This window comes from Trachypithecus francoisi, unplaced genomic scaffold, assembly GCF_009764315.1.
Source record: "Trachypithecus francoisi isolate TF-2019V2 unplaced genomic scaffold, Tfra_2.0 Lachesis_group0, whole genome shotgun sequence".
NCBI lineage: Eukaryota > Metazoa > Chordata > Mammalia > Primates > Cercopithecidae > Trachypithecus > Trachypithecus francoisi.
The window spans coordinates 153,172,713-154,305,781 of record NW_022681453.1 but is presented as its reverse complement, the minus strand read 5'-3'; the positions used below and the strand labels follow the sequence as shown (position 1 = coordinate 154,305,781).

The 1,133,069-nt window shown below is 41.7% G+C and overlaps 2 protein-coding genes and 2 long non-coding RNA genes across 4 annotated transcripts; 3 read left to right on the top strand and 1 right to left on the bottom strand.

Annotated features, from left to right (window-relative positions):
* Nucleotides 1-159,053: 159,053 nt before the first annotated feature.
* CLSTN2 (calsyntenin 2) lies at nt 159,054-784,607 on the top strand. Its single transcript, XM_033212488.1, has 17 exons — nt 159,054-159,346; nt 397,304-397,426; nt 631,198-631,393; nt 632,130-632,338; nt 648,261-648,410; nt 671,288-671,473; nt 682,265-682,513; nt 689,364-689,485; nt 751,470-751,632; nt 764,903-765,069; nt 773,553-773,701; nt 775,665-775,882; nt 779,528-779,698; nt 780,198-780,343; nt 780,470-780,593; nt 781,372-781,556; nt 783,467-784,607. Exons 1-17 carry the CDS (start codon nt 159,238-159,240, stop codon nt 783,665-783,667), a joined length of 2,868 nt encoding a protein of 955 aa, XP_033068379.1. The 5' UTR covers nt 159,054-159,237; the 3' UTR covers nt 783,668-784,607.
* On the top strand, nt 182,297-238,621 carry LOC117084114. Its single transcript, XR_004437323.1, has 3 exons — nt 182,297-182,359; nt 182,541-182,779; nt 237,310-238,621. It is a non-coding gene; the product is annotated as an uncharacterized LOC117084114 (long non-coding RNA).
* Nucleotides 784,608-814,445: 29,838 nt separating the features above from the next.
* LOC117084112 lies at nt 814,446-898,906 on the bottom strand. The gene is made up of 4 exons (XR_004437322.1): nt 898,688-898,906; nt 830,776-830,937; nt 816,425-816,616; nt 814,446-814,536 (listed from the first exon to the last, which is right to left on the bottom strand). It is a non-coding gene; the product is annotated as an uncharacterized LOC117084112 (long non-coding RNA).
* Nucleotides 898,907-898,972: 66 nt separating this feature from the next.
* On the top strand, nt 898,973-921,569 carry TRIM42 (tripartite motif containing 42). Its single transcript, XM_033212487.1, has 5 exons — nt 898,973-899,519; nt 903,386-904,083; nt 908,643-909,463; nt 911,853-912,077; nt 921,307-921,569. The coding sequence occupies exons 1-5, from the start codon at nt 899,179-899,181 to the stop codon at nt 921,391-921,393; spliced, it is 2,172 nt and encodes a 723-aa protein (XP_033068378.1). The 5' UTR covers nt 898,973-899,178; the 3' UTR covers nt 921,394-921,569.
* Nucleotides 921,570-1,133,069: the final 211,500 nt, after the last annotated feature.

Here is a 1,133,069-nt window from a genome sequence, read left to right as displayed (position 1 = left end):
ACATTTTGACTATCTTGTTCACTGCCAATTTCTTCATTGCCTAGACTAGTGCCTGCCATGCAGTGGACACTCAGTATTTGTTAAACAAATGAATAGTTCTCTGAACCCCTTCATTACCAAAGCATAACTGCAGATGCTGTTTGTGCCACTTGTATGTTGTTGCTGTTGTTTTTCACTCATGACAGTCATTCTAGAGTTTGCTCCTAACTTCTTTCTCTGTGGGAGAAAATGCTACCATTTCTTGGGCATAAATATTTAATGTGACATTAGCTGCAGAAGCACATTCCTTTAGTGCATTCGAAGTCCCTCCTGTGTTTGCACAATCTGGAAGGCACTTGCTCTATGCAACAAGTATTTATGAATTTGAATCACATGGTGCAATGGCGCAGGCATCTTGCTGTGTAGCATCATGTGGGAGAGCAATTTGCAGCCAACGGACACTTGGCTTCCAGAAAAGCAGATACACACATACACATACAGCTCAGATCCTATCCTTTCAGCTAGGCCCCAGTCTAGTGGGAGACATTTCTTGCCCTGAATTGTGAGCAGTGCAAAAGATGATGCGAGCAGGAAGACAGCAGCAGAAATAATTTATTGGAGGGTGATGATGCTAAGCAACATCTCGGCTCACTTCAGCTCAACAAACTCTTTATTGAGTACATGCCATATGCCCGGTATGGGGCTGGATATCAGGAAAAAGATATGAACAAGACACAGGGAAAATAAATCGACCACAAGCCTCTCGGCAGAAGGACTATGTGTCTTTTCCCAGAGCCATGACAGGGTCTAGAGTAAAGCAGTCAGTAAATGTTGAATCAGTGTACCATTGGAAAATGAGAGCTCGGCTGTAGCTGCATTCTATGTGCTCCCCAAGGTGTTTGAGTAGAAGGAGCATCTGTTTTTAAGGGGGTGGGGATGGAGCATACCCACAGAGATTTCTACAGTACCAGGCTCTTAAAAATGACCTTGGATTACAGAGAGTCATTTTTCTGCACCAAAAATAATTGAGATAGATGACTTACCCTGATAACAGAAAATTCGAATTGAGGGCTGTATGGTAGGCAGAATGATACCCACTTCCCCCCAACCCTCCTAACAAATGTCCATGTCTCATTTCCTGGAACCTGTGAATATTTAGCTTATATCTGTAAAAGGACCATTGCAGATATGATTAAATTAAGGAATTTGATGTGAGAGATTCTCCCAGATCATCAGGTGGACCCAATATCATGACAAGCAGCCTTATAAGAGGGAGGCAGAAAGGTCAGATTCAGAAAAAGGGATGTGGTGGTGGAAGCAGAGAGAATGTGATTGAAAGATGTCATGCTGCTGGCTTAGAAGATGGAGGAAGGGGCCGTGAGCCAAGTAATGCAGGTGGACTAGAATAGCTGGAAAAAGCCAGCAAACTGATTCCCCACTAAATCCCCCAGAAAAAAAAAGCACAGCTCTGCCAACACCTTGGTTTTAGGATTTCTGACCTCCAGAACTGTAAGAGAATAAATTTTTGAAAATCTATTAATTTTTAATAATTTGTTAAAATAGTAATAGGAAGCAAACACAGATTTTCCTGGAAAACATGGGAATCACACTGATTATTTCACATGTGTGTCAAATTGTTTTACACAGGAAGGGGTCTATTTAGGAAAGGCTCCTGGAAGGATGGGGCATTTAAGCTGAGCCAGAAAGGATGGACTGGATTTCAAAGGGCAAAGACTGGAGTGAGGATGAGAGGATTTTATAATGGAATGAGAAGCAGAGAAGGAAATTTGCCAACAACTGAGAGGGAAATACACATCTTTCTCATTGAACAGATGTAGGGATCTTGCTGAGAAGTGGGGTAGAAAGGAGAGGAGGGTAAAAGATGCACCTGGAAAGATGGGTTGGGAATAATTACTGAGGTCCCTAAGTGCCAGGTCAGTTTTGCAGTTTTAATAATAAGTTCCCTAATTCTCTATGGAACTCTCCCAGTCTCTTTCTCACTATTCCACCAAACTGCTCTTACCCAGGCTACCAGTGACTTCCTGTCACCAGATGTACTGGTTAATGCTCATGTAACTTCACCTCAAGGTCTGTCAGCAGCGTTAGACACAGTGGATCACTCCTGTCTTGGAATGTTTTATGCCATTAACATCTGGGACACCACACTCTCCTAAATTTCTTCCTGCTCCCAGGCAATCCCTTTTCATTCCCCTTTGCTGGTTTCTTGTCACCCTGATAATGCCTCAGGAATCAGTTCCTGGTTCTCTCTTCTCTTCTGTCTACACTCATGGTCTGAGCGAACTCATCTAGTTTCAGAATTTGACTACATCTTGATGACTTTCAAGAATTTATTTCCAGGAAAGACTTCTACCTGAAAGTCCGGTTCATGTACTCCATTACCCACTGGGTATCTTTACTTGAATATTTAAAAGGCTTTTCAAATTTAACATGCCTCCAACCAAATTCCTTATTTCCACCCAAACATTGCTCCTCCCACATCTTTCCCATCTCAGTGACGTCCTACCCTAGTTTTCCATTGGCTCATGGCCAAAGCCCAGGAACCATTATTGGCCCCTCCCTCCCTCACACCCCACATCAATTCACCAGCACATTTTTTCAGCTCTACCTTTAAAATATAGCCAGAATTCTGTAACTTTTTGTGATCTTTGTTCCTACATTTGTCATCCAAGCCCCCATGAGTTTTTGTCTGGGCTGTTGTCATAGCCTCTTAGTTTTTCTCCTGCTTTTCTCCATGAAGCAGTCAGAGTGATTCTCCTAGAACACTTCAGTGAGTGTTATGCTCAGAGTTCTCTGATACATGTCATCCTTACTCAAATAAAACTCGAAGACCTTACATTGGCTTACAATGTCTTACGTAGATGTGCCCCTCTAATTGTCTGCTGTCATCACTTAACTCTCCACCTTGCTTAATCTGCTCCAACCACACAGTCCTGTGTGGCACACCAAGACTTCATGTTTCCTACAGAGTTCCCTCTGCCTGGAATGCTCTTCCTTCAGCCATCCACCTCACTTTCTCCTTCCTTCATTCAGACATCTTCTCATATGTCACCTTCCCTGACACCCTAAGTAAAGCAGCACTCTCTGTCAATTTTTCCTTACTGTGTGTAATTTTTTTTCATAGCACTGTTATTGCCTGATGTTTAGTTGTGATTTACTGTTTTCTCTTCCCACTGGAATGTAAACTCCCTGACAAAAAGGACTTTTGTTTATTACTTATCTCCAGGGTCTAGGTACTTAGTACTGTTAGAATGAATGAATGACTGATAATAATAAAAAGTGACCATTCGTTCACTATCTTCAGTGTGCCAGAGACAGGATTAGATGTTTTGGTGTACTTTCATTTTCTCATTTCATTCTTGTATCAAACCTGAAAAATAGGTAATAACAGTCCTATTGTGTACATAAGCATGCATTTCATTGGATATGGGAAGCCACCAAATGTTTCTGCACAAGGAAGTGATAAATTCACTTTAGGAAAAGGCAACCCAGGCTTCTGGACAGAGAGGGCAGGTCTAGAGACAAGGAACATGTGGTCACATCATCACCTTACTCTGGGAACAGAGGATGAGGTCCTAAACCAAATCATGTAAAAGGAAGAGAGAGTGGACACAGTGATATTAACAGGATATAGAAGTCCAGTGTTCAGAGACATGTTTCTATGAGGCAGGGGGTGAGGGGTAGATTGCCACAGAAACAGGAATCCCAGGGGGAGAATGAGATGGAGTTTCGCTCTTGTTGCCCAGGCTAGAGTGCAAGGGTGCGATCTCGGCTCACTGCAACTTCCACCTCCTAGGTTCAATAGATTCTCCTGCCTCAGCCTCCAGAGTAGCTGGGATTACAGGTGCCCACCAACATGCCCAGCTTTTTTTTTTTTTTTTTTGTATTTTTAGTAGAGACAGGGTTTCACTACGTTGGCCAGGCTGGTCTCGAACTCCTGACCTCAGGTGATCCACCCGCCTGGGCCTCCCAAAGTGCTGGGATTACAGGCATGAGCCACTGCGCCCGGCCCCAGGGGGAAAATTTGATTTGAATTTGGTTTGAGGTAGGTTGAGTTTGCAGGCCCAGAGGGTCATCTGGGTAAGCGTCGGCAGAAAACAAAGAAACAGGCTCTGAAGCTCAAGGAAGGATTGGAAGGTGGAGATGCAGATTTGAGGGTTATTTGGGTATTGGCCAGAGGTACCTGCTAAGGGGCGATTAGGAGTGAGGAGCAGGAGAGAAACCGTGGAGATCAGGCTAACCAGACTACACTGGTCCTGTCCTCGTGATTAGGAGTTTGGGCTTCATTGCTGGGCAACTGCAGGGTTTGAAACAACATCACTCTGGATGCTTACTGGAGGGGATGAGGGCACAGTCTAAGAGACCAACCAAGAGGTTGCTGCACAAACCCGGACTATGTGAGTGCAGAGCAGAAACCTCCTGGAGCAGCAGTAGAAGAGGTATCATTTCAGGTTCATCCCCCAGGTGGATGCTTCTCTCAAATGCCTACTTTAAATAACCTCCCTCTGAGAATTGTAATTAACACATTTTCTTAAATGAAGCTGAGCAGGCTGCCTCCATTAGCCAGGGGAGGATCAGACAACACCTGAGGCTGTCTGGGGCCTCAGGACCCAAGGAGTGGCTGATATTTGGCTCTGCTCTGTCTGGAGGTCCCTGTGGGACACTTGGGCTCCACACCTGAGGATGGCTCTGTCCTGAGCCCAGCCGTCTCATCATCTGCTTCTTTAAGCCTCAACACTGGAAGGTGAGCCAAAGGGTTGTTTTAGAGCCTAGCAGATGTGCAAGGTATGAGAGTTGCTGTGCAAATGCCCTTCTTGGCCCATCAGTGGAAGGTAAGGAAAGGAGGTGAGGACAAAAGGGAGGAAGGGAGCCAGGATGCTTCTTCAGAAAACGGCTGGGTCACCAGGTAGGGCTGTGCTTGGCAGGGCCCTCTAACTGGGTGAAGTAGAGTCTGAATGAGGGAGGTCAGATGCAATCTCTACGATTATAGGGAGAAGCACATTTTTCGAAAAGCTACTTTCTGCCTGGAAATGAGGAGTCTGCAAATCCTAGAGAGGCCATTGAGGGTACGGCAGAGAGCGCTGAGCTGGGAGTAATAGACCGTCACTCCTCCTGGCTCCTTCACTAATTGGGTTCCTCCTCCCCTTCATTCATCAGAGACAGATGAATTACTGCTGTGGGTTGGAAAATTAAGGAGGAATAAAGGCAAGGCCTGGATGCCACACTGAAGCATTCCCAAATCTAATGGTGAAGAAAGAAAATTAAAGAGAAAAACTGAACTTTGGGACATGTCATCATGTCTTTTTGCTCTGAGGACAAAGGCAGATGGTATCTGAGGATGGCCAGAAACAGCTTCCTGCAGGAGCTTCTGGCTGACCAGATTTGAAAGGATACAAATGAGTCAGATAGGGCTGGTCACGGTGGCTCACGCTGGTAAACCCAGCACTTTGGGAGGCTGAGGTGGGCAGATAATGAGGTCAGGAGATCAAGACCATCCTGCCTACCACGGTGACATCCGTCTCTACTAAAAATGCAAGAAATTAACTGGGCGTGCTGGCACATGCCTGTAGTCCCAGCTACTTGGGAGGCTGATGCAGAATTGCTTGAACCCAGGAGGCAGAGGTTGCAGTGAGCTGAGATTGGGCTACTGTACTCTAGCCTGGGTAACAGAGCAAGACTCCATCTCAAAAATAAAAATAAAATAAAATAAACAAAAAATAAAAATAAAGAGTCAGCTAAGAAGAGATAAGGAGAAAGAATGCATTCATTATCTATGACTATGCCACAGATTACTCCAAAACTCAGTGAATTAAAGCAACAGTGAACATTTATTATCTCATACAGTTTCTATGGGTCAGAAATTTGGGAGCAGCTTAGTTAGTTCTGGCTTGGATCCTCTCATGAGTTGCAGTCATGCTGTCAGCTGGGACTGTAGTCATCTGAAGTCTTGACTGGGGCTGGAGGATTTGCTTTCAAGCTGGCTCACTCACATGGCTGTTGGCAGGAGGCCTCAGTTTCTTGTGTGCATCCCCACAGGGCTGCTTGAGAATCCTCAAAATATGGTAGCTGGTTCACCTAGAGCACATGATACAAAAGAGAGCAAGGCAAAATCTGTAATGTCTTTTATGACCTACTCTCAGAAATCACATACTGTAATAGTCTATTCATTGTACGAATCAGTCCTATTCAATATGGAAAGGGACTCTACAAGGGCTTGGAGATGAGAGGTGGGAATCATGGTATAACATGGAGGGGAACCACAAGAAAAGCCATGGGGATGAGACAAACCATGGATTAGGTGAGGAGCTGGAAGTAGTTTGCTTTTGGGACAAAAGGTACAATTCAGATAAATGGAAAGACTGGTAAGGCCAGATCAGGGAAGGCATTGTGCACTCATTGAAAGAGCCTGGACTACATCTTGTGGGTGATGGGGAGGTCAACAGGGACTCATATATCAGTTGGAAAGATCATGCTAGCTGTCACATGGAGGGAGTAAAGTTTGAGACAGGAAGACCTGCAAGGAGGCTGCCACCATCATCTGGGTTAGAGCCAAAGGCATTCTCCCCTGGGGATGGGAAGGACTGAGCATGGACACATGTCATATCTAGGAAGTGACAGGCCTTGAAAGCTAAATAATTATGAGATAGGAAGAACAGGGAAAGTTGAGGGAGATTTCCTTTATTTCTAGCTGGATATCTGGGTAGATGGAAGTGCCATTAATTGAGACTGAGGTCCTAGAGAGGAGTAGGGTGGGGAAGACATGGTGAGTCTGTTTTGAATATATGTACTTTGAGGGGCTTCTAGAATATCTAAATGGATTAACCCAGCAGGCATTTTGAGGCCCAAGAGAAACTTACGAATTGAAGATAAGAACCAGCAGACTCTGGCCGAAGAATGTGTAATTCTTACTTGGGGCTTAAAGTGACCATGGCTATTAATGGTTGGGTCTTGCCTGCTTAGAGGTATATCCTGTTTTAGGGTTGATTAGAAAGTAGCGAGGGGGAGAATAACTAGCCTTTGCTGTGCACTAACTATGTGTTCAGAACTGTCCTGGCTTCTTTCACAGTTATTATTTAAAGACTTCACAACAATATTGAGGGCTTGTTATTGGTCCCACACTCTTCTAAGAATTTTGTGGGTATTAAACCATTTGATTCTCACAATGAAACTATAAAGCAGGTAGTATCATAGATAAAGAAACTGAGGCACAGGGAGATGAGGCAATCTGCCCAAGGTCTTGGAAGTGGCAAAGTTGGAAGGCACTGTTAATCTATTTACAGATAATGAGCTGTCTATGTATTGTGTCCAAAGTTACAGTGCAATAAATGATAGAGGCAGGATGTGAGCTCATTTCTTTACATCTACTTAGACAAAATAAGCTGGTTTGAGGAGGTGGCTTCCTGGGTTTTGCTCATGGATCCGAGGGAGAAAGAAGAAGGGTAAAGAAAGACCACGTAAACACAAAAATCAGATGCTTAAACAGCTTTGGGACTCGGGTCTCAGGTGAACCTTCCCAGCCTTCCTCAGAGAAACTGCCTCTGCCCTTGCAGGCAGGGCCACTGCACCTCTCCTGGGCATCATTTGTTCCCAAGTCTTTGTTTACAAGTTTTACTGCACCCAGATCAGGCTGAGGAAGTCACTCTGCATGCAGTGAGGAGCAGGAGGAGAAGAAAGGGGGAGACAGGTTCCAGAGCAGTTCCAAAAATCCAGTGATATGATATGTGTAAGCTAGCTTTTGTGTATAACAAACCACCCCCAAGCTCAGTGACTTGAGACAACAGACATTTATTCTTGCTCATGTTATTGCAGGTCAGCTGGGTGGGGGATTGGGTAATCTAGCCTAGCCTGGGCTGGGCTAGGCTTGGCCAGACTTGGCTCCAGGCTGCAGATGATCTGAATCAATGTCACTGTTTTTCATCCTCCTTGGACCAGTGGGCCAGCCAGAGTGTGTTTTCCCCATGGTGGTGGCAAAAGCACAAGGAGTCAAAACCAACCATTCATGCACGTTGCCAGCTTGTGTTTGCACTAAGTCTGCTAACATCCCATTCACCAAAGCAAGTCACACAGCCCAGCCCAGAGTCAATGGTTACGGAAGTATTGTTTGCCCAACATGAGGCCATAGTGACAATAAGAATGCATGATACCATTACAGGAAAGTGAAGAATTGGGGTGTATATATGTAGTGTGGGTAGGAGCACTTGGCAAAGGATAGGGCTCTTCTAATTAGTTACCCGGTTAACATCAGCTGGATTAACTAGCTCCTACCTGGTATTCACAAGCTGCAAATGGAGTATTACAAGGAAACACTAGAGAGCCTGCCTAGGGAGCAAAACCAGTTCTGTTCGGATGGAAAAGGCAGTCATTGCATAAGGAGGCTGAGAAGGCCATTGGCTGGAAAACAGCAATGCCACGGCTTGCCGGTCTACTATTAGTCCTTCATTCCTCTCAGAAGGTTTGGGTGACAGTAAGATGGGGACACAGATCAGGGCTTGCCAAAGCAGCATCGCAAATGGGAGGTGAGAAACAGGGAGTAGGTATGGAGTGGGGCTGGGGCTTTATTGTCTTGTGAAGGAAGCAATCCTGCTTCTTAGATGGAGAAACTCAGGCATGAATGATTAAGGAGCAGGTCCTAGGCACATCACTGCATTAAGGGCTGCAAGCCACCTAAGTTAGTGATCACCCCACCAGAATGGAATCAGGGAGTTCAGTTTTGAGAGCAGGCTTCTCCCAGGCAACTGTATCTTCACTCATCAGTGATTCCTCAGTGTTTCCAGCTGCGAGAGCCCACAGGGTGAAAACTCAGATGCCTATGGGGGCTGGGGAGGCACACGAGGAGGCGAAACACAACAGGGGCAGTGGGATCTGGAGAGCATATACCCAGCTGTGCGGTAATTGACATTTCCAGTGGGTTACTGCCACAGGGGAATGTGGCCTTGGTGTTGCTGGACCTCCCAGCTTCTTGAGACAATCTGGAAATCTGGTTATTAAAGTAAAACTTTTAAAAATGACTAACATGGCAGCCAAAACAAAACATGCCTATGGATCTAACTGGGCCTTGGGGCCACTGGTTTGTAACCTCTGCAAAGACTCCCTGGATCACATTATGTGCCAAGTAGCCCAATAATCACCTTTAAAATTAGTTTTTTTCCAAAAACCAACTCCACTCACTCAAGGGAGGTTTGGGGGATTCTTGCTTCAATGCTTGGAGCCTCAGCAGCTGCCTCTGCTTTCAGAGATCATGTTTGATTTTATTCATTCAACCAATATTTATTGAGCTGAGCTCAGCACTGGAGTTACAATGGTAAATAGGACAGATATGATCTACGCTTTTAAAAACTCAAGGTGTATTGGGAAGCATTTACAACAGACACATAATTACACTAATAAATATAAAATAACTGACACATGCCAAGAATGAAAGCAGAAGGTGTGAAGGACTGAAGTATAACAGGAGAATCAGATTCAACCTGGGAGAGTGGTCAGAGAAGGTCCAGGGATACCCAGATCAAGAGGGCAGGAGAGCCTCTGGGCCAGGGAAGCCATGTGCACAGGGCCACACAGAGCTGAGGAGTGGAGGAACTTAGCCAAGGGCAGGAAGTCTGGGAAAAAGGCAGGAGAGAGAACTACTAAACTGTGGATGAGGACTTGGTGACCACACCTTGGAGGGTGAGGGACAAACCTGATCTTATTTAAGTGTCTTAAAGTACACTCTGATACCGCATGTGGAGGACCTGTGGAGGAAACATGAATGAATGAGAAGACAGAGATAATAGCCCAGAGGATGAAGGACAGGAGGGGGCTGTGCAAAAACATAAAAGTGGTCAAAAGATCTATTTGGAGGTAGAGCCAAATGAACATATGATTACTCTATGTTACTGCTTGGGATAAGCCAAGAATTACTTGCTGCTTCTGGCAGTTCGACTGGATCTGGGCTGAGGATGATAATTTGCTCTTCATGTCTCAACCATTGTGGATCACTCATCCTTTTTGAGTTAAGCCTTCTGGCCCTGGTATGCCCACAAGCCTCATCAAATATGGCTCAGTGTCTGCAGGCTAACACTTGCCTTTCTGAATTTGGTTCTTTTAACTAAGTGGTTTCTAAGCATTTAATACCTCCTACGTTTGGTCTGAGTCCTGGGTGGGCAGAGGACACACCAGAGATTTTCCATGTATATTTTCTGAGAGAGTAATGATAGCTATTTTATTAAGTGCCTGGCACAGTTCTAAGTGTTTTGCACATAGTTAACAAATTTAATTGATTTAATTATTACTCCCATTTTGAAGATGAGAAGATTGAGTCACAGAGAGGTTAAGTAACTTGCTCTAGGTTGTACATGGAACAAATGTCAGTGCAGGGAAATAAACAGTCTATTCTAAAATCCACATACTTAAGCTCTACTCTGTGTGTGTGAACACAATAGAGGGCTCTGAGACAGAAGGGTGTCACGTATACGCTCCATTCTGCATTTCTGTGAAAGACTCATGCAGTGATTTTGCCAACATTATTTCTATCAGTCTACCCAGCAAATGCTACCAGAGGGGATTTGTCTTGAACATGTCTATCTTGGTGTCTGCATGGCCAGAAGCCTCTAGCCAGTGGTCCTCTGCCCTAACCGCTGGCTCAAAGAACCCGAGTGGCTGTTAACTGGATCAAAGATCAGCCCTTGATCCAGGAGAGATCTGTTTAAAGGGTGCCAAGAGCTCTGAGGTGGCCAGAAATTAAGGGCTACTACACAAAGAGGTGTGGTCACGAGCTAAGCCCATAGATGCTTCACTGTAGGACTTTGCCTGGAGCATACAAACACAATTGGCCCATAAAGAGCAAGAGACCAGCAGGGTAGATGAATAGAGTCTAATGAGGAGGATGGACTACATGGCAGGCAATGACAAATACAGGTATGCCATGGCCAGACTTCCACGCCTGAGTTTCCCATCTCAAACATTGCCTCTGGACCACAATGAATAATTTTAGGGATGCTTCTCAGGGTATTATACCTCAGGAGGCACTTTCCTGATGAGGAGGCTGTAGGGCAACTGGCCTTCCTGAGTAGCTGACAGAGACTGGCCAGCTGCTCTCAGTTTGCATTTCCAGGGGCACTGATGCAAGTGAAACACCAGACACATGGGCAGAAGAATCCCAGTTTTCTGATTGCAGCCTACTAGGACAGAAGGGCCTCTGTTTTGTTATTCTATCACAGTAGAGATGGTTGGGATGTATTGCCCAATTCCTCAAGGCCCCAAATGTCATCTTGCCTTGGGACAGCATATTTCTGACAATGTTTGTGCACTTTGTCATTGCTTTGCTTCCTCTTTCTGATTCTTAAATTGTAAGGTACAAACTTCTGCAAGCAAGTCTAGGACAGTGTTTTCTAAAATGTGTTATGACATTCATATTATGACATTACTGCTTTCCATTCTTTGCCTCGCCTTTTTCCCCAAAGTGTTCCACCTTTAAATAAGTTGGAGACACTTGAGATGAGTCTCTAAGAACAAGGAGCATTACACCAGACAAAGGCCTGAGGCCTCCAGGAGACATACTTGGCATGTAGTGGGTGATGAATACAAATCGTTGCAGAATAGACTGAGCCAATAGTCAATGTTGTAAACGCTTAACTATCACTTTTTAGTTAAGTGGGGAAAAGCCACGGATTTTGGTCTTCAGCAAAAGCACATTTAATGATTAAGCTATGGATATTTTTTCAGGCTCATTTCCTTTGTAATTGAGTAACCTGCAATTTGGAAGGGCCGTCGATGACCCCTACACGAAACTTACTGACCTGTTTCTGACTTCACTGGAGCATGTGGAGCTGACGTTGCCAAAGGCCAGTTTAGATGAAACCAGGCTGAGGACCTGGCACAAACATACCTGTCTACTTTTGTGGAAAGTGAGCAGATGGAGAGAGAGGCTTATGCTTTCTGGGCAGTCATTAATAAGCCACTTAGAAACCATATCAATTCACTCTGCAAAGAGTCAATTCCTTGCGAGAACACAGGACAGCACCTAATATTTATCGCTACTGACTATGCACAAGCACTGTGCTGGGTGTTTTTATACAACTTATCTCATCGAGCCCTTCAATGATTCTTTGGGGAAGGAGGATATTATCTTGACATTACTTATGAAAAAACTGCAGCTTAGAGAATTAAAGTGACTGGCCAGGGGTGTTACATTGAGAAGCGTTTGAGGGCAGATCCAAGCACCCCTCATACTATTGTACAGTGTCTCACCATGATGTGGGGAAATGAAGGTTGCCAAAGATAGTCCTCTGACCCACCCTTACTTCAAGACGGGCCAGGTGTACAGTGCCCCTGCCTCTGACCAATCATCCTGTGTCTTGGAAACCCAGGGTGAAGACCGCAGTTTTCCACTCACTCATGACTATCTCCTTATGACAATAAATCATTTATCATTTTCTATTTAGTGCAGTACTGTGGACTTTCACCTTGACCTGTGAGAACGTTCCCTCCTCCAGACTCCCCTGTTACCATCAAAAGATCAACTTCCTCAACTGCGATTTATTGAATGATTTCTTTGCATTTAGTAAAGAACATAGATTAAGACCCCTTTCTCAGCTCCCTTTCACTGATCACGTCCTGAAGGTGAGTAGTGTATCTTTATATTTAGCATGCTTAAGGCTAACTATACCTCGGAATCAAAGGAGATGGCTTAAATCAAATGAGAAATAAGTGCAGCAGAGTCTGATTTTCTAGCGATATTAGAATCAAAAGAAACCTAAGTGTAAAACCAGGATTCCTATACCTTGAGAGACGCAGGACCAGGCTTTAAGGGGGTGAAGCTGGCTGCTGCTGTCAGGGCTGAGGCTGTGAGCGCTGTCCTTGGTGCTGACGCACCTTTTCCAGAGTTATGAGTGAGGGCTGAGAAAACCATGTTATGGCTTAGCATCTTGGTTATACTGGGTGGTTATTATTTCCCTTCCAAAGCCACAGGCTCCTCCTCAGAGAAAGAAGAAGTTCAGTCAGTTTCTCCTGGTCTCATTGCATTATGCCAGCACCCATCAGCATGACCAAATGGCAGAAACAAGGAGGCCCTAGTTGAGTCTGGGGCTCTATGGGACCTCTTCCCATCAGTAAACTACCTCCATACTTCCAATATGGAGTCATAATCTATCCCTGTCTCTACTAAAAAAAATACAAAAAATTAGCCGGGCATGGTGGTGGGCACCTGTAGTCCCAGCTACTCGGGAGGCTGAGGCAGGAGAATGGAGTGAACCCGGGAGGTGGAGCTTGCAGTGAGCCGAGATCACACCACTGCACTCCAGCCTGGGCGACAGAGTGAGACTCCATCTCAAAAAATAAAAAATAAAATATAAAAATAAAAGTTAAAAGCATACTCAGGTTAGGAGACCCAACCTCTGGGAAATGGTTTACTGAATATTTTTCTGATCTGTTTTAAAATGCAGACAACTTAATTGAAAATTTTAAGTGGAGTTCCAAGATACATAGTAGATTAAAACTATCTGCTTTGGTTGAAGTATAGGAAATCTTTGAAACTCCAGCCACACACTCTCGCACCCAGGAACCCCTCAAGAGTCCATGTGAATATCCTAGGTGTCTATGGTGCAAACCTTAAAGCCACTACTTTTAGTCCAACTGTTTTCTGGCCCTTGACTCCTTGCTTGATTCCTCTTTATCATTGGAAGCCAAACTCAGGAAACCTCCTGCAGGAAGCTTTACTTGACCCCTATGCTGAGTTAGGAGCTGTGCTCCCCCTGCCCTGTACACCTTTTTGGCACTACGCTGATCACTCAGTTGGATAATTTGGTGTCTGCTTCAGTATACCCAGATAGAGGAGAAGAATCATTGGCCTGGAACATAGTAAGTACACAATGAATACCAGGAGGTTTATGTTTAATAGACACCCTTTCAGAGCAAAATAGAAACTCATCTACAGCATGTTCAACACCTCCAGGAATGAGGAACTCACTCCAAATGGAGGTGGTTCCTTCCATATTAAGGTTACTGTGATAGTAAGAGGCTTCTTCTTTATTTTGAGCCAAAATGTATCTCTACATAGATCCCACTTTTTAGGGCTATATAGAACAAGCCTTATTACTTTCTAAAATTGGACCTTCAGGTAATTGAGGAGTGATATCATATCCCTCATTCCTGAGATTAATTCTACCCATTTATTGTGTTATTTTGAGCTCTTTTTACCTGCTTGTTTATTGTTTTCTTCTGCAGGCAAAAATGTTTGCTATATTCCTGTTAAAGCCTGAGTTGGATTTTGAAGGTTGTATAAACACTTCGCATTTATTCCTCTTAGCCTGCTTAGTGATTCTTTAGTTTCATCTCATTGCTCCAACTTGGAATCTCTCTTAAGCTTTCTTGTCCATACTTTTAGGATCCTTCTCTACCCAACATTGGGGAGCTTCTAAACTCAAAGGTCAAGAGATGTCCCACAGATCTTCACCTCTTCTTTTAGCAGAGTGACTTTTGGTGTGAAGCTGATATATATATATACATATACATATATATATATATATATATATATTTTTTTTAAAGATCACTTTGGACTAGAATTAAAAAGCAGTATGCACAAGGAGGTTTGTCTGTTTTGTTAATTGCTGTATCCCCAGCACATGAAAGAGTATTTGAAATATCTTAAGTGCTTAATAAATATTCATTGAATAATTGAAACATGCTAGACTAATGCTGGCATTTCCTGGACTTGAAACAATAGAGATGATGCCAGAACCCATGTCAGAAGAAAAAACTGACTACCACTTGATGGGCCTCATACTTCAATACACAATGTAAGACTCCCTCTGCCTCCTATGTATATCTCTAGGTAAGGAGATAGCTTTAGATAAATATCCGGCAGGGTTACTTTATTTCTAGGAAGTGGTGCCTAACAACACAGGAAAGTCAAGTGGAGCCTGATGATAGTAAATAAAATCAATAGAAATGCTGATAAAAGTACCAAAAATAATTTATATTTGTTGAGGGCTCACTATGCACTCAGCACTTCACACATATTATCTCACTTGAATCTCACAATACCTCTATTATTTTAGATGATATAGTTCACAAGTTCATTGCCCATCTATGGCAAGGATCCTCTCACTGCCCACTAAACTGTAAGCTTCCTGAGGGCAGTATCTGATCCTGACATTGGCTGAGTCATTGCTGTACCTACGAACAAAGCAGAGCTTGGGAAACGTTCACCTGCCTGAGACAAAGACGACTGATGACAGCAGGGGCAGTCGTAGACAGGGGGCTCAGCTGAGAAGTTGTTCTTACTCCTGGAAGTGGGGATGATGTGGTAACACAGAAGCATGAGAAGAAAAAAATAAACATCTACACATATGTGTGTATACACACATATACATACACACTCATGTAAATATACACACGTAGACATATATTTAATAATAAGCGCAATTGTGTTCTCTTAATGCCACTTTTAAGTAAACTAAAATTTAATGCTTTGAAAACTAGGGATTCCCTTTTTAATTTTTTTTTGTGGATCTATTTCTTTATTTCTTTTTTAATTTTTTAATTTTAATTTTTATTATTTAAGTTCTAGGGTACATGTGCACAATGTGCAGGTTTGTTACATATGTATACATGTGCCATGTTGGTGTGCTGCACCCATTAACTCGTCATTTACATTAGGTATATCTCCTAATGCTATCCCTCCCCGCTCCCCGCTCTCCACAATAGGACCCGGTGTGTGATGTTCCCCTTCCTGTGTCCAAGTGATCTCATTGTTCAACTCCCCCTATGAGTGAGAACATGAGGTATTTGATTTTCTGTTCTTGCGATAGTTTGCTGAGAATGATGGTTTCTAGCTGCATCTGTGTCCCTACAAAGGACACAAACTCATCCTTTTTTATGGCTGCATAGTATTCCATGGTGTGTATGTGCCACATTTTCTTAATTCAGTCTGTCACTGATGGACATTTGGGTTGATTCCAAGTCTTTGCTATTGTGAATAGTGCCACAATAAACATACGTGTGCATGTGTCTTTATGGCAGCATGACTTCTAATCCTTTGGGTATATCCCCAGTAATGGGATGGCTGGGTCAAATGGTATTTCTAGTTCTAGATCCTTGAGGAATCGCCACACTGTTTTCCACAATGGTTGAACTAGTTTACAGTCCCACCAACAGTGTAAAAGTGTTCCTATTTCTCCACATCCTCTCCGGCACCTGTTGTTTCCTGATTTTTTAATGACTGCCATTCTAACTGGTGTGAGATGGTCCTTTTTTAATTTTTTAAGTCAGCATTACTGAGGTATAATTTAATACAGTAAAATTTGCCTTATTAAAGTATATAGCTAAATAAATTTAGACAAAGGCATACAATCATAGCCATCATTATGATCAATATATAGAACAGTTCCATCACCCAAAAAGGTCCCACATGCCCCTTTGCATCCAATCTCCTGCCCTCATCTCCAGCCTCTAGAAATGACTGATCTGATTTCTGTCTCTATAATTCTTTTTCAAAATATCATATAAATGGAATAATAGGGCATGGACCCCTTTGTTCTGACTTCTTTCACTTAGCATAATGCTTTTGAGATTATCCATGTTGTTGCAAGCAGTTTTTTCTTTTCTTAACTGCTGTCTCTTCTATTTTCTGGAACAGTTTATGTAATTGATATTATTTTTTCCTAAAGCATTTGGTAGAATTCTCCAGTGAAGCCATCTGGGCCAGAAAAGTCTATTTTACAGAATAACAATTCACTGGATATTTTGGATTCTTTGATATTGGGTGCAGGAGTCACTCCCCCTTTCTTTCCTCACCAGAGGGACTAGGGTGCCCACATATCCCTGGGGGACTCACTTGGCTGCTGCTGGGTGGGTTGTAGATCAGAGCATGCAAGGCAGGGCAGGGGAAGAGGGAAGGATCAGGATTCAGCAATGACTCTGGGAAGAAACTGGTGGGAGGAGTGAAATGTCAAAGAAATAGTATTTAGGGCTTCTAGAGCAGCGTGCAGTGAATATGAAAATAGCAGTGCCTTGATCCTCTGCCTTGATCCTCCTCACAGTCTGATTATTAAGGAGAAAATCACATCATCAAGGTTGCATTGTAGTTTGTTTGCTATTTCCATCCTCCCTAGAAAGAGAGAAAAAGCAAACTTCAGAAAGAGACTGCTTATCAGGAGATTTCCTGCCTCATGTCCAGACAAAAGTGGTTTGGACAAGCTTTGGATAAATAGCTGATTGCTTTTACAGCCTTGGTGAGACAAAACTTGCAGATACTTTGAAGCATTCCTAGTGCAACAGAAAATTCTCAGAATTTAACACCCCAGGATCTTCCCAATAGGAACAGTATCAATTTGATCATCCCCAGGCTTATGTCCACAGGAAAAATCTCCACAGCTGCTTTCAGGCAAGTGTGCTGAGATTCAGGGCCCTATAAATCCTCTCTCCAGGTAAATACCTAGAGCACATGACTTTTGAAGGGACTCCCTACTAGAGGGCTCTCACAATAATACACGTTGCTGATATGAACTAATGATAGTATGGCTATCACTGGCATTCCCATTATAATGTACTACCTCAGAAGGCTGGGACTTTTAAACACATCTGCAAAGATGATTCTAGACATAAAGAAAGGCAGACCACTAGGGAAAGTGAGGCAGAGGTGATTCCAGGTGCCAAGACCAAGTGTCCCTATAAGCTTTGCCAGGGAGCTTGGCCAGCCTTTGTCTTTATATTCATCCCTCATTTTAGTGTCCCACACCCCATCTCCCACCATAAGCCTCACACTCACTTCACCTTCTCAGCTCTTCAATTAAGTTTTTGGGTTTCTTTTTTGGGGGGTTACTCATCTTAAATAAATTGTTCACTCACGCATTCATTTGACAAACATTTGTGGAGCAACCACATTCATAGCAGCATTTTTCGTAATAGCCCCAAAGGGGAAGCAACACAACTGTTCATCAGTGGAGGAGCAAGTAAACAAGATGTGGTACACACATACACTGAAATATTATTCAGCCTTAAACAGGAAGGAAATTCTGACACTTGCCACAACGTGGATGAACCTTGAAGACATTACGCTAAGTGAAATAAGTTTGCCACAAAAGGACAAATATTGTATGATTCCACTAGTAAAATGTACTTAGAGTAACTGAATTTATAGAGACCGAAAATAGGATGGTGATGGTCAAGGACTGAGAGTGAGGAATGCGGAGTTTTATTTAATGGATACAGAGTTCAGTTAAGAAAAATGAAAATATTCTGAAGATGGCTGGTGGTGATGGTTATGCAACAATGTTAATATACTTACTGCCATTAAACTGCCCACTCAAAATGGTTAAAATGGTAAATTTCATTTTATATGTATCTCACCACAATAAAAAAAGTAATATACCTAGTCGTCATTTCCTCCTTAACACAAGATAAAATAAAGGCAGAATTGCCAAACTGCTTCTAAACTTTTGGTGGGAGAACCCATGAGATAAAATCTGCATCAGTTCTTTGACTCTAAAGCTCTATCCAAATATAAGGAAATACTATAATTTCCTGAAGAATTGGGAGTCTGTAGTAGTTAAGATTTTGGGGTTGCAATTAATGGAAAAGTGAACAAAACCTCATTCATAAAATAAAGGGAATTTCCTGGATTACATAAGTAAAAATGGTTAGTGGTAAGCGTAGTTCACCAGGGCTCTAATTCAGTATTTTTGTAATGTTTTCTCTACTCTGCCATTCGTTGAGTGTCTCAACTCTGCTAAGTTATCCATGTTTAGCAAAATGACTGATACTGCAAACCTCACATCCACACATCATGTTGTCCAAAGAGAGAGTTTCTCATCCCTAGCAACCAGAGGTTTTTCCTCAGATTTTCTTTAATTGGGCCAACTTAGGACTCAACTGATTGACTCAAGTGAGTTGGGAACTAACATGCAGAAAGTATAAGGTCAAATTCACTCTCATGTGGCTAACCTCAAGTTGAATCCATATCTGGAGGCTTAATTAGATGAACCTTTTTTTCTTTATTTAAGCCAGTGTGAATTGGGTTTTCTGTTGCTTGCAACCAAAAGATTCCTGAAAGTTCCACACCCTTCCCATGGAAGTAGAAAGGAAGGAGGGGGATGATGGATATGAATAGAGTTAAGTTTTAAGGTGAGTGGCAGAAAATGGAGGGATCGTAAACCTCTGGATTTTAGGTTGTTTGGGTAAAAGGGATTGTCAGGCCATCTGATAACAAAAGGAGATGTTGGTGGGAGACAAGGCACTGAGTTTTCGAGAGCGAAAAATTTTGAAATACATGCCATGAAAACTGATAAAGAAAGCTGTCTAGGGAAACTAGAATTTCCAGGCTATGTTAGTGTTAAGATGAAATAATTTTGTAGACCATAGATGAGAACTCTTCTAAGAAGAAATGCACATACTAGTTCCTAAATCATATTCAAATGTTGAGTGTAGAACAGAGGTGTACCAGGCATCATTCTGAGCATGGCTAAAAAAAAATCCAATGTCCTGGAAATCAACAAGTAGATGATGTAGATGCCATAGTTAACCAAGAAAGAAAAAAGCTGGATAAGAATAAAATATTTTAAAACCATATTTTCTAGTTTTCTTCCTGGAAGAGATCTAGAAACAATGACCAACCAAATAGCAGTGAGCACACCTAGAACTCAGATTGTGGTCTCCAAACATCACTTCCAACCAAAAGGAGTCAAAACTCTTTGGGGGAAATGTCTGACTCTATGTCTGGGTCAAAGAATATACCAGGTGAGCCTGAAACATCTTGATACACAAGAAATCAAGGAGTCAGCCAGGGTGATATTAAAAGGATTCAGAAGGAAATTTAAATAATCTCCCACTGGCCAAATAAGAGACAATTTGAGCATTAATAAAAGTAATAACTGCAAAGGATTAAAGCATATCAACTATATATGTAAATCTACTAGTTCACAATAGTATTAAAAATAAAAAGAAAGAATAAGACAATCCTAAATGGTAACTTTTAGAGGATGCTAGGTATAGTGACTCCAAGATGGTTGTAAACTTACCATTCCTCCAGAGAGCTAGAGTCTGTATCTCCTTTCCTTGGATCTGAGGCAGCCTGTGTACTTGTGTTCACCAATGGGATTTTGTGGAAATGCGGTGTAATTTCTGAGACTGAGACTTCTGAGAGCTGCATATTTCACAATTTGCTCTTAGAACCTAGCTGTCATGTCAAAAGCCTTAATACGTGGAGGTTACAACGCTGTGAGGAAGACTGAAATAGCCACTTGGAGAGAAAACTTCCCAGTAAGCCCCCAGCTATTCCAGCCATTCCCACTGAGGTGCTAGACAAATGGGTAAAGAAGTCATCATGGATGCTCCAGCCCCAGCAGACACAGCATGCAGTAGAAGAGCCACCCAGCTGAGCCCAGCCAGACTGCAGAATTGGGAGGACTAATAAATGCTTGTTGTTTTTAACTACTAAGTTATAGGTTGTTCATTACCTAGCAAGAGATAACTAAAGCCCTTGGGAGCTACCTCATTATTTTGCCATTATTTTGAAAGTAAGGGCCAGGCATAGTGGCTCATACCTGTAATCCCAGCACCTTGGAAGGCCAAGGGAAGAGGGTCACTTGCACCCAGGAGTTAGAGACCAGCCTGGGCAACATAGTGGGACCTCATCTCTACAAATGTTTTTTAAAACTTAGATGGGCATGGTAGTGTATGCCTGTGGTCCCATCTACTTGGGAGGGTGAGGCTGGAGAATCACTTAAGCCCAGGAGGTCAAGAATGCAGTAAGCCATGATTACATCATTGCACTCTAGCCTAGGTGACAGAGTGAAACCCCAACTCAAAAAAAAAAAAAATCGAATCTGAATCTGATTAAGCCACTTGATATAATTATTAACTTATAGGGCATAAACATAGTAGAAAAATATTTTAAACTATACCACAAAGGTAAAATGAGCAAAATCTAGACCACAGCCAACTCTATGGAAAAGTGACACAGTTTGTCTTTTTAAATGATTTCAGGAGGGAAAAATAAAAGGAGAAGGAATCTGTAGATTAAAAACGATTTTTAAGAACATATTGACCGGGCTTGGTGGCTCAGGCCTGTAACCCCAGCACTTTGGGAGGTCGAGGTGGGTGGATCATGAAGTCAGGAGATCGAGACCATCTTGGCTAACACAGTGAAGCCCTGTCTCTACTAAAAATACAAAAAAATTAGCCAGGTGTGGTGCCGGGTGCCTGAAGTCCCAGCTACTCCCGAGGCTGAGGCAGGAGAATTGCTTGAACCCGGGAGGCGGAGCTTGCAGTGAGACGAGATCGCGCCACTGTACTCTAGCCTGGGCGACAGAGTGAGAGTCTGTGTAAAAAAAAAAAAGAACAAATCCACCAATTATAATGTATGTATCCTATTTGGACCCCAATTCAAATAAATAACGTATTAAAACATTATAAAATTTATGAGATAATTGGTCTTTTAATCACAGATTATATATTTGACAATATTAAAGAATTATGGTTTTTTCAGTCATAATAATGGGTTTGTTATAAAAATATCCTAATGTTTTAGAAATTAATATGAAAGTGTATATAGATGAAGTAATATAAGGTCTAGGACTTGCTTTCCAATAAGAAGGGAGAGGAAAGTGGTTGGAGCACAGGTGGGACAGGATTGGCCTTAGGTTGATGATTGTTGGGGTTGAGTGCTAGCTGTCTGGGAGGAGGCGTTACTATTCCGTCAACTTTAGTGCATGGTTTAAATTTTCTGTAATAAAAGTTTAAAAAAGTTATATGAGTAGGCCTAATCAGCCTTCACCGTTCTTCTAAAAACCCATTGTTCTCAAACATCTCATATGCATCATGCAGTGTTAATTATTTTATATGTACATATATAACATTTTTCTGAGGTCATGCCAGCCTGAAGACAAGAATAACAATCACAAAAATGAATTTGTTTGTTCTGCTCCCACCTGCTCTGTAGGAACTTCAGTCCCTTCAGATTCCTCCCAGTTTCTTCTCTTCTGCTGTAGCTGTGTTGTCATCTCTTGTGGTTGTCCCCACTGTGCCACCTGCTAGTGTATATGCCCCTGAGATGGGAGCCTGGCTTCTGTACCCAGAAGACTTTCTCCACAGCCACAGAGGATAGTAGTGCCTTCTGCTGCTGGCAAAACTCTGTCATAACTGCATCTTTTTGATGCCTTGTGCTCATGGTGGGCTTGACAAGTTAATAAAAGTAGTTAGCAGCCTCCTCAGCTCACTACAACTATCCTAATTGCACCACACAATCTGCCCCTGATAGGTCCCTGGCCATCAGGCTGCTGCAGTGTGACCCTTCCTTTTGGCTACAGAGAGTTGGACCAAGGTAGGGCCCTTAGCTAACATGAGCCAAATGCTTCCATGAAAATGCAGGATTGAAAGAATCTGCGTAGCTAGAATTATACTCAGTATAGGCAGTCGAGTATAATGCCATAGTTAACCAAGAAAAAAAGTTGGATGAGAATAAAATATTTTAAAACCATATTTTCTAGTTTTCTTCCTGGAAAAGATCTAGAAACAATGACCAACCAAATAGTAGTGAGCACACCTAGAACTCAGATTGTGGTCTCCAAACATCACTTCCAACCAAAAGAAGTCAGAACTTTTTAGGGGAAATGTCTGACTCTATGTCTGGGTCAAAGAATACACCAGGTAAGCCTGAAACATCTTGATATACCAGAAATCAAGGAGTCGGCCAGAGTGGTGTTAAAATAATTCAGAAGGAAATTTAAATAATCTTCCACTTGCCAAATAAGAGACAATTTGAGTTCAGTTCTCTGAGAAACTGTCTCCCATGCACTGAGAGAGGCAGGGAAGAGAGATGGAGAGACAGTACTCTCATGCTCCTGATGCTTTCCATTCCTGGTTTAGACTTTTCTGGCCTCCAACTACATTCTTATCCTTGGGTACTGACAGTCAACTCACATCCTTAAAATAAATTCTCATTTGCTGTTTGATCCAGCCTCAGTTAGTGTTGGTTACTTGCAACCAAAGAGTACAGATAAACAGTGTAGAACTCCTCCATTAATTTACATCTTGCTTTGTCTGTTTGTTTGTTTTTGAAGTCTCCTTTGCCTAGGCTTCTGAATGAGTTTTCTCATTCAGAAGTTTTCTCCACTAGACTATGGAACCAGGGCTAGGCTCGGAATTACCAACCCCCTCCTCCCCAGGTACAAAACTGTCACTCTGTCCTGAAACTAAACTTAAGTGCTTTGAATTTCCCTTTTCTTTGGATGGATTGTTTCCTAGGATACTTCCTAGGCCTCTCATGTAAACATGCCCTTGTTGGGCACAGCCCAACTGCACCCATGACAAATCTGAGGGGAGGACATTTTAGGATCAAGGTGTGGGCCTTTAGGAACCATGTCTCCTAAATTCTGCAGTAAATCCAGAGAGTACACAGGCTGAGTCAGCCACCTCCTGCCCCCTCCCTGATTATTCTTTACCTAGCATGGAGTAAATGCTTAAACTGTGCTTAGAGACTGATTGATTGGTTGATGGTTGAAGAGACAGCCTCATATTTCTGATTTTTTTTTTTTTTACCTCCAAATGTCTTCCTTTACAAAACAGATACCTGGACATAGTAAGAATTTATATTAGTTTAAAGTAATTGCTTATATTGTTCAAATTGCTCTGTTTGCTTTCTTCTAAAAGTGGCTAGAATGCAATAAGGGAAGAGCTGTAAAAGCTGTCTATTCTCCAGATATATTCTCTTATCTGCAGATATGAGTGACTTCTAGTTTACAAGAAGCCTAATAATAAACTAGAACCCACATCACTGGCCAAAGGTAATAGGAAAAGGGAGGTGTCTGCTCTCAACCAGAGATAAACTTTTGGTTGCTTAGGCTCTTGTTATGAAACCAAGTGGCAGAACATGCTGAGTACCTCTCTCCCCCAGAAAAATAGAACAAAAATTCCAGAATGTAGGCAAAACTCATCTTTGTGAACGTCTCTCTCTCTCTCTCATCTCTAATGTTTAACCTACTGAAGGGAAATGAGGCATGGGGCTCTCTGGAAGGGGATACGTGTGCAAATTAGGAAAAGAATCTGATAAATTTTTGTGTGTTGAGTCCAAGAACTCTTGATCTCAAGGTGTGATGGGGAAAGATGCATGTAGGAATACATAAGGAAACAATTAATTGTCTTCCTTAAGTTGGAAGGTGAGAGCTGAGGCAGATGGAAGTCTCCACAGAAATCAGCCTTTATGGGTCTTCAATGTAGTTACTTTGGAAGAATATTAAGAGAGTAGGCAGCAGTTGTGGAAGTGATCAGGAGAGTGTCGGGGTGATGGGGAAAGTCATGTTTTAGAGAAGCATTAGGACAGAGAGGAGCAATTTGCAAGCTTTTTTGTGCAGTCTAAATAACACCTTGTGTTTTCTCTGCAAAATGATCAAAGACAAGATTCAGAATGGAAAAGGGTCAGCCTCCCTAATGTTCAGCAGAGGCTCTGGCCTGGTGATAAAAGATTCTGTGATTGTGAAATGGCTGAGGTGGCCACTCCTAGTTCTCTTCATCAAAGCCACCACACAGACATTCAATAGAGGAAGACAGATGACCATCTGCAGGTCATGATTATGCTTTCCCGCTCAAAGAAGAACCAGTCAGGGAGGTCACCAGCCAGAACCAATGTGTTCACTTCAGCTGATGGAATGGCTAGGCAGTGCCTACAACCATATATAGAGGTTCTGTTACCAGAAAGGGGCCCCAATTTAGACCCCAAGGGAGGGTTCTTGGATCTCACACAAGAAAGAATTCAGGGTGAGTCCATAAAGTGAAAGCAAGTTTATTAAGAAAGTAAAGGAATAAAAGAATGACTACTCCATAGGCAGAGCAGCCCTGAGGGCTGCTGGTTGCCCATTTTTATGGTTATTTCTTGATTATATGCTAAACAACAGGTGAGTTATTCATGCCTCCCCTTTTTAGACCATATAGGGTGACTTTCTGACGTTGCCATGGCATTTGTAAAGTGTCGTGGGGCTGGAGGGAGTGTAGCAGTGAGGATGACCAGAGGTCAGTCTTCTGTCGCCATCTTGGTTTTGGTGGGATTTGGCTGGGTTCTTTACTGCATCCTATTTTATCAGCAAGGTCTTTATGACCTGTATCTTGTGCCGACCTCTTATCTCACCCTGTGACTTAACTTAGAATGCCTAACCATCTGGCAATACAGCCCAGTAGGTCTCAGCCTTATTTTACCCAGCGCTTATTCAAGATGGAGTGGCTCTGGTTTAAACACCTTTGACAGTTCCAGTGGCGTTGTAGGTTACAGGGTTTTGAGTGTTGACTTAGTTCTCTCATCTTTCAGAATCAGCCTCCTCCCAAATAAAAAATATTTTCTGTGAAAGACAAGATTTCAACTTTGAAAGTAAGCTTCAGTTTCTGCATCTGTAATATCAGGGTAATAATACGCCTAACTCATGAGGTTGATTAGATAAATAAAATGAAAAGATCTAAAGCTCTTAGCACAATGCTTGCCACATATAGGTGCCATATGTTAGCATTAATATTAGTATAAGTATTTAATGTTTTATTCAAGAGATTCCCTATCAATCAGTGAAACAGAAGTGATTCTAGATCTTTCAAGTAGAAAAATTTAACGTAGGGCAATTGTTATACAGATAATGGAAGAGTTGAGAAGCCAAACCATGGGACAGTGAGGAATTCCAGAGATTAGCAACAACAGGAAACTGCTATCATTTTAGTGCTGGAGGAACAACAGGAGGAGAGCTCAGAGGCCAGGCCCATCAAGCTGGCTTTAGGAACATGGTAGGGCCTGTCCAATGGGAGGTGGGGCAGTAAGGAAAGGATCTGTTTCACCAGAGCTAGAATCACAGGAGAAAAGTGACCATTGCTACTATTCCCTACTGAGATACCACTGAGGTAACGCACGACAAGAAGAAATACCCTGCTTTCTTCATTCTTCCCACCCTCCAGCCTTCCACTTGTGTCTCCCACTAGTTGAGTCCACCTGGGAGCACATTGGCAAGGGAGCCGGAGAAATATGGTTTTTTACCATACAGAGTAGAGCTGCAAAGAGCAGGGAGTGGATACGAGAGCCAGCAAGCAAATGACCAGCATCCTTTACAAAGACTGAAGAGTTGACTGCTGTAATCCTTGGAAGATGGCAGCGGTGGTCTTTTGTTTTCCTAGACTTTTTGGCCTTGAGCTTGTCCTCTGATGACTATTTTATGCTCAGCTTGCTCATTCAAGCCTGTTCTCAGAGAATTTCTTCCCTCTCAGGGGTCACTGGCTGGCAATAGTTTAAAAAGCTGCCTCTCAGGGAATTTACAACATGGACTGAGACAATGAGGTTAGAAAAGATATTCTAATAGTGACATCTTAACAGTTCAGGCTTTAGACACATGAGAGGCTTTTTTCTTTCTTTCTTTTTTAAACCCCAGGGTCTTCATTTGTAGAGTCCTGGGAATTGCAGTACAAAAACTATGCTTTTTATATTCAGATTGTTTCTTCTGTCGTCACCATCTTGTGAGTAGATAAACAGGGACTGATGTTCCTCTTTTTAAACAAAAGCATAGAGTTGAAGAAACTCAATATGACAGATAAAATTGATAGAGATGGAATTCGAGTCCACTTTTCCCTGACCTAAAGCCAAGCATCTTCCCACTCTGCATTATGCCCTTCCCCAGGGAAATACAATCGGTTCAAGGACAATGTCATTTATTGAAGCAATCCATTCTTTCTCCCAGTGGAATGACTCCTTTTCACATATTAAATTCTCATACATATGGGGAGCCTGCTTCTGGAGTGTTTTATCTATTTATCCCCAATCTAATTTGTCTAGTCCTGCATAAAAATCATGCTGTCTTAAGTAGTTTGGCTTTAGAATATATTTTAATATGTGGTAAAGAATGTCCCTTCTCCCTTCTTTTTTTCCTTATCCTCACTCTTTTTCTCAACATTTTTATTGTCTCTTCTTGTATATTATCTTTTCCAGGATAAACTTGGAATTTATTCATCAAATTTTAAAAATAAATTGATTGAACTTTTGATTAGGATTATATTGAATAGCAAATTAATTTTAGGAGAATTGCCATCTTTTCAATAATGAGTCTTTCTATATAACAACATGCAGTATCATTCCATTTATTCAATTATTTTGTATGTCCTTTGGTAACATTTTATGGCCTTCTTCAAAAAAGTCTTGCATATATCTTGTTAGATGTATTCCTAGGCTTCCTATGGTTTTGGTTGCAGACACAAACAAGGTTTTCCTCGCGTGACATTTTGTAATTGGCTATTGCTGATGTAGAGAAAATCTCCTGGTTGTTGTATGCTCTTGTACCCAATCACCTTCCTAAACTCACTTTTGGTTTTTAACGGCTCTTTAGTGCATTATCCTGGGTTTCTTGGGTAGAGAGTCAGATTGTCTGTCTTTCTACCATATTTAAGTTGTTTTTTGCTTTATGTCTATTTCCCCACAAACACTCGACAATTTATCTCATTGCCATTATATTCTGTCTTGAATTGTAGGAAAGTCTATGCATTTTATTACCTTTAGTAGATTTTCTGAGGGGAAATTGTTTTATTTATATTTGTACTATCTTTTCCTATTCCTCCAAGATCCCAGCATATTACCTGGCATAAAGTATATAGTAGACATTCAATAAATGTTTCTGGAATAATTAGTCATGACTTGTAGTGTAGTGAACTATGGATATTAAATCTGGATTAGATTGTGCGGTCAAATAAAGTTTTGTTTTAACCTATGTGTCTCAACCTGACTTCTTTGTATCCTTCTTTAGATAAAAAGAAGTCAGGTTGAGACACATAGGTTAAAACAAAATGTTATTTGCCCACACCAGGCAAATAAATGGGAATCACATGGCCCTGAGGTGGGAGGGCTTCAGAGTACAATAGGGAACTAAGATGTCAAATTCCTGGCTTTGGAATTTAAAATTAGGGCCTAGACAAAAAGGCAAACTTTGTAGTCCAATGGAGTTTCATTCATTCTCCTTCCCATTTAACCCTGCACACACACACACATGCACACACACATACACACACACACACACACACCCCCTAAGAGTAGACAAAGATTCCACAATGAGGAAAGTGGAGGTACTGTGAACTGCACACAAATCATCAGGAAGAGTTTCATGCCTGGAGTTCTGTCTGAGTAGGCCCCATCAGTGACTCCATCAGTCTTTTAGTGAATGAACAGAATACATGGTCTCAGCTAAGGAAGAACATTAGTTACATTTTAAGATGCAGCCAAAGAGAATCACCCAACTGCATCAGTCAGCAGCTCAAGTTGATGTAATAGCAAGAGTGATGCCCACCTATGCTCTGAGGCCCTGCTAAGTCTCGATTCTCCCCACCCCAACACTGTGCTCTCCATGGGTCTAAGTCCCATGGAGAAATGCCTAAGTCCCCAGAGAAAAGAAAAGTCCTTGACACCTGCCTTGGTGGCAGTGGCCTAGAAAGAACAGCTGTCCTCCCATGCACTCACCCAACATTTGGCATAGGAGGCTAGAAGGAACCTGCTCCACGTTTCCCACTGGCGGAGGCAGAGGCAAGACAATCACCTGTTAGATCTTCCTCCATCCCTTTATTGTGAGCCTATGTGTGTCTCTGCATGTGAGATGGGTCTCCGGAATACAGCACACTGATGGGTCTTGACTGTTTGTTGAATTTGCCAGTCTGCATCTTTTAATTGGAGCATTTAACCCATTTACATTTAAGGTTAATATTGTTATGTATGAATTTGATCCTGTCATTATGATGTTAGCTGGTTATTTTGCTCATTAGTTGATGCAATTTCTTCCTAGCTTTGATGGTCTTTACAATTTGGCATGTTTTTGCAGTGGCGGGTACCAGTTGTTCCTTTCCACGTTTAGTGCTTCCTTCAGGAGCTCTTGTATTGCAGGCCTGGTGGTGACAAAATCTCTCAGTATTTGCTTGTCTGTAAAGGATTTTATTTCTCCTTCACTTATGAAGCTTAGTTTGGCTAGATATGAAATTCTGGGTTGAAAACTTTTTTCTTTAAGAATGTTGAATATTGGCCCCCACTCTCTTCTGGCTCATAGAGTTTCTGCCAAGAGATCTGCTGTTAGTCCAGTGGGGTTGCCTTTGTGGGTAACCTGACCTTTCTCTCTGGCTGCCCTTAACATTTTTTCCCTCATTTCAACTTTGGTGAATCTGACAATTATGTGTCTTGGAGTTGCTCTTCTCAAGGAGTATCTTTGTGGTGTTCTCTGTATTTCCTGAATTTGAATGCTGGCCTGCCTTGCTAGGTTGGGGAAGTTCTCCTGGACAATATCCTGAAGAGTGTTTTCCAACTTGGTTCCATTCTCCCTGTCACTTTCAGGTATACCAATCAGATGTAGATTTGGTCTTTTCACACAGTCTCATATTTCTTCAAGGCTTTGTTCGTTTCTTTTTACTCTTTTTTCTCTAAACTTCTCTTCTTGCTTCATTTTATTCATTTGATCTTCAATCACTGATACCCTTTCTTCCACTATATCAAATTGGCTACTGAAGCTTGTGCATGCATCATGTAGTCCTCATGTCATGTTTTTCAGCTCCATCAGGTCATTTAAGGTCTTCTCTATGCTGTTTATTCTAGTTAGCAATTCGTCTAATTTTTTTTTCAAGGTGTTTAGCTTCTTTGCAATGGGTTTGAACATCTTCCTTTGGCTTGGAGAAGTTTGTTATTACCAATCATCTGAAGCCTTCTTCTCTCAACTCATCAAAGCCATTCTCCATCCAGCTTTGTTCCATTGCTGGCGAGGAGCTGCATTCCTTTGGAGGAGAAGAGGTGCTCTGATTTTTAGAATTTTCAGCTTTTCTGCTCCGGTTTCTCCCCATCTTTGTGGTTTTATCTACCTTTGGTCTTTGATGATGGTGACATACAGATGGGGATTTGGTGTGGATGTCCTTTCTGTTTATTAGTTTTTAGTTTTCTAAAACTAAAATTCTGTTTATTAGTTTTCTTCTGTTATTTAGTTTTCTAAAACTAAAATTCTGTTTATTAGTTTTCCTTCTAACAGTCAGGACTCTCAGCTGCAGGTCTGTTGGAGTTTGCTGGAGGTCCACTCCAGACCCTGTTTGCCTGGGTATCAACAGTGGAGGCTGCATAACAACAAATATTGCAGAACAGCAAATGTTGCTGCCTGATCCTTCCTCTGGAAGCTTTGTCTTAGAGGAGCACCCAGCTCTGTGAGGTGTTAGTCAGTCCCTACTGGGAGTTGCCTCCCAGTAAGGCTACTCGGGGGTCAGGGACCAACTTGAGGAGGCAGTCTGTCCGTTTTCAGATCTCAAACTACCAAGCAAATGGAAAACAAAAAAAGCAGGGGTTGCAATCGTAGTCTCTGATAAAACAGACTTTAAACCAACAAAGATCAAAAGAGACAAAGAAGACCATTACATAATGGTAAAGGGATCAATTCAACAAGAAGAGCTAACTATCCTAAATAGATATGTAGCCAATACAGGAGCACCCAGATTCATAAAGCAAGTCCTTAGAGACCTAAAAAGAGGCTTAGACTCTCATACAATAATAATGGAAGATTTTAACATCCTACTGTCAACATTAGACAGATCAACGAGACAGAAAGTTAACAAGAATATCCAAGAATTGAATTCAGTTCTGCACCAAGCAGATATAATAGACATTTACAGAACTCTCCACCTCAAATCAAGAGAATATGCATTCTTCTGAGCACCACATTGCACTTATTCCAAATTGACCACATAGTTGGAAGTAAAGCACTCCTCAGCAAATGTAAAAGAACAGAAATTATGATAAACTGTCCCTCAGACCACAGTGCAATCAAACTAGAATTGAGGATTAAGAGACTCACTCAAAACAACTCAACTACACGGAAACTGAACAAACTGCTCCTGAATGACTACTGGGTACATAACAAAATGAAGGCAGAAATAAAAATGTTATTTGAAACCAATGATAACAAAGACACAATATACCAGAATCTTTGGGACACATTTAAAGCAGTTTGTAGAGGGAAATTTATAGCACTAAATGCCCACAAGAGAAAGCAGGAAAGATCTAAAATCGACACCCTAACATCACAATTAAAAGAACTAGAGAAGCAAGAGCAAACACATTCAAAAGCTAGCAGAAGACAAGAAATAACTAAGATCAGAGTAGAACTGAAGGAGATAGAGACAAAAAACTCTTCAAAAAATCAATCAATCCAGGATCTGACTTCTTGAAAAGATCAACAAAATTGATAGATCACTAGCAAGACTAATAAAGAAGAAAAGAGAGAAGAATCAAATAGACGCAATAAAAAATAATAAACAGGATATCACCACCGATCCCACAGAAATACAAACTACCATCAGAGAACACTATAAACACCTCTATGAAAATAAACTAGAAAATCCGGAAGAAATGGATAAATTCCTGGACACATACACCCTCCCAAGACTAAACCAGGAAGAAGTTGAATCCCTCAATAGACCAATAGCAGGCTCTGAAATTGAGGCAATAATTAATAGCCTACCAACCAGAAAAAGCCCAGGACTAGATGGATTTACAGCTGAATTCTACCAGAGGTACAAATAGGAGCTGGTACCATTCCTTCTGAAGCTATTCCAAACAATAGAAAAAGAGGGAATCCTCTCTAACTCATTTTATGAGACCAGCATCATCCTGATAGCAAAGCCTGGCAGAGACACAGCAAGAAAGGAATTTTAGATCAGTATCCCTAATGAACATCAATGCAAAAATCCTCAATAAAATACTGGCTAACCGAATCTAGCAGCACATCAAAAAGCTTATCCACCATTATCAAGTTGGCTTCATCCCTGGGATGCAAGGCTGGTTCAACATACGCAAATCAATAAATGTAATCTGTCATACAAACAGAACCAAACACAAAAACAACATGAGTATCTCAATAGATGCAGAAAAGGCCTTTGACAAAACTCTACAGCCCTTCATGCTAAAAACTCTGAATAAACTAGATATTGATGGGATGTATCTCAAAATAATAAGAGCTAGTTATGGCAAACCCACAGCCAATATCATACTGAATGGGCAAAAACTGGAAGCATTCCTTTTGAAAACTGGCACAAGACAGGGATGCCCTCTCTCACCACTCCTATTCGACATAGTGTTGGAAATTCTGGCCAGGGCAATTAGGCAAGAGAAAGAAATAAAGGGTATTCAATTAGGAAAAGAGGAAATCAAATTGTCCGTTTGCAGATGACATGATTGTCTATTTAGAAAACCCCATCATCTCAGCCCAAAATCTCCTTAAGACGATAAGCAACTTCAGCAAAGTCTCAGAATACAAAATCAATGTGCAAAAAACAACAAGAATTCCTATACACCAATAACAGACAAACAGAGAGCCAAATCATGAGTGAACTCCCATTCACAATTGCTTCAAAGAGAATAAAACACCCAGGAATCCAACTTACAAGGGATGTGAAGGACATCTTCAAGGAGAACTACAAACCACTGCTCAATGAAATAAAAGAGGACACAAACAAATGGAAGAACATTCCACGCTCATGGATAGGAAGAATCAATATCATGAAAATGGCCATACTGCCCAAGGTAATTTATAGATTCAATGCCATCCCCATCAAGCTACCAATGACTTTTTTCACAGAATTGGAAAAAACTACTTTAAAGTTCATATGGAACCCAAAAAGAGCCCGCATTGCCAAGACAATCCTAAGCAAAAAGAACAAAGCTGGAGGCATCAGGCTACCTGACTTCAAACTATACTATAAGGCTACAGTAACCACAACAACATGGTACTGGTACCAAAACAGAGATATAGAAAAATGGAACAGAACAGAACACAGCCCTCAGCAATAACACCACACATCTACAACCATCTGATCTTTGACAAACCTGACAAAAACAAGAAATTGGGAAAGGATTCCCTATTTAATAAATGGTGCTGGGAAAACTGGCTAGCCATATGTAGAAAGCTGAAACTGGATCCCTTCCTTACACCTTATAAAAAAATTAATTCAAGATGGATTAAAGACTTAAATATTAGACCTAAAACCATAAAAACCCTAGAAGAAAACCTAGGCGATACCATTCAGGACATAGGCATGGGCAAGGACTTCATAACTAAAACACCAAAAGCAATGGCAACAAAAGCCAAAACAGACAAATGGGATCTAATTAAACTAAAGAGCTTCGGCACGGCAAAAGAAACTACCATCAGAGTGAACAGGCAACCTACAGAATGGGAAAAAATTTTTGCAATCTACCCATCTGACAAAGGGCCAATATCCAGAATCTACAAAGAACTCAAACAAATTTACAAGAGAAAAACAACCCCATCAAAAAGTAGGCAAAGGATATGAACAGACCCTTCTCAAAAGAAGACATTTATGCAACCAACAGAAACATGAAAAAATTCTCATCATCACTGGTCATCAGAGAAATGCAAATCAAAACCACAATGAGATACCATCTCACACCAGTTAGAATGGCGATCATTAAAAAGTCAGGAAACAAAAGGTGCTGGAGAGGATGTGGAGAAATAGGAACACTTTTACACTGTTGGTGGGATTGTAAACTAGTTCAACCATTGTGGAAGACAGTGTGGCGATTCCTCAAGGGTCTAGAACTAGAAATACCATTTGACCCAGCAATCCCGTTACTGGGTATATACTCAAAGGAGTATAAATCATGCTGCTACAAAGACACATGCACATGTATGTTTATTGTGGCACTATTCACAATAGCAAAGACTTGGAACCAACCCAAATGTCCATCAATGATAGACTGGATTAAGAAAACGTGGCACGTATACGCCATGGAAAACTATTCAGCCATGAAAAAGGATGAGTTCATGTCCTTTGTAGGGACATGGATGAAGCTGGAAACCATTCTGAGCAAACTATTGCAAGAACAGAAAACCAAACACTGCATGTTCTCACTCATAGGTGGGAGTTGAACAATGGAAACACTTGGACACGAGGTGGGGAACGTTATACACCGTGGCCTGTTGTGGGGCGGAGGGAGGGGGAAGGGATAGCATTAGAAGGAATACCTAATGTAAATGACGAGTTAATGGGTGCAGCACACCAACATGGCACATGTATATATGTGTAACAAACCTGCACATTGTGCACATGTACCCTAGAACTTAAAGTATAATAAAAAAGAAATACAAGTACCGAAAACAAAACAAGACCCCCGGCAAAAAAAAAAAAAAAAAAAAAAAAAAAAAGACAATCACCTGTTTATGATGCATCTGTTAAAGGCAAAGTTTGGCTAAGTCAACGGTGACTCTTCCTCTGTACCTACTCAGCACCGCCATGGCTTGGCAATGGTGCTGGTACATGAAATTTGTTCACTAGATAACTGGAGGTTGCTGCTCCAAAAATGCAGATGGAGGGATTGCTTAAATCATTAGGATTAGAGGAAGTCCCTTCCCCTCCTCCTTTTCTAATCAGCCAGCTGCCTCAGCACTCCCACCTAGTAGACACCAGCCAGGGATAAGGCTATTAACTCTGCTGCAAGGGCCTTCCTGGGGAGACTGCTGCAGTGATGGTTCCAGAACCTTAATCTAGTTAGCTCTTCCCCCATGGAGGAATTAACCACAGGGAACTGCTCCTGGGTTTCCAGGCAACGGAAGTGCTTCAGATCTGGATTTTGATGGCCCTGTGAACCCCCTTCGGGTGCAGTGCCATGCTGGGATTTAGAAACAGGAAAAATATAGCACAATGTATAGAGGAGTGAATCGGGCATCATTAGGGAGTTTCAAGCTGACCCACTACCCTGAGTATTGTAACTTTAGAAAATCAGAGAATGTCTAAACCGGACGGGCTCCAGGGATGCTAAATTCAACTTGATTTTAGTAATGCTGGGTCCCCAAGAGGGGCAGAGGCAGACCTGTGGTCTCATTCCCAGTCAGTATCACCTACAGATGGCACCTCCCAGGCACTAAAGTCTTTCCCACTCCTCTGACCACAAAGCAGTTTTAATTGCCTCTCTTTTTACCCAAGCCAGTGCAGCCTTGTGTTTATACCTGCATCATTGCCTTCAGAGGGAGTGCTCATGGAAGTAGAGCTGTCTTCCTCACTTTCTTGGAACACCCATCCTGCAGGCTGGTGAACAGCAATCAGCCCACAAACATTTGTTGAGTGAATGTAGGAACTTCACCCACTCACTGTTGAGTCAAATCAGGAAGCTAGAAGATGAAACAGAACCACTCTCCCTCCTCCTCACCCCTGATCCTGACAGCTGTGTGCTCTGGAGTAAGCCAGGTAGCCTCATCTAAAAAATGGGAGGAATCATGGATGCAGCTAGAGCCCAGGAGGATCATGCAGTAAAAGTGGCCCAAGAGCTGTAAGGTCTTCACAATGTCAATGTGCTTTTCTTTTTGCAAATGTGCAATATATAATATATAATAATATATTATAATAATATACTATTATAATATATAATAATATAATAATATACTATTATAATATATAATAATATAATAATCTTATATTAGTTTCTTAGTACTGCTGTAGTAAATACCACAAACTGGGTGGCTTAAAACAACAGAAATGTATTTCCCCAAAGCTTGGGGGGACAAAAGCCTGAAATCAAGGGGTCAGCAGGGTTGGTTCCTTCTGGAGGTTGTGCAGGAGAATTCTTCCTTGCCTTTTGTAGCATTTGGTGGTTGTCAAGCGACATTCAGTGTTCCTCATTCCAGTCTCTGCCTCCAACATCACATCAGCTTTTCCCCCTTGTCTCTGCATGTACTTTTCTGTCTCTTATTAAAATAACTCCCATTGGGTTTAGTACCCACCCTAATCCTGTATGATCTTATCTCGACCCTTACCTAAATTATATCTATTTTGTTGGTTATTTTTTGTTTATTTATTTTATTTTTTGTAGATTTGGGATCTCACTATGTTGCCCAGAGGGAAAGCCCAGGCTGGTCTGGAACTACTGGTCTCAAGTGATCCTCTTATCTTGGCCTCCCAAAGCACTGGAATTATAGATGTGAGCCATTATGCTTGGGGCAAAGACTCTATTTCTAAGTAAGATCGCATTCTGAGGTTCCAGGTGGACATTAATTTTGGGGTGACACCATCCAACCCACTACAGATCTGTAATTCCATTAACCAGGTGTGGTTTCTGCTCCTGTTTACTTAGGTACACACTTTTTAGTGATAACCAGGTGTGCAAGCAACAGCCCCCAAAACCTGCAAAGGAGCAGGGAAGGGAAGAGAGGTGACTACTTTTGAGGGTCTTCATGTGCTTAGGGCCCCAGTAGGCCCTGTACAGCTCTCAATGTCTTTAATCAATCTTCCTAGCAACCCCTGTGAAATATCGCTGTCTGCAGCTTCCTAAAGGGAAAAACAGAGGCCTGGAGGCATTAAAAGACTTTTCTTAGATTTTAGAGGGTATGTTAGGGTTCAGGCCCAGGGCTGTCTGACCCAAGGCCTATTTCTTTCTATTACATCCATCATGCATGAATGAGCATTGGGCATGAGGATACATCAGTGAAAGGGGCCCCATAACATGGACCTTACGGTTTGGTCGGGGGAGACAGGAAATGAATACATAGGACCATGTTGGGAAGTGAAAAGTACTCTGATGATAACACAGCAGGGTGAAGTGACAGAGGTCTAGGGAGGGTGGTGCTCAGCAAAAACTTCTCTGGGGAGAGACACCTAAACTGAGGCTCAGATTCAAGAAGGAGCCAACTGCGTGTGGAGACCAGGCAGGAAAAACAGAAAATGCGAAGGCCCTGAGCTGAAAATGATTTTTACCAAGTTAAAAGGAAAGAAAAAAATCCAGTGGAACTATGGTGAAGTGGGGGTGAAGGATAGTCCGAGATCAGAGGTGGGTGGGCAGTGGCCAGATCCAGCATGGCCTTGTGAGTAGGAATTGATGTTAGTGGGAAGCCTTGGGAAGAACTGGATTGGGAGTGAATTGTGCTCTAATGTGGACCACCTGCGCTCCTTTGTGGTGCACTGATTGTACTAGGGCAAGGGGAAGGCAGGAGACTGGTTAGGAGACTGTCATGAGTTATCCAGTGAGAGAGGAGAGGTGCTGGGGCCTGGGCCTGGATGGAGGCCATGGAGATACAGGGCGGGTGAGGGAATTTGGGGGATAGAGCTCGATCGGGTGATCGGTTAGATAGAGGCTGTGATTTGGAGGAGTAAGCAGGAATGGTTCCTCTGTCTTGACTTGAACCATTGGGTGGAAGGAGGTTCCCCTTACCAAGAAGGAGTGTCTGGTGAAGGTGAGAGTTCCCATGTGTGGGAAGCCATTCTGCCACCTCACTTCCTTCTTCATCCTACCCTAGGTAACATTGTAAGATGTTAGCTGCCGTCCAATTCCCTGTGCACATTAGACAAACACATTACTTTCCTTTTGTCAGTTACCTGGAAGTAGAGCACTGAGGGAAACTCAAGCTGTGTTCTATGGAGGGTGAAGAGAGAGGGGGTGGATTCTGGGGCCTGGGACACCCCTGGAGGGCAGGTTGAGGAGACGGGGACATGGCTGGGGCAGCTTGAGGACAGGAGGGCTGCAGGCATGGAAGAGCAGGGCCTGGCACAGGGAAACTGAGATGGGGAGGGCAAATGTCACTGCTATGGCCTGAATGTTTGTCTCTTCCAAAACTCATCTTGAAATTTAATCCACAAAGTATCGAGAGGCGTGGCCTTTAAGAAGTGATTGAGTCATGAGGGCTGTGCCTCATGAATGGATTAATTCATTTGTGGATAATGAATTAATGGGTTATCACAGGAGTGGGACCGGTGGCTTTATAAGAAAAGAAATTGAGCTCTGAGCTAGCACACTTAGCCCCCTCACCATGTGATGCCCTGCACTGCTTTGGAACTCTGCAGAGGGTCCCCCCCACTCCCACCCAGCAAGAAGGCTCTTACCAGATGTGGCCCCTTGACCTTGGACTTATCAGCCTCTAGAACTATAAGAATAAATTATATTTCTTATAAATGACCCAATTTCAGGTACTCTGTTATAAACAACAGAAAATGAACTAAAATAATCACCAATTTGATAGTGTCAGTAATGGCAGCCTGCGGAATGGGGTCAGAAACTGGGAGGGGCAAGAGCAGGCTGCAGGTTGTGGATTGAGCAATTGGGAGGATTAGTCGGGATGCCTCAGTTAACACCCTTTGGTGTGGTGCTGGAAGATGGCAAAGTGCAGGCATGGGTCCTCAATGAACCCCTCAGGGTGGCCCTGTTCTTGTAGACCATGACCCTAAGAAAAGCAGCTAAGAGGTCCACCAAGTTGGCCATGTCTGAAATCATCTTGCATGGGATACCTCCCACATTTCCCGAGGTATTTCAAGCTTAACAGGTAAGGAAAATCTTTAGCTAGAGGATGAAACTCTGAAGGTGGCATATCAGATGTCAGCCAGAAGTAAGGAGAACATCTCATACACATCAGGCTCCTACACACCCCTCAGATCACACCATGCAAGCCGCCACCCTCCCTCTCCACTTGCAAATACAGCCTGTTTATATCTCTATCCATCAGAATATTCTATCAATCAGAGCATCTCACTCCCCAAACACACATTGTCTGTATCAGGGGCCCTTGTAGACACTAAGTTTAAATGTAAACACTTAAAAATGGTTATCCATCCTATATATATTCCATAAAGAATCTAAGGAAACTTACTCATGAATGAGGAGAATTAAGACAAAGATTTTCTAAAGGGCTTTCTGAAAGTACATAAAAGAAGGGAGGAGGAAATTATACCAGGAAATCAGTAGAGGAGGTCATGACCCTAAATTTAGCTCAAAGCTCAAGGCATCCCGAGACAATAGGAAAGTACACTTGTTTGTTTTGTCCTTCGTGCCTGAAAATGGCAAGCCGTGCATAAGTAAACATCTGGGGAAGCACTGTGCCATCTTGGAGGGAAAAAAGTGCCTTGGAGATAGACAAAGATCTGAGATTCAGGTGTGACGCTGGGAAAGACATGAATTTCTTTGAGTACATGGTGTATCTTCTGTAAAATGAAAGCAGTTATTCTAAGCAGGGTGCCTAGTATGCACTGCGCCCATTCCTGACTCATAATTCTAGAAGGAGATGTGTCATGAGGACCTTATATAAGAACCTATTGGTAACAAGACACAATGCCATCTGGTCAAATCCGCCTCCTCTCTGGCCTCATGACCAAACTGGCTCCTGGAAGGATATTCCTCCCAAAGGAAAGAAAAACACCCTTAGAGCTCTGGAAGTGGGAGCAGAGAAGCTCCCCTCTGCCTGGGACTGATGTTTCAGGCACCCAGCTGATGCTGAAGTGAAGGTAATTCTATCTGGGTCTGCAGTGTATCTTGGAACAAAAGGCTGTCAGTATTGGAAGCTGCTGAAGCCTCCTACATTCCTTAGAAAGCCCAAACACAACCACACATTTCTGAAGCTGGCCAAGCTTCAGTCTGGATCATCCCACCATGTTCTGTAAAATCCTACTTCTTCTGGCACCTCTTTTATAGGACCAGTGTCCTCATGGAACCCCTCTCCCATCCCTTGTCCTATGTCAGGCCTCCTGGGGGCAGGAAATCAGATCGCAAAATCATTCTTGCCGCTCGCTTCTTATTAAAACTGCCTCTCTCCTGCCCCCAGGAAGGCCTTGCTCTCTGCTAGGGACACTGAGAAAAGGAAGAGAAACAAACTCTTAATAAGATAACACCAATAATATTAATAATGACAGCAGTCAGCATTTACTGAATTTCATGGCATACCAAGCATATTATAAGGATTGTCTCATTTAATCCTCAGGATGACTCAACTCTATCTCTGTTTTACACAGAGGCTCAGAGAAATTCAGCAACTTGTTCAGTCACACTGCTCTTACATAATGGGAAGGGAGTAAATTCATAAGTCTGGAGTATTAGCCACTTCTCTTATCCATATCATGATTACCCTAGGTTTTTCCTAATAGGAACATTTAATCATAAAAAAGCTCTTTTATGCTATAAAGGTATGCACTAATTATAAAATTAGATATTAGTGAAAGAGATATTTTGAGTTTAGGAGAACTGTCCAAGGGCCCCTTAGATGACACCTTGGATATTTTTCTCTTTGTGCCTCAGTTTCCTCATCTATAAAACAGAGATAGTAATACATACACACTTCAGGGGTCATTGTGAGGTGTAAATGAGTTACTGTATATAAAGTGCTTAGAACAGTGCCTGGCACAGGGTAGGTGCTACATGAATGTGATTATTATCACAGTTGTTATTATCAGGGTAGTGACTTCCATCTTCAGTCACATCTCAAAATTGTCCTCCTATGAGCAAACAGGTGGGTTCTCAGGAGAAGGAGAGCAGCAGATACCACCTGTACTCCCCTGTTCTGGCTCTTCTGCCAAAGAAAAGAATAAAAAAGTCCTGGCCAAGCATAGATGAGCTGGATCTTTCTAGCTAGGGGAAAGGAGAGGAATCCCAGGCAATCTGCAGTGTTTCCCAGCATCCCAGGATACGGCCCTCCTGTGGTGCTGATGCTGGACCAGGTTGAATGCCATTATTTTCTATAGGAAAGGGAGCAGTAGGTTTTCCAGCAATCCATGTGTCTGAGGGGAAGGACTGGATCACCCACAGAACTGGACTCAGTAGACTGTCAGGTGTATCATTTGTTATGTGTCAAGCTTAAAATGTTACCTGAATTCTGTCTCCTCTCATTCTTCTATTCTTAGTTGGATTATTTGATGCCTTGTGGACAGGGTGTGTGACAAGGACACATGGGGAAAGAAAAATTTGCCCTTGGTTTAGTAGCATAAATGCACTCCTGCCTCCTAACTGCTTGGGTCCACAAGCTTTTCTGGTTATAACTTTCTATTGTCTTGGGCTGGGCTCCCACACAGATCTAACCCTTTGGGGACATTCTCTCAGTGACCCCTGAGTTCACACACATTTATAACCAGATCATCAGCTTCCACAGGGCAGCCGTTGTATGTTTGATTCCCACTCTGTGCACGGCCCTGTGTCAAACACTCAATATCGCAGGGCCACACAGGACCTCTAGGAGGTTTGGGTGACAATGACTGTCAGTGTCTTGCCTCCTTGGGAGACTTGGTCCTTCTCAAAGAATCATAACATCACAGGAAACTAAGATAACGTGAGCTCATTTGCTGAGTGCAGATTCAACACATCATGATTTTCAGATGCTGCTAATTAGCCTAAGTAGTGAGGTCAATTTGGGCCAGCCAACCACTGTGCCATCTCTTCACCCATATTGTTCAATTCATGAAATGCTTACTGGGCACCCACTCCACGCCAAGCACTGCAGCTAGGGCCGAAGACATGTAGAATTAAAGAGGCACAAACCTGACCCCAGAAGCTGACCTAAAGGAGTGACGTCTAACAGGGAAATGGCTGTGTTGCCAAATGAAGATGGAGCAGTAAAGTGCAAGAAGGTGGTGTCATGTGTAAGGCACAGCGTAGTGCTTTGTGCATGAACTTGGGGCTCATGCACAAAACATGGGGCACTGCATAAAGCTTGGGGCATTACAGAGCTAGTAATACTTCTTCTGTAGCACTTTCATGAGGATTACATGCCAACAGATATATATATAATATTATTATTTTAATATTTATATATAATATTTAGTATATAATAATTATATATATAATATATATATATAAGCTGACTTAAATATCACAACAACCTATGGCCAGGGTACTATTACACATTTTATTATACATTGTAAGTGCTTGGCAAATTTTAATTGCTGCTATTATTATTGAAGTAGCTCAGATTGAGCAAATTCTGTTGGCAGATGGGCAGGAAGATCACACAGAAGAGGTGAGGTCTTTGCAGGGTTTTGAAGGGTGAAAAGATGTTCGTCAGGCTATCAATAGGGAGAAGGACATTGCAGGTATTGAGATCAACATGCGGCAAAAGCATAGCGGTGAGACTAGCACGGTGTGTTCGACGAGCTGGGCAGCACCATTTTAGCCTGGCATAGGAAACAGAACACCTAACGGCCTGCTCCCTCAAGCATTTCCCACTTTCCCCTTAGGCTTGTAGAATGGGACTACAGAAACAGCTTCCTTTCCCCTTCCTGTAGGAGATGCCAACACCCACCCAATCCCATGGCAGCTCCAGCACAGGCAGGCTGTTGGGTCACTATGCTGGGGACCTTTCTATTCAATCCGCAGCTCCAGCTGGCCAGGCCTGGAGGCCCCACTCAGCCAGTGAGGGGAGAGCTAATTGGCAGATGCGGCATCGCAGGAGGCCTGACATCCTTGCCCCTGGCTGTGTCTGGTGCTGCAGCAGATGGCTCGCCTTCTCCGGCCCTTCAGAGACACCCCCTCGCAATCACGGCTCCACAGCTGCCATGCGCGAAGGTTAGCTTGGTGCTTCAAATGTGTGCCTGAAAGATTATGTAACTTGCTGGCAGGAGAAAGCCGCTACACTTGGCGAGTTTAGCAAGATTAAATGTGTCAACATTCGGTTTTGAATTTGAAATAATGCAAATGTCTTCTTAGTCCCATTTGAATAAAAAAGAAAAGTCAAGATTGGTCATATTCTTTCTAAAATGCTATAGATTGAAAGTGTATTTAACTCATTCGTTTATTTAACAAATGTACACTGAAGGCTTATTGTGTGCCAGACAAATGTGATACATTAGGAGTCAAACACCGCTGAAGAATCCTTCCCTCAGGGAGTTTACATTCTAGTAGGGCAGGACAGACAACAAATACCTGACACAATAGTGACATACGTTCCATGCTCTGACAGAAATTGAGAAATGTCATGGAGTAAATTTGAAAAACAAAGCAGGGAAAAGAAGATTGGGGTTCTGGGGGTGATGCTGCACATTATATAAGGCAGTCAGCCAGGCTTTCACTGGGAAAGTGGAGTTGACGTCGATTGTGTTTAGGCACGTTTTCACTCTCCTTGTTGGCAAGTGCTTGGTAGGCAGGTCAGGGTGGAGGAGCTGGAACTGCTCTGGGGAGTCTGGAGAGAAGCCTCATTTTCGTCACCTAGGGTGCCCAATTGTCCCAGTTTGTCTGGACCAAAGGGCTTCCTAGGACATGGGAGATTCAGAGCCAAAACCTAGTAAGTCCAGGAAAATGGAGACAAATGGTCACACTTATCACCACACCAGTGGTTTAGTGGACTCTTACTTTAAATCCAGTCCCAGTGAGCCATCAGCCTTGTCACACAGAGTGGACTCTGGCTGACCAAAACTTGAGCCGGGTCTTACCTGTTTTAAAATTCCTCAATGCCTAGTTAATTGTTTGTTTTCTTTAATCATTAGGGATTTCATCAAGATCAAGCAGCAGAATAACTTTTTCCTCTCCTCCTGGATTTGTAGCAAAACTTTGGGGCCCAGAAGGAAAGCAAAATGAACACCCATTTCTAATGAGCTATTGAAAGTCTCCAGAGAATTTTTGCTTAGAGACACTGTAGAAGTGTAGAACTGAAAACATTCATCTTAAATGAGGTTTGAACATTCCCCCAATGGTCTCTGTTGTTGAGGCTCCTCTGGCACCACAGACATTCAGGGGCTGATTGAATTCAGAACTCCTCCAAGGCAGGGCTTGCCTTATGCAGCTTACTGCTCCTGGCATTGAGCAGAGGACCTCGTCTCTGGTAGGACGTCACTTCACACTTTATTGGTGTTATCACATTTTTCATTTCCCAGGCATGTCAAACTCAGCTTGTGCAGAATCAAGCTCAGCAATCTCCATTTCCCTTACCCCCAAAACCTGTTCCTTCTCCCAAGCTCCAACTTCAGTGAATGGCCCCACCATTCTCTAATTACCCAAGCCAGAAGCCTAGCTGACTCCTCTCTCACTCCCACAAACTCATGAATCACTCAGCCTTACCTATGTCCTGTCTCCCAAACTTGCTCTGTTACCCTCATTACCATGGCCACTGCTCAAGTCCAGTCCCCATCATACGGCATCTAAGATGATGGGAAAATCATCTCATTCATCTTCCTATTGCCTCCCCAAATGGTTTTCAACACCAATAGAAAGAGGGATCTTTATAAACATACTCAACAGATTCCATTACTTTCTATTTTAAAAGGTCTTCAATAGTTTTGTATTATTTATTGGATAAAGTCCAAACTCTTTAGCATGGCATATTGGGTCCTCTGCAATCTTGTCCCTGCTAACCTACCTCACTTGAAACCAGCCCAATTCCCTATCACTTCATGTTCTGATTGAACTCAGTAAATTCACTTAGGAGTCTTTGTCACTGTTTTTACTCGCACACTCTTCTGGAGGGTCCTTCTTTTGAAACTTATTTCAAACTCAGCTGATGTCACCCTTCAGAATATTTTCCTGACTCTTCCCGTTAGAACTGGTGTTCTGTGTTAGCTGTTGTCTGTTGATACTCAGTGGTCCTCCTAACATTCTAAGCTTGTCCTTGTGTCACAGAGCCTGGAAGTCTGGAAAGCACGTTGCCCAGATTCCTTTGCCGGCAGAGCATGGAGTGGTAGAAAACAGGGGCTGGGCTGAGGCAAGACAGGTAAAAGTTCCAGCTTAAATTCTTCAAATGACAGACTGGCACATGAGATTTGGAAGGCAAAAGCAGATAACAAACCATTATGTCTTCCAGGAATGGCAGATAGATGCATGGAGAGATGGCAGTTTTTGATGTTTTTCTTTTTTTCCCCACTTGCTGATTTCCTGAAAGCCAGCATCAGCTTTCCATTCCCATTGCTTCCCCAGCTCTCCCACCAGTTTTATGAGCTTTGAATTTCTTGAGATAAATTCCTCCCTCTTGAAATATGTAGAGTAGTTTGTATTTCCCTAACTGATATGTGTGCTTCCTACTTTCTCAGGCATAATTAGTGTTCGTATATCCAGCGCTTCATCCAGGAGCTGGCAGTTAATAAGTATTAAATACTGTTGTTACGAAGTTAAATTGAATTGAATTATACAAAGAAATAAAAACACCATGGGTCACTTGCCCAGCAAGGCTAGCCCCTGAGGCGTGGTGTTTCACTCATTTCATTGCACCTGTTTCTTCATCCTCCTTTTCTGTATGTGTAATGTCAGATCATGTACGGAATGAAATGCAGCAAAAAGAGAAATCTTTTGAAGTATGACAGTCATGGGTTCAAATCCCACACCTGTTACTTATTATCAGTGTGATCTTGAGCAAGTTATTAACTAAGCCTCAGTTTTCTAATCCATGTAGTGAGAATTTTTATGCTTTACAGAGTAGTTATGAGGATACTCAATAAACATTAGTTCCCTATCCTTTCCAGGGTAGAAGAAGCATAGAATTTTTGAAATTTAAGTGGCCTTAGAGATTATTTGTGACCTCATCCCCTCATTTTACAGAGGAAACAGAGGCCCAGGCAGGGAAAGTGATTGGTACAAAATTACATAGTTATTAAGTGGTGAAGCCAGGACTAAGGTAAAGTCTTTTGACTCAAAGTGCAGTTCATTTTTGTATTATAGGTATAAACAATGATGCTGATGAAAATGAAAATCACTTATAATTGCAGAAGGACAGGGACCTTTCCTCAGTCGAGGTCCCAAATGAAGAAAACATAGAGCAAAGGACCATCTCTTCCCACAGATGTCCTGCGACTTAATACAGTGTGAGTGGGAAATAGGTACTTGCGTGGCTACTGGGATTTGAAGGCTTTTTGTTACTGCAACATAATGTAGCCTATCCTGATTGAAAGATGATGTGAGCTGATCGGGAATCCGTGGTGTTTGACTGATGTGGGATATAGCAACTCACTCAAACCAAAGCCTGTATGAGATGCATGGTACTCAGAATTGCCAGAAATATCCATGCTCCACATGGGAATTGAGAAAAAAGAGTATGGGAGACATAGGCTCACTTGTCTCATGTACATTTTTTTTTTTTTTTTGAAGTCTGCATCTAGGACGTAGGAAGATTCTTATGGATCAACCTGGGATCTTTGTGTCTGGTTCATGGGCTCCTTCCTTATTCTCTCAAACCAGCTTTGGATTGTTCCTTTCATATGATCTGAGCATCCGGGTATATTCAGGGTCCTAAATGTGGGGTTGTTCTCAGAGAAGTGGCAGATTTTAATCCATGAGTGGACAAACAGTTATGAGAATTCTGGCTATATAATGTAAATACCATTTTCCCAGATTGATGTGTCAAAAGTGAGATGGAATTATTATGAATCCTATGACTAAGAAGAGAATTAAAAGCTTTAGCTAGAAAGAGTTCATGATAAAAGCATTTAGGGACGCTCTCTTTGAAGACTGAGATGGCTATGCAAGGAGGTTAAAGACAGTCTGCATAGAGTTGAGAAGGGAAGATGAGAATAGCCCAAGAGAATGATTCAAGCATATGAAGGCAAAATCAAGGTGCAGCACTTATCTGAGCTGGAAAGCAGTCCTGGCACAGGTTTTGAAGAAATGTGTTAGAAAAACATGTGAAACTTGGACTCAAAAAGAAGTGGCAGAGCCAGGTAGGAAAACCATCATAACTGAGTGAAGTCCAGGTAAGATGTTGGACTGGTTTGCTGAGTATAAGCTCCAGGAAGGCAGGGACTTCGCTTTGATCACTGCTGTATGCCAGCATCCAGGGCAGTTTCTAGCCCATAGCAAGGCCTTTATAGACTGTTGGATGAATGGCTGTAGAGAAGATACCCCCTAGTGTTTTTCCTTTCTTCAGAGTGACAAAGGTAGGCAGGACGTGTTTGGAAAATGGAAACGTTTGCCTCTGACTCTGGCTTTCTCTCTTGCTGTGGGGGACCATACCTGACAAATACAGATGAAGGCTAGACACACAAACATCTGGGTCTGAAACAAACAAACTAACAAAAAAAAAAAAAAAATAGAAAAACAAAGAAAGCATCAGAATGCGGCAAAAAAATACTAGCCCAGCCCATGGGCTAGAGAAGGGAAGAGGCTGACTGAAGAGGCAGGTTATTCATTTTAAAACTGAGCCTAAAAGGAGCCAGAGAATTACTGACAGAGGGAAATGGAATGCCAGAGGCCTGTCCCACTGCCCCAGGAAAGGAGGCAGCGGGAAGAACAATTCAGAAGATGAGAAGAGGTGAGGTTTCAGAAGGGATGCCAGGGCAGAAAGAGATGGTCTTCTCTGGAAACATGAACAGCAGCTTCAGTTCCCAGTGTTCATATAGCTGAGTCAAGAAAACTAAGGAGAAGAAAAATGCCCTAATGGATAGAATTCACAAGGCCTGGACTGGAGGCAGAACAGCAGCCAACATGGCCAGACCAGGAAACACTCAAGGCTGCAGGTAACAACCTCAGAGAAGACAGTGTGAGAAGAGCCACATGTGTTTGGTTTGGGCAAATCCTGCTTGCAGGAGCAAAGGGCATGGGAGACCAAACACATGAAACAGCCCCAGGGGTGCCAGGAACATAGGTTCAGACATGAAATGGGAATTAAGAGGTTTTACAAATGTGAAGGAGATGGAACCCCAAGTAAAATCTGGAGGCTCGGCTGCACCTGGGCAAATGCCATTCTTATTGGCAACCGTAGTGAGTCTGAAATTCAGAATCTTTTCTATGTCTCACATTTGTTTTCTCCATCTCCTCTTTCCCAGATGTCACCAAGCATCTGCTACATCCCGTGGCTGGCAACAGAAACATGGCTTCTGAGAACATAATGTTGCTCAGCTAAATTTGGTAGGTTTGGGGTTGGGGCTGGGATATTCTTGTGTACCCTATTGACTTTCATATTCCTTGCAAACCAGGACATATGAGGGCCTTGGGATTGGCTAAGTCTGACCTTCCTGTTGCTTCAGGAGTCACACCCATTCTGGGTAGACACCCGGCGAGCAGCTGCTCCTAGAGGAGATACTCAGACTCCAGCAGGGAAACTCCCCTAGTTGAGATGCGGGGGGACTCCAAGCCTCAGGGAGGAAAGGCCTTTCATTTCTTTGGATTTTGATTTGCAAAAGGAAGGGAGCTCTGGTTTTGAACTTTGATTTTCCTCCTAGAATTTAATAAGGGAGAGGGCTCCAGAGGGCTGAAGTTCAGGGTATTTTTAAGTTGCTGGTATTGTGCTCATTGGGGTATTTTTATGCTGTCATGTGATGTTTGTGGCACAGCTTCCTCTACTGAGCTACACTGGACAGTGCGGCTTGAAATTTGAGATGGAAAATACAATCAGGATAAATTTTTGGCCCAGGTGCAGTGAGGACTTGGAGCGATTTTACTGAATGCCTTGTTCTGATCATTTCAGAGGCTTCTGAAGGTAACAGCTGAACTGCCGCTACCTCCAGCCCCTGGGTAGTGATGAGCGGCACGACCATATGTTGTGAGAGTAGAATGCCTCTGCTGGCCTCCATCCTTGAGAGGACAGACGTACCCTGGCTGGTCAGGCTTGGCAAGTTGACCCAATGAGATAAATAGACAAAACCTGGGTGGAAGAACCCTAATCCCACCTGATTCCTGTTTTCACAGAGAAGAAGCTTCTCTTTCTCTGCTATCTGCTAACTTAATCCTTCTAAGAGCGGTGGAGTTGCTAACATTCAGGCCAGGTGTTGACCAGGACGTGAAGTGGGATTGTTAAGAGTACACTTACACACAGCAAGCTGCACCACAAGCGCCTCAGAATGCTTGAAAATGAGGTCCCATCTGGCACAGCTGCCCAGGGGTTGGTGAGTAGATGTATTTGTGCAGGGACAATTGTGCCCCTTTTGCCTTTATAGGATGCTTGGTAAGTGAAGCTGGGCCTAGCCTCTAGTTCCTGCCTGTCTCCTCAGGGGGTGCTGTAAGCCCTGAATACTCTTTCTTGCTCTCCACTCAGCACCAGGTGAGGCCAAACTCTGCAAGGCCAAGCTCTGGACCTCTACTCTCTATTCAGCTTCTTGGGGCCTATGGTCTTCAAGTTGGGAGAGGCAAATGAAGGAAAATCTCCTCTTTAGCCCAGCTTGTTCAGTGGCTCATGTGTATTAGGAGTTACTGTGTACCCATCTGGCCCGTAAGTAAAACATCATCAGGTCCTTTCTATCTAGCATCCCTTGTGATGTCCTCTGTCTGCTGGAGTCTTAAAAGGCAGGAGGAGTAAGAGAAATACTAAATCAAACTTCACCCCGATTTCTAACAATAATGATAATTAATAATATTGATTTTTTAGATAATAACAACATGAGGTCTTGTGGTATTTAAAAACTTTTTTTTAAGGTGATTTTATATCATGGCTGAAGCTTTTACACTGTGGCTTTTGACAGAAATGAATGATGTGTAAACCCACATTTTGATGCATCAGAGGCTTCATTTTTGCCCTCCTTGAACACTATTGCCCTACCTAGGGCTTACGAAATCAATTTGTAAGAATTTAAGCCAGAATATTACTCTAATAATCAGGCCAAGCCTGCTTCATCCAGGTATTCACCTGTGACATGATCAAAAAGTGTTATTGAATTAAGTACTTTGTAAGGTGGACAAAAGAATGCATTGAACATGACTGAGCCTCGTCCACACATAGAAAGGAGAAAGAAATCCTTGTTATAGTTCTATGCATAGACTTTAAGAGATACATCGTGGGTTCTGATCACTATTTCCAAGTCTTGCACAGAACTTTGCAGAACCAGTGTAACAACCTGGCCTTGTCTTCCCTCCGCCTTACCTGTTCACATCTGTGGGGTCCCTGTGATCAAGAACTGCCTGCCCTGGGAAATCCATTTGTTTTTCCTCCACTCAGTGCCAAACGCCTTCGCCTTTGTTTCTGCAAGCCCTCAACATTCACTGTAAGTGTTGCTTGTGAGGGGGCTTTCCAGTCTTTTCTTGAGCTTTGCATAATTCTACCTGACTGCCTTTGCTTTAATTCAGGAATGACTGCTGAGGCTGCAGCTTCTGCTTTTTTCTGAACTGAGTGCCCTTGTGCTAGGGTTTGCCTGAGTCTGAGGGATTTCCTAGTACATAGACTTTCAGTGCTAAAACTGGGAACATTCCGGGCAAACCAGGATTTGTTGGTTTCTCTACCTAGTGCCCTGATTGTTCTGTCCTTCTAGTGGCTGTGTTCTCTGTAACTGATGAGAATTGCCTGCTTGCTTTAATGCCAGCCCTTTGACCTTCTGGACTTTCCACCAGCCAGCAGCATGCTGTGTAACTGAGCTTGCACAGGAATATTGGGTGTGAGTTTGAATTATAATAGATAATTAAATTGAACCTTTTCCTCTTTTGTGTATCCTGAGCCTATGGGAGAGAAAGCCTCACAGACATAGGTGTTTCCTGTTGTCTGCAGGGTACTGGCCAAAAGGCAATTCAGAAAGTGGGTCTTACTTTGGCATTGGGCGCCGTCATGCTTAGAAGTATTGTTGTGTTTCTCTGGATTAAAATAGCATCTCTACCTCTTCTACACAAAGTTGGCGTTCTCTCTTGTTTCAGATTCATTCCATGCCAAATATGCTGAGGTTGGTTTGGGAGTTGTGTCACCTTCCTCAGTTTCTCTTGTTTCCATGGTGCTGACATGGCCAACTACCAAATGCCTAGGATTTTTTTTTTTTTTAGTTTGAAAAGTCTGGTCTGTTGCCACAGCACCTACAGCCATATGGAACTTTCCAGTGGTAAGCATGTGACTCAACAAGGGAGCCAAAATGCAATTTATAAGATCTTCTGGAAATCCGTGCCTATCGGTTTGGCTACAGTGGGTAATGTGCTGATACCATCAACTCCAGGACAGAAGTAATCTGTTTGCAATTCCAAACTCATTATTTCTTTATTTGCATTCAGTATCACAAAGCCATTCATGAGAAACCCATTTTTAAAGCATCATTACTATAAAATTTGTTAAACTGAGTGTAAACATTTTATCAGCAATATGTTCTGAAGAGTCTTTTTTCTTTTTTAACCTGAAACATCATTTCACAGCTGCCTGGCTCCTAGGTTGGGTCACAAGTTAATAATGTCTCTACCTTGGAATAAAACTGGGCTGTTGCTGCCTGTCTTATAAATTAGGCCACAGTGAGATTTTCATTCCTTGTGGCTGCAGCAGTAAGCAGTGCATCATCATTATGAAGCTTTCTTTTTCACTTTATCTTGTTCTATCAAGAGTAATCAGAGGACCAGGAGAGCCTGTGTTCCTTGGAAGGAGATTTCAAGCACAAAAACATTTGGTTCATGGGCCTCAGGGGAGTCCTGGTGCTTCTCACACAAGAGAGGCAGGGATAACACAAATGTTATCCAGACATCAGAAATGCTCTGGGATAGAAAAATCTTTCAAAGGGTAGAAACAGATTCCCCTTTGGCTGCCAGCATGCTAGAGTTGAAATAGCCTTGACCCTTTACCTTTTCTGACGTTACAATATTTTAAGTTTAGGTTTACAAGTTTATGATTCAAAAGTGTGTTTGTCTCTTCCCAGGCACATTGGTTGCAAGTGGTAGAATCCCCACCAAATGAATAGGAATAACTTGTGCTCAGAACAACTAAGCAGAAAAGGGGAAAATAGAGAGGGAACAACCCATTGTCCATCAGGTTCACCTGAGTTTACGTTTTTTATTTTTTTCTTCTTCTACTTTTATTTTAGGTTCTGGGGTACATGTGCAGGTTTCTTACATGGGTAAATTGTGTGTTGTTGAGGCTTGGTGTACAAATGAGCCTGTCACTCAGGTAGTGAGCATAGGTAGCCTTCCAACCCACACTCTCCTCCCCACCTTTCCTCTCAAGCAGTCTCTGGTGTCTATTGTTCCCATCTTTATGTCCATGTGTATTCAGTGTTTAGCTCCCACTTATACATGAGAACATGTGGTATTTGGTTTTCTGTTCCTGCATTAGTTCACCTGGGATAATATCTTCTAACTACATCCATGTTGCCACAAAGGACATTATTTTGTTTTTTTTTTGTGTGTGTGTGTGGCTGCATAGTATTCCATGGTGTATACGTACTTTCTTTATCCATGTATATGTATTTTCTTTATCCAGTTCATCATCGATGGGGACTTAGGTTGACTCCATGTCTTTGCTACTGTGAATAGCACTGCTGTGAACATACAAGTACATTAGAACAAGGAAAACCAAAACCAAAATGAGATACTGCCTCATACCGGGCAGAATAGCTATTATTAAAATGTCAAAGAACAATAGATGCTGGTGAGGTTGCAGAGAAAAGGGAACATTTATACACTGTTGGTGGGAGTATAAATTAATTCAACCATTGTGGAAAGCAATGTGGAGATTTCTCAAAGAACCTAAAACAGAACTCAAATTCAACCCAGCAATCCCACTACTGGGCATATACCCAAGGGGAAATAAACCATTTCACCTGAGTTTTAGTTTTGCCTGTGTCTAGTTATGTGACCTTAGAGAAGTTATTTAGCCTCTCAGCTTCATTTTCCTTATCTCCAAAATGAAGACGATAATGCTTACCTTGGAGAGTAATTGTAAAGATTAAAAGATAAGCCATGGAAAATTTTCAGTAGTGGCTATTTGATAGTATAATTATGATTTCAACTGTTTCTAAAGCTGTAATCTCTGAGGAGACCCATCAAGTGTTTGTGCTATGCTGTGCTGTAGAGATAAGTGTGTGTTGGAGCTGTAAGTGCAGGGGTATGAAGACCATCTAAAATTCACTGTTGATGAGAGAATGAGCCCATCTATTCTTGTCTGAGCAACAACTGTAAAAGAGTACTAGTCACTTCTTACGTTCGTATAATCATTCCAACTGAAATTTATTATTATTATTATTATTATTATTCTTTAAGTTCTAGAGTACATGTGCATAACGTGCAGGTTTGTTACATATGTATACTTGTGCCATGTTGGTGTGCTGTACCTATCAACTCGTCAGCACCCATCAACTCATCATTTACATCAGGTAAAACTCAGAATGCAATCCCTCCCGCCTACCCCCTCCCCATAATAGGCCCCGGTGTGTGATGTTCCCCTTCCTGAGTCCAAGTGATCTCATTGTTCAGTTCCCACCTATGAGTGAGAACATGCGGTGTTTGGTTTTCTGTTCTTGGGATAGTTTGCCGAGAATGATGGTTTCTAGCTACATCCATGTCCCTACAAAGGACACAAACTCATCCTTTTTTATGGCTGCATGGTATTCCATGGCGTATATATGCCATATTTTCTTAATCCAGTCTGTCACTGATGGACATTTGGGTTGATTCCAAGTCTTTGCTATTGTGAATAGTGCCGCAATGAACATACATGTGCATGTATCTTTATAGCAGCATGATTTATAATCCTTTGGATATATCCCCAGTAATGGGATGGCTGGGTCATATGGTACTTCTAGTTCTAGATCCTTGAGGAATCGCCATACTGTTTTCCATAATGGTTGAACTAGTTTACAATCCCACCAACAGTGTAAAAGTGTTCCTATTTCTCCACATCCTCTCCGGCACCTGTTGTTTCCTGACTTTTTAATGATTGCCATTCTAACTGGTGTGAGATGGTATCTCATTGTGGTTTTGATTTGCATTTCTCTGATGGCCAGTGATGACGAGCATTTTTTCATGTGTCTGTTGTCTGTCTGCATATCTTATTTTGAGAAATGTCTGTTCATATCCCTTGCCCACTTTTTGATGGGGTTGTTTGTTTTTTTCTTGTAAATTTGTTTGAGTTCTTTGTAGGCACTGGATATTAGCCCTTTGTCAGATGAGTAGATTGCAAAAATTTTCTCCCATTCTGTAGGTTGCCTGTTGACTCTGATGGTAGTTTCTTTTGCTAAGCAGAAGCTCTTTAGTTTAATTAGATCCCATTTGTCAATTTTGGCTTTTGTTACCGTTGCTTTTGGTGTTTTAGACATGAAGTCCTTGCCCATGCCTATGTCCTGAATGGTATTACCTAGTTTTTCTTCTAGGGTTTTTATGGTATTAGGTCTAACATTTAAGTCTCTAATCCATCTTGAATTAATTTTCGTATAAGGAGTAAGGAAAGGATCCAGTTTCAGCTTTCTACTTATGACTAGCCAGTTTTCCCAGCACCATTTATTAAATAGGGAATCTTTTCCCCATTTCTTGTTTTTCTCAGGTTTGTCAAAGATCAGATGGCTGTAGATGTGTGGCATTATTTCTGAGGACTCTGTTCTGTTCCATTGATCTATATCTTTGTTTCGGTCCAACTGAACTTTTCTAAAACACGTGTTCCTCACTCCAGGCCTGTGGGCAGCACATAACTGTTTATCCACATCGGTATTAAGAGAAAAGCTCACTTTGGGGAAGAGTGTAGAATTTAATAGATCATTTGGAAAGCAGTTGGAGCCAGATGAAAACAGCTGGCATTAGCCTTTGCCTGCAGTTTTTAGAGGGGCCCTTGGGGAGCACATTCCTCACACTTGTGCTTTTGATGGAGTTTGCAAATAGAACGTTGGTGTTTATGCTGTTCCTAGGTTGATGTGAGGTGGTGAGGATCTCCAGAGGCTGAAGGGTTGGCTGTAGTCACTAGCCCTCTATGGAGACTGGCCTCACCTCTGGGACCATGTGGGTGGAGACAAAGAACTGGAGTCCCAGAGTCAGTACTTGGGTTCAGGATGGGGTGAATCCTTTTGTTGTTGTCGTTGTTGTTTTTTAATGCTGAGCTTCTGTTCCCAGGACCCTGATTATAATGCCATCTCCTAGGCACAAATTCTGAGATCTATATTATATTAGTTGTTCAAACTTCCAGGGGACCACAGTCTCTGCCATAAAAGATGTTATAATGGGGAGACATGTATCCCTATATAAAATTACCAAAAACATGATAAATGCTCAGATAAAGGGTGTGTTATGTTAGGAGGAAACCTAATGAGGTCCTGAGAAATTAGAGAACTTCTAGAAAGATAAGGTTCTGAAGAGTAGGTAGGAATTTGTTAAGTGAAGAGAGTGACAGTGTCATAAAAGTAAAACAGTATAACTTTCAGGAGACAGAGAAAGCACAGTGCATTTGAGAAACTGAAATTAATTTGCAATAGTTGAAGAACAAGTGTTTGCTGGAGTTTGGAGTGAAGAAATATCAAGCAAGAGTAAGATCATGCTTGACCTAGTACAGTGCAGAAAGGAGCTTGGAGTTTGTACTTAAGACAATGGGGAATCCATTGAATAATTTTATAAAGAGCAGTGACATGATCGAATTTACAATAGAGAAAGTTCATTCTGTGATGTGTGTGAAACATATAGGTGAACCATGATATTGGCTTTAATTAGAGAAGTGGTAGTAAGTAGTGGATAGTGAAGTTGAAGTGTGTTAATAGGCAGAAGAAGATAAAAGAATAAAAAGTAAGACCTAGGTTCCTAGACTAAGCTACAAAAAGGTAGGTGGTAAAGGAATCCTATTAGATTTTTTGTTACAATTCTCTGGTAAAATGCTCTTTTTATCTATTTTCTTGATCATCATAATAATACTTGTTTTAAAGTACATATCTGAAAACTCTATTTTCTGGGTCTATTTATACTGGCTCCTATTTTTTCTCTTTATTTCTTCTAAAAAAATATAAAGGGATACATGTGCATAATGTGCAGGTTTGTTACATAGGTATAAGTGTGCCATGGTGGTTGGCTGCACCTATTGACCTGTCCTCTAAGTTCCCTCTGCTAATTCCCCACCCTCAACAGGCCCTGGTGTGTGTTGTTCCCCTTTCTGTGTCCACGTGTTCTCAAAGTTCATCTCCCACTTGTGAGTGAAAACATGCTGTGTTTCATTTGCTGTTCCGGTATTAGTCTGCTGAGGATGATGGCTTCCAGCTTCATCCATGTCCCTTCAAAGGACATGATCTCTTTCCTTTTTATGGCTGCATAGTATTCCATGGTGTATGTGTACCACATTTTCTTTATCCAGTCTATCACTGATGGGCATTTGGGTTGGTTCCATGTCTTTGCTATTGTAAATAGTACTGCAATAAACACACGTGTTCACACATCTTTATAGTAGAATGATTTATATTCCTTTGGATATATACCCAGTAATGGGATTGCTGGGTCAAATGGTGTTTCTGGTTCTAGATCCTTGAGGAATCGCCGTACTGTCTTCCACAGTGGTTGAACTAATTTACATTCCCACCACAGTGTAAAAGCATTCCTATTTCTCCCCAGCCTCACCAGCATCTATTGTTTCCTCACTTTTTAATAATCGCCAGTCTGACTGGTGTGAGATGGTATCCCATTTTGCTTTTGATTTGCATTTCTCTGACGATCAGTGATGTTGAATTTTTTTTTTCATGTTTCTTGGCCACATAAATGTCTTCTTTTGAGAAGTATCTGTTCATATCCTTTGCCCACTTTTTGATGAGGTTGTTTGTTGTATGTTTAAGTTTCTTGTAAATTCTGGATATTAGATATTTGTCAGATGGGTAGACTGCAAACATTTTCTCCCATTCTATAGGTTGCCTGTTCACTCTGATTCTTTTGTGCAGAAGCTCTTTAGTTTAATTAGATCTGATCTGTCAATTTTGGCTTCTGTTGCAATTGCTTTTGATGTTTTTGTCAGGAAGTCTTTGCCCATGCCTATTTCCTGAATTGTATTGCCTATGTTTTCTTCTAGGGTTTTTATGGTTTTGGGTTTTACATTTAAATCTTTAATACATCTTGAGTTAATTTTTGTATAAGGTTTAAGGAAGGGGTCCAGTTTCAGTTTTCTGCATGTGGCTAGCCAGTTTTTCCAGCACCATTTACTGGATAGGAGATCCTTTCCTCATTGCTTGTTTTTCTCAGGTTTGTCAAAGATTAGATGGTTGTAGATGTGTGGTGTTATTTCTGAGGTCTCTGTTCTGCTTCATTCGTCTATATGTCTGCTTTAGAACCAGTACCATGCTGTCTTGGTTACTGTAGCCTTGTAGTATAGTTTGAAGTCAGGTAGCGTGATGCCTCCAGCTTTGTTCTTTTTGCTTAGGATTGTCTTGGCTATATGGGGTCTTCTTTGATTCCCCCGTCGAAATTTAAAATACTTTTTTCTAATTCTGTGAAGAATGTCAATGGTAGTGTGATGGGAATAGCATTGAATCTATAAATAACTTTGAGCAGCATGGCCATTTTCATGATATTGATTCTTCCTATCCAGGAGAATGGAATGCTTTTCTATTTGTTTATGTCCTTATTTCCTTGAGCAGTGGTTTGTAGTCCTCCTTGAAGAGGTTCTTCACATCCCTTGGTAGCTGTATTCCTAGGTATTTTATTTTCTTTGTAGTGATTGTGAATGGGAGTTCATTCATGATTTGGCTTTCTGCTTGCCTATAGTTGTTGTAAAGGAATGCTTGTGATGTTTGCACATTGATTTTGTATCCTGAGATTTTGCTGACATTGCTTATCAGTTCAAGGAGTTTTGGGGCTGAGATGATGGGGTTTTTTAAATATAAAATCATGTCATCTGCAAAGAAAGACAACTTGACTTCCTATCTTCCTATTCGAATAACCTTTCTTTCTTTCTTTTTACTGGCTCTATTTTTCTCTTGGTCTCTTTTCATGGCATGTCTGGTAATTTTTGTTTGAAATTTTTATTGAATTATGAACACTGTATTTAAACATTTTAGAAACTTTGGATGATGTGTTCTGTTGTCTTATGCCCAAGAGAAGAATAAGTCCTCTGCCTCCACCTCTATCTCCCCCTCCTCTTCTCTTTTTTTCTTTTTCTTCTTCTGGTTTTGAATCTTTAACGAGAAAAAAGTATATAATATTGATCTCAAGAACACTGTGTGTTTGGTGTGTCATTAGGTCAAGGGTTGAAGATGTACATGACAGAGACAGCAAACAAAATATACATAAAGAAAGATATATACACAATCACAGAATGAAAAATTGGTGTCTGAACTGGCCAAGTTTCAGTTTCCTCATCATTCAGCAGCATTTTGGGGGATCCTGAGGCTAAAGAAGAACAGATTCCTGCAGCACATTGTGCATCTTCCTCAGAAATTTCTCCTCATGCTCTTACCCTTGGATTGGTCTTTTAAACACCTCAACCAGAAGCAAAGTATTGGCCACCCTTAGAAGCACTGCCCACTTCATGTTGGGTACCATACATGCCACCAAGTCAGAATAACTGCTGTGGGGTTGATGTGAACCTCTGTGGCCTAGAGTCACCTGGGAAAGCCAGAGGGCCTCACCCCACACATGTGGGGAGCTCAGCAGGTTGTGGGTGAATAGCTCCATGTTGCTGTAACTCTTTCTCTAGGTCAGACCAGAAAGGGAATAAGTCTTCTTGCAAGCAGACAGGATATGGGGAAATCACTTTGATTCAGTGTAGGCTTTCTATTGATGATTTGTCCTTACCCCTAAAACAGCCCTTCTGAAGTCTCAACTGAAACTCTGGTGTTTACCAGGGTTTTACTCATGGAAGGCCCCAAACACTAACTTTTGTCTTCCTAGCACCATGAGGCTGTATAATCCTATGCTAAGATTTTTACTGTCTTGGAAGTTTTTTTCCACTTGGTTTCTCTGTCTCATCCAACATGTGGCTTGGAAATAATAAAATGTCTCAAGAAGGAATTGTATATCAGATTTATCTTTTTGTGGTTCCCTCTTCTCCAGCATTTCGGGCCTCAAGTTTTGATTTCTTTGTATCCTGAACTCTAATTTTTGTCTGTCCAGCCCAATGAGACTTCTGTAAGCTCTAGGGCACTGCGTTGCTTCTCCCCTTCACCCCATACCAGGAAATGATAAAAAAAAACTCAAATAGAAAACACGTTATTGAATACAATGCTAATCACAAAATGTTTCTGTTTTTCAGAGGCGTTTGGGCCCTCAGGTCTTAGATGCTTTGGTTATTCTCTGATGTCACCAGACAGCTATTTTGGGATTGTTATCCAGCTTTTATAGTTTTTCTTAGCCCAAGTTAGTCTGATACTATCCACTCTATTTTAATCGGAACTGTAAATCTGGTCTTAATGTATTTCTTAAATGTGCATAAACACAAAACTAGATTCAAATTCCTGTCTTTATAGGCTAATGCAAAAATATCAAAACAAATTAAGAAATTTCAACCAATTATACAAATGTGATTAATCAATTTAACCAATTTTAAAAAATTGGTTAAAAACAAAACAGTAACATTAAAGTTTTTGTAAATTTACTTTGATGAATGATGGATTAAGATTTGTGACTATCTCTCAATTTCAGATTTTTAATTGTGCTGTGTGATTATTCAATTCTCATATCTCCTTTCTCTGTTTCTGCAATGTAATAACTTAAACTACAATTCATACCATGTGCTGTGACATTATTTGGCCTTCAGTTTGCATAAGAATTTTATTTATACATAGGATTCAACTATGTTCTTTTCATTTTGGCTCTGAGCACTTAAAATAGTGTTTTTTGGCACCAACACTATGATAGAAATGAATACAAATGTAGGCACTGAAATGTCATTGCAGTCTTTGCATCTGGGTGGTCATCTTGATATTTCAGGATGTACTTATGTTAATGTTCTTAGATGATCATTAAAATGAAAACACAAATTTTAAAAATTACCCATACTGAGGCTTTAAGACTCTGTGAATATGACAGTGGACTCTAGTTATTGAAACAGCTCAGCCATGAGACCCAGCAGGGCAGGGTAGATCTGCTTGGGTCCCAACTCTCCTACTCTGTTCTTCATAACCTTTTAACACCCACATTTAACAAATGCACCAAGCCCAGAAACCCTTCCCTGAAACCTCCAGGATCCCTTGGGAGCCCTCTACACTAAGAGAAACCTTCCCCCTTCCCAGCTCTTGGCTAGCACCTGTTGCGCTCTTTCTCATTAACAAGGAGCAGGTGGCTGCTGAGGCACTGAGTTTCTCTTCTTGAGAAAACCTGAGATATAGGAAATCCCAGGGAGACAGGTACAGCTTCAGCCTCAACCTAGCATTTGCCACCTTCTTTCAAAAGGTGAGAGTGTGTGTGAGTTAGGGGCCAAATTGTGTCTGCCAAAATTTACATGTTAAAGTTCCAACCCCCAGTACTTCAGAATATCACTGTATTTGCAGATAGGGTCTTTAAAGAGATAATTAAGTTAAAATGAGGTTATTAGGGTAGGCTCTAAATCAATATTACTGGCACTATGACCTTACCAGAAGAGAAAATTTGGACACAGAGAGATAAGACCATGTGAAGACACAGGGACAAGACAGCAATCTATGATGAAAGGAGAGAGCCTCAGAAAACTGACTTTGCTTATACCTTAATCTTGGACTTCTAGCCTCCAGATCTACAAGAAAATAGATTTCTGTTGTTCAACCTACCCCATCGGTGGTACATTGTTCTGGCAGCCCTAGCAACTAAGAGAGAGGGAGGGAGAAAAAGGGGGAGTAGTGGGAGAGAGAGGATGAGAATAGGGGAGGGGTAGAGAGGAGGTGAGAAATAAAATGAAAGAGGAGAGAGACAAGCTCAAGGTTTGTCAAGCATGCAAACGTGGTCCTGGCTGCTGGTGAATGCGGGAGTCAAGGGCAAGGCTGAGGGGAATGCCATTCTGGCTGCATCCCACTCACTAAGGGTCTGTGCTTTCAGAGAAAACAAGACACTGCCTGAAGACTCAGGCTTTTATTTTGGAATATGTTATACAACAGCAGCCAAAAGCAGGGGGCATCCTTGCTTTTCCTAAGTGCATGCTCTCCTTTCTGGGCCTGGCTGACCATGGGATTGAACAGATGGGATGGTGAAGTGACCAACTCATAACCTAGAGCAGGAAGAAGCAGGGACAGATCTGGAGGCAGAAAGTAAGCAGAACTGATACATATTTAGGTGCTGTTTAAAAAATCTTAGTATCTTAAAACACACACATAGATAAAAGCCAACTTCCACAAGTTGGAATATTGGGGGAATATATTGGACTTGGAGTTAAAGAGACTCGAATGTAAATCCCCACTCCCCCACTTAGTTGTGAATAACCCTGGGTAAGACACTTGAAGTCCCTGAAACTGTTTTTGAATTCATAAAATGAAGATACTGACATCTGCGTCACCACATTATTAGAGAATTAAATGAGAAAAATGTGTGGAAAGGGAGTTTGGCTAGTGTCCGGCACACAGTAGGAGCTCAATAGATGTCACTTATCTCTTTCAAGAAGAAATAAATCCTTTCCTTCCACTACCGAAGTGTAGAGTCCTTAACATTCAACAGTCACTCTAAAGTGTAAATTTAAAATGCTTGATTATCTCTTGAGATCGGGTGTGATGGGAGTGAGCGTGTGGAATATTGGGTGAAATACCAAAAGTGAATGGAAGTAGGAGCGAGTGGGTGGGGGAAGGGGATGGACTGAAGAGGAGACACCTGGGGACACAGGGAAGGTTGACTTCATCATCGGAATAGCCCACCAAAGGGGGTGACAACCCTGTGGTTGCCACAAGGTGGGGTATCCTGCAAGTGGAGTGAGCTGAGGTGAGTCAGGTGTCTGGACCTGGGCAGCAGGAAGTGCAGCCTGGTTGAGGAACTAAGGTGGGCTTCAGGAGAAACAGTCCAGCAGTGGGGGCAGGGCTGGTCTATGCTCCTCATCAGGTTTCTGAGACCTGACTACAAACTGAAATGATAAAACAAAGGAAGCCAGAGAAGTTATATAAGAAAGACTGGGAGCAAAGAAGAGGCCAAGTTTCTCTCAGTCTTAGTTACTGTTTCTCACCAGAGAACAGCAACCATAGCAATCAACCCAAGGGAAAAACCTATGTCAGCAAACACATTCAAGGCTTGACTATCACACTAATGTTTTCAGTGCAAAGAAAATCTCAGTGCCTGTGGTATGGTAGACACTTACATGCATTCATAATCTTCTTTAGATACCTTGTTTTATGTTAGGGAGGCTGAAAAAAGATAAAGTCACCTAAACAAGGCCACAGGTTGTTGATTCGAAAGTTATGAATGTGAGACAGCTAATCATGGGAAGGATGAGGGGGTCTCCTCCAAGGGTGGGCATAAGCTCCTGGATAAAACATACATCAGTGTGCTGTTCCTGTCCTGCAGTCAGAAAAGGGAAAACCTTGTACTGTGATTAGCTGGAATTGTTTCTAATATGGGCTGTATGGGTGTGGGTGTTGGGGTGGAGAGTGGGGACCCAACAGGAAAGAAGAGATACTTCTAATTTTATTATTTGTGTCTATTCCAGTATCTAGCCTAAAGCCAGGCACTTGGTAACTGTTTGATATGTGCTTATTGAAGAATGGAAGGAGGAGAGGGAGAGCAAAAGAAGGCAAGGGGGAAAAGGAGTTATTACTAAAACAACTAACATTTACATAGTGCTTACTATGTTCTGTATGTTCCCTAAAAGTAATTTAATTCTCCCATCATCCTTATGAGGTAGATTTTTATCACCATCATCATTTTATTTATTCATTTATTAATAATTTCAACTTTCATTTTAGATTCAGGGGTTGCATGTGAAGACTCGTTACATGGGTATATTGTATGATGCTGAGCTTTGGAGTATATGATTGATCCCATCACCCAGGTAGTCAGCATAGTACCCAATAGTTTTTCAGCCTTTGCCCCACTCCCTTCCTTCCCTCTTTAGTAGTCACCAGTGACTATTGTTGCCATCTTTATGTCCATGTGCATCAACGGTTAGCTTCCACTTACAAGTGAGGACATGTGGTATTTGATTTTCTGTTCCTGTGTTAGTTCATTTAGGATAATGGCCTCCAGCTGCATCCATGTATCTGCAAAGGACATGATTTCACTGTATTTTTTATGACTGTGTAGTATTCCACGAGGTATATATACCACATTTTCCTTATCCAATCCACTGTTGATGGGCACCTAGATTGATTCCATAGCTTTGCTTTTGTGAGTAGTGCTGTGATGAACATGCAAGTTCATGTGGCTTTTTGGTAGAATGATTTATTTTCCTTTGGCTATATACCCAGTAAGGGCATTGCTGGGTCACATGGTAGGTAGTTTTGTCTTAAGTTCTTTGAGAAATACCCTAACTGCTTCCCATAGAGGATAAATTAATTTACATTCTCACCAATAGTGTATAAACATTCCCTTCTCTCTACAAGTTCGACAGTATCTCTTGTTTATTTATTTATTTTGAGATAGGGTCTCACTCTGTCACCAAGGATAGTGTGCAGTGGTGTGATAATGGCTCACTGCAGACTTGACCTCCTAGGCCCAAGTCATTCTTCTGCCTCAGTCTCCTAAATAAGCTGGGACTACAGGCATGTGCCACTATATTTTTTTGATTTTTTAAAAAATAGGGACAGGGTCTCACTATGTTGCCCAGGCTATTCTTGAACTCCTGATCTCGACTGATCCTCCCACCTCAGCCACCCAAAGTGTTGGGATTACAGGTTTGTGCCACCATGCCCAGCCTATTTTTGACTGATGTGAGATGGTATCTCATTGTGATTTTTATTTGTATTTCTCTGATGGTTAGTGATGATGAGCATTTTTCCATATGCTTGGCCACTTGCCTGTCTTCTTTTGAGAAGTGTCTGTTCACGTCTTTAGCCCACTTTTTAACAATTTTGGTTTTTTTTTCTTGCTTGTCAAATTAAGTTCTTTATAGATTTTGGATATTAGACTTTTGTCAGATGTATAGTTTATGAATATTTTCTCCCATTCTGTAGGTTGTCTGATTACTTTGTTGATAGTTTATTTTGTTGCACAGAAGCTCTTTCATTTAATTAGATCCCACTTGTCCATTTTTGTTTTGTTGCAATTGCTTTTAAACACTTAGTCATAAATTCTTTCCCAAAGCTAATGTACAGAGTGGTATTTCTTAGAATTTTTTCTAAGGATTCCTATAGTTTGAGGTCTTATATTTAAATCTTTAATATATTTTAAGTTAATTTTTGTATATGGTGAAAGGTAGGGGTCTAGTTTCATTCTTCTGCATATGGCTAGGCATTTACTCCAGCACCACTGATTGAATAGAGAGTACTTTCCCCATTACTTATTTTTATTGACTTTGTTGAAGATCAGATGGCTGTAGGTTGTGTGGCTTTCTTTCAGAGTTCTCACTTTCATTGGCCTGTGTGTCTGTTTTTGTGCTAGTGCCATGCTGTTTTAGTTACTGTAGCCTTATAGTGTAGTCTAAATTCAGGTAATGTAATGTTTTTGGCTTTGTTCTTTTTGATTCGGATTGCTTTGGCTACTTGGGTTCTTTTCTTGATTCCATATGAATTTTAGACTATTTTTTTTTCTTCTGTGAAAAATGACGGTAGTTTGATAACAATAGCATTGAATCTGTAGATTGCTTTGGGCAATATGGCTATTTTAACTATACTGATTCTTCCAACCCATGAGCATGTAATGTTTTTCCATTTGTTCATGTCATCTGTGATGTCTTTCATCAGTGTTTTGTAGTTCTCCTTGCAGAGATCTTTCTACATCATTGGCAACATGTATTCCTGGGTGGGTGGGTGCATGCATGTGTGTGTGTGTGTGTGTGTGTGTGTGTGTATCTATTATAAATGGAGTTATATTCTCAATCTGGTTTTAAGCTTGAATTTATTGATGTATATAAATGCTACTGGTTTTTGTATATTGATTTTGTATCTTGAAACTTTATTGAAGTCATTTATCAGTTCTAGGATCCTTTCGGTAGAATCTTTATGGTTTTTTAGGTACAAAATCATATCATCAGCAAAGAGAGATATTTTGACTTCTTTTTTCTATTTGGATGTCATTCATTTTTTTCTCTTGTCTAACTGCTCTGGTTAGGACTTCCAGTACTATGTTGAATAGGAGTGGTGAGAGTGGGCATTCTTGTCTTGTTCCAGTTCTTAAGAGGAATGCTTCTAGCTTTGCCTATTCGGTACGATGTTGGTTGTGGGTTTGTCATAGGTGTCTCTTATTATTTTGAGGTGTGTTCCTTTGATGCCCTGTTTGTTGAGCATTTTTATCATGAAGTGATACGGAATTTTATCCAAAGCTTTTTCCACATCTATTGAGATGGTCATATGGTTTTTGTTTTTAATTCTATTTATGTGATGAATCACATTTATTGATTTGTGTATGTTGAACCAACCTTGCTTCTCAGGAAAGAACCCTACTTGATTGTGGTGAATTAACTGTTTGATGTGCTGCTGGATTTGGTTGGCTAGTATTTTGTTGAGGATTTTTGCATCAGGGATATTGGCCTATAGTTTTCTTTTTTCACTGTGTCTTTGTCAGGTTTTGGTATGAGAGTGATGCTGGCTTTAGAGAAGAAGTTAGAGAATTCCCTCCTCCTCAATTTTTTTGAATAGTTTCAGTAGAATAGTTATGAACTCTTTGTATGTCTGGTAGAATTCAGCTGTGAATCTGTCTAGTCCAGTGCTTATTTTGGTTGGTAGGTTTTTTATTACTGATTCAATTTTGGAATTCAATATTGGTCTGCTCGAGGTTTTGATTTCTTCCTGATTCAATTTTGAGAGGTTGTGTGTTTCCAGGAATTTATCCATATCCTCTAGATTTTCTAGTTGGTGTGCATAGAGATGTTCATAATAGTCTCTGAGAATCTTTTGTATTTCTGTGGGATCAGTTGTCACCTTTGTCATTTCTGATGCTGCTTATTTGGATATTCTCTTTTTTCCTTGTTAATCTATTTACCAGTGTGTTGATCTTTCTTATCCTTTCAAAAAAACTAACTTTTGGTTTTGTTGATTATTTGAATGGATTTTTGGGTCTCAATTTTGTTTCATTCTGCTATGAATTTAGTTATTTTCCTCTGCTTGCTTTGGAGTTAGTTCGTTCACATTTTTTAGTTCCTCTAGGTGTGATGTTAGATCATTAATTTGAGGTATTTCTAACTTTTTAAAGTAGATAGTGCTATTAAATTTTCCTCTCCACACTAATTTTTCTGCATCCCAGAGATTTTGGTATGTTCTATCTCTGTTTTCATTTTTTTCAAATAATTTCTTGATTGCTCTCTGAATTTTATTGCTTACTCAAAAGTCATTTTGGAGCAAGTTGTTGAATTTCCATCTAATTGTGTGGTTTTGAGAGATCATTTTGGTATTGATTTTTGTTTTTATTCTATTTCTATTACATTGGCCTGAGAATATGATTGGTATGATTTTAATTATTTTGAATTTATTGAGACTTGTTTTATGGTCAATTATGTGGTTGATCTTGGAGTATTTTCCACATACAGATGAGAATAATATACATTCTTTGGTTGAGAGGTGGAATATTCTGTGAATTTCTATTAGGTCCAATTGGTCAAGTGTTGAATTTTACTTCAGAATTTCTTTGTTAAGTTTTCTGCTTTGATGATCTGTCTAATGCTGTCAATGGGGTGTTGAAGTCCTCTACTATTATTGTTTGGCTGTCTATATCTTTTTGTATGTCTAGAAGCAGACATGCATGAATGTGGGTGCTCCAATGTTGGGTGCATATGTATTTAGGATACTTAAGTCTTCTTCTTAAACTGAACACTTTTTTATCACATAATGTCCTTCTTGGCTCTTTTTTACTGTTGTTGATCTAGAGTCTGTTTTATCTGATAAAGGAATACTGACCTCTACCCTTTTTTGTTTTCCATTTACATGATAGATCTTTCTCCAATCCTTCACTTCAAGCCCCTGGGTGTTGTTATGTGTGAGATGGGTCTTGTTATTTTATCTGACTTGCCACTCTCTGCCTTTTAAATGCGGCATTTAAATCATTAAAGGTTAATATTGATATGAGAGGTTTTGATCCTATCATAAAATTGTTAGCTGATTGCTTTGTATTTTTTCTTGTGTGGTTGCTTTATAGGGTCTGTGAGCCATGTACTTGAGTGTGTTTTTGTGGGAGCAGGTGTTTTTCTTTAGTTTCCATGTATAGTACTTACTTAAGGGTGTCTTGTAAGGCTGATTTAGTGGCAGTAAATAACCTTAGTACTTGTTTGTCTGGAAAAGGTTTTATTTCTCCTTTACTTATGAAGCTTAGTTTGATGGGATATGAAATTCTTGGTTGGAAATATTTTCTTTACAAATGCAAAAAAAAAAAAGAAAAAAGAAAAAAAATTGTCCCCCAGTCTCTCCTGAGTTGTAAGGTTTCTGCTGAGAAGTCTGCTGTTACACTGATAGAGTTCTTTTTATATGTGATCTCTAGTTTCCTTTAAGAGTTTTTTTCTTTAGCATTGACCTTGGACAGTCTGCTGACTATATGTCTTGGTAACATTCATTATGTATAGTATCTCACAGGTGTTCTCTGGATTTCTTGTATCTGAATGTTTATATCTCTAGCAAGATTAGAGAAATTTTCTTGAATTGTTCTCTCAAATATGTTTTCCAGGTTGTTTATGTTTTCTCCTTTTATCTCAAGAATGTCAACAATTGATCATAGATGTGTTCGCTTTACATAATTCTATATTCTCAAAAATTTTGTTTATCTTTTAAATTTATTATTTTTTTAATTTTTATCTGACTGTGTTAGTTGGAAAGACTGGTATTCAAGCTCTAAAATTCTTTCTTCTGTTTGGCCTAGTCTATTGATAAAACTTTCAATTGTATTTTTAAATTCTTTAAGTGAGTTTTTAATTCCAGAAGCTCTGGTTGATTTCTTTTTAAGATGTTTATCTATTCCTTCATTTCCTGCTTTAGATGTTACTTTGTATTGATTTTTGACCTTGTCTTAGATCTCACTGTGCTTTCTTGCAATCAATGATTTGAATTCTTTACCTGTCATTTCTGAGTTTCAATTTTGGGTAGGAACCATTGCCAGAGAACTAAAGTGATCCTCTGGTGGTGTCACTACATTCAGATTTTTAAATGATACCAAAATTCTCATGCTGGTTCCTTCTTACCTGAAGATATATGTGCTTCTTATTTCTGTAATTATTTTTGTTTAGATGGTATTTCTTTCTTTCTTTTTCTATAATATTATTGTTTCTTTTCTTTCCCTTTCTCTTTCTTCCTATCCTCAAGGCATATGACTGCAGAGAATGTTGGGTAGAGCCTTTTGACTTTGCTTCTATAGCCTTATACAGTTCTTTTGGCTGGTTTACTGGGCTATTTAGTTTGACCTATAAGCCTGTAGATAGCACTTATAGGTAAGAGCCAGCTGTGGACAACATGGCTCAGTATATAACTGATCCTTTTTTTACTGGGAGAAGCGCTCTGTTGTCTTAAGCCAGGGGCTGATCCATGAAGTGTATACTGGTCTTAGCTCCCTGTTTATCCCTTTGAGGCAGGGGTGGAGAGGTAAGATGGGCAGGGCCAGACTGGTTAGGTCTGGCCAGAGATCCCCTGACAGCAGTCTCAAGCACCAGTGCCAAGGGAGAATCCAATGGGCAGCCACCAAGTACCCAGAGGAATACCTATGTGTGGATCTGGGAAACCTTGGCCCCAAGTTCTCTGAATGGGGAATGGAGTGCGCTGGGGCTAAACTTCCAATCCAGGAGCATGTACTCCAGGTGACTGGAGATCTGCCTGGGAATGAAGCATAGAAGACCCTGCTGCACCACAATCTCTGCATAGGAAGGGTGGGGAAACTCAAGCAGCTGAACCAGGCAAGCAAGTGCTCTGAATGCCTGGAGATTTTCCTGGACATGTAGCAGAGAGGGTCCCTTTTCACCAGGATTTCTGCACAGGAAGGTTGGGCCAGCTCAGCTGCTAATCCAAGCAAACAGGTACTCTGACTGCCTGGAGGTATCCCTGGGCATAGGTTAGAGAGGGCCCCACTTCAGCATGGTCTCCAAACAGGAAAGGCAGGCTGGCTCAGGCTGCTGATTAAGGCAAGTACTCAAAATGAGCAGAGATCTGCCTAGGTGTTGAGTGGAAAGGGCTCCCCTTCATCACAGTCTCTGCACAGGAAGAGTAGGGTGGCTTAGGCTGCTGGTCCTGGTGAGCTGATCATCTGAATGTCTGGAGATCTGCCTGGGCATGAAGCACAGAGGGGCCCCTGCACCTAGATCTCTGCACTGGAAGGGCAGGGTAGCTCAGGCTGCCAATCCAGGTGAGCAAGTGCTTTGAATGCCTGGAGATCTGCCTGGGTGTGGAGCAGAGAGGGCTCTACTGCACCACAATCTATGCACAGGGAGGATGGAGCAGCTTAGGGTGCTAATCCAGATGAATGGGTGCTGTGAATGCCTGGAGATCTGCTTGGGCATGAAATAAAGAGGTACTTACCTTCACCAGGATCTCTTATCACCATTTTAGAGATGAGGAAGCAGAGGCACAGGAAAATTAGGTAACTGCCTGAAGGCTAGGATTGCCAGTAAAATACAAAATGCCCGGTTAAATTTGAATTTCAGATCAACAGTGAATAAATTTTAGTATAAATATATCCTAAATATTGCATGGAAGTATTTATATTAAAAATTATTAGTTACTTATCTGAAATTCAAATTTAGCTGGGTATACTGTATCTTTATTCTCTAAATCTGGCAGCCATGTTAAAATGACAAGCACAGTAAGGATTAAAACTCAGTCTTTACTCTCAACTACTAGACTACATATTTTAAACGTGTCAAGTTTTTTTTTTTTTTTTTTTTGTGATGTCTTTGACGACTTAACGTTTTCTCTGGCTCTTGATCTGTTCAAGTTTTCCACTTCTTTTTGAATCAGTTTTGGTAGTTAATATTGTCTTAGACAACCATTTACTGCATGTAGGTTTTCAAAGTAATTGGCATAGTGCAGTGGCTTAAATTTTTACATCTTCTTAGTGTTTGTAATTTTATCTTTGTGTCATACCTGTCTTTTTGTTCATCAAAGTCATAGCCTTTCCATTGTTTTCACCTTTTTCTGAAGAACAAACTTTTCATTTTATTTATGACCACAGAGTTTTCTTTTTGTTTTCTGTTTCAGTAATTTCTGGTTTTATTTTTTTCTATTTATGTTCATTTTATTCCGTACTTTTACCTTCTTGAGTTGGATGCTTAGTTTCTTATCTAAAATCTTCCTAGTTTCCTAATATATAACATTGAGGCTACACATTTTCTACTAAATATCACTATTTCACATAGTCTTATAGTTTTTAGTATGTAATTTTCTCATTTTTTTCTAATTAAAATTCCAGTTTTGATTTATTCTTTAATCCACAGATTATTTAGAAGATACTTTATAAAATTTCTAAGTGGATTTTAAATATTTGTTTACATTTATGGACTAAGTTACTCTGGACTTTCTTCAGTTTTGTTGTATGATTTTTATCTCATTTGGCAATAACAGACATTTTCCTTGAGCCATGGTCAAAGTTACATCTAGGGTGTGTGTTGTGTGTTGTGTGTGTGTGTGTGTGTGTGTGTCCATGGTATAAACTGTAATAAATTTGCCCAATAACTATAGTTCAAACCATGTAGATGTTTATATCTTGCTTACATAGCAACATATAGTCATTCAGGGATACAGGCTGACTGTCATCTTCAACACGTGGCTTTCTTTGACAGTCTTCCTTGGAGTTGTTTCCATTTCAACCAGCTGGAGGAGAAAACAGGGAGAAGTGCATATGAGTGTTTTTTATGGGCAAAAGTGAATATCATTTCTGTTTATGCTGAACTGGCTGGATCTCTCATAGCCACACCCAACTTCCAGGAAAGCTGGGAAATGCAGTCTAGCTGTGTGTCCTAGAATAAGAGGAAGAATGTGGATTTTAGTGAGTTGATAGGGGTCTCTGCTACACTATCTCCTTTTAATGACCAGGGTGTTTGAAAAGAATGTACATTCTCAATTTTTTTAGTATAAAGTTTTACCTGTGTATGTGTATCAAGTTTGTTAAATATTATTCAAGTTATCTGCAGTCTTTACTTTATACTTATCTACTAGATTTGACTAGCAGATAATTTAAGAGAAGTCTACTAAGGTGTATTATAATTTCTTAATATGATTGTGGCATTGCCTATCTGTTGTAGCTCTAACAATTATCATTTTAAATATTTTAAAGTTATGCTATGGGTACATTAAAGCTTTTTGACTCAGAACATCTTTGTGGATTTTATCTTTTATTATTACAAAATATCTATATTGTTTTAAAATACTTTTAGCATCAAAATCTACTTACATAATATAAATATTGCCAACCCTGTTTTCTATTTGTTTGCACTTGCTGCCCTTCTTTTCAGGCTTTCTTTGTCCTTTCTAGGTATATGCATAGGGCATAAAATGGGAGTATGCTTTTTCTCAATCTTAGAATCTTTGTTGTTTTGTCTTTAAAGTAGCTTTATTAAGGTGGAATTCATGTTCAATAAACTGCAAATATTTTAAAGTGCACGATTGTACACCTATGAAAAGAATCATCATGATTGTTTTTAATGATGGTTTAATACTTTTTTATTATTATTTATAATGGAGATGTTAAATACAATTGTGATAATTAAAATGAAGGACATGTTTGGCCTTATTTTATCTTATTTTATGCTTTTTGTACTATTATGTATTATTCCTATTTTTTCCCTCACCAAGTTTTACTGTATTGAAAGAGTTTTTATTTTTAGCTACTATTTTGGCATTTGATAATCTGGAATCATTTAAATGTTTCTATTTTTTCATGAGTACATATATTTTGAAGAGTGTCTTCAAGTTTGTATTCTTATACCAAGATGGTAAACATCTTAATGTTTCAAGAGGAGACTTTTTAGTATAGTTTTTATTTAATTAAAATCAGCCATACACCCCATACTAAAATGAAGTTTCAGGACACTTTTACTTCCCTGATTTCTCTGTATCTCCCCCACTAACTCCTAGGATTTTTTGGACTCCTTTGAAATTTTGGTTCCTAGCTTTTTAAATTATATAGTAGGCCCGATCTCTTTCAATCCTGTATGTTGTAGTTGGCAATCCCTTTATAATTGTCTGTTCTGAGTTAGCCATGACTTTCAGGTCCTCCTAATTGCTGTCTGGACCCCTTAGTCCTGCCTCTCACTAGTTGTTGCCCAGCACCTCTAGCACCAGACTCACCCCTTAGCCACTCCTTTCACTGTGGGGCTTTATCACCATGTTAGTGATACAACCAACATCCTGATATCTAAGTCTCATCCTCCTTTCCTCCAGTGGAGTTTTCTCAGGCATCACCTCAGTAAACCACTTGGATGCCCATTCCCCAGACTTTGTTATCATCAATAACTGAACTCTCTCAGCCATTGTAACGCTACCCTTTTTCTCCTCCCCAACTCCCAGCTCCCTTGCTCAGCCATTCTCCAATCTGATCTCACCACTTTCATGGCCTTCTTCCCTTCCTCATCCAGCCTGGATTCCACTATCTAGCCTTATAGCTTCCTTGGCAAATTTTTTTAACTCACTTGCCTTCTGTTGTAGTGGGTTGAATAGTGGCTCCCAAAAGATAAGCTTAGGAATCTGTAAATGACCTTATTTGAAAAAAGGAATCTTTGCAGATGTAATCAAATTAAGGATCCTGAAATGTGATTATCTGGATTCAGGCAGGCTCTAACCCAATGACAAGTCCTTAGAAGAGAAGAGAGGGAGAAACAGACACAGAAACACAGCGAGGAGAAGACAATGTGAAGACAGAGGCAGAGATTGGAGTGATGCATCTACAGGCCAAGGAATGCCAAGAATTGCCAACAGCCATCAGAAGCCAGGAGATAACAGATTCTCTGAGCCTCCAGAAGCATCCAGTGCAGCTGACACCTTGATTTCAGACTTCTGGCCTCCAGAACCGTGAGAATAAATATCTAGTGTTTTAAGCTACTAATTTGTTAGCCTTAGAAAACTAACACATTGCTGCTCATGTACTTGACTGGAAAAGCCCTGAACTATTTAACCAACTGTCTCCTTATTCCTCTTTCACATGTCCTGTTTCTCCAAAGTAGTTAATCTCAATTCCAAAGCTTCAGTCCAAGCCACAATCATCTCTCTCCAAAACTGTGACAATGGCCTCTTGATTAATTAGGAGCCCTGCCCTTAGAACCTAGAGTATTAATCTGATCATGTCACTTACTTTCTGAACTCCTCTACATCACCCAACACATACAAACATATATGGTCCTTTCTGTTATACCTGGAGAGAAATTCAGACTCTGCCCTATGGTTCTGCAAGACCCTGCCAACCTGTAATGGTCAGAGAGCATTAACTGCTGTAATACATTTGCCCAGTAACTAACTATGGCTCTAATGGTGTAGATGTTTATTTCTTGCTCACATAACAACATACAGTCATTTAGGGATGTAGGCTGACTGTCATCTCCTACACAAGTCTCTTTCAAAGTCACACTTGGGGTCATTTCCATTTCTACCAGCTGGAGGAGCAAACACACAGAGAGAAGTACACATGAGTGTTTTTTATGTGCAGAAACGAGTATCACTTCTGTTCATATTGCACTGGCTAGGTCTCTCATAGCCACATCCAATTTCCAGGAAGGCTGGGAAATGCAGTCTAGCTCTATATTATAGAAAGAGAGGAAGAACCTGGATTTCAGTGTGTTGATAGTGGTATCTGCCACACTACCTCCTTGATCTTATCTTCTCCCATGTCTGCCCAAATTCCTTATGCCCAGTCATTGTGGTTTTCTTTCTGAATGAGCTGAACACACTAAGTTTATTTCCTTCTGGAGGCTCATTTCTGGTCGGAATGCTCTTCTATTAAGTGTGCAGAATTACTTCCTTCTTACATTCAATTCTCAACTTGAATGTCATCTCCAACCTTGCCAAAGCAGTCTTTCTTCTCATTATTCCATTTAGTATCCTTCACAACATTTAGTATCTGAATATACACTTTTAAATGGCAGGGGCTCTGTCTTGTTCACCACTGTATTTTAGAACAGAATAGGAAACTAATGAATATTTTTTGACCGAATCCTACTCTTGGAATAGTCTATCATATCTTCAGATTTTTGTTCTGATTTTATTTTATTTATTATAGTACTCCCTTAAGCAATTTACTTAGAAGGTGTATCTGGGTGGCACACATTATGAGTTCTCTTGTGGTGAAAAACTTTTTTCTCTTCCCACATAAACATTTTATTGAATGGTGTAAGATTCATGGATCACAAAGCTTTTCTCTAAATGCTGAGCATATTTTGTCCCATTTGAGTTTCTAGAGTTGCAGGTGAGAAATCTGTTGCTCATTTGTTTCTCTTGCCTTTGAAACTAGATTTTTCTCCTGTTTGAAAGCCTATAAGTAAATTTCCTTATTCTCAGAGTTCAGAAATTTTACAAGGTGTAATTCCTATATGACACTATAAGTACACTTTCCATTTGAAAATGTGTATCTTTTTACAACTCAGTTTTTTCTTCTTCTTTTTATATTTTTTGCTTCTCTTAAGTCTATTCATTTGTCTCCTGAAACTACTCCATTTTGCATATTACGTCTCCTGGATATATTCTCCATGTCTCTTATTCTTTTCACTTGTTTTGTTTCTTTGTATATTTTTGCTTTTGTGTAGTAAGATAATTCTCACTATACAAGAGTAAGATTACTTCTTCAGTTTTCAGTTGAATCAATTCTATGTTTTAGTTCTAAAACTAAATTTTTCAATTAAGAATTTAAAAAATTTACCTGAACTCCTATCGCATAACCTTACATATTTTCTATGGATTTTTATTTTCTTTTCCTTCTGTTTCTTTCATTAAAGCATCCTCGTTAGAAAGAGGTCTGGCTCTTTGCTTGGTCTCCCTTTATGCTACGAAGTCTCTTGACCGATAGTTATTCATTCTATGCCTATGTTGGTAGGTCTAGTTTCTTGTAGCACGTGTTCAGATCAGGCTGATGGGTCAAGCTAAGATGAATTGGAGGGCAAGAAGGAGGGAGAAATGAGACTATGATTTTCTTCAGTACTGTGAGCAGTGATTGGGTGGCAGCCACAGCTCTTATCTGTGCCCTGGGAGTTAGCAGGCCTAGCACACAGAGCTATTTATGCTGATGGGTGGTCAGATGTCCTCACTCCATGCTTTTCCAGCAAAGACACCTCCCCTCCCTTACCATGGGGTCCTAGGTTCTCTGGGTAATAGAAGCAAGTTCCACAAAACAGACATTGCCCTCTCTCCAGATCTGCCCAGTCCCCTTGGAATCTGAAACCTCAGATGTGAGTTGGCTTTCCATTAGGATTCAGCATCAGGTATACTCTCATCTTCAATGCCTTTTTTGCCTTCGTGTTGAGTTACTGCTGGAGGGAATTTGGTGATAGAGGGTATCAGAAATACAGATTCAGGCTGCCTTCTTTTCAGAATTCCTACTAGATCCTGATTTAATTTGCTTGTCCAATGTGTAACTGTGATGACTCTCCAACTGCTTTTCACCTCATCCCCACTTCCACTCCATTCCCAGGGCTGACAAGCTCAGGTCTGGGTGAAGGGCCTGATAGGAACAAGGGCCCTATGAGAACATCATACTCTCCCCCAGGGAGGTGGAGTGAGATAAAGGGATTGGGGCCAGAAATGGAAGGGGGAAAGATGGGTGACATCTCTTAGGGCACTGCGATCAGTTAGGCCTGAGGATGCCTCCTGCACAATGGGTATTATCCCAGCAGAAACAGAAGGAAATCAAGGCAGAAATAGTACAATTTGTTGAGCCTCTGGTATAGTTCTCAAACAAGAGGGATAGGAGGGGTCCTGGATGATTCCCATTCTTCAACCCATTACCCAGGCAGGACAGAAGCTTGGAAGCTGCGTTTTCTGAAGTGAATTTCTCTGGATTGGCCATTCTGCTCTTATACTTGGAGGACCTAGCAGGCACATGTGGGAAATAGATTGGCCATGGATTTTGGATAAGTCTTGGCCATCTCTCTTCTCATGAAACACAGCTAACATAGCTATTAGGTTGCTGCACAGGATTGGGAAATGTAATATGTTTGGAAAAAGGGTTAAAGTTCATCTTGGAAAGAGATTCTTCTTTAGTGTTTATATGACTTTAAGACTTAGGCAGTCTCAGAAGTTTATCAGAGAAGAGGATTAATATTTCTTTCCGAACCACACTGGTAAAAATCAAAAGCTGAGGAATCGCATTTGTCATGGAAGCTGAAGCAAACACAGACGATCTTCAAGAACTGTCCACTCAGGTCCTGCTAGTCTTCCTGTTTAAAATCAACCAACTATTTAACTGTTTGTCTCCAATGTGCCTGGATCTGCACTATGTGCTGAGGATACTGAGATGTATGACAAGATTCCTGTTCTACGGAGCCTCTCATGTTGGGAAAGGGATATGGATTGAGGAAAGGTAAGAACATACAAAGAAAATGAAATAAATGAATGATAAAGGGAAGCATGGAATACCAAAGGAGAGAAGGACACCCAACCTGCCTAGCCCAGTCTGAAGGGCAGGGGAGGTTAGGGAGCTTTCCCTACAGAGATGCTCCTAGCCAACTGGCTACACTTGGGCTGAAAGAACATGAGCTGAGTTGCTATCTGCATCTAGCCTATGATGTTATCCACAGGTCAGAACAGAGCCCTGATGAGGAGAATCTGAACCACCTCCACCACTTCTACCCTTGGCCCCTACCCAGAGGCACCAAGTGGGTCTGGTCAGTATTTGAAACCTGGACGACCCTGGCTAGGGAGAAGGACCTACATAGGTGTATAGAAGTGGAGGACTAGAGGACAAAGGATAGAGTATAAAATGCCAAATGCACTCAACAGTCTACAGGGGAAAGAAACAGGCCAGAAATGGTCAGTAGAACCAATATTTCAAGGGGTAATGTTGGAACAGAGGCCAGAGAATCTGTCATGACACTATCATGAAGCTGAGAAGCCACACGTGCCACGTGTGCAGCAAGAGGACTAGGAAAATGGCTGAGACTAGAAAAAGAGGGAGGACTGGGCTGGCTAATTGTTCCATTAAAAACTCCAAAAAATAGGGAGAGGCCAGCTCCAGGTACCAAAAACTTTTCAAGCATCAATTTTCAAAAAATTCTATACTTATAAAAACTGCCTGAATACCCTATGTATTCTTGAATTTCCAATAAGATTTTCTGAATTGGAGAAAATATTTCCATACTTCGGTACTTCTGCTAGTGTCCTGGAGTGATTGATTGGTCAATAGGAGAGAATCACTGAGCATAAGTTTTCTCCTCCTGTTCTTTCTCCTCTAATGGCTTTATTGAAGTTCTTTTGGCATACAATACACTGTACACATTTGAAGTGTAAAATCTGATGTCTTGCCACAGGTATCCACCCAGGAAATAATCATTAGAATCGACCCTGTACATTTCATCATGCTCTTTTGTAATCCCTCCCTCCTTCCTACTCATCTGCAGACAACTGTAGAGCTACTTTCTGTTACCACACATTAGTTTACATTTCCTTGAATTTTATGTAAATGGAGTCATACAATACATACTCTATTTTTGTCTGGCTTCTTTCACTCAGCATAATTATTTTGAGATTCTTTCATGTCATGTATATTGATAATTCATCTTTTTATCAGTGAGTAGTCTTATTGAGTAGTATTCCATTGTATGGATATACCATGACTTATTATCCATTCACCTATTAATGAACATTTGGGTTGTTTGTAGCTCAGGAGTATTACAAATAAAGCTATGAACGTTTAAGTATAAGTCTTTTTATATAAATGCATTCTTTCTTTTCTCTTGGGTAAATATCTAAGAGTGCAATGGCTTGATCACATGGTAAGTGTAAGTTTGAGTTTTTAAGAAACTTTGCCAAACTAGTTCAAAGCAGTTCTTCCATTTTACATTCCCACAAACAGTGTATGGGGACTCTGGCATCTCAGCAACACTTGCTATAGTGAGAATTTCTTATAATATTCATTTTAATAGGCATGTAGTGGAACTTCATTGTGTTTTTAATGTACATTTTTCTAATGACAATGGATATTGAGTTCTTTAGGTATTGTAGATATATGTTCTTTATCAGATATATGATTTGCAAGTATTTTTCTCCCAGTCTTTGGCTTGTTTTAACAATATTAGCAGAAGCTTTTAATTTTAATTAAGTCCAATATATCAGTGTTTCTCTTTTATGGACTGTATTTTTGGTGCCACATCTAAGAAATATTTGCCTAATCCAAAGCATGAATCTCATTTTAAGAAGGCTTTGGTGTTCCAGCCCTGTCCAAAAATTGGAACTCAAGTGCATTATTCAGGAAAATCCCAAGTTCTGATTTAGTCTTATTTCCTTTGAAACAACTGCATTCTCCTGACTCTGTATCAGCCTATGGAGCTGTCACCCAGAATTATTGCCTCCCAGACGGTCTGTACTATTCCAGGTTATCAAGGAAGAGTGTTCTCTTGTGAAGGCTAGAACAAAGGCCTTTATGGGCACCAGGGCTGCCTGCCCTTGCTACCTGCTCATTCCCACCCCCATGGCCCAGATCAGTAGGGAAATGTATCACATAGCAGGAGGTATGTCAAAGTCTGATGTACTGTGCCTTGGATTTTTCTGGCAAGTGCTTCCTTCAGATTCTAGAGACAGGAGGAGGCAAAATGTGCTTCCTGCAAGACTGAGGCCCCTTGCAAAATCAACTGTGTCCACAGAAAGGGAAACAGAAATCACCATTACAAGGTATCTACTTTGTGCATTAGTGAGCTCACAGAATTCTTGATATGAGCTGTGACGATAAGCATTACTGTCCTTAGTTCACAGGTAAGGACACAGGCTGAAAGATGTGACATAATCTGTCCAAGTTACACCAAAAGTCAGTGGCAGAGTTGAGACTTGAACATGTGTCACTCTAATTTCAAAGCTTCCTTCTGGTCTCATCAAGCTGTGTCTTGGGAACAGTAACCAGCTAGCAGTTGATTCATTCATACAAAGGGGTATTTATTTAAAAATCACCCTCGGGAGAAGCTGTCAGTTTCCTATGGCTATGGGTTTTGTTTCTGATTGGGATTGTAGGGACAGTGTAGAGAAGACCACTTGTGTCATCCCCCTTCAGAGCACTTGAGCACACTGGGAAGCACCTGCGTTTTGGAATCAGAGAAGTTTAAATCCTAGTCTCACAAGTTATTATAGTTGTGTGACCTCAAATAACCTTCTTAATGTTTCTGAGCCTCAGCCTTCTTGTTAGTTAGAAAAAAAATTGATATAGAAAGTTCTGCTGCTGGGGGCAATGTCGATGTAAAGCTGCCTTGTGATGGACGTAAGGTGGATAGACGCAGACACAGGAGGACCCAGGCCAACCTGCCATTGGTTACCTGATAGTTTGGAAATAGCAAAAATAACACAACTGGAGAGGAACTGTGAGTAACCAATATGAGCCCTGGATCTGTATAGAAGTTGAGTTCGGAGGCAGAGAGATTTTAAAAAATAAACCTTACTCAAGGTGATCCTGTAAATACAAATTCTAAAAACTAAGAGACAATCTAATGCTAAGAAAGATTGAAAATTGTAAGCTGAATCCACTCCAGATGACATAAAAGTAACAGATAATGTGAAAATTATGTATGTAAAGATATATTTAGGATTCTCAAAGCGATAAAGACATCCAGGAACAAAATAGAAATTTATGAAATTAAACTGGCATAATGAAACAGGACGAGTGGATATGAAAATGAATAATTTGAAATCCTAGAAATGTAAACAAAAATATTAAAATTAAAATATTAATGGGATCAACTTAACATTGGAATCTGTTGAAGAAGGAACTCATTAATTGGAGGGTAGTAGACTTGAATTCATTTGGAACACAGCACAAAAAGTTTATAATAGAAAAGGGCAATTAGACACGGAGAGACTTTGAAGTGTGTTAAATGGATTTTCAGAAAAAGAAAATAATGGAAATGGTGGCGCAATTAAGTATACATATTAAAAATAAAAGACATAGGTATAAATGTTCATGACTTTAGATTGGGCATCGTTGCTTAGAAATGGCACCAAAGGCACAAGCAACAAAACTTGATAACTTGAAAATCAATAAACTAAAAATTCATGTGTGTGTCAAAAGACACACCAAGAGAAGGGGAATATTTTTGCCAATAATGTCGAGTAAAAGACTTGTATCTAGCGAGAGTATATAAAGAAATACTATTAACTAATAAAAAGACAAATAACACAATTTAAAAATGGGCAAAGGATCTGAAAAGACATTTGTCCAAATAAGATATACAAATATCCAAAAAAAAAAAAAAGAAAAAAAAGCTCAGTGTTAGCCATCAGGGAAATGCAAATCAAAATCACAATGAGATATCAGTGCACACCCACTGGAATGGCAATAATAAAGAAGACAGGTAATTACGAATGTTGGTGAGAACGTGGAGAAATTAGAGCTCTCATTCACTGCTAGTGAAATGTAAAGTGATGCAGCCTCTTTGGAAAACAGTCCAGCAGTTCCTCAACAGATTAAAAGAAGAGCTGCCATATGATCAAGAAATTTTACTTTTAGGTATACACTTCACTCCAAGGTAAAATGGAGGCATATGTTCACACAACTATCTTGTATATGAATGTTTATAACAGCATTGCTCATAATAGCCAAAACGTGGAAGCAACCCAAATGTTTATCAACCAATAAATGAATAAATAAAATGTGGTACATCTATATGGTAGAGTATTATGTGGCAATGGAAAACAATGAAGTACTGTTATATGCTAGAGCATCAGTGAACCGTGAAAACATTATGCTAAGTGAAAGCAGCCAGTCACAAAAAAATCACATACCATATGATTCCATTTCTAAGAAGTGTCCAGAACAGGCAAATCCACAGAATGACAGAAAGTAGATATGGGTTGCTTAGGGATAGGATGGAGAAGTTGAGGAGAAATAAATAGGGGATGCTGTTTTTTGGGGGGATGACATGTTCTAAAATAAATTGGGATGATGGTTGTACCATTCCATGAATATATTGAAACTATTGAATTGTACCTTATGAATGGGTAAATTGTATATGAATTATAACTTAGTGTTTTAGGTTTTTAAACTTTTTAAAATTTAAACTTTTATTGATGGCTCAGGGGTGCACGTGCAGGTTTGTTACATGGGGAACTTGTGTGTCACAGGGATAGATCTTTGATCCTCACCCTCCTCTCACCCTCCACTGTCAAGTAGGCCTGGTATCTGTTGTTCCCTTCTTTGTGTTCACGTGTCCTCAGTGTTTAGCTTCCACTTATAACGTGAGAACATGCGCTATTTGGTTTTATGTTACCGTATGATACTGGCCTCTAGCTTCATTCTAACTGCATATTTTTTATTTTTAAAAAAGTGAACACAAATAGTGTAAACAAACAAACAAAACCTAGCCTAAATATTGCAAACCAGCTAAGGAGTAAAAGGAAAGAATAAGGAAAACTATCAATTCAACAGAAGCCAAAAAGAATCAAGAAAGGAAATTAGAAGAATCAAATAAGCAAATAAACAAAAAACTACCTGGTAATAATTAAATCTAAATACATTCACATTCATAAGGTTAAAATCATCTATCAAAATATGGCAACAACAATAATCAATATCATTGTTACAAATAGTAAAAATCAAACTTTTTGTTGTTCATTAAAAACATCCTTAATACAAAATCACAGAGAACACAGTATTTGCAAATAAAGAAACAGGCAAGCTATACCTATAAATGTAAATAAAAGGAAGTTGTGTAACATTTCCAATAGGAGAAAATTGAATTTAATTTAATAGTGTATTATTAGGAATAAAAAAGGACTCTACATATTGATTACATATTCCACCAAGAAAATATAACAATCATGAATATATAAGGCATCATATATTCAGACAATGAAATACATCACAGCAATTAAAATGAATGAGCTAGGTCTTCATAAATCTTAAAAATGCATTACTGAGTGGAAAAAACAAGATACATCTCAAAACATAAAGAACGATACTTTATGTGTACTTTTATATAAGTTCTAGAACGTAGAATAATGTAGCTCATATATGGATAACATATATTCCATAGTTTTTATAATTGTGTGACATATTTTATGCTTAAATTAATGCTTAAATTCATTTTTCTGCTCCTTTAATCTAGGAATTGCAGGGAATAAAGGAAGTATTTTACTCCTTTGAAGTATCTGAATTTATGTAGTTTTTACCAATGAAAGCTAAATCCACACTTGGGTTCAAATTCCAGAAAATATACAGGATGCCTACAATATTCCTGGTCTGTTGTTTTATATTGGGAATATGAAGATGAATGAGACACAGCCCCTGCCCCGAGGGACCTTCCAGAATCAGGGATGATAAAAGATAAACAACAATGTGATGTGACAGATGGAGGGATGAAAAAGTTCAGAGAGCGCATACCCATCTCTCTCTGTGGGCTTTCTGGAGGAGGTGCCTCCTGCAGGAGTTTGAAAGGATGGGTGTCGCTCTTCAGATGAAAGTGATAGGTGAGTCTGGCGGGAACAAAAGCATGCAGCCAGATCAGCACAGTGTGTGTGGACACCCCACATGGTTTGTGCATGAAGTTCAGGGAATGGATGGCATAGGTGGAGAGTATGCCTGGCCAGAGAGATGGGCAGGGGAAGATCATTGAGGACAATGTAGGCATGCCAAAGAACTGGAACTTGAACATAGGGGAAAACAGGAGCCATCACAGGGTTTTTTTTTTGTTGTTGTTGTTTGTTTAAGCAGGGCAGGAACATGACCAGATTTGTGTTTTAGATACTACATTCAGACAGCCAAGTAGAAGGGTCAGACTCAGAGCCAGGAAGTGACTCAGAGATGGGGAAGATCTGAGGCAGAACCTGGGGTTGGAGAAGTAGATACACCTAAAGAGATTTAGTAAGATTGGAATGAGATGGTGAGGAATTTGGAAATATAGCCAGGTTGGGGCTTGGTTGATTAGGAGGGGGTGATCTACAGGGTTTGGGGTGGATGGATGTGTGAAGACAACCATGGGTTCATTTTCTGATTCTTCACGGCCCTGAAGGCCACCAAGGAGTTCAATCAGCCCCCCATTCTCATGACTGTGGACTGTGCAATTTATCCAGGTCATTGACAAAAAGTGTGGGAAGAAATGATTCGTAAATTATTTTGGCTTGTTGCCTTTTGATATTTCCTTGTAATAATTATCTTGAATTCACATTATCTGCTTTATGACAAGGAACACTGACACAAGGATTGCACTGCAAAGTTAAGCATTGCTGAATTGTATTGAAATAAGAGGATTGCTAATGTGTATTCCTGACATTTTAGCAGTATCAAATCTGATTTCATCACATTTACAAGGTACTATGAGCTGGGACCCAGAGGCGGTGTGTTATCATCGCCTAACATAGTGTTCCTTAATTATCAGCAATCTCACACTTCCTGCATAGCAGATTGGAATTGCTAGAAATAGCACAAACTTGAAAATTAGCGTTTTTCTCTTAAATAATCAGGATGCTATATTTATAGTTTTTGTGGGATTGGTGTCTTAACGAAGGTAAACAATTTCACACTCAAAGGTGAGGTATTTTTCTCCCTTCTTTTACTGTGTCAATCCCCCATTTTCTAGAGTCTATTTTTCCAGTCTCTCAAAATTTCCATAGCATGAATAATCCTCTTCATTTCCCCCCTCCCCAAAAGGGTGTTTCTGCACTTGGCTTGCCCTTGTGATAATTCACTATGTTGGCAATGAGCCCATGAAGAAATGGAAGATTTTGCTCTTCTTTACAGTTACTCATCAGCCTGTGACATCAGCAATACTTGATCACATGAATCGCACAATTTTTAAACTTCAATATAAGTCCAAATGCCTTGTCTAGGTCACAGGGTTCTAAATCACATATATACCACTGCCCATCTACTGACAATTGAGTGGAAAAGGAAAAGAGAAGAGAGAGAAAATTAAACAAGGACTAATGAATGAGTAGAATTTTGAGTGGTCTTTGGTACAGAAGTGAAGTAGATGTATTTAATGTAATGAGATTTCCTCCACATGTAAACCATTTTTCTTCCCCTGTACCCATCTTATCCTGCAGCACAGGCACATGATTCCCTGTGGGGAGCCTCACGCAGGCCCACTTCTCCAATATGGATCCCTGCTGTAGAATCCCTCTCTTACCAGATTAAAACCGCCATCTTGCATTTAGATTGATACTGCCAATCTTAGAAAGTAAAATTTTGGAGCCAATTAACCCTCCAATATAAATGCACAGTGTTCAGCATGCTAGTGATTCTCATTATGGGAATTTCAGGAAGTGTGAAGAGGTAAAGTGTGGAATCTGAAGTCCTGGGAAAAGCAAAGTATTGAAGGTTTTGGATGCCTTTCCAGAGTTTCAGAAGCTTTTAGCTATGCTGTCTGTGCATAAGGCCAGCCTTGGAAGAATGCACAGCCGATACTGTCAGCATCACTCATGTTGCACTCTCTTGTTATACTTCTGTGGTGAGCTTTGCATTGAATGATAGGTTCTTTCTGGCAAAGACATTGTAAACTTGAGGGAAAAAGTGTAGCTAATACATCTTTGTTTTTGCAATGTTGTAGCTGTGCACAGTGCCTGACTGTTGTGGGTGTTTGGTAAATTGATTCTGATAATAGACAAGGAGAGAGAAATAGAGTGAGAGCAAGAGCGAGTCAGACAGAGAGAGAGCGAGAGAGAGAGAGAGAGAGAGAGAGAAAGAGAGAGAGAGAGAACAGAGAGACGGAATGACAGAAACAGAACAGGGATGGGAAAGATATAAGAAATGTTAAACTAGGGGCCGGGCACAGTGGCTCATGCTGTAATCTCAGCACTTTGAGAGGCCGAGGTGAGTGGATCACCTGAGGTCAGGAGTTCAAGACCAGCCTGGCCAAAAGTGGTGAAACCCCATCTCTATTAAAAATACAAAAACTACCCAGGCATGGTGGTGCGCACCTGTAATCCCAGTTACTCAGGAGGCTGAGGCAGGAGAATTGCTTCTACTTTAGAGAAGGATGTTGCAGTGAGTGGAGATTGCACCACTGAACTCCAGACTGGGTGACAAAGTGAGACTCCATCTAAAGAAAAAAAAAAGTTAAAATAATACTTCGCTGAAAAGAAGGAAGAAGAGGCTCAAAAGCACATAAAAACTAAAGTGTAAAATAAAAGAGAAATTTAGAATTCTAGGATTTTAGGCTTGGGGTCGAAAGAAATTTTAGAGGGCACTGAAGTCTGCTCCCATCTGAAGCCAGATTTCTGTGTCCTCGGATCATAGGAGGCTTTGTGTGTCTGGTATCATTAAGAAGTCAGCAAGACTGCATGGTCAGGCATGGTCTCCCTGAAGGTGATGAACAGTGTAGGTGTTGGGCACTGGCCTGTGATGTAAGGGCTCCACATAGGGAATCACAACCCTGAAGGGAGCCTGTTGTGAATTTTGACTGGTTTTACCACTGGCATCATGTCTTCTTCCAAGGAAAATGACTCCGATTTACTACTGGAAGACAACCCCTCTCAATTCTCAGGCTAGATGCTATAGGTAGTGGCAATTCCTTCTCAGACAAGGGATAGGCATGGGAATCAGGCTTGGCTGGTCATACTAATGCATTCCCCTGGCTGCTGTGAGTGGTTCAAGGATGGGCACACAACCCAATCCCAATCCAAGAGAAGAAAACACAAACCTGGCACTTTCTGGAGCTGTTAGGAAGGAAGATCACCAATTTCAAATTTTCATAAACATAAAAAATGCTGTCTAGTTTCTTCTGGCATGGTGGAGTAAAGAGACTCATGAATCCTCTGTTCAGAATACAGCTAACAAACTGAAAATCATCAAAAACAACCATTTCAGAGATCTGGAAATTGACCAGAGGCAAACAATGTATTGAGAAGTGTTTATTCATGTAAAAACCGCTGAGCTTCAGATAAGAAGGGTAGAGTATGTGGCATTCCTGCCTGGGACTACTTTATTTCTTATTTCCCTTCCCTTAAGCTTAGTATCCAAAGTGGTTCTACCAGGGTAGGGTGGGGCACGAACACCAGAAGCTTAGCCATAACTGGGAAAAAATATTTGCAAATCATGGTATGCAAAGGATTTGTATTCAAAATATATAAAGAATACTTACAACCAAATAATAAGAAAGCAAGCAACCCAATTTAAAAACAGGCAAAAATTTGAATTAGCTATTTTACCAAGGAGATATACAAATGGCTAATATGCCCATGATAAGGTGCTCAGCATCATTAGTCATTAGAGAAATGAAGTTTTAAGCCACAATAAGATATCATTACACACCTACTAGGATGGCTATAATCAAAACGGCAAAAATCAAGGCAATCCTAAGCAAAAAGAACATCCTATGACAGGCCCCAGTGTGTGATGTTCCCTGCCATGTCCAGGTGTTCTCATTGTTCGATTCTCACCTATGAGTGAGAATATGCAGTGTTGGTTTTCTGTCCTTGTGATAGTTTGCTGAGAATGATGGTTTCCAGCTTCATTCATGTCTCTGCAAAGGACATGAACTCATCCTATTTATGGATGCATAGTATTCCATGGTGTTTATGTGCCACATTTTCTTAATCCAGTCTATCGTTGACGGACATTTGGGTTGATTCCAAGTCTTTGCTATTGTGAATAGTGCTGCAATAAACATACGTTTGCATGTGTCTTTATGGTAGCATGATTTATAATCTTTTGGGTATATACTGAATAATGTGATCGCTGGGTCAAATGGTACATCTAATTCTAGATCCTTGAGGATTTGCCACACTGTCTTCCACAATGGTTAAACTAGTTTACAGTCCCATCAACAGTGTAAAAGCATTCCTATTTCTCCACATCCTTTCCAGCGTCTGTTGTTTCCTGACTTTTTTTTTTTTTTTTTTTTTGAGCAGCAGCAAGATTTATTGCAAAGAGCAAAACAACAAAGCTTCCACAGTGTGGAAGGGGGCCCCAGCAGGTTGCCCTGTTTCCTGACATTTTAATGATTGCCATTCTACCTGGTGTGAGATGGTATCTCATTGTGGTTTTGATTTGCATTTCTCTGATGACCAGTGATTATGAACGTTTTTTCATACGTCTGTTGACCGCATTAATGTCTTCTTTTGAGAAGTGTCTGTTCATATTCTTTGCCCACTTTTTGATGGGGTTGTTTTTTTCTTGTAAATTTGTTTAAGTTGTTTGTAGGTTCTAAATATTAACCCTTTGTCAGATGGGTAGATTGCAAAAATTTTCTCCCATTCTGTAGGTTGCCAGTGCACTCTGATGGCAGTTTCTTTTGCTGTGCAGAAGCTCGTTAGTATAATTAGATCCCATTTGTCGATTTTGGCTTTTGTTGCCATTGCTTTTGGTGTTTTAGTCATGAAGTCCTTGCCTGTGCTTATGTCCTGAATGGTATTGCCTATGTATTCTTCTAGGGTTTTTATGGCTTTAGGTCTAACATTTAATTCTTTAATCCATCTTGAATTAATTTGTATGCGCTGTAAAGAAGAGATCCAGTTTCATCTTTCTACATGTGGCTAGCCAGTTTTCCCAGCACCATTTATTAAATAGGGAATCCTTTCCGCATTTCTTGTTTTTGTCAGGTTTGTTAAAGATCAGATGGTTGTAGATGTGTGGTATTATTTCTGAGGGTTCTGTTCTGATCCATTGGTCTATATCTCTGTTTTGGTACCAGTACCATGCTGTTTTGGTTATGGTAGCCTTGTAGTATAGTTTGAAGTCAGGTAGCATGATGCCTCCAGTTTTGTTCTTTTTGCTTAGGATTGTCTTGGCAAGTGGGCTCTTTTTTGTTCCACATAAACTTTAAAGTAGTTTTTTCCAGTTCTGTGAAGAAAGTCATTGGTAGCTTGATGGGGATGGCATTGAATCTATAAATGCTACCTGACTTCAAACTGTACTGCAGGGCTACAGTAACTAAAACAGCATAGTACTGATACAAGAACAGACACACAGACCAATGAAACAGAATAGAGAGCTCAGAAATTAGACTGCACACCTACAACTAGCTGATATTTGACAAACCTGACAAAAACAAGCAATGGGGAAAGGATGCCCTATTCAATAAAAATGGTACTGGGATAACTGGCTAGCCATATGCAGAAAACTGAAACTGGATCCCTTCCTTACACCATATACTAAAATTAACTCAAGACAGATTAAAGATTTACATGTAAAACCCCAAACTAAAAAAACCCTGAAAGACAACCTAGGCAATGCTATTCAGGACATAGCGACAGGCAAAGATTTCATGATGAAGATGCCAAATCAATTGCAATAGAAACAAAAATTGACAAATGGGATCTAATTAAACTAAAGAGCTTCTGCACAGCAAAAGAAACTATCAACAGAGCAAATAGACAACCTACAGAATGGGAGAATATTTTTGCAAACTATTGCATCTGACAAAGGTCTGATATCCAGCATCTACAAGGAATTTAAATTGACAAGGAAAAGAACTAACAACCCCACTAAAAAGTGGGCAAAGGACATGAACAGACAAGTTTCAAAAGAAGACATACATGCAGCCAACAATCATATGAAAAAAAAAGATCAGCATCACTTATCATTAGAGAAATGCAAATCAAAACTACAATGATATACTATCTCACATTAGTCAGAATGGCTACTATTAAAAAGTCAAAAAATAACAGACCTTGGCCAGGTTGTGGAGAAAAAGGAACACTTATATACTGTTGGTGGGAGTGTAAATTAGTTCAACCATTGTGGATGACTGTGTGACGATTTCTCAAAGACCTAAAGACAGGAGTACCATTTGACCCAACAATCCCACTACTGGATGTATACCCAAAGGAATATAAATCATTCAGGCAGGGCATGGTGGCTCATGCCTGTAATCCCAGCACTTTGGGAGGCCAAGGTGGGTGGATCACTTGAGGTCAAGAGTTCAAGACCAGCCTGGCTAACATGGCAAAACCCTGTCTCTACTAAAAATACAAAAATTAGCTGGGCGTGGTGGCACACGTCTGTAATCCCAGCTACTAAGGGGGCTGAGGCAGGAGAGTCGCTTGAACATGGGAAGCAGAAGTTTCAGTGAGCCGAGATTGTGCCACTCCACTGGACTCCAGCCTGGGTGACAGAGTGACTCCATCTAAAAAAAAATGAATATAAATCATTCTATTATAAAGGCACACACATGAGCATGTTTATTGCAGCACTGTTCATGATAGCAAAGACGTGGGATCAACCTAAATGTATTCATATGCATAGTTTTCTATGGTGTATTCTTGATAGACTGGATAAAGAAAATTTGGTACATATACACCATAGAATACTATGCAGCCATAAAGAAAAGAATGAGGGCATGTACTTTGCAGAGACATGGATGGAGCTGGAGGCCATTATCCTTAGCAAACTAACACAGGAACAGAAAATCAAAAAGAGCATATTCTCATTTTTAAGTGGGAGCTAAATGATGAGAACACGTGGACACATAGAGGGGAACAACATGCACTGGGGCCTATCAGAAGGTGAAAGGTGGCAGGAGGGAGAGGACCAGGAAAAATAATGATGGATATTAGATTTTATTCCTGGGTGATGAAACAATCTATATAACAAACCTCCATAACACACATTTACCTATGTAACAAACCTGTATATTCTGCACATGTACCCCTGAACTTAAAATAAGTTTAAAACATGGCAGTCAAGTGCTGGAGAAGATGTGGAGAAACAGAAATCTTTGTACATTGCTGGTGGAAAAGTAGGCAGACTTTGGAAAACAGTTTGGCACTTAAAAAAATTAAACATGAATTTACCATATGACCCAACAATTTTATCCTTAGATATCTACCCAAGAGAAGTACAAATATATGTTCACACAAACACTTGTACACAAAATTTCATAGCAGCATTATGTGTAATAGCCCAAAGTAGAAACAATCCAAATATATATCAACTGGTGAATGAATAAATGAAATGCAGTTTATCTGTACAATGAAATATTGTTCAGCAACAAAAATGATATTCTGATACATGCTACAACATGGATGAACCTTGAAAATGTTATGCTAAATGAAAGAAGCCAGATAGAAAACACTGTGTGTTATTTATTAGGTTGTTATTTATTACTTTTATTGAATGTCAAAAACCACAATTATATTTGCAGCAACCTAATATTTCTGTTTATATAAAATGTCCTAAAAGGGAAAATTGGTAGTGACAGAAAGCAGGTCAATGCTTGTCTGGATCTGGGGATGGGAGCAGAGATTGATTACAAACAGGCACCAGGAAAGTGTTTAGATAGAGAAACAAGTTCTAAAATTAAATTATGGTAATGGTTGCATGGCTCTAAAAATTTACTAAAAATATTCAACTGTACCCTTACAATAAGTGAATTTTATGGTATTAAATTATACCTCAATAAAATTGTAAAAAAAAGGAAGAGATGCTTAGCTTCACTAGTGGTAAGAGACACACAAAGTAAAGGACCTAATAAATAACATTTGTCACCTATCAGATTGGCAAAAGCACTAAAGAGTTACATCACGTATCACTAGTAAATATGCAGGAAAAAGTGGAAGTAATAATTGTTTTAGCTTTTAAATGCAGAAACATGGAAATAACTTTTAAATTTAAAAACATCTAGCAGGGTACAGTGGCTCACACCTGTAATCCTAGCACACTGGGAGGCTGACGTAGAAGGATTGCTTGAGCTCAGCAGTTTGGGCTCCAGTGAGCTATGATTGTGCTACTGCACTCTAGCCTATGCAACAGGACGACATTTTGTCTCTTAAAACCAAAATAACCAAACAAAAAACCAAAATCAAACAACAACAACAACAAAAAACATACCTATGTTCTTTGGCTCTGGAATCCCACATCTTGAAATTTATCCCATAGGAATAAAGATAACAGCAGTAAGTATACATTTTTTTAACAGGCAAAGAAGACTTTATTCAAGACTATTTCAATAGAGTAGAGAGACAGAACTCAACTTCCCCAAAACAAAGGGCTGAAGAGCTTTTCTTTTTTTCTTTTTTTTAAGTTGTGGGATATATGTGCTGAGCCTACAGGTTTGTTACATAGGCATACATGTGCCATGGTGGTTTGCTGCACCTATCAATTCATCATTTAAATTAGGTATTTCTCTAATGCTACCCCTCCCCCAGACACCCATCCTATGACAGGCCCCAGTGTGTGATGTTCCCTGCCATGTCCAGGTGTTCTCATTGTTCGATTCTCACCTATGAGTGAGAATATGCAGTGTTTGGTTTTCTGTCCTTGTGATAGTTTGCTGAGAATGATGGTTTCCAGCTTCATTCATGTCTCTGCAAAGGACATGAACTCATCCTATTTATGGATGCATAGTATTCCATGGTGTTTATGTGCCACATTTTCTTAATCCAGTCTATCGTTGACGGACATTTGGGTTGATTCCAAGTCTTTGCTATTGTGAATAGTGCTGCAATAAACATACGTTTGCATGTGTCTTTATGGTAGCATGATTTATAATCTTTTGGGTATATACTGAATAATGTGATCGCTGGGTCAAATGGTACATCTAATTCTAGATCCTTGAGGATTTGCCACACTGTCTTCCACAATGGTTAAACTAGTTTACAGTCCCATCAACAGTGTAAAAGCATTCCTATTTCTCCACATCCTTTCCAGCGTCTGTTGTTTCCTGACTTTTTTTTTTTTTTTTTTTTTGAGCAGCAGCAAGATTTATTGCAAAGAGCAAAACAACAAGCTTCCACAGTGTGGAAGGGGGCCCCAGCAGGTTGCCCTGTTTCCTGACATTTTAATGATTGCCATTCTACCTGGTGTGAGATGGTATCTCATTGTGGTTTTGATTTGCATTTCTCTGATGACCAGTGATTATGAACGTTTTTTCATACGTCTGTTGACCGCATTAATGTCTTCTTTTGAGAAGTGTCTGTTCATATTCTTTGCCCACTTTTTGATGGGGTTGTTTTTTTCTTGTAAATTTGTTTAAGTTGTTTGTAGGTTCTAAATATTACCCTTTGTCAGATGGGTAGATTGCAAAAATTTTCTCCCATTCTGTAGGTTGCCAGTGCACTCTGATGGCAGTTTCTTTTGCTGTGCAGAAGCTCGTTAGTATAATTAGATCCCATTTGTCGATTTTGGCTTTTGTTGCCATTGCTTTTGGTGTTTTAGTCATGAAGTCCTTGCCTGTGCTTATGTCCTGAATGGTATTGCCTATGTATTCTTCTAGGGTTTTTATGGCTTTAGGTCTAACATTTAATTCTTTAATCCATCTTGAATTAATTTGTATGCGCTGTAAAGAAGAGATCCAGTTTCATCTTTCTACATGTGGCTAGCCAGTTTTCCCAGCACCATTTATTAAATAGGGAATCCTTTCCGCATTTCTTGTTTTTGTCAGGTTTGTTAAAGATCAGATGGTTGTAGATGTGTGGTATTATTTCTGAGGGTTCTGTTCTGATCCATTGGTCTATATCTCTGTTTTGGTACCAGTACCATGCTGTTTTGGTTATGGTAGCCTTGTAGTATAGTTTGAAGTCAGGTAGCATGATGCCTCCAGTTTTGTTCTTTTTGCTTAGGATTGTCTTGGCAAGTGGGCTCTTTTTTTGTTCCACATGAACTTTAAAGTAGTTTTTTCCAGTTCTGTGAAGAAAGTCATTGGTAGCTTGATGGGGATGGCATTGAATCTATAAATTACCTTGGGCAGTATGGCCATTTTCATGATATTGATTCTTCCTATCCATGAGACTGGAATGTTCTTCCATTTGTTTGTGTCCTCTTTTATTTCATTGAGCAGTGGTTTGTAGTTCTCCTTTAAGAGATTCTTCACATTCCTTGTAAGTTGGATTCTTAGGTATTTTATTCTCTTTGAAGCAATTGTGAATGGGAGTTCACTCATGATTTGACTGTTTGCCTGTTTTTGGTATATAAGAATGCTTATGATTTTTGCACATTGATTTTGTATTCTGAGACTTTGCTGAAGTTGCTTATCAGCTTAAGGAAATTTTGGGCTAAGATGATGGGGTTTTCTAAATATACAATCATGTCATCTGCAAACAGGGACAATTTGACTTCCTCTTTTCCTAATTGAATACCCTTTATTTCTTTCTCCTGCCTAATTGCTCTGGCCAGAACTTCCAACACTATGTTGAATAGGAGTGGTGAGAGAGGGCATCCCTGTCTTGTGCCAGTTTCAAAAGGAATGCTTCCAGTTTTTGCCCATTCAGTATGATATTGGCTGTGAATTTGTCGTCAATAACTCTTATTATTTTGAGATATGTTCCATCACTACCTAGTTTCTTGAGAGTTTTTAGCATGAAGGGCTATTGAATTTTGTTTTTTGAGATATCTTTTTCTGCATCTATTGAGATAATCACGTGGTTTTTGTCACTGGCTCTATTTACGTGATGGATTATGTTTATTGATTTGCATATGTTGAACCAGCCTTGCATCCCAGGGATGAAGCCGACTTGATTGTAGTGGATAAGCTTTTTGATGTGCTGTTGGATTCAGTTTGCCAGTACTTTATTGAGGATTTTCACATCAATGTTCATCAGGGATATTGATCTAAAATTCTCTTTTTTGTTGTGTCTCTGCCAGGCGTTGGTATCAGGATGATGCTGGCCTCATAAAATGAGTTAGGGAGGATTCCCTCTTTTTCTATTGATTGGAATAGTTTCAGGAGGAATGGTACCAGCTCCTCTTTGTGTCTCTTGTAGAATTTGGCTGTGAATCCGTCTGTTCCTGTACTTTTTCTGGTTGGTAGGCTACTGATTATTGCCTCAAATTCAGAGCCTGTTATTGGTCTATTCAGAGATTCCACTTCCTCCTGGTTTAGTCTTGGGAGGGTGTATGTGTCCAGGAATTTATCCATTTCTTCTAGATTTTCTAGTTTATTTGTGTAGAGGTGTTTGTGGTATTCTCTGATGGTAGTTTGTATTTCTGTGGGATCAGTGGTGATATCCCCTTTATCATTTTTCATTGTGTCTATTTGATTCTTCTCTCTTTTCGTCTTTATTAGTCTTGCTAGTGATCTATCAATTTTGTTGACCTTTTCAAAAACCAGCTCCTGGATTCATTGATTTTTTGAAGAGTTTTTTGTGTCTCCATCTCATTCAGTTCTGCTCTGATCTTAGTTATTTCTTGCCTTCTGCTAGCTTTTGAATGTGTTTGCTCTTGCTTCTCTAGTTCTTTTAATTGTGATGTTAGGGTGTCGATTTTAGATCTTTCCTGCTTTCTCTTTTGGGCATTTAGTGCTATAAATTTCCCTCTACAAACTGCTTTAAATGTGTCCCAGAGATACTGATATGTTGTGTCTTTGTTCTCATTGGTTTCAAAGAACATCATTATTTCTACCCTCATTTTGTTATTTACCCAGTAGTCATTCAGGAGCAGGTTGTTCAGTTTCCATGTAGTTGTGTGGTTTTGATTGAGTTTCTTAATCCTGAGTTCTAACTTGATTGCACTGTGGTCTGAGAGACAGTTTGTTTTGATTTCTGTTCTTTTACATTTGCTGAGGAGTGCTTTACTTCCACCTATGTGGTCAATTTTGGAATAAGTGTGATGTGGTGCTGAGAAGAATGTATATTCTGTTGATTTGCGGTGGAAAGTTCTATAAATGTCTATTAGGTCCGCTTGGTGCAGAACTGAGTTCAATTCCTGGATATCCTTATTAACCTTCTGTCTCATTGATCTGTCTCATATTGACAGTGGGGTGTTAAAGTCTCCCATTATTATTGTGTGGGAGTCTAAGTCTTTTTGTAGGTCTCTAAGGACTTGCTTTATCTGGGTGCTCCTGTATTGGGTGCATATATATTTAGGATAGTTAGCTCTTCTTGTTGAATTGATCCTTTTACCATTATGTAATGGCCTTTTTTGCCTCTTTTGATCTTTGTTGGTTTAAAGTCTGTTTTATCAGAGAGGAGGATTGCAACTTCTGTTTTTTTTTTTTTTTTTTTTTTTTTGCTTTCCATTTGCTTGGTAGATTTTCCTCTACTCCTTTATTTTGAGCCTATGTGTGTCTCTGCATGTGAGATGGTCTCCTGACTACAGCACACTGATGGGTCTTGACTCTATCCAATTTGCCAATCTGTGTCTTTTAATTAGGGCATTTAGCCTATTTACATTTAAGGTCAATTTTATGTGTGAATTTGATCCTGACATTAGGATGTTAGCTGGTTATTTTGCTCATTAGTTGATGCAGTTTCTTCCTAGCATCGATGGTCTTTATAATTTGGCATGTTTTTGCAGTGGTGGGTACTGGTTGTTCCTTTCCATGTTTAGTGCTTCCTTCAGGAGCTCTTGTAAGGCAGGCCTGGTGGTGACAAAATCTCTCAGTATTTGCTTGTCTGTAAAGGATTTTATTTCTCTTCCACTTATAAAGCTTAGTTTGGCTGGATATGAAATTCTGGGTTGAAAATTCTTTCCTTTAAGAATGTTGAATGTTGGCCCCCACTCTCTTCTGGCTTGTGGAGTTTCTGCCAAGAGATCCACTGTTAGTCTGATGGGCTTCCCTTTGTGGGTAACCCGACCTTTCTCTCTGGCTGCCCTTAACATTTTTCCCTTCATTTCAACCTTGGTGAATCTGACAATTATGTGTCTTGAGGTTGCTCTTTTCAAGGAGTATCTTTGTGGTGTTCTCTGTATTTCCTGAATTTGAATGTTGGCCTGCCTTGCTAGGTTGGGGAAGTTCTCCTGGATAATATCCTGAAGAGTGTTTTCCAACTTGGTTCCATTCTCTCTGTCACTTTCAGGTACACCAATCAGACATAGATTTGGTCTTTTCACATAGTCCCATATTTCTTGGAGGTTTTGTTCATTTCTTTTTACTCTTTTTTATCTAAACTTCTCTTCTCACTTTATTTCATTAATTTGATCTTCAATCACTGATACCCTTTCTTTCACTTGATCGAATTGGCTACTGAAGCTTGTGCATGCGTCACATAGTTCTTGTGCCATGGTTTTCAGCTCCATCAGGTCATTTAAGGTCTTCTTTACACTGTTTATTCTAGTTAGTCATTTCAAGGTTTTTAGCTTCCTTGTGATGGGTTTCAACAGCCTCCTTTAGCTCAGGGAAGTTTGTTATTACCAACTTTCTGAAGCCTACTCTGTCAACTCATCAAAATCATTCTCCGTCCAGCTTTGTTCTGTTGCTGGCGAGGAGCTGCCATCCTTTGGAGGAGAAGAGGTACTCCGGTTTTTAGAATTTTCAGCTTTTCTGTGCTGGTTTCTCCCCATCTTTGTGGTTTTATCTACCTTTGGTCTTTGATGTTGGTGACCTACAGATGGGGTTTTGGTGTGGATGTCCTTTTTGTAGATATTGATGCTATTCCTTTCTGTTTGTTAGTTTTCCTTCTAACAGTCAGGTCCCTCAGCTGCAGGTCTGTTGGAGTTTGCTGGTGGTCTACTCCAGACCCTGTTTTCCTGGGTATCACCAGTGGAGGCTGCAGAACAGTAAATATTGCAGAACAGCAAATATTGCCGAACAGTAAATATTGCTGCCTAATCCTTCCTCTGGAAGCTTTGTCCCAGAGGGGCACCCAGTTGTATGAGGTGTCAGTCAGCCCTTACTGGGAGGTGTCTCCTAGTTAGGCTACATTGGGGTCAGGGTCCCACTTGAGGAGGCAGTCTCTGTTCTCAGAGCTCAGAGTTGTGGTGGAAGAACTACTGCTCTCTTCAGAGCTGTCAGACAGGGACGTTTAAAACTGCAGAAGTTTCTGTTGCCTTTTGTTCAGCTATGCCCTGCCCCCAGAGTTGGAGTCAATAGAGGCAGCAGGCCTTGCAGAGCTGTGGGGGGCTCCACCCAGTTCGAGCTTTCCTGGCTGCTTTGTTTACCTACTCAAGCCTCAGCAATGGCGGATGCCACTCCCCCTGCCAGGCTGCTGCCTCGCAGGTCAATCTCAGACTGCTGTGCTAGCGGTGAGCAAGGTTCCGTGGGTGTGGAACCAACTGAGCCAGGTGCAGGATATAATATCCTGGTGTGCCGTTTGCTAAGACTTTTGGAAAAGCGCGGTATTTAGGTGGGAATGTTCCATTTTTCCAGGTACAGTCTGTCACGGCTTCCCTTGACTAGGAAAGGGAAATCCCCTGACCCCTTGTACTTCCCATGTGAGGCAATGCCCCACCCTGGTTCGGCTCGCCCTCCATGGGATGCACCCACTGTCCAACCACTCCCAATGAGATGAACCAGGTACTTCAGTTGGAAATGCAGAAATTATCTGTCTTCTGCATCGATCATGCTGGGAGTTGCAGACCAGAGCTGTTCCTATTTGGCCATCTTGGAATGGACCTGTAAATTGCATGTGTCTTTATAGTAGAATGATTGATAATCCTCTGGGTCTACACCCAGTAATGGGACTGCTGGTTCAAATGGCATTTCTGGTTCTAGATCCTTGAGGAATCACCACATTGCCTTCCACAATGGTTGAACTAATTCACACTCCCACCAACAGTGTAAAAGCATTCCTATTTCTCTGCATCCTCCAGCATCCATTGTTTCCAGACTTCTTAATGATTACCATTCTAACTGGTGTGAGTTGGTATCTTATTGTGGTTTTGATTTGCATTTTTTTAATGACCACTGATGATGAGCTTTTTTCATGTTTGTTGGCCACATAAATGTCTTCTTTTGATAAGTGTCTGTTTATATCCTTGGTCCACTTTTTGATGGGGTTGTTTGTTTTTTCCTTGTAAATTTGTTTAAATTCCTGTAGATTCTGGATATTAGACATTTGTCAGATGGATAGATTGAAAAACTTTTCTCCCATTCTGTAGGTTGCCTGTTCACTCTGATGATATTTTCTTTTGCTAAGCAGAAGCTCTTTAGTTTAATTAGATCCCACTTGTCAATTTTGGCTTTTGTTGCAATTGCTTTTGATGTTTCATTCATGAAGTCTTTGCCCATGCCTAAGTCCTGAATGGTATTGTCTGGGTTTTCTTCTAGGGTTTTTATAGTTTTAGGTTTTCTATTTAAGTCTTTAATCCATCTTGAGTTAATTTTTGTATAAGATGTAAGGAAGGGGTCCAATTTCTGTTTTCTGCATATGGCTAGCCAGTTTTCCCAGAACCATGTATTAAATAAGGAATTGTTTGCCCATTGATTTTTTTTTTTGTCAGGTTTGTCAAATATCAGACAGCTATAGATGTGTGATGTTATTTCTGAGGCCTCTGTTCTGTTCCATTTGTCTCTATATCTGTTTGGACACTTTGAAAACCAGCACAAGATAAGGATGCCCTCTTTCACCATTCCTATTCAGCATATTATTGGAAGTTCTGGCCAGAGTAACCAGGCAAGAGAAAGAAATAAAGCATATTCAGACAGGAAGAGAGGAAGTCAAATTATCTCTATTTGCAGACAACATGATTGTATATTTAGAAAACCCCATTGTTTCAGCCCCAAAACTCCTTAAGCTGATAAACAACTTCAGCAAAGTTTCAGGATTCAAAATCAATGTGCAAAAATCACAAGGATTCCTATACACCAATAATAGACAAGCAGAGAGCCAAATCATGAGTGAACTCCTATTTACAATCACTATAAAGATAATCAAATACCTAGGAATACAGCTAACAAGGGCAGTGAAGGACCTCTTCAAGGATAACTACAAACCACTGCTCAAGGAAATAAGAGATGACACAAACAAATGGAAGAACATTCCATGTTCATGGATAGGAAGAATCAGTATCATGAAAATGGTCATACTGCCCAAAGTAATTTATAGATTCAATGCTATTCCCATCAAGCTACCACTGACTTTCTTCACAGAACTAGAAAAAAACTACTTTAAATTTCATTTGGAGCCAAAAAAGATACTGTATAGCCAAGACAATCCTAAGCAAAAAGAACAAAACTGGAGGCATCATGCTACCTGACTTCAAACTATACAGTAAGTATACATTTTCAATAATTTTGTTGCAGCATTGTATTTAGTAGCCAAATGAAAACAACAACCTGGAAACAAAGGAATGTGTATCAACGTGGAATGAATAAATGGTGATACATCCATATTATGGCTGTAGAGTTCAATTACAGTTAAGTTGAAGAGAAAGTGAGTTAAAATGGGTGAATTGGGTAAGTACGCAATCCTTGATAGGGCTAGATTGAGGGTATAGAGTGAATTTATAGAATACCAGCAGAGAACTGGCCCACCAAGATTGCTCCTCTCTCTGGCATGATCAGATAACAATGATGGTAGATTGTTGTTGGTAGTTGATTGGTAGATAATGGTGGTATTATTGTTCTCAATTATTTGCTCCCCTTACTTGTTAGGGGATTATATTTTCCACCCCATTAACAAAAAGTGTGGCCACATGATTTGCTTTGATGCAATGTCAGTGGGAGTGATGTGTGCCAGCTTCAAATAAAAGTATTAAGTGCCTTTACATGGCTCTGCTGTCTTTTCAATCTAGTACAACTATGATATGTACTTGATATAGGCTGCTCCTTCACCCTGAATTCAAGAATAATGAAGACACAGGAGTAGAAGTAAATCAAACCCATAGCCAAGGTGTATCCTCAGAGAGAAATTACTCTTTGTCTTTAGCCAATAAGAATTTTTTTAAACAGCATGATCTAGCAAAAGCTGACTATTAAAACTAGAGATTCAGGAAGCTGCAGCCTCAATTTCTGGACCCAAGATGCACTATGGTAGTCAGGATTTAAAGCAGCAAATAAGTGCCTTGCCCATGACTCTCGGTATCCATGAAGCTAGGCACCAGTCACTGGGACTCATAGGACAGCTCCCATGTAGCAGCCTCCATGACTGCAGCTGAGATGCCAGAAACAGTCAAAGCAAAATTCCTCCACACTTTGATTTCTGAATCTCTCAGGTACTTATTTGGTAGAAACTAGGTCAAATGAGCAATCACAGGCCTGGGAGAGGCTGGAGATGTAGTCCTTAAAGACATACTCCAACAAAATGAGATGGCAGGTGAGTAAGCTCAGCTTCAATATCCGCCACTCATATCACAAGCTATCATTTAAGCATTAAAAAGAATGAGTTAACCTCCATCACTTAGGCTGTGGTCTCCAAATAGCATTTTATACTAGAAGACTGTCAAAGACTAGCAGACATGCCAAAAGAATCTAGCAGTCAATAATAGGAGTTTCTGTTGGCTAGAGTTGGGAAAACTTGAGTATTAAAATAATAATTGCAAAAAAATAAAATTTATCAAATATATGCAAATGAGTTTTAGTGATACCCAAACAATGTTTGAAAGAATGGATTTAGGCTATTTAGTCCTGGTATCATTGAGTGAAAGGCTGTGGGAAAACTATAACAGATGGATAGGTTGACAGCACCTGAACCACCAATCCGTCTTCATATTACTGAAGGTGAAACAACCTGATGCAATGCAATAGGAAGCCAAAAGAGTTTAATCAAAATATCTAAATTGGGTATTAGATATTGGGCATAGTGGCTTACACTTGTAATCCCAGCATTTTGGGAGGCCAATTTGGAAAGACTGATTGAAGCCAACAGTTTGAGACCAGCCAGAGCAAAAAAGCTAGACTCTATCTCTACAAAATAAAAATGTAAAAAAAAAAAAAAACCAAAACCAAAAAACTAGTGAAGGGGGAAGTGGTATGCAGTTGTAGTCTCAGCTACTAGAGAGCCTGAGGTGGGAAGATCACTTATGCTCAGGTGTTCAAGGCTGCAGTGAGCTATGAATGCACCACTGCAATCCAGCTTGGGTGACAGAGCAACACCCCTTCTCAAAATAAATAAATAGATGAAAGATAGATAAATGGATAGAATCAAGCCTATAACTCTAACTGCTAGTTTACAGGAAATATAGGAAATAGGTTACATGTTAATTGACACCTTAAGGGTGTGGTTGGCTTACTTCAGACTGTAGTAAATTTTATTAAGCAAATGGATAGGTCTCTTCACGTGCACACACACACACACACACACACACACAAACACACACACAGTGCCTGTTTAAAAGGGGAGAAAGGAAAATTATTGTGACTTAAGACAAATATCAGTGAAATGTAATTTGAGGTCTTTAGAACCTGATCAAACATACCAGGTATAAAAAGACACTTTTTTAGACAATAAGAAAATGTTAAACACACAATATTGCATGATATTAAGCAATTGTTCATTCTGTAAAGGATGATAGGTATTGTGATTATTTTTAAGCTCTTCATCTGTTAAAATACATAGTGAAATATTATAAAAAATATAAAATATTTATGGGTAAAATGCTATCTTGTCTGAAATTCTCTGTAAAATACTCCAGCCCCTACTAGAAAGAAGGAAGGAAGGAAGGAAGGAGGAAGGAAGGAAGGAAGGAGGAAGGAAGGAAGGGGGAAGGGAGGGAGGGAGGGAAAAAAGGAAGGAAGGAAGGAAGGAAGGAAGGAAGGAAATGAAGGTGTATTTGTTTTTCATCGTTGCTGTTGCAAATTATTACAAACTGAGAAGCCCAAAAAACACACACTTATTACCTTGCAGTTGTATGATTTAAAAGTCTGATGTTGGTCTCACTAGGCTAAAATTAAAGTATTGGTGGGACTGTGCTCTTTTCTGAGGACACAGGCGAGAATTCATGTCCTTACCTTTTCCATGGTTTCTAGAGGCTATGGTTCATGGCCCTCTTTCTCCATCTTCAAAACCTACAAGATGTTATTTCTCTAATCATTCTCCCATAGTTGCATGTTCTCTAGTTACAGTGAGAAAAGATACTCTTATTTTAAGGATTCACAAAATTAGGTTGAGCCCACATGGACAATCAAGGATAATTTCCTCATCTCAAGTTATTTAAATTTAAGCATATCTGCAAAGTCCCTTTGCTATGTAAGGTAACGTATTTGCAGAGAATTAGGATGTGGACATCTTTGAGGGGAAATATTCTGCTTACTATAGGAAGGACTAATGAAACAAAGTTAGAAAAATGTAAATATTGATAATTGTTGAAGTTGAGTGATGGATACGTGGGAGTTAATCATGTGTTTCTCATTTCTTTGGTTTATGTATGAAACTTACATAATGAAAACCCACAAAAAATCAGTTGGGTGTTTTCTTAGTCCACTTTGCATTGCTATAAAGGAATACCTGAGCCCAGATAATTTATAAAGAAAAGAGGTTTATTTTTCACAGTTCTGCAAGCTGTACAGGAAGTATGGTGCTGACATCTTCTGCTGGTAAGGCCTTAGGAAGCCTTAAATCATGGCAGGTGGCAAAGGTGGAGCAGGCATGTCACATAGCGAGAGCAGGAGCCAGAGAGAGAAAGGAGGAGGTGTTAGGCTCCTTTAAACAAACTAGCTCTCCTGTAAACTAACAGAATGAGAACTCACTCATTACTATGGGGAGGGCAACAAACCATTCATGAGGGATCCACACCCATGACCCAACACTTCCCACTAGGCTCCACCTCCAACTTTGGGGATCACATTTCAACGTAAGATTTGGAAGAGATGCACATTCAAACCTTATCAAGTGCATTGCAGCTGACAATTTACATGATGAATTATAAAGTGGGAAAAGCAAACTTAAAGAAGTACAAGTAATATAATCCCAGTTTAATAACATAAGCAATGACTTAAATTATTTATATTTGTTTGGTTTCTCCCCTTCTTTCCCCTCCCTCCCTCTCTGCTTCCTTCCTTCCTTGCTTTCCTTGCTTTCTTGTTTCTTCTCACTCTCTCTCTCTCTTCCTCCCTCCCTTCCTTCCTTTCCTTCCTTCTTCCTTTATCATTTATCTACGTATGATTAAATGAACCTGGAGAAAGGTAGGACAGAATATTTAGGTAAGCTGTTAATATATCGGCTATATAAGATGTGTCTATTGGAATAGGGGAGAGGTAAACAAAAATCCAAACAGAGTTCAATAATTACTTGATTCTAAAAGTGAGTATATAAGCCAATTTATGTAAAGTTTATGTATGAAAATCTATATTTGTGTACAATCATGCACTATATAATGACATTTCAGTCAACAATGAAGATACATATATAATGGTATTTCCATAAGATTATAATAAAACTAAAAAGTGTTTATCGCCTAGTGGAACACATTACTCACACGTTTGTGGTGATGCTGGTGTAAACAAATCTACTTTGCTGCTAGACATATAAAATTATAACATATATAATTATGAATAGTACATAGTACTTGATGGCAATAAATGACTATGTTACTGGTTTATGTACTTACTATACTGTAATTTTATTATTTTAGAGTACATTTCTTCTACATATATGCACACACACACATATAAACAGTGTGTATTTATCTATCCATCTATTGACCTTTCTAGTCTCTCTGTATATACATATTGACTGTAGAACAGCCTCAGGCAAGTTCCTCAGGGGGAATTCCAGAAGAAGGCTTTGTTATAGATGATGACAGCTTCATGTATATTATTACCCGTGAAGACCTGCTAGTGGAACAAGATGTGGAGGTGGAAGACAGCAATATGGCTAATGTGTGTGTTTGTGTCTTAGTTTTTAATAACATAGTCTAAAAAGTTAAAAAAAAATAAAAATAAAAAGTATATAAAATAAGAATATAAAACAATTTATACAGCTGTACACTGTGTTTGTCTTTTAAGCTACATGTTAATATAAAAGAGTTTAAAAGTTTATAAAGTAAACATGTTATAGTAAGCTAAGGTTAACTTATTGAAGAAAACATATTTTTATATAAATTTAGTATAGCCTAGTGTACTGTGTTTGTAAAGTGTACAGTAGTGTACAATACGAGGCCTTCACATTCACTCACCACTCACTCACTCACCCATGGCGACTTCCCATCCTGCAAGCTCCATTCATGGTATGGGCCCTATTCAGGTGTACCATTTAAAAATCTTTTACACTGTATTTTTACTGTATCTTTTCCATGTTTAGATATGTACAGATACACAAATATTTACCCTTACGTTACAATTGCCTATAAGATTCAGTACAGTAACATGCTGTACACTTTTGTAGCCTAGGAGCAATAGGCTTTACCCCATAGCTTAGGTGTGTAGTAGGTTATGCCAGATAGGGCTGTGTGAGTACACTCTATAATGTTCACACAATGACAAAATTGCCTCATGACACATTTGATAGAATGCATTCCCATCGTTAAGCAATATGTGACTATATTTGTGTCATTTACACAGAGATACATGAATGGATACATGAATGGATGAAATCACCAGAATCTAGTTATCTTGGGGTAGAAAGTATTTGGGGTGATTTTAATTTTCCCCCTTGCCATTTTCTATATTGCTGGAATTTTTTCAATAAACATATAGTCTAAAAACTCATAAAACAAGCAATAAAGTGATTTTAATTGTGGAAAATGAAACATGAATGAATATTCTGAATATTCCTTGTAGAGGAATTTCACCTCCACCCCCTGCTTCCTTCCTCTCTCACACCTCCTTCACAGAGGTAGAACTAAAATTCTACATACCATTAACATTGAAGATGATTCTGCATGGTTTAGAGGAAGAAAGGAGGGTCTAATGTCCCCAAACTTTACACGTTGTTAGAAAATATACAATAAAAATACATATTAAAAATTTTGAGAAACCATGAAAAGAACAGAAATTGTAACTATCAAACCAACAAAAGGGGGAAAATGTGTGTGTGTGTGTGTGTGTGTGTGGTGTGTGTGTGTAAAGTTAAAACCAGTGGAAAGAGGAAGTTTAGGAAAGAGAAAAAATGATAGGTAAAACATGATAAATAAAGAATTAAAAAGTATGTATTGGTAATCACATGTGTAAACATATTCAACTAACCATATTAAAGTACAGAGACTGCCATGTTGACTAAAAATCAAAATGTTTTAAAATCCATTTCTTCACTGCTTATAAGAGTCACAACTAAAATTAGTATAGAAAGGTTAAAAGTATGAGCAGGCTCTGTGGTGCAGTGGATAGCACATTGGACTTCTAGCCTAAATTGAGAAAGTAAATGATGGAAATAGCATATAAGACAAATACTAGCCATAAGAAAGTTGTTCTATGAGATAAAATAGAATTTTAGGTGAAAAACACTAAGACCTTACATAAGTGGTATAATTCATTGAGATATAATAATTGTGACTTTATGCCACTAATAACATGACCTAGAAATAGGATATAAGTTAAAGTGATAATCCCCAGTCCCAGTGGGAGGGGTTAATATAGAACTGTCAGAAACCAATGAATGAGGAAGACAAAACTTAGTCAAGGGCTCTAGGACCCATGAGTTCCATGCAAAGTGGCACAGAAACAGAGTTGGGCAGGTAGAGGAAGGAGGAGAAAGGTTTTGGGAGATGCCCATTTCCAGTCATCCTCAGGCACACATCAGTGAAGATATAAACCTCAAATTTAATCTTTGCTCTGAGCTTATTCTCTTGGGTTTCAGAAAGAATCTGTTACCTTGCAGCCTAGAGAGCTCAGCCAAGTCTTTAAGGCCAAATCAAAGCCAATTTGGACCTTGAAATACAACTCGAAAAGAATTATTTGCTACTCAGATACATTTTTTCAAGCATATGTAAGTTTTGGGCCAGGGAGAGGTGAAGGAATGTTTTATTCTGAAAATAAAGGATTGAAAAGAAACAACATTAACAGGAATGACGTTTATAGTGTGCTGTTAACAATCCTTGTGAGTGAAACTCAAATGCTAGAGTGATCACTCAGTCTGAATTTCTCGGTTTGCGAAATGGTTTGCCACAGGGAACCCTCGAGTAACGAGTTCCTTGGTGCATTCTGTTCGGGGCACATACTTGCAAGGTGCAGCTGACAGCAGTTTGCTTCTTGTAGTTAAACTCCTGCAGCTGGAAATGGAACCACTGCCTTGGTGCAGTTGTACACCAGACTGCACATTCCAGGTGACATTAGGGAGCCAGGGCCACTGGTGTTCCCAGTTCCCAGGGCCCACTCCTTAATTAAATGATGATGGGGTCATAAACCCACTGCTGGAGCATTCTTAGTAATGAAACTAGAAAAGATTATGGCTATGATACCAGCCTTGTCCAGCAGTGCCAGACCAACGGGATGGGGGTCTGAGAGGCTATTTAGAGCAGGAAAAACAAAACACTTCTGGAAAAGTTGTGAGCTCAAGAGAAAAATTCATCACAATGGGGAAAACTGCACAGCTGGACACATTTCAATAAAGTATAAATTAAGTGAATAACAACAGCTCACTGTAGAAAAATAAGAAAACATAGGCAAGCAAAAAGAAAATATCCCATTTGTCAGGTATGCCTGATGTCTGGCACTGTTTTTCTCCTGGAGGTGTTTTCCAATTTGAAATACCAAATAGAGGCTGAAAAGATAAATAGAGCTTTAATTATCTCATGAGGATGGATGTGGTAGACAAAAATATGAAGTGGAACCCAAGATCAGAGAGAGGCCTGGTAAACATCAAGGCTTTCAATTAGGACTTTTAAAAGTTTGCACCTTAGGAATACAGAAGCCTGCTTGTGAATTATCTCAAATCTGTCTGAATTTAAGCAACCTGTGCCCTTCCTAAATGCCTGATACAAGAAAATGAAATTCTTTTTGGAGAAGTATAGCATTATCCAGTACCTTAAATGATTTCTTCAGTTGTTCCATATGCAATATCTGGTACGCAACAATTGACAAGCATAGAAAAAATTAAAAATTAAATGACTCATGATCAAGATTTTTACAAATTGACAATATAAAAGGTCTGTAGGATATCCAGTTATTGGAGGCTTTAAACTATGATTTAGGTTTTAGAAAATAAAAAAGATAATTATAATTGAAAAATGAAAACTACATATAAACCATATATGAAATGCATCAAATGAAAAAATATATTGAAGTAATAACTCAATAATTGGTTTTACTGTTAGATTAGATCAGGCAAAAAGAAAAAAAAACTGGTGAGGTAGAAGTTAGGTCAGAAGAAGATAGCTAGACAGAAGCATGGAAAGACAAAAAAAAAAAAAAAAAAAAAAAACCCAGCACATACACCCATACACAGATCAGAAAGGATATACAGAACACAGTGAAAACATTTAATAGAAATGCAACTGCATTCCCAGAATGAGAAGAGACAGATGGAAGCTCAAATGACTGAGACATTCTTAAAGTGATGAAAAATACCAAGTGATAGATTCAAGAAATTCTACAAACCTTAAGCGAGATACACACAAAGAAAACCACACCTAGGCCCATTATAACAAACCGTTGGAAACCAAAGGAAAAATCCAGAAGATAATGGAGTGGCATCTTTCAGGTAATTTAAAAAACACAAATCTAGAATTCTATTCCTCTGGAAAATAGTCTTTAAAAATAAAGGTGACATGAGTGTTTCATTTTGTTTTGCTTTAGAGGCAGGGTCTCGCTATGTCACTCAGGCTGGAGTGCAGTGACACAATCACAGCTCACTGCAGCCTAGATCTCCTGGGCCCAAGCGATCCTCCCCACTCAGCCTCCAGACTAGCCTGGACTACAGGTGTGTGCCCACATCCAGGTCAGTTTTATATTTTTCTTAGAGACAGGGTTTCACCATGTTGCCTGGGCTGGTCTTGAACTCCTGGGCTCAAGTGATCCACCCAAACTTGGCCTCCCAAAATGCTGAGGTTACGAAAGTGAGCCACCATGCTCAGCCTGAAATGAGAAATTTTAAGACAAACTGCAACTAAAAAGAATAATCACTATCAGAAAGGCTATGCTCCGGGAAATTTCCAGGCAGAATAAAAATTTTCCTGGATAAAAACATGGGATAAAGAAAGAAATAAAGAGCAATGAAAACAGTAACTATGTAGGTATGGACACTAAGTTCCTGTCAGACTCAATAAACTCACAGAGACAACTGTAAACTCTGGAAAAATAACAACAAACAAACCCACATGGAGGCACTAAATAGTGAACAAAAATAGGAATAGTCTGGAGAGCGGAAACATGAAGAAAGAGGCCTGTGTGTAACTCAAAGAAGGCCATATAAAAACTAAAGAATAAATGAGATTTGAGCTACCTAAGAGAAAAAATAATTAATCTCAGGAGAAAAACAATTAATCAGCTGAGACCAGCTCTGAGATGATTTAGATGTTTGAATTAGCAGACAAGAATTTTAAAGCAACTATTAAAACCATGCACAATGAAATAAATGAAATTATGCTTTCAATAAATGAAAAGAGAAAAATCTTATCACAGAAGTAGAAAGCATAAAAAAATGGAAAATTTAGAACTAAAAAATAAAATATCTAATATTAAGAACTCATTTGATGAACTTAACAGAATGAAAATGACAGAGTAGAGTGATCTTGATATATATGAATAAAAATTATTCAATCTGAAGAGCATATATATTGGTAAGTGTAAATGAATATTGACTGTATTAAATAATACTGATGACTTGTGAATTTAAAATATATAGAATTAAAATAGACAATGATAGCACAAAAGCAGGCAAATATAAACGGAGTTAAAGTGTTCCAAATGTCCTTGTCTTAGAGTGGCAGAAGAACAAATTGATATTAGACTAACATGAGTTGGGGATGTATGTTGTAGTCTCTGAAGTAATAATAAAGAGAAGTAATTGAGCAGAAGTCCCAGATGCTACTCTCTTTTACTTAAACAATAGCTGAAACAGTAGCTGTGGCTGTTAGGAGAGGTGGGCTAAGGTCTTATTGGCTAGTCCTGAATTACAGGCACAGTTTAGGGAAGAAAGATGGTTAGTCCTTCCTGAACCCATTGGGTGGCATAACAGATTGTAAAATATGCCCACTCTAACTTTGGATTAGGTACTGTGACTTGCTTTAACCAATAAGGCAGAAGTAATGATGCGCCATTTCTGAGCCTAGGTCTCAAGAGACTTTTTGTGTTTCTGCATGATCTCTTGAACCTCTGCCATCAACATGAGAACATATCCAGGCATATGATAGACACATGAAACAGAGGCAAATTAAAACAGGCTGCCCTAGCACAGGCAAGACCCTATTAGCAAACAGCCAGGTGGCTCCCAGAAATGTCAGCAAGCTCAGATGTGATCAGTGCACAGTTGATCCTATTCATGTGAGCAATGAATGCTTGCTTCTATAAACACTAAGGTTTGGTGATTGTTATGCAGCATTATTATAACAAAGACTAATGGATATGACTGATGGTGGCTATATCAGGAAGAGTAGCAGGATGTACGCTTGGGATGGGTGTAGTTACCAGTAGAGAGACAAATGAATTCATGCAGTAAAAGCAACAAATGCCCATTTCACTGGGACATTAAGGATTTGTATCTCCCATCTTCACTGTTGACCTTTTAGATTCAGAACCTAGAATATCAATGCTTAACTCAAAGGAATGAATCCATGAGGATAGCATTTCAGGTGGTGCTCGAGGGAAAATAACTCAGTCTCATGTTACAAGACAGGATGGGTTTTGTGGCCATGTCAGAGTTCTTCCAGGACTCCTACAACCATCATTTAGTGGGAATGATAATGAATAGTAGATGTGCTTTTAGCAGAAGGGCAATAAATTGTTTGATGAAACATTTACTCTCATTCCCACCAAGAAATCTCTTCTCTTAATGGTCCTGTCAATAGTATCTTTCAGGAAAGACATACAGTAAGTGGCACTTTTATGGAAGCTGATTGCAGAGCTCAGCCCTAAGAGTTAGATTCTGAGAGCTAGCTGGGATTAACAAGAGAGGCATTATTACAATCTAGGGGAAAATCTCCTATGTGAGTTGTGTAAATGTGTTATATTTCTATAGCACTTACCTCTTATTTATTTTTCGATAATCTGGTACATTTCTTAGAGAAAATGGGATAAAATTGCAGCAAGATAAATTTATGCCTATAATAAGGTTGAATTTCTTATTGTGATGATCATTAGATTTAGGAAAGGGATTTTGAAAGTCAGTTGTGAAATCTCTGTCTCCTGAGGCCCATGAGAACAGACTCAGACACACTGGCTCATCTGGGGGTGGGGAAACTGGTCAGTTTGATTTTCATCTTTTCTGCAGCAAAAACTAAAAGGCTAGAGAGCATCAATCCTAAAATCTTAGTGCCTGCCCATTCTTCCTGCTGCTCGCAGGCCTGTTCAGCCCCATCAGGTTCTGGGATTTCCTCTCCCTGACCCACAACTGCTTTCTATTCAAGGGCTACATTTTATTTTCACTGTTGTCCCCATTTGCCCCATGCTCCCTTCCCCATTTCTGTCTGGGAGCCATGGGTGATGTCATAGGGGAGAGAAATGAGTTTGGGCTCAGACATCCAAAAACTCATCCACATACACTGAAGGAGGGTTTGCCATGGGCTGGGCATTGTGCAGAGCACACAGGTTAGACCAATATCTTGCCTTCGTTCCACTGTGAGAGACAAAAATAAACCAGCAAATAAAAATATGAATAATGTGCTGTCAGGAAGGGATAAGCGGTAGAAACAAAGCAGAGTAAGGCATTAAAAAATGGCTGGGGCAGAAGATAGTGCATTAGAGGTAAGGCGGTCAGAAAGGCCTTTCTTATGAGATAATATTGGAGCAGAGACCTGAGTGAAATAGTGCAGAAACCATGTAAAAATGGGGAGAAAGACTAGTGCCAAGGCCCTGAGACTGGAATGTTCTGAGAGTGTTTAAGAAACAGAAAGGAGGTCAATATGGCTGAGCTGAAGGAGCCAGATGGAACATGATCAGAGATGAGACTGGAAAGCTAGGCAGGGGCCAGGCCATATGGGGGCTTGTTGGACACGCAAGTATTTTGGATTTAATTCTCAGTGATGTGGGACTGAAACAGCTTTGAAGGATTTTGAGGTGGGAAGTGGCATAATCTGATTTCTATTTCTAAGGGGCTGCTCTTGTTGCTGTGTGGAATAGATTGGTGGGGCATGGTGGGAGACAGGGGCCAGGGATGAGGCTACGGCAACAGGCCAGGTGAGGGGTGATATTGGCTTGGGCCAGGGCAGCAGCAGTGAAGTCATGACTCATTTTGATACTAAGTCTGAATTCTGGCACTACCTCTTACAAACTGTGACCTTGGGCAAATTGTTTAGTTTCTCTGAACTTCAATTTCTTCTTTTTAAAAAATCGAAGATCAATATGTAATACTTTATGGCCATTTGGTGCACTGTGGGCCCTCACAGTGAGTCTTCACAGCATAACTTCTGTCTTCTAGATCATTGCCCTCCTTCTCCTGAGAAGGAGTTCCTACAACCAGTTTTTAAGCCTTGGGCGCAGAAGGTCGAGTTAGCCTCATCAGTTTGTGGCTCATAATCATCATTGGTCCATCCCTCTTTTGTTTTATTTACTTCCTTATTCTCCATTCTCTAATCTCATTTCCTTCTAGCTTCTGCCCTCAGCCAGTCATTCTAAAGTGTCTAATGTGTATCCTTCTGCAAATGACATACTGTTGTTCTGTATACTTGTATTTTAAATTTACCTAAATGATATTGTATCATATACTTCATTATTTTTCTTATTTTACTGAGCTCTGTGTTTTCCAGATCCATCCTCATTGCCATGTACATAGTTGATTGGTTACTGCTAACTGTTAACTAGTACATACATCACGGTGAGCATCAACCACAATTTAACCAGCCACTCTTACAACCTCCTGCAACCTGAAAGTTCAACATCTGCATACTCGTGCCCCTGGAACCTGGGTGAGAATTTCTTGGAGCGTATGCCCCAGGAGCAGATTAGCTGGGTCATAGGTATGTATATACCTAATTTGATTAAGTACCACCAGACTGTTTTTCAAAATGGCTGTACCACATTCACCAGCAGCACAAGACAATTTCCATGCTCCCAGATTCCCTCCAGCACTTGACACTATCCTGTTTTCCAGTTTTACCAGACTAATAAGTTCTAAGCTCTTTGTTATTTAATTAGCATTTCTCTGATTAAAAATGAGCTTGAGCATCTCTTCACATGTTTATTAGCCCTTTGAGTTTTTTTTTTTTTCCATAAATTGCTAAGTCATATCCTTTGAACATTTTATATTCAGGGTTGCTATCTATTTTCCCTTTGACTTGCAGGAGTTTCTTGTATATTATAAATAATACATTTTTGTTGACATAAAATGCCACAAATATATTCTTCCATTCTGTCATCTATTAACTCTTTCCATATATCTTACATTGAACTGAAAAATACTTAATTTTGACATGATTGAATCCACCTGTTTTCTGCTATGTGCTTTGTGTTTTTGAAATAGCTTAGGTAGTGCTTTCCTACCTCTACGTCAGTCATATTATTCTTTCTATATTTTATCCTAATCATTATAGACATTTATCTTACACATTTAGATCTTGTATCCATTTGGAATAAAAATTATATTAAGAATCATTGGATACCTAATATCAAATATTAGGATATTAGAATAAAATTATATTAGGATCTGGCTTTATTTTTCTTGTGTTCCAGTTTTGCCAGCCCTGTTATTAAACAATATTTTACTTGATTTGTAGTGTCATTTTATCCTATAAGAAGCATGATAATGGGTCTGTATTAGCTCTCTATCCTGTTCTTTTGGTTTGTATTTTGTGTGTAGACCAATATTAGACTGTTTTTATTACTGTGGCTTTATAGTATATTTTATTATCTGATAAAGCCTTCTTTATTTTTCTTTTTAAGGTTGACTTATTTAACTATACATTTTTATTCTTCCATATAAATTATTGAGGCACAACTTGCATACATCAAATGTTATATATAATTTTCAGTGGGCACAGTGGCTCATGTCTGTAATTCCAACACTTAGGAAGCTGAGGTGGGAGGATTGTCTGACCCCAAGAGTTTGAGGCCAACCTGGGCAACATAGCAAGACCCTGTCTCTGAAAAAATGGTATATATAATTTTCTTTTTTTTTTTTTTTTGAGACAGAGTCTTGCTCTTTCGCCCGGGCTGGAGTGCAGTGGTCGGATCTCAGCTCACTGCAAGCTCCGCCTCCCGGGTTTTACGCCATTCTCCTGCCTCAGCCTCCGGAGTAGCTGGGACTACAGGCGCCCGCCACCTCGCCCGGCTAGTTTTTTGTATTTTTAGTAGAGACGGGGTTTCACCGTGTTAGCCAGGATGGTCTCGATGGTATATATAATTTTCAAATTCTTAAACTGAATACTTATGATCTTTCCATGTTTGTTATGTATAAGAGTATATCTCAACTTATATGGAAGAACAAAAATTTTTACTAAATTTTAAATTTAAAATTTTTGTGGGTTCATAGTAGATGTATATATTTATGGGGTAGATGAGATATTTTGATACAGGCATATAATGTGTAGTAATCACAAGCACAGACAACCAAAGCAAAAATGGACAAATGGGATCACAACAAGTTAAAAAAGCTTTTGCATAGCAAAGGAAACAATCAATAAAAAGAATAAAAATTTTTAATTAGCTGAGACAGTCTTAGGATGTAGAATATTTTTATCACCCCAGGAAATTTCTACGTGAACTTGTCAATCCCTCCCACTAGTGTGATCATTTAGTTTACTACTACCATTGATTAGTTTTTCCTGATTTAGAACCTCATGTAGATGGAATCAGACCGCCAGTATTCTTTTAGATCTAGGTTTTTTTTTTTTTAAGTTTCACCACTGTTATTGCAAGTATTTACATTTCATTCCTTTTTAGTGCTGAGTAGATTTGTTTTTCCATTTAGCTGTTGACAGATACTTGTAACTGCTCTCAATTTTTTGATGTTATATAAATGAACATTACAAACATTATTGCTGAACTCTTTTTGCGGTCACATGTTTCATTTCTTTTTGGTAGATACTTAGGATAAATATTGCTAGGTCTTAGGGTATAGACTTACATTTAACTTTATAAAACAACGCCAAACTAATTTTCAAAATCACTGTAGGCTGGGCATGGTGGTTTACACCTGTAATCCTAGCACTTTGGGAGGCCAAGGTGGGTGGATCACCTGAGGTCGGGAGTTTGAGACAGCCTGGCCAGCATGGTGAGACCCTGTCTCTACTAAAAATACAAAAATTAGCCAGGTGTGGTGGTGGGCACCTGTAATTCCAGCTACTCAGGAGGCAGAGGCAGAAGAATCACTTAAACCAGGAGCAGAGGTTGCAGTGAGTCAAGATCATGCCATTGCACTCCAGCCTGTGCAACAGAGTGATACTCCGTCTCAAAAAACAAACAAGCAAAAAAAAAAAAAAAAAAAAAAAAAAATCACCGTAGCAGTTTATATTTTACCAGCAATGTCTGAGAGTACCAGTTGCTCCACATTCACATCAACATTTGGTATTGTCAGTCTTTTAGATAAAAGCTATTCTAGTGGGTATGAAATGTATTTCATTGTTGTTTTAATTTGCATTTCCCTGGTGACTAATGATGGTGAAAACTTTTACCTGTGCTTATTGGGTAATCTTTCATTAAGTGACTATTCAGTCTCTTCCCTATTTTTTGTTGGATACTTATCTTTTCATTATTGACTTACAGGTGTTTTCAGCACTCCCTCCTCACTTCAACTTGTTGAACATGAGTCTTTTGTCAAATAATATTTTGTGAATTTTTTTTCCAATATATTTATTGGAAATGTAACATTCTCCTATTTTCCATATTTTCCAATTTGGCTTGCCTTTTCATTTTCTTAATGGTACCATTTTATCAGCAGAAAGTTTTAATTTTGTGGGAGCTTGATTTATCACTTTTATTTTATGGTTAGTTCTTTTTGAGTTATCATTAAGAAATCTTTACCTACCCATGGTCACAAAGACATTCTTGTATATTTTATTTAAGAAGTTTATGGTTCTAATATTTAAAGTTAGGTCTATAATCCCTCTGAAATTATTATTTTTTGCATATGTTACTGAACTAGATTTTATTTTTTTTCCTCCACAGAGATATCTAGTTGTTTCAGCACATTCTGTTAAAAAGACTTCCCTTTCTTCACTGAATTACTTTGGTGCCTTGGTCAAAAATCTATATGTGTGTAGGCATACTTTTGGATTTTCTATTCTGTTTCATTGACCTACAGGTATTTGTTTTATGCTGATAACACATGGTCTTGATTACTGTAACTTTATAGTAGGTTTTGAAATCAGGTAGTATAAGTCTTCCAACTTTGTTCTTATTTTGTCAAATTGTTTTGAATATTCTAGATTCTTTACATTTCCATATGCATTTCAGAATTAGACTTACCTTTTCAATTTATTTTAAAAATACTTCTAAAATTTCATCTTGGATCATACTAAATCTTTTGGTTAATTTAGAGAAAATAGACAATTTTATCAGCTTTGAAGAGTATAACCATGAATATGACGCTATCTTTCCATTTTGTTCTTTAATTTCTCCCAGAAATATTTTATAATTTTCAGTGTAGAAGTCTTGCTTATCTTTTGTTAGATTCATCTCTGGTATGGTTTTTACTTTTAAAATTTCATTTTCTATTTATTCATACTAATATATAAATATATAATTATTTTTCAATGTTGATCTCATATCCTTTAACCTTAGTAAAGTCAATTACCAACTTTTTTATTTTTATTTTTATTTTTATTTTTTTGTTTTTTTTATTATTATACTTTAAGTTCTAAGGTACATGTGTACAATGTGCAGGTTTGTTACATATGTATACATGTGCCATGTTGGTGTGCTGAACCCATTAACTTGTCATTTACATTAGGTATATCTCCTAATGTTATCCCTCCCCCCTACCCCCTCCCCACAATAGAACCCAGTGTGTGATGATCCCCTTCCCGTGTCCAAGTGATCTCATTGTTCAATTCCCACCTATAAGTGAGAACATGCAGTATTTGGTTTTCTGTTCTTATGATAGTTTGCTGAGAATGATGGTTTCCAGCTGCATCCATGTCCCTACAAAGGACATGAACTCATCTTCTTTTATGGGTGCATAGTATTCCATGGTGTATATGTGCCACACTTTCTTAATCCAGTCTGTTACTGGTGGACATTTGGGTTGATTCCAAGTCTTTGCTATTGTGAATAGTGCCACAATAAACATACATGTGCGTGTGTTTTTATAGCAGCATGACTTCTAATCCTTTGGGTATATCCCCAGTAATGGGATGGCTGGGTCAAATGGTATTTCTAGTTCTAGATCCTTGAGGAATCGCCACACTGTTTTTCACAATGGTTGAACTAGTTTACAGTCCCACCAATAGTGTAAAAGTGTTCCTGTTTCTCCACATCCTCTCCAGCACCTGTGTTTCCTGATTTTTTTTTTTTTTTTTTTTTTTTTTTTTTTTTTTTTTTTTGAGACGGAGTCTTGCTCTGCCACCCAGGCTGGAGTGCAGTGGCCGGCTCTCAGCTCACTGCAAGCTCCGCCTCCCGGGTTCACACCATTCTCCTGTCTCAGCCTCCCGAGTAGCTGGACTACAGGCGCCCGCCTCGTCGCCCGGCTAGTTTTTTGTATTTTTTAGTAGAGACGGGGTTTCACCGTATTAGCCAGGATGGTCTCGATCTCCTGACCTCGTGATCCGCCCGTCTCGGCCTCCCAAAGTGCTGGGATTACAGGCTTGAGCCACCGCGCCCGGCCTGTTTCCTGATTTTTTAATGATTGCCATTCTAACTGGAGTGAGATGGTATCTCATTGTGGTTTTGATTTGCATTTCTCTGATGACCAATGATGATGAGCATGTTTTCATGTGTCTGTTGACTGCATAAATGTCTTCTTTTGAGAAGTGTCTGTTCATATCCTTTGCCCACTTTTTGATGGGGTTGTTTGTTTTTTCTTGTAAATTTGTTTGAGTTCTTTATAGGTTCTGGATATTAGCCCTTTGTCAGATGAGTAGATTACAAAAATTTTCTCCCATTCTGTAGGTTGCCTCTTCACTCTGATGATAGTTTCCTTTGCTGTGCAGAAGCTCTTTAGTTTAATTAGATCCCATTTGTCAATTTTGGCTTTTGTTGCCGTTGCTTTTGGTGTTTTAGACATGAAGTCTTTGCCCATGCCTATGTCCTGAATGGTATTACCTAGGTTTTCTTCTAGGGTTTTTATGGTTTTAGGTCTAACATTTAAGTCTCTAATCCATCTTGAATTAATTTTCGTATAAGGAGTAAGGAAAGGATCCAGTTTCGGCTTTCTACTTATGGCTAGCCAATTTTCCCAGCACCATTTCTTAAATAGGGAATCCTTTCCCCATTTCTTGTTTCTCTCAGGTTTGTCAAAGATCAGATAGCTGTAGATGTGTGGTATTATCTCTGTTCTGTTCCATTGGTCTATATCTCTATTTTGGTACCAGTACCATGCTGTTTTGGTTACTGTAGCCTTGTAGTATAGTTTGAAGTAAGGTAGCGTGATGCCTCCAGCTTTGTTGTTTTGGCTTAGGATTGTCTTGGCAATGCAGGGCCTTTTTTGCTTCCATATGAACTTTAAAGCAGTGTTTTCCAATTCTGTGAAGAAAATCATTGGTAACTTAATGGGGATGGCATTGAATCCATAAATTACCTTGGGCAGTATGGCCATTTTCACAATATTGATTCTTCCTATCCATGAGCATGGTATGTTCTTCCATTTGTTTGTGTCCTCTTTTATTTCCCTGAGCAGTGGCTTATAGTTCTCCTTGAAGAGGTCCTTTATATCCCTTATAAGTTGGATTCCTAGGTATTTTATTCTCTTTGAAGCTATTGTGAATGGGAGTTCATTCATGATTTGGCTCTCTGTTTATCTGTTACTGGTGTATAAGAATGCTTGTGATTTTTGCACATTGATTTTGTATCCTGAGACTTTGCTGAAGTTGTTTTCAGCTTAAGGAGATTTTGGGCTGAGACGATGGAGTTTTCTAAATATACAATCATGTCATCTGCAAACAGGGACAATTTGACTTCTTCTTTTCCTAACTGAATACTCTTTATTTCTTTCTCTTGCCTGATTGCCCTAGCCAGAACTTCCAACACTATGTTGAATGTGAGTGGTGAGAGAGGGCATCCCTGTCTTGTGCCAGTTTTCAAAGGGAATGCTTCCAGTTTTTGCCCATTCAGTATGATATTGGCTGTGGGTTTGTCATAAATAGCTCTTATTATTTTGAGATATGTTCCATCAATACCAAATTTATTGAGCGTTTTTAGCATGAAGGGCTGTTGAATTTTGTCAAAGTCCTTTTCTGCATCTATTGAGATAATCATGTGGTTTTTGTCTTTGGTTCTGTTTATATGCTGGATTACGTTTATTGATTTGTGTATGTTGAACCAGCCTCGCATCCCAGGGATGAAGCCCACCTGATCATGGTGGATAAGCTTTTTGATGTGCTGCTGGATTTGGTTTGCCAGTATTTTATTGAGGATTTTTGCATCAATGTTCATCAGGGATATTGGTCTAAAATTCTCTTTTTTTGTTGTATCTCTGTCAGGCTTTGGTATCAGGATGATGTTTGCCTCTTAAAATGAGTTAGGGAGGATTCCCTCTTTTTCTATTGATTGGAATAGTTTCAGAAGGAATGGTACCAACTCCTCCTTGTACCTCTGGTAGAATTCGGCTGTGAATCTGTCTGGTCCTGGACTTTTTTTGGTTGGTAGGCTATTAATTATTGCCTCAATTTCAGAGCCTGCTATTGGTCTATTCAGGGATTCAACTTCTTCCTGGTTTAGTCTTGGGAGAGTCTAAGTGTCCAGGAAATTATCCATTTCTTCTAGGGGTTTTCTAGTTTATTTGCGTAGAGGTGTTCATAGTATTCTCTGATGGTAGTTTGTATTTCTGTGGGGTCGGTGGTGATACCCCCTTTATCATCTTTTTTTATTGCATCTATTTGATTCTTCTCTCTTTTCTTCTTTATTAATCTTGCTAGTGATCTATCAATTTTGTTGATCTTTTCAAAAAAGCAGCTCCTGGATTTATTGATTTTTTTGGAGGGTTTTTTGTGTCTCTATCTCCTTCAGTTCTGCTCTGATCTTAGTTATTTCTTGCCTTCTGCTAGCTTTTGAATGTGTTTGCTCTTGCTTCTCTAGTTCTTTTAATTGTGATGTTAGGGTGTCGATTTTAGATCTTTCCTGCTTTCTCTTGGTGGCATTTAGTGCTATAAATTTCCCTCTACACACTACTTTAAATGTGTCCCAGTGATTCTGGTATGCTGTATCTTTGTTCTCATTTGTTTCAAAGAACATCTTTATTTCTACCTTCATTTTGTTATGTACCCAGTAGTCATTCAGGAGCAGGTTGTTCAGTTTCCATGTAGTTGAGCGGTTTTGATTGAGTTTCTTAGTCCTGAGTTCTAGTTTGATTGCACTGTGGTCTGAGAGACAGTTTGTTATAATTTCTGTTCTTTTACATTTGCTAAGGAGTGCTTTACTTCCAACTATGTGGTCAATTTTGGAATAAGTGCAATGTGGAGCTGAGAAGAATGTATATTCTGTTGATTTGGGGTGGAGAGTTCTGTAGATGTCCATTAGGTCCGCTTGGTGCAGAGTTGAGTTCAATTACTGGATATCCTTGTTAACTCTCTCTCTCGTTGATCTGTCTAATGTTGACAGTGGGGTGTTAAAGTCTCCCATTATTATTTTATGGGAGTCTATGTCTCTTTGTAAGTTTATAAGGACTTGCTTTATGAATCTGGGTGCTCCTGTATTGGGTGCATATATATTTAGGAGAGTTAGCTCTTCCTGATGAATTTATCCCTTTACCATTATGTAATGGCCTTCTTTGTCTCTTTTGATCTTTGATGGTTTAAAGTCTGTTTTATCAGAGACTAGGATTGCAAGCCCTGCTTTTTTTTGTTTTCCATTTGCTTGGTAGATCTTCCTCCATATCTTTATTTTGAGCCTATGTGTGTCTCTGCATGAGAGATGGGTCTCCTGAATACAGCAAACTGATGAGTCTTGACTCTTTATCCAATTTGCCAGTCTGTGTCTTTTAATTGGACCATTTAGTCCATTTACATTTAAGGTTAATATTGTTATGTGTGAACTTGATCCTGTCATTGTGATATTAGCTAGTTATTTTGCTCACTAGTTGATGCAGTTTCTTCCTAGCCTCGATGGTCTTTACATTTTGACATGTTTTTGCAATGGCTGGTACCTGTTGTTCTTTTCCATGTTTAGTGCCTCCTTCAGGATCTCTTGTAGGGCAGGCCTGGTGGTGGCAAAATCTCTAAGCATTTGCTTGTCTGTAAAGGATTTTATTTCTCCTTCACTTATGAAGCTTAGTTTGGCTGGATATAAAATTCTGGGTTGAAAATTCTTTTCTTTAAGAATGTTGAATATTGGCCCCCACTCTCTTCTGGCTTGGAGAGTTTCTGCCGAGAGATCTGCTGTTAGTCTGATGGGCTTCCCTTTGTGTGTAACCTGACCTTTCTGTTTGGCTGCCCTTAACATTTTTTCCTTCATTTCAACTTTGGTGAATCTGACAATTATATGTCTTGGAGTTGCTCTTCTCAAGGAGTATCTTTGTGGCGTTCTCTGTATTTCCTGAATTTGGATGTTGGCCTGCCTTACTAGGTTGGGGAAGTTCTCCTGGATGATATCCTGCAGAGTGTTTTCCAACTTGGTTCCATTTTCCCTGTCACTTTCAGGCACACCAATCAGAGGTATATTTGGTCTTTTCGCATAATCCCAAATTTCTTGGAGGCTTTGTTCATTTATTTTTACTCTTTTTTTCTCTACACTTCTCTTCTCACTTCATTTCATTCATTTGATCTTCAATCACTGATACTCTTTCTTCCAGTTGATCGAGTCAGTTACTGAAGCTTGTGCATTTGTCATGTAGTTCTCGTGTCATGGTTTTCATCTCTATCAGTTCTTTTAAGGTCTTCTCTGCCTTGATTATTCTAGTTATCCATTCATCCATTCTTTATTCAAGGTTTTTAGTTTCTTTCGCTGGTTACGTAGTTCCTCCTTTAGCTCTGAGAAGTTTGATCAGCTGAAGCCTTCTTCTCTCAACTCATCAAAGTCATTCTCCATCCAGCTTTGTTCCGTTGCTGGCGATGAGCTGCATTCCTTTGGAGGGGGAGATGCACTCTGATTTTTTGAATTTTCAGCTTTTCTGCACTGCTTTTTGCCCATCTTTGTGGTTTTATCCGCCTTTGGTCTCAATGATGGTGACGTACTGATGGGGTTTTGGTGTGGGTGTCCTTTCTGTTTGTTAGTTTTCCTTCTAACAGTCAGGACCCTAAGCTGTAGGTCTATTGGAATTTGCTTGATGTCCACTCCAGACCCTGTTTGCCTGGGCATCAGCAGTGGAGGCTGCAGAAGATAGAATACTGCTGAATAGCAAGTGTTGCTGTCTGATTCTTGTTCTGGAAGCTTCGTCTTAGGGGTGTACCCTGCCATGGAGGTGTGAGGTGTCGATCTGCACCTAGTGGGGGATGTCTCCCAGTTAGGCTACTCAGGGCTCAGGGACCTACTTGAGCAGGCAGTCTGTCTGTTCTCAGATCTCAGCCTCCATGCTGGGAGATCCACTGCTCTCTTCAAAGCTATCAGACAGCTCTCTTCAAAGCTATCAAATAGCTCTCTTCAAAGCTATTTACCTCTGCTGAGGTTTCTGCTGCTTTTTGTTTAGCTATGCCCTGTCCCCAGAGGAGGAGTCTACAGAGGCAGGCCAGCCTCCTTGAGCTGTGGTGGGCTCCACCCAATTCCAGCTTCCCGGTGGCTCTGTTTACCCACTTAAGCCTCAGCAATGGTGGGCGCCCCTCCCTCAGCCTCGCTGCTGCTTTGCAGTTAGATCTTAGACTGCTGTGCTAGCAATGAGGGAGGCTCTGTGGGCATGGGACCTTCTGGGCCAGGTGTGCCATTTGCTAAGACCCTTGGGAAAGCACAGTATTAGGGTGGGAGTTACCCGATTTTCCAGGTGTTGTGTGTCTCAGTTTCCCTTGGCTAGGAAAAGGGATTCCCTTCCCCCTTGTGCTTCCCAGGTGAGGCAATGCCTCGCCCTGCTTCAGCTCTTGCTGGTCGGGCTGCACCAGCTGACCAGCACCAACTGTCTGGCACTCCCCAGTGAGATGAACCCAGTACCTCAGTTGAAAATGCAGAAATCACCTGTCTTCTGTGTCGCTCACGCTGGGAGCTGGAGGCTGGAGCTGTTCCTATTTGGCCATCTTGGGCGCGCCCCTGTCAATTACCAAATTTAGGAGATTTGGTACATTTTATACATTTATAAATAAGTGTATAGATAAGTTTTATACATTTATAAATTATAAAAGTTTGGAATAAAGGCTATTTTTCTTCTTCCTTTTCAATTTTTGTCCATTTTTTTTTTCTCACCTTATTGCACGGAGTAAGAGTTCTCGGACAATGTTGTAGAGAAGTGGTGAGAGAAGAAATCTTTGGAAACAGTTGTTCCCAATCTTAAGGTATTCAATGTTTTACCATCAAATGTGAATTTTTTACTGCATGCTTTTCACTGTTGCCTTATATTAGATCAAGGAAGTTCCCTTCTGTGATAGGCAATATAATGGCTCCCAAAGATGTCCATGTCCTAATTTCAGAAGCCTAAAAATATGTTATGTTACTTGCCAAAGTGAATTAAGATTACTGATGGAATTAAAGTTGCTAATTGGCCTTAAAATAACAGATAATTCTAGATTACCTGGATAGGCCCAAAGTAATCATGAGGGTCCTTAAAAGTGGAAGAGGGAAGCAAAAGAAGAGAATCAGAAGGAGACAGAACTACTGGAAAAATGGTCAGAGAGATCCAGTGTTGGTGGTGTTGAAGGTGAAGAAAGAGGGCTATGAGCCAAAAATGCAGATGTCATGTAAAAACTGGAAAATGCAAGAGAGCAAATTCTCCTATTGTACCTCTGGAAAGGCACACAGCCCTGCCAATGTTTTGATTTGAGTCCAGTGAAAACTTTTTCAGATTTCAAATCCTCAAAACTGTAAGATCATAAGTTTGTGTTGTTTAAGCTGCTATATCTATGGTTGTTTGTTATAGCAGCAATAGGAAACTAATATACTTTCAAATTCTACTTTTCTTAGAGGTTGTTTTTTAAATAAATGAGTGCTTTGCTGTTTCTGCTCTTGACCATGCATCACACTGTCTTAATTGCTCCTGTGTCTCATAATTTTTAAAGTACATTACAGACATTGTGTTAAAATTGCAGTAGAGACTGAGGTAAATAATTCTGTCCTCCAGGAAAAGGCATGATTGAATCTTCTTTTCTCGGGCTGCTAGTGTAGGGGATGAGTTAATCTAAAGTCTGGTTCATCTGAAGTCTGGTTCATCTGGGCCCAGAGCTTTCTTTAACTTCTAATTGGATTCAATTAACCACTGGCTTCACATATTTTGAGGGTAGAATCAAGACTTCCCCTTCAGTAGGGTTGGGGATCCAGGGATCCAGGGCTCTGAGTATCTCTTTATGCTTTGCAGTTTAACTACCAGTTTTCTGAGCCATGTTAGCTCTTTTGCTATGAGGAGTTCACTCTGATTTCTGTTCCCACCCTGTCTTTCTACACGCCAGGAAATCTCTCTGCCTTGTTCCCCTGCTCCAGTTTCCAGAGGGCCACCTCAATGTACCTGTTGAGGTTCGTGATGTCTTTGAACTTTTCAAAAGGGTTTCAGCTCTCCAGCCTGTCCTCAACTGATGGCTGCTACTTTTTGTGAAGGCCCAGCATGCCCCAGAGGAAATCTTTTTAGTTCTTCTGTTTCATGTAAATTATAAAGTACATTTATCAAGTCCCTTTAACACTCCAACTGGAAAATTAATTGGACTTACATTGAATTTATAAACTAATTTGGGGAGAATTCACATTCTATTCTTGCAATATTAACGGGCCCATTCATTACTTTGGAATGGGTCTCTATTGATTCAGATCATCATACATACATATATATTTTTTTGTTATAACTTTAAATTGTACTCACTATAGGCATTTTTATTCTTACATATTTTATGGTTTTTGTAGCTATTGTGAATGGTATCTTTTTAGAAATTATATTTGCCAGTTATTATACTCTAGATTATTACTAAAGAAATGCCACTGAGTTTTGAAATTGCTCTTTAATCCAATAACTTCAGTAAGTTCTTGCGTTTGATTCCGCTGTTCTTTCTTGGTAGATATTTATAACATTTCCAAATACTGAGTGTTTTATTTTCCATGTGTTTTACCTCTTTTTTTTTCCACCACTGGCCTGGACCTGAGTGTTTTGTTGATCAGTGGCAGACAATCATTTTTATACCACCTGATACTTCCCGGCCCCACTTTGTGTCTTCCTGGCCACAGCTGTATTAAACTAGAAATGAGCACCTGATGTAAGCTGGGCTAATCAGATCCTCTCCCCCAGGAATTTGGGACTGGAATTCAGAGTTGGTGGTCAGCCTCTCTCCTGCAGGTGAATTGAAACGTATTGTAAATGTTGAATGGAAGCAGCCATGTTTGGTCACTTGCACACAAAAACAGAGAGACAGCGGAGGAAGCAGGGTAAAAGAAGGCAGTTTAAGAGAGTGCAGAGAGAGAGAGAGAGAACAGACAGACAAAAGGACACACAGAGACAGACACACAGATAATTATAAAGACATATGGAGAGATATACCATGAAGAGGCAAGGTCAGGGAGGCACACCCCACACATGCAGCCATACTTTTTAGAGAAAGAGATGGACACACAGAAAGAAAGGCAGACAGACATGGAGAAAAATGCAGAGATAGGCACAGAAGACAGAGAGACAGACAGGCAGACTGGAGTCCCAGACTCAGAGAAGCCATGTGAGACCATCAAAGATACAGAGGCAGAAAGGCTGCTTCCACTCCGGGGCTCTGCATGGCTTTTTGGCTGCAGCTACTTGGGAGGACTGCCTATAATTTCTGCCCACAGGTTTGGTGAGATTCCTATGACTCCTCATAACAAATCTGATTTTACGTAAGCTTGCTTGAGGGGCTTCTTTTGACATTAAATGTACAATTCAGCCCAGAGCTCTTCTTTGTACTCCAGTTTTGTATAAAACTTTACCGCAAACGTTCAAAGACATCACAAACCCAACCCTTCCAAATGAAACTCTTGTTTCCTCCCAAACAACATCACACCCCTGTCCTACATTCTCAGAAATACAGGAGCCACTTTTGATTCCTCCCTTTCCCTCAGCCCCTATAGCCAACCCATCACTTCATCTGGTTAGTTGTGTCTGTAATCAGTCCAGATTTCTCCATTTGCACATCCCTATCCTGGTCTAGCCACCATTGTCCCTCACCTGTATCACCCCAGCAGCCTCCTAATTGATCATCCTGCCTTTGCTTTTACCCACACCTATGTATTCTTCATACAGTTTCCAGAGGATTCCTCTTAAAATGTATATTGTTTCATAACATGTCCCTGCTTACTTTTAGAAAGGCTTCCTATTCCACTTTGCACAAAATGTGGCACCTACTGCAGCTTAGCAGGCCTGCAGGACCTACACCTACATCCTCCCTCAGTCATTAGGTGCCACGCCACACACCAAGCCCATATTGACCTCAGGGCAGTGGCACCTACTGGGGTCTCTGCCCTGACACTTTCTATGGTCAGCTTCTTATCAGGAAGTTCTCACTTAAGTGTCATTATACCCCATTAGATGCTGTTTAAGTTCTCTCCTTATCAATCTGTCTTTGCCAGTGGGTGTTTTGCCTTCATTTAGGAAGTCCTCTCATATGAAAGCCTAAACCCTGTGATTCTTGATGATGCAACTCAAAGTCCCTCCATGGAAGGTTCCAGGAACTCAGTTGTGAGCAATTTTATCCTCCACTGAACTCGCAGATCACTTTGTCCTCTAAGCTTCTGTGACCACATTGGCAAGGAAGATATGTTTTGGGGTGTCTGTCTACCTCATAAACATCTCCTATTTTGACAGACTGCCATCCCACAGCCACAGGAAGGATCCCAGAGCTATTTGCCTCAGATGGCCCATCTCCATATATTCCCCCACAGTTGACTGGATAAAAAAGGGCCAGGTTGGGCTAGCTGGACTCTCTGTCCTGGGATGCTGTTTTAGGTCTCAGAGGCATTGATTTCAAGCTGTGTTTTGAGGCTAGAACTAAGGCATTGTGGGGCAACCATGTGACCTGTGCAGCAGAGAGTATTGGGATGAGGCAAAAGGCAAGGTGGAGGAGCTGCTTCTAGTCTCAGTTCAGCTCCTGGGAGCCCCAGCTGTTCTTCCCTTTCCTGATGTAGTCATATGTATGTCTTTATAGTGGACACTTCCATGGCTTATGTCTGCAGTTTGTTTTAGCTAATTTGAGTACATTTCTGCTACATACAACCACAAGTCTTGACTAAATTGGATATTTATGGCAGTGTGTTATGGTTACTACATCTTTCTTCTGAGTTTTCAGCTTCTGCAGGGCAGAAATCTGATTCCACACATTTTTGTATCCTCACGGTGCCTAGTGCAGTGTGATATGAACAGTAGGGATCCAACTCCAAATTTGTCAAATAAATGAACTATTTATGCTAGAAAATATATCCAGATGACCTTATTTATATTGTCTACGAAATAGAACTAAATGCAGTAATAATGTTTTCCAAGAAACCGTGATTAATCTTAAAAATGCTCAGTATTCATACAACAGATACTTCAGAAAGTTTTCATTTTAATGCGAACTCAAGCAATCATGCCTTGTAAGTAACAACGTTTTTTGATCCTTCTCTGCTTTTGAAACTTCAGTGACTCCCAGTGCCTACTGAATTATATCCAAAGTCTTAGAGTGGGAATCCAAGATCCCCCAGAATGTGGTCCTAGGTTCTCTTCTCCATTTTATCTTCTATCTCATACTCCAGTCAAATTAGACCACTCCTGATTCTTCCTCTCAACCATTTTGCTTAGACTCCTACTATAATACTTATGATGCCCTCCTTTCATCTTTACTCTCAAAAATCTTAGCTTCTTCTTGGAGTTGGGAACTGCATTTCTTTTTACTTTATACTAATTCAACCTGTTCCTTCTTCCTACAGATATTCTCAAAGCAGCGCACAATGGGCCACGGTAGGAAGGGAAGTACATATGCAGGGGCTTGAGCTCAAAGAACCGAGGTGTAAGAAATGATTCAGATCACAAGTAAAATTAGTCCATCAATTAAATACTTTCAACAAATGCTTCCTGGGTACTTACAACATACAGGCACTGCACCAATTGTTAAGGTTTTTCTTAATTTTTCAATAGCCCCTTCTCCACAATTGTTGACATGGACAAGTGGTATTTCCTCAATCCTTTTTGAAAAGAATAGAAAACTACAGCTTTAGCTAGCCCTTACCTTCCAGCTTGAAGCCCATTAACCCATTTCTGTAGAAATATTCTTGAGCCTTCAATAAATAACAGCTTCAAGGGTTTAAGCCCTGGAGATTGTGAGAACATAAAGAAAAAGATACCTTCCCCCTTGTCTGGCTGAGCCTAGGGATGTCAAGGAGGACTTCCTGGAGGAGGTAAACTGAGTTATGTTTGAAAATTGTGGTGAATTTGTTTTCTGGCAACCCATCTGAAGCTGCCTTGTGGTCTTCCCATACCACCACTCCTCTCCTTCCAGGTCTGGAGAGGTGGCTGAAGTGTGAATGCTTCTCCCACAAACCCTTTAGATAGACCACAAATATCCCAGTGACACTTACATTCATAATTAACCCTTAAGCACTTCATTTTATGAAGAGTAGCATTGTATTCTCAGTTATTTCTGGTGCTAATTCAGACTTTAAGAATCAAGTTTGCTGAAGGTGAGGGGCCCCCAGACGCAGGGTGACAGTTGGTCAGGATCAGTACTTGCTGTTTTCTATATTCAGCATCTCAATGTGGCTGGCAAAAATCCATACTGCATGGCTCGCGCCTGCTGCACAAGTCTCTTTGGGTCATAGAAAACTCTATAATATTCATTTTTCAGAAATCGAAAGTTTCCCTTCAGGTAACACATCAAGATTTACAGCACCTTGGACAAAATTAAGCATTGGATTAGGAATTCAATGCATGACAATCTATCTTCCTTCCAGAGAGATATTGTTGTACAAATCAGAAAATCATAGCCTGGTTGTATAATCAACAACATTTCATTCCAGAAAGCATATTATAGCTGGAGTGATAAGGCCTATTGAAACCGTGGATGGCAATTCTTAAGGTTTCTGAACGGCCACACTTTCTGGAAACCATTGTGGCTTTTGCAAACGCATTTGAGCATTTGAGGATTTTCAAATCAGCTCTGTTCCTTATAACAGGAGCTGATACAGCCAAGGTCATGGGTTCATTCCAACAAGGGACAGTTTTCTTCACTTTTTACAGCTATATTTTCAATCTTTAAAGCTGTTCCAGTGAATATCTTCCATGTTAAAAAAAATCCACAAAAATAAATCTACTAATCCCACATCTCATTCTTGTTACAGTCTTATTTTTCAAATCCTTCACAGCCAAGCAACAACATTAATACATGTCATGTTTCCCCTAATTACCATTTATGGCACAACTACTATTTGTCAAACACATAATGTTTTATCTAATTTTGTTTCATCACAGCAATCCTATAAGATCAATATTAATATATCTATTTCTAGGTTAAAAAACAGAGGTTTGGAGAGGTCAAGAAAGTTGTTTGAGATGCCACAGCTGAGACATGGCACAGTGGGGATAACTTTCTGGGCCTCTTTTCACTCCCACTTGTACCCAGGGCAGCCTGGCTTTCTCCTCCATGGGGCCGCTGCAATGACTCTCATTGAGGACATCAGTGACTACTGTTAAATCCAGTGGAAAGTTTTCACTCCTTACCTTAGCTGACCTCTCTGCAGCATTTGCCATGGTCCTCTTCCCTCAGCCTGCATGATGCCATGCCTTCTGAGTCTCCTTCACCTCCACTGGATGCTCTTGCTGTCTCCTGTGTAGCTTTGCTTGTCTCTGTCATCTCTTGATGTTGGTGTTACTGGGAGTCCTGTGCACCTCACAGGGTGCCCATCCTCAGATGGTTCTCCATGGCTGCAGCAGCCATCTGTATGCTGCCAACTCCTAGGTCTGTATCTCAGCTTGGCCCTCTCTTCTCAGTCTCAGACCTGAAGGTCCCACCGCCCACTGGACCTCAATGTCCTGGATGCCCTGCAGGCACATCAAATCCACCCTGAAGGGAACATATGACAAGCAGTCCTTAGGGACAATCAGGATTGACCCCATCAGGCCTCCCACCACTGTGGATCTCTTACCTCATTCACACACTCTACACAGTCTGTGTGGCTCAAGCTTCCCACTGCCCAACCTGCTATCCACTTCTCGTGCTGTCTGGGATTTATATACCTCTTCTCTGAATGATCTTTCCACCTTCTTGCTCTCCTTGACACCTGAGTTCCCCCTAGGAATATGACTGTCTCGGCCACCTTCTCAAGTAGAGGCTGTCTTTTCCCTTTCAGAGCCTAGGCTTGAGTGAGGTGTCCTCCTTGCTCCTTATTGCCATTTCCTGGTGATCACGTCTTCCTTATTCCTAGACAGGTCTCCTTGACAGGCCTCCATGCCAGTTTGTTTGACTTGCACATCATTGGGTTATACACTAACACTGTTTGTTGCAATTATATACTCTCCTCTTAGTCAGTCTTCTTCCCGTATCAGTCATCAAGTATTTTAACACCTGGCTCACTGTATTTTTCTCCTCCACTAGCTCTGCCATCACTTTTTGTGACTTCAGCATTCCTGGAGCTGAGTCATCTAAATTCCTGACCTCTCAGTTGCTTAACTGACTCATCTCCAATAATACCTCCCTTCACTCCATTTCAGTCACCCCCTCCCAGGACCCACCAAAGACCTTGTCTTTAAAAGATCTTAACCCCAAAGTCTTAATGCTATGCATAGTAACTCTGAGCACTGCCAGCTTTCCTGCTTGTTTCCTTTAGTGCTCTCCCTCTGGCAAGTCTTTGACTCACTGGGATCTCTAACATTGAGCCTGTCACATTTGCACTACTCCACGCCATGATTTCTCTGATTTCAAAACTTCTATTCCATCACTATATTTACTTCTTGGATATACCCCTGCTTCTCTCTCTCTCTCTCTCTCTCTCTCTCTCTCTCGCTCGCTCTCTCTCTCTCTCTCTTCATTATACTTTCCTGGAAAAATCCTAATCCTGTCAGTTAAAGACAACTTTCGAACCATTCTACACTTGCATCTAGGAAGCTAACCCTGGCTGCAGAAAAATGTCAGGTCTCATGTCTTAGTTCACTTTGAACTTCTATAACAGAATGCCTGAGACTGGGCAATTTATACAGAATAAGATTTGTTTCTTCCAGTTCTGGAGGCTGGGAAGTCCAAGGGTGAAGTTCCCACATCAGATGAAGGCACTCTTGCTGCTCATCCCATGGCAGAAGGCATCAAATGCACGAGTGAGAGGGGAGAAGTGGGGACAAACTCATTTTTTTTTTTGAGACAAGATCTCAGCTCACTGCAATCTCCACCTCCCAAGTTCAAGAAACTCTCCTGCCTCAGCCTCCCAAGTAGCTGGGATTATAGGTGTGCTCCACCGTGCCCAGCTAATTTTTTTGTATTTTTTAGTAGAGACAGGGTTTCACCATGTTTGCCAGGCTGGTCTTGAACTCCTGACCTCAAGTGATTCACCCACCTCAGCCTCCCATACTGCTGGGATTACAGGTGTGAGCCACCACGTCGGGCCACAAACTCATTTTTTATCAGGTACCCACTCATGCATTAATGGCATCACTCCATTCATGATGGAAGAGCCTTTATGAGGTCTTACCTCTCAAAACTGTTGCATTAGGAACTGAGTTCCAGCACAGAAACTTTGGGGAGACACATTCAAACCATAATACCTCATTTAAAATGTATCCTCACAGATCTCAGTGGGTCTCTAGATCTAAACAACTATTTCACACTTCTTTTTTTATTTTTTAACTTCCAGCATCTTCTCACTCTCAGCTTGAATCTTGCTTCTTCTTTCACTGAGGAAAAATAAATAGGAAGAAAACTGCCTCAACCTCCCACTAGCACATCCACCAACCCGCCCTCATTTGTGTCCAAGTGCTCTGCCTTTCCCCTTATAACAATGGATTCATTGCTCCTGCTCCACTCTAAGGCCGACCATTCCACCTGTATACTGGCTTCCTCAAGCATCATTCTCCTATAGTTTTTCACTCTTTTTTTTCCTGTAACATCAGAATTCTCTTCTCTATTGGCTCATTCTTATCAGCTTACAAGCATGCTTTAACTCCCATCTTAAAGGCAGAACATTCCTTGACCCCATATTCCTCTCTACTGCCCTATTTCTTTGCTCTCCTTTCTAGCAAAATTTGTTGAAAAATTTTATAGTCACTGTCTCCACTTCCTCAACTGTTGTTTTTTGAGCCCACCAAAAAATAGCATGTGTCTTGACCACTTGGCTGATTTCATTCTTGCTCCATGTTGCCAAATAAAATAATCTATTCCCAATCTTTGTCTTAATTGTCAATCACTCTTTCTTTCTTGAAACCCTTTCTTTGCTTGACCTCTGGGATGCCTGGACTGACTTCTCTCTTGAAATATAGACTCTGGCTATCTGTCCAATTTGTATGTTTAACCAACATTTCAAACTTAACAAACTTAGTATTGTTGATTTCTACCCAAACCTATGTCTAAATCTTGGCTCAGCCACTTATTAGTTGTAAATCATTGGGAAAAATATACATATCTGTACCTTAGTATCTTATTTGTAAATTGGGTGTGATGGTATTACCTAATGTATAATATTGTAGTGAGGATTAAATGAGGTAATAACATGAAAAACACTGCTCTTAAAGCCTGGCACATAGCACGTGCACAGTAAATGATGGTTCTTCCTGTATCCCTGCACACACTGGTGTCTCCTCTTGAGTGTTCTCCACTCAGTGAATGGCATCATCCAGTCACCCAAGTCAGAGCTGATATCACCCTTAACCCCTTCCTATTACTAACATCCCACATCAGTCAATAACTAAGCACTCTCAAGTCTACCTTCCTAATATTCCTCAAGCCCCTCTGTTTTGTTCTGTTTTGTTTCTGCCCCACTCCCCTTATCCTTACTGCAGTCCATCTCTTGCCTGGCTGCAGCTTCCTGTTGGTTCTCTAGTCCTGTCTCCACCCTGTAGCCAGTGATTAAGTTAAAATCTATTATCTTCTTGGAGAATTTCCCTTCAACTTATCCTGAGTTGCAAATTCCCTCACATTTCTGTGCATTACGATTACTCAACAGGACACTTTTGAATTTGGCCTCAGTTCCTTTTCCCCTCTCACTGCTTCCCACCCCATCTCCAAAGCCATGGTACAGAATTTAGGAACCATTTGCCATTTCCAGAATTTGCCATGAGTTCTTACCTCAAGGCTTCTGTATGCATGGTTTCTTCTGTCTAGGACAGTATATTACCTACCCACCCCACCCTTTTTATCTGACTAACTCATATTAGTTAGTGTTGGTTCACATATTTCCATTTCTAAGAGGTTGGGGTAGATTCTTCCCGGCCGGGGTTAGCCACTGTCTCCTGCCAGCACTCATAGCTTCTTATACTTCCCTTATGATTGCCCTCAAATGATGTGTTTTCCCACCAGCTCTGAGATCCTGGAGGGAAGAACCTCATGCTCAAAACTCCTGGGAGAACGCAATTTTAATCCCTTGGTCTTCTTGGAATGCTGTCCAGTTTCTTGATATCTTAGATGTGCACCTAATTGAGTACAGCACACATGTGCTTATGTGTGCCTTGACATGCTTTTATTTGATAATTAAAATGAAGCTCTAGAGTTATATGGTCTCTAAGATTCTTTCTAATTCTAAAATATTAGAAGTGTCTGGTGTATTGGGCTCTATGGGGTCAGGATGCCACTCACCAGAATTGAAGAACTGAAGATACTGGAGGATTCTGAGCCCACCCTTACCCAGCCTAAAATAGCTGGACAATTACTTTTTACTTTCCTATCTAGTTGTTTAGAAACCATGTAGACACTGTCTAAAAGCAAAGTTATTAAACCATTTTATTTGGGGAATGACTTAACTGTTTTAAATTCATTTTCGACCCAAGCTTCTTAGAATAATGGAGACAACTAGATATAACAATTAAATGGTGCTACTCCCCAAAGGCCACTTGCTCCAGTTTATAATCCTGTTCCTGCCACACTATAGCAAACAATCCTTCCTATTGTGACTCCCCCTGGTGTGTTAATGAATTCATCTACTTATAAACCGGTGCTATTGCAGGCCTCGTTGACTCTGGAGGAGGCAAGCATTTGGCGGTTATCTGGCATCTAGGTGAACCTGATGAAGAGAAGCAAACTTTTTTATTTCTCTTCATAATAGATAAACTAATTTCTTTAATAGATCAATGATTGTCTATTAATAGATACACTATTAATTTCTTTAATAGATAACCTAATTTCTCCAAAAACCTAAACCCAGACCCAAGTTTTGGGTTTTTTGAAAAATTAGGTTATCCATTATGGGGTACCTATTTCATGCTGGGTCTCTGTGCTAACTAGTAGTGATGTAAAGACGAACAATACGCAGTCCCTGGCCTTAAGAATCTCAACAACTAGAGAAGGGGCAGCAAGAACCATAAAGTGTGAGATGTGATATGACAGAAGGAAGGAAGCCCAGGTGTGGGAGTGCAGAAGACAGATACCTAACCCAGATGAAGGCATTGGAGAAAGTTTCTGGAAGGTTCTGGATTTTTAAGATGAGGCCTAAGTAATAAGCAGTAATTCGTCTGGCAAAAAAAAAAAAAAATGTATAAAAGGTAAAAGGGCATAAGGAAGAAGGGAAAAACAAGAAAACGCATGTTTAAAACTCTAGGAGAATGAGAAAGAATGGCACCAGGGATTTGCAGTTCATATGCATTTCTCTAAGGAATGGCTGTAGGGTATGAGAAGGGAGCATTAGAGAGAGGGGCACCTCAGGGGCTTTTCCCATGAAGAGCCAGGCAATTGTCTGATGTCTAAGAGCCTCTGCATTTCTGAATTTGTAGGACACTTTGGTGTTTGGCAATAAATGGGGCTAAGGCATCACCAAATAGAATGGATACTGAAGAGTCATGAAGATACTTAAGATTTCTGAGACCATCTCTATCCATTTAAAAATATCCAGGTAGCTAACTGTACTTATTCCCCTTTCTGTTCAGTTGTTTGCAAAGCATGTAGACATTATAAGAGCAGAAAGTTATTAAACTGCCATATTGAAAAGATTTACCTGATTTCTGAAGGCAATAGGGAGCCATTGAAGATTCCTAAGCAAGGAAGTAACCTGATTTATGTAGTCTTCTAGAAACATCAATCTGCAGGAGCAGGAGAGAGGGAGAATGCATTTGAGGGCAGATATGAGAGGTAAGGGGACCAATAAAGAAGCTATTATGGTGCCAGTATCATCTGCAAGGACTAGAAAAGTCATTCTGCCTTCATGTCACTGCAGGCAACCATAGCTGGGACCTGTGCAGGCTGGCAGAGAGGGAGACATACTATGGAAGCCATGAGACAACCCAGAGGAATCAGCCCTTTCTGCTTGGGTCCTCTGTCTGCCCAGCTACTCCCTTTAGCCCCCATTAACAAGGTCATCTCACCCTTCTTTTTGATACCCCACCTCTGGTCCTTTTATTATTATTATTTTACTTTAAGTTCTGGGATACGTGTGCAGAACATGCAGGTTTGTTATATAGATACACATGTGCCATGGTGGTTTGCCTCACCTATCAACCTATCATCTAGGTTTCAAGCCCCACATGCATTAGGTATTTGTTGCTCTCCCTCCCCTTACTCCCCACTCCCTGACAGGCCCTGGTGTGTGATGTTCCCCTCCCTGTGTCCATGTGTTCTCATTGTTCAACTCCCACTTATGAGTGAGAACATGTGATGTTTGGTTTTCTGTTCCTGTGTTAGTTTGCTGAGAATGATGGCTTCCAGCTTCATCCATGTCCCTGCAAAGGAGATGAACTCATTCTTTTTTATGGCTGCATAGTTTTCCTTGGTGTATATGTGCCACATTTTCTTTATCCAGTCTATCATTGATGGGCATTTGGGTTGGTTCCAAGTCTTTGCTATTGTAAATAGTGCTGCAATAAACATACATGTGCATGTGTCTTTATAGTAGAATGATTTATAATTCTTTGGCTCTATACCCAGTAATGGCATTGCTGGGTCAAATGGTATTTCTAGTTCTAGATCCTGAGGAATCGCCATACAGTCTTCCACAATGGCTAAACTAATTTACCCTCCCACCAACAGTGTAAAAGCATTCCTATTTCTGCACATTCTCTCCAGCATCTGTTGTTTCCTGACTTTTTAATGATCGCCATTCTAACTGGCATGAGATGGTATCTCATTGTGGTTTTGATTTGCATTTCTCTAATGACACCACTTCTGGTCCTTTAAGCCAGTCCAACCAAACTTGTCCCAGATCCAAAGTCCTCACCCTCCCTTCCCTTCCCTAACCTGACTTCCTTCTGCTTTGTTTCAGAGACTAGCACCACTAACCACTCAGCCTCCCAAGCTAGAAGCCTGACCTAGATTTTTCCTTCCACCATCTATATCCAACCTACCTCCTAGTTCTGCCACTTTTTGCTTTTGATTATTTCTGGACTCCACTACCCTCAGTGAGCCCCAGGTACATCTGGCCTGGACTGCCACTATGGATCACTCATCTCTGCCTCCACATGTTCTCTCCCTCAGCAGGGGCTTGTCACCAATGCCAGAGTAATCCTTCTGGAATGCAGAGCCACCTCCTGACTCTCCATGACCCCTGGAGAGAGGCCAAACCATCTGGTGCTCCCTACAAAGCTCTAGCCCCTGCCCAGCTATCAGACTCAGCCTCTCTCAGGCCCTGCTCCCTAAGTAGACTCTCAGCCCCAAGCTAATCATCTTTCTTCTCCAAGCACCGTCTTGCTGCTTATCACCTTCCTACTTGTGCTCATGGTGCATCCCCTTTCTGACCTGCCCTCCTGATAGCCCATCTTCCTCTTTACCAAGATAGTTTCTATTCCCTTTTCAAGGCAGACCAGGAGTCAAGCCCTCCAGAAGCCTTGCCTGGCCCCACCTGGGCCCAGTGGCCTTCCTCCATGGTTCAGCAGCCCCTGGCTGCCTCTCCAAGCATCTTCACCCTGTGCTATAGCTGTTGTTTCTTCATTGGCCTCTTTCTCCCTGAATTATATGTTCCTACGGTACAGTGATCTATTGGGTTTATTTCTGCATGGCGTAGACAGCAAGACTTGGCCAACTTAGTAGGCACTTGATATACATTTGTTGAAAAAATGAATGAGGCCATAGGTAACATGTACTGAAGGCTTCTTTTGTGCCAGGCCCTGTGCTTACTTAACTTAAATGATCTAATTGGATCCTTACATCATCCCAACAGGAATGTATTATTAAATGGAGATTTAGAAGTACAGTCACTGTAATGTAATGGGGAGCCGAGCAAGAAGATACGAGGCAGATGAGAAGAGAGGCAGCCTTTACTGGGCTCACGGGTGAGGTTCGCTGGTCCTCTAGGAGGAGGGCCAAGGAAGTCATGCTCCGGGCAGGTATCAGGGGCCTTTTATAGGGCGAGGTAGGCGGGGTCTGTAGGTTTTGGTTTCCTGAGTTAGGTTTCGATTTCTGAGGAATGATGTGTCCAGGAGTTTGCGCAGAGCGGGGGGTTTTTGGTGGGCGCGGGCTTTTTTCCCGCACTGAAAGTCTTAGCAGGAAGTGAAGGGTGGGAAGTCCTAAAAAAGGACCTGCCATATCGGGTGATACCGCCATGCTGGGTCTAGGTTCCTGCCTAACAGTCACCCCGTGGTATCTGAGGGGCATTGGTTCCAGGACTACAACAAGGCTCAAGTTCCTGATGTAAAATAGCATAGTACTTGCACATAATCTATGTACATCCTCCCATGTACTTTAAATCATCTCTAGATTACTTATAATATCTAATATAAACATATATGTTACCATATTAGTATAGGCTTAACATAGTACTTAGTGAATTTTAAAATTTTACTTTTGGGAACTTTGGGAATTTTTTCCCAAATATTTTCCAGATGCAGTTGGTTGAATGCATGAAGGTAGGACTCGTGGATACAAAGGGTGTGTATAAGTGTTATACCTAGAATTTAATCCCATGGTCTATACTCTGGAACTTGAGCTCTTTATCACAAATGAAATTGCCCACTATGACAGTGAAGAAAGCTGGGACCCCTGGGGCCATGATGATTGTAAAGGAATTGCCCTCTGAAATGAAAGACGGATGAGTTGAAGGGTTCAGGGTCTTTCTCTACTTGGCCTTCAACAGCCAGATAGAGGCATTGCATTTTTTAATTTAAAATTTTATGGCCGGGTACGGTGGCTCAAGCCTGTAATCCCAGCACTTTGGGAGGTCGAGACGGGCGGATCACAAGGTCAGGAGATCGAGACCATCCTGGCTAACACGGTGAAACCCCGTCTCTACTAAAAATACAAAAACTAGCCGGGTGAGGTGGCGGGCACCTGTAGTCCCAGCTACTCGGGAGGCTGAGGCAGGAGAATGGCATAAACCCGGGAGGCGGAGCTTGCAGTGAGCTGAGATCCAGCCACTGCACTTCAGCCTGGGCGACACAGCAAGACTCCGTCTCAAAAAAAAAAAATTTTTATTTTTAGTTGATTTAATGATTTATGGCACAGAATGGTGACTATAATAAATAATAATGCATTGTATATTTCAAAATTGCTAAAAGAGTACATTTTAAATGTTTTCACTACCAAAAAAATGAGTGTGTGAGGCAATGAATTTGTTAACCCACTGCACTTCTAACTTCCTCATTCTTATTCCAAGGCTACAAGCCTGACTCCTATTCACATCAAATCCATCCAAGTCTCAACTTGCTGCTGCTTCTGCCTCTGGACTGGGCTTTTAAATTGCCCTCTTTTTCCATGTTCCTTATTGCCTCCCATGAAGAACTTCTGACATAACTTGCCTCAGATTCTGGGTGAATACTGGACAGTTCTTATCCTGAAGGCTGACACAGCTTGAAGCTCAACCCTGCACTGAAGGTGGGGAGCATTTGCCCAAAGCCTGGCTCATAGCTCTCTAGCTGGAGCCAGCAGTTCAGCTTGACCTAGGGTGGGGGAGATGACAGCTCTTCTCCATCTTTTATTCTGTTTATGGCTTAGCCTAGCTCAGCCTTGGGGCACAGCAAGGAGCTCGATAAATACTTGCTGAATTCAATTGAGAACCATCCTGCAACCAGGGACTTGTGATTTTGCTGCCCAGTCTGCTGGGGGATATTCTAGCCATTTCCAAAAGGGGACTTTTGTGTAAACTGTCTGCTGGCTTTGCCTCCTAGAATCCAGGTAGAATAAACGCTTCATGAGATCTAGAAGATTAACCTATGAGAAGAAATTATTCTACTTTTTTGTTCCTCCTGAAGCCATTTTCACACACAGTACTCTGTTAAGAAGCAGGATTGAGTCATTTATTTCCACATTAATGAATCAGATCTGTCTGTATAAGGCTTCTGTATCTCGAGAAAAAAAAAAGCGTGTGTGTGTGTGTGTGTCCATGCATGCGTGTATTTTCAGGCTAAAGGGATTAACTTCTCTGGGAGCTGAAAATTCTTCAAGAGTGTTGTGCATATTAGCCTAAGACTCTGCAATATCTGAAATGCGATTCTTTCTTCAATAGCTAATCAATGGTCTTCCTATTACATCCTATAGCAGACACTTGTAATTCAGTCTCCTTAATTTTAAATTTCGTTTGAAAGGTAATAGCCTTCCAATACAAGGCAATATTTCCTATGTATGCCCTCTTTAGCCTCCTTTGGAGTGACCTGCATTAGCCTTACCCTCTTTGTTTGGTAGAGAAAGAGACCAGCTGCCCACACTGCTGATTTGTGAACTTCAATTTGTTTCCAAGCTGCCAAATGGCATGGGTAGAGCACTGGACATGAGGCCAGGCCAGGGCTCCACAGTTGGGAGGGCGGAGAGTTTAGTGCTTGGCAAAGTGCTTTCTACAGAACTCAGCCAGGCTAGCAAAGCACAGAGTACTCTTCCAGGACAGGACAGGCAACACTGGGCACATGGAAGTGTCCAGTGGCCTGAAAAACACATCATAGTCTGAATACAGAAGCTCAGAGTGGATTCCAAACTGCCTACCACCAAGGGCTTGGGTAGAAATGACCAAATAAGATACTCTTTCAAGCATGGCCAACATCTGACCATTTTAATTTGGAGATCTCCGTTCAGGCCACAGGAGCACAGCTTGTCCATAATTCTCCTATTTTTTTTTTTTTTTGGTCAGAGCTACCAAATGTTTCCCTTTTCAAAAGTCCATTTTCATTTTCCTCAATGGCAGTTCAAATTTATTTTTATTAGAAGTGAAAAATTTTGTCCCTCTCTCAAGCCCATTTCTCATCCTTAGAAGCACATTTTCCTCTTTAATCTTTGGTTGAGGCTCAGATTTGGAGTTTTCTCACCAGCTAGGGCCATGTGTGCTTGTTTAGAAGTAGAGGTGATCTGGAAGCAGGGGCCATGGCATGAATTGAATGAAGTCACCTCATGATTTTTCTCAACACCTACTCTGTTCCACTTCAGTCTCATCACCTCAACACTAACAGGAGAGGCTTCCATCTTCCCTTCAGTCAGCCTGGTCTTGCCTGTGCAAATATCCCAGGTGGAAGTAAACCTAGGGTTTAATTAGAACTGCAATGACAAGATTTATGAGACCATTTCATTTCCCTAAAACCCCACTGTAGTTTCATGAGATGCATGCAAAGAGGCAGTGTTTGCAGGGATAATCTGAGACTGGAATCTTAATACCACATTGTTTATCTTGGATTGAAAACTGGCAGGACGTGATCTAGGACATGTAGATGAGAATTCACATTTACTATACCTGTGTTTCTTCTGCAATGTAGCAACACACACCCAAAGGGCATGTAACTGCTCTCCTTGGTATTTTTGAGAAGCTATGTGTTGGGCTCTAGTTAATAATTATTTCCCACAATTTAATTCAAACTGGAGGGCAAAGATAACCTCCTCCTTCACAGCTTTACTTACATGTTGCTTCTGATTCTGGGATATTAGCTCCTGGAGTCTGAAATCATGAAGTCTGGAAGCAAAGAGCTCTTTCTCTGAACCAGTTAAGGCTATCAAAGGTGAGAATCAGTTTCCCTAGCTGAGTTGGTGGTTTTTTTGTTGCCTCTCAAACCTCATTTGGAGGCTCAGCTTGCTCTGTGTTCTTCAGGAAGTCCTGTCTGGCTGGAAGTCCCTCTTCCATGAACTGGGTCACAGCAACAGAGCACATAGCTGTAAAAACATAAGGGCAAGATCTGCCAGACTTGGGAATATCTCCCTTGGAAAGTGACAAGGCAGAGACTAAATCAGGAACATGTTCACACTTGCTCCCCAAACTGAAAGCCTCAGAGAGAGGTTGGCTTTCTGAAGGTTCTCACCTTGTGTCTCCACACCTGTGTTCTGTGGATCCACACACAGTTGTCTCAAATACACTTTGCGATATATTTGGAAAAGAGATTTTTACAAGCTCCATTTGTCTTATTTTGTGATTACCCACTTTACATCTCCAACTTCCTCCTGCATCCTAGGGAAATGCAGTCTCGCAATGGGGAACGGAGTCCCTCTGCCACCCTGTGTTGGTCGCTGGTTGAGCAAAGTCAGCTGCCCAGGTGAACCAGAACCTGCGGACCCCCTTAATAAGTCAAACCCGGCCTGTCAGGTTGACAGTGGAAGGAGACGCTTGGTGCCGGGAAAGGTAGCTGGGCTTGTCTTCTTATGTTTAACATGCCCTTGAAGACTCCTGGCAAGTCACCACTCTCCTCACTACAGTGGCTTCAAGAAGTGACATTCTCCTTATAAATCCTAATGACTTGTAGCTTTTCACTTATTTCCCTATGGGCAGCTGTTGGCAACAGGTGGGAATATTTAACCGAGACTCTACGACCAGCTCCTGGATAACACTAAGGAATAAACACACAGTAACTGGCAGTTCAATCGATCTGGGACCCCTCCTTGGGGCCTCCTGGACCACCTCCATCATCAGTGGCCATTCCCACTGATCACTCTCACCAGCACACCCAAGTGCCCCAGGTCCAGGCTCTTCCCAAGATGCCAGCCCTCTTCAGTCCCAAGTCCTCCTTCCAAGGAACTATGTCTGGTCAGATGACCATCCTCTTCCATGGGTGATACCCCTCCCTCCCCTTCTCAGGATGTGTAGCCCTAACCCTCATTATCAAAATCCAGCCTCTGCTGTGTGCACTGAGTAGGGGGCTGAGAGATAGAATGAAGAGCAGGTGAAAAGGCGGGGAACATTTTGTTCCAGAAGTAGCAAGTAGTAGTAAGTAGAAGTGGTGAGATTTGGAATGTCCAGTAAATCTCTCCTCCCTTCCCTCATCATTTGCCAAACTACATCACACAAACCTTCTTCTGTAAGCATCTAGCTAGAAGATTGAAGATCTCTGTTAAAAAGCATTCGTTTTCACAACAGATATAACGTATTTAATCATTAACAATAATTCTTTAATGCCCTACACTCTTTTGTCATTGTCTCTTTTCTTGCCTGCCTCCTCTTCATGATGCAACCTTGTGGCAGAAGATCTGTGGGTCTTTTTTTCTTTTTGATGTCCATTGCCTAAAATACAGTGTGGCCTAAAAGAGCATGACAATGAATAAATCTTAGGCACTCTCAGCCAGCACTGCATGAGGGAGTCCTGACCAGCAGGGGCTATTTTATGATTGTCCTATCTGGAACCTGAAGCCTGGAATGAAAATAAATTTAAACTAGAGAGCATTCAATAATGAAACTTTAATGACTTATACAGTAGATAGCAAAACATCCAATTAAAAAATTTATGAGTGCCAACTGTGTGTCTGGCTTGTGTTAGCTGCTAAAGATAAAGATAATAAGACTTGGCCCCTGCCCTCAAGGGGCTTACACTTCAGAGGTAAATCTATCCTGATGTTTGTCATAATCATTTCTGTGTTGTGCTTTATTGTTTTACTATATATGTATGTATTCATAAGTAATACAACCTACTTCTGCCTCTGTTTGAAATCTTATATAAAAGGAATGACATCACAGATACATCCATGTTTTTAAGTGTGTAGCTGTAGTTTGTTCATTTTCATTATTTTATCGTATTCCATTGAATGACGATGTCACAATTTATTTATTTCTTCTACTGAGAATTGACATTTGGGGCATTTTCAGTTTGAAACTATTTCAAACAATGCTTCCATAAACACTCTTGCACATGTTTCCTGATCCATACCTGTAAGTTTCTCTTGGGTAAATATCTAGAAATAGTATTGTTGGGTGACTGGGTATACATCTTAAATTTTACTATGTAACAGTTTGTCAAAGAATTGTAACAATTTCCACTCCAACCAGTAAGATAAGATAACCTTCTTGCTCCAAATTCTCACCAACATTTGATACAATCAGACTTTTAATTTTGGACAATTTAGTGGTTATAATTTTTATTATTAAAGAGACTACATATATTCAGGATACTAGACATTAGTCACTTAGATGTATTACAAATACATTCTAATGTGGCTCCTGTTTTCACTGCCTTTCTGGTACTGGAAGATACTTATTTTTAATTTAATGTAATCTTTTCCTTTATGGTTAGTATTTCTTATTCATTGTTCAAAAAAGACTCCCCTATCCCAAGGTCTTGAAGTTATTCTCCTATATTATCTTCTGAAAACTTTATGGATTTGCCTTTCATGTAGGGTTTTTTTTTTTTTTTTTTTTTTTTCCTGCACATGGAGTTGGTATAGGGTAAGGATTGAATTTCATTTGTTTTTCCTTATGGATATCCAATTATCCCAGCACAATTTATTGAAAGGCATTATGTCCTCATCTGTATCCAATACCTCTTTATCCATATACGGGTACATTTCTTCTACTTCATTCTAGTCCACTGGGCTAGTTGTTAGTCTCTGAGCAAATAGCATTCTATCTCAATTACTATAGCTTTATATAAGTTTTGATATAAGGTCAAATATGGTCTCATACCTTGTTCCAAAAGATTGTAATGGTTTTTCTTGTCCTCCTATATTTATAAAATACATTTTAGACCAGTTTATAAAGCTCCACAAAACAAACTGTAAGCAATGTTTTTTGGATTCTTATTGAGATTTCATTGAATTGATATATTATTTTGGAGATAAATGACATCTTTACAATTAATAATACTTTTGATCCCATAACCTGGTATCTCTAGTCACTTTTTTAGGTCTTTTTAGTGTCTCTTGATAATGTTTCATAATAATGTGTATAAAGGCTGCTTATTCATTCCTAGTTATATCATATTTTTTGATGCTTGTAGTTTTAAACTTTGTATTTTTAATTACTTGTACCTGGTACATAGAAATGCAAATGATTTTTGCATGCTGTTTCAGTATCTGATAATCTTGCTAAGGCTCTTATTAATTCTAATGATTTATATATAGACTTTTTCTTTACTTTCTACATTCAGTCACATAACCTGAATCTGAAGAAAACAATAATTGTTTCCTTTTTTTCCCCAATCCTCAGACCTTCTTCTTTCTTTTTTTTTTCAAATCATGCTTCCTAAATCCTCCAGTGCAAAGCTGAACAAAAGTCATGAGAGCAGCATCCTTGCATAATTCCCAGTCTCAGAAGAGAAGGCTTTCAAAGTTTCACAATTAAATGTGATGTTAAATACATGACTTTTATGTATATTAATATTTAGTATACATAATATAAACTTAAATATAATACATATATACAGAGGTAGATATATTCATTTTATAAGGGTGATGAACTTTCACAGTTTTCTGAGACTTTTTAAAAAATCGTGAATATACATATAATTTTAAAAACACCTTTCTGCATCTTTTAAATTCGCATTCCATTTCTTTCTTTTTTTTTTTTTTGGATTTTTTTTAAAAATTTTTTTATTATACTTTAAGTTCTAGGGTACATGTGCATAACGTTTATATCATGTATAACTCCCCAATGCAATCCCTCCCTCCTCCCCCCTCCCCATGATAGGCCCCAGTGTGTGATGTTCCCCTTCCTGAGTCCAAGTGATCTCATTGTTCAGTTCCCACCTATGAGTGAGAACATGCGGTGTTTGGTTTTCTCTTCTTGTGATAGTTTGCTAAGAATGATGGTTTCCAGCTGCATCCATGTCCCTACAAAGGACGCAAACTCATCCTTTTTGATGGCTGCATAGTATTCCATGGTGTATATGTGCCACATTTTCTTAATCCAGTCTGTCACAGATGGACATTTGGGTTGATTCCAAGTCTTTGCTATTGTGAATAGTGCCGCAATAAACATACGTGTGCATGTGTCTTTGTAGTAGAGTAATTTATAATCCTTTGGGTATATACCCAGTAGTGGGATGGCTGGGTCATATGGTACATCTAGTTCTAGATCCTTGAGGAATCGCCATACTGTTTTCCATAATGGTTGAACTAGTTTACAATCCCACCAACAGTGTAAAAGTGTTCCTATTTCTCCACATCCTCTCCAGCATCTATTGTTTCCTGACTTCTTAATGATTGCCATTCTAACTGGTGTGAGATGGTATCTCATTGTGGTTTTGATTTGCATTTCTCTGATGGCGAGTGATGACGAGCATTTTTTCATGTGTCTGTTGGCTGTATGGATGTCTTCTTTTGAGAAATGTCTGTTCATATCCTTTGCCCACTTTTGGATGGGGTTGTTTGTTTTTTTCTTGTATATTTGTTTGAGTTCTTTGTAGATTCTGGATATTAGCCTTTGTCAGATGAGTAGGTTGCAAAAATTTTCTCCCATTCGGTAGGTTGCCTGTTCACTCTGATGGTAGTTTCTTTTGCTGTGCAAAAGCTCTTTAGTTTAATTAGATCCCATTTGTCATTTTTGCTTTTGCTGCCGTTGCTTTTGGTGTTTTAGACATGAAGTCCTTGCCCATGCCTATGTCCTGAATGGTACTACCTAGATTTTCTTCTAGGGTTTTTATGGTATTAGGTCTAACATTTAAGTCTCTAATCCATCTTGAATTAATTTTCGTATAAGGGGTAAGGAAAGGATCCAGTTTCAGCTTTCTACTTATGGCTAGCCAATTTTCCCAGCACCATTTATTAAATAGGGAATCCTTTCCCCATTTCTTGTTTCTCTCAGGTTTGTCAAAGATCAGATGGCTGTAGCTGTGTGGTATTATTTCTGAGGACTCTGTTCTGTTCCATTGGTCTATTTCTCTGTTGTGGTACCAGTACCATGCTGTTTTGGTTACTGTAGCCTTGTAGTATAGTTTGAAGTCAGGTAGCGTGACGCCTCCAGCTTTGTCCTTTTGACCTAGGATTGTCTTGGCAATGTGGGCTCTTTTTGGTTCCATATGAACTTTAAAGCCGTTTTTTCCAATTCTGTGAAGAAAGTCATTGGTAGCTTGATGGGGATGGCATTGAATCTATAAATAACCTTGGGCAGTATGGCCATTTTCACGATATTGATTCTTCCTATCCATGAGCATGGAATGTTCTTCCATTTGTTTGTGTCCTCTTTGATTTCACTGAGCAGTGGTTTGTAGTTCTCCTTGAAGAGGTCCTTTACATCCCTTGTAAGCTGGATTCCTAGGTATTTAATTCTCTTTGAAGCAATTGTGAATGGAAGTTCATTCCTGATTTGGCTCTCTGCTTGTCTGTTACTGGTGTATAAGAATGCTTGGGATTTTTGCACATTAATTTTGTATCCTGAGACTTTGCTGAAGAATATCTTAATGTGGTGAATTACATTACTCTGTTTTCTGAAATTAAATGAACGTTGTGTTTTTGCAATAAACCCTAATCTTCAATACCTTGTTAGGTCACCTTGATAATTTTTTTTTCTGGGGGAAGGAAATTCTTTTCATGTAAGTTCATTAGTGAATTTGCTTTTTAATTTCCTCTCTTTCTGTGCAGTCCTTGTCAGATTTGGCCATCATGATTTTGTCAAGTCACAAAATGAATTTGAAGCCATTCTTACTTTTTCTATCTTTAGAAAATTTTATGTGAGATTGAGACTACTGGTTTCTTGAAAGCTTAGTAAAATGTCCAGTGAAAACTGACTGAGTCTGGTGGGGTAAGATAGAAATTATTGAATCAATATATATATACACATGTTGCTTGTCAGTATGCTTGTATTTTTCCTATATTTGTGTTGTATATAATATTTATATTGTTAATTTGTATTTAAATTATTTTGAAACTTTTCAATCCTTCTGAAAGGTTTCAAGAATAGTTTAATGAGTACTCATACTCTTCAGGTAGATTCATCAATTGTTAACATTTGCCACATTTGTACTTGTCTGCTTGCTGGAATTATCTTTCTCTTTCACCTTCTCCATCTCTCTCCTCCCTGTCTTTCATACACAAACACAGACAATATCTTGACATGGATCTTTATAAAAGATTTACCTTGTTTTAAATTTGTTAGAATTTCCATACTTGAGACTTGGTGAGGCTCAACAATTCTAAAACATTCTCAGAAACTATTTTTCTATTATCTCTTCTTTTTCTTTCTTCTGGAATTGCAGTTATAGTATTCACCCTTTATCTTTTAGTTCCTTGAACTTTCTTTTATATTTTTAAACCTCTGGCCTGAATTTTAGATACTTATTTGGATCTATTTTACAATGCAAAATGTGTCTCTTTAGCTACATCAAGTTTGTTGATTATGTTACTCATTTTGGGTTTTCAGTCAAATATATTTATTGTATATTTTTTATTTCTAAAGTTGTATTTTTTTCCCAAAATCTTCTTGTTTATATATGATCCCTTCCATTCTGTTTATCTTTCTAAGCCTGTCTTTTATTTCTTTAGATATATTCAACATAATTTAGATTTTTACGTCTGTAAATTCCAATATCTGGTGGTTTTGTGTATGTTTCTGTTGTCTCCTCTTTCTGCCTGTTTGTATTCATGTAAGTGCATACAGTATTTTGTGTTACTTGTTTTATCCCACCCTTTACCTGCGGTGATTCTTTGAGGTCTAGGTAAAGTTTTATTCCTCAGTGCACACAGTTGCTTCTGCCACCTGTAGGTGCTACCACTTTGGGACCTTCATTTTCACTTTCTGCATAGTAGGGTGACTATAGTTAACATAGTTAACAACAATGTATTGCATATTTCAAAATAGGTAGAAGAGAGGATTTGAAATCTTCCCAACACAGAATTAATACATGCTCATGGTGCTGGATATCTTAATATTCTGACTTGACTACTACATGTTCTATGCATGTAACAAAATATCACATGTACCCCAGAAATATGTACAAACATTATGTGCCAATTAAAAAACCCCAAAGGTCAAAGCCAGCTTTGGTGCTCATACACTTCCCAGTGTTTCCAGTTTCACTTAATTTTAGATTTTGTGGAATCCTTATTTTTGCATCAGCTCAGCAATGTGTTTAAAACTTCTCTATATTGTCCATTATTTTAATATCCAATCTATCGCTCTGTTGAAACAGAAAATTTCCAACTTTGATTTTATGTTTGTCATTATGTATTTTGGTTTCCCCATGTGATGTGAGAATTTATATTTCATTAAATTTAATTTAGTTTTATTCTACTTGACTTAATTTAATATAATACTCCATTAAATATATATCATAATTTATAAACTTATCTTCTGTTAAAGGTTTATATTTTATAGTTTCATAATTATGAAAAATGCTGCAACAAACATTTACAGACATGTTTTCATGTGCGTGTGTGTATTTTAAATATATGTAATTAATAGTTATGGCTAGATGTTATGGGTAAAATTTTGTCCTCCAAAAACTAGTACCTCAGAATATGACCTTATTTGGAAAGACAGTTGTCACACAGGGTCCATGGGGCATTGGTTCCAGGACTCCTCATGGATGCCAGAAATCCATGGATGCTCAAGTCCCTTATATAAAATGGTATAGTGTTTGAGCCTATCCTACATATGTCCTTCCATGTATCTTAAATCATCTCTAGATTACAGTGAAAGAAAATATTATGTAGTTCATTGTTATACTATATTGTTTAGAAAATGATGACAAGGGCTGGGCGCAGTGGCTCACGCCTGTAATCCCAGCATTTTGGGAGACCGAGGTGGGCAGATCACCTGAGGTCAGGAGTTCAAGACCAGCCTGGCCAACATGGTGAAATCCCGTCTCTACTATGAATACAAACATTAGCCAGGCATGGTGGCCCGTGCCTGTAATCCCAGCTACTTGAGAGGCTGAGACAGGAGAATTGCTTGAATCCAGGAGGTGGAGGTTGCAGTGAACCGATAACGCGCCATTGCCTGCCAGCCTGGGCAAGAACGGTGAAACTCCATCTCATAGAAAAGAAAAGAAAAGAAAAGAAAAGAAAAAAAATGACAAGAAAAAACATCTGTCCATGTTTAGTACAGATTCTTTTTGTTTTTCTTTCAAATATTTTCAATTAGCTGTTCGTTGAATCCACAGATGTGGAATCCACAGCTCCCACAGCTGTCAAAGGCTGACTGCAGTCATTGCAGATGTATTTAGTTCAGTTAAGATAAGGTCACATTGAAGTAGGGTGGCTCCTACTGTCATATGACTGGTGTTTGTCTAAGAAGATGGCAGTGTAAAGACACAGAGACACAGGGAGAATGCAATGTGAAGATTGAGGTGGAGATTATGCTGCTTCCAGCCAGCAACATCCAGGGCTACCAGAAGCCAGAAAAGGCAGGGAAGGGTCCTCTTCTAGAGGCTTTGGAAGGTACCACACAACTGACACCTTGATTTTGGACATCTAGCCTCCAGAATTGTGACAGAATAAATTTCTATTGTTTAAACCAGCTCGTTTGTGGTGCTTTGTTAAGGCAGCACTAGGAAATTAATACACTAGATTGCAGAGTATCTGCATATTCAGTTTTAGTAGATTCTATCTCATGCTTTCTAAAGTGGTTGTACCAATTATATTTCCATCAGCAGTGTATAAATAGTCCCATTGCTCCTTATTCTCACAAATATATAGTATTATTAGACTTTTAAAATTTTCCTAATTTGTTAAGTGTGAAATAGTATTTTGCTGTTATTTTTAAATTTTATTTCCCCGGTGACCTATAGTATTGAACATTTTTTTCTTGTGCATTTGCCTATCAGATTTATTTTTTATGGATTGCCAGTTTATAAATTTCCCTTTTTTCTTAACTGTTTAGTTTATTGTTACTGATTTGTAGAAATTCCTCGTATATGTGAGTCCAATCCTTTACTGGCTACAAGAGTCACAGATTTCAATCTTCACCTCACAGCTTGACATTTCACTTTATTTTTGGTGTCTTTTGATAAACAAAATTTCTTAATTTTGATGTGCTGAATATATCAATACTTTTCTTCCTGATTTGTGCCTTTTGTGTTTAAGAAATTCTTTCTTACTTTTAAGTCATACAAATATTCTACTAAAATTTTTTTCTAAAATTTGTAGCTTTGTATTTTTTAGATTAAGACATTGTTCCATCTGGAATTATTTTATTACCATTGATTGAGTAGTCCATCTTTTCCTTCATTGACTTCTAAGCATACATTAAATATTTACATATATATATTTCTATTTCCAAATGATCTATTCTGTTCCATTTCTCTGTTTTTTTTCTATTGCTTTAGCAATATCACACAATCCTAAGAACTACTGTTGTTCATTTTATGACTTTTTGTCTGGGATACTCAACAGGAAAGTCCCCAGGCTTTCTTCTTTTCTTAGATAAGCATTAAAGGCTATAATTTCTAAATTCCATTCAGCTTCATTCTGTAAGTGTTGATATGTAGTATTTTCACTGTTGTTCAGTTCTAAATGTTTTCTAATTTGTATTTTTCTTTTCTCTTTTCTGTTGGCCATTTAGAAGATTTTCCCCTCAATTTCCACATACGTGCATATTAAAAATTGTTATTATATTTTAGTATAATAGTAATAAAAATGTTGTCTACATGATAGAGATTCCTTAGTATTTGTTGAGACATGCTTTATAAATAGCTATCTTGTGCCTGAAGATTAAATTGTTTCCTTTAATTGTTAATTGCTAGATTTAAATTTGTCCATTTGAGCAGAGTTGTTAATAGTGTTGTTCAAATTGTCTCTATTGTTACTAGAGTTTATTGTTTTGATCCACAAATTGCAAAATGAAGTACATTAACATCTTTTATTATGACTGTGAATTTGTGAGTCTTTTATTCTGTAAATTTTTGCTTTTCTGTATATTTTGAGATTATGTTACTAAGTGCATGGAGAATTAGAACTGTTACGTCTTTCTGACAAATTGAAAATTTTGCCTTTATAATAGTGATCCTCATTAATTTTAGAAGTTTTTGCCTTAAATTTTATTTTATGTGAAAATGAAAAGCAACACTTATGATCTATATATATGTATACACACACACACATATCTATGTGTATACACAATATAATACATATGTAAATATACATGCATACACACATATACATTGTACATTTCAACTTTTTTGTGTACTTATATTTTAGGTGTGCCAATTGCAAACATATGATAGCATTAAAATATATCTAACTTCAGAATCTCTATTATTGATACATAAGTGTAATTCTTCCCTTTTTAGTATGGTATATAGGGACTTATCATATCAATTTATTTTGGTCTAATACGTCTACTTTTCAATGCTTCATGTTTTATTCCTTTACCATCATTTATTGGATGGGTTTCCTTTCCTTCCCCTTTTCTTCTTGATGGTTTGAAAACTATTTTTTCTCTATCCAATCTTTAATTGTTCACCCTTAAAATTTTGACAAGAACACTTGCATGAGAAAAGTCTAAAAGTATTCTATATCTTTACTCTCCTTTTGAACGATATATGGAACCTGGGATATTTTAATCTTTATCTCTCTATTTTAGTTTTCATGTTACTGTTGTCTAGTATTTTGTTCCTATTTTGCTTACATCCCATTCAGATTCCTCATTATTTAACTCTTATTTTAATTTTGTTTAAATCTTGTTTAGATCAATACATTTTTGTTGTTCACAATGACTTCTTTCATCTTAAAGTTTTTTTTCATGAAGGCCTGTTGGTTTTAAGTGAGCACCGGGTATCTAAAAATGTCTGGATTTCATGTTCACTTTTGAGTAACAGCTTAACTATTTAAATAATTTATTAATTACAGACCTGTTTTAAGCACTTTGATGATATAGGCATCTAGTCAATTTCTATGAAGAGTTTAAAGGAAACTTAATCTTTGTTTGTGAAGTACAAAGTTTCATATTCATGTATATGAATTGTATTATAAAATTGTATTATATATACTCAAAAATCCTTAATCATTGTTTGTGTAGCTCCTCTTTGAAGTTTCCCCTCTCTCTCTCTCTTCCTCTTACTCTCTCTCTTACTCCTCCTAGTTAGCTGCAGCATTAAATCAATCTCTAGACCAGTTTTAAGGAAATGTATTTATAATGGATTTTAGTAGTCTGCTTTAAGAGTATTCATCCCTGAACCCTGAAGTCAAAAAATAGCTGGATATATTTTACCATAAAGTCAGCCTCTAATATTCAGTTACTAATAGACTAAAGCAGGAATGAAGCCACGCTTTGCCATTTAGGCATGGCATTGGGTTTTTAATGTCCTTCAATTCCCCCACTGGCAAATACATACCGTTTATCATGTGCCATCCACTCTACACCACTTTTTGACATTCCCAGGTGTTGTAGAACATTGTATGAAGGTGATATAATATATCCTGTCCCCTTTGGACACATGATTCACGACACATAACGATGCCAACCTGGAAAAAAATTTCTTAAATACTGAGAAATAGAAAGACATAAAACTTTAAAATTACTTAGGTGAAATGATTTCCTTGGAGCAGTCTAGCAAGTCAGCTTGTCGATCTTAGACTAGAAGGCTCTGAAGAGCAGGCATAGGCTGCTTTTTGAGTTGGGAAAGCAAATGAACATTTAACCCTTCTCTTCTCTTTCACAGGAATCTCTCCATTGGGGTGTTTGTGTGGAAAGCATTTCCTGACTCCTACATCAGTCAGCTCCAAGCATTTTAAGCACTGGTGTTTGTGCACTGTACTTACTGACTCTGACTATGTACCAAGACATGATACAGAAAAAGAGTTCTGGACCAGGACTCAAGAAAACTAGGATCTAGCCCAGGCTGTGTGAGCTTAAGCCAGTGATGTAACCTCTCTTTGCATCCATTTCCTTATGCATAAAATGAAAACAGTATCTGTACTACTCACCTTTTAAAATGTTCTCTTACTCAACACCAACCCTTACCCACAAGTATGCATTTTTCAGTATCGTGCTCAAGCTACACGAAAATATAAGTTCTAGATTTTTATAAGAAGAATATACAGTTAAGTGTTTTTTCAATAGGATGTTTATGTCAACAGTCAAAAAAGAGGGATGCAGGACAACAAGTGCTCTGTTCAGAGAAGGCAAACCATTCATTCATGCATTCATTCATTCACTCACTCAGTAAAGAAGTATCTAGCACCCATATATCAGGCACATGAGTCTCGCCTCTCCTGCAGTTTAGATTCTATTGGGAGGAGGTTGGAAATAAATGAACAAGTAAACTTGCAAGAAAATATCAGCAAGGAGTGATCACAGAGAATTAAAAAAGAAACGCTATGTAGAGTAATGGAATGACTTCCCTGGAGAAGTGACATTTAAGATGAAACCTCAATGCCATGTGATGATAAGAGAGAAGCACAATCCCAGCAAGTGATTCAAAACAAAGTCAGGAAAGAGATGGTTGTGTTCAAAGAACCAAAGGCCAGTAGACAAGGAGGGAGAGGTCAGAGAAGCAGGCAGGAATAATCAAGTTGGGCTTTGTGAGTTAAACTAAAATGGTTTAATTTCTTTTTATTTTAAGAGTGATGAGAAGCCTCTTGAAGACTTTAAGGTAAGCAAGTGCTTGGGGAGGTAGAAAAATACTTATTTTGGAGGTAAGACTGAGAGAGTTATTTGGGGAGAAAGAGGAAGAGACTGTAGGTAGGTGTATTAGTGTGGAGGGCTGCATAACAAAATACCACAGACTGGGTGGCTTAATAAATTATTTTCTGACAATTTTGAGTGGGAAGTTCAAGATCAAGGTGTTGGCAGGGTTGGTTTCTCCTGAGGCCTCTCTTCTGGGCTGGGAGATGACTGTCTTTTCTCTGTCTTCACATGGTATTTCCAAATCTCCTCCTCTTAGAAGGAAAGGCACCAGTCATATTGAATTAAGGCCCACCTTAGTGACCTCACTTTAACTTAATTACCACTTTCAAGTCCATATCTTCAAATACAATCCTATTCTGAGTCATATTCTGAGGTACTGGGGTTAGACCTTCAACACAAGATTTTTTGAGAAACACAATTCAGCCCCATTACAGTAGAGGGTCTAGTGTGAGCAGAGGTGTAGAAATAGGATTGGTGTGGTCCCTGTTGAAAAACAGTGGAGTCCCCAGACTGGTTGGAGCAGAGTTTACACAAAATGGAGTCACAGGAAGTCAGGTTATCAATGGAAGTTGAGGCCAGGCTGGTGAGGAACTTGAATTTTCGTTAAGCAGCTTCAGCCTTCTGCAATAAGTCATGATGAGTCTTGGAAAGGATCTGAGCACTATAGGAGAGCTAGGTATTGATGATCAAACCACTGGTTATGTGACAGCCTTGCAGGAGAGGATAGAGTCAGGAGACAGCCTGGGGTGTGGAGTTTGAGTCAGGCCCTTAGGGACAGAAAGGAAATAAAAGAGAAAGGAACATCTCTAGGGAAGATCTCCAGTACCAACTGAGACAGTGGGGAAACAGGATTCCAACCTGGGAAACTTCAGAGAAAACTGAAAGACAAGGACTTCTGTGTAAAACCTAGGATTACGGCCAGAATGACTCAGGGCAGTGCATTTGGTCTCTGTCCAAACCCTGCACCTACAGCTGTGGTGGAGGCTGGACACATTGTCTCACTTGGCTGGAAAAACATGGCTTCAGAGTCAGGCAGACCTCAGACAGCTCAAATTCCAGCTTCTTCATTTTTAGCAGTGCACCTTAATTTCTTGTGAGCAAGTTGCTGAATCTCTTTGAAACTTAATTTTCCTAGATGTCCACTGGAAATGATAAATCACCTTTCTAGACTTTTGGAGGGCTGAGGTAATATGTGCAGCGTGTGGCTCATAGTAGGTGCTCAATAAATGGTAGGTTCCTTCTCATCTCCCTTAGTGGAACAAAGCCCTGGAGTGACACAGAGCAGATAGATTTAGGTACTTGCGACACATCTGAATTGCTCTGGCAGGGCACGTGGGCTGGTGCTTCCTGTGGCAGGATTGGCAAAGGTGCTGGTGGGGCTGGAGCTGCTGTGGTGCCATGTGTGTCCATATCTGTCCACACTTTACCTGCATCAAAAACACCAAATACTAGATCAAGTCAGGCAAAAGGCTATCCACAACCTGTGTGACCCTGGGTGAGTGTCCATTGTAAGGCCCTATTTACTGTATCCCTACCGTCTGACATGGAAAGTATTCAGCAGTTTACAGTTCATTTAACTCTGAAAACAACCTTGCTTCATTAGTCTAAGTTTATAGATAAGGAAACTGAGGTTCAGAGTAAGTAGCTTTCTTGAGTCAGACATTGTTAGAAAACAGGAAAGCTGGGTTTGTTTGCAACTTAGGTCTGTCTGATTCTAGAAATCTTTTTCTTTCCACTAAGCTCACTTATTCCTTGCCTTGACCTCTACAAGTCTCAACATCTGAGCTACAAAATTACACATGACTTGCCTCGAAATATAATATTTATCTTTTCCCAGCCTTTGTTGTAGGTAACAAATGAAAATAAATATGTTCTATTTCCTCTAGATGTATTATAAATGACACCAAAACTTAGTGGTATAAACAACAGTTTGATTACATTCATGGATTCTATGGGTCAGGAATTTGGGCAGGGCATAGGGGGAAGAATTATTTGGAACTTTCAGAATAACCCAAATGTCGGACTCAGCTGGGGCTGTAAACTGTGCTTATATATTGCCTTTCCACATGGCCTGTGATCCTTACAACATGGCGGCCTTAGTGTAGTTAGAATTCTTACATGGAGGCTCCAGTTTCCACACGTGAGCATCCTAGCAAGCAAGGCAGATGCTGCATCACCATTATTGTCTAGTCTGGGAAGTCACATAGCATCACTGCTGCTGCAGTCTACTGATAGAAACAATGCTCAGATTCAAGGCTGCTTGGATTCAAGGAGAAGAGCTATAGATTCCTTCTCAATGGAACAAGAGCCACAGAATTTTATGGCTGCTTAAAAAAACAAACAAGCAAAACACCACAGGGTATCAAATTCCAAGGAAAGTATACGTAAGTGTACTGGAATAATGCCTTGCTATAATTAATGACACCTTTGTTTTCAGCCAGGGCACTCCACCTTGCCAAGCATAAAACACTCATGTCCAAACCATGCTGAACTGGATTTGGTTGTGAACAAGCTTTTTTTTTTTTTTAAACTTTTTCCTGAAGAGAAATGCCTAAAGTTTTTTAAAAAAGAAGCTCCTTTGGCAACAACAGCATAAAAACTTCCAAGAACAATGTTAAAAATTCTGCAAACTGTCCAGTTTTTCAAGGGTCATGAAGCCCCAGCCTTACCTGTCAAGATGGGAAAAGAGAACGACAAATGACTCTAGTTCTGTAAAGATCAGCTTTTCAGCCTTTCTTGTAAAGTTAAGTTACTTTTAGTTGAATCAAATCTGGGTCATGGAGAAAGCCTCAGTTTAATTTTCTTTTTAAAAATAAGTTTCCATAAATATATATAATTTATTTATTTTCTTCAATTACGCAGTTTAAATTATTTAGGGCCTGTGTTTTGGTGCTTAATTGGGCAAGGCATTAATGATCCTGGTGAAATGAGAGGAAATGGCTATGTTTATATGGGGCCTATGCCTGTTAGATTCTGTTTTCTGGAATAGGGGAGTTATTTATTTATGAAGAACTATTGACCCAGATAAATTACCTGAGATTCATTATTGCACTGCCAGGTGGTGCCCCAGACTTGAGGCTTAGACTGACGAAGCTTTACATTGTCCTGTTCACCAATTATTATTATTATTTTTTGAGATGGAGTCTTGCTCTGTCACCTAGGCTGGAGTGCAATGGCATGATCTCAGCTCACTGCAACCTCCGCCTCCCGGGTTCAAGTGAGTCTCCTGCCTCAGCTTACCGAGTAGCTGGGACTACAGGCGTGCACCACCACACCCGGCTAATTTTTGTATTTTTAGTAGAGACGGGTTTTCACCATGTTGGCCAGGCTGGTCTTGAACTCCTGACCTGGTGATCTGCCTGCCTCGGCCTCCCAAAGTGCTGGGATTACAGGAGTGAGCCACCACACCTGGCACTGTTCACCATTTTTTGAACAAAGTCTTTAGAGGAATATGCCACAATGATAAGTCCAGAATAAATAATGGAAATTCAGAGATTTGTGTCTCTACTTTGGTGACAATTGGCTATTTAAATGGTCCTTATTCAGAGGTGGTGATAGATAAAGGTTTTTTAAAAATCAAATCCCCAAAGCTATCTTTTCTGATTTGAAACTATTTTTTGTTGCTTACTTATCCTGCATGCCTCTCCCAAAGTCATGATGTGTGGGAGAAAGATGAAATTTGGAATTAAGCAGACATGAATTGATATTCTGCACAATTATGCGAATATGGATAAGTTGCTCAAACTTTGTGAGTCAGTAATCTGATTATGATTAAACAGTGAAAATAGCACATTGTCTTAGTCAATTTTCTGTTACTTACAACAGAATACCTGAAACTAGGTAATTTATAAAGAAAACAAATTTATTTCTTAAAATTATGGAGACCGAGAGGCCCAAGGTTGAGAGTACAAATCTGGTGAGGTACTTCTTGCTGGTGTGGATTCTGTAGAGGTGGCATAGGGCATTGCATCATGTATTAACTCAGGTCTCTCTTCTTCTTGTTATAAAACTACCAGTCCCATTCCCAAGATAACCCATTCATCTATTGACACATTAATATGTTAATCTATGTACAGATTAATCTATTCATGAGAGCAGAGCCATCATGAACCAGTCCCCCACCAAACGTCTCACCTCTCAATACTGCCATATTGAGGATTAAGCTTCAACACGAGTTTTGGAGGGGACACATATTCAAACCACAGCACACCTGTTGTTGCAAAGATTAAAGAAGGTATGGAATGTATATCCTCCACTGTAAAGCCTGGCATGGAAAGAATGAGGACTCATTAACTTTAACCCCATCTTTTGCATATGCAATGGCCCAGCAGAAGCAGACAGCACAGTAGTGCTCCATACAAATGATGTGGACTTAAAAGCTCTTGTGGTCTGAATATTTCTAAGGCTGAACTTACTTACTTTTATCTCCTCTAAGGCAGGTCAGAGCTGCCTGTTCCCCAAATGAATCAAATCAAATGTGACTGGCACATTTGTTTTCAGAGATACAGGAAGTAGGATAAGAAGAGGATATTTTTACATTTATTGAACATTGACTATGTGCACCATACTGTTTAACATATTTTTAAAATTTACTTCTTGTAATGATCTTATTAAGTAGGCATAATGCTGCTCAATCAATTGTTCCAGAACATAATGAATTAATGCAACAACCACTTACTGTATCTCATAAGTCAGCTGGATAGTTCTGATGTGAGCCAGGCTTGGCTGATCTTGGTTGAGCTTACCTGGGCTTGCTCATGTGTCTGTGGTTAGCCAGCCTATAGGTCAGTTGGTGCTAACCAGCCTAGTGTGACCTCGGCTGGCTGAAACAGCTCAGTTCTACTCCATGCAGTCTCCTACCCTTCTACAGGTTAGCATAGGCTTGTTCTCATGTCAGTAGCAGGGATTCGAGGCAGGAAGAGGCAACATGCATGCCACTGTCCCACTGACCAAAGCAAATCATATGGCCTAGCTCAGAGTTAGGGTGGGAGGGCACATCCAAAGGAAACAGATTCAGAGAGGCATGGACAAATGGCCATTAGTGCACTGGATCTACCACAATAGGCATTGTTATTACCCTCATTGGTAGAGGAGGAGATGGAGGCTAGCAATTTTGTGCCTGTTGGTCACTGGCCCACCCGCTAGTGTTTTTCTTTGCTGTGTGCTTTCCTGGAGATCTCTCCTTGGAGATGCTTTCTAATAAGCTACATTTCCCTCTCTTTCTCATTATTTGGTCTGAATTTGAAATTTCATGTAAAATTATTAGGATCAACCAAGTGATCTTAACAAAAGCCCAGAATAAGGACACCAAGGAGCAGCGCAGGTGAGTCAGGAAGATAGGTCTACTTATTAGAGAAAATGAAGGGAAGAGGGCAGATATGTGGTTGGGTGGCGCCTAAATGGAATAAAATGAGACAAATTTACATTTCTCTTCCATTTTCCAGCTTTTCCATTTTGCCTGGGTCAGCTACCACCTTTCCATGCCATCTTTTCTAGATTCTGAAACCAACATCTGAGAAAGGCAAGGTCCTGGTGTTGGCCTGGGGCATTTACTAGATTTTTGACCTTGAACAAGCAAGTTACCTAACTTCCCTGAGCCTCTATTTCATTATTTGTGAAATGAGAATAATAGCACACATGTTGATTTGTGGGCTAAAGGAGACCTGAAGGTAAAGAGCCCCACATGGGTCTGAGCCCTGTGCAGCCACCATGATTCACTGCTGTCCCCAAGCACATCCTGGTGCCTGAAATGCTGAACAGTTGGCTTTCACCACTGCAGAGGCTCTGGGTGAGCTGCCAGGGCAGCGCAGGGAGGCTTAGCTGCAGGAGTGCTGTTAATGGATTTTATGGCTTTGTTGAGTAACTCAAACTACAGTTATTAATTAGAGGATGCTGTTTAGGCACTCTTGCAATATATACATTTTGTTAATTGATTTGTATAGGCTCATAGCTAGCAACATAAAGAATGTGCAGGACCATAACACTTACAAAGGATTGTAATTGCCTTTGCTGCCCTCTCTGGCTCCCCAAGCAGGGAACATAAGCTTTGAGGATAGGACCCATTCTCTCCTCTGTCTTTGGATCTCCAACGGCTAATTCAGTGCTCAGTGTCAGGGTGATAAAGCCTGTCTAGATGCTCAGCAAAGGCCTTGAATCAATGACTAAATAAATAATGTTTGTTCCTATATTTCCATATCTACTTTATTTCCAAACTATTCCTTATAAACTCTGCATTGTGTTTGACGTTGGCATTTCATTTAGGTAAATATGGTCAAAGATTTATTCTGAGTCTTTATTTATTTATTTGTTTATGAGTACCTTTGTAATCCTTTCACGGCCTAGAGATGGTTGAAGATGCAAAGATATGCACTGGCTCCTGCACTCAGGAAACTGACAATACTACATGGCACAGATTTTACAAGGCATGACGTCAAATAGCCTGTTCTCAGAGATGTGGAGTGACAACATAAAGGTGGCAACTTCTTGCATGGCACCATACCGCAGGGAATTTTAAGTTTGCCTCCCCCACCCTCCCCGCCACTGCAGCCTCAGCAGGCCCAGTACTCCAAGTTTTCTGATCTAGCTGTTCTATCAGCTTCTAAGAGCCGCGGCTGCCCCTGCTTCTCGCAGATGACGCGGAGCCCGGCCATTGCCATCCAGGTCCAAGGCTGTCTACTCTGCCCGACAACCCCTAGCACCACTAGGCGCTGCTCTAGTGTGCGCCTGGCGCCCTCCCCAGACCAGTCGACGTAGAGCGCCCAGAGACCCAGCCAAGGGCAAGACCCTTAGCGACGCCAGCCAGTTCTCTCCGCCCAGATACCAGTTCAAAGGGCATGGCAGGACAGGGTCCCCCGCACCACCCCAGACGACCCTCAGGCCTCGGGTGACCACTTTCTGGGAGAGCCCTCCATTCCTTGCGGCAGCTTTTCGGAGAGCCGGAGTGGAGGCGCCGGGCTGGAGGGCTCCCCGCAGCCGCCCACCAGCGTCCTCTGGGGGCCCGGTCCCGACTGGGGCAGGAGGACCTGGACAGCGCCCCGGAGCGTGGAGATGGCTGAGGAAAGTTGGGGGTCGGGGCCTTGGGGCTGGGAGCGCCGAACCCGGCGCCGGTGCCCGCGTTCATGAATATGCACGAGCCACCTCCCTCCCTCCGTGACGTCACGGGCCGTCCCGGGGTGAGCGCCGGAGCCGCTCCGGGTCCGCGCCAGTGAGCGCGGCTGCTGCCGGCGAGCTAGCGGCGCGGCGGCGGGAACCGGAGGCCGAGCGCGGCGGCGGCGGCGCTAGAAGCGCACCCATCGGGCACGGCGCGGCGGCCCACGGCGCGGCAGGCACCCGGAGGCGAGAGCCGGCGCGGATAGTAGGCGGCGGCTGCAGCTCGTTGGCGGCGGCTGCGAAGATGCTGTCTGGGCGACTGTACTGGGTGCCGCTCCTGCTGGCGCTGGGCGTGGGGAGCGGCAGCGGCGGTGGCGGGGACAGCCGGCAGCGCCGCCTCCTCGCGGCTAAAGGTGGGTGCTGGGGAAGTTTGCTCTTCTCCCAGGAGGGAGGCAGGGCAGGCTTGAGGGTGAAAGCGGCAAGGACCCAGGCTCACGCTGGATTTGCCCACCCTCCCTTGCCGCAGCTTCTGTGGCCTCTGTGCGCCCTGGATCCCCGAAGTCAGGTCCATGCGCCGCGGACCAGAGAGGTCCACTCGCGGACGCCGGCCCAACCCCTGGGCGGGATCCGGGGGCCAAACAGAAGGCGAGGTCTGGGGAGTACGGACAACTTTGAGGGCTGTCTGTGCCGGGATGGGAGCGCAGTGGGTGAGTTTCGAGCTCTGGTCCAGGGACGGCTCGAGCAGGGCGCTGGCGCGCCGCGGGGATAAGCAGGTGTCTGCTCCTGCCTGGCGGAGTGGGGCGTGGGGGGGAGGGAAGGATCAGCGGCAGTGCTTTCAAGGAGGGAGCCGAGCTGTGACTTGTCTGCCAACTCCCAGCTCGGGAATGGAGTGGAAACTTGTAGGCTCCAAGGAAGGCCCCGCTGACACTCCTCAGGCTCCCCCAGGGCGGCTCGGGTTCCCCGGGGAACGCGTGCCCTCCGGGTGGGCGGCGGGGTCCGGAAGAAGCGCTGGATGTCGGGCTCCCCGCTCCCTCTCCTACTTCGCTCTGGCTCCCGAGGACCGAGGAGCCTAACCTGGCACCACTCCCCTGCCCACCCTGTTCCTTTGAAGAGCTTGACCTCCCGCCCGGAAGGAAGCCAGATCCAAGCGAACGCCTGACTCTGTCAGGCGAGCCTGGAAGCCGGCGAACCCCGGACTTCGACAGCTGCCTGGGAGCGCCGGGAGCCCTGGGATGGGGGCCGGGTCTGAAACAGGAGGTCATGTTCTTGCAGCGGGTGGGGAGGCGAGAAAAGAGCACAGCTGATGGGGAACAGTGGTGGGCTCAGGAAAGGCTGTGGCAGATCCTAGCTGGGGCTCGCAGCTTAGTGATAACTTGTTGATTCTCTGCGCTGTTCATAAGTAGGGCGTGCGTTTGGTTTGTGGGCTGTGGCCAAATCTGCCAGGTGACAATGAGGGGGTACTTGGTCCCCAAATCTTGCCTGGCAATCATCAGAGGACGGAGGGGTTTGCGCCTGTCAGAAGGTAGATTCCCTGCTAGAGACAGCCTGATTCGGACGCTGGCTTTGAACTACAGTTAACCACCAGCTTAGGGGAGGGAATGCCTATCAGGCTGCATTACTCTTGGAGGTTGGGGAGAGCTGGAGGCAGGCAGTTCGCCTTGTCTGGCCTTAGGAACTGGACCTCCAATAACTTAGGTATGATACATTTGAGAAGAACATGGGAGACTATGTTTATCGGTAATTTTTAAATCTTTTGGTGTCATCGTTTTGAAAATATTTTATAAGCAGCCATTCTATTTCTTTTCAGCATTTTTTTTTCTTGGTGTATCCTTGACAGGCAGTTTTTATTTTTAGAAATGAGAAATTTCATGAGAGAAAAACTCGTTATGAAAATATCTCAGAATGCGGTAAAGAAGTGGCTGATATGAAGGGATCAAGCTGAGAGACTGTTGTTTTGGTGAAGACAAGAATAAAAAAACAATGAACTTCCAAACATCTCCCCCTCCTTTCCCAATATAGACACTTTGTTAAACAGGCAAATTACTTTTTTGGGGGCTGGGGGGAGGAGATTTCCCATCACTTTGTAGCACAGTAACTGATATAAGCAGATGTCTGCAAACGGAAGTTTGAAGGAGGGTGAAGAGCACACAGCAAGTGCAGAACAAGGAAGAAATCATTTGGGAAGAGGATCTGGTGTGAGTAGTAATAATGTACGGCTGAGTTCGCAGGTCAGACTGGGAAACTTCATAGAGGTAAGCGAGAAAGAGAAGGAGAGAGATAAAAAAGAAAAAAAAAAATCCCCAGACTTTCAATGATTCACCTTATGTGGATAATTATGTGCATTTTAACCAACATCCGACTTAGAACATATTCATTTCTTAGTTAAAACTAGGCATTTGTCAGGTCGGGCATGGTGGCTTATGCCTGTAATCCCAGCACTTTGGGAGGTTAGGAGTTCACCTGAGGTTAGGAGTTCGAGACCAGCCTGACCAACATGGAGAAACCCCATCTCTACTAAAAGAAAAAAAAAAAAATTAGCTGGGTGTGGTGGCACACACCTGTAATCCCAGCTACTCAGGAGGCTGAGGCAGGAGAATCACTTGAACCCGGGAGGCAGAGGTTTCAGTGAGCCGAGATCGTGCCATTACACTCCAGCCTGGGCAACAAGAGTGATATTCCGTCTCAAAAACAAACAAACAAACAACTAGACGTTTGTCTTTCCAGGGTAAAACATTTATTGGCCCTGCAGATTGAGAGTTAACTGTCTGAATTCCCCTTGTTCTCGCTTCTTTCCCCTTCCAACCACTGGGGGGCTGCAAAGAGCTCTGTTTGCCGCTGCCTTTTGTTTTTTTTTTCAAGACGTGTAATATTTGATTACAATAGAGGCATTTATTATGACACTTTAGTTAGTATTTACAGGACTGACTTTCCTTATTACAATGCACTTGTATTTTATGTTTCCAAATCATATGATCTCTGAAGAATGCTTGAAATAATAAAGCTGTATGTTTCATGTACAATGCACCCTGCCTCTGACTTTGCCATTTTTAAGGTTCATACCATTGTTACTCCCATCACAAAAAAAAAAAAAAAATCAGGAAGGCATGTGAAGATTGAACAAAAAAATAGATTCTTCTTTCATACAGTTCTGTATTCATGTGTAGAAAAACATCGGGAGTCCGGAGTCAAGTTTCTCACAGAGTTGAATGCACCCTCCAAACAATTGTCTGGAAGCATGTGCTCCCAGCTTCGGGCTGGTGTAAGATGTTGTGTCTGTGGTGCACAGCTTGTTCTGCCTTTGTGCTTCTTGCTTCTTGCTTTCAGGACTCGAGCAGTTAATCCCTGACAACTACAGAATCACTGTACTTTCAGTGTAGATATATTTCCAGTTTCAGAAATCATACAGTGGCCAGGCAATTGTAACTCCTTCCCTTCACCCTTACATATTTTGGCTATTCAAAAAAGATAAATACTTCTTGGATTCCATGAAGAGACCAGATCACATGCGCATGTTCTGTGAGTAAAGCTGGTAAGGTATTGTGGACCCAAACAGTTTCTGGAGGCGGAGAAAGACATGTCTTATCCAAGGGAAAGAAGACAATGCAATCTAGACAACACCTCAATGTTTGTGCTCAATTTGGCAAAATGTCAGTGGTCCCAAGACCTCAAGGACTTGGTACACAGTCCTTTTTAAGTTCCCAACATCTAGGCATAGAGGTCATTTGGAACAATACTCAAGTATAGACCATCAATTGTAGTGCCCGTTTTGTGTGCTGAGAGCCTGACTCAGTGCTCTGGAAGTTTCTGTGCCGGTAGCAGAAGGCCACCCCCCACCCCTCCCACCCCTACCTTTCTTTGAGGAGCTTCTGTTTTAGTTGGAGAGGGAAGATTTTTATGTGAAAATTTTAAGAGAGTGGCAGCAGAGAGAATTTGTCCAAAGTATAGTACTGACTGTGATAGAGACACAGGTAAAGGAGATGGGAGTGCAGAGACAAGGTTTACAAAAACAGCATGTAGTAATAGGTAAGGAGGAGGATGGAGCAGAATAACAACAGTGTGGTGTAATTGTAGTAATTTCAGTGTATGGAGTCCCTCTTTAGTATGTAACAGGCACTGTTGCTATTCCTGTTACATGGGCAATCTCTAACTCTTAAACACAGGCAGAGCCAGTGTTAGCCCATTTCACAGATGAAGAAACAAATTCTATGACAGGGTAAATGACTTGCCAAGACCTCCAGCTAGAGGGGGTGGGACTGGGATGAGAATAAAAAGGTCACTATACCCAGTACCCCCTGTTTGTCAGACAGTCTTCCCAGTGGTTTTGAAAGCCGGTCTAGGGACCACAAGGAAGCTGAGCTGTTTGTATCTCTGAGTTACCCAGGAGCCCTTGTGGTCCCACCCACAGAAGAGCACAGTATGAGTGTCTAAGGCTGTTTAAAAGGGCATGCAGGTGAGGTGAGGGAAACAGACCTTGCTTTCACCATGGAGACCAGTGTTCTTGATTAGAGGAGTCACCTCATTCTCTCTCCCACAGATTCAAAAACCATCCTTGAATATTCCAGATTGTACACTGCATAACTTCCTGCAGGGGCAAAGGTAGTGTGGAATTTTTATGGTGGCTTGTTCTAAATCATCTTTGGGTAAGTAGCAGGTGTCTTCTAGTGGTATAACAGAGTCATTTTTCCAACTGAAGCACAAATGCCAAAAAGCCCTCAGCAATGCATCAGAAAGTGTACTCTGACCTGCTGCCATCCTGAAACGCCTGTGGTTCTTGGACCGAAATGTACCCTTTACCTCTCTTGCACTCTCTGGGCAGCAGGCTAGTAAGTCACCTTCCTCAGCCCAATTTCCACTGTTACTCAAGACATGGCCTTCCATAAGGAACCTTCCTAGGCTGGTTACTGTTGAGTGACTTGCCTTGCTTTCCTGCATGCCTGTGTTTCCTTGTCTGACTCTAGTCCTCAGGGCTCAGAGACCAGTGCTAGAGGCTCATCCTGACTCTCCTGATATCTCCAGAGCCTGGCCTCAAGACATGAGATGAGCAGTACACAGTGATTTGCTTGGTGAACACACCTGTTTGTAATCCCTAGTGCTGTCATTTCTTGACGTAGACATTTTACATGTTTTCCTCTCTCCTGTATAAAGTAAAATTTGGGCATATGGCCAGAAAAACTTGAGTTCCATACCTGGCCCTACTACTTCCTAGTTAGATGATCTTGGACAACTTGAGCCTCAGTTTCCTCACCTCTAAAATGGGGAGACAGAGATCTACCTTGTAAAATGGTTGTCAGGATAGTGCTTAGAGAACACATAGCCCAGTTTGGGGCATGTAAAAGGCATAAATATACAATGACTAATTATTGATCACTTCTTCAGTTGTTTTAGTGTCTGAGATTTGGTGAATTTTTTTTCTGATCACTTAGAAATCCAATAGCTTTGTTCATATCTTTTCTCAGCTCAAACTGTTATCTCTGTTTCTCTGTTTCTCAGTCTCTCTCTGCCTCTCTCTCCTTGTGTGGATATGCACCTGTGTGTAAATATCATATCTAAATGTAAATGCACATGCATACACACGCATTTGGCTTGACTTGTTTGTAAAAAGACATACTTTTTTTCATTCGTCTATGGATATCTTTGAAGCCAGGGCTCCATTTCATTCATCTCAAAAGCACTGGCACTTAGTGCAGGGCCAGCTCAGAGTAAAGGTCAGCAATATTTGCTATATAAGTAAATAAACAAGCATATCTCCATGTGCCAGTGCCAGAGGTGTGGGAGGTTCTGGTCTCTGGAGGGGAGCTTATGTGGTGTGATCTGTGTTGTAAGGAAAGATCCCATGCCCAGTTCATACTTTCCTCCAAGCCCTGCTACCCAAGAAAACAGAAAGGCATACTTTTTAAAGGTATTGACAAGCTTTGTGATAATACTTGTCTATATGGAATGGGGTAACTGAAGCTATGATACTCATATAACAGCTTGAAACACATTATTGTTTTATTAGTTATTATCTGACCCATCACTAATTGGACCCTGTGGAAATGGTTCCCTGGGAAAGACAGGTTTTGAGAACAGACCATGGGGAGGCCTGAACTGGGGAAGATCACTGAGCTGAAGATCTTGGCACTGTGTAGGACAGAGGATCATGCTCTGAGATTTGGGAAAGAAACAGGCAGGAGGCCAGAGGGAGTACTGGTCAGAGGAGAATGGTTAGAATGAGAGTTAGCCCTTCCAGACATGCGCTAGGTCCTGTTCTCTAGCTTTTCAGCCAATTACTATTTCTCAGCCTCCTGTTATTCTCTGTGAGGGGAACAAAAAGATAAAAGCAAGTTCCAATTATCGAAGAGTTCACACTCTGTCTAGGGCAAACATTGCACATCACACATCACACAAACTATTTGCAGAACTTGGTGACTTATGGGAAAATGGTAAATTGTGCATCACAGATGCTCAAAAGCCTTGCAGGATAGGAAGAAGTTGGCAAGAATAGAGGTCAGGAAAGATTTATGCAGAAGGTAAAAGGGATGTTGATGGATGGGTAAGGCATTGGGAAGCATATGTCAGGGGCAGGGGTTTGCACTGGGCAGGTAAATACAAGGTGGTAAGAGTGATTGGCACACAAGCACAAGTGAAGAGGGAGCTCAGCCAGGTCAAATATTATTTCTGCATACAGATTCCAGAGCTAATAAAACAGTGAATGTTTATTGAGTGCGTGCTATGTGCCAAGCACTACCTTGAAGCACTTCATATATGTCCATTGGTTTGATCCTCATACCAACCCTATGAAGGAGGTAAACCTACAATCTCACTTTTACAGAGGAGTAAACTGAGTCACTGAGAAGTGAGGTAACTTGCCCAAAGTCTCACAGTTCAGAGGTGGTGAAACTGAGGTTACAAACTCAGAATAGACTGGGTTGCATGGCTTCCCCTCTTCACACAGGCTTACCTATTCAGAACGATGTGATGTCTGCTTAAGGAGGCTCTGGGTGAGGTCAGCGAGGCTCTGCTGCCCTGGAAGGCGTTGCCTTGCTGTCCAAGAATATTTATTTGGATTTTACTTCAAAATTGCTGAAAGAGTTGGTTTCCCTGAAAACCTCACTCTCTGATTCACTTATCCAAGTGAGCAATACCTGTTTCTTCTCATTCAGACAGCTTGAAGCCTTCCTCACCTCCTGTCATGCTTGGCCTCAAGCCGCGGAGGCAGCCATCTGCACTGTATAGTCCCAGATGTGTTTGCAGGGGTCTCCTATACCAGAAAGACTATCCCAGCTGGCTGGCCTTTGTACCGACAGGTCTTCTGTTACAGTCATTCATTTGGGTTAAATATTGCCCTCTTCTGACTCCATTTTAGGCCAGGATACACACTTTTAAACATGTTAGATGGCTAGATACCAAAGTGGATAAGAAGGGGATGTTGAGAGGTGTGCATGGCAAGGGCGGGAGGAGATCATGTAGGAGTAGCAGATGTCAGACTGTTGTTCGGGCTGCCTTTTCTTCTACTGTCATGGCAGGATTTTCTATATGGCCATTGTATTGTTCTCAGATACTCCTCTTACAGATTGGTAAATATACATTGTAGGGCATATAGCAGCAGATCAGGAATCAGGACAAGGGGTCAGACTGTGCAGTTGATTGCAATCTAGCACCAGGGAGCCAATGTGGTGAGCTAGGTGACATTTTGGAACATGGCCACTTGAAGCCCATTTCTTTCACTACTGAGCAGTTTTCTAACTCTAAGGACAGGGAACTTATCTCCAATACGTTCTCAGGATCTTGCTTGTCCCCAGCTCAGGACCCTCTACTCACATCAATCCTCCCCAGAGATTGGCCAGAGATGCCCCTGATCAATACTTTTTTCCCTAGCTCACTTTGAGCCTCCTACCTCACCTAAGGCTCACTCAGTATCTATTTCCTTTAGGATGCTGCAGCCCCATATGTCCCAACCCAAGCTCTCATTTTTCTTCCAAGAATCTACTGCTTCTGCTGTGACCTCTGTTTGGGTGAAAGGTACATCATCCATACATTCAGCCAAGCCAGAGCCCCCAGAGTCCTCCAGCATGCTTGTCTCTCCACAAATATCACAACCCATCCTTCCTCATGTCCGGTTTATTCTATCATCACCATCTAGAACTTCTCCTCAATTCCCATTGCTTCTGCCTTGTTTAGCATGTTGTGCAAATGAAAGCACTAGACTCTAATTTTGACCCCCTCTCCAACTCTCCCATTACACTGCTGTCAGGGTGGCAGCATATATGCCACTCCCACCAGGCCTGCAAGAAACTCCATCTCAGTCATGAATTCTATCTTTTACCCTCCACGCTAAGGTCTGTAAGGTTTTTGAGAATAGCTTAACACTCTGGAATTGCCTCAGATTTCCCTCCCTCACAGGTTATTACTGCATGTGATGCCCCTTGTCCAAACAGCATGGTGCCTTGAGATCCTGGGGTGTCTACTTCCACAGGCACCAGACTATACCACCAGCATCTAGAATCTAATATTCATGCCACCTTCTGTAGCCACTTCCTCAGGAGTGCTACCACCATCTGGGGATGGGAGCTGTAACAGGCTACCAGTTCCCATCCCAGAGGAAATCAGCTCCTCTCAGTTTTAGGGTGGGTGCATCAAAGCCACCCACCACCAACCTCTCCCATCCCTACCATAACCTCAGTTAGGGGCTCAGGCATTCACAGAGCAAAGACCAGGACTGGAGATATCTTCAGAGAACTTCTGCCTTCACCCTTGCTACCCAAACCTCCTTCTTAGAACAGGCAACCATAATCCTTCTGACAAACCTCTCCAGGGAAGCCCCAGACCTCCCAAAATAGGTCCCAAGCTCTCCAGCCTGGCATAAAAGTCTACTGATTTTGCCCATCTGGCCTTCTCTCCTGTCAGTGAGCTTTCTAGAAATTTCCAAATAGTTAATGCTTTCAAGAACTTACTATGCACCAAGCACTATTCTGAGTACTTTATAAATATTAACTCATTCAGCCCTCCTAACCACCAAGTGAGGTGTGAACTCTTATTATCCCCATTTTACAGATGAGGAAACTGAGGCAAGGAAGGTTAAGCTACTTATCAGTTTACCCAAGTAGTAAAACAGTAGAACTGGGATTTAAATCTAGAAAGTTTAGTTTCAGAATCCCCCCTTTTATCCACCCCTGGATGCACAGTGGAGCCACTTGAGAGAGATTTAAAATAACACCAATGCCCAGAGATTTTGCTGTAGTTGCTCAGGGACAACACCTGGGAATCTATGTGAAGCTCTCCAGTATTTCTGTTGCCCAGCCAAGACTGAGAACCACTCCAGCAAACTCTACTGCCTCTGCCAACTAAGTGCTACTTCCAGGTGGGAGCTGTGCTCCTCTGTCTTTCACCCACCAGTCCTTTATTTCCCCTGTCAGGGCTCCCATTGCCACCTGTCTCCCAGGGTGCCTGTGAGCCCTTGGAGGGGGAAGTGCCCTGCTCACCTCTGTATGACTGTTGCCCAGCACTGTCCGAGACCCAGAGCGAATGCTGAGTGTTGGGGGGGTGACTGGTGCTAGGGCGCTGCTGCCCGCACTGGCTGCAAATCCTGCAGGGCTCTGTGCCCATGTACCTTCTCCCGTCAGCACTGCTTCCTTCCTTTGGTCATGGGGAGGAGCTGCCCATCAGGCCTTTCCCTTTTAGTTATTTGAGTCTCTGCCCAAATCAACTTGCAGCATTTGCTCCTCAGTGGTTTAAAATACTCGGTTCTGCACATGAGTCAGGAGAATATTCACCACCTTGAAGTGTATTCAACAGTCAGGCCGGCAGATACCAGTGGAGTTCTCACTCAGAAAGTCTGTCAGTGTTTTTCTCATTGCTTCTGAGAATGCTTAATTGGCTAACGTTTGACTTATTTCTACAGAATCACTGCATCAAATTGTCATGTGAAAATTGCCAGTTAAAAAAAAAAGATCATTTTTGTGACTTCAGCCACTTTGCATTTCTGTGATGTCTGCTGTATTATATAGTTAGGTAAAACTTTGGAGTCTCAATCAAGTCTAACTAGAAAATCACTGTGGAGTATCAAAGAAAGGTCATGGTCTCCAACTTGTGACCTAGATCCACTGATGAGCTGTGAGGTTCAGGGCAAATCACTCAGCCCCTCTGGGTCTGTGTCTTTATCACATGCAGAAAGGACGCAGTGGCACCACCTCTACCCAAGAAAGTTCTGAGTATTCAAATGGAAGTGGCTCTGGATGCCTTTTGAAAGGATAAGGTGCTTACAAAAACAAGGTGGTCACATTTAAGAAATCTTTGAGACTCAAACTCCAAAACAAAACTCTCCATCTTTCTTTCTTTATACAATCTTATTAATTTAGTTAATTATATTTTCAGGAGAAGTTTGAATTTAGTGTGAGTCTCTTCCCAGTTCTCTGATGTATAGCCTGCATGTGTCACACAACTGGTGGTCACCATGGTTACATAAAAAATGCAGTGGTTGCAGGCCCATCAATTTTCAGGAAGAACCAGTCAAAACTGTTAATATTATGTCAAGTTGATGTGTCGTTTTCCAATTTGCATGGATAGCTGCATTGCAGCAAATTAATTAAAACAGATAAATGTTAATCTAATGCATGTCTCCTTGTAATTAATGAAATATAACCATTACAGGAGTGTTTGATTTATTATTTTAATTTATAAAATGCTGAATTCTCCTATAAAGTTAGTTATAGTAATAGGAAAAGCTTACCCATATATAGCATTAAGAAAAATAATCACATTTCTATAAATTAATCACTCTCTAAAAGGATATAGTTCATTAACACTATGAACTGAAAGTGTTGGATGTAAATTAGATTAACCTTTTTAGTGACACTTCCATTTATATTGCACATTCTCTTCAAACTAAAAGCACTTTACATATATTAATTCAATTAACCCTCCCCAGACCCTTGTTAAGTAAGTACATATATCAAAGTTGGTAGGGAGGAGAAATGAAACCCTTCAAAAATACTGAAATCCTGGCCTTAGGATGTGTGATTTATGATTTCCTCTGCAGCAGTACAGTTTATCCAGATTTATATGGCTTGAGAACATGGGTACATATCCATGCTCTCTCTCTCATGCTGCCAAGAAACCCTTAGGATGTCACTTCATGCCTGAAGCTGGAGATGCTTCTGCCTGAAGCTTAGGCCAGATGCTGTAAGGAAAATTCTGTTTTATTTAATAAAATGCACCCCAGCAACTCTGGGTTTGGTGGTAGACAGGGCATGTCCAAGTGGGTATGGGTGGCTAGACCTTAGTGCCCCATTCAACAACCAGAGGGCCATCGTCCCTTGGTCTTGCTGCTACTCCACCTCTACCCTCTTTACTTGATCATCTGGAGGCTCAGGTCAGACTGCAGCTCTTGAACAAGACCTTGCGATGCTACTGGGAGGAGAAACAAGGATCTGCAGGGAGGTAGAGCTGGACATTAATCTTCCTCAGCTGGGGTCCCTCCTCAGACTTGTCTTGGTGAGGGGCAGAGGCTGCCGCTCCCTCACCTGCTGAGATGGAAGGCAAGGATCAGCCCGAAGAAGACCTCACTCTCCATTCTGCCTAAAAGCCTGTTTCTCAAGGAAAGTTTCCTGAGTGAGGATCTGAGTCTTCTGCTGTAGTGTGTCACTAGGAGTGCCCCATCTTTTATGAGGCCATGCCTCTTTGGAGCACTTACCATTATTGCTCAGGCTTCCTGGAAATAACTATGCACCTGGAGAGAGGAAAGGATGGAAGCAGTCTTGCATTATAAGAGCTAGAAGACTTAGGGGAGAGACTACAAACATTTCCTTAGTTTGATTGAATATGTGTTTGGTGACTTGAGGTTCTGAATGTTCATTTTTCCAACTCTTTCTGCTCCTTAAAGTTCTCAAATGCACAAGCACTCTTCTGGGGGCAATGTCACACTATATTCCACAAACCAGTCTTCTTTGAAATAGAGTGCATCTCAGATAACAGCCTGCCTTGTAGCTGATGGTTACAAACCTACCAAGAGCAATGGCTAACCCAAAGGAATGAATCAATGATGATAAGACATGAAATCTAGTGTAGAAGAAACATTTTAGAGTGTTTGCATTCTTCTCCCTGACTCTGCAGTTAGAAAATTTTTTACTCTGGTCCTCCCAGCCAAAATGCAAGGGCAGTTTAAGCCCACATTCTTAGAATCTCACCACATTGTACTCTGCCAGTACTTCTTGGTGCACATCTCTTTGCTGCATATTGCCCTAGCTTCTCTCCTCTAAGTACTGCCTTCCAGGGATTAATAATTGGGACTTAAAGCCAAGAACTAAAATGTTATCATTCAGGAAACTCACAAAGAAACTGGAGAGTGAGAAAAAATATTCACTTTTCAGCTCATGATATTCTAAGAGTTTCCTTTTTTCTATGATGCTTTTATTTGTGGGAGAGTGGACCATCATTTGGAGTAGGAAAGAAAGCTAAAATTACTCACAATGAGAGTAAAAGAATGTCATAGCTAAGACCCTGATTTCACCTTCCCAGATTTATTTCTGTTGTTTTTTTCTCCCAAAGGAAAACCAATTATTTTGACTTTATTGTGCTATCATCAGAAATGTCAAGATGGCTGTATCTTGCTTAATTATTAATGTTAGGATTATATTTAAAACTTTTTAGTAATTTACTGTGATTTTGATTAGAAGTCATAAATAAAGCATTTGTATCACACTTGCATTTTTTCCGTTTTTTAACAATTCCTGCCTCCTTTCCATGCCAATCTTCCAGAAATTAAATTCTAGTCTTCCTAGGGAGAAGGAACTCAAGTCAGGGACCAGCCAAGAATCTTTGCTTGAAACTGTAGCTTTTCCTTGAGTTTGCTTTTGAAATATTCCACCACTACTTTGTCCCAATGGCCCCTGCAACAGAAGAGGAGAATAGACAGAATCGTTACATTAGCCTTTAGCACTCCTCTTGTCCCTCTCTTCCCTTATCTGGCCCTCACCCTGCCAGGATCTTTCTCTTCTTGTCCTTGGTAGCATCAAGGACTGCTTTTGAAGGTGGGGTTTGGCTGCTCCCTGGGAGCCACTCCTTAAAATACTACCCATAATAGAGAGAATCATCATCATCCTAGCTTTACAATTTGTATTTTCTCAATTAGATGGAAAATGTGAGTAAAAACATCTTTAGAGAATATTGCTACATTTTAGGCATGGTGGTGGGCACCTGTAATCCCAGCTATTCAGGAGGGTGAGGCAGGAGAATCACTTGAATCTGGGAGGCAGAGGTTGCAGTGAGCCAAGATGGCACCATTGCACTCCAGCTTGGGTGACAGAGCGACTCCATCTCAAAAAAAAGAAGAAAAGAAAAGAAAAAAAAATTGCTACTTTTATTGATCAGAACCAGCCAAACTTGCTAAAGACAGAGAGCTTGCTATGAGCCACCACTTCAAAACAAGTCACCTGTTCCTATATAAGAGGCCATTTGATTGGAAGTGTGAATGTGGTTACCTGCTCTGAAGTGGTGGCTCATAGCAAGCCCTCTGTCTTTAGTAAAATGCTTTTACTCACATTTTCCACTAGCTTGTGGACTGATCTCTCTTTCGTCCAGTTCTACATAGCCCTTGGTGGATCTTCCAAATACACACACACAGTCACTCCTGCTCAAAATTCCCCATGTTTCTTCTCCACTTTCATGATACAGTCCACATTCCTTGGCTTGTTTTAAAAGGCCCTTAGTTGGTGCCTAGCTATTCCTGGGCTAGAATTGAAGCTCTGTGTAAGCACAGCCCAGCACCTAGCCCAGTGTCTGAGTGAACGAATGGGGGAACCCTCTCCGCACTTGCTGCTCTCACTTCAGCCCCGTCTGCAGGACGACCCAGTTCTCTGCTTGGAGGAGTTTTCCTGTGTTCTGTCTGCTGTGCACACTGCTCTGTCTCCTGCTGTGCTTTGTCCTGCCTGGCATCCTGGCGGGCCTCCCTCATGCTGTCAGCATTTCTGGGAATCCATCCCTGGGCATCCCCTGGGGCACTCCCTTCCCTTCATTACATGGCTCCCATATAGAACTCCACAGTGGCACTACTCGATTGCATTGTCATTGCTCACCTGTCTGCGCCTCACTAGACTGTGTTTCTTCTTCCCAGGTTCTCAGACTCGGTCTAACACTATGGATCAAGTAGGTGGATGAATGATGGATGGAGCTCCCTGGAACCCAGCTCTTTGCCTTGTGGGGAAATGTAAGGCTGGTGTGTGGGGTTTTCCTTGTCTAATCTTTCTCCTTCATTCCCTGGGATCCCCAGTGTTCATCTCCTCAGTACACACACATCAGGGCTGGCAGAGCAGGAGGATTAGGAGAGGTCAACATGCTAGGCAGGGCCCTACTGGTTATTGCTGGCATAAGCTGATACATTCAAGATGGGGAGATAGAGCCCAGCTGGGGTTAGGGGCCTGTTGGGTATAAGTTATGGCTGGGGAGTGGCAGCTAGATAGCCCAGGGTCATGAACCTCTGCGGCAATTTCCAGAGTGTGCACCTTCTTGGATAATGAATGTAAATTACCTTTGCTGTCAGTGAAGTAGCATAGACATAAGCCCCCACTTTGCTCCGTAGCATTGGATACCAAACACTATGGGAGAATATCTTCTGTCACGCACTGATGAGAATTTGGTTGTAACCATCGGCTGCTGCAGGTGGATCTGATACTTTCCCATGTCGTTCCTTTGGTTCTCCTTGCTCCCATCAGCATTCCATTAAACACTAGACTACAAGTTTTAAGTGGATAAAGCATGCTGCATTTTCCAAACAGGTCATTAAAAACAATTTGCAATTTATGATATCAGATGCATGTGTGTGTAGAGGCAAGAATGAAGTTTTTAATTGGAAAAGCTTTGTCTTCAGTTAAAGTGGGATGCTGAATGTGATGAGGCCTGTGGAGTTCTGAGCCCACTGCTAGGGAGGCAGGGCAGCAGGAAGAGGGGCCAATTTTTGGCTGTGCTGAGATTTCCAGGTTGTGTATGTAGTCCACAAAATGAACAAACAGGAGTCTCTCTGAAGTCAGAACATTTACTTTTTCCTGGGATTCCCTTATGATAATCCATAAGGATATGCTGGTTCAGTTCTGAGTGATAAAGCTTTGGCACTATACATGGGGAGATACCGTCTTCCTCAACCAAACCAAAATCCCGAGCTCTGAGGCTGGTGTTGAGAGGGTCACCTTCTGAGGCACAGTCCCCAGGAACATGGGGGAGAGCTAGTTTGCTAATAGCCCTGATTGTGCCCTTGAAATTCCCTTTCTTTCTGCCACTCCCTACATGGGTTGAGATTGAGCCGAGACAGAATAAACCTTTTTTTCTGTAACTCTGGCTCTAGTGGAAATAACATTTTCCTTTAGATATCAAACTTGAACCAAACAGAATTTTACCAAAGTTTCAGAGTGAATAATGGAAATAAATGTAAAGAATCATGAACTTTCAACCCTATCAGAACCAATGGCCCCTTTATACAACACATATTTTGTAGTGTCCCCCTTATTATTTCTAAAATGAAATTTACTGTTATGCACTTATATAATTTAACAAATCAATATAATGTCTTCATTGAATACAAAGAAAAGTTAAATAATGTATAATAAAATGATATGTATTTCAACAAATGCTTGGGCCAACCATATGAGAGGAAGTAGTGAATTAGATGCTTGTCGCCAGTTCAGCAGCAACACCATGTGAATCACTGTGAATTCAACAGCTGCAGATGCAAACAGATCTGTGTGTGTTGTTTTGGTGATTCAGATATCATGGACATATTGTGTCAACGTGACTTTTTTAAATGCTGAAAGACTTCTGGCAATATTTTGAATAAGACAAAGCATTCTTTGGCCTTAATTCATAGGATGGTTGTATTCCTGGAAAGCTCAGGGTTTATCAGAGCTACACAAAGAATATCCAGCTGACTCACTTTAATGCCACTGGTATAGGGAAGAGAACTATGGAGCTCTAGATGGTGTGCTGGGGGCCATTCAGGCAGAGAGGTGCCTGGACCACCCATCCACCACACATGCACTCATCATTTCCTGGTTCTAAGAGGTACTCAAGAAGTATCTCATATGTGCTTACAGGCTGAAATTGCCTTAAAGGGTAGACAACTTCTGGAACAGTAAATAGGTCTTTCTAAAGACCTTTTTGAGGAAAAGAGGAAAATGTCACCAGCTGGTGGGCAACTGAAAGAGGCCAGGATTTCACAAGGAGATCTTCTGGAGAATAGGGTCTCCCTGGTGGGGGATGCTGGAAGATCTATGGGGGAGCCCATAGATCATGTGCTAGAATATCATTTAGACCAAGCAAAAGGAGGATCACTACTTTGCCAATTAAGCATGGAGACGTCTCGTGGTCTTTCCCATCACCTGCTTCTCTACCTGACACAGAAGCACTGTAAGGGGGTATGAGGGGGAGACCACACTGGGCCCACAGAAAATGACCTTTGGATCAGATATAAGATTGAAGTTTAAAAGTGAACTAGACTAAGTATTCGTAAACAAAAAAGAAATGAAAAGCAATGGAATTGGGCTGGAATATCTTTAAAGCAGCTGCCACCCTTTGGGAAAGAGAAGCTTGACAAATCATGGTAGGGAACAAAAATAACATCATTTGATGTTTATAGTCCAGTGGATTAGACTCCAGCAAACTGGCTAGAGTGTTTATTAAGGTCACTACTGATATTTCAGAGATAAAATTCTATTCTCTTGGATAAAAATTATTCCTTAATGTTCTCATGGATAATTTAAAGGGGTGAGGGTTTTTATTTTGTTTTTGTTTTTATTTTAATCCCTAGGTGGCTGTTTCTTTTTCCCCCTCCTCATATAAGCATGAAGTGCTTCTAAGAGAGAGGCTGGATTGCCTAAGAGAGTTTCAGCAACTTTGAGATGAAAATGCATTTTAATATTTTGATTTAATGGGGAATGGTATAGCCCCTTAATAAGTAGTTCAGTAACATTTGGTAGTTCTGTAATATTTGACTTGGAGTTGAGTTTATAAAAATTTCAGCCCAACAGTAACTTCAGGGCACTAAGGGATGTATGTATTTCTGAAATGAGAAGACCTGGTTGACATTCTGATTCTAAAATCAACATCATCCCTTATGCGTCACCATATTTTCAATTATAATGGATGATGGGCTGTGAATTTTAAAAACAGCTTCCCTGCAAGCTCCTGCACAGACCCAGCTTGTATGCAATAAAAAGAAGAGCTTGGGAGGGAGAAGAATGTCCTTATGCCCACTCTTCTGACTTGACTTACTAAAATGCTTCCTTTTCAGAGACTGCTTTGGTTTTTTGCTCCCCACATTGGTTCCTTGGGAAATTTTTTTAGAACGTGGAGTCTTTTCTAACTTTGTGGGGAATTTGTATCCTGATTCACCGAAATGGTCGAGCTTTGGAAAGGTAAAGTCCTGTCAATAAAAGCCTGAGGTTTTATGAAATGCCTATGACAGCCAGACAAAAGTATGTCTGTCAAAAAATTGGGGGAGCAAAACAGATGCTTAGGGCACAGTGTTCTTGCATCTCTGCCATTTCAGGATAAATTCAGGCCTGTTCATTTCCCATTTCACTGTCATCTCACCTTCCAAGTAGAAAATACCCTAAATGGATTATGTTAGTTCCCAACATGCAATTCCTAGGCAGTGATTAAGGTCGGGCTTATTCTCAGGTAGTCCCAGGATGCAATAGTTTTGTGGGTACTGGGCTTATGTTTGTTTTTACCAGGAGGTTCAGAAGCGGACCTTCCTTCCCCAAGGGTGGTCACGAAATCAGGTCTGAAATGGCTCTATAATCTACCCATAGCCAGCTCGAATGAGGAAGAGACAGCCCTATCCCCCAACCCACTGTGCTGAACTGGAGGAGTAGAATGGTTATTGAGTTAGGTGGGACCTACTAATAGTGGCTTAGAATTTGGGACTTCCTCCCCAGAGGGAATGTGAGCTTTGGACTGGGCCTCATAACTGGCCTTGACACCTTCTAGGAAATGCCTTTCATCAGGCTCAGTAAGGTGCAGGTTGAATAGAGACTAGATAGTCTCTATCATATGGGCAGGGCATATCTGTTACAACCACCCCCTGTGCCCACACAGATCCTCTCCCCTAAAGGATTGAGAAACTACCGATTGGGCACTCTGTTTATTACCTGGGTGATGAAACAATCGGTACACCAAACCCCTGTGACATGCAATTTACTCACGTAACAAACCCAGCATATTCCCCCCGAACCTCTAGGGGAGAGGGTACGTGCGGACATAGAGGGTGCTTGTAGCTGTCAGTGCCGTGCCTATATTCCTTCTGCTCATGCCATTTTCATGCAGGTAGGCCTGACTTCCAGCAGCAGCGGCCCTTTGCCTGTGGTCTCTCCCTGGTCCCTAGACCCCTCCGTGCTTGCCAAGTGTGGCAGGTCAGGAGTCAGAGGGAATTAGTGCCTTCAGGATCTGTCCTTACCAATGATTGACAGGCACGGATGGAGCAGCATCCCAGCTCCCCCGTCCCTCTTTCCTCAGGTGCGAGGATGACTGAGGTATTTTAACCAGTGCCCAGGCATCTCCAAGAGGATTAAGCTCCAGTTTTACCCACACTGGTAACTTGCTTCCAGCCTTTACTAGCTTTCTTCCCTTCCTGAGTCACTTCTCCACTCACTTACTGGTATTTCCTGAGACCACCTCCTACACACCTGTGCTCAAATCCTTGCCTCAGGACCTGCTTTTGATGGAGCCCAAACTAAGAGGGAACAAACAAGAGAAGGGCTGTGTGTGTGTGTGTGTGTGTGTGTGTGTGTGTGCAGGCTTTTTTCCCCTTCTTTTATTTTGGGTTCAGGGGGAACATGTTGGGTTTGTTATATGGGTAAATTGCATGTCACAGGGGTTTGGTGTATAAATTGTTTCATCTCCCAGGTAATAAGCAGAGTACCTGATAAGTAGTTTCTTGATCCTCATCCTCCTCCAACCCTCCATCCTCCAGTAGGCACCTGTTGTTTCCTAAGAGAAAGTATTTTGTAGAGCACTTGCTGTGTCTAGTCTGCATCTACCTATACAGTCAATCTATTTCAGGATAGCAATTCTGGGATGCCTTTGGGCATCCAGTCAGACTTGCTTGCCAGCTGTGAGGTTTTGTGGGGCATTTGGAGAATACTGAATAGTCATTGAACTCTCAGTGCTTGTGTGCAGCACTTAAACTTGTCTTCACATCCATCTGGGGCTAGGAGACTTTGCTAGAATAAGCTGTGCTGTGTTCTGCATCTGGGGCAGGCACTGAGCCTGGCAGTGGTAGTGATTTCTCCTCTGGGCTCAGGACTCTGAAGGCTTCTTGAGGGCAGGGTTGCCCTAGCTCCTTTCCCAAGATCTGAGGTATAGCAGGCACCCACCCTTTGGAGGTGAAATGAGTTGAATTAAGTTGAGTGCCTGCAGCCTACATAATCTAAGTGTCTGGGGGAACATCTGGCACCCCTGATCACAGCCAGATTTCTCGAGTGTCTGTTTTCAGCGTTTTCCTAAAGCACCTATAAGTGAATTTGCAGAGCACTTACCTCTGTCTTCATCACTTCCTTTGATGGTGTGGAGCAGCTGGCAGAACTAAAAATCCTTCCCCTATATCCACTATAGCTAGCACACAGGTCTAAATTACTATGGCAATTCAGGTATTTCAGGGAAGACAATGAAAAATCTGATTGATACAAATTCTGCTTTCTCTAAGAGACTTAGTGCACCAAGCCATTGTCAGCTGAGCAGTTTGATGTGAGTTAGTCCATTAGCTTAGACACATGGCCCAGCTTAAGTGGATAGGATTTAGTATCTTTTACTTTTTTGACAGCCAAGTAACTGTATTTCAGTGAGGAGAGTGTTAGCATATATAATATATATTAAATATAAAATATATATTGCTATATATACATATATATACACATACATGTATATATGGCAATATTGTTCTATATATGGCAATATTACTATATATACATATACACACACATGTGTATATATACATATACACACACACATACACACACACACACACACACATATATGGCAATTCCAGTCACTGAAGTACAACATCTGATTTATTTGAAAAGTTCTCTTAATTCGGGGTGGCTGACCCATGTGTTGTGTATGGGTAGTCTATGAATCCTCACAATGCCACTTAGAAGCTACAGGATGTTGGATAAATTGCATAACTCCTCTGTGACTCAGATTTCTCATCTCTAAAATGGGTATATTAAACTCTAGCTCAAGAGGCTGTTGTAAAGCTGCAGTAAGCCTGAGGATATAAAAACCTGGCATACAAGAGGCTGGTGTTTTGCTTAACCATTGCTGCCTAACAAACCCCTGCACAACTTAGTGAAACAGTGACCATTTGATTATGCTCACAGGTCCTGTGGCTCAGGAATTTAGATGTGGGGTTATAGTTTATCCCTGCTCCATGATTTCTGTTGCCTTGAATAACTGGGGGTTGGGATCATCTGGAGGTTTCTTCAGGCCGGGCTCATGGGCTGCTATTGGCTACTAACAAGGTCCTGTACATGGTCTCCACATGGCATTCAGCTTCCTGACTGGATCATGGTAGGGACAAAAATAACATCATTTAATGTTTGTAGTCCAGTGGATTAGACTCCACCAAACTGACTAGAGTATTTATTATGGTCAATGCTGACGTGTGAGAGATAAAATGACATCAGGATGGTTATACTTCTTACCCAGTGGGTCAGGACTCCAGTGCACAGGGACTTCTTGTGGATTTAGCTGAGTCCCTCTCTGAAGTCATCCAGAGCTAGTCATCCATCTCATCTCAGATGTGCCTCTCACTAGCTAATGGCTTGCGTTTCTCCTGGATTCCTTTTGTTCCTGACCTTGACGTTCGCTACAGTGGTCTCTATGCTCCGAGAGAGAAAGGATGGATAGGGGACATTCATTTCCTGGGGAATCACAGCCTCTGAGGTGCGCAGCATGCATGGAGGGAGCTCTGGAGCAAAGATGGAGTCCCTGGAGAGGGTTAGACCCAAAGGCTGGAAGGATGTGCAGTGAGAGGGGGTGGTAGGACCCTGAGGATAGTTACGCGGCTTCGTCAAGTTGCACTCAGCCTGCCCTATAGCTAACCCTTAAGGAGCACTCACCGGGAGCCATCCTGTTCTGGAGATTTCTCATGCATCAGACTACCTGAGATTTCCCTTGTCATGACTCTGTGAGGTGGGTCTCCTGACTTCCCTATTTTCCAGTTATGGAAACTGAGTCTCAGAGAGCTTCGGAAAGTCCATAAGTAGTGGTATTAGGATGTGAACCCAGAGTTCAGAGCCTATGCTGGTCATGTTGCTTCGGTATTCAGCATCCCACTTGGTAACATATTCTCATATTTTGTTCTGTATTTATTGTGTGTTACTCATTTTCTCTAACTCTACTTCATACTCATTGAAGGCAAGACTGTGCCTTCTCTTATATTCTCCTCCTCTGCAGATGTGAGTACCTTAGAAGAGAAGACTGGGGCTTGACAGAGAGGCCACCATCCTTCTCAGTGGCCCAGCATGGTGACTGTCTTGTTAGTCACACCTGCTGGGCTTGGGTTGATGGAGAACAGAGAAGGCATTGTTGCTCACATCCTATTCTCCAAAGGAAATTTTGTTCTAGTTTATTGTGAAAGTATTGGTTTTGAAATTGAAACACAGAAGTCTACTAAAGGGATATTCTGTTTGGAACAGACTCTCTTTTTTTCCTGTTTTCAGGTGAAAAGCAATAACCATGAAGAAAACAGAAAGAAAACCCTCTAAAGAATAGTGTCAATGGCTCTGACAGGTTAAAGCTGTAGGATAAATGCAGAATTTACGTGACAAAAACTTTGAGTGCAACGCTGATTGTCATTCACCAGTAATAGGATTCCCTGAAAAGCAAACATATCTTAATTAAAAAAAATACATAATTTATTTTTGCTGGTATGCGTCCTTTTGCCTCACCCTCACAAACTAATTAGACTTTAATATCACTTTCCCCAAACTTAACTTTACCAAGGCTGTGTCTGTTTCATCCGTAACGTGCCCCCTTCCCCTGCTTCCTGGGCTTAGCACGCTGCTTAGAGCAGAGAAAGCTGCAATGAGTGTTGCCAATTTGAAAGACAGGTTTTTTGCCCTCAGACGATTTAAGTTTTGATGCAGAAACTAGCAAGCTGACAGATTAAAATATTAAACGATGATGCTGTACAGGAGGGCAACACAGACATTGAATGAGGCTGGAGTCAGGATTGGCAGAGGTGATGACAGCAGGTGATGCCTGCTCTGAGCAGGGGCCATTCATGCCTCTGGGGCTGCCCAGAGATATGCTGTCCAGCCTCATCTCTGCCACACCTGACACTTCAAGCTCAGGAAGAAATCAGGTTTTTCATCCCTCCAGGCAGCACCACTTACTTTCCCTGCAGGATCTGGGATGCCCTCATCTTCTCCCTACCCACAGCCTACATCCAAATCCCAACTGGTGCAGAGAGATCAAGTATCCCCTCAACACTGACCTTCTCCTTGTCTTCTTAAAATGAAACTTCATCTTTCTCCTTCTATAATTTTGCCTCAACTCTAGCCTGTATATGCCTCAAACAGAGTTTATGCAATCTTTACTTTTTTTTTCTTATCTGAGAAGTCTGATTGGTTTACTAGATAATGAGCTATGTGAAGGTGCAGAGCTGTCTTAATTCATACCTGCATCCCAGCATCTGGTAACTAATTACTGACTGGCTGAATAGACAAAGGAATGAATGAAGTGATTTAATGAGATGGCCTTGGAGCATGGGGGCTTTACAGGGTTAATGAGGGTTTGAGGTTTGAGAGGGTTTCAGAGAGGGGAAATGATGTCAGCTCATGGCCCTAAGTCAGCAGAGGACATGTGCCAGTTTGGGCACAAGCTGAGACCAGCCTGTTTACCACAAGCTGAGCTCGGAAGACCTGGGAAGAATAGGAATCACATGGTCTTGAGCTGGAGGGGCTGGGCTAGTGCAGGAAACTTTCTCAGGCACTCACAGTTTCAGAATCACTGGGTGATCCCCTGTGTCAAACTCATCAAAGACAAGCACTTGTCCTTGTGTTTCTGATTCTCTTTTCCTGCTGAGTTACTGCCTGTGTGAAAGAGCCGAGAGGCCCCCCTGTTTGATATGGATCCACACTGCAGATGAAGTCAGAGCTGAACAACACAGGGCTTATCCAGGGTGCCCGGCTGCTTGCTGTCCTTCAAAAGGAGAAACTAGGGGCCAGCTCTCACACAGGAGACCAGTCAGAGCAAATCCCTGCTCCTGCTTGACTTGTGGTCTGGATACATTGTTGCCCCTTGGCAGGGGTACAGCCACTAGAACATTTGCCCCATTGTGATGTCTTCTATGTCTCTGCAGTCATCAAACACCAAGAATATTGCTGGTCACTCTTGGGAGGGCTTATCAGCCACAAGGTGTGTGTGTCCACCACTAGCCCTTGTCCAGCAGGTGTGTGGTGAGTTATATGTGCTCATTCATTTTTAGCTTTACCTTTCTCTTGTCTCTATTTCTTCTTTCTCTGCCTCAGTGATTACTTTTCTTTTGAGGCACACCATGCATTTCTGTACAAAAGACTGAAATCCATTATAGAATGTGGTAGGACATCAAGGAATAAAATAAATTTGATTTCTTTCCAGGGTGGTATAATGAACGAGAAGATGTGGCTGGCCATGATGTACCAGGTGGGCTGGGGGAAGGGAGATCAACTGAGAACCTGCAGAGAAGCACACCTGGCAGCTCTGTGCTCCTTTTAAGTGGTCAGTGTGTGGTTCTGTAGACTTGGGATTCAATGACAGTCTCATGCAAAGAAAACCTGATATGCCTGGAACAATAGATAGGCTGTGAAGCATTTTACCATATGATCCTGTCTCCACAGGTATACCATATTTCATCAATTCTAAGATGGCTTTTGAAAAATAATAACATCTCTTACATCAGGGTGAGCCTTATAATTGATGGCATCCTAGATGTGATGAAATGTGTTAAATGATAGTGTCATTCATTTGCCTGTTTGGTGTCAGATCTATTTCTACCCTTCTGTTACTTAGCTCTATATGGTGGGAAACTACATGCTCCAGATGTCTTGCCAACTTACTTATGGTGAGCAAGGGGAGGCACTGGTGGAAGACAAGAGTGAGAGGAAGAGAGAAACCAAAGTATTTCCCCGTGTCTTTCTCTACCTTGGGCAATCTCACCGTCAGCAACCACTTCTCCTCTTCTGTAGCTCTAGCTTCTGGCACACGTCTTCTGCCTCTGCTGAGTCCCCCTTGCAGAGGATGGCTGCCAAAGTTCCAGGTCTACTGTGTGGTCCCTTCTGTGGTCCCTCCAGCCCTGGGGTGATAGTGGCTTCCTGTCTTGCCATTTGTTGCTTAGCTTCCCATTCTCCATCACTTGGGTAACTGATTCTTTGTGTTACATTTCCTTTCTCTGAGGTACCTAGTGTAGTTAGTTTCTTCTTAGTTAAATCTTGACTGTTACAATGATACATCATCACTAGATTAAACAGATATTGAGGGGGCATTACTTCTCTTTCCCACATCCGCACGTTCTGCAGAATCTATTCTAGTTAGGGTGAGCAGTGGTATCTTTGATGCCTGTCTCAGAGAATTCTTTGGAGTCTGTAGCATTTGACAGTGATGCCATCCCCATTTGTTAATTTTCCTCCTTCATTGTCTCCTGGGTGATCACTCCTTCTTTCCCTTTGCTCCTTGAATTTTCCCCACTCTCTTTGCCAGTCATCTCTTCTGCAAGTCTCTAAACTATTGGGTTCTGTAGAGTTCTAAGCTCATTCTGTGCCCTCAGTCAACCTGCCCCCTTTTTTTACTTTACCTGCTCACACCCATGGCTTTAAATACAACTTCTCTCTGTAGCACAGAACTGTTTCCCAAGCTTCAGACACAGAATGTCACTATCCGCAACCACATTCTTTGGGTTATCTTATCCCACAAACCAAAATGTCTTTGACTGAGCTGACCTTCTCCTCTCCCACCCCATACCAGCTTATTCTCCTGTGTTTTCTATCTCAATGGATGGAACTGTATCCATTGTAAAATCCAAACTAGAAATATCCTGGGGTTATCCTGGACTCTTATCTCTACTTTACCTCCCAAATCCACTTGCTTTCCAAACCCTTTATTCAGTGGTGTGTTTAAATGCTTAAACACCAGCTTTTAGGGGGAGAGAGAAGGGAAAGCCCTCTGATTTGCAGCATTTGCCAGTTTCTTTAGTGTAAATGCTCCCATCATGACTGATTTCTGGTTACCAGTGTGTTATCACTGAGCATGGATTTGGAAAGTGATGCACGATTGGTTTCTGTGAGGTGAGCCAGCTCAACATACTATGGTGCTGTATCCATCTCCTCATTCACATCTTCTCTTTCTCACCCTGTTTCAAGCCCCACCATTTCCCTTTCAGAGTTTTGAGATGTCTCTTCACTATATTCTCAGTCTTGACCTCCTTTGAGGCATCCCACACTAGATGTAAACATATCAGTCCTTAATTTAAAAAAAGCTCTAGTGGCTTCCTATTACCTAGAAGAGTATCAAAGATGGAATGTTCTTGGAATTTTTATTCTGGAGGACATGAGCCATGCTTATATCTCCTCCAAGGCCTAGTACTGAGTTTGGGCTACTAGTATCCACTTACTGTCTCTCTTGACATTTTGCTTTCCTTTCTTTCTGTGCCTTCTATCTCTTCAGCTGTTTTAAGCATTCAGTCATTTTATGAGCTTGATGCACTGCCTGCTGCACCATGGAGATAGGTTCAACCATGTTAGAATATTTGCCCAGTGGGCTATGTGATGCTGACCATGATAGAAGCCAAGGGCTGACTGCGCTTCATACCTGGGGGTTGGGAGACTCTTGAGATAAGGGGGCAGGATCTCCTCAGTGTGTCAATCATTTAGAACTGCCACAGAGACTCTCGTGAAACACATTGTTGTTTAGAGGGTTACATTTTTGAGAAATTATTAAATAGGTCTTGAAAAACTGAAGAATATCTTGGATATATGTTATATTACAGAAAATGGAGTCAATTGAATAGCCATCCCTTTGCCAGTTTGCTAACCCTTTCATCTAAAAATCACTCACAAAAATTTACCAAATACCTGCCTAGAGATACAAAGCTGAGTAGGACAGGATGGACGCTCACAGGCAAGTGAGTGACTCCAGAGCACCAGTACTTTTGTCTGTTGTTCACATAGGGAAGTCAGCAAAAGGCTTCTGAAATTAGACTCAGCCAAAGTTAGTCCTTTTGTCTCATTTTCTTCTTTATAAAAATGGGTCCAAAGTACCCTATCTCCCCGCCCCCAGGACTGTTGTTTTGTTGGAGTTTTGATTCAAAAAGGGAGGTGTTTTAAGAATGTGAAATAGCATTATTATGAATTTGTCATGATTGTGCACGTGTTTGTGTGTCCCCTTGTATCCTTAGCTTTTTCCTAGGTATTGTGGCAAGGTGGGATGGATGTGGCAGAGAAGGCATTAAGAAAAAGACCTCACCTCTGTCTTCAGGAAGCTCACACTCAAGGTGTAGATAGAAGCAGGGTTTGAAAAAAATATGCAACAAAATTAGGTGAAAACGAGTGGTGTCGATTTGCTGGTTCTCTAGGTTGTCTAAAAGTAGAAAAAGGAACATGGGTTCACATTATAGGGTGGCAGTTTGCAGAGAAGACATTTCTACATTTTCACAGTGTAAGGGTTGAAAAAAGCCTATCTGTTTTTTTATAAGGACTTGCCTTTTTAAGGGACAAGAAAAACTAGAGGAGTTCCTTAAATATTGTTTATTTATTTTATAATTAAAAATATGTTCCTTAACAAAATACTTAAAAATAGTAACAACATTTTAAAAGTTGCATTAAATGATTAAAAATGAATGATTACCCCCATTACTCAGAGATAATCCTAAAGGTATTTCAGAGATTTTTCTATGCATATTTTTACATAATTTAGTTTATACCATATTTATAATTTATATCTTAGTTTTTTTCTCTTAACACTAGCACATAAGTATTTTTCCAGGTTATTAAAAACTCCTCATAAATGTTACTTTTAATGGCTACATAATATTTCAATATGTGAGTGTACTACAATTTATTTGAGTAGAGTTTTTTTGGTCAGATATATTAGTGGTTTCCAATTTTTTCATTATAAATAATTCTGCAGTAAAAATTTTATAACTTATTTTATGTCCTTCAGCTACAGTTCTTAAGGAAATATCAAAGAATAAGAACAATTTAAGGTTTCTGATACATATCACCAAACTGCTTTTCAAGAGGGATCCATCAATTTTTATTCCTATTTATATTATTGCAAAACATCCTTTACTGTCATTTTTAACATGTTTAATTAGCATACAATAACGTGCACATATTGAAAGTGTATGATTTGATAACTTTTGATATATGTATATACCCATCAAGACATCATCACAACCAAGATAATGAACAAATCATGAACCCCCAAAATTTTCTTACTTCCTTTTGTAATCCCTCCCTGCTACTCCCTTCCAATCTCATTCTTCACCCCATAGGCAACTACTCTTCTGTTCTCCGTCACTATAGATTAGTATAAGTTTCCCAGAATTATTTAAACAGAACTACATAGGAACAAGAAAGATTAGCAGATTTCCTTAAATTTGGTTTATTTATTTTGTAATTTAAAAAGTTCTTATTGTAGAAATACTGAAAAAATAGTGACAACATTTAAAAATTTGGATTAAGAATTTTCTTCTTTTTATTTGGCTTCTTTTACTCAGTATAATCATTTTGAGATTCATCTGTTGTTGAATGTATTAATAGTTCATTCCTTTCTATTGCTGAATAGTATTCCATCATCTATATGCACCACAATTTGTTTCTCCATTCAGCTGATGGACATTTACAGCGTCTTCAGTTTTTGGTTATTCTCAATAAAACTGATATGAGCATTTGTGTACAAGTCTTTAGTGAACATATGCTTTAATTTCCCATGGGTAAATACCTAGGAATGGAATGGATGAGTTGTATGGTACCTGTATGTTTAACTAACTAGCATATTTTGTGACTGGTGATTATCTCTTAGGATAACACATTGATTTAATATTATTATTATTATTACAACACATTAAATTATTTTAATTGACTCAGTGAATATTTTTCTGGTCCCCTCATAAAAGATGAGAATGAGGAGGAGGGTGACAGAGACCCCTTTCTTGCCATACTCTTTTAGGAACTCAGCTGGGAGTAACCAAATGGGACACTCTGTGCACACAGGGACTTCAGCCTCTGCTCCCCACACAGGGTTTGGAGCCTTGCCTTTGCTCTACGTACCTCCAGACCCCTCCCTTTTTTTCTCGGAAGAGCAGTCTCAGGTGCTCTGGTGTTTGGTTTGAATGTCCTGCTTGAATTCAACTTCTCTCTCTCTCTCTTTCTCTCTTCAGTACTTTACAATGATATGATCTAGTCCTACTTTTCCAATCACATTACCTCCTTTTCCTCCTCTATGCCCAGTAGACTTCCTAATATTAAGAGTGGGAGGTGGTGGTGATATGGGCAGGAAGAATTGAAAATAGCTCACACATGATCCACCTTGGAGGGCCTGCATTTCAGCATCTCTGGGGTTATTTTAGAACTAGGAAGAGGGGCAGAGATTGGTATTGTCTCTGTACTAGTCTTTCCAAATTCTCCTCTGGGGTTTCTGCTTAGACTGTAAGCCTGAGGGTCACTCATCACAGTAATCCTAAAAACACATGTTTCTGTTATATCTGATAAGACGTTTTTGTGAGTTGTGCAGACTGTCAGTTTCATGTTTGTTTGTTTGTTTTGGAATGGCAGTTATATCCAGGAGACCTGTGGGGAGCACAATGTGCTGTAGTTTGTGCAGTTGTCAGTATAGCTTGTTAGGGAGCTCTTCCTAGGAAGAGTCTTGCACAGCAGAGCCCAGTGCTGAGCAGAGTGCTTGGCACATAGTAGGAACACAGCATATGCTGTAGCGAAACTGGTGGGCAGGCACTGTCACATCACAGGTGGGCTTCAATGCTGTTGCCAGGGCAGCTCCCTGAGCTGTGTGCCCCACTCTCTCTATTAACTTCACCTTAGGGCAGACGTTCCCCAGCTGCCTTGGCTCACACCACCGTTTGTGTCTCAGTAATTTTTTATATTTCCTCTAGGAAAAAAAAAGCCAACATTTCATTTTACTGAATAGATTGGTTCCGAAAATGTAATTAGTATTTATATTCTAACAACATAGTGCTATAGAGCACTGTACTACATTTCAGATCATGATATCAGCAGCCGTACTCTCCTCCCTCGGCTCACCCCAGGGTTTATTGGGTGCTGGCAGTGTCCTCTGTTCCATGCAGGGAGTGTCCTTGGGACCTCCTGGTCTCATGGGCTAGAGGAATGTAGGAATGATCACAATGTAATCTAATGTGGGCCATGCTGGAGGTCGGTGCAAGTGTTAGGTGTGACAGGTGAAGAGCCCATTTGTAAGTGAGTACGTGATGATATAAAGTAGGTGCAGGACATGGAGAGTCAGAGGAAGCTGCAGGGTAGAGCTGACACCCAAACTTGGTTTCAAAATGTGATCTGGAAGGTGGCAGAGGGCCTTAGTTAAGGGAGGAAACTGCCATTATGCCTTGGCAGGGGGGCCAAGGGGCCAAACTGCCCTGGAGGATCTCAGGGGAGGGCTGTGGAGCTGGACTGAAGATCTATCTACATTTCCAGGGCTGAGATGCCTTCTGGAGGGAGTGAAACGGGTACATGAACATAAGGACTGAGTCCTGTGTCTTCTCCCAGGAACCTGGATATTGTGCAACCTCAAACCATTTTTGCAATGATTTTTCCTTCTTTCTTCATTTTTATTTAAATGAGAAAGAAATGCATTTTGCTGTTTGTATGCAGTGCTATTTCCAGGAGGTTTGATTTTTACCTTCTGGCCACACATCTCTGTCCCATTACGGCTGCCTCACTTCTCTTCAATTGGGGAATGACCTGCTTTGTCCTTCAGAACAGTGAGTTGACAAATACCATCTGATGTTTCTCCCAGGCACCCCCATTCATCTTGATGGCAGGCTTCAGACAACACTGCTACGGTTGATATTTTATACTTTGGGAGTTTTCTTCAGTGATTTCATGTAATGTGCTTTTGATTTTCATGCCACCCTCTCTTGGCCCCATGAAGTTTACACAGTGTTATTTGGTGAAGAAAATGCTGTTCTGAAATTCTGTTCAAAGCTGTTTAAAAGAATCAATCAAAGGTTCTATCATTAGCTCAAGACTGGTTGTAGGCAGTCGTTCTGCAGGTGAAGGATTGGAATTGATTGATCCATTGACAAGACAGCTGAACCAACCTCCCTACCTTGGTATACCAGGCAGTCTGTCTCATAACTTTTGCAGTGTCTCAGAGGAAGCAAGGAGTAGGGGCATTTGTACTTCTGAGAAAGTCATGGTTCCTGAGCAGCTCTGGAGGCAAAAGCCAAGCTGATGTGTCTCTGATGCTTCTCCAGGGGTAATGTGGGAGTGGCATCCTCCACACCTGGGACCTGGGCTCCTGGATCATGGTCTCAGGGCCTCCCTTCTGGTGAGTACTGAGGGAAAAGGCAGAGAAGGGTAAATGGCAATGCTCTATCTAGATTCGAGACAGAGTGTCTAGCTCTGTCATATTGTATCAAAAGACCCACTTGCATTTTCTCAGAGGACAGCGGGGCAGACACAATCCTCTCTCAGGCTTCCAACCTCAAAGCTGGCTCAGCCCTTTTCAGAACCAGGTAAGGCAGGAGAGCCTAGCTTCCTCGCATTCTGGGACCTGTCCTTCCTTCTTGCGGGGGCCTGGAGCCCTCATGTAGCCTTCTCCTTTCTCTAGAAGCCTCTGGCATCCTCCTGAAGCCCCAGGATGACCCAGTGGTATTTGGAGGCATGCCGACTCAATTGTTTTCCCCAGCAGACGAATGACCTTCTCTCCCACTCCTCTCCTTCAAAATCAACTTGCCCTGTCAACCCGTTGGATGGTGGTTTGATGTTAGCCTATTGAAATAGTGATCCTCTGGTTGCCCCAGAGTGTGCTAGCATTTTGACACTAGCCAATGGAACACAGCCAGGTACTAGAAGAGCTGGGCCAGGGTCAAGAGAACAGACAAGCTAGTGGAAGAGGTGCTCTAGAGTATGACTTGCTGTGACTAAATGACAGAGAAAGACCTGGGCTCCACAGGGCCAATGTTGTCATCCAAGTAGGTCTTAGCTGTGGGTAGAGGTAGCTGCAGAAACCTCCTACCCAGTCCACAGCTCCTGCTCTCTCTCCACAATCTTCAATGTGCTCTGCAGCCAGGGACATCATCCTCAAACCCAGTTTTCACTGGACCACTGTCTCATTGTTTCCTGTCATAATTCCGGCCATATTAAGGACGTAGTTAAAACTCCATAATATGCATCTGTGGTCCTTTATGATCTAGCCCCAGCCTAACTCCTGACTCCATGGTTGTCTGTACTTCCCCTATTATGCCGGGACGGTGGTGGTGGTTCTCTCCTGCTCTTGCTGATGCTGTTCCTCTGCCTGGGGTGGTTGTTTGTTTCCTCCCTGCCTCCCACCCCATTTGCCTGACAATCCTTACTCATCTTTTCAGACTCAGCTCGGGCCTCACTCCTTTTAGAAAGTCCTCCTTGTGTGCTGCTTGTTGGGTTTGGAGCCTCGTCTCTGAGATTGGATAGCACCGTGATCTCCCCTAGAGCATGAATAATACTGCATTCTCATGACTTATTTATTTTTGTGTCTCCTTCCCTAGAGCATGAGATAGTTGAAGTAAACTGTTGCAATCCTCAGAGGCTCATAAGTGTTTGTTGATGGACTGAGTGAAGGGAAGGTGCTGAGTCAGGCCTATGGCTGTATTATTTTTTGGGTCTGTTTGTGCAAAGTAGGCAGGACCCAAGCTAGAGACTGAGGTCGTATGCTGATGACCCAAGAATGTGGCTGCAGTAACAGTATGAGTGAGGCAGGGGATCATCGCTCTATTGTGCTGCCAAGGTTCTAGGCTGTCTTCATGGGGACACTGGAGTGTAAATCAGAAGAGGAAAATGGCTAGGGCATACACATTAGGAAATGTGTTGGAGGTGGAGGAAACTTGTAACTTGTAAAGGGTATGCCTGATAAATTGCTGCCAACCCTGCCATAGGGCTTGGGCAGGGCTGGCTCCTGGGCCAGTGCTCCTAAACACCTGCCCCTGTCCATGCAGAAGTCATGGGCTGACTTGGAAGCTGAAGGGATGATGGATAAATAGGATGGATTTGGGGATCAGGAGAATAAGGACTACTTTGAAAGCAGATCTGTACATGGGTGAGACGCCTCCTGCCATTCTCTGCTTTCTTCCATGACTAGTCAAACAGCAGTCTGCAAAGTAGCCTTGTCTTCTAAAAGTTATGCCCACTAGAGTGTGATTGATTGAACTGGCTGTGCTTCTATCGTACTTCTGGGCATTGAGGTCTATAAGAAGCTGCCAACTAGTGGGCACTGTTGTCTGCCAGCTGCACCTCAATGACACCCATGCTTTTGAGAAAGGACGGCCAGAGAATGACCATGGCTGTCACCCATGTTCATCCTTTAGTAACAAGCCAAGGGAGTTTGGCATGTGGGACTCAAGGTAGCTATGTGGAAATGTTGCATACATCTCTGGAAGCCTCACTGTGTTTTGTCTGTATTATTTTGTTTCCAAGACTATGGTACCTTTCTGTTTCCCCTCCATGTTTTAGAAAGTGCTGTATTGTTATTAAAAGTGGTTGCCAATTTATTCTATTCTTGAAAATAAGAGCTCCCAGTTTCCCAGGAGTAAAATATTCCATTTGTGTGCTAGATGTTTTGAAGTCATAGCAAATAGCTATTCAAAAATGATTAAACAGTTCCATGGTTTTACACATCTACACTAATGTGTAAACATGATGTGCAGGCAGAAACTACCCATTTTTCAGGGGTCTAGTTTGCCAAGTGGTTCTGCTAGTTCTGTTGGAATGAAGGGAACTACATGTCGTGATTCACACCTCTGAGGTCTCATAGTCTCATACACACACGTGTGTGTGTGTGTGTGTATGTGTGTGTAGCAGCAAACAGTTAAATATTAGGTACAATCAAAATATCTAATAATTGGTTATTTGGTTTAGAATAGGTAAGAAGCCCAAATAAGATTCTCCTTTTGGATGGCCTCTCTACCCTCTTGAACATATAAAGTGTCCTTCTAGAATTTATTACTCATCTTAGAGGCCACAGAATAAACTGGAAGCCAGAATTAACTAGAATTCCAGAGTTCCAAGGACTTGGTCCCCTTGGAACAATGCAATACTTGTTAATAGAATTCTGGGGATAATTGAGGATTCATCTTCAAACCTGTTCTCTTCTGCAAGTCCCTCTCCTATGTCCCCAGTTTTAAGAAATATAATTGATTGAAGACCCTTGTCATAAACATGATGATCCTCATGGCTGCCATCTTCGGAGGTGAACCCCTCATGCATGCATTAATGCCACTATCAAAGGACTTATGGGAGTAGATTTACTCTCTTTTACTCTTTTGCCATGTGAGAATACAATGTTCCTCCCCATTTTGCCCTTCTACCTTTCACCATGTGAAGACAGTGAGAAGGCCCTCACCAGAAAGCAGATGTCAGCACCTTGATCTTGGACTTCCTAGTCTCCACAGATATGAGAAATAAACTATTCTTTATACATTACCAAGTTTGTGGTATTCTGTTACAGAAGCACAAATGCAATGAGGCAATGACTTTGTGGTTTGGTTAGTTTGGATTTTGAAGTATTCCAGAAACTCAATAGGTAGAATATATTGCTACATAAAATATGGAAAAAATGTAAAAAAGAAATTAAATATATTTTAAGAAACTCAGATGAAAAATTATTGACATTTTAATTCAAATTCATGTTTCTAAGTCTGTTCTCCAGCAACAGCAAAAGACATAAACTCTTTTTATTTGTTCATAACTTTAAGCTATAAAAGACATCATTATTAACACTTTTTTTCTCATATGGTAGTGCAGCCTTCAAGTTTAAAAGCTTGGGAAAGTAAAGAGAACATGCAGCATATTAATAACATTATGGAGTTGTCTAGGACTTGGTATGTATAATGCTTTTTTATTCTTCTGACTGTATCTCCAGCCTTGAGCCCAGGGCCTGGCACTGAGGAACAGTCAATAATTGATTGATGGTTCACATGCGTTATCCCATTTGAGACTCAGAGCCAGCCTGTGAGATGGATAGGAAGGGTCTTATTCCCATTCACCAGAGCTGTATACTAAGACACGGAGAGTTAAGTGACTTGCCCAAGGTCACCTAACTAGTAAATGTCAGGGCTGCTACCAAAAGTAAAGCCTCCCACGTTGCCAGTCACTGCTACGTTTTGTCCAATCTGCCATCCCAATTGCTGTTTGTCCTTTCAGTGTCACTGCCCTACCCTGGGTGGGTACTTAATTCCTGGGGAGGTTGCATCCTTTTCCTAGTTGAGCTCCAATACCAGTTCATTTGATCTCTCAATCAGTTTCTTTCTACAGTGGACTTTGAGTGCCTCCCCTGTGCCACAGTTAGGTGATTCTTCCTAGAGTTTATGCACAATCATGTCATTGCCAGTTGAGTCTTCAGGGGCTTCCTGTTACCAACTACATACATCACTATCTCCTCCCTCTGACTCTCAGGTCCTCCCATCACTGCACCCACCTGTCTTTCTAGCCCTACCTCCACATTCTCCCTGCTAGTCCTCAGAACACCAACCCAATTGCTTGAGTGTCTTCATTTAGACCCTGTCCTCTTCCCTGCCTGTTGCTTTGTGCATGTTGTATGCTCCACCTATAACACCTCCCACCACCCTCTTGGAGGAAGACCTGTACCTCCAGGCCTCTTTCAAATTAGACTCTCCAAAAGCAACCATCACCCACTGGCTCCAAATTCAGGCATCTCTCCTCTCTTAAACTCTGTAGCCCTTTGGACCCATATCATGGGATTGATTCTCCCCTGTGATCCCCTAGATTGTCCTGATTCTTCTTATTAGAGTCTGTGAGTAACTTGAAGGTAGGCACCTACAGGTAGAGTGACATAAAAGGACAGGGCACCTGCTTTGGAGTCAGAAAACTAGGCTCAATTCACCCCATTCCCCTACTTACCAGCCATGGGAACTTCAATTTGTCATTAGGCTATTTCTGGAATGACTAAGTGTGTGTGTGTGGGGGGGCGGGTAATACAAAGTAGTATCTGTGTTCCACTCCAAGAGATTTGGATGTAATTTGGGCTGGGGTGTGGCTTGGACATCAGAATTTTTTAAAGTTGCTCAGATGACTCTGATGCGGAGCGAAGTTGAAGAGCCACTTAGCTAACCTGCCTGAGTAGGCAGGTTAAAACTTACTCTGAGATCACATCCCTGCCACCCAGGGTTCCGGGCACCATGTGAGCTGGCATGTGCGGAGCCAGCTCTCCGCTCTCCATATACTGCCAATAGATGGTGGTCATTTTAGTTGATTCCATTTTGTAATCTCCCCAGTACTTGGCATCACGTCCTGGACAGAGGAGGTGCTCAAAGCCTAGTTCTAAAATACAAAACATAAGAAAGTATGTGACAGATATGTGATCTGTGTATAACCTCATGAGGGTTTGTGAGGCATGTGTGAAAGCCCTTAGTGGAAGACCATTTATTGCATGCTCCTCTGTGCCAGGCATCTGGACCATTTCGGTGATGATGTTTGTCACAAGTGACCTGTAAACAACTTTGTGTGCCTCATCCTGAACACAGCAGCAGTGGACCATAATGGGCCCTCCACCCCTGCAGATGCCTGCAGGATTTCCATCTGAGACTGCCTCCTGCCATCCCACTGAGATGGAGCTGAGCAGGTGCTGAAGTTGTTGTTTCCAAGGGTAACTGTAGCCTCCTCAAGTTGTAAGTCATGATGGGACAGTGGTCGGGGGAGGGTGCAAACTATAGAAATACCTCTTATATGTAATGATGAGATTCAGCTGAAGCTGAGGGAATGGTGACAAGATCCACTGTGCACCTGCCCTTTGCCCCATGTCAGTGCATTACAGAGTGTTACGGAGGGCTGATGGTCTTTGTAAAAACTTAGGTAGGCAACACTGCTTTTAATGGTGATTTTTTTTGCCTTGAGGAAATCAATCAAAGGGAGGATTATGGTTTAGAATTATCAAACTTTCTTCTTTGCACTCATTTGCTCTTTACAGTCTGAATAGCTAGTAGTAGTCCTTTTTGATGCCAGAGAAAAGAAATGACCACTGAAGATCTGGGGTCTTAGTGCTGTTAAATCAAATGCCTACAGAATAAATAGTACCTCTGATTATGAGGGATATTGAGGAGCTTCAGTGCTTTGCAGGGCTAGAGAGAAATGAGATGAGAGGCATCATAAAAGAGCAGTCAATTATATTAAAGATGAGTTGGCATCTTTTAATTTCTCACCAGATAATGAAATATCTATTTGAGCCTGAGGCTGTTGTTTCATTTCTGGTGTATTCAACAAAATTTATTCAACAATCATTTATTGAGTGTTCCTCAGTGCCAGGCCCTGGACTTGAGGCTGGAAATACACAGAGGAGTGGGCTACAGTTGCGTCCTTGGGAAGATCACTGTCTGCAAGGGAAAAGGTGTAGAATACGTAGCATTGCAGACTTCCTGGAGGAGGTATGGCCTGAGTCAGACCTGAAGAAAGGGGAAGGGTTCCCCAAACAGGAACAGTTGTTAAGCATGGAAGGTGTCTCTATCCAAGTGAGCCAAGGCTTATCCAGAAATGTAGCACTTCCTTCATAAGTAGGAAGGTACCTTGGATTCTGAACCCACACGTGGTTGCAAAGTACAAACCAGACCCAATTCCAGTCACAGAGAATGGGACAAGACAGATCTTCCTTAATCAGCAGGTAGGGGAGTGGAGACTGAAGGATGGGAGACATGGATTCTAGTCCAGCTGTGCCTCATGCCTGTGTATGACATCAGTCTTCCTGGTGCACTGGGCTCCAGTGTTACCATCTGCAAAATGCAGCTTCTGGTAGGCTCTGAATCTCTAACCATAGGTGTTGAGGAGGGTCAGGGGGACTGTCTGCAGAGGCTTCTTAAAAGAACAAGTTTGAGCCAAGTGCAGTGGCTCATGCCTGTAATCCCAGTACTTTGGGAGGCTGAGGTGGGTGAACCATCTGAGGTCAGGAGTTCTAGACCAGCCTTAATAACACGGTGAAACCCCACCTCTACTAAAAATACAAAAATTAGCTGGGTGTGGTGGTGCGTGCCTGTAATCCCACTATGTGGGAGGCTGAGGCAGGAGAATTGCTTGAACCTGGGAGGCAGAGGTTGCAGTGAGCCAAGATTGCACCACTGAACTCCAGCCTGGGTGACAGAGTGAGACTCTGCCTCAAAAAAAAAAAAAAAAGAAAAAAAGTTTGATAGGGCCCTGGGGGCTGTGGGTTTTACAATTTGGTGGGTCCTCATTTATTCTTTCAGGCATCCTAAAAGTATTTCAGTCCTCTGTCCTACCTCCAGACTGCAGGCAGAGGCTGAGTGAAGGAAATAATGATGTTACTGTTAGCATCTCTCTGGGGATGTGAATACTAAGCTGAGTGGAGAGGAAAGAGTAGGCCACAGAGCCAGACAATGGACTAAACACTCTGTTCCATCACTTGCTTACAACATTACCCCTATTCTCAGAGTTTTGCTCTCCTTGTCAGTAAAATGACTGCAACCCCAATTATTCAATGGCTTACAAGGATCCCATGAGATCATCCATGGAAGCCCTTAGCAGAAGGCCTAGTCTATTGCCAGCACTTCAGTAAATTGTGGTCAAGAACATGCATTAATGCCGTGACAGCTCCCACAGTGAAGGGGATTCATGATGAGGAATGCAGTGAGCAATGCTGGAGGCACCTCCTGCTGCCTCCCGCCAGGAAGGAGAGTGTGAGGACTGTAGAACCACTGTTTCCTCCTGCCTGGCCCACAGGTAGCTCTCAGTAGTAGTATTACGTGACTGGATGGATGAACAAATGAATGAATGAATAGACAGAAATGGCCCTCCAGCATTTTTTGCTCAGAATTTTGTCTGTATATGTGCCTCTATTACACATTAATTGCTCCTTTAGTCTACCTTAAAAAATTAAAAAGGATGTCTGCAGTTTCATGTATGGATGATATATTGGATAATCAGATTCTTGATCAGGCTGGTGGGAAAGGAAACTGATCCTTATTTGGTGCTCACTGTGAGCAGGGTTCTGAGGGCTTTCATGGCAGATGTCTGAGGTGAGGCCTTGAAGTCAGGGACCCTTGATCCTATAGCCCTAGGTGGGCTCTGGCAGGAGCGTGATCTGCCATGAACCATCCCCACATTTCTGTGAGGTTTCCTTCATGACTGAGAAGCCACATCTGCATGGCTGCTTTGGATTCAAGGGAAGCATAATGTGGCTGAGAAGCAAGGCAGGTGTCTCGTCTTCCCAAGCATCAAGTTCCACCCACAGGTTTGTTAGTGACTGGCTCAGGTCAGTGGCCAGAACATAGAAATGCAGCTAAAAATTGGAGGGCTCATCTCAGTAGAACTTTCATAAGTGGATTTGTCTGATCTAAAGATAAGATGTTAGGAATTTGGGGGTTGGAGGGAAGGACTTGTCCTCAAAAACAAGGGCCATCAGCTGGTCTTCAATACTGGAGACAGGGCTGAGTGTGGGGTAGAGGGAGAATAGGAACTTGGGGCTCTAACTCTGCCTGGCTGAGAGAAAATGGTACTCTTTCTTTCTCTTTGTCTCCTTCCCTCCCTTCCTTCCTTCCTTTCTTTCTTTCTTCTTTCTTTCTTTCTTTCTTTCTTTCTTTCTTTCTTTCTTTCTTTCTTTCTTTTTTAATTGAGACACGGTCTCTTTCTCTCACCCAGGCCAGAGTACAGTGGTACAATCATGGCTCACTGTAGCCTTGACTACCTGAGTTCAAGCAATCCTCCTGCCTCAGCCTCCCGAGTAGCTGCAACTACAGGCATGTGCCACCATACCCAGCTAATTTTTTACATATGTTTGTAGAGACAGGGTCTCTCTTTGTTGCATAGGCTGGTCCCAAACTCTTGGGATTTGATTCTTCCGCCTCAGCCTCCCAAAGTACTGGGATTCTCTGTGTTGCTCAGGCTGGTCCCAAACTCTTCGGATTCGATTTTCCCATTTCGACCTTCCAAAGTATTGGGATTACAGGCATGAGTCACCCCTTCTGGCCAGAAAATGGTACTTTCAAGAAGCTGACATTGCCCACCCTGGCACAGTTCTAGGGAAGGATGGGTGGGGTCTGTGGTTTTATCAGAAAGAAGAATTTAGTTTAGCATTGTCAAGTCTGGCCCTGGAACTTAGGGTAGAAACTGCTGAATTATTTAGAACAACTCACATCTTTATTGCTCTTTTTCCAAGTGGTCAGATTTGCAGTTCTACCCAAGCTCAAAGTGCTTGTAAGCCTGAGACAAAGTGATTTTGATGGTAAACGTTTGTGGGAAACTGCAATGACAGGGTGAAGACGCAGGCTTTGGGGCCTCAAGATGACACTGCTGTCCTGTGAGAACAAGCTTGGAAATTGGAGCCACAGGGCAAGGACTAAAGTCTCTGGTTTCCTGGACTCAACCAAGACATGTTCATACTTTCCTCCATAAGAATCTCTCTCTGTACTCCTGCCCACGTCTAGAAGTGGTCCGAGATATGCTGTCAGTTGTCCTGCTCCAGGAGAGTGATATACCAGGGCTAATTTGGACCACCTTTCCCTGCTCCCCCAGAGGGCATCAGAGATCTCCCCAGGGCCCAGCAAAGAGGAGATGGGGTGTCTAGAAGAAAAGCAATGTTTCCAGGGAACTGCATTGACTGAACTTACACTCTTGCTAAATGTTTTACGGCACGTGTTGCACTGAGTAAATTGAAATTGGGCAGGAAGGTTTTTAACCAATTCATCAGTCCAAGTAAATCCCCGTTAAGAGGTAGAAATGAGCTCTTATGGGAATAATAGCCATAAGAAAACAAACTACAATAATATTCTTCTTTTTCTAAATTGTATATAAAATCCATTGCTGGTTCCCTGCTAAAGAGCCTAATGCCTTGCACGGTAATTTATTCTGGGAGATCAGGCCTGAGGGATATTGGCGGACTGGCCACCCCCTGGCCATGTGCAGAGGTCTAGGATATTCATCTTAGAAAGGAGAGCAGAGGAGGAGAGTCAAGTGGGCTGGTAGTGGTGTGGCCAACATTGCAGGGCTCTAAGGGGCAGGTGGGGTGAAGGTGCTATCTCATTCTGAGTGCCTCACTCTCATGCTTTAGCTCACGTAGTCCCAGGATATCTCTCTGGAGGAGGAGCTGTGTGTGCAGGCAGGAGGCTGAGACTCTGACTGAGAAAGTGCATTCTAAAATGCCTCCTGGCTAGTTAGAGACAAAGCTAGGAGTGGTAACCTCCACCCTGGGCCTTGTATAAGAGCTGTAGCTTCCCAGAGCCCTAAGGAGGGGGAGTAGCAGGCACAGCCTCAAGAACTGGGGTGGGAGATGGGGCTGAGGAAGTCTGCCAAGATAGCACCTTGGGCAAAGTGAGGGGCACTAGGAAGAACTGAGTGAGTTCTTTAGGCCCTGGCATGGGAAGGGGAGGCTGCAGGACCTGGGCTTGTGTTCTCCTTCCAGTCAGAGGCCACACTTCTCACAGACCCACTGTCTCCCTAGTGCCTGGCATGGAGTAAGCGCTTGTTGAGTATGAATGAATGAATACCATTATGTCTGATGTTAATTGCAAATGTGACATAGGATTATGAGAAGTCATTCAACTTGATCAGGACTGAGAGACTGATGGAGGCATTACAAAATAGCATTCAGGAGCTCTTGGTTGTAAGAAAGGAGCTACGATGTCTGGCCCTTAGACACATGTGAAGATCGGAATGAAACAACTTGGGCTTCTTGAAACACAACTTCATGAAAACAGGGACTGTGTTCTGGTCATATGTATGTCCCAGCTTCCAGGCCAGGCTGACACATAGTGGGACACAGCAGGTGCTTGTCCAGTGAATGAGTGAATGGACAATTTCCCCATCACCTTTCTGCAGTGAATGCATGCTCTCTGTCATGCCACAGCCATGGCAACAGCTGCCACAACACAGGAGCTGCCACAACAACAGCCTGCATTGAGTTCTTGCAGCCTGTCAGGCAGTGTGCTGAGGGCTTTTGACACCGTACTTCACATAGTTCTCATGACAGTTATGAGGTAGGTACTAGTACAGAGAGACTGAGGTTTGTGGGTAGCATTAAGTTGACTTTTCCATGAAGTGATTTCAAATAAAAGGCTGAAAACTACAACTAATCAAGCTACCATAACCCCCATGGGCAGATGGTGGTTGTATGCAGATCATTGACATTTCAGAATCTGTCCAACACTCTGTCACCAAATGTTTCTGCAGAGAAGTCATAGCTGGCAGACTAGCCTGGAGATTATAGGAAGGGCCTGCTCTACTACCCTGAGGATTGGGAGTCTCCTCGTGTGACAGTGCCCTTATCTCCTTCGCTGATGCACCTTGATCCCTTTCTCTGGGCCCACCCAGGAATTAAAGCCCTTCCAGGATGGGCAGAGCCATCTAAATTTGCTACAAATCTGAATATGAAGAAGAGAATTACTAACATCTGCCACTTAAGGAAGCAGCATCTGTGTGCAAGGCAGTGAGCCAGGTGCTCTACATATGGGATTTCAGAGAATTCATCAAACAAAGTAGGAAGTAGGTACTGTTCTCCTCAGTGCACAGATGAGGGAAACTGAGGCTCAGCGACTTTAAACAACTTGCCCCAAGCCACTCAGCTAGTAAGTGGTAAAGCCAGGATCCAAATGGAATCTGCCTGAGGTCAAAGTCCCTCCCTTTCCCACTGTGCCCAGAGTGCCAAGTCCTGGGATGAATTCACCCAGCAGGGATGGCTGGGTCAGAGGAAAGAATAGTGCCCACTGTCCTGGCTCAGCATGCAGTTGGTACTGTGGCCTCAGAATGGTCATCTCACCTCTCCAGGCCTCCTCTCCCACACCTGTAATATGAGGGTGTGAAACACACTAAGGGGTTGAGTCCCTGGGGGTGTTTGTGCACTCCTGTGTGTGTGTGCATGCCTATGCACACATGTGTGTTGGCAAGTGAGAGGCCTACAACCGTCCCAAGCAGTTATACTTCCTAGAAGGCAAATATTCAGTTTACTCCTTTAGAGCCCTCCAATAATGAAGCACCCGCCTGCTCCATCTGCCTCCTCTTCTTGCTCCAGCCAGTTGCCACCTGGACCTGGGGCCTGGGGAGGACCAGCAGACACTCCATTTGCAAATAGGAATCAGTGGAGGAGAAAAGACAAAACCTCAAACTCTCCATCCTGCCTGCCAGTGCTAGCATTTCGTTTGCAGGTGAGAATATGAGTCAGTGTTATTCCCGCTGTTTCCTCAAGTGTTCCTGGGTCCTTAGATGATCCCTCATCCCCATCACATCTCTTCTACCAAGGAGCTGGCTGGGAAATGCTTTGGAGACACACAGGCAAGCAGGCTGCAGGTTCATACAGGGATGGAACAAGGGATAAAGGAAGAATGGACAGGAGGAGGGAAGGAGAGGCCCCAGAGAAAAGCACCTCATGGTGAGAGAACACCATGAGCAGGAACCCTCTTTGGCTGGCACCCCTGGACCCAGGCCTCCATGGCCTCCTGCGTCTCACCACACTGACCTCTGTTCTTCTCTTGTTCTTCCAGAAACCCAGATTGGTCTTGAGTAAAATGAGGGCATTAGCCATAAACAGTACCAACTAGTATACCTGTGCTCCTTTTACCCCCTTACTCACGAATCTCTCAGGAACCTGCTAGATTAAGTATTTTGGCATCAGGGGGGCTGAGTGTGTGCCAACACCGTTCCAAGTCACATGCTTTGCAACATTTCTGGGATGCTCCTTGGTTTGTACTGACTTTTTTTTTTTTTTTTAACCAAGTCTGTGTGACCTGGAGGCTGGTGGGTCTGGGTAGGGGGTGGGGGGCAGTGGGCAGTGCCCTGACCAGGCAGCCTGAGCATTGCAGAAAAGCCACTGCTTAGCATAGAACAGACCTGCAGGTGCTTCTGTATACTGGCCAGGGCAAAGGTCAAACACATTGCTTTTTATTCTTCACCTGCTGAGAAAAATATAGCTTTGGAATTGAGATTATTTTTCCATGCTCTGCTCAGAGTGTTCCTAATGCTTCCCTTGTTGGCCTGTTTCTGTGATGCACGATGACATGAGAGAGAACTGACATTTCCCACTCTGACACTGGGAGGGGCTGGCTCTGAGGAAGTCCCCCAAACAGACACATTCACATCTGGGGAATGCTGTGCCAAACACAAGCACCAGAGAAAGGGCTTGTGCAGAGTCGAGAGAGGAGCAAAAGGCGCATTTTGCCTTAATGGAGCCAGGAGCAGAAAAAAAGCAAGGGATCCTGAGCTCCTCTCTGCAATATTTCAAAAAAATCGAGTCTAACAAAACCAAGTATCTGTTATTGCCAGGCACCCTGTTAGGCCTTTCTCAACCCTGCTGGTGATAAAACGCTTTTCTCGTGGGATACCTATACAGTTGTTTTTGAACTGTTGCTCTGGGGATAATATCCTCGTCCTCATTAAAAACTCTCTGATATGTGAGAGCGTGGGGCAGAGACTGCCAGAGAGAATGAGTGTTTGAAGGATTAGGTTTTGCTTAGTTATATTATTGTTGCATGGAAAGTACCCAGAAAAGAAGAATGATAGAATCAAGATGGTTATTAAGTTTGGAAAACACAAAATCTTGTGCGAAAAAAGGAAAAGTAACTATAGCATTTCTGTGACTTAGCTGGGAAGAGCATCTACCGTCGTCATTGTATAAACACTGAATATTGAGCTCACCAAAGTACAATATAACTAACTCTACTGGGAGGATGGGGGATAGTGTATGTGTGTGTGTGTGTGGTGTGTGTGTGTGTGTGTGTGTGCGCGTGCGCGCGCGTATGTGTTGTGTGGAAGGGGGAGGGAACCAGAACTAAATCCTCATCTTCCAAAGTAGAAAGTCAATAGCTAATGCCAAGAGGTGAAAAATTAGGTAGCAATATAAGCATGTTGTTTAGTGATGTGGAGGCAAATAATGAAAGAGTCGGCTAAAATAGTTCAAAGCAGTTGCCTCAGACAAGTGGGACACGGGGCAGAGGGAAGATGCAGGGTAAATGCTGTATTTTGGCAACAAGCCCTGTAGCATGATTTGACTCTTTTAAAACTATGTGCCTGTAGAACTTTGATGAAAAGTAATTATACATTTTTTAAGTAAAATATTCAAAAATAGTTCTGTAATACCCAGGGGATCCCCTTGTACATACCCCAGAATGTGTGCCCCACTTTGGAGGTGGAAGGCCTAGAGAATTACGAGAGCTTAACCCGGGTTTCTGAGACCTACACACTGGTGCCTCTGATCTGCAATAAATGACCAGGGTTCCAGGCGTCTTGGTGACCGCAGGCCTCCATGCCTTTCCACACTGGTAACCCTGCATCTTTTGTGAGGGCTTCGTTAGCAATGACCATTGCCCCAAATAGCAGAGCCCTTAAGGTTTTTCACCTGTTCACAGAGGGAATCCAGGGTGAATGTGAGGCAGTTCTGTGGTCATTCATTATTTATATTTCCTTGCTCATGGAGCTCAAAATAACTTTGGTCCATTTCTCACCTGGCAAGTAGCTAAAGCCCAGATTCTGGGGACATGCCTGGATCTGTGGAAGTTAGGGCTGTCACATACCACACTCTGCACATCCCTGCGAGATTGCTCGCCTACCTGTCTCAGGCACAGAGGCACATTTCTAAAAAAATAATTTAAAAAATTAAGTCCAGATTCCTATAGAGAGCTGCAGAGGGGAGCTTCTTGACTGGTTCCCTGAGGAATACTATTTAATTTTTGAAAATCAAGATGAGCTCTTTACTCCGCTTTGTGCTGTATCACCATTGTTGTCATTATCATCATCATCAGTCAGTATTTATGTGCCAAAACTGAACTCTTGGCTCCTCCCTCTCAAACCCATGACCCTTCTTCCCCTTCCCCTGGTGTTCCCTATCTCACCAAATGGCATTTCCATTCGTCTGCTTGTTCAGGTCATCTTGCAGTCACCTTTGACTCTTGTCTGTTGCTCTCACTTCACAACGCATCCACTAGGAAATCCTGTGAATTCAACTTTCAAAATGCATTTATAATCTATTAACTTCTACACCTGTTAAGTGACCACACCAGAGACCTGGTTGGTCCAGGCCACCATCGTCTCTCACCTGAATGACTTCAGTAGTCTCCTGATAGTCTTCTTGTCCCCACCCTAGGTCCCTAGTCTGAAAATGCAAACCTTAAAACTCTATTGCCTTCCCAGGTATGTATGTTCTACATGAACTGGCCACCTCCCCAGCTTCATTTCCTATCATTCTGTCCCCACCTTTCTCTGCTTCATCCACGCTATTCTTCTTGTACTTTCTTCACCACTTCAAGCTTACTCCAGCCTCAGGGCCTTTGCACTTGTCGTTCCCAGATGGACTTTTACTCCAGATGTCCATATCCCTTGCTCTTTCACTTCATTTAAGTCTAGGCTGAAATGCAGGCTCATCAGAAAGTCCATGTATGACCATATTACGGAAAATGGTACCCTCTTTCTTGCTCATCACTGTCTCTTTCCTTTTCCTGCTTTACATTTCTTCATAGTACTTACCAATTCTACACTATCTTATCTGTTAGTTTATTTATCTTCTCCTCCAGACCATAATCTGTGTGAGAATATCTCACATGTTGGCCCCCTGATTTATCCACAGCCCCAGAACCGTGCCACCACAAGTAGGCACTTGGTAGATATGTGTTGAAGGTCTCAGTGAAAGGACTGTGCACCCACTGTGGGCTGAGTACTTCCAAGTACTACAGGATATAAGAGACTTCAGACCTATGCCTACACCAGGTTTGTCATATATATGGAGAGCTATGTGACCACAAAAGTGGTCCACACTGACTTCCAGCAGCCCTTGGGGAGGTCATTTACTGCGTTCTTCATTCTTTCTTGTAACTCGTGCCTAGATATCTGAAATTAATGGTGTGTGCTATGATGTGGAGAGGGGCGGAGAATTCCCTGCAGTTGGAATTTTATGTGTGGGTTTGATTGGGCAATCAAAGCTATCCTGCCTGTGGGTCATCTGCACATATTTGGGTTTTACTGTTATGTCTCAGTGGCCTCATCTCTTTTCTCTCACCTTTTTGGAAAATGTCATTCTCTCAACTGACTTTTTGAGACGATATAGCTGTGTGCTTAGGGAATAATGCAGCCCCTCACCCCTGAATTCCCCTCTTTGTGAAAATGCAGTGATATTTTAAAATGCTTTTGAGCATCTGCTTTATTCTTAGCTCTGTTCTAGGCAATAGGGACACAGGTAGAACATCAACCCTAAAGTTTAAGTTTCTTCACGGGGACAAGAATGAACCACATAAAATAGTATGAGTATTCTTGTGGTATTAATGACCTTTGAAAGCACCGGCCTCGTGTAATTTTTATCATTGCCTATTCTTCCAGATGGCTATGCCAAGTTTCCATTACTTCAACTTTCTTCTTCAACAAATGGAATGCCAGACATTAATTAAATGTCAATGACTATTCCTGCCAATTCAATTTTCTGGCTCTATCTAATTAGAATTAAATGGTGAGAGAGGTTAGGCAGACTAAATCAAAGGAACAAAAAGAGTTCAGGCATCCAAACTGTGTCCCTGCATTTGCTAAATCAATTTCAATTAGCTGCCTAAAGCTATGTGGCTGCTTTGTGAAGCAAGGTGGTTGCCTTTTTGGAGAGAATCTTTGCTCTTCCCGGTTATCCACTTTGACTTGGGGCCACCCCATGGCCCTGAGAGCCTCTGTCTCCTTTGGGCTCATGCTACAAGGTAAGCAAGTGAAAAGGTGGATTTCCATGCTGGGAATCACAGGTGGAGAAGGAAATTCTGTCTGTTTCCAAGGCTGCCCCACCCTGACCCTTCCCTCTCTTGCTGATCAATATCTGTCTTCAGTATTCCAATGCAGCTGGGTTGGAGAGTTGCCATGATTTGTATATTCCCTTCCCTCTATTGGCAGGCAAGGAAGAATAGACGTGAGACATGAGGAGCTTGCTAATTTAGCCAATAATAATTCATTTGCTACTCAGGAGAAGCCAAATTTGCTGTGGGCAGGTTTTCCTAACTGAATTAAGTGTTCATCAGCAAATTAAAATATACAACTAATTTCTTGTCTCTTTGTGTGTTTGTTTTTGGTTGAATTTTTATATTTTTAGGTACTATTATTAATATAATTTTAGGTTACAGTTGGCCAAATGAACTTACCATCTGCTCCAATTATACTTTAGAGGGGCTTTTTGGTATGAATTTTAAATCTATTTATACTTGTGAATGATAGTATATTATATTAATGTTAAAACATCTTAATTTTTTTTTAGTTACAAAATGCTCGCAGGTTTCCTAGTGGATATAATACCCTTGGTATTCAGATGCTTCTGTGGGGGCTTAATTTCTGCTGTATGAGAATTTTTTATAGCTACAAATGCTAGAAAGTTTTTAAACAATGCTCAGAGAGCCTTCTTTATGTGGCATCTACAACTTGTAAACTTTCATAGATCTGAGAAAGCCATGTATAGCAACTCTGATCCACCACTGGGTGGTAGTGTTCAGAACTGCAATCTGTTTGTGAGTAAAGGTTCGTCTGTAGTTTCACTGCATTGCTGCCAAAAATCCTCCTGTGGAGTAATGGCTAAAGTCTCAAATCAGCCTTTGTTGCAGCCTATGAAGAAGAAATGTGCATGTAACCTGAATAGAATAGAGAAAAATCATTATGGATGCAATAAAACTAGACATGACTAGATGATATTGAGATAAGTTGGAAATGTTGATAGTGGACCAGTTCTAGACATTAGTTCACACTATATATATATATATGCATATATATGTATACATATATGTGTATATATAGAGACTGTATATGTATTATAGACTACAAAGGGCATTATATAGACTGTATACATATTACATATTAACTATATTATATATACACTATATATAACATATATAATATATATTCCTATATATTATATATAGTGTATATCTAAAATATACAATATATAATCCTATATATATTATATATATAATGTATATATATAAAATCTGGTTGTGCATTAGGGTTTCATAATGATCAGTACTTCAAAGCAGTCACTGATATTTTAGGAACAAAAGCAACAAATAAAAACGTCAGAGATCAGCTTTCCTATGCAAGGTCTGCCTCTAATCTGGTATTTTTTGTCTACTGTTACTGGAAGGATTTGGGGCTAGTTTTGGCATGTTATATTCACATATTTTGATTGGTGAAATTTGATTACACATGTATTGCTCACCTGTAACAAGTAGCCACTCTTGTGGAAATCTGTTTATAGAAAGAGTGAACTGAAAGAAAAAAAGATGGGAAGGATGGTTTTCAATTGATTTAACATAATCTAACTACATTAAAATCTTAATCAGAAAAGAAGTTTGAAGCTGTGGGTCTCATCTGGAGAAATACGCCTGAAAGCACTCCTAAGAGACAAAAGAGCTTTTTCCTTAATTCACTATCATAAGGTTTACATATTAACTCCATCGCCTTGAAATCATCTTCTGTTTTAACTTTAAAGCCATGAGAATCCAAATGCTATTATGTTATGAACTTTGGAGAGAGAAGGGATTATTTCATATTAATAATACTGCTGTCTACTAGATTTCTAAAAGTGTAAAATTATATGTAAATTCCATTTTTAATTAAATATTTAAATACCATTTGATTTAAATTTCTTGGGGAATCAAAATGCCTCTTTCTTTCAATATCGTAGTTAATTAAACTATGTAATAATTTACTATGTAATGTTAACATTTAAAAAAATCAACCTCCAAATTATTTAGGAGATACTGTATATCTTATTTTGTTTTATATAAAGTGCTATACATGTTAAATGAAGCTTACCTAATCAATAGTATATTATTAACTTTGCATATTTGTAATAATATGAAATTAAAACCCAGTAGTCTAATGCTTCTGAAAATAAATATATAAAGGTATATTATTTTTTAATCATTTGTAATTTGATTCAACCTCCCCAAATGTTCTTCATTCCTTACATTTCTTTCTTTCATTCTTTGTTCTCTCTTGGAACTGAAGATAAAACTTATTGACATCAGTCCACAAATTGATCTGCCTCTTTAATCAGCTAAGCAATGGGTTATTTGAAATAATGGCATGTTCGAAAATACTCATCATGAGACTTGAGAAGGAGAGTAAGAGAGAGCTTGTGTTTGAGACAGCAGTGGAGACACCCACTGCATGGTAGCTGAGGGAATAGGTACATTCTAATTTTAGCCAAAAGCCTGGGTTGTTACTCTAGAAACTATTCTCCAGGATGATCCATAGTAATGGAGGCTGCAGGTGGTCTGTGTCCCTCATAAACAAGGAATGTTATCAAAGATGTTGCTTCAGGAGATGAAAGCACTACCAGAAATAAGTACATTTAGTCACTCTGTCTGCTCTTATTCTCCCTTCACCCTGTTCCTATTTGGTTTTGGTAGCCATGAGGCATTGACAGGGTCCTGTACTCACTACCTGCTCCAAGGGTTCTTCTTCATTCTTATATGACTGGATCTCTCAGCAGCCTTTAACATTGGTGACTACCTCTTCTCCCAAAACCACTGCCGTCTCTTAAATGCTGTGATATCAGCTGTGTTCCTCATACCTCGCACACCACTCTGTCCTGATTGCCTATCTTCTTTCCAACTCCTCTGACCCTTGTGTTGGCCTTTTCTTGGGCTATCTCCAAGGTGCTCTTCTAAGCTCTGCTTACATGACTCCATAGGTAATCCTATCCAGTGCTGTGATGAGATGTTTTAAATATCATCTATAAGATGAAAGTTATACCTCTAACTCCAGCCTTGTATCTCAAATTCCTTGCTTGATATTTCCACTTGGATCCCATTGACTATCTCAAAGGTCAAAACAGAATGCTTGTTCCCCTACTCCCCGTTGCCAATCCTCAGCAAATCTGTTCTTTTTTGTATCTATACCACAGCTGCTCCAGCCAAAAAACTTTTCTTTACCTATTACTTGCAATCCAGTAACAATGCCATCAGCTTCATCTCCAAAATGTGCTTCAGATCTGCCCAGTTCTCTCCATCTCCACTGTCACAAGCAAACGCACGCCACTGCTGCCTGTCAGGATCCCCTGTCACCTGTTATGTGGTCTCCTGCTCTGATCTCCACAATTCACTCTCCATAGGCAATTCTCCACTCAACAGATTTTTTAAGGCCAATAAGATTAGCTCACATTCCTGCTTAAAATGTTCCAATGGCTGCCCATTGTCCTCTATCTAAAATCTAAACTCAGCCATGACGTGCAAGTCTCAGAGTGGGGGTGGACCAAGTCTAGTACAAAGTAAAAAACTGGAGAGTTGGCCATTTCTGTATAAGTAAGGAAAGACAACCCAAATAAAGTGGTGTGAAATGGAATTTGGAGAGCTTTTTGTGCTTTGTTCCCTCGCAAAACCTCTTAGGTGATCCTCTCAGCTTGATATAAGTCAACTGTTTCATAAATGGTCCTTTGGGTTCTCTAGATTGTGTTTCCTAGCTAGGGGGTCTATGAGTGTGCATGTCCTGAAACTCTGACATTGTTTGCAGAATTCTCTGTGTGTATGTGTGTGTGATTGTGTGTTTATGTTCCCATGTGCATTGTTTTTCCTAAAGATAGAATCCATTGCTTTCATCAGTTCTCAAAGAGGTCTGTAGCTGTCACTAAAAATGGCTTATTTGAATACAGAGACTTAGGCACAAAGCTGGGGAAAAGAAAGCAATTGAATCTTGGTTGCTCTGCCATGCCTTTGGAGTGTGTATTCAGGGTCTGGTTGCCAGGAGGTTCAGTTTGTGTTATCCAGACTGAACTGTAGGGCTTCCTAGGATTTTGGGAATGTTCTGTATCTGTGCCATTTGATATGGTAGTTACTAGCAATATGTGCATTGGAAGTGTAGCCCGTGCGACTAAGAAACAGAAGTTTTAAACTTCATTTAATTTTGATGAATTTAAATTGAAATAGTCACACTTGGCTAGTGGCTCCCACACTCGACATAGCAGACTCAAGCCTTGTTGTCCAAGTGTATGTATAGCTGAATATCAATTATCTATTCATGATTATCTAGCATTTCAGTTCTTTACAAGCTCTTTAGCATCTCTTTCTCAAGTCATGCTAACCTTGGGAGGCAGACTGGGCATGTTTTCTTCTATGACATTATCGAGGAAACAGTCATATCTGCATGATTGGTCTGGGTTTTTGAGAGTACAACTGAATTTTTATAAAGCAAGTTTCGGAGTGTACTGGAAATTTTAAAGTAAATTATTACCTGCACGTAAAGACTTTTGCTGTGAATCATTACCATAATTATTAATAATAACAGCTACCCTTTATGCCATGGCTTCTGAGGCATGGAATAATATTAGATATTAGGCTTTAGGATTTAGCCTAATAGATATTAGGCTTTGTTTTCTCGTCAGTCTTCACCCCAGCCCTTTGAGGGAATATGGTCTCTGACCCAGGGAGGCTCAGTATCTTACCCAATGTAAGTGGCAGGGCTAGGTTCTAACATTTGGGTGTCTGTGCTCCTGCAGGGCCTGGAATATTATGGGGAGGGTGTTTGTTTAGTGCAACACTGCTGCCCTCTTCTTGTGGAGAACATTAAACTTTCTATCATGTCTAGTAGTAGGGTCTCTGGTTTCCCGTCTCCTTCTGCCCAGATTATTCAGTGCCTAGATTAAATTTCTCTGTTGCTTTTGGTGAGGTCTCCTCCAGCCGTTTATGGACTTTTCTTTGTGGAATTGCACATTCCTATATTGTTTGATCATGCTCAGCAATTCCGTTAGCTGGCAGTACAATGTACACTCTTCCCTGCCTGTAAGGACAGGGATGTCTCTCATGGACTAACTCTATGGTACCAGCACACAAAGTACAAGAGAGCTGGATTTGTCATCGCCATCCATTGTACACTTGGGGGTTGGCTATGGGCTATATTTGAAAGGTGGTGGAGATGCCTGAGAAACAGAGTTGGTATGAAGGCTGGGTTTCTATATGGAAAGATACTTTTTAATCATCCTCAGTTACTGTTCTTATGCACTCTCCTTGAGTTAAAATTATATCATACATCCTTATTATGTAGCTTGATGCTGTTAAAAAAAATTCCCCTGGGCCTATCAATCCTAAGAATACAAGTCACCCACAATGATTTAGTTCCTCTGTCTTTTGAAGAGTCAAGGTTTTTTTTGTTTGTTTGTTTGTTTCGTTTTTTGTTTTTTTTTGAGATGGAGTCTTGCTTTGTCACCCAGGCTGGAGTACAGTTGCACAATCTCAGCTTACTGCAAGCTCCGCCTCCCGGGTTCACGCCATTCTCCTGCCTGAGCTTCCTGAGTAGCTGGGACTACAGGCATCCGCCACCATGCCTGGCTAATTTTTGTATTTTTAGTAGAGATGGGGTTTCACTGTGTTAGCCAGGATGGTCTCGATCTCCTGACCTCATGATCCGCCCACCTCGTCCTCCCAAAGTGCTGTGATTACAGGTGTGAGTCACCGTGCCCGGCAGAGTCAAGTATTTTTAAAAAAATAATCCAATTAATGCAAACGAAGTATAGCTGCTTTTTCCTTTCTGCTCATATAATTTAAAAAGATAGTAAGTAATGGCCATGTCCAATGCCAGGCCCTTATAAACTTCTGGTTGTGTGGTGCTTTTGCAGTATGTGTCAAATGGTCTTAAAATGTTTATACCCCTGTATTCAGTAATTAAAGTCATAGAAATTTCCCTAAGGAAGGAATATTAGAAATGGACAAGAGCTTATGTATTTAAAAATGTTAATTGCAGCATTGTCTATGGCAGGAAAAACTAGATGGCCAACAGAGCCACTGAAAATAGACAACAAAGTAACTGGCTGAGCTCGTTAGTCCCCCATCTTTCAGCCTGACTCTCAAGTAGTCCCACCTTTCTCACTAACAGGGTCTCTTTCCAAAAACTGCCTGCCATTATGCCATCGGCTTGGAGCTTATATTGCATAGGTAAGAGACATATTAAGTAAAAAAGTAAGAGCGCTTCCTAAAAACTGTTTTTCTGCCAGTCAACAAACAGTACAGGGACATCATTGTTGTCAGTGGAATTTAATCACCTCAGGTAGTAGGAGGTTGCCAGGTCTCCTGCCTCCATTGTCCTTGATCCTCCTAGAGATCTGCTGAGGTACCAGGCACACAACAAGTCAAACTGATCAAATTGTACACCTAGAGGGGGATAGATTAGTCGCTGAACCCCTGGGGAATTCAGTCTCTGAGATACAGGAACTGGAATGATTTTAATTTTCCAGAAGACCTGTACTTCTTGTATAACAGCTCCCATAGTTATACCAAACCACAGTGACAAGAAAAGAAAAGTAAAGTGGTTCTCACAGGGAATAAGGAGAGTAAATGTGAATTCTCAGAAACAGAGAATGGGTCCGATCCTTTATTTAGTATTGGAAGACCAGCACTAGATATCTTCCAGCTTTTAGCATTGTAAAACCCACATGTTTCTAAAGGCATCTTAATGGGAATGCTGCTTTTGGGGCCTGGGGGCATTTGCTGGGTGCAGCTGGAGCTGGTGCAGCGCTTGTCCTTATAGCCTTGTGTTTCCCCTTTCAGGGAAGCTGTGACTCGGTGCTACCAGCCAGAGTTTCAAACATTTTTCTTTACTTCATTGGGCCCAATTAGACTTTCCCTTTAAATTTCATACATTAAAAACAAGAAACAAGGGGGAAAACAGGCACATTTGGCTACATTCACAAGGATAGGCAAACTTTAGCAGGTTAAAATTTTGAAGTAGAGTATTAACAGCAAAACACCAACATAATGAAGAGAACTTCCACATACAGTGACCGCTTGGTCCATATCCCATGGTGTTTGTGGAGCATCAGTCACAAAGTCAGTTTATTGAGTTGGGTTCAGTATGTATTGGCTACTCTGCTAGATAGTGACATATAAGGAGGAATAAGATGTAATCCTTGCCCCAGAAACTTTCTTGTGATGGAGAGAATAAGAAGTAAACAGACATCTGGAGAATATGGGTGCACTCAGGAGAAGCACTTGCTGTGGTCTGTGGGGTTTGGAAGGCTTTCTGGATAGGCAAGGTGGTACTGTGGTGGGGAGCAAGGGGTGGGAGGATGTCCAAGCAGAGAAAGTTGCAAGGATGCGCCGAGAGCTTGGTAGGGCTTGAGTATTGGGGAGGTAAGTATTGCCTCCATGCAAGTAAAAGTTCACTGCTGGCTGGTGGGGTCCTGCCTGGATTTAGAAATTTTTATTTGAACAATTACTATTAGGGGTTTGTGGCTTATAATGCAGATGGACTTGCATGATTACTTAGTCACTCCCAGTAAGCTCAAGGACAGAGTGTGATAGAAATGTGTCATCTCATGTGTGTAATATGAACAGGAGTTCAGCCATACTCCCTCCTCAGCAGGGGCAGGAAGAGCCCGCTAACCTGAGACAGCTCCTTTAATCTGTTTTACAATTTGGGGGAGCATTTGGACTTGTGTTATTCAGTCAGTCCTTACAGCAGTGATAGCCAGCCCAGGTCTCATGGGTAAAAAATGGTCAAGTTGGGTCCAGGATTCTGCTGGGGTTTCCCCTCTGATGTTGCAAACCCTATCAGAGCCTCCTTCTCTTCCCATTTAGCCTCAGGCCTGGTACAAAGCCTTGAGGACACTTTGCAGCCACCTAGGACTCCACCGTATTACTGCAGGGGCAGGGTACCCCTTTTCTGTAGCCATCACAGATCTATACTTCCTTTTCCACTCACCTTCCTCCAATGCTCTCCAGCTGTGGTTGTTTCCCTCCCCTGCATTTCTGAGGCCTTCCACTCCCTACTGCATGTTATTTATCTTTTCTGTTGCAGAGAGTGCTGCCCTCCCCACGGCTTGTGCCCCTTACTTCCATGTGGCCTGTTACCAAGCTCCCCCACACTCTATCCCTCTGGGTATTGAAGGGCCCTTTGCTCTGTCTGCCCTCACTCCCCCTTCCCCAAAGTAAAGGCTGCCTTCTCCTGGGCCCTGCAGAGATCAGAAAATCCTGGAACCTCCCTGTGTCTCTGAATTTCTGAGTTGTAAAGTAGGATGTAAGAATCAATTGAGATAATGTACTCAACAGTTCTGCACTGAGCCTTACTGTGTCTGTAGTGGTGTCAAATGGCAAGCACCTCTACTCCCCATCACCCTTGGCAAATTTCCCTACCTTTAAGTTCCACCAAGAGGCTTTTCCCACCACCCTGCCAGTCCGTGGTGCTTCCTAGTTCTTCCCTTCTGAAAGACTCTTCACAGCAACAATGCAATCTATGTGAAATTGAATTAGCAGATTTGAAAAGTGTAATGTGAAAGTTTTAATTGTCACTTTATGCACAAATTCGGAAACAATTTGATCCTCCCATTATTTTTTTCTTAGAAATTACAAGATTTCAAAGCCAGATGGCTGAACTATAAACTCTGCTCACCCTTGAACTGGTAAACCGAAATAGCCCATCCTTTGTCCAAATCCTGTGAATCTTTTGTTGCTTGTAGGCATTGGAAGGCTGCGAGTCATTTTGGTAATCGTTGTGCTGTTATTTTAACATTCACTGTTATTATAATTAGAGATCCTTTTTTATACCCTATAACAATGTCATCCAAGTGTTCATTAAGGAACATTGCTAGTCCTGAAAATTGTACCTGAATGTCAATAAGTTAGGTCCAGAAGGCAGAACTGCTAAAATACCATGAAGAAGGCCAGATGGCTGCCATGATATGCTAGATGGTGGTGTAGATGGGAGCACTCTGTGGAATATTAGGCCCAGTGTTGAGAAAATGAAAAGCAGCCTTAAAATCAAATATGCAAGAGTGTGTTTGCAGATTTACGTGTTTCTAGGACCCACCCCCCTTACTTCATATTTACTCTCAGGTTTTGAAATGTACTTATTTAAAATTGTCTTGACACCTTCAGAAATACATCCTTTGCTTAAAATGTAATCACCCTGCCAGATCAAAAAGGTCATTCATTATGTAAAAGATAATTTTAACTTTTTACTGACAGTCCCTAGTCTATCAAAAAATGAGTAAATGCTTAATAAAGAGAAGGCTCTCTACAGGGAGGTCCAAGGTAGAGACCTCACCTCGGGGGTGAGAGTGAACAGGTAGATGTCATGTGACACAGGTAGGCTCAGGAAGGTGCTAGACAAGATGCGCTTGGAGGTCTCACTATAATGGTTTAATTCACATGTTTCCCCCAAATGTACCATAATACCATTGTTGATATACAGAATGACTTCAGATTGGTGCAGAGATAAACCATTTTTATATTAATTATTATGTCTTCATTTTAATATTGTCTTAAAGAGTAGCTAGCATATCAAACTCATCATATAAAATTTTCTTTTAAAAATAAAATTATTTAAATGAACAAAATGAGTCTATTTAAAGAAATATTTAAAGTAAATAATAGTACAGGTGGCACATAGCTATAACAGAAGTCAGGAAAGTATCATGCAAATGATGATGGAATTATGGAAAATGTTGGTTTTATCTTATTTGGGTAAATACAGGCGCTGTGTTGATGGAATTCGTGGTGAGCACATATTGTTCTTTTGGGGCAATATATTGCATACTTGAATGCAGTGCTATTTTATATGTGGCTAATTTCAGAAGCTAAAACAACCATATCTATTAAATGCTATTTTATTTGATTAATAAAAATGCTAGATTGTTTTAGGATTGAATAAATATAAAATGCTAATTGGATATAAAATGCTTATTTATGTGATCATGGGCACTGCCATAAAACTATAAGACAGTTATTACTGTTTAATATTGCTTTAATTAGAAGTGCTCTTCCAAAAGTTAAAAGACAATAAGCTTCTCCTCATAGCAGTTCCTGAGAAACCAAAGTGATGCTGCAATGAGATCAGCAGTCAAAATAGAACAGGAAGATTTTCTTTGTCCCAAGAAGCATAGGGTGATGTTAAGTTGCACTTTTAAAGGCCGAGATTTCAATAGGCTGCTACCAAGTTGCTGAATTTAATTAAATATTTATTTAATGTGCAATATGTACCATGCTCTGTTAGATCCCTGGGGCTATGGTGACATTTATATTAGCCAAGGTTGTTTCAGATGCAAGTGATGGAAAACTTGACTCAAACTGGCTCAAACACACAAACAAAGAAAGAATTTGTAGGTTTACACAATGAAAAGTCTAGGTGTGGACTTCTGGCAGGGCTGAATCCAGGTCCTCGGGCAACATTGTTGGTATACAGCTGGTATCTCTCAGGTTTGCCTTCTTCTTTACCCTCCCATGTAGCCCCTGACAACTTGAGGTCATCCTATTGATTTGGGGTCTAATAAGGAGAGGGATTTACTCCACAGCAGCTTTGACATCAGTCTTATAATTGAGACCCATTGTCCAGGTCTGCTTGTTCTGTTACATGGGGTGGGGATGCAATCACTTGCATGGACTGAAGGTGGTTTCCAAAGAAAAATAGGGTACCTGCTACTAGATGAATGGAAATGGACAACAGGTGTTCTGTCTTCAAGGGGCTCACTAGCAACTGGGAAAAAGGTATCCCTGTACAAGACTTTTAACAAATGGATGAGTGTGGAGAGGGCAATTTATGAGGGTGTCAGAATGCACAAAGGCATGGAAGTATGAATGAGGATGGGGCATTTAGTAAATGAAAAATTGAGGATTGCTCATGCAATGACTCTTAAAGAGGGAGAAGAGTAAAATATAGTCATATCTCAATCTTCTCAGAATTGAAAGAATGCCTCCTTCTCTTTGACAACCCTCTACCCTACTCTTACCTCCTAAGACACGGTGGGAGTAGGGAGTGGTGGGCCAGGAAACATGACAGGAAGCTCAGAATCTGCCTGTGCAAAGCTCAGAAGAGGGGGCTTACCAGAGTCAAAGCTCTCCTGCAGCAGTGCCAGCCTTTAGTACTATTTTTCCTGTCGCCAAAACAGAGAGCCTCAGCCATTTGTTCAACAAATATGTACTGAGCACCTATAATGTGTCAGGCACTGTGCCAGACTCATTAATCAAATCAGAGCTTCTGTGCCCCATGTCTGCTGCAATACCATTTACAAAGTGCCTCCTGGTTACCAAGGATTCTAGGAGGATTCATGGGAGAACCAACCAAGAGCAACATAATTTTCCCTCAAGGAGAAATAGAAGAATATGAAGCCAGGAGCTCTGGAGAGGGGGCTGGAAGGTACAGAAAATTGAGGAGTAGAAGTGCTAGGGAGTTGAAGGCTGCTTTGCTCTAAACCTCCTTATCTCCTGTTGATCCTTTCCTCTCTTCCTCCACTTCCCTGGAGGAGACTGGACTACACTTAAGAGTGTACTCATGCACACTTTGAGGTCCTCTCTTCTGCATCCTATTGGGACAAACAGGAAGCTAATTTCATTTGCCCTTTTTGCAGTTCTGTCTTTCTTCTAAAGCCCATTTTCAATTCCCCTATGAGGAAAGAGGGCTGATTGGTCAATGCATGAGATCTTAATTGTGCCTCAATTTCTGTTGTGTATGTGTATGGGAGGGGGGGTCAGTCACTCTGGAATGCTGGACACAGGCCCTCTTTCTTCTCATGCTTTTATAGGGAGATCCAGCCTGGTCTTTCCTCCTTCCCTCCTATTCCAAGAGTACCTCTTGGTAGGTAATTTAGGCTAAACCCTTCTTTGGACTGATGGTCTCTCTCTTTCTCCTTCTACCTGCAGAGGTTCTAGCACTGGTTCCAAGATTTAGATTCATGTGGTTCTAGATCCATGTGGACTGTACCTCATATCCTAACTCAGCTTGTGCCATAGACCCCTGTCCTGGGGACACTGGGTGGCCCTTTGTTTCCTAATACCTACTGCTTCCTCCCTGGTGCCTGCGAGGAAGAGGAGGGGTGAACAATGGCTAGTGTCCAGCTACTCTTGAGTCTGTGGCTAAAAGATGATCAAATGGACACATCAGAACCTCACCTTGATTCCCAGTGTGCACTCTCTTGAAGGGCCTTTGGCTCAAAGAGTATATCCCACCCCCTTCACTCTATGCCCCACCCAGCCAAAAAAGAAACTCACAAACTGTGCCTGTACTTTCTGGATGTTGTTCTGATGAATTTATTAATGCTGAGGTCCCAAGCAGTGGCTTTGTGGCCAAGAATATATCAGTTTAAATCCTGACTTTGCCACAAACCACTTACATGACTTTGAGCCAGTTTGAGTCTCAGTTTCCTCATCTGACAAACGGTTATAAAAATACTGACAGATGTGATGGGACTGGGAGAACTTAAAGAAAGCATATGACAAGTGAATCACAAATGGCAGGAAACTGCACAAATGAGAGTTGTGACTGACACAATGAATCTGTGAAAGTAGGGCCAGTCCTTGAGAGCTATTTCCTGGGAGCTGCCTGGGGGTGGTTCCATGGCTTGCTGTTGCCCAGACCCCATGATGAGTGTGGTGGGATCTTCACAGAGACTCAGGGAAAGTCTCCCAGTGAAGCGCTGACTTAACCTCTCTCTCTTCCCAGGGGTGATGGTTCTTCTGCTCTTCACATGCACCTGCCACAGCAGGGGGCGCTGAGCAAATCTTATTCACAGGGGTCTTCAGGCAGACCCAGTGCTTTTCTGCTATGCCTAAATGAGTTCAGGTCTTAGGTTTGGGCACCGTATCTTCCCGCACTTTCGTTTCCAATAATTTGCAACTTGCATATACCTAGCCACATTTTTGAGTAGCACTTGTCAGTGACCTTTTCTTGTGTTTCTACAATGTTTCAAACTTTCTGTCATAATTCCGCATCCACATCCATATCACTTAATCCTTACACAACCTTGGTAGTCATCATACCCACTTAACAGATGAGGAAACTGAGAAATGATGCCCTACTTTAGACTTCTGAATTTCTGGTTTTGTGCTAACTCCACTGTCCTGGGCCACCACATATTCTGTCTTTATTATTCTTACATGGAGACAATTTTCTGTGAGGTGTTAAGCCTCCTATTACTCTGCGCTCACTGAGATCCTGGGCTGCAATCAAACCTTCCAGGATCCAAAGTTCCCTTGACAGGACTGCTCCCCTTTGTTTCTCCCTTGATACCCCTCCACTGCCAGCCTCTGATCCCGTTTAATGCTTGCATGACACATCCTTCCCCTAAATATTCCCTGTTGCTTAAATGAGCTTCATAGATTGGAGGAATTGAGTAAGAAATAGACAGCACTTATTGAGAATATAGTATGCCCCATATACTGCTAGGCAGTAAAGGCGCTGTAAAAAATTCACAGCTGTTTCCCTTGCCACTAAGGAGTTTACAGGAGAAAGATGGTCCCTTCCTTCTTATTTCTTTTCTTCCTTTCCTCTCTTAGATGTCCTTCCTAAATGACTCAAGTCTCAGGCCTAAAATACTTTGGCTTTAAACCAAAAGAAAGAACCATGCATCACGGGTGCCTCAGCCTTTATCTCTCTGACATTTGCTGGGGCACCTGTTCTGAGTTGTGGCTCTGGCTTGGAGTAGCTCAGGGGGCAATTGGAGCAAAGAGGCTGCTGATATCAGCCATGCCCGCAGGTCTTCTTTGGAATCATCTGTCTTGGCTAAGGTCCTGCTTGCTGTGAGCATCCAGGGAGGCATTGGAGGAATCACATTTCCTTCCTGAGCTCTCAATATCCAATCTTCCCTCAGGGACCCCAAATGACCCCATCACTCATGAACAGATATTTTTCTTCAGGAAATTGCTTTCTATTTCCAGCCTCCACACCTCACAGCATAGCATATTTTCCACATGTCAAGTTAAATATGCTATTGTCTATCCTGATTTTCTCTTTCTCTCTGGGACCAAGGCAGGAAGTAGCTTGAGCTCAGGACTTTGTCAAGCTGGGAATCACATGGCAGTCTCATGGACTTCTCATCCTTCTTCATTAGCAGACTTTTCTCCTCTCGCCTTGCCTTTGATCCCTTGAATTCTTCATCTCTGAATTGTCTGCAGTTCTGGACATCTTGATGTGGCTTCTGTGTACAGAACTCACCCACTGTTCCATACGCTTTGTCCCAGGTGACTATGTAGAGAGCTTTGTGGAGAAGGAATCTGAAGTCTTGGCAGGTCCATTGTTGAGGTCTGCCATGCCCATGACAAGGAAAAGTGGTTGTAGGATTAAGGGGCCACAGATCTATCTGCCATCTGTGCTCAGGGGTAAAGGGGGAGTGCAGAGCCACATGGCCACAAGTCTCTAATCTGCAACTACATGGATGGCAGACAGGTACTTTAATAGTTGAAAGTTTTGCAAATTGCCAATATTCAATTGCATCTGTATCCTAGAATTTTAAAATTTGACCTCAGGTATATTGAATTGGGTTAATCATAATTCTTTTCATTATCTACTATTATGACTGGCCCTCTTTTATTTATTAAAAAATGTAATAAACACTTGTGAACCTACAGCTCAAACTAAGCATCCCATGTTACCAATAACTTACATCTACCCATGTGTTCCTTCCACTGCCCATCTATCTTCCTCTTGTACACCACAGAGGTGATCATGTTTCTAAAGGCTGTGATGATACTATCTTGTTTATTTTTCAAAAGTTTTAATCATAGCTGATACCTTTACTCAAAATTGTTTAGTTTTACTTGTATTGAACATAATGCAAACTGTCTTACTCGGTATTGTCTTCTGGGACTTTTTGTTCATGGTACGCTTTAATATGTTACTTTGTGTATCTGTATAATATTCCAGTGTGTGAAATATCCACATTTTACTGGTTCATTCTGCTGCTGGGTCTTTGGGTAGGTGGCTGTCCACATTTACAAGATAATGCCAAATTATCTTTCAAAGCATTTATATCATTTTATACTCCTCCTGGACATGTATAAAATATCTACATTAAACCATATTCTCTTGAACACTAAGTATTGTCAGACTTCTTATTTTTCCTACTGAATGAATTCTGTTGATCTTTATTTTTCATTCTCCTGTTTGCTACCAAGGCTTAGCATATCTTCATATGTTACTAGCTGTGAGTGTTTAATTATTTGTGAGAATACCTGATTGTGACTGGGTGCGGTGGCTCATGCCTGTAATCCCAGCTCTTTGAGAAGCTGAGGTGGGCGGATCACCTGAGGTCAGGAGTTCAAGACCAGCCTGACCAACATGGAGAAACCCTGTCTCTACTAAAAATACAAAATTAGCCGGGTATGGTGGTGGGCACCTGTAATCCCAGCTACTCAGGAGGCTGAGGCAGGAGAATCGCTTGAACCCAGGAGGCAGAAGTTGCGGTCAGCCGAGATCATGTCATTGCACTCCAGCCTGGGCAAGAAGAGCGAGACTGTGTCTCAAAAAAAAAAAAAAAAGGAAATACTAGATTGTGACTGCTGCTAATTTTTCTATTGCATTGTTTGCGTTTAAAAAAATATTTTGCATAGGTGCTGTTTATAGATTCTCGATATTAATATATTAATGTTTTGTTAGTCATTTATTTCTCAGATATCTTCTCTGGGTTTTACCTTGTCCTTTTTCTTTGAGTCATCTTTTGATGAATAAAAGTTTTTAATTTTAATGAAGTCAAATGTATCAATCTTTTATTGTATTGCTATAATTTTCTATGCATTCTGTTTCATTTATCAGAAAGACACACACACACACATGCAAACACACACAGAAGGTTGATTTTGTGAAAAATATGAGATAGAGATGCAATTGCAATTCACTTTTTGCACATGGAGAACCAAATTTTGCAGCTCTATGGAGTGAATTGTCCCTCCTTTCTCTTGTGTTGTTTCTTTTATACATTCAAGTTCCATGTATATGAAGACCTCTTTCTGTGTTCTCTATTTTGGTTCATCGTTCATTTTTTTCTAGTCCTGTTAGTAATACAGAATGGCATTCTAGTTAACACCATTCTGCCTTAATCATTACACATCTGTATTTCGTCTTTGTATCTGGTAGGGCAAATTCCTCCACTTCATTCTTCTTCAGAAGTGATGTGGTCTATTTTCTTTCAAATATACATTTCAAATGTACATTTCCAAATATACATTTAGAGTCAGTTTGTTGAGTCTCTTGAAAAAACTTTTTTAAATGGAGTTTCTTCAAATTTATAGATCACTTTTAGAAAACATCAACGTTTTTCTAAGTATTAAAGTTTCCTTTCTATAAATGTGTTATGTCTCTCCATGAATGAGAGACTTGGAATTTGTAGTTTTCTTGGGATCCTGGAGTAAGAGGGCACATGTTCAGAAGCTAGTGCTGACTCCTCTCTTCTTCCCAGTCAGAGGTACATACAGCATAAGAAAAAAACCTGATGGACATTTAGTATGGTCAAAAAGTTTTCTTTTCTACTTGCAAGTGGGTTGTGAGAATTAAGGTAAAGTCATGTTTGTACAGGGTCTTCTAGTGCAGTGTGTGGTCCAGGACAATGGGTCGATAATCAGAACAGAACGTTGTGTGGAGAAACAAGCCTTCCTGAGCTCAGGAATCAGACAGACCTGACTCTACATTCTTGCACCTGCCAATAGGAGACCTGGAGCAGACACTTCACATCTCCCAACCTCAGTTTTCTTTAATTAAATTGGGATAATAGTTCCACAACATGCCACTTTTAGGAGAGTTCTGTAAAGTCTGCAGTCAGTGTTTGATGGTTGGTGCAAGCTCAATAAAGAATGGTTACCTTTCATAAATCAAGGCCAGGGCAGGACATTGAAGATCTTCCTTCTAGCTTCAGGAACTGCAGAGTCTCACCACCTGCTCTGGGCCAGAGTGGACTGAGAAGCTGACATCCTCATTTTCTCAGCAGATTTTCTGGCTTATATTCTAGTCACACACAGAGGCTACATAAGATCTAAACTTACGTTTCTGGAAACTCAAGGTTTCTGGAAACCTTGAGGCCAAATTTAAAATGAGATTACCTCTGAGGGAAGAGCAGGAGCTTCAGACTTGGTTTTCCTCTTCTGCCTGGACCTTGTGATTTTTTTTTTTCTTAATCCTTTAATGATCCCATTATGTTTGCCTGTCCCCATGACCTACACTGCCTGGGAGCAGACACATTTGCTGGTGCCAGCCCTTTGGAGAGGGGCTGCTTTCAGGCATCAGCCACTTGAGGTGGGCTGCGCTGATGGCCTCAGGGATCCTGAAATTTCCTTTCATTTTTAAAATTTCAACTTTTATTTTAGATACAGGGGGTACGTGAGCAAGTTTGTTACATGAGAATATTGTGTGATGTTGCTCCCTCCTTCCCTCCCTTTCCAGTAGTCTGCAGTGTCTGTTGTTTTCATGTTTATGTCCATATGTGCTCAGTGTTTGACTCCCACTTATAAGCAAGAACATGCACTATTTGGTTTTTAGTTTGAGTGCAAATTTGCCCAGGGTGAAGTTTTCTAATCCTGACTTCTGGAGAACCTGGGATTGGGGAACTGATCCAGCATCCCATACCTGCCTGCCTCATACCTCAGAGCTCTGCCTTTACCTGTACAGCTCTTTAAAGATAAATCTGAGTCCTGAATGGGGACCCTGTGGGTTATCTGCTTGGTCAGAGAGGGACAGCTATTCTGAGGGCCTCAGAGGGATCTCAGATTTTCCTGATAGACATGGGACCAATTAAAATAATGTTTCTGCTACATTCCAGCAAGCTCTGATATTTGAACTTACGACTGTAAACCAAATTGGAGACAGACAATTTGGTCTGACACATCTGTTATTTAACTTTCATCAAGTACATTAAAAAGTACAAGAATAAAAGTAGGTGTTCCTAGGTTTCATTCTCTGTGTGAATTATAATTAAACTAGGTGGCATGTGCCTCCAGTCCCAGCTACTCAGGAGGCTGAGGTGGGAGGATCACTTGGGCCCGGGAGTTTGAGGCTGCAGAGAGCTGTGATCGTGCCACTGCATTCTAACCTGGGCAACGGCATGAAACCTTGTCTCAAAAAAAAAAAATATATATATATATACACACACACACACACACACACACACATATACACATACACATATATATATATGTATAGAACAGTTTTAAGCTTAAGATCCTCCCTCCCTCACTCCCTCCCTCCCTTCCTTCCTTCCTTTCCATGTGATGATCACTGTGATGGGCACTTCATATAATCATCCCCTTTAAGATTTACAGTGGCACTGTGGGGCTAGCAATGGTTAACAACGTAACTACATTTGTCGATGAGGGAACTGAGTCTCGGAGGCTACAGTTTAAATTCAATCAGACAAGTATAAAAGGTTCCTAACATATAGTGGGCACTCAGCAGGTATTACCCATTCCTGGGGTAGTACTTTAGGATTGACAGAGAGCCTTCTTAGCTGGGTGGCCCTGAGGAAGATATTTAGCTAGCACTTACTAATATTTTGGAAGTTTGTTATGATAAATGAGTTATGTGAAGACCAGTGTCTGGCACATCGTTTGTGCCCATTAAAGATTAGCTACAGTTGAAATAACATGTAATAAATCATAATGTATAGAATCATAATGTATAGAATATAATTAATACAATCGTGATAATATAATGAATATTGGAATTATCAGTTAATTTTATTCATGTCTTGATCCATAAAACAGGGGTTGCCCACATGGAGACGGTTAGATGAGGACTTAACAAAGTGTCAGGACCCAGATGAGTATTACTCCTACTGTGGTCTGTAGATTGTCCCATTTCTGTGGTCGCTGTTGGATAATGGCAGTGGGAAGCATCCCTAAGAGCTGAGCTGTTTTCATGTGATCCCTGGGCGCTGCCAGGGGATGTTGCTTGCGCTGGTAGAGCTGCTAGATTTCTCACCTTGCTCTTCTCTGGCCTATATTATCTTTCCTTTCTCTAGTTTTCTATCTATGTCATCTCTACTGTTGTCCAGGAGACAGGAAAAGCCATTCCATGAGACTTCGTCCCTATACCAAAGACCTGTAAGCCTGACAGTCCAGTATTAGGGGCCTTTATTTTAGGGTTCTATGGTTGTTGGCATGTGTCTTGATTCTGAGGCTCGTAAAATGAAGGCGCTTGTTGGACTGCAAGGATGGCTGTGAAAAGCACTCAGATAATGCTTCAAAATAACTTACCTCACTTTTAAAAAGCCTACAGTGTTGACTTATTTGTTCCCGTTTTGTACATGTGGAAACTGAAGCTTGGAAGAGTTAGATCACTTACCAAGAATACTACTTACTCATCCCGTAAGTAAGGAGGCTGAAGTTCAACTCAGGTCTTTCTGAAGTCAAAACACAGTACAACTCTCATTACGTGTACGTTAGATAATTTGGCTGTTTCCCGCATAGTTCTTGTGCCCTTCTCTTCTCCCATCCTTTTTTCTCTCTCCACTTTAGCTTTGCTATCTACTAATCTCATCTTCTGCTTTGTCCAGTTTGCTATCAAATACACCTGATGCATTCTTAATGTAATACAGCACATATTTAAGTTCCAAATGCCTTTTAAAACTTTTTTTGTAAGTTACAGTTTCTGTGTCAATTCTCCATCTTTTTCTTTATCTTTTATTTTCTTCAACTTTTTTTTTATTTTAACTTTTGTGAGTACATAGTAGGTGTATGTATTATGGGGTTCATGAGATGTTTTGATACAGGCATGCAATGTGTAATAATCACATCTCATAAAGTGGGGTATCTACCCCCTCAACCATTTATCCTTTGTGTAACAAACAATCTAAAATACTTTTTTAGCTATTTTTAAATGTACAATTAAATTATTGACTGTAGTCACCCTGCTATCAAATACTAGGTCTCAGTCATGATTTCTGGAGGGTTTTTTTGTACCCATTAACCATCCATACCTCCTTCTCCACCCTCTTACTATGCATCCCAGCCTCTGGTAAACATCCTTCTACTCTCTATCTTCATGAGTTCAATTGTTTTAATTTTTAGATCCCATAAATAAGTGGGAACATGCGATGTTTGTCTTTCTGTGCCTGACTTATTTCACTTACATAATGACCTCCAGTTCCATCCATTTTGTTGCAAATGACAGGATCTCATTCTTTTTTATGGCTGAATAGTGCTCTGTTGTACATAAATACCACATTTTCTTGATCCATTTATCTGCTGATGGACGCTTAAGTTGCTTCCAAATTTTGGCTATTGCAAACAGTGCTGCAATAAACTTGGGAGTGCAGTGGGATTGCTGGATCATATGGTAGCTCTTTTAGTTTTTTGAGGAATCACCAAACTGTTCTCTGTAGTGGGATGTACTCATTTACATTCCCACCAACAGTGTACAAGTGTTTTATTTTCTCCACATCCTCACCAGCATTTGTTATTGTGTGTCTTTTGGATATAAGTTGTTTTAACCGGAGTGAGATGATATCTCATAGTTTTGATTTGCATTTCTTTGATGATCAGTGATGTTAAGCACCTTTTCATATGCCTGTTTACCATTTGTATGTCTTCTTTTGAGAAATATCTGTTCAAATCTTTTGCCCATTTTAATTGGATTATTAGACTTTTACCTATAGAGTTGTTTGAATTTCTTATATATTATGGTTATTAATCCCTTGTCAGATGAGTAATTTACAAATATTTTCTGCCATTATGTAGGTTGTCTCTTCATTTTGTTTATTGTTTCCTTTGCTGTGCAGAAGCTTTTTAATTTGATGTGATCCCATTGGTTCACTTTTGCTATGTTTGCCTGTGCTGGTGGGGTATTACTCTATAAATTTTTACTCAGACCAGTGTCCTGGAGAGTTTCCCTAACACTTTCTTGTAGTAGTTTCAATAGTTTGAGGTCATAGATTTTAAGTCTTTAATCCATTTTGATTTGATTTTTGTGTATGGCAAGAGATAGGAGTCTGGTTTCATTCTTCTGCATACGGATATCCAGTCTTCCTAGCACCATTTATTGAAGAGACTGTATTTCCCGCCGCCCCCCCCACAATGTATGTTCTTGTCACTTTTATTGCAAATGAGTTCATTGTAGGTGTGTGGATTTGTTTCTGGGTTCTCTTTTCTGTTCCATTGGTCTATGTGTTTGTTTTTATGCCAGTACCATGCTGTTTTGGTTACTACAGTTCTGTAGTATAATTTGAAGTCAAATAATGTGATTCTTCCAGTTTTATTCATTTTGCTTAGGATAGCTTTGGCTACTCTGGGTCTTGTCTTTTGTGTTCTATATTTTAGCATTTCTTTTTCTATTTCTGTGAAGAATGTCATTGGTATTTTGATAGGAATTGTATTGAATGTGTACATTGCTTTGGGTAGTACAGACATTTTAACAATATTGATTCTTCATGGAAAGTCTTTCAATTTTTTATCTTCTTCAATTTCTGTGTTTTACAGTTTTTATTATATAAATCTTTTACTTCTTAATTCCTAGGTATTTAAATTTATGTGTGGCTATTGTAAATGGGATTACTTTTTAAATTTATTTTCCAGATTGTTCACTATTGACCTATAGAAACGCTACTGATTTTTGTATGTTGATTTTGTATCCTGAAACTTTACTGAATTTGTCTATCAGTTTTAATAGCTTTTTGTGGAATCTTAAGGTTTATAATTAGCAAACAAAGATAATTTGACTTCTTCCTTTCCAATTTGAATGCTTGTTATATCTTTCTCTTTTCTGATTGCTCTAGCTAGCACTTCCAGTACTATGTTGAATAACAGTGATGAAAGTGGGTATCCTTGTTGTCATGTTCCAGATCTTAGAGGAAAGGCTTATGGTTTTTTCCCATTCAGTATGATACTAACTGTTGGTCTGTCATATATGCCTTTTATTATATTGAGGTATGTTTCCTCTATACCAGGTTTTTTGAGAATTTTTTGATGAAGGGGTGTTGAATTTTATCAAAACCTTTTTAGCATCAATTGAAATAATCATATGGTTTTTGTTATTCATTCTGTTGATGTGATGTATCACATTATTGATTTGATTCTTTAACATGTTAATGACAATTACTTTAAAGCCCTTATTTCCAACTCCAATGTATGGATTATCTATGAGTTCATTTCTATGATATTTCTTTCCTTGATTATTGACCAAATTTTCTTGCCTCTTCATATGTCTGATAATTTTTTTTGTATGCTCATCATTGCATATAAAATATTATGGAGGTGCTAATATTATTTTCCACAAGAGAGGGCTCTCCATTTCCTCTATTAGGCAGAATGAGGAAATAATTACCTCAATTTGATAAAAAATATGCACTCATGTTTTGTACATCAAGCAATGCCCACTGTCTCTTTGAAGTTTCCATAGCCAGGTAGCCTTCACTGCAATTTCTCTTATACCAATTAATTAAATAAATACCTTCATTAGTATGCAGTTCCCTTGTTTACTTATAGAATTAAAACAAAGAGAGATAGCTAATAAATTGGAAGGTGACTTTCTTATATAAACAGATGACTAATCTGACCTTGGTTTCCGTTTATGACAGGTACCATCTGGAGAGCCCTCCAGGTGAGGTGCAGGAATTGATGGGGTGAGATGTGGGAGAAGTTAGTGCAAATCCATCTCTGGACACCTGGGTCCCAACAGGGAAACCCCATATAGCAATCAGCACCAAGAGCCATTCACAGGAGCAGCAGGGAGGATGAACGTCTAAAAATATTTAGGTGGTCCTTCTTTAGAGAGCCTCTCTGATGCTGGGGCCCTCTTAGAAAGCTAGTTCCCTGCTGTTCATGGACTTTCAGTAATTTACTAACATAATGGAGATTTTCATCAGGGAGCAAAGACTTGGAAAAGATATCTGAATTGGAAAAAGACACACATTTCCAGTCAAGAAGCTTTGATTTCTAGCTCCTTTAATCAATACAAGTAAAATCCAGTGGGAGAGGCTGCTTGTGCTAATTTGATTGTTATCTTTGGCCAGTTCACAATAAAACCCACTGGATTTGTTTGTGGGGGCTCCATGGTATTTTATACCTTGTTAAGCAAGGTATAAAAATTGCAGATGAGCTTCTCTCTATCCTGTAGCTGATACTGTTGTGCTGTTCTCCACTTACTGTCCATATAATATGCCCCTTCTATTGGTCCACTGGGACCATGGTTTATGATTCATAAACAAGTGATGTTGCATTAGGTGGTCTCTGTTTCCTATGGCCATTGTGGAAGGATAGGGAAGAAAGAGTGGTGGCCTGTGGCTAGCCCTGGGTCTTATACCCACTAGAGAATGTGGAGCTGAAGCTGAGCTCCAAGAACCCAAGGGTAAAGGAGATAAGCACTGGAGACCTTGGCCCAGGAATGGAGGAAGGTCATGGCAGGGCAGCTCTGAGGAGGACAGTGTCCATGAACCCGTGGCCACTAGTGTCCTCCAACACTCTCATGTCAGGCATGGCCTCAGTCCTGAGCCACATGCGTGGATGGATTTTTGCCGCTCTCATTACTCCAGATCTTCCACGCTTGTGTTGTAATTATTGGTTCCCTTGTTCTCATTCTCTCTCCATTTGTACTTGTTTGTTGATGACCTTGGCTTTATTCCCTGCATTTGGTATTGATCCAGCCTCTTGTTAAATTTCCTTAGAGTACCCAATATAGTCCTACCAGTGTCCTAGAGCTTCGTTCACCCCCTGCCCACCAGGACTCACACACAGAGCCTCTCCTGCTTTTCTTTGTGTCTCCTTTTGGCCTCAGTAAGCCTTTTACCTGAATCTTGATATGTGCTCATCCCTAAACTGAATGCATGAGATTAAGTAAAACAAAATTCCCACCACTGAGCAGCTAGTTAGACTTGAAGAGACAGAAGTTTCTCAATTTTTAACAAGATAGGACTGTATTTTAATTAAATATAATGCTAAAAGGTGTGGTGCTAGAGAAGTCTGATGTGAGAAAAATTAATGCAGTTTGAAGTGGGAAAAGCAGCAGATCTTGACTTGGGATATGTTTTCTGGTCCACTTTTGGACTTGGGCCAATGTCATCATTAGCTGGTAAGGTATGTGGCAAACAGCAATGGCAGAAGGCGAAATGATAACAAAACTGTAGAAAGGTGCCAACCCACACATGCCAGAATGGTGCTAGCCAACACTCTCTAATGTTGGCGGCTTAGTCTGAACAATATTGTATACTTGATCTCATCTAAGAGTTAATATCTAAGTTCATTCATACTACCGCTAATATTCAGGAACCAGAGTTGATATTGATATTCAATATAACATACATATTCTTGGAAAAAGGGCTTCCAGTTTAATCCACATTCAGGTTCTGTGGTTTCTTGGTGGAGTTTCCCTGGATGCCATCGTGTTAATAAGAGTATTTATGAGCAGATGAATAAACTGACCTATGGCTTTAAATCAAATTAGACATTTTTGCATGTGCGAGATACTTTGTTTTATTCTTTCTGAAAAAGAAATTGCAAGAAAAGTACTTGTGGCCACAGATTTTATAATAATATTCCTCCCACAAATCTAAAATAATCTTATGAAAAATTCAAAACCTGGGTTCTAAAACACCTACCAGGCTTTCTTCAGGATGTGACTCCTCTAGCAGGGAAGCCTTTCCTTAGTCCATATGCAAATGTTCATGGAGGCAGTTAGTCTCTACAGCCTCCTTCAAATCCCTTGGAACTTCTCCAGGCACCTTGGAATCCATGCTTAATCTCTCTGGCTGGCTGCATAGTGCTTTATCATGCTTTCCAATGTCACTTCTCCCTAAGTAAGATCCACAGCACGTTAGTATTTCCTAGTCAGGCGTGGCTATCTTTTCTGTCTGCTGAGTTTCTGTTCCACACCTGTTACCAGCTGTGTGATATTTGCTATGCCATTTACTTTTGGTGCCTCAGTTTTCCCATTTGTCGAATTAAAACATTCCTCACTACGATTGAGAGTATTGCAAGGGTTTTATACATAAGTGTTTTTATAAGTGCGGTGTCTGGTTTATTATTGGTACTCAGTAAATAGTAGCTCTATCAATAGTGGCCTAGTGATTAGGATGAAATGAGGGAGGCACTTGGCTGCAAAATTTAAGGAGGCACCAACAGAAACCACTGTAATATCAAAATAAATATTTAATGCAATATTTTAGAAAATAAAGATTAATGCAAAAGTCCATGATAAACAAATGTCAAAATTTCAAATAAATACGAGACTAGTGTTACTGATTTTTCCTTTTGCTCAGACTCTAATAGACGGTAGCATGTCACTGAGGGTGATGAATAACTACACATTCATGCCTATTTCTGACCCACCAAGAGGTTCATTTTCCCTCTGTCACTTACTAGGGATATGAAAATGAGATGGAATGGGGTGGGAGACTGTCCATCTTGCAGAGATGGTTTCACTAAGCTGTTGGGCTTGCTGAGGAAACAGCACTCAGAAAGCCACGCATGTGTCCAGAAGCAGACAGATCTGAGTTGTGACTGAATAACTAACTGATGTGAGCCCAGGCCAAGGCCTGATTAGATGGTGTGGAAACAGGGCCTGGGGGTCAGGAGAGGCAGGTGTGCTGGCAGCTGGTGTGGTTAGCACAGGCATGAGGGGTGCCAATGGAAGCTGCTGGCCAGGGCTGCATTTCTTTCTTGTTTTTTTTTTTTTTTAAACTAAAAAATCCAGACAGTGTGAAACTGAAAGACATAGAGATCAATGAACATAACTGAAAATCTAGAAAGACATTCTTACATTTTTTTGTCAATTGATTTTCTTTTATTTATTTATTTATTTGTTTTTAAATTATACTTTATGTTCTAGGCTACATGTGCACAACGTGCAGGTTTGTTACATATGTATACATGTGCCATGTTGGTGTGCTGCATCCATTAACTCGTCATTTACATTAGGTATGTCTCCTAATGCTATCTCTCCCCTCTCCCCCTACCCCACGACAGGCCCCGGTGTGTGATGTTCCCCTTCCTGTGTCCAAGTGTTCTCATTGTTCAATTGCCACCTATGAGTGAGAACATGCAGTGTTTGTTTTTCTGTTCTTGTGATAGTTTGCTGAGAATGATGGTTTCCCACTGCATCCATGTCCCTACAAAGGATATGAACTCATCCTTTTCTGTGGCTGCATAGTATTCCATGTTGTATATGTACCAAATTTTCTTAATCCAGTCTGTCATTGATGGACATTTGGGTTGGTTCCAAGTCTTTGCTATTGTGAATAGTGCCGCAATAAACATACGTGTGCATGTGTCTTTATAGCAGCATGATTTATAATACTTTGGGTATATACCCAGTAATGAGATGGCTGGGTCAAATGGTATTTCTAGTTCTAGATCCTTGAGGAATCGCCACACTGTCTTCCACAATGGTTGAACTAGTTTACAGTCCGACCAACAGTGTAAAAGTTTTGGAAGGCTTCAGACGATCAAACTTCTCCTACTTAAAGGAGGAAATTCGAACTCATCGCAAAGAAGCTAAAAACCTTGAAAAAAGATTTGACGAATGGCTAAGTAGAATAACCAATATAGAAAAGTCCTTAAATGACCTGATGGAGCTGAAAACCATGACACGAGAACTACGTGACAGGGCTGCATTTCAATGGGGCAACCTTTCCCCTTCCCCCATCCTATCCCGTTTTTGTTTTGGGTTTATGGTAATCCAGTTACAGGAATGCATTTGAGTCCCATGAAATATGAATTTAATTCATTCATTTATCTGTGCTTCCATGTGCTTCCAGCAATTTTGAAAAGGAGAAAAGGAAGATGGTTTAAATAATGCTGGGGATTCCATCCACCATCCCACTCAGAGTGAGCATGCAAGGGAGCGGTGGGAGGCTCGGTCTGCCTTTCCTCTCAGTGGGTCTCAGTTCCCATGTAGCTACTACAGTGTGAGAACCTTGCAAAGCTGAGCGTGTGCCTGTGTTTGTTACTTGCGTGTGCATACTGAGACCGTGCATCATGTTAACTCTATGTGAGCCCTTTCCTCTGGCATTTAGCAGAGAACCACTGACCTAGTCCAGTGGTGGAGGAGAGGCGTTGGCTGATTCTCTATGTACCTTCTGGCCAATCTAAGGGATTTCCTGGAGGTAACTTGAACTATCCATGATTTTCACAGCACGTGCTGATCTAGAATTAGCCTTTAGATTTGCTGTTTTATGCATTCGTCTACTCATTTAACTGCCAACAGTTATTGAGTGAAGACTCTTAGTTCAACACTGTGCCAGCTGCGGTGATGCCAAGTCTAGTAAGATATAGCCCTAGCTGCAGGAGTTCATATTCCAGGGGGAATAATCACATGTAAATGCCTGATTTCAGAGTGAGGAGTTTTGGGAGCATGGTTCTGGGGGTGATGACATCTCTTCTTTCCTAAGTCTTTGAATTTGTCCCATGAGTGTCCCATGCTTCCTCAAGGGAATAGCTGTGAGCTGCCTGATTGCCCTAGGCCATTGCATGGCCTATGTGACCATGCTCCTGGCATCATTGCCCCTGGCCTCATTGCCTCTGACATCCTTTTCCTTTGCCCAGTATTCTAAGGCTCAGGTCACCTCTGCTCCTGTAGCCTGCATTTCTTGACTTCTTCAGTCTGCTGTGAACACCTTCCATACTGGGCTGAGTAAGGAGGCTGTAGCCTGGTAGGTGAGACAAGCCCAAGAAAGCAGGAGCCATGCTGCTTGTGCAGGGCCTGGGAGGCTACGTGGGAGATAGGCAGCTGTTCTTGCAATGTGTGGGGGTCCTCCAGGGCCCAGTTTCCACCATTTGGCCAGCTCTCCACAGCACCTGCTGTCTGCTTTATTCAACTCTGTCTGGATCAGAGCCAATGCTTTGCCTCCATCAGGGCTTCCAGAGTTTCAAAGTTAACAGAATTTTCCTAATATGAACAATCAGAGGATTACAATTTGGCTCCAGAAGGCCATCAAAGAGTCAGCTATGTTACTTGCCCAGCACATGTTTCCAGTGATGGCAATGACGGAGCTGGCTATGTTTGTGCCCAGCTACTGGTTTGATTGTTGGAAGCTGTCTTCTCTATTATGCTAAGACATCAGAGAAACATGGATGATACAATCAGTCCCCCCAGAAATTAATCCAAATAGCATTTGTTTTGCAGACTTTCTCAAATATTTAGATGTTTGGAATACAAAGACTTTTTAAATGTAATTTTTTGGTCTCATATGCACAGAAGCCTTGTTGACTTTATTTTTGCATCAATGTAAATGTTTTCCTTTACTAATATTTAACTAATGTGCAGTGTTACAGATAGCTGAATAAATAATAAACATGGAATGGACTTGTGTTGGACAAACTTTGACTGTGACATTGAAGAAAGATTTTTCTCCTTAATGTTTATAGGAGGAGTATTTCCTATCTATTGTACTTATCTAGCCATGCTATTTTCTGTTCTTTCCTGAAGTCCCATTTCCTGATTCCAAGTGTTAATCTTTAAAACTGACCTTGGTAAGTCATTGCCTGCTTTGAATAGATTTTCTTCTTTATTCCTTTTTATTGTGATAGTAATTCATGGCCATTTTACAAAAAAAATTAGATAGTTCAGATAAACAAATTCAGAAAAGAATTGAAAATCACCAATAATCCCTTCACCCATAAATAATGAATGTGAGCATTTTATTTGATGTTGATCTGTTCAGATACATTTATTTGCTATTTACTCAATAAATATTTATTGAATTCCTATTTTGTACTCAGTACATGGAATCATCCTATCCATATTCTTTGAGACCTGCTCATTTCTTCTAGATGTGTATATTTTTCCAAGTCAATAAATTTATGTTTACATTGTCTTTTAAAATGTTTTTCAGTTGTAAGTCTATATTGGCATATCTTGTTATTTTTAAGTTTCTGTTGTTGCAAATTTTTGTTGTTATAAAAATTGCTGCAACAAAAAAGTTCTTGTAAATACTTCTTTGCATGCTTATCTGATCAGTTTGGAAATATTTTCATATATATTCATTTCCAAACCACAAAAGAAGATGTAGCGTCCACTTGTATTGCTCCCACAAAAGTGCATCAGTACTCATGAGTCACTGATAATGAAAATGCTGTCTCAGCAATGGGTCTTCACCCACGCTGTTGCCCTTGTCCTGATGTTGCTTCACGAGGCTCACATTTGATTGTTCTTCAGTTTCAATTTAAATGTGACATTCTGAGAATGTCTTTCCTGACCCTCCCTCAGACTAGGTTTGTATTATTACTGTTGCCACCCACAGTCATCCATAACACCTACACTTCTGTTCTATTAAGGTCACTGAACACAAGGATCCTGTAACTCTGGCTTACTACTGTCTTTCCAGCCAATTTGCATGGTACTTGGCCCATAAATACTTGTTGAATGAATGAAAGTAACTGTTCATGGTAGGAAACTTATGCTTGTCCTTTATTTTCATTTCTATATTTTGGGAGATTTCTGTACCCTGCCATGAACTAGGAGGTGTTGGTTTTATTCTTTGTGTTGGTGCGAAGACTCTTTCTGTCATAAATAAGATCAGAAAATATTGACTCAGGAACTGAAAATTCCAGAGGTACAACTGGTTTCAGACATGGCTGGATTTGTGTGTTCCATGTTTCCATAAATTCATCTTTGCATTTCTAGAGCTGGCCTGCCTTCTCTGGCAGATGCTCCTCTCTGATCAGAGGGATGGCCCACCTGTTCCAGGTTTACATCTTGCTTTTTCCTGATAATTCCATCAAACATCCTAGGAAGGACTCTGAATGGCCTGACTAGGGTCACAGGCTCCTCCATGAACCTCCTACTGTGTCCAGGGTTATGATGTCCTCTGAACATTGCATCCCATAGGAGACCAGAAGGAAGGAGAGGAAGACTAAACTGATTACTCCCACCGTTCGCTGCACTCCCCAACTGCTGTGAGGTCTTCAGCATGCCAGATTTCCTGGAACTTTGCTTTGTTGTTGATGATGATGTTCATGTAGAAAATTTGAAAAGCAACACTGGCTTCATTGTTGTGAGGACCCAGTGGAATAATGGATATGAAACTACTTTGGCAATTATAAAACAACTTTGAACAAGAAGGTCCCTTTTATATTCTAGATCTGGTAGTCCCTTTGTCTTTGTGCCTCAGATGCACCTGAATGGCCTGCATGTTCTGGGGGTTATAGTGAGCATCAGTAGAGGGGTAGAATTTGAACTGGGACAGAGGGCAGTCCTCCCAACCACCTGCAAAGGGGCATGTCACCATGGTCAGAGAATAAACAGGTTGCTGGCCTCAGCAGGCAGGTTTCTTCCACAAGCCCTACTGGAAAGACCCAGGAACCCACCCAAGAGGGCTCTGAGCTTGAGCCATGGTGCTGTTAACCTAGAAGCCTGTTTAGGGAGCAGTGTTTTCAGGAGTCTATAATCCTTGATTGGCATTTTTTCTACATAATGACAAGTATGGTGGTATCAGAGTCAGGTCTGTCACAGCTCCTCTGCTGGACTTTTGGTGGATGTCTTGCTTTAGGAAGTGGTCTCAGGAGAGCTGAGGAGCCAGCAGCAAAGGGTAGGGGGAGATGGCTATTCTCTTCTTCCAGGAAATGAAACCTTGACCTGCAGACCACCAGCTCTTCCAACTTCATTTTTCTCTACCTCAGATGACCATCCTGCCCACTATGTGCTATGTGACTTCAGATCAGCTGCTGAATCTCTCTGAACCTCAGAATCCATTCTCTGTAAAACTATCCCAAATGTGCATTTTAAAATGAGAGAATACATAGATGCCACCTGGCCTAGTGCTTAGTAGTATATAGCATATACATAATAAGGGGGTATCTCTCCCTGGCCTCATCCTTCTCACGACTCGCCTTAGGGCTGTTTGGCTCTTGTGTCCTAACATAAGCCCAGTTCCTCCTATATGCTTTGACTGCTGGGCCCTTTTTGCTGGCTACTGAGACCTCGCATGAGAGTTTTGTTGAGTTCTGGCAGGATGGGTAAGTGTCTGGGGGGCGGGGGGTGGAATTGAATTGCTGACACCAGGGTCCCAGTGACAGGCAGTGGGCGTGGGGTGAGAGTGGGGCTGTGAGGGACAGGACCCCAGATCTGAGGTGCAGAATGGTCCTAGGCAGGAAATTGAGGCCAAGGAACCCTCTGAGAGACCTGAAGGCCATTGCAATACTTCACTGGAGAAAACCTGAGATTCTAATTGTGTTGGAGGTGTGCAGGAAACCCTGAAGAAGGCAAAGCAGACTGTGGCTGGAGGCTGACAAGGCTGGGCACTGCCTGTGTAAGGTGCACAATGAAGATGGAGTGGAGAAACCTGGTCTGGGTGCTCTCCATGGTCCAGTGCGTGGTTGGCTCCTGCTTTCTCTCTGTGAGGCGGCACAGAGCAGGTCCAGAGTGAATGCTCAAAAAGCACTTGCAAGGAGAATGGCAAGAGAAGGGAGGAAGGAAGGGAGAGGAAACAGGTGATAGCAACTGAGTAAGAAGCTGAGTGTATGAGAGAAAGGGGAGGGAGCAGGGAGAGATGAAATAAAGAATATTACTATGTGTATCAGTAAGGATGCTTTCGCTGCAAGCAACAGAAGATTCAATAAAAACATGTATTTATCTTCTAGGACAGGCTGTCCAGAGCTTGGTGGTGATGCCATCAAAGTCCCCAGCATTCTCTTCCTGCCTTGGACTCTTAGCCTGTCTATTTGCTGTGCCCCAGGGAGTCAGGACTGTTGTAACAGCTCCAGATAATACATCGATGTTGCGGAGAAGAGGGGCAAAGGGGACCCAAGGAAGAGGCATGGCCAGCAAAACTTCCCCAGACTCCCCAGTGGACTTCTCTTTCTAACTCATGGTCAGAACTGCAGCTCGTCAACTCTCCCAGCTGCAAGGAAGGAGAGTTGTTAGTTTTTGCAGCCTCCACAGTGAGGCAGGCAAATAGGAAGGGTTGGAAACGAGCAGAAGGTGAGCTAGAGCAAGTTCCATAGAACCTGTTGGGTAAGCCTGGGTGCCTGAGGCATGGAAGTTTGAATTAACACAGTGAGGAAGGTCAGAAAGCAGGAGGGACTTTAGAGGGAAACTGATGAGCCTGAAATTTCAAGGTGTATCTGAATAGAAACAACAGTGGTGCTGAAAATGCAGCCTGGAGGTATGGCTGGACATAGAGACATGGGAGTGGCTGTTACAACCATGGATGATAGCAGCTTTAGGGGGAAGAGGACTGTCTTAGCCAAGGCAGCAGGAGGGAGCCAGGGGAAGTGTCAGCATCATGGAGGCCAAGGGAGGAGGGCCTGCTCAATGGATGGATAAGCCAAGGAGCAGCCACAGGGAGAGAGCCACCTTAGGGGAGCATCATCCACCAGGAAGGATGTGATGGGGCCACAGAACCTGTAGGAAAACAGGTCTCTTCAGGCAAACAGTTATTATGTACTTTCTGTATGCCAGGAATTAAACACAGAAACATGCCAGAGAGGCTTGTTGGGAATCCATGAATCTAATTGTGAGAGAAAGCCCAGAAGGGCCTACAGCTCTGGAGCCTCGGACTGGGGGTGAAGTCTGCAGGCTGTGCTGCCCTATCCCAGCCACATGTGGTGACAGCAGAGCTTGGCATTGAGAAAGGACCTAGCTACTTGTTCCAGCTCTTTGTTTTGACTCACAAGGATCCGGAGTTTGTCGCTGGGAGTGTGGGAATAGAAAGCAGTGCGTGGCGACAGGGACACATGTGGGTGATATGGAAATAAGGCTGTTTGGGTGCCAAATATTGAAATATCTCTTTTCTGAGGCTTTTGCAATCCAAATATATAAACTGCATATATGAACACACAATGCTACACGACAGAAAATCCAATGCTTAGATCTCAAGTTTTAATTTAAGAAAATCAAATTGCAAAAAACTAAAAATAATCAGAAACATAAATAGCAAAGCAGGCCTGTCATAATCACCAAACTAAAAACCAAAACTAAAAAAAAAAAAGTAAGATGCTGTAATGTACTAGTTGAATATATAAGCTGACTCTTCCAGATGTCACCAGCCAGCGTTAGAAGTGGGGGCAGCTTCCACCTCTCGAATGCCCACATCACTGTAGTTTAAGCCTTCTTTTAACTGACTGGTCAGAACTCAGCCCTGTGTCACATTTTCCTCACCAGGGAATCTGGACATTATACCAACTATGTCAGTCATCACTTGTTCCCTTTGTTCTGGCTTCTTTCTGAACAGAAAGCTACTTCCTTCTGACTACTATTGTATTCCTTGATGCCATTTTCCAATTCCGTAGCCAAGAGGACCACAGGTCTGCTGCTGACCTATTGGTCTGCCATTGTCAGGGGTGGAACTGAGACTAGGTCAGTGTTGCCCTTTGGGGATCTCCGGGTTAGAGAAGTAATGTTGAGAGCCTGTGATGGTAGGGAGGATGCAATTTTATTTTATTGTATTTATCTATTTATTTTTCAGACAGAGCCTCGCTCTGTCACCCAGGCTGGAGTGCAGTGGTGTTATCTTGCCTCACAGCAATCTCTACCTCCCGGATTCAAGTGTGCCTCAGACCCTCCAGTAGCTGGGATTACAGGCACGTGCTACCATGCCCGGCTAATTTTTATATTTTTAGTAGAGATGGAGTTTCACTATGCTGGCCAGGCTGGTCTCAAACTCCTGGCCTCAAATAATCCACCCACCTTGGCCTCCAAAAGTGTTAAGATTACAGGCATGGGCCACTGTACCCAGCCAGAATGCACTTTTAAATAGGGGGTTCAAGCTCAGTAAGGAGGGGATGTTGAACAAAGACAGAAGAAGATGAGCGAGTGGGCCAAGTAGGTGTGAGGGAAGGAGCGTCCCACAAACAGAACAGCAAGTATAAAGGTCCACAGTAGGGCCTGTGCCCAGTGTGTCTGAGGAACCGTAGGGAGACTCATATGGCTGGAGAAGAGTGAGGAATAGGGAGAGGAGCAGGAGATGGAGTCGGAGACAGGATGTGATGGCAGAGTGTGTGGGAGGATGGCAGTGACCATTCAGGGTTTTGTGGCCATGGTGAGAACTTTGGCTTTTTCTCTGAGATGGGAGTGATTGTAGGATTTTGAGTAAAGGAGGACTTTATCTGACTTAGATATGAAATGAGATCTTTGAATCCTCTGTGTCAAGAACTGTGAAAGTTCTGCTTATAAGCTGATAGCCTGCTGCAGTTTCACAGATGCTAGCAGAGACACGGGGCTCCTGGTCAGAAACAAAGGACTTTGTTACCACAACACAGCAGACAGCATGAGCCTCTTGTTCACATCCATCCCCCTTGCTCCATGAGTCCCATAGGGGCGATTTGGAGCAGCCCGGTGGGTCTGTGTCATAGCTAAGGAACTCCGATCTTAGGAAACCCCTACTCTTATAAGGGACTACTAGCAAATCTGCCCTAACTTTGCCCTGGAGTAAGTCAATATCTTTATTATCCCGCTCAGAAAGCAATCAGCTCTCTTTCCAGGAACAGCACACAGAGTATACACCTCCCTCCCTAGGCATTTGTGTCTAAACATCCTTGACAAGACGGTCCAGGAAAAATGCCATGGAGAACTGTCCCCCAACGCTATGATGATGACACAATAGGAGAAGGAGGGAAGTAGGAGGTTGTTGCTGTCACCTGAGGGAGAGATGACAGTGCTTGGATGAGGGTCACAGCAGTAGGGGTATTGCAAAACAAAAGCCAGAATCTGGGTATACACTGGAGGCTGGTCAACAGGATTTCCTGACAGATTGGATAAGGGATGTGAGAGAAGAAAAAAACAAGAAGGACTCCAAGGTTTGGGGCCTGAGAAACGAAGAATGGGATTTCTGTCAACCTAGTTGGAGGAATGTCATAGGAGGAACAGATTTGGGTGGAAAGATCAATAGTTCTGGACATGATGAGTTTGATTTCCCTGTTTATTTGAATGACTCAGAAGCAAGACTGTGGAAGCTGGGCATAGGGTGCGATGATCAGATCTGTCTGCCTAGAGCAGTTGCTATTGTGATTATGGTAATGACTGTTCTGGTCAGGGAGGAAAGGACTCCAGGAAAAAGCAGGCTGTCAGCCTCTGCTCCAACTTTCTGGCCACTTTCCCTCCTATGCCATTGTAATTGACTTTCTCTTTAAGTTTCCGAGTTGGTACCTACTCAGCAACATTGGCCAGTATCTGCCCTGGGTTAGGCTGTTCTGGGACACAAAGCTGAGAAAGTCGTGTCACTGCCCTGAAGAGTGCAGCCTCAGCCCACAGGGGCAGCTAGATAAGCAGTCTGTAGTCACTTTATAGGGGGACTTAGACTGTTATACAGGTGCAGAAATGGACAGGCCTCCCTAGACAGGGTAGTGGCGTGTGCAGAGGCATGGCTGTGGGTGGGTAGGACCTTTTAAGAGCTCCGGGAGCTGAAGCTTACTGCAGCAAAGGAGGTTGGCAGGGAATGAGGAGGGCTGAGACTGGCTTGGAATCCCTCAGTCCGCCAGGTCAAGTAATCTGGCGAACCAGTGATTTTCAAACTGTGACTTAAGACCTATGGAGTGGTTATACATTCAATTTAATAAGATGGAACTAAAATTTTAGAAAATATCAGACATGCTAGGATAGGAATAGAATAGAATAGGGATCGACCCTTGAATAACATGGGTTTGAACTGTGAGCATCCATCCATTCATATGAATTTTTTTTCAATGAATATATTAGAAAATTTTTTGAAGATTTGTGACAATTTGAAAAAACTCACAGGCTGGGCACGGTGGCTCACACCTGTAATCCCAGCACTTTGGGAGGCCGAGGCGGGCATCCCAAAGGAGATCGAGACCATCCTGGCCAACATGGTGAAACCCCGTCTCTACTAAAAATACAAAAATTAGCCGAGTGTGGTGGCATGTGCCTGTAGCCCCAGCTACCCAAGAGGCTGAGACAGGAGAATCACTTGAACCTCGGAGGCAGAGTTTGCAGTGAGCTGAGATCATAGTACTGTACTCCAGCCTGGCAACAGAGCGAGACTCTGAAAAAAAAAGAAAAAAAAAAAAAACTCACAGGTGAACCATGTAGCATGTGATGGATGCATAAAGTGTGTATATTAATCAACTGTTTATATTATCAGTAAGCTTCCAGTCAAAGCAGGCTATTAGTAGTTAAGTTTTAGGGGAGTCAAAAGTTATACACTGATTTTTAACGGTACAGGGATGTCAGTGTCCGTAACTCTTGAGTTGTTCTAGAATCAACTGTAGGCTGGAATAGAATATCAGGGAGTACCACATGCAGTTAGAGCGTTCTTTCATGAACGCTGTCTTTCAGTTACATGCCTGTGGTGTGTCCTAGTCCCATGTAGTTGTGTGGCTCGCTGTGGATCTTGTTAAATGTCTGGAAGTCCTATTAGTGTGCTCTCAGCTGATGACATATGTGCTGGCTTGACCTCTCAGGTCTGGAGATGGCTTGAGCCTGGGCAGGTAGTCTCCAGGCACAGCCTCCTGTTTAAGCTACTGTTCCACACAGAAGTTATTGTTTTCTATGCATGCTGTGATACAGGAAGGTTGGGAAATGCCGGTCAGAGGGGTGGCCACTGTAGGGTTTTGAAAGCAAGGAGAATGGGTTGAATAGACATAGCTACAGAGAGGAAAGCCTGAAAAAGGCTGGACCTGGATATAGGGTTGCTGAGATAACACCTGCCACTGACCTTCCGTGAGCATTGAGTATGTGGTTTCAACATTGGTCCCACCAGCCCCATGCAAAGTTCCTTGGGAGCCTGAGCTGAGCCGAGTGCCCCTCCATCTCCAGGCACATGTGTAGGGCTGTGCATACAGTGGAACACAACTAGGCTCAAGGCACTGTGTGCAATTGAGGTGGGCAGTGGGGCCCATCAGCCTTTGGATCCTTGGGTTGGAGTGACTCCTTTCCAAGATGAGGGGAGGGAGATGACATTCTAGAGGCAACAAAGTGGAAGGAGACCTGGAGTATGAGTTTCTTCATTTTAGAGCCTCCTGCACAAGCAAAAGCTGGCCACAAGCCTGATGCAGGCCTTTGCTTCTACCTACAAGTGTGTAGGCCAGTGTCCTGGGGTGGGGCCATGCTGGGTCCTGGGACCGGCTTTATTGTCTCATCCTGGAGTATTTATGAGCACTCAGCCTGTGCTAGAGATTGTTTTTCCTAAATAACTCTGACAGTGGAGGAAGATATCATCTTGGTGCCTCTGCAGGCCAGACCAGTACAGTCTATTTTTGTTTCTAAGGAAGGAAGGAATAGAGGGCTTTGTTCTTTTGAGTCTGAGAAATGGAACAAAAATTATAAGGTACAACTTCAGGGCACCCCTTTTCTCCACACTTTAAAAGAAAAATATCTTTCTATCCTTACGTCTCATTGTAGTGGCTGAGCGACTGGCTGTGGTCGCTGTGTTTATGTGTCTGGAAGATGCTTTTAATGTGACATTATGCTTCTTCATATTTACCTAATCGTCAGATGGAAACACACGTGCAGTTATAATGTGATGCTTCTTTAAAGGAGTCCTCAGGCCTGAGGGGAGGCATTTTGACACATCTCCAAGAGCAGCAATATTATAGCAGGCTCTGCTGATGGAAGTCCCACTTGGGCATGGCGGTTGGCTGTCATAAGAAACTTGTGCAGAAGCTAGGAAGGCATTGGATCTGAATAAGCCCAAGGCATGCCCTCTTCTAGGACTGCAGCCTGCTGCTTAGGGCAGGGTGTATAGTCCTGTCTCCCTTGAGGGTCTCTGTGGGTAGTGGACTCATTGTGGTTTGGTGGCTCTCTGAGGAGGAACATGGGAGGAAAAGGGCGGAAGAAAGTGGGCAGTCTGTGGGTTAGCTCAGTTTCGAGGCTGAGCTCCTGCTTACTGCAGTGTGACTTCCAGTGCCTCTGGTGTTCTTCATCTACAGAGTAAGACACAGTTTGTGTGTAAACAGCTGCATTTCCAAATCAGGGAGGGATCTTAGCGGCTGGTTCCCTTCATCATCCTCATTCATCTGTCCCAGGTCACTCCAGATAAGGAGATAAGCTAAGTAGACATTAAGTACTCATTGGTAAATATTGCATTGTAGGGGATGTTCAACTTACATGTTCTCTAATGTTACTCATATTTTAAATACTTACTGACTTGATTCATAGCACATCTTGCCTTCCCAGTTAATGGATTTTTACATGTGTATGGGACCTTGACTCTGGGCCTTTCTTCTCATTGTTTCAAGAGAGGCCCTAATCAGATGATCCTGGGAGTCTCCTCAGCTCTGAAGGTCTGGCTTCCTCTGCTTCAAGTCACTCAGAGGAGTCTGCACTGGTCATGCAGGAGGAAGATAAACCCTCCTTGCTCCTCAAAGCCCCAGTCCCATTATTATAAAAAAAGATGGTGTGATGGTTAATTTTATGTGTCCTCTAAGTGGGCCGAGGTGCTCACATATTGTGTCAAACATCATTTTGGATATTTTTGTGATGTGTCTTTTAGATGTTATTAACAGTTAAATCAGTAGACTTTGAGTAAAGCAGATTACCTTTCCTAATGTGGGTGGGCCTCATCTAATCACTTGAAGGCCTGAATAGAATCAAGACTGATGTCCTCTGAGTAAGAAGGATTCCTGCCAGCCAATGGCCCATGAACTTCAACTGCAACCTGGGCTCTTCCCTGGGTCACCATAATCACAGGAGCCTATTTCCTAAAATTAAATCTCTCTCTCCCTTTCTCTCTCACTGTTTTTCTCCACACGCATTTTACTGGTTGTGTTTCTCTGGAAAACCCAGACTAATACAGATGGCATAGTTGGGTATTTTTAAGAAATGTTTGTCAGACATATTTCCAGGCAAAGCTGATTTTGGCAGGAGTCACTGAAGAGTTTAAAGCAGAGAAGGACATGATTGGGTTTGCATTTTAGAAAGGTGCTCAGAGGGTCAGACTGTGGGTAGGGAGACTGGAGTGAGGGAACCAGTGTACTTATCTGGGTGGGATGTGGCACATTTGGTGGTGGCAGTGGGCATGGAAAGGAGAGGCCAGAGTGGAGAGATACTTAGGCAGAATAACCTAAAAGGAATCAGGATCCAGTTCATGAGAGTCACAGTGGATTCACTTTCTGGCTTGGGTACCCAGGGGTTGCTGGTGCCTGAGGGTGCAGACGAAGGCAGTAGGTCAGGGAAGGTGATGAATGTTCTGTGGGGCATGTCAAATTGGGTGGAACCTCTGGGACCTTCTGCAGGAGACGCCCAGGGAGCACAGATTTAGGAGATGGGAGCAACTAGTGTGATGGTGGTGAGGGCTGGTTGAAACCCTGGGGAGTGTGTGGAGCTCATCTGTGTTTCCACAGAGCTTATCTCCGAGGGGACAGCCATCAGGAGTGCCTTGCCTGGCATGTTCCCCTGCTGAGGTCTGTTACCCAGGAGCCTGCAGACACAAAGAGCAGGCTGGTAATGCTGAGAAGCGAACATTCCGTACCTGTCACCAGAACCCACCATGGGTGTTAAACACTATCTGGTGACTCTGTGAGAAGACCCTATGCTAAAGGGATGAAATGTGTTGCTTGTGCAAGGGGGATAGAGAGAGAGGGTTTTCCATGTATGTGTGTGTGTGCATGTGTGTGTACCCAGGTGGAACCCGCCTGCATGCACACATATGCATTTATGAACACTGGAATCTCTAAACCTACCATAATGCATCTCATCTTAGCTTCCTACCTCTCTCTTTCTACCCCTGCAACAGCCATGTTATCCCCACTAACAGATGAGGAGAGTGAGGGAGGCCTGTCTGTAGACAAGCTCAGTGTGCTGCTAAGGAGGCAGGCAGCAGTTCTGTCCCCATGCCTTTCCATTGTGCCATGTCCTGGGATGGCAAATGCAAGGCCAGACAGGCTCAGGGCTCTCTGGTCTGACCACTAATAGCATCTCCTCCTCCCGCTAGGCTGACCAGCCTCCAAGGCAGTACTCTGACACCAGGGTTATAAATGCATCTGTCTGGGTGCATTATCTAAATTGTTATGTATCACCCTGGGTAATGGCAAAAGTAAAAACCGCTGTTAGCTCAGTGAATAAATCCTTGGTGCTGATCAATCATTGCACGACATAGACTCTTTTAATAGGCACAATTTACACAGAGGCTTGGCAGACTTCTTCGTCTTCTAATTGCAGATGGAAAATGGATGCCGATCTCTGCTGTGCCGTAAAAATGTAAACTATAAATGACTCAAATGCTTGTGTGCTCCCTTCTCCACCCAGCACTCATTTTAACCTCATATTTAGATAGAAATCAAAGAAAAAAACTACTCTCTTGTGAGATAATAACTTTTACGATATGGGGCTTGAAGCTCCTCCCAACTGACTCTCCAAATGCTTCCTGGAGCCATGGTTTCCCCAGGTCTCTGTCCATGGGGGAATCATCACTGCTAGCTGCATAGACCATCCCCATCCTCCTAAGTGCCGTGATGTTATTACACATTCTTAAGTACTCTGAGTTACTGCCCCTTGTGCTCATTAATGTTTCTGTGGGCTGAAGGGATGTGGAGCTTCAAGAGGGGCTTAACTCCAGCACAGAGCCCTGGGAGAAATGGATTCTAATGGCAGTTATGTGACAGTGATGGGCTGAAAGCTGAGCAGGGCTGTCAACATAGTCAACCGAATGGCGTGGTTACCGGCAGCATTGCAGTGTGCCAGGTATACGTCATCCTAAGCTTAGCTCCCAGAGACCAGCAAGCCCTGTCCTGTTAGAAACTTCCCCTGTCAGAGTTAGAACCACCGATGTGTACCTGATATTCTATGGTCTGGGTGGGTGTGTGTGTTTATGAATGTGTCTCCATATGCTGGGGTTGGTTTGTAATTTATGCTCCAGGAACACCAAGGAAGTCCATGTGACTACTCTGGGATGATGTGGGGAGCATCTGGAAGTGCTCTCTTCTCAGGTCTAGAATTTTTACTCACCCACATGCCACTGCACCTGATATTCTACCCATAAGAGATCCATTTCTTTGGGGTTTAAGGCAAAAATACCCCATTAAAACCCAGATGACAAGGTTACCCTGTAAGGTATTCTCCATCGTTAATACATTGGTTCACACAACAATGAAGCCACTGAATGTTAACAATGAGATGATGCCATCCAACCACTTACTTTAGAGGTAAGAAGGACAAAGGCCAGAGTGGGTATATGACTTGCCGAGTCAGGCGGCAGACAGAACTGGGACCTGGGCACAAGTCTTCTGACAGGAAGTCACCTGGAAAGATGCTGAAGGCCAGGCCGTTTTGATGAAAAAAACCAAAACCAAAACCAAAACCAAAACCAAAAAACAACAACGGAAGCTTATGCTAGGAACTCTGGGTCCTCCAGGGTGGAAGACTCACTGGGCAGCAGTGGGAATGGGGAGTGGCCTTGGCCGGGGGCAGCCTGGGTGCCCCAGGGGGCTCTGGAGGAGATGAGAGAAGCACAGAGGTGCTGGGGGCCTCAGCTGCTCTCTCCATGGTCCCTCCCTTTCCTGTGACTCTAGCTGGAGCCTGGCAGCTGGCTGGGATGAGGAGGGAAGAAGTACAGGCCACAGAGGGCCTGAGCCATCCCTCCGTACAGATGAGAGTCACTGAGAGAGAACACTCCTGTCATGAGGCAGGTGCTGGGACAAGTTCACATGTGATGTGCAAGTAAGGGTTTGCAGAAGAGCAATGAGCCTGGGTCTGGAGACGGAGACAAGCTGCCCAGGAGAGGGGTCCACTGAACCAAGGAATAGGGAGAGCTGCGTGTGAGAGGCCCAGACAGCACAAATGCTATGAGGCTGAACCAGGCCAGAAGACTCGGCGCTGCAGGAGGGACGGCTGCACAATGAGCCGGCAAGGGCTGTTTGGTAAGGCTCCAGCCAGCCCTGCTGGAGGCAATGGGGAGGGCCAGGCAGAAGAGCAACCTCATTTCACCCATGGTGCTGCTATGTGGAGAATGGGATGGAGGTGGGGGTGGCAGGCAAGTGTTACATAACAGTGATAGACCCCCCTGCGCAAGAAGAAAGCTGCTGGTGTGACTTGTAGAATCTTAGGTAGTTTTATCCTTAATTCCTGCTTGGTGCCATGAAAGCTAGGGCATGAGCCTCTCCAGACAGGCCCAGAATCAGATGCTCTGAACAGGATATATGGAAAGGAGCAGATCCCCTGAGTCCCTGTGTGAGCCCCTCCCAGGGGTAATGTCCTCAAGGTCCCACCACTGCATCTCTAATATAGCAAAGGTGCTGACTGGGGGAAGAAAGTGAGGCAAAATTAGGGAGAAAGGGCTTCAACATTCCTCTGCTCTTCTTTGGGAGCTGTGTGTTTTGGGAGCCCCTTACCTTCCTGGCCTCACTGGTTATCCTACCTCAGCTCCTGGACACTGCCACTCCCCCAAAACCAGTGGGTTCGTTTCACTGATCTCACCCCCAGGGGAAGGGTAACCAGGCCCAGGACAGTGAGAGGAGAGGTTGTCTTGCAGGTGGAAGTCGCCTTCAGGGCAGGAGGCCAGGTAGAGAGTGGCTGCTGCTGCATCCTGCCCTGTGACGCTGGAGGCATAGATAGGGGAGGCTGAGATGAGGAGCAAGCAAACTTCACAAAAACAGCTTAACTCCCACCACGATGCGCACCTGGAAACCTTGTGAGGCTTGTTATGTTTCTGCCTAAGTTATGGCCAAAACAGGGAGTCGGGGTGGAGTAGACAGAGGAGAACTTGCTCAACAGTTCAGAGTGTGGAGGACTGACAGGCACACACACTGAGAGCAGATGGGAACCTCCGAAACACAGGAATGCACTTTCCTTGAGTTTGGCCCTGGACTGACCCTTGTTGCTCTGAGCCTGGTTCCCCATTTGTAAAACAAGAAAGCAAACTCCACTCAATGATCCTCCAAGGGTGGAGCTGCTCTGTGTCCCCAGCACACTGGGGCACCTCTACTGCCCCAGGAGGTGCTCAAGCTGAGCACCAGCCCCCTTTGTGTTGGCTGCAGGCCCAGGGGAGCTCCGAGCAGACTCCTTGTTTACCGAGAGGCTCTCCCTAGACATCGTGCCTCACATTTTCACCTCCCCGCTCCGCTCACTCAGGCGCTGCTGCTTCTTGGCAGGAGTCTGCCTCTCAGGAAAAGTGCCCGGGCTGGAAGCACTAAGCCTGGGTGTGTCCTCCGTCTGGCACCAGGCTACAGGGCCAAACCACTGCAGGCCTCACTGCCTCCCTCTGCCCTGTCTCACATTAGCAGGGAAGGCTCTGTGGGGGGACTACAGTTGCTTCTAAGCAGTCAACAAGGAGGTTAAAGTCTCAGCCTCTGAAACCAAACTGCTTGGATTTGAACCCCGGCTCTGCTAATCGCATGACATAGTCAATCTGGGTCTCAGTTATCTCTTCTGCAAAATGGGGGTGGATAATGTTACCAACTTTATAGAATGGTGAGGACTCAATGCAAGAGTGTATGTAAAGCCCTTACCACGCTTCCTGAGGCATCTTTAGCCCTGATTAAATGCCAGCTGCTTCATGGTTATGACTAAAAAGATGTTATGAATCTGAGTATGGAGGTGGGAGTGTTCCGCAGTGTGGGTGTCCCGTGGCATGGGTGCCCACCTTCTGCCTTTTCTTGTGTCTGTTCCTCACACTTGTGGGCAGCCTGGGAAGTGTGCTGCCTTCCCCAGGGAGCCCTGGACTGAGCCACAGGCAGGACCCACGTCAGCTGCATGGCTGTTTTTTTGTTTTTGTTTTTGTTTCCCCAAAGAAGCAAGGTTTTATTTTCCCTGGAGAGCACTAAGGGTGTTAAATGGGCTTTCTGCAGCCCCCTAGGTAGTCTCGGCCTGGCCTTGGTGTCAGCTAGTCACAAGCAATATCCTGCAGCTCAGGCTGCAGACAGGAGCTGGGTACTCCTGCACCACATGCAGCTGGCTCTGACTGGCAGCTGGTTGTCAGAACAGGACTGTTAGTGTTGAGTCTCATGGTGGTTTGACTGATGGAGAACTCAGGAGAACTTAGGACTTAGGTGAAGGCCCAAATCTTGGCTTATAGCCTCGAGACAGTCAGACCTTTCCAACCTCTGTCTTGTCGTTTATAAAATGGAGTGATAATCCTTGTGTTGTAGGATTGTTTTGAGACTCAGGTTACTGCAGATAAAGTACATGGCACATATTTTATGCTCAATAAATGGTAGTTGTGGCTGCTTTTGTTAAATGAATGTGTACAATGCCAGGGATTTGACTTTTTAGTGATAAATCTTAATAGTTATGTACAAAGGTATTTGAACTGGACCAAGAATTTTGAGTTGGAAGAAACCATAGTCAACTCCTTCCGTTTTGCAGATGAGAAATTAAGCCCCATGGAGGGTTGGTAACTTGCCTAGGGTCTCCCTGGCCAGGAACCTTGCTGTTTTTCAAATCCTTTCCCTTCAGCTCCCTATTTTTTGTTTGTAAATGAGAACTTTGAAAGTGACCCCAGCTTTGTTACCCAAGCAATTTTGTTTCTGTTTACTCTCTTGGATACATTAGAAATGTGCTCAGAAAAGTTTTATTCCTGGGTGTGCTGACCCAAACTAAAGATGTGTACATGTAGTGGCAGGCCTTAAAAATACCCACAGAAATGATGGAAGTTCAGAAAACTGATTCACTTTGTTCCAGGTGCGGCTTTGCAGGAGCAGAGGTCTGGGGGCACTGGGCTCAGATCCTGACTCTGCTGCTTGTCCAGCCTTGTGACCTTTCACAAGTTGCTCATCCTGCCTGAGCCTCAGCTTTCCATCTGGAGAGAGGAAATCAAACAAAAATTAGGCCAACCATATGAGGTTTTCGTTGTTGTTATTGTGGAGGTTATTTCAAATCTCCCCCTGCCTCCCAACCAATGCTCTTGTTGATGGGGTTGACAGATGATGAGGAGGAAGTTAAAATGCTCTTCACGAGCAAAGCAGGAAGAAGAGGAGAGAGAGATGAGACAGCTGCAGCCAAAGAGTTGTCCAAAGAAGATTTAAAAGAAGATTTCAGCATGACATATGATGCAGTCCTCTCCAAAATCTTCAGTGATATCTGTCTTGCTGAGTGTACTGCTCTACTGCATGAGGTTGGATTTGCTTTATGGGATGAGGATAGACTTGAGTCCTGTTTCAAGATGAGCATGTGATAGAGACAGAAGCAGCTCACTGGGGCCATATAATGAAGTGATGTGGGCACTGGGCTGGGTGATAGTGGGAACTGAGCAAGTACCGCGTATGTGGATCAAGGGCTCTGTGGTTGCTGCTGCTGATAAGAAGGTGATCCCTTATTCCCTTCCCTCCTGACAGCCCAGTCCCTTCTAGTTCCTGGAGATGGGAGTGATGGGGAGCATTGGCAGGTCCATCTGCTCTCCAGGAACTCTCCTGGAGATTAAACTCCTAACCCCACTTTCAGCGTATTGATGAGTTCTGTTTGATGAATTCAAGCCTCTGCACTTTAGTATTCTTGACATGAGGATATATGGCTATGGAAAACATTGGAGTTGGGGACTATTAAAGTGTTTTCTGAAGTCAGGCCATGGACTGTAGATTTATAGGGAAAGATTTTGTTAGGGGGAAAGTGCCGAGAGCATAAAAGCCAACCATACCCGATATCTTTCCCAGACAGAAATGATATTTCAGTAAGTAAAATAAATAGTATATGGAAGTGCTTGCACATACATCACCAAGCCCTTTCTGTGCTGTGTGGGGTGTGTATGTGCTAAATGTGTCCCAAGGCTCAGGAAGCAGGAAAAACCTAAATGGACAAAAAAGTTTGCCTTCACATAAATGGCCATCTTTTCTCTGCTTCCTCTGTCTGTCATGAAATGCTTTGGAGTTTGAGAAACTGGATTGCTACCTGTTTCTTATTGGATTGATCACAGGGATGGGAGGAGGAGGGGCTGGAGTCTACTTTTCAGAGTTTCCCACCCCTCAGGGATCTTGGCCTCAGATGGCAAGGTAACCCTCCAGGCTGGATGGATGACTGAGTGTGATCTCTTCTCTGTCTTTTCATGGTCAGGAATGTCTTAGTCAAAGAACTGGCCCCTCATTTTACAAACAGGTTAAAGAGGCCCATAGAAGGGAGGTGAGACCCCCTACTTCCTATATCAGGGAACCCCCTTCCCATCTCAGAGGACTCCCCGGTCAGATTGACACTGCTGTTCCTGAGGTGGTCACTTTTCCTCCTGACTGGATCACAGGTCCCTGAACCAAGGTGGGAGAGTGACTGCAGAAACTCTGGCATGCAGCCTCCTGGTCATAGCCTTATCCCATGGAATGGAGCTCTGGGAATTATCGCCAATGGGAGCGTAGATTAGATTTGGGGCTGGTGGTGAGATTTCTCTTTAAGCTGTCAATTTCAATAGAACTTTGAAAGACATTTGACCATATCAGCCCTTCTTCTGAAATTGTCAGCCCAGGGCATTCATCAGAGCCAAACTGATCTGGCAGGCCAAGTGGAGGGGCAGGAGAAATGGCTTTGCTTTAGATACTGTAGTGGGTTGGATTGAGTCTTCCTCAAATGCATGTCCACCCAGAACCTCAGAATATAGCCTTGTTTGGAAAGAGAACGTTTGCAGATGCAAGTAGTTAAGATGAAGTCATACTAGATTAAGGTGCATCCAAAATTCAATAACTGGTGTTTTTATAAGAAGAGACGGCACACACAGACACAAGGGAGAGGACTGTGTGAAGGTGGAGGAAGCCCCAAACCAATGAATGCCAAGCGCTACCAGAAGCTGGAAGGGTCATTCCTTGGAACCTTCAGAGGGATCATAGCCTTGCTGACGTTTTGATTTTAGACTTTTGGCCTCCACAGCCATTGGAGAATACATTTCTGTTGTTTCAAGCCTCCCAGTTTGTGGTAATTTGTTACCGCAGCCCATGAAAACTAATATAGACTCCACGATTTTAATTCCCCATCCTCCATCAGTGTGAAGGCATCATACTGAGAACTAGAGTTCGTCTGCTGTCTGCTCATGAGTTAGCTTTGTGACCTTTTAAGCCTTCAGACCCCAGTGTCATCCACAGTAAAGGAAGCCGCCACAGCTGGTGCTTCTACTAACGAAACCCTGGGCTATAAAAATTTTGTTTCCGCAAAGATCTTTTAACCAAGAGGGGACAAAAGAGAAGGGATAGAGCAGGTAGCAGCTCACCCAGTGGTTGAGAGCAGAAGCCGTGGCATCACACCTGATTGGGAATACTGGTTTGCCACTGACTGACTTGGTAACATTGAGGCCACTTACTTGCCCTCTACAAGCTGTGGCTTCTTCGTGTGTAAAGTGAAGCAGTCCTATCACCTTCCCATCCATGCTGTGCAGAAGGTAACGATGTATTCAGGAAGCTGGGGTTGTGCTTGGGTCAGAGCAGGTCAGGGAAAGGGTAGTTGCTGTTGTTCAGGAGGACTTTCCATATCCATGGGCTCTGCTGTCAACCAGGATGATGATCTCTAGGATTTCCTGGATCCCTAGCACGTTGGGGGAATAGCAGCAACCTGGAGGGAAGTTCGTGTTTCTTAGGTAGAAGCTTGTCCTGGTCTCAAGGTTGTGCTATCCATTCCCAGCAAGCAGCAGGCATGCACAGGAGAAGAGGGGCACTCAGACACTCAGCCAGGCCCCAGAGCACTAGCTACTTCTCTTATCATTGTGCTGAATCCTTTTGCACATGAGAGAAGTTTTCTGTCCCTTTACGGATACTCCCAAACCCCAGGGCACCTCCCTTATGGTTCAGTGTGAACTCTTGACACCAGGGACTCTGGATGGAGGGTGAGGGATGCTGTGAGAGGAAAGGAAGGGCTCCCATGTTAGGATACAGATACTCACCATATTTCATCCCAAGATTATCTTACATTTCAAATACAAAGATCAGAAAAGGAATTTTGGGCAGAGAATGCATGTGACTACAAGTGTGGGTGAGAGAATTGCAAGAATGGGCTGAGTGCCAGCCACAACAAATGAATGGGCAACTGCCTATGGAGCACGAACTGTGGGGTGAGAATCCCTGACTCCAAGGCCGTAAGTGGTCCCTGAATGTCTTCTGTTAGTGTATTGTCCAGGTTCCCTTAATATAGAGCAGACAATATTGGGAGAAATAGGCAAGGATTGGTATTCTGTTAACACATAGGTCAGAAGGACAGGGCCAGGGAAAGCCAGACTGATGTGTGAACGCTTTACTTTGACTGAAAATGGACCCTCTGGTCCCACACCTCCACTGTTGGTGCCATAGTGTTGCTAAGCAGAAGACCCATTGTGTGGTAGAAAAAGGCTGGATGACACCTGCAAAGTGAATGGTGAAGGTTTCGTGTTTCATTTGGAGGCAACACTGCCTAGCGTGGAGTAGGTTATGCACAACACTGAGGCCTTCGTCTTGTCATTGCACAATGGGTTTGGTGGGAGCACTTCCACATTCATGCTAATGTGCCATCTTAAAATTGAGTCTACTTCCTTTTTTTTCTTGCCTCCTCCAAAAACTATCAAATGATCCAGAACATTCTCATTCTGAGAATCTGATACATCTAAGTTTCTCTTAGGTTGTCTGGAGTGAAAGTGTGGGTTGGCTTGAATAAATGGAGGTTTTATGAAAAGAAATGAATTCCGTTCTTTGCCAATTCTTTTCCTACATTTTTACATCTTAAGGATAGCAAAAATAATGAGTTTTGTGACTAAAAGTGTAGTATACATATGGTATGTATATGTTCTTAAATTAATTTTTAAATTTAGATCTGTAAAGGAGGCTGGGGGAAAATAGAACAGCTGATATGGATGTCTGCCCAATGCCTGCAAGACCTGGGTCCCACATGCTGATTTTTAATGTTATTGTTTGAGATTTGAAGTCATTTCTTATAAAACCATAATGTAGCCTTCAGAGCAATCTTCCCCAAACAGTTTGACTCAATGAATTAAGGACTTCACAGGGGGTGTGTGGTTGGGGAATATCTGTATATAAGAAATGCACAGAAACCAAATACATAGAGATGAGAAATGCTTATGCAGCAGGTGTCTAAAATTTTGTAAATTTTAAATTAAATTTTTCCCAATATTTTAAAGTTTGAGGTATTTTCACCTCTTGTGTTGGGAGCATTATCTTCCCCTGAGATCCCTCTAGGATTAATTATTATTTTCACTCTCCAACTGCTGATACTTCTGTATCACTTGGTTCATCAAACACTGAGATCTCCAAAGACCCAAATTGGAGGCAACCGAATTTCAAAGTTGCCAGAATGCAGAAGACGCCCCATAGAGACCCCAGAGTCTTACTTCAGAGCAGGTAAAGCTATTTTCAAGAGGTCATGGTTTCAGCTGATTCTCTTAGCATGTCATCTTGGTCCTTTGCTTTTGTTCAGTGATAAAGCACATTGCCAACTACTGCATTTGGCAGCACCAAGACTTGTCAGGAGCTGTGTGCTGGTAAGAGCAACAGACTCAGGGGACAGCAACAGGACCGCAGAGAAGAAATTACTGTTTCCTATCTGGAGGGCTTGCAATGTACCAGGTGCTGTCCTGGGGACTTCACATATTCAACGTGACAACATCCTTTGCAATCCGGTTGACAGACAAATGATATTTTTCCCCTTATGAACATGGATGTGAAAAGTTGGGTAGCTTCCCCAATGTTATACCTCTGATGTGAGGTAGAATACACTTCCCAGGATGGCTGACCTCAAAGCTCCTGCTTTTTCTTCTTTCCTGGATCCTGATTCTGATCAGCTGTGTCATTGGAAGGCTAAGAAGTAGACAGAAGGAGAGTGGGTAGGGGTGGGGGTGGTTCACTCCCGCAGCCTCCATTTCCCCTTTTTAAAAATTAGTCCAGGAGGTCTATTCTAGGCCACTCACTAGGCAGGTGGTAGACTTAGAGAACACTGGGTGGGAAGAGACTGTGGAGAATTTGACATTCCCTGCTTTTTACCACTGAGGAAATAGCATCAGGGTGGGGAGGACAGAGGGCTACTCAGGTACCCTGACTCTCAGTTCTCTTTCACACCCCTCTGTGGTCCCTTATCAAGAAAAATAGTTCCATTACTTCATCGGAGATAATTTAGCTGAAATCAAAACTCCTTCATATAGTTTTGGAATTGTTAGTTAAAAAACGCATGCCCAACACATTTTCACTAAGTACCCGAAATGGCCAATAAATTGCAGCTTCCGCCTTGACTTCCCTTCAGTGGGACGCATTATTAAAATCAGAGAAATGGTGTAATGACTCTGTGGCATAAATTAGACTGAGGGAAAGATGCACCCCAGATGAATGGGCACGTTTCCTTCCCTTTTTCTGTGTCAGCCCTTCTGTTGGGGAGGTGTGTTTACTTTGACACTGCCTCTTCTTGCTTTTATTCCTCTTGGGAAATCTTGACAAAGCCATGGCGAAAGGCTAGGATGTCCTTCTGCTAAAGACATCAACATACACTTTGAATTTTTCTTAAAGGCTTTAAATAAATCCAATTAGAAAACTGGCAGCAGTTTTCCTAGGAAGGTGGTGTAGGGTCATGCTTTGCTTCTCTTTGGTTATGTTATAAATCAAACTAGACTTCACATGCAGTATGTGGAGGGAAGACATCCTTGGACTATGGAGAGCATTGTTTGGTCATTTTTAGTTCTTTGTTAGTGACGCACAGCATGAAATTCTGAATTAGTTGGGAGAAAATAATCACTACATTCCTGGGATCATTGCGGCATTGGCTGCCTAACCCCTGGTAGCCACTTGGAAGTGTACCAGGGAGCCATCCTCCACTATCTGAAACTCTTGTCTTCCAAATTTAGGAGATTAATAGGTTTGGATAAATGTTTTGAAATAGGGCTGGTATCCTTTGCTAGCCAAATTCTCACTGCTTTGCTATCCAACTTTCAGGAACTAAATAGGTTCAGATAATTAGGTATCCTTCTGTATTTTGGATATGCATCCAAGTTCTCTCCTTTCAACTGTATTAGTTTGAATATGGAGGGATATTTGTAGTTTCCTGATTCCAGGTATTTCCTGACAACAAGGATAGTATATGTGAGTTTCAATTTGATGCAATGGAGAAGACACAGACTCAGAAGCTGTTTGTTAGAGCTGGATCCCCAGCTGCTATAAATAGATGGGGTTATGCTATCCAAAGTCTTTAAGTAATCTGTCAAAGTCATATGGTTATTAAGAGGCAAAGCTGGATTCAAAGCAGGCAGTCTGGCTCCACTGTCCTTCAGCCATTGCACAATTGATGGTGTGTTCTTGGGGAAGTCATTTGTCTTTCTGGACCTCAGGACCCTTCTGTAAAATGAAGAGGTTAGACTCCAGGGTTTCCAAACTGCTCACTAGTCCTAATACTCTGTAGCGATGGGATCACTGTTACATGTGCTCTATACCCAGAACAAGCACAAGTAGAGGTGGGAAGGACCCTTGACCTCCTTCCCCTACACACCAAAGGAAAGTGCTGCCTGTGAACTTATTGCATATACTTGTCATGAAAGTTATAACTGTGCAAAATGAACAGACTTACTGAGGAGAAAAGACTCATACATTTACTCACAATGAAAAATTAGTTAAAAATGTATTTCACATGTAGCCTTTTTTTTGCATCTGCTTAAAATGTATTCTTACTCTTCTACTTTCTCTTTGCTCCCACCGAGTCTAAGATCAAGGGCTAACAAGTACTCTTTTTTTTTTGAGACAGAGTCTCACTCTTGTTGCCCAGGCTGGAGTGCAGTGGCATGATCTTGGCTCACTGCAACCTCTGCCTTCCGGGTTCAAGTGTGATTCTCCTGCCTCAGCCTCCTGAGTAGCTGGGATTACAGGTGCCTGGCACCACGTCCGGCTAAGTTTCGTATTTTTAGTAGAGATGGGGTTTTGCCATGTTGGCCAGGCTGGTCTCGAACTCCTGACCTCAGGTGATCTGCCCACCTCGGGCTCCCAAAGTGCTCAGATTACGGGCATGTACCACCACACCCAGCCACAAGTACATTTTTCTGGGTAGTCCAAAGCTGGTACAGGGTTGCAGAGGTATGTGCATGCCTTCCTGCCATATGGGCATCAGGCGTGGGGTAGGATCTCCAGTGGCTCCCAGCGCTGCGGCCACTGTTGGTTAGCCATCTGTGTGACCTTGGGCAAATTCCTTGGTCTCATATCTCTCAAGTTCTCCAATTACAAAATGGCAATTGAGGATAACAAAATGCTGCTCTGGGTTTGTCTGTGAGAAAAGAGTTGGTCTGTAAGCCAACTGAAAAGTGCTATAGATGTGGGAGAGGCAGACTGACCCTTAGGGTAGAGCAAGGACATTAGAGTAAGACAGTACCCATTGAGTCTGACTATACTTATGGACAGCCAGAAAGCCAACATGAACCCCTTCCCCTTTCTGAGCTTACTTATTTCTGTGGTTTACTTATTTTTAAAACTGGTATAATGATACTCGCTTCATAGAGTTGTTGCAATATTTAAAAAGAAATAGGAGGACTGGCACGTAGTAGATAACACATAAAAACTATAGTGTGCTCTGAGACATCTTAAGAGAACAGTAATGCTGCACAGACTTTCTGTGTAGATGGAGGGGGACTAGTAGGATGGCAGGATCAACCTGCCTCATTAGGGATCCAGGCAGGAATTAGTAACTGTGCCCCCCAAACACAATAGCTTCACAGTGATAGTCAAATAATTTTTATTGAGTGTCTTCCTTGTGGTAGGTGCTGGCTTTGGATAAGAAAGAGCCTTCCTCTTCTGCTATACCTTGCTTTGAGTGCCAGGCTTTTTTTTTTTTTTTCATTCCAATGGTATATTTAGCCAGATGTCCCCCTGCCAGAGTCCATTAGCACATATTAAGTGTGTGTGCAAAATACCTGATAATTGAACTTAAGAGCAGAGAAATGAACACGGACACCACTATCATTCTGTACCTTCACTACTTCATTCTGCACTAATCCCATAAATGAAACAGGCAGCCATTAGCTTAGTAACCAAATTAATAGACTGAAAAAAGAAGAGAGACAGAATATTCTTCAGGGTTCCTGTCTCTCAGGGAGGATAGGAAACATCTGAAATTGTGTTTTATGTACATGCAAAATTATCTTTTTTCTGTGCAGGTAGGCATAGGTGGGTGAAATTACGCATTTTTATGGGGAGAGGGTCTATATCACCTTTCATATCCTTAAAAGGATGACGATCTAAGGATTGTAGCCCACTAATCTACTGAGTTGTTATTTCTTTTTAGACAGGAGGAGGTTGAAATAATTAGCTTTACCTTAATATGCAGGAGAGAAAATATCTCATTAGCCTTTAACAGCTTGAAAGGGTACAAACTTTCAAGACTGCACCAATGTACATTTTCAATTAATGTTGAGTAAATTTGCATTTTGTAAATGTGATCAAATGTGTATGACTCTATATTAAAAATATTTCTATGCTCTGGTGGAAAGCACAAAGCCAGTGCATGGGGTTAACACTGACAATCCTGAGTCAACTCTCTATTTGTTTTAGAGATAGCTCTGCAGTGCATAGAAATTAATAAGTAATTTTCTTGGTGACAGCCTGAGGCAACTGAATGAATGCTTAAATCAAAGTCATATGCAGCATGGAAAAGAGCAAATGATTTTCAAAGAGGGAGTCTATGGTAGTGGAGGAGGGAGTAGTGCTATGGGGAAGCATCTAATGGGAATTCTCATATTTTAGTCATTAACCTAGAGCTGGGATGTCATCATTTTGTCAGAAAGAGGGAATAAAAATCCCAGAGGCCACAAGAGTCTTGAATGCCAAATTGGAATCGAAGTTTAAAATGGGGCTTGTCCTCCCCATAGAGGTACCCTGTGTTCTTTTCTTGGGAATAATCCCCACCTGCCATTAAGCATTCCACATGGACAGCACACTTGCAAATGCTGGGCCTGGCCTTACATGGCTTGCAGGCTTAAGGGAGCCCACCCTGCCTTCCTCTCTTTTGCCAGAGCATCTCCTTCAGCTGGAACTCCAGCCTCTGAAGCTCTGGGAGAGTGAGAAGCAGGGAGGGCAGGGAGGAGAAATTATTTGAAGTTTGGTATCTGTTGATAGCAATCAACTCTTTTCCTCCAACCTGCTCACTCTGTGGTGTGAGATACAGACTGTAAGTCAAATAGACCTAGATACAAATGCAAATTTCTCATCCATAAAGTGGGGCTAGTAATGACTACCTCACAAGGTGGCTGAAAGGCGTACTACTTATGCAAACCCCAGATTAATAAGTAATTTTCTTGGTGACAGCCTGAGGCAACTAAATGAATGCTTAAACCAAAGTCATATGCAGGAGGTACACAAGAAAAGTTAGGATCTAAGCATTGTTATCCTTGTGTGGGCAAGAAGCAGTCTATCCACACACAAATCTTTTCTTGGGCTTTGGAGTTCCATTCTTGATGGCTCTCGTATGCCCCTAGTGGATCTTATAGAAATTCCTGGGAACCTACCTTTACCTGGTTTGGGGATTATTGACACACTAAGGACATTGTTTTCTGCCTAATTATACATATTGGAGCTTTTTTGAAGTAAACATTTACCTTTTGGAGTTTTAAATCCTGGCAAGTCAGATTTCCATCCTAATGACCATTAGCCAATAAACTTTTATGGACTCTCATCTGTGGGAATTCTGATCAGTCCCAAGACCAAAAGAGGGCTTGGAGATCCCAGTGGTACCTTGTCAAGGGAATCACTAAGTAAGTAGGAATGGTCTCTGGATGGGAATGTCATAGTGCAGTAAGCTTTCTGTAAAGCATATAGGGCAGTAGGAAGTGGATGACTGCAGTAGCCTGCCTGTGATTTTCCTTCACATCCTGTCCCTTTGCAGCCCCTTTTCTACATAGCAGCCAATGTGAGCACAGAAGGCAAAAGAGCATCAGGGACTGTTGGAGGGTGAACTGTAGAGTCAGTTGGAATCCAAGTTCTAAATCTTACTAGCTGTGATTACTTGTGTATATGTTATTTAACTTCCTTCTGCCTCCATCATTCCATGTAGGTTAATAATAGTACTTGCCTCATAGGGTTGTTTTGTGGATTGAGGGAACCTATGTAAGCCCCAGAATGGTACTTGATTCGCAGAAGCTTGTTGATATTAGCAATTATTATTATTTTGCCAGTCATTTGTTTAAGCTGCTTCATTGACTGAAGACCAAAAGTTTTAGTATGGCTGTTAAGTCCCTGCAAGACCTGCCCTCTGCCTGCCTCTCCAGCTTCATCCTGAGCTCCTTGCCTGTGGTCTTGTTGTATTGTTTTCTTTTTGTCCTTGGAAAGTGCTACCTTTGGAGCTCTTTTCTCCTTGTCCATTTTCTTCCCAACTCACCTCCCCAGTTGCTTGGGTAACATATGCCACTTCTCAGCTTGGACTCCAGCAGGGAGCCAGGGCTCCCTGTCATGAGCTCACAAAGTAGCCTCTTCTTTCTCTTCGTGGCATTTATCACCACTTGTAATTACATATTCTGTCTTTATCTGATTAGAATCTGTCTCTTCCAGTAATCTATGAGCTCTGCAGGGGCAGGGGCAGCATTCATTTGCTTGCCCTTTTTTCCTGGTGCCTGGCCTAGCATTCAGCACCATCTGTAAGCTAGATAGTATGTGAGGAGTGAGTGGTTGAGCAGTTACTTTCTGAAGCACTAACAATCACATACATTCTATTTACGTTCTGTACCATTTTTTAGAACTGTTTCCATGTCATTAACTAAAACAATTATAGTCCAGGCCCAAATCCATAGAGTGATTTATGCTGCTTTTAATTAGGGATCAACACTAAGACAGCTTGGCTCAAGCCTAGAATAACCCGCTCGGCCTTGTGAAGTGTTTTCCCTGAAGAATCAGAGGACATTGTTCATCTCTACCTTTTCTAGTTGATACTTTTATTTGAAGTAAGTGGGAAATAATGATATCCAGGGGCATTGTCTCAAAATACAGACATACAGGGGAAAAGCCCAAAATCTGTGCACAACTCAGGAAATCTAGAAACATCTGGATTTTCACTTTAAGATTCTGCTCTCCTTCCCAATTGTGTATGAAGTGAACATATGGTTAATATCCAAATCACAGCATTATGTCAAATGTCCCACCCATTCCCGTTGTTCTGATCACATCAGTGGGCATGCTAGATCTATCTTTACAGAGGGCTGAGCATCAGATAGAATGCAAGGCATCTGTTACTCATCAGAATATTTCCAGTATTTAGCATGTCATTAATTTCTGATCTACATTTTAGATTATATTTATTTAGGATGAAGATACTTTTACTCTAATTCTTGTATATTGTATATACAAAATACTAGATGTGAAAAACAATACTTTTTCAATTAAAACACATGCTATAAAGTATAAAAGATAGAAATACATAAAGAAAATTAAAACTTACATAATTTCTGTACCCTGAGATAACTAAAGTTTGAATTTGAAGTATAATTTTTAATTTTAGTCTTTTCTCTTGTGTTATATGTACAACTGCATTTATGCACCAAGTTGGAATCATATAATACATATTTTCTTTGAAAATAAATACATCAGGGACACTTTTTAACCTTCTTAATTATTGTTTTCAAACTTGTAAAAAAAACTTTTGAGCCTGGAAACTTTCAAACATATATAAAAACACAGAACATGATAACAACCCTTTATGTACCTATTACCCGGGCCCACCACCTGCCAGAGAGCAATTTTGAAGCAACTTTCAGGTATCACGTTACTTCCTCCATAAATATGTAGCCTGGATTGATAAAAGATAAGGACCTCTTTTTTTTCCCATAATCAATTGGTAATTTTGAAATTGTAACATAATCAAGAGGCTGTATGACAAGAGTGATAAAATTATTAATGGAGATTAAGCACAAACTAGATGGAATTTATAAAATCTCATATTTAAAAAAATAATCTGGATGATATTATGTAGTTCTTTCTTCTTTTCTTTCTTTCTTCTTTCTTTCTTTCTTTCTTTCTTTCTTTCTTTCTTTCTTTCTTTCTTCTTCTTTCTTTTTATGCATTCATCTTTTTTGTTTCCTTCAACTTTTATTTTAAGTTCTGTGGTACAAGTGCAGGATATGCAGGCTTGTTACACAGGTAAACATGTGCCATGGTGGTTTGCTGCACAGATCAACTCATCACCCCAGTATTAAGCCCAGCATCCATTAGCTTTTCTTCCTTTTCTTCCTGATACTCTCCCTGCCCCCACCCCACTGGCAGGCCTCAATGTGTGTTGTTCCCCCCATGTGTTCATGAGTTCTCATCATTCAGCTCCCACTTGTGAGTGAGAACATGTGGTATTTGGTTTTTTGTTCCTGTGTTAGTTTACTGAAGATGATGGCTTCCAAATCTATCCATGTCCCTGCAAAAAACATGATCTTGCTCCTTTATATGGCTGCATAGTGTTCTATGGTATATATGTACCACATTTTCTTTATCCAGTCTATCATTGATGGGCATTTGGGTTGATTCCGTGTCTTTGGTATTGTGAATAGTACTGCAATGAACATACATGTGCATGTATCTTTATAACAGAATGATTTATATTCCTTTGGGTATATACCCAGTAATGGGATTGCTGGGTCAGATGGTATTTCTGCCTCTAGGTCTTTGAGGAATCACCACACTGTCCTCCACAAAGCTTGAACTAATTTACACTCCCACCAACAGTGCAAAATTGTTCCTTTTTCACTGCAACCTTGCCAGCATCTGTTGTTTCCTGACTTTTTAATAATCACCATTCTGACTGGCGTGAGATAATATCTCATTCTGATTTTGATTTGCATTTCTCTAATGATCAGTGATATTGAGGTTTTTTTATGTTTGTTGGCCACATGAGTGTCTTTTTTTTTTTTTTTTTTGGTAAGTGTCTGTTCGTGTATTTTGCATACTTTTTAGGGTTTTTTTTCTTGTAAATTTGTTTAAGTTACTTGTAGACTCTGGATATTAGACCCTTGTCAGATGGACAGATTGTAAAAATGTTCTTCCATTCCGTAGGTTGTCTGTTCACTGTGATGACATTTTCTTTCGGTGTACAGACGCTCTTTAGTTTAACTAGACCCCATTTATCAATTATTGCTTCTGTTACAATTGCTTTTGGCGTTTTTGTCATGAAATTTTTGAGAGAAGGTTTCTTTTATTAATACATACCCACAATGCCATTATTGCTCCTAAAAAAGTAATTCCTCACTAACGTGAAATATTTAATCATGGTTAAATTTTATAAAATTGACTTATAATCTTTGTTTATTGTATTAGAAAATGTTTTATAGATACTAGGGGTGTTCTTTGCTAGTAAGATTTTTCATTATTCCTAGTCTTCTCATTAGATAGAGCAACCGTCAATGTATTAGGTCAAACTATAAGAAATTGTCTTGTTATTTTAAAGTGATCTGATATTGGCAATTTCACTTAGTTTAACCTATTTTTAGGACAAAACACATTATGAGTTGCAACTGACACATCCCAGTGAGTTTACTTGACTTCATTGGTCTTGGCAGTCTGACACCACTTTCCCCTAGATATCTGGTAAGGTTAGTTTTTGCTCATTGCCTTTCTTCTCTTAAGGGAAATTCTTGGTTTGGAACCTCATTCATTCATCCAGTGGTTGCATAGTAGTCCATCACTTATCTGTACCATAATTTATTTAATCCATTTCTTTTACCTAGATATTTTTATGCCAACATTCCTCTATCGTAACTGTGGTAGTGGTGAACACACCCACATTTGAATCTCTGTTTTAAATCTGATTATTTCTTTAAAATAAATTTCTAAAATGTGAAATTTCTGGGTCCAGGGGGTAGAACCCCTTTGAAGGCTTTTAGTATTACTTTTAATGGCAAAAAACAGCAATTACTTTTGTACCAGTGTAATACATTTTGCCAAATTTCTTTCCCCCCTTACTCCCATTGCTGTCCCACTGTTAGCTTTTCCATTTAATTCTCTATTCCTAGCTACTTGAATATTTCTAGTTTGTACTTTTTAAATTTGCATATTAATACTTGTGCTATTTATGCTAACAATGTTTCAAAGCATGAACTAATTGTAAATAAATTAGAGTTTATTTTCTTTCATAACCATGCATGACATTTCTACAGCTAATTCAGATTAGGGCCTGTCTTAAAAATACTATTGATTTTCTTCTCCACAACAATGCCCTGATGTCTCTCCACTGCCGCCAAGTAATTTGTGGGGCTGAAAACAACTTGAAGGCTAGGATTCTGGGCTCTGAGGGAATGTCTTGTTTTGTGTGTATAGATTTGTGTATACGTATATTTATGTGTGTTTGTGCATGCATATGTGTATACATAGACATAGATATATTACCAAGTGTTTAACTTATTAAATAAGTATAAACAAATGAATTAAACAATACCAACTAGATTAAAAGATGACAGTAACACAACTTCTAAGTATCAAGTATGTTGAGCTATGCCTAAGTTATTTTGAGTTAAAGAAATCTGACCTTTCCTTATTTTAAGATGATTTAAGAAATCAAGGCCCTCATATTAATTACAATTCTGTACAGTGAAATTCATTGTTCATCTTCTGTAAGCCAAGCATTGTACTAGGTGAGTTTACATAGTTTATGGCATTGCTTACTAAGTTGCTAAAGCTATAGTGTTTTGAATTCACCTAGTCTGATTCTCCCATGTTTTGCACATCAGCCATTTTCAGTAGCTGTACCTTTCTTTTCTCATCTTTTTTGGCGTCTTTCCATGACCCCCTACATATGGCTGAGGCAATTCTCACCCTGAAACAGATGGCCATGCTCAATCCATGTGCTCTCTAGCTCCTCTTTGCCATTTATCATAGAAACACATCACTAAAGTTTTAGTCAACACTCCTGGGGTGCTAATGTGCAAAGAAGGAATAGTCTGAACCTGTTCAGGCCAGACAATGCATTGCATAGGTTAGATACAGTCAAATTACTTAACAGAACAGTTACAAGGTGTGTTTATGGAGAGGAGCAGATCCCTCACCCCTGGCAAGCATTCTCATATGCTCCTTCTTTGCTTGGGAGGTAGAGAGAAGAAGGTCAGTGACTAATGTCCCACAGGTGCACATGTTAGTATTCCTCACCAGGCAACTTAATCCTACCTCATCTGAATTCTGCCAAGGGTTTGAATATTTTATTCAGTGCTGATGGCTTTTCCCATTGGTGAAAGGAAAGTCAAGTTGCCAAGCAATTTGAGGAGATTATAGAAAATAGAACACTTCTTTAGAAATGTGCCTTTACTTCTTATTTAGTTTGAACCCAGTGGCAAGAGAAAAAGTGGCAAGAGAAGAAGCCAGTCTTGGCTTGGAGGCTGTTGATAATGCAGCTCGAGGGACAGCCCCATTGAAGGGGAGAGGGTATTTTTCACGATTACAAGGTGGAGTGTGTGGATCTGGCTGCTAGGAGGGCCTCGTGGTGAATCCGTCATTTCTGGCATGATGGGAGGATGAGGAAAGAAAATGGGTCTTTGACATCCAACTCATGCTGCCGATGGCAGTGATAAATGAAGGAAATAAGTGCCCTCCAAATCAGACAGCCCGAGTGGAGAAAAGGCACAGTAATAAAGATTGGAGATATCTTTCACCGGAGCTTCTGTGAGCTCTCCCTGCAGTATATTACCCCTTCCATTCATCACGTTAAATCCAGAGAGCAGTGGGAACACATAACTGTTCATTTTTATCATCTTGAGATAGAAAGGCTGTGATCTTGACTTTAATTAACTGACTCAAAGTAAGTTTATTTAGAGTTGCTTCTCAAGGCCAAATAAAGGAAGGTCACTTGGCCACATACAGCCAGCTCATGGCTGAGATGACCAACTGCTCTGCACCAGTGACCATTTGGTGCATGTGCATACGTTTTTATTTTCTAGATAACAGAGGGGTCAGCAGAAGAGGCCTCTGGGCAGACCCTGGTCTCTCCACGTCCAGGAAGTTGGGAATAAGAGAACTCAGCTTCACCTTACCAAAGACCTTCACAGAGGACAGTCCCAGAAGAAATGCAGATTCGTCCCTTTATAAATTATGGAGAGGGGTAGGTGGTGCAGGAGGAGAAATGCAGAGCCAGGCCTCTCCATGTCCCCACCTGTCATTTTGTAGTCATCTCCTTTCAGCCTTTGTATTCTGTACAAATTCCTTGTAGCTTTGAAAGCCTCTATCTCTCCAGGTTCCATGCTTTGCACATGTCGCTCTTTCTGCCTGAAAGGTGTTTGTCTGCGTTCTGGGCCTCACCAACTCCTATGAAGCTTTAGAGGCATATCTGTGTCATTGTGGACCATCAGTGTCATTGCTTCTCTCAATCCACCAGGCAAGAACCTGCACAGAGGAAGGAAATGTCTGCTTGGGTCTCTACTGTGTCTGCAGCAGCCCCTGCAATAGCTTATACAGAGTGAGTGAGACGTACCTTTGTGAGGAGGGAAGAAGGGGCTGAGCTGTTGTCAGCCATGATCCCTCTCCTCTGCTCCACCCACATGCCAGCCCTAGTCTTCATTTGTTTATTTTCGTACATAATAGCTGTTTAATATATGTCTCAGGTTTATTGACATAGAATTTATCTGCCATACAATTCACCTATTTTAAGAGCATGATTCAATGGTTTTTAGTATATTCACAGAGTTGTGTAGCCATCACCACGATTTTAGAACATTTGCATCAATGAAACTCCAAACACATTAGCAGTTAATACACATTTAGGTTCATTTGATTCAGTATTCAGTTTGAAACCAATAAGAAATCCCTGTACCCACCAGCAACATTCCTTTTTCTCCTCCAGGCCCCAGCAGCCACTAATCTACTTTCTGTTTCTGCTGCACAGTTGTTCATATTGAGTGTTGCACATAAATGGAATTTGAAAAAATGTGGCCTTTTGTGTCTGACTTTTTTCATTTAGCACCATGTTGTCAAGCTTCACCATGTTGTAGCCTCTATTAGTACTTTACCCGTTTTTATTTCCAAGTAGTATTTCATTGTATAGATGTACCCCATTTTATTTTTCCATTCATCAGTTGATGGCCCTGGCCCAGATGCTTAATGACAGCTCTAGTTTCATCTCCTCCAGGAGGCATCCCTGGCTCACCTCTGTCACAGAATTGTGGAAATTCTCTTTCTTTGTTCCACACTTGAATGAAGTGCCTGACATTTCTGCATCCCTGCCACTTTGTAGCATCCTGGATTGGTGTTGCCTGCTTCCAGCTGTCCCTCTAGGGGATTTTTGAACATTTTCATACCACCTATATTATCACTGATATTGAGCGATTAATAAAATGAAGAAAAAGTCAAGAATATTTAGTAAACATCCATGTTGCTTCCATCAAGATTGGTAGCATTGTGTCATATATGCTTCAAGTTACTTCCTCTTTCTTTAAAAATAAAAAAGAAATTAAAACCTTTAGTAAATTTATGTGCCCTACAAAGGGGCCACACATCCGTCTTAGCTATATTCCTTTCTCTTCTCTTTCTGCTTCACTTTCCATGGGAAACACCACCTTGTAGTCAATTTTGTGTATCTTTACAGAATAAATACATGTAGCAATAAGAAATCCTAATAGTAATGTAGTGAGTACATATTAGTTTCCCACAAATGATACACAACATACATATGGCTTTACAACTTTCTTTTTCATTCATCTGTGTGTCTTAACTATCTGTGTTGGTATATAAATATAGTTTATTGTTTCTAACTGACCTATAATATTCTATCTGTGCTTTTTATTTATATAATATTTTAACTTCTAATGTAAATTAATTTAGGAAGGAAACTGTATGTGTCTTAGTTCATTTTCTGTTGCTTATAATAGAATTCCTGAAACTGGTTAATTTATAAAGAAGGGAATTTATTTCTTATAGTTATAGAAGCTGAGAAGTCCAAGGTTGAGGGGTCACATCTGGTACGGATCTTCTTACTGGTGGGGACTCTCTGTGGAGTCCCCAGGTGGTGCAGGGCATCCCGTGGTGACAGGGCTGAGTGTGCTAGCTCAGTTCTCTCTTCCTCTTCTTGTAAAGCCACCACTGCTGCTCCCACCATAACCCATTAGTTTGTTAACACATTAATCCATTACTCTATGAATTTGGCTCTGCCCTCATGACCCAGTCACCTCTTAAAGGCCTCATCTCTCAATACTGCCACAATGGAGATTAAGTTTCAACATGAGTTTTGAAGTGGCCAAGTAGTCAAACCATAGCAATATGTTAACACTATCAATGGGAAATGATCATTACTTGCCTTAAATAATGAGACAAGGAAATAAATGCATGGCTATGAAAGTTAAAATATGAAATATTAAAAAATGACCAGAAGACTATTGTGCCCATATGACTGGGGGGAGAAAGGAGGAGGAAGGAATATGGCTGAAAATTGTGATCAAAAGAGGCATAAATTTACCTAAAATGTTGTCATTACTTACTTCAATGGAAGCTGATATTTCTTGCCTTAAATATTGATATGAGAAAAAATTTTCATGTGTGGCTACTAAAATTAAAACAACAATCTCTAGTGTAAACCCTACCTTCAAATTATATACCACAGTTGTGCATGGACCATATCTTGGGAAATACAGCCTAGGTCGTAGTTGAATGAGTGGGTGAATATAGGATCTCCAATGAGATTTCAGGCACCAGCCAACAACTGGTGGTGGGCTGTACTGAGATTCAGATTTCCTTAAGTCCTGCCTACATACTGGATGACTCAGAGTTGACCACCTTCTTGCTAACAGCAATGGTAGCTGACCCAAAGTAGTGTTTGCTCCTCAGGGGCCAGGCATTGTCCACATTCTTTATACATATTAATTTAGTCCTCACAACAGCCCTATTGGGTAGATAGTCTTACTGTCATCACCATTTTACAAATAAAGAAACTGAGGTAAAGAGAGATTAGATAGATTGCCTAGGGTCATACTAGAGAGTAGAAGAGCTGGGTGTGACCTGGGGCAGGTAATGTCAGCTCCCTTATTGTGGGGAGTGGGGGGCAGTGGGCCTGTGTTAAAGGCCTCAGGGCAACCTGGAGAGCGACCCTGCAAATTCCAGGTGCGATTGTACTGAGGCCATAGCCCTCCAGCTGCCACAGTTGATCCCCCGCCAGGCCTACCGCACCCAGAGGGAAAGGCCAAACTCAAATCCTGCCCATACCTCCGGCTCTCCCAGACTCTCACTTCCTGTTCTCCAGTCCCTGCTGCTTCACTACCTCCATTCCCTCCTGATTTGACCAGCAGCACTGCTCTAAGTGGCCCCAGTGAGCACCTATTTGTGCTGGTCTTTGCACACCCCCTCCTCCGATCTCTTGGAGGAGGCCCATGCAGGCAGCACTGGCTGGAACTTGAGTTTGGGCCAGAGAAACAACTGAAGGGACTGGGCAAGCACGGGGAGTTAATCCTACCCAAGGCACAGAAGGCATCTCCACTGAGGACGCACTGACCAGCCTCTCTGCAGCGAGCCAGCTCTGGAGTAGAATAAATCAAATTCACGTCTCATCCCCTTTGGGTGGCCTCTGGCTGACTTCTTTGTCTTCCTGAAGGCCGTTGCCAAGGAAATCCTGAAATTTAACAGTAAAATCAAGAAAACCATCTTTTAAGGAGAGTTTTTCTAACCCCAGTTGCAGAAAATCAATGTGTGATAAACAGTATTGGTCTCCCTTCTTAAACCACTAATTATAATCTTTAGATTATAAATATTATTTCCAGAATGAGGGAACAGAACCAGCTATTTATTATATGCTTATTAGGGACTACACATTTTATCCAGGCCATCTTTATTTTCTCTTCTCAGCCTCCCTGAGGGGGGACTATTACCTCCGGTACTGGGGATGACACAGATGAGCAACGAGGCCAGGTGGGGGTGTCCATAGATACCTTCTACTGCATAGAGAGTGCCTAAGCTGGGCCATGATCTGTCTGGCTCAAAAGTTTCCTTTTGACCACATTGCTTCAAGAGACACACATCAGGGTCCCAGTGGCTGAACGTGAACTTAACAGGGTCATGGGAAGGAAAGGCGAGCTCTGCCCCAGCACAATGCCTCAAGACAGTGGTGATCCCAGTGACCCCTCAAAAGGTGATCGCAGTGTGGAGCCCTTAGCTAGCATATCTCCTTTTATCTTAATCAAAAGCATGGAAGCTTGTTTTATCCTGTCTTGTCCCTCCAGATCTCTTCTCTACTTTCTCTATTCTGTTCTGGGCCCCAGGATCCTGACCTCTACAGACTTGCTTCATCTGAGTTCACCTTCTCTCTTGCTTCTGACTGGGTTTAACCAAAGGAAGGTACCTGGATTAGGTCCCAGGGTCTTGATTTCTTCATTGATAAAATCTGTGTAACAGCAGTCCCTATCTCGGAGTATCAACAATTACATGAGTTAATCTGCAGAAACTGCTTACACAGTGCCTGGCACACAGTAGATTCACAGCTTGTTATTGTCATTACTTTTTCAACCATAAATTAGATAATCTTGAAAAAATCCATGAAGCTTTTTGAGTCTCTGTTTCTCACCTGGGAACAGGGGTCAACACCATCCCTCTGAGCCTGCTGTGTGAGTTGAGCAGGAAACAAAAGCCCACGCAGAGCAGGTGATGAGAGACCACTGGAGAAAGGATGTTTATTATGTTGAGCCATATGCAATCACTACTGTTTGACCTACACACATGGCAATTTCACATGGTTCAGAGGTGTAGCAATGTTAAGGGATACCAGTAAGGGATAGTGAAATATTCAGGCCTAGCATCATGGAAGCCATGACCATTCCCAGGCTGAAGGAGAAGTGGAAAGAGAATTACCAGGAGCAGTTTAGTGGGCCTGCCCGAGAGCTCCAGCTGTAGGAGTGAGGCCAGCCCACAGGAATTGTGACCCTCTGTTGAAGAACAGGGGACCAAACTGGGACCCAACAGAGAGGAAGTCAGAGGAACAAATACTCTAACTTCTTGTTCATCCTGCCTTTCAGTTTTTTGCTGTTTTCTCCCCTTTGTCAAACCCAGCCAGACAAGGAGCGGGAGCTTGGATGAAGCAGTCCATAGAGGTCAGCCTCCCAGGGCACAGAAGAGAGAAGGGTAGTGGAGGATGGATCTGAAAGGGCAAGATGGGAAAATACCAAGTTCACATGCTTTTGGTTTAGATAAAAGGAGATATTCTATAGGGTGCAGTGCTAGTCCTGGTGCTGCGTGGGTGCCTCCTTGCTATTTTTATTGTTACTGTTAGGGTTTTGAAGGCTGAACAGGGGTAAACAAGGATGGAAGGTTTCAATACAAAGAAAGAAACACAGCTTTTGAACAACAAAAGAACACACAAAGGGTGCATTTGGGGGCTGTCCTGGATTGAACACAGCCTCTAACATTTTCTGGCTGGGCCCTGGGACTGGCCTGCCCACTCCCTCTCCCCTGCCCGTCCTTGGGCCCTCCCTCAGCTCCGAGGGAACAGGCAACAGGGCTTCCAGTGCCCATTCAAAGCTCAGGCTTGGCTGATGGTGTGAACAGCTTCAAGGTCTTTGGTAGAACTGGGGTTTAAACAGCAAATTACATCAGAGAGAGGCTGTCTGGAGAAGCCATCAATCTTGTGGCATGTGTAATTTGCACAAGTTTGCAGACCTTCAGGACTGTTTCTGATAAATGAGAAACAATCAGACTTGGGTGAAATATTACAGACTTTTATGGAGCCCATTAAAATCAATGCTGAAACCCTTCCTGCCTTCAGTCCATTCCTGTTCCATCCTCAGCATGGTTGCTGCACGTCTTCCTAAACATCTCTCTCCTTATTCATATCCCGCCCCGCCTGCACCCTTTTTAGGCTCCGCTGAACAGGCAAAAGGATAGGGAGGAGCAATAGTGTCGTCTGCTGGCTGCAAGGGGCCAGGAGGAGGGATTTTTCACACGCCTGTTTGTCCATCTGTGCTCTCATTCTACTCCCTGTGAGGACTGTGTTGTTACTTCCAGAGAACAGTGGTTCTTAACCGTACATCTGGAATCACCTGGGAAGCCTCAAGAGTATTGAGGCCGGGTCCCACATCGTTCGTATCAGAGATGGTGATGTCATTGGTCTGGAATGTGGCTTGGATTCTGAGATTGTTGTAAAATCCCTCCAGGTGATTTCAGTATGCAGCCACAAAGCACTACACCTTAAAGCAGGGACGTGGAAACCACCTGGAGGGGCTGGGAAAACAGATTACGTGGCCCCCACCCCACAGTTGCTGATGCAGGTGATCTGGGGCAGAGCCTGAGAATCTTGCATTTTAAGAAGTTTGCAGGGCAGGCTGAGCTGCTGGTCTGGGAATTCCACTTTGAGAACCATGGCCTTAGTGAACGCGAAGACTCAGATACTTTAAGTGACTTGTTTGAGTTCAGTTGGCCCAGAGTGGATGGAGAATTGATATCTGTTTATCTATCTCCAGGCCTGGCTGACCGAGTCTGTGCAGTGGGCTATTCTTTTCTCCAAATATTTCTGTTTTTATTTATTTATTCATTTATTTATTTTTTGAGACGGAGTCTCACTCTGTCTCCCAGGCTAGAGTGTAATGGCATGATCTTGGCTAACTGCAACCTCCGCCTCCTGGGTTCAAGCGATTCTTCCACCTCAGCCTCCCAAGTAGCTGGGATTACAGGTGCCCGCCACCATGCCCAGCTAATTTTTGTATTTTTAGTAGAGATGGGGTTTCACCATATGGGCCAGGCTGGTCTCTAACTCCTGATCTCGTGATCCACCTGCCTCGGCCTCCCCAAGTGCTGGGATTACACGCACGAGCCACTGCACCTGGCCAATATTTCTGTTATTAAATGATCCCAGGGTCTACACCTGCTCCTGGCCCCATTCTAGGTTTATTCTCATAGGCCTTTGTTTACCAGACTTGCTGCATCATAACCCTGGGGAAGGCAGAAAGAGGAGCACTTGCTTAAAATATTAATTTCTAGCCAGCTGTGCCTCCCACCACCACAAAGTCAGTTTGGAAATGCCCTCTGAGGTAAGAGTTGGCCTCTGTGAGCTTCTCTTTTGAAGTGTAGCCCTTTCCTTCTCCTCCTCAGAAAACCAACTCTGCCCAGCTGATAGGTGAAAAGACTCATTTTTGACATGGGCTCTGGAGCCAAACAAACCTGGGTTCCAAGCAAGCTTGCCTATTCACAGGCTGTGTGGTCTTGGGCACATTACCTAGCCTCCCTGAGCCTTCCTTCTCTGGCAGCCCCACATCTTCATAGTGAGAATTTAATAGCAAACCTTGGGTGTTTCTCCACCATGCAGGGCAGAAGCAGACTGTGTAGGGACAGACACAGCTGTCATCAAGACAGCACAACCAACCACGAGCCTATAGGGGTGAGCACAGAGCCCCTCTCTGGATGGGACTGGCAGTCAGGCCTCCCGTGCATCCCTTTGGGCTCACTGTCACTCTCGGGTGAGGGAGGACATGGAGCCTGAACACAAGCATCCTCCTGCCTGAGGGCCACTCCTCACAGTCAGCAGCCTCTGCTGAGCTCCTGCCATCCTCTGGACTCTGGATAGGAGGTAATTTCACGCTCCTGGCTCTTCACACCCTGGTGATGAATGTGTGTAAGTGACCTTGGCCCCTTCAGCCACCAGCAGCACACAGGATGATGTAATTGAATTTGTATACACCGTAAATTTTATTAGAGGAAAGCAATCTAGTTCCAATTCTGGTTCTCCAGAGTTACTGGATTGTGTCTGAGGATAAACTCGCTGGTCAGCTGGGTGGGGACAGAGGTCAGAGTCACAGCTACTGTCTCGCTAGCTTTCATTGGGCATGATAAACAAAAGTGTACAGCAGCTGCAAAGGCACCAGATGCAGCATGGTGGTGAGTGTTAAGAGAAGGGATGTGTGTGGAGGATGGCCCAGGAGCCAACTCACAACAGGAGCTCAACTGACAGGAGTTTACTTTTGCCTTTCACGTTTGACTGTCTGCTGTTTGTCTTCCCCACTCCCTCATCTCCCTCCTCTCTCTCTTATTTCTGTCTTCTCTTCCTTCTCCAAAGATCTGCCTTCAATCCTGCCCCCTGAGCTGTGAGGCTTTGCTGAAGCTACTAGCTCACATTCATAAGCCTCAGTTTCATTATGTATGAACTGGAATCAATAACACCTATCTCAGAGGGTTATTGTGGAGATGGAGTGAGGTGGGTGATGTGAAGTGATTGGCGTATAGTCAGGTGTCAACCCATGTAAGGAGCGTTTTTCACTGAAGCCCCTTTTGGTGTTTGAATGACTTGTCTGTAGGCACATGTTTGCCAATTGCCATCTCTGAGTTAGACTTGGGCCCAACACAAGAGGGTCATCAGAGCCGGTCCTCAGGCAGCTACCATCTGGCTGGGAAATTCTGGCATGCACAGGCGTATAAGTCTCACAGGGCAAGCAGTAAGTGACCAAAGACAGGGGGCTGGTGGTGACCAAAGGTACTATGGAGCTCATGGGAAGGAGAGGTTCTTGGTCAGGGAAGGCTTTCTGGAGGAGGTGAGCTTGAACTAGGACTTCAAGAATAGGTCAGATTTGGGGAGGGTGGAGCATAGCAAGGAGGCTGGGCATTTATCGAGTACCTTCCTGATGCCCAGAATTTTATACTGACTTTTTTTTTTTTTTTTTTTTTGAGTTGGAGTCTCACTCTGTTGCCCAGGCTGGAGTGCAGTGGCCAGATCTCAGCTCACTGCAAACTCCGCCTCCCGGGTTCATGCCATTCTCCTGGCTCAGCCTCCTGAGTAGCTGGGACTACAGGCACCTGCCACCTTGCCCGGCTAGTTTTTTGTATTTTTTAGTAGAGATGGGGTTTCACCGTGTTAGCCAGGATGGTCTCGATCTCCTGACCTCGTGATCCGCCCATCTCAGCCACCCAAAGTTCTGGGATTACAGACTTGAGCCACTGCGCCCGGCCTGACATTTTTAAGATGCGTTTGCTTAACCCTAAGTAATAGGCACTTTTTTCTTCCTGAGATAGTTGCTGAAACCTCAGTGATAGTGCCATTCCAGCAGCACTAGGTTGAAAAGAAATGCTCAAAGCTGTCCATATGCAGATATCTGTGAAAAAAAATAGGAACTATTTTGTAGCATTGAAGGTAAATAATTTGTCCAAGACCATGTTGTCAGTAAGGGGTGGGGATGACTTGTAAACCTAGATCTATCTGGCCACAGGCTTTTTGCTCATAGCCACCCACACACCCACCGACTTATACACTCTCCTGCTTCCCATTTCTGCCAGAGACCCTTACCTGGTAGCCAGGTGAGGAGACAAAATCTTCACCTTTTGACGAATAAAATGCAGTGGGCCATCTATAGGACAAGCCACTGCATATGAGTTTGTAGGGGTTGTATGTGATCATAGACAAATTCATTAGAGGAGGTCAACCACTGTCTGTTGACTACTGTTAACTGTTTATCAAAGGTAGCCTTTTTGGGGGTAGGAAAAAGGAGAAGGGAGTTTAGGAGAAAAACTTGAAGCTGATGTCATAAGAGGCACTATGCCTATTGGATTCTGTAGCAACAAAGGTCCCTCTCCTTCATTTCGGTAACCGGGACAAGTTCACCCAAATTTGATTTCCACCCAACTTCCCAGGAACATGACTATTTATGGAATACACCTGGGATATGCCTGCAGGCTTATATATTGTTGTTTCTGAACTTGACAGAAAAATTGGCTTTGATTTTGTTGAAGGTTTTCTGTTTTATTAATGTTGGATTTTCCTTCCAGATAGGAAAGCAGCTCAGTGATGTGTAAAACTTTCATTTTCATCACTCTTTTTTTCCTCAGAATTTCATTCCATTTCATCACCTGCTGCTTCCTATCTAAGACTTCCCAGAGATGGATGGCAGTGTCCAGAAACCATTTTCTTATTCCGCTTATCTTGTTTGCTTAAACTCTGGCCTGGAGGGGCCCACCTTTCCCTTGAGGAAGTCCAGGATTTTCACCTGATTTTGAGCCACCAGCAGACAGCAAACACTTTTTGTTGATCTTTCCAGATTGCAGTATTTAAGCAGATCTTTGGAGGTAGAAAAGAACATGTGTTCTTAGGAGAAAGCTTGTTGGAAGAAGTGCTTAGGTTTCAAAACCACATGGCTGTTTTTACATTCAAGTTTTGCCACTCATTAGCTGTGAGACCAAGGCCAGGTTAACCAACCTCCTTAAGCCTTGGTTTCTGTACATGCAACAAGGAAATAGCAATGCTTGCCTTACAGGGTTGTGATGGGGATTAAAACACAATAAAACTAAAGCATTCAGCATAGTACCTACTGTGAAGTAGGTGCTCAGTAAATGTTTCCTTTTTCCTTCTGTCTCCTGGAACAACAACAACAAAAAAACCCAAGTGTGATCTGGTTTAGCTGTAATCTTAGAAAGGTGGTAACAGGTACGAGGAAACATCTCATTTTCAGAGCCCAGTTAATCAGTCTCCCAGTCCCAGTCTGGCACAATAATGTATAAAAGAAGAAAGGAGCAGAACCTTAGATCAAAGGAGAGTAGAGTCTGAGTGGGAATATAAGATGCATCTACATGAAAGAGCTGGATGCCCATGAGGCTGCCCCATCGTGAGTGATGTGCACAATGGCACTCATCATTGATATAAAGAGAATGTCTAGGAGGAGGCTGGATTGGAGAGGCCAGGCTCCCCACTTTGTGGTACTTGGTATCACAAAAGGATGGGAGAGGGGGCCTACTCTGGAGGGGGCATTTGGGGAAGAAAGATGGTTTGTTCGCTGGGGAGGCCAGGCCACATTGGAGAAGTCATGTCAGGGAGGCAGCAGAGTATGGAAGGGACACTGAAGTGAGTCGCTAGAGGGAACTCTTGTGGATGGCTGATTAAGGAAATGACATATCATTCAATAATGTAGCCTCAGCACCTAGCACAGTGCCTGGTACACAGTAGGTACACAATAAATAGTTACTGGCTAGATGAATATCTGTTTGGATGTCAAGGACTCAATCAAGTATCACCCTCCTGCCAACCCCCAGTCTGGGTTAGGTGACCTCCCCTCTGTACCTGCAGGCCTCCCGGTGTACTTCTCTGTCATAAACCATGCCCCACTGGGATGGCTTTGTCTGTTTCTAGCCTGTGACCTCCATTTGACTTCAGTCTTTCTGAGGACAGGGCTGAACTCTGTATCCTCAATCTAGGTGGGGAGCCTGGCTTATGGAACACGTGGGTTAGGTTAATGGCCAAAACATGAGCTGAAGAATAGGGAGCAGCTCCCAGATAGGAACTGAGAAAGAGGAAGTTTGCAAAATTCAGAGGCCCTTCAGGGCTACAATTTACACTCTAATTACAGTGCAATTATGGACACCTACAGTTGTAGACCTAAACTCAACTAAGTTGACAGTAGGTCATATTTGGAGAAATTCAGACCTCTTAGTAACAAGATATTTGTGAAAAAAATATGAACTATTTTATAACATTGAACAAGGCTAAGTTCCTTGAATAGTACCTTGAAAATCATTTACTTAAATGCTATCATTTTATGGACGCTGAAAGCGTGACACCAGTGCCCACGATTACATGGCTTAAACTTAGAGGGTAGTGTGGGACCCAGAATCCTGACTTGTGAATCTCCCTTGCTAGTTTCCTGCCTCATGCCAGAGCCTCCTCCTGCACAGGGATTTCTCATGCTCTCCCCACCCTGCAGCTTCAATAGGGATTTCCCCAGGACATACTGGCTGCTCTTCTCCATAGTAGGCATTTTTCCATGAAGCAAGTGTCATTATGCCCATGCACAGATGAAGAAACTGAGGCCATGCATATGGAGGAAGCAAACCAATACACATCCAAGCAATGCACATCCAATGACATGGATGATCCAAAGCCACTCAGCTGTAACTGCTGGAGCTGAGACTTGAGCCCAGTGCTCCTCACCCCTGCATTAGTGCCATTCTACTGATGCCAGGTTGAAAAGAAGCTGTACATATGCAGAAGATACTTTTGGGAGCCTTTGCAATAGCACATGTTTTATAGCTAAGCAGATCAAGCTGGGAAGAAATGGGTGCTTTTCATAACCATCTCTCTGCACTTGTTGGCCTTCCCTGACAGTAGCAAGGTTCTTCATTCTTAGATCCCTTTCATCACTAAGGAGATGCCACTAAACTGAATTTCTTAGCATGGAAATGTTACATTCCAGGGATTGATTTTCCTGCATAATATTTCTAGAAAAGTTAACCGCCTCATTAGTCATATTTACATTCTATTTTAATTGCATCCTCGAGAGCAAATGTATTCATTTTTTTCCTATGTTATAGTTGTCTCTTTAACAACCCCTTAATAAAGCAGAGACAAGATCAGAGCACATGAAGAGTACTTTGCTTTCTTAAAATATGCCACCTCCCAAAAATGTAGGGCCCAATTATCACTGCGGCTATAAGCTAATTATCAGATACAAAATATGGATCACAACTCATTATCAGGATCTGACCTTATTTCCAAGTCATAGATTCCTATAAACTAGGTTAACATTACTGGGGAAATAGAGATTTAAGTAGGAACTCAAGAACTACAGTAACTCATGGAAATGAATGTTTATATTTCTAACAAATGGCTAAGGCAAGAGATGATTTTCTGAGGCTTATGTCTGGTGAAATTTTCCAGAAGTTCACGCTCTGCAAGGCCTTATTAGTAGAACATGAATGATGAAAAGTTCATTTCATTAGTAACCTGAAACCTATTTGGAGATAAAGATGACTGCTTCCATTTAAAAAAAAATTCAGAAACTAAACATTCAGGCATACCATCTACAGAGTTCTATGTTAGGTGAAGTGAAAGGTTGTGATATGACTAAGCCAGTATCCCTGCCCTCAAGATGTCAAATCAGGTAGGTGGAAATAAGATGTGTTCCTAAATCCCAGGCAGTAGAGCACTGAAATTCTGTGTGGGTAGTTGTGGGTAAAAGTCTCGAGGGAAAGCCCTCGTCTGGCCTAGTAATATTGGAACTGGGCTTTGATAGGTCACTAGGATCTCATTAGGATTTTATTAATGATGGAGGAAGCATCATGGATGGAAGACATGGCTTGAGATGTTGAGGGGGAGGTGGACAGATGCATTCTATGTTAAACGAATTTAGGAACAGTAATAGAATGTGCATGCCTATAGCGGAGCTCTTCATGGTGAAAGCTTGAGCTGGTTAAGTCTAGGAATGGGGTGATATCTTTGGGAAGAGCTGTTAATTGTTTGTTTTCCTGGAAAGGAAAGGTCTATAACTTTTGTCAGCTATTCAAAAGGGCCCACGATTACCCTGAGAATTTAGAACTACTGTCCTGGTAAACAGTTTTTGTGAACTAAGCATTGGGGAACAGAAGGAGATATGCAAAATTATGTGCTGGACTGACTCTGGCGGGCCTTGAAGGCCAGGGTTAAATGTCTAGACACTATCTGGGACCCACTGACAAAAAAAGGTCAGGTGGGTCCAAGACAGAATGAAGGTGAGAGGGGCCCGGTGGGAATTGGGTGGTGTCCTGTGAAAGGCAGGAAAGCCAGAGGGAGGCTGCTGCGTTTCCAGGAGGAGGGGGAGGGCCCTGACCAGTGGTGAGCGGAGACAGAGAAGACCCATGAAGCCATGGAGGATAAGGTGACAAGGTTTGGCACCTGACTAGCAGAAGTTAGGCATGTCAAGACACATGGCAGTAGGATGTGATGTTGGGGTGTGGGCTCTGGCATCAGATTCCCTGGGTTCAAGCCCCAGTTTCACTGTGTCCTGCCTGTGCAATCTGGGGAAATGTACCTAACCTCACTGTGCCTTGGTTTCCTTAGCTAACATACTAGCTTTTGCCTCAAAGTGTTGTGGGAAAGGATTAAGTGAGCAAATGCACACAAACTACCTGGACCCACCCATGATAAGTGTCCTAAGAGTATTAGCTCTGATTCCCAGATGCCTGACAGCTCCAGAGGGGCGGGGCTTTGTGTTGTGTGCACTGCTGCCTCCCAGGGCCTGAACTGTGCTGGGAACACAAGAGGAACTCCATAAATGTGTGTTCAATGTGGAATGGGTAGCTAAGGGTAATGTGCCAGGGAATTAAGACACAGGTGTGTTCTTGATGGAGCTAAAAGTGCTCATGAGCAGGAGACCAAGGAAAGCTACATGGAGAGGGTTCTGGGAGACCATCAGACCCTGCTCAGTCTTCCCCTCAAGCCTTCCTGTCAAGTCCTCACTCAACCATCACCTCAAGTCTTCCTGTCAAGCCTTCACTCAACCATGACCTTGCTCAGTCCTCTTGGTGGCCTCTCTGAGGATGGCAGCATGGATATAATTATCCTTACTTTTCAGATGAGAGGGTGAGGTCAAGGCAGTGGAGAAGCTTGCCCTGTTGAGACACTCACTTGGAAGCAGCTGAAGTGAGCCTACTCCCAGGCACTGATGTTCTCTTCCCCATTCAGGCTGAACCTGCAACCTCTCTGCTTTCCAAAATTGCAATGGGAGGTATTTGTCTATTAAGAAGAAATGTCCAGGGAAAGTATTTTAAGTAACAAAAAATATGACTCTTAATAAAGAAATATTAAAGAAATATAAAAATAAAAATAAAGAAAGACCTCATTCGATACATTAATGGTTTTGCTTAATGATGGAGTTAAGGATAACATCCTAATACACTGATTTGGGGAGGAACTGGCATAATACCCTAGCCCTTCCAGTGACCATGTCTGAGGCAACTGATGAATTGCTTAATCTCTCTGGGCCTCAGTTTCCTCATCTGTAAAGTGATATAATAAATCTTCTTCAGGTGCTGTTAGTGGAATTAAATAACATGTTTGTAAAATAACTCAGCAAGGTTCCTCGTATATAGGGAGAGTTCAATACAAGTTTGCCAGCAGGGTACAGTGGCTCACGCCTATAATCCCCAGCACTTTGGGAGGCCAAGGCAGGTGGATCACAAGGTCAGGAGATCAAGACCATCCTATCCTGGCTAACACGGTGAAACCCTGTCTATACTAAAAATACAAAAAAATTAGCTGGGCGTGGTGGCGGGCACCTGTAGTCCCAGCTACTCGGGAGGCTGAGGCAGGAGAATGGCGGGAACCCGGGAGGCAGAGCTTTCAGTAAGCTGAGATCGCACCACTGCACTCCAGACTGGGTGAAAGAGCGAGAATCCGTCTCATTAAAAAAAAAAAAAAAAAAAAAAAAATTGCCATCATTTTCTTGCATTGTTATACCTTTGTTCTTATAGCCTGGCCCTGAGAGAATATGTATTGTTGTGAAAGCTGAAAGACTGGTTCTCCAGATGGTAGTAGAGTAAACTTGGTGGTGAGTGTTGGTGTGACATCAGTAGGGAAGAAAGCTCATGAAGTAGGGGCTGGGGGTCATGGGAGGACCCATGCCTATGACTCTTCCCATAGCTGCCTCACTGCCACTTGATGGCTTGACAAGGAGCTGCTTTAATATGATCCCCAAAGTCCTCTTGGAAATGAACTCCACAAGGGTAAGGGCGGGCTTGACTTTCCCAGGTAAGTGAAATGTGTAGATTCCAGGAAATCCCTGGTCCTCAGGGGTAGCCCCAGCTCTGACACTTCCTGGCTGTCTGAGTGTGCTGGCCCTTGGCAATGGGAGGGCCGATGGATGACTGTCATCAGAGCCCAGTGGATACCTGGTTCAGGGGAGGTGCTTCACTTCTGACTGTTAGAGCCAGTCCTGCAATGTCTGGGCCCATCACCAATAGGGCTGCCTGATGTGGCATCCAGAGTAACAAGCCCTGCAGTTGACCTGATGGGTAACTGGTGTTAACCACAGTGGTGGGCAACACAGGGACACTTTTGGGCTTTGTACACATAGATACTTAGTTCAGGATCTGATTTTCATGGTTGTACTATTTCTTTTATTCATTCTTCATTTCCTGAGCATCTCTTAGGTTCAGATCTTGTGCCAAGTCAAGCAAATCCAGAGAAGGATGAATTTCTGCCTTCAGTGAGTTAGCAACCTGGAGAGGGAGGCAGAGGAGTTAACGATCAGGACCAGACATAGGATCAGAGCACTGGTAGAGGGAAGCCCTGAGCAGAGGGGCATAAGAGAAGATATTACTTACTCAGCCTGGGGGCCAGAAAGCAAGATTCCTTGAGACTTTTCTGATTTCTCCTAATCCGCAAATATTTCAGTTTTCTCAATTCACATAGAAATACTAATGTTGGTCATTTTCTTAAAGTGAGCTTTTCCGAATCAACTTCTATTTTGCAACCAATGTGGTCGGTAAACCTTCAGGCGAGAGGAATTAAAGGGCAGGCAGATAAATGGATGTGAATGGACACATTTCCTTCATCTGGAACATGAGTTCATTGCTAACATAAGTCCATTTAGACCCCATGCTCTGTAACATTGTGTAAATGAGAAGGAAAGCTAAATTAAGCAGCCCAGTACTGCAGTCTGAATTTGTCCACCCCTTTCCTACATCCCTGACTTTCTAGGAAGAGGATCTCTCCAGGTTGCCCTAGGAGACCTCCTAGCTGTGGATTGCACACAGGAAGCTGGTTTATACTTCACCCCACCAGCCCTGCTTCTTTCCAGGTTTAGGGCAGTTGCTCTCCTATAGTTGGAGGTGAAAGTCCCCCTCACTGCTCTCCTCTGGTCTGGAGCCCCCTCTAAGAATATAATAGGAGTTACTTTCCTATCATAACTCCTTCCAGGCTCTAAACCAAAGATAACTTTGCCTTTCTGAGAAATTCCACCTACATTGTTGCAGCTTACCCAGGGCAGGACACAGTTGTATTCTGTGCCAAGGCAGATGGAAAGTCTTGCCATGGCCTGAAAGGATTATGCTGTTTCTTGTCATCATGCCTTTGCATGTGCCGTTTTCTATGCTTGGAACTCTTTTTACTTTCAATAGTTAGCTAAAAGGTCAATTCTTCTAGGTGCTACAGAAACCTGTGCTCGCTTCTCCTGACACTGGTCACACAGTATTTAAAATGGCTGTTTTTGGAGAAGCTTCCTCTTACAGACTGAAAGCTCCTGTCTGCCAACAGTCTGCAAGCTGTAGGAGTTGCTAACCAATTATTATTATAGTTATTATTAATATTAATAGTGGTAGTGGTGAACCACTGTAGAGAAGGAACTTCAGGTGAAAGCTCAGCATGAATGAAATGCGTCAGGTATGCAGGGAAGGCCAGGAGAGTGGTGGGTGCATACCGTGCAGTCCCAGGTACTCAGTTTGCAAACTACTGGTCATGATGATGTCAGTCCTCCCTAAACCTGTGAACATGCTCCTCTGAGGAGCACCTCTTTCTCGTTCCAAGTTTTTGATCTCAGCAAGTCTCACATAGCAGGAAAACCTACTCCACATTGAGGGGTCCCTATTCTACGGGCAGGCATGCCCACCCTCATGAGATATTATATTGAGGTATTCTATTATCTCTCTGAGCTGCTCAGATACAATTATGAAGAACACACGTGCGTGATGTGGGTTTTAAGTGCAAAGAGAAATCAAGCCTCCCCACCCTTTTGGGTGGCTACTGAAGAATCATTTAATCTATTACCCAGTTCCATGTGAGGAGACTTCAGCAAAACAAATAATAAATATTTGTAACCAGCTCCCTGGCTGAGCAGGCAGGGCTGCAGACTGCATAGACAGCTTTTTATTTTCCTTTTCCTTGCCCCACCCTGGCTGAGCCAAAGCCCTGCTCCCAGAGCTGCCATGACTCATTATGTGACTGGTGTACCCCTGTGTTTCCCCACTTTTTGTAAGCTCATGGGATGCTAGTAGGTTGGGAAAACTTGGGTTCTTGTCCCAACTCCGCTGGGTGACCTTGAGTGAATCACATCCCTTCTCTGGGCCCATTTCCTTGTCTGAACCAGGGTTCTTAAACACCCTGGTTTTTATGTGAGGGGTCTCTGTAGCAGTCTGATGAAGCCCCTGTGCACCTTATCTCAGAATAAAGATTCTTGTCAGCAAAATATAATACATTTGATTATAAAATAAGCTAATTATATTGAAGTAGAGTTATCAAAATATTAAAAATCATGATCTTGAGATACATATGCTTACTTCACACATTAAGCAACAAGATCTAGTTGTGGGTTTGATACCTGATCTAATTCTGAAGTAGTGATTAATGTAAATGACATTTTGAGACATCTGGGGCAACTATGTCACATAAACACCAGTGATTTCTGTTGGTCACAGTGTCCTAGATCCACAGCTAGGACAGCTGTGGTCTGTTACCTACATGCATAATGAAGGACATTCTGTATTGCTATGAGATTAGTGAGGATAAAGTGTTTCCCACCTACATATTTGGACCCCCCTGAATTCTACCCAGGAACTCCAGTAGTGAACCCTGGGCTAGATGGTATTGCTGGGCTTTTTTCCAGCCCTGGCACTTGAGTGGTGTCTGCTTTTGCAAGAGGTAGACTGCCATCTCCCAGCTAGAATCAAAATGATAAAAGGGAAGAGGAGTAAAGCTCCTGCCTTCTTCACCCCACATCCATGCTAACTGAGCACCCGCCACATACAAAGCTTTCATATGCATCGCAGTCTCCAGGGCTCACAGTCACACTGTGAGGCAGATAAAGTCACCCTTATTTTGGGGGAATACAAGAAGTACGTGTGGACAGACTGTGGAAAATAAATCTTTTAAAAGTTAAATATGTAAATGATAGTTTAAAACCCTGGCAGAACCTCACCAGTCCCTCATTAAACAACCCCTTCCAATGCCTCCTCTGAAATAGGAATGTCTAAATCCCTACTATATCCTCCTCCAGTATCTTGTCACCCTTTTGTAGGAAGGGCCATCTTGCACCTTGAGCTCTGACCTGGAGGAGGTTTCTTCATCTTTCTGAGCCTCAGTTGATTTATCTGTGAAGGGGACTAATAACTACTTCATAGGATTAAACAACTCAGTTATGGAGTATCACACCCAGAATAGCATGGCCATTTGACCCTCTCTGGGCAAGTCTAACAGTGACCCCTGGGTGCTGTTCTTGCAGCTGGAGTGCTTGCATTCAATTCCAGAAGCCCCTGCCAGGGCCTTTGCTTCTGCTGCTCTGGATCTGGTCTGAAAGATGGAGCAGTAACCATTGACTACCTTATACCTGCCCAGTGAGCGAGTGTGAACAGGTAGCAGAGCACTCTGGGGAGCTGCCTCTCAGTCTGACTGAAGGAGGGCCTGCCTACTCCATTATAAGCATGGCTTCCAGCTGCTAAAAACACTTCTAAAACATCCAAATCACTTCCCTCCTCAGACCTAAGACAGGCCACCAACAGGCAATCCCTTTTGCTGAAGAAGGATCGTAGAGAGCGTCTACTTATGCAAAAGATTTTGATCTCATTTTCCTTTTTCTGGTTCCATTGCTAATTATCACTAAAGTTTTAGGCTAGCCGCTTAACTTCATCGTGCTTCAGGTTCTTAAAAAAGTGGAGTAGAATGTCTTTCCTGCCTATGGAGAATCATGTTTTAGCACTTATAATTAAAATCAAAGCAAAAAAAAAAAAAACCCAATCACATGGAAAAAAAGAAGCATAGCTTTCTTAAATAACTTTTGGGTACAAATGAAAATCAAAACCACAATGATCAGCTATTACTGGAACAACCAGAACTTATGGGATGTGACCAAAGCTGTACTTAGAAGCAAACCTATAGCCTTAAATACCTTCTTAATCAATGAGAAAGAATGAAAGCGTCCAACACAAGAAGTTAAAAAAAGATACATCTGAGGAAATTAAGAAGGAATAAGCCATAAGTATAAGTAGAAATTAATGTATTAGAAAAGAGAATAACATTAGAATGTATAAGTGAATCTAAAAGCTTATTCTTTAGAGAAACCAGGAAACTAGACATTCTTTTCATAGATATAATTGAGAAAATAAGAAATAAAGCACAAAGTTTAAAGATGAAAAAGGGACTATAACCATGGATACGGAATAGATTAAGTCAAATTACAAGAAGATAATACATATGGTTTTCAGCTAAGATATTGGAAAATCTCTGAAACGTATGGCATTCTGAGAAAGTGTGCATTATCAGATTTGGCTCAAAAAGTGAACTTGGCTAACAACCATGGAAGCAGTTTAAAATGATGTTTAATGAATTGTCCAAAAGAAGAGAAATGAGTTTCAAAGAAGAATAAAAACAGACAGTGTTTTACAGGAGCAGGCAAAGGGATGGGTCCAGACAACGAGCAGATGGTCTTTACCTGACTTCACCTGCAAGGGCAGGTGTGTGGGAGGTGGGGCCAGGTGAGCCGAAGGTCTGGGATGATTGGGTTTGGAGATCAATCCACAGTGTCCTGTCTTTGAGGCTCAGGCCCAGCCTTCTGGGCCCTGTGTTTTACCTTCACAGTCATCTAGGGAGATAGCCCCTTACCACTTACTCACTGCTGAGTTTGACTGTCAGTGGGAAAGGGTTTCAGAAGTTTTGAGCACTTGTACAAATGCAATTTTAACAGTAACTTGAGGAGAAGAACTATCCTTATCTTGGTCAGGAAGTTGACTTTTACAAAGCTATTGAGTTGAAAACTTCACAACTTCAGGGACTTCCTATGGACTTGAATGTGTTATCCTGAGAGGAGAAGCCAGGAGCACTGGGGGCAGAGAGAGTTGCCCTGGAAAGCAAATTCACCTTTCTCTGTAGGTCAACACCTAGCCTTAACTGGTCTCTAAGACACTATAAAGTCTCTCTGGACCAGAAGGTCAGAAGATGTGGGGATTTTAAAGGCCCACTTCCCTGGAATTATTAAATGCATCATATGCTTTACTTCATTTGTTTAAAGGATGCTGTTGGCGAATACAGCCTTGGGAGTGAGGGGTACCTGATCCAATAAGTAATACAATTCTAGATGGAAATATTAAGCCTCAATGGGCTACTTTTACAATCCCATGGAAGGATTAATTTAATATGATCTGCCCAACCATGGTGGAGAGAGAAGGGAACTAATGGTTGTCATGTTTTCATGATTTGCCACCCATTTTGCATTCACTACCCCATATAACATTCACCAGCACTGATTGATGGGCAGATATTATTATCCCATTCAGCTGAATTGGTAACTGAAGCTTTATGCAATCAAATAATTTGCCAATGGTTTTTCACCTAGCAAGTGACAGAGATGAGCTTTGCACCTTGATTCTAAGACCTTTGATATTTCTACTCCACCATCCTACTATAATTCAGACAGGCATAAATGCAGACAGAATATTCTGTGCATGTCTCATTCTGTGCTTCTCAGTGTTTGTGGAGCCCCCAGCAGCCTGTCTGTCTGCAGGCCCACTGTGAGCTGCTGAGCAGCCTCCCACTTCCTACCTCTTATAGGGAAGCACCTAGCCTCCACTATGGTGTTTCTTCAAGGCTTTCTCCAATCTCTACCTGGTGCCTGAAATTCTATTTATAGGTGCCAAACCCTTTGCTCCAGAATTAGAGGAGAGGCTTAGGTAGCCAATGACCCTGTGAGAGAAGACAAGTGGTTTGATATTAACATTAAAGTGTGACTGATTTTTAGGAGGTCGTCGCCTGAGACAAGGAAGAGGATTAGGGCTGAAAGTACCAAACCTTTTTTACAGGAGTGTTTCTGTGAGAAAGGAATATGCCCAAACAGGAGAGGCTGGGGCATGTCAAGACACTCTATCCATTTTACAGTTCTGCTACCTTGGGTGGGGGGACTCTACTTAGGCTCCGGATATATTAAGCAAAAGCAATAGGTTGTTGGTTTACATACATCTTTGACCGCTGTGACCTCCAGATCCCCTTCTAATTCATCAGATCCATTGCCCTTCCCTCACAGACACTCACAGATGCTTAGGAGTCAGAAAACTATGGCAAGAGGTAGCTGTGCATCACTATTCTTGTTTTTGTTCTTTGCTGTAATCTCCCTGGACCACTTGTCTGTGGCACTTCTGTCACTCACATCTCCATGTTAAGGAGTTTAATAATTTATCATTGGTGTATTTTAATCAGAGCAAGAGATGACATAAGTGGATTTCATCAATCTCAAAGAAGAGATTTGATCCCTGACCCTTTCCCCAACAGCCAGTCTGTGTGATCTCATGATGGATTATACCAGGTGACGCGGGGTACCAAGGAAGAAGTCTTATTCACTCAAAGGGGAATGTGGTGATAGTATACAAGCTCTCTGGGCCTCAGTGTCCTCCTCAGTAGACTGGCGACCTACTTCTCAGGGCCATGCTGAAGATCATGAGTGTAGAGCTCCAAGCAGAGTAACACATGCTTGGGGCTGAACAGCATTTGGTTTCTTTCTCAATTTAAAAACAAAAATAACGGTTATTGCTATCATTCTCTGAAACTGTAAAATTCGTGTTCAGCTCTCCAGTTCTATTGATGGGGTGATTTACAGCTTTCATCTGTTTCCCCAGATGAAATTTCCCCGTGGTCTCTGCCATTCTATGCCATTATTGCCCCTGCAGCTCTGAGGAGGGAACCATCATACCAGGAACCTACTTGGCACAAAGGCTGTTACATTGTTACATAAATGCTCTTATGTAAATCTTGAGAAGGTCCATTCAAGTGGGCATTATGCCCATTTTAGAGAGGAGAAGGTGGAGTCTCAGAAAAGTTCCACAATTTCCCAGAGATTCCACATTCGAAGAGGTGATGTCAGGGTATAGATCTGTATGTTGCTAAAGATTAAGTGCCTGGATCACAGATGCTGTCACCCTTTCTGATCACAAGGGCTCCCCTGTGAGTGGTCATTTTAGGAAGGGATGTTTCCTGGGACAGTCGGGGCTGCTTCTATCATTTTGATGCTGATATTTTTGCCTCACTGACTTTCAGTAATGGGATTCTTAAAATAAGCAGTCTTCTTACCTCATCCTGCTGCCTTCCTAAAAAGGACACACACAAAAAAGTAGTAATGTGCATTAGGTTACTGTCTCTTTGGTTGACAGGAAAATGCTGTCTATTGTCAGAAATGTTGGTAGAATCTTGGCACTGCTTGTGTGAGATTTCTATGGCTCCACTCCAGGCTCTGTGCTGGGCACTATGGACACAGTTCTGTTCTTTTAGGACTCCCAAGCCCGGGGGCAGTGGCAGATAGTTAAATCCAAATACTCTTTGGAAAATGGTTTAAAAGGCAGCAAAGGGGCTGCTCCCAGGCAGAGCCAGACTTGGTTCAGTTTTGAAGGAGGCAGAGTTTTCCCTGGGCATAGGCCACTCTTTCACTGGGGACACATTGCAGCCAGGTTGGAGATGACACTGAAATTTGATAGAAAGGGCCTGGAGCCACTGTTTCATAATCCCAGGTCTACCACTTACAAGCTCCACAAATCTAGACAATTCATTTAACTCTCTTTGGGCCTTAGAATCTTTATCTACAAATAGACTCAATGAACGCTTTTAGAGTTCTGGTAAGACCCAGAGAAACTGATACCTGGAGGTTCTTGGCACTTGGTAGATTACCCTCGTACTCCAGATGGACTCAAACCCATGCCTTTGCCTTCTTTCCATGCCAATGGACTTGAAAGAATCCCTGGGTACTTACTTGAATTTGAGATGCATTCAGTAGTAATGTGTTTTCTTTTTCCACTAAAGAACAATGTCTGTTGAATTCAAGCCCACCTTGTGACAGTTTGATTCCTGGGCAGGCATCAGCTGGAACATTGCCTTTTAGAATCATCCTGACAAGATGACCAATTCCTGATGGAATGTTCAGTTTCTGATGGAGTGGCCAGTGTCTGAAAATATGGCCAATTCCTGAATGATGGCCAGTGGGCGGGAGGCCAATTCCTAATAAGAGGACCAATTTCTGCTTCAAGAATAGGAAACTATCATTCATTAAACATCTACCATGGACACAATGGTGGAAATTTATGAATTGTATATTATTTAAAGCACTGCATGGGACAGATATGTAAGTGATAGTGATTAAGAGCCTAGGTTCTAACATCACACTGTCTGGTTCAGATTTCATTTTTGTCACTTCAATCATATGACTTAACCACTCTGTGCTCTTTGATAATAATAGAATCTCTCTCATAGGATTTTGGGGATGAATTTTTTCCTGCCACATAGTAGGTATTCAGTAACATTTCGCTGCTCTTATTTTTGTCTACATTTTGCAGACAAGAAAGCTAAGGCTTGGGAAATGTCAGTGAGAGTCTTCCTCTTCCAAGAGGAAAATTAAATTTAAGTCTTGACTGAGATCTAATTCTGGATGTCAGAATTATCCTATCCTCATTCTCAGTTCAGACCAGCTCTTTGTAATGTAAGGGCATAACCTTCCCTCTCTATATACAGCAAAACAAGCCTCTCACCTTTGGTGGGTTTGGTCTGAGGTCAGTGGCTGCCAGAAATTATACTAAGTACCCCATGTTAACTTGGCTATCAGGGTCATCCTGGGTACAGCATGACACCAAGACACCAGATCAATGGCAGGGCCTGGATAGACCTCTCCTATTGAGATGCTGAGGCCCCTGCAGAAAGCAGACCACAACTAGTGGGAAGGGGGAGTACACAATATTCCATGGGCTTCATGGGCAGTGATGGAGGCTGGTTGGTGCTAGTTGATTGTGTAAGAAGTAAGTTATGACCCTTCCATGCCTGAATGACAAGCTCCGTATCCTAAGAGTGAATTTCAGCTTTTATGCTTTGTCTCCGTTAATCCCTATAGCCATAGTTGGTAGGTATTCATGTTGCCCTTTTACTATGAGAAAGTTGAGGTCAGAGAAGTTCACATCTTTCCTTATAGCACATGTTGGCAAAGGCAAGATTTAAACTTGATTTAGCTAGACTCTGAAGTCTGTGTTCTTCCTCCATCCCATGCTGCTTCTCTCCATGAGGCTAGGACTACGAGGTTGATAGAAGGTCAGCAGGGGGCCCTGCCAGGAGATTAGGGTGCAGTTGGGAATGCTGGAATCAGACAATCCATGATCTCAGTAAGCAGTTAGAACAAGGCTCTATGGGAAGGAAGTGAGAAGACACCTCAGCCTGAAAGTCAGGGAAAGTTGTTTGAGAGGAAGATTGATGGCCTCAGACCTTCTGGAATGCTTTGGCCTTCAGGTAGCACTGCCTGCATGGATGACAGTGGGAAAGTGCTCCATAAACCTGACCATCATACCTACTGTCGGATAGCCTGAGCAGGTCAGTGGCTCTTGCTGTCTTTGGCCCTGCTGTCAGCATATTTCTGGTCACTTATATTTGGATTATATTTAGATGCCAGATTCCATTTAGATAACAGCATCCTTGCCTTCACTTATCTTAAGTCAGGGATCTCATATTTGGTGCAGAAGAATGAATGATGATCTTGAAATTCTGGTGAAAGATGTAGACTCTCTTCCTAGAAAAATATACTTTTTCACAAATGTTGCATACAATTTCAGGAGGTATATCACTCCCATAGGATTTCTCCATCAACCTCATGGAGATCTACAGACCTCATTATAAGCCTTGCATTAAACTAGTAGGTTGACTGCTGATGTCTGTGCATCTTGAACAAAAATCATTGGGAACAAACAATTTCGTATGCAATAATAAATATAAAAACAGACAAAATACACTAAGCTTAACAAGAAATGTTCAGGAGCTATAGAAGAAAACTTCAAAATCTTATTGAGGAACAAAATCAAAGCTATGACTAAGTAGAAGGAGTGTATTTTTTGGATGGTCAGATTTGATACTTAAAAATGTTGATTTCCCAGCTATTAACTATTACCTTGTAAGCAATCCCAAACAATAGCCCAAAATGGTTTGATTTTTTTGGCGAGAAGTGTTTCCAAAATGATACTATGGCTCATTCAGAAGAGCGGTTGGCAGTCTGTAGCTTGCCCAAATCCAGCCCACTGCTGTTTTTGTAAATAAAGTTTTATTAGAACACAGCCACTATCATTTGGTTATGTATGGTCTGTGGCTGTTTTCCAGCTACAAAGGCAGAGTTGAGTAGTTACTGCAGAGACTGAATGGGTCACAAAGTCTAAATTATTTACTATCTATCCGTTTAAGAAAAAGTTTGCAGATTTCTGATCCAGAAAATTAAGCCCATGAGAGGACATGTGAAAACATTAAAAAAAAAGATTGACATGACAAGACTAGCCTTATTGAATGTCAAATGTTTTATAAATACACACTACTTACTGGCACAGGAATAGACAAATAGTTCAATGCAACAGAAAAGTGCAGAAATAGGTACAAATATTGGGAGAACTTACATCTAGTATATGTTAACTTGACATTTCAAATGAGCAGAAAAAGATGGATTATTCAATACTAAACTATGTTGATATTTGGAAAAAGGAAAAGACATTGCAATACCTTCCTCATGCTTTCTAGAAAAGAAATTCTAGATGGGTACAATAGTTAATAATAGTAAAATCATAAAAAGGCTACAGTAAAGGAGGGTTGATGTATTTTATTCTAAAAAAATTAATCCTATTCAATACTTTTACTTTAGGGAAGCCAACAGAGACATGAAAAACAAGACGGAGTATTCCCCACATGAAAGATAAAGAAATGGTATGCAAAGATGACTAAGAAATGAGAAAATCAAGAAACAATCCAATAGAAAATCAGTAAAGAGCATCAATAGGTAATCCATACATACACAATAAAAAATTAAAAACACCAAACATGAAAAAATACTCAACCTTCTTTTGATTAGAGAAATGTAAGTGAAAACAACTATGATATATCTTTACCTGTCAGATTACCAGTTTGGCAAAGATTCAAAAAATGTCAAGGGTATATTGAAATAGACATTTCCCATGCATAGTTTGAAAGAATAATTGCAATCTTGTTGGAGGGTAATTTAACAGCATTTATGAGCATCATACTTTCTTCTACAGTTTGACCCAGCATTGCCATATTTAGAAATTTATCCTATAGGTTTGCTCAAACACACAAAGATACTTGGAAAAAAGATTAATTGCACATTTTTTATATTTCTAAAAGAAAACAAAAACAGAAAACGACCTAAATATCCAACAGTAGGTTTTCATTATGTCAATGTTGCTGAAACCTGAGTAATGAATCAATTCCGTTTGAAAGAAAAAGGAATTCTCAGAAATCCTTATGTTGAATCTAATGATTTTTATTCTGCCGTTTCTCTAATATGTGCAACTATTAAACTAAGTATAAATCTCATAGCCTTATAGTTCTTATATTCTATAAATCAAAACCACATGTATTAGTTATATGTAAATAAATTCAAATATAATTCAAATTAACAATATTAATTTTACCAGATGTGTGTTGTGTTCTGTTTAAAGTGTTGATGCTGTGTTAACAGTGCAGTTGTGTAGACACGGATTCAATTTATATGTAACATCTATGCTTTTAGTCTAATAATACTAATGAAGGGAATGCCTGTTTACAAAAATAAGCTTCAAAATTGTATTAATACATCGAGGCTTTCCTTGTTAGTTCAAGATATTCAGATCCATGATTAATCAAAATCTCCAAAGCCAGTTTTAATGAGCTGTCACTGATAATTCCATGAAGCTACTCAGTTTATTTGAAGATAAAGGTAGCATTGTGGCTTATTGAAATGTGTGTTAAATAGTATTTAATCTAATTATCCCTGGAATTGAGAACAGAAACATTTTTCCTGGAGTACTTACTGCCATCCTTACTGCTAATGAACTGAGGCGTGCTACCAAGGCACAGACTGCTATGGAGATTGTTTGAGTTCTGCTTCTTGCTTATTCTACCCGGAGGACTCAATTTATCTCCTCACTTTTCTCTTTTCAAATTACTCTGAAATCTTTATCTCCACAGATGGCCATGATGTCATTCAATCTTAATTTGCAGCAACTCTCCTGGTAAACACAAACACGAATGGTGGCACTGGAACTTTGGGCTGTTCTTCATAAAAGATGGCCACCCAGATGATGCAAAACATTGCTTTTCAGTCATTTTTTTATGAGATATCATCAAAGTGAAAATGCAGTATCGACAAGTCTGAGTTCCTGACTACAAGACTATTCTGTAACGTGAAATTGTAAAGGTATGGAGGAGTGGGAAGAAAGGAGAGAGAGGGATCATCCCAACTCCAAAAACACAGTCACATTTACCCGCCCCCCTGGATGTATTTTCTGGTTATGTTGTGTGGATACCCGCTGAAAATATGCCAGAGCTTTGGAACTAAGACAATGTAGGTTTGAATTTGGGTTCAGCCGCTGCATCACCAGCTTACTGATTTGGGACTTGAAGAATGGTGAGAGCCAAGCTGGCACTGCGGACAACGGGGCCCTTGGCACAGGCCACACATATTCCTCTGCCAGGCCCAGTTGACCCCCTGATGCTCATTCATGGTGCCATGCAGACATCTATTCCTGCAAAACCTCTCCCAATGGACCAAGGATGTGCTCAGCCTCCTAGAGCACTGGCGAGGGTGGGGCAGGTACACCAGAGCTCTTCTTAAAGCGCTGGACACTTAGCTCTGGGTGTTAAATAGATGTTGGCAGAGAGCATTTAAAATCCTTCTATCAGATGTTTTCACGCACTTCACTGCTGAGAAGTGCAAAGGGTACTTGGCTTAACTGTGGTTATTTACAGCCAAAAGAATGTGGCTGGCAGTTCTTGAGAAGCCAGGGGTTTTATTTCTTGCTCCTGTGTTCCATTTCTGTGATTTATGGTCCTGTGAACTTGCCTGAAAAGCTCTGAACTCAGTCCGCTCTGCCCTGTCCCTGTGAAAAACAGACTTGGCTCTCTGGTGGTCAAGGAAGGTCAAAGAGCATGATGCCCTGTGCTCCAGGAGATCCACACATGGGTGCTGCTGCCCGGTGGTGGTCAGCCCGGCTACCCTCCTCCACTTCTGGCTCCTGTGCACACCAGCACCCTAGCTCTTGGCATGAAAGTTGAGATCAAAGCTATAACTTGCTGTTTTGCTTTTTTTTTTTTTTCCCACCTACCATGTGACCTCTGATTTTCCTTAGATAAAATGTCTATTTTTAAAAAAATCACCCACTTCCACTCAGGGCTATTATCATCAACTTTTGTCTTGATTCTTGGGCGCTTGAGTATCTGAGAGATGACTCCTCACCTTGCCCCCTGAATAGTGATGGACAGAAGGCCCTATTTGGCATGTGCATTTGGCCTGGGTGTTGACTGGAGATGCTCCTCCGTTCTGGGCAGCATGTTGACAACCTGGGTAGGGGGAATAGCTGTTCTAGCTGTTCTTAGCACAAAGGAGGTGCTTAATAAATGACTGCTGAGCAGATGGAGAGATGAAGGATGCCCTATTGTCTGGGCCTATCCACAGAAGTGCAGTTCTGGCTTCTTGCCCAAATTGGTACATTACACTACATTAATAGAGGTGTAAAAATAATAACAGTAATACTCAATGCAGCTGAGTACCAAGTCTTTAAATGCTCATGACAACCTTTAAGGAGAGATGCTATCATTACTCTCATTTTACAGATGAGGAAACAGAGGCACAGAGATTTGTACAATGTCACAAAGCTGGTAGTTGCAGAGATGGGACGCAAATTGAGTTCCTTTGACTCCAGAGCCCGAGCTTGAGAAGATTATGAGACACAGTCTTCTTTCATATCACCTGTGTTCCCTCAACCATTAAAGGTTCTCCTTGTGGGATCCAACAGAGACCTACCCCCACTGCAGTGCCTTCCCTGGCTTCCCCAGTCAGGGGTTCACTCACCACCGAACCACTGGCCCAGAGTACTTACTTTCCCCAAATCACTTCCTGGTATTTTCATGGACACAGTTTGTCTCTCCCCTGCGTTTTCAGGATCCTGAAGTAGACCAAGGCTTTACCTCTGGAAGCACCAATAATACCCAGCTAAATGCCCTCACTAGTCATCCCTGATACTGATTATTTGCTCCTTTCTTTTTTATGAGCCTCACCAGAAGTATATCAATTTTATTAGCTTTTTCAAAGAACCTGCTATTGGTTGTCTTGGCCCTCTCTAAATTACATTTATTATTAGCAGCTGCAGCTGCTTTAATATTTATTATTTTCTTTCTTCTACTTTCTTTGGGTTCCTTTTCTCTTTTTCTAGTTTCGGTAGATGTTTGAGTGCACTAATATTTGTCCTTCCTTAAGTCTCTGCATTTTCTTCCACTGCTTCAGCCAAATCCTGCATGTATGTGTGTGTATGTATGTGTGTGTATATATATATGTGTATATATATGTGTGTATATATATATACACACACACACATATGTATAACTGAATTCAAAAGAGTTTCCTGTTTGTATTATAATTTCTTTTTTGACTCATGGGTTATTTAGAGGTATGTTTCTTAACTTCCAAGTATATAGGAGAGTTTTCTGTTTCATCTTTTGATTATTGATTTTTCCTTAAGTCCTAATACTCTTACATCAAAACAGAAACACCCTCCCGTTTCTCTCTCCTAACCTTGTGGCAGGAATTCCTCATTATCTCTGCTCCTTACGCCATCCCTGCTCAGGTGGTGTCAATTTCTCCATTTCACAGATGAGGATATTAAGGTTAGAGACTTCACCTGGTGTCAAGAAGTGATTATGCGTGAGTTGTTGGGAAGCAAAAGGAACGTGGTCCAGTCAAACTCAGCTTTTTTGGTTCTAGTGCTCAGCTTTTGCCTCTCCCTTCTCTGCATGGTACAGTCACTGGGGATGTGAACAAGCTGGTGTTCGTGTTGGCGGAGGGACAGGAGTGTCATCATCTCTCAGGTGGGCACCAACTTCTCTTGCCCTGTAGGTATCTCTGCGGTTCCTATCTTGCACTCCTTAAAAAAGAATTGTGGTAAGAACACTTCACATGAGGTCTACCCTCTTAAAAATATTTCATGTGTTCTATACAGTGTTGTTAACTATAAACACAATGCTGTACAGCAGATCTCTAATGGAAACTTGACACCTCTTACAGCCTCTTCCCATTTCTCCCTCTCCCCAGCTTCTGGCAGCCACCATACAGCCCTCTGTATGCGTTTGATTGTTTAGATACCTCATGTAAGTGGAATCCTACAGTATTTGTCCTCTGTGATGGGCTTGTTTCACTTAACGTAATGTTCTTCCAGTTCATCCTTGTTGTTGCCTATGGCAGGATTTTTACCTTTTTAAAGGCTGGATAATATTATATTATGTGTATATGATACAGTTGCTTTATCCATTCACTTGTTGATGGACTCTTAGGCTGTTTCCACACCTGCTTTGTGCTCATTTTTACTAATTCAGAGCCTCCCCCCCAGACTTCCTGGGTGACTTTTGACAAACTCCAGGCTCTGCTCACTTTAGTCACCCACAAGAAGCAACAGTGCTCCTATAGTTAAAGCAGGAAAAACCTCCTATAGCTTGGTGGGCAGAACCTGCCTTGGGATGTGAATTTCATGTCACTTGAGTGGCTGATGGATGTCAATCCTGGCCTCCCACACTCTGGCTGACAGGCAGACTTGCCTGCCCAACTTTGTGGTCAGTGACTCCCCTCTCACCAGCAGTGTTTTTTTTTTTCCAGCCTTCAAGGCTCAACTTCTCTCTGAAGCCTTCCCTGGCCTCCCTGGGTCACACTGTGCTGCCTAGGAACTCTACAGCGGTGAATGCCTGCATGATTTATTTGGCGCTTAGCCTGTGCAGTGTGAATTATTCTATATATTTTTATAGCTCTCTCTGGCCTCCCCACCTTGACCAAGGACGCCATGAAGGGTGAGAACACCATGAAAATGGAGACCACAGTTCCTGCATCTGTGTGTTCACAGCTTAAAACACTGCTTTGCATGGTGGGATGCTCTGCACACACAACGGGCCCACCCAGGCACTGTGCTTTGGAGCTGGTGGTTATCTTTCTTTTCTACTATGGCTCCCCAGCATTTAATGCCTGAATTACATTTTTCAACTCTGAATTTACAAGGACGACTAGCTCAGATGAATGAAGAGGGCCAGATTCTCTCAATGAAATGGAAAGCATGTAGACCTTATTAGAAACAAACAAGCAAAAAAAAGCGTTCTGATTTATCTGCAGGTGATGCCTAAGAGAGCCTCATTGTGAACCTGAAGTTCTCTTAGACATCCATATGTAAATTTGGATTCCCAGTCTTAGCTGTCTTCTGGGCCTCTTCTGTCCTAGTCATTCTCTGCCAGTGGCTACCTCTTCCTTGGTTCTTTGCCAGGTTACCCCTCTGTGCTCCTTCCCGGCCCATGGTCAATCAGTTCCAGGCCACAGCAGGCTGATTGGCTTTTTATAGGGTTCTCAGTCTTTCTGTCCAGCACCTGCTCAAAACTCCTTCCTTGAACCAAGGTTCTTAATCTAAGAGCTCTACTGATGGTTCGGTTGCTCAGTTATTTCTGTTTCTGTTGGTACCACACAGATGTCTGCAAATGGGCAAGATGTGGGGGAGACTCTCTTTAGTGAGAAGGAGCTCTGCTAATGCCCTATCAGGAAGGCCTGCCCTGTACGCTGGTGAGGCTTGCCTAAAAAACCCCATTGTGTCTGTGGTGAAAGAGGTCTTCTCAGTTTCCCTCTCATGTAGAGGGGGTGAAAAAAAACCCTCAAACCTTATAGTCTGAAAATACTCAAACCTAGAATGCTTTTGCTCACTGCCCACAAAGCTCTTTCCTCTGTTGTCCTTTCATCTAGCATCAAATGCTCACTTTGCTGTAGCTGCCTATGTTTGGAATGGCTGGTTTGCTCCCCGACTAGCATTTAACTGTTTGATAATTTATATGTGAACTCTCCCGGAATCCAAACCAGATTTAAGTGTGATGATTAAGGCTTGCAGTTCCTTCTCAAGGGAAGTTGTAGAAACTGGAGAGAAATGTTGCTGAGGTTGGTAGAGAATTTTCCCTGCAAAGGGTCAACTGTGAAGCTGAATTTTGGGTAACAGGGTGGATGAGGGGAAGATGAAAGGGGAAGCAGAGGTTATCATGTGTGCTGGTGGCATTTGGAGGCTTCCTCTAGACCACTTGAGTTTTATTCTGTGGACCCACAGGACACTCTCCACCCTCTTTTGGTTCAATGTCAGGAGATGCTTGCAGTAGTTGATCAGCTCTAATCCTTAACCTTTCATTGGTGCTTGACTTACCTACTCAATGGGTAAAACATTGAAGTACTGAACTAGCTCCTTCTGGTTAATTGGTTGATTGGATTGGAAATTAGAACCTGGAGCTGCTCAAGGCACGGTATCTGGTATTTGTGGATGGGGGAGATGACTGGGGCAGAACTGAGCCTATTTTTGCCAACATCGTACCAATGTGTGATATAATATACTACTGAGAGCACTACAAAATTAAAGGTGACTTTTTAATCTGAGATTGCAAACTGACAGCAGCCTGTCTGGGGAGCTCCATGTAATTAGTGTATTGTCTCCAACAGGCCTCAATGACTGATAGGTGAAAAGCTGTACCACAGCCTGCAATTATTATGCTCACACACAAAAGAGGGCGGGAGTGACAGCGTGGTGATCTACCAGTGCTGCCTGTGGGGTTAATGGTAAGCTTTCCCACTGCTAGTAGTCTATAAAGAGAACAAAGAAAAGGAAAACAGTGCAGGGGAAAATCAATAGTATTAACAGAGTCATGGTAATGAATGCAATCGTTTATTTCTGGGGTGGCTTTTATTGAACTGGTTTTGAACTTGAAACCTTTTATTTTAAGTTTATGAGTTAGAGAATAAGAAATTTAGGGAAAAAAATGAACCTTCTGCTAGACACAGCAACCATGTTGGGTTGATCAAAGCTAAAGTTTTCAGTTTTTGTAAAATGGAATTGAGATTGGAATATATAAATGTGTATCCATAAGGAGGATACCATGGAAATGCTGGGGAATAGAGTGTGGTTTTTGATGTCAGAAAAACCTATTTTTGAGTCCTGGTTCTGTCTGTTAGCTGTATGACCATTGATCAATTTCATTTTGCGTAAAACAGGATCTCCCTAGCTAGGGTTGTTATGAGACTCACGTCTATTTATAAAGGCTTCTAACATGGTGCCTCGTGGGTTTCCTACTTAACTAAACCACAGCTATGGTTTGCTGATGCCATCATTATCTTGGTATTTTATACTTCATTATAGTCTCCCAATTCAATGACCTCTGAGCTGAAGGCCAAGAAAGAGTTGAATGGTGTATGTGACCTTTTCAATCTGTTGATTAACAATAATCATATTAATATCAATTTTCAGGAGAGAGCATAAATTTCCGAGAGATACAGAAAATCCTTCCAAAAGATGACAAACTCTAGAAATACTCAAGCAAATGTAGTAGGGTCATGTACTATGGACACTGTAGAAAAGAATACTAGGGTAGGCTGGGTGCAGTGGCTCACTTTGTGCACTGGGAAGTGCAGCGGCCTTCCCGGCACTTTGGAAGGCCAACACAGGGGCAGATCATGAGATCAGGAGGTCAAGACCATCCTAACACAGTGAAACCCCGTCTCTACTAAAAATATAAAAAATTAGCCAGGCATGGTGGCACATGCCTGTAATCCTAGCTACTTGGGAGGCTAAGGCAGGAGAATCGCTTGAACTTGGGAGGCGGAGGTTGCAGTGAGTCAAGATCGCACCATTACCCTCCAGCCTGGGCAACAGAGTGAGACCACGTCTCAAGAAAACAAACAAACAAACAAAAAACAAGAGTGGATGGGAAGGAGAAATAAGAGTTTACATTTATTTACTTTTTACCCAAAATAACTTTCCAATTGATATTTTTAAAATCTAGAAACAATTTTGCTGAATAATGGTTTTTATGTTTTCATGTTTAGGTCCAGTGCATATAAGTTTATTCTTGATTAATGGCAGGGAGGAATTAACATATACCAACTTTGAGGAAGATGTGCTCATATACATTATTTTTATAATTCAGTCATATGAGGCATTTTATTCACATTCTACATATAAGAAGATTGAGAACAAAATATGTAACGTAGATTCAAGTTGCACAGCTAGAGTGAGGCCAGAGTTCATACCCCAGTCTCGTGGTCTTTCTGCAGCCTCATAGTAGAGCAAGGATACTGGCACTTGAGAAACCAACCTTGAACCACCTCCTCTGAAGCCCAGTGAGTGCTCTTCCTCTAGGCTCTGACCACAGTGGGGACTCCCTCCCTCAGCCCACATAACTCATTGCATTGTGCTTATCTGTTCACTAGTCTTTAAAGTAAACTCCAGAATTGTAATACCTGTATCCTCTTCATCTCTGAACCTCCAGGACTTCAGAAGAAGTGACTGGACATAGTAGGTGCCTGGGGAAGGTTTTGGAATGAATGTTTGAAGACAGCATCTAGGTGTCCAGCTCCTAGACCTTTTCTTTGAGCGACAGTGGGTCTCAGTCTCATCTATCCAAGCTCCTGTTTGGGTTCATATTTATCCCAACCCAACCTTCTTTCCCTGGCCCATGGGGTCTCTCTTCATTAAGACTGATGTTCCCCCAGCCCACCAAACCTGCAGTCTCCTAGGATTCTCTGCTTCCCCCTATTATTTTCCGCTAGTTTATTTAAGGTGCTGCTTCATAGGCTTTCACGGTCCCATCTGCAGTTCAAGTTGTTTGGCTATATCTGCTCATCAGCCATCAATGAGGACTCCAGGAAACCACCGCCCCAAACACCCTCCAGTCAGTCCCCCTACTCCTGGGGGCTGGAGCTCTGTTAGCCCGCAATGTCTATGCAGCACCCAAGGTTTGCCACAAGGATGAGATGAGTGCATGGTGTGTTACACGGACAAGTACAAGGCTGTAAGGGTAGAAACTTCAATCCCACTTCTGCTGCTTGCCAGCTGTGGGACACTGCACCGTGAGAAGGCTGTGTGTGAAAGTGCGTCAGTAAAGTGGAGATAGGAGATAGGGATAAGCTGACCTCTGACTATCCTCCACTCCACAGCACACTTAGCTATGTCAGTGATGTGACACCGACACTATGTCTTTGTGGAAAATGGGCCTCCAAAAGAAGGAAAGATGCTTATGTTGATGACAGAATGGAACAAAAGGTGAAGATGTGTGAGCAAGTGATGGCTCTCTGCAAGAAAACAGATATTCATGGGGGAAATTCTGAACAATAGTGGAATTTTTCAATTTGGTTTTTCCCCCCTTAGGGCAAATCCCTCACAAATGTCAAGACACTACTAAAAATGAACAATGAAGAAAAGATAAAGAATACGAAAGTATTGACAGCATTGGAAAGTTTAATTCCTTTGTATTGAAAGATTAATTTTCTTAGTGCCAAGGTTGATGTTTCTCCTCTTTTGCATGTTTGTCATTAGTATTCTGCGTGAAAAGTTAAACACTTGAAACGGATAAAGATTACCTGCCAATGCTTTCCCCATGAATCAGATTCAAAATGCAAACTGTGACATGAGGCAGAGATGTTTATTTTATTTAGTAGGGAACCAGGAGAGGAAATTGCTCAGTTTCTGCGCTGCAGCCCCAGGCACTGGGAGGTCACACTGGTGTATCCCTCCCCCTCCTCCCACCTCCAGAATCCTCCCTTTCCTGCTCACTTCTCTCCTTCCCCTTCCCTTTTCCAAGCTGTGCCTGATATGATATACCACCCCTTCTGCATGCCCCAAAGCCTCTGTCTAGAACGAGGATTAGAGCCTTGCTCATTCTAATCAACTGGATTTAGCATCACTGTACTCTGAAGACCGGAGAGAGGTTGGGGTTCAGCTATCCAGCTCTGTAACTCAAAAGCTGTTTGCCCTTCAGCAAGTTGCTAAACTCTTCTGGAACTGGCTTACTTATTTATTATTATATATAAAACGCAATTCTAACTACCTACTGGCTGATTCATTTAGCTAACTGTAACTTGTTCATGGCTCATCACTCCACCTACCTAGAGTTAATGTCAAGCAGGGCATTTCTCTCCAGCTTTCTGAAGGCAACAAGCCTATTGGGGTGCTAAAACACCTTAAATGGAGGAGCAGGAGTGGACCAAGGACAGCTTCTGACTCGCAGCAGGTGGATGCCCAGTGGGAGGCAGGACTACTGTCATAAATATTGTTCTGTCCCCTAGAGCAGGAGCATTTTGAGCAGTATAATCCTTTCTGCTTCATACTGTGGCCTTTCTCCCGAAGTTGTTTGACTACTGGGGGCTCTTCTCCTGTGGCTGGCCTTCTTTCCCTTCTCTCCTATTCCTTGAATATAGAGGGCTGTGTGCTGCATCTGGAGGGCTGGCAGAGGGAATGATGGGAACATGCATTGCTTTTTGGCTTGGGGTTCATCTATTAAGCAATTGTGGGATGGGCCATCCTTCCAGGCTTTGCATTGCAGGGGACAGGCCAACAAGGTTGGCAAGTGCATCTTTGAAATGAACATGTCTCCCTTGTGCCTCATTTCTAGGATCAGAATGAATTAAGTCCACCCTGGAGTTTGAGAGCCTCACCACTGTGGCCCCTGTTTACTTCTACAAGCCTCTGACTATAGTCTAATGCTCCCGTACACACCCCTCCAAGCAGAGGAGTTGCTTCCTACGCCCTCTCATCCCCCAGTTGTGTTGCTGCTTTCAAGCCTTGCTCTGTCACCATCCCCTTTCTGGGGTGGTCTTGCCACTCTTCTGTACAACTTCCAGTCTTTTAGCTCAATCCATTAAACTCCCCATGATCCACGATAGTTTCCTATGGGACTGTGTTAGGTTCTGGAGATATGAGGAAGAACTAGACATGGTCCCTCTCTTCAGTGGACTCACACCTCAGGCTGTATCTTTTATATATTCTCCATCTTTGCCTTAGTAGCAAGCACAGGTCTTGACGTCAAGGAGCATGTGGAAAATGTGTATAACTTCTGTTTGGGTGCCACCATGGACAGCATCATTTCCACCTGAGGGCCTTTACACTTGCTGTTTCTGCTGCTTGAGAAAATCGATCTTATCCCTTCAATAATTAAGCTTTATTAGGTCTTAGCTCACGTGTTACTTCCTTGTGGAAGCCTTTTGCTGGACACTATATGGCTCATTTTTATAAGAACTCATGGCTTCTTGTATTCTTCTGTTATAGCATTTATTACATTTTTTGCTGATTTGCTTGTATGATTTGAATATTTGATGCCTTCCTCTCAAGATTGCAAGCTCTATGATCTAATTTTTTCACCACTCTGTGCCCAGTGCCTGACACAGTGGCAAGTCTACTATGTTGCTATCTGATTAATTTGTATTAAATAAATAACTGGTAACTTGATAGCCCAAATTTTATAATGGTAGCAAAGAGGGATGGATTTTCAAGATAAATGTCGAAAAAGCTGGAAAAAAAACCTTAAATGGCTGGCTAGTTGGATGAATGGATGAATCAATTAATGGATGGTTGGATGAATTAATAGTTCAGAAAATAAAACCAGGTCTTCCCAAGCAGCAACTTCTGGCAATTGAGAGCCATTCAGATTTACCATGAGTCTGTCTTTTCCTCTCCAACCTCTAGCTCATGTTTTGCCCCACCAATATTCTATTATTCCTGAATCCCACATTCTTATGTGTCTGCACATCCAGAGGCAGAACCTGGCGCTTGTGCTATGTGGTACATGATGAGTTCAAGTTTTTAGTGTAGGATTTTCCATCCACTGGCTTTTATCCCACCTGTGCTGGAGAGTCTTCCCTGAGCACAGCAAAACTACACAGTTCTGGTGGTAGCATGGCCCATGGGACATCTGTGGGCAGGACACCACCAAGGGAATACAAAGGAGTGAAGATATTAGCATCCATGTGTCTTAAGGTCAGCATTTTTTTTTCAAGTTTTTTTTTTCATTTCTTTTTTAAAAAACAGTAAACTTTGATCTTCTGCCTCCATTCAGTAAGTATCAAAAGTGGACCCTCGATACTTCCATTTTTGATGTAACACATAAACTGGAGATCAGTAGGAGATATTCTTTATTGCCTTTAAAAGGCTTTTACCAAAGAAAAGTAATCACATCCTGATGAATCAGCATGTTGGTGTTCTCCTTGCCTTTCTTGTTTCAAATGGGATGCATGTACATTTCCGACATACCCTCCTGAGAGGCACCACCACATGCTTGCAGCATCACTACCCAAGTCCTGGTGGCCAAAGGCAGAGAGGTACAGACATGAGGCCAGGATTCGGGATGTGACCATATTAAATAAGTATAGCCTCCTCCTACAGCCCAAGTAAGTGAATGAAGTACTGGGCAGGGAATGGGAACATGAGGTCCTTGTTCAGCAAAGACCTTAACCACCTGTATGAGCTCTGGAAAGTCCTTTAATATCTGTGTGGTTTCACTAAGGTTAGGAATAAGAGTGTATGTAGATATGTATGCATTCAAATGTATGATAGCTGACTGACAAAATCTAATTTCCTTCAGTAATCTGCTGAAATCTATCAGAAACCAAGTCTACAGACAACTGCAACAGACAACTGAAACAGAATGTGCTGCTCTTTTACAGTTATTTTATCAAATTCCCAGGTTGAAGGAGACTATCTGGGGGTTCTCTAATATACTTCATGGTGCAAGACACATTGATACAGGATATAACCTATTTCTGAACTTGAGCAAATTTTGAAATCACAAATTCTAAGGGCTTCAGGTAAGCCTAAAGGCATTCCTCCCAGCAGATACCTGAATCTCCTTTCCAGCATCTGCAACAAGTATTTTCTACTCCTGCTTATCTACTTCCTAGCAACAGAGAATGCAGTACCCTCCTGAGGAAGTCTACTTGCTTTTTGAATTGGGACTCAACCTGTGTATAAGTTTGTGTGAACTGAATGTGTGTGCATACACATAAGCATGTGTGTGAGTGTAAATGTTGTATACACACAGCATGTGCAATCCATGAGTTTTTTTCTTGTGTGTGTGGCTGAATCTTCTACTGTTTATCTCTCCAACATTTTCAAGGAGAAATAAAACTTTTCTAGGATTGTCAGATATTTTCGATTCTTGTAGCCTCTCTCCACCAGTACAGTTAATTGAGGGTTGATTTTGTTTGCAGATGTTATGCATTATTCATCCAGGGTCTCTATGGACACCTCATTTCCTGCCTTAGAAAAGAAATCAACAAACAGATGGATGTCATTTCTGTTGCATTGAAAGAAAGATGGTGGGCTAGAGAACTTGTTCCCTTGTTTGCACAAAGTGCTTTTCTTGCCAGCAATAAAAGAGCCTCATTTTCTTGCAGTGACACTTTTTGACCAGCCTTTAGATCCACTTACTTTCCTCACTACTTATATGTAAGCAGGGCTGTGGTATAAGCTGATATTTAACCACACTAGGGGACATTGCTCCAAGTCTTCTGCTCACAGTCTTACTCCCCTGGGACCAACCTCACCTAGAAGCAGGGAGGGGCCAGTTGGGCTGTGGACACCTTCTCACCTTTAATGAGAATCCACATCCTCTGGGAGCAATTTACTATGGCTAGAGCGCTGACACAACTCATTGTCTATGGCTGGGTACTGGAGTACACCTGGTGAGACCCAGGTGTCATTTTTTATATATCTGCTCTGAACATCCTGGCCTGCTCTGCCTCTTCTTGTGCCCCTCTCTCTATTGCTAGCCCCAGTATCTCCCACAAGCCTGAGTAAAGACAGGTGCAATAAGACAATGTCTAGAGGGACAACTTGGCCTCTGCAGACTCCTGTGGATATAGAGCCTCAGAGAATGTTTTGAACTATGATCTTAAAACCATGGTGTGATGTAGTTGTGTATTCACCAGATCCTATGCTTTAGCTCTTCATGAAAGTCTGTGATGACTAGGTTGCAGAAAACCAGCTAAAGTACAGATCACTTAGGGCAACTCCTGGAGACTCCCTTCGGATGCACATTGGCCTGTTGGTGAGAAGTATGATGTTTTAAGATATATATGTTCAGCCAACTGTAAATCTCTCATGGGGTCTCTTTTCCACCAATTCCATAATAATAATTGCTTCCTTCCTTATGAATATTTGGAGATATTATGCCAATGACAAGAATGACAAATGAATTTCCTCTGGTGTGACAATACTAACAGATTAGGTAGGTGTAGTCCCTCTGCTACAGTGTTCAGTGATGATGAATGCTGGGGTTGATTAGCAATGTCTACTATGGGAATGGGATAACAGAGCTGTAGTGTGCATGCTATAGTGCTTGGAACAGGCTGTGGAGCTGGACTTCATCAATTTAAATCCTAGCTCTAATATTTCCTATAATTGTGTAATATTAGACAAGTGACTTAAACCCTTTGTGCCTCAATATCTTCATATGTCATTGAGAATATTGATAGTACTTCCCTTTAGGGCTTTTGTATGGATTGAATCATCTGATATGTGCAGGGTACTTGGAATGGTGCCTGGCACATAAGTGCAATATAAGTATTTGCTGTTATTGTAATTACAAATACATACCCTTGACCTTCAATCCAACAGGAGTTAAAGTTCACCTGGTTTATTTATCATGTATGCACTCATTTTGGGTCCCCAGGCTTACCACTTTCTTTTCTAAGTGCTCATAAACCATCTCTTTAAGATGTTTTCTGTGGTTCCCCTGGATATCACTGTGCATCGCAGGCATGCATTTCGGATCCATACTCTCTCAATCCTTGAAAATTAGGACTTTTGTCATTGCTTAATCTTCAAGCATTGCTCTAATTCTGTTTCACAGCTGTCTTTGAACAGATCCTGGTGACATATTTAACTAGTCATTGTGTATCACATACAGTTCTAAGAGCTTCCCCTTTTCCTCATTATTCTTCACAACAACCTTTTTAGACTGGTACTATCATAGTCCCCATTTTACCAATAAGATCTTTCACATTTAGAGAACTTAAATATCTTGCCTGAGATTTCTCAGCTGGCAAATGGTAGATCCCAAATTTGGATTCAGGTCATTGCTTACCTAAAAGGTGGTTTTAAGACTTTTTGTTTGGTGGAGAAGATTTTTTTTAATGGAGGGAAGAGGATCATAGCTGATATAACACAAGATTTGGGAGTTTGGGTGAAGTACAGGCTCAGAAACCAGTGTCTTGAGACCAACCAGATTGTAGTTGTGGTGTGTCCATTTTACCTTTGCTGAATTTCAGGAAGGAGGGAGAAAGAAGACTGAATTTTTTCCCTTAATTCAAGGGAGAGTTTATGGAGATTAGGACAGAGCCCAGGGAGAGGTATAGGTCGAGGATCAGGCAAATGAGCTGATTAAAAGTTAAACATATGAGTTGTAGCCATTCTTCTTATTTATATTTTTAAGATCTTAGGTAAATTTGTAATACTTCTGCCTTGTTATTAATAGCTATTTCTCAGCATTCTGCATTGGAAAGGCTCAGCTTCTACCTCCTAGCATCTTTCTCTTGTAAGTAGTTCATTCTTCTATTCATCTGTCCACTGATCCATCCCATCATTGATTTAATCATCCTTGAGCTAGACTGTTGTGCTGTGGACAACAAAGTAAAAAAGACAACTGCTGTTTTTGAGGGTTGTGCTTTTAGAGTCAAATGGGGAAAACAAAAAGTAAACATACTCAAACAGTAAGATTTTGACTGATATAAACAAAATATTTAGGTTCTGTGGGGCTCCCCAAATGGACAACTAACCCAACCTGAGAGAGGAGAGTAATATCACTGAGAGCTTCTCAGAGGAGGTGAATTTTGAGTTAAGTGGGTAAGTTGTTTGTAGCATGGAAAGAAATTGAGGTGAGGAGGTTGGGGCAGAGAGAGATAGTAGTGTCTGGAACATCTGGGAAACTTCAAAATGTTGGCATGCTTACAGCGTAAATTGCGCAGGTGGCAGTGGCATGGGAGCTTGTTCCTATGCATCTCATAGTCCAGGTTAAGGAGTCTGGATTTTAAGGAGGTTGGAGTCATTGATCTCTGGGGGCTCAACAGGAAGCTACAGGCAGGAGCGTTTTGTATCTTAGCCATTCATTATGCCATGACATCTCTAACACACTGGATGATTTTGTGGCCCATTATTTGTTTCCCCACCAAGAAAACCAGATGCAAACACAATCACTTGGTTAAAATAAGATTTAGAGCACTTTTATCACAGAAGAGATGGTACTATCATAAAAGCCACTGTCCCACAGGCAACATTTTCTATTAACAGTAGACGATTTAACAGATGTCCATTATCTGAGAATACGATTTGTTCTGATAATGGCCAGACAATGAGTTCCAAACAGTTTGTAATCAGGGTCTCCTTCATTCTTGTGCAGAGCACATACATCAAGGTTGACTTTTATGTGACACCTGGACACACCATAACTTGTTGAGGGAGGAATTTCTCTGAAAATCTTGTATTTTTAATCTAGAATCCAGCTGAGCCACAATTTCCCATCCCGACCCCATTTCACATTTATGGCCAGCAAGACTACACTGACATTGAAGGTCATTTGAGCTGCCCTTCACAGGGTTACAACTGCAGAAAAACAAAGGCAGCCATCTCTCCATGGCAGTTCTCAGTACTACCCCTGTCCCCTCCTATGACTCTCCCCACCCAAAGTCCTTCCACCCCCATGTCAGTGAGGTTCCTCTGAGACTGTCAATACTGGACTGACCTAACTTGATCTGCACAATGGATATGGTGATGTCATGCCTCTTCCCTGGGTTTCTCCCTGGACCCTGCAAAGGAGGCCTTCACAGCTTGCAGTGGAATATCTGAGGCAAAACCTTCCAACAGAATTTCATAGTATCTGTCACATTCTCATATTGTCTCTTTCTTTAAAAATTCAGGTGAATAATTTCAACTTATTTCACTGAATAAAGTAAATAAATATTTTACATTTGCTAAAACTGTGTACTTTGTTCTAAGTTATTTAAGTGGAAAAAAAAGTATGTAATAAAATTTAAAATAAATCAACTGAGACAAAACAAAAACACAAATATTAAAATGTAACTAAAAATGTAAGTATGCAAAACACATTGAGTCTTTTGGTCCCTGTCCCTGCTTCCTGAAGACCTGCCAGCTTAGAGGCCGCTCATGTAACTGGAGCTCAATTAAGCAAGCTGACTGAGCCCTGGTCTAGGGCTCACTCCTTTTACTTCATGTCTCACTTGTTCATATCTCTTGGGATTCTGATTTGGGCCTTATTTTTCTCTGTGTGGCCTTGTGTGCCCTTCAAAATCAAGCTTAATTCTTCTAGTCTCTTGGAGTTAACCTCTGGCTTTTCTTCTTGGCCCAGATTCAGATTCTCCCTTGGATTACGTGGCTTCTGAGTGCCCTGGCGTAACACCTGAGATGGCTCCCCCAGGGCAGCCTTCAAATCTGTTCCTCAACCCAGCTTCTCCGGCAGGGAACTGGTCCTAGGGAAGCCCTGTTGTTCTGCCCAGTGGCAAAGGGGACCTATTAGTTCAGCAGGCTCTAAACTCCCAAAGCAGTAAAGAAGTAAAGCCCTGTGTTTTTAAGTGTGCTCTATTTTGGTCTTCCTTTTCAGCTTGTTTTATTTATTTATTTTGAGACTGGGTCTCGCTCCCATTGTCCAGGCTAGAGTGCAGTGGTACAACCTTGGCTCACTGCAGCATTGACTTCCCAGTCTTAAGTGATCCTCCCACCTCAGTCTCCGGAGTAGCTGGGACTCCAGGCATGCGCCACCATACCTGGCCTATTTTTTGTATTTTTAGTAGAGATGGGGTTTTGCCATGCTGCCCAGGCTGGTCTCAAGTGATCTGTGTATGAGTTAAAGAGAGAAGAAAGAAACAAAAAGTCCGGCTTAATAGTTAAAGGCAGGTTTATTTTAGAGAAAAAACATGAGAGGGGCTTCTGGCTGATTTCAGTTAGGAGCATCTTTTTTTTTTTTTTTTTTTTTTTTTTTTTACAGACTAAGAGTATATATTGGTTTTAGGGTGAGGGGGATTATTAGAAGCTTGGAATGTTTCTGTGTGGGGGAGAAATTTATGGTGGAGTTGGAATGTCCCTGGGTGGAGCGGAGGTTGTCTTGGGGCTGATATCTGTCTGGCAGAAGGTGGGTTATCAGGGCTGGCATCTTCCCCACTGAAGGGGTTATCTTGGGGCTGGCATGTCTCTGGTTGGGGAGGAATTTGGAATGTTTCTGGTGTGAGATGTTATTTGTGGTTTATGGTCATGCTGACCTTAGCCATTAGGCTGATGCCCTTTGGATTTAGGTGGTTTTTGATTAAGCTGAATTTTAAAATAACACTTGTCCAAGATGGCGATAATCCTGCTCTGTCAATTTTCCCACCTTGACCTCCAAAGCACTGGGATTACAAGCATAAACCGTGCCTGGCCTTTTTCAGGTCTTTTATATTGATCAATCTGCTCCATCCAAGATCAATGAGGAAAAACAAAGGCACTATCAATAATGGATGGCCAAATGCAGGTCAATTGCTTACTGCTGTCTAGTGTATGTCGGGTGATGTGGGCAGAAACAAGATGAAGCATGATACTTTGTTCTGGGAGCGTGAGTCCTATTGGAGACACAACACTAACGCAGAAAATAAGGAATAGTGAATCTCATGGGGAGAGAGGGCTACACCAGCCAGGGAAGGCTTCCTGGAGGAGGTGAGGATGAATGTGATCCTTGAAGGGTAGGGCAAATGTAGGGTGAAGTTTCTGACTCCGAAGCAGGCTGGATATAATAATGGCAAGACAGTTAAAGGAGGTGTACAGGGGCAGGAAAGGGTACTTACTGGCCAGGGGGTCAAAACAGAGCTTTGTGGTAGGAAGTTAGTGGCCTTCAAATGCCAGATTTGGAACTGGGAATCTGATCCTAAGAGTAGGTGCATTGCATGTGGGTGGGCTGGTGATGGGTAGAGGAGTTCTGAGCAACTCTGGGCTGCACCTACATAATATGGTGGGGTGGCCAAGCCTGACTCTGCCACCAACTGTGTCCCCTGGGGATGTTGGTGGTGTCCTAGAGCCAGTCACCATTTCTTGATTTTAAACGTGGGATAATGACTCCAACCTCATGAAGCTGTTGTGAGGATTGTTGTGCACAAACCTGGAGCCTGGTGCCTGATGGATAATCAGTGCTTGACAAACACAAGGTGCCCAACAGCATGAGGTAGACCACGCAGAGCAGCTGCAGGCGGGGAGAGATGACTCAGCTGGAAGAGCATACCCTTGGTAACATGTCCTGGACAGACTCTTGAGCCTTAACAAAGCAGTGCAGAATCCAGACACACAGGCAGCCCTTGTCCTGGACACCCATTCCTTGCTGTACCTAACAGACCACTGCTTTCAGGGAGCCGTGCCAGTGAGTAGCTGCCTGCCTTGGGGGAAGGAATTCCTAGAAAACACCAGAGCCTGCCTGGGCGGTGTGTGGCAGTCACAGAAGCCCAGAACATTTCATTACCTAAATCTTTGTACAGTTTGAAGACATTTAAAAAATGTTTATGCTGACTTGTTGCACTTCTCTATGAAATCATTTTTTGAAATTACTCAGGAAATGAAAACATTTCCTCACTTTTTGATGCTGAAATGCAGAAGGCGTGGGCCATCCACGACTCCACTCTGGGCCTTCTGTGGTTCTTCAGGGTCAAACACAAAGCCTCAGAAACAAACACAAAAGGAGCAATATCCCATTAGGGATTCTGTTGATGATGTACTTAAAAGTTATATTGTGTTTTAAAGTTCCATTATGAACGGGAAATAGCCTCTGTGTTGGCTTTTATTGCCTCACCATACAACAAAGCAATTTCCATTTGCTTTGTCTAATTTTCTCCATTATTTGTGGTATTCCTAGTCCCCAGTCAATGCCCAGCACATAGTAGGTGCTCAGTAAATGTTTGTTGAATAAGCAAGGATGCTCTAATTCAAGTCTGGCTGTGCCTCAATCATCCAGGAAGCTTTACAGAGAACAGGTCCTGGGATTCCCTACCAGCCTATTGGACAGCCCCACCCTCCAAGTCTGTCTGCAAAGGCTGCTGTGAGAATGCTTCAGCATCTGGATCCTTGATGAGACTTTGAGGCTCCTGAGAGTGCAGTGTGTGCCCCCTCAAACTTCCTAGCCCTATTTGAAAGTGTTTAGGAATTGGGATGCTGTCTCACTGCTCAACTCACTGAAGAATCCTCCCACAGTCATCCCTTGGGAACACATTTGTGGACATGCTGGATAATTCTGCCAGGAAAAAAATGAGCCTCTTGATAAAAGTGTAAGGATGGGAGACATGCCCCTGTTTTGCTCTCAGTCCTGGGCACAGAGAACTGAACATTTCATGGCAAGAAGCTAGTGTTCACTAAAATGTACTCAGTATTGACAAACATCATCTGTTTCTCCTGGAAGGAGGCTTAGAGCGGGGTGTGTTTATTTTATTCACGGGCAATTAAGCGTTAGAGAGGCTTAGGGTCTTGCTAAGGTTGCAGAGCTGAGAGGCTTACTGAAGAGGTCTTTCTCCCAGGACTATGCTCCCAGCCACTGCAGGGTGTGCCGGGCTGGCGTGTGAGCCTTGGGAAACCATCAGGTGAAGTCAATTTGCAGAGAGCAGCAGTAGGCTGGAAGTCAGAAGACTTCTGTCTGATCCCTGCTCTCAAATCTGATTCCTGTAGACTCAAGTTAATTACAGCATGAGGGAGTTCCACTAACAATGAAAGCTCATCCAGTGCTTACCACCTTGAGAAGGGACTCAGCAATCCTCCTGCAAGCTCCTCCACTCCTTCCCTCCATGGTGTATTTCAGTCTCCAGGGACGGTGACTTGGGTGCTGCCTGGCCCCTCCTACCTCGGGGGTTCTCGCTAAGCATGCTGGCCGGGTGGCCAAGAACAAGGATGGGGGGGAGGTGAGTGGATGGTGGGTGCTGATCAGCGTTTTTGGAAGCCACTAGATTCGTCTTTCCCCAGAGTGTGGTTATACCATCACCATCTGGGCTCCTGTGAGGACGTAAGCCCTTTGTTATGCACGGTATTCAAATGGGAGCTGCAGAGCTGGAGAGAGGGAGAGAAGGTGGGGAGAAAGAGGCTTTAGGCCCATTTTGTTACTGACTCCCTCAACTGCAGCACGGCCCAGGCTTCCTTGGGTGGGGCGGGGCAGGGGTGTTGCCTGCTATGGTTGTTCCCTAAACCATTATTTCACATATATCAATTAAGGCATAAAAGGAGTGTATTTAAAGTCCAGTAAATGACAATTGAAGTAATAAACAATGGCACCAGGTCATCGAGCTAGGAGATGGCCCAGCAATGATCTGTACCCGCCATGGCCTGAAGGTGTCCTCACTGCCTTCTTGTTTCACCCTATCCCCCAGTTAGCTGCCTCTTCTTTTAGCCTCTTTCCTTCTCACTTGTACCCTCGTTCCTTCCCTCCCCTTCCCACTCACCTTCAATATTGGAGTTTAGGTCCCCTCTAATTCCCTCTGCACGTTTCATATTCTTTGCTGAATCTCAATGTCCGCTAATACCAGTGACTGAGGGCTAGCAGAGAGTGGGGTGAGCTCTGCCTCAGCATTCACTGTTCTTCGCTGTGGCATTATGGGGACATAGATCTCATAATTTTAAGATACGGTGGGGAAAAACCATGGTGATCTTCCACTCTAACTCTCCCCTAGAGAAGGATTTTCCAATGAGCAGTGCAAAATTTCCAATTATGCCATGCAAAATTATTTTGCATGGCATAAGGTGAACATGGCTATTTATAGGTTTGTATTTAGCTGTATGTTAAAATATGTACAACTAGTATGTCAAACCTATTTCTAAGTTACAAGTGGTAATATCTTAAGACAAGGATAAGTCATTAAAATGAGTTTATTCAAAGTCTAGTAAAAAGAACAGGAGTAAATACAAGTAGAGTCCAGATATGGCAAGAACCCTTGGAGGTAATACAGGAATGACTAACAAGTTGGAATATTGCCCGGGGGAATCTGAAATATGAGAGCTCATGCCTGAGAGGATGCAGTTCCTTCTGAAAGCAGCCCATGTGTTCCATATGAGAAATTCAAATTCTTATTAACAGAACTTGGACTCACTTTTCTATCACTAATATCCTTTTGATTTTAACAGACATCAACTCTCAACCCCAATGCCAAGGTAAAACAGAAACACATCCTACACACATTTGACAGTCAGACCTTCCCTGCTAAAAACATCTTTTTTCTAATCCAGTTGGGTGGGGAGTGGAGTAATTGTCTTTATTTAAGGTTAAAGACTCAGCAAGCAGCAGAGCCAAGCCTCAGACCTGAGTCTGTCTGGCTTTAGAGACCATGCCCTTTCTCTTACTTTGTTAGAGGAGCTGTAAAGTCTCTTCAAATTCTACAAAATCTCTGACTTGAATTAAGGGTATTTTAATTTTTCTCCATGCCCTTTGAAAAATAAAATTGACCTTATATTTTCCTGGGGCTGGCTGATTCCATTAACTCTTGCAGCCATTTTAATTAGTATCAATTCCATGTATTCGAGGAAATTAATTTTTATTTCAAATGGTACAGGCGCCTCTAGAGGGAAGAAAGGAAAAAAAAATTAGCAAATGAAATGTTCAGTGCTCAAAACTCTTTCTAATTTAAAAATGCAACATCTTAAGTGCCTAAATTAAGCAGCTAGGGTGCTGTGCAATATTAATACTGTATCACTTAGTCTGTAGCAGCAGTGGCAGACAAAGGCTGGAAAAAAAGCAGACAAAAGCCCTCCCCAGTGTCTATGCCCTCAAGTTATACTGTCAGGAGGCTCTCCTTGAATATGGAAGTTGGCAATTTTCTGAAGCCTGTTGAGCACACTATCTTATCCTTTGCCAGACGTTTCACTCATAGCAAACTGACTTTCCGTGAATGACGTTATAATACGTCAAGGATCACACTGCAGCCAGGACTTTGTAGTCATTGCTGGAACCAGCAGGAATCAGTGAGATTTCAAGGTCTCAAAATGACTTAAATTAAGACCAAGAGTGATTATAGAACTTTAAGTAGATTTTATTGATGGCATGATGCTCTCACCTTATGAGAGTCTTGTATTCTTAACCCTTCAAGAGTCTTTCACAAAGATTCTGCTAACTAAATTTCTCTACCCCTTTCTGATTAGTTCTGTCTCTCCCTCAACACCATACCAGAGCTGCTCATATATTAAGGATGTCTGGGGGTTAGAAGCAATAATGGTAGCGAGAATATTAATAGAGTGGTAGAAAAAATAATAACTCATAACATTGACTTTTGTTCTGAAAGTTCTTCATGGGCTACTGTCGTGAGGAGGACAGTTTCTGAAAAGCTGCCTTGTCAAGTGGATATGGCCCTCCTTTATTTTGATACTCCAGATTGCTTAACCATGTTCTTTGATGTCCTCTGGCCAAATATCCAAAATTAAAAATTACTTAGCTCTTACATACCTGTAGTTAACAGGGACATTGTATATGAATGTTTAACCCAGGAAAACTCAGTACCATTAGTGGAGAACTGAAGGAAGCAGTTGGCTATCTACAATTACTCCACTTCTGATCGTGTCATCCATTTTGTACCCTACATAATAACTTGGATCAGGCTTTGGCATAACAATGAATATTATTTCATTCCAACTACAAACATCCCCAATTCTCATAAAGTGTATGGAGACTTTGCCTGCATGCTGATCACGAGTATTGGTCACACCACACTAAATTTTCTGCACAAAATGAGAGAGGAAGAGCACTGGGAAGCAAACACCTGGGGTCTTGGGACCATGTCAGTGACCAGTGATGAACATCTGTGTCTCTTTAGTGCTATGTTGTCAAGGACAGTGACAGCCATTCCAAACCCTATAAATTAGTGTTAGGACGTGGAAGTAATTGAGTTACAAGCTGGCACCCACACTGTTGGTGAGTGGGTAGCTGTTTGTCTATGATGGGCTCTTGTTTCCAATGATTGTGCAGTTGTGTCAAGTTGCTCTCCTAGGAGATAAAGCACAATGGGTGGAAGAGGAGATTTAAGGACACTGGATGATGATTTACTCAGCTTCTTGGAAAAACAAAAGCGCCTTTCTCAGAAAAGATTCTAAGGGAAAGTAATTTGATTTTACCAAATGACTGCAAAGCCCAGTTTTAGAGTTCTCTGATTCATCATCCTCATGCCTTCCTGATCCTGAAATCTCATTTTCTCTTCAGTGTCCAGTGGTTTTATGCTGTCCCCAGCTCCCCAAACAGCTGAGGGCATACCTAATACTGCTTCCAACTCCTTCCCCTTTCCTTCTCTGGCCAATTCTATCTAATGCAAATCAGATTCTGCTTAGAAGTTCCCAGCTCTTGCAGTGGAAGGTTTCTGATAATTCAGTTGGCATTAATGGCTTATAATATGTTACATCTCTCAAGAGCATCTGTGGCGTGCCAGAGGATAAATGTCATCCTTGGAAGGGATGGAACTCTGATGGTAGATTTTGCAGCACTAGAAGTGAGGTGCTGGGAGAGAATATCTTGGCAGGAGTGCTTTTCTGCTATTGTGTTTTGTTAAATGATTTGTACCCATTCTCATGACTACTCCTGGAGATAGTTATGGAGAATTCTTCTAGGCCATGAACCAGGTCCATATCAGCTAAGAACATTAGCTGGTCATGTGCTTCAGTGCAGACAGAGATCCATCAAAGCCTCTTTTGAAAACGCCCAAAGCTACATGTGGCCCATATGGGAAGCCTGGCAGTGGCCCCAGGCTCCTGATTCAGAATTGATCTTATTTTATCTCACAAGGGCTCTGTGATCTTTTCATCTGGAATAGGAGGCTGTGCTGTGGGGAAGACAAGAGAAAAAGGAGGAGTTCATATCCCCTTGGAATTGGGGTTCTGTGTGAAGAGACATGAAAGAGGCAGTAGGCAGGGTAGCTATAGCCATAACCTTGGTGTAGCAGGTTGGATTCTAGTTCTTGCTCTGCCATTAACTCTGAGTGGGCAAATTCCTGGTTAAACTTGGGTGCAGACCAACTCCTTTCTCTAAGCCTTGATTTCTTCACTGTAAGAACAGGGGTTGTACCAGCTTAGCTCTCAGACCTCTCCCAACCCCAGTATAGGGTACAATATTATAGAATTATTTCATCAAATGAGTGGACACTTTTTGAGATAATGTGCCAGGGGCTTTACATATATTTTTCTAATATAATAACAACTATATTATTACCTTCACTTTATACATGAAGATGCTGAACCTCAGAGGGTTTGGGTGAGTTATGCAAGATCACAGAATGGAAGTGCTGGGACTAGGGACTGCCTGTCTCCAAGCACAGTGGTCCTTTCCTCTCTCTACCCTACCTTTAAACTGGAGAGATTTAGTAGCCATTTGGTTTGGATTTTCTGTTGGCTTGCTGTAGCATCCCCTGCTTTACTTTCAGCCTACCATCTTTCTTGTGATCACCTTGATAATAATAATGTTCACAGCAGCTAATATACTTCAGCTCTTACTATGTGCCTTTGAACAGCTTACAATCAAGTTGAGGAGATAAGACATACTAATATGAAACAGTTAGGTAAAAATCACATAAATCATCCAAATGCATAAATAGTTGTATATTAAACCATGTTGATCCCACTCCATGTGCTTTCGAATTTTAGAAAAGAAATTGATGGGGTGGGCCAGGGAGCCCACACATAACCTCCTCCTCTCAACTATCCTCAATTGCAGTGCAGTTACTAGGCTGGAAGGTGCAGATATTAAAAGCTACAGATGGGATCCATTGAATAATGTGTGTAGTTGTACATTTTTATTGTCACAGGTGTTTGGAGTTTTCAGGAAGTGATTTAAGATCAGGAGATAAAGAATGTAATTATTTCCCCCAAATGCAAATGGGCAGCTTTGATTACATTGGATGTGAGTTCTCATTTTTGTTCTCCATCTACAATACAAATGAAACTTTATTTCCTGCTATTCCACCCAGAGAAATGAATTTCCTAAATGCTTACACAATGCCGTGATATAAGACGTTGGACAGAATATTCCTGAAAACAATATTGAGAAGATAATACAAGCTGAATAATTTTGTCTATTCAGCATAACAGCCAATAATGGTGAGAGTGTAGAGTGAAGAAGCAGACAAAAACAAAAAACAAACTTTATTTTGTGCAAGCGGGAGAGTTAATTGGAGGTTTCAAGAATGCCACAAAGCAAACCACAGTAAGTATCACAACTCAGGTGGATACTTCTATAACCTGTTAGACACCTATTTCTGCAAATTCCTGTCATTTTTGCAACTACATGAGGCCTTCCACAATCCAAGTTGTTATTTTCTACCAACTTCTGCAAAGATGGTAGAATCTGCAAAGTTAGAATAAGCCTTTTCCACACCATTAAATTTTAACATTTCACATTTCCAAGTATTTGGCTACTAACACAGCATTACTTTTAATGAGAAATCTCAAAGCTGATTTCTCACCAGCTGTCACTGTTGAATTGTTTGACGTTAAATCCTTCAGCAAGACTGAGGGAGAGAGAGAAAGAGCTATAAAGTCACATTAATTGCTTAATCAAAATATGTTAGTTTGGAAATGTATAGACATTGCATATTTACTATTTTGAAGGCAGTAAATTTTTTTTGGCTGGAGATTTTATTCATTCCCCTGGCTTGAGAGGCAATTACTAAATACTCAAACATGTAATCCTCCCTGAATGCAATTCACTGTTTTATGGTAGACATGAAGTCCCTTGTCTGCCTCCCATCTGGTTTCCAAATATCTTATTCCATGGATTCTGGGTTACTGAGCTGGACTTTGTGCTCCTGAAAGTTTGTTATTTTATGTGAAAGCATTAGGAGTTTGAATGCTTCCCCAGGAGCCAGGGGTGAGAGCTAAAATTGACTGGACAGCCATGTCAAAAAGAAAAGATACTGTCCAGGCCAGATCATAAATCCAGGCCTCTCCCACAGGCCCAAGGCATACTTAAAGGTGAGATCACACGCGGACACAGTAAGTGGTGAGAGGCATGGATGGAGGTGGAGAGTCTCGTGATGGGCGTGCCAGATGCCACAGTCCAGAGAGGAACTTGAGAATCTGCTGGTCCATGTGTGGCTCAGACAGTTTCATCCCATTTCAGTTTTCTTCCTTAGGGCAGATTTTAGTAGAAGAGTGAAAGAGTGGTTGTCAGCTTTTAAGGAGCTCTCCTGGAAGTCCTACTACATTAGCTTTCTAGGGCTGCTGCTTAACGAATTACCAGGTACTGTATGGCTTAAAACAACAGAAATTGATTCTGCATTCTCAGCTCTGGGGAGCAGAATTGGGTCCCCAGAAGGCTCTAGGGGACAGTTTTTCTTTGCCTCTGGTAGCTTTTGGTGACTCCAGGCATTCCTTGGCTTGTGGCTGCATTGCTGTAATCCTTGCCTCCATCTTCACATGGCCTTCTCTTCTCCATGCATCTCTCCTTGTTATCTTATGGGAACTCTTGTCATTGAATTTAAGGCCCGCCTGGATAATCCAGGATGATCTTGTTTCAAGATTCTAGGCTGAAATACATCTGCAAAGACCCTTTCCCCAAATAAGAACACATTCACAGGAGCCTGGTTTTGGACATATGTTTTCAGGGGGCCACTATTCAACTCACTACAACTGCCAAACTGCTGCTACTTTCATCTCATTGGCAACAACTAGGTCTGATAGTCACCTCTGTCTGCAAGAGAGAGTGAGAAGTTATAGTTGGATGCATTTCTGCTACAGAATTCCTCTCAGTGTAGTGCTTCAGGTTCAGTTAGAGTTGGCACAGCAGATAAAATCTATTTGCCAACCCTGAAGAAAATGGCAGTCACAGGTTAAGGGGTAAGTTGAACACAGGAGTCAAAGATGGATTTAGGAGACTGGATCAGCTTCTGTTGGCCAGGCCCTGGGTCACCTGTAAGATGTTCCTGAGGCGGCAGCACATGCCCTCATGACCTACTTTCTCTGGAAGTGGATAATCAGGTGTTGCAGGGCAATGGCTGGCAATGCTGGATGTTGGCCATCCTCTTTCTCCTTACTTTTCCCTCCTCCTGGGAGGTCACATAGAGTTTTTTCCCTTCTGTTTATCGTAGAAACTCTTGCCTACATACACATGCTGGATCACCCTTTTTAAAATCCAGTATTACCCTCTGTAAGTTGCATTTCTCTCTCTCTCTCGCTCGCTCTCATTTTTTTTTTTTTAACTGTGCAACTTTTGTGAATTCTTTTTTTCTGGAAGTTATAACCCTCTATTTATCCTGATGACTCCCCTCATCGTTTGCTGTGAACTGATATCCTTCTTGACTTGACACAGGACATTCTTTTATTATTTCCCTCCTCCTCCCTCCCCTCTACCATACAATGTGGAGTTCGCTCTGATCTCAATCCCCTTGGCTGTGGACTGTAGCAAGGTATTACAATTACCATCTGCATTCCTATGGCAATGCTACCTTATCTTCCACTTATTAACATAAGGCAGTGATCAAGGTGGACACCTTTTTTTCCTGAGCAAAATAAAATGATTTAAAATGTTGCTTTCAGCATTCACTTTTAAACTCAAAAGATACAAGGGAAGGACTGAGCACTGTGGGATTCCCTTAAGTTCTCTTCAAAACATGACTTGGTGATAGAAAAATATAAATTTGCAGTCACTAGAAGGCTTTACTTTCTTTTGCTTTCCTAAATGTACTGATTACCCAGCCTCCCACACAGCCCACTGAGGACCCAGGCTGAGTGTGGGCCACACGCATAATTCTGTCTGTGGGTGGAGAATAATTCACGCATGTGTACAGCAGAGGTGGGCTGTGAGGCTCACATTCTAACATGCTGGGAGAGGCATCATCAACCAGGAGGTTGCTGTAGAGTGTTGCGAGATTCCGGAAATCCTGAAGTGATGGTTCAAGATGGCTCCAGTGCCCATGTGTGATTACAATCACCCTTCCATGCTCATGTTATGCCCTGATGCTCCTGGAGAGGAAGTCAAGCCCGCCTTTATTGGTAGCATTGATGCTGTCCCTTATAATTAGGATATATCACTACAGGCCCATGTGCAAAGTAGAGGGAAGGGCAAGGCTGTACAGATCCTGTTAGGAAAGAAGCACCTGGTACACTGGGGTCACACTGGGTGGGATCCACTCATGATGTTGGGAACTACTGGTTACATGTCCTTTAAGTATTCTTTTATTTGTAAAACGTGGTTGATAATGTCTACTTTATTAGGATTTGTATAAGAATAAATGAAGCCGTTTTCCTGGTACCCAATAGGCACTCACTCAGTGAATTTGAGTTCTGTCCTCTACTCCTTTTCCCTACCCTCTAGTGGACTGCATAGTTTCATGCTGGCCATAGACTTACCCATTATTATTTTATCAGCTAGTCACCAAGCAGTAATAGTAATATTCATATTATTACTGCATATGCCAGTGTACATGTGCATTAAGATGTTTATATGCATCTCTAGGAATTCAGGAAAAGCTGAATTACTACTAGACATCAAGTTGGACAGACCATGAAGTCGTTCCCAGGTTGAACAACTCTTATATGCCTCTTTCTCATGGTTCTTAAATTTCCTTTGTGCATTTGTGTCTTTTGTTTTTTCTCCCAGCTAGCTTCCTTGTGTGAACTTCATAATGACTTTGGCTCTGTATACTAGTCAGAATAGGCCAAGTTACACTTTATAACAAACGACCTTCCAAGTCTCAATGGCATAATAAAATAAGAGTTTATTTGTCATTCTTGCAAAGCTTGGTGTGGGTCGTTGGTTTTCCAGAACAGCTCTCTCCTAAGGAGTGGTTCAGAGCTTCAGGCTGCTTCCATCTTGTAACTATGTCATCTGGAACATATGGCCAAAGGGAAGGGGTGGAAACGATGGAAAAGGCACAACTGCTTTTAACTGCGCTGGCCCAGAAGTGAAACAACTCAGTGCTGCTCATGGTCCACAACACAGTTGCAAGGGAGGCAGGGGCATGTAGGAGAGTACAGGGATGTTTGGGGAACATGAACTCTCTCTGCCATACTCTGGGTCTACAAAGTCTTAAATATCTAGTGTCTGTAGCTAACTTCTAACTTCTCTGAGGATTTCTTAGTTCAAATTCTTGAAGAAACAGGCCATTTTCTAGGTCCTAATTTCAAATCAGACCACACGTGTCATACAGAGGTTGCTGGCCGGCAAATGGGCTTCCTATAAACAGCTGTCCACACTTGGGCCAATCATTCGTGATAAGGAAGGACACCGTCACATGGCCTGCTGCCTCCTTGGCAGGGGCTGTGTTAGGGACATGTTCTTGAAGAAGGAGTTGTAGATGGAGTTGACATCCCCAAAGAGAAGTTGTACCAAGGGACTTGGTCTGGTCTCCCATGGACAATCTAGAACCAACAGTCCATGATTTAGGGACAAGAAGCCTGTTGTGCTCAGGCATTATTTCAGGCAGCCAAAAGCTCGTGGTCATTGCCTTGGGTCTTCATAGTGACTGAGGAGGTGACTTCAGGCCCTTGGAAAGCAGGGCAGGGGGCAGATCATGAGACATATTGCAAAGAACCTTGCCTCTGATTTCAGGTTGAAACTTTGAAGGCCCTACTGTGGGTTGCCTGGCAAGATTTCCCACAAGCAGGAGGTAATTTGCTCATGTAGACAACTAAAACTCAACTGAAAGCCATTGTCTTCTGTGACCTAAATGACTCCGTTGTTTCTTCACATTGTTAATGATACCGGTATGAGAGGCTGGGGAACAGAAATCTCAGATCCACCCAGGTGATGATGGAAGAGCCTTGGAAAGAGAACTCTAGTTGTGGTAGTCAGAATGACATATAAAAACACAGAATAGTTACATGATGACCAGTAGTTGAAAGAGCATTGAAGTCTGACACATCAAGAGGTCCAGTACTCCAGGCCCAAAACTTTCTGTGTGATAAGCAATACCCAACCCTTCTGACCTTCAGTTTTTTCAACCCTTCTGACCCTCAGTTTTCTTACCTTTCAAATAGGGATATGAACATCTATTTTGAGAATTTGAAATCAAGTATGAAAATCACATAACTTATTGCCTAGAAGAGAATAGCTTATCAATTAAAGGTAGCAACTAGCATTATTATTTAATAGTGTGCTTAAGGCATATTTCTGAGACTGACCATGTTCCAAGTACCTGGGCAGCAACTGGACAGAACAACTGGAGATAATCTTGTTTTGGTGAGAGGCTGTTCTGTACCTTTAACCAAGCCAGGATTGCTAACTTCCACATTGCCTTCTCACTGTCTTCATCACTTTCTGCTGCAGAGCTGAATGAGTGATGCACAGTTGACTTAGAAGAGGCAGCTACCCCCTCCATAGTGTGCTTTCAGAGGAGACAGGAAGCATTTTTACTCTCAACCACACTTTTCTATCGACCTCCCATGACTGCCATAGTGCCTCCAATTCCATCATCTTAGGCTCTTTGTGGCTTTATTTAGAGATTATACATTTAACTTTCCATCAGCAGCATTGATAAGTGAGTTCTGCGTTCATGTATTTTTCAGGGTCCTTTTGAAGAAAATATTTTAGCTATGATCTCAGAATTCTAGTCTCACTATATCAAATTGAGTCTACACTGGGTAGTATGCTCAGCCGTGTCTAGTTTGCCAAAGATGAAATACAGAGTAGTTCCCAGGAGTAATACATCATTTCCCCTTGTTTTCTGTTTCTTGTTGAAGTCTGGGAGAATCACAGCCAATGTAACAGGCATTTATAGAGAACCTACTATGTACTTTGTCCCAGTTGGGCTCTCAAAGAGTTTATGGACTAGTTGGGGAGAGAAGATAAACACATAAAAAATGGATTTGCAAGACAAGAGTTGTGCAACAATAGAGAATAATATCTGTCAGTAATTGAAAAACTGTGGTATTCTGATCTCCAGAGAACTAAGACATGATTGATGGAGAAGGTAGAGGGAACTGTGAAAGCTGATTAGAACTTTATCTTCACCTTGTTCTTATCAGGGAACAAGGAGATACTTGTTCACATTAAAGACTGGTAAATTTAGCTGGAATGGAAGGAATTTTACAGCTTTAATCAGAATATTGCCAACTTATACAATTCACTATCATGTAGTCAGTAAGGATATCTTTCCCCTCTGCTGACTCCAATGGTAATAAAGATTGAGTTGCACCCTTCAAAGGATGACCTGGATTTTTCCAAAGACAGTCCCTCCCACCTGCCCTCTCCTTCATAGAGCAGCAGGCTGGGGGCACAAGAGAAAGAGATTAAACTCTCTGAAGTGTACCACCCACACTTGGAAGATCATTGTTCTTCTTCAAGCAAGAGCTGGCAGCAGCAGAAGTTTCTATTCTGTTCTTCGCACGAATGTCAGAAAAGACCTAGGGTTCTTTCTCTGGTGCCAACTAAACAATGCTTGACTGAGAGGAGGTCCTACTTTTCTTGAGTTCCTCACCCTAATGCCATTGACTAAGACTATAGTAGTGTTAGTTCTTGGCTGACTGTACAGCTATGGCAAGTGTGCAAATAGGATAATTCTAGCTTATACAAAATGCCCACTGATTTACCCAGAAAGTGTAGCTGTTCAGAATTAAAGGAAAACCCAAGTCCAAAAGAGAAAGTGTCTAAAAAGAGAAAGTGTTACTGACAAATAAAAAAATAAAATAAAATTTAAAAAAGACAAGATTAGGTGTGGTGGCTCACATCTATAATGCCAGCACTTTGGGAGGCCAAGGCGGTCAGATCACTTGAGGCCAAGAGTTTGAGAATAGCCTGGCCAACATGATGAAACTTCATCTCTACTAAAAATACAAAAATTAGCCAGGCATGGTGACGCATGACTGTAGTCCCAGCTACTCCAGAGGCTGAGACACGAGAATTGCTTGAGCTTGAGAGGTGGAGGTTGCAGTGAGCAGACATCGTGCACTCCAGCCTGGGTGGCAGAACTAAGACTTTGTCTCAAAAATAAAAAAGAAAAGGTAAAACCTGAATTTATGGTGGTAATATAGAAATCTTATTCCAAGACAAGGGCTCTGGTGTTCTATTCAAGTCTTGTGATATTTCTAGCTTTTGGTTAAGCAGTGACTAATGGCAGGTAAGAATTGTGAGAGAGTAACAAGTTTGTCAGAGACCTACTTCTTTAAATTCATCCTTTTATGATATATCATCTTTAAGTAATCTATTCTGACTTTAGCTGCTTTATTAAAGTTACTGACAAAGTACATTCATATACCTGTTTGTAACTATGCTTAGGACAGACTCTTGGCTGAACATCAAGGCCTTCAGCAAGGCTCATGCCGAAGTGAGCACCATTCCTGGAAAGAAGGCATCTTATCTTAAAACAGCCATAAACTCTCACTCCAAACATTTAAAGGGCCGGCATATGACACACATTTTGGTAGTTTTTGTAATAATTAGTGATTGGATAGTAGCCTGTTCCCTCTCTCCCAAGCTTCTCAGTATCTTCTGCCCTCCTCAGAGCATGGTGAAAGATTTGACTGCCTACTTCTAGGACCTGGGCATCTATAGTAGATGAATTTCTTAGAGTCATTCACTGGGCAAACATTTACTGAGCATCTAATCTATGCAAAGCTCCTTCCATGATGCAGATGTATTACTGGGGAATGTGAGGCAAGGTGGGATGCTGTTTCATCAGACCCAGGCACCATGGGCCCCAGCTTTCCAATGACTGTAAGATGCAGAAGGCCTCATGGACACTTAGCAATCTATCTCCTGTGTACGGGACAAGCACCTCAGCCTCAGGGACCTGTTTTCCTTTTGTTTCTCGGCATATGTTCTAGCTCTGAGAGAGGGCTGCTGTGGGTTGGTTTGCTGCTGTGCAGCACATAGCACCCTCTCTGAGCAGAAGTCACACTTGGTGACCTAAGAGGTGATGGGGCCTGAGTAAAGCCTCCTTCAGTGTGGAAATCATCCCCTATTTAGTCTGCAGAGGCTGGCATGGTGGGCCTGGTTTTATCTGCAGAACATGGTGACTTCCCTAGGAAAGATGGGTGGAGGCCTTTTCCTTTTCAAATAGCCATGTGTATGGCAGGCACCTGAGGCTGCCTTATATAGTCAGATCCGGTCTTCAAAGACCTGGTCTTTGTTGTTCTGCTTCCTTTTTACAAACAGTCCAGCCCTGAGCAGCATACCTTCCCAGGGAGTAACAGATTGCCTGAGTAACAGGCGACCAAGGCCTATTTCTGTTCTAGAGAGAAGCCTCCTCTTAAGTAACTTGCATTGTCCTTAACATGTGGATTCTCCTGACCGCTGATCCTAGGAACCTCCCTAGAGCCTTCCAGAATTCTCCCAGGAATGGACAGATTTGATCAAGAAAGGCTTCTTCCCATTGGCAAGGTGAGCACAGCCTCATGCCTGGGTCTTGAACCTGAACCATGCAGGCCAGATGTCCACTGCCTCTGTCTTCTCAGAGTGAGGCCTCCCTGACACACAGGATGGAGCAGGAGGCGGAGTCTCTGTCATTTCCAGGATCCTATGGTGTTCTCTGTGCCGCTGTGGGTGAGCACCGCTCACAGCTTCAATGCCTGCTTTTGCCTAGAATTCTAGGCAGTGGCCCTCTCCAGAAGACAAGGTCCCTCTCCAGGATGGCCTACAGGAAAATGGGAGGATCAGTTAGATCTCCCCCAAAACCACCATTCCAGGCTGGACACTATGCAAGAACCCTGCTATTCAAACAATTTATACAGAAGAAAGGCTGTCTACAAAATGAATCTTCATAAAAGCAAAATAGCAAAATTCCTTGGTAGACTTTTAGAATACTGTTAAGAAAAATATAATTATGAAAGCATGCTAATTATATCTTATATTTAACAAAATTATAATTGTGCCTGTGTGCTATTTTGACTAAGTCAAGTGCTAAATATTTCTTTTCAACACTAGTGTTAAGCAGCAGGGGGATATCTGAGTTGAAATTCACTTTATAAGTGATAATTCAATTAGTGACATGACAATTTGTCCTTTTTTAATGCAATTTCACTACTGTCTGGCATGAAAGATTTTAAGAGGACTAACAGTCTATATGAATTCTTTTGCTGAATGCTGGTACAGCTGAAAAAAGGCAGACATGAATGGACTAGAGGGCTCCCAACATCAGAATTTCCACAGAGCCCACAGGGAACGTCTATAATAATATGATCCTCTATGTTGACATCTGCTTGGAAGCTTTTCACATCCTGTCCTGGCTCCCCTACCATCTTTCCCTAAAGTAGCCTGTCCTTTGTGGTCTTTAAATCTTCACTCACTTATCAGATTCCTCTCTACCCTTTCTCCTCATACGAAAGGGTGTCTCTTTTCCTGGATCCACTCCCCCTCCCTAGCCTTTCCCAAGTTGGCATAATTCCAACAGGAACAGTTTCTGATGTCACCGTTGCTCTTTGACACCCAAGAACAACTCCAGAAAAGAGTCTTGCAGGGTAGATTTTCAGGGAAGGGGTTTCCTGTCATTTCACCCTCAGTGTGAGTACAGACTCACCTGGTCCTTTAAGCACAGGTCCTACTGAATCAGAAATCTGCATATTTGTCTCTTGAGGGGAATATTAATACTATTCTGAGTACTACTGTGTCTAAACCCTGCTAGCCGAAGAAAATTTTCCTGTTCCTCTCATCAGCCAGTAGCTTGCCCTTCATGTGCAGTCCATAAAGTCCACAGGCAAAGTAGAATTTGGTTCCTCATCTCTCCGCCCTGGGGCTGGACTGAGGTTGTGAGAGTCACATCACTCTCTAAAGCTGCTTCCCTTGTTATCCCAAGAGAAATGGATTGTCATTTCACTTGGGATTCATGAAACTATTTTGTCCTCCTCAATCTTTTAATTCTTACAAGACTGCAGAGACATAGGTGTCCATCTCTCAATTTCATGGCTAAGAAGAGGAGACTCAAAAAAAGTGAGAAACTTCTCTGAGGCAGTGCCTCCAGCAGTAGGCAATTTGGGAGCTTGATCTGAGCCAAGTCCATTGTTCTCATGCCATTGTGCCAGAGCAATGAGTGGTTGATAAGGGACACCCTCCAGAAAGAGTGGCCTGTTGTGTTCTAGGAATGACGTGTTCCTCTTCAGTGTGTACAGAATATACAAATCACTTTTTCAGACAGCATCTTCTGAAATGTTATCTACTCATCCAGTGGTTCTACAAATACAGATATAACCACCATGTCATCAAGTTCCGGAGCTGACACTGACTATTTCCAACCTTCAGTCATCTCTTGCGTGGGTGAAATTGAAGTGTGTTTGGCATAAAATACGCTTATTCTTTTGAGTATTAAGCCTCAGTACTTAATACTATATCACATGCAATTACTTAGAAGTCAAAGTCTCCATTATACTTGTCCAAGCCATAAGGAGAAAGCTCTTTAGGGATTCCTGGAGCCCATGGAACCTGGGAAGCCTACATAGCGGCAATGAGGCTGAATCCACCCCTCCCTGTCTCTCTCCATTCCCTTTCCACGTGTGTTCCTCCCCTGTAAACCTGATACTTTCCCTGCAGCTAGAAGTCCCATTTAATTTTTTTTTTAATAAAAAGAATCTTGATAGAGTCATTCTTAGGTTTCAAAATACTCCAGTCTCAAATTCACAGTCAAGAGGATTAAGGGCAAAATAAGACTGGGATTGGGTTTTGGAATTTGCTGAGATGCAGCTTGTTTCATCTCATGGTATTTATTTTGTTTTGTTTTTGTATTTTAGAAGCCCTGTTTCCTCTAGTAAGAAGCATGCATTTAAATATGCTATGTTCCCTCTTTGGACATGGCCACTTTAGACAATGAGCCCAGAGAAGGAAATTCTTCAACCAAAGGAAAATGATGGACTCAGCATTTGTTGTATTCCTGCTAGGTACCAGGCATGGGAGAGCTCCATTTATGCCCTCTCATAGAGCTGCAGAGAGCACCCTAGGAACTGGGTGTTATGGTCCTATTTTAAAGATAGGAAGGTGTGCTTCAGAAGGGTGAAGTGTCTTGCTCAAGTCAGGCAGCTATGAAGTGGAAGAGCTTGGATTTGAACAAAAGAGACTGGGATGGATGGAAACTTAGGCACTGTGGTTCATGGCTTAGGGAGTTAATTCTGGGCATGTGAGTCTTTATGGGGTCTCAGCATGTTACACATGGAAACGTCTTATTTTTTTTCCCTTGCCCCAATATAACAAGACAAGATTACCTGCATTATTGCCCTTTACCTAATCTCAGGCTACCGGAAAGATTACCCGCACCATTGCGCCTTACCTAATCTTAGGCTGCTGGCTCCAGGATAGTTCTCTCTACTCTCCCAGAAATCCAGGTATTACTGTGGAGCATCATAGTCAGCTCCTGGCAGAGCCAGGAATCTCAGCACAGGCTGCTCACAGTGTCTCTGCATAGCTCCCCCGGAGAGACTGTGACTCAATCAAACCGTGCCCTTAGGAGCCTTGATGTGCTCTAATTGGGAGAGGTGCTCTTGCCTGGCTGAGGTGATAATTGGCCCAGGCTTAGGTAAAAGTAGGTGGCGAATCTCCCTTCCTGTTGGCTCTGGAGGTCAGGAATGGATAGAGTGGGGTCATGGGCTTTTTATGAAAAGACTGCTCCTTGGTCTTTTTCAAGGCTATTTTGAGCTTTGGAAGTTCTCATAATGTCTGTGCTCTATGAAAGCACTGAGCCCTGTAGAGGTCTTTAGAGAAGCTAGGAGAATTCTTAGGGGACTAAGGAAGTTCCCAGGTTGGTGGAGAGGGCAACTGTTTCTAGCAGAAGAATTTTCTGATGGCACAGAGACAGGACCAAAGAATAAAGTGTCCATGCCTAAGGACTTGAATTTTGTGTGATCTAGTCAGGAGGACATGCTCCAGTTCCAGCTTTGCAATTAACATCCAAGTGATTTAGTACAAGTTATGCTCCTCTCTGTGGCTTGTTTTCTCCCGGTCATCAGTGAAAAGAAATGTGTTAAAAGTGCCCTGGGTTTCCTTGATCACAGTCAACCCTCCTACTCTGCCATGTGCCAACCCTCATCGGCCTTCCCAGGACCGTAAATCTCAGAATCATTTATGCCAATTTATGCCAGGTTTTGCTAAAATATGTCTTTATTCTAAAGGACTGGCAATTTCAAGTTACTATCATGATTCCTCTTAAAATCTGCAAATATTGGAACAATTCCACTTTAATCACATTTTGCCTTTCTCAATCCTTTTATTTTGAGGCACATACTATTTAGATGGCTTCCATGGGCTTTTTAATTAGGATGAAGTTCTTGATTCCCAAGTGGATGTTAAGACGACCAATATCTTCCTTACAGAGCTACCTGCTCCCTGATTATTAACAAAGGAAATTTTAAAGATCAGGGCATGAACTACTCCATAAGAGAAATCTCAGAGCATATTTTCACAGTAATATTTTGGCAGTAAGCAAAGAGGGAAATGTAAACATTAAACACCATGGGACATCATGTTTTTGAATTAAGAAATTAATTTCTACACTTCTGTAGAGGATATAGAACTTTGATTCTAAGATCAAGACTTTTCACTTTGCTATTCCTTCAAAAGCTCTTATTTACTCTTTGTTATTAGAGAAAAAATAAAAAAGCTAGCTCTGGATGTTCTAAAGTAATTCCCTTGGAGGACAGATACATTGCTGCAAACACTGGGATCATTCCTCATTATTTCTATTGTAGATCTAGAGAAGCTAAGGTTCCTTGAAGTTTGTTTGATGCCTCACAGTCTCACAGGTAGGGAAGGGCTTGCTTTTCTAACTCAGCCCTGGCTTCTCTGTGTTGCACCTCAGCTTCTGGGTGCCCACCTGGAAGCCCTGCCTCCAGTAAGATGGCAAACCTCTCTGGAGGAAGGCTGTTGGCTTTTCTTCTTTCTTTCCTCATAGCCCCTAGACCAAGATAGGACTTGCAATGGGCTCCCAGAAAGAAAATCAGGCCACTTTGGTTCCAGAACCATTGTCCAGTTTCCAGGTTGTGAAAGCACAATCCAGATCGTAGCTTGTCCAGGTTGTACTCCTAGAAGGATCCTGGGCTCTTCAACCCCATTCTCCTATTGTTCTCAGGGGAAGAAGCTACACATCCAAGATTTAATGTGTATCACTCTATGCTTCCTATCTCATGGCTATTCATTCATGAGGTCACTGCTATTCGGGGCCAGTGATTCTATTAGACAGTCAGCAGTAGTCCTGTGCTCAGTGTAGCATCTCTATTTTATGCTTTGTATTTGCCCCCTGCCCCTACAGATACAACTCCTTTCTCCCTCCATGCATCCATTCGTCTTGCCCTCCGCTCTCTATCTGAATTGTGTGTCATTGCTCATCTCCTCTGGTCAAATCTCTGAGTCCATACTGAAGAGTTCACACATGCAGACTTAGTGATTCTTCATCTTTTTTATCCAAGTCAGACAGGTGAACTTTCCAATAGAAACATGAGCCACTGGGGCAGGCTACCTGGAGAGAGCTCGCAAACAGGGGCCACCTTGAGACAACCCCTGAAGCCAAGTAGTCTCAGGTTCAGGCCTGAGCCCCAGTGCAGCAAAGTGCCCCCACCTGCACAGAGGAACACCCTCGCTACAAGGGTTCCCTTCTTATGTTGGGTGCAGATCTCTTTTTCCTGCCCCAAGCTCCTGATCGACATGTCAGTCTATGAGAGCTTGCTTTATACCTATACCCCATGTGTTCCTGGGGCCTACAAGAGGAGTAAAAATGGCCCGTCTCTTCAAGCAGTCAAGGTATAGTTGGAAAGACAAGGTAAATATCCTTGGAAAAGCTAGAGAATATTATCGTCATCATTTATTGGGTGCCCCCTCTGTACCAGAAGCCACTGTGATAAGGACTTCATATGCATGATCTCATTTAAATTTTAGAACATCCCTGGAAGGTGAACTCACTCTACAGATGATGAAAATGAGGTTTACAAGAGTACAAGTGACTTACCCATGACCACACAGCCAGTGGTCTGCAAAAATGGGCTTCAAATCCACAGTCCAACCCTGGGACCTGTGCTCTACTCATTTCACAACACAAAAGTATATGCAGTTTGCAGGTACCAAGCATCACTGCTATGCCTTGGCTCAAAACCCAGTGAAAGAATTGGAAGGAATTCTTCATTCTGTTGAAACCAACATTTTCTTTAAAATAGAACACACATTCATTTCCTGCTTAAGAAGACAAGAAAGGGCCATCTTGATGAAATTTTCACTTATGTTCTGTGAGGGGGTGGCATTGAAAAGAGAAACCATCCTTTAACTACTTTTCTTCTAAGCGATTTCAGGAACACCATTATTTGTGGAGCTTATTTTGCTTTTGAAATTGTAAATGAAGTGAGGTTACAGGGAAGAGGAGCAAATATTAAAAGTGTATGTGTTGTTGTTTTTTTACTACACTCCAAATAATGACTTTTTTTCTAAATTTTCTGCAATAGAATATGCATCTTTAAAGCCCATAATAATAAGGCAGCTTATAATTCACAGGAGTGTATCTTCATGGGGAAATCTCAGTTAGCGTGTGGTGCAGATGCAGACAGCCATGCACCTGGACATTATACACGATGCCATGATCTCCTTCATAAGTCAGTAAATGGGAAAGTCATTTATCCCTCTATAAAATATAGGTGAATCTGAAGGCTGGAGTCACTCTAACCTCTGGCTTCTTATGGGTGCATGCAGTCCAGGGGAAATGCTAGGTTGCAAGCAGAGGCAGGATGGACCCATGCTGAGACTGCATGTCTGACCTAGCAAGCACCGTGGTGAGAGAAAGAGCAGACAGTCTGCCCTTTTGAGCTCTAGGCAAATCCTGCTTGTTGATACTATGAAAAGGTAAATTTGAAAAACTCTTTCTGCTTTGCAAACATGCCTTTAGAGACAGAGCATGAAAAAAACACATCATAAAAATCCCTTTGCGGCTGATTTTCATTTAACCAAACTGAAGTGCAAATGCTTGTTACAGAAAAGGGCTCATAATCTGTTGGTAGTAATTTCCAGGAGAGGCCCTAAAATGCCAAAACCATCCTTCTGGTGGCTGCCTTAGTCTTCTGCTGGAACCAGTGCCTTCCAGCTTGTGGGAACCAATTGTTAAATATTCCGATTTTTTTTTTTTGAGCCAGTTGTTAAACTGTTAGTGGCTTAAAATTAGCCCTGGATGGAATTTTGCACCATGGAAATCAGCGAACACTACAAATTGTGGTTTCTTCCACTCCCACTCCTGCCCTTGCAAGAGAGCCAATTTACTAGCATACCACTGTGCCTGATTGATATCAAATTCAGAACATCCAGCAGCAACCCAGGTTGTGCTCCCCAAAGGTCTGCAGAGACTCTTTGAAGCCTAGGGCCTGACCACAGTGCCTGCAGACTGGGTGCAGACCCCAACTCGCTCTCTCAGTGGCTGCGGCACTCTTGGTCTTCAGTACAGTTTCAAAATGGGAGCTGCTCACAAGTTATCTCAACCCGGGATTCTCATAGAGCCCTTGTCTGAGCCATCTCAGGCCTGCGCCCTTTCCTAATCTCTTGTCCTACTCTTGGCACCAGCTACATTCCTTTCTGCCCCTTTCTAACCGTGTGTCAACACCATTTACAACAGTGAGAAATTGGACTGTGGGATTTAGGGTTTCAGTCACATAATTCCATTTGTCTCGGGTTAAAATTTTAAAAGACTCCTGGGAAGCATCTTATTTACCTTCATATTTAACCCTCCAAGTTAAGTTGGGCTTAATCATTCCTATTTCAGACATGAAAATTGAGGCAGGGAGTGCTTGGATACTTTGGGCAAAATTCTGAAACTAATTGATAGTAAAGCATGACTATCAGGTTAAGCAAAAGGATCCATTTTAAACAAGTGAATGGAGCAATTTTGTGTGTGTATATATGTGTATACGTGTGTGTGATATACTACACATATGAATAAGTGATATGAAGTGTGGGAAGTTATTCACAACTGTGGGAAAGCCACCGGCTCTGTGGGATAACTGTTGGATCAGGCCAGTGAACACAGAACTGTCAAGCTCTGGGGATCTGGTGATCTGCAGCAATTTACAAACTGCCTCTGAGCAGACATGGATCCTTACCATCTTCTCACTGGCGTTCAGGATGAGACTCAGATCCTTGACTTGCCCATAAGGCTCAAAACACCCCATCTCCAGCCATAGCTCATGTCACTCTCACCTGCTTTGGGTGTTCCCATCTCCAGGGCTATGCTCACAGTCCTTTCCACCCCCTTTCCAGCTCTACTAAATTACTCATCATTCCCAGAATTTGTTGCTCCTCCCACTTTTTGTGCTTTGCATATGTTGTTTCTTTGCCAAGAATGTTCCCTGTATTCCTGTCCTCTCCTGCAAACTGGATTAGGTCTGCCCTATGATGCTCCCGCTGGCCCTGCATCTGGCATGACCCTCATCACCTGGCATCCTGTCCTGTCCTCTGTCTTCTATTTGTAACCCTCACTGGCCTATAAGTCCTTGGGTAACAGGTTTCTGTGAGTCTATCTAAAGCTGAATCACCTAGCCCAACCTTCTCAATAAATTTATGTTGGAAGAACAAAGGAACGGTTTTAGACAAAGGGATAATAGCTCTTATCATAAGAGCCAACTGATTGCCATGACTGAACGTATGCATTCAAATTAGTGTTTTTCTTCAAATGGCTACTGCACACTGAATCCAGATATGTTGGCTACTAGATTCTAAGGATCTTAGAGGCAGGATATCATATTTACATCATTTCTATTTCTGGTGTCTGACACACAGGGTTGTCACCTAAATATTTATAGGAAGAGCAAAGATAATGAATAACAAATGGAGTGATATTGTTTTCATCATCCCATCTGCACAGCGACCTTCACCTCTGCCCCCCTTTTCTTCATTGTTAACATGCTTAATATTCTCTGATATGGCTTTTCTAGGAGCCATTGCTGGGATAGTCTCAGTGACAGCCACTGCAATCTCCCTTCTGCTTTCATGTGACTGACACCTCGACTTTTGCCAGTCCTCTTCAGTACCTGTGTAGTATCTTCTCCTGCATTATAACAAGGCCTTCTGCCTAACCAACACTCTTGTTTCTAGGTGATTATATGTGTAGTTCCCTGAAAGGAAGAAACAATAGCCCAGTTTATAGTTGAGGAAACTGGAGCTCCAAGAGTTGCAAGACTGAATCTAAATCACATACTGTGAGCGAGTGAGGGGTAGATATGGAAACTGTATCTTATTCTTCAGCCCCTAAGCCTATCTATTCTCTTCCCACGATGCTGTCTTTTCCTTCCTGGTTACAAGACACCATAGTAGGGTACATGACATTCCACTTAAAAGTTACATGGATTTTTCTCTCTGTGTGTTCATAGTGTTCAAAGATAAAAAATCATGAAATGCAAGACAGCCTATTCCTTGCTTGGAGTGTCGGTGGGTAGGTGGGGGGGGGGGGGGCACATATTTCCTGGCCTCTCACCCCCACCTCTGGCTCATCAGGGCTAAGAAGACGCCTCACTCCCTGCTCTGCACTGACACAAGGGCTGAGCAGGGAAATGTGAATAGCAAGTTCTCTGCAAAGGGCAGGCAGAAAAAGGCCCTGCTTCTGATTAGATTTTCTCCCCAAACCAGCTTGTCACCTCTGATCTCTGCCCCTCAGCAGGCAGGGCAGCCTGAGCCAAAAGCCTTTGTGTTTGAGATTCTTTTCATGTGAAGGCACCAAAGCCATGTCCTCATCAGTCTCCAAAATGTCATGCCTCAAGAGATGGGTTGAAACTTTAAGGAAGTCTTCACTGAGAAAACGTTCCCCATCCTATTGTTCTCCTTGAAAAGCAACTGCTCAGAAGCTTTCATTCTTCAGGAAATAAAAAGTAGCTTCCTAGGCTTGATCAGAAATCCTCCTCGTAGAAGAGCTTCCGAGGTGATCCCAGAGTGGGCTCTGTTGTTAGGCTAAGAAATCAGATCAGTTGATGAGAATGTAGACACAGTGTTTTTACTGGAAATGTAGTGTGGGTTTGCTTTCCTGGAGCAGGAGTGGCGTCTGGGTTCAGTGGACAGAATGTCTGGTGCATTGGTGCTTAATGTCAGGGGAGGGGCTGTTTTTGGCCCCTCCCGGACTAACCTCTTTCTATTCCTGCAACAGCTGAAGTGGGAATATCAGGTGTTTCCCAACCTTACACCATACATACACATCCACCTTCACAGTTTTTGCCTCATCTACAAATCTCCTGATCTACTATTGACTTAGTATTTTTCTTTAGAGAAACTTATTCTTTAAACTCAGTAAAATTCATTTTAAAAGGAAACTTTACATTTCAACCACAAATGGAAAACAAATATCACTTACTCTAAATCTGTAAAAGTAAATATGGTGAAATCAAAGTAATATTAAATTCTAGCTAGACACTGTTGCCTGTAGGAGGCTCTGAGCAGGAGGCTTGCTCAAAGCCAGAATAAGTGCAGCCAGGTTTAAAAACACATTTGCTGCCTTCTTACAGGAATCAGAAATTGACCTGGAATTGAAAATGGACTGGTTTTCTCCTTTTGAACAGGGCCAGGACTAGGGTGGGATCAATGAGGCTCCTGTGTGCAAAATTTAAGGAAGCACTCACCTGCAGGGCTGATCCTGTACTTTTGTACCATTCTGAGAGTGAGAGCCTCCTTAACTTTTGCCTCCCTAGGTGTCTTTCTGGCATTGCCTCAATCCCAGCCCTCTGTGATTGAGTGTCATTTATCACCACATCCCTGTATTACCCAAATAAGTTACCTGAGCACCAGCCATGGGAAATACCGACCTTCTGCTCAGTGTTCAACCAGAAGAGAGCCTGAGTTGTTATGCTTGTGCTGAGACAGCCTTTAGTGATGGCTAGATCCTGTCTAAGCACCCATATGCCTCTCAGTTAATTATCCCACTAGCAAAGTGCACTGAGTGTTTTATCAAGCTTTTCAGGCTCTAGTTTCCAGAATGTACCATTTTACCTTTTTTGACATCAGTGTACTATTGGCTTTTGGTCAGTCTTCCGACATTGCTCCCATAAGACCTCCTTTCCCCTGCTCTACTGTTCCAGGCTGGGAGGGGGACAGTTTGCTAGGATGGCCCTGAGTGCACTGTGGTGGTTCCTGTGTCTGAAATGCCTTTCTCAGCCTGCTGCTTTCTCATCCCTCAGAGTCCTGCTCAGGCATCCTCATTCCCTCGGGGCAGTGAGCATTCCTCTGCCTTCCCCATGATGAAGAATGACCTCTACCCTGCCTGCCGTGGTTGCCTCTCTGCAGCCTCTGACCTTCTCAGATCCAAGAATGTGTCCTACACAGCTCAGTGTCCTCAGTGCATGTAACAAGGGCTTGGTCCAGCACATGGGGTGAGGGACAGTTTCCAGAATCAGATAGCCCTTATTTCTGCATGCGTGCTCCACTACAGAACTTCCTGGAGCTTGCATTTCCTTGCCTATAAAACAGAGCTAACAGTACCTCCCACCAGGCTATGAGGTGAAGTGGGCAGGTCCCTTGACTCAGAGCCAGCCTATGACATGTTCCCATGACCGCTAGCCCTCATGGAAGGGAGCTAATTAAAAAGGTAGGTTGCCTCTTGGGGTAGGAGAGGGGAAGCAGAGATCAATTTTCTATAAACAATACTTGTTGTCTGCCTCTTTTCCTTTTAATGGAAATTTTAATAACCACATAAGTCCAGTGCTTTTAGCCCCTCCAGGAACTTTCATAGCCACAGACTTGTAGGATTAGCAGAGCAGTGGAGGGACAGCAGGGGCAGATGCAGCTGTGCTCATCTTACAGATGGGAAAACCAGGGAGGCAAAGTGACTTGACCGAGGTTGCAAAGAGAGCTCAGGGCAGGCAGGCCTGAGACTCTTGTTGGACTTCATATTCTTTATATTCAGTGCTTTGTCTCTAGGTAAGCTTTTCATTGGGATGCTCTGCTGCTAAATGCCTCCTTCTTAGGCCAGCAATGGGCTGAATTTTGTCTTCCCCAAATTCATATGTTGAAGCCCTAAGCCCCAGTACCTCAGAATGTGATTGTATTTTGAGACAGCACCTTTGAAGAAGTAATTAAGGTAAAATGAAGTCATCAGAATGGGCTCAAATCTAATATTGGTGTCTTATGAAAAGAGATTAGGACAGACACACACAGGAAGACCATGTAGGGTCACGGTGGTCTGCAAACAGCCATCTGCAAGCCAAAGTGAGAGGCTTCAAAAGAAACCAACCCTGATGACACCCTGCTCTTGGACATGTAGCTTCCGGAGCTATGAGAAAATAAATATTGGTGTTTAAACCACCCAGTCTGTGGTACTTTGTTGTGGCTGCCTGAGCAGATTAATATGGGCCATGTGTTGGAATTGAAAGACAAAAGAAAAGTGGGATGTCTGGACAAGGAGATATATGGAAAAACTTCCCATTTCCAGAGACAATTAGTGCTTCATGATTTGGTCTCATCACTGCTGGGACCATCTGAGGCATGTCAAAGAGGAATGCTCCAGAGGACCTCAGCAGTGATGAGGCTGGGGGAAGAAAACGAGTTTTCTTTCACTGTCAACAGTGGTTAGAAGGGAAACAATTGGCATATGTCAGTGGGTGCAATCTGGAACCTAACCTCTCTTCGAAGACAGAATCAGGTAGAAAGACTGGAGGATAGAAGGCCTTAGAATGAGTTCTGTTGGGGAGTTCACATTGGATAGGTGGGGGGCACAGTCCAATTTCAGTTATTCCTGGGTTTGAATTACAGACACTGGACAAGTTATTTAACCTCTTCAAGACTCAGTTTCTACATCTTTGGAATATGGATGACATGTTCTCTACTAAGGCAGAAATGCATGTTATGTCAGGAATAGAAAGAGGCCCCCTAGATGGTGGTTGCAATCATTACTATCACTTCATTTACTAACAGTTCCTTTGGTGGTGGTCTTATATTCCCAGGACACAGTAGGAGCGTGGGGCTGAAGGTGGGTCCGAGAAAGCCCCAGATATTGGGAAAAAAATAAAATAAACCCAACAACACAGCAGAGCAGGCAGGTGGGATCCAAGGAGGACACAGGGAAAGGGAGAGAGAGAGGAATTAGCTCCCCACTAACTTGGGCCCCCGGAAGGGCAAAATGCCTGCTTCGGAAGTAGGGGTTGGGATGTCATAGCTTGAAATTGTAACAGGTCATGATCACGTTTCTTCCTGTCTCAACTGCCGACTTCTCCAAACTGCTTTCTCCTAGATTAGAAACAGAAAAGATAAACTATAGTCATATCCCCACTCAGTGGAATCCCAGAATCAGGTCAACAGTCAACCAGTAATTAGTAATGAGCTCTAGTTGTCTATGGCTCTGTACTTAGATGCTGAGGCTTGGGAGGAAAGAGAAGCTTTGGTTCCTCCCTTTATTTAGGCTAGGCTGCTAAGATGTACAGACAAGACACAAGTCAAGTAATGAGTCTAAAACATGCAGCACATAGTACATGTTTGCTTAGTGTAAGCCATTAATTATGTCACCGTTAATTGTTAGAATGTGTGGGAGGCAGCAGGGCATCTATTTTTGTTTTGTTTCATTTTGAGACAGGGTCTTGCTCTGTTGCCCAGGCTAGAGTACATGGTGCAATCATGACTTACTGCAGCCTTGACCTCTCAAGCTCAATCAATCCTCCCACCTCCCAAGGAGCTGGGGCTATGGGTGCATATCACCACATCTGGCTAATTTTTGTATTTTCTGTGGAGACAGGGTTTTGCCATGTTGCCCAGGCCGGTCTCAAATTCAAGTGATCCTCCCGTTTCAGCTTACCCAAGTGCTGGGATTACAGGTGTGAACCATTATGCCTAGTCAGCAGTAGGGCATCTTATTGTCTCAGAACACTGATGTGGGAGTTGAGGTAGAGTCTTCAGCCGCCACTTAGATGCCCAGTGAAGGCTCCATGAGCCTCAGTTTCATCTCACGTGAAATGGGTGTTGTATAGGAAAAACTCTCTCCAGCCACATTATTCCTCTACTCTTATACCACCACCACAACAATCAACACAGAAGAAGCCTTCTGGGACCAAATGCGTAGAAGTTTCTCCCCACACCGCAAGCACTGGATGCCAGCTAAGTGTCTTCCAATTCAATTTTGACACTACCTGGAGATAGTATCAGATCCCACAGGTTGGGGTCTTAGTCATCAAGAATGCCCACCACTGCCCAGATACTAGCCTTGGGTTCCTGGGCCTCTGGAACTTCTGACCCAACCCACTTCAATTTGGAGTTTCCACAAACCCCTCTTTGGATGCCATTAATTTGTTGGAGTGGCTCACAGAACTCAGGGAAATACGTTTACTGGTTTATTATAAAGGCTATTACCAAGGATACAGACAAAGAAATATGTAAGGTGAGGTATGGGGAAAGGCACAGAGCTTCTATGCCCTCCCTGGGCACAGCACCTTCTAGGAACCTCAATGAGTTCAGCTGTCTGGAAGCTCTCTGAATTCTGTCCTCTTGGATTTTTATGAAGGCTTCATTACATACGCATGATTGATTAAACCATTGGCCATTGGTGATCAACTTTTCAGCTCCTCTCCCTTCCCCAGAGATTGGGGAATGGGGCTGAAGGTTCTAACCCTCTGATCCAGCCTTGGCCTTTCTGGTAACTAGCCCCACTCTGAATTTATCAGACAAAAGACACACAAAACATCGCACTTTGGAGATCCCGGAGATGTTAGGAGTTAAGAGCCAGGAACTGTGGATGGAATATCTTTGTCTGTCTGTCTGTCTGTATATTTAAGACCACAGCTATCTTCAGGGCTTCCTCACTGGGCTGTGAAGTGTCCCCAGTGGAAGTTCTGTTCAACCACCTGGGCTGGAGAATTTCTCCCTGTAGAGGACTGTCCCATGCATTGCAGGTCATTAAGTATCCCTGTGCCCTGGCCACAAAACACCCTGGCAGCCAGGTACATACACATTTTCAATGCACCTTAAGTATTTTGGAATCATCTACTAGGGTGAAATCAAGATAAAGCATTGTAAGAGTCAGAGCCTCAGGTAAATAGGTAACAGTCAATTAAGTTCGTTTGAGAATTATTTAATAAAGAATATTTTTGAATGTGTGGGCAGGGGCAAGGGAAACCACAAGAAGTAGTGCAGTATCTCAGGCAAGAAACAGTGAGATATTACCACCCCTGGGCTAGAAATGACAACAGGATGATGAAAAGGTTACAGGAACCTCAAGATAGACAGGACTCTTGAGAGGACTGTGGCCTTCAGTGGAGGGATGCAGCCAGCCCAGAGTGCACCACAGGAAGACAGCTGGGGCCATAACACCCCAATTTCCTCTCACGTGAAATGGGTATTGTGTAGGGAAAAACTTCCTGGGATTTCTAGATGGCCGAATTCAACCAGAAGCAAGAGACAAGGGAGTTTTTTGTTGCTGGCTGGACAGGTCAGCTTCCCAGGCCCAGAGTGGTGGAGCTGGGCATAGAGTAGATCTAGAGGTACAAAGTGAAAATTCCCACACATAGTATGGACTCAACATATAGTAAGCTTCCTCTCCCTCTAGGCAGAACTCCTTGCAGAGATGTAGAGAAAAGGGAAACCACAAGAACAGGAGTTTTAAGAATAAGCTAAAGTGGACCTCAAGTCCCAGAAGCAAGGACCAGGAGGTGCTGGGGTCTCACCACCTCCTCCAAGTCCTCGGTCCCCTTCTCACTTCACCTGACTGTAAAAAGAAGGTTACTGCAAGGGAAGTTCTGTGGTCTGGAAGAAAAAGCATGAGGCTTGGCTTAGATACTGTTTGGTGGGCTTGGTGAGAGGGAGCACATTGGGACTGTCCATAGCAGGGCAACGCCCAGCTCTGAAGACAACCCCTGTCTTCCATAGACTGGACATGCATGAGGCCAACACAAGAATAGGCAAACACAGGCAGGGTCTGGCTTGATCTTACCCTCCCTCCTGAGAAAACCAATTCTCATTAAGTCTGAATTGGAGAAAAAAACACAACCCTGCTATTTGAAGTTGACACCAGTAATAGCTTTAAGGGGAGTGAAAAAGTAACTGTCATGGGGAGGATTGTTAATTATAGTTTTGATCCAATCAGGAGCAGCACGAAGCCAAGCCGGCTGTATCTCCCCGTGGTTCTCTCTCCTGTTGTTCTGCAGCTCGACATTTCTCACACTGCCCTTAGAAAACACTTAGGTTTGACTACAATTATGGCTTCCACGGGTGCATACCAGCTTTCAGCATGCTTTTTGCAGCCAGAAGACACCTCTCCCCACTACAGGAGCTTGTCGATGCATCTTTAACAGTATGAATCTATTAGCTGTGTGGGTTTGGTATTTATGAGGAGGCAAGCCTGGGTGGCCCCTCTTCAAAGCCGGCAAAATGCAGTGGATAGATGTGAGGGGAAGAACATTTGGTACACAACAGAGGCTAAATGACGAGGAGTGGCGATAACTGCTAATGGAGTCACGTTAGCTAAATCATGGACTCCTGATTCACAGTGTAACTATTTTATTAGATAATAAAGAATGCCTTTACTCCCAAGAATGGATTCTTAGAAAATTTCCATGAAGAAGCCTCTTGAGTGCTCTGCTGTGTACCACATTAGCTCCCCTAATGGGCTGGAAACGCAATATTAATGGCACAGGGAGTGAGTGCACCAATCAGAGACACGTGCAGAGAGTGTCTGTCTGAGGGTGGCAAAGCAGTTGGTGTTGCACCCTCTCCAGAGGCCCCCAAGTGATGGCCCTGCCTCCTGTTACCTTGGTTTCCTAGAGCAGGGGTCTGCAAACTTGATCTGTAAAGGGTCAGATGTTTTAGGCTTTGTGGGCTATATGGTTGCTGTCACATACTTCATGGCGGTTGTTCTTTTTCCTTTACTTCTTTTATAATACTTTAAAAATGTAAAGCACAGTTTTAGCTTGTGAGATATACAAAACTATGCCATGAGCTGGGCGTGGCCATTGGGCCAAAGTTTGTCAACCTTGTCTTGGAGCTTTGGAGAGGTAGTTAGTTCATGAGTGTCTTAGTCCATTTATGCTGCTATTACAAAGTTTCTAAGACTGTGTAACTTGGAAATAATAGGAATTTATTTCTCACAGTTCTGGAGGCTGTGAAGTCCAAGGTGAAGGTACTGGAAGATTGGTGTCTAGTAAGGACTGACTTTCTTGCTTCCAAAATGATACCTTGTTACTGTGTCCTCTCAGGGGGCATGAATGCGGTGTCCTCACATGGTGGAAGAGTGGAAGGGCAAGAGGGCCCAGCTGATTCACTCTAGTGCTTTTATAAGGCATTAATCTCATTCATGAAGGCAGAGCCCTCATGGCCTAATCACTTCCTGGAGGCCCCATCATGAACACGGTTGCATTTGAGATTAAGTTTCAACATTAATTTGGGGGAATGCAAACATTTAGACTATAGCAATGTGCTTCCCAGAGAGGAGGGCACAGCACTGAAGGAGCCCTATTTGGAAGTCACTCAGACAGTAAACCTCCCTGAGTGCCTCTGCATGCCAAGCACTGTTCTAGAGCATGCAGGATATTTCAGAGGTCAAAATAAACAGGGATACTTGCCTTTGTGGTTCTCACATTCTAATGGGGTGTCTTAGCTCAGGCTGCCATAACTAAATGCCTTAAACTGCGTGGCTTCAATTAATGAAATTTATTTTCTCACAGTTTTGGAGGCTGAAAGTCCAACATCAAGGGCCAGCATGGTTGGCTTCTGGTGAGGCCTCTCCTCCTGGCCTGTGGATGTTTGCCTTCTTGCTGTGTCCTCACTTGGCCTTTCCTCAGTTCATTCACATGAGGGGAGAGAGATGGAGAGAGATAAATATTATGTATCTTCTTCTATTTATAAAGCCACTAATCCTATGAGACTAGAACTCTACCCTTATAATTTCATTTAACCTTAATTACCTCCTAAAAACCCTGTCTGCAAAAACAACTGGGGGTTAGGGCTTCAACACAGAAATTTGGGGCTGGCAGAACTCAGTCTATAGCATGAAGAGAGAGACAAATTTAAAAACATAAGTATAAAAGAGGTGGTGATAAGTGCTAAGAGTAATGTAAGAAACAGTATGAACTGCTGGAGGAAGGCATAATGGGGAAGAGAGAACAGCATCCCAGGCAGAGGAAGAGCACATGCAAAGACTCTGGGTGGAAACTAATTGAGTATATTGAAAAACAGAAGCCTAGTATGGTTGTTCAGTGACTGGGGATGGGGTAGGCAGTGAGCTGGAGAGGAAAGCAGGTTCAAGATCAAAGAAAGCCTCCTAACTGCTGAATTTTATTTAGTATTACCATGTGAAGCCATGGGGTTGTTAGTGGACTGCTGCAGAGGGGCTGAGCTATAATGGGTAGTGGTGAAAGCAAGGAGAGCAGCTGTCTAATGAAGTAAAATAGGCAAAGGATGATGCCAACTTGCCCCAGGGTAAAAGTGGTGGGAGGTGGTGATAAGTGGATGAATTTGTGAAAAATTCTGAAAGAGCCGTAGACCTTGCTGATGAATGAGATTTGCAGGCAATGTTAAGGGTTAAAGATAAGTCCCCTGTATTTGGCCTGATGAACTGAATGGATAGCATTGACAATAACTGGGATGGGGAAGATTGGGTCAGGAGGAGGTATGGGGGCAGCCATCAGGGGCCCTGTTCTGAGCTGTTGAGATGCCCATGAGACAGCCAGGTGGAGATGTCAGTTTGGCAGTTAATATTTGGAGCTCAACCTCAGGGGAAAATTCAGGCCTGGGAATGAAACGGTAGCAGCATCAGCAGATAGAAGACATGTGAAGTTTTAGTGCAGGATGAGAACATGCAGGAAGTGAGTGCAGATAGTGAACGGGGACAAGAACCAAGTCTTTGGTCAACAGTGAGTCCAGAGAAGGGGGAGCAACTAAGGATACAGGGGCCAGGGCCATAGGAGAAGGGAACCAAGTGACTGTGGTGACATAGAAACCTGGAGAAGACAATGTTTCAAGAGAGCCAGAATGATCCTTGCAGCAGTTGAGTAAGATGAGGCCTGAGAACTGACCACTGGATGTAGTGGGATGTGGGCATTCATGACCGTGGGGGTCTCAGTGGAATGGTAGGAACAGAGCCCAACTTTAGTGGGTTGAGGGAGGATAGGGGGAGAGGAAGTGATAACCATGGGTCTTGTCAACTCTTTTGAGAAAGGTTGCAGTGAATAGGAGCATGAGAATGGGGTAATTGCTGAAGAGGGGAGTGAAACTGTAGGATGGGGAGTGTCAGAGTCCATTTTAAGGCATGCTGATATGTGGAAAAAAAAAATGTTGGCCATTCAGGAGAGAGAGGGCCGTTACAGAAGCAAAGTCCACGAATGGGCAATTCTGGGGCACAAGGGACACATCTGGGACACAAGTAACCAGGTGGGCATGGGGAGGAGGGAGGTTTCTACCAGGATAAAGTGGGAAGGCAGAGTACATGAGAGGAGATGCCAGTGAGTTGGAGATGGGAATATGAGGTGGCTCCTTGATTTCCTCTCTTTTTTAAAAGGAAGGATGAGGTGAAGGTACCAGCTGAGAGGAGTGGGAAGGGAGTGCGGCTGTTTTAAATAGAGAGGAAGGTGTGAACTAATCACATGGGGAGTGAGACAGCAAATTTACTGGGGAAATATAATAGGGCTGTCTGCGGTGCTGAGCACCCACTTGAGATTTGGGTTCAACCATATAGATTGAGCCTCATCAGCACTGTTTACTTGTTCTCCAGACACATTTATGTGAGTGCAGAATCTGGCTGAAAAGGGGACTAGAATTGCAGTAATGGTTGGAGATAAGGAAGGAGAAAGAGCACAAGCCAAGGGGGTGAAGCAGTTTTGGAAAGGAGCACTACATGCTGGACTAAGCTGAAAAAGGATGAAATGAGGTTGCGGCAACAGGATTGACAGGAAGGAAGTGAAAGTGTCCTCGGGGCAGGGAGCTGGAAGGCTCTGGAGGTGGTCAAGGGATTGTCAGTGCATTTATACTAGAGTGAATGAGAGGAGGCGATAGGAGGTGATGGTCAGGAATGGATGACTGCAAGATAAATGTGGGGTTGGTTCAGTGGTTGGTGATGATGTATGGCCTTAGGAGTGGGGCCCCAAGGTGGGAGGAGAAGAGAGATCATTGGGTTGAGAAGCACAAGGAACTGAGATGCTGTGAGTATGGAGAGTCCATTCTCATGGATGTTTAAGTCTGCAAAAATGAAGAAAGGAGAGGTGATGGAGAAGAAGGTGAAGTGCTTGGTGAATGGCAGGGTAGGGGTGACTGGGAAGTAGGCAGATGGCAGCAGTGCGATGATATGCTTCAAAAGAGCTGGAGTTTGAGGATGAAAAAGGCATGAAAAGGTATGGAAGTGGCAGTGGGGATCCAGAAGGATACTTCCACACCTCCAGACCCTGACAGGTAATCAATTAGCCTCTACTCCTAGAAGAGTTTTGCATATACTTGTACCAAAAAAAAAAGCCCTAAGGGACCTCTAGGTTTCCCTTAGAATGAGATTGTGAAGGAACTATCCAAAGCTGAGACTGAGGCTAGAGATGAATTTGATTTGATATTCTCCAAGTTCCAGAGGGTCTAGCATATGGGTTTGGAGATCAGGGAGGGATACTGGGTGGCATAAAGGGAGATACAGTGGGTAGTATGGTCTCCATCACTTGCTTCTCCCTTTCTTGCCAACATTTTTCTAACGACCTGTATCTTGAAGACTTGAGGGCCATCTTTTTCAGCTTTATTCTTTCAAGCACCTTTGTATGCATTTATTTAAATGTTCACTGAGAGCCTGAATTGTGCCAGGGTCTAGGCTGGGTGCTGCAGACACAGGGATGGTCACATCTGAACCATGCCCATCATAGTGGGCCCAGTCACTGTGTAAAGGCACACCAGTTGGCTGTAACCTATCATGGATGGGGTGGGTTGCAAATACTGTGTTCCTGACAATAGTTAAAATTATGTAATTAGCAAAATATTGACTTCAAAAAAATTTAAAGCAAGTTCAAGGTTATCACTATATGTCATTATATATGTGTCTCATATATATATCATGTCTCATATATATCATATGTCTCATATATATGTATATATATATTTGTCATTCCTCCTCACTTACATACTAGAATACTTTCTAAAGTCTGGGAGAAATGGGTGATTTTAGGGCCAACAAGCTGAAATTTGAGGGCGTGCTCCCCATCATCCACATAGATAGTAACAATCTGTGTTACTGCCAGGCTGCAGATCCCAGGTCCACTATTTATTAGGCATTTGACCTGGTGCAAATTGCTTAACCTCCCTGAGCCTCTACTTTCTCACCTGTTAGATAGCAATAACAACACTCCATGACAATGGTAGAACTGTCATGAGGCTTAGCTGATAAATAATGGCTATAAAGTTCTGAGAACAGGCCTAACAGAGTATAAGAAAGTCTTAAAAAGTTTAGGTTTAATTATGATTACTAATATGCTGCAACCTACCTTCTGGATCATGCATGTGATGGTGGAAAGATGTTGAAAACCACTGGTCTGATGACAGGGGTGGTGCACAACAGGTGACTGCAGTACTGATAGCTGAGCCAAATGACAATGCTGAGAAAAAGGTGTTATGGAAGTTGGGATGAGGGGTCTGTCAGGAATCACAGCTCTTGGGCCCTTCCTGAGTCAAACTTCCTAGTCAAAAAGTGTCTTCCTGACCCTTATGGACAGAGACAGCCAGGCTAATCTCAAAGACTTCAGGAGTGTAGGCTGGAATAAGAATAGGACTGGCCTCATGGGTTGTTGTGGGCATTAAACCAGTTAATACATGTAAAGCAGGTAGAACAGGGCTGGGAACAGAATAAGGGCTAGATGTGATCCTGTTATTATTTTTCTCCTATGTTATTTATGAGCTTCTAGAATTCTTGTGTTTCATACCAAACCCTGGCAATACCACACTGACTTGTAAATCTAAGTGCCATCCTTATTTAAATAATCATAGTAATAATAAAGCCTTTAAAATTGGCTGTATCTTAGCATTAGGAAGCAAATACTCACACCATGATGGGATTCTTTGTTTTAATAAATAATGGATTCATTGTAGGGGTTCTTAACCTGTGCTTTATTAGGAACTGCCTGAAAATTTATGTAAATGTTTATGAAAACATGCATTTGTATATTTTTCATATTTTCATCAGATTTCCTAAGAGATCCATGTCCCCAAAATAGGTTAAGAAATGTTGAGCTCTCCCAATTAAAATAAAATTCCATTTGCAAAAAAAAAAAAAAAAAAAGAAAAAGAAAAGAAAAAATTAAGACCAACTCTTGGGCAAGGGAGGAGATATCCAGTCAGGCAATTTCCACCCACTGTGGGCCTGACTGCTTTGTAGTTGATTCCACAGATAATGAAACAAAGCATTACGTATGGTTTCTGCTCTCAAAGATAGTGTCAGACAGCATCCTGGCAGGAAACAGAGGACACATTCGAATTAGGTAGTGTGAGAGAGGTTCATAAAAGGATTATTTACAAAATGTGGGCAGGATATTATAAACTACAACAGGTAGTGTGATGGTCTGGGCCTAGCCATAGTGGGATGAAAGGATCACTCCTAGGCCTAAAGGGGAGGGAATCATTAGGAAACCTGAAAATAAACTGGGCTTGGAGGCTTCCCTGACGGAAGCGTGACCTTCCTTTTGATGGAGGGGATCAGCTGCATTACAGTGATCCTACTGGGAGAGATCTGGGCGAGTAAATACCCCAACTCCTCTCCTCTTCCTTCTGTGGCTGCAGTGTTCTCTTGCTGAACCCAGCCAGGAGAGGGCAGGCAAGAGGGCTCATTGATGGGATCCATGTGGCCTCCAGGGCTCAGAACTGGGTGAAGAAGGGAAGGTGGATCTGGAGAGGCTGGTGGGTGCTGTGCGGTTTAGAGACCTTGGCAGCAGAAGGGGGCAGAGCTGAGTGGATAATGTGAGATTAACATATGAGGTCATCAGAGATGCAGGCATGGTGCATAGTTACTTTCTCAGTGGGGGAGAGTCAATAGTGTTTAGACAGGAGATCAGGAATGTGAACATTTTAGGGGATGCCAAACTTAGTAAATACAAAAACTTGTAATCCTCAGTTCCTGGAAACTGAGTGGCCATCTCAGTTTCCCCTAATGTCAGCATAGAGCTTAGCCCAGTTTAGTGTTTATCAAATTGATTTGATTCCTACCACTTACTTTTTAAACTTTTATTTCAAACTAATTATGGGCTCATAGGAAGCTGCAAAAGTAGCACAGAGAGTTCTGATGTACTCATACTTTTTCGTGAAAATACAGATAAGACAAAGCAGGAATAAAGTCTGACACATTGTAGGTACTCCTTGTCAGTAGCTTCTGTTGTCCGCATAGCCGCAGAAAAATTACTAGCAAGGACTCTAAGGTCAATGGACCTAAGTTCAAACCTAGCTTCTTTTGTTAATTAGCTGTGATGATTTGGGAATGGCTACTCAATCCTTCTTGATCTTAGACTTCCCATTCTTTAAATGAGGATTATACCTACCCCACAGGGAAGTGGTGTAGAGTCAACAAAACATTGCATGCAAAGTGTCTAGTACACAGTATGTGCTCAATAATTGATGTTCTCATTATTAGATGGTAGGTTAAAGATAAGGACTGTATCTTCCTTCTGTCTCTGCAGCATCTAGCAACCCCTTGGTTCACCCAGGATGCTCAGTAAATTGTTGACAAATGAATGCATGTATTGGGGACTGGAACTTGAGGGAGCTGGTGTTCTTGAACTACTAATCAGGCACCAGATCATCTGGGCCTGGTGTGTTGAAGCTTGGAGCTGCCAGGAGCCCTTTCTCTTGGAGTCTCATACATCACCCCTGACTTCTGCATGCCGACACAGCGAGTGATGCATCGTGGAGCCCCTTATCACACATAGGAAGACCACTCTCCAATCCCACTCTCATGTAAATGCAACTGGGACCCCATTCATCAAGGGGACACAGCGTTGTCCTGGTAAGCTAAACTGCCTAATATACAGTGAACGCAAATTCCTTCTGCAGCATACTGAACAGCTTTAGCAAGGTGCTAGTGGGATGGATACCCAGTTTGTCCTGCTGACATTCAGGAGATAAAACTCCTGCATGTCACGATGTGACAGTCTCTAACATTGGTTTCTAAACTTGGAGGAGGGCTGGGGGTGGAGTGGGAGCTTCATGGTCACAGAGATCCGGTGAGGCTCTAGCTTCATTCTGCACCGTGTGAATTTGGAAAGTTCCATGATCTCTGTGAGTTGCCTCCTTTGCCTTGTGGGAATGGCAGTAGCAAACTCAGTGGTGGCAAAAACTACAGTGCTCGGGGGGCCCTCTGCAACCACATTGGAATAAAGCTGTTGTAACATGCACACAGCTGTTTGCTTAAGGAGATGTTGTGGGAACCTTCACTGATGCTCAGAGCAGGTATTAAATACACATTCCAGGAAACCCTCCTGGAAGTTTTGCCTGAGGCATCAGAGGTCATTTCTTTAGGGAAGTTTGACTGGGGGGCAGTGAAGGAACATTCATGCTTTTCCTAATTCATTCTCTCAATAATCATTTACAGTTACAAACTGTATGGCAGGGAAAGATGCAAATACAAGAGCACCTGCTCCTTAGAGGCTCACATTCTTCTAATGGCAAAGAAAACATGAAACAAATTTAATGTGCAGCATTAAGATGAGTACTTTATGGGGAGAAGCACAGGGGTCTTGTAGGAAGGATGAGGCTCCTGACCCAGCCTGAGGGGTCCTGGAGGCCTTCTCAGGGGAAGAAGGAGGTGGCTATGTTTTTCTATGTGTATATTCCTGCGATATATTTTTGCGTCTTTGTTTTCTAGCGGTCTTGACATTTGAAATTTTGTAACCCAACTCAAAGCAATGCTTGGACCCCGTGTTTAACTGGCTTCAGCACTGACAACCCTTTACACCATAGTTTCCTTTTCCTGAGCTCTTAATTTTGCTTCTCTTGGATTTCAGTGGACTGAGTTTATCCCCCTGGACCCCTTTCAATACCAGCACAGGGAAGAACATACCAGGGCCATGTTTTCTGAGTGTTTGAAGATGGAAGATGATCTTTCAGTGGCCTTCAGAAATGAACAACAACTTTCTTGTCATACTTCCATTGAATCTTAACCACTTTGCCCGTCAAAACCTGATAGATCTGTGTCATGGCATTTAGTATATCAAAAAACAACAACAACAACAACAACAAAAAAAAAAACAAAAAAACGGACTTTATTTTCTTTGGCAGCAAACCCATTTTATAATTTCTGCTTGGGTTCTTATGATACCATTTTTAAAATTCTTTCAAATCCAAAATTTTGAAGAAGGTTACAAAGAATGAGCTTCTTTCTTTCTTTATTTTTTTAAATACAATGATTCTCTGAGGTCATTTTTTGGCTCAGCAAATTTCTGTTTATGTCTTTGTTGCTTCTACAGAACATGCTCTATATTCTTGCTTTCTTCTGGAATACAAATTATGCATATGTTGAATATTTGCAATCTTCTGTATTTATCATTTTCTATATCATGAATTTTATATTTCTGTCCCTTTCTATTGTATTCTGAAAGAGGTTGTCAAGTTTGTAGTTCACATTTAGAATGAATATCCACAGCCCCTTGGTGGCAACAGGCAGACCTACTTCGGCTGATTTCTAGCCTGATTTTAACTACTTCCAGCGTGGTCTATAATTCTGCTTCTACTTGAAAATGGTAGTTGTGTGAGAGGAGGTGGGACAGTCAGGTGGCTGGATCATGAGAGGCCTCATGTCCTGATAGTGATGGGGAGCCTCCCACGACTTTTCAGCAAAGCGTGGCACAGACAGCTTTGTGCTTTAGGGAGCTCACTCTGGCAGCTGTGTAGAGGAGAATGGATTGGAAGAAAAGATACAGAGTGGGGAATGCTAGCTCTGAGAGAGGGCTAAAACTGCCCCACAATTGACCAGTATCTTGTCTGAACTGGCTGGCAGATGGGGAATTAATGTAGACACAAGCAGCGATGTTTAAAACGTTGAAGACTAAATAGATCATTGCAGCTATACTTGTGTGTGATTTAAAAGCAGGTGATACAACAACCCCCAAAGTAATAAGCTTCTCTCAGAGATGAATTAGGATTCAGTCTGGCAATTACATTAAGGTTTCTGATAGATAGCTCACATGGAGAGCTGCAATTATGATACATATCGCTATTCTGCATAGCAGGCTCATATAACTCATGTTGGTTTGAAGTTTAACAGGAGGAAAGAGTGTAAAAGACTCCTGACTTTAAGGGGAAATGCCTTCCTCTGATTTCTATGATTTTACTGATAGCACTTAAATAATATATTTTGTGTGTTTGAAGGTGAATAATAAATAGATCCATATGCACCTTCCTTTTTATTTTTTCAAGCTAATACAAGTAACCTCACTTAGAATGCATAAATCTTCCAAAAATATTATGTAAACCAACTTAGTCTCCCCATTCAGGATAAGAAGATAAGACAATTCTCCTGCCCTACAAGATGCAGAAGAAAGAAGGGGTGAGGCAGGAGAGGGTACATGGACCATGGGCTTTAGTGGGCCCAATGTTTTGTCCAGGCTCTGCCACTTTCTAGAAATGAGGAGTTGTTTAGTATGTCTTAGGGCCAGTTTTCTGCCTGAAAGTTGAATGTAGTAGGGGTGTCATGAGGATTAAATGAGATAACATGTGAAAGCACAAAATAGGTGCTCTAGGGAAGTGGATTCTATTAAAACAGTTTGATATTTCTTAAAGTTGAAATACGTTGTTAATAGCAAAGGGAATTCAAAACAGTGCTTGCAAGAGCAACTCACCTCATATCCACAGCTAGTGAATAATCACTTCCTTGCAATTACATCTGTGTTCTTGTGAAAATAGCAAAATTTACCCCTTACTCCATCCCAAGGATTTGTTGTGTCTAAGATATTGTATTGAAATATGTTTTCAATGTCTTTGGACAATGTCTTCATTTTAAAGGAATTTTAAATGGAGGTGGGGGTATGCTCATAGAATGTTTGCTAGATGGAGCAGGCATCTGTGTTAGTCTGTTTTACATTGCTATAAAGCAATACCCAAGACTAGGTAATTTATTTATTTTTCTTAAAAAAAGAAGTTTATTTGCCTCGTGGTTCAGCAGGCTATACAAGCGTGGCACCAGCATCTGTTCAGCTTCTGCAGAGGCCTCAGGAAGCTTTTGCTCATAGCGGAAGTCGAAGCGGGTATAGACATGTCACATGGTGGGAAAGGGACCAAGAGAGAGGGAGGGGTGCCAGGCTCCTTTAAACAACCAGCTTTCATGTGAACTAACAGAGCTAGAACTCACTCATTACCATGCAGAGGGGACCAAGCCATTCATGAGGGATCCACCTCCATGACCCAAACACCTCCCTTCAGGCCCCCGCCTCCAACACTGAGGATCACATTTCAACATGAGATTTGGAGAGGATAAATATCCAAACCTTATCAGCCTCTATTTATTGACTTTGAAACTACACAGAGGTCTGATTTTGCAGTAGAATGACAGCAAGGTTCTCCGTGCTCAGGCTACTTGTGTTTATACCTAAGGTGTCTCCAGAGAAACCTGGAAGCAATTGGCACTGCTTCCATAACCTGGGACTGGGTAGAAGCATGCAAGATTGTTTTGGGAAGGCCCAGGTTCCTCCCACAACATCTGAATGTCAACTCCTGAATAATTGCAGAGTTGGGGGAGCCAGGAGGCTGCCCTCATTGCCAGTCTTAAGAGCATTCACAGTAGGGTTGTTGGGAGGTCAACCATATTACATAGTACTGGAATAGCTTAGGAGGCAGGAATAAACATACTTCATGCAAGGTACTCAATGCAGAGCAGCAAAACCAAAAATATTTTGTAAACCAACTTAGTCTCCCCATGCAGGTTAAGAAGATAAAACAATTCGCCTGCCCTGAGCAGTAGCCGGAGCATGGAGAAACTTGTAATTCTACTGCAGAATCAGGCCTCTGTGTAGTTTCAGAGTTACTATTCTCTATGGAAATAAGAGTAGTAACTGTCTTCCTTACTTGAATAGCCAAAGCCCACCTTGTTGGTAATAGTCACATCTGGCTGCAATTTGGACCTTGAGAAGTCAGAGCTTGGATGGACTATCTCCTCCCTCCCATCCGTGATCCTTAGGAAACTGGTTGTACTTAGAGTCCAATGAGCGACCAACTTGAAATTAGAGTTAATTCTCACTTGACTTAGAGTCCCAATTCCATCGTTTACTTGTGGGATCTCCTCTAAATCTGTTTCCTCTTTTATTAATTTATCATATAATGGTAAGCACTGAAGATGCCTTTATCCCTCCTCTTCCCCCTTATGTGCTCATTCTCTAAGCTGGATATTTTCCTTCTGGACATAGAAGAAATCTTTCCACTGCAGTTAGAGCTCTCTGCTGCCAGAGTGTGTCCATCCCTTGCTTGTCTGATTCTCTGCTCTCCAGGTGATATCAGAGCAACTCCTCTCTACACGTTAGGACTAATCTCCAAACCCAACCCCACCCAGCTGGCCTCCTTGGAAGCGCCACCATGAGTGGGGCTCATAAGGCCATCCAAGCAATCTACAGAACTAAATTAAGATGTTACCCATAAAATAATGTTTCCATAGAAACTCCGCCTGTACCGAAGCTGAAAAATTTTGGGTTTTAACCTAGCTTCTTTGGACATAGGGAGTTACCACATGGGTATCAGCTTAGGAGAAGATAACTTGATATTTTCTGAGTGTCCACTTTACAGATTTCTCTTAGCATAGAGGCCACCACACAATACACTGTGCAATGCCAATAATCAGTGTGAAGCTGGGCTGGGGGAAGGAGGAGAGGGTAGAGGGAGCAGCTGTCACTTAGTGCCTAAGATGCATGAGCTGTCATTCCACTAATCCATCAGGGAACATCATATTCATCAAGAGCTTCAAAATATATGCAGCGATCCCCTAAATGATGGCTTGTGAAGAATTACCTAAGCTGGCTTGTTAAAAGAAGGTTGGAAAGGTGACTATATGAACATTTTAGAGTATAGAGCACATGGAATTCCTTGCCCAGCATATTGTTCACTTTGCAAAGAAAAATATTTTCAAACAAGATTTACCTAGTATTTTCAAGAGGATGTTTCACATAACAATAGTCCAGGGTGATGCCTCTCAAAAAAATATATATATATATATGTATGCTGGGTGTTACAGTCATCCCATGGAATTATACAATACACATTTGCGTATCAAAGGCTTTCATATCTTAGTAAAGATACCTGTTTAATTTTGTTTCCTTCTGTGTTTTCCAAACTTATTGATTCTGGAATTCTTTTGATGTCCCAAATAGCACTCTCTCCCTCTGTTGTGGTTGACACTTTGGGAAGCCCTGGCAAGTTTCTATCACACTTTTTCTCAGTTTAATCCTTGTGATTATCTCCACAGGTAGAATCTGGAGCTAAATGGAGAATAAAGTTGACTCAATATGTCATTTCTGTTGTATTTATATTCTCATAGTCTCTACAAACAAACTAGTTTGGATAGAAAAAATCCATGAGCACCTAAACTTCTAGGAACATGAAAGAAAAGCCGCTGAAGGAGGAAAATGACAGCGGATATTACAGAGCCATTTGGACAGCTCATGGCACTCTGCCTTTCATATGCTGAGAGACAGTCCACAGTGGAGCACATGATAACACGAGGAACAATAGCATTGGCTCTTTGAGAAATAGGGATACTAATCTGGTGGAAACATTTTATAAACTGAGGTCGGAGTATATGGTTCAACTATAATTTTTTTGCAGGGTACCTTTGTTATGAGAGTCTTTTCCTGTCCAGATCCCCTCCATTTTAGGAATCTGGCTTAAACTCTAATCTCTAAAATCTTGTAACCCCAAACTAAGTTATATTTCTGCTGTTTGTCTCGAGAACATTGGTGAATGCAGATATAGGCTTAGGAGATTTAGATCTCTATCTTGGAGCATTAATATGAGTAAGTCATTATTTATCTTGGACTTAAGAAGATTTGAAGGTTTCAGATCCAGAAAGGTAGAGTGAGGGTCACTTTCATTCTTAATGAGCAGTTCCTTCAGAGCTCGTTAAATAGAGTGAGGCTGATTATGCCTATCAGCCACAGCTGCCCTGAAATGATTTGGATGGATAACAGTGCTCTAATAATGGCAAATATATATCGCCCTTAGTCATTGTTCCCCTAGAGGATCTTGGATTCCTATTGGTGAGCACAGGTAAATCTCCCCCTTCATTCTTACCATATTTGTAGTTGGCACTAATGTGGTTTTGTGGTTAGAGGACAGGCTGTGAAATTAGGCAAACTTAACTCCACCTCTTAATAGCTGTGTCCTAGAGAAAGTTACTTAACCTTTCTGAACTTCAAGAGCCATATCTGTAAAATGGACACAATGGTATTTCTTTTGTAGGAATTGGCCTACGGATTAAGATGAAAATTAATACTGTGCTTTGTCAATGAGAGCTGTGACATTCTTTTTTTTTTTTTTTTTTTTCCTTTTTGTGGAGAACGGGGTCTCGCTGTATTACCCAGGCAGGTCTCGAACTCCTGGGCTCAAGCTATCCTCCCGCCTCTGCCTCCCTGAGAGCTGGGATTACAGGCGTGAGCCACCACGCCTGGCCGAGAGCTGTGACATTCAGTATACAGTCGCTATTTTTGTTGCTACTATTTTTATTATGCAGTCTGTGGTCATGTTCCCTGATTTTAATCCAGGTGGAAACTTGACCTAAAGTGTTTCAAAGAACACAGGTTTTGGGGTCAAAGGTACTTGAGCTGCAATCTTGATGCTGTTTTTATTAACCATCCATATGACTTCAGAAGAATCACTGGCCTCTCTAAGCTTTAGCTTCTTCACCTGTAAAAGATGGTGACTCTCCATTGCCTTGCAGAGTTGTTGTGAGAATTGGATGGGAAAACACAATGAACCTTGAGTGTTGTCCTGGCAGGGAGCAGGAGATGGATAAATGGCATCTCCTCTTGGCTGTGAGGAAAGGGTGGTGTGGATGGATGGAGAAAGAATAGCTGAGTTTAACTTCAGGTATGACTGTGGAGAATTTGGTGGCAGAGAACACTGAAGGGATGACTGAAGTCAGTTATAAATGAAATGGCTATAACATGTGGGACTATCTGATACTGTATGGTTATTTTATCACAATTGTAGCCTGCTGCTTCTACATTGTATTGGAGGTTGAAGATACATTTATTCAACAAGTATTTATTAACTACTAACCATATGCTAGGACCTGGGCTTGGTACTGGAGTTGCCAGTTGATTTATTATGAAGAGAGAACCACTGATGAGGGATACTCCTGTTATCAGGAACAAAGAGAATTCTATCTTTCTCGTGTCCCAGCCCCAGAAGGCTCAGAATCCCAATGATATAAAATTGCTGAAGTTGGGGGCTGGGGACTTTTGCAAATATCAAATTACTAGAGTTACAAATATAGGATTTTTTTTGATATACATTCCTCACACATGCTGTTTCTTGCCTGGAAAGTTCTTGCCAACCCCAGCTTTCCAACCTGCATCATTCTTATATATCCTGAGCATAGTTCAAGGATCACCTCCTCTATGAAGCTTTCTTGGACCACAGACTAGATTAGGTGCTTCTCCTCTGGAACCTATAGTTCTCACTCTGTACTTATTTCCCACTAGATTAGCACATATCACTTCATGTCCTTTAATCATGAATGTCTTCATCCTAGACACCAAGCTCTTGGTGGCAAAGACTGTGTCTAGCCCAGGAATTGTCATGTGTTAGGGGTAGTAATGATGTGATTTGAATATGCTTGGCATTGCATACTTACAAATCACAAAGAAACATAATAATAGTAACTGTTATTATGACTATGCTAATATTTATATAATGCTTTGCAGTTTACAAAGCACTCTCTGACTTTCCTCACTTAATTCTCGCCCAGCCCCATGAGGCAGACAGCATCAGTAGAGCAGACACTGCTTCCCTATTCCTCTGTCTTTCAGATGAGGAAGCAATGTTGGAATGATTGAGTTGTGCAGGGTTAAGCAGCATCAGGGGTTTGAATTTAAATCCAGGTCCATGTGATTCCAAATCCTTTTGCCTTCACTATTACAATAGGACTTTTGTAGGCTTGCTTTCTTGTCTAACAGAAGTCCTAAGGAAAGAGTAACATGCACAGAACCATACGACATACACGCATTCACATACAGAACCACAATGGTCAGTGCAGCACGGGAGGGTCTTTAGTAAGGAGTCTCCGTTCCCTAAATTATATTTACCCTTGCTTAAAGGTAAATGTCATTTGAGACATGATGTCTCTCCACAAGACCAAAAAGCTAACAATACAATAGAGTTTGGGCTGTGTATATTGAAAATACCCCAAATGACAGCCAGTGTCTCCTGTGGCTCATGTGCTCGAAAGAAGGACAAAGTACCTTGCAGAAAGAGACAGGGACAGCTTGAAAAGAAAAAAGAAAAAAAGGCTTCACTGCCCTCACATCACTGCTGTCCATGGGTCTCTTTCTGTGTCTGTTCACCTGCTTTTTACCTGCTGAACCAGGGCCAGCAAAGTAGGAGCTCCATCCAGCCACCAGGCCAGTGCTTAGGGAAAAGCTTCCTTCCTGGGTTGGAGTCCACCTGAGGTAGGTGCACATTCCAGGGGTCCGCAGGTAGCACAGTTGGCAAGGAGTTTAATAATGGGGCTGTGGGAATCCAGGTAGATGTGAGAACTGCAGTCTGACCTCAAATCTGAAGGACAAGCTCACCAAGAATTAGAAGACATGTCAACATCTTATCTTGGAATTTTGTGGCCCTGGAAAGCACATGGGCACTCCCTTAATGGCTTTTGCTTTGAGCTATTTTTCATGCCTGAGTTACCCCCTACTCTCACCAAAGTCATTATGACCTCTGAGGTTCTCCTCTGCTCCTCGTTGAGCCAGGCCTTCTAGAAAAGAGGCAGATATGTGCAAAGTGAGTGGTAGAAGATGAACCCCTTTCTAGTGTTGAGCTACTTTGTTGTGATGTCTCCAAATCAAGCTCCATTTTTAAGAGACAGTGTCAGCATTTTCTCACATTCTTTCTCCAAGAAAGGCAGTGAAGTGCAGTGGAAAGAATATGATATTTAGAACAGAGGAAGATCCAGGTCCAACTCCAGCTTCATAATTTACTATCAATGTGATATTGAGCAAATTATTTCTGTCACCTGGACTTTGTTTTTATAAAAATGTGAGTGGTGGCTCAAGCCTGTAATCCCAGCACTTTGGGAGGCCGAGACGGGCGGATCACGAGGTCAGGAGATGGAGACCATCCTGGCTAACCCGGTGAAACCCCGTCTCTACTAAAAAGTACAAAAAACTAGCCGGGCGAGGTGGCGGGCGCCTGTAGTCCCACCTACTCGGGAGGCTGAGGCAGGAGAATGGTGTGAACCCGGGAGGCAGAGCTTGCAGTGAGCTGAGATCGGGCCACTGCACTCCAGCCCAGGTGACAGAGCGAGACTCCGTCTCAAAAAAAAAAAAAAAAAAAAAAAAAAAGTGTGAGTAATTGCCCCTCTCTGGCAGCATGGTTGCTAAAAATGAGGGGTGGTGTCAGGTGCCTGGCACGTGGTAGGTGCACAGTGTTTGGCAGCATTCGAGGCAGAAGGGAGACAGAGCATGTTGCAGTAGAGTGAACTTGCATTGCAGAGAACCAGGGCCAGGGGTCCAGTCTCAGCTCAGTTCCTGGCCTCCTCACTAAGCATCTCTTGGCATCTCAGATGGCAATCTTATCTTTTTAATTCACAAAATTGAAATCATAATATTTGCCCTTCCTTTCTCTGAAGGTTTTGATGAAGTCTAAGTGACTGAGCAAATGAGCCAGCTTCACACCTCTGCAATGAGAATGGCTGGGACTGGGCTGTCCTCCTGCCTGCCTGAGGGTCCACTGCATTGCAGGTGAATCCACATGGTTCAATAGTTCACAGCCTTGGGCTGCACACTGGAATCACCTGAGGAGTTTTAAAAACTCTTCATGCCTGCATCTCACCTTCTCTGCAGAGGTGCTGATGTCATCTGTCTGAGGTGCAATCTAGGCATCTGGATTTTTCAAAGCTCCCCAACTGGTTCCAATGTGCAGCCAGGGTGAAAACTGCTGCTTCAGGGGCAAGAAGAGCTAAAGAAATATACGAGGCAGCCCATATTTAATTCGATCTGACTCTACCAGTGTATATTGAGTACCTGCTTTTAAGGTGAGTTCATTACTCTGTGTAACAGCAACCACTCACATTCTTATTGGGCTAGATTGAATCAGATGTGTTTTTGGCTTATATTTAAGTCAGTGAACTACACTCCTTTGTGCAGTGACTTGTCCCAAATGATCTTGGTTATATCATGACTTGTCTGGACACTGGACACTTCTTTACTTCAGTTCTATATCTGAAACCCAGTGCAGATGAAGGTCATTTATTTGTCTCTGAATTTGGAAAGAGGGAACAGTGACATGTACTTAGAGCCTACAGAGGGGTCTCAAACTTTAGACACATCAACATCATTCAGAGACCTTGTTAAAATGCAGGTTTTCTGGGGCACTATCCTCAGGGTTTTTGACTCAGTGTGTTTGAAGAAAGGCAGATAATGTGCATTTGTAGCAAGTTTCCAGGTGATGCTGATGCTGACGGTCCAGGGGCCACCCTTTGAGAACCCCTGTCTAGGCAGCATAGATTGTTCTGTTTTTGTGTTAGCTTATTTGCATTGCTATAAAGGAATACTTGAGATTGAGTAGTTTATAAAGAAAGGGATTTATTTTGGCTCATAGTTCTGTGAGCTGTACAGGAAGCGTGGCACCTGACTTTTGCTTCTGTTGAGGCCTCAGGAAGCTTACTACCATGGTGGAAGGCAAAGGAAGAACAGATGGAATCACATGATGAGAGAGAGAGTGAGTGAGTAAGGAGGAAGTACCAACCAGCTCTCCTGTGGACTAACAGTGAGAACTCACTTGTTAACAAGGGGAGGGCACCAACCCACGCATGAGAGATCCACTCTGTGACCCAAACACCTCCTACTAGGCCCCACCTCCAACACTGGGAATCACATTTCAACATGAGATCCGGAGGGGACAAATATCCAAACCATTTCAATTATTTACCTCTAATCTCCAAAAACTACTTGAGTAGGTGCAACTGTCCCCATCTCAGGAAGATCAGATAGATACATAGTTTGTTTTCTTTTCCTCTTCTGCAAAGTAACTTGATGAGGGGCACACCTTTTAACTGGCAAGGTCAGGATTGAACTGAGGACCACCTAACTCCAAAATCTGCCCCTTTCTACGTAACATTCTGCCTCCTGGTTGGATTGGATTGAATTCCTGCTATATTCCCAGCCATGTTCCAGGCAGACTGAGTGACGAGCGACCCCTCCTTAACTTGAATAAAACATTTCTTGTGGCCTCCATCAAGGAACACAAAGACATGCTCTAGGCATGTACCACAGCAATAGCAATAAGGGCTGATCAAGGGCCCAAAGGCTCCTGACATAAGACACCTTCTGTGGAGTCAGTCAGGGTGGAGAAAGCTGTGGGCTGCAGAGGTTAGGAAAGGCTTCTTAGATGAAGTTGGTCTTGAAGGACATAATAAAAGCAGAGAAAGAGGTGCTCTAGGTTCTACCCCTGCCTCAGTCATGGTTTTTGTCATAGGATGAGTCTGAGAGGAGATGGGGGTCTCTGCTTCTGTTTAATGCCCAGTCCCTGGACCTGGACTTTGTCCTAAATCCTGCCCCATGACTACTGGGCTGGATACACTGATTCTGAAGGTCCCACCTGGCCTCGTACAGTCCTGCTCTGTCTTTTGCTTTGACCAGATGGACACCACTTGCCATCAGCAGAAGTCGGTGGTGTCAGGACCATGCTGGCACTACTTGGAGGAAGGCACAGACAGGAGTGACAGAGATAGACAGGGGCTGTTTTAGAGGAAGCATGGTCATGGCTGTGTATTCTAGGAAGTTATTATTGTTGAATTTTTGGAAAGCCAGCCTGTCTAAGGAGAATAATGGTAATGATAGCAAGCCAGACAACCCCCTGGCCTGACCAGTACAGGGAACAGCTGCTAACAAAATCGACTACTGATCTCCTAAGGGTGGTCACCTGGTTAGAGTCCATGCCTAGCATCAGCAGCCAAGCCAGTCAGTTCCAGCATCTTATGCTGCCCGGGGACCCAGTCTCTAGTCATGCTCAGACCTGGCACATGCACACCACATAGCATAACTCTGTGCATGTAGTGGATGCAAAGCACTTTTGCTTGACTCAATGGAAGGAGTTCCATTGTTTGAAAAGCTGTGCTTACCCCACAAGGGGTCTTGTCCTGAGTAGTTTCCCAACTTTGTCTCCTCCAATTAATATAGAAAACAAAAAATAAGCGAAAAAACAGAACTGTTCAACTGGGATAAAATGAAGCAGCGACTCCAGGATCTCCAGCTGGAGATCTACTGGGCTGGATACACTGATTCCGAAAGTCCCTGAGATTTGAGCAACCTCACAGCATTCTTCTAGCTCACTCACAGCATTCTTCTTGGCCTCAGTTGCCTCATTTGTTAGACTAATATATTGATTTGTGATTTGTATAAGGAGATAAGTGGGCTAGGAGGTACACATTCTTCATTAAACTTTGGTGTTCAGATGTGTGTTTGCAATGTCCCAACTTGGCTCATGTTGCTTCCATCGCATTGATGTTGAGGGCAGTGCTCGTGGTTTCACTGTTAATTTCATCAGGACTAATGGAGGTAGCTGCTTGAAACAAGGGATGTGCAAGGGAGGAAGCATCTGAGTGCAGAAAGGCCACTCATAGAGGGACCCTTACCCTGAGATGAGGCTCAGAGGACTGTGGGGACTGTTCAGGATGTCCAGTCTGGGGCAGGCCTCTCAGTGAGAAGGCTTCCCACCAGAAGTGTAAGGGAGTAGATTGTCCAATGCAAATGCTGAGAAGTTAGGCAGAGCTGGGCCGCCCTCTCCAAACCCACACCAGGTGCCAGGACACTCTTGGGTTGCATCTCCATAAATTATAGCAAAAGTCATTTGTGACCAAGTTCTGCATCTGGATTTCTGTGATAGTTTTTCTTCTTATTTTCACATTTCTTTCCATGTGACAAGAATTATTGTCATTCTGCCTTTATCTGGGAATTCCTGCTCAAATAATGACAAATCTAGTGCTGCTGGGCCCTTTCATGACCTGGAGAGAAACCCAGAGAGGAAGGAGGTGGCATTTTGACCTTGATTTAGCCTGTTGTGATCTAAAGTGATAAGCACCTGATTTCCTTGGACTTCAGTTTGCTGTAAAATTAGAATAACAGCACCTGTCCTGTCCACCCTACAGGAATTCAGAGGTGATGACCCATTTGAAAGTGCACTGGGATGTTGTAGACAATTTTAAACTCTACAAGCCTGAGTAGTGGACCAGCCTGGACTTGAAGCACCTCTACTACTTACTAACATTATGTCCACTGAGTTCTCAGAGCCATATTTTTTCATCTGTTTGATGGGGATAATAATACCCTCATCACAACAGGGTTGTGTCTGCAGCATCTAACACAGTGCCTGGCATATAGAATACAAACCTGAGATGGCAGCTGCTGTTATAATGATGATAATCATAATGACAGTCATCATTATGTATCTGAGTGTAAGTATTTCTGCCAGACAGACCTGTTTTTTGTGTACGTGTGTGTGTGGCGTGGAGAGAGAGGTTCCACAATCTCACAACACGCCATCTGCGAGCTGGAGAACCAGGAAAGCTAGTGGTGTAATTCATGTGAGTCCGAAGGCCTGAGAATGAGGAGCCCAGGGTCTAAGGGCCGGAGAAGATGGATATCCCACCTCAGATTCACAGCAAATTCACCCTCCTTCTGCCTTTTTTGTTCTTTTCAGGCTTTCAATGGATGGATAACGCCTATCTACATTGTTGAGAGCAGATTTTCTTTACTCAGTATACTGATTCAAATTGCTAATTTCCTCCAGAAACACCCTCACAGACACACCCAGAAATAATGGTTTACGAGCTGTCTGTACATCCCCGAGCCCAGCAAAGCTGACATATAAAATTAACCACCACCAGATTCTCTCTGTTGTGGAGGGATGTTTCTTTTGGCTGGGTGTGCCCAGTCCCACCTACATGTGCCAGTCAGGAAGCCTGCCTAATCAGTTGTGTAGGAACTTAGGATGCTCTGATAGCAAACTTCCAACTCTCCTTTGCCTGAAGTCTTTGAAAGAAGTGTGAAGAAAGACATGTTATGATTCTCGCTTTCCTAACCAGGGAAGGCGCGTGGAGGGTGCTGTGCTAATTAGCATACTGTCTCACTCACAAAGTGCCTTTGTGCTGTCTGTCAGCTTCCGCTCTGTAGATACTAAACACTGTTAAGGCAAATGATATCATGACTGACAACTTAATAGATGTCTTTTTGAGTTGAATGTGCTCCCCGGTGCTCTAGCCAGATAAAATTAACAGAAGCCTTCAAGATCATCCTTTCCAGGCTAAGGTTTGTGAGAGAGATGTGCTAGCAAGAGCCTCCCAAATCACATGAAAAGCATCAAACTCAGTCACGTTGAAGATTAGGGAATTGGATGTTTGTCAACAGAAATTGCTAAAAAACTGACTTCCACAGTTATTTCTGATGACAGGTAAAAATTATGAGGGGTGGAGAGAAATATGACTCCTGTTAATGTAAATGGACCTCCAAATGAGGGTTGATGTTAAAAATAGTCCCCCTAGAAGATTGCAGACTTATTCTGATTACATTAAAAGTACTTAAAATGGGCCAGGTGCGATGGCTTATGCCTGTAATCCCAGCACTTTGGGAGGCCAAGGCGGGCGGATCACCTGAGGTCAGGAGTTCAAGACCAGCCTGACCAACATGCCAAAACCCCATCTCTACTAAAAAATACAAATACAAAAATTAGCCGGGCGTGGTGGTAGGTGCCTATAATCCCAGCTACTCAGAGGCTGAGGCAGAGAGAGTTACTTGAACCCAGGAGGCATAGGTTGCAGTGAGCCAAGATCGCGCCACTACACTCCAGCCTGGGCGTCAGAGCAAGACGCCATCTCCAAAAAGAAAAAAAAAAAAGTACTTAAAATGCCTCCACTCCTCTCTTTTTTCCTAAATATTGCTTTCATATTTAGCAATATGAAAGGGCCCATAAAACCAAAAGAGCAGATTAGGCTCAAAGTGCTATTTATACTGGAAGTTAGTGATACTGGGCTCCTCTCACACCCCAGCCCATGCCACCTGGTATCTGGAATCCAGGTCACACTGAAATGCTTCTATTCGCCCAACAGGCTGCACATTCTTCACCTCTGGGTCTTTGCATGTGACTTTTCTTCTGTCTGAAACAACTTCCCTTTCTCTGGGGCCTTGATGCCTCCTTATGAAGAGTTATTTCAACTCATGTCTTTTGTGAAAGAGGCTGTCACCTCTGATTTCCTCCAGAGGACCATTTCCTATCCTCACACCCCTGCAGCCTCTTATCTACTCGTTGGTAGTTTAACCACCTTGGAATAGTTTGATTAAGGGATTATTCCCCATACTGTGATTTCTTTTAGATCAAAGGACATGTCTTAACTAAACCCTTTGTAAATGGGCTTTTAGCACAACACCTGACACATGGTGTCACTGCAGTAAATATTTATCCAATGACTACAGATAGCTGTAGATAGGAAATGTGGGTGAGTGGCTAGAGCTCAGGCTGTATCATCAGAGAGCTCTGATTTCAAACTCCTTCTCTGTCCCATAGGAGTGAAGGAGGCCCGGGGAAATCCACATCTTTGAGCCTGATATAGCCTGATCTGTATAAAGAAGAACATGATTCCTAAAGGGATACAGTTTCTGGGGGCAATGAATGACACAGGTCAAGCAATCTGCCCAGCACATGCGGGTACTGTAGAGCAGTTGCTGAAAGGTCCATAGCTTCTGAAGGAAGTTGTTAAGAGAAGCTCTCCAAATGGTTTCAGCAAGGCTGAATCATTGGAATAAGAAGATTCCCATGGGATTACTTAGAAGCAATTTCTCTTGACCATCTCAGCAGACACGGGTGTGTGGTGGGAAATTAAGCTTTGCTTTCTGCTAGCCAAGGCTTGTTGTGCTCAAGCAGCACCTCTGCCCAGGGCTGTTCCTGCACCCTGACAGAGACCCCTGGTGGCAAATTGTAACACATTTCCAGCTTTTTCTGCATGCTTTCCTCAGCCTTCTGCAATTTAACAAGTTCCAGGCAAGATTCCAATGCCTCTTCCAAGTACAGGAGGGTTTCTTGGGTTCAAAAAATATTCTTGGAGCCAGCAGAATAATCTTTCCAACACATCCCACCCATGTGGGACATATGGCATTATAGAACATTGTGTCTGATGAAAATCATTGCCCATGAGTGAGACCGCACGGCCTCTGTGATGGCCTGCCATTTCAAAAACACTTTTCCCCAAGAAGCCTACCTTGTTTCTGGGAGTTAGCTGGATGGACTTGGACATGGGTCATAAAATGCTTGGAGCCACAGTGAAGAATCTGGGAAAATCTTTCCCCAGACATCCTGAGCCCACCTGTCACCCCCTGGTGAGGTATAATTTCCTGTAGCCCCTGCTCGTTTAGAAAGCCTGTTGTAAAAATGTGTATGAAGGAGCACAGAATTCATTACAGTAGTGAAAATAAACAAAACTGGGGAAAAAGTGGAATTTGATAAGTTCAACTAAGCATATAATAACTTATAATAGCTGGGAGGCCCAAAAGTTGCTGAACACACGATAAGGGAGGAGGAATTTAACTGTGGTTAAAATGCAGTGTGCAACACAAGTTATTTTTCTTAGGAAAAGGATATTGTAGAAATAGCAAAAGCTCAGCAAAGCATTGTTGGGTGGTTGTTGCTGAAAAGCAGGCTAGATAGCTCAGACAAAGCAAAAGAGAGAATGGGAAGTGAGATGAAAGGGTTTTGTGGAGGAGTCTGTACTGTAGAGACAAATGGGAAGTCCTTCCATCCTCAAAGCCTACTTGAGGATTTGCTAAATAAAGCAGGTAGGTAATTCGGAGGAGGCTCATCTTGGGGGCAAGAAAAATTTGAAAGAAGTTGTGTTGCACTTAAAAAGTGACAAAAATGATTTAGTAAATACTAGCAACACAAAGAAGAAAAGGTCTTAGTCCAAAAGAGTAATGATGCTGGAATAAAAGTTTTCATGTGCTAGGATGGACAAGTGCAGGAGACATTTCTGGTCATTTGGGGTATTCATGTCAGTCCAGAACCAGAGACTATAGTCATCATGCCACCATCCCCTCCTTCCTCCTGCACCACTTCCTCCAATCCCTCCAGCAATAGGGTTGCCAAGGAACACAGCCCTGTTTACATGACAAGTTTCCAGTCATCCATGCATTTATTCTTCAACTCTTATTTAGTATCTATTCAGCACTAAGCTCTGTTTCAAACACTGGATATACAGAGACAATACAACCACCTGGCACCATGAAAGGAACATGTTGACTGTCAATCTGTTGAGCAAATTAATGATTCAGTGAGTGAATGGATAAATGAATGGATGAATGGATGAGTGAGTGGAGGTAGACACTCCCCTTCCCTAGCAGAGGTCACAGTCCAATAGATAGAAACAAGGAAATACAAGACTACTTCCATGTATTTAGGTAAATGTCTGTGCAGAACCCAGTGGGTCCTCTGAGGTGTGGACAACTCACCCTAGGAAATCAGGAAGAGCATCCCAGTGGAGACTAGAAGAACCCCTGAGGCTGAGGCTGCAAAGATGCCCTTCCTGCTTTATGCCCACCTTGTTTCTTGTCTCTAGTCTCAAATGCAGGCCCCATCCTTGAAGGAGCCCTTGCTTTCGGGAATGTCAGCTTCTCTGTTGGATCCTTAGCTCAGCGGCTTGCACAGTTTTCCATAGTGCCAGCCCTGGCATCTGTCCCCTATGATTGACCCACACTCCTATGGACGTGACAGGGTTCCCTACAACATGACAATAGGTATCTTGATTAAACTACCTATTAGTAGCATGGGGCAGAGAGGAGAGTAAGGATTGCTCAGTGGTTTTCAGAGCAGCTGAAAAAAGTGATTTTCATTGAACGATGACTATTAATTGAGAATTAAGGTGGTGGGATAGATCTAAGAGTATAGGCATGCTTCCAGCACATGTATTGAGTGCTTTCTCTGCACCAGACTAGATCCCGGGATTTCAGAAATGATTTGCACAGTATTCTGCCCTCAAGGTGCTCTAGTTTTTCATCCCTCCCTCCTGGCAATCCCTAACACAAAATATTGAGTGTGTGCTGGCCTTTGCTATAGTGCATTACAGACTTTAGTCCATTTAATCTGCATGGGGGCCCTATGAGGAGGTACTACTACTATTGCCATTTTTTAGAGAATGTCACCGAGGTCAGATAACTTGCCTAAATTCATCTTGTGTGAGTAGCTACCTATTTGCCCTTGAAGGTAAAACCAGGGGGAATGTGGATGTAGCTCATTTCTGAGAGTCTGCAACTCATAAAGAGGATCACAGTAAAAACGAAATGGCTGAGATGGAAAGGACAGGATTAAAGCAGGGATGGAGGGCTCGCCACACTGTTCACGCAATTGTTCCCACCACCTGCTGCAGCCCCTTAGCTACCTCTGTATAGGACCTCAAGGCTGCCTGGAACTTTGTAGGGACCTTAGAGGATCCTCTTACTCTCCAGCTGGAGGCTGGGTGAGGAAAGTAAAAACATTGAGTGCTGTCATCAGGCACCAAGGAGAGCTCAGAGAACTCTCACTTAGCTGGAGAGATGGGGGTGGACCTCTCCTTTCTCCCTAAGGCCCTTAATTGCTAATGACATTGAGTGGGATTTGTTAAAGCAGTTCTTTGTGTTCAACCTTTTTTTTTGTTCAAAGTCATTACTCACTGTGGTTAGTTTGGATGTTTGAGACAGCCCAGCCTGGCATATTCCCTATCATGGCACTTTATAAATGTTCATGCTGATTAGAACTTTTATTTTTCGTAATGACCCACTAATGTAATGATAATGCAAGTAATAGTCCATATCTAATGGCTTCTTGTCCAAGGGCTGAGAAAATTCGCTTAATGTATTTAGTGCCAAACTCCTAAAAGAAACCTATTTAAGCTGCTGCATTCACTTATGCATTTTTATGAATCTCTGGGTAATAAACGGGAATGGCTCCTCTGGAAAGTTGGGAGAAAAGGAAGAAGTGCAGGTCATTTGTGGTAACATTTTTATTGTTGATACGCCATTAGAGCTCTAAGAAGCCTCAAGTTCTAGGTCAGCTTCAGGGTGAGGAGTCCCTGAGCAGGAAGCTGAAACTATTGCAAAACTTGGGACTGTTTCAGATGCAATGGCACTGGGCCTCCAGACTTCTTGGTGGCTTACAGACAGGCCATTAGTGCAGCTGGTTGTTAGTAGGCAGTGGTTTACTGTGGAGGAGAGGCCAGAGTAATCCTTCAAGCCAGAGAGCGGAGAGTCCTTGAGCCTGCTGGGCAATCCTAAAAGACCAGAACTTCCTCTTCAGGGAGCTGTATTGAGCAACATGGAGAAGCTCACCTGCCTTGCACACCACAGACCTCTTTTCATTCTGAGAACTTCACCCCCTTAGACGTGTCCATTCCTGACTGTCCCTTTGCCCCATCTGTGCTCTCTTGTGTGTGTTTTTCAAAAACCTGCTCTCAGTAACTCCTTGAGAGTGAACAAGTGTATTCATGTGTCTACTCCCCCAGGGGTGCCAGCATGGTAAGCAGAAACTTTAACTGTGCAATGTTAAAACTTGGGTGCAGGTAAACGGATTTCAGATAACAGACTGGGCAACCATTTGGTCCAAAGAACCTCTGTGTCACTGAAATCACCTTGTAGATAGAGATGGAAGCCTTCCTCTTCACCCGTGAGTAGAGTTGCCAGATAAAATATAGAGCATCCAGTTAACTCGAATGTCAGACAAGTAGCTTTTTTTTTTTTTTTTTTGGCAGAGTCTCACTCTGTTGCCCAGGCTGGAGTGCAGTGGCACAGTCTTGGCTCAATGCAACCTCCACCTCCTGGGTTCAAGCGATTCTCCTGCCTCAGCCTCCCGAGTAGCTGGGACTACAGGCACACACCACCATGCCCAGCTAATTTTTGTATTTTTACTAGGGACGGAGTTTCACCATGTTGACCAGGATGGTCTCAGTCTCTTGACCTCGTGATCCACCCACCTTGGCCTCCCAAGGTGCTGGGATTACAGATGTGAGCCACCGTGCCTGGCTGATAAATAGCATTTTTTTAGTAGAAGCATGTCCAGACTATTGTATAAACATACTTATGCTAAAAATAAATTGTTTATCTGAAATTCAAATTTAACTGGGTGTCCTGTATTTTTATGTGCTAAATTGGACAACACCATTCACAAATCCTAGCTCTGGTATCATGTCTTGGGTTCATGACAAGTAGGTATCTTCATTAAACTACCTACTTGTATCATGGGGCAGAGAGAGGAGAGTGAGGATTGCTCACGGTTTTTAGGACAGCTGGAAAAAATGAATGTGGCCTAGGATGAGGCATCGCCCTTCAGTGAAGATAGAGGTGAATATACATGTTGGTGGCATATACTACGCATGCCTCATATTAACCTGAGAATGCACTACTACTTCCTTTTGTCATCCTAGTTACTTTAAGTAAGCATAGGCACTTGTGGTCTATTGTGTGCCCAGGCATTGCTAGGTAAAGGGAAACAGTGTGAGTCCCAATCTATCTGCTTGGAAGGAATGAACATTGCACAGTGATAGAAGCATATGCTGTGGAATCAGAAATGAGTTCAAATCCAGCTTTAGGGCTTTGGTCAATGCAACTCTCACCAAGCCTCAGTTTCTCATTTTTAAAATGGAGATGACATCTACATCATTTGATTGTTGTGAGTTTTCAAAGTATATGGTAAACCCAGCAACGTGCCACCCAACTCTCCCTTCACTAAAGTGTTAGTTTTCCCAGATACTTGGAGAACTGTTGGCAGAAACAGTTTTTAGCTGTCAACCCTTTCAGGCATTTCATCAGCTCAGAGAAGTACTTCACCCCAAGTTAAACTTCCTAGGGTGGCCTCTATTCAGTGACTGATAAATGCAATAGTATAAAGGCCCATCCATCTCAGCCCAACTCAAGACAACTGGGAAGGGCCATTCAAACTCTAGAGTATTCTGAGGTTTGTTGCAGCTGCCACTGGGCTGTATCACAGCTCCACTTTTTCTCTGCCCTTCCTGCTTTTTTTCCTTCTCTTTCACAGATATTGATCCCAAGGGCACACCTAAATAAAGATCCTGCACACTAAACTCTGTTTTAGAGTCTGCTTCCCAGGGAACCCACCCTGCCATAACGTGGTACAATTCCCAGCACATAAAATAGGTGCTCAGCCCATATAAAATATTAATAATAAAAAGCAACAGGAAAGTCAAAATTGATCTAATTTTACATGGCACCTCCTGTGCCTTGTTCTTAGAAGGGCTCCTTATGGTTATATTACTGACATCGGATTGTGATCTTCACAATGGAAGGCCTGTATGTGCCCTGTACCTCTCTTGGTGGCTGACATGGGTCTGAAAACACAGCAGGTGCTTGATAAATGGTTGGGCAATGCTTAGCTACTTGGCCTCAGAAGAACAGATGAAGTAATAAGATCCTTTTGGACAAGTAGTTTGCAGATATAAACAGCTTCAGGAAGGTTTGCTTTTGAGCTTCTACATAAGAGATAAGTGAGTGGCTGTCACAGGGAAATTAATGGTTTGGGGATACCTTTGACCTATGGAGGAAGGTCACTTAGGAAGAGCGTAATCCCTTAAGACCTCTGGGAATGGTGGGAGAGAGGCTCTGAGCTAAAGGAAGGGGGGAAGACAGAGCACGGAATACCCAGAACACCTCACGTAGCTCAAGATGTCAGGAAAGATTAGGCAATAAGTGGGAATTACAGACAAGCAGAGGTTGCTAAATGAACAGCCTGTGAACCAGGCTAAGAAGTGGGATCTTTATACACAGGGTGACGGGAGTTGCTGGAAGGGTGTAATCAGAGAGGTGTCTTGCTCAGGTCTGTGTTTTAAAGGAGCCGTGCTTCCTGCTGTTGGGAAGATGCCTTGGAGGGTACAACATGGGAGACAATCAAAGGCACTCACCTATCTCTTGTGTATAAGCTTATAAGCAAATCCTCCTGAAGCTATTTATGTCTATAAATGACTTATCCAAAAAGGGGCATATTGCTCTGTCTGATCTAAAGCCAAATAGCTAAGTGTGCCTAAGCCTTTATCAGATACCTACTGTGCTGCCAGCCCCACTGGTCCCAAGACAATCATGGGGACTTGGCCTAAGCAGTGGGGGTAGAAAGCTGATTCAAAGAAGATACATTCTTATAAGGAGCAATATAGAGATGTGCTGAGAGATGAGCTGACTGATGAAAGAAGGGAAGAGTCTAGGGGGATATCCAGGCTTTTCACCTTCCTTTGATTCTCTGCCCACCCAGATTATAATGCAAGACCCAGCTGTGGCCCAGCCCCTGGCTCCTGGAAGCCTGTAAAGATGAATTCATCCTTGACCTCCCCTTCCTCTGAAGTTTCTACAAAATTACATCTGTTAGATTAACTATTAATTAATGTATTATTACTAAAAATTAATGTATTTTATTAATTCATACACTAATACATTACATAGAGCCCTGAATCATGTTCTGGTGTCCTTGGGAGCTTTTCCAGGCCAAGCCATCCCTTGTCTCTCTTGTCTCACACACTAGATCATCTCTTTATGATTCTTTCTCAGATGGACCAGTGACTTTTTCTCTCCTCTCTCATTTCCCATGCTGTTCTCTCTTCTTGGAACATTCTTCAATCCTTCTCAGTTCACCTGTCATTTTTGAAGGATGGTCCCTCTAATATTCCCAATTAGGTCACTTCCCCTTGACATATATTCTTATGGGATCCTGTACTTCTCCTTAGCAATTATCCCAATTATAATTATTAAAGTAATTAGTATAATTGGGCAATTATTAGTATAACTATTAGTGCTGACCCTCCAATACCTGGCATAGTCCCATCCAACCCAGTAGTTAGTGAATAAATATTTGTTGTATGAAATTGCTGCTGTGGACTACACTGTGCACATGGACAACAGGTGCTCACATTTTATTAGTGCAGTCTCATTTGTGGGTAGGATCTATTTTGGAAGTGATTTCCAGTGGGAATAAAGCTACTGCTTTCCTTAACCCCTATCTCAGGGTTAAGTATAAAGTTTACAATTTCTCTTTTACAGGTACTCCCCTTTCCTTGTGCTATAGGAATACCATTTTTCCGGCTCCATGCTCAGTGGAGTTGGAGACAATCTATGTACCCAAGACAAATGCTTCATAATCCAAGAAATCCTTAACCTGCTGTGTGCAAGCCCTGAGGACAGGCCCTGGAGCCAAAGTCTTTTCTTACATGCACTAAATTTAACTCAAACATTCCTAATGGAATCCCGACTGTAGCCTCATTGGCTGTGGAACTTGGGTACCTTCCTAGTTTTTGTGGTGTCACAGCTTGGTTTGTGAACGTTTTGGAACTGTGTATCGGGGCACAATGTGGGCCTTGTTAAACTCCAGTGGAGAAAAGGGGTTGAGGTTTTGACTTCCACTGTTGAGAGGGGGGTCCTGGCACATGTCCCCTGCACAGCCTCTCTCAGCTCTCTTATGAGTTCTGTAGCCTGTGTAGCCAGGGCCTGCTTTATAAAGACGTAGGGGTAGAGGAACAAGTACACCCCTTGGCACTGGTAATATAAGGGGCTGCCAGGCAATTAAAAAAACAAATTGTGCTACACAAAAACATGAGCATGCTCTCCTGTTGAGTGTGTAACTCTTCAAGGCTGGTGCCACCTCCTTGTGGCGAGAATTTGGCGAGAGCTCTGGCTTGGGCATTCTGCCCAGCCACAGTGCAGAGCAGGGCTTCCCCTCCAGTTCTGGGGCAGGCCCTGCTCACTGTTCTCCACCAGCTAGGACAGCCAATGATGCTGAAAGAGCCATGAAGGCTGGGTGCACCTGTGTGTATGTTGCGGTGGTTGGGGGGGATTTGGGGGAGGGTGAAGGGTTAAAAATGAAATCAAGGCACAAGGGGCCATTCTCAAAATTCTTACCTCACCTCTGAATTCCTTCTTTGAAAGCCTCATTCCTTTTGAAGGTAAAGGGCCTTGGGACTTCTCAATTTATCTTTGCACAATAATGAGAGCCTTGACATGGAGAATGTCTGGTCTTGCTCCACCTAAGGCCTTGGGGTAATGGGAAGAGGAAACAGAGGGCTGTGAAGTTAGCCATGGGAGGTGAGAGACAATGCTGTGGTGGGAGTGGAGCTTCCAGAGAGGGCACAGCTGAGTCAGGAAGCGGCTCTACAAGAAGAGGGCTCATGTCAGAAGCTTTTCTGTTCTCACTGACAGCCATGATGGATGCTCATTCACTGACTCAGCATCTATTTATTGGTAGCTGCCATTTCCAGGCACTGTCTAAGCTCCAGAGAAATAGTGGTGCACAGAAGGCACAAGGTGTTTGCTCTCAGGACTTAGATTCCCAAGGGGCAAGGACCAGATGATAAAATAGTCAAGACTTACAAAGTTTAATTTTAGGTGTGATCATTGTGATGAAAATAATAAAATTTTGAGAAGATCAGTTGTGGGGCAGATGGAGGATCCTTCAGACGGGATCTTCAGGAAGTGGTGATCAGAGGTCTGAGTGGAGGGTCCTGTGATGGGGAAAAGCATTTCTGGCCTTCTGGCTCGGGGAACATCTAGTGCAGATACTCCAAGGAAGGCCTGAGCTTGGTGAATTTGAGGAATAAAGAAACCAGTGTGACTGGGGGTGACGGAAGGTGGTAGGAGATGAGTTAGGAGTGGGTATGATAAACCATGAGAAGTGCTTTGGACTTTATTTTAAGTGTAGTGGGCAGCTGGATTAGTCCATTTTCACACTGCTATATAAGACTACCTGAGACCGGGTAATTTATGAAGAAAATTGACACAGTTGGCTGCGGAGCCCTCTGGAAACTTACCATCATGACGGAAGGTGAAGAGAAAGCGAAACATTTCTTAAATTGTAGCAGGACAGAGAGAGAGGGGAAGTACCACACTTTTAAACCATCATATCTCATAAGAACTCACTCAGTATGATGTGAACAGCATGGGGGAAACTGCCTCATGACCCAATTACCTCCTGTCAGGTCCCTCCCTTGACATGTGGGGATTACAATTCAAGATGAGACTTGGGTGGGGACACAGAGTCACACCATATCCACAGCCTTGAGAGGATCTAAGCAGAAATTGCCAGGACCTGCTTCCTTTCTGAAGCTATTACTCTGGCAGCTCTGTGGAAAGGGATTGCTGATGATTACAGTGAATAGATGGAGGTAAACTAAGGGGTTCTTGCAGAGGCTAAGGTGGTACCAGCTGGGAATGGAATGTTGACAGGTAGAGACAGAGAAGCTCTATGTTTTACTGTTGGTGTAGGAATGGCAAAGCTTGCTGATAAATTATGTATGGTGATGCTGGTTAGGGTAAAGCAGAAATCAAGGTACATCCTAGGGTATTGGCTTGAGCAGCAATAGTGGTGCCATTTTCTGAGATGGTGCCCATGAGCTGAGGAGCAGATCTGGGGAGGAAAGTTGGCTCTTGTTCCAAAGTGGCAGTCAGAGGTGAGGAGTTTCCTAAATATTTGAAGGGGAACAATAAATTATATCTGGTCAGAGGCTCATATTTAAGAAAAGAGCAGGTCACTCAGATTCTAAGGTAGAACATCTTGTCTTGCCTTTACCCCAAAGCAAGTGACTGGGTCTAGGTTATTCTGAGTATGCCCATGATCCTGTTTGCTTGGTGCATTGGGAAATCTAGATAATACCCAAGTTGCCATGATGCAAATATGTCTTCAATCTGGTTCATCACACACTTGCTGAGTGCCCACTCATAGCCAGCTTCCCTCATCAATGACCTCTAATGTCACGGAACAACCAGTAAGTCAAGGGCTTCCAAAATTTCAAGACAGTCATGGAAATTCAGTGCAATGAGATCACCATCTGCTTTGAAAACCATTTCCAAGTTAGTTAGGCCCAAGATACAAGAGTGAGAAGCTGACATTAATATCCTTAGCCATGCTTTCTCTCATTTTTTTCCGCCTTCAGGCAGATTTATTTCCAGCCCTCCTAGGGGCAATCTTATTGATCTTACTTTTGTCCTCCTTCTTCAGCATTGTTACTTATTTTTGGTGTATAACATTCTTTGCCTTTCTTTCCTCCCTCATCCCACTGTCCCCTACTTCTCCTAGTACAGAGATGGCAAATAAGTTTTATCTTAAGTGCTCTTATTAAAAAGAGGCTGCCACAAACATTGTGTTGAGAAAGAGTCTAAGGTCATGTTCAGGGTCAGTGGGATTGATTACCCATGCTTGCCATGGGTCTGAAAGGAAGACAGGCTCTGTTCACTTGTTCTACAGTGTTTCAATTACAGTTTACCCTAAATCAACCACTGCTAGATATTTCCAGGAATATGCTTCTTTTCCATTTTATTGCTCATGCCTGGAATAGGGCCTTCTGTATCATAGGTTCTCAAAAAATATTTATTGAACTAATGAATGGTATTTGCCAATTTTTTTTTTTTTAAGTGAACTTTAAGGGAACTGAGGACATGACCAGGCATTCTATATGGCAGCTCTGAGAAAGTATCTCACAGACTGCAACTGCAGGGAGTGTAGTGAGGCCCCAGCTGCTGGGCAGTGAAAGATCTTGGCACTAATGCCGTGCCATCCATGGGTTGTCCCAGCCAGTGACTATGTGTGGGGATACTGAGGCATACTAAAGCAGGCCTTCTCCTCGAATTGGTGAGATGACTCTGACTGTTGACTTTGACTTGAGGACACTGTAGGTGTTGGTTTCATCACCTCCTACTTAGACTGCATGGCAGTCTAGGACACTTTTCTCACAACTTATTTCTTCCTCTCCCCTCCACTGGGGTTATGTTGGCATCAAGGTCTGACCCCTTTGTCAGATGTTTCTACCTCCCTCCTTACCTTCCCTCACACAAGAATTTTTCTTAATAAAATCCTTGCATGTTTAATCCTATCTTGGTGTTTGTCTCTCGGAGGACCCAGACAAACACACCCTGCTAACATCAGAGAGAAAAAAAGGCTCTTTTAAATCTGATTAATCCCATCAGATATGATCCAGGTCACAGGGGAGGTCTTGCCTCGGCCGTTTGTAGAGGATACAGTGTGAAGTAGATTGACTTCCTAGAAATGTGCAAAGAGGGGAAGCATCACTGCTCAGAACTATTCAATCTTTATTTTTTTAAAGAAAAAGATTGCTAGCATTTTGTTGAGGATTTTTGTGTCTATGTTTAGCGGGGATATTGGCCTTAAGGTTTTTTTTTTCCCCATTGTGTCTCTTCCAGATTTTCCTATCAGTCTGCAAAGAATTGGTTAGGGAGGAGCTCCTCCTACTCAAAGTTTTGGAAGAGTTTCACTAGGATTGGTACTAGTTCTTCTTCATATGTCTGGTGGAATTCAGCTGTGAATCCATCTGGTCTGGGGCTTTTTTTGGTTGGTAGGTGTTTTTAATTACTGATCCAATTTTGGAACTTGTTATTGATCTGTTCAGGTTTCCGTGTTCCTCCTGATTCAATCTTGGAAGGCTGTGTGTTTCTAGGAATTTATCCATTTCCTCCAAATTTTCTAATTTATGTGCATAGAGTTGTTCATAATAATCTCTGAGGATCTTTTCATTTCTGTGGGATCACTTGTAATGTCATCTGTCATTTCTGATTGTACTTATTTGGATATTCTTTTATTTCTTTGTTAATCTGGTTAGCAATCTATCAATGTTGTTTAATGTTTTAGAAAATCAAGTCTTGGTTTCATTGATTCTTTGTATGGATTTCTGCCTCTCAGTTGCATTCAGTTTTGCTCTAATTTTAGTTATTTATTTTCTTCTACTTGCTTAGGGGTTAATCCAGTAGAACATCAAAACTAATACACCATGATCAAGTAAGCTTTATTCCTGGGATGCAAGGCTGGTTCAATATACACAAATCAATAAATGTGATTCACCACATAAACAGAATTAAAAGCAAAATCCATATTATCTCAATAGATGCAGAAAAAGCTTTCAATAAAATCCAATGTCCCTTCATAACAAAAACCCTCAACAGACTAGGAATCAAAGGAACATAGCTCAAAACAATAATCTATGTTCTATGACATAGATTATCTATGACAAACCCACAGCTAACATCACACTAAATGGGCAAAAGCTGGGAGCATTCCCCTTGAGAATTGGAACAAACTAAGGATGCCCACCCTTTCCACTCCTATTCAACATAGTACTGGAAGTCCTAGCCAGAACAATCAGGCAAGAGAAAGAAATAAAAAGCACCCTAATAGGAAAAGAAGTCAAACTAGCTCTCTTCACTGATGGTATGATTGTATACCAGGAAAAACCTAAGAACTCTGTCAAAAATCTCCTAGAACTGATAAATGACTTTTTTCCATGATACAAAATCACTGTACAAAAGTCAGTAGAATTTCTATATACCAATAACATTCAAGCTGAAAGTCAAATGAAGAACATCATCTTATTTACACTAGCTATGAAAAAATTGAAATACCTAAAAATACAGCTCATCAAGGAGATGAAAGATCTCTAGAAGGAGAACTACAAAACACTGCTGAAAGAAATCATAGATGACACAAATGCAAAAACATTCCATGCTCATGGATTGGGAGAATAAATATTGTTAAAATGGCCATATTGCTGAAAGCAATTTATAACACTATATCAAACTACCAATGTCATTTTTCATAGAATCAGAAAAAACTACTCTAAAATTTATATAGAACCAAAAAAAGAGCCTGAATAACCAAAGCAATCCTATGGGAAAAAAATAAAAGGCGTCACACTACCTGATTTCAAACTATACCATAAGGCTGTAGTAACCAAAACAGCATGGTACTGGCACAAAAACAGACACATGGACGAATGGAACAGAATCAAGAACCTGAATATAAAGCCGTACAAGTACAGCCATCTGATCTTCAGCAAAATAGTTAAAAATAAGCAATGGGGGAAAGAACAGGCTATTCAATAAATGATGCTGGAATAATTGGCTAGTAATATACAGAAGAATGAAACTGGACCCCTACATTTTACCATGTGCAAAAATTAACTCAAAGTGGATTAAGATTTAAGTGTGAAGCCTCAAACTATAAAAATCCTAGAAGAAAACCTAGGAAATATTCTTCTTGACATTAGCCTTGGTGAAGAATTTTTGGCTAAGTTCCCAAAAGCAATTGCAATAAAAATAAAAATTGACAGATGGGACCTAAGGAGCTTCTGCACAGCAAAAGAAACAATCAACAGAATAAGCAGATATCCTATGGAATGTAAGAAAATATTTTCAAACGATGCATCTGACAAAGTCCTAATATTCAGAATCTATAAGGAACTTAATAATTTAACAAGCAGAAAACATCCCCCTTAAACAATAGACCAAGAACATGAACAGACACTTCTCAAAAGAAGATATACAACTAACCAACAATCATATGAAAAAATGCTCATCATCACTAATCATCAGAAATGCAAATCAAAATCCCAATGAAATATCATCTCACAACAGTCACAATGGCTATTATAAAAACAAAAAACAGAGGCTGGTAAGGCTGTGGTGAAAGGGAATGCTTATACATTGTTGGTGGTAATGTAAATTAAATCAGCCACTGTGGAAAGCAGTTTAGAGATTTCTCAAAGAATTTAAAACAGAAGTACCATTTGACCCAGCAATCCCACTCCTGGGTATATATCCAAATGAAAACAAGTCACTCTACCAAAAAGACACATACTTGTATGTTCATTACAGCACAATTAACAATAGCAAAGACATGGAATCAACCTAGTTGCCTATCAACAGTAGATTGGATGAAGAAAATGTGGTACTTATATACCATGGAATACTATGCAACCATAAAAAGAACAATATTGTATCCTTTGCAGCAGTATGAATGCAGCTGGAGGCCATTATCCTAAACAAATTAATTCAGGAATAGAAAATGAAATACTATATGATCTCACAAGTGGGAGCTAAACATTGGGTACTCATGGACATAAAGATGGAAACAGTAAATACTGTGGGCTACTAGAAGGAGAAAGTATGGAGAGAAGAGGGTGTATGTTGAAAAACTGCCTAGAGTACCATGTTCACTAACTCGGTGGCAGGATCTATATCCTAAACCTCAGGATCATGTAATATACCCATGTAGCAAATCTGCACATGTACCCCGTGTATCTAAAATAAAAGTTGAAATTCTAAAAATAGAAAATCAACAGATTTAAGAAAATGATATTTAGAATTAATGTATAACTGTTTTTGTAAATAATCTCTATTTTCACTGACATACAGAACATTCAATAAAACACTACCAAAGACATGATATCTATCTTAATATGGTGAGCCCTGCACAATTAATTGATTTATCATGCTTGTAGGAATTTTTTAGACTCTCCCAACCCTAAATGAGTTCATTGCTAGTAAATTTATGTGCTTTTTCCATATAAGATGTATGTGTTTTTCACCACCCAAATTTTCATGTAAGTATGATTTTATCACTCAGGAATGACTTTTCCTCCTGAGACCTTCTCAATTTCATGGAATTCTGTAGCTTTTTTCTCTTTCCATGCTGGACTGTTCTAGGCCAGTGTTTACTGTCTGCCAATTTATTTTATCAACACTGTATATTCATCCTATTTTTTTCTCCTTTTCCTTGTTTCTTCCTTGTCTGATTATCCCCAGAAGTATTGGTGTATGAGAAAACTGAGATTCTCTTGGTCAACCAAAAGTTGTTCAGAAATAAGTAGGTCCCAATCTCTACCGTATGGTGGGGAAAGATGCCGGGTCTTTTATGTCTATATCCCTAACCTATCACAATAGCTTTCAAAATATACCCAGGAGGGCTTGTTGGGGAGTCCCTGAGTCCCTTTCAAGGGTCCATCCACAAGATCAAAATTATTTTCATAAAAGTACTAAGATACTATTTGCTTTCTTTGGTTAAGATAATTTATAATTGAGGAGGAATCACTGTGTGTCGGTCTTTGCTCGGATATAACACAAGCAGTCAAAGCTTATTCATTCATTGGTGATCTTTTAACACACAATTTAACACACACAGAGCATCTACCATGTGCCAGGCCTCAGATTACTAGTAATCTGAGTAAGAGCAAAGGTCTCAGTTAGCAATTTTGGGAAGTATGCCTTAGGCATTGAGAGACTCCTCCAGCTGGCAAATACTTGTTCTATTTACCGCTAGGAGACATTGACACCTTCAACAGTGGAATTACCCTTTAAAATCTCTAAGATCATGATTACTCTTTTGAGATACAATAGTTGCCTCCTAAACACTCTGAAAATTCAGAGTCCAAATGTATTTCAGAAATTCATCACAATGCTTTTAACCTTTGATGCCTTTTACAGAGATGATTTATGAAGTTTGTTTATTTTTATGGCAGTTTCTCCAACCAGGTTGCAAAAGATATAAAGACTGTGATTTCAGACAATTATTCTCCTGACAGCATGCACTCAAGTTCATACAAGAGAAGATGTTCCCCTTCCTTTTTCCAAAAGAATCAGAAGCTCTATTACCTACACAGAATCACAGCAATTGATATGCTAGTGATCCAGTCAACAAGTTACTTTTCCTTCACAACCAGAACCAGAAAAAGAACTGATCTTGTCACTACATTGATCAACCTTCCCTAACTGAGTTAAATCTAAGAAATGATTATGTAAGTCTTGTCTGGATGACTTTGGTTATCCTTTCTTTCTCTCCCCTCCTACTGTCCCTTTCTTCTCTCCCCACTCTCTTCCTCCACTGAAACTCACACTCTTTCCTACCTGAGCAGCACGTGCTGTGTTTCAAGTCCTTTGATGAGCCACATATTAAACTTTTGGTTTCTTAACAAGTTAGCATTCTTAAATGTTAATAAACCCAAAGAGCTTTGGTTTTGCAGGTTATACCTGTTACTATTTATTGCATTAGCAGTTTAAACTGACAACATTTAAAAATGTATATTTATTAATTTAGCTATAATTAACAATAAACTCATCACATATTGACCAAAATAACATACTTTTTGTTTAAAGTAACTGTTAACAAGAATTTTAAAAACCAGTGGGAAGAGTCTTATTGTTTTATATTTTTGCCAATATCTTTAATGTCTGGCTTAATAAGAGACAACTGGATTTTTATATCTGCCTATAACCTCTGGAAAACTGTTCTAGAGAGAATAAAAGCAAAGAAAGCAAATACTATTTTAGCACTTTTATAAACATAATTTTGACCTTGTGAACCCCTGGAACGGTCTCAGAGATCCCCCCCAAGGGCTCCTGGCCATATTTTAATAACTTTCCTGCTGGGTTAGGGATATAGACATAAAACACACAGCATCTTTCCCCACCATTTGGTAGAGGAAAGGCACAAAATGATATTTACATTCCAATGTAGTACTTGCTGTGCTAGAGATAAGTGGGGAGCTCTGGGAACACAAGGAGAGGGACTTAATTTAGTATCGGTTATGTATCTAGGGATGGAAGAGTAGAGGAGTGTCAGAGTCCCTGTCAGTGGTGCCTGAGCTGAGCTAAACTGAGCAGGCAGGAGTGCAGACATGTGGATGCAAACAAAACCACATTCTCTGATAGACTGACAATCAGATCTGATTATGGGGACGACCTAGGGTATTTGGCTTGCAACTTTGTTATAATTATGTATTTGGCCAGTTGGGGGGGTGGGGGGGCAGGGCCTTTTTGCTTGTCCTCTACCTCTTATACTCCGTACCTTTTCAGAGTCAGAGCTGGGGAAATGCAGATAACAGTTCACATAAATAAGGAGCGAAATTGGCCTGCCAGTGCTTTCTTTCTGAAGCATGGAGAAGCAGGCAGGCTTTCTGCAGTGAATATACTGTAAACCAGATAATGTCATCCATCGTTCTGGACATCTTAGAATCTAAGGCATGAGATGAAATTCGCAATAAAAAGGTGTCACCCATTTGCTACCTTCTAGAACAAAGTTGATAGCATAAGCCACAAGGGTTTTATTTATTAGTTTGCCAGTAGAGAAACAAAAGTATAGCGTTTCTTTCTGAGCTTAAGAGAAATTTGTACTATCCCATCAAATCTTCTCACTCAATTTGAATACAACAATCTAAAAACTTCTTCAATGCGTGTGATGATTAGTTTGTGATATGTCAAATTGTCTGGGCTGTAGTACCCAGTTATTTAATCAAACACTAGTCCAGATATTGCCGTGAAGATATTTCGTAGATGTGCTGAAGATCTACAATCAGTTGACTTTACGTAAAGGACATTACTCTCACTAACATGGGTGAGCCTCATCCAATCAGTTGAAGAGCATTGACAGCAAAAACTGTGGTTTCCCAGAAAAGAAGAAATTTGCCTCAAGATTGCAGCATCAACTTCTGTCTGGGTTTTCAGCCTGCAGGCCTGCCCTACAGTTCTCAAATTTGCTAACCCCCACAAATGCATGAATCAAATCTTTAAAATTCTCTGTCTCTCCACACACACACACACACACACACACAGATGTAGAGGTATATAGATTTAGAGAGATTGTGATGTACTATTGGTTCTGTTTCTCTGGTGAACCCTGACTGTTCATTCCCCAGTCCGTTTTAGTCTTGGCTATATTGTCTCCTTGTACCCTACCAAGCACTTGGTCCACAGTTTTGACCCACAGGAGATGGAACTGAATGTGTACCGTTACATTGACTTCTTGTGGGGAGAAGGATGACCATCGAGGGATGAAATTTCACTTCTTCCATCCAGGGGCGATGGCCTTGCTTATATGAGTTCCTTAAGCTCTCTGAACATGTTCCCTCATCCATGAAGTTGAGCCAATTCTGCCATCCTGCAGGGGTTCTTGTGAGAATTTAATGAGAACATAGTAGGCTGGCACATAGTAGGCCCTCAGGAGTGGTGGCTTCTGCTTAGCTATGTTAATGATTCTGGTTTGTCAATGGCAATTACAGAAAGTTTTAGACAATTACATTTATTAGCATGAATTCCACAGTAAGTTAAGGACTGTCTTAGGGGTTAAAGATGTTTAAAATGCAATGAAGTATGAGATATTGAAGTAATAACAATCTTGGAGAATTAGAGATATAACAATTTAATGCACACTTCAGTCCAATAATGTTCAGTAGGTAAAATATTTTGTGTAAAAAATGAGCTGGCTCTAGCAAATGAATGTGAGCATTAAACAATCACAGTCCTTTTTTCCTTGCCCCTTTTTATTCTAAATGATCTTTTTTTGCATGGCACCTGATCTTCTTCATAGACTTAGTCTAATTTTTCCAGCCCTTGGGAGTTAAGCCTAGGGTTCTGTTAGGTCTTCATCCTACCAATGGATTAGTTGGGTTGTGGACATGCTGGGTCGTGTGTGGGTCCTGATCCCAGCCTGCAGATACTGAGGTGCAGAACTGAAAGCCTTTGCTGGCAACCTATAAAGTGCTAGTCACCAATGAGTCAGCTCTAACTCAGAGTCAGCTCTAACTCAGAGTCTCCTTTAATCTTCCCCCCAGAAACTTTGCAGAATTGGTATCACCTCCATTTTATAAAAGAGAGTGGAGGCCTGGGAAGTTTGAAAAACTTAACTAAGATATCTTGTTGCTATGTAATGGCAGCACTTTGACATTAAGTGCAATACCCCTTACATTTAGCCTCAGGGTCTGTCTTAGGGTGAACTTTGGCCAATTGGCTTGATCTGGATGACTTGTGTAGACACAACTTATAATTTCAGTTTCATAAATCTCACATGGTACCTCAGTGCACAATTTTTCCTAGCCTTGCCCCTGGTTCACATGTCACAACCCAATGGGATATTGGCATATAGTTTATTCCCAGGCTGGATAAATTAGGTAAGGTCTTTGAGAGTGTCCACACTCTAAACAGATGAGTATTTATGGGTAGAAAATCATAGTTGGAAGGAAAGAAGAAAATAGGTATGGTAAGTGGACAAATGGCTAGGTAGATGGGTGGATAGGTAGATGGGTGGTTAGGTAGATGGGTCGGTGGATGGATGGATGGAAAGAAAATAGTAAAGAGGAAGGAAGGAAAGCAATGTCCTGCCCCTACTGAAAGCACCTATCAAGCAGTTAAGGATTAATGACTCAGCCATCTTTCCTTCAAATACTTTTTCACCCCAATTAAAATAGTGAAATGTAATCTCATCTTCTGTGGATATTTTTTCATGTGTGAGTCACATACATGAGATTTGTGTTTAAAACTCTCTAATTGGTACCTCTAGCAAGTGATATAGGTTGTCTCTAATTAAGTCATGGCAAATGTCACCCTAAGATTTGGGAGGCATGCCCTTTCTATTTGCATGATACAGGAATACCTACTCATTGGAATCAAAGTGCTGCTAGTAGATTCAGGTATTGGAGATGCTTGCAAATAAAAGGTGTGCTCACTTCGTTTACCAGTGACTCACTATATGCTGGGCACTGTGTTACGAACTGTAGACATCGTCGTGATTAGAATGGTGCCTCCCCGTCAAAGGGCCTCAGGGTTCTTCAGGAAAGAGGAACAAGGAAAGATCCAATGGTGACACAGTAGACCTGTGGCATGACAGCAGACATTACAGGGTGACAGGAGAACAGAAGGGCAACCGGGGGAGGGGAGTGAGCTGAACCTGGAAGAATGAATAGACAGGAGTAAGGAGTGTGGGCACAGGGGTAGGCAGCACAATGACGGCAAAGCATGGGTAACCTAGAGAGCTTAGGTCCTTGGGTAGCCTCATCTAATCTCCTAGTGGAGGGCAGGACAGCTTCCTAGCCTAGTATCCTAGCTGGGGAAGGGCAGAATCAGATTTGCCTAGACAAGGATCCTATCCCAGCCTGACTGAAGCAAAGAATAAAAATACTTTTCAAACTGCTATTATAATAATTGTAGTTAGGAATCATTTTATTACAAGAACAGATACTCAAACTAGTACAATTTTTCTTTTAAAAGTTGGAGGAGAAGAACTATTAAAAGGCTTCACTTGGTAACCTCAGACACCCCATAGAAGGCTGATGAGTCTGTGAAAGGTGAGCAGGGAATGGGCTAGAAAACAGGAGTGGAGAGGTGCCTCCGTGTTGCCTAAAGCCACCTGGGGTCCATTTCTTCTCTCTGCCTATCTACTCTCAAACCTTGTGTCTCCTGGCAGATGGCTGTCTCTGATTTAAATGGATTTTCAGCTCCCCCTAAACTTTGAGTGCTGATTGCATGAATGCTAGCCCCAACTCCCCATTACCTTTTCTCTCAAGATTTCAAGTGCCCATTGCCAGACGAGCTCTAGTTTCTGGCCTGTGAAATGAAAGTTTCAAGGTCTAATAAATTGGCCTACTCCACCCATCAGTTTCGCCAAGGGTCCAGTATCTATCTTGGTCTAAGCAGTTCTACTAGGAGATCAGGTCAGAAGAGGAAGTTGAGCATGGCAGGCAAAAGACCAGCCTGACAATTGGAATAATATATTTACCAGAGTATAGTTAACCTTGTTAGAGCATTTTGCAATCAGTAAAGCATGTTTTTTACTCATAGTTTACTTTTACCTAGGGAGCAGTATTGGAGTTCTAAAGATCCAGGGGTGACCAGAAAGGTCAGAAAGTAGCCAGAAAGGTCAACTTTAGGTAAAAGCATAAAGATTCAAAAGGTAAATCATCAGCCACTTGGCCCTGCTGCTTGCATGGAGCATTAATACACTTTTTTTTTGCAGTGGAAGCAAAGAGAAGAGAGCTGAGGAGCTCTCCTGAGGAATGCATCTGTGCTCTAGTTAAAGGCACATTGGGTGGCAAGACCTAATTTCTGTGTAAATGGAGCAGAAATATCACACTGGTATTTCCTCTGCATGAGTGCAAAGACACGGGCATTTTCCAAATGCTGAAACATCATGGAAAAGAGATAAGAAAGGGGGGAGAAGTAGTCCTAAAGGGGCATGATATGACACAGCTCAGCCTCCAGATGGGATGTGCAGAAAACAGGGATATTATCTTGTCAAGAACTGATAAAAACTTAGTTCTTCTGAAGTTACATTCAAATGAAGCGAAGCATGAGCTGACTAACCTCACTCTATTGGAACAAAAAGACAAAGCATTTTGTTCAGGGAGGGAACATCAGGCTATGGAACAGATTAAATAAGGAGTAACAGCCAAGCCACAGGCATCAATAGCCACTACTTCTTTCTGGAAAGGAGATGGTTCTCCAGCATCCCATGAAGCCAGAGTTTGGAAGTAACTCCTGGATAATTTCTGTACATGCCAAAAAGCACTGGCTAATGGGAATGCCATCTCAGTCCAGCACTGTGTCTGGCCGTGCTCCCTCAAACTTTGTTCTACAGCTAAACCAAACTATTTACATTTCCCCCAAGATATATTAAATGCTTTTATCATTGGGCCTTTGCCCATCCACATTCTTCTGCCTGGAGCCCTCCACATCCTTTATGCCTGCTTAATTCCTGCTGCTCATGACTTAGAGTTTACTCTCTCCAGGAAGTAATCCTTGGTTACCTTGACTAAGTCAGCACTTCTCTTTTTCCATAGCACTCTGCTGTTCCTCTTCTTACCTACCTCTTACCATACTGTTTACCCCCCTAGTCTGAGAGTCCTTTGAGGACTAGAACTTTGTTCTTGCCCCACATGTATTGAGGCATAATTTACACAGAATAAGATTCACCTTTTTAAGTGTGAAGTTGGATATGTTTTGACAAACGCACACATGCAGAAGTGTAACGACCACCACAATCAACATAAAAAATGGTTTCATCTTCTCAGAACGTTCCCTTTTTCCCCTTTGCAATCAAATCCCACCCCACCCCAAGCCCTAGCCACTACTGATCTGTTGCTATCTGGCCCTATAGTTTTGTGTTTTCTAAAATGTCATGAATGGCATCAAATAGCATGCAGTCTTTTTTGTCTGACTTCTTTCACTTCATTTCACCAGTGAAATGCTTTGGTGATTCATCTGTTTTGTTATATGGATCAGTAGTTGTTCTTTTATTGCTGAGTGGGTGTCCATTATCTGGATATACTGCAATTTGTTTATCTATTCACTAGTTGATGGCCATTTTAGTTACCAGTTTGGCACTAAGTATTCTAAATAAAGATTCTGTGATCACTTCTATACAAGTCTTTTGTGTAATTTATGTTTTCATTCCTCTTGGGTAAATCCTAGGAATAGAATTGCTGAGTCATTTTATAAGAAACTGCTAAACTATTTTGCAAAGTGACTGTATTATTCTTTCATTCTTACCAACAGTGTCTAAAAGTTTCAATTACTTTACAGCTTTATCAGAACTTGATATTGTCAGTTTTATTTTAGCCATTCAAGTGGTGGTGGTGTGATATCCCATTGTGGCTTTAATTTACATGCCTCTAATGACTGTTGATGTTTAACAAATTTTTATGCTCTAATTTGCTGTTTATATATTTATTTTGGTGACAGGTATATTCAATTTTTGCTTTTTGAAAATCAAATTGTCTTATTTAATTGAAAGAATTATTTATATATTTTGGATACAAGACCTTTATGAAATGTTTTGCAAATATTTCCTCCTAGTCTGTGGCTTACAAATTTTTTTAATGTTTTTCAAGAAAATAAGACTGTATCATTTTTATAAAGTTCGATGTTACCAATTTTATCTTTTATGGGGCATGCTTTTTTTGATTCCTTCTAATCTAACCCAAGGATACTAAGATTTTCTCGTATCCTTTATTGATTGATTGATTGATTGAGACAGAGTCTTGCTCTGTTGCCCAGGCTGGAGTACAGTGGCACGATCTCTGCTCACTGCAAGTTCCGCCTCCCAGGTTCATGCCATTCTCCTGCCTCAGCCTCCCGAGAAGCTGGGACTACAGGCGCCCACCACCACACCCGGCTAATTTTTTGTATTTTTTTTTTTTTTTTTTTTTTTTGAGGCGGAGTCTCGCTCTGTCGCCCGGACTGGAGTGCAGTGGCCGGATCTCAGCTCACTGCAAGCTCCGCCTCCCGGGTTTACGCCATTCTCCTGCCTCAGCCTCCCGAGTAGCTGGGACTACAGGCGCCCGCCACCTCACCCGGCTAGTTTTTTTGTATTTTTAGTAGAGACGGGGTTTCACCGTGTTAGCCAGGATGGTCTCGATCTCCTGACTTCGTGATCCGCCCGCCTCGGCCTCCCAAAGTGCTGGGATTACAGGCGTGAGCCACCGCGCCCGGCCTCGTATGCTTTATTTTAAAGGTTTTATAATTTTGACTTCTACATTCAGAACTATGACTCCTATAGAGAGAATTTTTGTTTATGGAGCGCAGTGGAACGAGGTTTTTTTTTTTTTTTTGCATATAGATACTCATTTTTTTCTAACAGCATTTTATAAAAAAACTATTCTCCTCCCCATTTAATTACCTTAGAACCTTTGTCAGAAATGAATTGACCGTATGTATGTGTCTATTTCTGGACTGTTTCTTCTTTCTGTGGATGTATATGTCTATCTTTATATTAATACCACACTATCTTGATTAGGGTAGGCTTGCAGTAAGTTTCAAAATTAGTAGTATAAGTCCTTCAACTTTGTTCTTTTTTCCTAAAATTATTTTGGCTATATCAGGTCTTTTTCATTTATAGGTACATTTAGAATTAGCTAATTCTTTCAAAAATCCTGCTGGTAATTTTGATTGGAGTGACATTAAATCTATATATCAATTTTGGGGAAAATTTACATCTTAAGTATATTGAGTCTGCCAAATAATGAACACTGTATATTTCTCCATTAAAACCTCTTCAGATCTTTAAATTCTTTCAGCAGTGTCAGGGTTTTCAGTGTACCAACTTTTGCATATATTTTCTGAAAGTTATTGCTAAGTGTTTCATGTTTTTGATGCTATTGTAACAGTATTTTTTAAATTGAAATTTCCAGTTGTTTGTTTCTGCATAGAAATACCATTGCTTTTTTAATATTGACTTTCTATCTTCTGACCTTCCTAAACTCTTATTAGTTCTAATAGCATTTTTTTATTCCATAGAATGTTTACATTGATGATTGTGTTCCCTGTGAATAATGACAATTTTACTTTTTCATTTCCAATTTAATATTTTTTCTTGCTTATTGCACTGGTTAGAACCTACAGTACAATGTGAATAGAAGTGGTGAGAGTGGATGTCCTTGTATTCTTCCTGCTCTTGGAAGGAAAGCATTTATTCTTTCACTATTAAGTATGATATTAGCTATAGGTTTTTGTAAAAGTTTTTTATCTGGTTAAGAAAGTTGTCTTCTATTTCTCATTTGGTAATAGTTTTAATTATAGATAGATGTTGAATTTTGTCAGATGCTTTTTAAAGGATATTTTTCTCGTTTTATCTCAGTGCTTAGTGTGTTTTTCTGTACATTTTGGATACTCCATTAATATTTATTGAATGGATTAAGCTGGGCTGAATATTTCTGAGAGTGCCACCTTAGCCACCCAGGATCATGAGATGGGGTAGGGAGAGTTCTAAGTATTTGAATGTCTGCTCTGTTCCTGGGTACTATGTTTGCTTACATCATTTCGTGAAATTTTCACAACATTCCTGAGAAATAAGTATCTTTGTTTTACAGATGAAGAATGAGTAATAGATGGATGATTTAAAAGCTATAACATAATTGAGCTCAGAGAAGAATTTTTATGTTTCATTACTCAATAGATATAAAAAGGCAATCATTAAATTCAGGAAACAAAAGTATACAAAGGAGGCTGCTTCCAAATGTGATGCAAGCTATGATGGAACATGATTCAGCCATTTGATGGAGTAAAAAATAAAGAATCCAGTTTATCTGGATGCAAATAATGTTGTCCTCAAAATGATCATTTGACCACTAAGAAGAATAAGTAATCATTGTACAATAGTTGGCTCAGCCATGAATGATATCTTCGTAGTCGAATTAATGTAAATTAAGTTATTGGTTTGCAACCTTGATGACTTGATCTATAGATAAAGGATAGAAGGTGATTTTGTTTATGAATCAGTCTTGACAAAGCAAAAGTTCTGATGTAAGGGAAGTTAGAATGTGGGAGAGAAGGGAGAAATTTGGGGGATGTTAGCATTCTTACTTTCCAAAATGAGAATATTTAAATCCCTCTAAGCCTCAGTGACTCACCTGCAAAATGAGAAATAAAGTATTACCCAATGGGGTTGTTGTGAGGATTCATGAATATATGTATGTCAAATGCCTGATATGTGATAGGTACCCAACTAACTGAAGTAGTGACAGAGAGGAGTAAAGGAAGGCAGACCCGTGCATAGAAGGAAGTCAGCCCGTTTCCTAATGAGGGAAAAACATCAACTTTATTTTTTTATTTTTTTATTTTTATTTTTTTGAGGCGGAGTCTCGCTCTGTCGCCCGGACTGGAGTGCAGTGGCCAGATCTCAGCTCACTGCAAGCTCCACCTCCCGGGTTTACGCCATTCTCCTGCCTCAGCCTCCCGAGTAGCTGGGACTACAGGCGCCCGCCACCTCGCCCGGCTAGTTTTTTTGTATTTTTAGTAGAGACGGTGTTTCACAGTGTTAGCCAGGATGGTCTCGATCTCCTGACCTCATGATCCGCCCGTCTCGGCCTCCCAAAGTGCTAGGATTACAGGCTTGAGCCACCGCGCCCGGCCAAAACATCAACTTTAAAGTTGGTCTGCAAATCACCTCTCCTTCTGACATTGTCACTGCCCAGCAAGCAGGGTGGTGAGTTTGAGTAGTGAAAAAGCAGCAGCTGTGTGTCTAGCACAGGACGTATGAATGACAGAACAACACTGTAAGTAGCATCACCATCAGCATTTTACAGTCGTGGGAACTGAAACTCTGAGACGCTACCGAATTCACATAGGACCAGCCAGAAGTGGCTAAGTCAGGGCTAAAACCAGGAACTGCAACTTTAGATTTCATTGCCTGCCACTGAGACTATCTAATTTAGACCATTTAGATAGGCACAATGAATCTGAAACACTGGATGAGCTCCTGGCGTATGCTCTGTACACAGTTCTAATGAACAGGCCCCTAGGTTTAATTAAGGGGAAAAAAGATTTAATTGTTTCTCCCAACAGCTGCAAATTATTTACATTGCATTTGTGTTGATGGCTAATAAAAGAGCAAAGGAGTGTGGGGACAGCCCCGGGTGGTTGTAATTCTTCCAGGGTCCATAATGAAGCATCAGCCTGAATGCCAAAATGTGGGAATGGATGTGCCTACTGTCCAGTTCACACCTGCAGTGGCCAGAGCTTCTCTCTGCCCTGGGCATGGTCCAATCTGTAAAAATGAGTTACAGGGGCCAAGACCTGAGAATAGCAAGGCACATGTCCCTGCCTCATTAGACGGCTTTCCAGTTAGTTTGTGATTGCTGTGGAATGGGTGAGAAGGAGCAAAATGGTGGCCCTGGTATAGTCTGCCACTGCTCCTGGAACAGCTCTGAACTGACCTTTTGAAGGACGATGAGGTGGGAAGGGGACAGGAGCCACTGCCTCAGAGCTGCTCGCAATTCTATAAGCTCTCACTTCGCTGTGGCTACTGAAAAATATGTAATGTAATATATAAAATATATACTGTATAATGTGCATTACATATATATTATGTGTGTGTGCACTTCTCAGATATCACAAAGTATGAGTTTCTGATTTTCCTGCTTATTAATTTTTAACCATATAATCGCCTTGGGAAAGTTACACCTTGTGGTCGTAGTTTATTCATCTTTATAATGATCATGCCTACCTCACAGGATGCTGTGGTAAGCATTGCATATGTGACCACACCTTTTAAACTATGAAGTAGGGTGTGAAGTTTGGCATCGAAACAATTTTGATTATTCTAGACCCCCCTCTCTAACCTGTTATTTTGATTCTTATGTACCTACTCTGTATCCTGACTTCTGTGAGGATATTTGGGGATGGGCAGAGGGGACTAAAAAAGAGAAACCAAGCAACTCACAGTTGAGTAATCAGATTAATGTTTTAGAAAGATCACTCTTGATACCAGTGTGCAGAGTAGACTAGAGTAGGGCAAGATTTCCAATGGAGAGACCAGTCAGGAGGCCCCTGCAGCCATTCAGATAGGAGTGGGTTGGGCTAGAACCCATCAAACAAAGACATACAAGGGGAAGAATTGGCAAGAACTGGGTTTTCACCAGATGAGGTTCTCACATTGGAGTATTACACCAAATCCTGGCACAGTCTTATTTCAGTTCTCTGCCCTTCATTAGTACCTGCTGATAGAAGTATACTGTATTCATTTGCTATGGCTGCTGTAACAAAGTACCACAAACTGTGTCTATTAGTCCATTTTCTTGCTACTGATAAAGACATACTCAAGGCTGGGCAATTTACAAAAGAAAGAGGTTTAATTGAACTTACAGTTCCACCTGGCTGGGGAAGCCTCACAGTAATGGCAGAAGGCGAGGAAGATCAAGTCCCGTCTTACATGGATGGCAGCAGGCAAGAGAATGAGGAAGATGCAAAAGCAGAAACCCCTGATAAAACTATCGGATCTCATGAGACTTATTTACTACCTCAAGAACAGTATGGGGGAAACTGGCCCCATGATTCAATTATCTCCCACTGGGTCCCTCCCACAACAGGTGGGAATTGTGGGAGTAAAATTCAAGATGAGATTTGGCTGGGGACACAGAGCCAAACCATATCATTCTGCCCCTAGCCCCTGCCAAGTCTCATGTCCTGACATTTCAAAAACAATCATGCCTTCCCAGTAGTCCCCCAAAGTCTTAACTCATTTTAGCGTTAATCAAAAGTTCACAGTCTAAAGTGTCATCTGAGACAAGGCAAGTCCCCTCTGCCTATGAACTTGTAAAATCAAAAGCAAGCTAGTTACTTCCTAGATGCAATGGGGATACAGACATTGGGTAAATACAGCCATTCCAAATGGGAGACATTGTCCAAAATAAAAGGGCTACAGGGCCATTCAAGTCCAAAATCCAGTGTGGCTGTCAAATTTTAAAGCTCCAAAATGATCTCTTTTGACTCCATGTCTCACATCCAGGTCACCCTAATGTAAGAGGTGGGTTCTCATGGTCTCAGGAAGCTCCACCCCTGTTGCTTTGCAGGGTATAGCCTCCCTCCCAGCTGCTTTCATGGGCTAGTGTTGAGTACCTGCAGCTTTTCCAGGCACAGGTGCAAGCGTCAGTGGATCTAGCATTCTGGGGTCTGTAGGACAGTGGCTCTCTTCTCATGGCTCCACTAGGCAGTGCCCTAGTAGGGACTCTGTGTGGGGGCTCCGACCCCACATTTCCCTTCCGCACTGCCCTAGCAGAGATTCTCCATGAGAGCCCCTCCCCTGCAGCAAACTTCTGCCTGGGCATCCAGGCATTTCCGTACATGTTCTGAAATTCAGGTGGAGGTTCCCAAACCTCAATTCTTTACTTTTGTGCAACTACAGGATCAATACCACATGAAAGCCACCAAGGCTTGGGGCTTGCACCATCTGAAGCCATGGCCTGAACTCTATGTTGGCCCCTTTTAGCCATGGCTGGAGCAGCTGGGATACAGGGCACCAAGTCCCTAGGCTGCACATAGCTCAGAGGCCCAGCCCACGAAACCACGTTTTTTTCTTTTAGGCCTCAGGGCCTGTGATGCGAGGGGCTGTCATGAAGACCTCTGAACATGCCCTGGAGCTATTTTCCCCATTGTCTTGGGGATTAAGATTGGGCTCCTCCTTACTTATGAAAATTTCTACAATTGATTGGAATTTCTCCTCAGAAAATGGGATTTTTTTTCTATCACATTGTCACGCTGCAAATGTTTCAAACTTACCTGTTCTGTTTCCCTTTTAAAACTGAGTGCTTTTAACAGCACCCAAGTCACCTCTCAAATGCTTTGCTGCTTAGAAATTTCTTCCACCAGATACCCTAAATCATCTCTCTCAAGTTCACAATCCCACAAGTATCTAGGGCAGAGTCAAAATGCTGCCAGTCTCTGCTAAAATATAACAAGAGTCACCTTTGTTCCAGTTCCCAACGAGTTCCTTATCTCCATCTAAGACCACCTCAGCCTGAACCTCATTGCCCATATTGCTATCAGCATTTTGGGCAAAGCCATTCAACAAGTCTCTAGGAAGTTTCAAACTTTCCCACATTTTCCCCTCTTCTGAGCCCTCCAAACTGTTCCATCCTCTGCCTGTTACCCAGTTCCAAAGTCACTTCCACATTTTTGGGTATCTTTTCAGCAACGCCCTACTCTACTGGTACCAGTTTACTGTATTAGTCTGTTTTCATGCTGCTGATAAAGACATACCCCAGACTGGGTAATTCACAAAAGGAAGAGGTTTAATTGGACCTCTTACCATCCCATCTTACATGGATGGCAGCAGGCAAAGAGAGAATGAAGAAGCCACAAAAGCAGAGACCCCTGAGAAAACTGTCAGATCTCGTGAGATTTACTCACAACTGGGAAAACAGTATGGGGGAACCACCCCCATGATTCAATTGTCTCCTACTGGGTCCCTCCCACAACATGTGGGAATTATGGGAGTACAATTCAAGATGGGATTTGGATGGGGACACAGAGCCAAACCGTATCACTGGGTATCTGAGAACAAAAACTTATTGTCTCACATTTATGGATGCCAGAAATATGAAATCAAGGTGTTGGCAGGTCCAGGTTCCCTCTGAAGGCTCTAGGAAAGGCTCCATTCCAGGATTCTCTCCTAGCTTCCTATAGTTCCTTGGCTTGGGGCTACACAACTCTATTTTCACATGAGATTTTCTCAGTGTGCATATATCTGTACCACAATTTTCCCTTTATATAAGTACACTAATCATATTAGATGCGGAACCATTACCTCTGTAAAGATTTTATCTCCCAATACATTCATATTCTGAGGTTCTAAGTGTTAGGATATCAATGTATTTTTTTAATGTAGAGGACACAATTCAACCCGTAAAATATAGTTGATATGTATTTTCAGTGTATTAATTGTTCATTGGTTAATATTTAATTCAGCTAGTGAAATTATTGAAGAACAACTTAAGTTGCTAGATAATTTAGACCATTGAGATATACAATTTTTAAATGATCAGAAAATATTCAAATATCTGTTGTATCTTTGCATATATAATGATATTTATACATATGTGTATGTATACATGTATATAAAATGCAGTAATTTCTAATGATGGATCAGATTTGGTTGAGGTCAGAAACCTGAGCATACATAGTAGTGACTGCTAGTTTATTGATTGATAAAGGACTTTAACTCTGAAACATCTATTAATAGATGGTAGCATTACAGAATTAAAGCTTTCAATCAGTCCTCAATAATATCTATCTATACTGGATATCCAGAAATACAAATAATGGGATTTTGATGAGGTGAAGAACCATGGTCTTAGAGGCAAAACAAACAGTGTTTGATAGTCAATGCTGTCTCTCACCTTCTGAGTGCCTTGGGTGAGGTATTGAACCTCTCCCTGCACTTCTCTGAAGTTTTCTGGGTTTAAAATGGGATTAACATGCTCCATGTCTCTCATGGGATTGTTGGATGAAAGCCTATGATTGGGCAAATATACAATCTTAATAATACATTATTATGGGTTTGTTATTTAAATAATGATCCTTTTTGTTTTTTCTTTCCCCTATTTTCTAGTCAATAAGCACAAGCCATGGATCGAGACTTCATATCATGGAGTCATAACCGAGAACAATGACACAGTCATTTTGGATCCACCACTGGTAGCCCTGGATAAAGATGCACCGGTTCCTTTTGCAGGTGAGATTATGGCTTCGTACGGCTGGGCCTGGCTCACTTTGAAGATGTGCTGTGAAACCTCCACAAAGCCCAGAATATAGCTTTATAGCTATTGTCACCACCCTGTGCATCTCTAGATCAGCCTGTGATGTTAAAGCTGTATGCCTCTTCTTATTTCTGGGACGGATTCTGGCTATCCTTGTGTTTTTGTTTGTTTTTTCCTTCATGTTGCCTCCAGTGCAAGACCCTTGTTTCTTCTTCTAATGAGTGGTAAATTGCTGAAGCGGCCTGTAGAGTTGGAGAAGTTGGGCTAGTAAGGTTCTTAGGGGAATTTTACCCATAAAGAGATAATCCATTGTCCCCACTATCCACATATAATCGGTAAATGGAGACTTGCAGCTTGGTAAATGGGCCAAGAGAAAAGACAGAGAGAGAAAGACCAGGAAATATCTGCTAAGAGTGGCACAGGGTCTTGTTCTTGAGCTTCCAAGTGGGTGTGTCTTTGGAGGAGGAATCCAAAGGCAATGCCATATTTCCCTCTTGGGGCTAGAGAGCCTCTCACTATCATCAAGGCTACGTCTGCTTCCTCCTTGGACCCTCTTCAAATGGTAGGCCCCAGGAGGGCTGAGTGAGGAACTCGGCTATGCCTCATGCTTCCATGGATTTTGGCAAAGAGAAGGGACTGGTCATGGCAGTGGGAGGAGGGATTAGACAAAGGATTTCTGAAGATGCCTGCATCATGAGTAATATTGTTAACATTTTATAACTGTCAGGAGAAGGACAGGAAATTTAATGAAGGTTTTCAAGATTTCTAGAAGATTGCTTTATGATAGATGGGTGCCGGGCTGAGGTTTTCACCACAATGAAGTCTATGTTTTTCTGACAGTTTGCCTGCTACATTATGAGCTACTTGGGCAGAGAAAAAGGGGTTCTTTTGCACTTCTAAGAGATAAGCTCTGTGAAGACAACTTTCATTATGGAATATTATAAAGTATGGAGTGAGAAGGTAGTTGTATTAAATGGGGAAGTTCAGTATTATGTGAAGATAAAACCATAAGCATTCTTGCAAAGAGGGAGATACTCTACTCTCAGAAGAAAGCTTTATTTTATGTAGAATGAAAACCACCGAGGGTACCTGTGACTTCCATGATGTTTAGAATTGAGGCATTTCCACACATTTCCCAATCACCCTCAGAAGTCCCAGTTTTACCAAATGCCAGTTGAAAGTATAAACTCCTTGCAGTCTTTACCACAAAAGATGAAGTATCTTCTTTGCCAGTCTAGGAAGACTCCAACACATCTCTTTCTTGGACATAGCTAATAATGGTATTGGGTTTAGTCAGCAATTATCAGCAACCCCTGGAAATGAGATTTTTAAACAAATATTAGTAACAATGTTTGGGTCATGGAAATGTTTGCTTTATTATGCACTTGAAAAAATGGATGCCAGATGTAGTGGCTCATGCCTGTAACCCCAGCACTTTGGGAGGCTGAGGCAGGAGAATCATTTGAGACCAGAAGTTCAAGATAAGCCTGGGCAACCTAATCAGAACCCATCTCTACAAAATAATAATAATGATAATTATCTGGGTATGGTGGTGCTTGCCTGGTCCTAGTTTCTCAGGAAGCTGAGGCAGGAGAATCACTTGACTCAAAGAATTTTAGATGGCTGCTGTGAACTATGTACAAAATGCACTCTATCCTGTGTGACAGAGCAAAAAATAAGTAGAAACAACGTTTAGAAATTGGGAGATTTAGCATAAAAATGCAAGATTATGGTTTATCTTGATAAGTCTGAAATACAGAGCTGAGTAGTGGTTTTCCTTTTTCCACTGAGCATGAGCTCCTCACTTCCCTCAGCCCCTTTCCTCACAGCCTATATGCAGAGGCCCTTCCACTAAGAAGATCCTCTCATTCACCTTTCCATCTGAATATGTGACCCCTCTTTCAAATATGACAGAGAAAATAAATGACAAACAGGAAGTAATCAGATGACATGAAGTCATTGCAGTGTGCTGAGGCTGGCACTATAAAAGATGAGCAATGTGTCTGATTGTATGTCTGCCTTTAATGTCCTGATCTCGTCTCATGGTGAAAGGAAACCGAAGTCGTTGAATAAGCTGTTCTACAGTAAAGTTATAAGCTCTCTCATGTACAGACCACAATAGAAAAAAAAATACCTCAAGCAAATCTGATATTTGAAAGTTTGGATTTACAAAAGGTTATTAAAGTTTGTTGGTTATAGGGCTGAAGAAGAATTAAATATTTCATCTGAAGACTCACAAAAGGATTTCCTTAAGTCAGAAACCCACCAAATGCCTTTAAACTTGAATTTGTATTCTGACCATTAGATGCACTTCTTGAAACCATAGTTTCCTTCTAAGCCAAGCCCTGAGTAGTTATTTCCATTTAAAGTTAACTTCTATACTTCTATTATTTGCAGCTGCCTTAAAAGAGTCTAGCTTAATGCATCAAAATATAATCCTCCAAGCTCTTAGGAGTAAAAAATAAAGGTGGTTTTTAGAATGGCCAGAGCTATTTTTCTCAGTGTTATTTATGATCAGCTCTAAGACAGGACACAGGCACTAGCCATCCATCCATGCTGCAGGCATTTATTTTAAAACATTTATCTTAAAAAGAAAATACCGAAGATTTATTTCAGATCCCTATCATTCTCATAAAATTGAAAAATTCATATCTGCCAACTCCATCACTCCTCGAAGTCAACTGAAGCTTTTAGTCCTCCCTTATCAGCTGCTTTTGTATTGTGTGTCAGTTTTCCCACCCCTTTCCCAGTGGTCTTTATTTCTCATTTAGCCCAGGAGATAGGCTCTAAGCTTTGTGGAAGACAGTTCCATCCATACCATTTGTGCTGTTATTTCTCTTATGTGTCTCCCCCTTTAATTTTTTTTTTTTTTTTTTTTTTTTTTGAGACGGGGTCTCGCTCTCGCCTGGGCTGTAGTGCAGTGGCCGGATCTCACTCAGCTCACTACAAGCTCTGCCTCCCGGGTTTAAGCCATTCTCCTGCCTCAGCCTCCGGAGTAGCTGGGACTACAGGCGCCCGCCACCTCGCCCGGCTAGTTTTTTGTATTTTTTTTTAGTAGAGACGGGGTTTCAGGATGGTCTCGATCTCCTGACCTCGTGATCTGCCCATCTCGGCCTCCCAAAGTGCTGGGATTACAGGCTTGAGCCACCGCGCCTGGCCCTTTAATTTTTTTTTTAAGAAAAATGTTTTACATATAGATTCTGCCAATATATCATTTAGAATCATACATGATCTTACATGATTTTCATTTAAATATTATGATTGCATTTTGTAAATAATTGCAAAATTCAAAGATTTTACATAACTTTTATGGTATATCTCCTAATTATGACAATAACAAATGAGATATATAAGTATTTATTGTAGAAACTGTGGAAAATACAGTGAAACACACAGTAAAAGCATGAGGTATAACATTTTAGTCTATTTCCTTCTTGTCATTTTTCTACTTTTTTTTTTTCATTCAAAAATTGCGATCACTCTGGGTGCTCATGCTTATAGTCCCAGCACTTTGGGAGGTTGGGGAGGGGAGGATTGCTTGAGCCCAGGAATTTGATACCAGCCTGGGAAACATGGTAAGATCTTGTCTCTACAAAATAATAATAATTACTAATAATTAACTGGGTGTGTTGGCACGTACCTGTAGTTCCCGCTACTCAGGAGGCTCAGGTAGGAGGATCAATTGAGCCTAGGAAGCTGAGGCTGCAGTAAGCCAAGGTTGTGCCACTGAACCCCAGAGCAAGACCCTATCTCAAAAAAAAACTTGTTATTATACCTCATTTTGTATACTATTACTTATTTTTTCACAGTAATGAAAATTTGCCATTTATTACATATTTTTCTGCAACTATTTAAATGACTACATGATTTCCTACTTAATGAATGTTCTGGAGTTCACCATTCTCTGATTGGCACTTTGTCTATTTCCAATTCTCTTTTATTATAACATGTGTCCACATTTCAGATTCTGTTGCTTGGATGGATTTCCAGAATTTTAGTTAATTGGCCAAACGTTTTAAAGGTTGTGAAACATGTTAAATTGCTTTCCAGAAAAGTTACATGAGTTTGCAATTTCATTCACACCACCCAAGTCACTGGCCCTCATAAGGTGCATTCTGATGGTATGATTTAGTAGTAGCCTACTGTCATCATCTGTAAAATAATACAAGCTTTCCAGAGCTGTTTGTTGTTTTGATGAAATTTAAAGAGTGTCTATGACACATCTTGCAATGATCCAAGATACAGAAGTTTAATAAATTTGAGTTTCCTATTCCATACCTTCCTCCCTGCCACTTTGGCAGGGGAGATAACTAACTCAGAGAGGCTAAGCAACTTGCCCAACATCCCAGAACAGGCTAGCCTGGGGCTGAATCTAGAACCAGGGCTTCTCAGCACTTACTCTGAGTTCTCTTTCCCTATGATATTTTCTTTTGATCTCTGTCCCACCTGATTAGTAAAATGCCAATGCTCAGTAAATGAAACCTCCCTCAGACTTCAGTCAAGTCCACTAGACTTGACTCAATTCTCAACCCAGTGTCTGAGCTCTGTAGATTTGACCTTCTTAGAATCAGATACAGAAAAAAATCCTTGAGTAATAATGAAAATCCTGCCTGCTGCATGGAAAAAAATGATAATGAAAGCAAGCTGGGCACACCATGAACTTATTAATTTCTACCTATGCCCCACCGAGGCCTGTTAGGAAACTGTAGAGACTTTTAAATTTGAAGGGAATTAGATTGCCTTTCAGAGATGATAGAACTGCTCATTTGTCTACATTGGGCTGGTCTGGACTTGTCTTTTATAAGGACAGGGCTGCAGAGAATGATCAGGCATAATTGGCTGACTTCTCAGGCTGGGTGACTCTCTGAGGGCTACCCAGAAAATTGCCTGGGACATGATTTGGCCTGGTTTTGATTAGCTGGTTACAGTGCTGGTTGCAGCTGGGAATCCTCTTTCATACATGGTTAACTCTGTTTGTCCTTTTGTTCAGGGCCTGCTAGTCTATCTGCCTTCTTATCTTTGGACCTGCCTCAGGGTCTTGTTCATGCCTCAGGCCCTATAGGTGTCTGATGGCAAAGACCCTCCCACAGGGATTGGGATAGACCCTTGGCAAAGCCTCTCCCGCATGCTTGGGGTGGCCACGTGTCTTATGGTGAGAAGGGAAGGTAGATGTTGTGAATGGTCACAGGCTTTGACCCAAACTAACATAGACTCTGCCACTTACTAGCGGTATGATCTCAGATAGGTCACTGAACTACTCTGAGGGACAGTTTCCTTATATTTAAAATGGGGGTAATCATAGTACCTATTCCTGGTGTTAATATGTAGATTAAGTAAGATACCAATGCAAAGTGCCTAGAGCTCTCTCTGGTAGCCAGTAGACACCCAATAAATCATAGTTGTGATAATCATAGCAATGATAATGAGAGTAATCAGAGTAATTGAAATTTGTATTATTATCAGTAAGCCACAAGTATTTGATTCATTTGGGTTGATTACAATAGTGCAAATTATAATCTGTGATTTTTTTTAAAAGAGAAAATTTTGAGTTTGTTCTAAGGCTTGATCACCCATTTGTACTATCAAGCTATGTTGCCTAGATCGTTGGGTAGTGTAATGGTGTGGGACAGTCAGTTAAATAATGTGTAAGGGAAAATAGTTTGAAAATTGTACAGAATTCTACAAATAAATATCAGTTAGTTGAGAATAAATTTTCTTAAATTCTACCTATAATGCATCCCTATGGAGTAATCTATTAGTTGCAAGATATAGTTTCAGACTCTTGCAAACCGTGTGTCCTTTTATTACACACACACACACACACACACACACACTTATGTCCAAACCTTACCAACCTTGTGGAACAGGTAAGTCAGCTATCAGGATTCTGTTTTGCAAGTGAGGACATTGAGACTTAGGGAAATTTCAAAAACTGTTCAAGCTTACCTAGCCAGGATGGATCAGCCCTGCCACTCAGTTCCATACTTTTAGACTCCAAGTCCTGCCTTCTTTCTCCTCTGCCAATTTTCCAGGGTGTAGGACTTATCTCATTGGAAGTACAAGATTTACATGATACCCAGACATGACATTAAAGAGTGCTGAATCCCATGCTGAGTGAGTCATTCCCCTTTAAATTCTCTTTCTGATCATGTCCAGGAGGAAGGTGCAGCTTGGGAGGTTCAAGATATCTTCAACACCACTCAAATGTTGCTAGTCTCGCTTTTTGACAAAGAGGGAGCAAGTCCTATCACAAAGCCTTCAGTAAGCAACAACATCAAGCTAGAATTTTAATAACATTCAGTTGTATTTTATTTAGGTTATTCTCTTCAAGGCAAGGATTGCTGGCTTTTCATTTTAGTCATTCTCTTTTAAAATAAATGCACGCGAGTTTTTAAAAACACCAAATTAAAACAAATTGTAAGTAAACTAATATTTAGGCAGTTTATGGAAGCAGCAAAAATGATGAAAGAGGTCTGTGAGTGAGAACCACATGGGATATTGTGGAATAACCACATCAGGACCTCACTTCCCTGTCCAGCACCTTCAGGATCATGAGCACAGTACCCAGCCTTCTTCACTCTGTCTTGCCTCACAGCTCTCTGAGCTCGGACATCACGGCAGAGATGCCATCCACATCAGTCTCACAGTAGATGTGCCTTTGCATTTCAAGCTGGTTTGTTTGGGGGCCATTCCTGAGGACCGGAAGGCAGGGTGTCCCCTGGCATCCCACTCTGCTTCCCAAACAGTCATGTGGCTTCATCACCCTCCCTGCAGAAAATCAGCTTCAGACCTATCTGGAATCCACCATCTGGGCTACTGCCTCTCACCTACAAGATTCTGTTGTGTACTTTTCCATCATATTCTGTGCTCAACCTTGATGCCCCAGTTCTGTACACAGCGTCCTGGTTGGAGGGAGTTTACTGGCAGCAGTTGGGAACCTGTGAGGATGGACACACACAGCTCCTCCTGTGCTGAGTGGTCAGAGGCAGGCTCTGAGGGCACAAAGCCCATGGAGCAAAGCTGAAGAGGATGTCTCAAGGGAATGGCTGGAGGAGGGACTAAGAGCCAGAGCACAGATGAAGGAGGACAGTTGCAGGCTTCAGTCAGCTAAGAAGAAGAGGGTAAAAGGTCACAGGTAAATACCTACAGCAGGGACCATGGGTTTCATGATCTGATTGATGGTAGAAGGTGAGGGATGGGGTCAGCAAGGCCTATCACACCCATACACCAGTGAGCCTTACCTAGAGCTTTTGGACTTTCTTAATAAGAAGGCTATTGCTAGGTTCTGCTTTAGGCCAAACTAATGTTTAGGGGACAATCAGTGGAAACTTTTGGGCCATTTTCCCTCACTAAGGTTGAAAGGGGACACCCAGGGAGATGGACTATCCTGGTTTGCTTGGAAAGGAAGGATTTCCTGGGATGTGTGACTTCTAGTGCCCAAACCAGGAAGGTCCTTGTAAACCAGAGTGAGTTGGTCACCCTAACAGGAGACGTGGAGTTTCAGGTTAGAACACTTGAGGCACTGGCCCTAGGACATAGCTTGAGAGAAGAAGTTGGACATAGGAATTTCAAGTTTTCTGGGACTCTGAGTTAATGACAATACTATACTAAAACAAGATGGAAAGTGAATAATGAAATCAATAATAATAGCAGATCTGGTGCCAGCCCATATACTAACTGCAAATTAGAAACAGGTGCCCCTTCTTACAGATGGACACTGTCTCACTCCAGAGCACATGGCTTGGTGAGTAGAGAAAGGTGGATTTCTGCCCCTACTTGTCCCCTGGGCCATATATCGTTGTACAGAAAACAACTTGTACACAACGGCACTGAAAATTAGCTAATGTTTATACACACCAGGCATTATTTTACACATACTTTATCATAATTTAATTTTCACAACCATCTTCTGAAATAGGCATTATTATGATTTTATAGGAGAGACTGATGTTAAGTCAGATCATATAATTTGCCAAGAACACAGTAGTAGTGGTGAAGTAATTTCAGCCCAGATGTCTCCAAGTATTGTTGTGCAACAACCACCCCAAAACTTAGGAGCATCAAGCAACAACCATTTCTTCTTTCTTCTGAGTCTACCTGCTTGTTGGGCAGCTCTGCTCATCTGAGCCAGGCTCAACTGATCTCAGCTGGGCTTGTTTATGTCTCCACCCTCTGTTAATGAGTAGGTCATAGGCTGGCTGTTCTGTACGGTGGGATGACACTGTTCTCCATGTGTTCTTCCAGCAGGCTACCCTGAGCTCATTCCTTCAAGTACAGAAATGTAAAAGCACGTTGGCAAGCAGCTACTTATGACGAGTTTGTTACTGTCTGTATTAGTCCGTTTTCACACTGCTATATAAAGAGCTTCCCTGAGACTGGGTAACTTATAAAGAAAGAGATTTAGTTGACTTACAGTTCTGCCTGGATGGGGAGTCCTCAGGAAACTTACAATCATGGCAGAGGGGAAGCAGACATGTGGTGGCAGGTGAAAGAGAGAGTGAAGGAGGAAGAGCCCCTTATGAAACCACCAGATCTCATGAGAACTCACTATCATGAGAATAGCATGGGGGAAACCACCCTCATGAGCCAGTCAGCTCCCATTAGGTCCCCTCCTTGACACCTGGGGATTACAGTTGTAGGTGGGATTCCGGTAGAGACACAGAGCCAAACTGTATCACTGTCCCACTGGCCAAAGCAAGTCCCATAGCCAAGCCCAGAGTCAGTGCAGGAGTAAACTACCACAGGGCATGGGCAGGTGTAGGGTTATCAGTGCAATCATTCCATCACAGCTCAACTGTAGGTCACAATTATTCACACCCTTATTTCATGTAAAATATGCTCATCCCTATCCTGGGGACCCCCAAAATGTATCCAATCATGGCATCTGGCTTAAAGATCAATATTTTGTGATCTTTATCAGAACTAGATGCAACTCCTTTTGATCCAGAGGCTGATAAATGACAATTTTCTTCTCATACATATATATCAGGGGAAGGAAACTCAATAAGACTCCCACTCCAAGAGGAGAAGAATGGGAGGCACATAGCTACCACTGGTGTGGCCCATAGCAATTCTGACATCCTGCTGGAAAAATGTTGCCAGGTACCCCTGACACATTTTGAGAGTGATTCTGCTCCTTAAAAGGGGCTCCTGTGTTTATTGTTCTCTACTGCTCCCTGTTGACCACTCTTCTCTTTCATCATTATTCAGTTTTGCTACATCCCAAGTCCGGTGGACTTGGTAAGAGTCTGCAGAATCCTCCTAAGTTCAGGATCCTAGGCTCAGTCCCTAAGAAAACTCTCAGTTTCATTTGTCTTCACATCAGTGGCTGATTCTGTCCAGCCTCAGTGCAAGACAGTGGTTCAAACCTGGAACTGCAAAGTCAGGGCTCTTTATACAATGAATCAGGAGAAACAAAAAATAAAGAGCAAAACCCCCAACCACTTTTCTTTTTTTCTGTTAGAAGAACACTTTAAGATCCAACAAGCTGCAAGCTTAAAGACATTCTGGGATATCAGAGACTTTAAATCAATGGCATGCTTCATCGACAAGTAATGATGCAAACACATTATGGTGTTTTCCCTGTTTACTGCCCTGGTGGTCAAATTCCAAGCCCCATGACCCAGCCTACCTGACCAACTGTGATTGGACCCGGGGTGGGCACCTGACCCAAGCTGCAACCTAACTTGCTAGCTGGATTGAAAAGATCAAATAGTGCAACTGGCTTCCTGTTTGAATGCTGAGAAGTTAAAAGGATGGGCGTGCAGGGCAAATGGAGATGGTGGGGGGCATGTGGGGAAGGGGGCAACTGTTGGAGATGAAGCTTCCATAACATGCTCAAACTGCAGTTAGCAGTACCCTGTTAGCAGAGTGAGGGGAGGACAGTGGTCTCAGAGAGAAGCAGATGAAGCAGATGTGCCCAGAGGGGAGGGAGTATGTGGTCCCTGAAGGGAACGATAGCCTCAGTTCCTGAGTGGTCCTGGTGTCATACTGATCCTGAATTTCCACAAAATCATCTTTGTTGTTGCATTTTTATCCACTCTATCTCTTGGAGATGGGTAAGAATGGCTCTGTCCTTGGAAACCAAAGAGGCCTAGTGAAAACCACCTGTTATATAGTTTACTGTGTTAAGGGTGCATGGAGCATCACTAAAGCTGCAGAAGAATGAAGGACCCAAGACAGCTCAGATAAGATGGCAACATAGAGAAGAATGAACTGGGAATTTGAAAACAATGAGGAGATTGTGTTTTAAAAAGATATAACTGGCAATCATCACAGCAAAATCAATGATATTGAGAACCAGCTCCTACTGCCAGTAATTGCACTGTTTAATAACCACACTTAGACAAGTTAATACCAGTTCAAATTTCTCCTCCAGAAGCCATTTCTGTGGCTTACTACAGTAGCCATATTGAATAGTCCTGGAATTGTAGCCCACCACAAATATTAATTATGAACATGAATTTTTAAGGTTAATGGTTTTACTTTAATGGGAATTTGGGGCCTCTGAAAGTCCTAAATGTCTCAGTGAACTTGTTTGAGATCACAAACCAAAGAACAAGAGTGCAACCAGCCATTTATAGTTTGTTCTGCTTGGCAGAGTGTCCAGAGTGAGATCACTGAATACCTTGGCATGAGTTCAGAGCTTGATTTTATTATCTTGTAGCTGCCTGTAATCACAGACGAGACATCAAAGGCCAGCTGTCCCCCATGAACCTTGACAGTCTATATAAACTAATTACGTCTTTATGACCCATCCTTTCAGAGGTTTGAAGAGAAGGCCTATTAAGCCAAGTTCAATATGATCTACAAACTTTAAAAATTCTTATGATTTATCTGATTTACAGTGCTGTGCCATGGTAAGTGACATCATTTGCAGTGGTTGGCTTGGGTGGCTGTGACTTCATTCAAATACAATTGGTGTATTTTTTTAAATGGAAAGGTGAATCCAAGTGTGTTAGGGATTCTTTCTGCCCATTAATGATACCAATAGCAAATTTTGAAGAGCAAGGAATTTAAAAAAAAAACAAAACAAAACACAAATTTGGGAAGTGAGGGGATATTAGCAAATGACGTTTTTCCTGACTCTACCAGGCTGTGGATTGCAAAGGGAAAATCTTTATTCTCTTTGTCTCCAAATCCACTGCATGGCCGTTGGCCCTTTCCTTTTTTGTGCCTCTCCCTTGAAGTCCCTACAGAGGTGAGACACCAGATGAGACACTCACTGCAGCCTGCCCCTCTGCCACTCCTTGGACCATTTCTCTTGGCTGCTATTCCCTGTTGCCTGTCGTATCTGCACTGAGGCTGCCTGTGCTGCTCTGTCTCCCTGAGATGAGGCTCCACACCAGCCTCACATGTGGCAGGCTGGCCATACCACTGGGGTGTATGCTCTTAGCCTCTGCCTCTTGGTGATCACTGCCTGCCTCTGGATGCTTTTTACTCTAATGCTGTCCTCGCCGGCCCACCCTGATACTGATCTACCCCTGGATCATGCTGATCTCCCTTAATCGCCCCTCTCCCCAACAAGGAGGAAAAGGCCTTTCTCTTCTGGCCTACTTGCTCAGGAGCTCCATCAGAGATGTTGTTTGAACTCTTAGCGATAGTGTTTTTTCTATAATTTCATAGTCTTTCCTTTTCAGAGGAGGCTTGATGCTCCCAGGTTTTAGGTCTGAGTGATGTATTCAAATAGGCTGGAACTATACTGTGGTAGGTAAACTCCCACTGAAGTCTCTGCTGCTGATTCTGACATCTGCCTTCTCAACTGTTTCTCATGAGTAGTGCTTTTCTTTTCTCTCAAGAGCTGATATTCCTGGCTTTCATCTGGTTTCCACTGTGTCTGTCCACTCACTTCTCCTCTCATGCCCACATTCAGTTCATCAGACATGACTATAAATGTATCAACTTGATTTACGAGAGGGCACTGAGACAAATGCAACCCAATATGGTGTAGTCAGACTGCAGGGGAGTGCTGAGAGGGGCTGTATAATTCCACTTGCTCCATATCAAAGTCTCACTTCCACCCCACCCAGGACTGGATATCAGCACTGATCTCATGCGAAGTGGAGTCTTCTTTCTTGAGTAGCATTCCTTTGGCATCCATCCTCATGGCCACAGGTCCTGCAGTGCTCTCCTCAGCCCCAGCACTTGCCACAGTGGAGTGTACTTGTCTATTTGTGAGCCTGCCTTCTCACTAATCTTAAGTGGAAGTGTCTGAATCCATTTTTTGTTTCTAGCACTGAGCACTGAGTAGGTGCTCAAAGTTTGTTGAATGAATGAATGATAGATTGTTATGTTACATGCTTAAGCTGACCTTTTACCTTCTATGCTTTGGCATGTTTGCTCCTGGGCTCAGTCCCGAACTCGGCAGCACTTTCAATGCAATCTACTTCAATGTCTGCTCCCCTTACCAAAGCAGGCTTGTTTATCCTTACATCCTAGCACACCAGCTAGCTTAGAAGTTCTCAGTAAATATTTGTTGATTTGAATTGAAAAGGACTGAGTGGCTTACAACCTACCACTAAGAAGCATGGTGGTAGGGAGAGAGGGGCATGCCTCATCCTGATGCGTACAGTGCACCCTGCAGGAGTTAATCCCAACCCCTCGTGGCCCTCTGGTTACTTGGGAGCAATGCCACCCCAGCTGGTGTGCTTCCCAGTCACCACACACACGCTTAAGGTAGCCAGTGAAGGAAGAGGCCTGGCTAGGGGAAGTCTGGGCTAGAGGGGACTGTGGTGATTCAAGGAAACAACAAGCAAAGGGACTGATGCTACCCAGAATTGGTTGATTATTGTTTAAGAAGGTTGTTCTTTAAAAAATTAAACTCTTTATTTTGAGGAAATTATAGATTCATATGCAGTTGTAAGACATCATACAGAGAGATTATGTGTATACTTGACTCCATTTCCCCCAAAGCTATGGCAAAATATCACAACCAAAATATCGATATTAGTACAGACAAGATACAGAGCATTTCCATCACCACAGGGATCCCACATTGCCCTTTTATAGCCGTACCCACTCTGTCCCACCTCTCCTTAACCCTTGGCAACCACTTATCTGTTCTCATTCAGTAATTTAGTCCTTTTAAATATATGACATGAATGGAATCAAACAGTAAACAACCTTTTAGAATTGGCTTTTTTTCCTCTTAGCATCATTTTCTGGAAGTTCATCTAAGTTGTTGCCTATATGAATAGTCTGCCCTTTTTATTGTGGAGTAGTAGTCCATGGTATGGATATACCACACTCTTTTTAACCATTCCTTATTACCCATTTAGGGCCATTTTGAATAAAGCTGCTGTAAACATTTATGCTTTTGTGTGAATGTAAGTCTTCATTTTTCTGGGATACATGTCCGGAGTACAGTTGCTGGTCATACAGTAGTTGCATGTTAAGTTTTATAAGAAACTGCTAAAGTGTATTCTAGCTGTACCATTTTACTTTCCCACTGGCAGTGTATAAGTGATACAGTTTCTCTGCATCCACACCAGCATTTGATCTTGTCACTGTGTTTTATTATAGTCATTTAAGTGTGTATGTATTATCTCATTGTGGTTTTAATTTGCATTTCTCTAATGGCTGATGATATCAAATGTTTCTGCGTATGCTTATTTTCCACATATGTATTCTCTTCCATGACATGTCTTTTGTTCATTTTATAATTGGATTAGGATTTTTGTTATTTATATTCTTATGGTTGAGTTTTGAGAATTATTCACATATTCTAAGTACTAATTCTTTGTCAGATATGTGGTTTGTAAATATTCTAATTTTTGTATAAAGGAAAACATTTTTGTATAAAGTAAAACCTGTACAGTTAGGTTGAGACTCCTTTATTTGTATTTTTTGCCTGTGGATATCTAATTCCTCCCTCATCCATTTGTTTAAAAGTTTATCTTTCCTCCATTAAATTGCACCTTGGTCAAAAATCAGCAGGGCATCATCTGAGTCCATTGAAGCTGCCATAACGAAACACTATAGCCTGAGTAAGCTTATAAGCAACAAATTTATTTCTCACTGCTCTGGAGCCTGGGAAACTCAACATCAGAATACCAGCATTGTTGATTTCTGCTGAGGGCCTTCTTTCTCCTTCATGAATGTCAATTTTAGCTAAGTCCTCACAGGATAGAAAGGGGAAGGCAGCTCTCTAGGGCCTGTTTTATAAGGGACCTAATTTTACTTATGAGGACTCAGCCCTCATGACTTAATGACCTCCCAAAGGCCCCACCTCCTAATACTATCACCTGGGTGATTAGGTTTCAACATATGTATTTGCTGGGAGGACACACACATTCAGAGCATAGCAGGCATAGTTGTATGGGTCTATTCTGGATTATCTTCTCTCATCCATTAATCTTTGTGTCAGTGGCTCCACCAAAATTATGTAGTCTTGATTACTGTGGCTATATAAGTCTTGAAATTGTGTAAATGGATTACTCTCAATTTTTTTTTTTTTCAAAACTGTTTTAACTATGCTATTTCCTTTATCTTACCAAAAATTTTTAGGATAACCTCATCTATAACTACCAAAAAATAAAATAAAATCCTGCAAGGATTCTGATAGGTGCTGAGTTAAACATGTATACCAACTTTAGGACAGTTGACATCTTACCTCGCTGTGTCTTCCAGTGCATGGACATGTTATATCTCTACATGTGTTTACATTTCTTTTCTTTCATTAGTGTTGTATAGTTTTAAATATATATTCCTGCACATATTTTCTTATATTTATACCTAAGTATTTCATTTTTTGAGTGACCATATTGTATTTTTAATTGTGTTGTATTTGCTATTACTGCCAACATATAGACATACACTTTTTTTATGTGTATGGCGTTATGTTTTATGTTATGCAACCTTGCTGAATTTATTTAATAGTTCTAGAGTTTTTCTTTTTGGTAGATTTCTTGGGACTTTCCATTTGGGACGATCAAGTCATGTGCAATTTGGGAGTTTTATGTCTTCCTTTCTGATCCTTTGGGTTTTATTTCCTTTTTATTGTCTTTATACTGACTAGAACTTCCAGCATGATATTGAACAAAGGTGATGAGAGAAGATATCCTTGCCTTGTTCCCAGTCTCAGGGGAAAGCATATTCAGTCTTTTACCAGTAAATATAATGTTACCTGTAGAGGTTGTGTAAATGCCTTTTTCAAGTTGAGACAGTTCTTTACTTTTGGGTTTCTGGGAGGTTTTTTAAAAAATTATAAATGGGTGTTGATTTTGTCCAATACTTATTTCCTGCATCCATCAATATGGATATGTAATTTTTTTTAGTTTGTTAATATTATAATAACACTGATTGATTTTCAAATGTTGAATCAACCTCACATCCTTAGACTAGATTCTACTTAATTGTGGTATATAATTCTGTTATAGGTTGCTGAATTCTATGTGCTAATGTTTTAGTGAGAATTTTTTTATCCCTATTCATGAGGAATATTAGTCTGTAGTTTTCTTTGTATTGTTATTGCTTAGTTTTATGTCTGGGTAATACTACTTCACAAAATGAATTGGGAAGCATCCCCTCCTGTTTTCTGGAAGAGACTGTGTAGAATTGATATTAATTTTTCATTAAATGTTTGTTAAAATTCTCCAGTGAAATTCTCCATGACAGTGCTTTTAGGGGAGTTTTTAAGTTATGAATTCAATTTCGTTCATAGTTACAGAGCTCTTCAATTGTCTATTTTATATTGGATGGGTTGTAGTAGGTTCTGTTTTTCAAATAATTGGTCCATTTTGTCTAAGTTGACAAATGTATGTGTTGACAAATTTATGTAGTTGTTTGTAGTATCCTTTAGATATCTGCAGGATCTGTAATATCTTCTGGTTTGCTCCTGATATTGATAACTTATATTTTCACGATTTCATATTTATTGCAGGTTTATCAATTTTATAAACCTTTTCAAAGAAACAATAAAAGAAAATTCTTTCATTAATTTTCTTTATTGCTTTTCTGTATTATTTCCTTCATCCTACTTGTATGGGCTTATTTTGCCCTTCTTTACCTAGATGTTTAAGGTGGGAGCTTTGATTATTGATTTGAGATGTTTCCTTTTTTAATGTTATAAATTTTCTTCTCATCACTGCTTTAGCTGTATCCCACACATTTTGATGTGTTATGTTTTTATTCAGTTCAATGTACTAGCTTATTTCCACTGAGACTTCCCTTTTGGCCCATGCATTTAGAAGTGTGTTGCAAAGTTGCTAAATGTTTGGAGATTTTCCTGTTATCTCTCTATTATTGATTTCTAGTTTAATTCCATTGTGGTTCAGAGAGCACATTTTGTATGATATCAGTTTTTTCGAGGTTTACTTTATATTCCAATATAGTATATAGTCTATCTCAGTAGACATTCTATGGGCATTTACTACAAATGCATGTTCTGCTTTCATTTGGGTCTATGAATGTCAATTACATCCTGTTATTTGATGTTGAACTTTTCTGTATCCTAGCTGATTCTCTGACTAGTTCTATGAATTATTGTGGAATGGATGTTGAAATTTTAAATTACAATTATGGACTTGTTTATTTCTCCTTTTAGTTCTACCGATTTTTCCCATATTTTGCAACTCTGTTGTTTAGTACATACACATTTAGAATTGCTGTGTCATATTTGTGAAGCGGCCCTTTAATCATTATGCAATGTCACTCTCTGTCTCCAGTAATATTTTTTTACTCTGAAGTTTGCTTTACCTGTTATTAATGTAGCCACTCTGCTTTCCTCTGATTATTGTTTGCATGATATATTCTTTTTCTCAATTTTTTTTGTTGTTGTTTTACTTTCAAACTGCCTCTATCATATTTGAAGTAAATTTTTTGTTAGCAACATGTTGGGTCATGTTTTTCAATCTACTCTGCTAAGATCTGCCTTTTCATTGTTGTATTTAGATCATTTATATTTATATGGTAGGGTTTAGATCTCCCATTTTATTGTTTTTGTTCTATTTTTTGGCGGGCAAGGGGGAGGCTCTGTTTTCCTGCTTTCTTGTCAGTTGAACACATTTTAGAACTCTATGTTTACATAACTGTGGCTTTTTGAGTGTATCTTTTTGTATGGCTTTTTTTTTTTTAGTGGTTGATCTAGGTATTCTACGTAACTTACTATAGTCTATTGGTATTGTCATTTTCTCAGTTCAAAAGATATTTGGGAATCTTTCCTTTCCATTGCTGCTTCCTCCTCTGTTTATAATTGTCTTAAATGTCTCTTCTATATATGCTTAGAGCCATACCAGTGTTATAATTTTTGCTTAAAATGTAAAATGTAATTTAAAGAACTCAGTAGAAGGAAGGGCTTTTGTATTTACCATTATTTTTGCTTATCTTGTTCTTTCTTCTTTTCTGATGCTCCAAGATATCTTTTTTTAATAGTTTTTTTTGTTTTGTTTTGAACACTTTCTTTAACCTTTCTTTCAGAATAGGCCTGCTGGTGACAAATTCCTTTTGTTTTTCTATATTTGAGAATGTCTTGATTTTCTTTTCATTTTTGAAGGATACTTTTCCTGGGTATAGGATTCTGGGTTGAAAATTCTTTTCTTTCAGCACCTGAAAAATATTGTGCCCTTCCTTCTAGCCTTTTTGATTTCTGCTGAGAAATCCATTGTCATTCTGTTTTTTGTTTGCTTGTTTGTTTTACTATAAGTAAGGTACCATTCTGGCTGATTTTAACTTTGTCTTTTATTTTCAGTTTAATCGTGATGTCTTTTTATGAACTTCTTTGAGTATATCCTGTCTGGTATTTGTTCAACTTCTTGAATCTATAGGTTTGTATCTTTCACCAACTATGGAAAGTTTTAGCCATTTTTGCTTTGAGGATTTTTTTAGCACTGCTTTCTTTTTCCTATTTAGGACTCCAATGACATGAATGTTGAATATTTTGTTATAGTTCCATAGGTTCCTGAGGCTCTGTATTTTGTAAGTCTATTTTCTCTCTATTGCTCAGATTAGGTATTCCTATTTTTCTCTTTTCCTGTGTATTGATTCTTTCCTCCATTCTGCTGATGAGCCTATGCACTGAGGTTTTTAATTAGGTTATTTTATTTTGTAGTTCCAAAGTGTCCATTTGGTTCTTTATATCTTCTATTTCTTTGCTGAAACTTTCTGCTTCTTTGCTTGAGCTTTCTACTTTTTCTTTTGATTTATGTGTGTTTAGAATTGACCATACTTGTGTTTTTATCATGACTACTTTAAAATCTTTGTCAATGTCTTAGTCCATTTAGGGTGGTAGAACAGAATACCGTACCCTAGATGGCGAATAAACAACAGAAATTTATTTTTTGTAGCTCTGGAGGCTGAGAAGTCCAAGATGAAGATGCTGTTAGTGTCTGGTGAGGGCCCACCTCCTGGTTTATTGAAGGTCATCTTTTCACTGTGTCCTTACATGGTGGAAGGGATGAGGAAGCTCTCTGGAGTTCTTTATATAAAGGCACTAATTCCATTCATAAGGGCTCTTATCTCATGACCTAAGCACCTCTCAAACACCCCACCTTAAAATATATCACATTGAGGGTTAGGTTTCAACATATAAATGAGGAAGTGGGGGAATGTAAACATTCAGTCTGTAGCAGTTTGATGATTTTAATATCTCTGTTTTCTCAGTAGGGGCATCTACTGATTTAAAAAAAATCAGTTGACTTATTTCTGGTTTTGAGGTAATGAGTAATTTTTCTATTGAAACCTGGGCAATTTTGTGTTATGCTCTGAGACTCTGGGTCTTATTTAAATTTTCTGTTTTGGTTAGCTTTTTCTGACATTGCTTCAGCAATGGGGCATCACCTCCTTATTGCTAACTGGAGGTAGAATTCCAGGTTCTCTCCTTGGCCTTCACTGATGCCTAAGGGGGTATCACCTCATTACTGCTGGGTAAGAGTGGAAGTTCCAGCTTCTCATATGGTCTCCAGTAATACTGCAGTGGAAGTGGCTTTATTAAAACTGAGCAATGGTGAAAGTCCTGACTCCTCAACTAGCCTTTTCTGATACAACCCTAGTGGGGAGAGGATAGAACTCCTCATTATTGCCAGTGAGGGTGGACATACAGGCCTCTCATGTAGTCTGCAGGAGGTTGCTCATTGTACTGTAAGAGGGTGCTTATTGCTAGCCATTGGGGATGAAAGTACTAGCTTTCTTCCTCACTTCTCTGATATTCCTCCAGCTGGGTGTGGGAGCACCTCATTACAGCCCCACGAGTGTGGACGTCCAGGCTTTCTACTCACTCTTTGCTGACCTGGTAGGAGTGAGGCCACAATTCTTTATGCAGTGTTTATCTGAGTAGAGTGACTGTTGTCTGAAGGTTTTCTGTCTGCTGTGTTGCCATTTTCCTAGCTCTTTGGCTAGAGAGGGCAGCCTTTTCTTGGGGATTCTTTGGTTTCTCTCTGTACCAGCTGTCATTTCTGAGTTGCTTTCTCCTTCAGCTCCAAGTTTTGGATATACGAGGTAAAAAGAAAACCTAAAGAACTCACCACTGTGTCATTTCTTAGGTCTCAAGGCTCCTAGGTGGTCTGCCTTTTTCTCCCCAGCATTCAGAATCTTCTTGTGTTTGTTTTATATATTATGTCCAGGGTTTTAGTTTTACTTGGTGGGAAGAATAGTTAAGAAAAATAAAGCTAATTTATTATAATAAAAGAATGGTTATGAGAAAAAAAATAGCTAGTTTTTAAAAAAAAAATCTGGAAAGGCAAGCCCAAGGCTGCCAGATCTTGTCATTTTCCAGAAGAAGCCAGAATCCAGAGTTTTGTGTTGAATTTCCAAATGTATATTAAAAAGTAATTTAGTTTTATCTGTAAAGCATCATGTAGACAAAGCGTTTATAGATTAAACAATACTGCTGACTGTATTTGACCCCAGGCAACCAGCTTTTGTGAATTTTACTTGAAGTTACCTAGGCAATACAGAATAAAGGACTGTGAGTTTGGTACACTTAAAGGTTTTTATACCTCAAAGATGGGTGCTTTTCCTATCCCACATTCATTCATTCATAAGAAACTATTATCTATGCATGTAAACTATAAAGGGAGTGAATGAGACAGATAAGGACTTCTCACTATGAAGCTTATATGAATAAACAAATGAAACATGTCCTTCTATAGTGGATGCTGATGGAGAAGAGGTTTCAGAAACAGATGCGATGATGGGCAGCTCCCTAGCTGGGGCATCTTTCTGATGGTTATTCCTAGGTGGATTTTCTCAAGAATCCAAAGGCATCTTTCATGTTGCCCAAGAAAATGCCTGGGGACAGCCACACTAGCTCCAATGACAGCTGAAAGAGAAAAAACAGGCACCTTTTAGCTACATCAGGTTCTGACTTTGAAGGCATCCTGTCCTGGTAGCTGGTCATTGTCAGAGATGGCAGAGCTTTCCCAAATCTCATGATAGAGGAAGGCGGGGGAAAAATCCGAGTCACACTAATGAAAGTCCAGGAAACAGGAAGGCTGAGATGCAGATGCAGGATTTGTTTATGAGTTATCATTCCTGGGCAGGTTCTGGAAATGGGAGTGAAGGCAGAGGCAGCTGTCTCAGCATGTACTTGCCTGATCAAACCAGGGTTGCTGGGAGGGACCAGAATGGAATGGGTATTACTTGCTATTTCCAGGGGAGAAAGAAGTCAGGGATAGACCCATGAAGTCTCCAGCACACATTCCTTTGACCCTTGCTGGTCATCAGGGTGGATATGAGATAATCAGTGCTGGCTCCAAAGATGCATATATGCCTTTTAGTCCCCTGTAATTACAACCAGCATAAACATCCACGGTGGGGGGTAGAAACAGAAAGAAGCAGCCAGAACAGACAAAGCTGTCCCACTGTCATCTATTGTATGGTATTAGACTTCTTCACACACAAGTTTCATGGGGAAGCCAAAATTTGAAAACCCCAGAATTAAAGATTCTGTTCACCGTGATCACAATAGCAACATGGTTATTTTGTTATGAAAAGCATTACTTCTCTCCTGCTCTCGCACCTAGGCCTTTTCTGTCCCCGAATCTTGAAATTTTCAGAGGTCATTGACAATTCCACATTTTTTATGAGTTTCAGCAATGAAAGCAGTTGACTTACTCAGCTAGGAAAAGGATGATAAATACTAATTGAATTTTACTTTGCAGAATCCTGCAGCTGGAGATAAGGAAGCTTAAAGACATGACAAAAACAAACAAATAGCGTGTAGTTTGTTTTCCAGTATGGGCAAAGACAACCCTGCCTGGCTTGCAAGCACTCATTCTTTCCTCCAAATGTGAGAAGGCCACAGTCTCAGCTCACTGCTGCCAAGGTAGCTGTCCTCACTATGAAATGATTGTTCAGTGGCATTTACAGAAGATTGCAGAGAGGAGAAAGAGCTTGCTGGATATCAACAGCCTGGACCCTAATGTCAGGCCATCACATCTTCTAAAAATAATAAAAATCATACGCATTTCCAGTCAACTCTGAGCCTGGTGCTGTACTGGGGTACTATACATATATGTGAATATAAATAAAATCATTAAATATATATATATATAATTTCTATTTTCATTTTCACCAATCACATGAGTTTGTACAGATGGCATTACTTTTTGTTTTAAAGATAAGGAAACTCAGGCTCAGAGAGGTTAAGTGACTTGCTGAAATCACACAGTCAGGTAAATGTTAGAGTGCAGTTCACACAGATGGGCATTATTCCTTGTTCTGATCGCTGCTTCTCAGCTGAGGGTGATCTTACCCCTCTTACCCTTCAGAAGCTTGTCAGCAATGTCCAGAGACAGTTTTTGGTTGTCTTAATGGGAGATTATAGGTTGCTGTGACATCTAGTGGGTAGAGGCAAAGGATGCAGCCAAACATCCTACAATATACAGGATAGCCCCACGCCAAAGAATTATCTGGCTCAAAATGTCGATAATGTTGAGGTTGAGAAATCCTAGTTCAAAAGTCAGGAAGCCTCAGTTTTAGTTTCTCTTCTGCATCTAGCTCAGAATATATCCTTGGAAAAATTATTTCCTCTCTATGATGCTCAGTTTTTTCATGTGTAAAACAAAGGGCCAGACTATTTTACTGGATGATCTCTAAGGTATTTCTGGCTTTGTTATCCTGTGGATCCTGGACAATTTTAGAATTTCATTTGTGGCTCTTGAAGTAGTCTTGAAAGTCTTTATGAATTATACCAATGCTTCAAGCAAAAGTAATGGAAAGGGTTTAGAAGGCATCAATAAATACATATAGACACTTCACATATTCTGCAATAGGAAAAATGTCTTTATATCATACTGTATCTGGGTTGTAGTGGATGGTGCTGTGAAATTTTAACTTCTTACTGTAATTAAGTTGCCCATTCTGAACCAGACAATGACTGTGTCTCCACGGTCCAGCTGCATACTTCATGGTGTGTTGGTGCCTTTGGGGCACCTGTGTGAGTTTTGTCTTGCAGTGTAACAAAGCATCACACATTTAGTGGCTTAAAATAATACCCATTTATTATCCTACAATTTTTGTGCATAGGAGACTGGGCACAGCGTGATTGGGCCCTCTGTTCACAGTCTCACCCAGTTGAGAGAAAGGCATTGGCTGGGCTGCACTCTCCTCTGGTCCTCCGCCAGGCTCACCAGCTATTGACAGAATTCAGTTCTTTATTTTCCTAGGGTAAGGTCCCAGCTTTGTTGCTGGCTGTCAGCTGGGGGATGTTCTCAGCTCCTAAAAGGTTTTGGAAAGATAATAGCAGGTAGCACACATATGCCAAGCAGTTTATATAGATTATATTATTTACTCCCGTAAACAAGGGATCAGCAAACTTTTTCATAGTGGATCTAATAGTATTTTAGGCTTTGCAGGTCAACAGGTGACATTTAGGCTATTATGTAGGTACTTAATCTAACCATTTAAAATGTAACTATTTAAAAATGTAAAAACCACTGGGCATAGTGGCTCACGCCTGTAATCCCAGCACTTTGGGAGGCTGAGGCAGCGGATCATGAGATCAGGAGATGCAGACCATCCTGGCTAACACGGTGAAACCCTGTCTATATTAAATAATATAAAAATTAGCCAGGTGTGGTGGCGGGCGCCTGTAATCCCAGTTACACGGGAGGCTGAGGAAGGAGAATGGCATGAACCCGGGGACGTAGCTTGTAGTGAGCTGAGATTGCACCATTGCACTCCAGCCTGGGCAACAGAGCAAGACTCCATCTCAAAAAAAAAGAAAAGTAAAAACTGTTCTTAGTCTGCAGGCTCCAAAAAAGTGGCTGAATTTAGCCTATGGTTGTGGCCTGCAATTCCCTGTTCTGAACAATCCCAGGAGGGCTAACATAGGTGTGAATGAAATTATATCCCACTTTAGAATGAAATCATATCCCACTTTAGAATGAAATCAACTGAGAGACAGGGCCTCTAGTTTACCTGCCTGGCTCTCAACATCTAGGGACGTCTAATTCCCAGGTAGGATTCTCCAAGGCCCGGATGAGGGCCCCCGTGTGGGGAAATTATTTTCTCATATTCCATGGAGATTCTAACTCTGAGCCTTTCTCTCAAGTCCTCACAAGAGTGACAGGGCCAGAAGGTGGAAAATCAGTCTAGTCTCAGGCCAATCCTTCCACGTGTGAGTTTCCTCATCTCGTAAGTATGCAGAATATTGCATCAGACTTTTTTTCCTTTCTTGGGCAAAGAGTACTGGCTGATGCTGGTGGCTGGGGGTGGTCAGGGCGCTTTTGAAGAGGAAATGAGAGGAAAGCATGGTGAATATGTAGGCTTTCTTCATTGGAATAACCCTTTATCTAATCATTGTTTTCCTTTCCTGACCATCAGAATCACCTGAGAAGCTTTCTAAACACATTCTTGGGCTTCAACCCTTAAAAAAAATTAGTATGTCTGGAGTGGACCTGGTCAGAATTGGTGTGAAACCTTGTAGGCATTTCCGACGCAGGGCCAGATTTGGAAGCCACTAAAGAGGTGGGTGTTTCCCAGAAAAATCCTTTCTGGCGATAAGAATCATGAGGGGTGCTTATCAAACTAGGAGCCGCCCAGGTCCCTGCCCACCTGGTTATTGTCATCGAGGGTGGTTGGGATACACTGCACATTTTTTTCTTTCAATCTCTTTCTGTCCCAGATTTTCCACACTTGACTGATACAGCTGGCCTTCCCAGAAATGAGGCCAGTGGGCCTGGGGTGAGTTCTGGATAGCTATACAGCTAATAAGCACCCCAGTTGAATCTGATGTTCTCCAAAGTGTGGGAACCACTGGGAGGAACAAACTGAGTAAGTGCCCCTGGCCATCAGGTGGACTCAGAGTTGGCTGCTAGTAATCACTTAATTAGACTTTAATGACATTTAATCCAAGCCAAATAGTGTATGGTTGAAATTACAAAGGTCTTTTAAATTTAGTGGCACTGAACCCAAACACTGCGCAAACAGAGTTCAGATTCTGACTAGAAGGCATTATTTATGCCAGGATTGAAGCAGCTGGTGGCTCTCTGGGTACCTCCTACAAGGCCTTTAGTCCAGGCATGAAGGCAGTTCAGATTTCGGAGTCTGTATTCTACATCTCCCCTTATTTTTCTTTCTCCAGGAACTTTGTTCTAGGCAGGCGCTGTATGAACTAGTCCCAAGTTTGATCTTGATCAAGGTTATCATGAAAGCCAAGATTTCTTTTCTTCTCAGAGGCCTTGGTTATGGTATGATGCAGTGGTTTTTACGTATTTTAAAATAATTTTTTGGAAATATAATGAAAGATATAGAATTTAGTGCCCTAAAAAATTCTTGGAGAATTTTGCATAAGGTTCATGGGATTTATGGAGCCCCTAAGTCATTTCAGGAACCCCATCTTTAGACTCCACATAACGACACCCCAAAAAATCCTGTGTTTGAAAACAGAGTTAGTATGCCTGTCAGTCAGTGGTTAACAAACCATACATTTCCAAGTTTATTTCTAAGTCTGTGAAATGGCAATGCTAATAGCATGCTCTTTATATCCCCAGGATAGTTGTGAGAAAAATATGTCGTGGATGTGAAAGCATCAGGAAGTGTTAATAAGGCTCTATTGACAGGCAAAATCCTGTTATTAAGTTAAAACTTCTTTTTTTTCTGCTTCTAAGGCACCAGAGTTTTTCCTCAATCTCATTAAGACATTGTGTGTATATAATCAAACATTTGAAAGAGCATCAAAGAACATTTCTCAATGATTGAATTGAATTTAACACAAATTATTGAGTCCCTTGCTGGTCTTTATTCTTGGACGCCTCTCCTCCCCCACCTGCCTCTTCTTTTAAACACCTATTCTTTCTTTGGGTCTTCGCTCAGCTGTCACCTCCTGTGCTAAGCCTTCCCCAGTACACACCCTCCCTATCCAAGTTGACACATCACTCAGAGGACCTTGATAGCATAATCTTGAAACTGCTTGTTCCTCTAGGAATCTCCTCTCCCAACTGGGCATCTTGAAGTCAAGGAAGTTGACCTCAATCCTAGCACAGAATAGAACTACCTGTTAAATAAAAATCTACATAAATGAGCAGAAAGCCCTATACTTGTTGCTTGAGATGAACATGACAAATGCCCTGCCTTCAAAAGTTTTATTCAGAGGAGGAAGCTGACATGAGAGAGATACACGAGAGCACTGCTGTTTAGAGACTGGTTTGGTGTCCATTCAACTGGGGACATCAGGATAGGCTTTCTTGTGGGAGGTGATTCTCGAAATAGCCATTGGGAGATGACTAGGTCCCAGGGGCTGCATTAAAAAGAGCAGGAAAGCCTGGAGCAGAGACACAGAGGGGAGAAAAATGGGGCCTTGTCAAGGTAGCAGCTGTGCAGTCACTTTGCCTGGCACACAGGTCTCATGTGTAGGGGAAGTAGGAGCAACAGTGAGGGAAGAGCATTGGGACAAAAATGCAGAGGATGTTCACTGATGGCTGGAATCTGTACTTAGTGGGGAGCCAGAAAGAGTTTAGAATGACATGACTGAAATAGAGGCATGGGGAATCAAAGTGGACTATCTTAGCCACTGAGAGACTAACTCTGAATGTTCTATAACTTCTATAACTTCCAGTGGTGCAAAATACTATTTGTTTTAAAAATATTTATTAAGCACCTACTGTGTGCTAAGCTCTGTTCTAGAAACTTAGAATATATCAGTAAGCCAAAAAGTGTTCTCTGCCCTGGTGAAGCTTATCTCACAGCAGGGGTAGGAGTGGAACATGGAAAAGAAATAACAGACATAGCAAATTTTATGCATGCACACACGCATGTATATGCGTGTGTGTGTATATATATAATATATAATAAGTTAGATACAAAATGAAAAGAGGAAAAAAAAAAAACCTGAAAACATAGAAGAGGAAAGGGCAGATTGAGCATCAGGATTTGCTCGACTGTGAAGATGATACTAAGCAAAGTTTTGAAGTAAGTGAGGAGATGCACCCTGTGCTACCTGGCTCTGATGTTTTCAGCAGAGGCAACTGCCATTGCAAAGGTCTGGCTATTTAGGGAAAGGCTGGAGGTCAGAGAGGTATTAGAGGTGGGTGGGTCAAGCAGGGCTGTGGGCTATGATCAGAACATAGGCTTTTCCTTTGTGAAAAGGGAGACACAGCAGGGGTTTGAGCAGAAGAGTAATGTGATCTGACTTACGTTGTGATAGGGCCTCTCTGCTCCCATGTTGAGAATAGGTTATAGGGCTTAAGAGCAGTGTCAGGGAGACCACTTAGGAGGAGACCACTACAGTAACACAGCTGAGAGTGCCAGTGGCTTATATCAGCAGGTGAGAAGTAGTGGGATTGTGGGTGGGTATGTTTGGAAGGCTGAGCTAACAGGATTTCCTGATGTGTTCTATCTGAGGTGTGAGAGAAACAAAGAAGTCTAAGATGCCTACAAGATTTGGAACCTAAACAACTGGAAGGATGGAGGTGTCATTGCTGGGTTGGAGGAAGGATGACCAGGCATTCACATTAGAGCGTTCTGTCTGCTGTGCCTTCTAGCTTGCAAGTGGAGATGTGAAGTAGGCAGTTGGATGCCAAAGCCTGGAGGTTGGGAGAAAAGTCTAACTGCAGAAATAAATTTAGGACAATTGGTAAACAGCTAGTCTTTTAGGCCACGGGACATTCATATGTTCCAGAGAAGAGATAGAATGAGAAAAGGAGATAGAATAAATGGCCAGTGTGTTAGGAGGAAACCAAGAGAGTCAAGTGTCCAGAAGCAAAGTAAAGACAGTGTAGAAGGAGCGCGGAAGAGACTAGTGAGATGCCCACCCAACAGGTCCTTTTTTTCCTGAGCACATAACTAGACTACATTTCAGTCTCCCTTGAATTTGGGTCCATCCATGTGACCGAGTTCTGGATGGTGCAATGTGGGTGGAAGTGATCTATGCCCCCTCCCGGTCTAGCCAGTAAGATCTCCTGCACTCTTTGAGCAGTAGAGGACCCCGTAGCCCTCAGTAATAGTGGAAACTCAAGGTGGGAGGATCTGGCCCCTGAATGTCTGCATGGAGTAGTACCCTCCCCTCCCAAATTGGAATGTGTGATAGGTGAGAAACCTTTGCTATTTTAAGCCACTGAGATTTGGGAATTGGTTAATACAGCCTTACGTGTACTCTGACAAAGACAGGGAGTGATCAAGTGCTGTTGCTAAGTCAAGTAAGATTAGGACTGAGAAAGGATCATTGCATGTAGCAACCTGGAGGTCATGGGTGACCTTGAAAAGTATAGTTTTGGAGAAGGGTGAACAAAAATCTGATTGGACTTGCTCAATAGAAAATGGGAGGACAAAAAATGGTGACAGTGAGTCAGGACCCACTCTATTTTTAGGAATATAACTGCAAAGGAGAACAAAGAAATAGGATGTTGGCTGATGAGGGAAGAGGGATCAAGGGAAAGTGTGGGGGTTTTTTTGTTTTGTTTTGGTTTGGTTTTGGTTTTTAAGATGGGAGAAATATGCACATCCTATGCCATTTGTTGGTAGAAAATGTTAGCTGTTTTCCTGAGACGACGGTGCAATTTGGCACATGGCCCGTGCCTTCACCAGTCACCTGGGATAGTTATTTGTTTCTGCCTGAATGGCAAATGATATCATTTTGAAAGGCCTCCTGGTGCCTGATTGATTTGTTAGGGAGCCTGACAGTTTTAATGGACTTTGCTGACAAGACAATGGCTTCTCCTGGCAGTGCTTGTTTTGGAGAGATTCCAGGGATGGTAATGAGCGGTGGTAGGAACAATGACAGAAGAGGAGGAGGAGGAAGAGGAGGGAGAGGCTGCAAAGATTTTACTTAAGGTAGAACCTGGAGCGTGGTAAGAGAATAACCCGCAAGGTTCTGTCTAATTGGCAGATGCCAGAGGAAGAAACAAAGTTGCCAGAGAAATGGATCTGTCCAGGGTCTTGGTTAGGAGGAGGCAGCTAGGACCACTCCTTAAGAAGATACCCTCTTGCAGTTAATCTCCCTAGATCTCTTTCTTTCTGTCCCCCATTTTCAAAAGAGAAGTATCTTTTAGGATATAGTGTGGCATGTTAGACTCAGCTTTGAATTCCTGCTTCACCATTTTCTACCTGGGTGATCTTGAATAAATCATTTAACTTTTCAAATCTTTAATCTCTCTTTCTGGAAGATGTAAATAATATCTGAAATAGCATATGACATGTGGAAGGTGTTCATAAGTGGTAGCCGTTTTTATCTGGGGCCATCCAAAAACACGTTTTGGCCTAGAGAGGCAGGGCAGGGCACTATCCAGAAGCTGAGACTGATGCCAGACCTCACGGCTTATCATCTGTCCCTTTCTCTCCAAACTTGCACGAGTTACTCACCCTTTCTCTGTGCCTTGGCTCATCATCTGTAAAGTGAGGTTCATCACAGTACCTACCCCACATCCTTGAGGGGAGGATTAACAAATAAATACATGTAAAATACTCAGGATCTGCCACATAATCACTTCTCAGTAGATTAGCTATTGGAATTATTGGCACGTGTATGTGTTTGTTTTTGTGTTAATTTGGGAAAAGGCAAATCCCTAGATTAGTTGATTGTAAAAGAAAGGCTTTACTGTCAAGGACAAAACTTGGGAGTAGGGGGTAAGCTCTGGAACTAAAGGTAACAGTGTGATGATCAGCCTATCACTCCAGTATGCCCAAATGTCCCTGCCTGGGGAAACTGGATGTGCTGAGGGTAACCTTCTCACATGTGAAGGGCAGCATGAGCCTTCTTGAGGTCCTTGCCATTGCCTAGGGTCTTATTCCCCTGGTTACTGCCCCTACGGGCAGCTGAACTGCAGTGGAGGTTGTAATTGTCAGGTCTGTCTGTCCCCCATTCTGGCTATATGAGGCCATTGGGAAGAGATAGTAAATCCCTAAGGACATAATTGATGGGCCTCATGACACAATTGACTTGCTAGTGATTCTTGAGGAGCTCAAATATGAAAGGGAATGGGGGAGTCAGGAGGGGCATGGAGAAGTGGGTCAGAGTGGAAGAGGGAGGCTTATGAAAAGAGGGTAGGCATTTTCTGTAAGTTGTGGCCCTTGTTCCATCCAGGAAGAGGGAAGACCTGTTATTTGAATCTTCAAGTTGAGGAAATCAAAAGTCAGATAGGTTAAGTAATTTGCCAAAGATCACACAGCATCCAAAAGTGTTTGCTAGGATTTAACAACCAAATTCTATGGGTTTTGTTTCTTTATCATTATACCTATGTGTGGTTCAACTGAATTCAAATGCACATTGAGCTGTCTTAGAGTCCTTAGTGATAGAAGGGAGACATACATGCAACAGAGGAAGAAGGTGTGATGTCTGCCTATGAGGCATGCACAGTGTAGATAAGAAGGCAAAACAGATGTGCCTGAAGCACCTGAACATGGGATAAATGTTCAAGCATTAAGTTAGTCACATCTTGAAGTAGGAGTTTAGAGAAAGACAATTTCCAGGTGCTATGTGGGTCACAAAAGGTAATAAATTGGGAAACCCACAGAGGAGGTAAGGAGGATTGAGGATTGGGTACAGTTGCTGTTTGGACCTGACTCCACACACAGCCACCTGCTGTGCCTGTTCACAATTACAGGTCTTGCATAGTTAATGAGCTCATCAGTCAAAACACCACCTTCCACCACTCTATGATGATTGAGCCCCTACTGTGTGCAGGCATCATGTCGCCAAAGGGCGATAAGGCAGGGTCACTGCCCTAAGGAGCGTTTACTCCCTGATCAAGGCAGAGAGCCATGGCTCATGAAGCTGCAGACCAGCAGTCCCCACCAGTCAGTGCCGGGCTGCTACACAGGGTAGATGGAGCTCCCGGGTACACTCACAGGACCATGCACTGTGCCCCTGAGGTCTGGGAGCTCCATCTTCTCTGTTCCCAAAAAGCACAGGAGCTCTCTACACCAGAAAGCACAGTAGTGAGGGATTTTATTAAAGATATAACCTTGAATCCACTCATATTAAAAAAAAGAAAGGAAAATCATTCACAAACTTTGGAACATTTGCTTTAATAAGTAATAAATTGCTGCTTGTAGAAATACTGCTGCTGAGATCTAGAGTTGTAAACAACTCCCAATTAGTCTGTTCATGAAGTTGGGAGGGTGCATTATCTGGCACTGGAGTCAAGAGAGTTAAGAGAGGCAGGATGCATCCCAGAGGGAGAGCTTCTCCTTCTCCAGAGGGCAGACCTGGTCTCAGCAGGAGGCAGAGGCATGGAGAGAAGGACACATCTCCTATAGATTGGGCTGGCCCTGCAGAGCTCCTCAGCTCGACTTCCCCTAGCTTGAGGGCAGAGGCCAAGCCAGAGGCTAAGGAAGAGTGGCAGGGCAGGGATTTGGCAAAGTGGCCCTAAAGGAACCAATCAAGGAATCACAACCCCAGCTAGCAGGAAATGAGCTTGAAGTGTTCCAGGTGGGCTCTGGCTTCATTAATACCCGTCTGCTCTTATCAAATATGAGGACACTTGACACGCGAAAACCAAACACTGGCTGTTATCTTCCGGACCTAAATTAGCTCCCTAAACCAACTCTTCAGGGCCTCCTCTTTTAAATCATCAAGTATATGATAAATGTGCTGCCAAATGGATTCGAAGCAGCTGAGGAGAGAGGCTGAGACCAGGTTTAAAATCTCCCAGCAAAACTGCCCACAAATTCTCCCAGGTGACATTTGTACTTGCCCTGTTAGAATCTCTGGGTAGAGAGAGTCTAATGGGCCTTTTTCTCTGAGTGTGCTTGAAGTGCTGTCCAGGGTCCTTACAGAAAATGCCCAGAAGCCAATAGACATCTGGTGGGCAGATGCAGAACCCACAGCACAGCTCTGGCCACCTGCCTGAGCTGGGAATTCCTATTCCCGTGAGGGATCAGAACTTGCCCTGGCCTGAGTGGTACATTCAGCATGTGGCATTGGTTCCCTCTTTTTCCTGTAGTCCTCCTTTTGACCCATCCAGGTGCTTACTGTATACCCAGAGCCTATGGGGCTGCCAGGGAGATTCTGACACCTTTCTTCACATCTTCCTTAACTTCCTACTTCTCCATCAGAGCTACCCCATCATATGTCCCATTTCCAGCTTCTGAGGTGTATGCATTTTACCTAATAAGCTAACAACAAAGAGAAGCGCTTTGAGGGTAGGCCCACGAAGTTGTTCTGAGAATGTCTGTACGTTACAGTGAGTTAGCCCAAGAGAAGTGTCCCAGAATCACTATGTATGCCTTAGTAAGAAACCTCGCCTCTCTAAATGCCAATTCATTAATTTTTAAGAGAAAGGAGTTGGTCTAAAGATTCACCATTCCCATTCTACCATTATATTTTCTGTCTTAATGGCATAATTTCAGACATCAGAGAAAACTTTGTGACCTTTAATTCAGGCTACACTCGACTTACCCTTTTTGTCTTTTACTGTCTTTAAATGGGGATAGGCATAATAATGATTTTCTCAGGAAGCTGTTTTAAAAATTAAATAAGATGACATTTGTGAACATGCTTCACAAATTCAAAAGTTCAAAACACTTGGAGGATTTATGTTCATGGTGGTTTTTAAAATAATCATGACCAGCTGAGAACAGGGTAAATAGAACATCCTGTGCCTATGGAAAATCCTCCTGTGTACATCTCAATGCACTTGTTTGATTGTTGCATAGGGTAAATACCTAGGATTCAAATTGCTGGGTCAAATGTATACATCGTTAGTGCTATTGCTACCCAGTGCAGAACTGGTTATGAAAAAAAAAAAAAAAAACTGGCTTACCAGCAGTTAAGAAAGCACCTGCTTCTCTCTTCTGTTTTGCCAGTTTGACAAGCCATGCTGATGCCACATTTTATTTTGCATTTTGTTGGTTATGGGGTGTATGAGTTTCTTGTTTTGTAAGTTTAATATTCATATATATTTAGAATTATAGTAGTTATTGCTTCCCTATTAAAATGCAAAGATGTCTCTCTCTAACTTCTTTTTAATAGTAACCCATTGTCTGCCAGATTTTTTGCAAAAATATTTCTATTTTATGCTTTTAAATTTTGATTGGGTTGTTTAGGATATAAATTTTAAACTGTATTAGTCTAATCCATTCATGTTTTGTAATTTTTTTCATTACCTTTTCTTCTAAGCAGAAACAAAGGTTCTCCAACCAAAAATCCAAACAATGCTAACATAGTTGTTTCCAAGGTTATACATGGCTCATTTTCAAGATAACTCTTTAATCTATTGAAATTTGTTTTGATGTAGGATTGGAGGCTCAAACTTAATTTATTTTTAATAGAAACAGTTTACTGCTTCAGAAATATTTATTAATCCTCAATTTAGTAAATTTAGCTGACTGTAGGAGAAAAGAATTCACTAACTTTATCTCTCTTATGAAATACAATGACATATTTTAATCTTACAATTGTGATTAATTTTTTGTTTATTTTAGGCAAAGGGAATTTACTGTATCTTTGTTTACTGATCTCATTCTTTACAAATCCAGATAATGCTTAGGATCTCTGTTCTCTGTGCATGGTATGTTCTGACATTATTGTTCATTACTTTGGTATTTTCCTGCCTTCTTAGATATCTTCTCATTTTATTTTTTTGCATCCCTCACTCAGTTTTCCAGTGTTCATTCTGCACCTGTGTGCCACCAATGCAAATTTTAATTATAACGTTGCATTATGGGATTCTGTCCCAATTCTTTTTATTTTACTCATCTTTTTTAGTTCATTCTCTGGGTTTTTCGTGTTGTTTGTTGTTTTTAATGCAGTTCTGCCACATAAAGGCCGTGTGACTTGTTCTTTGTACTCAGGGGGTAGTTGGGAGAATAAAGGGAGTCAGTACTTATATGCTGCTGTAACCATGCCTGACACATAGGAAGAGCTCAGTAAATGTTATTCATGCCTCCACCCCACGGCCACCTTCACTGTCTGAAAAGATATATTGTAGATAGAAAGTGGCAATTCCCAGTGTGTAGTGCCCCAAGTGTCTTCACATCTTTGCTACCATTGCAGCACCTTTCTATAAGAACAATTTATTTATATATATATTAAAAAATCATGAACATTCTGTCTGCTCCGCTCATCTTGCTCTCAGACTTTTTAAACCTGGGGACTCCAAGAATCAAAATCTATGATGTATGCATTGTGATTGTCAGCAGGAGATGGGGGGAGAACTGGAGATGATGCAGAGAGCAGCACTCTGGCCACTCAAACAAGGCTCCCTTCAATAGAAAAGAAAGCTCAGTATTTGGGTAGGCATTGGCTTTCCGTCTCTGGATCCAGGGAAGACAAGGAATGAATGGACTCTGATCCCTCATGCTTTCAGGACAGTGGGTTCTCTTTCTTTCAGCTATGTAGCTTTGGTGGCCAAAGAGGGATTTTTATTTTTTAAAAAATTTCCATTTCATTGGTGCGAGATAGCACTCTCCTCTCAATTCTGGAAGTAGGTTAACTGCTGGGGACAGACTTGGCTGCTTTGGGGAGTGAAGGTTCATCGTATAGCTTTATACATACTTGCATGGGATGCTGAGGGAAGCTGTGTCAGCTGCTGCTCTTCAGGAGCTTTTTAAGACTCTGTTGAACCCCTGTCTATCCTGCTGCCTGAACCTACAATTCCCTGGGTTAAGGATGCAGAGCACACTGATACTCAGTGTCTAGAAGTTACGCCCCCCTGTACACCACTCACTCCCTTGGGCTAGAAGCTGGAGAGGAGAAGTAACATAAAGAGGGTGACATGATGAAAGGGAGTGAATTCAGTTCACGTGGTGACAGAAGAGGGCTTTTCAGCGGTGCAACTCTGAAGTGAGTTGGAGCCTCAATCTAGTTCTCACTGCAAGCTTAGATTTCAAGGAGTTTTCTTTTTTTATTATTATTATTATACTTTAAGTTCTAGGGTACATGTGCACAATGTGCAGGTTTGTTACATATGTATACATGTGCCATGCTGGTGTGCTGTACCCATTAACTCGTCATTTACATTAGTTATATCTCCTAATGCTATTCCTTCCCCCTCCCCGCCTCCCCACAATAGGACCTGGTGTGTGATGATCCCCTTCCTGTGTCCAAGTGATCTCATTGTTCAATTCCCACCTATGAGTGAGAACATGTGGTATTTGGTTTTCTGTTCTTGCAATAGTTTGCTGAGAATGATGGTTTCCAGCTGCATCCATGTCCCTACAAAGGACACGAACTCATCCTTTTTTATGGCTACATAGTATTCCATGGTGTATATGTGCCACATTTTCTTAATCCAGTCTGTCACCAATGGATATTTGGGTTGATTCCAAGTCTTTGCTATTGTGAATAGTGCTGCAATAAATATACATGTGCATGTGTCTTTATAGCAGCATGACTTATAATCCTCTGAGTATATCCCCAGTAATGGGATGGCTGGGTCAAATGGTATTTCTAGTTCTAGATCTTTGAGGCATCGCCACACTGTTTTCCACAACAGTTGAACTAGTTTACAGTCCCACCAACAGTGTAAAAGTGTTCCTATTTCTCCACATCCTCTCCAGCACCTGTTGTTTCCTGATTTTTTAATGATTGCCATTCTAACTGGTGTGAGGTGGTATCTCATTGTGGTTTTGATTTGCATTTCTCTGATGGCGAGTGATGATGAGCATTTTTTATGTGTCTGTTGGCTATATGAATGTCTTCTTTTGAGAAGTGTCTGTTCATATCCTTTGCCCACTTTTTGATGGGGTTGTTTGTTTTTTTCTTGTAAATTTGATTGAGTTCTTTGTAGGTTCTGGATATTAGCCCTTTGTCAGATGAGTAGATTACAAAAATTTTCTCCCATTCTGTAGGTTTCCTGTTCACTCTGATCGGATTCACAGCCGAATTCTACCAGAGGTTCAAGGAGGAGTTTGTACCATTCCTTCTGAAACTATTCCAATCAATAGAAAAAGAGGGAATCCTCCCTAACTCATTTTTATGAGGCCAACATCATCCTGATACCAAAGCCTGACAGAGATTTCAAGGACTTTTCTAAGCACTTACAGGGCTGCAAATCAGAGGCCATTCAGGTGCTCATACATTCACTCCCTTACTCATATTTATTGAGCTCCTGCCATGTACTAAGTGCTGAGGTTACAGTCTTGGACCAGACAGAAGCTTCCTTGTCTCCTCTGAGAAAATCTACTCTTCATTCTATCATTCCATGACCTACCTTGTCATCCGTATTTATTAAGAGCCTTCCATGCATCATTTCATCTGTGTGATGACTCTGGGAAGTTGCTGCTATTGTCTTTACTTCACAGATAAGGAATTGACTGATGCACAAAGAACTTGCTGTTCGTGTTAGGGAAGGGCCAGAATTTTACCTTCGGTTTGCCTGACTCTAAAACCCTTAGTTTATGCTTACTAAAACCACCAATTCTAACATCCCATGAATGATCATATTATGTTTTCAAGGATGTAACTCATGAAGCAGAGACACAGTGTTCATTTTGATAGAAGCAGCAGTAGCTGAGGCAGGCTGTACATCTGGATGCTAAGAAACATCTGGAAGCATTACACACTTTTAGGCAGGTGTTTGTCACCAATGAGCCACTCAACCCACATGAGACACACCCTGCAGGAGAACGATATTCCCAGCTGAGGTACAGACTTCTCAAATTTGAGAGCAATTTTTGGTTTTCTCTTGTTATACTGAGGGAAAGTATATACCTTCCTGAGCTAAGGTCACAGATGCTTAAGGAAACATCAAGCTGCTTCTCTCTTGGTTGGATATTTTATCTCAGTGAATCCACACTGTGTCTGGACCAGTCTTTGCACCATCCCAGAGAGAGAATGCTACTTTCCTGGACATTTCATCTTGGGTAGGTCTTGGTGGACCCTGTTCATGCAGTGGGTTTGAAGGAGGAGGAGGGTCATTGTGGAAACCTACAGAATGAACCTAATTATAACTCTTGAGGTGGGATTTGGATCAGGGAGAGGGTAGTAACAAGCACCTAAATAGCCATGAATCTGAGGATTACTCAGCATTTCCTCAGCATCCTAGGAAGCTTTGGGTCTTCGATTCATAGTTTCCCCCTCTTCTCCCCCAAGTATTCCATCAACAGTGCACAGAGAATTCTGCTTACTATATAATTGTGAACATGATTTTAAAGAAAGATTTTGTAGGCTTGGGGTTGGTATGTGTGGTGGGAGAAGGTGTCTCATCCCTTAGACAGACAGAGCCCATTTGGAGGGTCAATATGGTGAAATGGAAGGAGCTCTGGACTGGCTGTCAGGAGAGAGGAGACCATCCCACCTCTGTGCTCAGTAGCAGAGTGGCCCTGACAGATCATTCCCCTTCCTGGCCTCAGTTTCTCCTTATAAAAGAAGGTCTTCAGATTGTATAATTTTAAAGGAACTTCCAAGCTCTATTATTTAAGATTCATTCCAGGGTGAATGGTTGGCAGGGATGAGTAATCAGTTCTCAATTCTACATGACCAGCAGACATAAGGAGAGGCCTAAACCACCTGATATATGCTTGGTAATTCACAGACATACACACACACACACACATACACGCACACACATAAATATATTGTGTGTGTGTGTATATATATATTTATGTTAAAAAAGTATATATATTATTTATATTAAAAAAATCACTACCATTCTGTCTGCTCCACACTCATCTTGCTCTCAGATTTTTTAACCTGGGGACTCCAAGAATCAAAATCTGTGTGTGTGTGTGTGTGTGTATATATATATGTGTGTATGTGTGTGTGTGTGTGTATATATATATATAGTGTGTGTATATATATAAATATATGTGTGTATACATAAATATATTCATTTAATCCTCTGCAATAAAAAACTCTAGGTAGTTGTAATGCTTTCAGTACTAAAGTGAAATTTAATAGTAATACACATTTAACTTACTTGAATGAAACCATGTGTGAATAGGAAGGAACCTAAATAACCCACCCCTTACCCTATTTGACCATTTCTTCCCGAGCCCCTCAAACTAGACTTTAACCTCTAGTGAATCAGTAAAAGATGGGAAAAGAAAAAGAAGGAAAGAAAGAAACAGATGCTTTTGGGCTTCCAAGATCCTAATGCTCACAATTTAAAGAGGAGTTAAGGGTTTTCTTTAAGTGTAATTTTGACTGTGTTTAATTTTCAATTCTCAGCATGCCTACTGACTTTTAACTCAACCTGCATAGATTTTCCCTGCACCATCCATATTTTACATCAGATGAAGGAATGGGATTAAGTAATCTTCCAAACATCACAGATCTCATGAGGGGCAAAAATTCAAACACATTTGCACCAAATAGTGGCTCCACTGAATCCAAGGCATGATAGTTCAGTTCCTCGGGAACAAAAACAGGTGCTTGCTGTGAGCGTTTCCTGAATGAGCAGTCATTTACACTCGACTATCTGGTGCATTATGTTTATCACTTTTTAACAAAGATTTACCTTCTGGATTCGTGTTGGATCTGTCCAGTGTTAAAATGAATTTACAGTCCTAGGGGAGCTGGTGACTGATGACAGAAAGGCAACTGTCAGTGTCCTGTGCAAGAATGGAAAATCGGTTTGGGGTAACATTTTTCATTTGCCACTGGTAGTCCACAGGTAACTAATCTGCATGTAGATAATTACCAGTTGATTCTGTTGTACCTCTTTGAAATCAAGAACTGTGTATTTGTAAGTAGAATGCTTACAGTCCATGTTCTGAGAACCGCCCAAAGCCTCTCAGCCTTTAGCTAGCCTGAGATTGCTTAGTCTCATTTGCTTATAATTCTTCAATGGCTCCCCTCTGCTTTTAGGCTAAAGTCTAAAGTCTGTAACCTAGCCCATAAGGCCCTTTTATTGTCTGTATCCTCCTATATCTCTTGCTTCACCTTTCACAGGTCCTCCTACCTCCCACTAGCTCTAACAAACTCATTTGATTGTCTCAAATAGGCCATGTTTCTGTTCACTCTAGATCTTGCCACATATTGTCACTTATGCCTGAAATTCTAATCACCCGCAATAAGACCTACCAGGCCTCAGCCCTCAGGCTCTGGACACCCACCCCAGTGCTCCATGCCTGAGCTGTGTGCCCCCTCACAGTGCCTTTCATTCCACGTTGTGATTGCTGGCCCTCTACCATAAGCTCCTTGAGGGAAGGTACAGTCTGTCTTCTCACCACACCCTGTCTCTTTACAGAGTGTCTGACTCCCAGGAGGAGCCTGATGGATATTGGTGAATAAATGAACCAATCATCAAGCAATTAAACTTCAAATGACTTCATAGCCATTAGCACTTTTCCTTTCGCTTTTAATACCAGAAGTAAGATATGAACATGTTCTCCTTGTTTAAACAAAAAAGGAAGAAAAGAAACAACAGATGAAGTTAAACTCCTCTCTGACTACTACCTTCAGTCCCAGGATCCTTCCCTAGATTTAGTATTATTTTCTGTAACGTGTGTGTGTGTCTCCTGTGTGGTATGTTTGCACATTTGTTTTCATGTACCCACATATTACCCAAAGAAAATATGCAATATGATATGGAAATAATATGCAGCTTGCTTTTTCAAATTTATGAAACATTGTAAACTTGGCCCTGTGGCTCTAATTCTTTTTTTTTAGGGGCCATCAAGATTTCAGAGCATGGATGGAACAGTTTATTTAGTTACTCCCATACTGTCCATCAACATTTAAGTGCAATGTAACCCTGGACTCTTGAAGAGAGAGAGACTTTGAGAATCATATGATCTGATCATCCCCCTAGAGCCTGGAGTTCCTCCAACAGTGTTCCTGTGTGGATGTCACCTACTACTACTTAGAGATTTAAAGGAACCGATACTCAGTACTAGAGAAGGAAGCCCTAATTAGGACATTTGTTTCTACATCAATCCAAGCTCTTCTCCTTCTTAACTCCCACTCTTCTATCTTAGCACTGTCCTTTGGAACCTCAACCACTACATGTCCGTCCTCCCCCTCTCCTGCTGGCCCTCCAAATGTGTGAAGGAAACTGATGTGTCTCCCCTCCCACTAACCATTCTTCTTAATCCTGCGCCAAGTCCTTCATGATTTGTTTTGTAGACCCCATTGGTATCAGGGCACCTTCCTGCATGTGCTTCAGTTTGATAAACTCCGTCTTAAAGTCTCACTCTTAGGATGGAATAATTGAATGCAGCATACCATCTATGGCCCAACCAGCCCCAGGTACTTTGGGATTATCATCTCCCTCAGTCTAGCAACTATACATCTATTAATGTCACCTATTACCTGCATAGTATCAGGCCCTAAGAAAAGAAAATGCAGGACAAGTGGTTTGAATCAGGCTGGGAATGGGCAGTGGGAGGACCTGTGGTGAAGACTGTTTTCCCGGGTTGCAGGACTAGGCAGGGATAGGGAAGCAACAAAAAGATCCTGAGAGCCCCTGGACAATCCCAGTGAGCATAGGTCTCGTAGGGCATAATCCCTCTACCTGCTTATTGCTTGGCATGAGCTGTGGGGGGAGCTAGTCCTAAGGAAGCCGAGAACCCAGGCCTTTCTGCTGATTCTTAGCAGAGTAAAGTGGGGAGCACATGGCCCACAGGCCTGGGAAGAGATGCAGGCCCAGAGCTGCCCAAGAAGCAGCGCTGAATGCTGTGCTGAGGAGTAGCAATTGGTGGCCAGGGTCCCCTCCTCTGTGCTGTGTTTAGGAGGATGCCTGGTTTTAGCCTCATTCATCTATTCTAGATTTGACCTTGTGATGGGGAGAATGCAGGGCCCCCTTGGTTAGCGGGGGTTAGCAAGATGGTGGAGTTTCACTTTTCTTTGCAGAAGGTCAACGTGGCCTTGTGTATTGGCTTCAGTAAGATTGGGGCTAGAATCCAGCCCTGCTCTGTATCAGTCAGATACAGAGTTGTAAGCAACAGAAAAAGACCCAAGTTGACTGAAGTAGAAGAGGATTTGCTGGAGGGATATGAGAAAAGAGGGAGCTCACAGACCTTGTAGGAGGTTGAACACTCAGGTTTAATTTCTATCCTTGAGCTAATCCATTCAAGATTCAGTGATCAGAACAGTTTAATCGGCCCAGCAGCTTATAGTTCTAATGTAAAATAAAGAGCAATGAGTACAAGGTATCCCCAAGTCAACTCTACTAGGTCTGTCTTAGATAGGGTTATCCAAGCCTCAACTTCTGTATCTATTAAAAAAAGAGAGAGAAAATAAGCCGGGCACAGTGGCTCATGCCTGTAATCCCAGCACTTTGGGAGGCCGAGGCAGGTGGATCACTTGAGATCAGGAGTTTGAAGCCAACCTGACCAATATGGTGAAACCCTGTCTCTACTGAAAATACAAAAAGATTAGCTGGGTGTGGTGGTGCGTGCTTGTAGTGCCAGCTACTCAGGAGGCTGGGGCAGGAAAATCACTTAAACCTGGGAAGCAGAGGTTGTAGTGAGCCAAAAATCATGCCACTGCACTCCAGCCTGGGCCTTGTAGTGAGACTCTGTCTAAGAAAAAAAAAAAAAGAATAGGTTCACTTTGAAAGGGGTTTTTAAAGTACCTAGCATGAGTAGGTGATCAGTATTTTTCAGCTTCAAAATGTCCCAGGGACTAGAGCCAGAGTGTGCATCATCTCCAAGTAACCTGGTCACAACACTAACTCGCTTTCCCAACATCTTTCTAACACATCTTCACTACTTGCAGACCTTCAGTAAAGAATCCTCTAATTATTTAAACAGTGTCTTCAAGGATTGCTTCCAGAGATCTAGGGGAAATTCCCACACCAAGTCATTACTCATGCGGCAGACAGCTTTGAGAACAGGGAAAATACAGCATAGGGGAAGAAATTCAATAACGGCATAATTTAATGAAAGCAATCTTTCTTTGACTGTCTGAAACCTTATCTGTTTTCTTACACTTTGGAAAAGCGTAGGCGCCATATATTTTTGAAGTCTTTATACAACATAATAAAATTAGACTATTATATGCACGTTAATCATAATGCATCAAATTTTTATCAAGCAACCAAAATAACTAATACTATGGATTGTGCATTATAATGTAAATCTAGGGCAAGGGGATGAATATTTTAGTAACTGCACTTCTTGCAACAAGAGAACTTGATCCCCTGGTAGAAATAGGAGGTGGGAAGATTCTCTTTTCTGCCTTTACTCTGATGTATGACTGGTAGGTATGATGATAGAAAAAGCCTGTGGTTTTGCCTTCTTTCTCTCCTCTTCATCTTCTTGTCTTGCCCTTTTTTCTTACTCTTCTCTTGGCCCCTCTTCCACCACATGCTTTCTCCCCTTCTTCCTCTTCAATCCTTCTCTCCTCCCATTTCCCCTTGCTTGTGTTTTATATGGCAATACTCAACTGTCCCTGGGCCTAATGGGATATGGCAGGCTCATTCTTTGGAATAAAACAGTTTCTTTGATAAAATGTAAAGAGCACATAGAACAAAAGGCAGATAACTCATTCACAAACACACTTTAACTGTAGCAATTTATCTGTTCTTTTTCCCCATGATAGTTGTTTCTGTGCAGAAGTTTTGGAGGAAGAAGCATTGGACAGGGAGTTGGAAACGAATGAGAATTCCTGATTGGCTTTTGACTAGCTATGTAATCTTGGAGAAACCTGAGACTCCTTGCTTATTTAAGAATTTCGCATAATGCCAGGCATATAGTAAACATTCAGTAGGTGGGGAGAGTCAATAGAGTATAGCAATAATCATGCACAAGTAACTTACCCTCCCTGTGTTTCAGCTTCCTTATCTTTAAAAATCACAGTAATAGGGCCACCTTTCAAACTGCATTGTTATAAGGATTAAATGTGTTAATTGATTTAAAATGCTTAAAACAGTGCTTGACATATAGTGAGTTCTCAATATGTATTATCTAATATAAAGTAGGTGTATTAGTTTGGGTTTTGTTAAGAAAGTGGGAACACTAGGTATTTCAAATAAAAAGGGGTCTCATAGATTGAATTAGGGCAGGGGTCCCCAACCCCTGGGGCCTCAGGCCATTACTGGTCCATGGCCTGTTAGGAACTGGGCCATACAGCAGGAGGTGAGCAGGGGGTGGGTGAGCGTTATTGCCTGAGCTCCACCTCCTGCCAGATCAGCATTAGATTCTCATAGGTGCATGAACCCTATTGTGAACTGTGCATGTGCGGGATCTAGGTTGTACGTTCCTTATGAGAATCTAATGCCTGATGATCTGAGGTGTTGAGGTGAAACAGTTTCATCCCGAAATAACCTCGCCTCCCACCCCCATCCATGGAAAAATTGTCTTCCATGAAACCAGTCCCTAGTGCCCAAAACATGGGGGACCACTGAATTAGAGGATACAAGATCTTTAGAGAAGCAGAAGGGATGAAGGAAAGGAAAAGCCACCACTAGTTCAGGAGGTGAGGAAGTACAGCACTAATGTGGGGCTTCTCAGGAGGATGCCCCCGCCACTGGCGTCACTCCACTGTCTACCCTCTGCTGGAGGACAGAGGAATTGCTTCCCACCACTGCTTCTGGAGCAATGAGGGCTCTGCCTCTCCTCCCCTTTAAGCTTTTCCACATGTGCCTCTTTGCTGTGACTCTTACAAAAATTAAAAAACAAAACCTCTCAGTTGCTGGTTAGAATGCTAGGAAATCTGGTTCTTGGGTGTTGAGACCTTGTGATTTAAGGGAAAGCATAGAGAAGAGAAAATGGTACCTGGTTGTCCAAAACCAGACAGAATGGAAATAATGCTAGGAGCTGATGTGAAGATTATGTGAGATGTAAAGTGCAAAAGCATTTTTGTAAACTTCCAAGTTTTGTACAGATATTAGATTTTGGTGGTAATGGATGTGAAATAGGAAGAATATGCTCAGACAAGACCAAGTAGGAAAACCTGGGAAACTACAGTGAAAGGAGGTCCCACAGATAATCTGACATATTTAATTGACTATATGCCAGGCTGTGTTATAAGTGACTTACATATACTAACTCATTTAATCCTTATAAAAACCCATGCAGTAGATACGGTTATTACACCCATTTTACAGATGAGAGAACAGTGGTCCAGAGAAGTGAAGTAACTTGACCAAAATCACATCGTGCTGAAATGATCAAGGTAGAATCTGAATCCCAGTGATGTGACTCCAGGGTGTAGTTTTTTTTGACTCCGACATTCTCGTGAAAGGAGATGATACTCAAGCCCAAATCTGATTTCATAGTTTCCCTAGGAGCTTGCTCTGGCTGTAGCTGAGGGTTGGTTGTATCTCCCAGTGTAGTTTTCGCATCCTTAGAGAACAGTTTATATTTAAAAGCACCATTATTATTTCACTCTTCTAGAAGCAATTCTGTGCCAAGGTTGGGGATGTTTTCTCCTACCAAGAAGAATTTGACAAGGTAACTAAGCACCTATGGTCCTGAATGACTGCCCAAGGAGCTGTAACCTGCCCCCAAGAACTAGTTTTCTTGTAGAATTTATCTTCATTCAACCCACAATGAACCTGCTCCATGGTTTTCTGAGATCCAGGAAAAACTAGTTATCATTCAACAGTCACCATATAAAAAAGTTTTGTTAATTACTGTGCACATGACAAAAGTAGGAAAATGTATTAAGCAAATTAATCCTTGTCTTATACAATGATGATGATAGTCTCTGTACCTTTTCAAGATCTGGAGGAAAGAGAAATGGTTGCTGTCTTGAGAAAGGGTTGACGTCCTAGGATTTGTGGCGTATATGACACATTTCTTCTAATATCCTTCCCTTCCCTTTGGTTTTCTCCCAGTCAGCTAGCTGCCTCTAGAGCAAAGGAGGGACATATTTGCCTTAGAAAACCAGAACACTATTGTTGGGCAAGAAAATGAAACTATTCAAAAAATGTCAAGTGCAGAGGAAGCGTGGAAGTTATGACCTTAAATTTTAAAGGTTCTCTACAGCAGGAAAGAAGGAAGAAACCAAACCTAATTTCCTTCAGCTCAGAAGCACATTAGCAATTCATGTGGCCCTGAAATGAACTGCATCCCCCCTCAAAACCTTAATTTGATGACTCAATACACGTGAACTGATCCATTTATGAGCAGCAGGATGACCAGGCATAGGACCCTGTGGTCCTTTTCCAAGAATTTATCAAAAGGATGGAACTCAGGAAGTAAAACAAAACTAAATGTTGATGAGAAAATGTAATGGCTATCATTTTTTAAAACATAATGTTGTATATTATTAAGCTCCTGTCAGCAGAAATTTCCCAATTCTTGTAAGAAAATGATCAGCTTAGTTAGCTGAGAGATTCTGGTATTTAGAAATAAAACTCTCCTGAGCCACTGCATTTGCTTTTGTTTTGCTTGTATTAATCTCTCTGCTATGCGAGTAAACATGCAACCTTACCTATCCCTTAGTTGCAAAGCTGTTTGGGATCTTGGGTGGTGTTCCTGCCATAATCCAGGCACTAAAAAGCTTTTGCTCACTTATTTTATCCTTACCTCTTGAGCTGAAAAGATCCATCCCAGGACAAAGCAGGAAATGAAAGAAAGTGAGATAGCAGGTTGTCATTAAAAGCAGCACCCAGTCAATCCTGGCATTGTTGGAATGTTGACCCCCTGTTACCAGATAGTCTAATTTTCAAGAGGAACCTAAGTAGATACATTTTAAAAACTTCCTGATTTCTACATATCAGCAACTAGTTCAAATTTTTAAAAATACTGAGTAGGTCAAGCAAGCATAGCATTGGACCAATTAAACTCTTAGGAACTTTCTCCTCAAGAAGCTTTCAAGATAGATGCAGTTTTATAACTAAAGCCCCATGAAACCTGGAGCAAAGTTAGTGTTTGGGACAGAATTTGTTGAGGGAAATGATGCCTTGGATTTGTTTCTAACAGCAGAGTATGTGGAATCTCCCGGGGGACAAGAATATAGAAGCAGCTTTCACAAATGTGGTCATGTGAGGCAGGATTAAAAGGTGGTAGAGAGAGAGAGCAGAGGAGAACTTAACCTGAATGGAGAGGAAACTCCAAATGGTGGTATCTGAGATTGTTATAGGTGTCACATGAAGCTGTTTTGTTTTGTTTTTAATAACTGGGAATTTAATGCAACTAGGGCATCAATTCCATCCACACCCTGGTCAATTTGGGAGCATTCCTCCAAACAAAAGGCTTGAACTGCAGGAATACACAATACATGAACTGCAGGAATGTTGGAGATGTGTGTGCCTGCTGCATTTGTTTCTAGAGAGTAGGGTGCATAGACTTCCATAAAGAGTAGGGAAGGAGGGTGCAGAGAGCCTCACATGTGCAGCCGAGGACTTTAAAGTTTCTCATCTTATCAAAGACCTTCTCTGACCTGCCTTCCCTGAGAGGAGTCAGGGGACCTCTGGGCTCACACATTAGTTGCGCGTGAGTGAGTTTTAATTAAAGCCCAGGGCTTTAAAAGCTCCAGATTTCCCGCAGGTAACCTTTCAAACGACAGTTCCTTAATTTGGAGAATTCAAAGCTCCTTAAGAAAACAAGGTGGCATTTTATCTGGGAGCGATCTTGTTTCCAGAGTTCTTTTCTTCTTGATGTATTTTTAATGTTTTGTGGTTGCTGCTTATCATTCAGAGTGAGCCTATCTTGCCGTCCTAGGGACTGGTAAATACAGTGGGAAGCCTCCCCTCCACTCCACCCTCCCTCAGTGATTGCACCCAGCCCTTCCAGGCAGTGCTGTGTGGCACTGGAGACAGCAGGACCTCCTGCATACCCACTTAGCAAGGTAAGTCCCCCAAGAAGGCACTTCCTTAGAGGCTTCACTTCTTCCAAGCCTTTTGTTTGGTGTTGGCACGTCTCTGTGGATGTGCTATGTCAAATAGTGGGGCACAGAATCATTGCTATCATACCTACCTCTTACTTAGGACTCTGTCTTTTCCGTACTGTTTGAAGATCTTTGGCCATATTTTCTCCTTCCATATCGCTTCAACCCCAGGAGGAGTACCTCTATTTTACAGATGGAGAAATGAAAAAGAACTGGCTTAGGTTATATTGTCAACAACCATAAATGGCAGAGCCTGTATTCAAATCCAGACAGTCAGGCTCTGGATGCTGTACTCTGAACTGCTATGCTATACTGCCTCTAATGCTTTTCCTGTAGTCAGCAAAATAATGCCTCAACGAAAACAATCAAATGCTTTCAGTGTCAGCAATAGTGCAAATCGGGCTGTCGCAGATTGGTGGACTTCTCAAGGTCTGCAGTCTCTTCTGCTCACAGTGCCCCCTGGTGGAGATCACCCACCTTCCAGTGCCATGGCATAATGATCTCAATCCTATATATGTCAGTATTGTGATGTATTTGGTCACTAGTCTGTAATGCTGGTGGGGACAGAGAGTGCAAGTTCCAAGGATAATAGAATTGTGGGCATTAGCAGGACCATGATTTGAAATCTGGCCTGTTGTCTTCCTTCTTGAGCCCCATGGTTAGTTTACAGTTTCCACTTTCAGTCTTAAGTTGGTCTAGATGCCGTTAGCTTCAGAACCAGGCATCCTTGCCTGGGCAGCATAGCTAGCACATCCACCATGTCTATTATTATTACCTGAGTAACTCACGAAGGAGATTCTGGATGCATTCAGAGGCCCATTTGCCAAGAGACATTTCCATTCAAGTAGTCGAAATGTCTTCAAATTCTGAAGATACTTGAGTGGATTGGCACCTGCTTCCATGATGCTTTCTATCTAGTTAAAAGTCCAAAAGCAAACATCCATGAACTTAGTGAAGAGAAAGAACACAACAAGACTGAATGTCATTTTGTGCTGATTTGTGATGGGGACAGGGCAGTTTCCATGCAGAGAAGGAAAGGAGAGTGAAACTCATAGATGCCTCTGTGTGCCCAGGACTGTGTTCCCAGTGCTTTTGCCTACATGGTGTCCTTGGCTCCTCGGGTAGGTGGTGAGTTACACACTGTTATCTGCATTAATATATATTGCAACTGGGGCCCTGACTTCCGTGGAACACCCACCATTCTCAGGCTCAGTTGAGAGGCTTTCTGGAGACTCATAGACAAGGTCTAGGCAGAAATGTTCTGCTACTGGAATAGCAGAATAATATTCTGGTTATTATCTTTTAGTCATTGTACAGTCAGCCAGAAGCAAAGCTCAGGGGACCCAGGTAGAAAGGGCATCTTCCCCAGTATAGACACAGCAACCCATTGCAGGGGTATCAGTGAGACAGGTCAACAATCTTTTATCCAAACTTCATAAAACTCTGAAAACAGAAAGCGTTTTTCTAAGTTTAATGCCAAAACTCATCTGGTAAAAAAATTATGTATCTCACTTAATGTGAATGTTTCTATGTTTAGAGGTAGAAATAATATTTTTGATTATGCGGTGTTGCCCTCAACTCTGCAGGGGGTGCTACATAATATAAACTACACACACCATATTACCTTTTTAAATTCTAAAAAAAAAAAAAAAGTTACTTGTGGGACATACCTGGCTGCAATGACTTTTGATAATGAAATGTAGACCAGGAATAGCAATAGTGGCAGTTAACACTTCTACACCAGGAGACAAACAGCAAAGTGAAGAGACAGCCCACAGAATGGGAGAAAATTACTTGCAAACTACTACCTATCTGACAAGGGGATTAATAACTAGAATATATGAGGGACTCAAATGACTCTATGGAAACAAATCTAGTAATCTGACTTAAAAATGGGCAAAAGATATGAGTAGACATTTCTCAAAAGAAGGCGTACACGTGGCAAGCAGGTATATGAAAAGGTGCTCAACATCATTGATCATCAGAGAAATGCAAATCAAAACTATAGTGAGATAGCATCTCACTCCAGTTAAGGTGACTTATATCCAAAGGCAGGCAAGGATATGGAGAAAAGGGAATCCTTGTACACTATTGGTGGGAATGTAAATTAACACAACTACTACGGAGAACAGTTTGGAGGTTCCTCAAAAAATTAAAAATAGAGCTACCGTATGATGCAACTACTTTTTTGGGGGTATATACCCCCAAAAAAGGAAATCAGTATATCAAAGAGATACCTGCTTTGCCATGTTTATTGTGGTGCTATTCATAATAGCCAAGATTTGGAAGCAACCTAAATGTCCACTGAGAGATGAATGGATAAAGAAAATGTGGCATATACACAAAATGGAGTACTAGTCAGCCATAAAACGAATGAGATCCTGCCATTTGCAATAACATGGACAGAACTGGAGGTCATTATGTTAAATGAAACAAGCCAGGCACAGAAAGACAAACATTGCATGTTCTCACTTATCATTAAGAGCTGAGAATTAAAAGAACTTATGGAGATCGAGAGTAGAAGAATGGTTACAGGCGGCTAGGAAGGGTAGTGAGGGGTGGGAGTGGAAGGGAGGCGGGGATAGTTAATTGGTACAAAAAAAAAATGCTTAGAAAGAATCAATAAGAACTAGTATTTGGTAGCAAAACCAGGCAAGTATAGTCAAAAATTTAGTTGTATATTTTTAAGTAACTGAAAAAATATCAAAAATATCACTGGATTGTTACACAAAAGATAAATGCTTGAGGAGTGGACATCCCATTTTCCATGATATGATTATTATGCATTGCATACTTATATCAAAACATCTCATGAAACCTGTAAATATACATACCTACTATGTACCCACAAAAATTAAAAATAAAAAACTTTAAAAAAGAATGAATAGGGCCAGGTGCGGTAGTTCACACCTGTAATCCCAGCACTTTGGAAGACCGAGGTGGACAGATCATGAGGTCAGGAGTTCGAGACCATACTGGCTAACATGGTGAAACTCCATCTCTGCTAAAAATACAAAAAATTAGCCGAGCGTGGTGGCGGTCGCCTGTAGTCCCAGCTACTTGGGAAGCTGAGGCAAGAGAATGGCGTGAACCCAGGAGGCAGAGGTTGCAGTGAGCGGAGATTACGCCACTGCACTCCAGCCTTGGGGACAGAGTGAGACTCCGTCTCAAAAAAAAAAAAAAAATGAATGAATATTTGCTAGCACAGCAGGGTGACTATGTCCAAAATAATTTAATTGTACATCCTAAAGTAACTAAAACTACAATTGGATTGTTTGTAACGTAAAGGATATCCCACCAACCTAGTGTGATTATTACCCATTATATTTCTGTATCAAAATATGTCAAGTGACCTGTAAATACATACACCTACTACATACCCATAGAAATTGAAAATTCATATTTTAAGAAAAAACAAAAAACACTGCTATGCCAGGCCTTACACCTAAATGCCTTATATCTTTCTATCTTTTCATCCTTGCCATAATCTTAAATAAATATCCTCATTTTTATCCCCGTAGTAGATATGGGGAAACTGAAACCCAGAGATACAACATACTCAAAGAAAACACACTTGGTGGTAGAGTTAAGAATCTAACCTAGGCAGTCTGGCTTGAAAGCTTGTCTTCTTAACCATGCCCCATACTGAATTGAGATAATGTTGATTAAGAAATGTCTTTCTCACTCACCCAGATGGCCCTGTTCACTTGTGCCAGAAGTGACATCTTACCTGGAGCTAGCAACAAGTTTCATCTTTGGCTCAAACCAAATTATAGGAGAAATCATCAACTGGAGAAAGGAAAAGTTTGTTATGATTGAGGTACAACCCTAATAAGAGCAACAGTTTATTCATGCTGCACAGGCATCTTAACACCAGAAGTGACTGCTTTTCCTCAAGGCAGGGCAATGCCTAGCTAAGTCTTTGTTGAGAGAGCTTGCAAAGCAAAGCAGCCACCTCCCAGCACCTGAACCAGCCCCTTGTGAGGCCTGGAGCTCGTTGCCAGCCCTTGGAGGGAGCTGAAGGAGGTTATTGAGTACTGGGGCACTCATTCTGCACACTCCGAGAGATGCACTTCCAGTTTCCAAAGAAGGATCCTAGAATGTTTTTTTGCACCTGGCTTTTTACCCTATCATCATTCAGTTTCCTAGGCAGTAATGTTATTTTCTTTCTACTGCAATGCCGGGTAGATGTCTCTCACAGACACACTAGGAATGCTGAGAGCTTGTGATGCTCTGTTTCCTGTGCCTCCATCTACTGTGCTAAAATAAATACTTATAACTTTCTTTTTGGAAACTGTAGCAATTACTTCATTGCTTGAAAGACCTTCGTACTCCTGGTCCCCACCCTGCAACATGTATTCCTGTGGCTGCTTTCTTCCAAATGCTACAGTTCTCAGTGTCAACTTTTTAAAGATGACTCACATGTAACTAAATGAATATCAAGTCAGGTATTTCAGGTGACTCATGTTCTTGGTGATGCTGCAGTTCCCACAGGAGTGTGCGCCATCCTCTGTAGTGAAGAAGGTTCTAGACATGTGTTTTCTCTCCGGAGAACTCTGGAAGGCTGCATCCAGAGGTGAATTAGCTCTGGGAAATGGGGTATTTTGGTGAGGCCACTTAGGCTAATTCCCTTACAGTATAGTGAATGGTCCCTGGGTGAGTTTTGAATTCATACATTTATTTATTCATTACTTCCTAGAAGCAATAAAGTGGAACAGTTACCAGCGTTGGCTTTACAGTCATATGCATCTAGATTCAAGCCCCAGCCTGGCCCCCTCCTATTTGTGTGACCAACGGCAAATCATTTAACCATTGTAATCCTCCACTTTCTCATCTACAGAAGAGAGTAACGATAGAACTGAGTTCTTAGGATCATTTTGAAAGTCAAATGAGATAATGACAGAAAAAGTTTGCAATAATTTCTGGAACTCAATAAATATTCTAGTTACTATTTTTTAGTCATTTAGCCAGTGTTTATTGAGTAGTTACTATAAGCAGGGACTGTCCTAGACAGTGAAGACACATCAGGGAACATAATGGGAAGCCCTGCCAGTATGGAGTTTATATTGTGTGTTCATGTGGATGCAGGCTTTATAGACATGAAGTAAGCAGATCAAAGTCCTCAGTGTGACCCACAGAACTGTAGTCTGGTTGAAGCATCACAAAAAGTCAGGTTCCTTGGTCAAATAGGTTATAAAATTTTATTATAATCATGTAATCAGTCATTATAACCGTATAGTCTTATAATAATATAGACCTTGCACAATCCTATGTCAAAGGATCTGAGTCATCCATAAAGACACTTATTTAGCTTTGATTAATCCATCATTCCCCAAACTTATATAACCACGAAACTCTTGTTTGCTAATTCCTATTAGACTCCCATTGACCTATGTTCTGAGAAACACATAAAGGAAAATACTAAGCTAGAGATTAGAGAGATTAGTGGAAAAGCAAGTCCACAATATAAGGAGAAATACCAGGTAGTCTCTACCTAAGCCTAGCAGCCCAAGGAAGGGCAGCCATAGAAAGGGGCTTTCCCTGCTCCACCAGCAAGTACGCCAGCCAGCCCTCCAGGCTGTCTGTGCTGGGCCCATCCAGGTTGCACTATGTGTGAATTCAGTAACAACTCATAAAGGAGCATTAGTCCCAGCCATCTGGGTCAGCTGCCTCCCAGCTCTGGAGCATAGGCTCACACCAATCCCAGAGCTATCTGGCCAGACTCTCCACCCTTCACCCACCTGCTGCTTTATGGGAAGGGCTCTGCTATCCCTGCAAAGAAAGACTCCTGTCCTTGTGGCTGGGCTGCCTTTCCAGGTGATGGTCAGAGAGACACCAGTTCCCACCGGGCTTCTGCCACATTCCTATTCCCCAGGAGTCTTTCCTATGGAGATGCAGAGTGATAACCGCTCAACTTCCATCCTTGTGCAGATAATTTCATAAATCTCTAACTGGTGTTTGCCCTGTTTGAAATAAAGTCTTAATTGATTTATGAAGACTGCTGTTTGCAAATTAAATTCAAATTCCTTTATATGTTATAAAAGGAAGTATCAACCAGTCACCTTTCCTGGGCACACATCCCATCCTCTGGCTCCTGGAGTGTGATTACATTACTTCAATTGCACTGCTTCCATCTGACTTGAGCTACATGAATTGTTTCTCTCGCTTGTTTAATTGCCCATGTCTTATTACAAAGATAATTTATTGTTTTAGTGCAGCATAAAGTTTGAATATTTTATGCAAGATGAATATGAACACTGACATTTTTATTTGTTTGTTTGTTTGTTTTGAGATGGAGTTTCGCTCTTGTCACCCAGGCTGGAGTGCAGTGGCGCGATATCGGCTCACTGCAACCTCTGCCTCCCGGGTTCAAGCGATTCTCCTGCCTCAGCCTCCAGAGTAGCTGGGATTACAGGTGTGTGCCGCCACACCCAGCTAATTTTTGTATTCTTAGTAGAGATGGGGTTTCACCATGTTGACCAGGATGTACTCAATCTCCTGACCTCATGATCTGCCCGCTTCGACCTCCCAAAGTGCTAGGATTACAGGCATGAGCCACTGTGCCCAGCCTTGACACTGACATTTTTATGCCCTTCTCAAACTTACACAAACAAAAATCATGCTGGAAACTTTTCAAAATGTTTTTGGCCACTAACGACCAAGTGTCAAAATCTCCATAAGTTGGTTTTTTTTTTTTTTTTAAAAAGGAAAGACTCTAAAAGAATATGTTTTCTTCTATAATATTGCTGGGGATTTTATTGGGTGATACTGACACAGGCTTATGAATAACTTTCTAGGGTGTGAAAATGCCTTGGAGAACACCTTGGGAATTAACTGTTGATATATACAGCAACCTGTCTCCAGAGAATTACATTGAGAGAAAAAAGCCAATCCCAAAAGGCTACATACATGCTGCATGATTTCATTTATATAACATTCTTAAAATAACCACAGAAATGGAGAATATTTAGTGGTGCCAGAGGTTAAAGACAGGGTGGGGATGGGAGGGAAGTAGATGTGGCTATAAAAGGGTAACATGAGAGGTCCTGGTGGTGATGAAATGTTCCGCATCTTGACTGTATCAATGTCAATGTCCTGGTTGTGATATTGTGCTATAGCTTTGAAAGATGTTATCACTGGGAAAAGCTGAGTAAAAGATACACAGGATTTCTCTGTATTATTTTATACAAGTGTGTATAAATCTATAATCATATTCAAAATAAAAGCTTAATTTGAAAATGTAGGAAAATAAGGTGGATCGTCAGCTAGATAGATGGATAGATAGGCAATAAAGTGGTATATGGGTATCCATTATAGAATTCTTTTAATTTTTCTCCATATTTGAAAATTTTATAATAAAATGTTGAAACGAATATGTTAGAAATGTAAATAATTGCCTATAAGAGACTACATAATGGAACAGGACCTAGACTATGCAGTGCTGGTGTATTAGTCTGTTTTCATGCTGCTGATAAAGTTGGACCCAAGCCTGGGCAACTTACGAAAGAAAGACAGGACTTACAGTTCCATGTGGCTGGGGAAGCCCCACAATCATGGTGGAAGGCAAGGAGGAGCAAGTCATGTCTTACATGGATGGCAGCAAAGAGAGAGTTTGCGCAAAAAAACCTCCCATTTTTAAAACCATCAGATCTTCTGAGACTCATTCACTATCACCAGAACAGCGTAGGAAAGACCCGTCCCCATAATTCAATCACCTCCCACCAAGTCCCTCTCATGACACCTGGGAATTCAAGACGAGATTTGGGTGGAGACACAGCCAAACCATATTATCCTACTCCTGGCCCCTCCCAAATCTCATGTCCTTACATTTCAAAATCAATCATGCCCTTTCAACAGTCCCCCAAATTCTTATTTCAGCATTAACTCAAAAGTCCACAGTCCAAAGTCTCATTCAAGACAAGGCAAGTCCCTTCCACCTATGAACCTGTAAAATCAAAAGCACGTTGGTTACTTCCTAGATACAACAGTAGTACTGGCATTGGGTAAATACAGCCAATCCAAATGGGAGAAACTGGCTAAAACGAAGGGGCTACAGGCTCCATGCAAGTCTGAAATCCAGCAGGGCAGTCAAATCTTAAAACTCCAAAACAATCTCCTTGGACTTCATATCTCACATCCAGGTCATGCTGATGCAAGAAGTCAGTTTCCATGGTCTTGGGCAGCTCCATTACTGTGGCTCTGCAGGGTACAGCTTCACTCCTGGCTGTCCTCATGGGCTGGCATTGAGTGTCTGTGGCTTTTCCAGGTGCACAGTGCAAGCTCTCAGTGGATCTACCATTGTGGGGTCGGGAGGACGGTGGCCCTCTTCTCACAGCTCCACTAGGGAGTGCCCCAGGAGGGACTCTGTATGGGGATTTTGACCCCACATTTCCCTTCTGCACTGTCCTAGCAAAGGTTCTCAACAAGGACCTCACTCCTGCAGCAAACTTCTGAATGGGCATCCAGGTGTTTCCATACATCTTCTAAAGTCTAGGCGGAGGTTACCAAACCCTCATTCTTGACTTCTATGCACTTGCAGGCTCAACACCACATGGAAGCTGCCAAGGCTTGGGGCTTCCACCCTCTGAGGTAACAGCCTGAGCTGTATCTTGGCCCCTTTTAGTCACAGCTGGAGTGACTGGGACACAGGACACCAAGTCCCTAGACTGTGCACAGCATAGGTACCCTGGGCCTGGCCTGCAAAACCATTTTTTCTTGCTAAACCTCCAGGCCAGCAATGGGAGGGGCTGCCACAAATGTCTCTGACATGCCCTGGAGACATTTCCCCTATTGTCTTGGGTATTAACATTTGGCGCCTCATTACTTATGCAAATTTCTGCAGCTGGCTTAAATTTCTCCTCAAAAAATGGGATTTTCTTCTCTATCACATTGTCAGGCTGCAAATTTTCTGAACTTTTAGGCTCTCCTTCCTTTATAAAACAGAATGCCTTTAACAGCACACATGTCACATCTTGAATGCTTTGCTGCTTAGAAATTTCTTCTACCAGATACCCTAAAACATTTATCTCCAGTTCAAAGTTCCACAAGTCTCTAGGGCAGGGGCAAAATGCCACCAGTCTCTTTTCTAAAATATAACAAGAGTCACCTTTGTTCCAGATCCCAAAAAGTTCCTCATCTCCATCTGAGACCACCTTAGCCTGTACTTTATAGTCCATATCACTATCAGCACTTTGGGCAAAGCCATTCAACAAGTCTCTAGGAAGTTCCAAAATTTCCCACATTTTCCTGTCTTCTTCTGAGCCCTCCAAACTGTTTCAACCTCTGCATGTTACCCAGTTCCAAAGTTGTTTGCACATTTTTGGGTATCTTTTCAGCAGCACCCCACTCTTGTAGTACCAACTTACTGTATTCATTTTCATGCTGCTCATCAAGACATACCAGAGATTGGGCAATTTACAAAAGAAAGAGCTTTAATTGGACTTACAGTTCCACGTGGCTGGGGGCCTCACAATCATGGCAGAAGGCAAGGAGGAGCAAGTCATGTCCTACATGGATGGCTGTAGGCAGAGAGAGTTTCCAGGGAAACTCCTGTTTTTAAAACCATCAGATCTTGTGAGACTCATTCACGATCATGAGAACAGAGCAGGAAAGATCCACCCCCATAATTCAATCACCTCCCACTGGGTCCCTCCCATAACACATGGGAAGTCAAGATGAGATTTGGGTAGGGACACAGCCAAACCATATCTGGAGATTAAAGTTGACCACTTGGTCCTTGGCGTGGAGAAGAGAAAGACTATGTGTTCATTCTGTATGAGTCCCTTGAGGTGAGGAACTAGAGATTCTCCTGGTCTTCCCAAGAGCCAGAGAGAGGAACCTGAGCCCCACCATAGAACTAGGCTGGGTGACTTCTGCAGAGCAGATCCATGAGCATAAGCATAAGCATGAGTTCCAGGACTACAGGAGCCTAGATAGCCCCAGGAAGGAGAACTAGCCACTCATCCCTATCCAGGATTCCCTGGAGCAAGAGCTAAAAAGAAGAAACCAGGAGCTCATGATGTGTACTTGAAAATGTATGCATAAGGCATTCAGCCAAATTGAGTTCCAAGTATTTCTCAACAGTGGTTATACCAAAGCTTCATTAGCAAAGTAATAAAATCCAGTAACAGTCCACTGTTCTACTCACTGTCTGTGTTCCAAACTGGTCACTGAGATGCTGGAGCTGCTGTGGGGTCTGAGATGTCACACCCCCACATTTCTGGGGACAGCACATGACCCAGTGCTCCTGCCTCCTACCCTCCTTTTCCTTTTTCTCCATCCCAGGTCTCTGGGCCTCAGATCTCTATGTTGTCTTCCACTTGACAAAGCACAAACCGAACTGATGCTCCTCCTGTGATTATTCAGGAGAGCTAAAACCTATTCAGGCAGGCAAGGAAATAGGCACCTGAGTGAGTGGAGGAGGAAGGGGAAAGGTGCCCTGCTCACTACGATAGGCTTAAAACCCTGCTCCCCCTCTCACCTTCTCCACACATTCCTCTGGGGCTGCTTCAGACCCAATTTTCCAGTCTTTTTCCTGTCAAGATCTTCTCTTACAAAGGCAAATGAAGTTCTTGCTCTCTGAAATGTTAAGTACTAACCATGAAGGATTCCTTCCTGCCCTAAGGAGATGTTGAGCTTTCAGTCAGCTAGCTTTTCTTGTATTCACAGTGTCTCCTGACTATCCCTCTGAGCAGGATGTGATGTGGTAGCCCAGTTTATTTTTTTTGGTTTTGAAGTACAACCATTATAGAATCTCTCACGGTATATTGGAATTATTATATTCCCATCTGTCTTCTCTAGTAGCCTGTGAGTGGCTTGAGGCATCTATCTGATTCATCCCCTCATCCCCAGGGTAATGCTTGTAAAGTAAATGCACAGCCAGTGGATGATTGGAATGGATGGATAGAAGGGATCCTGATGGAATAGCAGGCCATAGCAAGCAGGTGAAAGAGGTCATTCTGGCATGGTTGCTGATGTATGGGACATTACATACTGATTGCAGTGTTGTGAGGCAAGTGTCCTTGTTGGGAAGGTTTTCTATGGTAGTGTTGTGTGGTCAAATGGATAGCATCATAAGAGCAAAGGCATATGTCAAACCAGTAAGTATTTTAGACCTACCTCTAATTTACTCAATAAAGCTAGTCTAGTGCTTGAAGCAAGCTTCAAATAGTAAATATAGCCTGTATGTTCTGAATATTTGTTTTTCCAAAATTTATATGTTGAAATTGTAAAACCCAAATACCCCAGTATTAGGAGGTGGGGCTTTTGGGAGGTAATTAGGCCAAAAGGGCAGAGCCCTCATAAATGGGATTAGTGCCTTTATAAAAGAGACCCCAGACAGACTCTCATCTTTTCCACCTTGTCAGACACAATGAAAAGAGACCATCCATGAACCAGAAAGTTAGCTCTCTCCAGACAAAATCTGCCGGTGCTTTAATCTTAGGCTTCCCAGACTCTGATACAGTGAGAAATAAATTGATGCTGTTTATAAGCCACCCAGTTTATGGTATTTTGTTATACCAGCCTGAACCGACTGGCATAGCCATTTAAGAAACCACCTTTGGACATCATATGAACCCTACAGATGATGCTAAGCTGGTATCCATGCAGGGAATCCCTCCCAAACCACTCCTTCATTACATTTTGTCTTCTCTGGAGTCTTGGATAACACCGTAAGGACAAAGAACCTTGTAGGTTCTCAGGAGGCTTCACTGGCAGTTCCTGGAGGCAATGAGAGGTCTCAAACTTGGTTTTTAAACAAGAAAATAATTATCTGATTATAAGTCAACTATTTCTTCACAACAAAACATCTTTTATAGACCCTCCCCCAGTTCTAACCTTTCTCATCACCATAACAGTCAAAGTCCATGGTGAGAAAAGTATTATCCAGAGGTAGAAGGAACCATTAATAAGAAGTAAGGGAAGTCTCTCAGCTTCTTTTAGGGAGCTCCCACTATCTCATCATGTCACCCAAGAGCTCTTTCTAATTGAAGCAGACACGCCCTTCCCTCTCCCTGGCTCCAGAGCTGTCAATATTCTCCCTCATCATCTACTGTAGAAGCTCCATGACTCCATAAATCCCAACCCTATAAGTTATAAATGTCTAGGTCTATTCCCATCACAAAAAGGAGATTGAAAAAACCTTTAAGATGAAAAAAAATGCAGACTGTTTCATGAGCAGTGAATTAACCATCACAAAAATACCCTCTACAGGAAAACACACAAGGGGAGACAAATTCAGGTCAGGGCAAGTCTAAAATATACAGTGACTGTTCCCTTAAACTGGGTTGCCCATTATAGCTCATCTCAGGTGTGGAAAAGTACTCCACACTGAGGCACTCGATAGAGGCCTGTATTCCTCCCAGCTGGTTCCTAGTTCAAGTCTCCTCTACGATGTCACATTGCTCCATTTCCTCTTCATTGTTTGTCTTTCCTAGACAAGATCAGAAATCAATTATAGAAGGCACTGGACTGTAAGATCCATTTGAGTAGGAACTGTGATGTTTTAGATTGTTTTTGAATTGCAACACCTTACATAATGCCTGGTATATGATAATCACTTGACTAGCCTTTGCTGAATGAAAGATTTCAGATCGATTCAAGCTGTGTAGTGTAGTAGTTAGGAGCACAGACTTGGCAGCCAGACCTTCTCTGTTTAAATACCATGTCTGTCACTTTCTAGCTTTGTGCCCTTGGGCAAGTTTGTTTTACCTCAATTTCCTTGTTTGAAAAATGAGGAAATAATGGTACTGGATAATGGGTACTATATATCTTTGGGTCAGTGTGAGGATTCAGTGAGCAAAAGTACTTAAAATGTCTATAACAGTGTCTACAGCACAGTACATACTAAATAAATGTTAGGTATCAATTTTGTTCTAGAAACCTGTGATATAACTTGTGAGATGGAAGTACATAGGCTTCAAAGAAAAAAGCAAATGCATGGTTCAGTCCCACCTTCAAAACTTACTGATGCTGCAAACCTGGTCAGATGTCAGATTGCTGTGTCCCAATGAGCTCCCGTTCCCTTATCTGTAAAATTAGGATAATTGGATTTAGCCATAGAGCTATTGAATGCATCACGTGAGATTATCTATGAACCATGCTTGACAATGAATGTTATTCCACTCTCTCCTGATCCTCCTTCCCTCCTCATGGGTGCCCTTTTCCTTTCTTCTCATGGTTTCCCTACTCTGCCTATCTCTCCCCAGAGATCCTTTTGGACCCTCTGCTCTTCTTTCTCTATGCATTCTCTTTGTATGATCTTATCCCTGTGATCCCACGACTTTGATCACAGTTCCTACGAGCTAATGTTCCATATCCCAACCTCCTGCCCAGATCTCCCTGCTAAGGTTCTAGTCCGATGTACCTACCCGCTCAGCATGTTTACTGGTCTCTTCTGTTCCACAGACACTCAAAGTCAGCATGTCCAAGAATGAACTCATTACTTGTCCTCCAAACATTACCGCCTTATTGTATTCAACATTGCAATGAATTGTGCTAATATCCACCCAGTTACTCAGCCAGAAACTTGAGTGTCTTCTTGAATTATCTTCACCATTGACATCTCAATATTGATCAGTCCTACTTCCATAATTCTTTGTTATACTACCCTCTCTCTCTGAGCTGTGTCACTAGCTTAGTTCAGAACACCAGCTCTTTCCTGGGTGACTGCCAGAATTCCTGACTGACCTCCCCTCCGTCGTGCCCTGCCTCCCCTCACTTCGTCCATTTTCCATAGAGAAAACCTTAGTACCAAGATTTCTAGGTTTTAAAAAGAGAGATGCGGATGTAATTTCTCGATGGCTTAGAAAGCATCACTGTGCCCTATTACCCTAAGAATTGGGCCCCACTCCTTCAGAGAGTGTAAATGCCTTTTGTCTTTGATACTCTGACCCTAGATTCTCCCTCGCCCCAGCACCCCGCTTTTCCTTCTCAGACTCGAGTCTCTGGTTCTGCACTTGCATTGCTCTAACTGCCTGTGTTTCCTCCTGCCTCTGCCTTTATGTATTGCTCACCCTGCTCCACCGACACTTGGTTGACTCCACATTCGCTAAGTCCTCAGGCCTCAACAGAGGCTGACCTTCTTTTTATGAGCTGCTCCTGACTCCCAGATTCTGGTCTGTATAGGTGTTCTCCTCCAAGCTCATGCTTCATCCCATGGCTAGCTCTATTCCATGAAGCACTACCCTGGTTTGGCTGTATCTTCCTTCTTCCTCGAGCTGTGGACTCTCTAAGAAAAGGAATACTTCATTATTTATCCTGTATTTATCTTATCTGCCATATAGTAGTCATTCAGTAAAGCTGAATATATAAAAATTAATTGCATATGTTAGATTACATTTCCTTCTATTCCAAAGAGCCCATCTAACATGAATTTGATATGAATGGGCAAAGTTTTCCCTGTCATAAATGGTCTGATACTCTTCTTGACTCTGTTAAAGCTTGTGGTGTTAATCTCAGATACCCAGGATCCAAAACTTCCTTGCCCTCCACTGAAATATCCTGCATCCAGGTGGTTTTTTAATATGTCTGTTTAGTTTGAAGCATACTTTCTCCTTCCATAACCCCTCTTCCAGAGGAGAATAGCTGGTGCTCTAGAATAGGGTGCTGCAAGCTGTAGCCTGAGGGCCAAATGCATCTCACCACCTGTTTTCATAAAGTTTTATTGGAACACAACCACACTCATAGATTTATGTATTGTTTATGACTTTTTTCATGCCACAATGGCAGAGTTAAGTAGTCATGACAGAGACCATATGGACTGCAAAGCCTAAAATATTTATTCTTTGTCCTTTAACAAAAAACAGTTTGCTGACACCTGCTCTAGAGCTTTGTTCATGAGCATCTGGGCCCACTCAGACCTGTGCTGCTGAGATTCAAAGAGATTCAAATATGCAAGGCATAACCCGAGAAAGGGTCACGGTCACAAATCCAATTTCCATGGCTGAAAGGCATTTCTAATACCTTTTCTTTGATAATGCTTTATGTTTTTGTATGTACTTTCATATTCATTAAGGAAAAGATCTTCAAATACAAATACCACTGCTTGCAGGTGATGCTGCTGCTGCCACCACTGCTGCTATCTAGACCACATTCTGAGTTGCCAGGCCATGGAGGGTAGGCTCTGGAATCTCAGGGCCTGTGCCTAAATTTGGTCCACTTCTTACCAATGGCGTAAACTGGAACAAGATAAAAAACTTATCTCAGGGTCTCAGTTTTTTGCCTCTGTAAAATGTGGTCAATGAAGGTAACGTCTAACTACCAAGGTCATAGTGGAGAGTAGATGAGTCATGTCAAGCTCTTATCACAGTGTTTGGTTTATTTTAAAATGCTTAATATGTGTCAGCTGTTGTGGTCTTATTTGCCTGTGTGCTGGTACCATGACAAGAAATTCCCTATCACAGCCAGATTCCTAATGCTTGCTTTCCTTCATGCTATCCCTCTTCGTGAAACCTTTGGTATATCCCAATGCCTACATGAGAAGATCAGAACTATGGCTCTACCTGTTTCACTTGCTCTGATGTCACTCAGCCTTCTGTCTACATTGGCAGGTCTCCTTACTGCCCTGTGTGCTGCCCTGATTGTTCTTGCACCATTACTTTATCCATGCAGCTCTCCCAAGCTTGCGTTCTCTTGCTCCTCCTCTCTGCCTGTCTCTTAATGTTCTGCAGCAGCTCCATCTTCTGCAGAAGCCACCCAGCCACTATGGCTACCACCCACAGAGCTCCCTTCTTTCCCAGAGCTCACACAACTCCAGAAGAAGTGGCTTCACTGGACATGAGACTTATCTCTTTGGGAGTTTACTTAGCTGTGTCATTCCACCTCTCTGAGCCTCTATGTCCTCAACTACAAAATAGGAATAATATTACTTTTTCAAGGTGCTTTTGAGGATTAACTATAATGTGACAAGTGTTTCTAGCACATTGAAGTTTCAAAATATATTCATTGTGTCCTCCATGCTTTTAGTACATGGCTTTTTGCACATAGCTGGGCACAATGGACTGATTAATGTACATTGCCTCAGATAGTAGATTTTCTCCCCATGATTGGCCCCTGAAGGCCAGATGGGAGCCCTAACAGTTCATGCCACCCTTATTACCCTTTCCTTTCCATGAAGACTTTCCAGTCAGCCATGTAGCCCTCCAAGAAAAAGGATGGCAGTACCTTGAGTGCTGCTGGGTATGGAAGCAAAGTGGTCTGTATTGAGAGAAATTTAAGCACATGCTTCATGATAATGGTGTTAACTGATAGACCAGGACCTAAGCTGTGTCCAGTTATGTGCAGCTCTGGGGATCCTCCCGTGGGTCTGAGTGGTTCTAATTAGTCTTCTGGTTTGCTATGACTGATAGAGTCTGGTCTTCTTCTGGCCTTCTTCTGGCTTACCTTACCACTATTCTCTGGTGAGAACCCTTTGCTGTCTACCTTGTCTGTACCAGCAGATTCCAGAGCTATTCAACCAGTGAAGCTAGGAGAGGTAGGGGTTAAGAGGGAAGCCCTAGAACACGGGCTTCATAAACATTCTCCTACTGAGTAGATGAATGCCTTATGATTGTAGGAGTAGGTAGTGGTGGTGATGTGCTGATTAGAGAAGGTGAGGACAGTTTATTTGCTGGAAGGAAGAAAACGAAGAAAAACACACTGTTTAACAAAAGCAAGAGATTTGGAAAGGAGGTAGTAGTGAAGAACAGCAGTGAGAATAAAGCTGGAGAAAATAGGATGGTTGGTCACGGATGGTGACTGTAGCACACGGTGTCAAGAGGACCCATGAGTTCTTGCCTGCAATTCATTGTGTGTTCCTAAGCAAGTGTTAGCCACATTCTGAGCCTCAAGTAACAACCCTGTAAAAGCACAGATTTGGAATTGGTGATTTCTATGGGTCTCTCCACACATCTAAATTTCTTGTATCCCTTGGGAAACTCTATGATTTTATTTTTTAAAATTTACCAAATACTTAAATATCAACTTTTTTGTGCCATTGTAAGAATTTTTAAACAATAATTGCCTCTTTTAAACCTTAACATAGCCCTAAGAGTTAACTTCTATTTTTTTAACTGTTCTTTAAAGATGTTGCTCCACTGTCTTCTGACTTGTATTGTTATATTGTTTCTGATGGAAAGTCTGAGAGGTCTGCTGTCAATCTTAGTTTATGTGTAATTTGCCTTTTTCTGGCTAATTCAAAGCTGTCACTCTCTAATTTTGGTTTTCAGCAAGTTGATTATGATGTACTTTGTGTTTTTGTCATTTCTTCCACTTCAGGCTTATTGAGCTTCTTCTTGGCTCATGGTTTTCATCAAATTTGCTAAATTTCAAATAATTATTTATTCAAGTGCTTCTCCTGCCTCCACTCCCATTTTCTAAGGATCCAGTTATATGTATGTTAGGCTGCTTGTCTTCCTATCCCATAGCTCACTGATGCTCTAGCCATTTAATTTTTCAGTTGTATTTTTCTCTGTTTCATTTTGGATAGTTTCTATTGCTATGTCTTCAAGTTCACCACTCTTTCTCCTACAGTGTCTAATCTGATTTTAATCTCATCCAATATATTTTAAATCTCAATGTTGTTTTTATTCATTTCAGAAGTTCTGTTACATGTCATATATAGAGTGTGTGTGTGTATATATATATAAAAATTTCACTGTCTTTCCTTCTCATGCTTTCTTTTTTCTCTTCCTTCTAGAATATATGGAATATATTTATAATATTTTAATATTCTTATCTATTAATTACATTATCTGTGTCACTTCTGGGTCTATTTCTATGAACTATTTCTTCTCCTTATTATGAGTCATGTTTTCCGGCCTCTTTGCATGCCAAATGATTTTTATTGGATTCTGGACGTAGTGAACTTTATGTTGCTTAGTTGGTAGATTTTTATGCATTCCTGGAAATAATTTGGTACTTTGTTCTGGAATGCACTTAAATTATTTGGAATCAGTTTGAGCTTTTCAAGACTTGTTTTTAAGCATTTTTAGGTGGGAACAGATCAGCTGTTTTCTAGCGATAATTTGTTTCCACTACTGAGGCAATACTCCATGTCTCATACATTACAAGGCTTTTCCTCACTGACTGGTGGGAAGACAAACTATCTCTAGCACTGTAAGAGCTCCAGGGATTATTCTGCCAGTTCCTTTTTAGTAGTTTTTCCTCAGCCTTGGTAGTTTTCTCATGTGCATCTTCTGATCAGTGCTCAAAGACTTGAGGAAAACCTGAAGATCTCCATGATTGTCTCTCTATGCGTCTCCTTCCTCTCTTATACTCTTCCCCATACACAATAACTGCCTTAACTTTCCTGAACTTCTGACTCTGACTTCTTAATGCAGGGAAACTGCTAAGCTCTGTCTGTGTACTCTCTCCTTGTACTGCAGCCTGGAAAATCTTGCCAGGCAGTAAGCTGGGACATAACATTTACGTCATTTATTTCTGTGGTTTTTTCAGAGATCATTATTTTTTGCTACCTGTTGTACAATACCTGACAGCCAGTTTAATACATTTTTCCAGTGTTCTGTTTAAGGCAGAAAGCTTCTATTATTTCATCATAGTGTGAAGTTGAAGTCCTATTAGATACTGTTTTTGTATTTATTTTACAGATGGTGAAACTGAGGCACAGAGAGATCGAATAATTTGCCCAGGCTTGCACAGTTAACAATTACCCAGGAATTTGAAGTCGTAATCTTCCACTTTAGGCTGTGCTGTCTCAAAAGCATTTCTGTAAATCAGGTCAAAATCTTAATAATTTGGTAGTTCCCAATTACAGAGCAAGGACCTCAGCATGTGTTTGCACATCAGCCTGTTCAGTATTCAGAGGGACTGGTCCATTCTGCTTATCTTTGTGTTCAGAGATAATCATGGATGCTTTTTAAGGCGTTAACTCTAATGCTATATTTGCATCCTATCTTATATCTGAGGACAGAAGACATTTCTTCTGACCCTTTGGGGCCACAGGGTAGATTTCCAGAGCCTCTACTTGTGACAGATATTTGTATTGAATAGAAATATAATCTGACTTTTCAGTGCTCTCTGGAAAATTCCTGTTTTTGGGACATAAACCATTTACCCAAACAGTGTAAAGAGATTACGGTTCACTCTCTTACACTGAATTATGCATGGTTTTCAGCTAGGTAAAGTTCTCAATTTTCTATTTTAGGAACATTCCTGCACAGAACAGAAAAAAAAAAAATCTATACTTTCCAGAAGCAACCATTCTTGATTTATTTTAGTTCTAGGAAAAAGAAATAATAAGTCTGAACCCTAACCATTTTTTCTGCATCTCATTTTATAATTGGTAATCAGAGATTTCTCTTCATTTTCAGAAGTAGAACTTTCTTTTTATGTTTCATGACATTAGAATAAAAAAAGAAGAAAATTTGGCCCAATTTTTAAAACATCTATTGCAGCACACTCATTATGAGATCTTTTTAGAATTAGAATGACTAATCCTGCTTAATACATGAGGAGTGTTTGCTATTAAGCACTGGGCCTTCTCAGAACACCATGTCAAAACCATTTTAATTTGAGTTAGTGGTGATTAAAAAATGTCAGCTTTAAAAAGACTATTTCAAGAATGCCTCAGAGCCTTGGATTTGGCTACAAAGAAATTTGTGATGCATTGAAATAATAGAACGATTAAGGCAAGAAGAGATTTGAATTCCAGAGTTTTAGTTCAGCATTGATGGTGTAATATACAATGGATATGGTTCTAAAAGGAAAGTTAGATTGCTCAGCTGAATTGAAGGCATTCATTTAGAGGAAAATACAAGTGACACACAGAAATAATATTGCTGTACTTTTCTCAAATGTACTTTTTATCTCATCTTCTATCCCAGCAATCTTTTGCCACATCTGGGTTGCAAGAAGGCTTCAGTAACCCTAGTTTTTGCTGCCAGTATCCCCAGATACTGACTGTGAGAATAGGACAGAGTGCTTGGTAATATGAAAAGCAAAATGAATTAGCTCCACAATTTCGATTCAGTCCAGACCTGCAGCTTGTTTTTGTTAGAGTTGCAGGATAGATACACACATACAAATACATACACATATGAATACATACCCATACTACATATGTGAGCTCAATTTATCAAACCTATGATATCAATTGTCATTGTACGTACCACTAGGAAAGGAAAAACATTGCCGGCTAAACTATGACACAATGCTTTCTTAATGCTTAGAATTTTTACTTCATACTTGTTAAAGGAGTTTTTAAAATGAATAAATGAATATCATCACTCTTATGCATACTTAAAAATCATAATATAATATAGACAAAATTAAATGGTTGAAATGTTCCCAAATCAGCTCTGTATTCAAAGACTCAATTTTGTAATAATTTGCGATTCAGAATTGTCCAGGTTTTTCCACACAATATCATCCTCTGTGTCAGTAAGAGCATTGCTAATGCAGTACTTTCTAAAAAGTGCTCCATTTTTGTGTCCAGGACTTTCTCCAAGTGCTAAAAGCCCTTCTGCAAATTTTGATGTGTACACATTATCAATTACAACTACATCATGACTATAGCCAGGCCAGAGATTGTGAGATGCCATTGATTGTAAAATACAACATGATTTCAATGATGATAAAATATGAAAAAATATACATTATGTGTGTATGTGTATATATCTGTGTTTATACATATATATGTGTGTATACATACACACACTCATATATATGTATATATGTGTGTATATATGTGTATATATATAACTAAAATAGACATTTTAAAACAGAAGCAAATTTCATCTTGTAGGATATTATTGCAGAGGGCAGGATATGCCTTTCTACCTTTCCTGAGCTCAGGAATTTCATCTGTGAATTCACCTCTGCTCTTGGCATTTCCCCAAGCTCCAGCCTAGCTCTGGCCACAAAGCTATACCTTAATTGCACCTGGTTTCTCTCTCTCTCTATATATATATATCTATATATATATGTATGTGTGTGTGTATATGTATATATATGGATGGATGGTTATATATACATATGTATATATGTGTATATATATCCATCCATCCATATATACACACACACATGTGTGTATATATCCATCCATACATATATATGTATATACACACACATATGCATATATACATATACATATAAAATACTACCATATAGTACTGAGCTAGTTATACGAACAAAAAAATAGTCATGGGATTACAGGGCAATGTGAAAGGAGAACGATATTTGGAAACAAGATTTGAGCCCCTTACCTAGCTGTAATATTTACCAACTGTGTGACCTTTGGCAAGTTATAAACCTTCCCTGAGGCTCATTTACTCATCGGATGATGACCATGTGATAATACCGTCTTAACAGGTTTGTTGAAAGGGCAGATGAGATAACATTTATACAGGTGTAAAGTGATACACACATGGATAGCACTCTTACTGCCAGGATGCTAACACACTTCCCACAAGCCAAGGGGTGAGGACTTTGCTGAAGGTAGGTGATCCTTGACCTTACTCTTGCCAAAGCAGCAGAATAGGGAGTTAAGGAGGAAGAGAGACCGGAACAAGCTAACTTTGAGAGATTGAAGCAATGAAGACTGATCATGGGGTAAAAAGTGTTCTGCAAGTGGGGTAAAAAAAAGCAACCAAATTTTTGTGTGGCATTACTAGGATCCCTGCTTCTATATCCCCTCTCCATGAAAGAACCGTTCTCTTCCTGGATGGCATGCTGGCCACCAACTAGGAGGCTGAGATGGGGAGTGGCATGTATCTACCATCATCAGATTGTAATGTACCAGGATCTCAGGAGATGAGGGATTGTAACTGTTGACAAGGTGACAGACATGGAAAATGATAATGCATGAAATCAGCTTAGAAATTGTGACTCGTAGTTACGGTTCTATGTGTTCTGTTCTTAATATATTTAGAAAAATAGTAAAATTTCAAAGAAAACAAGAAAAGAATACTAAGAGTGCCATCTCATGGTATGACTTATACCCGTTTTGTCAGATTGTGCCTACCCATCCCTGCTGCCCATGGTCAGGATGGTAAATAGGTTTCGTATCTCCTGATATCTCTAATCAATTAGCAATGATTGCTAGGAATGTTCTCTTGTCCAATATTCTAAGGGTAAGTCTGTGTTCAGTGAGAAAGTGTTGTGTGAGGGCTTAAATCTTAGTATCCATGTTGGACGAGGGAGAGGAGAGTGGACTCAATGTCCTGTGAGTCCACTGACCTTGATCAGGCCCCTTTTGAAGATCTGGTCATGGAGAATAAACATGTGAGAACTGACCAAGAAGGAGCTGATTCTGCACTTAACTCCAATCTTGACTGATGTCCTGTAACTGTTCCTAGACCTCTTACCCCTGATTCTAGTTTCCCAGAATCCTCTGCACAAGTGATTTGACTGTGTATTCATTTATTCATTCATTTAACACATTTTGCTTAGGCACTTGTGTACCAAGGATTGTGCTGGAGGCTAGGGATATACTAGAGAACAAAACAAATGGAGTCCTTGGAGCATTCCTGTGAGGAAGGAAAATTGGCCTTTGACAGGCACACAGTCTATTTAATCCAATTGTCTTGTGTGCTACAGAGGACATATGCAGTATTTATTTATTTATTTTTTTGACATGGACCCTCACTTTGTCGCCAAGGCTGGAGTGCGAGAGCACAATCTTGGCTAACTGCAACCTCCGTCTCCCGGCTTCAAACAATTCTCCTGCCTCAGCCTCCTGAGTAGCTGGGATTACAGGCACCTGCCACCACACCTGGCTAATTTTTGTATTTTTGGTAGACATGAGGTTTCACCATTTTGGCCAGGCTGGTTTCAAACTCCTGACCTCAGGTAATCCGCCCACCTTGGCCTCCCCAAGTGCTGGGATTACAGGTGTGAGCCACTGCACCCAGCCACGGTATTTTATAAATACATAAAAATAGAAGAAACCTGGTCATTTCAGGAATTAGTGAGAGTTTACTTGAGAAAGACTAACAGAAACCATGTCACTATTGTTAAATGCATCTCCAATACTTTCCATGAAAACCTGTCTTTGAGACATGAGCAGAAATGTGAAGAAAGTACTTTTGAAATATAGTATTGGAAAAGGTGGCCCTAAGTCTTCCATGGGCCAACTTCTGAGGATATTCTTTACTTAAAGAGTCATATTGGAGGCTTGGTGTGCCTCATCTTGAGCCTCTGTTCTCTGAGTTCAACCTCCCAGAGCCCAAGGAAGTTAACGTTTTCCAAAATAAGACAGAGGCATGGCCTGCACCCCTGCTTTTTCCACTTGATTGGAAACTACAGGGTTTTATGGACCTCAAGAATTTTGACACTCAGCCATCGCCTTCCCTTGCAGGCTGTTAACCAAAGCGAGGGCTCATGGGACTCTGTGCTTTATGAGAGGCCATAATTCCCGTTCCCCAGGGTGCCTGTGTCTGGCATTCACAGAGGCAATGGGGCCTGACGGAGTCCTCACTGCCCAACGGCCTGTGGAGGAAAAGTGCTCACTCCTCGAGAGGTTGCATCCCCTAGGAACACTGCACCGTTATGGCCTCGCCCTGGAGGAAGGGCCTGAGCTGCCCCATGCTGCCCCCATTTGGGACTCACATACGGGAGCCACGCATGTGCTCATGGCTACTGAACTTCCTATGTGTTCACGTTTATCAACACCTGCTGCTGTTCCTTGTTCCTGACTCACTGTTAGGCTCGAAATCTTGCCCAGCTACTGCAACCACACCCTGGGAATAAAGGTCTTCTCAAGTTTCACAGCTCACCCTCTCCCGTCACGGCAGAGTGGAGCACGAGGTCAGTGACACGGGAGGGGCACACAGTAAAGCCCGCTGTTAACGGAAAGGGACAAAAATAGACTTTGGTCTTCCCTTCCCAAGTTAGGATGTGATTACTCACTCTCGAAGGGCTAATTTGAGACTCAATATTTTTATCCAGACTTCAGAAAGGAAACCATTGATGGGTAACTGACAAGTCAGTAGTGGGTCTTCCCATAAGTACATCTTTATAAAGGGATCTTGGTGTCCTGAGACATCTGGGTTATGTTGCTGTCTTTTGCCTGTGGTTTAGTAAATGAATGAAAGTTTGGGGGAACATGGGAAAGAAGAGGGAGGGCCCATGCTTGTGCACCTATGTGTACACAACTGCAAAGAGTGCGTGTCGTATGGGTGTCCCTGTGGCTGTCCATGCATAGTGGAAGTGCCACACTTGGGCTTAACGGCTGAGGCACAGTTAAAGATCTCCACTGTACTAGGCTGAAAACCTGGACACTCTAGACTGAGAGAGGGAAGAGAGCTTAGCGTCTTGCTTCTCAAAGTGAAGTCCGTGGGCTAGCAGCATCAGCATCGCTTGGAAGCCGACTAGAAATGCAGATCAGGTCCCCAGATCGACTGCATCAGATGTTGTATAATCTCCAGGTGATTTATAAACACATGAATATCTGAGAAGCACACGCTTAGTTTACCTCCCTGAATGGTGCAGGTGAGAAAACAGGCCAAGAGAGATGCTCCACAGTCAGTGCCTGTCAGACTACAGCCAGGCCTGGTAAAACACAGAGTATACGTGGCCACTCTTTGTACAATCAAGACCTATAGCCACACACCTTCTGCCCATTCCATAGTCCCTCTCCTGTCAGAAGTTGTGTCTGTTTGACAGAAGTGCCAGACGGAAAGTAGAGAGGAAGGCTGGCTGTGCTGAGTGCTAAGGGAAGAAGCGCTTGCGTCTGAATTCAGTTGTAGCTAACAGGAGCAGAGTTGTCAAGCCAGGGTTGTGTAGCAACATGCCAGAGGTCTTCTTGTACTGCCTGCACTTGGATGTGGCACTCCAGGACTACACCACTTGACTGATGTAGCAAGGAATGGAATGTGGCAAGGAATGGAATGGGTGCAGAGAGGGGTTACCTGATTGCATGAAGGTGGGTTTTGTGATGTGGTAGTTAGCTAGGAGGGAATTATTGTAGTGTGAAGCCAAACTGACATCACTGCCATTCAGGACATTATATAGTATGGGACCCACCCCACAACCTTCAAGAAATGCTGTGTCCCCTTTCTCTCCACCACTCTACATCCAATTAGGTGGCTATGATGTTTGTGGGAAGGGTCCCTGTCTTAGCGTGTGCACATACACACACCACGCTCATGCACTCAGAGCACCAGGTTCAGCCTTTATACTTGAATCAGTGTCTGGTTCATCTTTGTAACCCTAGCCCCTAAGTTCATGCCTGGCACATACGTAATAGCTGCTTAATAACAGTTTATTGATGCAAACTTAACTGCAGTAAGAAAATGGCCTTTTTCCAAGACCAAGGCCTCACTTAACCAAAGGAGAGGTCATCCTATTGAACCCCTTTCTAAACAGATTCCCTTTTTATTTGTGTTAATACCCTATTTGTGTTATATTGCATTTGTATTAATATCTTATTAAGTTTGTAGTTGTAGTTCAATGTTTATTACAGTTTGTTCTCTGTAATACTCCAGCAAAATGTTAATGTTACCTTATATATATTTTTAAAGTTCTATAGCTTATTAAAGTTTGAAATGTCAAGGTTTGAAAACGCCATGGCATATCATGCCGTGGACTATTCAGACCTTAGCTGTGCTAACATGCAGGTGCCCCTGTGGGAAGTGGAGGTGTGCATAGTACCCCAAGCTTCCCTCCCTCGTACCACAGAGCCTCTTCTTCAGAGAGTCTTGGTTTCTCAGAAGGTACTTTGGAAGACCCTGATCTAGTTGTTCTGGTATGTGTGGCATTTGTCTCCTAACTTGACAACCACGTGTTCCAGGGCTGGCAATGTGTTTTACACTTGGCTGTTATTCCTCAGGGCTTAGCAGGTATTGAAGGAATGCCTACTGAATGAATAAATCAAAGTCAATCTGTGAAAAAGACAAATAGATGTAAGTTCCAGGGTGGGATAAGTTTTATTTAATTCTAATTTAACTCAGTGAGTATATTCAGATGACTGCTTCTGTGCCAGGCTCTGTGCTGAGCATGGTGAATACAGATATGAAGGAGACCGAGCACCATCCCCAAGAAATACAAGGACTTGAAAGAGACAGATAAAGACACTGCGGACAAATGGAACAGATGATGAATTTACAAGGCTTGGAAGGTGCAAAGAAAAAGGAGTGTGCAATCCTTAACCTAGATAATGACTAAAACAAATTGTGGAAGGATAACTGAATTCACCGTGCTGACAAGAGTTGGGGAGGGTGCAGTATGGTCAACAGCTTAGAGGTATAAACACATTGCCATGCCCCAGAGACCGTTAACTCCCCACCGCCACCAAAAACAAAAAAATGTAACAATTGACAAATGTTGGCGCTGAGAATGTCCTAGATCACAATGAGTGGATCTTTCCCTTCTCTAAAGTCAGTATATTTCTGTTGGGACAGTGCCCTGCTCTGATTCAGAAAGGTGCCAGTCTTCCTGAATTCAGGGACTTGCCGTGGCTCTGAACAGTGGCTTTGCACTTGGTAAGCTCATACTTACTGAAGGAGAATGCCTTAGAGCGTGGCCCATGCTCTAGCCTGCAAGGCTGGTGGCACTGAGTTAGGACATGTGTATCATTGATGTTCATATTTTCTTAAAGTCTTATTAAGCTGTACAGATATGTATGGGTATTTTTTTAAAGCTTGCACTCAATAAACTGTGAATCTGTGACTGTAAATAAGACAACTTGTAAAAACGCATTTACGTTGATCCTTCCAACTTAAAATTTATTTTGCTTTTACTTTAGCTTATTTATGAACCAGGAATGACACTGATGGAGAATCTGTTTCCACACTAATAACACTAAAATAGATTTAGATGCATATCAGATGAAAGTTGAGTATCATTTTTAATTATGATTAAGGTGACGTTTTATTATTTTCCCCAGGAGAGTCATGAATTTTGACTCTGCATGAAATGTTAATTGAATGCATCTCCTGCCCCTTCAATCAGAGAGTATTTCTGGTAAATAATTGTGGTTCTTAGTGGGCAGTTGCTCCTGGGGGATCTTTTACTACCATGAGTTCAAAGAAACATTCTAGAGGCCTTTCTGTTTCCCTTCCTGTTTGAGCCAGGTGAAGAAATCGGACATATGTGAATCAGAAACCTTGCAGTACTGCTTAGAAGCTATACACACTTGATCAGCTATTTCATGTTCCTAGGCCTGTGTTTTCGTGCCTGCACAATGGGCATGATACTGACTTCAGAGGATGAGGATTTCCTGAAACAATGTACCATATATAGCAAAATGCCCAGCACATAGTAAGTGCACTTAACACTGGTGATATTTTAGTAAAGTTTCAACGAAAATGGAAAATGTCAAACTAATCAGTCTAAGGGCTGGGAAGAGAGCAACAGGGGCATATGTGGTCGAGTAGGAAGGCGGGGGTGTGTCTGAAGGAATTCCAGAAGTGTCGGGCTTTTTAGCAGCTCCCTGTGGGGCTACTTACACATCAGGGCTTCCTCATTTGCTCCTGAGAGGCAGCACAGTGCAGTAAGAAGGATACGGGCTATGAATTCAGTTGGACTTGGGACCGAATCTAGGGTTATTAAAATGGAAATAATAATGCTCTTATTAGTCATTGTGAGGATTCTGAATCAGGATTCCTGGTGCTTAATACCTGGGGGCCATAGTTATGGACTGATTCCAGAAAACAGAATGCAGAACACATCCACCCTGATGGGTTTATGAGGTCTCCTCTTCTAATTAAGGATGAACACCATTGAGAGATGGGCTTTGATTTTCAGAAAAGTGAGCTGCAGATCATGACAGGGCCTTGACGTAGACTTTGGGGTTTTGACTTGGTTATTAGTACTGTTTGTACCACAGGCCTCCAGTTTCTAACTCTGTGTCTCTTCGTGGTCATACTGAGAGCCCAACTAACTACTAGCAGCAATTATGACCTAATTCTTGGTAAAAATGACAAGCTCATCAAGGTTTTCTTGGGACTTTCTTAGTGTTCTGAAAATCCTGCATCATGGGAAACCCTTTAGTCCCAGGCAAACAGGAGAGCTGATCCTCTCTTGCCCCACTATGGGTGGGGACACCTTTGGAAAGCTCTGGCTTCCTTATAGTACCCAGAACTACATTTACATTCAGCCACTCTGATGCCTCAAATTATCAACGTCAAACTGGCACACTAGGTAGATTGCTTTCATTTAAAAAACAAGCGTGAGAGCAGGGAACATCTGGATCTCTAAAGTAAAACAAAATGAGATGATTTATTTACTTTGCTGCAGTTCTGCCCCCTGATGGCTTTGGGTATGCTTGTTTATACGTCTGAAGGGGGTCACATTTGAGTGAGAAAGGCAGTTCTGAGAGAGTGTGAGGGCAGCGTGGGGGCTCATCAACAGTAAAGACACCTCCACCCCTCACAGTCCCCCCTAGAGAAAGCTTTTGTCTCCTTATGTGACAAGAGATGAAAACATGGAACATCTCTAGTACTCTGGAAGGCTCCCCCATCCCTCACCCCAGTTAATAAATACCTCCACAGGTAAACACTTTCCCTGCCTTCCAGAGCTTGTCAAATATTTGGATTCCCTGGCCACACCCATAGACACTGATTTAATTGGTTTGTGATTGGGCCAGGCACAAGGATTTTTTCAAAGCTCCCTGAGGGGATGCTGCCAGGGTTAAGCTACTTCTCTAATCTAGCAGGATGTATGAGTACTAGGTGGTTCCAAATGCCAACACATTTCAGACCTGCTGCCTCCCAGGCATCTAAGGGCAGGAACTAAAGGGTGTGTGGGATGGGATCTTCAAAGACCTGTCTGTGGGTATCTGATGGAGGAGCCGGGCAATGTGAAATATTTTGATGTGTCCATTTCCTGGGCAGAGCAAAGCATTAGCTTTGAACACTCACAGAATAATAGGGTATAGGAAAAGGCAAAGGGGCCATTTTGAAGTGTAGACACAAACCACACTGCTTAGGGGCCTCATGAGGAAGTGCTACCATCAGGAACAAGGAGCTTTCTCCTGATCCCTGCAGGTAGTAAATGCCTGGGTCTGCAGAGAGGCAGCAGCTTCAAGTCCAAAGGAGAAAGTGGCAGCAGTTTTGGGCAGCACTAGAGGAGGCTAAGGCTTCTTCTCCATTGGCCTGCGGGCAGGAGGCTCTAGCAGGGATGTGGGGGCCAGAATGTATTCAATGGACTTGCTTGTGTGAGATTCACTCTGGGAGCTTCAAACAATGTGCACCTAGGAAGAAATCTGTTGGCAGTCGGAGGAGGGGCAGCTGACATCCTGCAGGTTTGAAGATGGGGCTGAAGGACTCGTTAGTTAGTAACAGAGCCACAGGGGTGGAGGCCTGGTAACAACAACTTTACCAGTTCACTGTGGTGCAAGATCACTGCATGAATGAAGGGTCCTTATAGAATTCCTCCTATTGAGTGCTTTCATAATATGTTTGAAATTATTTCATTATAACATTTTCACCTACACATGAGAGATAGAAGGAACTACAGTCTACAGATTTTCAAGTCAAGTTTCAAACTCAATTCTCCCACTAAGTAGCTATATGACCTTGGATAAATCACCTTCTCTCATTGGGCTTCTATTTATCTAATTTTAAAGAGAGAGATGTGGAGTGGGTTAAATGATCTCTAGGGGAACTATTAGCCTGGACACATTGGAAATTCATGGGAATTCAGTTATCTATTTAAAGAGAGATGCAGCATGGAGGGAGGAGATGCCTGTAGGGTCTTTGTTTTCTTGCTCCCAGTCACAGTTCCTGCTCCTTCCCTGCTGCTTCTGAGCACATCCCTATGACTCCTGGAGCCATGGAGAGTCTGATACACCAGCCAGCTCGGTACAAGTTAGGCCCTACCTCTGTAAGCTGTTACCTAACAAACAGGGCCCAGAGAGAGGCCGCCCTGTCCCTAAAGTTGTTTCTCTGTTCAAACAACTCCAGTTGAAAATCTCAGCCTACATGAAAATAAATGGACACCTGCAGATGTTCTGGCTGGAGTGATCACCTTGCAAATCACATCAGCATGCCCAAATGAGAGTATGAGCAGTCTGATAACGTTGTGGTTTGGACAAGCACTCTGCAGAGGGCTAATCTGGCACCATGTTGCTTTGGGGGCTGGAGCTCTCAGGAGGAAATGACAAGGTGGAGGCAGGTCATGGTTATAGATTCTGGTCTAACTAGCAGATGTGACCTAAGCTAGGGGCATAGCAGCAAATGGCTTCCATGTTGGGCACCTACACTATTCCAGGTACAAGATAGCTGGTTTGCACATTTTATCCTTTTTACCAACTCTATGGCATTATTATCTCCATTTTACAGATGAGAAAATGGAGGATTGGGAGACTAATAAGGAAAGAGTTACTTTGTACTTTAGACTGTTTAATATATGCAAGGCTATTTTCTTTCCTCTATTATGTGATGAATTTTAGCTATCGTCATTTCACCTACCATTCTTGGAAGCTACTGAAACTCACGGGTCCCAACCAAGAGAACTTGATAGTGCAGGAGGTTAGAGATGTCAAGAAAGGGTTTGGAAAGGCAAGAGTTTAGAATGCTCACCAAAGACCCCCACACCGCAGGGCAACAGCTGGGAGGCAGCATCAACATTAATGCAGCTCTACATCCTGGCTTATGGCTTACAGCTGGCAGGGAAAGCTCAGAAAGACAAGTATTGTGACCTCGGATGCCAGGCAAGTCATTTCAATTTAAGAAATTGCAAATATTCCCTTTCAAGAGATATTTGCCTAATTTTTTATTAGGCAAAAAACTTGAAGAATAACTTGTTCTTTGGAGGGATAGAGCCAAACAAGACTACAGCACAATGTCCTAGGAAGATAGACATTGTTCAGCAATGAAACTTTTTGTGCAGCAAATGTGTCCTGAGGGATTATGGGTGAGTTATGAGTCACTCGGCAGAGGTTCACTGTACCCACCCTATGCTGAGCAGTGTACTTGGATCTGGGGACAGAGTAAACCAGATATGGTCCTGTCTTTGGGAATACATACTACTTAAAGGTCTTCCAAAGAATGTGCTGTACCTTCATGGTGAAATAGGGGTAGATGGCTTGAGAATAAACTGGGAAAAAATTTCCATGTCCTGTGGCTACAGCTGAGTTTCACAACTGTTTGGTTCTGCCCCTTTTGGGGGTTGGGACTAATGTCTCATGAAGTTTTCATAGGGAAAAATGTGAACAATCTATTTCAATTATTTGTTAGAAGTCAAATTTACATAATCATTTGATGTAATGCTGTTCCTTTGGGGCTTCCCTGGAGTGGTGTCAGAGCTGCTGTCCCTGCAAGTGCCTCAGCCCCTGGAGAAGCAGACAGACATTTCTCCACACTGGGAGAGTCAAGCTGCAATTGGATGAGCCTTCAGCCAGGGATAATTAGGCCAAATGGGTGCGAAAATCTACCCAAGGGGAGAAAAGCATTCTCTTTAATCACTTTTTTTCCCCCAAACTCGAGAGTAACACAGTAAAATTAAAATCCATTTTAATAATATAGTCTTCATTAATGTGAAATGTAGTTTTAGGCAGACCTTAATTCAAAGGTTGCTTTTTTTTTGGTGGAAAAGATATTGCTTTTTGTATGACCTTTAATAAATCCAGAAGTGACAACATGGAATTGTAAAGCATTCCTTAAGCAGCAGAATTCTGAGAAGAGTCTTTTCGTCACTGACTGGTTTCCTTGTGGCGGATGTGTCCATGCCATGACATTTATGCCAAGCATATGTTGGCTGCCCACATGTGGGACATGTGAGTGAGTAGTCGCCTCTGTGAACGCTTTGAAGGCCAGAGCCACATCTTCTCTGGCTGGCCTTCTCTATGTCTAGCCTTGTAGACATCTCTATTTCTTTGTGGAGAGAAGGGAGGGATGAATGAGTGACATAGACAGATAGTAACTTCATAGTTCTCAGCACTGAAATTTGGTATCTCTTCTGTGGCAAGGCAATCACTGAGTTTGCCATTTGTAAAAATGTATTCAAAATAATAATCATAAGTGTCTCCTTCTATTACAAAAGTGCTATGGCCTGTATGACTTATTCAACATCTGTTTCTATACTTTGGTAATTTGCCTAGGTATTAAATGCATATTTTGTGACTAAGAGTCTGAAGTGCTAATTTCCTTTTCTTGAATCTTTGGCAGAAAGAGCTAAAAATGTTTCAGAAACTTTGAAGATATTATCTTTAGCCCGGCAATTGACACCTGATTGTTTGATGGAGTGGCAGGAGAAAAAGAAAGTCAATAAAGGCAACTCTTGTCTTTCTTTCCTTTCCTTTTCCTTTTCCTTCCCCTCTTTTCCTTTTTCCTTCTCAGCTTTCTTCCTTGTTTAGCACTTCCTTTGAGCCAAGACTATGCTTCGTGCTGCCAATGGTACATTATGTATGTGACAGTAAGGACATGTTTCTGCCTTCATGGGGCTCTGTCAGTGATGAGAACAAAGAAGTAAACAGACAACACAAAAGAATGGGTTGAGTACTCTGAGGAAGTGGAATCTTTGTGGAGCCTGAAAGAAAGGGATAGGCTGGAAAGAGGAGGTTTCAAAAACAGAGCGATGTCTTACAGCCTGGAGGCAACAGCTGTGACACGGGTAGGAATTGCAGGGTTTGATGTGGTAGCTGCAGTGGGGAGATGGGGCATAGGGTATAACAAGCCATAAATGCCACATTAAGAAGTTTGTTTTCTAAGCATGATGGAGAGGTATTGGAGAATTTTAAGCAAGAGAGTGACACGATGAGGCATGAACTTTGTTTATAAAGGAATATTTGGAAACAAAAGTGAGGGGAGCAGCAAGAGAGTGACACAACGAGGCATGAACTTTATTTATAAAGAAATGTTTGGAAACAAAAGTGAGGGGAACAGTGAAGGAAGAGATTAGACTAGTGATATGAGGCCAGGAAGGTTGGGGTAGGGAGCAAAGTCCACAGTGAAACTCAAGGCTTATGTTCAAATCCTACATAAAGATTTTGAGCAGCCCTCCCTCGCTGTGGATCCTGAACTAGCACTCAGGGATGCTTAGTACTCAAAGTGTGGTCCACAGACTAGCAGCATGGGCCTTATCTGGTGCTTGCTGGAAATGCAGAATCTCAGCCCTATCTAAGCCTACTGAATCAGAACCTGCATGTTAACCAGCTCTCTGCCTTTGCTGACACAGAAGGGTATATTGATAAAAAAAAGAAAACATAGCTAGAAAGGTAACATGAAAGAACTGTTTCTTTATTTGCAAAAGCAGGCTCAGCTCCCTTCTCTGGAACATATATGGGCTTAATTCCCTTAATTATAAAATGTCATGCATGTTGACAAGCTCTCTGGGTCATTTGGACACATGTGAAAGTTGAGAAGCACAGTTATGCAGACAATCATAGGAAAAAGGAACACAACCCTGTAAGGGCAGGTGCCTAAGGTACAAGCAAATTAGCTGTGTGGCACATGATGCATCTTACTGAGTGGATTATGTTCTTCAAGGAAAGTAGCTCAGAGGCTTGAAAGGATAGGTGGGGCAGCTGAGAAAGCCTGTGGACCCTTCCACCATGACCCAGCTCATCTGGTGAAAGCCAGTGATGGCTAAATCTGTGTCACCAGTGTGTCTCTGTGGAAGCCAGGGTGACCAGGTCAACAGCTAAGTTAATGCCAATCTCTGGATATCCCCACCCCTCCCCACAACGCTACCTCACAGTCAGCCAAATGTGAGTGTGTACCTAAGAAGACTGTTGAAATATGTGTGAGTTTGATCACTGGGATCAATCTGGCTGCCTGTGTAGACCAGGTATACCAGGCAAAATACAGTGGGAACCCTACCTAAGGTCAAGGCAGAGGGATAGTGTTGGAGACAGGTTCTAGGCTACAAAGTTACAGCTGCAAAGACTGAGTCAGCTAGTTGTGGTCACAGGCAGGAGTAGGAGGAAGGTAGGGGCTAGTCAAGATTGGGTTGGGTCCTGCTGTGGTCACTGCCAGGTTCTTCCATGGCTCCGAGGGTGGACCACAGGAGCTTTTTCCATCCCCAGAAAACCTGTTGTCAACTTCTCTGAACTCCGTCTACTGTGCATGTGGCACTGGAGGAGTCTGGTGTTCCTTAATTAGTGTTAGCAGCAACTACAATTGTTTATTATATTATGTAATCAAATTTGTATAATTGCTCTTTTATAATCCACTTTAAAAATCCAAAAACAGCACAGTGCAGGCAGGGAAGGTGTGAGCACAGGCCTCTGACATGTCAGCATTCCAGCCTTTCCTGACATGGAAGGGTGTACTAATAGAAAACACAGCCAGAAAGGTAAAGTGGAAGACCTGTTTCTTTATTTGCCAAAAACAGGTCTGGCTACCTTCTCTGGGACATACCTGGGCTTAATTCTGTTAATTATAAAGAGATAGAAAATTCAGGATCCCAGGAGACAGGAACCCACCAAAGGGTTTGGGTCTTTTTTTTTTTTTCTCTTGCAGTTACAATGCCATCCAGATATGGTTCTTGCCATTTAGTCCCTCTAAGACTTGTGGGATTCCTTGACTGAGTCACACTTCTGGAACTCCCAAGGGCTGCTTAGTGATGTGAGTGAACTGTTAGGGCTCTGCTCAAAGCCCTGAGAAGGCCTTTGTTGGGGTCAGTTGGGTGACTTTTCACAGGGGTCAGGGCGTCATGTTTTGCCTCCTTTGGAATTTCCCTTGGGGTAAAAATTGCGGGTCCCTACCTAATTTGGTCACATATCTCCCTGTTCTTTTGTAGAAATAATAACTTAGGAAAGGAGAGACTCTTTACAAAATACTTGCAGACTTCTCATGTTCTCGACTCTCATCACACATACATGACATAATCTGAGAAGAGATGCAGATCCTTGCAAACTTTAAGAGTTACAAGAAATAGTTAAATTACTAATCTTTGAGAAGAAAAAATTGTTACATATATGAGTGAGGGGATTCTGTGCCCCAGAGAAAGGACTTTTAGCAGAGTTTCCCAAACAAATTTGTAAGACTGGCTATCAATCTAGGCTTCATCATGACTTCAGGGTTCTATGAACTCTCCAAAATAATTGTGTGCATATTTGCATATGTGCATTTATACATTTTTATGGGAAGCAGAACTGTGTCATTTATAAAATTTCAAAGGCTATGATTAAAAATAGCTGAAGAAACTTAGAGATTTTTAACAATTTTAAATTTATGAAGAGCCTGTGTATACATCCCATGTGGTCCTCATCTCTATCATCTCTGTCAATGGAGAAAGACAGAGACCGTTGTCTACAGTTTACAGTGAGAAAATCTAGGCATACATATGCAGAAGATTAAAACTGGACTCCTTCCTTTTACCGTATATAAAAATCAACTCAAGATGGATTAAAGACTTAAATGTAAAATCTAAAACTGTACAAACCCTAGAAGAAAACCTAGGAAATACCATTCAGGACATCAGTCCATCAGTCCTGGAAAAAATTTTATAATGAAGACTCCAAAAGAAATTGCAGCAAAAACAAAAATTGACAAGAGGGACTTAAACTAAAGAGCTTCTGCACAGCACAAGTGAACAGACAACCTACAAAATGGGAGAAAATATTTACAAACTATGCCTCCAACCAAGTTGTAATATCCAGAATCTGTAAGGAACTTAAGCAAATCAACAAGCAAAAAACAACCCCATTAAAAAATGGGCAAAGGATATGAACAGACACTTCTCGAAAGAAGACATACATGTGACTGATAAGCACATGAAAATGCTTCATGTCAGTAATCATTCGGGAAATATAAATCAAAACCAGGGTGAGATACCATCTTCACACCAGTCAGAATGGCTATCATTAGAAAGTCAAAAAAATAACAGATGCTAGTGAGATTGTAGAGAGAAGGGAATGCTTATACACTGATGGTGGGAATGTAAATTAGTTCAGCCACTGTGGAAAGCAGTTTGGAGATTTCTCAAAAAACTTAAAACAGAACTAACATTTGACCTAGCAATCTCATTACTGGGTATATACCCAAAAGAAAAGAAATCATTTTACCATAAAGACACATGTATATGTATGTTCAGCGCAGTATTGTTCACTATAGCAAAGACATGGAATCAACCTAGATGCCCATCAACAGTGGCTGGATAAAGAAAATGTGGTACATATACACAGAGGAATGCTACACAGCCATTAAAAAACAATAAGTCATGTCCTTAACATAGAAACAGAAAACCAAATACTGCATGTTCTCACTTATAAGTGGGAGCTAAGTATTGAGTACACATAGACACAAAGAAGGCAACAATAGACACTGGGATCTACTTGAGGTTGGAGGGTGGGAGGAGAGTGAGGAATGAAAACTACGTTTTGGGTATTAGGCTATTATCTGTGTAGCAAAATTACCTGTACACCAAACCCCCATGACATGAAATTTACCCATGTAACAAACCTGCACATGTATCCCTTGAACCTAAAATAAAAATTGGAAAAAAAAGAATTTTACTAAAAAGGAATGTTTTAAAATTTAGGTGTAGAAATGTCTAGGGCTTGTTGATCATGTGCCTATTGATCCTTAGAAATTGGTTATATAACCTGGGTGATGACACTTTTTTCGACTCCAGCACAAGCTTTGAGGACAGAAATTATTGGCTCCATCTACATAACTCAGGACATTTTGGAATACTATGATCCTCAAATGCTGAAACTAACAAATTGATTTCTGTGTGTACAAGCCATGCCTCTGCCAATCCAAATATTCCCTTTCCCCACATTTTTCTGATGTGAGGGTCATGGTTAGTGTGAGATAACAAAGCTATTTCTAGGTCAAGATTAGTCCTAGGTATGGCAGCTGAAGAACAAGAGAGGTCTTTCTTCAAAACATCTATGCAGCCTCCTCTCCCATCCTTTACCCCACTCCTTTCCTAAAGATTGGGGCCCCTCCTTTCAAAATGTAGATGCTTGTCTCTCTTTGATGTTTGCCTAACATTTAGACGTTAAACTACCTTTTCAGTCACACTGCTCCAAAAAGCAACCTATGGCATTCTGTGCTTTTTAATTTGTGATCAAACTAGTCCCCTGTGGAAAATATGTCTTTGAATGGTTGCAGACTGTTCCAACCTATGGTGGAAGTCTGACACTTCACTTCACTGAGGTTTATAAAAGGAATATCAGCACATCCACCTCACTGGGTTATTTGTGCAGAATTAATGAGATAAAATGAGATAGTGCCATTGCTATGCCTGGCCCAGAGTTGGGCCTCAGAAATAGTTGTTTACCTTGGCGACCTTCAGAATTATTTTCAGAGTAATATTTCCATTCTCTGTCATCCCCATTTTACATCCCAGAAGAACATATTTTGGACCTGACATTCTAGGAAAGGAGTGTTCCTCCAGGTTTTATGGTACTTCTTTTTTGAACTGGGCTGTCCCCAGGATAAAAAATTTCTGATTGAGATTTCTATTTGATTCAATTCAGCAGAAAGACCGCCTAATAAATATCATTAACTAAAATATCGTCAGGACCATTGCACAACGTTTATAATGCACTGGGGTTTTTTGGTTTTTTGTTTTTTAAATTTGCATTCTGATTCAAGAAGTAGCAGGCTTTCCAAGCCAGTGCACACTAGGCACTTGTTTGCTCTATGCTAACTCCATGCTGGGAAGTCTGGCTGGGAAGACAAAGTTAAAACACAGGAGAGCAAAGTGTGTATAGAAAGGCATACATAGGCTGGGCGCGCTGTCTCACGCCTGTAATCCCAACACTTTGAATGGGCACTTAATATTTTTAAAAAAAAAAATTTATTCATGAAACTGAATCAGTGCTCACCAGAGTGACTGAAAAGGGGTATTAAGGATCACCTTCAAACTTGTAAAGCAAATTTGCTTTATGCTAATGAAGGCCCTACAATAATTAAATATATGCTCCGTAAATAGCCCATGGTGCATGCTACATGTGGAAAAGTCTCTGGAGATCATTTAGGAGATTAAATTGATTTAATAAGTAAAAGTATTTAGGTAAAAAGTGGAAAATTGTGATGCAGTGGACAAGAGAGAAGCAACAGTAACACAGCCTGCCCATGTAATGAAAAAATTCTTGTATTTGGAGAAAGTGATAGAGAAAAATTTGCTATGGATCACATGTGTCATGACAATATCTTCTTCTATCTATTGTTCAGTTGTTTATAGAGAAGAAAATTTAAATAACCAGTATTTTCACTGGGAAAGAGCAGTAAGCACTGTTAGTATACCCTGCCTATTTCTTTCTGTGTGTGTATGTGTGTGTGTGTGTGTGTGTGTGTGTGGTGTGTGTGTGTGTGCACGCGCGCGCACTATGAGATCACATTCTATATACACAATTATTTTTCTGTATAATATTAAAGAATTTCTCTGTCATTAAAAATGTCTCGTAAATGTGTTTTTAATAGTTGCAAACTGTTCTGACACATAGATGTGTCATAATTTAATTAACAATTCTGCTGCTGGGCATGTAGGTTGTTTCTAAATGTGCTGATATAAACATAAATATTAAAAATGGCATTGTCATGATTTTTTGTGCTCGAAGATCAATCTCTAGTTCAGATTCTTTCCTTAAGATAAAGTCCCAATAGACAAATAACTGGGTCAAAGGATATAAACATAGTTAAGGCTCTTCACATATATTCTTTTTAGATTTGTCATTTTGTATTTCTACTAACTGTGTTCAGGTAGCTTTCCTTTCACAAAATCTTGCCAATACTAAATGTTATTATGTATTTTTTTCTATCTTGGTGGCAAAATTATCTCATTTCTGTTTTAATTTGTTATTCTTTAATGATTGAGCATTTTTCCTAAGGCTTAATGGCATTTTTAATTTTCTTTTATACACATTCTCTCTTCATAGCTTTTTCAGCCCCCTTTTATTGTGCTAAACTCCCTTTAGTAAAGTTATTTAAACAGACCTTACGATTAAGAAAAGGAGGCCCTTTGTGGAAACTTCTGTCTTCCAATTTGCTAATTCCAGATGGGCATTGACTTTCTTATAGGCATATGTAGCTGAAATTACTTTAATACTTTGTGTTTGGGTCAAATATTTATACACAGGTTTTTAATTTGACAGCTAATCCATGGCCGGGCTTTGGGAAGGCATTATTTCCTCCATGTGGCCACAGATAATGGAAAAGGTCATTTCCAGTTCATTTGTCTTTTTCTCTTTCATCTTCTGGCTCTTCTTAGTCAAATCCTTGGAAACGCCATAAATGTGTCACAACGAGAATGAGAAGTCATGTTTTTGCTAGGAAGTTTGTCATTTCCCATTTGCTGCTGTGATATGTATTTGCTCAAAGCTGAAGGAAGGATAAATTTGCTTTTTCTTCTTTTTTTTTTTTTTGAGACAGAGTCTGGCTCTGTCGCCCAGGCTGGAGTGCAGTGGCCAGATCTCAGCTCACTGCAAGCTCTGCCTCCCAGGTTCACGCCATTCTCCTGCCTCAGCCTCCCGAGTAGCTGGGACTACAGATGCCCGCCACCTCACCTGGCTAGTTTTTTGTATTTTTTTTTTAGTAGAGACGGGGTTTCACCGTGTTAGCCAGGATGGTCTCGATCTCCTGACCTCGTGATCCACCCATCTCGGCCTCCCAAGGTGCTGGGATTACAGGCTTGAGCCACAGCGCCCGGCCCAGGAAGGATAAATTTTTTACTTGCAGTTAAGTTCTATAACTTCCTTCTTATTCGTCTTTTCCCCCCTCTTTTAATGTCTTTTGTGGAAACTTCATCTTAATATCTTTGAACCATTTTTTGTGGGGCACAAGGCCTCTTTGGTTTTAACAATGTGTTGGAAATTTCCATCATTCTGACACTGGCCATATGATTATCAGACACTTGCCATATTGTTGTAAAACTCTCCGTTGACAAGGTGTACTTAAGAAGAGACATCTGTGGAACTATCTTTATTTTCAAAACCTGTTTACAATATCTACTTTCTCAGTGTTGAAAATCATGGATATATGTAAATCACGTATATGTAGGTAGTATCATGACTGCTTATGTGGAGCAGACACAGCAATACATGGACATGTTTTTGGCAGTAAAACATACCATGCTCTTGACTCACACATTTGGTTCAATCCTTTTTATACTTTTAGCCTCCATGTATTTTTTTTTTCTTTAAAAGACAAAACTTTATTTTTTTTCTTTAAAACTTTATCAAAAATAATTGATTGGAAAAAAAAAAAGAAAGGCGGCACATGGGCCGGGTACAGTGGCTCATGCTTGTAATCCTAGCACTCTGGGAGGCCAAGGCGGGTGGATCACCTGAGGTCAGGAGTTTGAGACCAGACTGGCCAACATAGTGAAACTCCATCTCTACTAAAAATACAAAAATTAGCCAGGTGTGGTGGCAGGCATCTGTAATCCCAGCTACTCAGGAGGCAGAGGCAGGAGAATTGCTTGAACCTGGGAGGCAGAGGTTGCAATGAGCTGACATTGCGCCATTGCCCTCCAACCTGGGCAACAGAGTTAGACTCCATCTCCAAAAAACAAAAAAACAAACAAAAAAAGCTGCACATATTTAAAGTATGCAATTTGATAAGTTTTGACATTCCTATACAAATCCATAAAACTATCACCACAATCAAGATGACACACCTATATTACGAAGTTTCCTCCTGCCTCTTTCTATGCCTTTCCTCCCACCTTTTCAAACCCCATCTACCCCACAGGCAACTAATGATCTGATTTCTGACCCTACAGATTATTTTCTATTTTCCAAAATCTTATATAAATGCAATTATGCACTATATATTCTGGCATCTTTCACTCAGCATCATAATTTGGGGGTTCCAAATAATAGTTTTACTCCATAGTTTTCTTAAAAAATCTTTAAAAGGTAATTGCAGTCATGGTTTAAAAGAACAAAGTAGAGTGAATTTCTCCAAGGCAGATTTTATTCTGTTCTTAGGTTTTAGAGAGCAGGGATGATGATTGGCTGGTTTCTTAGTTCAGTCCCCTTTGGAGAGAAGCTACTCATTAAATGTTCATGAATTTTAAATAAATAATAATAATAATTTGGGGGTTCATCCATGTTGCAGGATAGGTCAGTTCATTTTTTAATTGATAAGTAATATTCCATTGTATGGATATGCCTGAATTATTTATTCATAGATGAGATGGTCTATGAATAAAGACAGATTCATGTATTTTGTTCTAATATAAATATCTTTTACACAAAGAGGAGAACAATAGACACCAGGAGCCTACTTGAGGGTGGAGGGTGGGAGGAGGACGAGGGTTGAAAAATTTTTTGGTACTATGCTCACTACCTGGGTGATAGAATCATTCATACACCAAATCCCAGTGACATGCAATTTACCCATGTTACAAACCTGCCCATATACCCCTTGAACCTAAAATACAAGTTGAAAAAGAAATATTTATATATATAAAAATACTGTACACCATAAAAAATAAAAATAATGTCTTTTATTTGTTTTCTTGCTGTATTACACTATCTTCAGAACCTTGAGAATAGAGTTAAATGGAATGGTGAGGGCAGACATTCTTACCTTTTTCCTGATCTTAGGAAACATCACTGTGTCTTACACCATTAAGTATGATATTAGAAGTAGGATTTTCCTAGATGCTCTTTATCAGGTTGAGGAATCTTTTTCTATTTCTACTTTCCTAAGAGTTTTCTAACAGCTCAAGTGCTCCTAAAGGAGAGTACTGGATTTTGTCAAATTATTTTTCGACATCTAATATAAAAAGTTATATGGTTTTTATTTTTTAGTCTGTTAATATGGTAGATTACATTGATTTAGACCTTAGAACAATTTCAGAGTTATGGAAAAATTGAGAAGGCAGTACAGTTTTCATATATCCCGTATCCAGTTTTTTTATTCATAACTTACTGTATTACAACTAATAATGACATGCTATTATCAACTAATGTGTATAGTTTATTTAGATTTTATTAATGTTTATCTAATGTCCTTTTTCTGTCCCAGAGTCTCACTTAGGCTACCATATCACATGTAGTTGCCATATCTCTTTAGGCTTCTTTTGGCTGTAGCAGTTTCTCAGACTGTCCTTCTTTTGGTGACCCTGACAGTTTTGAGAGGTATTGCTCAGTCAGGTGTTCTGTGGGATGTCCCTTATTGGAATTTATCTGATAGTTTTTCTCATGTTAAAAGCTGGTTTATGGATTATTGAGAGTAAAAACACAGGGGTAAAGTACCCCTTTTCATCATGTTAAATAAAGGATATGTAATATCATCATAACTTACTACTGTTGCTGTTACAACTTGGTCATCTGGCTCAGGAAGTGTTTTTTAGGTTTCCTCACTATAAAATTACTCATTTCTCCCTGCCTTCTTTTCTTAACACAGTTTTTGGAAATGACTATACATAGCCCACACCTTCTTGGGGGTTATGCATTACCTTCTTGAGGGAAGAATATTTGCATAAATTATTTGTAATGTTTCTGCATAAGAGATTTGTCTGTTCTTCATTTCCTTCTATATTTAATAATTTATTTTTGTGAGAATTGATTCATGGATATTTATTTAATAGTTTGGGTTATACTTCAGTACTACTTTATGCACATTGTTGCTTAGATGGTTAACAGCTGTGACCGTGGGAGACACTTTTATTTGGCTCCTGTTTCCCTTTGATATATCCCCATCACTGTCTTTTGGTTTTTGGGTTTTATTGAACACTTCTTTATTTTTTGTCACCGCAAGATACTCCAGGCTCATCTTCTGTATTCCCTACCCAAATTTTAGAATAAACTGTTTCTCCAAGGAGCCCTGGTTCTTTTTATTGGAGAGTGGTATTAGAAATGAAGAGCTGGGTGCTAGGTGTACTTATTGCTACTAGGGAATCATTGCTTCTGTTCTCTCTCAATTTACAAGGTGAGAAATGTTTACTATGTGTACTAACCTGTTATATACATATCTACATATTGTGCATGTGTGTGTGTGTTTTACTATCTCTATCTATGATAAGCTAAACATGAGTTTGTACTGATGTCTTCTACTCTAATGCACTACCACATGGATCATTCTAGCCACTTTCTCTTGCTTCTCTGTAAGCTCTCTAATGTTAGGAGACCTGGTTCCCACCATCCACCATTCATTTACTTAATGCCCACTTCTATTTTTTATGGCTTATCTTAGCTAACCAAAATGTTTCTGGAGCTTGATCTACCAGTTATCATTGATACTGAGAGTTATTTCAAGGTCCGTCTTACCCCATCATAATTAGTATGATGCCACAAAAAGTACAGATTTTAGAGTTGTCCTGTTCTGCTCGATTAGCTGTGTGACCTTAGTAAATTTACTTTCCTGAAGCTTAGTTTTTTGATTTGGAAAATGAGATTACAATAGAACCTTGGCAGGATTTTGTGTTTGTATATACTGTGTTTATAAGCATGTTTATTTCTGCTGGAAATGATCCAGTAGAGTATAAAAAAAGTATAAACTGGAAGCAAGAGTGGCTGGTGGTTGGCAGTCAGGCTCAGCGTGCGAGTGGTGAAGCTGGCCTTCCAGAGGAATGAAGACACTGTTCCACACATAGGATGCCAGTCAGCATGGCTTCCAATAGCTTCCCCAGCATGTTCAACTGCCCAGGGGCAGGCATGATGCAAGAGAGGGCTTATCCATGGGTGCTGTTTGGCCTGAGGTAAAAGAGAAAGGGGTGTAAGAAAGTTAAAGATGTTGGAAATGAAATTACTTTTTATGACGAATGATGAGCTCTCACTGGTTGAAAGTGAATGTGAAGAAATAATGTTGTTGATGGGGAGTGAACAAGTGGCAAGATGAATGCATTGTATGTTTCTTGGGGCCCATAGATTAGTGGGAATTGTTTTACTAAAGAAAGTGAAGTGGAAGTTCAGGTGATGGTGTGGTAAGAGAAGACTAACTGGTATCTGCATTTTGAAGGTAGTGCAGTTGTCAGGGAAGATAGGACCTTTGGTATAGCCATAAGAATGAGTGGCTGGGAAATGATGAGAGTAAAGGCTTTTGGTCTGGAGGCAGTCAACAAAGAGCCCAGGATGTAGGATGGATTCTCCAGTAGAATGTTGACATTATGAAGAATGAAGACAGTAAGAAGTATGGCAAAGAAAATGGTAAGCCAGGACCGGACCTCTTCAGAGAAGGACAGGGATCACTGGGAGGTCAATGGAGGAAACACAAGGAGGACAGTGAGTTGCACAGCTTTGCAGGATGGACTTGAAATGAGCCAGGATTTTTGAAGAAGGAAGGAGAACAAATGGTTTGGAGTGTTCCTGGAGTACTTGACCCTCTCCCACATCCTCCTCCCAAAAAATCCCCAAGAGCAAGCAAACAGAAAAACATTCTCCAATGAGAAGACTGCAAGGGAAGTAGTGTACTCAGAGAATAGCCTGGCTTAGAGGAAGAAAAAGAAGAGGCTATTCAGAGAAGTGAAGGATATATGATGGTCAAGTACTGACAAAACCTCCAGTTGCAGAAACAACAGTGGAAAGATTTGGGAGAATGGGAACTTGGTTCATGTTAGGAAATGTAGGGAACCCATATATGGAGATTAGTGAGGGTGATAAGAGATGAGGCGGGACACTTGGGGGGAAGTAATCAGGGCCATGTGGAATGGCGGGATTGGTCCTAATGGGTTACAGGCAACCAGCTAGAAGATGTGGAAGAGGTTGGCCGCTGGCTAACCCCCATGGGGTTCACTGGTTGCTCACTCAGGCAGGTTGTGGGGTGTATTGCTCTAGAAGGAGGGCCCTAAGCTTTGGGCAATGAAGTCTTTGTAGCTTCATCTGTGAAAAACAGGGAGCCTAATTACCAATTAACCAGATTTAATGAGACAGATGCCTAACACCAATTATTATTTGTACCACAGAGTAGATGCTCCCCAAAAAACTTACATCTCTTCCCTTTTTCTTGTTCAGCTGCAAGTAAACAAATGGCTTTGTGTCCAGTGACTTAGAACAACTAGCTCAATCTAGGTATTCAATTTCTATAAAACTGGCTCCTGATTAAAACAACAAAATATTCATATTAATTACTTATTAATAATTCCAGGAGGGAGAAACATCCCTGAAAGAAAGTTTACAATTGAATTCTGATAGTCTAAAAACAATTGGAGCTGAAGTCCTCCAGGCATTTAAGCACCGTACTTAATATTTTCATGTCCTATTGTATAATCATACACGATGTTCATTATTTACAAATATTTGTGAATTAGTCTACTTACTAGAAATTATCTGTACTCTCACTATCAAACTTGGGTGTTTTCACAGTTATTTGTAGACATGTGCAGAGTGGTGAAAAATTTGAGGTACCCGACAATGTGCTTGTTCCTAGCTGAAGTCAAACAAGGTGATGCTCTGGCTTTTTATTTCCATCTCTCATACTGTAAATAAATGTCCTTTTCATGGTCTATTTAGTGCCACATGTTTTTCACTTTTATACTTTTTGTTGATGATTTTGCTGTTTAAAATGGCCTCCCAAGCATAGTACTGAAATGCTGTCTTGTGTTTCTAAGTACAAGAAAGCTGTGATTTGCCTTCTGGAGAAAAGCATGTGTCAGATAAGCTTAGTTCAGGCATGAATTACAGTGCTGTTGCTGTGAGTTCAGTGTTAATGAATCAACTGTGTGTGTGTGTGTGTGTATATATATATATATGAAATAAGGCGTCTTTAAACGGGAACACACATAATGCAACAGTGACATAAAACAAGGTATATAATGATCAGTTGACAAAAATATCATAGCCAGAGACTTGAAGATGCTTGACTCTGTATTTACCTTCAAGCAATAGTTTAATATTTGCTAATTCAGTATTTGCAGCACCTTTATAGACCATAACTGCTGCAAATAGCAAGAATTGGCTATAGTTGATAATGATTTCCTTTGAGGAGGATTCGCTTACTTTGCCTTTCATTGTCAGCAAGAGATAATCTCAAGCCTCTTTGGTAAGTGGCCCAGAAGCATGGGACAAAGAGAGCAGAGTGAGAATTGCTCAGTGGTTTTTAGGACGGCTGAAAAAAAAATGAGGATTTTCATTGAACAATGACTATTAATTGAGAATTAGGCCAGTGGGGTAGATCTAAGAGTACAAGTGTGCTTCCAACACATTTATTGAGTGCTTTCTCTGTGCCAGACTAGATCTTGGGATTGCAGAAATGATATGCAAAGGTCTCTGCCTTCAAGGAGCTCATAGTTTTTCATCCCTCCCTCCTTCACAACCCCCAACACATAAAGTATTGAGTGTGTGCTGGCCGTTGTTGTAGTGCATTATATGCGTTAATCTATTTAATCTACAAGATGACCCCATGAGGAGGTACTATTACTGTTGTTATTTTTTAGAGGAAGTCACTGAGGTCAGATAACTTGTCTGAATTCATTTGGTATGTGGAAGAACCAGGAATCAGGCCCAAACAGTGAAGCCAAGGGTACTCAGCCCCTCAACCATGCATCTACACTGCCCTTTTTGGCTGGAGAGACAGATGTGGAAACACACAAGAACAATTCCAAGTTGCAGGTGTTCTCTACTGGCGATGCACAGCGGGGCTGAGAAAGCGCAGAAGAGGAGCCCAAAGCCAGTCACACCTCTGGAGGCTTCAACAGTAGTAAGAGAAGGCATAATCTAATGACTTCTCAGCAGAGGAGAGAAGGCTCAGAGACTCCGAGACTACCCAGACTCCCTGGAGTCAGAGCTCTAAACCATGGCTGTACAGGGGCTGTCAGAGGCCCCGTGAGGCCAGCCTTCAAGAAAACAAGCTTTTGTCAAAAAAGATAATCACTCTGGTTGGCCTATCCCCACTGAGTGTGATTAAGCACAGTTTCAATGTACTTTCCATCAGCATTGACTTTTAACAGTGATTCTCCTGCTGCTGATATGAAATAAAAGCCAGTTTTATCTGGAAAAAAGTAAAGCCATCAGTGCTTTGAGTCTTCTTAGGTAAGGGCCGGATTTTCATCATTATTCCCACTCCCACACAGAGCTCCTGAAGAGGGAGGTTTGTAAGTCAGCAAGAATATTACATATCAAAGGGACACTCAGGGCTGGCAGCCCAGAAAAATTAGTCAGATAGAGGCATTTGTGTCAGTGTGAGTCTTCCTCTTGTGATCTGATCTGATAAATTCAGAAGCATTGCTGCGCTGGGAAAATGAGGGTCTAGGCCTCTTGGGTCCCTCACTGCGTAGTCATAGCTGGTGCAGACATCATCACTACATGGCTTCAGCTCAGCCAGCTAAGGACAGACCCACTGTGATTCATGGGTGCCCTAACAAACCTTCCAGTACTGCACCTGACAGCCTGCAATAGCTCAACATCTGAAACAGAGGCGCTGGATTGCTGAGGGTGGATTCCCATATCCTGTGTCTGATCTCTCTTTGCACTCAGTATTGGCACACCCCTCGTTATCCTGTGATTACCCTGACGGCTGGAGGGAATGCAGAGAAGATACTACTCCCTGAGTGGAAGCTCCAAAGTTCTTACCCATATAGGTGAATGAAACCAATAAAAAGCATAAATGAGCAGAAAATGAAATAAAGTAAAACAACATTGGAAATCCCACAGGAACAGTGAGATCCAAAACAACAAAAGAAAACTTGAAAAAGTATTGAATTCATATTTCAAGGGAGTAGTGGTTTTCTTGGTGTTCTTATAAAATTAGGATGGGATCTTCCAATTTCCCTTTCTTTAAGGAATGCCTTGGTTTGCAACCACATTATGTGAAGGCTTAAAGGACATTTCCAGTTCTCAGCAACTGGAGAGCTATTCAAAGATGCATCATCAGTATTCTGTTTACCGATCTATTCCTAAAGCTCATCATTAGCTTTAAGTAGGTTGTTCTGCCTTGAGTTGAAACTGAATAAATGAAAATGTGCCTGAATTTCCACTGATATGTTTTGGTTTCATCCATCTTGTGTATGCCACACATTAAACCTCAGACAAACTGTTGATGGACTAATGGTCAAAACACAGGATCTTGATTAGTCTAAGTGATCATTATCACAGTAAGTTTAAATAGAGACCCAAGCCATGGATCCATTGGTTGTTCCACCTGGCCATGTTGTTAATCAGCAACTTGTCCTTAGCTGCATGGCAAGTAAGAAAGGAGCGATGGCGTTTTATGTGCCAATTCTGGTTGTTAGTTGTTGTCTGGAATACTTTGTTAGAAGGAATGCTAAGGCTGAAATTGGCTCAGTAGAGAACAGTATCATGATCTATTAGCAATGTCTGCCATGAGTGCTGGCAGAGAGAAATGGAACAAGTGGGACCTGTGCTTTTTATTCCTGGATTAAAGCTGCAAGATTTGGAAACCAGATCTACCCGGGAATCCTTAGGTGGGTGAAGAATGGACCATGTTCCTCCCAGGTTCCCAGGCGGAGTATGTAGGTGGGAGAAAGTGTGTATCTTTCTGTTTATTATAATATGTTGGTCCCTCCTCTTAACCCACCAAGGTTTTCTGAGTTCCTATCATCCATTTGAAGCCTCATATCTTTCCTTAAAAAGCACAATGAGGATAATGCAGCTTGAGGAGCAAATACAGAGAAATGAGATTTTGAAGCAAGCCCAGCTCTCTAAAACTACTCTGTAAGGTATCTCTGATATAGAATGCCTCTGTCCTAGTCTGAAAATCTCAGTCCACAAACTAATTCCGTGGTCTGCTGCAAATCCCCAGGTTTCAGGGCAAGATGAAAGTCTATGGATATTAGGCCAGGGCAGTGGCTCACGCCTGTAATCCTAGCACTTTGGGAGGCCAAGGTGGGTGGATCAGGAGGTCAGGAGATCGAGACCATCCTGGCTAACACGGTGAAAGCCCATCTCTACTAAAACTACAAAAAGATTAGCCGAGCGTGGTGGCGGGCGCCTGTAGTCCCAGCTACTCGGGAGGCTGAGGTAGGAGAATGGCCTAAGTAAACCCGGGAGGCGGAGCTTGCCGAGACTAGATCGAGCCACTGCACCCCAGCCTGGGGGCGACGGAGCGAGACTCCATCTCAAAAAAAAAAAAAAAAGAAAGAAAGAAAGAAAGTCTATGGATATTGAAGGAACATTAAAGGTCCCAGAGAAAAGCCAAACTTTGCCAAAGCAGAGAGAGAGAGATACAGGCAATAGCAATTACTGAAAGGATCTGAAAATAGGTGAACGCATCTTTAGCCAAACAGAAATATAGTTACATTCTCAGAGGCCAGGCTGTTTAAAACCACTATGTTGCCTCTTTCAGGCACAATCCCAGAAGTTTTGCTGTGCCCCAGACCAGGAGACAGGGAAATCTTTGAAAATACAAGGGAAAACCTCAGTGATTTCTAGTTTGGTTGGCCTGAGGAAGAGCTGTACCATCTTTTTGCTACATCAACATTACATTTGCACTGAGCCTTGGAAAGGTAAGAACAGTGGTATGGCGCAGAACTCCAGCTTAGGAAGGATAAAACTGAGAGCAAAAAAGCCTGGAGAGAATTCCTGGAAGACTGAATTCCTAGAAGGCACAGCTATTCTTGGACTCTGATTTTGTGAAATGAAATTATACCCACAGTGACATCCATTAGCTCCTGTTATATAAGCTTATCATTTGCCCTTAAACACAGACTACATAAAACAGGGAATGAATTGGAGGCAGAGGGAAGAGGGAGGGAAATACATTTAGTGCCAAGCTCCAAGCTTGGAGGCAAAAGGAGTTATCGGTGCAAACCACTGGCTGCCCTCACATAGCCTACTGCCTAGTAATAGTAGTCTTGTAAGTGCACGAATGACTCTGAGACCCAATAAGAAGGTTCTGAGAAGGACTCTGGGCCTTCAGAAGCGGGAGGAATCATCCAGCAGAGGGCTGGGCCAGGAGTACGTAGAGAAAGGAGCAGTGAATGTGTGTGCATGCATTCATTCACTCAGCCCTTTTACCAATCATTTGTCCAGCATTACAAACCCCCTTTTGAGCTGGGGACATAGAAGTGACTGAAGCTCAGTCTCTCCCCTGAGGAAGTTCAGGAAGTAGCAGGAGCTTGCCTATGGAGAAACATACAAACTTTATAGTGTTATGGGTGCTATAATAGATCTGATGGGCAAGGGGGTGGGCAGGCAGGACTGGGTGCTATGAGCTTTCATGTGGCACTCTGGGGCACATTAGAAAATGATACCTCTCCCAGGCAAACATCACTCACAAAAATTTGGCTTGACAAAGAGAGGTGTCATTGTGCATATTAGGAGAAGAGGTTCCATTCTCCTTCCTGGCTAACTCAATATCCAGCCACAGTGTTGACTTAGCCAGTGAAGCACAGGAGTGTCCAGTGTCCTTGCAGGGTGCAGCCTGCACAACTGTACATGGTACGGTTGGCAGTAGGCAGTGGCAGTATGTAGTGGGCAGTGGCAGTATATAGCCTGTGTCCTGGCTTTGATGCTGTACAACATTATGCAACCCATTTGCCCTCTCAGACTCTCATTTCTTCTATGTACAGGATAGAAACTATGAAGTGCACCTACCTTGATTGCTGTGAGAGGCAATCAAATGAGATAATGTAGGTAGTGGTGTTCTGGGCCCTGGAAGGCTCTACACAGAAGTTAAATATTGTTATTCAATAGAGATTTATCTATTAATCGATCAGGGAAGTCTTGAATAAATCTCCTAGTGAGTTAACATTCCATAGTGCCTCTTGTCTTCTTGCTTCTCTCACACCTACCTTTACCATCAGCCACACCAATTCATAGGCTTACTCCTTATTTACTGAGAGACCTCTTATTTTCAGAATTTTAGTCAAGAGGAAGATTTTCCGTGGATACAAGTTAGAACTTAATAGTATCCTTTGGGTGATACCTTGCTTAGTTTCTTGCAAAAAAGTATTTTCTTTAAGAGGACATAGAAAATAAACAGTCAAGAAGTGTTTGTCCTCAATAGCTTTATTGGAAAACATTATTGGGCCAAATGAACCGAGCTGAACATTTGCATTAATTAAATTGACCATAAACACAGCTTAATGTTTCATTTCACCTTTCTCCTGGCACGATGGTTCCTGAGTGTTTTGGAACTCAGATACGTACCCGCTGTCAGGGATGGCTGAGAGTTCAATGACAATCAATGTTTGTAATCAAAGAAGATTAAACTTGGTATTAATTTACAGAAATCTAATGGTCAACACATATGTGGGACAGAGAGGGCCAAGCCTGTGGCAGATTGGTGGAACTGGAGGTAATTAAATAGCCCCTTCTGGAAAGAAAAGCTTTTGTTATTATTGATTTAACTCTGTGTGCATAGCCCTAATTCTTGAACCGATGGGGGACCACATTATTTATAGGAAGTTATAAGAAGTTGGGACTGTGTGAGATGTAGCTCCCAAACTGCACCTACAGGGTACTTCTGACCCCAGAGGAGTTTGAAGGAGTATTGAGAGAGGGATTACTACAAGGTTTAAATCCCAGCTCCATTATTCACTAGCTGTCTGATCCCACCGAAGTTGTATAACCTCTCTGAAGCTTTCTCATTTGTAAAATGACAATCATAACTATACTTATCTCAGAGAGGTTTTGTGAGGATTTGATGAGGTCTGATATGGTAGAGAAAGAAAGCAAGAAAGAGGAAAAGCAGGCCAGTTTCTTGAGCAAATGTTTGTGGTGCTCCCATCTTTAAAGACAGGGCTACATTTAAGTCTCAAAGCCAATATATGTAGTGCATACTATTAAGCCCATTTTGATGAATGAACATGCTGGGAAAATTTCCTAGTGAATGAGGATGTATGTGATGGCTGCCATTAATTGGAGGACTAACTGTGGGGCCACTAAGTGCTGCTCATTCATTGCCTCTTACCTGTGATACTTGGAACCTCCTAACACAGGTGAGGAGATGTACACTCAGAGAAGTCAAGTGGTATGTGAGAACCCAGCCTGGAGGTGGACTCACACCCATATGCATCTGGCCCCAGAGCCTGGGTTCCACCACATTCTGCCATGGGTTCAGTTGCCTGGGCGTGTCTGTGGGAGAGAGGATGCTTTGTCAACCACTTTGTCAACCACTTTTTTGGCAAATGAGACAGGGTCCCTGGTTGGGAGGTGTCTGCTGTCTGGTTGTTAGGGCAGAATTTACAAGTCTGAAACAAGCTAAGAATGGAAGACCACGTGTTACCTGCCAACAACTCTAGTGCCTCCCCCAGATGACTCACACATTGGACCAGTAAGAACATGAATCCTCTTTATGAGGCCTGGTTGTATGTAGACAGGAGGATGGGGGAGGGGGACTGTGGGTGCTAGGGTGGTGGCAGGTTCACCTTGTAGGTCTGTGGATCTACAACTGGAAAGTGTGGTCCAGGAAGTGGCAAGTGCCACAGGGACACTCAGCATTTCTGGAGAATTTCCTCACACCCATGTAATTATTGGAGATTTATTCTCTCTTGAAAAGCACACAAATTTTACCTAGTTGCTGGTAGCAGAACTCTGGCACCTGTAGTCCAGAGCAGTCTGCGGCCCCAAGGGAAGACTTGCAGCTCCCTCCCCAGCATCATGCTTCTCCAACAGACCTAGGAAGATGTCTGCATTTGACCTCTCATTCTAGCACAGAGACAATTTAGCACCATTGGATAGTCTTGCAACAAAGTAATTTAAGAGGAATTACTCCCAAACATCCTCCTGCTAGATAATTCTTTATCGGTGTCTCTGGATGATTTCCTTCCCGGGGAGCCACATAATCACTTTGCACTGGCTCACCAAACAGCTGATGGCTCGGTGCATCATTGCCCCCCAATCAAATGGATTTAGAGCACCATTGCATTCTGTGATCATTCATCTCAAAATCTCTTTGAGGTCACCTCTGCTCACCAGGGTCCCAGACACATGAGATGGCAGAAGCCCAAATACCAGCTCATGTTCAAGCAGGAAAGGAAAAGTGGCAGGTTATTTGGTGTGCCTCTGGTTGCCGACCTCTCCTCCAGGCTAATTACTTATGCCACTGAAAGGCATCTCAGTCTGGCTGTTATAACAATGTTACCGTACACTGGGATTACCCCAGTGTGTTATATACACAGCAAATTTTCTGTTTGTAACAACAGAAATTTATTTCTCACAGTTCTGGAGGCCAGAAAGTCCAAGATCAAGGTGCCAGCATTTCACTGTCTGGTGAGGGCCCATTTCTTATAGGTGGCACCTGCTGTGTGTCCTCATATGGTGGAAGAAAAAGAGGGACTAACAACCTACCTCAGGCCTCTTTTATAAGGGCACTAATCCCATTCAGAGGGGCCCCCCTCTTATGACATAATCACTTCCCAATGGCCCCACTTTCTAATGTCATAACCTTGGTGATTAGCTTTCAACATATGAATTTTAGAGGGACACAAACATTCAAACCATAGCAAAAAAGACTGTGTTCATTAGCAGGTGAAGCTGCTTCTGGACCCGACTAGTTTTAAAACTAAGGAAAGCTCGTGAAAGTCACACACTACATGTGCTTGTATAATGCAGACACCGGATGTGTAGGTTCTCAGCTAATGTGCAAAATGTGTTTGCTTAAACCGAAGAACACTGAGCTTCTATAATAGAAGTACAAACAGAGGTAGTGAGCCGAGATCGTGCCACTGCACTCCAGCCTGGGCGACAGAGCAAGACTCCGTCTCAAAAAAAAAAAAAAAAAGAAAAAAGAAGTACAAACAGAACCCAATTCTGAATTCTTTAACTTCCTGTCCTATTCTTTCTCAGTTATGATAATAGCAGTGTTTAGAGCAGCTACCAGGGCAGTTTCTCAAAGTGAATGCTGTTAAGTTTCTGCCATTCTGGAATCGGTGTGTGTGTGTGTCAAGAAGGGGTGATACGAGAAAGAAGCTGGATAAAGGACAACCTTCTCTATTTTTATTTTGCTCATATCTAGATTCCTAGAAGATCATGGAGGGATATTGGGGAAAAAAACAGTTTTTGAACAAGCTAGATCTAGGCTCACAGCCTCTCTCCTCCAAAACTGGCTGAATGGCCTTGGGCAAGTCACCTATGATTGCTGGCTGTAGTTTCTTCCTCTTTTATACCAGACACAGAGTAACCATGCAATCTATAGCCATATGCTGTGAATAAAGTCAGCAATTGATATCTCACAGTGTAAACATGAAGACAAATAGATAATATGGGAAAGAGTGTGCCTAGAATACAGTAGCCGATCAGTAAGGTTATAATAATTAGAATGACTGGCCAGGCATTGTGGCTTACACCTGTAATCCCAGCACTTTGGGAGGCCAAGGTGGGTGGATCACCTGAGGTCAGGTGTTCGAGACCAGACTGGCCAACATGCCAAAATCCCATCTCTACTAAAAAAATACAAAAATTAGCTGGGTGTGGTGGCACACACCTGTAATCCCAGCTATTTGGGAGGCTGAGGCAGGAGAATCACTTGAACCCAGGAGGTAGAGGTTACAGTGAGCCTAGTTTGTGCCACTGCACTTCAGCCTGGGTGACAGAGCAAGACCCTGTCTTCAAAAATAATAATAATAATAATAATAATAACAGTAATTAGAATGACTATTTGAACTTTAATATTCAGTATTTTACATCTCATTGTATTGACTACTAGATGGGAAAATCATGGAATCTTTAAGGAAGGTTGTGATTGGCAATGTTCCTTTCAGTCCTGGCTCAGTTTTGAAATATTCAAAGGAAGTAGCTCTTGCAGACAGTAATTATTATTTTGGGTTTCAGATTCCCCATCCCCATGTCCTCTTTGCCACTTTTATTCAGTGATCATTTAATATATTCAGAGTCAGACAAAGAAGCACCCAAGACGAGGGAAGCATCTTCTTCACGTTTTTAGGGCAAACTTACTAAAGAGTGACTTTGCCTTTGAAGTCAGACTCACCCCAGGAATAAAAAACTTTTATTCCTGTGGGCTGGAAAATATACTCGTTTCCCTCTTCTTAAAAATATTCATTATCACAGCACATACTGGAACCTGTCGGGGGTTGGGGGGCAATGGCAGGGAGAGCATTAGGACAAACACCTAATGCATGCGGGAATTAAACCTAGATAATGGGTTGATAGGTGCAGCAAACCACCATGGCACATGTATACATAACAAACTTGCATACTCTGCACATGTATCTGGAACTTAAAGTAAAATAAGTATATATATATTTATCATCCACCATGCTGCAAGACGCTTTTCCCATGTTCAGTTGATTGTCACAACAATGTTAGAGCTGAAGAAATGAAAGCTTCACAGCTACGTGTGGCCTCAGGATGACTTCATAAATGACATCTTTCTATATCTCATATGAATAGGGATAATAATAATCAGGTGTAGAGGAACATCTGTGTAAGTCATTGTGTGGTTCAGTGAACCACCATGTCAGAGCCCCAAGGCCTGGTATGGAGTTGGTGCCTAAATGGATGCTTGTTTTTTTATTGTCCTCTCCTAAAACCTAGCAAGGGCATCCTCCTCAGCCCACAGGGAATTCCTAAGGGTAGCCTCTCAAATAGCTCAGGAAGCAATTCCTCGGGGTAACTCGCCTACTCTACTGACTCGTAGTGGTGGATGTCAGAGCATTGGGAAAGCCTTCAAAAAGTTGCATCCTGAGAATTTAATCATAGGAAGGCACTTTGTAGTTGATCAGTTCATATCACTATGAAGAATGTCCTTACTTACTATGACTCTTTGGGGACCTGGTTCAATTCCAAAGGGGACAGGACTGGAGCAGCTCACAAAACAACAGGGGATGTTTGATAGTTGAACTCACAGAGCCACAGGAATGTCACCATCATCCTCCTCAAGTGACATATGTTGAGCAAAGGTTAGAGCTCAGCCTCCTCCCAGCTCCAAGGAAAGAGCCAGGAAGAGCCTGCCTGCTACATTGTTATAACCTCTGAGACAGTGTGCTGGGAGACTTGGCATGGTAACATTGATCTTACCATACAGGGCTTGGGGCCTTTGGCCCCTCGTGGGAGGGTATGAACCCTACGTCTACTAAGGAAAGGCCACGTGGGTTAACACTCTGCTTCCTAGATAAGAAAGTGTGACAGAGTGACAGAGGGCTCTGGCATTACGTATCCTGAGTGCCTGGGAAGAGCTCTGACTGAGGACAGCCTTGATAACAGACCCCTGCTGCTTGTGAGGGAGGCTGGACCAGCTCCCCAAAGTCTGATTGAAGCAACCCCAACTCTGTCCATTCAGCTAATCTTGATGTTAACTATTTGTTTAAATTGGTCCCGTTTTATTTTGTAAAGCTGCCAACCATGAGCCAGTATCTTCCGACAGTAATAGGACAAAAAGGCAGGAAGAGTTACGTTCACCTGCTCTGAAAATCCTGGATGTCCAGGGCACTGGGAGAATTGAGACAAGGCAAGTCATCAGGCATGTTGTCCACCAGGTCCTGGGATGGGGCGCAGAGTGGGAAGTTTCCCAGCATTAGTGTAAGTAGCATCTTGAGAGAGGGAAGCATAACTCTCTACAAGGAGGTAGGTCAGAGCTTTGAGCTCAAGAGGCAGTGGTCTCATCAGATGTGAAGAAAGAGGAAAGGCTATCGAGGGTAAAGGCATCACAGGATCAGAGAGACAAATAACGGGCCTAGATCAGAAAGCAGAGAGCAAGATGGGTCAGAATTTAAGCTGGGAAATCAGGAAATGTTCCAGACACTTTGCTCCTGTGCAACAGCCACTTCTGGCAAGCATGGAGGCAGAGAACAGGGTGGGCTCCTGTGGCTTTGGTCCTCAGTGTTCAGCACTTCGTCTCTTCTTTGGAAGACAGCTTTTGGGATCTTGGAATTGCTTTGTCTGTAGTTGAAGAGATAGAAGTATCTGGATATCTATGCACCCAACCCTGGGGCAGCCCTTAACCAATGACTGTCCAGTGAAGAAGCATGTAAGTCCAGCTTCCTTGCCTCAGATTGGGGCAACTCTGAGATTTAACTTACATGCCAGATTTCCCCTGCAGGACCAGGCTGAAGCCACCTTCCACAGAACTCCACCTGAAATCACATCCTTGCTCGACTTCCTCCTCTCCCTGTCCCAAAAACCTTTCCTTACAGGTATCCCTTGGGAGGAGTGTTTTTTTTTTTTTTTTTTAAGTGATGAGGTCTCACTCTGGCACCCAGGCTGGAGTGCAGTGGCACACTCAGAGCTCACTGCAGACTTGAACTCCTTGGATGAAGTGATCCTTCTGCCTTCCTGCCTCAGTCTCTTGAGTAGCTGAAACTACAGGCACCCAGCTTTTAAAATTATTATTATTATTTGTAAGGATGGGGTCTTGCTATGTTGCCCAGGCTGGTCCCGAACTCCTGGCTTCAAGCAATCCTCCCACCTTGGCCTCCCAAAATGCTGAGATTACAGGCACGAGTCACCCATTCAGCCAGGATTTCTTAATGAATCACGTTTACAAGAACCAGCATCTCAGTGTCTTCTGCTAGGAAGCCCCACATAAGAGGCCACCTGACTCTCTACCCATGCTGGTTCATCACTGCAAAAGCGGGTTCTGAGCTCCTGCTGTGTGCTCTGGGCAGCTGTCACCACGGTGCTCAGGTCTCACTCCCTTGACACTCACCTCCAGCTAGGAAAGCGGCAGAGTAACTACACAAGCCATAGAGAGTAAGTACAAAAGGGTACAGACAATTAATGGAAAGACTGAGGTCAATGTGGACTGTGATGGTTGACGATGGCTTCCTGGATATTACAGGCTTACGCTTGGTCTTGAAGATATGGGAGTTAGGCCAAGGGAGGATTGTAAGCAGGGGCACAGCATGAACAGAGATACAAAAGCAGTGACCAGGTGAACAGCACTGGGGCACTACTGACCAGCAAGGAGGGAAATCTGGCTGCCTGGGCTTTAACATGGATTGAATAGAGAATCTGGATACAAGCTGGAGAGACCTGGAAAGAGTGGCCTTTCACTTTCCACCCAGAGAGCAAAGAATGCACCTTTCTTCTCCCCATGAGGTGTAGCTCCATGGGCGTGGGAACAGTGGAAGATGTGAAAGGTAGAGGCTGACGCTAGTGTCTGGAGAACCAGCCAACTGACAACACCCTGCCCATTCACAGGTAACTGAGAATGCATATGTATCCCCTTGGCATGCCCAATGTGAAGGCCCTGAGAGTCCATTTAACTTCCAGAAGGCAGTCTTTCCTTTGCTGTTTTCACTTCCATACCCTCTTGGCTCACCTTAGAGCCCACACCCTTCATAGCCCAGTTATGAGTAAGGGTCTAGAATAAAGGGAAGGAGTAGAGAAAAGGCAGCCACATGTGACCAAGTACTATCTAAGTATGGTTTTCTCCTGAGACCAGGAATTGTGTGTAGGTGTTTTATTTAGGAGGTAACCCCAGGAAGTTCCCACGCAGGAGAACACAAGACAGGGAAAAGAGAAAAGCCAAACCGATGGTGCACTCATGAACAGGTTACTGCTGTGGGTGTCTGGGCTCCATTTCACTGGGGACCCTGTGAGATATAATTAGGGTGACTATCCTGCTTTGCCTAGACTGACTATTTAGCATCAAAAGTCCCACATCCTGAGAATCCCCTCAGTCCCTCAAAAACTAGTATGTTTGATCTCCAGTATCACATAGAATGCGTACCAAAGGATGGAGGAAGTCAGAGTATTTGTGGACTTCTATTCCTCATTAGTTGAGTGTGGCCTAGAGGTCAGCACTCTGGGCTGCCTCTCACAAGCTATTATGGCACCTAAGAAAGCCCTGTGGGCAGAGAAGTGGGGAGAGGCAGGCCCTTGAGGTAAGAAGCCACCAGCATACACAGGAACAGTCCATACAGTTGCAGATGCAGGCTGATAGCATATGGTTATGTCTGTTATGAGTACCCGTGACTCTTGAGGTGCTTTATATATGCTAAACCATTTCAATGTCTCTGGAACTCTTCAAGGAGGGGATGATGAGACAAATTGCAGGTCTCAGGAGTTGAGTTGCTTCCCCCAAGGTCCCTGGCTTTGTTTCTGCTGGGGAGGTCTGTCCCACCTCAAAGCCTATGCTCTTTGCTTTTCACATGCTGCCTCCAGTTATCTGTTTATCTTCTAGCTATCTCCAGTTGCACTGGGCCTGGGACAGATTCCTTCTGAATAGTTCTGCAGATGACTGCTACAAAGAGAGGCTATTGAAAACCATCCTAGAATTTACTTAGCAATAGCTCACCTTGAAAAATAACAAGGTTAAGGCTGAAGAATGTTCTATTCAATTCTGTTGTAATTAAGAGAGCTTTTCTGCATTGCATGCTGCATAATTGAATTATACCAACGATTAATTTTTTAAATAATTATTTGTAGATTTGTTTCCCCTACCAGTGCACTTAAAAAAAATATATACTTTGCCACTTAATAAAGCTGATAGATGCTGTGGGAGAGACAGTGGAGGAGATATTGTTTGCGCTGGGTGGTTCCATCGTTACTATTGATTACACAGTCTTATTATTCACCTCAAAGACACTACAATTAATAGAAATGGAAATGAAGGAATATCCATGTTCTGTGATGCTTTATTGCAAGAGGAAATAAACAATACTTGTAGACAAGTAATAATTCTTTGTTGGCTGTGACAGCAGTGCTTTCAGAGGAAGGATTCACCTGCATCTTAAACAGGCAGCCCAGGTTCTTTCTGCCAATGCTGAGAGATATTCTCCTTAAAGACCAGCTGTCAGTCAGAGGCTCACCCCACTGAAGACCTAGCTGCCCCCCCACCTGTCGCAGGCCCGCAGAATCAGTGTGCAAGCAGGATTAGAGTAGTCTGATGGGGCTCATGCCTAAACTCCTCCATGTACTTCGTATTCAAGACTGAGCACTCTAAATTGGATTACAGTAAGTCACAGATGCCTGGACAATTGTGGCCTGAATTTATGAGGAAAAAGAAGTAGGGCCAGACCCAGCTGGTCCTCAAGGTGTTATTCTGAGGTATGCATGGTCCTCACATGGGGCCCCACCTCTTCTCTGCCCTTCTTTCCCAGTGCTTTTTGCTGTTATTCTCCAGGGCACCACACTGAGCGAGCGGGTCCCCAGTACTCTTTACAGCTTCTCTCTGCCCCTTTGCCCATGGAGCACTTTCTTTCCTTTTCCCAGGCTCATGGCTGCTCATCCTTCAGAATTTAGCCTTCCACTAACTCCAGCCCTCCTCCTGCTGGCCTCCTTTCATGGTTCAGCTTACAAGGCTGTGTCACCTGCAGACCGTGAATTCTGCAAGGATGAGCACTGGGCTTCATTACATCCCCTGGGCCAGCCCTGGAGAGGAAGATGGCACAGATTAGTGCCAGGAACTATATTTTGACTGGAATAAACTAAAGCAAGCTTGTCCAACCCGCGCATCACAGTGACTTCTTTGCTTGTTCCCTTGAAGGTGTTTTGTTTTGTTCTGTTTTTTAGAGACAGGGTCTCACTCTGCTGCCCAGACTGGAGTGCAGTGGTGCTCACTGCAGCCTCTACCTCCTGGGCTGAAGTGATCTTCCCACCTCACCCTCCTGAGTAGCTGGAACTACAGGTGCTTGCCACCATGCCTGGCTAATTATTTTTTTCTAGAGACAGGGTCTCACTATGTTTCCCGGACTGGTCTTGACTCCTGAGCTCGAGGAATCCTTCTGCCTTCACCTCCCCAAATTTTGGGAATACAGGCATGAACCACCATGCCTGCCCTCCATTCTTCTGATTTGTTTCACCATTGACCAGTTTGCCTACTCTAGTACTATATATAAATAGAATCACGCAGCAGGTGCATTTGTGTCTGGCTTCTTTCCCTCCATATTATGCCTATGAGATCCATCCCCATTGGCTTCTATGTATTCTGTACTCGTCCTATGCAGGGTTTCCCTATTCAGATGTCTACTGAGAGAGCCTTTCCTTGTGAAGATAGAGAAAAGCCCAGGGCTGCAAGCAGAGCTCCCACTGGCTTTTGAGGGCTCTGTGGCTCAGCACCAGAATTCAGGACATCTGGACAGTGGTCAAGACGATGCTGGGTGACCAAGGATCCCTCTGGGAACATGGTTCAGGCCCACAAGCTGAATTTGCTGCAGACCTTGATTCATTGAAAAAAGACAGCCTGAGGTATGCTGCCAGAAGGTGTTGCACTTAGCTAGGAGATAAGTGGAGGAGGAAGGAATTGTCAGTGGTGGCTATGAGCAGATGGCTATGTTCTTGAAACCCCTGATTTGCTCTGCCAAGTGACCACTCTGATGTAATCTGCCTTTCTGATCACTGCAGTAATGCAGCTCTGTCTCTGCTCAGGCCCTAACAGGGAGAAATCTGGAAAGCAGGTGACATCTGCTTAACTGTGGTGGATGAGCCCCTCAAGGTCAGCAGCCCGCCTTATATGTCTCTGTGTCCCTGGCACCTATCAGTAAAGTTACTGCCAAATGAAAAAAAAAAAGGAAGAAATAAATGGGCCAATCACTCCTATTGGCCTTCCTTTGCTCCTTCAAACTAGCTTTGTCCGAGATGATGATCATGGAGAATTAGACCTCCTTCTCATGTTGTTTGGGGTTTCTACACTCACTGGCATCCACTTGATCTGTCCCAGAGTCTAGCACAACCTTGTAGGTGCACAATAAGCCATCACCTGATGACTAAAGCAGTTCCTTGGTGGCTCACTCCACTCTCTTGTCAGTCCCCAGCCAGTCCACTTCATCCCTGAGCCAGGGACCCTGCTTTGTTCAACTCCGTGCCTGCAGCCCTGGTGTGGGGTCTGGGCCAGACAAGAGAAGCTCAGTGAAGAGTGAGAGTATCAAACTGAAATACTCATGTTGCCTCTGAAATAAAGGGAGTTTTAGGGAAGGAAGAAGAAAGGTGCAAAGTAGACTCTACATTCTGAGATTCCAGAATCTTACACTATAATGTGTATGCAAAAAGAAGTAAATATTACCATTTGAATATCCATGTTCTCTCCCATACCCCTGATCCATTAGTAGGATGCTGACTCTGTCATTTTGGGTCCTAGGTCTTTTTTGTGCAGAATCATGGTAATGAGTAAGTGGGAAAATGGAAGGGAAGAAAGTCTGGCTAGATTTATTTGCATTGAAATAGGCATAAAATTACTGGTAGAAGAGAGTAAGAGATATCCAGAGGGTAGAAGGAGAAAGGGCAGCAAGAGGCAGCTAGGACTAGTTTGAGGAGAATTATTCACAGTTTGGACAGTGAGGAAAGTAATTGGGAAGTAGCTCCCATGCCTATGAGGAACTGAGGAAGATAAAGAATGATAAGGACATTTTGCTGTGCATTAAGAATGAACTCCCCCTTGAAGCTTGAATTTCTGCTCAGTTGCCTGGCTATAGAACTAGAGCTTCTTGCAGTGTGCCGTGATGCAAGATGGGGCCATGGAGCAGGCTGGCTTTACGTACACTTCACGTGCAATGATGCACCAGCCAAGTGCACAGGGGTAGGTGCACAGGGCAGTGGGGAAGTTGGGAGAGGGAGGGCTGCTTCGGAGGAACTTGAAGAACTTGTCTGGGGTCAGCCTGGGACTTTGTAAAATAAGGACTTTTGTACACTAAATTGGACCTGGGATGGCAAATAACCTTTATCTAAAAGTCAATTCAGATTAGTTGGTTGAATCTTTCCAGGGTGCTGTATTGAGAAGGATTTGAGGTAGGATCAAGGATCAGTAAGAGAAAAATAGCATGATTCACATAATTAGCAATATCTGTCCTGGATGTCTTAAAGAGAAGAGTGGCCATGGTTGAGTTCCTCAAAGTTTCCTTTCAAATCTACAGATCTAAGTGTGAGTGTGAGTCCATGTGTGTGACAGCCTCCCAGTGGGCGAGGTAGCACATCATTACCTATTAAAATCTCATTCAAAGCGAGATGGCACATCATTACCTGTTAATATCTCATTCAATCGGCCCTAGAACACAATATAAATGAATTATTTTCATTTTAACAGATATTTACTTAGTGTCTAAGATGTGGCAGGTGTGGTGGGAGGTAACAGGAAGGAATGTTTCTGCCCTCAGTGAGCTCATGGACTTTGAGGCTCTTTCAGAAATGAAAACAAAAGCAAAAACAAAAAATATTAGCTCACCCTCATCTCATCACCTGTGGGGCAGCTGGTACCTGGGAAAGTATATCCAGATGGCTTCTCACTTACTGTGGAGCAGGACTGAGTTCCGTGGTCACTGCTATTTTGCCTGTGTCTCTTAATCCAGAAACACGTGGAGCAAGGGAAAAAAGCCCTTCCAGTTACCTAATTACCTAACTCTGGGAGATGTTTCCAGGATCTCATTCGTAGTCCACTCATTGAGATTTTATGGATTTAAAAATCTTTGTGTCTATTCTTCAACCCACAGCTGATTAGAAGCATCAAGTTTTGAGATTGGAGGTGGGGAGTGGGTAATTTTAGAGGGAGTCCTCTGATTGAAATTAGAAATAAAACTGTCAGAGAGAGAGAGAGAAGCCTGAAAACCATAGGATCCAATGAAAGTCCAGCCTTAAGGGTGCTGTCCACCTGGCTCGACTACCTGCCCTCCAGGCACAAGCCGTTTTAGCTGCTCTATCAGATTAGCTAACTGGTCCAAAGAGGACCAGGACACAGGGGCAGAGACATTTCCTGAAGGAGTCAGGCAATTGGCCACACTAATCCCAGTGAAATAAAAAATTAATAGTGACATTATTTGGGGCACTAGACATACCAACCCAAAACTGTGTGTGTATGTGTGTGTATAGGGTAGATATGTACCTCGAACCTATGAGGTACACTTACATGATGTTCTGTTTACATAATGTTCTGCTTACTTACACTATGTCTCTGCTTACACTACTTACATGATGTTCTGCTCAGTCCATGAGCCTGCTCTGAATGGTTTATTCTTACAAAATAGCTTGGCTTTGATGCTTCCTGGAATTCCACTCTCAACTTCTCAGGGAGGCACAATTTGATGGAGGATGAACTGCTAAACTAGGTTCATAACCCATGTTCCCTTTAAGCTTCACAAAAGGAGGCTCAGTCCCAAGTGGTATAGGTGCAGAGAGGTGACACCATGTTTGAGTGAACCTGGAGGGTCTGGAGTGTGCCCAAGAGCATGAGGTGCCCAGAAAACAGCCGCCACCTTTCCCTGCAGTTTACTGCTGCATGTGGAACACGGACCTGGTGAGGCAGAACTTCAGATTCTCCAATAAGCTGAAAATAAGAGCTTGCTGTGAAATCTCTCAACCGTATTAGCCAGGATAGTCTCGATCTCCTGACCTCGTGGAGATCGAGACTATCCTGGCTAATACGGTGAAACCCCATCTCTACTAAAAAATACAAAAAACTAGCCGGGCGACGAGGCGGGCGCCTGTAGTCCCAGCTACTCGGGAGGCTGAGACAGGAGAATGGCGTGAACCCGGGAGGCGGAGCTTGCAGTGAGCTGAGAGCCGGCCACTGCACTCCAGCCTGGGCGGCAGAGCAAGACTCCGTCTCAAAAAAAAAAAAGAAAATATTGGCAGCTAATTCAATATTTTTAAAACACTCTATAAACCAAAGAAACTTATCTGTGACTTTCTTTTTTTGGTCCAAGGATTCCTCCCATATTTGTTGCATCATGTGTCATCTTCTTGGAGGGTAGTATTATCCTATGTACACCAAGAAAACCAATTTATAGAGTGGCCTGGTGATTTGCCAAAGGTGCCAGCGCTGGTGGCCAGAGAAACTGAGTTTTGAAACTAGGTCCCAATTCAAAAATGCCTGAGATTTCTCTTACGGTGCTGCTGTACAGTATGTGTATTACTTTGAAAGTTATGAGAGTATCTGGACTTTTCCCACTTGCAACCCATTCGGGCTAAGCAGAGCAAGGGACTGTTCCATTGCAAAAGATCCCTTCAACTGCTACTTCCAGAGGAAAAGTGGGTCCTCAGGATGGCTTTCTCAACCAAAATTGCGCTATTGTCTCTCACCATGATATCTAGGGGCTGCTCAGTGGATCTGGGGATGAGGCCCAATCCCTAAATCGTGTTGTTCAGAGTTCCTATTTTCCTCTTGCAAGCAGAAATTTATCCCTTTGGAATTTATCTTTTAAAAAATAATAAAAAGAAATACTTTATAATATAACAAGGTTCTAGAGACTAATATGGCAAACCTTGTGTTCCTGTTACTCAGCTTAGTAAACAAAGCATCACCAATTCAGGTAAAACCCTATGTGCTCATCTAACCAAATTTTCCATAGTTATTAATCAGATGAAATTTGGTATTTATTATTTCCTTATATAACTTCATCTTTCTGAGGGCCAAAGTCATACTTTTTCAGGTTGCACACACACCTGCACACACTAGCACACCTGTGCAATCAATCACGTTTGTGCACCAGAATATATGGACCAGAACAGGTGATTCGTGCTTCCCTTTTATCCTGTGAAGTGAACCTGTGGGGTCAGTAAAGCTGATTGCATTACCCTTGTTTTATGTAGGGGGAATATGGACTTCACGAGGGGTTAGGGGATAGGCACAAGGTCACCCAGATGGTGGCAGAGCCAGACGGGTACCCTGGACTCCTCCTCCTCCTGCCTCTAGGTCATATTCTCCTTCCCAGGTCTCAGGGTCTTGGTTATTATTTCCTAAGTGTTGTTCAGTTACAGAGAAAGATGGATGAGTGCAAACAGAAAGCCTTTCCTCCTCAGACTGAAAATATCAAGCCTCAGTTGGAATTTGTTTTTCTAATTTATTTAATGCACTCTTTTTTCCTCTTCTCTCATTAATTGATAATGTTCTCTGCTCGATCAGTTTCTTTGATTGCTTATACCTTTAAAGCTTGGGGCCAAGAACTGGGTGTGTGGCATTTAAGTTATGACTTGTTTAGGAAATTGATATTGGCATTTTCTGCATGACTTGCCTTTCTTCAGTGAGTTACTTTGCTCTAATTCTCTGTTAGACGCTCCAACTATACAGGAGAAACAGGCTAATTAAAAATTGGAAGCTGGTAAATTTCACCTTGAGCAGCTAGTATGTGCTTTTGGCAGGAATTGATGCAATTATTGATCAAATAAAATTGTCATCCAAAAGAACAGTTTTTATTTTAAGAGAAGGCAGCAAGATATTCACTGTTGAAATAAACCTATATTCCAAAGATACAGCAATGACATGTGAAATTCAGGTAGGATTTTATCAAAATAAGAATTTCCTGTATTTTAAGATTTAAATTCTATTGTTTTCTTTTAAAAAATAAAAGAACAAATTGGGTTTCTAATTTATTTCTGGACTAAAAAGCACTGTGCTGAGACTGCCATAATTACTTGTTAAATTGAACTGAATTGAAAAGATGTCAAAACACCATCATCCTTAACCAGTCATTAAGGTAAAACAGCCAATTGTAGAGGGGTTCCACATATATAATGTTCATGGAGTCCCGAAGAAAATGTAAGAGTGACTTTTTTCCTAAGAAAATCACCTTATTCACAAACTGCAGGGGGTTGCAGGGATAAAGTCCTTGAATCAGGCCTGTGTTGCATTATGGATTTCCTAGCTCAAGACCCACTCCATCAGGATGTGCTCAGCCTCAGGTGCCTGTTTTCTGAGGAAAGAAAAGCTCCAGCAGCACAAATCCTCTCTCAAAGTCCACGCAAACCTCTGAGTGAAACAGCTCCTTCCAAAAGCTTGGTTCCTCATTAATCTTCAAGTTACATTTGTCAATGTGAAGACTCCCTCTGTCAAAAACCTGCATTTGCAGGGTTGGCAGAAACCTCTGTATGTCCCATCTGCTTGTTCTGACACTAGAGACCAGGGAGGTGGACAGAGTTAAGACCAGTGTCAGAGGATAGGAGTCAGTAGGGGCTTTGTCTTTCTCTAGCCCTTCCTGACAACTCCCTGACCTAGCCTGCCAACCCCCACCTTTTACCCCTACTCTTAAGAAAACCAAGCCTGAGACAAAGGCTTGTATGCAGATTTATTGCAAGAGATAGGATTGGGTGACTGAGTAGAGTAAAACAGGGAAAGAGGAAAAGCCAGTACAAAAGGGCATTCTGGAGCTGGTCACTGCTGTGGGCAAGTGGAGCTCAGTTTCCCTGGGCTTTTCCGAGGAGCCATGTGGAACAATTCTGTCCAATAGAACTTTCTGCAATGTTGGGAATGTTCCCTGTTCTGTTCAATATTCTATCTACTAGCTACATGTGACTAGTAGATACTTGAAATGTGGGTCCTTTATTATATTAATTGTAATTATTTAAATAATATTTTAAAATGTCATTATTTAAATATTTAAATTATTTAAATATGCGTATGGACCACTGAAACAGCACATGTGTAGGCTGGGCTTTCAACTTGTCTGCTGGGGAAGTGGAAGAGGGTATCGGTTATCTACTGGCACCAGGTCCCTCACACTTCAGGTCAGCCTGCATGGGTGCAGGCTGATCCTACAGTCAGCCCCCAGTGCTGCATTCGAGAAGCAGGTGCAAAGTCGGAGTTCTGGGGTACAGCAGAAGCAGGAGCTGATGGGATACTCCTGTGTAAAGCTAGCAGCAACAGGTGCCACTAGAATGGTGATTTTGAAACATGAGCCAGCACTGGGATCTCCCAGAAGGCTTGTTAAACACAGATTGCCAGTTGCCCTCCCTAGGGTTTCTAATTCACTGAGCCTGTTGTGGAGCCTGAATATTTGCATTTCTAACAAGTTCTCTTGATGCCAATGCTGCTGGTCAGGTGACCATATCTCCAGCATTTCTGGGCTAAAATAAAGCGTGGGCCAGAGGATATAAGTTGGAACTAGAACAATGAATCACCCTGATTTGCCCAGGACTGGAGGGGTTTCCAGGACATGAGGTCAAAACTGGAACAATCCTGGACAAACGGTGACAAGTAGAACACTCTACTTGGAGGGCAAGAGTCATCCAATACCATGACCTGGGGCTTAGCACTTTTCAAAATGGGAAGTTCAGGCACAGCACTTCTGGCCTCCAGGGTGTTTGTGACAATGGAGAGGTGTTGTAATGACTGAAACTTCAGTGTTAGGCTCTAAGATGAGCTACTTCACCAATAGGAGAGGGTCAAGGCGGCCCCTGGAACAAGAGCTTTGACTTTATCCCCTATTTCTGAGCAGCTGTGGTCCACAACTGCCACCCGGTAAAGGAAGCAACCTCTCTGTCCAGGTCCTCATTCAAATGGAGGCCACCCCAACAACCTGTGGAATAGACCATGGATCAGAGTGTGCGCCAAGACTTTTATTCATATCTGCCTGTGGTTTTCTGTCATTGATAGGTGTGGTGTTTTCAAGGAGATCTGGGGAAACTCTTGGAACTATTTCTCCCCCACAAATCAAGTATTTATTGATTGTCCTTTCTGTTCAGTTCTGTGTAGATGTTTGGTAGGGAGGGGGCAGACAGGAGGTGCAGAAAGCTTGCTCCCCACTGCAAGGATGTCCCTGACAAATTGAGGAGAAAGAATGATTTGATGACATCCATTTTCAACTCTCACGTAGCGGACAGACAGTTGTATATGTACATTCTTTTTCCGCCCTCTACTCAGTGTTTACCAATAGATACGATGTACGCCAGTTTGCCTCCCTCCTCAGCCTTGGCGTATAAGCACCTTGAGGGCAGGGACCATGTTTCTCATCCCTCTCATTCCTGGCAACCAGCTCAGAGTGTGGCAGGGAGCTGGCAGTCAGAGACTTGTCCTTGAAGAAAGGAGGAGCCTGCTCCACTTCACATGCTGTGTTGGGAGACATATATTCTGGGAAGACAGCCCTGGATAGGAGCTGCAGGAGTAGTGGGGCCCTGGAGGAGGTAGTGTAGGCAGTGGACCAGAGGGATGGGCGGGCTTTGTAGGAGTGGGAGGTAAGCGATGATGTTTCAGAACATGAACAGAAGCACAGAAGCTGGAGGTCCTGGAAATCTAGGTGACAGGCTGAAGTGAGGAATCAGGCTGGTCAGCAGAGGGGAAACAGATTGGCTCAATCCACAGAGCAGATAATGAAGGGCCTTAAGAGCCCAACTCAGGGGTCAGCATCATGCATCAAAGTAGACTATAATAGTGGCAAAGGTTTCTCAGGATTGAAGCAATAAGATCTGTCTAGCTTCCTAATTTTTAAGAATGTTGTCTGATTTCTTAAGGGATGCCTGAATAACTTGAAAAAATCCAGGTATGAAAATATGAATCAGCAATATAAAGCAGTAAACTACTGATACACACAACACAGATGAGTCTCAAAATCAGTATGCTGAGTGAAAGAAGCTAGGCCAAAAGAAAAAAAAAAAAAAAAACAGAGTGCATATTCCATATGATTCCATGTATATGAAATTGTAGAAAATGCAAACTCATCTCTCAAGACGGAAAGCAGATGAGTGTTTGGGCACGGTAGTACAGGGAAGGGTGGACTGTACAGGGACAGGAGGAAGCCTTTGCAGGAAAGAAGAATTCTTATTATCTTGATTGTGGTGGTGATTTCACTGTGTATACACTTGCCAAAATTCGTCAAAAATGTATACTTTAAATATGTGCCGTTTCTTCTACTTCAATTATACCTCACTAAAGTTGTAAAAAAAAAATTTTAAAGGTTGGCCAGTTAATGTAGTGGAATACCATAAGAATAGGGAAGTTGAGAAAAAACGTAGTTTATTTTTCTAAGGAAAATGGAATACTTTGTCTATGTCAATTCACGTAATTCTCTCAAACAGCCTAGTGATTAGGTGTTGAATTGCCATGTTACAAATTCTGAACTGAAGCTCAGACATATTCAGTGACTTACCCAGGGTCACACAGCTTCTGAGTGATGGGCAGAGCCAGTGTTCTAACATAGGTCTGTCTGATCCCCAAATCACTGAGCCATTTACTTTGTGTCTCTCAAAAATCAGTGCTCTATCTGAAAGCATGCCCCAGTGCTCAGGAGAGTGAGATAAACTGCTGAGCCATATAACGCTTCAAAATCTCAGAGGACTAAGTTGCTCATCTTTCAAAATGGGTTTGGGTTGGGAAAGGATTCTACCATATGCTTATCACGATAACTTTAGCTCAACATTTTTAACTCAACCAACTGACGTCAAATGATTTCCTTCTTGAAAGATGACACATGCCCTTCATTTCTAAAGCAGCCTCAGCAGAACAGGAAACGGTGGTCAGAAATGGGTGTGGACAACTGACCTTCCAGATGTATACCTATTGTTATCTTTGAATGTCTGATTATTAACATGTTTTATATATCATAAATATAAGTAAAAAAGTTATGAAAGAAAGTAGGGTGGGAAGAAAAGTGGAAGGAAGGAAGAACAGACAGAAAACATGAAGGGAATGTGTCTGCTTTGGGTTATATGCTGGGATGAGTGTGCTGCCGACTCCCCTTCCAGACATTCCTTTCATACTGATGCCCTGGGATCCTCTCAGATATACAGCTGTTGCAAGAGGATTCTATTGCAATCACTAAACACCATTTCCCAGATGTTTTAGAGTCTTCAGCAGTGCTGCCTGAGAAAAAGTGCAACTAATGGAGACACTTTGATTCCCCTAGTGTTTTAGCAGAATTCAGATTCCCAAGTCTAAGACATCATTTCTGAGATTTGTATATTGGCTTGAGGAAGTGCTGATCAATTGTTTTGATTTTCCTTCTTCTCAGTATGCCTAGTTAGCATCTCCTGCTTCCCGCCAACACCACCGACTAATTATCTCTTATGATACTATCTGATGCTATCATCATGGCTATGGAATGTTCCATTAACACTCTCTGAGGGATTTACCTGAAAATGACTGTGAGCCAGACTGGGGAACTCATGAATTAATCTGTAAGTGGAGAAAATCCAACTGATTCATAGTAGCCTGTGGCATTCTCCACAGCCTCCTGAGGGAGCTGGACTCTTTTCACCTATCCTTCATACCCACCTCCCAGTCGCCTCTTCTGGGCAGCCTCCCTAGACACTCTCCTCCCTGATCCCCTGTGCCCTTTTCCTCTTCACCTGGGTCAGCTGCTGCTGCTCCATTGCTGCACTGATTATGCTGTGTTGAAATCCCCCGGAATCTTCACTGGCTGCTCCTTGAGGATGGTACATGTTATTCACACAGAATAAAGTAGTGCCAATATAGCTAATGTGACTGCTTACTGTGTGCCAGGCATGGTTCTAAGGGCTTTACCTGTATCCAGTCTTTTAATCATCAGAATTCTATGAGATAAGCTGTGTCATTACCCCTATTATATAGAGGAAACTGAGGAAGAGGTTCTGTTACTTGTCCAAGGTCACACAGCTAAAAAGTGGAGGTGCTAGGATTCAAACCCAGCTAGTCTGGATCCAAGCCCAATTTCATGGTTTTTTGTTTTGTTTTGTTTTTTGTTTTTGCAGGGGGGTGGGGGGGAGGAGCTGTATTCCCTGCAAAAAATCCACTGAGTTGTATTTTTAAAAATTGGAGACTTTATTTTTGGCCTAGTTAATCTTCCTTTGAAACTGATAAAAAACTGAAGCTAAAAGAACAGGAACAAGACCATAGCCTAATTCCGTATCACAGTCCCATCTGTGACACAGCATTAACTGGGTCTCTGACCCTTTCATGGCTTCTCATTGCCTCCAGATTCAAGGCCAAACTTTTTAACAAACCTTCACATCTTTTCATCATTAACAGACAATGGGTGACTTAATGTTTGCTAAATGAATGAAGAAATAAATGAATGCATGCACACAAAAAGAGATATATCTGTATGAGGGCTCAGAGTTCAGTAATTGCTACCTTTCTAAAATCACATTTCTGCCAACTTGATCATGAAATAAAAATATAACCCTGCCAATAATCTCAGATATATATTTCCTAAATATCAGACAAGATTTAAAAACCCAAAATATAAGATTTTATAAGGATTCTCATGTATGTTAAATGATGACAAATTTTCATATTTAGTCAGGTGAAATCTGTTTTCAGATTAGAAATAGGACTTATGTGGCATGTAGAAGAGTCTCGGAAGTCTCTTTGACCAACCTACTAGATGCTGAGCAGCCATTTTTAAGGCTTTTTAAAACTAGACTTTATGTAAAAGGTAGAGAAATAAGGATGGGAAGTCTCTTTAGTGCTCTGATTTTGCTAATAGGCATCAGAAAAGATTGTCATTATCTTTCTGCATTTTTAAGATGATGGATTCTAGAGTTGTCTCAGAACACCCATTTTGATGAAGTGTTTGAGCCTGTTTTGGAACGTGATCAGGTTCATCTCACAGTTAGTTTAGTGAATAGTTTCCCTGAGCAATGAGCCCTGGGGTGAGGCACTGAGGGACTGGAAATACAGGGAGTTGAAAAGGTGACTACGAGGACAGAGCTCTGACTCCAGGGAGCTTCCCATCCACTGGGGCATTAATATAGAAGGAGGAGCCCACAGTATACCTGAGCATTTGGAAGGGGTTCATTGACGTGGACTCTGGAAGACCAATGCATGCCTCTTAGATGGGGTGCCCTTTGAGGTGGGATTGAGGGACAGGAGAGACTTCTACAAATGAAGAAAAGGAGGAGGTTGAGGGAAAGGAAACACTCTCTCGTCTTCCGAGAAGTTCAGTCTATGGGTGAATCACACACAAATACTCGAATTATAATACAACCTACAAGCAACTGACAAGGAAAGGCTTTTCCCTGCTTGCGATCCTCCAGAGTCCTGGTTGATGGTAACTTTGGATCATAGAATGGATAATTCAATGTGTAAGCCTAAGTATCCTGATTCACACTTCCTCCATGGTCCTCAAGCCACCTTTAACTGCTACTCCTCTATCTGATGACCCAACCCTATGCTTCTTTGTGAAAATAGAAGCTACCAGACAACAGCTCCTTTACCATCCTTCCTTTAGTGGAAGCAATGTCCTCATGCCTTTCAGGGCTAATCTTTCACCTGATCTGCAACGATGCCCTCATTTCACACCCTTCTCTCCCAGGTCATTTTCATCAGCGTACAAACAGGACCAACTACCTGATATTAAAAACAGCAACAAAAAGTTTAAATCCCTCTCTCTTCTTCACATCATCTTCAACTACATCCAAAAGTCCCTACCATCCTTCTCAGCAAAACATTACTCATCTCTCTGAACACCAGGGTATTTTTTTCTTTAAAAGGGGGCTAATATTAATAGTTGTCCCATGTGGTTGTTAAAAAGTGGACATGGATCCATGAGTTCATGTAAAACATATAAAAGGGCCTGGCCTGAGATGAGCTTTCACTGTATGTTAGTGGTTATTACTCTCCAATGCCTTGTGTACTCATGGCCCGTCTTCTCACTTTATTACTGTCTCTCCCCTCCAGGCCGTCCTCCCTTTCTAATGTGTATCTGAAACCGCCTTTGTCAAGGTCACAAGTAAATGACTTGATACTAAATCAGATAAGTGCTTCCCTACCCACTTTCTGCTGGACCTCTCCCATCACTCAGAATGCCTACTGCCCCTCCCCTTTGAAATGCCTTTCTCTCCTGCATTCTGTGATTCCATTGTCTCTCACACTTCCTTCTCAGTTGTCTTCACTGCCTCCTTTTCTTCCATGAGACAGCCAAATAATGGAGTATTTTATTCATTTTTTCTGCCCCTTCCTCCAAAATTATCCTCTGGCCCATCGATACGCTGGCAACTTCCCCCATCTCAAAACGAGATCTCTCGTGAACTCCAGTCCTGCATATTCCCGTCTGCTTGGCATCTCCACTCCACCATCTCAAGTACCTTAATCCAATGCCAAAAGGAGAACTTTGACACCTCCTCACACCTCAAGTGATTGTCCCTCAGTCATCTGTGTCTGAAGAGATGAGCTTCCAACCACTCCAGCTCAGAATCAACCTTGATTCCTCTGCCCATTCACACCACAGTACAAGTCTCACCAGCTGCAGGTTGAAAACCTGTCTCAAATTGGTGTGTCCTCTCTATCTCCATCCTACCTGGAGGACCACATGAGCCTCCTAACTGGTCTCCCTACTGCACTTCACCCTTCCTCAATGTATTCTCCACTAAAAGCTGGAGGATCTTTTTAAAGCAAAATCTAGATCATTTTCTCCCCTCCTTAATTCAATTCAAAGACTTTTCAGTGTCTTTACAGTAAAAACAATGCCTCCCTCCATGGCCTCTAAAACCCCCATGACCTATCTAAGTTGTGCCTCCCAAGCCACTCCTTTCCTTGCTCAGGACACCCAGACCCTCTCACCTCTCTCCATTCCTCCAACAGGCTGGGTCCTTGCACGTGCTGCTCCTCCTCCTGGGAGCTGTTGCCTCATTCTTCCCATGGCTGTCAGCCGCTTCCTTCCTGTTACGAATATCCTGCCCAAAATATCTCCTCCTCAATTAGGCCTTCTCTGATTCACCCAGTTAACTATGTTGTCAATATATATATATTTTTTTCTATCTTCCCTACTAAAATAGAGCCCCCAACGTACAGGAACCTTATCTGCCTTGAGCATTACTCTGTCCTGAGTGACTCACACAGTGATGGACTCATTCCTCAGCAAATCTTTGCCCAAGAATAAACAAATTGATACATTTACCCATAAGCTGCAACATTAATCTCTAGTTACCCCTGCACTTCCGAGTGCCTATTAGAACTACTGCATAGAGAAGAGAATCATGCAAGTTGCACAGCCAGAAGACTTGGGTGTAAATTCACCTTGCAACCTTTATTAGTCAAGTGACATTAAGCAAGTTACTTAACCTCTCTCAGGCTCAATTTTACCATTTGCCAAATGAGGGTAAGCATAGCAATATAGCCTTCACAGGGCTGCTGGGAGAACCACACAAGATAATGTGTGTGTGTGCTTTAAAAATCACAACTTTGTGAACAGTTAATGACTAAATAAACCACAGTTTTCCACTTTGGAAGACTGCAAGAAAGTTTAGTCATTTATGAAGACAATGAGGATGAGGTTGGTGGTTTGCCTGGAGTCACCCTGGCCTGCTGCCCAGGCAGTTAGTAAACTGTCCCTATGGACTTAGAGTAGATGTGAGATAAACACTATTAGAGCTCAGAATCAGAATGGTACATTGATGGAGAAGCCTAGTAAAGAGGACTGGAACCAAGCTTGATTTGTCTTCCCTCTTTAACAACAGCATTCCCAGCCCATTTGTACAAGCTGAATCTTCAGGGTGATCAAATAATTAGGGATTCTTGGGAGAAGTGCATTTGGAAGAGGTATTGAAGGTGGTTCATTGGGTTGATAAGCAGGTGAACTCTTAGTGTAGACTGAGGGATGTAGAGTGATAGGGAAGGGGAGAGCACTCAGTGGGCAGCACGGAGGGACAGATGGCACTTTCCTTAGTAGGCCTACCTTGAGCACACTCTGGTCATTCCTACTTCCTGTCCAGGCAAGGCTGTGAATTGTCTTCACAGCTACAGAGCTCCTCCCCTTCCTCATGAATGGCCATGGACAAGCCAGTCAGTGGCAGGGGCCTGTCTTCCACATACATGTATTGCAAAGCTTAACATTGGATATGTCAGAGAAAAAGCACTTGGGCTAAGCTGAGCTGAATGTCCCATGATGATCATGGCCTGAGTGAGCAGTGGAAAGGATGAAATTAAGATATATTTAGGCAGAAGGGTACCTAGAACCTAGATAATGGAGTGGATGAGGGAAAGGATGAGTTGAGAGAGTCCCAGGGATGTTATCCTGAGAGATGAAGAAGACATTGATACCATTTACTACATGAGAGGAACCTCAGGAGGAATGATGCTGAGGCACCCTGACAATTTGATTCTGGGCTTGTTGGGTTCAAGCATTGATGGGCACCTCTGATGTCTTGAGCCAGTCCCTGACTGGTTCTTTTCTAGCTGAGAGTGAAATTCTACCTTTCCTTTGTCTACACTATATTCTATCTATTACATCCTCCTTCCACCTTTCCTCAGTTTTGTGAAGGCTCTAGAGTTTTCAGAACCAAAGACAGAGATGCAAACCATGGGAAGAATATAAGACTGAAACCCTGATTTATTCTGTGCCCCAGGGAAAGCACTGACTCTGGGCCTCCATTTGCTCATCTTCGAAAGGGACGATTGAACTGAGGGATCTCTAAGATACCGTTTAACATAGGAGTCTTGGGTTACAGCATGTTATAGCAAATGGAGTATGGTTTCTATCAAATCAAAAGTCTTGATTTGGTCATTCACTGTAATGTGACCATGAAGTTAGCTAGCTTCTGTGAGCTTCAGCTTATCAGGCTGGCGAATAGGGGAAATAACCTAACCTAACAGGGTAATTACGAAGTTTAGAAATTGTTAACAGTCATGATGGGCTAAACTGTTTATCTTGGTAGATTAAAATACAAAGGTTTATTTCTCCATGAATTAAAATAACAAAGGTTTATTTCTCACTCATGCTACGTGCCTAGACTGACTTTTGCTCTAAGTCTTTTTCACTGGAGGCCCCAGGTAGATGTAACCTCCACCATAAAGAACATCACTGATCAACATCATCATGAAGGGGGACAAATTGTTCCCCAGCTCCTAAAGGCTTCTGCTCCCATATCATTGGACAAGGCAAGTTATATGGCCTCCCTGATGTCATTTTTTTTTTTTTTAATGCCATTTGGGAAACAGAAACTCCATGAACCTAGGAGACCAATTTCCCTCCCTGCCCACAATATGTGAGTGTATCAAACCCCTGCCATCAATGAACACTCATTTTCTTTCTTTTCCCCTCTCTCCTTCTTAGTCAGGTGAGGCTGCTCTAACAAAGTACCATAGACTGGGTGAATGATACACAACAGAAATTCATTTCTCACAGCTCTGGAGGCTGGAAGTCCAAGGTCAGAATGCCAGCATGGTTGGGTCTTGATGATGGCACTTCCATGTTGCAGACTGCTGACTGCTTGTATTCTTTCATGGGGAAAAGGGGGTGGTAGTGCTCACTTGGGTCTCTTCTAATAGGGCACAAATTCCATTCACAAGGGTTTTATCCTAATGACCTAATTACCTCCCAAAGGCCCTGCCCCCTAATTACCCCTCGAAGGCCATACTTCCTAAATGCTGTCACATTGGGGGTTAAGGTTTCAACAGACAAATTTGGGGTATTGGGGTTACAAACATTCAGTCCATAATACCTTCCTTCCCTCTCTAAAATTTTGTAGAAATACCTGGTTTTATACAAGTTGTTTTGCCAGTTTTCTAGGAAAAAGCTATATCTTGCTTTTTATATTCATTTTATCATCAGCGAGTATGATCATATGACCATATTTTCATATGTTTATTGGCTGTTCATATTTTTTCTATAAATTACGTATTTTCTTTGCCCATTTCTTTGTGGAAATATTGAACTTTTCCTTAAGGCTTTGAAATCAGCTTGTGTAGTGGGTATTTCAGCCTTTTATCCATCACATAAACTATTTCCCCTAGTTCTAAAACTTACCTTTCAATCTGTTTGTCATAGTTTTTCCTTTACAGAAAGGCTTCTGCCTTTCTTACCTCAAAATTATAAAAATATTTGCCCACATTTTTGTTGAGTATTTATGGACTTGTGTTATTTACATATACATTTTTGATCCATCTGAAATTTATTTTGGTTTCAAGTGATATAAAGTTCTAGCTTTATTTTTTCCCTGAAATATTACACAACTGCCCCAAGTTATTTTTGTTTTTGAAGTATGATGTCAGTTATTTAAAATATGCAAATATGTAAAACAATGCATATCTTTTAGAGATAAGTACAAATATAAGTATAAAGAAATGCTCAGAAATAGCCGGGCACGGTGGCTCAAGCCTGTAATCCCAGCACTTTGGGAGGCCGAGATGGCGGATCACGAGGTCAGGAGATCGAGACCATCCTGGCTAACACGGTGAAACCCCATCTCTACTAAAAATACAAAAACTAGCCGGGCGAGGTGGCGGCGCCTGTAGTCCCAGCTACTCCGGAGGCTGAGGCAGGAGAATGGCGTAAACCCGGGAGGCGGAGCTTGCAGTGAGCTGAGATCCGGCCACTGCACTCTAGCCTGGGCAACAGAGCGAGACTCCGTCTCAAAAAAAAAAAAAAAAAAAAAAAAAAAAAGAAATGCTCAGAAATAATAAACACCAAACTCAGGATGACCATTGCCTTTGGAGATACTGAAGAAGGAGTCATATGATCAGAAATGAGGGACAAAGGAATCTTCAAATGTGTCAGTAAAGTCCTATTTCTTAAGGTGAGTGGAGGGTTCATAAGCTCCTTACATGATGAGTGGAGGGTTCATAAGCTCCTTACATTACTCTTTAGAGCCTTTTTTATGCCTGTAATACTTTAAATTCCAGTTTTAAGCAGCTAAAAGACCTTTGAGAAATAACCGAGACTAACTCAAGAATTGAGGCTATTTTAACTGAAATGTTACTAATCCAATCCTTATATGTTGAATAGCCCTCTCAAACCCCTCCTGCTCTGATTTACAATGTGGCCTTTATATCTGGATTTATTTATGAGCTCTTCATGCTATTCTCCTGACCAATGTATCTTTTCTTGCATCTACCACCTACAACTTCATAGCTTTAACTGTCTTAGAATCTAGAAGGGGGAACCACCTTCCTCGTTGCTCTTTCTGTTCTGAAGTTGTCTAGATGTCCTCAGATATATATTTATTCTTGAAGATTATCTTTAAAATCGCTATGTCAGTTCCCTGAAAACCATCCTGCTGGAAGGTTAATTGAGATGTGCTGTGTAGATCTAAAATGTTGATAGATACTGGTAAAGGGCCCTCTGGGAAATTTGAACTAATTTGAATTCTCAAAATTTCCTCACACTTCTGCTCACATCAGACATTATCACACTTTACCTGTATTGCCCTAACAGAAAACGATATGCCATTGTCATTTCAATTTCATATTTCTTTGATTACAAGTAAGGCGGAGCAACTTTTCAAGCGGTCTCAGCTTGTTATATTTTTCATGGATTGCCTAATTCACACTCTCTCCTATTTTAATTGGGGTACTCATCATTTTCTTACTGATTTGTAAGAATTCTTTATAAATTAATGATTCTACCTCTTTGTTCATTATATACAATGCAAGTATTTGTTAGGTATATTTGCCTAAGTTAGTTTTCTCTATAGAGGTTTTTAAGGTTTCTGGCTCCAACCATCTGTCCCTTTAGGGGTGGGTTTTACTATTTCTAATCATAGCAAAGGCTATACTGTCACATTCATTTTTCTGTTAGTTCCTCATAACCTCCCTGTTAGGTAGACAGGAAAGGAAGAACAAGTTAATTTACAGATTGAGAACCTGAGCTCCAGGAGGATAAACAAGAACGAGCTGGGACTAAGCCAACAGGAGCGGCCAGGCCCACCCTACAGGCAACCTCTGCACCGCTGTGCTGGGTGGATGGTCAGACAGACAGAGGAGCCCTGAACATCAGGAGCTATTCCACAGTGTGCCTAGCTTCCTTCAGGTGAAATTCAGACCCTCCAGCTCCTCCACTCTGAGGAGCTCTTTGGACATTACTCAGAATAATTAACTTCTGGCTACTTTTTTGACTAAGAAACATTTGGACTCAATTTGCTGTGTTTGTTTGCCAAGTATTTTAAGCCAGTTTGATGTTTATTCAGTCAGCCTCCATCCTTGAACTGCTCTCTGCGTCAACTCTGAGAATCAATTTTGCACAGATATTACACAGTCACTCTGGGGGCTGGAGGACATAGACTCTCATGCCCACTGCTTGGGGACGGGGCAAAGGATTGTGGGAAAGATGGCCATCTCTGGCACCAAAATTGTAACTAATATCAATACTTATTAATGTAAATACCTTTGTTACTACATCTTCCTTTTCACAAAATTTCCACCAATAACATTTACTTGATTCTTACAATGAGCTGGTGAATTAGTCACTATAGACAGCAGGAATTGGCAAATGCTTTCTTTCTGAAAAGGACCAGGTGAACATTTCGGGCTTTGTAGGCCAAGAGGTAAAATTGAGTAACCAGTCTCCTGAAAAGCTAGAGTCCTTTTCTAAATTAACAGTTAAAAATGCCATTTTTAGCTCACAGGCCATGTAAAAATGGGTATAGGACTGGATTCGACCTGTGGACTGCATGTGGTCTGCTGACCCTCAGCATACAGCATTGTGACCAGTTAACAGATTAGGAAACCAAGGCTCAGGGAAGCTATGTGACTCTACACAAATGACATTTTCCTTAGCCTACGTGGGCGATATGTGGGCTTCCAACTTCCATCACGATGGCTCAACCTAATACAGGTGCTTCTCAGCTTACCATGGGGTTTCATACTGATAAATCCATTGAAAGTAGAAAATGCATTTTCCACTTACAATATTGTCATCTGATATAACCCCATCATAAGTCGAATATACTAAATGTGTACTGCTTTTATACAATTGTAAAGTCAAATAATTACTAGGCAAGCTATGGTAAGTTAGGGATTGTAATTCATTCACTCAAATCAACAATTTACTAAGCTTCTGTTATGTGCTAGGCATTGTGCTCTAGAGGTGGGATATTGTTAAAAATAAATAAATAAATAAATACACAGTGAGTTTAAGCCCTGGCCCTGATTTAGACAGGCCTGTACGCAATTTCTGGCTACATACAAGCTGTGTGATTTTGGCCAAATCACTTAATATATGTAAACCTCAGTTTCCTTATCTGTAAAATGGGCCTAATATAGTTTATTTGTAAAGTACATGTAATAGTTCATTAACTATTATAAATATTTAAGGCCATAATCTATGTAAAGTCCTTAAAACACACCTAGAATATAGTGTCCATTAGACCAGAAGGAAATAACAATATAATGATGACAATCATAATTTACGTTGGCCTATAAACTTTCAAAATGCTCACCATCTAGAGAAAAAGATGAGCACTGAAACACATAGCTGCAATTGTCTATGATAAAAAATGTTGAGGACACAGAGGGAAGCTGTTTGAAGTATGTCTGGCAGCCTCAGCAGGGTTTGTCCTCCAAGAACATGGGGGAAGCTGTGAAGCCCCGGGTGGGAGGTAACTTGCCCAGGATCACAGAAGAAGACTCATTCATTCACAAAGCAAAGCCTTTGTTTGTCAGGCAAAGGGCAGTAAACTTTCTCAAAAAGCCCATTGTCCAGTGGGGCAGCAACTGCGGATGCAGTGGGGGCGATTAACATACAAGGAATGAGAATATAATGCATGGTGTAAAAAGAAAAGCAAATAAACTACAAAATTGGAGTGAAGAGGCAGAACAGTAGAAACCTACCTGGAGAGAATGGGGAGTGGGGAGGTATTGGAGCTGGACCAAAGGATGAGAAGGATTTGAAGAGGCAAGGAAGGTCCTTCAACCTGAATAAAAGCTAGGGGACTTGGGAATCTGAGATCTGGGAATGGGCTGCAGCTGCAAATGAAGAGACTGAATAGTGGTGGACCTGTGGGGAACACGGTCCCTGACCCTCTTCCTCCTGTAGCTTGGTCTCTGAGCCTCACTGTCACCTGGGCTCTCCAGTGCTCACTTTCCCCCTCCACTTAGCTAAGTGCTACTGGCTCCTAACAGCCCAGTGTCAAGTGCTCCCTCCTGCAGGAAGCCCTTCCAAACTACTCCAGGACACAACTTTCGATTATTATAGTGTGTGGCCCAAATGAACGGGAACAGGCCCTGTCTTGGGAGGAAGGGGCTGTAACCTGGGACAGCCATTCACTCATCAGATCTCAATTTGAGTGATTATGTGGGCACCCCTGGTTCCCAGTCCTTGTCCTTAACCAAACCTATAGGAGTCCTTAGCCAAAAAAAGATATTTTAAGGTTTATTTATTATTGAAACTCCATTGTATATAGTCAGTTCTGTTCAATTTAGAAAACTAGTGTTCTTAATCATAACATGCATATACTGTACATATGTATCTACATGCATATGCATAGAGAGAAGTCATATTGAAATCCAACTGTAATGTTGCATTTGTGTTAACTGCAGTCCTTGCTAATCAGGGAAGTGGCAGAGCCTTCAGCCAGGTGTAGGGGAGTGTGTATCAGTCCTCATCCTGTCTAGAAACCCTTAATTGTCTTCTCTTACTGTATCTTTGTGTTGATCACCGATCTTTGCCTGTTGACTTACATCCTGCTTTGCTCTACATCATGAAGGATGCTGCTTGTATAAGACTGAAGAGTGATTTTTACAGACATCTTAGCCTCCATAGACCATTGCCTGAAGTTCATAATAAATACGGTTTCTTTGTTAGCTACATTCTATCACACTAGCAAGTTTCTTCCTAATTTAGTTTGCACAGACATGTACACTTCTAGAACTTGGTGTGAGTTATACAGACTTGCATGTTGGAGCTCTCAGTGAAGGTTTTCTTTTTCCTTTTCTGTAATATTAGTGTTTTTATTGAATGGTTGGGAGAATGCCACATGTGATGATGGTTTTGTCTACAGCCTTCCCTTTTGATGAAAAGAATAACTTCTGAATTGTGAACAAGCTGAAAATGTTTCCTCTCGTTGCTCAGAAGCTACAGCTCTTGGCTCCCTCACTGGGAGCTATTGCCCAGAATGCAGTCTCTCTCCCAATCTCCACCTGTATAGGACTTACTATTTAATTATCTCTGGGGATAGGATGCCAAAATCTGCAGTTTAATAAATAACTCAAGGGATTTTATGCATAATAATGCATAAGAATTAAGTTCTTGGTGGAGGGCTGGGCAGAGATTAGGCCCTCATCGAATAACTGTGATTGGGAATTTTACAGGCCTTGCTGGTTCTTTGATGCTTATTAATGCCCTTCAACCAAACTTCCTACAGGGTCTGCTCTCCTACCTGTCTTGCTTTCTTCCTTCTTGCCTTTCTTCCTTCCTTCAGCATGTACTAAATTCTTTTTGGGTGCCAAGCCCTTTCTTTGGTATTGAGAATTCAGGAATGAAAACCACCCAGCCCTGCCTCAGAGAGTTGGCATTGGGAAATACAAGGAAAATCTATAAATATATTACTAGGTAGTTGGGGCTATTACAGAGCCCAGCACAGGGTTCTTGTGGGGTCAGGGGCTCTGAGGTAAGTTCCCAGATGTGTCTTGAATGTAGATCTGAAGAATAATAAGTAGGAGCTGGGTGGGCCCATGAAAGGCTGAGTAATGTCCTAGGACAGTGGCTTTCATACTCTTTCAACTCAAGATATCCTTACACTATTAAAAATTATTACTGAGCGCCACAAAGAACTTATTTATAGTAGATATGGATTAGCCAGGGTTCTCCAGAGAAGCAGTACCAGTAGGAGATATATATGCGTACATGAAGAGATTTACTAGGAAGAACTGGCTTACACAATTATGGAGGTTGAGAAGTCCCATTAACTGCTGTCTGCAAGCTGGAGACCCAGGAAAGCCAGTGGTGTAATTGCAATCCAAGTCCAAAGGCCCGCAAACCAGAGGTGCCGGATGGTGTAAATCCCAGTCCAAAGGTAGGAGAAGACCTATGTCCCAGCTCAAGCAGGAAGGCAGGAAGCAAAAGGGCAATTTCCTCCTTTCTCTGCCCTTTTGCTCTATTCAAGCCCTCAGAAGATTGAATGATGCCCATCCACACTGGGGAGGACACTCTACTTTAGTGAATCCACTAATGCTATCCAGAAACATCCCACAGATATACCCAGAAATAATGTTTAGTCTGGGCACCCCTTGTCAGCTTGACACATATACTTAACCATCACAGTGTTATAGCTCTCAATACTTAACCATATTGGAAGTTAAAGTTGATATTTTAAAAGTATTTACTTAATGTATTTTTTAAAACTAACATATCTTTTACATGTTAACATAAATTACATCTTTTATGAAAAAACATATTTTGCAAAACAAGGTGAATCCAGTGAGAAGAGTGGCCTTACTTTACATGATTGCAAATCTCTTTAATGCCTACCTTCATAGAAAGCAGCAGGATTCTTATTTCTGCTTTTACGTTTGCTCTGTTGCGAGATTATATTTCATGTAGCTTTTATGAAACTTCACTGTTCATCAATGAGCAAAAAAAAGTGAAAACAGCAAATAACATCTTCCTATAATTTTGAAAATAGTTTTGGCTTCATGGATTCTTGCCCCAAAAGGGTCACATGGAACCCCAGGATTTCCTGGACTATACTTTCAGAATTTCTGTTTTAGAGAAAAGAAGCTCAAGGACTTACAGTTGGCTAACTTGCCAGGCTTCGGACTTCTGCTGTGTAGGCAGGGAGACCAGGTGCTCCTCCTGGAGGCTGTGTGACTGTCAAACAGCAACTGCCCATCCCTACCTCCTGCCCAGCTAGTTACATGTCAAGCAAATGGGAAATGTCTCACAGCAATCTCAGGACGGAGGTAGAATTTCCTCAAACCATTACGGTATTTTTTTCGGAAGAGAGTCTTTGCTTTTAGGGTACACAGAATGGTGCAAAAACCTCAGGCCTCTGTTTAAAGCAAATATATTTTTAAGAAGGCAGGTATAAACTATTCTGTGCATGGATTGGACTTTGTTTTTGTTACTAATATGGCTTCTATGCTTTTATGTAGAACAAAATTGACATTTAGTTGATTAAAAAGCCACTAGACCCACATCTTAATATTTGGAACATTGTGATCATTTGAGGCTTGGTTGGGTTTTGCTAGTTTTTGTTTGTTGTGGTGGTTCTTTTTCCATTTAAAAAAAACAAAAAAAAATTCCAGGACCAGAACTGTGACTTTATTATTGCAAGGTCAGGTGAGCTGTCAAAAGGGCTCTAATGTTGGAGACCACATGTTAACCGTGCTGACATGCGGGGCCATATTTATGAACTACATAATTGAATAAAGATGGGTTTATGGACAGAAAAAAAGAATGAGAGAGAAAATGGTGAATCACTGTGTTCATTTGGTTCCCTTGGGATTGGGCTTGTTTTCTGCTTCTTTGCTATTAATGAAAAGAAATCCAATTTGTTCTACATGGTGAGATTTGTAATTTAGATGCTTATTAATTCTAGGTTTGCGTAGGAGCGCTTTGAAAAATACGGTCTTCAAAGCATTTACTCTCAAAGGCTAGTAAACCTTGGCTGAAAACAAGCAAACCATGTGCAGCTAAAATGTTTTCTGTGTTTAACACAAGTTTATTGAGTACCTGCCATGTGCAAAACTCTCATCTAAAGTTGGAATGGTTGGGGGTGTAGAAAAGATGCCCCCCTTCACAGTGGCCTACTGTCCAGCTGGGGGAGAGAGACAAGTGTATAGAACAGATAGAAGAATGCTCCACTTTGTTAGGCCAGGTGGGGGAGGGTTAGGGACTGAGACAGGTGGCTTGTAGGAAGGGATGATGTGGGCCCAGTGTGGAGTCAGGTGGGCTCAGATTTCCAAATGAAGACTGACATCCTGGTGTGAGCTAAAAGTGTGTCAGCTCCAGAGATGGGGCAGGACTGTGATCCCTTAGCCATTGCTGAGTTCTCCATCTCCGTTCAGCCCCGCAATGCACACAGCATAGCAGGCAAGAGCAAGATCAAGGTCCCTGCCCTTGAAGTGAATACTGTCTTGTTGGGGATGCATATGAATACAGGGGAAATGATGACAGGAAAACCTAAGGCATTCTGGGATGAATTCAGATCTCAGTTTAGGTTCTAACTGTTCACAAGAGGAAACAAGAGCATGAACATCTTTGAGTTCAGCCATTTGATTCATTCAGCAGATATTTGTTAAGTACTTATTTTGTGCCAAGCATACCACAAGGCTTGAGGAGCTAGAGGAGGCCAAGATGTGGTCTCTCTCACTCAGGGCCATGTGTCATCTTTTTCTCCTGTGTACCTGGCACAATGCTAGAATGCACAGTAGATGCTCAGTTAGCCTTTCTTTAACTTGAATCCAAGGGAAAGGTCAGACTCTAGTCCCAGTTCTGTGTCTGCCGAAGCTTGTGAACCTTGACAGGTCAGTTAGCTTCTCTCACAGTTTTCTACTTGTAGAAGAGAAATAATATCTAAATAATCATTCCAGGTTTCTTTCCAAGCATAATTACAATAATGTCCTTCAAACATAGAGGTATCTACAATTTACAAAATTATTTTACTTCCAAAATTTAAAATATATCCAACTGAAGGTCTGTTGGGGAAAAGGAGATTTTGGTGGTTTCTAAAGATGTCTGTAAAACATTCCAGAGCAAATTTGCGTCTGAATGGATCATTTGGTGTCCCAACTTCACCCTCAGTTATTGTGACCTGGCTCCAGTAACACAGGGGCTCTAGAGGATGTAGGCAGTGCTCCTGTATCCTAAAAGGCATCAACTTGCTCTGGCCAGATGTATAAGGAGACCAGCTATGACCAGGAATCTCACTTTGGACTTCCATGGGGTCAGTATTCACTGGGAGGGCCTGCAGCTTTGGCACTTTAAAAATCTAGGACTCTGGGGAAAATGAAATCCACAGAAGTGCCACTTCTCTGATTTTAAGCAAGTTGCTTCTTTCTGTATGTCTCCTTTCCTGTCTTTGAAATGGCAACCAGAAAACCTACTCATTTGGGTGGTGGTATGGATTAAATGAGACAATATATGTAATACTCAGAAAAAGCTGTTTGTGAGCTATGTGGTTATCTCTGAAACTCACAGTAGGAAGATGAAATCACTCCTGGCTGTAACTACGTGAAACTTCATTTCTTTGAATTTTCCGATAACTGTGGCTAACCTAAAAGTCCTTCATATTTCTTTTTCCATCACTGATAATCTAAAATGCTGGGTTCATTTCCAAATGAAGTCTTTTGCTGATGGTGAAGCTCTGAATCTTTGCGTCTTAGTTGGACAGCCATAACAAAATATGATAGACAACCATAACCAAATACGATAGACCCGGTGGTTAAAACAACAGGAATTTATTTCTCACAGTTCTAGCTGTTGGGAAGCCCCACATCAAGATGCCAACTGATTCAGCTCCTGGTGAGGGCTCTCTTCCTGGCTTGCAGATGGCCATCTTCTTGTTGTATGTTCATACTGGCAGAGAGCAAGCTCTGATCTATCTTCCTCCTCATATAAGGACACTAATCCCATCATGAGGGCCCCACCTTCATGATCTCATCTAAGCCTAACTAACTCCCAAAGGCCCCACTTCCAAATACCCTCATATTGGGAGCGAGGGCTTCAACATATGAATGTGGGGGACACAAGCCTTTAATCCATAACACCATGTTTGGGTTTTGAAGATGAGTCTCCAGAGCTGTGGTGGGATGGAGACAGGGAGGAGGCATCTTCTCTCATTGAATCAGCGGTAAGAATTAGAGGTGTGTAGTGGAAAGCAAGCTGGCTTTGAGTCCAGCCTGATTTGAGTCCCCACCCCAGCCCTACCACTTACTAGGTGTGTCATCTTGGGCAAAATGCTCAACCTCTTCTCCTCAGGTAGGAAATTATTTTTTACTTACCTACCTATTGTTGTAAGTCCAAAGTAAAATAACTGACAGCAATTGTCCAATGCCTTGAATATTGCGTTAGAGGTGAGCTATGCATGAGAGTTTGCTTCTCCCTGGAGGACATAGCTGTCACACACACACACACACACACACACACACACACACACACACACTCTGTCTCTCTCTCTTTAGTGATACTCTCTCCCTTCCTCCTGTTCCCACTTTAGTACTAATCACTGGGTAGCCTCCACTCTGTGCTGAGGATCCTGTACATGGATTCAAGCTGTCACCACACGAGACAGGGTCAGAAAGAGCTCCATTTGTATATTATTATATCGATATAATATGTATTATATAATATTAGCCTGTTTATGCTCATTTCCAACAAGGAGCTAAATTAGAAATCACATCTCTTAATACTTTCAGAAACTGAAGACAGGTCCCTTTAAACTCCATTCCCACTAGATAATGTCTTCTAAACACCTTAAGTTGCTGTGTGTATAGTGTGGTGGGGGTAAAGGCATTTCAAATCCCTTACCTCCAAAAGGAAAGCAAACTCTTCCTTCTGTTCCCTTTACATCACCTCAGCAAGGTCAGACACATTGTGAGAGGAAGCAGAACATGCTCAGGCAGAAATGAGAAGCTCACCAGGGACTTTGGTACCAAGAAGAACCCACGGATGCCTTTTGAGCTCACCTTTCCATCCTGGACAGTCATAGTCCTTACCTTCCAGCACAGAATGGCACATTTACAGGACAAAGAAGAACTTGGGGGGCCCTTAACAGAGCAATGTGCAGCCATGAAAATTCAGACTCTTGAAAAATATTTTAAGAAAACAAAACCCTTCCAATATTTTGTTAAATAAAAAAAGCGAAGCATGGGATTGTATGTACAGTCTGATCATGAATATGTTTGTTTTTTTTCCCAAAGTGCACAAAATGAAGCCTGGTAGGACCAACACTAAAAACTGATAGATAACTTTTTAATTATTTCATTATTCTTCCCTGTCTTTCCAAGTATTTTTGCAATGAACATGTGTTACTTTTATAATCGGGTAAGGAATGGCATTTTGAAATCTCCATCTCTTTACTCTAAGAACAGACCATGGATACTATAGTCTTCCCCAGCACTAGTCAGTTACTCACACTGTGCCCCCTACACCCTCATAGAAATGTATCTCCCTTTCTATATGTATCCAGATCCTATACATCCTTCAAGGTACAGTGTCTTCCAGATTGCCTTTGCCTAATATACTCACAGTTGCACATTCTGTGTATCCCCTTTATTCCCACAGGGCTTCCACTGTGTACACACAAAATGCTGGGAGTTCAGTTCACACAGGGCCCTTATCAATAGTCAGCCACCCAATGAATCACATGCCATGAAGAATCTTTCCTTATTGTTTCCCTTAGTTATAAACACCCAGCATCACCTCCTTCATTAGAAGATGTCATTCCTTCCCACAGCATCATAATTCTAAGAGGACAGAAACATATTTAGAAAAAAAATCTCAGATTTTATGATCCCAGCTATACTATGCTGTGGTCTTGGATAAGTTATTAAAACTCTGAGGCCCAGGTTGAACGTTTGTAAAGTGTAAGTCAAAGGCAGACTGATCTCCTGATCTGCAGGACTTGAGAATTAAAGGAAATGAATATAATCAGAACAATGCCTGCCATCAAGTAGCTGCTTCACAGCCTTGCTCTTTGTCTTACTCTTCATGCACTTAAAGAGCTAGTTTTGCCTGGTGGTTCACGCTGTGTGTTCTGGACACAGAACCCTATTACTGTTTGAGTCTCTGGTTTCAATACCCACATCATGTGGCTTTTCCAGAAAATTCATGACTCCATCACTGAAGTGGTTTTCTACTTACTCAAGGCAGTTTGTTTCATCCCCATCAGAGTTCTGGTGTTCTGGGATCAAATTTTGTCTTTTTATTATTATTTTTTTTTCTTTATTTTTTCTTCTCTGTTGTTTCTACATGAGTGACATGGTTTGGCTGTGTCTCCACAGCCAAAATCTCATCTTGAATTCCCACCTGTTGTGGAAAGGATCTGGTGGGAGGTAATTGAATTATGGGGGCAGGTCTTTCCGATGCTGTTCTCATGATAGTGAATAAGTCTCATGAGATCTGATGGCTTTATAAGGGGGAATTGCACTGCACAAGCTCTCTCTGTTTGCCTGCTGCCATCCATGTAAGATGTGACTTGCCTTCCACCATGAGTGTGAGGCTTCCCCAGCCACATGGAACTGTAAGCCCATTAAACCTCTTTCTTTTGTAAATTGCCCACTCTTAGGTGTGTCTTTATCAGCAGCATGAAAAGGAACTAATACAACTCAGAGTCCCAAACCATGTGGGACATTTCCAAACCCTCTCTAGCTTCCTGCTACATACCTCGCAGGCTAGTGCCGGCCCCATCCTGCTCTCCTTGCCCTTCCTCCTGGGCACTCCTGCTCCCGTGCTTTTCTGAGCTCTTTGGCAGAGCAGGGGCATCGACTATGCTGCTGCTGTCAATTCTCATGTCCACGTCTCACTTCCTCATTCTACACAAACAAAAAAACTTGATCTAATAACCTCTAAGTATTCCTCTCAGGATTCAGCATAAAGTATGTGGCATGTAGTAAATGCTGAAAAATCTTAATGACTTTGGAGGCGGTAGTTAGTCACGTCCATGGGACTATGCCTTTTTCAGGACATGGCACATAGAGGGTACCCATTAAATGTTCATTGACTGAATTTTTCAATTGGTTCGTTGTTTCTTCCTCTTTATCTTTTCTCGGTAGTCCGTGTATCTTCTTGAAATCAGCTTCCCTAAAATGTCTGTACCCTAGCTTGTGAATTTTCTGCTTTCTTCCACTATTCATATGAGCAGAGGAGTCTGAGTCATTTCTACTGTTTAAGGCTTCTGTTTTTTTAAAAATAGAGCAATGCCAAACCAATTAACAACACATTTCATTTAAATGTTTACATTTAGCAATTAGGGTTGTATGGTGAAGGCTTCCTCAGAAATCTGTCAGAGTATCCTTTTAACAGGGTCTGTAGATATAATCCTTACAGGCAGAACATTCAGCCTCGATAATGCGAAGTTTGGCTCATGAATGTGAAGGATGAACCACAGCACCTTCTCCCGACCCCGTGATAGACCCCACCTCCATTTGCTGAATGTTGAACCTTAGGGGAAAGTGTACTAGGGTGTCCAGTCGCCTTAGAATTGGCTCTTGACATCTATGGAAGGCTACAGATCCTTCAACTCTGGAACATTGACAGTACCAATATCCACTTAGGAACCAGGCAAAATGGAACCAGAGAAAGAGTACAGGCTTCAGGGCCAGAGGGCCTCAGTTTCCCAGGCCACCTCTACTTCATGTTAGATACTGATGTCCAGGCAAGTTGCTTCAACACAGTGTAGGTGTAAGGGGCACCATTTTGGAAGGTGGCATTCAATACCAAGGAAGGTAGCATTGGTAAGAAACCTGCTTAGTAGGCTCTCCGTGAATGACTTCGATTGTTATACAACCTTTGCAATCCCTCCTGGAATGCACTCTGTGTCCTGATAAATAAATGTGTGGTGTTTATGGAGGAGTCTGCATCTCCTTTGGGAGCATCTACCTAGTTAATTCTAGCAAGCACATTTTGAAGTGAATGACTGCAACTCTGAAGCATTGTGTGAGGCATTAAAATCAGATGAGTTGGCCTTCCCCAAGAGAACTGGTGAATTTTTCAAAACCACCCCTGCTCATTTCTCAGCCAGCTGGAGTCTGCATGTTCAGTGTTGACAGAAACCTCTCATCGTACAGTGCCAAATTATTAAACAATGTTTAACATTTCAGAAGCACAATCTTCAGTTTTATGCTAAGTCATCCAGTATTCTGAGAAAACTGCCGTTTGTTGACATGTTAGAATCCCTTACCATCCTCCCCCATTCTGCCGCCTCCCTAAGGGCAGCTCTAATGGAAATCCAAGGGCAAATTCTCCATTAAGAATCATTTCCTAACTGGACTGTCATGAAGCCCACACAGAACAGATGATTTGAGTCCTGATTCAACATTTTACAGCTGTGTAATCTTTAAGCCATAGTTTCGTCAGTTATTTATTCATTCATTTATTTAACAAATATTTATTGAGAACATGCTGTGTGCTTGACTCTGTCTTCTCTGGTCTCTGCTCTCATAGAACTTACATTCAGGTAGGAGAGTCAGACATTAAGCACATAATTAAACAACTAATTTAAATTATGATCTTGACAAGTAAGACAAAGTAGAAGTATAGGGTCCTGGGAACATGTTGCTGGGTTCTGGCCTACCTGGCATCCAAGGGAAGGTTTTTCTGAGCAAGACCAAATAGGACGTGCAGATGGAAGGACAATGAAGGACCAGAGGTCGTAAGGTGCTTGGGGCATGTAAGTGACAGGAAGATACCTGGTCTACCTGCTGAGCCCCCCTAGGAGATGGTCCCAGGTAAGACTGGTGAGAGGTGGGGCCAGATTTTGCAGGCTGAACACTGAGTGTCTGAAGAGGAAAAGGAGGCAGGTACCCCAGAGGCTTCTGGGAGTGAAGGAGTGGAGCTAGTCTTACCAGTGACATCACAGTATCATGGAGGGCAAGTGTCATCACAAGCAGGGCATAGGTGATGGCAAGGCAGGCAGGCAGGCCAGAGAAGGTAGGACCTGCGGATACCAGCAGACCTGTTGGGCATAGCACCGTCCCTCAGTGGTCAAGATAGGTAGGCAGGGGCTTCAGGTCACAGCTAAAAGAACCAGATGGCCACAAGAGTCACCCCCATGTGCCCTTCCTGAAATTATTCCCCCATGACTAAGTCTTTCCTTCGTGCTTCTCCTTCCATATTCTGTGGGGCCTTAATGTCCTTATGTCTGTGTCATGGTTTAGCACTTGGCCCTGAACTCCCGGTCTCTCAGGCTTGGACTCTGCACTCTCCTTTCCACTCTACTCAGCACATAAAAACACATATACCAAATTCTCTAGGACCGAAGCCTCATAGTTTCGTCAGGACTGACATTTCTCACCGTGGCTGCTTGCTCCCTAGTCCTCCTGCTAGGGCCCCTTCTGCCCTGTCCTCCCTATATCAGCTCCAGGGAGATCTGGTTGTGGGGTGCTAGCCTTCCCTGGTTTCCCTTTCCTGTTCTTCCTCCTCCATCTCCTCCTTTTAATTTGCCCTTTCTCCTCTAAGGCTGCAGGAGCTCGGGTCTAAACACATCCCCTGGGCTGCTAGAGCAGTCTCCCAACTTTTCTCCCCAGTAAGTGCTACAGCCAGAGTTACTTTTATAAACCACAAACCTGACTGTCACTTTAAAGACTTCAGTGAGCACCCAAACTGGCCCATAGGTGCTCCCCAACCCCTGACATTTGGCTGGCCTCACCCATCTCCCCAGCCTCTGCCGCACGTCTACCCAGCATGCTCCCTGTGGCCCAGGCTCAGACACTCGTTTGGTTTCCCAAGCTCTCCCAGGCCTTGGTGCTTTTGACTGCTGCTCCTTCTTCTGGAAAGGCACTACCCGCTTCTCACAGACAACCCTTTAGCCCTCATTTCAGTAATGGTGACCTCTATGGGACTGTCATCAATGTCTGCAAGCACAGTCAGGGTGGCTTTTCTGGGCTGCGTAGTGCCCTCCACTCTCCTCAGTCAGGGTGCTAAACTCACTGATTATAGCAGTTTGTTTACAGGTCTCCCTCCTTCATAGACCTAAGCTAGGATCATCTATCCTATTCTATTCTAGTTTATTTTTTTCTAATTCACTCCATTCTCCTCTCCTCCACTTCATTGCATTCTATTCTATTTCATTCCATTCAAGATGGAATTATTATGAGATAATACATGAAGAGTGCTTAGAACAGTATCTGGCACAGAGCAAGCACTAAATATTGTCTATTATCCACTGTCTTATATATTAATTTAAAAATTTTATGTATTATTCAATGAATATTAATTGTGTACCTAGTACAAACCAGCCTCTGTGTTAGGTGCGGCAGGTTCAAGAACAAATAAAAGCAGACGCTCTGCCATTCCAGAGCATCCCAGGCTGAAGGAAGAGCCTGTGTAAAGGGCCCGTGGAGGAAGGGTGAAGCATGGCTAGTCAGAGAGGCTGAGGAAAGCCGGTGCCACCACAGCAGGGAGAGAACTATTTTAAAAATATTAAGAGGCTACTGGATTCAGGCTAATATCACCAGATTTGCCTAGCCCAGGATTGGGAATGTTGAAAATATCTAGTAAAAGCTGTTTGAATGAATAGATGATGCATGAGTGTGTGAATTAATAATAATAACAACAACAAAGGTTTATTATCTTTTTTTTTTTTTTTGAGACAGAGTCTCTCTTTGTTGCCCAGGCTGGAGTGCAGTGGCCTGATCTTGGCTCACGGCAACCTCTGTCTCCTGGGTTCACACTATTCTCCTGCCTCAGCCTCCCTATAGCTGGGATTACAGGTGTGTGCCACTGGGCCTGGCTATTTTTTTTTTTTTTTTTTTTTTAAGTAGAGATGGGGTTTCACCATTTGGCCAGGCTGTTCTTAAACTCCTGACCTCAAGTGATCCGCCTGCCTCCCAAAATGCTGTGATGACAGGCATGAACCACCTCACCCAGCCAGATTTATGATACTTACTATGTTTAAGGCACTATTCTGAGAGTTTTATATGTGGTAACTCATGTAATCATCATGCCAGCCCCATGAGATAAGTGCTATTTTCATCATCTCCATTTTCCTGAGAGGAAAGTGAGACACGAGACATGGGGAGTTGACCAAATTGCCCCAGCCCCACAGTAAGTGTGGCCAGGATTTCTACCCAGGCACTTGACTCCAGATCCTGGGCTCCAGGTGCATGGGGAGATGCAGGACAAATTTTGCTAACAAAGCACCCAGGGAATGAGAAGCCTTATCTTGAGTTGCATCTCTAATTATGAAGATTGTTCCAGTTACTTCTCTACATGTGTGTCGTCAGTGTTCTTACATTCTCATTAGAGTCACTTAATTAGAGGTAATCCAATTAATCCTGGTTCTGTTTTCTGCAGTTCATCCAGACTCAGACTGCTTTCTCTTGCTCCCCTGCAGTATAGGGATATCTTCCCCAAATGCTTGGAAGCCATGCAGATGTTTATTTTTAATGAGAGGGCCAGGATATGCATCTAAGATCTTCTCCCAGTAGCTGTTTGCTCTGTGCTAGTTTTTCTAACAAGTAATTATTTTGAGATCCTAGGTGAGCTTTACTTTACAAATCGGAATCCCAGTCACATGAAACTAAGCGACTTCTTCCCTTTTGGCGTGTGTGGATTCTGCACAGTGTGGCCTTCCTTATTGATGGCTGGTTTGAAGAGCAGGCGCTTGGCCATTCACTTGCTAGCACTGGGCCCTTGACCTGCTCTATCATTATCACATCTGAAGAATTTTTTTCCTCTTCCTTTTTCTTTCAAGTAGTTTGTCCCCAAGGAAATATACAAACAGTGTTGACAGCCATGGTTATCACCTTTAGTCTGCAACTCTTTCTGTAGAATTTGAGCTGTGAGCATGTGTGAAGTAACTGCTCTGCATCAGAAGCATGCAAGAAAGTCTACGCCTTCTTTTAAAATAATGAGAAATACAGAAGCTGGACACCTCTGGGTCTCTTCTGCCATGTTGTTAGCATTGTCAGGAGCCAGGATAAGCCAGAGTGTTGCAATCAGCAGCAAAGTGAACTCTGTAAAACCACAATGAAACTGTAATTAATTGGAGTCAAGGAAAAAATTGGAGGTTTTCAGAGAAACATAATTTAGTTTGCCTTGGTTTTTGAGTCTGACAATGGTTACATGGGAGAAAGAGAGATGGAAATTTGCATTTGTTTTGAAAATTGAGAGCAAAACCTTTAAAGGGTTGACATTTTCAGCAATTGGAGTATTTGTTAGCTTGTCTGCAAAGGTCTTCGACCTAATCCTGAACAATTTCTATTTTGTGTTTTTGGTATATTTGTTAATTTCTTTTTTAACATAAGACAACATTTTAAAGAAGCAATGCAAGGATTCTGGTGGAACAAAAGTTTAGGCTATTACGTTCACTGAATCAAATAATGTGCCATTTATGGTGCTACGTACTGGGGATATAAAGATGGCTGAATCCGACACTGCCTCTGCTATTTGGAAACTCCTACTTGGGCAGAAAAGCCAAAAAACAAACACACAAAAAAATCAGTGGAACAAATTGTTTTACAGCTCTTTATTGAACCTCGCCCCATGTCAGATGTCCTATATTTCATGTTGCTTAATCTTCATAATAACACTGAAAATTAGACAGTATTAGTTCCTTTTACAGAAAAGGGAACTGAGACTCAGAGCTTTCTGACTCCAAGGTCCATAGCTTCTGCAAATTCCCACACAGTCCTGGTACCCTGACAGGAGGCCAAAAGGGGAGGAATTTTTTTCCACCTAGGGAGGGCCTTCACGAAAGACTTCATAGAAGAGATGGCAGTTCAGTAGAGTGCAGTGTCATTTTGAATTATATGACAAATTACTGCTGAGAGAGGCCAAGAGCAGAATAGAGCTGAGAGTGCCTAGAGGAGGTGGCAGTTGCGGTCACTGCTATGGAAGACTCACAAATGGGTTATAAAATTGTAGCAAAGGGGCATAATGATTCCAAGAGTGAAACGACGCAGAGCTTGACAGTGAAGCTTTTACAGCTTCCCAGTGCATCTATACCAGCTACTCAGAGGCTATTTCTATACTTACAAAGTGAAGTGTGTCAAGGGTAAAAAGTCCAGACATCATAATGACTTTGTGACACAAAGCGCAATGCACTGATCTCCAAATCATAGCAAATGCACAAATTTTTCTGCCATTGCCTCAGGTCTTTGGGAAGGTGACATCTGCCAGTTTGGGAATATTGAGGGCAGGTCAAAGTGGAACAAACAGGAACAGGCCCTACTTTTTGGGGTTGTCTCCTTTGACCTGCCCCAATACCAGTTCCTTTGGTGGCCACAAGGCCAAGGGACTAGAGTGGGTACTATAGAGTGGTTCAAGGAAATGATGTGCTTTGGGTGACTGGGAGTTTTGACAGCAGTGAACTCTACCATTTGTAGAGCAAACATTAATTCATGACAGACCCTGAACATTTCCCTCTCTCATGCAGTCATCACAACAATCCCATAGGTGTTTTCTTCTTATTTCTGTCTTACATTTGAGAAACTAAATAACTATCCTCAAATCCAAGCTCCTAGGAAAAATGTTGGGTAAAGATAAAATATCATGGGTTTAATTCAAAGCCAAGCACTCTTTCACATGAAAGACCCCAGGCCTCCTGGCATGTCGCCTCCTGGCTACCTTGGACTTGTTTCTGTTATCATGGTTTAAATGCCAAGACCCCTGGGACAAGAAAGATATTAGGTTATCCCTTTGAAGCCATGACTCTGCATGCGTTGTTTCTTGTGCCTCCTACCTGTCCTGCTCCCTTATTCTGGATGAGAGCTGCTAACTCTCAAGATCCCACCCATGTGCCACTCCCCTGGAGGCCTCATGAGACTTCTGGAGTGGTAGAGTTTGATGTGCTCCTCTGCCCCCATGATACCCTGAAGTATCAGCCAGTGTGTTTTGTTTTGTTTTGTTTTCTTTAAGCCGCTTTTAAAACATAAAACAAACAACAACAAAAATAGAGGCTTCTGCATACGAATCTGGATTTCTAATCTTTGAGTAAACCTAGAATATCTGGGAACTGGGACCCAACCATCATTTTGAGTCTAAGAGTGGACACTCTCTTAAGAAGGAGCTTGTGCTCCTCACCATGGTTCCCACCCCTCCCTGTTTTACTTTCATCAGGCCCAATTATTGGTTTAGTGGTGGCCTGGCTCCTGGGGACAATGGAGTAACTATGTAAACGTCTGTTTCCCTAAAGGAAGGAAACCTCCATCCCTCAGGGAAGGGCCCCATCATTCATGAACAGCCTCTGGCACAAAGCAAGCACCAGAGAAATATCCTTGAGGGACTCCATGGTTACATTAAGTTTCTGTGATCTCATTTAAATGAAAGAGTTAGATCACTTTCCAGCCTGTGCCAAGGCAGTTATTAGACTGTCCCGAAAGTTGTGGGTGCTTGCTGGCAAGGGGTAAAAACAAAGCACTGCTGATGAGGGAAGGGGTGAAGGTTGGGGAGGATGGCCCTCACCCACATCCCTGGATCCTGCGCAGAGCTCAGAATCTCCACACACACCAACTAGATTCGGAATCTGGGGAAGTGATCTATGACCTAAATAAATGAAAGCATGTGTAAAATGATGGGAAACCCTTGAAAAAGACCCTTCCAAAAGTCCAGTTATACACAACACCTGCAATCTCCCAGCCAATCACAAATCCCGTAATTGGGAAAGGTATATGCCAAGAGGATTTACTTAGAAGAAACTGTGTCAGTCCTAATTAATGACTCCAGAGCAATCAGCCAGGCTTCTCTGATTTAAAGCCCCACAGACCAATCCATGTTAATTGAATTTGATTGTATTTGCTATTTTAATCAGTAGGCAAATTATGAAAATGTTTATTTGTTTATTTGGATGCTATTATCCTCTTACTACTGTGGCTTTTTTGCCTTCCACGTGGGCCAAATGTGAAACCTTCCATTGTTTCCTTGCTCAATCCTTTAGCTGAAAACTGGTTTTCAACTAGTAAAGGAAGATTAAAAGGTTCAAGTGTGCTAGGGATGCTCCACATAGTGGCTGTTACTTGAATGCGGGGCTCCCTCTAGCAATTTGCCTTCCAGGAGGACTCAAATGCCTTTTCTGTCTGAGCAAAAGTCCTAATCAGAGCTGGTGTCTTTTAACAAGATCACATCCCTCCTGTTATAATCAGTTTCCAAATCAGGAGCTATCGGCTTAGCATGGCACAGTGTCAGGGTAGAGGGTAGGCAGGATAAAAGGTGGAGAGTATGTGGCCTTTGCCTCCAGATGGTTTCTGTCTCTCCAAGTCAGTTGATCAGAGAGAGGGGCACTCAGTGGAAGGAGAAGCAGTCAGGATGGGCTTTCAGAAGATAGTACATTTACCCTTGTTCTAATTCTGAGGGAACTGGGAGTTTTAAAAATCATTCACTCATTTGGTAGGCATCTGCTGAGTGCCGGCTGGGCATTGGGCTCTGTGCTAGGTGCCAGAGGTACTGTGATGAATGAAACCCAGCCATGCTCTTTACAGCCCAGTTGGGGATAGACAGATTAGCATATGATTACCATTCAGTGCAAGCAGTGAGGTGAAGGAGGGAAGCTAGCACAGGCGGATGGCATGAGGAATGGGACCTCACCCTGCACGAGAGGTAGGAACTCCTAATCTCAAGTCCTAGAGCAGGGAACCAAGATCATGCCAGTGCCAACAATGACAGCTGTTTGACTTAGGTGAGCCTTGGATGTATCTCATAGAATCGTGATCAAGTCCAAATTCAACAGCATATATCAGGTGCCTACCACGATGCTAGTACAAGTAGGCACCTGCTAAACAGTGCCCACACTCTTGCAATTATTTCATTTCTTTTTCATGAAGCTCCTTCTTCTGCCACCCTGTCTTCTTTTCTCAATACCTCTTGGTGTCTGTGTCATTGTTTTGCCTCTCGGTGGCATGTCATTTTAATCATCAGTTCATTCTGCTGGTATGTCAGTTTCTTAAGGCCAGGGATTGTGTCTCTGAGGATCTCTCAGGGTAGTGGGATACAAGCAGGTGCTTGGTGAATACCTGCTGGGGGTGATTGAGAGAGGGGCTCACACATTTCCCATGGTGGGTAGTAATATGTGACCAGAAGTTGTAATTGCCTTGGAGGCAAGTGATATTCTAAACTGTCACTGTGTTTGTGGAGTTAATATTTCATTTCACATAGTGGAGGCATTGCTGAATTGTTATACCACTCAACTTTTGAAGAGACACTTCATATTAACCTCATCAAACTACTCCAAGTTTTAAACTTACTGCGAATGCAAATAAAGTCTGCCATGAAATAATGCAGGGTAGGCTGTCAATATGCTGATGGGGAAATTGTTTCACTTTAGAGAAAATTCCAAAACATCAAGAAAATTCATTCGTGGTGTTAGGCAGAGTCATAATAAAGTGAATTACTAGAGGTATTTCCAGTTGAGAGTTTCAGTGGTTTCCCAGATTAGTGGATCCTCTGGGAACAATGCTTCTTTATAATGATGCTGAGCCCTTAAAAAACAAACAAAAAAACAGTCTTCATGAATTATACCAAAGAAGTGTTGAGTGGACCAGATGGCTCAGTTATAAACAGGGTTGTTGCTCCTTGCATCATCCTTTGAATGTGCGGGTGGGAAAGGTTGAGGGAATCCTCTCGGAGAGCTCATTTAATAAGTTTCCTCAAGTGGTTGGAAGCCATAGCTTCCTGATGCAACCTCAGCTGCAAAGACCAAAGAAGTAGGGAGTGAGGCTTCAGCAGCCATAGACCTGCTGGCAGCCTCCCAACCAGGCCTGTCTTCTCCTGAGAGTGCCCCTCCCTTAGTTGCAGTCCACTGGAGGAATCTGCCTTCTGTAAAAGTTCCTACAGCCTGTTGGCCATAGGACCCCAATTCCAGTGTGAGACCCACAAGTGACCACTGTCCAGACTTTGTTTCTCACCTGCAAAACAGAAATTCTGTCTTTACTTGTTCAGGAGTACTGAGACACAAATGGGAACCTAACTTACTCTCTAAATACTATGAAGGTTTTTGACTGTTACCTGACTCAGTATACAATTGTTAGAGAAATGAATAAACATTGGAATTCATATTAAAGATTTAACTGTTTTCTTCTCCCTCACATGTCATACCAGATTTGTTAGCTCCTTAGGAAGCCTCTCTGAGCCTCCCACAGTTTTATAATTTTTATAATCAAGGCTTTTAGAGACTGCATCCCATCATTACAATAAGATCATGTGTTAATTGCTTGCTATGTGAAAGTCAAGACCGTCTTGTGCTGCTGTGCAGGCAGTGCATCGTATCAATAGTGCCCATTGGTGTCGTGTACCTCATTCATTACATTGTGACCCAGTGCACATTACCGCTGTACAGAGTAGGAGCTATTACTTTTCCCATCTTAGACCAGGACAGTAAGATACAAAGAAATTAGGTAACGTGTCCAAAATAGCTCACATTGTAAGTGATGGAGCCGTGGTGTCTGGCTCCAGAGGTGATAGTCTTAACACCTGCACCGTATCATCTCTCAGGCAGTCTTCTGGGAATGGTTTTACCTAGGTAAGCTAAGGTGCGTTGGGCAAAGACAGACATGTGGTCCAGTGACAAACCAAGGCCATGAGACACATGGAAGGGAATGAGCCATGATGAAGTGGCAAGGAGGGGCTTGGAAATGTAAGTAGTGAGGTAAATCCCAATGATTGTGGGGAGAGCAGAGGGTCGGGTCAGTTTTAGTAAAGACAGAGTGGGTAGATCAGGAATTTGGGTTTTCAAACAAAGGGTGATGTCAGGATGCTGGGTTTATGCAGAAGCTCCTGGTACGTAGCAGAGTAGAGCAGCTATCTCATCTGTCTATGCCTAGAAGATTATCAAGGGCCCCCTCAGGTATCAGGCTGTAACCTAAACATTAGTGATTAACTGTGCAAAATTTGCTACTGCTAAAAGGTGATGATTTTCTTCATGCTGTTGACTAAACAGACTTTGGCATAAATGTTGCCACATGCTAAAGTTCTAGGTACTTACCATGATGCAGGAAAGGGTCTGGAAACCTGAGGGTCCTTATTGGAGCCACCAGTCTGTGCTGGGAGATCTTAGGCATCATTTGGAAAGCATACATTTAGTGCCTACTTTGTACCTAAGCTTGTGCTAAATGTTGAGGAGGAGTCCGGAGAAAGAGTAAAGTGGAGAACTTAAACTTTAAAATAATTATTGTAAGTAATCCATCCTACAACAATCTATCCTCTGAGTTATTAAAGGACAATCTTGATTTATTTTTCTTCCCTTCAATAAAGGTGAATTGTAAAATTTCTGCATATTACTATGAGAACCTATAAATAAGAATAATTAAGAGTTTGGACTTTGGAGTTAAATTATCCTTGAATTTTATACTGTTTACTAACTATATAACTTTGGACAAATTAACTAGTCTCTTAATCCTCAATTTCTTTATTAGTAAAATGGGAATGATAATAGTCCTAGATTGATTAGGATTTTTTCCAAGTGTAAGAGTAATTCTAGCTTACCTTGAACTTTGAATTAAGAAAATGTCTTGTTTCATACTACAAGACACCTAGAGGCAGGGTGGGCAAATCCAGCAGCTCAGTGATAGCATCAGGGACCTGAGTCTCCCTTTCCCTCTGCTCAGGCGTCTTCAGCATGGGTGCCATGCTGAAGTTGATTTCCCTGAGATCCTAAAGTTGCTGCCAGTGGCACTTGGGTCTGTGTGCCTCTTTGTTCTCACCCAGCATGATAGAACAGGAGAGTCAATTCCTCCAGCCCTGGCACATGTGTTCTTAACCTCGTCTGTCTGAGCCATGGTCATGAAAATCTTTCAATTGAGTGACAGTGGGCAAGAGAATGCCATGCACCAATTTGCTTCTTAAGTAATCAGGCTGCCCCTGTAGGGTTAGGGAAGGGCTAGTTACAGAACAAATCAGGATCTAATTAGGAAGTGGGAGAGGAAATGGATGCTGGGAAGGCAGCCAGCAACAGCATCCACAGGTACCACGATAAGAGGTTTGTCAGGAATAGAGAGATGACACGTAGAAAGTTCAGAGCATGTGCCTTAGCATGTCTGTAGATCACTCTAATAATAAGCAAAGGTGCAAACCCTTCTAGGAATTTCTTTCTGTCTCTGCTCCAAATAATAATCGTTTTGCTCTTTTGAAACATGCCCCAGGCACAGCACTCTGCTGATGCTCTGGAGAAGTGACAACTCAGTCACCTCCCCTCAGAGAAAAGGCTGCTCTTGCTACAGACACTTCACTGCTGCTTTATGGCTTTTCCATTTTATTGCAAGTGCATTCCCAGCAGTCTCTGAACACTGTATTCCAGTGTCCTAAACAAACGTCCTTGTCATGCCATGAGAGGCATTCACATCTGAAGTGTCATCTGGGATCATAAAGTATGACCAGGTCTGACTGCTGACAACTATGCATTGCGGCTTCTGGAAGCTCAGCTTCTCTGACAGCCTTTGTGCTCAGGTTATCTTGAGGAGCTCTGCATGGTGCAAGCCAGCCTTGAAACCTCAAGAACCTAAGAACTCCATGCACGGAGGAATAGGGGCGCCAGGACAACTGCCCACCTGGAGAACATCACAGACGCTGGGCACTGGGGGACCTTGTCAGAGTTCATTTCCATTTTTAGTTTTCAGGTAGAGATTGGGGCACTGGGTCAAGGAAAAGTTAGGAAAGGGGTCTCAGTCATGGGTTTAAAAAGGAAAGTAACAACCTGATCACCTCCCCCAGAAGGAGGAGAAGAGTGAGTGATAGGACTAATAAGGAAAATGATAAAGTGATGACAGACACGCTCCTGACTCAGTGACTGTCAGATGGTACTGGGCATACCTTTTTTTTTCTTTTTCTTTTTTTTTTTTTTTGAGACGGAGTCTCACTCTGTCGCCCAGGCTGAAGTGCAGTGGCACGATCTTGGCTCACTGCAAGCTCTGCCTCCCGGGTTCATGCCATTCTCCTGCCTCAGCCTCCTGAGTAGCTGGGACTACAGGTGCCCGCCACCACACCCGGCTAATGTTTTTGTAGAGACGGGGTTTCACTGTGTTAGCCAGAACGGTCTCAGTCTCCTAACCTCGTGATCCACCCACCTTGGCCTCCCAAAGTGCTGGGATTACAGGCGTGAGCCACCGCGCCCGGCCCATACTTTTTACCTATTGGCATTGAGCAGACAGCTCAGGCCATTGGGGCTGCTGACAGTGGGGTGACACTAAGCAGGCCTGACCTGCAGCCATGTAATGCCTATGCTTCCATTGTATTTGTGTTTTTTTGGGGAGGTCAATACACATATTATTATTGTATTATATGTATTTAGATGCATAATGTATGTATTGACTATTGACGCCCCCTTCCAAAAAAAAAAAAAAAAGATACAGGAACAAGTTAGTTATTAGCTGGAGCCCTGAACCATGTCAAAAGCAGGGAAAGACCATTTTGAGGGATGCAACTACAGCCTCAAGCAGTTTCAGAAATGCAAAAATAGACAGCAGCAGTGAGGGAAGGCAGGAGCAGAAGACGAGGGAAGTCCCTGAGAGCCCGAGATGGTTATGTTGGCTTGTTCATTTCATAAGAGGTGAACAGAGGGGACAGCAAATAAGACCTGGAGTAACTTCACTGGGTGCCAGAAGCAACCTTCCACCAATGGTACCATACAAAGAATGTGCTGGGAGTATCAAGGAATGCTCTTTCATCTTTTGGGGGGTGTGGGCTGAAATTGATGGGCCTGGTTACGAAAGGTAAAGGGCAAGGGTGCCTAGCTGACTGCTTGTGAGGGGTTGTTGGAAAAGATGGCTTCCCTTGGCTGTATGATTCTATTCTGGGCAGAGTGCAGCTTGTAACAGGAACACGGGCTTTGGAGCCTTGAGGAAGAGTTAGAAAGGGTCTGGTCCTGGACTGTCCATATCCATAGGCACAGAGTAAATCCAACCCCATGCTCAAGCCTCCTGAGCCTGCCTCTGTCCTCACTGACACACCTTCAGCACCACCTTTGACCAGACTCGTCAGTCTCCTGTGTGATTTCCTGCCAGGTGAGCATATGTCCCTCAGCCCCGTGGACCTTTGAAGCTCCCAGGAGTGGCCTGTGTTGTCCAGTCTTGGCACTGCCTTCTTCTTCCCTTGCTCCCTACACCCTCAGGTATGGACTCATGCTCAGGTCCCCTGTCCTAAGCTGGAGAGAGACCACTGGGGACCCTCCAAGCTAATTATGTAACACCCCTGCAAGCTGATAGTCCTGACATTTTTGCCGTACATTTTAGCAGTGAGGATAAGGTCAGGGAGAGGGAGGACCTGAGGAGGTACACACCCCACCAAAACTCTGGAGCCCTCAGATAACCCGAGTTCCCCTCCCAAGAAGGCAGTTAGGAGGCACCCATGGTTCCTCAGCCCCACAATATCCCCCAGAGTTTATCAGATTGTCCTCTCTGAAAAAAGTTCTTGGGTATATATGCTTTTCCCCTATTTCTGCTATTTTAATGTCTAGTACAGACTGGCACTGAAAGTACCATCCCTGTTCCAGCTTCCTTGAGAATCCAGGCTCGTAGGAAAGGAGGGCTAAAGTCTGCAGCTTTGTGTAGTACAGGGTGAGCACTTGGAGCAGAGCATCTTCAACTGGTGTTTGGCTGCAGGGCAGATGCCAAAGCCCTCACTGTCACTCTCCACCACCCTCTGTAGCCCCATCTCTTCAGACCCCAGACTCCCAGGGGTAAGGCAGCCCTGGGGCAGGCACCATGCTCAGGGGCAGAGCGTTAGTCATAGCTCAGTTCTAGAACAAGGGCTTTGTCAGTGAAATGAAAGAAACAGAACTACAGTGTTGGGGAGAGGCAGGGCTTCCCTGGTCTGGGTCATGCATTGCTGGTCTCCATCAGGTGGCCTGATCAAGCATCTGGCACCAACGGACCTACCTGAACACTGAGATGGAAACCAACACAGAGTTTTCTTGTGCATCATTTGGGAGTCATTGAATAAACATGTATTGAGCACCTAGTCCCATGGCAAGCTCCATGCTGAGCACTAGGGATAGAAACGCAAATATATTGTTTCTGCTTAAAGGACCTCAGACACTGGCGGGGGAGATGGAGGACAAGATAGCCAAATGTGATGCAGAGCAAGAGGTGCTGAGTAGGAATCATTTCATGGGATTGTAGACAGAGGAGGAACCCCAAACCATCCCCAAGGGTAAGTGGTGGTCAGGGAAATTTCTACAGCAGATGTCAATGTACTGAGTCTTTTAGAATAAGCCATTTGCTTTTATTTCTTGTTGAACCTTAAAAACACATTAACAGAAAGATTTCCCCTAATGCATGTTGTGAAAGAGACAGAGTGTTTGAAAGAGAAGGCACTGTGTATTTTAGACTCACGCATCAACTAGAATGCTGTCACTGCTAGAATCTCAGTGTCCTGGTTGTAAAGCCCCTGAGGGATTTCTGGGCTACAAAGCTCTGAGATAATTAGTGAATCAAAAAATAAATCTCCTATTTGCAAACCAGCTTCCTTGCCATGTGAAATCCTGTTTCTCTAAGCAGAAGTTTCTCACCCCCAGAAAATCATGAACATTATCTGAATTAAAATCTAAGGGAGAGATAAAAAACATACCTCATGCTGGGTTGATTTTCTCTAATGATCTGATCCATGCCCCCTTTTTTGGGTGGGAAGTTATTACAACCATAAATATTTGTAATTCTTTCTCTGATGTATTATATTTGTTAACAGTGCCACAGGGTAGATGCTGTGCTTGAGAAAATAAGCACATTGAATGGTGGGGACTAAAGAGAGAAAATGAGGAAAGGGAGGGGTTCTCTCCTTGAGCAGGCCTCCCCAGCAGTGGCTTCCCAGCAGTGGGTTCCCACAGCAGTGGGCTTCCGGGGTTCTTCCTGAGCACTGCAGTAGGAGGCTTTATGGAGGGGGTTCTGGACCACTGGTCAGGGAACTTGGATTCCAGTTCAGCTTCTGATGCCAGCTGGCATTGTGCTTTTGGACAGAACAGTTAGAACTCTGCACCTGTCTCCTCTTCCACAGGTTATACAGGGGTAGATAAAATAAGTTAGTAGATGCAGAGACTTATAAAGCAGTAAGCTCCACACATGCATGTCTCAACAAAGGGTTTGGAAGCAAGCTACCTATTTCCTCTTCAGCCTCATAGATAAAATGATTGGCATTCTTCACTTCTCTAATCCAAAAGGCTTTAGACTCACACAAATATGGATTGAATCCCAGTTCCATATTCTAGGGCAAGTTAAATAGCTCCTCTGATATTTAGTTTCTTCATCTGTTTAGTGAGGGGAATTACTATTCTACTAAAGATAAAGTATGTAATATATTTTATAAATGGTAGCCATTATTATGATATGTGTTGGTTTCACTTTATCAGTTCAGTTGCTTTCATCTGCAATTAACAAAGTGACTCAACTAGAAGAAACAACGAGGAAAATTTATTTTCTCATTTAATAAGAAGTCTGGCTGTAGGACAGATAAGCAGCTTGATAACATCACTGAGGATCCATTTTCCAGCATGGGCTTCTGTCCTGAGACTAAGCTCTTGCTTTTCTTCACAACATGGCTGCAACAGTTGCAAATGTCATATCCTCACCCAATAATGTTCAAAGGCTGCACCCTGAAGCAGATCCCTACTGATGTCAATTGACTAAGAAATCCTCTACTAAAGAAGATCTCTGAGGGGCAGCTAGATAAAACCATCTGTCACACCTCTTCAAATAAGGCTCAAGGGTAGGGATGTGGTATTTTGTTGCCAAATCTCTTCTATACCACCTTGAAAAATACTATGGTCACATTAAACCTTCACTGAAGTGTTGCTAGTAATTAAAAACAGTTGATGGAGGGCTCAGTTATTTAAAAATTGTCAGGCTTAGCAATCTTAATCCTTTGTGTAGAAAGCTGTCCACTGTGGTCTAATTTCTAAAAGCAAGAAAGAATAGGAAACAATCTAATAATAGAGAAATAATTAAACAATCCATGTTGTACCCCTCTAGTTCTAGAATATTGAAAATAATATTTAAGTGACATGTAAAAATGCTAATTTATAATGTTAAGTGGGTAATATAAAGGATGCATATACACCACATTATTTCCACTAAGGAAATCAAATATATGTAGAAAATAAAATTATGTATAGGGAAAAAGAATCTGCTATAAGAAAGCAGACCAAAATGTTGACAGCAATTTTCTAGGATTGTGGAAACCTGATAAATTGGTTTTCCTTTTTCTTTCCCTATACTGTTCCAAAATTTGTATAATTCACATGTTTACTCTTTTAACAGGGAGAAAAATAATTTTTTAAAGCAATAGTGCTTAGCCTGATTGCAGAGAATGCCCTCTTGACATGAGTCTGCATGTATATTTATATCTTTCTATTCCATCCAAATCAATGTGAAGAAGCAGCCCAGACTGTATGTGAAAATCCTTTGCATCTCATGCATTTTTAACAGATTTGTTGAAACAAGTGAGAGATGAGGGAGAGGACTTCTTTGCACTGAGAACAGGTTATATAAACTAAAAGTGATACTGCCATGATAGTGACCACAGAAATGTGGGTTAGGGGACTCTTCAGAGACTGCAAATGTAACACAAAATTGTGGAAGATTTGGGAAACCGCAGTTAATATCTATGGCAAATTAAAGAGGATTGGCATGCATCCTTATTAAGAGAAGATTTCTTTTGATTACAAAGACAGTAAAGTTCTTTTTAAATTTTTATTTAAATTTTTGGTAGAGACAAGGTCTCACTATATTATTGAGACTGGCCTTGAACTCCTGGGCTCAAGAGATCCTCCTGCATCAGCCTCCCAAAGGGTTGGGATTACAGGCATGAGCCACCACACCTGGACAGAGATTAAAGTTCTAAGGATGCCTCCAAATTAAGAAGTTTGATGAGCTAGATCAGAAAGCATAAAATGGAGTTGCAAGTGCCAGAGGGCCAGTATGATGTGAAGGTGAATGATACAGTTCACCTCACCATCGGTAGGTTGCTCATGAAGACCCCCTCCTTCCCCAACACCTTGCCCATAAAGTGAGGCTCAAAGCTTTTAAGAAGCCAAATGCGTTGTAGAAAGTAAAAATAGAGGTTCCTCTTCCAAGACTTTCCTCCCCATCTAATTAGGAATAAATAGTAACTTCTCTTAGAAGCAAAATTTATTCAAAGACCTGTGCTCCTAAATATTTGCCATGGTATGCTTATACTGGTCCAAGCAAGCATTAGGTCATAGCCTGTTTCTATTCCTTATTTTAGTGTTTTTACTTTTCTCGGCATTCCACAAGTTACTGCCTCCTTCTTTTGTTCTCCTCTACCTTTGCCTCTTTTAAAAAGTTCTAAGTTGATAGCCAATCAGGACAAATGCAGAATGTGAAGTCCCATTCCAGCCAATGGAAACTGGACACAGCAGTAGGGTGGATGCGTCAGATTATAAATGACCCTGTCTCCTTTGTTCAGTGTACTCTTGTGGCAAAACTGCTGGCGAGTTTACCCTTTCTGCAGGAAGTAAAAATGGCCTTACTACAAAAATTTATATTCAAGTGCTATTTCTTTACGGCACTGAAGAACAAACATTTCAAACACGTACTTTTCCTTTTCACACTCCTACCCCACAACAAAGTGTTAGAAACAAGACTATTGGGGGAACCCACCCCCAATATTTCAACATAGGTTCTTTCTATTTTTCATAAGTGTAGGCCAGCTGAGAAATAAAGAGAGAAAATACAAAGAGAATTTTACAGCTGGGCTGCTAGGGGTGACATCACATATTGGTAGGACTGTGATGCCCACCTGAGCCTCAAACCAGCAAGTTTTTATTAAGGGTTTCAAAAGGGGAGGGGGTGGAAGAACACAGAGTAAGTACAAAGATCACATGCTTCAAAGGGCAAAAAGCAGAACTACTAATAAGGGTCTAACAAAGATCACGTGCTTCTGAGGGAACAGGACAAAGGGCAAAAGCAGAACTACTGATAAGAGTCCAACAAAGATCACAAGGCAAAGGGCAAAAGCAGAACCACTGATAAGGGTCTATGTTCAGCGATGCACATATTGTCTTGATAAACATCTTAAACAACAGAAAACAGGGTTCGGGAGCAGAGAACTGGTCTGACCACAAATTTACCAGGGCGGAGTTTTCCCCCACCCTGTTAAGCCTGAGGGTTCTGCCGGAGACCAGGGCGTATCTCAGTCCTTTTATCTCAACCACATAAGACAAACATTCCCAGAGGGGCCGTTTATAGACCTCCCCGCAGGAATGCATTCCTTTCCCAGGGTATTAATATTAATACTCCTTGCTAGGAAAAGACTTTAGTGATATCTTTCCTACTTGCACGTCCATTTATAGGCTCTCTGCAAGAAGAAAAATATGGCTCTTTTTGCCCAACCCCTCAGGCAGTCAGACTTTATGGTTGTCTTCCCTCGTTCCATAAAAATCACTGTTATTTTGTTCTTTTTCAAGGTACACTGATTTCATATTGTTCAAACACACGTTTTACAATCAATTTGTACAGTTAACACAATTACCACAGTGGTCCTGAGGTTACACACATCCTCAGCTTACAAAGATAACAGGATTAAGAGATTAAAGTCAGGCATAAGGAATTATAGAAGTATTATTTGGGAACTGATAAATTTTCATATTAAGGTGAAATCTTCACAATTTATGTTCCTCTGCCTCAGCTCCAGTCGGTCCCTCCATTTGGGGTCCCTGACTTCCCGTAACACAAGACATACCATTTTAATGCATTATAATAAGTACTGGGTGTGTCAGAATTCCACACTCTCCTTTGCTGCCAGGTACTGTGTCTGAAATGCCACCATCATGGCTTTACTCTTTTGAGCCTTGAATAGTCTCTAGTTTCTTAAGGTTCCCCAAACCATGCTTTCCTGTTGGGGGATAAATCTTCATGTCCTTGTCAGCAGCATCTCATAAGTTAATAGCTGACTACCAATAGGGAAGACTTCTGAATGTAGAGTTGGGGAGGCAAGACAGAAAGAAGAAGGGGCCCCAAAGGCAAGTTCTTCAAAGCTTTTATCTGTTGTGTGCCTAAAACTTCCAGAGATGATTGTTCCCATTAGTTGTTGCAGTCATCTGAAGTTGTATACTACCTAAGTCTTTCATAGAACCAAGGGGAAAAGAACATAGAATGGACTGGGCATTTTCCATCCATAATACTGTTTTATACTCACTTTTCCAAACTGAATTTGGAGGTTTTCACATTAACACATGGTGTATGTAAGATTCAAGGCTATGGTTTATTTCTCCAATTCAGATTCCTCCCAAAGACTCAAGAACCTGAGAGAGAGCATTCTCCAAAAACTACCACCCTTTTTGTCCTGCTCTCTCCTGAAAGCCATGACATTATGCTGATGATGAAGGACCCAAGGAATAAAAGCTTAGGGTCAGACTGGTATCTACAGCTTTCCTTTTGCTCCCGCATTTTCAGACAAAATTCTCTCACTGACCTGTGTAATTCGGTGTGACATTTTCCAAAAGTGCCCTCTATAACTTTACTTCCTTTAGACATCTCTTTTAAGAGTGAAAGGTCAACTTTTTGGATGTGAAATATTTTATATCTGACCTTTTATCCATCATTGCTAAGATTAATACAAACTGTTTGCCCTAAAGAATAACTGAAAAAAAGCAATCAAATAAGATTATCTATTACATAGAAAAAATAAAACCTTGTTAAAGTGATTGTGTATGTAGCTCTTGGCAAACAGGTCAGTATCATTAAAACAATGCTAGAAAGAAGACAGAATACAAAGAGACAAGACTAATCCACAGAAACACACACACACATGCACATATACACATGCACCAAATAAGCCAGGGTTAATTCTTGCAGGAAAAACAGAATCATTAGAATTGAAGCCAGGCTTACTGGTACCTAATCAAAATCTGATGTTCAACTGTGCACTATGGCAACCAATGCTCTTATTGCTCTTCACAACATAGTCATTATCCTGTACTCCAGAAGGACAATAACAGGTAGAATAACCCTAAACACTCACAACCTGCCCCTGTTGCCCTAGCAACATGCATGGTTTATGAAGCATTTTCAAGCATGAGAAGGACCCCAAAGGTGGCTTGTACCATGATAGAATTAGTGTTCTGCTGGGCTCGGGTTAGGAATGTAGGTCTCTTGGGGACCACTAGCCAGACCTTCCTCATATCTCTCCTCAAACTTTAGAAAGGGAATTGGGGAAAAGCTCTCAACATGCTACCTAGTATACTCAAAAGAATGTGCACTTTGGAGTCACATAGCACTCCTTTCAAGTGTTGGCTCCACTAACAAATAGCTGTGTGATCTGAGCAAGTCAACCATCATGAACCTCAGATTCCTCATCTGTCAAGTGAGTGTAACTGCAAAGCCTACCTCTTAGTGTTTTTGTGGGGATTAATTGAAATGAGTACCATGTACTTGATAAATGTCAGTTTCCTTGCCACTCATCTCTAGAATACTGTAGGATCTGAATAATTCAGTGTAGCATGATAATTTCTAACTAGTTGTCAGACATACCTAGTGATAGGTACATTTGTTTAATGAAAATGTACTTAGAAACCTAACATTAAATTAGCCAAAAGCTGAGCTGTGAGGTTGGGAAACCTGAAGTCCTAGTGCCTCAGGCCAGTTGTCCTTCAATCCCAGCCCTCTGAGGGCATCCCAGAAGCCCATGGGAATCACAAGAAGATGGTTTATTAGTTGTTCTGGATTATCCTGGTGCTTCCTTTCATTTGCACTGGGGCTTAGTACTGATTTAACTTCTTCCGAAGGGAACTATTTATCTTTAGCCACAGGCTAGCAAGTTATGGGATCTGGACTCTGCTCCCAACCAAACCAGGGCAGACAGACACTTTCAGGCATCTCGCAAAGTAAATCAATGTGTCTTTTTTTTTTTTTTTTAATCTTTCCTACAGTTCCTCAGAGAAGGACTACACACCACGATAATCAGCAGAGAGACCATTTCCTTAAACTGTTTTGTTCGTTTTTCAAAACCCAGGGCAGACTCACCCTCCACACAGAATGATACTGAGCTTTCTGGGTCCACACAGACTTCTTCCTTTAGTGTTCACCTCATTGAATTGTAAAACACTTGGGATTTGGGGGATCGTATGTGTTAGCTATCTTCCTATGGTTCCCACTGCTCTTTACCCTCAAGTTTTCTTAAGCTAGAAGCCCTAGGGGAGCTCAGTACAAACATGATGGAAAGAAGAGAGCTGAGGCCTTCCCTCACAATACAATTCTTTATACTGTTTGTAGGCAAGGCTGCTCTGTTGAAACATGAGATATGGAGAATCCTGATGAGAACCAGTCTAGTAGAATGGTAAAGATAGTGGATGTTGGGGATAGTCTACGTGTGAACCCTGGCTCTGTCACTGAGTAACTCTGGTCCAGTTACTTAACTTCTCCCTGCCTCAGTTTCCTCACATTTAAAATAAAAATGATAGTAGCAGTACTTTTCTCAGACAGTCATTGTGAGCATTAATATGATGGAAAGGCTTTAAACAGTACCTGGCATGCAGTATGCATTCACTAAACTTCTCATTGACACTTTACTCAGCATTTTCTAATGATGTGAGTTAATATGAGATTGTCAAAAATAAAAATAAAAGCACTGAACTCAGAGTTAGTATCTAAATGGTAGTTTTGGTTTCTCTATCAACTTGATGTATGACTTTAAGCAAGTTACTTTCTCTTTCGGGACTCAGTTTTCCCCCATTCAGTTCATCATTTGGTTGGAATAGGTTATCTAAAAGACCTCCTGTTGACTGGGCATGGTGGTTCATGCCTGTAATCCCAGCACTTTGGGAGGCTGAGGTGGGTGGATCACCTGAGATCAGGAGTTCGAGACCAGCCTGGCCAACGTGGCAAAACCCCATCTCTACTGAAGATACAAAAAAGTTAGCCAGGTGTGGTGGCACATGCCTGTAATCCTGCCTACTCAAGAGGCTGAGGCAGGAGAATCAATTTTCTGAATCCTGGAGGCGGAGGTTGTAGTGAGGCAAGATCACGTCACTTCACACCAGCCTTGGTGACAGATTGAGACTGTCTCCTAAATAAATAAATACAGATGTCTTCTATGTCTTTTGACTTTATGAATTTGTGTGTGATGGGGCAGAAATGACTGATTCTAGGGTCGGCTGCCTGGCCTTCTCCCCATGTCTGCTTCCTGTGCTGTGTATCAGGCAGTCACAGAACAAACTCCAACTCTCTAGTGAAAGGATTGAGATCTGCCTTATAAATGCATGTGACACACCTTGAATTAAAAAAAAAATTCATCCTAACCTTATAAACAATCAAACCCTTTTCTTTGATTTTATAGGCATAAGCCCTGTAGGTCTATTTATGGGGTAAAGATCCAAGCTCTGATCAATGGCCTCTCATCTGGCTTCCTGTATTCATGGCATGTCCCCAGCAAAACAGGCACGGGGATCTATGGCCAGGTGCCACTAAAGTATAAATGTCCCTTCATTTCTAATGGATGCTGAGTAATGCCGCTTATATCATTAGGCCAGTCATAAAACATTAGACGTTAAGTAATTCAATGTTACTCAAGAGCCAGGGCCAAGTTGGTGCCTTTTTCTTCCCCTGTTCGGGGAGGAATGGCCCTGAGTGTCCAACCTGCCCCTGAGAACTGGCAGGATGTGATGCCAGCACCTTTATTGTTTATGGCTGGAAGTTGTCCTTCCTAGGGTTCTATGATGTTGGCTGCTTCAGGGGAATGAATGGCAGAGTGCCAAGTCTTCAAGCAACAGCGTTGGCTTCTCCTGGGAGAGACATGCTGAGGGGCTGTTCCTCTTCCCTAACTCTTCAGTAAGGGAATCTTCAGAGGAGATTCCCAGTGTCTCATTTGGCATGTAGATAGGCTGTGGCAGATACTTTTTGTGCCCCGTGTCATGACTCCTCAACCCACCTGATTTCAGTGCAGTGATGATAGGTAAATGCACACTGTCAGCATCTCCACATCTTTTTGAGTTCACTCAGCTCACATTCAGGTGCTGCCCAGAGGTGTGGGAAAGTTAATGCTCCTATTGGTGGTTCCCAGCTAATGAGGGGTGGTCAAAAAGTGTCTCAGCCACTTTTCTTTTAAAGGTATAATATTGATATGCATAGTATGTGTTTATTCAAAGGGTCTCTGGCAATATTGAACGCCAGTTTGCCCATCACAATAACTAGCCCATTTCTGCACCTTTCAAGGGTTCCCTGTCTTGTTTTTCTTGCCCTCTCAGGATTCCTGAGGTCACCTCCCAAGTAAATTACCTCATCTAAGTACTTGTCTCAGGCTCTGCTTACAGGGGAACCGACACCAAGATAAAGGTTCACCATACGGGAGGATTTCTGGGTGGGAGAAGTGAACTTTGGAAGCTCGAGGCCTGACAAAAAAGCCAAATAGCTCTAAAATTCGGATTCTATGAAAATAGCTGGGCTTGAGTTGTACCACTTGTTCTCTGCACATCTAACCTGGACTTGCAAGGTGAGAGCATTGTACCCAGTTGTGTAAGTTGGGCATTGTTCATAGGCATCTAACCCCAGGGTTTAAAATCAGACACTTGCTCTACTCACCAGGTGTATTAATCAGGGTTCTTCAGAGGGACAGAATCGATAGGCTATATCTATATATAAAAGGGAATTTATTAGGGAGAATTGACTCACACGAGTACAAGACAAAGTCCCATGATAGGCCATCTGCAAGCTGGGGAAAGAGAGAAGTTGGTAGCATGGCTCAGTCCATCTCCAAAAGCCTCACAACCAGGGAAGCCAACAGTGCAGCCCTTAGTCTGGGGCTGAAGTCCTGAGAGCCCCCAGGAGGTTGCTGGTGCAAGTCCCAGAGTCCAAATTCTGAAGAATCTGGAGTCTGAGTCCAAGGCCACGAGGACAGGAAGCAAGCATCTGGCATGGGAAGAGAGCAAGAGGACTCGGCACACTGCTCATCTCTCCTCTTCCACCTGCTTTTCTGCCTGGGCTGGTAGCTGATCACATGTGCCCGCCCTCATTGATGGTGGGGCTTCCTTGCCCCATCCACTGACTCAAATGTCTATGTCTTCTGAAAATACCCTCACAGTCATACCCAGAAACACCACCAGCCATCTAGGCATCCCCTCAATCTAGTCAAGTTGACATCTGATATTAACCATCACACCAGGCCACACCCTGAAGTGCCAGACTGCATCTACCAAAACAAAAGACTCCTTTTCCTTAACACAAAAGTAGTGATCATTCCCTAGGCTACATGGCTTCAGGTTGACATCTTCACCAATGGTATCGGGACATCTTTTTCCAGATCACACAAAGGCATTTTATAGGCTTGCTGTGGTTCTCAGTCACCTGGGCTTCTGCCCTATGTCTGACTGCTTCTATTTATAAACCTAACCCAGTAACCAAGACAGTTAGTCTCTCTCCCACATTCCCTGTGACATTTTCATTTTGGCATCTGCCTTTGGCTAATGCGGACTCCTTCACTCATTCTTCTTCCTGTAAGGTGCATGTTCACCAGTGCTTATTCATTAAGTCTCCACTATTTTTAGTAAGCTTCCAAGCTCACTATGTCTCTTCCCTCCAAGCCACTACTGTGCTTATTAGATTCCATCCATTCGTTCATTTGTATGTTTATTCTTCAAGAATATTTTCAGTGTTTTCCAATAATGTGCTTGGCTCTGGGTTTGCAGACATGAATCAATTCAATCCCTGTTCTAGTGGAAGAATAAAACAAGCAGAGAGATAAAGCACAGTGATAGAGGGGAGCACAGGGGCTCTGGGAGCCAGGGCAGGGTCCCTCTCTCAGCCCAAGGGGCCAGTGTCAACGTGGAGGCAGTGACAGATGATTACCTGAGCTGTCTTAACACTGGGTAAAGAGAGAGAGGAGGAGATGTGGAGGACAAACCAAGAGAGAACAGCAAGTTCAAATATATGAGGACAAGAAATGTACACAGAAGACTCTCAGCTGTTTAATGTTGTAGGGTTATCAAATTGGAGGCAGGAAAAAGGAGATGAAGCTGGGGGAGGGGTGAGCAAGGTCCAATCCTGGAGGAAAAGCCTATTAAGACGCGTATACTCAATGCTGCAAGGAGCAGGAAGACATGCCAGCTATTCAGCAAGTGCTTTGCCCTTGCTCATCATTTGCAAATAGTACAAATTTCAATAATTTTTTTCAACATTTACCTGGTGTTTTTTTTATATGGATTGCTATATGTTTTATTGGACTTGGATGTACACTTGTCTGTAATGAGTGGACAAGAAATATTGTGAATATATACTTAGTCTTCTAAACCTAGAAGACTAAATGAGGAAGTTCAGAGCCTGTGAATAACTCTGTCTACCCACTTCCTGTCACACTGTGGTTGCTTGGTTTTTCTTTTCTTTTCTAGCAAAAAAAAAAAAAAAAATTATAGGAAGGATCCCTTTGCCCTTCCTACAGAGATAGGCAGGAGACAGGGAGGAGTAAGAATAGGAGAGTCAGTTAATGACTTGGCAGTGGGCTGGGTGGAGGACCTCAGTCCCTGTTCATTTCCTCTAGATCTTAGCAGAACCATTGAAAATTAAAGAAGGCTCAGCTGAACAGAAAGAGGTTGGGTCTTGGTGTCTTACTGACCTGTATTCAAAGCCAGGTTTAGGCTTAGGCAAGTTATCAAATTACTCTGAATCTCAAATCTCCTTTGCAGGGAGTCCATGATCCCTCACTGGGCTGTTAAGGCCATTAAAGGAGATAATACAACTGTAAGTACCTGGCTCAGAGCGTGACTCTGAGTGGGACCCCAGGTGGAGCTCAGTGAATGTTGGATTGCTCCTCTTCTGCCTCTCCTTTAGGGGTCACTTCTCTCTGCCTCTCTTTCTGTAAGTGCACGAGCTTGTTGCCAAGGCATGTCAACATTGTCCACCTCCTTCATCTCTCTGCAGATTAATTCACTTCCATGCTACCACCACTGAGGACTTAAGTGAGTCAGAGCTCTGATTATGCACTTCTTTTGCCAATAATTTGCCCTGTGACTTTTGGCAGGTCACATGTGCTCTCTGGATCTTAGTGTGTCTCTCCATAAAAGGGATGAGTGGACCAGATTATCTCTGAGAGTCCCAAATCTAACATGATATGCTTGTATGATTCCATGGCTCTCCACTCTAGAAAATAAAGCCCAAGGCACATCATGTAAGCTCTCCCAAGACCCCTGTGCCCATGGTTTGACTACAGTTTTACCCTTTGTTTCCTCTTTTCCACTATTTAGTGCCTTCCCTCCTTCCCCCAGTAGAATTCTCTGCTACTACCTTGGTTTCCTGCTATATGAGGTATCTCATCCTCATTTATGCCAAATTTCATCATAGAAACTAACTATATTAGAGAGGAGACTCTGTGTGTGTGTGTGTGTGTATCTGAATTAATTTGAAATTACTGTGAGTAGGCATTACTGAGGGAAACGCAAAGAAAGCCTTAACTTATTGTCATAAAATAGATTGGTGAGTTAATTCGAACAGATTGTATAGAAAGTTGTTAGGGCTGAAACACTGACCCCAAAAATACTTGCAGCTCCATATTCAGTCTGCTGTTGATACTTTTATGAGCAGATCAGATAAGGGCTGGAGAAATGTGAAAAAAAATTGCACATGGATTTTATGTCTGGATGATATGTCACTTTGATCAAGGAGAGGCAGACTGTTGGTATGGAAAGAGTAAGAGAAGAAGGCAGGTGGTAGAAACCTCATTTTGACTTAGCCCTCTACATGACCTTGGATGTAGCTGCTTAACTTCTTGGACCTCAGTTTCCTCATCTACAAAATGAAAATGCTCTTATTTCCAGAAGGGTGTCGCAAATTTATGGAGATAGTACATATAAAGGTACATCAAGAAAAGCATCCAAATGCTACCCTAGAGGGAGAAAGTGTTATCATGAAGTCATTGCTTATCATCCATTACAGAAAAGCTTTCTAGAAGAAAAAACAGTCACAACTCCAGCCACTGAGAAATGACGTATTCCCATGGCTGTGACCTGAATAAATGGAGAACTTGTGGCAGCTCTCAAGAATAAAAATGAAAGAACAGTGTTGGTGGTCTCATTCGTCACTGCCCAGCTGAAAGTTTCTGCTCTGTATTACTAGTACATTTGCTTTTCTGCGAATAGTGAGCACACAATATTTGCTAAAGAACTGCTCTGTGCCAGGCCCTGGACTGGACTGTGGAGTCACAAATGGAGGGACACGGTCCCCACTTTACAGCACCTTATGAGGAGACACATGGGGAGGCCCGTGAACAAAAATAATTTTAATATGTTCTGCTAAATGACAGAATAAAGGGACATTCCTCCATGTGAAGCTGAGAGAAGGATCACTAATTTATCCCAGAGCAATCAAGAAAGCTTCACAGAAGAGGGGGCAACAGAAGTGGAGTGGAAACAGAAGGTGGCAGATAAGATGAGCCTTGGAGTTTGAGCTGAATGTCAACAGGCCGAAGTTGGAAGGAAGGTGTGGGAATCAATGGGCAATCAGGCTTGAAGCCAGTCCAGCAATCTGGGAAGCTGACCCTGGAAATCAATGTTATATTTACCCCAGAACCTCAGGAATGAGCAGGCATTGTTATAATTTGTTGCTACCTCTTGGACAGGCAAATACAGAGCCTTGTCTCCAGGGGAGCTGGCTGAGTCCAAGAGGGTATAAATCTCCATAGAGGAATGGCAAACGGGGGCTCTCAAAGGAGCAACTGGATCCTTGCCCTAGTTAGACATTTATTTGGCTGAAGGTTGCCTTGGTGGGGCCTCACAAGCTGGAGAATCTTCACCCTCTACCTGATAAAGGCTGCTGCATCTCTGACTCTGTGAGTAGTAAGTTGCGCCCTGGTCTTGATTAAAATCCAAGCGTGGGATGGGCAGTCTGCCTTGGCCATCCAGGCCCTTTGGACCTGGTGACTCATTTGGTGGCAGGAAATGGAGTCAAGGCACAAAATTACCCATTCAAGGGTCATGTACTATATGGTGGTAGTAGTTAAAGAAATATAAATTTCAGTACCACCTTCTATTCTTAAAAATAATTGAATATGGCAGGCAGCAGATAGGGAAACTCAGAGATGTGTGCATTTGCTCAGAAGATGTGAAAGGCAAAAAAAAAAAAAAAAGCCCCAGTGAGCCTGAAAGTGGCTGTTATCTGACTTGAGCCAAAAGGCACAGTGTAACCCCCCAGTTCTGGGACCCTCCCCTCCTCCACAGGACCTGGGTCTGCAATATCCTAAGACATAAAAGACAGCTATGGTTTCAAAGAGAGTTGAAGACAGAATCAGATTGCAAGCCTTGGAGACTGCATTTCTCACTGATTACTATTATTTGTAATAAAGACAAGGGAGAATATAATTACTTACAAAGATCTTTCCAAGTGTCTGCTGGTTCCTGCAATGCTAAAATTAATTCAATCATACACCTGTAATTTTGGAGTCATGGGTTTAGGGAAGTCAGTCCTTCAGAGAGGAGAGGAAGAAATGAACTAGCAAAAGCCTTGAGTGTGGCTGCGTGCTTGTGTATGGCGGTGGAGAGACGGAGTGTCCCTGATGGCCTTCTTTCATCTGATCTGCACTGCTGTTAGGACCCCTCCCATCCCATAGAACTGGGCTCCAAGCCACACCAAGTCTAAGTTAAACTAGACACCAGAAAATTGCTCTTTAGTCTTTTGCCGTGTCAGCGTCGGGGCTTTGGAATCAATTGAAAAACTAGGATGAAGGAGCCGATGACTGCTCTGTTGATTATTGGTAAATCTGCTGTCAACTGGCAGTTATTTGTGGGCCACATACTGATGAATCAGGTTATTGATGAATGAGTTATTGATGATCAGTACTAGCTACCATGGAATGCTGACTGTGTGCTGGGCACCGTGAAGGCATTTTAAACATTTTATTTCATGTAATCCTTATAGTAGCCATATAGAATTGATATTCATTTCTTCATTTCACACAGGTGGAAACCACGCTCACAAAGCAGCCATGTCGTAGAGACAGGATTTAAACTCAGGTGGAACAACCAGTTGTTCAGAATTTCTGGAGCCCAGGGCAACAAAGAAGGAGATGAGGCTGGACTGTGGTTAAGGTGGAATCATAAAGGATCTTGAGCACCCTTCTAGGGGTCTCAGAGTTTCTCATTCCTGGTTTTTCAGGCTCAGAGAATCTCCTGAGTTGTGCAAGCCCTAGGGCATGGCAGAACTCTCTCACTGTTTAGCACCCAGATTCTGGGACTCCGTCTGTCATAGAGCCCCCTGCCTAGCCAGGATGGGGTTGGGAACTTACCCTCTGCCAAGCACGCAGACACCCCAGCTTTCATCAGCCTGTCAGAGCTGGCATAGACTTGCCGAGACTTTGTTGAAAACCAACTGCTTTCAATGTAATAAAAGCCAAAGTCCTGGAGGAGAGAGCTTTTGTATCTTTTTTCATGGAACCATTTGCTGCTGCTCTCTGTGGACTGTGCTGCAGAGAACTGGTTGCCAAAGGCTGTTTGGCATTCACTGGACAATGGACTAACAGGGCTGCTGCGTACCCTTCAGTTATCAGGAACCAAATGGCACAGCTTCATAGGTGAGGGAGGGGCTAATGGTTCTTTGTCCTTATACTCCTATCCCCTGCCTACCTTCCCCACCCTGCCAATAGCTCCAGAAGATGAACAGGTGAGGGGAGAACTGAGCAGCTGTTTCCTCCCCATCAGTAGCAATTCTGCAGTCTCTGGAGGGCCGCTGCCTCACTTGATGCTCAGCAGGCTGGATTACAGGATCCAGATTTCAGGAATGTGGGGCTTACTTCTTGGGAGCTCTCACTCAGCCTTTCTAATTCTAGAGCCTCAGTTACTGCCCATTCTAGGTTGTTGTATATATTTATTTCTTGGATCTGTTGAAACAAACACAAACTGGTTAGCTTCAACTACAGAAATTCATTGGCTCTTGAGCCTGGAACTCCAAGATCAAGTTGTCATCACGTTTAGTTCCTTCTGAGGGCTGTGCAGAAGGATCTGTTCGAGGCCTCTCTCTTAGTTTCTCATAGCCCCAGGCATTCCTTGGCTTGTCAGTGGTATTCTCTCTGTGCCTTTATATTGTCTTCCTTCTTTACATTCTGTCCCTTTGTGTCCAAATCTCCTCTTCTGTTACGGACACCAGTTATATTGGAATAGGGCCCATCCCAATGACTGTATTTCTACTTAATCACCTGCAAAGACCCTATATTTTCAAATAAGGTTACATTCACAGGTACCAGGGAGTTAGGATTTCTTTTAGGGGACACAATGCAACACATGACAGTTAAGATGCTGCCTTCATGCCTGAATCCGCATGGGAGGAAGTAGGTATTGGTAGGTGTCACAGCTAATGGAGATATGACCAGGTCATAGGGCTGGCCTCGCCTTCAGTAGGATTTCTTGAGCCCCCGATTAGGTCCACAACTAAAGTATCTCTGCAGGGGTGTCATGGAAATTGAGACTCCACCAGCTGATTATTTAATCAGCAGTGGTCCCTTCAGAAGTCTTTGGATACTAATTGAGCTCTTACTCATGGCCTAGAATTAGTTTATAGGGTTTGTATGTATTAACCGATTTAACACGGGGCAGAGACTAGCATGATGCTCAACTTACCAAGAGAGCAACTCTCTTGTCTGGAGTCATGGAGCTAGGGAGTGACGGAGCTGGAGGGAAACAAAGGCACTCTAGATCCAGGGCCCAAGCTCTTGATCTTAAATCATTGAACATGCCAATTTCCAGGCTTTCTCCCTTGGAGTGTATCTGAGTTGGGCTCAGGAATCTGAATTTTAAGAGCACCTTCTGATGCAGAAGGTCATTGACCTTCAGGCCCTGGGACAGCACTAGCACCCTGGTTTTCTTTCTTTGACTCATCTCTCTCTCTCTCTGCTCCCCTATCCTTTAAGAAACTTAGTGATAGATCTCCACCTGCATTCACTCCACTTTCTTCTCTTTACTGCAGCAGTGAAATCTTTTTGAAATGCAAGTCTAGGGTCATAAGTCTGTCTGTGATGCCATAGCTCTTGGAATAAAATCTGAATCGATAACATCACCTCAGGGTCGCTTCTGTAAGTTGACGCTGCTCATGCCTCTGTTCAAGTCTCAGCTCTATCAATGCTCTACAACCAGTGTTATTAGCCCTCGGAGCCTCATCTATAAAGGAAGAGTAATGCCATCTTTCTCACAAGGGTGGCAGAAAGAATGAAACTGGGAAATACACAGAAAATGTCCAGGTCCCCCACGGCCTCAGTGGCACTCAGGGAATGGTGCACTCAGAATTGTCAGGTGTTGTGTGGCACTGAGCTTTTCAGAGAGCTCTTATTTGTGGGGACCCTATGAGATGATCTGGTAACTTTACTGCATAGGCCTGGTCACGAGTTCGCACAAGGCTTTTCCTTTCTGAGGTCCACATCTTGGAGACCAGAAGGGGAAGTGTTAGTGGTCCTTTGTCCAGATCTGAAGATGCTCAGTGTGCAGATGCAGCACCCTCCTTTCTCCCTTATAGCCTGGCCAGCTGCTCTCTTAATCCAACATGCACTGAAGGAGCTTATCTGTGCTTTCTAGACACTGGGGTGGGCTTTATGGGCTGTCATCTAATGAGGTGGGGAGCACAGATGAGCGTTCCGGCCGCCTGGCACAGACCCACCTAGGCTGCTCTACTAGGAGGGAGTAGGAATATGTCACACTGTGCAGTGGCACATCTGGGTGAGGCTGCCCTGTGCTAGCAGATGTGACCCACAGCCACACCATCTGCTCCTTGGACGCTGGCTCATGTGTGGGCTCAAGGTGGACAGTCCAGGTTTAAGCATGGTTCTCATAACTTTGGTACCTTGTCTATACCATAAAGGGTTAGATCAAAGGTTCTCAGGGAAATTTTTCCCATTTGGACTATTTGTGTCTTTTTGAAATTTCAAGAATCCTTCCCCCATGACCAATGTTCTGTGTGGAGGATAGAAGAATGCTAGCACACTGTGGTTCTTTCTCTCTTTCTCTCTTCCCCACTCTCTTTCTCCAAGGAAATGGTATTAAGACCAGAAGAGGCCCTTTGGAATTATAGTGAGATTTGTGAAGAATCATTACAGGGATTTAATTTGCTAATCACTTACTCTTAGAATCTCAAATCTAGAAGGGCCCATCCATCCCATTGGTTTTCAAATCTGACTATGCATCAGTGTCACCTGGGTAGCTTAAAAACTACCAATTCCCCCAGGCCATAAACTAGACCTACTAAATGAGATCCCTGGGGCTGAGAACCAGGAATCTTTGCATCCAGCCTGGTGGTGTGCTACCTCAGAACTATGGGGACCTTGAAACAGAGGCTTAGATGTTCTGTCCTTAGCTAAATTACATGCGCCCTGTGGTTCCCCAAGGTACACATAGAGCCACATATACCACTCAAATACTCAAACTATGCAAAAACAATTACACATGACATGGTTAATGAACATTGTTATAGTGGCTGAACTGTGCTAAGTCATATACTCATTTGTTCTTAGTGTTCTTATCTCTAGAAGGTTGACTTAGTCCAAGCAACAACACTGCCTTATGCAGGAAAAAGAGCCCAGGTTTTAGAATTGGATGTGGGTCCAGACACTGGCTCCAGCACACACTAAGTGTTATTTGGATGTGTGACTTTGGGCAAGTCACAGATATCCCTCAGAGCCCCAGTTTTCTTTCCTGAAAATGAGCACATGATCTTGCAGGATTTCCATGAGATTTGAAAGAGATGTACTTGTGAAGGGAGTGGCATATAATATAATGGTACAAGTCTGGGCTCCTCTCCCTCCCCTTCTCCTATAGGCTGCATGTATCCTTTATAATATCGTTTAAACTAGTCCTTGCCTAGCAGATGTCCTCCTAAAATATGCATTTTATCTTAGCCCAGGCTAAGTATGCCTGAGTTTAAGATGTTCTAATGCACTTCTTACATATACATCACCTTCCCCTGGTTATGGAATGTGATAGTAATGTATGCCGGCCAGCTTTGCAAATGAGGGCCAGAGTGGGAATGAAAAGGATTAGAAAACATACGTATAGAATAACCTTTATCTGGGTTAAAAAATGCAAATAATCTGTATATGCATAGAATGACTGTATATGCAAAGAGAAGGCTATAAACCATGTTGTTAACAGTAGTTATGCCTGGAAGACACAATTATGGATGATTTTTCCTTTCCTTTTGTTGTTTAATAGACTTTATTTTTTTAGAGCAGTTTCAGATTTACATAAAAATTTCAAATGATGGTACAGAGAGTTCTCATAAACCCACTCCCAGTGCACCCTATTGTTAACATCTTATACTGATGTGGTACATTCAATATAATTCATGATTTGATATTTATATGTTATTGATAGCTGTAGTCAGCACCTCATTCAGATTTGCTAACTTTTTACCTAATGTCCTTTTTCTTATCCAGGGCCTCATTCAGGACAGCACATTCCATTTAGCTGTCATGTCTCCTTAGACATTTCTTGGCAGTGATAATCTTTCAGACCTCCCTTGTTTTTGATGACTTTGATAGTTTTGAAGTATGCTGGTCAGGTATTTCGAAGAATGCCCCTCAACTAGGACTTGCCTCATGATTTTTTCATGATTAGACTGAAGTTATGGGTTTTGAAGAGGAAGACAACAGTGGTAAGTGCCATTTTCATCACATTATATCAAGGAACCTGACTTATCACTGTCAATGTCGACCTTGACCGCCTGGTTGAGGTAGTGTTTGTTAGGTTTCTCCAGCATAAAATTACTCTCCCTGACCCTTTTTTTCCATATGATACTTTAATGTCCTTTTTATTGCTCCATATTATCTAAAGTCCTTTTTTTCTCCCAATGAGCGCAATTGCTTGCATAATCAAAGAGAAAGGAGCTCTTTTTATTTTGGAAAACATTGACAGTCTCATAAGACTTTCATCCTTTCCTTATATTTTGTCTTGGCATGATTTCCAACACTATTGCACAGTCCTCCTCTGAAAGTCTCAGCTGGGAATTTGGCCACTGGCCTTGATTCCTGCTGAGTGTGCCTCTGACCTCGGCCCCGTGTTGCCTGCCTTGCAGAGGGTGTATCCTGCAGAGCAACTTCCGATAGTGTCGATGGTGTCAGAAGGAGCAGGCCCATAAATCAGCCAGGGAGGCTGCACCCTCACTGTAAAAGTGAAGGAGACTTTCAGCCGCACTTTCTCCTTGCTGTTGAAAGTAAACAGGGCGTAAATCTTGCTGAAGAAGAAGGTTTGTATCCAGCCACCTGAAAACACCCCAGCAGTTTGGAGGACAGTCTGCTTACACCTTCTTCCACTCAAAACACAGCACCCAGCTCAGGCCCTTGCACACTGTGTTCAATTATTGGTGGTAGTGGACCCCCGGGGGCCCCACACCTCCAGTGGCTTTTTGTCAAAGAAGTTAGTCTGTGATACATTGAAATTAGATAGCTTTTACTACAGTAAAAATGTCCTGGCCACATGCAGCAGACACTGTCCTAAAATTTACTATCCTTAGTGAATATATATTTTATATGTATAGATACAATATTTTTTCAAGAGAAGCAGTCCTCCAGAGTGAGTCTGAGAGCAGGTGGTTAATTGCTCTGTTTTCAAGGGAGCCTAGTATGGAAGGCAAGGTTCAGTGAGGACATTGTGGGAGCTGGGCACCCTGGGGTAGACAGCCTGCCTCACTTATTTAACATCTGAAAGAGAAGATAAAGAGTCTTCAGTTATACCTTGTCATACATAGCCTTGTCTTCCTGGCCCAGGTAGCATTCCTTTGTGAAAATGGAAGATTCTTAGCAGATTGCCCAGCTATGAGTGGTTACTGTCTTGTAAAGCAGAGTCTCTCAACCTCGACACTATTGACATTATGGACTGGATAATTCTTTGTTATCCAGGGACCGTCCTGTGTATTGCAAGATGTTTAGCAGCACCCCGGCTCCTGCCCACTAGATGACAATAGCACCACTCCCTTAAGTTGTGACGCTCAAAAATGTGTCCAGATTGCCAAATGTCTCTTGGGGGGCAAAATCACTCTCAGTTGAGAACCACTTTTCTAAAGGGATGAGTATCTTTCTGGGTCCTGTACAGTGAAACATATTTGTGCTCCTTTCATATGCTTTTGTTTCTGCTTGGGGTCTGGAAGATACACTTCCAGCTTGTGTAGGGCCGATGACTTGCTCACCTTTCACTGCAGAGAGCACAAAGGAAGACTAGGGAGGCAGCCACCGTCATGTTCCTATTCCAGTTACGCCATGTAACAATGCATACTGAGAGAAAGCAATGATCATTTCTGGGTTTTGTGGACTTTAGAGGAAACATAGCAGGGATGATTTGCCCCTGCTCCTGATGTCTGGGGTCCTCACTAGGAAGACAAAGGCTAGGGGTGACCTGAACCCAGGACCTGGAATTGTCCAAAGCTGTCTCCATACACAGGCCCAGCAGCTGATGCTGGCTGTCATCTGGAACAAAGCTGGGACTGTGGCCAGAACATCTTGCGGCCTCTGCATGTGGTTTGGACTTCCACAGAACATGGCAGTCTCAGGGCACGCAGATGCTCACATGGTGTCTCAGGGCCCCAAAGGCCAGTATCACAAGAGAACCAGGTGGAAACTATGTTGCCTTTTATGGCGAAGGCTTAGAATTCATGTGGCATCATTTCCAATGTGGTCACAAGCCCTCCCACATGAGAGTAGTCGTCAACGTCATGTTGTATAAAGAGCACATAGGCAGGGTATGTTTTTGTGGCCATCTTCCCCAGTTTCTTCCCTGACTTTACCTTTCTGTAGAATTTGTTTTCCATACCTCATCCCATGGGCCCTGGCTCTTGGCTCTCATCTCCCAGGCTCACTGCTCTCCTTTCATTCACCACAGAGGCTGCCCCAGAGAGCCCTGCAAAAGTAAAATGAAAACTACCCCCCAGCTCTGCCAGAAGAGGATGATGCTGGAGTTTTGTTAGGTGCATTCCTTCTGAATATCATCAGTGGCACTGAGAACCTTTTGATTCTCAATTCTAGTGATCCTAAGAATAGCTAACTCTACTATGTCTTAAGAAAGCTCATTTCAAGGCAAACCGCAACACTGGTTACTATGAGGTTAGCTCAGCAAAAAACTGTGATGCTGGTATACTTGAAGTAAGATTGCACATATGTCTGTACTTTTTAAAAGACCGTCTTAAAGAGTCAGCTTGTATCTTCCAGGGACTATCAATGCAGTGCGTATACAGAGTGCTTAATAAATGTTTACTGAAGAAGTATTTCTGAAATCCGTGACTGGGCATTTTATTGTATCCAATATTATCTATATTAGAGGCTTGGGAGATTTTTCTTAAGCCTGAAAATTCCAGACAAAATATAATTATAATATGAGTTTGCTTTTCTTTCATGTTCATCCAAGTTCTAGTTACACTGAGTAAGTTTATATGGTTATTCTAACTTGAAAGAGTTTCTAGGCTGTGACCATAGCAAAAATTTTGCCTATGAATGTTTTGATCCAGGCTACAAGCAGTCTTTGTTGCTGATGTATGTGTAACTCCCTGGCCCTGGCTGAGGACTGGTTGGTTTGGTAATTCAACTGTCTTTACCGAGGAGCTACTCTGTGCTCAGAACTGTGCTAGGTTCCAGGCATGGGTGACTACCCAAAAGAAGGCAGTCCCCGCCCCAAGCCTCAGAATCATTTTTGCTTCCTTTGGCTCTTTTCTGTTTGTTCCAGTTGGCTATAAGAAAAGTTGGCAACTTTTTTCTTCTCCAGAGTCCTCTCTTCCTATACTTCACCTTACCTGCTATAGTTTCAGTAATGCTACATAACAAGCTACCCCAGAGTTCACTGACATACAACAGTAAGCATTTATTTACCACTCCCATGTGTGTCATCATCTGGAGGTTAGGCTGAGCTCAACTGAGATTAGATTCAAGTCTGCTCTACACACACCTCCTTGTGCTGGGCCTGGAGGTTTCCAAGACATGATGCTGTCATGGCAAAAGGGAGGAGCACAGAGGACAGGGCCTGCCTGCACAAGCACACATTAAGTCTGTGCTCATGTCATGTCTGTGAACATGCCAATGGCCCAAACAAGTCATAATCCCAGTCCAATGTCACGTCGCCTGTCAGAGACAACCCCAGGAGGCAGGAGGAGAGTATTTCCTGAAGAGTGATCTAATCTATCACACCCAGTCCCTTTTCTATAAGTGCCATGGTCTTGCTGGCCTGTAGAGTTTTTGTGTGCCATCCCTTTGACCTGAAATACCCTCCTACTGGGGTCCAACTACCCCACTCCCTAACTAATTTCTACTTGTCTTTTGAGATTCCAGCTAGTGGCCACCTCCCCTGGGGTACCTTCCCTGATGACACACTTAGGTTCCTTGCCTCTCCTCTGGGTCACATAACAGCTTGCACATATAAACCTCATCACAGTGCATAAATTGAATTGACCTGTCTTTATCTCCCCCACCACTCCATGAATGTTGACCCACATGTTATTCACCATTATTTCCCCAGCATGCAGCACAGTGCTTAGAGGTTTTGAAAAGCAAATGCATGCTGTGTTAGTGGTGCTGGGTGTATGGGTTGCGACTTCTCTACACTGATGACTCTGGAGAAGCACAGAAAGAAATGGGGCTCTGGCATTTCCAAGTGGGCGGGCCATTTGGAATGAACCATACGAGCTGTCTGGGCACATCTGACTGTATCCAAAAAATGCCATTTGCTTTCAGGGCATGTCAAGACTAGGAAATCAGTATAGACCACGTGGCTTATGTTCTGTTCGTTATGGTGTCATATCCTCATTTGCCCTTTTGCCTTTTGTTTTCCTCTTTTTTCCTTACATGAGGAGTAAGTTTGGTTCTTGCCAGTTTGTTCCTCAAAAGTAGTTTTGGGGGATCCAAGACAGGGTGGCATTGAGTGGATATAGCCTTTTTTTTTTCGAGACGGAGTTTCGCTCTTGTTGCCCAGGCTAGAGTGCAATGGCACGATCTTGGCTCACTGCAACCTATGCCTCCCCCGTTCAAGTGATTCTCCTGCTTCGGCCTCCCAAGTAACTGGGATTATAGGCGCCTGCCACCATGCCCAGCTAATTTTTTGTAGAGACGGGGTCTCGCTATGTTGGCCAGGCTGGTCTCAAACTCCAGACCTCAGGTGATCCACCTGCCTCGGCCTCCCAAAGTGTTGGGATTACAGCCATGAGTCACTGTGCCCAGGTGGATATAGCCTTTTTTAATGCAGGATTTGTTATTGGTGATTATGTGTGGATTTTTTTATTATTATTATTTTTGGTACAAGGCATGGAGCCAGAAGCATGGAGCAGAAGGCCGTGCATGTGTGTTAAGGCAGTAGCATGTGTGGCTGCCACTCAGCTTTGTTTGGATTTTTCCAGAGACAAATGGGTAGGTAGAGGGAACAGACTTGCTAGCTGCTTTTAATCCACTTCAGACTTCAGCTTCTTCAGAATGGAGCTGGAGATGGGAATGTATATGTTTGCCGGATGGTACTTTAAAGTCACAGCTGCTCCTAATTTAAAGGAATTCAAAGCCTTTCACTGTGAATGATCATTCTGAAGGTAACTCAATTATCTGTGTTTGCTGGTTCAATATGGTAGTCTTGGATGTAATAGCCCATCATCTCAGCTTACTGCAACCACGCATGGCTTCCCACGCTGGGTCTCCATTCAAAGAAGTGAGTGGAGAGATTCAGAAGTCTCTTCCAAATCAATACACAGAATATGGGATATGGCAGGGGGTGGCACAGCCCCAAACCCTACTGTCTCTTTTTGTGCCATTTCTAATTCCCCTAGGCTTGCAAATATTCAGATGATTCTGTTTATCTGAAAGGTGTCTATTCTATGCCAGTTGAGTGAGTGATAAAATTCATCAGATACCACACTGTTTAATAACATTTATAATTTCATATTTGCCAAGTCCACTCAGCCACCTCGCATATAATAGCCCAAACAAGTTCTTTTGGGTATTCTCATTTAGGAAACAGCTACAGAGGGCTAGAATGAGAATGTATGAAGTAGGTACAGTGTGTATCTGGCACTCTCATCTTGTTTCTGGTGACCCATACTCTGGTTGTTGCTCCCTTTCAACCCACTCCATGTATCTATACCCTGTTCTGAGCTCTGACTTCCCATGTTTCCAGCTCTTCGCATTCAGATATTCCAGGCAGTGTTCCCAGCAGTGGACAAATGCTTTAAACAGAGGAGTTGTTCAATGAACTTGTGGGAGGAAATTATGAGGGTTAAATAAGCAATTTTAGGAACAAGAGTCAAATATACAGAAACTCTGGACAAAGCCATTATTGATCCTTATCCAAAATTGGGACTGGAAACTTACTTTTCAGTCTCTTTTCACAGTCAGCATCCCCCTCCCCATAGTGACTCATGCATCTCATGGTGCACCCCTGCAAAAATGAGATAATAACCTTGAAGGTGATCGGGAGGACTGTGGGAATGGATAAAGAGGGAAGTGTATGTGGTTCTTGGTAGATGCTCCAGAATCTGGAATAATGGTTAATATTGGGAACTTGCATCTCCCAATCCACTTACTTTACCTAAACTAGTAGCACAGATTTCCCTGTAGTAATGCCTTAGCCTACTGTGCTGTTCTTTACTTCTAGTAAACAGATAGTAAACACTGAAAGAACATCTTTTCTAACTTTTATTTTTCACAACTTTTCTCTCTGAGGAGGGATTTCATGGCTGAACTAAAGCTTTGTTTTATTTTATTTAAAGGGTCCCAGGTTCTGTTTTCTCCTGAGAGTCATACACACATTTTGAACAGAATTGTTTTTCTTGATGGTTTTCTTAATAAACACCATTGACTGAAACATGGAGTAAAAACTTGTTATTTGGCATCTCCTACTAGACCAACAACAAGAAGAAAATACATTTTGCTATTGAACTTTTCCTTGTTAAACAAGAGAGGTTAGGTCATTTCCGGTGACATGGAATCTAAGAGAAGGTTTTGGAATCTGAACAGGTTTGGCAGGACTGCTGAAACTTGAGCCCACTGTGGTCTTGTTTAATGACAGTTTACAAGGAGGTGCTCCAGAGCCCACCATAGTGGTGAGCTCCAGGCATTTCCTAAAGGCCTAAACCTGGTATGAACATATTCACTCATCATGATTCTGCTGTTTTCCAATCAGGCAAATTCAATAAAACACAAACTACAACGTGTTCTTCTTGTTGAACATGGCGGGAGCTCTGCAGAGATAAGGCCTCAGTGGATTATTTCTCTTCTGCAGTCAACAGGGAATGAGCAGTCCTAGCAAACACACCTTCACAACCTCCAGGTCATACTTGCTTTCACCTCACTCTCAGGAATTATTGTTCATGGGTCGATTGTGTGTTCTTTTCACACGAATTTTCATCAAATGGTCATAGATCTACTACATATATACTACAGTACCCTATCCTAATTTGCCTCTTCAGGGAAAAATGCATAGAGATGGAATTGTTGAAGAATTTATATGTGGACTCTCTACATTGCTTTTAACCAAGAAAGGAAAGTAAATTTTTGCCCAATAGACAAGTCCAATCAACTAATTCTGGTAGCCTGGAGAGCTAGGTTGAGAAGGATTCTGAGGCTGAAAATTGGCTAAGCAAGAAGGATGCTCTGATGAGTTAGCATTGCCTATCACTTGGAATGTTATTGATTATCACTTGGAAAGTTAGCATAGTCTGTCATTGGAAAGGAAGAGTAATGGCATAGGTGCTGAGTATTGGTTCTACCTCCTAGACATACAAAGTTTACCAATTGTGGTCATGTATAGAGCTTTGACCTTGGAAATGTTCTTTCCCCACTCTTGAAATGGTAGAGTTACCAACATGGAAGTAGTGGCTCTATTTCTTTGGTTTCAAACTCTCAGAGAGAAACCACATTTTGCAGTCTAGTTCCATGAACTTGGATGAGCTGAATTCTAGAGCCTCATTTCTTTGTGCATTGAATCCCAAAACCAAGTTTTCCAACTTTTAAAAAGTGTGTTTCAGTTTAAAGGGGCTTTCTCTTGCTCTGAGCACCCTTATATTCATGCCCTGATTTAGAGTCAATCAGCAAAGACCATTTTCAATTGCCTTATGTTCTTCTTTCTTCATGCTTGTGTCCAGGTCAGGGCACTACCCCCCACCCTAGCCACTGACCACCACTAGGCATCAGCATCCGTCTGTTCTCCCAAAGGGATCTGCTATTAGTCACATACATCTCAACATGAGTTTCACTATTTTTCTTTCTCTTACAGAATTATTTTAAAATTTATCCAAGGACTGAAAGATTTTCCCCAATTACAGGAAGGTAGGCCTCAGTAGTGGGTGAAGGATATAATTTCATATAGGAAGACCTTCATATTATGCTCCAAATCACACCACATATATAACAGCCCAATCTGCCTAATATGTGAGGCCAGCCCTGCTTCTATTTCCCGTACTGAAGGAAATTCCTTCCCCAAAGGTTCCACTGTGTCAAAAACACACATCCATAAGCACAGGCACAGGGATGTTCCCTGTAGCTCAGGCAGTCTCTCCCCTCTTCTCCCAGTCCCCTCCTTCTGGCACAAATAGAATCCCCATGACTTTGCCAAGACTGGCTGTCATTACTGTGTGATATGGTTTGCCTGTGTCCCCACCCAAATTCTCATCTTGAATTATAATCCAAATTGTAACCCCCACATGTTGCGAGAGGGATCCCACGGGATGTGATTGGATTGTGGGGGTGGTTCCCCCATTCTGCTCTTGTGATAGCGAGTTCTTACGAGGTGATTTTACAGGAGGCTTCTCCCCAGTTCCCTCTGCACTTCTCTCTCCTGCCATCACGTAAAGAAGGACGTGTTTACTTCCACTTCCTCCATGATTGTAAGTTTCCTGAGGCTTCTTCAGCCATGCAGAACTGTGAGTCAATGAAACCTTTTTCGTTTATAAATTATCTAATCTCAGGCAGTTTTTATAGCAGCGTGAGAATAGACTAATGCAGTATGATTGACCATTTTCTTCATTTTATATCATAAATGAACGTCTGGTTTGTCACTGGGTCAGAACCTAATTACTTTTAAAATGTGGTAAAGGAAGTTAGTATAGGAATAAAAGCTCATGTTCCCTTTTGTAAAATGAAAATCCTTTTGCAATAGGGATAATCCATTTATTTATTCAAGAAGCATTTGTTTGTTCCTTTTAATAAAATCCTGTAGGTTATTAAGAAGACAGTAGATGGCATTCCAGTGGGGATCCAATCTATGGCTGCAGTATGGGATGTGGCATGGGGGAGTGGGACTCACCAGATCGAAAATCTGAATCTGTGAAATCTTTGAAATGGTTACTCAGACATTTGAAAGTTCAGGTGCTTGAATCAAATTATAAGGCAACAGGACCCAGAACTGAAACAACAAATGTCCATTTATAACCTTTGCTTGCTACCTTCTCACCTTGGCTCCATGGACAGTTTCCTCTTCTAACAAGACTCTAAAAATGCATGCTGCTAGCATGGAGTGGGCACCCACCCACCTGTTTCCCCATCACTCTGTGCTGATGGCAGGCTTCATAACAGCAGACAACATCTTATATCATGGTATCTCTATCCAAGACCTCCTCTGACGTCCTCCCCTCCACCACCTTGTTGACATCTCTCATAGATTGAAGGAGTCATCTGGATGACAGTTTTTGAAACTTTGTCTGAAGTCCAGGAAAAGGAGTGAGGAGTTAGACAAAGGCTGAGGGTTAATGAACCTCTTTTTACTACACACACACCTTGCAATCTCTGGCTTTGACAGCCCGCGTGATTCTGCCTCTTGCCTTGTGGCAGATTAGAGTGGTGGTGGACAGGAAGAAAGATAATAACTTTGGAAGGCTGAATGGAGCACATTTCAGAAAACCAAATCTTTCTTTAATGGTGCCAAGAACACTACCTGCCAGAAATCCACACTAATCTCAGAAGATAATAGCTAGAGGAGTTTCACTCATGCAAAATGAACTTGCAAATGCAGATATTACGTGGAAACTAAAAAGCCAGTTACAGAATTCTGCCTCCAACACAAAGCTTTGCCATGGCCATTGGGTTCCTAAAAGTCTAGTGTGAGGAATTAGATCTAATGAATAAGATGGGATATGGGGTAGGGAGTGGGCATGAATTGTGAAAGCACCTATACATGGTTTGTCTCCAAAGGAAAACATTGAAGAACATACTAAATAATGAGCAGACCAATGACATATTAAAATGGCAATAGTGGGTACTTTGCCTGATTGGGTTTCATTTACTCATTTATTCACTGCTTGCTAGAAACTTCTTGAACTCTCCCTTCCCAGATGTTTTGATAAAATGCTTTTAAGTTTATATATATCTTTTGCAGATGGCATGCATGTAATGAGGCACTTACTTATTTTACTACATTTAAGTAATCAATGATTTTCTGCCTTTGACTCTAGGTTACTGAAGCCTGGGACTCCTAATAGTTCTGAAGAGTTTGAGATTAGTTGCTTGAGATGGAGACAGTCATGAGTAAAGTTACCAAAAATCTAGTTAGGTGTTTCACAAAACCCTGGACTCAACAGCAATCTCTGCCCAAACCTGTCCTGTACACACCTGAGCTCTTCTCTCAGACCCTGCAGTAGGTATATTCCTTGTTTGCTCAGCATCCCTTGCTTTGCTCATAAACTGAGAGAATTAGTGCTGAGGAAAAGGTACTCAGGATACTTCAGGTGCAGAGAGAAAGGCCAGTAGGAAGAACCAGTAACAGGATGGAGAGACACCGTCAGGGAAGACTACCCAGAGTGGGGGACAACCACTAAGTATTGAAGTGTGATTTAAAGTGGATGCAAGAGCTTGTCAAAATAAAATTCTCAAAAGTGTTTGCGTGTGAGAGAGAGAGAAAAAAAGAGAGTTTAACCTTTTAATGAAAGAAACAGCAAGATAACAAAATCAGTACAAAAGAGAACATGAGAACTGAGATTTTATAGTCTGTGAAATAAAAAGCTGAGAAGAGATAGCTAAGTGAGATACAAAGCTGGTTCATCCTGCAGGGCAATAAAACTGTAACTTTTAAGATTCTTTACTACTAGCATTTCCCCTTGTCAGTTTTCTATAAGTTCACCTCTAACCTTTAAAGAGTACCGAATATCTGTGCCCTAATCAATAGTAAATAATAAATCAAACACAGTCAAGTCTTTCTAGAGCAGAGTTCAGCAAACTAGTTCTGTTAGGTCCCATGTAGTAAATGTTTTAAACTCTGTGGGCCAAAAGGTCTCTATCGTAACTACTCAATCAGACCATTGTAGCACAAAGCAGCATAGGCAGTATTCAAATGAATGGATGTGAAAAACAGTAGTTGGCTGCATTTGTCCTGCAGGCTCTAGAGGCCCGACCTCTGCTGGTGGAGTAAAGGTATATAGCCTTAAAGGGTCATATAATCATCTTTGAAAATTTATATTCAGGTTTTGGTTTCTTTTTTTTTTTTTCTCAATAGGCTTAAAGCAAATGAAACAGCAAGTGCAAAGGCATTGATGCATAAACTCACACATCTTATTTGAGGAGCTATAAACAAGTAAAAATTCCACGAGTACTGATATGTGTATATTAGTGATACAGAGAAAGATAAAACTGGAAAGTTAGAAAAGAAATTTACCATCTTTTTTTTCCTGTAGAGAATAAATGTGCCTGAGCAATATACCTTGGCAAGAAAATGAGACAGACCTGGTTCTAATCCCAAAGAGTAGGCTGAGAAGATTGAGCTAGTCTTCCTAAACCTGGTTTTTCTGCTTTAAAACTAAAGATAATAGTTGGATCTTCCAGAGGGTTGCTGTGACATTTAAAAGACATGATGTATTCACCAGTATTCAATAAGTGATAGCTTTTAATTATAAAATTATCATTATTCTTTATCAATCAAAGCCAAAGGGAGGTCCTAGGGCTACAGATGAATCCACAAACATTTGTTGGAAAAGCACAGGTGTTAGGAACAAAAAGGCGGATGGAAAGCCCTGTTGCTCAGTTTCTTCCCATTACAATACAGTCTTTGGTCCTTGAGGCTTTGTCCTAAGACAACTCAATCTTTCCCTCCAATATCAAGCTGGGCTCAGAAACCAGGGCTTTCCTGGAATTTCTATTAAGAATCTCTCACCCCTACTGTAGCAGCAGTTTATTAACAAGGATTCTGGAACAATTACCTTGTAAACAAGGACACAGTAAATGTACATTACAGTAGAGCTGCTTGGGTTAGCAACCACATTTGCATTTTGACAATGGATGTGCTAATTAACAATGATTCCTACCTATTCATTAAAGTCTCTAAGACTCTGTAAGAAATGCATCAGTCTTTTCACTTATGCCCCTGTCAGCGGGTCCTGTGCTTCCTCTGGAACTTTTCCTTTTCTAACTGTTGGGACCTGTTATCTTCTTCAGAGCAGGGAAATTCATCTCTTTCTACCCAACCTCCTGGCACCTCCGGTCAGGCTACATCTTTTCAGAAATTCAATCTCTGCCTTACTCAAGTTGCTAGTAATACAGTTGGCCCTCCATATCTATAACTTCCTCAACTGTGGATTTAACCAAACTTGCATGGTAAATATTTGGAAAAAAAATTTTATCTGTGTAAACTATTTTTCTTGTCATTATTCCCTAAACAATACAGGATAACAGCTATTTACATGGGATTTATATTGTATCAGATATCATAACTTATTATAAGCAATCTAGAGATTACTGAAAGTATACAGGAGGATGTGCATAGGTTATATGCAAATACTATGTTATTTTTATCAGGAACTTGAACAACTGGGAATTTTGGTATCCAAGTCTATTAGTGTTCTCTAGAGGGACAGAACTAATGGAATATATATATGTTTATTAAGTGTTAACTCACATGATCACAAGGTCCCACAGTAAAGCCATCCGCAGGCTGAGAAGCAAGGAGAGCCAGTCTGAGTTCCAAAACTGAAGAAATTGGAGTCTGATGTTCGAGGGCATGAAGCATCCAGCATGGGAGAAAGATGTATACTGGGGAGTCCAGGCCAGTCTCGCTTTTGACGTTTTTCTGCCTGCTTTATATTCACTGGCAGCTGGTTAGATTGTGCCCACCAGATTAAGGGTGGGTCTGCCTTCCCCAGGCCACTGACTCAAACGTTAATCTCCTTTGACAACACCCTCACAGACACACCCAGGGTCAATACTTTATATCCTTCAATCCAATCAAGTTGATACTCAGAATTAACCATCACACCAAGGAGGTCCTAGAACCAATTCCCATGGATATCAAGGGATGATTGTATCTACCCCTCATAGCAGCTCTAATGCTTACTCAGATGGCCAAAATAAAATATTAATAATTAATGATAATATCTATTCTGGGCCATTTATGTATTTTTCAGTTCTAAATAGTAATGCTCAAAGATTAATGATGCAAAGGCTATGTGGTGTTGTCCATCTTTTCCTGGGTTCAACTAAACAGGCTGCTTTGCGACAGAGGTACAACGATTGTAGATAGAGGTACAATGCTTCTGTCTTGCGATTGTAGACAGAGGTACAAAGCCAAAATGCTGAGGTCACGTCAGACCATAGAGGTGCTGAACTCCAGGAGTGGGCCTAAGGCAGCTCTAAGGCTGAGCCTACTGGAAAATGTTTAGCTTGGGAAATCAGCTCAATATTCACTCATCACACATTAAGCACTCAAGAATGTGCTGGCTTTTTCTGTAATGACTCCTTCTATCTGGAGAATAACTAGGCACAGAACCTTGATTTTCAGAAGGAAAGCGATGGAGGAGGTAAGACCAGACAAGGTATGAAAGACCCTTCTGAAAATGGCAAATGGAGCTTCTCACATCTGACAACATCCTGTTTCCATAGGATATTACCCAGAGTTGCATGGATTAGGGTAGAACTTGGGGCTACTCAAGACACTAACTCCATCTGGGAGTGCACCTCCTGTTTGTTTATCAAGCTTTGTTAGATTCCATACATATAATGGTTAAAGACATCTCATGCCCTTTAATTGTAAAGAAATTCTGCATTCATTGTCAGTTAGTGGTACCTTTCTACTATTCACACTGCCGTCTTCTCATGACAACCATGTATGCTTTATTTCTGTGTCACTCCATTCGTGATTCCACCCACAATGACGAATTTCCTAGAGCTCTGAGTGGCACTGTTGGTGGAAAAGGATCTCTGTCTTTTACAAAATCCTCCCCAACTCCCTTCTGTAGGCATCTCCTAAAACATGGCAAGAGACCATTTCCAAATAGTGCCACCCTAGCCTGCATTGTAGCTACAGGCATGTCTGGACTTTAATGGGGGAGGGGTGGATCTGGAGTGAGCCTGGCTGAATTAGGCTTGGTCCATAGTTAGTGGGAATCAAGCATGAAAAAAGTAACTCCTTTTAAATACCTTTTGTATAAGACAGACTCCAAAACAGACTTTGTTTTCTCACTGCTTCCCCGCCGTGTTTCCTTCACTGTCTTCGAAGCTGCCAGGTCAACATTTACCTTTCTAAGGCAGCACTCCTGGAGAATGGTGTCCCTGCTCCTGCACCTACTGTTCTCCTGCTAGTTGTCAGACACTCTTCAGGGTGTGAAGTGGCTCTTCGAACACCTTCATTTGCTCCACCCTATGTGACACTCTAGGAGGCATCTGAAGAAGCTCAAGACCTGGTCCCATCCTTATGAGATCTAGACTTAGTTGGTAGGTGGAGGAGCTGCACCCAGTTCTCACTGTGTTATCGGAAGACCAGATGAGCAGTTGTATAAGTCCAGGGTGTTTTGCAGAAAGAAAGTGGCATTGCTTTTAAATTGTGCATGGATAAAAAAGTAATAACACTTCTTAGAATGTCATTTTTTACTTAACAAAGACATTTCTTATTCAATTTTTTGAACCTAAATATGAAAGTTCACACCACTGATAGTTGAAGTTGGACTATAGTTGGACTCAGGAAATTTGTCTATAATTTTCTGTACATTTTAGTCGTTTGAATCTTGTTTTCTTTATCTGTTAAATGGGAATATTAATGTCAATTTCATGGGATGGTTGTGAGGCTTAATGAGAAAATGTCCTTAGCATATAGCATAGTTCCTGAGATGATACCTGGAATAAGGAAGACACTCAGTAAATATGTCAGTAGGTGGAGGGCTGTCAACAATATGGACTTATCAGACACAACGTTGGGACAGCAAGCATTTGCTGCTAAATTTCAGGGATGAAGGGTCAGTGTGGGTTGGAGCATCCCAGGAAGTGTCCTGGGGAAGGAAAGTTGTGCTGTACAGCATGGATCAGAAAATTTGCAAGGCAATTTGGCTGGTGCCAAGCATGGGGAAGTGACTAAGAAGGCAGGCTCACAGCCCCTGGCATTCCCAGGAGCAATGGGAATGCCATGGCTGTATCAGCGGCTGCTCACAGGATTAGTCCTGGAGGCCACAGCCTGCCAAGGGACTGTAATGTTCAGGATGTCACAGAGAAGAGAGGTTTTTATTTCACTCAAGGGCTGCACTGATTTTCCAGTAGGTGAGCATGTGTTTTTTTGCCTTCTGAAAATGTAAATTAATACAAGCTTTTGTGTTTGAATAAAAAAATGAGTGAAAAGTTGACCATAAATATTTTTGAGTATTTTGCAAAACTCACCTTAGTGAAGACACAGCTCAGGCATCACCACTTCCTTCCAGAAGTTTTACAGGGTCCTTCAGGCTGGGATAGGGCGCCTTCCATTCTGTGGTATCTCCACCATCTAGACTTGTCACACGGAGTTCTGATTGCCTGTTTTTCCCATTGACTGTGAGCTTTTAGAGGGAAGAGATTGGCCAGCAGTTTGCAGAGCCTTGGACCTACAGCTCAATAAACATGGGAACTTAAAGAGAAGATGAGCATAGAAGCAAATCATCATCAGAGGGAGGAGAAAGCAGAAAGTGTGCTGGGCGTCAGCAGAGCAGAGATCACCCCATTGGACAGATCAGGTGGATTTCACAAAGCAAGCTGCATTTGTACTTTTCCCTGGAGATATCCTTGCACCACACCTTCTATGACTGGCAAAACTCTCTGTGAGGGAAGCCATACACGGACCTGAGCTGGGTGACATGTAAGAAAACAATTATCCTTAATTAAAAAGAAAAATTCCGGGACTGGGCTTGGTGGCTAATGCCTGTAATTCCAGCACTTAGGGAGGCCAAGGTGGGTGGATCACAAGGTCAGGAGTTCGAGAACAGCTTGACCAACATAGTGAAACCCTGTCTCTACTGAAAATACTAAAATTAGCTGAGTGTGGTGGCGCACACCTGTCATCCCAGCTGCTCAGGAGGCTGAGGCAGGAGAATTGCTTGAACCCAGGAAGTGGATGTTGCGGTGAGCCGAGATCATGCCACTGCACTCCAGCCTGGCAACAGAGTTGGACTCTGTCAAAGAAAGAAAGAAAGAAAAATTCCAAACATACAGAACATACAGTACTAACTTTTATATTACCTTTTCAGACAGTAAAAAGGGGAAAGATAATTGGAAATTAAAATGCACTAGGTACCAGTTACTCTGTGGCAACCACGTTCTGCATTGTGTCTCAGTCTGATAGCATCCCAGTGATATAGTTGGTATGACCCTCCATTTTACAGGTGAGGAAACTGAGGCAGACAGAAGAAAGTGGCCCTGGGCCACAGGGTTAGTATAAAGCAAAGCAAAGGCACAGAATACTGTTCCAGTCTAGAAACTCAACTCAACCATGTAATCATTATGAGTCTTGAGCAAGTCCCCTCTCTTGAATCTCAATCTGGAAAATGGAGATGAAATGAGATATTTTATGCTAAAGCTCCTAGTGAAGGGTCAGGAATGTAGTAAGTGACTAACAGATCTTCTTTTTTCTTAAATTGCCTGAAATATTACCAATTATATTCATTATAGTCCACGAATCTTCTAAAGTTGCAACAATGGTTACCTTCCAAGAGATATATGCATCAGATGGTTAAAGAATGTCTTGCCAGAAAGAAGCCAGAAAGATGAACTGACCCTGCATTTCCGAATGCAGCCCGTGGGCCAACATCAGAGCCACATCCACAGACACCCCCTTCAGGTGTCTTTCCAATGGACACATGCCCATGCATTCATACCTGTTATTCCTCCATATCCAGATGCACAGATGTGGGGACAGACCCACGGAGGTCCTATGGGAGAGGTCGCCATGACCTGGAGTGCTCTGTCCTCCTCCCACCACAGCAGAACAACTCTCCAGAAGTTCAGCTGTAGATGGAAAGCTGGACAAACCATCTTTGGAGCATAGTGGGCTGGTGTCTCGGTGACCACGTGTCCAACCTCCTGGCAGAACCAGGTGTGGTGCCAGGCACAGCCACCTGCTCCTCACAATCAGTACTGGCCTTGGCCAAGAATGAATGTGGCCTCCCACACACTCAGGTATATATTCTCAGTGCCCAGCAGACCCTGGCCAAAGACCTGAAGAGCATAAAGGAGAGCAGGATATGGTTAAGCACAGAGCCCCAGAGTCTCCTGAGGCCTAGTCCCGGGGCTGAAAACAGAAGACTTCATGCACACTATCACTCTACCTCCCTCAAGTATGAGAATCCAGGTATTTCTGCCCCAGTCCATGGCTGTGGAGTGAGAGGACTCCACCTTCAATTCCCAAGGTCAGAATGAAAGCTCACAGGTCACTTCATGTAGCTGGACAGGGGGCAGGGGAGGGCTCAGCCAGGAGGGTACTGTCCAGTTGTGCAACTCTTCCCTCTTCTCCCAGCATTCACGGAGCACCTGCTGTGCATTCCTCCTGCTGCTCTGCTCAGACATCTTCTCTTCCAGTAAGCCCTTCCTTGCCTTAGGCTGGATTGGGTGTCCCAGGTATAACCCCTCTCATCCACAGCACATGATTTTTTATTATTGTTATCACTTTAGCACTTGCCCTGTTGACCCAAGATGGTCCCTTATGTGAGGGAGGCAAGCAGAGGCAGGAACACTAAGCCCAGGCAGAAAAGAGGCCGCCAGGAGAGAGCTGGGCAGAGACTCCACTATCTGTCTCATTTTGTGTCTTTCTCAACATGCTTTTAGAATGAGATTCAGAGACAGGGATAGTCCTATGCAGAGCACAGAGGAGTGTGGTTTGGATACTATCATCTTCAGCATGGCCCAGGGTCACCAGTATTTTCTGGTCAGCTCCAATGCTGAATTGACCAGCCTCAATGACTTTAAGCTTAGGAAAAATAATAAGTTTCTGGATTACATGTCAGTAATGCAGATGCTTTTATGGATTCTGACAGTCCATAGCGAGGGGTTAATGTAAAATGCCCTGGCAAGAACATCTGTCTCTGTTATAGCATGAGCCAAGCTGACACTGAGGGAGGCTACTCATGCCACATGGGGGTTAAGCTGTCTTTGATCCTCCATCAGAGCTGATGGCTGGTGAGTGCTTGCTGGGCAGGGTAAGACTCCCCAGCCTCTGTGTTAGAAGGTGGCCAACCAATGGGTCTCAGCTTAGAATGCTGTGAATCCTGCCTCTCCAGTCTCTCAGAGTGTTAGGGAGACATGGCCAGGCACCCCCTCCATCTGTCCTTGGAAAAACTTTCTGGAAGCTTCCTGGCTTTAGGAAGCATTTAAAGCTCCCAGAGGTGGCTCTGGGCGGGGGTCAGCAACTTTACAGGGCTCTGGTCCTGGTATGTGGCTAAACAGCTGGTGACCTTGGGAAAGACTCTGAACTTTCCTTTTGGGGGAATTTTTAATCTATAAAATTTTTCATCCATAAAATGCCTGAAAGATCTACCGCACTGTAGTATTAGTAATTTAAAGATCATTCCCTTAATGAATACTAAAGCACTTAGAAAAACATAAGGCATTATCAAAGGCAAGGTATCAGAAATGCCTTTCAGCCATAGAAATGCGATTAGAGACCATGACCCTTTCTCAGGTCATGTCTTGCATATTTGAATCTCTGCACAGACCTAGAAGGGACCCAAGAGATTATTTTAGATTAATATTATTCTAGTTCTCAATGCTGGCAACTTATTAGCTGGGAGCTTTTTCAGAAGTATCAGTCCTTTACCAGCGCCCCCATATCATTACTCCAATCCCCCAACTCCTGTATTTTGATCCCATTAGTCTGGGGGTGAGATAACAACATTTATGTTTTTTTAATGCCCCAGATGATGACATCTGAGAAGAGAGAGGCTGATTTGTAGGTAACAATGCAATGGGGATCAGGGAATGGCAGGAATTCCTGCATGGCTACACACCATGGATGTCACAGGTGGTGGGACAAATGGGAGAGCAGAGGCCACAGCTAAATCACCTCCGAGGCAGGACTGGCATCCAAACCTTCTTCCAACATTCAGATATCTATATCAAGAGCAAAGACCCTGTCGTTCGAAGTGTCATCTCTCATCTGCCATCACCCAATGTCCCACCCATAACATCAGCCCCATGAACTATTGCCAGAAGCAGGAGATGGCAGTTTCTTTGCTGGCATTTGTAGAAAAAAAAAAAAAAGCCTTTGGTTCTGCCTCCCATTTGAGACTCTGAATTCTTCAGAATAGGGGCTGCATCTCCTCATTTCTGCATCCATTGATAGAGGAAATTAAACAGAAAACATGTTTGCTGGGCGAGTGAGTGAGTGAATGAACAAAAACGTTGGAACTACTCAAGTGCAAGGCTTAAATTTAAACCATGTATGTTATATAATGAAGCCATTTCTATGCTTAACTGACTCTTCTGCTCTAAATTTTAATTGAGTCAGCATAAAAATAATTTTGATAGTTAGCCAGGGCTGCACTGATGCTAAACATTATGTGTACACACATTAAGAAAGGAGAAGGAAAAAGGAATGGGGCTTTTGATTCTCTGCCTAACTCACAATAAACCATCTATGGTTGTAATTGTTTATAATAACTTAGTGGCATAATTACTCCTGTGCAGGCTGTCCAGAGCAGCAACACAGAATGATCTCAAATACATTGAACACGATTTAAAATGAAGACGGACCTCACCTCTTGTCAGTTGGGTAAGCTTAGTCACAATATTTTACCACTGACACTCACCAACTTCATCTTTAAAGGAAGATAATATCTACATTGCTGAATTATGAAGAGAGAAACTTAATGTATCCAATTGTATCTTCTTGGTCAGAACTAGTCACTTGACGGCAACCTAAGTGCAAGGGAGGTTTGGAAATGTGCAGTGAAAGTCTACTAGCTCTTTATGGATAGTAGAAGCTCAGCAGATATAGATATAAATATAGATAGATGTAGATATAAATATATATACTTTATATATTTATATGTAATACACACACGTGTGTGTGTGTGTGTGTGTGTATATATATATATATAGTTTCCTCATACAATTTCTCCCACTCCCACGGTGGGAACACATTTATAATTTAAGAATATGTACTGGTAAAACTACTACCCTGGAAAGCAAGTTACCCAAGTTTGAGAACTCATCTCTCCCTATAATTGTTCCTTTTTTCTCTCCTTTATTCCTTCATTCACTCATTAATCAATGGATATTTTTCAGGCTCTCCCATGTGCCAAGTAGCTGTAGATGTGGTTAAGGATGGCCTCTGTTTTCATGGTGCTGACATCCTGGCAGGGAGGTTTAGGTGAGCATGGAGTAATAGACAATAAGTAGGTGAGAAAGTGACTTAATACACAGAAAAAAATCCATATGGTGAAAAGTGCTATACTAAAATGAAACTAGCTGGTGTGACAGCCAGTACCTGAGGAAAAGGAGAAGCATTTGAGTGATCAAGAAAGGTCTCCCAAAGGATTTGTCATTTGAATAGAAACTCAGATGACTGAAAGAATCATTCTTACATAGTCTTCATTACTGAGTAATGAGAACGTGCTGTGAAAACTAGAAGATGTCACTGCTGAGAAAGTGGGGCAGGGAGGTCAGCAAATCCTTTCCCTAAAGAAGAACAATACAAGTGAAAAAGCTCATCCAAACAACCATCTCAGGACTCTGGGAATTTATCAAAAGCAAATAATACACTGGGGGAATATTAGGAACAATTTTATGCCAATAAATTAAACAATTTTGATGAAATGGAAAAAAGTCTAAGGAAAAAAACCCAAATAATTAAAACTAACTCAAAAAGAAATAGAAAATCAGAATAGACCTCAATAAGCAGACAAATGGAATTACTAATCATTAAAAATATTCCCACAAAGAAAAACTCAGGCCCAGATGACTTCACTGGTGAATTTTGTTACATACTTAAAGAAGAAGTAACGCCAATCTTTTACCAACTCTTTCAGGAAATAGAGGAGGAAGAAACACTTGTCAGTTTTTTCTGTGTGGTCAATACTATTCTGTTATCAAAGTCAAACAAAAACATCACAAGAAAACTACAGAACAGTGTCTCTCATGAACGTGAATTCAGAATTTCTCAGTAAAATATTGACAAACCATACCCAGCAGCATAGAAAAAGTATTATACAACATGACCAAGTTGGATTCAGCCTAGAAACCAAATATTGGGTTAACATCCAATAATCAATGTAATACATTGAACAAAATTAGACCAAAACCACATGGTCATCTCAATTGCCATAGAAAAAGGATGAGAAGAAATTCAAGACCTACTCAAACTAATAGAGAAACTTCTTCAGCCTCACAAAGAGCATCAACAAAAAAATGTACAGTTAATATCATGCTTAATGGTAGATGATGGAAATCTCTCTCCATAAGATGGAGACAAGGTAAGGATATTCACTCTCCATACTTCTATTCAACACTAAACTACTGATTCTAGACATTGAAATAAAACAAACAAAAAGATATTAAAGATATTTGGATTGGAAAGGAAGAAGTAAAAATGATCTTTATGCACAGAGAACATGAACCTGGATGTAGAAAATTCTACAGAGTCAACAAAATTCTCTTAGAATGAATAAACAAGTTCAGCAAGATTGCAGTTACGAGATCAATGTTAAAAAGCAATTATATTAATATTTTTATGTTAGCAATGAACAATCTGAAAGTGAAATTTTAAAACTGACATTCAAAATAGCATCAAAAATAATAAATGCTTGGGAATAAATTTCAGAAAAGAAGTACGACTTGTATACTGAAAACTACAAAAACATAGCTCAGAAAAAAATAAGAAAGATGTAATAAGTGGATAAATAGTCCTGGTTCATGGTTTAAAAGCTTCAATATTATTATTATGGCAGTTTTCCACAAATTTGTTGGCAGATTAAACGTAATTCCTACCAAAATTCCAGTAGGCTTTTTTGCAGAAATTGATAAAATGATTTTGGAAATGCAAAAGATCCAGAATCTCCAGAACAATTTTGAAAAGGAAAAACAAAGTCGAAAGACTTAGGCTTTGTGATTTCAAAACTTGCTATAAATTGACAGTAATCAGCACAGTGAGGTGTACTGGTATAAAACAGGAATATAGATCAATGGAACAAAAATAAGAGTCTACAAATAAACTCTTAAACTTATGATCAAGTGACTTTCAACAGAGATGCCAAGTTAATGTAGAAAGGGCAGTCATTGCAGTAAATAGTGCTAGCATAATATATCCACAGGCAAAATGATGAATTTAGAACCTTACCTCACGACAGACACAAAGACTAAAAATGGATCATTAATTAACTTATATGTAAAACATAAAACAATAAAACCTGTAGACTAAAACACAGGAGAAAATCTTCATGATCTTGCATTAGGCAATTAATTCTTAGATATGACATGAAAACCATGACTCATAAAAACATTTATGTAATGGAGTTAATCAAAATTTAAAACTTTTGTGCTTCAAAAGACATTAAGACCATTAAGAATGTAAAAAGCAATAGACTTGGAGAAAAAAACTTACAAATTATGTATCTATTTAAGGACTTGAATGCAGAATACATAAATAACTCTTACAATTTAATAATAAGACAAAAACACAATTTTTAAAATGGGAAAAATATTTGAGTAGACATTTCATTAAAGAAGATATAAGAATGATCGATAAGCACATGAAATGGTATTCAATCAATATCATTAGTCATTAGGGAAATGCAATTTAAAACCACAGTAAGCTGCTATTTCAGGCTTCCAAGAATGGATATACCATAACGATTTTAAGAAGACAATAACAAGTATTAACAAATATGAAGAAACTATAACCTTTATACATTTCTTGGTGGGAGTGGAAGAGTAAAATCATGCAACCACTTTAGGAAAACAGTTTGGCAGTTTCTTAAAAATTAAATATAAACTCACCATATGATCCAGAAATTTCATTTCTGGGTATCATCTAAGGTTATGAAAAATACATGTCTACATACAGACTTGCACATGAATATTAATGGAAGTATTATTTATAATAGCCCAAAAGTTAAGTCAACCAAAATGTCCATCAACTCTGGTGAGTGTATAAACAAAATATGGTATAGCTATACAATGGAATATTATTCAACAATAAAAAGGAATAAATTACTAATAAACAGTACAACATAAATGAATCTCAAAAACACTATGCTAAATAAAAGAAGTCAATCACAGTAGACTACATATTGTATGATTCCATTGGCATGAAATGTCCAGAAAGGGCAAACCTATATAGACAGAAAGCAAATCTGTCTCAGGCGGCTGCCTGGAATTAGGGGTGAGAGCCCACCAACTGACTACAAATAGGCACGAGGGATCTTTTGGATGTAATAGAAATGTTCTAAAATTGGATTGCGGTGACAGTTACAGAACTCTGTAAATTTATATAATTGATTTATGCACTTACAATGGGTTCATTTTAAGGTATGTAAGTACTTCAATGAAATTGCTTTAGAAGATAGATTCTGATTCTCCAGTGTCACTGATAGAATAGCAGAGTCTTGGGTCCTATGGCAGCTGAGAGTGGAAATGCCGGGCAGTCAGAGGGACCCAGGAGGCACTTAGGGTTCTGTCTTCATTTACATTTCTCCCTGCCTCACATTCCACCCAAGCAGGGTTCCTTCCCAAAGAGGTGGGATGGTGGTGAAAATGTGAAGGACCTTATGCTAAGGACAATGGGCAACCATCCAAGAGTTTAAGATTGAGGGCCACAAGATCCAAGTTGGATTTCACAAAGACCCTCTAGTTGCTTGGTGAGGGATGAATTGAGGAGGGGGAACCTGGGGGCTAGGAGACCAAGTGGGTCACTCTGGCAATGGCCAACTTAGAGAAATAAGGAACAGCAGGAGGCAGGAAACCCCAACTGGGAGGCCTCCCTTGTTTCTCTCATTTGCAGACCAAGAGGTGATAAGCTACAGGATGCACCACTACTCACAGTGCCTGGCATGTGGCCAGCACACACTCCCTGTGCGTTTAATCATCAGTAGGTGTTATTCTAAGGTCCTTCATTGCTGTACTTTTTTCTAAGTCCTAATTCTAGACCTCAATGAGCACGTTTTCAAAGAGTCTTCCATCTTATCCACCCCCTTCCCAGAAGTCACTTCCAAGGAGTGGACAGAGTTATTTTTCGTGTGAAGCAGACAGTCATGGGTATCGGACACACTCACCCAGAGTTCCCTGGGAGGGCCTTCTGGAGGGGACCTTGGAGGTCTCAGTGGTGCTAACCCTTCTCCTTGCCCTTAGTGCCCTCAAGCTGAGGGCCTGGGGCTTGATGGGTTCTGTCCTAGGATATCAAAGGGCCCATCTCCATCCCCTTCTAAGAACAGGAGTTTGAGAGAAGCCAACAATTACCACAGAAATTGCATGAGGTCCCTAGAATCTTACCTTTCTCTTTGCATGCCATTTGGTCTCTGGTCTGACTCTCTGGTGACCACCTTGAAACTTGTATGTGTGAGAACACTGCATATTTGAAGTTCTGTTCAAATGCAGCAGTGAGGAACAAGGGTACCTATGTCCAGGGCACCAGGAGCAGGAGCTAAGGGTGGGGTAGGGAGTGAGCAGCTTACAATAGCAATTGGGGAAAAAAGAGCAAGAGAGTCTAGTCCCTGGGTTCTGGGAGAGGGCTTGGATAATGAGGCAGGGGGAGGGCCAGTATAGAAGCAGAGGCCCATCTTGGGAAGATTCTTTTTTTTTTTGTAGGGAATATCGCAAGTACATTGCCTATTTTATTTTATTTTTTATTTTATTTATTATTATTATACTTTAAGTTCTAGGGTACATGTGTACAACGTGCAGGTTTGTTACATATGTATACATGTGCCATGTTGGTGTGCTACACCCATTAACTCATCATTTACATTAGGTATACCTCCTAATGCTATCCCCCCCTCCCCCTCCCCACAATAGGACCCGGTGTGTGATGTTCCCCTTCCTGTGTCCAAGTGATCTCATCGTTCAATTCCCACCTATGAGAGAGAACATGCGGTGTTTGGTTTTCTGTTCTTGTGATAAGTTGCTGAGAATGATGGTTTCCAGCTGCATCCATGTCCCTACAAAGGACATGAACTCATCCTTTTTTGTGGCTGCATAGTATTCCATGGTGTATATGTGCCACATTTTCTTAATCCAGTCTGTCACCGATGGACATTTGGGTTGATTCCAAGTCTTTGCTATTGTGGATAGTGCCGCAATAAACATACGTGTGCATGTGTCTTTATAGCAGCATGATTTATAATCCTTTGGGTATATCCCCAGTAATGGGATGACTGGGTCAAATGGTATTTCTAGTTCTAGATCCTTGAGGAATGGCCACACTGTTTTCCACAATGGTTGAACTAGTTTACAGTCCCACTAACAGTGTAAAAGTGTTCCTATTTCTCCACATCCCTTGGGAAGATTCTTAATTCAAATTTCATATCATCACTTATCTTTGAGGAAAATGTGAATTATAGCCGAAGGGAAATTTATTCATGTGTTCATTCAGGAAATATTGATTGAGTACCCACTGTTGTCCAGTCCTTGCAATGGGCACTGGGCACACATTAGAATCACAGTGGTGAATGAGAGAGACAAGTTCCTGTTCTTACAGAATGTAATGGTCCAATGCTGGGAGGCAGATAGAAAACTAGTAGTTTTAACATGGTGCAATGCTGGGGGAGCCCAGGCACTGAGGGATAACTGGAAGGAGATCTTAATCCAACGTGAAGATGCCTAGGGGCTGCGCCCTGAAGGAGGTGATGTGCCAGCAGAGACCTGAACAATGAGTGTGAGTTAGCAGGAAAACAGGGAAGAAAAGGGAGCATCCCAAACAGAGAACTGACCCTCAGCAAGGACTGGGCTAGGTAAAGCAAGGAAATTCCTGCTGGACTAATATTTCATGGAAGGAACTAATAAGCTCATGTACAAATGCATGAATAAATGCTACCTCCAAAAACTGGTGGAAGCCTCAGAGTGTTTGGTGTTGATACAGAGGTGGGGGTGCTTGAGCTGCTGAGCCAGGGCAGCTTTGAGCCAAGCAGAGGTGGCATGCTAGGGGAAGATATTCCCATTTCAAAGGGATTTTTCAAGGAGACCCCCTACAGGGCTCAAAGCAAAGAATTCTTAGTATCTTCAAAATATGATGTGACTTATGCAGAGTTTTAGAAATTGATCAACAAATAAATGGTCTTATTTGCACAGACCTGTACCACTGAATAGTCCTTCCCACAGCCCAGGGAGGACAGCAAGGCTATTGTGATCATCAGGGAAACCAAGGCCCAGAGAGGTGAGGGGACTTAAGGCCAAACAGATGGTAAATGGTGGTGCCAGAACCAGGACTTCAAAATCTGACCCCTGGGGTTAAGCTTCCTCCCACCATTTCTTCATTTGCTCACTCAACACTAACCGAGGCCTACATATGTCAATCTGTATTTGGGGCTGGTGCTTTGGACATAGATGGGGCAGAGGGAGCTGCACATTTGAAACAAAAACATTTTCCTTTGCTTATGATTCACAAAGCTGCTGGGAAACATCTAGAGAGAAATCGAGGTACAACCCCACACCCTGAGCCTGCATAGAGGGCCTCCCAAGGAGCTTGTATTCTTCCTCCTGGGGGACCATGCTCCAGGGCATCTCCTCACTGGCATTCTTAGAAAGGGGGCTGGCACTTGCTGGACCAGAAACCCTTTCCACGCACAGCTGCTTACCTACTAGCTTGCCAAGGACAAGGTGACATAGGAGGGAAACAAGCCACAGTGCCCTTGCCGTGACAGTCAGCCATGCTCATCTGCTGGGTGTCAGAGAGGCACATGTGCACACTTTCCCTGATCATACTGATCCCTAGGATGGATGGACAGTGTCCTTACCACCCCTCCCCTCCCAGAAACTGCTGGCTAGGATTCATGCTGGAAAAACCTTGCTGTGTAAATGGAGACACTGGGGGTAAGGAGAAGGTGACACTTAAGAGTATGGGCAGAATCCCCAGCCTAGAGCAATCAGTCTGATTATTTGTCTCTCCTGGAACCAGTCATGAGACAGGAGACAGGATCTGTTCTGCCTTGAGAGAGCATTTAAGAAAGCAGGCATCAAATATTTAGAAACAAAAATATGTCAGTCTAAACCAAGATACTTAAAATACATGGCAGCAGGTTAAACCCGCAGGCTGATTTCAGACAGGTGCCTGAGGAGGACCTCCTCATAGAGGGCCCTTGCATTGTCATTAGCTCATGCTTGCCTTCCCTCTCTCTTCCACCCCGGTGAGTTCCTGCCTTTCCTGGGCCTTCACCTCGCTTCATTTGCTCTGCAATTCCCTCCACTCTCTGCGCCAGCTCAGACACTGCCTCTTCCAAGCAAGAGCCCACAGAACCCCTCAGCTGAGAGTGATTGTTTATGTCTCTCTCAAAACTCCAGCCAAGGTTGTTCCTATTCGAAATTTGTCCTTGTACTCAGGACCTTTCTTATGTATTTGGATTTTTCCCTTGTAGCCTCAGGGACCAGCTGGTGACTGGGAAAGCTTGAAGAACCAATGCCCTGGGCGTTATGAATGACAAGGCTGCTCTTAGCAGCCAACCCAGGGTAGAACTAGCACCAAGCAGGGGCTCGGCAGCATCTGCAGGAAGGAAGGCCAAACCAAACTCAGGTGGACTTAGAAGGTGGGCTTGGTGTGGTGGTTAGTGTGGGCATGGTGATTAAGCACTTGGTGCTGGGCCCACCACCAGATTCCAGCCCTCCCACCCTATGCTGGATGATCCACAGGCACATGGAAGGGGTGCTTTAGACACCAGCAGAATAGGAGGATGCATAAACAGGAGAATAATTCAGCTACAGGGAAACGTATTTGGAACTTCAAAATTACAGAACTTAGAAGCTACACTTATCTTAGCCAAAAGACCGAGAAGCAGTGCGGTGGCTCATGCCTGTAATCCCAGCACTTTGGGAGGCCGAGGTGGGCAGATCATGTGGTCAAGAGATCGACACCATCCTGGCCAATATGGTGTAACCCCATCTCTACTAAAAGTACAAAAATTAGCTGGGTGTGGTGGCGCATGCCTGTAGTCTCAGCTACTTGGGAGGCTGAGGCGGGAGAATTGCTTGAACTTGGGAGGCAGAGGTTGCAGTGAGCCAAAAAAGAATTCAGCTACAGGGAAATGTATTTGGAACTTGACTATTATGGAACGTAGAAGCATTTTATTTCCAGCACCTACCTGGGTTTTGTGTTCATGTCTTGAATTATTTGTTTCTATTTTGAACTGTGAGGGTTGTGGGGCTCCACAGCACCTTTAATACATGAGATCCCTAATGTTCTTATTCCAGCCCTACCTGTACCTCTTATTAAATCTGTAGCATTGGGCATGGTTGGGAACCTCTCTGAGCCTCAACTTCTTCATTTGTAAACCATATGGTAGTAGTTACCACACAGGGATGTTTGATTAAAGTAGGGAAGCCCAGTTTCAGTTCTCAGCTCAAGGCCTGGAGCAAAGTGAGGGCTTAGTTAACACAGTTGTCACCGGAGCTATCCTGGCCCAGGAGGAAGCAGGAGTGGTCATGTTACATCACTGGAGAGAAGAAGGGAAGCAAACTTGTCTTCCAGACCCCAAAATCTAAACCAGGGAGAGCACTGGAAACTCCTAGGTGATTATTTTTTATTTATTCCAGTGCATGTTTACTGAGCACCTAAAATGAGTTAGTCACTGTGTGCTGGGAGTGCAGAGCAGGGATGCCTAAGTTAGCCTGAGGATGGCCACGGTCAAGAAGGTCTCCCAGATGAGGTGGCCTGGCTGTATTTTAAAGGACTAGTGGCAAGTTGTATGAATCTGTGTACCACCCCCAGAGCACTCCACATGCTTTCCTCCGTTGCTTGTGCCCTAAGCAGTTAGCACCATCAACAAGCTCCCTGCCTCTGGCTTCCAGTTGCTTAAGCCAGTGGAACTCAGCAAGAGCTCAGAGGAAGAAAAGGGAGTCATGCCAGAAAAGGGAGTTCATTGCCCTGGAACCCTCCTGCCTAGTCATTACAGGCTGGATGTGCCCTTAACCAAGAGCTGGAAGTCCTGTTAGATGGCCCCATCATCACAGCCTCTGGCTTCAGGTCTCCAAAACCACTTCCTCATCCCCCACCCCAGGCCAAGGAGTGGTATCTGTGTCCCTGGTTCCTGCCTGATCCCCTGTGGTTTCTCTACACTCAAACCTCACCCTCATGAATAGGCCGCTTATGCATCGTTCCTGTTTCCTCCTAGGACTCTGACTAGCATAGGTAGGGAATTACACAAAGACAGAGATAAAGAGGAGCCCACCACCTGTGCAAAGACTGGTCAGGATTTGAACCCTGAAAGGCCCTCTGCATGGCTGGACCTTCAGGCTAGAGAAGTAAGCAAGGACTCTGTGACTTTTTGTGTGAAGCCCTTTCCTTCCAGAGCACCCACAGCATACTATTCATTTTATGTGAACATTTCAGAAACATTTATATAGCATCATCATTTATGGATTTTCTTACCGTGTTCTGGGTAACCTTTAAAATGAAAGCAGTCTGGAAAGCAGTTAGAAAGGCAAGCAAAACCTTCCTGTACTCCCCTGGTTAGCTTGCCTCCCTCACAGTGCATAATTTAGACATTTTAACTGGCCATTTTCTGGGACGGTGTGAGCTCTTTTAGGATGAGACTTGCCATCTTTTCTGGGTCACAGTGCCCACCTCAAGTAGAGGTTCAGTAGCTTGTTTTTAAATAAATAAATGAGTCTCTGGCTAGATTGTTGCTTTTCTGTTACCCAGCAACATCTAAGACCGATTGTTTAAATGAGGAAGAATAATTAGTAAATTCATCAGTTGGATTCCAGACACTTCGATTGTTATAGCTTACAATTTAATTGTCTTGTGTAAAATTCATTGACAGTCATTATAAGTCAACAATGAGAAAATAAGAGATAGTTTTATGTCACAGGGTTTTATGAACTTCATACTTGCATTTCATTGCAGGCAACAGAGGAAGGCCAGCCACAGAGCTTTCTTGCCCCTAACATCACATATTAAACCTGGGATCAGCATAAACTCACTGTGATGATTTATCCCAGAAGATCTTGCATGGATGGATCCCTGTTTGGGCAATACATTTGCTATCCTCTGGACACAGAAACAGAATCTGATCAGTTGACATGTCTGATAATAATTTTTTTAAAAATGAAAAAAAGATGAAAATATGCCAACATGGTCCTTTCAACTTTGGCTTGGCCACATGAGTTGGAGCTAAATATTAGCCGAGCCACTTTGGACCAAACTTACTGCTCCTGTGGCCACAGCATACCCCTCCTCCACCCCCAGCTTGTTGCCTTTCACTCAGACCTGCCTCACTCATTTGTTACCTAGCCTTGTATTACTCACCAGGAATTAAAATCTCTAATTGTAGACTGTGGAGAATCATGTCTATAGATGGACACACATGGCCCCACTATGGGTAGCACCACCCAAAGCAGCCAGTGGGCTCCCTGCGAGTTGTTTCTGGGGATCATTTTGTGTTATAGATGTGTACTGTATATCAAAATATAAAAGCACACATTTATAATGAGGACTAATTAGGATTCCTTCCACTGGGTTGGCGGGGGGTCATGTCTTTAGAGTCGCCCCTTTAGGGCAAGTTAACTTTCATAGAAACACACTCCATTAGTCATGAGTGACAGGTGAGAGGATGTGTGAACAGGTCGTCTGACAGGGACTGGGTGGTCCAGAGCAGGGCCTCTCAACCCTGGGTTAGGATGCACAGCCTGGGCCTTCCCTAGAGTCTGCTTCAATTACTCACCACTGAGGCCTGCTGTCAGCATATGTCAAAGCACCTCCCATGCCCACGCCTTGATTCTCACGTCAGCCAAAGTGCAGAATTGCTGGTCCCAAGAAAGTCTTGTTAAGGTCAGTAGTCATGGGATTGAAGTACATTCCAGGATGGAAAGCTTGGGGTCTCTACGTATACCACCAGACCAGAAACCCAAGTTGGCTTTGTGTTGTTCACCCTAGATTTTTCACACAACACAGTGTCTGGCATATTGTAGGTGCTCAGTATATATGTAGGAGAGGGAGGGAAAGAAGGGAGGGAATTGTCATGGAAAGCCTATCTAGAATGTGGTTGTTGTATCAGGTTTCAAGGAGGAAGAAGAGGACCCCAGCACAACTCCACTGGTCTGAGAGAACTTTATTTACTCTGCATGCCCTCACCCCAGGCAGTCTAGATTAGAGCTTAAGTGGGAAGTACACACAGCTGAAAAAAGAGAGCCTTCGGGCCTGCAGAAGAACAAATACAAATTTCAAGGATGAGTTGCCTTCTGGGAGCTGAATAGCTTTTCCTAAGGTGAAGCTCCCAGCAGTTGGGGGCATGCTGGATGCATAAGCACACTTTATTTCTTCCATCATAATCTAAGCACACACGTGCCCTGCCCCAGCACCAGCCCCACCGACCCCTACCCTGGACAAGTCAGACACACGACACATATCTCCAGCAACTTGGCTGGGAGGGCATGGTGACTGCAGACATCAAACACCCATCTGAAGGTCTGTGATTTCTACAGAGTTTGGGTCTCATAAAAATTTAAACACCTGCTAAGTGAAAACAACGCCTTTTGCTGTCTTTCTGGCAAACACCTTCTGTAGAAATTTTTTCACTTCTCAGAGGTGACATATTTCACAGGCAATTCCCGTGGTACTGAAGCTGCTAACGGATAAAGGGAGCCAGGTGAGGCAGGCCTTCCAGGAGTCCCAGCAGGTACCTCTGGAGGCAGGCATCTGAGAGGCCTTTTGAAGTGAGGGGTTCAGGGCTGCATTTAGGCTGACCTTTGAAGATAAGGGGTAGAGGCTGGATCTGGAAGACATAGACCTGCAAGTTCGTTGGAAAAAATCTATAGAAGATGGAGAAAACCTACTCACTGGAACACAAGCATTTGGGGGTGGGCAGGGGGTGGGAAACAAGGAACTGTCATAACCAAGGCCTGACCATGTTGTTACAGCAGCCCTCAGAGACTAATGCACACCCAACCCTGACCTTCATCAGGGCTGGCAGGTGGCTGCCCTGGAACCTTCCTGTAAATCAGCCCCTGAGGCCCTGCCCTCCAGTTGGCCACCTGTGCCTGGGCATGTTGGGTCTCAGCCCACACTCAGACCAGAGCCTCAATATCCATCGTCCCATGGAATCCTTCCTCACAGAAAGACATAGAGGGAAATTAGATCCTTACTTTCAGCTGAGAGACTACAAGTCAGGGAGGTTGTAGGACTTGCCAAGGACCACACATGCATTAATTTCATGGCACCTCTACCAAACCAGTTATGGTCCAATAGCAGGCAGCACACATTCAGAACATATGTGGTCTAGAAGCTTCACATTAGACTGTGGCACTTCTGATAAGTGGGCATGCTGTCTGAAACCAGCCCTAACCCTAGGAACATACCTACATTTCCCTTCCCAAGCAGAGTTGTTGTAATACGTTGATGTTTCATGATGGGCTATGGGAGGCCAGAGAGACCAAGCCAGTTAACTATTGCATAGCAACCGGGTTTGTACCTGGGGATAACTTCAAGGACCTAAGATGAAAGTGGAGGACCTTGGGTGAGGATATCCCAAACCTGAAAGATCCTAGAGCTGGGAGGGAGGAGCAGGAGCTTAGTCTGCTGTTGCCCTGCCTAGAATCCCATACTTGAACATTCATGCCTTTCTCCCTGGCCACCATGCTCCTCACAATATCTGGGATGAAATTTTCACTCCTCAGTCTGCTTCCTCAGAGCATCTTGAGATGACCTCCTGATCCCTGTTGCTGGTCTCATCTATAGACACTTGTCTGAAGTTCCCCTTCTCTTTAATTGCACTGAGCTGCCTGCAATTCTCCCAAGCATAGCATGCTGTGCTCCCTGGCCTTTGCTCATGTTGTTTATTTTGCTAGAGCATCTTTTCCCGCCTTCCTGGTTAGGTATTTCCTCTTTCTGGAGGCCATTCCTGAATGCAGATGATGACTTGGGATGCGCAAAGTATCCCTTCTCTATTTCCAAAGCACTTCATTTGCTGACAATAACATGAAGCGATTTGGTGTTGCCAGCTGGGATGCAATAAAATTTCCCTGAATCCTTGAGATTCTGGTATCAAAGCAGGTAGTGGTGAGGTGAGTCTGAAGACAACCCTCAGAACACAGGCAATTCCATTAACATGGAGATGGCAAAATGGTGAGATGGCCATTTGACCAGCTATCTTAAGCGTACCCTGTGAAGCACTAGTCCCACGTAATGCTCTATAAAAATGCAGTTCCAAGAAAGCATAGTAATGGGAACACTGGTTCTCTTGGAAATTCACAGTGCAAATGAGTATACTGAAGGTTCTGGCTCACACCTGTAATGTCAGCTTTTCAGGAGGCCAAAGCGGAAGAATGGTTTGAGGGCAGGAACTGGACAACATAGAGAAACCCCTTCTCTACAAAACATGTAAAAATTAGGCATGATGGCATGTGCCTGTAGTCCTAGCTACTCAGCAGGCTGAAGCAGGAGAAATCACTTGAGCCTGGGATTTAGAGACTGCAGTGAGCTGTGACTGAGCCATTGCACCAGCCTGGTGGACAGATTAAGACCCTGCCTCTAAAGTTAATAAATAAATAATTTTATTTATTATTTTAGTCCTCCAGTGATGGCGGAGAGCTCCCTGTCTCCTTGCTCCTTGCTCTGAAAAAGTCACAGCCTAAAAAAGGCTCTGAAAAGTCTTGCAGTTAAGAAACCTGTTTTTAACTCGGTATTTTCTAAAGATATGTAGCTATGAAAGGAACTGTGATTGTGTATAACATTAAGAGAAAGCCCTGGCAAATTCTGTCACAATTCTATTCCAACACTGATAATAGGAGAGATCATCACATTAAAACCCTGAGGACCGCTGTTCTTATTCTTAGGAGAAGCTGAGATCAGCCATTAGAGAAAATGGCCTCTTCCCCCTACTGCCCCTTAAGTGACCACCAAGCGTAAAAACATGCCCAATGTTAACAACTACATTTTCAACTGGAAAATGATCAGATTTCTGCCTTGCTGCACTCTCACAAAAGGTGCATGCTGAGTGCTGCTCTGTGATATGCTGTCTCTTATATTGAGCAGGAAAATCAGAGACCAAAAGCCCAGAACAAATCTCTCTGTCCTCCCTTGATTCAGGCTGTGGGGCTGTCCAACCAGAATACAGAGACCGTCTTTAAGACAAAGAGCACTCTAAGTGCAAAAGGGCACTGACAATCAGTACTATTAGCTCGGGAGGGAGAGAGCTCTATTTTAGGGCAAAGGAACAATCACTCTAGCCTACATACACCATCATGTGTGAGGCTCTGACTGTTGGTAAGTCAGGAAATGCAGTTGTCTCTTTGGAGAGCAAGGTGAAGTCTCTCTTCCCAATCATCAGGAGGGGACAGGGTCAGAGCAAGGAGACAGGGAGCTCTCCGCCATCACTGGAGGACTAAAATGGGCCATTAACACCTGCCAGGACTTTCTGATAGACTGGACATCTTGAGTGCTCTCAGCACTCTTCCCTTCCTGACCATTCAGGCTCTAGACCTTCTCTCCATCTTCTCTCCAGGCCCCAGTTGCAGACCCTTGTCACTGAGCCTGGATGGCTTCCATCACCCCCTGACAGTCTTCCTGTCCCATGTTGTTCATTCTTTGTTCCCCTGCAGAAAGGGCCTCCTACAGCACGGCATCCTTCCTACACTTTCAATGGCTGCCCTAACTTCAGCATATTCCACAAACTCCATCCCACTGGTGTTGACATCACAGACATTAAGATCTGATCCTGATTTACTGTTTAATTCTGTGACCTTAAATTCTGTGACAGAAGCCAGGTTGATCAGTCATCTGTTCTGTGTCTCTGCTTAGGCCCACTTCCCATCTCCTCCTCCTTTTTTTCTTCTTCCCTCTCTTCCTCCTTCTTTTCCCCCTCCTGTCAGTCTGTCTAAACACTGTTGTCCTTTATAACCCAACTCAAGTTCCACATCCTGCCTGGTGTGTCTTCACAGAATGATCTTTGATAGGACCCACTACTAATGACTCTTGTGGTGTGTAGCCTTCCTCTTATGTTCTATTAGTTAGTTTATTTAGGCTTTGTGTTTGGGTTTTTTTTTTTTTTTCCTCTAATGGCCCTCTGTACTGTAGGTCTGTTTACTATTTCATTAATCTCTATTCTTTGGGTATGTTTATTGAAAACACTAATAAAATTGTTAAACCCCTACTGAAGTTATAAAGAAAATAACAAATTTCCTGTGTAATTCATAACCAGAATAAAAAAGACATCAGATATTAGATAATATGGTATTACAAATAACTTAGGACAATAGATTTGAAATTTTAATTTTTAGGAACAAATTTTAAAAATAGAACTTATCAAATTAATGCAAGAAGAAATAGAAAACCTAAATGATCCTGTAGCTTTTAAATAAATGAAATTAACAATTTTCATAAATAGATACCTGTTCTTTCTGAGCATACTGAGAGCTTCCTGATGGCTTTCATGTTAGTCTTACATAAATAATATATATCTCAATTTTGCCTGATTGCTATTATCAACTGATCATTTTTAGCAACCTGGTAAGGTTTGAGAGAAGGAAGACAGCTGGTCACAGACAACTTTATCACTCCAATTATTTCCTCTGACTACAGCCCAGCTTAAAGCCTTTGCATTTTGCAGAATTTAAGACTGACACATTTCTTGGCCTTCTCCCTTCCTGTGCCCACCTAGGAGCCAATGTGGTAGCTCTGAGTCTTGATGCCTGGACTCTATAATGGTATGTACGGATGGGCACTGCTCTTTGTTGCTCACAAAATGTAGCTTAGTATGTAGTTGAGAGGACCAGATGATCTGACTCAGTTTTCACTGGAAATGTGAGTCATGTTTTCATTCTGGTACATTAAAGAAACTGGAATGAGGAAGAGACACACATTCAAAGAGAGAGTTCAGAGGGAAAGGATAAATGTCATGCTTTGTGATCCCTGGAGATCTCCATTCAGAGGATGTTTGCTTGAGGAAGGGGACCCCTTACCATGGGATGACAACTGTGGGAAGCCTTTGCACCTGTGGTGACTGACATGCCTTGGAAGGCCACGACAGTTTTTATTCATGGGGACCCAGCCTTAAGCATATGCCTCATGACCAAATGAGCTCTGTCTTCTTTTCCATTTTGTTTTATTGCCCGATTACCCTAGTTTTATAGTTTGTAGATTATATTCTTTTAGTATTCACTTTGCTCTTTTGTTTCTTGCATTTTAATTGTTCTCATCTGACTTGTGCCTTAATGTCTCTCTTTTATCTCACTTTTACATTTACCCATGGCTTATATTTTATCTAGTCCTCTCATCACATTCAACTTTTATTTTGGGCCTTATTTTTATCTTGCTCATTTTTATTTTAGCCCTCTTATTTGCCTTATATGTTGTTTTAAATGATTTTGGCCTTGATTCATCATTTTGTTGATAGCTTACTATTCCTTTATTGTCTTTTTTTGCTCTTTAATTACAAAATAGAAAGTCTGGTGCAGAATCATAAGGAAACCAGTTGTGAGGGTTTTAGAAACATCTTGGATGCCCAGAAACAGTAAACTACTTATGCTAACTCCATACAATAAAGACTCACTAGAAGAATGCAGAAAAATATCAAAAAATAAGTGCAGTTTAGGATGTTTTAGCCTCATTAGAAATGAAAAAATTATCAACATCTATGATCTCCCTGTGTCACTCGCTCTGGGGTCCCTCTCTGCTCTTCTGCTCCATGTGCTCTCTCCAAACAATTGAGGTCTGCTTTTCCAAGCCAACCTAACCACTGAACTCAAGTTTGCATGCCTTATAGTCCAGAATTCCCTACTCTCTGTCTCTGTCACTGATAGCCAATTCCAAATGCAAAGGAGAGAGGATCAGAATGAGCAGTTCAGCTTGGCTCAGTTTTCAGCTTCTAACTTTCACCTCACCTCCATCAGCTGTAGACGACAGAGGGCAGGGAGAGGTACTCAAGGATGCCCCTTCTAGGCTGCTGCAGGTAGGCTCCTAACCAAGGGTGATGACGGAGAGGGATGGAATGGAGGCCTGATGCTTTCTTCTTTCCAGATGATCTTGTGGCAGCATCACAGCCTCCTGCCAAAGATTCCCCTCCTTTCTGCATTTTCCCTCTATTTCGTCTCAGTTTAAAAATATTTAGTGGAATAATGCAGTAGACAAATGGCCAAAATTCTAACTCTTCCTTCTGATGGGTAAACCCTAGATGGATTTAGCTTTTAAATGCTATTACAAAGTTGTTGCTGTTGTTTTTCACATCATGTTGCATAGAGTTCCTGTGAGGAGTTATGTCCTAAATCCCATGTCTTGTCTGATTGTACGATCACATTTGGCAAGATTTGCCAACAGGAGAGCAGTATCAACATTTAATCGAAATAAACTACCATGTTATTTGTGGTATTCTCTTAACAATTCTTGGAAGGAAGCATAAGGAAAGGTCCACAGGCTGGGTTTATATTGTTCTTCTCTCAGTTTGTCTTGATGAGGTCTTAAAGCGAGCAAGAGCCATGTCCCTCCCCTCTAAAGTTAAAGAAAGGAACATACTTTTGCTATGGGTACTCCCTTATTTTTTATCCCTGGTAGCAGATGCATACTGGAATTGGCCAGAGATTAGAGGATTTCAGGTTAGTGTTTTACACACACACACACACACACACACACACAGAGAGAGAGAGAGAGAGACAGAGAGAGAGTTATATGCCATAAAATGATGTTTTGGTCAATAACAGACCACATATATGACAGTGATCCCAAAAGATTATAATGGAGCTAAAAAATTCGTATTGCCTACTGATGTCATAGCCATTGTAGCCCATATCATTGCACATTACTCATGTGTTTGTGGTGATGCTGGTGTAAACAAACCTACTGCACTGCTAGTCATATAAAAGTATAGCACATGCAGAAGGTATAGGACATAATACTTGATAATGATAATAAATGGCTATATTACTGATTTATGTATCTACTTTTTATTGCTATTTCAGAGCACAGTCATTCTACTCACAAAATATGTTAACTGTAAAACAGCTCAGACAAGTCGTTCAGGAGATATTTCAGAAGAAGGCTTTGTTATCTTAGGAGATGAGAGCTCCATGCATGTTATTGACCTTGAAGAACTTCCAGTGGGACAAGGTGGAAGACAATGATATTGATGATTCTGACCCTGTGTAGGCCTAGGCTAATGTGTGTGTTCGTGTCTTAGTTTTTAACAAAAAGTTTAATAAAAAAAAATAAATTGCAAAAATAGAAAAAAGCATATAGAATAAAAATGCTAATATAAAGAAAGAAAATCTTTTTTACAGCTATACAATGTGTTTTAAGCTCAGTGTTACAAAACTCAAAAGGTTAAAAATATTTAAAAGCTTATAAAGTCCAAAAGTTATTCAGCTAAGGTGAATTTATTATTCAAGAAAGAAAAATATTTTTAGAACATTTAGTGTAGCCTAAATGTGTAGGGTTTATATAAAGTCCACAGTAGCGGGTAGCAGTGTCCCGGGGTTTCATATTCACTCGCCACTTACCCAGAGTCACTTTCAGTCTTGCAGGCTCCATTCATGGTAAGTGCCCTGTACAGGTTTACGACTTAAAAAAAATCTTTTGCACCATATTTTTACTGAGCCTTTTCTATGTTTAGATATGTTTAGATATATACATAGTTACCATTTTGTTATAATTTCTTTCCTACAGTATTCAATACAGTAATTTGCTGTACAGGTTTGTTGCCTATGAACAACAGGCTACACCATATAGCCTAGGAGTGTAGTAGGCTGTACCACCTAGATTTGTGTAAAAGTCTACTTTATGATATTTGCTCAACAGTGAAATTATCTAATGACAAGTTTCTTAGAATGTATCCCTATCCGTTAAGTGATGCATGACTCTCTTAATGTATATAAATGACCAGATACTTCATCTAGCACCTACTCTGGATGACATAGAGTAGATGCTCAGTAAATATTTGATGAATAAACTGCAAAGCCATCTGGCTCTAATAGAGTAAGGGAACTAATATCTGAATATGTTTAATTATATTCCAGGCCCTTTACAAGCTTAAGCTGTATGAGGCCAAGGACCACAACCTTCTTAAATGAATAGAATTTTTCCATAGATGAATAGTGTTCTACTCACAGTAGGAAAGGTGTAACTCAAAATGCAGTTAATTTAATGTGTTTATTTATAGTTGGTGCTATGATATCTGCCTGCCAGGGACCTGAGACCTAGGCTTACTTGTTGGCACTCTGATCCTATTGTTCATCTGAACCTGGCTGTGGATAAAGCAGCAGGGAGGTTGTGAGTCCAACTGGAAGAGCTTCTTTGGATCCTCGTACTTAGAAAGAGCATGGGCACGGGAATCAGAAATACTGGGTGACTTACTGGCTGTGCAGCCTTGGGTGAGTCACAAAGCCTCTCTGAGCTCCAATTTACTTTTCTCTAAAATGTGGTAAAAATAGCTAGCTCTAAGGAGCATTACCCAGCATTAAACGTGCTGATATGTGTGAAACACCACACCTAGTGCTTGATGTGTAGTAGATGCTCAGTTATACACGGCTTTACCCTTCCCTCCCACCTTTCCTCATTCCTACGGCAATCAGTGCGGCTTAGATCATAGCCTCAGCCTGCTGCTACTCACTAAAATGAGCTTGAGGTCTGAAGTCTTCATCTGTTGTGGTTGACTGTCCACATTAGCTTAGCAGCTGGGCTTCCCCTGCAATAGCACATTCTGCTCCATTCCAATCTTGTTGTCTGGCAAGAAAGGTGCTAATTCAAAGCCCCAAAGAGCTCCCACATTCTGGAGGCATAAAGAGGCACAGTTGAGTCACTTTCCCCTTTAGTTGCTGCTGGGTGTTTGCCAGCAGGAGCTGAGACCATCTCACTTAGCAGGCCTGTTGTTTCTCTGCTGACAGTGTTGGGTGCCAGCATGGCCAAGAAATGAGGACACGATCTCTGGACCATATTGAGAGGGATGTACACCCAGAGTACCCTAGGAGACTGACCCAGGAGAGGTCACAGTCACCGTGGAGGTTGCCAAGAAGGGAAGGAGGAGACAGTGACTCTTCAGAATAGCTCAGTGGCTGAGACATTCTGTGGATCATAGGGAAGTCATTCAGCCAGGGTCTTCGACCCCTATGGGGGCATCCACCCCATGAATTAGAAGGCTTGCTTCATTTCCTGGGAGGTTGACATCAGAGTAGCAGAGTGCTGAAGATGCAATGCCTTTCCTCCTGGGGAAGGGAACATGGGAGGCTTCACTTTAAAGTCAAATAGCAAAACACAGCATCAACCTTAAAATGTGCATGCCCAGTGTATCCACTTTTAGGAATTCATCATCATTTTGTCAGTGATATTTTAAAAATATATGGAACTGTTCATCTCAGTGCTATTTATGGTTGTATAAAATTGGAAACAACATGCATTTCCACCATTTGGGTACAGGTTAAATACGTTTGCCATACCCATAGGATGGAATATTATGTAGCCATCAAAATAAAGCTTGTAGGGAGTCTTTAATAAGCTAGGAAAATGATCTTATAATATAAAATAAAGATGCAGGGTACAGAATTATACATAATGCATGATCTCTACTATTTAATGAAAGTTCACTGAAAGAAGACTGAAAGTAAATGTGCCTAAAAGTTACTACCAAGTGCCTCCAAAAAATAGGATTACCATTCCTTTTTTGCCTTTTTATATTGTAAATTTTATCTACTGAGCATAAAAATTGACAATGAAACAAAACCCACCAAGAGATACTAGTGTAAGTGATACTGAATCCAAAGACATTGACTTTCTGGTGGAATTTCAGGCAACACTGGGGGAAATTGTTGGAATAAGAGCCATCTCGTGCCTGTTGAATGACCCCACCCAGACGGTGGTCTCTAGAACAGACCATTGAGCCAGCTCTGACAACACTGGGCTTGAGGAATGGCCAAAAATATGTGAGGGGCAGTTGGGAGTGTGTGCCTGTCACAGTCAGGAGACCGCATCATAATCAGACCGTTGTGGGGCCCTGGTGGAAGAGGAGGCAGGGCTTCTACTGTGGGTTAGCCCTGTTCCCTGAGCAAAGCAAATGGTGCACTCGTGTTTGATCTAAGACTGTCCAGCCAGGTGTCAACTGGAATGCTTCTCAGATTGGCTCCCTCAGGGGATGGCACTAACAATGAGGTAATAAGTTTATTTATAGCTCTTTTACTGAAGTACTTGAGAATTTCCTTTTTAATTCTACAATTCCTCCAAGTTTTGGAAACATTGACAATTATTTTCATTTCTTCTTGAGAAAATATGGTTGGTGGCATGAAGCCTATTTAAGCACCTTCAGCAAACTCCAAAACATCTTTCTTACTGATCCTATTTCCTACAAAGGACCACCTTCTCTGCCTCACTGACTGTGCATCTGTGGCCAACGCTGAGGCATAACTCCTCATTCATTTAGTAAGCATGCTGTGAGCCTCACCAACTGCTGGAACCAATCTTTTCTCACAGAGACCGTGATACAGGGGAACACAGACAGGCAACCCATGGCTGAACTGTGCATTCCTTCTGGGGTCCTATCTTCTTCTCCCTTTGTGGCTTATGCATAGGACCAAGGTGGATCTTGAAGGGCAATTGAGGAAGTGTAGTTGTGGGCCTGGTAGCTCAGAAAGCAGAGCATGTTCACCTTGGGTTTGGAGTCTGTATTTGTTTTCTATGCTGCCATAACAAAGTACCAAACACTGGGTGGCGTAACCCAGCAGAAATGTTTTGTCTCAGAGCCCTCAAGGCCAGAAGTCTGAAATCAAGCTATCGGCAGGGTCATGCTGCCTCTGACTCCAGGGGAGGATCTTTCCTTGTCTGTTCTAACTTCTGGTGGTTGGCAGCAGTCGTTGGCATTCCTTGGCTTGCAGATATGTCACTCTAGCCACATGGCCATGATCTCCCTGTGTGTTTTCACATCATCTTCCTAATGGGCCTGTCTGTCTCTGTGCCCAATTTTCCCCTTTTGATAAGGACATAAGTCATATTGGATTGGAGCCCACCCTAGTGACTTCATTTTAACTTGGTAACACCCATAATGACCCTATACCAGATAAGGTCACATTCTGAAGTTAGGACTTCACAACTTTTTGTGGGGGAAACACACAATACAACCCATAACAGTTCCTGAGGCTGACTCTGCCAACTCTGTAGCCTTGGAAATCATACAGTGTCTTTGAACCTCAGCCACCTGTAAATTGGGAGTAAAAAGAATACCTAAGTCCTGTGGTCATTGTGAGTTCTAAATTGTGTAAAGCTCATAGCATGATACCTGACTTATCATAAATGTGAGTTCTCATCATTCCACTTACTGGCCACGCTGTTCTCCCATTCAGGTGAGATTGTCCAGCTTTAACCAACTAGGGCTGACACCATGGCCTTGACTCCATAGAGCAGAAGGTCTGAGTGTCCCACACCAGCAGGGACCTCCCAGGTGAATCAGCTGGATGTTTCCAGCAAAAGCATAGTGCCAGAAACAGGCTGGTGATAAATCAGTTTGCTGAACTGAACAATTGGAGCTTTCCATTTTTACACAAAGTCACAGAGGCCATGTTTGCCACGAAGTCTGCCAAGTATCAGAAAACAAGAGGTTTTCAAAGAATAAATCTGGGTTCAGACTAGTAAGCACTGAATTGAAAAACATGATGTGTCCATGCCTACTCTTTTATGCAACCAACTTCTCCTTCTCTATGTTCAGATTCCCTTTCTGTTCCATAAGAGGACGCTTGTACCCTCCTGCCTCAAGGCCTTTGGCCTGCAGTTTTTCTACCCAAAATGCAGTGTATAAGTACCCCCACCCTCCCAACTCTCCAATTGGTCTGCCTAATTGCTTATTAGTTTTTGCTTACCCATTATATCCTCCCAGTTATTTTCCTGTTTATTTCCATCCTAACATTTAACACAGTTTGCAATCACATCCTCAACCTTGTGCTTCTTCATTTGATACTTGCATGCTCTATTAGGCCTGGTCCCAGACTACATGGATCATGTTAGCTTGAGTCTCCATGGGCCACCCACAACTAGCTCGGATCCTGCACAGAGTGGGTGCTGGACTGTTTTGTGAATATCCAATGAATGGAAACAGTCACTATTCCCCAACAATGTGTGGGCCATTATGCTGAAGAAGGCTGATCATCCAGGGAAAATGAATGGTCTATAGTCTGTACTTTCAGTTAATTTATATTTAAGCAAATCTGTCAGAGAAGTCAGTTCAATTTCATGGAAGTTGATAATCACTCCTACAGCCAGTGCTATCTTTGTTTGGGTCTGTGGGCTATGCTCTACTTCATTCCTTTTGGGGCCCAGGTTAACAGGATAATTGTCTTAGTTCATTGGAGCAGCTGTAACAAAACACCATGCACTGGGTAGCTTATAGAAAACAGAAAATCTTTTCCCACAGCTCTGGAGGCTGAGAAACCAGCAGCCTGCCAGACTGGCATGGTCAGGCTCTACTGAGGGCCCTCTCTTGGTTTACAGACTGCTGACTTCTCACTGTGTCCTTACATGGCAGAAGGGGAAAACAAGCTCCCTTAGACCTCATTTACAAGGGCACTGATCCCATTCTTCAGAACTCTGCCCTATGTCCCAGTCACCTCCCAAAGGCCTCACCTCTTAATACCATTACACTGGGGATTAGGTTTAAACATATGACATTGGTGGGAGTGGGGGTGGTCACGAACATTCAGACCATATAGCAATAACCCTGCTCAAAACCTCCTTCCCACAAAGAAGTAAAGTCAAACAAAGAGGAAACACCAGAAGATGCTATTTTTGCATAAACTCTAAGCATTCAGACATATTTCACACACGCTCTATGAGGATAGTAAAATGACTTTATTATCTAAGGAGGAGAAATGAAGAAAATCTAACTAAAAGATTTGGATATTTTCTACTGTATGACACTCAGTTGACCAGAAAATAGATTCTTCAGCTCAGGGAGGCTATGTGAACCCAGCTTCTCTTCATAAGAGGATGTCACCTTGAAGGACAGAGATGTGGTCATATTTCTTTACCTTCTTTAAACTGCCTGTTATATAACAGATGCCCATTAATTATTTCTAATATTCCATGCTTGAGTTTGATTGGCTGAGAGAAGGGCAAGTGACAAAAGATTTAAGTGATTGAATTCTAAGCTTATCATGGAAGTTCTGTACCAAATACTATTTGCCAAACAGCTGATAAATTTGTGCAAAAACATGCCATGCAGACTCCCCAGTCAATAAAAGCATAGGTAGTTCTGAGCAGCTACAAAAATGACTTCTGTCAATTTTATTTTTCTGAAGAATGCAGAATTTCAGATCTCACTGGGGATAGTATAAACATGTAACCTTTGCTGCTGGAGGCAGGGAATTAAATTATCCTGGGCCTTCTATAAATATCTACTATATAGAGAAAGGAGGAAATTCCATCTCTCTTCCCAATTCTAGGCAGCTTGAAAAGTGAACTGCATCCACATATATTTTGCATGGAAAGTAAGAGGTAGCATAAGGGTATTTACCATACAGTGAGATGGATCGTGTGGCTATAATTTATCTTGCATTGGCCCGGTGGGGAAATGAAGCATCCTATTAGCATTGCTCATCTGTGGAAATCACAATAGGCAAATTAGGGACAGAGCAAAGCACCTATAATATCAATATTCACGTACTGTGAAGGAAAATGTCAAAGGAGAGTTTGGCTCTGCTGGAAATGGGTTACATTTAGAACGCATTAGCTCCTGACACCCAGGGCCTAGGTAATCTACAGCTGTTACAAGTTATTTACTATAAACTTGGAAGCAGCCAACCTTTCACATTTACATTGGCTTTTTGTTGCCAACAGAAAAAAAAATAAAAGGTACATGAAAAGAAAATGAAAGTTGATGCGAGGCAGTTTGCTGATAGACTGGCTCACCGGAGTGCATGACCCTGAACTGGGAATGCCTTGGTCATCATGGCTCACAGCCCAGGGAGCACGTTCCACTCCACCATTTCATTCCTGCTCCAGCTGATTTCCTAGCAAATAGTTGTTTTATTTTGCTCCAGAATTAGAAAATGAAAGTGAAGCTAGGAGTTACGAGTCTTAATGATCCTCCCTGGTCTTTTCTGCGGGAATCTAAAATTGATTTTCAAACTTCTCTTCTGACTTTGATTTAACATTTTAATCAGCATGCCTTCTGTGGGGGGGTGTCAGCAGTATTGATGACAATGCAATGAAGAATTAGCCAGTCATATCAAAGGTGCTTGTTATCAGCTGAGCAGTCCCAGTCTTGATGAGAGGTGCCCAGGGGTCGCTTGGTGCATGTTTAAGGAAGTCCCTTCTTTTTCCACTCACTTGGATGAGAATGAATGCTGGAGTCACAACTGACAGGAAGCAGGCCTCTGAACTTTTGTTTTAAAGTATGAAACTGTGCCCTGAGATGCTGACTTACTAGCTCCAAGAATCGACAGAACAGTAAAAGAGTCCATATACTCCTGTAGTATTGATTGGGCTGTCATTCATCTTTCTTCTTCAGCTCAAAATATGGATTTTCCTGACACTTTCTTTAACTTGAATTAAACATTTAAAATATTCCTGTTCCCCTTTGGGGTTCCCACATGAACATTTGGGAACTTTACTACAATTTTGGGGTTATGGGTGAGACTTGTCAAGGAGTGGAAATATTAGGTCTTGTGCACCTGCCGTTATTCATCAATTTCACGGGTAACTTGGTTTAGAATGTGGGCACCAGAGCCAGAAAAGAAGTGGGCAGATCCTGGTGTGACCTTGAACAAGTCATCCAGTTGCTCTGTGCCTCTTTTGACTCATCTGTCAAATTATTTGAAAACCCTGAGCAGCAGAGTTGGTGGTAGGGTGAGAAATCATGTAGGCAGTGTGCTCAGTGACTGGAAGTGAATTTGGGAGGACTAAGCAGTGTATTCAGCTGTGTTACTAAGGCAGAAGTAAGCCAGGGGAAACCCCTTGGCTTAGATAAGGTCTCATACCTGATAAGCATCTTGGTTCATAGTATGGGATCCATGAGATGGCTCACTCTCGTGATGGTTCATGAGATTAGAAATTTGGCTCATTCATTGCCAGTTGGATCCCTGATGTTCTAACCTTAAACCAACAATTTCAGAGCAGGGCTTCTCTCTGCCCAAAGAGGCCCTTGTCAAGCAGGTATGGGGTTACAGAAAAACATCACACATTTACTTAGAATTCTAATTACTCACTGCACAAGGCCTGAGAAGCAAGCTGGAGTCTGGGGCAGTGACCAGACAGACCTTGAAATGAGGCTGGTTAAGGGAGCTGAAACTTGACAACTGGCAAAGAGAAGCACAGAGGCTGGAGTTCAGAAATGGCCTTATTTGGATCTGACACTGGACAGTGATCTGCTCTGAGGGTCATTCCCTCCTATGAAGTCAAAACCGTAAGAACATGAGTTTCAGCTTCAGCATAAAGGTGCCACCGTTCATATTAGCAATCGCCAACCTTTACTATGTACTTTCTTCATGCCAGCATTATGCAAAGTGCTTTAGGTATTTTGCCTTCTTGACTTTAAACTTCACAATAGCCCAGTACAGTATAATCTGTTATTATTCCCATCCTGTGCCTGAGAAGATGGAGACAGGAGAAGTTAATGTACTTTGGCCAAGGTCACAAACATAGAAATGCTGCCGCTGGTACTTGAAACCAAGTCATTCCAATTAAAATTCCAAAGACTCTGGTCTTAACCAGTATAACGTTGTTAGACCCAAATGCCAGGGTTCAGTGTTAGGGTCCAGTCCATGCTGAGGTCCAACGGGAGTGGATGGATAGGCGATGGCTGAAAGAACACTTGGGGGGCGGTAAGCAGATGAAATGTAGTTGTATTCAGCAGCTCTCTGATTAACAGCTCTCTCACACTATCTCATCAGCAGCTTTCTCACACTGTCCGCCCTGTCTCAGCTGCTTGAGCCGGTTGCTCCCACACACAGCTGCGCAGCCAGCTCTCTCCTGTCTTCAGGGTCAGCAGCTTAACTCTTTCTCTCTCTGGGCATGAGAACAAGCCATGCCATGCTGTGTCATGCTGTGCCGAGCCATGATCTTGCTCCCCTCTGTCCCTCTACAAGATGAACAGCTCTGGTTCTCTCTCTCTCTCCCTTTCTCTGGGCACCAGCACCTGCACAAGAGCCATGTTGAGCCATGCCCAAGAGCCAAGGCCTGTGCACAGTGTCAGCAGGGCAGCTATACCTTTTACAGACAATAGTAGCTCCAAGCCAAGTATGAACTTACACAAGCAGGTTATATAACATGTGGAGTATGTGCCAGGCCCTAAACTTGCTGAGTCATGCAGACCTGGATGTCTGCCTTGGCCTAACCTTGACCAAAGCACATCCATGTACCTTACAACAGTGCTTCTCGTGAACTTACTAAAATTTAGTCTTTTCTACACCCAACCAACTTTACTGCCTAGCTTAAGGCATTACTTAACATAGGTGTGGACTGTAAAGTCAAGGAGATGAGATGAGGAAGTACAGATTCTTGCCTCATGGAGCTCTAAGGAGAAAAAAGATGGGTGAACAGAATTGAAAATGCAGGAAGAAAAGCATGGGTAGGAGGGGAGCAGGAGGCACAGTGGAGCATCAAGGAGATCTCCACTGAGACCTCGGCTTGAGAAGCCAGAACAGGCTTCTTAGAAGAGACTGTGCTTATGCTGGATTTTGAAGCTTGTGTAGGAGTTCTCCTGGTAGCTATAAGAGAGAAGTCTCTGTTAGTTGATGAAGAGCATGTAGGATGGCTCATTTTCTTGGCAACAAAGGCTACTGGTGGCTATAACAGCTGTTTACTAACCTCTCCACTGGGCAACCTGTGAGCCTTTCTGCTTCCACAGGTTCCTATTTGCAGATAAATTGCAAAAGCCTGCTTGTTAATAGTGTTTGTTGTTCCTCCTTAATTTGCAGATTAAAAATTTGGCTCATTCATTGCCAATTGGGTCCCTGATGTTCTAACCGTAAACCAGCAATTTCAGAGCAGGACTTCTCTCTGCCTGAAGTGACCCTTGTCAAGCAGGTATGGGGTTACAGAAAAACATCACACATTTACTTAGAATTCTAATTATACTCAAAGATATAAGGGTAAAATAGAATTAGTTTCAAATTAAAAGATATTTAGAACTTTATGGAGTGAATTTCAAAATTTACATGATTTAAAAATAAAAGCTTTGCTTTTTTAGAAATGTCATAGTAGACATGAGCTACGTTTTGGTATAGCAATTCCTTCTCTATAACTGGGAGATAATGGAATGGTTGAATGGGTCTAGGATTCACATTTTTTGTTTCTGGCCAGTATAACACTTGGGATCATTCATTCACCAGTCCAAGAGCCAACCACTCATTCCCCCTATTGAAGGGACTGGGTTCTATTCCCTGCTGTATAATTTGGTGGTGTCTACTCTTTCATAACAATGAGCACCACGATTGCTTCTCACGCTTCACCAGCAGTAGTTGAAATCTTGCAGTGGTTTAATGTCTTGCCTGAAATTAAAGTAATGGAGATACAACCATAAGAAACCCACTACAGGCTGTGTTGAGTCATAAAACTGTAATGCTGTGAAAGTGCGGCAGCAAGAAATCACTGGTGATGTGAAAGGAGCAAAATAAATATCTGCTGGGTTTTTAATTAACTGCCTGTAAATAATGAAAATGAGCAAATTAGACTCACTTTTAGGACCAAAATACCATTGTAATTTGAATATCGCTATTGATGGAGAGCTTGGCACCTTTGATGGAGATGTATAAATCACACAGCAACTCTCTAGCCTCTCCTAGAAACTGTGTGTTATTTAGCCTGCCTGCTTTGTCCGCAGTGGGCAAACATCAGCAGTTATTTTTGCCTCTGAGCCTGTGGAGCGTAAAGTGTAAAGAAAAAGCCAGGCACAGAAGCTTCTACTCTGCCTCTAGATTCCTATAATGGTACTTATTATTACACTACTGAGAAGACAGTTGTGGTTAAGAGGTGGACTCTAAAGTCAGGGAGACCTGAATTCAAATTTTGGCTTATGATTATTTGATGACATTGGACAAGTTTATTAAACTCTCTGTGCTTCAGTCTCCTTCTCTGTATAATGGAAGAGAACTTGGCACTTGCACAAAGATTGCTATAAAGCCATTGCCTTAGTACTTGGCACATGTTAAGTACTCAGGGGCTATTAAGTGGTGAGAGCTGGCATCCTGACTTGTTCCCGATCTTAGGAAGGAAGTATCTAATATTTCACCATTAATGTTAGCTGTAGGTTTCTCTTATATACCCTTTATTAGCTTGAACAAGTTGCCAGTTTACTAAGAGATGTTATTATACATGAATGTTAACTTTTAGCAAACTGTTTTTTGCATCTGTTGAAATGATCATAGAGTTTTTCTCCTTTATCCTGTTAATGTGATTAATTAGATGGAATCTTGTGTTTCTGTGATAAATCCTACTTACTCATAATCCCTTTTATAGAGTTGAATTAAATTTGCTAACATATATTATTAAGGATTTTTATATCTATTTTCATGACAAATAGAGCTCTTTAATTTTCTTTCTACTTTAAGTTCTGGGATACATGTGCAGGAAGTGCAAGTTTGTTACATAGGTAAACATGTGCCATGGTGGTTTGCTGCATCTATCAACCTATCACCCAGGTATTAAGCCCCACATGCATTAGCTATTTATTCTGATGTGCTTCCTCCTCCCACACCCGTGACAGGCCCCAGTGTGTGTTGTTCCCCTCCCCGTGTCCACGTGTTCTCATTGTTCAGCTCCCACTTATAAGTGAGAACATATGGTGTTTGGTTTTGTGTTCCTGTGTTAGTTTGCTGAAGATACTAGCTTCCAGCTCCATCCATGTCCCTGCAAAGGACATGATCTTTTTCCTCTTTTTGGCTGCATAGTATTCCATGGTGTATATGTATTTTCTTTATCCAGTATATCATTGATAGACATTTGAGTTGATTCCGTGTCTTTGTTATTGTGAATAGTGCTGCAGTGAACATACATATGCGTGTGTCTTTATAACAGAATGATTTATATTCCTTTGGGCATATACCCAGTAATGGGATTGCTGGGTCAAATGGTGTTTCTGGTTCTAGATCTTTGAGGAATCACCACACTGTCTTCCACAGTGGTTGAACTGATTTATATTCCACCAACAGTGTAAAAGCGTTCCTGTTTCTTCACAACCTCATCAGCATCTGTTGTTTCTTGACCTTTTAATATCCATTTAGACTTGCATGAGATGGTATCACATTGTGGTTTTGGTTTGTATTTCTCTAATGATCGATGATGTTGTAGCTAATTTTCTTTACTTGTGATATCTGTGACATTTTGGTATTAGGGTAATGCTAGCTTCTTAAAAAGAGTTAAAAACCATTCTTTCCTCTATTTTCTAAAAACAAATTATGTATCATTAATGTTATTTTGTTTTTGAATGTGATGGAATTCACCAATGAAGCCATCTGGGCCTGGACTTTTCCTTGAGGAAAGGTTTCTTAAAAAATATATATACAACATATTCAAATTCCTTAGTATATTACTTAAATATGATAATAAGTTTTTTCATCTAGTCACTTTGAGTTTACTTTGCTTTTCTTTTTCTAGCTTCTTAATTTTATATTCTCTTTCCTTTATAATACATGCTTTTAAAGCTATGAATTTCTCTCTAAGTGCAGAATTAACTGCATCCCACAAATTTTGAGATGTAGTGTTTGTATAATCTTCAGTTCCAAATATGTTTTCATTTTTCTTTTAATTTTTCCTCTGACCCATGATTCTTTTAAATGTGTACAATTTAATTTACAAATATCTAAAGTTTTTCTAGATCTCTTTATTGATTTCTGATTTATTTCCATTGTGGTCAGAGAATATATTCTGCATATTTTAAGCCTTTTAAATTGACTGAGACTTGTTTTATGGCCCAGCATATGGTCTTTATGAACATAACACGTGAGATAGAAATAAATGTGAATTCTGCAGTTGGATGTAGTATTCTATACATACCAGTTGGGACAAAATGGTTGATAGTGTTATTTATATTATCCATTACTTTATTGATCACTTTGTGCCTTATTCTTAATGATTGTGGAGTGTCTACTTCTCCCTTTAACTTTATCCATTTCTCCTTCAAGTGTTTTGAACATACCAATGAGAACTTATTTAATGTACTCATTTGAGAATCCAAACGTCTGAGTTATCTCAGGGGTGGCCTTTTAGGAAAAGGTTCTATTTCTTGGCTCTTCACATGTAAAATAAGTTTGAATTGTATCCTGGATATTTTGAATGTTATAATGAAAACACTCTAAATTGTCATAGTCCTCCAAAAATTATTAATGTTTTGTTTTAACAGACCATTAATTTGGTTAAACTCAAACCGCAAATTGTCTTTTTGCCTGCCGCGGGCAGCAGTTCTGGTCTTGGTTCAAAGGGCTGGTGGTCTGTCCCCACATGCAGGGGACTGGGGCCAGCCAGAGACTTGGAAATGGTTTAAACAGGGAGTTTGGGCCTCCCCTTCCCTGGCTATCTTCTCTCCAGGATTCCCCTCTCACACTCAGGCAATCCTGTTTGCCTGCCAGAAAGACAACAGGCTTTCTATCAAAGTTTTAGCCACCATGCTGTACCACAGGGTTGCAGCTGCCCTCAGGGCAAAGGATCAAAACAGCAACTCATCCATCCCTAGTAGCTTCCTCCAGGTTTCAGCTCCCCCACCAACATCTGCCTATTTTTAATCACTCTCTAGAGTCCTTCAGTATTTGGTGGGGGGTGGAGAGGGCAGTATTTTTCCAGGTTTGTGATGCTATTGTGAGAGGGTCAGTGTGTTTACTCATCCACAGCAGAGGCTGAACTCCCCAGGTCACTTTGCTTGCTCTCTGTCCCCAGATTTCATTTAAACATGTGCAGTACATGACATTTTATATGAATTTAATTATTCTAGTTAGAACTAGTGCAATAAGAATATTAACATGATATGATTTGATATGCGATATATAATTTATAAAGTGATTTTATTAAAATAATACTAATATAATATTAAATTTATTTTCGAATACTCAGATTTTCTTTTTAAAGAATCATAATGGAATGACTAAGCAAATTATGAACTAGAACCCTATTGCCAAAAGACTTCCACCTTAGCTGATAGTCAATCAGTGAAAGTCATTTCTCAGTACCTACATCTGGATTCTGAAAGTGACCAAGATGCTATTATTTTAAAATGTAATATTTAAAAAATTTTAAAATATGTTTATATACTATAACAATACCACCTAAGCAATTATTAAGAGGCAGTGATAATTTAAGACCTGATAACCAGAATTTTGGGAACTGAAGCTAAATGTGAATGAACGATCTAAAGAAGGTCAAATCCACTGTTGTTTTAAGAGGGAGCATGATCCTAAATATTAGAAATAATGCCGAGAAAACAAAAGTGAGCATAAAATAGAATAATTTTGTGGTTATTGTAGAATGTAGCCTCCCTGCTTTACATTTATTTCTATGAGCTTTTAATGATATGTGCTGTTGATTAGGTAGAGCAGCAGTATGCAACAGAAACATTCAAACTATACAAATACTTGTATAATATATATACAATATATATTATATATAATATAATAATCTAGCAGCAGCATTTAAAAAAATAGGTAAAATTAATTTTAGTAATATAAGTTGTTTAACCCCAAAATATCCAATATTATTTCAACATGTTATCAAATAAAAAATTATTAATGAGAAATTTTCTATTCTAATTTTAGTTTAAAAAGTCTTTCAAATCCTGTGTATATTTTACAGTCTAACACATCTCAGCTAGGACTCTAGGTTTTTATCAGAAATATTTGATCTATATTTAGAGTTTATGTAATTTATAGTTGAAAAATTGTTTCACATAACCAAATATACTTGAAAGTTTTCCAGTAACTGAAATGAGTGTCTGTTATTAAATTTAAATTAAAAAATAAAATTTTAATAAAGTTTAAACTCTAGTTTCTTGGTCACACTAGTCACATTTCAAGCATTCCAACGCCACATTTTGGCTAGTGGCTTCTGCACTAAAGCGTGCAGACATAGAGTATTCAAAAAGTTGTTTTTTGAGGAAGAGCTTTTGATTCATGCCTATCTAACTTCCTAAAGACACAAATGATGAGAAATACTCAGAAGGAAGGAAAAAAATAAATTTAAAAAATAGATGGTGTCTTAGTCTGATTTCCTGGTGTTTATAACATAATAGTTGAAACTGGGTAACTTTTTCAAAAAAGAACTTATTTTGTTTACAGTTATGGAGGGTGAGAAGTCCATGGTTGAGGGGCCACAACTGGTGAGGCCCTTCTTGCTGGTGGGGACTCTGCAGAGTCCTGAGACAGCACAGGCATCAATATGACAAGACGGCTGAGTACTATCATTCAAGTCTCTTTTCTTCTTTTTATCAATCCACCAGTCCCACGCCCATGATAACCTGCTAACTCATTAATCCATGAATTAGCAGACCTCTCCCAACCCAGTCACCTCTTAAAGGCCTCACCTCTAAACACTGCCACACTGGAGATTAAATTTCAGCATGAATTTGGAGGGGACAAACATTCAAACCATAGCAGATGAGGACAAAGACTTTGGGTAAATTTCTGACTGGTTCAACTTTGGGGCCTCATCTCAGCCCCACGTTTGGACATTGAGAAAAAGTGGGGAGAGAGATTCTAAAGATTTTACCTGTCAGCATGATTCGCACCAATTCTATTTGAATATTGTCTTCCTCTGGTTAATTGAGGAGGCTGCAATATTCAACCCCTATATCTGGAGAGCTCATTGACACTCAAAAAACCTCAAATATGTTTAATTGTTTGGGCCTATGTGTAGCTTCTGTTTCTGAAACTTAACTGTAAGTCCCTGAATGGAGTCTTAGGCTTCTGGGAACCTCCATGCCCCTGCTAAGATTCCCTCCTTACAGGAGGTGGCTGCTTACAGAGATGTCATTGACAGCGATAATTGGACATGGTAAAGGGTCATTATATTTGTATGGGACTTTTTTAACTCTCCAAGGTGTTTCAATGTCTATTATTTTCCTAAAGGACAAGTAGGAGTTAACCAAGGTAGGATCCAAGTATTGATCATGGAGGGGTTTGACTAATGTATCACCTGAAAGCTGTGGGCAAACGAGATCCCCTCCTTGTTTAATAAGATTCTCTACTCCTGCTTGACAGTGGGAAAGCGATTTATCCACATCTTGTAACTGGGTCCAGGGTAGTATTTCTTGAGACACTGGGTTTAAAATGCTCTCTTGGCAAATATTAAAAATTTAGATATTACGAAGTCATCATCATCCTTTTCCAAGTGTTTTCATTGCTCTCTTCCTCCTCTTTGCATCTGCCAACACGTGACTAGAATTGTAGGCACCTCAGAATCAACCAGTGCATCAGCAGGAGGGCTGAGAGTCTATAACAAGGGAAAGGGCACAACAGCAGAACCCGGGAAGTGCCTGTCTGGGCTTGTCTGCCATCCCTTTGTGCTGGCTTGCTCATAAAACTGTCTGACAATTAAACTAGCTTTTTATAAAGCTAGTTTATAAAAAGTTCATTCAACCCACTCCCTGACTTACTACATTCTCAGTTGTTTAGAAAAAGAAAGTTCTATTCTCATTGTCGTATGATGACCATAGGAGGATGATGGTTTTATTCCCATTTTACAGATGGGAATATGGAGGTATGGTTCATTTTCAAAGTTATGAAGATGACAAATGAAGAGTTGGGATTTGAATGTAGGTTTACCTGACTTTTAGGCACTGACCTATACTACCTGCAATATTTTAAAATATAAGCACTGAAAGGCCATTGTAAAGAGAGGGACATGATGGTGTCCAGAGGACAACACTTTGTCTCAGCAGAATCAGTTTCAGAAGCTGAAACTCCTTCCTTCTTGCAGCTATAGCACATCTCTGTGGTGGGTACATGAAGAAAGCAATTAATTCTGGAAGTATTTAGGAGGCAAGATTAAGCCATCATTGTTTGTGTTCTCACAACACCCAGAAACGACACCTATTGCAGCCTTTGCAGTACTTCATTACACTTAACTTTTTGTCCATCTGCCTCCTTCTGCTGTCTGCAAACACAGAGCTGGTTTCTGATTCATCCAAATCTCCAGCCCCAGGCAGGTCAGGGCACATAGAGATGTAGGCTGTTTTCACTGTTGCCCTAAATAAGTGCCTGACCCATGGTAAACCCTGAATAAGTGTGAACTACAGTGATTTTTGTAAATTGTTATGATTATTCATTTTGTTCTTACTATATTATTTATGTCCAGGGATGGTTTGCTGAGTGAATGAGTACAGTATGTTTTTGTACTTGGACTCCTTTAATTCCAGAACCACTGGGCACCAGGCAGACCATTATTTCAAGCTCTACTTGACCAAATTATGACTAGCTGAGTCACAGGGACCTCTCCAAGTCTCTCAGCATATAAATAAGTTTTTACATCATGTATTCACCCAACAAATATTGCCAAAGAAGAAAAAAATGAATCACCTTTATTTGCTTTTCAGAAACATAATAACTGCTATGTTAATCTTCCAAAAGAGGGAGATTTTGATCTTGGCACAAAGCTTTAGAAAAATGACTTTTAAAATAAAAGAATATGTTTTATTTTGCTCAATTCTAAGTAAAAAGAAAGCTATAAATGGTGAAAACTGCCCCCTCCCTCTGGGGTTTAACGGGAACCAAGGTAAGTTATCACCATGCACCTAGCTGCTTGTAGGCCAGAAGGCAGGATTTATTATCATTGTAATAATAAAAAGTAGATAGGCCTTTATATTTCCCACATCTCTTCCACATTTAGTGTGTCATTGTAGCTTCATGGAACTTTCAGGATTAGGCATCCAGCTGTATCCAGCTGTAATAAAGGGAAACTTGAGAAGCACCCAGGGTCACACAGCTGAGAAGGGCAGAGATGGAACTCAGCAGGGCCTGTCCGAGCATCCCCAACCCAGACATGTGAAGAAGCACCCTATCTGCATCCTGCAGATGTTTCCCTTTAGCTTTCTACTTTTGATGATTTTAAGTGTTTAATCTGAACTGGGAGAGTTTAAAGTTCTACATTCAGCCCTAAAGTGATATTCTGGACGTGATTACCGCTTGACGTGATTAGCACTTATCCTTCCCCATCTTATTATACTTAAAGTGGCTACAAATGATCCCATGTAGAGAGGGACTTTAAAGACTTCATCCACCCGGCCCTCTGGCAAGTGTGGTCAGTGTTGACTGTCTGCCACCTGTGTACTAGAGAGGACAGTGTGCAGCTGAGAGCAGATGATACCATAATCTGTCTGGAGGGACCTCACCAATCTGAAGGAGAAGGCTTTATAAGAGCCAACTATTTCCTCAAACCTGGAAGCAGAGACTTGGCCAGGTGTTTGTTCCAGAAAGACCACCTTCATGTTTTGAGTTCAGTGTTTCTCAAAAGAACCCTATAACCATCTGGAGTGAGATGCTTCTTGGTAGTATATGACTGATCTGCTTAGGGCAAGATATTTAGCACCTTGACTCTTACCCAGTGACTGCCATTAGCAATCCCCCATCACCGCGATGAGCAAAAGCAGTCAAACAAAACATCCCCCTCCCTAAACTCTCCCTATGGGAGCAGTGCTGGCCCTGGATGAGATTATGAAAATGCACAGGATGTTGTCATTCAGGGAAAAAAATGTGTGTAATAAACTGTGGCTGACAGGTGCAAGGTGCTTCAAGGAGTCAGATTGTTTGAATGTCACACATATGGCATTCAAAATATTTCTGATGTTGAAATGATCTCTACCTTCAGCCTTTTCAGTTCTTAAACAGGAATAGGGAGTTTGCCAGAGGTGTGTGACTTTTCTTCAATATAATAACAGGGAAAAGAGCTAACAATTACACAGTGCTTACTCCATGCAAGGCACTATTAAGTGCTTAGCATGTGTTAACTCATTTAATCCTCCCCGTAACCAATAACCCTATGAGTTAACTGCTATTAGTACCATCCCACTTACGCGTGAGGAAACAGGCACAGAAGGGTAAGTGACTTCCCTACAGTCCCATGGTAGTTAATGGCGTAACTAAGATTTCAATCTAGCCCATCTGGGCCAGACTTGGATAGAGATGTGGAAATAATTTCCCCAGCCCCCTAACAATTTATTATGTGGACATACCATTCTTCTTACTCTTACTACAAAGGCCTAGCTGTAGAATACAAAGCAAACTGAGCTGCTCTGAGGTTGGGAGCACTCTGCAAGGTGATGGGTCATGTTTTTAGCATCAGGAGCAGGGTATGGAATTATGAGCTGGGGGGACACTATTATTGGTAAATTGTAAAAACAACAGTTCTCATGTTTTTTGGTCTTATGACCACTTTACATTCTTAAATATTATGAAAGATTCTCAGGAGTTTTTCTTTATGTCGGTTATATCTGCATGTCCAATATTTACTATATCAAAAATTAAAACTGAGAAACTTTCAAATGTTTATTCATTCATTTAAAAAATAACAACAATAAACTCAATACATATTAACATAAGTAACATAATTTGACAAAAAAGATATATTTTTGGAAAAAAAAAAACAAATTAGTGAGAAGAGTGGCATTGTTTACATTTTTGCAGTCCCTAATATTGAGCTTAATAGAAAACCCCTAAGTCCTCATATCTTCTTCTGCCCTCAACCTGTTGTGATATGTTATTTAGGTGGAAGTATATGAAGAAAATATGACCTCGTCCAGGTGAGTAGTTGGAAAGGAAGTGGTATTTTAATAATATTGTAGATTTCTTAAAGATTAGGTAGAAATGAATCTGAAATTGCATTAAACTTATACACTGTCTCCAACCATTAAAGCTGCTATAACAAAATACCTTAGAGTGGTGTCTTAAAAGAACAACAATTTATTTCTCACAATTCTGGAGGCTGAGAAGTCCCAGATCAAGGCACTGACACATTCAATGTCTGTTGAGGGCCCATTTCCTCATAGATAGCACCTTCTCACTATTACCTCACATGGCAAAAGAAGTGAGGGGTCTGTCTGGAGCCTTTTATAAGAGCACAAATCATAACCTAATTCACTCCCAAAGGCTCCATCTCCTAATACCTTCACTTTGGTGATTTGGTTTCAATGTATGACTCGGAAGAACATAAACATTCAGTCCATTGTACGTTGTTATATTAAAATCTATGAAAGTTTTTTGTACTTTGAATCTTTTACTCATACATGACTGTGTGACATTATCCCTTGGTTGTTTGAAAGATACTGGTTCATTGTTAAGTGGATCCTTCAAAAGTTGATATATTTCATTATACAACATCAAGAGTCACATTCATTAACATCACTACCCATCTTAGCAGACAAGTATTGAAATATTAGTAAATTGTTAAAATCCCTGTGGCAGACACAGGCTTCCCCAAACTGAAAGCTTCAATTTTATCACTGACAGCAAATACTCTCAGTTCTTTTTCTTGATGGGACAGGCTTACTTCAAAAAACGTCTGCCACGCACTCAAGTCTGAATAAACATAGTTCATCTGTCACTCATTCGTTCAAGTAAAAAATGTCATTTTATGAAAAAAGGTCCTAGTTCAGTTCACAATTTAGATCACACAAGTGCTTTTCCTAGACACAAGCCAGCATACTTTGCCATGCCAAGGTGTTTAAAGTGCACTTTCCATTTCATCACAGAGAATATTAAAAAGACATGAACTCATTGTGATTTAATAAAAATTGATAATATTTACTGCATCATTAAAGTCATTCTTAAGGAAATTGGCTTTTCCCCCTACATGTATGCTGTGATGAAGAATGCAGTTAGGCACTCACTAAGCCACCAGCACCTTTACTCCCCATTGCTTTTATGCCATCAGTGCTAACGTCAACACAATGAAAAGTCAAATAACATCTTAGTATTAATATGATGATCACTTTGACTTTTTGAACCCTTACAAAGTGTCTTGGGGATGTCAGAGATTGACAGAGCACACTCAGAACCACTGTCCTAGAACGTCACACTCACCCAGTAAGTGATAAGCTGCATGAAAGAACAAGTGTGCTGACCGTAGATGCCAAGATTTTAGTCCTTAGTTGGCTTTATGCTGTCAAAGTGACCTTGGATGAACACTTACTCTCTCTGAGGCTCAGTTTCCTCATCTAAAAAATTGAATTAACTTACTTTGTTGTTCAAAGGTATTCAAAGGAAGGAGCAAAATGTGCTCTACAAATCAAGTTAAGGGATTCTGATTTCCCTCAGAATCCTATGTGAGATATTAGAAGACAACTACACCAACTTCTGCCGGTGTCTTAGGAGGTGCATTTCTGCTGTGAAGCAGGTAACTGTGAGATACCTGCTCACAGGACTGAGGGTCTGGAGTGGTCATGTCTCACTCAGGCACAGCAGGGGCTCATCTTCTGATCTGGCCCTGAAGGGGACTCTTGGTGAAGCCCCAGTTCAGCCACCTTGGCCCACAGCCCATGTGAGATGGCAGCCAAGGCCTGGTGGCCTGGTGCTGCTAGCCTCCTTTTCCACGCAGCCCATGGCTAGCCTCACACCCACGCTCATCTGTGTGTTGTCCACACACAATTCCCGGCACAGTAGTAGTTCTCCCACCCAAAAGCATATTAGAGGGCAAGATTTTGAAAGTGATATCTTTATATGAAAACCATTAGGTCTGATCTTTTACTTTTAAATATATCCTTCTCCCACTGCAGTGCTCTGTTAGTAAAATAACAAATTCTAGTGACAGGCCTCACACAAAAAAAGTTCTTGTATAAGACACAAGACAGCCTAATGTGTCTTACACTGACACTGAGAACTGGTTTTTTAAATATCTTTCTATCTAGAATTTCGTCCTGGGACCTTTCTTCCAGAAGTCTGTTTCAACTTGTCATGATGTTTTAAATCTTCTGTTTGGTATGGTTCTAAGTAAAGATATATTTAAAACTTGAAATTATTAGCTTGAATTTTACCTTTTCTATTATGCAATGCCCATTTTAAAATACAAATATAAGAGCATTTAGCTAGCATGCAGAATACCAAAATTACAGAATTTGTATTTTATAGTTCATGTATACATATGTATTTAATTCTTATCACAACAGTATAAATACTACACAAAACAAACTCAACTGTTTTAATTTCACTTCCTTTTTTTTCTTTTTCAACTTTTATTTTAGATTCCGTGGGTACATAATCAGGTTTGTTACAAAGGTATATTGCTTGGTACTAGAGTTTGGAGTATGATTGATCCCGTCACCAAGAAAATGAGTGTAGTACCCAATAGGTAGTTTTCCTGCCCCTGCCTCCCTGCCTCCCTCCACCTGTTTGTACTCCCCAGTGTCTATTCCCCATCTTTATGTTCATGTGAATATTACTCTCTACCTTTAGGTTACTGATAGCAAGGGCAGCCTGAAGAAAAAAAAAGCAATGGGTTGTTTGATCTTCCCTTTTCCTCTCTACCATCATTTTCAGTGTAAGTGATTGGCTAATACAGGATGGACTATGAATAAGGAAGGCTACAATAGGGTTCCTTGGTTGTTCACAGTTTTTAGTTTTCCATTCTCTCTTTTGCATTTGAAACAAGTTCCGGATCAAAGGGAAAGTGTGGCCTCTTGGGGAGGTCAGTTTCCTACTTACTCAGTTGAAGATATAACATGATTACCTTGTTCTCACTCTGAGTCCCACTGAAGTCCCACACGTTGTGGGTCCATGGGAATTCTGAATGCTATATGCAAATGGGGCAGCAAGACATGGTGGACATGCATATTGCAGCCTTCTCCTCCGCTCATAACATGCTCCATTGTCCCATCACACTTTATTCACAAAACAGAGGTTAAGATAAAATTATTAAGAACTTCAAGGTTGAGCACATTGGCTCACACCTGTAATCCCAGAACTTTGTAAGGCCAAGGCAGGAAAATGGCTTGAGGCCAGGAGTTTGAGACCAGCTTGGACAACATAATGAGACCCCCATCTCTCCAAAATAAAAAACTTAGCTGGTTGTCGGTAGCACACACCTGTAGCCCCAGCCACTCAGGAGGTTAAGTTGAAAGGATTGCTTGAGCTCAGGAGTTTGAGGCTGCAGTCAGCTATGATCACACCATTGCATTCCAGCCTGGGTGACAAAGCAAGACCGTCTTAAAAAAAAAAAAAAAATCAGGAGACAGCAGAGATTAAAACCAAGCTCAGGATGCTGCTGAGCACAGGACGCTGGGTGGCTCTTAGGTCACACGCCTGTGAAGCTGGCCTTGCCCCATGGCCTCCACTCCTGCCACACTGGACCTGCAGTCCCTTGGACTCACCATATTCCTTTCTGCTGAAGGGTCCTAAGCCACCACATTCTTAGGGAGACCCTCCCTGCCTTGCCTGACAAGGTCAGAATACTTTTAGTACCACGTAACTCTCCTTCAATGTATTCATCACAACCACCATCCTTCTTTCAGGTACTGATTATTTGACTGCTTATTTCCCTTCCTACCAGACTGCAAGCAGCTTACAGGCCAGGGCTGGGTCTATTTTTGTTTGTTATTGCTTTACCAGTGCTTGGCACATAGTGCCTAAAAAATATTTATGGGAAGAATCAGTATTTATGAGGTGGATGAATAAATGAATGAATGCTTTTGCAACCAGAACACAAGTGTCAGGTGAAGAGGTGGGATAAATGAGAGGGACATGAATGTTAGGTTCTGTTCTAGGTTTTGATGAAAATGAAGTGGGTCTCAATTGTCCTTTTTACTTGTCTGTCATTTCTACTAGGTAAGAAGTACTTTAGGATAAAGCAGCCTTATATTTTAATATAATATAAGTCTTTGTGACCCCAGGCCTAGCACAGTGCCTGAGACTTAGCTCTCAGAAAAATTAGTTCTATTGAATTGAATTGTTCCATAGATGGAAATGTGTCACCTAAACTTTATCTTGTCTTCCCTTTGTATCTCCTCTTTCCTCTCTGTCTTCTTTCCCTCTCTCCTCTCCTTTACTGTTTTTAAGGATTTCTGCGTCTTGAAAACTACTTTAGTTGTAATCAGATCTTTCCAAGAGAAGATTACACTCATCTATTCTAGGTTTAACTTGAGTCTTCAAAGAGAAATGGTCTGATTAGCTTATAACCATGGCAGTGCTTGGGCACTCCAAAGAATGCCCCAGAAACAGTCTAGACACATTTGTTGATAATATTCTCATATTGGCATTGATCTTGGGAGAGAATCACAAGGCAGGTACTTTAGAGGTTCATCTATTCAACCTGCTAATTTAGAGAAGAAATTAAACTTGAGAATTTGAGAAACCCTATTCTCCTGCCCTAGAGGCTGTAGAACGTGTCAGAATGCGCAGTACAGAAATGTCAAGTGATCCCAAAAAACAGAATTGAATAGGAACTAGCCTTCTTAATGGAACAGAGTCCATAACCTGTCTTGTCCATTTATTCCACAAATACATTGAGAAATGGCTAGGAGGGATGGTGGCAGGAAGATGGGAGATGGGGGTAGTAGTGAAAAGGGAATGTTAATAATGAAATTGAGGATCAATGAAATTTTTTTTTGAAAAGCATAAAGGTCAGATTGGTATTGATTGAACATCTTGGAAAACATTGTTAGTAAGAGATCATGGCATGATTCCTATATGTAAATCAGAGGATTTCTTTCCTGAATGAGACTTGAACTGGAATATAGACAGTTTCTTCAGGCAATCCATGGGGTGGTTCCTTAGAAGTTATGGGGCTGTTTGGAGATGGTGTGGTGGGGTAGAGTACATGGACTTAGGAATCAGCCATACCTAGGTTTAATACTTAACTTTAGCTCTGTGACATTGAGCAAATATTTAACCTTTCTGATTTTTCTCTTCCTTTTTTAAAAATTTGAATAAATTGATATAAAATACTTGCCTTGCAGGTTTCTTATGAAGGTCAAATGAGGTTCTCTGGGAAGGGGTACAAAGCTTGGTGCCTGGTGCAGAGCAAGCATGCAATCATCTCGTCCCTTCTCTTCACTGGGTCAGCTCTTATGAATAGTTGGGCAGGACCTGGACTAGGGTGAGGCAAGAAGGTGCCTGAGTTACCCTGAGCGCAAAGCCTCATTAAATGATGCACTCTAGGCACCCTTGCCCCTCCCTGGCCTCAGCAGTGCAGCTGAGGCAGTGTCAGACCAGGGCTGGAGCATTTTAGGGTAGATGCCCCCCACCCCACCACCATCTCTGGGACCATCTAACAGATGACACAGTAGAGGCCCAGACAGTCAGTATCATTTGATTTAAGCCAATCAGCTAGTAACTGGCAAGCCTGGAATGTGAATCTAGGCCTCTGGGCTCTTGGCCTCTGTTTTGCTGCCTTGAAGCCTATAGCTGAACTCTTTTCTCTAATTAAAGTCTGTAAATTTTCTCAATAGGGAAAGAGGACATGTCTCAAATTTTCAGTACTTCTCAAGACATTTACTACAGGTCTTGCATGCAGTTGGGGTTTAATAAATAAATATGCATTGATTGAGAAAAAAAGAGATATTCTCATGGCATTATAATTTTAATGCATAGAAATAGTTATAATAAACATTAACCCAGCTGAAGGAGAGAAATGCATTAATTTCACAACATGTTCAGCTGTATAAGATGTTAGCTTTTCAGGCTCCACAGGGGCTCTGGAACTCTGGAACTCACATAGACTCACTCCCACTGTTTCAAAAGAGAAAACTGCAGCTTGGAAGGGGAAACAGTAGCTGGAGACAGAAAATGGAGAAGCGGGGGAGGCAGAGGGAATTTCGCTGCAGTAATGTAGGCAGTGTTTAAACCAGGAGTAAAGGAAAGAGAAAAGCAGTGCTGCTCATGCATTAGTGAGCAGACCCATCACTTGAGGATCCTGTTAAAATGCAGATCCAGTTCAGGAGGTCTGGGTGGAGCCTGGGATTCTGTATTTTTGAGAAGATCCCAGGCGATGCTGATGGTGCTAGCTCAGGGACCACAGTATGTGCATGGAAGAAATTGCATGGAGGGTTTGAGTTTGTGAATCTGGTCCAATGGAACCACTGTCTTCAATCTGGCTGTTCTCAGTATTCCCACTCACTGTTTTCCATTCTTCTGCAGGGGAAATCTGTGCATTCAAGATCCATGGCCAGGAGCTGCCCTTTGAGGCTGTGGTGCTCAACAAGACATCAGGAGAGGGCTGGCTCCGTGCCAAGAGCCCCATTGACTGTGAGTTGCAGAAGGAGTACACCTTCATCATCCAGGCTTATGACTGTGGTGCTGGGCCCCGCGAGACGGCCTGGAAAAAGTCACACAAGTGAGTGGCCTGACAGAGCCCTCTGGACGCCCCTCCTTCCCCTGCCCACCCCACTTCATTCACATGCTGCTCTTCAGATATGTTTACCCCCTTGTCACACCATGGTGCTCCAGCTTTGCTCAACTGTTCACCAGTTTCCTGGTCCCATGCAGGCATCTTCACAGTCTGCTTTCTACATCTGGAATATTCTACTCCCTCTTCTTCACTGGAAGATATTCCTGTTTCACCCTCAGGTCTGAGTTTAGGTGTCACTTCTTCCAGAAAGCCTTCCTTAAGCCGGCCCACCCCGGCAGACCTGGTCAAGACCTTTCCCTGGGCCTCTCTAGTGCCAGAAGCTGCTCTCTGTCACAGCACTTTTCACTGTGGGTTGTCACTGCTTTCTCCCTTATGAAGTTCATCTTAGAGCCTAACAGAGTAAGAGGGGTTAAATTCTTACTGAATGAAGGAATGGATGAATAGAGGGAGGAATGATCAGTAAACCTGTCGCCTAAAGCTGGGGCAGAGGGAAGGGAATAAAAGTCTCTCTGGGATGGATTCATCTCACAGTGTTAGAGCAAGGGCAAGTAGAGAGTCTCCAGTGAGAGGAAGGATGGGACACTCAGACAACTGCCTCAACCAGCTCGTGGTTTCTCCTTTCACTTGGCCTTGGGACCTCAGTCAGTGCCCCCAGGAGGTGCAGGAGGTTGGTATGACTCTTTCTTTACCATCATCTCTTCCTTTCTGTGTGTGGTCCCAGGGCCGTGGTCCATATCCAGGTGAAGGATGTCAATGAGTTTGCTCCCACCTTCAAAGAGCCAGCCTACAAGGCTGTTGTGACAGAGGGCAAGATCTATGACAGCATTCTGCAGGTGGAGGCTGTTGATGAGGACTGCTCCCCCCAGTACAGCCAGATCTGCAACTATGAAATCGTCACCACAGATGTGCCTTTTGCCATCGACAGAAATGGTGAGTGTCCTCAGAGGACCCCCGTGGGATCAGGAAAACAAATCCACCACCTCCACTCTGAAGGCCCAGAAAGGGCTCTGAATGTGCTTGGCAATTTGCACCTCCCTTGCCGTGTTCGGTCTAAGCTCCATAACCCAGAACTCAGTCCCATACTTGAGGGAATGGCCTTATCTGATTAGCAGCCCTGCCATGTCTAAAACACCCTCAGGAAACCTCAGAAACCTATTCACTCAATGTAGTCTGTACAACTCACGGTGCCACACATCCGGATACTGAAGATGGTTGTTTTCCTGGTCAAATTTTCCAGTTGTCATCCAGAAGTGAGTCATGCCATCAGCTTGGCCATATGTGGGTCTCTTTCCTATGTAATAAGTTGTAATACCAGCCCTATTGCCCCCAGATGAAGAGATGCTAACAGAGAAGGTTGGACTTTTGAAATACCTTCTAAACCATAGATTCATTCAGGATTTTTTTTTTTTTTTGAGATGGAGTTTTGCTTTTGTCACCCAAGCGACAGTGTCGCTTCAAGTACAATGTCGTGCTCTTGTTGCCCAAGTACAATGTCGTGATCTTCACTCACTGCAACCTCCACCTCCTGGGTTCAAGTGATTCTGCTGCCTCAGCCTCCTGAGGAGCTGGGATTACAAGCGTGCACCACCATGCTCAACTAATTCTGTATTTGTAGTAGAGATGGGGTTTCACCGTGTTGGTCAGCCAGTTTTGAACTCCTGACCTCACATGATCTACCCACCTTGGTCTCCCAAAGTGCTGGGATTACAGACGTGAGCCACCACGCCCGGCCTCATTTAGGATTTTATAAAGCTCTTGCCAATGTCCTTTTTGAGAATTTCAACCTCAGTGAGAATGAAGAATGAAAGAACCCTCCACGATAATGCAATCCCAGACTGAGCAAGACTGAAAGCATTCCTATAAAGCCGTTTGGACATTTCCCCATCACCATGAATAGAAAACTCATTGTAGTATAAACACCACAACCAGAGGCCCAACAAACTCAGCCCACTTTTACTGTAAATTCCAACACCTTCAACACCTAAAATCAAGTGTAATTATTTGCCAAGTACATTGTTTAATTATTAGTGGGTGTTTGTATATTCTTCCTACTTTGTTTCCAATAAGATTTAAGTAGCACACAAAGACGCAGAAGTTGCCAAATTCAAACTCCATTCACTCTGTAATTATTTATTGAGTGCCAGGCATGGTGCTGAATACTGGAAAGGAGATAGAGTGGAACCCAAAATAGACATCGGCCTGTTCACATACAGCTCATCATCTAGTGGAAAAAAACAGAAAATCCAGTGGCAGCAAGGGTGAAGTTGGTGCACAAAGCATGCCATGAACCAGGGTTGGGCAACAAAATAGCTCTGTACCTCCTGATAGCCAATGTCTAGAGGAAAATAGCCTCAGCCACCTGCTTGTACACCTTCAGGAGAAACCGAACACTTCTTGATGTTGAGACCAGGTAGAAACTTACTCTATGGCACTGTCTTCTGCACCCTGCAACTGTGGCAGATGCCATAGGGGCTAGAAGCCAAGGAGACACTCTCGTCCCTGTCTTTAAGTAGCTTAGGATTAGTCTGGGAAGACAGAACTAATATTCATAAGACAGAAAAAATAATAAGATAATTTCCCTCTAAAATGCTAAAACATGGGGAAAAGACAATTACATACCTGGACACCACGAGATAATTGTACAGGCCACAATGTCAATGCACAAGCAAGTAAAGGAGGAAATATAGGACTTTAATTAAAGTTTGGCTCAAAACTAAGAAGAAGGTAATTTTAATTAGTAGAACCTGTCAGAACCATTCCCTGATAGTTTCTCCCACAGGCTCTGTGAAATGGCTAGCCTGTCCCCACCACAGAGGCACACATGTGCACACACTGCTCCATAAAATATAGAACAACTTCTCTGTATTTGTCTCCTCTGGGTTTCTTTTTCTATATAATCAGTTGTGCAGCATATTCCATAAAAGCTTTGGAATTTGGGGAGTGACAAGTCCATGGTGAACAGCAAGACTAGACAAGTGGAGGTATCTGTGCTCAGTGGTCAAACTCTACTTGGCCTCCTGCCCTAGTTCTGAAGAGCCACGGCTCAGTGAGAGATGAGATGCAAATTCTTTCTTTGGAGGGTAAACTGCCCCAGTCATGAAGATAATTACTCACCTCGATGAGCCATTTTGCTAACATATGCCAATTTATTTCCCTGGCTGTCTCATTAAAAGTGAGTAACGGGCCTTTGCCAGGCCTCTGCCTCTGATGCTGGTTTACAATCTAAGATGAAGAGGAGAATGGGCACTCTCAGGGAGTGTGGGCCCCTGATAGCGAGGTGTACGGAAGCAGTCCTCCAGGTAATGAAGCAGGACCTAGGGGCAGACACAGAGACGGCTCCCATTCTAATGAGTTTTCCAATTGGCCCTTATCCATCAGTTTCTCTGAGCGACCTTTCTGGTTCCTTGAAGAAGTCTTTTGCATGCTCATAAGGAAAGTGCTGCTGAATTTAGAGCCTGCTCATCGAGGCCTAGGTTTCCCCTACCCCAGGGCTTCAGATAGATGTCTCCTGTCCCCTCCAACCTTCCAGGCTCTTTGCTTGTGGGGTAAAGAATAGCAGCAGGGAGAATAGAAGACACAGTGTGGAGTCAACCTGACCTGGCTTTAACTAGAGACTCACCCTCTTCCTGCCAGAGGCCTTCAGACTCCCTCCCTTTGAATTCCTCCCCAGGAAATTATGGCATTATCAGTCCTTACCTCATTGTGGGGTTGTGAGTACTCAAGAAGAAGTAGTATGTGGGGATAATGTTTGCTACAGGGTATCTGCATACAGAGAGCACTCAATTAATGGTGCCACAATTATTAAATATTTACCTGGGCGATTGGGACATGAGATTTCTTTACCAGGCTTAAATTATGAGCAGGTAACTATGAGTTCATCACATCACTTTCCTCTTGGAAAGTTCTGGATCTATTTGAGATGGCCTCATCTGCTAGCTAGTTTTTCTGAGATAAGCAGAGCTTGGGTCCTCAGAATTGAATCCTAAAACATAAAGAGCTAGCCTAACAACACTGTTACAGTGGTGATAGAGCTAGGACTCAACCCGGGTCTCCTGAGTGTGAGCCCCAAGGCCTTTCCATCAGATCACACCTCCTTGATGATAATTTACAGGGTGCATGGCAGTGGTGTTTAAGTTTGCAAGCACAAAGTATGGGGCAATGTCAGCAAAAAGGCAGAGAAGGAGATCTCAGCCTTCATTCCCCCACAAAGTACAATCAGACAGCTATCTATGAAAGAACATAGCTGTAGGAGAGCTCAGGAGTCCAGTTGAGAAGACACAGCAACACAGTATAAGAAAAATAATGAGAATAATTGCACAAAAAGAGTAGGAAGAACAGTTTCATCTTGCATGCATCAGCTCATCCCCCAGACCAGCATTGCTTAGCACAGAGAGAGAACTCCTTAGCTCAAAAGTTACCCTTGAAGAGAAAACATAATGGGATGAAAAACCAGTTTCCTGAAATTTCAGGACACTCCCCCAAATGACCTCTTTCAGTTTCACCCCACCCCAAATAGCTGGGGAGATCAGCGTGACTGAGACATTTGGAGACATCTAGGAACAAAGAAGGGTGGCGCTATCAGTATCAGCCATGTCGCAGGAGCCACCAGGGTCCCCAGTGGCTGCTCTGCATAGGACCCCAGCTGTCTTCTACCCTCAGGATCTTGACAGCCTCACAGCCACCACACACCCCTGACTGGTTTTCACTGCCAAGGAGCCCACAATGTTTACTATTATGGAACTCAGCAGCTTCTGCCACTGAGGAAACCAACATCCAGTACAGCCACAGGGGCCCCTCACAATTTTTGCTGAGGACCCCACAGTTTTTCACTTTTGCAGTTTCTAAGTGCTTGAGTTACCACCTCTCTTCCTCCCCTCTCCCCAAAGCTTCCCTAGCACTGCCATTGTAGATACCCCAACCCAGGAACCCAGGGAAGCCACTACATGTATGCCCCAAAATGGCCTGGGCTCCAGCCAAATATCCATCTGTCACCACCACGTGTGTACCTGTGACTAACCCCTTGGCTGTGTGTACCTGAGCAGCTGGCCCCAACTCCCATCACCAGGTCTTACAGCTGAAAATATGTCTGTATCTGGCTTCTGTGCCTACATGCATTCTTAACCACCAGCCCTGGCTCCTACAGCTGTACACGTGCAAACCCCAACTTTTGTCCCTGGCTCCCACCACTGTGCTTGTACCTGCAGCTCACCCCTGCAGCTGCATACATGTACACTTCTAGCTTGATCCCCATAGCTGCAAATGCATATGTAGCTGGCCTAACTCCTATTGGTGACCCCCACCACCGCATGGGTGCCTGCAGCTGGTCCTTACAATTGCACACAGGTATACCATGAGCCTTGACTGCTATAGTCATGTATGTACATGCCATCAGCCACCATATAACCACAGTTGGCTCTGCCCCAGCCCTAACCATTATGTGCATGTCCACAACTGAGTATGAACACACCAATGGCCCTGACTCCCCCTGCTAGGTGCACCAGTCCTTTGTCACTGGACCCAGCGCACCACTGAGTATACCTACAGTCCTGTCAGACACTGTGGACCTCCCACAGCCTTTGCCACACCAAGGTGCACACAGTTGCAAATGTTACAGACCTCAGCTCCTGAACCAATAAAACATTACATCCCTCTCCAAGACCTGGAGCCACCATACACTAGGCACTAAGCATGGTGCCACAGTGCTGTCCAGCATTACCCTTCTCCACCCTCATCTACCCATAGGTGAAGGATTTTCCTTAATGAATCCAGTTCATAAAGTCTGGAAAAGGTGATTGTTTCTTCAAATGCTCAGACACTTACACAAGACTACAAGTATCATGAAGGATCAGGGACATGCGGTAGCATCAAAGAAACACGATATACTGTCAGTAAGTAACCAACTCCAAAGAATAGCTATTGAATTCCTGATAAGAATTTGAACTAAATTGTTCTAAAAAACTCAATGATCTATAAGAGAACACAGATAAACAATTAACTAAATCAGGAAAACAACAGAAGAACAATACCAGAAGTTCAACAAAGCGATAGAAAATATAAAAAGAACCAAACAAATTTTGGAGCTTACGAATACAATAACTGTATTTTAAAAATGCAATAGAGAGCTTCAGTAGCTGACTCAACCAAGCAGAATAAAGAATAAGCAAACTTAAAGACAGGTCATTTGAAGTTGTCCAGTAAGAGGAGAAAAAAGATGAAAAGAATTAAAAAAAATCAAGAAAGCCTACATAATGTAAGCAACACTATCAAGAGAGCTTATATTCATGTTATGGGATATTTATATGGCTAAGAAAGAAAGAAAGAAAGGGGTAGAAAGCTTAAAGACATAATGGCGGATATGTTCTCAAATATGGAGATACTTCAAGCTTAAAGTTCTCTAATTACGTTCAACCCCAAAAGACTTTGCCATGACACATTATAATAAAACTGTCAATAAATCGAAGACACAGAGAATTTTGAAAACAGAGATAGAAAAAAAAAGCCTATATCATATACATGGGAACTTCACTGAAGCTATCAATGGATTTCTCAACAGAAACCTTGCAGGCCAGAAAAGAATAGAATTATATATTTATGACGCTGAAAGAAAAAGAAAGAAAAAAAAAACTACCAACCAAGGGTACTTTACCTGGCAAAGCTATTTTTCAGAAATTAAGGAGAAGCAAACACTTTCTCAGACAAACAAAAGCTTAGGGAATTCATCGCCACTAGATCTGCCTTACAATAAATGATAAGGGGAGTTTTTCAAGCTGAAACAAAAGGATGCTTTTTATTAATACAAAATCATATGAAGGTATGAAACTCACAGGTAAAGATCAGTATATATTCAAATTCAAAATATTCAAATACTGCTAAGGTGATATGTAAATCACTTGTAACTCTAAAGGCTAAAAGACAAAAGTATTAAAATCATTATAGCTAAAATGACTTGTTAATGAATACACAATATAAAAACATAAATTGTGGCACAAAAATATAAAATGAGGGGAATAAAAGTGCAAAGCTTGTATGTGCATTTCATGTTAAGTTTTTATCAGCTTACAATAGAGTGGTGCAAGCATAAAATGATTTATAATATGTAAGCCTTAGTAACCACAAAGTAAAAGCCTGTAGTAGATACACGCACAAAAAAAGAGAAAGGAATCAAAGCATACTGCTACAGACAGTTATCAAGTCACAAAGGAAGACAGCAAGAGAGAAAGAAAGGAACAAAAGATCAACAAAACAACCAGCAAAGGTTGATAAAATAGCAATATTAAGTCTTGACCTATCAAAAATTACTTTAAATGTAAATGGACTAAATGCACCTATCAAAAGGCATAGAGTGGATAAAACAAGACCCAACTATATGATGCCTACAAGAGATTCACTTCACTTTTAAGGACATGCAAATAATAAAAGTGAAGATAGGATAAAAGATTTTGTGCAAATGAAAACCAAAAGAGATCAGTGGTAGCTATACTTATATCAAACAAAATAGCCTTTAAGTCAAAAACTGCAAAAAGAGACAAGGTCATTATATGACAATAAAAAAGTAAAATCATTAAGAAGATATAGCAATTGTAAGTATATGTGTACCCAACACTAGAGCATGTAAACATATAAAGTAAATACTAACAGATTTGAAGGGAGAAATAGACAACAATACAAAAATAGTAAGAAACTGCTTTCAACAATGGATAGAGCATCAAGACATAAAATCAGTAAGGAAACACTGGATTTGAACTGTTATACTTTAGACCAAATGGACCTAACAGACATATACAGAACCCTTTATCAAACAGCAGCAGAATATATAATACACATAGAACAGTCTCCAGGAAGATCACATGTTAGGTCATTGTTTTCAATGAAACTCTTCAAGTTTCTCTACCAAGTTAGCTGGTAGCTACTGTGCTCAGCAACCACCAGAAGCTCAGACAAAAGAACATCAGCAGGGGAATTCACCCACAAGGGTCCCTTCAAGGCAGCTTTGCCATTAGAAATTAGGCTGTGGGCACAGCTTCAATGATACAACCACAATGTGAAAGTTTAAAAGGTTTTAGTACCTACAGATTCTGGGAATACATGGCATGCCTACAGGTCACACAGAGATCAGGAAGTGCAGGCTGGTAGAGAAAAAGAGACCCATGGGCTAATGTTTTTATTGAGTTCAAAGCATTAATTAAACACATTACCCATGGGGAGATTTGTTTTTGTTTTTTGAGACGGAGTTTTACTCTTGTTGCCCAGGCTGGAGTTGCAATGCTGCAATCTTGGCTCACCACAACCTCTGCCTCCTGGGTTCCAGTGATTCTCCTGCCTCAGCCTGCCGAGTAGCTGGGATTAACGGCGTGCACCACAACATCTGATTACTTTTGTATTTTTAGTAGAGACGGGGTTTCTCCATGTTGGTCAGGCTGGTCTTAAACTCCTGACCTTAGGTAATCCACCTACCTCAGCCTCCCAAAGCGCTGGGATTACAGGTGTGAGCCACCACAACCAACCCCATGAGAAGTTTTAATTGTTGGCTTTAAAGCAAACAGGCGTGAGTTCTAGGAGGTCACACGTTCACTGAAAGGTAGTCACTGTGGCATATCTGCACAGTCCATGCAAAGTATGGTGGGCAGCAGGACCAGGCAAGTAGGCTGTATCTAGCTGTCCCATAGGGAACTGGTCACCAGGAGGCTATTGTATAAGGCAGTTGTTTGAATTAGCCACACAGAGAAACTTGGAGATGTAGAACTGGAAACTGTGTTAAGAGTGACTGAGTCCTGCTTCTGGTATGGGGAAGTCTAACTAATATTCGAAATGAATGCCAAGGTAACATAAAATTGTAAGCATTCACTACAGCCATAAAGTCTTAAATTTAAAATTTAAATCATATAACATATTTTTCTCAACCATGATGGTATGAAACTAGAAATCAATAGCAGGACAAAAAACTAGAAAATTCACAAATATGTGGAATTAAATAATGTGGTCCTGAACAACAAATGGGTCGAAGAAGAAATCAAAAGGAAAAATTTTAAAAATATCTTGAGGCAAATGAAAATGAAATCACAATATGTCAAATTTTTTCAGATGTAGGAAAGGCCATTTTAAAAGGGAATGTTATAGAAATAAATGCCTAAATTTTAAAAGAAGAAAGATCTCAAATAACCTAATGTTATACATCAAGGAACTAGAACAAGAACAAACTAAACCCTAAATTAGTAAAAGGAAGGAAATAACAAAGGTTAGAATAGAAATAACTGAAACAGTAGAAGACAGTATAAAAGATCAATGACACCAAATTTTTTTAAATAGATAAACTAACTGATAAACCTTTAGCTAGGCTAAGAAAAAAACAGAGACAAGACTCATAGATGAAATCAGAAATGAAAGAGAAGACATTACAACTGATACCACTGAAATAATTTTCAAAGGAAGATAAGAGACTGCTAAGAACACTTTTATACCAACAAATTGCATAACCTAGGAGAAACAGATAAGTTCCTAAAGACATGCAACCTACCAAGACAGAATAATAAGGAAATGAGAATCTGAACAGACCAATAATGAGTAAGAAGACTGAATTCATAATAATAGTTTTTAAAAATATCCTATCAAAGAATATCCCAGGATCTGATGGATTCACAGCTGAATTCTACCAAGCATTGAAAGAACTAATACCAATCCTCAAACTTCCAAAACATTGAAGAGAAGGGAACACTTTCAAACTCATCTTATTAGGCTGGCATTACCCTGACATCAAAGTCAGACAAAGACAGTACAAGAAAATAAAATTATAGGCCAATATTTCTGATGAGCTTAGATGCCAAAATAGTCCTCAACAAAATACTAGCAAACCAAATTCAACAGCACATTAAAAGGATCATACACCATGATTAAGTGGGACTTAGCCCTGGGATGCAAAGAAAGTTCAACATACACAAATCAATAAATGTGATATACTACATTAACAGAATGAAGGACAAAGATCATATGATATCTCAATAGATGCAGAAAAAGCATTTCACAAAATTCAGCATCCTTTCATGATAAAAATTCTCAACAAATAATGTATAGAAGGAATGTCTTCAACACAATAAAGACTGTATATTACAAGGCCACAGCAAACATCATACTCCACGGTGAAAAGTTTAAAGCTTTTTTTCTCGAAGGTAAGGAATAAGACAAGGATGCTCACTCTTGCCACTTCTATTCAGCATAGTACTGAAAGTTCTATCTAGATCAATTAAGGAAGAAAAAGAAATAAAAGGTACTCAAATCAGAGAGGAATAAGTAAAATTATCTGTTTGCAGATTACATGATTTTACATGGAGAAAACCCCAAAGACACCACCAAAGACTGCTGTAACTAATAAATAAATTCAGAAAAGTTGCAGGATACAAAAGCAACATACAAAAATTATTTTCATTTTTGTACACTAACAACAAACTATCCAAAAATGCATTTACGATAGCATCAAAAGAAATAAAATACTTAGAAATAATTTAAGGAGGTGAAATATATGTACACAGAAAACTATAAAACATTGATGAAAGAAAATGTAGAAGACACAAATAAATTAGAAGATATTCCATGTTTATGGATTGGAAGAATCAATATTGTTAAAGTGTTCTACTCAGGAATCGAAAACCAAATACTGCACATTCTCACTTATAAACGGGACCTAAGCTATGGGTGTGCAAAGTCATACAGAGTGGTATAATGGACACTGGAGACTCAGAAGGAAAAGGATGAGAAGTGGGGAGGGGTAAAAAAACTACCCATTGGGAACAATGTACACTACTTGGGTGATAGGTGCACTAACATCCGAGACTTCACCACTATACAATTCATGTAACGAAAAAACCACTTGTACCCCTAAAACTATTAAAATAAAAAAATTTAAAAATAAAATGTCTGTACTACCCAAAGCAAGATACAGACTCAATGCAATCTCTATCAAAATTACAATGGTAGTTTTCATAGTAACAGAAGATACAATCCTAAAATTCATATGGAATCACAAAAGACTTCAAATAGCTAAAGCAACCTTGAACAAGAAGAACAAACCTGGAAGTATTATACTTCCTGATTTCAAACTATAAAACTGTATTGCAAAGCTATAGTAATCAAATCAGTATGTAGCTGTCATAAAAACAGACACATAGACCAATGGAGCAGAATAGAGAACCCAGAAATAAATTCACACATATGTAGTTAGCTAATTTTCAACAAAGGCACCAAGAATACACAATGGAAAAGAACAGACTTGTGAATAAATAGTACTGAAAAAAACTGGATACCCACAAGCAAAACAAGCAAAATTGGACGCTTCTATTACACTATATACAAAAATAATTCAAAATGGATTACAGACTTACACATAAGACCTGAAACTATAAAAACCCTAGAAGAAAATATAAGGAGAAGGCTCTTTGACGTTGGTAGTGGCAATGATTTTTTAATTTGATAGCAAAAGCATAGGCAACAAAAGCAAAATTAAACAAGTGGCACAACATCAAACTAAAAAGCTCTGCATAGCAAAGAAAGCATTCAACAAAATGCAGAGGCAACCTACGGAATGGGAAAATTATTTGTAGACCATATATGCAATAAAGAGTTATCCAAAATATATAAGGAACTCATATAACACATAATAGCAAAAAAAAAAAAAAAAAAAGAAAACACCTGATTTTAAAATGTGCAAAGGACCTGAATGGACATTTTTCCAAAGAAGGTATACAAAGAAGGTCAACGTGCATACAGAAAGATGTTCAATGTCACTACCAGTAAAATGCAAATCAAACCCTCAATGAGCTATCACCTGACAACTATTAGGATGATTACCGTCAAAAAGTTCATGAGGAGAAGCATTGGTGAAGATGTGAAGAAAAGGGATTCCTTGCAGACTTGGTGAAAATGTAAATTGGTACAGCTATTCCAGAAAACAGCATGAATGTACCTCAAAAAATTACAAATAGAACTACCATAGGTTCAGCAATTCCACTTTTGGGTATGTATTCACAGGGGGAAAATAAATAATATCTTGAAGAGATAGTTGCACTCCCATATTTATTGCAGCATTATTCACAATAGCAAAGATGCAGAAACAACCTAAGTGACTGTTGACAGATGAATGGATAAAAAATATGTGGGAGATACACACATACAATGGAATATTATTCAACCTTATAAAAGAAGGAAATCCTGCCATTTGCAACAACTTGGATGAACCTGAAGGACATTATGCTCAGTGAAATATCCCAGACACAGAAATACAAATGCCTCATGATATCACTTATATGTGAAATCTTAAAAGGTTGAACTCATAGAAATAGAGAGTAGAATCATGGTTGCCAGGGTTTAGGGAGGGAGTGGGGGAAAAGAGAAGATATTGACCATAGGATATAAACTTTAGTTATTAATATAAGATGAATAAATACTGGAGAATGTACAACAGGGTGACTACAGCTAATGGTAATGTATTATATACTTGAAATTTGCTGAGAGTAGATCTCAACTGAGCTCACCACACACACACACACAAAGAAAGGTAACAATGTGATGTGATGCATATGTTAAATAGCTTGATCATGGTAGTCGTTTAATAATGTATACATATATGAAAACATCACATCATATATCCTAAATATATACAATTTTTATTTGTCAATCATACCTCCATAAAGCTGGAAAAAAATCCCGCAAATTGGTGGACACCACACTTACATCCATCACTCGTGTGTGTGTGTCTGTGTGTGTGTGGTCTTTGACAAGTTACTTGAACTTTTTCTCAGACCCTCACCAGTAAAATGGGAATTAAATATTGTACCTGTGCAGTGTGATTGTTACCTAAACTGATGCCAACAAAATACTAGAGCCTCTGGCACAAGCCAGCCACTCAGCCATATTAGAGAATGACAGAGGAGGGAGCGGTAGGCTCTCAACGACACCCAGTTACCACTTGGCAGATTTTTTACTTTGAAGCAATTGTTTGGTCTTCAAGCAGCCTTAGCTGGGCTCTCTCTTTGTCAGAAAGCTGCGCTAGTGAATAACAGGACTCTCATACTTCTGAGCCAAATGTATCCTAGGGCCTGCTCATTCTTAAAGTGAATGAAAATGTTTATTTCCCATATGAATGGAAAAGTGTTACATGCCTTGTGTGGGAAATTCAGAAAGCACAGAAAAGTATGAAGTCACCCATAATCCTGCCAAAGTAACCAGTATTAACAGTTAACCATTAAACCATTGTTTGCCAAATTTTCAATAGTTTTTCTGTAAAGTTTTTAAACAAAATTAGGACCACAATATCCTTGCATTTGTCTGTCCTCCCTTTTTTCACTTAACATTTAATTACATGTATTTTCCCCATCTTTAAACATTCTTTATAATCACCACTTTTACTGCTGAGCAACAATCCATCTTATGCGTAGGTGTTATACTTAGCTCTTCCCTTATAGTGTCAGGCTATTTTTCAGTGTAATAAATACTAGATGAACATATTTGCACATATATCTGCAATTGTATCATTTCTCTAGAATCAATTTTTAGAGAAGGAATTGCACTCCCAAAAGGTATGAACAATTTCAAACTGACTGGCATGTATTGCCAAATAGCTTTCCAGATAGGTTGTTCCAATTCAAATTCTACTAGAAGAGTGTTGGTCGGTACGTCTGTTTCATCCTCTCAGCCCCTACTCTCCGAGAGTTTTTTTAAAAAAAATACCTAACTAATACGCAAGGTAGGGACTGGTTGTTCTTTAAAGGTAAATTTCTCAAGTTCCTTTGGAGAAATAGCTCCAGGGACTTATGTTCACCATGGTTAACTGTGGGATTAGGTCTCCTGAGAAGATAGTGGTAGAAAAATCATTCAAATATGGAGAAAAAGATACAATTGCAACAGAAGCAAAACAGGTGGCTTTTCTGAGCTTTCAAAATTTTTTAATGTGTATCTTATCGAAATATGACCTTCTCCCATGCAACAATTGATCACAATACTGTACCCTCAGTTTTGACCTAATGCTTCAAATTCTGTGCTTTGAAACTCATTTTCACATGCATGAAGTTGGTGGTGGTGGAGAAGGTAAATTAGTTTCTCAGACAGTTTTATTAAGACTTGTTATGGAAGTAGAGCTGCAACAAAGAGCCAAGGATTCAGCTTGTGTGTTTATTTTTCTACCAGAATCAATAATGTTTGGTCTGCTTAATGTTGTACACATTGTAAACTCTGAGTCTTCCATTTGTAAGAGGAGTACCTTTTGAGAGCCATTTAATTTTAAAGGAAGTTTTTTTTTTTCAAAATTCAATGTGATGTTGTGAAAATATACTTCTCATGGTTATATTATAGTGCTTCCACCTGACAGAATTCCTCCCCTGTGATAACTATAACCACATATAAGTTTGTTAACAGAATCCATGGGGAGTGTTACCAACCAACACTGAGCCATTCCAGACCTGTGCAGGCCCTCAGATCTGAGAGAGAAACAATAACTGAGGACAAATGAAAGGGATTCCGAACACCAGCCACTAAGCTAGAAACACATCAAACGTGTTTTTATTTAGATATTTTTGACTGACTTTGTTAACTAAATTCTATCTCATATTGGTGGATGAAGCATATTTTTAGAAATAAATTTTTAAAAATAGTCCAGAGAAGATAGCAGAATAGATTATTCTAATTCTTTTTTTTTTTTTTTTTTTGATGGAGTCTCACTCTGTCGCCCAGGCTGGAGTGCCATGGCGTGATCTCGGCTCGCTGCAACCTCTGCCTGCCTCCCGGGTTCAAGTGGTTCTCTTGTCTCAGCCTCCCAAGCAGCTGGGATTACAGGTGCCTGCCACCACATCCAGCTAATTTTTGTAGTTTTAGTAGAGACAGGGTTTCACTTTGTTGGCCACACTGGTCTTGAACTCCTGGCCTCGTTATCCGCCCACCTCAGCCTCCCAAAGTGCTGGGATTACAGACATGAGTCACTGCGCCCAGCTGATTATTCTAACTCTTGGTCCAGTGTCTTGGGCAACTTGGTATTCCCTCCTAGACATCAGTCAGCATCTGCTCCTCCCACTTCCCATTTCCTGCTCCTCCCAGCCTCACATAGATTCACATGTGCAGCATCTGCTCATGGCCGGGTGCCAATACTGTTTCACTAATATTGCGTAATTGGTGGACTTTTTTTTTAAATCTTTAAAGCATTACTTGACTTTTCTAACTTTCTAAGCTTTCTTGTTTCATTCCATGTTCTCTCAATATGCATAAACAATACACAGCAGTTAGAATAGAAGAAAGCTCATTTAGGTAATTTTCTTTAGTTTTGATGAAATATAAAAATATTCCTGAGTCAGGCTGGGCATGTTGGCTCACACCTGTAACCCTAGCACTTTGGGAGGATGAGGCAGGTGGATCACCTGAGATCAGGAGTTCGAGACTAGCCTGGCCAACATGGCAAAACCCCATCTCTATAAAAAACATAAAAATTAGCCAGGCGTGTCCCAGTACTTGAGAGGCTGAGGCAGGAGAATCACTTGAACCCAGGAGGGGGAAGGTTGCAGTGAGCCGAGATCATGCCACTGAACTCCAGCCTGGGTGACAGAGCCAGACTCTATCTCAAAAAATACACATATATATGAGTCAGCCTTCCCTCTTTGTTTATTTTATTTTTTTTTCAGACAGTCTTGCTCTGTCACCCAGGCTGGAGTATAGTGCTGCAATCTCTGCTCACTACAACCTCCACCTCCCAGGTTCAAACAATTCTTGTGCCTCAGCCTCCTGAGTAGCTGGGACTACAGATGTGTGCCACCACGCCTGGCTTATTTTTGTTTTTTTAAATAGAGATGGGGTTTTACCATGTTGGCCAGGCTGGTCTCAAACTCCTGTCCTCAAGCCATCTACTCACCTCGGACTTCCAAAGTTCTGGGATCACAGACGTGAGCCACTGCACCTGGCCTATTTTGTTGATTTGTTTTTTAATTTCAATGTTAAAATTTAGTTTCTGGTAAAAGATGATAACATTTGAGTTCTAATTTGCTGTCAACTCTGCCACCAAAAAAAAGTAGTAGGAATGAAATTATTCTCAGCAAAATACTTTAATCTCTTAGAATTAAAAGCTTAAAAGTATTAAATGCATTTTAGGTCTTTATTAGTTCCCTGGAACTAAAATTGTATTTCAGCAAAAATAATGAATTAAAATTTTGCTCATTAATTACCAATATTTATTTCAGAACCATAATATGAAACCCACAGAAACAAAAACACACAAACAACCACGAAAAAAATTACTTGGTATCTCTTAGAGAAGAAAAATGTCTTCTTCGGGGCAAGAAGTGTGTTACTCTGCGTCACTTTCAGAAGGCGGTCACATGTTTTCTTATTGATTTTACTTCCTATTTGGTAGCAAAATAATGTGAGATGAGGCAGTGAACATTCCTGGCGACAAGCCCAGATGTGAAAAAATATGTGTCCGGACATTTTCTGAATTCCATCTTTTTCCCAGAGATATCCTTGCAGATGAATGGTCTTTGCCCTACGTCAGGGACACAATCACATGGCTGTACTTTAGGAGGAAGTCTTCTGGCAGCCCATTACTTATAAACACAAGCCAGTTGGATTCCAGGTGTGCACTCGAAATTCCCTGGCAGTCCTATTGCATGGCTAGGTGGCTTCAGCCAGTGGGTTCCCAGGAATTTGCTACCAAAGCATAAGCAGGCTACAAGTGGAGTCATGCTCCTGTTTGCCCTTGTTTTTACAAAGAGATAAGGAAAAGGGTCACTGTCTTTCTGTGAAGGTGGGTGGAGTGGAGAAGAGATTTGGGAGAAGTACAGTGTCATTAAATTGACCTGAAATGCTTTTGAACATCTCTGTTCTTCAGGCAACATCAGGAACACTGAGAAGCTGAGCTATGACAAACAACACCAGTATGAGATCCTGGTGACCGCCTACGACTGTGGACAGAAGCCCGCTGCTCAGGACACCCTGGTGCAGGTTGATGTGAAGCCAGTTTGCAAGCCTGGCTGGCAAGGTGGGCCTGTTTTATCAGCCTTGTGTGAAGGCAGCATGGTCTGGTGTATAGAAAGTGGTGTACTTGTTCTCAAATCATCACAACACATAACTTTTTTAAGTATAGTCACTTTGTTGTGAGAAATAAAGTAGCTTGCTTATTCTCACAACTCTTAGGTGATATATTATCCCCATTTTTCAGCTGAGAATATCAGAGACATCTCCTATAACCTCATGCACCCTGTTTGTCCAGTGCTCCCTTTCTCAAATCTCATGACATCTTTGATCAATAGAAATTATCTCACAGCATGTAGGAGAAATTGTCAGCAAGCCTATTCACTTTACCCTAGGGTGCTGGGTCTACCTGATGCATTTCAAGTTTGGCATCACGGATCAACACCTAGGGAAAGTCATCGTGTTCTTTGTGCTCACACAGAGTGCACACAGGCAGAGGCGGGAGACCCAGAATCCAGCCTCTGGATTAGGGAGTGTATAAAATGTTGAGTCTGGGAATGAAGAAGCAATGACTGTTGATGGAGGTGGATTTTTGTGTCAGTTTAGCTCTTTTAAAATGCAAGGAAAACTAAATGCTTAGGTCGCCCTTAGATAATAGAGTTTATCACTGAACTGAGGGCAAGTAAGGAAGGTGAGGACAGCTGCATAGATGGACCTTACAGAGATTTAAGTGATTTGTGGAATAATAATAGCTTTAGTGGTGATGCTAATAGATCTGGTGACTGAGCTCGGATTCTAGAATTATCTCTGCACCATTATTTTGGTGGCCTCATGGTTCCCTGTCTCTACTTCATGTGTTGAAGATGCTGCAGGCTATTGCTTACTTATAACTCATAAAGTGCTTCATTTCTGGGTGCTGCCTTCTATTGGTGTGTCTTTAAGCTTCTGCCTCCCTCTTATATTCTCATATTTTCTCTCTGTCTCTCTGCCTCTCTCTGCCTCTCTCTCTCTCTCTCTCTCTCTCTCTCTTCTCTCTCTCTCTCTCTCTCTCTTTCTCTCTGTCTCTGTCTCTCTGCTATCTTTAATTCTTAAATTCCCTAGAAAGAGTTGATGTTAGTCACTCACATCCATGTAGGGAAGACTGATGCCTGACCACCCTGTAAATCTCTGGTCAGTCTTTGAATGACTGCCTTTTATTCAGTTACTCATTCCTAATCCAATTCATCAGGGTCAGATTGGCAGGACATCATGGTACAAAGTAAGGACGCCTGTGTCTGAGAAGCTACCTGACATCATTCCCCTCAGAAGGCAGTTCTCAAAGCGCTCCTCCCTTGAACAACTTGATCTCCCTTAAACTTAAAACTGAAAAGATCGGAAGGGGTAATTTAACCCACCTCTGGAGACAGCCAGAGTTGTTTGCCTTTGAACAAAGTAGAAAAGATGAAATGCTCAGTAGAGGAACCACAGGTAAGGCACATGAGAGATAAAGAACAAAGCAGAGTCATCTTTATGTCAGTCTGTTAGGATCAAGGAAGAGACATAGAAAGAAGGACAAGCCAGAGTGGGAAACTTTGTTTTCCCAACCTTGGGGAGCCTGAGCTCTGATTGGGTATAATTCACTAGACCCAAGGACCCTGCAGACAGAATTCTGTCTTGTTCACCACTGAATTTCTCAAGCTTGGTGCAGTGTCTAGTGCCAGTGGTGGGTGCTCAAGAAAATAGTCATTGAATGAATGAATGGATGGACGAATGAAAGAAAAGATATCTGAGTTAAGAAGAACTCACCTTGTTTTGTTTTTAACTCATGGGAATTAGCTCCAGTGAAGGTGTGGCCTTTGAAGAGAAAACCTGGAAAAAATATATAAACTCTCTATGCATGAAATATGTTCACAATGAGAATTTAAGTGGGAAAAGCAAAACACACAGCTCTATCAGGAGAATAGTCCCAATGTTTCTTTGACTTTGACAAATGAGGCACCTACAGATTTGTGATTACATTTTTATTCCTATATTTAAATGTAATTTCCTAACAGAATTTGTACTTATTAAATGTATGCAAGGAAAAACCTTGTCACAATGTTTAACTCTACATGTGAAGAATGTATTGAGCACCACCCTGTAGTGCACACTGCTGTTTGCAGTCCAGACAAACCTTGTTGGGCAAGGCTGGTGCCCATTTGCTGTTGTGTCTCCAGTGCCCAGCACAGAATCAGACATGATGCAGGCACTTAGCAAGTGTTTAACGATGGAGGAATGGTCAGAAAAACTTTGGTTAAAAAATGTACCTTTCTGTGGAATAAAGAAAGCAGGGAAGAGGCAATTCCCTGCATCCATTGATAGTGTTAGGCAAAATGATTTAAACACATGTAACATCAGAATCAGCTACTTCATGGTGGCTTCCCTGCCTTAGCTGTGTGGGCTATGATGAGGTTTCTCTTCAAATAACCTGATCAATACTTTATTCTTTAATTCATAGTACTCCCCCACTCCTTTTTCCTTTTTCTTTTTTCTTTTCCTTTCTGCCTTTGCTACATGCCCAGACATGCCACAGTACCAGGCTTATCAGTACCAGCTCACATTCCTTTTATTTGGAAAGAAGACTAGCTTTCTAGCTCATTGCAGACACCCCTTCCCCTTTTCCCTTCTCTCCCTTATGTGCCCACCCTATCTAAAGAAAGTTCAAATGTTTACCCATCCAGAATTAGTTCAAATTGTGCGACCTGACCCCAGCCAATGGGTAGAGAGTACAGGGGCAGGACATACGTCAGAAATAAAGTCTTTCCTGCCCCTTTGTTCAGGTGTGGTCTCATGGTGACTGGCCAAGGAGAAGCACCCCTCTGCACAGAAGTAAAATTGCTTTGCTAAGGATCCTTTGTTTGAGTGTTCAATTTCCTTAGGATTTTGAGCGTTATTCCCAACAGCTGTGGTGGCAGAAGCTGACAATGAATTCTTCATCCTTAATCTTCTCCCTCCAGCTTACCCCTTGCAATTCCTTCCTGCCTAAAGGGAAATGACTTAGAACAAGTACAAGAATTCAAACTGCCAAACTGTGTTTGGCATCCAGAGCCAGAATCTGGGATGTCCTCTCTCTCAGTCACTGCTCCAGTAGGCTTCCAGATCATAGGTAGGCCCTCCAGGCTCTCTGATATGTAGAGCAGGCCATAGGACCTTTCTACCATTCCTGTCCCAGCTCCCAGACCTAGAGAGGAACCTCCTCTCCTCCTCCCAGCCTATGAATTCACTTCATTCCTCCACTTGGACAACCCTGAACTTTTCTTACTCGCTCATCTTGGGGCCTATTCTGCCTTATATCCAGGGCTGCAGCTTCTTAACTGGAAGTTCACCTTTCTCCAGGGAAGAACTGACCACAACTGGTCTGAGTTGCGTGTCTCTTGTCCTGCCCCTTCTCCCAGCTGTGCAGAGCAAACTGGAATGAACCGTGTTTTACTGGCTTGCTTGCTACTTGTAGATAGTGCAGACTGCCCCTTACTGTGAGTGGGCATCAGATGCCTTGGGGGAAAGGTGTGGCTTCTCATGGAGCCAGTATGGGGTGAATCCTGCACTTTGTAAATGGACCAGGAACACAGAGAGGGGAGGACATTCAGGGGAACAATGAACAATATGAGAAGAGCAGTTTGGCTTGCAGAGAAGGCTATGCCTGGAGAGATGTGGAAAGCAAGATTGGAGAAGTGCTTCTCAAACTCGAACATGCACTTGAGTCAGTGGGGGTATGGGGAGTCTTGGCAAAATGCAGATCCTAATTTAATAAGTCTGGGGTAGGTCTGGCTGCTTCTGTCAACTTCACTTTGACTAAGACTATGCAGAAAATAGTTACCAGACACCTGAGTATTGTCTAATGCTTTTGTGTTGAAAAGACAGCAGCAGAAAGACAGCATCTAATCAGCATTAGATTAGCAGCAACTAATCTAATGCTGGCTAGATTCATTGCTCTCAGTTATTGGCATTGTGAGAGACACTGAAATTGAATGCATATTACATGGTGGAAAATATTCTTTTTGTAGTGAATTAGTTAACCCTTTAGTGAAGGCCTACCGTGTGCTAAAGGCTGGGAATATGGGTAGATCTACCAGGACTCTGAGTATAGAGGGAGATGATAGAAATGCTGAGGATAAAAGCTGCACTGGAGGGACTGTGGGAAGACAAAGGGGATACTTAACCTTGAACCAGGCAGGAGCCCCAGGGAGATGTTCCTGGAGCAAATCTAGAAAAATACTGGGCTTTACCACAGAGAGGAGGGGATATTCCAGACTAGAAAACAGGTGTTAGGTGAGAGAGCACAATGTGGCTGGAGCAGGGGGAAGAAGACCAGACTGGCCAACTGAGGACCAGGTCATGGAGGGAGGGCCTCCTCCTGTATCATCCTGAGGACAGGGGAGCTGCAGAGGCTTTTCTGCCTCCATGTATCTTAGGGAAGAAGGACTCCTCGGCAAACCACGTAGATGGTGGCTGGAATGCAGAGACTCAGGGGAGGGAGGCCAGCAGAAAAGAATGATTATTTCTGAGTGCACTTTCAAGTGGAGCACTCCCCCAAAAGTACTAAAAGTCATGTATTTATTGCAAACTCAAGTTACAGTGGGCATCAAGGTTAGATTTCAGGCAAATCTCATGAGATTCCATAGGCAAAGGGACAAAGGTGGCAGTTGGACGTGTCTGGGGCTGAAGAAGACCCTGCTACACCTTGTCAAGTGTATCTCCCAGTTCTCTCTGCAGCTGTCACCTGCCGCCACCCTCCTGAGGAGATAAACACCTAGGAGCCTAGGGGTCAGCTGGTCCCCTTGCCCCTTCCAAAAGTCAGATGGGTTATTAAATAAACTGAGGATCTGGCTTATATTTTACTATGTGAAAGGCATTGATTTCAAATCAGAGGGTGATAAGCCCACGAAGGTGTCCAGATTTGCTTGGGAAAGTGGGCTCAGGGCATTACCAGAAAGACAGAGTAAAGAAGAATTCTTGCCGTCAGTTCTTTCTTTTACTGTCCTGCCAGGGTGTCTGAGGTTCCAACATTGCAGTGCCAACCTTTTATTTTAATAGATAATCCCCCCGAAAATGAAAATACCTCCTGCAGGAGTCACATGTTAGGAGTCAGCAAAGTGTAGCCTACAGGACAAATCTGGTTGCCTGTTTTTGTACAACTGTGAACTAAGTGATGGCTTTTACATTTTAAATCATTGAAAAAAAGAAAAATAATATTTCATAGCACATTAAAACTATGTGGAGTTTTATTCTTAGTGCATATAGATAAAGATTTATTGGAACACGACCACACTCATTAGTTCACATAGCGCCTATGGTTACCCTACAACAGGAGAGCCAAGTCGTTTCAATAGAGATTACGTGGCCCTCAAGGCCTAAATATTTACTATTTGGTTCTTTACAGAAAAAGTTTTCTGACCCCTGCATGAAGCTCTTGTTGTCCATTGACGCCTTAGCAGGGAGTGGGTGATTAGAGGCATAGCAAAGCCTTGAAAGAATGAGAATCAAATGGACATATTTAGACAGAGGCAAAGAACTGTAAAAGTCCAAAGCAAAGTTCACTGCACAAAGGGCAGGAACATCCTGTGAGATAAGCAATTCTAGCCCATTTAACAGATAAGGAAAACTTAGATTGACTGTCTTGCCCAAAATCTCACAGCGGTAAATGGTAAACATGGAATTCAAATTCATATCAGCCTATTCCAGAGGGCATCTTACTGTGTCAGAAGTAAGAAAGAGGATAGAAAAAGGGGGTTGAGAATTTCCAAAGGGGGATGTCACGAGCTTTGCAAAAGGGTATCTCAGAAAACAGTTTAGAAGAGAGGCACAGCCTATATGTCCTTAAGCAGTGTAGTTAACTTTTCAGTTACCTTAGCCGTAAGATGGTGATGAGACTTACCTGGAAAGGGTAGCTGGAGTTCAATGGGACAATGTCTGCGTAGCACCTAAGAGGCACCACGACTCTCATTTCCTTGATTGAACCAGGTCTAGGGAACCATTGCCTTGAAATTATAATTTGTTCAAAAATAAACCCAAGCTTGAAGACTGTCCGTCTTTCAGATACTATTTGCCCGAAACTAAAGTTATCTCTGATTAGCTCATGGCCCAGAGAAACACAAAGTGAGCCCGAGACATAGGTGTTAAGCTTCAAACCCAAAGATGCCGGGCCCAAGTGTGGCTCCTCACACCACGGCAGGAAGACTCTACCTTCTCCTTGAAGAGAATTCAGCATGAAAAATTACCCCTATACCCTTCCATTCAATAGGACAGCACTGACTTTTTGAGCTTCATACCAGAGGGCTCTGCTTCTTCCTCCACCCTCACAGTCTCCTTCCTATCCTTTTGAATCTCCACTATTTATCAATAACCTCTCTTCTCCCTGTCCCCATTTTTGACTTGCCTCTCCTTCCCCTTCATTTCTTCTACATTCTTCTGGTTCCTTCATCTCCTCTTCCCTTTTCTAAGCATATGCCCTGAACCCCACACAGGGGTAGGTGATGGGGGAATGGGGTCTGTTCAAACCAGTGGAGATGGAGCTAGGTATGGAATGAGAAGGGCTGAACCCCTTAGCTGGATCATAATCTAGCCACAGGCTTTGCTTAAGCTATTTCTCTGGCTGAGCTTTGGTTCCCTAACTGTAAATTAAAAATCATAATCCTTGGCCAAGCTATTTTGTAAGATTGTTAAGACCAAAAGAGATTGTAGCGTAGAAGTACTTCACAAAATTTAAATCCCTATGCAAATGAATGCTATGATTAAATTGGGAAAATAGACACCGTCATGCAAATGAACACACACAGACACACACGAGTACGCACATTTAAATCCACAGAATTGAGTAAGGCTGTGTGGCTTAAGCATCATGTTCTGGATTTTTGTACTTAAGATTGGGATCAAAGGGAGACAATGGGGTGGGGTAGAAAGTGTACAGTCCTGGGGGTCAGCCCAGGAACCCAGATGTCAGTCCCAGCTAGGCCCTAGCTCACTCTGCAACCTTGGAAAAGTCACTGCTGTTCAGCTTTGGGCTTGCCTAAATGTAAGTGCCTTCTTGTGAGGACCAGATGAAAGGCTGCCAGCAGAGAGCCTTTCACAGAACCCCACACGGTGGGGCTCAGAGAACAGCAGCGCTTTTTAGTTCCCTTTATCTCAATTTTAAAAAATCACAATGGAATATTTTTTCCTCAAATAATTGGAAAAACCATTATTGAGGCCTGAATTCCACTGACTGCAGCAGTGTGACCCCAGGGCAGGTGCTCCGGGGGTTTACAGCTGCTAAGGGGATTGCTCAGATCTGCCTGGCAAGCAGCTGAGCTCCTGGCGGAGGGTCTTGTGGGGGCACTTCTCCGTGAATAATGACCTGTTTTGACATCACTGACATAGCCGATCATTAAGGTGCAACAAATGGCTCTGTACAGGATGCTGATTTACCTACTCAATGGTATCTTAATGTGCTTAAAGAGCTGCCAGATAAAAGTGCCCATGCTCAAATCTGCTTTGACCTGACTCTCCTGTGGATACGCCTGGAGGGTAATGAGCCTTAGAGGTTTTCAAGGCCCAATAATATCAGCCCTGAGGGGAAGAGGGTGTGAGCAGACTTCACTCATCCCAAAGAGTACTCAATAATGATAGTAATAATCATTACCACTGACTGAGCACTTACTATTTGCCAAGCCTTATCTAAGGGCATTCATTGCATGCATGTGGTCATTTATTCTTCACTGCTCCCTGAAAACTGTTATTTTCCCATTTTACAGATGAGAACACTGAGGTTAATACACTTGCCACACAGCTAGTAATTTTGAGACCAGCTCAATCTGTCTGCAGACATAGAGATCCTCCCCCAATTTCCTACAATGCATCTCAAAGAAAAGGAGAACACTGCCATCTTTTGAGACCGTTGAAGGAAAGCTATTTGGGGGAAAGTTCTGAAATTAGAACTCTTTCCCCATGTTGAAAAGAAAATATGTCATTGGATAGTAAGGCAGCTTTGAGAGGGGACCATGGCTTGTGAATGGTGGAGGTGGGAGGGGTATCACTTTTGTCACCCAGGCCTACCACTGGGACCTGTCTTCATTCAGGATAACAAGGTCATTCATCACTCAACTTTAGACGACCTCTCAGGGACCACAAGGGGAAAAGCCTTGCCCAAGGTCATGCGGACAGGTGGAACCACAGCTAGACACAGGCCTCCTGACTCAGAGCCCCACATGCTACCTCATCTCCCCATGGACCTGGGTCTGCCCCTGAGCTGCACAGTCTGCCTACTCCCTCTTCCACTGACAGTTCTTTGAACTTTTGCAGTGGGCTAGACTGTCTCCCTGCAGGGAGTCAGCAGAGGATACAGCTTCAGAGTGCAGGCTTTGGAGCCAGAAAGACCCAGGTTCAAATCCAGTTCCATTTGACTCAAGGACATTGGATAAGTCAATTAACCTCTCAGAACCCTCAGATGTGGCGTCTGCAAAATGAGGTTAATAGCAGTACCTATTGCAGAGGATTGTCACAAGGCAGAACTGTGCCTGGCAGGTAGGAATGCCTGAATTAATTCTAGCAATGAGGAAAGTGAAGGCAGGGGAGAGCAAGTAGAAGTGGCTAAAGTGCTTTTGGGAGTCTGGCCAGCCTCTCAGCATTATTTGCTAACTGTGTGACCTTAGGCAGGTCATTTGATATCTCAGCCTCAATTGCCTCCATGGTAAAATTAGCCTCCTGCTAATCCCTTCCTCAGATGGATGCTGTGCAGGTGGATAACATGTGTAAGATGCCCAGCAAAGTGCCTGTTAAATGGTGGCTTCCTTCCTGCTCTCTGCACAACCCAGTGGAGGGCAGCCCCAGCCAGCCTGGTACCTATGCTGCCACCTGCACACAAGCCATACTTGGATTCTCATAATGTGTGTGACCACAGAAAGTGCCCCTCCTCTTCCTGCCACAGTTGTCCTCATCTCTAAAGTGGGCAGAACAGTGCCCCCTTCTCCCCACGTCTACCTCCCAGAGATCCTGGTGGAGGGAGGAACTGGATGGAGAACCAGGAGCTGGCCGAGGTTGACCTCAGGAGCTCTGGATTCACACTTTTAAGTGTGGTGTGACCCATGAGGTACCAACTCAGGGATTTGGAGCATTGACCCCAGCCTAACCATGCAGAGGGACAGTGTGGGCCTAGCCCAACTGAGTTTCCACTCAACTCAGGAAACTTCCCCCAGGGCCTCCTCTGCACCCGGCCAGCCCCTGGGAACCATGAGCTGGAGCGGTGGTGAGGTGAGGGAAGGCAGGTGAGCAGTCCATTCCAATACAGGGCACTGACAAGCAAAGCCCAGGGTCTGTGACAACAGAGGTGAGGTACAGTGGCCAGGCTTGAGAAAGCTTCCCCAAGAAAGTGGCACCTAGGCTGAGGTCTGAAGGATGAGTGCCATTAGTCAGGTGCCTAAGGGGCTGGGGAAGGGGCCAGTGATGGGAAGAAGCAGGGAAGAGCATCTGCAGGAGAGCTTGCTGCTTAACTGCTGCACCTCCGGGCATTTCCGTCCACTCTTCTATCAACATTGTGGCTATATGACTGACAGGAGACAGGCATTTGGGTTGCAGAGAGGGGTTTTGGAGAAAGGTAAGTGATGGAGTAGATGGACTAGTGTGTTTTGTTTTCCTGTTTGTTTCCTTTTCCTTTTTTTTTTTATCTTGAATATATTTTTGTATCTTAAAAAATTATTTAATTATTTTTTAACACTTTTGTGGGTACATAGTAGGTGTATATATTTATGGGATTCATGAGATGTTTTGATACATGGATGCAAACTGAAATGAGCATATCATGGAGAATGGAGTATCCATCCCCTCATGAGCATTTATCCTTTGAGTTTCAGTCAATCAAATTACATTCTTTATTTTAAAATATACAGTTAAGTTATTGACTATAGTCACCTTCTCGTGCTGTCAGATAGTAGGTCTTACTCATTCTTTCCATTTTTTATATCCGTTAACCATCCCCACCTCCCCCTACCAACCCCCTACCACCCTTCACAGCCTTTAGTAACCATCCTTCTACTCTCTGTATTTATGAGCTCAATTGATTTGATTTTTAGATCCCACAAATAAGTGAGAATATGCAATTTTTGTCTTTCTGTATTTGACTTATTTCACTTAACATAATGATCTCCAGTTCCATCCATGCTGTTGCAAATAACTGGATCTCATTCTCTTTTATAGCTGAATAGTACTCCATCATGTTATGTACCACATTTGCTGTATCCATTATCTGTTAGTGGACACTTAGGTTACTTCCAAATCTTAGTTATTGTAGACAGTGCTGCAACAAACATAGGTGTGCAGATATCTTTTCAATACACTTGATTTCCTTTATTTGGGGTATGTACCTAGCAATGGGATTGCTGGATTAAATGGTAGCTAATTTTTTAGTTTTTTTGAGGAATCTCAAAACCGTTCTCCATAGTAGTTGTATTCATTTACATTCCCACCAACAGTGTTCAAGGGTTCCCTTTTCTCCACATCCTCGCCAGCATTTATTATTGCCTGTCTTTTGACTATGGGCCATTTTAACTGGGGTGACATGATATCTCCTTGCAGTTCTGAATTGCATTTCTCTGATGATCAGTGATGTTGAGCACCTTTTCATATGCCTGTTTGCCATTTGTAGGTCTTCTTTTAAGAAATGTCTATTCAAATATTTTGCCCATTCTTTGATTGAATTCCTAGAATTTTTTTCCTGTAGAGTTGCTTGAGCTCCTCATAGAATCTGGTCATTAATCCCATGTCAGAGGGGTAGTTCGCGTAGATCTTCTTCCATTCTGTGGGTTGTCTCTTCACTTTGTTGATTGTTTCCCTTGCTCTGCAGAAGCTTTTTTAACTTGATGTGATCCCATTTGTCCATGTTCACCTTGGTTGCCTGTGCTTGTAGAGTGTTGCTCAAGAAATCTTTGCACAGACTAATCAGTGTCCTAGAGATTTTCCCCAATGTTTTCTTTTAGCTGTTTTCATAGTTTGAGGTCTTATATTTAAGTCTTTAATTCATTTTGATTTGATTTTTGTGTGTGGTAAGAGATAGGGTCTAGTTTCATTCTTCTGCATATGCATATCCAGTTTTCCCAGCACCACTTAATGAAGAGACTGTCTTTTCTGCAGTGTATGTTTTTGAAACACTTGTCAAAAATAAGATCACTGTGGATGTGTTACTGTTGGTTTTTATCAGAGATATGGTGAGGTTTCCAATGCAGACTGTGAAGTAAGTAGATCAAATTGTCTAGAGAGATTCTGTGAGGCAGTGGACATAATAACCAGAGTTCACCTGGCAAAGGCACAATGTAGGTCTCCTTGGGGAGGGCCCCTTCTCCCCACCTTCCATGGAGCCCAGCCAGTCTGGACCCCTGTGGCCTGGGTGTTCCCTGGGCAGGTGAAGAGGGCCAGTCCTGGCCACATGAGCAGCAGGCATGGACAGTGGGGCCCCGGTAGGAGTGGAAGCCCAGGGAGACCTGTGTGGAAATGTGAAGAACCTGTCTGGGGCCTCTGAAAACTAAGGCATTCAGAGGAGGACTCATTTCTGATGAGTTCTTGGTTGGTGAAGGTTGGTATTTAGAGTAAAATGTGACGTCACTTTCAGCCACAGTTTAAGACAAGTATTATTATTTGGTTACTCTCATTTTAGTAACAAGGCTCTGCTGGTGGAGAGTGCTTGAGAAAGCTGTGTTCCTTCTCTGCATTCCCCAGTGCCAGTGTCTGTCTCTGGCCTGAGACTCTGCATCCCTGGTTGCAGCAGCCACCCTCACACAGGCTGAACCAGGCAGGCAAGGAGCAGGGACCTTCTACCTGCTGGGAGGTTTGGTTAATGACAGTCTCACACATGCTGAATCTTCCACCCTTGGTGAGCTTCTAGGGAAATTCAGCCCTTTTCTCAGGCTCTAGATCCAGAAGAAAATATTATAATAACAGTATGTCATCCCTTGTCAAATTCCAAGGCTTTTGCTCCTCAGGCTCTCAGCCTCCTTGGGTTTCTAACAACCTCATCAGCAAATGCCAACAAAGCGCTCCAGGTCTAATGCATGGGTGGGGCTCACACTGGCCAACAGGAGCCCTTTGTGACAACAGAAAGAGGCTGGCTGACTAGCTGCCCAGGTGGGCACCCCTAGGCAAGGAAGAAGGATGTTTCTCAGGCAAGATTTATGAGCTCTGCATTCTGTTAAGAGAACCTGAGGTAGTAAGTGGCAATTGGGCTGCCATGATATTTTTAATGTAATTTTTTTAATTATAATTTTTATCTTCATTTGAAAATAATTTAAAAAATAAACTCAATAAAAATTTCCTGCAGTTCAATTAATGCAGTATTGTCAATATTACATTGTTTTTTCCTTTCAATGCATAGTCATTTGAGCATTATGTTCTTTTTCCACTAAACCTTATGTCATATTTATTTCCCCACATCATAAAACCTCACTGACCCCCTCAGTGGCTGCATAACATCCCCTTCTATAGGTGTATCCAAATGTGCTTGACTGTGTCCTTGTAGTTAGAAAGGGCCATGTGATTATCATATGTCAGCATGCTTCTGTTGTTTTTTTAATGCAATGGCAATTAGTACAAAAGTCTTTGAATTTTGGTGACCTTTCTCTGGAGTCTATTTACTGGGCCAAAGTCTATGGTCATTTTGAAAACTGAGATCCATTTTGCCAAGCATCTTGCTAACCATTCGTGACAGTATACTCTCCTAGCCCTGTCAGAGAGCCACCTCTCCCACCTTCACACGTGGGAAATCGGGGGTCTCAGTGTATTCAACAGACTCTGGAGATTTAGACTGTATTTCCTGTAGAAGTGAGAATTTGATTTCAGCTTGAGACTCTTGTTCAGTGAAATGGAAAATCCTGCACGCTAGTACCACCTAGGAAAATGGCCCTTTCATTTAAAAAAAAAAAAAAAGTTTTGAAGCTGTGTGCAATTGATAGCTTAAAAAGAGATTTACATAACTAGAATATGAAAAAGTACACATAAGCCATCTTTACAAAACATTGAAAAATATGGGCATGAAAAGCTGTACCCTTCAATTGTGAATGTTTTTCAAAGCCATAAAAGTAAAGATTCTTCAAGAACCACTGCTCCATCTTTACACTAATACATTTGTCAAGAGATTTAAAAAATTGCCTGGCAGATGCTCATGTTTATTGTACATAAGAGAGAAGCATTTCTGTACATCCAAGAGAAGGTGCCCTGGTTGGCTGAGTTCATCGATCTTGGAAGGATTGTCTTTCAGAAGGGCTGCTTTGAAGTGCCTGGTTTCTGTACCTTTCCAGCATTGGTTCTGCTGGATGTGTTTCTGTTTGGGAACTGAGAAGGATGTGAGCTGAGGGTCTTTAGGGTTGAAGGGACTGGGAGAAAGCTGCAGCTGAGCCTGGGGTGGGTCCAGGCTTCTGAACACCACATAGTTCACTTCAACTTTGGCTGCTGACCCACGCCCCCCCCCCCCCCCAGAAAGCCAGGGTAAAAGGAAAGGAGGGCTTGGCATAGGCTCTAAAGAGGTGGTGCCCAACACTAGCAAGATTGGAGACTTGGTGGGTAATGGAGGCTCTCCTGCCGGCATGAGGGAACCACACAGAATAGGGCGGTTTCCTCTCACAGCATGGAAGGCTGAAGGCTGCCAGGAATGGAATGTGGTGTCTCAGAGGCCTGAGCCAGCCATCTCTCCAGTGCAGTCTGCTCAGCAAGCTGTCTTTACATGTTGCCCTTAACTAGTGGCACCAGTTCTCCTGGCTGGCAGGTGAGAGGCCAGGGAGGAGGGCCTGACATAAGCCTGGTCTTCAGCGAGGAGCTGCCTGCAGTTTCCCAGTTGCTACCAGAATAAGGCCCCAAAGTCTCTGCCAATGTGCATGACTTTGAGGTCTGCCAGATAGATGAGAAGCTTTTCTTAGGTCAGAGTCAGTCATCACAGTGTTGATTTGGGGCCAAATGATATCCCCTCTGTCATCAGGAAACTGGAAAGAACTTCATGAGCAAGACAAAATTTGAGAACAGATTTCTAGTTCTTTCATTTGACATTTATTGAGAATGTCTAGGGGACTAAAAAGGTTAAAAATGTATGGAACAATTGAAGCCAGTTTTACGTGCAGTTTCAGCATTCACATTTGTCCACAGACATTTCAATTCAGGTGGATGGGGGGTGTGCACACATACACAGCACACACGTGCACATGCAAACACACACGTGCATGCATGCACACACACACACATACAGCAGCCATGTCTCGAATCCTTTCCATTTTAATGCCTAGCAGCCTATCCTTTGGCAGCTGGTTGGGCTAAGCAGATGATTGATAAGTAAGGTGTACCATCCTGTGTGGGAACTGGAGTGTGCATGTCTATATGTCTGGGTGTATATCTGTGTGATTTTCATACATCTGATTGCTCACTCATTTCATAGATATTTGTTGGGCACCTTTTATATGCCAGGCATTGAATAGTGATGTACAAGTCATGCTCCTGAGTGGGAACGGGACATAAAGGAATAAGTAAATTCTCAGGGAGAGGCTGGGGTAGAGATTGGGGAGACTCATCAAGGTGAGGCCAGTACCAATAAGGGCTCCTTTACAAAGTCACCTGTGAGGTGGGACCTGGATGAGAAGAAGGACCAGTCCTAGGAAGGGCAGGGACCGAGTACACAGGCAGAGGAGCAGCAGCAGTCACAGCCTGGAGGCTTCACTGAGGATATAGCACAGAGATAGGTATCCTTGCCCCGCTTCCCTTTTGTACTTCATTGTCTCTTCTTAGTAGGAATTAAAAAGTAATAAAATACTCTTGTGAAAATAAAACATAGTAAATGGAAAAGGGTCAGGAATAAAGGAAAAGAGAGGATTCCTTATATTTGTAATTGAGTGCAGAGAATTCCTGTTTTGTTTCTTTTTAAATGGTACCTGTGTGTAAGCGTTTTTAATTGGAGAAGAAAAAGCCACATAATTTAATGCTCAAAAATGTGTGTGCCTATTATGTGTCAGACACAGGGATACGTGGTTTGCATTTATTATCTCATAGAAACCCTATATACAACTCTACAGTTGGTCACGATATCGTGAATGTTTGCATGAGTAAACATAGAGGGAAAATACGGCTTGCTCACAGTACACGATACCAAGTGGCAGAGCTGGAATTCACACCCAGGTCTGACTCCAAAGCCTTGATTCCTAGCAGTTAGGCTCTGTGGACTCCTTTGGGGGCAATTAATTAATGTCCCCATTCGACAGAAGAGGAAAGTGAGGCTCAGAAATGTTAAAGAATATGCCCAAGGTTGCTCAGCTGGTAAGGCAGGACCAGCTGCATAATTTGTGGGTCCCAGTATAAAATGGAAACAAGGGGCCCTTTGTTTAAAAATTATTAAGAAAGTTAAGACAGCCACAGCAGAGCGTTCAGCCAAGATGGGGCCCTTCTGAGCATGAAACTGGTTGTACAGCCAGGGTTGAAGTTCCGGTCTCCCTGACCCCTCACCAGCCCTGCCTCCTTCCAGCTGAATTTCCAACCTGATAGTTGTAGACCCATAATAGCAATTGATGAAATGTAAAAAGAATATGAATTCCCAAAAGCAAGAAGCAAGACATTCTTTTCTGGTTTTGACTTAGAAGTTGTCCAGCCTGGCACAAGTGCTGGCTCTGCACCAACTGGCTGTGGGAACTTCAGAAAGTGACTCTCTCTCTCCCCAGTCCGGTTTCCTCTCCCATAAAGGGGGATAACATTCTCTCACGGAAGTTTCAGGACCTGCCCTAGGAGATCCAGGAATAGTCCTTTCCTTGTCTCTCCTGAGAGCAGGATTTGTGACAAGGAACCAAAATTTGGAAGCCTAATAAAATAGCCCATGTTTCTTAACCACTCATTGTTTGTCAGGTACTCTGCTAAGCATTTCACGTTTATCATCTTACTTAGTCATCTCAACATCCCCACGAGATGTAGCTGTGCTGTTTTCCCACTTTGCAGATGAGAAAATTGAGGCACGGAGAGGTTAAGTAATTTGTCCCAGGTGCAGCATCTGGTAAGCAGAGAAGGCAGGGCCTGGAGCTAGACATCTGACCCCTCACTTTCAGTCTCTGCACTCTGTTGTCTAAGTGACACCTTGGCCCTACCCACTGTTGGGTCCTGAGGAACTCATCCCTAGAGGCCATGCAGAGAGCGGAGAAGAGGCGAATCTCAGAAGTCAGCTTCTGTCACTCCTTTCCACAAAGGCCTTGAAGAGTCTGTTTCTGATGCTCTAAATAACCCACTCCCTGGCTCAGCATCCAAGGTCCTTGTCATCTGGCCCCAAAGTGCCTCACCCCACACCAGGGCCCCATGAAGCCCTCTTGAGCCTCACATATGTCTGCACCTTCTGAGGCATGGCAGCTGCTGGGTTGTACACTCAGAAATCGAAGTATTATTCACATCATTTCCATCTGAATGGCACCACTTGAACCTAGAGCTGTACAGACACAAGGCCCTGAAGAAGACACCCTGGAGTTCTCTTCTAGTCTGGCATTCCCCTCATTCTGCAATGCTGTATTAACTATGTCTGTTATTTTCTAGTATATATTCTGATGTTTTGACATCTGGGGGCCTTACTGACCCTGGAGGGACTGCTCCTCTTGGGATTGGCTGATTCTCAGAGATCCTAAACATCTCACCCTCTCACTTCTTATATGCACTCCAGCCAATCTGGAGCCCACACCCCCAAACATCCCTTTTTGGGGCTCTCACACTCTGGGACACCATTCACCTGCCCTAATCACCCCAGGGTCAGGTACCAGACAACTATGCCCAAGAACTGGCTGGAATTATTCAAACTAGCGAATATTAAAATGCTTGCCCTGCCTTACTTGTTTCTTCCCATGGAAGCCACAGTAACGCCTTGTGCCCACAGTTTCTCACCCTCCTTCTGCCTCCTGGCTGACACTGGTTCTCCTCTGCCCTCTCCCCTGCCTGTGGTGTGGCATGCTCCCTGAATCTGAATCTGTCCAGTTGCAGGGTTAACACTCTTAAATTTTACTAAATAGAATTGAACTAAACTTCAGTGAATTGAAGTTAGTTCCCTCTGGTGTGGCCCTGTCAGTGGTGACGCCTGCATGGATTGATCGAGGGGTGGCTATCAGGAGTATTCTGCTGTTCTGGAAATGAACACCAGGACTAGCCCAGCTGCTGAATGATGACTTTGAAGCAGTCTGGATACTTCACACCCACACTAAACATCCTATGTATGGCTCCTTACTGGTCCTGCAATTAAATCCAAACCTCTTCCCCAGCATTCATCATCTGACCTTCATTTACCTATGCAGCCCATCTCTGCTTCCTGACCTGCCCCCAATTCAGATGCACTGGATGGTCAATGGAGATGACGGCACTCACTGCTGAGCAAAGGTACCCTCCTAGCTTCTTCCAGTAGGAGAGGAAGACTCTTGGTGCCCAAATCCAAGCCACCCATCCCTTAGAGAAAGTCCTAAAAGATGGCAGATAGTGAATGCTTACATATCTGGCTGCAATGTCAGCTGTCTGAACAGTTCCTGTTCTGGGGTACCCCATTCCCATCCCTCTCACTCCCCAGAATCCCAATATCCAGCCACTCACTTTGTGTGAACCCAGCAATTTCCTAGAAATCCTGATGCATCTCCAGCCATTGGAAGCTGAGACCAGGAAGAACCAGAGGCTCCTGTGCGTGCACATTTAAGGAAGGAAGCATGTCTTTGCCACACCTGCCTCTTTCCCTTTTATTCTTCTGCATCGTTTTTGACCACAGAATTGGGATAATGGACTGAACGTCTTAGATTACAAGAGCCCCAAAGCCTATGCTTTCCAGAAATCTCTTAGATTAGCTTTATTCCCTCTCTAGGCATCTAATATAAAACTTCCAAGTGGTTAATGTTCTCCTGATAAGAAAACATAAGCTACCCAAATGTAGAGGTAGTTATAATAAAATCATCATCTTTCTAAATTCTTAATCCACAAAGAAGGGGTTTAAATCCCAATAGCTTTTTCAGGAATACTTACAGGGTAGTTTAGGCCCAATTATTAAAACAGTGGGCAGGCTGCTCCCTTTCTCTTCACTTAAGAAAAAAATTGAACCACAATTCATAAAGTAGTCTCTAGGCCCTTTATAAACTAAAAAGATTTTGTGTCCAAGCAGGACAGTTCAGAGAAGTTTGAGACACTCATGAACCAATGGGTGGGATATTTCCATACCGAGCCTTCATGGGCAGGTCTCTGTGTTAGGCCCTTAGCCTGGCATATCTCGTGCTACCATAAGCCCAGGAGGGGATATAATTTTCCCCAATCTGCAGATGAATCAATGGAGGCTATAAGATGATGGCAGCTTTGTTGGATTCACATGACTCACATTTGGCAGAGCTGAGATTCAAGCCTGGATTTCTGCAGTCTTCAGTGTCAAAGCAAACCTCCAGCCCATAAGTTGCCCTCAAGGTCAGACACTGATAAAACTGACAATACTTCTTGATCTTTTGCCAACATTGGGATTATCACTGTTTTGGTTTTAAATATCAGCATAAATTGAATGTCAAACATGAATCTGTAAAAATTATAGTTGTCTCAGTTCTGGCAAATCCTCAGAATAATGGAGGAGCTTTTGTAAAAACAGCTGTGTGGCCTGTAATCCCAGTACTTTGGAAGGCCGATGTGAGTGGATCACCTAAGGTCAGGAGTTCGAGACCAGCCTAGCCAACATGGTGAAATCCCATCTCTCCTAAAAATACAAATATTGGCTGGGTGTGGTGGCAAGTGCCTGTAATCCCAAGTACTAGGGAGGCTGAGGCAGGAGAAGTGCTTGAACCCAGGAGGCAGAGGTTGCAGTGGGCTGAGATAGCACCATTGCACTCCAGCCTGGGTGACAAGAGCAAAATTCCATCTCAAAAAAAAAAAAAAAAGAAAGAAAGCTATGTGGCCTTGGGTAAGTCACACCAATTCTTAGCCATGGTTTTATCATTTGTGCAATTAAGGTAACACTCCCCCACTGGGTCCCTGAAAGGATTAAGTGAAAGGATAGATGTAAAAGTGCTTGACACCTTGTCGATGCTTAGTCATTGATTTCCTCTTATTTCTTGCAATAAGTGTTACTGAATAAACGATAATTTACCAATAATATATCTATTGGACGTAGTCCTTATGTTTGTTGCTGAAATGACTCTGCATGTAATCCCCCCAAAATCCGAGGTGGTAGATACAAACTTTATGGAAGATGAAACTGAGGCTTACAGAGCATAAGTGATTTGCCCAAAGTTACACAGTAAGTGGTAAGCGTGGGATTTAAACTCAGGTATGCGGAATTAAACATTCACGCTTTTAAGAACCATGCTATCCTACCCTCCAGGAGATAAGGAGGGACAGACACATCGAGTGGTAAAGGCTGAACTTGATGACTTGCCTTTTGCTCTCTTAACCCCACCCCAACTCCTTCTTGGAAAATGGAAGATGTTTGTATGAGCGTCTCACTCTCTCAAGGACACTGTGCTCAGAAAGCTTCATTGATTTCTTTTACTATATGGTTGCAATTTTGCCTGCTCCTCATAAACCCTCAAAAACAAGCCTCTTGAGGCCACCAAAGCAACTGGCAATTGTGATGTTCCTAAAACTCTTTTATACCTGATTTCTCCCTGGTGGCCAGAGAGGGCCCTGCCCTCCCAGCTAGGGGGTGAGCGAGAGGATGAAGACCCTAGAGGATTGTGCTTCCTGGCTTTTCCCTTCACGATTTACTTGCTTGTTTATTTGAACTCCTTTTCAAAAGATTTGAGGTGGAATTTCTCATCATAGATAACTACCAAAATATCTAGATGAGAAAGAGATGCCTGCAGCCTCTGCCGAATAAAGGAAATCAGTGAATTGGGTGTCCTGGATTTCTCGAGAGAAGAGGCTTCCAGAGACCGTGACCAGAGGGGAGGTATTGTGAGAGGGCTCTCCTGAACTAGCAGAAACAGGGGAACCTCAAGACTGGTGCTGCAGGGTGCACACCAAGCTCCTGCTTCCAGCACAAAACTGCTTTCTCCATTTTCAATTGACAGAAAGGGAGTTTATGGAGGGTTTGGGGAGAGAGGAGAGAGAGATGGTTCTATATAGAGAAGGGATAGATGGTTCAGCAGGAGTGAAGATACAGGCAGGTGGGGTCAGTACCAGAGAAGCTGCAAACAAGCCATGGATTCTGTCTGCAGCTCAAGAAGTACTACCAAGGCAGCAATCAAGGTTAGATGTCTGGGGCTGCCCAGATCCGCCCAGCAAATATTTCCTATCAAAAGATAGCCTGTAGGATTCTGTCACAGTTTCTACCACTAGTGAGCATCTACTCTGTGCCAGGCACTGACTAGCACGATGGGGCCTCAGAGGCACCATGAAGCTTGGAGTCTAATGCTACAGTCTAATGTTGAAAATACTGCAGAAGCATGGAGGAGAGAGGGCACCAACCTAGACTGGAGAAATCCCAGAAGGCCACATGGAGGAGGTGGCAAGAGAGATGGTGATAGAAAGGGAGCCTCAAGTAGAAGAAACAGCACATTCAAATACACAGTGGCACGAAACATTTTGTACCTAGGACACTACACAGTTGGCCATGTGTGTAGAGGGCTTCCTATAGCACTATGACTTTAGATCCACCAGACAAAAAGCCACCTTTTGCTCCAGTGGTTTGTCCTTAAGATTGCACTTGAGGCTTTTGGAGCATGGGCTGCAGCAACTTCATGATCTCATCCTCTGGGAGGGGATGGGCTAATCCAGATACAGCTCCTAAAGACTATGAGGAAAATAACATAGAATTGGGGATGTTCTCCTTTACAATTAGTCACTCTCATCCAAACATCTCTTATTGTAAGTACCCTAGGGATGAATCTCACAACCGTAATGTGCACTCTCTTCCTGTGAGACACTCTGAGAAAACCCCGTAAAGGGCAGCTGGTGACCATGGGGGCTCAGAGCTAAAGTCAGATTGCAAAGGTACCTGCAATGTGTCAAAGTTGTGATGGATGGGGGCAGACTGTCTTCTTCCTTGCCAGGGAACAACATTGATCAGTCTCTACTGCATGCAATGCACACATTTTCACATTCAGTCCCTACCTCAATACTGTAAGGTCAGTGCTGTGGTTCCCATTTTCTTGATGAGATGCCTGAGGCTTGGAGACCTTCAGTAACCTGCTCAAGAACTTTCTGACCTTACAAAGACAAGCCAAGATTGTTGTTGCATCTGCTTCACACATGCTTCCCTGAGGCTTCCCCCAATGCATTTGTCCTTGATATTCAGGCCTCAGCTCAGAGGTTAACTCTCAAGCTAAACGAGCCCCTCACTATCACTGGCTTTTCCTTTCATAGCACTTACTCCTCTCTGTTAGAGCAGCACAGGCTTATTCATCACCTGCCTCTCTCCCTAGGCTCCTGACTTGTTCACTGCTGTACCCTTTGTACTCCAAGCAGAGCCTGGCACATAGAAACAAACCCTGAACAAATGGTTGCTCAGTGAACAAAGCCATCTGGCTAGGCCCAAAGCCCAGCCTCTTCCAAGATACTGGTATCACATGGTGGTGCCAATGGCCCACTGGAAACTGAGGAGTCTTCTGGTAACCGCAGCCTGATACCGAGTCCCACAATGAAGGACTTTCTGAGTTTCTCATGGGTGAGGTCAGGCAACTTCATAGATTTTTATTTCTACTTCAGCAAAGGGATATCATCTAGCAATGTTGTATATGACAAACATTTGGGATTAGTAAACTAATAGCACCCATAGTTCACATTGCTTGATGACTCAGAATCACTCTTCTGCACATAAATCTGGCTGAAGATGGCTGCACAGCCATCTCAGATATGTGTCCTCACAGAGCATGGGATGCCCGCTGTGGCAGGCAAACACACGTCATCAGTCACTGGGAGCTTCCCTGGAGTCCGCTCTGACTTTCAGGTGCTGCTGTTAGTGTATCAGTCAATTCCTGTGTACACTCACTTGTAGAGTTTGTATGTGTTGATTGCTCTGTTCTTGCATGGTGCCATTTTAATTGTGATTTTGTTCCTCTCTAATGCTTTATCATCTCCACATTATTGTTTCACTAAAAAGCAGTGACAAGACCATGAGACCTACTTCAGTGACTCACAGTTCTGAGTGTCTGAGAATCCTTTCACCCTACCTTGTGACCTCACGAGATGCCTGAACAACCATGCTTTCTTTTGTTTTATAACAAGACACATGCCTTCCTAAAAATTACCACGTGAGGCAAAGTTGAAAAATGGGGCCAGAGGCACAACACTCAAAAATATCATCAGTGGCACATGAAAAAAAGGAGAAAGATAAAACATTAGCACCATATTACACAAATACTACAATAATTATGGCACCTTACCTTGAGGAGATCTGACGTTTGCCTGTGAAGTGAATGTAAGAAGGGTTGCCTCCCCCAGGTACTGAAATAATCTGTGCCACAAGCTCCCGTGACACAAATTTACTCTATAACAAACCTGCACTTATACACCTAAACCTAAAATAAAAGTTAAAAAATACACCTTGAGATACTAAAGAAAAGGTTGGGGATGGTGGGGGTTGCCTCTGGTGTGTTGTTGTGAAGTCCTTGAAGGAGTGTCTGGGAAATGAATGAAAAGTTGTGACTGCAGCCATGGACAGGTGTGGCTCACAACACTGGTGAACTGAGTAGCTGGTATATGTTTGAGGGTGTGACTGTGTGTGTGTGTGTGTGCGCGTGCACTCATGTGAGCATGCGTGTGCCCGCACATGTTTTGTGTGTTCCTGCGTGGCTCAGTGCAGCTGGGTGCAGTTTTCTGCATTTGCCTAGTATTTCTCAGGGAGGAAACCTTGCATAAGCAAATGTAAAACTGCCATTATTCTCAGACTGTTCCCTAATATCTAATATATGTGTTGGGGCAAATAATTCATTGGAACAAATTCACACTTCTAAAAGAAATGTTCCAGCAAAACTGACTGCACCTGATTCACTTTTCATCCTTTCCTTGTTTGTTTAGACTGGACCAAAAGGATTGAGTACCAGCCTGGCTCCGGGAGCATGGCCCTGTTCCCCAGCATCCACCTGGAGACGTGCGATGGAGCCGTGTCTTCCCTCCAGATCGTCGCAGAGCTGCAGACTAATTACATTGGGAAGGGTTGTGACCGGGAGACCTACTCTGAGAAATCCCTTCAGAAGTTATGTGGTAGGTTTTTCCCTTTGGGGATTTTTTTAATTAATTGCTTTTAAATGATGTATACCAAAAAAAGCATACCTTATTATCTTAGGGAAGAATCCGCCCTCCCTTCCTGCACCAATATGTGTAACTCCTGGATGGATTTTAAGTTTACTTATGGCAGACGGGTTGGAAGGCCCAGCTTTTGGCACTAGACTCCTGACTCAAACTCCGTTTATTAGTTATGTGACTTTGGGCAAGTGACATGGAAAGGCAAAGCCTTTGCTCTTCTTTGGTAAAACAGGGATTAAATGGCACAATACTTTCAAGAGTACCTAGGGCATGGTCCAAAGAAACACGAGTTCCTTTCTGCCCCACTGGTTTAGAAGAAGCTACCAGACCAGACCCAGTACGAAGAGTTAGTAGTGTCAGTCAGCTGGAAAGAGATTGGTCTCCTCCCCAAAGCGCCAGCTATATAATTTGTGGGGCCCAATGCAAATGAAAATTTGGGGCTCTTTTTCAAAAATTAACAAGAGTTTTAAAACAGAGAGAGCAAAGCATTAAACCAAGTATACACAACTAAGCATTGGACCCTATGTGACTACTCAGGTTGTTATTGACAAAGCTGGTCTTGCCAAAGATGGAGTCTTTCCATACACAGTATCACAAAGCCAATACACAAAACCAAAAGTGAGTGTCAAGCAGTGCAGGCTTTATTCAATGGCCGTGGAATTGAAACCAGGAGCATGGCTCACAATCAACTTCTCAACAAGTGAGGGTGAGAGGCTTAAGATACAGGATTTCTCTAATGAAGGAGTTGACATGAAAAGCAAAGGAAAGAATATTCATGTCTTTTCCAGAAATGGGTAGTGAACCTCCTGGAACCAGTAGTACTGCCTCCCTTTTAGTCCTTTTAAGGCTTCTTCCAGTCATTGTCGTGGCAACTGTCATTTGTCATGGTGCTGGAGGGAGTATCATTTAGCATGGAAATAAAATTATTATGAAGCCTGAGGTCTTTTTGAAGTCCTTTGGTCAACTATCTTGGTTCTATGTACCAGTCTCAGCTGGTCTGGTTGCAAAGGGAACTTTTTATCACAGGCATTCTGTGTGTTAAAGATAAGCAAAGTTAGGACAGGGTAGAAATTCAACTCTGTCATGTAGTCATTGCCCTGGGTAACAAGGTCACATGCCCATGAAGCTGAGTCTGTCTGCCCACAGCAGTGAAGAGCTTGGGGTGAGGGTGAAGGTGGACAAAGGAAGATACTCACTTGTGAGGGACAGAGAGGGCTTGTTGTCATTTGGCTGTGAGATGGCACCCCAAGAAAGGAGGCAGGCTGGGAGTTAGGAAGCAAAACTGACGGAGGAGTGCTCTGAAAGGTGGATATGGAGGAAAGCCAGCTCCACTGGGCACCTGCTGTGCGTGCCCTGCCAGCCTCTTCACATGCATTACTTTATTTAGTTCTCCTGCTTCACCATGAGGAGGTCACCCATCCCATTTTAGAGATGAAAAATTTGAGGCCCAGAGAGTGAAAATGACCTGTCTCAGGTCACACAGATAGAAAGCAACAGAGCCAGGAATTGAAAGTAAGTCTGTCTGAATGATGGGTGTTTTAGCTCAGTATCCACTAAGGCTATCCATCCAGGCCTCTGGAGCTAGAATGTAAATCTCTCAAGTGAGTCTGTGGAATGAGAAAATGAGCATCTCATAAGGTGAGAAGCACCTCATGTGCTTTGTAACTCAGACTGTTGACGTGTTGATGGGCCTCCTTCGCTCCTACTGCTGCACATAGTTCATTTCTTCCTTGTTCTCTCCCACAATACTCAGGAACTCACACTGGACTCTCTAGCCATGTTTGGGAGCTTAGGAAAGGGCTTACTCTTACACTGGGCTTGTATTTGGAGGTAACCGCATCTCCTCCAAAAGAAAGGGAGGCTGCGAATGCACAGTCTAGCCTGCCTTCCCCCAAGGTGGGCCTCTCCACTACTATCTTTGGGGCAGTTTTTCTCCCTCAACTTTCACACACACACACACACACACACACACAAGCACACACACCCCTTCACCCACACTGTTCTAACTCAAGGAACCAAGTAAAAATATTTAGAACTGAATGTGAAATAAACCCTGCTTGATATTGTCGTGTTCCATTTTTCATGTCACCTGGCTGGCAGGGAAGGCCTATGGGACTGCAGACCTCTCCAGAATGATGCAGTAGATCGGAAAAATCACTACAACTTCAATATTCCATACAGCTCTTGCAAAAATGGTTGTAAGGCAGAAAACGGCCTCTAGTCCTCTCCTCCATTCTGTGGCAGAGAAGCCATCTAAGATGACATCTTAGTTTGAAGGAATACCCCATTTTGCTCCCCATGCACCTGAATTAGAAGTCAACTCAACCCCAGGCCACTGTGGGTTAGCATCATTTCCTAAACTCCTCCAGGTTAGAAGAGATGATGGGATCAGCTTGTTAAAGATCAGATGAGCCCAAGGGCACACACTTGTGATTTGATTTTAAATGTTGCTGGGGAGAGATGGGGAGATAGGGAGTGTGATAAGGATTTCCTGAAGGAACAAATTTTCGAACAAAATTGCATCTCATATGTTAACACAGTTCATTCTATCTGTGCTGCCAACATTGCCTGGCAGGACAGGTTAATTCATCCAGCAAGGCAGTTTCCCCTAAGATGCGGCCTTATTTGGTGCTGGGCGCTGCCCTTTGAAGGACAGAAGTCTGTGCTTCTCTCCATAGCACTGCTCCCCACACCTATGAGAATCCTGTACCAATAACCCTGCTGAGCAGGCTCAGTCCTGCCTCTACATTAGAAGCCTGGCTTTTGAACTGCACTGGAGGAGAGCTCAGATAAAAAGGGTGAAAGCAAATGAGTGAGGCCCAGATACAAATCCTATCCTGGGGTCAGCTTCCATGTAGGGACTCATGTTCTCTCCACCCGTAAGGGAAATGTAGGCTGGATCACTTCTACAATGGAAGCTGGGTTATAATGCCTGACTCCTGTAGGGTACTTTTGGTTCCAGAGACAAGTTTCTGTGTGTCTTCAGTGGATGGTAGACAAGCTTCTTGCTGGGATTCCCAACTGGGGAGCTGCCATGACCATTTAAGCCTCAGTATTCATGCATTTTTCATCCTACAAATCTTTATTGACTTTGGATGGAAACAGGGAGATCAATTAGGGTATTGGAGCCATGGTCTAAGCAAGAGATAATGAGTTCTGAACCAGGGGAGTGGCAGGAAGGAGGAATTTAAGACAGACTTTGGAGACAAAATCAGCAAGATTCAATGATTGATTAGTTGTCAGGAGTAAGAGAGGAGTCTAAAAAGGTTCTTGTGTGAGTGTCTAACTGAATGAGGGTGCTGCCAACCAGAGCTAGGTATCCAGGATCAAGGGCAGATCTAAGGGACAACGGCAGCAGTTGCCTGTGGTATACCCAGGTGTGGGCACCACATTCTAGCCTGATTCTCGACCCTCCCAAAGATCAGCCTCCACCTGCTGATCCATTACTGCAGCACATTTTGCCCTGATGTTCTGCCTCTGCTTGGTCAGGGCACCTGTTTGGTCCCTCTGCCTGGTTCCTTCTCATCCATAAGCCTTCACTCACATTCTCCTCCCACTAGGATGGTCTCTCTCCCCTTCACCTCTCCAAACCCTTCCCTCTAGTCAGCATTTGCCTGCCCTCTATGCACACCAGGAGTCAGTCTATGGAGCTACCTTGGTAGTTTGAGTTCTGGAGTCTCCTCTGTGAAGCTGTAGTCATGCAGTAACCTAGCCGTGGATATCTCCTCAGAGGGTCATCATGGAAATCTGGACATTGCCCACCTGCTTCCTCCTCCTGCAATGTAGGCCCCATCAGGAGCAGTGAGGGAATCTGGTTTAAGTGGGAGTTGGACTTAAGCTGGTGTCAAGCCTGCTGTCAGGAGGTACCTGAGTAGATGCAGAAGCACTTGAAATGCCTCTTTGGGCCTAGGGAAGCATTGGATGTCAGGCATATTGCTTCATGGATTTATGCATGGAAACACTGCCATTCTGCTTTGGACAAAAAAAATGGAGGTCCCCTGAACCTCTGTGTCCCCTTTAGCTTGTGGGGTCAGATGTAACTCAAGTGGCCCCCACCTTCCTTTGCTCTACCTGAAGCCAGGCTTCTTAGAGAAGTGGGGCCAACTGCTTATCACTTCCTCTGAATTCATAGATCCCCAGGAAGGACCCTGCCATTTAGGCACCAGACTTTCCAGAGGTGCCTGTCACGGAACTATCTTGAGCATGAGATGACAGAGAAGCCCTCAGTGAGACCTCTTGGCCAAATTAAATTTGACATTAACAACAGCCCGAGAAAAGGTCCACTTTGATGGCCCTACATCACTACATATTACAGAAACTAGAAAAATAGTCAGTGGTGCATATGCCCTTGGTGGCACTGAGGCCAGGAACGTTGGTGGTTCCTCATAGGGACCACAGGACTCCTGGCTGCTGGCCAGTACCTCCTGTACATGATGTCTGGGTCAGCTGTGTTTTGTGGAGTGAAGAACGCTGAGGGCAGGTCCGGTTGAACAAAAGACCATAGAGTGAGAGTGTGCTGCAAAAATCACGTGGTTTATGTGTCAGAGCAGTGCACATGACCAGACCCTAAGTTGTTCTCAGGATTTATATACTTGTGAGCCCAGGAGACTTTTGTAGAGGGCTCGTTCATTCATTCATTCCTGCACAAATTTATTAATTCAACAAATATCTGTTGAGTATTCAGATGCTGTGCCAACTCTTAAAATAACGTAGAGATTAAAAGACCATGTAGTTCTAATGTTGTATTTCACAGTAGAGCAACTATTGTTAATAATACTGTATTTTATATTTCAAAATAGCTAGAAGAAAGGAGTTTGAATATTCTCACCCCCAAAGAAGTGATAAATATTTGAGTGGTAGATTTGCTAATTATCCCGAATTGATTATTACCCAAGGTATACATGCATCTAAATATTGCATTGTACCCCATAAATATGTACAATTGTTATGTGTCTATTTAAATGTTTTTAACATATAAAAATAATTCAGCCTTCTGGAGAAGACAGACATGTTAAGAAAATTACAATGCAATTTTTTAGTAGCTATAAAAGTCCATAGTTTTCTAGTGCACCTTGCAGCTCAGCAGAACTTGTTCTCACTAATAACCACCATCAGAGGTTTTCATACCCTCATAATAGCCCAACTACAGGAAGCCATGATGGATTTCTCTATGACACTGCTAAAGAGCTGGAGCTTCCCAGCATGACAATGTCAGTCTCCTAGTCATAGCCAGTGCCTCCATTCTCGGAGAGGTGAAGTGGGTCTTTTGCTTTAAGCAAAATAGGTGAACACCTGTCGGAAGTCTGATTAGATCCCCACTCATATAAGAGCGAAGGGCTGCACGCACTGACTCATGGATGCTGACAATGAGCAGTGGGCTTCTTTCTTATGCTTATTTCTTGGAGGTCATTTAAGCAACTACAATACAACATGGCCCAATATGTTGGGGAGGAGGATTTTGCCTGCAGTGACAAACACATACCAAGCTGGAAAGCAACCAGATATCCATGGCTCTCACTCAGGATCCTGGCCAACCACCCAGATGAAGCAAAACCTAGTTTGCTTCACCAAGCAATCCAAGTTTCTGATTCCAGGGCCTTGGAGGAACTCCTCTTTTCTAGGATTCTAGAAGCGAAATGATAGTTTCATTGTGGGATCAATAGCATGTGAACTCCTGAAAGGACATCAGAAAGTCCTCCGTGCCTATGCTTAAGGTATACAGATAGAGAAATGGGAATTTTAACTGCCAATGACAATCACTGTTGTGGATTATCAGTCAGGGTAAGACAGGTTAACAACTGACTGCCAACTTTCACTGTGTTAAAATAACAAAGGTTTATTTAACATTTTTACCATGTGTCCTTCGATTGACTGTGGCTCTTCACCATGTTAGCTCCCCACCAGGATCCAGGAAAATGGAACAGCTTTGATCTAAAACATTGTTGATTTCCTGGTAGATGGAAAAGATGCATGGTGAACCACAGACGGGCTCTTAAGGCTTCTGCTCTGATATGACACATGTCACATGCACACGTATGTCATCCATCAGAGCAAGTCTCATGGTCAAGCTGATATCAGTGGGTCAGAGATTTGTGTTGTGAATAGAATACATTCTACCACCACAAAGTCCCGGCAGTCGATACAGCACTTGTCAAGCGAGGGCCTCCCTCGCTTCCTGTGAGATTCTGCATCACTGAACTCCTCCACCCACTGAGCTTCTTCCTTCAGAAAATAAAAGACTTTCATTGCATCCCTCAAGGTAGAACTACTTCTGTTGGGTTCATGGCTGCATTCTCATGGCAGTGCCTGGCATAACTTAGACATTACATAAACATCTATTGGCATAATATGGAGTTGATATTGCCAATTGTGAGAATATCTTACAGAGTGAGGCCTGTGTCCTTGATTATACTGGATCTTCTCCCTGAGATTCCCTACTTATCCCTGCCCTTTCTCATGCCTAGGGGTGGATCCTGAGGAGGCACAACTGGTGGCCCCATGTCAGTCACTCTTGCCACAGGCTCCTTGAAATGCTAAGGACCCTCTGGCCTCACCAAGGCCATCCAGAGAAAAATGCAAATTCATCAGTTAAGAAGTTCAGACAGTGACTGCCATCCCTAGGCCCCATTTGGGTTTTTGTACCACAGTATGCCCTGAAATCTGCCTCATTCGTTATGTCTATTTTCTATTTTCTGGCTCTGAGTGGCTTCCCCATCCTGCTAGGGCCCAGGGACGTCAAATTGGACCTCATCCCTGGTTTCAATCCCCAGTACTCAAGCTGCAGCTGCTGTATACAAGACCAGTGTGAATCCTCAGCAGCCAGGACCTTCGCAGAGGATTCCAAAGGAGCATCTTAAATACACCCTGTGTGTAGACAGTGCTGCATCATCACTGCAAGTGATGCATTGTTTACCCACTGCCTTTCCAAGGGATCCCTGGGGAGAAGAGAGACAGAAAAACTGTGGAGAAAGTAAATCTTCTCTGTTTGTTTAAGTGTACCAAAAAATGAAATACAATCTGTTAAGTTTGTGGAAGTCTGCACCATCTGGTTAAATGCAGCTTGATGGTTTCTGGCAGGCAACATCTGCGGGTTAAGGAAAGTGGCCTGCCGCTCCCACTCAGTGGGGAAGACAAAAAGCCCCACATTATGGCTTTGCCAGGGCATATGTCCTCAATGTGCCCCTCTGTCAGAGCAGTGGCCTGTGTAGGGAGGTGGAGTCCCGTGTGACTAGGCTGTGCTTGGCAGGTCATATGATTGGCCCCCTAAACACTACTGTGTGGTAGAAAGAACACTAACTGGGTGTCTGAGAGCTGGGCTTGCTTCTAGCTAGCTGTAACTGTGATTTTGGTCCAGTCGTTTCCCCTCTCTGGGCCTCAGTTTCTATGGTTGCAAAACGAGTAGAAGGTTACAAGATCTCCCTCCAGGTCCACTGAGGAGGTGCAATGGGGAGCGTGGGCTTTGGAGCTGGGAAGTCCTAGTGATGGGTTCACTTGCTAGTTGGTTGCCATCCTGGGCTTGGTCTGCCTAGGGCTCTTTATCTGTAACCTGGAATTTTAACAATATTCACCGCACAGAAGAGTATCTAAAAAAAACACATGTAAGGCTCTTAATTCAGGCCTGCTACCCATTCTGTGCCTCATAAGACTTCATAGGAAAACAATAAAGTACTGTAACTATAAAAAATAAGGTTATGTAGGCTGGGTGCAGTGGCTCACGCCTGTAATCCCAGCATTTTGGGAGGCCGAGGCGGGCAGATCACCTGAGGTCAGGAGTTCGAGACCAACCTGGCCAACATGGGAAACCCCCATCTCTTCTTAAAATACAAAAATTAGTCAGACATAGTGGTGCATGCCTGTAATCCCAGCTATTCAGGAGGCTGAGTCAGGAGAGTCACTTGAACCCAGGAGACAGAGGTTGCAATGAGCCGAGATGGTGCCACTGCACTCCAGCCTGGGTGAAAGAGTGAGACTCTGTCTCAAAAATCAAATAAATAAAATAAAATGAAATAAAATAAAATAAAATAGTTATGTAAATATTGGATATATCTGTAGAATAACCCTGGCCAGCACTAGGTTATTTTATAACCAATTATGTCTCCCAACCTTCCCTTGATGTCATCCCCCATCACCCCATGCATGGTCCTCTCTGCTGTGTACATCTCTATATATCCAAACCTGTTTGGAAGGAAATTCACCATCGATTTCTTCACTAGTCTGAGGTATTAATTGAAGTGTGAATTCTATAGGAACAGCAATGTCCTTAGCCAAAAAAAGGACCCTCTGGTGGTGGAGTTTCAAGCCCTGCTAGACCCCACCCTGCTTCCCCTGTGTGGAGGCCCAGCTGCTCCACATGGTGGCAAAGCTGGCCTCTGCAGCCACCACACACACATCTCTGCACCGGGCCCTGCTAGATCACGTTGGTCCCATTGGCTTGAGCTAGAAGTCAGAAGCCCTGAGTGCTCAGCCTGCATCTCTCTGGCCACCCCAGGTTTCAGGAACCAACACACTCTGTGTGTACCCCGTCATCAGCTGTCTTCACACTGGACAAGTTTTGGTGTCAGACTCAACTTAATAGGTCAAAGAAGCTATTGCCATGTTGTGTTATTCCAGGGGTACTAGGAAAATGCACTTTCCCAAAAAACCGTGTATCTCCTACTTCCAAACCACTCACAAATCTCTCTCTGCTACTACCTTGATAGATGTCTTTTTTAGAAATATCTGTGGAGGGTGGTATTAAAGGACAGCAAAATTTTATTGGCCATTAAAATATTTGTATCAATTAGTTTATCGCATAAGTAACATGGATATCAATTAAGGAGTTAGCAACAGGGGATGAGAACAGGTTAAGTGTGATGAGAGGCATGGGGCGTGGACAAGGGGCTGGATGGGCCCACCTCAGCATTGGGTGAATTTCCAGAAGCATCTCATGAGAGCACTGAGTGGGAGAAAAGGCAATTATAAATATTAACTGAGGGCCTACTATGTGTCAGGTGCAGTAACAGGCAAAATATCTAGGAAACACTCATGTAAATAATGCTGTCAACTCTGCCCACACTTTCCTTTGACAATACAAGCTACAGCATGAGCATGAATTGGGAGATTTTAATCTCCACCTTCACAGACACCACAGTTCCAGAAGCCTCTCCCAGAGTGAACCTGTCATGGTGATAAGCAGAGCATCTGGGCTCTAAGGATACATGCTCTTCACATAGCATAACCTTCTGTTGCTAGCCAACGGATATAGACCTGATGATCTCCTCCACAGACTGAGGGAAAACTGGCTGAGTTGAACATTTTCAAATGAGTAGACTGATTTCCAACATGGCACCTTCCTTGAGGAATCTTCAAAGGGTCATTTCAATGGTAGGAGTTTTTTTTTTTTTTTTTTTGTAATGGCTGTCTTTGGAACCTATACCCTAGGTAAGATGAGGCTCTGATATACAAAAGTCAAAAATCCAAAGCCTGGGCAATTGGCAGGTAATACACACAACCACTGTCCATTAAACCCGTCAGAGTTTATGACTGACTGGTCAGTGCCATACCAGGAAAGAGCCTCCATGCCCCTACCCATCCAACACAGGTCACACTTTAGACTCCCTGACTCTTATTATTTGAAAATGACTGCAAGTTCCTGGCCCTCCTTCCCCTAGCACCTGAGCCCTGTTTGTGTATGGAACAGAAGGATGGAAAGAATTCTGTATTTGAGCCCCTGTGGGGAGTCAGCAGAAGCCCCAGACCCACCCAGCAGGACAATCCAGTCTTCTCTGGCAGGCCAGTTGTCGCCTCTCACCTCAGCCCCGCCCTCCACAAAGTTGGTGATTCTTCTAAAATAAACCTGCCCCCACTCCTGCTGCCTCAGACAAAGTCTTCGTGCCTTAACCTGAGTACTATTATAGTAGCAGCAGAAATAATAATGACAATGATAACATGATAGCTAACACTGAGTGAACCTTCGCCATGCAGTGAGCATGCTACTGCCTAATGCATTACCTCAGTCAACCCTCACAACTCACTGGGAAGAGGAAACAGAGTCACAAAGGTCAATTGATTTGCTCATAGTCACGAAGCTAGCAAATTTTGCTGCCAGGTGTCACATTCAAGTTCTGCTGACTTCAAAACTTGTGTTCTCAACCACTGCATCATTTGGCCTCAATAAATATTTGTAAAAAAGTGTAATGAGTGGCTCATACTCCTTCTCTTGGGATCAGGATATAGAATTTTTCCCAGTCACAGCCCTGATCACATTTTGTCAACTTGCTGGCTCTGAGCTCCTCTATGTCAGGGACTGTGTCTGACTGACCTTCACAGAGCCAGCACCTAGCAGGGGTCTTGGCACATGGTTAGTGCTCAGTAGATGACTGGCAGGTTAACAGATGGATAGGTGTGTGAGTGAACCCATCCACCCAAATCAAATCCTGGCTTTCTCCAGGAATCCTCCCTGCTAGTAAGAGTCCCCAGGGTTTTTCCAACTTTCTAAATTCCTCCAACACTTTTTTCTTGCATCCTATCTTGCCACGTACAGCACTTTCTCTGTAAGTTACTGATGCCTCCCCAAGAAAATCATAAGTAACTCAGGGGCTGGAATAGCACTTGGCACTTCTTTTCCTAAGTCGCATAGCTCAGGGTTAGGCACAGACATCTCTGAGTAAGTACACTGAGTAGTTCATCTTGACCCAGGAGCAGAAAACAGATGAGGACACCGCCCCATTAGGAATGACCCGTTGTCCTTTCTTTCCGGACCCTCTGCAGGAGCCTCCTCTGGCATCATTGACCTCTTGCCATCCCCTAGTGCTGCCACCAACTGGACTGCAGGACTGCTGGTGGACAGCAGTGAGATGATCTTCAAGTTCGATGGCAGGCAGGGCGCCAAAATCCCTGATGGGATTGTGCCCAAGAACCTGACCGACCAGTTCACCATCACCATGTGGATGAAACACGGCCCCAGCCCTGGTGTGAGAGCCGAGAAGGAAACCATCCTCTGCAACTCAGACAAAACCGGTGAGTCTCTAGCCCAGCCCTTCCACCCCTACCCCAGCGGCTGCCCATTTTGTCCCAGATGGTTGGACATGGACACAGCCAAGGAGGATGTGGAAGAAAAGCAGGAGCCTGAGAAGAACCCTGCCAATATATATTCTGGTCTCTGGTTTTCTGGCTGCTGATTTTCCAGGCTTGACTTGAGGTAGAGCAGGAGCAGAAAAGTGGGGAAAGTAGAGGTACAGACACAAAGAATGTAAAAGCTGGAATCAGTGGTTTTCAAACTGGATTCCTCAGAACCCCAGCATTCCCAGAAGTGCTTTAGGTCTGCTATAAGTGAGATGCGGGTGAGAGAGGCATCTTTATTCCTCATTCAAACAAAGAACCTCCACCTTGACTGTATTATATACAGTAAGATTTCCAAAAGCTATCTTTTGAATAAAGTACTGCTAATTTAGAATAGCAGTTTGAAAACCTCTGCCATATATAGTAATGATAGCTACCATTCATTAGGCTTTTCAGCATGCTGGGCCTGTGCAAGAAGTTCACGGCTTGGTAGTTAAAGTCCCCTAACACTTATTAGCTAGGTAACCTTGGCAAGTTGTTTAGCCTTTCCGTGTCTCACTTTACCTGTCTGTAAAAGGGGTGTTTTAGTAGTATCTACCTCATAGGGTTCTCATGAGGATTAAATGACTTCATGAAGTGTTCAGAACAGTGCCTGGCACAAAGGAAGTGTGATAATCTGTGTTAGCTATTACTATTCTAAACACAGGTCTCTATTAGTTATTTTATAAAAGCCTTATTGTTTTTGCAATTTTAAGGATAAAACATTCCTTAGAGATTAAATAACTTGTCACAAGTAGTTATACAGTCAGTATCAGAACTAGAATGTCAACTAAATCCAAACTAAATCCAAATCTATGCTCTTGTCACTACACCCACCCATCCCCATACACATACACAAACATCCCGAGATCTTATGCAAATTGTACAACTCTGCATTTAGTTATAATTCTACAATTTCCCATTTCAAATACAACTTTTGCTAAAACACCCAAAATAAATAACAACCACAGCAGATGTAACAGTAAAAATACAATATAGAAGAAGAGCTGAAGCTCGCCCTCTGCTGTTGGACAGCCAAAGTTTCCATCTCAGCTTGACCACTTCTTCAGGTGTGACCTTTGAGGAGCTGCTAATCTCTCTGAGCCTCAGTTTCCCCATAGGTAAAATAGGGGAAATACACTTGAAATAAAGTATGAAATTAGTAGCATCACATGCATAAATCAGCGTTCCATTAATTTACTTGATGTTGTTACTATAATTATCATTATTATTTCCAGTTTTACTCCTCATTACACTGCTACAAGAACACCATGTTCTCTGTTTCAATTGATCTTTATAATAAATGTTAATATATTTTTTGAATACAGAAACTGAGAGGTGCCTGGCTTTCCCTACTGATATGGCAAGTCTATGTAGGAGTCAGTGCCAAGGACAGGTTTTTCTTTGGAACCTTCATGCAGGAAGGTGGAGGTTTGGGACGCAGTTCAGTAGCCTGTGCAGTGCCCTGTGAGGTGCTCCCATCATAATCCAGGAGCCAGCATCCCAATGAGACAACAGCTTAAGAATATGCAGACAAATACAAAGCAGTGTGAGCTGGGGTCAGTGGCCATGCACATATAGTCCTTTCTGAGCTATATCGAGTCCCTGGGGAGACAAGTCAGCCAGATATAAATGTTCCTGTTTACAAAGGAGGAAACTGGAATATGGAAGGTTGAGTGGTTGGCCCAGGATAACACAGATGATTACCAAGAAAGACAGGATTGGACCTAGATCCTCTGACCCTGAGTCCCAGGCCCATGCTATTGCACCAGTGGTCCTCATTCAAATAAAGTAGTGCACTTGTAAAAACATGTAGATGCTAGAGCCCCACCCAGCTCAATAAGAATCTTGGAGGAGCCTAACGGGCAGCCATGGCTGAACTCTGCCTCAACCATCATCACAGCAGTCCCCTGAGAAGGCATTCAGCACCCCCAAATTAGCAGCACCTGGTGTTCAGCTTGGGCCCTTGTGTGAAACAACACTCAAGATTGGCACAGAGAAAGTGCGAAGATTTTTCTCTAACTTTTCTGACAGCAAGAAAAAAAATCTATAAATACCCCATGCTAAATTTTAAAAAAAATCTGGAATAAATAAAAGCTTGTTTATGGCTTTTTTACATCTACATTTTTTTCAAGTTATAAAGCAATGTATGTCTATAGTGGAAGCATGAAAAACACAGAGAAGCGTAAAAGAGAACACACAAATTACCTAAAATTCTAACCATTGGGGAGATATTTTCTGATAACATTTAGTACATTTCATTACAATGTTATTTTTGCTTCTGTGTATACGTAGAATGTCCTTACATTCTTATAATATCTGATATTATTGTGTCATCAGTTACCTTTATATAACATTATCTCTACATCATTTCTCCATGTGATAAAATATGTTTTAAAATATGGATTATTTGGGAGTTTAAAACTCTGCCATGTAGATTTATCATACTTCATGTCACTGGCCCCCTTTCATTAGATATTTACATTGTCTTCTTTTAAATGCAAGCACAGCAATGTTGTAAAGAGTATTCTGGTATATACCTTTTGGACATTTCTTATTATTTCAACCAGAAGTTGAATTACTGATTCAAATAATAGAAATATTAGGAAAGGAAGCTTTTGCTGTAAATTGTCAAATTGCTCTTCATGAAGATTGCACTAAGTTCTGTCTGGTGTCCTAAGTAACACTTATTTATGCTGTTCCATTATAAATTATTTTCTAAATAGCTGGATAACAGAATTGACGAGTCAGCAAAGGCTAACTGCAAAAAAGAGAGAGGACCACTAACAGCACTACCACCACCAAGACAAACATCTCAGTAGCTAGCATTCTTTCCCCACGGTTTCACCTCCTGTCATTGTCTAGTAGCTTCAGGTGGGTCTGGTGGGTAATGGAGCTCTGCTTTGCCCGGAACACTCAGAAGCCAACGATTCTTGCATCATCTGCTGCTGCCATTTTCAACCGTAGAACAGAAAGTAAGGCTAGAGCTGAACACAGAAGGATTTTATTGACCAGAACAGAAAGTATCATGTTTGACTTCTAATACACATTCCATTTACCAGAACTTAGTCACATTGCCCCACCTACCCATGGGGGAGGCTGTGAAATGAGTTTAGATGTGAACCTAGGAGCAAAGAAAATAGGTTAGGTGAACACATAGCTGTGTGTCTACCTTGAGGTCACTGTGTGGGGCCCTGTGCCCCTCTAAGCCCACCTCTGTTGGGGTTTACCTCTCCATTCCTCCCGTGAACAGTGCACTTTCCAGTCACTTTCCATGATTCCTCCTCAGCCCCTGCCTTGTCACAGTAATCAGTCCCCTCCTACACACACATTTGCTCCTCTTGCTGGAATCTTCTTCCCCTGGCATGCAGCCCTTTTCTGTCTCTGAGTTTGAACTGAGAACAATGAATGATCAGTGGCTATGTACAGTGCTAGCCACTTCCCTACAGGGTTTTCTAAGAGAGAGGGGCCAACCTTGTTCAGTAATCACCAGGTGAGAGAGATGGAGGTGTCAGCCTGGTAGAGAGTGCTAGGATGGTCCCCCTGCCTGCTAGGAAAGGGCTGGGGGTATTTTCACACTTACAGAGGTGCCCAGAAAACCACTCAGAAGGATTGAGGTTGTCATCTGTAGAAAGGAAGTGAGAACCTTACTTTTGCTGCCAGTTGGCTGAGCTGCAAACACTCTTAAGTCTGCTCCAGGCTGGTGTCAGAGCAGAGCCCAGGAGAGTCCTGGAAAAGCCTGACTTATGTTGAGTTTAGGGTACATGAAGGCTTGGCCCTGATTCTTACCCAGGGTGTCTGAAGGCAAGCAAATGATGGGGCTGCCACAATTATAGGGTCAGGAGAGAGGGTCCGGAGGGAGAGAGGTTTCCCTGGTACAATTTGGCAGAACACAGGTGTTTTTGCTCTTGTGGGCCAAATGGACATCCAGAAATGTGCAAGGCTAGCAACCAGAGGGCTGCATGCCAGGAAGAGGGGTCCCAGCAGCAGGAGCTGATGTGTGTGCTGGAGGGGATTCCTGTGAGAAGGGAGAAGCTGAGGAGGAATTATGGAAGATCAACTGGAAAGAAAATCTTTCACATGAGGAATGGAGAGATGAGGGCTAATAAAGTGGAAATGCAGCAAGCACAAATGTCCCAGCAACCCAGAAAAGGAGTGTGTCACTTACCATATCAATTCCTATGTAAAGATTTATAGCAGGGCCATCCTTGCAGAGGGTGGGGAGGTGAAGATGGCAATGTGGAAACCTCTGCAGAGCCTTTGGAAAATGAAAAACTTTACTGGCTTTTAAAGAAACTTTATACTTCTTTTTCTCTCATCCATATTCCCCTACCTCTGACCATGGTTAGAGCTAGGAGGAGGTTGGGGGATGAGGATGTGGAACAAGAAGAATGAAAGATCTTACCCCATCCTTTCCCTATTGTGGGCCGCCAAGCCACGGGTAAAGACTGAGTGGAGAAGAGGAACATCTGTTTTAACTGGATGAGATTTGGATTAAACCCTTCAAGACTATTCTAATTCATGAAAGTGAGCAGAAGGCTTTAGGATCTACCTGAGACGTGGACAGAGAGAAGGGAAGAAAGATTCAACAAAGAATTCCTAAGGACAGGAAAAGGAATAAAATGGATTCCTGAGCAAATCACATCACCAACACAGTGAATGAACCAGGTACCCTGGCATATGAGTTGACTCTACGAATTCAGAGAAAGGGAGTAGAAGGAGGAAGAACCCTCCCAGGCTAGAAGCTCTGTAGTAGAGTGAGGTTTGCCTATCCATTCTTCTTGTTCCACCTCCTTAGCTCCAGCTTCTCCTAACTCCGAATAAAACTAAAGGCAAAAATTCTTCCTTTCTCTGTTTCCTAAGAGTTATCAACAGAAACCACAGAAAAGTCAGTTATACAGTGATGAGGGGGACCAGAAATCTTTAGTAAAATCCCCATAAGCAGTCCAGGGTGTTTTGCCCATCCAAAGACTAAAAATGGTCCCCCAGATAACAGCCGAGGCCAGCCCTGCCACAGTCAGACCCTGACCATTCTCCTTCCTGTCATCCTCTGGTTGTGTTCTCAAGAATGGTGATGCTTTCCTGGGAGCACTACTTTGTTATGTTGCCCTGGTCATAAGGCAGTATGATAGTTCTTCTAATAAGTAACACTTACGGAGTATTTGTTCTGGGCAGATGCATTCCACACATTTCCTCATTGTATCAATTGAGAGGCTTTCAGCTATAAGGGATGGAAAGTCTAGACCAAACTGATATCGGATAGCCAAAAAATCAAACTAATACAGAGAATGTGGGTATCTTGTAACTGAAAACATCCAGAGCTATGAAGGTTCATGAAGTCATCATCAAGGTAAAGTACATCTAAGGCCGGGCTCCTTTTCTCTGCAATTTCTCAGATCTGTGCCTGTAAGTATATCCATTTTACATGAGCAAATATGGCTGCACAGCTCCAAGCCTCCTGGTGGTATAATACAACTTCCAGTGGGAAGGAAAGTATCTCTTCTGTTTGCTTTCTGCTAAAAGAGCAGTTCTCTCCCAGAACTGCTGAGAAAAGTGCTCGTATCACTGGCTTGAACTGAGCCACTTGCCAACTCCTAACAGAAGCTTTGAAGCCAGGAGAATGGCCTGTGCTAGGAACATGGTCATGGATCCTGAAGCAGTCATGTACTGGGGGATTCCCATGAACCTGTTTGGTCAAGAGCAATCAGGGCCCATCCTAGAAATGTACTTGGTGTTGATTCCTCCCACCCAAACTTTATAAGCAAGGTTTATACAGGATGTACAGGAATTGATTGCAATATTTCATTCTTGGGATACATTATGATAATCTAGCATCAATGTCATGATATAGTTAAGGAAACTGAAGCTCTGAGAGGTGAGATGATTCTCTCAACATCACCCAAGATACAACTCCACCCAAAGTCTACCGAATCGAGGGCCAAGGCTCTTTCCACTACACATGGGCACCTGCCCACCCAACCAACATTATGGAGCACGCTCCTCCTGGTAGATTTCTGGTGTGTTCGATAATGTAGTAAGGTTTAAGTTCTCTAAGAATTGGTCAAAGAACGTTTCCTCTTCTGCCAGGATCCATGAGACGAGATTTTCTAAGCATGAAAGGAAGTTTCTACATTAGGAGAGGAAAACTTCCCGTTAATTGCCTGCATATGGGAAGGGGGTGTTGGAGTCACAAAACTATCTCTAATGCTGGAAAATCAACCTATCCCCTCCTCCCAGCAGCTAAAATTGAGGCAGCTGTACTTCATATAGATTAGGTAGAGAGAGAAGATGTACTCTGTGGTCACTGCTGTCACTGCTATCTGATGAAATAAAATAAAAACTCAGAACTCTAGAAGAAACCAGTATGTTAAAGGAGCACAGAGTGACTGATGTGATTGGCACATAGCTCCCTAAACCCTCCAGAAGCATCTGTAACCAACAAACAAGAAGTTTGTCAACCTAAGTAATTTGTACCCTGGGTCTGATGCAGTATCTGAGTACAAGTTAGGTGGGTATTTAAAGTCCAGATGGCTTCTCAGCAAGAGGTTGGCTGTGGGTTTTCCTGAGTCTTCCTCTTCCACTTTGGAAGAGCTCTATCATGTGCATTATAACTATCATCAGAGCCAGTTGTAAATGAGAAGACTGAGAAGACTGGAGTGCCCATGCCTTTGTCCTCTGTGCTGTGCTAAGTGAGTGAGCAGGAAGACTCCTCTGGTGGAGGCTGACCTAGGGGTTCTCTCACTCCTCAAACCTTCTTTCTGCTTTTCAGAAATGAACCGGCATCACTATGCCCTGTATGTGCACAACTGCCGCCTCGTCTTTCTCTTGCGGAAGGACTTCGACCAGGCTGACACCTTTCGCCCCGCGGAGTTCCACTGGAAGCTGGATCAGGTATGGTGCTCACCTCACACCTGCTGCTACTCATGCCTCTGCAGGGGTGGCCGGTCCAATCCAATGGTGATGGTAGTGGGGAGGCACTGCAAGGTCCTGACTACTTGCTGAATTTTGGAAAAATCAGCTTAGGGAGACACACAGCATCTTAAAGTCAGGAAGGAAACTGCCTCCTTACAGCCAGGTGAAGGTGGGGAGGGACAGGCTTCCCAGCCGGGATGCTGCGGGTCACTGGGCCTGTCATGTGCAGTTTGTCCATTTGCTCCACATCGAGCTTGTGGAAGCCAGTTCTCCTGATCCCCAGGCCCAGTTATGATCTCTGTTAGCACATCTTTAAATCACAAATGCTCCATGTCTTCCCTTGGTGCTGTACTACCTCCTTTGGGTGACACAGGTTGAGGACAGGGATTTGAGGACTTTGAAGTAAGCAGTGACACAGAGCACCTTGGGCAGTGCATGCTTTTTTCTGAAGTGGAAAAATTTGTGACTCACTCCAGGGCCTCATGACTTTTGATCACAAGAGCCACTGCATCATACTTTCAATGATAAAGCAAGTGTCTGGTGTGACTCCAAAGCTTTGAAGTATGTTTCTGAGGACTGACTGTGAAGCATTAACGGTGGAAGTAGTACTCACTTTTCTGGTTGGCTGTGCCATCAGGAAGCATCTATGTAGCAAGATTAGAGTTGGCCTTTGCTTACATTTGAAAGTGACCAGGGGCTAATTTTTAAAAAGGGTTTTAAATTATCAAGAGAAAGAATGCCAGCAGTCAGAAAATAGGATTAAGGAATAGATGCTGCTTAATGAGGCAGAAGAAATGATGCCCTTTCTCTGATCCTTCCTCCCTGGGGCCCCAGGACCTCATTTTGTTTTATTCTGCCCCTTCCATATGCTGGGCTAAGCACTTCTGGGACCCCCAGTCTTCTTTACTTCATCCAAAGCCCACTGTGTGTACTACACTACCTGCCTCACCTTGCTGAGGGCTGACTGATTCATAATCCTTTCCCTTCTCCCTCCTTGTTACTATGTCTCCACCCCCACCCTCTCTCTGTTCCATCCAAGTCTCCAGTCCTCCAGTGAGCTGATCTTAGAGTGTTACTGGGAAGTATTCCAGGAGGAACTCATTCACACTGAGATGGAAATAATTGCAGTGGCCAGATCTCAGCTCACTGCAAGCTCCGCCTCCCGGGTTTACGCCATTCTCCGGCCTCAGCCTCCCGAGTAGCTGGGACTACAGGCGCCCGCCACCATGCCCGGCTAGTTTTTTGTATTTTTTAGTAGAGACAGGGTTTCACTGTGTTAGCCAGGATGGTCTCGATCTCCTGACCTCGTGATCCGCCCGTCTCGGCCTCCCAAAGTGCTGGGATTACAGGCTTGAGCCACCGCGCCCGGCCTTGCTGCCACCTTTCATCCTCATAGAAGTACACATGTATGTTCTCTAAAACAAAGGTTCATTAACTCCGAGGAATCTCTCAATGGTGGAACTCCAGGCAATGTGACAAGATTAAGGATGCCAAGCTGACAGGAAAGTTGCTAGGGGAGCCCAGTGGCAACTGCCTAATCCACTCCCAGTAAATCCCATCCTGCTGTATGCTAATTCTAAAAATATGGCATCTTGATTAGTATATGTTCCTCTGAATTAGGAATTCTGAATCTGGCAGGAATTGTGAAATCTTGACATTGTTTATTTTATTTCTCAGCAACCTCTCAGCTATGTCCTAAAGTGCCATATGGCTTTTATGGGATGTTTTAAAATATATAATACAAATTGACGTGAATTAAAATAAATTCCATATTGTGAGGGTTTTTAAAATAGGAACATTGCTATACTGGTTGAGATAATTATAGATATCCTGAGGCATTTTCTAAGATGGGATTGAGAAGCACTGATGCAGGCAAATGAAGTCATAGGCTTGGAAATTAAAAATAGGTGAGGAAGGAATTCTGGTTCTAAAGATAAAGGTATAGTGAATCTAGCAGTTCTAACATCTGTTCCCAAAGTGGTAAATTTAAGGAGGAGCTGAGATTCACCAAACACCTTCCAAACTACCCTGATCTCATTGACTACCATTTGTCAATGCCTGCTCTGTGCAAGGCAGGCTGCATGTGGGAAATTATTCTCATCTCTGCTACAGCCCTTCCTGGTGGCTAATGTGTGGCTATAGACTGAGGTCCAGTAGCTTGCACAAGGTCACACAGCAAACCATGGGTAGGACCTGCCCTTTCCATTATGCCCAGCTCCTGCTTTGGTATGCCACCTACTTTGAAGTTTTAAAAATTTGCATTTCTAAATTTACAAAAATTTTAGATATCAGAATTATCACTGAAATACAAAATGTTCATAGTCTTGATGAAATCCTCTAAAATGGTCACATCTTCATTTTGTTCAAGCTGTCCTATTCTTTGTCTACTCAGGCTGCCATAACAAAATACCACAGGCTGAGTGGCTTAAACAATAGGAAGTTATTTTCTCACAGTTAAAGATGTTAGGAAGTACAAGATCAAGGAGCCAGTTTGGTTCCTGTTAAGAGATCTCTTCCTGGCTTGTAGAGGGCCTCCTCCTCACCATGGCCTCACATGGCAGAGAGGGAGCACTCTGGTGCATTGTCTTCTTATGAGGAACCAGCCCTATTGAAATAGTGCTCCACCCTTTGACCTCACTTAACCTTAATTACCTCCTAAAGGTCCTAGCTCCAAATATATTGGGGGTTAGGGTTTCAAAATATGAATTTGGGAGAGACACAATTCAGTCCATAGCATTCCTCTACTAAAGAAATTAACATTTAAAAAGTTTAAAGACTACCTGTTGATGATCAGGGCCCCAGCTCACCTGCACAGCTACCCTCGCTCTGAAGGGAACCACAGTGAGTAGGGTGCAGGAAACCTCAACAGTTCCCATGCTAGCAATCCAGTGGTATATATTGACCAACCCAGAGACCCCTCTTTCTCTTTACTCAGCTTCCTGTGTAGACAGAACCTTGCCAGAAGTTTCTTGGGTGTAAATCACTTGATGCCCAGAATGTGCATACCTAGTAAGGTCACCTCCCCCAGGAAGCCATCCTGGGTACCCCCCATGGGTGGTTTGCCTCTCTTCTCTGCTCCCCAGTCTCCAGGCAGAACTCCATCCCCATTCCTACTGTTCTGTAGTTATGTGTTTATCCTGCTTGTCTGCTCACTTTGCACTGAGCTCCTGGAGGGCAGAGTAGTGTCTTACTCATCTCCAGCTCTTGTGTGCATGTTATAGGCATGAGCACATGGTTGGTGCCTAATAAATGTTTGCATAACAGTGAATGGATGTCAAGATTAAAAGAAGGGAGAGATGAGGTGAGGCAGCGGAAGAGGGAGGGAGAGAGGAAGGAAGAAAAATCCAGATATCTTTGAAAACCTCCCAGTGATTAATTGAGCTTTTGACTCATTTTATTGAGTATTTTAAAATTCTTAAATGTTGCCATGTTTTAATTCCCTGGATTTCAAACATTGTTCATCTTTGATCTTGATATCTTATTTCAAGATCTTACTAGATTTACCACCAGTAGATTTGTAACTGTTACAGAACTTTCTGGCCTTGGCCAGAAAGGACTCAAGCCAGTCTAATGTATCGTCTATATTTTAACTCCTGGCCAACCTTGGAAATTTCAGCAGCATTTTATCTGTTCTAGTGCCTGATGGGGACTCGTTTATTTCTTTATTTAGCAGTTTATTCTGAGCACAAACTGTGCTCTAGGCTCTGTGTGGGGTACCTGGGATTAGTAGCTAAAATAAGAGTCTCTGTTCTCTAGACGTTTCCATGACAATGGGTCAAACAAATACATCAACAAACAGTTTACAATCTCATGTGGTAGGCACTGTGGGCTGGGGCCAGATGAGGGGAATCTGTGGGAGCCCCTGCAGGGCACCTGGGGCTGAGAGCCTGGGAAGTCCTCTGTGGGAGGGAACATCTGAAAGGAATGTGGAGTTCTCCGTGGTGCAGGGCAGGGCAGCCTAATGGCAGAGCAGTGAGCAGGAGGGCTGGGGTCAGGGCGTGTGAGCTCTCAGTGTGGCAGGGCATAGGCACAGGCATGGGGCAGAAGGAGAAAGCTTAGACAGGTATTGGGACCCCTTGTGGAGGAGCAGGTAGATATTAAATCCCAAGTGGCTTTTTATATCATATTATTGAGTTGACGCTTTATCCCCAAAGGAATAGGCCATAATTGAAACATCTACTATTCAAGAGAAGACTGAGAATTTTAGAGATGGGCAAATATAAGGAATTATAGTATGACATTCATCAGATTTATCAAGTTTAAGCAAATGTAACTCACACTAGGCCATTGAATGGAGCCAGTGGCAGGGGCTATGTTGGAGGCCCCCAGCAACCCCAGCCCTGAACAGACATGTTTGAACAGTGGCTCTTCATGGCACTGAAACCAGGCATGGAGAATGGTTTTCACATAGCCCTTCAGGAGTGCTGCTGAGAGAGGCAGTTCCACAGAGGCACTGTGTGCTTTAGTCAGCCCAGCCCCTCTGCCCCACACCTCAGCAGGCTCTGGCCAAGGTGGATGGACAGCCAAGTAAATCTATTACCAGGTGGCTGCAGGAGATGCCTGTGACAATCCAGGGCATCTCACTAAAGCCATCATAATGATGAGGAGAATGTCATTTTAATGGGATTTTTACTTATGATCCACTAATTCAAATCCCTCGAGCCTGCAGTGAGTCACATGCAAACCCAGACAAAAGCAGAGGAAAGCGCCCAGCTGCCAGCACATACAGGAAAGGTTAACTAATTTGCAGCCCCTCCTGGCTTTTATATCATTTGGATATGGTTGACTCAGTGTCACGATCTAATAATCTTCCCTTTGGACCTGGTGTGGTGATTGGAGGGAAATCTGCTGATGTTTTACAGTCTGTTCCACTTATGGGAAGACACAGCTTGACTGACAGCCTCAGTTGACCAGCAAGAGCACAGGTACCCCCAGCTCACATAAGGAAAAAAGTGCATCTCTGAAAAATTGCAATAAGCACAAGATGCAAATGTCAGATTCATTCAGTTGGCCATTGCCCTCTCTGTGCCAGAAATTGTAATAGGCATCAGGGATCGAGAGAAGAACAACACAACTCCACCCTGGGTAAACTCAGCCCTGCTCAGTTTATACCCAGTTTACACATCCTTGGGAGCATCTTTTGCAAGAATCCCAAACTCTAATGATTGTGAGTGGGAAGCAGCATCAAGATGAGTGACAATACCTGGCTGGGTGAATGCAGGATTCAGTGGAAAGTAAAATAAAGTAATAAAGGTTTAGCCACCACACAGTTATAAACTATGCAAGAATCTAGGTCTCGTGCTCCACTTCCAGTTGCTCAGAAGTTAGAAATCAGATTTCTGTGTAAAATCTCTCAACTTTAATATGTTCTTATTTACAAAAACAGATCATCTGGCCAAAAAAATATTCTGCAGTCCACCTTTACTCTCTGGTCTCTGGTTTGAGATTACTGATTTGAAAACTACTGTTTTGATACAAGAAAGCCACACAATAATACATCTGAGAAGTCTGGATCCTCTTAAGAAGATGACCTTTGTGAATGCTTCCAATTCTCCCTGCCCCTGCCCTACCTCCCATAGAGAATGCTAAACTCCCTATATGCGGGGAGCTTCTCAGGTCCCCAGCAGCCCCTCACCATACCCAGAGGGTCCCTTCAACCCAGACCCATGGTTTGGTGGTGGTATTCCTCCTTCTCATATAAATGAGCATAAGTCACAGCTCGAGTTCCCCAGAGCCAGGATTTGAGCACATTTGTCTTGGGCCAGAGCCTTTGCTTATCAAGTCCATTCTACTTGCATAGAATTCTAAAGCTCCTGGAAAGATCTAAAAGTGAATACATCCTTTTTTCTTGGTGAGGAAAGTGTGTTAGAATGATGCAGAGTCAGTTTACTTGCATCTGCTCATTCAGCTTCATGGGAAGTCAAATAGGTTAGTTCAATCATTATCATAGCCAAGTGCCAAGGAGTTAATTGGAGAATGGTCAGTGCAGTTCAGACCGGTCATCTGAATGAGCAAAATAATTGGGCATTGTCAGCACTCTAATTCTGCTATTAAAGATTAGCTCTTGGCTTTGTTGGGCATGTTTCTTGCAATGCAGCAGCCACTCTGTTCGGCATCCCTGCCTGTGTCCTGCCCTCATTAAGACCAGGTGTCCTTTAGGAACCAATGTCCTAAACAGAGGGAGAAGGATGTCCAGAACCTCTTTTCTTCTCTCTCTTTCAGGCAGAATTCTGAATGACTTTTTCTAAGACATCAGCTTGCAGGGTTGTTCTGAGTGAATAATACGTGTGTGTGTGTGTTGGGGGTAGGGGGACAGCCACAAATAGTGACTCACTTTGGATGTGTCAAGTGGACCTAGTCTCTTTGTTTCCCTATGACATATATGGCTTCCTGACAAGCCCCAGTCATATTCTAGTCCCTCTCCCTGACTGTTTCCATTTCAAAGACAGCCTCAAGACATTTGGAAAGACGTAGCTTCTGTGGCTTCATGGTGTTGGCAGAGAAGGGTCCTCAGACCCACATGGGACATCCTGGGCTTCTCAGGTCAGAGTTGTGCAGTGGTTGGATTGTCCACTCTCTGGAAAGGTAGTTGCTGGCATGCGTATTCCATTTGTTCTGCTTTCTTTTTGAGAGAGTGCCAGTGTGCTGGCACCCAGCACTGCACCCACTGCCTGAGCCATGCTTGTTCCATCTTAAAGCCCCTTTCCTGCAGCTTTTCATCATGCCCCAGATTCCTGCTTCATGGCTTCTCCTCATTACTCTCATGCCATGTCACTTTACCTGGCACCTCTGGGCTCTGTTAGGTAACTGTGGCAGACCGAATAATGGTCCCCAAAGATGTTTACCTCTGAATCCCAGAAAGCTGTGAATATGTGGCATTACGTGGCAAAATGGTGTTTGCATATGTGACTAAGTTAAGGGTCTTGAGATGGAGAGATGATTTTGGATTATTCCTATGGGCCCAATATAATAGTAAGGGTTCTTATACGAGGGGAAGCAAGAGGGTGAGAATCAGAAACAGAGACACGAAGGTGGAAGCAGAGGTCAGAATGATGTGAGGCCATGAGCCATGGAATGCAGCAGCCTCTAGAAACTGGATAGGGAAGGAAATAGATTCTCCAGCACAGCCTTCAGAAGGGATGTGGACCTGCTGACCCCTCCATTTTAGTCCAGTGAAATTCATTTCAGACTTCTGACCTCCAAAACTATAAGATAATAAAGCTGTGTTGTTTTAAGCCACAAAGTTTGTAGTAATTTGTTACAGCAGCAATAGGAAACTGATACCTCACTTGTGAGCCTTTGGGAGCCCTGGAGCTGCCTCATGCTCATAAATCAAGCCATGCCATCTCCCCACACCTTGCTGAGGTGACCCTGGGTCATTATTTCTGAAGAGGTGTGTAGGCTCTTCTGTTCACCAGTGTATGATGTCTCTACCACAGGTTTCCACAGCCCTCCCCCTTCCAGCTTGAGTACTAGGGAGGAAGGAGGAAGAGGCACTTCTTTGTAAAACTGCCATTCACTGCTTGCTTCTGGCTTTTCACCAGGCCTGCTTCCTTATAAGCCTCCGGACTAGGATCCCCATGGAGCAGATTTGGGGCTTTTCTTTTTCTCTAAGTCATATTTTTCTAATAGATGAAGGTGCCAAATCGCCTTACCTGCTATGAGAAGTGGAAAAGAAACCTTTTGTCTGAGTCCTCTGTGCTTGGTTCTGTAAGTAGTAAAGCAAATTCATGAAATCCTCTTTCTCTTGATAGAGCTTCACCTGGAAGTTGATATGAGAATTAGATTCTGTAGACAATGCTTGCCGTTCCCCTAAAGCAGCACAGAAATCCACTTTACCCAACCAATCCGCTCTGCAGTGCACACCCTGTACCACTGGACCTTTCTGTTTTTCTCCTCAGAGAAAGTCAGCAGGAGTCTGCTGGGCTCCAGTGAGCACAGTTCTGAACCACGGCAGTGTTATCACCCCTAGGAGCACCTGTCACCCAAAGGGGTGCAGAAGCAGTCAGTCCTGGAAGTTTGCAGCAATTCTGGGCAGCACCCTGCACTTTCTCAGGGGCCTCAGTGGAAAGAAGCCCCCACTACATGCAATGACAACCTTAACAACACGCTCCTGGATTGACTTTTCCTCCTTTCTTAACTCATTCTCCTCACTTAATCTGTCCTCCTAACTTAGAATCACCTTCTAAATAAGCTCTGCTCTAGCTCACCCACGTAGTGCAGTTAGCTTCAGATCTGTAGCGGGTAGTAACAAGTAGTGACTGCTATGATTATTAGCAAGAGAGAGACTTCTGCTATGTTGCAGAGGCTGTACCATGACTAAAAGGAGGGAGTCACCAAGAGACCACAGTGAAGTGAATAAAGGGAAGGAAGGGAAGTTTAACAAAGTGCAGATCAGTGTTGCCGAATGTTGATGGAGCACATTGCATACCTAACTAATAGTAACATCTGATAAGCAGATAATTCCATATGTGCCATATTGTAGACATAGTCTCCACAAACCCACTGATGGTTTCCATAGCTTATTTAACATTATATCCTGAGCCATTTCCTTGAAGAGCTGATTTCTCAAAGTTTTCTTGGGTTTTCGTTATTACTTGGATTTTCTTTATTTTTCTTCTGAAGAACCTATTCTAAAGGAGAATCCACGCTCTCAGTGAAGAGAGCTACAGGGATGCTGTTCTTTTCCCTGCTGCCATCTCACCCACTTCCCCTGCTTTCTCATCCTGACTTGGAGTCTAAGGTTTTATCACTGTTAAATCTCAACAAATCAAAGATGCTAATGATTCTACATTTTTCCCCTTTTGCTGGCAAGCCTGGCTCCTTTCTGGTTTCTTTTCCCTTGACGAGCACCTGCTCAGCAATTCCGTTTGCTCCTGTAAAATCATTATTTGTGTTCTAGCCTGTACATCTGCCCAGAGGCAATGAATGCATGTTTTCAGTAGATATCCCCTAACACATATTTAAAATCAGTGTTAAAAAGAAGGGAATAATAGAAACATTAAAAAGAATATTGTTTTATAGTTAAAAAGAATGAAGTAATGTCAACACAATTATAAATGCTTAGTAAATCAAATAATCTATTCAATAATAAATGAAGTTACTCAAACCATGGAGGGGTCCCGATGGAAGCATCAGGAGCTCAGTCACTGCACTGGCTGTGTCATGCTTCTACCTTTCTCGTTTCCTTTGGGAATTGGTGCCAGTGGGAGGAAGGAGGCTTCTCCTTGGCTTGGAACCCAAATGTTTGCTTTTATAATATGAATGATATTTTCTCTGTCACTTCCACGATATGAAAAGGCAAAAAATTGGTAAAATTGAATCCTAATATGTAATGGCCAATTCAATGCTAATCCCGCTTACTTGGGAGACATGATGCAAAGGCACTGGCCACTGTGAAGTCCGTGTGCAGTGAGAAGGGAACTTGAACCAGCATATTTTCAGTTCTTATTTTATATCAAGCACTTTCTTTTAGTTCTAACAAAAATCATGCCATTTAGGCAAAATGCCCAGATTATGGATGAAGAGTGGAAGACATAGTAAGGTGCTTTCCACATCTCTCATCTGAGAAGTGGAAAAACTTTGTATATGACTTCAAAACATACATACTCCCAGAGGGTAAAAGGCACCAGTCTAAACTTGGGTGAATGTACGATCTTAGTGAATATGCCTGAGGATAAGAATATACTCATATCCCTAAATGTTTAGAACCAGGCATGGAAGTCCATCCAGAAACAGATTTCAAGTTCAGCTCATCAGGAATCATGTTTTAGTATCTGTTTTTTCTCTTTCTTTCTTCCTTCCTTTCTTCCTTCCTTTCGTTCTTCCTTTCTTTCTTCCTCTCTCTCTCTCTCTCTCTCTCTCTCTCTCTCTCTTTTTCTTGAGACAGAGTCTTGCTCTGTCACCCAGGCTGGAGTGCAGTGGTGCGATCTTGACTCACTGCAAGCTCCATATCCTGGGTTCACACCATTCTCCTGCCTCAGCCTCCCGAGTAGCTGGGACTACAGGCTCCTGCCACCATGCCCGTGTAATTTTTTTGTATTTTTAGTAGAGATGAGGTTTCACCATGTTAGCCAGGATGGTCTCGATCTCCTGACCTCATGATCCACCGCCTCGGCCTCCCAAAGTGCTGGGATTACAGGCGTGAGCCCCTGTGCCCGGCCTGTTTTAGCATCTTTTGAAGCAAAGATCACCTCGCTCCTGAGGCAAGGTAATGAGAAGGCTGTTCATCCCATAAGACAAAGGAAGGCTGGAGCCGACTTCCCAGGGAAGACTACCCCTTTGAGGAAGTCTTAAGAGGCAATAACCCTGGAGGTCCAGCAGTGAGATTAATTTGCTCTACCATCCCTGCTTACTCCCAATCTCCAATGAGTCATTTGTTTCCATCCTTAATGTCTAAACATGCAACTATTGCTGCACTTACTACTCATTAGTTTAGCTAAAGGAAGTGCCCTTTAATTATACCTCTAAATAATGAACCTCCTTCATCACCTTGACAATCAGTGCACACTTAGAAGGAAGCAAGGTCTCATTATGAAGCAGCTACTGCATCCCTTGGTTACTTAGAAGATAGTAGCTTTGAGGCAATAGAAATGGGAGTCGAAAGACAAACAAGCCTTGTAATTTCACTAACTCCTTGTGGTTTTAGGTGCAAGAATAGTAAACGTTAGCCAGAAACATATTACATGTGAGAGAAAAAAGGGAAACCAGCATTTCTGAGAGACCATTGTGTTCCAATCCCTAAACTCTTGATTTACATACATTAGGTCTAAACTACACAGTTACTTTTGAGGTTAAAACTTAACTCCATATTCTAAACACTGAAAACACAAAGGTGTTGGACCAAGCACCATGCTCCAAAGCTCCATGTTGTTTTCCATTAGGTTCTTGTCTTGTTGAGAAGATTTACATAGCTTGGCAGAACTGGGTATCCACCAAGTCTTCACTATATTTCTTCATTTGTCGATCTCAGCAGAAACTCACAGAAATAGTTTGCTACAGTGCAATCCCCAATGGCACTGGCAGACTGGAAAATACTATCTGTGAACATGTCTGCATGGTTCAGAAGAATAAAACACCCTGTGTTCTAGGCAGGGAAGTCATTCCCACTATCTGACTAGCCAATTACCTATTCATCTTTCAAGACCATACTCAGGGGTCACATCCTTTATGAATACTTCCCTGTAACTTCCTCCCCAATAGAAAGTTGACCTTACCTTCATGGTGAGAAGGTAAGAAAAAACTGTTACCACAGCTTTTTTACACCTTATGATACTTATTTGTTCACTGGTTTATTTCTTCCACTGCATTGGACTATCACGTCTTGTTCACCTTTTTAATTTTTAGGAGTTTCTAACACAAACGTGTTTAATGAATGCTTCTTAATTTTAAAAAAATTATCTAGATGGCATATTCTGATGTTCTATGCTGTGGTTTCCAAACACTGGTCCCTACATCTACAAGCACTATTTCAGCTATACAAGTACCATCTGAGGAGGAAAGCATCCAGAAAAAAAAAAAAAAAAAAAAAAGCTGTCCTTTAACAGGTAAATAGTCTCTGTGTGTCCATATATGGAATGCTATTCAGCAATAAGAAGAAATGAACTATTGACTCATACAACATGAATGAATCTCAAAAACATTATGCTAAGTGAGAGAACCTAGAAAACAAAGACTACATATTATATGACTTAATTTACATTAAATTTCCATAAAAGGTGATTTGTAGAGACAGAAAGCAGATTAGTGGTGCCTAGAGCATGGGGTTGAAGTGGAAATCAACTGCAAATGAGCACAGACTTTTTTTGGATAGTGGAAATGTTCTAAAACTGGATTGCAGTGATGGTTGCACAACTATATAAATTTACTTAACACCACTGAACTATACACTTACAATGAGTGAATCTTATGATGCATAAATCATACCTCAATAAAGATTTTAAAAACAAGAACTGAAAAGGATGGAGGGAGGAAGGAAGGAAAGAAGGAAGGAAGGAAGGAAGGAAGGAAGGAAGGAAGGAAGGAAGGCAGGCAGGCAGAGAGGCAGGCAGGCAGGCATATTCTTTGAGCGTAAGGTGTTAGAGGATGAAATTCATCAATGCCAGAGTTGCCAGAAATTGAGTTAATACCAATAAGAATGGAGATGCAAGAAAGGAGGTCAAAATCTGATCATAAACTCCCCTCAAATCCCTCAAATCCCTGAGTGTTCCCAGAACTGTGTATATACAGAAGAGACTTCAGGAACCCAGGGAAAGCAATGTCAGGAAAAGAAAATGAAAAGATCTGAGCAGGTATTTTAGCTACTGTTCACTGCAAAGGAGACAAATTTTGGAATTCCTCCAAGAAGGGCTAGGTAAACATCTAGAGTTTTCCAATGAAATGCAAAAGAGATACACCTTAAGAGCAAAGACTATGTGCCAGGATTTAAGGACTGACCTGGGACTAAGGGTAACTCTAAACAGACACACCTCTGTAAAGGATCAAACCAAACTTTCTACAAGTGCAAGGTGATTGTCCAGTAATTTAACACAAATCAACAATAACAGAATCCAGAGTTTCTACTCTGTATTAGCCATAATATCCAGTGTGCAATAAAAATTACTGGACATGTGAGGAAACAGGAAAATGTGACCTAAGGTCCAGAGTAAAATCATTCAAGAGAAACAGACCCTGATAAAACACAAATGTTGGAATTAGAAGAAAATAACTTTAAAACAATATTTTAAATGTTTACAAACTTAAGAGTAAGGATTATCATAATGAATGAACTGACAGGGAATCTCAGCAGAGAAATGAAACTATATGGAAATGTAAAACGTAGAGTGGAAAAATACAATATCTGAAATGAAAATATGGATTTAGCACATAAGAGAATAGAAAATGAAAGAAAGATAGTCTCAAAAGTACCAAAGGACAGGAGAAAGTGAACAAAGCATTAAATAATTAATTGAAGAAGTGGTGGAAAATTTATTAAGTTTGATTCAAAACACCATCTTAAAGATTGAATAAGATCAGCAAGCTCCGAGCCAAATAAATATAAAGAAAACAGCACCTAATCATACTATCCTCAACCTGTTGATGACCGAAAATAAAGATAAACTCTTAAGAGCACCCAGAGAAAAAGACACATTATGTATGGGAAAATACCAATGTGTACGACAACCAACATTTTACCGAAAACTTTGGAAACCAAAAGACAATGGAATGACTAAAGAAGTCCTTCAAGTGGAAAGGAAAGGATGTCAGAATGAAAAACAGATTCATAGGAAAGAAAGAAGAGCATTGGAAATGGTAATTATGTAAATAAATATAAAAGACTGCCCTTCCTTCCTTCATTTCTTTACATGACCATGACTATTAAATCCAATGATTATAACTGTGTATTGTGGGGAGTATAATGTATTTAAGGGCAAAGGAACAATAGAACAACAGCGAAAAAAGGATGGAGGTGTTAAATGAGTTCTCCTGATGCAGAGTTCTTAAACTTTATGTGAAGTGTTACGATGTTAACTCCAAGAATACTGTGATAAGACAAAGATGCATATTAAGGAAGGCCTGCTTGAGGTCAGAGTCTTTGAGTACTCAGGCAAAGGGAGGAATACTCCCATGCAAAAACTTCGAGCTCCATATGTCGTAGGTTTCTTTAAATAAACAAAAGGGTAAATGTAGTATCATTGGCAAGAACTGTTCATTACGTATGGGCCACGGGTAGGAAAGGAGAAATTGGACCTGGAATGTCTAGAGAATGCTGAAGGAAAATGCTGTAGAGGTGGCATGAATAATGAAGGAGGGCCCAATCTCACCTTCACTCCCTGAACTGGAAGTTGGGCACACGTCCAGAGTTGCTTATTTGGTGTGAAACAGGATTCTAGAAAGCCTAGAGAGAAAATTCTGAGGTTTGGACCTGGGAAAGTAAGAGAGCACCAACAGATGTAAGTTTCAGGTATTTGGAGAATGTCTTAGGATTGTGGGATTTGCTGCTTCCAGGATGCACACAATAGTGTCAGCCTTGCCTCAGTATGGACCTGTGCTAAGGCTCCAAGAAGTCAAGAGGAATACCTGAAAGAGCAGGTGCCTTCTTTCCCTTTATAAACAGAAAGATCATTCTCTATTCAAATTGTTGATGATAGTCATGGAAGTGATTAGGGTGAAGGAGTCTGAAAAAGTGATGGTTTTAGCCATAAATTAGATGTTTGAAGGGGAAAAATTATAGGTAATATTCATTAGTTGGGCGGGGGTATCCACAAAGATCTCAGAAATTATTGCTCATATGCACCAAGAGTCTCTCATATTTATCTGGAAAATACTTTGAATCCTCATTGCTTATCTCCAGGTCTCTTGGCCATTTTCCATCAAGAGCTAAACTGGCTTCTGAGAACAGCCCAATCGAGGCTTTCCAGCCAGTTTCCTTATAATCTTCTAAGCCAATTAAAGGTACAACCATAGTTTGACCTTCCCTTCTCTGTATCAGTGAGAATGAGTTGGCATTTGTTTCAACACTGTTCTGACTCCAGTGTCCAAAGTAGAAAACAGAACAGTGCTAGAACTATTCCTATGCTAGACCCCATGGTTCCACATGCCTGTCTTCTCTTCAGCAAGCAGTAACTTCTTATGTGTTCATGGGAAAGACAGAACTCTCCCTCTTCCAACCGGAAAGCCTAACGCTTGCCTCCTTGGCATCACATGAAATGTGAGATATTGAGGACCCCTTGTCCCTCTGTTCAGGCTGCCCTGGAAATGGAGAGCTTAGTAATAGCCCTCTCACATGGTCTGCTTCTGTTTCCATCAAACACAACTATGTCAAAAGGTTTCATTAGTCACAAATACAGGGAAAAATAAGGCTATAGCTATTTGGACACAAAGCAAAGACAGAGTCTTATATCTATTATCTAGACTCAAATAAAAAGTGAGCCCACAATTGGGTTATAAATATGAATTGGAACTTGAAGAATTATCTGATATCAGCCACTTATTTTTCTGCCTGTAAACATAGACATAAAATGAGTCTTATAAGCCAAGAGCAAAGATACACCTTCCGGTTTATTTCAAAACATTAAAAATATCCCTCTGCCACGTCTAGCAACAATATGTCACATTAGGAACCCAGAGAAGAAGAAACAAAGCATTCCTTAGGGAGACTGAGTGTAGAACAAGGCTGTGTCTCCACTGTGCCCCATGAAGTACATATTCATTCACTTATCCATTCATCAAGAAGTTTTGGTCAAGATCAAATTTAAAAATGAACAAACATATTTCAGGGACAAATGTTCATTATGGAGCAGTCAAAGGAAGGCAGGCTTTGGAGTTTCTCACATCTGTTTGCCACTCAGCTCTGTCTCTTATTATCTGTGTGACCTCAGGTGAGTCACTTCACTTCTCTGAGCCTTAGTGTCCTCATTTGTAAAATGAGGATAAATATGAACACCTCAGGAATGGTTATGAGGATTTAATGATATAATGAATGTAAAGCAAGATTAATATAGTGACAGCAGAACACTTGACCCATGGAAGTGTTTTGTTGGCCACCACGGTCTCACACTCACACGCAGAGATAGACAATGACTGATTGAGATTTAGAAACTGTAGATGAAATAAGCACAGTCCTACGGCAGAATGCACTTAATACATGCTTTTTTTTTCTTTTTTTTTTGCAAACTACTTCATACCAGTCACTGGAGCCGGGAATACACTGGCAAACTGGCAAACAGAAGTATGGCAAACAGAAAATCACATTTGCACTAAAAGATTCCAGGGTTTCTTAAAGAAATAGCTGAGTCTGAGTTGGGGCACAAATGAACAAGATAAACCTCGATCTGATTGCCTACATGCAGGAAATACTGGGACAGAGGAACACATGAGTGTGCAAACAACAAAATCTAGACTGGGAAAATCTATTATCCTGTGTTCTTCAACAGATAAATTGCAAGGAAAAGAAAATAATGAATGTGTAAGCTGTAGATTTAAAAAGATTTGAAAAACATAAATTAGTTTTTTTCATGGGCAAAACTAAACTACAGTGTCTAGGGATATAAATTTATGTGATAAAACTGGAGAGAGGTGAAAACTGTAAAAGTCAGGACAGGGGATACTTTTGGGAGGAAAGTAGTGGTTGACATTGGGATGGGGTTCAGGGAAGGGGCTTCTGCACAGCTGGTAAGGTTTCAATTCTTGGCCTGGGTATGGCTATAAGAATGCTCACTCCATAATAGTTCATGAAGTTCTGCACTTGTTTTGTATAGCTTATGCATCTTGCTTTAGGATAAAAAGTAACAAGTGGAAGAAGCAGTATGTGTTGAGGGCTGCTATGTGCTAGAGACTTTTCTGGGCCCTATGGCAATGGTGAGGCTCAATCCTGGCCCTGAAGCTTAGAGTTTAGTGAGAGAGAAAGGCAATTACAGTACCATGATCAGGGCTAGACGGGAGGTATACACAGAAGACCGTCTGGGAGGGATCACCTGACCGAGCCTGGGGGTGGTAGAAGGCTTGCACGGAGCAGCAAGGAGACGACCTAACTATGTTTAAAAATCCACCACATCCCAGCCCATTCTAAAGATACTGGAATGAAATCAACGCCGTGTTCGTTCTAGAAGACAACCAAAATGGGCTTTTGGGAGGGATGTAGGCAGATAAATTGTTCACAGGCCCTTGCTATGCATTTTACGCATCTTCACCTCACTGTCTCATTACGCCATTACTCAGATGTGAGGTAAATGTGGCTTGGAAAGATTACAAAACAACTGGCCATATATCAACTGGCCCTATGTCTATTTCCTGGCCAGGAAATAGAAAGTTTTAAATCAAGCGTGCATTCTTTTGCCAGAGAAATAGTGGGTCTAGGGTCCCTGACAGGTACAGGTCGTTAGTCTATAGGAGTGAGTAGCCCAGGTCATGAGATGAGGATGGCAACAGACAAGCACAGATCACAATATATTTAAGTGTTGTTTTTATCCAGTAAAACGGCAAAGTGGATTTTTATTTTGTTTTAATGAGAATACCAAGTATCGGTAAGGGTGCATTAAAAATTTACTGCTAGGGGCAAGTGTAAGTTGGCACAGGCTTGCCAGGGGAAACCCTGGGGCCTGCAGTCCCTTTCCCACGTGACAGATGAGGTTTCACATTCAAATGCCCCTGGAAAAGGAAGGACAGTTGTACATGTGATGTACCAGGAAAAAATACAAAGCCTCATAAAGACAGAAGAAAGCATGTCAAACCAAGAGCATGAGTTTTGAACAGAAAGCCTTCAGTTCACATCTCATCATGGCTACCTTCTAGCAACAGGTACTACTGAGGACTATTACATAAACCCTCTGCCTCCATGTCCTCATCTATAAAATTGGTTATACAGGCACTAGATAGATGCATAAAGCAGCTGATTCATGCCAGGTGATCACTGAATTGCATTGTTTTATCAGTTTATGATTGCCATCATTTTTTACCCTGTTTTGCCCCCACATTGGAGTTCAGAGATTTCTTTAACCAGTTGCAATCTGTCCTGGAAAATTCTAGAATTCATGGAAATAAGAGGCATGCCCTCTGATGTACTTGGTTGTGAATGGTAGGCTGGCTTAGAGGCTACACGCATAGAGTCTGGAACCTAATTTAATGGGTTTGAAGCCCAGCTCTGTCACTACTAACTGCGTGGCCTTGGGAAAGTTAGCTAAGTTCATTGTACTTCTGTTTTCCCATCTGTAAAATGGCACTTATCCCATAGGATCTGGAGGATTAAATGTGTTAATATAGTACGTTGTACCTAGCACAGCTTTCTGACTCCAGGTTTTCTATATTAAGAAGCTGTTAGGGAGCCTCCTCCCAAGCATCCAGCAGAGTGGGGCCTGCCAGTCTGCTGGAGCCTTCTCTGGACACCACCAGCTGCTCTCAACTCATACTGACTACTCAGGGGCATCTCAGTTCCTGCTCTGAGATACTCATTACCATTGCATGGGTTCTGACCTTTGCTTAAGCATTGACTCAGTGAAGTCTAAAGATTGTAAAGGGTTTAATCTTTCTTCTAATACTTTGTTCCTTCTACTGCCCAGCTTAGCACACTGAGGGCATGGAAGCCTCTGCCTCTAACCAGATCTTCTGGGTCTCTGCTCTGTGGGCCATATAGAATCCACACCAGTCATTTCTCTGTATATTCTGTCACCTCCAAGGATATGGGAGGGGGACTTTAAATCTCCTTATGAAGGAAGGATCCTTTCCTACTGGAGTCAGGGCTGTACATGAAGGCCCCCAGTTCCTCCATGCTAGATGCATCCCCAGAAGCAGCACCTCATGGGCAACACTGTGGAGTCATTTGACCCCCAGACCCGGGGCATCCCATGGACACTTATTCCAGAAAACTGAAGCTGGGCCACAAAGAAGGCCCTCATCCTTACTGCCATTTGCCCTGGACCACTTCAAAATGTGGCACATCGAGCTACAGTGAGCTGAGATTGTGTCACTGTACTCCACCCTGGGTGACAGAGTGAGACCTTGTCTCAGAAAAAAATAGTGTCCACTGGGACACTATGTTGTGGGCAGGCCCTTGGCTTCAATAGTGATATTCTGTGACTTCTCACTTAACAGTTATGGGAAGTCTTTCACCAAGCAGTGTCGTAGACTGAACATTGACTGTACGATCTGCTCAGTAATGAGGAGCAGATCCCACACCTCACAAAGGTCTCGCAGCCTAGCCTGCCCAGCTGTGATGTCTAGTACCTGCTCACGTGTAGCCAGGAAGCATTCGTGTGAATGGCTGATAAGAGAGGCCAACCCAGTGAGACTTTCTCACTGCGCTTGATCCCAAAGGGCTGTTCTATTTCTGCATTTCTTCTAATAGCAGTTTACCCAGAGAGAGAGAGAGAGAGGTGGAACATGGGAAACCTGTTCATTAGGAAGATTTTAGCACAGTGTCAACCCCCTGTAAGTCATATGTCCCTAATAAACTTAAAGTTTTTTATCTGTGGAGTAAAGCACAAATGGTCACTTAAAATCTTGAAAAACATACTTTATATCACAACTAAATCAAGTGTTAATTTGTCTTTCTCTGTCTCCTGGCCAGTCTGGCGCCCCTCCAGTCTTCTTTTTACTCCCTTCTGCTTTGCCTTCATGATCTTTCTAAAAACCACCACTGCCTTACTAAGACACATTTCCCAAATCCTCATTTCGTCCTTGCCCTGGATTTGCTGGTGGTAAGGAAATCTAATCATAGCTAATATGTGATGAGCACTTAAGTGTTTCAGTGGTATCAATTCATTTAATTTGAGGGATATTGATATACCAGCAATGACATTAGAGAGAGAGATTAGAAATACTTGAACAGACTTTTAAGAATTTTAATAGTTACCTATTTATTTTAGTGCATAGGAGAAAAGGTGTAACTTACACATTAAAACATGACTTCACAGTTATAAAATTAAATAAAATTATTTTAGGCTGGGTGTGGTAGCTCACGCCTGTAATCCCAACACTTTGGGAGGCCAAGGCGGGCAGATTGTTTTGAGTCCAGAAGTTCGAGATCAGCCTGGGCAACGTGGTGAAACCCCTCTCTAATAAGAATACAAAAAATCAGCCGATCATGGTGCTGCACATCTACAGTCCCAGCTACTCGGGAGGCTGAGGTGGGAGAATCACCTGAGCCCAGGAGGTCGAGGATGCAGTGAGCTGAGATCGCACCACTGCACTCAGCCTGGGCAACTAGAGTGAGATTCTATCTCAAAAAATAATAATAATAAATAAATAAATATATTTACATATACATATATACATGCACAGTTTACTTAAGTAAAAATGAGCTAGTTTAAATAAAAATATTAAGAAAGTGATAGAAGAGGTATGTGAATTTGTCCATTTATTTAACAAATACTTCCTTTGAGAGCCTCCTACCTGGCAGGCATTTCTGTGGAGCCTGCAAATGCAGCAGTGAACAAAGACGACGAAGACTCTGGACCTTCAAAAGACCCAAAAAAGCCCTTTAAGAAACAAGTTATCCGAATGGCCAGTAAACACATGAAAAGGTGCTCAACTTCATTATACGTTGGGGAAATGCAAAATTTAAATCCACAGTGAGCTATACCAAGCACCCACCAGAATGGCTTAAAAAAATAAATTTTAAAAGAGATGATATCAGGATTTGGCAAGAATGCAGAGCAACTGGGAGTACTGTATATTGCTTGTGGTAGTATAAATTGGTACAGCCTCTTTAGAAAACTATTTGGCAATATCTGCTAAAGTAGACCCAGTAGTTCCATTCCTAGTCACCTACCCAGCCGAAAAATACATGTGTTTACTAAAAGACATGTATAATCTTTGAGGAATAAACAGGTCTCAGAAAATGCTAATTGAAAGAACTAAAACCTATTCTGGAGCAAGGAAGTGGCAACAGCAAGAAGACATTATCCATGTCCATGAGGATAGCAGGTTACTGTCACTGAACACACTTTTTCTGAGCGTGTACTGCGTTCTGGATTTTATGCTGGACACTTGAAATACAGGACTAAATCCAAGGTGTCCCTCACCCTCTCAGGAATACACAGTCACTCACCTCAGCAACCAGGAAAGATAAGCCTTTTGAACTTTGCTCAAGGAAATTTGGATGAATGAACATCAATATGGGTAACCTTGGTTTACATTCTATATAAATATGTTTACGTAAATATATAGTATCTCTTCATAAGAGTAGGAACTTTGCATTATTTCATGCTATATCCCCCAGAACTAGAGCTGTGTCTGGCTCAGAGTAGGGGCTCTGTAAGTATATGCTGGCTGCCTGGATGGATGGATGGAAAGGAACAGGGATGAGAATAGATCCAGAATCTGTGGACAAACTGCCCCTGCAGGAGACAGGGGACTCCCACCATAGAAGGAATATTCCACAGAAGAATCTGACAAACCCTGCTTATCAGGGTTGTCTGCCAAGGACACCAGCAGTTGGAATTGTTACAATCAACCATGGAGGTTTTTATTTTTTTCACTTCAGACATAGATTAATATTTCAGGAAAACAAGGTTCTAATTTACAACCAAGACCTTTGGTTTAATCAGCAAAGGAAGAAAAGTCTGGGAACATTATTGCCTCGCTTGTGTTTTCCCATTGCATTCCTGGCTGGGTTTACCTTTCTGGCCTTCAGTTATTCCATTCTCTCACATGGCTTTATCTCAGACACTTTGGGATGAAAATGTGATTTGCCATTTAGAGGTTTCAGCAAAAATCACATTCAAGTCAGCAAATTGAGAGCCTGATAAAGCAACAGAGAGTTGGGGCAAGGCTTTGAAGGGATGTCTTTAAAGTGTTTTTAATTAAATCTGTGTTATGATTTAGGATAGTCAAGAATCATTTACATGCAATATAGGGTCGGTTTGGAATCTCAGTCGTGCTGTTTTTATAACTGTAGCATTAGTCATGCAACCTAAGGGCAATGTCACAAGTTTGCTTCTTCAGTCACATATCTGTGAGTAGCACCTACTGTGTATACCTACCCTATACTAGGCACAAAGCTAGGTTCTGTGGGGAGTCACCAAGAAATACTTGGCAAAGCTCCTGTCCTATGATGTCAGGGGCTGGACAACATAACCAGGTCATAAAATAACAGAAGGGGGAAGGAGAGGGTCAAAGGCACAAACAACATTAAGCCTCTGTATTCCAGGATCTGCTCTACGAGCTTTGCCTACATTTACTCTTATTTGTCATAGCAGTCTGTGAAGAGGAGTAATTATCCCATGTCATAGATGGGAGACCTGAGGCTCTGAGAATTGAAATGACTTATCTTAGCCATATGTCTCCCTAACTGGTCTCTCTAAAAGCCTGCTCTTACTAGGGCATATCTTGATGTCGACCTATTAGACCACGTTGAAGGGTGTTATAAGAACCAATTCCCCAAACTCATTATTAGATTAATAAAGGGTGATGTTGAGGACACAGCTGTCCACATCACGGAATGTCTTCTTTTGAAAACCCACAGAAGGATTTCTATCTGGACTCTATACAAGAAAAAAATCTGTGTTTATTTAACAACAGATGTCTTTTAATTTTATGGACATAATAAGACAATATTACATCAAGTTTCCTTTTGCATTGGCTGCTACAAAGCTTAGAACCAATTGTGTGACCTCTTGCTAAAGAATATAAACTCTGTCATCATACATTCAGGGCACGAAGCATATATACCTCCTCCAAGGGTTCATATTAATATTCCCTCTCAGTCTGTGTTCCCAAAAAGCAAAGCCCAGTGCAAAAGTTTATGACTTTCTTCACAAGAGTACAAGCCCAGGGAGAGGAATGTGAGAGGTAAGAGAGTGAGACAGAGAATGAGGGAGGTAAACAAAAGGGTAGTTTATCAAGCTGGATACCTCTTCTGATCAAGTTCAGCTGATTGCTCTTCCAAAGCAATTATTTTTTGTTTGTTTGTTTGTTTGTTTTTGTTTTTGAACTTCAACTTTTAACTTCTGGGGTACATGTGCAGGATATGCAGATTTGTTACATAGGTAAAGGTGTGCCCTGGTGCTTTGCTGCACCTATCAACCCATCACCTAGGTATTAAGCCCAGCATCCACTGGCTATTCTTCCTGATGCTCTCCCTTCCCCCACCTTACCCCCAACAGGCCCCAGTGTGTGTTATGCCCCCTAATGTGTTGATGTGTTCTCGTCATTCAGCTCTGACTTATAAGGGAGAACACACGTGTTTTGTTTCCAGTTCCTATGTTAGTTGCTAAGGATAATGGCTTTTAGCTGCATTCATATCCCTGCAAAGGATATGTTCTCATTCCTTTTTGTGGCTACATAGTATTCCATGGTGTATATGTACCACATTTTCTTGATCCAGTCTATCGCTGATGGACATTTGGATTGATTCCATGTCTTTGCTATTGTGAATAGTGCTGCAGTGAACATACGTGTGCATATATCTTTATAACAGAATGATTTCTATTCCTTTGGGTATATACCCAGTAATGAGATTGCTGGGTCAAATTTTATTTCTGTCTCTAGATTTTTGCAGAATCACCACACTGTCTTCCACAATGGTTGAACTAATTTACACTCCCACCAACAGTATAAAAGCACTCCTTTTTTTCTGTAAACTCACCAGCATCTGGTGTTTCTGGACTTTTTAATATTAGCCATTCTGACTGGCATGAGATGGTATCTCATTGTGGCTTTGACTTACATATCTCTAATGATCAATCAGTGATGTTGAGCTTTTTGTAAATACATTTGTTGGCTGCAAGAATGTCTTCTTTTGAGAAGTGTCTCTTGATGTCCTTTGCCCACTTTTTAATGATTTTTTTCTTGTACATTTGTTTAAATTTCTTGTAGGCTCTGGGTATTAGATCCTTGTCAGATGCATAGATTACAAAAATGTTCTCCCATTCTATAGGTTGTCTGTTCACTCTGATAGTTTCTTTTGCTGTGCAGAAGATCTTTATTTTAATTAGATCTCATTTGTCAATGTTTGCTTTTGTTGCAATTGTTTTTGGTGTTTTCATCATGAAATCTTTGCCCATGACTATGTCCTGAATGGTACTGCCTAGGTTTTCTTCTAGAGTTTTCATAGTTTTGGGTTTTACATTTGAGTATTTAATCTGTCTTGAGTTAATTTTTGTATAAAGGTGTAAGGAAGGGGTCCAGTTTCAATTTTTTGCATATGGCTAGCCAGTTCTTCCAGCACCATTTATTAAATAGGGAATCCTTTCCCCATTGCTTATTTTTGCAAGGTTTGTCAAAGATCAGATGGTTGTAGGTGTGTGGTCTTATTTCTGAGTTATTTATTCTGTTCCATTGGTCTATGTGTCTGTTTTTGTACCAGTACCATGCTGTTTTGGTTACTGTCCCCTTGTAGTATAGTTTGAAGTCAGGTAGCATTATGCCTCCAGCTTTATTCTTTTTGCTTAGGATTGTCTTGGCTACTCAGGCTCTTTTTTGGTTCCATATAAACTTTAAAATACTTTCTTCAAATTCTGTGAAGAATGTCAATGGTAGTTTAATGGGAATAGCATTGAATCTATAAATTACTTTGGGCAGTATGACCATTTTCACAACATTGATTCTTCCTAACCATGATCATGGAGTGTTTCTCCATTTGCTTGTGTCCTCTCTGACTTTCTTGAGCAGTGGTTTGTAGTTCTCCTTGAAGAGGTCTTTTATTTCCCTTGTTAGCTGTATTCTAGGTATTGTATTCCCTTCGTAGCAATTGTGAATGGGAGTTCCTTAATGATTTGGCTCTCTGCTTGTCTGTTGTTGGTGTATAGGAATGCTAGTGATTTTTGCACATTGATTTTGTATCCTGAGACTTTGCCGAAGTTGTTTATCAGCTTAAGAAGCTTTTGGGCTAAGATGATGGGATTTTCTAGATATAGGATCATGTCATCTGCAAGCAAAGATAACTTGACTTCTTCTCTTTCTATTTGAATACCTTTTATTTATTTCTCTTGCCTGATTTCCTGGGCCAAACTTCCAATACTATGTTGAATAGAAGTAATGAGAGAGGACATCCTTGTCTTGTCCCAGTTTTCAAGGGGAATGTGTCCAGCTTTTACCCATTCAGTATGATACTGGCTGTGTGTTTGTCATAGATGGCTCTTAGTATTTTTAGGTATGTTCCTTCAATATCTAGTTTATTGAGAGTTTTTAACATGAAGGGATGTTGAATTTTATCAAAGGCCCAGGGTGGGTATTGACCTGTTGTTGGCCTGGATGCTCCTGTAGGGGGTGTCTGGAGACCCCTGTTGGGAGGTCTCACCAACTCAAGAGGGACAGGATCATGGACCTACTTAAAGAAGCAGTCTAGCCAGGTGCAGTGGCTCATACCTGTAATCCCAGCACTTTGGGAGGCCGAGGCAGGTGGATCACCAGGTCAGGAGTTCGAGACTAGTCTGGCAAACATGGTGACATCCTGTCTCTACTAAAAATACAAAAATTAGCCGGGCATGGTGGCATGCACCTGTAATCCCAGGTACTCGGGAGGCTGAGGCAGGAGAATCACGTGAACCTGGGAGGCGGAGATTGCAGTAAGCCGAGATCATGCTATTGCACTCTAGCTTGGGCGACAGAGCGAGACTCCAACTCAAAAAAAAAAAAAAAAAAAGGCAACAGTCTGGGTGGTTTTTGGTAGAACAGGTGTGCAGTGTTGAGGGTAAGCATTCCTCGTCCAGATTGCTTGGACTCTTCAGAGCCAGCAGGCTGGAAAAGCTGGATTGACTGAACTGCAGAGATGTTGACCGCCCCTCCCACCAGGGACTCCATCTCAGGGAGGGATTAGAGTTCCATCCATATAACCGTGGCTGGAGTTGCTGATATTCCTGCAGGGAGGCCCTGCCCAGTCAGGAGGGATGGCTTGGGATCCCACTTGAAAAAGATATCTGGCCACGATCTGGCTTGGCACAGTCTCTGTGTTGTGCTGGGGGGGATTCCTGCTTGACCGAACCACCTGGACTCCCCGGAGCCAGCAGGCTAGAATGGCAGAGTCAACTTCACCACAGAAATGGCGGCCACCCTCACCTCAGGAACTCATTCGTCTCAGGCAGTCTCCAGCCTGTTGCCCATGCTGGCTGGAATTCCAAGCCAGTGGGTCCTAACTTGTGAGGTGGCATGGAAGTGGGGTCCACAGAATGACACTTCTTAGCTCCCTGGATTCAGCCTTCTTCCTAGGGGAGAGTACGGATGGATCTCCCGCCTCGCAGGATTCCTGGGGCCAGAGTCTATAAAACTCCTGGGTCTCCGAGTGAGCCTGAGTGACTGCTCTGCCGAGACTCCACGCAGCTCTGTGTATCAGACCCAAGACCCTGATGACACGGACTCATGAGGGAATCTCCTGATCCGCAGGTTGCAATTATCTATGGAAGAAACCTGTTTTTCCGGGAGGGGTCATACAATCACTCACAGCTTCCCTTGGCTGGCGTTGGGGGTTCCTTTGGCTCTGCACCACTCCTGAATGGGCAGTCGCCCTGCCTTGCTTTTCTTCCTTCTCTGTTGGTCGAGTCTTCCGCCTATTCAGTCCCAATGCCAGAACCTGGATATTTCAGTTGAAGGTGCTGAATTCACTTGATGTTTTCATTATTTATGCAACATAGACTGCAGCTGTTTCTAATTGGCCATCTTGGACTCTCCCCCAAGATATTTTCTAATAATCCAAAGCAATTACTAACTAAAAATAATTATTGTGTCTTGTGTGAGAAGAGAAAGAGAGAAGAGTTTATCCCCTGGCGCCTGTCTCCAATCAGCCCAAGACTTTTTCCTGGAGTGTTCATTCCCCTGCATACCTGAGTGGCAGGGGCATGCATTCGGCCACTCTTCAGGGACAATTAGGGAGCCCCCCTAATGGAGTGAGGTGCTGTTGGGTTGCACCTTTGGGAAGGCCATCCCTGGGCAGCAGCTGGGTGAACCACACAGAGTATTTGCCATGAAGGCAGCCAGTGCCAAGTGGCCATGCCCTCACCTGTCCTGCCCCAGATGGTGCCCAGCTCAGAGGGAGCCCAGAGACATGTATGACACCTCTATCCAGTTTCCCTTCCAGGACTACTCTTTCCTTTTAAAAGAAGTCTTGTATTGATTTTATTCTCACAGCCACATTCAGTTTTTGATGGGTCAAGGTACAAATAAAATTAAGCAATTATTTATTTTGTGCTAATTCACTTTCTTTAATGAAAGTTGTATCCTCAAGGCACCCCTTCTCTTTTATCCCCCGGAGTGACCCATAGTAGCTAAAGTGGATTCCTGAGGATGTCTTGTCACAACCACTGGCTGTTGTCACCATCTCTTTCCCATAAAAAGGTACCCTTGAATGGGATGTCTCAGGCCAAGTATAAAGATTTTGTTTCCTGAAGGATTTCCTCTCAGCCTTGGTTACTATTGTCATTGGAAATCCAAGATTGTACAAAGACGGCGTGCCTTTGGAATCCTCAACACTGAGCGCTCTGTCTGGCATTGTGAGCACTTGAATGTTTTTTTTTTTGGTTTTTTTTTTTTTCACTAAACCAAATAATTTACAATCATTATATCAAAATTATAACCATTTATTGAGCATTTACTATATGCCCAACAGTGCACTGGCTGGTTTGCCTTGTTTAATCTTCACACAACTCAACTATTACCAACTGTGGCTCAGTTATATAATCTGATGAGAAAACCTACTTTCTGTGGTTATAAATTTTGCTAGAAATAATTCATATACCTGACTCTGAAAAGCAGGGAGCTTCCACTGACCCACTACGGAGCCCTTACAGAGTTCGTCATCTGAAGATGCTTCTCTTTCTCTTGACTCCCTTGGTCTCAAGGTTTGCCTTTACAACTGCATGAGTCATAGCCCCATCTACTGACTATAACAGAAATAATCTACCTTTCTGGAATTCAGCAGCAAGGCAGACTTTAATAACCTTCTGTCTTCAAGGACCCCAATGTGTAATTACTTTGATTGGACCTTATAATTAAATGGTCAGCCAAGGACATGGGAGGATGCCCTTGGCTTGGGCATTGTTTTCTTTTTCTGGGCTGAGAACTGTAACCTAAGAAACAAAAGGCCACCTGGGTGCTGAGCTGCCCAATGGCCTGGGATGCGGAGGGAGCATTCGGAGATAGTGAGGCTGCTCTTTATACAGAACAGCTCTGCTCACTGACAGAAGTGCCTGTGGTGTAGGCAGGGGGTGGTAAAAATCACCCAATCCTCAAATACTTCTCACTGAGTGTCTCTGATTGCCCTGCCCTGGTATCTGAAGTTCTGCCTCTTGTTATGCATGGGGTACAGGTACCTAATAACCCTATAAAAATGCAAAGGTTCTGGTGGGGTGTGGTGGCTCACGCCTGTACTCCCAGCACTTTGGGAGGCTGAGGTGGGCAGATCACGAGGTCAGGAGATCAAGATCATCCTGGCTAACACGGTGAAACCCCGTCTCTACTGAAAAATACAAAAAAAATTAGCCGGGTGTGGTGGTGGGCAACCGTAGTCCCAGCTACTCAGGAGGCTGAGGCAGGAGAATGGCGTGAACCCAGGAGGTGGAGGTTGCAGTGAGCCGAGGTCGTGCCACTGTGCTCCAGCCTGGGTGATAGAGTGAGACTCTGTCTTTAAAAAAAAAAAAAAAAAAAAAAAGGTTCTCATTGAGAAGTAGGAAAGGTTGGAAATTAGAGAACTTCATGGGGAGCTCAGGGCTCCCAAGTAGGGGTTCAGAAATTCAGAGTCGGCTTGTAAGCCTTGAGGCCTCTGGAAACAAGTATCTTTTCTTTTGTCCACTCAGTGTAACACTCAGGCATTTCCTCTACATGACAGTCAGAGGCTGATCCAAAAAACAGCCTTATTGTTACCCAGAAAATTTCTGGGTAACACATAGGACCCAGAAAGAAAGAAAGACTTCAGAATTAGGAATGCATTCAGAATATCTGCGAGGGAAAGACAAACTTTGTGATATGAGCAATCCCATCATGGAACCAAAGCAAACCATTCAAGCAGGATTCTATGGTCATGAATGTAAAACAAGGAGTATACTAAAGGACAAGAAACTGGGATGTTTCTGAATCAGAGTGTTGGACTTGTCTATTCTTTGCCTGTGTTTGATTAGTGTTGTGTTTTTATTGTTGGTTTGGCTTTCATGTTTGCTCCGTTGGCCGGAAAAGCCAGCCAAGGAAGAAATACCTTCTAGAGTTCGGGAAAGCTGGGCTCTGGCCGCAGTCCCCCAACCTTATAAGCTGCCTCTGATGAAATCATTGTACTTCATCTGGCCTTACTTTTTTCATTTGCAGAATGCATATTATACCCACTCGTCCTCCCAGGGAGACTGAGGAGAAAATGGAATATTGTGGGAGTACTTTGAAAATAATCAAGTATTATTGTATTAATGGAAAATGATTAGTACTGTTGCCATCAACCATGGCTATTAAGAATCTATTAATACAAATTAACCCTAAATCTGAGAAATGAAGTGAGTATAAATAAATAAATAATACCTCAATTAACAGGCATAAAGAATTTAAATCATTATGATTGAGTACCAGTCTTGTTCCTCTCACTTCTAGTTGAGTGTTCAGGTGAAGGGAAGGAACCCCTGACACTGTTTAATGGCATGAATATTGCTGCTGAGAGAGCCAGCCTTTTACTTAACACACATGGTGCCCAAGGTGCCTCATTCCCAAATCAATCACTCTCTCCCTCCACCCAGCTTGCTCTTGTTCTGCTTCCCTCTCTCTCCTGCATACTTTCTAGCTTGCCAATAATTAAGTTCCTGAAATTCCATTGCTTCCTCATTAGGCTAAGGGATAAAAAAAATTCAGTTCAGATGTTTGCAAAAGCAGCCCTGGTCACTCTAATGCTCTCTGGAGGCTGTTGGCTTCAATGGCCACCACACAAGGATAACCTCCTCATTCAGTCCTCCTGCAAACTAGCTTTCTCCTCATACAGTCCTCCTGCAAACCAGCTTTCTCCTCCTCATACAGTCCTCCTGCAAACCAGCTTTCTCCTCCTCATACAGTCCTCCTGCAAACTAGGTTTCTCCTGCCTAGCCTGAAGGCTCGATGCAGGAAGGAGGGACACCCCTGCATCCTTAGGGCTTAAATGAAATCCTTCAGGAGGCCTCGGCTCCTCTCCCAGACAAACTCTGTAAGGGCTCCACAGTGGGTTAATGTGAGCTCCATGCTTTTCAGAGTCAGTTACATGAATTTTTTCTAGCAAAATTTATAACCATAGAAAGCAGGTTTTCTCATCACATTATATAATTGAGTCATAGCTGGTAAGAGTTGAGTTGTCTCTCCCAAGGCCCTCCCTCTCCCACAGTGTCTAGTTCCATCTGACTTACAAGAATCCTTACATGGACACACTATCCAAATTCTCATCCAATAAATAATTGTTTTCTTTTTCTTTCTTTCTTTCTTTCTTGATAGTACTGCTTAGTGGCTTAGAGCAGAACTTCTCAAACTTTAATGTGCATGTTAATTGCCTGGAGATCTTGTTAAGATTCAGATTCAGAAGGTCTGGGGTGAGGTCTATGATTCTACATTTCTAATCAGCTCCCAAGGGATGCCTGTGCTGATGGTTGATGGCCCACAGTTCAAACAGCAAGGCTGTAGACATAGACTCATTGTGTGACCTTGGACACGTTACTCCACCTCTCTGAATACTTCATTCTATTTGTAAAATGGAGAAAATAATAGTTATACCTCCAAGAATTGTTGGGAGAATAGGCAATGCATGCAAAGATCTTAGCCCAGGGTATGGCACAAAATGTATAAAAGCGGGCTGTGCTTAAGGTGATGGTGGGTGAAGGGTAAAATAAAAAAGAGGGAACCTTCTCCCAGGTGGTCCTTTCCCCAGGGAGATGTTTCAGAGAATCAGAAGAGCACATCTTTCAGGCTCAGCACTGTCTGACCTGAAAGTCAACTAATTCTACACCTCTAAATGGAGAGAATTGTAGCAAATGAACACAGCCTTGTGGGGCTGAGCAGTGAAGGATGCAGGCCCGTTTGCATATAGGGTAGACAGAGGACAACTGCTGACCCCTGTACCCCACAGTTCACTGGGAAGGCAATCAGGAATTCAGCCCTTATTAAACAGCTTGGGGAGGCTTAGGCATGCAGGAGCCACTGAGCAGAGGTGGTCTTTGGTTATCCTGTGTGTGGTCAGCGCAGCGTTTTTTTTTTTTTTATTATACTTTAAGTTCTATGGTACATGTTTATAACGTGCAGGTTTGTTACATATGTATACTTGTGCCATGTTGGTGTGCTGCACCCATCAACTCGTCAGCACCCATCAATTCATCATTTATATCAGGTATAACTCCCAATGCAATCCCTCCCCCCTCCCCCCTCCCCATGATAGGCCCTGATGTGTGATGTTCCCCGAGTCCAAGTGATCTCATTGTTCAGTTCCCACCTATGAGTGAGAACATGCGGTGTTTGGTTTTCTGTTCTTGTGATAGTTTGCTAAGAATGATGGTTTCCAGCTGCATCCATGTAACACCTTTTGGAAGATGAGCTTTTTGTTTGTCTAAAGTATTCGTGAATTACATATATCGATCAACACTCTTCAAAATACCTTGAGAATCAAAAGTCAGAGCACAGTATGCCTGGCATCTGTGAAGAATTTCAGGGCAGGGGATGGGGCGCAGTGGAGTGGCGTGTGGAACTGGCCTTGGAAAGCTGACTGCTAGGGAGAAGTGGAAGGAGATGAGACAGCAGAGCAGAAGTGGCATATACAAGGTCTAGCATAAAAGGGGAACATTGAGGAAATCAGTTTGCATATAGAAGCAAGGATTGTGTGTTGAGCAAGATTAGTGTGTGGTTTCCTATTGCAACCGTACAAGGCACCACATGTGTAGTGACTTCAACGCAAGTTTATTATCTTACAATTTTGGAAGTCAGGTGTCTGAAATGGGTCTCTGGGGCTAAAATCAAGGTATTGGGAAGGCTGTGCTCCTTCTGGAGGCTCTAGAGGAGTTTCTGTTTCCTTGTGCTTTCTAGTTTACAGAGGCTACCCACATGCCTTGGCTCATAGCCCCTTTCATCTTTAAGGTCAGCCACTGCGTTATTCAACCTCTGCTTCCATCATCACATCATATCTGACTCTCCTGCCTCCCTCTTTAATTGTGAGGACCTTTGTGTGGCACTGGACCCACCTAGATGGTACAGGATACTCTCCCCATTTCAAGATTCTTCATTTAATCACTTCTGAAAAGTCCCTTTTGCTGCTTAAGTACAGTCATGTGCCACATAACTACGTTTCATTCAATGTACACTGCATATACAATGTACACTGCATATTCTCAATCCCATGAGATTATAATACTGTAGCACCATTTTACATTTTTTATATTTACTTTTGTCTAAATAAACACATACTTATCATGTTACAACTGCCTACAGTATTTGGTACAGTAACATCCTATATAGGTCCATAGCCTGGGAGCAATACGCTGTATCCTAGAGCCTAGGTGTGTAGTGGGCTATGCCATCTGGGTTTGTGTGAGTGCACTCTATGATGGTCCACAATCATGACATAACTGAAGGACACATTTCTTAGAATGTGTCCTTGTTGCTAAGCGATGCATGACTGTAACATCTTCACAGGTTTCAGAGATTAGGACATGAACCTATATGGGAGCCATTATCCTGACAACACAATAGGAATGGCCTTCATGTGCCAGCTCTCCAGGATGTTGTTGGAAATTCAACTTTTTAAGAACATTTCTTAAAAGGAACAAAATTATTATCCAAGAGTTGAAGATAGAAGAAAAAAGAATTTTTCATGATTCGGCTATAGCCCCTACTTTATAAGTAGAAGTTTACCCTCACACGAGGACCTAGGACCCACAGTATGTGGCATAGTGGTGGGGTCTGCTTCCAAGGGGACCCCTCAGGAAGAGCTGCAGGAAAGACATTTACAGGTGATGAGGACCTTTGAGAGCCTGCCATCTTCAGCCTCCCCTTTCTCTTCTCAAAACTGCCTGCAGATAAATCCACAAAATCCCTTAGAACCTCAGGCATAAGAATCAAATGCCCTCTGAAATAGTCTTCAGTCTGAGCATCTCATCCACTTCTGCCAGATCACTAGAGAGGGAGCCTACAAGGCTTTGCAGGCAGTTCTGAGGTTCCAGCTCTTCTTAGCTTTCTCTGTGTGGAGCAGGGCGCCTGATACATGGCAGACTCCATGCATATTTAGTTAACAGATGAATGAATGAATGAGGTTTATGGACTCTTTCATGAGAGCCTTTATTGTCATTATTTAACAAGGGGTCCTCCTTGCAAAAATAGCACTTTCTAAACACATACAACATATTACAAATTACTATTATATAGGATTCAAGGAATATTTTTCTCATGCCAAATAAAAGGTGGTGCTCCACTATTCTGACCACTGCTTTTTCTGTCACAGCGAGTAATGGCATCAAATGCAGTGAACACTCTGAGCATTTTTATGCCCCTAGCCCTGTATTTGAGAGCCATAGGGTGGAACAAGAGAAGACCGAAACAGAGTCCTGGACTCTGAGGCCTTCCCAGTCTTGTTCTAAGACTGTATAATCTGGTTCCTGAACAGTGCAGGTTGGATGGAAGTCATGAGGAAGAATGAGCCACACTGATCTCAGTAAACATGGAAGGTCATTTATATTCACATTTTCTTACATCCACAATCACACCAAAGCTTGGAACCAGCACGTGCTTTGCCTGTTATTGGCACTCACAAAGTCTATCCTGAGTGACTCATCAGAACCTAGCATGAAAGTATGAGGACTATTCCACCTTCTGTCCAGAGCCAGAGAAAGGTGGCAGGAGGGATGCTTTTGTGTTTGTGGCATTTGTTTTGATTTTGTTTGGGAGGGGAAAGAGTATTATTGGATTTTAATCAATTAGTTTCCAGAGCTTTATATGAGACCAAAACTCAAGTGAAAGTTCCGCTTGGCAAATATCCATAACAACCTGTGCTTAAAAGATCTTAGATATCCTAATGGATTTAAAACTGCAACTGTTCTTCAAGTATTTCTACAAATTCCCCCAAACTTAACAGACTAACCTGTAGTTCAAAGAAAGCATCCTTTTTTTTTGGCTGTGGAATTCCAAGCCTGTTGACAAGCCTTCTCTTGAGGACCCTGTGAAATGCAAATTGGCCTTTCTGCAGAAATCATTCTGCAAGGGGAGCAGGTGATCCAGATGTGGCTGGAATGGGTTTGTCTTTTCTAGAGCAATGATGTGATGTTCACGGCATGACCCCACTGATGGCCTTTAATTTCATTCAGTGGCTCTGAATTCCACCAGAACAAGATTGGTTTGGGAAGCCCCTGTGGTGAAAGTTCTGTACTGGGGCTCCATTATGAATGCACACTGTTCTTCTCTGCCACTCCCCCACAGAGCAGTCAGATACACACACAGGCAGTCATGTGGTTGAAGGAGAGTCCCGTTACCATAGAGCTGCTGGTTTACACAGCCAGTAGCTGAGGAAGTCCCCTGTGAGCTCTGAGATGTGGGACATGCTTTCTCGCCAGCACGTGCTGTTTATCTGTAGGTGGAAACACCCAATTCCATTCAAGATCAGTTCACTTCTCCAAAGGAGCAGCATTTATTATTTGAATTATTTAGGGAAGGCTTATTTATCATCACTGAGATATAAGATATGTCAACTAAATTATAATTATGTTTCTCTTAAATAAAATAGTAATCTCAGTGGATATCTTAATTAATTAATTAATTTTTTTTTTTTTTTGAGACGGAGTGTCGCTTTGTTGCCCGGGCTGGAGTGCAGTGGCCGGATCTCAGCTCACTGCAAGCTCTGCCTCCTGGGTTTACGCCATTCTTCTGCCTCAGCCTCCCGCGTAGCTGGGACTACAGGCACCCGCCACCTCGCCCAGCTAGTTTTTTGTATTTTTTAGTAGAGACGGGGTTTCACCATGTTAGCCAGGATGGTCTCAATCTCCTGACCTCGTGATCCACCCATCTCGGCCTCCCAAAGTGCTGGGATTACAGGCTTGAGCCACCACGCCCGGCCACTATTTTATTTTTTTAAACTTGCAAGGAAGATTCCACCTCTGTTCGCCTAGAGACAGGCTGTATTTATGGATGGCCAGCCTCAATATTCTGAGGCAGAATGAAAAATTAATTTTCTTCAAATACATTACTGAGTAGTTAACTGCATCTCAGCAACCTATTTGTTTAATACACTGGAGTCCTCTTCAAAGAGCCTACGATTTATTCTCACCTTCGCCAAGAACTTCTTTTGAACACACATTCCTGAGGACAGCAAAACAGGATTTCTGGGCTCCATCCCTGCCACTAACAAGCTGTTTTATCTTAAGCAAGTCACTGGCACTCTCTGAGCCACAGAAAAACTGGCCTAATAATCTGGGAGATCCTCCCACCTTCTCTTCTGCAGCTGCCCACAAATACCGGCATCCATGGTAGGAAGAGAGTTATGTGTAATCAGTCTCTGCTATTTATCTGCCTAGGAAAGAATGAAAGGAGAAATAAGCATGGAAAGAAACATTTTGCATGAAAGTATTCTCTCTCTCATTCCTCCCATTAATCTTTGCTTCCCCTGGCAAGTCCCTAAGAAGTGGGTAAAGCCATGTCAGGAGATGCCTCCCTCCTTCTGCTCTTTCTTCTCTTTGCCTGAGTGCTCTAGGACCATTTTTTTTTCTCCTTTACATAGCATGAATCTTCCCCTGCCTCTCTTTCTTCACACTCCCCTCCTTATGATGCTGCCCTGGACCCCCAGAGTCCTTCAAGCCCTCCCCTCTCCTTCTCTTTGGGATGGTAATTTAGCACCGGGTACCCAGGATTTGATCTCCTTGTGGCTAAAAGGCTCTGTGCCCAGTAACAGAGTAAGAGCCTAGGAGGACAGGTGAGGTTCTGCAGAACATGACCACCATTCATCCATCCACTCCCCCTCCACGTTCTTATTTGTGACCGACGTTTCTTGTGCACCTACCTCCTACCTGGAGGTGTGGAAGTGGATGTGGTTCTTATCCTTGTGGATCAAGGAGTCCAGAGCTGGGCTAACCAATGGAAGAGCCATTAGTCACGTGCGACTGTCAAGCACTTGAAATGTGGTAGTCCAAACTGAGGTGTGCTGCTAGGGTAAAATCCATGATGGAGTGCAAAGAGTCCAAAGCAATGTAAAATATAATAATTTTTAATATTAATTACATGTTGAAGTGATAAATGGCTATATTGGACTAAAGTATTAAATTCACCTGTTTATTTTTTCTTTTCTAATATGGCTACTGGAAAATGTAAAATTACATGTGTGTCTTGAGTATGTGAGGGACCAGGATGGACAGGGAATGGTACAGGCTGGTGCAATCACACTAGTCCAGATGGGGTGATGAGGAACATTGGGGGTTGAGCCTTTTCCTGGACTGGGCAGAGGGAGGGAAGAGGGCTCATGCCAGGAACCATGTAAGTATTATAACTTAGGGCTGTGAGTTAAAGAAGGAATGCCAGGAGTAACACCTACTCCTTTTAGCACTTACAAGGTAAGCCAGTGTTCTAAGTGTTTTACATGTATTAACTCAATCATCACAACCCCTCAAGGTAGTTACTATTGTTATCATTTCTGTTTTTGAAAGAACTGAGGCACAGGCAGGAAATGTAACTCTCCTGAGATCACGCAGTCAGGACATGATCAAATCAGAATTTGAATCTGAGGGATCGGGCTCCACAGGCTCAGCATGGAACTGTGCTATGTATAGCCTCCCTCCAAGGTTGGAATGGGCATCCCCCCAGTTTGGGGTGAGGTAGACTCACTAGTGTGCTAATAGGAGCAGGGGTAGGAGAAGGCACCTGCCCTCTACCCCTGTAGCACAAACCCACCCTTTGCTTCTGTGCCACAGGGCGCTGCCTCTGCTTGTTCTGTCTGCCTTGAATACTCTGACATTTGTCCTCATCCTTTCCTTCACCATCACTTTCTGATCTCCAAAACTAGGTAAAATCTCTCTATTATGGACTCGTACGACACCTTGTACCTCTACTTATAGGATGTCTTATAGACATAAAGTTACATTTATTTACTTGAGTGTTTTTCTGTCACCTAAGGGAAAAAGCTATGTCTATTTTTGCTCACTTTCTATATTCAGCACCTAACATAATGTGTGACCTGGTACCAATAAATACCTATTGAATAAATAATCAATTATTCCTGCAAGATAGGTTTTCTACCTATTTTATGAAGAAACTGCACTCAACAAGTTTAAGAAACTTGCCCCAAGTTCCAATCCCAAGTAAGTGGATAGAGCTGAAATTTCCCCTGAGCCAACTCACTTCAAAGCCACTACCTTTCAGTGGAAATCCAAAGAGGTGCTGCTCTCCCCAGAATGTGCATGGAAGCAGAGACTAGTGAGGAGACCTGTGCAACATGCATTGGCCCCTCCCTAGCTAGAGTCTTATATCACTCATATCTGATGACTTGTACCCTCCTTCCTTCTCCCCATGGGGCCCTCATCTTCTGTCCAGAACCCTCTGTGTCTGCCAGGGACTTCTCAACTCTTTTTCTTGGACAGATGGCACTGCTGAGTTTGCTCGAATTCTAAGGATTTGGCACAGACATGGCCTTATCCCCAGGAACACACTCCTGGTTTCCAAGCTGGACCCTCGTGTTCTCCTTTTCTACAAGAATCATTTCCAGGGTTGCTAGCTCTTAATGCAATCATTTGTTCATTCATGCAGTCAGTCAGTTGATCTGCCAATACTAATTGTTGAATGGCTATCATATCCCTTATCCTTACCTTGAGAAGCTCAGAGGCTTTTGCAGGAGGGGTTAGAACCCATAGGATGAGACCTCAACCACCTCAACTGCATCCTAAAATGACTCGCTTTGAAGACAATTCCTATTTGGAGGCAACCGATCTGGTTAGTCTTTGTGCAGTTTATTGTGTTCAGAGAGGGAACACATGAGGAGAAATATTCCCTTTCCTAATTGCCAAATTTAAGATGTGCTTTCTGGCCTGCTCAAATATTAAACTCACTCTGTACATGGGCACTTACAACCCACAACAGACAGGCTGTGGCTGGGCCTCTGCAGCTCTGAATCTGTGCCCAGGGCCCTGACAGATGTCAGCTGGTTCAGGAAATTCATGAGGAAAATATCCTCAGATGAATTCTGTGACATGTCCTGCAAGCAAAAACCTGGGAGGAGGAAGAAAGCTTGGCGGGCTTAAGAGAGGGTTTTGCTTTTTTGCCTTTTTTTTTTTTTTGATGGGGGGCTCACAGGTAAGAGGAGTCTTCATGCTCAAAATGAGAAGCAGGAACAAATACGTCAGCAGAGGGAGGGAAGCTTTGAAATGGGGGTAGGAAGAATGGTGAGAGAGACTGGCATTTGCTAGAAAGTGGGAAGGGGCTGGCTAGAGTCTGTTTTGTTCACTGTCACATCCCCAGTGCCTGGGAAGTACCTGGAACATAGTGGGTACTCAATAAATATGTGTGAATGAATTGAGTGAATTTCACAGCATGTGTCATCTAGGATTTTTTGTTCCCTGAGATAGTCATAGGTACCTAGCAGGAGGACAAATATGGTCCAAAAATTTGATAAACAGTCTAGTCTGTTCTCCACCTTAGCATATTATAGTCTCTGAGAGGTTCTCAAAGTTAACCACACCAAAACTACCTGGAGGGCTTATTGAAATACAAATGGCCAAGCCCTACTCCTGGAGTTTCTGATTCCATTGGTCTCAGATGAGGCTGGAGAGTTTGAATTTATAGCTAGTTCCCAGGCGATACTGATGCCCTGGTTCAGAGACCACATTTTGAGAACCACTGTTTTGAGGAATCCCGCTGAAAGAAGCCTGATGGACTGTTAAATGAAGCTTTTCCAAAGCATTTTTTACTCTGGACCCCTTTGTTCATGGTTTATCTTGCAGGACAATCAGCATCTCAGTGGGGAAGGGAAGCCTGAAAGGGTCTGAGGTGAACATTTCCCCAAGTAATAGTGAATGGGGGGCCTCATCTCCTCCTGGCATGTCCCATTCCTCCAGACTCCTGCAGGAGCCAGCACAGGAAATGCACAACCCCCACTCGTTGAGAGTGGATTTTCTGCCCTAACCTCTGGCTCTCACATCAACACTGCCCTACCTCTGTGGGGGTTTGTGGAATTTGCAAATCAGCCCCAGGCTGGGTAAGGGGAGAAGCTTTGAATTAGATAAGAGACTAGTTGAAGTAGACTTTTTAATATAGATCCTCCTCAACTTATAATGGAGTTGTTTTCCAATAAACCCATCATAAGTTGAAAATATCATAAATTGATAATGTATTTAATACACTTAAGCTACTGAACATCAAAGCTTAGCCTAGTCTACCTTACACGTGCTCAGAACACTTACGTTAGCCTCCAATTGGGCAAACCATCTAACACAAAGCTTCCGTTTTATAATAAAGTGTTAAGTATCTCATGTAATTTATTGAATACTATATTGAAAGTCAAAAACAGAATGGTTATGTTAGTACTGAAAGTACAGTTTCTACTGAATATGTATTGTTTTTGCTCCATTGTAAAGTTGAACAATTATAAGTCAGGGATCATCCATACATGAAAACAGTGACTTGAGACACTAACAGATCTGCCAAGGTGTCATCTAGGGGTGGAAAGGGAGATCTGATTGACACTGCTTAAGGGCAGTGGTGAGAAAAAAAAACCCTGCTGATTATGTACGCAAAAATCAGAGCATGGTGCTAGAGTGCTAGGTACATCATCAGCGCATAATAAAGGTGTGCTTACTTTCCCCGGCGATGAGGTTAAATCCTGGTGCAAAACACCGGGGCCTATCATGGGGAGGGGGGAGGGGGGAGGGATTGCATTGGGAGTTATACCTGATATAAATGATGAATTGATGGGTGCTGACGAGTTGATGGGTGCAGCACACCAACATGGCACAAGTATACATATGTAACAAACCTGCACGTTATGCACATGTACCCTAGAACTTAAAGTATAATCAAAAAAAAAAAAAAAGCAAGTCTTGATTTACATGATCTAAACACAAATTACAACAATGGTCTTTCAGGATTGTTTTGGGGATTTGCCCAAATGTTGCTCAACCAAATTTCAAATGAGGGTGGTCTCTTTGACACAGGCTAACTTTCACGTTTCCTGCTCCCTAGCACTCCAGCACCCTGAGTCAGCTGTCACTTTTTGACAGGAGGCCCAGCAGGTGCTTTCTGAGCTGTCATGATTACCTTCCAGTGAAAACACACTGCACTTCTTGCTGCCAGTTTGGAAGTGCAGGCAACCTCCTGGGAAGATCTTGAATAGATTTGCAAATGAGAGTAACATCTTTGCCCTGGCATAAAGTTGATCTGGGTGCTAACCAAAATCTTTTTTTTTTTTCTTCAACTTAAAATAAAAGTTCAGGGGTACATGTGCGTGATGTGCAGGTTTGTTACCTATGTAAAAATGTGCCATGGTGGTTTGCTGCACAGATCATCCCATCACCTAGATATTAAGCTCAGTGTCTGTTAGCTATTCTTTCTGATGCTCTCCCTCCCCTGATCCCACCCCATTCAACAGGCCCCAGTGTGTGTTGTTCCCCCCACCATGTGTGTCTATGTGTTCTCATCATTCAGCTCCCACTTACAAGTGAGAAGATACGGTGTTTCGTTTTTTGTTCCTGTGTTAGTTTCCTAAGGATAATGGCTTCCAACTTCATCCATGTCACTGCAAAGGACATGATCTCATTCCTTTTGTGGCTACATAGCATTCCATGATATATATGTACATTTTCTTTATCCAGTCTATCATTGATGGAAATTTAGATTGATTCCATGTCTTTGCTATTGTGAATAGTGCTGCAGTGAACATACATGTGTATGTATCTTTATAATAAAATTATTCATATTCATTTGGGTATATATGCAGTAATGAAATTGCTGGGTCAAATGGTATTTCTGCCTCTAGATCTTTGAAGGAATCACCACACTGTCTTCCACAATGGTTGAACTGATTTACACTTCCACCAATAGTGTAAAAGCATTCTTTTACTCTGCAACTGTGCCAGTATCTGTGATTTCTGGATTTTTTTTTTTTTTTTTTTGAGACGGAGTCTCGCTCTGTCGCCCAGCATGGAGTGCGGTGGTGCGATCTGGGCTCACTACAAGCTCCGCCTCCTGGGTTCATGCCATTCTCCTGCCTCAGCCTCCCAAGTAGCTGGGACTACAGGTGCCTGCCACCACGCCCGGCTTTTTTTTTTTTTTTTTTTTTTTTTTTGTATTTTTAGTAGAGACAGGGATTCACCATGTTAGCCAGGATGGTCTCTATCTCCTGATCTTGTGACCCACCCACCTCTGGACTTTTTAATATTAGCCATTCTGACTGGTGTGAGATGGTATCTCTTTGTGGTTTTGATTTGCATTTCTCTAATGATCAGTGATGCTGAGCTTTTTTTTCATGTTTCTTGGCCACAAGTATGCCTTCTTTTGAGAAGTGCCTGTTTATGTCCTTTGCCCACTTTTTAATGTGATTTTTTTTTCTTGTACGTTTGCTTAAGTTCCTTGTAGGCTCTGGATATTACACCTTTGTCTGATGGTTAGATTACAAAAATATTCTCCCATTCTGTAGGTTTTCTGTTTACTATGATGATAGTTTCTTTTGCTCTGCAACTCTTTAATTAGATCTCATTTGCCAATTTTTGCTTTCATTGCAATTGCTTTTGGTGTTTTTGTCATGAAGTCTTTGCTCATGCCTATGTCCTGAATGGTATTGCCTGGGTTTTCCTCCAGGGTTTTTATAGTTTTGAGTTTTATATTTAAGTCTTGAATTCATATTGAGTTAATTTTTGCATATGGTATAAGGAAGGAGTACAGTTTCAGTTTTCTGCATATGGCTAGCCAGTTCTCCCAGCATGATTTATTAAATAGGGAATGCTTTCCCCATTGCTTGTTTTTGTCAGGTTTGTCAAAGATCAGATGGTTGTAGGTGTGTGGTCTTATTTCTGAGTTTTCTATTCTGTTCCATTGGTCTATGTGTGTTTTGGTCACCAGCACCATTCTGTTTTGATTACCATAGTCTTGTAGTGTAGTTTGAAGTCAGATAGTGTGATGCCTCCAGCTTTATTCTTTTTCTTAGGATTCCCTTGGCTATTTGGGCTCTTTTTTGCTTCCATATAAATTTTAAAATCGTTTTTCTAATTCCGTGAAGAATGTCAATGGTAGTTTCATGGGAATATCATTGAATCTACAAATTACTTTCAGCAGTATGCCCATTTTTAAGATATTGATTCTTCCTATTCATGATCATGGAATGTCTTTCCATTTGTTTGTGTCATCTCTAAATTCCTTGAGTAGTGGTTTGTAATTCTCTTTGAAGAGGTCCCTCACTTCCCTTGTTAGCTGTATTCCCAGGCATTTTATTATTTTTTGTGGCAGTTGTAAATGGGAATTCATTCAAGATTTGGTTCTGTTTGCCTGTTGTTGGTGTATAGGAATGCTTGTGATTTTTGCACATTGATTTTGTATCCTGAGACTTTGCTGAAGTTGCTTATCAGCTTAAGATGCATTTGAGCTAAGATGGTGGGATTTTCTCGATATAGGATCATGTCATCTGCAAGCAAAGATAACTTGACTTCCTCTCTTTCTATCTAAATACCTTTCTTTCTTTCTCTTGCTTGATTTCCTGGGCCAAACTTCCAATACGATGTTGAATAGGAGTGGTGAGAGAGGACATCCTTATCTTGTGCCAGTTTTCAAGGTGAATGTGTCCAGCTTTTAACCATTCAGTATGATATTGGCTGTGTGTTTGTCATAGATGGCTCTTATTATTTTTAGGTATGTTCCTTCAATATCTAGTTTATTGAGAGATTTTTTTGTTTTGTTTTGTTTTTTTGAGATGGAGTCTCACTTTGTCGCCCAGGCTGGAGTGCAGTGGCGCGATCTCGGCTCACTGCAAGCTCCACCTCCCAGGTTCACACCATTCTCCTGCCTCAGCCTCCCGAGTAGCTGGGACTATAGGTGCCCACACCACGCCTGGCTAATTTTTTGTATTTTTTAGTAGAGACAGGGTTTCACCGTGTTAACCAGGATGATCTTGATCTCTATTGAGAGTTTTTAACATGAAGTGATGTTAAATTTTATCAAAGGCCTTTTCTGCCTCTATTGAGATAATCATGTAGTTTTTGTCTTTGGTTCTGTTTATGTGATGAATCATATTTTTAAATTTGCATATGTTGAACCAAACTTGCATCCTGGAGATGAAGCCAAGTTTATCATGGTGGATAAGCTTTTAGATGTGCTGTTGTATTCAGTCTGCCACTATTTTGTTGAGAATTTTTGCATCAACGTTCATCAAAGATATTGACCTGAAGCTTTTTTTGTTGTTGTTGTTATCTCTGCCAGATTTTGGTATCAGGATGATGCCAGCCTCATAAAATGAGTTAGGTAGGAATCCCTTCTTTTCAATTGTTTGGAATAGTTTCAGTAGGAATGGTACCAGCTCTTCTTTGTACCTCTGGTAGAATTCAGATGTAAATCTGTCTGGGCCTGGACTTTTTTTGGTTGGTAGGCTATTTATTACCGCCTCAATTTCAGAACTTGTTATTGGTCTATTTAGGGATCAATTTCTTCCTGGTTCAGTGTTGGGATCTAGTTTATGTGCATGCTGGAATTTATAGTATTCTCTGATGGGGTCAGCGATGACATTCCGCTTATCATTTCTGATTGTGTCTATTTGATTCTTCTCTCTTTTTTTCCTTATTAGTCAAGCTAGCAGTCTATTTTATTAATTTTTTCAAAAGGCAGTTGCTGGATTCATTTATTTTTTTGAAGGGTGTTTCATGTCACTATCTCCTTCAGTTTCACTCTGATCTTGGTTCTTTCTTACTTTGAATTTTTTGTATTTTTGTATATTTTTTTCATTAGGTTTTTGGAGAACAGGTGGTGGTTACATGAGTAAGTTCTTTAGTGGTGATTTTTGGTATTTTGCTGCACACATCATCCAAGCAGTATACATTGTACCCAATATGTACTCTATTCCTCACACCCCTCCCACCCCAAAGTCCATTGTGTCATTCTTATGCCTATGCAACCTCATAGCTTAGCTCCCACTCATGAGTGAGAACATATGATGTTTGATTTTCCATTCCTGGGTTACTTCACTTAGAATAATGGTCTCCAATTCCATCCAGGTTGCTGTGAATGCCATTATTTTGTTCCTTTTAATGGCTGAGGAGTATTCATACATATACTACATATACATATACATATACTACAATTTCTTTATCCATTCGTTGATTGATGGGCATTTGGGCTGGTTCCATATTTTTGCCACTGCAAATTGTGCTGCCATAAACATGTGTGTCAAGTATCTTTTTCATATAATGACTTCTTTTCCTCTGGGTAGATTCCCAGTAGTGGGATTGCTAGAACAAATGGTAGTTCTACTTTTAGTTCTTTGAGGGATCTCTACACTGTTTTCCATAGTGGTTGTACTAGTTTATATTCCCACCAGCAGTATAAAAGTGTTCTCTTTTCACCACATCCATGCCACCATGCCAACATCTAATTTTTAAAATATTTTTATTATGGTCATTCTTGCAGGAGTAAGGTGGAATTGTATGGTGGTTTAGATATTAGGGTGATACTAGCTTCATAGAATGATTTAGGGAGGACTCCCTCTTTCTCTATCTTTTGGAATAGTTTCAGGATGATTTGTATTAATTCTTTGAAAGTATGGGCCAGGTGCAGTGGCTCACACCTGTAATCCCAGCACTTTGCAAGGCCAAGGTGGGCAGATCACGAGGTCAGGAGGTCGAGACCATCCTGGCTAACACAATGAAACCCTGTCTCTACTAAAAAAAATACAAAAAATTAGCTGGGTGTGGTGGCGGGCGCCAGTAGTCCCAGCTACTTGGGAGGCTGAGGCAGGAGAATGGCGTGAACCTGGGAGGCAGAGCTTGCCGTGAGCCAAGATCCCGCCACTGCCCTCCAGCCTGGGCAACAGAGAAAGACTCCATCTCAGAAAAAAAAAAAAAAGAAAGAAAGAAAAGAAAATCTGATAAAATTCAGCTATGAATCTATTTGGTCCTGGACTTTTTTGTTGGCAGTTATTTTTATGACCATTTAAGTCTTGCTGCTTGTTATTGGTCTGTTCAGAGTTTCTATTTCTTCTTGGCTTAATCTAGGAGTGTTGTATGCTTCCAGCAATTCATTCATCTCCTCTAGGTTTCCTAGTTTATGCACATAAAGGTGTTCATAGTAGCCTTGAATGATCTTTTGTATTTCTCTGGTATTGGTTATAATATACCCTGTTTCATTCCTAATGAAGTTTCTCTCTTCTTTTCTTGGTCAATTTTGCTAATTGTCTATCAGTTTTATTTTTTCCCCCAAAGAACCAGCTTTTGGTTTCATTAGTCTTTTTATTTTATTTATTTTTTGTTTGTTTGTTTTGTTTGTTTCAGTTTCATTTAGTCAACTCTGATCTTTGTTATTTCTTTTCTTCTGCTGGGTCTCGGTTTGGTTTGTTCTTGTTTCCCTAGTTCCTTGAGGTGTGACCTTAGATTGTCCAGTTGTGCTCTTTCAGACTTATTGATGTAGGCATTTAATGCGATGAAGTTTCCTTTAGCACTGCCTTTGCTGTATCCAAGAGGTTTCGATAGGTTGTATCACTATTATTCAATTCAAAAAAATTTTTAATTTTTGTCTTGATTTCATTGTTTACCCAACAACCATTCAGGAGCAGGTTATTTAATTTATATGTATTAGAATGGTTTTGAGGGTTCCTTTTGGAGTTGATTTCCAATTTCACTGTGGTCTGAGAGAGTATTTGATATCATTTCAATTTTTTAAATATATATTGAGACTTGTTTTGTGGCCTATCATATAGTCTATCTTTGAAAATGTTCCATGTGCTGATGAGTAGAATGTTCTGTAAATATCTGTTAAGTCCATTCGTTCTAAGGTATAGTTTAAGTACATTGTTTCTTTGTTGACTTTCTTCCTTGAGAACATGTCTGCTGCTCTCAGAGTATTAAAGCCCCCACTATTATGTATTATTGTCTATTTCATTTCTTAGGTCTAGTAGTAATTGTATAAATTTCGAAGCTACAGTGTTAGGTGCATATATATTTATGATAGTGATATTTTCTTGTTGGACAAGTACTTTTATCATTATATAATGTTCCTGTTTGTCTTTTTTAACTCTGTTGCTGTAAAGTTTGTTTTGTCTGATATAAGAATAGCTACTTCTGGCTGGGCGCAGTGGCTCAAGCCTGTAATCCCAGCACTTTGGGAGGCCTAGATGGGTGGATCACGAGGTCAGGAGATCGAGACCATCCTGGCTAACATGGTAAAACCCCGTCTCTACTAAAAAATACAAAAAACTAGCTAGGCGAGGTGGCAGGCGCCTGTAGTCCCAGCTACTCGGGAGGCTGAGGCAGGAGAATGGCATAAACCCAGGAGGCGGAGCTTGCGGTGAGCTGAGATCCGGCCACTGCACTCCAGCCCGGGCGACAGAGCGAGACTCCGTCTCAAAAAAAAAAAAAAAAAAGAATAGCTACTTCTGCTCCCTGATTATGACCATTTGCATGGTATATATTTTTCCACCACTTTACCTTAAGTTATGTTGAGTCCTTATGTGTTATGTGAGTTCCTTAAAGACAGCAGCTACTTGGTTAGTGAGTTTTTATCCATTCTGCCATTCTGTATTTTTTGAGTGGAGCATTTAAGCTATTTACATTCAATGTCAGTATTGATATGTGAGATACTATTCTATTCATTCTGTCATTTGTTGCCTGAATACCTTGCTTTTTTCATAGTTTTTTGTTTTATAGATCCTGTGAGATTTATGCTTTAAAGATGTTCTATTTTAGTGTATTTGGAAAATATGTTTCAACATTTAGAGCTCTTTTTAGCAGTTCTTATAGTGCTGGATTGGTAGTAGTGAATTCTTTCAGAATGTTTTTTTGGTGGGGGGGGTTCTGAAAAAGGCTGTATCTTTCCTTCATTTATGAAGCTTAGTTTTGCTGGATACAGTATTCTTGACTGACAATTATTTTGTTTAAGGAGGCTACAGATAGGGCTCCAATCCCTTCCAGCTTGTAGGGTTTCTGGTGAGAAATCTGTTAATTTGATAGGTTTTTCTTTATAGGCTACCTGATGCTTTTGCCTCACAGCTCTTAAGATTATTTTCTTTGTCTTGGCTTTAGATAACCTGATAACTATGTGCCTAGGCAATGATCATTTTGTGATAAATTTCCAAGCTGTTCTTCGAGGTTTTTGTATTTGGATGTCTAGATCTCTAGCAAAGCCATGGAAGTTTTTCTCAATTATTCCTTCAAATATATTTTCCAAACTTTAAGATTTCTCTTCTTCCTCGAGAACATCGATTAATCTTAGGTTTTGTCATTTAACATAACTTCTTGGATATTTTGTTCATTTTTTTAAAAAATTCTTTCTTCTTTGTTGCAGTGAGTTAATTCAAAAGCCTTGTCTTCAATCCCTGAAGTTCTTTCTTCCACTTGTTCCATTCTGTTGCTGAGACTTTCCAGTGTATTTTGCATTTCTCTAAGTGTGTCCCTCCTTTCCAGAAATTGTGATTGCTTTTTACTTATGCTATCTATTTTACTGAAGATTTTTCCTTTCATATGTTGTATTCGTTAAATTGGACTTCACTTTTCTCTGGTGCCTCCTTGATTAGCTTAATAGTTAACTTTCTGAATTATTTTTCTGGCAATTCAGATATTTATTCTTGGTTTGCATCCATTGCTGGTGAGCTGGTGTGATACTTTGGAGGTGGTAAAGAACCTTGTTTTATGTTACCAGAATTGTTTTTCTGGTTTATTCTCATTTGGATAGACTATGTCAGAGGGAGGATTTGCGACTCATGGGCTGCTGGTCAGATTTTTTTGTCCCAAGGGGTGCTCCCTTGATGTGGAACTTTCCCTTTTCCCTAGGGATGTGGCTTCCTGCGAACCAAACTGCAGCGATTGTTATTTTTCTCCTGGATCTAGCCACCCAGCAGAACTACTGGGCTCCAGGCTGGTACTGGGGAGTGTCTACAAAGAGTCCTGTGATGTGAACCATCTTCAGTTCTCTCAGCCATGGATACCAGTACCTGCTCTGATGGAGGTGGGAGGGGAATGAAGTGGACTCTGTTAGGGTCTTTGATTGTGGTTTTGTTTATTGTACTAGTTTTGAGTTGGTTGACTTCTAGCCAGGAGGTGGCACTTTCAAGAGAGCATCAGCTGTGGTGGTAGAATAGGGAGGATCAGGTGGTGGGTGAGGCCATAGCGCTCCCAAGAGATTATGTCCTTTGTCTTTGGCTACCAGGGCAGGTAGAGAAAGACCATCAGGTGGTGGCAGGATTCGGTGTGTCTGAGTGCAGACTCTCCATTGGGTGGGGCTTGCTGTGGCTGCTTTGAGGAATGGAGCTGTGGTTCTCAGGTCAATGGGGTTGTTCCCAGGGGAATTATGGTTGTCTCTGCTATGTCATGCAGGTCACCAGGGAAGCAGGGAAAAGCCACACTTACAGTCCTCACCCAGCTTCCATGTAGCCCAAAAGACCAGTCTCACTTCCCCCATCCTTATCTAACAGCACCGAGTTTATTTCCAGGCAACGGGTAAGCTGGGCCGAGAACTAGCCCCAGGCTACTGACCTGCCAACTGAGAAAGTAAGCAGGGCTTTCAGGATTTATGCCTTCCCACTTGCAGCAGCTTCTGTGCTGTGTCTGCACTCCTCATTCACTCCCACCCCCAGGTTCTGTCCAGGAAACTTTGCATTCCTTTGAAATTGTTACAAAGTTCAGCTGGAAGTTTCCTTCTTCATATGGTCTATTCCCATTTCCTCTGGCAGCCCTCCCCAGGAACCCCCTGTGAGACAAAGTCAGAAATGGCTTCCCTGGGAACTGAGAGAGCCCACAGGGCTCTTCCTCCTACTTCTCCTACTCCTGTTTTCCACTTGGCTCTCTAAATTTGTCTCAGCTCCAGGGAAGGTCAAATCCTTCTCTGGTGATCTGGACCATCAGGTTCCCCAGTAAGGGTGTGAGTTCAGGAGCAGATGATTCCTTTTCACACTTTCACACTTTGGGAACTCACAGTTTTTCAGCTGTTTCCAGGGGCCTGCAGCAGCAATCCACTTCCTTCAAAGGGTCTATAGATTGTCTCGGCTTTCCTGGTATGTTCCTGTGGGTAGTTCTTGGAGCAAAAGTTCATGATGTGAGCCTCCACATGTTGCTCTGTCCATCCAAGTGGGAGCTGCAAGTTAGTCCTGCCTCCTATCTGTAATTTTTATTCTGAGTCCTGATCTTTATTTCTTGTCTTCTGCTAGCTTTGGAGTTTGTCTGCTGGTGGTTCTTCTAGTTGTGATGTTAGTTTAACTTGATATCTTTCTAGTTTTTTGATGTGGGCATTTATTGCTATAAATTTCACTCTTAACACTGCTTTAGCTGCATCCCAGAGAGTCTGGCACATTGTCTCTTTGTTCTCATTAGTTTCAAAAAACTTCTTGATTTCTGCCTTTACTTCATTATTTACCCAGGAGTCATTCAGGAGCAGTTTGTATAATTTCCATGTAGTTATGTGGTTTTGAGTGAATTTTTAAATCTTGTGTTCTAATTTAATTGCACTGTGGTCTGAGAGACTGTTTGCTATGATTTCAGTTCTTTTGCATTTGCTGAGGAGTGTTTCACTTCAATCATGTGATCAATTTTAGAGACAGTGCCATGTGGCAATGAGAAGAATGCATATTCTTGAGGTGGAGAGTTCTGTAGATAGCTATTAGGTCCACTTGATCCAGAGTGGAGTTCAGGTCCTGAGTATCTTTGTTAATTTTCTGTCTCGATGATCTAATATTGTCAGTGGTTTGTTAAAATCTCTCGCTATTATATTGTGGGAGTCTAAGTCTCTTTGTAGTCTCTAAGAACTTGCTTTATGAATATGATGCTCCTGTATTGAGTGCATATATATTTAGGATAGTTAGCTCTTCTTGTTAAATTGAACCCTTTACCAGTATGTAATGCCCTTGTCTTTTTTGGTCTTTATTGGTTTAAACTAGAATTGTGACCCCTGCTTTTTTCTGTTTTCCATTTTCTTGGTAAATTTTACTCCATTCCTTTGTTTTGAGCCTATGTGTGTCTTTGCACGTGAGATGGGTCTTGGGAAGACAACATACTGATAGGTCTTGGCTCTTTATCTAGCTTGCCATTCTGTGTCTTTAAATTGGAACATTTAGCTCATTTACATTTAAGGTTAGTATTGTGTATGAATTTTATCCTATCCTCATGATGCTAGTTGGTTATTTTGCAGACTTGTTTATGTGGTTGCTTTATAGTGTCACTGGTTTGTGTACTTCGGTGTTTTTGTAGTGGCTGGTAATGGTTTTTTCTTTTGATATTTAGTGCTTCCTTCAAGAGCTCTTGCAAGGCTGGCCTGGTGGTAACAAATTCCCTCAGCATTTGCTTGCCTGAAAAGGATCTTATTTCTCTTTCACTTATGAAGCTAACTTTTGCTGGTTCTGAAATTCTGGGTTGGAGATTCTTGAAGAATGTTGAATATTGTCCCCCAGTCTCTTCTGGCTTGTAGGGTTTCTGCTGAGAGGACCACTGTTAGTCTGATGGGTTTCCCTTTGTAGGTGACCTGGCCTTTCTCTCTGACTGCTGTTAACATTTTCTTTTTTCTTTCATTTGGACCTCGGAGAATTATATTAGTCTTTTCTCATGCTACTATAATGAACTGCCCGAGACTGGCTAAGTTATAAAGGAAAGAGAGAGATTTAGTTGACTTACAGTTCCATATTTCTGGGGAGCCCTCAGGAAACTTATAATCAATCATGGTGGAAGGCAAAGGATAAACAGGCACCTTCTTCACAGGGCAGAGTCAGTGCAAGCAGGGGAAATGCCAGATGCTTCTAAAACTATCAGATCTCATGAGACTCACCCACTATCACAAGAAGAGCATGGGAGAAATAGCCCCGGATCCAATTACCTCCACCTGGTCCCACCCTTGACATGTGGGGATTATTGGGATTATAATTCATGATGAGATTTTGGGTGGGGACACAGCCAAACCATATCAAGAGTCTGATGATTGTGTGTCTTGGGTTGATCTCATGGAGTATCAGTATCATACTGGGGTTCTCTGCAGTTCCTGAATTTGAATGTTGACCTATCTTGCTAAGGTTCAGGAAGTTGTGGATGATATCATCAAGTACGTTTTCCAACTTGGTTCCATTCTCCCCACCCCTTTCAGGTCCCCCAATCAATCATAGGTTCTGTCTCTTTACATAATCTCATACTTTTTGGAGATGTCATTCATTCCTTTTCATTCTTTTTTTTTTTTCTTATTCTTGTCTGCCTGTCTTATTTCAGAAAAATAGTCTTCAAGCACTGAGATTCTTTCTTCCAACTTGGTCTATTCTGTTATTGATACTCATGATTGCATTGTGAATGTCTCATGTTGTGTTCTTCTCTAAACTGGCTATCAGCTCCTGTATTGTTTTATCATGATTTTTAGCTTCTTTGCATTGAGTTACAACATGCTCCTTTAGCTCAGCAAAGTTCATTATTACTCACCTCTGACGCCTACTTCTATCAGTTCAGCCAAGCCTCAACCCAGTTCTGTGCCCTTGCGGGGGAGAGGTGTTGTGGTCATTTGAAGGAGATAAGGCACTCTGACTTTTTGAGTTTTCAGCATTTTTGCATTTATTCTTTCTCAATCTTTATGGGCTTTTCTACCTTCGATCTTTAAGGTTGCTGACCTTTGAATGGGGTTTTTGTTGATGTCGTTATTTTCTGTTTGTTTTTGTTTTAACAGTCAGGCTACTCTTCCATAGGGCTGCTGCAGTTTACTGGGGTTCTGCTCCAGACCCTAGTTGCCTCAGTTTTTCCTGTACCTGGACGTATCACCAGTGAAGGCTGAGAAACAGCAGAGATGGCAGCCTGCTCCTGCCTCTGGAAGCTCCATCTTGGGGTTTAGTGACCTGTTGCCAGCCAGAATTGCACCTATAGGAGGTGGCTGGAGACCCTTGTTGGGGGGCCTCACCCAGTCAGGAGGAACAGGATTAGAGACCTGCTTAAATAAGAAATCTGGCTGATTTTTAGTAGTGCAGCTGTGCTGCATTGTGGGGGACCCTTCCTTGTCCAGACCCTTGGACTCTCCAGAGCCAGCAGGCTATAACAGCTGAATTGACTGAACCAGAGATGACAGTCACTCCTCTCCTCAGGAACTTGGTCCTTCTCATGCAGATTCCAGCTGTCACTTTTGGCTGGCTGGAATTCCAAGCCAGTGGGTCTTAACTTGTGAGGTGCCGTTGAAGTGGGGCCCGCAAAATGACACTGCTTGGCTCCCTGGATACAGCCTACTTCCTAGGGGTATGTAGGGATCGATATTCCACCACACTGGGAATCCCAGGGCCAGAGTATGCAAAATTCCTGGGTCTCTGTGTGTGCCTGAGTGGCTACTCTGCCAGGACTCCACACATCTCTGTGAGTCAGACCCGAGGCTCTGGTGGCATGGGCTAACGAAGGGATCTCCTGATCTGCAGGTTGCAAAAATCTGTGGGAGAAGCATGGTTTCCTGAGTGGGATCACTCACTGCTTCCCTTGGCTCCATGCTGTTCCCAGGTGGCTGTCGCCCCACCCTGCTTTTCTTCATTCTCTACAGGTCGGGCTGTTTGCCTAGTCAGTCCCAGTGTGAGAGTCTGGATATTTCAGTTGAAGGTGCTGAATTCAGGCATCACTTTCATTCCTTTCTCTGAGGGCCACAGACCGCAGCTGCTTTTAATTGGCCATGTTGGCCCCAGGTCCAGCCTCTTTTTTCTAATGTTTAAATTAGTGGCCTGAGGCCATATGGCCTTGCAAGTCTTAAGAGAATCTGGTTTGCATGGTTCCAATCCTCCTGGTAAACAGCTCTCCATTTTATGAAATGAAGTTGACCCTACAAATATGTCCTTTGGAGCAGGGGCTTTTGTAGTTCTGTCCATTGTCATCTAAACTTAACACAATAAGGCCGTTGGAGTAAAGAATGGCTTTCTAGAATGCAAGGCATTAAAATAAGGTAACACACTCCTTACTGTAGCATGCTAGTCCACTACAGCCCAGTCTCACCTCCAGCCACACATCTTTCAAGGATATTTGTTGGAATTTATCATTTTGTCATACAATCTCATCTATACTCAAATTCACTAATTTTGTTCTCAACTTTCTCATTTATAGTTAACTTATTGATTTATTTAAATTTCCTTTCTGAAATTTTTATTCAACTCTTTTTCAAACCTGCTTTCCCCGTTCCCTTTCAAACTGCTCCTGTGGTTCCTGTTATGTGCATTTAATCATTTGTTGTGTTTGCTGTTTCTCAGACAGGCAAAGAATTGTTTCTTCTTTGTTTTGTAATCTTTTACTCTGAGCTTATCTCTAGTAGGAATTGCCTAACACATGCCCTAAGCTGTAAATACATCTCTATTGAGAGGTTTTGAGTTTGTCTTTGCTCAGTGCCCTAAAGACTTCAAGGATGCATTTTTAAGTTTGTTTCTGAGTGGAGGATTTCCACAGCATGTGAACTGTGTGCATTTGGACTTGATGCCCGTGCACAGAGCAGACCTGGGCGTCTAACTTCTCAGAGGTGACTTATTCCAAAGTGGTTGGCTGGCTTCCTCCCTGCATCCCTAGGGCAGTGGCAGTGTTTATTCTGGGACCCGAATTCAGACAGTCCTTTGAAGCTTCAGGTTTTATGCAGACATCTCAGCTCAAGTTTTTTTGTGTGTAGAGAGCTTAGGTCCCCATTCTTGCTCCTCATGGACTTTAAAACTCCAGTTGAGGCGGTAGGCCACAGCTCCTCAGCAGCCACTCAGTTTCAACTCCCCGGTGCAGCTATGCTTTCCTTGTTTTTGATTCCTGAAGAGTTCTCTTTCCAGCTTTTTTATTTTTGTTTTCTTTGGTTGTTAATGTTATATTATATCCAGCATCTCAATTTATTTGGAAAAGGAAAGCAGTCCCCTATTCAATCAGGCTGAAAATATGTGCTAAAAATTGTATACGCCTTACTTAGCTCAGTTCACACAACAAACCTACGCATAGATACTATTATTATCCTCACTTCACAGATGAGGCTCCCAAGGATTAGAAGGGTTCTGTTATTTTCCCAAAGTCAGAACATGATTCCCTAGAAATTCATGAGGCAGCTGTGATACCTAACTCATTACCCAAAGACTTGGCCTGTAGCAACCCCTTTCGCTATCCCGTCTGTCTCATTCTGTGGTTCCTCAAACCCCAGGGCAGCTGGTCACTTAGCAGACTGCTCACTCTCTTCAACCACACTCACATCAAAGCCCTCTCACTATTCTCCGGCTACAAATGGTCCTCTTCCCCTGTTCAAGTCCTTTCTATCTTGCAATAACTTGTCTCAGACTCACTTTCTCAGTCAGTCACCCCTCCATCCATCTCTTTCCCCTCTCTAGTGAGTATTGTAAGCTCAGATCAGGAATGAGGGGAGAATAGGCAAGACAAAAGCATTATCAGAACCATGCAGTAAAGGAAGTGGACAAAGAGTGGGGGAATGCAAAAGCAATGGTAGTATTCTGGCTTGGATGACAGATTGCATGAGGGAGTGTTTACTGAAGCCAGGGATCACAGGAGAGGGAGCAGGCTAGGCTGTAGCATGGGAGACATTGAGCTCAAACTTGGAGACAATGTGTTTGAAGTACCTGTAGAACATCCAAGTAGGGCCATTTGGAGGTACTCTGACATGCAAGTACACCATTTAGAAGATGGTTCTCTGCTCAAGATCCTGATTTGGAAGTGAGTATGACATTGGTTATGTGTGAAGTGATAATACAAGAGGCTGCATGTGGAAGCCCACAGTGGTGTGTGTGTTCCTTGAGTTAAGATATCATGTCATTTCAGCCACACAATAATAGTTAATAGTGAGGGACTTCAACAGCTCACTGACAGTGTTAGACAGATCATTGAGGCAGAAAACAAACAATAAAATTCGGGCATTGACCAACTGGACCTAAGAGACATCTACAGACTACTCCACCCAACGACCACAGAACATACATTCTTCTTATCTGCACATGGAACATATACTAAGATCGATCACATTCTCAGTCATAAAGCAAATCAAAACCATACTAAGCACACTCTCAAGACTGCAATGCAGCAAAAATAGAAATCAATACCAAGATCCCTCAAAACTGTATGAAAACATGGAAGTTAAACAACTTGCTCCTGAATAACCCTTGGGTGAACAACAAAATTAAGGCAGAAATCAAAAAATTCTTTGAAATTATTGAAAATGGAGACACAACTTACCAAAATCTTTGGGATGCAGCTAAGAGGAAAGTGTATAACACTAAAATGCCTTCATTAAGAGGTTAGAAAGATTTCAATTTAACAATCTAACATAACACCTAGAGGAAGAAGGGGAGAGAAAGAACAATCCAACCCCAAAGATAGCAGAAGAAATAACTAACATCAGAGGAGAACTGAACAAAATCCATACAAAAGATCAGTAAAACCAAGAGTTGCTTTTTCAAAAGAATAAACAAGATTGATACAGAGCTAGCTAGATTAACAAATAAAAAGAGAAGATCTCAACAGACACAATTGGAAATGACAAAGATGACATTACAATCAATCCCACAAAAAGCAAAAGATCCTCAGAGACCATTATGAAAACCTCTATGTATACAAACTAGGAAATCTAGAGAAAGTGGATAAATTCTTGGTAACACACAATCTCCAAAGATTGAAGTAGGAAGCACGTGAAAACCTGAACAAATAATGAATTACAAAATTTTAAAAACCTACTAACCAAAAAGAGCCCTAGACCAGATGGATTCACAACCCATTATCAGATCTGCAAAGAAAGAACTGATACCAATCCTACTGAAACGATTCCAAAAAATTGAAGAGCAGGAGCTCCTTCCTAGCTCATTCTATGAAACTAGCATCATTCTGATACAAAAATTTGGCAGAGACACAACATAAAAAGAAAACTTCAAGCCAATATCCATGATGAACACAGATGTAAAAATCCCCAATGAAATACTAGCAAACTGAATACAGCAGCACATCACAAAGTTAATTCACCACAGCCAAGGTTTTATTCCTGGGATGCAAGGTTGATTCAACACATGCAAATCTATAAATGTGATTCACCATGTGAACAGAATCAAAAACCACACAATTATCTTAATAGATGCAGAAAAAGCCTTTGGTAAAATCCAGCATCCCTTCATGATAAAAACCCTCAACAGACGAGGCATCAAAGGAACATATCTCAAAATATTAAGGGCCATGTATGACAAACCCACAGCCAACATTATACTAAATGGAGAAAAGCCCAAGAAGAACCATTCCCCTTGAGCACTAGAACAAGACAAGGACACCTATTCTCACCACTCCTTTTCAACATAGTACTGGAAGTCCTAGTCAGAGCAATTAGGCAAGAGAAAGAAATAAAATGCATCCAAACAGAAAAAGAATAAGTCAAACCATCTCTCTTTTTCAATGATATGATTCCTTACTTAGAAAACCCTAAAGACTGCCAAAAGTCTCCTGGAACTGATAAAGTTTCAGCATACAAAATTAGTAACATTTCTATACACCAATAATGTTCTAGCTGAGAACCAAATCAGGAACATAATCCCATCTACAATAGCCACAAAATAAATGAAATACCTGAGAATTCATCTAACCAAGGAGGTAAAAGATCTCTGCAAAGAAAACTACAAAACACTGCTGAAACAAATCAGAGATGACACAAAGAAATGGGAAAACATTTCATGCTTAAGGATTGGAAGAATCAATATCATTAAAATGGCCATTTTATACACTGCCCAAAGCAATTTATACATTAAATGTTATCCCTATCAAAATACCAATGTCATTTTTCACAGAATTAGAAAAATCTACTCATAAATTTATATGAAACAGACAAACAACAAAAACAAATAACCACAGCAATACTGAGCATAAAAAGAAAGAAAGAAATGAAAACCAAAAACCTGGAGGCATCACACTACTCGACTTCAAATTATAACGTAAGGCAACTGTAACAAAAACGGCATGATACTGGTGCAAAAACAGACACATAGACCAATGGAACCGAATAGAGAACCCAGAAATAAATCTGCACATCTACAGCCATCTGATCTTCAGCAAAATAGACAAAAATAAGCAATGGAATAAGGACCGTCTATTCAATGAATGGCGTTGGGATAATGGGCTAGCCATATGGAACAGAATGAAGCTGGACTCCTACCTCTCATCATATACAAAAATTAACTCAAAATGGATTAAAAATTTAAATGTAAAACCCCAATTATAAAAATCCTAGAAGAAAACCTAGGAACTACCCTTCTCAACATCAGCTTTGGCAAAGAATTTATGGCTAAGCCTCTAAAAGCAATTGCAAGAAAAACAGAAATTGACAAGTGGGAGCTAAAGTAAAGGGCTTCTTCACAGCAAAAGAATTTATCAACAGAGTAAACAGCCTACAGGATGAGAGAAAATATTCATAAACTATGCATCTAACAAAATTCTAATATCCAGAATCTACAAGGAACATAAATCAACAAGCAAAAACAAATAATCTCATTTAAAAATGGGCAAAGGATATGAACAAATACTTCTCAAAGGCAGATGTAAAAGTGGCCAACAAAAATATGAAAACAATGCACATCATTAATCGTCAGAAAAATTCAAATCAAAACCACAAAGAGATATCATCTCATACCAGTCAGAATGGCAATTATTAAAAAGCCACAAATAACAGATGCTGGCCAGGCTATGGAGAGAAAGGAATATACTGTTGGTGGGAATGCAAACTAGTTCAGCCACTATAGAAGGCAGCTTGGAAATTTCTCAAGGAACTTAGAACTAAAATTTGATCCAGCAATCCCATTACTGGGTATATATTCAGAAGAAAACAAATTGTTTTACCAAAAAGACACATGCATTTGTATGTTCACAGCAGCACTGTTCACAATAGCAAAGACACAGGACCAACCTAGGTGCCCATCAACAATGGACTGAATCAAGAAAATGTGGTACATATACACCATGGAATACTATGCAGCCATAATCATGTCCTTTGCAGCAACATAGATGGAGCCAAAGGCCATTATTCTAATCAAATTAACACAAAAAAAGAAAACCAAATACCACATTTTTTCACTTATAAGTGGAAGCTAAACATTGAATACTCATAGACATAAATATAAGAATGATAGACACTGGGACTAATAGATGGGGGAGGGAAAGAGAGGGGAATGGTTTGAAAAACCACCTATTGGTTATTATGCTTGGGTATTACCTGTGTGATAGGATCATTTGGACCTCAAACCTCAGAGTCACACAATATACCCATGTAACAATCTGCATATGTACCCCTCAATCTAAAATAAAAGTTGAAGTTATCTTGAAAAATGATGTCATTTCTTTCTCATTAATTTTCTAATACTGCCTAAGACAGTATAAGGAGGAATATGAAAAGCTGCTTCAATATTGAAAAGCGTGTTCCAAGATTGATTGATTGTTTTTATGACTGTCACCCCCTTCTCCCACCTGGAAGCCTCCAGATCTCCCATTGCCTACAGAATAAAAGCAACCCAAGTGCTCAGTTTCAGATCTCTCCTTGCAGCCTTATTGCACACTCTTCACCTTTCCCAAATGCAGCCTGACACCCCCAAACTCTGTCATCCCCATCAACCTCAACAGAGTTAACATGGCACCTTGCACAAATCTGTGCTGGATACGAATCCCGATCTGTTATAAGCCTTTTTGTCAATTCCATGACCGGACTATAAGCTCCATAAAGGCAGGTGCTTTTTTTGTTCGCAAAGTAGGATGCACATTTAGTAAATGTCTGTAGGAGTTAACAAATGAGTGAATGTGTGTATCTTTATATGCCCCCAAATCTAGTACCTCTGACAATAAAAAAGAGATGAATGAATAGAGGAATAAGAGGTTTCTGCTTCACTGCCTTAGAATTTATTACTTGCCAACTATTCGTAATGAAATATTAACAGTTCTTCAATATCCACCCTAAATTCCACCTTCTCCAAGCTGGAAAGAATCTCTCCATTCCCTGGGACCTCACAGTGCCTTGTACCTGGTCTACAACACTTATCTCAAGTTTCATTACATTTGAAGATTTTGTGTACTTGATACACCCCCTTCATTAGATTGAAAATCTTGAAACCAAAGGACATATCTCATAACCTCTGTATCTCTTGCAGTACCTAGTAGACATAATAGTTGACAGATAGTAGTTGGTAGGTGAATGTATCTCATGTTGAATAGCTGCATTCAAAAATACCTGATTTCCTGGGGAAACCAAGTCAGAACTTCCAACCCGGCCACTCGTATAACACTTGGATCAACCAGCCAGCAACTACATGGAGAACCTCTCACCCGATTTTCTCCTCCTCATCTCATGGGAGGCTTCCCTGGCCCCTGACTCACACTGAAATTCCAGCATACTCCTAACTCAGACCTCCTTTGGCATCGTCCCTGCTACTGTTCCTGAACGTGTATCCCTGGGTCTCTGGTCTCTGAGTCACTTACCAGGTAAGCTGCAGCTGCCTGCCTTGAGAGCACATCTGCAGGTGTCCAGAGATTCATGTGTCTTTGGTCTAGGCAAGGCCTTAGGCATCATTCCGAGGGATGGTGTCAGACATTCTTGGAGCTTGGACACGCTTGGTGCGGCTGGGCACACCAGTGATTCATGAACAGTCGGGAATTAAAGTTCTTCTCTCCCACAAGGAAAGGTCACTTTGCTGAATTTTCTTCTTTCTTGGTTGAACTATGCATTGACACCTTTATTTTAGCTGCCTCCTGGCTTGATCATTTTTCAATTACAGTTTGTCCCTGCAGTTCTAGCAGAGAGTCAATGTGGGTCTCTTCCTGATCATAGATCCACATTTATAAAACCCTAATTAGGCATTTCCTTTAGCTGCTGTCTTAGATTACTTGGTGGAAAAACTCTGCAGGCATAAGCCTTGTATGAGCTAAAAGATTGTTTAGACGCCCAATTAGGAGCTCACTGGGGCAACTCCCAGGCATTCCTACCTCTGACTCTTGGCTGAGGCTGTTCTTCACACCAATGATGCTCTCCCTGTTGATCCTGGAGAATATAAATCTTGCCATCTTTTGTTATCCATATTAAAATGAGATAAAATGTGTCCCTTTTACATTAACAGGATTTTGATTTTTTTTTCTAGTACTCAGTGTGGCAAGGGTACAATGCATATGCTCTCTTACCCACTGTGAGTAGGAGTATAAATAGGCATAATCTTTGCAGAAAAAAAATTGATAATATGTATCAAGAGTCTTCAAAATACCTCCAGCCTTTGATCCAGTAATTCCATTTCCAGGAATCTTTCCTAAGGATATAATCAGAAATGCAAACAAATATTTGTACACAAGAAATTCATTACAGTACCATTTATAATAACTGTTACATATCTGGAAATAATTAAGTATAGTATAGCCATATTACACAGCTACTTAAAATGAAATTTGTAAAGGCATCTTAGTGCTGATGCTAAATGAAACATGCAAACTCTCAAATTCTTATGCAATGTGATCCAAATAGACCTTTCCCAGCTGTTGTTTCACAGGATGTTTATAGGAATGCTACAAGTAGAAAAGTTCTATTTTTCAGTAAGGTTGAAAAGTTATTATAGTTTGAGAATCACTGTTTTTATGCTGGGCATCATGGGGGCTGTTGTTCAATGCAGCACGCCTTGGAAGAACTAGAGAAAAAACACCTAGGAAAAAAATTGTAATGTTGAGAGGGGATGCTGCCACTGTTGAGTTATAGAATTACTTCTTTGCCATTTTTTGTGTTGTCCTACAAAAATGCTAAGTGTTATAAATGAAATAATGCCAGAGGATTATGCTCCATCCAGCTTCAGCAGATGAGGATTGCTGTGGAGCCAGCTAAAGCACATGAATTCAACATGCCAGTCACACAGAGAGGATGGTCACTGTGAGAGCGGTGACGGAGGCCAGGATGGAGGAGCCCCCGAGTGCTGTCTGGTTGGTTCTCAGCGCTCTGCCTACATTCCACAGGGCATGGGGTATGGTCAGGGTTACCTCACTGTCACCCACTTCCTCCCTGCCCTGGGCCTGACCGGAGGTTTCCGGATACCTCTGGGAATATCCTCAGGATGTAAACCATATTCCAGGTTACCTCTGTTGCTTGGCTATCCTTGATTGCAATCCCCAAGCCCAGGGTGCTCCTACCTCTTTGGGTTGGGTGCTTGATTCAAATATGTAGTTTTCTACTAGTCTATCAGTCCTGCCCTCTGTGTTCAGGTCTGCCTGTGTGCCACCTGCATGTCTTGGGGTCACCCCAATAACAGGCCTAGCTTGAGAGCCCTGCACCCAGCCGAGGGTTTGGTCCAGGACATGGAGCATGAGGGGAGTGGAAACCGGGTCGGGACCTCTCACTGACTGTAACAGAACTTCAGAGATCTGCCTGGACCCCTCCTGCTTACCTTCCAAAGTCCCCTAAAATATTAATCAGACTTTATCAGACTAATGGACTTCAAAAGGAGCAATTTTCTGAGACATGAGACAGGACAATATAAAAAGAACATTAAGGAAAAAAACCTTATTTCAAAATGAAAGGAGAAAGATTATTTAGCATCCCTGTTGGTGTTATCTATTCATGGGAAACAGCACATTTAATCCAGCCTGGAATTGTAGGGAGGGCTTTGATGCCCTCACCTTGGGGTAACCTTCATTCAGAACTCATCTGTCTCCTCTGCCACAGATGGCAGAGTTGATGGAGACAAGAGGATGGAGATGAGAGACATTTCAGAGGTGGCCTTCACAGGGTGTGGGAGGGATTAGAGGGAGTGTGAAGGAGAGTCCAGCATGACTCCCAAGGCACTTGCTTAGGGATGGGACAGGCGGTGGCATTGTTCTCTAGTCTTGCCACCTTTCATGCCTCCCATCTCCCTTTCTAAGACATGCCCATCTTGGTTTCTATCTCGTCTCATGCTGTATGCGTTCAGTCCCTTGAGGTTAAGAATCTTGACTCTGTTCCAGCCCCCCAGCATCTTTACCAATCCACTAAGCTGCCTTCTGTAGCCCTGGGCACTTGTGGGTTCTCAGAACAGAGGGTTTGGGGTTAAACAACTTGCGTGGGTATAAAGCGAGATCCTTGGTTCCTGATCAGCCTAGCAATCATCAGAGCCAACTGGCAATTTTGACACAAGATTCCCAGCCCTGAGACCAGAGTCTTGGGTTTAAAAAGCTGTGAAATGGTGCCCTGCACTGAGTTCAGGCCAGTAGGGCCCACTTGTTGTTCCTCTCTGCCTCCCCAGGTGCACCAAGGTAAGGCTGAAAAATCTCCCCATCATCCACTCTCTGCCTGAGGATCAAATTCTTGGGTGCTTCTCTTTCCTACAGTTTGCCCCATCATGTTTGATGATGAGCTTCTGTAACTTCAGTGTATGTCAACTGTTATATTCCTTGAGTGCTTTGCAATAAAAATTGTTGACCCAAAAATGTGTTGTTCTCCTTTCATAGAGTAAAAGCCTGTTTGTTTTATTACATATTCAATTTTAAATATTGCTTCTCTTTCATTTTCTTAGATTTGTGACAAAGAGTGGCACTACTATGTCATCAATGTGGAGTTTCCTGTGGTAACCTTATACATGGATGGAGCAACATATGAACCATACCTGGTGACCAATGACTGGCCCATTCATCCATCTCACATAGCCATGCAACTCACAGTCGGCGCTTGCTGGCAAGGTAATCCTAAGTGAAACCCTTTTCTCTGACCTGTTTGTGAATAGTTCTTGGAAGATAACTGGTAGAGAAAAAGGAAAAGCAAGTGGTGTGAGAATAGGCTAGAAAAATTACTACCCCTTACAAAAAAAAATGCAAGACATATAAAAATGAGTATAAATCCACAAACTGAACGTATTGTATAATAATAAGCTTAAGGCCAGATTTTGATTTTAGATCAACATGAGCAGTTTCATGGTTGTCTGTGAGTTGCTAATGTATTTTATTGTTTTGAAGTCTTATTCATTTCCAAACTGGTGCTATACAGAGAAAAAAACTGAGTATAGAATCTTGTGTTCAAATTTCTGGTTAGCTCTGATGAGTGCTAGGCTGATCAGGAACCCAGGATCTCCCTTTATCCCCACACAAATTGTTTAAGTCCCAAACCCTCTGTTCTGGGAACTCACAAATGCCCAGGGCTTGCCCAGGGCTGTGGAACGCAGCTTGTCTATAAGACATGAGGCCACAGAAAGCCACTCTCAAGGTCAGCTCAGCCCTCAGTGCCTTCCCTGGCATCTAAGGATAGAGGCCCTTTATGCCCTCCTGCTTGAAGGTGTCTGTCCCCTCCTCTCTTCCTGTGCTGTTGCCTCTCTCCTAATCCCCAAACCCAGGCTAATCTCCTCCTTGGGATCAGGAAACCCAGCTCTCCAAGCATGCATGTGATCTTTCTGTCTCTCACTCATGTCTGCTGGAGTCTTTGTTTCAGCTCCTTTAAGGGCTGGGTATGATTTGAAGTACCAGTAAGAGAGCAGAAGGAAATGAAAATGCTCCCCAAATAAGCAGATGAGTACTTTGAGATATGACACAACCTTGTTTTGATGGATTCTGTGAAAATTACCAAGATTTGTGACTTTGGGGATAGAGGTGGGCTATAGTATAAGAATATGCCGGCCAGGTGCAGTGGCTCACACGTGTAATCCCAGCACTTTGGGAGGCTGAGGCGGGTGGATCGCGAGGTCAGGAGATCAAGACCATCCTGGCTAACACGGTGAAACCCTGTCTCTACTAAAAAATACAAAAAATTAGCTGGGAGCGGTGGCAGGCCCCTGTAGTCCCAGCTACTCAGGAGGCTGAGGCAGGAGAATGGTGTGAACCCAGGAGGCAGAGCTTGCAGTGAACTGAGATAGCGCCACTGCACTCCAGCCTGGGAGACAGCGAGACTCCGTCTCAAAAAAAAAAAAAAAAAAAAAAAAAAGAATATGCCTTCAGAAGACCAACTGACCCATGAGTGAACTAGGACAGACACATGCCCCTGTAGGTTGGACAAAGTGAGTTCTGGGCAGCTCCATGTAAGAGAAGATGGAAAGGAGTGCATACAGTGCAGCCTGGAAGCACTAGAGATTCCAAACCCGGGAAGGAGATAAGGTATAAATGAGGCAAGAGAAAGTGTTTTTGAGCTGAGCCCACCTACTTGATGTCTCGCATGTGTCACATGATAGCAAAATGTTTATTAAATATTTCAGTAGAGCTTGGCAATGACAGTGTCTTCAGTTGCAGGCTTCCCAGATTGCCAGGTAGACCATGTCACCTGGCAAGAGTTCATGGAACTATTTAGTATAGCAGGGCAGTGACTCAGAGGTTGCACAGAAATCAGTAACACTGAACACAACTATGCTAGAGAAATGGCCCCCCGGTGTGGCTTAGTGCCCCAGCCAGACACTCCAACCAGCCTGTGGGTGTTATGGAACATAGACTGGATAATGCCCCTAAGAAAACACTGCCCTAATCATGTCCCCTTCCATGTTACCATGCTTCTTCTCAAGAGCCCCTCAGAAACCACATTTGAATCCCTGTCACCCCAGTGTGCAATTACCAAGATTTGTGACTTTGACTCTGAGGGGCTGGGGATAGAGGTGGGCTATAGTATAAGAATATGCCGGCCGGGCGCAGTGGTTCATACCTGTAATCCCAGCACTTTGGGAGGCCGAGGCATGTCCCCAGAGTGGGGAAGTAGCCCCACAAAATAAAATGTGATTTTATAAGGAACTAAAATCAATAAGAATAAGCTAAGTTGCACTGCAATGACAAGCCCCAACTCTCAGTTCCTAAAATAATTTTCACTTCATATTTACTGAAAATCAGTGAGGGCTCTTTTCTGCCTTACCTGCAGTCAGCAGACAGAGCAGCCACATTGCATGGCTGGATATGTAGCAAGAGGAAAAGAAAACACGGCAAATCATGCACAAACTCTTAAAGCTTCCACTTGCAAGTGATGCCAATCATTTTTATTCGACAAAGCAAGTCAGAAGGCCACATCTAACTACATCAGGGCAGGAAACTGAAATCTATACTGTATCTAGAAGAAAAATTGAAAATATTGCATTAACATTGATGAATGCCACAGTCTGTCCACCAGGTCAACAGGTATTTTGTTTGGCTCTCTTTCCCACATGGAAAATACTCCCATCCTTCCTTAAATGGGACATGCCCAAATTCTCACTTCTTACTGGTTCCAGGCTCAATGTCCAAGCTTTCCGAGTGATTCCTAGTGATCTCCTCATCAGGGTGAGATGTACAGAGGCCTACAGCAGGCCAAGATGTAGCTGCACTTGATGTGGAGACCTGTATACTAATAGGACAAATTACTTTCCACCAATGCAACCACCATGCCCGCCCCACCAACACACACACATTCATGCATCTGCATATGTGCACATGCACAAATACCATACAACAGTAGAATGAGGCAGACCAACCAGAAAACTCTTTCACTAAGAGGGAGAAATACAGCAGTCTTTGGTCCATAGCAATTCTGAAATCCCTTGGGGCAGATGTTATAAGGACCCCTCCCTTAGGGTGGGAAATATTTGTGGCCCTTTATTCCATTCCCTGGAAGATGTTTCCTTCCTTAGTATCCTTCTAGGCCACATCTGAAGAGGACATTGTCACTCTATAAATAGCAGCTCTACTATTGTATCTCATTACAGTTTACTTAAAAGCCATTCCACAAAAATGATCTCAAACAGGAAACCCAAGTATACATTGACTTTCAAAGAATGTAGTAGAAAGAATGACGACAAGGGTGTTCACCAAGTATTTTTGGTCCTTTTTCTAGACACATGCTAGGACTGATCTTCCTTAGAGTTAGGTGTGGTCGTGGGACTTGCTTTGGCCAATTAACTGTGAGGAAAAGTACCTTCTGTTGTTTCCTTGTGGAAACCTTAAAAGCTGGCATTGCAAGGAGGCCCTTTATACACATAGGGTGTTTACAGTTCTGAAAGAAAATATTATCTGTCACAATTTGTAGATAAGGAAACTGAGGCTCAGAGATGAAGGAGTTTACCCAAAGTCACTCAGTTGAATATGCCCAACCTCAAGCCTTCAATGCCTATGCTCTTTTCACTGTGTCTCACTGCCCTCTATTGCTAATTGGTCATTTTGCTTATGTAATTATGTTTGGAAAAAGGCAGGAGCTAATGTGTACTGATACAAATGCTACAAACCCTTTAACTCCGGAGATACATGACGACCCTGTAATAAATTTTTAAAAACACACAAGAATGCTGCATTCTCCTTGCTAATCTTTTATTATGTAAAACCTAAGTGACCCACCAAGGAACAATAAAAGAGTTTCAGTTTTGGGGTTAAAAAAAAAGTGATCTCAAATCAAATCCGAGCCTTGCCATCTAATAGCTGTATGGACTCAGCAGTATCCTTAACTTCCTGGAGCTTGTATTTTATTTTTAATCTAATGAAATAAGAGTAAGACTCACCTCACAGAATTCCTGTAAGGACTAGATGCTAGGCACATCTAGTGTGCTTGCATGTTTTGCTTGAATGATTGTGTAAATTCTAGAACATCTCCCTGTCCTCCCCTCCACAACCTCTCTGAGCCTCTCATCTAAGACCAACACTACAGACAATCTGCAAGACCATAACATGCTCTAGCTTCTGTGGCCCTGGCTTTTCCATGGCTCCTTAAATGCACTGACTTTTTTCTCCTTCCTCAGGACCAACCCTCAAGTATAGACCCTGACCTCACAGGTTCACTGATGGTCAGGAAGGTAAATTAAGCTGGGAAATAGTCAGAAGACAGGTATTGGGAGATGGGGCTTGAGATGTAGGTAGGAACCTGATCATGCAGTGGTTTGGGCCATGGGAAGATTTCAGCAGAAGAAAAATTCTTAAGATCTTTAAAATTGGGCTTTATAGAAAGTCTCACAGGTTACCAGGAAGGTAAGGGAGGCAACACCGTATGCTGCGGCAGGGAAGTTTGGCGTACGTGTGTGTATTCAGGGTTCCTTATCACTGGAATGTACGTGAACCACAAGGAATGGAATCTGGGAAAAGGAGATGAGACCAAACCCTGGGACACCACACTGCTTTGTTAAAGACCTTGGATTCCCACAAATATTTACATCCTCCTTGAAGCCACATTTTTGTCTTGGATGAAAATATCAAAAGATCTTTCAATAAGACGTGATGCTGGGAAATTAACTGCCTATGATGCAGCTCTTATCTCTGCATGCTTCTAAACCTTCTGAAGTCCACTTAGATACATAGTATAAGCTCTCTGTCTGAACCTCTAATTGCCTTTGGGCTTGCAGTTGTGGGGAGTGTTTCTGGTGCTTTTGAGGTTGGCAAGGGAACTAGCTCCCATTTGTGAAATTTCCAATGAGGCTTTAACAATGGGAATAGAAAATGGTTTGATAGCAGCTGCTTGTTGGGATCTCCTGGGAACTGGCTCTAGCACTGTGGCTGGACAGTGTTCTGCAGCCCCAATTAGACAACTCGTCCTATTAGCCAATTTGAAAACCAAAATAATCACTGAAACTTCATTCCCATTAGTGTTTATTCTAGCAATTTAAAAAAATGAGACTTCATTTACACTTAAGAAATGTTACCAGAAAGGCCTAGAGCATGTGGCATCTCTTGATTGTAGGGAAAGGCTTATACAGTTGGGATGAACCTAGCATCACAAAAGAGGTCCCCTTCCTCTGCGTAGCTGTGGCTAATGCACATCCCCTTGCTATGATTTCTGTGTCCAGGATGACACAGAACTCTCAGGATGGAGTCAGACCCTCTCCCATGGCTGAGCTCACCTAGTGCTGAGTCAGCTGCTCCTGGCTTTAAACAAATACCAGGTTCCTTATTTCTCTATGGGTCACAAGGGAAAAGATCATTTAAAAGACTAAATTAATGTGTCCTTTTCCTTAGATGTCCTAATTGTCCCATTTCTAAGAACAAAAATTCGAGTTCTATTCATAAATAGTAAAAATTGTATACTCACATCTGCCTCAATCCTGGACCTCTAAACTGGGCCTGATCACCCAGGTACTATAACCCAGCTGTGCAAGGGAATGAGTCAGGTAGGTTGCCGGTTGTGCCAGACCAGTGCCTTAAAGATGCTGCAGCATGGGGAGGTCCAGGGCATCTCTCCCCATGCCACGAACAGAGCAACTCTGTTTTACCTATTTTGTGTTAGCCATTAAAGAAATGGCTAAGCATGTTTGAAGAACTACAGTTCTAGGCACTTTCTCAAAAAGCTGCCACCCTGCTCCTTGCCTGATCCTCATCTATTCTTGGTGATCTCATCTCAGGGTAGGCTACCTGTGACTCCACTCTACCTGTGACTCCACTCTAGTGATTGCCTCAGCCCCTGTCTCTGCCAGGGGACTCTCCTCCAGTGTCGTGGGCTGTGACCTTCCTAGAGTGTCTAGTCTTGCCTACTCCTACTATGATACCTCCCTCTAGTCTTAGATAAGGAAGACTTTCTACTCTGGATCCTGGTCTTGCTGAATCCTACCCTCTACTTAACAAATAAGGCAGCAGGATGTAGAGAAGCTGTTTCTAAATATTAGAGCCTGTAAAGAGACAGATGCAGAATCCTCATCGTGGCTTTTGGGAGAAGCCAAAGCAAATAATATAGGAACGATCAAAAATGGATAAGAAGGCAGAAATAACCCCTGAGAGTTTCAGTAACGTATGATTCGTGGGTATAGGGAAATTGGAGCCTCATGTGGTCCTGAGATCATGTGGCTGCACATTTTTAGGTCATTTTTTTCTGCCAGACAATAGCATTAGTACAGACGCTTGGAGTGCATGCCTTCATTTAATAAGCTGGGTCTAATTTAGTACAAACTTCTCTTAATAAAGTCTGCGTTGAAATTATACTGAATCCCTAGTGTGTCTGCCGCTGGAAGAAAGAGGCACATGCTAGCATAGTCTGCCTTACATTCAGGTCGCATTTTCCAAGGAGTTCTTCATGAAGCTCCAGTCCTACAGGATACCCTTTCACAAAGAGGCCAAGGTCAAGTTGGGGAAATAGGATAAGCCATTCCCAAACCACCATATTTGAGAGTCACAGTGCATGTTCACTTATTAAAGGCTCTCAAAAGCACTCCAGGAAAGCAATGTGTTTGACTTTGATTCAAGTTCCTCAATCTTATGCAGCCATAGAACTCACTCTGTGAAACATCTTATTGGAGTTACTAATGCAGTTCTTCCTATTAGGTCAAGAGTTTGCAAGGGGCAAGGGCTAGCCGCTCTGAGAGATCCTCTCCTCTGCTTTCCTCAACTTCAGGATCTATAGAAGGCTGATAATTAATGTCTGTTAAATTTTAACCTATTCTTGAGGCTATTTTGACAAAGGTATGTGGCCCATGTTCTGGCACACACAGAGGTAACTAAAAAGATGTCTCCTAACACTGTCTATATTAAAAATCAAGAAAAAATTGTTTTAGGTCCTAGAGTCAATTTGACATGGCGGCACATCTGGTTTGAAGATGATAGAGATTAAAATCAAGTTTAAAGTTCAGTGAATCATATCTGGAAACAGTATCACTGTTTCCTACTGCTGCTTATTTGCTCTAGGTCTTTGAAGTCAGCATCTTCCTTTCTCAGGCCCTTAGTTCCTTCACGTGAAAAACAAAACAACATTCTGGATGATAAATGAAAGCCCTTCCAACTCCATGAATTTGAGTTCTCAACCCCAGAGAGCTGACATTTGTAGTCATGGCTAAGTTGTATGTTTCGTTCACTGTAATGCTATATAAATATGTGCTGGAAAGCCTGCAGAGGTGGATTCATAAAAATGAAAGGGTTGAGAAAGCCTGCTGGGAGTGTGCCATGGCCAGCCATGATGACAGATCATCTGTCCCCACAAGCCACCTGCAGCCTACAGCTGTGTGAGCATCCCCCGGGATTGTCTGGACAGAGTTTTAAAGCTGTACTTATAGGGGTCTATTACACACTTCACTTAGTCTTTGCATTCCGTAGGTATCTACATCACTGAAATGAGGAAATGAGAGAAAGCAAGATTTCAGATGGTCTCGTTATTTGCATTGCTTAAAATTGACACCCAAACATCCATGAAATTGTGTTCATCAAGGGGCATCCCCAGGAACCAGCCATACACAGAGCAGCATCCAACCCCAGCAAGAGGATACATGGTCCCCAGTCCTTTCCATGAGTTTCTCAGATTAAATAGCTATGGGAATGGCAACTGGAAAGACGAGCAGGATCCTGAACACACTTTGAACAGGAAGAGACTTAGCGTGTTCACACTACATAGATGCGTGCATATTTTTACCTCAAAATATACTTAGAAGAGAGTGGACATACTGGTTCAAAAGCTGTATTTATCATGTGTGAGCATGATAAAAGGAATCTGGGGGAATGAGTGTGTAGCTCTTCATTTCTGATGCAAACTCCGACTCAGAATAAGATAGGCTACATTAAATTGTATTTGCTAAATACAACTGTTTTTTAAGACTACCATGTATTCCAGCAACCTTGACACCAGTTTCTGGGAGTTGCTGCTGAAGCCATTCTGTATCCACAGAGCCCAGTATAATTGAACATTTTCCCCCAGCACTGAGTCAGTCCCAACCCATCCCCCTCCAAGAAATTCCCCCTTGAGCCCTCCCAGCCACATCTCATTGTCTGGCATGTAGGCCAAAGGCTTGGGAGCAAGCAACACCTGAGTTTGAATCTTGGCTTCACTCATTTCTGGTTATGTGGCTTTGGTCAAATTACCTAACTTTGAAAACCTCATCTATAAAAGTTTTAAGTGTGGCAGATAAGAATCTCAATGCACAAATTTAAAAATTGTCTTTTTCACATCCAGCCTGGTTTCAGTTCAAGCCCCCAGTCCACCTGAGTGGGGGAGATTTAACCGCTGCTAATTTACATTTCTTCCATTTCTGTAGGGTGCTGGCTGATTGCAGGGAGATTTGTGTAGTGCTAGAGTTTTCAGCAGGGCCTCCAGGAACCTTTCCATGCATTGTGGAAGTTGTGCCCACCTGTTTTGATTCTCAGTCACTAATGGTCTGTCAGAACTGGCAGCTGTCTTGGGATCGCCTTACTTAGGGGCACACAAATATTTCTGCTGCTTCTCATTCTTCCTCTGTAGGAACATCCGTGGTCCATCTGCCCAGCTGTACCGGGCCAGCATTCCTTGCTGGCATCACACACACTGCCAGGGCTCAGTCCAGGAAGCAGGCTTCAGGTGTCTCCGCTCTGTACCTCAGATGTCTTCTCTGTTTCCCCGCCACAGCCACACCCACCCCCGTGTCTGGGGTTTCCTTTATGACTCTGGGGGGAGGCCAGATTCTCTTCTTCTGTGTTTCCCCAAAGGTTAATCTATACCCAGATCTCCTCCACCCTCCTCATGGTTTAGGCTTCTGGAAACCACACCAACCAGAGACTCAGCTCCAGGCCCCTTCTACTCTTCTCTCTGCCATGACCCTCCCTGCGACAATGAGCTCAAAGCCAGGCTGTATTTAGATGGAAGGTAAGGTAGAAGAAACAACTAGGGAAAAAGTAAAAGAACAGAAGCTAAGACTTCAAACATACTATGCCTCTGCTTAAGGATTAAATAAAATAGCATGTGAAAGAACTTGTCATGTTTCAAGAGCCTAACAAATGATGGTTATTTTTTTCCCTCTTACCTGTTGGACACATTGCCTATATCAATCGTTTGGAAATGAATCATATCCTGCCTTAGAACATCTATCATACTGGCAATTTACTCATATTTTTATTTTATTTTTGGTGTCTATATGTTATTCTCTCAAATAAATGTAAGCTCCTGAAGACCATGGTTCACATCTTAAATTAACTGAATCTAACAGAAGGCTAGTCATACAGAAAATGCTTTAAAAATGGGTACAGATTTAGCATCAGAAATCCAAAATCATGTTTGCAAACATTTAAGGAAGATTCTTTATGGAAAAAATGAGGTTATTTTAAGATGATTCATAAGCATGTTTATGTCTAATTGTTAACCAACAGAGGAGTCACGTGGCCTATGCAGACACCCTAGATATTCAAAGGAAAGATTTTTTCAATGCATCTTTTATTTTTTTTAAATCCTGCTTCACAACCACCCGAGTGGAAATATATTTCAAATTTTATACTGGCCTCCTATTGAAAAATGCTCATTGAATCAATTTCCTGGAGCCTTGTCACTGATAAATAGAGTGCATCACACATCTGATATTCTTGAGTCAAAAATATAGAACATGAGTATATTTTGCTGAGAGAAGATGGCTTGTAGGAAACTGTCTTAGCATTCAAGACAGTCACAAAGTTTGGCCTTTGAGGCTAAAGCTGCTGAGTGATCAGTTGAAGAGGGCTACAGTATAGATCCTAATGGGCTTTCTCTCAGTCTCATTCTTGGCCTGGTTGCCTGGCACCACCAGGAAACCTCGGCTGGTCCTGTGCATGGATGGATGTATTCACATTATAGGAACATACGCTTTACCACTTCCTACCGGTGTGGCTTTTGGTCACCTACTTCCCCTCTCTAAGCCTAAATTTGTTCATCTATCACTATAGAATGAGTATCTACCTCCCAGCAGTTTTATGAAAATTCCATGAGATGATGTATGCTGAGGATGTCACATGGTGTTGGGTACATATTGTATGCCCAGTAAATGATAGTAGTTGTTGTTGGATTTGCTGTTCCAAGGAGGAGGAGGCTAAGAAGAGATCACCAACTGGATGCCCTGGAGAGGGGCAGCTCCACTCTTCACACACAGGCTCACACCCTCCACCTGCAGATCAACAGAGATGCCCCTTTGCTGGGACAGGAACATGCTAATGGCTTGAAGGAGCACTTTATGCATGGCGGCACTGAGGATTTAAATCAGAAGACCCCAATTAGTGTCCCCATAGCCATGGGCCATCTCAACTAATTCCTCAAAGCCAAATCTGTTTAGAGCTTTTTGTAAACTGAGCACCTCAAAAGAAACGTATCCTTTATATTCAAAGTGAAGATGCTTTGGGTGGCAAGTAGCAACACTGTTGGTCAAAATGGCTCAAACCATAAAGATGGATGAGTGGCACTCCAGGCTGAGAACATCCCAAGGCAGAGCAGGGAGCAGGGCAGCTCACGCTCTGCTCTTCCCTGCTGGGGCTCTCCTGGCACTGCCCTTCTCCATGCAGGGCCTTGGTCATCACCAGTGTGCTGGCAAGATAGCTGCAACAGCTGGCCTCCCATCTTCCCAGAACTGAGTCCAGGAAAGAGAGCAAGAGTTTGTTCCAGAAACTTTCAGAAGAGGAAAAATGGATGCTTTTTATACAGAGGTTGACAATCAACTTATTTCATGGTACTGGCCTCAATTTGTTCTCATGATTCTTCTGGATCAATTCCTGTGGCTTATTGAATGCCAGGTGATGGCTTCATCCTGGGTCCCAGGTCCACCCCTCAATCAATAGCGGGTGCAGTAGGGATGGAATAATCTAATTAGCTTGAACTAAAGAGAGTCTGTCTCTGGAACTCAAGTCAATACCCTAAACTTTAGGGCTGCCTTTGCAAGAAGGAAGGAGTGAGATGGATATTGGAAAAACAACCAGTGCCCACCAACTCTGCTGATATTCAACTCACCATCTCCTTCAATTCAAGCAAACAATTACAAAACGTCTGCTATGTGCCAGGCATGGTGCAGGATGCCAGGAAATTGCAAGATGCCCAGTGTTGTTGACAGGAATAAATGAGCCAACTTATGCAAAGTGCCTGTTGCAGCACTCAGCCCCTAACACTTGCTCAGTGTTATCTTCATTAAAATGAATAATGCATGAGTGATCCCTGCCATCCAGGAGGGAAAGACTCAAACTAATAAATTATAACAGTGTGCACAGAGTGACAAGAGTAAGCCTGCAGGTGGCACAAAGGATAGAGATCACAAGAGGAGGGCTCAAGAGGCCCAACCCCACAAGAAGCTATAGCCCAGTGGTTCTTAACCTTGACTTCACATTCAATTCACCTGAGAAGCTTTTAAAACTCCCCATACCAGTTAAGTCAGAATCCCTGGGGATGTGACCCAGCACCAGGCATCAGTTTGTCTTTTTAAGGATCTCCAAATGATTAAAATGTGTAGCCAAGGCTAAAAACCACCATATTTTAGGCTACTGAGGACATAAACACCTACATGCAAACCATTAGCTAACAATGCCAGGTGGTGAGGGGTATGTTAAAATGAAAGTTCCAAGGCTCAGGGTGGGGAGGGGGCAGGCTCCAGGCAGGGAGAGGGTATGCAGGGAAGGGGACTCAGGGATAAAGGGAGACACATGGTGGGCAGAGGGGGATCATGGAGGGTTTCCATGAGCATCAGGAAACAGGAGGCTTATGGGGCCTTGAAGAACTGTGAGATTTGCCTAGTCTAAACTATTTAGGGGTGGTATCTCAGTGTAAAGAGGAATGGGTTTAAGCAAAGACATATGGGCAGACGTGGAAAGTATATGGATCTAGATTCAAACAGGAGAGAGAAAACTGTAATTTCAACAGAAAAACCTTTTTAAAAATTATAAATATGGGGATTGGAGTAACATAGGATTAGTGGGTAAGAACTCTAAAGAGAACTCTAAAGAAAATAGGAATAGAATATGTAAGGACCATCCACTACCCTCAGGGCTGAAGTACAGCACCCCAGAAAAAGCCAGTCCACCCTCAAGCTGAGGTCTAGACTTGGTTGGCACAGCGTAACTTGAAGAATAGCAGAGAAGTTGCTGGGGTGTCATGTGTTGGAAATCTGGCCTGTAGGGAGCCAGAGAAGACTATCACAGAAGGTGTCTCACTGGAGCACATTCCGTTAGCAACTGCTGGCAGCAAAGAGGGCTGGGGAAGCTGCTGGCCAGGTGTTGCAAGAGCCAGGCATTGGGGAAGCTGAAGGAGCCACCAAGAGAGCCCAGGAGAACCTGGAGGCAAAACCCAGGAGTGTGCCCTAGGAGCAAACAGAGGCCCAGAGAGCTTATGAAACCTTCCCAGGAAACTAGCAAAGCTAGAATTCAACTCAGGCCCATCTTTTCTATGTGTTGTTCTTCTGTGAACAAACAGTAGTACAAGATCCAGGCTGGGAAGGTTGCTCAGAGATGGAAGGAGCCTGTGCTCAGTAAAGTCAGTGAGGAAGGTCTCCTAGGGGAGGTGAGGCTTCAAATGGACCTCAGAGATCCGATTTGGTAAAGCAGGGAGAAAAGGGGAGGGAGTGGATTCCAAGCTGGCATTGCAACACAAGCACTTGGAACACTTGCCCACAGGTAAAAGTGGACCTGAGCTCCCATAGGACTCAGCACAACCAGGAGGGAGTATGACCGAAAACAGAAAGCAGGCAATGAGAAGAAAGCCAAAGAGAGAAGCACAGGAATCAGGGAAGTCCTCTTATGTCAAAGGCCTTGAATTTAAGCACATGTGAAATCAACACATTGTGAGAAAGCCAGAGCTCACAAATGCAGCATTTCTAGTACTCCTCAGTCACATGCCAAGCTCTCAGTGGAATGTAGGGAAGCAAACGCCAGCTTTGAGTTCAGACCAGAACTAGAGCTCCAGCTCCAGTGTTTAGCTCTATGTCCTGGGGCAAGTACCTTAATGTTTTTGAGTCTCAGGGCTCTGCACCCGCCAGGTGAAAACAATGCCACCACATCCTTGCAGGCTGATTCAGATGAAGTCCCTGGCAGAGAGACTGGCACAAGGCAGACCTGGAGTTTAATCAATGACAGCTTCCTTCTCCCTATTTTCACTCACTAGAGCCCTCCAGTCTCCTAAGACAGTGTGCCCTTGAAAATAACCTTTAAAATTCAGAAATGCCAGGATTCCTAAATCTGGTGCAACTAGGGAATGCCAGGGTATTCGCAGCATATAACTTCTTACTGAGATTCTGGCTATTGTGTTCATCACTCAGAAGGAAAAGCTCAGGTTCAGGGGACAGTCTTCGGCTGCATGGGCAAGTGGTGCCTTGAGGTGCTGTTTCCTACCCAGTCTCCACAGGGCAAATGATGCTGTTTGTTTTTTCAGGAGGAGAAGTCACCAAACCGCGGTTTGCTCAGTTCTTTCATGGAAGCCTGGCCAGTCTCACTATCCGCCCTGGCAAAATGGAAAGCCAGAAGGTGATCTCCTGCCTGCAGGCCTGCAAGGAAGGGCTGGATATTAATTCCTTGGAAAGCCTTGGCCAAGGAATAAAGGTAAGGCAGGAGCTGGCATCACCCCCAATAAGACAATGATTCATGATGCCCAGCCTGCGCAGTGCCAGTACACGCCGGGAGATGGAGCTTCCTGGAACGTTACACAGAAATGAGTCCATGGCAAAGGTGCGGCCACAAGATGGGGGGTCCAGGGGGAGATTAGTAACCATGACTTCCACAATGGACTTCTGCTGCCATCTTCCGAAACTCCTAGATCAAGCCCTTGTGTATGTCAGTCCACTACCCAAAAGCAGGCACATGTTCAATATCCACCTGGAGGAAGTTGTTGTATTTCATTTGTGCGTTAGTTGGCTGCTCTGTTGTTTATTTGGCTAAAGGAACTGAAGGATACAAGGATGCATTTCAAAAGCATAAAAAGTAAACACAAACTTAGGACCTTGTAAAATACAAATTAAAAAGGAAAGTGAAAACCTGGGTGGGGTAGAATTAGAAAGCAGGTATGGAGGTCATTCTGTCTTACATTGTTGCTTCAAGGCCCAAGAAACATGGGCTGGCGTGGTGGCTCATGGCTCACACCTATAGTCCCAGCACTTTGGGAGGCTGAGGCAGATGGATTACAAGGTCAGGAGTTTGAGACCAGCCTGACCAACATGGTGAAACCTCATCTGTACTAAAAATACAAAAATTAGCCAGGCATGGTGGCATGCACCTGTAATCCCAGCTACTCAGGAGGCTCAGGCAGGATAATCATTTGAACCCAGGAGGCAGAGGTTGCAGTGAGCCAAGATCGCACCACTGCATGCGAGCCTGGGCAATAAAGCGAGACTCTGTCTTAAAAAAAAAAAAAAAAAAAAAAAGAAGAAGAAACAAGAGTTCGTGATTGTATATTTTATACAAAACAGTTTTTTGCATGATTGTATTGTTTATGCAAAATAGAAATATTCAAGCGATCTCAGAGAAGCAAAGCTTCTCATGACTGAAGCTTCTCTCATTTTCTCACTTGAGAGAAGCTCCTCCTGAAGGGGGCAGGGAGGGATGTGACTGACTGTGGCCTCAGCAAGCACCTCGACAGCCAGGGTCACTTTCTAACTTCACCTGGACTTACAGAGTGAGCACATGTTGGTGCCGGCCCACGAGGTCCTGAATAAAGAGCAGAGCCAATATCACTGTAGCTCCCACTCAATCATAGTGGACCCCAGTGTGAAAAGACAATCCCTTGGCCTCCTCTGGAAGTTGGAACGGAACAGCCCATGCCTCCTGGAGCCCAGGACAGCCCCATGAAGCCCCAGCAGCTGTGAGGATTTCTGTCCTTGGTCATTTCCCCAGAGAATGTGACAGAAGCTGAGGTTTCTCAGCTGGCCTCACATCCCTGACCCAGCACTGCCCATGGGCAGCTCTGCTCTGCCCTGGGCCTGCCACTCCCGGACAGGGAGTCATCACTCCAACAGAAATTTCCAGATCAGTAGCCTACTGCTAGTCACGCTCTGGTGCTGGGTACCCTTGGAAAAGCTGGTGGTCTGAGAATATTCTTTAAATTGCAGCCACTTCCATAATCATTCCATGGACATGCTAGTATTCTGTTATAGGCTGGATTCTGAGATGTGAAAAGAAATGGCCTGAGGAACTCTGTGACCCAGGCAGACATTTGTAATCCAGTCGATGACTACCACAATGATTATGAACATTAACATTTACTGAGGGTCTCCCAAGTGTCAGACACTATTTGTTCTAAACGTTTTATGGGTATTGATTCCCAGAACACTCTCATGATAAAGGTACCGTAAATACTCCCATTTTGTACATGAGGAATGAAAGACTGAAGGAGGTGGGAACTTGCGTAGGATCCCAGAGTTAGTGATGAGTAGATTCAGTCCCACTCCAGAGATCCAGAACCTTGGAGAATGGCAGTCTGGGAAGGCTCCTTGGATGAGGAGATGAGGCCTGAGTAGAATGTTGAAGAATAGGTAGGAACCAGCTAGGAAAAAGGCAGGGGTGGAGAGGGGATGGGAAAGAGCGAAGTCATTCCAGGCATATCCAAAAGTGTGAGTGATGAGAGAGGGCTGAGGAATAGCACAGTATTCACTAGAACTTCAACAAAGCCAGTGTTATGAGTCCCAAACTGAAGGAGGAAAAAGGTGGAAAGTGCCAGAGAGGTAGGCAGAGGCCACATCAGAGGCCACCTATTAACCATGTTTAGGTGTTTACGTTTTTTTTTTCTTTTTTCTTTCAACAATGGGGAGCCACTGAAGACTCAGGCAAGGGAGCATGATCTCAGCATATGTGGGGTTTAGGATGCTCACTCTGGAGACTGGGGAAGATGGGAGGAGTACAAAAGTCATGGCAAGGCAAGATTGACTTTCCAGAACAACATTTAGCATGGATTAGATACACATAGTTGCTCTCAATAGCTAATCACTTGTCATTGCGCAAGCTCAAAAGACCATCTCATATGGGAAAGGCCAGTCTTGACGTACTGTTTGTGTTGCTTCCTTAGAGTTTTGTCAACCCAGTGATGCAAAAATCTATCCTCCTAGTGTCTTCTCTTTTTTTTATTCTAAATTTACTCTTTGCATCTGCATAGATCTTCTCTGCTCTGAACTGTTCCAGGCAGGCACAGTTTCAGGGTACTGGGCACCATAGAGCAAAAACACAAAGATGCTGGGCTCAAAAGTCATGCCTTTTTAAAATTATAAATTTAAGAACCATAGCAATTTCTACAGAGTAATCATAGCCTATGAAAAGAAGAGGTGCTAAAATAAGTGGCACAAAAAACTGTGGAGACTGAGGAGGCTAAGCTGACTTTTCAGGACACTCCCCGTTTATAACCAAGTCACTGCAAATGATCCTCTTCCATTCCTAGGGTGTGGCTGGTAAGAACTAGAGCACCGTTTGAGAAGTTAATAAGATGCCCAATTTACAGAGCACCCACTGGGGGCTATTTTATGTTCATTATCCCTACTTCTCACAACAAATTAAATACTATGAGCCCATTTCAAAACTAAGGGGACTGGGGCTCAGGGATTTGTCCAAAATCAGTTCATGCTCTTTCTTCCATACCAGCAACTCAGATTAGAAGACATTCTTCAAATCATTAAAACAAATGTCCTTCCTTTCCTGCCTCCCTTTACCCCTCATGTCATTTCTGAATCATGACTATTATTTTATTTGCCAGTTACTGCCCTCCTCCCACCTCTCTGGCTGGTCGAGGGAAGTGAGGCCCTTTTGTGATTACGGACATTCTGTCAGCTCACAGGGACCAGCCCATGTTTCTTGCTTTACCTGTCTTCTGAATCATGCCTATTTATGAATATTTCTCCAGCATGGCTAGAGTCCTAAAATGGTTTAGTGGCTGCTGTATTGTATCCGTATAAGATACTGTGGAATCACCGCATTCCTGAGTAATACTCTGTTAGGATTTACATAGCACAACCCCTGCCAATTTGTCACCTCCATCATGTGGAAGAGTGGGAAAGAGCAAGAACTTTAGAACTAGACACTCCTAGGTTCAGATCACTGCAGGAGGAAAAAGGTTGAAGGTGCCAGAGAGTTAGGTAGAGGCCACATCAGAGGCCACCTAGTAATCATGTTTAGGTGTTTATGTCTTTTTCTGTCAACTGATTATTTATTAGCTGGGTTACCTTGCGCAAGACACATTAATCCTTTAAGCCCAAATCTCTTGTGTATAAAATAATATCATTTATCTTGTAGTGATGTTGTAAGAATTTAATTATATATCTAAATATATTTATCTATATATATATATATTTTATATATTTAAATATATATTATATATTTTAGTATATACATAATATATCCTAGCAAACCTAAAAGACTCTCAACAAATCACAGTTCCCTTTTGTGACAGAAGAACTTCTAAAGTGGCAAATCTTCATCTGGCCCCACTCACAGAAATGGTTCAGCTGAATCTGTAAGTCAGAAAAATCAGAGTCCAAATTTTGACTCTGTTATTTACTTAATATGGACCATGGGCAGGCAGGTGTCAGAGGGAGCAGCAGGGTTCCTGTCAGGTCACAGCCAGCCTGCTCTCAAGGATCAGGCCAGGGCTTTGATCAGGGACTTCCCTGATGGTCCAGCCTGCTGGGATGCTGGAGATGCCAGTCAAACCTCTAAGAAAAGTCCCTAATAAGAAGACCATTCTGCAAGGGCTGTCTAGCACCTTCTTGGCTCAATGAAAGGCTATGGTCACAGCACAGATACCCAAGGGCGAGTGAGCAATGTCACCCTTTGCTGGGGCCCCTAGCATGCCACCATCTCCTGCCCTGGTACAGATGCAAGTACAAACAGGTCCCCTGTTTAATCAGACACCCACTCACAGAGCTGGGAATACCGCAGTTTAAAAAAAAAAACCACCACCACCACCCAAAACCTGCTCTGGAGGTTTTATTGACCCTGCAAGAACTATGCTGCTGGCTAGGCCAGTGCCCACCTTCATGCTCTGTGACAGACCTCCCAATGCTGTGGCACAGACCAGGGTATTAACTGGAGATCCAACACACTCACTCTCCTGGTCTCTTTCCATGTGGCTGCAGAGAGATTGTGCCCTCTGCTGGTTGCCACAGGATACTGCTTATCTGTCCCTCTAGAAGAACCTCTTGATTTTCCTATGCAGCCCTCATGTGAGGCTCAGAGACCAGCCTCCACTGCAGACCTGTCATCTACCTCATGCTTTTCATGTGCTAGACCCTGCAGAGATGCTGAGGAAGTCAGTAGCCCCTGCCCTTGAGGTGCTCACAATCTGCTGGAGGATGCAGACAGACAGACACACAGATAGTAACAGCACAAGACTCTGCTACAGGAGGATGGTGCAGGGGACAAGGCTGGAGAAGAGGGGCAGAAAAACCTTTTAAAACACAGATGGTATTTGTAGAACAAGGACCTTGAGTCTTCTCAAATCTGAAACTGACGACTTGTGAATACTTCAGAACTAATCATGACTCCCTAGCGTGAGGCAGCTCCAGGGATAAGCACTCTAAGCTGGTGAGGCCTTCCAGGCAAGAGAGATGCCAACTCAGACACTGACTGTGGCATCAACCATGCATATGCCTGGGGGCTCCAGGATCTAGCCCCAGAGAGTGGTGCTTATGGCCAGATGTCACGGCTCAGAGAGACAGCGCTCCTCAGGACTTGGAAGGACAGAAGAGAATTGTGTCACAAGGACACAAGAGCAGTGAAGGCTGGGGCACAAAGACTCAGTGCTGGCATAATTAAAATAGTAAGAATGATCATCCAAACTATCATATATTTAATATCTTGTAAGTGCTAGAAACTTTATATAATATATATATATATATATATATATATATATATATAATTTCATTTAAGACCCACACAGGTAGATATTAATTTCACCATTATTTAAATGAGGAAATGAAGTCTCAGAGGGGAAAGTAAATACTCCAAAGTGGTACTTTGTACTAGAACTGGAATATTACAGTCCACAAAGCCCATGCTCTTTTAAAGATGCCTTACGACCTGGGGGAAGTGAGAATCAGGCCTGGGAAGTGCTAAATTTTCCCAAACAGGCTAAGCTGTTACAGTAGCATATGATCCCCAAACCTCAAGCCTCACTGGCTTAACATGACAAGTTTAGTTTTCTCCTATACTCAGCTAGGGAGGTGGGGTGGGGTTTCTGCATAGAATGCTGCAAGCCACTGAAGTGGAGGAAAAAAAGAGGCTCGAGCATCTTACAGGGTTTTTCACTGCCTCAGCTCAGAAGTGCGACACCTCACTTCCTCTCCTGCCCATTGGCCAGAGATAGTCATGTGACTCTGGCCACCTGTGGCATAAGGTGGCTGAGAAGAGTAGCCTCTGCAATGCCTAGGAAGGAAAGGAAGACAGGGTTTAGTGAGTACTGATAATGACTCCCACAGAGCTTCACTAAAAAGACAAGTAAAAGAAAGAAGTCCCTTTGGGGAGTGACAGGAGATGGTAGTGAGTACAATGTAGGCTGGAGACCCTTCACTCATTCATCTAACAGGGTATTTTAGAACACTAAGGCTAAGTTCTGGGATTCAGGGATAAGAGGCTCATTCAGAGGTAAGAGGATACAATCTGTGTGCTCATGGGCTACTGTCCACTGTACTATAATAGTGGTGTTACCGTTTTGTAAGTGCTGTAGGAGAAAGGCACCAAAGCCCAGTGGGAACCAAAATGAGAGAAGCTGGGAGGCCTTATGAATAGGTAACAATGAAACACACATGTGATGATCAAAGGTGACAAAGATTGAGCTATCAATCCTATTGGCTAGGGGACACCATGTAAGGGATTTAGGTGGTTCAGTGTCACCAATAGTGCTCATGAGACATCCAACTCCTGTTTCAGTCCAGACACAGAACAGAACACCCTTATAAAGACATTCAAGTCAGATCAGGGAAAAGTTAATATACATTTTTCCTTAAACCTATGAAAAGATATACTCAGCTCCTCATACTAAGAAAAATATACATTAAAACTACACTAAGATGGCATTTATCATTTATCAGATTGGCAAAAGTCCTGACATCTGACGGCATACTGTGTTGCTGAGGAATTGAGAGAAGCTGCATTCATACCCTTGTGGAAGGAGTAAGCATTGATATAATCTCTAGCAATGAAGAAGTTGGCAACATTTATCCAAGTTAAAAGTGCATATACTCTTTGACCTAGCAATTTCACTTGTAGTGATGTATCCTACAGATGTGTTTGCACAAGATTATTTATTCTAACATTGTCAGTAAAAGATTAGAAATAACCAAAATGTCCATACTAGGAAACTGGTTTTAAAGATTACAGTTTATCTATACAATGGAATACTTATACAGCTACTAAAAAAGAATAAGGAAGCTTGTCATGTACTGATACAGAAAAAGCTCCAAGATATGAGCCAAGTAAAAAATAAAGTGTGATACATTATGTAATGAGATAGTTTTGATATAAGAAAGAAAAATAGAAATCTATATTCACTGATTATATATTTATAAGAATGAGTATAACTGTCAGTATAAGCTAAGTTATGCTACAGTAACAAATTATTTAATATCTAAGTGGCTTATACAACAACATTTTATTTATTGCTCATGCTTCATGTCCATTATAGATTGGCTGCAGCTCTGATCCATACCTCCCTCACTGTGAGATGCAAGCTGATGGACCAGCCCCTAATGGAATGTTGCCAGTTTCATGGCAGAGAGAAAGAGATGTGGCAAACCATGAGCTGGTTATTAAATCTTCCATAGGGTATGAATCAAACAATATTTCTGCCCACATTTAGCTGACCAAGCAAGTAACATGACCACTGCTGAGTGCAACGGGGCAAAAATGTATATCCTGCAGGGAAGGGTACCATAGTCATATGATCAAGCTTATTAACAATAGGGCAGACATGTATAAGTCTCTCATGGGAGGGGAAGCAACTAATTGTGAACAATAATACAATTTACCACTAAGAAACGAACATAATAGTGAGTACTTGTGGGATGTGACTGTGGAAACTGAGTGGATGGGAGATAGAAATAAGATAGCTACTTTTTACCTAGAACGTGTGTACATTTGAACCATGTGAATATATTAACTATTCAAAAGAGTAAATAATTTTAAGTTAGGTAGCTACTTAAAAAAGATCCATGTCTCCCTTTCCTGTGCCATGAGCATTCAATATATAATCTGAATTCACAGATATGTTTCTGATATTTTATCGATAGCATTTCCTAATAATTCTTGCTCAGAAGTGTGTCAAAGTCAGTAATTCAGGGCAGTACAAGGGCAGTTTTCCCTGCCTCATTCCAAGAAGAGTAACTGCCATGGGGACATGGAGAGGGCAAGAGTCTATGTCCAGCTTGAGTACCCAAGTGACTCAATGGGGAGAATCACCACTACATGGCCTTTGGCAAGTGTGGGATACCAGGGACTTGGGATGAAATGGATAGATAACAGGGCTGCTGGCAGATGTGTAAGCAGCAGGTGAGTGCAACTCATGGGAAACCAGTGTGTAGCACTCGAAAAGCAAGACAAAAAATTAGATCTGAGAAAGAAAACCATTAACTGAAAAATGAGCTTGAAGGTTGGAAGCTCAGAAGATAGGGTGTGGGTCAGAAAATGGAGTGCAAGATGAATTTGGGGAGCAGTTCAAGGTCAAAGACAAAGACAGTAAAAGGAGTCAACACGCAAGTTCTGAATGGTCCAGACCACCCGGTAGCACAGAGCATGGGCCACTGTTCGCCAAGGGCTGGGCTGTGAGAGCACCGTGGCTGGGTTTTCAATATTCAATCCTGTGGCTCAGACCGATATTACCAGGCACAGTTCCTGGAAAGACTTCATAGGAGAGGGCCACAAAGCCCACCAGAGAGTAGGAGGAACTGCTTGAGAGTTTAAACACTATCATTTATACACACAAATGGGTCACTGGCAGATGTTCTAGAGGTGTTTATGGTGACCTTTGGTGCCCTATATGGACAGGAAGTGCTCCCATAAAACCATGTACATCCTGACCATTCTCTTCCATGATGCTCACTTTTGTCTTCCAGTATCACTTCAACCCCTCGCAGTCCATCCTGGTGATGGAAGGTGATGACATTGGGAACATTAACCGTGCTCTCCAGAAAGTCTCCTACATCAACTCCAGGCAGTTCCCAACAGCGGGTGTGCGGCGCCTCAAAGTCTCCTCCAAAGTCCAGTGAGTGGACACTGATCAGCCTGGGGCCAACTGAGGCAGCAGGGTTGGTCCCTTGGGAATGTTCCCTTGCAAAATAGGATTTGCCTTTCTTCGGCTGTCCTCAACTTCTGCTATTCCTATGAGGATGCCTCAATGGATCTGTGTTCTTGTTTTCTTCTTAAGCAAGATGTTCTGTTGTTTTACCACCTTGAATCCACCTTTCTCATTTTATCCTGTTTCTTATCTAATGCCTTACTGCTTTCTATAAATTCTCAGAGAGCTGGGAATTTGAAGTGATCTGGGTATGGGTTTGAAATGTTCTGATTTAAGGGCACAGTGCCTGGTACATAGGAAGTGCTTGACAAATGTTTATTAAATTGAATTAAGTTAACCAACCCAGTTATGTAGAGTTCCTAAATCCTGTAGGTATGCCAGAAAAACAGAAGGCATGGTTCTTGTTTCCAGAGATCAGAGTTAAATTAGAGGATTACTGAAGGCTTTGGATAACTCACTCACTGACCTATCAAATCACTTCTCAGCCACAGTGGCTACCTTGGAGGGCTGCTAGGAGGGGGATCCCAGGAAAATTCCTGGAAGGTGGAGGTGCAGTCATGCGGCACCTAGAGTTGGAAGAAGGACTCAGAAAGAGAGGAACAAGGATGGGAAAGATGGGTCTGCTGACTGCCACATTGTTGGAGCCTGAGACAGGTGCCAGAAAAAAGCCTGTAGATGGTAGTTACATTCAATAGTTCTAGAACAATAGAGGAGTGCCCCACCATTACAGGCTTAGGGGTAGGAAGCAGGTACCTCCAGGTCAGTGCCACATTAGAGTGAAGATGAGAGAACAAACTGGCCTATGTCCTGCTGAGACCAGCCTTCTGCAAACTGAAGAAAGGTGAGGAGTGCTGTGGGGCTGGCCTGGCACAAGCAGGAGAAAACAGGGAAGAGGAGGAGGCCACCACAGCTCCCACATTTCACCCACCCATAGAAAAGGATAGAGTAGCTCAGCATGGAATCCATCCAGACTATCCTTTCCTCGGGAACTTTCCCAAGGCGTGTAAAGTGATGGCTGTCACCAGCTGAACCCCACCTAGCACTCCCAGAGCATCTGCCTGGCTCTGGGGTCCCCCAGTTTAACCTACATTTAGATGACCAGGGGAGAGGGCTAATGGCATAATGCCCCCATGAGGTCTGACGAGAGGTTCAAATCAACCACTGTTTACTGAGCTCAAACCATGATGCAAGCTCTGGTCAGCTTCTTTTCTATACATGTCTGCATTTAATCCTTTACTGTAGGACAATATTATTGTTATCCCCATTGTATAGATGAAGAAACTGAGGTTCACAGGAGTCGAGTGCCTTGTCCACATTTACCCAGCCCAGAAGTGTCAGAACCAGGCCATGGATCCTTGTCTGTCTCAGACCTCACTCTTGTGGCCACACCATTTCTGCCTCCCAGATAATTGTGTGGCAGTGTATCAGGAGAAAGGAGGGTGAATATGATAGCACTTTGCTCTTACACCTAGAAAAGGCACACGTGTGTGATATCCACATAGAGTCATATCATATAAGCTGACGCAGGAGAGTTTAGCCCTGGGGTCTCAATTAGCAAGATGGCTGTAACCGACCAGGTAGACAACAATTTGCTTACCAAATACTAAAGCATATAACAAGCAGTTGCTATCTAATTAATGTTGCCATTGATTACTTTGTTAAAGGATAATGAAAGGTTTCATGGTTACGTGTTGCGCGTATAGAAAATTCCTATTTCTCTCAGGAGCCAATTTTTCAAGTCCCTAGATCACTAGTGGTTTTGATTATAATGTGGCTTTACATTTGAATGTCTGTTGACATCCTCAGAGAGACTCTTAGGCAGTCAGGATGCCTGGTTAAGAACTGGAGGTGGCAACCCTTTATTCCTGGCTGTATGACAGATGGTTGAATTGCTTGCTCATCAGTGCTATGACCGAGGCTGTTTTCCTAGGTGCTTTGGGGAAGACGTATGCATCAGTATCCCCGAGGTAGATGCCTATGTGATGGTCCTGCAGGCCATCGAGCCCCGGATCACCCTCCGGGGCACAGACCACTTCTGGAGACCTGCTGCTCAGTTTGAAAGTGCCAGGGGAGTGACCCTTTTTCCCGATATCAAGATTGTGAGCACCTTCGCCAAAACTGAGGCCCCCGGGGATGTGAAAACCACAGGTACAGGTGCATTTGAGTTTGTGGGGAAGGTGGACTTTAATTTTTTTACAGCCATGAAAACATACTTCAGAACAACAGCGTTGTTCATGTAATGTATACATGGCATAAATGTATACATGGCAGCATAATGTATTATAGCAAAACAGACAAAGAGCTACAAACGAAAAGAATATGAGGGGAATGGATGGTTTAGCAATGAGGGATATGAGGTTGGAGGGAATGCATTTGTGCTAAGTGGTAAGTGAAAAAATGCAAGACACAAAGTTACATAGTACTTACACATAGAATGATCTCAACCATTTAAGAAAAAAAAAAAAAAAAAAAACATAGAAAAATGCCAAGAAGGACACACACCCTATGCTAACAGGGTTATTCTATGCTAATGGTTATTCTTTGAGAAGCATAGTGAGAGCCAATTTGTTTCTGCTTCCCTTCCCTTTCTGCAATTGCAAAAATGTTCTATAGTGGGCATATATTATTCTGATAATCAGAAGAAAAGCTAAAGACATATAAAGAAAAAATATAGCTGCATCTTTATATATACACCATAAAAGTTAGGTCTCATTCAGTAATATTACTGTAAGCTCTCAGAAAACTTTTAAGTTGTTATTTCCAACAACTTCATTATTGGAAAGGTTTTTCAGTGAAAGAGGAGTAATTTGAATTATCTACCAAAGGAAAACAGTTACACTGAAAGCTATAGTATATGCCGCGGGAGGGGAGGAGAAGAGAAGGAAGGAAACCGGAAAAGGAGTAAGGGAGGGAGGGAAGAAAACCTCCCTTTTGTTACTCTGAGGGAGGGGGGAAATATACATTTAAGAAGTGTCCTTTGCTTCCTCTTCCAAGAGAATATTGTCAACTCTCTCCTCCCCCTCCAAAAGCCACTGCTAATGATACGCTGGTGCCTCTGGTCCTGAGTCCCCGAAGAGCTGCTGTTCTAATAATCCTAATTACCTAGTGACTTAAACCACCCTGGTCCCTAGTGAATGGGGTACTCAAGAGACAGCCCTTCTTAGCTCATAAAAAATAGATGGTGTTTTACCACCTGTCCGGGCAGGGCAGTTCCCTAGTCACAGGCCAACGTGCATTAGGTTGTGTGATCGTCCCTTTTCCCCCGTTCTCATTTGTGGCTAAAATCAGACAGAAATAAAGAAAAGCCTCTGACTTCAGTGGTTGCGGGCCATGACCCAAGTGTCTGGATTTGCTACATCTGACACCAGCAAACAGGCAATGCAGGGAAGAGCAATTATCTGGGTTCACATTTCATCTTCTGTTTATGAGAGGTACAGGCAGAGCACATAGTCAAGTGTCCAAGGGCTATTATTAGTGCCTTTAAATTTTTACTCCTATTGTTGTTGGAATGGTCATTATTATGGATATCTTAAACAAGTAGGATAATGGCATTTGCCACCAGGCCTCAGTGACTGGCTTCAGCATCATCTGCTGCCCCCACTGACACTCTTTATGCTGTCAATACCAAAGACAGGAGGTTCCCCCAACATGTGCGCGCGCGCACACACACACACACACACACCACACACACACACACCCCTTCCTCACGCTCTGTTAGTTCACACCTCTGCTCTGCTCTTGGGCTAGAAGGTCCCTTTCCTTCCCTGTCCCTTGATTCCTGGCAAATAACTCTGCCTTCAGCACCTACCCAAGAAGGCTCTCCCACCACCACCATTCTGACACTCCCACCCAACTGCTGGTGCTTCCCTCAGCACACATTTTTTAGCCCTTGGTGGTGATTTTCTGTTTATTAAACCAGACCAGGAGACCCCGAGGGCTCATCCATGGCCAATTTGCCTCTGGGTCCCTGAACCCAGCACACTCCCTTCTACACAGTGGGAATCCAGGAAACTGCAGATGGAAGAGAATACCCATAGTGAGAGAGCCATGAGAAAATGGCAGCCGTGACACACTCCCTACCTCAGGGAGCTCTCAGTCAGCCACAGTGGGAGGTAGGAACAAGGGCAATATGACCAGACCTGACAAGAAGTCAACAAAAAGCCTGGAAACTGTGAGAAGGCCATTTGAAATAAAGATGCACATACAGCATTGCTAATTATAGACCCTGTCTTAAGCGTATGTTATTGTACTTTTAGATTTTGCTGATTATACATGAAACCATTGTGATTGACAAGTATTTAAAAATTAAGATAAAGAAATTATATATAATAATATATAATATATACCTAGTGAGAGCAAAAATATTTTTGGTATCATTTAAAAACTTAAGGCCGGGCGCGGTGGCTCAAGCCTGTAATCCCAGCACTTTGGGAGGCCGAGATGGGCGGATCACGAGGTCAGGAGATCAAGACCATCCTGGCTAACACGGTGAAACGCCGTCTCTACTAAAAAAAAAATACAAAAAACTAGCCGGGCGAGGTGGCAGGCGCCTGTAGTCCCAGCTACTCCGGAGGCTGAGGCAGGAGAATGGCGTGAACCCGGGAGGCGGAGCTTGCAGTGAGCTGAGATCACGCCACTGCACTCCAGCCTGGGCGACAGAGCGAGACGCCGTCTCAAAAAAATAAAATAAAATAAAATAAAAAATACAAACTTAAAAGATAATTATTTAAAATAATCCATCTTTAGTGAATTTTTTAAATTTCTATTTTAATAAATGTTTTATAACAAAGTATATTTAGTCCACTTTATAAATAAATAAATATACTTAATTAAATTATCTCTCTTCATAATTTTTTCAGTAAAGGAGTGCAAGATCAAAACCACTTGAAGACAACTAGCCTATCAGTGAGATGGGGATAGTAATAGTACTCCCTTTAATGTCTATTAGGATTATATTTCCACATGCCTGGCACATAGCACATACTTCATAAATACCAATCACCTTCTTAAGATGGGATTTTAATTTAGGACTGCCAAACTCTGCCCGGCATTCAAACACTCACACATTTCTTTGGGAAATTTGGAGTCATACAATTAGGCAAGGACAACTTGACTGACCAACATGCTAATGTGCTCCCCTGGGAGCACATTAATTAATTATATTAATTTATCAAATATTGATTATTGGTTATATCATATTGACTTGTTTATTAATTAATGATTCAGCTCCATTTGAGCAAGGTTTAGTAATAACTAGTCCATGCTAGTTCCTGGGTTAGACACTAAGGATTCAATCATAAAAAGATAGTGCTTCTGCCCTTCAGAATCTCGGGTGGTTGGGGAGACAGACACATTAGGACCACGTGGAGAAAGCTATGAGAGCATGGTGGAAGGCCACTTATCTCTCCCCAAATGAGAGCTATTGCTTATTGAGCACCTACAATGTGCATTGGACACTGTTTTCAATCATCTCAAGACCCTTGCCTTCCTTACAGATGAGGAAACTGAGTGGTAGGTAGTTCCTCTAACACTATGCAGCTTCTCAGTGGCAGAGCTGGTATTCAAATCACATCTTTTGGCTACAGTATTCATGCTCTTCCCACTAATTCATGCTACGCAACCTCAGGGCCGCCTGGACATCTGAGCAGTGGATGTGGTATTTGGGATCACACAGACACTGCTCCTGACCCAGCCTTAACCTGGGGTGCAATAACAGAGGAGGAAGATGATTAGCAAGGACTGTTTTTTGAGCTGTCCTTCATGCCTGCGTTTCCCGTGTCTGTCTTCCTACAGCCCCCAAATCAGAAGTCTTAGAGGAAATGCTTCATAACTTAGATTTCTGTGATATTTTGGTGATTGGAGGGGACTTGGACCCAAGGCAGGAGTGCTTAGAGCTCAACCACAGTGAGCTCCACCAACGACACCTGGACGCCACTAATTCTACTGCAGGCTACTCCATCTACGGTAAGGCCACACTCAGCCCCCTTTGCCCCAAGGGTGTCCTCTTAGAATGTCCTTGTCCAGGGAGACATGAGTGAGACTGCACCTGTGAAGGAGCACTGTGAAGCCCCAGGGACCAGTTGGAGATCCTTAGCCTCAAGCATAGATTTCTAGACCCTCCTCTGGCAAGTTACTCAAGCATCTTGGGGACCAGCCCCACATTTCCACTCCTGGGGAATTCTGTAGAAGCTGGGTGGATGCCTTCTCTTACAATGTTTGATTTCAGCAACTGTCACAGCAACATCTGGAAGATTGAGGCAGTCTGTATGGAAAGCTTGTGCATCAGTGTAATTTTGGCCCCTTAGAGTTTCTGCACATTGTCTGCCCAACATATCTTGAGCTCTTACCCTCAACAAATTTACAAGACCCGCGAGGTCTCGTACCACAAGCCCCAGCCTGTCTCCTCTCTTCTCTTCCTCCCCCTTTTCTGCCTTCTGATGACAAGTGTGGTCTCTTGGCACAGGTGTGGGCTCCATGAGCCGTTATGAGCAGGTGCTACATCACATCCGCTACCGTAACTGGCGTCCAGCTTCCCTTGAGGCCCGGCGTTTCCGGATTAAGTGCTCAGAACTCAATGGGCGCTACACTAGCAATGAGTTCAACTTGGAGGTGAGTGGGTCCTGCCATTGTTAGGGAAGCCAAGGCTCACCCATTCCCTCATCATTCATTCAGAACTGCTGTAACTGGCTCACCTGCCACTCCTGGGTCAATAGCCCCTCTCTCCACTCTTCCCAGGTCAGCATCCTCCATGAAGACAGAGTCTCAGATAAGGAGCATGTCAACCACCTGATTGTGCAGCCTCCCTTCCTCCAGTCTGTCCATCATCCTGAGTCCCGGAGTAGCATCCGGCGCAGTTCAGGTAGGGTGCCCAAGGGGAGGGACCCTCAGGACACAGGTGGTCATTGTGACTCAAGACTATCTACTCAACAGACAGTTATGTTGTAGCAAACATAGGTGCCCAGAACTGAGGGAGGGAACGCAGCAACGGAGAAAATGTGCCCTGGCTCTGAGACACTCACACCCTCAATAGGCAGTCAATAAGTAAACAAGAAGTTACACAACACACATAATAGCAGAGGTCACTACAAAGGGCTGGGACAAAATTTCAGGCCCAACTCAAAACTATTTCCGGTATGAAGCTTTCCATGAGCCCTTTACACACACACACACACACACACACACACACACACACACACACGTATGCACCATATTGCAAAGTCCTCTGCCTACATTTCTGTTTGAGCATTTGCCATATTGTGTTACCATCTGGTGAGCACTTGTATCTGTCTCTACTAAACTCTACAGTGCTTGGCTCTGTGGAAATTTCTTTATAATTTGAGGGGTAAAGCCAGGAATAAAAGAGAATTTGCATTTAATGAACACCTATACTGTGCCTATGTGGAAACTTACCGATCAATTTAATTTACACCTATTACTCTTAGGACAGGAATTATTATGTCGATTATAGAGGTGATGAAAATGAAGCCCAGACAGGGTAAGGTGCTGCTCTAGAGTTCTACAGCTGGAAAGTGGTAGGGCAGACTTTATCCTATGCATGGATGTTTCATTCATGCTCCCTCACAAGAATGAGCTAGGCCTTTGTTCACCATGTCATGGGAGTTTCTTCCTTGTTCCAGTGGTCCCAAGCATTGCCACGGTGGTCATCATCATCTCCGTGTGCATGCTTGTGTTTGTCGTGGCCATGGGTGTGTACCGGGTCCGGATTGCCCACCAGCACTTCATCCAGGAAACTGAGGCTGCCAAGGAATCTGAGATGGACTGGGACGATTCTGCGCTGACTATCACAGTCAACCCCATGGAGGTGATCCCCATGCAGGGCTGGGAGTTCTGGGTGGGCGCTTCTCCCTCCACCCAGCTCAACCCTTCCTATGCCTAAAGCCGCCCCATACCAGCCGCCTTCTGGAAGCCCTGCCCCATCTAGTCCAGCTCCACTGGTTCTTCCTGCCTCTGAGCTCCTCTAGCCCTCTCAGCCTGAACAGACCATACCTTCCCACCAACTACATTCTCTGATTTAAAATGTATTCATTGCTCTTACCCCACAAACAGAACCAGAAATTTTGTTAAGGCAAGCAAACACCACGAGGTGGCTATGCCTCGTTTCCCCCACAGTATTTAGCTCAGAGCTAACTAACCCTTAGGGACTCAGTACTGAAGTTTTGATTAACTAACAGTGCAAATTAGATGGCTTTGCTCCATACTGCCTGAAGAGTTCACTCAAAGGCTTGGAACAGATTAAAAGAAAAATATAGCAGCAATGCCTGCCATATATTGAGCCTCCATTATGCCAGATACTGTATGGAGTGCTCTATATACACCACCTCATTGAATCTTCCAAAATCCTATAAAATAGGAGTTATCATCTTCATTTACCAAGGTGAAAACCAACTAAGAAAAAAAGTAACATACTCAAATTAACACAGCCAATAGTCAAATTTAAGGATGTCTGATTCTAAAGTCCATATCTTTCCAATTAGCCAACAGCCCCCAGAATCTATCCATGAGTGTCAAGCAAAGCCCTCTACATCATGCCCTTTGCCCATGGGTTCTGGGTGATGATAGACGCAGGCTTAGAAAAGGTAGGGGAAGATGATTATCCCAGCCTGGTCCCCAGTTTCCACCTCAGCTGGCCTCACACTCCAATTTCAAAGGCAGTGTGCTGATGTGGCTCAGTTTCTCCAAGCATGTGCTGTAGGTAAAGTGCTGAGCTCAGTGCTATACAGACTCCAGAATTTCCACCTTCAAAGAGTTGAGACTTGAGTCTAGAAAACGAGACCACTATACCTGGAGCGGTCTGAGGACAAGGCAAGAGTGCGCCTAACAAGGGCCAACCTTGTGATGCCAAAAGTCAATAAGCTTGAGGAGGAAAAGCCTTCAGGACTGCAACAATCAGGGAAGATTCCTTGAAGGAGGTTGGCCTGGGGGAGGCCTTGAAGAGTGGGTAGGATTTGGGGTAAGGTAGAAGGTAGGAGGTAAAAGACAATTCCTAAGAAGTGTCAGGGAAGGGGGTGGGTAGCCAAACAAGGAGAAACAACTTTTATGACCTGGTTCATCAACGCAGAACATAAATCCAGAAATAAAATTTTGCTGGAATTATCCAAAAGCTGGAGTGAGGGAGAATTGGACTGGAAAGGAAGGGGTACAGCCTGAGGTCACAAGTCAGGGGATGAGCAGCAAGCATGGAAAGTGAGGACCAATAAATTTGTCCTTTCCAAAGGAATATTTTTGAGGGGAAGCATACCTGAGTCTTTGCTTAAAATGCCTTCTGCTCCCAGGGACATTGCATGCACACTTGGAAAAGAGACACAAGATCAAATGCCATCCTCTCACTGAGAAGCAAACACTAAGGCTTGGACAGCTCCATTTAAATAGGCTCCAGAAATGCCTGAAAACAAGCCTTGGCCTGAAAGTTTCAGTAAATGATAGATAGGATTGGCTCCAATGTCCAGCCCATCATTTATACCCAACAGTCTACCTTGAGTTCGTGCCTTGGAATTTGCTGCTATTTCAGGCTTTTGCCTTGAACCTTCTAGCTTCCTTTTTATCAGAAGACTTCCCTTCCAGGAAGTCTGCCTCCAGGCTGAAGAGTTTGGCACTAAGAGAAGAAATTCCAAGGGGCCCTAAATGTTTCCTTAATGGATGGAGAAACATAAGCTCCAAAGTGGCCTCTGTTCAGCCCCTGACGAGAATTTCCTTTCTCTCCTTGATATCCAGAAGCATGAAGGACCAGGGCACGGGGAAGATGAGACTGAGGGAGAAGAGGAGGAAGAAGCAGAGGAAGACATGAGCTCCAGCAGTGGCTCTGATGACAGCGAAGAGGAGGAGGAGGAGGAAGGGATGGGCAGAGGCAGACATGGGCAGAATGGAGCCAGGCAAGCCCAGCTGGAGTGGGATGACTCCACCCTCCCCTACTAGTGCCCAGGGGTCTGCTGCCCAGCCCACATGTCCCTTTGGTAAACCCTGACCCAGTGTATGCCTACGTCTATCATACCTCACCTCTGATGTCTGTGACACGTCTGGGAAGGCCTTCTCCAGCTTCCTGGAGCCCACCCTTTAAGCCTTGGGGACTCCCTGTGTCTCATCCATGGGGAAGTTCCAAGAAGCCCAGCATGGCCATCAGTGGGGACTTTAGGGTAGACTTTGTCCTGTAGCCCCCACTTCTGCCCTAAGCTCCCCAGCATCCTGTCTACCTGTCTGCAGAGTCTGCCTTTGCTTTTTCCTGCAGGGAAGAACGTCCACCTTTGTGTCACTCACCTCCCCAGGCTCAGAGTCCCCAAGGCCCTGGGGTTCCAACTCACTGTGCGTCTTCTCCACACAGACCAGCAGGTCCTCCTATGCTGACTCCAGGTTGCTTCACACAGGGAGAGTGGTTGGAGCTTCACACACCTAAGGTCTTAGTGCTTAACAGCTTAAAGGAAAGTCCTTGTTGAGGCAGAACTAAGTTCACAGGGAAAGGTACACACACTCTCTCTCTCTCTCTGTCTATTTAGTTCCCCAGCTGGGAGAGCCTTTCCCTTTGCTTCTTTCTGAGGCCACATAAGCTTATAAGAAAAGTCCTAAACCAAGAATAGGTCCTTGGCCACAAGCAGGGCCTGATCCCCCATCAGAGCTATCTGAGCCTGCCTGCCTGGGTACCTGCTGCAACCATGCAGCTGCCCTGCCAGGGGCGCTCACCACACAGAACTGCAGGGCCGGGGAGGCATTCCACACAGGCACTGCCCCAGGCGATAGCCACAACAAGCCTAGAGCCAGGAAGCAGAAGGAAATGCTAATGAGATCACACACAGGCTTCGTGGTGGGTGCAGCAGGGGTGGCTGGGCTCTCCCAGGACAGAGGGGACCCTGAGGTTGACAAGGCTCTCACCACTCAGCCTCATGGTCCCTTATCTCCTATTTTACACTCTTTTCCCCCTTGAGAAAATACACGCTTTCCGGATGTATTAGAAATGCACGAGCTCCACCAAGTCTACAATGAAAGTTTGAAATTTAACTGCAAGGAATTAGAAGCATATTTGCAATCATTGCAGCTTCTTCTTTCTTCTGCTCATAAAAGGAGGAACACTTTAGATAGAGGGCAAATATATCTGAAAACCTAATTTCTTTTTTTTTTGATAAGGAAATCTTTTCCATCTCCATCCTAACATGCACAACCCGTGAAGAGAATTGTTTCTATAGTAACTGGTCTGCGATCTTTTGTGGCCAAGAGAATAGCAGGCAAGAATTAGGGCCATGACAGAATTTCCACGAAGCTCTGAGAACATGTTTGTTTCAAATGTCTCAGGTTCCTCTTTGTCCTCAATGTGTACGATCTGTCCCCATCCTTCATTCCTCCCAAAGCTCACACCAATTGGTTTGGCACAGGCACGAAGCTGGTCCCTAGTTAAGTGGCATTTATGTTAAGAAAAAAATAGTTCAGAATATCAGCCTTTTTCGTTGTGTCATCAAAACAGCTTAAGAAGGGGACTACTGCCAATGTCCTCTAGTCTGACCTCCACCCAGGGAGGACCCATGGCAGGCCTTTTCAACTTTCTGATTCATGAGGATGACCTTGTGCAGCTTTTCCCACCTCCTAAAGTGTTTTCTGCATCTGTTCCTTCCTTTGGACCTCACAACAAATCCTGTGAAGTAACTGAGACATCTGTTGTTAGACACATTTTTGTGATGAGTAAACTGAGGCTTGGTGATTCAATGTCTTGTTCAGAGTCGTTAAAAAGTATAGACAAGCCCAGACTCCCCAGTTCCACTCCTGTTCCAGGATTCTACTTAGGGGTCATAGGTATGCACCTAACAGACACTGCTGCAAACCTACTATGTGCTAAGCATTCTACCAACGGCTGTGAGAAAAAGAAAAGCTGAATAAGATAAGCTCCTCCCCAACAGAGGACTTTATATTTGCAGAGGGGAAATAAACAGGCCTAGAAATTACACAAGAGGCAAATGAAGTTCCGAAAGAGGAAAAGTCACAGGAGAGGAAGGATGCGGTCACAAACTTAACCAGTGCTCTTGTTTTCCCCTTCTTAGAGAAAAACACCAGGAGAGGCTGGGGTTTTGTATTCGTTGGATGGAAATAGATATTTCTCCTGGGAATTCTCCCAACCAAATAGCCCTTTTCTATTAGGCTGTGTCTGTACATCCACAAGAGGAAAGTCTGTAGGACTGATTAGTTTTCACGACCCCATTTAAATAAAAAAAAATTCTTTAGTTGGGCATTTAGGAGCTACTGAATTCTCCCAAAATTGTGGCAGCAAAAAGAACATTTCATATGCTTAAAACCCATTCCTTTTGAATTAGATTTTGATTTTAAATATTTAAGTCGAGTGTTTGTGAGAACGCTTTTCTCTTTGCTCAGTCTTTTCGGTCTGATTGGGTAGGGAAGGTGTTCCTCATGCTCTCTGGGTGGCTGCCTTATTCACAGTTGAGAGAGCTGTTAGGTAAAATCTTTATATGTTTTGGGGTTTTTGGTAGGGGGGTAGCAGGTAAAAGTGGCCCATGGCTAGGGCAGCAATGATGAATAATTTGAGGAAGCATTTGGTTAGTGGACTCATTTGCAGAGAAACAGTGGTGACAACAAATCAGAGCCATTTCCCTCAACTCTGGCTACGAGAGGTCATTCTCTGCATATCAGCTGCAAAGATCAGGCACTTGAATGAATCCGCTGGGTCGGCAGGCATTGGTCATCTTCGCAACACCCTCTTCCTCACCGTGGGTGAGAACAAGACAGGGGTGGTTATATCCCAGTAACAGAAGCTTTGGGAGGTATCCAGGTGAGCAGGGTAACGTGGCTTGCCCTCCCCCAGATATTCTGATCCCAAGGAAAATGTGTCATTAATCAGTCTGGCATTTTCCACCGTCCATATGCTGGCATCCAAGAACCAAAACCCCTGAAGGCCTAGACACCCTGTAACCCCTCACTCAGATGTTGGCAGCCAGGTGGATACAGGCTCCTGTCCAGGAGGAACTGCTGACTGGTTTGGCCACAGCCCAGTTCATTGCCCGTCTTGCCAAGTGGACAACCAGATTCTGCCTTCCTGAGCTTGAAAATAGGCTACAACTCTCAGGTGATTCAGACGACATGGAGAAGTTGGAGGAGAAGATTGGAATGGTTAAATCCCAGTGCAGAATGAGTTGCTTCAGTGGAGTAAAGCAACCAGCTAATTGGTAGCCTGCCTTAAAAAATACTAAACATATATCATCATACATTTGATCAAATGCTATAAGCCTAGCCAAGGCCCAAATTCATCTAGATACCAAAAATGTGATTTCAGTGAAATCTCTTTTCATTACCACTTTCTTTTGTTACTGTTTGTTTGTTTTTTGAGCCGGAGTCTTGCTGCTCTGTCACCAGGCTGGAGTACAGTGGCGCAATCTCGGCTCACTGCAACCTCCGCCTCCCAGGCTCAAGTGATTCTCCTGCCTCAGCCTCCCGAGTAGCTGGGATTACAGGCATCCACCGCCATGCCCGGCTAATTTTTGTATTTTTAGTAGAGACAGGGCTTTGCCATGTTGGCCAGGCTGGTCTCAAACTCCTGATCTCAGGTGATCTGCCCACCTCAGCCTCCAAAGTAATGAGATTATAGGAGTGAGCCACCGCACCCACTCCTCATTACCACTTTCTTGAATTTACTCAATCATCCTATCAAGCAGGGTCTAGACCAACATCTTTGCATTTAATAAAGGCTATCCTTTGTACACATGGACCATCCAGTGAGAGGGCTGGGGGTGGTGGGAAGCAATGTCCCCCATTCTTATACGTCAGGTGTCAGCAAACTATCTGTAAAGAGGCAAATAGTAAATATTTTGGGCTTTGTGAGCCATTTGGTACCTGTCACAAGTATAGTCGGCCCTCCATATCTGAGGTTTCCAAATCCATGGATTCAACTAACCTTGAATCAAAAATATTTGGGAAAAAAATGTATAGTTGCAACTGACCTGAACATATTCTTTTTTTCATTATTATTCCTTGAACAATATAGTTTAACAGTATTTACATAGCATTTACACTGTATTAGGTATTATAAGTAACCTAGAGATGATTTGAAGAACACAGGAAGATGTGCATAGGCTGTATGCAAATACTATGCATTTGATATAAAGGAATTGAGCATCTGTGGATTCTGGTATCTGAGGGGGGTTCTGGAACCAATCCGCTACAGATACTGAGGGATGACTGTACTCACCTCTGCTATTGTAGCATGAAAACAGACAATACATACACAAATGAATGTTTCAATACAACTTTATCTAGGTTCCATAAAACAATTTAAAAACACTAAAAAAGCAGGCAGTTTGAATTTATATAATTTTCATGTCTTTTTTTACCCTTTTGATTTACATTTTTAATCATTCAAAAAATACAAAACCCTTCCTCAGCCCATGGGCCATATGAAAATTAGCAGCCAGTTAGATTTGGCCCAAGGCCATAGTTTGCCAACCCCTACCATAGACGCAAGGAAGTTAGCCTCCCACTTCAGGAGAAAGCAAGCTGCTCTCCTAAGCCTCTCACCAACTACCCAGTAGTCTTTGCCTCCAAACTGAACAACAGGAAAAAGTGCCATCGTTTTTAATGAAGCTGTTTTAAAAGACCGTGTTCCGGGGGAAAACAAAAAAAGAAACAAATCAAACACTTGTTATTTGCTGAACTGACAAACTCTGACAGATATTCCATGAGAGTTGAAAGCCTTGGATGGAGGTGACTGCCTGGTTACTGAGTGCTAATTCCACTGAGGCAAGTGTTAGCCCCCCAGGCTCAGTGCCTTCCCAGCACAGCTCAGCCCATAATGATCTCTGAGCAGGAGTGTTCATTATCTCAGACTGATTTTCATTTCAGCCTGCTCTTGCCATTGCTCTAAAAATGATCCTAAAGACTTGTGACTGTTTGAATCAATAGCAACATCATCAGTAGAAAGCCCCACCGAGCACACTTCAAAATTAGCAGTCTTCTTAGCTCTATGACTCAATATCAGCAAGCAGAAAAAAAAGAGGGCTTTTTTTTTTTTTTAAATCATACCCACATTTAAATTAACCAAATAGTTTTTACGAGAAAGTAGGGAAGTGGGTTTAATTCTTTGAAAGAATTTGCTAGTGAAAAGTAGATGATTTTCAGGTAAGATAAGGTTTAGGCCTCTGGGGGATCCCCAAAGCCTTCTGCAGTGTACTCTGGCAGGCTATGAATGATACAGGATTCTGTATCCATATCAGACATTTATTGAGGCTGACAAGCAAAAGCCCTTGGCACCATTTAATTTTCACATAACCACTTTCCATTGTCCAGCTGCAGGCAAAGGAAATGAGCAATGAAAGTTTTGAAGTCTACCCCAGTACCCTTATTTCCTGTCTTTATTTCCTTTACTTTGTAGATGTATTCTATACCTGCTCTGTAGATCATGCTCTAGTTTTCCTTTTAATGCCAACTGGAAAAGGAGAGTTGGCTTTCCAGGGGCTGTGGATTAAGAGCCAGGCTTCACTCCATCCCAGGGAGACAAAAAGAGACAGAAGAAGTTACCTCCAGCAGCACCCCAGAAAGCTGACAGACATTCCCTGTGTGCAGGTGGTAAACAGATGGGAGCCTGTGTTTACAGCTATGTTCAGTGTAATTCAGCAGACCTTCACTGGGCACCTGTGATGGGCTAGGCCCTGTGCCAGCAACAGGGGAAGGGAGGATGAACAAGGCACGTTTCCCTGACCATGAGGAGCTCTTGGCTTGTGAGCTGTTGAGATGTCCCTTTGCGGTGTTGGGAGGCTGTGCACAAGCAGTCAGGACTTTGGGGACAGAAGTTTAGTGTTAGAGAGGCAGCATAACTTGCTTTGACAGCTACCCACCCTAAGTCAGATGACAGGTGTAATTCTGGAGGTCCTGACAAGCATCATTGAGGCAGGCCGAGGAGCTCTCCAGGGAAGTGGGCAATGTTTCCCTGAATGTTCCTCAATTCTAATCAAGGCTGACTCAGTTGACTTACAGATGAAAGCCAGTCACCCTGCCCACTGGGCAGAAATAACATGGTTGACAGTTGAGATTCAGAGAAAATAAGACAGAAGCAGTCCTTAAATATCAACAGCAGCCGGGTGGACCTGGAAATTTAGGAAGGGTGATGCAGGTAGAGGGGCCAGCAGGAGCCAAGTTTCAAAAGGCACAAACCAGACTGATGCAAGGGAGCCCTCCTGAGGCCCAACATCAGAGCTGAAGATCTAAGGAGGGCCCACCTCCATGAGACCTGCTGAGGGCTTACACTTGGTGCTGAGGAGCAGTGGTTCCCCAGGCCAGCTGCATCACCTGGGAGCATGTGAGAAATGCATATTCTTGGGCCCCACCCCAGACCTACTGAATGAGAAACTCTGGAGGCAGGCAGTCTGTGATTTAATGAGCCTTCTGACACACACTCAAGTTTGAGAACCACTGATGCAGAGGATAAGGAGATGACTTGAGCTGGCATTAGGAAGAACTGACTATTAACAAGGCAAAATCAGTGACTAGTGTAGTGAGAGGTGCCAAAGCAGACTACCCCAGGCCCCCCATCCTGGGCCTGCTCCTTTTCAGCTCCAGTTCATACTCACTGAAGCAGTGGTTTCAAGGAACGTTGGTCCTAGTCCCCATCCCTCACCTGCCCTTGGGCATGAGACAATTCCTGCCTGCCTGCCCCTTCTATCCTAGAGAGACAGACTGCCCAGGAGAGGCTGCCACGAGGTCACTCATCCCCAGGAAGGCCACCTGCCAGGTTTCTGTAAGCTGAGCAGCCTCTTCGAGGGCCATATTTTGTGGAGAAACACTGAAACTGCAGCAGTGACCCTGGTCACTAGGAGAACTGCTTCCTACACAGCCCATATGCTGGTGGAAACACCAGGGCCCAGCAGAGGGTGGAGGGGTCATTTAAGGACGTTACCAGGTTGCCGCAGCACTGCTCTGTTTGTAATGAGACTGGAGCATGCAGCGTCACAATTCAAACACTGAATTGCTTGGGGAATGGATGGCCTTCCTTGGAAGGACAGTGACTCATTCTGGATGTTACTAAAAGCAGAAACCAAAAATCCAAAAACAAACCTACAGCCTCATTTACAATTAGAATCTGTCTGGGCCTTCTAATTTCTAAAGTCTGTGAGGCTGCCAGGATTCACCAATTCCCCTTTCCCCTGAGGCCCAGCAACTATTGATTTATAGCTTAAACTCTGAAGGTCCACAGACCTTTGAAAGGAACTCGCTGGTACTTTGTCAGTCATTTACACCTAACTGACTCCTCCTATGAGGTACAGTCTCCTCATACAAGGGGTTTTGAGATGGGGAGTCAGAGGGCCAGGGCCCTGGGCTTTGGGGTGGAAGGACAGAAGAGGAACAGTCTAGGAAACGGACTAGACATGTGGCCTAGGAAAACTAGCACCATCTGTTGAGTTCTGAAGAACCCAGATTGTCTTCTGCTCACAGCCTCAGCAGTCTTTTCAGAGTCCTCCTGAATGGCCCAAAGACACCCCTGTTTCTGGGGAGCAGAAAGGAGCTACTACCTCTGGACCATGAGGCAACACCTCCCCAGAGGCAGGACCCTGCCCCCATGAGAACATGCAGTTGAATGATGCGGTGTCTGACCAGGACCTTGGAAAACGTGGCTGTATGAGACTAGTATAGATCCCCAACTATTGCTGTCTCTGCTGATATGGCCACCTCCTCAAGGCAAGCAGACTACCGACTTAGCTATTGTGGCACCACAGGGGCCTAGCTCTGCACGTGGCTCATGACGTGTGTACCACAAATGTTGAATTGAATTGAATCCCAGAGATCATTTGACCTCAGTGAAGGGACTAGGTTTGACGAATAAGATCCCCCCAGTGGAGAAAGCCTCCTCCATCTTCCTTGGTTTGTGAGTCAAGGTCCTTTGTAACATCAGCTCGACGAGGGGTGGAAGTGCAGCGAACAGAGGACATTTGTGATGCACATGGGAGAAAACAGGAGTGGGGTTGTTTGGGGAGTACCCCTTCCTAGCTATAGTCAGTAAATGGAGCCCCTATGCAAGGAGCAGGGGTAGATGTGCCTGGGTGAGGCTTGCTTGCTCCACTGTCGAGGTCTTGGGCAGCATCCCAACTGAGGAGAGAAAGCCTTCATTTGTTAATGACCCGTCCCTGTGCCGCTCTCCAGTTCCTTTTATCAGATTTCCTGCAGAGGAGATTCATCAACATGAAGCTCAATTCCCAGTAGACTAATGAAAAGAGGGCAACAGACTTGAGAAGAGCCAAAATGCAGACAGTGTGTATTAATCACAGACAACAAAAACGTGTTAGCTTTAATGTCTGTTTGCTTTTATCTTAAAATGAAAATGCATCTCTGTTACCTGGACCCTTTTTACTGCCCATTTCAGAACAGAAATGGGACACCCACACACATATTGAGGGTCCTTCTCCCCAGCAGAAGGAGCAACCAGAGAAATGAGCCACAGTTTGTGTGCAGAAAGAGAGAAGCAACCCACAGGTCTCAGCTGCAGACTCCAGAACCTCTGCAGAAAAGGCAGGCAAAGGGATGGGGAGGCAGCATCTGCCCTTCAGAAGGATTCATGAGGGCCTCTGTGAGAAGGGCCTTGCTTGTGCCTGTGGGTCACGGATGTTAATACAAAGGCTCATCCACCCTTGGTAGCAAAAGTGCATGCATCCTAGCCAACACAGAACACCCACATCTGCAACCCACGCCCACTGACCTCCAGCTCCCCTACATGGCTGCAGGTGCACGGCTGATGTGTGGGATTCAGAAGAGGTCTGCTCATGTTCACTAGCCAAACTTCAGGTGGTGTGATATAGCAAAAAGCTTTTTTTGTTTTTCTGTTTTTGTTTTTGTTTTTTGGCATGAGAGAGAAAGTCAGACTTGAAAGTCAGGGCTGATCACTCAAAAAGTAAGATAGGAGATACTGAGGGAAAATGTGACTCCTAGTTGGAGAGGAAACAGGAGAGTTGGTACAAGTGACAGCATCAGGAACAACCCCCTCCCCCAGAAGCCAAAGCATTGCTCTGTATTTAAAGATGCATCCAAGTTTGCAAAAAAATTATGGTTAAATCTGGCCATGTGACCAAAGAGGCAGTCAAATCAATTGCGTCCAAAGTCAGAGCTGTTTGAAGGTGATCAGTTCTTAATTGAACTAGTCATGATGAATCAATCTAACTGATTGCATCCAATCTGACCTCGGTGGTTTCCATAAAGGGTTGTTGATGCCTTGAGCTGGACAGGGTGGGCAGGAGGTTGAAGAAAACCAGTTGGTGAGTTTAGAAAAGAAATTGCATGTAGAAGTTGTTTGTTCTCAAAGAAATCTGTAGGCGTTAGAGCTGGGTTTGTTATGTTATTGTCAGGGACATTATAATGTTGGTAAGGAAGAGAGTCAGAATGATTTGGTAGGGGTATTTGGGAAATTTGAGTACAAAATATACATTATCAGAGATGAGTAGGCTATGGACAGCTGACTATATATATGTGTGTGTGTGAATATATATGTGCATATATGTGTACATATACACACACTCCAAAGCCATATACATATCTATAATACAGAAGAAAGAATAAAGTCAAAAGTCCCAACATATTTTAAATCCTTAGAAGCACTGGTTGGGACGTTACATGTTTTTTCATTGTTGTTGTTTACTGTTAGCTCTCAAAGCAGTGGGAACAGTGCTTGGCACATAGTAGGAGTTTGGTAAACATTTGGAAATTGAAGACCCAGCTTGTCACTACTTCACAGAGACTCAGTAGTATGACTATACCCCAAATTGAATGAGCCACGGAGAAATGCATCAGCCACACTCCCTCTTAGCTGAGGAGAAGCCTCTGTGAATCCACAGATTCCATGCAATATTCAGTCAGCCGCAGGCACAAGGTCTGGCTCCCTAGTAGTGAGAGTGAAGGCATACTGCACACAGTGGGTTTGCATGCATCTAGACTGCATCTGCTGAACACCCAACAGCTGTTTCTACAAGCTAACGTTGTAGCTTCTCTCTACCATTGTCTAAAGCTGTAGCTTGTCTCTACTATTGTCTCTACACTGTTGCCCAAACACTTGGTATAATGCTATTGAATTTGTCACCTCCAGGCATGATTTTGTAACCAAATGTAAAGATTCTAGGTTCATCTGGTTTAAAAAGTCTAATAATTTCTTCTCGCAGTCCTTCCCTTCTCCCTTGTCTGGAGCTGCCATCGCCATGTAGAAGGGTCTGACACTGTTTATTCCCAGCTTCTCAACCTCAGTATGTGTGGGAAAGGCCTGAGAGAGAGGGGTATGTTTTCTCTCCTCTGGAGTCTCTGGTGTTGACACAGCAGAGAGAGGAGGGGGAGCAGCCTCGTCTTGCAGGATGGCTTTGCCTCCAGCGGTGGACCAGAGTGTACCTGACATGTATCAGACTTCTGAGCTCTTCTAGCTGCCTCAAAGAATGAATCTTTTTAGTCTAGAAATGTGTTTATTTGATAAATATACTATTGTGTATGACTGTGAAACAATTCAAACTTTGGAGTATCTCATTAGAAGGATTGTATGAATTTATAGAAAATTGAATCTAATTTCAGAAGAGCGCATTGTCTTCTCAGTCAGCAAGGTTGCCCAGCCGCAGAGGGTCAGCGAAAATGCCCTTTTCCCTCCCCACTCCTTTTCTCAGAATCCTCTCAGGCCTAATTGAGCTGTCCTATCCAATTCAGACTGACCCAGAGTGAGGGGCTCTGAGAGTCTCTATGTATATAAAGATATAGGAAGAAAATAAGAACCATCACGGGAATCTGTTGGGCTTCTCCCCATGACTGTGATCTTACCCATGTTTGAAACACAAACTTTAAATTTTTAACAATTATGATTCTTGCAGTTTTCAAGTAATTTGTTAAATGCCTATTCAACACAGACAGATTTTTATTTTCAGCTGTGGCTTGTAAATGCCTACAAACTGATTCATGTTGGTGGTCGTTACGACACTTTCTGTGAATTGGTGAATAAATATGATTTTAGAATTTCACAGTAAAGGTGACCTCTGAGAGTTTTATTGTTCAGTGTTTGATAAGGTGAGACACCAAGAACTGCTCTGGCTGGGTCAATATTCTCTGGGGCTCTGTCCTAAATCCATGCCTGAGGAAGAGAGATGGGCGGGATGTGAGGCTGGTGGCATGGCAAGTTGGCCCCTATCAGGCTTCAGTCAGAGAACTTTGTTATACCCAGAGCCAAATTTGGCAGCGCAATTATTGGAGACCAATGCAAAGACGATCCTTATAACACTGGGCATTTATTCAGCACTTACAAAGTGCTGGAGCTCTACATACATGATCTTAACCCCCAAGGTAGGTTGTTCTTACTATTAACTGTGGAAAAGATGAGACTCCGAGGAGTCAGGGGCCCTGCATGAGGGCAGCAGAACTGGACACCTCCCTATCTCTCTCCTACTGCTTCTTCCGCTCCCTCTTGCTCCTCGGGTAGACCTTCATCCTGCTGACCTGCCCTAACATCCAGATGCCCCCCAGGGTCCCCTTTCCCCCAAAGCCCACTGAAGATGGGCTCCCTTTGCCATCCAGAGCTGGCAGAGATCCAGAGCGCTTCCCTAGGATTCTGCAAGTTGTGGTTATTGCAGCCTCCGTCCTGTTTTGTATTGGGCCAACCCAAGGGTAAAGCCCTATCTTTTGCTTGAGTTTCTCAGGGAAGCAGGGAAAATTCAAACAAAGTATTCTTGGAAGTGTTGGGGTCATGAAGATGAGTCGCTTGCAAGGATATGGCAAACAGCTACATATCACAATTGACATTCTTGTTTTCAGACTCCTTTTGGCCAGCTTCCCCAGCCATGTGCCATCTTCCTGCCCTCTCCCCACTCCCTTCTCTCCCTGCTCTCATCTTTCTTCATCCTTCTCAGATAGAAAAAATAAGTTTCTTTCTTTTTTTTTCCAAAGAGATGGAGTCTCGCTCTGTCGCCTAGGCTAAAGTGCAGCGGCATGATCTCGGCTCACTGCCAACCTCCGCCACCTGGCTTCGAGCGATCATCTTGCGTTAGCCTCCCGAGTAGCTAGGACTACAGGCACGCACCACCACGTCCAGCTAATTTTTTTGAATTTTTAGTAGAGATGGGGTTTCGCCATATTGGCCAGGCTATTCTCGAACATCTGACCTCAGGTAATCCACCCGCCTCGGCCTCCCTAAGTGCTGGGATTACAGACATGAGCCACCACATCCGGCCCCCCCCCTTTTTTTTTTCTCTTTAAAGAGCAGCTTCATCATCTTTTCTTCATTGCCTGGTCTCCCGCCAAAAGCCATACTCATCCTCCTATCCCAAGCAGTTAATCAAGATTTGTTCCCAAATATGGAACATTCACACCCTAATAGGATTTTTTTCTTCTAAACATTAAGATAGGATTTTTTTCTGCCCAATGTTTGTCAACTGGAAATATAATTTTTCTTTTACATCTCAGAGGGTCAACAAGGAACCTAAGAAGGCTTCATCTGTTTGGTAGTCCTTCCACACCATACCCTGGTAACTTCCATGCATGCGCGCGTGCACGCACACACGCATGCACCCACACACACACCCCTATTTTTGGGCTTCCCTGTTGCCCAATGTAGCAGCTCACTACCAATTCAGACAGTTCTAACCACTCTTACTCTCCAAACAATTCTGGCCTGTGTTCTTGCTGTCTGATAGATTCTTCATTGCCTTTCTGTGTCTATTCCTTCTCATCTCTTTTAAAAGCATCCCCTCATCCCTTAGCCACCATAGCAGCCTCCTTCCTGGCTTCCATCTTTCAGCCTGTGTGCGTGCCATAGGGCTGACATTGCTGAAGTTGCACTGGGAGGTGCCCCCCAGGCTGACAAGCCACAGAAACTTCCAGTAATGTATACTTTCAAAGTAAAGTCCCTGGTGCTCTAAGGATTCCCCGTCCCGAGGGGGCCAATAAACTATACTCTTTATCCTGAGAAAGTACTAGTTTATCTGGCTTGAATAAACTTGATAGAGGTTCATGGCCAAAACTTCAAAACAACAACAAAAACAAATGTGTAAACTATGGATAAAAGTCCTGGGAAGAGGTGTTATCACAATCATATCTGGGTTCGTGCCCTAGTGGAGAGCTTGGGATATAGCAAGGGCTCAGAAATAATTTATTATATGGAATTAAATTAAACTTAAAATCCAAGGTTCTCAATGACCTGGCTCAACCTAAGTTTTCATCCTTTTATTACCCACTTGCCCAGCACAAATCCTAGGTCTTGGCATTCTCAAAGCACGTGGCAGTCCCAAAGCACATGGAGACTCTCATCTGCATGCTTTTGTTCCTGCTGCTCCTGGTACCTGGAATGTCATCCCTCCTTACATGTCTTACACAATGCAAATCTTATCCCTAACTGGAGGTCTCACTCCAGAGTTACAGAGCTATTTATCAGTGAGGCCATGCTTGATTTCCCCAGTGGAATGTAATCCTACCATTCTATGCAACCCCGGACCATGTCCTGTCCTATTAAGTTCCTTCTAGTGGAAGGTGGGGAGAACAAGACATAGGAAATGTTGCTCTAAACCAAACTCAAACACCTGCAGAAGTAAGGCAGGTAGCATAAGTGAATACAGCTGCCTGAGTGGGACTAGGGTGAAAAGAAAAATGCATGGCAAGTGCAGAGGGCTTGTTGCACCTCAGCTTCCGCCAACTGTCTCAGTACAAGGATGGTTGCCCATTATTGCCAGATCTTCTGATTTTTTCTTTTCAGAGAAGTCAGAAACACAGGTTTTCCATGTGAAATCTACCAGATTTTAAATCGGGGCAGAAAATTCACTTTTTAAACAAATGTTATGGGGGCCAAGTAAAATAAATTGTCAGGCTGAATTTAATACATGGGCAACTGAGTTTCAGCCTCTATTCTAAACTATATTAGCGTGGGCCAGGTGTGTCAGATTAACCAGAAAAAAAATTGTCCCAACACCCTCAATTTAGGTGATTGGGTCTTGTAGGTGATGGGTACTCATAAATGCCACTGCAAGGGTGGCAGAAGGACAGAGATGGTAAAAGCAAAGATTAGCCATGTGAGCATCTGGGCAATGGTGTGCCGGTAAATGGTTAACAACCACCTTTGGGGTTGGGGCAGGTCTAATTTGTAACGTGTTGATTCCCATGGTGCAAGTACCACCATGGCTAGTTTTAAGCCATCAACATGATGCCACTGAGCTCAGAGTTGGTAAGAGATGCTACCATTGGCTTTTGGGAGTCAGCTCTAGCTCACATCACTGTTTAAAGATCAGATATCAAGAAAAACCCAAGAGCACTTTTAAACATGAACAAATAAAGCTGCCACCTTCCTAATGACTCAATCTAATATTGGGAAGGCTCATGACCTACATGAAAACCTCCTTCACACAACCAGGGATAAAATGCTGCCACTTTCATTTATGACTATAATCCCTGTTAATGGCCAAATGACTTGAGTGGGGGCTGCTGGTTACATTAAGTGAGGCTTAGTCACTGAAGACTGACTGTGTGGGGAGGAGGAACCAGAATGGAGAGACACGGTGCTGTAAACTGGCTGTGCTCCGAAAGACAGGGGAGCCTGGAGGGCAGAAAGGACAAGTAACTCAGCTACCTTTCTTCCATCACAAACCATGTGGCCACCTCCTGACTTTTCATGACTGAGAAGTGAGACACAGCCAGGGTAGAGGGAGCAGCAGGAGGAAAGGAAAAGAGCAACGCTGGTAGAGATGAAATGAGAGCTGGAATGGAGGAGAGTTGACAATATCACGTCCCCACCTAGGAGAACAGAGAATTTTCAAAAGAGGCCCAACCTCCAGTGCTCCTGTTTGCTCTCCTTTTGGAATTTTTAGTGAATTTTATGATCTTCTGTAGATTCAGTACTGCCCTATTTAAAGTCAAGCTAGAAATGTGGGCAGCTCAGTGGAGGGCGGGGCCCCTCTAGAAACTGCCTGTGTTCATCAGGATTCTTTTTGGTAGCAAATTGGACAAGTCTAAGCAAAAGGATGTGTATTTTTGGCTCTCATAACCCAAAAGTGAGAAGAGCTGAGGTGTGGCTGGACCTCACTAATGACGAGAAACTTAGGACTTGCTAAGGTGATTAATATCTAAATCATTACATAAATCTAACTAATCATTGTATATAACTATATATAATTCCATTCTTACATATTATGTGCTTACATACAATTAGGGCTTGCTACAGTTATTAAGATATATATATACACACACACACCTATATTTTATATAACTATATAAAATTATATATGTTCAGTATTGTATATAACAACACATTATAGAATTATATGCTTATAAATTATATATATTAACCTTAGCAAGACCTAATCATTCTGTATTATATAAACATATAATTATATGCTATATATTATGTAATTGAATTACATATTATAGTATATAATTAAATTACATAATTTATCTATTAATTACATAATTATATTATATGCTATTTATGTGTTAATATCAACATTTTATGCTATATCATTGACTAGGCCCTAACTAGGTGCCCCTCATGTCTGCTCTTTTTCATATTGGCAGGTTTTTTCTAACCAATTTTTATTACTAGGTGGGTTCTGTAGTAGATGGCAGCTCTCAAGCTCACATTTTGTTTGCTATAACTTCAGAAAGGAAAGTGCTCATCTCATCGGTACTGACTCACAGTCTTGTTTAAGCACTGCTTTGACCCTCCCTGTGTCATGTACAGCCCCTGGGACTAGGGTCCATGTCTGACAGCCTCCCTGTCTCCTCGCCACCAAGAACAAATATCTGGGAGACAGATGGTTCAGGGGAGAAGGGAGGAGCATTCCTCAAAGAAGATACAGAGAACCTTCACTGGAAGAAGGAACAGGGCTGGGAAGACACAAGAAATAACTCCCCATTGACTGCTTCAGATCAATAAGTCCTTGAGCCTGATTTTCCTAATGTGCACTGCATGGAGCACATAGAATATTCTTCAATTGATGCTATTTTTAAGGCTCCCTGAAAAGTTCTGTTCTTGAAAATAATGAACAGGTTTTGTTTATTGTAGGAATTTTCAGGATGTTTACTGCAAATCATCTAAATAAATGGACAAGTGTTTTTCAGACCGATTTGACTATGGAACACTTTACCTCCTTAAACAATTTTGGGACCAGCATTCACTCCAACATGCTTCAGGAACTGTGGCCTTAAGCCTGAGATAAGGACCTGGAGCCAAGATGTAGGGTTCTTCCCCTTGTTAGTACCTCATTCCGGGGAACCATCCTGAATTAGACAATTAAGCATCTATTTAATATGACTTCTAGGATGAAGAACCTGCTCCATTTCCCTCAAGGCTTGTATACTCTGACTACCCATTTAATATGCCTTACCTCCCAGTTTTATCCTCTTGACCTTGCACAGGAAGGTCTGATCTCAGGTTCAATCAGCCTACTTCAAAAGCTGAGAAAAGTTAGGGAGCCCAAGTATGCAGACACTGCAGCTGACTAGAGGATGCTGGTGCACAGGCGTGATGGCAGCCATGACTGGTGCTGGCCACCTGAGTGTCAACACCACAGGCTGGAAGTGGCTGGTGTCTCCAACCCCACAATGCTCAGGCACTGAAGGGAAATGGCCAAAGACAAAGGACTCCACACTGTCCTTAAGGCCCAGTACCCCGAGTGGCACATGGCAGCCCTGGGAAATGCCTTCTCTCTTCCTCTTCACTAATTGGCCTCCACTGTGTTAACAGCCTAGCTTAAAGCTCACTCTGGGCCAGTCCCACTAAACTATGACCAGAATATGTTAGCAAAAGAAACCAAGGTACAAACCTTCCAAAGAGCCTCTGTGTCTTATTAGTGATCCTAAAACCAAATGGACTAAGGCTTAGAAATGCTTTTTCCTGTAACAAATTTTTCATGGGAATCATTATAAATATATGTACTTTATTAAGCACTCACTAGGTGCCAGGAATTGTGCTGTGCCTTACATACATTATTTCATCTTCACCTCACAAAAATTGTATTAAATGAGCACATTTATGTTTCCATCTATGAATGAGGAAATAAAACACAGACAAATAATCCAAGGCTATGTGATGCCAGGGTTCAGGGCCATGCAGGACCATCCTCATCCAATTTAAACTGGTGCTTTCAATCTACATGTCCACTCAAGACAGTCTGCTTCATGTCACTCAAAAACTGGGTGTCAATATTCTGTGTGTTTCCAGTGTTATTACAACTATAAAGCTACTTGGAAGCCCTTAAGAGGGAAAGCTGTGGATGCTGACATACATCACTTAAATTATTACATGCAAAGATATACACATGTGCCTAATGGTTTCATCCATGCCCTAGGTGGCTACTGGCCCTGCAGTCTTGGATCCTGGGATCTGTGAACACAGCCTTCTTGCCTTACTCAGAGGCTCAGAAAACTCTCCCAGGTCTCTCTTCTCTAAAGAACAAGAAGGTAGCCCCAAAAGCCCTCTGTCAATTGCGTTTGTGTTCCCCTTCCCAAGGCTACCTTGTCAAACTACAATTCCTGTTCTACCCTTCACTTTAATCTGCCTTTTACTCTTCCAAGTGCCACCAATATTTATAGTCACTCAATAACTGTACAATCATGTCACGGATGACTATTATTTTGGGGAGACTAAGATTAATACTATACATGTATGTATGAGTGTGATACATACATACATATACCCACAAATACATCTATGTACACATATACATATCTGTGGCCTTCTATTTTCATGACACTTAGTAAAACCACTTACTAGTCACGGCACCACTGTTATGTGACAATTTCACTGAGGTTTTGTTTCCTCATTTGTAAAATGGTGACTATGGTAACTTTCTTAAAGGACTCTTATAATAATTAAATGAGATAATTTCTGTAAATTGCCTGCCACAATGTCCAGCCTTTGGGCACTCACTAAATAATTACTGTCACCAGTACTATCCCAGCATCCTTTAGTAATGGATCCTATGGCTCACATTATCATTCATTCAGATCTTCCTTTCTTCATTCACTGAGTTAATTCACTCATTCACTCAGAGGTTCTGGGGTCTAGCCTAGAAAAAATTCTCCATGGGTGACCTCCTCAGATTAGTTTGAGAAAGAGGGGAAAGGGAAAGGGCACGGAGATGTATTATACAAAGATTTGCTGAGTTTTTACTTTGGATCAGGACTTCACTAGTATTTTCTATTTAATCCTTCCAGCAACCACATGTAGAAAGTATCTTCATCCTCATTTTATGAATGGAGAAACTGAGTTCCAGAGATATTAGGTCTCCTGTCCAAGGTCATACAGGTAGTGAGAGGCAGAGCCCAGATTCCATCACAGATGTCACATTCTGAATACTGTGGTTGTATCCCTGAGCCAAATATCTACCCAAACCACTAGGGAATAATCAGCCTTGAAGAGTAAAATGTTGCTTTTAAGAAAGCAGAGTGTACAGTGCTACAACCCAGTGACAAATGCCATTTTCCTTTTTAGCACCTTGAGCTACAATCAGTCCCCAAACATACAACAGATAGGAACTGAAACGCCCTGGTTATCCAAGTACAGTTCCAAAAAATTTTTTAATAAAAAGCCAGAGAGAGACCAAAAAGCAGCAGGAGTACAAACTATGTGGAAATACAGATTTAGAAATAAGGGCAAATGAGTCTCCTCTCCCAGAGCAGTAACACCATCCTCAAGGTCTCTGACCATTTCTGTGCCCTGAAATCCACAAGGACCCTGGAAACGTGGAGCAACCTGTAGTCCTTATTCATTAATTATTCATTGCCAAAGATGTTCCACAACTACTGTAACTCTGTTTCTCCTGTGAGTCATACCCTGTGCTAAGCACCAGAGACACCTACAGTACCAGGTTCTTACCCTCACTGAATTTCTCCTCTAGTGGAAAGAAAGAATTATTAAATAATCCTATAAATAAATATACAGTTGCCCTTACAATAAGCACTATAAAGGAGAAACATCTGGAGCTGTGAGCCTCTATAATAGGGTGAACTGCCATTATCAGGAAAGCCTGATTACTTTAAATTTATATTACCCTAAAGAAGTGAGGAGTAAGTTGAGAGAGAGGGAGAAAGGGATGTGTATTGGTGAAAGTTCTTAGCTACAAACAAGAAAGTCATCTTTAGGTAGCTTAAGACAGCAGGTTTTTATGGAGGGATATTAGACAGCTCACAGGATCATGGAGAGAACAGAGAACCTGAGCTTCTAGAATCATCTTCTCCAGCAGAAATAAACTAGGCATGGGTATCAATATGGGATGGTGATCTAGAAAGATCTCCAACTTGCTTCTCTCCATTTCTTCCCTTATGACTTTCACTTCAAACTCTCCCTGTGGTTTCACCTCTTGAAACACCATGTCTCAGCTTGGATGAGCCACCTGAAAGACAACCAGTGAGTGTGTAGAATAGGCATGAGGATATTTCCAAATGGGTTCAGATTGTATCACTCAGGATATGCTGATCCCTGCTCAAAACCTACTAAGAGTTTTATGACTTCAAGATAAAAGTGAAACCTACTGCATAGCTCCCAACCCTGTTAATGAGCTGGCTATAACCTACATACAACAGACACATCCACACCATTCCTTGCCTATGTGGAATTCCACATTCCAGAGCTTGCCTACGCATCTAACAGATGTAGCTAAGCAGCGGATAAGGCAGCTGGAAAGTGAGAAGTGACCACAATGAGCAGGCGGCCTTCTGAAAAATGTAGCTATTTATCTGCCTCACTAATGATGAGCAGCCACAAGCTTCCTCTGACAAGACATTTAAGGAATGGAAAAACTGCATTGTATCCTTTCCTTCTGTTAATAAATAATAAAGTAATTTGCACTTTCTAAAAATATGTTAACTCTGTCACTTGGTACGAGAGTACTTGGATTAAAAAGGCCCTCTGTGTACTCATCTCTCAACAGTAGCTAGAATTCTGATTAAAGCCTGCTTCTAACAGATTTTGGCCCAAATACTAGAAGCTGGTTCTTCTACTATGAGGTGCCTCCAACAGAGAGACTGTTTGACAGAGAGGCCGTGGGACAGATGACTTGCTACTAGGAAACCCTGATGAAGGTTTCCACAAATGTGCAATCTGTATGTATGTCCAGCACGCCTGAACAGGTTTGGCTGCCAGATTCAGGCAAGAAAAAATAAATATTGTGTCTAGACTCAAGGATAAAGGTGGTGTTGATGAGTGTGTCTCCCCAGGTGCATTGAGGAATAGCCACTTCTCGTTGAAAACAGAAATTTAAGGTAACAGTTTCAGAACTGTGTGCTGGCTTAGGTGGAACCTCCAGATTTTTCTGGGGGTGAGGGTGCATGCTCAGCCTGCACTGTAAGCCCATCATGAAGGCAAGCTGGACTTCTGAAATAAGGACCCCTGGAGGATCTCATCTGTACACAGTGAAATCTTAACACAAGAAAGATTGGTTTGAATGTATTCTTCCCCTGACATAAACATCTCCTGGGAGAGCTAAGGCAGACCAGCCTGGGGGTGTTCTTCTCCTGGGTGAGAGGCTAAGTATGAAGGGAGAGTCCAAGGAAGCCCCCACTTCAACCAGGATAATGGTGCAGTTTGTGTGGACATCCTATGGCTATGCCTTTATGTTCTCTGGGATGAAAAGTATTTCCCTCAAATGGGCCATTCTGCTTTAGGCAAAAGTGTACACCTTCAAAACATCCCCAAAATCATAGAGCTCCAAATTTCCAGGACTCTTATTTTGACTAATATACCAGAGAGTGACAGAGAGAGAAGGAAAGAGGGAAGGAGAAAGGGAGGAATGGATGGAGAGAGAGGGAGGGAGGGAGGCAGGTAGAAGAAAGAAAACCAGCCCTCCCACTTTCTTCAGTTTTTTATAGGTTTAATTTACTATGAGAGTTCTAACCCAGAAATGGTAAAAAAAAAAAAAAAAAAAAATACTGTATGTTTTTGTACATTTAGATGTAAAAAGATTTATAGTAGGCATAAAGAAAACAGTGATAGTTTAAAACTAAATTAACTACTCCAAAGAAATCCTTAGTTAAAAACTAACTAGACAGATTGTTACATAATCAAAGTGATAATTTCTTCAAATTTACTTCATTATAAATAGCATTGTACATATGTGTGTGAGAGATAGAATAAGGAGAAATAGTTAACACTTGAAATATTTTGAACAGAAATCCACACTTCAGAGAGAGCTGCTTAAACTCTAATTATGAAAATCTATATATGAGACTTGTTTATCAGCTAAAAAGAGATCAGAAATGCTTTTTTCAGAACCCAATAGAAAAATGGACAAATAAAATGAACAAACAATTAACAGAAGGGAAAACTCAAGATGCTAAAAAGCATATAAAGATTTCTCAAACTCATTCATTTTAGAAATGCAAATTTAAACCAAAATCCGACATTACGGACCCATCAGATTAACAAAACTAGACAGCTGGATAGCATCAAAGTTGGTGGAACTTGGAACTTCTGTGCACCGTTGGTGGGAACGCAGACAGGGGCGGCCATGCTGGAAACTAAACCAGCACCATTAACCAGGACCCAGGAATTCCCTTCTGAACAACCCCCAGGGAAGTTTTCTCAGATGCATGTGATAAATGGGCATGTTCGCTATAGCAGCATCTGCAGTACAAGGAGTTGAGGAAATGGAGGATGAATGATGAGGTGGAAGGTATGTAGATCAACATGCAGCCTTGGAAGCCATGTGTCAAAGATGGCAGAGCCAGGAGATGGAACCAGTTGGGAAAGAGCTATGTGCCAATCACGAACACTTGCTTTGGACTTTATAGGAGCAAGTTCATGCAAAGAAATTAAATTTAAAAAGGAATTAAAACATGTCATGGGACAAAAGTAAGAGATGTAACATTTCGTCATCTAGTAACCATTGTATACATTTGGGTTTGTGTGTTTAGGTTTCTGCATTTCCTTAATTAGATCTGTTACATCTGCCTGCTTACCTCAGGAATTAACCAAAAGAGTACTCATTTTATTTCTTAAATAATCAAACATCATTTTAAAAAATAAGAAGAAATACCCAGGTAAGAAATATTCAAATGTGGCTCTCTTTATAGGGGTGGAAGCTAAAATGAGGCCAATTATGAATAAAAATCCAATATTTCTCATGTGCTGGTCAAATATATGCAGTTATATTAAGTTTTTAATTATACAAATGGCTTTATTTTAACTCACTTAAGTTCATGAGATAACCCTAATTGCCTATTTAGTATCCATTTCCACTTTCTTACTAACAAAACAGTTAAAACTATTCAGCCTCCCCTGCTGCCCTTCCTGCTAGGCAGAGTGATTTAATTCAGTATGGCAATAAGATGTAGGTGGCCCTGAGGAAGATGTTTTGACTGAAATATAAAAGAAAGCTTTGTTGAGAGGTAGTCTTTTGCTTTCTGCCTTCCTCCTTATTTCTGCCTGGACCATGGACGAGAGGTTTGAAGGGCAGCAGCCACCTCGTAACCACAAGGCACACCAAGACTGAGGCAGAAAGTCTGCACATTGAGGGTGACAACACAGAGGGATTTCAAGGAGCTGAGTTCTGGTGGCTTTGCCGAGCCACAGGAACAGCCTGGACTCCCTGCTACCCGCCAGCCCTACCCTACTTCTTATCTGTTAGTCAGTGTTAGTTGGTTTTCTATTATTTGCAGACAAATGGATTCCTGATACCATGTTAATCTTTCTGCACAATTTCAAATACAAAAACTTCTGTTTTCTTTAAAAAGTGGGGGTGGTGGAGAAAGTCATGAACTTAGTGTTCTATAATTTATATAAATGTCTTGCAAAGTAATTTAAATTTATAGTTTTAAAATGATATTCAGAAATTAAGTTGAGGGGGGAAAAGACTGTCTGATAAGAGTTTCTCCTGAATATCCAATATAAAATACGAAATTGAAAATCTAAAACTCTATTTATAAAAGTGTATTTTTTAAAACTTCTTTTAAAAAGTCAGCTTGACAATGTGGTGATTCCTAAAAGAACTAAAAACAGAACTATCATTGACCCAGCAATTCCATTACTGGGTATGCACCCAAAGGAATAGAAATCATTCTACTTTAAAGACACATGCACATGTATGTTCACTGCAACACTATTTACAATAGCAAAGGCATGGAATCACCTAAATGGCCATCAATGACAGATTGGATAAAGAAAGTGGATCACCTGAGGTTAGCAGTTCAAGACCAGCCTGGCCAATGTGGTGAAACTCCGTCTCTACTAAAAATACAAAAATTAGCCTGGCCTGGTGGCGTGTGCCTGTAGTCCCAGCTACTTGGGAGGCTGAGGCAAGAGAATCGCTTGAACCTGGGAGGTGGAGGTTGCAGTGAGCTGAGATTGTGCCACTGCACTCCAGCTTAGGCAACAAGAGGGAAACTCCACAAGAAAGACAGAAAGAGAGAGAGAAAGAGAAAGAGAAAGAGACAGAGAGAGAGAGAAAGAGAGAGAAAAAGAGAGGGAGAGAGAGAGAGAGGGAAGGAGGGAGGGAGAGAGGGAAGGAGGGAAGGAGGGAGGGAGGGACAGAGAGCTTGGTACATATACACCATAGAATACTATGCAGTCATAAAAAAGGAAGAGATTGGGCTGGGTGTGGTGTCTCACGTCTGTAATCCCAGCACTTTGGGAGGCTGAGGCAGGTGGATTACCTAAGGTCAGGTGTTCCAGACCAGCCTGGCCAACATGGCAAAACCCAGTCTCTACTGCAAATACAAAAAACTAGCCAGGTGTGGTGGAGGGCACCTATAATTCCAGCTACTCAGGAGGGTGAGGCAGGAGAATCACTTGAACCTGGGAGGCAGAGGTTGCAGTGAGCTGAGATCACACCACTGCACTCCAGCCTGGGAGACAAGAGCAAGACTCTGTCTCAAAAAAAAAAAAGGAAGAGATTATGTCTTTGCAGGAACATGGATAGAGCTAGAGGCCATTATTCTTAGCAAACTAACACAGGAACAGAAAACCACATACTGCATGTTCTCACTTGTAAGTGGGAGTTAAATGGTGAGAACGTATGGACACAAAGAGGGGCTTGGAAGGAGGGAGAAGATCAGAAAAAGTACCTATTGGGCACTGGGCTTAGTACCTGGGTGGCAAAATAATCTGCACAACAAACCCCCATGACACATGTAACTCTGAACCTCAAATAACAGTTTATTTTTTAAAAAAAGATGAAAACATTTTTTAAAAGTCTGCTTGAGAAATAAATATGTCCTAACCAGGAAAAAGTGCAATATATACAAGTGTTTATAAACAGCTACAAGCTATAATTTTTATCAATTTCATGATAAATTCAAAATCAGGAAATAGAATGCTATTATAATCAAACTGGGCTTTAATTACAAATTTTATTTTTAAATATAATTTTTTTAAAAAGTAATTAATATGCTATGAAACTGGCAACACTCTAAAATTATATAAGGTATAAAAATAGAAACTTAAGATAAACATAAAATGACATTAGAAGTTCTTTCAAGGATAAAATTTCCACCATGAAGTTGTAGAATCTGAGCCAAAAAATGAAAACAGAACGATTCCCTAACTTGTCTTTTAAGAAAACAAATCTTACACATGAACTTTATTTTCTCTAAATGATTGGTAATTTCAAACTTGGCAACTTTTTATTGAATGCTTTAGTTCAAAAGAAATAAAAAATACTGTATAATAAAACTGGGAAATTTAACTTTTCATAGTCTAGTAATTTCCTTATAAATTGAAATGAGAAAAAAACATCTATTGGTAATTTTTTTGTTGAAATTCAATTCTTTGTAAGTGGCTGTGTGATTTATCTCTCTAGCATTTGCGTAGTTTCTACAGAAAGCAAAGATAGAAATATATCATGACATGTTTTAATTATACCAAGATTAGGTTTTACAGCAGAGGCAAAGTAACTGAAACTTTTTATGACTGCAATTTTCTACATTTCTTATACTTATTTTCGTATTAAAACAACAATAAAATATAGTCTAGTTATGCTTAATTCAATTGATACTAGAAAATATATAAATGTAATGTTAATGTGGTATTACAATTAATATTACAAATAATATTTCAAAATCCAAATAACTGGGTTTTAAAAAATAAATTGCTTCTAATGAAACTAGATATGGTAAAATTATATAGATACATACTTGGTTTAGACAATTTTTAAGAAAAGTATTTTGGTAACACTGTTAATACTAATTGCAAGGTACCATTGATCTCCTTACATTTTGCTGCCTTCTGGGACCCTGGATTTATACAATATCGAGTGTGGCAGAGAATTGTACCACCTGCCATGGAGGAATTGTGCTCCTCCATGCAATTAGATGAGACTGCATGCTTAGTCCTGGCCAATGTGCTGTGGATCAAAGTGGTATGTGCCCCTTCCCAGACAAAGCATAGTAGAGCCAGGATGTAATACAGCATCTCTCCTTTTACCCCGCTGAGGATGGTGCAGTTTTAAGATGGTGGACCCGGCCAGGTGCAATGGCTCAAGCCTGTAATCCCAGAACTTTGGGAGGCTGAGGCGAGTGGACCACCTGAGGTGAGGAGTTTGAGACCAGCCTGGCCAACTTGGTGAAACACAATCTCTATTAAAAATACTCCATCTCAAAAAAAAAAAAAGATGGTGGACCCATGTCAGAGTGGATCGCTGAGTGGATTCCTGAGTAACCATGTGGAGCATAACTCCAACTGACCCACAGTAAATATAAACCATGAGTGGGAAAGAAATCTTTGATGTGTTAAACTATGTAGAATTATTTTGGCTAATTAACTGAGATAATTAGTATGTCTCTACTCATCTAAATAGAGTTCAACACAAAACTATCTAGAATAAGAGTTAAATAATGTCATTAATAAATACACATGCATATGCAAAATCTAGGTTTACATTTTATCCACAGAGATAATTTCAAGCAAAACTCAATATTTTCAATTTGTCCATGTTCTGTACTAATTGTATGGAATGTCTGCATCACATACTGAAAGTCCTATGGTTTTGTATTTCTTCAAGTCTTTCTGAGGAAAAATAAAAAGCAAATGAAAGTGGTTTTTTTCCTCCAAATTATATACCATAACCAGATGATACCAAGAATGAAAATTACCTGGAACTTTAAAATGTAAAACACACTCGCCACTATTTGGTCTTCACCAACCACCAAGTGTTTCTTGAAAGCTCTGTCTGATCTATTCTGCACTAAAAATCATGCTCAAATTCAGGAACCCCCCCCCACCCCTGGAGACCAATCTTCCTCCCACATTTTGACCACTTATTGTCTTCTCTGTATACTCCTCCTCTTCTTTGCCTTCAATGGAGTGGGTCTCAGAGTTTGGTTCTATGTTCCTAACCCTTTCACTCCACACTTTCTTCTTTGAAAAGCTCATCCCCATCTGTGGCTTCATTGACTTCCAAATCTCCCCCACTATGGCAGATCCCTTATCAGCAGTGTGGGCGCATGTGGTACCCACAGGGCAGCTCCACTTAGGTGTCTGGTAAGAACCTCAAGAAGTTCATCATTTCCCCCCAACAAGCCTGCTTCTCTTTCTCTGTCCCTTCTCTCAACATTGTCATCAACCCACACATCTAGAATATTATCCTTGGAAATACTCACTCATCAAGTTTCCTCCCATCCCCCACTCCTTAGTTTTCCAATTAAACTCGGACCTTCTCTTTTCACACACAGCTACACTTACCCATATTGCTGCACCAACTCCAGTCTTCCCCCACTCCTATCCATTCAACACTGCTTCAAGTGAGCTTCCTAAATGCCAGTCTCACCTAAATCCTTCAATGCCTCCCCATTGCCTAGGATTGAGTCCCCTTAGCATAGTAGTCTAGGTTCCCTGTGATCTCATGCCCTGTGATTACATTTTTGTAATGGAGCCTCTTTTCTCCCTACTCCTCTCCCTAGCATCTGAGCTCCAGCTGTACTGAACTCCCTGTGCATCCCTGGACTCTGCCTGCACCCTCATTTCTGGGCCATTGTTCATCCTATGCCCTGCATCTGAAATGCCTTTCTCATCCAGTTCATCTGGCTAAGCACTAGTCATTATTCAGGCTTCAGCGTGGCCACTACTTCCCTGAAGATGCCTTCTCTGCCCTCCAAGCTGACCCAGGCTTTTCCCCTATGATGCTCCACTTCCCTGTGCTTCCCTAAAGTAGAACAATAGAATTACCCTCTCATTGCCTGTCTACTAGCCTGTCTATCCTCCTCACTCCCAACTCTATGAGCTTTCTATGGTCAGGGACAGAGGTAGATTCTCCACGAATCTGAGGATGCTCGAGCTTCAGGCTCCTCACTAGCCCAGTTCCTTCCCAAGGCTCTTAGAGGGGCCATAACAATGTCCTCACTCAGTGAGAACACAATCCTCAATAATGTCTTCTCATGGTCATATGATTTGCCAAAAAGATTCAAACACAACCCATTAAAAATGTCATCTTTTTCTACCTGACTTCCCCTCTATGTCACTTCCTTTCATATGGGGGCACTGAAATGGTTGTGGGATAGGTTTAATTTGGGGTCAGTGGGGGTATTTTACAAAAGTGCTTCATAGTTAATTTCTGTGGAATATTCTTGCTGTCTACTGCACAGACCCCTCCAGTATCATGTAAAAAAGTGGAGGGCCAGAGATTGTGTTGTGATATGAACATACTCTACAGCACCTGGAGGTGGAAGATAAGCAAAGTTTAAAACACTCAGAGCTGGAAGCTTATCTGTGTAATATTCTTAAAATCACAGGAAGAATAAAATTACTAGCAAAAGACTTCTATGTTCCTCCACATCTAGATTGAAAATGCCTCTCTTTTCAGGAATGTATTCAATAATGTCACATATGGAATTATAAATTTGGCACACATTTAAAAATTTTTTTTGGGAATGCCACAAAATAAATTGTGTCATCATTCTTGTGCTATAGGGTACAAACCTGTAATAATGCTACAAACAGAGAACATGTTTATATGGGAAGTAGCATGTTTTAAACATCCCTATGGATCAGGGCATATCTTGGTGCATCTGAAACAATTTGTCTTCCCCAAACCTGAAAGATTCAGATAAAATAGCATACAAAATCATCAGCAATGCAGGAAGATGATCTGAAGAAACCAGTCTGGCAAAATTGCTACACAATGTATGTAGTATAAAACTAAGTTCACAGGGTACTATGTTAAACATGTATTTGAACTCTTTTGTGTATGCCTTAATTTCAGATTAATAATGTATTTTTTTGGAATTAATTATCACCACAAAACTCAAATGTAACAGAAAGGAAGCATCCTAGTGGAAGCCAAAAATATCAACTGAGAGACTAGCAAAGGCTTCACAATGTCCAAATCTCCTATATCACATGGATTAAAAAGCTGATGGCACAGAGGAAGATAAGGAAAGAATCATGATATCCAAAAAACAGAAATAGATAGATTAAAAAAATAACAGAAGGGATAAAAAGGTTATAAGAATCAACACACTATCAAACAAGAAATAAAAAAGCAGAAGAGATAGAGTGCAGAATTCATATATCCAAGCTAGAGGTTTTCTCCAAATTCACAACAATCCTTGCTCTTACAAGACATAACCATAATGATGCCTGAGGATAAAAGAAACTTTCCCCAACTCTCAATAACAAAGCAATTTTTGATGATAAACTATACAAGAGAAAGGACTGAATCGTCTTTTGGTCCTCCTTGGAAAATAACATTACAAAATCATTGTCATATGAAGAGATGATCAAAGACCATGCTATCAAAATATAATAACAAATATAGATATGTATCAGTTAATTCAAGTAGAGGATTGTTTTTCTGAACTTTTCAGCTTTTAAAAATGTAAAATTTGATGTAATTTCTTATGCTAAATATTCACATTTTAGCTATATTCATGATCTTATATTATTTTCACTAAAAGGATACATAGTAGCGAGATCTACTCCCAGGTGGGTGGGGACTCTGTTTTTCATATTTCTACCTCCTATCTCAGCCCTGTGCTGTCACCTTGGACTTGCTCAGTAAAGGAAAGGGATGAGTTAGTGAGCTGGCTGTGTGACTATCACCCTGCCTCTGGGACTCCCTAAGTCACTCCACCCTCTAGGCCTCTGATTATTCCTCTATGTATGGAGAGTCCTTTCTTTCCCAAGGGTTTGAACATCCCTAGGGCTGAGGGATCCGCCTCAGAGTCTGCCAGGTCAGTCGGCAAAACTGCAGAACAGCTTGTACTCCACAGATGAGCAAACGTCCTGAGAACTGTATTTGGCTTTTTGTTTGTTCAAGGACTTCAACTTTTTAGAGCAGTTTGAGGTTCACAGAAAAACTGAATGGAAAGTAGAGAGATTTCCCACATATCGTCTCCCAGACACATCTAGAGCCTCCCCCATCATCAACATCCCCACCAGAGTGGTACGTTTGTTACATCAGCACATCATTTCCACCCATAGTTTATACCAAGGTGTCCTACATCCTATGAGTTTTAACAAATGTATAGTAACATGTATCCATCATTATAGTGTCATAAGAGTAGTAGTTTCACTGCCCCCCAAAATCTTCTGTGCTTTGCTTATTCATCATTTTTTCTCCCAAACCATTTATCTTTTTACTGTCTGCATAGTTTTGCCATTTTTAGAATGTCATATAGTTAAAATTATACAGTATGTCGCCTTTTAAAATTGGCTTCACTTAGTAATATACATTTAAGTTTCTTCCATGTCTTTTCATGGCTTAACAGTACACTAATTTTTAGTGCTGAATAATATTCCATCATCTGAATGTACCAGTTTATTTATCCACTCATCTACTGAAGGAAATCTTGGTTGCTTCCAAGTTTTGGCAATTATGAATAAAGCTACTATAAAGATCTATGTGCAGGTTTTTGTGTGGACATAAGTTTACAATTCCTCTGGGTAAATACCAAGGAGCATGATTGGGAGATAATACAGTACAAGTATGTTTAATTTTATAAGAAATAATAGAAACTTTGTTTTTGATGCACATGGCCCAGCAAAGAGTCCCTCTGTAACTGGGCCATTGTGGTTAAGGCAACACAGAAGTGATTAATCACCTGAAATCGAATCCTATGTTGCACATTCCTGCCCTGTGGACAGTCTACAGGCTTGTTGAATTGCACATGAAATGGAAAGTGTCTCACCATTCTCTAAAGCATTGGAAAATTTTCTCATCCTCTGCCATGGCTGATTCTTTGCACAGGTCACAGGTAAGGGTCAGTGAGGATGCTCAGGCTCACATTGATTTAGCATAGCCAGGCCTTCACTGTGTGTATTCTCCTGTTGGCTGCCCAAGTTCAAGGCAAGGCTGTTATTAATGCTCCTGCTTCAGGATGGTTAGTAGATGGTTTTTTCCTGGGCACATTTAAATGGACCTAGGACATTGTAATTGCCACAAATGGACTCCCTTCCAAAGGCAAGCTGCCCACCTTGGTAATTTCTTTGAAGGCTCACATTCTGCTGCTGTCTCCTTCTACCCAAGTGCTGAGCAGAAGCCATGTGTGGAGCCAGGCCTCTACCATGTGGACCCACCCACAGCCCAGTGCAGAAAAGGACATTCATGCTGAATGTGCAACTGTCAGAATAAGCTACCGGCTGTGCACTGAAGGAGACTCAGTTTTTCTTGCTGTAATAAATACTATAGAACACTTCTAGCAAAAATAACTATAGGGCACAAGCCCTGCCCAAGAGCTTTATTTTTATAGTTAATCCTCTCAACAAGGGCAAGCAGTTGGTAATATCCAAACAGACACAAGTCCCCGTGTTTAACACTGCTTTCTTAATTGTAAAATAGCAGTGATGACAATTGACCGCACACCTACCTGGGGCCAGACCCTGTCCTAGGCAATGGGAGTGAAAGATGAGAAAAACACATTTTCTTCTCACAGCATTTAAGGAGCTCCTGGGGTCAGGGTGGAGATAAACATTTAAACAGGGGATTTACAACAAAGCAAATCACAAACAACACAATGTTTAAAGGGAAGCTTGAGCAAGTCAGAGACATTTTTGCTAATGCAGGTCTAAAAGAAAGCTATTTGGCTTCCCAAAATAATTTTCTATGAAAATCCTTCCAGATTGTATTTAAAATATAATTGGGTTTAGAGGAGGACGGGAAAACAGAGAGATGCAGATCCAACATCCAATCTTCATTGCTATGCATCTTTCCCCCATTAATCTTCACAATAACTCCCATTATGTTATCACCACTTGATTATGTTTGTTTCTCAGATAAAAAACCTGAGGCTCAGAGAAGTTAAGAGACCAAAGCCAGGTCACAGAGCAGCACTAAACCTGAATGCAAGTGTGTACAATTGTCAAGCCCATGTGTTCTCCAGGACTCAGCAATCCTTTCCAGAATGCAGAGATAGTATGAATAAGGGACCCCCTTGTATTACAGAACCTGGAACTTGAGAAAACCCCAGGCTGAGATGGAGGTTTTGAGTCCTGTTTCTTCATTTATTTTCCCCCTTTCTCCTCCTGCTAAACACAGCTGCTTCACCTTTACCAGGCCCAAGATTCATTGCTGCTGGTGTTCAGGCCTGAGCTCGGCTCTCTGGGGACCATGTTTGAGGAGCTTGGTGACTCAGGCCCTCCACTCTAAATTCCTATTAAGCACTCTAGATTTAATAGCTGCTATTAATACAAATTATGCTTCATTAAGCATGAAGCTAAGGAGAATGCAGCTCAGAGGCTCCGGTTCAATACAGGACTGAAGGACAAACAGAATGGCTATTTTTAATCCTGGCAATGTCAGTGGGGAGAGAACAGCCCAACGCTGCATGTGCCTGTCCCTACTTCTGCAAATTGAATTTTCATATTTTCAAATAAGCATCCCTTGTTTTTAGCTTGTGGTGTGTGACAGAAGTAAACATTTCTAATCCTTGAGAGATGGTAGTACCAAGAACATTTTTCCCTTCACAAAACTTTTTTTCTACAAAACCTAAGAAGGTACAGGGAGGGAGAAGCTATCAGCAGGTCCCCTAAGCAGGGGTTTCCATTAGAAATCTTCCTGCAGACTCTAACTCCACACCTCGGTGAAGGCTCATGGGCTGGGGGTTAGCAAACCTTGCCATTACACCCTATTAACCTCGCTGGTTTTATAGACTGTGTTCTATCCAGAGGCAGCTCAAAAGTAGGCAAAAATTATGACTGTGGAGTTCTTCTAGATTGGGGATCAGTAAGCATTTTCTGTAAAAGGCCAGAAAACCAACATTTTAGGCTTTGTAAGACCTATAATCTCTGCCATTGCAGCACAAAAGCCACTACAGACTACACATAAAGGCATGTGCATGACCATGTTCCAATAAAACTTTATCTGCAAAAATCAGGTGTAGGCCAGATTTGGACCACAGACCATAGCACCCTACATTCTATCTGCTTCAAACTCATAGATTTTGTTGTAATGGGTATAACCTTAGTTTTGTAAGAATATGTCATGACAACTTTATCTGTTTACCTACAAAATTGTGACAGTTGATAGCCATTTAAAAAGAAATTCTCTTTGTGATACCAGTACAGACTTATGGCATTACCATGTTTGGATGGCTCGAATTTAGTTGTTAGTTCCACTGTGTTCAACTAAGTCTGTAGTATCACATTGATGGGGGTGCAATTTGCAATCAGCACTTTAGCTGAGAAGTCAATTTGGATACTTTTGTATTTTATATAGTTCATGCTCATTTTTGTTATAAGAATCTGACAATGAGTACACTACCCTTTCTTCCAATGAAATGTTCTAGTTTATCCACTATAGTAGATGAGATATATGTTTGGCTAATATTCATTCCTACCTTCTTTTGAGAAGTTCCTTGCCCTTCAATTTGATGTTATTGCTTTGGCCAATGAGATATTAGGGCACAAAAAGGGAGGAGAAGCTTGAAATGACAGGTCTGAGCATGCTTTCCACCATAAGTGATGCCAATAAGGTGATAAAGCTGCTTCCAAGAATTTATGAGGAACAGGGTAGCCCTTGAATAAGATTGCTAGGGGAAAAAGCAAACAAAATTAAAAACAACAACAACAACAACAACGAAACAGATTGCTAGGCCAGATGCAAAACTAGTCACTGTCTTACACAGCTGTAAAACCACAACTGAGAGGTGGCAGGGGAGGGGTTATTTTCTGTAAAACAGATTAAAAATTGGCATATAACTTTACAATGTCTGGACCAAATAGTGAATAGCAAGGTCAGACACAGGTACATTCACACAGATATTAAAAAACTAATCTTCAGTTGAACCTGTTAACCATTAGAAGGATATCTGCCTACATTTCCGCCTTATTCTCAAGCTTTAAGCAATTTTTCTTCATAATGTTGAGGGCTACATAACGATCCCAAAGAATGATCTTGAAGTTGTAAAGGAAAGTCAGTGCCTAAGCAACAGCACTCAGGAATTTCCTAGGTGCAGCAGATCTGTTGACTCATGCAATGTGGCCATTCAGTGTAAATAAACCATAGGTTTTGTGTACCCTGTTGCCTCAGCTGTTCCACCAGCTGAGGTGTCAGAGGCAGAATGGCTAGAAACTCTGTGATAAAGGACAGCACAGGTCATTCTTCCCATGCAGTGGCTTTTGTGGATTGACTGAGAACAATTGCAGCATCAGTAGCTCCACTTGAAGCTCCACTTCAATTTCTTTTAACTTTCCCTGACATTGAGGCCACCTTTAAGAAGGTTTGAACTCATCCAAATGGGTTAAAATGAATAGTCATCTGATTTTATTGGCCTCACTGTATCTATGTAAAGCAAATATGTCAAGACTCCAAAACTGTCATGGTAATAACAGTATGCCTGAAGCTGAGACAGCTTCTGCAACTATTAAGGAAAGGGAGAAATGCTGACCTTGAGTACTGACATTGTTGGACCACTCAGTGAACCCCGGAATACCCAGCCTTACTTATCCTAAAGTAAATCATAAACGTCCTTATGGTTTAGCCAATGTTGATTGGGCTCCCTCTTACATGAGGCCAAATGCATCCTAACTAAAACTGTGTGTGTGTGTGTGTGTGTGTGTGTGTGTGTGTGTGTATGAAGATAAGGAGGTGAGGCAAGACCTCTCTCTTAAAATGAGCCTATAGACCCAAATTCAAAATACATGTGGAAATCAAATGCAATGGAAGACAAAATAAATAGTAAAATATGAATTCATTCCAGATGAGAGTAAAATTATAGACACTTCGATAATGACTTGAAATAAATATGTCTAGGATTCTTATGAAAAGAATAAGTAAAAGTGACAGAAATTATGAGAGAAAATAATGCATAAATTAAAATCACACTCAGCTATTGAAATATATTTAATTTTCAAGATTTCTGATTCTGTTCATTATCTTTTCATATTTTTTCTATTTTAAGCATTTTAAAGATGCTTTGGCCAGTTCTCCTAAGGATGTATCAATTTGACTTGACTAAAAGTCCCAGAAATATTAAAGATGACAAAATAGAAAAAGATGCCTCAAAGAATGTAGAAATTACATAAAGAACTAAAGTGTCTAATTTTGTGCTTAACAGTTTCCCAAATGTGACAATTCTAAAAGTTTATGTGACATTTATGGAAATAGAGTGTACAACTGAAAAACAATTTCCAAAACTATTGATGACAAAAAGCAAATTTGGATGAACCACACCAGAGGAAAGATTGATTTACCATTTAATTCTCTCTATAAACAACAACATTACCAAATTATTGACATATGAAAAGGCAATCCAAAAAAGCAGCCAAAAATGTACTGAGATGAGCTAATCCAGGAAACTCTATTTATTAGATGATGTTGAAGGCCAGTGTCATAACTCCACATCCCAGCACCTAAGGGATGCATCTCCAGCCCCTCATCACAGGTGCTGTCTCTGATCTGGCAGAGCACCTGACTGCAGTACTCAGGGACACAGCACAGATTCTGAGCACTAGTGGTAGGATGCAAGCAAGCACTGTGACTTGCACCTCTTCACTCTGTGCCTCTCTAGACAGCCAATCTTCCCAATTGAACCCTGAACTAATAAATGAGGTTGAGGTTTCTCTAGCTTATGATATACAAATCAAGGCTTTCTATCCTTTGACAAGCATTACCAATAGACCTATAACCAGGTAAAATCTTCATTCACTGAATCAGAAATTTTAGCCTTCAATTTCTTTAGCTTTTTGACTTTGAGCCCTGAGGCCAGTACTCATTAATGAAGTTGTTGCAAGCAGTGGCAAATAACCCTACTGCTGTCTTTCCCTCAAAAGCTATTTTATTTGGGCTGCAGAGTCTGGAAGGCAGGCCGCTGCCCCCATTTCCCAGTTCCCTGTGGGTTTTGTTGTGCTGTATTTTAGAGACAACTTACATGGAACACAACCTTCCAGTGTGAGACAGCTGATCACAGCCCACAAAACCACTGCTCTAGACCCCAAAAGCAGCCCTGCCCCATCTGTCATTACTTAATCTTATCCACATAACTGACCAAGATGGTTTAAAATAGCCTGTCATCTGAAAATGCAACACAATATGCCAGATCTTTGAATTTAGCCATGGCAATTTTTTTTCTGGTTCTTTTTTTTTTTTTTTTTTTTTTTTTTTTTTGAGACGGAGTCTTGCTCTGTCGCCGGGGCTGGAGTGCAGTGGCCGGATCTCAGCTCACTGCAAGCTCCGCCTCCCGGGTTCACGCCATTCTCCTGCCTCAGCCTCCCGAGTAGCTGGGACTACAGACGCCCGCCACCTCGCCCGGCTAGTTTTTTTTTTTGTATTTTTTAGTAGAGACGGGGTTTCACAGTGTTCGCCAGGATGGTCTCGATCTCCTGACCTCGTGATCCGCCCGTCTCGGCCTCCCAAAGTGCTGGGATTACAGGCTTGAGCCACCGCGCCCGGCCTTTTTTCTGGTTCTTATAAGGTCTTCCACCAAAAAAAATTATGTAGACCAGATGTTGCAAACTGGATCAGTTTGCAATGTGTTCAGTTAGGCCTACACAAAACGTTTACTAATATGAAACTATTTTAACAACAAAAATCAGGATACTACGCTGTTAGATCCACTTTTAAATTCAAATTTCTGCTTCTCTGGGAATATTACAGGCAATAGCTACACGGAGCTAGCACTCCTGCTTAGCACCGCACGTGTGGCTGGAGAGGGAGCAGCTCACTTCTTCAAACAGGGCATGTTCCCTGCCCCTCAGTTTCCCCCAGTCTCTACTTGTCTAATGGTTGGCTCCGCAGCTCCCTTCCTCTTTTACATTACCTGCCTGGATTCTGCAGGAGTTTGGATTTGTGGTCCTTCATAACATCACAAGCACAGCAAAACCAGCATACGTCTAACTAAGAGGGGAAAAAAAATGACCTGGAATCCTGCCTTTCTAATTGCCTTCCACTAAAGTCAGTGTTCACTGGCTAGGTGACTCTTGACACGTTCTATAACTTTTAGGAGTCTTGTTTTTCTCCAGGGTAAAATGAGGCTAATGGTACGGATCCTTCATGATATTTATGAGGATTAAATAGTATAATATTTGCACAGCACCTGGTAGCTATTATTATGATTAGTTTATTCAGTCATAAGCCATACTCCATTTCTTAAAGATGGGCCTAAAGCCAGCTAGGGCCTCACAGAGATCTGAAACATGCTGTGAATGCTGTTTCATATGCAACTTATACAACATATAGCTTGAAAATGCTTTTTTAAATATTTCATTAATTCCTCACAATGATCTTGGGAGGTTGCTATTGTTATTACCTATATTTAATATGTGAAGTTGTTGAGGCTTAACAGAGTCCCAGGCCCTGTAATATCCTGAATACATCTTCATATCACAGCACTTGCCAATTACATTATAATAGTTATCTATGCTTATGTCTGCTTTTCTTCCCAGGCTGTGAGATCTTTGAAATTAGGGACAAATTGAAGTCACCACTGTAACTCTGGTGGATTACAGAGGGTCAGGCCCAGGAAGGGTGCTCATCCAGCTCTGGCTAAATCAATCAGTCTATGGCCAAAGGAAAAGCCCCGAGGTCAGAGAACCAGTGAGTAACTGTGAGTCAGGTGCAGCCCTAGATCCACTTCCAGCCCACTGTTCTCCCCTTTCCTCAGTAGTGCTGATATTTTTCCTTCACTTCCTCAAACTTCTGAGCCTACAGCTTCTTCACCAGGCAGAAGTTGGGAATTTCACCTGTGCAGTCAAATGTGGAACCCAGGCTGCTGATGGGGGCTCCAGTAGAAAGAAACGTGACGTCACCCCTTAGGTACTAGAGGGAGTGGTTGTCTTCTGTAAAGCTGCTGATGCTTTGCAGCCCAGGCTGCCCCGCTTTCCTCACAGTACTCCACCATGCACCCTAAACCAGGTCTCAAGCATTCCAACACCTCACCTACTGTGCAATAACATGGAAACCTTGTAACCAGCAAAACAAAACACACTATAACAAGCTTTAAAATGAGAGTTATTGAAGCTTAACTTACATACCAAAAGTCAGCCATTTTAAGGGTACAATTTGATTAGTTTCAACAAACTGAATATAATCTTTTAACTACCACCACAGTCAAGATATCGAATCTCTGCATTAGCCCCAAAACATTCCCTTTGGCTTCTATCCCAACTTTCTTTCTTCAGGCAACCACTGCTCTGCATCCCATCACTGCACTTCGGCTTTTTCTAGAATATCACACAATGGAAGAATAAAGTATATGGTCTTTTAGGTCTGGCTTTTTCACTCAACATGATGCTTTTAGGATTTATCTGTGTTGTTCCACGTATCATTAGGTTTATCCTTTTTATTGCTTAGAATTCCATTGCATAAATGCATCAAAATTTACTTATCCATTCACCTGTTGGTGGACATGTAAGTTATTTCTAGTTTGTGTCTATGTTGAATAAAGTTGCCATGAACATTTGTATACAAATCTTTATGTGGAATATGTTTTCATATCTCTAAGATAAACACACAGTAGTAGAATGGTTGGAAGATAAGGTAAATATATGTTTAACTTTATAAGACAACACCAAATTATTACCTAAAGAGCCTATCCTACTTTACTCTTCCATCAGCAATTTACAAGAGTTCCAGTTGTCCCACATTCCATTTGACATTTGTATGATTACTCTTTTTATATCTGGCCATGTTAATGTGTATGTAGTAGTATTTCATCGAGGTACCATTAATTTGGAGTTCCCCTGTGAGAAATAATGTTAAGCATCTTTTTATATGCTTATTTGCCATTCATATGTCTTCTGTGGTAAAGAGCCTGATCAAATCTTTTACCTTTTTAAAAATTTCAATGTTTTGATTCTTACTACTGAATTCTGAGAGTTCTTTATATACTCTGGATGTAAGTCCTTTATTCAATATACAGTTGGCAAAAATTTTGTCCCAGTCTGAGGCTTGCATTTTCATTTTCTTTTTTTTTAACAGTTATTTTAGATTCAAGAGTATATGCGAAAGGTTATATAGGTAAACTCATGTCACAAGAGTTTGGCATACAGATTATTTCATTACCCAGGTACTAAGCATGGTACCCGATAGTTATTTTTCCCGATCGTCCTTCAAGTAGGCCCCATTTTCTTAAGATAGTCTTTAAAAGGGCAAAAGATTTGATTTTCATGAAGTTCAATTTATCAAATATTTTCTTTTACAGCTTCTGCTTTCTGTGTTTTATCTAAGAAATCTTTACTTAAGCCAAGGTCACAAAGACTTTCCTCTATGTTTTCTTATAGAAATTTTATAGTTTTAGCTTTTATATGAAAGTATGATCTATTTAGGGTTAATTTTTATATATATTGTATAAGGTCAAGATCAAGGTTCAGGGCAGAGAAGAACCAGGCTGTGTGGATACATTCAGTTATAAGTTTCTGAAGTGGGAGCTGGAAGAGAGCTCTCCTGGGACACCAATGCTCCGGGTCCTGACTTTACTGCTCTATGTCCACTGCTCTTGGAGTCCCAGGTGACTCTCCCACGGCCTCTGTGACTCTATGATCTGCAGGTATTGGGAGACACGTAATTAAGATGCCAGGAACCCCAGAAGCCACAAAAACAGTGTTGATATCTCTAAGCCAGACCTGATCACCTGTCTTGAGCAAAGGAAAGACCCTGGAATGTGAAGAGATGCAAAACAGTAGCCAAACACCCAGATGTTAGAAGATTTCTTGCTTTTTTAAAACTGAAAAAGCCAAGATGGCAAACTAGACACAGCAAGGAAGAGCTTCTGTCACTGACAGACCAGACCATTAAGAAGACCAGCACATTCCAAGCAGATCTTCAAGAGGAAGGCATTGAGAGCAGACAGAGGGAGGACACGGACCCTGGGCTAAAGTGAGAGGAATCTGGGAACCCTGCACAGGGTTGCTGAGCACCAGGACTTATTACTGGCCCCAAGAAGCTCCTGGGAAAAGAGTTACAACAGGCATGGAGTGAGCCACACTTGCCATGGCCTCTGGAAATCCTAAATGCAAGAGTTAGCCACACTTGCCGTAGGCCTCTGGAAATCCTAGATGCAAGAGACCCCACAATCCACAATGACATTTGAATTGGCATGGAGAGCTATTTAAAAAGTTGGCAGGAGCAGGGATCCAGCCTGTGTAGAGCCCAAAGGGTTTAGTGCAGCAGTGGGGGCAGTGGAGCATGGGCAAGGATGCTCATCCACCAAGACTTGCCATGTTCCTCTAGGTGGTTTTGTCCTTTGTTGACTGTCAGACCTGGACAGAACAGGGATATCTTGTCTATGGGAAGGGGGCAGTCTGATCTGAGCACTGCCCTGTATGCCAGCCTCTCCCAGGGCCCCTGCCTGGTCACACCTGCTTACAACACAGCCTTGGTTGCCCAATCAGGGCACTTCTCAGCAGCTACCACCATAACTGTTTCACTGGCAGATTCCACCTAACCATCAGAAAACTTTTGCAGATGGGCCCTGTCAGCTCATACCCACTCACAGCCTCCCCCCACTGCATTGCTGGCAAATGCAAGCAATGCGGACCCTACCACCTCACCGCCACTGGCATACATGTGCAAGCACAAATACCGCTACCACTGCCCTGACAAAGTGCTTTTTCTGGCACCCCCATCAGAGTATTGTTGCCAGTGGACCAGGAACACCTCAGCCCCTCCAGCAGAGCAGATGTTTAACCTTCAGGGACCAGAGAATAAAGCCATGGGCCTTGTCCCAACCACTCAGGGTTAGAGCACTCAGCCAAGGAGTGCTGAACTGAGCCTTGGAACCTTTAAATCATCCAGAAGCAAAGCCAGTTGACTAAACCCAACCTATACCACAGTCAAATCCTCAAGGGCATGAAAGACTACAAAAGCAGGAAGCCCCATCTAAAGGACAGCAACTTCAAAAATTAAAGGACTATTAGCCCACAGAGATGAGAACAAAACAGTGCAAGAACTCTGACAATGCTAAAAGCAAGAGTGTCTCCCACCTCCAAATGACTGCACTAGCTCTCCAGCAATGGTACTTAACCAGATTGAAATGGTTAAAATGACAGACACAGAATTCAAAATCTGGATGGCAATAAAGATCATCAAATTTAGAAGAAAGCTGAAACCCAATCCAAAGCTTCTAAGAAATCCAGTAAAATGATCAAAGAGCTGAAAGACAAAATGGCCATTTTAAGAAGGAACCAAATTGATCTGATAGAGCTGAAAAACTCACAACAATAATTTCATAATACAATCAAAAATATTAACAGCAGAATAAATTAAACTGAGTGAAGACTCTCAGAGCTCCAAGACTAATTCCTTGATCAACTCAATTTAACAAAAATACAGAAAAAAGAATTTTAAACAATAAGCAGAACCTCCAAGAAATATGAGATTATGTAGAGATGAAACCTATGACTCACTGGCATCCCTGACAGAGAGAAAGACAGAACAATCAACTTGGAAAACATATTCAAGGATACTGTCCATGAAAATTTCCCCAACTTCACTAAAGAGGTTGACGTTCAAATTCAGGAAATTCAGAGAACCCCTGCAAGATACTATATAAGATGACCATCACTGAGACACATAGTCTCAGATTCTCCAAGGTAAACACAAAAGACAAAATATTAAAGACAGCTAGAGAGAAGAAGCAGGTCACCTACAAAGAGAACCCCATAAGGCTACCAGTGGGCCTTTCCACAGAAACCCCATAAGCCCAAGGAGATTGGGGGCCTATATTCAGCATTAAGGGAACCCCATAAGGCCACCAGTGGACTCCACAAGCCCAAGGAGATTGAGGGCCTATACTTATCATCTTTAAAGAAAAGAAATTCCAAACAAGAATTTTATATCCAGCCAAACTAAGCTTCATAAGCGAAAGAAAAACAAAATCCTTTTAAGACAACCAAATGCTAAGGGAATTTGTTACCACCAAACCTGCATTACAAGAAGTCTTTATGGGAGCACTAAATATGGAAACAAAAGACCATTATAGGCCACCACCAAACGAACTTAAGTACATGGACTATATACACTATAAAGCAACTGCACTATCAAGTCTACATTAAAAACCAGCTAACAACATGACAGGACCAATCCACACATATGAATATTAACCTTGAACATATACAGGCTAAACATCCCACTTAAAAGGCACAGAGTGGCAAGTTGGATAACGAAGCAACACCCAACAATATGCTATCATCAAGACACCCACCTTATGTGTAATATGCACATAGGCTAAAAGTAAAAGCATGAAGAAAGATCTGTCAAATGGAAAACAAAAAACAGCAGGGATTGCTATTCTTATTTTGGACAAAATAGACTTTAAACCAACAACAATCCAAAAGGGTGTTCCATCATGATAAAGGGTTCAATTCAACAAGAAGACTTAACTATCCTAAATATACACACACTCAACACTGGAGCACCCAGATTCATAAAATAAGTTCTTAGAGACCTACAAAGAAATTTCAATCACTACTCGAAGACTTCAACACCCCACTGACAGTACTAGAAAAACCACTGAGGCAGAAAACTAACAAATATATTTGGGACCTAAACTCAACTCTTGACCAATTGGACTTTACAGATATCTACAGAACACTCCACCTAAAAACAACAGAATAAACATTCTTTTCGCCAGCATGCTGCCCATATTCTAAAATCAATGACATGCTTGGCCATAAAAAAATTTCCAAAATATTCAATAAAACCAAAATCATACCAACCACACTCTCAGACTACAGCACAAAAATAGAAATTAACACCAAGAAGATCTCTCAAAACCATACAATTACATGGACATTAAAATATCTGCTCATGCAGGACTTTTGGGTAAACAATGAAATTGAGGCAGAAATCAAGAAATTTTTTGAAACTAATGAAAATAAAGAAACAACATTTCAGAATCTCTGGGACACTGTTAAAGCAGCGTAGAGTCGAGTTTATAGTGCTTAACACCCACATCAAAGAGTTTGAATGGTCTCAAATTAACAATTTGACATCACACCTAGAGAAACTAGTAAAACAAGAACAAACCAACCCCAAAGCTAGTAGAAGAAAATAACCAAAATCAGAGCTTAACAAAATGAAACAGACACATGAAAAATTATACAAAAGATCAGTGAAACCAAAAGTTGGCCCTTAAAAGAATAAATAAGATTGAGAGACAACTAGGTAGGCTAATTTAAAAAAGATAGAAATAAACACAGTCAGAAATGACAAAGGGAACATTACCACCAACCCCACAAAAATTTTTTAAAACCCTCAGAGACTGTAATGAACACTTCTATGCACACAAACTAGAAAACCTAGAGTAAATGGATAAATTCCTGGAAACATACAACCTCCCAAGGTTGAACAAGAAAGAAACTGAAATCCTGAACACACCAATAACAAGTTCCAAAATTAAATCAGTAATAAAAAACGTACCAACTCAAAAGAGCCCTGGACCAGATGGGTCCACAGCTGATTTCTACCAATGTGTAAAGAAGAGCTGATACCAATCCTACTGAAACTATTCAAAAAAATTGAGAAGGAAGGACTCCTCCCTAACTCATTCTATGAGGCTAGCATTATTCTGATATCAAAATCTGACAGAAACACAATGAAAAAAGAAAACTTCAGGCCAATATCTCCCATGAATATAGATTTTAAAATCCTCAACAAAATATTAGCAAGCGAAATTCAGCAGCACATCAAAAAAGTCAACTCACCACAAATAAGTAGGCTTTATTCCTGGGATGCAAGATTGGTTCAACATATGCAAATCAATAAATGTGATTCATCACATAAACAGAACTAAAAACAAAAATCATGTGATCATCTCAAAAGACGAAAAAGACTTTCAATAAAATTCAACATCCTTTCATGTTAAAAACGCTCAACAAGCTAGGCATTGAAGAAACATAATTCAAAACAATAATACTTATCTATGACAAGCCCATAGTCAACATCATATTGAACAGGCAAAAGCTAGAAACATTCTCCTAAGAACCAGAACAAGACAAGATGTCCATTCTCACCACTCCTATTCAACATAGTTCTGGAAGTCATTCTCACCACTCCCATTCAACGTAGTTCCGGAAGTTCTAGCCAGAGCAATCAGGCAAGAGAAAAAAAAACAAAAGGCATCTAAATAGGAAGAGAGGAAATCAAACTATCTCTCTTCATAGATGATATGACTGTACACCTAGAAAACCCCACAGTATCTGCCCAAAGGCTCCTAGAACTGATAAACAACTTCAGCAAAGTTTCAGGATTAAAAAAAAAGTACAAAAGTCACTAACATTTCTATATATCAATAATGTCCAAGCGGAGAGCCATATCAAGAATCCAGTCCTATTCACAATAGCCACAAAAAGATAAAATACCTAGGAATACAGCCGTCCAGGGAGGTTAAAGATCTCTACAACAAGAATTATAAAACACTGCTGAAAAAAAAATCAGACAACACAAATGGAAAAACACTCTATGTTCATGGATAAAAAGAATCAATTTTATTAAAATGGCAATATTACCCAAAGCATTTCACAGATTCATTGTGGTTCTTATCAAACTATCAATGATATTTTTCACTGAATTAGGAAAAAAAAATTGTAAAATTCATATGGAACCAAAAAAAGAGCCCAAATAGCCACAGCAATCCTAAGCAAAAAGAACTAAGCCTGAGGCATCACATTACCTGATTTCAAACTATACTGCAAGGCTATGGTAACCAAAAAAATCATGGTATTGGTACAAAAACAGACACAGAGACCCATAGAATTTGCCTTATCTATCAATTTTTCTGCCACCTACCCACCAGCCAGCTAGCTATCCATCCATCCATCTATACATCAATCTATCAACCTATTTCTTTGGCAAAGCTATGGAAATGTCATAGAGAAGATGACCCTATAATCATTGCCTTTGCTGCCAATGGTATATTTTGGGTAAACAAGAAAAAATATTTCTGCTGCAATGCTATACCCATTCCAGGTATGGCCCCAGATCTGTATTATTGTAGTAAACATGTTTTTTTCCTCTTCCACATATTCACCATAGCATGGATACACTTGTCCATTGCTCTGATGACTCTGGAGAGGACATTGCTGGCTGTCCTCTCCCTCCAACATCTATCTCTTACCATCCATTGTGTAGGCACAGGGTCTGAGTGAGATTGATCTACCAACCCCATTCCTGGCATTGGCCCCAAAAGTCCTACAGTATATCTTCCTCAACAGAGTAATTGGTTTAATTAAAATAAAATTCAGGACTTTTGATGGTTTGGAAAAGAGAATCTCTCTTTCTCTGAATGGAATAGTGTATGGATGTGAAGCCCAGGACTGCTTCAACCATTGAACTCTAAATCAAGCCAGTCTGGGAATGCAACTGACTCAAAATGGCAGAGCAGAAAGAATGTCAGAGAAATGGAGCCAGAGAAATGGAGCCAGAGCCCTGGTCAGAATGTGCCTAAAGAACTGCACTCTTTACCTCTAGACATTTCAGTCATGTGAGTCATTATTTGTTTTAACCAGTTTGCCTTCTTCTTTTCCATTACAGGTCTTGGGAACTAAATGCATCATTACCATGCCAGCCCCAAAGAGTTAAGGGTAATTGAGGAGTGGGAGGTGGAGATAGTTTGTTTTGTGAAAATCCTCTTACTCATTTACTAATCCAGCATGTCGCCTAGCTTCCGGAGTTTTCTTTGCTCATTTGTGATTAGATCAGCTCATAAGGAACCACTTTTTCTTTCTAAACCCGCCTTCCTCTACTTCCAGAATCTCTCTCACACTTGTGACTCAATCTAAAGGCTAATCTGGCCAAAATTTAGCTGTGGGAACTCTGAGCCATCCACCAAGATCCTTTGTACTCTTAACTTCTGCCAACTGACAGTGCTGAGTGAGGGGGACTGGGAGCTGCACCTCTTCGGTCATAGGCCCACAGGCCCCTGAGACAGAGGAAATGCCAACAGACTGAGGAATTGGATTAGAAATGCAATTCCAATGCAAAAATGGAATTGGAGCCAATGGATTGGTGTGTCTATGAAAGAGTTCAGGAAAATCAGTCACTGCTGACCACAGGAGCCACAAGGCTCCTGCCCCTAACAGTCTGCTGCCACCATGTCCATGTCTGCTCAAACTCCCCAGACTACTCCATCCACCTTCCAAAGACAGGGTCCTTTCCTGGTCTTGATTTCTCCACTATCACTTTTCCATTATCACTACATCTAGAGTCCCCATTTCCAGCACCAGAGGTCTCAATTACTCTACCATCACCACCACATTCCATCCTTAGTAACCCAGTGCTTTCTCATCCTTATGCCTTTCGTTGTTCTTTTGCCCTCTCTTGGGTCCTCTTGCCCTACCCCTCTGTCTTTCTAAATTCTACCTGTCCTCCATGACACTGCTTCTGAGTAGAAAATGTTTCAAAGAAAAGGCACGAGATTTGAAATCAGATTGATCTAAGTTTAAATTCTACCTAGGATGACTGTGAGTGATAGAAACAGGCTAAATTTGTCTGGATCAAGGATACCAAAATTTAGAATCCACTTCTGCACAGTTACCTGTTCCATTTCCCTTTCCTCCTCTGTAGTGTCATATATGCCAGGAACAACATCCTAAAGAGATCTCCTATGTGTTACCATGAAGAAAACTGTGGCCTCAATTCCACTGTAGCCCCCAGTAACCTAGGATAAACCACGTAGAGGGCTTCTTTTACCTGAGAGGCAGCTATAACCAAAGTCATCTATAAGTCTTCCTTTCTAAAGTTCACCTCTTCAAAGAGTAGGAAAGGTAATTCCAAGGAAAAGTACCCAAAACATAAAAGGAAAGGATTTTGAACACCAAAAACAGAGCTCCTCTTTTCTACCTACCACTCAGGCATTTTTTGGTTGAGGCAATTTTGGGGCAAAAGTTGTCTTGAACTTTGTGTATAAGCACATAGGACATGACAAAGGGGGAAAAGAAAGATGAAACTCAACTGGTTCATTGGGCCTTACAGCTTTGGATCAGAAAGACCACTAGCCTCTTCTGCTTCTTATTTCATCCTTGTCCATTTAAGTCCCTCCTCAAGCTTGTCCCTTAGGAGACCTCAGGACCATCAAAATAACCACCAGTCTTTTGGCATATAATCCTTCCAAAGAGTAATACATCATGTTAATTTAACTTACTTAAGCAAAATAAATAGCAAAAGCCTTTCAGCCCAGTGATTTTACCACCCAAATCTCCAAGGGACAAGCCATCTCAGAGTTTACAGGTCTATCTCTATCCTCTGGGAGCTTACCATGGTTTTGTCCTTAATGAATTTGCTCATATACTTTTATTAGCAGTGAGACTCTGCATTCACTGAAATAGAAGTTTCCCTGGAAGCTCTTGAATTCTATGGCTTCACTTATCTATAACTGTTTCTCCACTGCCTTGACTTCTAATCTATGCAGTATGGCTGTCTCCCCCAACACTATCAGACCACTGTCCTGGCACAACTTTACTGTTCTGTATTTGCCCTAAAATATGTCTACTAATAATAATGAATATTTCATTATTAATAATTTTGTTTGCTTTCCTGAAAATTTTAAGAGCTTTTTGAGGAATCATTTGGATAACCTAAGTCTGTTAGTAAACATTGCTCAAAGAAATTTGTGCTGAGGTCTCTTTTTCATTCTGTAAGTTTTGTTCTACAAGCGAAGGCATTCCAATGTCTTTGAAGCTATGGGTGTTTCCCGCAGAGTTACGGTGATAAAGGTAGAATCCCTCCCTCTAAAACTATTAGGAAAGTGCTTACTCAGTATTTCATTCCTTCATTTCCTCTTATGTCCTTCCTCAGGTCAGCTGCTCAGATTCAGATGGAACATAAGCAATAATGTTTTTCTGAGGTTTCTCTTCCTTTCTGTCAGTGGACTGACTTAACATTTTGTTGGCAGCCTTCAGAGCATTTCATACGTCCCTGCAAGATGTTAAGAGCAATTTAGAGGTACTCAGCACATATAATAAATAAGTTTTCAAAACAATGTCTCTCAAAATTGTCAACAGTATCCAGACTGGGTAAAACACTTTTTTCTCTGTTGGTTTTTCCTGGGAGATGTTACCAAATAATTTTAAAAACTATCAAGACTAAGATAGCAGTTGTGTGACCATAAATCACTGACTTTCTGTGACAAACTTACATTGCCCAAAAAATATGTTCCAGAAATGACAATACACTGGCATTATATTACTTCTTCCAATCTGGCTTTATGTCCAGAAGTTCAAAAATTCTTGATCCGAGTAGGTGTGGTGGATATCTGTAGCTTCAGCCTCCCATCATCCCTTTGCCATTGTGCTGGTGTCTTATCCCAGTCTTTCTCTGGGGAACCACTCTGTCTCATATTCAATTCATGTAATCTGAATTAGTTAAACCCATGCCCAGCTGTAAGGGTAAACATGTAATTTGAGTCTAAGTCAATCAGCACACTGCTTTTTTCTAGCCACAGTGATTGGCTTAAAGATGCTCACATGACTCAACCAACCAGAGCCAATAAGATATTGCTGAGACTTCTGGGAGAGAGACAGGTTCATCATTTCTGGATTTAAACCTTAAGGACAAAATGTGAGTCTGTTGCCGCTATTATGTTACCACATAGAACCTGATACTGCAGCCAAGATAGTAATGATGAGAACTGAGTCTTGAGACTATTTGAATCCTTAGAACCAGTTGAAGCTGAAACCATCTATGCTCTTGGATTTTCAGTCAAATGAGCCAAAAACTCCTTTTTCCCCCTTGCTTAAGCAAGTCTTCATTAGGTATTCTTTTACTTCAAAACAAAAAATCACGAATGCCCACTGTATACCCTGATTTTTGTTTGAAAAATAAATTCAGCAAAGGCAAAAGTATAAACTGAATGATGTAATAAAGAACCTCTATTTTTACATTTCTTAAAGTAGCTAACACACCCTGGGCACACTCCAGATTTCCAAGACGGCATGTATGTGTTTGATTGAATAAATGAATACAGATGAAAGTTAAGAATAATTCATGCCAAGTGTTAGGGAGTCCCTGAGTTTCAAAGCAATACTCATTGGAATTGGAATCTCTAGGGTGGATATGAAACTGCTTATCAATGTTGTATGAGCAGAGCTCACTAAATACTGAGCCACAGAATAAAATGCCAGTGAGCAAGATAGCTCTCACTGACCAGGCTCTTGGCAAGACCACCTATCTTCCTGAAACAGGGAATAGACAAAGCCTAAGGGAAAGCCCTTGCTTCCCAGCCCCAACTGCAAATGTATCCCGGAGGACTGAACAATCAGATTCAGGGCCTTAGAGGGCTCCCACCACAAAGTGGTGTAAAGATGTAGGCTGAGAGGGCAGTGCGAATTCCAAAAAGAACACCCAGAGCCCAAGGTCCATCGCAGCCTATTCCTGACACTAGTAAGTTAAGCATGCCCACAACTCTGACAATATTTTTAGGCAGGGCCAGCCCAGAACCCCAAGAAAAAGGGTCCTCACAAGACCTGGAAATGACAGAGGAACCAGGACATAAGCAAGAGTGGCTTTAGAAAAGTGTAAATGGTGAAAAATTTTGTTCTCATCCACAGCAAGCACCTTCCTCCAGAGGGCCAGGTCTTCCATCACTTCAGACATAAAGGAAATGGGTTGGAGATTCCTTTCTTGTATAAAGAATTTGGGAATTAGTGTGAGTAAAGGAACACCAAGCATAGAAATCCAAAGAAAAACAGGAATGTTCAGAACAAGACCAGATTTTAACTCAAGTGGTGAAACTTACCAGACACTGACAAGGCAACTCTGAAATCTCCCTCTCTGAACCAAGAATGGAATTCCATTGCTATCATTGTATTCTTTTAGCTTCTAACTTACATCATTAAAATACAAATCTCTTTGGAGAGAAAGTAGCTTAGACTATTGTCAGTCATTTGCTCCTCTGTATAAAAGCTTTGTCACTAGAGAAGAGTGTGATAGCTAGACATATAAATACATAAAGAGGGTGAGGAAATGGAATGGGACTGAAAGGAAAATGAATTTGGGCAAGTGACACACTAGACAGAAGAACACAGACTTTAGGTTTAGAAAGACCTGGATTCAAGTATGACCCCACCACCTATTAACTCTTATCTTGGGCTAAGTATATCACTTCTTTGAAACTCAACTACTTTCTCTGTGAAGAGTGAATATTAATACCAATCTCCATGACTCTGATTATATTATCCTGTCTGTCTTGTATACCACATATTCCTTGTCATTTGCTTGGCTAACTCCTATTCAGACCATGGGCCACCTCACATTACCTCCTCAGGAAGACCGAATTGGGGAGGTGTTCCTTGTCTTAAGTCTCACAGCATCTATCTACATAGAGCAGAATTTGCATCACTTGTAACTCTTATTTTTCTGTACTATGACTTTATACTCTGTCTCCAATAAAGCAAGAGGACTTTAAGACTCAGTGTCTGTATTTTATTCATGAGTGCATCCCCAGTGCTTAGAAAACTAGAAAAGATAAAGAAGAGGGATCTCAAGGGCTCACCTAGGAGAGAGAGAAACATTGGGCTTAGGAGGGCCAGGAAGAAGCAAGTGAACACTGCACGAGGCTGTTCTTCCACTACAAGAGGAAATAATGCAGGCAGGGCTGAGAGAGAGATGGGCAGCTACATCACTTCTATTCTCCCCAAACCAACTTTCTAACCTGGAGCAGAAATCTAAATGGAGATAAGATAGGAGTTGTGGCACTTATTAGACAAAGTTGAATTCAAGGTCAAAAGCATTGCATAGGGACAGAAGCAGTCACTTAGTAATGATGAAGTCTGCAGTCCATGGAGATTATACTGTCATGAACCATTAGGAATCAAATAACAAAGCATCAACATTTGTAAAGGAAAATCATAGGAAAATAAAAGAGAAACTGACAAAAATATAAAAGTAATAAAAAGGTTCAAGTGTACCTGTTTCAGTCTCTGACAGATAAAGTATATGAATATAAATAAGGATATAAAATATGTGAATAATTAAAATTTTCTCTTTCTAGATTGCTATAGTACATTTATAAAAATTAACATCTTTCAGGAATAAATTCCAAGAAGCTATTTTAATACAAACCACATTCTAAGATGGCAATACAATAAAACAAATAAGTAGCAAATGCAGAAACAGAAAAACCAAACACTGGAAAATCAGGAGAAAAACATTTCAGTTAACTACTGGGCCAAAGATAATAGATTTGACTGCAATTGTTAACTATCTTTTAAAAATAACATTACAAATTAGAACTAGAAAAACTTCAAAATTGTACCCAGAGGAAAGTTCATATCCTTGGACACATATCTCTAAACACACAAGAATGAAAATAAATAAATTTTCATCATCACAGATTAAAAGAGAAAGAAAAAATAATTTTTAAAAAGTTTGAGAAAAATATAAACAAAAAAATAAATTGGTTGTAAACAAATAGTAGAATTAAATATTTTAAGAGCAGATTCTTCAGAGAAAAAATTCAATACAGCTAAAATATCATTTGTCAGTTTAGTCAAGAATAAAATGTAGAAAGTACAAAACTATAAAATAGGAATGAAAAAAGGAGAAAACACAAATGCAAGGAAATCCAAAGATACACAAAAGAACACTTCATTCAACAATGTGTTAGTAACTTTGAAGATATGAATGAAATGTGTGATTTTCAAAGGAAAATATAAATTACCCAAACAAAAAAAATAAAAATAAAATAGGAGAGGGAAAACCATGATAGAAACTAAGTAATATGTCAAAGAAGACCTGGGGAAAATGACAAATAGGAAGCAAGACTAACGGGGAGCTCCGACAGAGCAGCATGTGGAGACCCACATCATGAACTTTTGCTCCAACACCTACCACAGGAACATACCAGGAAAGATGAGATAATCCACAGACCCTTTGAAGGAAGTGGATTGCCACTTCAGGCTCTGTGGGACAGCTGAGGAACTACAAAGGACATAATCTCTCAAGAGTTCTATGGCCCTGCCCACGACCTGAGAAACCTCAATACTTATCTCAAGGTGACCCTAGGGCAAGCTTGTATCCCGCAGCTGAGGCCCTCTTGAAAGCACCACCTCCTGGCTGGAGGCCAACTAACACAAAACCAGTGTACTCAACAAAAATAGAACTGAGGACCCTTACACAGTCTACTTTACTCCCCTGCTATCCTTGAGTCCCAGATCTTTCCTCTGACATAGTCTACCCAAATGAGAAGGAACCAGAAAAACATTTCTACTAATACAACAAAACAAGGTTATTTAGTACCACCAAAAGATCACATTAGCTCACCAGCAATGGATCCAAACCAAGAAGAAATCTCTGAATTGCCAGAAAAAGAATTCAGAAGGTCGATTATTAAGCTAATGAAGGAGGCAACAGAGAAAAGTGAAATCCAACTTAAAGAAATTAAAAAAAAAAAAAGATACAGGATATAAATGGAAAAACTCCAGTGAAATATACAGCATTAATAAAAAACAATCACAACTTCTGGAAATGAAGAATGCACTTAGAGAAATACAAAATTCGCCAGAAAGTCTGAGCAATAGAATCAAACAAGTAGAAGAAAGAATGTCAGACTCAAAGACAAGGCTTTCAAATGAATCCAATCTGACAAAGACTAAAAAAAAAACATTTTCTATTTTTTTTTTTAATGAACAAAGCCTCCAAGGAGTTTGGGATCATGTTAAATGACCAAACCTAAGAAGAGAAATCTAAGTTTGGAAAACATATTTGAGAGAATAATTGAGGAAAAGTTCCCCAGCCTTGCTACAGATCTAGACATCCAAATACAAGAAGCTCAAAGAACGCTTTAAAGTCATAGTTTTATAATTTATAAATATGGCTTTATAATACTATAAAACCATAGTTACCAAAACAGCATGGTACTGGTATAAAAACAGGCATATAGACCAATGGAACAGAATAGAGAATCTAGAAATAAAGCTAAATACAGGCAACTGGTCTTTGACAAAGCAAACAAAAACAAAGTGGGGAAAGGACACCCTATTCAACAAATGGTGCTGGGACAATTGGCAAGCCACATGTAGAAGAATGAAGGTGAATCCTCATCTCTCACTTTATATAAAAACCAACTCAAGATGGATCAAAGACTTAAATCTAAGACCTAAAGCCATAACAATTCTAGAAGATAGCAACAGAAAAACCCTTCTAGACACTGGCTTAGGCAAAGACTTCATGACCAAGAACTCAAAAACAAATGCAACAAAAATAAATATAAATAGATGGGACTTAATTAAACTAAAAAGTTTCTGCACAGCAAAAGAAATAATCAGCACAGTAGAGACCGCCCATAGAGTGGGAGAAAATCTTCACAATCTATACTTCTGACAAAGAACTAATACCCAGAATCAATAAGGAACTCAAATCAGCAAGAAAAAAAATAAAGAATCCCATCAAAAAGTGGGCTGAGGACATGAATAGACAATACTCAAAAGAAGATATACAAATGGTCAACAAACACATGAAAAAATGCTCAACATCAGTAATGATCAGGGAAATGCAAATCAAAACCACAATGCGACACCACTTCACTCTTGCAAGAATGGCCATAATCAAAAAATTTTTAAAATAGTATAGATGTTGGCGTGAATGTGGTTAAAAGGGGAATACTTTTACACTGTTGCTGGAAATGTAAACTATAATAGTACAACCACTATGGAAAACAGTGTGGAGATTCCTTAAAGAACTAAAATCAGATCTACCATTTGATCTAACAATCCTACTCCTGGATATCTACCCAGAGGAAAAGAAGGCATTATATGAAAGAGACACTTGCACACGCATGTTTATAGCAGCACAATTTGCAATTGCAAAAATATGGAACCAGCCCAAATGCCCATGTATCAACGAGTGGTTTTTAAAAAATGTGTATATATACACCATGGAATACTACTCAGCCACGAAAAGGAATAAGACAATGGCATTTGCAACAATCTGGATGGAATTGGAGACCATTATTCTAAGTGAAGTAACTCAGGAATGGAAAACCAAACATTGTATGTTCTCATTCATAAGTGGGAGCTAAGCTATAGGACACAAAGGCATAAGAATGATACAATGGACTTTGGGACCTTGGGGAAAGGGTGTGAGGGGTATGAGGGAGAAAAGACTATGCATTGGATATGGTGTACACTGCTTGGGTGATGTGTGCACCAAAATCTCTGAAATCACCCTAAAGAACTTATTCATGTAACCTAACACCACTTGTTCCCCAAAAACTTATTGAAATAAAAAAAATTGTGAGGTCAATCAATTAAATACACAGACTTGAAAATAAATAACCTAACATGTACAAGCCTATGGATTACTTCTACAAATATAATATTGACTGAAATCTGCTTTTAATAGTGTTTGAAACATTTACATCTTCCCATCTTTTCTTCATTATCTATAGAAAGCAGATTGGAATTTCTAGAAGTACAGGCCATCAGACTGTCTTCCCAAGTTCTTTTTTTCTTACCAGTGTAATAATAACTGTTGGAATATGTAATCCACTCCTCTGGACAATGGCCACATTGATATGCTAAATAAAGATATGAATTCCTATTCAGAAAACAAGTATGTCAGACAGCTACCCTCTCAACATCTCCCATTCATCCAAACTTCTATAGACAGATGATTTCACAAACGAATTCTAGCAAATATTCAAAACGCAGGTAATCCTCATCTTATCAAAAAGAAAAAAAAGCTGTGTCAAATTATTCAAAGTAGACCCAAAGGAAAGAGACAAACTCCCTACCACTACGATAAGAGAAGTCACAGGTTCATATCTTAAGAAGAACATATGGAATGGGAAATACTGTTGTGGCCATAACTGAAAAACACAATCTGTCTCATTCTCATACTCCCAACTATGGTCTCCTTCTCTAACATGTGAGCTGTCATTCAAAGGGCTACAAAATAATTCTTGAATGTTAGGAGAACATCAGGAAGGACATATCTGACACTGTCTTGATATCTTGCTGCGTTTACTGTACTATACCTTTCTGCTGGAAGCTGAAGTCAAGTGTGGCCTCACTATTGTAGTTAGGTAACTACAGGTATAGTTATCAGGTTGAGCCTAGGAGCATGACAATGAGCTTTGTACTTCACAAATGTCTTTAAGCTCTTGTTCTACGTTTGAAGAACTCCAAATTGGAAATTGTGAAAATACATAATCAGAAAGGTACATACTCAAAGAAAATGCCATGATCCCACATCAAAAACTTGGTGAGTTGATGTACAAGTATATATTTTATGTTTAAAAGTTTAGGGTAACGGAATTCTATTTCAGTAACAAAAGAGTAACTTCCATCACAAACTCTCTCATAGATAACAATTATAAACTCTGGACAAAATTGGGAAAGGAGTAATCTAGTAGAAAACATTAAAGAGCAGTGAAAAGCAGGCAGAAATCAGAGGGGCATGATAAAGGGGACAACACTGGATATTGGTTTGTGCAGATTTCTTCCTGCAGGCATTCCCATATTCATACCATGGAGGTGTAAGTTAAGCAAATATTCACAGTCCTGCAGCCTGAGAACTCAGAGGCTGGAGTTCAGAGTTTCCAGGGTGGCTGAAAGGTAAGGAAGCTATAAAGGTAAAGTCCCACAATCTGCATGTAAAGCCAAATCCTCAGGTGATCAACGAAATACACATGCATGGGAGGAAACTTCAAAAACTGGCAAAAAGCAGTAAGTGGAGGACAGAAAAAGTTGAATTCAGCTGTTGCCTACCATAGGAGAGACAGAATTTGGAGTTGAGTCCAGCGAAGAAACTGCCTCCTGATATAAACATCAACACTTTCCAGAGGAAGATAAGAGAATTCAGGGTTTCAATCATGTGTCATGCACAATATCCAATATACAATTACATCTTACTAGACAATGCGAAGAAACAGGAAAATATGAGTTATAGTCATGAGAAAAAAATCAGTCAAAATCAACTGACTCTGAGATAAGTCAGACATTGGAATTATTAGGTAAGGACTTTAAAGCAGCTATCATTAATATTTTCAAGCACTTAAAGAAGCACATGGATGTTTAAATTAAAAATGTAGGAGAAAAATGGATGAATAGAGGAGGATCCTCTGCAGAGAAGTGAAAACTATGTAAAAGAAACAAATAGAAAAATCAAAAACTAAAAAGTACAATGTTTGACATAAATATTTTCTGGATGGGTATTTTTTTTTTTTTTTTTGATTTTCTTTTTGAGATGGAGTGTCACTCTGTCACCAGACTGGAGTGCAGTTGTATGATCTTGGCTCACTGCAACCTCTGCCTCCTGGGTCCAAGTGATTCTCCTGCCTCAGCCTCCTAAGTAGCTGGGACTACAGGTGCATGCCACCATGCCCAGCTAATTTTTGTATTATTATTTTTTTTTAGTAGAGATGGAGTTTCACCATGTTGGCCAGGATGGTCTCAATCTCTTGACCTTGTGATCTGCCCACCTCAGCCTCTCAAAGTGCTGGGATTACAGGGGTGAGCCACCATGCCTGGCCTGCTGAACAGGTTTTATAGTGAATTGGGAATGGCAGAACAAAGAGTCATTGAACTCAAACAGATCAATATAGGTCTTCCAATGTGAAGGGCAGGGAAAACAGAAAACTTTTTAAAAAATGAAAGGGCCACAGTAACATGTGGACCCATATTAAGCAATCTAACATACATGCAGTTGAAGACCCAAAAGAGGAAACAGACAATGGAGAATAAAAACATATTTGAAGAAATCATAGGTGAAATTTTCTCAAATTTGGTTAATATCAGTTTATAGAACCAAGAAGCTCAGAGAACCCCAAGCAAATAAATACTAGGAAAATCGGGGCTAGGCATGCATGATCAAACTGCTAAAAACCAAAGATAAAGTAAAAATGTTAAAAGCAGCCAGAAAAAAAGCAACACATAATGTAAAAAAGAAATAAATGGATAGTAGTTCCTCTTTAAAGACAAAGAAGGTCAGAAGACAATAAAACGATACTTCTAAAGTGCTAAAAATAACTCTGGAATTCTGTATCTTGCCAAAAATAGTATCCAAAAGATAAAAGTGAGAAAAGATGTTTTTAGATAAAACAAGATTGAAGTATTTGTTGTCATGAGAATACTACTTGAAGAAATGCTAAATAAAGTTGTAAAGACTGAAGGTAACTTAGATGGAAACTCAAATCTACACACACACACACACACACACATACACACACACTGAAGAGAACTGGAAAGATCTCTTACCTGTAAAGATACATGTAAATACAAAATATTATAGAATTCTTAATTCCTTCAAAGGACATAGAACTAAAGCAAAAATTATAACACTATATCACACACTTTATAACACACACAGATATGTATCACAAGAATAGCACAAATGATCAGGAGTGGTGTAAAATTAAACTATATTGTTACAAAAAATCTTAGAGGCTAAAGTATATGAAAAAATATTTATTTATCTTGATAAAAGGTAAGAAGGGGAGAACAAAGGGTCAAAACAACAGATGGGACAAATAGAAAAAAATAAAAGATGGTCAAACTAAATTCAACATCAATAATTGCATTAAATGTAAATGGACTAAATACTATAATTAAAAGTCAGAGATTGTCAAATGGAGTAAAAATGCAAAGTCTGAATATATGCTGCCAACATGAGCTGTACTTTAAATAGTAAGGCAAAAATCAGTTGAAAGCAAAAGAAGGGAAAAATATACTCCATAAAACACTAAACATTAAATATCATGGTTAGTTAATATAATGCAAACAAGTACTTTTAAACAAACATCTATTAACAGAGATAAAAAGGGCTATCATTATGATAAAAGATATTGGAAATTTATTTCAAATTCATTAGGAACTCATAACCATCATATATGTGTATATGTTTAATAACTGAGCTTATAAACACACGAAGCAAAATTTGACAGAACTAAAGAAATATTTAAAACCAAATCATAGTTGGAAATTTTAAAAACCACTCTCTTAGCAATTAATAGAACAACTAGTTAAAAAAAAAATCAGTAAAGATATGGATGATATCAATACTATCAAGCACCTTGGACTAATTAACATTTATAGAACAATGGAAAAACATACATTCTTTACAATGCACATGTGATGTTTTTCAATCTAGACCATATGTTAGGCCATAAAAGGATTAACCATTTTAAAAGATTTAAATCTTACAAAGTTATGGGACCATAATATAACTAAATGTTACTAACCATATGTCTAGAAAACCTTAAATATTATAAATTAAACAATACTAATAACTCTTGGGTCAAAAAAGAAATCACGGCCGGGCGCGGTGGCTCAAGCCTGTAATCCCAGCACTTTGGGAGGCCGAGACGGGCAGATCACGAGGTCAGGAGATCGAGACCATCCTGGCTAACACGGTGAAACCCCGTCTCTACTAAAAAATACAAAAACTAGCCGGGTGAAGTGGCGGGCGCCTGTAGTCCCAGCTACTCGGGAGGCTGAGGCAGGAGAATGGCGTGAACCCGGGAGGCGGAGCTTGCAGTGAGCTGAGATCCGGCCACTGCACTCCAGTCCGGGCGACAGAGCGAGACTCCGCCTCAAAAAAAAAAAAAAAGAAATCACAAGAAAAATCAGAAATCTTAAAAACTGAATAATAACAAAATATGACATATCAACCTTAATGGGACACAGCTAAAGAAGTGATTATCAGGAAATGCATAACTTTAAATGCTCACATTACAAATGAAGAAAGTTTCAACATGAATAAGCTTCCACCTCAAGAAGCCAGAAAAAGATGAACATACTAAGCCAAAGTAAGAAGGAAAAATACAATAAAAATGAAAATGATAGCAATAAAACAGAAAATATGTAATAGAGAAATAAAACCAAGAGTTGCTTTTTGAAAACATTAGTAAATTGGAAAAAACCCTAGTAATACTTAAAAGGAAAACAAAAAGACAAATATGAATTTCCAATATTGGAAATTAAAGTAGAAATATTATTACAGATCTTTTAAACATTAAAAAATAAAAGAATATTGAGAATATGTCAATATATTCGACAAGTTAGAAAAATATACATTCCCTTAAAAACACACCCTACCAAAACTGATGAGATTTAATATAAAATATAAATAACCCTATCACTATTTGAAACATTGAATTTGTAATAAAAACAAATTTCTTGCAAAGGAAGCTCATGGACAAATGATTTAATTGATGAATTAAGAAAACAAAGACGAAATATTTTATTATTTCAATAGAAGCAGAAATTTGACAAAATATAACATTCATTCATAATTTTAAAACTAGATACAGAGAAAACTTCTAAAACTTTTAGGAAAAACAGGACAAGGATGTCTTCTATCACTACCTCTATTCAATATTGTACTAGAAGTTCTAGCCAGTGCAATAAAGAATACATGTACTCATAAAAATTGAAAAGGAGTAAAATTTTTGTGCATAGAAGACATAATTGTGTAGAGAATCACAGGATTAAGAAGTGAATTTAGCAAGAACATAGCACACAAGTTCAATATAGAAACATCAAGTATAGAAGCAAACAATTAGAAAATGAAACAAAAATTTTAATTACAGTCAACAAACATACCTTAGGAATAAAATCAGCATAGGATATGCAATACTATTACCATTTTAATGTCTCCATTATTTTAATGAAAAATCAAAATAAAATAATAGGATCCAGAAGTAGCAGAAACCACATTGTAGAACACTATAACCAGAAACAAGGTTGATGTAATTAACATAGTAGGGAACTAAGATGAAGTGGCTATCGTAATGTTTTGATTCTAAGGAACTTTTTTTATTTTTTTATTTTTTTTGGAGAAGGAGTTTCGTTCTTGTCAACCAAGCTGGAGTACGATGGAGCAACCTTGGCTCACTGCAACCCCTGCCTTCCAGGGTCAAGCGATTCTCACGCCTCAGTCTCCTGAGTAGCTGGGACTGCAGGCACCTGTCAGCACACCCAGCTAATTTTTGTATTTTTAGTAGAGACAGGGTTTCACCATGTTGGCCAGACCAGTCTCAAACTCCTGACCTCAGGTGATCCACCCACCTTGGCCTCCCAAAGTGCAGGGATTACAGGCGTGAGCCACCGCTCTCGGCCTCTGTGGAACTTTTGACAATGGCTAATTGACCACAGCATTCCTAAGAATAAAATAAGTTGACGGTTTACTAAATAATTACTGTACCTATATAACCAGAAATATCCTAAATCTAGCAGTAAGAAGCTTGATGAATGGCCTTATAGAAAGTTAGAGCTTCTTGGCCAGGCACGGTGGCTCACGCCTGTAATCCCAGCACTTTGAGAGGCTGAGGCAGGCGGATCACGAGGTCAGGAGATCCAGACCATCCTGGCTAACACGATGAAACCCCATCTCTACTAAAAATACAAAAAATTAGCCGGGCGTGGTGGCGGGTGCCTGTAATCCCAACTACTCGGGAGGCTGAAGCAGGAGAATGGCGTGAACCCGGGAGGTGGAGTTGCAGTGAGCTGAGATCAAGCCACTGCACTCCAGCCTGGGTGACAGAGCGAGACTCTATCAAAAAAAAAAAAAAAAAAAGAACACAAAAGAAAGAGTTTCTTCTTGCAAGTTCTGAGAAAGCTGCCTGAAGATAAAATTGAGCCCTTCTGAGGAGGTCCCCTGTATTACATCCACAGGTAAAAAATTTAAATCTTTCTGCAAACCTTACCCAGAAAGACTTGTGGTCATTTTATGATGGTTACTTTGCACTCTGAAACCTATAGAATTTCTAAATACGGGCTAAGTTGAAGCTAATATCTCAATGTTGCATTGTAGTGTAATATTTAATACTGAGGCTTATGGAGATAAGATAAGTAGTTTTGGCCAGGGAACATCTCACAGTAAGTCCAGTGGATCAACACACTTACCCTGTGATCACTCCCAATTTCCAGAATGTATAATCAGAACAGACACACTGAGCAACTGGTAGAATTCCTATACTGATCCCTTGAACTATAGAGTGGTGACTATTATGGCAGAAAGAAGCAAGTGGAGCCCCTGGAACTTCCTCTTTCTACCAGAATAGTTAATGCAAAAGAAACACATCCCACTGGGAATCACAGAGATCAGTAACACAAGACATGATTAATACAGGAGTGATCATTCCTATCACACACCCATTTAACTCACTTGCTGGCCTATAAAGAAGAATGACAATGAATTATTGCAAACTTGATCAGGTGGTGTTCCAAAAATAGTATCTTTTTAATGAAGCAAATCAATACAATCCTTGGCACCTGGTAGGCAGTTATAAATCTGCCAGTTCTCTCCCTCTTTCTCATCTGGGCCTTCAGAATTCATTTCGTTTATGTTTGGGACAGCATGGGGTAGCAATACACCTTCCTTCCGTCTCTTGCCTTAAGGCTATGTTAATTATCTTGTTTTCTGTTATAATCTAGCCACAGAGACTTAGTCATCTTGACATTCTACAAAACATTACACGAATCTATTACAAATGACATTCATGCTGATTGGATGTGGTGAAAAGTGTAAAATACCTACCAATACATACACTACTAAAAGATTGGAGATAAACTCCATTAAAGTTAGAAACCAACCAACTTGGTGCATTTTCTGGAGGCTTAATGGTCTGAGAATTTGTTAGGACATTCCTTCCAAAATAAAAGTTGTTTCTGCTCCGTGCATTGCCTACCACTAAGAAAGAGATCCAATCCTTGAAAAGTCTCTTGGATTTTAAAAGCAGTATATAACACATCTGAGTGTGCTGCTCTGACCTATTTACCGAGTAGCTCACATGACCCCAGTTTTGTGTGGTGGAACAAAGCAAAGGAAGGCTTTTGGGCAGGTTTGGTGAAGTGCAAGCTGGTTTGCTTTTAGATCACGTGACCCAAACACACACTAGTACTTGAGATACCTAAGGCAAGAAAAATACTATATGAAACCTCTGGAATTCTCCTAAAAGAACATCCTAGGGTTCTGAAGCAAGGCCATGATCACTTTATGTAGCTAACTGTTACAACTGTTGACAGAATTTTTGGCTTATATCCTAGGAGAGAATGAATACCTGTCTGTGAAACATCAAATGACCAGATATGAGCTGTTCTTTGTCCATTTGGTAAAGCCATAAGACTAGGTATGTAAAGCAGCTTCATCACGTAAAATAGTATATAGAAGATCTATTTTGAACAGGTCCTTTGGGCACAAGCAAATTGCATGAGCAAGTAGCTGAGACTCTTACTTTACCTCTCCCTCATCTCAAACCTTCAGCATCACAGAAAATCCATATGACCATTTGACAAATAATAAAAACTTAAGTCTGATTTACAGACATTACTGCACAATATGCTGGTACAAACTGAAAGTGGCAGCTGCAGAAGTTCAACCCCAATCAGGAGTATCTAAAAAAAAATGGTAGTCAAAGGAGATTCTTCTAAACCATTGAGCAGCACATTTTGTCATCTACTGTAACTGGATAAGATTATCAGGAACTCGGCCGGGCGCGGTGGCTCAAGCCTGTAATCCCAGCACTTTGGGAGGCCAAGACAGGCGGATCACGAGGTCAGAAGATCGAGACTATCCTGGCTAACACGGTGAAACCCCGTCTCTACTAAAAAAAAAAAAAATACAAAAAACTAGCCGGGCGAGGTGGCGGGCGCCTGTAGTCCCAGATACTCGAGAGGCTGAGGCAGGAGAATGGCGTAAACCCAGGAGGTGGAGCTTGCAGTGAGCTGAGATTGCGCCACTGCACTCCAGCCCGGGCGACAGAGGGAGACTCCGTCTCAAAAAAAAAAAAAAAAGATTATCAGGAACTCAGGTCTACAATGATTCACAGGCAGTGGCTAATGGTTTTGCTACAAGGGTGGTGTTTGAAAATAAAAAGAGGAAAAGAAAAAGAAAAATATGTCTTTCCCCCACGGAGGTCTGCAGGGAGAGTATGTGAATATACCCCTAAAAATGGGGATGAGTTGTGAACATTTGTGTCCATTTGCTCACTCATCCCACTCAGGAGTGGAGGCTATGTATGAACTCAAAAAGGGCCTCTACCCATCAATCCTAATCTGCCTACCACCTCTGCTGAGTAGTAACTTGCCAGCAGCAGGGATCATGCTGAAAGCCCAACGTGGTGCCATTTTCTGGAAAACCATCTAGTCACGTGGTGGCACCTTAATTACAGTGGATTCCTTCCATCATAGAGGAGCAACAATTTTTCTCCACTATTAAACAGGCCTTTCTACAGAATGCAGATCAGCCTACTCTGCCCTTTGCCATCTGTGGATGTATGAAATGCTTATTCACATTTCTCACAACATTGCTTCTGACCAAATAACTCATTTTCACAGCAAAGGAAATATAACAGTGACTCATGCTCATGGAATTCCAACTGGTCTTACCACATTCCCCATCACTAGCTTGATAGAATCATAGAATAGCTTGCTGAAGACTCATTACAGAGCCAGTTGGGAAACAATACCTTGCAAGAGTGGGGTACTATCCTAAAAGATGCTGTTGAATCAATGTACAACATATGGTACTGTTTCCCCCAAAACTATTGAACATGGGTCTAGGAATCAAAAGGTGGAAGTAGGAATAGCTTCTTTCAACTTGAAGAATTGATACTTCCCATCCCTATACTTTGGGGCTATTTTAAAAAGTCTTAGATCCCAAGAGAGAAATATTGTCACTGGGTGACATACAATGGTTTCATTGAGTTGGAAGTCAAGATTGAGACCTGGTCATGTTGGATTCTGCATGCTAGGGTTGCAACAGGCAAAGAAGTAGATTATTCTTCTGCCTGAGATGATTAATCTTAACTATCAAGGGGAAATTGGGTTGCTGCCACAAGTGTCCATGTCTAGAACCCAACTAGTGGAACCCCTTCTACCCAATAAAGGCAAGTCATGCAGTACTGACAAGGACTTGGATTGTTCAAGTTAATCACATTGACCAAGTACTGTTAAGCAAACTGAGGAATGTCACAGAATGAGCATTATGAATAATAAGGCTGATATCAGCTCCTTCTCATACAATTAGCACAAGAAAAACCTGAGAGTTTGCATTTAGCTAAGAGCTAATACAAAGTAAATATGTTGTTGACTTAATTCAATTAAGAAATTGCTTATTTTCCTTTGGAATTTAAAAATGTTTTATTGTAAATTAAACATGTGAATGTGTCCTAGAAAGAAATGTGGCTCACCATCATGGGAGGATAAATGTCCCCCAAAATTGGTCAATAAAAATCAATTAAAATGATTTCATAAAAAGAAAGCAACACTTCAAAGAACCTGGGTACCAATACTGGGATACAGTTCCCAAGTGACTGTGTTTCCTTGAGCTTTACCACATATTCACTCAACTTAAGAGCTTCCCAAAAGAGAGATCTCCCAAGTGGAAAGTGAAATGAGCTTCCCCAGGCAGAAGAAAGAAATTCTGCATCACCAGAGTACAAGGAGAAGCTGGGAAGCATGAGTCAGAGATGTTGGGGGAAGGCTTCTGTATCAGCTTAGCTCACTGAACTCTCATAACCATCCAATGAGGTAGATATTACTATAATTCCCATTTTACTGAGAGAAAACTGAGGCATAGTGAGCTGAAGAGCTTGCCCATAGAAAGCCAGATCTAAGAGGCAGAGGCAGAATTTGCATCCAGATCTGGCCAATACCCAGAGTGTTTTCCTTTTACTTTCACCAAGTTGCTCCAATCTTTCTGTCCCCAAAAGATCTGCCAGGTTTGCTTACAGTGCAGTAATTCATGGATTAAGGAATGAAACATTCCCCAAGAAAATTAGAAGGTCACAGTCAATAGTGACTATGGAAGAAATATGGCTGCAAACTGCAGTGCAATCCTGTGCTTTTGGTAATTCTCTCAAGAGAAGATGCATTATGTTAGTTTATCATTTAAAATAAATTCTCAACAAGCTATTTACCTGTCAGTCTGTATCTGTGGGGACTATTTGTGTAACATCAGATAAATGAGCAATTAGAGAGTTTAAAGGGCTCTTAAATGTGGTGGAGCTTGTAAACCTGAATTCCCAGGGATGGTAAATGTCACATCAAATGTCTTCAGTACATACTCCCTGTCTACCTTTTGTTTCAACAGCTGGAACATAACATTCCCCATCCCAGTCTAAGGACACCTGCCTCCCAGCAGCATATAATGGGAAAACTGGTGACCTGAGACACAAGTCACTTGGATTCTAGATTCAGCTGTTCTTGGGTAAACTTGACCAAGTCAACATTTCTCTGTTATTTTGTTAACAAATTGAGAGAGTGAAATGAGAATTTTTTAAAGGATACTCCAACCTCTAACTTTCTATACCCGTATGGATCTATGACTTTATGTGTAGCTTCATTCTTTACAATTTCCTAGGCAGGATTCTCAACAAGAACAAGATTAGCCCTCAACAAATATTGGTGATCATCATCATCATTATTATTTGGTCAAGTAGAAAAGTCTATATGAAAAACACGAGTAAAACTAGCAGAACCAGGATCTAAAATTTGACCATTAAAGACTCATTTATTTGGTTTTTAAAAAGATACAGCCCTGTACACACCACAGATATACGTGTTTCTGTATGAAGTGAGGATTAGGCAGGGACAGCTCAAGATCCCTCCAGTTAGCCATTCTTTGACCCCCACTTGGGCCCCATGGCACTGTCTCAAATACCTAGGATTCCTCAGAGGACAATTTAAAATGTACTGCTTTAAGCCAACAACCATTTACACTCTTTAAGGATTAAAGAGCCAGCAAAGATTAAGATGAGTGATTGGGAATGGAAAAGTGTAGAGTCAGACAGACTTAAGAATACAAGGGAAAGAAAAGCAACTGACCTTCACTGAGGGCCTTCTGTCCACCAGATATTTTGCTATATTCTTTAAATTTGCAGTAATTGGAAAGTATTGAAATTATATATTTTTTCAGAGGCCCAGTTCCATGCCATGGCTTTTTAAAGCCAATCCCTCTATTTGTACAGCAAATCCCATCTCTACTACTCCGCTCAAGACATTGCCCTGGAAATTCTCACCTCTTTCTCTCTTCTGTCTCAGTCATCTCTCATCTGGATCACAGCCCCAGCTTCCTAATGGCTTCCCCACCCGTTCACAATGTATTCTAAAACTCACCACCAAAGTGACCCCTCTCAAGACACAAACTAGATCATACCTCTACTCTGTCTAGTGTCTGCAAATAATTCCCCATTATGCTCAGAGTAAAAGCCAAAGTTCTTCACGGGTCTCCAAGGGCCACATGATCTCAATCAGGTCACTGCCTTCCCATCTTCCCTCACTTTCACTCTGCTACAGCCACACTGGTTCCTGCTGTTTCTGGTAAATCCCAAGCTTGCTCCAGCTTGGTGCCTTTGCATTGGCTATTCCGTCTGCTTGGCACATGGCCCACTCCCTACTTCCTTCAGGCCTTCATTCACTTCAGCGTCCCCTTCTCAATGAGGCCTCCTTGAATTCCCTATTTAAGGTTGCAGCCCACCCACCCACTTGAGCTTTTCAATATCCTTTCCTTTTATGTAAATTTATTTGTTGAAGTCCTAACCCCCAGTACCTCAGAATGAGATTTTATTTGGGAATAGGGTAATTGATGATGTAATCAGGAAAGATAAAGTCATAGTGGAGTAGCGTGGCCTAATCCAATATGACTGGTATCCTTATGAAAAGGGGAAATTTGGACACAGAGATGGACATGCACACAAGGAGAAAACCTTATGAAGTTAAAATTGGGCTGCCACAAACCAAGAACTATCAGAAGCTAGGAGAGGGGCCTGGAACAGATCATTCCAAGTGCCTTCAGAGGAAGCATGGCCCTACCCACATTTTGATCTCAAATTTCTGGCCTTCAGAACTGTGAGAAAATAAGTTTGTATAACATAGTAAACATTAAATTAATATTTTCAAATTAATAAATGAAAAAATTCACCTCTTCTCCTCTGTGTTCTCAAGAAATAATCATAAAATTCTACCTTACTTTTTTATGCCTTAGCTCTCAGACTTTTCTCTGACTCTCCCCCAACCCCACCTTACCTATTTCAACTACCCATCTTCCTACCCCTGGAGACAATAATAGCATGTTTGGTCCTAATAGTGAGAGGAGTGTGATCCAAGAAGGTATAGCTACACTCATGTTGCACATATTTAATTTTCATAGTACCTCTGTGAAGCAGATATTGTAATACCATTTTACAAATGGGGAAACTGAGGCTCATAAAATTAAGTGATATTCCCGTAGCATCCTGTGCTTAAAGCGTTGACCTTAGCACAGCAGCTTCTCAGAAGGAGTGGCATCTTCACCTGTGTATTGTGAGCTCCCAGTCCAGGCAGGGCATGCAATAGGTGCTCTGTGAACACTGCTAACCTCTCCATTGTGTCACCCCTGGCAAATGGCAAAGCTGGACTGAAACACAGCCTGACATGACAGCTCACACTCTGGCCATACCCAGAGAACATGGCCCACAGAACACGGGCCACACCACAGCTTCCTTTAATTTTCACTAAAGTTTTTCAGCAGCTTCACCTCCCCACTATCTACCCAAAACATTTCCCAACCCATGTTAATAACCCTCTGGGCACCCTCACATAAACAAATGTGCAAATGTAGGGTTTTTGTCTTTATTTTTTTAATAGGATCTCATACATACATATGTGCATCTTGCTTTTCTCTTTCAGCAATATTCCTGAAAACTCCTTCAGGTAAGATTGTTTGGCTCTAAATTATTCTTTTTATTCACTACATGGTATGAATGCATCATCATTTATTCAACCTTATGCCATTGTTCGGTGTTTATTTCCTGGGATGATTGGTCGTCTTTTTGTTAGTGTTGCTACATAAAACATTTTTATTGAGGTGATATCTATAAATACATTCCCTGGAGTGAGATTATCCTATTAAAAATTAAATGTATGTATGCTTCTAGTTGTTATAATGAAAATGTTCAAACATGTAATGAACTCTGTTGCCCAGTTTCACCAGCTATCAACTTATGTCCAATCTGGTTACTTCTAATCTTTTATCCATTTCCCTACAGTGCAAATTGTTTTGGAAGGAAAAAAAACAGATTACTTTATTGCTTTATCTGTAAATATTTCTGTCTGTTTCTCTAAAAGTTGAAGACTTTAGTTTTCTTTTTTACCTCATGAACTAAGACAGAGGACTCTTAAATAACATAATCAATATCCAAATCACATCTAAAAAAGCTAGTAATTTCTTCCTAATCATCCTGAGGTGGTCCAGGTGTCTCTATCACTAGAATACTTAGGGACGCCCAGGAGTCTCTCCTGCTAAAATGCCTGGGGTTAGCCAGGAGTCTCTCCTGTTAGAATGCCTGGAGTTGGCCAGGAGCCTGTCCTGTTAGAATGCTTGGGGTCGGCCAGGTGTCTCTCCTTAGAATGCTTGAGGTTGCCCAGGTGTCTCTATCATTAGAATGCCTGAGGTCTTCAATGTTTAATTTTGCTCAACTGAATCACAAATTTACACATCGTTCAAATCAACATATATACGTTTTATGCATTATAATTGCTTAATATGCCTCTTGTCTCTCAGGTCTCATATCTATATATTCCCTTCTTCATGTATCCATGTCTCTCTGTCCTTCTGTTGGTCCCTGCTCCCCTCCCCTTCTCTCTTTCTTTCCAACCTCCCATGTCAATAACTTTGTTGTAGAAACCAGGCCATTTGTCCTGTAGAGATTTCCACAATCTGGAATTTGAAAACTGCATCCCCACAATATTACTTAGTTTATTCCTCTGTCCCCAACAATTGGTATTTAGATCTAGAAGCTTGGTAAGATTCAGGTTAGATATTTTTGCAAGAATACTTATAGGTGTACTTCCATCAGGGGGCACATAATGTCTGATTGTCTCCCCTTAGGGCTATTAGCAGTCACTGATGATCTTGGTCTAGATTCTTCTTTTCAGTAGAAGCTGCAAAGGGGAGATACTTTTTAATTCTGCCCTTCTTTTATTAGCTGGCATACTTCTATCAAGAGGAAATTCCCTTTACCAATTCATTCATTATCCTGAACTGCATTTCATATAAGAAAGTCTATATAAATTATTCTTTATTTACCAGGTTTAAAAATAATGAATTAGTTGGTCAAGCATGGTGGCTGACATCTGTAATCTCAGCAATTTGGGAGATTAAGGAGAGAGGATTATGTGAACCCAAGTTCAAGACGAGTCTGGCTAATACAGGGAGCCCTCATCTCTACATAAAGTTTAAAAATTAACCAGGCATGTTGACATGTGCCCGTAGTTATTTGGGGGGCTGAGGTGGGTGGATCACTTCAGCCTGGTAGGCAGAGATTGCAGTGAGTAGAGATCATGCCACTGAACTCCAGCCTGGTCAACAGAGTAAGACCCTCTCTTAAATAATAATAATAGAATTAGTTTTCTAGTATCCTCTAAGTGAGAGTTGTTGGGATCTTTGACTTATCTTTATGAACTCATGGGTTTTCAATGTGAATAGAGGGTTAACAAAACTGGTGCTCTTTCTCTATGGAAAAATGACCTTGATTTAACTTTCTATATCTGTTTCCCTGGAAACCTAGTAAAGGTGGAATGTCAGCTATGTTACCAAGCAACACTTCTTATAGTAAAAATGACTTCTAATTATTAAGCTATACCTGCTCTGGGGGGACTGTCAATGAATTATAAATACCTGGTGGGAAATCATAATTTGAACTTCTCTAAATGCAATGCATTCTTGATACTGGGATGCACCTTGCTAGGACCCCTGGAAGCTATTCCTACGAGATGAAAAACAGATATTACCTTATATGGAGAATAAGGCTGTTAAGCCAGATGACTTTCCATACTCATCGCTTAGGCCAAGTTCTGCAAGAAACAGACTATGAGAGAGAGATTTGCACCAAGGTTTACTGGGGAGTGCTTTTGGGAAGTGAGGCCAACAGGACTGGACAGATTACTGGGGAGTGCTCTTGGGGAATGTGCTGAACAGGACTGGGCATAGGAAAAAGCTAAACTGTAAAATAGTTACAACTGTAAACCTCAGCCAATTCCTCAAGGACCTCCTCACTAGCAATGGACAGCACTTAAAGTTGTACCAATTTAGACAGGGCTGCTCCCTGAATAGGGGAGTAACCTGGGCAAGGCAGCTTCCCTCCTCTGATAGCAATTTCCAGAGAAAGATTCAGCTGTGAACTGTGAGCAGCCAACACTCTAAGCAATTGGAGGATGAGTGCCTCAATCCTACAAAGGTAACTGTGCAGCACACCATAGCATCACTATACCCACTCATTTGGCTTCGTTTCCTTACACCTGACCCTGCCCTGCTGGTGTGCTATTTTTCCTGTTCTACCATTTATCTTACATTTCCTGCCCAGATCTGGAATCACTCCTTTCTCTAAAACGCCCTACTTCCTTTTAGTGATACTCATAGACTACTCTGGGGGAAAAAAACGAGACCCATTACTACCGGGTAAGTCATAGTCTCTAGGCCTTTTCTGTGGCCAGTGTTAGAATTTTTTTTTTCCAGATAAAATACATCATGGGTTCATATTGATATTTCACACTCAAATTCAGGACTATAAGGTTTTTTGACATCAGGAGTTGCCCATCGGTCTGTCCTTTCTCCTATGTCAAAAATACTGATTCACATTGACATCAACAGAATTCATCATTTGTTTTACTGTATAATACATGTACAACACTTTCATAATAACACTACCCCTAACAATATGATCACTGAAAGAATTTTTAAATTATCTTTGTTTGATTGCTTTTAGGGATAAACCCCACTGGAAATGTACAGTAAAATTACTGTGCTTTAACTTGAAATAATTCCCCACCAACTTAGTTTATAGTTAACACTCATTTGTTTTGCTTTTTTACAATTGCTCTTTTTACTTTTGTTTATAATTATGTAAAATATTTTGATGATTTTAAAACCAGTTCTTTAAGTTGAGATATACAGTCCCTTCCACTCTGTTTCTGCCTTTGATCATAAATCTAAGCTCTTAGTTTATCTTTCCATATCATATGAATATATAAAACAGAGACCTAAGACCTTTTCTGAGATGAATGGTAGCAAATTATATATACATTTCTATACCTTGCTTTTTTCACTCAATAATATATTTTTAAAACCAGTTTAGGATGCTAGACAGGGGTTTTTCTTGTTGTTATAATAGCTGCAGTAGACACCATTGTGTGGCTGTACCTTAGTTTATATAACCAGTTCCTATTGATGCATATTCAGATTGTCTCTAGTTTTGTGCACAAATAGTGCCATAATTAATCATCCAATAAATGAATTTTTTAAAATTTTTGTGTATCTTTGGGAAAGATCCTCAGAAATAGTATTGTTAAGTCAACAGGTAAATGTAATTTAGAGAGTTATGTCAAATTCCCTCTATAGGGTTTGTGTCATATAACATTCTCACCAGTAATGTACGGGAACGCCTGTTCCCCAAGTTTCGCTACGGAGTGTGTTCACAGTTTTTTGGAATTTTGGTAATCTGATCGGCAAAAAATGTTATCTTAGTCTAGTTTTATTTTGCATTTCTATTATGAGCAGAAGTGAGCAAATTTACCTATGGTTACAGGCCATTTATGTTTTTTCTGTAAACTTCATATTCTTAGCTCATTTTTCTATAGGACTCTTGATCTTTTTCATTTAAAATTTTGAGAAGCTTTCTAGATGCTAAGGAAATCAAATCCTTGCCTATGATATAGGGCACTAATTTTTTCCCATTTTTTTATTGGTCTTTCTACTTTGTCCTTGCCTATGATATAGGGCACTAATTTTTTCCCATTTTTTTTATTGGTCTTTCTACTTTGTTAGTGGGGATGGTATTCTTGTGGGTGTTTTTTTTTTCTTTTTGCTGGCTCTGTCCTTTAAAAGATTGTTGTTGTAATTATCAGTTTTTCATTATCAATCCTTTTCTCTTTATTGCATTTGTATTTTCTGTCATAATTAGAAAGGTTTTCCCCAATCGCAGGTTATAAAGCAATTAACACAAGCTTTCTTCTATTACTTATAAGATTTTTTTAAAGCCACATTTAAATCTGATTCTTTCCGAATTTTCCCTGGTGGATAGTATGAGAAATGGATCAAATTTTGTTTTTATACATAAGGCTATCCAGTCCTCCTAACCCCATATATTAAATACTCCCTTTCCATCACTGATTTGAAAAGATATCATTATTAGATATTAAATTTCCACTTGCAATTTGGTCTATTTGAATTTTTTATTCTCTTCTAGCAGTCAGTCTATTATTCCATCAATACCAGCACTGTTTGACATAAAAAGTTACTGTGTTTTAACATTTATTATAACATTGTAATATTTAGTACAGTATTTATTACACATGGGCTTCTTGAATCTTTAAAGATTTATCAGAATTCCCTGTCAAAAAATATTTGATCCTGGCGCTCATTTGTGGGAGAGCTCATTTGTCATTTTCTCTACTGATCCTATCACAGTTGGTCTGTTTAGACTTTCTATTACTGCTGGGATCAATCTGGCGAGTTGCATTTTTCTTTAAAAATGCCCATTTCATTTAGATTTTACAATTAATTTGTTTGCATAGTTGTACACAATAATCCAGTATAGTCTTTTAGAATTTCTGTTTTGATTATTACATGTCATTTTTATTTTGTATTTTTGCACTTTCTCCATTTTTTTTTCTGCTAGATATGTGGGTGTTTTGACAATGTGGTTCATTTATTTTTCAAAGAATAAACCTTTTAGTTTATTTGTCATTTATTTGTCAACAGAAGTTTTCTGATTCATTAATTTCTGCTTTTATCTTTATTAACTTCTTCCTTCTGTTTTTTGTTTACCTTGTTCTTTTACAGGTTCTTTGAATTGGGTGTTAACTCACTTCTACTTTTTACTTTTATTGATAGTTAATGCTATAAATTTTTCTTTGAAAACTGCTTTATATATAATAGGTTATAATAAGTCATGCTTTTATTTTATCCGTAATAAGTTATGCAATTTTATTTGCATTTTTGCTTTGATCTAAATGTTACTTAATATATTTTTTAAGTTCCTGGGAAGAAGATCCTTTGGATATTTCCTTTCTGGCATTAATTTCATTAATTTTTTTCATTGTGACCAGAAAATATTATTCCTACTCCTTGGAAGGTATGGAGGTTTTCTCTGATTGCTAAAATATGGCTAATTTTCATGAATGACTCATGTGCATTTGTTTTTATTTTTTAAGTTTTAAGTTTGGGGGTACATGTGAAGGTTTGGTACATAGGTAAATGTATGTCATGGGGGTTTGTTGCACATATTCTTTCATCAGCCAGTTACTAAGCCCAGTACCCAATAGTTCCCTTTTCTGCTCTTTTCCCTCCTCCCACTCTCCCCCGCAAGTAAACCCCAGTATCTGTTCTTTCCTTCTTTGTGTTCATAAGTTCTCGTCATTTAGCTCCCACTTTTAAGTGAGAACATGCGGTATTTGGTTTTCTGTTCCTGTATTAGTTTGCTAAGGATAATAACCTCCAGCTTTATCCATGTTCCCACAAAAGACATGTGCTTTTTCTTTTTAATGGTGGAATAGTATTCCATGGTGTATGTGTACCACATTTTCTTTATTCAATGTGTCGTTGATGGGCATTTAGGTTGGTTTTGAGTCTTTGCTGTTATGAATAGTGCTGCAATGAACATTCGTGTGCATGTGTCTTCATGGTAGAATGATTTATACACCTTCAGGTACATACCCAGTAATGAGATTGCTGAGTTGAATGGCAGTTCTGCTTTTAGCTCTGTGGGGAATCACCATACTGCTTTCCACAATGGGTGAACTAATTTACACTCCTACCAACAGTGTATAAGTATTCCCGTTTCTCCGCAACCTTACTAGCATCTATTATTGTTTTACTTTTTAATCATAGCCATTCTGACAGGTGTGAGATGGTGTCTCATTCTGGTTTTGATTTGCATTTGTCTGATGATCAGTGATATTGAGCTTTTCTTCATATGCTTTTTGGCAGCATATATGTCTTCTTTTAAAATGTGTCTGTTTGACACATGAAAAAATGTTCATCATTACTGGCCATCAGAGAAATGCAAATCAAAACCACAATGAGATACCATCTCACACCAGTTAGAATGGCAATCATTAAAAAGTCAGGAAACAACAGGTGCTGGAGAGGATGTGGAGAAATAGGAACACTTTTACACTGTTGGTGGGATTGTAAACTAGTTCAACCATTATGGAAAACAGTATGGCGATTCCTCAAGGATCTAGAACTAGATGTACCATATGATCCAGTCATCCCATTACTGAGTATATACCCAAAGGATTATAAATCATGCTGCTATAAAGACACATGCACACGTATGTTTATTGCGGCACTATCCACATTAGCAAAGACTTGGAATCAACCCAAATGTCCATCTGTGACAGACTGGATTAAGAAAATGTGGCACATATACACCATGGAATACTATGCAGCCATAAAAAAGGATGAGTTTGTGTCCTCTGTAGGGACATGGATGCAGCTGGAAACCATCATTCTCAGCAAACTATCGCAAGAACAGAAAACCAAACACCGCATGTTCTCACTCATAGGTGGGAACTGAACAATGAGATCACTTGGACTCAGGAAGGGGAACATCACACACCGGGGCCTATCATGGGGAGGGGGGAGGGGGGAGGGATTGCATTGGGAGTTATACCTGATATAAATGACGAGTTCATGGGTGCTGACGAGTTGATGGGTGCAGCACACCAACATGGCACAAGTATACATATGTAACAAACCTGCACGTTATGCACATGTACCCTAGAACTTAAAGTATAATAAAAAAAAAAATGTGTCTGTTCATGACCTTTACCCACTTTTTAATGGGGTTGATTTTTCTTGTAAATTTGTTTAAGTTCCTTATAGGTGCTGGCTATTAGACCTTTGTCAGATGCAGTTTCCAAATATTTTCTCCCATTCTGTAGGTTGTCTGTTTACTCTGTTGACAGTTTCTTTTGCCGTGCAGAAGCTAAACAGTTTAATTAGATCTCATTTGTCAAGTTTTGATTTTGTTGCAATTGCTTTCAGTGTCTTTGTTATGAAATAGTTGCCCATTCCTATGTCCAGGATGATATTGCCTTGGTTGTCTTACAGGTTTTTTTTTTTTATAGTTTTGGGTTTTACACTTAAGTCTTTAGTCTACCTTAATTTTTGTATGTGGTGTAAGGAAGGGGTCCAGCTTCAATCTTCTGCATATAGCTAACCAGTTATTCCAGAACCGTTTATTGAATAGGGAGTCTTTTCCCCACTGCTCATTTTTGTCAGCTTTGTCACAGATCAGATGGTCATAGAAGTGTGGCCTTACTTCTGGGCTCTCCATTCTGTTTTATTGGTCTATGTGCCTGTTTTTGTACCAGTACTGTGTTGTTTTGATCACTATAGCCTTGTAGTATAAAGTTGAGTAACATCATGCCTCCAGCTTCATTCTTTTTGCTTAGGATTGCTGTGGCAATTTGGGTTCTTTTTTGGTTCTATATGAAATTTAAAATAAATTTCTCTAGCTCTGTAAAGAATGTTGTTGGTAGTTTGATAGGAATAGCATTGAATCTGTAAATTGCTTTCGACAGCATAGCCATTTTAATGACACTGATTCTTCCCATCCATGAGTATGGGATGTTTCTCCATTTGTTTGTGTCTTCTCTGATTTTTTTGAGCAATATTATGTAATTCTTATTGCAGAGACCTTTCATCTCCCTGGTTAGCTGTATCCCTAGGTATTTTATTCTTTCTGTGGCAGTTGTGAATGGGATTGCCTTTCTGACTTGGCTTTCCATTTGGCTGTTGTTGGCGTATAGGTATGCTAGTGATTTTTCTACATTGATTTTGTATCCTTCAACTTTGTTGAAGTTGTTTATCAGCTGGAGGAGTTTTGGGGCCAAGACTAAGGAATTTTCTAGACATAGAATCATGTCATCTGTAAACAGAGATAGTTTGACTTCCTCTCTTCATATTTGGATGCCTTTTATTTCTTTCTCTTGCCTGATGTTCTGGCTAGCACTTCCAATACTATGTTGAATAGAAGTGGTGAGAGAGGGCATACTTGTGCTAGTTTTCAAGGGGAATGTTTCCAGGTTTTGCCCATTCAGTATAATGTTGGCTGTGGGTTTGTCATACATGGCTCTTATTATTTTGAGGTATGTTCCTTCAACACCCAGTTTATTGAGAGTTTTTAACATTAATGAATGTTGAATTTTATGAAAAACCTTTTCTGTATCTATTGAGATAATCATGTGGTTTTTGTCTTTTTATGGATGAATCACATTTATTGATTTGGGTATGTTGAACCAGACCTGCATCCTGGGATGAAGCCCATTTGATCATGGTAGATTCCTTTTTTGATGTGCTGTTGGATTACACTTGCAAGTATTTTGTTAAGGATTTTTGCATCAATGTTCATTAAGAATATTGGCCTGAAGTTTTTTTTGCTGTTGTTGTGTCTCTGCCAGGTTTTGGCACCAAGATGATGATAATCTCATAGAATTAGTTGGGGAGGAGTTCCTCCTCCTCATATTTTTGGAATTGTTTCGGTAGGAATGGTACCAGCTCTTCTTTGTACATCTGGTAGAATTCGGCTGTGAATCTATCAGATCCCAGGCTTTTTTTGGTTGAAAGGTTATTTAGTACTCATTCAATTTTGGGACTTGTTATTGGTCTGTTCAGGGAATCACTTTTTCCTCACTCAGTCTTGAGTGGGTATATGTGTCCAGGAATTTATCCATCTCTTTTCTCATTTGTGTGTGTAGAGGTGTTTGTAGAAGCTTCTGATGGTTGTTTTTATTTCTGTGGGGTCGGTAGTAACATTCCCTTCATCATTTCTAATTGTGTTTATTGGGATCTTTTTTCTTCTTTATTAATCTTGCTAATGGCCTATTTTATTATTTTTTTCAAAAAATCAAATCTTGAATTCATTGGTCTTTATTATGATACTTTAAGTTCTGGGGTATGTGTGCAGAGCATGCAGGTTTGTTACACAGGTATACGCATGCTATGGTTTTGCTGCACCCATTAATCCATCGTCTACATTAGGTATTTCTCCTAATGTTATCCCTCCCTTAGCCCACCAAACCCTGACAAGCTAGTGTGTGATGTTCTCCTCCCTGTGTCCATGTGTTCTCATTGTTCAACTCCCATTTATGAGTGAGAACATGCAGTGTTTTGTTTTCCGTAGTTGTGATAGTTTGCTGAGAATGATGGTTTCCAGCTTCATATGTCCCTGCAAAGGACATGAACTCATCCTTTTTTATGACTGCATAGTATTCCATGGTGTATATGTGCCACATTTCCTTTATCCAGTCTATCATTGATGGGCTTTTGGGTTGATTCCAAGTCTTTGCTATTGTGAACAGTGTCACAATAAACATACATGTGCATGTGTCTTTATAGTAGCACGATTTATAATCCTTTGGGCATATACCCAGTAATGAGATTGCTGGGTCAAATGGTATTTCTAGTTCTAGATCCTTGAGGAATCACCACACCACCTTCCACAATGGTTGAACTAATTTACATTCCCACCAACAATGTAAAAGCGTTTCTATTTCTCCACATCCTCTCCAGCATCTGTTGTTTCCTGACTTTTTAATGATCACCATTCTAACTGGTATGAGATGGTATCTCATTGTGGTTTTGATTTGCATTTCTCTAATGACCAGTGATGAGCATTTTTTCATATGTTTGTTTGCAGCATAAATGACTTCTTTTGAGAAGTGTCTGTTCATATCCTTTGCCCACTTTTTGATGGGGTTGTTTGGTTTTTTTCTTATAAATTTGTTTAAGTTCTTTATAGATTCTGGATATTAGCCTTTTGTCAGATGGATAGATTGTGAAAACTTTCTCCCATTCTGTAAGTTGCCTTTTCACTCTGATAGTTTCTTTCACTGTGCAGAAGCTCTTTAGTTTAATTAGATCCCACCTGTCAGTTTTGGCGTTTGTTGCCATTGATTTTGGTGTTTTAGACATGAAGTCTTTGCTGATGTCTATTTCCTGAATGGTATTGCCTAGGTTTTCTTCTAGGATTTTTATGGTTTTAGGTCTTACATTTAAGTCTTTAATCCATCTTGAGTTGATTTTTGTATAAGGCATAAGGAAGGCGTCCAGTTTCAGTTTTCTGCATATGGCTAGCCAGTTTTCCCAACATAATTTATTAAATAGGGAATCTTTTCCCCATTGCTTGTTTGTCAAAGATCAGATGGTTGTAGGTGTGTGTGGTCTCACTAATCTTTTGAATGGTTTTTTTCTGTCTCAATTTTCTTCAGTTCAGCTCTAATTTTTGTTATTTCTCATTTTCTGCTAACTTTGTGATTTATTTGTTTTTGCTTCTCTAATTCTTTCAGTTGTGAAGTTAAGTTGTTAATTTGATATTTTTAGAACTTTTTGATGGGGACATTTAGTGCTATGAGTTCTCCTATTAACACTGCCTTAGCCGTGTCCCAGAAATTCTGGTATGTTGTATTTTTGTTTTCATTATTTGCAAAGAACCTCTTGATTTCTATCTTAATTTCATTATTTACCCAAATGTCATTCAGGAACATGTTGTTTAACTTTCATGTAATTACATGATTTTGAGCAATTTTCACAGTCTTTACTTCTATTTTTATTATGCTGTAGTCCAAGAGCATGTTTGGTATCATTTTGATTCTTTTACATTCGTTAAGATTGTTTTATATCCAATTATGTGGTCAATTTTAGAGTATGTACCATGTGATGATGAGAAGAATGTATATTCTATTGTTTTGGGGTGGAGAGTTCTGTAGATATCTATCAGATCCATTTAACCCAATGTTAAGTTTAGGTCCTGAATATTTTTAATTTTCTGCCTCAATGATGTGTCCAATACTGTCAGTGGAGTGTCGCAGTCTCCCACTATTATTTTGTGGGACTGTATGTCTCTTTGTAGGTCTCCAAAAACTGCTTTGTGAATCTGGGTGCATATGAATCTGTGTTGGGTGCATGCATATTTATGATAGTTAGGTCTTGTTGAATTGAACCATCTATGATTATCTCATCTCCTTTTTTCTTTGTTGGTTTGAAATCTGTTTTGTCTGAAATTAGGATTACAGTCTCACTTTTTTCTATTTTCCATTTGCTTGTTCCTTCATTTTGAGCCTAGGAGTGTCATTACATATGAAATGGGTCTCTTGAAGACAGCATACAATTGGCTCTTGCTTTTTTATCCATCTTGCTACTCTGTACCTTTTAAGTGGGGTATTTAACCCGTTTACATTCAAGGTTAGTATTGGTATGTGTGGATTTGATTCTGTGATGTGCTGTTAGCTGGTTATTACATTGGCTTGTTTGAGTGGTTGCTTTACAGTGTCACTAGTCTGTGTGTTTAAGTGTGTTTTTATATCAACTGATAAAGGTCTTTTCTTTCTGTATTTAGTGCTCCTTTCAAGACCTCTTGTAGGGAAGGTCTGGTGGTAATTAATTCCCTCAACATTTACCTGTCTGAAAAGGATCTTATTTTTCCTTCATTTAGGAAGCTTAATTTGGCTGAATATGTAATTCTTGAAAATGTTTTTATTTTTAAGAATGTTGAATATAGGCCCTCAATTTCTTCTGGCTTGTAGGGTTTCAGCTGAAAGGTAAGCTGTTATCCTGATGGAGTTCCCTTTGTATGTGACTAGTCCTTTCTCTCTAGTTGCCTGTAACATATTTTTTCATTTTGATCTTGGAAAATCTGATAATTATGTGTCTGGGGGATGATCTTGTGTAGAATCTTGCAGGAGTTCTCTGTATTTCCTGAATTTGACTCTTGGCCTCTCTATCAAGGCTGAAGACATTTTCATGGATGACATTCTGAAATATGTCTTCCAAGTTGTTTGCTTTTTCCTCCTCCCTTTCAGGGATGCCAGTGATTCATAGATTTGGCCTCTTTCATAATCCCACACTTTTTGGAAGTTTTGCTTATTCTTTTTTTCTTTATTTTTGTCTGGCTGTCTTATTTCAGAGAACCAGTCTTCAAGTTCTGAGATTCTTTCCTCAGCTTAGTTTATTCTACTGTTAATACTTGTGAATGCATTGTGAAATTCTGGTATTGTGTTATTCAGCTCTGTCAGATCTCTTAGGTTCTGTTTAATACTGACTACTTCATTCTTCAGCTCCTATATTGCTTTATTTTGATTCTTATTTTCCTTGAATTGGGTTTTCCTATCCTCCTGAATCCTGATATTAGTTATTATTTATATTCTGAATTCTATTTCTGTCATTCTAGCCAGTTCAGCTTGGTTAAGAACTCCTGTTGGAGAATTGGCACAATTATTTGGAGGACAAATGATACTCTGCCCATCTGAGTTACCAGAGTTCTTGCATTGGTTCTTTCTCATCTCTGCATGTGGCTGTTTTTTTTTTTTTTTTAACTGCAGTGTAGATTGACTACAGTCAATACACTTATTTTCTGGATGTTTTCACTGGGCCAAGACTTTGTGCAGGATCTTTATTCAAAGCTGACTTCTGTCGGTGGTTTCAGAGGCAGGTATGTTAGTGAGGTATTTTTGGTGTTGAAGGTTTAGGGTGTGATTCAGCAGGTGGAACTTAGGCTTACTGGTCAGTTGGTAGACTCTTACTTGGTTGTGCAGCTCCCTTATGTTCTGTCACAGTTGCAACCACACTCCCTGCCAAAGCTTTGAAAGTGTGGGTTCCTCTCTCCCTTGAGTGATGGCTGTAGATCATAACTTGGCATTCCTGGGCTGCCCACTGCAGCTCTGAGATGATCTCAGTGTTTGTGTCCCTTCCCCATCTTGGAGGTAGTAGAGAAAGAGATCTTAGTAGTGGCTGTGGCCAAGGGCCATTTGCTTGTCTCCTGGGGGCTCTACCCCAGAGAGATGCAGGTCAGCAATCACTCAGTGCAATCAGCCTAGGATGGAGGGTCTGTTCTGCGGGCCCAAGCCAGGGGTTTCCTGTCTTGTGATGAGCAGTAGGGGGCAGCGGGAACCCTTGGGAGAGAGACTGGACACTTCTCCTTGGGTTGACTGCAGCTTGTTGGAGATATGGATAAGGCACTTAGGGTCTTTGGTCCTTCATTAGTACAAGGGTGGCAAGGGCAGTTCCACTGGCAAGGCAGTGGCAGAGAGGCTTTCAGTTGTCCCTGGAGGCTGTCTAGGGAGTTGCTGAGTTGCTACTGGCTCAATAACTCTGGTGAGGGGTGGATGGAGGCCCAGGCCTGGAGGACCTGCTTGTGAAGAGATACAGGAACGAGCCCCCATGTAACAATCTGGCCACTTTTCCATAGAGCTGCTGTAGTATGCTTGGGGCCCATTCCATTCCCTGTCACCACAGAGGCAAGTTAATGCTTTCTTTGTAATTAGACTATATTTGATATCTGTATAATATCTTCAGTTATTCTTTACCAGGGGTCTTACTCTGTTCTGAAACATGGCATCTCAGGCAGCTCCAGCACCACCGGACACAGGAAACTCCTGGGTCTCTGACTCTAGCTCTCCTCAACCCCTTCTCTCATGTGCATTTGAAAAGATGGTCTGTTGTCTGTTACTAGAATTCAGAAGTATTCATTATATATATGTTATATTCATAACAATATAACAATATATATTGTTTAGATTTACAGTCTTATAAATGTTTGTACAATTGATCTGTCTTTGATTGAAGAGCTGTATTAAAGTCTTTAATTTTTTATAGGTGAGTTAAGCCTATTTATGTAGTTTGATTTGAGCAGTATTGTTGGCTTTACTTCTAACATATTATTTTATGTTGTACTTTTATTTTTACTATATATACAAAGACTATATTTAAGCTATATGCTGTATTTATGTTGTCCATTTTAGATATTTTTCCATTTAAAAATTATTTATTTAATGGTTACTATACCAGATTCAAGACAGTGAAAAAAAATTTTACTCTTATATTGAGAAATAAAGTCTATAAAGGCCAATTCTCTACCTTAAATCTTGTCTGGCTTTATTAACTACTTGATCAATAGAATGCAGCAGAAATGGTGTTGTAAGACATCAATATTAGGTCATAAGATGCCTAGTAGCTGTCACACAGATCCCTTAAAATATTTTCCCTGAGAGCCTGAGCTGCCATATAAGAAGTTTGATTACTTGAGGCCACCAAACTAAAGAAACCATGGCAGTCTTAGCTGAACCCAGTCTTTGAATGAACCCTGCCAAAATGTCATACATGTGAGCAAAGCCAACTTGAATGTTTCAGAGTAGAAGAGTTCTTAGTTCCAAGTCATTAAAAAAAAAAATCTATGTCCAATCATTAGCTGACCATTAAGTTAACAGAATAGAGATTTCAGTGACTACACATAAAAGGAATACAGACCTTACAGAATTTGTTCAGAAAGTTACTTAGCAAACCACAACTATAAGCAGCAACAACAACCAACCCTGGGGAAGGCAAAGTCTGAATTCCAGAATTCAGATTATTGTCTTTGAAATGTCTGGTTTATTAATCTGTTCCTGTATTACTCTAAATAAATACCTGAGACTGGGTAATTCATGAAAAAGAAAAAGAAGAGAAAAAAAGAAACTTTGCTCATGGTTCTGCAGGCTGTACAAGAAATATAGTGACTTCTGCTTCTGGGGAGGCCTCAGGAAACTTATAATCCTGGGGTAACGTGAAGGCAGACCCAGCATTTCACATGGCCAGAGCAGGAGGAAGAGAGAGTAGGGGGAGGTGCTAAATACTTTTAAACAACCAGATTTCATGAGAACTCACTCACTGTCACAAGAACAGCACCAAAGGGGATGGTGTTAAGCCATTCCTGAGAAACTGCTCCCATGATCCAATCACATCCCACCAGGTCCCACCTGCAACATTGGGGATTACAGTTCAACATGAGATTTGGCTGGGTACACAGAACCAAACCATATCATCTCATTATAAACAAAAATTACAAGACATACAAAACAAGATACAAAAGAGAGAAAGTATGCCCATTCATGCAAGGAAAATAAGCAGTCAATATATATTATCCCTGAAGTGCAGACATTGGTTTTCTAGGAAAGGACTTAGAATTTGCTATCTTAAAAAAAAGTTGAAGAACTAAAGGAATTTATGTCTGCAGAACTAAAGGAAAGTCTAAGAACAAAAATAAAGAATATGAGTAAAGAGAAACATTACAAAAATAGAAATTCAGCAGTCCATTAAAAAATAGAAATTTAGGATGATGTAAGACATCATTGCCGGACATGGTGCCTCACGTCTGTAATCCCAGCACTTTGGGAGGCCCAGGTGGGCAGATCATGAGGTCAGGAGATCGAGACCAACCTGGCTAACATGGTGAAACCCCGCCTCTACTAAATATAGAAAAAATTAGCCGGGCATGGTGGCATGCACCTGTAGTCCCAGCTACTTGGGAAGCTGAGGCAGGATAATCGCTTGAACCTGGGAGATGGAGGTTGCAGTGAACTGAGATCCCACCACTGCACTATAGCCTGGATGACAGTGCAAGACTCCATCTCAAAAAAAAAGACATCATCAAGCATACAAGCATAGGCTGGTATATGGTAATTATAGAAGTGCAAGAGAGAATGAGGAAGAAAGAAAATTGAAGAAATAATGGCTAAAAACTTCCCAAAGTTGATGAAAAACACTAAGTAACATATCAAAAATCTCCACAAATTAGAAACATAATAATAAACTCAAAGAGATTCACCCTGGACACATCATAATCAAACTATTCAGAGAGAAACTTGAAAAAACAAGAGAAAAGCAATTAATTTACTTACCTCACATGAGAAGTAATTCACACACAATCTTCAGTAAGACTAACAGTAGATTTCTCCTCAGAAATAATGGAAGCCAAGACTACAGGGAGGCAGAGCAAGATGGCCAAAGAGAAATTTCCATCAATCATCCCCGCATGGGAACACCAAATTGAACCACTATTCACACACAAAAAAACCACTTTCATAAACACCAAAACTCGGGTGAGCAATCACAGTACCTGTTTTTAACATCATAGTAAGAAAAGAGGCACTGAAGGGGGTAGAAAACATAGTCTTGAATCACCTGCAGCACACCCCTCTCTCATTCCCTGGCAGCAGCTGTGTGGCACACAGAGAGAATGTATGTGCTTGGGGGAGGGAGAGCAAAGTGATTGTGGGACTTTGCATTAGAACTCAGTGCTGCCCTTTCACAGCAGAAAGCAACACAGGGCAGAACTCAGTGGCACCCACGAAGGGATCATTTAGACAAACCATAGCCAGAGGCAGATTGTCTATCCCAGCAGTTGAAACCTGAGTACTCACAAGCCCCTCTACTGTGGGATAAGGTTCTCTGGGGTCCTAACTAAACTTGAAAGGAAATCTAGGCCACAAGGTCTGCAATTCCTGGGCAAGTCCTGGTGCTGTGCTGGGATTAAAGCCATTGGACTTGGGGTGCACATGACCTAGTGAGACACCAGCTAGGGTGACCAAGGGCTTGTGTCACCCCTCCCCAATCCTAGACAGCTCAACTCACATCTCTGGGAGAAACTCCTTTCTTCTGCTTGAGGTGAAGAGAAAAGAGAGTAAAGAGGACTTTGTCTTCCAGTGTGAATACCAGCTCAAGCATAGTAGAGCAGGGCACCTGGCAGAGTTGGGAGGCCACTATTCCAGGCCCTAACTTCCAGAGGACATTTCCAGACACACTTTGGGCCAGAAGGGACCCACTGCCTTGAAGTTAAGAACCCTGTCCTGGAAGGATTCATCACCTGCTAGCTCAAGTACCCTTGGGCCCTAAATAATCAACAATGGTAGACAGGCAGTACTCACCTTGATGAGTACCGGGTCTCACCTTTAGTCAGAGTCAGCACCATGCTGGCTTTAGTTGTGACCTAGCATATTCCCAGCTGTGATGTTTAGGGTGACAGGCTTCTTATGCTTGAGGAAAGGAGAGAAAAGATTGAAGGAGACTTTGCCTTGCAGCATAATATCAGCTAAGCCGCAGTGAAGTAAAGCACCAAGTGGGATCCTGCAGTCCTCGATTCTATGCCTTGGCTCCTGGACAGTATTTCTGAACCTGCCCTGGGCCAGAGGAGAGACCAATTCCCTGAAGGGAGAGACACAGGCCTGGCTGCATTCATCACAAGCCAACTAAAGAGCCTCTGGGCTGTGAGTGAACATCAGCAGTAGCCAGGCAGTGCTCACCATAGGCCTGTGGTAGTGGTGGCCATGCAGAGAGACTTCTCTGCTTGAGAAAAAGGGAGGAAAGAATGGGAAGAACTTGGTCTTGCAGCTTGGGTGCCAGCCCAGTAATAGTAGAATAGAGTACTAGCTAGATTCCTAAGTCTAGATCCCTAGACTCCAGGTCCTAGCTCCTGAAGAGCATCTATGGATCTACCTGGGGCCAGGGAAACTTATGTCTTGAAGGGAAAGACACAAGCCTGGCTGGATTTGCCATCTGCTTACTGTAGAGCCCATGGACATTAAATGAACATAAGTGGTAGCCATGCAGTGGTCACTGTAAGTTTTGGATGAGCCCCAGTGCTGTGCTGCCTTTGGGTCTAACCTGGCATGGTCCAAGTGGTGGTGGCCACAGGGGTGTTTGTATCACCCCACAACCAAGTCCATGAAGCTCATTATGGAGAGAGAGATTTTGTTTGGGAGAAAGTAAGAGAAGAGAACAAGAGTCTCTGCCTAGTAATTGAGGGATTTCTACTGGATCTTACCCAAGACCACCAAGGTGGTACCTATATGAAATTGCAAGAGCCATAGTGTTAATGGGCTTGGGGCATCCCTTAATGCAGATATGGCTGTAGTAAACAAAGACTTAGATCACAACACCCAAATCCTTTTGAATACTTGGAAAGCTTTCTCAAGAAGGATGGGTACAAACAAGCCCAGAATGCAAAGACTATAGTAACTAACTCTTCAATGCCCAGACACCAATGAACATGCACAAACATCAAAACCATCTGGAAAAACATGACCTCGCCAAATGAGCTAAATAAAGCACTAGTGAATAATTTCAGAGAAACAGATATGTGACCTCAGACAGAGAATTCAGAATAGCCGTTTTGAGGAAACTCAATGAAATTCAAGATAACAGAGAGAAGAAATTCAGAATCCTATCAGATAGCTTTAACAAAGAGATTGAAATAATTTAAAAGAATCAAGCAGAAATTCTGGAGCTGAAAAATGCAATTGACATATAGAAGAATATGTCAGAATCTCTTAACAGCAGAATTGATCAAGAAAAGGAAATGATTCATGAGCTTAAAGACAGGCTATTTGAAAATACACAATTGGAGGAGACAAAAGAAGAAAGAATAAGAAAAATGAAGGATGCCTACAAGATCTAGAAAATAGCCTGAAAAGGGCAAATCTAAGAATTGTTGACCTTAAAAAGAAGGTAGAGGGAGAAATCAGAGTAGAAAGATTTTTTGAAAGAATAATAAAAGAGAACTTCTTGAATGTAAAAAACGATATCAATATTTAAGTACAAGATTATAAAACATCAAGCAGATTTAACCCAAATAAGGCTACCCAAAGACATTGAATAATCAAACTCCCAAAAGTCAAAGGTAAAGAAACGATCCTAAAAGCAGCAAGAGAAATCAAACAAATGATATACAAAGGAGCTCCAATATGTCTAGCAGCAAACTTCTCAGTGGAAAACTTACAGGCTAGTAGAGAGTGGCATGACATATTTCAAGTGCTGAAGGAAAAATATTTTATTCTAGAATAGTGTATCTGGCAAAAATATCCTTCAAACATGAAGGAGAAATAAAAACAAACAAAAGGTCTGGGCACGGCGGCTCATGCCTGTAATCCCAGCACTTTGGGGGGCCGAGGTGGGCGGATCACGAGGTCAGGAGATCAAGACCATCCTGTCCAACATGGTGAAACCCCATCTCTACTAAAAATACAAAAATTAGCTGGGTGTGGTGGCGTGTGCCTGTAATCCCAGCTACTTAGGAGGCTGAGGCATGAGAATCGCTTGAACCCAGCAGGTGTTGCAGTGAGCCAAGATTGTGCCACTGCACTCCAGCCTGGCGACAGAGTGAGACTCTATCTCAAACAAACAAACAAACAAAAAACAAACAAAAGCTGAGAGATTTCATCAACACCAGACCCATTCTACAAAAAAAGCAAAACGGAGTTCTTCAATCTGAAAGAAAAGGACATTAATGAGCAACAAGAAATCATCTGAAGGTACAAAACTCACTAAATATATAGAAAAATAGAATATAAAACATAACTGTGATGTATAAGATACTCATATCTTGAGTAGTAAGACTAAAAGATGAACCAATAAAAAATAATAACTATAACGACTTTAAGGAATAGTACAATAAAATATAATTAGAAACAACAGTGGAATGAATTTAAAGAATTGTATTAGTTTTCTCCTTGGTTTTCTTATGCATTCATTATTAATTGGTCATCAGTTTAAAATTTGGGATTGGAGGGGCCAAGATGATCAATCAACTAGAAGCAGCTGCAGTCTGTGGCACTCACAGACAGGAATGAAAACACAAGTGAATTCAGGATCTTCAACTGAAATATCCAGGTTCTCACATTAGAACTGACTAGCAAACAACTCAAAGAAAACCAGGGTGGGGTGATGGCACACCCAGGAGTGACACAGAGCCAAAGAAACCCCCGCCCCCAGCCAAGGGAAACAGAGAGTGATTGTGCAACCTGGCCCAGGAAACCACACTTCTCCACAGATCTTTGCAACCCACTGATCAGGAGATCCCCCTCGAGCCCACACCACTAGGGCCTTGGGTCTACTACACAGGGCTCTGTGAAGTCTTGGCAGAGCACCACTCAGGCACACACAGAGACCCAGTTTTACATACTCCATCCCCAGGATCTCCAGCAAGGTGGAAGATTTGTCCATACATATCACTAGGAAGGGGACTGAATCCAGGGAGCCAAGCAGCACCTCATTTGGGCCCCATTTCCACAGCACCTCACAAGATGAGAACCACTGGCTTGCAATTCCAGCTAGCCAGTGGCAATAGGCTGAAGTCTGCCTGAGAGGGGACTGAGTTTCCAGAGAAAGGGGTGGTCACCATCTCTGAAGTTTGGTAGACTCAGCCATTCCAGCCTGCCAGTGTCGGAGAACCCAAACAACCTGGACAAGGAAATGTCCCCCAAAACGCAGCACAGTTGCCTTGTCAGATTGTGGTCAGACAGCTTCCTTAAGGGGGAACCCAATCCATTCCTCCTCACTGGGGAGGACTTCTCTGTGGGGGCTTCAGTCAATATAGCCATGGATAGAGCTCTGATCTCTCCCTGTGACAGAGCTCCCAGTGGGGAGGGGCAGCTGCCATCTCTGTGGTTCAATAGATGCAGCCATTCCAGGCTTTGGAGAACCCAAATGGTCTAAACAAGGAAGGATCCCCCCAACAACACAGGACACCTGCTCTACAAAGAAGTAGACAGACTGCTTCTTTAAGCAGGTTCCCTGATCCCATTTCTTGTGACTCAGTTAGAACTCCTAACAGGGGTCTCCTGCCACCTCTTACAGGCATGCTTGGGCTGGCAACAGGTCAGTACCCGCCTGGAACAAAGCTTCCAGATGAACGATCAGGCTGCCCTCTTTGCTGTTTCCCAGGCTTCACTGGTGACATCTCCAGGTATGGGAAAAAACAAGGCAACTAGGGTCTGAAGTGGACCCCCAGAAAACCAAAGTAGTCCTTTGGAAGAGTGACTTTTTAAAACAAATAAACAAACAAACAGAAAACAAAAACAACATCAACAAAAGAATACTCCACAAAAACCTTATTCAAAGGTCAGCAACCTCAAAAACTGAAGGTAGGTAAGCCCACAAAGATGAGAAAGAATCAATGCAAAAATGCTGAAAACTCAGAAATCAAGAGTGCCTCTTCTCCTCCAAATGACCAAAATGCCTCTCCAGCAAGGGCATAGAACTGAGCAGAGGCTGAGGTGGCTTAATTGACAGAAGTAGACCTCTGAAGATGGGTAATAATGAGCTGAGCTAAAGGATCATGTCGTAACCCAATGCAAAGCTAAGAATCATGATAAAGCAATACAGAAGCTGATGACCAGAACAGCCAGTTTAGAAGGAAACATAACTGACCTGATGGTACTGAAAAATACATGAGAACTTCACAGTGCAATTACAAGTAACAACAGTTTACAAGCCAGATTAGACCAAGCAGAGGAAAGAATATCAGAGCTTTGAAGACTCTTTCTGAAATAAGACAAGCAGACAAGAATGGAGAAAAAAATAAAAAGAAATGAACAAAATCTCTGAGAAATATGGGATTATGTAAAGGGACCAAACCTACAATTGATTGGAGTACCTGAAAGAGACAGGGAGAATGGAACAAAGTTGGAAACATACTTTAGGATATCATCTAGGATAACTTCCCCAACATAGCAAGACAGGTCAATATTCAAATTGAGGAACTGCAGAGAACCCCAGTAAGATACCTCAAGAGAAGATCAACCCCAAAACACATAATTATCAGATCCTCCAAGGTGGAAATGAGAGAAAAATAATGTTAAGGGCAGCCAGAGAGAAAGGCCAGATCACCTACAAAGGGAAGCCCATCAGACTAACAGCAGACTTCTCAGCAGAAACCCTACAAGCCATAAGAGATTGGGGACCAATATTTAACATTCTTAAAGATAAGAATTTCCAACCCAGAATTTCATATTCAGTCACACCTAAGCTTCATAAGTGAAGGAGAAATAAGATCCTATTCAGACATGCAAATGCTGAGAGAATTCATCACCACCAGGCCAGGCTTATAAGAGCTCCTGAAAGAAACACTAAATAAGAAAGGAAAAACTGTTACCACCCACTACAAAAATAGACTTAAGTACACAGACCAGTGACACTATGAAGCAACCAAATAAACAAGTCTGCAAAATAACTGGCCATCATCAAAATGATGGATCAAATTCACACATCATAATACTAATCTTAAATGTAAATGGGCTAAATGCCCCAATTTAAAGACACAGAATGGCAAGCTGGATAAAGAGCCACGAGCCATCAGTATGCTGTCTTTAAGAGACCCATCTAACTTACAAAGATGCACATAGGTTCAAAATAAAGGGATGAAGGAAAATTTACCAAGAAAATGGAAAAAAGCATGGTGTGTAATCCTAGTTTCTGACAAAACAGAATTTAGACCAATAAAGGTCAAAAAAAGACAAAGAAGGGCATTACATAATGGTAAAGGGCTCAATTCAATAAGAAGAGCTACCTTAAATATATATATGCACCCAATACAGGAACTCCCACCTTCATAAAGCAAGTTCTTAGAGACCTTCACAGAGACTTAGAGTCCCACACAACAAAATAATACTGGAAGAGTTTAACACTCCACTGACAATATTAGATAGATCATTGAGATAAAAAATTAAGATACTCAAGACCTGAACTCAGCTCTGGCTCAAGTGGACTTGATAGATATCTACAGGACTTTCCACCCAAAACAACAGAATATACATTCTTCTCATTGCTACATGGCACTTACTCCAAATTCATCATATAATTGGAAATAAAACACTCCTCACCAAATGCAAAAGTACTGAAATTATAACAAACAGTCTCTCAGACCACAGCACAAATTAGAACTCAAGATTAAGAATTTACTCAATGCAACTACATGGAAATTGCCTGCTCCTGAATGACTCCTGGGTAGATAATGAAATTAAGCCAGAAATCAAGAAGTTCTTTAAAACTACTACTAACAAAGAGACAATATACCAGAATCTCTGGGACACAGTTAAAGCAGTGTTAAGTGGGACATTTATAGCATTAATGCCCATATCAAAAAGCTAGAAAGATCTCAAATTGACATCCTAACATCACAACTAAAAGAACTAGGGAACCAAAAGGAAACAAACCCCAAAGCTAGCAGGACACAAGAAATAACCAAGATCAGAGCTGAACTAAACTGAAGGAGATAAAGACAAAAAAAATACTGTCAAGAAAAATTAATGAATCAATCCAGGAGCCAGTGTTTTGAAAAAAATAATAAAATAGATAGATGGCTAGCTAGACTAATAAAGAGGAAAAGGGGAAAAAAAGCAGTTCCAAGATGGCCGAATAGGAACAGCTCCAGCCTCCAGCTCCCAGTGTGAACGACACAGAAGACGGGTGATTTCTGCATTTCCAACTGAGGTAATGGGTTCATCTCACCGGGGCGTGTCGGACAGTGGGTGCAGGACAGTGGGTGCAGCCCACTGTGTGAGAGCTAAAGCAGGGTGAGGCATTGCCTTACCTGGGAAGTGCAAGGGGGAAGGGAATTCCCTTTCCTAGCCAAGGGAAACCATGACACACAACACCTGGAAAATCGGGTCACTCCCACTCTAATACTGTGCTTTACCAAGGGTCTTAGCAAACAGCACACCAGGAAATTATATCCCACGCCTGGCTTGGAGGGTCCCACACCCATGGAGCCTCCTCATTGCTAGCACAGCAGTCTGAGATCTAACTACAAGGTGGCAGCAAGGCTGGGGGAGGGGCGCCTGCCATTGCTGAGCCTTAAGTAGGTAAACAAAGCAGCCTGGAAGCTTGAACTGGGTGGAACCCACCACAGCCCAAGAAGACCTGCCTGACTCTGTAGACTCCACCTCTGGGGACAGGGCATAGCCAAACAAAAGGCAGCAGAAACCTCTGCAGATTTAAATGTCCCTGTCTGACAGCTTTGAAGAGAGTAGTGGTTCTCCCAGCACTGTGTCTGAGATCTGAGAACGGACAGACTGTCAGCTCAAGTGGGTCCCTGACCCCCAAGTAGCCTAACTGGGAGACACTCCCCACTAGGGGCAAACTGACACCTCACACCTCACATGGCCGGGGACCCCTCTGAGATGAAGCTTCCAGAGGAACGATCAGGCAGCAACATTTGCTGTTCAGCAATATTCACTCTTCTGCAGCCTCCACTGCTGATACCCAGGCAAACAGAGTCTGGAGTGGTCCTCCAGCAAACTCCAACAGACCTGCAGCTGAGAGTCCTGACTGTTAGAAGGAAAACTAACAAACAGAAAGGACATCCACACCAAAACCCTATCTGTATGTCACCATCAAAGACCAAAGGTAGATAAAACCACAAAGATAGGGAAAAAGCAGTGCAGAAAAGCTGAAAATTCTAAAAATCAGAGCACCTCTCCTCCTCCAAAGGAACACAGCTCCTCACCACAACGGAACAAAGCTGGATGGAGAATGACTTTGACGAGCTGAGAGAAGAAGGCTTCAGACAATCAAACTCCTGAGCTAAAGGAGGAAGTTCGAACCCATCGCAAAGAAGCTAAAAACCTTGAAAAAAGATTTGACGAAAGGCTAACTAGAATAACCAATGTAGAGAAGTCCTTAAATGACGTGATAGAGCTGAAAACCATGACACGAGAACTATGTGACAAATGCACAAGCTTCAGTAACCGACTCGATCAACTGGAAGAAAGGGTGTCAATGATTGAAGATCAAATGAATGAAATGAAGTGAGAAGAAAAGTTTAGAGAAAAAAGAGTAAAAAGAAATGAACAACGCTTCCAAGAAATATAGGACTATGTGAAAAGACCAAATCTACGTCTGATTGCTGTACCTGAAAGTGACGGGGAGAATGGAACTAAATTAGAAAACACTGCAGGATATTATCCAGGAGAACTTCCCCAACCTAGCAAGGCAGGCAATCATTCAAATTCAGGAAATACAGAGAACGCCTCAAAGATACTCCTCGAGAAGAGCAACTCCAAGACACATAATTGTCAGATTCACCAAAGTTGAAATGAAGGAAAAAATGTTAAGGGCAGCCAGAAAGAAAGGTCGGGTTACACACAAAAGGAAGCCCATTAGACTAACGTGGATCTCTTGGCAGAAACTCTCCAAGCCAGAAGAGAGTGGGGGCCAATATTCAACATTCTTAAAGAAAAGAATTTTCAACCCAGAATTTCATATCCAGCCAAACTAAGTTTCATAAGTGAAGGAGAAATAAAATCCTTTACAGACAAGCAAATACTTAAGAGATTTTGTCACCACCAGGCCTGCCCTACAAGAGCTCCTGAAGGAAGCACTAAACATGGAAATGAACAACCAGTAACAGCCACTGCAAAAACATGCCAAAATGCAAAGACCATCAATGCTAGGAAGAAACTGCATCAACTAATGAGAAAAATAACCAGCTAATATCATAATGAAAGGATCAAGTTCACACATAACAATATTAACCTTAAATGTAAATGGGCTAAATGGTCCAATTAAAAGACACAGACTGGCAAATTGTATAGAGTTAAGACCCACCAGTTTGCTGTATTCAAGGGACCCATCTCATGTGCAGAGACACACATAGGCTCAAAATAAAGGGATGGAGGAAGAACTATCAAGTAAATGGGAAAAAAAAAATGCAGGGGTTGCAATCCTAGTCTCTCATAAAACAGACTTTAAACCAACAAAGATCAAAAGAGACAAAGAAGGCCATTACATAATGGTAAAGGGATCAATTCAACAAGAAGAGCTAACTATCCTAAATATATATGCACCCAGTACAAGAGCACCCAGATTCATAAAGCAAGTCCTTAGAGACTTACAAAGAGACTTAGACTCCCACACAATAATAATGGGAGACTTTAACACCCCACTGTCAACATTAGACAGATCAATGAGACAGAAAATTACAAGAATATCCAGGAATTGAACTCAACTCTGCACCAAGTGGACCTAATAGACATCTACAGAACTCTCCACCCCAGATCAACAGAATATACATTCTTCTCAGCACCACATCGCACTTACTCCAAAATTGACCACATAGTTGGAAGTAAAGCACTCCTCAGCAAATGTAAAATAATAGAAATTAGAACAAACTGTCTCTCAGACCACAGTGCAATCAAACTAGAACTCAGGATTAAGAAACTCACTCAAAACTGCTCAACTACATGGAAACTGAACAACCTGCTCCTGAGTGACTACTGGGTAAATAATGAAATGAAGGCAGAAAAAAAGATGTTCTTTGAAACTAATGAGAACAAAGATACAACATATCAGAATCTCTGGGACACAATTAAAGCAGTGTGTAGAGAGAAATTTATAGCACTAAATGCCCACAAGAGAAAGCAGGAAAGATCTAAAATTGACACCCTAACATCACAATTAAAAGAACTAGAGAAGCAAGAGCAAACACATTCAAAAGCCAGCAGAAGGCAAGAAATAACTAAGATCAGAACAGAACTGAAAGAGATAGAGACACAAAAAACCCTTCAAAAAAAATCAATGAATCCAGGAGTTGGTTTTTTGAAAAGATCAACAAAATTGATAGACCACTAGCAAGACTAATAAAGAAGAAAAGAGGGAAGAATCAAATAGATGCAATAAAAAATGGTCAAAGGGATATCACCACCGACCCCACAGAAATACCAACTACCATCAGAGAATACTATAAACACCTCTACGCAAATAAACTGGAAAACCTAGAAGAAATGGATAAATTCCTGGACACATACACTCTCCCAAGATTAAACCATGAAGAAGTTGAATCCCTGAATAGACCAATAACAGGCTCTGAAATTAAGGCAATAATTAATAGCCTACCAACCAAAAAAAGTCCAGGACCAGATAGATTCACAGCCAAATTCTACCAGAGGTACAAGGAGGAGCTGGTACCATTCCTTCTGAAACTATTCCAATCAGTATAAAAAGAGGGAATCCTCCCTAATTCATTTTATGAGGCCAATATCATCCTGATACCAAAGCCTGGCAGAGACACAAACACAAAAAAGAATTTTAGACCAATATCCTTGATGAACATCAATGCAAAAATCCTCAATAAAATACTGGCAAACCAAATCCAGCAGCACATCAAAAAGCTTATCCACCATGATCAAGTCGGCTTCATTCCTGGGATGCAAAGCTGGTTCAACATATGCAAATCAATAAACGTAATCCAGCATATAAACAGAACCAAAGACAAAAACCACCTGATTATCTCAATAGATGCAGAAAAGGCCTTTGACAAAATTCAACAGCCCTTCATGCTAAAAAAATCTCTCAATAAATTTAGTACTGATGGAACGTATCTCAAAATAATAAGAGCTATTTATGACAAACCCACAGCCAATATCATACTGAATGGGCAAAATCTGGAAGCATTTCCCTTGAAAACTGTCACGAGACAGGGATGCCCTCTCTCACCACTCCTATTCAACATAGTGTTGGAAGTTCTGGCCAGGGCAATCAGGCAAGAGAAAGAAATAAAGGGTATTCAATTAGGAAAAGAGGAAGTCAAATTGTCCCTGTTTGCAGACGACATGATTGTATATTTAGAAAACCCCATCATCTCATCCCAAAATCTCCTTAAGCTGATAAGCAACTTCAGCAAAGTCTCAGGACACAAAATCAATGTGCAAAAACAATCATTCTTATAAACCAATAACAGACAATGAGAGAGTCAAATCATGAGTGAACTCCCATTCACAATTGCTTCAAAGAGAATAAAATACCTAGGAATCCAACTTACAAGGGATGTGAAGGATCTCTTCAAGGAGAACTACAAACCACTGCTCAATGAAATAAAAGAGGACACAAACAAATGGAAGAACATTCCATGCTCATGGATAGGAAGAATCAATATCGTGAAAATGACCATACTGCCCAAGATAATTTATAGATTCAATGCCATCCCATTAAGTTACCAATGACTTTCTTCACAGAATTGGAAAAAACTACTTTAAAGTTCATATGGAACCAAAAAAGAGCCTGCATTGCCAAGACAATCCTAAGCCAAAAGAACAAAGCTGGAGGCATCATGCTACCTGACTTCAAACTGTACTGCAAGGCTACAGTAACCAAAACAGCATGGTACTGGTACCAAAACAGAGATATAGACCAATGGAACACAACAGAGCCCTCAGAAATAATACCACAACATCTACAACCATCTGATCTTTGACAAACCTGACAAAAACAAGAAATGGGGAAAGGATTCCCTATTTAATAAATGGTGCTGGGAAAACTGGCTAGCCATAAGTAGAAAGCTGAAACTGGATCCCTTCCTTATACCTTATACAAAAATTAATTCAGATGGATTAGAGACTTAAATGTTAGACCTAAAACCATAAAAACCCTAGAAGAAAACCTAGGCAATACCATTCAGGACATAGGCATGGGCAAGGTCTTCATGTCTATAACACCAAAAGCAATGGCAACAAAAGCCAAAATTGACAAATGGGATCTAATTAAACTACAGAGCTTCTGCACAGTGAAAGTGTGCAGAAGTGTGAACAGGCAACCTACAGAATGGGAGAAAATTTTTGCAATCTACTCATCAGACAAAGGGCTAATATCCAGAACCTACGAAGAACCCAAACAAATTTACAAGAAAAAAACAAACAACCCCATCAAAAAGTGGGCAAAGGATATGAACAGACATTTCTCAAAAGAAGACATGCATACAGCCAACAGATACATGAAAAAATGCTTGTCATCACTGGCCATCAGAGAAATGCAAATCAAAACTACAATGAGATACATCTCACACCAGTTAGAATGGCAATCATTAAAAAATCAGGAAACAACAGATGCTGAAGAGGATGTGGAGAAATAGGAACACTTTTACACTGCTGGTGGGACTGTAAACTAGTTCAACCATTGCGGAAGACAGTGTGGAGATTCCTCAAGTATCTAGAACTAGAAATATAATTTGACCCAGTCATCCCATTACTGGGTATATACCCAAAGGATTATAAATCATGCTGCTATAAAGACACATGCACATGTATGTTTTTGCAGCACTATTCACAATAGCAAAGACTTGGAACCAACCCAAATGTCCATCAATGACAGACTGGATTAAGAAAATGTGGCACATATACACCATGGAATACTACACAGCCATGAAAAAGGATGAGTTCATGTCCTTTGTAGGGGCATGGATGCAGCTGGAAACCATTATTCTCAGCAAACGATTGCTAGAACAGAAAACCAAACACTGCATGCTCTCACTCATAGGTAGGAACTGAACAATAAGAACACTTGGACACAGGAAGGGGAACATCACACACCAGGGCCTGTTGTGGGATGGGGGAAGGGGGAGGGATAGCATTAGGAGATATACCTAATGTAAATGACGAGTTAATGGGTACAGCACACCAACATGGCACATGTATACATATGTAAGAAACCTGCATGTTGTGCACATGTACCCTAGAACATAAAGTATAAAAAAAAAAGAGGAAAAGAGAGAAGAATCAAATAAACACGATCAGAAATGACAAGGTGGATATCACCACTGATGCCACAGGAATATGAACTACCATCAGAGAATATTATAAACACCTCTATGCATATGAACTAGAAAATCTAGAAGAAATGGGTACGTTTCTGGACACATACATCCTCCCAAAACTGAACTGGAAAGAAACTGAATCCCTGAATAGACCAATAATGAGTTCTGAAATTTAGAGAGTAATAAATAGCTTACCAATCAATAAATGCCTAGGACCAGAGAAATATACAACTACATTCTACCAGAGGTACAAAGAAGAGCTGCAGCCATTTCTACCGAAACTATTCCAAAAAAATTGAAGAAAAGGGACTCTTCCTTAACTCATTCTATGAGACTAGCATTATCCTGAGACTGATATCTGGCAGAGACACAACAAAAAAAGGAAACTTCAAGCCAATATCCTTGATAAACATCAATGCAAAAATTATCAACAAAATATTGACAAACCAAATCCAGCAGCACATCAAAAAGCTTAGCCACCACAACCAAGTTGCCTTCATCCCTGTGATGCAAGGATGGTTCAGCATATGCATATTAATAAATATGGTTCTTTACAAAAACAAAACCAAAGACAAAACATGATTATCTCAATAGATATAGAATAGGCCTTTGATAAAATTCAACATCCCTTCACATTAAAAACTCTCAAACTAGGTATTGAAGAAACATACTTCAAAATAGTAACAGCCATCCATGACAAACCCATAGCCAATATCAAACTGAATGGGCAAAAGTTGGATGCATTCCACTTGAAAACCAGCACAAGACAAGGATGCCCACTTTCACCACTCCTATTCAACATAGTATTAGAAATTCTGGCCAGGCAAATCAGGCATGAGAAAGAAAGGATATTCAAATAGGAAGGAAAGAAGTCAGATTATCTTTGTTTTTTGAAGATGGCCTAATCCCCTATCTAGAAAACCCCCCACTGTCTCAGCTCCTCAGCCCAAATGCTCCTTAAACTGATAAGCAACTTCAGCAAAGTCTCAGGATACAAAATCAATGTGCAAAAATTGCTAGTATTCCTATGCACCAAAAACAGGCAAAGAGCCAAATCATGAATGAACTCCCCTTCACAACTGCCACAAAAAACTAAAATACCTAGAAATACAGCTAACAAGGGATGTGAAGGACCTCTTTAAAGGGATCTACAAACCACTGCTCAAAGAAATCAGAGGACACAAATAAATGGACAAACATTCCGTGCTCATGGATAGGAAGAATCAGTATCATGAAGATTGCAATACTGTCTAAAGCAATTTATAGGTTCAATGCTATTTCCACTAAACTACCATTGACATTCTTCACAGAATTAGAAAAAAACTATTTTAAACTTCATATGAAACTGAAAAAGGAGCACAAATAGCCAAGGCAATCCTAAGCAAAAAGAACAAAGCTAGAAGTATCATGCTACCTGACTTCAAACTATACTACAAGGCTACAGTAACCAAAACAGCATGGTGCTGGTACAACAACAGACACATAGACCAATGGAACAGAATGGAGGACTCAGAAATAATACCACACACCTACAACCATCTGATCTTTGACAAACCTGACAAAAACAAGCAATGAGGAAAGGAGTCTCTATTCAAGAAATGGTGCTGAGAGAACTGGCTAGCTATATGCAGAAAATTGAAACTGAACCCCTTTCTTACACCATACACAAAAATTAACTCAACATGAATTAAAGACTTAAATGTAAAACCCAAAACTATAAAAACTCCAGAAGAAAATCTACACAATTTAGGACATAGGCAATACCATTTAGGACACAGGCATGGGCAAATATTTCATGAGGAAAATGCCAAAAACAATTGCAATAAAAGCAAAAACTGGCAAATGGAATCTAATTAAACTAAAGAGCTTCTGCACAGCAAAAGAAACTATCATCAGAGTGAACAAACAACCTATAGAATGGGAGAAAAATTTTTTAATCTATCCATTTGACAAAGGCCTAATATCCAGAGTCTACAAGGACCTTAAATTGACAAGAAAAAAAACAAGCAATCCCATTAAAAAGTGGGCAACAGACATGAACATACACCTCTCAAAAGAAGACATACATGTGGCCAAAAATCATACAAAAAAAAGCTCAATATCACTGATCATTAGAGAAATGCAAATCAAAACCACAATGAGATACCATCTTATGCAATTCAGAATGGCTATTAAAAAGTCAAAACACAACAGATGCTGATGAGGTTGCAGAGAAAAGGGAATGCTTTTGCACTGTTTGTGTGAGTGGAAATTAGTTCAACCACTGTAGAAGAGTGTGGGGATTTCCCAAGGACCTATAAGCAGAAATACCATTTGACCTAGCAATTTTATTACTGGGTATATAGCCAAAGGAATATAAATCATTCTGTAATAAAGATATATGCATCCATATGTTCTTTGCAGCACTATTCACAACAGCAGAGACATGGAATTAACCTAAATACTCACCAATGACAGACTAGATATAGAAAATGTGATACATATACACCATGGAGTACTATGCAGTCATAAAAAGAATGAGATCGTGTCCTCTGTAGGGACATGGATGGAGCTGGAAGACATTATCCTCAGCAAACTAACTCAGGAACAGAAAACCAAATACTGCATGTTCTCATCTATAAGTGGGAGATGAATGACGAAAACACATGGACACAAGGGGTAACAACACAAAGTGGGTCCTGTCAGAGATGGAGATCCTCAGGAAGAATAGCTAATGGATGCTGGGCTTAATACCTAGGTGATGGGATGATCTGTGTATCAGACCACCATGGTACATGTTTACCTATGTAACGAACCTGCACATACTGCAAATGTATCCCTGAACTTAAAAGTTGAGGGGAAACAATTGGGTTATAAGGTATTATTTGGAAGCATCATAGTAACTTATGGTCAAAAGACATACAACAGATACAGGGAAAATGAAAAGCAAGAAATTAAAACAAGCCATCAGAGAAAATCACCTTCACTAAAAAGAAGACAGAAAGAAAGGAAAGAAGGAAGAAGAGACCACAAAACATCCAGAAAACAAATAACAAAGTGGCAGAAGTAAGTTCCTACTTACCAATAAGAGCACTGAAGATAAATGGACTAAACTCTCCAATCAAAAGACAAAGTACCTGAATGGATTCTTTTAAAAGCAAGACCTAACAATCTGTTGCCTACAAGAAACACATTTTACCCATAAAGACACACACAGAGTAAAATCTAAAGGGATGGAAAAAGATATTTCATGCCAATTGAAACCAAAACAGAACAGAAACAGCTACACTTATATCAGAGAAAACAGATTTCACGACAAAAACTGTAAAAAGTGACAAAGAAGGTTATAATATAATGATAAAGAGGTCAATTTAGCAAGATGACATAACAATTATTACTATATATGAATCCAACACTAAAGCACCCAGACATATAAAGCAAATATTATTTGAGCTAAGGAGAGAGATAGACCCCAGTACAATAGTAGCTGGAGATTTCAACACCCACTTTCAGCACTGGACAGATCATCAAGACAGAAAATCAACAAAGAAACATCAGACTTAATTTGCATTATAGGCCAAAGAGACCTAATAGATGTTACAGAACGTTTCATCCATTACCACAGAATACACATACTTTTCCTCAGAACATGAGTCATTCTCAAGGATAGACCATATGTTAAGCCACAAAACATGTCTTTAAAAATTAAAAAAAAAAAAAGAAATTATATCAAATACCTTCTTTAACCACAATGGAATGAAACTAAAAATCAATAACAAGGAATTTTGGAAGCTATATACTGCATGGAAATTAAACAATATGCTCCTGGATGACCAGTGGTTAATGAAGAAATTGAAAATAAAATTTAAAAATTTCTTGAAACAAATGAAAATGGAAGCACAACATAGCAAAACCTATGAGATACAGTAAAAGCAGTACTAAGAGAACAGTTTATAGCAATAAGTGCCTATATCAAAAAAGTAGAAAAAACGCCAATAAACAACTATAAATCATAACAAAGACTAAAAAAGTAAGCAAACCTAACTTAAAATTAGTCGGAAAAAAAGAAATAAATATCAGGGCAAAAATAAATGAAATTGGAATCTTTAGAAAATACAACAGATCAAAGAAACAAAAAATTGTTTTTTTAAAAAGATAAACAAAATTGACAAACTGTTATCCAGACTAATATAAAAAGACTCAATCAAATAAAATCAGAGATGAAAAAGGAGACATTACAACCAATACTGCAAAAATTCAAAGGCTCATTAGAGATTACTACGAGCAGCCTCTAATGCTCATATTACAATTATTATAGTGCAATATATTGGAAAACCTATAATAAATGGATAAATTCCTAGACACATACAACCTACCAAGGTTGAACCAGGAAGAAATTCAAAACATGAACAGACCAATAACAAGTAATGAGATCAAAGCCATAATAAAATGTTTCCCAGCAAAGAAAAGCTCAGGAACTGATGGCTTCACTGTTGAATTTTGCTAACGTTTACAAAAGAACCAATACCAATCCTACTCATACAATTCTGAAAAATAGAGAGAATACTTCCAAACTCATTCTACAAAACCAGTATTATCCTGATACCAAAATCAAAATAAGACACACCAAAAAGAGAAAACTACAGGCCAATATCCCTAATGAACTTTGATGCAAACATCTTCAACAAAATACCAGCAAACCAAAAAACAACACATTAAAAGTTAATTCAACATGACCAACTAGAATTTATCCCAGAGATGCAAGGACGGTTCAACATAGACAAGTCAATCAATGTGATACATCACATCAACAGAATGAAGCACAAAGACCATATGAGCACTTGATAAAATTCAACATCCTCTTCTCATGATAAAAATCCTTTAAAAAACTGGGTATAGAAGGAATATACCTTAACACAATAAAAGTCATATACAACAGACCTATAACTAGTATCATACTGAATGAGGAAAAACTGAAAGACTTTCTTCTAAGATCTAGAGCAAGACAAGGATGCCCACCTTCACCTCTGCTATTCAACACAGACTAAAAGTCTTAGCTGGAACAATCAGACAAGAGAAAGAAAAAAAGAGCATCCAAATTGAAAAGGAAGAAGTAAAATTATCCTTGTTTTTAGATGACATAATCTTATATTTGAAAAAACCTAAAGAGTCCGCAAGAAAAGTATTAGATCTTATAAACAAATTTAGTAAAATTTTAGGATACAAAATCAATACATAAAAATCTGTAGCATTTCTATATGCCAACAGCGAACAATCTGAAAAAGAAATCAAGAAAGTAATTCCATTTACAATAGCTATAAATGAAATTAAATACCTAGGAAGTAACTTAGCCAAAGAAGTAGAAGATCTTGATAATGAAAACTACAAAACGTTTATTGAAGAAAGTGAAGAGGAGACAAAAAATGGAAAGGCATTCCATTCTAAAGAACTGAAAGAGTCAATATATTGTTAAAATGTCCATACTCCCCAAAGCTATCTACAGATCTAATGCAACCGTTATCCAGATACCAATAACATTTTTCACAGAAATAGAAAAAGAATCATCCAAAAATTTATATGAAACCAAAAAAACCCAAAATAGCCAAAACTGTCCTGAGCAAAATGAACAGAACTAGAAAAATCACATTGCCTGATTTCAAATTGTAACACAGAGCTATAGCAACCAAAACAGCATGGTACTGACATAAAAGAGACACATAGATGAATGAAACAGAAAATAATCCACATACTTACAGTGAACTCACTTTCAAAAAAGGTGCCAAGAATGTACACTGGAGAAAAGACAGTCTTTTCAATAAATGGTGCCGGAGACCTGAATGTCTTTATGCAGATAAATGAAACTAGACCGCTATCTCTCACCATATACAAAAATCAAATTAAAATCAATTAGAGACTTAAATCTATGACATAAAACTATGAAACTCCTACAAGACAACATTGGGGAAGTTCTCCAGGACACTGTTCTGGGCAAAAATTTCTTAAGGAATACCCCACAAGCACAGGAAACCAAGGCAAAAATGACCAATGGGATCACATCAAGTTATAAAGCTTCTGCGCACCAAAGGAAACAATTAACAAAGTGAAGAGATAACCCACAGAATAAGAGAAAATATTTGCAAATTATTTATCTTATAAGGGATTAATAACCAGAATATATAAGGAGTTCATACAACATCTGTAGGAAAACAGCTAATACTGCAATTTAAAAATGGGCAAAAGTGGATCATGGCAGATGGGAAGCAAAACTAAACTGCTTCCACTGAGCTCCACTCAGATGAACAGAGCAGCATGTAGAGTCTCACATTGTGAACTCTTACTACAGAACTACTGCACGAGTAACTCAGGAAAGCTGAGAGAACCCACATATCCACTGAAGGAAGCAGATTGATCCTGCAGGACCCAGGAGACACCCCAAATGCTATGCTGGTATCCATGGCTGAGAGACCCACAGATGGTTCACATCACAGGACTCTGTGCAGACAACCCGCAGTACCAACCTGGAGCCTGTTAAACCTGCTGGGTGGCTAGATTTAGAAGAGAGATAACAATCACTACAGCCTAGCTCTCAGGAAGCCACATCCCTAGGAAAATGGGCAGAGTACTACATCAAGGGAACATCATGTGGGACAAAAGAATTTGAACAGCCTTGAACCCTAGACATTCCCTCTGACAGAGCCCACCCAACTAAGAAGGAACCAGAAAACCAACTCTGGTAATATGACAAAACAAGGTTCATTAACACCTCCCAAAAAAATCACACTTGCTCACTGGCAATGGATCCAAACCAAGAAAAACAAAAATCCCTGATTTACCTGAAAAAGAATTGAGAAGGGCAATTATTAAGCTAATCAAGGAGGCACCGGAGAAAGACAAAGCCCAATTTAAGGAAATAGAAAAAAATGATACAAGAAATGAAGGTAGAAATCTTCAATGAAATAAATAACATAGATAAAAAACAATCAAAACTTCTGGAAAAAATGGATGCACTTATTGAATGCAAAATGCTCTGGAAAGCCTCAGCAATAGAATCAAACAAGCAGAAGAAAGAACTTCAGAACTGAAAAACAAAGTTTTCAAATTAACCCAATCCAACAAAGACAAAGGAAAAAAATAAGAAAATACCAACAAAGCCTCCAAGAAATCTAACATTATGTTAAACGACCAAACCTAAGAATAATCATTGTTCCTGAGGAAGAAGAGAAATCTAAAAGTTTGGAAAATCTAAATATTTGGGGAAGAAAAACTTCCCTGGCCTTGCTAAAGATCTAGACATCCAACTACAAGAAGCTCAAAGAACACCTGGAAAATTCATCACAAAAAGATCATTGCCTGGACACACTGTCACAGGTTATCTAAAGTTAAGACAAAGGAAAGAATCTAAGAGCTGTGAGGCAAAAGCACACAGCTTTGGAAAACCTATCAGATTAACAGCAGATTTCTCAGCAGAAATCCTACGAGCCAGAAAGGAATGGGACACTTTCATCAGCCTTCTTAAACAACTATCAGCCAAGAATTTTGTATCCAGCAACACTAAGCTTCATTAATGAAGAAAAGATATAGTCTTTTTCAGACAAATGCTGAAAGAATTCACCACTACCAAGCCAGCACTACAAGAACTGCTAAAAGGAGCTCTAAATCTTGAAACAAATCTTGGAAACACATCAAAATAGAACCTCTTTAAAGCATAAATCTCACAGAAACCATTAAAAAATACAATAAATGTATTCCAAGGAATGGAACAGTACCTTACATCTCAATACTAATGTTGAATGTAAATGGCCTAAATGCTCCACTTAAAAAATACAGAATTGCAGAATGGATAAGAATTCACCAACCAAATATCTGTTGCCTTCAAGAGACTCACCTAACACAAAAGAACTCACATGAACTTAAGGTAAAGGGGTGGAAAAAGATATTCCATGCAAATGGACATAAAAAATGAACAGGAGTAGTTATTCTTATATCAGACAAAACAAACTTTAAAGCAACAGCAGTTAAAGACAAAGAGGGACATTATGTAATGGTAAAAGGCCTTGTTCAACAGGAAAATATCACAATCCTAAATATATATGCACCTAACACTGGAGCTCCAAAATTTATAAAACCATTACTACTAGACTTAAGAAATGAGATAGACAGCAGCACAATAATAGTGGGGGACTTCAATACTCCACTGACAGCACTAGACAGGTCATCAAGACAGAAAGTCAGAAAAGAAACAATGGACTTAAACTATACCCTAGAACAAATGGACTTAACAGATATTTACACAACATTCTAACCAAAAACCAGAGAATATACATTCTATTCATCAGTACATGGAACTTTCTCCAAGATAGAGCATATGATAGGCCACAAAATGAGCTTCAATAAATTTAAGAAAATTAAAATTATATCCAGCACTCTCTCAGACCACAGTGGAAGAAAACTGCAAATCAACTCCAAAAGGAACCTTCAAAACCATGCAAATACATTGAAATTAAATAAACTGCTCCTGAATGATCATTGGATCAAAAATGAAATCAAGATGGAAATTTAAAAATTATTCTATCTGACTGAATGACAATAGTAACACAACCTATCAAAACCTCTGGGATGCAGCAAAGGCGGTGCTAAGAGGAAAGTTCGTAGCTCTAAAAGACTTCAAGAGACTCAAAAAGTCTGAAAGAGCACAAATAGACAATCTAAGGTTACACCTCAAGGAACTAGAGAAACAAGAACAAATCAAACCCAAACCCAGCAGAAGAAAGGAAATAACACAGATCAGAGCAGAACTAAATGAAATTGAAACAAAAAAATTACAAAAGATAAATAAAACAAAAAGCTGGTGCTTGGAAAAGATAAATAAAATTGATGGGCCATTAGCAAGATTAACCAAGAAAAGAAGAGAGAAACTCCAAATAAGCTCAATAAGAAATGAAACAGGAGATATTACAACTGACACTACTGAAGTACAAAAGATCATTCAAGGTTACTATGAACACCTTTACAGACATACACTAGAAAACCTAAAGGAGATGGATAAATTCCTGGAAAGATACAACCCTCTTAGCTTAAATCAGGAAGAATTAGATACTCTGAACAGACCAATAACAAGCAGGGAGATTGAAATGGTAATTTTAAAATTACCAACAAAAAAAGCCCAGAACCAGACAGACACACAGCTGAATTCTATCAGACATTCAAAGAAGAATTGGCACAAATCCTATTGACACTATTCCATAAGATAAAGAGGGAATCCTCCCTAAATCATTCTATGAAGCCAGTATTATCCCAATACCAAAACCAGGAAAGGACTTAACCAAAAAAAAAGAAAACTATAGGCCAATATCCCTGATGAACATAGATGCAAAGATCCTTAACAAAATACTAGCTAATGGAATCCAACAACATATCAAAAAGATAATCCACCATGATCAAATGGGTTCCATACCAGGGATGCAGAGATGGTTTAACATATGAAAGCTAATAAATGTAATATACTACATAAGCAGAATTAAAAGCAAAAATCACATGAACATCTCAATAAGTGCAGAAAAAGCATTCAGCAAAATCCACCACCCTTTTATGATTAAAACTCAGCAAAATCAGCATATAAGGGACATATCTCATGTAATAAAAGCCATCTATGACAAACCCACAGCTAACATAATACCGAATGGGAAAAAGTTGAAAGCATTCCCTCTGGGAACTGGAATAGGACAAGGATGCCCACTCTCACCACTTCTATTCAACATAGTACTGGAAGTCCTAGCCAGAGCCATCAGACAAGAGAAAGAAAGGGCATCCAAATTGATGAAGAGGAAGTCAAACTGTCACTGTTTGCTGATGATATGATTGTATACCTAGAAACCCCAAAGACTCCTCCAAAAAGCTCCTAGAGCTGATTAAAAAAAAAAAATTCAGCGAAATTTTTGGCTACAAAATTAGCATACACAAATTAGTAGCTCTCCTATACACAAATGGTGATCAGGTGGAGAATGAAATCAAGAACTCAACCCCTTTTATAATGGTTGCAAAAAATAAAACAAAATACTTAGGAATATACATAAACTAGGAGGTGAAAGACCTCTACAAGGAAAACTACAAAACACTGCTGAAAGAAATCATAGATAACACAAACAAATGTAAACACATTCCATTCTCATGGATGGGTAGAATCAATATTGTGAAAATGACTATACTGCCAAAAGCAATCCACAAATTCAACACAATTCCCACCAAAATACCACCATCATTCTTCACAGAACTAGAAAAAAAATCCTAAAATTCATGTGGAACCAAAAAAGAGCCTGCATCGTCAAAGCAAGACTAAGCAAAAAGCACAAATCTGGAGGCATCACATTACCCAACTTCAAACCATACTATAAGGCCAAAGTCACCAAAACAGAATGGTACTGGTATAAAAATAGGCACATAGACCAATGGAACAGAATGGAGAATGCAGAAACAAAGTCAAATACTTACAGCCAACTGATATTTGACAAAGCAAACAAAAACAAAGTGGGGAAAGAACACCTTATTCTACAAATGGTGCTGGGATAATTGGCAAGCCACATGTAGAATAATGAAACTGGATCATCTCTCACCTTTTGCAAAAATCAACTCAAGATGGATCACAGACTTAAATCTAAGACATAAAACTATAAAAATTCTAGAAGATAACATCAGAAAAACCCTTCTAGACATTGGCTTAGGCAAGGATTTCATGACCAAGATCCCAAAAGCAAACACAACAAAAACAAACATAAATAGCTGGGACTTCATTAAACAAAAGAACTTTTGCATGGCAAAAGGAACCATCAGCAGAGTAACAGACAACTCACAGATGGGCAGAAAATCTTCACAATCTATACATCCAACAAAGGACTAATATCCAGAATCTACAATGAACTCAAATCAGCAAGAAAAAAAAGTATCATCAAAAAGTGGGCTAAGGACATGAATAGACAATTCTCAAAAGAAGATTTACAAACGACAAACAAACATATGAAAAAACGCTCAATATCACTAATGATCAGGGAAATGCAAATCAAAACCACAGTGCGATACCACCTTAGTCTTGCAAGAATGGCCATAATAAAAAAATAATAGATGTTGGCTTGGATGCAGTCAATGGGAAACACTTCTACACTGCTGGTGGGAATGTAAACTGGTACAATCACTATGGAAAACAGTGTGGAGACTCCCTAAAGAACTAAAAGTAGAACTACCATTTGATCCAGCAATCCCACTACTGGGTATCTACTCAGAGGAAAATAAGTCATTATACAAAAAAGATACTTGCATATGCATGTTTACAGTAGCACAATTCACAATTGCAAAAATGTGAAACCAACCAAAACGCCCATCAATCAATGAGTGGATAAAGAAACTATGGTGTGTGTGTGTGTGTGTGTGTGTGTATATACACACACATATATATACGTATATATATGTATATATATACGTATATATATGTGTGTGTATATATGTATATATATGTATATATATGTGTGTATATATATATGTGTGTATATATATATATATGATGAAACACCACTCAGTCATAAAAGGAATGAATTAATGGCATTCACAGCAACCTGGATGAGATTGGAGAGTATTATTCTAAGTGAAGTGACTCAGAAATGGAAAACCAAACATTGTACGTTCTCACTGATAAATGGGAGCTAAACTATGAGGATGCAAAGGCATAAAAATGACACAATGGACTTTGGGGACTCAGAGGAAAAAGGTGGGAAGGGGACGAGGGATAAAAGATTACAAATTGCATGCAGTGTATTCTTTTTGGGTGATGGGTGAACCAAAATCTCACAAATTACCACTAAAGAACATACTCATGTAACCAAACACCACCTGTTCCCCAATAACCTATGAAAATTAAAAATTAAATTAACAAAATATAAAAAAATAAATAAAATGGGCAAAAGATCTGAATAGACATTTCTCAAATGACATACAAATGGCAAACAGGTATATGGAAAGGTGCTCAACATCGCTGATCATAAGAGAAATGCAAATGAAAAGCACAATGATATATCATCTCACCTCAGGTAAAAATGCTTTTATTCAAGAGACAGACAATAACAAATGCTGACGAGGATGTGGAGAAAAGGGAACCCTTATACATTGTTGGCAGAAATGTAAATTAATACAACCACTATGAAGAACAGTTGAGAGATTCCTCAAAAAACTAAAAATAGAGCTACCATATGATCCAGCAATCCCACTGCTAGGTATATCCCCCAAAGGAAGGAAATCAGTGTATTTAAGAGATATCTCACTCTCATGTTTGTTGCAGCACTATTCACAATAGCTAAGATTTAGAAGCAAACTAAGTGTCCATCAACAGATGAAGGGATATAAAAAATGAGGTACATATACAAAATGGAGTACTATTCAGCCATAAAAATGAGATCCCATCTTTTGCAACAATATGGATGGTACTGGAGGCCAATATGTTAAGTGAAATTTGCCAAGCACAGAAAGACAAATTTCTCATTTTCTCACTTATTCAAAGGAGCTAAAAATTAAAAACAATTGACTCATGGAGAGAGAGAGTAGAAAGATGGTTGCCAGGGTCTGGGAGGGGTAGTGGAGTGGGGAGAAATGCGGATGATTAATGGACACAAAAATATAGATAGGTAGAATGAATAATATCTACTCTTTGATAGCATAATAGGGTGACCACAGTCCATAATAATTTATTGTACATTTAAAAATAATTTTAAAAGTATGATTGGATTCCTTGCTTGTAACACAAAGAAAGGATAAATGCTTGAGGTGATAGATACTCCACTTATCCTATTATTATTATGCACTGTAAGCCTCTATCAAAATATCTCATATACCCCATGAATATATACATCTATTATGTACCCACAAAAATTAAAGACAAAAAATAAATAAAAAGAAATAATGGAAGCCAGAGGGCAATGGAATGACATATGCAGAGTGCTGGAAAAAAAAAAAAAAAAAACTACTGTCAATCAAGAATTTTATGTCCATCAAAACTCTTCTTCAAAAATGAAGGAAAAATTAAGACATTCCAAAATAAGCAAAACCTGAATTTACTGTAAGCAGATCAGCCATAAAAAAATACTAAAGGGAATTCTTCAGGCTGATAAAAAAGGATACCAAACAGTAACTTAAATCTAAATATTTAAAGAAAAATTAACACCAATCCTTCACAAACCCTTCAAAAAAAATAAAAGGAAGAGAAACATTTGATAACTCATTTATGAGGTCAGGATTATCTTGATACCAAAGACATCACAAGAAAATAAAACTGCAGACCAATAACCTTTATGAATATAAATATAAAATTTCTCAGCAGACTCAGTCCAAAAAATTCCTTAAGCTGATAACTTCAGCAAAGTCTCAGGATACAAAATCAATGGGCAAAAATCACAAGCATTCCTATATACCAATAATAGAAAAGCAGAGAGTTAACTCATGAGTTATCTCCCAATCACAATTGCTACAAAGAAAATAAAACACCTAGGAATACAACTTACAAGGGACGTGAAGGACCTCTTCAAGGAGAACTACAAACCACTGCTCAAGGAAATAAGAGAGGACAAAAACAAATGAAAAAACATTCCATGCTCATGGATAGGAAGAATATTGTGAAAATGGCCATATCCCCCAAAGTAATTTATAGATTCAATGCTATCCCCATCAAGCTACCATTGACTTTCTTCACACAACTAGAAAAAAATAAACTACTTTAAATTTCATGTGGAACCAAAAAAAGAGCCCATATAGCAAAGAAAATCCTAAGCAAAAATAACAAATCTGGAGGCATCACACTACCTGACTTCAAACAATACTACAAGGCTATAGGAACCAAAACAGCATGGTACTGGTAGCAAAACAGATATATAGACCAAAGGAACAGAACAGAGACCTCAGAAATAACACCACACATCTACAACCACCTGATCTTCAACAAACCTGACAAAAACAAGCAATGGGGAAAGGATTCCCTATTTAATAAATGGTGCTGGGAAAATTGGCTTGCCATATGTAGAAAACAGAAACTGGACCCCTTCCGTACACCTTATACAAAAATTAACATGAGATGGACTAAAGACTTAAACATAAAACCTAAAACCATAAAAACCCTAGAAGAAAACCTAGGCAGTACAATTCAGGACATAGGCATAGGAAAAGACTCATGACTAAACCACCAAAAGCAATTGCAACAGAAGCCAAAATTGACAAATGGGATCTAATTAAACTAAAGAGTTTCTGCTCAGCAAAAGAAACTATCATCAGAGTGAAAAGGCAACCTACAGAATGGGAGAAATTTTTTGCAATCTATCCATCTGACAAAGGTCTAATATCCAGAATCTACAAGGAACTTAAACAAATTTACAAGAAGAAAACAACCCCATCAAAAAGTGGGCAAAGGATATGAACAGACGCTTCCCAAAAGGAGACTTTTATGTGGCCAACAAACATATGAAAAAAAAGGTCATTATCACTGGTCATTAGAGAAATGTAAATCAAGACCATAAGGAGATACCATCTTATACCAGTTAGAATGGTGATCATTAAAAAGTCTGGAAACAACAGATCCTGGTGAGGATATAGAGAAACAGGAGCGCTTTTACACTGTTAGTAGGAGTGTAAATTACTTCAATCATTGTGGAAGACAGTGTGGCAATTCCTCAAGGATCTAGAATCAGAAACACCATTTGACCCAGCAATCCCATTACTAGGTATATGCCCAAAGGATTATAAATCATTCTACTATAAAATCACATGCACACATACATTTATTGCAGCACTATTTACAATAGCAAAGACTTGGAGCCAACCCAAATGCCCATCAATGACAGACTGCATAAAGAAAATGTGGCACATATACAACATGAAATGCTATGCAGCCATTAAAAAGAAGGAGTTCATATGCTTTACAAGGATATGGATGAACTTGGAAGCCACCATACTCAGTAAACTAACACAGGAACAGAAAACCAAATACCGCATGTTCTCACTCATAAGTGGGAGTTGAATACAGGGAAGAGAACATCACACACCAGAGCCTGTAGTGGGGTGAGGGGAAAGGGGAAGGAGAGCATTAGGACAAATACCTAATGCATGCAGGCTTAAAACCTAGATGATGGGTTGACAGGTGCAGCAAACCACCATGGCACATGTATAACTATGTAACAAACCTGCACATTCAGCACATGTATCCCAGAACTTAAAGTAAAATTTTTTTAAAAAAAGAGAAACCAATTTTTCTACAAATTAATTTGAGTGCCATTTTGTTCCTATCAGGAGCTTGATGGGAATCAGAGGTTCCTGTATATTTATAAAACCGTATATTTACTTTAGAATAATAAATCATATTGTATTATTCTGTTAAAAAATTTCTCAACAGAATACTAGCAATCCAAATCCAACAAAATATAAAATTACATCGTTATGAAATGGGATTTATGTCAGGAACAGAAAATTGACTCAACATATGAAAATCAATTAATTTGATTATTAAATTGACTCTACATATTAAAATCAAATAACATACCTGAATCTCATAAAAGGACATCTGTAAATAACCGACAGCAAATGCCATAGTTAGTGTTGAAAAACTAAAATTTTCCCTTAAGATTAGGAACAACACAAGGATGTCCACTCTTGCCAATTCTATTCAACATTTTACTTGAAGATCTAATCAGGGAAATCAGGCAAGGAAAATAAAAAAGGGCCATCTAAATTAGAAAAGAAAAACTGAAAATATCTTTATGCACAGATAACACAAAGTTATATATATAAATCCTTTAAAATAAATTTTTAAAATAGAGCTAATAGTAATTTTAGCAAGGTTGCAAGATACACATAGAAGTCAATATAAACGGCCCTATTAAAAATCAGTTGTATTTCTACACTAACAATGAATAATCCAAATATAAAGAAAATCAATTTTATTTACAGTAGCATCAAAAGAATACTTAGGAATAAATTTAACCATATAAGAGCAAGACCTGTACAATGGAAACTACAAAATATTGTTAAAAGAAATTAAAGATGACCTAAATAAATAGTAAAATATTCTGTGTTCACGGATCAGGAAACTTAATATGGCAATTCTCCCCAAATTTATCCACAGACTTAGTGCAATAGCTATCAAAATTCTAGTGGACTTTTGCACAAAAAATAGTAGTGCTGATCCTAAAATTTATATGAAAATATAAGGTAATGTTAAAAGAGAACCAAAAGAGAAACTTTCCAATTTCAAAACATACTACAGAGCTGCAATAATCAAGACGATGTGACTAGCACAAGGATAGACATATAGATCAAAGGAATAGAATTCAGAGTCCAGCAATAAATCATATACGTATGGTGAGTTGATTTTCAACAAGGGTTTTAAGACTACTCAATGGGAAACAATAGTCTTTTCAACAAATGTTGCTATGGCAATTGGATATTCACATGCAACAAAATAAAACTGGGCCCCTAACTCCCACCAAATACAAAAGCAATTCAAAATAATTCAAATACCTCAGTGTAAGACCTCAAACTATAAAGCTATTATAGGAGTACATAGGTGTAAATCTTCATGGCCTTGGATTAGGCAGTGGTTTCTTAAATGACACCAAATGGGCAAGCTACAAAAAAAATAGAGATAAATTTGACTTCATCGAAATTAAAACCTTTTGTGCTTCAAAGGACACCATTTAAAAATGTAAAGACAACCACAGAATGGAGAAAATAGATGCAAATCATACCTGGTTAGGGTCTAGTATCTAGCTAATACAAAGAGCTCTGACAACTCAACAATAAAAGGATATTAACTCCATTTTAGAACGGGCAAAAGATTTAAAGAGACATTTCTCTAAAGAAGGCATACAAATGGCCTATAAGGACATGAAAAGATTCTCAACATCACTAGCCATCAGGGAAATCCAAATGTAAATCACAATGAGATCCCACTTTATAACTACTATAATAGCTATAATCAGAAGAAAAAAAAAGACAAGAAGTTTGGGAAAAGATGTGGAGAAATGGTAATTCTCATACATTGCTGGTGGGAATGTAAAATTGTGCAGTCACTTTGAAAACAGCTTGGCATTTCCTCAAAAAGTTAAACATAGGGTTACCATATGATTCCAAACCTAGGAACCTACCCAAAAGAACTGGAAACATATATTTCTACAAAAATGTATACAGAAATGCTCACAGAAACATTCAAAGATTTAACAGCTAAAAGGTGAAAACAATCTAAATGTCCATTAACTGACAATGAATACAATACGGTATATCCACGTGAAATTATTCAGCCATAAAAAACTAAATACTGATACATGCTATAACACGGATAAACCTTGAAAACATTATGCTAAATTAAAGCCAGACACAAAAGCCACATGTTATATGATAGCATTTATATGAAATTTCCAGAATAGACAAATCCATAAATACAGAAAAGTAGAGTATTTGCTAAGGGCTGGGGGAAAGGAGAAACAGGGAGAGACTGCTAATGAGTGTTTTACAGGGGTGATGAAAAGATTTTGGAATTAGATAATGGTGAGAGTTGCACAGTTTTATGAATATACTGAAAACCATTTATGTGTTTACTCTAAAATGGTGAATTTAATGGTGAGTGAATTACATAAGTTTTTAATAAGACCTTACAGAAGCCAATCATGAAAATGTATCACAAATCTGGGAATGAAACTCTAACCTGTGTACCTGGAGAACGGAGAGAGATATTGATAAAACAGAGTTTTGGCAAACATGTGGGGAAAAGGTGTTTCAACGTTTTTGAATGTCTTATATTCCTTGCTGGTATTAACTGGCACATTTATTTGAGTAAGAAATTGAACATTTTGCATAAAAAAAAAGATAGATAAAGCACATACCCTATGATCCAGGATTTTCACTTGTAGAAATCTAATATCGATGTGTGGCTGACATAGTTGGCACTCAGTGATTTTCTCTCCTATTATAAAGGTGATAACCATAGGGAGAGATAATAAATTATGCAGTAAATTCCTGCAGCCAAACTCAGCTCTCACTTCTGCTTCTTTTTATAAAAATAAGACAGTATTCATACTCTAATGTACCATGACCATGAAATTTCTGTTCTTTTAATCTTTGCAAGCTGCATAAATGGGAAAGCGAAATTCTTCCCTAAAATATAGGGTCCTTTTTCTAGGGATATTGAACTTATACTAGCAGAACAGTTAAAGATTTCATGTAGAGTTCCAGCCTCTTTTTGGAGTGGGAGTAGGATGGGAAAAGACAGAAAGCCTGAACCTTACCCAAACACCATGAAGCTACAAAAAAGCAAAGAAATATTCAGAGTGACTTAGGTATAAAGCTTCATGAAAATGAGCAGTGACTATGCATTGATAAAATCAATTACTACTGAAAGAAGTTCCTAAATGAACCTGTACATATTTTTTCTTTAACTCTCTCTCTGAATGGTGATATCTCTTTAAATATGACATTGCTATTATTTGTAAACACTGTCCTTTGTTCAAATAGAATTCTATCAATTCCTCTAACATGTGGAAAAACATGTGAATCTACTTTTCTAATTAACCATACCCAAGTCTTTCAGTCTATGAAGACATAATCTGAAGTCCACTTGCCCAAATCGCAGGCAGAACACCAAACAAGGAGAAATAGCTTCAGAAATCTACTCCATTATCCAAAAGGTGACAAATGACAACTAAACTTCCAGGATGCTCATTGCATCACCACTCCTCTACAGCTGGTTCCACGGAAGCATGGAGTGTCCACCAACATACTCGCTACCACCCACAAGGCCACATCCTCCTACCCACCCAGCATGGTAGAGACACAGGGATTGTGACATAAGCAAATACCCTCAGACTGATATATGTAAATGCCAGCCTATGAGCTTCCTGGTAGGGACACCAGCTGTGAAGGCCTCGTAACATCCAACTTCTTGCAACTCTCAAGCTGACGGCCTCACGAAGGGGAGGAAGGACTCCTCCATTGGAGAACTGATAGCAGTATTCTGGTAGAGGAGGCATCAAGAGCCCTAGGAGGCCAGCGGTAATCATGTAGGCGCCATGGAAACTGCTATGTGTGTTTGCTGTCCATGTTGTACATGGCAGAGATGTTGTCCGCAGTTATGCTCCTGTCTGTGCTGCAAGTTCATCTTCACCTCAGAGCGGAACTGTACCTGCTTCCCCTGCCCTTACAAAGATGAGCAGAACTGCCAGTTCTGCCACTGCACCTGTTCTGAGAGCCCCAACTGCCATTGGTGTTGCTGCTCTTGGGCCAATGATCCCAACTGCAAGTGCTGCTGCACAGCCAGCAGCAATGTTAAGTGCTACTACTATGAGAGTCGCTGTTGCCGCAATACCATCATCACTTTCCACAAGGGCCGCCTCAGGAGCATCCATACCTCGTAAGTGTCAGACACCAGATGTGGGGCCACATTGGCTCATGAAAACTAGGGACCACTTGCCAGCTGTGAAGTCCACAGGGAAGGCCAGTGCGCCTCTGAGTTCATTTGTTTATCTAAAAGAAGGAGCTAAGAATTTTGTAGCAATTAACTGTATCCTAACTGGTCACTATGTATGTAGACCATGAGTTCCAAATCTAAGCGCCATTGACTATGAAAATGAGCACTGCACTCCTCTGAACCCCAACTCTCTCATCTGTACAAAATAGTAATAGCTAATAGTTAGTGCTTAAGCAACTTGCCAGGAACTTCATGCATGACCCCAGCTAACCCCTCACCCTAAGTCCACTGTTTCCATGAGGAAACTGAGCCTTTGAGAAGTAAAGTTGCCCCAGGATCACACAGCTGGAAAGATGCAGAGTCAGGATGGGAACCTAAAATTTGGGATCTTAACTTTAAAATGCTGTATTGCAAAATGGAGACAATATCCCCCCATGATATTGTAGATATAAGGATTAATGTATGTGCTTTGTAATCTGTATGTGATATAAAAATATAAACTGCTCTTTCTTTTCCTATGAACTCTTAATACCTGCAACATTTAATGGAAAAGTAAGAATTTCTACAGGGCACTTTTGTCCCTGAGGGTCATATAAATACCCCATACATCCATGAACTCCTACTACCTTCTTTTTCCCATCCAGAAGTCATAGTACTCAGGGTCTCAATTACGCATTTGGAGTGCTAACTCTCCATATTAGGTCCTACATTATCCTCACTTGCTCTACCAAACCAGACTTTTTATGTCATACATGAGGGGAGTCTGAAGTAGTAAGAGCACACTTCTTAGAAGGTGAAAGATGACATCACCATAAGATGACAGGATTAGAAGCAGCAGAAAGATAGAAGGCAGTTTGAAGGCTTTCAAGCCTGTAAAAGCAATTCTGTAAGCAAAGGTTTGGTGAATTCAGGGGAAAGATATTATTCATCTTGCAATTAAACATTTAGTAGATGCTTAACAAACATAACTCTCCACCCATGACCCTCTCATAGTGTTTGCATAAATAGGAAATCCAGGGATTCTCGATGCAAGTCTAGAAATCCTAAAGCATGGAAAAAGGTGTCCACACTCCTCTCTTAACTACCTCATTTTCTGTGCTGCAGCAGCTGAACCTCTGAGCCCATTTCAACAGGAAAGGGATCAAATTGGTGCTTTAGGAAAATGCCTTAGGATCAGTAGCTCCCCAACGTTATTGTGCATTGAAGTCACCTGGGGATCTTTTAAAATTACTGTTGCCTGATCCCCACCCCCAAAACATTGATTTTATTGGTCTGGGGTACCACCTGAGCATCTGAATTAATTAGAATCAATCCCGCGCTTCAGGTGATTCTAATGTGTAGAATGGCCTGTAGGAGGCTAGGAGGGAAGCCAGGATATTTGACAGGTGATACAGTAAGAATCCAGGTACAAGAACAGGCCTGATTTTGGGAGAGAGAGGGGGCTGTGTAGAGGAGCAGAGACAGGATATCTCAGCAAGAAGATAAAAGCGCTGGGCTTGATGGCTGTTTTGAAATGGAACCATGGCCACTGAATGCCCCTTCCAAGCCTAAGGCTTTTGGAGGATGGGCAGGGATGCTACCACAAGTGTTAGGAGGTCAGCTCTGGGTGCTTTTCTTCAATTTGGCCTCTCTCCTGGCTTCTGACCCTCTGCCTCCCCTGTTTCTCATCACCACTTTCTGTTCAGCACCTTGCTTGTCCTGCCTCACTCTGGTCTCATTCATCCCTCTCCATCTTAGTCTTTTTCTCACTTCCTTTTTCACCTCTAACACAGCTACCTAGGCCATTAATACCTGTCTCTTAGCCCTGAAACCTCTTTCTTGTCCTCCAACACCTCCCTCCCTCCTTCTTTCTTTTCTGTGAAAATGCTAGCTCATGAGCTTCCTAGTAGAGATATCTGCTGTGAAGGCCTCATAACAGTCTCTCTTTATATAATACCTTGACTCTCCAGTCCTTACATTTTAGCAAACTAAAGTCCATCCAGGCACTACATGGACAATTGACCTGTACCTCCAGGTGATCCCTTAAGGACCCATGCAGGAATCTGGGAAAGCAGAGAGGAAATAGAGCTGAGAACATCGAGGCCAGCATGCCTGGAGCTCCCAGATCCCTAAGGGACAAATTTTCCAGGTGCCTTTATCTACACAGGAAGCATTCTCTGTCACCACAGGGCCAATCCATTCCAATATACTTGGGAAGCACCTGTGACTGTCTGGACTCAGACATAGGCAATGTGGAAGACAGGGACACATAAGGAATGCAAGAAGACAAAAGCAGAAAGGAACACAGCCACAATGTCAAGATTAGTATCCAAATACTATTATGCAAACAGAGGAGTTAGCAATAGCGGCAAATTGTGGGCCTATTTACACCTCCATTCCCACAGCTAATTCATTTATTTTCATACACTGCATTTGCTGGTTGTAAGTTCTTAGAATAGGCACTTGAATTTTACAAGTATGCTTTCACTCCATAGTTCTTACGATTAAATATATGAAATCAGCCTCAGGCATTAGACAAATGGAGAGCTTTAACACACACAAATGAAACAGTAGAAGCACATATTTTTCACAGACTTGGCCACTATTTTCCTTTACTGTGATTTCTCTCTACTGCAGACATTAGCTGGTTAGTAGCAATGGGATGTAATTATAGTGGCCACATTTACTGAATGCTTACTATGTACCAGCAGTTAAGCACTTACATGGATTATCTCATTTAGACTTTATAAAAACCTCACAAAGCAAGTAGTACTGTGAGCTTTGATTTATAGTTAAGAAAACTGAACATGAGAGAGGTTTAAAAAAAAATCTCAGAAGGTACAACTGTAAAGTGGTGCATTTTTATCACACATGCTCTGTCTCTAAAGCCCAGATCCATTACCATTACCTATTGGTCTGGTTGGCAGACCACACAGGTTCTAGGCTTGGCTCAGGTACAGACTTGCTCTGTGTTCCATCTATGTACAATAAATAATGTCAATGTCCTCCAGGAAAAAAAAAAAAAGCCCTAAGAACACACCTGTAGTTGGACAAGATTGTATTTATTGACTCATTGCAACAAGTGAGAACATAAAGCATGGGAAAGTGTAAAGTACCTTGAAAAGTTATTACAGGATTTGAGCTCATGTTAGGTGAGGACACGGGAGTAAATCTACCGAATATTTTAATAAATCTTATCTAGAAGGTGGGAAGAACAGAGTGACCTGAAAGCTGCTGAAAAAAAAAGAAAAAAAAAAAAAAACACGGTTTTTTGGTTAAAAAAAAAAAATTCAACCAGGATAGGGGGATGTTGGGTCATTTTTGTGATTTAGACAACGTTCTTGTCTGAGTCCAAACATTATAAAGTGGTCTTGTTTCTGCTTTGATCCAAAGTCACAGAGTGGCCTTGTCTGATACTGTGTTCTTTGATATTACCGATGTCCAGCGGAACACCGAGGCCTAGCTAACAACGCCTGACCAGTCTCTGCTGCTTTTCCCTTGCTTAATAACAGCAAGCAGTTGCAGCACACTGGCTCTGCTCTTAGTCCGTACAAGCATTAAACTCAATTTTAATCTTCTCAAGAAACTCTGACATGAGTACTAATTTTATAACAAGGAAACAGGCCGAGAGGTTAACTGGCTTACCTGAGGTCACCCCGCTGAAAAATGGTGGAGACAGGTTGAGAACGCAGGCACCTTGGCACTCAGCTCAGGCTCCTCACCACCACACTAGACTGCCTCTCAGGAACCAAGAGTTCTTTCAGAGGTAGAGAGGCAGAGCAAGCTCTTGAGCCTGCCTCCTGAAACCCTGCCTTTGCTTCTCCTTTCAGCTCCAAGACTGCCCTACGCATTGGGAGCAGCGATACCCAGCTGGATGAAGTGAAGTCAGTACCAGCCACAAGCCAGCTGGTGAACCACCTCAATTGCCCCATGTGTAGCCGGCTGCGCCTGCACTCATTCATGCTGCCCTGCAACCACAGCCTGTGTGAGAAGTGCCTGCGGCAGCTGCAGAAGCACGCCGAGGTCACCGAGAATTTCTTCATCCTCATCTGCCCAGTGTGCGACCGCTCGCACTGCATGCCCTACAACAACAAGATGCAGCTGCCGGAGAACTACCTGCGCGGGCGCCTCACCAAGCGCTACATGCAGCAGCACGGCTACCTCAAGTGGCGCTTTGACCGCTCCTCCGGGCCCATCCTCTGCCAGGTCTGCCGCAACAGGCGCATAGCGTACAAGCGCTGCATCACTTGCCGCCTCAACCTGTGCAACGACTGCCTCAAGGCCTTCCACTCGGATGTGGCCATGCAAGACCACGTCTTTGTGGACACCAGCGCCGAGGAACAGGACGAGAAGATCTGCATCCACCACCCATCCAGCCGCATCATCGAGTACTGCCGCAATGACAACGAATTGCTCTGCACCTTCTGCAAGTTCTCTTTCCACAATGGCCACGACACCATCAGCCTCATTGACGCCTGCTCCGAGAGGGCCGCCTCACTCTTTAGCGCCATCGCCAAGTTCAAAGCAGGTCCTCCCCTTCTCCACTCCTTCAGCCTAACTTCTAGTTCAGGAACACATGGGGAAGATGGCGTGGGGCAATCTGTTAAGTGAGTGCCTTAACAGATTCCACCTAGTGGAGCAATCAAGACACCAGGAAACACTGTGCTATCCTGCAAGTCACTATCCTGGTGTCCGCTCCTGGTAACCACTACCAGTCACTTAACTTCCCCGTGCCTTGCTTTTCTCACCTATGAAATAGGGGAATAGTAGTGACCCCCTCACTGGATTGCGGTGAGGATTAAGTGAGTTACTCTATGTAAAGAATGCAAAAAGTCATATGACAAGTGCATAAAGATTCTATAATCTTGATTATAATCTGCATGTCCTCAGGTCTCATTTTCTCCTTTGGAAAATGAAGACTTTGATCCTATAGCATACTGATGTTCTGTGACGTTCTAAGGTGTTCTGTCACTGTTGGATCTCTTTGGTTTTCCTAAATGTGCAGGGGGAAAGAATTGTCAGTGCTGAGAATTATCTCAATGTTAAATTTCCCTCCATGAATTTTTTACAAAACTTGCAGATGCCAAAGTAAATAAACTGGCAGCAAACATATAACAACAGGGACAACTCATAACTAGCCAATGGTATTCTAGTCAACAGCTTATTTTTCCTCTGCATTCTTGTTTGTGGTGATTTGGTTGTTTTATATTGTTACATATAATATTGCTTTAAGTGAAATAATATTTCAGTGATGGTTTCAGTGATGGAACCAAGCATAATAATATTTCACAGGATTCAGCAAAGAGCCCATAATTTCTGTTTCAGTGACAAAACCAAGTATAATCATATTTCACAGGATTCAACAAACAGCCCCATAATTTCTGGGTATGTCTCTACCTGGTCAGACATTAGAATCCAAAAGATTCCTTTAGTGCCCTTTACCCTCAGGAATAGTTCCTTGTATAAAGGCCAACTGAACTCAGGCCTGTGGAGCACATTTTGTCTAATCTCAATAGTGCTACAGTACAGGCATTAAAATGTCCTCCATGGATAAGCCAACTGTGGTTCAAAAAAATAATTAGGACAGGCAGCTAATAAGTGGCAGATGCAGTCTATTTGACTCCAGTGTCCACCATTAATTCCACAACATTTATTTGACAATCTACTCTGTGCTAAGCAGTGACCAGAATCTGAAGATGAAGAGATTGAAGGGGAGGAAGGGGGAACCACCATCACCATCCATGGTCTGTTTCATTAAGGAGTGGCCTGCAGTCAGTTACCAAGTGCACCAGATCAACACAGGCCTTTCCCATTGTCAGATCTGTTAGTCTCCAACATTCAGATAGGCCTATACACTGGGAGGGAGGCAGCTTTTCCTTGAGCTGCACAGAAAGGTCCCATTGGATGTAAAGGTGGGTCCGAAACAGGTTTTGCTAATGATCACATCACCCCTGACCTCTCAGCAGCTTCAGGAATACCTTGATTTTTCTCAATTGCCACATACCTGGAAACCTTGCTTGTCAATTGACATTTATTTAATTTTGGAACCACCACCAGGGAAGACTTCATATTAAAGGAACCCTGCAGGAGCCACATATTACCAAGAAAATGGTAGAACTATTGGTTCCAAAAGGGTTTTCTGAAGGTGGGACTCACTGCCTCCCTAGGCCAGGGCTTGGCTGAATTCTTTGGCCAAGCATGGCAAAGGTGCTGCTTTCTACAGCCTACTGTGCCTTCCATCCCTCTGTAGGGAACCTTGTCCTTAATACATGTGAAACTTAGGATAGTTTTCTGAGTGCAGGGCACCTAAAAGTCAGACAACAAAGCTCAATTCAAGGTGGGGGGAAAATTCCTGTCCAAATTCCAAGGAACCCAGCAGTTGGAAAGGGAAAAAGGGATAATAGGTAAATTAGATATTAGCTATAAGTAAATAATTTAACCTTTCATCCTTGACGAAGAAAGAAACAGACACACAACATTTTTTTAACCAGGGTTCAAACTTGTTCGTGAGCACTTGATTCACTTTTCTGGGAGGTACCATAAATTGGCATTCTAAACAGATCTCTGGGTTATTCAAAAGCAAGTGATCTGGGAATACACATTGAGAAACTTGGGAACTTAGAGAGAAGATCCATTTTAGAAACTTTACTAAAAACTGATGCCCTTGTCCCATCCACACAGAGGTGCAGGCTCAGCAAGACGGACTTTTAAAAAACTCCTCATGTGATTCTATGATGCAGGCAAGGTTGAGAACCACTGGAATAAAGGGAGCTCAAAAGTTTAGGTACCTGACACTCAAAGTGTGGTTCGAGGACCAGTAGCACTGGCATCACCTGAGAGCTTGTTAGAAATGCAGAATCTCAGGACCCACCCCAGGCCTAGTGCACCAGAATCTGCATCTTTAACATGATCCCAGGAGATTCTCTGGGTTAGATTCTAAACCTCACTGTACACTGCCTCACCTGGCTTCCTGAGCCCCAATACAGGCCCATTGATTCAGAATCTTAGCAGATGAGTCCAAGAGAAGTGGTTTTTTTTAACACTCTCTCAGGTTATTCTGGTACTCACAGAGGGCTGAGAGCCACAGCTGAAGCAATTAAGAACCTAGTTTGGAGCTAGACAAATAGAATTAGGGACAGAGCCTAGTTTCTCCCATTTACCTGATATGTAACACTGTGCAGTCACTTAACTTCCCTGGGCCTCAAGCTTTTTCATCTATAAGTGGAAACAATATCTTCCTTGTAAGAAGATATATGTGATATATAATAACATATGGATCTGGTCCATAAAAAGTGTTTAATAAATAGCAACTAGTTTTAAGTGTATTGCCTAAAAAAGAGAGCTTGATTTGACTTCGTTTAAAATCAGCTCTTGCAGAGCTTTCATATTTGTAGAAGTTTGGGATGGGACATTTCTGGCTTCCTCTGTCTTTTTTCTCCTCCTGGAGATGCCTTCTTCCCCTCATCTAAGAAATTTTTATCCTGCTTCTCAAGACTTTGCCCTACATAAGCCTAATTAATCCCTAATACAGCAAGAAATTTCCTATCCAAGTACCTTTAACAGTAGGTAACTATTGAATAGTCAAAGAAAATAATGCACAAAGTAGAATTCTGGTTGCCATAGTCACGGTGCATTGGGGAGGGCAAGAAGCACTTCTCAGCACTGAAATCGCACCCTGGTAGTTTCCCTTTCAGTCTCACTTGCATCACCTCATCTTTTCTGAGCCACTGTGAGAAAGGAGATGGCAAGAAAACAGTGGGGCTTCAGGGAGTTAGCCAGAGAGTGAAACTGCTGGTATTCACCAGTGAGATGTTAGAAGACAGGAAAGAATGGCTTTTACTCAACAAATACATTTTCTCACCTCTACACACCATAGTCATAGTGGTAATGTGGTCCCTGTTCACATGATCTGACAGAATTCTAGGGTTTCCCATACTCAAGTGCACACCTTTGTTACAATGACCACCACTCACAGAAGTCCAGCTTCCTATGAACCCAGGATAGTGTTATGAACCAAGTGCAAAAATAGCTAGTCATCCCCACTCCTGAGTAAAATTTGGTGAGGATTATTGCCCATCAATTCACAGAAGAGTTTACCTTCATGAGAAGAATCTTATCTGTAGAAGATTGACATTCTTCTAATGGCCACAGAAGGTTGACATTCTTCAAATTGCTCCTTAATGCCTCAAATCCTTTAAAGCTAACAAAGGTATTCATTTCACCTTTCATATAAAGCTCATTTCACAGACAGAGATGTGCCACATGCTCACCCTGCTATAGCATCCTTCAATTATAGTATCTTTGGATTTATTCATAACTTGAGCACAGATGCCCTCTCATAATCACATCCATATCCTTAGTGCCTAAAAGATACATGGCATGTAACAGGACTCCAGTAAATGTTTGTTGAATGACTGAGTGAACTTAAAATCCAAATACCATATGAGGGGCACAAGATAAATTGGTTTTCCTTGAAGTGTGACAGCAGACTCTTTTTTGAAAGGAGTGGGGGAAAGGCAAAGAGAAGTGACATAGCTGAACCACAAGAGAAACAAAGGGGGGAAAGGGCATGTAAGAGAGCCACCTCAATGAAGGGAAGCTTTGCTGATTTCCCACTGTTGTATAGGGCTGGAGGCTTAGCGAATGATGCAAGACAACCTTTAGAAGTAGTCAGCAGAAACTTAGTTCTTCCTCTTACCATTGCAAAAGCTTAGGTTTCCGACAGGGAAAAGCAGGCACCAGTCACTTTGTGACTTCACCTCTTCTCAAGTCCAACTTGCAGACAATTGAAATCTGGTAAAAACCAATACCAAGGCTGGGCTTGAACTTCCAGTCTCAGAAGGGATTACTGTTACAAGACAGAAATATCTCAGGGAAGGATCAGAGGGGGAAGAAGGGGAAGGTGTAGTAAGGAGGCCAAATTCATTTCATAAACCTATTCTAGCCTGTTTCAGCCCAACTACAAGTGCCTTCCCTCCCTCTTCATTCACCTCCTTGGAGCCCAGGGTAATTTGTTCTAGCTTGCTACTGGCTTTGACACCTGGGGAGACGAAAATTTTAAAAGTAACTAACTTGGCATTTTTGCAGTCCGATATGAAATTGATAACGACCTAATGGAATTCAACATCTTAAAAAACAGCTTTAAAGCTGACAAGGAGGCAAAGCGAAAAGAGATCAGAAATGGCTTTCTCAAGTTGCGCAGCATTCTTCAGGAGAAAGAGAAGATCATCATGGAGCGGATAGAGAATCTAGAAGTGTCCAGGCAGAAGGAAATTGAAAAATATGTGTATGTTACAACCATGAAAGTGAACGAGATGGATGGTCTGATCGCCTACTCCAAGGAAGCCCTGAAGGAGACTGGCCAGGTGGCATTCCTGCAGTCGGCCAAGATCCTGGTGGACCAAATCGAGGATGGCATCCAGACCACCTACAGGCCTGACCCACAGCTCCGGCTACACTCAATAAACTACATGCCCTTGGACTTTGTTGAGCTTTCCAGTGCCATCCATGAGCTCTTCCCCACAGGGCCCAAGAAGGTATGCTCCTCAGGGGACTCACTGCCCTCCCCCTACCCCATGCACTCAGAAACAATGATTGCCAGGAAGGTCACTTTCAGCACCCACAGCCTCGGCAACCAGCAGATATACCAGCGAAGCTCCTCCATGTTGTCCTTCAGCAACACTGACGAGAAGGCCAAGGTGGGTCTGGAGGCCTGTGGGAGAGCCCAGTCAGCCACCCCCGCCAAACCCACAGATGGCCTCTACACCTACTGGTGCACTGGAGCAGACAGCCAGTCTGTACAGAACAGCAGCAGCTTTCACAACTGGTACTCATTCAACGATGGCTCTGTGAAGACCCCGGGCCCAATTGTTATCTACCAGACTCTGGTGTACCCAAGAGCTGCCAAGGTAAGAAAGGTTCTGGGCCCAGGGGGGAAGGTGGGAGGGTTTGGGGTACAGAGTAGAAGTGAGTAGTCAAGAAAAGTTGCACTTATCTCTTTGACCTCTAGGATCTGGTCACTCAGATCTGCTCCTCTAGACTCTTTGTGGTCATCCCATGCAAAAGGGATAAGTTCCGGGAATCTTAAGTAACCCAAGATTAGCTTAAACCAAACAGTCAATATATTTAACTTATAGTCGTAAATATATCTGGAAGCCCTACCTCCACTGCAAAGGCAACTTCTCAACTGAAAGAGAACCCAATTTGGGAACCAAAGTAATTTGAAGACACTACTTGACAGTGTAATGATTCCCAAAGGAAAGCCTGTAATAGAGACAACACAGAAATTGGAGTTACAAACGCAGGCTCCATTACCTATCAGCTGTTTCCTCTAAATTGCTACCTTTCCTAAAGCAAATATCCAGACTTTCTATGATTTGGAAAAATTGGGAGGATCATCCCCGATGAAATTTCAACTCTTCTGAGATTCAACCCGCCTTGAAGGCAGAGAGTGAAGAGTGGAGTCTCTCACAGATCTCTATAAGTGCCATTACCTGGCTTCAAGGGACATGACTTCCCTTTGACCCTCTTGACCTAACATGGACAACATGAACAAATGACCTTTTCTTTAACATACCTTTCAAATCTAGCTGAACCCACATTGAATTGTTTGTAGAACACTTTATTAAGGTTTATGGAGGAAAAAAATTAACATGCAATGAAATATTCTATTTGAGTGCCTCTTTCCTCCTCTTGGATTTTTTTCTAGAGTCAGCCCATGGCCTGCTCCCATGTGGCAGAGTTCATCTTTTGTCTCCCATAATCTGAGAACACTCCCAAAGACTTTTAGATCCTTGAGTTCTAAACTAGCAGTTCTCAAACATTGATGGCACCTGGGGATCTTGTTAAAATGCAGATTCTATTTTAATAGGTTTCAGTGGGGCCTGAGATTCAGGTTCTCACAAACTTCCAGGTGCTGCCAATGCTGCTGTCTACAGCCTACACTTTATTATTAAGGATCTAAAAAATGAAGGCCAGACACAGACCACGCTCTACTTTTCCATTCTCCTGACACATCATAATCTATGTTTTGTTGTCTATAACTGACACAAAGAACAACCCATACTTTGCAAGATAGAACATTCCATGGGCTATTGACATAATGAAGTGTTTCTGCCCTTCACATAAGCAATGCCCATAACTGAGCAGCTGAACTACATTTCCAAATGATACTAGATCAGCAAGGCCTATAGTGTATGCTTATTACCTCAGGGATAGCACTGGGTCTCATCTCCTGGCCAACTCAGACCTCTTAAGAAGTTGGTAGGCTCTTGCTATGGAGCCAGAGGATTGGTAGTATCTGCTTTATACCTGGGCATGGAAAACAGTCACCCCATGCCACCTATTAGTCATCCCTGATGAGCTCAAAAAAGGGACCTATGCAAAACAACTCAGTCAAGTCATTTGCTGTCAAAAGAGGACACCTAAACCTATTGCCAGACAGTGATATTTGATTTTAAAATATCATTGATTCATATTTTAGGATAATGGAATGGACTTTATACAGGAATCATAGTGCTTAGCAATGCAGAAGATTAAGTTTATGTTAACATCACTCTCAAATCTTTAGGATTTTAGCATGGAAAATATTCTAAAACTTAATGTTGTAACTTTTCAATATGTATTGTTAATATCCTAGAGATTTTTTAAACTCAATTTTAGTTCTAGGAATCTCTTCCAAGAAAATTCTTAAAAATTCAGACAAATATTTATGCCCAACAGTATTTATTACAGCATCTATTTATTAGAGTATAAAATTAGAAACAACCTAAATGTTCAACCATAGAAGGATTAAATTATTTCAGGAGAAATTTTAAAGATGGTAGTTTACTGAATTTTTAATGATTTAGGAAAACATACAACATAAGTAAAAGAAAATAGAAATCAAAGCAACATAATCCAAGTTATATATATATGTTTGTGTGTGTGTGTGTGTGTTCTGAAATTGCAAAGAAATAATAATGAATTAACTGAATTGTGAGATTACGAGTGATGTTTATTTTCTTCCCCTCTATTTTTCAGTATTTTTCAAGCAGGAGGACAATTGTCACCTCCATGTTGGCTGACAGTAACAGTCACAAACCTTCTGTTTGTGAAACTCATTACAAGCATCATGCCAGGCCTCATCACACAGCCTTCCAAGACTTGTGCATGGTCTAATTAAAAGTCTTCAGCAGCTACAGGGGATGGGGTCAGCTTTAACTCACCCCACAGATAGTCAACATCACAAATCTTTAACAGAAAGAAAACTGAATGATGTATACTAGTACCACACCAGTATGTTCATTTCTTCCATAGGTTTACTGGACATGTCCAACAGAAGACGTGGACTCTTTTGAGATGGAATTCTATGAAGTCATTACTTCCCCTCCTAACAATGTACAAATGGAGCTCTGTGGACAAATTCGGGACATAATGCAGCAGAATGTGGAGCTGCACAACCTGACCCCCAACACAGAATACGTGTTTAAAGTTAGAGCCATCAATGATAATGGTCCTGGGCAATGGAGTGATATCTGCAAGGTATTGTGTACATTATTTCTCAGATTTTTTTTTCTATGATAGGTTCTGGATGAGGCCCTGTTAAGATGATCATGAGATTATAGAACTCACCATGGGACTCTTCCTCTAAGCACAGAACATTTGTTAACTTGAGGCCAAAGAGAGGGCTGCTGGCCTCAACCAGACTTTGCAGATGAAGCCTGAGAATTGTTCTATTTGATTCAAAAACATTTGTTCTAGGCATTGTGTAGAGATGTAGAGATTCAGAGGAAAATAAACAATCCCTGCCTTCAAGGTGCTCAGGGTCTAGTAAAAAAAAATTGTTGTGTGAGAAGGATATGAAATGATTGTGGTATGAGAAAGATAAAAATGAGGTGCTATTCTCAGGCAAGGATGGGGTGCCAGATTTAACAAATAAAAATAGAGGATACCCAGTTAAATTTGAATTTCTGGCACACAATAATTTTTATAAAATATGTCCAGTGCAATATTTAGGACCTATTTATACTAAAAACAATTGTTCATCTGAAAGTTGAGAAACTGCCACTAAGCAGGTCAGTGTGGGTTCCAAAAAAGAAAGGACAAAATTATTCCTATCTTCTTTGTGATCCAAGACTGATTCTTCTTTATATCTCCAGGGAATACACATTCATGAGTATAATTTTACTGATATTAAAAGGAGAAAGAGAATAAAAACACCAAGACTGCCCAGAGCTGCTATCTTACCATATAAGCATAAGGATGTTCTTTGGAATCAGGGTCAATTATGTCTTAATCAGAAATTCTTTAGAAGCAAAAAAAAAAAAAAAAAATTCATTCATTTCAGCTTTTGAAAAGAGAAATTTATGACAAAGATAGAGACCACTCCTAGGATATGCATCTGATCTGATACCCAAGGGAACTAGAGAGTTGTCAGTTTCTCTCCCTCTCTCTCTTTCTCTTCTCTTCCTCTCTCGCTGCTTCCTTCTCTTTCTCACTCTCTCATTCTCTTTGCTTCTCTCTGGATCTGCACCACTTTTGGCTAGCCCTTAGTTTCTGCTCCCTAAAATTCAGCTTGTATATGGTTTTGAATTGTCATGGCCCAACCTCTGTGTGACCTTAAAGCTCCAATGCCCAACAGCATCTGACCAACCATACTCTCTTTGTTTCCTTAGTCAAATGTTCGAGGAAAAGAATCCAAGTTGTTGCTACCTCTAGTAATAAAGGCAAAGCAGGAGTAAGGGTGGTCAGTATACCAACAGCAAATCTCCTAGGGTGGGACTACTCATCCTGGTTGCCAGCCCCTGGGGGGCATGCTCTGCCTCATAGAGTCCAGCACCCATGGACATACACACACACACACACAGAGAGAGAGAGAGAGAGAGAGAGAGAGAGAGAGAGAGAGTGAGAGAGAGAGAGAGAGAGAGAGAGAGAGAGAGAGAGACAGGTCAAACCTGGCACAGGAAGGACGTGGGATGGGGGGAAGTCTGCTAGTCACTCCTGCCAGCCTCCAGCCAATTACACTGCTGCTCAGTTGCCCCAAAGCCCTTCTCATTCTTGATACCCTTCTCTTCAGAGCATGAAATGGGAATGCCCATGGCTGCCCCACATCCGCATGTCTTCTTGACTATGGATTTTTCCTTCCTTCTAATCCCATCTGCCTTTTCAGTTTTTAGGAATTCCTCAAAATTGTCTTGCCCATGAAGGGCACTCAGTGCTGTTGCTAAATACATGTGTGTATATATATATATATGTATTTATACATATATACATATACATATATATATGATATATATATATCTCTCAATCTATTATTTTCAGATGCCAGGGAAGGAATAGGCGGAGATACCAAAGTATGTAATCAGTCTACCACCTCAGTCCCTCTTGGCTTTTCTTAGGTAGAGTTTTTGTCGCCCTCTGAAACTATGGACTCCTTGAGAACAAAATTCACATTTAATTCATGGTTCTTTCTCCCACAGTGCTTACCACAGCACTTTGCATATAGCAGGTTCTTAATGGTTATTGAATGAGTATATGAGTGAAAATGTGACCAAATAAATGAACATATAAATAATGTCTAAATTAAAGAGTGAAGAAATAAATTGATAAATAAAATTAATAGTTACAAAGTACCATAAGATGCCTGAAAGCTGTTAAGTGTTTTATATAATCAGTCAAGAAATAGCATTCCCCTTGAAACTGTGTTTATGTGATTAATTTGCCCGCCCTGTAAAAGAAGGAAATGCATTACAGTCCCTTTCTTTTTTACACAATATGTAAATGAGCAGAGCCCTAATTAATGAGGTTTTCTGAAAGCTTCATTTTTATCTGACTTGAGGAGCTGCAATATAGATTTTTCCTTCAGAAGCAATTCTTCCTCCCTTCTTTGTGATTATATTAGCATTCCGGAGGAAAGACTGGTTTCCTTAACATTTGTCATGATTTGCATAAGTAAAGCCTTCAATACCAAATGAAAATAAGATGTGTGTTTGAATGACATTTATAAAGTTTCATAAAAGTAATGACTTCATTTCTTTCCTATAAAATCAAAATTTTTTCCTTGGCATCAGTTCTATGCAGGTATTCCTGAAAGGTTTCACTTAAAATGTTGTAATGAGGCAGCAGAATCATTTCTTATTCAAAATGTAATATTTCCATCACATGTATTTTTGTTTTAAAAAGTGAAATAACACCTTTTATGTTTTATTTGCATAATCTAGGACTTAGTTTTTAAGAGATGTATTTGGTGTATAATACATGCAGCAAGAAAATTAACTTTAATCATTTTGAAAGTTCCCTTTTGAAAGTCATCTTTATGTCCGATGGGGTATATTCACTATCACTAATCATCCCAACCACTGGGAAAGGAGGGAGTGATTGCTTCCATTTTACAGATAAGAAAAATGAGGCTGTAAGAAGCAAAGTGGCCTCATGGAAGGAAGTAAAGTGTCAGGCCTCATGGAAGGACAAGATGAGTGGACACCTTGGTCTACATCCAAGCCCACAGCCCTTTCTTCCCCCGTACCACAATCAGATGGAACTAAGTCTGGAACAGGGTAGGCTCAGCCCTGGGGACATAGTACTTTACTCTGGGAGAATGATGTCAAAGCCAACAGCAGGGAGGGCTGAACTTTTATTTTTTGAAAGTCAACATTATGCATTGAAAAGAGCATTGTATTTGGTCTTGTGTGCCTGGATTCAAGTCCCAACTCCACTAGCTGTAAGTCCATGAGGATAGGTGTTGGTCTTACACACCCTTCTGTACCCATTGTCCCTAACTGAAAGCTTCTAACATCAAAGAGCCTAACTAGTATTTTTGAAGGGTAGAGAAATGTGTTTTTAGGTAAGTCATGTACGTATTGACCTCAGTTTCTTCTCCTGCTCTTCCTCTGGTCCTCAATATATCTGTTGACCATCATTTCCATTTCTGAAAACAGTCTCCTTAGTTTGACTCACTGTCCCCCTCTGACTTTATATCTCAGCTGACTTCCCTGAAAGCTTCCCACAACAAATCTAAATGCCCATCTGTGTATTAGTTTCCTATTGTTGTTGTAACAAATTAGTAGTTTAAATAATACAAATTATTTATTTCCTTACAATTCTGAAGAAGTCCAAATGCGTTTCACTGGGTAAAATCTGTGTCTGCCGTATTGTGTTTCTTCTGGAGGACCTGAGGGAGAATACATTTCCTTGCTTTTTCCAGTTTCTAGAAGCCACCCGCATTCCTTGGCTCATGCCCCTTCCTGAATCTTCAAAGCCAGCAATATTGGGCTGAGTCCTCACACTAGCATCTCTCTGGTTCTCTTCCACCTCCATCTTCTACCTTGAAGGTCCCTTGTGATTGCATTGAGCCCACCTGATAATTCAGGCTAGTCTCCCTACCTGAAGACCAGCTGGGCCGGGTGCAGTGGCTCACACTTGTAATCCTAGCACTTTGGGAGGCCGAGGGAGGAGAATCTCTTGAAGCCAGGAGTTTGAGACCAGACTGGGCAACATGGCAAAATCCTGTCTCTACTAAAAATAAAAAAAAAGTCAGCCAGGTGTGGTGGTGTGTGCCTGTCATCCCAGCTACTCGGGAGGTTGAGGCACGACACTTGCTTAAGTCTGGGAGGCAGAGGTTGCAGTGGGCCAAGATCATGCCACTGTACTCCAGCCTGGGTGACACAGTGAGACTCCAAGTAAAAAAGTAAAAAGACCAGCTGACTAGCAACCTTAATTCCTCTTTGTTCTGTGTGTAACATAACATATTCAAAGATTCTGGGATTGGGACATGGACATCTCTGGGATCCATTATTCTGTCTACCACAGTGTGTAAAGTGGATGTCCTTGGTGTCTGATGTAGCTCAGGAAGTAGTCCTGCCAGCTGCCCTGAGTCTCTGCAGTGCTGCTGTCTTCCTCCTCAGCCTGTGCTCCTGCTGAAACCCCAGCCACACAGCAGGACTGCCTGTCCATCATGAAATTCCCTTCCTGATTTTTCCTCTTCCTGCTGCAGACTCTCAGGCTGAGCCACACACCTTCAAAGATTAGGGTTGGAGGTCATTCAATCTGAATGACCACCAATATTTCACACTCAGAATAACTACCCCAAGCCTACCCGCACAGCCACCCACACACTCATAGTGGCTCTGTGCCCTAAAATGAAACCAAGATGGTTTGCATTCTTTATCTCCTTAGAATTTATTCTTTTCCAAAGAGCTCCTGACCTTTCATGTAAGTAGAACCCTGTTGGTCCTTCCTTTACTTGCCCTGCAGATAGGCTTGAATCCTGGAACAAGTATAATTTAGGATCATGTTGGATCTGATTTCTTTTTAACCTCATGTACAGAGGTCTGAATTAATTATACACCTCAATTATGGTCCATCGTTAGCACTGATCTATACAAAGACCTATTCTTATTTATATATTCCCTTTTGTGACATTCATTCTGTTTTATGTGTTCTTCCATGATTTGCATTGTTGTTTTCAATGTGTCATTAATTTACACAATTAGCATTGTGTTACATATCTTACTTTGTCTCTTACCTTTTCTTCTTAAATGTTGTGTTTTTATGTTCCATCCATGTTGCTATGGGCATTTTGTCTTTTATTCCTTATAACATGTGATCTTTCAGAATGTGCATTTGTTCACCGCATGTTACCTCTCTATTTCAGGCAGGATGGACACCCAAGTGACCTCCAATAATGCTGTGGTGAACAGCCTTACATATGACACCTTATGGACACGACAGGGGTGTAAGGGTTCTCTGGGTTATTGATCAGTTTGCTAAGGCTTCCATAAGAAAATGCCACAGACTGGGTGGCTTAAACAAAAATTAGCTTTTGCACAGTTCTCAAGGCTGGAAGTCCAAGATCAAAATGTTGGCAGAGTTGGTTTCTCCTGAGACCTCTCTCCTTGGTTCACAGATGGTCACCTTCTCACTGTGTTCTCACATAGTCCTTCCTCTGTGCACATGCATCGTGATATCTCTCTGTGTTTAAATTTCCTTTTCTTATAAAGACAACAGTTAGGTTGGATTAGGGTCCACTTTAATAGCCTCATTTTAATTAAATCACCTCTTTAAAGGCCCTATCTCCAAATATAGTCACACTCTAAGTACTGGGGGTTAGGGCTTCAACATATAAATTTGGGGTCAGGTGCAATTCACCCCATATTAGATACATATTATGAGTGAAATTTCTAGGCCATTGACATGTGAATACTTAATTTGACCACATCCATGTACACTTCCATAAGGAGTAGATTAGAGCTATTATACCCTAGGCCCCACCTACATTTAGCAAGATCCAACTTTCTATTATTTTGCTAGCCCAATAGGTATAAAATGATATGTCCTTATTATTTTAAATTTCATTTTATATTTTTGTTAGTTTTCAGGATTTCCTTTTCTGTAAAGGACCTGTTGATATCCTTCGCCCAATTTTCTATTGCATTTTTCTTTTTCTAGGTGATTTATAGGATGTCCTTATATATTCTAGGTAGTGGCTTTAGACATTGCTATTATCTTCTCTTCTGACATTTGCCTATCAGCTTTGTTCATAGTGTACTTCATAAAATAGAAATATTTAATTTTGATATAATCAAAATCATCAATTATTTTTTCCTTATGGCTTAACCTTTTGAGGTTTTATTTAAAAAGTCCTTTCTTAGGATTAGATCACAAAGATAACCTTCTATATATTCTTTTATTAAATTTACAGTTTCACCTTTCAAATTTAGCTATTTAATCCGTCCAGACTCTGCCTTTGTATGTATCAAATGTATGTATGTACTCTGCCTATGTAGTCCTAGGTAGGGATGTTCTTTTTCACCATGTAGTGAACCAGTTTTCCCAATACCATCTACCAAGCAATGTCTATTCTTCATATTTATACAATGGCAATGCCACTTTTATATTCAGTTTCGATATATCTAGGGATATGTCTCTGAGCACTCTATTGCATGCCACGGGTCTATATTCCTGCTCTTATATCAATACCATACTTGCTTTATTATTTTTGAACCTCAGCTTTCTGCCATGTCTATACGAACTGCTAAGGTAAGTATGCACATTAACCTTCTTTCTTTTTTAGAAATTATTTAGCTAGTCATAGAAATATATTTCTTCATATACATTTTGGAGTAACTTGAATTCTTAGAAAACATTCAGATAGAATTTATTCAGAAGGCATTGTGTTTCTAAATTAATTTGGAAACAAATGGTATTTGTATAATATGTTTGAACATTTACTCAAACCATAGTCTATGTTCTTTACTGGGGTGTTTAAGTTTTCCTACATAGGTACATGTATTCCTGGTTAAACTAGATTGTTTAGAGATCTAACATGCAGCATTAGGACTACAGTTAATAATATTGTATTGATAGAAAATTTGTTAAGGTTTTAGGTGCTCTTTTCACACACACACAAAAAGGTAACTATGTGAGATGATGGGCATGCTAATTTGCTTGCCTATAATAATTATTTTATTTTGTATACATATGTCAAAACATCATGTTGTATACCATAAATAAATAAGCCAAATAGTTTACAGACTGTTGATATTATGAATGTTATTTTATTATATTTTCTAATAGATTACCAGTTTAGAATAAAGACTATTTCTGTTTGTAGGATAATCTTGATTCCAGCAGTCTCAAAAACTCTCTTACTATTCTGAGACCCAATCTGCTATTTCTGCTTTTTTTTCCAGGCATATGATCCTATCTCCTATAAAGAATGATGGTTTTATCTGTTTACTTACAATTCTTGCAACTCTATTTCTTTTTCTTTCCTTATGACTTTGGCCAGAACCTTGAGTCATACATAAAATTGTGGCAGTGTTAGTAGATATCCTTGTCTTATTCCTGACATTAACGTTTCTCCACTGAGTTATTTTTATTTAGTTTGTATGGTATATAATCCTTATTAAGTTAAGGAAAATTACTTCTACTGCTAGGTTTCTGAGAAATAGGTACTTATTAAGTTTTTTGCATTATTTGAGGTAATTACATGATTTTTCTCCTTCAGGCCATTATTCATGAAGTGAATTACATTGATTGATTTTTCTGATACTAAATTCCACTACCATTCATGGAATAAATCCTGTGTGTTCATGATGTATTACTTTTTATTACAGTTGACTTCGGTTAGCTCATATTTTATTTTGGATTATTGCATCTATAATTATAAGGGAATTAGACTCAATTTTTGCTTATATTGTTTTTATCTGGTTCTGGAATCAATATTTCACAAGCTTCATAAAAAGAGCTGGGAAACTTTTACTCTTCTATTTTCTAGAATAACTCTTTCTTAATAGTTTGGTAGAATTCATCTGAAAAGCAATATGAGCCTGGGGCATTTGGGGCAGGGAAGAGATGTCAATTATCATTTCAATTTCTTTAATATTCCAAGTTTTGTTTTTCTGTTTCTTCTGTCCTCCTTTCTACCCGATTCCCTTGTTCATAGACACACCTCCATCCTCACTGCTCCATTCACATATCACATACAGTCTTTATCTTTGAAGATTCTGACTATACTTTAAAGCAAAACCTCAATCTCCTATTTATGAGTTAATTCCTAGCCCCTCATAGCACCGTTCCATCTTCCTCATGCCCTCTGATAACTCTGTGTGTATCTTAGACATTATTTATACTACTTTTATCAGGATTATCTCTATGCATTATTTCCATTTCTACTCAGCAATGGATAATCTAATATCATGTATATAATATGACCTTTGCTTTGCATGCAGCCCTGTTTTCTCTAAAACCAAAAATTTTGTAAAAGTAGACAGCATAATGCTAATAAGGGTCTGGCTTCTTTGTTTTTGCTCTTTCCCTTTATATACAAATATAGAAGGTTAAAAGCTTTGTATATAGAGACTTGTGCCCTGTATAAACATTCCTCTTCACTATCCAAACCTCACCCCCATTCTATCTCAAGTCCTCATTCACCTCAGTAGAACCCATTGATCCAGTGGACTGTCTCATCCCTGGGTCTCGACCTCACTCCATAAATGTTTGGGGGGAAGGAATGGATATGCTGCCAGACCAGACTAGTAATACCAGTATCTTCAAGGTAAGGCATGGAGGGCAACATCTAAGCTAACTTGGTGAGATTTCTAGGAGGGTTCTTCTTACCTCTCGTGCCCAGTACAGTCTTTCTTTTTCAGGTAGCACTGACCATTCGCTGTGATTAAAGATAGTATGAAGTGTTTCTGCTAGCATCAAAGGAAAACAATTGGCAGATTTACAAATTATAGTTCTATTCACTGTTCATCTACTTCTCTAAGAATCTTCTCTTTTCCATAACTAGTGTTGGGACCACAGACATGAAATACTGTCATTTCCCCCACACCCCAATCAAGGTGCTCATGGTCTGGTAAGAAAGTCAGACACATTAGCTGAAACTTAACAACTGATAAGAGCTGTGACAGAACCAAGTTCTAATGACTGAGGAAGGATACAGGGGATCCTCTATGGTGAAGCTCACCTGTGGTCCAGCCCCCTCACTGTCATCAGCACTCAGTCACATGAGCTACCCTACAAGGAAGTAGGATCTGACCTATGGAATCACAATCCCAGCACACTGTAGCTGTGGGGCTTTGGGAAAGCTGCCTGGTCCTTCTGAGCCTCAGCTTCTTTGTCTATAAAGTGGTGCCAACAGCACTGGCCTCATGTGGTTGTCGTGAGGAGTTAATGAAATGATGTGTGTAGTGTCTGGCATGCAGAAGGGCCCAGACTACTGGGAGCTGTTGTCTATTGGGTGCCATGACTCTGCTTCTGATTGCAGGTAGTAACACCAGATGGACATGGGAAGAACCGAGCTAAGTGGGGCCTGCTGAAGAATATCCAGTCTGCCCTCCAGAAGCACTTCTGAGCCCCTTCAGAGCAGGAAGCAACCTCAAACACATCACAAAGTAGACATATATACACACACATATGTATGTATATTTTTCTCACCACATTCTTCAAGGAGGTTGTAGACAAATGTTTCCGTGACCTCTCAGCTTTCCAACAGTAATCTTGTAAGAGCTAATAAAAGGAAATACCTGACATGGCTTGCTGTTTGTTCAGTGACAGCTATTCGTTATGATGGCAGTAATAAGCAAGACAGTCAGTAAGTCTGTATGTTTCCATCTGCTCAGGTCTAGTCCTAGGCTCAGAATTCTGTGGTGTTTTGTAGGAGCACCACCCAGCTTCTGGATGGTAAAAAGAGCACTGTATTTTGCAGTCAGGACCCCCCAGGTGTGCATTCTAATGCAGGCCTAACTAGCTTTGAGTGTTTGGGCAAGTTGCTGATTGCCGCGGAATTCATTACCTCACCAGGTAGTCTATTTTAAGTAGCCAACATTAAAATGTTTTTCCTAATTATTGAACTTGAATTTGCCTTTTCACAACTTTCAGCCCATGGTCTGAGGTCTGCTCTAAGTCATAAAGAGTGAGAGCCCTCCCTCTTCTCCTTCTGGACATAGCAAAGGAAGAACGGCAGAATGCCTGGTTAGAGGATCCGCTATGGTCATTTGAAACAAGGCATGGAAGAATGACAAAATCATGTATCAGCTCCAACCTCGCTGAACTGAACTTGGCCTTTCAGACAATATGAAGTCCCTAGAATTTCTTGTCATACAAGGCCCTATCTGCCAGAAATGACCCTCTACTGAACCCCACGCCATTTCTTCCCAGAAAGCACCACCTGTCTTTCAAGACTCAGCTCAACCACTTTCCCCAGTGATCCTCCAAATGAGGATGACACCTTTCTCCCCTGGGTCCCCACTAAGCACAAGGCCCTCCTGTCCCACCCCTATTCTCCATAGAGACACTCATTCCAGCCCTATGATACTTAGGAGCCCTTATTTGTCCTGAGTCTTAGAGCAGAGATGGTGTCTCATTCATCTTCTATCCTCAGTGCTTGGGACAGTGAGGCACACATTACATGTTAGTACCAGGAGGCACACACCACAGCTGAAAGGCCGACACATAGAATGACTCGCCTCTGAATATCCCCAGGTGCCAGTTTGCACATGAAGGTTTACACACAGAACTGGGACTGCCCAATGAAAGGACCAGGCAGTAACTGGTCTCCATTTCCTCTAACGCCATCCTTTTCGGGAGCTGTGCAACGGGCAGATGTGGTCAGCCCATCTAGCTTCACCAGTAAGACTTCAGCTCTGCAACCCTTTATTTTTCATCACTGCCAGAAAAGGGCTATTCCACAAAGCGATCCATACTGAGGATCTTCTGATAATGTGAGAAAATGAAGCCAAGCGATTCCTGCTCCACCCCCAGCAGTATTACAACAAGGCATACCCCAGGGAGCTTCATTATGATCCTATTACTGTAAATGATGGCTGGAATCCACCATCAGATTTGGTATTACCATATAATCATTTCTATAAAAGGCTTCAAAATCATTATTAGCACAGAGAACGAATTAAATGACACGCCAGCAGGGATTTTACTACTAACGAACTAAAATGAAATTAAACTAAAAAAAAATAGAACTCTATGAATATTACATTGCAGTGATCACACCTACTCATGGTACCAACAAGAACTAGGCTAGAATTAAATAAACCACAGCACCCTGATCTTGTGTCTCTGAAAACATCGAAACTTGCATTTAGTGACCAAGACAGCTAGCTAGATTCTTTAAGAAGCCCACTTAACCAGTAGCTGACCCATTCTACCAAATGCAATGTGGGTTTGTTAATGGCACACACAGAAACTGCACATTGTTTGGTCCCTGAGGTTATGGTTTACATCGCTTCCCTCCTCCCAGGCCCATGTCTGAGGTGCAAACATACATACGTGTCTGTGTGTGTGTGTGTGTGTGTGTGTGTGTCTCAAATATAATCAAGAGATTTATAAGTATATGTTTATCAAAAATTCCACTATTTGAGCATATTCTCTCTGTATACAGCTACACATTTTAACATCCCTAACAGCCTTTCTTTAGAGAGGTGTCTATGGCCCTAATTAGAGATAATTAGTGGCAGTGTCTACTTGAGAACATCTTGCAGCCTGTTAGAACAGTTGCTAGCTAAATTTGTAGAAGTTTTTCTTGCCCCCCCTTTTTTTGATAACCATTCTAGATTCATTCTTTCTGTTGGCACATCTGTAATGAGACCAGGGGACTGTGGGGACACAGTGGTGAATTAGAGAGAAACAGTCCCTACGCCATGGATGTTATAGTCTAATGAGTAAGATAAAATAAATGAAGATATAAGCATGTAGATGACTGGAAATGAGAAGTACTAGGAAGGAAAGAGGCATGGAGCTAAGAGGTACCAACTTTAAAGAGGATGCCAGTGAAAGTCTTCTCAAAGAGATGAATTACAAGCTGCTTCCTCAAGAATGAGCAGGAGCCAGCCATGTATGAGCGGAGGAGAAAAGCATTTCTGGACAGAGGGGCAGTAGGTACCACAGCCCTGGGGCAGGAAAAGGCTTGGCATGTTCAGGTAAGAACACAGCTAGAGGCTGGAGTTCAGGGAACAAGGAGGGGAAAAAAGCAGGTAGGGGCGGAGCAAGATGGCCGAATAGGAACAGCTCCAGTCTCCAACTCCCAGCGCGAGTAACACAGAAGACCGGTGATTTCTGCATTTTCAACTGAGGTACTGGGGTCATCTCTCTAGGGAGTGCCGGACAATCGGTGCTGGTCAGCTGCTGCAGCCTGACCAGCGTGAGCTGAAGCAGGGCGAGGCATCGCCTCACCTGGAAGCGCAAGGGGGAAGGAAATCCGTTTTCCTAGCCAGGGGAACTGAGACACATAACACCTGGAAAATCGCGTAACTCCCACCCCAATACTGCGCTTTAAGGAAACAGGCACACCAGGAGAATATATCCCACACCTGGCCGGGAGGGTCCCACGCCCACGGAGCCTCCCTCACTGCTAACACAGCCGTCTGCGGCGATCGATCCGCAAGGCAGCAGCGAGGCTGGGGGAGGGGCGCCGCCATTGCTGAGGCTTAAGTAGGTAAACAAAGCCGCTGGGAAGCTCGAACTGGGTGGAGCTCACAGCAGCTCAAGGAAACCTGCCTGTCTCTGTAGACTCCACCTCTGGGGACAGCCCACAGCTGAGGTCCAATAGGGAAAGCAGCGGGGGCGGTGCAGAGGCGAACGACTCTGTCTGACAGCTTTGGGGAGAGCCGTGGATCTCCCAACGTGGAGGTTGAGATCCGAGAACGGACAGACTGCCTGCTCAGGTGGGTCCCTGACCCCTGAGTAGCCTAGCTGGGAGACATCCCCCACTAGGGGCAGTCTGACACCCCACACCTCACAGGGTGGAGTCATCCCTGAGAGGAAACTTCCAAAGGAAGAATCAGACAGGTACACTCGCTGCTCAGCAATATTCTATCTTGGCAACCTCTGCTGCTGATACCCAGGCAAACAGGGTCTGGAGTGGACCTCAAGCAATCTCCAACAGACCAACAGACAGTCCTTCTGACTGTCAGACGGAAAACTATCAAACAGGAAGGACACCTATACCAAAACCCCATCAGTACGTCACCATCATCAAAGACCAGAGACAGATAAAACCACAAAGATGGGGAAAAAGCAGGGCAGAAAAGCTGGAAATTCAAAAAATAAGAGCGCATCTCCCCCTGCAAAGGAGCGCAGCCCATCGCCAGCAACGGATCAAAGCTGGTCAGAGAATGACTTTGACGAGATGAGAGAAGAAGGCTTCAGTCCATCAAACTTCTCAGAGCTAAAGGAGGAATTACGTACCCAGCGCAAAGAAACTAAAAATCTTGAAAAAAAAGTGGAAGAATTGACAGCTAGACTAATTAATGCAGAGAAGATCATAAACGAAATGACAGAGATGAAAACCATGACACGAGAAATACGTGACAAATGCACAAGCTTCAGTAACCGACTCGATCAACTGGAAGAAAGAGTATCAGCGATTGAGGATCAAATGAATGAAATGAAGCGAGAAGAGAAAACCAAAAGAAAAAAGAAGAAAAAGAAATGAACAAAGCCTGCAAGAAGTATGGGATTATGTAAAAAGACCAAATCTACGTCTGATTGGGGTGCCTGAAAGTGAGGGGGAAAATGGAACCAAGTTGGAAAACACTCTTCAGGATATCATCCAGGAGAACTTCCCCAACCTAGTAGGGCAGGCCAACATTCAAATTCAGGAAATACAGAGAACGCCACAAAGATACTCCTCCAGAAGAGCAACTCCAAGACACATAATTGCCAGATTCACCAAAGTTGAAATGAAGGAAAAAATCTTAAGGGCAGCCAGAGAGAAAGGTCGGGTTACCCACAAAGGGAAGCCCATCAGACTAACAGCAGATCTCTCGGCAGAAACTCTACAAGCCAGAAGAGAGTGGGGGCCAATATTCAACGTTCTTAAAGAAAAGAATTTTCAACCCAGAATTTCATATCCAGCCAAACTAAGTTTCATCAGTGAAGGAGAAATAAAATCCTTTACAGATAAGCAAATGCTTAGAGATTTTGTCACCACCAGGCCTGCCTTACAAGAGACCCTGAAGGAAGCCCTAAACATGGAAAGGAACAACCGGTACCAGCCATTGCAAAAACATGCCAAAATGTAAAGACCATCGAGGCTAGGAAGAACTGCATCAACTAATGAGCAAAATAACCAGTTAATATCATAATGACAGGATCAAGTTCACACATAACAATATTAACCTTAAATGTAAATGGACTAAATGCTCCAATTAAAAGACACAGACTGGCAAACTGGATAAAGAGTCAAGACCCATCAGTCTGCTGTATTCAGGAGACCCATCTCACATGCAGAGACATACATAGGCTCAAAATAAAGGGATGGAGAAAGATCTACCAAGCAAATGGAGAACAAAAAAAAGCAGGGGTTGCAATCCTAGTCTCTGATAAAACAGACTTTAAACCATCAAAGATCAAAAGAGACAAAGAAGGCCATTACATAATGGTAAAGGGATCAATTCAACAGGAAGAGCTAACTCTCCTAAATATATATGCACCCAATACAGGAGCACCCAGATTCATAAAGCAAGTCCTTAGAGACCTACAAAGAGACTTAGACTCCCATACAATAATAATGGGAGATTTCAACACTCCACTGTCAACATTAGACAGATCAACGAGACAGAAAGTTAACAAGGATATCCAGGAATTGAACTCATCTCTGCACCAAGCGGACCTAATAGACATCTATAGAACTCTCCACCCCAAATCAACAGAATATACATTCTTCTCAGCACCACATCGCACTTATTCCAAAATTGACCACATAATTGGAAGTAAAGCACTCCTCAGCAAATGTACAAGAACAGAAATTATAACAAACTGTCTCTCAGACCACAGTGCAATCAAACTAGAACTCAGGACTAAGAAACTCAATCAAAACCGCTCAACTACATGGAAACTGAATAACCTGCTCCTGAATGACTACTGGGTACATAACGAAATGAAAGCAGAAATAAAGATGTTCTTTGAAACCAATGAGAACAAAGATACAACATACCAGAATCTCTGGGACACATTTAAAGCAGTGTGTAGAGGGAAATTTATAGCACTAAATGCCCACAAGAGAAAGCAGGAAAGATCTAAAATGACACTTTAACATCACAATTAAAAGAACTAGAGAGGCAAGAGCAAACACATTCAAAAGCTAGCAGAAGGCAAGAAATAACTAAGATCAGAGCAGAACTGAAGGAGATAGAGACACAAAAAACCCTCCAAAAAATCAATGAATCCAGGAGTTGGTTTTTTGAAAAGATCAACAAAATTGACAGACCGCTAGCAAGACTAATAAAGAAGAAAAGAGAGAGGAATCAAATAGACGCAATAAAAAATGATAAAGGGGATATCACCACCGACCCCACAGAAATACAAACAACCATCAGAGAATACTATAAATGCCTCTACGCAAATCGACTAGAAAATCTAGAAGAAATGGATAATTTCCTGGACACTTACACTCTCCCAAGACTAAACAGGAAGAAGTTGAATCCCTGAATAGACCAATAGCAGGCTCTGAAATTGAGGCAACAATTAATAGCCTACCCACGAAAAAAAGTCCAGGACCAGATGGATTCACAGCTGAATTCTACCAGAGGTACAAGGAGGAGCTGGTACCATTCCTTCTGAAACTATTCCAATCAATAGAAAAAGAGGGAATCCTCCCTAACTCATTTTATGAGGCCAACATCATCCTGATACCAAAGCCTGGCAGAGACACAACAAAAAAAGAGAATTTTAGACCAATATCCCTGATGAACATCGATGCAAAAATCTCAATAAAATACTGGCAAACCGGATTCAGCAGCACATCAAAAAGCTTATCCACCATGATCAAGTGGGCTTCATCCCTGGGATGCAAGGCTGGTTCAACATTCGCAAATCAATAAACGTAATCCAGCATATAAACAGAACCAAAGACAAGAACCACATGATTATCTCAATAGATGCAGAAAAGGCTTTTGACAAAATTCAACAGCCCTTTATGCTAAAAACGCTCAATAAATTCGGTATTGATGGAACGTACCTCAAAATAATAAGAGCTATTTACGACAAACCCACAGCTAATATCATACTGAATGGGCAAAAACTGGAAAAATTCCCTTTGAAAACTGGCACAAGACAGGGATGCCCTCTCTCACCACTCCTATTCAACATAGTGTTGGAAGTTCTGGCTAGGGCAATCAGGCAAGAGAAAGAAATCAAGGGTATCCAGTTAGGAAAAGAAGAAGTCAAATTGTCCCTGTTTGCAGATGACATGATTGTATATTTAGAAAACCCCATCGTCTCAGCCCAAAATCTCCTTAAGCTGATAAGCAACTTCAGCAAAGTCTCAGGATACAAAATTAATGTGCAAAAATCACAAGCATTCTTATACACCAGTAACAGACAAGCAGAGAGCCAAATCAGGAATGAACTTCCATTCACAATTGCTTCAAAGAGAATAAAATACCTAGGAATCCAGCTTACAAGGGATGTAAAGGACCTCTTCAAGGAGAACTACAAACCACTGCTCAGTGAAATCAAAGAGGACACAAACAAATGGAAGAACATACCATGCTCATGGATAGGAAGAATCAATATTGTGAAAATGGCCATACTGCCCAAGGTGATTTATAGATTCAATGCCATCCCCATCAAGCTACCAATGACTTTCTTCACAGAATTGGAAAAAACTGCTTTAAAGTTCATATGGAACCAAAAAAGAGCCCGCATTGCCAAGACAATCCTAAGTCAAAAGGACAAAGCTGGAGGCGTCACGCTACCTGACTTCAAACTATACTACAAGGCTACAGTAACCAAAACAGCATGGTACTGGTACCACAACAGAGAAATAGACCAATGGAACAGAACAGAGTCCTCAGAAATAATACCACACATCTACAGCCATCTGATCTTTGACAAACCTGAGAGAAACAAGAAATGGGGAAAGGATTCCCTATTTAATAAATGGTGCTGGGAAAATTGGCTAGCCACAGTAGAAAGCTGAAACTGGATCCTTTCCTTACCCCTTATACGAAAATTAATTCAAGATGGATTAGAGACTTAAATGTTAGACCTAATACCATAAAAACCCTAGAAGAAAATCTAGGTAGTACCATTCAGGACATAGGCATGGGCAAGGACTTCATGTCTAAAACACCAAAAGCAACGGCAGCAAAAGCCAAAATTGACAAATGGGATCTCATTAAACTAAAGAGCTTTTGCACAGCAAAAGAAACTACCATCAGAGTGAACAGGCAACCTACAGAATGGGAGAAAATTTTTGCAACCTACTCATCTGACAAAGGGCTAATATCCAGAATCTACAAAGAACTCAAACAAATATACAAGAAAAAAACAAACAACCCCATCAAAAAGTGGGGAAAGGATATGAACAGACATTTCTCAAAAGAAGACATCCATACAGCCAACAGACACATGAAAAAATGCTCGTCATCACTCGCCATCAGAGAAATGCAAATCAAAACCACAATGAGATACCATCTCACACCAGTTAGAATGGCAATCATTAAGAAGTCAGGAAACAATAGATGTTGGAGAGGATGTGGAGAAATAGGAACACTTTTACACTGTTGGTGGGATTGTAAACTAGTTCAACCATTATGGAAAACAGTATGGCGATTCCTCAAGGATCTAGAACTAGATGTACCATATGACCCAGCCATCCCACTACTGGGTATATACCCAAAGGATTATAAATTACTCTACTACAAAGACACATGCACACGTATGTTTATTGCGGCACTATTCACAATAGCAAAGACTTGGAATCAACCCAAATGTCCATCTGTGACAGACTGGATTAAGAAAATGTGGCACATATACACCATGGAATACTATGCAGCCATCAAAAAGGATGAGTTTGCGTCCTTTGTAGGGACATGGATGCAGCTGGAAACCATCATTCTTAGCAAACTATCACAAGAAGAGAAAACCAAACACCGCATGTTCTCACTCATAGGTGGGAACTGAACAATGAGATCACTTGGACTCGGGAAGGGGAACATCACACACTGGGGCCTATCATGGGGAGGGGGGAGGAGGGAGGGATTGCATTGGGGAGTTATACATGATATAAACGTTATGCACATGTACCCTAGAACTTAAAGTATAATAAAAAATAAAAAAAGAAAAAAAAAAATACAAAAAAAAAAAAAAAAAAAAAAAAGCAGGTAAATGGCCCTGGCAGAACTTGTGGGCCATCACAGAGAGTAAGTGTCTCAGGAAGCTGGTGAAGGATGTGAAGCAAAATAACATCACACTTGTATTTCCAGCTTAGTAGCATTACTTTCAGTTCCATGTGAAAATGAGTTGTGGAGGGCCAAAGGAAAAGGCAGGAAGACTGTCAATAAATCGACGGTCACCTGGGCTGGGAGGTGGGCTCCAGAAGGAGTCAGCAGCCCTCTCTGACCAATAGGGTACATGTGAGTGAGTGGGAGAGAGCAATGTCTATGAAGGATGAGGCCTGTGATTCTGGATTAAGTACTGGGTGATGGTGGATCCAGACAGGATAGGATGACAAGTGTCTGGAAAATATCAGAGTTCTGCCTTGGGTGAGTGAAGTGTGAGCTGCTTAAGGAACAGCCAAGCAGAATCAAATAGCAGCTGGGTATTGTAACAGTTCAACTGAGTCAGGAAAACAGAGACCACACCAGTTATTTTAAACAGAGAGAACTGAAGATGGAGACTTGGTTAAACAGGTATTATAGAACTTTGAATAGAAAAGGGACACTGGGATAACACAGAGATGGCAGCTGCAGGGAGCTGCTATCACCCCTTGGGCTGGTGGAATGAAAGAAACAGCCTCTTAGATGGGATCCACATCTCTGAGGAGGGGTCACTGCCTGGCTGTTGCAAGTGTATCTGAGAGGCTTTCATGAGGCTGGTTCTAGGAGTGTGGGAAAAAGTTGGAAACTGACAGCAACTGCCATACTGCCAATGCCCAGGAGAGACAATTGCAGTGATGGTGTACAGAATAGTGAACAAACAGAAAGAAGCTCTTTCCTTCTCCCCCTTCCAGGCTTGCAGTCTTCCTGTATTCCTCTTGTGTCCCCTCATTGCAGAGCCTAGTGGAGCTAGCTGGCCAAGGAAAAAATGTCATCTGCAAGAGCCCCAGCTCCAGCATTGCAGACTAAGTCCAAAAAAAGTTTCAGGGTTAAGAGGAAACAGCTTCATAATTAGCACAATTATGCAAGGCTAGAGCCCAAAGGATAAGCCTGGGATGGGGATACAAACTCAGAAATTATCAATGGATGTACTCTGATTTTCTAGAGTTCTCATGACATTGAGTGTCCTGACCTCAGCTAGGGTCTGCAGGGTAAACCAAAAAGGCACAAAGCTAGTTCTTGTCTTCAGGTTGCTTTCCATATTAGTCCAGTTTGCCTTGCTGTAAAGAAGTACCTGAGGATGGATAATTTATAAAGAAAATAAGTCTATTTGGCTTACAGTTCCGTAGGTTGAACATGAAGTAGAGTGCTGGCATCTGCACAGGTGAGGGCCTCAGGAATTTTCCAGTCATGGCAGAAGGCCATGGCAAGAGAGGGAGCAAGAGAGAGAGAGAGAGAGAGGCAAAGATGCCAGGCTCTTCTAAACAGCTGGAACTCATATGAACTGCAGTGGGGGCACCAAGCCATTCATGTGGGATCCACCCCCATAACTCAAACATCTTCTACCAGGCCCCACTTTCAACAGTGGTGATTACATTTCAACATGAGATTTGGAGGGGACAAACATCCAAACGATATATCATTCTGCCTTTTGCCCCCTCCCCCTGCTGCAAATCTCATTTCCTTCTCACATTGCAAAATACAACCATCCCCTCATAATAGTCCCTCGACGTCTTAACTCATTCCAGCATTAATTCAAAAGTCCAGTCTCATTTGAGACTCTAGGTGAGCTCCTTCTACCAATGAGACTGTAAAATCAAAAACAAGTTTATTTACTTCCAAGATACAGTAGCATTCGGTAAATATTCCTGTTCCAAAAAAGAGAAATAAGCCAAAAGAAAGGGGCCACAGGCTCCATACAAGTCCAAAACCCAGCAAGGCAGACATTATACCTTGAAGCTTCAAAATAATCCCCTTTGACACCATGTTTCACATCCAGGGCACAGTGGTACAAGGAGTGGGTCTCCAAGGCCTGGGGCATCCCTGCCCTTGTGGCTTTGCAGGTTGCAAACCCCCTGGCTGCTCTCATAAGTTATAGTTGAGTGCCTGTGATTTTTTTCCAGCTGAGGGTGCAAGCTGCCAGAGGCTCTACCATTCTCAGGTCTCAGGGGTGTTGGCCCCATTTACACAGCTCTACTAAGCAACGCCCCAGTAAGGATTCTGTATGAGGACTCCAACCCCACATTTCTCCTTTGCACTGACCTAGTAGAGTCTCTCTGTGAGGGCTCCACCCCTGTGGCTGGCTTCTACCACATCCTTGTTTCCAATACATCCTCTGAAATCCAGGTGGAAACTGCCAAGTTTCCTTCACTCTTGCATTCTGCATGCCTGCAGAGTTAGCATCATGCAGAAGCCCCTAAGGCTTACAGCCTGCACCTTCCAAAGCAGCAGTCTGAACTGTACCTAGGGCCTTTTTGAGCCACAGCTGGAGCTGGAGCAGCCAGAATGTGGGGAGCAGTGTCCTGAGTCTGAGTAGGCCAGCAGCGCCCTGTGCCTGGCCCCTGCAACCACTTTTTCCTCCTAGGCCCCTGGGCCTGTGATAGGAGGGGAGGCCTGGAAGATTTCTGAAATGCCTTTGAGGCCTTTTTTCCATTATCTTGGATATTAGCACTTGGCTACCTTTTATTCATGCTAATTGAGCTAGCAAGTGGTTACTCCACAGCCTGCTTGTATTCCCCTCCTGAAAACACTATTTCCTTCTCTATTACATGTCCAGGCTGCAAATTTTCCAAACTGTTATACTCAGATTCCTTTTTATTATAAGTTTCATTTTTAAGCCATTCCTTTGCCCCCATATCTGATCATAGGTTGTCAGAGGCAGCCATGTCAACTCCAACTCTTGAATGCTTAGAAATTTCTTCCATGACATATCCTAGGTCATCATTCTTACATTTCAACTTCCTACAAATCCCTAGGGCATGGACACAATGCAGCCAAGTTCTTTGCTAAGGCATAACAAGAGTGGCCTTTGCTCTACTTCCCAACAAATTCTTCATTTCCATCTGAAACCTCATCAGACTGGCCTTCACTGTGCATATTTCTATCAGCATTTTGGTCACAACAACTTGAGTCTCTAAGACATTCCAAACTTTCCCTTGTCCTCTTGCCTTCTTCTGAGCCCTCTAAACTCTTCCAACCTCTGTCCATTACCCAGATCCAAAGCCACTTTCACATCCTCAGTTATCTTTGTAGCAATGCCCCACTTCTCAGTACTAATGTTCTGTATTAGTCTATTTTGCACTGCTATAAAGAAATATGTGAAGCTGGGTAATTGATTAAAAAATGAAATTTATTTGGCTCATGGTTCAGCAGGTTGTACATGAAGCATAGTGCTGGTGTCTGCACTAGTGAGGATTTCAGGAATCTTCCAATCACGGCAGAAAGTAAAGAGGAACCAGCATGTCACATGGCAAGAGAAGGAGCAAGAGAGGCAGAGGTTCCAGGCTTTTTTATACAACCAGATCTCACGTGAACTAATTACCACAGTGGCGGGCTGGGGGTGGGGTGGGGGAAGGGGTGGGTGTTGGGGGTGGCGGGCACCAAGCTATTCATCAGGAATCTGTTCCCGTGATCTAAACACCTCCCACCAGGCCTCATCTCCAATACTGGAGATTACATTTCAACATGCGATTTAGAGGGGACCAACATCCAAACTACATCACTTTCTAACCACAAGAAAACCCCAAGGACAACTAGAAAGCAATTAGGCAGTTGCATATGTGGTTTTGCCTCTGGAGCAATGCATCTCAAACCCAGATGAGCATCAGAATCACCTGTGGAGCTTTTAAAAATGTGGATTCCCAGGTCCCACACCAGACCCCATGATCAAATTCTGCAGGGTAGGGCACAGGACATCTGTATTTTCCAAAAGTCTCTGGGCAATTCTGGTTAACAGCCCTTTCCCAGCCCAACAAGCATTGGGAAACACCAGCTGGTGACCTGAATTGTTGGAAGATGGTTTTTAGCTGTAAGGCCAGAGTTAGGTTTTAAAGACTGGGCAGAAATTGGATGAGGTGAGAGCTAGAAGAAAGACTGCAATGAAGAGAGGATATCATGCAAAAGAGCAGAGAGGAAGCAATGAAGGGGAAAATGAGCACCCAGAAAATGCTCATTTATTTCCAATATTAAACTCTCAGAGTTTACTATGTGCCACATCTCCCTTTTCTTGTTTTGAGAATGCCATGGTTTGAATGTGTCCCCCAAACAGCATATGTTGGAAACTTAATCCTCAGTGCAACAGTATTGAGAAGTGGGATCTTTTGGAGGTGATTATGCCACGAGGACTCTGCCCTCATGAGTGAACTGATGTTGTTATTATGGGAGTGGGTTCCTTACAAAAGGACAAGTTTAGGTGTCCCCCGCCCCCTACCCCTTGCTCTCTCTCTCTCTCTCTCTCTCTCTCTCACCCTCTCTTTGCCCTTCTGCCATGTGATGTCTTCTGTCATGTTATGATGCAGCAAGAAAGCCCTCAACAGATGCCAGCCCCTGGATCTTGGACTTCCTAGCCTCTAGAAATGTGAATCAATAAATTTCTGTTCACTATAAATTACTTAGTCTGTGGCATTCTATTAAAGCAGCATAAAAGGGATTAAGACAGAAAGGTAATGAGAAACATGGCTTGTGGGGAAATGTTGATGTCATTTAAACTGTAGATATCATTTCCACATTGCCCAACTCTAAAACAAATAAATAAATCCCAGATTCCACTCAATGTATGTCTTATTAATAATATAATAAGTGCCTGAATTTAATATGGCAGCATTAAGAAAAAAGCACGAAGAGCTTCAGTGACAAGGCAGGGAATATACACAGGGAACAAAAAGATAACCTGAGTCCCAAGGTGGTGGGAGCACTGCTGCCTCTGAGTTTCCCCACTTCTGTCCATAGCCATGTCTTCCTGGGAAAAGTATTACCAGCACACAACCCCCCTTCCCCAGTAGTGAACACATATGTTCAGGCTCACACCAGCACATATGCATGCATGCACAAACATATACAGACACACACTCATATACACACAAACACACACACATCTGCAGTCACTGCTTCTGAACCACATCATCCATTCTGAGGTCAATGAGAACTTATGAAACAATGCAGACCTACCTTGAGACTTAAAGGACTAGAAGATGGAGGAGGTGTGGTTCTAAGAGAACACTTTGATATCTGTAGCAAGAGAGAGGATGAGGAGGAAGGAAGGGCTGGCATAATGAAGAGAGTAGAGTGAGGCACTTTCCTGTTACCCTGGTTTTCAAATTATCTGTGAGGCCATTTTCATTTGAAATCAAGGAGCCTCTCTGCCAGAAAATGACCAGAAAAATCAGGTTGTGTAGAAGTTCCCAGAAAAGCTAATACATTCCAAGGCAGATAATTGACTAAATCTAGGAAAACATGCAATTTGGAGAAAAGCCCAAGAGGCACATGTTATTGCAAACGTGAACTGGGCCCAGAAGCCTGAATTGTTTATACCAAGTTGTAGAAGTTAGCAAAATAGGGTTCAAAAACTGGTTCTTCAGATGCTGTGCATTTGTGCATGACTTCATTTCCATTCCTTCAATTCCACCAGGAGCTATCTCATTTCTAAATTTTCTTTCAGGAAAAAATCATTTAGTTCAGAAATAATGCTTTCTGTATAAAACAGTGGCTGTTTCAGGGATTATTTCTTTGATTTTTTTTTCTTCCAAGAAAACCGTTAAAAAAAAAAAAAAGTCTTTCATCTTAAAGCCAGACACGGGAAGTTTCTCTCTGAGCACCAAAGCAGACAGCAAATTCACTCAATACAAACTGACTGAATGCTACATCGGCCTGACCCCAGGCATGAGGAGCAAATAAAGTTCCATGGGCTTACACACATGAAACAGCAGGAAAAAAGTCCAGTCTCACCCCATGTTGGCTTCAGTGTCCAGGCCAAGTTTTGTGGAAGGAGTGGAACATCCCAGACATCATGAAAATGTAAGGGAATTAGAGCAGCAGAGAAAGAGATGTAGGCATGCCAGGTAGGGGAACACCCTGAAGAAAGGTAGAGGGGCTGGACTAGTATGTTAGATGGATGAATGACAAGAGGGATCTGTGGCCAGATTGTAGAGGCCATTGAAAAACAGAATGCGAGTTTATCCTGTGGCTAATGAGAAGCATATACAGGTGGTTGAGTTGAAAATTAATAATAATAACAATAAGTATAAAAGTAATAGCAAACACTTGTAATTATAATCTAGTAACTATACCAAGTATTTTACATATATTGGCTCATTTAGTTCTCACAACTACCCTATTATTATTAAAAACACTATTATCATCATCTCCATTTTACTGACTTGTAAACTGAGGCACAGAGATGTTAAGTAACTTTCCCAAGGTCACACAGGTTGTAAGTGGCACAAGAGGTTGAGATGGATCCTAGCTCTTGCTCTGGAGGCTGTGATGGATGAGGGTTCCATCCTGCTTTCTCACTATGCCCTGTCTCACAGAGAACTGGTCTTGAAAAATGATGCTGAAAGGCAGGAGAAACTCAGGTGAGAGGTAGAAGGGACCCGGCTACGTTCCTGGTTCTGTATCAGTATCCACCCTGGCCTCTCAAATCCTCCTTCATGACTTAAGCTGGCTAGAGTAGGGGTTCTGCCATATACAAGATGCTTTCCCTTCACCCTTTACTATTATCAGATTGGGACTTCTCAGCTGGAAAACTGTGCCTTCCTCAGCAGCGCTTTAGCAAGTGCTTACTAAATGTCAGGCACTCTGCTAATGCTGGAGCCACTGAGATGAGGGAGACACAACCCCCACCCACCATCAGGAGGGAAACTAGAGCTGTCCTTCTCCCATCATGATCCTGCCTTGCCCTGCAGGCTGTGGCCTTTTTGCACAACTTCTGGCTTTCCCAGACAGATCCTTCCCCTTCCCCTGCATTGTGGTCTCACCTCAGTGGTGGCTTTTCCCCACAAAAAACAAGAAAACAAACAAACAAACAAACAAAAACAGTAATGATCACTATTGTCCAAAAGTCAGGCATTCACTGTCCCTAACTAAAGTGTTTGTTTCCCAGTTTAAAAGAAAGTCACAGGTCTTCTGCAAGTAAAAGTGAACAGTTACGGTTTACAGAAATGGAAGAGATGAGTTTTTGAAACAAGCCCATTGCCTCTGTGAATTTAAAGATGAGAATCTTCCTACTGGGGTGGAGGAAACTCCACCTGAGACCTCTCCTGAGGTGAGCAGCAGATTTTTCTCAAAGGATTGGTTCCCAACTACAGAAACAAAGTCTTCCTTCTCAGCTCTCAGGAACAGCGGATGGGGAAGTAAAGTCCCTAACCCATCTGCAGCAATTTCCAGAGTAAATGACTCATTTGAACAATTGTTGCCTTCCTGGGGTGGTGCTCGGAGAGCCCCAACATCAAGGTACCCAGACTGGGTCTATATGCCTGTTTCTGCCATTTTCTGTAGGACCTTGTCAAGGTGTTTACACTCTCTTGATCTCAGGGCTTTATTCTGTAAAAGGGGATAGTAACACCCCTTGGGAAGGATGGTTGTGAAGACTACAGGGCTTTGGAATGAGAATACATCCCCATAGTCTCAAGCACGGTGCCTGGCCTTTGTTGCAGGTACCCAATATTGAGAGTCATTGCTACAATTCCAGTGACAAGCCATGTGACTGCCATCATTCCAGCTAGACAAGCCTTGATGTGGTCTGCATCTTTCAAGGCAGAGGCGTTCTGAACAATTTCCAGGGATACTGGACTCTGAGACTCTGGAAAAACGGCAGACCCCCATGAAAAGCTGATACACACAAGATTTTGCAAAGGATTTCAGTGAAGTCAAGAAGCCCCTAATCTCAGTGTTGTGCCTCCACAGGATTCCAGAGATGCCAGGTTCAAAGGCCCTGCATTCAAGACAACTTGACTATCTCTGAGTTTGTTTATTTTGCACCAAGATCAGAGTGAGGCGACCTCCTTGCACTTTTTCCCAGGGCAGCCTCGGGAAGGCTATCATCACCTCTACTATGAACAGCTTAGAGGGATCTCCTGGACCAGGGAGGCCCAACATTTGGGGCACAGAGCCACCCACGAGCTCTAGGAATCATCATGCACACCAAGCACTGTGTGCAGACTGAGAAAAGAGCAGCACTTATCCCACACATCAGCTTGTGTCTTTCAAATGCAGGAAGCTGCTGGGGCAATGAACAAATACAAAATACAAAGAGCTGCTAAAAGCATATGCATCAGCCTGTGGAGGTACCAGGAATATTTTGACATTTAAGGAGACCCTCAAACTTGACAGCATCAGAAATCCCTGCTGTGGTCCAACTGCCCTCTCCCTGGCCACTAATCCAGTGTAGGCATTGGTGATGGAGGGTTGCCTAGGCAATGCCTGAGCAATATGCCACCAGGAACAACTAATATAATTAAAGTGGAAACCTTTAAGAGCATGGTTTAAACAGAAGAGAATCATACCACATCCAAGGGCTCCTTTGTTTAGCTTCTGCAAATAAACCCCATTTTCAGAGTCCCTGGGTTGCAGTCTCTGCTTGTAGCCACTTTGCCAGCTCTCCATACCTAGATTCTCATACACTAAGAGAAAGGTTTTGGTGGAGTTTATTTCTTTGTTTCTTTTTCCAAAATCATGCTATCTTAAAATCACAGAAACTAAAGTTAATGCTATGGTTTGGATGTGGTTTGACCTCACCAAAACTCAGGTTGAAATTTAACTGCCAATGTAACAATGTAGGGAGGTGGCTCCTATTGGGAGGTGTTTGGGTTATTGCCTAGGCAACCCTCCATCACCAATGCCTACACTGGACTAGGGGCCAGAGAGAGGGCGGTGTGTGGGTTATAGGGGCAGATTCCTCATGAATAGATTAATCCTATCTGGTGGGAATAAGTTCTTGCTCTCATGGGAGCAGATTAGCTGCCATGAAAGCAAGTTGTTACAAAGCTAGGCTGCTCCTCGTATTTGGTCTTTTTTGCATATGCCCACTTCTTCTGCTCCCCGCCATGTTGTGACATAGCACAAGACCCTCACCAGATACAACTGCCCATCTTGAACTTTCCAGCCTCCAGGATCATCAGTCAAATAAATCTCTTTTCTTTATAAATTACTCAGATTCAGGTATTCTGTTGTAGCCACAAAAAAAATGGGCTAAGACAGCTAAATTTAGCAAAAACAGTATTGCCTAATTTTCAAATTTGGGGAATCTATGGTTTAGTTTTCTCCCAAACCATTACTCAATCAAAATGTTAGGCTTAAACTGTTTTTAACGTACTGTCAAAACAGCAAGAAATTTAACAATAGTAACAAGCAGAAATCCTGTACAGCAAGAAATTTAACAATAGTAATAAGCAGAGATACCTTATAACAAGAGAACTGAATAAATGAACTGTTTTTTGAAGCACTCCCCTTCACTTCTATGCATTCCTCCTCTGGTTCCAAGCCTGTGCTCCTTCCAGACTCTCCCTTCTCCCCACATAAACTTCTAGGGGCATTTGCCTTGAAATAAAGATGAACAAGCTTGCCACTTCCTTTTTTCCATTTCTTTCTTTGCAAATGACTGATCACCTTCATTACCTGCAATTTAGGAAATTTCCACTGGGGGTGGTACTTCATTATTGCAGACCCAGAAATAATATTTGTATGACTTCAGAACCAAACACCAACATATTCTATATGTTTTTAGGTAGCAGGATTATAAGCAAATCTTTTTCTGCATCTTTATATTTTTTTCTACATTCAAGATAACGTATCTATTTGATAATCAGAAAATAAATAAGTTGAACATATTTTAAAGTTCTTAAATAACAAAGACAGCAAAATTGATGCCAGGATATAACTTTTTTTTACTATTAAATATAAGAGCATATGTTCCATGGTGTGCATGATAAATCCATGAACTGTGGATACAATCACAATCGATTGCTTGCCCATACCATTAATGGGCTGTTTATTGACTGAGCGTGGTGGTTTACACCTGTAACCCAAGCACTTTGGAAAGCCAAAGTGGGCAGATCGCTTGAGGTCAGGAGTTTGAGACTAGCCTGGCCAATGTGGCAAAACCCTGCCTCTACTAAAAATACAAAAATTAGCTGGGCGTAGTGGCACATGCCTGTAGTCCTAGCTACTCGGAAGCTGAAGCAGGAGAATCTCTTGAATCTGGGAGGCAGAGGTTGCAGTGAGCCAAGATCATGCCGCTGACCTCCAGCCTGGGCAACAGAGTGAGACTCTGTCTCAAAACAAAACAAAAAAAGAGGCTGTTTACTGCTTAGTCATTTTTGCTTCCCTTATAGTCTGCATGTTAGTTGGGCTCAAGGAGGTAGGTGCCAACTGCTGCTGCTGCTGCTGCAAAGAATCTGAATCCCATGGATTCTGATGTCTCATCTATCCTTTGGCTTTAAGACACATGTTTACCTATGTAACTAACCTTCACATGTACCCCAAACCTAAAATAAAAGTTTAAAAAAAAGACACCCTTTCAATCTTTCACTGTCAGTCAGTGTACGCATGACAAAAGAGGAAAGAAGGCAACTGTGCTTTTTTATGGGTTTTCTTTTTTTTTTTTTTGGCCTTTATCTTCTCAACTCTAAATCAGATTTACCACTGAGGCCTTCCATTTTTACATCAGAATTGCCAGTCTACAAAAATTAAAGAGAGTAATAATGCCTCCTGCAATAGTGGTTTTAAAGAAATGTTATATAAAAATATGTTGGGTTTGAATTTCTCCACAAAAATGGTACAGTAAAAATTGGTACGATCTTTATTTATTAGAGTTTATTGCTAATTCAGCAATCCCACTTTTAGTAATAAATTCCATGGAAATAAAGTGTATAAAGATACATATCAGGAATGCTTATTGCAAAGTTGTTCAAAGTAACAAAAATAAAATAAAAACAGCCTAGATCTCTCCTATTTAAGAGCTTTGTTATTTAAATAATGACATCGTCACACATTTAAAGGATTGAGGCCAGGAACAGTGGCTCACTCCTGTAATCTCAGCATTTAGGGAGGCCAAGGTGGGTAGATAGCTTGAGCCCAGGAGTTCAAGACCAGCCTAGGCAGCATGGCAAAACCCTGTCTGTACAAAAAAATACAAAAATTAGCCGGGTGTGGTGGCATGCGCCTGTAGTCCCAGCTACTTAGGAGGATGAGGTTGGAGGATCGCTTAAGGCCAGGAGGCAGAGGTTGCAGTGAGTCAAAATTGTACCACTACACTCCGACCTGGGTGACAGAGTGAGATCTTGTCTGGAAAAAAAAAGAAAAAGCAGAAAGGAATGAGAGAAGTGTGAGCGAAGTGTTTATGTCTTGGCATGAAAAGATGTCTACTGATTGATATTAAGGGCGGAAAATGAAGCAGATAACATAAGAAGAATTATAGCATACCCGATTGATACAGGAGTTAAGAAGAAATTATTTAGGTAGATAGTGAGGGTACGGAAGTCCTCAGTAAGGTTCTCCTTTTAATGAAAAGCAGCCCAAATTATCGCTTGCATGGGACCAGATTAGTTGTCATGAAAGCAAATTGTTACAAACAAGTTGTTCCCTTTCAAATGAAGAACAGCCTGTAAAATCGAGCTGCAGACATAGATACTGGCAGTTGTGCCAATCATGTTCAAGATGACGACTCCATCTTCCCTTCTCTTTGTCAGCTACGTGTGCAATAAGGAGCAGACAAGACGGCCACAGATCAACTGGGAAGCCCATCTGCATAATAAGATTAGGGTGGGGTGACCAGCCTTCCTAAGCTATGTAAACATCATACCTGATCGAACCAATCTGTGAGCCCTATGTAAATCAGACACCACCTCCTCAAACCTGACTATAAAATCCAGCACATCTGCCATCCACCAGCCTTTTCTATATGGAGACCCTCTTCTCCATAGAGAGAGCTATTTCTCTTTCTCTTCTCCTCTGCCTACTAAACCTTTGCTCCTAAACTCCTCGTGTGTGTCCATGTCCTAAATTTCCCTGGCCCATGATGACAAACCCCAGGGTATATACCCCAGACAATGTAGCTGCTTCACTATGGAAAGAGACTTTTCCTTTGATTGGGACTTTTTCCTTTGATTGGCTGAAGCTCCAAAGCTGAGATCAAAAGGTGACATATATATATATATCCATTCTAAAGAGAATCCCTAGACATATCCATGCAGGACTTGCTAAAAGACAGCAAAACCAGCCCAGTGGCCACTTCTTCATTCTGGTTATAAATGAAAAGATGAGTCATTCAAACAGAGTTTATTGACTGTAAAGTAGGATTAAAGAATCAGTCTCCTCCCTTCCTTTATAATGGAGAGGAAGGGGTGGCCCCCTTAAGACAGGAAGAAGAGAATTGCTTGAAGAAATTGGTAATGTTTGGAAGTTGAGTTGCAGAAATGGGATCCCATCTCAGTGATTGTGGTAAACTAGATTTCTGTTGAGTTAATATTCCTTCAATCAGCCGCCTCCACATTTTTTCCCACCCCAATGATGTTGGGCATGTCATGCGACTTATTTTCGCCCTACTGTGAGCAGCGCATACCTACCTCCTGACCCCTGGATTTTTTTTTTTTTATTATACTTTAAGTTCTAGGGTACATGTGCATAACGTTTATATCATATATAACTCCCCAATGCAATCCCTCCCTCCTCCCCCCTCCCCCTGATAGGCCCCGGTGTGTGATGTTCCCCTTCCTGAGTCCAAGTGATCTCATTGTTCAGTTCCCACCTATGAGTGAGAACATGCGGTGTTTGGTTTTCTCTTCTTGTGATAGTTTGCTAAGAATGATGGTTTCCAGCTGCATCCATGTCCCTACAAAGGACGCAAACTCATCCTTTTTGATGGCTGCATAGTATTCCATGGTGTATATGTGCCACATTTTCTTAATCCAGTCTGTCACAGATGGACATTGGGTTGATTCCAAGTCTTTGCTATTGTGAATAGTGCCGCAATAAACATACGTGTGCATGTGTCTTTGTAGTAGAGTAATTTATAATCCTTTGGGTATATACCCAGTAGTGGGATGGCTGGGTCATATGGTACATCTAGTTCTAGATCCTTGAGGAATCGCCATACTGTTTTCCATAATGGTTGAACTAGTTTACAATCCACCAACAGTGTAAAAGTGTTCCTATTTCTCCACATCCTCTCCAACATCTATATTCCTGACTTCTTAATGATTGCCATTCTAACTGGTGTAAGATGGTATCTCATTGTGGTTTTGATTTGCATTTCTCTGATGGCGAGTGATGACGAGCATTTTTTCATGTGTCTGTTGGCTGTATGGATGTCTTCTTTTGAGAAATGTCTGTTCATATCCTTTCCCCACTTTTTGATGGGGTTGTTTGTTTTTTTCTTGTATATTTGTTTGAGTTCTTTGTAGATTCTGGATATTAGCCCTTTGTCAGATGAGTAGGTTGCAAAAATTTTCTCCCATTCTGTAGGTTGCCTGTTCACTCTGATGGTAGTTTCTTTTGCTGTGCAAAAGCTCTTTAGTTTAATTAGATCCCATTTGTCAATTTTTGCTTTTGCTGCCGTTGCTTTTGGTGTTTTAGACATGAAGTCCTTGCCCATGCCTATGTCCTGAATGGTACTACCTAGATTTTCTTCTAGGTTTTTATGGTATTAGGTCTAACATTTAAGTCTCTAATCCATCTTGAATTAATTTTCGTATAAGGGGTAAGGAAAGGATCCAGTTTCAGCTTTCTACTTATGGCTAGCCAATTTTCCAGCACCATTTATTAAATAGGGATCCTTTCCCCATTTCCTGTTTTTGTCAGGTTTGTCAAAGATCAGATGGCTGTAGATGTGTGGTATTATTTCTGAGGACTCTGTTCTGTTCCATTGGTCTATTTCTCTGTTGTGGTACCAGTACCATGCTGTTTTGGTTACTGTAGCCTTGTAGTATACTTTGAAGTCAGGTAGCGTGACGCCTCCAGCTTTGTCCTTTTGACCTAGGATTGTCTTGGCAATGCGGGCTCTTTTTTGGTTCCATATGAACTTTAAAGCAGTTTTTTCCAATTCTGTGAAGAAAGTCATTGGTAGCTTGATGGGGATGGCATTGAATCTATAAATAACCTTGGGCAGTATGGCCATTTTCACAATATTGATTCTTCCTATCCATGAGCATGGAATGTTCTTCCATTGTTTGTGTCCTCTTTGATTTCACTGAGCAGTGGTTTGTAGTTCTGCTTGAAGAGGTCCTTTACATCCCTTGTAAGCTGGATTCCTAGGTATTTGATTCTCTTTGAAGCAATTGTGAATGGAATTGGATTCCTGATTTGGCTCTCTGCTTGTCTGTTACTGGTGTATAAGAATGCTTGTGATTTTTGCACATTAATTTTGTATCCTGAGACTTTGCTGAAGTTGCTTATCAGCTTAAGGAGATTTTGGGCTGAGACGATGGGGTTTTCTAAATATACAATCATGTCATCTGCAAACAGGGACAATTTGACTTCTTCTTTTCCTAACTGGATACCCTTGATTTCTTTCTCTTGCCTGATTGCCCTAGCCAGAACTTCCAACACTATGTTGAATAGGAGTGGTGAGAGAGGGCATCCCTGTCTTGTGCCAGTTTTCAAAGGGAATTTTTCCAGTTTTTGCCCATTCAGTATGATATTAGCTGTGGGTTGTCATAAATAGCTCTTATTATTTTGAGGTACGTTCCATCAATACCGAATTTATTGAGCGTTTTTAGCATAAAGGGCTGTTGAATTTTGTCAAAAGCCTTTTCTGCATCTATTGAGATAATCATGTGGTTCTTGTCTTTAGTTCTGTTATATGCTGGATTACGTTTATTGATTTGCAAATGTTGAACCAGCCTTGCATCCCAGGGATGAAGCCCACTTGATCATGGTGGATAAGCTTTTTGATGTGCTGCTGAATCCGGTTTGCCAGTATTTTATTGAGAATTTTTGCATCGATGTTCATCAGGGATATTGGTCTAAAATTCTCTTTTTTTGTTGTGTCTCTGCCAGGCTTTGTATCAGGATGATGTTGGCCTCATAAAATGAGTTAGGGAGGATTCCCTCTTTTTCTATTGATTGGAATAGTTTCAGAAGGAATGGTACCAGCTCCTCCTTGTACCTCTGGTAGAATTCAGCTGTGAATCCATCTGGTCCTGGACTGTTTTTCGTGGGTAGGCTATTAATTGTTGCCTCAATTTCAGAGCCTGCTATTGGTCTATTCAGGGATTCAACTTCTTCCTGGTTCAGTCTTGGGAGAGTGTAAGTGTCCAGGAAATTATCCATTTTTTCTAGATTTTCTAGTTGATTTGCGTAGAGGCATTTAAAGTATTCTCTGATGGTTGTTTGTATTTCTGTGGGGTCAGTGGTGATATCCCCTTTATCATTTTTTATTGCGTCTATTTGATTCCTCTCTCTTTCTTCTTTATTAATCTTGCTAGCGGTCTGTCAATTTTGTTGATCTTTTCAAAAAACCAACTCCTGGATTCATTGATTTTTTGGAGGGTTTTTGTGTCTCTATCTCCTTCAGTTCTGCTCTGATCTTAGTTATTTCTTGCCTTCTGCTAGCTTTTGAATGTGTTTGCTCTTGCCTCTCTAGTTCTTTTAATTGTGATGTTAAAGTGTCAATTTTAGATCTTTCCTGCTTTCTCTGTGGGCATTTAGTGCTATAAATTTCCCTCTACACACTACTTAAATGTGTCCCAGAGATTCTGGTATGTTGTATCTTTGTTCTCATTGGTTTCAAAGAACATCTTTATTCTGCTTTCATTTCGTTATGTACCCAGTAGTCATTCAGGAGCAGGTTGTTCAGTTTCCATGTAGTTGAGCGGTTTTGATTGAGTTTCTTAGTCCTGAGTTCTAGTTTGATTGCACTGTGGTCTGAGAGACAGTTTGTTATAATTTCTGTTCTTGTACATTTGCTAAGGAGTGCTTATTTCCAATTATGTGGTCAATTTTGGAATAAGTGCGATGTGGTGCTGAGAAGAATGTATATTCTGTTGATTTGGGGTGGAAAGTTCTATAGATGTCTATTAGGTCCGCTTGGTGCAGAGATGAGTTCAATTCCTGGATATCCTTGTTAACTTTCTGTCTCGTTGATCTGTCTGATGTTGACAGTGGAGTGTTGAAATCTCCCATTATTATTGTATGGGAGTCTAAGTCTCTTTGTAGGTCTCTAAGGACTTGCTTATGAATCTGGGTGCTCCTGTATTGGGTGCATATATATTTAGAAGAGTTAGCTCTTCCTGTTGAATTGATCCCTTTACCATTATGTAATGGCCTTCTTTGTCTCTTTTGATCTTTGATGGTTTAAAGTCTGTTTTATCAGAGACTAGGATTGCAACCCCTGCTTTTTTTTGTTCTCCATTTGCTTGGTAGATCTTCCTCCATCCCTTTATTTTGAGCCTATGTATGTCTCTGCATGTGAGATGGGTCTCCTGAATACAGCAGACTGATGGGTCTTGACTCTTTATCCAGTTTGCCATTCTGTGTCTTTTAATTGGACCATTTAGTCCATTTACATTTAAGGTTAATATTGTTGTGTGTGAACTTGATCCTGTCATTATGATATTAACTGGTTATTTTGCTCATTAGTTGATGCAGTTTCTTCCTAGCCTCGATGGTCTTTACATTTTGGCATGTTTTTGCAATGGCTGGTACCGGTTGTTCCTTTCCATGTTTAGGGCTTCCTTCAGGGTCTCTTGTAAGGCAGGCTGGTGGTGACAAAATCTCTAAGCATTTGCTTATCTGTAAAGGATTTTATTTCTCCTTCACTGATGAAACTTAGTTTGGCTGGATATGAAATTCTGGGTTGAAAATTCTTTTCTTTAAGAACGTTGAATATTGGCCCCCACTCTCTTCTGGCTTGTAGAGTTTCTGCCGAGAGATCTGCTGTTAGTCTGATGGGCTTCCCTTTGTGGGTAACCCGACCTTTCTCTCTGGCTGCCCTTAAGATTTTTTCCTCATTTCAACTTTGGTGAATCTGGCAATTATGTGTCTTGGAGTTGCTCTTCTGGAGGAGTATCTTTGTGGCGTTCTCTGTATTTCCTGAATTGAATGTTGGCCTGCCCTACTAGGTTGGGGAAGTTCTCCTGGATGATATCCTGAAGAGTGTTTTCCAACTTGGTTCCATTTTCCCCCTCACTTTCAGGCACCCCAATCAGACGTAGATTTGGTCTTTTTACATAATCCCATACTTCTTGCAGGCTTTGTTCATTTCTTTTTCTTCTTTTTTCTTTTGGTTTCTCTTCTCGCTTCATTTCATTCATTTGATCCTCAATCGCTGATACTCTTTCTTCCAGTTGATCGAGTTGGTTACTGAAGCTTGTGCATTTGTCACGTATTTCTCGTGTCATGGTTTTCATCTCTGTCATTTCGTTTATGATCTTCTCTGCATTAATTAGTCTAGCTGTCAATTCTTCCACTCTTTTTTCAAGATTTTTAGTTTCTTTGCACTGGGTACGTAATTCCTCCTTTAGCTCTGAGAAGTTTGATGGGCTGAAGCCTTCTTCTCTCATCTCGTCAAAGTCATTCTCTGACCAGCTTTGATCCGTTGCTGGCGATGGGCTGCGCTCCTTTGCAGGGGGAGATGCGCTCTTATTTTTTGAATTTCCAGCTTTTCTGCCCTGTTTCTCCCCATCTTTGTGGTTTTATCTGCCTCTGGTCTTGATGACGGTGACGTACTGATGGGGTTTTGGTATAGGTGTCCTTCCTGTTTGATAATTTTCCGTCTGACAGTCAGAAGGACTGTCTGTTGGTCTGTTGGAGATTGCTTGAGGTCCACTCCAGACCCTGTTTGCCTGGGTATCAGCAGCAGAGGTTGCCGAAGATAGAATATTGCTGAACAGCGAGTGTACCTGTCTGATTCTTCCTTGGAAGTTTCCTCTCAGGGGTGACTCCACCTGTGAGGTGTGGGGTGTCAGACTGCCCCTAGTGGGGGATGTCTCCCAGCTAGGCTACTCAGGGGTCAGGGACCCACCTGAGCAGGCAGTCTGTCCGTTCTCGGATCTCAACCTCCGCGTTGGGAGATCCACGTCTCTCCCCAAAGCTGTCAGACAGAGTCGTTCGCCTCTGCACCGGCCCCCCGCTGCTTCCCGTATTGGACCTCAGCTGTGGGCTGTCCCCAGAGGTGGAGTCTACAGAGACAGGCAGGTTTCCTTGAGCTGCTGTGAGCTCCACCCAGTTCGAGCTTCCCAGCGGCTTTTTTTTTTTTTTTATTATACTTTAAGTTCTAGGGTACATGTGCATGACGTTTATATCATGTATAACTCCCCAATGCAATCCCTCCCTCCTCCCCCCTCCCCATGATAGGCCCCAGTGTGTGATGTTCCCCTTCCCGAGTCCAAGTGATCTCATTGTTCAGTTCCCACCTATGAGTGAGAACATGCGGTGTTTGGTTTCTCTTCTTGTGATAGTTTGCTAAGAATGATGGTTTCCAGCTGCATCCATGTCCCTACAAAGGACGCAAACTCATCCTTTTTGATGGCTGCATAGTATTCCATGGTGTATATGTGCCACATTTTCTTAATCCAGTCTGTCACAGATGGACATTTGGGTTGATTCCAAGTCTTTGCTATTGTGAATAGTGCCGCAATAAACATACGTGTGCATGTGTCTTTGTAGCAGAGTAATTTATAATCCTTTGGGTATATACCCAGTAGTGGGATGGCTGGGTCATATGGTACATCTAGTTCTAGATCCTTGAGGAATCGCCATACTGTTTTCCATAATGGTTGAACTAGTTTACAATCCCACCAACAGTGTAAAAGTGTTCCTATTTCTCCACATCCTCTCCAACACCTGTTGTTCCTGACTTCTTAATGATTGCCATTCTAACTGGTGTGAGATGGTATCTCATTGTGGTTTTGATTTGCATTTCTCTGATGGCCAGTGATGATGAGCATTTTTTCATGTGTCTGTTGGCTGTATGGATGTCTTCTTTTGAGAAATGTCTGTTCATATCCTTCCCCACTTTTTGATGGGGTGTTTGTTTTTTTCTTGTATATTTGTTTGAGTTCTTGGTAGATTCTGGATATTAGCCTTTGTCAGATGAGTAGGTTGCAAAATTTTTTCCATTCTGTAGGTTGCCTGTTCACTCTGATGGTAGTTTCTTTAGCTGTGCAAAAGCTCTTTAGTTTAATTAGATCCCATGTGTCAATTTTTGCTTTTGCTGCCGTTGCTTTTGGTGTTTTAGACATGAAGTCCTTGCCCATGCCTATGTCCTGAATGGTACTACCTAGATTTTCTTCTAGGGTTTTTATGGTATTAGGTCTAACATTTAAGTCTCTAATCCATCTTGAATTAATCTTTGTATAAGGGGTAAGGAAAGGATCCAGTTTCAGCTTTCTACTTATGGCTAGCCAATTTTCCCAGCACCATTATTAAATAGGGAATCCTTTCCCCATTTCTTGTTTCTCTCAGGTTTGTCAAAGATCAGATGGCTGTAGATGTGTGGTATTATTCTGAGGACTCTGTTCTGTTCCATTGGTCTATATCTCTGTTGTGGTACCAGTACCATGCTGTTTTGGTTACTGTAGCCTTGTAGTATAGTTTGAAGTCAGGTAGCGTGACGCCTCCAGCTTTGTCCTTTTGACCTAGGATTGTCTTGGCAATGCGGGCTCTTTTTTGGTTCCATATGAACTTTAAAGCAGTTTTTTCCAATTCTGTGAAGAAAGTCATTGGTAGCTTGATGGGGATGGCATTGAATCTATAAATAACCTTGGGCAGTATGGCCATTTTCACGATATTGATTCTTCCTATCCATGAGCATGGTATGTTCTTCCATTTGTTTGTGTCCTCTTTGATTTCACTGAGCAGTGGTTTGTAGTTCTCCTTGAAGAGGTCCTTGACATCCCTTGTAAGCTGGATTCCTAGGTATTTGATTCTCTTTGAAGCAATTGTGAATGGAAGTTCATTCCTGATTTGGCTCTCTGCTTGTCTGTTACTGGTGTATAAGAATGCTTGTGATTTTTGCACATTAATTTTGTATCCTGAGACTTTGCTGAAGTTGCTTATCAGCTTAAGCAGATTTTGGGCTGAGACAATGGGGTTTTCTAAATATACAATCGTGTCATCTGCAAACAGGGACAATTTGACTTCTTCTTTTCCTAACTGGATACCCTTGATTTCTTTCTCTTGCCTGATTGCCCTAGCCAGAACTTCCAACACTATGTTGAATAGGAGTGGTGAGAGAGGGCATCCCTGTCTTGTGCCAGTTTTCAAAGGGAATTTTTCCAGTTTTTGCCCATTCAGTATGATATTAGCTGTGGGTTTGTCATAAATAGCTCTTATTATTTTGAGGTACGTTCCATCAATACCAAATTTATTGAGCGTTTTTAGCATAAAGGGCTGTTGAATTTTGTCAAAAGCCTTTTCTGCATCTATTGAGATAATCATGTGGTTCTTGTCTTTGGTTCTGTTTATATACTGGATTACGTTTATTGATTTGCGAATGTTGAACCAGCCTTGCATCCCAGGGATGAAGCCCACTTGATCATGGTGGATAAGCTTTTTGATGTGCTGCTGAATCCGGTTTGCCAGTATTTTATTGAGGATTTTTGCATCGATGTTCATCAGGGATATTGGTCTAAAATTCTCTCTTTTTGTTGTGTCTCTGCCAGGCTTTGGTATCAGGATGATGTTGGCCTCATAAAATGAGTTAGGGAGGATTCCCTCTTTTTCTATTGATTGAAATAGTTTCAGAAGGAATGGTACCAGCTCCTCCTTGTACCTCTGGTAGAATTCAGCTGTGAATCCATCTGGTCCTGTACTTTTTTTGGTGGGTAGGCTATTAATTGTTGCCTCAATTTCAGAGCCTGCTATTGGTCTATTCAGGGATTCAACTTCTTCCTGGTTTAGTCTTGGGAGAGTGTAAGTGTCCAGGAAATTATCCATTTCTTCTAGATTTTCTAGTTGATTTGCGTAGAGGCATTTATAGTATTCTCTGATGGTTGTTTGTATTTCTGTGGGGTCGGTGGTGATATCCCCTTTATCATTTTTTATTGCGTCTATTTGATTCCTCTCTCTTTCTTCTTTATTAGTCTAGCTAGCGGTCTGTCAATTTTGTTGATCTTTTCAAAAAACCAACTCCTGGATTCATTGATTTTTTGGAGGGTTTTTGTGTCTCTATCTCCTTCAGTTCTGCTCTGATCTTAGTTATTTCTTGCCTTCTGCTAGCTTTTGAATGTGTTGCTCTTGCCTCTCTAGTTCTTTTAATTGTGATGTTAGAGTGTCAATTTTAGATCTCTCCTGCTTTCTCTTGTGGGCATTTAGTGCTATAAATTTCCCTCTACACACTGCTTTAAATGTGTCCCAGAGATTCTGGTATGTTGTATCTTTGTTCTCATTGGTTTCAAAGAACATCTTTATTTCTGCTTTCATTTCGTTATGTACCCAGTAGTCATTCAGGAGCAGGTTGTTCAGTTTCCATGTAGTTGAGCAGTTTGGATTGAGTTCTTAGTCCTGAGTTCTAGTTTGATTGCACTGTGGTCTGAGAGACAGTTTGTTATAATTTCTGTTCTTGTACATTTGCTGAGGAGTGCTTTACTTCCAATTATGTGGTCAATTTTGGAATAAGTGCGATGTGGTGCTGAGAAGAATGTATATTCTGTTGATTTGGGGTGGAGAGTTCTATAGATGTCTATTAGGTCCGCTTGGTGCAGAGATGAGTTCAATTCTGGATATCCTTGTTAACTTTCTGTCTCGTTGATCTGTCTAATGTTGACAGTGGAGTGTTGAAGTCTCCCATTATTATTGTATGGGAGTCTAAGTCTCTTTGTAGGTCTCTAAGGACTTGCTTTATGAATCTGGGTGCTCCTGTATTGGGTGCATATATATTTAGGAGAGTTAGCTCTTCCTGTGAATTGATCCCTTACCATGATGTAATGGCCTTCTTTGTCTCTTTTGATCTTTGATGGTTTAAAGTCTGTTTTATCAGAGACTAGGATTGCAACCCCTGCTTTTTTTTGTTCTCCATTTGCTTGGTAGATCTTCCTCCATCCCTTATTTTGAGCCTATGTATGTCTCTGCATGTGAGATGGGTCTCCTGAATACAGCAGACTGATGGGTCTTGACTCTTGATCCAGTTTGCCAGTCTGTGTCTTTTAATTGGAGCATTTAGTCCATTGACATTTACGGTTAATATTGTTATGTGTGAACTTGATCCTGTCATTATGATATTAACTGGTTATTTTGCTCGTTAGTTGATGCAGTTTCTTCCTAGCCTCGATGGTCTTTACATTTTGGCATGTTTTTGCAATGGCTGGTACCGCTTGTTCCTTTCCATGTTTAGGGCTTCCTTCAGGGTCTCTTGTAAGGCAGGCCTGGTGGTGACAAAATCTCTAAGCATTTGCTTATCTGTAAAGGATTTTATTTCTCCTTCACTGATGAAGCTTAGTTTGGCTGGATATGAAATTCTGGGTTGAAAATTCTTTTCTTTAAGAACGTTGAATATTGGCCCCCACTCTCTTCTGGCTTGTAGAGTTTCTGCCGAGAGGTCTGCTGTTATTCTGATGGGCTTCCCTTTGTGGGTAACCCGACCTTTCTCTCTGGCTGCCCTTAAGATTTTTTCCTTCATTTCAACTTTGGTGAATCTGGCAATTATGTGTCTTGGAGTTGCTCTTCTGGAGGAGTATCTTTGTGGCGTTCTCTGTATTTCCTGAATTTGAATGTTGGCCTGCCCTACTAGGTTGGGGAAGTTCTCCTGGATGATATCCTGAAGAGTGTTTTCCAACTTGGTTCCATTTTCCCCCTCACTTTCAGGCACCCCAATCAGACGTAGATTTGGTCTTTTTACATAATCCATACTTCTTGCAGGCTTTGTTCACTTCTTTTTCTTCTTTTTTCTTTTGGTTTCTCTTCTCACTTCATTTCATTCATTTGATCCTCAATCGCTGATACTCTTCTTCCAGTTGATCGAGTCGGTTACTGAAGCTTGTGCATTTGTCACGTATTTCTCGTGTCATGGTTTTCATCTCTGTCATTTCGTTTATGATCTTCTCTGCATTAATTAATCTAGCTGTCAATTCTTCCACTTTTTTTCAAGATTTTTAGTTTCTTTGCGCTGGGTACGTAATTCCTCCTTTAGCTCTGAGAGGTTTGATGGACTGAAGCCTTCTTCTCTCATCTCGTCAAAGTCATTCTCTGACCAGCTTTGATCCGTTGCTGGCGATGGGCTGCGCTCCTTTGCAGGGGGAGATGCCCTCTTATTTTTTGAATTTCCAGCTTTTCTGCCCTGCTTCTTCCCCATCTTTGTGGTTTTATCTGTCTCTGGACTTTGATGATGGTGACGTACGGATGGGGTTTTGGTATAGTGTCCTTCCTGTTTGATAGTTTTCGTCTGACAGTCAGAAGGACTGTCTGTTGGTCTGTTGGAGATTGCTTGAGGTCCACTCCAGACCCTGTTTGCCTGGGTATCAGCAGCAGAGGTTGCCGAAGATAGAATATTGCTGAACAGCGAGTGTACCTGTCTGATTCTTTCTTTGGAAGTTTCCTCTCAGGGGTGACGCCACCCTGTGAGGTGTGGGGTGTCAGACTGCCCCTAGTGGGGGATGTCTCCCAGCTAGGCTACTCAGGGGTCAGGGACCCACCTGAGCAGGCAGTCTGTCCGTTCTCGGATCTCAACCTCCGCGTTGGGAGATCCACGGCTCTCCCCAAAGCTGTCAGACAGAGTCGTTCGCGTCTGCACCGCCCCCACTCTTTCCCCTAATGGACTGCAGCTGTGCGCTGTCCGCAGAGGTAGAGTCTACAGAGACAGGCAGGCTTCCTTGAGCTGCTGTGAGCTCCACCCAGTTCGAGCTTCCCAGCGGTTTGTTACCTACTTAAGCCTCAGCAATGGCGGGCGCCCCTCCCCAGCCTCGCTGCTGCCTTGCGGATAGATCGCCGCAGACGGCTGTGTTAGCAGTGAGGGAGGCTCCGTGGGCGTGGGACCCTCCCGGCCAGGTGTGGGATAATTCTCCTGGTGTGCCTGTTTCCTTAAAGCGCAGTATTGGGGTGGGAGTTACCCGATTTTCCAGGTGTTGTGTGTCTCAGTTCCCCTGGCTAGGAAAAAGGGATTCCTTTCCCCCTTGCGCTTCAGGTGAGGCGATGCCTCGCCCTGCTTCAGCTCACTCTGGTCAGGCTGCAGCAGCTGACCAGCACCGATTGTCCGCACTCCCTAGCGAGATGACCCCAGTACCTCAGTTGAAAACGCAGAAATCACCGGTCTTCTGTGTCGCTCGCGCTGGGAGTTGGAGACTGGAGCTGCTCCTATTCGGCCATCTTGCTCCGCCTCAGCCCCAGCGGCTTTGTTTACCTACTTAAGCCTCAGCAATGGCGGGCGCCCCTCCCCCAGCCTCGCTGCTGCCTTGCGGATAGATCACCGCAGACTGCTGTGTTAGCAGTGAGGGAGGCTCTGTGGGCGTGGGACCCTCCCGGCCAGGTGTGGGATGTATTCTCCTGGTGTGCCTGTTTCCTTAAAGCGCAGTATTGGGGTGGGAGTTACCCGATTTTCCAGGTGTTATGTGTCTCAGTTCCCCTGGCTAGGAAAACGGATTTCCTTCCCCCTTGCGCTTCCAGGTGAGGCGATGCCTCGCCCTGCTTCAGCTCACGCTGGTCAGGCTGCAGCAGCTGACCAGCACCGATTGTCCGGCACTCCCTAGCGAGATGACCCCAGTACCTCAGTTGAAAACGCAGAAATCACCGGTCTTCTGTGTCGCTCGCGCTGGGAGTTGGAGACTGGAGCTGCTCCTATTCGGCCATCTTGCTCCGCCTCAGCCCCAGCGGCTTTGTTACCTACTTAAGCTCAGCAATGGCGGGCGCCCCTCCCAGCCTCGCTGCTGCCTTGCGGATAGATCACCGCAGACTGCTGTGTTAGCAGTGAGGGAGGCTCTGTGGGCGTGGGACCCTCCCGGCCAGGTGTGGGATGTATTCTCCTGGTGTGCCTGTTCCTTAAAGCGCAGTATTGGGGTGGGAGTTACCCGATTTTCCAGGTGTTATGTGTCTCAGTTCCCCTGGCTAGGAAAACGGATTTCCTTCCCCCTTGCGCTTCCAGGTGAGGCGATGCCTCGCTCTGCTTCAGCTCACGCTGGTCAGGCTGCAGCAGCTGACCAGCACCAATTGTCCGGCACTCCCTAGAGAGATGACCCCAGTACCTCAGTTGAAAATGCAGAAATCACCGGTCTTCTGTGTCACTCGCGCTGGGAGTTGGAGACTGGAGCTGTTCCTATTCGGCCATCTTGCTCCGCCCCAACCCCTGGATTTTGAACTCGGTCATGGGACTTGCTCTGGCCAGTGAAAAACTAGCAGACCTGATGTAAGCAGAGGTTTGAAGTGCACGTGTGGTTTGGTTTGTTCTACGCTTCTATCGTCTCCTGGGTACAGCTTCCCCTGGGTAGCTGCTTCCCCTTTAGCTTTGGCCAGGAAGGAACATACATGGAGCAAACCTGAGCCCAACCAGCAGCGAGGGCCCAAGACCAAGAAGAACCACCACTTGAAGCCAAACTTCCCAGGCAAGGCCAACTTGCATCAATTGAACTGCAGCCCATGATTGTGAGAATAAATGCTTCTAGTTACACATCACTGAAGTTGGGAGTGGTTTCTTAAATAATATTACAGAAATAGCTAGCCCATACAATGCTGAGAGTTCTTCATATACCTTAATAATGTCCTTTGAGAGTCTGTGATATAATGAGCCTAGAGACTGTATTTGATTCCTGCCTGGAAAACTATAAGGACAGAGGCTGGCAGAAGATACCTATGATGTTGGTACAAGTGGAGATGAGACAAAGTTGGGCAGGCTGCACTGCTACTATTTGGTGGGGCAAGGATGTATGGGATTCCCATGTGTCAAGTGAACACCACAGAAGTTAGTGGGTTTGAGTTATCCTAATGGAATCTGGCTCAAAAGTAGTATCTGACAGGCCAGCAAGAGGATGCAGGTATTCCTTTGGGGGAAAAAGTAGAGGGTACAGGAGCCAGTAGCAGGGAGGTGGGGGGACAGGGAGAAAGAGCAAAAAGTCACAGACCTTCTTTCTCACCGAAAGGCCCAAAGTTTGGGTCATCTAAACCGGGAGGAGGAGAGAAGTCAGATGTGAGATTAAAGTTTTGACTTATATTTGACTAGACCTTTTAATACCTGAAAATGGGACTGTTATAATCGAGAAGTGACCAGAAAGCTATGAATCTTCTGGAGGTAACATTAAGGGGAGAGAAAGATCTAACAGGACATATTGGAAGACAATGATGCAAATTTAAACTGGTCAACAAAATTATTACACCATTATATAAATTATATGTGTGTGTGTGTATATATATATATACTGATATATTTATATATATACACATATATATAAAATTTTTATATATAAACACGCCAATAGAGATACTTGTATTTTGATTTCTATTTGCAGAAATTGAATGGCCAGGGATAGGTCTGAGCCAGGGCTCTGGGTTCAGCAGGGGCTCCTGCGGTGGAGGCAGACCCCTTGGCCTCTCCTTTCCTTGGGTCTCTTGGCACCAACAATGGGGCTCATTCCTCAGCAAATTTTCCTTCAAATGTTCAGCCTGTGGCAATGAGATATTTTTATAGCTTTCTATTGAATATCCTCCTGAGAATTATCATTTGATTTTACAAGGTACTACCAAGAAACAGAGGCAACAAAAACACATTGTAATTGTTCAAGCAATTTGGCTCTTCCTCTTTCAGATAATGGAGAAATCAAAACCCTGGAGGCCAGAAAACTAGACCCAGGAGTCAGAAGATGGAATTCTTATCTGGCCAGTGGCCCAGACTCACTGTGCGGCTTTAACAAGGCCCTCAACTTCTCTGGGCTTCATTTTCTTTCTCATATAGATCATCTGTGAGTTATACCCCAAGCATCCTATGTACCAGGATAGTTTTTGTTGTGGAAAGACCCTCAGCTAGGTTCATAATCTGTTTTCCAGTCCTTCCTATTCCACCAAGGAGCACTATGACCTCAAACAAGTGATGTAATGTCTTTGAGTTTCCTTATCTTTTTTCTTTCTTTCTTTCTTTCTTTTTTTTTTTTCTCTGAGACGGAGTGTTGCTCTGTTGCCAGGCCGGAGTGCAATGGCGCAATCTCGGCTCACTGCAACCTCCGCCTCCCAGGTTCAAGCGATTCTCCTACCTCAGCCTCCCGAGTAGCTGGGACTACAGGTGTGCACCACCACTCCAGGCTAATTTTTGTGTTTTTAGTAGAGATGGGGTTTCACCATGTTGGCCAGGATGGTCTCGATATCTTGACCTCGTGATCCGCCTGCCTTGGCCTCCCAAAGTGCTGGGATTACAGGCATGAGCCACTGTACCCAGCCTCCTTATCTTTAAAATAAGAAAATAAGTCATGACTTTCTACCTCCCAGGTTTTGCTGTTTTTTTATATTTTTGTTGTCTAGTGCTACATAACATACTATCACAAAACATAGTGCTAAATAATCCTTTACTTGGTTCATGATTATGTGGTTCAAGAATTTGAGGAAGGACTCAGCTGGTTGTTTAATCTTAGCTCTATGTGGTATCAGCTGGGGCCGCTGGGGCTGGACGATTCCATCCTATGGTGCGTCTTTACTCTCATATCTAGCACAATGGCATTTCTTGATCAATTTCCATCTCTCTCTTCTCCCTCTCTCAATCTTTCTCTCGATGTCTCCCTATCACTATCTCTGTACCTCTACCTCCCTTCTCTTCTCTTCTCTTCTTCTCCCTCTGCACATTGTGTCTCATCCCAGGCTCTAAACATATCTCTTGCTTTCTCTCAACATGGAAATCTCAGTGCAGTCAGACTTCTTATATGGAGGCTGCCTCCCAATGGTAGGCAGGAATCAGAAGCTCCCAGTCAATGAGGGGCAACTCCTAGAGCTTGTACAGTGTAACTTCTGCTGCATTTATTCTATAGGCCAAAGTAGTCACCATCCCCACCCAGGTTCAAGGATGGAGAACTCAACTCCACCTCTTGATGGAGGAGTGCCAAGGTCACATTGCAGAAGAGCATATATTAGATGGCAGATATTAAGCCATCTTTGGAAAATAGAATCTGTCACATATTGTTTTTGTTATTATTGGAGGCAAAAATTATGGTAGATGCAGAAGCTCTGAAAGGTCAAATCATACATCAATCAAGTGCCATTATGATCTTCATTTCAGTATTTTGTTTTTTTATCTACTTTGGTTATTGGGACTTTGAGGTAACCAGTGGGCCAAAATCCAGATACAATGGTCTCCAAAGCATTATCCATCCTTTAAATCAACTCCAATCAGGGACTCGGGGTAATTCCTTCAACGGGGGAACATAGGGCTCTTTTGGTTAAACAAACATACTAGATAACAATCAAGTAACTAACAACCCCAAAATCAATGGCTTAAGATAAGAAAAGCGTAACACTCCCTTACTCAGTGTCTATCACAGGTCAGCTGGGACTCTGCAGCCTTAAGAGCCAGGCTCACACAGCATGACTTGCCGGGCACCACAGCAAGGAGAGGGAGCACAGCGAGTTGTATACTCACCCAGCAGTGTGACACCTCACCTTCACTCACATTCCACTGGCCAACACAAGTCACATGGCCACATCTGACCTCAAAGAAGCAGGTGCATGCCACTTGCTAATAACCAGAAAGAGGAGAACTGGAAATATTGGGGAATTGCATTCCAAACAACAACACTTGGATTGGACATTTTCAGAGTTTTCCTCAAGGGTGTTTTCAGAGCCCTTTCTGAATGCAAAAGAAGCACCTGTATAAAGTTTCAGAAAGAAAATGCATGCAGTGATACTATATTTTCCTGCTGTAATATGCTGTAATTTTTTGCCAAGCTTTTCTTAGCTGTTTCTTGTAAGATATTTCCCAGGGGAGTAACAGTGCTTGAAATCCTGACCCTGCCTGGAGATTCACTGAGAACAAAATGTTCCCAGGGGGGAGTTTTACAATAGCATCCATCTGCCAGCTCCAGAGAACACATGGAGATGGCCCATGTGACCCACATTAGAGAGTCTCCACCCAAGGTTCATGTTCTGCCTTACATTGTGGCATGTTAGCAAGAGTCAGCACAGGAGAGTCCATAGAGCAGGTCAGTAGGAATCACACTGCCTGGATTCAAAACCACTACATTCTAGCACGTGACTTTCAACAACTTATTTTAAGCCTCAGTTTTCTCAGCTGTGAAATGAGAATAGTAATAGTACTTACTCTTTGGAGGTGTTAGGAAAATCAAATGAGATAATATGCATAGAACACTTAGAACAGTGCCTAGAACTTTTTAAATTGCCATTGCTGTTGCTGGTGGTAGTGGTGTTACTTGGCCCATCTCTGCAAGCCCGTGACTGGTGTTGAACTCTGTGGGAGGATTGATGGTTGCACTCAGACAGCTCATTAGCCAGCATACCCAGTAAGTGCTGTGAGGATGAAATTTAAGAATACGTGAAAAGCAGAGGTATTTTATATTTAACTATTACAGAATGAGAAAATTTTGTGTATAGAACCAGGAGGTAGTTATCCCTTCTGCTCAAAAATATCGCCCCTACCAACCTGTCAAGATGCCTTGATATTTTATTATCAGAAATTCATTCCCTTGGCTTAGCCATTGCCCTGCCTAAGTGCCTCACAAATATTTATTGAGTAAATGAGAAACACAGGAAAAAGGCTTAACAGGAACAGCTAAAGCCTCTTTTTTTTTTTTTTTTTTTTTTTTTTTGAGGTGGTGTCTCGCTCTGTTTCCCAGGCTGGAGGGCAGTGGCTCAATCTCAGCTCATCACAACCTCCGCCTCCAGGGTTCAAGCGATTCTCCTGCCTCAGCCTCCTGAGTAGCTGGGACTACAGGTGTGTGCCACCATGCTCAGCTAATTTTTGTATTTTTAGTAGAGACAGGGTTTCACTATGTTGGCCAGGCTGGTCTCGAACTCCTCACCTCATGATCTGCACGCCCTTGGCCTCCCAAAGTGCTGGGATTACAGGCATGAGCCACCATGCCTGGCCCAGCCAAAGCATTTTTAACATATAGCTTAATAAAAAGGGCCAGAATGTTGTCCTGCCTATAATATTCTCCTAGTCACCCAACAGGAGTAACTAAAATTTCACCACATGTGATGACATTTAAAATTCTTACCAAAGTGACTTTTTTCAACGACATCACCAAAACGTTTTTTGAACCAGCATTCTTGTCTTCAATCAGTCTCCCCTAATTTAGTCTCTAAATTATTGTAGGGTAATCTTTCTGCAAATAGATATGATCATGGCATACCCTTGTTCTAATGCCATTTGCTTCAAGATGGGTATTAGTTCTTCTGTGTGGCATGGGATACTTTCCATCATCACACGCTTGGCCCCTCTTTAGCCTTGGCCTTGTCTTCTCTCTCCAGCTCCCATTCTAACCCACCCCCAACACACACACACACACACACACACACACACACACACAATGTAGCCAGGAAACATCACATTCTTTGCCTGTCACCTTTACAGGAGTTGTCTTCTGCCTCTATCACATGCAATAGAAATAGTGGTCTGAGGAAAGTTTTTCCTCCTTCAGCATTGGCATGTGATTCCTGAGGGATGAATGATCACAATTCTTATTCTTTCCAGACATAAGAATGGGCATATGATCCAGGATCAGCCAACCAGAGAGCCACTTTCCCTTGGAAAACAAGATTGACCATAAGATCCAAATAAAGTGAACCAAAGTCTTTCCTTGTGATTTTTTTTTTTCTCTGGTTGAATTTTCCTTCTGATTTTATTAAATGGAGAGGAGTAGGTTTTATCTTTTAGGTCAGGGAGCTGGAATAATGTAACAGGGTCTGCCAGATGCCATCCTCCTCTCTTGCTGCCAGTGGGGAAAGATCTGCCAGCTGTAGGAGCTAAAGCAGAAAAAGAAGCAAGAGTGAGTGAGAGAGAGAGAGATTGAGAGATAATGATGGACCTCATTTTTGACCCTGGATCCAGTGAAGTCTGAGGCTTGGTAAACGTAACATATGTCCATGAATTATTTGACACTCGACTCTTCAACTCTTCAGCAGATGAAGCCTAACTCCCCTCCCCTTACATGTGGGCCGAACCTAGTGACTTGCTTCTAATGAATAAAATGTGGTGGAAATGACTGAGCATGACTTTTGAGGGTAGGTCTTAAAGGCATTGTGGCTTCCATCTTGCTCTCTCTGGGGTCACTTGCTCTGGGAGAAGCTAGCTGCCATGTCAGAGGACATTCAAGCAGCCCTATTGAAATGAATACATGGGGAAGAACTGAGGCCTCCTGTCAACAGCCATAGAGGAATTGAGACCCCTTGGCTATAGCCACGTGAGTGAATCATCTTGGAAGTGAATCCTCCAGCCGCAGCCAAGCCTTCAGATGCCTCAGCCAACACCTTGTCTATAACCTCATGAGAGACCTTGAGCCAGAATCACCTCACTAAGCTGCTCCTTAAATCCCAACCCTCAGAAATTGTGAGATAAAGAATGCTTGTTATTTTAAGTCACCAAGCATTAGGGTAATGTGTTCCTCAACATTAGATAACTAGCACATGTCAGGTACACCCTTGTACATCTCATCATTTTTCTGTAGTTAAGTTTTGATCTTTTAAATCTGTAATTTCCATAATTCAAAAATCACCCTTCCCTTCCTCTCCCAACTTCTTCACCCAGCTAAGTCCCTCTTCTTTTTTGCATTCTTATTGGGCATTACCTTCTCTGGAAAAGCTCGCCTCACTTCCCATGTTCCACCCCGCCACACTGGGTGAGGGTCCTTCTCTGAATCCTTAGGGCCACAAGTGCCTCTTTCCACGCAGTGCAGCCACTGTCATTTGTGTGGGTCTCCTCAGCTAGACTGTGGGCCCTTGAGGACAGGGACCATATCTTCCCACCACTAACCTCTGTATCTCCATGACCAAGAAGAGTTTTCTTGAGAAAACTTTCATCAAGACCTTCGGTCAATGTAGTCGATACTGTTGGTGCCCACGCATCCCAGGAATCCCTTGGTCCTGAGCAAATTAAGGGATTTGCTGATGCTTACAGTATCAGATTACACCCAGGCCCCAGCTCCTGCTGTGAGAGTTGGTGCTACAGGTTTACACATGTGGCCTTCTCCAGAGAATCATCTTTCACTCACAGGAGCTGCTTCACCCAGAGACACTGGGAGGTACAGCGCCACCCTCAGGGGACCACTGGCCAACTAATACAGGGGTATGAGAGCACAGCCCCATTATCTCAAGGTGGGGCAGCTCTGTGGTGCCGTCTATGCTCTGGAGCCCCTGTGATTCACAGCAAGGCCAGACTACACTCAAGACCTCATCCTTGCTCAGTTCCTTCCCCTGCCCATCCTGCTTCCTTCACTTCCTTACTAGAATTTTCTGAAAACACCCCCTCAATACATCGGATGCACCCAAATACTTGCATCAGACTCTGCTTCGAGGGAACCCAAACTGAGATAGCAAATAGTTATTGAGTTATTGAGTGAGTGAGTGAGTGAGTGAATGAAGAAAATCTTAGTCACCTAATATCTCTGAGCCTTGGTTTTCTAATCTGTAAACAGGAGTCATAATGCTCATCCTATAGAGATGTCATGAGAAATAAAGGATGTGGTATTTGACAAGTGCCTGGTGACATGCCTGCCCCACGAGGGGTTGTTCTAGAGCAGCTCTCCAATTCCCCTCCTCACCTGAAAGCCCACAGCATGGGCAGTCCTCCACTCTGCCCTTGGGTGAACCAGGCCCTTCCCTCTCCCACCTAGGGCTTTCCTGAGTCCAGCCCAGCCCTGAGGCCTGACTTTGGACAATGGTGTTGTTCCTGAATTTAACACAGGTGCCATCTGTGTAGAAAGCTAGGCAGGTAGTCAGAGAGTGACTGACAGGCCATCTGATAGCAGGTTTATGTCAAAAAGCTGTTTTGGCTGCAGCACATCTTATTAGTTTCTTTAAGATAAAGCTGGCATGTTGAGAGGCTGCTAACAGGAAAAATGTGAGTTTCTGTCTTGAGGAGAGGAGATGCCCAGACTTTTCCCACTTTAATCTCTCCAAGTTCATTTGCCTTGTTGGTGCAGAGGCCTGAAACGTGCATGGGATCCTGCAGACAGCAACAGGCTATGTGTGATGGGAGTGGATGGAGCCACACAGCAGTCAGACAGAAGTACTCAGACCCTCCCAGCGGCTACCCAACAGTCACCTGACCCAGCTACACATGGGCTTCTGACCTATCTCCCAAAAAATCAGGGCTTCAATGAGAATAGCGACTCATACTCAGAGATTGGAGGTTTAGCAAAGGGAAGACCCTTGACCTTGCTCTGAAACCACAGGCCTCTGAGGGGATGGACAACACACTCTGCTTATGGCCCTCTGGGGAAAACTGCCCCACCTCCACCATCTAAACATGTAGCAGGCCTCTGGTCCAAAGCGTGACTCTCAGGATAGGGAAAAGAACTACTACCAGAAATACCCCAAAAGTCTCAACATAAAGAGACCCAGCTTCAGAATCAGGCAGAAATGGACATAGCTTGGCTGCTCTCACTGGCTCTGTGATTGTGAATAAAGGCACATCTCCACATCTCTGAGTCTCCATTTACTCATCTATAAAATGGGTGTAAACCTCTCTGCCTCACAGGGTGCTGGGTAAGATTAGTGAACACAACTTTAGAGCACTGGGTTCACCACAGGACGCTCACAGTGGCATCCTCCTGCGAGCCTGAGAATTGAGCTGGGGCACTCAGGCCAGGTACTGGACCCATCACAGAGCTCAGCTTCAGAATCCCCAAGCTGTCTTCTCCACCTGTCTTCTTTCTTCAGGCAATACTGAAACCCAATCCCAGCAAAATCTAGGGTAAAAGGACCTTGCATTCTAAAAGGGGAATTCCAAGTAGGTTAATGTCTAACCCATAGAAATAAATCAGTAATGGTGGAATTTCCACACAAAAATAATTGTTGGCTATTGAAGTTTCCACTTGTTACTGCTCAACAAACCAATTCAAAACATAGTGCTTAAAACAGAAACATACATATATCACCTTGGTTCTATGGGCTGACTGAATGGTGGTCACTTGGGGTCTCTCATGTGGCAACAGTCAGATAGTGGCTGTGGCTGGAGTCATCTGAAGGCTTGACTGGACTGGATATGGAGACTCAGAGATGTGGAGACGTGCCCTCATTCACAATCACAATCACAGACTGACTGACAGTTGATGCTGGCAGGTGCCTAGGCACTCAGCTGGGGCTCTCAACCATAGTGCCTATATGTGTCCTCTTCGTATGATGATGGCAGCTGGCTTCTGAAAGGGGCATTCCAAGAGCAAGGCTTCCAAGAGGATCAGGAGAAGCTGCAAGGCTTCAGCTCCTAGCAACAGAGCCTTGAAATTACACAGTATCATTTGCACTGCATTCTGTTGGTTAGAGCTAGCCCAGGTTCCAGAGTGTGAATGTTGGGAGGCCTGGCTCACTGAGGCCCATCTTTGGTGACCAGCTACCACAGAAATGATGTTCATTGCAGATGGAAAGAGGAAGATCAACATTTACCAAGTGCCTGTCTTGTACAGGGTACTTCAAAAATATCACCCTAAAGTCCTCACAATAACCCACAAAGAGGTGTTCTTACTCCCCACTTTAGAGAAAAGACAACTGAATTCAGAGAGATTACGTGGCTGCCCAATGTCATAAAGCCACAAAACGGCCAGCCCAGAGTTTGAACTCAATTCTCTGACCCACCTCAGATGAGCCTGAGCTGCAGGGGTTCCCCAGGCAACCATTTCCTGCCGTTCCGCCTCAAGAAGCTGAAGACTTCACATGCTAATAATTCTCTTCTTCTTTCCACTTGAACGGTTGCCCTTTCATTGGAAAGGAAATGACTTCCTGCTCCATCCAGTAAATGCTCCTTACTCTGCCCATGGAGACAGTGTGGCTCACCCATCACTAAGGTATGGCTCCCTGGCTCCCTCCTTGCTGCATTAGCTCAGACCCCTGGGTCTGCCAGAGCAGAGGCTGCTGCGTTCTGGGTCCTTTTCTCCTCCCCTCTGCAGCTCTGAGACCCCATTTCTCCCTGGATTTCAACTGGCTTAGCTAAGGTTCCCTGAATTTTATAGACATGAGTCATTAAGCCTGAATATTTTGAAATCCCAGAGATTCATAGTCCAATCTAACACCTGAAGTGGTGGAGGGCTGAAGTACATGTGATCTGACACCACAGGTTCAGAGCCTGTTAACTGGGCATCTGAGGACCCTGAGGGGCCTGGATTAACTCCACAGGACTCCAGAAGCTGAAGATCAGGAGGTACCATAACTCTTTCCTGCATACTCCTGTGTAACCAGCTGTGAGTTAGGGCTTGTGGGAGATGGAAGAGAAGAGTGAGGGGCCCTGCCTCCAAGATCTTTAATGGTTCAGCAGAGTCTTGGCATATAAATATTTGTTGATAAATGCATTAAAGAATGAATGCATGAGTGAAACTTATATTAACAGCACAAGAGCACATTCTACTGGAGGATATGCAATACCACCAGAAGGCAGTATGGTAGGAAAAACACTAATTCTATTCATCTCCATTGAGCACCTATTTTATGCCTTAACCATTTAAATGATCAAGTCCCAACAAATAGCCCTAAGTTCACGTACCCACTTAAACATCTGGGGTGGAGAAAAGACTGAAGTGGCCCAAAGCTGAGGAAGCAGGCTCTGCCCAGGTGAACTTGCAAAAAGAGGAATCCCACTGCATGTGGACATAGGGCAAGACAAGAAGCACGCCTGTAGGTCCTCTAAGACATAGTAACCCTGCCCTTAGTAAATGTGGCCTCCTCCAACCAGGTGCTAATTAATCATTCACAGAGGAAAATAAAGCAGGGTGGACACCGTGTTTGAAATGTCCCCACTCAACTCCTCTCTAATAAACAAAGGCTAAAATATGAGGTGAGGGCCAGAAACTTTCCCCCATCCCCTCTGCACAGAAGTGACAGCCAAATCAGTAGGTCTCACAATGCTGAGAACTGTGTTTATGATGGTGGCCTTCCTTGATGGAGACCAGAAAGCATATGCCCCTGGCTGAAGGGTTTGCCTGACGATTTTAATTCATCAGCATCCTCAAGCAGTGTCCCTCTCCTTGGGCTTCATGCCCCCAGAACTCGTGAGGCCTTCCCCATTGAGAAGAGAGGATGCACATCTTCCTGTGGGCTCATCTGCATCCTTGTTCCAAGAATCACTGTTTTCCCCAGACAGATGCCCTTGCTTCTTTCCCTGAAGGGCGTGAGGCTGGGAGGGTGAAATCACCCTTTCCCAGTCTCTTTCTTCCACAAGCACAGAGCACCTTCCTAACTATTGCAGCAAGTACATATTCTCATATTAGCCTTACTTTATGTCAAAATTAAACTGTTCTAGCTCACTTTCCTTATCTGTTTGAGCTAAATAAAAGCTCCTCCTGGGTCTTAAATCCATGAATTTTATGTCAGAGCAGTTGGGGCAAAGTTAAAATGGATTCACCCATACAGAATTACCTATAACTTTTTTATTAGCGTTATCTCTACTACTTTCAATCCCAGGAGTCACTATCCTTTCATTGCTATTGGTTTCAATCCCCAGTCTGCCACTGTGTCACCTTGGGCAAGTTACTGAACTCCTTGGAGGTCCTCTCTTCTCATATGAAAATGGAACTGAAGTTAGCTGACTCACAATGTCATTACAAAGATCAAATGAGATAATGTCTGCAAAGCACCTGGCTCAGAATGTACTCAGGAGATGCTCAGGTAATGTTAATTCCCTTTGGGTTCCTCTGACATTCCCTGCTCAGAAAAACATCCCCCAAAGCCTCACCTGCTCAGCCCCTTTGCTATGGGAATAAGGTTTCTCCCATCCGGCTCACGTCCTTCCTGAGCTGGCTTACGCCAACTTATGAGAGCTGATTGTGCTCATCTCTTCCCAACTCTGCACTCAGTGACCTCATGGTGGAAGGATTTACACTACTGTAATCAGCAAATGCTAAGAATCAAAACTCCCATCCGGCAGAGCCAGCTTACCAGCACACCCCTGCTGGCAGGCTACACTTCATCATCCTCACCCATCGGGCCCACCCAGAGCCCACAGAGGCAGGAGGATGGACACTGTGGGGAACTTTGGACCCAAAGCACAGCTTTCCCCTATAGTAAACAGAGTTTTTTCAACAAGTTCTTCAGGGCCACTCAAAGACCCACTGACAGCCAGCTGCCATTGATTTTCCCATGAGGAAAACACAGCAAAAAGAGCATGTGCTCAGAGGCCAGCCAACTTTCAGATGAACCCAATTGTAAAATAACTGCCAGCCGGGCGCGGTGGCTCATGCCTGTAATCCCAGCACTTTGGGAGTCCGAGGCGGGCGGATCACGAGGTCAGGAGATCGAGACCATCCTAGCTAACACTGTGAAACCCTGTCTCTACTAAAAATACAAATAATTAGCCGTGCATGGTGGCGGGCGCCTGTAGTCCCAGCTACCAGGAGGCTGGGGAAGGAGAATGGCGGAACCCGGGAGGCGGAGCTTGCAGTGAGCTGAGATCGCGCCACTGCACTCCAGCCTGGGTGACAGACCGAGACTACACCTAACCACTGTGGTTTTTAAACGTACAAAGTTGACAGCTTTTCTCTCCACAAACTGAAGAAAAAAATTATATGAAAAAATTTTTAAAATTAGATAAATCATATGTAAAGAAATGGTCAAAAAAATTAAAGGCCACAGCTTGTTCACAATTATAATACATACACTATATTGCCCATCCCACTCACCAGGCCCTGTTTTAAGCACTTTAGAAATGTTAATTCATTTAATTCTCACAATAATCGTGTGAGGTATATGCTAGCATTCTTTCCATTTTATAAATGAAGAAACTGAGGCAAGGAGAGAAACCCTGTGAAGTCACTATTCACAAACTATGGCCAGGTGGCCCCTGCCAGGCATTCTCCATCGTTTGGCGTTGCTCATACCTCACACCCTCCCCAGGTTGTTCTTCTCTCCAGCAGCCTCCTCTGCCGGGCCCACTCCTTCCTACGTTTTATCTGGCAAACTTCTGCTCATCTTTCATTTTACATTCTCATAAGCTGTAGAAGAAAGAGGTTTGCTTTTTCCCTCTCAGCTTTCTTTCCTTCCAATCCACTCCCTTCCTCCAAAAGAAACTAATAGCATGATGGCCCATCAAATGATGCTAGGAAATGCCATCGAGGCCGTGAAGAGAAAGACTTGCTTGTCTTTTGGAGCAAGCTCTGACAACTCTAACCTTCCCCTGGGATACACAAGACTCAAGGTTCTTGAGCAGGACCTTAGAGGAGATGGCAAAAAGACAGGAAAAGACTAAGTGTGGAGGCAGCTCCTGACTCCCACCATCATGGGTCTGTGAGACTAGCTGGTGACCCTGTGAGAACAGTCGGGGAACATCTTGAGTTGACACCCCCAAATTTTGAGCGTGGGCTCTATCAGCTAAGAAAAAGACTCGCAGATGTCACAGGTAGAACCAAGAGGTCATGTAACACATCTAAACAGCACAGCAGGATATAAAGTAAAATGTAAAAATCAAGTGTGTATTCAATAAATATATGGAAAAAGGAAAAACAATTATGGAGGATCAAGGAATAAAAAAAGAACATAAAACTTTGGTAAGTCACCCAAACACTGATTTTTACATGAATAGGGAAATCAACCTGAAAGTACTTTAAAAACTGGAAAAATCAATATTTAATGATCATAGTAAAAGCTATATTTTAAATACTAGGCTATAAGTCAAGAAAAATAGAAATGAATAACCCCATTTAGGTTTTTACTTGATGACTATGCTATTTTCATGAATTTAGGAGTGTCATTTAATATATCTGTTACTTTTTCACCTTTTTAAAACATTAACTAACACAATTTTCTTTCATTTGAAAAACATAATCAAGCCCCCATTTAATCTCGCTCAATTTCCAGGAAAATTGGTGCCCATCCAGGCCTATTTCTTCATTCACATACATACACTCACACTACATTTTCTACATAATTGGAATCATACTCTACCTATTATTCTGTGACTCAATGCCTTAGAAAATCTCCCTGTCAATACACATAGGCTGACAAAAGTCTTGCTTGCCATTACATTACATTTCATTCTGTAATACAATACAATCGTTCCTTAAAAAACAGACAGGTTCCAATGTTCTACTAATACAGACTATTACAATAAACCTTGGACATGTTTATGCCATTAAAGTATTGCTGAAGAAAAGATTCCTAGAAATGAAATTGCTAGGTCAAATGGTGTGATGTGGCAGATACTGACAAATTTCTTTTTCAATAATGAAGTAGCAATTAGCCAGGCACAGTGGCAGGTGCCTGTAATCCCAGCTACTCGGGAGGCTGAGGCAGGAGAATCACTTGAACTTGGGAGACGGAGGTTGTGGTGAGCTAAGATGATGCAATCATGCCACTGCACTCCAGCCTGGGCAACAGAGTAAGACTCCATCTCAAAAAAAAAAAAAAAAAAAAAAAACCAATGAGGTAGCAATGAATCTAATGCCAAAAAAGGATGTATATTACTGGATTTATAAAATAATTTGAGAATTATCATCTTTTAAATGTTGTCTCTTCCCATCTAGAAACATGGTGTGTCTGTTACCTTAAATTTTCTCCCATGTGGATCATGTTCCTCTCTTGTTAGGCTTACTCCTAAGCATTCAGACTTTTCAATTTGCTACTAGTTCTAATGGTTTCTCAAAAATGCCTATTTCATTTCATCTTTTATTGTATTATTATTTCAACTATTATTTTGAAGTAAGCTTCTTCAGGAAGCCTTCACTCACCCCTCACTCTGCTTCCCTTCAACATAGACCTTAACAGGATACACAGAAATCATCTATGTGCTGATATCATCCCACTTGCTTCTTATCACCACCATTTTAAACACATATAATGTACCAGGGACTGGGCTAAGCAGTTTACATTCATTGTATCATTCAATTATTATAGTATATCTCTAAAGAAGTAATTATTTTTCTCATTTCACCAATGAGGAAACTGAGGCTCAGAGAAGTGGTGTTGTGATCCTAGGTCCACACAGCTAATAAGACAAGGAGCTGAAATTTTAACTTTCGTTTGATTGTCACAAGTCAGCAATGCCCCTACTCTGTTATGACACTTTCTTAAGGACAGCAACTCATGTTATATTCATCCCCTCACGCCTCCTTCTAGCACAGTCTAGGATGCGTCACAGATCCTTGGCCAATGTCACTCCTTTTATTTGCCCTCAGTTTAGGAAAATTCTAAATAATTCCCTAAGCATAAACAAAATCCATCAGGTCTCTACTTGTGGTCTTCAACATGTGGAAAATACTTTTAATAATACCACAGGATTGGAGTTTCAACAACAAAGGAGGAATCTTCTGGTAGGAGGATGTATCAGACACCTGCTGCGCCTCATCTCACATCCTTTTTACCTGCCCTCTTACCACATCCTTTACTGAAGACACCAACTATAAGCAAAAGTAACCAGAGAGCCCTGCTGGAGTTCTCCCACTCTCTCTCCTTGCTGCCCCCTGCCTCCCTGACTGCTGGAGCTCTCCCACTCTCTCTCTCCTTGCTGTCCCCAGGCTTCTTTACTCCTTGCCTATGAAATGCCCATGGCAATGTGGTCAGCCACTCTGAATCATGAGGAAGCCTAAAAGGGCGAAAGTTATGAATGCCCCCAGAAAACGACTGCCTCTCCCATCCTCAAGTGGGCCATTCCCAGGCACATCCTGGACAGTGCCACAGAGGGTTCCACGGGGGCTGAGCCCAGCCACCCACGGCAGTGACCAGCTTGATGACACATCCTTGGATTGGCAGTCCCACCTTCTCTGTTTCCCATCTCGCAGTTCCCCACTCCTGTTCCCTGGATTCACTTCCCAAAACAAATAACTGGCACAAAAACCCTTGTGTTGGGCTCTGCTTTCTGAGGTTTTCTAGTCTGAGCTAACAGAGGGCATGGTGCATATGCCCACTCACATGGGCACAGGCATGTACATGCTCACCTCCTTAGTCATGTATGTACATACATGTAAACTACACACATCAGTTTAGATCCCACAGGATTTGAGTTTTTCTTTATATTTTCCTCCTCCTCCTTTTCCTTCTCCTTATCCTCCTCCTCCTTTTTCTTCTTCTTTTTGGTCTGCATAAAGGAACTCAGCTATGGTAAAAAAAAAAAAAAAAAATGAAGCATTTGCCCTTTCAGCATCATTAGGGCTGTTTCTAGACACCATCATCCCTTATGCCACAGTGGATAACATCGCTAAAAATTCAGACTCCATTTACGTAATGTCAATAAAGTCCATGCCAAGTCCATTTAGAAAAAAATCTTTTTTTCATTTCTCTCTCTGTGCCTAATCCCCAGTTCAGTCCCTTCCCATCTATGAGAGGGAGGAAAGTTAAAGGCCAAAGAACTAGTCATGGGTTGTGGTCACTGACAATCCAGGAAAAGTATATTAGATCATATCACAGTACATCTCACTAACAGTAAGAAACACTTGACTGGCAGGACCAGAGCTACAGTCAGGCTCTGACTTATAGTATGACCCTAAGCAAATCATATAATTTCTCTGAGTCTATTTTCCCATCTGTAAAATGGAGACATTTTCCCCAAAACTGTCTCAAATTTAGATTTTTTACTAACTCACAACTATGTCCCCAGTTACTGTGAACCATTGATACCTTGTATATCTATGGGGAGAAAGAGGAGATATTTAACACTACTGTACTAGGCACCGAGCTAGCCATGACTTTATTACAGTCCTTATTTCATTATGTCCACAGTAGCCTGCATTTTAAGCTCCATTTTATGATGTGGCCACTGAAATTCAAGAGTTCAAATAACACTCTCAAGGTCAATCAGTTGATAAGTGGTAGCAACAGGTCTTGGACTCAGGTCTCTCTGAGCATAAACCCATTTACTTCCCACTGCTTCACACCACTGCTAGCTAAGGGTGGAAGGAAATAATACTGTGCACAGTTAGCATTCAAAGATTCCTGTTGGTCTCATCTCAGCTCCTAAATTGAAAGCTCCGTAAAGGTAGGATCCCGTGGATGAAAATTTTCATCTTAGCCCATTGACTTAGTCTGTTCTGGTTGCTACAACAAAATACCTGAGACCAGGTAATTTATAAACAATAAAAATTTCCCATGATTCTGGAGGCTGGGAATTCCAAGATCAAGGTGCCTGCAGATACAGGGGCTGGTGATGGCTTGTTCTGTCTGTTACGAGATGGCACCTTGCTGCTGCATATTCTGGAGGGGAAAACTGCTATATCCTCACATGACAGAAGAAGTGAACAGGACAAATAATGGACCACACTCACAAATATTCCAGCCAAACCATCCATGTATTAGTTTTCTATGGCTGCTATAACAAATTGATACAAATTTGATGGCTTACAACAATACATATGTATTCTCTTACAGTCTTAAAAGTCAGAAGTCGAAAATGGCAAACAGCCAAAACCAAGATGTTAGCAGGGCTGTACTCCCTTCAGAGACTCCAGGGGAAAGTCTCTTTCCTTGACTTTTCCAGTCCCTGCAGCTGCATTTTTTTTGCATATCTCGGCTGGCTCATGGCCCCTTCCTCCATCTTCAAAGCCTGCAGCTTTTCTCTCTGCTTCTGACTCCAATTCCCTCTGCTTTCATCACACGGCCTTCTTCTCTTCTGTCTGTAGCCCAGTTTCTCTTTCCCTTCCTCTTATCGGTAATTGTTCTTACTGCATTTAGCAGCCACCTAGATAATCCAGAAAAATCTTCCCTTCTCAAGATCCTTAATTTAAGTACATCCACAAAGTCCCTTTTTCTATATAAGGTAAAGTTAACAAATTCCAGGGATTAGGGCCTGGAAATCTTTGAAGACTATTATTCAACCCACCACAGCCACTCTAGAAAAGCAACTCAGAAAACTATTAAATTCTCAAGTGTACAGCCTTTTCAGTCACATGCACTTTAGGCCAACTCATAACACATTTATGAAATCAGCAAACTCCAAAGGCATCCCCGATGCCCCAGCCTGTCTTGCCACACCTGTCCCCAGGTGCTCAATGCCCTCACATTTTAATCCTCTTCTTTTCCTTCACATCAATCAATTCCCAAGAGAGAGAGAAATTAGCAATTTATTCTTCCAAGGTGATATGGTTTAGCTCTGTGTCCCCACCCAATCTCATCTCAAATTGTAATCCCCATGCGTCAAGGAAGGGACCTGGTGGGAGGTGATTGGATCATGGGGGCTGTTCTCATGATAGTGAGGGAGTTCTCATAAGAGCTGATGGTTTTAAAAGTTTTTGGCAGTTTCCCCTTCGCACTCTCTCTCTCTCTCACTGCCATATAAGATGTGCCTTGCTCCCCCTTTGCCTTCCACCATGACTGCAAATTTCCTGAGGCCTCCCCAGTCATGCAGAACTGTGAGCCAATTAAACCTCCTTCCTTTATAAATGACCCAGTCTCAGGTAGTATCTTTATAACAGTGTGACAATGAACTAATATATAAGGGCTTTCATGCCTCGCTTCATTTTTAATAGTAGAATGAAAATCCTTGTCCTCTGAAGAAGGGATTGCCAGCATCAGAGATTGACTGGGAGCTTCCTACTGTTCATGCAGACAGCCAATTTGGCCCTTTTAGCTTTTTTCTCGCCAAGGAAACACTCAGTGTCCAGTCAGAAATTTCCATCCCTAAAAATGCATTTCTATTGCAGGCATCTTCACCTGAGTAGATTTTTCTGAAGACGTGTCTTCTCTCCTCCATCATTTATTTATTTATTTATTTATTTATTTATTTATTTGAGACGGAGTCTTGCTCTGTCGCCCAGGCTGGAGATCAGTGTTGCAATATCGACTCACTGCAAGCCCCGCCTCCTGTGTTCACGCCATTCTCCTGCCTCAGCCGCCTGAGTAGCGGTGACTACAGGCTCCCGCCACCACGCCTGGCTAATTTTTTGTATTTTTAGTAGAGACAGGGTTTCACCGTGTTAGCCAGAATTGTCTCAGTCTTCTGACCTCATGATCTGCCCGCCTCAGTCTCCCAGAGTGCTGGGATTACAGTTCTCTCCTCCATCTTTATTGCTAGCCATACCTGCTATGTTTGTTTAACAGATTTTTTGCCTGCATGCTGGCCTCATCACCAACCATGGCAGGAGAAGCCAACAGCCAAAGCAAGCCCAGTCCCCTGCCACTTCCAAGCACTCATCCTTCTCCAAATGGCTTTCAACTCATCCCTTACTAGGCTTGACAGATCATGAAGAATGTTGAGAAACGTAAAAACACTTAAAGGAAATAAGAACTAATGGTGACATTCAGGGCATCATAACAGGCAAGAAAGGAAGATATTTGGGGATAGGAAAGTCTCCCAGGTGGCCTCCAAATCATACCATATAAGCAATGATACACTTTCCTTGCACATGCTCTACTGGGCAAGAATGTTGTACTTTGAGCTGTCTGGTTCCTACTGAAGGACAATTTGAGGGATTCACTTCTATAAAAGTTCCAAGATGCATTGCTTCTGGCCATCGCCCTAGGCTGCTGCTCCCCCAGCCATAGTGTTCTCTGTGCCCTTGAGTTATTTAACAGTCGGATCTAATTAAGTGTAGCTTTGTATGACCCCAACACCCACTATCGGACCGGGTCCCTATGGACAACGATCCTGAAAGGCGGCTTGGGTTTTCCATTCCCACAGTCAACTCCACAGAGCTCAGCCAGCACTAACTTAGAAACTTGAGCGGATTACTTAATCTTCCTGAGCCTTACTCTTCCCCCTGTGGAAAATGGAATTAATGCCTCCCAGGGTTGTTGGGAAAACTAAATAAGGTACATATGTAAAAAGTATAGCACAGTGATTACTATTTATTAGGTACTCAGTAAATGCACTTATTATTAATGTTATTTCTAATAATAATATTAATACAAAGTCATACTGCTAGTGTATAGATTCTAATCTAAAATCATAATCTATAGCTATCTGAGAACAAGAGTAATGACCCACAGAACTCTCTCTTTTTATGTTTAGCTATTAAGCATCTTCCAGCCCTTTGAATATGAAGCAGTATGTTTTACTTTGCTCTTCAACATCCATAAATATCTACTGAGTGCTTTTTGTGTGCAGGAACAAAACAAACTCAAGAAATGAAGTTTGTCCTCAAGGGAATTACCACCTTAATCAGGAGTCAAGAAACAACAGGTACAGAAAAATGTGGGTCACAGTGCTGTTTCTCAGATCCCATTTGGTCAGAGTGCTTCCAGGATTCAGAGAACGTCCTGGTTTTAGGAGCAGAGGGCACACAAAAGTCCTCTTTGGGAAATTAACCTTAAAGGAAAGGTAGGATATGAACATATGGAGAAGAGTAGAGATGCATCCTACACCAAGAGCTTGCAAGCAAAGAGTGCGGGGAAGGAGTGAGGGGAATTTAGGTTGAGGATCCTTCCTCTATTTGTCCCCAGCTGCCTTTATGATGGGTACTAAGATAGTGCACAGGGGCCGGAATGCTTAGTGAGTTCTGCAGTTCTGTGAATCAGCACAGTAGTGAGCTGTGTAGGGAGTTCAGCCTGCAAGCCAGCCGATTTGCCAGTTTGCGCAGAATCTGCCCTGATCAACAAGTTGGGCCCTTCCTAGCTGGCTGAGGGAAAGAATGATCTTGGAATTTTGCTTTCTGAAATAGACTTTCTCAATTCAAATTAGCTACAGTTGTGTTGTTAGTCCCCGTGTTATGGGATGAGAATATACTGCATTCAGATTAGAGCCTGACAGGTATGTTAAAGAACTTTGGATTCAACTCAAAGTTCCAAACAATGCAGTCTTCCCAGGAGGCTCTGCGGGCTTTGGCTGGAACAATGGCACCACCCGGTGGCCACAACACTCTTTATTTGGAAGAATTTCCTTTGGGGCACATTTCATGAACTCCAAAAGCCCCGTGTGTGCTGGGGCTGGAGATACAATGCTGAATAAAGCAGGGTAACTCCCTCAGGGGCTTGCAGGCTGATGGGCCTCACCAGTCCAGGTCCCGTGGGCTCACTCAGCTCTGGTCCCCAGGGATTGCCCAGTGGGGAGCAGAGACAGACCTTTTTTTAACCCAGAGCTGACCTTAAGGTAGATGTCTACAGAGTGTGATTCCAGCGATTACAAAATGGCCTCCTGGACCCACCTATCCTCTAATGCCTTAAATCACTTTCACAGTTGACAAAACCTGTTCTGTGCTTATTCATTTATTTAGCATGTATTTATCATTTGCCTCTATGACTCAGATACTATGCTTAAGGCTGAAGACAAAAATACATCTAAGAATTAGCCCTTACTTTCCATGCATGGCCAAAAACTAAAGACAAGTCCTTCCATTATCCCCTGCGCAGACTATGGAGCCCTCTCCAGACTAGCAGGGCCCTGTGTCATCTACCGTCTCACTTCCCTCAACACAACAGGTCCCTCAGCCCCAGTCCCCACTATACACACCCCTCAGTCAGTCCTGCCACCACACTTTTTCCTGGCTGCTCCTCCTAGAAGAAATGCCTTCTCTGTCTCCTCAAGGATGGCTGTTCTGGAGGCCCTGAGCAGGGAGGGCCAAGCCAATGCCATCAGAGAAAAATGATCTCCAACAGCAGATACTGATGTGAGTGCCTGCAAACTGCAGCAGCAATTGCAGGTAGACAAGCAAGGCTGGACCTGCAGAAAAGAGAGATAGTAGCTCACAGGGCAGAGATGAAGGAAGCTTTTCATGAACGGAAGCTCTTGTTCCACCCAGGAGTTCTAAGAGAGGCTGAGAATAGCAACAGGATTTAGATCTAGCAGCTTTTAGGCATGAGAAAATATGTTTTACCCTGAAACTCAAGAAAAAGTAGGAAATAGAGAGAGGTGAATGCTGGAAATGGTGAGAAGCAACAGGACTCTGTGGAATACAGAGTGAGTGGAAATGTCTCTGAATGTAGTGACCATAAGATAAAGTGTGGGAGTGACTAATTCAAACGAAGATTGTCTATATCATTGGAAGGAAACTTCTAAATCCTCAGGAAGGCTGCTACACTGACATTAACAAAACCTTAGGGTCAGAGAATTACCTAATAAAAGGAAAGTGTCTCCATGTTTGGGTCAATGCTATGCCCTATGGAAAAAGCACCCACAGGCCCAAGAGCCTGATCCATGAGACAACAGTGGATACATAAGCCCCTGAGAAATTAACAACATCCACTGGAGGTCTGTGAGCTTCCACAAGGCATAGAACAGGATTCTAAGCCAGTGTGAGGTCCTAGCAGCTGGAAAACCCAGCAGATACCTTGTCCATCCATGCACTTCTACATCCTTTCTCACGATAGGCCTATTTTCTATCCATTGTCCCTGGGAACAGTGTGGTATTACCGAATAAACATAGGCCTTAAATATAAGAATATGTGAATGCTAATCCCAGTCCCCTTCTTCCCCTCTGTGTGACCTTAGCAAATTGCCTTTCTGAATCCCAATACCACATCTAGAAGATGTATAGAAACCATGTTTTTGAGGGTCAACAACTTTATCAGTGAGGCTGGAGGATCCTGGTCTACGGCAAATATTCCCTAGTGAGGATCCAGTCTGAGGGACAGAAAGGAAACTGGGCTTGGGAGGAGTGGCGACATCTCCCCATGCCCCTCTGCCAAGACAAATCAACTGCACAAGCCCTAAGAATATGATGGCAAGCATCTGGGATTTACATCTGGTCACAGCTCCACATAGAATCAGAAATATATGTTCTCTGTCCTGCCGTAACCCCTTGTCCACCAGTAGGTCTTTATGGGTTTCATTGTCAGAGTGTGAATTGCAACACGGTAGGCATCACTAAGTTTGTTCTCCATTGTAGAGTGGATCTGGGTCCTTGTTATCAATGTAATGGGTGCAGCCTGGATTACATTCTTCCTACTGCTTTCCTAGGAATTGACCCTCCCTCACCCAATCTCAGGGTTGTAGCAGAAGCTCTATGGGATAATGTGACCCACTCATGGCTACTAGAGACTGGTTCAAGGAAGGGCACTGCATTTAAGACTGAGAAAGAGGTCAGACTCTCTCTGAGTGGCTGGTGTGGTGTATACAAATTTGGGAGTGGTAGCAATGACCCTGTTCCACTGTGAGAACTGTGCAACAAAGATGGTTGGACTACTGTAAGTCAGAAGGGCAGAGAGAAAACATGGATAAATGACAGAAAGTAAAGGCTCACTGGCTTGGAGTGGCACTCCAGGCCACTTCTGGTCCTGCTGCCTGGCTTTGTCTCTGGGATTGGATTCAGAAACTCACTCTGAGATTTTTCCTACTAGTCCTTCTTCACTTGAAGTAGTTGGAATGGAGTTGCCAGAGTTGACATCCAGAAGAGGCCCAGCTAATGTGCAAACCAAGGTTTCACTTAAAGGAGAGGAAGGACAAGGATGCTGACTACATGTGTCCTCAGATGAACAAATTGCCTCCAAGCTCAGCAATTTGGGAAAACATACTCTAGTATTGTACACCTACAATCCGATGCCTCCGCTGGATGGTAATTTCACTCAGCCACAGCAGTAACATTTTAGTATTTAATGGGATGCTTGTAGAGATTTCATTCCACAATGAGAACATTTCCTATTACAGGAATAAAACGAAAAAAGAATCATTCATTTCACATGAAAAACAGAGACTTTTTGAAATGGAAACACTGTCAATCAGGCTGAATCACAAGCTGTGATTAAAGCCTCCAGACTTTTTCCCATTTGTGCAAGCACATTTGAATTTTAGCCCAACACTGAGCCTGTATTATAAGAACATCTAATGTATTCTGCTTTGAACATAATGCCAAACATGTCATAAAAGTAAAATACTTATCACCTAAGTTCAAGCAAATGTTGGTCTTTTATTCAAGAAGCAGTCACAGCACCTCATTTACAACCTTAATTCAAAAGTAGATCTTCCTAATCAGAGAAATGAAGATAAAGCTGGAGTCTATTATCATCTGTACTGCTGGTACATGAAGCATGGTTTATGGAAGAGAAGCCAGACATCTCTGGAAAAGTCAAGTTGCTCTCCTCAGCACACTACTGCTGTACCCAACAATGAATTCTTTTTGCTGTTTCCATCCAAACAATGATTGAGGCCCCTGGGCTGCAGGCTGGATAAGTTAGACATGGTCCCCGTCCTCTGGAAATCCACGAGCTCATGCAGGACGACTCTTCAGTTAAGGGACAATTATTACATGTACCAAGAGGCTGTGGATACAAGGAGGAGATGCCTGGAGTGGGAGGAGCTGTCATAAAGGGCCGCTGCATGATGTTTGAGTCAGTCTTCAGACGAGGGGAAAGGCCTTCCAGGCACAAAGTGCAGCATGATGGGGCAGAGGTATGAGGAGTCTAGTACATTAGGGGAACAGTGAGTCCTATGGGCAGCTCTCCCAGGGGCATGCAGTTACCTCTGCCCAGCACCTGAGAGGCCCGGGAACTGAGCAGCATCCCTTCTCAGGGAAGCAGAGGTGTATGCAGGTCTTAAGACAAGGTAAGAGAAGCAGAAGATGGCACCATGTTTCCTTGGTGATCTGAAGTGTTTCCAGAGACAGGCTGGTCCAGTTAATGGGACAACTGAGGAGGAGACTAGAAACTGTTAACCCAATGCTTGGATGAACTAAAGAAAGTGGCATGACAGGCCTCAGCTCAAAACCTACTGGCCTTGCCCTCTCTGTGGTCAGTACCTTTGCCAATTCCAATCTGGGGCCTCTGCTCACCTCAGAGACAGCCAGATCACCACTTCCTAGATTAGGGCTTCTTCTTCAAGTTCATTCTTCTTTTTCCTTTCCCCAGTATTCATCAGCAATTCTAATCAACTTTACCTCCAAAATATATCCCAAGCCTGCACATGCATGTCCCTCTTTTTTTGTCTCCACCTAAGTCCTGGTCACCATCACCTCTTGTTTAGACAACTGCAACAGAGAGACATTTTATTTCATTATAAATCAGATCACAATATTCTACTCCAAACTCTCCAAAGACTTTCCTTCACACTTAGAATAAAATAAAAGCTTTTTTTCATGGTCAGGGGCCCAGCCCAGCTCTCTGGTCTCACCTTAGACCCTCGTGCCCATGCTCAGCAGGTCCAGCTCCATCATCCTCCTTTCTGTATCTCTCTTTATCCTGGCTCTTCCCACTGCCTGGAATGTGATTCTCACGTAACTCAAGAAGCCAACACAATGCCTAACTGATTGTCTCCATGGAACGTATTACTATTTTCTTATTGCCTAGTCTCCCATCTCTGCTATACCATAGGCCTTACAGGAGGAGGGACTTCTGAATTTGCATTCCTCAAGACTGTATTCCTAGAACAGGATCCATCCCACAAAGGGTATTCAAGGCACATTTATTGAGTGCACAAGTCCATGCATCTGCCAATATCCCCGAAAGCTTTAGACGTTATAGAAGCCATGGCCCCTGGAATTTACCAGGCCAGAGAAGTGCTGCCCTTATGGAGGCTGCTGATGCTAGGAAGGGAGGGCATGTGCCCTGAGGTCTCCCAAACTGGGATCAAGGCCCATTTTCCTGTCTTGGTAGAGCCTTTGTGACAGAGTACTGATGCCTCTGCCACTGGCTAGCTGCTCTGCTTTGTAACTGTGCTGTATTAGGGTTCTCCAGAGAAACAGAAGCAATAGGGTGTGTGTGTGTGTGTGTGTGTGTGTGTGTGTGTGTAAGAAAGAGGGGGATGGGAGAGAGAGAGAGAGATTTATTACAAGGAATTCATTCACATGATTACGGAGGCTGACAAGTCACAAGATCTGCAGTCAGCAGGCTTGAGACCCAGGAAAGTCATTGTTTCTGCCCTAAGTAAGGAAGGAACCAATGTCCCAGCTCAGCAGTCAGGCAAGAGGACTTCACTCTTCATCAGCCTTTTTGTTCTATTCAAGACTTCAACTGATTGGATGGGGCCCACCACATTCATGAGAGCAATCTGCTTTAATCATTCTGCAAATGTAAGTGTTAATCTCACCCAAAAACACTCTCACAGGCACACAGATGGATCCAGTAAAAGTGACACACAAAATTAACAATACACATGCCTTTTGTGTCTGTCTCCCCCACTAGGTGTGAGCAACTTGAGAAGAACTGGGTCTTACTTATCCTGGATAATCTGCTTTAATACCTAAAACTTGGTAGGTGCTCAACAAATATTTGTAGAATGAATGAATTAATCTCTGATCCCAAGAACTAGTCTCAGGTCTGGTCTAAGTTAAGACTCACAAACTTGGGTCACGTTGAAGTGCCTCTTGGCAAGGGATGGGAAGAGATCAGGATAATGTCTAAAGGTAGACCACCAGGCTGTCCAGAGGGTACAGAATATGCCATTCAGACTGTGAGAACTCACCCAGGGATCTCTGCACTGGCCAAAGCAGACAGGAGCAGTTTCAGAGCACAGGCTAGGTACCTAGGTACCAGCTCTAATGGCTTTGTCAGTTACTACCTGTGACCTGGTCAAGGACAATGACTTCTTGTGGCCTTAGTCTCTTCTTCCCTAAAGTGAAGGTGATAGTAATAACTTATTCACAGATTGCTGTGAAGATGAAATTAGATAATCCATGAACAGAAAGTATGAGTTCGTTTCATGACCCTTGGGGAAATAAAGACTTCTTTATTTCTCAAATCAGATAAGTTTGGCTTGGATTGCAAGAAAATCAGATACATAAAATGAAGTTATGTATAAAGAACTCATACAACTAAACAACAACAACAAAAACCTGATTTTAAAAAGGGACAAAGGACATGATCAGATGTTTCTCCAAAGAAGACATACGAATAGCCAACAAGCATATAAAATGATGTTCAACATAACTAATCACTCAGGAAATGTAAATCAAATCCACAATGTGATACTACCTCACACCCACTACAATGGCTATTAAAAAAAAAAAGTAATAAGTGTGGGTAAGGATGTAAAGAACTACCACATGATCCAGAGATTTCAGTTCTGGGTATATACCCAAGAGAATTGAAAGCAGAGTCTTGAAGAGCTATTTGTACACCCGTAGTCATAGAAGTATTATCCATAATCATCACAATGTGGAAGCAGCCTGAGTGTCCATTGACAGAAGAACACGTAAATAAAATGTGGTTTTGCACTTAACAGAATATTATTCAGCCTCAAAAAGGAGTGAAATGTTGCTACATGTTACAGTATGGGTGAACTTTGAGGAGCTTATGCTAAGTAAAATAAGCCAATTGCAAAAAGACAAATGCTACATGATTCTACTTACGTGAGATATCTAAAGTCATAGAGACAGAAGGTAAAAGGATGTTTGCTAGGGGCTGGGGAGAGGGAGAAATGGGGAGTTGCTGTTTAACGAGTATAGAGTTTCAGTATTGCAAGATGAGAAAAGCTCTGGAGATTGACTGCACCACTATGTGAATATAACTGCTGAACTCTACACTTAAAATGGTGAAGATGGTAAATGTTATGCTATGTGTATTATCAGATAAATCCACCTACACAACCAGTGAATCACCTTTATATTGCTCCTTGGGACTTTCCTTTCCATGGCCATGTTCATCTACTCAGTTGATTTTCACAGCAACCCTCAGCAATCAGCAGAATGGGTGGAATCCAGAGGGGCTCAGAAAGATCGTGGATCTAGGACTAAGTTCCAGGTCTCCCAACTCCCTTCCTATTGGCCTCTTTCTACTGGTCATCTTTCTTCATGGGGACTAAAAACTAGTGTTTACAGGGACTAGCCTGTCAGTGAGCCTGTAACCAGCATGACTAAGTGCTGACCCTACCTTAGAAATCATAAAGTCTCCATAGAGAAACCCTGCCCACTGTCCCTGAGAAATTAATACTTTAATGAAGCCGTGATTGTCCCCCAACAAAGAAAAAGATTGTCACTTTACTGTATACTCATGGCTGGAAATGTACCTTACATCTGATGACTCAGGGCAGACAGCTTCAGAGAGTCCTCCTTGGTCCTTGCACCCAAAGTGGCACATCACATCAAGTCAGGGACATTCAACAACTATAATCCTAACTCGGTACCATCTCCCCAAGGAGGCCCTATAGCTGTTAAATCCACTCCAAGAAGCTATAGATCCTGCCATGCCAGGGCCATAGGATGAGATCTGCATCTTAGAGGACAAAAGTCACATTAATACATAGAGAGCACTTAATACATGTAAGGATCTACTTCTCTGTATTTTACATGTGTCCTGGGGGAAGTTGTTAAGAAAAGAGTTGTTGATGTCTTCTGGTTGTTTTGTACAGTTGGGTTGGTTGGTTTTTTTGTTAACTGTTATTGGTTTATTTTTATTATGGGTTTTATTTGTTCATTTGTTGTTGTTTTAGTATTAGAGAACAGAGCCTAATTGAATGTGGTTTTTCTGTGACCACCTGACAAAAATGTCCAGGACACTCTTGAAATCATTAAGCATAAATAGGTTGGTTGCCTTTGTTTCTCTGGAAAATGTAATCTTCCCCTCACTGATTCTTCTTGTGATCTGAAAAGTTGCTTCATTTCTTGTAATCATTGGATCACACCATCAACCACAGCAGAAGGCTTTGGGTAAGAGGGAGCCCTTTGGATGACAGATATTGTTGATGCAACTCCAAGGAGACAATTAATCTCTTCCCCTAGGCTTTACTCCACCAATCCAACCCAATGCTCATCACTCAACTTTTCAATCACTCACATATCCATTCAGTGTGTATTTATTGAGCATCTACTATGTATAAGGCACTGTGAAGGGCAAAATAGACATGATCTCTGACTTTATACAGCTTATAGTTTAGTGGGAATATTGACATTAAACAGATAAATACATAGAGCTTTCACTGCAGTTGTGGTACCTGCTAGAAAGTGAGACATGTAGTGTGCTTCTTCATTCATTCACTAGGTATTTACCGAGCACTAAGACAGGCAAAACTCTATCTCAGGTGCTTACTGGAACACGTAACCAGACAAAAGCTGGGATGTAAGAGAAGATCCCCTAAGCAACTGTCATTCAAGCTGAGACCTGAGGGACAGAGAGAAGTTGGCCTGGCAAGGAGAAGACTGGAAGTGCATGCCAGCCCAAGAAATGGCATGACAGGGTCCTAGAGCAGGACGTGCCTGTGAGAATGAGAAGGGAGGCCAGTGGACCTGGAGCACTGGGGCTGGAGCAGGACAAGGAGACATTAAAGCAAGAGGAAAGACCAGGGCTCTCCAGTTTCCACAGGCTCCATGCTCCTCTAAGAGTTGTCACTTGATCCTAATGGTAGGGGGAAACTTTTGAGGGGTTTTCAGCTGAGAGGTAATGTTCTCATCATTAACACCATAGTATATTTTACTCCTATTTTGTCAAGATCCTAAAACAGGTCAAATTTCAGTATGTTGTCCATCAAAAATGTCACGCAAGTTCATATCTGAGGCATGACATACCCCTCCCCTTGGTTCCTTTCAACATGCTCTTCTGTTTTGTTTTTTGTTCTTCCTGGTGAACGCTTATTCATACTTCAAAATTCAATCTGGCCCTAGCCTCATCTATAAAGCAATTTGACTTCCCCAGGCCTTGACTGCAACTTATACTCACCTCCAGATAATAGGAGACTCAGAGTATGGGCCAGGACCAGGGACGACCACCAAACTATTTGTTACCCACACACAGAAAGTGAGGTAAGCACAGAAAGTGAATATGTTCAAAATCATTTAGAGCAATTACACAGCACAATTTTATGACTATTGAATCTAATAATTTTGAAATGCAGGGCTTGAATTTTGGTAGCTATTTTTTCTAATGATTCATCTTTATTGTATTTTGTAAAAGCATTGATCCAAAAAGAATTGAAATTTATTTTAAAATGAAGGAAGGGGGCCTTCAGCACAGATGGTTTGAGAAGCCCTATCCAGAGTACCTCATCCTGAAGGCCTTTCTCTGCTTCCTCCTCCCTCTTCGCTATCAGCTGACCACTGCAAGTTCACTACCTCATTTCATCCACACAACCCCCTTACAGGGAAATCAATCCCTAGCTTACCTCCTCTCCTCTTATTAGAAGTGAGCTAACTGAAGCTAAAAGGTAAAGCAATTGCCTATATTGGTTTCCTATTGCTGCTATAACAAAGTACCACAGACTTAGTGGCTTAAAACTATACAGATTCCTTATCTTATAGTTTTGGAAGTCAGAGAGCCTAAATGGGTTCACTGGGCTAATATCAAGGTGTTAGTGCATGGCCACATTCCTTCGAAGGCTCTAGGAAATAATGCATTTATTGCCTTTTCCAGCTTCTAGAGGCCTCCTGCATCCCTTGGCTTGTGTTCCCTCCCTCCTTCTTCCAAGCCAGTAGTGTAGCATCTTCCGGATCTCTCTCTCTCTCACCTCTGCTTCTATCACCACATCTCTCCTCTTCAACTCCATTCCCGCTTATAAGGATCTTTGTGATTACATTGAGCCTACCTGCAATATACAGGATAATCTCATTTCAAGATTCTTAACCACATCAGCAGAGTCCCTTTTGCCATACATGATAACATTCAAAGGTTTCAGGAATTAGGATGTGGATATCTTCCAAAGGCCATCATTCTGTCTACTATAATGGCCAAGATCACACAACTACTAGGGCAGCTACTTCCAAGATTCAAACCCCCAGGTCTTGGCCTCAGAATCCATGCTTTTTGTTTTATCTTTCCCAACTACTCCACTCTACCTTCTAATATATGTGCACATGTTTGTAGAAATACTTTGTCCCAGCTACTCAGGAGTCTGAGGCAGGAGAATCGCTGGAACCCGGGAGGCTGAGGTTACAGTAAGCCAAGACCACAGCATTGCATTCCAGTCTGGGTCACAGAGTGAAACTCCATCTCAAAACAAAAAAGAGAGAAAGAAACAAAAGAAAGCCCACAACCAGGGATGCACCCCAACAAAGCTAGGCAAGGTCAGGATCAAAATGCAAAGGCAGATGGGGCCAAGTAAGGACCTGCTGGACACGGAAGAGGGAAGCATCCTGATGGCTTGAGAAGCTCTTCAGAAGCCCCAGGCAAGGGCAATACAAGAGAATTTGAGGGAGCTTCAGGAAACAATATTAGTGCCTTCTTCTGTGCCCCCTTTCAACCCTCTACTCACCTCTGTCTAAGGACATGTCATGCCATTTATATTAATATGTTTTTACTTATCTGGTGGGCTGGTATTTATGGATGTTCAGACTGCACAGTGTACAAAGTCACCACACCTAAAGAATGCCACTGGGTTCTCAGATACTCACTCATCTGAGAGAACACTGGAGAGTGTGTGGACTCCCAGTTAGGTGTGTCCTGGGGCAGTAGCAATGAGCTGCCGCCAACAAACCCACGGGGCACAGCCAGCCCGGTACAGTGTGCTCACTCAGGAGAGAAAGCCTCTAGGCTGTCACTGATTCACCTGTGTGTGCAGCTGTGCCTTCTCCCAATGTCACTTCTCTTGCCCCCCATTGCTCCAGGAGATGCGATTCCACTCCCAGCACCCTGCTTCTGACTCTGATCCTGACTCAGCTGCCTGAGCCAAGGGCTGAGGAACAGGCAGGGATATTGGACTTCAATGCTCTTCAGCATCCAAAGGGGACATGTGCTGCCTGCCAGGGCTCTGGAAAGCTTCCCCAGGGTGAGTCATGGTTTCTGGGCACCATTGTTCAGGTGGGACCATGTATTAACATTGATTTTTTTTTTCCTAGTGAAAGAAGCTCTTCTAAAATTTTTCAGAAAGGTACCTCATGCTCTGGCTTAACCCTGCTTATCTCCCCCACCCATTTCAACTCACTCATTAAGCATTTGGATTAGGCACTTATTTATGCTCCCAGCAGCCAGCAAGTGATTGATTGGCTCTAAGGCTAAGATGGGGAGAAGAAAGAAAAGAGGAAAGATGGGAAGAAAGGAGGGAGGGAAAGAGGAAAAGATCTTTAAGTATCTGGATGGATGGATGATGGATGGATGGATGGATGGATGAGTGTCCTATACCTGTTAAACACAGAAATTCATCTTGTTCTCCTGTGGTCTTTCTATTTTGACTATTTTGGTTACCCCCAATACTGTTTCCTTCTCTCCTGTCTCTCCCACACTCTCTGGTTTATCCATGAGGCCATCCACATCTTCTAGACTGAATCATCATTGGGGCTTACACGTTGCCTTTCCATAGCTACAGACTGCATCTCTACCCCTCTCTCCCACCCCTGCTGAAGGAGCCCAGCCCTGGGAGCCCAGCTCCTGGCCAGAAGCATCCAATGACGCTGCTGTTCACAGCAATTCACAGCACTCACGCCCAGGAAGTGAGGGTGTCTTCCTCTCCCCTCTCTCTGGGCAGGAAGGTACCCTAGGAAGATCTGGCTGCCACTGCCTCCTTCCTGGAAGATGGAACTCCCTCTTCTATCTAACCCAACTTTCCCAAGCCCTACTTGCAGATTCAACTTCTTTTATCCTTGGGGAGGTTTTTTCCTGCACATTCTCAGTGCCTAGTGCTGTGAAGTTTCTTATATGGCCTGTTTCAGGGAACACTAAGCATTCTCAAGGCTCCAAGATGTTGACTGCAAAATGAATTTTCTGGAGGCAGGGGAGGAGGTAGGGGCTCTCAACAGGGACTTAACAGGGTGAAGGTGGGGAAGGTATTTTTTTGAGCATGTGATCTCTGCTGGGCGTTGTACTGTGCCCTGGGGAGCAACAGTGAATGAGAGAGATCCCTATTGTCATGGAACATCCAGTCTAGTAGGAGAAAAGAGATAGTAAGTGACATCAATGATGGTACATGCTCCATCACGTAGGATAGGGGATGGACATGGCTCAGGGGTGATGAGTGGGAGGGGGAAAGGTTGGCAGTGAGGCTCTTTAACCCAGGTGGTCTCTGCAGAAAACACTTTAGACTAATGACCTGAGCAATAAGGAGGAGCCACCAAGACACACGCAAGGGACAAGCAAGGGGAGAATGGGCAAGTCTGGAGTGTCGGGGGACAGACTGTGGCCAGGGTGGCTGGAGCACATGAATGAGGAGGAGAGTGGGCAGAGGTGAGCTCAGGAAGGTAGACAGGAACCTTCCCGAACAGTTACTGATACTTATATTGATGGCTACCCCATAGTGAGAGTGTGTTGTGTGCCCAACACTGTGTTAAGTCCTTCACCTAAGTCATGTCACTAATCATTACAACAGCAGTCACTGAGATGGAGATTATTAGCCCACTTAGCAGATACAAATGATAATAGCATGCACTGAGTATCTATTAGGGGCCATTCACCAGGCTGTATGCTGTATATGCAGTGTCTCATTGATTCCTCATGACAGCTCCATGAAGTGCAAATATTCTTATTTCTCCATTGTACAAGTGAGAAAACAGAGACTCAGAGCATTAAAATGACTTGTTCAAGGTCCCAGCATTACAAATCAGATCAAACCGTGGATGAATGGATCCAACCTTTGTGTCTGTTTGCCCTTCAGGTCTGTCTTGATGTGGACTTTGGGGAATGAGGAGCATAGTTTCTGCCAGAGAGAATTGCTGGGGACATGTAAGGATGTGTCCTTTTATCGGGGCTCTTCCCGGAGCCCTGGGAGGGAAGCTGAAGGAAGGCGCAGAGGAGCTGGTGGGGGTAGGTGCATAGCACCCCTCCCAGCAGGCTGTGGGATCTGGCCTCCCCCAAAGCGGGCTTGGATCATGCTCCTTCTCCAGAGATTCAACCCACTCCACCACTGCCTTTAAAACTGCTGCCACATTTGAGAAATATTCCACCTCTGAAGCACACCTCCTGTGCAGCACCATTTTCATCCTTCTTTGTCACAGCCCAGACCAAGCCCAATCGACTTTAAAGTGATTTGCCTCCCAGAATTCTCCCAGTACTCCCCAACAGCATTTGGGCTAGTTTTCGGGCCAATAGATCATTTGGAATGTTTTTATAACATAAAAATCCAATCCTTTATAGCAGGCAATCAGCAGTCTTAAAATAATTGCCCGTAACTAAAGACAAACCAAAGTAACAGCAAATGAAATCTGATTAATGGGTAGTAAAAACTGATGTTCTCTAAATAATTCCTCAAAATAAATTTCACTAAAATAATCTCTCCATGAAGACATTTCTTTAGGGGCTTAAGATAAATAGACTCCTTTTTTTCAAGGTACCTCATAACTAAATTACATAGCACGTGGGGGAGGTTCTGGTTATGTTCCTAAGTAGAGAATTTTCTGTTTGCTTCTATTTTCCCTCAAGGCCATCACAGAAAGAGAATAAAATTTCATTTCCCCCTACAATTATGTAGCTGCATTATTTTTGTAATAGTCTTACTAAGAACAAGCTCCCCAAACACAATTCTGTAGCTAAGGTTCACAGGGTTGAAATCAAGAGACAAATCCTCTTTGCTTTTTTCTGGGCTGTATTTAAAAAGGTCAGTGCTAATGACAATTGAGAAAACTCAATTTCTCCTCAGAGGCCAAGGTTTTTAAGACACATCAGGTGGCAATTTGGAACAGAGCCTAACCTGTTGCAGGAGTGAAATAGGGGACTCAGGAGACCCAATTCTCACCTCTGCCCTGGCCCCCACTGGTTTAATGCCTTGAGCTCATGAAATTATTAAACTTATAAGGTAGGACCTTAGAAATAGAGAAACTGAAAAGGAGACTTGCTGAGCTAATGAGAAGAGGAAGGGTGAGGGTGATCAAAGGACTATTCCAAGATGAGAAGAACAAGTGGCATTAGTCAGGTAGAGGGAACAAAATATGCAAACACCATTTGTTTGCATATTTTGCAATAAGAGGAAAACACCCAGCTTCAGTGAGTGACCCTACACAAGAAGAGAGACCAGAGGAAAGGAGACAGAGCTGGGCAGGGTTGCAGGTGGTTTTGGAAGGTGGGACAAAAATCCTTTTCTGGATCAGAATCCTCTTCTGAGCATCAGTGGGAGGCCATGTCAACCTCCAGTGGTAAAAGGAGACGTGATGGCCTAGGAGGTTGAAGATAGCGTAAGAGTTTTTGAGAGGATTGGGGGAGAGCACTGCCCAGGACACATGTTCTTTCCAGGCAGAGTTGAGCACCTAATTCAGGTATCAGACCATGAGTTTCTGGTGACTCAAACAGCAACATTGTATAATTGTGCCCAGCAGTGTTTAGCAGGTAGCCCAGGCAAGAGTAGAGAAGGTGGAGGGCCAGGTTGACCCCGTGTGGGAGTATGGGTAGCACCGAAGGGCAGATTAGGTAAAGGGAGTGAAGATGTTGGCAAGAGAGAGATTGAGACGATAGACCCAAGGTCAGGACGAGATTGAGAGGGAAGTGAGCAAATACAAAGACAATCGATGGATTAAGGAATTAGAAATCTCAATGTAGATAAAGAGCAGATGGTGTGAGACAAACCCAGGGAGAGTGACAGAAAAATGCAAGGTGTGGTCGGAGTATTACTGTCGTTTGAGATCCCAGAGTAGAGGAGACCCAAGAGATCGCAAGGGTATGACCACGGGAATAGACAGCTGAAGTGGAGAGGAGATGAAGGCTTCCTGAGTTAAGAAGATCAGGATTCTGAGGGGCCAGAGCATGGAAGTGACCACCGCAAGGATGCTAAAATCCCTAAGAATGGCAGCAAGACTCGGCATGGGGGAGAAAACTCTGCCCAATGCATTGGTGGAGTCTTGGGACAATCTACTTTGAGGAACTGGGACCCACCCTTTCCCCACCCCCAGTTCAAAGAAGCATTTTTGTAACAGGACTTTCTCCCTTTGATCAACAAGCTATATCAAAAATTATCTGAAGCCTGAGGACCTTAAATTAAAAACAGGAGGACACAATTAGATAACAAGGTGGAAGCTAGAATTTGAAAGTAAGTGCTGTATTTGAAATGTTATATCCCAAATATCTCTTTAAACCCACCAGCCTCTCTTGCTCTGAATGTCCCTTAGTCTCTGGTACAAGTGACCTCATCTCCTGCTCCTCCTGTGGCTTCCTACTGATCCCACACCCCCATCCAAAGACTCTATTTCCACACTTGAGTTCCCGCAGAGCTACAGTGCAAAATACGTCATGTCTTACCACACTGGTGGCTGCCAAACACTTCTCCACTAACTGTGACATCTTATGTAGAACGTACTCATATAACATACGAATATGAAATTTCTTGGTTGAAAAGGGATGGGAACTCTGGAGAGCTCTGCCTATTTGGCCTCCCTCTCAGTTGGCCATCTACATCCCCATGGGCCCATATGCTTATTTTTATGTTCACTTACATGAAACGAAAGACTTATAAGCAGAATGGCAATAACATTTGATACAAAACAGTAGAGCAGGCATCATTCTATTAAGGGTACGGTATGGTGCAGTCGTTACAAACGGGGGTTCAAAATATAGGTGCTGGGTTTGAAATCTGGCTCCTTCACCTACTGTGTGATCCTGACAAGTTGCTTAATCTTCGTTCCCCATTTTCTGCTTAGTTAAGTGAGTATAATAAAAGTATTTCATAACTGTTAATAACTTACACCTATCAACCCTTGCTAGATACATGATTTCATTATGTGGATGTTATGAATGAGCCGCGCAACTGTTGGTGATGGAGTAACACAAAAAAACAAGGAGCAAGTGGCGAAGGTTAGCCAAACCCTGACTCTCAAAATGTATATCTGGAAAACATGAGCTAAGAAGGCCTTGCTTGCTACTTGTCTTAGTTTATACTGCCCCAGAAGCAGACTCTGAGCCAAGTCTCTGAGGACAAGCCACCTACAGGGAGGTGCAAGGAACAGTGGTAGGAAGGAGGACAAGTGGTATGGGAGGGGAAGGCAACCATTATTCAGCCAGCTACAACAGTGGAAGATTAAAGCTTAATCCTATGGGGAAGCCCTGGTAAATAGCACAAAATATGGTTCAGAAATTTTTTTGGCCAGGGAGCTAGAATATTCTTGACCAACACTCATAAACCACTCATCGGTGGTTAAGGGCTGACCCTACCGGGGTGATTAATTCATAGGCACTTCCTGCTGGCTGTGCACAGGGACAAAGGGGTTTTCTGTACTCTGAGGGCAAGCCGCAACAGAAATGAAAGTATTGGCTACCAGACCTCAGGCTGGCACAGTGGAAATGGTGAAAATACCTGAGGAGCTGTAGGTAGAATGCACACTGCAGCTACACTAGTCACAGTTGTGTAGGCTTCCCCAATGGGATTACAATGATGAGGCAATTGTCATATGGTGCAAATGTTGTTCTCAGCTATCAGTCCCTACCCTGCCCTTCCACTTCCCTTAAGACCTGTGTGATTTAATGCAGTCAGTTTTCTCATGATAGCACTTGATCTGCCCAGGTATGTGTACTGCTAAGAATGCTCCACTTGAACATGCCAGGGGTTTCCATCAGCGAATGGGAAAGTTTATGCAAGTAACACTGCACAGCACTGAGACACTGATGTTGAACCTTGACTTTTCCCTGTCTTATGCTTCACAATGCCAGTTGCAGATGTCGGGAAAGGAGCTGAGCAGGAAGAGAAAGGGAACCAGCACTGTGCTGGGGTCTTTACACCTCACCGAATCCACAGTCAGTCCTGCAGCAGTAGAGAGCGAGTCTTCTTCCGCTTGCTTTCACCAGCCCTGGGAGCCAGCCATCACCTCCTTCTGTGCCAACCTGAAGGGTGACAATTAATTCGTTTCAGTGTTATTTTTACTTGAGTTGGCCTGCTTACAAATGACGTTGAACTGCTTTTCATGTTTATTGTTCTACAGCCTTTTAATTTGTACATCATCTCTTTCCTCGGCACGCACATACCACTACTCGCCTGTTTATAACATTGTTCTCCAGGGAAAGTCAATTTCTGGTCCAAGATGCGGTTTTGAGGAACAAGCTGTGTTCGCAGCCTGCTTGTGCTCACAACAGAAACAGGTGCAAGTGGTGGAAAAGAGGGGTCGAGACAGCAGTTTCTCCAGAGCCTTTGGGGTTCATTTCGTCTTCCACCTGACTCTGAACTTGAAGAAGATAGAGGCATGGATTATTCTGCATTTATAGTCACCTTCCATCCATTCTCTGCTCTGCATTGTACCCAGTGGCTGACCTCCAGGGATGACATCACAGTTCCCTTGCTTTCCAGCTTCCAGTTTGGTCCAGCCAGTGATAGGCATCATAATGAGAAAAGACAGGGGGACAGAGTTGAGAAAATTTTTTTATCCCACACTGGTATTAGTTTCCTAGAGCTGCCATAACAAATTATCACAGACTTGGATGGCTTAAAACAACAGAAATGTATTCTATCACAGTTCTGGAAGACAGAGGTTTGAAGTCAAAGTGCCAGCAGGGTTGGTTCCTGTTGGCGGCTCCGAGAGGGCACCTGCTTCATGCCTCTCTCCTGGCTTCTGGCAGTTGCTGCCATCCCCAGTGTTCCTTAACTTGTAGGTGCATCACTCCAACCTCTGCCTCCATCTCCACATGGTGTTCTCCTCTCTGGGTCTGAGTCTGTCTCTTCTCCTATTATAAGGACACCAATCATATTGGATTAAAGACCACCCTAATCTAGTATGGCCTCATCTTAATTATTATGGCCTGATTTCATCACAAAGACTCTATTTCAAAAGAAAAAAAAACCCACATTCACAGATACCAGAGGTTAGGACTTCAATATATCTTTGGAAGGATACAGTTCAACCCATAACACACCCCTTCCTGGCCACTGCTCTGGCTCTGGATGGCTCCTCTGAGCCACCACACATATCCAGTGGCCTGTCTTTCACATCCAATATACTATTTCCTTTCCCAACCCTTTCTGGGCATGCTGCTAGTGTTCAGGAGCCTCACCATCTTTTGTCCTTGCCCTGCCCACACCGCCTTTACTCACAGTCCCTTCACTGAACCCTCCTCAGCGGCACTCTCAGTGCTCGTCTCTTTCCTGGCTGATAAACTGGCCCATGGCTAAATTGTGAAATCAGGAAAATGCAAGAGTATTACAAAAAACATTTGTGGACCTTGACCTGCATCTTTGGTGTGTGACAGGCACAGAGATGGCTGCACCACCTGGGTGTAAAGGAATGCATGAGAAGCTGGCTGAAACAACCTGGGAGCAAACTGCCTTCCACCCACAGCTGGACAGAGGTACATCCTGTGTTTTAGCCCCAGGGCTGCATTATGGAAGCCAGATGGGTCATTTTGAAAAGACCAAAACTGCCTTCTCTCTCAGGACAAGGCAACCTCAGCAGGTAGGAACTTTCCTACCCCTTTCTTCCATCCTACCCAGGGGGAGCAAGAGGCAGTGTGGGAAAGAGGATACAGAAGGCTAGAAGAGCAATTCAGAGAAAAACTGTTGATGCTGGCTGCATCCTCAGTGCCCCCACTCAACAAGGTTTCCCATCCAGAAGTAGGCTCAGAGCTGGGGAAGTTGAAACTTGAAAGAAATTCTGAATTTTTGTTACTACTCGGAAGTGAACATTGAAACTATGAAGATGAGACTGTTCTTGTGATTGAAAGTGAACAAAGAATGTTTTTACCTAAGATTGACAGGAGACGTTATGGTACTGGGTAGCAATTTCATTTTGGATGCAAGGAAGAATGGTCCACAGACCAGGTCTGATGGGATAGTGGTGGAAAATAATAAATACACATAAATACTTGTCTCCTGCTAGCACCTTGTCAGGTTCCACTCATTCTATGTGCTTGATGAAAGGAGCTAGAGCTAGAGATATGAATATAAATATAGATCCAATAAACATCAGAAACAAGTGTAAATAAAGTAGAAAGATGAATCAAGAGATAGCATACATAAATATGGGGTTCATAGGGTCAGACAAGGGTGAAAGTCTGGACTGCAAATATGGCTCTGAGATTCCTGGCAGCCGAAGGAAGACAATCAATTATGAATTTGAATCTGTCCATGGAAAGTCAAGCAGAGTAGTTTCTTGGATGAAACAATGCCTTTCTTGTATTCAAGCCTTCAATTTTTCATGTGGTTCTTCAAACAGGGTCCACTGATTTAGTGTCAATATCCTCACCAACAAGCTACGATAAATACTGTAGAGAGTTTCACCTGTCAGTTCCCTACATGATCTATCAAAAGAAGCTGAGAACAGCGCAGAAAACTCACATTTATGGAAAGTTAACACAATTGGATATAAGCAGGTCATTCCCCTTGGTCTGGCTTGATGGGCTTTTACTGTTTTCATTGGAGCAGCCATTAGAAGGGTGCACACCTGATGAATTTCACAAATCAGGAGATGGGGGCAGCATGGGCAAATGGAAGGACCGTGTGAAAAGCAAAGAGGTCACCATTTTTCATCATCCACATTCCTCAAGAAAGAAAACTCATCCATCACTGGCAGCAAACACTGGCACAAAAAGTCTAACCTGCTCAGGTGACTGAGGCAAACTCAGGCTTTCCACGGTACCCAGAAGGCACCATATATGTGAAAAACATTTTCTTTTTGAGGAAGATTTGATTTTTTTCTAGGTTTTGATTCACAAAACACAATTAGGAGCTTATTCGTGTTAATTCCAACTACAACTGAACACCGAAGCTGAATGGTGTCAGAAAATGAAATGATCTTCCATCAAGATTAAATATGTGTGCCCTGAAAGACTATATTTCAAAAGTAGAGTTATTCTAACAAGAAATTGATTTGGATGTACAAGTATACTATTATTCAAATAACTTTCAAACATAACAGGGCTTAGAGAAAAAATGCCATTTTCTACCTCAACAGAGCATGTAATCGTTTGTCACTGCATGTAAAGTTTAATTTGTACAAAAACTTAATATGTCTTCCTGAAGCCCTCCCTCTCTGAGACCCAGGCGGGGCTATCTGGACCTCCTTTCTCACTTCTGTCTGCCTGTGAAGTTTTAGGAATGAATGAATATGAGAGTCTATCACCAGCTGTATTCCTCCCAACTCCACTTAAACTACAAGGAAGATTAAAGATGGTCTCTGGAAGGAAATTCCCAAACCACATGGGCATCACCACAGTTAGGAACTAAGTCAGTGCTAGCCAGAGAGAGAGAGAGCAGGTGGCCATAAGGACATCCAGGCTGAGACAGCAATATGTGCCAAGGCCAGAGGCTACAGAGCCGTAAGAGCAGGTGCATGTTAGGGAGAGGATCCTGGAAGCACCCCGGGGCCAGGAAGTCGGGCTGGTGCCAGGGGCACGGGTCAGATCTCAAAGGTCTCTCCTCACATGTCCTGGAAAGAAATTTGGGTTTTCTTTCTCCTGAAGGTGATGGAAGACACATCAGTGAAGGATTTTTAGCAGGGCAGTGGCACTAACCATCAGAAAGCCTGAAAGAGCATATACCAGCCGCATCCCGCACTCCATTTGACTTTTGTTCACCTATATTTCAGGTGTGTGGCTTCCTCCATTCCTGGATTGTCAGTTTCCAGAGGGCAGGAGCATGTGTTCTTCCGAGTTCCCAGAGGTCCCTGACCTCACAGCTCATGTGTCCTTGGTATGGAGTCCACCTGCTTCTTTGCACACATGGCCTTAGGTGACACCATAGCCTTGCTCCAGAATTATTGACTGGTCAGTTTCCTTCTCGGATTTCACTAACTAGGAACTTTCTCAAAGAGCCAATGCTTTTGCTGTAATTAGGAAGAGGCCTCCCTCCCTCTGGTGCCCCTTCCCCAAATGCACATAGCCAGGGTGTGTGGTGGGGCAACAGAACACGGGCTGGTTCTCAGGCCCACTAAATCCTTCAGGCAGGCACTCTTGGACAGAGTGGAGCCTGCACTGTCATACCTGGCAGCCCTGTCTCTCCAGGTCAGGGACAGGAAGCACAAAAATATCTGAAAATGACTGTTCGAAATCCTTCAAGCCAATACACATGGGGTGCTCTTGAAAAAAATCTGTGTGCTTTATTTGTGGTTTGGATATGTGCATTTACATGTGCAATTTTTTAAAAAGCAGGAAGTACACAGAGCAAACTGTCATGAGAGGTTATCCTACAGAAGCAAGACTGGAGGGAAGGAAGTTTGATTTTATTTGTGGCTGTTTTGTATAAGGAGCATGTATAACTTTTATAATGCAATCTTTCAAGTTAAAAAAAAAATCTCTCAAGGCTCAGCTCAAGCCCAACTTCTGCAGTCTAAAAACTCCAAGCTTGTTGTCCTTTCCTATCCTGTAACACCTAATGGACAGAGCAGAGACCCCCCAAGTAAAGTCCATTGCCATGTGTATTCTAATGCCATCCCTTCATCTCTGCGTAGACAGAAGGGTGAATGAGATGTTCCTGCTCTGCTCAGAATCACAGCCCCACTGTTGGTGGGACTGTAAACTTGTTCAACCATTGTGGAAGACAGTGTGGTGATTCCTCAAAAATCTAGAACTAGAAATACCATTTGACCCAGCCATCCCATTACTGGGTATATACCCAAAGGATTATAAATCATGCTGCTATAAAGATACATGCACACGTATGTTTATTGCAGCACTATTCACAATAGGAAAGACTTGGAACCAACCCAAATGTCCATCAATGATAGACTGGATTAAGAAAATGTGGCACATATACACCATGGAACACTATGCAGCCATAAAAAAGGATGAGTTCATGTCCTTTGTAGGGACATGGATACAGCTGGAAACCATCATTCTTAGCAAACTATCACAAGGACAAAAAAACAAGCACCACATGTTCTCACTCATAGGTGGGAATTGAACAGTGAGAACACTTGGACACAGGAAGGGGAACATCACACACCGGGGCCTGTCATGGGATGGAGTTGGGGGAGGGATAGCATTAGGAGATATACCTAATGTAAATGACGAGTTAATGGGTGCAGCACACCAACATGGCACATGTATACATATGTAACAAACCTGCACATTGTGCACATGTACCCTAGAACTTAAAGTATAATAAAAATATATATATATAGGATAAATAAATAAAAGAAACATGGACAAAAATAAATGACCATCGTTATAGCTGAAGGGACCACATTACAAGATCTGCCTGAACTGTTGTCAAGGGGCAGGAAAGGGAAAAACAACAGAGCATGTTTGAAGCCTGCGATTGGAGAAAAATTCTTGTTTTGTGCTGCCAGTTGTAGGTAACTATGTGTATCATCAAGAAGATATAATCTCTTCATAGGAAAGGGTTATACAGCCTATATCCCTGGCATCAACATGTCCAGTATGGGGAGCCCATGATCTGTACTGATCCATGAATGGTGGTCTGATTCAGCAAAACTCACAACCCAGACAGCCCCCTCCATTTGGAAACTGTATTAGTCTGTTTTCACACTGCTGACAAAGACATACCCAAGACCGGGGGTGGGGGGCGGGGAAGAGGTTTAATTGGACTTACAGTTCCACATGGCTAGGCAGGCCTCAGAATCACAGAGGAGGTGAAAGGCACTTCTTACACGGCAACAGCAAGAGAAAATGAGGAAGAAGAAAAAGCGAAAACCCTGATGAACTCATCAGATCTCATGAGACTTATTCACTATCATGAGAATAGCACGTGAAAGACCAGTCCCCATGATTCAATTACTTCCCCCTGGGCCCCTCCCACAACACATGGGAATTCTGGGAGATACAATTCAAATTGAGATTTGGATGGGGGCACAGCCAAACTATATCAGAAACTTACCTCATTTAAACAATATTTAACAGTTTTAACTAAAGACCCTGCAGAGCCTTTGGTATAGTAACGTGCACCTCAACCCTCCTAGATGGGAATTAAGTATGCAACTTTTTCAAATATATCTAACCACCAGCATGCCTTTTATTAGAACCTTTTATAAGTTCACATAAAACCATAAGGATGCTTATTTAGAAACGACTGCCCTCACATCACTGACTCAGCATCTGCCTGGAACAGGGTCCAAGCCGCTAGCCCCCAACTGAGGGATCCTCTTTTCTCTTGTTTATTCATTTAGTCCAGAAACACTCTTGCATGTTTACTGTGCACCAGACAATCCACTCGGTGCTGGAGTACAGCAGAAGACAAGGCGGACGCTGTTGTTTTTGCTCGGGAGCACTCTAGCCAGGGAGAACAATAGTACAAAGTAGTGGAGTGCCTACTCATTGATAGTAGACTTGCACTACACAAAATGCTAAAGGAAATGATACTAGATAGAAACTCATATGCTTCCATTAATTAGATTCCAGTAAACATGTCTTCAGATACTGAAATAAGTTGAGGCCTCTCTCTAAAGCACCACGTGACTGCTAGGCCTTAAGATTTTGAGACCACAGGCTGCTAGACCTCAAAACTGAAATCACGAAATTCTTGAGAGTACATTGCATGATATTATGGAACTTCAGAACCGCAGGGCCAGGAAACTGAGACCACAAGAATGAGAGACCATGAGACTTCAAGATCCCAAGATTTTGAAACTATAAGACTGTAAGATCACAAACTTTCTTTCTGTTTCCCAGTTCTGACTCAAACCTCTGTTTATTACACAGGATTTCTATGAGAGAATTAGTGGGCGGAGTAGATTATCTTTGCATCTAAGTCTCCTCCACATGTAAATCCAAAGACCAGCCACAGATTTGTAAAAAGATAAAAATAAAAATAAATTGGCTGTTTCTTCTTATCCCAGCCAAGACTCTGGCAGGCTTGCTCTTTTGCCCACAATGTCCCTAACCTCAGTACAACCAATCCCTGATATGAAAGTGTCCACCCCTCGTTTACCTAAACAGGACTGATACCTCTGGAGTCTATTTATTTTACATTTCTTTGCACCTACAGCTCTTTGATGGTTGTAAAGACATGTTTGAGTCTATGGTTTGTTTATCCAGTGATTTCTTGTTAGCACTGGAGGTCATTTTTATCCTTCATTATTTCAATCAGAAGCAAACATTTTGTGTACATGCTTGCTCGTCTTTCTTTTCCACTACCATTACCATGAAAAGCTTTCTGGAATTGGTCCTAGGACACCGTCCTCAAATAGTGCTGATTAGGTGTGGACTATAACCCTGGAAACTGCAGGGATAAAGTCATGACAAGGAAGTTCATGCCCTGAGAAGTTTGGTTACCCTCAATGATGCCAACTCCACAACCCATCACTCAGCCTCAGAGACTCTCAGAGGTCTGCTATACAGGAATTTTACTTCTTTTAAGATTAATTATATTATTATCCTAAAAAACTGGTTCCTTAAATTTCCTCTATTCCATGAAGAGCTTCTCTTTAAGTTCTAAATTATCTCCTTCAGACTTTGAGGAGAACCCTCTAATTCTAATATATTGCCTAATACATTCGGATACAATTTCAGATTCTCAATGCATTATAGGGAAGGGTCAATGTGTGTGCAAGGCATGTATTTCAAAGCCCCACTTCATTCCCTCCGAACAGTGATTGTCCGCAAGCCACTTCAAAAGAAACTGCTAGGATTTCAAACCTAGCTCTGCCACTCGCTAGCTGTGTGACCTCAGCTAGCTCATTAACCTGTCTGTGTATCAGTTTTCCCATCTTCAAAATGAGGATCAGTTTTAGTAATGATACTACCCCTTAGTGTCATTCTGAAAATTGCGTTGTCATTTATAGAATGAGTTATGTGTCAGGGGCTGTGCAAGTCATTTCTCATCCATTTTCTCATTTAAACTTACAGCAACCCTTTGAGGACATATTATTATAATCCATGTTTAGCTGATGAGAAGAGTGAGGTATAGACGGGAAGTAACTTGACCAATGTAGCACACCTATAAGTGAAACAGTTGGGATTCAAACCCAAGTCTGATTAGAGCCTGAGCCCTTAAGCACTCTGCAAGTATTTCCCAGACTTGCCAAAGCATGAGAATTACCTGAGGTACAGAGTGAAAATTCAGATTCCCAGGCCTAAACTCAGGCCCACTGAATTGCCTACTCTGTGATGGGGCCTAGGAATCTGTATTTTGGCAAGAGCTCCACGTCACTTTTTTAATTTTAATTTTATTTTATTTTATTTTATTTGAGACAGAGTTTTGCTCTTATTGCCCAGGCTGGAGTTCAATAACACCATCTCAGCTCACTGCAACCTCTGCCTCCCAGGTTCAAGTGATTCTCCTGCCTCAGCCTCCCGAGTAGCTGGGATTACAGGCATGCGTCACCACACCTGGCTAATTTTGTGTTTTTGGTAGAGACAGTGTTTCTCCATGTTGGTCAGGCTGGTCTCGAACTCCCAACCTCAGGTGATCTGCCTGCCTCGGCCTCTCAAAGTGCTGGGATTATAGGCATGAGCCACCACACCTGGCCCCACATTACTTTTATTAGTAAAGTCTGGAAGGTGTCACATAAATTCTATCCATGTGCAACCTGTACAACTCCTGCTGAGGACAGCCCTCCTGTCTTTGCTCAAATAATGAATACCACCTGGCAGCTCATGCAAAACCAGTCCAGTACATGTATAACTAACTCTATAAAATGTTTTAATTCCATGCATAAGGCTAAGCATGTGGCATTCTGGGAGCACAGAGGAAGGACACTGTGCTATCCTCATGGCATGGGTTTTCCTCTCGACTTGGAAACCGATGGGACTGACAGACTTTGGCTACTTTTTATTGCTCTTAAGAAGAACTCATGAAGAATCTGTGTGTTCATTCGCAGGAGGCAAACAATGCAAATGCAACATAGGAAAGGAATTTTTAATGTTGGCAAAGCTCATGCAAGCAGTCCCTTCTTTATCTAGAAAGTATGTTTGCTTGTGTTTTAGTATTTTTATCACATAGTAAGAGGAGGAAAAAGATTTTCCCTGCCCAGTGTTTCAAATGAGGTAAGACAGCTGTGATTATACTCCATAACTAGAACTCCTCAAATAAGGTAGGAGCATTTCAGTTAAATATCACCAGTGACCCAAAATTTCTGCCCCAGGAAAGCAACATGGAGAGGGCCGACCACTCCCTGCATTGAGATGGTTACCCAGGTGTGCTAACAGAGATTTAAAGCAGAGAGCAGGCATCCACTCTGCTGTCCACCCCAAAGACCAATAACAGTAACAGAAAACCCTTACACAGCACTTACTACATGCCAGCTACTGTACTCAGTACTCCACGTATGTTAACTCATTGTTTCTTTCAACAACACTATGAGGTAGGTGCTACGGTCTGAATGTTTGTGTCCTCTGAAATTTGTGAAGTTTATGTATTGGAATCCTAACTCCCATAATAATGGTTAGGAGATAGAGACCTTGGGAGGTGATTAGATCCTGAGAGCAGAGCCCCCATGAGTGGGAGCTGCCTTGCTCCTTCCACCATGTTAGGTACAGGGAGAAGGTGGGCCTTCACCAGACACAACATCTGTCCTAATCTTGGACTTCTCAGCCTCCAGAACTGTGAGAATTAAATTTCTGTTGTTTAAGCTATCCAGTCTATGCTATTTTGTTATAGCAGCCCAAAAGGACTAAGAGAGTGGATATAACTGTAAGAACCTCTATTTTGCAGACAAAGAAATGCAGACACAGAGAGTGACTTCCTGGTGTTAGACACTACTAAGTGACAAAGCTAGAAGTTGAGCCCTGGCTGTCTGGGTTTGAGTCTCTACTCTGGAGCCCTGGACCAACTGGGCAAGTAACCATCTGGCAATATTAATGTGAGCCAGCTCTGATTTGACACTGAAGGTTTCAGGTGTCTGTCCCTCAGGTTCCTAAGACCTGTGTCTCATAGCAATTAAAACAGTCAGAATAGGTGGTGCGGCCAGAGAGGGGAGGTCCAAAGACCCCACTGAGAGGTGACAGATGCAAATATGAGGGTGGAACATTTGCTGTTTAATAAGAGTGAGATCAGGGAGCTAAAGGGATGAGAGGAATAGAGGGATTTAAAGTATGATCCAGAAAGTCTGAAGATTGGGAGTTGGGTGGGAGTGGGAATGAGGTCTTACCAGGCCTGCTGAAATCACTGCACATGGGCAGTCATCTTCTTGGCCCACAGGCAGCTGACAGCTGTGTTCATCATGGCTGCTTATATGGGATTCTCTGAGTTCTATTTAGCTGAATTCCATTCACATTTACTGAACATATGCTATCTATTAGAGACTGTATTATGTGTCATAAATACCAAAATTAGTAAGGTCTGGGACACAGCCCTCACAGAGCCCAGAATCCAGTGGGGAAAGCAGAAATGCCAGTCAGTGGCACTTGTTTGTTGTAGCAAAATATTGGAAATAAATGAAATCTCCAAGAACAGGGGATTGGTAAAGTATGGTATTTCCATTGAGCACTAGGTAGCTGTAGAAAAGAATAAGGATGTTTATTTGTATTAGTATAGAAAGGGATCAATGATATATTAAGTAAAAAAGGCAAGGTATGCTGCCTTCTACATAAAAATGGGGGGAAATTCCAGTATGTATTAGCACAAAAACCATCTGAAAAGACACTAAAAACACTAACAACAGTGGTTCCTGGGATTGGAGAACTGGGAAGGGGCTAAAGGTGGGAAAGGAGAATTTTGACTTGTTTATGTATTTTATTTACTTTATTTTATTTTGGAATGGAATCTTAGAACTATTCAAAACATTACATTAAAAAATAGATGTAACTGCAGCCAATAAAAATAGTCTTAGCATTGTCTCCCCATATGAATAATACTCCGTTCTTTCTCCTTTTTCCTATCTCACCCCAGTGCTGAGTTCCTGAAAAATGATCATAAACAGTAGTGGGGAGATAGTAGATAACAGGGATCCTGCCGTTCTCCTTCAAAGGTCAGACTCCTAACCACCTGACACCCCCTCAGCAACTGTCTGCTAGATCCCTCAAAACCATTCCTGCACTCCTCTTCATTAACCTCCTGCCCCTATCAACAGCATAAGTGGATATTTCAAAGCAAACCCTAAGCCTACTGAACTCTCAAAGGCAGTGGAGGACTCTGAAGGCCAAGCTCAGCTAAATGTTTTTGCTTCTTGCCTCTTTCCTCTTTAATTACAGTGTAATTTGCATTTATATGATTTCATTCTGCCATTGGGTTGTGGACACCACTGATGATGATCGACATTCCATAACTTCCCATCATAGCTGGAGAGCAGGAGGATGGCCGCCGTCTCAGATAAAATTCTATCCAATTAAACAGTTCATTGGACATGTCACGGTTTGAGGTTCTCGTTATCCTCTGTGTGCATGTCTCATGGATATTTCTTTACACCCATCATCATAATAAGGTCTTAGTGCAGAAGACACTCCACAAATTATGCTCCCCCACTGAGTGACTATAATGACATTGACTTGAAAATGGGTCTCCTTAGACTGGCATGAGAAGCTGAGCTTTTTCATTTTATTGAATTGTTCTGGACTTTATTTTTCCAGGTCTTTTGTCTAAATGGTATCATATGCTCCACATGATGAAACATGTCACGGACATTGACAAAATAATGTTGGATCACTAACAGGGTACATCTACTGAGGGCAAATGTGTATAAAGTTTTCTCCAATCAACACCCCAGCATATGCTCTCTGCTCTGGATGGTGTGGCTCACCTGGTATCTGTGGTTCACCTGGCCAGCTCCCCTCGTTGAAAATACAAGGTCAACAATTAAAAGCACATGTAGTCTGTGTAAATGTTCACCCATCTGAGGTGATTTTAGAGACCATGGCTGCCCCAACCCATGCCCTACTCTGCTGCCAGGTACCTACCTAAAACATTGATCTGAATGTGTCACTTGCTAATTCAAACATCTCCATTTAAACCTCTGAGGAATGCAACCTGGCCACTTGAAAATATCAAAGGCTTTGAGCAAGATGGGTCTGGGTTGGAACTCTGGCTGTACCACTTATAGGGTGTAAGAAAAGTTACTTCATCGAAATTTCACTGTCCACGTTTGTAAAATGGCAGCAATAATGTTGACCTGGTTACTTTCTCATGAAAATTAACTGGAGTGATTTCATTAATTATTGATTAGTCTCAACAAATGACCATTCCAATCCTTCCCTTTTCCTTAGCAGAGCATTCAAGGCCCCTCTGGACTTTTCCAGCCTCATCTCCCAGCATCTCTCCAACCATACCCAAAATTACTTGGCATGCCACTAAAAACATTTACTTTTAGTTCTCTTGATTCTGTTCAAATAGTTCCTTCTTGAAATGTTCTTCCTCTCTTTTTCCATCTGAGAAATATCATATCATCTGTAAACCACAGCTCTGAAAAAAAACCCCACATAGCACAGTCCCCATCTCCCTGACTTCTTAGCTCTGGCCCACCCCATGGTTCAGTTCTTGGACCATTTCCTTCTCTAACTGGACTGAATCCCTCATTGATCTCATCTGCTCTCATGGCTTTTCATGTCATCTACATGCAGACGATGACTCACAAAATTATGTCAGCCTTCACCTCATGCCTAAACTCCAGACTCACATGTCTAACTGCTTGCTCAGCATCTCTACTTGGAAATCCTACTAGGAATTTCAAAATTTAACAGGGTCAAAATCAGTTCCTAATCTTGCCCCCAAAACCCTGCTTCTACCAATGTCTTTCCTACCACAATTAGTTGTAACTCCGTCTCTCCAATTGCTCAGGCCAAACATCTCAAGTCACTCTGAATTCCTCTTTCACATCCCACATCTAGTTCATCATCAAGCCCTGCCACTTCTACCTTCAAATCCAACCCTCCTCACCACCTCCAGTGCTATCGCCTACATGGAGCTACCATCATCTCCCACTGGATTATCACAAGGGCCTCCTCTCTGGTCTAGCCACTTCTTCCACTGCCCCCCACACACCCTGTCAGCCAGAGAAATTCTAGTAAACATAAGTCAAATCATATCCTTCCTCTGCTGAAAACACTCCATGGGCTTCTCATCATCCCCAGGGTCAAAGCCAAAGTCATTTCAGCAGGTTACTTCTGCCCTGACCTAATCTCCTGCCAGTCTCCTGCACCCTCTCACACCAGGCACACTGGCCTGCTCAACACTTCTCTCACAGCTCAGGCACACATCTCAGGGCCTTTGCAACTACTATTCCCTGTTCTTTGAGATGTGCACATGGCTTCTTCACTACCTTAGGTATTCACTCAAATGCCCCGTTCTTAGTAAGACCTTCTCTAATGAACCTTTTTAAAAATACAATTCTTTCAGACACCAAGAGCCTCTGCCTCTCCTGTACCTTATTTTCTCTCTAACACTCACATATAAAATATTATGTATTTAACTAGTTTTGCTCACGTTTGTCTCCCCCCATTCTCATTGGCATGTCAGCAAGAGAAGACAAAGATTTTGTCAGCTTCATTTCTACCATACATAATAGTGCTTTGAACAGTGTCAGGCACAGAGTAGGGCTTCATTACATATTTTTAGAATAAATTAATCTAAACAATATTGATGGGGCTGCTTTTTAGTTTAGAAAAGGAAGACTTATAAAGAAATTCACCAAAATACCAGGTAGGAAATACACCTAAATACCAGGAGTAGTTACCTCTGTGTGTTCTGATTACTGGTGCATTTTTAATTTTTTCTCAAACCTTTTTTGTGGTTTCAAAGTTTGTGTTTGATTTTTGTTGTTGCTGTTGTTTACCATTTAGCACATTTAATGTTACAATAAAATATTTTAAAATAATACTTATACCTATAAAGAGGCAAAATTAGCAAATTAAAAAGTGTTTATTTACAACTGAGTCTATAGCCACTATTCTTTTTTTTTTTTTTTAATACTTTAAGTTCTAGGATACATGTGTACAACGTGCAGGTTTGTTACTTATGTATACATGTGCCATGTTGGTGTGCTGCACCCATCAACTCGTCATGTACATTAGGTATATCTCCTAATGCTATCCCTCCCCCTTCCCCACCCCACAACAGGCCCCAGTGTGTGATGCTCCCCTTCCTGTGGCCAAGTGATCTCATTGTTCAGTTCCCACCTATGAGTGAGAACATGTGGTGTTTGGTTTTCTGTCCTTGCGATAGTTTGCTGAGAATGATGTATAGCCACTATTCTGACAAAGAGAGAGGAAAACAAGTACCAAAGACACCTCTTCCACAGTGGCTGTCTGTCCCTCTTCCTGTGCCTTCAGAGTCCTCTAATAGGCCTGTCTACATCAGCCCCTCACCCCCACCCCATTCCACTCCACCCTAACCAGTAAATGTAAACTTCAAGTGCACCAGTGCCAGAAACCACACAGAACCACCCCCACTTTATTCCTGAACCATTTTTGTTTCCTCCACTTTCAGCCTGACTCCTGATTTTTTTATTCAGGGTCCCTTTCGCATCCCTCCCCTGTGTCATGGTCTTGGTGTTGATTTTGACTTTGCCTCAGACACTGGTCTCTGGTTCTTTCTACGCCAGACCACAGTAAGAAGTCCACTCCAAGTATAGGTTCCCCCAGGTTAGCCCTCTGGTCCTTGGGTGAGAGAGGGAAATATAATCTATAGGTGAGATTGTGCCAAGTAATCTGAGCCATACTCTCTGGGGACTCTAATTAGTGAGCTGCTTAGGGGGAAAAAAAAAAAAAAAAACATGAATGCAGTTTTCTTAAACTTCCTCCTCCAAACACGCATTATGTCTCATCTTTAAACTTGAGGTCTCAAGCAAAAGGATTACTACAAGAAAGTATTGCTTCGGGAGGAACCCTGGGGAGAAAATGAAATGTCTGTGAGAGTTAGACCTGTCTTATACATTAGAGTCCACCAATTCTGAAGCTGCCCCTCTCCCTGGACTAAATGGTGCTTCAATTATTAATATTATTATTATTATTATTATTATTTGAGATGGAGTCTCGCTCTGTCACCCAGGCTGGAGTGCAATGGTGTGATCTTGGCTCACTGCAACCTCTGCCTGCTGGGTTCAAGCGATTCTCGTGCCTTAGCCTCCCGAGTAGCTGAGACTACAAGCATGTGCCATCATGCCTGCCTAATTTTTTGCATTTTTAGTAAAGATGGGGTTTCACCATGCTGACCAGGCTAATCTCGAACTCCTGACCTCATGATCCACCCAACTCAGCCTCCCAAAGTGCTGGGATTACAGGCGTGAGCCACCACGCCAAGCTTCAATTATTTTTAGTTAGGATAAAATGAAAGTTTTCAAAATCTGTCAACCTAGTCTTGAGGTGACAGAGTCTGGCCAAAGGGTTTCACATGCCTTTTAAGTCTATCAAATGCAAAATTCAAGCAATATCTTGTTATAACTTGCATTCTACTCAACCATTTCCCTAAATAGCAGAATATTTCCTGATCAAAAAGCTTTTAACCAGATCTGACATGTCTCTCTCAGTGTCTGAAGCCAAGGGCAAAGGCAAGCAAACTGCCCCTGGAAAAGGTGAGACTTGAATGTCATGACCCTTTGTGTTACTTTGCTGGGCAAAAATTTTGGGTTCAATTTTTGAAGCAAACTCCAATTGCAACTTCTTTTTCACTTATTTGGGAATCAAAGGAACAAATTTCTCCTTGATTTCATTAGTTTCTGTGGAGCAAAAATTGTGAGTCTTCAGTAAAAGCCAAATACAAATTCCTTTTCATATAAATTACATATGTATGAAAAGATTAAATAAATGAAATGCTAAACAAAAGGGGCTTTAAATAAGAGTATGAGAATAATGTTCACCCTCCCTCAGTGAAAACTATCGAAGGTAGGGTACATGGTTTTGACCTACCTACTTAAGAACAGGTGTCTTAAATTATTAAGGCTATTTGTTCTTATAAGAAAGAAAAATTATTATTTGATCACACAAGGGATTTTAGACCTCATTCAAGGACTCAACTGCAGACCTCATATGGTATTAATGATACATATTGGTCACTGCAGGCACCAATCACTATTTCCACTTCAGCATACATCATATTTTAGGCAAAAATTTCCTTTTTCCAAAGTATCTGTCAGCAAATAGCATGCAATGGTATGTTCCCCCCAAGATTAGAAATTTGCTCATAGATGATAAAGGAGGTCATTTCTAGTCCTTTTTTTTTTTTTTTTTTGTCAAAACCAAGATCCTTTTTTGTAGAAATTAGGACCCCTCTCTGTGGTACTATATTAGTTCATTTTCACACTGCTGATAAAGATATGCCTGAGACTGGACAATTTACAAAAGAAAGAGGCTTATTGGACTTACAGTTCCATGTGGCTGGCAAGGCCTCACAATCATGGCAGGTGAAAGGCAAGGAGGAGCAAGTCATGTCTTACATAGAGGGCGGCAGGTGAAAAGATAGAGCCTGTGCAGAGAAACTCCCATTTTCAAAACCATCAGATCTCATGAGACCCATTCACTATTACAAGAACCGCACAGGAAAGACCTGCCCCCATGATTCAATCATCTCCCACCTGGTCCCTCCCACAACACATGGGAATTATGGGAGCTACAAGATGAGATTTGAGTGAAGACACAGTGCTAAACAATATCATTCTACCCTTGGCCCCTCCCAAATCTCATATCTTCAAATTTCAAAATCAATCATGCCTTCCCAACAGTGCCCAAAAGTCTCGATTATTTTAGCATTAACTCAAAAGTCTAGTCCAAAGTCCCATTCAAGAAAAGGTAAGTCCCTTCCTCCTATGAGCCTGTAAAATCAAAAGCAAGTTAGTTACTTCCTAGATACAATGGGGGTACAGGTATTGGGTAAATACAGCCATTCCAAATGGGAGAAATTAGTCAAAACAAAGGGGCTACAGGTCCCATGCAAGTCCTAAATCCAGCACGGTAGTCAAATCTTAAAGCTCCAAAATGATTTCCTTTGAATCCATGTCTCATATCCAGGTCACGCTAATGTAAGAGGTAGGTTCCCAAAGTCTTGGGCAGATCCAGCCCTATGGCTTGGCAGGGTACGGCCTCCCTCCCGGCTGCCTTCATGAGCTGGCATTGAGTGTCTGTAGCTTCTCCAGATGCATGGTGCAAGCTGTCAGTGAATCTACCATTCTGGGGTCTGGAGGATGGTGGCCCTCTTCTCAGTAGGTGGTGCTCCACTAGATGGTGCCCCAGTAGGAACTCTGTGGGGGGCTCCAACCATACATTTCCCTTCTGCACTGCCCTAGCAGAGGTTCTCCATGAGGGCCCCTCCCCTGCAGCAAGCTTCTGCCTGGGCATCCAGGCATTACCATTCATCCTCTGAAATCTAGGCAGAGGGTCCCAAACCTCAGTTCTTGACTTCTGTGCACCCCTTCATGCTCAACACCACATGAAAGATGCCAAGGCTTAGGGTTTGCACCCTCTGAAGCCACAGACAGAACTGTATCTTGGCCCCTTTTAGTCACAGCTGGAGCAGCTGGGATGCAGGGCACCAAGTCCCTAGACTGCACATAGCACAAGGTCCTTGGGCCCAGCCCACAAAACCATGTTTTCCTCCTAGGCCTCCAGGCCTGTAATAGGAGGGGCTGCCATGAAGACCTATAACATACCCTGGTGACATTTTCCCCATTGTCTTGGGGATTAACATTTGGCTCATTACTTAGGCAAATTTCTGTATCCAGCTTGAATTTCTCCTGAGAAAATGGGATTTTTTTTCTATCGCATTGTCAGGCTGCAAATTTTCCAAACTTTTATGCTCTGCTTCACTTATAAAACCGAATGCCTTTAATAGCACTCAAATCACCTCTTGAATGCTTTGCTTCTTAAAAATTTCTTCCACCATCTAGATACCCTAAATCTCTCTCTCAAGTTCAAACTTCCACAAAACTCTAGGGCAGGGGCAAAATGCCACTAGTCTCTTTGCTAAAACATAACAAGAGTCACCTTTGCTCCAGTTCCTAACAAGTTCCTCATCTCCATCTGAGACCACCTCAGCCTAGACCTTATTGTTCATATCACTATCAGCATTTTTGTCAAAGTCATTCAACAATCTCTAGGAAGTTCCAAACTTTCCCACATTTTCCTGTCTCCCTCTGAGCCCTCCAAACTGTTTCAACCTCTGCCTGTTTCCCAGTTTCAAGTTGCTTTCACATTTTTGGGTATCTTTTCAGCAGCACTCCACTCTACTGATACCAATTTACTGCATTAGTCTGTTTTCATGCTGCTGAGAAAGACATACCTGAGACTGGGCAATTTACAAAAGAAAGAAGCTTACTGGACTTACATACAGTTCCATGTGGCTGGCCTCACTATCATGGCAGAAGGTGAAAGGCAAGGAGGAGCAAGTCATGTCTTAAATGGATGGTGGCAGGCAAATAGAGAGAGCTTGTGCTGAGAAACTCCTGTTTTAAAACCATCAGATCTCGTGAGAACCATTCACTATCATGAGTACTGCACAGGAAAGACCCGCCCCCATGATTCAATCATCTCCCACCTGGTCCCTCCCACAACACATGGGAATATGGGAGCTACAAGATGAGATTTCGGTGGGGACACAGAGCCAAACCATATCAGGTATACTCTACTCAAGATCCCACCCACCAGCATGTTCTGTTCACTAGTACAAAAACATGAATAAAAGTACTCAATTCTCAGGCAGCATACTCCAAAGTTGTAGCAACATCTCTAAGAATATCATTGTTTGAAAATTCTAGTGCCAGTCAAAATGAAGTAAGCCCACTTCAACTTTTTCTCCCACTGGTTACAACTAAAAACTCAGACAAAATACAAAAAGCAAATACTTGCTGACTTTAAAAAGTAACAATAGTAGGTAGATTAGGGAAGGAAGTAACATAAAGAGTGATTCATTTCAAGGAATGTTTCCTAGTTTTGTTTTGTTTTTTATTCTTTTATCTTCTGAATTTAACTCAGTGGTGGACCACTGCAGAACTATGCAGCAGACAGGGATTTTTAAATACTGAGAAAATCAGCAAGGCACAGTGGCTCACACCTGTAATCCCAGCGCTTTGGGATTCTGAGGCAGGCAGATTGCTTGAGTCCAGGAGTTCAAGACCAGACTGGACAACATGACGAAACCCTGTCTCTACAAAAAATATAAAAAATTAGCCAGGAATGATGGCATGCACCTGTAGTCTCAGCTACCCAGGAGGCTGAGTTGGGAGGATCACCTAAGCCCAGGAGGTCAAGGCTTCAATGAGCTGTGATTGCTCCACTGCACTCCAGCCTAGGAAACAGAGTGAGACCTTGTCTCGGAAAAAACAACAACAACAACAAAAAAAAACAACTGAGAAAACCAGGGCAGAGGATCTGGAAAAATGAACCCTGTGAGCTAAAGAATGTAGATAAAATCTTAGAGATAAGATAGCTGGAGAAAGGGATCCCCTAATTTGGCCACAAGTTCCAAGATAATTTATAAGCTGTGCTTACACAAGATATTCAATGCATCATAGCAAAGCCTTTGAAATTTGAACTACAATATCATCCACCACCCATGTCTCAGAATGGCATGTGCAGGGACTACTCCCAAAACAGTAGTTAATAAAACTAGGCTAGCATTGGAACCACTGCCCACAGATGGCAAGAGAGAACTTGTGCTTTGAACTTAATCAATTGATTACCTGCTAAAACAATACAATTAACATTCTCCAGAGAATTTAATGGGACAGAGATTTATTACATAATGTTTAAAATGTTCAGAATAAAATAAAAAAGTACTCAATGGTTTTTTGTTGTTGTTTTTTTTTCTTTTGAGATGGAGTCTCACTCTGTTGTCTAGGCTGGAGTGCAGTGGTGACACGATCTTGGCTCACTAAAACCTCCACCTCCTGGGTTCAAGCAATTCTCCTGCCTCAGTCTCCCAAGTAGCTGGGATTAAAGGCATGCACCACCATTCCTGGCTACTTTTTGTATTTTTAGTAGAGATGGGGTTTTGCCATGTTGGCCAAGCTGGTCTCAAGATCCTGACCTCAAGTAATTTGCCTGCCTTGGCCACCCAAAATACTGAAATTACAGGCCTGAGCCACCATGCCCGGCCCAAAAGTATTCAATATTTAAAGAACCAGTACAATGTGATCAACTTTCAAGGAAAAATATATTCAACCAATGTCAATTCTATGATGAAACAGGTTTTGGAATCATCAGACAAATACTTTAAAGAGCTGTTATAAACAGGCTTCATTGAGCAAAGGTAAACACTGTTTAAATGGATAGAAAGATAGACATTGTCATCTAGAGAAATAAAAAAAAATTAAGTGGACGTTTTAGAACTGAAAAAGAAAATATGAACATGTGAAATAAATAATTCACCCAATGGGCTCAACAGAATGGAGATGACAGAGGAAAGAGACAGCAAGCTTGAAAACATATCAGTAGAAATTATCTATTTCCACTTGACTCCAGCCTGAGAGACAGAGAGACTCCATCTCAAAAACAAATAAATAAACAAATATTAAATAAAATAAAAATGTAGGGTAGTTGCACCATAAATTTTGAATAACCCTTTTAAACTATACTCATAAATATTTGGGAGAAAAATGTTTAAATAATAACTAGGTTCTGAAAACTAAGTTCTTATTCTCAAGTTAATTTAAAGTACAAGGAAATGTTACTAATCATGCTTTTAGAATTTTTTTAAATGGTATTGGAAGAGATGAACATCCATATGCAAAAAGAAAAAAACAAAAAACAAACAAACAAAAAACCTTTACCTGGACCTCATACCTATACAAAGTTCATTCAAAATGTATTACAGACTTAAATGTAAAACACAAAACTATAAAACTTAGAAAACATAAACAAATAGTTCTTAGATGTAACAACAGAAAGCATAATCTACTGAAGAAAAAAAAAACTTTTCTTTCAATTGGATTTCCTCAAAATTTAAAACTTTTGCTCTATGAAAGACCCTGTAAAGAGAATGAAAAGATAATTTATAGTCTGGGAGAGTGTATTTGCAAACCAGATATCCAACAAAAGACTACCATCTAGCGTATATAAAGAACATTCAAAATTCAACATAAAAAATAAATCCAAATAGAAAATGGGCAAAAGACATAAAAGGACATTTCACTTAACAGGCTATAAAGGTGGTAAATAAGCACATGAAAAGATTTTTCATATTATTAGTCAAAAGAAAAATACAAATTAAAACCAAGAGAGATATCACTATATACCTATCACAATGGCTAAAAATTTTAAAATAATAACAACACCAAAGACAGTCAAGGATGTGGAGAAACTGGATTACTGACACATTGCTAGTGAAAATGTAAAATGGCAGACCCACTCTGGAAAATAGTTTGACAATTTCTTTAAAAACCAAATATGCAACTGCCATATGATCCAGCAATTGCATCCCTGGGTATTCATTCCAAAATAAAATAAAATAAAATTTTACATTCACACAAACATATACATGAATGTGTATGCTTCTTTTTTTGTAATATCCAAATACTGAAAACAAACAGATGTCCATTAATGGTTTTACAGTTAAGTAAACTATAATACAAGAGTAACATTCACAAAATGGTCAAATAAGAAGTCTCAGACTCCACTCTGCCCCACAGAAAGTTCAATCAGCAAACATACACACACTAAAACATTCTTCCAACACCTAGAAACAATGCTGAGACACTTGGGTGGTATGCAGAACTGGACAAAATTCAAACTTTGGAGTTTTAAGAAAATTCCACAAGATACCAGAGAATACGGGTAGACAGTTCAACAAAATCGGGGAAACAATTTATGATGCAAATGGGAAATTCAACAAAGAAATAAATAACATAAGATATAAATCCTGAGTTGAAGACTTCAGTGAATAACATAAAAGATACAATTGAGAACTTCAACAGCATATGAGATCAAGCAAAAGAAATTTATTAACTTGAAGACAGATCATTTGAAAAAACTTAGATAGACAGAAAAAACACTAAAATGAGTGAAGAAAGACGAGACTTATGGGACACTATTAAGAAAACTAATTTTCACATTATGGGAATTACAGAGAAAAAAGCTCAGAAAAAGGCATAGAAAGCTCATTTAATAAGCTGACAAATTGTAAGACAGACATGGATGTCCATTTCCATGAAGCTCAAAGTCCCCAGTTAAATACAGTCCAAAGTAGTCCTTGCTGAGGCACATTAAAATTCAACTATTGAAAGTCAAAGACAGAGATAATTCTAAAAGCAGCAAGAAAAAAAGCATCCAGTCACGTATAAAACGATCTCCATTAGATTATCAGTAGATTTCTCAGCAGGCCAGGAGAGAATGGAATGATATATTTAAAGTGCTGGAAAAAAAATTATTCAACCAAGAATACTATACCCAGAAAAACTATCCTTTGGAAATGAAGGGAAAATAAAATATTTTCCAGGCAAGCCAAAGTTGATGTAATTCATTACAATTTGTTTGTTTGTTTGTTTGGTTTTTTTTGCCTCTAATCCAGACCTTTAATTCATTACAATTAAACCAGTCTTGCAATAAATGCTGAAGAAAGTGGTCCAACTGGAAGCAAAAGGAAATTAATTACTACCATGAAAACATATGAAAGTATAAAACTAACTGGTAGAGGTAAGCCCATAAGCAAATTCAGGATAATCATTTACTGGAATAGTAGTATATAATCTTTTGGATTTCTAATGTAAAGGTTAATAGTCAAAATGACCAATGATAACCATAGCTACAATAAGTTGTTAAGGAATATACAATAAAGAAATATATAAATTAAGGTATCAAATTGCAAATTGTGGGGAAGAGGGTAAAAGTCTAAAATATTTCTATGTGAGCAAAGTTAAGTTGTTATCAGCTTAAAATAGTCTTTTGTAACTACAAGATTTTATAAATGCAAGCCCCAGAGTAACAAAGAAAAAAATAACAAATACACAAATTAGAAAGAGATGAGAATAAAAGCTAATGACTACAGAAAACCACCAAACCACAAAAGTAAACAACAAGAGAGAGAAAGCAATAAAATATTTACACAATGTCAACACCTGTGAAAACAAAATTTTAATCTACAAAGTAACCAGAAAACAATTAACACAATGGCAAAAGTAAGTTCTGCCTCATCAATAATATTGAATGTAAATTGATTAAATTATCCAGTTAAAAGACACAGGGTAGTTGAATGAATAAAAGAACAAGACCCAACTATATCCTGCCTACATTGGGGAAAGAAGAGTCTCTTTAATAAATAGTGCTGGATAAACTGGATATCTACATGCAGAAGAATGAAGCTTCCCATCTCTTCCCATAGACAAAATCAACAAAAAATTGATTAAAGACTTAAATGTAAGACCCAAAACTATAAAACTCCTAGAAGAAAACCTAGGGAAAATGTTTAATGACACTGATCTGGGAACAAAATTTTTTTTTATAAGAACTCAAAAATACAAACAACACAAGCAAAATGAGACAAGTGGGATGATATTAAACTAAAAAACTTCTATATGATAAAAAAATCAACAGAGTAAAGTGACAACTCACAAAATGGAAGAAAATATTTGCAAACTATGGGTCTCACAAGTGGTTAATATACAGAATATATGAGGAACTCAACACAATAGCAAAAAGACAATCTGATTTTAAAATAGGCAGAAGACCAGAATAGACATTTCTCAAAAGAAGACAAACAGCCAACATGTATATGAAAAAATGCTCAACATCACTAATCACCAAAGAAATGCAAATCAAACCCACAATGAGATATTAACTCACCCTGTTAGAATGGCTATCAAAAAACCCACAAAACAATAAATAGTGGTATGATTCTGGGAAAACAGGAACCCTTTTCTCATTTAATAGAAATGTAAATTAGAAGATGGCCGAATAGGAACAGCTCCAGTCTCCAGCTCCCAGCGCGAGCGACACAGAAGACAGGTGATTTCTGCATTTTCAACGGAGGTACTGGGTTCATCTCACTGGGGAGTGCTGGACAATCTGTGCTGGTCAGCTGTTGCAACCAGACCAGCGAGAGCTGAAGCAAGGGGGAAGAGAATCCCTCTTCCTAGCCCGGGGAACTGAGACACACAACACCTGGAAAATCGGGTAACTCCCACCCCAATACTGCGCTTTAAGCAAATGGGCACACCAGGAGATTATATCCCACACCTGGCCGGGAGGGTCCCATGCCCAGAGCCTTCCTCATTGCTAGCACAGCAGTCTGCAATCTAACCGCAAGGCAGCAGCGAGGCTGGGGGAGGGGCGCCTGCCATTCCTGAGGCTTAAGTAGGTAAACAAAGCCCTGGGAAGATCAAACTGGGTAGAGCTCACAGCAGCTCAAGGAGGCCTGCCAGTCTCTGTAGACTCCACCTCTGGGGACAGGGCACAGCTAAACAACAAAAACAACAACAAAAGCAGCAGAAACCTCTGCAGATGCAAGCGACTCTGTCTGACAGCTTTGAAGAGAGTGGTGGATCTCCCAACATGGAGGTTGAGATCTGGGAATGGTCAGATTGCCTGTTCAAGTGGGTCCCTGGCCCCTGAGTAGCCTAACTGGGAGACATCCTCCACTAGGGACAGACCGACACCCCACACCTCACACGGTGGAGTACACCCCCGAGAGGAAGCTTTCCAAAGCAAGAATCAGACAGGTACAACCACTGTTCAGCAGTATTCTATCTTCTGCAGCCTCTGCTGCTGACACCCAGGCAAACAGGGTCTGGAGTGGACCTCAAGCAATCTCCAACAGACCTACAGCTGAGGGTCCTGACTGTTAGAAGGAAAACTAATAAAAAGGAAGGACACCCACACCAAAACCCCATCAGTACATCACCATCATCAAAGACCAGAGGCAGATAAAACCACAAAGATGGGGAAAAAACAGGGCAGAAAAGCTGGAAATTCAAAAAATAAGAGCGCATCTCCCCCTGCAAAGGAGCGCAGCTCATCGCCAGCAACGGATCGAAGTTGGTCAGAGAATGACTTTGACGAGATGAGAGAAGAAGGCTTCAGTCCATCAAACTTCTCAGAGCTAAAGGAGGAATTACGTACCCAGCGCAAAGAAACTAAAAATCTTGAAAAAAGAGTGGAAGAATTGATAACCAGAATAATTAATGCAGAGAAGGCCATAAACGAACTGACAGAGATGAAAACCATGACACGAGAAATACGTGACAAATACACAAGCTTCAGTAACCGACTCAATCAACTGGAAGAAAGAGTATCAGCGATTGAGGATCAAATGAATGAAACGAAGTGAGAAGAGAAATCTAAAGAAAAAAGAAGAAAAAGAAATGAACAAAGCCTGCAAGAAGTATGGGATTATGTAAAAAGACCAAATCTACGTCTGATTGGGGTGCCTGAAAGTGAGGGGGAAAATGGAACCAAGTTGGAAAACACTCTTCAGGATATCATCCAGGAGAACTTCCCCAACCTAGTAGGGCAGGCCAACATTCAAATTCAGGAAATACAGAGAACACCACAAAGATACTCCTCGAGAAGAGCAACTCCAAGACATATAATTGCCAGATTCACCAAAGTTGAAATGAAGGAAAAAATCTTAAGGGCAGCCAGAGAGAAAGGTCGGGTTACCCACAAAGGGAAGCCTATCAAACTAACAGCAGATCTCTCGGCAGAAACTCTACAAGCCAGAAGAGTGGGGGCCAACATTCAACGTTCTTAAAGAAAAGAATTTTAAACCCAGAATTTCATATCCAGCCAAACTAAGTTTCATAAGTGAAGGAGAAATAAAATCCTTTACAGATAAGCAAATGCTTAGAGATTTTGTCACCACCAGGCCTGCCTTACAAGAGACCCTGAAGGAAGCACTAAACATGGAAAGGAACAACCGGTACCAGCCATTGCAAAAACATGCCAAAATGTAAAGACCATCGAGGCTAGGAAGAAATTGTGTCAACTAGTGAGCAAAATAACCAGTTAATATCATAATGGCAGGATCAAATTCACACATAACAATATTAACCTTAAATGTCAATGGACTAAATGCTCCAATTAAAAGGCACAGACTGGCAAACTGGATAAAGAGTCAGGACCCATCAGTCTGTCGTATTCAGGAGACCCATCTCACATGCAGAGACATACATAGGCTCAAAATAAAGGGATGGAGGAAGATCTACTAAGCAAATGGAGAACAAAAAAAGCAGGGGTTGCAATACTAGTCTCTGATAAAACAGACTTTAAACCATCAAAGATCAAGGAGACAAAGAAGGCCATTACATAATGGTAAAGGGATCAATTCAACAGGAAGAGCTAACTTATCCTAAATATATATGCACCCAATACAGGAGCACCCAGATTCATAAAGCAAGTCCTTAGAGACCTACAAAGAGACTTAGACTCCCATACAATAATAATGGGAGACTTCAACAGCCCACTGTCAACATTAGACAGATCAACGAGACAGAAAGTTAACAAGGATATCCAGGAATTGAACTCATCTCTGCAGCAAGCAGACCTAATAGACATCTACAGAACTCTCCACCCCAAATCAACAGAATATACATTCTTCTCAGCACCACATCACACTTATTCCAAAATTGACCACATAATTGGAAGTAAAGCACTCCTCAGCAAATGTACAAGAACAGAAATTATAACAAACTCTCTCTCAGACCACAGTGCAATCAAACTAGAACTCAGGACTAAGAAACTCAATCAAAACCGCTCAACTACATGAAAACCGAATAACCTGCTCCTGAATGACTACTGGGCACATAACGAAATGAAGGCAGAAATAAGGATGTTCTTTGAAACCAATGAGAACAAAGACAACATATCAGAATCTCTGGGACACATTTAAAGCAGTGTTTAGAGGGAAATTTATAGCACTAAATGCCCACAAGAGAAAGCTGGAAAGATCTAAAATTGACACTCTAACATCACAATTAAAAGAACTAGAGAAGCAAGAGCAAACACATTCAAAAGCTAGCAGAAGGCAAGAAATAACTAAGATCAGAGCAGAACTGAAGGAGATAGAGACACAAAAAAACCCTCCAAAAAATCAATGAATCCAGGAGTTGGTTTTTTGAAAAGATCAACAAAATTGATAGACCGCCAGCAAGACTAATAAAGAAGAAAAGAGAGAAGAATCAAATAGACGCAATAAAAAATGATAAAGGGGATATCACCACCGACCCCACAGAAATACAAACTACCATCAGAGAATACTATAAACGCCTCTATGTAAATCAACTAGAAAATCTAGAAGAAATGGATAATTTCCTGGACACTTACACTCTTCCAAGACTAAACCAGGAAGAAGCTGAATCCCTGAATAGACCAATAGCAAGCTCTGAAATTGAGGCAATAATTAATAGCCTACCAACCAAAAAAAGTCCAGGACCAGATGGATTCACAGCTGAATTCTACCAGAGGTACAAGGAGGAGTTGGTACCATTCCTTCTGAAACTATTCCAATCAATAGAAAAAGAAGGAATCCTCCCTAACTCATTTTATGAGGCCAACATCATCCTGATACCAAAGCCTGGCAGAGACACAACAAAAAAAGAGAATTTTAGACCAATATCCCTGATGAACATTGATGCAAAAGTCCTCAATAAAATACTGGCAAACCGGATCCAGCAGCACATCAAAAAGCTTATCCACCATGATCAAGTTGGCTTCATCCTTGGGATGCAAGGCTGGTTCAACATATGCAAATCAATAAACGTAATCCAGCATATAAACAGAACCAAAGACAAAAACCACATGATTATCTCAATAGATGCAGAAAAGGCCTTTGGCAAAATTCAACAGCCCTTCATGCTAAAAACGCTCAATAAATTCGGTATTGATGGAATGTATCTCAAAATAATAAGAGCTATTTATGACAAACCCACAGCCAATATCATACTGAATGGGCAAAAACTGGAAAAATTTCCTTTGAAAAGTGGCACAAGACAGGGATGCCCTCTCTCACCACTCCTATTCAACATAGTGTTGGAAGTTCTGGCTAGGGCAACCAGGCAAGAAAAAGAAATAAGGGTATTCAGTTAGGAAAAGAAGAAGTCAAATTGTCCCTGTTTGCAGATGACATGATTGTATATTTAGAAAACCCCATGTCTCAGCCCAAAATCTCCTTAAGCTGATAAGCAACTTCAGCAAAGTCTCAGGATACAAAATTAATGTGCAAAAATCACAAGCATTCTTATACACCAGTAACAGACAAACAGAGAGCCAAATCATGAATGAACTTCCATTCACAATTGCTTCAAAGAGAATAAAATACCTAGGAATCCAACTTACAAGGGATGTAAAGGACCTCTTCAAGGAGAACTACAAACCACTGCTCAGTGAAATAGAAGAGGACATAAACAAATGGAAGAACATACCATGCTCATGGATAGGAAGAATCAATATCGTGAAAATGGCCATACTGCCCAAGGTTATTTATAGATTCAATGCTACCCCCATCAAGCTACCAATGAGTTTCTTCACAGAATTGGAAAAAACTGCTTTAAAGTTCATATGGAACCAAAAAAGAGCCCGCATCTCCAAGACAATCCTAAGTCAAAAGAACAAAGCTGGAGGCATCACGCTACCTGACGTCAAACTATACTACAAGGCTACAGTAACCAAACCAGCATGGTACTGGTACCAAAACAGAGATATAGACCAATGGAACAGAACAGAGTCCTCAGAAATAATACCACACATCTACAGCCATCTGACCTTTGATAAACCTGACAAAAACAAGAAATGGGGAAAGGATTCCCTATTTAATAAATGGTGCTGGGAAAATTTGCTAGCCATAAGTAGAAAGCTGAAACTGGATCCTTTCCTTACTCCTTATACGAAAATTAATTCAAGATGGATTAGAGACTTAAATGTTAGACCTAATACCATAAAAACCCTAGAAGAAAACCTAGGTAATACCATTCAGGACATAGGCATGGGCAAGAACTTCATGTCTAAAACACCAAAAGCAATGGCAACAAAAGCCAAAATTGACAAATGGGATCTCATTAAACTAAAGAGCTTCTGCACAGCAAAAGAAACTACCATCAGAGTGAACAGGCAACCTACAGAATGGGAGAAAATTTTTGCAATCTACTCATCTGACAAAGGGCTAATATCCAGAACCTACAAAGAACTCAAACAAATTTACAAGAAAAAAACAAACAACCCCATCAAAAAGTGGGCAAAGGATATGAACAAACATTTCACAAAAGAAGACATTCATACAGCCAACAGACACATGAAAAAATGCTCATCATCACTGGCTATCAGAGAAATGCAAATCAAAACCACAATGAGATACCATCTCACACCAGTTAGAATGGCAATCATTAAAAAGTCAAGAAACAACAAGTGCTGGAGAGGATGTGGAGAAATAGGAACACTTTTACACTGTTGGTGGGATTGTAAACTAGTTCAACCATTATGGAAAACAGTATATGGTAATTCCTCAAGGATCTAGAACTAGAAGTACCATATGACCCAGCCATCCCATTACTGGGTACATACCCAAAGGATTATAAATCATGCTGCTATAAAGACACATGCACACATATGTTTATTGTGGCACTATTCACAATAGCAAAGACTTGGAATCAACCCAAATGTCCATCTGTGACAGACTGGGTTAAGAAAATGTGGCACATACACCACAGAATACTATGCAGCCATAAAAAAAAGGATGAGTTTGTGTCCTTTGTAGGGACATGGATGCAGCTGGAAACCATCATTCTCAGCAAACTATCGCAAGAACAGACAACCAAACACCGCATGTTCTCACTCATAGGTGGGAACTGAACAATGAGATCACTTGGACTCGGGAAGGGGAACATCACACACTGGGGCCTATCATGGGGAGGGGGGAGTGGGGAGGGATTGCACTGGGAGTTATACCTGATGTAAATGACGAGTTGATGGGTGCAGCACACCAACATGGCACAAGTATACATATGTAACAAACCTGCACGTTATGCACATGTACCCTAGAACTTAAAGTATAATAAAAAAAAAGAAATGTAAATTAGTAGAGTCATTAGGAAAAAAAACAGCATGAAGATTCCTCAAAAATTTCTTTACAAAAAGAACTACCATATGATCCAGCAATTTCACTACTGGGTATTTACCCAAAGGAAATTAAATCAGTATATTGAAGAGATATCTGAACACCCATGCTTATTGCAGCACTGTTCATAATAGCCAAGATATGGAATGACACAAGTGTCATCAGATAAATGGAGAAAGAAAATGTAACATAAATACACACAATGAGATACTATTCCACCATAAAAAAAGAATGAGATTCTGTCATTTGTGGAAACATGGGTGAACCTGGAGGACGCATGTGAAGTGAAATAAGCTGGGCCCAGAAAGAAAAATAACACACGCTCTCACTCACTTGTGGAATCTAAAAAAGTTGATCTCATAGAAGTAGAGAGTAGAATAGTGGTTACAAGAGAATAGAGAAGGTAAGGGAAAATGGGGCATGGGGAAACTTTTGTCGATAAGTAAAAAATTACAGTTAGGAGGAATAAGTTCTGGTGTTCTATCTCACAGTAGGGTGACTGTAGTTAACATTATTGTATTGTGTTTCTCAACATAAGTAGAAGTGAGAATTTTGAATATTCTCACAAGAAAATAGTAAATATTTTAGGTGATAGGTATGTTTAACACCCCGATTTGATCATTACACAATGTGTACCTGTATCAAAACATCACAATGTACCTCACAAATCTGTAAAATTATTATGTGCCAAATAGAAATAGAATAATACTTTTAAGAAAGTAAAAAGAGAATAGAGCTTCTTCCACCTAGCAGTTTAAAATATAAGTAATATATAAATATGTATGAATAATTAAAGACCAAAGATAAAGTATTTAAAAAATTGTGATACATTTACACTATGGAATATTACTCAGCAATAAAAGGGTATGAAGTATTGTTATAAGCAACAAGTTGGATAGATTGTCAGAGAAATACTGGGTTTAAAAAAGGCATTCCCAAAATGTTACATTCTGTTACATAAATTATTTCATTACTATTAAATAACCAAATTATAAAGATGGAGAACAGACTAGTGATAGCTAGGGGCTAAAGAGCAGGCATGAGGTTTCTGGTTTCCAGTCCAGCATATAGAAATTGGCAAGTTGCCACTCCATCTTAACAAGTGAAAACGTGTACAAACTGGAAAATCACCAACTCTTTTTAGATCCGTAAAAGTGGTGTCACAGGGCAAACTCCTGACCCCAAAATTAGAGAGACTGACAGAGAAATAGAGAGAATCACAACTTGAAGGAGCAGAAACCGCTATGGGAACTGGTGCTGAGGATAGAAAGCGTGAGCTGCAATTGATGAATAGTTGGAGGCTCAGTGTGAACAATCCTGAGAGAGTAAAACCTCCAGAGGGAACCTGTCATGACAAGTGAGGGGTCCCCAAACTTCTGTGAGTTTTACTTTCTAAACCTCTACAAGGTTCTCATGGCAATATCAGAGAAAAATTCCCTCATGTCCGGGAGGGAGACAAGAAAATGAGCCATTTACAAATATGCCAGAGCATTCTGTTCTTCTTAACAAGGGCTGCCCTCGGGAGAAACTATTTTACTGCAGCCTAACCTGCTGGGGTTTTGCCAGAGCCTAAGTGACCTGGGAAAAGGGAAATACCAAATTACAGCCCGCTGTAGCTATCCTCTGTCATCTAAGGCAGGGTGGAGGGGAGGGGTTAAGAATCACAGGTGAAGTTTACAGTCCAGAAGCACAAGCTCACTAAAAGACTGAGACCTAATCAGAGGACTATACAACAATTCTCTTCCCTATGCACCTTTTCACATTACTAACGCCTATTTAGAGCAGTTCCTTTTACCCAGTAAATTGGATCTGGCTATTAAAAAAAATTACAAGATATACTAAAGAGTAAAAACAGTTTGAAGAGACAGAGAAAATATCAAAAGCAGACTCAGATATGACTATGGCAGAGATGTTGGAATTAATATACAGAAAATGTACAATAACTGATTAAGATGCTAAGGGCTATCATGGATAAACTGGACTGCAGGCAAGAACAGAGAGATGGAAAATCTAAGGTAAGCAGAGAGATGGAAATTCTAAGAAATAATAAAAAAGAAATGTTAGATATCAAAAACACTGTAAGAGAAATGCAGAATACCTTTTATGAGCTTAATGGTAGGCTGAATATGGCTGAGGAAAGGATCTCCATCTTTTAGGATATCTCAATAGAAGTCTCCCAAAGTGAAAAGCAAAGAGAAAAACAACTAAATTAAAAGAGTAGAATATCCAGGAAGTACAAAAGGTGCAACACATATGTAATGGAAATGTGAGAAGGATTAAAAGAGAGAGAGAGAGAAAATGAACAGAAGAAATACTTGGAGAAATGACTGAGAATTTCCCCTGAATTAATGTAAAACACAAAACCACAGATTCAGGAAGTTCAGAGAATACCAAACAAAATGAATGCCAGAAAAACAATACTTCAGCATATCATTTTCAAACCACAGAAAGTCAAAAATCAAAAAAACTGAAAGTAGCTATGGCAGGCAAAAACAAATTGCCTATAGAGAAGCAAAGATTAGAACTATATCTGACCTGTTTAAAAAAAACTTGTAAGCAAGAAGACAGTAAAGTGAAAAATTTAAAGTGATCAGAGAAAAAACAATAACCTACAATTCTATACCCTGCAAAATTATCCTTCAAAAGTAAAGAAATAAGAACTTTTTCAGAAAAACACAATTTGAGTGAATTTGTTGCCTTGAGAGAAATGTTAAAAGAAATTCTTTAGGGAAAAGGAAAATTGTCTAAGTCAGAAACTAGGATTTACAAAAAGAAAGGAAAAATATCACAGAAGGTAAAATAAAAGCTTTTCTTTTTCTTATTTTTAATTGATCTAACAAATAACAGTTTCTTCAAAATAATAGCAACAATAGATTATATATACACATGTAAATATATATTATATATGTTTATATATAAGTGAAATGAATGATTGCAACAACATGAGGAATGGAGGGAAAAATTGAGATTGTTTTGTTATTGTAAGGTACTCACATTACCTGTGCAGCAGTATAGTGTCACTTTTTTTTATTTCCTTTCAATAAGTTTTTGGTGAATAGGTGGTGTTTGGTTACATGAATAAGTTATTTAGTGGTAATTTCTGAGATTTTGGTGCACTCATTGCTCGAGCAGTATACACTGTACCCAATGTGTAGTCTTTTATCCCTTACCCCCTCCCACTCTTTCCCCTAAGTTTCCAAAGTCCATTGTATAATTCTTATGCCTCTACATCCTCATAGCTTAGCTCCCACTTATGAGTGAAAACTTATGATGTTTGGTTTTCTATTCCCGAGTTACTTCACTTATAATAATGATCCCCAATTTCATCCAGGTTGCTGCACAAGCCATTATTTTGTTGCTTTTTATGGCTGAGTAGTATTCCATTATATATATGTGTGTGTATATATACACACACATATATTATATATAATATATATGTATATACATGTGTGTATATATACATATATATCACAGTTTTTCATCCAGTCATTGATTGATGGGCATTTGGGACAGTTCCATATTTTTGCAATCACAAATTGTGCTGCTATAAATATGTGTGTGCAAGTGTTTTTCATTTAACGATTTTTTTTTCTATGAATAAATACCCAGTAGTGGGGTTGCTGGATCAAATGGTAGTTCTACTTTTAGTTTTTTAAGCAATCTCCACATTATTTTCCATAATGGTTGTACTAGTTTACATTCCCATTAGCGTTGTAAAAGTGTTCCATTTTCACCGCATCCATGCCAGCATATAAAGTTTCACTCTTGTTACCCAGGCTGAAGTGCAATGGTGCGATCTCAGCTCACTGCAACCTCCACATCCTGGGTTCCTGTGATTCTCCTGCCTCAGCCTCCCAAGTAGCTGGGATCGCAGGCATGTGCCACCATGCCCAGATAATCCTGTATTTTTTTTTCTATTATTATACTTTAAGTTCTGGGATACAAGTGCGAAACGTGTAGGTTTGTTACATAGGTATACCTGTGCCATGGTGGTTTGCTGTACCCATCAACCTGTCACCTACATTAGGTATTTCTCCTAATGCTATCCTCCCCTAGCCCCTGACCCCCTGACAGGCCACAGCGTGTGATGTTCCCCTCCCTGTGTCCATGTGTTCTCATTGTTCAAGTCTTACTTACAAGTGAGAACATGCGGCGTTTGGTTTTCAGTTCCTGTGTTAGTTTGCTGAGAATGATGGTTTCCAGCTTCATCCATGTCTCTGCAAAAGACATGAACTCATCCTTTTCTATGGCCACATAGTATTCCATGATGTATATCTGCCATATTTTTTAATCCAATCTATCATTGATGGGCATTTGGGTTGGTTCCAAGTCTTTGCTATTGTAAACAGTGCTGCAATAAACATATGTGTGCATGTGTCTTTATAGCAGAATGATTTATAATCCTTTGGGTATATATCCAGTAATGTGATTGCTGGGTCAAATGGTATTTCTGGTTCTAGATCCTTGAGGAATTGCCACAGTGTCTTCCACAATAGTTGAACTAATTTACACTCTTACCAACGTGTAACAGCGTTCCTATCTCTACACATCCTCCTGGGCATCTGTTGTTCCTGAGTTTTTGATGATTGCCATTCTAATTGGCATGAGATGGTATCTCATTGTGGTTTTGATTTGCATACCTCTAACGACCAGTGATGATGAGCTTTTCTTCATATGTTTGTTGGCTGCATAAATGTCTTCTTTTGAGAAGTGTCTGTTCATATCCTTTGCCCACTTTTTGATGGGGTTGTTTGTTTTTTTCTTGTAAATTTAAGTTCCTTGTAGATTCTAGATATTAAAGTTCCTTGTAGATTTTGGATATTAGCCCTTTGTCAGATGGATAGATTGCAAACATTTTCTCCCATTCTGTAGGTTTCCTTTTCACTCTGATGATAGTTTCTTTAGCTGTACAGAAGCTCTTTAGTTTAATTAGATCCCATTTGTCAATTTTGGCTTTTGTTGCCATTGCTTTTGGTGTGTCAGTTATAAAGTCTTTACCCATGCCTATGTCCTGAATGGTATTGCCTAGTTTTCTACTAGGGTTTTTATGGTTTTCGGTCTCATGTTTAAATCTTTAATCCATCTTGAGTTAATTTTTGTATAAAGTATAAGGAAGGGGTCCAGTTTCAGTTTTCTGCATATGGTTAGGAAGTATCCCCCATACCATTTATTAAATAGGCAACCCTTTCCCCATTGCTTGTTTTTGTTAGGTTTGTCAAAGATCAGATGGTTGTAGATGTGTGGTGTTATTTCTGAGGCCTCTGTTCTGTTCCATTGGTCTATATTTCTGTTTGGTATCAGTACCATGCTGTTTTGGTTACTGTAGCCTTGTTGTATAATTTAAAGTTAGGTAGCATTAAGCCTCCAGCTTTGTTCTTTTTGCTTTCTTTTTGCTTAGGATTGTCTTGGCTATAGGCTCTTTTTCAGTTCCATATGAAATTTGAAGTAGTTTTTCTAATTCTGTGAAGAAGGTCAATGGTAGCTTGATGAGGATAGCATTGGAACTATAAATTACTTTGGGTGGTATGGCCATTTTCACAATATTGATTCTTCCTATCCATGAGCATGGAATGTTTATCCACTTGTTTGGTGTCCTCTCTTATTTCCTTGAGCAGTGGTTTGTAGTTCTTCCCAAAGAGGTCCTTCACATCCCTTGTAAGTTGTATTCCTAGGCATTTCATTCTCTTTATAGCAATTGTGAATGGGAGTTCACTCATGATTTGGCTCTCTGTTTGTCTATTATTGATGTATAGGAATGCTTGTGATTTTTGCACACTGATTTTGTACCCTGAGACTTTGCTGAAGTTGCTTATCAGCTTAAGGAGATTTTGGGCTGAGATGATGGGGTTTTCTAAATATACAATCATGTCATTTGCAAACAGACACAATTTGACTTCCTCTCTTCCTATTTGAATACGCTTTATTTCTTTCTCTTGCCTGACTGCTCTGGCCAACACTTTCATTACCATATTGAATAGGAGTGGTGAGAGAAGGAATCCTTGTCTTATGCCAGTTTTCAAAGGGAATGCTTCCAGCTTTTGCCTATTCAGTATGATATTGGCTGTGGGTTTGTCATATATAGTTCTTAATGTTTTAAGATATGTTCCATCAATACCTAGTTTATTGAGAGTTTTTAGCATGAATCATTGTTGAATTTTATTGAAGGCCTCTTCTGCATATATTGAGATAATCATGTGGTTTTTTGATTGGTTCTGTTTATGTGATGGATTACATTTATTGATTTGCATTTGTTGAACCAGTCTTGCATCCCAGGGATGAAGCTGATTTCATCATGGTGTATAAGCTTTTTGATGTGCTGCTGGATTTGGTTTGCCAGTATTTTATTAAGGATTTTAGCATCCGTGTTCATTAGGGATAGTGGTCTAAAATTTTTTGTTGTTGTTGTCTCTCTGCCAGGTTTTGGTATCAGGATGATGCTGGACTCATAAAATGAGTTAGGGAGGAGGCCCTCTTTTTCTATTGATTGGAGTAGTTTCAGAAGGAATGGTACCAGCACCTCTTTGTACCTCTGGTAGAATTGAGCTGTGAATCCGTCTGGTCCTGAGCTTGTTTTGATGGGTGAGCTATTAATTACCGCCTCAATTTCAGACCTTGTTATTGGTCTACTCAGGGATTCGACTTCTTCTTGGTTTAGTCTCGGGAGGGTGTATGTGTCCAGGAATTCATCCATTTCTTCAAGGTTTTCTAGTTTATTTGCATAGAGATTTTCGTAGGATTCTCCGATGGTAGTTTGTATTTCTGTGGGATCAGTGGTGATATCCCCTTTATCATTTTTAATTGTTTCTATTTGATTCTTCTCTCTTTTCTTCTTTAATAGTCTGGGTAGCAATCTATCTATTTTGTTAATCTTTAAAAAAAAAAAAGCTCCTGGATTCATTGATTTTTTTCAGGGCTTTTCAGGTCTCTATGTCCTTCAGTTCTGCTCTGATCTTAGTTATTTCATGTCTTCTGCTAGCTTTTGAATTTGTTTGCTCTTGCTTTTCTAGTTATTTTAATTATGTTAGGATGTTGATTTTAGATCTTTCCCACTTTCCCCTGTGGGCATTTAGTGCTATAAATTTTTCTCTAAACACTGTTTTAGCTGTGTCCCAGAGATTCAGGTACATTGTGTCTTTGTTCTCATTGGTTTTAAAGAACTTATTTATTTCTGCCTCAATTTCATTATTTACCCAGTAGTCATTCAGGAGCAGGTTGTTCAGTTTCCATGCACTTGTGCGGTTTTGAGTGAGTTTCTTAACCCTGAGTTCTAATTTGATTGTGCTGTGGTCTGAGAAACTGTTTGTTATGATTTCCATTCTTCTGCATTTGCTGAGGAGTGTTTTACTTCCAATTATGTTGACGATTTTAGACTAAGTGCTATCTGGTGCTGAGAATAATGTCTATTCTGTTGATTTGGGGTGGAGAGTTTTGTAGATGTCTACTAGGTCTACTTGGTCCAGAGCTGAGTTCAAGTCCTGAATATCCTTGTTAATTTCTATCTCGTTAATCTAATATTGACAATGGGGTGTTAAAGTCTCCTACTATTATCATGTGGGAGTCTAAGCCTCTTTGTAGGTCTCTAAGAGCTTGCTTTATGAATCTGGGTGCTCCTGTATTGGGTGCATATATATTTAGGATAGTTAGCTCTTCTTGTTGCATTGATCCCTTTACCATTATGTAATGCCCTTCTTTGTCTCTTTTGAGCTTTGTTGGTTTAAAGTCTGTTATCAGCAACTCTGATTGCAATCCCTGCTTTTTTTTTTCTTTCCATTTGCTTGGTAAATATTCCTCCATCCCTTTATTTTGAGCCTATGTGTGTCTTTGCACGTGAGATGGGTCTCCTGAATACAGCACACCAACGGGTCTTGACTCTTTACCCAATTTGCCAGCCTGTGTCTTTTCACTGGGGCATTTAGCCCATTTACATTTAAGGTCAATATTGTTAGGTGTGAATCTGATCCTGTCATTATGATGCCAGCTGGTTATTAGTTGATGCAGTTTCTTCATAGTGTCGATGGTCTTTACATTTTGGTATGTTTTTGCAGTGGCTGATACTGGTTTTTCCTTTCCATATTTAGTGCTTCCTTCAGAAGCTCTTGTAAGGCAGTCCTGGTGGTGACAAAATCTCTCAGCATTTAGTGGCCTGTATTTCTCCTTTGCTTATGAAGCTTAGTTTGGCTGGATATGAAATTCTGGGTTGAAAATTCTTTTCTTTAAGACTGTTGAATATTGTCCCCCACTCTCTTCTGGCTTGTAGGGTTTCTGCAGAGATATTTGCTGTTAGTCTGATGGGCTTCCCTTTGTGGGTAACCCAGCCCTTCTCTCTGGCTGCCCTTAACATTTTTTCCTTCATTTCAACTTTGGTGAATCTGATGATTGTATGTCTCAGGGTTGCTCTTCTCAGGGAGTATCTTTTTGGTGTTCTCTGTATTTCCTGAATTTGAATGTTGGCCTGCCTTGCTAGGTTGGGGAAGTTCTGCTGGATCATATCCTGAAGAGTGTTTTCCAACTTGGTTCCATTCTCCCCGTCACTTTCAGGTACACTAATCAAACGTAGGTTTGGTCTTTTCACATAGCTCCAAATTTCTTGGAGGCTTTTTTCGTTCCTTTTCATTCTTCTTTTATTCTAATCTTGTCTTCATGCTTTATTTTATTCAGTTGATCTTCAATGACTGACATCCTTTCTTCCTCTTGATTGATTCAGCTATTGATACTTATGTATGCTTCATGAAGTTCTCATGCTGTGTTTTTCCGCTCCATCAGGTCATTTATGTTCTCTAAAGTGGTTATTCTAGTTAGCCATTTTTCTAACCTTTTCTAAAGGTTCTTAGCTTCCTTGAATTGAGTTAGAACATGCTCCTTTAGCTCAGAGGAGTTTGTTATTACCTGCCTTCTGAAGCCTACTTCTGTCAATTTGTCAAACTCATTCTCCATCCAGTTTTGTTCCCCTGTTGGCGAGGAGTTGTGATCCTTTAGAAAAGAGGCATTTTCTCTAGCCGGGCGAGGTGGCGGGCGCCTGTAGTCCCAGCTACTCGGGAGGCTGAGGCAGGAGAATGGCGTGAACCCAGGAGGTGGAGCTTGCAGTGAGCTGAGATCCGGCCACTGCACTCCAGCCCGGGCGACAGAGCGAGACTCCGTCTCAAAAAAAAAAAACAAAAACAAAAACAAACAACAAACAAAAAAACGAAAAGAGGCATTTTCAGCCTTTTTACACTGGTTTTTCCTCATCATCATGGATTTATCTACCTTTGTTCTTTGATGTTGGTGACCTTTGGATGTAGTTTTTGTGTGGACATCCTTTTTTTTTTTTTTTTTATCTTGATGTTATTGCTTTCTGTTAGTTTTCCTTCTAACAGTCATGCCCCTCTGCTGCAAGTCTGCTGGAGTTTGCTGGAGGTCCACTCCAGACCCTGTTTACCTGGGTATCACCAGCAGAAGCTGTACAACAGTAAAGATTGCTGCCTGTTCCTTCCTCTGGAAGCTTTGTCCCAGGGGGGCACCCACCAGATGTCAGCCAGAGCTCTCCTGTATGAGGTGTCTGTTGACCCCTGTTGTGAGATGTCTCCCAGTCAGGAAGCACGGGGGTCAGGGACCCACTTGGAAGAGGCAGTATGTCCCTTAGCAGAGCTCAAGAGCTGTGCTGGGAGATCTGCTGCTCTCTTCAGAGCCAGCAGGCAGGAATGTTTAAGTCTGCTGAAGCTGCACCCACAGCCGCCCTTTCCCCCAAGTGCTCTGTCCCAGGGAGAGGGGGGTTTTATCTATAAGTCCCTGACTGGGGCTGCTGCCTTTCTTTCAGAGATGCCCTGCCCAGAGAGGAAGAATCTGGAGAGGCAGTCTGCCTTCAATGACTTTGCAGAGCTGCAGTGGGCTCCACCCAGTTCAAACTTCCCGGCAGCTTTGTTTACACTGTGAGGGGAAAACCACCTACTCAAGCCTCAGTAATAGCAGGTGCCTCTCCCTCCACAAAGCTCGAGCATCCCAGGTCAACTGCAAGCTGCTGTGCTGGCAGTGAGAATTTCTATCCAGTGGATCTTAGCTTGCCGGGTTCCATGGGGGTGGGATCCACTAAGCTAGACCACTTGGCTCCCTGGCTTCAGCCCCCTTTCCAGGGGACTGAATGGTTCTGTCTCATTGGCATTCCAGGTGCCACTGGGGTATGAAAAATAACTCATGCAGCTAGCTGGATGTCTGCCCAAACGGCCGTCGAGTTTTGTGCTTGAAGCCCAGGGCCCTGGTAGTGTAGGCACCTGAGGGAATCTCCTGATCTGTGAGTTGAAAAGACTATAGGAAAAGCATAGTATCTGGGCCAGAATGAACCGTTTCTAACGGCATAGTCCCTCACAGCCTCCCTTGGCTAGGGGAGGGAGTTCCCCAACTCCTTGCACTTCCCAGGTGAGGTGATGCCACACCGTGCTTTGGCTCACCTTCTGTGGGCCGCACCCACTGTCTAACCAGTCCCAATGCGATGAGCCAGGTACCTCACTTGGAAATGCAGAAATCACCCACCTTCTGTATTGATCTCACTGGGAGCTGCAGACTGGAGCTCTTCCTATTCAGCCATCTTCCCAACCACTAACTTTGTATTTTTAGTGGAGATGGTGTTTCACTTTGTTGGTCAGGCTAGTCTCAAACTCCTGACCTCAGGTGATCCACCTACCTTGGACTTCCAAAGTGCTGAGATTACAGGCATGAGCCACTGCACCTGGCCTATTTTTTGATATTTGGTCATGGCCATTCTTGCAAGAGTAAGGTGGTACCACATTGTGATTTTGATTTGCATGTCCTTGATCATTAGTGATGTTGAGCATTTCTTCATATGTTTATTGGCCATTTGTATATCTTCTTTCGAGAATCATCTACACATGTCCTTAGCTCACTTCTTCATGGCATTGTCTGTTTTTATCTTGCTGATTTCTTTGCATTCCTTGTAGATTCTGGATATTAGTCCTTTGTTGGATGTAGAGCTTGCCAAGATATTCTCCCAATCTGTGAGTTGTCTGCTTACTCTGCTGATTGGTTCTTTTGCTGTACAGAAGCTTTGTAGTTTTATTAAGTCCCATCTATTTATCTTTCTTTTTGTTGCATTTGCTTTTGTGCTCTTGGTCATCAACTCCTTTACTAAGACAATGTCTAGAAGGGTTTTTCTGGTGTCATTTTCTAGAATTTTTACGGTTTCAGGTCTTAGATTTAAGTCTTTGATCAAGCTTGGGTTGATTTTTGTGTAAGGTGGAGATGATCTAGTTTCATTCTTCTACATGTGGCTTGCCAATTATCCCAGCACCATCTGTTGAATAGAATGTCCTATCCCCACTTTATGTTTTTGTTGGCTATGTCAAAGATCAGTTAGCTGTAAGTATTTGGCTTTATTTCTGGGTTCTCTATTCTGTTCCATTGGTCTATGTGCCTATGTTTACACCAATACCATGCTGTTTTGGTGACTATGGCCTTATGGTATAGTTTGAGGTAGGGTAATGTGATGCCTCCAGATTTCTTTCTTCTGTTTTTTTCTTTCTTTCTTCTTTCTTTCTTTCGTTTTTTGTTTTTTTGTTTGTTTGTTTGTTTGTTTTTGTTTTTGTTGCTCCATCTTGCTTTGGCTATGCAGGCTCTTTTTGGGTTTCATATTAATTTTAAGATTTTTTTTCTAGTTCTCTGAAGAATGATAGTATTTTGACAGAAATAGCATTGAATTTATAAATGGCTTTTGGCAGTATGATTATTTTTACAATATTGACTCTACTCATCCATTAGCATGGGATGTGTTTCCATTTGTTTGTGACGTCTATGATTGCTTTCAGCAGTGTTTTGTAGTTTACTTTGTAGAGATCTTTCACCTCCTTCATTAGATATATTCCTTTTTTTTTTTTTTTTTTTTTGCAGATGTTGTAAAAGGGGTTGAGCTCTTGATTTGATTCTCAGCTTGGTCACTGTTGGTGTATAGCAGAGCTACTAATTTGTGTACATTAATTTTGTATCCTGAAACTTTGCTGAATTCATTTATTTCTAGAAGCTTTATGGAGAAGTCTTTAGGATTTTCTAGGTATACAATCATATCATCAGCAAACAGTGACAATTTGACTTCCTCTCTACCAATTTGGATGCCCTTTATTCTTTCTCTTGTCTGATGGCTCTGGCTAGGACTTCCAGTGTTGTACCCAAGCGAGTTAGAGAAATGCCACACTTTGAGATGAATTTAAGAGTCCTTTATTAGCCGGCGACCGAGAGACGGCTAATGCTCGAAATTCTCCAGTGTTAGGGGCTTGACTTTCCTTTATATTTTGGTTTAGGAAGGGGAGGGGAGCTCAGTTGCAACAATTCTACAGAAGTAAAAACATGCAAAAAAAATTAAAAAGACAAATGGTTATGGAGAAACAAATAGTTCCAGGTGCAGGGAGGCTCTAAAGCTTTTATAAGATGTTAGATATGGGGGCTCTGCAGGACACAAACTCAAGGCTTTATGGTGTTATCTCTTGAGCAAAATCCTGGGAACTTCGTACATTGCTTGCTTCAGTACCTTATCAGTTAATTGGACTCTTTGATATGTTGAGAGTCTGCTTAGGCAAGTTAACTCCTTGAGGTAGCGGGTGGGTAAGGAGTCCTTAATGTCTTGTAAATGAAGGAGCCAAATGGAGTTCGTCTGGCTTTCTCAGCTAAGGGAGAGTTTATTCATGTGGAAACAAGGTTAGGTGTTTAAAGGAGAAATGGAGAGTCTAAAAACAAAGTTAGTAAAAGTAAGGTTATGTATTACACCAGTACTATATTGAAGACAAGTAGTAGAAATGGGCATCCTCGTCTTGTTCCAGTTCTCAGGGCAAATGTTTTCAACTTTTCCCCACTCAGTATTATGTTGGCTGTGGGTTTGTCATAGATGGTTTTTACTACCTTGACATGGAAGGTATGTTTCTTCTATGTCAATTTTGACGAGCGTTTTAACTATAACGGGATGCTGGATTTAATCATAAAGGGATGCTGGGTTTTAATCATAAAGGGATGCTACATGTGTTTATTGAGATGATCATGTGATTTTGTTTTTAATTCTGTTTATGTGGTGTATCCCATTTATTGACTTCGTATGTTGAACCATTCCTTAATACCTGATCGGAAACCTACTTGATCATGTTGGATTATCCTTTTGATATGCTATTGGATTCAGGGTTTTTGTTTCTGTTTTTGTTTTTGTTTTTGTATTTTGTTGAAGATTTTGGTATCTATATTTATTGGGGACATTGTTCTCTTTTTTCCTTATGTCCTTTTCTGGTTTTGGTATCAGGGTGATACTGGCTTCATAGAATGATTTAAACAGGATTCCCTCTTTTTCTATCTTTTGGAATAGTGTCAATAGGATTGCTACCAACTCTTCTTTGAATGTCTGATAGAATTCAGCTGTGAATTCATCTGGTCCTGGACTTTTTTTGTTGCTGGCAATTTTATATTACCACTTCAATCTCGCTGTTTGTTATTGGTCTGTCTGAGGCAGGGAAATGGGGCATGGAGGCAGGGAACATAAGGCCAATCCACAATGACTTCCTAGAACTAAATCAAATGAAAACACTTCAGCAATGACAGGAATATTAATGGCTTTGTAACTTCACTTCATCCTCTCCATTCATGCCATTTACACTTTGTAACTTCACATTCATCCTCTCCATTTACATAAATCACACACACCAAGTAACATCCTCTCCATTTATAATAGGATGCATTCTGAGTAAATGATTTTGTGACTTCACTTCATTATCTTTGTTTATATAGAATATATACCAAGTAACCAATGGGAAACCTCTAGAGTATTGAAACCCAAGAAAATTCTGTTAGTGGGGCTGTTGAGCCACCCCACACCCAGGTCGCTCCCACACTGTGGAGTGTACTTTCATTCTCAATAAATCCCTGCTTTTGCTTTCCTCATTTTGTTTGTGCATTTTGACTAATTCTTCATTCGAGATGCCAAGAACCTGGGCACCTTCTACCGGTAACATGTTCAGAGTTTCTATTTATTCTTGGTTTAATCTAGGATGATTGTAAATTTCCAGTAATTTATCCATCACTTCTAGGTTTTCTAGTTTATGCACCTAAGTGCGTTAATAGTAGCCTTGAATGATCTCTTGTATTTCTGTGGTATCGGTTGTAATACCTCCTGTTTTCTTTCTAATTGAGCTCATTTGGATCTTCTCTCTTCTTTTCTTGGTTAATCTCACTAATGGTCTATCAATTTTATTTATCTTTTCAAAGAACCAGCTTTTTGTTAAATTTATCTTTTGCATTTTTTTGTTTCTGTTTCATTTAGTTCTGCTCTGATTATTGTTATTTCTTTTCTTCTGTTGGGTTTGGGTTTGGTTTATTCTTGTTTCGCTAGTTTCTTGAGGTATCTCCTCAGATTGTCTATTTGTGCTCTTTCAGCTTTTTGATGTAGGCATTTAATGGTTTAAACTTTCCTCTTAGCACTGGCTTTGCTGTATTTCAGAGGTTTTGATAAGTCCTGTCATTATTTACTTTCAGTTCAAATAATTTTTTATTTTCCATCTTAATTTCATTGTTGACTCAATGATCATTCAGAAGCAGGTTATTTAATTTCCTTGTATTTGCTCAGTTTTAAGCATTCCTTTTGGAGTTGACTTCCAATTTTATTCCACTGTGGTCTGACAGAGGACTTGATATAATTTCAATTTTCTTAAATTTGTTGAGACTTGTTTTGTAGCCTATTATATGGTCTGTCTTGAAGAATGTTGCATGTGCTGATGAATAGAATGTATACATTGCAATTGTTGGGTAGAATGTTCTGAAAAAAAATCCATTGTTTTGTTGTTGACTTTCTGTCTTGATGGCCTGTCTACTGCCTCCAATGGAGTATTGAAGTCCCCCACTATTATTGTGTTTCCGTCTATCTCATTTCTTAAGTGTAGTAGTAATTGTTTTATAAATCTGGGAGCTCCAGTATTAGGTACATATATATTTAGGATTGTGATATTTTCCTATCAGACAAGTCCTTTTATCATTATATAATGTTCCTTTAAAGTTTGTTTTGTCTGATACATGAATAGTGACTCCTGCTCACTTCTGGCATCTGTTTGCATGGAATATCTTTTTCCACCCCTTTAAGTTATGTGAGACATTATGTGTTAGATGAGTCTCTTGAAGGCAGCTGATACTTGCTTGGCGAATTCTTAATCTGTTCTGCCATTCAGTATCTTTTAAGTGGAGCATTTAGGCCATTTACATTCAATGTTAGTATTCAGATGTGAATTACTATTCTATTCATCATGCTATTTGTTACCTGAATACCTTGGTTGTGTGTGTGTGTGTGTGTGGTGTGTGTGTGTGTTTCTTTTATTGGTCCTGTGATATTTATGCTTTAAGGAGGTTCTATTTTGGTATATTTCAAGGATTTGGGTCAAGATTTAGAGCTCCTTTTAACAGTTCTTGTAGTGCTGACTTGGTTGTGGCAAATTCTTTTAGCATTTGTTTGTCTAAAAAGACTGTATCTTTCCTTCATTTATGAAGCTTAGTTTCACTGGATACAAAATTCTTGGCTGAAAATTGTCTCTTCGCTGAAAATAGGAGGCTAAAGATAGGGCCCCTATCCCTTCTAGCTTGTAAGGTTTCTGCTGAGAAATTTGCTGTTAATCTGATAGATTTTTCTTTATAGGTTACCTGGTGCCTTTCCCTCAAAGCTCTTAAGATTCTTTCCTTCATCTTGACTTTAGATAACCTGATGACTATGTGCTTAGGTGATCTTTTTGTGATAAATTTCCCACGTGTTTTTTGAGCTTCTTGTATTTTGATGTCTGGATATCTAGCAAGGTCAGGGAAGTTTTCCTCAATTATTTCCTCAAATATGTTTTCCAAACTTTTAGATTTCTCTTCCTCTTCAGGAACACCAATTATTCTTAGGTTTCATCATTTAACATAATCCCAAACTTCTTGGAGGCTTTGTTCTTTTTTTTATTCTTTTTTCTTCATCTTTGTTGGATTGGGTTAATTTGAAAACCTTGTCTTTGATTTTGAGCTCTGAAGTTCTTTTTTCTGCTTATTCAATTCTATTAGTGAGACTTTCCAGTGTATTTTGCATTTCTCTGAGTGTGTCCTTCACTTCCAGAAGTTATGATTGTTTTTTATTTATTCTGTTTATTTCACTGAAGATTTTTCCCTTCATATCTTGTATCTTTTTTTATTTCATTAAATTTGACTTCACCTTTCTCTGATGCTGCCTTGATTAGCTTAATAATTGACTCTCTGAACTCTTTTTCTGGCATTTAGGGATTTCTTTTTGGTTTGGATCTACTGCTGCTGACCTAGTGTAATCTTCTGGTGGTGTTAAAGAACCTTGCTTTGTCATATTACCAGAATTGCTTCTCTTGCTCCTTCTCATTTGAACGGACTATTTCAGAAGGAAGATCTAGAGCTCAAGGGCTGCTGTTCAGATTCTTTTGTCCCCACATGGTGCTCCCTTGATGTAGTTTGCTCTTCTTTCCCCTAGGGATGGGGCTTCCTGAGAGCCAAACTGCAGTGATTGTTATTTTTCTTCTGGATTTAGCCACCTAGAAAAGCTACTGGGCTCCCAGGCTGGTACTGGGAAATGTCTGCACAGAGTCCTGTGGTGTGAACTGTCTTCAGGTCTCTCAGCCATGGATACCAGCATCTGCTCCAGTGGAGGTGGCAGGGGAATGAAATGGGAATCTGTGAGGGTCCTTAGTTGTAATTTTGTTTATTGCATTAGTTTTACATTGGGTTGGCCTCCAGACAGGAGGTAGTGCTTTCAAGAGAGTATCAGTTGCTGTGGTATAGGGAGAATCAGGTGATGAGCAGAGCCCTAGAGCTCCCATGAGATTGTGTCCCTTGTTTTTGGCTACCATGGCAGATAGAGAAGGACCCATAGATTGGGGCAGGGTTATGCATGTCTGAGCTCACTCTCCTTGGGTGGGGCTTGCTGCAGCTGCTATGGGGGATGTGGGTGTGGTCCTCAGGTCAATGGAGTTGTATTCTCAAGGGGATTATGGTTGCCTTTTCTGTGTCTCACAGGTTGACAGGGAAGTACAGGGAGCCAGCAGTTACCAACCTCATCCAGCTCCCATACATCCCAAGAGGCTGGTCTCATTCCCACCATGCCCCACCAACAGCACCAAGTTTATTTCCAGGCAGTTAGTGAGCAGGGCTGAGAACTTGCCCTAGGCTACCAGCCTCCCAGCTGAGAAAGCAAGCAAGCAGGGCTGTCAGGTTTCAGGCCTCCCCACCTGCCATGGCTTCTGTGCTATGTCTGCTCTCTTGATTCACCCTTTCTATCCAGGAAACTTCACATTCAATCAAAACTGTTACAAAGTTCAGCTGGAATTTTCTCTCTATGTTCTATTCCTAGTTCCTCTGGCAGTCGTCCCCAGTCACCTCTGTGAAGCAAAGTCAGAAATGGCTTCCCTGGGAATGGCTCTTCCACTGCTTCTTCTACCCCTTTATTTCACTTGGCTCTCTAAAATTGTCTCAGCTGCAGGTAAGGTCAAATCCTTTTTTTGTGATCTGGATCTTTAGGTTTCCCAATGAAGGTGTGTGCTCAGGAGTGGATAATCCCCTTTTCATACTTTGAGAACTCACGGTTTTCGTGCTGTCTCCCAAGGCCTGCAGGAGCAACCTGCTTCTTTCAAAGGTCTGTGGATTCTCTCAGCTTTCCTGGTATTTTCCTGCAATAGTTCTTGGAACAAAAATTTATGATATGAGTAAACACATATGACTACACATTGCTCTGTCCATCCAAGTGGGAGCTACAAGTTAGCCCTGCCTCCTGTCTGCCATTTTCCCTCTGTTTAGTATAGCGTTATTTAAAAGTGAACTTGGATTAGTTGTAAACAGATATTGTAAACTCTAGGGCAATCACTTAAAAAAATGAAAAGAGAACTAGACTGACATGCTAAAAAGAAAAAATATTGGAATCATATAAAATGCTCAATTAACCCTTTTCTTGTTTAGGAAAAAAAAATGTGCAACTCACTGCCAGTTCTTGCTGTATTTTATATAAACACACTTTTTGAGGCTGAAGCAAATATGACTGATTTTCAATGTGAAAATAAAATATAAAAACTGTTCTTGGAGTTATTTCTAAACAGAACTTACATCAGATTGTCTAAATTATCAGAATCATCTATCTCAGCAAAATAACATTTATCAAATGAATCTTTGGTCAATAATTGCTCAAGAGCAATGTTGACATCATGCACGGGAATGCTACATTTTCTAGGATCTGACATTGTCAACAACAGAGAATTACTCTATTTTGTAAATGGAAATGCCACTACTAAAACCAAAATGCTATAAATAGAATACAATAACTTTTGTTTCCAAAGTTGATATACTACAGTGACGAAAAAATGATAATAAATGCAAGACATTTAAAGGCAAGATTATGAGGTTAAATACTGCAGCTGCAAGCACCACCACCAAGTATTCTCAGGGCAAATGGGAAAAGGGTTAAAACCACAAAAGAGAGGAAAACAGTGAAAGACAAAAATAAGGGTAAAGTAAGTCACCAAATAGAAAACAGTAACAAATGTGTTAGATATTACTACAACTATATCAACAAACACTTCCAACATCAATGGTCTAAATGCACCAATCAAAAACCAGAGATTGTCAGAGTAGATCAAAAAACAAGACCAAATTATATGTTGTCTACCAGAAACTCACTTGAAATATAAAGAAACATATAGATTAAAAGTAAATTGATGATTGGGCACAGTGGCTCATGCCTGTAATCCCAACACTTTGGGAGGCTGAGACAGGAGGATTGCTTGATTGCAGGAATTTGAGAATAGCCTGGGAAACACGGCAAGACCTAGCCTCTACAAAAAATTAGCTGGGTGTGGTAGTGTGTGCCTGTGGTCCCAGCTACTCTAAAGCCAGAGGCAGGAGGATTACTTGAACCCAGGAGTTCAAGGCTACCATGAGCTATGATTACTCTACTGTACTCCAGCCTGCATGACAGAGTGAGATGCTATCTCAAAACAAAAAGAGAAAGAAAAAGTAAATAAATGAAGAAATATATACCAGGCTAACACTAATCAGAAGAAAGCTATATTAATTTCAGACAGTGAACTTCAGAGCAAGGAAAATTATTAGGAATAAAAAGGGGCACTGTATAACGGTAAAGGGCCAATTATCCAAGAAGACATAACAATTCTCAATATGTATGACCTAACAACAGAGCATCAAAATGTGTGAGGCAAAACTGCAAGAATAAAGAGATGAATCCATTATTACTAGAGATTTTAACACTCCTGTATCAGGAATGGTCAGGTGACAGAGCAAGACCTTGTCTCAAAAAAATGTAAAAAGGAGGCTGGGCATGGTGCCTCATGCCTATAATCCCAGCACTTTGGAAGGCTGAGATGAGCAGATCATAAGGTCAGGAGTTTCAGACCACCCTGGCCAACATGGTGAAACCCCATCTCTATTAAAAATACAAAAATTAGCCAGCCATGGTGGCACACACCTGTAATCCCAGATACTCAGGAGGCTGAGGCAGAAGAATTGCTTGAACCTGGGAGGCAGAGGTTACAGTGAGCCAAGATCATACCACTGCACTTCAGCCTGGACAACAGAGCATCACTCTGTATTGAAAAAAAAAAAGAAGCCTGTAATCCCAGCACTTTGGGAGGCCGAGACGGGCGGATCACGAGGTCAGGAGATCGAGACCATCCTGGCTAACACGGTGAAACCCCGTCTCTACTAAAAAAATACAAAAAATTAGCCGGGCGAGATGGCGGGCGCCTGTAGTCCCAGCTACTCGGGAGGCTGAGGCAGGAGAATGGCGTAAACCCGGGAGGCGGAGCTTGCAGTGAGCCGAGATCACGCCACTGCACTCCAGCCTGGGTGACAGAGCGAGACTCCGTCTCAAAAAAAGAAAAAAAAAAAAAGAAAAAGAAATGGTCAGATTCAGGAGGTGAAAAATTAGTAAGGACATAGTTGAACTCAACTACACTATTAGTCAATAGGATATAATAGATATCTATAGACTATTTTATCCAACAACATCAGCAGCACATTCTTCCAAGTTCATATGGAAAATTCATCAAGATAAACTATATTCTAGGTCATAAAGCACACTTCAACAAATTTTTAAAAATAAAAATTATACAATGTCTGCCCTTAGACCATAATGGAATTGAGTAAGAAATCAATAACAGAAAGATATTTTAGAATGTAAAATACTAAACACTAAAATACTAGGAGGTTAAATAATACACTTCTAAATAACACATGGGTCAAAGAAAAGATCTCAAGAGAAATTTTAAAATATTTTAACTAAATGAAAATGAAAACATTTATCAAAATTTCTGAGATGTTGCAAGAGCAATGCTTACAGTGAATTTATAGCATTGATTGCATACATTAAAAAGAGTAAAGATCTAAAATTAATCATTTAAGCTTCCACCTTAGGAAAGTACAAAGAAATGACAAATTAAATCTAAAGTAACAGGAAGAAAAGAAACAGTAAAAATTAGAGCATAAATCAATACAATGAAAACAGGATTCCAATAGAAAAGAAACAACCAAATCAAAAGCTGTTTTTTAAGATCAATAAAATTGATAAACCTCTAGTCAGGCTAACTAAGGAACTAAAAGAAAGAACAAAATTATTCATATCACAAATGAAAAGGGAACTTGACTACAGAACCTGTGGAAATTAAAAAGATAAGCACAGAATACTATGCACAACTCTATGCTCACAGATTTGATTACCTAGATGGAATGAACCAATCCCTTGAAAAACAGAATCTACCAAAACTCACATAAGAAGAAATAGACAACTCAAATAGGCCTATATCTACTAAAGAAATTGAATCAAAAATTAATAAGCTTTCAAAACAGAAAGTACCAGGCCCAGATGTGTTCACTTGTGAATCCTCCCTAACATTTAAGGAATATATTATACAATGATCTACAATCTCTCCCAGAAGATAGAAAGGAGAGGGAATACTTCCTAACTCGTTTGATAGGGCCAGTATTACCATAATACCAAAACCAGAAAAGGTATTGAGAGAAAAAAACATGTCAGACCAGTATCTCTCATGAAAATAGATGCATAATCCTCAACAAAATATTAGTAAATTAAATCCAACAATGTATGAAAAGAATTATACACCATGACCAAGTGGTATTTATCCCAAGTATGCAAAGCTTTGCAATGAACATTGTTTCAATGTTCAAAAATCAATTAATGTACTCTATCACATGAATAGGCTATAAACGAAAAGTCACATGAACATATGACTAAATGCAAAAAAAGCATTTCACAAAATCGAATACTCATCCATGATTTAAAAAAAGAAACCCTCAGTAAACTAGGAACAATTGTTGAAGAGAATCTACAAACATCCACGGTCAATTTCAAACTTAATGGAGAGAAACTGGAAGCTTCTCCACTAAGATAAAAAGGAAAAACAAGGCAAGGTTGTCCCCTGTCATTACTGATTTTCAACATTGTACTGGAAGTACTAGCTAATGCAATAAGACAAGAAAAGAAAGCAAAGGGTATACAGATGAGGTAAAAAGAAAATGTCCTCTGTTCACAGATGACATGATTATCTATGCACAATAGCCAAAAGAACCAACAACAAAACAACCCTGGAACTATAAGTGATTATAGTAAGGTTGCAGGATATGAGGTTAATATGCAGAAGTCAATCACTTTTCTATATCCCAGCAATGAACAAGGGTGATTTAAAATTTTAAACATAATATCATTTACAATAGTACCCCCAAAATCAAAATACTTAGGTATAAATCTGACAAAACATAAACCAGATCTATATGAGAGAAACTATAAATCTCTGCTGAATGAAAGTAAACAAGAACTAAATAAATGGAAATATATTTCATGTTCATGGATAGGAAGACTCCATATTGTTGTATCAGTAAATTCAGGCTACTATAACAAATTATCATAGACTAGATGGTTAAAAAAACATATAATGCTCACAGTTCTGGAGGTTGGGAAATCCAAGATCAAGGTGTCAGCAGATCCAGTGTCTGATGAGAGCCCACTTTCTCGTTTGCAAATTGATGTCTTCTGGTTTTGTCCTTACATGCTGGAGAGCAGAGACAGGAAGCAATCACTTATGTCTTTTCTTATAAGGGCACTAATCCCACATCTGAAGACTCCACCCTCAGACCTAATTACCTCCCAAAGTCTCCACCTTCTAAAACTACCACATTGGGGTTAGGATTTCAACATATGAATTCTGGGGGCACACAACCCGTCTAAAAAATTATCAAGATGCCTGTTCTTCCCAGCTTGATTTATAAATTCAATGCAGTCCCAATCAAAATCCCAGTAAGTTATTTTGTGAATATTGACAAACTGATTCTAAATTTTATATACAGAGGCAAAAAACAAAAACAAAAACAGAATAGCTACACAATATTGGAGAAGAATGAAGTTGAAGAACTGAAACTACCCAACCTCAAGACTTATTATAAAAGCAACAGCAATCTAGACAGTGAGGAATTGGTGAAAGAACAGACAAGTAGATCAATGGAACAAAATAGCCCAGAAATAAGTCCACATAGTCAACTGATCTTTGACAAGGGAACAAAGGAAATAAAAGAAAAAATAGTCTTTTCAACAAACTGTACTACAACAAATGGACATCTACACGCAAAAAAAAATTAATCTAGACACAGAGCTTACATCCTTCACAAAAGTTAACTCAAAATAGATCACAGACTTAAATGTAAAACACAAAACTATAAAACCCCTAGAGGATAATGTACTAGAATCTTCACTGAGGCATTATTTATAATACTGTAATATTCAAGGCAAACTAAATGAATGAACATAAGTATTGATAGCATACTGTACAATGATGAAAATCATGTTAATAATATTGAATGACATATTTAAATGCTTAAGATATATTGTTAAATGGAAAATATACATTATAAAAGAGTATTTATAGAATGTCCAATTTTAAAACACAAATATCTATTATTTTTATAGGCCTAGTATCTTTGATCTTTTTAGGAGTCACATTAGAGGTTGCAAATGATTTTTATTTTTCTGTATTATCTAAATTTAGTAAAATATTATAAACTCTAATTATTTACATAGAAAATAATTACATAGGAGAAAATCTAGATATGACCTTGAGTTTCATAATAACTTGCCAGATACAGCACCAAAAGCACAACCCATGAAAGAAAGAATTGATAAGCTGGACTTCATTAAAATTAAAAATGCTATGTGAAAGACACCATTAAGAGAATGAGAAGACAACGGATTGGGAGAATATATTTGCTAAACAAATACCTGATAAAGAACTATAATCCCAAATACACATAGAAATCTTCAAAATCAATAATAAGAACACAAACAACCCAATTTAAAAAATGGGCCAGAGACCTTAACAAACACCTCACCAAAGAAAATATACAGATGGCAAACAAGCATGTTGAACAGAGGATTCACATCATATGTCATCATGTAAATGCAAATTAAAGCAACAAGGACATACCATTCACACCAATTAAAATGGCCAAATCCAGAACACTGACAATACCAAATGCTGATGAGGACACAAATAAACTCACTTATTGCTGGTGGGAATGCTGAATAGTACAATCACCCTGGAAGACAGTTTGGCAGTTTCTGATAAGTAATTATACTCTTACCATATGATTCAGCAATGGTGCTCCTTGGTATTACCCAAAAGAATTGAAAACTTATGTCCACACAAAAGCCTGCACATGAATGTTTATTGCAGCTTTATTCATAAATGTCATAACTTGGAAGCAACCAAGATAGCCTTCAGTAGGAGAGTGGATGAATAAACCATGGTACTTCCAGACAATAAAATGTTATTCAGCACTAAAAAGAAATAACCTATCAAGCCATGAAAAAATCTGGAGTAAACTTAAATGCATATTATTAAGTGAAAGAAGCCAATCTGAAAATGCTACACACTGTATGATTCCAACTATATAACATTGTAGAAAAGACAAAATTATGAAGACAATAAAATGATCAGTGGTTGCCAGGGGTCAGAAATAGGGAAGAGGGAGGGATGAACTGGCAGAACACAGAAAATTTTTAGGGAAGTGAAACTACTCTGTATAATGGTGAAACATGTCATTACATATTTTTCCAAACCCATAGAATATACTGATACAGGATAGGCGAGCTTCAAATTGGGACTTAGCCTACAAGGGTTCTTGGCTTTGCCTGGGAAAGAATTCAAGGGCAAGTTGGTGATAGTGTAGGAAAAAACAAAAACAAAAACAGCTTTATTGCAGCAGCAGTGTTACAGGTCTGTCAGTGTTACAGCTCTGTGACTGCTCCTGCAAAGCAGGGATATTCCATAGGCAACTGCTACTCTCGGTTACTTGGAGCAGCTATGCAGTCATATTTATATCTACTTTTTAATTACATGTAGATTGAGAAGTGGTTTATGCAAAAATTTCTAGGAAAAGGGCAGCAACTTCTGGGTTGTCAGGTCATTGCCATGAAAAGGGGCAGTAACTCCCAGATGTTACCATGGCAATGGTAAACTAATATGGCATACCAGTGGGCATGTCTTATGGAAAGCTGCTTTTGCCCAGTCCCTGTTTTAGTTAGTCCCCAGTTTGGTCCAGTGTCCAATCCTCACCTCTGGAGTCAAGTCCCACCTCCTACCTCAGTACCACACCAAGAATAAATCCTAATATAAACTGTAAACTTTATGTGATAACAATGTAGCAATATAGGTTCTTGTTGTAGCAAATGTACCACTCTGGTGGGGCTGTTGATAATGGAGGAAGCTGTGCATGTCAGTGGAGGCAGGGGGCATATGGGATATGTCTGTACAGTCTGTACAGTCTGTTCAATTTTGCTATGAACCTAAAACTGCTCTAAAAAATAAAGTCTATTGTTTTAAAAAGAGGCAGTGGGTGTGATGAAAGTGAATGTAGCTAGAAAAGAGCAACTGAGGGATTTCTTTCCTTATAGTGATTGACTGTACCATTGTCCATATCCTAGTTGTAATAGTGTACTGTATTTTTGCAAGATGTACCCATTGGGGAAAACTGGGTAAAAGGTACACAAGGGCCCTCTGTATTATTTCTTATAACAGTATATGAATCTAAAAGTATGTCAAAATGAAAATTTTAACTTAAAAAATGGACTACTGTTAACAACATGAGTGAGTCTCTAAATCATGCTAAGTGAAAGAAGTCAAGCATAAAAGAATACATACTGGGTGATTCCATTTTCATTAAATGCAACTTCTTTTACTTTAAGTTTCAGAAAATACAAACCATTTATAGTGACAAAAAAAAAAAAAAAAAAAGACAATGATTGTGTAGGCCCAGAGGTAAGGTGGGATGGAATGCAAGAGGCAAAAAAATGATGCAAGGGGCTTCTGTCTTGATCGTGATGGTGGTTTTATAAGTGCAAATAACTGACGAAACTCATTGAATCATATGCTTTAAATAGATGTGGCTTATCTCACAGAAATTATTTCTCAATAAAGTTGATAAGCAAAAGAAATAATTTCATGGTCCAGAAACCGAAGTCTGCAGGTAATGACATTATATAACTGTAAAGCCCTCAGCCCAGTCAGGGAGGACTTGTTATGGCACACCAGTGTTCTGGGGAAGCTTTAAGAGCCAAGGTATTAATTAATCAACAAACTTTTTTATTTCAATTTTTATTTTTAGTTCTGGGGTACACATGCAGGACGTGCAGGTTTGTTACACAGTTAGACATGTGTCATGGTGGTTTGCTGCACCTATCAACTCATCACCTAGGTATGAAGACCAGCATGCATTAGTTATTTTTCCTAATGCTCTCTCTCCCCTCAACAGACCCCAGTATGTGTTGCTCCCCTCCCTATGTTCATGTGTTCTCACTGTTCAGTTCCCACTTCTAAGTGAGAACATGCGGTGTTTGGTTTTCTGTTCCTATGTTAGTTTGCTGAGGATGATGGCTTCCAGCTTCATCCATGTCCATGCAAAGGATATGATCCCATTCCTTTTTATGGCTGCATAATATTCCATGGTGTATATGTACCACATTTTCTTTATCCAGTCTATCATTGATGGGCATTTGGGTTGGTTCCATGTCTTTGCTATTGTGAATAGTGCTGCAGTGAATATATGTGTGCACATATCTTTGTAACAGAATGATGTATATCCTTTGGGTATATACCCAGTGATGAGATTGCTGGGTCAAATAGTACTTCTGGTTCTAGATCTTTGAGGAATCGCCACACTGTCTTCCACACTGGTTGAACTAATTTACATTACTACCAACAGTGTAAAAACATTCCTATTTCTCTGTGACAAATGTTTTAAAATTCCCTTTACATACAAAAAATACACATAGACCTCTATACAATAAAGAATACAGCACATGTTTCGAAGACATGGAAATCATCTTCTGATTAGAGAGGTGTAGCACACTTGAGGAATGGAGACTCTGCCAGGCAGGGAACAACTGTGAGCCCAAAACAACTCAGAGAGGAGAGAGAAGCAGGAGCCCAGAGGCAGGCCCAGGGAGGACAGGAGAAGTGAGCTAGAAGTGGTTGCCATTTGCAGAGATAGAAAAGGAAAAAGTGAAGAATCCTCCTCTCGATTAGTGTGAGTATCACCACATGTGCTATCCTCACCTCTACCTAAAACATCAGTCATGTTTGCTTCCTCCTTCAGCCCCTACCAAGTCATATGTGGAGTGCTGGCATATCGCCTCATTTGGATGTCTCTGGCACCTCTCCCATTTCTTTCTCTTCTCACTGCCACTTCCCCAGGTCATAGCCTTATTGTGTGCCTGAACCATGGCAGAGCCTCCTACCCTGTCTCCTTAGTACTAGGTCCTCACATTTCTGTGCATAATAACAGTTTTGGGTTGGGCTTCCTAGAAGAAGAACCTAAGATGGGGATTCTTGTTCAAGTGATTTACTGGGAAATGCCCTCAAAGAAGGGAGATAAGGAAAGAAGGGGTTGGTGGGAAGAGGAAAAAAACCAAGCCAAAGTGTGATCTGAGTTTGACCCCTCAGGTAAGTTTAGCGGCACTAATTGTACCAAAGCTGGTCCCACTTTGAGACTAGGTAAATTACCTCCCCATGACTGTTAGCCATTGACTGGGTGGTGGGTTGGGGGTGAGACATGGCATTTATCAGGCAGGGCAGCTCAATCTGTCCAACGACATTTTTTTAAAAAAAGGAGGACACCTCTGAGTTGTTTGCAGCAAAACTTCACAGCAGCTGGGAGATGGGACACCAACATAAAAAAGGGATTTGGGAAGGGCATCAACAACATCCACTACAATGACCTCCCAAACAAACATACCTGACTGCATCACATCTTTTATTAAAACTGTCATATGATTCCAACTGCACTGAGCTGAGGTAGGAGGTGCATAGACCAAATTTTCTCCATCTAAATGTAAGACCACCACGACAATCAGATCCAAGTCAAATCAGTCTTCCTAATATCTCTCTGCCCTTCTCACTTACTCTTCCTCTCCTTCTCATCCACAGGGATGAAGTAGGCTATTGAGTAAAAGAAATCACCCAGATAATTCCCTTTCCTAATTCATTTATTTCAGAGTGTTAGAGGTGGCATCCTCCAGATTGCCTGTTATGGGTTGATCAAACAAAGCTGACAAGAGCATCCCCTCCTCTGTCACTTTCGCTCTGAAGATGCTGTCACTGAGGCCCTGTTTTCTTGCCTCCAGCTCTGAGGGGCTCAGAGGTGACCTGGCACGTGGGTAGCCTGTCAGGCTGTCAAGCGTGACATCCCAGCCCAATGCTCTTTTATCCCACATGTTTAATTGGGCTTCATCATCACAGTCTTCTTAGGAGGGCAAGAGTTAATGCAGTCTGTGGAAATTAGAAGGTGCAGTCAGCTCTGTCTCTGGGGGTCTCAGGACCATGTCAACATGCTAACCTCAGACAAAGACACAGCCTCACACAGGGCTGTCAGACTAGAAAGACAGACAGTGTCAACCAAGCAGAGCTACCATAAAGATGATAGCACGCTACATACTAAAGTGTCTGTGCCCTTTGTTAGGAGGAAAGACCTATCCCCAGGGAGTGACAGAGTCCACTGGGAGGGTGGAAGAGAAAGGGGCTTCTTTGTGCAGCTTCAGGATAGACAGAAAGAAGGCTAGGAGGGGGCCATAGAGGGCAGAATGCACCTGGTGATATATTCATAGGGTGGAAGACACCAGAGCCAAGCAGGTAGGATGGCTAGCAGAAAGAAATGCCGGGACGCGCGAGGTAGTGCCAGGTGGGAAGGGGCTTTGAAGGAAAAGCAGGAGTCTTTGATGGCATCCAGAATCATTGAAAGGGGAGATATTTGCCAATGCTCTTTTTCCATCACCTAGCACAGTACCTAGTATCCAGAAGATAATGTAATGAATAAATTAATAGAAGGTGCTGGAAATACAGATAAAGGTGTGGCTGCCATAAGTTATCCTCCTGAGAGTCAACCCCACTTATTACACCACTTACAGAAGAAAATTCTACTCCGAACAAGGCAGAATCAGGCTGTCACTCCCCTAAACCATCAGGCCTGTTCTGAGTCAGAGCCTAGGCCAGCTGCTAGGGTTTCTATTGGCTGACTCCTACCTCTCTTAATGAGGTATGATTGCTAAAGGGAAGCAGCTAATTGCATAATGTTTTATTAATCCTTTCTCTATGAAATATTAATTGTGAGCCTTCACAAATACAAAGATCTGTCTGCTTTTTAATGGCATGGGTTGTGGTCTCTCCAGATAAATAGTTGAAGGTTTTCTGTTGAGAGACCAAGATGACAAGCATGATACCAGATCCTGTGAAAGAAAGAGCAGCTGACAGCCCAAAATACACCAACACGTCAAAAATGCCTCCCTTAGTTAGCTGCTCTGCCCAGAAGCCAAGAATATAAACATCAAATGTTTTATTGTGTCCAACTATACCTGTGATTCTCAAACTTTAATGTACTTATGAATCACTAAGGGATTCTGTTCAAATGCAGATGCTGACTCAGCAGGTCTGGACAGAGGGCAGAGATTCTGCTTTTCTGACAAGCCAAGGCTGCTGGTTTGTAGACCACACTTGCAGTAGCAAGAAAATCTGCTTTGTGGGATCCTCCGTTCTCCCTTGTGGCTCTGCAGAAATGATCTTTGTCCTATTCCATAACTTTCTAACACTTTCGAGTTCTACTCATTCGGGAAGTCAAAGCTTGTTCCTGTTCATTATTGAAAAATCTTCTGTTTAAATTTTTGGAACAATTCTTTTTCTCCAGTGCAGGCTAGAGCTGCCTTTTAGATTAAAGAGGCAGTATGTAGTCTTGTCCTGAGATATACCCCTAACTTAAGTGCATCTCATCAGGGGTTTGGGGATAGGGAAGATAAATGGGGAAGGTGAAGGCTTGTGATCAAAAATCTTAAACAGAAACACAATAGAAATAACACACTTTCCAGGATCAGCCTTTCTCAAATTGATAAAGGGAAAACAGTGGGTCTCAGGGAATGTTGAACTTGTCTGGGAGCCTTCCTGATGCCCAGTGCTTTCATCCTGTTCCTCCCAGCAGAGGCCGTCCTGCACCAAACCCCCACAGAGCCACCAGGTGGTCACAAGGTTGTGTTCTGCACAACTCTGGAGTACCATGGTCTGAATCAACATAGCAGCCCTGCTTCATCCTCCTGGAAGCCTGTGTTCTGCTAACACTCACCCTTGTAAAAACCAAAGAGCAAAATTAGTAACAGAATAAGAGCACTAAACTGTATTTCTCAGCTCAGGTTTTGCTCCCATAAAAAGCAGCAGGCACTTCAGCCTCCCTTCACAGCACCCACCAAGGGTGTCTCACACATGTGCATGAATAGTGTTCTCAGCCACCAGAGTCAGTTGTGTTGTTCTTCTTTGTTCCTGTTCCCCACAGTGCTCCCTGCAAACACAGAGCACAGCAGTTCCCCATGTTCAGTGGAACTACATTGGAGCTTTTGACTGACACTGTAAACTGGGCACAAACCTGCCAGGAAGAGGTCAAAGGACAATCAAGATTGCAGATCCTGGGGTATTCCTCAATCACCTCAACCAGAAATTTCTTCTCAAAAGACGCATTGCTTATATCTCCATGTACATATAACTACACAGTTGACCCGTGAACAACATGGGTTCTAACTGCATGGGTCCACTTATACTCGAAATTTTTCCAATGAAAGTTACACTTGTGTGCCTGCCTCTCCTGCCTCCCCTTCCACTTCCTCCACCTCTTCCCCATCTGCCACCACTGAGACAGCAAAACTAAACCCTTCCGCTACCCTTTCTCCTCCCTCTACTCAGCAAGAAGACAACATGGATGACAAAATTTATGATGAACTACTTCCACTTAAAGAATGGTAAACATTCTTCCTTATGATTTTCTTAATAACATTTTATTCTCTCAAAATTACTTTATTGTAAGAATACATATAATACAGCATATAATACATAACATACAAAATATGTGTTAATTGACTGTTTTTTTATTTTTGTCATTGTGTTTTTGTTTTTGGGGGGATTTTTTATTGTTGTTTTTTGTTTTTTGAGACAGAGTCTCACTCTGTCACCCAGACTTGAGTTCAGTGGCACAACCTCGGATCACTGCAAACTCTGCCTCGCAGGTTCAAGCAATTCTCCTTCCTCAACCTCCCAAGTAGCTAGGACTACAGGTGCACACCACCACTCCCAGCTAATTTTTGTATTTTTAGTAGAGACAGGGTTTCACCATGTTGGCCAGGCTGATCTTGGACTCCTGAGCTCAAGTGATCTACCCACCTCGGCCTCCCAAAGTGCTGGGATTACAGGCATGAGCCACCATGCCCAGCTGTTAATTGACTGTTGCTGTTATCAGTAAGGCTTCTGGTCAACAGTAGGCTATTAGTAGTTAAGCTTTGGGGGAGTCAAAACTTACACACAGATTTTCAACTGTGCAGGGCATTGGTACCCCTACTCCCCACATAGTTCAAGGGTCAACTGTATATGTATGCCCACACAGACATATATACATATATATTTGATTAATGTTTTTCTCCCCCACCAGATGGTAAACTCTAAAGGAGCGAGACTATTTTTCTTTGGTTCACTATTGTTATTCAGCACCAAGCACATTGCCTGACACAGGGTAGGTGATTAACCAGTTCTTGAGTGAAGAAACAGATAAGTGAATTTGTTGAATAAGTAACTTTCCACATTCAGCAAGTCTCATCCACTCTGAACCTCCATTTCCTTATCTAGAAAGAGATCAGAGTTTCTACTTCAGATGGTTGCCAGGAAGCTAACCTCTGTCTATAAATGTGTCTAGCATGGGACTTTGTACCGAGTAGACTTTCAAAAAATATTTGTTTTCCTGTTATCTATATAATGATGGTAAAGTGACATTAATTGCAAATCTTACATAGTGTTTATTAAATGCTGACTAGGACCTAACCAAGCACTTTTTTCTCTTAGCCTGCACAATTCAGCAAATGTCACCTCCTCTGTGATGTCTTCCCCAGCCACTGCCCCATTCTCAGGCACCATTATTTTCACATCCTCAGTGCTACCTGGGAGCTTGATGAACACCTCTACTAGAGCACTTACCACATCCTCCTATACCCAGATCTTTATGACTGTGACCTCCCTGAGGACAGGGCCTTATCCTTTGTACCTCTACAGGCCCCATGACTTGAGTAAATGAAGGAATGACTAGATGAAGAAAGAGTCCCATGCCTCTTCTCTGCTCTCTTTTCCACTAACTTTTCAGGTTGAAAAACATGCTTACCCATTTTGAGCAAGGGCTTTGATATCCTACAGTCCTGAACTTGAACCTAGGATCAAATCATTACTATTTAAGTGACTTTAGACAACTTCTTAACCACTCTACACCACCACTTTCTTGTATGTAATGTGGGATGAATAACACCTCTCAGAGAGGTTTGGGAAATTCAGTCTGATAATGAGTAAGTGGTGAAAACAATGTTGGTCACTTATTAAAAACTCCATCATATGTAAAAACAGTATTATTTTTACCTCAAATACTAATGTATACTAAGATGTGAATGGTAAACGAGTTGTCATTTTGCTTTCACTCCCAGAGTATTTATAAAATTCACCTGAGATATCCTGATGTGTTTATCCTGAATTAAATGTTTCCTTAGTCTTTACAAATAAATCAAGAATAGTGAAATTAAAGATACTTAAAGTATTTTGGAACTGTGGCCTTGGGGAAACATCCATGAATGTCACTAACACTTCTTACTCTGGCAATAGTGTTAATGTACTCATCATCAAGTGTTGTCAAAGCCCATACTTCACCAGTATAGAAGGAGCTGAGGGGGGTGAGGGATGGATACAAAGATTCAGCAATGTGATTCTTGCCCTCAAGGAGGTTTAAGGGAAGATAGAAGACTAATACCAATAGACTCATTTCATATCTCAGGCATACTGAACCAGCCATTCACTCAGCTGCTTCCTCCTCTGAGCTCCCCTAGTGCTAATGTGTGTGTGTGTTGTGTGTGTGTGTGTGTGTATTACAGCATATGTTTAAAATTAATTTTAAAATTTTATTAGCCAGCCTGGCATAGTGGCTCATGCCTGTAATCCCAGCACTTTGGGAGGCTAAGACAGGCAGATCACCTGAGGTCAGGAGTTTGAGACCAGCCTGACCAACATGGTGAAACCCCCCATCTCTACTAAAAATACCAAAATTAGTCAGGTGTGGTGGTGTGCGCCTAGTCCCAGCTACTTGGGAGGTTGAGGCAGGAGAACTGCTTGAACCCAGGAGGTAGAGGTTGCAGTGAACTGAGATCATGCCATTGGCACTCCAGCCTGGGCAACAACAGCAAAACTCCATCTCAAAAAAAGAGAAAACTGCATTAGCCTACACTTAACTTAGCACTTACCAGGTGCCAACCACTATTCTAAGCCCTTCAAATATTTTAACTCTTTAACCTTCTCACCAACTCCTCTGAAATAAATATTATTAATATACTTCATTTTACAGATGGGGAAACTGCGGCACAGAGAGATTAGGTAGCGTCCCAAGACCACACAGCTAGCAAATAATATCGCCAGGACGCACGTGCTCACCACTGTACCACCCTGCCTTTGCCTACACAGCTGCCACTTCTGATAGATGTTGATGACAATGATGATGATGATATTAATAACACATGACAAACTCCTCATAGGCAACAAGTCTTAATGAAGACTTTTAGATGTTCTCAGCATTGAAAAGATAATGATGTCTCCATCTCTAGCCATCATTAAAATTAAAAATTACAGTACTTAATGAAAATATATCACAAAAATTTCATGTATACTGAAATTAAAATAGCTTTTCTCCAGATGTTATTATTGCAAAATTCTGGAGGAGTTTATCCAAGCTGAATCTTTTGCAACATTTTTTCCATGCTACTACTTGGCTAAGGACCTAAATACTTGTTTTGTCTAAGGTGCCTCTCAACCCTGGGGACAGTAGTCCACTTTTTAGGGCCCAGTAAAGGACCTCACATGTTCCTTCTCTATAAAGATTTGTTGAATGAATGCTTAACTATTTCTTCCTCTATTTGGCTTACCAGATAAAATTCAGACTTCCTTATTAAATTAGAATCTCACATAAACAATGAATAATGTTTTAGTATGTCTCCTGTATAATATTTAACTGGGTATCCTGTATTTTTATTAGCTAAATCTGGCAACTCTACCCTCTAGATATAAGAGGAATTCAGAGAAGGGAGAGAAAGTGTGGCTTGGAATAGAAAAAGAGGCTGCATGGAAGACAGAGAAATTGAAACAACTCAAGAAGGGAACATAAAATACATGCTAATGCACCCCCTGGAATTGTGCAACCCAGTGGCCTAGCAGATGGAGGGCATTCCTAGCAGGAAAGCCAGCATGACTAAAGGCCTAGAGGCTGAAGTGAGGTGGCAGAGTAGAGGACAGTGAGAAGGACAGCTCCCCAGACGCATACAATCCAATATTTCCAAACATCTTCCAGTTCCTCAACGGCCATGGCCCTCCATGCTCTCATGACCACTGAACCTTTCTGCATGCAGGTCCTTCTGCTTGGAACTCCTTCCCCTCCTCTCTGTCTGGCTACCTCCTTGTGCACTAGAGTTCTGGTATGTCCGCTGACTCGCCTCTGTACCAAATCCTTATGTGTTGATCTTAACAAAACTTTAAATGTTTGTGTGTCTTTCCTATAACCTTCCAGCATGTCTCCACTGATAGGTAAAGGAAGTTGAAGATGAATTTGTGATAAATACATTTGGCCATCCTTTGGGGTTCTGCCCATCCATGTGAAGTACACTAACTCCATGTCTGCCTTGTAGAGCTGTGGTCAGAAGTAATCTACTGGGGGAATATCCCTGTTCTCCAGACATAAAACAGGGCAATGGGCTTCAGTACCATCCTGGGAATTCTTCAAAAATGTCTCCTCCCATGTGGATTTAATAAGCCCAAGATCTGATATCAGATGGAGCATGGAAGGGTGAAAAAGTACACAGCAAGAGACTCTTGCTTCTTCTGTGGTTCTGCTAGCTACTTCTAACCTCATTTTTCTCATGCAATATACACCCCACATTGGGAAATGTACCCTCTCCCACCTCCCTAAAGCCTTTCCACCAATAAGGCTCAACACAGGCCCGACTTCTGTAGGGACTTTACTCCAGCCAGCACATATCTTTTCTTTCTCTAACCTTGTCGGCATTTATTTTGAAATACATTCTATGAATAATTTCTTAGTATATTCTATTGGTATGCATATAGTAAATGCTAGATAAACAGTAGCTATTAGCATCAAAATCATGCTGTTAGAATTAGTATTCTAACAAACAGTAGGCTCATCAAGAGCAGGAATCATAATTTTTCTTCCTTTCATACACCCCAGAGAACTTACCCCAGGGCTGTGCAGACACTAAGTGTCCAGAAAACACTTCTCTAAATATGTATTGTCTACAAAAGTTATTGTTGTAGAATGAAACTTGAGGAGCCATAGAAATGGTTTCCCTGTTGTAACAGCTATCTCAAAGATGTCTTTAAAATGCTGTCTGTTGCCCTGGCCCTATCTGAGGACCACATGGTTTATTCCAGGAGAGACACTGTAATGGATGGAAGGTATGTTTCTGCTGAGTTAGGGGTTATCATGTTCCCTGCATCGAGGCACCAGATTGATGGGATATGCCTCTATGATTTATAATACACTAATCTCACTGGAGAGTGAAGCACAATTAATCTTAGAATCTTGCAGCTTGCACTTAACAACTTTAGAACCTTCCCTATGTACTCAGCCTGCATAGCAAATGTCTGTGCCTCCCCCAGACACTAGGACAACTGGGCACTGAGAACACAAAAACACCCTTCTCTGCAATAGAATGCTATGGCAAATGTCTTCTTTAGACATTCTGTGATATTTACGAGAAAACAAATTATATAATAGGAACATTTTAAATTATAGTCACAATGTTACAAGTCCAATAATATCATTAAGCATATATAAAATCAAAACTAAATACACACTTTTCGTCTCAGAAATGTAAGTAATCATCTCCCTTTCCTAATCAGAGTGCTGCTGATATCCAAGAAGCAGCAGATTCCCAAGCAACTAAAACAGATATTACAAGGTCTGTGCACTGATTATCATCCTGTTTGTGAGACAGTCCTTCGTGTCATGCCCGAAGTATATTTGCTTTTACTTTGTATATAATTCCAGCAATCTATGTTGTCTAAATTCTGAGCCTTCACTAAATGCAAAGAAGGACTACAACAAGCAAACACAGTAATAGCTGTAATAAAGGGTGACTAAAGAAAACCTACTCACAAGAAAAAAAGAGAGAAATAAAAACTATGTATGACAAAAAAAGTGATGCTTTAGAGCCTCTTCATATGAAAGTCAACACCCTCCACTCCTTCAATGGAATAACCATATTTTAGTACAATATAGTCATAATAATCCCTATTCTCCAACCATTCACAGATGGTTCATTCCTTTATTTATTTATTTATTTTTTTGAGATGGAGTCTTACTCCGTCGCCCAGGCTGAAGTGCAATGGTGTGATCTCGGCCTCCCGGATTCAAGCAATTCTTCTACCTCAGCCTCCTGAGTAGCTGGGACTACAGGCACCCACCACCACGCCTGGCTAATTTTTTGTATTTTTAGTAGAGATGGGGTTTCACGGTGTTGGCCAGGATGGTCTTGATCTCCTGACCTCATGATCTGCCTGCCTCGGCCTCCCAAAGTGACTGAGCCACCATGCCCAGCTGGTTCGTTCTTTAAGCACCAAGAAAGCAAGAAATATGTTAATATTTAAGGTTTTCTTCTAAAATGGGTCAAATGGAAAGGACTGGTGCTTAAAGTTTTAACTCAGAGCTAGCTAAAATAATTATTTAGCTTTCTGCATAGCCAAAGTCATGTGGGGTTTGTTTGTTTTTGTAATCTGTAATCTATTTTATTATTAAGTGGGGGAAGAACTCTTCTAAGGACTCTCAAACTCCAATTCTTCAGTGTTTCACAACAGTAAAAACCCAATATGATAGGGGCTTCTGGTATGTATATGGCTGCACATATCAGCTTATGTATCCATTTTCTCTATAAAAACACATAAAAGGAGTAACAAGAAATGAAAAAAATCCAGAAACTATTTTCAGTGAAACAAGAAGAAAAATATAGTCTGCAGCCTCCCAAATGTGCTTAAGAGTTGATTAAAAAAAAAAAAAAAAAAGCAACTGAAATCAGACAGAAACCACATGGGAAGAAAAAGAAAGGAAGTAAGACTGAGTTGCAAGAGAACTTAGTGATGGCAGAGCTGAAAAGCCAGGTTGGGCAGGGAACTCCTGAAGGCAAGTGGCTCACCCTGAAGTGTATAAATGACATATCCTATTTGCAACAAGGTGCAGGAGCTGAAGGTAACAATTCACAGGTGGAACCCCTGGAGTTCAGAAAAACAGAGGAGGAAGAGTAACAAAGAATGATACAGATGAACCATATTTCCAGCAACCAGTGTTTTTCATAAACAGCAGAGAAAGAGAATGCTTTGAGTTGAGATGCACTCCATCAGAGACTGTATTTAAATAGCTGGAACTAAAGACTTCAAGTTAATGATAAGTGATTTTTTTTAATGAACTAACATAGTATATACACAAAGTAACTATTAGGTAAAAATTCAAAAAGAGTTACAAAATTTACCAAAATACGAACAAAATGTATCCAAAAAAAATGCTGCTAAAAGCAAAAAAAAAAAAAAAATTACACATTAACATTTCACCATGAATTTTTAAATGCCAGAATTCAGGGAATTTGTAGCAAGAAAATAGGAGGAAATGAACTGTGAGCCAGCAGAACTATAGCAAAAAGTAGAAAACCATCAGAGAAATAAAGACAAAATTGGAAAGTATATAAGGTAGACTATACATTATAGAAAGACAGTAATCTTAAGGACAGATAAAGAAATACAATTGGCCCGGTGCGGTGGCTCACGTCTGTAATCCCAGTACCTTGGGAGGCCGAGGCGGGCAGATCACGAGGTCAGAAGATCGAGACCATCCTGGCCAACATGGTGAAAACCCCGTCTCTACTAAAAAAATACAAAAAATTAGCCGGGCATGGTGGCGGGCGCCTGTAGTCCCAGCTACTCCGGAGGCTGAGGTAGGAGAATGGCGTGAACCCGGGAGGCGGAGCTTGCAGTGAGCGGAGATTGTGCCGCTGCACTCCAGCCTGGGCGACAGAGCAAGACTCCGACTCAAAAAAAAAAAAAAAAAAAAAAAAAAAAGAAATACGGTCAAAAGGAAATGAAATAAAGATAGCATTAAAGTGAATTAGAGAGAAAATAACCGCTACAATAGCAAAGGAGATCCAAAATACTTAGAGAAGAAAACAAACCTTTGTTTTTTCTTTTTGTTTTGTTTGTTTTGAGACAGGCTCCCTCTGTCAACCAGGCTGGAGTCCAGTGGCATGAGCTCAGCTCACTGCAACCTCCACCTCTCGGGCTCAAGCAATCATCCCACCTCAGCTGAGTAGCTGGGGCTATAGGCACGCGCCACCACACCCCGCTAATTTTTGTATTTTTTGATAGAGATAGGGTTTTGCCATGTTGCCCAGGCTGTTCTCAAACTCCTGGGCTCAACTGATCTGCCCTCCTTGACCTCCCGAAGTGGTGAGATTATAGGCATGAGCCACCATGTCCAGTCAGCTCCATATATTAAAAGGGCATAACACGGACCAGAGAAAAATGAGTCAGAATAGTCAACAATGAGACATATCCTGTGAAGTTGGAGACAAACAGAAAGAGAGAGCACAGGGAAGAGAGAGAGTGAGTGTGTAAGAGATGAAAGAAGGGAGGGAGAGAAAGAATTCTCTCTGGGAATTGAAACCATTGCAGTGGTGGCACATGCCTGTAATCCCAGCTAATTAGATGGATGAGGTGGGAGGATTGCCAGAGCCCAGGAGTTTCAGGCTGAAGAGAACTGTGATGGTACCACTGCACTCCAGCCTAGGCAATAGAGCAACACCCCGCCTCAGGATTAAAAAAAAAAAAAGAAAGAAAGAAAGAAAGGAGGGAGGGAGGGAGGGAGGGACGGACGGAATTTTCTGTGAGCATCCAAACAAAGAAATAAGCCATTAAATAAGGAAAAGATTCAAACATGTCTTACATTTTTCCAAAGCAACATTCAAAATAAGAAGATTATGTAATTTACATCTACAAGATAGCCAAAAAAAAAAAAAAAAAAGAGAGAGAGAGAGAGACTTGTGAGGCAAGGATTTTATAGCCAGCAAAAAATTTCATCTCAAAAGCAAACTAGCAATTGTGAAATGTTTGAACTTAAGTAATATGGTCCCATGATCTTTTCCTGAAGAATCTATAAGAGGGCAAACAACAGCCAACCAGGAGATAATAGTGGAAACAAACTGTAGCAAAAGGAGAGGTAGTGAGCACTGTATACCGTAACTGCAAAATTAAGACTAAACAAAGCTGGAGATTGGGACAACAGATAGAATGTAAATGTTATATGCTCTGACAATGTATAAATGACACAACTAATGAAAAATGGAAGGGAGAAAGGGTAAGGAATATGAAAAGTTGAGTAGGTTTGCAAATTATTGAATTTGTAATAGTGGAAGCAAGAGAAAATATTTGGGACTACAGGCGCCCGCCACCTCGCCTGGCTAGTTTTTTGTATTATTTTAGTAGAGATGGAGTTTCACCGTGTTAGCCAGGATGGTCTACGATCTCCTGACCTCGTGATCCACCCGTCTAGGCCTCCCAAAGTGCTGGGATTACAGGCTTGAGCCACCGCACCCGGCTACTCAGGAGGCTGAGGCAGGAGAATGGGGTAAACCCGGGAGGCGGAGCTTGCAGTGAGCTGAGATCCGGCCACTGCTCTCCAACCCGGGCGACAGAGCGAGACTCCGTCTCAAAAAAAAATAAAAAATAAATAAAATTAAAAAATAAAAATAAAAAAAGAAAATATTTGATTGAAAGCTGTCAAACCAGTAAGAAATGTATGTAAACATCTTTAAAAAGACAATGGTAAAAACTGAGCTAACTAAAATTGGGTGGTGGAAGAAAGAGAGGAGGTTAGCAAAATGAAGCACATTTGTTGTACAATTATTCATACAAAAGAATTAGTCAATACTGTCTAGAAAAGTAGAACACTAGCAATATTATACAAAGTTATAAATATTGTCATGAGAACAAAAATATAAAACTAAATATCAGAAGTGCAATTGTTTTAAAAGGCAAAGAAAACTCATTATGTAAATAAAGACTTGCTAAAACACAGTAAAAGAGAAAACATTAAATATTATGCCATACTGAGATCAAATAGATGTTATATTAATAAATGTAAATGGGCTTTAGCTACCTATTATAAATATATTTCAGGTTAAATTACAAAGCAAAACTAAACCCTCAGTTATATAAAGAGAAATACAAAACACGAAGTGATTCAGAAAAGTCGTAAATAAAAGAATGGGCAAAGATAACAGGAAAATACAAACAAATAGCAAAAAAAAAAAAAGCAGAGGGCGTGATCTAAATATCAGACAAGGCTAAATTCAGGACATACAGCATTAAACAATACAAAGGGCAATTTTTACAAGGCTAAAGGGTGCAACTCTCAATGAGTAGGAATAGTTCTAAATATCTATGCAATAAGACATAGAAGCAACAGTCAAAAAACAGTGATTATAGCAGTTATAAGGAAAAATAGGCTTTAATAAAAACAGACTGGCAGTAGGGAGATTTTAATTCCTCTCTCCCAATCTATGACAGATAAAGTAGATAAAATTATTAAGTCAGGGTATAGATTATCTAAATAACATAGATGTACAGTAGATCTTATTGATATCTGGTAAGCGCTCTACCCTGAAATGCTCTTGGAATATACATAAAAACAATAATTTAAGTCACAAAGGAAATTGCACCAGAATTTAACACATAGAAATGAACAAACAATATTCTCTGGTCACAATATGATAGAACTAGAAATAACAAAATCAGAAAACAAGAGATTGAGATTTTTTTAAATTAGCTCTTACTCCCTAATTCGAAGACAGAATTAATGTTCTGAATGTTCTGAATTTCTAAAAAACAAAATGTAAAAAATCTTATGGGATAGAACTAAAACAGTGCTCAGTAGAATATACAAATATTTAAATACAATAAATATTAAAATATATTTATATTCATAAAATATATATAAAATAAATATAAAAAAGCAAAAAGGTGAGATTGATAGAAATAAGCTAAAATAAAATTTATAAAGAGGGCCAGGCACAGTGGCTCATGCGTGTGATCCCAGCACTTTGGAAGGCCAAGGCAGGAGGATTGCTTGAGTCCTGGAGTTCAAAATCAGCCTGGGCAATATAGTAAGACTCCATTTCTATAAAAAATAAAATAATTTTAAAAAAACAAATTAAAAAGAGAAAACCAGATCTAAGAAATAAATTCAAAAATTATATATTTTGACACCTATTCATATTATATATAAAAATTCAAAATGTGTTGAAGACTTACATGCAAGGGCTAAAACTATTAAAGTATTTGAAGAAACAAAGGAATAAATCTTTATGACCTTGAATGATTTCTTCATTATGACACCAAAAGCACAAGCAACAATGAAAAGATAGATGTCAGACGTCACCAAAATTTAAAACTTTTGTACTTTAAAGAACACTGTCAAGAAAGTGAAAAGACAGCTCATAGAATGGGAGAAAAGCTTTGCAAATCATATATCTGATAAGAGACTTGTATATAGAGCATGTATATTCATATATACACATATATATATACTTAAAACTCGACAACAAAAATACATATAACCCAATTTTAAAATGGGCAAAGGATATGAACAGACAGTTCTCTAAAGAAGATATACTAATGGCCAATAAGCATGAGAAAATACACTCAACATCATTAGCCATCAGAGAAAGTCAAATCAGAACCACAATGAGATAACCACTTCGCACTCACTAAAATGGCTAAAATCAAAAGGCAAAATGATTACGAACTGTTGATAAAGATATGGAGAAATTAGAACCCCCTTACATGGCTGGTGCAAATGTGAAATGATGCAACTACTTTGAAAAACAGTCAAAGGTTAAAGTTAAAGGTTTAGTCAGTTAAAGTCAAAATGTTAAAGCCACCACATGATCAGCAATTCCATTCCTAGGTATATACGTACAAGAGAATAAAAAACATATGTTCATATAAATGCTTGTGCACAAATATTCATTGCAGCTTTATTCATAATGGCCAAAAAGTGGAAATAACCAAACGTCTGTCAACTGATAAATGGATAAACAGAATGTGGTATAGCCATATAACGCAATAGAACTGGACAATAAAAATAAACTAATTCCAGTACTGATATATACTGATACATGGATGAACCTTGAAAACATTAAGCTAAAGTGAAAAAGCTAGTCGTGAAAGACCACATATTATGTGAGTCCCTTCATATGAAATGTCCAGAATAGACAAATCCATAGAGACAGAAGGTAGATTTGTGGTTGCCTGGGGATGAGGGGCTTGGGGGAAAATGGGAAGTTACTGCTAATGGGAATGAGTTTGTTTTTGTGTGTCTGTGTAGTGAGAAATATGTTCTAAAATGGATTATCATGACAGTTGCACAACTCTGTGACTATACTAAAAACACTGAGTTGTATACTTTGAACGAGTGAATTATTTGGTATATGAATTATATCTCAATGAAGCTGCCACTAAAAATAACAATAGTATGGAGCCTGGAAGTGGGGATGCTGTAGCAGTATTTTCCAGCTCAATGAGACTACTTTTTTTTTTCTTTTCTTTGAGACAGTCTCACTCTGTCGCTCAGGCTGCAGTGATGTAGCGGTCTCAGCTCACTGCAACCTCCGCCTCCTGGGTACAAGCAATTCTTGTGCCTCAGCCTCCCAAGTAGCTGGGACGATAGGCACGTGCCACCACAGCCGCCTACTTTTTTTGTGTTTTAGTAGAGACGGGGTTTCACCATGTTGCCCAGGCTGGTCTTGAACTCCTGAGCTCAGGCAATCCTCCTGTCTCATACTCCCAAAGTGCTAGGATTACAGGCATGAGCCACCGTGCCCAGTCTTCAATGAGACTACTTTTAGATGCTTTGTAAATTGTTTCAAGTCATTGAAACATTACAAAAATAGTGGAATCACTTACATTGGCTCACAAATCAATCAGGATAGAGGTTTAATAAAGAAATGTGAGAAGTCAGGGGAATGGGAACAACCTATTTTTAGCCTGATGCTGAACATGGGATATTGTTTCACTCTTACATTCTCAGTTACTTGACTCGAACTAATATTAAAATAATTTTGGTGCCCCATCACAGCAACTGGCCCAATAAGTGAGCTTAGATTTGACACTGTCTGGAGATAATCCTCAGGGAATGTGATTGGAAATTCACTCAACAATCAAGTTAAAATCATTGGAGGATAAAGATGGTGTTTATTGACCAGTCAGAAGGCCTGGATGAGCCCACATCATGTATTGTTTCCACCAAATGACCTCCTTCAGTGGAAAAGTTTTGTTCATCAAAGTGGGGAGAAAGGGGAAAAAAGAGAGAGGGAGAAGTATAGAGAAAACCATCTGATCCAGAGATGTAAGTGTTCCAGTAAGAAGGGCAACCTGGTGTGTTTTCCTGTCTCTGACCTCCCCACTGTGCCCTACCCCAGCCCCAGCCCCTCTTCACTGCTCCCTTCCCCCCGCTGCTTCTGAATACTCACCTACTGGTTGGTGGCTGGAAAAAAAAAAAACTGAAATGTCCCTTCCTACACCATTTGTGTTTTCCCAGATGTCTTTGAAAGACACCAAAGTTTTGGAGAGCCAGAGTAATGAATTCCCAATGTACATTTACTAACCCCTTGGCCAGCAGTTGGGAGGAGAAGGTTCCTAAGCCTGTGTCTCATGCCCACAGAGATCACTCAGAGGCCCCATGCCCTCTGCCTTCTCCCTGGGCTGAGCTTAGTAAATTCACAAAATATTTGCCCAGTGCTGTTTTCATGTCTGTTACCTGTTCCCTGAGGAAGAGGAACATATCTTTCATCTCTGTATTCCTAGTACCAAGAACAAAGGTCTTAACAATTGCCTTATAAATGCATGTGTTAGTTAATGCATGCAAGTTTTAGATCATTTGAGGTTTTTTTGTGCTTCATGCTCAGGAGACATCTATTGGATCTCAGGGAAGTATGGTAGCAAAAGTACAGGGCTGCTATTCAGGCGGTGCACTGCAGGCCATCCAGTCTGTTGATAAGATGGAGAAAGGCCTGGAGCCCAGCTCTCCAGATGTCCAGTGTAAAGCTTTTCTCGTGTCACTGTGCTGTTTGCCCAGGTGGCAAAGCTCAAATGAAATGTAGGAACAGGACACAGTGCAACAGGTCAAAGGGGGCCAAGCGATCCCTCCATGAGCCAACAACTATGGAGGGAGTCAATGAGCACATGCCTGAGCCCTGACCCCAGCCCTTGTTGAGGAACTGTCCCTTATGCAAGTTGCATCCCCTCCCTAAACCTCAGTTTATCCATCTGTACAATGTGTGTATAGGAACAGAGGATCTCAGAGATTTCTGTCTGCTCTAATTGTTTCCAATACAGAGACTGACTAGAAAAAAGCAATTACAATCAACAGGACCACCTCTCATTAGCACCTGTAGATAATCCAAAATGCTTGTTGCAAGTGGTTGGCTGGGTAAGATACTAGAGGAGAACCTCCTTAACAAAGAGAAGAGAGAAATGTGTCACTGGTTGGCACTGCCTGATGCCATGTCATTTCTGTCTCAAATGGAAAAGAAAAGGGAAAAAAGTTGCATTTGGTTAACTGTAAGGCTGCTTGCCCCCGACTGCCCACCTACCCATTCCTGGGAGGTTTGCTGCAGAGGATTTCACACCAGCACAGCAGGCCAGGACCTTGGAGGTAAGGCAAATTCAAGGATTAATTCTGATCAGGGGTTCTTTGAGTACACATCACCCGTCAAAACTGAGAAGCTGCCCTGTGGTCAGAGAAAGGGAACAGGCCCTGAAAGCCTACTTGAGTAACTCCTGGAGATACCATGGTCCACCAGAATCAGGAATTCCTCCACGATTTTTAGTGGAAATTGGCCACAAGACACTGAGTCATTCCACAGATCTCCTCCTAGCTCTGCCCAGGATCTCCACAGACAATTAAAGATGTTAAGCACAGGAACCCCAAATCCTCTGAGCCTATGGAGACAGATGGGGCCACATAAACAGGAATGCCTCAAAGTTCACTGGCTCCTGTTACCCCCAGCCGACTCACGCAGAAACTCCAAACCCCTGCAAAGTTACCCTTGAGTGGGTCTGGTGCTCTCAGGGGCTATATTCTACGTGTTCCCCAACACCAGGTATCCGACTGTAGGCACATGTCACTGCTGCCCTGCGGACATCCACCAGACACATGCCAGCTATCCACCAGCTAGCACAACACAAGCAGGGAAACCAAGGGTCCAACTCATGCCTGGCTGCTTCTTTTCTTAGATAAATTCCTTCCAGCTAATTTCTCCATTAACCACATGGTCAAAGGCTAACAAAGTGCAACCTGCAACAAATGGATCTCAACTAGATACTCTTCTCAAGCTCACATGTCATGGGATTCCACAGTCAGTCCTCTTCTAGTGCCAAGTCTGTCCAACCAGGGCTTTCATGATTTTGCTGTCCTCTTCCTATGTCTTATCCACTGGGAAATTGCAGAAGAGAAACAATATGACAATGAGATGTAGACACCATGGATATGGCACTACACAGGACTCCTGAGGCTTGCAGGACTTCAGGAATATGTTCCTGGTGCTGACTCTCACATCCATTGACCTAGTGCCTCACACCTCTCTGAACCTCCGCTTTCTTGTTGGTAAGTGATAAATGATATCACACTGCATCTGCCCATTGTGAGGATGACATGAGATAATATATGTTAAGTCATTAGAAGTCAGAATATGGAAAACCTCATGTCCTAGATGTGTGCTGACAATGGTAATATAATGTAAGCCACATATGTAACTCTAGATTTTCTTTTCTTTTTTTTTTTTTTAGACAGAGTCTCACTCTATTGCCCAGGAGTGCAATGGTGTGATCTCGGCTCACTGCAACCTCTACCTCTTGGGTTCAGGAGATTCTCCTGCCTCAGCTTCCCAAGTAGCTGGGACTACAGGCATGTGCCACCACACCCAGCTAATTTTTTGTATTTTTAGTAGAGACAGGGTTCCACCATGTTAGCAAGGATGGTCTCGATCTCCTGACCTCATGATCCACCCGCCTCAGCCTCCCAAAGTGTTGGGATTACAGGCGTGAGCCACCACACCCAGCCAGTAATTCTAGGTTTTCTGACAGCCATGTGTGATGGTTAGTTTTATGTGTCAGTTTGGCTGGGTTAAGGGATACCCAGATAGCTGCTGAAACATTATTTCCGGGAATGTCTGTGAGAGTGTTCCCAGAAGAGATTAGCAGTTGAATCAGTAGACTGAGTAAAAAGGATACATCCTCTCCAATGTAGGCAGGCATCACCCAATTCACTGAGGGCCCAGAGAGAACAAAAGAGGCAAAGGAAGAATTCACTGTCTCTTCTGGGGCTGGGACATCCATCTTCTCCTGCCCTCAGACATCAGAACTCCAGGCTAAGAGGCCTTCAGATACTGGAACTTATACCAGCAGTCCCCCAGTTTCTTAGGCCTTTGGCCTCAGATTAAGAGTTGTACCATCAACTCTCCTGCTTCCCAGGCCTTCAGATTCAGACTGAATTACTCCACCAGCTTCCCTGGTGCTTCAGTTTGCAAATGGCATGTCAAGAGACTTCTCAGGCCCCATAATCATATGAGACAGTTCAAAATATAAATCCTCCAATATATCCATATCTATCTATCGATCCTATTGATTCTGTTTCTCTGGAAAACCTTTATATACCATGTTAAATTTTTGAGTAAAAAAAGTATTAATTTTAATAATGTTTTCTTTAACCCAATATATAAATTATGATTTTGACATGCAATTAAATAAAACTAATGAGATTTTTTTTCCTTTTGTGCTAGCTCTTAGAAATCCTGTATTTATTGTACACTTATCACACATCTTAATTCAGACTGGCCACATTTCAGACACTCAATAGCTACATGGGACCAGAGGCTGTGGTATTGGACAGCTTTAGACTGAAGTTAGACTTCATTCTATGAACAATGGAGAGCCATGATGGATTTTTCCTAGAGGAGTGAAATGCACAAGGCAGTTTAAGGAGCATTCATCTGGCCTTGAGCTCGGGGGCAGAGCTGTTCTGCCTCAGTGGTCCAGTCACTAGACCGAGAGACAGCAGCTCTATTTTCTGTCTCCCTGGCACCTACACAGGGTCTGACAGAGAGTCCTTGGTAATTTGATTGGATGAAACAATCAATCAACAAATCAGCAGGCACTGCCTGAATCTGTAAGGCAAGTTAAAGTGAAGGGTCAAGATAAGTCTGAAGGTCGGAGCCTGGGATAGGGGAAGAAAGACAGGAGAGGAGGATGGGAAATAAACAGGCTGGATGAGAAATTGAGAGTAAAGGGCAGGATGACTTTCAATTTAGACCTGTAGTACTAAGCATGACAGGAGGCTACTGAGACTAAACGACTGGTTTAGGGAGAATGCAGAAGTGGAGCACAGAAGATGCAAGTCACTCAGCAATCTTCGGGTGGCTTGGAGGTACCAGGCATGCTCTCAGCCACAGAGAATGAAGCAGACATGGCGAAGAAATTAGATGACAGTGGTTTAAATGCATGTGACAGCTAGAGAAAAAATTCAAATTCACATGGACGCTCCATGTCTCAGATGCTTGGACTGGCTGGGAGGGTGTGGCTGGAGATGAGAAAGACCATTTGGAGAAGCTGTGAGGAGCCAGGCTTTAAATGGCCCCATATTTGCTGAAGCAGGCAGGGCATCCTTGACCAGCAGAGCCCTGGTCAAACAGTCTACACTTCATTATCCAATTGCATTCTTGGGGGATCTGAGGGTGAGACTGCTCAGCAAAAGCAGCTGCTTTCACTTTAAACAGTATTAGCTCAAAGCCTGTGGCATGCGAATTCTCTGTGTGACACTGTTAATGAAGAAGAAAGTCTCCCAGGAGCTCAAGAAAATAAAAATAATGAAAATAAAAGGCTTTGACACTCATCCAAAAAAAACTTTGCTGCTCAATATTTGCAACATCTATGAGAAAAAGTGTCGAGGAAAGGAAAGGTCAGGGTAATGAGTGAAAGGAGCACACATTCCAGGATTTTAGCATGCTCAGAGAGCCACCCACGACAGGCACCATGGCCTTCCAATCCAAACTAACAATTTCCTAAATTATGCAGCCCAGCTGCTCATGCAAACTCCAGAAATCCTCCTTGGGGAAAAGCAGAAGTAAACTGCATATTGCTATGACTAAGAGATAAAAGGTGCACATTCTCAGGATCACAAAGATGGACCTCAAAGAAGTTCTGTGGACATTCTCTCCTTCGAGTCTCATAAGAACACCTTAAATCACACTGGTTAAAAATCACTAACCAGATTGGACAGATGAGAAAATTGAGGCTCAGAGGGGTTAAATAACTTGCTCAAAGACAATATATTTGTTCTGCTGCAAGTAAAGTAAACCGAGCCCCCAAAAAGAAGAAATAGATTAACAGGCATAATCAGGAAGGGCTGGGAAAACTGGGCTTAAGAGCAACAGAACCCAGGGATTCTAGCACCATCAGGACTCCCTCATTCTCTGCCTCTTGTTTCTGCTTTTCTGGCTTTGTTATCTCAGGCCAACTGCCTCAGAAGCTCCAAGCTAAAACCCTTTGTATTAGTCTGTTTTCATATGGCTATAAAGAACTACCCTAGACTGGGTAATTTATAAAGAAAAGAGGTTTCATTGACTTGCAGTTCTGCATGGCTAGGGAGGCCTCAGGAAACTTACAACCATGTAGAAGGGGAAGCAGGCACCTCTTACAAGGCAGCAGGCGAGAGAGAGAAGCCCAGGAGAAACTGCCATTTATAAAACCATCGGACCTCCTGAGAACTCACTCACTAGCATGAGAACATCATGGGAGAAACTGCCCCCATAATCCAATTACCTCCCTCCCTTGATATGTGGGGATTACAATTTGAGATGAGATTTGGGTGAAGACATAGAACCAAACCTATCACCCTTATAGCCTCACAAATAACAAGAAAAGAAAGTCTTTTCTGCCAGCTCCAGGTAGCAGAACCTTGGAGAGCATTCTAGTTGGCCAGATTGGGCCACCACTGTGGCTATAGGCATGGGAAACCATCAATGGCCCTGGATGTGTTTCTAGACTAAGTAAGGGGGATGGGGACCAGGCAACGAAAAACAGTAGCCTCTGTAGTCACTGTTAGGAAGGCCACAACAAACAGAGCAGGAGGCAGGCCTTCCAACTTGGACCTCATCCATTATTACTGACTCAATGAGTGCATATATATTGCACTAGGTACCTAGCAAGGACCAAAATAGATGTGGTCCCTGCCCTTATGTCACAAAATTGAATGAGACAGGCAGAAGATAAACAGGTAAAGAGACAGAACAGTAACTGCTAATTGTAACAAGTGCCATGAAGGAAGGCAACAGGGTGAAGTGAAAAAATAAAAGTTAAGCAGTTGTTCAAATGGGATGTTTAGAAAAGCTCAGAAGAGGGGCCATTTGAGTTGTGATCAAAAACTTAAAAGAAGCCAGCCAAAGAGAGTGAGGGGAAAACTGTTCCAGGCTCAGTGAAGGAGCTCTGTGTACAGAGGCCTTGAAACAGGGAAGACTCTAGCCCCATGTTGGGAAATAAATAGAAAAATAGGATGCAACATACTAGTGAGAGGAGAGTGGAAAGATCTGCACCTAGGGAGCAGGCAAGGTCCAATCACACAGTGCATGGCATGCCCTGGAAAGGAGTTGACATTTTACTCTAAGGCAATGCAAAGCCTCTCGAAGATCTTTAAGCCTCAGAGTATAATGAAATTATTTGTGCTCTTAAAAATTGATATGTGGAGAATAATTTGGAGGGGAGCAAGGGTGGAAAGAGAGGGACTGGGTAAGAGGTTGTGATTGTTGTAATCCAGCAAGAGTTAATGTGGCTGAAACTACAGTAGTGACTGTGGAAGTGGAAAGACTGGGAGGATGAGAAGTACATTTAGCAGGAAGAAAGAAACAGGGCTTATAGAATCAGATGCTTGGTTTGAGGGAGAAAAAAGAATAAGGGAGGACTTTCTGTACTGAGCAGGTGGCTGAATGGTGAGGTCACTTCCTGAGAAAGAGAAAATTGAAGTTAAACAGTTGGAATAGTGAAGAGATGGAGATCTCAGCCTGGGATAACTAATTTTGAGTTGACTGTGAGACATGAAATTGGTGAGTAGGCATTTGCATATTTAAGTTTGGAGTTCATCCGAAATTTGAGCTAGAGATGGAAATTTAGAAGGTATCAAAATATAAATGGTAATCAAAGCTGAAGGCATCAATGAGATTACTTATGGAGTGACTATGAAGAGAAATAAGAGTAAGATCTAAGATTGAATTATAAGAAACTGCAAAACACAAAGGTAAAAGAGATGAGCCAACAGAAGAGACTGAAGATGATCAAAGAGATAGGAGGGAAAGTGAGAATGATTCCATGGAGATCAAAGAGGAGCGTGTCTCACGGAAGAGGAAATAGCTGTGTCAAAGTTTCTGAGAGGTCAAGAACGATGAGAACAGAAGAGTGCCATTGAACTTGTCAACACAGAGGTCCTTGAGAGCAGTTTTGATGGAGGATAGGAATGACACCTGGACAGAAGTGGGTTGGAGAAGGAGCAAGAAGTGTAGAGAATAGAGACAGAGTGTGATCCACCCTTCCCAGTTTTGTGAGAGAAGTAGAGAAGTGAAATGGCAGCTGGAAAAAGATTGGGGATTGAGAAAATTTTGTAAAGAACTGGAGGTAGTTACAAAGCAGCCGTTACTGTGTCTGCTGTATAAATTGGATGACTGTAGTAAGCTCTCAGTCAAACAATGTTCCCAGGCTTTAAAATGTTCATTCTGTGGGACTAAATGTTCCCCAAGGTTTCTTCCATATCTGTCCTTCTAAAATTCTACAAGCACTCCTTTTTCAAAAGTCAGAAAGAAAATATCCAGGACTGATATTCAAGCAGCTCCTCCTCGTTGTCTTCTCAATTTATTTGATCATTAATTTATTAATTCATTTCCCTAGAAGGTAAGTGCCACAAGGGCAGGATTCGTGTTGTTTGCAGATAGGCACATAGCAGGTGGTCAATAAATATTTGCTTAATGAATTAACAAATGCATAGATTCAATCATTAGGCATAGAGTACCTACCCAAGTGGAGCTCACTCAAATCCACCCAACAAACATTGAGCACCCAACAAATGCCAGGCTCTGTGCTAAACACAACTCAGTCAGCCCCTCCTAAAAGTGGAAAATATAAGAATCTGTTCTACCTGCTTCACAAGGCCATTATGAGAATCAAACGGGAAATACAGGCTTTAAAGAAAACTTTGCAACAAACAGGGGGTGTAAAAAAGACTTTGCAAATACCATAGTACCTTAGAATGATCAAATGTTATTAATAAACATGGCTCTGCCCTCAAGGAGTTTGTAGTGAAATTAAAGAAATCAGAAAGAAACATATGAAAGGGATGGAATCACTGTTTCATGGGTATCTAAGTGTGCCTCAGGCAGTGGAATGCTTTACATGCCTTCTCTCACCCCACCTTTATACCCACACCTGCGATGGGCATCAATACCTTCAGCACGTAAATACAGAGATCAATGTCTGACAGGTTAAATCACTCAGCTAGTAGGACACATAACGGATGAAAAGCTAGGTCTGTTTCCAAAACTCTTTCTAAAATATTTTCTTTCACACAAAAGTAAATCTTAGGAAGCATTTAAAGCCATTGTACCTTAATACTAGCAATGAATAGGTGAGGGAGGCGGGAATTATCATTTACTGCATGCTTACTGGACACTGAACTCTCTCTGTATATATCATTTAACTCTTATTTGTGACATAAGGCTTATACCCATTTGGTACACTAACACAAATTTCAGCTAAGGTCTCCAATTCACTGATAATAACTAAAGTTGGCTTAAGCAGCACCTGTTATTTTGTGGAAAACCCAAATGCTATTTTCAAGGTTTTGGAAAATTCCCAGGGAGTTCATGTTCTTGAGGTAAATTCTAGTTTCAGACACACTCACCTCACCACACGCTGTGCCCACAGCTGATCTCTCCCTTCTGCCAAGCACCAGTGCAGACCTAAGATGCAGAGGCTTTGATTTCACGCAGAGATCACTTGCGCGAGGCATTAAAAAGCATATGGTAGGCTTTGCATTATGTTTTGGGAGACAGAATGGCTTTACATCCTAGCAAAGTAAACAGCATAAGATTGACTAGCAGACAACCTTGCCCATCATATCCTTTGTTCAGGTGCCTCTGGGAGTTTCTCACTGTTAATTTTTCTGTGGACACTCCAGGCTTCCCCTGAAGACACTCCTCACATGTGAATTCCCCTTGTGAACACTTATGGAATTGCCTATGTAGAAGCACTTATTTTAAATCCTGCCCCTTACCCATCCATAAGAATCCTGGGGTTTTATAGGGTTCTTACATTACCCCAGTGACTGGTCAAGGTGTGGCCATTTATTCCATGTTCAGCCGGTAAGGCCCCTCCCTGTGCATTTTGGAATCAGGACCAGAGAAGCAACTGGATCAGCCCTTCACTGAAGGCATTCAGCACCTCTAGTGATTGATACATTTCAGCATCAGTTGAATAATAGGTGCTGCTTAAACCAAAGTGAGCTGCTGCTTAAGCATCAGCTGAAATGTATCAATCTCTAGAGGTGCTGAATGCCATGTTTCAGCTGGAAAAGAAAGCCAGTTTTCAGGGAGAGAATGAAGCATGTTTACAAAAAGGAGACAAGAGGAGAAAAAACAAGAGATGAAAAGAGAGAGATAGTCATGACAGTACCCAAGACACTCGTTTTGGAGTTCCCAGAGCCCAGACACATCCCTGTTCTTCAGCTCCATCTCTTGGGCTGTCACCTTCTAGCAACAGGAACTGCTGGTGGATTTGAAATGTAATCTTCCTTTTCTCCTCCACCAATATTTGTATGTATATGAAAGCAGTAGATAATTATCTCCCTGCACCATATGAATTATGCCAATCATGTTAGAAGATAGAATCAGTTTACTCTGAGTGAAGAATTCAGCTAACACAGACAACCCCTGCCAGCTATGACAGAAGCAAGGACACCCTATAATGCTTTCTACCAGGCATCCTACCCAGCCCTAGCAAGAGTCAGATGTCAGGGTTCTTCCCACAACCCTTATGCCCAGGTAGGGAATGGCTTACACTGCTGGCTTAGCCGGTTGGGTGGACACTGTTCAGGAAGCCTTGTCTGTCATCTCACAATGCACAAAAGGGAATGGAGTATCAAGGAATTTAAAGAACTTACTAAAGTCAGAACAAGTAAGAAGAGGTAGAATTTGAAACTGGGTATGCTTGTGTTTCATTAACATGATGGTGAGACAGAAGTGCAGGCCCAAGTGCAGACCCCAGAAAGCAGGGCTAGGGGATGAGGATAGGAGAAACCCATCTACCAGGGATCTATAGAGCTTTGCCTTTTCCATATTGTTATTTCTTTTCTCCTTCCACCTTTATTCTTCTCCCACAATCCCTTCTTCCCTCTTCCTTCCTTCTCCTCCAACCCTTCTGAGCCCCAGGACTCCAACTGGCATGGAGGAACACAAGTGGCCCCACTCTGACTATTGACCATTCCCCTGAGGCCAGTCAAGAGACCTTGAGCCCTCGCCCTAGAAAACAAGACAATCTTGTGCAGAGGACACTGTGATCCACTAAGGACAAGGCACAGCAAAGAGAATTCCAAGTGAAAAAACAAAGGAGGCTAAAGAGAGGGCTACACGTTGCTCACCACTGTCCTTGAATAGCCTTCCTTGGCCTTCTCTGGATCCCCTCTCTTCTCATTCTCCGAAAAGGGAAGGCTAAGAAGGTACATCAAGATCTTCTGTCTATCAAAGCAAAAGGGTTGTTCTTAGTCCTGAACACGTTAATCCCAGCTTCTGTCCTGACTTCCACCAGAGCAATCTGTGTGACCTTTGGAAAGTCATTTTTTTAAAAAAGTCAAATCACTCTATGGAATATGATCCAAATGTCATAAAGTATGTGTGTATAAATGGCTGCTTGCACAAAGGAAAAAAAGCAGGATGGAACACATCAAAATGTACTGTGGGTGAATTTCAAGTAATTTCTTCTTTATGCTCTTCTCTATTTATACTGTTCATACAGTGAACATGTATTTCTTTTATAATTAGAAAATTCCTCACTGAGTATCTCTGGGCTGTAGTCTCCAAGAGTATTGAGTATTAAGTGTGGATTGCACCTGCTTTGCTTCTGTCATAGTGCTATTTTGGGAATAAATGAGATAACGCCAAAAACTGCATGATCCATATCACCAGCTGAGGTTACCAACATGAGCATGTTTCTTTCATTTTTCCCATCAGTCACTTGAGTAGCTGCAAGTTCTTGTTATTAAGCAGTTTAGTATCTACCACCTTGAGGTCTCACCCTTGTAGCACTATAGAATGGGTTCCCCTGTAAACAACAGAAAACCCAACTCATAGTAGCTTACACAAAAGGGCATGTGTTTCCCTTCCATAACAGGAAATCCAGAATTAGACAGCCCAGGGCTGGTATGCTACACAAGGATGCCTCAAAAATCCAGGCTCCTGTCTCACCATCCTTCATATGTCATTCATTATTGTGGTTACAGGAAGGCTGCTGCACCTCTAGACAGGAAGAAGAGGGAAGAGCAAAGGGCAAAGAGATTTTAACCTTTTAATTTGGAATGTGAATTCTGCCTACCTCTATTGGCCAGAACCAGATCACATGACCACCTCTAGTTGCAAGGGAAGCTGGGAAGTTGAGTAAGTTCATTTTCCACCCTCTATCATAGAGAAGCCAAGGAGGGAAGAACCTGTAAATGACTTTTGGTTAACCAAGTCCTTAGTCTACCACACCACTGGAGCTTATTTAACCTGAAGGGTTCAGTTTCACCTGAAGGCCAGGTGGAGTGTGAATTGGAAAGTCTGTCCTGTCCACAGGAAGACTCAGTTTTCATCTGTCATTGAATGTGTTGCTGCCTTCCAGGATTGCTGTTAACAACTAGTGCCAAACAATCAGCTGATTCTTTGTCCCCAGAAGAGGTGGTGCTCTTATTGCTCCCCTGTCCCTGTACAGGCCACAAGACTCTCATGGTTGGTTCATGTTGTAGTCATTTAAGTTACACTGTCATGCACAGCCATTATTCCTCAACCATAAATTTAGTGGAAATGTGGGTGGGTCATAAAGGGCTTCTCACGTCAGCCTCATCTTGTGTCAGAAATTGCTTCTCCATGATCCCTTATCCCCTAATTTTGAGCCTGGGTTATCAGTCCAGACTTCCCAGAGAATGCCTCTTTTCTCACTGGAAGACTTCAGACTAGATCATCCCAATCCATTACAGAAGGTCTACTACAGCTGAACTTCTAGATGATGGCAATCAGACTCTCAATGCCTTCCCCACAGAAGACTCCTTGGCCTCTATGAAAATTTGTATACCTTTTCTCCCAAACCATCTCAGATCACAAAAAGCATTGCTAGGACTTGTCTCCATCAGGCCACACAGGCCCTCTTATGCTCTTTCACCACTAGGGAAATTACACTTAAATAACCAAAAGGGCCCACTCCAATAGCTCTCCCTGAACAGAAATGTACCACAACATAATTTGTCGTGAACACCTAGATGGAGAAACAACTGTTCTAAAAATATGTTGTATTCCATAAGATGAGCCACCTGCTTTATGCATACAAAAGTGATTTAAGATGGGAGGAAACCAAGGACTTCCAGGTCTGCAGTATGGCAGACTCTTGTGAGCCATCTTCAAGGAATGGGCAAGGAATATGGGCAATCAAATCACAAATATTCTTTTACATCGTCAGCTGAACTCACAAAAAAGCATGGGAAATCTCCAGGGTCCAGAAATACAGAGGAACTAAAAACCAGGGAGGCAACTATGTTAACCATCTTATGGCTGCTCTGGCTTTTGTTTATTCGTTTACTTTTTTATTGAGGTATAATTAATATATAGTAAAATCTACAATACTTAATGAATTTTTACATATACATACAACCATGTAACTGCCACCTACTCAGGATATAGAATATTTCCAGAACTGCACAAGACTCCCTCATGCCACCCTTCAGTCAATAACTTCCCTCAAGAGTGACAACATTCCTCACTCAACATCAAAGATTAGTTTTGCCTATTCTAGAACTCCATAGAAATTGAATCACACAGTGGATATTCTTTTTGATGGATTATTTTACTCAATACCATCTGTGACATTCAACATGTTATTACATGTATTTGCAATTTGTTCTTTTTCATCACTGTGTAGTATTCCACTGTAAAACATATACCACTATTTATTTATCAACTCCACTATTGATGGGCATTTGGGTTGTTTCCAGTTTGGAACTATTATGAATAAAGCAGCTATGAACATTTCATATATGTTTTCTGGCAGATATATGAAAAGCATGGGTTTTCATGCTCAACTAGGGACATTGCCAGCCTAAGCAAAGTAGAGAAATGAAGCTTAAAATAATCTCACATGTAACTAGACCATCAAAGGGCTGTACTCTTGGTAATAGTGTAGACTAGGAAAGAAATCCATAAATACAGGGAGAAAAAGAAGACACCTATCCATCTCTGTCTGAGATCTGAGTGGGAAGAAAATTCTCCCTTGGAAATTTATCATCATAACCTCATACCTGACAGCTCTGGAGTTAAAATTTACACAATCAGCATGGTCCAGAAAACTCAAAGCAGATTAATTAACACAGAAACTTGCTATAAACCAAATGATAACCCGAGGTGAGGCCCCTGACAGAAACAAATAAAAAGCCATTGCGGAAGGACACGATTCCATCCCCCATTGTGTATTAGCCCAACACACAAATGTCCACTGAAGCAAATGAGGAACCAATCCACCTTGAGTTAGAAGCAGAAAACATGCACAATTTAAACAGAAAAAAAAGGATGCTTACATTCACAAAAGTTTCAGATAATAGGACAACATAATAGGAATTGTGAATAACTGTATTTAAAATAGTAACACAAACTAAAGGAATTGAGACTTTAAGAGAAGGACAAGGCACTATGGGGGGAAACAGGAAATTTTTTTAAAAATTTAAAATTTAGCCATTTTTACTAAACACCATTAAATTGCACACTTTAAGGAGATAAACTATGGTATGTAATTACATCTCAATAAAACTTATTTGAAAATTTCAGACATTCAAATAATATTTTAAAACTTAAAAGGTTTAGCAAAATAGTACTACACAAAGCAGAAAAGAAAAGTGATTAACTGGAAGATGGACTTGAGAAAATTCCAGAGATTCAACACAAAGAATGAGATGTGAAAATATGAAAGAGCGTTTATGAGAGCTGAGGATTAAATGCTAATGTCCACCTGTATGTAGTAGACTTTCCAGGGACAAGACAAATGAAGGAGGCAATATTTGAAGAAATAATGGCTGATAATTTTCCAAAACTCATGAGAACATGGCTCTCAGGTTTAAAAAGAAAAATTTAAAAGAATGGATTGAAAAGAATTCATTGTATTCCAATGAATAAAAAAATAAATAAATCTAAGCCTAGATACATCATAGAGAAAAACTGCAGCACACCCAAGGCATAGAGAAGACCTTATACGCAACCAGAGATAAAGGACAAATTTCCAACAAAATAATAACAATTACACTGGTGCAAACTGCACAATAACAGATTTTTTCACAAAATAGCAATTAGATTGTTATAAACTTCTCAACAGCATCAATGATGGTCAGAAGACTATGGGAAAATATCTTCAGAATGCTGAGAGAATATGATTGTCAACTTACAACATTATAGTCAGCTAAGCTTGTATTTCACAGTGAGGTTATCTCAAGCAAATAAGGACTAAGTTTACTACTTCAGACCCAACTTAAAAAAATTTGAAAAACTACTAAAGATGAAGGAAATTAGGCAAAGAAAGAAGACACAAAAAGTAATTATGCTTATTATATTTTTCCTATTTATGTATAATGTTTTATATTTAAGGTTAAGAGTGTGTGTGTGTGTGTGTGTGTGTGTGTGTGTACAGGAAGAGAAACAGAGACTCTGTGTAAGAATGTTCTATACATGAAATATACAATGATTAATTAACACCCATTTGGGAAACCTGTCCCCTTCTAGGCCAGGCACTGATGATTAGACACCTAATGGTAAAGGGTTGTGGATTCGGAGACAACAAGCAGACACGTGGGTGTGGTAGGGAAGAATCAGTATCAAGCTGAGTAATTTCATGATGTGGAGAAACAAAAACAGGTAAGAATAGGGAAAAGCCAAGTACCCCTAAGAAGGAGCTGGGATATAGGGTGAAGGGGACAGGACCCAGTCAGACTGAGGCATAATTCATAATTCTCCCCTTTCACAGGATGAAGGTAACAAAGAAACCTACTACACCCAAGAGAGATAACAGCATATGTCAGGGATAGAAATCAGGGATGAAGTTGATTGCTTGATATTCTCACTGAGTCATCAAAATCAGTTGATGTTGTTACTGAGGCATCTGAGACTCTGACTGTTCGCTGAAAATCAGTCAGATCCTTGATATGCCAACCTGGTATCCTTTCTCAGATTCCAAAAGAGGTAAGGCAGCATACTGGAAGTTAAGAGCTTGCACTAGCGTGCTGGGATGAAACTAGGACAAAACAGATTCAAAAGACCAGAACTTATATCTCCGTCTGACAAGAAAATCATGTCTAATTAAGAGAAAACTATGGAACCATCTCCTAGCATCCAGAAGTGCTTTAAAAATTAAGATGCTATCTATAAAAGGAAACTGAATGTTCAAGTTGTTTATACAGAGAGGTTGTGGTTGGCTGATTGGTTAAAAGAGGTGAAGGTGTAAGTACTTAACGGTTCATTTTGCCCACTGTCCACATACAGCCAATTTATTAAGACAGGTGAATTTCCATAGAGAAAGAGTTTAACTCTCACAGACATGGCTAAACGAGCAACTGGAGTTTTATCACTAAAATCAATCTCCCCAAAAACTCAGAGACTGGGATTTCTTAAGGATAAGTTGGCAGGTAGGGTGTCAGGGAGTGGGAAGTACTGATTGGTTGGGCCTGAGATGAAATCACAGGTGGTCAAAGTGGTTCTTCTTGCTGTCTTGTGTTCCTGGGTGAGATCACAGAACTGGCTGAGCCAGACTGTCGGTCTGGGTGATGTCAGCTGGTGCACCAGAATGCAGGGTCTGAAAAATATCTCCAGCACCAGTCATAGATTTTACAATAGTAATGTTATCCCTAGGAGTAACAGGGGAGGTTCGAAATCTTGTGACCTCTGGCTGCATGATTCCTAACCCATAATTTCTAATTTTGTGGCTAATTTGTTAGTCTTAAAAAGACAGTCTGGTCCCCAGGCAAGAAAGGGCTTTCTTTCAGGAAAGGGCTGTTATCATCTTTGTTTCAAAGTTAAACTATAAGCTAAATTCCTCCCAAAGTTAGTCTGGCCTACACGCAGGAATGAATAAGGACAGCTTGGAGGTTAGAAGCAAGATGGAGTCAGGTCAGATCCCTTTCACTGTCATAATTTTCTCACTGTTACAATTTTTGCAAAGGTGGTTTCAAAGGTCCTAAGTAAGACCAGAGATAACCATGCTCTTCAGTGTATTTTGGAGCAAAATTTTTTGTGTTTATTATTTTCATGTGTTACAGATTTTGTCCTTACGCATCTAAATGATAGCCCTTTATTCATAGAGATGTCTAAGTGTGAAAAAAATGTTAATTGTGGAATATCATATAATGATAAGATTATGAGATACTCATAGTTTATTAATTGTATTTATGAGTCATCAGAAATTGAGCTGTTGAGATACTAACCCGAAATGAACTTTTAAAAATTATTTACCTGCCTCTCCGTTTTCCATAACATAAAATCCCTGTAGTCTCGGTTTTTAATTTGTGATTTTCCTTATAAATTTCAATAAAATTAAAAGTGCTTTTATTATTTTCTAGATCTAGACACAATGTGGGGCTTTAAAAAATATTTCTGATATGGTTTGGCTGTGTCCCCACCCAAATCTCATCTTGAATTTTAGCTCCCATAATTCCCACTTGTCATGGGAGGGACCCAGTGGGAGGTAATTAAATCGTGCACGCGGGTTTGCCCGTGCTGTTCTTGTAGTAGTGAAGAAGTCTCACAAGATCTGATGGTTTTATAAAGGACAGTTGCCTTACACAAGCTCTTTTTTGCTTGCCACCATGTAAGATGTGGCTTTGATTCTCCTTGCCTCCTGCCAAGATTGTGAGGCCTCCCCAGCCATGTGGAACTGTGATTCAATTAAACTTCTTTCCTTTATAAATTACCCAGTTTTGGCTAGGTCTTTATTAGCAGCATGAGAACAAACTAATACAATTTCATTCTTTTTACTATTATATTATCTGAATCAGGCTAGATTTGAATTTGTTAGCATAGCACTAGATCAAGCAACATTAACGGTCCCTTCTTGTATAGCTACTCCATCTTGTGTGATTGGGCAAAGGTCATCAGTGGAAGAGAGTCCCCTAAGCATCTGGGTCAACTTTGTGTGAAAGTGGAAGTGGCAGAGAAGTTGCCAGGGTGAGAAGCTTCTGCAGATACCCTTCAAACCTCTCCACATAACCTCTCTCTCCCACTGTTGATGGCTTCCTCTGCACCAGGACATAAGTCTTTCCTTCTGCAATTAGAGAAGGCAGGTTCCTTAAATTCATATGTTAAATTATTCACTGAGAGCAAATTGTGGTGGAAGTGTGGAAGGGAAAATTGAGTACTCCATTTGTACAGTCTTGAAATAAGGTACATGCACTCATTGCCTTTTTTCAGTCTCACAAGCCTATGAGGTGGGAGTGTTGATGTTTCCATTTTACAGACAAAGACCCTAGAGCTTAGAAATGCTGAGTGACTCCCTCTAGTTGCCATGGCTAGTAGAGTAGGTATTTGAAGCCAAGCAGCATGAACCCAATTGCAACGCTCTTAGCCACCGTGCTAGGAACTTGATAAATGGATTGGAAACCATGCCCTACCCAAATAGTAAATACTATTCGGTCCAGCCCGGGCTGGGAGTGCATGTGCTGAAAAGGTGCAAGATAAGCATGCTGAGGCTGATTGATAGGGCTTTCTCAATTGCCTATTCCTACACTTTGTGTCTGCTTCCACACTGGTGACCCCCAACCCTGGGAAACGCTTTTCACACCTATTCATTAGAATATCATTCAAATTTACAACTAACAAGGTCACCTAGCAATTTACAATTGCTTTGTCTGCCTAGCTTGAGTCTTCTCAGAAACAGCTCTTCCTCATCCTACTCAGATGCCCTGTAAGGCCTCCTCCCTGCCCTATAGAGCAGAAAGTAATGAGGTTAGTGTATGTGTTCTCCAAAATTCATATTTTGAAATGCTAACTCCCAAGGTGATGGTATTAGGAGATAGAGTGTCTTAGTTCATTTGGGGCTGCTATCACAGAATGCCTGAAACTGGATAATTGGTAAAGAACAGAAATTTATCTCTCACAACTCTGGAGACTGAGATGTCCAAAATCCAGGGGACAGCAAATTCTATGTCCGGTAAGGGCTTGCTCTTTGTTCCAAAGATGGCACATTGTCACTGTACCCCCTCATGGCTGTGTTCTCACGTGGCAGAAGGAATGAAAGGCCTAGGCAGCTCTCTGAAATCTTCATAATGGCATTAATTCCATTCACGAGGAAAGAGCCTTCATGACTTAATCACTTCCCCCAAACACCCCACCTCTCAATACCATCATCTTGGGGTTTAAGTTCCAATATATAAATTTTGGAGGGACACATACATTCAACTCATAGCAACTGGTATTATCCACTTCACATCCACTAGGATAACTGTAATGAAAACGTCAGATAATAACGAATAATTGGAAAGGATGTAGAGAAATCAGAATCTTGATTTGTTGCTAGTGGGAACATAAAAATGGCACAGCCACTTTGGAAAACAGTGTGGCAGTTTTCCAAAAGTTAAACATAGAGTTATCATTTGATTCAAAAATTCCCCTTCTAGGTATATTATATCCTAAAGAAATAAAAACATACATGTCCACAAAAAAGCTTGAATGCATATGTTCAGGGCATTATTCATAACAGCTAAAAAGTAGGAACAATCCAAATGTCCATCAAGTGATGAGTGGATAAATGTGGTATATTCATAGGATGGAAATTTATTTTGTCATAAAAAAGAATGAAATACTCATGCTGCAACACAGGTGAAACTTCAAAACATTATGCAAAGTAAAAGAAGCCAGTCACACTTATGATTTCATTTATGTGAAATGTCCAGAATAGGTAAATCTATAAAGATAGAAAGCAGAATAGTGCTTGCCTAGGGCTAGAGAGATTGGAAAGTGACAGCTACAGGGTATAGTGTTTCTTTGGGAAATGATTAGAACATTGCAAAATTTATTGTGATGATAGTTGCACACTTCTGTGAATATACTAAAAACCACTGACTTGTACACTTTAAATGAGTGAATTGCATGGTATGTGAAATTATATTTCAATCAAGCCACTAATGAAAAAAAAGGTGACATAATGGAAGACAACATCCAGGCAAAAACAGAAATGATTTCAGTGGATGGATTGAGCTGGCCTGGAGCAGTGGTTCTTATTCAGGGGTGTACTTGCTCCTAAGCACCATGAGATGGCCCCTGGGAGGTCCCAGATCAGAGTGTCCTGACCACATGTGGAGAGCACAGCCTCGCAGGTAGTCTGCTTTCAGGATCGGGGGACTGGACTCAGAGACCAAAAGGCAGGAGAATGTGAGGGAAGGAAGCTGAGCTTTAGCACCAGATGCACCCGGGCCTGAGAGCTGGTGTGCATGGCAAGTCAGTTTCTTCTTTTGAGCTCCAGTTCTACTGTCTACATTCCTGTCACTTAAAGTGTGCTCCTGACCAACAAGATCAAGCTCTTAGACATGCAGAATCTTAGGCCACACCCCAGAACTACAGAATCAAAATCTGTGTCTTATTGAAGTTTAGCAAGCACTGAGTTGCACAGTGGAAATAATACCTTTTCAAAAGAATTTTGTGAAGATTCTTAACAGTATTACTGCCATTTACCTGATACTCACTGTGTGCTAGATACTAGGATAATCTAGAGGAGGGCTTAGCTTTATGCCCGCACATAGTAAGTGCTGTGTCTGAATTCCTCCAAAATTCACCTGTTGACACCTAAATCCCAAGGTGATGGAGGTGGGGCCTTTAGAAGGTAATTAAGTCATAAGAGTGAAGCCTTATGAATGGGATTAGTGTTCCTATAAAAGAGGGCCTAGAGAGCTGCCCATGCCTATCCACTATGTGAGGTCACAGCAAGAAGGCACCCACTATAAACCAAGAAACAGGCACTCACTAGATATCAAGTCCACCAATGCCTTGACCGTGGACTTTCCAGCCTCCAAAACTGCAAGAAATGAATTTCTGTGATGTTTGTTTTTTATTTTATTTTTTGTAGAGATAGGGTCTTGCTTTGTTGCCCAAGCTGGTCTTGAACTCCTGGCTCCCACCTCAGGCTCCCAAAGTGCTGAGATTACAGAAATAAGGCACCATGTCTAGCCTAAACTTCTGTTATTTATAAGCTGTCCAGCCTATGGAATTTTGTTATAGCAGCACAAATGGACTAAGACAATAAATCTTCAATATGTGGCAGCTACTGTTTAAAAACGCCTGCCTCATGAGGAGGAAGGAGCCTGAATGTTGGAATCTGACACCACCAGCCCTCACACTGTCTCTGCCCCTCTGTGACAATGAGACCTTGGGCAAATTATTTAACTCCTCTGAGTCTTGACTTGCTGATCTGTAAACTGAGCTTACCTCACAGGGTGGTTGTGAAACTTAAGTGAGAAATCATGTGTTCAGTGGCTGCCCTGCACCTGGCAACATAAAGGAGTCCAGCAGATATCTGGTCATTTTCTCTTCTCCCTACAACCAGACCTAGCAGGACTTTGTGGTGGAAGAGACCCAGCCATCTTGAATCATTCTCAATCTTGCACCTAGCCCTGCCTCTCTATATTATTCATTTATGTATCTACAGAGAAAATTCTTTCTATCTACTATGGGCCAAGCACAATGCTATGTGGACAGACACTGCAGCTGTGGTCCCTGATTCATGAAACCCAACCTGGCCTTGTAGAGAGAATAAAATAGGCCTGTTTACCCACCTGCTTTGAGAGCTGTAAAAACAAAGCACATTGTCTCTCAGCAGCCATCTGAAACAATTAGTCTCAATTCTCAGCCCTAATGTGCTTCCATACTGTGAAAAAGTACTTTTTCCAGGGGGGAAGGAGACATAAATTAGTATAATAATGCAATTAAAATGCATTTTCCTTCCACTTATTTAAATTACTCTTTTTTACATCTTAAGAAAGTGCATCCTTTCTTGGAAGTATTTAAAAAGATTCAAAGAGATTGTTAAGGTGAAGCAAGAAATGCCCCAAATACAAAATACAAACACTCTACCCTGAAAGCCAAGGAGAGCCACCCTCCCCACAATGATGACTGCCCATGTCTACAAAAGACTTTGGACTTTGGGGCTCCACAAAGGCCCTTGGATGGAATTTCCCAGGACCAGGTCACTAGCCCTCTCGGTAAACACTTGTTTCTGTATTTGTGCATTCTCTCAAAATGTTCTTCTGTGCTGGCACTAGGAATCTCTGGACCTGGCACTAGAAACACGGAGATGGATAGTGATATTGTTTGAATATTTGTGCTTCTTCCAATCTCATGTTGAAATGTAATCCCCGGTATTGGAGGTGGGGTCTAGTGGAGGTGTTTGGGTCATGAGGGCATATCCCTCATGAATGGCTTGGCACCATTCCCTTGGTGATGAGTGAGTTCACGCAAGATCTGGTTCTTTAAAAGTATGTGGCACCTCCTGCTCTCTTGCTCCTGCTCTGGCCATGTGAGATACCTTCTCCCCTTTGCCTTCCACCATGATTGCAAGCTTCCTGAGGCCTTCCCAGAAGCAGATATCAGTGCCACACTTTCTGTACAGTCGGCAGAACTGTGAGTCAATGAAACTGCTTTTCTTTATAAATTACCAAGCCTCTTCAATAAAATTCAACATCCATTCCTGTTAAAAACTCTCAATAAATTAAGTATTGAAGGAACATACCTCAAAATAATAATAGCCATCTATGACAAACCTACAGCCAACATCATAATAAATGGGAAAATGCTGGAAGCACTCCCCTTGAAAACTAGCACAAGAGAAGGATGCCCACTCTCACTACTCCTATTTAACACAGTATTGGAAGTTCTGGCTAGGGCAATCAGGCAACAGAAAGAAATAAAGGACATTGAAATAGGAAGAGAGCAAGTCAAACTATACTTGTTTGCAGATGACATGATCCTATATCTAGAAAACCCCATCATCTCGCCCAAAAGTTTCCTAAGCTGATAAGCAACTTCAGCAAAGTCTCAGGATACAAAATCAATGTATAAAAATCACTAGCATTCCTATACACCAACAGACATCAAGCAGAGAGCCAAATCATGAATGAACTCCCATTCACAATTGCCACAAAAGGAATGAAATACCTAGGAATACAACTAAAGAGGGAGGTGAAAGAGCTATATAAGAAGAACTACAAACCACTGCTCAAAGAAATCAGAGATGACATAAACAAATGAAAAAACATTTCATGTTCATGGATAGGAAGAATTAACATCATTACAATGGCCATGCTGCCCAAAGCAATTTATAGATTCAATGCTATTCCCATTAAACTACCATTGACATTAGAACTAGAGAAAACTATTTTAAAATTCACGTATAACCAAAAAAGAGCCCAAATAGTCAAGGCAATCCTAAGAAAAAAAGAACAAAGCTGGAAGCATCATGCTATCTGATTTCAAGCTATACTACAAGGCTACAGTAACCAAAACAACATGGTACTGGTACAAGAACAGACACATAGACCAATGGAACAGAATAGAGAACCCAGAAATAAGCCTGTATATCTACAGCCATCTGATCTTCAACCAATCTGACAAAAGAGAGCAATGGGAAAAGGATTCCCTGTTCAATACATAGTGCTGGGATAAATGGCTAGCCATATGCAGAAAATTGAAACTGAATCCTTTCCTTATACCATATGCAAAAATTAACTCAAGATGGATTAAAGACTTAAATGTAAAACCCAAAACTATAAAAACCCTGGAAGACAACCTAGGCATTATCATTCAGGACATAGGCACAGGCAAAGTTCTTATGATAAAGACGCCAAAAGCAAACACAATGAAATCAAAAGTTGGTAAATGGGATCTAATTAAACTTAAGAACTCCTGCACAGCAAAAGAAACTGTCAACAGAGTAAACAGACAACCTACAGAATGGGAGAAAAATTTTGCAAACTATGCACCTGACAAACGTCTAATATCCAGTGTCTATAAGGAATTTAAACAAATTTACAAGAAAAAAAAAAGCACTAAAAAATAGGCAAAGGACATGAACAGACACGTTTCAAAAAAAGATATACATATGGTCAACAAGCATATGAAAAAAAAACTTAACATCACTGATCATTAGAGAAATGCAAATCAAAACCACAATGAGATACCATCTCACACTAGTCAGAACAGCTATTATTAAAAAGTAAAAAAAAAACAGATTCTTGCAAGGCTTTGGAGAAAAAGGAACACTTATACACTGTTCATGTGAGTGTAAATTAGTTCAAACATTGTGGAAGACAGGGTGGCGATTCTTCAAAGACCTAAAGACAGAAATACCATTCGACCCAACAATCATATTACTGGGTATATACCCAAAGGAACATAAATCATTCTATCATAAAGACACATGTTCATTGCAGCACTATTCACAATACCAAAGACATGTAATCAACCTAAATGCCCATCAATAATAGACTGGATAAAGAAAATGTGGTACATACACACTGTGGAATACTATGCAGCCATAAAAGAGAATGAGATCGTGTCCTTTGCAGGAACATGGATGGAGCTGGAGGCCATTATCCTAAGAAAACTAACACAGGAACAGAAAACAAAATACCACATATTCTCACTTATAAGTGGGAGCTAAATGATGAGAAAACATGGACACATAGAAAGGAACAACACACACTGGGGCCTATTGGAGGGTGGGAGGAGGGAGAAAATCAGGAAAAATAACGAATGGGTACTAGGCTGAATATATGGATGATGAAATAATCTGTAAAACAAACCCCCATAACACCCATTTACCTATGTAACAAACCTGCACATGTACCCCTGAACTTAAAAGAAAAGTTAAAAATAAATAAATAAGAAATTAGTTACCAAGCCTCAGGCATTTCTTTATAGCAATGCAAAAATGACCTAACACAGATAGGACACAATACCTGTCCTCAAGGGGAGTGTCTACTAGGAAGGCAGTCAAGCAAAAAAAGAGTAGGACCCCAGGACCACCAGTGCTCTAACAGGGACACACACAGAGAGACGGCCCCACACAGCCTGGCAGGGGGACAGTGGCAGGGTGGGCTCCTCGTAGGTGACCTTTTAGCTGAGTTCCCAAAGATGAAAAAGAATAGCCAGATGGGGGAGGAGATAAGGGGTTGTCCAGGCAGAGGGGCTAGCAGGGACAAAGCAATAGGTGTGTGGGAGAGTGTGGAGAGGTGAGGGGCATTAAGTCACCTGAGAAGTTTTGTGGCAGGAAGTGAGACAGGGCTAGGGTGTAGGGACTTTGTCCTGAGGACCTTAAGAAACCGGAATGAGCCCCCAGGGAGCAGAGGTGGAGGGCCTAGTGGCCTAGAAATCACAAAATGAAGCCAGACACCCAACCTGCGAAGGACACAGTGGCAAGTCCTATTCAGAAGTCCTCTCTGGAAAGCACCGTGATTGGTATCCTGAGTTATTGGTTTTGTGTCGCCACCTGCTGGCAAATTTTGAATTTGGTTCAATCAAATATTCAAAGCGAGAACCTGAAAAAAAAAAAAAAAACAGAATAATTGCAGGCAATTTCCTTGAAGTTACAAAAGACCAAATTAGAATAACACTTATTATATAAAGAATATTATTAGAGTTTAATGCAATAACAGGAGAGGAGAGCCTCACCTGAGACTCCTGCATTCAAAACCAAGCTCTACTACTTACTTGGTAAAATCACTTCACTTATCTTACCTTTGATCTTGACGTCCATAAAGTGAGATAATATTTTCTCAACTCACAGTTGTTGAGGGGTATAAAAGACATCAAGTGTATAAAGAGCCTGGCACATGCTGGAAATCCAACAGGATTTGGGGTTAGGATGGTGGAAAACCAGCTTTGCACATGACCTATGGCCACCTCCTGCAACTCCTCCACTTCTATACTGGAAAGCTTCACTTACTCCTTTAGGTCTGAGACCTCAGGGAATGACGCAGCCCCACATGAACCCCAGGCCAGGACAACTTCCTGCTCTCTTTTCCACTTTCTTACAGACCCCAGGAACTGAGGTGCCCCTTTCTGTGTTTCATGACCTGAACCCTTGACCTGGCTGCCTTATGGGCAAAGGTTTTTCCATCATGCCTCTTCCTAAACCTCCTGTGAAGCATGCTGATACCTGACTAGTTGATAATCCTAGAAAAACAAGAAGCAGCAGAAAAGACAGATGGGGGAATGAATAACCAAGCTGAAGAAATCTTTGTGTGTGTGTGTGTGGGTACATACTACAGGTATATGTGTGTATGTATGTATCTCATGGGTAACATGAGGTATTTTGATACAGGCATATAATATGTAATAATCACATCAGAGTAAATAGGGTATTCATCATCTCAGGCATTTATTTTTTGTGTTACAATCTGATTATATTCTTTTAGTTATTTTTACATGTCCAATAAATGATTGTTGACTGTAGTCACCCTGTTGTGCTATTAAATACTATATTTTATTCATTCTAGCTATATTTTTGCACTCATTAACCACCCCCACTACCCTTTCCACTAGCCTTGCCAACCTCTTGTAACCATCTTTTGACTCTCTATTTCCATGAATTCAATTGTTTTAATTTTTAGCATCCACAAGTAAGTGAGAACATGCAAAGTTTGTCTTTCTTTGCCTGGTTTGTATCACTTAACATAATGACCTTAGTTCCATCCGTGTTGTTGCTAATGACAGGATCTTATTCTTTTTTATGGCTGAATAGTACTCCATTGTGTGTATGTACCACATTTTCTTTAGTCATTCATCTGTTGATAGATACTTAGGTTGCCTCCAAATCTTGGCTATTGTGAATAGTGCTGAAACAAAATGAGAATGCAGGTATCTCTTCGATACACTGATCTCCTTTATTTTGGGTATATACCTAGCAGTGGGATTGCTGGATTATATGGTAGCTCTATTTTTAGTTTTCTGAGGAATCTCCAAACTGTTCTCCCGAGTAGTTGTACTAATTTACATTCCTACCATGAGTTTATAAGGGTTCCCTTTTCTCCACATCTTCTCCAGCAATTGTTATTGCCTGTCTTTTGGATAAAAGCCATTTTAACTGGGGTAAGATGATATCTCATTGTAGTTTTGATTTGCATTTTTCTGATAATTAGCAATATTGAGCACCTTTACATATACCTCTTTGTCATTTGAATGCCTTGTTTTGAGAAACGTCTATTCATATATTTTGCCTATTTTTAACTTGATTATTATATTTTTTCCTATATTGTTCGAGCTCCTTATATATTTTGATTATGAATCCATTGTTAGATGGGTAGTTTGCAAATATCTTCTTCAATTCTGTGGGTTACCTCTTCACTTTGTTGATTGTTTCCATTGAAGAAGCTTTTTAACTTGAAGTGATCTCATTTGTCCATTTTTGCTTTGGTTTTCTATCATTGTGGGGTATTACACAAGCAATCTTTGCCCAGTCCAATGCTAGAGAGTTTCCCTAATGTTTTCTTTCCGTGGTGTCATAATTTCAGGTCCTATATTTAAGTCTTTTGTACATTTTGATTTGATTTTTGTATATAGTGAGAGATAGAGGTCTAGTTTCATTCTTCTGTATATGGATGTCCAGCTTTCCCAGTACTGTTTATTGAAGACACTGTCCTTTCCCCCAGTGTATGTTCTTGACAACTTTGTTGAAAATGAGTCGATTGTAGTTGTATGAATTTGTTTCTGGGTTATCTATTCTGTTCCATTGGTCTATGTGTCTATGTTTATACCAATATCATGCTGTTTTGGTTACTATAGCTCTGTAGTATAATTTGAGGTCAGGTAATATGATTCCTACAGTTTTGTTCTTTTTGCTCAAGCTAGCTTTGGCTATTCTGGGTCTTTTGTGATTCTATATAAATCTTAAGATTATTTTTTCTATTTCTGTGAAGAATGTTATTGGTAGTTTGATAAGGATTGCATTGAATCTGTAGATTGCTTTGGGTAGTGTGGATATTTTAACAATATTGATTCTCTAAATTCATGAAAATGGAATATCTTTCCATTTTTTGTGTGTGTCCTCTTCGATTTCTTCAATCAATATTTTATAGTTTTCATTGTAGAGATCTTTCACTCGTTTGCTCAATTCCTAGGCATTTTACAGTATTTGTAGGTATTGTGAATGGGATTACTTTCTTAATTTCTTTTTCAGCTTGTTTGGTGCTGACATACGGAAATGGTACTCATTTTTATATGTAGATTTTGTATCCTGCAATTTTACTGAATTTATCAGTTCTGAGTTTTCTTGTGGAGTCTTTGGGTTTTTCCAAATATAAGATTATATTATCTACAAACAAGGATAATTTGACTTCTTCCTTTCCAATTTGGATGTTCTTTCTTTCTCTTGTCTAATTGCTCTAGCTAGGATGTCCAGTGCAATGTTGAATAACAGAGGTGAACGTGGGCATTCTTGTCTTCTTTCAGATCTTAGAAGAGAGTCTTTCAGTTTTTCCCCATTCAGTATGATACTAGTTGTGGGTCTGTTTTATATGACTTTTATTGTGTTGAGATATACCCAGATTTTTTAGGATTTTTATCAAGAAAGGATGTTGAATATTATCAAAGGCTTTTTCAGCATCAATTGAAGTGACTACATGATTTTTGTCCTTCATCCTGTTGATATGACGTCACATTGATTGATTTGTGTATGTTGAAGCATCCTTGTATCCCTGGAATAAATTCTACTTGGCCATGATGAGTGAACTTTTTAATGTGTTGTTGGTTTTGGTTTGCTAGTATTTTGTTAAGGATTTTTGCATTAATGTTCATCAGATATATTGGCCTGTAGTTTTCTCTCTTTGATGTGTCTTAATCTGGTTTTTGTATCAGAGTAATACTGGCCCAGTAGAATGAGTTAGGAAGTATTCCTTCAAAATCTCTGACTCTAATTATTTGGGTTGTCTCTCTTTTTCTCTTAGTTTTTCTCCTCTGACTGTATGTTGTCAAATAGTCTATCTCCGAGCTCACTAATTCTTTCTTCTGAAAGATCAAGTCTCTTGTTAAGAGACCCTGATGCATTCTTCAGTATGTCAGTTGCATTTTTCAACTCCAGAATTTCTGCTTGATTCATTTTAATTATTTCAATCTCTTTGATAATTTCGTCTGAGAGAACCCTCAATTCCTTCTCTGTGTTATCTTGAATTTCATTGAGTTTCCTCAAAACAGCTATTTTGAATTCTCTGTCTAAAATGTTACATATCTCTGTCTCTGCAGGATTGGTCCCTGATGCTTCATTTAGTTCATTAGGTGAGGTCATGTATTCGTGGATGGTCTTGATGCTTGTGGATGTTCATCAGTGTCCGGACGTTGAAGAGTTATGTATTTATTATAGTCTTCATTGTCTGGACTTGTTTGTACCCAACCTTGTTGTGAAAGCTTTCCAGGTATTCAAAGAGACTTGAGTGTTTTCATTGGTTTTTGGTCACTGCAGCCATATCTGCATTAGGGGGCACCCCAAGACCAGTAATGCTATGCCTCTTGAAGACTCATAGAGGTATTGCCTTGATGATCTTGGATAAGATCCAGAATTCTCTGGATTACCAAACAGGGTCTCTTACTCTTTTTCCTTACTTTCTCCCAAATGAATGGAGTCTCTCTCTCTCTCTCTCTCCTCTCTCTCTCTCTCTCTCTCTCTCTCTGCTGGGCTGCCTGAAGCTGGGAGAGGGGTAACACATGTACCCCTCTGGCTACCACCACTGAGACTGTTCTGGGTCAGACCTGAAGCCCGCATATCACTGGGTCTTGCCCAAGGCCTATGATAACCACTGCCTGGTTACTGCCTATGTTATGTTCATTTAAGGCCATAGGGCACAAAAAATCAGCATGTGGCAAAGCCAGCCAAGCTTGTGTCCTTCCCTTAAGGGTGACAAGTTCCCCTGGCCCTAAGCAGGTCCAGAGATGATATCCAGGATCCAGAGTCTGGCATCAGAAATCTTAGGAATTTACCTGGTGCTCTATTCTATTGTAGCTGAGCTGGCACCCAAGCCACAATACAAAGTCCTTCCCATTCTTCCCTCCCCTTTCCATAAGCAGAGGATTCTCTCCTTGTGGCCAGCACTGCCCCAGGCACACGAGGAGTACTGTCTGGCTAATGCCAATGTTTACCGAAGGCCTCAAAGACTCTCCACTCAGCTTTTGGTAAATGCTGCCAGGCTTAGGACTCTCTCTTCAGGGCAGTGGGCTTCCCTCTGATCCAGGACAGGTCTAGAAATGCCATCCAAGAGCCAAGGCCTAGAATCAGGGACCTCCAAAGCCTGGTTATTGCTCTACCTCCACTGTGGCCGAGTTGGTATCTAAGCTGCAAGATAAAGTCCCTTTTACTCTTCCCTTTTCTTTTATGAAGCAGAAGGAGTCTCCCTGTATCCAGTATAGCTAGGAATGCACTGTGTCACACCTGAAGCCAGCATATCTCTGAGTGTCACCCAAGGCCCATGGTAAGTAGTGCCTGGCTACCACTGCTGATTATTCAGCGCCCAAGGGCTCCTCAGTCTGTAGGTGACGAATCCTGCCAGGACTGAGTCCTTCCCTTTAAGACAGTAGGTTCCATTCTGGCCCAAAGTGTGTCTAGAAATGTCACCTAGGAGCTAGGGCCTGGAAAGGAAGCTTTGAACTGCCTAGTGCCCATATTACTGTGGCTGAACTGGTATCCAAGTTGCAAGACAAAGTCCTCTTTACTCTTCCCTCTCCTCTCCCAAAGCAGAAGGAAGGAGTTCTTCTGGAGCTACAAGCTACACTGCCTGGGGTCAGGAGGAGGGATGACCCAAGCACTCCCTTGGCTGCCTCAGCTGGTGTGTCATTAGGTTATGTGCCCTCCAAGTCCAGTGGTTCCGAGCCTAGCACAGTGTCAGGACTTGCCCAGGAATGGTGGTCCCCATGACCTAAACTGCCTTTCAAGTTCATTTAGGACTCAATGTATTTTAGCCCATAGTGGCTAGGCCTGCCACAACTCAGATTCCAACCACTGCGATGGGCAATTCCCCTCTCTCTAGGGTTTATCTAAATACTCTCTCCATAGGCACTGGCTGAGTTCTCCCCAGAGTTGCTTTCTGCAACAGGGCAGCACTGAGTTCCAATGCAAAGTCTCACAATCACTGCACTCTCCCTCCCCCAAGCACATAGATTATCTCTCCATGCCACACAGTCATTGCTGGGGGAAGAGGGAAGGGTGGTGTAGGTGATTTAAGACTGTATTTTCTACCCTCTTCAGTACCATTTCCTTAATATGATCTCAAAACCAGGTACTGTGATCACTTATCTGATTTTTGGTTCTTATGAAGGTGCTTTTTGTGTGTATAGTTGTTCATTTGGTATTTTTGCAGGCAGGACAAAGGTTGGAGGCTTCTACTCAGCCATCTTGCTTGTAATTGAATAAATCTTTAATATTTTATCGAAGTGTTAATAAAAGACCATCTTCACTTCACTGAACCCCAATTTCCCCTCCATGAAAAGGGGACAACATATGGCTCATGAGACAAGTCATGTGAAGTTGCCTGGCACAGTCCTAGCCAGCAAAAGACCTTCAAATATGGAAGTTATTATAGGAATTATGATAGATAACCAACCTTATTGCAAAACAGCTTCAAGCATTGGATTAGGGGAGGGGGGCATTATATACCATTTTGGTCTCTTCCAGCCTAAGACTTGATTCCATTATTTTAAGTCATCTTGCAGATTTGGGAGTGGAGCACAAGACATGTAAGGCTTTATATTGACAAGAAAAGAGTCAAATGTGGGGGGCCTTGCTAGGAAGGCCTATATAGAGATCTATAGCACTGGGGCCTCTGGAGAAAGAGGGGGAAGGGAAGGGAATCCTGAAAGGAGATGTAGAATGAAAGATGCTCCTATCAATCAACATCATTTCACTGAAACACACCAGCCAAAGCCTCAATAATGGTACCACTGCTATCTGCCTTCCTTATGTCTATCCCTGTGCTAAACACACTGTGCTTAATAAACTATTCTAATTTAATGTTCTCAACCACCTCGTGAGTAGTTACTATTACTCCTATTTTACAGATGAGAAACTGGGTTTGGAGAGGTGAAGTTGCTGGTCACCCTGCCTGGTAAGCTATGGAGTCAGGATTTCAACCCCACCTACTTCCAGAGCCTGTGCACTATCTACCATTTCACTCTGCTACAAAATTCCATTTATTCTTTCTTCAAAATGCCCTGAGGAGTTGTCTTTCCTCTCCATCTTCTGATGTTCTGAGCTTGTCATGTCACAGTTGTATTTCAGCCTCCTGATTTATGATCCCGCCTCATAAATCCATACCACACCACCACACTGCTTTCTGCCTGCCACTGCCACTGCAGACTCCAGGTCAGTACTGTCCAATAGAACTTTCTGCAATTATGGAAATGCTCTAAATCTGTTCTGTCCAATATGCTAGCCACTAGCCACAAGACGCTACTGAGCACTTGAGGTGTGGCTATCGTGACTAACTGAATTTTTAATCTCATTCCTTTTAACTAATTTAAATTGAAACAGACACATGTATTATTGTCTGCCATATTGGATAGTGTGGTGCTAGACATTCAAGATGTACCCTAGACAGAGTGAGACTGCATCAGGACCCAAAAATGTTGGTTTATGCTCTTTCTCAACCTGGAAAGTATAGAAAGCTACAGGGCACCCTGGCTTAGGTAGTCATTTTTGGGTAAGCATATCTGCCTTTGGTTGAGCATTTCCCATGCCCTGGACTCTGACCTAGGCATTTGACCTACATTTTATCTAAACTTCACAACGTCCCTGCAATCCCTGTATTATCACCTTCATTCATTCATATTGTCAACAAACATGTATTGAGCACCTACTCTGTGTCAGACACTATGCCAGATACTGATGATATTGGGATTAACAAGACAGATCCCTCAGAGTTTATATTTTACAAATAAGAGGGATGAGACTCAGTACAGTTAAGTAATTCACTCTCTGTTACATTGCTGAAATTGGAATCCAGGCTGCCTGACTCTCCACTTCTTGGTTCCTCTGACTTCCCAGGCTGAAACTCAAAGCAAAGTTCAAAGGTTCTCCCTGTAAAGAAAAGGTGATCCAAAAAGAAAACAAATGATGCATTTTAGCAGGGGTAAATGTAAAGACCTACACTTGGGTCTCCAAAAATAAAATGAGGTAGGCAGTAGCTTTTATGGAAAAAAATACATATGTACCTGGAAAGGGGTTAACTGTTCATAAACTCACTGTGAACAACAGTGTAATGAAGACAGATGCTGTGTGGAAGCAGGTGCTGAGCCCAGTATTTAACAAAAGTCCCTAGCTCTTCTCTGGACTACTCAGGCCAGATGTAGAACCTGGAATCACATCTTAAGATAAGCACTAACAAGCATGACTAAAATATTGACCCATTAGAAACAGTCAAATGTCCAGGGGATAAAGAATTAAAAACTGAGAGAGAATAAACCACTGCTACACAGAATATGGATGAATCTCAGACATAATGTTGAATGAGGAAGGCCAGAAACAAAACATTACATACATAACATGTGATGCCGTTTATATAAAACGTGAGAACAGATAAAGCCACTTTGGAATAAAAATGAGAAGAGTGGTCACCTCTGGCAAAAGAGGTGTGGGTAATGGCAGCAAAGAGTACCAAGGGGCTGCCAAGGAGCTGAATGGAGGTGTTCACATTGGGACAATTCATTGAGCTGTACACTAAATATTGTGCACTTTACTGCATATATGTGGTAATTCAATGTAACAATTCATGAAAAGAATAATAGTGATGATATCATCAGATAAATTTTAAAAAGTGATTATTCATTGTCCAAAAAAAAATCTCACAAAAGGAACGTTCAAAGGATGTACTCTAGGAAGCAGGGAAGTAATCCTAAGAAGTATGTATAGTATGGTTGAAAGGAATGATGAGCAAAGAAATCAGGAAATATATGGGTACATCTAAACAAGCATCAGTTGTATAAAAGAATAATAATAATTTCTAATTTGTGTGGTTAACATAACAATAATAAAAAGATTTAAAATACTGAACAAAAATAGATATAAGCTGAATGAAGGTGATTAATGTTGAAGTGAGCTAAGATTTAGAACAAAAATAAGAAACTTTAACTTTAGGCTTTGTTATATTAATAACAAGGTTTAAAAAACATTAATAACAAGGATCTGTCCCTCACTTATATAAGCAAAAATGATCATGAGCCAGTGAACAGAATGCTGGAGTCTGCTGCAGCAATGGAAAATCACAGCTCCTGCCTCATTCACAAAATGAGACACTTCTCAAATCCAGAGCTCATCTACAGAAGAGGAGGCCAGGTTCCACTGATGAAGAACCTTGCATCAAAGTACTCAAAGAAGCATTTCTTCCAATTCTTATCCTTAAGTGACCACCAGCCACTTTCCAGAGTAACTGTGCACTGGGGCAAGGGAATACGCAAATCTTTTGAGTGCTGTTGCATACAAGTTGTGAGGTGACACTGATACCAAGGAAGTGCCACTCTCAAAGACTTAAAGGATACATATGCCCTTTTAATTCATTGGTGTAACCCCTTCAAAACCAGATGGGTCATAGTGGATGATGATAGACTACTGTAAACTTAACTACAGGGCAACCACATTTGTAGCTGCTGTGCCAGAGATGATACCTTTATTAGAACAGATGAACATAGCCTCTGATACTTCAAATGCAACAATTGATCTATCCCCAGTAAGAAAAATAATTAAATAACTTTACATTCACCTGGAGTGGACAGCAGTACATATTAATAATCTTGCCCTTGGGCTAAAGAAATGTTCCTTCTGTGTTACAATATTCGGAAGGAATCTTGACTTTCCAAATATCAGGAATCCTGACATTCAAAGGTTGGTCCATAACATTGATGACATCACATTAATTGGACCTGGAGACTAGAAAGTAGCAAGCGCTTTGGACATGCTGGAAAGATGTTTCCATACCAGAGAGTGGGAAATAAACCCTAACAAAGGTTCAGAGAACTTCCATGTTGGTTCTTAGGAACTGTCATCCAAGTTTTTAGGAGTCCATGGTCTGGGGTACGCCAAGATATTTTCTCCAGAGTAAAGAACAAGTTATTGTACCTTGTGCCACCTACCCCTAACAAGAAATATAATGCTTGCTTCAGGTTTGGGAGATGGCATATACTGCACTAAAAATACTTTTCTGACCCACTTCCAGATAACATGGAAGGCCAAGAGAGACCTTTGCAGCACATTCAGGCTGCTGTATGAGACCTTACTGTTTGGACCATATGGTTTGGCAGATCCAGTGATGTTAGAGGCAAATGTGGTCATTAAGGACACTTTATTGTATCTCTGGTGAGCCTTCATAGGAGAGTTGCAGCCCAGACCCCTAAGGTTCTGAAGCAAGGTCATGCTGCCTACAGCAGAGAACTATTTGCCACTTTTAAAAGCAGCTCTGGCACACTACTGGACCCTGGAAGAAACTGAGCATGACCATTGAACATCATAAGCTGGCATAATTCTCAGACCCACCAAATCATAAGCTCGGGCAGGCCCAGTTGCACTCTGTTATGCAATACAAATGGTACATTTGGAATCAACCTCAAGCAAGTAGGAGAAAAGTTAAATTATATGAACAGGTGGCCCAGACCCCTAGGTACTCTGCCTTTCTAGCACTGATGTCTCACCATCAGCTTATACTGAGAGGTGAAGCCGGCTGGACTTCTGAGTCGGGTGGGGACTTGGAGAACTTTTCTGTCTAGCTAAAGGATTGTAAATGCACTAATCAGCACTCTGTGCCTAGCTAAAGGTTTGTAAATGCACCAATCAGCACTCTGTAAAAATGCACCAATCAGTGCTCTATGTCTAGCTAAATGTTTGTAAATGCACCAATTAGCACTCTGTAAAAACTGACCAATCAGCACTCTGTAAAATCAGCCAATCAGCACCCTGTAAAATGGACCAATCAGCAAGACATGGGCAGGGCCAAATAAGGGAATAAAAGCTGGCAACCCGAGCCAGCAGTGACAACCCACTGGGGTCCCTTTCCACACTGTGAAGTTTTGTTGTTTCACTCTTCACAATAAATCTTGCTGCTGCTCACTCTTTGGGTCCATACTACCTTTATGAGCTGTAACACTCACCACGAAGGTCTGCAGCTTCACTCCTATAGACTGTGAGACCATGAACCCACCAGGAGGAACAAACAACTCCAGACACATCACCTTTAAGAGCTGTAACACTCACTGTGAAGGTCTGCGGCTTCACTCCTGAAGTCAGCGAGACCACAAACCCACCAGAAGGAAGAAACTGTGGACACATCTGAACATCTGAAGGAACAAACTCCAGACACACCATCTTTAAGAACTGTAACACTCACCATGAGGGTCCAGAGCTTCATTCTTGAAGTCAGTGAGACCAAGAACCCACTGGAAGGAACAAATTCTGGACACATTTTGGTGACCACAAGGGACTATCACCTATCACCAAGCAGTGAGTACCCATTGGACCCCTTTTGCTTGCTATTCTGTCCTATTTTTCCTTAGAATTTGGGGGCTAAATACCGGGCACCTGTCGGCCAGTTAAAAGTGACTAGCGCGGCCACTGGACTAAAGGCACAGGTGTCAGGCTTTCTGGGAAAGGGCTCTCTAACAACCTCTGACTCTTTGGAGTTGGGAGCGTTGGCTTGCCTGGAACCAGCTTCCACTTTTCCTGTACTTCTAGGCTGAGCCGAGGGTAGACAGAGAGGAAAGCCATTCAGCTCTGGGGTCCCAACAACACGTTGGTTGACCCTGCGGCCATGAGCAGAACTCTCAAAGTCATGTCGCCCAAGTGAGACTCACCCATCTATCCTATCTATCCTGACCCTTGCCTCCTGGGTCCTAATGCCTGTCAGACAAACTTCCTCTCACCTCTCTTCTCCGAGGCTAGTCACACTTCTAAAAACCACTCCCTGTCTCTGGTGCTTTTCTAGTTTCTCCTGTAAGAATGATTTCTAGTATAAAATTCAGGACTCGGTTACCTTCTTTAGGCACCTGGGCTCACCAATCAGAAAGACATAACTTTTGCCCAAAGCCCCACTGGGGTGGGGGACTATCTTATCTGGAATTTTAGGATTCCCTCCTCAGACTAGCAGGCCTAACAAAAGCTATTCCGGAAGCTAGGATATTGGGAGCTTCAGAAATGATATCCTTCTTATTCATATAAGTGAGGACAAAAAGGCATCACTCTTCCAACTCTAGAGATCCCTCCCCTCCCTCAGGGTATGGCCCTCCACTTCATTTTGGGGGCATAACATCTTTATAGGACAGGGGTAAAGTCCCAGTACTAACAGGAGAATGCTTAGGACTCTAACAGGTTTTCAAGAATGCATTGGTAAGGGCCACTATATTGGATTTTCCTCAGTCCTCTTTGTAGTCTAGGAGGACAGGCAAGGGTGCAGGTTTTTGAGAATGCATCAGTAAGGACTTCTAAATCTGACATTCCTCAGTCCTCCTTGTGGTCTAGGAGGAAAACTAGTGTTTCTGCTGCTGCATCGGTGAGCACAACTATTGCAATCAGCAGGGTCCAGGGACCCTTGCAGGTTCTTGGGCAGGAGGAGAAACAAACAAACCAAAACCGCAGGCAGTTTTGTCTTTTAGATGGGAAACACTCAGGCATCAACAGGCTCACCCTTGAAATGCATCCCAAGCCATTGGGACCAATTTGACCTGCAAACCCCGAAAAAGAGGTGGCTCATTTTTTTCTGCACTATGGCTTGGCCCCAGTATGCTCTCTCTTATGGGGAAAAATGGCCACCTGCGGGAAGTATAAATTACAATACTATCCTGCAGCTTGACCTTTTCTGTAAGAAGGAAGGCAAATGGAGTGAAATACCTTATGTCCAAGCTTTCTTTTCATTGAAGGAGAATCCACAACTATGCAAAGCTCGCAATTTATATCCCACAGGAGGACCTCTCAGCTTACCTCCATATCCTAGCCTCCCTATAGCTTCCCTTCCTATTAATGATAAGCCTCCTCTAATCTCCCCCACCCAGAAGGAAACAAGCAAAGAAATCTCCAAAGGACCACAAAACCCACCAGGCTATCAGTTATGTCCCCTTCAAGCTGTAGGGGGAGGGGAATTTGGCCCAGCCCTGGTAAATATCCCTTTCTCCATCTCTGATTTAAAGCAGATCAAGTTAGATCTGGGGAAGTTTTCAGATGATCCTAATAGATACATAGATGTCCTACAGGGTCTAGGGCAAACCTTCTATCTCACTTGGAGAGATGTCATGCTATAGTTAGATCAAACCCTGGCCTTTAATGAAAAGAATGTGGTTTTAGTGGCAGCCTGAGAGTTTGGAAACACCTGGTATCTCAGTCAAGTAAATGATAGAATAACAGCCAAAGAAAGGGACAAATTCCCTACCAGTCAGCAAGCCGCCCCCGGAACGGATCCCCACTGGGACCTCGACTCAGATCATGGGGACTGGAGTCGTAAACATCTGCTGACTTGTGTTCTAGAAGGACAAAGGAGAATTAGGAAAAAGCCCATGAATTATTCAATGATGTCCACCATAACTCAGGGAAAGGAAGAAAATCCTTCTGCCTTCCTCGAGTGGCTACGGGAGGCCTTAAGAAAATATACTCCCCTGTCACCCAACTCACTAGACGGTCAATTGATCCTAAAAGATAAGTTTATTACCCAATCAGCCGCAGATATCAGGAGAAAGCTCCAAAAGCAAGCCCTGCGCCCTGAACAAAATCTGTAGGCATTATTAAACCTGGCAACCTCGGTGTTCTATAATAGGGACCAAGAGGAACAGATCCAAAATGAAAAGTGAGATCAGAGAAAGGCCACAGCCTTGGTCATGGCCCTCAGACAAACAAACATTGGTGGTTCAGAGAGGACAGAAAATGGAGCAGGCCAATCACCTGGTAGGGCTTGTTATCAGTGAGGTTTACAAGGACACTTTAAAAAAGATTGCCCTATGAGAAACAAGCTGCCCCCTCACCCATATCCACTATGCCAAGGCAATCACTGGAAGGCACAGTGCCCCAGAGGACAAAGGACAGAAGCCCCCAACCAGATGATCCAACAACAGGACTGAGGGTGCCCAGGGCAAGCGCCAGCTCATGTCATCACTCTCACTGAGCCCCAGGTATGTATAACCATTGAGGGCCAGGAAATTGTCTTCCTCCTGGACACTGGCATAGCTTTCTCAGGGTTAACCTCCTGTCCTGGAAAGCTGTCCTCAAGGTTCGTTACCATCAGCGGAATCCTGGGACAGCCTGTAACCAGGTATTTCTCCCACCTCCTCAGTTGTAACTGGGAGATTTTGCTCTTTTCACATGCCTTTCTTGTTACGACTGAAAGTCCCACACCCTTATTAGGGAGGGATATATTAGCCAAGGCCGGAGCTATTATCTACATGAATATGGGGAACAAGTTACTCATTTGTTGTCCCCTGCTTGAGGAGGGAATCAACCCTAAAGTCTAGGCATTGGAAGGAACAAACTCAAGCTCCAGCCTTAAGCCTTCCCACAGGAGAAAACTTTTCTTTATACATCAGAGAGAGAGCAGGAATAGCTCTTGGGGTCCTTACTCAGACTTGTGGGACAACCCCACAACCAGTGGCATACCTAAATTAGGAAATTGATATCGTAGCAAAAGGCTGGCCTCACTGTTTACGGGTAGTTGTGGCGGTGGCTGTCTTAGCGTCAGAGGCTATCAAAATAATACAAGGAAAGGATCTCACTGTCTGGACTACTCATGAAGTAAATAGCATACTAGGTGCCAAAGGAAGTTTATGGCTATCAGACAACCACCTGCTTAGATACCAGGCGCCACTCCTTGAGGAACCAGTGCTTCAAGTGCGTATATGTGCAGCCCTCAGCCCTGCTGCTTTTCTCCCAGAGGATGAGGAGCCAGTTGAGGGTGGCTGCCAACAGGTTGTAGTCCAGACTTATGCCACCCAAGATGATCTCTTAGAAGTCCCCTTAGCTAATCCTGACCTTAACCTATATACCGATGGAAGTTCATTTGTGGAAAATGGGATATGAAGGGCAGGTTATGTCATAGTTAGTGGTGTAACCATACTTGAAAGTAAGCCTCTTCCCCCAGGGACCAGCAACCAGTTAGGAAAACTACTGGCACTTACCCGAGCCTTAGAACTGGGAAAGGGAAAAAGAATAAATGTGTATACAGATAGCAAGTATGCTTATCTAATCCTACATGCCCATGCTGCAATATGGAAAGAAAGGGAATTCCTAACCTCTGGGGGAACCCCAATTAAATACCACAAGGAAATCATGGAGTTATTGCACACAGTGCAAAAACCCAAGGAAGTGGCAGACTTACACTGCCAAAGCCATCAAAAGGGGAAGGAGAGGGGAGAACAGCAGCATAAGAGGCTGGCAGAGGCAGGGAAAGACCAGCAGAAAGTAGTCAAAGAGAGAGACAGAGACAGAAAGTCAGAGAGAGAGACAGAGAGAGGAAGAGAGAGACAGAAAGAGGAAGAGAGAGAGAGAGAAAGAGACAGAAAGTCAAAGAGAGAAGGAAAGAGAGAAAGACACACAGGAGTCAAAGACAGAGAAAGAGATAGAAGTAGTAAAGAAAAAACAGTGTACCCTATTCCTTTAAAAGCCAGGGTAAATTTAAAACCTATAATTGATCATTGAACGTCTTCTCTGTAACTCTATAACACTCCAATACCACCTTGCTGTCAGTGTAAACAAGGGCAAATCCTGAAAGCACGGAGGCCACTGACAACCCGTAGCCTTCCTATCAAAAATCCTTAACCCAGCAGGCTTCCTAACAGGAGATCTAGATCTGAAGGTCCCACCAGACACAGGAGGAACTCCCTTCAGGACAGGGCAATAGATGGTTCCTCCCAGGAGATTAAGGAAAAAGACACAATGGGTATTCAGTAAGTGATAAGGAAACTCTTACAGAAGCAGAGTTAGAAAAATTGCCTAATAATTGGTCTGCTCAAATGTGCAAGCTGTTTGCACTCAGCCAAACCTTAAAGTACTTACAGAATCAGGAAGAAGCCATCTATACCAATTCTAAGTTAATATTGACTGAACAAGGTCTTATTAATAGCAAAGAATAATTGAAATTCCAAACTTTCAAGGTTTTCAACAAAAGTAAAGTTTGCTAAAAGTTAATAGTGTAAACATATATTATCCTAACTTCTAATCTTGTGGAAATCAGACCCTATCAGTGCCCCTCAAAGCTCAAGTCCATCAGCGCAGAGTCATACAACTAATACTCCTACTTATAGGGTTAGGAATGGCTACCACTACAGGAACTGGAATAGCCAGTTTATCTACTTCATTATCCTACTACCACACACTCTCAAAGGATTTCTCAGACAGTTTGCAAGAAATAATGAAATCTATCCTTATTCTTTTTTTTTTTTTTTTTTTTTTTTGAGACGGAGTCTCGCTCTCGCCCGGGCTGGAGTGCAGTGGCCAGATCTCAGCTCACTGCAAGCTCTGCCTCCCGGGTTTACGCCATTCTCCTGCCTCAGCCTCCGGAGTAGCTGGGACTACAGGCGCCCGCCACCTCGCCCAGCTAGTTTTTTTGTATTTTTTAGTAGAGACGGGGTTTCACCGTGTTAGCCAGGATGGTCTCCATCTCCTGACCTCGTGATCCGCCCGTCTCGGCCTCCCAAAGTGCTGGGATTACAGGCTTGAGCCACCGCGCCCGGCCAATCTATCCTTATTCTACAATCCCAAATAGACTCTTTGGCCCAGTGACTCTCCAAAACTGTCGAGGCCTAGACCTCCTCATTGCTGAGAAAGGAGTACTTTGCATCTTCTTAGGGGAAGAGTGTTGTTTTTACACTAACCAGTCAGGGATAGTACAAGATGCCGCCCAGCGTTTACAGGAAAAGGCTTCTGAAATCAGACAATGCCTTTCAAACTCTTATACCAACCTCTGGAATTGGGCAACATGGCTTCTCCCCTTTCTAGGTCCCATCGCAGCCATCTTGCTATTACTCACCTTCAGGCCCTGTGTTTTTAACCTCCTTGTCAAATTTGTTTCCTCTAGAATCGAGGCCATCAAGCTACAGATGGTCTTACAAATGGAACCCCAAATGAGCTCAACTCACTTCTACCGAGGATCCCTGGACCGACCTGCTGGCCCTTTCACTGGCCTAAAGAGTTCCCCTTTGGAGGACACTACAACTGCAGGGTCCCTTCTTTGCCCCTATCCAGCAGGAAGTAGCTAGAGCAGTCACTGGCCAATTCCCAACAGTAGTTGGGGTGTCCTGCTTAGAGGGGGGATTGAGAGGTGAAGCCAGCTGGGCTTCTGGGTCGTGTGGGGACTTGGAGAACTTTTCTGCCTAGCTAAAGGATTGTAAATGCACCGATCAGTGCTCTGTGTCTAGCTAAAGATTTGTAAAGACACCAATCAGCACTCTGTTTCTAGCTAATCGAGTGGGGACTTGGAGAACTTTTCTGTCTAGCTGAAGGATTGTAAATGCACCAATCATTGCTCTTTGTCTAGCTAAAGGTTTGTAGACACACCAATCAGCACTCTGTAAAAACCAATCAGTGCTCTGTGTCTAGCTAAGGTTCATAAATGCACCAATCAGCACTCTGTAAAAATGCACCAATCACCGCTCTGTGTCTAGCTAAAGGTTTGTAAACGCACCAATCAGCACTCTGTAAAAATGGACCAATCTGTAAAATGGGTCAACCAGTGCCCTGTAAAATGGACGAATCAGCAGGACATGGGCAGGGCTAAATAAGGGAATAAAAGCTGGCCACCCAGGCCACCGTGGCAACCCACTCGGGTCCTGTTCCACGCTGTGAAAGGTTTGTTCTTTCACTCTTCACAATAAATCTTGCTGCTGCTCACTCTTCGGGTCCGCACTACCTTTATGAGCTGTAACACTTACCACGAAGGTCTGCAGCTTCACTCCTGAAGCCAGTGAGACCACGAACCCACCGGGAGGAACAAACAACTCTGGACATGCCACCTTTAAGAGCTGTAATACTCACTGTGAAGGTCTGCGACTTCACTCCTGAAGTCAGCATGACCAGGAACCCGCCAGAAGGAAGAAACTCCAGACACATCTGAATATCTGAAGGAACAAACTCTGGACACATCATCTTTAAGAACTGTAACACTCACTGCAAGTGTCCACGGCTTCATTCTTGAAGTCAGTGAGACCAAGAACCCACAGGAAGGAACCAATTTCAGACACAATACTTATGGCCCCTTGGGGATTTCTCCACAGACAGTTGACAGAATAGAAAAGGAGCAGGAAAGGGGCTTTATAATGATTAGGCTAGCAAGATATGCTGGTGTGAGCTAAAAAGATGGACTGCTGCTGCACTAAAGATACACCCAAAATAACCCTGGGTGCTAATTCAAGTCCTGTGGTCATCTGCTTTGTGTCTGGGGAGAAGTGGCCCAAAGTAAGAATATACAGTCTTCTAGGTGGTGGAGAATGGCTTGGTTGCTTGGTCAAGGGCCTCAAGGGAACAACACTAGAGGATTAAAACCAAGCATGTCTGAGGAAGAGGCATGTGGCTGGAGCTATAAGAATGGGCACATTATGTGTTCATCTTTTTATCTCACACTAGTACCCACCAGAGAGCATGTGTGGCAGAAGAAGCACTGAATAAGCATATGGACAGGATGACTGATCTAATGAATGCCTGTCAGCCCCTGTCCTCAGCCATCTCAGTCCTTACAAAGGGCCCATGAATGAATGGATTAGTCCTGATGGCCTGAAATGATGGGCTCTCTCTCTCCAAGGCTGATCTAGCTACCACCATTACTGAATGCCTGATCATTAGCAACAGTCACCAGTACTGAGTCCTTGATATGGTACAATCACTTGAAGACATAAAGCAGCCACTCAGTGGCAAGTTTATTACCCCAGGTCTCTTCCATCCTGGAGGACATAACAATTCATCCTTACTATAAATGAGAATGTCAACCTATAAATATAGAAGGAATGAAGGTATACGAAAATCATTATTTTGAAAACATCATAATGATGGTTGATGCAGGCAAGAATCAATAATGAATATGCATTTGTAAAAGTTTGTCCACTATTTCAAAATACCTCCCCCAAATTACTTATTTATTACAGAAAGTAAAATCGTAAATTTACTATGGAGAAAACTATTGGACACCATCTTAACCAAGTGATTAAAGTTAGAATCCCAAATCATCATCAGTTGACTCCTACCATTATGCACTGAGAAGCAAACAATATCACTTATGTAGTACTTTTACCCAAAAAATGCATAGACCAAATCTGACCAGGAGAAACACGAGACAAATTCAAGATGAGCAACTTCTACAAAATATCTTGTACTCTCTAAGATATAAACGTTGTGAAAGACCAAGGAATCTCTGAGGAACTATTCCAGATTGAAGGAAATCTAAGGACTAAGAGCAATGACTACCAAATGCAACCTTCTTCTTGCACCAGAAGAAACAATGCCATGAAAAGCATTATTGAACAACTAGCAAAAGCGGAATGTGGACTATATGTCAAATTGTTTAATGCTTAAACATCAAATTTCTTTAGTTCATTAATTATACTATGGTTATATAAAAGAGTTATCTCGTTCTTAGGAAATAAATACTGAATTACTAAGGTTTGAAGGAGCATAATGTCTCTAACTTAGTCTCAAATGATTCGGGGGAAAAGAAATATATATATGTGTGTGTGTCAAATATATATATTTCATGTTAAATATATACATTTATATCATATACATTTCATATATGTGATATATATTTATATCATATACATTTCATATATGTGATATACATACACTCATACCATATACATTTCACACATATGATATATACATTTATATTGTATACATTTCACATATGTGATATATGTGTTTATATCATATACATTTCATATATGATATATGCATTTATATCATATACATTCATATATATGATATACATGCGTTTATACCATATACATTTCATATATGTGATATATATGCATTTATATCATATACATTTCACATGTGATATATACATACTATATACATTTCACATATGATAGATATACATTTCATATATATGATATATACAGTATATGATATATCATATACATTATATATGATATATATCATATGCATTATATGTATGATATATACATTTATATCACATGTTATTTATATATGATATATACGTATATGTCATATATATTTCATTAATTATACTGTGGTTACATAAGAGTTATCTTGTTCTTAGGAAATAAATACTGAATTACTAAGGTTTGAAGCAGCATAATGTCTCATTCTCAAATGATTCAGGGGAAAAGAAATATATATGTGTGTCAAATATATATATTTCATGTGAAATATGTACATTTATATAATATACATTTCATATATGATATAGACATTTATATCATAAATTTCATATATACATTTATATCATATACATTTCATACATATATAATCATATACATTTCATATATATGACATATCATATATTTCATATGAGATACACATATATGTCATATATTCATATATGATATATACGCATATATTGTATATTTCTATATATGATATATGTAAATATCGTATATATCATATATATGATATAAAGATAATGATAAAGCAAATATGGCAAAATATTAACAATGGGTAAATCTGGTTAAAAGATATACAGGATTTAGTATGATTCTTATAATTTTTCTGTAAGTTTGAAATTACTTCGATATAAAAATGTAAATAAGCTTTAAGAATAAAGGGATAAGAAAATACTGTAGGGCCAGGTGCAGTGGCTCACACCTGTAATCCCAGCCCTTTGAGAGGCCAAGGCAGGAAGATTACTTGAGGTCAAGAGTTGGAAACCAGCATGGCTAATACGGCGAAACCCCGTCTCTACTAAAAATACAAAAATTAGCCAGGAGTGGTAGTGGGTGCCTGTAATCCCAGCTACTCGTGAGGCTGAGGCAGGAGAATCCCTTGAACCTGTGAGGCAGAGGTTGCAGTGAGCTGAGAGCACACAACTGCACTCCCAGTCTGGGCCACAGAGCGAGAATCCATCTAAAAATATATATATATATATATATATATATAGTACATATATGTGTGTGTGTGTGTGAACTCCCATTCACAATTGCTACAAAGAGGAAAAAATGCCTAGGAATACAACTTACAGGGATGTGAAGGACCTCTTCAAGGAGAACTACAAACCACTGCTCAACGAAATAAGAGAGGACACAAACAAATGGGAAAACGTTCCATGCTCATGGATAGGAAAAATCAATATCGTGAAAATGGCCATAGTACCCAAAGTAATTTACAGATTCAGTGCTATCCCCATCAAGCTACCACTGACTTTCTTCATAGAATAAAAAACTACTTTAAATTTCATATGGAAACAAAAAAGAGCCTGCATAGCCAAGACAATCCTAAGAAAAAATAACAAAGCGGGAGGCATCATGCTACCTGACTTCAAACTATACTACAAGGCTACAGTAACCAAAACAGCATGGTACTGGAACCAAAACAGATATATAGACCAATGGAACAGAACAGAGGCCTCAGAAATAATGCCACACATCTACAACCATCTGATCTTTGACAAACCTAACAAAAACAAGCAATAGGGAAAGGAGTCCCTATTTAATAAATGGTGTTGGGAAAACTGGCTAGCCATATGCAGAAAGCTGAAACTGGATCCCTTCCTTACATCTCATACAAAAATTAACTCAAGATGGATTAAAGACCTAAATGTAAGACCTAAAACCATAAAAACCCTAGAAGAAAATCTAGGCAATACCATTCAGGACATAGGCATGGGCAAAGACTTCATGTCTAAAACACCAAAAGCAATGGCAACAAAAGCCAAAATAGACAAATGGGATCTAATTAAACTAAAGAGCTTCTGCACAGCAAAAGAAACTGTCATCAGAATAAACAGGCAACCTACAGTTTGGGAGAAAATGTTTGCAATCTATCCATCTGACAAAGGAGTAATATCCAGAATCTGCAAGGAACTTAAACAAATTTACAAGAAAAAAATAAACAACCCATCAAAAAGTGGGCAAAGGATATGAACAGACACTTCTCAAAAGAAGACATTTATGTGACCAACAAACATATGAAGAAAAGTTCATCATCACTAGTCATTACAAAAATGCAAATCAAAACCACAATGAGATACCATCTCACACCAATTAGAATGGCGATCATTAAAAAGTCAGGAAACAACAGATGCTGGAGAGGATGTTGAGAAATAGGAACACTTTTACATTGTTGGTGGGAGCGTAAATTAGTTCAACCATTGTGGAAGACTGTGGTGATTCCTCAAGGATCTAGAACTAGAAATACCATTTGACCCAGCCATCCCATTACTGGGTATATACCCAAAAGATTATAAATCATTCTGCTATAAAGACACATGGACACATATGTTTATTGCAGCAGTATTTACAATAGCAAAGACTTGGAGACAACCCAAATGTGCATCAATGACAGATTAGATAAAGAAAACCTGGCACATATACACCATAGAATACTACACACCCATAAAAAAAGGATGAGTTCACATGCTTTGCAGGGACATGGATGAAGCTGGAGACCATCATTCTCAGCAAACTAACACAAGAACAGAAAACCAAACACATGTTCTCACTCATAAGTGGGAGTTGAACAATGAGAACACATGTGCACAGGGAGGGGAACATCACACATGGGGCCTGTCCAGAGGTGGGGGGCTAGGGGAGGGATAGCGTTAGAGAAATACCTAATGTAGACAATGGGTCAATGGGTGCAGCAAATCACCAAGGCACGTGTATACCTATGTAACAAACCCGCATGTTCTGCACATGTACCCCAGAATTTAAAGTATAATTTTTTAAAAAAAAAAGCTTATAGGATAAAACTATAAAGAAAACAAATTAGCTGGGTGTGGTGGCGCATGCCTGTAGCCCCGGCTCCTTGGGAGGCTGGGGCAGGGGATGGAGGTGCCAGTGAACTGAGATTGTGCCACTGCACTCCAACATGAGCAACAGAGCCAGACTCTGTCAAAAAAGAGAAAGAAAGAAAGAAAAAGAAAAGAAAGAAAAGAAAAGAAAAGAACGAAAGAAAGAGAGAGAAAGAGAAAGAAAGAGGAAGAGAGGAAGGGAGGGAGGGGAAGAAGAAGAAGAAGAAGAGGAAGAAGAAGAAGAGGAAGAGGAAGAAGAAGAAGAAGAAGAAGGAGAAGGAGAAGGAGAAGAAGGGGAGGAGGAGGAGGAAGAGGAGGAGGAGGAGGAGGAGAGGGAGGGAGGGAGGAAAGAAGGAAGGAAGGAAGGAGGAAGGAAGGAAGGAAGGAAGGAAGGAGAAGGGAAGGAGAGGGAGAGAGAGAGAGAGAAGAAGGGAAGGGAAGGGAAGGAAAGGGAATGGAAGGGAATATTGTGAACAATATTGTATCAGTAAATTTTAAAGCATAAAAAAAATATTCCTAGAAAAATCTAACTTGATAAAACTGCAGTCACTTGATGGGTTCTTCTTGCCTGCTGCACAGTCAGGGCTAATTCACTGAAACAGTCATGTCACAATAAAGAGTTTAATAATCACGAGGCTAGCCAACAGGAAGAACAGGAGCTTATCACTCAAATCAGCCCTTCTTCAAAGTTCAGAGGCTAGGGTTTTTCAAGGACAGTTTGGCAGGCAGGGGGCTAGGAAATGGGGAATATGATTGGTTGGGTTAAAGCTCTTCTTGCACTGAGTCAGTTCCTGAATGGGACCACAAGACCAGATGAGCTGGTTTATTGGTATGCATTATCAGTCCACATAGCACATCAGCTGGTCCATCAGAATGCAGGGTCTAGAAAACACCACTCTTAGGTTTTGACAATAATGATGTTATCTAGAGGAGCAATTGGGGAAGTTACAAATCTTGTGAACTCGAGAGCAGTAAATGAATATAGAAAGGCAGGCTAGGGAATGATGACTTGTTATCATTTAACTACACTCATATTTTAGCAGATTCAGACCCCTCCCATAATCTTAATCTTGTGGCTTTTCACTATTCTTACAAAGATGGTTTTGGCCCCTGAGTAAGGAGGGAGTTAGTTTCATTAAGGGACTGTTATCATCTTTGTTTCAAAGTTAACAAAGGCAGTTAGCTTGTGAGATTAGAAGCACGGTGGAGTCAGCTATATCGGATTTCTCACTGTCATAATTTTTACAAATGTGGTTTCAAAATTACTCAGCAAGAAAACTTAAATTGACTTATAGTCATTAAAGAAAGTGTGTTAAATAGTTTAAAACATTTTAAAATCCTTTCCAAAAATTAAACATCAGGCTAAATCAGACAGATATGCAGGTGAGTTCTACCAAACTTCTAAGAAACAGATACTTCAAACTCCCCACCTTTATTCTTTCAAGCAATCATAACCTTGATATCAAGGCATAAAATGATAAAATAAGAAAAACTGCAGGCCAATCTCACTCATTAACATAGATACAAAAATCATAAAATATTGGCAAACTGAATCCAACAATCTGTGAAAAATACAATGTATTCATTACCAAGTCAAGTTTATCCTAGGAATTCAAAGTATGTTTGCTGTAAAAAAAAATCCCTTAATATAATGCATTTAATTAACATATTAAAGAAAAAGTATAATGCATATTTTCCTACATTTTTAAAAATAAAAGAACAATTTCTATATAACAAAGAATCCTGGCCAGGTGCAGTGGCTCTGATTTGGTTTGGCTGTGTCGCCACCCAAATCTCATCTTGAGTTCCCATGTGTTATAGGAGGTACCCTGTGGGAAGTCATTGAATAATGGGGCAGGTCTTTCCCGTGCTGTTCTCATGATAGTGAGTAAGTCTCATGAGATCCAATGGTTTTTTGGGTTTTTTTGTTTTTGTTTTTGTTTGTTTTGTTTTTTTGAGATGGAGTCTCACTCTGTTGTCCAGGCTGGAATGCAGTGGCACAATATCGGCCCACTGCAGCCTCCACCTCCTGGATTCAAGTAATTTTCCTACCTCAGTCTGCCGAGTAGCTGGGATTACAGATGTGTGCCACCATACCTGGCTAGTTTTTGTATTTTTAGTAGAGATGGGGTTTCTCCATATTGGCGAGGCTGGTCTCGAACTCCTGACCTCAGGTGATGCACCAAACTCTGCCTCCGAAAGTGCTGGGATTACAGGTTTGAGCCACTGTGACCAGCCAGATCTGATGGTTTTAAAAAGGGGAGTTTCCCTGTACAAGCTCTCTTCTCTTGTCTGCCACCATGTGAGACATGCCTTTCACCTTCCAACATAATTGTGAGTCCTCCCCAGTCATGGGGAACTGTAAGTCCAATAAATGTCTTTCTTTTGTAAATTGCCCAGTCTCAGGTATGTCTTTATCAGTAGCATGAGAACAGACTGATACAGTAAATTGGTACCAGTAGGGTGGGGTGCTGCTGAAAAGATACTCAAAAATGTGGAAGTAACTTTGGAACTGGGTAACAGGCAGAGGCTGGAACAATTTGGAGGCCTCAGAAGACAAAAAAAAGTGGGAAAGTTTGGAACTTCCTAGAGACTTGCTGAATGTCTTTGCCCAAAACACTGATAGTGATATAAACAATAAAATCCAGGCTGAGGTTGTCTCAGATGAAGATGAGAGACTTGTTGAGAACTAAAGCAAGGGTGACTCTTGTTATGTTTTAGCAGAGACTGGCGGCATTTTGCCCCTGCTCTAGAGATTTGTGGAACTTTGAACTTGGGAGAGATGATTTAAGGTATGCAATAGAAAACAAAATCCTATTTTCTGAGGAGAAATTGAAATCAGCTGCTGAAATTTGCATAAGTAACAAGGAGCCCAATGTTAATCCCCAGGATAACAGGGAAAATGTCTCCAGGGCATGTCAGAGGTCTTCACATTTGCCCTTCCCATCACAGGCCTGGAAGCCTAGGAGGAAAAAGTGGTTTTGTGAGATGGGCCCAGGGTCTCCTTGCTGCGTGCAGCCTAAGGACTTGGTGCCCTACATCCCAGCTGCTCCAACCATGGCTGAAAGGGGCCAACATAGAGCTTGGGCCATGGCTTTAGAGGGTGTAAGCCTCAAGCCTTGGCAGCTTCCACATGGCGTTGAGCCTGCCAGTGCACAGAAGTCAAAAATTGGGGTTTGGGAACCCCCACCTAGATTTCACAGGAGGTATGGAAATGCCTATATGTTCAGGCAGAAGTTTGCTGCAGGGGCAGGGCTCTCATGGAGAACCTCTGCTAGGGCAGTGCAGAAGGGAAATGTGGGGTCAGAGTCCCAACACAGAGTCCCCACAGGGGCACTGTCTAGTGGAGCTATAAGAGGGCCACTGTCCTCTAGACCCCAGAATGGTAGATCCACTGAAAGCTTGCGTTATGTACCTAGAAAAACCACAGACACTCAATGCCAATCCGTGAAAACAGCTGGGAGGGAGGCTGTACCCTGCAAAGCCATAGGGTGGAGTTGTCCAAGACCATGGGAACCCATCTCTTGCATCAGTGTTACTTGGATGTGAGAAATGGAATCAAAGGAGATCATTTTGAAACCAAGATTTGACTACCCTGCTGGATTTCAGAATTGCATGGGGCCTGTAGCCCCTTTGTTTTGGCCAATTTCTCTCATTTGGAATGGCTGTATTTACCCAATGTCTGTACCCCCATTGTATCTAGGAAGTAACTAACTTGCTTTTGATTTTACAAGCTCATAGGTGGAAGGGACTTGCCTTGTCTCAGATGAGACTTTGGACTTTGGACTTTTGAGTTATTGCTGAAACGAGTTAAGACTCTGGGGGACTGTTAGGAAGGCACGGTTGGTTTTGAAATGTGAGAACATGAGATTTGGGAGGGGCTGGGAGCACAGTGATATGGTTTGGCTGTGTCTCCACACAGATCTCACCTTGAATTCCCATATGTTGTGGGAGGGACCCGGTGGGAGGTAATTGAATCATGGGAGCCGGTCTTTCCCATGCTGTTCTCATGATAGTGAATAAGTCTCATGAGATCTGATGGTTTTAAAAAAGGGAGTTTCCCTGCACAAACTCTCTTTTTTGTCTGCTGCCATGTGAGACGTGCCTTTCACCTTCCATCATGATTATGAGGCCTCCCCAGCCATGTGGAACTGTAAGTCCAATAAACCTTTTTCTTTTGTAAATTGCCCAGTCTCAGGTATGTCTTTATCAGTGGCATGAGAACAGACTAATACAAGCTTACACCTGTAATTCCAGCACTTTGGGAGGCCGAGTTGGGAAGATCACTTGACCTCAGAAGTTCAAGACTACCCTGAGCAATATGGTGAAACCCCATCTCTACAAAAATAGAAAAATTAGCTGGACGTGGTGGCCTACACCTGTAGTCCCAGCTACTCAGGAGGCTGAGGTGGGAGGATCGCTTGAACCTGGGAAGTGGAGCTTGCAGTGAGCCAACATCTGACCACCTCACTCCGGCCTGGGCAACAGAGCAAGGCTCTGTCTCAAGAAAAAAAAAAAGAGAGAGAGAGAGAAAAATAATTCAGCTGGACTTTGTCCCTGGTTCCTGAGAGGTAGCTTCTAAACCTTTAAAATTTCCAAAGTGATAAGAGTATCTTTGTTATTCATAGTGTGCTCCCTTAGATCACCCCTGAGCTTGTGCTAATCAGATAACACATGGTGATTCACTAGATAGTTTATGCTAAGTTGGCTGAACATGGGGGCTAGCCATGCCAAAAGACCAACCATGTGATTAAAAGGTTAACACTTTGAACCAGGTGATATCAGCCTGACTTCCAGGGAAGAGAAGGGGAAATAGAGATTAAGTGATTAAGTTCAATTGCCCAGCCAATGATTCAGTCAATCATGCCCACATAATGAAACCCCAAGAAAAACTCTGGACACTAAACTCAGTTGTGCTTCCCTGATTGGCAATCCTCTGTGCATATTGTTACACATCAACATGCTGGGAGGATGACATCCTGACTCCACAGGCAAAGGACACTGGAAGCTTGGTATTAGGGACCCTTCCAGACTTTGCCCTGTGTGACTATTCTTTTGGCTATTTCTGATTTGCATCCTTTTTGCTATAATAAAACTGTAAATGTAACGATAATGCTTTCCTGAGTTCTGTGAGTCACTCTAGCAAATTATCAAACCTGAGGAGGTAGTGAGCACCCCTAAATTTGTAGCCAGTTGCTCAGAAATGAGTGTGGCCCTGGAAACCTCATAAACCTGTGGCTGGCTTCTGAAGTAAAGAGAGCCTGGTGGAGGACTGTGCTTTTAATTGATAAAGTTTGGCCTAACTCTGGGTAGTTAGTGTTGGAAATGACTGAAGCAATGAACAATCAAACCAAAAACTAATAATAAATGATCATATAAAAGAGGAGGAAGAGCACAGATGGACTGGGACAGGGTGGAAGTTATACCTCTCTGAATGTACCTTGTTTTAGGGCTTGACTTTAAAATCATGAAAGTGTTTTTACATAATTGAATCACAAAATGGAATCAAGATGAAAAGCAATCCCTAAAAAGTAAAAACTGAAACAAAGCAATCTAACTCTATATCAAGTTAGTACCATAACCATACAGAAAATTATTTCAAGTGACTTAATATACAGTATTTTGATTGTACATCCCTAGAAGGGATCATAAGGTCAAAACAAATCAAAAGGAATCAATAATATATTCAGTGGTCATGTGGCTGGTTGCAATATTGGTATTGTTATTTTGAAAAGGTGTAGAAGCAACAGACACACCCCTAGCCCCAAAATTATACTTTCTAAAACCATTATTCTTTAAAGGAAACAAAAGCTCTTTGGACAAATGACTAGCCCCACATATGGGGAAGGAAACATACAGGAACCTAGTACATCTTGTCATAACAGAAATCAAAGAATTTATCAAAGACTACTGGGGCCCATCAATAGCAGATTGGAACCAACTTGAAGGAGCACCCACTGGCCAAAGATGGGATCAAGTGAGCATCAAAAATAATGATAATTGTGACAGATTGAAACATACCAAATGTGTACAAATATATTTTTAACACATATGAGATATAAAAATTCACTGATCCATAATGATAATTTTATAAAGCCATCAATGGATATCTTTGCTGGGGTACCAACTTATTCTGAAATGACACACAAAAGGAAAGAGTCAGGCATTTATCCTGCCTTTCTTATTCAGACTATATTTTGGGGTAACCAAATAATTGATGAAAATTCTTTGTCGAAGAATCACACCTAATAAGTGTAAGAAGAGTTAATGATTTAGGAAAACCACTATTTTGCAACATGTAATAAAATCATAGATACAGATAATGATCATCAATGGCTTCCAAAGCAGTGGGTGAAAGATGAATGGAAGACTTTATAACGGAAGGATCAGGCTGAAACCACCTGAACCAGCTGATCAGTATTAAGATCACTGAAAGTTAAAAAAATAGATTTTATGTGTTTCCTGATGTGATTCAATGGGAAATACACAGCACCACCCATACAGTACTTTTGCCAATAAATACATATTTAAAATTTTTATAGCTGGGTGCAGTGGCACGTGCCTGGAGTCTCAGTTACTTGGGAGGCTGAGGAGGAAGGATCATTTCAACCCAGGCTTTTGAGGCCAACCTGAGCAAAATAGTGAGAAATACCTGTCTCGAAAAAAAAAATTAATGAAAAACCTAAATGTAATCAAATCCACAGTACTAATTGTTCATTTTCAGTAAAAAAAAGGCAATGGAATAATATGTAACATGTAAAATCACAGTTTAAAAATGAAGTCAAATAAATATAAAAGGCAATTCCATAGTTCAAATGACTCCATTTCTCATCAAATAAGTAGTATTAATATTTCAATATAGATGATTATGAAATTATAAATAGTTATATCAATATTATTATTTGGGGGGTGTTATCATGGTGTGGTCATGGGTATTGTGACTAAGCTTCTGAAAAGTCTTTATCTGTTAGAGACAAATAGTTTTGTACCATATTTACAGATTAAATAATAAGATGCCTGGAAATTACTTTCAAATACTCCAAAAAAAGAAGTATGGGGAAGAGATGACACAAGAATGCAGAAAATTGATAATTAGTGAAATTGGGTGATGGGTTATGAGGATTCATTATAACATTCTCTCTAGTTTTGTGTATGTTTGAAGATCTCTGTAATAAAAAAGTTAAAGATAAACATGATCATCTTAATTGATGCAGAAAAATTCATTTGATCATGTTCAACATTCATTCATAATTCATTCATACTTACTATTCTCAGTAAATTGGGAATAGAAGGGAATTTATTTAACCTGATAAAGTGTGCTTTCAAGATCTACAGTAAACATTATAGTTAATAATGAAACAGAAGTTCCTTTTATTGAATCAGGAATAAAACAAGGATATTTTATCCCTAATATTACTATTTTTCAGCTACACTGAATTAGAGAACTCACTATAAGCCAGGAGTAAGAAGAAAGAAAGAGCTCCTTTTCTCAGATAAAATGATTGTCTATATAGAAAACCCAAAGTAACTGTAAAAAATTAGATTCGTTAGCATCTGCATACGGATCTGCTGCAACCTCAATTATTGCTTCCTCAGAAGAAAGAATTCGACCAAGAGGCATAAGGCAGAGGAAGAGACTAAAGCAAGTTTTAGAGCAGGAGTGAAAGTTTATTAAAAGGTTTTAGAGCAGGAACAAAAGGCAGTAAAGTACACTTGGAAGTGAGGCCCAGCGGGCAACTTGAGAGTTTCAAGTGCTCTATTTGGCCCTTGACATGGCTTTCTCCCCTGATTCTTCATTTGGGGTGGGCTGTCCGCAGCCACAGTGGTCTGCCATCACTTGGAAGGGGCCACATGCACAGTGTTTTACTGAAGTTATACTCATGCTCACTTGAAGCTGTTTGTTTGCTTGTTTTGCCATCCCTTCTGCTGAGGGTACCCCATAGTAGGCATTGCACTCGGAGTTCTAGGGGAATGGAACAAGGATTGGAGATGGTAGTACTGATAGCAATGAGGGCAGCAACCAAAACAAGCAAGCAAGGAGGCCTACAAACAAAGAAACAAGAGGGCAGGAAAAGCCTGAACCATGAAGACCACATTTTTTTAAAATCTATTTTATTTTCTCATTTCAATAGTTTTTGGGGAACAGGAGATGTTTGGTTGCATGGAAAAGTTCTTTAGTGGCGATTTCTGAGATTCTGGTATACCCATCACCCCAGCAGTGCACACTGTACCCAATGTATAGTCTTTTATCCCCCACTCCCCTCCAACCCTTCCCCATGAGTCCCCAAAGTCCATTATATCATTCTTTATGCCTTTGAATCCTCATATCTTAGCTCCTACTTATAAGTGAGAATACACAATGTTTGGTTTTCCATTCCTGAGTTACTTCACTTGGAATAATGATTTCCAATTCCACCCAAGTTCCTGCCAGTGCCATTATTTCATTCCTTTTTATGGCTGAGTAGTATTCTATGGTGTATATATATCATATTTTCTTTATCCACTCATTGGTTGATGGGTATGTAGGCTTGTTCCATATTTTTGCAATCACAAATTATGCTGCTATAAACATATGTATGTAAGACTTTTTTTTCACTGGATGATTTATTTTCCCCTGGGTAGATACCCAGTAGTGGGATTGCTGGATCAAATGGTAGTTCTACTTTTGGTTCTTTAAGGAATTCCCACAGTGTTTTCCATAGTGCTTGTACTAGTTTACATTCCCACGAACAATGTAAAAGTGTTCCCTTTTTACTATATCCATATCAACATTTGTTTTTTTTTTTTAATTTTTTAATTATGGCTATTCTTGCAGGGGTAAGGTGGCATCTCATCATGGTTTTGATTTCCATTTCCATTTAGTGATGTTGAGCATTTTTTCATATGTCTGTTAGCCATTTGTATATCTTCTTTTGAGAATTGTCTATTCATCCCAGCGTGGTGGCTCACGCCTGTAATCCACACTTTGGGATTGCCAAGGCAGACAGATCACCTAAAGTCGGGAGTTCGAGACCAGCCTTGCCAACATGGTAAATCCCTGCGTCTACTAAAAATACAAAAATTAGCCGGGCATGGTGGCATGTGCCTGTAATCCCAACTACTTGGGAGGCTGAGGCAGGAGAAATTGCTTAAGCCCAGGAGGCGGAGGTTGCAGTGAGCCAAGATCATGTCATTGTACTCCAGCCTGGGCAACAAGAGAGAGACTCTGTCTCAAAAAGAGAGAGAGAGTTGTCCATTCATGTCTTTGCCTACTTTTTGATGAAATTGTTTGCTTTTTTCTTGCTGATTTGTTTGAGTTCTTTGTAGATTCTGGATATTAGTCTTTTGTTGGATGCATAGTTTGTGAATATTTTCTCCCACTCTGTGGGTTGTCTGTTTATTCTGCTGATACTTTCTTTTGCTGTGCAGAAGTTTTTTAGTTTAATTAGGTGCCATCTATTTATCTTTGTTTTTGTTGTGTTTGCTTTGGGGCTCTTGGTTATGAACTCTTTGCCTAAACCAATGTTTAGAAGAGATTTTTTCTATGTTATCATCTAGAATTTTTATGATTTCAGGTTTTAGATTTAATTATTTGATCCATCTTGAGTTGATTTTTGTATAAGGTGAGAGATGAGGACGGAGTTTTCATTCTTCTACATGCGGCTTGCCAATTATACCACCACTGTTTGTTGAATAGGATATTCTTTCCCCACTTTATGTTCTTGCTTTGTTGAAGATCAGTTGGTTGTAAATATTTGGCTTTATTTCTGGATTCTCTATTCTGTTCCATTGGTCTATGTGCCTATTTTTATACCAATATAATGCTGTTTTGGTGGTGATAGACTTGTAGTATAGTTTGATGTCCTGTAATGTGATGCCTCCGGATTTGGTTTTTTTTTTTTTTTTTGCTTAGTCTTGTTTTGGCTATGTGGGCTCTTTTTTGGCTTCATGTGAATTTTAGGATTGTTTTTTCTAGTTCTGTGAAGAATGACGATGGTATTTTGATGGGAATTGCATTGAATTTGTAGATTGCTTTTGGCAGTATGGTCATTTCTACAATATTGATTCTAACCATCCATGAGCATGGGATGTGTTTCCATTTGTTTGTGTCATCTATGATTTCTTTCAGCAGTGTTTTATAGTTTTCCTTGTAGAGATCTTTCACCTCCTTAGTTAGGTATATTCCTATGTTTGTTTTTTGTTTGTTTGTTTGGTTGGGTTTTTTTTTGCAGCTATTATAAAAGGATTTGAGTTCTTGATTTGATTCTCAGCTTGGTTGGTAGTGGTGTACAGCAGTGCTATGGATTTGTATACATTGATTTTGTATCCTGAAACTTTACTGAATTCATTTATCAGATCTAGGAACTTTTTGGATGGGTCTTTAGGGTTTTCTAGTATACAGTCCTATCATCAGTGAACAGCAACAGTTTGACTTCCCCTTCACCAATTTAGACGCCCTTTATTTATTTCTTTTTTCTGGTTGCTCTGGTTAGGACTTCCAGTACACTGTTGAATAGCAGTGGTGAAAGTGGGCATCCTTGTCTTGTTCTAGTTCTCAGAGGGAATGCTTCTCCCCATTCAGTATAATGTTGGTTGTGGGTTTGTCATAGATGACTTTTATCACCTTGAGGTATATCCCTTCCATGCCGATTTCACTGAGGGTTTTAATCATAAAGGGATACTGGATTTTGTCAAATATTTTTCCTCCATCTATTGAGATATGATTTTGCTTTTAATTCTGTTTATGTGATATATCACATTTATTGACTTGTGTATGTTAAACCATACCTGCATCCTTGGTATGAAACCCACTGATCATGGTGTATTATCTTTTTGATATGGTGTTGGATTTGGTTAGCACTATTTTGTTGAGGATTTTTGCATCTATGTTCATCAGGGATATTGGTCTGTAGTTTTCTCCTTTTTTAATGTCCCTTCCTGATTTTGGTATTAGGATGACACTGGCTTCATAGAATGATTTAGGGAGGATTCTCTCTTTCCTCTATCTTTTGGAATAGTTTCAGTAAAATTGGTACCAATTCTTCCTTGAATATCTGATAGAATTCAGTTGTGAATCCATCTGGTCCTGAACTTTTTTGTTGGTAATTTTTTTATTACTGTTTCAGTCTCATTACTTTTATTTGGTCTGTTCAGAGTTTCTATTTCTTCCTCATTTAATCTAGGAGGGTTTTATATTTCCAGGAATTTATCCATCTCCTCCAGACTTTCTAGTTCGTGCATGGAAAAGTGTTCATAGTAGCCTTGAATGATCTTTTGTATTTCTGTGTTATCAGTTGTAATATCTCCTGTTTTGTTTCTAATTGAGCTTATTTGGATCTTCTCTCTTCTTTCCTTGGCTACTCTCACTAATGGCCAATCAATCTTGTTCATCTTTTCAAAGAACCAGCTTTTTGTTTCATAAGTCTTTTGTATTTTTTTGTTTGAATTTCATTTAGTTCTGCTCTGATCTTTGTTTCTTCCTTTTTTTCTTCTTTTTTTGTTTGAATTTCATTTAGTTCTGCTCTGATCTTTGTTTCTTTCTTTTCTTCTGCTGGGTTTGGGTTTGTTTGTTCTTGTTTCTCTAGTTCCTTGAGGAGTGACCTTAGATTGTCTATTCATGCTCTTTCAGACTTTTTGATGTAGGCATTTAATGTTATGAACTTTCCTTTTAGCAATGATTTGGCTGTATCTCAGAGATTTTGATAACTTGTGTCACTGTTATCATTCAGTTCAAAGAATGTTTTAATTTCTATCTTGATTTCATTGTTGACCTAAAGATCATTCAGGAATAGATTACTTGATTTTCATGTGTTTTTATAGTTTTGAGGGTTCCTTTTGGAGTTGATTTCCAGTTTTATTCCACTGTTGTCTGAAAGCATACTTGATATAATTCTGATTTTCTTAAATTTATTGAGACTTGTTTTTGGCCTATCATATGGCCTATCTTGAAGAATGTTTCATGTGCTGATAAAAATAAAGTATATGTTGGTTAGAATGCACTATAAACATCTGTTAAGTCCATTTGTTCTAGGGTACAGTTTAAATCCATTGTTTCTTTGTTGGTTTTCTGTCTTGATGACCTGTTTAGTGCTCTACTGAAGTATTGAAGCCACCTGCTATGATTGTGTTGCTGTCTATCTTGTTTCTTATGTCTAGTAATAATTGTTTTATAACTTTGGGATCTCCAGTGTTAGGTGTATATATGTTTAGGATTGTGATATTTTCCTATTGGACTGATTCTTTTATCATTATATAATGTCCCTCTTTGTCTTTTTTAACGGTTGTTACTTTAAAGTCTGTTTTGTCTGATATAGGAATAGGTACTCCTGCTCACTTTTGGTTTCCATTTGCATGGAATATTTTTTTCTACCCCTCTACCTTAAGTTTACGTGAGTCCTTATGTGTTAGGTGAGTCTCTTGAAGATAGCAGATATTTGGTTGGTGAACATTTATCCATTCTGCCATTCTGTATATTTTAAGTTGAGCATTAAATGTTAGTATTGAGATATGAGGTACTATTTTATTGATCATGCTAGTTGTTGCCAGATGGTTTTTCCTCACTGCATTATTGTTTATCATTATTGTTTTTATTGTGAGATTTATGTGCTAAGAAGTTTCTATTTTGGTGTATTTTGAAGTTTTGTTCCAAGATTTAGAACTCCTTTTATCATTTCTTGTAGTGCTGGCTTGGTAATGGTGAATTCTCTTGGCATTTGTTTGTCTGAAAAAAGTTTTATCTCTAATTCATCGATGAAGCTTAGTTTTGCTGGATACAAAATTCTTGGCTGGACATTATTTTGTTTGAGGAGGCGAAAGATAGAACCCCAATCTCTTCGAGTTTGTAGCATTTCTGCTGAGAAATCTGCTGTTAAGCTGATAGGTTTTCCTTCATAGGTTACCTGATGCTTTTGCCTCACATCTCGTAAGATTGTTTCCTTAGTCTTTACTTTAAATAATCTGATGACTCTGTGCCTGCATGATGATCTTTATGCAATGAATTTCCCAGGTGTTCTTTGCCTGGGAAACAACTTATATTGAATGTCTTGTATTTGGATGTCTTGTGTTTAGATGTCTAGATCTCTAGTGAGTCCAGGGAAGCTTTCCTCAATTATTCCCTCAAATATGTTTTCTGAACTTTTAGATTTCTCTTATTTCTCAGGAAAACCAGTTATCCTTAGGTTTGGCCATTTAACATAATCCCAAATTTCTTGGAGGTGTTCTTCATTTTTTTATTCTTTTTTCTTTGTCTTTGTCTTTGAAAGCCTTGTCTTTGAGCTCTAAAGTTCTGTCTTCTATTTGTTCTAATCTGTTGTTGACACTTTCCAGTGCATTTTGTATTTCTCTAAGTGTGTCTTTCATTTCCAGGTGTTGTGATTGTTTTTTCTTTATGATATTTATTTCTCTGGGGAATTTTTCATCCATATCCTGTATTGTTTTTTGACTGTCTTTAAGTTGGTTTTCACCTTTCTCTGGTATCTCCTTGAGTAGCTTAATGATCAACCTTCTAATTTTTTTTCTGGCAATTCAGAGATTTCTTCTTGATTTGGACCAATTTCTGGTGAGCTAGTGTGATCTTTTGGGAGTGTTTTATAGAACCTTGTTTTGTCATATTACCAGAATTACTTTTCTGGTTCCTTCTCATTTGAGTAGACCGTTTCGGTGGAAAAATCTGGAACTCACAGCCCAATGTTCAGATTTTTTGTCCCATGGGATGATCCCTTGATGTGGTGCTCTCCCCCTTCCCCTAGAGATGGGGCTTCCTGAGAGCCATACTGCAGTGATTGTTATTGCTCTTCTGGGTCTAGCCATCCAGTGGGTCTACCAGGCTCTGGGCTGGTGCTGGGGAATGTCTGCAAAGAGTCCTGTGATGTCATCCATCTTCAGGTCTCTCAGCCATGGATACCAGCACCAGATCTGGTGGAGGCAGTAGGGGAATGAAATAGACTCTTTGAGAGTCCTTGGTTGTAGATATGTTCAGTGTGCTAAACATATGTTGGTTATGCTAGCAATGAAATTGTCCCATGGACAGACTAAGGATCTCTGGTTAGCCAGGATATTGCAGGCAATTGAATTAGTTATTATTTGCTCCTTCCTTGGAGCAGGGTTATTCTGTCATGAATTACTATAATGTCCTGAGTTGGCTGGCTTCCATCCAAGAGATGGCACTTTCAAGAGTGCACCAGCTGCACTAGTAGAAAGGGGATATAAGCTTGCTCTAAGTTGGCCAGTGTAAGTATTCAGGTTTCTCAGGCAAGGAGCAGGGCCATAAAGCTCCCAAGAACTTATGTCTTTTGTGATTGGCTACCAGGGTAAGTAGAGAAAGACCATCAGATGGGGACAGGGTTAGGCAAGTCTGACACAGACTCTTCTTGGGCAGGGCTTGCTGCAGCCACTGAAGACAATTGGCGGGCAGGGTGGGGGGGCTCTTGGGCCAATGGGGTATGTTTCAGAGCAGATTATGGCTGCCTCTGTCACCATGGAAGTGGGGGAAAGCCGGTAGCAATGGGCCTCACCCAGTTGAGATGCAGTTGGCAAGGCCGGTCTCACTCTTGCCATGCCCTGATAACAGTGGTGAGTGCAGGCAGTCTGCACACATTAAGGCGTTTTTCCCTTACCAGTTGAGTGTTCCTAAAGGAAGGTCATTTACCAAACTCCACCATTTTGCCTCTTAGTGCACATGCTTGAGCCTACTTGCCTAGCTCCTGAGATCTTATCAGAAAGCTGCTGATCACCATTTTAGGTGTTTTCTATCCACTGGGAGACTTTCCCTGGAGTCTTTCCTTGGAGCTGGCTGTGACCAATTATTATTGTAGAACGACAGTTTAACAACCACCTGACCATCACTGATGATTGTCTGACATTCCTGGTTATAGGGTAAGGGCCTCTCCTGGCCTGCTCTTGTCTGCCTAACTTTCCTTCTAGAATCACTAGGAGTTTAGCAAGGGAATAATAAAGATAACAGTCAGAATGTTTTTTTTCCTCAGGGGTGGGGTAGGAAGAGGATTCCAATGCGGTAGGACACTGGTAGTGTGGAGAAAGCTGTTTATTATTCCATATACCTTGTAGTGTGTGTGCGTGTGTGGTTTTGTTGGTATGATATATTATCTAATTTTTAAAAGCAACTGAAATATGATTATTTGTTTCTAGAAAATCTAGAGCATAAAGTATATGGAAACATCTGTTTGGTATACTGAAGACGTAATGCTTGCTTTGACTGGGAAAATCACAAAACTTGTTCTTGAATGTCACTTGCTATTTTCAAAAGTATCACCAAGTTGTTGCCAAATGGTGGTGTGAACTTGGGGTTGCCAAATATTCAGATCTTTACAAGAAAAGCTGGAAATAAAAGTTTTTCATGTATGCAACTAATTTAACTATTTGGAAATGGTAAATGAATCAATACTATGAAGGTCAAACAAAAGCCATCCATCTGTAAGTTGCCAGGCTATGACCTCTCTTCTACTCATAGTCTCTTAGAGGTAGTATTAGACCCCGAGTAAGTAAGGTCATTCCTTTTAGATAGGATATGAGCTCTTCAGTATATTCCACAACTCCCCATTCTTCTCACATCCTGCCATCTTCGTTCTTCTATATTTTCTGCCTGTGACCACGAGATGGATGGCTGTTTGTAAACCAACCCCTCTTCCATATTCTATGACATTGATAGGAATCTACCTGTATTTCTCTCAATTCACCATTAGAGGGCAGGCATGGAAAATAAAAGATGAAAAACCATAGATTTTGCAACTACTGGTATGTTCAGAGAAAAGAATCCAGGGATCAACCACAAAAGTCATTTTGTGTTTTTCTGAGTTTAGAAGTATTCTGCAAACATAAAGTATGAGGGTGGGAGTGCTCATGCTTTGCAAGAGCTGACCTCTATAGAGAGTCTGCTCTAAGAATCAGAGCTTGGCATTGCTTAGGGGCCTAGCTCAGGACAACCAGGAACATGGCTTCTTTCAGAAATTCTTACAAATAAGTAAGAGATTCCATATGCTCTCTCACAGTCACACTTTTCTGCTGAACACATCTGTCAAAGGTAATCTCTTTGATAATCATACATTCTTTGGGGAAAGACTAGGGAGCAGGGTAGGGATAAGCCAGCCTCTCCCAGCGGGCAATGGGCAATCACAGTGTTCAGTAGCTGGCAAATGTTTGGCAACCAGCTCTCAAAACAAACAAACAAAACAGCTCTGACTCGTAGCATTTGCCAGTTTTTATGGTGCACATACTCCTTCCTTGGCCAACTTTAAGCTTCCAATATGGTGTCACTGAATACACAGTTGGGAAGAGATGCATACAATCGGCTCTTGCCAACCACAACACGCCCGCTTAACCACACCACTGACTCCTAGCTCCCACCTCCATCTCAAAGTTACATCTTTACTGTAAAAGCAGGCCTATCCTTAATATTTTTAGGATTTAGGATACAGGTACAAATGGAGGCCCACATACTTTATGCCTAGATATTTAAGGTATAAATCAAACTAACAAACTGTTCACTAAAATATGTTTTATTCTGTCGCCTTGACAAATATACCTTTATAACTACCTGGAAAGCCAGGTTTAAATTTAAAATTCTATGCGTGAACATGGTTACATAGAAGAAGTCATCTCTGGCCCTCCATCTCAGGCTAACTCCCCTTCTCTTCCCACCCTCAGCACAGACAAGCCCTAGCCCTTGCTTCCAAGCTCTAACCACACACTCTGCAAACAGCTGCCCCTTGGCCATTTCTTAGGCCTGGGTGTGAACACATTGAAAGGGTAGTCTGTGCACAGAATGGGATGAGGGAGGAGGCCACACTCACCTAAAAGTGGACTGGTGGTTATTTGAGAAGGGAATTACAGGGCCTCAAGTGCCTGAAGCATGGAGGTGGGGGTTAGGCTCCAAGAGGGCACATCCTTGTTGCTCTGGGGATTCCTCACTCTTTGGGCCCAGGACCAACATGGGCCTTTTAAAGTACAGGACTCAGGGCAGTGCACTTTCTCTCCCACTCCTGAGAGTGACTACTGCGCAAAAGTCTCTCCTCTGTCAGGATCTTCTGATGACCTTCAGTATTAAACATCCCTCCCACATTGAGGCTCCTGAAATTCCAATCACTCAGACAGTATGTACTGGGTACTACAATGTGCTGGCTCTGAGCTGACAGCAAAGGAAGGAAAAAATTCTTCTGCCTCAACATTTCTTTCTTTTTTTTTTTTTTTCAGACAGAGTCTCGCTCTGTTGCCAGGCTGGAGTACAGTGGAGCGATCTCAGCTCACTGCAACCTCTGCCTCCCGGGTTCAAGCAATTCTCCTGCCTCCGCCTCGTGACTAGCTAGGATTACAGGCACCTACCACCATGCCCAGCTAATTTTTGTATTTTTAGTAGAGATAGGGTTTCACCATGTTGACCAGGCTGGTCTTGAACTCCTAATCTCAGGTGATCTGCCTGCCTCAGCCTCCTAAAGTGCTGGGATTACAAGCATGAGCCACCACGCCCAGCCTCTGCCGAAACATTTCTGAAAGGTTAGTCCATTATATTTGGGTCTTCATTTATACTTTAGAGCAGGGGTCAGCAAACCAGGACCCACAGGCCAAATCCTGCCCACTCGTGTTTGTACTGCCCATGACCTTAGAATACATTTTGAAAGGGCTAATGACAAAAAATAAAAAAAAGTATATTTCTGGATATGAGAAAACTATACAAATTCTAATTTCATTGTCCATAAAGAAAACTGTACCGGAACACAGCCCTGTTGGTTTACATATTGTCTATGACTGCCATGGCTGTTGACTGGTTACGATAGAGACTCTTTGGTCCACAAAGCCTAAAATATTTACTCCCTAAACCTTAAGAAAGTTTCCCAACCTATACTTTAGGGTTAAGTTTCTTTCCTGTGTTTCTCCAAAGAAGATTGGTGGTACATAGAGTAAGAAGGATGTGAGCCCCTGAGAGTGACAGACAGGACTAGCTGGATTTCCTAGGCCAACTAAGGATTGCTAAGCCTACTAAGGATTCCTAAGCCTAGCTGGGGAAGGTGACCACACCTACCTTTAAACACGGGGCTTATAACTCAGCTCACACCCAACCAATCAGGTAGTAAAGACAGCTCACTAAAATACCAATTAGGCTAAAGGCAGGAGGTAAAGAAAGAGTCAATCATCTATCACCTGAGAGCACAGGGGGAGGGGACAATGATTGGGGATGATTGGGGATATAAACCCCAGCCATTCGAGCGGGGAGTGGGCAACCCCCTTTGGGTCCCCACCCATTGTACGGGAGCTTTGTTTTCACTCTGTTAAATCTTGCAACTGCACTCTCTCCTGGTCCATGTTTGCTACGGCTCTAGTTGAGCTTTCGCTCGCCGTCCACCACTGCTGTTTGCCGCCGCCAAAGACCCGCCACTGACTTCCCCCCTCCAGATCCAGCAGGGTGTCCACTGTGCTCTTGATCCAGCAAGGTGCCCATTGCCACTCCCATCAGGCTAAAGGCTCACCATTGTTCCTGTACGGCTAAGTGCCTGGGTTCGTCCTAATTGAGCTGAACACTAATCGCTGGGTTCCACCGTTCTCTTCCGTGACCCATGGCTTCTAATAGAGCTGTAACACTCACTGCATGGCCCAAGGTTCCATTCCTTGGAATCCACGAAGCCAAGAACCCCAGGTCAGAGAACAAAAGGCTTCCTGCCATCTTGGGAGCACCCACCACCATCTTGGGAGCAACCTGCCACCATCTTGGGAGCTCTAAGAACAAAGAGCCACTGGTAACAAGAGGGAAGGGCTGGGAGAGGACAAAAAGGTGGACACCAGAATTTGGGGCTGGACAGATTGCAGAACTTCACCTCCTGAGAAAAGAGCCTAGGTACATAAGGACCAAAAGAGTAAGGAAAAATGGGCATGGGAGCCTGACACGCTTCATCAACACACAGACCAGTCTTTGCCTTAGTTTCCCTCATTAATCCCATATATGGTCTCCATTTAATTGGAACTTTAAATCTCCACTGTGGAACTCACCATAGTGCCTTTGCTATGTAATTAATTAACTTTAGGGTTGAATGGCATTGGGGACTCATTATTAAAACATCTACAGCAGCTCTGTCTAGTATAAAGATAATGGGAGCCAGTTATATATGTCCATATTTTCTAATAGTTTCATTTCCAAAAGTAAAAAGAAACTGGCAATATAAATGAACTATTTTACTTACACCAATATATCCAAAATATTATGATTTCAATATGTAATCAGTATAAAAATTACTGAGATATTCTATATTCTTTTTTTACACTAAGTCTTTAAATCTGGTAAATATTTTATACTTACAGCACATCTCAGTTTGAAAAATCGCACGCTAAATTTTCACCAGTAATACTTGATCTGTATTTATATTTCATAAAATTAATGGTTGAAAAAGTAGATTACGGGCCCTTTTCATGAGGTGGCGCCCAAAGCAAAGAAGGAAGCTCCTGCCACTCCTAAAGCAGAAGCCAAAGCAAAGGCTTTGAAGGCCAAGAAGGCAGTGTTGAAAGGTGTCAACAACAACCAAAAAGATCCACACATCACCCACCTTCTGGCAGCCCAAGACACAGCGACTCCAGAGGCAGCCCAGATATCCTTGGAAGATCGCCCCCAGGAGAAACAAGCTTGACCACTACGCTGTCAAGTTGCCACTGACCACTGAGTCTGCCATGAAGAAGATAGAAGACAACACACTTGTGTTCATTTGGATGTTAAAAACAACAAGCACCAGATCAAACAGATTGTGTGACATTGATGTGGCCAAGGTCAACACCCTGATTCACCCTGATGGAGAGAAGAAGGCATATGTTCGACTGGCTCCTGATGACAATGCTTTGGATGTTGCCATGTTGGTTGCCAAAAAGATTGGGATCATCTAAACTGAGTCCATCTGGCTAATTCTAAATATATCTATATCTTTTCACCAGAAAAAAAAAAAAAAGGAGATTACATACTCAAAGTATTCTGAACATGCTTAAGTATTTTCTAATATTATATGAAGTTTCAATTTTCAAATGTAAATTTAAATTCATTAATATTAAATAAAATTTAAAATTCAGTTCTTTAGTTGTTATAGCCACATTTCACGGGCTCCATAGCCACATATGGTTAGTGACTACCATATTAGACAGAGTGGCACTAGATAAATTCATGGAAACTGAACTTCCAAGCATTGTTCTCTTTTATTGGTTTCTGTCAACAACAGGATGACAATTAATATTTACAGAGCACTTATTCTGTGCCTTTAAGCTCTTCAAGTCACAGGGAACTGTCATAAGAGCAGACATATACAGTCATATGTCACTTAACAATAAGAATCCCTTCTGAGAAATGTGTTGTTAGGTGACTTTTGTCATCGTGGAAATATCATAGAGTATATTTACACAAACCTAGATAGTATAGCCTACTAAATACCTAGGCTATATGGTATATCCTATTGTTCCAGGGTTACAAACCTCCACAGCAAGTTACCCTACTGAATACTGTAGGAAATTGTAATACAGTGATAAGCATTTGGGTATATAAACATATCTAAACTTGGGAAAGATGCAGAAAAAATACAGTATAAAAGATTTAAAAAGTATGACACCTGGATAGGGCACTTACCAAGAATGGAGTTTGTAGGACTGGAGTTGCTCTGGGTGAGTCAGTGAGTGAGTGGTGAGTGAATATGAGGGCCTAGGACATTACTG

What these genes read in the sequence shown, in the direction of transcription:
- TRIM42 (XM_033212487.1), top strand. Translation starts at nt 899,179, where the DNA reads ATGGAAACTGCTATGTGTGTTTGCTGTCCATGTTGTACATGGCAGAGA. An exon ending in CTCAGGAGCATCCATACCTC is followed by an intron (nt 899,520 to 903,385) that starts GTAAGTGTCAGA and finishes TTCTCCTTTCAG; the next exon opens with CTCCAAGACTGCCCTACGCA. An exon ending in TGTACCCAAGAGCTGCCAAG is followed by an intron (nt 909,464 to 911,852) that starts GTAAGAAAGGTT and finishes TTTCTTCCATAG; the next exon opens with GTTTACTGGACATGTCCAAC.
- CLSTN2 (XM_033212488.1), top strand. Translation starts at nt 159,238, where the DNA reads ATGCTGTCTGGGCGACTGTACTGGGTGCCGCTCCTGCTGGCGCTGGGC. An exon ending in GCCTGGAAAAAGTCACACAA is followed by an intron (nt 631,394 to 632,129) that starts GTGAGTGGCCTG and finishes GTGTGGTCCCAG; the next exon opens with GGCCGTGGTCCATATCCAGG. An exon ending in GCCTTGGCCAAGGAATAAAG is followed by an intron (nt 765,070 to 773,552) that starts GTAAGGCAGGAG and finishes TTTGTCTTCCAG; the next exon opens with TATCACTTCAACCCCTCGCA.